The 1016061-nt window shown below is 40.4% G+C and overlaps 1 protein-coding gene and 1 long non-coding RNA gene across 4 annotated transcripts; one reads left to right on the top strand and one right to left on the bottom strand.

The window, feature by feature from the left end:
• The first annotated feature begins 403849 nt into the window (after positions 1-403849).
• On the top strand, positions 403850-968194 carry LOC138735617 (cadherin-4-like). Of its 3 annotated transcripts, none has more exons than XM_069883687.1 (16): positions 403850-404081; positions 404344-404458; positions 770444-770673; positions 772775-772939; positions 857061-857216; positions 885052-885196; positions 892855-893024; positions 907193-907330; positions 913856-914041; positions 917907-918160; positions 923732-923874; positions 927527-927760; positions 940040-940273; positions 940356-940495; positions 964217-964381; positions 966855-968194. In XM_069883687.1, exons 1-16 carry the CDS (start codon positions 404028-404030, stop codon positions 967059-967061), a joined length of 2736 nt encoding a protein of 911 aa, XP_069739788.1. In that variant the 5' UTR covers positions 403850-404027; the 3' UTR covers positions 967062-968194. The 3 variants fall into 3 exon arrangements, with proteins under 3 accessions (XP_069739788.1, XP_069739790.1, XP_069739789.1); XM_069883689.1 differs by lacking the exon at positions 403850-404081 and adding an exon at positions 619455-619525 and having other exon boundaries at positions 404377-404458; XM_069883688.1 differs by lacking the exons at positions 403850-404081; positions 404344-404458 and adding an exon at positions 613440-613505.
• LOC138735619 (uncharacterized) lies at positions 897339-902998 on the bottom strand. The gene is made up of 3 exons (XR_011339824.1): positions 902915-902998; positions 900096-900172; positions 897339-898585 (listed from the first exon to the last, which is right to left on the bottom strand). It is a non-coding gene; the product is annotated as an uncharacterized lncRNA (long non-coding RNA).
• Positions 968195-1016061: the final 47867 nt, after the last annotated feature.

Here is a 1016061-nt window from a genome sequence, read left to right on the forward strand (position 1 = left end):
TTATACCTATGGCTTGGAGGTAATAAGATTCTGGACATCTGGTGCCATAAGGGATTGTTATGAACAGGGAAAACTCATGTCATTTGAACAGCTGAGGAATAAGTCAGTTAGGATCTTAAGGCATAATTCTGGACCATCTATGGCCCTACTCGTGTATAGTGACATGGAGATTCTAATTCGAAGGGAAGAATGCACGCAAGTTTCTTTTTCTATACTGCATCTATTATTCCAAAGTGAGGGCCTGAAGATGGGCTGACATAAAGCAAGGGAAAGGTGGGAGTTGGGCTTGAGCAAAACAAACCATGAGTGGTGCTGGTCAGACCTGTGTTGAGACAGCAGGACAGTGGCTTTTAATGCCAGGTACAGGTTGGTGCAATACAACTTCCTATATCAACTGCATCACACGCCACAAAAATTACAAATCTAAACCTGAAATTTCAGAAATGTGCCAATAGCAAAGTTAATGAGACGGCAAATCCTGAGTCCTGCAGAATTCTTCCAGAAAAATGAGGGAACAAAAATGATAATTTCATGCAGTAGAATTTCATGGGGCGGCATAGCATTGATTAGTTGCATGTCAGAACTTTGAATACGGAGTGTCAGTATTCACTCACTCTCCACTTTTTACAATAGCAGATGCCAAGCCAACAGGTGTTGTCATTATCCCAGCTCCTCCCTGGAAAGAACTCATCACAAAGAAATACATCACATTCTCTTCGATAATCACTTGCAATGCACCCCTTATCTTGATAGACTAGAGCAGCAATAGATTTCTATCAGGATGCATTTAATAAAATGCAAGTATCCTATTATGTGGGCAGTCCCTGGGTTAAAAATGAGTTCCATTACCTAGATCTGTCTTTAATTTAGATTTACATGCAAGTCGGATCAGGCACATACGGTCTTTATTTAGCATCAGTCAAATGTTTATCTTGGTATATAGGATATATTTTTTATATGGATATAAAACACTTTCCAATACACTAAAACACCTTGAACGTAATACAGTACATGTTAATAAAAGTAACTACATGTGGTCATGATTACAAGTTAACACTCAAGGAGAAGATGATGGAGAGATGACTACTCTCTTGTGATGCTGGCCAATGTCAGCACCCCCGATCCTGACTCCACAGTCCTCCTACAATCTTCGCTCCTTCTGATCTGTGCCAAGCTCCTTTGCTCGCTCCCTACTCCCTCACTCACTCCCCTCCCTACTGGGTGATCGTAGCATTGGTCAAGGATATCCTACCACGCACAAACCAGAAGTTCATGCATTCTACTTCCAGTCGACTTCTCGGTACGCAAGTATGAGTTCGTAAATGGGGCGTTTCAACCTGGGGACTGATTGTATCTTTCTCGTGTTCAAGCCAGGAAATCGTTCCTTGATCCCCAGTTAAACAGCCAGTGTCCATCTGAATCTCTTCCATTTTTTTCACCTTTCCTTATTTTTTCACTTGTTATGTTTTGCAATTCAATGAACAATCTCCTTTCAAGGTCACGATGTTACTGGTTTGTACAAAAGCTTGAATAGCTTTATTTAGTTTGAGGCATAACATTCCCATAGACTTCTGCTAACTTGCCACTCAGATTCAATAGCATTGAATTTCATGTATTTTCAGTCTAGTCTTTCAGCCAACTTCTTTCACCTCAAATTAAATCTTTCAGAAGGATTTGGGAAGGGTAACTTGCTGCATAAAGTAATTGTAGTTTTGTTAGAGATTATGAATGCAATGAATATTGACATTTTGCAGTACAGCAGAAATGGGGGTAAGTATAGAAGGATTGAGATGTGTATGTCTCAACTGTAACAAACATTTTGGAATAATTTGCAGTTCAGCCCCTGGTTCCCGGCATCTCTGGATATTGGTAGGTGTCGAATCAGTGAATTTTCCAGTTGTTTGAGATTGCTTGGATTGATGAACTAACGGTGAGATGTGCCAATTTTAACCTTTTTAACCTATCTATGTTCTGAGCTTTTTTTTGCTTGAGACAGCCAGTTGGTTGAACTGCAGATAATAGGTTTTTAACTGTATTTGGGCACAAGTTCTGTTAATTGAAGAAGAGAGAGTCCACCCGAGAACCAAATATCATTAATGTTTGAAAATATTATCAAGTTTTAAGATTTTCAAATGTTTACTCCTGATAAGGATGTTTCACTTTTTTCTTTGTCGGAGACTGATCACTGCCAACTTTTATTTGCTTCTGTAACAGCACCACCAACCCGATAGCATTCTTCTCCTGATCTCTTGTCACTGGCCTGTTTCCTTGTATTTGTATCTGAACCTTCCCCTGTTCTTTCGAACTTGTTTCATCTCCATCTTTCCCCAGTTTTGATGAAATTCCATTCATCTAAAATGAAAATCCTGTTATTTTCCTCCTAAGCTGCCTGATCTGAGCAGTATTTACAATATACTCTGTTTTTATTTCTGATTTTGAACATCTGCTGTAGAGTGTTATGTTCTTGGAAATCCAAACCCTGGTGAATAAAATGAATCTTTCAAATTTGGGGTGATCTACCACTGGCATAAATTACATCACACCCCACAGCTGATTGAACAACCATCTGAATGATTTCAAAGAATTAAAAGAATATTGTTTGGATGTGTTAGGTGTTCGTTCCTTTTTCATTCACAGTTATAGTTACATTCTCAACAGTCTTACAGTTTTTAAAGTGGAGAGACGGGATTTTATTCATAGAATAGAATTTCAATAAAAATTAGACTTCTCATCTGTTTTCTATTTCAATAGAGAACAATAAAGACTCTGATTTTGTACAGTCAGTCACAAATGTTTCATCTTTTAGTTTTAACCTTGCATAATCAGTCACGATTCATCAAAAGATCCTGTCAGAGTCTATATCCCAGGATTCAGTTCACAAATGCTAAAGTCTCTCCAGGGGTCTTGGATAATTAGGCATATTATAGCAGCAGCTTACAATGCTTAACCTTCCTGTATATCTCATGATGTGTCTGATATGAATAAATTATTGCTAATATGCAAGAGAGAGGTAGAATATTTACTTAACAATTCCACTGCCTCGATTTCAGGTATCATGCTCGGTAATTACTTCTCCGAGAGGCAAGCAGAAATTGTATTGTTTACTGTTTGATCTGCTTGGGAATTATGAGTCTCGTGGCATTCAATGGGCATGTAAAAATTAAAAACAATCTCAATTATGATAAAATTGTACACGAAATGGGTACTTCTCAATTATAATGGAAATTAATTTGTTGTCATGCATTGAAGCAAAATTGCAGTTTTTTCATTTGCGTTATAGAGAAGGTTAAAATATTTTAAAATGAATAAGAAATTAATTAATTTGTAATGAATTTGCTAAAATAAATTATTATTATTTATTGTCTATTAAGAAGTAACCATTCTGAGACTATAAACTTTTGCTTTGTCGTGACATAATTTTTCCATTGGATAAAAATGTCATTTTTGTAAATATATTTACACACCACTGAAAATGCGTGGTAGCAATAGTTCATTCAGGTTTATGCCTTGCATTGTGCTGGTACAGAGCAAGTTTTTGTTCACTCATCTTGAACTTGTTTTGATCAAGAGGTTTTTGTAACCTCCTATGACCATCTATGTGACTTGCTGTGAGCATTGTACCGACATCTGCAAAATAGCTACAAGTACAAAACCAATTTACGAAGGTTAAAGTAATTACAATAATTGAGTTGAAGATACACAGCTAACATGAACATGTCAAGTAATCATCCACCCACTCTGGGTTCGAGATAAGGCATCTTTCAATTTTAAGACATTTGCTCTTATTTTCAAAATTATCCATGAATTTCCTTTTCCTTGTCTCTAATTACCTTCAGACTCACAATCAACCTGGATCCTTGTTAATTGCAGCTTTGTGAACCTTGATTTTAATCACTTATCAATCATGACTGGCGGTCACCTACCAAACTTGGTGTTTATCCTTGAGCTGCTTTATAAATGCAGATGATTAATATCGTACAAACAAGAAAATAGAGGCATTCAACCGGTCAGGCAGAATCCATGGAGAGAAATGGATCGGCAAAATTTCAGCTTGGGTTCCTTTGTTGCAACATTCATTGTTGACTTTCTGGACTCTCCAAGTTCAAGCTGCATATTTTACCAATCCACACGAAACCTATTGCATGAGGTCAGAAGTCTTCTGTGATTCAACGATCCAAATACTTGTCCATGTAATCCTGATGCAGGAATGTTGACCATCTTGTTGTTCTGCTGAGTTTGTCCAGACTTTTATTCATTATTTTGCTTCATATTCCAGCATTTGTCTCCGAGTACTGGTCTGAATGCTTCCTTAATGCCGTGAGAGCATGTATTACCACTATACCTTGAGCCAGCTCATTTCCAACATCAACAAGTCAAGTTTATTGTCATCTGATTGCACTAGTACACCCTGACAAAGCAGTGTTCTCCAATACTCAGTAGAAAACATCCAGACACACAGCTAGACATAACACACTTTCAGGCAAACAATTCATACACAGGACTATTATTTACATAAATAAATGGATAAATATTGCTTTGTAAATATGAGAGCCTTGGATGGTTAGTGTGAGCAGAACCTTTTGGATGTTCAGCAATCTCTCTGACCATGGGAAGAAACTGTTCCTCAGCCTAGTGGTGCTGGTTCTGATACTCCTGTATCTCCTTCCTGATGAGAACAGCTGAAAGATGATGTATGTGAACTCCAAGGCATTCTCGATGATTTTGCGCTCCCTCTTCGGACAATAATCCTAGTGTATCACGCCAATGAGGGAGACTCCAGTGATCCTCTTTGCCACTCTAAAGGTCCTGTTGATTGACCTCTTATCCATTTCTCTGCAGAAACATACCACACTGTGATATTGCAAGCCAGGACACTCGATAGAGATCTTGTAGAAGATTGATAACCTTGCCCGCTTCATTCTTCTCAGGAAGTACAGCTGCTGTTGTACCTTCCTAATAAGTGCGGAGATGTTGAGTGTCTATGATAGGTCACTAGTTAAGTGAATTCCAAAAAACTTGGTGCCCTCCACCCTATCTACTATGGATTTGTTGATGTGTAGTGGAGGGTGGTTGTTCCTCATCCTCCTGATGTCCACGATCATCTCCTTCATCTTGTCCACATTTACACTTGCCACATTTCACGATCAGGCCAACTACTGTTGTGTCATCTGCAAGCTTGATGACACCCTTTCTGTGTAAGGATTCACCCTTGTATCCTCTCCAAACCTCCTATCTCTCACCTTAACCTGGGCCCTATTTCCTGGACACCCCCACCATGGGAGAAAGATCATTCTTATCAATCCCCTCAATTTAACTTACCTCTGTCAGCCTCCTCCACAAACCCACATTCAGATTCTCCTTGTATTGATATTGCCTTTGGCCAATGGTCTATTTCATGCAATGTCATAAAAATACATTTTTGCAATCAATGAAAATATGATTTTAATCATGTTCCTGTTTTCCCTCTGCTGTTTTACTTTGCACGATAAGAGATAGATTTGATGGCAGACTGTGACACAGTAAGCATTGCAATATTTTTATTAAAGACGTTAACCAAGCGTGCTTACAGAAGTTTATTTAAAATCATCTTCACAAAATTCAAACTTTTAAGACTGTGAGGAAAACTTACAGCTTCAGTTATGCAATAGCAGTGATCTCCTGCCTTAACTACTTGGGCGTTAAATGAAGTTTACTGGGTTTTAACGTAGTTTTGGGTGGCGATTCCTTCTTCCAACCTGACATGAATTTTTACAGCATATCGGGGAAAAAAATAATTGTAGAAAAAAATCAATGAAGTTACATTGAAACCCAAAATTATACAGAGCCAGAATGAAAGACAGAAATATCAGGATGGTCAGGCAATGAACCAGGATCAGAACAAGTTGTTCAACACACAGCAGCACCACACATTAGAACAGCTCATATCGGCTCAATTTATGAACAAACGCTGACCAAACAGGCACAAAACATAGAGTTCCTTCTATGTACAGCAGGGAAAAAGAAGCAATTAATAGGAAGATGGGAAAGCTGCAGAGCAATTAAGCTGGTAAAAATCAAAAAAGGAAAACAGAATTGTTCCCTCTCATTACTGACTGAGAAACTTGGCTGAGAGTTGAAAGAAGACAGCTTTACTCTGACTGTTCAAACCTCCCAACATCTGTCAATGCAGGCTGAGGGAACGATGAGGAATGGACGTACATGGAGGTTGCATATTGCTGTTTAGAAGCACCACAGGTTGTTATAGCTAGATGGCCAATACTAACTTCTACTCCAAATAGTAAAATGAAAGGTACAATAACTTGGACATGTAACCAGCATAGCCTCAGCAGTATTTGATATACAGTAAACCCCTGGTATCTGGCATCTATGGGCATTGGTAGATGCTGGATAAGTGAATTTACTGGTTGCTTGAGATTATAAATTGCGTGTTTGTCATTGTGCCAATTTTAATCCTCTGTATTTTTTTAACCTATTTATTTTCTGCAATTTTGTTGCGCTCAAAAGCCTAGAAATATGACATCCTTTAGTAATATCTACAGATGCACCCTTTCACTGTGTGATGCAGGAACTGCTTCACCCAAGAATGCAAAAATCTGCAGAGTGTTGTGAACCTGGATCAGGCCACCATGCGCACCTCTCTCCACTCTAACTTCATCTACAATCTGTGCTGCCTTGGAAAAGCAGCCAACATAATCACAGGCTCTTCCAACCCAGGCCTGTGATGAAGAAGATTCACATGAGCACCAGATTGAAAGAGCAGGTCTCTTCTGCAGTCATCAGACTCCAAATTGAACCACAAAATAAATCTAGTTATCTTTTTAGCTAAATTATCTTTCTAAATGATTTGAACCATCTATCAGAAAATATTTTTTATTAAGTGACAAATTACTACAAACGTTGGAGATCTAATTAGCCCTTGGGGTTTGGTCGATTGGATGCTCATTTCAGGAAACAATTGTAATGACAATGGTATTGACATCAGTAGGAGTTGCACCAACAACATGAGGATCAGCACGTCAGCAGGCAGAAGCAGATTCCGATTCATTGTCCGAGTACTTGCATAACATCACAAAAACCTGAGTTTCTTTTCCCCGTGGGCAAGGCAGAATTACCATTTATTGGTAGTGCAATAAAACTGTACTCAATTTGCAAATGTAAACAAAAATGTAAACAAACTGTGCAATACAGAGAGAATAAAATCATTAAAGTGCACAAGTAAGTCCTTCAATAAGCTCCTGATTGACTTTGTCGTTGAGGAGTCTGATGGTGGAGGGGTAGCAACTGTTCCTGAACTTGAACCTGTACCTCTTTCCTGAAAGGTAGCAGCGAGAACAGAGCGTGTGCTGGGTGGGGTGTGTTTCATCTTGTTTTCGTACTTGTGAGTTCTTAGACAACACATGGATGAAGGAAAAGGTTCTTTACTTTAAAGTTGTTGAAAACAGCTCCACGAGGCTGCAAGTCTCCATTACAGATCTGCCTACTGTATGTCAGCCCCCTGTTGGCAGCCAAGTCAACAATCAAGGCCTTGCTAGTGGCCATGCAAACATGATTGCTATCACTACAGTGTGGTTTCTTGATGATTGCTGCTGCTCTCCCACGGCTGCATCTCCCATAGATGTTCTTGATGGGGGAGAAGATGATGATGATGTCCTGGGCTGTGTCCACTACCTCTGGCAAGGCTTTTTGCTTGGCATTGGTGTCCCCATACCCAGACTGTGATGATTCCAGTTAGCACACTTTCCACCACACACTGAAGAAATATGCCAGGGTCTCCACAAACTCCTGAAGTAGAGGACTACTACAACATATTTCCAGAGAATCTGATTGAAGGTCCAAGTTATGCCCAACAGGCAGGGGATAAGTGCCTCAAACATGTAATTGAGGAGGCTACAAAGGTAATGTCAGATGAAGGTTGATGTACAAGTGCTGTGAAGTGGACAGTGGCTTTGCTTTTTCAATGGCTGTTTTAGGATCATGGACTCCAGCAGCTGAATGACCATGGTTGAAATACTGGTCGACTGCTGGATTTTTACTGATCAGTGACATTCACTTTAATTATTATGACGATGAAAATATGACCTTGACTTTAAGAGCTACGTGGAGATATTTCAATCATTTTGGACAAAGATTATTACAGACCCTTTAGATTGATGATTAAAGCTCAGCTGATGCTTATAACTTCTAAAACAGAGAAAAGGGAGAAATGGAGGCCATTTAAAGGTGAAATTTTGAGTGTACAAAATCTTTGTTCCTGTTAGGTTGAAAGGATGGGTTAAGAGATTGAGGGAGCTATGGTTTTCAAGGAAAATCGCAAAAAAAAGGGATGCCACCAGTAAATATAGGCAGGATGGATAAAATGAGGTGCTTGAGGAATGCAAATAGGATCTGAAGAGAGAAACGAGAAAAGCTATAAAGAAATTAGGTTGTTTTGCCAAACGAGGTGAAAGTAAATCCAAAGGGCTTCAACAGTTCTATTAACAGCAAGAGGATAGTGAGGAATAAAATTGGTCCCTTAGAGAATCAGAATGGTCAGCTTTCTGTGGAACCGAAAGACATGGGGGAGATTTTGAACTATTTATTCTCTTCGGTATTTACTAAGCAGAAAGATATTGAATTGGGTAAGGTAAGAGAAACAAGTAGGGAAGTTATAGAAACTGATGATTGAAGAGGAGAAAGTTCTAAAGCTTTTAAGAAATATAAAGGTGGATGAGTCTCCAGGTCCTGACGGGATATTCCCGAGGACTTTGAGGGAAGTCGGTGTAGAAATAGCAAGGGCTCTGATAGAAATATTTAAAATGTCATTAGTGATGGGGTGGGTGCCGAAGGATTGGCAAATTGTGCACGTTATTCTATTGTATGAAAAGGATTCAAGGAGTAAGCCGAGCAATTATTGGCCTGTAAGTTTGATGTCAGTGGTGGGAAAACTAATGGAAAATGTTCTTTGAGATGGTTTATATAATTATCTGGATAGACATGGTAGGATTAGGAACAGTCAACATGGATTTGTGAGTGGAAGGTCATGTTGAACAAATCTTACTGAATTTTTTGAAGAGGTTACCAGGAAAATTGATGAGGGTAAGGTGGTGGATGTTGTCTATATGGATTTCTGTAAGGCCTTTGACAAGGTCCCACATGGAAGGTTAGTTAGGAAGGTTCATTCGTTCGGTGTGAATATGGAAGTAGTAAAATAGATTCAACAGTGGCTGGATGGGAGATGCCAGAGAGTGGTGGTGGATAACTGTCAGATTGGAGGCCGGTGGGTAGTGGAATGTCTCATTGTTGTTTGTAATATACATTAATGATCTAAATGATGGGGTGGTAAATTGGATTAGTAAATATGCAGATGATACTAAGATGGGTGATGTTGTGGACAGTGAGGAAGGTTTCAAGTCTTGAAGAGAAATTTGGGCAAGTTAGAAGAGTGGGCTGAAAGTTGGCAGATGGAGTTTAATGCTGATGAGTGTGAGGTGCTAAATTTTGGTAGGACTAATCAGAATAAGATGTATATGGTGAATGGTAGGGCATTAAAGAATGCAATTGAACAGAACAATCGAGGAATAATGGTCCTAAAAGTGGAATCTCAGGTGGATAGGGTAGTGAAGAAGGCCTTTGGAATGCTGGCCTTTGTAATCAGAGCATAGAGTAGAAGAGTTGGCAGGCAGTGTTAAAATTGTACAAGGCATTGGTAAGGCCAAATTTGGAATATTGTGTTCAATTCTGGTCACCAAATTATTAGGAAGGATGTGAACAAAATAGAGTACATAGAAGATTCACCAGAACGATACCTGGGTTTCAGCACCAACCTTATAGAGAAATGTTGAACAAGTTAGGTCTTTATTCCTTGGAGCATAGAAGGCTGAAGGGAGATTTGATAAGAGGTTTTTAAAATGTTGAGGGGGATAGAGTAGATGTGGATAGACTTTTTCCATTGAGGATAGGGGAGATTCAAACAAGAGGACATGAGCTCAGGGTGAGGGGGCAGAGAGCGGTGTCTGTGTGGAATGAGCTTCCAGTGGAGGTGGTGGAGGCAGGTACAATATTTTTAAAGAAAAATTTGGATCGGGTATCTTGATGGAAATGTATGGAGGGTTATGGGCAGAGTGCAGGTCAGTGGGACTACAAGAATGTGTTTTGGCACAGACAATGACGTGATGGCCTGTTTCGGTGCTATAATTATATAATGCCTCTAACACAGAGAAAAGATTAAGAAAATCATGGAATTATTACAAAAATAGAATTGAAAGTATTTTTATTTTACTGTGGATATGATTATTTGAAGTTACTTTGAGATCTCACTTTTTGAAATGAAAATTCATGGACCAGTAGCAAGAGATACCTTGAGACTCTAACAGAAAAATGGCACAAGCCTGTGGTTCAAGTTCGTCATGAGTGGCTAAAGAGAATTAAGAATGCTGATTTGGAAGACTATTTGCATCTAGGCAAGGCAATCAATCACAACACTACTTCTTAAAACACAGTAGGACTGAATCAGTTCCTGAACTTGATTGTGAATTGTAACAAATAGCTTGATGTGTGAATTGTGTATAATTCAAGATTTGATTATGCTTTTCTGTGCATGAAGTATATGCATACCTAAAACAAGCAGAGAATGTGGGGGATGAGAGTCATTCTGCAATGCACATTTCCTTTAAATGATGAATATAGAGCAGATGGCACAGGCCCCGCACGAGGAAATTGCACCTGAAAAGTACCCATACTTGAACGTTTGAAATGATGATGGCTTTTTCCCAGCGTATGCTGCAGTTTCAACTGCAGATTACCAAAGAGATTACCAAAGAGATCCACACTAGAAGAGGGGAACTTGTCATTTTCTTCTTAAGAAGTTAGAATGTGCAACAGGATTGCTGGGATTTATCCAACTGGGAATCAACCTGATGTTTTTTGCGTGTGGGCTATCACTCCATGAAGTGATAATGGATTTCTAATGAAGATGAAGCTGTTTTGCCCATTATTTCCTTCGTCTAGTCTCTTAACAAAATTCCGTGATCACCAGTGATCCAAAAGTTACCTGTTACTGATTGTTATTACCCTGAGTGCAAAAGCGCGAAGACTGTGTCGGCTGCAATGAGTAACTGACTCCTTACTTCATGAGTCTTGTCACACATGTGAAGTGCCAGTTGATGAAGTAGACAAAGATGATGGGGTCAAACAATAATTATGGCTTTTATTAGCAGAAACTCATGGTACAATAATGAAAGATAATAGGTGCATATACAGTTATATCCAAGGGGAGTGTCCTTAACAGTAGAGGTAATACACAGCCAATGTTAGTACAGCAAGGCTCGCCAGAGGGGTGACAGGTGGCTTGGCAGATATTCACCACCACATGGTCAAAATCAGTGGTCACAAGATATCATATTTTTAGTTGTCTCTCCAAATGGTTGGTGGGACTTGACGATAATCGTAATAAGGATGTGTGTTAAGCTGTACGATTGTCAGCGTGAATGTCTTTACTTTGCGCCGTTGGCTGCACAAAGCTGAAAATAAACTGCAGATACGTCAAGGACTTGCGATGATTTTTAACTCCTTGTTGGATGGCATGCCAGAGGCTGTCATGGCCTACAGGGAACCAGATTCTCTGCAAATGGAAGACCGTAACAGACACACAGAATATGTGGCTGGGGATTTCCACAAAGATGGGTCTCCATTACTGGCTTTGGTGCCATAAGCAGTTTCATGATTTAAACCTATCCACGAAGATGAAGATATTGTTGTGGTCTGAATGATTACTCCAGCTCCCTCATTTATGCCCTTGAACTTTCCAATTGATCACTCCAGGCATTAAATCCTGGTTAGCACTTGGATGGGTGACCACATTGGAATACTATACGTCACACATGTTAAACTCTGGCCCGTGGGCCAAATTTGGCCCGCGATATAATTATATTTGGCCCGCAAGATCATTTCAAAAATGTATTAGAGGTGGCCCACTGACCGCCGCGCCAGTATAGCACATGCACAGCTAATACTATAAATCCCAGAATGCATTGGCGTCAGCCCGCTAATCGCCCCCACCTCCTCTTTACGTTGCAGGGTCTCACCGTGGACTCTGGTTTTGGGGCCTGGCCGATGTCAGGGGAAGCCAAGGCCGCTTCCCAGCGCCCGGAACCGGAGGCCTCGGGCCTGACCTCACCAGGACCGTTGCCCACTCCCCCTCCCTGCCGCAGGCCGACCCGCGACTCACGGTGATGGGGCCGCTGATCCGCCGAGATGCCGCCCTGTAGCGAGAGCCGATGCCCCCGCACTGTCGTTGTCCAACCCGATTGCCCGCAAACCCCGCCCTCCCGCACACAGGCCTGAGTAAGGATTATGAACTTTAATCTCAGGATAAAACGATCTTCCAATAGTTTCATGTCACAGTGATAAATATATTCCTGGTTAAAAATGGTCCTGCACCTGGATACAAGGTCGTTAGGCATAAAACTTGAAAAGTGTGTAAATCAAAGGATATCTGTACCAATGGAAAAAGGGCATGGCAAATAACCCTGCTAGAGTTCATGCCCACAATCAGTCACCCATTGGATTGTTTCAGGAATCATATTATTCTCCCACATTCTCAATAGCCCTCAGATTTTACTATTCGACAGCACACTAGCAACATTTGACAAATCCTCTATAGAGAAATATTATTTATTGAATATTTTATTTCTCATTTGTTAATGCTTCTGGAAAGAGTTTATTCTAAACTATTATTAAACATTTATTTTAATAAGAAAAAGTTTAACATTACATGTTGAAAGAAGAGAAAACATGCAGATGTTGTTGAAAATTTTCAATAAATATTTAGTTCGGCCCTCGACTTAGTCGAAGTTTTTAATTTTGGCCCTCCGTGAATTTGAGTTTGACACCCCTGCTCTATGTAGTATGTTGATACCTGGAAGAAAAGATGATTGAAGTTCATGATTCAAAAACTGCATGCATTGGAAATCTCTGCATCGTTTCCTCCTTCAGAAGCTCATTTGGCTTCTTCATGTATTTTTCTCATATTCCCATCTTGGCAAGTCATATTTCACCATCAACTTCAATCTTGTGGAATTTCACAACTCTTCCTCCTTATCATCAAATCATCTCCACCTATTTCAAATTCATGTCCTTTATTTATACAGCACATTTTTTTCCAACTTGCATTGACCAAAGTGATGTACAATTCAAGGCAATATCAAAACTAGTACAACGGTTTACAGAAAAATGAATTGAGACTTTGTAAATAGACCACAATTGCAGTGAATAGTTCTACGCTGTTGGAGATTAGGAACATAATGGGTTTCAGATGTTAAACGTTAAAGATAGAATGTGTATTTTTAACCTGGATTTAAAGCAGTTGAGGGAGGGGGCTAGTTTAATGGTCAGGGGAATGCTGTTCCACAGATTGGGGACTGCCACTGTGAAGGCCCAGTCTCCACTTTGTGCGCGCTTAGTGCGTGGAACAGCCAGGTGTCCTGTGGTAGCTGAACTGTTTGGGAGTAAAGAGTAGGGTGTAAGCAGATTAGAGATATGGGGGGGGGGGGGGGGTGTGGGTTAAGGCAGTTGAGGGCCTTGTATGTAAATAGCAGCAGCTTGGTCTATTCTAAGCTGCACCAGCAGCCACTGGAGGGAGTCCACAATTGGAGTGATATGGTCCTTCATCTTGGCACCTGTCAGGATCCTAGCCACGGCATTCTGAACTGAGTGGAGGTGGGTTAGGGAGGACTGGCTAATCCTAGTGTATAGAGAGTTAGCATAGTCCAGACGTGAGAAGATAATGGTGTGAATGATCCTTTTTGATGTCCTTGAGAGAGACTTATCCCATTACTCTCAATCTTTTTCTCTAACCAGAAGACTGTTCAGAGAACTATACAAGTAGAAGTGGCCCTCTGGTGATTTTGTAACTCGTACTTGTTCAGCAAGAGATAATTTACATGAGGAATGCATGGCAAGGGATGGAGCTCCAAAAGCCACCTCAGAATGGGTTTCAAACCAATGCTGGAGTGAATTTATAGTTAACAGTGTAAAAATTAATCATGTACATAATAGTCACCATGTGCTTTTCTGTCTAGGACATTAAAACCCCTAGTATCCAGTACCTATGTAGAATGGTAGATGCCAACTAAGTGAACTTTCCAGTTGCTTGGGGTTGAGTGTTAAGTGATTGGAGAACTAAAGACGAGGCACAACAATTTTAAACTTGCTTATTTTTTTACTTAGTATTTTCTGCAATTTTTTGCCTGTTGCTTGAGGCTGCTGGTTGCTTGAATTCTGTAGCTCTAAGTCAAGACTTCAGCCTTCCTAGAAGAGGAGTTGGTGGATGTAAATGATTTATCAGAAGACCGCCACTCTGATACACGTCGTTTTGTGCCTCACACTCACTGCTTTCTCAACATTATAATGCAAGAAGTTGCCCAAATATTGCTTATCTATTTGGTTAAAAATGGCTTGTTTTTATTTCAATCTGTTTGATTCTAATTCACTGAAATATTGCAGCAATATAAACAGCACTTAGAAATGACAATAACTGACTGCAAAGCAACATTAGTGCAGTTTATAATTAACTTAGATTTGAATCATAATGGCCTGGAAATTACACTGCGCAATATTATTGTACAAACACTTAATGCTTGAATTGCTGCTATTTTAATGGGATCATTAAATTAACCGTTTATTTTAAATGAGTCGATGATTAAAATAGCAGAGAACAGAATTGTGAGACCAACACAACATAATTTCTAGACTAATAATACATTTCAATAAAATCTCCAACTTTTCATTATCTTGCACAATATGGGATTTGTCCACAGATGATGCATAAATATGGCAGTAACACATCATCACCTCATCAAACATAACGGGCGCAGATCCTAACAGAACTTTAAAGAAAATTTTTGTTCCCTTTATTAAATACAGGTGTAAAGAGAAAATGTTTGCCACTTGTATAACAATTCAGTTCATGAATTTGTGACAGTCTTAAATTTCATTCACTTTTGTTGCAGTTAACTTGTAAATGGTCAATTATCTGTATTTATAGACAGTTATTGAAGGGTGATAAACAGAATACTGAATGATGCCAAATGTTACGTGTAGGAGGAAGAGATTTATTCAGAATTAACATAGTTCAGAACAAGATGCATGGAAATATTATTGAATCATTTGATTTCACACGTAAATAGTAAATCGCCAACTATTAAGTCTGCATAGTTAACTTATCTGATGACATTTTAAATTCTCCCTCAAAATTATATTTCAGATAACTAATCTCATAATATTGCAGAGATGTATTACATATTAATCTAAAGACAGCAAAGCAATTATTTGTATAACCATTCCACCATGACTGGTGACCACAGATCAAAAAAAATATACTTGCTGAAATAATATTCACATGCAAAATAAATTATTACTGTTAAATTGATTTTTAAAAAATGCAAATACTATTGACAATTAATTTATGATCTTGATCTATATTTTGTAATTGAAAACTGTCTTGTCAATACAACACAATTCAACTTGCAGTGAATCTATCCCTTCAGGTATTCAGGTGAATTACAGTTTCATATACGTTGCATATGGCATAATTCTCCATCAAAACCTTATGGTGGAGAATTAGAACTTCTGCAAGATTCTGTGGAAGTTGCACTTGGGTGTGATTTGAGATAACTTGGATTTAGCTGTAAAAGATGACAGAAAAATGCCTTTTCCATTTAAACTTTTAATACTTGAAATAAATTACAAGGTCTTCATTGCAGTCCATCTAAATAGATAAGCAAAAGTTTATCTATTTTTCAATGTAATTAACATAAAAGTGATAAAATAGTTGAACAACTCAAAATGGCGTTTGAAGGAAACCTTCTTTGTCTGAGATATTTCAACAGAGAAAGACAGGAATTGATTTTATTGGAGCAGGCAAAATTCGCACGGCAGGGTACCCACAGGGTGAGTCAAATAGTATTAGGTCCAGAAAGCAAGAAATTTTCTAGAATCTAGGTCATGTTTAACAAGATTGTATGTTGTTATATATTTATCAATTAAATTTCTCTGCGGTGTCTCGTTCAAATCAAAATAGCACCAACCCACAACCCAAAAACTTCTTCAGGTGAACCATGGAGAGCATCCTGGCTAATGGCATCACTGGCTGGTAGAGAGGTTCCAACTCTCAGGACAAGAAAAAAACTCCAGGCTGAGTTAACAATCCTTTGGAGTCTTTTGCTGTCCTGAGTGTTGGCACCTCCCTACCAGAGAGTGATGCAGTCAGCCAGAATGCTCTCCACGGTACACCTGTAGAGGTTTTTGAGAGGTTTTGGTGACCTACTGAATCTCCTCAAACACCTCACAAAGTAAAGCCACTGGTAGGTCTTCACGGCATGGAGGCTCCAGGATAGATCCTTGGAGATGTTGACACCCAGGAATTTGAAGTTCTTGACCTCCACTAATAAGCCCTCAATGAGGACTAGACTTCCACAATCATCTTTTTAGTTTTGCTAACATTGAGTGTAAGGTTGTTGGTGTGACATCACTCAATGAGCTGATCTATCTCCCTCCTGTACGCTTCCTCATTGCCATTTGTGATTCTGTTGACAACCATGTTGTCATCAGTAAATTTGTAGATAGCATTGGAATTGTGACATAGTCATGGGTATATAGTGAGTAGAGAAGTGGGATAAGCACACATCCTTGAGGTTTGCCTGTGTTGCTAGTCAGTAAGGAGGAGACTTTGTTTCCAATTCTTACTGTGGTCTTCCGATGAGGAAGTCAAGGATCCATGTGCAGAGGCCCATGGTTTGGAGCTTCTTGTCCAGCACTGAGGAAATAATGATGCTGTCGTCTATGAAGAGCCGCCATATATATGAATGAATGTATCTGAGGTGATCCAAAGCTGAGTGAAGAGACAATGATATCTCGGGCATCAATCTTCACCCTATCAAGGACATAAGGCACCACCTCTTGCTTAAGAAAGCAGCTGCTATCCTCAAAGACCCCACCACCCAGGCCACGCCCTCTTCACTCTGCTACCATTAGGAAAAAGGCCTGAAGGTGAGCACCCAATAGCATAAGGACAGCTTCCTCCCCTCTGCCATCTGGTCGTGAATGAACAATGAATCACAGACACTCCCTCACTTTGACTTTTTTTTTCTCTTGCCCTATTTTTATTCATTTTGTCATGTGGTTTAAATAATTGTTTGCACTCTGACGCTGCCACAAAACAATGAATTTTATGACATGTTCATGACAATAAATTCTGATTCAATGTCTCTCCTCCTAACCACAATTCTTTGGCTCTGGCTACATCATTGTAAATATGTTATCACATCCTTCCTATAAGGTAGTGACCATAACTATGCCTAGTAATTGTGCTGTAGTCTACTGTAGCATATAATTTGAGGATGACCTCCTCCTTCTGCATTATATTCCTCAGTCAAAAAGGCAAGAATCTGCTATGACATCTTAACCACCATGTTTAACTAATTAATTTGCAATTTATTAATGTGCTATGTCTGCTAGAGATAGAGTTATGGGTATAATGCATTTAGCCTTTGTTTTCCCAATATGGAGTTGGCATGGTCATGGATTGTAGAGTGTCATGTGGTTTCTCCATCTAGAACCTGGTGGGAATGTGGATTGTGGAGGGTCATGTGGCTTCTCCGTCTGGAACCTGGTGAGAATGTGGATTGTAGAGGGTCATGTGGCCTCTCCGTCTGGAACTTGGTGAGAATATAGATTGTAGAGGGTCGTGTGGCCTCTCCATCTGGAACTTGGTGGGAATGTGCATTGTAGAGGGTCATGTGGCTTCTCCGTCTGGAACTTGGTGGGAATGTGGATTGTGGAGGGTCATGTGGCCTCTCCATCTGGAACTTGGTGGGAATGTGGATTGTAGAGGGTCATGTGGCTTCTCCGTCTGGAACTTGGTGGGAATGTGGATTGTGGAGGGTCATGTGGCCTCTCCATCTGGAACTTGGTGGGAATGTGGATTGTGGAGGGTCATGTGGCCTCTCCATCTGGAACTTGGTGGGAATGTGGATTGTAGAGGGTCATGTGGCTTCTCCGTCTGGAACCTGGTGAGAATGTGGATTGTGGAGGATCATGTGGCCTCTCCGTCTGGAACTTGGTGAGAATATAGATTGTAGAGGGTCGTGTGGCCTCTCCATCTGGAACTTGGTGGGAATGTGCATTGTAGAGGGTCATGTGGCCTCTCTGTCTGGAAAATGGTGGGAATGTGGATTGTGGAGGATCATGTGGCCTCTCTGGCTGGAGCCTAGTCTGAAGTCACCTCACCTACCAATCAAGGGTTAGATCTGCCCTGGTGATTCACCCTGGCAACTGATGTGTAATTGGTCCTTCAGGTGCTAATCAAGGGTTAGACCTGCCCACAGGAGAGGGTGATGCACGATTGGTTCTCAAGTCATGTGGATGGGTCCTGCATTGAAAAAGAAAAGCACATGCAGTGTTTGTCCCTCCCTCTTTGTTTGCTGCTGCCTTCAAATCATCCCTGAGGCCTAGGCTGCAGGCAGCTCTAGAGGGCCTCATCCTAGATTCTGAGCTGTGGTTGATGCTAGAAAACAGGTTTATGTGTATATACTTGTAAGCTGTAAATAATTTTTATTAGTGTGTTGCATCTGCTTGAGATGGAGGGAGCTGTGGGTACCATGTGCTTAACCCTTCCATTCCCAATCAGGAGTTGAGAATGTTTACCAATGATTTATTTACGCCTGATGTGCAGCTATTTGTGTTTTAATTGTGACCATTGCTGAACTCCAGGATGTGAGCCACAGGCAGCTTCAGAGGATCCATTCCATATCCTGAGCAGCGGTGACACTGGAGATCAGGTTCATGTGCATGTATTTGTTTAGTGATGTGGTATACTGTGCCTATGGGTGGTGGGTGCTCGGTTAGCATGGTACAGTTGCTGCCATGGATCAGAGGTCAATCCACAGCACCATAAAAGTGGCAGAGAGGGTCACTGGAATTCCCCTCCCTCTCTCCCCCTCCCTCTCTCCCCCTCCCTCTCTCCCCCTCCCTCTCTCCCCCTCCCTCTCTCCCCCTCCCTCTCTCCCCCTCCCTCTCTCCCCCTCCCTCTCTCCCCCTCCCTCTCTCCCCCTCCCTCTCTCCCCCTCCCTCTCTCCCCCTCCCTCTCTCCCCCTCCCTCTCTCCCCCTCCCTCTCTCCCCCTCCCTCTCTCCCCCTCCCTCTCTCCCCCTCCCTCTCTCCCCCTCCCTCTCTCCCCCTCCCTCTCTCCCCCTCCCTCTCTCCCCCTCCCTCTCTCCCCCTCCCTCTCTCCCCCTCCCTCTCCCCCCCTCCCTCTCCCCCCCTCCCTCTCCCCCCCTCCCTCTCCCCCCCTCCCTCCCCCCCCTCCCTCCCCCCCCCTCCCTCCCCCCCCCTCCCTCCCCCCCCTCCCTCCCCCCCCTCCCTCCCCCCCCCTCCCTTCCCCCCCCCTCCCTCCCCCCCCCTCCCTCCCCCCCCGCCCTCCCCCCCCCGCCCTCTCTCCCCCTCCCTCTCCCCCCCTCCCTCTCCCCCCCTCCCTCTCCCCCCCTCCCTCTCCCCCCCTCCCTCCCCCCCCTCCCTCCCCCCCCCTCCCTCCCCCCCCTCCCTCCCCCCCCCTCCCTCCCCCCCCTCCCTCCCCCCCCCTCCCTTCCCCCCCCCTCCCTCCCCCCCCCGCCCTCCCTCCCCCGCCCTCTCTTTTTATGACGATACTGTTTTCCTAGGAATCTGTCTGGTAAATCTTCACTGTACTCCTTCGGTAGTTTATCTCCACACACAGAGAGGCATATAAAAGCTCAGTTTTGCGTGCTACCCAGGAATCACCAATATTTGGCACCATTAAAAAATTCACAGAACACCTCATGGTCACCAAACAACAGGTATAAATGTTGAATCATGACTATTTTCAATGTAACCTGGTGCTCTCCTCAAATGAGTCATGCCTGGTTGCACCAACATCGGCTGCCATAGCTACTCACCTCATTCTCCCAATAACCTCCGCCTCTCCTGCAAGTATTGTTTCTGCCATAGCTACAACTATTTCTCAGGTGGGGGGGGGGGCCCAGATAGACTTGATGGGAAGCAGGAGGGTTGAGCTGTGCCACAGCCCATACTCCTGTGGTACTGAAGGTGTAAGGTGATTATATTTTAATGAGGGATTTGGGATGTGAGGGACATGAATGAAGAAGGTAAAAGAGAGCTTTGCAAATAAGATGAAAGGATGGGGAAAGGACCAGAGCAGGAAGTGTCATTGTGAATTAATAAAGGTAATTCGATTTCAAATGAGATGCAGCAAGAGAGTGAAGGCAGGCTTCTTTATGAAAGAGATACAATTAGTAAAAGAAATTAGAAAGAGTAAGAAAGGTGTAAAATCGTGCATCTTTAAAATCTCCGCTCAAAATTCAGAACTTGAGGAGATTCTCCACACTTATTAATTTTCAGCGTGAAAGCACACTAGATTAGTAATAATGCACATCGCGCATCAATAAAAGGAAACGTGCTTGTCATGATAGGTGGCAATTTTTCTAGTATACATAATGAACAATGACTGAACAAATAAAGCACATTTCTAGTCAAGATTAGGCATTATTAAAAATCTTGTAGAAATGTGCATTGAGTGCAACTTTTGGATTTTCATGTTTAACGCTGCATGTATTCCTTTCCTGAGATTGGTGCAGCACTTCCCCCTCAGTTATGGACCCTGACATCAGCCATTCAGTTACTGGGCCCTATCCTTCATTTGGATTCATTGCGAACACTGCACTTGGACTGAATTATAAAACCTCACAGCCCAAAGGGAGGTTCATCATTCCTGTGCCAGCTCTTTAAAAGAGCTGGTGTCCAGATCTCCTGATAAGAAACTTGTTTGAATTAATTAAAATAACTACTGTCGTGCCGATAATATTCCCTGCAGAGCCAAAAGCCATAATAAAGATTAAAAGTATAATGCATGTGGGGCAAATTATTTTTGTATGATTGAAGTAAAATAAAAAAATGTAAAGGGACTGAGGGAATAACCATGAAAGTGACGGAAATTCGATATCAAAACAGATCAAAGAAATCATTTTGTTTACAATAATAGCTACTTTGCAGGTTGAAAATGCTATATTCCAAGAAGCACTGGGGGGGATTGCATCAACAAGCTGTTTCCAAAATCCTCAGATTTTATAATAATGCAAGCATGGGCCATGACTGATGTCTTTCCATTCTGTCATATTCTTACAATCCATTGCTTCACTTCTGCACAATCTTTTCTTTTAGGTCTGAACTATTTCCTTCTCACTTCTATAAATGTGTGCTAGCTTTTAAATATTTAATGAAGCATGAGCTGATGATGCTACAGTTGACAAAAAATGTTCCAAGAGAAAATGCTTTATGAAATTGAAGCCACCCTGCATCATTACTGCCCAATATGCACAGAAAATATCTCCACATTATGATTGAAAGTTTCTGTTTTTTGAGGAAATCCTGAAAGGTGGATGTCCTGCATACAGCACTGAATACCCTGAGATTGTCTGATCTCAGAAACTAAGCAGACTCAGGCCTGGTCACCACTTGGAGGAGAGACCATGGAGGAACACCAGGTGCTGTAGGTTTCTTTGAGGGGCGCTGGACAAAGTGGTGACTCTCTGTCTGCCTTACACTGGACAAAAGTTGATGTTTCATTCTAAATGCAGTATTACACGACAGTAATGGAACCTTTACCTTTAAAGGACTCCTAAAACTCGAGATCATTCATGAAAGTATCATTGAGGTGGAAGGCCTAATAATAAATGAATATTGTCACTGAATCCAATCCATTATGTATGAATTGATTCTCTGATCTACTAAACTGGATATTTGTCATTTGTAACAATTAATGTCACAAACTAAGAAAGACGGTCATCCCTGGAGACGTGGGGTGTTTTGAACACTGTAATTGAGGTAGTTTTTTTAAGACTGAGACTGATGGCTAAAATGTTAAATACATTTTTTTATTCAACTGGAAAACCTGCATCAAAAGTGAGATTCAGAAACCATAGTTTTACAGTGCAAGCCCAATGTTGACTCAACCCATTGTAAATTTGGCTGGAAAATGTTGTAATCCAAAGTACAACCATGGCAAAATTGATCCCAAATCAAGCCTGTATTCCATCAGTTTTTATTGGAGTAACCAGTTGTGGCTGCCAACATCTCTTTCCACACATAGCTAATAATCAGGCAGTATAAAAACCAAGTCTTGACCTCTGGACTGCAACCTTAATTCAGACACTTAAGGTCATTGTTTGCAGCAACAAACAATGCCATATATTTTTATTCCTCAGTCACTTTGTTTTAAAAGGTTAATTTGAAGGCACATGAAGCTGCTTGTTTACAATGTAATGGCGGATTATTTTTTGTGCTGAGAACCCTGTGCTCGAGCTGAATGTGTTTCTTGGTGTTGGAAGTCATTGCAACAGATTTCAAGGTACAATGAAGAAATTTCAAGAGACTTGCTGAGATTCTGGACACTACAATCGAGGAAATGTAGTCCTTCGAAATTCGGATCGTGGTGTTTCGCATCTTCTGCATTATGCAATTTACTTACAATTTTTAAAAAAATACACCTATTATTAAATATTCCAGAATTTCTCCAAGCACAGGGAAGAGACGAAATATATGTTGGAGGTCATTTCTTTCCATCACGTAAGGCCAATTCTGAAGCACACAAATCACTACTCCACCTGCACAACCGAATTCTGTGGCAGTTGATCATCAGTCATCCAACTCAACTCAACATGGTGTGACGCAATGGGTTAGTTAAATATATGCTTATAAAAAGGGATTAGAATTGATTTAGCTGTTGCATTACATGCATTTTATAGGCAGAGCAATGCCTTGCCAAGTACTGAGAGCAGGTGCAAACAGAAGGTTCTGGGCTTTAGCAACATGTGCAAGCCCAGAACCTGAAACATTTGCAGAGAGTTGGGGCCATGTGTTTTTTTTTGAAAAGCCTGGAAATTGCAACATTTGCAAACTGACAATTTAAAAAAAAAGCCCAGTGCCTGGAACATCAGGAGGGGAAAGGCAGAGAAGGAGTCTGTAGGAGACCGTCTGAGAAAAGGCTGGACAGAGAGGAGCTGCTGTAAAGGCTCCTTTTTTTAATCCCAGAATGGGCAGAATTCCGATATGGTAGCCCGAGTGCACTTTCTGTGGAAATCAGGAGTAACAGCTAGTCTTCCTGGTGTGGTGAAGAGGAGAAGAACCTGGAAAGAAGACCGGTTTCTTCTGGAAGACACTCCTTTTTGGGGTGCCCAACAAGCAACAACCATCTCTCTGTAACCCTCCACAACTTTCCTGTCTGGTAATTCTAGATAAAGCACTGAAGTTTGCTTAAACGTAATGACTGTTTGATTCTGTGCACAGGATTGAAAATTACTGGAAATTGTAGCCTTGGAAACATGGATAGTGGAAGATTGTCCAGTAAAAAGGACTTTCTTGAAAATACATTACACACACTTGTGCTTAGATTAGGTTGGGGGTGGGGGAGGGATTGTGTAAATAACTTAGTGTTGATAAGTTGAGTGATCTTGTTCGACACTCAGAATTAAACTCATTTTGTTTAAGAAACCATTGCTTTGGTGTATTTCTATTGCTGCTGGTATATGGGGTTCACTGAACTTGAAACAATTGTTTGCAGTACATTCAATTTTTAGCCCTTGTTAATAAGTTGGGTTGGGACAGGTTTGGGACATTTCAATAAAGGGTTAAATGATGGGATATATTCTGTGAGAACTGCTGAAGAAATATCAATAGCTACTTTTGCAGTTTCTACAAAAAAAATGGCTTCAAATGCTTCATACCCGAAAATCTAATGAATTTCTTTAAACTGCTTTTATGAAATTAAAGTAAAAGCAATGGAAATCTTGGTTATAACATAGCACGAGTGCAGTTTGATGAAATTTGCCATAGTATTTGCTGAATGCAACTTGCCATGTAGCCTCGACTTGAGATACTCAATTTACCCTGCACTTGGGTTTGTCTGGAGAGGACGTATTGGATGAAAATCTCCGAGAATCAATTAGTGAGGACCTGCATAGTTTCAAACTGCTAAGGTGATCAAAACACTTTCTGTTTATATAAACCAATGGCTCTCAACCTTTCAACTTGCATACCATTTTAAATAATCCCTTATTAACCACAGAGTACCTACATGCCCTATGTCATAGGTGCTCTGCAGTTAGTAAGGGATTACTTAAGGTGATATGTGAGTGATCTAAACCATCAATGAAAGACAGCTGCATACTCCTTCTCTTCGTCTTTCTATTTTCTACTATTCTTCTGAATGTCTCTGCATTCAAAACCTTTCAACAAGGAAATAATGAACTAAAATGCTGGTGCAGGTCCGTGGAGAGCATGGAGTAGAGTTACAGCATTTCCACGGGGTCCAACTGGTCAGTCCACCTGCTCTGTGGAAACTTTAAACGGCCTGTAAATAGAGCCAATAGGTTTCATTTAAAATCCCTCGACCACCGGGTGTGCACCCAAGATGGTGGCGCCTATGATTGGCAGCCTCCACGAGGGGTTGCAGATGCCAGGATGTCAAGTTCTGGCACAGGGAATGGGAAAATGAGGAGACCACCCCCCCCCTTTCTGTTTGAGAAGGAGAAGCAGAGGAGATGACCCACAGGATGTTAGGAGCTCTGAGGCTGAAGAACACAGGTGGTGGGCTGATGTCAACTTGAGGGAAGGAACCCACTCAGACTGTGGGCTGTTGGTGACTGCAGTCAAGGGATTCACACCGAGCTGCGGTCTCCTGGAGACTGGCTGAAGGGGCAGCAGTTATCGGAATTGCGATGCTGAAGGGTTTCTGATCATGTTGAAGGTTTGGATCTCGAGTTTGGGCTGCTGATGGGTTGGACTGGACTCTGTGGGGGTGCTGGAGGCAAACTCATGGACGCACGCTGACTCTGAGGGGACTTGCTTTTGCTTCTCTTTCCCTGACTGTAAGAAATGCTTCAGGCAATTTCTACTGATGGCAAATCTATCTGTCTCATGGCAACAAAAACAAATTTCGTTAAATTGCACTATCCTTGTAACAATAATATGAATCTTGAAAATGTTAAAAACACCACCTGAACAATAAAATTATCGTTAAATAAAAACAAATAATCAACTTAATAGCATTATTGTAGAATTTAAAAACTCAATTCCATTGAATGGGATGGCAGATTATTTAATTGATCTAATCTGACACAGATCCAAAACTAGATTCCAGATTCCCTACTATAAAGTCTCGGGGAGAATGTGCTTTGTCATCGGCAGTTTGTATGGTTATTGATTTGCAGAGAGTATCATCAACGAACTTGGGGCACCTGGGATCAGGTAGGCATGTGCAAAATACTGCTGTCTCTGAGAATTAAAAAAACAGCAGATTGCTCCAGATATCCAAGCCTTACCCCTGCAAAACCTGGCCCACAATGTTACAGATTCATGTCTGCTATAACTACCTTATGATCAGTCAATACAAAAATCAGGAAATCACTGGATCATTATTCTTGCTCCTTTCGAATGCTAAGCTATACCGGATCAGTCCTTGTCAGTAGATGAACAGGAGCAATATGAGAAAATTTGTTTGTTCTGAATGATCTAGCCAACGGACTAAAGGCAGTTAGGATCTCCTCCACTTAACACATGTTAAATAAATTCTCCCAAATAGTTTAAATATTTAATACTTATGGATGCTTAAACAGTTCCTTTTACCTATCTGCATGGGATGAAAATTGCAATTGATACGTTCTCCTTTGATCAGTTTCTGTCATCGTGCAGGGAGAGCTTCACACGTTTTAACCTAACCATGGTATTAGTTTTATCAGGGAAAATGTATATATGACTTTTACTAAAACATTGCTGAACATAACCTGTTGGTTACACTGTTTGCTGGGATCGCTTGCAGAACCTCATTTACGTAACTCTTTGCCAATGCAGAACATGACTTTCTGTAAGTTTTGTATATGATCCTAATAATCCATAAAATGGAAACTCAAATCTCCCAAATTGTAATGTAATGGAAATCCATGTCATTTTTTTATTGATATAACTGAGAAATTTCTCAGTATGGAGTTTAATCTTTTTAAGAACGAGATAACGATTGACAAATGGTTCAAAATATTAACTGTTAGAGATTTGATCAAGCCAAGTTCCACTTTGCGCATTATTAATTCAGTTGAATAAATCGGAATCTGTAATTGAAGTTTCAAACTTTTATATAGAATGATTCCACTATGTGTGTAAGGCCTATGGTCAAAGAGTTTAATTCAGCTGCTTCTGAGTAGATAGCTGATTCCTCAAAACAAAGCTTAATATATTAAGCAAAGGTGATGATATTTAAATAAGTAAATAGTGGTTGAATCTAGTGATTGTCTCGTGATTACAATTCATGAAAATGAAATATGAAATAAAAATGCTGACCATCTGCAATAAAAATAGAAAAACTGGGAAAACTCAGCAGACGACACTATCGATGGAAAGAAAACAAAATTAGTGTTTCACCTTGGAGGCTCTTTATCAGATGTCGGTTACAGTCAATATCTGCTTCCAAAAGTTTTATAAATCAATGTCGGGAATTAGCTGCAAGGTCCGCTAACTCCAAGACTCCCTTCATCCGTTCCTACTAATCACCCTCTTGGTACCTACTCCTGTGTCCGGAAGAAATGACACTCTTGCACCCCCTTGGGAATCTATAGGGGTGATGTTACTACAGCAGGTGCTCCTGTTGTGGCCCCCTCCACATCACAGAGACTGGGGAATCATTTCATGGAGCGTCTCTCCTCTGCCCTCCCATCCTCCCCACCTCTCGATCGAAGCGCCTGCCTGCTTTTTGCTCATCCCTTGACAAAGGGCTCAGGCCCGAAATGTTGGCTCTCCTTTACTTCCTGCAGATGCTGCATGGCCTGCTGAGTTTCTAAAGCACTTGTGGTCATTAAAGACTTCAAACTTCAAATTTATGGGCAGAATACATACGTGACATCTGAGATTCATTTTCCTATGCGCTAGGCAAGATTTATACTTATTATTAGCACAAAAAACTGTCCTCAAGAAAAGGTATGTATATAAAAGAGAAATCCAAACAAACTGAAATACAGAAAGAAAATCAGTAATATAATGCAAAGTAAGAGTCCTTAATGTCTTTCTGATTGAGTCTGTTACTTATGATCTGATGGTGGAGGGGGAGCAGCTGTTCGTGAACCTGGTGGTGCGAGTCCTGTGGCACCTGTTCCTCTTTCCTGATGGCAGTAGCGAGAACAGAGCGTGTCCTGGGTGGTGTGGATCCATGATTATTGCTGGTTCTCTGACAGCACTGTTCCATATAAAATATTTTGGTGTGGGGAGAATTTTGCCTGTGATATACTGGGGCTGTGCCCACTATCTTTTGAAGGGCTTTCCACTCGATGGTATTGTTGTCCCTAATACCAGGCTGTGATGCAGCTATGCGTGTGTACAATTTTACCAAGGATTCTGATGGGCTACTGAACCTCCTCAAACTCCTGAAGAAGTCGAGGTGCTGACATGCTTTCTTCATGATGACATTGGTGCGACGAAAGGTCCTCTGAGATGGCGACTCACAGCAATTTAAATTTTGCATGCCTTCTCCACCTTTGATCCCTCGATGATCACTGGGTTGTACACCTCTCATTCTCCTTTCCCAAGGTCGACAATCAGGACGTTGGTTCTGATGACTTTGAGTGAGAGGTTGCTGTTAGTACACCATTCAGCCCAGTTTTCAATATCCCTCCTATCTGCAGGCTCATCACCCATTTTTAACAGTCTACTATGGACACTATGTCCACAATTTGTAAATTGTGTTATGGTCATGCCAAGAGGCACAATCTTAGGGGTAATGTGAGTAGAGAAGGGGGCCAAGTACGCAGCCCTGTGGTGATCTAGTTCTGATGGGGATTGTGGAGACATTCTTGCCAATCCACACTGATTGGCCATTTCCTGTTTAAATGGACTCGTGAAAGTACAATGAAACTAAGAGAAAATGTTAATGATTCTTTTTTGTTTATATTTATGAAGAAATAAAAATATTAATAAAATGTTCTGATCAAATTCATAAAGGCATAACTCCATCCCTCAATAAAACTAGAACATGAAATAGTTAAAGATTAGCTTTTACGTTCAATTTAAGAAGCAAATGAGTTCCGAGAATTTGGATGCAAGCAAGAATGTTGCAAAACTTCTTGTGATTTCTGCACACTGCCTTGCAGGAAATTGTGAGCAGCCAGGCTCAATGTGTATCCATCTTTTCAATCACTGAAGACCAACTGACTTAAAATTAGATAAGATGAAGTGTGACTTGAATATTAACAGGCAACAACTAATTTACATGTATGTTGTAAATTTCAATAATAATTGTAATGTAGAAAATTATTACAAGGCATTTTGCAAGAGTAAAATTTGACAGATATTAATTGAAAAGCACAAAGCTGCAGATTAAATTTTAAATTTAGAGATACATCACAGTAACAGGTCATTTCATCCCATGAGCCCATTCCACCAATTTACATCTAATTAATCTACAACTCCTGGTAAATTTTGAACAGTGGGAGGAAACCAGAGCCCTGGGGAAACTCCACGCCGACAGACAGGGGGAGATCATGCAAAATTCCTTACAGACAGCGTGGGATTCAAACCCAGGTCCTGATCACTGGCGCTGTAAAGGCATTGCGCTAACTTCATCAACTGTGGCACCAGTTGCTAGATGTCAAACAAAAGCAACATTTTTGAAGTACTTGGCAATAACAAGGAAATAATTGTCAATTCAATTCAATGCCGAAAGGTTCAGAAATCAAATATTTTAAGTTGCAGAAAGGGAGGGGTGAGGAGAACAAAAGAAATGCCTGCAATCATGTTTAGGTGATGCTGGTGTGGGAAGCTTGGTAATCATACCTGATCTGTCTGTGGATGAATGAGAATGGAGAACAATAATTCTACAAAGGAATTGTGAGATAAAAAGCGCTATTGAATCTTTTTAAATTTCGACATACAGCACAGTAACAGGCCCTCTAGCCCATGACTCCATGCCACACAAATACCCCAATTAAGGACGAAACAGGAGCACCTGGAGGAAACCCACATTGACACGGGAAGAATATACAAGCTCCTTAAAGACGGAGCAGGATTCGAACCCAGGGTGCTGACTCTGTAATAACCTTGTGCTAACCACAACTCTAACTGTGCTGCCCGTAATCACTATGGTTACTGCAAGTTGCCAAAAATGCTCAGGGGAGCCAGCATTAAATTTAGACATACAACATGGTAACAGGCCCTGGGGAATCACGAGCCTGTGCCACCCAATTGACTTAGAACTGCTCGCATGTTTTAAACGTGGGGGGAGGAAACCCATGCAGAATCAAGGAGAATGTACAAACTCCTTACAGACAGCACATGTTGTGAACCCCAGGCCTGATCGCTGGCGCTGTAACAGTGTGGCACTAATCTTTATGCTAACCGTGCTGCCCGATCACTTTGTGAGCGACCAATTAGCAAACTAATTGAAAGCAGAAATGTGTCCTTCCCTTACCTAGAAGGATTGTTTAGAGATGAAGTTAATCAGCGAATCACAGAAGTCCGGGAAAATGGGTCTAATGATGACATGTTTGATGGGGTGAAATTGCAAAGGATACAGAGGAGAAATTTCTTAATATGGAGGCGGCCGGAGTGGAAGGTGTGAACAAGGGAAACTACACTTGCTTTGGGTGAGGGGAGGAGGTGGGGTAGTGGGGAAATGGAACAAATATGGTCGAAGAAGTAGAAAGGATCTAAGAATGGCAGTTGAAGGCATGTCCAGGAATGTGAAGAGATCAGTTCTATGGATGACAAAAAGCTCACAATTAAAATTAAATATGGAGGACAGCATAAGTTGAAAACTATAACTGAATGGTTGGATGATATAATTTGAGAGAAAATGCACAGGAAGTAAGAGTCATACCAAATATCTATGGAGGATAATAGATATTAGATACAATGTGGGAGTGTAGCCAATTCCCTAGCTATGAAAGGTTAGACACATAGGCTGATTTATCTAACCTATTGATATTGAGTAACATTAGAACCATGGCATTCAATTGTTAAATAAAACATTGTGAGATCGTATAGATATTGAAATGCATTCTGAATGTTAATTCTGACATCTTTCTCAGTGCTGGAAAGCCTTTGTAGCTTTTTTCCCTCACATTTCTTGACATTTATGACCCTTTCACAACCAGAAATTGGCCAATAGAGCTCACAATCAACCTTGTTTTTCTTTAAATCAGTTCCATTCAAAACCCACAGGCATAACTAACCAAGGTAATTTAGCTTTCCATGGCGATGATTCATATTCCAGCAGGTAATTGCTCAGGGAAACCAGACCCCTTTTCAAACTTGTTTTAAACTTTGAAACACATTTTAAAAGTTGCAAGATCTTTTATTCACAAATGGCCCTCATTTACTGATTGATTTTAATGGTAGAAGGCCCTTCTACCCACAAAACCTTTACTGCCCAATTATCCTACCAACCCTGTACCTTTTGGAGGGTGGCAGTAAACCAGAATATCTGGAGAAAACTCACGCAGATTACAGGGAGAACGTACAGATTCCTTTCAGACAGTACCAGATTCAATTGTTGGTTCTCCAATGCCCATTAATTCTGTGGAAAACCAGTTGAGTACCTTTTATCCAAAATGATCCAAAATCCAAACTTTTTTTCATCCATGGTCCTGTAAGATAATACTTAGGGTTCAGAAATCCCGATTGGAGAACAGGATATAGCGGGCGTAAGTAGGGCATTATTGAGTATAGGTTTTTCAATAATGTCTACTTCAGTTAATCTGTGCATATATAAATATTTGTATTTTAGTGTGAAGACGTGCATCTTTATGAATCGAAGCGTTTTATAAATGGTGTTCCAAAATCCAAAAATATCCGAAACAATTCTAGTCCCATGCATTTTGAAAAAGGGGTACTTTATAATAAAAATAATCTCAAAAAGTGGAATTTGAATTCAAAATGACACGGAAAAGTGTTTAAATCATGCCATTCATAATTTTTGAAGAACTGAAAACTCAGGGTTTAAAAGAATTTTTTTGATTAGCTCAATCATTCAGAGAGAAAATTAGAATGTTATGACCATCATCCATTCAAGAAACTGCTAACGACCACCATCCGATTGGAGAAATCATAAAATCAGTCAGAAGTGCCATAGGCTGAGGCCTTCTTTTCATTCTCAACATGCATGGGGACAGATAATCTAATTGCCAGTTTCTGAAAGAAATAGAGACTTGAGTTTGCTATGGGCTCACCATAGGAACTCTTTAATAACACTAATAAGACACCACATCCATACAATATCCCCAGAGAAGGAAGCAAATCAAATATAATTATCATCTAATATTATTAAAACTCCAGAGGAGCAGAGCCTAATTTTGTCAATTCCTTGTGCAAGGGAACCACTCCATGATTTGCTCTCTTTCCTTCCACACGTCAGCAAGAGAATAAACCCATCCAAGTGCAGTGTCTGCCAGCTCATGTCCAGCAGGCAATTGGAAATAGAATGTTGAAAATATTCATGCAGGTCAGGGTGGCTTCTGTGGAGTTCATGTTCCCGACAATGAAATCCCAGAATGTGAAATGTTAACTGTTTCTCTCTCCACAGATGCTGTGGGACCTGATGAGTGTCTCCAACATTTTGTATTTTTATTTTCCATTTCTAGCAGTGGCAGTTTCTGTTTATTGCTCCTCAATGAGCACTTCGCTTAATATCTATTATCAGACAAAATTATATGGTTTTAAAGTCATTCTGTTCTTTACATAAAAATTCTGTTTGAGCCGGCTATTTGTCCACTGGAGTATGAGTGATGCTTCTCCCTGTGGGAAATGGATCTATATCTCTGTGGAGCCATGATTGATTCGTGCTACTATTGCTGCATGCTGAATAAGACTTGGCTAATATTAAAATAAACAGAAAATGTTAATGAACCACTACCCCTCATGTGAAAACTCTATTGTCAACTATTTGGAATACATGTACACTTTATTTTGCAAGTATACATTTTTTCGAGACGGGCTTAAATTTTTTTCCAATTATGGCTCATCATCCCTTTGTAGCTATTCAAACAAATTCGAAAGGATGATATATGAATAGTCAAAAATGCTGCAGCTCATGGTTCCCATTGTTGTTTACATCGAAATTAACTAAGTAAGGTGGAAATGGAGGTTTAAACTCAAATATCTCTGCAAATTGCTCCTTGTGTGTTGATGAGTGGTAGAATATTGGGGGGGGGGGTGGAGTTGGGGTCACTTATGAAAAGGAGAACCTTTGAACAGTTGATAATGAGACAATATTCAAGTGCATTGACCATGAATGCAGAAGAAATGAGTATTCTGTTTCAGGTGAATGTTCTGATGCCACTGTAAATTAGACTTGTTCCCCTGCATGGATAACATTACCAATTAAATGGAAAACAAATACAATTTTGAATGAGTCTTTGCCTCTCTTTACCATAGCTGGAACAGGCAGCCTGATCCCTTGCACTTGACTACAGTGTCATATTGCATCAATGTGCATTCCCATGGAATGAAGCTTGTGTATTGTCATTGGCTTCTAGGTGAAATGATAGTAAAATGGGTCATTGAAGATTACAACTCTGGTCAAATTGCTTTCTAATTGTTGCCCAACTGTTGCCCGTATTTCTCTGATAACCATCTAACCCTGCCTACCAAAGATAAGAAGGTGTAGATCAAAAAAATCTCGGGTGTAAGAGCAGGACTGTGGACAGAATTCTTCTTTGTTTGATGAAAGCATAGAATTGGCACCACTTAGAAAAATTAAAAAATGAAAAGAAAAAGTTTGTATTTACAGAAGGGAATGAAATGTCATCTTGCGATGTTTTAATTGTTCAATTCATTCATCTAAATTTTATTCTTTTGCTCTAATTTTCTGTCTTGTAAATTCTTGTTTTCCTGGAAATGTCATATTTTTAAGCTGTTGAGCTCTGTTTAAGGGTCATCAACCTGAAACATTAATGTTGAGGTGTTACGAGCCCAAAGGACCCCAAAACCCAGCAGCAATAGACATTCACCAAGACAAGTAGTTACTTAAAACAAAAGTTGTTTTTAATTATTTTTAAACATGAAAACAGAATCAAACTTTAACTTAGTTCTATAAACGTAACTAACCTTAACCCCCTTCTAATTCTAAATGCAAGTGCATGTAATGTTTGTGTAAATTTAAGAAAAGTTATTTGGTTCACAGTTCAATCTCACTTCTCCTTCCTCCATGTTCACTGGTTGCATGCAATTCTTATACTGTGCACAGAATTTAACATGAATAAACTTCACCAGGCTTTGATGCTCGAAAAGTAAATGATTATTGGTTTGCAGAGAGAGAATTGTTGTTCCAGGATGTCCACAACTGAGGTACCACCATTAGTCACCTCAATGTCTCGCTGATGAAATTTGCTCCATCAGGCTTCTCCAGATGGTAACCTCTTTCTTTCATGCTATCACAGAGTTTCTTTCTGTTCCCCTTGTTCCAAGAGAAACATCAGGCAGATAGCACTTCCAGCCATCTGCCAGTCTGGAGCTTTCTGTTTCCAACCATCTTCTCCTGGCTTGCACTGTTCAGCTGCTTTCAGTGTCACACACTGGCTGAGAGAGCTTGTCTCCTCTTTTCTCTCTCTCTCTCTCTCTCTCTCTCTCTCTCTCTCTCTCTCTCTCTCTCTCTCTCTCTCTCTCCCCTCCCTCCCTCTCCTCAACTGCCAGGAAGCCCATATGACACTCTCACTTGTAAAAATCCCAACCTTCTTCAGCAAACAACAGGAGTTATTCTTCTTGTTCAAGTTGTTGTCTTAAGTAAACTAAACCCAGGAGTGACCCTTCTATGAGCACTTTGCAGAAAGGTCAGAAGCCTTGTAGTTATCCAACCAGCCAGGCTGTCTCCAATTCCAAACAATGGTTTATTCATTTCATGATGTCATTTCAATTAGCAACTACTTGTGAAATGTGTGTATCATTCTCCAAAGTTTCTGCAATGATACTGAATATGAGTTCTTCAGTCTTTCAAATAAGATCTGTTTTTAAATGTGTGTATGTATGTAACCAACTCTAATCTTACCAAATTTTCCCCAATATTTATCCATTACAGAGGTGCTGATACATTTTCAGAGATCTTGAATTTTATTTAATATTTTCATTTGTCTGTTTTGAAGTGATTGGCATAATATGAGAGGATAGTTTATAGGTTTCATTTCTATCATTTACTGGGGTGAGAATGGGGGTGGTTGCTGGAGAACTGGGCAAGTCAGATACTTTAGATGATTCACTTCTTGTATTCCAGACACCAGCGTGAGCAGCTTCTTTGTGTTCTTCATTCTACTCCTCTAGAGATTGTCAAGAGGATCCACATTCTTAATTTTGTTCTTCATGCACACATTCCACATGAAACTGTGAGCTATTTATTGCCTTGACATTCTGCATTAAGAACCAAACTTGTGAAGAAAGTTTATCTGCATTCCCCCTCCACCCCATACACACACACACACATACACACACACACACACACACACACACACACACACACACACACACACACACACACACACACAGTATGAGGTTACATAGAAACAGAAAAAAAGCAGCAGGAACAAGCCACTCAACTCTTCGAGGCTGCTCTGCTGCTCAATTTTGACATGGCTGTACATCTTGTTGAGAGTCAGATCACAAGTATTTAAGTCCAGAGAATAATATCCAAGGAATAATTATAACCTATGAAAAACCATCTCTGAAATGGAGATTCTGGATAAGAATGGAAACCACGAAGGATAACCAACAGCTGTGGCAGGGCCTAAATAACTGGCTTCTCCCGTCTGTCTCCATCATCTTGCTCTCTTTCACCCACCCCCCCCAGCCAAAGTGACTGCCCCTGGGGCAGGACATGACTCATCAGAGTTCTCCTGGCCCAGTCCCAGCTTCCCAACCTGTGTCAGCTCCCTGGAGCAGGATCCTTAGCTTTCCTGACCCTCCTACCACATTGGAGGTACTCTGCTGTGGTGTGGCCCGGCCCGAGTGAGGAGAACCTGACTCTGGCCTTCACTGCTCGCTCGGCTCCTCTGCATGAGGTGTTCCTCCAGTGCACACTCCCTCTTTCTTTCCTTGTCACACTGCCTGGGCTGTGACCATCCCTGGTCTGGCAGCAGTGTTTCAGTGTCCCAGACAACTTCAGGAGCATTGGTATCTCCTTCAACCTTCCCAAGCGAGCCACCAGCTCTCTGCCTCTCCTCTTCAGGCAGCTGGCTGTGGGCAGGACAACTTGGCTCCAGAGAGCCTCTGTGCCCTTGCCTCGCGGAGACTTACACGACTCCTCCCCGGCCAAGCCTCTGGACACCAGGAGGTACATGAAGGAGGACCATCCTCCACTCATATGATTCCTGATGCAGCCAACATTTTTCTGCGATCTGCATATTATATGTCAAAGAGCTGTGGCCACCTCTTCCGTGAGGGCTCAGTTTGCCTCTCAAAGAGTGAATTTACATTACAAATTTAACCCTGATGATTGAATATTGCTGCTTTGCACTGGCAACATTTGTCTTCTGAAATTTAAAACTTATGATTCTGGAACCAGAGCCAGGATTTAGTTAACTTGTTTTCCAAGAATGAAGGTGCACAATCTGTGTCTTCTAAATATTTCAAGTTGGACAGCTGAGAGAGATGTGCAAGCAGAATGCTTTGAACCCGTTAGCATTAACTCGGCTAAAGCCTGACTGAGGCAGAATCCTCTGGCAGTCAGTTGAAAGAGGTGTCCGGGTCATGTTTTGCACCATTCTTCCTTGTTTCCTTTTTGGTCAGTTGCCAGACAACTTTGTGGATGAATTATAGGGGTGTACTCATCATTGAGAATTTATATCTAAAAGGTGAAAATGCTCAGGAAACCAGGCAGCATCTGCCGGGAAATAGACATTTAATCTTTCATGCTCTACCAATGGCCATTCATCAAACAAAAAGTAAAAAATGTAACCTGTTTCACGTTGCAGCAGATGATATGAGGTGGATTTGGAGGTGGGCTGTAGGTTGCAGAGGACAAAGGGAATGTGCGCCAAAGTGTGGAGAACAAAAGAGACTGACTCACTTATTGACCGTGCTTGCTGAGGGAAGGTGATGAAGTCTTGCAACACATCTATTCTGTCTGGAGAAGGGGTAAACTGAGGGAAAGAATTGAGAACAGAAAAATGAAAGATAAGGAAGATAATGTGACAAATTGAGGTTGTCAATCTCAGAAGAGAAAAGAAAAGCAGAGTATAATTTTTAAAAGTAATGTGAGATTGAAAGATGTTGGTGTTCAGGGAGGCCTCATAAATCATTAAAAGTTAAAATGCAAATCCAGCAAACAATTATTGTGGCCTTTGTTGCAACAAGACTTGGCTACGAGTGTAAATATGTCTTACTGCGATTTCATAGGGCAGTGGTGAGACCTCCCCTGGAATACTGTGGATAGCTTTGTTCTCACAAATGGAGTGAATGAACTGAAGGTTTACCTTATCAATTGGCAGGACTATCGGTTTGTTTAATGAAGAACCTTTGGCATACAGTAAGTTCATTGATCCATTTTTGAGTCACCCACCAGCCATCTTGGACAGAAAGGCAGTGGCGCACCAAAGTTAAAACAGGGTTGAATGTTCTATTCCTCTTCCTACTTGTTCTTCGAAGTATAATGGTTAGTACAATACTATTATAGCACCCGTGACCCAGGTTCAAATCGCCTCTCTCCGTAAAGATTTTATACGCTCTCCCAGGTCCATATGGACTTTCTCCAGACGCTCCAAAGACAAAGGGTTAGTCGGTTAATTAGTTACATGGGTGTATTTTGGCAGTGTGGGCTCATGGGCTGAAAGGGCCTTTTACCGTGCTGTATCTCTAAATTAAAAAAAAATGAATCCCTTAAAATGCACAATGGAATATTGTTCCCCTAAGTACACTTCAGTTAATTTCACTCTACATTGACTTCATTTATGTGAAGCTAGAAAATAGCTGGACTAATTTTCTGGCAGACAGGTTGGGTTAAAGACTCCTCCACTTGTAATTGAGCTTAGACCATGCAACGTTTCTCTTCAATATGCATCAGAAATGTTTTTTTGCTGATACATTTCAATTCTTTAACAAAATATGGAAATTGCGATTTGGGATATTCCTTCACTAGAATTATCTTGTAATGGACCTGTTTCTCCTTCCTCCAGATGAGGCAAGAAAGTTGCTTTTGTTAAGTGTCACAGTTCAATTCATTCAGAATCAGGATTTATTGTCATGAACAGGTCATGAAATTCGATGATTGCAGCAACATCAGAGTGGAAACGTTCATATTATAACCATCTTACAACATTACTATATATATTAAAAAAATGAAAATAATAGTGCACGAAAAGTAAGGTTCATTGATCATTCCGGAATCTGATGGCAGTGGGGTAGAAGCTGTCCTTGTGCCACTGAGTGCTCGTCTTTAGGCTCCTGTACCTTTTCCCCGATCGTAGCAGAGTGAAGAGGGCATGGCCTGGGTGGTGGGGATCCTTGAGGATAGAGGCTGCTTTTTTAAGACACCGCCTCAAGATTTCTTTGTCATGTCGTAATACAGAAAATATAATATTACACAAAATATCCTTTTGCCTGCCATAAGGCAGGGCCACAATTAGCATTGTCCAGCACCCTTTGGAGTAAAAGAAACAAGAAAGTCCCTTCAGAGACGCTGCGCCTGTGAATTTGCCTCCAGCGCTCCCACAGCCTCTGCAGCCTTCACAAACCCCTGTTCAATCCATTGGCAACCCGAACTCCAGATCCAAACCTTCAGGAGCCCTTCTTCCCCTTTGCACCTCAGTTCTGATATCTATTTCCCACAAGCCAGTCTCCTGCATCTCCCGTGTGGGTCCTTAGACCGCAAGTTGCCAGCAGCTTGTCTAAATTCTTCAGCCACTGAACCACTCACTGAGGCGTTGTCTCCTGCATTTCTCCTTCTCAACTGGGATGGGGGGGGGGGGTGTGGGGAGTGTTTTATATATTTCTGGCATCCTGTGTCAATCTGCTGCTCCCTCAGAGTCTGCAACCCCTTCTGGCTGCCGGTTAACAGAGGCAGCACGATCTTCGGCACAGACCATGTGGTTGCAGGAGTTCAATTGAAAAGACTGTTGGCTCCTTTAACAGGCCGTTTAGAGCCTTCACAGAGCTGGCTACGTGAGATTGAACCTTGCAGAGCAGTTTATTTTCCCTCTGCTCTCCACTTGTCCAGATCCGCGGCCATGTTGCTGATTCAGCAGTGATGTCGTTTTTTTTCAGTTTATTTTCTTATAACATTTCTTATTCCATCAGTTGTCCTCTGTGGTTTACATAATGATTGAACATAAAATGAAAGCTAATAGGAATAAAAGCTGTTCCACATTTGTTAATTCTAATTTTTTGAAGAGGTGACTAGGAATGTGGATGAGGGTAGTGCGGTGGATGTTGTCTATATGGACTTCAGTAAGGCCTTCGATAAGGTACCACATGGAAGGTTAGTTAGGAAGGTGCAGTCTTTAGGTATAAATTTTGAGATAGTCAAATGGATTGAACATTGGCTGAAGGGGAGATGCCAGAGAGTGGTAGTGGATAATTGTCTGTCAGGTTGGAGGCCGGTGACCAGTGGTGTGCCTCAGGGATCTGTATTGGGCCCATTGTTATTCGTTATATACATTAATGATCGAGATGATGGGGTGGTGAATTGGATTAGTAAATATGCAGACGATACTAAGATAGGTGGAATAGTGGATAATGAAGAAGGTTTTCAAGGATTGCAGAGGGATTTGGGCTGCTTAGAAAAGTGGGCTGAAAAATGGCAGATGGAATTTAATGCTGATAAGTGTGAGGTGCTTCATTTTGGTAAGAAGAATCAGAATAGGACATACGTGGTAAATGGGAGAGCATTGAGGAATACAGAAGAGCAGAAAGATTTAGGAGTAACGGTACATCGTTCCCTGAAGGTAGAAACTCATGTGAATAGGGTGGTGAAGAAGGCTTTTAGTATGCTGGCCTTTATCAATCATTGCATGGAATATAGGAGTTGGGAGGTGATGTTGAGATTGTATAAGGCGTTGGTGCGGCCTAATTTGGAGTTCTGTGTGCAGTTCTGGTCGCCTAATTATAGGAAGGATATAAACAGAGTCGAAGGCTTTGGTGAGGTCAACAAAGGTGATGTAGAGTCCTTTGTTTTGTTCTCTACACTTTTCTTGGAGCTGTCTGAGGGCAAAGACCATGTCAGTGGTTCCTCTGTTAGCGCGAAAGCCGCACTGTGATTCTGGGAGAATATTCTCAGCGACACTAGGTATTATTCTATTTAGTAGAATCCTAGCGAAGATTTTGCCTGCAATGGAGAGCAACGTGATTCCCCTGTAGTTTGAGCAGTCTGATTTCTCGCCTTTGTTTTTGTACAGGGTGATGATGGTGGCATCACGAAGATCCTGAGGCAGTTTACCTTGGTCCCAACAAAGCTTGAAAAACTCATGCAGTTTGGCATGCAGAGTTTTGCCGCCAGCCTTCCAGACTTCTGGGGGGATTCCATCCATACCTGCTGCTTTGCCACTTTTCAGTTGTTCGATTGCCTTATATGTCTCATCCAGGGTGGGAACCTCATCCAGCTCTAGCCTTAGGGGCTGTTGAGGGAGCTGGAGCAGGGCGGAATCTTGGACTGAGCGGTTGGTACTGAAAAGAGATTGGAAGTGTTCTGACCATCGGTTGAGGATGGTCACGACACCGTGAGCAGGAAAGGGCTTTGGCAAATACTAGAGCGCATCGGATGTCCCCCAAAGTTCCTCAACATGATTATCCAACTGCACGAAAACCAACAAGGTCGGGTCAGATACAGCAATGAGCTCTCTGAACCCTTCTCCATTAACAATGGCGTGAAGCAAGGCTGTGTTCTCGCACCAACCCTCTTTTCAATCTTCTTCAGCATGATGCTGAACCAAGCCATGAAAGACCCCAACAATGAAGACGCTGTTTACATCCGGTACCGCACGGATGGCAGTCTCTTCAATCTGAGGCGCCTGCAAGCTCACACCAAGACACAAGAGAAACTTGTCCGTGAACTACTCTTTGCAGATGATGCCGCTTTAGTTGCCCATTCAGAGCCAGCTCTTCAGCGCTTGACGTCCTGCTTTGCGGAAACTGCCAAAATGTTTGGCCTGGAAGTCAGCCTGAAGAAAACTGAGGTCCTCCATCAGCCAGCTCCCCACCATGACTACCAGCCCCCCCACATCTCCATCGGGCACACAAAACTCAAAACGGTCAACCAGTTTACCTATCTCGGCTGCACCATTTCATCAGATGCAAGGATCGACAATGAGATAGACAACAGACTCGCCAAGGCAAATAGCGCCTTTGGAAGACTACACAAAAGAGTCTGGAAAAACAACCAACTGAAAAACCTCACAAAGATAAGCGTATACAGAGCCGTTGTCATACCCACACTCCTGTTCGGCTCCGAATCATGGGTCCTCTACCGGCACCACCTACGGCTCCTAGAACGCTTCCACCAGCGTTGTCTCCGCTCCATCCTCAACATCCATTGGAGCGCTCACACCCCTAACGTCGAGGTACTCGAGATGGCAGAGGTCGACAGCATCGAGTCCACGCTGCTGAAGATCCAGCTGCGCTGGATGGGTCACGTCTCCAGAATGGAGGACCATCGCCTTCCCAAGATCGTATTATATGGCGAGCTCTCCACTGGCCACCGTGACAGAGGTGCACCAAAGAAAAGGTACAAGGACTGCCTAAAGAAATCTCTTGGTGCCTGCCACATTGACCACCGCCAGTGGGCTGATAACGCCTCAAACCGTGCATCTTGGCGCCTCACAGTTTGGCGGGCAGCAGCCTCCTTTGAAGAAGACCGCAGAGCCCACCTCACTGACAAAAGGCAAAGGAGGAAAAACCCAACACCCAACCCCAACCAACCAATTTTCCATTGCAACCGCTGCAATCGTGTCTGCCTGTCCCGCATCGGACTGGTCAGCCACAAACGAGCCTGCAGCTGACGTGGACTTTTTACCCCCTCCATAAATCTTCGTCCGCGAAGCCAAGCCAAAGAAAAATAAACAGAGTGGAGAGAGTGCAGAGAAGGTTTACCAGAATGTTACCTGGGTTTAAGCATCTAGAGTATAGGGAGAGATTGGACAGATTAGGTCTTTATTCTTTGAAGCGTAGAAGGTTGAAAGGGGATTTGATAGAAGTATTTAAGATTATGAAAGGGATAGACAGAGTGGATGTGGATAGACTATTTCCGTTAAGAGTACGAGAGATTGAAACAAGAGGACATGAGTTAAGAGTTAAGGGGCAGTGGTTTAGAGGTAACATGAGGGGGAACTTCTTTACTCAGAGAGTGGTAGCGGTGTGGAATGAGCTTCCGGGAGAAATAGTGGCGGCAGAGTCAATTTTATTATTTAAGAAAAAGTTGGACAGGTATATGGATGAGAAGAAGGTGGAGGGTTATGGTCATTGTGCAGGTAGGTGGGACTAGAGAGGAGTGTTTGGTTCGGTGCGGACTAGAAGGGCCTAATGGCCTGTTTCCATGCTGTAATTGTTATATATGTTATATTTAATTCTACAAATTCTAATTGAATGAAATCAAAATACCCCGGTACTACTTAAACTGAGCTAAGACTACAGTGGGCAAACTTTTTCTTCCTCCAGAAATCGATTGTTTTAAATACTGTACCAGCTCACAATTAATCTTAAGCATTTAGGTGCAGAATTTGAATTATGTAAGTTGGGGTTACCAGCAGATTTTTAAAAAAAATTGATCATCTGTAAAATGATCTATTCATTAAATTTTACAACTCATTAAATACTTTTGCAGGGCAATTGAGATTCAAGTATTAAACTAATGTTTTCCATCTTAATTATGTGGTAATAGTGCAAAGCCAATGCAAGAATGAGAGATTGCACTCAAAGTCCATTCTTCATCAGATTCTGAAACTGAGTGAGGCTGCCTCCACTTCTGGAACATGATACTGTATTCAAAGAGATCCTAATAGTGGGCTCAACTACTGAGGCCATGTGGGTCGAGATCAGAAATAAAAAAAGGTGCAATCACTTTGACGGGGCTTCACTACAGGCCTAGCAATCTCCACCAGGAATGGAGGAACAGATATGTAGACAGATTATGGAAAAGTAACAGGATTGTCGTGGTGTGAGACTTTAATTTCCCCAATATTGACTGGGTTGTCCTTAGTGCCTTGGACTTAGATTGGGCAGAAAGTGTATCCCAGGAGAGTTTCTTGAGGCAACCTGTAGGTATCCCAGCAAGGAAGAAGGCCATACTAGACCTCATGTTGCAAACAAGTTTCTGTCGGGTCTCTTTTTGGGAATAGTGATAATTCTTCCTCAACTTTCAGGATAGTTATGAACAGGAAAAAAATAAACTGGCACACTATTTTCTAAAAGAGGAGAGAATTAAAAATACCCAGATGCTAAGGTACCTGGGAGACCTCGTGCCTGAAGATAAATTTGTATGTTAAGTCAGTGGTGAAGAAAGCAAATGCAAAGCTGATCTTCATTTCAAGAAGAATAGAATACAATAGCGGGATGTGACGTTGAGGGTTGGTGAGACCTCACATGGAGAATTGTGAGCAGTTTTGGGCTCCTCACTAAAGAAAGGATGTGCTGAGTTTTTCAGAGATGTGTCACAAGGAGGATTGCAGAAATAAGGAATCACATGAGGAACATTTGACAGCTCTCGGCCTGTACTCATTGAATCATTTAAAACGTTGAAAGGGATGGACACAGTAGATGTAGTAAGGTTGGATAAGAGAGCAAAATTTCATGATTGAAGGGCATCCACTTAGAACAAAGATGCAGAGGAATTTGTTTAGGCAAAGGGTGATAAATCTGGAATATGTTACCACAGGTAGTTGTAGATGCCAAATTATTGGGTATGTTTAATGGAAAGATTGATAGGCTCTCAATTAACCAAGACATCAAAGGTTATGCGGAGGAGGCTGGCCAATGGGGTTGTGGGAAAATGATTAAATGGTGGGGGGGCAGACTTGATGGGCTGCATAGCCTATTTCTGCTCCTATGCCTTATGGTCGAAGGGAAGGCTTGGGGAAGGGTAAACTATTACATGATTAGATAGGAGCTGAGGGAGGAAATTGGGAGCAACTACTATTGAGCAAGTCCACAACTGTCATGAGGCAGTTGTTTAAGGACCAACGATAGTCCAGGATTGGTGTTTTCCAACGTGAACACAGGTTAAGGATGGCAAAGTTTTAAAAAAAAAATCTTGGAAGATGAGAAAGATCATGAACTTAGTTGTGAAGAGAAAGAGGCCAGAGGCAAAGTTCAGGAGGCTACAGACAAGGCATTGGATGAATGTGACGATTGCAGGAAGGAGCTCAGGCAGAGCATTAGGGAGTCCGGGAAGGGCCATGTGATGTTCTTGGTGAGTAAGTGTAATGAAATTCCCAAGGGATGTTTACTTGTATGAAGAACAAGAGAAGGATGAGGGAGAGGATAAGGCCACTCAAGGATGAAGGACGGAATTTATGCTTGGAGTCAGAAGAAGTGGACAAGTGCAGTTTGCATCAGTGTTTGGCGTGGAGAAAGCAACAGGGAAAATAATACGGAGAATGTTACGGCACTTTGAGATAAAGAAGAGGTCATAGTGGGTCCTTCTGTGGAGTATTAATGTGGATAAGCCTCCTGATGCTGACATCAATGTTAAGATATGTTCAGAGTTTTTTTTAAAAATGTGAAATGCATCACTATCCAAATAAAATCTCCCAGTCACACTCACATTGTTGATGTCTATCAGTTTTGAGCAGAGATCTGCACAAATATCAAAACAAAGCTCATTCCTGATTACAAGGGAGTGCCATTTGCAGCCAGGGAGTGGAATGGGCTTGAGCAGCTGAGAATAGGACGCTGCACATACCAGCCTCAGACTGGTAACACAATTGTACCGTAAAGCAATGTTTACATAAAACATCCATTTATCATGTGTGTATAAAAGCAGACATTCAATAAACAGGTACCATCCAAACACCTTAATAGCATCATTTCATTAAAACTAATGCCTTGATAACCTGGGGCTACTCCATAGCATGAAAGGTTATGGTAATCCACAAGCTGTTTCAGGGCAGTGGGGAATAGATGAAAACTGAAAATTTCACATTTGAGGTTCTTCTTAATCTATATTGTAAATCTAGATAAATAAATTAGACTCAAATCATCCATATTAATTGGAGAAGAGTTAACTTAATTTTGCAAGCAGTTCAGTCAGTATTCTTACTGCATTTATGACAGAAAATAACTTTGTTGACTGCTGTTGTGTTCCTGTATCACCAAAACAAATTGCCTATCATCAAAAACTGATGCCCAGTAGTTAATACTGTAATATTAAATAGGCTGTCTAATGTAATAGCTGAAAACCATGTCTATTAGTGACATATTAACCTCTAACAAAGTCTCCTGTAAGAACATAAGATATAGGAGCAGAAGTAAACCATTTGGCTCATTAAGTCCCCTCCGCCATTCAACCATGAGCTGTTTCTTTCTCCCACTCAGCCAAACTCCCCAGCCTTCTACCCATAACCCTTGATACCCTGACTATTCTGACACCTATTGATCTCTGCCTTAAATGTATCCGCATTAGGAAATTCCAGATGTTCACCACACTCTATCTTAAGAAATTCCTTGGCATTGCTGTTTTAATTGTGTGCCCTTCAATCCTGAATTTGTGCACTCTTGTATTAAACTTTCCTACCATGGAAACAACTTTGCCACATCTACTCTAACCAGGCCTTTCAACATTCAGAATGCTGCTGTGAGGTCGCCTCTTTCTTCTGAACTCCGAGACGTCCAGTCCAAGAACCATCAAATGTTCCTCACATGCTTATTCCTTTATTGCAGGAATCATTCTTGTGAAACTTACCTGAAACTTCTCAAATGCTAGCACATCCTTTCTGAAACAAGGAGCTGAAAACTATACCCTATCCTCTAGATAAGGCCTCACCAGTGTCTATAAAGCCTCAACATCATGTTCCTGCTCCTATGCTCTATTCCTCCAGGTGTGAATGTCAACGTTGATTCACCTTTTTCACCATTGACTGAACCTAGAGGTTAACCTTTAGGGTATCCTACAAAAGGACTCTAAATATCAAATTTTCTTCCCATCCAAATAGTTTGCCCTTTTATTCCTTCTACCAAAGTGTATGACTGTACACTTTCCAATGTTGTATTTTGTTACCATTTCTTTGCCCATTCTCCTAATCCGTCTTTCTATTTTCTCATCACTACCCTAGTGGTGCAAACTGAGCAACAGAGGCACTTATTCCTCAATCCAAATAATTAACCTGCAAGGTAAAAAAGAAGTGACCCCTGCGGAACACCACAGGTAATCAGTAGCCGACTAGAATAGGATCTCATTATCTGGACTGTTTCCTGCAGATCATGCAAGGATCCTTCCTGTAATTCTATGGGCTCTCATCTTGTTAAGCAGCCTCGTGTGCGGCACCTTGTACAACATCTACTGCATCTAGTCAAAACACGGGGCTGGAGAAACTCAGCAGGTCAAAAAGCACACTTTATATAGTAAAGATAAAGGTTTCAGAATCAGCTTCATCAAGGGATTCCTCTGTCACTCTGCAAGAATTCCAATCTCACTATTGTTCCTGATCATCTGCATCTCCTTTGTCTACTTCCTGTATTCCCTCAATAAAATGTAGTAGGTTTGTCGGGCAAGATTTTCCCTGGAGGAAACTATACTGACTTTGGCCTATCTTGTCATGCACCTCCAGGCACTCCATAACCTCATTCTTGACAAGGTTAAAGACTTCCACAAGAAATGTATAGAGTTCAGCATTGAGTTTTCAGAAAACCCCTCTCTACAATGTTTTATAAAGCATTATTGAAGCACGGAGTTAATCACATGACACTGTCTTGTAAATAGCAGTCATTATGCACGATCAATGTTACATGTACCATGATGGCATTTACTATTTGCATGCATGCATTTTAGGTGAGAGCAATAAGAAGGTGATGATGAACTACACTGCAAACATACTTTATAGCTTGCTTTACCATTGAAATTGGTGTATTACCTGCACTTGCGTGGAGAAATGAGGTTAACATTTGGGCTGGGAAGAGTTGTTGTTCTCACAACAACTTTAGTATCACATGGGTATTAAAAAAAAGAGTATTCAGTTCAATAAGCTCAGGCACTGAAACCCTATCCAGTTAATTAAGATTCTTGCAAGGACATAAACATTCATCCCAGTTGTCCCTGTGGAAGAGTAATGGGATAAACAATATTTACCTTGGGTTCAGGAAATTCAAATGCTAAAAATGCCCGATTTTCCAGTGTGCTCCAGCCAGAATTGGTGGAAATATAAATTAATATAATTTCTTAAAGTAGAAATCAATACAATTGATCTCTTGGAGAGTACTGTTCCAAGGAGTCTAATCTAATGAATCAAAGAGAAATGATGTGTTGATCTCCTGTGAAATTTCAGGTACTTGTCAATTAGATACAAAACAAATATTCAAGTTTCTTTCGAGCTGTGGTGATGCAATCAAGATCTTTGATGTATCATTTGCTATTCCCCTTTAATAATTCACCCTGGGCTTTTAATAATATTCACCCATTTTTGAGGAGAGCTCAGAGCATAACACCAACTTTTGTTACACATAATGGCTCCCTGACAATCAAATCTTTGCATGATAGGAAAAAAAAGGGGTCTTTTGGGGCCCCTGCATGCAATAATCACTTTATGAATAATTCTACCATGATTTTTAGGCTGATCCAGCTGGCGATGTAATATCACCCCCAGAACAAAATGCAGCAGATACTGCAAACCTGAAATAAAAATAGAAAGCAGTAGAAATACACTGAGCAGCGCTTGTGGAGAGAGAAGCCGTCAGTTTCAGGTCAATGGCTACTATCAAGCTGAAATTTCACTCGTGTGTTTAACAGAGCAAATAGCAGCTGAAAACATTAGAAGTCCAAGAACTATTCTCTTCTTACAAGAACAGCTTCTGATCAAGTGCAACCTGAAGTTTGTTCCACTAGCAGCCGCTTTAATAAAATGTGTAGAGCCAGACTGTGCCTTGTAACTTTTAACAGTGCAAGTGGGTTAACAGCATTTTTAAAACCGGTTGTAATTTTTTTTACTGCATATGTTCTTAAAATACAATCTGAGTGATGATGTAGAACGTGCATTCATTGTCATAACAGCTCAAGTCCACAATCAGTTGAGAACTTGACTCTGGATTCACGAGATCGAACTTTTCAGGTGCCAAGGCAAATAGCATCCACCTGAGCAAAGGATGTTCCATCATCGCAGCTTTTGGGATATTTACTTGTTCTGAAGCTGGGGTGAATTAAATGTTGGCAATACTTTGGGATAGCCTATGAAGCCAAAAAAAGCAGGCATCGGCAACTGACTGGTGACTGAAAATTGCTGTTTTGCATCTGATTTAATTTCCATGACATTATGCAAAGTTGTTTTTCTAGGAGAAAGATTTATTGTCTATTTACCCAAAATAAAATATTTGAGCAACTGAAGTAACTAACCTAGTAAAAAAATAAGCTAATAGCTAGCTCTGTGAGTCTCTTTAATAACACTGGTCACAAAGAATTTGCATCCTGAACACTTCTGAGGGTATTATGGATTTTGGACTGCTGATCATCAAAATCACATTAAAATTTTCCTATATTGTACTGTTTTTTAGATATAATCTATTTTTGTGATTTCCTGTCATATTTTAGTTCAAGCAGACAAAACCATGAAGCGCAGCAGGTCATTGAAAATTAATTTTCTGCATTCACACTTGGTCATCTTCCCTGCTGATCTGGGTGCAGTCAGTGAGGAACATGGTGAATGATTTTACCAGGACATTGTGACCATGGAAATGTGGTATCAGGGTAACTGGAATCCATCAATGCTGGCTGATTATTGTTGGATGCTGACACATGAGTTATCAGATGCTGAGTACAAATGAAAATCTGTGACAAAACATTGTTAAATTCAATAAAATTTAATTTTATGTTTCTCCAACTTCCTACATGATGCAGCAAACCTGAAATTATCTTTTGTGTTCAGTTTAATGTTGTCTCTATCATAATCCCCAATTTTATTTTTTCAGGATACAAACTTTTAAAAAAATTTGTTGTCCAGTGTAAATTGAGAGAATTCTTAGCCCTTAGAAACCAAGAGCATCAAATTTCAAACCACTCGGCCTTAAAAAGCAGCCATCACAAAGATTCTGGCTTCCTCTCTCCAAAAAGGTCCTGCATTTGATCTAAAACTTGTGTTTATAGCTTCTGCTACAAAGCAGAGAGTAATTGACAAGTAAAGAGTGCACCAAGACTGATGTTCTGTTTCATCTGTTCCCATTTCTTCATATTGAATTGTTTTTTAATAAAGCTAACAGGTCCTTGGATCTATCCCTGCTAATAAACAGAGGTTTGTGCACCTTCTCAGAGCTCAAGATGCAGTTTTCAGGTCAGGGACAAGTTGGCACTAAAGATCAGTCAGGGCTGAATTCTCCTATGCAATCCGGAAGGCAAAGCATGGGTACACATTTGGAGAAATGTGTGTGATACCCACAACGTGAGCAGCAGGTGGCAAGGTTTCCAAACAATAATAGATCACAAGAGAACAAGTCAAATCCAAGGATGCCTCCCTTCCGGACAGACCGAAGATTATCTATGTATGGTTTGATGAGAAGAACAGGCTGACATCAAGAAAACGCAGTCTCCCCCTGAAAAACTGGCCCCTTGTGTAGCCTTGGACAAGGTGAAGAGAATCCTATCCAAGGTGAACCCACACAGGGCAGCTGGACCAGACAATATACCCCTTCAGGTACAGAAGGACTGTGGTGACCAACTGATGAGGTCTTTATGGACTTCTTCAACAAATTATTGCAGAAATCCATTATCTCTATGGGTTTCAAGGGATCATAGCAGTACTAAAGAGAGCGACAGTAACAGCCCTTGATGGCAACTGCCTGGTCACACTGACCTCCACCATTATGAAATGCTTAGGGCATCTGCTGATGGAGCACAACAAAGTTCACTTCCCTTTTCAATTCACCTATAGACAGAACCATTCTACTGATGATGCTACCGCTTGTCCCTCCACTCTATCCTGACCCACCTGGAGAACGACACCTCATATGCTGGTCTGCTGTTCATTGACCAGCTCAGGATTTAATATAATCATGCCCCTTAGGCTGGTGGAGAAGTTGTCCTCACTGGGACTCCACACCCCTCTGTGTAACTGGATTCTGGGCTTCATCACAGAAATCTGTTTGGGCTGGTACCCTCATGCTGAGCTCTAATGTACCTCAGGGTTATGTACTCAGTCTGCTCCTGTTCACATTACTGACCCATGACTGCAATGTCAGATGCAGCTCCAACAGAGACATCAAGTTTGCAGATGACGTGACAGTTGTTGGCCTCATCAGCAACAACGATGTGTCAACATACAGAGAAGAGGTGGAAAATCTTGTGAAATGGTGTGAGAGCAACAACAATCTGAGTCTCAACATGGACAAGATGGAGGAGATGGCTGTGGACTTCAGGAGGACCAGGGAATGACCACCCTTCACTACACATTAACAGCTCTGTTGTGGAGAGCACCAAGTTCCACAGAGTCCACTTCAGAAGTGACCTATCCTGAACACGCAATATCTCCTCACTTATCAGGAAGGCACAACAATGACTGCACTTCCTGAGAAGACTCTGGCAGGCAAGGCTACCGGCCATCATTCTGCCGGAGCTCCATCGAGAGTAACCTGGCCAGCTGCATTAGTGTGGTACAGTTGCTTCAGTGCATCAGATTGGACGTCAATCCACAGGACCGTAAAAGCGGCAGAGAAGATGACTGGGGTCACACTTTCCCATCCCTCCAGAGGACTCATAAAATCAGGGGGTACCATTACAACCTCACACGCAGCACCTTCCAGCTACTTCTAACAGGAAAAAGATGTAGAAGTATCAGAGCCAGAACCACCAGGCTGGGGCACAGCTTCATCCCAACTGCTGAATGACTACTAAAACAACTCTCCGTGACTACTATTAATAATATTTGTTTTACGATATGAACATATGTTCTGTGTATATGTATCATTTGTACGTATATGTACGTATGCTGTATCTCTCCAAGTGGTTTGCACTGTTGAACTTGAATTTTCATGACACCTTGTAAAGTTGATAATGAAGAAGGAAGATTTCATCCATCTCCCTGAAATATATTCATGGAAAAACCAAAGTGAGTACTTCAAAATAAATGAGCAAGTGGCTCCATAATTAAGTCTGTCAATAATTTTTGAGCAACTTTATTCCCAGCAAAATAATGAGTTGTATTCTTCTGTTCAAAGAGGTTACTTGCAGAATCCAAGACGTCAGTCTTGGCTGAGTGTGAAGAGCAAAAACTGGAAATTTGTCTGATGGTTTCACCAGATAGCAAAATGGTGGTGCTTTTTGTAAAATGATGGATTATATGTAAACCATATTCATTTCCTTAAGATGTAATTATGTGATGGATTATGTAATAATATTACGACTGCATAATGGATTAATGCCTGCAGTAGTTTAAAGCTCAGGTGACATGAAGAATGTTTTGCTCTGGACTATATATTGTTTGGGATGAATTAAAAAATACTCTTTCACCTCATTTACTTCTCTGCCAAAATAGTCTTGAAGCAAACTACAACTTGGATTGCTTCTTTGACGTTCACATTAATCTGCATTCCTAAGAATTTGACTTTCTTATTTGTCTATATCCACTGCACCTTACGGTGTCAGATTAAAGCCCTCTTTACTGAATGATGTCTCTCTTGAGCTGCTCCTGGTGAACCAGGAATGAGTCAACTTCAATTCATGGTAGTACTGCAATATATTGTTCTAAGTGTCTGATGATCAGTAAAGAGATCAAAATAATTATTATCAAAATGAAGACCAGATTTTTTTGCCTCACCGGAGGAGAAAGAATCTCAGGGTTGTATGTGAATTCACGTATCTGACAATAAACCTTAAGATAAGAATAATAAAAATGAAATGTTATACTGATACCAAGCTGATGTAGCAGAAGCAGGTGAAATATCTGTGTGACACAGATGAAGTTTTACTGAGGATGTAAAAATCCAGTAGGATATGAAACAAGATCTGACAGGAGTTTTTACATTGGGCTGAGTAAAGTTGAGAGGGCACAAATGCAGCAGGAGTTGAGTGTCCCGAGGCAGGTTGAAAGGGATGGATTGTGAATTGGACGGTGTGTGAATCAGGTGGGGACACGAACTGGATGGGTGAATCAGGCATGGGGTGAATCAGATTGAATGTGAATCTGGCTTGAGTGAATTAGATGGGAAGTGAGTCAGTCAGGGAGTGATTAAGGTGGAGTGTGAATCAGATGCACTGTGAAGTGGGAGGTTTGAATTGGTGGTGTGTAAATAATGCAGGCTAGTGGAAATCAGTAGTGTGTGCAATCCTTTTATAAGAGTACATTGGTATTGGAAGTAGTGACTTTAAGCATGCAGCATTTGCACGTCTAGAAATCTATTAACGTCAACTTAGAATTGTTAGATTTGAAGGGGAAAGAGAAATAATTAAGGCAATGTGAGACTGACCATAAAATTAACATTCAAAACATTGGAACTTGTCCATTGAGATGAATCTGATTACTTTTGAGATGTATAAAATGCCACGTCAGAGAGTCAGTTCAGCCCAATGAGTCTGTGCCAATCACCCATTTATATTCATCCTTTAATTCTGCTTTGATTCACCCATATCAACTCACCCCAGATTTTACCACTGGGATCAATTCAAAGTGACAAATTAATCTGCCAAGCTTTGGATGTTCATGCATCCTCCCACATCCTAAAAAGGATCCCCAGGAGAAATCCATCCTCAGATGAGGAGTGAACCCAGGTTGATGGATCTCTGAGGTATTAATTGCACCAGCGACATCATTGTCACCTAATAGTTCAGTGAACTTCGATAAACATTAGTAATATTTCCTTTCATCTTTGTCAAAACTGGACACAGCATTCGTCTCTTGAGGTCTTGATTGCTTTATTGCATTTTTGTAACATTCTTACACTCCAGCTAGTAGGATGAGAAGATTAGCAACTCCAAAGTTCCGATTTATTGTCAGAATACATCCATGACATCACATACAACCCTGAGAATCTGTTTCCTGTGGACCAGGCAGAATTTCTACTTTTCGGTAGAAAACTATACTCAAGAAAAGATGTCTGTACAAAAGAGAATGGAAATGTAAATACTGTGAAAAATATTCATTAATAAATAATGGGCAAAGTAAGAGTCCTTAAATTAATCTCTAATTGAGTATGTCGTTGAGGAGTTTGATGGTGGAGGGGTGGGCAATGTTCCTGAACCTGGTGCTATGAGTCTTGTGGCACCTACACCTCTCCTGAAGGCAGCAGTGAGAACAGAGCATGTCCTGGGTGGTGTAGATCCTTGATGATTACTGCTGCTCTCTGATGGCAGTGTTCCATGCAGATTTTCTTGATGGTGAGGAAAGTTTTGCCCTGTAATGTACTGGGCTGCGACCACTGCCTTTTGCATGGCTTTTTGCTCCGAGGTATTGGTGCTTGTGATGCAGCCAATCAGCAAACTTTCCACGATGTATCTGTAGAAATTTGCCAAGGTTTCCAATGTAATATCGAACCTCCACAACTCCTGATGAAGTTGATGTGCTTTCTTCACGATGGCCTGAGTGTGTTGGGTCCAGGAAAGTGTTGTTCGTTCTATGTTATAAATGTACAATATTAAAATGTGTGAAGCTCTTGTCTCTTGGAATGAGCTGCTAACCAGAGAATAGTGTAGCAGATAAAGCCCTTGCATTAAGTACTTTTCAGTTTTCAATTTGCTGCTTTATGGCATCTTTGATTTGATTAACACGATGCAAAATTTAGCGCTATTTTAAAAAATAGAATATTTATTATTATGTGGTTAAATTTAACAAAATTGTATGTTACTGCAATATGATGACAAATTGTCATTGTACACAATACATTTCCTCCTATTTCAATAGACTTTGGATTCTGGCCAAGGTAAATGGGTCCTATTTTGTTCACCCTTTCAGTGGATGACACAAAATAATGGGATGCTGAATTCGCAAACTGCTTGCCAATAGTGTGGCCCTCGGAATGAGAACATATTTTGAGATGGACCTTAAATTATGCTGGAAGTTGTAAGCTCTAACTGTAATGATATCAAAAGGTCATCAGGACTTTGAGCAGAAGAGTGCATTTTAATTCATACACGAATTATGTCATGTAACTATTGGAGTTATTTAAATATTCTGTATAAATACACTGCATATTTTGAAAGCAAGTGTATGAACACCTCAGAGTTGAACACAAATCTGCAGATGCTGGGGTTGAGAGCAGTACACAAAAGTGTTGGAGAAACTCAGAAGCTCACACAGGATCTATCAGAAGTAATTCTCATGATTCCTTATGATGGGCTCAGACCCGAAACATTTATTGTTTTTTTAATTTCCAATAGATGCTGTGTGACCTGCTGATTCTCTCTAGCACTTTTGTGTACTGCTCTCGACCCCGGCATCTGCAGATCTGTGTTTAACTCTGAGGTGTTCATACACTTGCTTTCAAAATATACAATGTATTTATACAGAATATTTAAATAACTCCAATAGTTACATGACATAATTCGTGTATGAATGATGCAAGATTAAAATCCACTCTTCTGCTCAAACTCCTGCACAGTGACTACAGATTCAAACCATTGATTGGCTTCTATAGCTGGTGGGACCTCTAAGTTATCAATGTCTCCTCTATATTAGTTTCTTTAACTGAAGAGTTTTCAATCTCTAGATATAACATATTGCTTTCAGCAAATCTTCCACAATTTATATTGGCATCAGGAAAAGATTCATTAGAACTTATCATTTCAATATCTAAATAGCAAGGTTAGTGACCTGGGATGGAATCCAGCACTGTCTGTAAAGAGTGGGTATGTTCTTCCCATGACCTGCGTGGGTTTTCCCTGGGTGCTCTGGTTTATTCCCACTCTCCAAAATGTAGGTTAATTGGATGAAATTTGGTGGCACAAGTTTCAATGTCCAGAATCAGCTTCTATTACATTGTAGAGTAAAAAGTTTCTTTCTGCGATCATCAAATTGACATGGACGCTTTTGACTCCTTTCCAATTTATACCAAATAATTGTTTCGATTACAGACTTGAACTACTTTACTGTGATCCCATTCGGGATCGTCTTCTTCACCTGTTGACTCCCACTCTTGGTTAAAATTCTTTTTCTTGTTCTAATCATGGTCTTTTACTTCAAGTTCCACTCAACTCTGTCTTTGAGGTGAGGCTGTAAGTTTTCATTTGGATGTTGAGGGTGGTCTTGAGGAAGACGCTTTCTGAGAAATCTCAGTGCCTGGGTCGTCCTTATCTAAAAGTGGCAGCATGAAAATCAAGCTTTTGCTGCTAATATCCAATGATTTGTGCAGTGACTGGACAGAGCATTATCAATTACGTTTCACTTTCACAATTATGTAGTAACTCTGGCACCAAATATGTCACTCTTTGAAATACTGCTTTAGGACTCAGAATTCCAAATAACATTCGTGTGTGGAACAAGCATGAAGTGGCTTTCCAACTCAGAGTTTCTTGTTCCATAAACTGGCACTGCATTTCTTGCAAATCAAGCCAGTTCAATTTCTCTTTTTTTCTGCAGAATCTGGGACAGTGATGTTGGAACCATCATTAGGTCAAGCAAGAATCTCAAATAACATGGAATAATTCCCAGAAAGAACCCAAGCTCTGTGAAATTCTCTGGTCATTTAGGCTTCTGTCACCTTTGATAGATTTCAACCAATTAGCTTGGATCCTCAAATCAAGTACAACACCTCTCGCTGTACAATACTGCTCGTAGACAGCTTCTATTTCATTTTCTATTGAGGTCCCTCAGGACTTCGTCCAAAATGAATGGATTATTCTGTGTCCTTGTTATATTGTTAAGGAGATCACCTTGCTAGCATGAGCACTTATAAAGCCCTGGAGCATTTTGTCCATGGTTTTCTGAATGATCTGTGTTGTGCATGTTATGTTTGCGTGAATGGATTAATTCAATACGGTGTAGTAACAGACCCTTCTGGCTCATGAGTCTGCACTGCCAAGTGCACCATGTGACCAATTAACCTACAAACTCCACGCTTTTAGAATGTGGGAGGAAACGGGAGCACCCAGGGAAACCCATGCGGACAAGGGGAGAACGTGTAAACTTGTAGATCACAGTGGATTTGAACCCAGGTCACTGACACTAACTGTGGAGTGATTGTGAAATCTTGTAGCTGTCCATTGTGCATTAGCACACTGAAGCAACTGACTGGCGCATTCCAGGCTCAAGAGTTTGTGCTGAGGGTCACGCTGAGGGTGTAGTGGAGGATGACCATTGTCCAGGGTCCATCCATTATCAGGCATTGAGGGACTGAGACTGAGGGGATATCACTCAAATAAGTGAGGAGGGAATAACTACAAGTGGCATAATGATGGGAATGTTCTAAATAGAGAATGGTTGCAACAATGTAATGAAAATATATGAATGTGACACTAAGGATGCAAAAGGACTTTGAGTGGTTTTGTAAATAACACTGGACAATGAAGATTTTTCTTCCTGAACACATTTCAATGTATTTTATGGATTTTGGGCTGCTGATCATGCAAATCGCTGTTGAATTTTCCTGTCATCTTCCGTTTTTTAGATCTAACCTATTTTTGTGATTTCCTGACCTATTTTAAGACTACGAGTATATTGCTCTCAAAGCAGGATGTTTTGGTCAGTCTAAGCATGACTGAGCACCAGTTTGCAGTGCACCAAAACTGCATCCAGCTATTGACAACCTGCTTCAAGCATAGAAAATCATGAAGCGCAGCAGGTCATTGAAAATTCATTTTCTGCCTTCGCACTTAGACGTCTTCCCTGCTGATCTTGGTGCAGTCAGTGATGAACATGGTGGAAGGTTTCACCAGGACATTGCCACCATGGAAATGTAGTATCAGGGTGATTGGAATCCTTCAATGCTGGCCAACTATTGTTGGACATTGACACAGAGGCATCAGATGCTGAGTACAAATTAAAATCAACAGAAAAACATTTTTAGGTCTGTTGAACTAATTAATCATTATGAGATCAAACATACTAAATTGATGGTTCTCCACCTTTCTACGTGATGCAGCAAATCTGAAATTATCTTTGTGTTCAGCTTGAAGTTGTCTATTATCCCCGTTTTTTATTTTAGGAAGGAAATGTTTTGGGGGAATAAATGTTCTTCAGTATAATTTATTGTGATTAAAGTTCGTTTGCAACAAAATATTTATACACTGAATCTGATTTCATGAAAGATCTTGGATTGTCCAACTCTGCTGGAAAAGTACATTGGCCATCTGATTCATTTGCCATGCAGTTTCCACACAATCCTGCCATTTTATTCACGTTAGGTAAGGCTTTTATCAGAATTGTCCAATGAATTGCTTTGACCAAAACTCCATTACTCTCCAGTTTCTTGAATGCTCTTCCTTTAAGCAGAAACTACCCTTGATTTTCAGTGGACTAATTCAACATTAGGGCTTGGTCAAACTATCTGCCTTCTAACTAATCATTCCACTGGAGAAATCCTTGGGTAAGACAATAAACTTATCCTCATCATGTTTGGAGAACAGGATCTGAAATTGTTCCATTAGTATATCCTTATGAATGCTGAAGACGGTTTAATTTGGGGTGGTACAATGGTGTGTAGCACCTTCATAAAAGTTACCTCCCCCAACCCCTGCTTGGGTGAAGTTTGCACATTTTCCCTCTATCTACATGGATTTCCTGTGGGTCCTCGGATTTCCTCCCAAATCCCAACGATGAGTTGGTAGGCCAGTTGCTGAAAATAAATTGCCTTCAGTGGATGGGGAAAGTGGGAGAATTTGGGTGTGAATTAATTACAGGGCACATTATCTCAGGATTGCTCTGTGAGACAATTGGCTGAAGTGGCCGCCTATGCTGTGGAAATTTTACAAACCAATTTCTGCCTTCAGAGTTGGACATTTGGCCTCAATCACCACAACCTTCCATAAATCGAGATGCTGACAACTATAGAACACTAGGTGCACCCTCAAAGTTTCTGAAAAGGCACCAGTTGAACTGTGCTCCTTATTAAGATGACTGAGCTCTATATTTGTATCCCACCTTGAATGGAACAATCCACTGCCAAATCAATTTGCATCATTAATAACATGCAATCAATCAGAGCTGTGACTTTTAAGTACTGTGCCTCTCAATGAAGTTGTTTGCATCAAAGTTGTTGTAACACCATTGCCTGAGCAATGACAAATCCAAATCAGATTCATAAATTGATAAGAAGTAGAGCAGGATTGTGCTGTCTGGGTTTTGAGCCTGTTCCACCATTCATTGTCATCTGTTTCAGCATTGTCTTCAGACATTATCCCTCAAATTGGGTAACAGGTAACAATGCTTTTTTCAGTGCCATTGACCTGGGTTCAAATCTGGTGCTGTGGTAATGAGTTTATACATTCCGTCTGCATGGGTTTTCTTGGGGTGATCCACTTTCCTCCCATCCTCCAAAAACTTACAGGGTGGTAGATTAACTAGGTGTAATTGGGCAGCAGAAATTTCACGGGCTTGTAAAGCCTTCTACCGTACTATATTTTTAAATTAAAAATAAAAAAAAAAGCCACTTGTACTCCAGTGTTCTTGTTTAAGAACCAAAGATTCTGGGAACTATGCATTGACCACAGGCTGCTATTTGTGGCTGGAAAAGGTTGGAATTTCCTGCATTCCTGACTACCATCTCCATGCAAGGCACAATCCTCCAAGCCAAATCATTTTAGCAGCGTAGACTAGATCATTTGGATCAAACTTAAGCACGTCCTTCAGTATATCTTCTAAAATTCTCGAAAGCTCCTTGGTCTTCTGACATAACAATGTAATTGTTCATGATTATTCCAAGGTGCTGAGGTAGATGACAATGAATTCAAGTTGAAAGCCTATCGCAGATAACTGTGGGTTGGAGTAACCTTTCAACACCTGATCATTCTGCAAACATAGCTTTAGCTAACCTTGGAGCTGCTAAATTATTGAATCTGCAATAAACTTTGGAGGCAATTTCTGTGAGAAAATTATCATTCCGACATGGCATTATTTATTATTTGCGGAGTCTCCACAGGGAGGCATTGGTTAAGGGCCATTTTCTTCCCCTTCTGGTGTTTTTACCCTGCCAGCAATGAGATTTTTCATCCCATGATGAGCAATCATTTAGAGATGCAATTATGATTTTCTTTTTCATTGCTTTTCCTGCATGTGCTCATCTATATTGGAAGTGAAGACTAACAACATCACCATTTGTAATGTTACTTGGATTTGATTTTGGTACTGTTAGGAATGTTGGTGATTTTCAAGTTGCAGAGACCAGTAGCTTTCAAATAGGGATATATATTTTATTCTGGATTGAAAAGCCACGTTGCACAGCCAGACCAAGTGCTGTCTCGGTTGCAGTGTGACCCAGGTGCAATTCTAATCACTGGTGCTGTTGATACGGGGGTTGGACCTACTTTATGTCCGCATAGATGCCCTCTAAGTGCTCTGCTTTCATCCCACATTCCAATCATTTACAGGTTGGTCAGTTGTGCAATGCACAAAAATGCTGGAGAAACTCAGCAGGTCCATCAGAATCTCTAGGAAGCAAAGGGACTTGACCAACATTTCAGGCCTGAGGGCTGGTAGGTTCATTGGCCAACTCAAACTGGCCTGCATGAATAGTTAATGTGAGGAAAATTGTTGGGAATTTGGGTTAAAGAAAGGATTGTTGTAAATGATGTTTAATAATCAAAACTGACTCAAAAGCAGGCTACTGAAGAGTCTTTTTACTGTGCTCTCTATTGGCATTTTTATACAGAAACTTTGGAAATAATCCGAAAAAATAAATTAGCTTTCTTACCTCTGGTGTGTCCCGATGTGGTCGTTCACACAGGTGCACTTTTACACAGCCTTTTGTGTCGCTGAGTTTGTCGTACTCATTAGGGCTGTTTGTTATGGAGTGACTGGGGTTAATTTACACTGCAGTCACTCTGTAAAAATGTCTGGGGGTCCCAGTGGAAAATTTATGGAATGGAATAGGCATAAAAAATTCCATCCCAAAATTTTTACATGGCCACCGGAGCAGAAATTTTCCTGTATAAAAGTGCCTTATGACTCTATGTACGTGATGATATCATCAGATTCTGTAACCATAAAACTTATTTACATATTATACATAAATACAACACAGTAGGGTACAGGTATCACAGAGGTCATTATCTTGGGAAATACTATTGATGTTAGCAAAAAAACCTGCTACATTTTTAATGAAATGTTAATCAAAATAAATAAATCATAAATGTTGCCTACTGTAAAATAGCAGAGGACAAATGTCAGAAAGATGCATTGAACATTCATCCATCCATCCATTTGTTGTTGTTTTCCATCCATTATGTCCTTTTATTCACCAAGGAAGGGAAGTGGGATGCATTTAATAAAAACTATTATTTTCTCAGTACAGAATTTGCTATAATTGTTCTTTTTGTTGGAGGTATTAATTAATCTGAGTGAAGCTTGTGGTTGGTTTCAGTCGATGTGCATTTACACTTTGCTGATTTAAGTCTGATTTTTGAATTTGTCCTGCAGCTCTAATCTCAAATCAGTGGCTGCAATATGGATTCAGATAATTTGACTGGATGGTTGAAATTACAATACTCCTACTGAGTCTTGTGTGCTGTCAGCGTTGTGACATAGATATGCACAATTAGTTTCTCAGTCGTTAGACTTCACGTATTTTAAAACTAAAAGAGAAAATTAATAGAACACTACGTTCAAGGGAGCCCTTAACACTTTCTCAACTGAGTTTAACTCTTCTTTCTTTGGCTTGGCTTCGCGGACGAAGATTTATGGAGGGGGTAAAAAGTCCACGTCAGCTGCAGGCTCGTTTGTGGCTGACATGTCCGATGCGGGACAGGCAGACACGGTTGTAGCGGTCGCAAGGGAAAATTGGTGGGTTGGGGTTGGGTGTTGGGTTTTTCCTCCTTTGCCTTTTGTCAGTGAGGTGGGCTCTGCGGTCTTCTTCAAAGGAGGTTGCTGCCCGCCAAACTGTGAGGCGCCAAGATGCACGGTTTGAGGCGTTATCAGCCCACTGGCGGTGGTCAATGTGGCAGGCACCAAGAGATTTCTTTAGGCAGTCCTTGTACCTTTTCTTTGGTGCACCTCTGTCACGGTGGCCAGTGGAGAGCTCGCCATATAACACGATCTTGGGAAGGCGATGGTCCTCCATTCTGGAGATGTGACCCACCCAGCGCAGCTGGATCTTCAGCAGCGTGGACTCGATGCTGTCGACCTCTGCCATCTCGAGTACTTCGACGTTAGGGATGAAAGCGCTCCAATGGATGTTGATCCTCAACATCCATTGGAGCGCTTAACTCTACACAGTTACCATATTCAACATAGCAGAAGACCAACTCGAGATGTCATTAGAATGTACTCCAATAAGTTAATATCTTTTGAATATATAAAAGGATTAAAAATAGCCATACAGTAGGGATTTTGACTCTCATGTGGTAGAAAAGAGATTTTGTCATTTGATGCATGAGATGGCTGGCCTTCCACATGAAGGCACATTAAAATGCAGGTGCTCCATTGCTATATACAGTATGTTCCAATCTAAGAGTGGCAAAGATATTTGACAACTGAGTACATATAAACAATTGGAAAGTACTTGGAAGATAATGTTCTTTAATTCAAGCCAACTGACTGGTTATGCAGGGGTGAAAACAGTCATTCAGCATTGAGGTTGAAAAATACTTTTCTCTCTGCAGTGTCTTTTAAAAAAATATCTTGTTTATTTTCTCTTTCCTTCACTAAGAATGTTCTGAATATTGAAAATATGACAATGTACCCAATAGAAACATAAAACCATTAACAACCCGACATTGAGCTTAATTGTGTAGTTACACACCAGTGAAAAACATTATTTCCAAAATCAAGTATTGTGCAAAAGAACTGTCTCCACAAGGAAATCTATTCTGAAGGGAAATAATTTAATTTAACAGGACCTGCGTCAACAGTTTAATAAAGATCTTTCCATAAAGCTACCTTTTAAAATGTTATTAAACTATTATTTAACCAGAGGAAGAAATTGCAAAGAGAAAATCTTGATTTGAAATGATTCAGTCAGAAACAAATTTCCTTTGGCAATTATTCTCATTAGACTAATATTTTGTGGTATTGGCCCTATGATTGATTTGCTAATGGTGTTAGTATTTGTACGAGATCTCACACAGGGCTGGAAATGGCAGTGTAAAGGAATTTATACATTCTTTTCAATGGCTGGAACCAAGATATTAACAATCAAGCAAGGCATCTTATTTCAGGAGATGATGCATGGCGCCACCAGGTGCAAAGAACTTTCATCCTTGCTTTGTCAAGGGATGCTATTAGTCCTACTCAAAGTAAAACCAGCCAATTTTAATTTTAGTGCTGGGGTAATCTTGCCATGTACGTACACTATGACCTGCTGGCAAATAATTGTGAAGCTCATACGCACAATTAGACTGATACATTAATCTTGCAGCTCGATAAACACCGACTGATTCATTTAATGTAGGAACATAGATACAGAGCTAATAAGCCTTGTTTAATTGATTAGATTTCTTAAAATTAAATGTACATCCCATTTTAAACCCATAATTTTTAAATAAAAACCTTCATTTTCAAAATCTTTTTATCCCTCCTTGGCTGTGCAAAGATCGACAGCTTGGGAAGCAAGTTCTGATCCAGAGGAAAAAGCCCTCAGTTGGGAATGATACCATATTTCTAAATGGAAGATATTGTTTGGTTCCTATATCTCCCTCATCATTAGCTCATTAGCTTTGCTCATTTGTAAATGTCTCTGCAGATATTATGCAGTGTTCTCTAGACTTACTGCTCCACAGGCAATACCAGTGTGTATCTACACAAACCTTCAATAAGGAATATAAATGTCATATTTAAAAGGTCAGTGAATTTAATCAAGAATCTGTAATAAAAAGTCTTGCTTTCATTATATTGCCAGCTTTTTTTCTTCTCAATTATCTTTATTTTTTTTCCTGCATTCAGTAATTTCAGAGATGGTCATGATATAAAGAAGCTACTTAAAGTATCAAGTAAAAAAAAAAGACCACCACAAAAGAAAAAGTGATATGTAGAATAATATGAAAGTGGAATTGTCTACTGCACATTTCCAATTATCCGAAAATGCTTGGCACCGAGAAATTTGCTTTCAGTAGCTCTGTAGCGCATCAGCAAAAACTTGTATCAGAAGTTAAACCACAACAGAAGGCTTTTCAAGCATGAAATAATGTTTAATTCTTACCAAAAACAATGTCACCTCTGCTTACAAAATAATCTAAATGCATAAATATAAGTAAATATATTTTAAACTTTCAAAATTTTTGGATAACAGAATTTTGGTTAAGAAGTTTTCAGATAATTGGAAACTTACTGTATTGTGAATATTTGAAATGCCATTCTTTTCAATAAAAATCAGAATTTCTGGGCCACAATTTAAGGGTTGAACCCATGTATCTCTGAAAAATTTAGTCTGCAGTTCTTAGAATTCATTTCTTTTTGATTTTATCAAGAGTCATTTGTTACTCACGGGGAAGTTATTCTGGATTCTTACTTATAATGAGGATAGATGATGCCCACACATGTGTGCTCTATATATAGGAGATTTCATACCGAGACGACTCGCACAATGCTGGAACGAGCTAAGAGCATGGAAATGCAGGATTGATGACCATACTATCTCTGGAGAGATGAGTGATCAGACCGCAGTAAATGCCATTTTCAATATTACGTGTGGGCCTTTAAAATAGGCTCAATAGCCTTCAGGCCATCAAAGCCTCGAGCAGTGTTGATGAAAGAGAGATATATTTGTCTTACTGGTTCAAAATGGGCTTAAAGAGTACAAGGTAAGAGAGGAATGTCAACTTAACATGGGCATTTATAGAGAATGCTTTTTAAATGACAAAATTATTAGTTAATCCAATAATAGTTTACAATTCAGAAAGATACTTTCACAGGAAGTAGAAAACGATGATAGACATCAGAAATCTGCTGCTGGTAAATATCCTTTAAAGAAGCTCGTCTGATCTAAACCATTCGTCCCCAGGGAACTTATACCAAACAAGACCTATCGCCATTGTTACATAAGGATTAGTGAAGACTGATTCGTTTTCTCTTATCAAGTTTATTTTTGGGATCAGATTACTGTCAACAGTTTGCCGCTGCGAAAAAAAACCAATCTAAGTAATGTTTGTGGTGGTTTTGAATTTATATAATGCTGAGAAAACAGGTAATAAAGAACAAGCAGCTGATTTTAAATTATCCCTCATTTTTATGAACGGATTGTAAATTAAAATAGGGACAGATTTAAAACTAGCTCTTAATTCATGACCATTTACTTTATGCTAATGGAATGTTAAAAGGAGAAATGATTCTTCAGGGAAAGGTCCCATGTTTAGGCGGGTCATGGGGTGGTAGGTGATAGGGTGCTAAGTCCAACAGACTGAAATCCCTGATATACACAAGATATGAATAACCATTTGTATTTGATAAATATGGGTTTATGATATTTGTTCACTGTCAACACTGACAGTGCTGTTCAATGTTATTTGCCATTGTGTTTATGGTACGTATAATTGGATATATGGGAGGTTCCACTTCCCCATCCTTCTGCTGTCTGGGATCTGTATGTGATACTGATGGTCTCCAATCCATCTTCTGTGATGGATTGGAGACTGCAATGATCTGTGGGCTGATGGTTTATCTCTATTTTATGATGCATTGCTTTTACTTGCAATAGGGAGAAGAACAGCCCTGTAAAAGTGATAAATTAAGTGTATTTTGTGAAGATGTTGACAGGGAAGATGTAGGAAATTCTAACAGGCCAGTAATGGAGAAAAAACAAATGAGGAGATTGGGAATTTTACAGAAAGTAAGTGGGACATCAATGATGATTGCACTTGGTAAATGGAGCAAATGGGATCGATATGTGCAGAATACCTAAGTGTAATTATCTTTGCTGAGCCGATGAACTCATTATACCCTTGTGGCGATATGACCACTACATTGGCCGCACTCCAACCGGCCTATTGCAGGGGGCAACAACTGTACCTGCAGGTAGGCAACCTGGGAGGCTGGCTCCACCTGCTCACTGTCACTCACCATCCTGCACAATAACTCAAGCTGGCCCCCTTTGGAAGTCGGTCAGGCCTGTTGTACAGTCTGCGAAATTTGTGTCTGAATTCTTTGCACAGCAGAGCTCACAACCTTTCCCTGCAATATTCGCAGGTGAGTGATATAGCCATTCTTTGCTGGACTCTTCCACCATCTCCAACTCCAGAAGATTTCCACTCTCATTGCAGGGGAGGGGGTATCTCTGGCTCCTCACATCAAGATGGACATTTCTGAAATGGGCCACTGCCTTTTGTGGTCCTATTCTGTTCCAGAATAGCAACATCTAGAACAAAACATCTTGGTTTACACTCAATCCATCAGAAAGAAATACTCTATTTACTTTCACATTACCCTTGACTATTAATGAAGTTTGTGGTATGTTTTTTTTCAAACTTTATTCAAAAGATGGTAAAAATATGACATGCAGTATAGTAATAATCAAAATTTTTTTACAAATATATATATATAAAAAAACCCAAAACAAATAACAAAAAAAAACACAACCCACCCTCCCACCCCTACAACCAGCTCCCTTAAGGGGAGCAAAACAAATAGATTATATATAAAAAGAAAATATTATAAATGTTAATAACATTTCAAAGTATATCTAAATGTATATATTTCAAATATAGAGACCACTTACAAACAAAAGAAGAAGAATTATTATGTAAATTATAAGTAATTTTTTCCGTAACATCACATACTTTCAATTCATTGTGCCAGCATAATATATTAATCTCAGTATCATCTTTCCAAGTTCTAGCAACACATTTACAGACTACTGATAACACCAAACGTACAAAAGCAATTTGAATTTTGTCCAATCCCATTCCCCTTAACGAACACAAATTTCCCAACAAAAAAATTGTTGGATCTAATGGTAATATAAAATTATATAATTTTTCCAAAACTACTTTAATTCCTTGCCAAAATGATTGAACTTTAACACAAGTCCAAATGGCATGTAGAAAAATACATGAGCCACATCAAAAACAAGAATCCGAATTACTAAACCCATTTGTTTTTGGTTTTCTGGGGTCAAATATAATTTATGTAAAAAATTATAATTAACCATTCCATATCTTACATTAGTCAATTTAATTACATTGTCCAGACACAGAGTCGCCCAATCATCTTCAGGAAAAATAAATACTAAATCACTCTCCCATTTAAGTTTAGATTTCTCCCAATCTGACTTATCCATACTATCTTGTAACAAATTATACATAACTGAAAAATCAATATTTTTTGGTATAGAGGAAATCAAAGATTCAAATCTCAACAAAGTAGGTAAAATCATCTCTCTCCCATAATTATCTTTTATCAAAGCTCTTAGTTGATAATACACAAACAAAGAATTTACAGGTATATCAAATCTTTCTCTCAATTGATTAAAAGAAAGAAATTGCCACTCGACAAAACAATCTTGTATTGACTTTATACCTTTAGAGTCCCAAATCTTTAAATGATTGTTAAACATTGAAAAAGGAATAAGCTGATTATTATACAATGGAGTTAAAATTGATAATTTATCTTTTGACCCTAACACCATGTTTTTTTTTAATCCAAATCTTTAACAAATGTTTCAATATTGGCATATCATATTGCTGTAATAAAATCAAATTCCAAAGAAATATAAATTCATGTATCTCAACCCTAAAAATACACGCCATCTCCACTTTAGCCCAGCTAGAAGGCTGATCTAAATTCATCAATCTACTAATAAACTTCAACTGGGCCGCTTCATAATAATTTTGAAAGTATGGTAACTGTAGTCCACTCAATGCATACTTCCATGTAAGTCTATGCAACGCCACTCGAGCTAATGCATACTTCCATGTAAGTCTACGCAATGTAACTCGAGCTAATTTACCTTTCCATAAAAACACCTGCACTGCTTTATTCAAATCTTGAAAAAAACCCTTTGAAAGTAAACAAGGTATTGACTGAAGTAAGTATTGAATTCAAGGAAAAATATTTGTTTTAATACAATTAACCCGACCAATCAAAGTTGATGGAAGATCTTTCCACTTAATTCAAATCTGCTTTAATCCATCTTAATATAGGCACATAATTTAATTGATATAATGATTGATAATTAGTATCCATAAACACACCTAAATATTTAATTTTACTTGTCCATTTTAATTTTGTGATAGTTTTAAATTCAGAATAATCTCCTACTCCAACTGGTAAAATTTGAATTTTATCCCAATTAACTTTATATCCCAATAATTCTCCAAATTTCAACAAACACTCTTACAATTGTTTCAACGATTGTTCTGGTTCCGTCAAGAATACCAGCACATTGTCCGCAAATAAGTTAATTTTATATTCTTCATTCTTAACTCACATCTCTCTAATTTCTTCATTTTATCTAATAGCCTAAGCTAATGGTTCAATAGCCAACACAAATAAGGCTAGTGACAATGGGCAGCCCTGCCAAGTTGAACGAGTCAATTTAAATGGTAAAGAAATCTGTCCATTTGTCACCACCCTAGCAATCGGGTTCGTATATAAAGCCTTAACCCAACAAATTAAAAAAAGGGCTGAATTTAAATATCTCTAACACTTTAAATAAAACAAAATCCCACTCAACCCTATCAAAAGCTTTTTCTGCATCTCGTTCGTGGTTAGGTTGCTTCCACATGGAAGGTTAGTTAGGAAGATGCAGTCCACATGGAAGGTTAGTTAGGAAGGTGCAGTCTTTAGGTATAAATTTTGAGATAGTCAAATGGATTGAACATTGGCTGAAAGGGAGAGGCCAGAGAGTGGTAGTGGATAATTGTCTGTCAGGTTGGAGGCCGGTGACCAGTGGTGTGCCTCAAGGATCTGTATTGGGCCCATTGTTGTTCGTTATATACATTAATGATCTAGATGATGGGGTGGTGAATTGGATTAGTAAATATGCAGACGATACTAAGATAGGTGGAATAGTGGATAATGAAGAAGGTTTTCAAGGATTGCAGAGGGATTTGGGCTGCTTAGAAAAGTGGGCTGAAAAATGGCAAATGGAATTTAATGCTGATAAGTGTGAGGTGCTTCATTTTGGTAAGAAGAATCAGAATAGGACATATGTGGTAAATGGGAGAGCATTGAGGAATACAGAAGAGCAGAAAGATTTAGGAGTGACGGTACATCGTTCCCTGAAGGTAGAAACTCACGTGAATAGGGTGGTGAAGAAGGCTTTTAGTATGCTGGCCTTTATCAATCATTGCATGGAATATAGGAGTTGGGAGGTGATGTTGAGATTGTATAAGACGTTGGTGCGGCCTAATTTGGAGTTCTGTGTGCAGTTCTGGTCGCCTAATTATAGGAAGGATATAAACAGAGTGGAGAGAGTGCAGAGAAGGTTTACCAGAATGTTACCTGGGTTTAAGCATCTAGAGTATAGGGAGAGATTGGACAGATTAGGTCTTTATTCTTTGGAGCGTAGAAGGTTGAGAGGGGATTTGATAGAAGTATTTAAGATTATGAAAGGGATAGACAGAGTGGATGTGGATAGACTATTTCCGTTAAGAGGAGGAAAGATTAAAACAAGAGGACATGAGTTAAGAATTAAGGGGCAGAGGTTTAGAGGTAACATGAGGGGGAACTTCTTTACTCAGAGAGTGGTAGCCGTGTGGAATGATCTTCTGGGAGAAATAGTGGCGGCGGAGTCAATTGTATTATTTAAGAAAAGGTTGGACAGGTCTATGGATGAGAAGAAGATGGAGGGTTATGGGCATTGTGCAGGGAGGTGGGACTAGAGAGGGGTGTTTGGTTCGGTGCGGACTAGAAGGGCCTAATGGCCTGTTTCCGTGCTGTAAATTGTTATGTTATGTTAGTATGCGTTGACCAAAGTAATTAATTGAAATATATTGTTTGATGTGTTTCTATTCTTAATAAAACCTGTTTGATCAATATGTACCAATTTGGGTAAATATTTAGCAAGTCTATTAGCTAATATTTTCGCTATAATTTTGTAATCTACATTTAATAAAGAATTAGGTCTATATGAAGACATTTTTAATGGATCATTTTTTTTGGAATAACAGTTATTAAAGCACTTGAACATGATTCCGGTAACTTCTGATCTTCAGTAACTTAATTCAACACTTCTCCAAATACATTAGAGAAATCATCATTAAAAAAGTTTATAAAATTCCACAGGGAATCCATCATCCCCTGGGGACTTTCCGTTAGGCATTTTAGCTTCCTTAATTTCAAAAACTGTAATTGGAGATTCCAATTCCTGAACATCATTCCCATCTAATACCGCTAACTTTAATGTATATAAGTAAGAGTCAATAGAACCATTGTCCTGTTTCCCCTCAGAAGTATATAATTTTAGATAAAATGAATAAAACTGGTCATTAATTTCCTGAGGTTTAGAAGTAACTTTTGAATTCTTTCTAAAAGCATTAATAGTCTGAGATGCCTGTTCAGCTTTCAATTGCCAAGCAAGTACCTTATGAGCTCTTACCCCCAACTCATAAAAACATTGTTTAGATCAATTAATTCAGCGCTCAAACTGATAAGTTTTAAAGTATTATAATATAATTTCAACCTCGCTAATTCGGCTTTTTAAAAAAAATCTTCTGAAAATCTTTCTCTAACTCAGCAATCTGATTTTCTAACTCTTCTGCCATATATTGTTTCTTAATTTTCGTAGAATAACTAATAATCTGCCCCCTCAAATAAGCTTCATTCAAAATAAGTTTGTGGTACTGACAACAAATTATTAAGAAACTTTCAGTATCCATAAGTTGCTCCCAATAATTAAGATTTGTTGCTCTATTGCTCATCAGTAGGGAAAAATTAACCATCGAGTCAATACATTTCATATATCTGACGTGATTTTTATGGTGCATTTAATGCAACTGGCAAAATGACAATGTTTGAGCATTTTCTGGTATGTTTTGTGATTATCTAGTATGTATGCATTATACTTTTATACTGTTCCATTGGCTGAATGCTTGGGGTTTTGGTGGGACAGTTAGAGCAAAGTATTTGGAGTCTGAAAATATGAAAAGTCAATTCTTGTTTTTCACAATTAACTGCAGACACTGGAAATTCCTGTTCAATTTACTTGATAATAACAACTGATGATTAACAATGATTATTACCAGTGCAAATTCTGGGCCAATTTACAGTCCCTATAAATGGATGCATCTTGCCTCTCTCAGTCTACCGTTATTATTTACTATAATGCTTACCAATGCAGTCATGCCATCTTAAATCCAAAATGACATTTTGCCTGGTGCATTTGCAAACCATCAAATTAATGCGGCAAAATAGCATCATTAAAAACATATTGAGCAATAATTCATTTATCTTATGGGCACCGGAGATGAAATCACTCCAAGGTCAAATTATTCAAGAATCAAGCATATGATTTGGAAAAATGGATAGGACAGCAGAAATATGGTTTAAAGTTAATCAATTATCCCTATTTGGCTCAAAATAGATGAAAACTTGGCTTGATATTTATTTCCACCAAGCCAATTAATGTCCTTGCTTTTTAAAAATACTTTTGACATTTCTCAGAACTTACAAATGTGCGAATGCTGAATGAAGTTAGTTGATGTTATTGCATGTAATTCCTGAATGACATCAATTACATGTGATGGTTGGACTTCTGCTGTGATTGCGTGTGTCCATGCTTTGCCTGTTTGTGTAGTTATTCGCACGGAAGGCAAGAAAACTGTATTTAGAAAACCGTCTGATGTGTAGAATCAATATGAGTTTCAACACAACTAACATGATTTGCTAATAAATCACAGTTTTACATGGATTAAACATTGTTATTTTTTTATCCCTATCTGTGAATTATTGTGCAGCATCATTTCAGACTAAGTAGACTCAATTCAGATATAAAAGATGAAAGAGTAACTGAGTAGTAGATGATTGAAAATAAGAAAGAGAGTGCAAATTACAAAATGTAAAAGAGAAGTTCAGGCAAATGGGATTTAGCCCAGAATACAACATGAATTAGTTTGGGCTGAAAGGCCTGTTATATGCAGTATGACTCTATCATTTGAATCCAATTTGGTTGTGACAGGAGGGGAGCTATTTTGAGACAGATATCTCTAAGGCTGTGAGCTCTTTATCACGAAGGGATGGGGTAGGGTAGAGTAGAGGAGTCCTTTCCTCTGCTAAGCTCTATATCCTCTGTGGAACATATGGCTTTGTGGAGCTCAATTTAATGTACTTGAGAATGGCACAGTGGAATATATCGAGTAGTGAACCTGGTTCGGTCTCGACCTTTAGTGCGGCTTGTGTTCAGTTTGCATGTTCTTCCCATGATTTATCTGGGTTTCTTCAAGGTGCCTCATTTTCCCAGATCACGGACATGCACACTGGTAGCTTGTTAGGTCACTGCAAATTACCTCTAGCATGTGGGTGAGTGTAAAATGTGGGGACAGTCAATGGGAATGTGAAGAGAATTAAACAGGGTGGCCAATGGGAAAATCAAAATCCATTGTTGCATCCTTGATGATTCCGACAACTGATGTCACTATCCGTTCACCTTCTATCTTGTAATATGCTGAACAGTTCATCCACAGTAACCCCTCGTCATATGGAAGAAAGCACAAGTAACAATATGTACACTGGAATCTTGTTGGCACAAGGCACCAGGAAACAGCCATATTTTGCACCCATCAAAGTTTAGATGGTTAAGATGGCGTTCATGCTGAAAACATACTTCCAGTTTAGAGAAAAATCAAAAGGACATTTTTTCACAACGCTTTTGGCTGATAACATGGTATAGTAAATAGTTGAAATCAAGCAAAGTAGCCAGTAATGTGCCATCATGTAACCACTTAATGAGAAGATAAGGTGCAATATCATCAATGCTTTGGTAAAACACAGGATTCTGTTGACACAGTGGTTAAGTGTAAAAAAAAACACACAAATGCTGGAGAAACTCAGCAGGTCAAACATCTCTCATGTTCCCCCACACCTTGATGAAGGGCTCGAGCCCAAAACGTTGGTGATGTATCTTCACCGTTGCTACATAAAGACAATGTTTGACCTGCTGAGTTTCTCCAGCATTTATGTTATGTTCAATACTTTAGTTGTCTGGTTCCACATGAAAAAAAATATGGAGCTGATTTTTTTTTTCCAGACTTTGATGAGATAAGCAGGTCTAGCTTACTTAGGGTGATTTGCACCACTGAAGGAAGATGTCTGGACAGTTTTCACCACACCACTGAAGGAAGATGTCTGGACAGTTTTCACTGCCTAAGCAGTCTACTGCAACTTAGAAGTCATAAGCTCCTTTCACACTTGCATCCCACTAAATAAGCTGTTCAGTGTCCTGGGATAGGAATGGGGGGGGGTTTGGCTTTTCACACTAGACCAGGGGTGTCAAACTCAAATTTACAGAGTGCCAAAATTAAAAACTTGGACTAAGTTGTGGGCCAAACTAAATATTTGTTGAAAATTTTCAACAACATCTGCATGTTTTCTCTTCTTTCAACATATGTAATGTTAGACTTTTTCTTATTAAAATAAATGTTTAATAATAGTTTTGGTTAAACTCTTTCCAGAAAAAGCATTAACAAATGAGAAATAAAATATTCAATAAATAATATTTCTCTATAGCCTTTAAGCTCCTTTTAAATGCATTTTTTTTCACAAGCCAACAAGTCAAAAAAATAACAACTTGCTTCAATGAAAATCCAATCTTTCAACTATGAACAGTCCAAAGTTGACCAAAGAAAATATTAATCCAAGCTTAGCTTGCTCCACTGTGATTTACTCTGATGTACCTGGGTCTAAACCAGATACTTGGCATCTCTTCTTAGATGCAAGTTCATCAAACTCTGGGGTCAGAGTTTGCCTCCCACCTGTCTTGAAAGGTCCTGTTTTCTGTCTTTCGTTTGGCCATTTTTCGTAAGGGGTTTATTACATGTGAGTTTGGCGACAGGTCGCAGATGCTAATAAAAGTAAAGAGAGGAGGTGGGGCGATTAGCGGGCTGACGGGCCGGCGCCAACGCATTTGCAAAGCATTCTGGGATTTGTAGTATTAGCTATACTGGCGCGGCGGCCAGCGGGCCAGCTCTAATACATATTTGATATGACCTTGCGGGCCAAATATAATTATATCACGGGCCAAATTTGGCCCGCGGGCCTGAGTTTGACATGTGTGCACTAGACCATTCCTAACTGGGACACTGAACGCTTCCACACTTGTTAAGAGCTATCCCCGGGGTTAGGACTGTTCTACCTTCTCCTGGTGACGTCATGCATGACACATCGAGCGATGGTAGATCTGCCCTAAATCCTGATCAATGTATTATGATCTTGCACTTGAACCAAATTAATCATGCAGAATTATAATGCAATTAAGCTCTGTGTATGAGCCGTTCAGCCCCTGTTGTTGTGGTGCCGACCTATATAAACCTTTATCAGGGACCGTGGGAAAGTGCAAGCAATAAATAGCAATAGCAGACAATTTTTAAACAGTGTGGGAAAGTTGGTAGCACTCGTGCGTAGAATTTATAAATACTGTGGGGGGTGGAAGCGATGGCTGATCTGCCCTCTCATGTGGCAGAGAAAGGGTTGTATACATGGCAGCATGCACAGCGCATTCATGGAGTGGTTTCTCTGCCACATTGCATTCTGGCAAGTCAGGTCTGCCATTGTTTTTCTCAGTCTTTATAAATTGTGTGCTATAGTGCATCCAACTTTCCCACGCTGTTTAAAAATTGTCCATTATTGTTATTTATTGCTATTTATCTCCTCTCTCCCTCTCTCTCTCCACTGCAACTTTCCCACAGCAAAGTTTTCATCTTCATTTTAATCTTCTTCCTGCACGTTCTTACACTCATGCAAAAACTTAGGTCATTTCAATCCCACAACGTAATTTCACGTTCTACACTTGCCTGATCTCAATGCTGGCGTCTGCAGACACCATGGATGCTACTAGGGGTTGTCAATCCCCAGCATGAGATGATGTAATCTGATGCCAGGGTTGATCTGATTTTGCTTTCACACTAGGCACTTTAAAGGCCAAATTCCTGGGATAATTTGCAAGTGTGAAAGGGTCTAGAGATGGATTTTGAGTGTTCATCTGATTTTGGACATTGGCAAACAAGGAGGAAAGAGATAGGTGAAAATCAAGGCAACCTGGAGGTTTGGTATGAAAGTCTAGGGCATACAGGATTGAAGGGCAGCTAGCCAATTGGATAAAAAATTTGGATAACAATTGGAGTGAGGGAGTGGTTGTTGAGGGTTTTTTTATATGAGAGAACCATAGTCAGTAGCATCTCAGAGTTGGGTAGTAGGACCCTTGCATTTTGTGTTTGTGTGTGTGTGTGTGTGTGTGTGTGTGTGTGTGTGTATATAAAATTTCGACAAGGATATTTGTGGCAAGGCAAGTTTTCTGATGAAACATCAATTATGCAGCATTGAAGAGTGAAGAAGGTTATCTAGGCTTACAACAGGATCTTGATCAGATAGGAACTGAGCTGAGTAATGGCAGATGCAGTTCAACTCAGAGAAGAGAGAGGTGCCATATTTGTGTATATCGGAGCAGTGCAGGAGTTACTCTGTTAATAGCAAAGCCCTAAATAATGTTATGGACAGCCTCAGAATAAAAAAAGATACCCTTTAGAACAGAGATGAGGAGGAATCTGGAATTCATTGCTACAGATGGCCATGGAGGCTGAGTCATTGGGTATATTTATAAAGCAGAGGTTGATCAGTTCTTGAGTAGTAAGGGTGTCAAGAGTTACAGAATGGAGTTGAGTGGAAAAATTCTTCAGCCATGATTCAAATGGTGGCACTCGATGGGTCAAATGGCCTAATTCTGCTCCTATGCTTCATGGTCTAGTTGAAGTTATACAAGACATTTATGAGGCCACAATTGGAATGAATATTGAGAGCAGTTTTAGTCACCTAGCTTTTCGGAAGAGGTTTATGTAGACTGCACCAAGCTTTTCCGAAGAGGTTTATGTAGCTGTTGGCAGGCTGAAGCAAACTGAGTTATTGTGAGAGACTGGGAAAACTAGGCTTGTTTCCTTAGAGCGCAAGAGGTTGACAGGGGATCTGATTGAGGTCTATAAATCATGATGTGTGTAGATAAAGGTCAAGATTCCATTATTATCACATAATACTATATTTAGAATGTAACATACATGAAATTCTTTAACTTTGTCTACTGTAAGACAGATAGTCGCCACTTTGTCCAGAGCCCCTCATGAGCCTACAGCACCTGGTGTTCCCAGGAAGTCTCCCCTCCAAGTACTGACCAGTCCTGAGCCTGCTTAGCTTCTGACATTAGACAATCTCAGGAGTGTTCAGGCTATTACATTTCTAAATAAGGTGAATAGAGACAGTATGTCTGCTGGAATGGGAGAATCCTAGACAAGATGGGTGTGGAGTTTACAAGGGATTTGAGGGGACAATTCTTCACTCAGATAACGGTGTGCCTGTGGAACAATCTACCAGAAGTGGTAGAAGCACCTACGTTAGCTTTCTTTGAATATAGTTAATTACATGGATGGGGGAGCTTGGAGGGATATGGACCTAATGTGGAGCTGTGGGGAGGGGTGGGGGCGGGCATGTTCACTGGCAAAGACAAGCTCAGTCTGTGACCTATCTCTGTGCTGTAAAGCTCAATGATTCTATGATTTCATTCATGAAAATAACTCGCACAATGCAGGTTTAGCTTCCCAGAAAACAGTCTGCATGGTGATTTTCGGCAACACAAAGCCACAAAATCTGTGCATACAGCAAGAAATGTGATCTGAAATAAAATAAAAATAGCACATAAATTCCAGGAGAGCAAATTTTTAATCGGTATCTCAGATAGTTTGGTAGTGATTTGTGAAGTCCATAAGGACAAATTTCTGCTTTCTAACTACTCTAATATGGTGGTTGCTTGTATCTTTACATTGAGCTAGAGGAACTTGCTGATAAATTGCCAGAAAAATCCTTCAGTGGAACAGAAGGACACATTGAGTAATGAAACATACATCTACTTGTTCATTGCTAATTTAAAATCAAAATTAGAAAATTGACATGAAAATGTCATGCTGAGATTTGATTTTAAAAGTACATTCCTGATCTTTCAAACCTTAACTTGAATCTTTTGACTAACTGTCAGAAAATCTGCACTTCCCTCTAATACAAAATCCCTGGCAATGTTAATAAATATATAATGATTTTTGAATTTGAACGTTACAGCATTGTTATTTCTCATGTTATGGTTAAAAATGAACTAATTTTAACAACAGCACATTAACTCATATTCTTGAAAATTTCCAAATGCAGGAAGTGCTAATAGTAATTCTTTCCAGAACAGCTTTAATTAATTCTACTAAGGACAAAAAAAATCACACACTGACTACAAAGGATAAATTGTAGCCAGTGTATAAATACAATAAAAATATATAATCAGGTTAATTGGAGTAATTTCCTCCTTCAGTAATACTGAAGAGATAAATAATGGCGGAGTATATATTTTCCAATCCTTAACATTGAGAATCATAGAACTCTACAGCACAGAAAATAGGCCATTTGGCCCTTGTCCGTGCTGACCATTATTTCACCAGTCCCATTGTCCTGCTCCCATTCTATAAGGCTCCAGTCCTCTCCCATCCATGTATCTATCCAATTTATCCTTAAGATGGAGCCAGCATTCACCACACCAGATGGCAGCTCATTCCACACTCCCACCACTGAAGAACTTCCCCTAATGTTCCCTCTAAACCTTTCTTCTTTCATCTTAAAACTATGACCCTCTCATATTTATCTCGCCTCTCGCCCAGTCTAAGTGGAAAAAGACTATTCGCATCCACTCTGTCTATACCTCTCATAATCTTGTAAACCTTTATAAAATTTCCCCTCATTCTTCTTTTCTCCAAGGAATAAAGTGCTAACCTGTTTAATCTTTCCCTGTAACTCCTGAAGACCCAGCAACATCCCAGTAAATCTTCTCTGCACTCTTTCAGTTTTATTGATATCCTTCCTGTACTTTGGTGACCAAAACTGCACGCAATACTCCAAATTTGGCATCACCAATATCTTAAGCAACTTCAGTATAACATTCCAACTCTTGTATTCAATACTTTGATTTATAAAGGATAAAATGCCAAAAGCTTTCTTTATAGACCTGTCCACCTGCAATGCCACCTTCAGGGAACAATGTATTCCCAAATCTCTCTACTCCTCCACACTCCTCAGTGCCCTACTTGATATCCTACTATTTACTGGGTATGTCCTACCTTGGTTTGCCCTTCCAAAATGCATCACCTCATTACTAGTCTGCATTAAACTCCATCTCCCATTTTTTGGCCCATTTTCCCTGATGTTCAAGATCCCTCTACAACCTTTGAAAATTTTCCTCATTGTCCTCAATGCCTCCTATCTTTCTGTTATCAGCAAACTTGCTGATCCAATTTACCATATTATCATCCAGATCATTGATGTATACAACAAACAACAATGGTCCCAACACATATCCCTGAGGCACACCACTCGTCATAGACCTCCAGTCTGAGAAATAACCATCCACTACTGTGTTGTTTTCTCCCACACAGACAGTTTACAACCTCTCCATGGATACCTAGTGTCTTAACCTTTCTGAACATGTGGGATATTATCAAGTGCTTTAATAAAATTCATGTAGATTATATCCACAGCTGTTCCTTCATTTACCTTCTTGGTAACCTCTTCAAAAAAAAAACTCTACAAGATTTGTTAAACATGACCTACCACACACAAAGCCATGCTGACTGTCCTTAATCAGCTCATGACTGTCCAAATACCTATATATCCTGTCACACAGAACTCTTTCCAATAATTTACCCACAACTCTTTCCAATAATTTACCCACTACTGACATCAGGCTCACCAGCATATAATTATCTGGTTTATTTTTGGAGCCTATTTTAAGCAACAGGACAACTTGAGCTCTCCTCCAATCCTCTGGCACCTCACCCATGGCCAAGGACATTTTGAATATATCAGCCAGGGCCCCTGCTATTTCTACACCAGTCTCCCTCAACGCCCGAGGGAATTTCCTAGTTTTTTTCAATAAACATACACAATCCACTTTATCTTTTTTTCTTAAGCTCTGAGAAGGAAAGGTTATGAGTTTTGGAAGGGATGATAAACTTTGAGAGGAATAGGTAATAAAAATGTATGATTTCCATAGTCATAAATCTGATATGATGACCTCAAAGGCAGAAGATGAAAAAATGATCAGGATTTCAATGTTATCTGCAGAAGGTGGTCAACGTTGGGAGCAAAATGCCAGAAGAATTAGGATAAGAATGATGGCTCAATAAAATGTAAAAGATCATTGGTAATGTTATAATATATAAATGCAAGAACAGCCAGTCAATAAGGTCACGGCTGATTCCATGCCTCAAGCCATTTTCACATCTGATCCCTATGTTCTCTATTTCCCCTAGCATTTACAGTTCTAATAGTCTTAAGCATCATTATAACAAGTCAACATTCACAGCTTTCTGAAATTAAACATTTCAAACTTTCTTTTGGCTTCAATGGAACAAATTCTGCAGGCAGAGAACAACGAAAATGATATTTAGTCCCAATGAATAGGGTTGAATTTATCAAGTTAAGTGCATTGTCATCTGATTGAACAAGTACAACCTGACAAAACCGTGTTCTCCGGTCCTCGGTGCAAAATACACAGACACATAGCCAGACAAAACACACATTCTGACAAGCAATATAAATGCAGGACCAGTATTCATATATACAAATAAAGTATCTGATGGTTAGTGTGAGTAGTTCTTTCGGTTGTTCACCATTCTCAGGACCAAAATTTGTAAGCCAACTCAACAATTTTATTTCTTATAACCAGTCTTTTGCCGGGTGTACATTTTCTTTAAAGAAGATGTTTAAGTTGCACCAAGCACCAAATATTTGAAATCCTTTTGCCAAAAATCTCCATAGCCAAGTACATGAACCACCAAGGAGTATCCCCTTACCCCCACCACAGGTGGGGCAATGATCCATTTTGCAGTTCCACCCCACCACAGGTTACCATTTACAACCACGTAGAGGCAATGATCCATTTTGCAGTTCCAATCCAACAATGCAAATTTAAAAAAATTGACAGTTAACCTGGGGAGAGAAGAGCCCACATATTGAATTGGGCCAGTTTCCCATGAGAACAATGAACATGTATTAGCCCAGAGGGGTAATCAGCTCTACAGGTTTACTGTCTGAGCAATATATGTATCATGTGTTTGACTACATTTAAAGCAAAATTGATCATGAAAAGAAATATGTTAAGCTGATTGCACTATGAATATAAAATACATGCATCAGATCAAACCAATAAATTGAAAGCAAGCATGAACAACAGCTAGGTTCAAGAGTTTGCTTGGATAAATGTCTTTTCGACATTCATGTTTATTTCTATACAGAAATGGATTTTGTTAACTTGGTGCTTAAAAAATTAATCACAGGATTAATGATAACTATCCAATATTCCGTCTATCATACTTCCTTTTGTTTTTAATTAATTTTCATAAATATAAATAAAAATATATGTATGCATAAACTTATTAGACCTCATCTAAGCTTTGTCACGCTCTGCTCTGACAGTGAGGACACCACTCTGAGGGATTGAGATAACAAGTAAATTTGGAGGAGAATGCTTCCATGTTTTAAACTGTCACTTTCTGAAGCGGATGGTGTGTTGTGATAGTCGAGGTGTGTCAGATTCCTAAATCCCATTGATGAACCACTCTTTTCAGACTTTAACTGACAGCTTAAAATCCATCTCCAAAATTCTGATTTTATTCGGCCTGGAAAGAAAAATCCCCTGTATTGAACAAAAAAAAATCACCAAAACATTTCACAGGAGAAATTGCGCTCACCGGTTCATACCCAAGGATGAATGAAGTACAAAATGTCAGCTGACTGCGTGAGGGGCACTCTCTCCCCTAAGTGAGAAGCTTGTGCCTTCGCATGCAACTAAAGAAATTGAGGCTGAGTTCCATTGGAGAAGGAAAGTGCAGACCTGTCACAGGCGATGCCTTTCCGATTAATGCCTCTCACATTTCAGTCAGATGTAAATCATGCAGTAAGATAGGTGCAAAGAACTGAAAGGTTTCACTTTGTTTCTTGGTCAGTTCTCCATTGACCAACGTCGTTAAAGCACGTGACAAGGCATGTTAGGAGCACATTGGCTGTTGCTTTTTTTTAACATTGCAATGTGGAGTATTTTGGATATGCTGAGATTGAGAAACATGCTATATAAATGTATATTCTTTTAGTGTCTATTGCTAGAAGATTCCGCCACAAACTTGAGCTTTTCTTGGATAAACAGTCTAAGACTTTGTAAGTCTCTCAGGACAGTAAGTTCAGAATCTAGTCGGAATCAAATATTAAACATTTTGCGTAGCCTCAGCTTTATACAAGGCGAATCTGAAAAATGGAAAAATTTGAACAGCTCTGTTTATAAAAGGAAAAAGTGGATCCAGGATTTCTAAAGTGAAATCATTGTTTTCTTGTCCACCAACTGGTTTTCCTCCAAATACTTATGCAAGGAAAATAACTGAAAGATTCTTACATTTTAAATTTCTAATCCATTATAATTTGGACTATCTTCCTTCAGTGTCCTGCAGAGATCTGGGAATTGGGAATTGTTCGAACTGGCAAATGTGGTCTTTCATGTTTATTAGCATCCGGATTAATTAATAAAGCTAAAATCCCAGAGTACACAAGGCAATAAATGGCTCATACACACAAAGGCACAAAGGCTAGAGGCCAAGGTGTTTATTAATGTACAGAGAAGTGTTTAGTTGAGTACCACTGGGGTTCTTGTGTTTGCTCCGATTAAACAGGATCAGAATACCAAAGCAGCTCAGATGATGACTATTTGCTCGAAATGCCGTGACAGCTCTTTGCTAGAATCATTGTGTATGCTGTTTTATTGATATCGTCTTTCCCCTCTCATATTAAACCAACGTCAGTATTGTATATCAAAAATGGGTAAATAAAGTTATTTTGGAAGATATAAACCAGAGGAGGCCTGCACTTTCATTCAGTCAGAAATAAATGAGCTAATGTACTTAACTCCATTCACCTGCCTTGGATCCATTTCCCCTGATACTTTTACCTAATAAAAATCTATTGATCGTGGTATCGAACATTTAAATTGATCCCATCTTCCACAGATGTTTAGGAGAAAGAGTTCAAAATTTCCAGTAACATTTTAAGTGATGAAGTGCTTCCCAATTTTACTCCTAAAATTAACTCGTTCTTATTTTAAGATATTTTCAATTGCTCCACAGGTAGAATTAATTTCTATATTCTAATTTTAAACATTTCATTGAGAACCGTCCTCCACTCTCTAAAGTCAAGGGATCATAAACCAAGTTTATATTATTTTCCCTCATAATTTCAGTCCTTTACAACCCAATATCAATTTAATAATAAGTCTGTATTAAATCATCTCCACAGCCAATATATTCTTCCTGTGGTGCCATGTACAAAGTTTATATTAACAGTATATAAAATTTTGTTGGAGACTCACTCTCACACCCTCACACACACTACTCCCCCTCTCCCCACATTATGCAGCACCTATGCAAATTTTCCGGTTGACTGAGACTCACTCTTCCATTGCCTGACTAATACACCTACATTAAGAATACACATTTAAAAGATAAAATACAGTGCAAAATGTAAAGTACTGGTAAATTGAAAAAATATCAGTATTGTAGTCTTTAATTTTGTAAAGTTCACTTTAATCAAGTAATTCCCATAACTTACAAAATTTAAATTTAAATTTGAACCCCAGCCACTGTATTGCACTAGCTGCTCTGTTAACCATGTCACCAGCATAATTGACCCTCTCCGCCACATTTACAGATGAAGCCTGACTAATAAACAATACAAATAAAACAGACTCAGTAGGCATGGAAACTCTTTGTTCGAGACTCTCTGGGAGAGTTGCCCAGTGACGAGCTGCATCAGCTGGCTTTTCATCCTGCTGAACCGGTCAGACCCTTGGCACAAACTGGCACACCTCCATGCCAGTGTCCCAGTCAGGCCCTTGGTGCACCTTCACTGCGCTGACAACCTGACTCACCTCCATGCAAGTATCTCGGTCAGGCCAACCATGCACCTTTCTTGTGCTGACAACCTGACTCACTTCACAAGTGGTGACAGGGAAAAGAATAGGGCATTGCTACTTCAGTGGGGCAAACCTGCGTGTGTCCAACAAAACCTCAGAACTCCCCTGTGGTGTCCGTCAATCCAGTCTTAGTTCTTTGAAACTTATTCATTTATATAATTCCTCAATTTTTTTTCAGTTGTTTGAATTCCGGATAATAGGGATTTTACTGTGTCACCAAAAGATTTTTAACTTCAGGGAAAATGAAGCAAAATTTTCATTTCAAACTCAGTCAGATAAAGACAAAGATCCCATTATCCATTTTCATTTATTTTTGTGTCTATATATTCAAGTTTAGTGACTAGGTACATATGAACTTGGAATTCTGTTTGTTTCCCTATATTTCTTGTTGTCTTTCTATTTAAATTAGGAAAAATTTCATAATGACTCACTTCAGATTTCTCTGCATTAAAGTTCATTTGCTATTTGTTGTTACCACTGAAAAAGGTTGAAATTGCTATTTCTATCAATGAAGAAACCTTGCACTATGAAGCCAGTCTGGAACAAGAAAGAATATCCTCTATCATAAGTTGGATAGCTACTGGTATTTTCCAATCAGAACAAAGTTGGTGCAGAACATTTGATGGGTCAATTAAGTTTTAAATCTTTATTCTACCCCACTCTTCAAATTCATTTTTGGGTAAGTTCCACATTTACTATGAATACCACATTTGCTGTGAGTCAAATACTGTTGAGATTAATGAACAATTTGTTGCTGTTTTACATGTAATATATGAAATTCTAATAAATTTCATAACACAGCGACAGAAACATTTATTTAGTGTCTTTGAGGAGGATTATTGAATGTGGAAAGGTGATATTAGCAATGAAGTTTTCAAGGCTGAAAAACTTGTAGTTTTCCGAAGACTTTAAGATGGGAAGAGAGTTTGGATGGGTTTAAGGAGGGAGCTGCAGAGCCATCTTGAAAGACTTTAAGATGGGAAGAGAATTTGGATGGGTTTAAGGAGGGAGCTGCAGAGCCATCTTGAAAGTCTTTAAGATGGGAAGAGAATTTGGATGGGTTTAAGGAGGGAGCTGCAGAGCCATCTTGAAAGACTTTAAGATGGGAAGAGAGTTTGGATGGGTTTAAGGAGGGAGCTGCAGAGCCATCTTGAAAGACTTTAAGATGGGAAGAGAATTTGGATGGGTTTAAGGAGGGAGCTGCAGAGCCATCTTGAAAGACTTTAAGATGGGAAGAGAATTTGGATGGGTTTAAGGAGGGAGCTGCAGAGCCATCTTGAAAGACTTTAAGATGGGAACAGAGTTTGGATGGGTTTAAGGAGGGAGCTGCAGAGCCATCTTGAAAGCACAGTGGTTATTGTTGGAATTACTAAAGTCAGAACACCGAGCGAGCAAAAGTAGAGAACAGTGGGTATCTTCGAGAGTTGTAGAACTGGAGGATTACATGAAATGGAAATCAATACAATATAATTTTTTAATTTGTCACATGGCAAGAATTCTTACTTGTCGACTGAAAGCACAGTGTTGCTGAGGAGTGATCTTACTGAAGAAGAGATTGAAAATACAAGAACATTCGGCCCATCAAGCCTACTCCACCATTCAATGAGATCATGCTGATCTGATGATTGGCTCATCTCCATCTACCAGCCTATTCCCCATATCCCTTAATTCCTCTGCTTTGTAAAAATCTATCCAAATATAATTTATTGAGTGAAAGAGCGAGTTTTAGAGCATGCCAAGTGTTAACCTACTCATATCTACGCTAAAACTTGGTATATTTTGAGGTCTGGAGACTCGGTGTCTTCAAAAGAACAGCCCCTGGAGATGGTTTTCAGCCAATAAAAATGAATTTTGTATGACCTCATTGCCAGAAAGAGGTTTAGCAGAACAGGTAAAGCAATTAAACAGTAAGAAGGCTACTAAAATATTAAAATGGCATTTAAAAAAAAAATTAGCAGTACTCGTCTTGGATTAATGAACCAAGAGCACAGGATCAGAAGTGATGGAAAATTTAAGAGCAGAATTAATTTATACTCAAAATTAAATATATTTTTAATTTTGTTTTAGTGGCACAGGTTTAATATTATTGGTGACCTATCTGCTTTTGACATCTTAATGCCATTTTACTGGACCAGAAATTTGTTTCAATCAATTTGAATGGAGATTAAGAAAAAAAATCCACAACATTCCCCAGTGGTATACTTAAGAAAATGAGTGAAATAATAATCATGAAGCTCGATGGATTCATATTTATGCATAAACCCATTAGACCTCACCAAGCTCAGTCACACTATGTTGTATTTAACAACAGGTCCACCAATCTGAGGGATTAAGATAAAGTGGAGTCTGGCAGGAAAATGCTTCCATATTTTAACCTGCCTCTTTCAGGGAGCAGGACAACTGTTGCAAAGTCTAAATATGTCAACTTCTAAGATCTCAGCTATGACTCTCTTTACAGATATTATCTGAAGATTTGGATTTATTTTTCAGAAATCCGGTGCCTCAGGATATCTGTTCAGCTATTGTCAGGGAAATCAGCAATAGGTTTTTAGCTTCTCTACAAAGGCAGTGACTTTCCAAGTCTGCCCACCTCAGTCACTTAGGCTCCAAGTAGAAATAAGGGCAACACTTTAAGTGAAGCATTCCCTGTCTTATATAGTAATCTGGAATTCAAGCAACCAGCAGCCTAAAGCAAATGGCAAAATAATGGAGATCAATAAATAAGTAAAAAAATATGGAAGTTTAAAATTGGTGCACCTTGCCATTAGTTTCCCCAATCCCCGCAACCTCAAGCAACTGGAAAATGCACTTATCCGGCATCTACCAATCTCCATCGATGCCAGATGCCAGGGGTTTTACTATTCCTAAATTTGGAATATTCAAAGCCTGCAAACACTAACTGCCTTTTAACAAAGGGTTATAATCTGTTTGCCAGCAGCTCAAGGCTTGGATCACCTCAGAAATTTGTGTGCACTTCCACAAATGCAAAAGTCTGAAATGACCTGGAGGTTACACATTGCACCCCAGCTTTATGCCAGGAAGGATTGGCATACCAACAGTGACCCCATTGATTATAATATAAGCTAATTGCAGTTTTATCTTAATTTATATTTTTGACACTATTTACGTTTTTTCAACATTTAATAGTATTTTTAGTTATTTTTAAACAAATGTAATTGTCTTCTGTCATAGTTCTTGATTACTGACAACTGTCAGAGACATTTACAATTGGCTTCAAAAGCATTTGACAGCAATAACTAGTCAAAGGGTTTCATGGTGGGATCCTCAGCTGCCTCAGAGTCACTCCCCTCTTGCATCCCATTCTACAATTCTAGAAATTTCTCATATGTGGAAAGCCAGGTTGTCTGCCTCTCCACATCCAGCAAATATTCGTGCAGGCAGACAGTACTGTCAGCCTGTCAAACCAGCTGCCTGAGTCTAATCCAGTCCAGTCTCATGTTCCATGAAGGATGTTGGCATTCCTACATTTTGTAATAGCCAGTTCTAGGTAAATTAATAAAGTCCACCTGATGTGAAACACAGTCAGAAAGTATGTTAAGGTGATTTTTTTTTTGTGTTGTGCAGAAGACATATTATCAGATAGCTAATAATTTCTTGATAGAATCTAGAACATTGCAGCACAGCACAGACCCTTCAGCCCATCTTGTTGTAACTATCTTTTTAAACCTACTCTAAAACTATCTAATAATTCCCCACCTCACTCCCAAAACCCTCCATTTTTCTCTGTATATTATTTGGATGTTTGTATAATGATGTTCTGGGGTGATCAAGAGTTTGCTTTCACTGGTAAGTGTATTCTTTTGCATTGAAAATTTTATGTGTAATTTTAAACCTTGTACGGTGAGAAGTCATCTCTGGCATTACAAGCAGCCATATTCTGTACAGAGCACAAGGAAGATCAATTAGCACCCAGCAAGGGCAACATGAAAGCACTTTATGGGGTTCAATCAGAAGTTTAATGGCTGCAGGAATGAAATGGTCTTTAGACCTGATGGTGCTTGTTTTCATACTTTTAAGCCTTTTCCCCCGTGGGAAGAAGGACAAAAGAGTGTGTCAAGGATATGATGAGTCCATTAGTATGTTGGGTGTCTTTCCTAGTTGATGGGAAGGGAAAATTGTGTCATGTTCTGAGGTGAATATATGCAGATGGGATGTTTCCAAGGATGGGAAAATCCTGAACCCGGGGCCATGGTTTGAGGAGAATAGGTAAACCATTTAGGACCGAGATGGGGAGGAATTTCTATACCCAGAGGGTGGTGAATCTGTGGAATTCATTGCCACAGAGGGCAGTAGAGGCAGGTTCATTAAATCTATTTAAGAGGGAATTAGATCTATTTCTTCAGTATAAGGGTATTAAAGGTGACGGAGAGAAGGCGGGGACGGGGTACTGCACTTTAAGATCAGCCATGATCTCGTTGAATGGCGGAGCAGGCTCGAATGACCTATTCCTGCTCCTATCTTCTATGTTTCTACGTTTATCCAATCTGAGCAGAACTCTGCACCACATGGCGATGCATCCAATAAACATTTTTTTGATGGTGGGCCTGTGGAAGTTGTTGAGGGACGTGCAGAATTAGTCTTCCAAGAAAGTAGAAGCGTTGGTGCACTTTCTTCATTGCTTTTCTGATGTGCTTATCTCAGCCCAGGTCATTGGAGATACTTATTCATAAGAACTTGAAACTATCTAGACTTTTGACTTCAGTGCCATTAATGTTGACTCTGCCTTCTCTCCTGAAGTCAATGATCATCTCCTCCACCTCACTGATATTGAGAAAGAGTTTGTCATCTTCAAACAATATTATTGGTCTTTCATTCTTTTTCCTATATTCCAACTCAATGTTATTTGATACCTGGACCACTATAGAGTTAGAATGGTATTTAGCTTTGCAGCTGTGGGTAGAAGGAGTAAAGTGGTGGACTAAAGCACTCATAATTGAGGAGGGCCGGTGTCAGTACGCATCTTTACTGATTGTAGACTTTTAGACAGGAAGTCAAGGATCCAGTTGCAGAGAGGGCCTCTGAGACCTTGATCCTGAAGTTTAGGATTGAATTTGCTGGGGATGATGGTACGGGAAGCATAGCTGTGGTCTATGAACAGTTGTCTAACATGGGTGCAATGTGTATAAATGACCACCTGATTAAAAACAAAATCCTGTTTCATACCAAGAATGTCCCCAGTCATGCTGTGTGGAATGAGATAGATTTAGAATAGACCTGGTAGCTCAGAATTGGGTGTCCATGAGGTGTTGTGTGCCACCACTACTAGTCTTAATATCATGGCCAAGGATACCTAGAGATCCTACAGTATAAAGCCAGGGATAAACCCAGATACAGAGGCTTACAGAAGAGTATGCCAGGAATACCAGGCGAAATATACAGTGCAAATGTGTTGAAGCTGCAATGCAGGACGACATGCATGAGAAACAGAAAAAAAGAAAATGTAAAAGGCAGAGCTAAGTAATCTCATCATCGATGGATCGGATCAAACCTCTACAGTCCTATTACATCCTGATGTGAATGGTAGTGGACAATTAAACAGCTAACAAAAAAAAAGGACTTTCCAACAATATCCCAACTTATAAGGATTCCAGGATCCAATATGTGAATGATAAAATTGAATCTGAACCATGCACATCCATATTCAGCCAGAAATGATGAGTGAATACTCCATCTTCCAATATCCTCACCATCCAGTAGCCAGATTTCAGCTTCCAGCTCATTAGATTCACACAATATGAGACCAAGAAGTATTGGAAACTACAAATATAATTGTTTGGACAAAACCCTAGCTATAGCACTGAACACCTGTTTGCCAGAACTAGCTGTGCATCCTAGCCAAGTTACTACAGTTCAGTTACAATACTGACACTGACCTAACCATGTGAAAAATTACCTGTGTACATTCTGTTCACAGAAAGCAGGACAAATCCAATCCAGATCATTGCTACTCAATCAGCTCACTTTCAATCTTCACCAAAATGATGGAAACCGTCAGTGACAGAGCTATCAAGTAAAACTTGCACACCAGTAACTTGCTCAACAATGTCCAATCTGAGTTCTTCCAGGACCACTTGATAAACCTCAACCAAGGCTTGTCTGAAATGAGCAGGAAGCTGAATCCCAGAGGTGAGGGTCTCCTCAATGTCAGCACCACATCTGGCTGACAGTGGCATCAAGGAGCCTCATAGGGCCAGTTAATGGGTACCAATGGGAAAGCATTCTTCACAGAGAGAAAGAGAGTTAAAGTTGTTGGAGGTCAATCACCCTAGCACAAAGACATGGCTGCAAGGTTTTCTCAAGGAAGCATCCTTGGTCTAACCATTTTCTGCTTCTTCATCAATGAATCAGATTGTATTAATGTTTGCACGATATTCAATTTCATTTGCCGTTCTTCAGCAAATTAATTTGACGATGTCAGCATCGAAGGAAGGCCAAGACAATAATTTGAATATGGGTTAACGTGGCAAGTTATAAACCTGCCGTATTAGGTGCCGGGCATGCATGTTGCTGATAGGAGAGAGAATCAAATCACCTACTCTTAACATTCTATGATGTTGCCATCTTCAGCACCCCCCACCCTTCCCCATCATCATCAACATCCTTGCGTCACTATTGATCAGAATATCAACTGGACCAATGAGATACAAACTATGGCTTCAAGAGCAGGACAGAACTTGAGGTTAGTGATTCATTTACTGACACCCAAATCTCCTTTCTCCTGCCTTAAAAGTGTGCTAGATGTAAGATGGAATATTCCCCTGGATAATTACACCAGTGCTCGTTCAATACAATCCAGGGCAAAGGAGCCTGCCTTTTAATTGCTGTCGTTAACAACATTTATTCTCTTTGCCTCTGATACATCTTCAAAATATACTTCAATTACTCACCTCACTACTCTGACAGCACCTCCCAAACCCATGACCACCAGGAAATAAAACAGCAGTAGGTACGTCTATTTCCAAGAACTATCTTCAATAGAAGAACTTTAGCAGGTGAAGAAATCAGGTCACCTCCATCTTTTAAAGGCTATTTAGCAATAGGCAAAAAATACTTGCTTTTTCATTAACTTGATAATCCTGAAAATGACATATTTGAAAGGAACTTTAAGCTGGGCTTTCCACAGTGAATGAGGGATAAGGAGCTCTTAAGCAAATAAAAGCACAATGTCTTCCAGCCAAGATGCTCATTAAGCACGAGTTTATTTGAATGGCTAACACAAGGATTTGCAAGTTTTTTACTGCAGAACAAATATAAAGTTTTAGACAGGATGGGTATGCAGTGTACATGAGGATTTTCATGATTTTAATTAAAGTACATTGAGAATTAAGTTCACGGCTAGTTCAATGGTCATTTCACAATTGCATTTCACCTGGCAACTACCCACCCATAATGGGAAGACGGTTGAAGTTAGCTAGCTGCTAACTGAGGAAATAAAGTCTGCTAATATCCATATCGTACTCAAATCTCCTGACAGATCTTTGAGGGTTGAAAGGAAGTGCATTCATGCTACCAGAAAGTCTGAAGAAATAACACTGCCTGTGTCTTCTTGGCCAGGCAAAAGTAATTTAATCCCCATTGTGCACATACTCTGAACTGCAGATTTGTTTTCAGTGAGCATTGACAACATAGCGAGGGTGCTTTCCACAACTGGACTTCTGAATGGAAAGACCACAATCTGTCCGGGTCAGTGGCAGAACATTGAGCATTATGACGAGCTCCCAGTTTAGCAGAATGTGATTATCACTGTAAGGGACAGGATAAACTGAATGGTCACAGTTAACACAAGTTGTAGCCCTGCGATCATCCGATACATTAGAAGACGTTGTGATTTTGACGGCTGCAGAGAAAACACCATTTTGAAGCAGCTTGGAGCCAGCCATTTTGTGGAATTCAGGATAAAGCCTGCTTTATGAATGACTGGGCCTTTTCAGTGGATTGACCTGTGCCAGGAGGGTCTTTTTGGGAAGAAAAGTGCTTCATTTTGATTGTGGCTAATAGTGAAGGTCACTTGGAGACACTGGTTCATCTTAAGTGTGACTAGAAGTTACTTGGAGATACCGGCGCCAGAGTCTCGAAAGTTTCGTGGAGGCTGCCCAGTTTGAGTCTTGCCTGCAACGGGATCAGGAGTGTTTTGACCATAGCTCGTGTGGATGGACATTTCTTGAATGGCAATGCAAGGAGAATTCATGAGTCTGTCGCAGCCACAACTCCAGTCTTCCCACCAGTTCAACATTAATTCTGGGCATCAAATTTCAAAGGCCTAGACTTCAACACTGAATTTGAAAGACTGAACTTTGAGGTAACTCGATTTTAGCCTGGACTGTAATGGTTTGGGTATCTCTCTCTCACAAACACATACACTCTCATAGTGTTAAGAATAGTTTAAAAGTTAAGATTATAGTTTAAGAGTGAGAAATAAAATTAGTGTTTTAAAATTAAACATTGTCTGGTTCATTGCCTATTGCTGCTTGTTACATTCGGTTCGTAACAAGCACCATCTCGCTGAATACTGGCACACCTTAGGGTTGTGTGCTCAGCCTGCTCCTGTTCACGCTACTGACCAGTGACTGCATCGCCAGATCTATCTGCCACAGGGTCATCAAGTTTCCAGATGCCACCACAGTCGTTGGCCTCATCAGCAACAACAATGAGTCACACTACAGAGAAGAGGTGAAAACCTTGTGAAATGCTGAGTCTCAACGTGGACAAGACAAAGAAGATGATCGTGGACTTCAAGAGGAACAAAAACTGACCATCCTCCACCACACAGCAACAACTCCATAGAGGACAGAGTGGATAGCAACGTTCCTTGGAATTCACTTAGTTAGTGACCTATCATGGACACTCAACACCTCCTCACTTGTCAGGAAGGCACAACAAAGCCTACACATGCTGAGAAGACTGAAGCAGGCAAAGCAACTGGCCACCATTTTGTCAAACTTCTATGGGAGTACTATTAAGAGTGTTCTGGCCAGCTGCATCACAGAGAGGTACTGTTGCTGCAGAGAATCGAATGGCAGACGATTACTGAAGTCTCCCTCCCCCCCCCACCCCACACCAATCAATGTGATCTACCAAGATCATTGTCTCAAGAGGGTGTGAAAAATCAGTGAGGACCCCTTCCACCCTACAAACAGTAACTTTCAGCTGCTCCCGTCGGGAAAGAGAGGCAGGGTTACTCGAGCTAGTATCACCAAACTGATGAACAGCTTCTTCCCATGGGAAATGAAAGGAACTGCTCACACGAACCATCCAGGATACTTGTATGTTTATTTGTATATATGAACACTGCATATGTATTGCTTGTCTGTATGTATTTTATATTTGGTTGTGAATCTGTGTGTTTTGCACTGAGGACAAGAGAACACTGCTTCATTCGGTTTTACTTGCGCAATCATATGACAATAAACTTGACTTGATTTGACGCTCTCATGTTAGTCATTTAAATGTCAGTGGATCCCTACCAAAAATACCGAACACCAAGTAAAGTGAAAGATGCATGGATTAATACTTTTACAAGAATGTATTTTCCTCTATCATACTAACGTGTAGGGGACTTGTCCTGCAGTTTACCCAATGAATTTCCAGCTTGGTGAATAAAAACCAAAATTATTGCAGGACTTGGTCAGAAAAGAATATTCCTCTGCAATAAATATAAGGATCCTGTTAAAATTCTTTCCAGTTCCATTTCCTAGTCAAAAGGATAACTTGGCTGTCAAATAGAAGAGAATACCAGTGGCATGTCTCTGTGAAAATGATCCATTAGAAATGGGATGTCAGAGGATCCGACAATGTGAAGGTATAAGAATAAAGCATCAATGAGGAGACGGAAGGATTTTTATTTGCCAACAGAAAATGTTGAAAGAGGGAATTAAATTTGTGCACTGGAATTCCTGACTCTCCTCCATTGATAGTTTTCCCAACCTCAAGAAAATCCTTTCAGATTTTTCAAAATCTAGTTACACATTGTGAAGGATAATTCACAAGCGAGCGGGTGCGAGTGAAAGAGCCAGGTGCGGACTGAAAGGAGTGAAGATTGTGGGTGGGCCATGGGGTCAGGGTCAGTGCCATCGCCCAGCGTCGCAAGGGAGTAGCCATCTCTCCATCCGTGTGTTAACTTTTAATCGTGATTTTATGACCGCATGTAGTTACGTACATTATTGTGTATAGTACTCTATTATTCCCTGTATTATTATGTTTTAGAGCATTGGCAAGTGTTTTCTATGTATATGAAGGTACAATATATGCTATATACTAAGATAAATATTTGACTAAATGATTCTAAATGAGGACTGTATGTACCTGTTCCGACTTGCATACAAATCCAAATTAAAGACAGGCTGAGGTAATGGAACTCATTTTTAACCCAGGGACTGCCTGTATGTTAATTATGTGACCTACATCTCCCTAGCAGGGAACTACTACATCCAATAGGTTGCATGTAGTGGTTAGATGCATTCAATTTGAAGCCTTCCCTCTAACTGTAATTGACAGGCGTCAACAGAGAAGTGACCACCTTATTAATCCCTTCAAGATTCATTGTTTCCTTTATTTCTTTCACTTGTTCTTGTTTTGTTTCAGCTTCAGAAACAATGAAGCATATGTTTCTATAACTTACAATCTGCTAAGTCTTTGCCCATCAGCATCTTAGCATGGCATATACTTGCATTTCAGCTCTGATTAAATTAGATGTTTCAGGACTATAACAGGTATTATGAAGCTTTCAGATTAAAAAAAAATTCTCTTGGTCAGTGTTCAGGTCTTGCATTTGAGAAGATTACTTATGAATAAGTATTTGTAAACTTTATTTGACAAACTACTTTACAGACTGTGGAGAACCAAAGTGAATGTGCAATTGTTCAGAAATGACTTGTAATCCAATTTAAAGAATAGTTTAACCTTGGCAGTCTTTCAATGCAGCAGAATCTTTCTCTTTGCTTGGGACAAATTTATAATGCAAGTCAATGTTAATAGAATTTGAAAAGTAGTTAATTTGATAATCCTTGATTTTAAACAAAAACATCTTCTTGAAGCGTACCATGTCAAGCAAGATTAGGAGATAGTCCCCATGTGAAATTACATTAATGGACTCATTGACAAGTCAGGCATTATTCTGTCCTTCAGCATTCTCCTAATGAATGACATAGGATGATTACGGCCATTTAAAAAATGAACCTAGTATTTTCTTCAGGCTGTGACTACCTTAGTGGTAATGAATGTAACAGTTCAATGAGCAAGAACCAAGCTGAAAGCTATCCACAGAAAGTATCTGAAGATTTAATGAGCCTCACTAGTTTCTCATTTTTCTTCCAATGTAGAAGGAGGCAATTCAGCCCACAGTTTCTCTGCTAGCTCTTGGAGCAATCTCATTTGTCCTATTTCTCCACTGATATCCATGTCCCTCACATACCATCAACTTTCAGGTTGTCAAGGTGAGCGGACTGCAGATCTATCAGACCCCAGTAGCTATATCAGTACTCACCAGGAATGCATTACGCCTCATCTTCACTTACACAGTTCATTACCATCCAGGCATGGAGCTGGGTGGTTTAAACGCAATCAGAGGGGAACTTATAGAATGATATAAAATTGTGAAAGGGTAGATAAGGTGGAGGCAGGAAAGTTGGGACTCGCATCTGAAGAAAGGTTGGATAGACTAGGCTTGTATTCTCTGGAATTTAGAAGATTGAGGGGGGGATCTTATAGAATTTAATACAGATAAATGTGAGGTGCTGCATTTTGGAAAGGCAAATTTAAATAGGTCATATACATTGAATGGTAGACAATTGAGGAGTGCAGAGCAACAAAGGGATTTAGGAGTTATGGTAAATAGTACCCTCAAGGCTGATACTCAGGTAGATGGTGTGGTGAAGAAGGCATTTGGAATGTTGGCCTTCATAAATCGGAGTATTGAATTCAAGAGTTGGGAGGTTATGATGAAATTGTACACGGCATTGGTGAGGCCAAATTTGGAGTACTGTGTACAGTTTTGGTCACCAAATTATAGGAAAGATATAAACAAAATAGAGAGAGTGCAGAGAAGGTTCACGAGAATGTTGACAGGATTTCAGGGTCTGAGTTACAGGGAAAGGTTGTGCAGACTGGGGCTTTTTTCTCTGGAGCGTAGAAGATTGAGAGGGGACTTGATAGAGGTGTTTAAGATTTTAAAAGGGACAGACAGAGTAAATGTGGATAGGCTTTTTCAATTAAAAGTGGGGGAGATTCAAACTAGAGGGCATGGTTTAAGATTGAAGGGGGGAAATTATCAGGGGAACATGAGGGGAAATTTCTTTACGCTGAGGGTGGTGGGAATGTGGAATGAGCTTCCGGCAGACGTGGTCGAGGCGGGATCATTGGTTACATTTAAGGAAAGACTGGATCGTTACATGGATAGGAGGGGACTAGAGGGGCATGGACCGGGTGCTGGTCAGTGGGACTAGGAGGGTGGGGATTTGCTACGGCATGGACTAGTAGGGCCGAACTGGCCTGTTCTGTGCTGTAAGTGGTTATATGGTTATTAACTTAAAAAATTCTTAAGGGTTTAGACAGACTAGATGCAGGAAGGTTGTTTCCAATGCTGGGAAAAATCAGAACCAGGGGCCATAGTTTAAGGATAAGGGGGAATTCTTTTAGGACTGAGAAGAGAAAAAATTTCTTCTCTCAGAGAGTGGTAAATGTGTGGAATTCTTTGCCACAGGAAGTAGTTGAGGCTGGTTCCCTCTCAATATTTAAGTGTAGGTTAGATTTGGCCCTTGTGCCCAAGGGGATTAGGGGGTATGGGGAGAAGACAGGAAGTGGGTATTGATCAGCCATAATCATAATGAGTGGCGGTGTAGGCTTGAAGGGCCAAATGGCCTACTCTTACTTTCTATGTTTCTGTTGGTAGGTGAGACTAGAACTAATGGGCATGTCCTCAAGATTAGGAGGAGCAGATTTAGGATGAAGATGAGGAGGCACCGCTTTTCCCAGAGAGTCGTTATCTGTGCAATTTTCTGCCCAAGGAAGCAGTTGTCTCATTACATATATTTGAGATAGAGTTAGATAACAGAGTTATTAAAAAGTTGTATTGTTTTTATAAGTTATGTTGAATTATTTTTAACAAATTTGTGAGTTCATGGTCTGAATGTATATTCCAACACTGTCCCATGACAATTCAACTATAGAAGAGGTGGAAATTTGTTTATGGTCCCATTCATGTATGCTTTTAGAGAGAAGAGCCTTACACTTCCAGAAACTCATTTAAAATGGAATATTCTGAATACATCTTGCTTAAGATCTAATTATTATCTCACGTATGTTGTGAATGAAACTGTCGCTTCCCATTGCAAAGAACACAGCACACAGAACTGGTCTAGTTAACACTTTACTGGACACCAAGTTAACCTGAGAGAACCCTTTCTGCTTTCAGCCTTGAAAGCAGTCTCCGGGAGTCTCTGTCTGACAAAGGGATGTATCATCTTTTATACACGCGAGTAACACAGTGGGTAAAGCGATTACATCATTGTTCTACATATAATGTAAATTATCATTGCATACAAGGTAAGCCTTGTAGCCCCCTCCCCAATATCCTTGCATCAAGGTTGAATAATCTGTAAGAACATTGAGCAAAAACGCACATTCCTTATCTGCACTGCCTGCAATCTAAAGCCATCTGTTGGTGCCTTAGGAAGGTCGTACCAGTCTGCCTCCCCTTAATCTCTCAGACATCAGGCTTCCATTTTGTGTTTTAATTCACTTTAGAACTTCGAAATTGTTTTATGTTCACTTTAATACCACACGTGTTCATTGCACTTCAGAAGCTTTGATCTTTTCCAGCTGAATCGTGTGTTGCAGCAGCGACCTGTCTTCTGTAGGTATGTAAATAGTAAATTAGTTGTACGGTCTTGTCTAATTAAGGACAAAAATCCTATTAATAAATCACATATTTATCATGCAAAAACAAACTGCTGGAGGAACAATGACTTGAGCAGCATTTGTTGCTGTTTCAGCTTGAGGGCCTGTATCACGTTCTGATGCACGATCTCAACTGGATGAGTCACCAGTTCACTCCCCCCCCATGATCCCTACTCCTGCCATGCCCACCTGCACCCCCCCCGCCCCCACAGATGCTGTTTAACTCGATGAGTTCCTCCAGCAGTTAAGGATAAGGGGGAACTGGAATCTGGACCAAAATTACAGTCCCTTTTGTGTCTTCAAATTGAATGTGCAGATTGCACTGATTTTAACATGGAGGAGAATTTTTATCAAAATCTTTGGAAATGGTGGACAGAGCAAACTTTGACGAGGACTGGGTAATAGCAATGACCAAAGTAAATAAGTCAACTGATATGTGGATAAATTATGTTGAAAGTTGTCAAATTACAATATTGTAACATTGGGGCAACATGGTTAGAGTAGCGATTTGCCCCACACTGTTACCGTGTCAGCGACCAGGCTTTGAATCCAGTGATCAAGATTCCTCCCACAATTCAAAAAGTCCTGGAGTTGAACGTCAATTGGATGTAATTGGGCGGCACGGGGTCATGGGGCGAAAGGGCCTGTACTGTGTTATATGTCCAAATTTAAAGTCAGAACAGGGATTGCTGAAAAGCTTGGCATAATTTTCCAATACTCCTGGCACACAGGAGAGGTGCTAGGGAATTAGAAAATATTAAATATGACAAATTTGCTCAAAATACAAAGCATGCTCAGATATTATGGTTTAATCATAATATTCAATGTCAGTATAATTATTCTTTTTAAATGTTTCGATGAGTAAGTTTGATATTGAAGTTACATTTTAATATTTACAATGGATGGTAAAATTGTAGGTGCAGTAACCTGTGAGGAGGATGGTACAAAAAGCAACAGGCAGATGAAACTTAACAAAGAGTTTGTCAGACAGAATGAGGGGGATGATGGTCACCTTCCTGCTTGAACTTCCCCCTTGCATTGGTCCCAAAGTGTATTTGTGGCAATGTCCCAAAGGCAAGGCTGCCCTGTGAAGCAGACTGGGAGGCTGGGGTAACTGTACCTCACGAGGTGCAATTTGCCAGCAAATAGAGCGGTCAGGTGTGCTGGCATCAAGCCTCACGCAACCCAAGCTTCCATGTCACAAGGCACAAGCTTGGATGTCCAACACATATTGTCAGACCAGCTGTTAAAGTCAGCCCACACTGTAAGAAAACAAACAGCAGGAAACACAGAACCAATTAAGCATACAACAGCTTCTTTACTTAACCCGTTGTGCAGAAGTGAAGGGATTCAATGACTCGATCTCTACACTGAGCCCTAAATGCTCAAAGAATCAGTGTTCATCATTCATTTATATACAATTTGGGCAGGGGTCTGCATTGAGACCCTCACAAGTGTCACATGAGCCTCACGCACCTGCTTTTTGTCTTCATCATTACATGTTACTTTGTGATGTCTAAAATGATCTGGGAAGGTCAGAAGTTCCCTCTCCCAACACCTATTGACATTCTTGTGGATAAGCTACTCTCTCACTTCAGCACAGATGTTAAGAAGCAATTATGTTCCCACGAACTTGCAGATCGCTATTGTATCCTTACCTAATCCATTAAGTCTTTATTAAGCACATCATAAAACTTATTCTTTCACATTGCGTCTTTGCAATTTAAAGACCACTCTTCCAATCCCTAAATGAACTATGATTGACAAATAGATAAAACATAATACAGTGCACCACATCACAGGCCCTTTGACCCACAATGTTGTGCCAACCTATGTAAACCTACTCCACATCACTCTAATCCTTCCCAACCTCACAGTCTATTTCCTCTACATCCACCTGCCCATCGAAGAACCTTTTAAGTATCACTGATGGTTAGCGTAAAGTCTTCACAGTGCCAGCGATTGGGACTGGACCGGGGTTTGAATCCTGTGCTGTCTGTGAGGAGTTTATATGTTCTCCCTGTGTCTGCATGGATTTTTCAGGGGGGGGGGGGTGAGGCCTCTGGTTTCCTCCCACTGTTCAAAAACGTACCGGGGTGTAGGTTATTGGGGTGTAAAATGAACAGCATGGACTCATGTGCTTAAATTACTTGTTACCGTGTTATATGCCTAAATTTAAAATAAAAAAAATATATATTGTACTAGCCTTCACAACCAATACTGGCAATGCTATCCTTGCGCCCACCACTCCCTATATAAAACAACTTACCTCTGATGTCTCCCTCAAACTTTCCTCCATTTAACCTTAAATGAATGTCCTTTCTCATTTGCTATTGTTAACAAAAAGATGCTGGCTGCCCACCCTTTCATAATCTCCTCTACCTTTATTGTCACATTTCAGCCCCTGTCGCTCCAAAGAGAAAAGCCCCAGCACGGTCAACAAAATTTAAAACTATTTAAAATAATTGGAAATAACAAATTATCTTTTAAATATGAAACAAGATGGGAGATTGATTAGTAAGTGGATTTAGAGAGTCGGAAAGCAGGAAGATTTTGTGGAACCATTTTCCAAACAGTGACGAGGCCAAGGCTGGTGTATTGTACCTAATATTAGGCCCCTGATCATTAGAAAGGATACAAAATTTGGAGTAAAAACACACAGAAATGCCGGATGCATTCATCTGGTCTCGCAATGTCCATAGGAGATATATTACTGACATTTCGGGCCTAAGTCCCTTTTCAAGGAAGAAACAAAGAACAGGAGCATGTCAGAATACAGACAGTGCTGGCTGGGGGAGGCATCCAGGCCAACAAAAGTTGTTTATTGGATATGATAAGAGGTGAGAATTAATTTTGGCTCTGTGAAAGGAAACAGAGGAAAAATGAAAAAGAGAGAGCGCGTGTGAGCTGGGGGAAAGGTGACAGGGGAAGAAGAAGTGGGGGAGGTTTAACAGATGCTGGAGAAGTCAATGTTAATGCCATCTGGATATTGGGTGCCCAGATGGAAAATGAGGTGTTGTCCCTCAAATTTGTGGATGGTCTCTGTCTGGCAGTGCATGAGACCAATGGACAGACTTGGGAAAGGGACAGAAATGGGAGATCTACATTACTGCGGCAGACAAGGCTGAGGAGCCCAATTTCTCTGTTGAAGAGGAGACCACAACGAGAACACTGGATGCAATAGACGACCCCTGCAGATACACAAGTGAAATGTTGCTTCACTTGGAAGGACCATTTGGGGCCCCAAATGATGGTGTGGGCGTGTGGATCATGCTCCTGCGGTCACATGGAATGATTGACGGGGAGGGAGGAGTCACGGAAGGAGTGATTCCTGCAGTAGGCGGAGAGGTTAGGTAAGAGGAATATGTGCTTAGTGGTCGAATCACGTAATAGGTGGTGGAAATGGCAGACGACATACATTGGATGTGAAGGCTGGTGGGGTGGCGTGAGGACAAGGGGAATCCTGTCTATGTTGGTCATAAGGACAGAGGGGGGCCAGGGCAGATGTGTGGGTAATGAAGGATAGGCGGATGGGCGCTGAGTTGATGGTGGGAGAGTGCAAACTATGATATTGTGAAGAAGGAGGACATCTCTGATGATCTGGCAAGGAAGTCCTTGTCCTGGGAGCAGATGCAGCAGAGAAGGAAGAATTGTGAGAAGGGAATGGAATCCTTAAAGGGGACAAGTTGTGGTGTAGTCGAGATAGCAGTGGGTGTTGGTGAGTTTGTAGAAGATGTCCATCAAGTATTTGACTTCTGAGATGGAGACAGAGAGATCAAGGAAAGGGGGACTGATGCTAGGTGTTGACCAAGTGAATATGAGGTTGGGATGGAAGTTGGCAGCAAAATAGATAAAGTTGATGAGCACCAAAGTAGTCATTGATCTAGTGGAGGAAGAGTTGAGGGGAAAAATTTAGAGAGGGCGATTCAAAGATTTACAAGGTTCTGGAATTTAGAGAGGGTGTCAAAGATTTACAAGGTTCTGGAATTGGGGCACCATGGCTCAATAGGTAGACCAGAGAAACTGGCATTTTATTTTTTTTGGAGCACAGATTAAGAAGAGGTTTGATAGAGGTACACAAGATCAAGAGTGCTATAATAAGGCAAATTGAGAGAATCTGCTTCCATTGGCAATTGGTTCAAGGATCAGGGGAGGACAACTTTCATGAGAGGTTAGATTTATTTACACAGTTGGTGTTTATGATCCAGAATTGGTTGTTGTAAAATTGCTGAAAACAGGATCAATCAGAGGGGCATTTTAAAAAAGGCCATTTTATCCTGTACTTTTAATTTTGCTTCTAATATGGTTGACAAAATACCTTGACTTTCTTCAATCCCTGAACCGTGGGGAAAGAGAAGGGAAATGGAAATGGTGTTGATTGGATTTCTCTACAAAGGAGATGACTTGGACTCAAAGTGCTGAACGTATTTTAATTTTCTTATAGCACGGTTGTTAGTATATCCTCAAACATGGACAACGCAAGCAATGTGGGGTGATAGCCCTTCTTTCATGATGTTAAAATAGTAAGTGAAACAAGTGCTCTGATTTGATCTCGGACAGGTTGCTAACAGCTGAGAAGTTCAAACTTACCAACTTCGATAAGGATGAGAAGAAAATACCTCGAAAAGAAAGGAGATAAATTGTCTTGTGACTCTTTAATGGCTCAGATTGTCTCTTTTATCTTTATCCTGGAAGGAATGAAGAACAAAGCTCGTAGCCTAGATCCCACCCACGGTCCAAGTAATTGTACAGGATTGGCTATTTTTTTTATCCATGACACAACTTGGATTTTTTTTAAATTAAAGCAACTATATAAAAGAAACGTAATGCTGAAATTCGAGGTAATCAGGTTCTGAAGAATACTTCATAAATGGAAGAAATGGACTGAGTCAGATAAATCAAAAGCAGAGTTAACAATGGAACCTTAATTTTAAACCCATTTAGTAGGTCAAACCATGAAATTAATATGCCATTGTAAGGTTCAGTAGAAGAGGACCCATTCATTAAAATATATTAATTTGTCATTAAAGACTTCTTTCAGCAAAAAAAAAATGATGTATAGAATGATTCAAGGATTTTCCCCAGTTAAAGAGAGAAGATATGTCTCTAATAGTATTCAGGGCAGATATCGGAACATTGACAAACCTTTTAACTGATGGGTGTCTCTTACCTCTTTTTTAGAAGCAATAATAAACTGAGAAAAGGGGATATTTTAATTGCAGCTGTCTACTATTAAGCCATTGTCTATCACTTCACCTTTATTCTGTTAACAGCAGGGTGATTAGTATGTGCAATTGCATTTCATTATTATCTACAAGGGTTGAACGTTCTTTGAAGGTAGTCATTAAAGCACAAAGCAAACAAAGATCTCTCCTGCAAAGCAAATATGATTCCACATTCCTTCTGGTCATGCTGTATATTTGCAGGTATATGAGACATCTTTGGCAATCACTCTTTCTGGTCGTTCATCGTCAGAATTAACCAAATTGCTGTACATTTTTCTTACTGCAACTCACTCATTACTGCAAGAACCCTGCAGAAATGCAAATTCATCCTCATGCATATTTATGAACCATACTTAAACCTAAACATCTGTCATTCTGGCAAGAAACACATTTTAAAAATAGGCCAAACAAATCAGAAGGAAACATTAAACTCTGCAACACATTCACATCCATAAATAAATCAAAGGATGAATTTTCAAGGTTATATTTTCCATGTATTAATCTCAGGCACTTTTACAATTGATATTTACTGTTTCTTCTTTCTAAATAGATTTATTTGTATCTCTGTTAACATTATTTGCCCATCCAAAACCCCATGAATACTTTTGCAGTTCCTTTGGCTTGCTTTACATTTGTCTGGTTAATTTGGGTTGAACATTTGCCCTACTTTTGAAGTTTCTTGATGTTCATTTTATTAGGAAATGTTGCTTTGAATATATTCTTTCAAATGTACATCTCTTTTCATGGTTATAATGCTTGCTAAATTTGAAGCTTTGCAATGTTTATACAAATCAAGATGTGCCATCCAACTTGTCTGATCTCCAAGAATTATCTTAGAAAATCATAACGCTTAGAGCACAAGATGGAAATTCTAAAGATACTCAATGACTTACAGTCGACTAATTCTTGTCAATTGCATTGCTTTGATTGTTTCAGTTTGTCAGTTTGGTTCAGATCCTGATATAAGGTCAGATAACCTCCACTATATCACAACATTTGGCATAATTTGCAAATGTATTAATTGGTAATAGAGTTGATGAACAATAGTGGATCCAGCACTGATCCCTGCAAGGCTTCTAATCTGAATTAAACTCCTCCACGATCACCCTTGGATTCCTACCACAAATCCAGTTTTGTTTCCATTTGGCTAACTCTTCTTAGATCCGATGTGATCTAACCTTCTGACCAGCCTATCATGCGGGATATTGTCCAAGATCTTGCAATAATTCTTGTAGATATCAACATCCTTGTCCTCACCGATTCTCTTGTCTCTTCTTCAGGAAGCTATTAAATTTGTGAGCACGATTATAGTTTCCACCTCATATTTTCAACCTCTCATTGCTGAACTCAGAGGTTCTCACCTGTTTCAAAATGGCCCCAATCATCCCAGTACCCAAGAAGAGTAGTATGAGCTGTCTCAAGGACTACCGCCCAGTAGCACTAACTTCTACTGAGATGAAATGCTTTGAGATGCTGGTCATGGCCAAAATTAACAGGTACCTAAGTAAAGATCTGGACCTTCTGCAATTCGTCTCTCGTCAAAATCACTCCACAGCAGATGCAATATCGCTGGCTCACCATTCAGCTCTGTATCACCTCAAAAACAGCAATTCATACATAGACTATAGCTCGGCCTTCCATACCATTATTCCCTCAGTGCTGGTCAAGAAGCTACAAACTCTCGGCCTCTGTATCCCACTCTGCAACTGGACCCTTGACTTTTTCATTGGAAGACCAGAGTCAGTACAAATTGGAAACAATATCTCCTCCTCACTGATCATCAACACAGACACAACCCAAGAAAGAGTGCTTAGCCCATTGCTCTACTCGTTATACACCCATGAATGTGTAGCCGGGCACAATTCCAATGCTACCTACAAGTTTGCAGATGGCACCACAGTTGTCGCCAGAATCTCAAATGGCAATGAGGAAGCGTACAGGAGAGAGATAGATCAGCTCGTTGAATGGTGTAATGACAACAACCTTGTGCTCAATGTCAGCAAAACCAAGGAGATGATTGTGGACTTCAGAAGGAAGTCAGGGGAACATGACCCAATCCTCATCAAGGGCTCAGTAGTGGAGAAGGTCAAAAACTTAAAATGCCTGGGTGTCAACAACTCTGAGGATCTGACCTGGAGCTTCCATGTTGATGCAATCACAAAGAAGACTTGCCAGTGGCTATACTTTGTAAGGTGTCTGAGGAGATTCGGTAAGACACTGAAGACTCTTTTAAACTTCTACATGTTTACCGTAGAGAGCATTTTGCCTGGTATGGAGCCGCCAACTCCCAGGACAAGAATAAACTCCAGAGGGCTGTTAACTCAGCCTGCGACATCACAGGCACGAGAATTCACTCCATCGAGGACATCTGCATGAGGTGGTGTCTTAAAAAAAACGGCCTCTGTCCTCAAAGACCCCCACCACCCAGGCCATGTCCTCTTCACTCTGCTACCATTGAGAAAAAGGTACAAGAGCCTAAAGATGAGCACTCAGCGGCAAAAGGACAGCTTCTTCCCTGCTGCCATCAGATTCCTGAATAAACAATGAACCAAAGACACTGCCTTACTTATCATGCACTAATATTTAAATTTTTTTCCAATAATGACAGTAATTTCTGATTCTGGTCAATCTTGCCATTTACCAAACGTGAGTAATTGCTTTGAATGATTATTTACTGTTCTGTGACCAGATTGCTATTGAACATTTATGTCTGTCATTTCTCATGTTTTAACCTTTGCCTTGAGCCAGCTGTGTGGTGTCTCATTGCAGGTGGTTATGAATATTGCCCATCCCCTCTTTCTGTTACTCCTTCAAAGAATTTAATAAACTTGACCATGCATGACCTATACTTTAAAAATGTGTACAAATTTTATTTTAAAATATCCTCTTTTTCTTGATGCTTCTAGTGAAGTTTCTACAATCTTTCTTATCAATTCTCAACTAATTAGACTTGTATTCCCAACTGTTCTTTCTTCACAAATATAGAAATCACATCAGCTGCTCCTCTGGCATTAGTCCCGTCACTAATGAAATTTCATTGAAATGAAGTAGTGTTTCTGCCCAACATCAATTTATTATGGCTAAATGTGGCATTTACATCGAAGCACAAGTGTGGGGTATTTATCACTCTCTGAAGTGAAGAAGACTGTATCATTTATTAAACCAAGATTTTTGGTTCATGTCTCATCTGATTTTAATTCTCTGAATATTTTGGTCTGTATAGTTTTTGAAATTTGAAAATTATTTATTTTCAATATTTTTATTGGTTTCATCAAATAGATATTTCTTTTTTCTTCTTTGGCTTGGCTTCGCAGACGAAGATTTATGGAGGGGTAATGTCCACGTCAGCTGCAGGCTCGTTTGTGGCTGACAAGTCCGATGCGGGACAGCCAGACACAGTTGCAACGGTTGCAAGGGAAAATTGGTTGGTTGGGGTTGGGTGTTGGGTTTTTCCTCCTTTGTTTTTTGTCAGTAAGGTGGGCTCTGTGGTCTTCTTCAAAGGAGGTTGCTGCCCGCCGAACTGTGAGGCGCCAAGATGCACGGTTTTGAGGCGATATCAGCCCACTGGCGGTGGTCAATGTGGCAGGCACCAAGAGATTTCTTTAGGCAGTCCTTGTATCTTTTCTTTGGTGCACCTCTGTCATGGTGGCCAATGGAGAGCTCACCATATAACACGATCTTGGGAAGGCGATGGTCCTTCCATTCTGGAGACGTGACCTACCCAGCGCAGTTGAATCTTCAGCAGCGTGGATTCGATGCTGTCGGTCTCTGCCAGCTTGAGTACTTCGATGTTAGGGATGAAGTCGCTCCAATGAATGTTGAGGATGGAGAGAAGACAACGCTGGTGAAAGCGTTCTAGGAGCCGTAGGTGATGCCGGTAGAGGACCCATGATTCGGAGCTGAACAGGAGTGTGGGTATGACAACGGCTCTGTATACGCTAATCTTTGTGAGGTTTTTCAGTTGGTTGTTTTTCCAGACTCTTTTGTGTAGTCTTCCAAAGGCGCTATTTGCCTTGGTGAGTCTATTGTCTATCTCGTTGTCGATCCTTGCATCCGATGAAATGGTTTAGCCGAGATAGGTAAACTGGTTGACCGTTTTGAGTTTTGTGTACCCGATGGAGATGTGGGGGGGGGGGGCTGGTAGTCATGGTGGGGAGCTGGCTGATGGAGGACCTCAGTTTTCTTCAGGCTGACTTCCAGGCCAAACATTTTGGCAGTTTCCGCAAAACAGGACGTCAAGCGCTGGAGAGCTGGCTCTGAATGGGCAACTAAAGCGGCATCGTCTGCAAAGAGTAGTTCACGGACAAGTTGCTCTTGTGTCTTGGTGTTTGCTTGCAGGTGCCTCAGATTGAAGAGACTGCCATCCATGCAGTACCGATGTAAACAGCGTCTTCATTTTTGAGGTCTTTCATGGCTTGTTTCACCATCATGCTGAAGAAGATTGAAAAGAGGGTTGGTGCGAGAACGCAGCCTTGCTTCATGCCATTGTTAATGGAGAAGGGTTCAGAGAGCTCATTGCTGAATCTGACCCGACCTTGTTGGTTTTCGTGCAGTTGGATAACCATGTTGAGGAAATTTGGGGGGCATCCGAGGCGCTCTAGTATTTGCCAAAGCCCTTTCCTGCTCATGGTGTCGAAGGCTTTGGTGAGGTAAACAAAGGTGATGTAGAGTCCTTTGTTTTGTTCTCTGCACTTTTCTTGGAGCTGTCTGAGGGCAAAGACCATGTCAGTAGTTCCTCTGTTTGCGCGAAAGCCGCACTGTGATTCTGGGAGAACATTCTCGGCGACACTAGGTATTATTCTATTTAGGAGAATCCTAGCGAAGATTTTGCCTGCAATGGAGAGCAGCGTGATTCCCCTGTAGTTTGAGCAGTCTGATTTCTCGCCTTTGTTTTTGTACAGGGTGATGATGATGGCATCACGAAGGTCCTGAGGCAGCTTTCCTTGGTCCCAGCAGAGCTTGAAATACTCATGCAGTTTGGCATGCAGAATTTTGCCGCCAGGCTTCCAGACCTCTGGGGGGATTCCATCCATACCTGCTGCTTTGCCACTTTTCAGTTGTTCAATTGCCTTATATGTCTCTTCCCGGGTGAGGATCTCATCCAGCTCTAGCCTTAGAGGCTGTTGAGGGAGCTGGAGCAGGGCGGATTCTTGGACTGAGCGGTTGGCACTGAAAAGAGATTGGAAGTGTTCTGACCATCGGTTGAGGATGGAGATCTTGTCGCTGAGGAGGACTTTGCCGTCTGAGCTGCGCAGCGGGCTTTGGACCTGGGGTGAGGGGCCGTACACAGCCTTTAGAGCCTCGTAAAAACCCCTGAAGTCGCCAATGTCCGCGCTGAGCTGGGTTCGTTTGGCGAGGCTAGTCCACCACTCATTTTGGATCTCCCGGAGTTTGCGCTGAAATAGGCCACGTGCGCGACGGAAGGCTTGTTTCTCCTCTGGCCAGGACGGCTTTGCAAGGTGAGCCTGGTGGGCAGCTCGCTTCTTTGCCAGCAGCTCCTGGATTTCCTGGTTGTTTTCATCGAACCAGTCCTTGTTTTTCTTGGAGGAGAAGCCCAGTACCTCTTCAGTGGATTGCAGTATGGTAGTCTTCAGCTGATCCCAGAGGGTTTCAGGGGACGAGTCCGTGAGGCGGATTGCATCATCGAGCTTTGCTTTGAGGTTTGCTTGGAAGTTTCCTCTCACTTCGTCTGACTGCAGGTTTCCAACATTGAACCTCTTTCTGGGGGCTTTACTGTTCCTGGACTTTGGCTTGAAGTGAAGGTTGAGCTTGCAGCGAACAAGCCGGTGGTCAGTGTGGCATTCCACGCTGGGCATGACCCTGGTGTGGAGCACATCTCGTTTGTCTCTTTCTCGCACCAGGACGTAGTCCAGGAGGTACTTAAGTACATGATAATAACATGAAGTATTAACAATTCACATCTAATAGTATAATTGGTGTTGAAACCTACGTTACATTGAGAATAAGTAAGAATAAAACATTATGTTAATTATCAACCCCCTCCCTTCAGAGACTCTTGGCTAAACATAAACAGTCTACAACCTGACGATAAAAAGGAAGGTCATCAATGGGGTCTAAAACCAAAAGTTAACTGATCTTACACATTTTGAAAATAATTCAGAAAAGAACCCCATTAAAAAAAACAAAGTTAAAATTCATTTCAGTAGTGGAACATCTAATTTTTTTTCCAAAGACAGACATGCCATCATACAGAAACCGTTGAGTATGAGTGGGAGGGACAGTACCATTCTATCTCATCAATATGGCTCTTCTAGTGATGGGAGGTGAGGACAAAAACATGGGATTATGAAGCAGTCAATGTCAAACCCATTGGCCCACTTATTCCAAAATGAGCAAAGTGGGGGGGGGGGGTCCATATGTTTTATGATAAGCAAGGTCTTGACGATGGAAATGGACCTCAGAACATAGAGGAAAGGTGAGAAAAACGTGAAATATTATGACATTTGTTCTATTCACCTGGTTTCCTCTCAATCTATTAAAATTCTATTTTCATTCTTCTTGGCCAATAAAAATGTATTAACTTGATATTAAACTCTAAACAATCTTGTAAAACTTTCCACAGAATTGTGGCTCATACATCTATGGTTTAGATTTGGAAAGAAAGTTTTGCTGAATATTTTATAAACCACCAAATTAAACCAAATTAAATGTGACATCTGCCAGACGGTGAGTTCTTGTTGATAGAATGAAGTCTGAAAATTTTGTGTCACGACTTACTCCAGCTTTAATCATCTCCGCCTTTGGCACACGTTTCTCTCAGGGACTAATTTGTAGTGTGGTATAAATGCTCACCAGATTATTGGCTGCAGCTGTTATGTTCTCTTTCATGTCCTATCGTTCACACTGTTTTGTTCCTGTCGTCTAATATTCCTCCTTTTTGACTGGATAAAGTGGTGGTGCAGTAATTAAATTACTTGACTGGCACTTTACCATCTCTCAACTAACATATCTGGAGGCCAAATATCAGTCAATTTTAGAAACAAAGGCACCATTAATGGCAATGACCACAAAATCTATCTGGCTTTGCAATGCCCTTCTGGGAAGGATATCTTCCTTCCTTCTACAGTTTAGTTCATATGTGACTTCAGATCATCAATGACGTGACTTTCAAATAATGTAGAATGCCACTTAGTTGAACAGAAAAACAATAAAAGGGGATGCACCACCTGACATCAACTAATGCACTGGCTCTGAACTGAGCAAAGTCATTACAGGCTTCACACAAATATCTGGGCAGGACTATCGAAATGACTAGTTAAGCAACGGCCAAAGCAACTGATTGAACAGAGGAGGAGACCAATTATGAAAGAAATTGCTTAGGAAAATATCCTTGGCCCAAACATCTTCAAGATTTTTTTAATTGTCATGTAATAAAACAGAAAATCTGATATTATATGAAATTCCCTTTAGTCTGCCATAAGGTGGACAAAGATTTGCTCTCAGTAAAAATTACCCAGTGCCCCTTACACCCAGAGAAAGAGAAGCAAAAGAGAGAAGCCCCAGAGTCACTGAGTGTCCACAGTTTCGCCTCCAACTCTCCCACAGCGTCACAACATCAGTGCAAAACAGCAACCTGCGCTCCAGATGCACACCTCTGACACGATCAAGAGGCTTCCAGAACCTTCTTACATTGGTTCTGATTCCTGGTACTTCATCAGCCAGTCTCCAGCAGTCCACTGCCTGGTGTGAGTCCTTTGACTGCAATTACCACAGTCAGACGATGTGTTCTTAAGCCTTAGAGCCCCTTACTCCCTTGGTCACCGTTCCATGGGCTATCTCCTTTGCTTCTCCTTCTCACATGGAGGGTAGTCTCTGATTTTTGGTCCCCAGCACCAGTCCTCCACTTTCCCAGAGTCTGTAACCCTTTGTGGTTATTGATGGTGCTACAATATGTAAGAGACCCAAGGTTCAGAATCAGAATTTATTGTCATGAACAAGTCATAAAATTCTGTGTTTTCTGGCAGCATCATCGTGCAAACCTTCATATTATAACCATCTTACAACAATACTATAATTTAAAAAAAATAGTGAACAGAAAGTGTCTGATTCAGTGATTATTCAGGGACCTGATGGCAGTGGGGTAGAAGCTGTCCTTGTGCTGTCGAGTGCTCGTCTTTAGGCTCCTGTACCTTTTTCCCGATGGTAGCAGAGGTTACAAGATCAATCTCACAGCCTGTGGGAAGGAACTATTTCCCAGCTTTGCAGTCCTGATTTTGATGCAGCTGTACTGATGAATTTGTCCCAATAGAACAGAACTTGTTTGGGGTCGTGTGAGGGAATTGGATATAATAAGGTTTCTTTACCTTTTGTTCTCTGACTAGTGTGTTCATGCAGGATGTTCAGAATCTACCTATAAACATCCAGATACTGCAGCGCAGTTGCCTGAACCTCAATCGGTGGCATTTCACATAAGGTCAGTTGATTGGCTTCTTCCATGTTCAGCTAGAACTTGAGCAGTTGAAATCTGAAAATATAGAACTTAAGCCGCAGGGACTTAACAAGTCTGGAGTGCATGGGTCTCTGAAGAGAAAAAAGACACAAATGCACATAGTAAGAGGAGCAAAACTGCAAACTAAAACTTTCTGTAGCCTCTAAATCAGAGACTATAGGATTTATGATGGAAGGAGGAGGTTATAAATAAACATCTTGCTGCCCTCCATAGACATCAGCCACAAATTTAGTTGCACCAGGATTACTAATGAGTTGAATTCTCTCCTGGATATCACCAAACAGTTGCACGGGGTACCGACTGCTGCCACTCTATCGCTGTTGACATTGGTTGAGTTTTTCTTCTCCATTTCTTACTGTTACATAAAGGAAACATAATCCTAAATTTGCTGCAGGTATTGCGCTGATGAACTCCAGTGGCTATATTCAAGACATGAGATGATTGATCCCTTTCAAGATGTGATTCATATTAGTGGAGATTTATTATTTGATTAAAATTAACTGAAATGTTTTTAAAATTAATGAATGTAGCACAGAGTGAATTGTTTACAAGACTTCATTTCAGTACCTGTGTTTCAGTTCCTTTGTCTTTTCTTGCACTAAAATTCGAATGAGAAAGTCACTGAAATAATGTCGGAGAATCAGAGATTTTCCATTGAGGTAAATAGGCTCTTCTAGCTTGATAGTGTAGAAAAAGCAATAACTCGATCTGCAGAAGTCTGTAAACAACCTACATCTGAACTTCCAAAAAGAGCCATTAAGGAGTTTGGATGTAAATGAATAACCAGTATCATTGATAGTTTTAAAAGTATCTTTCCAAAAATTTTCTAACACGGGACATGACCAAAACTTATGAGCCAAAGAAGGCACCTCAGTATTGGACCTATCACAAGTAGAGCTTGTATTAGGAGAGATGCAAACTAGTTTATCTTTGGACATATAAGCTCTGTGAACTATTTTAAACTGTATTAAAGAATGATTTCTCATGTTATATCTTTCTTAAATCTAAAAAAAATCAGAATGACTAAATTTGAAGAAACATGAAAACCATTTATTGATGACTTTCATGGGATATAATTGGCATTATTCTATGAATTAACTCTTCCTTTCCGGATGTAATATAATCTTTGCTGTTTTTGTGATCTGTAGGTGTGGACTGGCGCTGTGTTTTAAACTAGTCGACAGATCCTTGGGATAGGCCATCCGATTTTTTTTTAGCAGATTAGTTGGGGTTTTATATATAATATAATTATTTCTTTACCTCTTTTCTTTGTCAAGAGAATTATTTCCAATAGGTCACATTTTCGCTCTTTAGAATTTATATCATGTCGACTTGAACAAACTGTTTCAATTGTGTTGTTTCTATTCTCCTTATGCTGTGTATATTATGGAATGTTAATAAAAAGATTGGAAAAGAAAGATTCTAATGAGACTTGCAGCTACGTGGTCTAAAGTGTAGAGACAGTCTAAACTGGTGACAGTTTGTTAGTTGTTGACACCTTCTGTCACTTGGCCTGATGATTGATTGTACTGTGATGGGGCAGTAATTAGGCATATTGAACTTCTCTTTTTTTTTAAGAATGGAGTCTACCTGTCCCATTTGTTGCTCTGTGGGACAGTCGAAGCTTCGATGAAAATATGTAATGTGCCAGAATTGATCATCTGATATGTTACATGATTATCTTCCAAACTGGTGAACCATTTCACAGGCATCTTTAAGGAATTCGCAGAGGGTGAATTTTCTCGCTTAGTATTAATTCAGAGTGGATTAGGTGATGTAGAGTACATGAAGAGACTCAATTTGATGTTTCTAATTTCTACCTTTTTTGTAGCAAGAACCTGATAATGATTTAATGTTATTATGGAAACAGTTATAGGTACAAACCAAGAATTAGAAGGGTTTTTGAACAATGTATGATATTTGTGTTGAATGTTCCATTGTTTTGAAAGAAGTGCTGGAATCTATTGGAATGGAAAGTGACATGAAGGAGTTCTAGATACAGTACACTCTGATTATCTGACATCAATTCTCTGAAATCCACATTTATCCATTTTTAAATTTTGCATAAACGACGATATTGGGAACAAATCAGAAATCCTCATTAATCTTAAATTTTTTCGGAGCCAAACTGACCTCACAGGTTGAAAAAACTCCACCTGACATGAAATTAAATGACGATTGTCCTTGTTTCAGGCAACTCCCTCCCCTCTCTCTTTTAATTTCTTCTTTACCTTCCCCTATTGACTTTTCTCTCCATCTCTCCCTCTCAAACTGCACACCACTGTCTTCCAGTCGCAAGTGATTGGAAGATTCCCTTGTCCCAGTGCCATCAAGAAGAGTAGCCTTCTGGCAGGAGTGAGACCTTGGGTTCTTGGGCGAAGTGGCATTCCCTCTACTCTCCTCATATCCCCTTCCCTCCCTCCCTCCTCGGCACACTGGGCGCCAACTCTGAATCTTCCCTTTGGCCTAGTTCCCCATTGTGAATGTGCGGTCAGCCTAGAGGAGGATTTGAAGTCGGGATTCCAGCTTTTGGGTAATCTCTGATGGCGTCTGCCTTGGGTTCGTATCGGTGATTGGCGGCGTTGTGGCCATCATGTTTTTGGTGAGAATTAAACATTTTTTTAATGCTTAAAAAGCCTTCCCTTGTTGTTTACACATTGATACAAGTGATTTTTCTGTTCCTCCTGGGCTGTTGTTTAAAGATGACCAGTTCCCCTAAAAAACTGTTTTCCAACATAGGTCTAGTTCTGACCATTCTGGATAATCGGAATTGTACTATGGTTGCAGTGAGGCATGTTGTGGTGATATTATGGCATGTGCGACAGACCACTTCAAACCTAATTGGATAAAAGGGAGATCCCATCCTGTCACAATCTGGAAAGATAAAGCTTGTCTTTGAAATGGCACTTGTTTCCACATCTAAAGAAAAAGGAAATAATGAGGAAAGGACTAAAATTAACAATTCCAATAATGCTTTGACAAAAGGAATGTAAAGCTACAGTCAAACCCTTTGTATCTGGAATTTAAACTGGCAGCCTCAAGCAACTGGCAAAAATAAATCAAGGAAAATAAATTAAAAAATTTAAATAATTACTAATAAAATAATAGGTAAAACGTATGTATGTTTAAAATGTTCTCTGAAGTAACAGATGAACATTTGGTGAAGATGGGTGCAAATATTCAGCCAGCGGAGAGCCTTGGTTGGGCTTTGCTCATAGCAGCTGTTTGAATAAAGTTGCGTTTGAATAAAATGGTGTCGCCCAGGATGAAGAGTTTGCGGATGACACCAAATTGAGTGGAAGAGCAAACTGTAATGAGGATGTGGAGAGTCTGCAGAGGGATAGAGTTAAGCTGGATGAGTGGGCAAAGGTCTGGCAGATGGAGTACAATGTTAGTAAGTGTGAGGTTATCCACTTTGGCAAGAAAAATAAAAGAGCTGAATATTATTTAAAGGATGAAAAACTACAGCATGCTGTTGTGCAGAGGGACTTGGGAGGGCTTGTGCATGAATCGGAAAAAGTTAGGTTGCAGGTGCAGCAGGTTATTAAGAAGGCAAATGGAATGTTGGCCTTCATCTCTAGAGGAAATGAATTCAGGAGTAGTAAGGTAATGTTGGAACTGTATAAGGTACTGGTGAGACCGCACCTGGAGTACTGTGTCCAGTTCTGGTCTCCATATTTGAGGAAAGATATACTGGCTTTGGAGACGGTCCAGAGGAGGTTTACTAGGTTGATCCCTGGGATGAAGGGGTTGACATGATGAAAGATTAAATCGTCTAGGATTGTATTCGCTCGAGTTCAGAAGAATGAGAGGAGATCTTATAGAAACATATAGGATTATGAAGGGTATGGATAGGATAGATGTAGGAAGGTTTTTTGAGCTGGCCGGGGAAACTAAAATGAGAGGACACAGTCTCAAGATTCGGGGGAGTAGATTTAGGACAGAGATGAGGAAAAATAATTTTTCCCAGAGAGTAGTGAATGTTTAGAATTCTCCAACCAGGGAAGTGGTTGAGGCTGCCTCATTAAACATATTTAAAATTTGGTTAGATAAATTTTTACATGATAGAGGAATTAGGGGATATGGGGAGAAGGCAGGTAGGTGGAGTTAGGTCATAAATTATTGAATGGCGGAGCAGGCTCGATGAGCCATTTTTGGCCTACTCCTGTTCCTACTTCCTATGTTCCTAAGAGCTGGTTGATGCCACTCGCCATTTGAGTGACTCCCTTAAAGTGTCTCCTTATCCCTGCTTAGTAAGAAACACCCCGGTCAGAGGCTTTGTCTGTAAACTTGGGGGGAGGAGTTGGTTAATTATCTATAATGATATTGTTTGTCTTTCAGGCTGCTCTGTGGAGGGGGAGGAACCTACACATGCAGCGATGGCTAAATGTTTTCAAAGAATATGACTGAAAATAAAATCAAATGCTTTAATGTTTATATATTCATGCAAGTAAGGTTTGTTCAGTGTAAATACAGTTGTAGTGGGTTGAACCGCGCTAAGCAACGAACTGGCTCACGGAGGTTTGAGTTGACAAGAACAGAAAGCCCTGGAGTACTGGACTTACTGCCAATCATCAGAAATGATGTCATTTCCGGGCCAAGCGTCACGAAGGCCGTTGGGAGTGCAGGTGTTTTAAAAACGCGCATCAGAGTTGAGTAAGACAGTTGATCCTAACTCAACTACAGCGACTGGTGAATCACTAATCAACTACACAGTCTAGTATTTTAATTTTTTTTGCCTCTTAAACTAATTATTCTTAATGCAGGTGTATAGTTAAGTATTATCAATCCCCATAGGTGCTGGATACCAGGAGTTTTACTGTACTTGTATTTGTTTTCCACATAAAATGTCTTTTGACACATCAGAGGTGGAATCAAAAATACAGTTTGAAAACAGATGTATATTTTATTAACATCTGTAATGGCTATTTGGTTGTTAGCAGTGCCTTCTACATCAGGAGTCATCCCTTGCAATTTTCTCTGATATTATCAACTAGTGCCAGCAACAAGCTTTCAAAGATGGCCTGAATTTTCACTTATCTAAAATTAAATATCAAAAACACACACAATTCAGGAAACAGAGAAGGGACTCCTCATTAAGGAACCACACTCCCTGCTGTAATTAAGTATGATATTGTTTGGTTGGCTGCCAGCTGTTAGTGATGTTCCATAAAGGTCGGAGTTGGATCCTCTCTTATTGTATATTAATGATTTGGATTATGGAATGAATGGCTTTGTGGCCAGGTTTGCAGATGATAAGAAGGTAAGTAGTTTCGAGGAAATAGGAGGCTGTAGCCTAGAAGGACTTGGGATTAGGAGAATGAGCAGAAAAGTTGCAAATTAAATACAATGTTGCCGTTTGGTAGAAAACAAATAAATGGGCTATGTTTTAAATGAGGAGAAAATTGAAAATCCCCAGGTGCAAAGGAACCTGGGGAGTCCTCATGCAGGATAGCCTGAAGGTAAACTTGCAGGATGAGATGGTGGTGATGAAAGCAAATGCAATGCTGGCATTTATTTCGAGAGGAATAGAATATAAGAGCAGGGATGCGATGTTGAGGCTTTATAAGGCACTGGTGAGACCTCACGAAGTATGGTGAGAAATTTTCAACTCCTTATTTAAGAAAAGATGTGCAGACATTGGAGATGGTTCAAAAGAGATTCACTTGGATCATTTTGGGAATGAAAGGGTTATATCAAGACCATTTTACAGCTCTTGTCCTGCTCTCATTTGAACTTAGGAGAACTCATCGAAACATTGGAACATGTAGACAGAGTAGATATAGAAAGGTTGCTTCCCATAGTGGAAGAGTCTAGGACAAGAGGGCACAACTTCAGGATTGAAGGGCATTCACTTAGATTAGCGATGCAGAGGAATTGCTTCAGGGTGGTAAATCTATGGAATTTGTTGCCACAGGAGGTTATGGAGGCCAAGTGGCAAAGTTTGACAGGTTCTTAATTAGCCAGGGCATCAAAGGTTATGGGAGAAGGCCAGACAGTGGGGCCGAGTGGGAAAATGGATCAACTCAGGATTAAATGGCGGAGCAGACTCGATGGGCTGAATGGGCTATTTCTGCTGCTATGTCTTATGACCTTATGATACCACACACATAGCTTTTTGCTTCACCTCAGTGTAAAGGTTCCATTATTGTCAGGTAATACTATATTTAGAATGTAACATACAGACAGAGTCGCCATTTTGTTCAGTGCCTGTAAACCAGGAGTCATGCATGTTAAACAATTAAATTCAACTCAACATCTTCTACAATTCATATAAATTACCTTTGAAATGACTTGATAATTTCCTTTTGATTATTATAGGTATGATTTAATTTTCTTTGCTTTTTTTCTTTTCATACTATTGTCATATCCACATTTATAACTGTCTTTCTGGAAGGGGTTGGTCTCTTGGTGGAGGGTGGGTAATACAAAACCAAAGCATCTTGGAATCACCTCATGGTCCCAGAACATACTGTATCTGTGTTGCTGACTATAGCAGCACCACCACCTGTTTACACTTGCACTTTTTTCCTCCCTGTTATTACACCAGACCCAGTTGTGATGCATTGAAACAAGCTTGATGAATTTAAAGCAAGGCTTGTCTTTTAATCGTGAAGGACTCCAGGCACCCCTCCCACAATCTGTTCTCCCTCCTGCCATCAGGGAAGAGGTACCAAAGTGTTCGGGCCCTCATGACCAGATTATGAGACCGCTTTTCCCCCCAAGCCATGAGGCTTCTTTCTGAACTCTAGGGACACAGGGCTAGCATATGTAACATGATATTTAACAAGTGATGTTATTTGTCATTTATCCATGGTCTGGAGAAACGCTATCCCATTTTCACTGCAATGGTTATGGTATGAGCAACAAATAACACAACTTGACTTAATGAGAGCTGAACGATTGCTATATTAAAGAAACTCCTCTTTGCCTTTTGTTGTGAACATTTGTAAAGTTGTAATTATCAGGCATGCGGATAGCTTAGCTAAGGAAGATGAGGATTATAGAATTGTGTAGATAATAGACACCCAAAGGCATGGTTGTGCAAAGTGCAGAATGGTGCTATAGTTTTGCATCACCTGAAGAGTTGCTGCAGAACCAAATATATAATTACCTCTTTGTTGGTCTTTCTAAGTGGTCACCTTTAATGTGTAATCAGTTTCTTATTTGTGATTTAGGAAGCTTTTGCATAACAATCCACGAGACAAAAACTGTAAGGTCATTATATTAAACATAATCTGCTGGCGGATCTCAATGGGTAGAGAAGCATCACTGGGACAAATGGATGCTGGATGTTTGGTGCAGACAACATCGGAGGTCAGGACTGGCATAGGCTGCTGGAGGTTGCGGCTCTTCTCACTTTGCTTCTGTGTTAAACCTGTGCCATCTCACAGTTGGGTGACACTACACTTCAAGAACTTCACTGACTGTTAACAAAGTTAACTTCAATAGAAGCAAGTCTTACAATTTTTGATGAACAGATGGGATAATTTATGATTTCATTAATAAGTTCTCTGTTACTTCAAATTACATTTCAACAATGGGTGAATTTTGGTTGAGTTCACAAATTGCCAGACTTCATCTGAACTTTTGTGGAACCATTGACAGTCATATTATCACCGAGCACCATTGAACAGTAACACATATGAAATCTGTCAAGTAAAGATCCTGTGGCAAAATATGAACAAAACATAATCCTTGCGTGAGACGTGTATGATTCAATGCCAGCCTCCATTTCATCATTATAAAGGCATGTAAAAATCCTAACTAGTTTATCATGACCACTTTCTCAAAGTTAAGCAGCAATACTTTGTCTCATTATTCTCAAACTCGTAAAATGTCATGCTGTTATATCAGTTTCCCTCTTGCATGTTAATTTTTGTGAGACCTCTGTGTGAATTTAAGAATAAAACTGCATGATTGGTATTTCAGAAAAAGTGTACATTTTTACAGATTTCCATACAATACACAAAATCCTTTCCAAAAAGCAAAGTTTGGATTTAGCATTCCTTCTTGCTGCTTCCAAACCTAGTCTGGTTGACTTGGAGCTCTGCATCTCTTATTCTATCCTCTCCATTCCTCATATCCTCTTGCTGTTAGACATGGAAGCAGAATTAGGCCATTCGGTTCATCGAGCCTGCTCTGCCATTTGATCATGGCTGAGTTCTTTTTCTCTCTTAACCACATTCTCTTTCCTTTTCCCCAGAATCCTTTAGCACCCCAGATGAAACATCTCCAAGACACTCTCTCCAGGTCTTTCAATATTCAGTAAGATTCAGTGAGGTCTCCCCGATCCTTTTTAAACTCAGGCCCAGACCCATCAAGCACTCCTCACACATTAATCTTCTCATTTGCAGGATCACCCTAGTAAATCTCCTCTGGACCTTCTCCAACACCAGCATCTGTTGTTACCTTTACCCAAAAGTAATACTGTATTTATACCCAATTTTCGCTTCTCACTCATATTATGATCAGTATTTCCAAAGGGTACCTTTAACTTAAGCTCCCTGATCAAATCTGGTTACTTGCACTGCACCAAATCCAGAATTGCCTTTTCACTAATGGGTTTGACCACAAGCTGTTCGAAAAATGCATTGGCTTTCTACAAATTCTTTCTCTTGATTTTCTGAATCTACCTGGACATGAGGTCCTCCATGTCGACTATAACACTGCCATTCTTACACACCTTCTCTAACCTTTACTGTAAATTGTATCCTACATCCTGCCTAGTATTCGAAGGTCTGTTTCCAACTGCCAGAATTCTACTTCGTCTGATCCTATATCCTTTTATGCTAAGGATTTGATTTATTTTTACCACCACAGCCATTTTTTTGGTTGTCATTCTCTGACATCATGACCCTCAGGTTATTAATCGAATACACTTGTGATTTCACCCCTTGCTTCTTATAAATATCATTGATTTAAGGCATACAACTTTCTAACATTTTTGTAACATATTAAACAACTCTTGTTATTTCTTCCAAGATTGTAGGAAGTTTTATAAATATCCACAAGTCCTAAAGATGAGGTTTCACCTCAGATGGAGGAGGATTAAAGAAACATTTTGCATTGATCTAACTCCTTATGGATTCCAATTTGAAGTGTAATCCCTGCTCTAAGGCATTTAGTTATTGCATGGGTACATAATTAATCTGTTATAAAGCACTTTGCTATATCTTTATTGAGGTCGATGTTGCTGGCATGACCAACATTTACTGTTCATCTCCAATTGACCTGAAAAAAGCATTGGTGAACATTTTTTGGACAACTGTAAAGTGGTAAACAATGATTTTGAGTAAGTAACATGTTCTCAGGACATTTAAAAGTACAGCTGAACAGATTATCCTGTCGAGTTGTTGAGTCATGCACACTCAACAACTGGAATCAACAAAATCACACAATCAGCAAATGTGATTACAAACTCAAAGCAAAATACTGTACTACAAAACCTGAACATCTGAAATAAATTTTAAAATTGCTCGATATACTCAGCAGAACAAGTAACATCTGTGGAGAGAGAGCGAGCGAGAGATAAAAATGCATTGTGTCAAGCTGATAACCCTTCATAATCACAAATTCCATGGCATAGGATACACCTTTCATTGTAAAACAGACAGAATTCACACCCACCATCCAAGGAAGCATATAATCCACTTGGTATAACCAGGGACTGCATATGCATCGGATAGATATAGTGGAACATGTAAAGGCTGATGAATAAATGCAATAAGGGACTGTGTAAAAATGAGTTCTCATGGATTGCTTAATTTTAATTGCATACTGAAACACGTTTGACATTTTGAAAAATTTGGTTGCTGCTTCCATGACATGCAAAATGGAACAATGAGATGATAAATAAATGAGGGGTCGCAATTTGGGAAAGGGGTTCTTTGTCTTTACTGTCAATCACAGATGATGGACAATGCTGGGCGGTCAACATTTACAACTCATTATTAATTGCCTTTGGGGTATTGCCTTCTCTCTGCTGCAGCGCTGGTGATGAATGATTTCCAATACTACTGCTGTGGGGCTGTGAGGGAGTACCTGGAATGTGAAATATATTTCCACCTGGCAATGTTGTGAGTTTTTCTTCTCTGCTTTTGGAAAACGTGCCCTGTAGCCCTGACTTGAAAATAATGGAATATGTTAGGAGAATGGGGGTGGGGGGTACCTTATTGAAAGGCATTAACAGAGTAGATGTAGAAAGGTGGTTTCCCATGGTGGTCGAGTCTAGGACAAGGGGGGCCCAACTTCAGGATTAAGGGATGTCAGTTTAGAACAGAGATGCAGAGGAATTTCTTTAGCCAGTGGGTGGTAAACCTGTGGAATTTGTTGCCACATGTTATTGTGGAACCCAAACCTGTTGGGTGTATTTAAGGGAGAGATTGATAGGTTCTTGATTAGCCAGGACATCAAAGGTTATGGGGAGAAGGACGGACATTGGGGTTGAGTGGGAAAATGGATCAGCTCATGATTGAACGGTGGGGCAGATTTGATGGGCTGAATTGCCTACTTCTGCTCCTATATAGAATAAAACCCCTGTATCCAGTACCTATGGGGATTGGTAGATGCTGGACATGCAGATTTTTGGATGCTTGACACTTGCTCTTACAATCCCTTACTAATGCACCTGCATTAAGAGTAAACAGTTTAAAAGGCAAAAATACAATCTGTACTCACACAGAGCAAACTTCACTTGCACGAATATATAAATCTTAAAGAATTTTACTTTATGTACAGTCACATTCTTTGAAAATATTTAACCATCGTGGCATCTCCATGGAGCTGCCTGATAGAGGAATAATAACATTATAGATAAATACACCCCCTCCCCCAAGTTTACAGAAAAAAGCCTTACTAATATTTTTCTTTGGCTTGGCTTCGCAGACGAAGATTTATGGAGGGGTATGTCCACGTCTGCTGCAGGCTCGTTGGTGACTGACAAGTCCGATGCGGGACTAATATACAGTAGTAATAAAGACTGAGTCTGCAGGGAGCGAGCCTCATACTAAGACCCTTACTAAGCAGGCAGCCAATGGTGAGAGGCATCAACCAGCTCTTCATTCTTTTCGTCATTTCCATTTTTATTCAATGCCATTTTATTCAAACAGCTGCTACGAGTAAAGCATGACAAAGTCCCTCCACTGCCTGAATATTTTCTCCCATCTTCAACAAAGGTTGATGTGCTACTTCAGAGAAGTAAATATTTATTTATTCCAGTTAAATATTTATTTATTATAAATTTTACCTATTTATTTATTTTCCCTCAAAAGATGTTTTGCCGGTTGCTTGAATTGCGGATGACGCGGATTTTGCTGGATTATGATCCGGTGGTCTTATGGTCATTGGCCACCTCATAGCCTCTGGAGAGCCTCTCCTGTACTTCCTGAGGGACCTTCACTTCACCTGGAGCAAAACATAAAACTTTGCTTCAGTCTATCTGAGTCCAAAGTCCACCAACTCCAGCAACTTCTCAAAAAGCATATATGGTAACTACAAAATAGCTAATCCTTCAAAACAGCATGTGTAAGGTTTCCTATGACTGGCCTTACAAGATGTCCATTGTATGATAGAAAACATTGCAATTGACCATTGCACAAGGTCTGACGCAAGTCCTGATGTTTTAATCGCTTTGTTTGCACACTGTGTGTGGTTGAAAGTCTTAAAATGAGTAAGGGTGCTACAAAGTTATAATCAGATTGAGTGGCACATTTCGAGCTACAATTCAATCAGAATGTATATCAAAAACACACACGATTCAATTGAACGTCCAGAGCCTGGTCATCATAAAATAAATGGGAAAGTGGAACATCTTTTAGAACGACTATTCTCAGGAAAGAAAGACTTCCACGCCATTTATGTGGGTGCACAAAAGTGCTTTTGAAGTAGTTTTCAAGCATAGACAGTGTGGTGATAGAAGAAACATACCAGACTATGTCCACATCACAGCATCCTGTGAACAGCAAAGTGTTATTGATAACATCATTTATTTTGTGATATGAGAGTCTCTGCCAGTATTTTTCCTCAGAAAAATATCCTGGCCACCTTTGCAGCTACTGGGTAGTGGAAGAGGCCCGTTGGTTTAATGACTGATCCAGAGGATACCACTGACAGTGTAATAATCTGCGAGTCAGCCTGGATTTTGTGGTCAGGTGTTGGCCATGGACCCATAACCTGCTGAAGCAGAAGTTGAATTGTTTCATGGTTGAAACATCTTAAATTCTCCGGTCTGACAGCATAAATCTTATTATCTAAAATCTGCTCCATTGGGAATATAGAACGTTGCAGCTAATTGGCTGCTGTTAATTGGCCATAATGTAGGTGGGTGTTAAAATCTGGGAGGAAGTGATGGGAACGTGAGGAAAATGGGTTCCAAAGAAATAGATGAGGGAATGAAATTGCTCTGTGGTCTGGCATTCATGGATGGTCAAAATAGCCTCTGTTCCTACTGTAAGGAAATGTGAAAGATATTTTAGACAGCTTCTTTTAAGGTCAGAATCTCCAAGGTAAATAATGATTCTGCCAGGTACTTTATTACCTTAGTTTTGTTTTCTCGACCAATCAAAAGACTCAATTGTAACGGGTTGGACAAGGTCTATCTAATAATATGACATTTGCTCAATTAAAATCATCTTCCAAAGGCTTTCTTTTGACTATGATGCTTCTACCATCAACACAATCAACAAGCATATTGTACTTGTGAAAATGAGACATTAAGTGACCTCACACTCGCCGTGTAATTAAAAAGGGAAATATTAAATGATATATCATTTGAAAGTTTCTGCAAGCTCTGCATGAATAACCATGAGACCTGGTTCATATTGTCGGAGGAATTCTTATATCTGAAAGTATTTTAGTTGATAAAGGGCTTGAAGCAGATTCTTGGTTCATTCTACTCAGCTCAATATTTAGTACTGTCGATGCGTTCAGCTCTGCCTCCAAATCTTGACGTCAATGGAATGAATTTCAGAAATAGTACCAACCAGCCAACATGTTTCTGAAGTAAATTATCAGAAATTGTTGTCAATTAAAAGCCATCTGCAATTATCACATATTATAAATGTGATAGGTTTTACTTTTAAGCATTATGGTATCTATTATGTACATGTACAGAACTTCCACAGCCCATTTCACTTGTAAGAGATACCAAATATGCAACAAGGCATCCACTCACTAAACTGTGATATTAAACTGATGGTGCAATGGGAGTTTAATTTCTCATGTAATAACCACAATTATTCCCATGCCACCCGTTAAAAATTAAATCGAAGAAGAATATGCTACGTCATTAATATAATAAAACAGCAGAAATGTAAACAACTTTGAATCAAGGTATAGTGTTCAGTTCTGGTCACTACATGAAGAATGTGAGGCGAGAGAGAGAGAGAGAGAGTACGGAAGAGATTTGCAAGGATGCTCCCTGGATTGGAGACCATGCCTTATGCGGCTCTGTTGAGGAAACTTGGTCTTTTCTCTTTGACGCATAACATGATAAGTAGCATTGATTGTATGGATAGTCAGAGGCTTTTTCCAATGGAATGTGCTGCCAGCAATGGTGGTGGAGGCAGGTACAATAAGATAAGATAGGTACATGGAACTGAGAGAAATGGAGGGTTATGCAGCAGGGAAATTCAAGCCTGCTGTTCGAGTGGGTTATTAGTTTGGCATAACACTGTGGGGGTGAACGACCTGTACTGTGCTGTAGATTTCTGTGTCCTATGGTAATGCTTTCTTGGTTATTGAAATTTTGTGCACTCTGGTGTTGTCCAGATAGTTTACATGCAATGCAAGGAGCCACTTCCACAGTGTGGCCCACCTTCCTCCCAGCTATAATGTGATTATGTGTGAAGTAATCTGGAATGCAAACAACCAGAGTGACCAATAAATCACTTCTGTTATGAATAATTTTAAAGACAACCATGAGGGAAATTATCCTTTGCACAGCATGGGCTGTGATTTCACCGTAATCTAGGAGAGCAAATCATGTGTTTTTGTTCCCTTGAAATGGAAGGGATGAAAATTAGATAGCTTGTACTTACAGGAGTGTTTCACTCCAACAAAATAACCACCCAGGTAGTGAAGGTGAAAATGTACATCTGTTCCTCTCAGCTGTAAATGTAAATCAAATTTTATTAAGAAATTGAATCAAATATACAACTGGAAATGCAACAGATTTCCATCAAGTTTCAGAACTGGCTGAAAATTATAATCCCACACATCCTTTTTAATATTCGGGGCAACACAGTTAGTGTAGCAGTTAGTGCCAGCGACCCAGGTTCAAATCTACTTTTAAGCAAAGTCAGAAAGGAGTTTTCATATTCTCCCTGTGATTTTCTTGAGGTGCTCTGGTGTCCTCCAACCCTCCCTAGGTTTTAAGAGTGGAAAGAGTCTTTTACCATGCTGAATCGGTAATTGAAATAACTGAAACTAGCACCTATACCACAAACTTATCATCAAATATTCACAACTTATTTTTAATTTTGCCGGGAATTCCACAATGAGATTATGGAATATTCAGAAAATCTTGCTTCTTTTGTTATCCGATCTCACATTTCTCCAACTAATTAAACACTAGCAAAACCTTCCATTTCCACAATCAAACTATTTTTATTTTAACTCTTTATTGGCAGATGATTAATGTTTCTGCCACCATTGTAAATTTATCTTATACAGCAAGAGATGAAGCAATAAAAATGTAGAAGTTCAGCAATTAAGAAAAAAAATCTACATTTAAAAAGTGTCATTTATAAAGTTGGAACTTTCAAATTAAATTTGAAGTAATTTTGGAGGGTGGATCATTTTATTATGTAGCAAGTTACTCTGGCATTTAAAGTCAAATCAAGTTGTCACCTTTATTTTTTGTTCATCCCATGCTCGCACGATAAAGATGAGATCGCGTTTCTCCAGAACGTGGAGCATATTTACATAACTATAAGTTAGAATAGTTAAACACATAAAATATTGAATATTAAGACACACTGTAAAAGTCCCCAGTACCAATGTACTCTATCCACATATGTTCTCGGAATTCAGGAGTCTGATGGCCTGGGGGGAAAAAAAAAGCTGTTGCCCAATCTGGATGTAAGGACCCAAGTGCAGCGATGCCCCCTACCAGATGGCAGAAGGGAGAACAGTTTACGTGAGGGGTGTGTGGAGCCCTTCACCATATTTATTGCCTTTCACCTGCGTTGAGTGTTGTAGACATCCTTCGTGATAGGAAGAGAGCCCCCATGATCTTTTCTGCTGACTTCACTACCCTCTGTACAGACTTGCGGTCCTTGGTGGTACGGGATGCACTCGATCCATCCTTTGTAGAATGTAGTAAGGGTGGGAGATGGATTTTCCTCAGCCTTCGCAGGAAGTAAAGGTGCTGCTGGGGTTTCTTGGCGATGGAGCTGGTGTTGAGATTCTCTGCCAAGTGCACTCCAAGGAACTTAATAATCTTGACAGCCTCAAGCAGTGAAGTTGACAACTATCTCTTTTGTTTATTTAATGTTCAGATACAGGTTGTTGTCTGTGCCCCAGTCCATTAGAGAATGCACCTCCTCATCCTTACTGATCAGGCCCACCACGGTCGTGTCATCAGAGAACCTGATGATATGTTTTGAGCTGTGTTTAGCTGCACAGGAGTTGTCCAGCAGAATGAACAGCAGTGGACTAATCTCACAGCCCTGGGGGCCCCCATGCTCAGTGTGATGGCCTTGGAAGTGCTGTTACTGATCCGGATGGCTTGAAGTCTCCCTGACAGGAAGTCAAGAATCCAATTGCAGATGGAGATGTTTAGATGCAATAGGTTCAACTTCCTTATCAGGTACTGAGGTTTGATTGTATTGATTGCCAATCTGAAGTCAATAAACATCATTCAAACATATGGGTCCTTGTTTTCCAGGGTGGGTGAGGGCTAGACAGAGGGCGGTGGTGGCGGCATCTTCCATAGAGCAGTTGGATCTGCATGTGAACTGCAGGGGGTCCAGTGGCGGGGACAACGGGAGCTTGATGCGCCCCATGATGAGCCTCCCAAAGCACTTCATGACGATGGATATGCGTGCAACAGGTAGTCATTGAGGCAGGACACAGACGACTTCTCCAGCATGGGGACGATGGTGGCAGCTTTGAAGTAGGTTGGGACCACGGCGCTTCTCAGGGAAATGTTAAAGATGTTGGTGAGAACATCTATCAGCTGAGCTGCACAGCCCCTGAGCCCTCTGCTGGGAAGGATATCCGTTCCAGCAGGTTTCTGTGGGTTGACCTTGCCTAACTCACTTCTCATTAAAGATGACACATTCCAGTAAAAGCAATGATTATAATAGCAGGAAGAGCGGCTAACAGTATCTTTATTACAGGAGGAAGGGGCCTGATCTTGCAAAAATTGATCAGATGTGTAGCATTCCAGGGAACCAATCCCTGAGGATATCCAAGCTGTGAGAAAAGCAAGAGAGGTGAAGAAAACGAGAGAGATGTATTTAACCTCCTGTGGCTTCTGATTGTCCAGAGTGAGAAGATTTTTTCGGTTGTAAAACATCCTAAATATTTGAGTTGTATTCCATAAAGCACTTTTTCCAGGATTTGTCCATTTATATATAGCATGGGGGTTCGTTGGGTTCATCAGGGAGTGGGCACTGGGAAGTTTATTTCCAGAGCTAAAATAAATTCAATTGCGTATCTGTAATTCCCTTGAATTGCCTTCACGCCAAAAGTTCACTGAAGTGTACTGCGTTGGAACCTGCTGAAAATAGGTTTAATCATCTGGAATTCGAAGTCTGGCTTTGCAACTTTAATCTGCTGCCACAGATACATGAGAGGAAAGGAGAGGAGAGCTGAAGTACTGACTGCTCCAGCCCAATGGGGAAAGGACTCTGCAAGACTCAGTGTTAAATCAAAGATGAAGCAGCAGTTCGAGGCAGTGAAGTTTTACTTTGAAAGTAAGACCTCTCGGCTATGAGATACTGAAGTCAGGGAATAGCAACTTGGTCCAGTTGTACCTCTGAGAATCATCGGCAATTTCATATCCGGGAGAGTCATGAATATACACAAGACAGTGGGGGTAGGGTGAGGGGTTGTTAGTGAGAAAGGAAATTTCACCATGGAATAGGAAATTCCGGTTTTCTTGTCATTTGATCTAACTCCTCGACGAGAGCTTGTATATCAGCAACAAATTAATTGCTGGCTCTTTGGAAACAAATGTTTCTGCAAGGACCTTGGATTGAATATCTGTAATAGAAGAGTACAATTCACAATTAGAGGAGAGTTGGGACGTCTGACACATTCTTCATTAGAACCTGTAACCTCAATCATCTCCACAGACAGACCTAAGGAGTTTCTCACTTTGGACCCATGATGCAATGATGGCCCTTGCTTAACTCTGAGGTTGCATTCTAAGTGTGCCAGCAACAAAAAAGATTGGTGACCAAATCTTGATTTTGAATGATGGTAGGAAAATGATCTGTACCAGGGTGAGGAGATTAGGAGAAGAAGAGAAAGATATCCGAATATTAGCTGTTACATTAATACTACTGGGAAGGAAAAATGACTGGAATTGGTCAAGATACATTCGACCTTCTGAACGTAACAAAGGATGATGGAAAAATAAAATCAGAATCAAAACCACCCTGTTTTTGAGGAGTTTGCACTTTCTCCCCATGGTCTTTTTAAAGAAAGAACTTTAAATCAATTATATTTTTCAGTTTCCATACACTGTACTTTAATTTTTAATGTAATTATTTACAGCACTGCAAAAGCTGATTTTGTCCTTTAAAACCACGCTGCCAAATTACATCCAAATTTGAAGAGATAGCAAATAGAGATAGAAGAACCAAATTTACCAGATTTTATCTCCATTATCCATTTCTTTGCTATATTTCGTAAGGTTAGTTTTCATCCCTCTCATGATACTGGATTCAGAGGAAAGTAAATATATGCTAAAATAAATGATGCTTTGTTCTAGGGATCCAGTTAGCACCACACTGTTACAGCACCAGTGATCGGGAGCGGGCTTTGAATCCCGCGCTGTATGCTTTCCCCATGTCTGCGTGTGTTTTCCCCGAGGGCTCCAGTTTTCTCCCACTGTTCAAAAAAAATATACCTGGGTTTTTAGGTCAATTGGGTATAATTGGATGCCACGGGCTCTTGGGCCGAAAGGGACTGTTACTGTGCTGTACGTCTAAATTTAAATTTAAAAGATTAAATTTAAGATAGCGAAGTATTTGGAGACTTGATGTTGTGATAAATGAATATGTTTATGATCCTTGAAATGATGCTAACATCATATCATAGAATCACAAAATGTTGCTATCGTGCACCATCTCACTCCACCAGCCACAGGCTCAGCTTTAGGCCTACCTACACATCTCATTTTCCTGAATTAGGATCATATTGTTCTCTTCCAATGGTTTTCAAACTGCCCCCCTGAACTCACATCCCACTTTTAGAAATCCCTATACCATTGGTGCTCTGTGGTTAGTAAGGGATTGCTTAAGGGGGTATGTGGGTGGGAAGGGAAGGTTGCGAACCACTGCCCTAGACCCAATTGTTACTGAAATATTTTGGTTGAGAAAAATTGTCATTGGCCCATTTCCTTTGGAGTAAGGAAACCGTGCACATAACAAGTCAATGAGGTAGGATTAAAAAAGTGGTTTTCAAACTTTTTCTTTTCACTCACATACCACCTTAAGCAACCCCTTACTAATCACAGAGCACCTATGGCACAGGGGTTGCTTAAGGTGGAATGTGAGTTGGGGGGGCAGTTTGAAAACCATTGTTCTATACCTTGCCTATTTAATTGTCTACCTTACTGTTTCTCCATGTAGGGGTTGAATCTGACAGCACTGTCTTCTCTTCGTACAAAAACTGTACCCTCAAATACCCTTTTAAACTATTTCTTCTCACTTTCCATTGATGCCTCCCTTGTTAGGAAAATATTTTGATGAACTACTCCATCTATGTCTCTCATAGATTTATATATCTCCCCCGTCAGCCTCCATTACTCCAGGGAAGAGAAGACTGATCCCATAAATGACATGCTCCAGTCTCGGCAATATCCCAGTGAATCACCTTTGGACTCTCTCCAGCACAAGTACATCCTAGAGAGTGATTACCAGAACAACCTACCATATTCTCCACAAGTTACAGCATTAGGTCCCATTTTTACTTTCTGTGCCTTGAATGAATTAGGTGAAGAATGTCAACTGAATGGTGTCATCACATATTGATATATTGAAGCACGGGAGTATTACTCCCAGAAGATGGAGAAAAATGTTCATGCTATGCTCCCTGTTAAGGGGATGCCATGAAAATTGGAAAGTATTAAAGTTTAGTTGTCCAATTCTTAACACTGGAGGTCAATGATACTGATTCGATTGAAATTGGCACTCACCTATAAGTTCTGGTGGAGGATAATCCCCTTCAGGATTCTCCAAAGAGTTCAGACAGAGTTCATAAAGTATTTGTTTTAAAGCAGCCTGTGATACTACAGACCTATCACCAATGTATATAGTGTATATAGTTACAGTATCTAGACTGTGCTTACAGCGATTGGCTGAGAGCTAAGCCACGCCTACTGTCTGGGCCTTAAAAGGTTGTGTCCCTAGTCAGGTGGGATCATTCCGGACTGGTCGGCCACCTGTGAAGGGCTCCTGTCTTTTGCTAATAAAATTGTAGAGCTCGTCAAAAGAACCAAAGACTTGTTGATCCAAACCAAGGCTTTTATTAGCAAAAGACAGGAGCTCTTCACAGGTGGCCGACCAGTCTGGAATGATCCGACCTGGCTAGGGACACAACCCTTTAAGGCCCAGACAGTAGGCGTGGCTAAGCTCTCACCCAATCGCTGTAAGCACAGTCTAAATACTGTAACTATATACACTATATACATTGGTGATAGATTTGTACTATCACACAGCCTACTTGCAAATGAAGCAAGGAGGCTGCTCTCTATTCTTTCTGACAGAACGATTGTAGTCAGAATTGAGCTTTTGGTGGTGAGCTGGTTTTGTGGAATCATACTGGCACTTAACCTTGCTCCACATTCAGTTTTTGAACATCATTTCTGTTATTTTTGATGGAGAGCAGTAGTTTATTTTGAGCTCTTTCTGAAATGGCCACTTTCACCCATTGACTCACCAACAAACAGAACATCGGTGCAAACATCATGTTTGCCTTCTACTGACCTGTAAAAGCAGTGCACAAAAATTGTTCAAAGCTCTGATCATATGATCTACTGTATTCTATTGATGGTAGTAACAAAATACCAACTATGCCAGAGGTTTTCTTTCACAATTAATAAAAGGGTTACATCACAGAAGCAAGCCTTGATATGATTGCAAATTGCAAACTTAATCAGTGTCAGATATTTTAATTGAGAGCAGTTCAGTCCATTTTCCCCAAGTACATTTTAGACCTGAGTCTCAGTTGCACTGTTTGTTTGACAATTCATTTCACTAGTGATTTTAAAGTGAGTAGTGACTTCAATTGTTTAAAGTTAGTAGTGACTTCAATTGTCTTTGAGTAAGATATTGGTATCTTGTTTCATTAAAAGTGTTGTGAGAAGAGGCTGGGCTGTTGGCATTTGTGACCATGAAGTGACAAGAAAAGTTGCCACTGAAAATGCACAGGCCAAATAGAAAAGTAATCCCAATTCTATAAAGCATTGGTTGGGTCCCAGCAATCAGGCAATAGCTCACTGGTTGGGTGGCACGGTTGGCAGAGCAGTGAGCGCAATGCTTTTACAGTGCCAGTGATCAGGACTGGGGTCTGTAACGAGTTTGGACGTTCTCCCCATGTCTGCATGGGTTTTCCCTGAGGGCTCCTGTTTCCTCCCACTGTTCGAAACATACTGGGGATGGAGGTTAATTGAATGAAAATTGAGCAGCACGGACTCATTAGCCAAAATGGCCGGTTACTGTGCTGCATGTCTCAATTTAAATTAAAAAAAAATTAAATTTAACTACATTGACTTGAAAGACAATAAGAAGGTACAGTGGCTGTAGTCGCAGGGACTGAAACAAAACAGTGGGATTTGAGTAGATGGTTGATGGGCTGACTGTAATAAAACTGAAAAGCAGCTACACAGAGAAAGCTATGGGAGAGCAATGAAGAGACGGGCCGATGACGGTCTTCTGCAAAAGAGGCAATAACTCAGCCACTTGTTTATGGTATCAGTGAATGCTAGGATCTGAAGAAATGTGCGAATGTTTTATGATTTGGATGGTTACATGAATTAAAGATGCATATTTTGTAAAAGAGACAATCAGGAAATTAAGAAACACTTGTTCTCAAGGGCAACTAAATCAGAGAAGATCAAATTAAAACAGTGGAATAGAATTGTAGAACTAGGATTTTAAAATAATATTGTTCCAAAAGCTAAAATTGTTTTTACTGTTTTTCAATCACTGACTTTGTTCACGCCCAGGAAAGCATTGACTACTTGCTGGGTGAAACTCTCCATTCAACATCTCTCTTCAGATTATCATTATTGGTTTTTCATGAATGAGTATTTTAAATGGTTACTTATAAACTTGGCAGCAAGGGATGCCACAAATGAGCACAAGTTGTCCACCCTGCACCCCAACCCACTCAAAAAACACATAATCTAGGTAGAAACAGAGAAGCGGGAACTTTTCCCAATTTCAATTGCTCTGACATAGGAACATTAAGATGTATCACAACAGTGTACTGATGAAGTTAACAGGTCCATCCCAACACAGGGATTAAATTTGAGGCTTTTACAATGGACACAGATCAGTTATTCACAGGATTCGGTCACTGATCTATCAGGGAAATCTTGCTTTGAACTTTTAATGACAGGAAAGCTTGAATACTGCTCACACTGCATGATTGAAATTCCTAATGCTGTATACATGGCTTTCCATTTGTAAAGGTGCAACATTGATTTCTTTTGCAAGATTTCAACAGTGATTCTATAGTAATTCTGCAATAGGGCACAAAAGGTTGTATTGGATTTTTGATTATTATTTATGAAATTTATTCAGAGATTTTTTTTAACTTTTCAGTTTATTGATTGCAGTCCCATGGAACATGATCTTTCCTCGAATGCTTGTGTCATTAACTGATAAAGGATGTTTCATGTGATCTTGCTGAGATAATATTGAAATGCCTGGAAGTGCACTGGATGAGAACACAAATTAATGTTCTTCATTTTGTGAGATGATGGCTCTGTTGTAACCAAAATGTATTTTTCAGAGCAGTTATACTTCCTGTATTATCATTATATTATTTTTCTTATCCAAGTTTCCTAAACGATCGATAGATCACAGACAAAATGAGGAAAATGTGCATTTTAGTTCATGATTATGACCTGAATAGTCAAAGTGGGGTAATGGCTCCCAAGTCACCTAAATGATTCTGTCGGAGGTTCATGGTCAGCAAGAGACAATATTTCATGAAGTCTATTCAATTTTGGGCATGTTTTCTAATGGATGGCATATGTTATTGGGAACTACAGCAAAAACTAAGGAATTTTCATCAACTCAATACAATTGAGTCCCAGTATCTGTGGAGGAAGGAGGGAATCGTCAATGTTTCCAGTCAAGGTCCTGCTTCAGGTCTAACAGTAGAAAGGGAAGATAGCCATTATAAAGAGGGAAGGGTGAAACAATGCCCACCTTTGAAAGATAACACAGAGGTTAGAGGTAAGGTGGAGGCCAGATATGGCATACTTCACCTCCTGCTCTACTGCTCAACTCACCACCAGCTTCAGTAACAGAACAATTACATCGTGGCCAAGGAGTTGAATGCATTTTGCATTATGATCCCTCAGCTTTGTGCATGGTTGACATAATAATATGGTCCCATTCTCTTATATGGGTTCACATTCCCGGTCAAGAAGATGGGTGAAGGTAAGTAGGTAAGTTTTTCCTTGCTTTATTTCAATAAAGTTTTAAATTTATTTTATGGACTTTATTTGACTTTTAATTTTTTTAAAACTCCTATTAACATTATCAGTAATAAGCAGTCAGGAGGCCATCAAGGTGTTTTAGAGCCAAGGCATCTGAATTCACTGCCAATCTCCTTTACAGAAGGATTCACAGGCATGGGGTATTCACTCAACCAGCCCTCCGTATCTGTATTATGTCAATCCACATGGAACGGATAGAGTGGGCAGCAGCTCAGGCTGTGGGCTGGATCCAGCATTTTCCAGGCCAGTGCCTTTGTGAATGATCGGAGAATGAAACCATTGTAAAGGAATACAAGCCAAAAAGCTCAGTAAAGAAAAATGCTGCGTTCAGCTGCTGCAGAGTCCATCAGTAGCAGGATAGGTTTCTAATATGATTGACTAGAGAGATACAGCCAGGGGGTATTTTCAGTTCTCTCCTCATTATATTTTTTCTTAAAAGCATTCAGATCATGAGCACATGATCAGCTTGGGATCTAGAGATTGAGCTATCCTGCTGATGTTTGATGTAGAATTCCATTCATTATCACATGACATTGTCTTCTCTTGTTTATATTTTTAATAACAATAGAAATTAACTTGCATTAAAAAAAGCAGATTGATGATGGCTCCTTCCAGACATGGGCTGCAGCTAATATTCCAACTTCAGGCAGTTGCTTCTAAAGATCTCTGTGACACACTGCACAGAAAAGAAGATACAAATTCGGACACTGTTGGATGTTATGAGCTCCATCATGAGGCAAAGGAAAGATGACCCAGCCTTAACCTGCCCAACAACTCTGATTAGAGGGTACATAAAGTTAGAATGAATTTTTATTCATTGCCTTTGTTATTCATTTTCATATCACCCTAAAGGATGTTATTACATCATGATTTTTCAGTTGTCCCCATGGATACAGAACCATATTGTTCATACAACTAATTCTGGTGCATATTAATCATTAACATTAGGGAAAATAAAAGAAAATCTGTTTTTATAACAAATCCTATTATATCAAAATCATCTGAACTCTACTTCAAAAACATTTACCATTCCGCAGTTTTCATGGTGACTCAAGTTCAATTACAATTTACATTTCCGATTTATTGTCATAAGAGTACATAAATTACATCACATACAACCCTGAGATTCCTTTTTCCTGCGGGCGCGGCAGAATTACCACTAACTGGTAGTGCAAAAAAAAACTGTACACAGCATAAAATGTAAACAAAGAATTATAAACAGATAAAAAATATAAACAGACTGTGGAATACAGAGCGAACAAAAAGAAAATCAATAAAGTGCACAAGTAAGAGTCCTGAAATGAGTCTCTGATTGAGTTTGTTGATGAGGAGTCTAATGGTGAAGGGATAGCAGCTGTTCCTGAACCTGTCAGAGTCTTGTGGCACCGACCCTGATGGCAGGAACGAGAACTGAGCGTGTGCTGGGTGGTGTGGGTCTTTTATGATGGTTGCTGCCCTCCGGCTGTAGTGTTCCCCATAGAACTTCTTGATAGTGAGGACCGTGGTGTCCTGGGCTGTGTCCACTACCCTTTGGAGGGCATTATGCTCAGGGTTATTGATATCCCCATACCAGACCCTGATGCAGCTGATTAGCACACTTTCCACCATCCCTCTGTAGAAATTTGCCAGGGTTTCTGATGTTTTACCAAACTTCCGCAAACTCATGAGGAAGTAGAGGCCCTGATGTGCTTTGTTCATGATGCCATTGGTGTGTTGAGTCCAGGAAAGATCCTCCGAGATAGTGACTTCCAAGAACTTAAATTTGTTCCACCCTCTCCACCTCTGATCCCCTGAAGATCACTGGATTGTACACCTCTGGTTTCCTGAACTCAACAATCAGCTCTGTTGTTTTTGTGACATTGAGTACAAGGTTGTTGTTGGTGGACTATTCATCCAAGTTTTCAATCTCCCTCCTGTAGGCTGACTCATCTCCTTCCTTTATACAACCCACTACCGTGGTATCGTCGGCAAATTTGTAGATAGCGTCATTGTCAAGATGGTGGTGCGTGTGTATCGTGGTGCTCAGTGATTTACGGGATTTGGGAAAAGAGCATGAAAATACCTTTTTGTTTTCTGCTTGCTTGCTTGATTCCACTATACTAATTACTACTACAGTAGACAGTAACTTTTGGATGCTTATTACTGTTGTAATAAGCATCGAGTCCACGCTGCTGAAGATCCAGCTGCGCTGGGTGGGTCACGTCTCCGGAATGGAGGACCATCGCCTTCCCAAGATCGTGTTCTATGGCGAGCTCTCCACTGGCCACCGTGACAGAGGTGCACCAAAGAAAAGGTACAAGGACTGCCTAAAGAAATCTCTTGGTGCCTGCCACATTGACCACCGCCAGTGGGCTGATATCGCCTCAAACCGTGCATCTTGGCGCCTCACAGTTTGGCGGGCAGCAACCTCCTTTGAAGAAGACCGCAGAGCCCACCTCACTGACAAAAGGCAAAGGAGGAAAAACCCAACACCCAACCCCAACCCACCAATTTTCCCCTGCAGCCGCTGCAACCGTGTCTGCCTGTCCCGCATCGGACTTGTCAGACACAAACGAGCCTGCAGCTGACGTGGACTTTTACCCCCTCCATAAATCTTCGTCCGTGAAGCCAAGCCAAAGAAAGAAAAAGAATAATACAGGTTTGGATTATTCATTCAATCATTCAATTTTGACCAAATACCTCCAGAGTTAGCAAGGACACCATGGTCACATATTCGACTCACCCTGACCGGAATGGTCTGTCACTGGCGTCAAGACCATAAACAAAGACGGGGGAAGTGTAGAGGCCTGCGTGCTAGGCTAAGACTAAATCCACTCAGGCCAGCATTACCAAGTATCTTTCTCATCAATGTTCGGTCTTAGACGAACAAATTAGATGAATTAAGGATTTGCATCCTCACACAAAGAAGCTTATGGATTGCAATGTTTTTAATGGAGATGTGGTTAAACAGTGATGCACCTAACAGCGTAGTGGAACTGAAAGGGCGCATGGTCTACAGGGCATTGCAGTTTATGTACCACCGGATGCTAATGCTAAAGTAGCCATGAAAGACCTCATTGTGGCTATCAGCAAGTTGCAGGCATTGGGCATCATCTCACCCTAACTATGGACTTTTTTCTCTTCTCCCATCTGATAGACGCTACAAGATCCAACGTTCTCGATCCAGCAGGCTCAAGAAGATCTTTGTTCCCCCCGGAGGCTGTGACCCTGCTAAACCTTAAATCACAGCACCGAGTGGTACAACACCTAATCTGAATACACCTGAGATCTTTTGATCTTGGAAGCTAAGCAGGGTTGGGACTGGTCAGTGCTTGGAGGAGAGACTGCCTATAACCACATAACAATTAAAGTTAAAAAACAGGCCAACTTGGCCCTTCTGGACCCTGCCGAACACTTTCTCCAATAAAACCCCACTGGCCTACACTCAACCCATAACACTCCATTCCTCTCCCATCCATATACATATCCATCTTCTCCTTGAATGTTAATGTCGAGCCAGCCTCTGCCACTTCATCTGGAAGCTCATTCCACACATCCATTAATCTCTGAGTAAAGAGGTCCTCCCTCATGTTTCCTCTCAAGGTTTTCCCCCTCACTTTCAGCTCGTATCCTCTCATTTGTATCTCCCCCTTTCTTAAAGGAAAAAGCCTCTCCGCGTCAACTCTAACTATAGCCCTAATGATTTTAAATACCTCAATCAAATCCCGTCTCAACTTTCTATACTCCAAAGAATAAATAAAGACCAAACTTATTTAACCTTTCCCTATAGCTTAGACCCTGTAACACTAGCTTAGGAACACCAGGTGCTGTAGGTTTCTGTGAGGGGCGTTGGACAAAGTGGCGACTTTCTGTCTCCCTTTTGGTAGACAAAAGTTAAAGAATTTCATGCATGTTACATTCTAAATGTAGTTTTCTATGACGATAGTGGAACCTTTACTGCACTCACATTGTTCTCAGTACTTTTATAATTGTTGCTTACTGAGTGCGCTTGTTTTTATTTGCACATAGTTAATTCTATTTGTCTATAGCACTATTTATTTTAGCTCCTGGTCGGATGCTCATTTGTATTTAATTGGCTTTATATTTTACTTGCCACAATGACAATAAAGTTGAATCTAATCTAAATGCCAAACCGAGCCATCCTGTTGTAGATGTAAAGCAAGTTGAGCAGGGGCTAAGAACACAGCCCTGAGGTGCCCTGGTACTGATGGAGATGAAGTTCTTAGTAATTGGAGGTGAGGAAATCCATGATCCAATTACACAGTGAGGTGTTAGCTCCTAGGTGTTTTAATGGTTTTCTGTAGGTCGAAGTCCTCATAGCAAAAACTGCACACTGTTAGTATGTGGTCATGGCCAGAACACATTGATTTATTTTGCATCCACAAAGTTATTTTAAATCAACAATGATAAAAATTGTTTGATGTCTGACAAGTATACCAGCCAAGGCTCGATAAATAAGAATGAAAATATTAAAATGATTCTCATCAAATTTGAAGCTGGAACAAAACTGTAGATCCCTCCTTTCTCTGCAAAACCTTTAATGAGCTTTGATATTTAATGCCAACAGTGAAGTGTCTGTGCTCTTCCTTCGGCACTAGATGTTCATTTAACCAGAGGGCTAAAGTTATGTTCACACCATAATTTCATGGATGTTTTCCGAGTCCTTTGCTATGTTTAATCTCCAGCAAACAGATTCTGCCGCACGTTATATTTGCCTTCGTGTCCATCACGTAACCTGCATGTGCAGTTAGTGCCACAAAATATTGCTAATGTATGGGAAAAATGTGGCAGAGTGATGAGTGGAGACGCAGTGCTCCCCTGCAGGGTCCAACCACCCAGTCCACTGGCTCTGTTTAGACATTAAACACCCTGCTAAAGGAAGCCAATAATGGTTTATTTAAAATTCTGCGACAGTGGGGTCTAGGCCCAAGATGGTGGTGCATATGATTGACAGCGGTCTAGTGTTGATACCAGAAAATGGGGAGACCAACCATTATTTGAGATGAATCAGCAGAAGAGATGACCCATGGAACAGTGGACACAGTGAAGGAGCAGCAAGGGGCTCTGAGGTGGCAGAACTCACAGGAGATGGATTGATGGTAACTTGAGGCAAGGAACCCACACATGCTGCGGGGTGCTGGCGACTGCAGTGAAGGGAACTGCACCAGGCTTCGGACTGCTAGAAACTGGCCCGAGACTGGCTGAAGGCAATTGAAATCGAGTTGCGAGAGGGTGCCGAAGGCACTGATCGTGTCAGAGGTTTGGATCTGGAACTTGGGGTGGCGATGGTTTGGACTGAAGGCTGGCTGCAGAAGTGCTTCAGGCGAATCCATGGACTCTTAGTGATGGTGGGGAGATTCTCTTTTGCTTCTTTTATTCTAACTATAAGGGACACTGGGCAATTTATGCTGATGGCAACTCTTTGTAGTGTGGTAAACCACTGTTATGCTCTGATTGGCTGGATATGCCTCCTGAGACCGATCCTACCCATTTTGATGAAGGGCTCGAGCTTGAAATGTTGGTGATGTATCTTTACCTTTAGTACATAAAGGAACTGTTTGACCTGCTGAGTTTCTCCAGCATTTGTGTTTTTTCAGTCATACTTGTGGTGAGGGATCCTGCATTGCTCGACTTTGTTGCAACTCTACAAATCTCTGGTGAGACCACACTTGAAATATTGTGGTCACCTCGTTATAGGAAGGATATGGAAGCTATGGAGAGGATATAGAGGAGAATGACCATGAGTTGGCTGGATTGGGAAATAAGTCTTATGAGGCAAGGTTAGACTTTTTTCCTTTGAAATGTAGAAGGATGATAGGAGACTTAATAAATGCCTACAAGATTTTGAGAGGCATAGATAGGTGGACGGCCAATGCCTGTTTCCCAGGGCAGGAATAGAAAACACCAGAGGACATGAGCACAAAGTGAAGGGAGGGAAGTTCAGGAGAGATACCAGTAGTAAGTTTATTTTAACGGCAGAGAGTTGTGGGTGCCTTGAATACCTTGCTGGCGATGGTGGTGGAGGCTGAAACCTTAGGGGTATTAAAGAGACTCTTAGACAGACACTTGAATGGAAGAAAAATCGAGGGTTATGGGGTAGGGAGGGTTTAGTACTTTTTTTAAGGACTATATGGGTCGGCACAAGATCGAGGGCAGAAGGGCCTCTACTGTGTTGTAGCATTCTATGCTCCATGTTGTGCATCTTCTAGTATTTTGGCTTCTCGTGTTCGACTAATCAATTACGTCAAATGTTACTTATTTTCATGATATTTTGTAAACCATCCTGAAATATTAATATTTACCTTTGAGGAAGCACAATGTTTACCAATTGGATATCGAATTATAAGTCAGTAATAGTGGCTGTGAGCTGTTGGTGACGGCATCAATAGACTCACACAAGCTGTGGGTTGCTGGAGACTGGCTCAAGGGAACCAGATTATCGGAACCGGGATTTGAGTGGGTACTGAGGGCAACAAGGGCCTCAACGCTGAAAGCTTCCTGATTGTATGGGAGGTTTGGATCTGGAGCTCGGGTTGCCAATGGATTGAACAGGGGTCTGTAGTCTGCAGGAGCCCTGGAGGCGAATCCATGGACACTCAGCAACTCTCTTTTGCTTCTCCTTCTCTGATTGTAAGGGCGTCAGTCAATGCTAATGGGGAGAGAGTGTGTGTGCAATATCCATGCACAGTATATATATTTTTTTAACTTTAAAAATACATAGAAGCACAGCTGGTAGAGCTGCGACCCCAAACCTCATTTGCTTTGCTTTCAATCCTGACCGTGTTGTTTTTTGTGCTGTGTTTACACACTTCCTACAGTATGAGTTTCCTCCAGGTGCTTCAATTTACTCCCACACCCAAATGAGCAGGTTGATGAAGATAATTGGCTACTTTATTTTGGGCCAAGGTTGCAGGTGATTGGAAGAATAGGAACGGAGCTGATGAGAATTGGGGAGATAAGTGTGCAATTAGTTTAAATGGCTGCTTGATAGTGTGGACGCAATGGCAGAAGGTCTGTTTCCATGTTACTTGCTTCTATGATAAGGTAGGCAAGTACAACAATCTATCATACCAGCTATGTTGCACAGCCATTAACAAAATAATTTGCTTTTGGCTCTGACTGTGGAAAAGTGTTCACCCAAGTATGTTGAGAATTGCTGTTTCTCTTTTAGTACTCTCAGTAGAATCTCCCAACATCTTCCCGCAAATAATTTTGTTTCTAAAAATTTTTCATTGAAATGTTACTTTTTCTGTTGTAGTTCCTCAGTGCAATGAACCCAGGACACATACTTTTTATGGGGTCATTGCATTATTTGTGAACAATACTACTGACCTATTGAAGCGATGTCCCAGTTTCAACCACTGGTCACTGGCCTGAAATATTGAAGGGAATTTCAACATGGATAAGTGGAGAAGTGTGACTGCAAGTGGATGGACTGAATGAGCAAAACTTGCCTGCATCACCTGAAACCTGCTATCTTTCATATTTATCAGTCAAGTTTAGGATGCGTGACTGTGGAAGGAGGCAGATTGCCTATTAGTTCCTGTTAATTGGGGTGTTTTTTGATAACATTCTAAAAATGTAGCATTGCATCCTCTGATTTTCTGGGCTTCTTCAAACTACCAGTGAAAGCAAATGAAAATATATCAAATATTGAGGGGGCAGATTGAAACTTATGGAAACACTGCAATAGATACTCAGAAATCACAGCTGACTTTTAACAGCTTTGTGTGGGAGGATTTCTTCTCAATGTTTTGCTGAGAATAACTTTCTTTACTGCAGAAACTTTGTGAATTGCAATAAAATCCCCATTATTTGGAATTCAAGCAACCAACAGCCTCAAGCCACTGGCCCCCAAAAAATGTGGAAAATAAATAGGTTTTTAAAAAGACTACAAAAGTTCAGAATTAGTGCCCCTGGTGGTCAGTTCATCCATCCAAGCAACAAGCAATCTTAAGGAACAGAACAATTCTCTTATCTGGCATCTACCAATCTCTGTCAGTGCTGGATACTGGGGGTTTTAATGTACTTGGAATGGCCAACACTTTGGCACCCAAGATGGACCATAGACAAGAGGGTGATGTGATCGATGCCAGCAGGTAATTCCTAAGCGAATAGTGAAAAAACCAAGAGGAAAAAGGAAAGAGGAGAGCACCTAAGAGGGTAGTGACAGAGAAGGTCAGTTGTTCATGAATGCAAGTCTCTAAGGTAGTAAGTGGTGTAACTAAATTCTGCACCTTTAGAGGGATCAAGGGATGCAGAGATGTCATTGTCATTTGCTGCGGCTTGGATTCATGAAGTCCTTTTGCGAAATTCAAAATGTCTGAGAAATAAAAGATTTGAAGAGAAGGTTCAAATGCTTCATGCATACATTGGTATTTCAGTTGCCTTTGAAATTGTGCTTGACTGAGTAAGGAACAGAAGAAATAGGATCAAGATTCACCATTTGGCACATCAACAATAATTTGCCATTCAGTAGGATCAAGGGTGACCTGGCCATGGACAGCTCAGTTTATCTGCCTGTTCATGTGAATTGTCTCATTTAAAAAAAAATCCCCTGTCCTAAATACATTTATGAAGTAAGCCTCTACTGCTTCCTTGTGCAGAGAATTCCACAGAGTCACTACTCTCTGGGAGAAGCAGTTCCTCTTTATCTCTGTTTCAAATCTACTTCCCAGATCTTGCATCTATGAGGTAAGTTCTATTCATGTAATTGCATCTGTCTTGCAAGTAGCTTGTAAGTCCTCATCTCTAGAAGATTATATTGATGACGATCACTTGATCTCCATTATCTTTTCCTCTGTGGTTAATTAAAAGTTGGCAATATGGCTATTTCTGGCCTTATCTGCTCTCTTCTCCTGCAGTAAAAATCATAGAAGAGACAGAGTCAAGTAATGCACATCTTTGTTCGATGCATGAGGAATGTCTGTTGGGTGTCACTGACAGAAGCATTACACTGTGCAGAGATGATAGCGAGTGCTGGAGGTGACGGGTGTGAGGAGGCATGAACAGTGTAACAATGGCACCTGCAAGCCACACTGGTACAAAGCAGAAGAGGGTGAGGATGTTGCAAACATCAGGATGCTAGAAATGTGCCTCTGCTGTCCCCATCGGTGAGGGCCTCAATTTACTTTCTGGAGCATGGCATTTCCCTCCTGTGAGTGACATTGCAGAAAATCCAGTCTCTCTTTCTTTAATCCAGGTAATGGCTTTTTCTAGATTTTTTTTTCTGAGACTACATCCTCAAAAAAAAAATCAGAATCATTAAAGTAACTTGATTAATAGCCCAGAAGCCGTGATTAATGATTTAGAGTTCTTGCTACAATACAGGCATTCTCAAATCCATTTAATTAAATAGACCTAAATTGAAAAGTCAGGATCAGTAATGTTGAGCATGAACCCAGACTGTCGTAAAAAGTGATTTGCTTCTTGTGGGGTAGATATATCTTTTTTTTTGGCCAACCTTGATATGTCCCATAATCCACAAAAGCCATTAAGAAGGCAATTCAACTTCAAGTATTTAGGGGTAGTTTCCGCAAAGCAGGACGTCAAGCGCTGAAGAGCTGGCTCTGAATGGGCAACTAAAGCGGCATCGTCTGCAAAGAGTAGTTCACGGACAGGTTTCTCTTGTGTCTTGGTGTGAGCTTGCAGGCGCCTCAGATTGAAGAGACTGCCATCCGTGCGGTACCGGATGTAAACAGCGTCTTCATTGTTGGGGTCTTTCATGGCTTGGTTCAGCATCATGCTGAAGAAGATTGAAAAGAGGGTTGGTGCCAGAACACAGCCTTGCTTCACGCCATTGTTAATGGAGAAGGGTTCAGAGAGCTCATTGCTGTATCTGACCCGACCTTGTTGGTTTTCGTGCAGTTGGATAATCATGTTGAGGAACTTTGGGGGACATCCGATGCGCTCTAGTATTTGCCAAAGCCCTTTCCTGCTCACGGTGTCGAAGGCTTTGGTGAGGTCAACAAAGGTGATGTAGAGTCCTTTGTTTTGTTCTCTGCATTTTTCTTGGAGCTGTCTGAGGGCAAAGACCATGTCAGTAGTTCCTCTGTTTGCGCGAAAGCCGCACTGTGATTCTGCTTTGCGGAAACTGCCAAAATGTTTGGCCTGGAAGTCAGCCTGAAGAAAACTGAGGTCCTCCATCAGCCAGCTCCCCACCATGATTACCAGCCCCCCCACATCTCCATCGGGCACACAAAACTCAAAACGGTCAACCAGTTTACCTATCTCGGCTGCACCATTTCATCAGATGCAAGGATCGACAATGAGATAGACAACAGACTCGCCAAGGCAAATAGCGCCTTTGGAAGACTACACAAAAGAGTCTGGAAAAACAACCAACTGAAAAACCTCACAAAGATAAGCGTGTACAGAGCCGTTGTCATACCCACACTCCTGTTCGGCTCCGAATCATGGGTCCTCTACCGGCACCACCTACGGCTCCTAGAACGCTTCCACCAGCGTTGTCTCCGCTCCATCCTCAACATCCATTGGAGCGCTTACATCCCTAACGTCGAAGTACTCGAGATGGCAGAGGTCGACAGCATCGAGTCCACGCTGCTGAAGATCCAGCTGCGCTGGATGGGTCACGTCTCCAGAATGGAGGATCATCGCCTTCCCAAGATTGTGTTATATGGCGAGCTCTCCACTGGCCACCGTGACAGAGGTGCATCAAAGAAAAGGTACAAGGACTGCCTAAAGAAATCTCTTGGTGCCTGCCACATTGACCACCGCCAGTGGGCTGATATCGCCTCAAACCGTGCATCTTGGCGCCTCACAGTTTGGCGGGCAGCAACCTCCTTTGAAGAAGACCGCAGAGCCTACCTCACTGACAAAAGGCAAAGGAGGAAAAACCCAACACCCAACCCCAACCCACCAATTTTCCCCTGCAACCGCTGCAATCGTGTCTGCCTGTCCCGCATCGGACTTGTCAGCCACAAACGAGCCTGCAGCTGACGTGGACTTTTTACCCCCTCCATAAATCTTCGTCCGCGAAGCCAAGCCAAAGAAGATTTAGGGGTAGTCATTTGATGCTGGTTTTGGTAGAGCTACTTGCACCACAGGATTGAATAAAATTAGTAATAGCACATGTCATGAGGTGCTGCGAAAGTGGAATTAAATCTTGCCTGTTTTGTTTCCAAAGCTCTTCTTTATGACAGCACTATTCTTGTTTCACTCATTTATTTGGAACACCCCTCAAAATATTGGGTATGAAGTTGCACCATTATACTCCTGATGCACAATTTATGGAAAACTCAGGAATGAAAAAGTAATATATGGTTGAATAATGAAAGTATACTTTTCTAAGTTTTTCCAAGCCTTGGCCCACTTCCATCTCGTGCTCAGTAGTAGCACTAACATTTCTCCATCAATAATTTTAACAAATGTTTGGTCGAATGAATGGAACTCTCAGTCCTTTTGCCCAGAGCAGAGTGCTCAGTGAAAACAATGGTGATGGAGAAGTGCACAGGAGAATTCTCAGTTATTTGGAGTCTGTACCGGGTGGTAGACAAGGAGGTCAGTGAAGAGAATGTTAAACAAATTGATCCCTGAACTGAATAAATCGGTGCATATCAAAGGGGAGTACATAATGATAATGAATGAAAGGTGCTAAAGAAAAGCTTTTTTTTCCCCCATGAATCAGATGTGGGGAAGAAAGCTAGACATGATGTGTTGATTAAGTGCCTAATGTTTGTCATTGATGAGTTTACCCTGAGGAGGTGACTAAGGAGGATGCTTTTGTGCTGAGGCAAGTGTCACATGAAAGTAGTTGGCTGAACTAGAGAGTTCCTTGGAGTGCTTGAGGCAGGCAGGATCAACAAAATGGGATTGTGAACTTCCCAATCTTTGCATGAACAATGTTCACTAAGGCAACTTTCTTTGCTTGCTTTATCATAGGTTGAACCTCTCATCTTTACCATTATTGGTGACATCTAACCAGAGTGTTTGTTATGTTTCAGTTCCTTGAGAGATTTATTGAAGAAATCCATCAAAAACCAGGTAAAATTTTTTTTTTTCTGTTGCCAGATCAGGAATGATCCCCTGAGAAATTAAATTAGAATTGGTGATGCCCTTGATAATTCACAAAGTGATGCTCTCTCAGCAACCTTCTCCCCATCTCACACCACAAGCCCCTCCTGCACTTTGTTTAAAGGAAAGGAACATTAGTGCAAAATATGGAGCTGCATCTGATCACACCAGCAATTTAATGGACCTCATGTACAGAACAAATTCCATCCTAAAATAAGGATTTAATGAAGCATTAATCCATTCCATTCATCTGTCCTGAAATAAATTTCCATTCTCATTGAAGAAGATGGGTACATGGAAAATAACACCACTCGCAAGAGTGGGGCATAGACTTTGAACTATGTAATATCTTTTTTCATTTCTTCAGACTAAAATCACACTTTCTCTTAGTTTTAAAACTGTTTTCTTTAAATGCTGCCGATTCTATACTATAGTTCATCTCATTCATTTTATAAGTTGTACACTCGCGTTCTATTATTCAACACATTCTCTAGTCAAAGTAATGATTCTAAGTGTTAGAAAATAAATAGTTGGATGTGCGAATTTTCTTCTTTCAAAGAAGCAGTCGTGCTAATATTTCACCATGTACCTTGAAATAAACTCTTCAAATAATTGCCGGGTCAGAAAATATTGAAATGCTGCTTCAAAGTTCAAACTTCCGATTTATTGTCAGAGGACATGCATGACATCACGTATAACCCGAAGATTATTTTTTTCTGCCGGTATGGCAGAATTACCACTTATTGGTAGTGTAAAAACAAAATGCACTCAACGTACACATGTAAACAAATTAAAAATGTAAACAAACTTTGCAATGCAGAGAGAAAAATATCAATAAAGTGTAGAAGTAAGAGTCGTTAAATGAGTCCCTGACTGAGTTTGTTGTTGAGGGGGAGCAGCTGTTCCTGAACCTGGTGGTGCGAGTCTTGTGGAACCTACACCTCTCTCCTGGTGGCAGCAGTGAGAACAGTGTGCTGGTTGATGTAGATCCTTGATGATTGCTGTTGTTCTCCGATGCCAGTGTTCCCTATTTCTGTAGATGTTCTCGATGGTGGTGAGAGTTCTGCCTGTGATGTCCTGGGCTGTGTCCACCCACTGTTATAATCAGGGGTATTGGTGTCCCCATACCAGATCATGACAGCCGCTCAGCACACATTCCATCACACGTAGAAATTTGCCAGGGTCTCAATGTCCTACCAAACCTTCACAAACCCTTGAAGAAGTAGAGGCGTTGGTGTGCTTTCTTCAAGATGCCATTTGTGTGTTGGGACCAGGAAAGATCCTCTGAGATAGTGTCTTCCAAGAACTTAAATTTGCTCACCTTCTCCACTTCTGATTCCCCAATGATCACTGGATCATTCACCTCTGCTTTTCCCTTCATGAAGTCAACAATCAGTTCCTTGGTTTTGGTGACATTGAGTGCAAGCATGTTGTTGATGCACCATTCAGCCAAGTTTTCAATCTCCCTCCTGTGTGCCTTCTCTATTCACTTTCACAATGTATCACATTGTTAACATAGAATTATCACATTCTGAGTGCCATTCAGTTCAATGATTTTAGTTTACAGCATCAATTTTTTGATTGCAATAGGAGTGGAATACAAAAAATGCTTTGCATTTGATCCCTGATAAATTGAAAATGTGAATCTAAAACAATATATCAGTTCTCAGCTGGATCGCCAGAGGGAAACAACAAAATGCTCCATTTTAGAGACAAAACAATCCGTTTTCCCCAAGTATACCTTCTCCTATTACAAGTTAAACTGTGAATCCCATGCGGGCTTCCTGACTGCACTAACACCAGTTCCATTCAGGCATTACATGGACTGATGAACTCCACTTGTTCATTGGGTGCCATGCAGGTACAACCATGTTTGATCTGATACTATGTTCTGTCATGTAATAAAACAAATGTAATATTACAAAAAATGCTTTTTATCTGTCATAAGGCAGAAAAAGATTCACCATTTGCATTGCCTGGTGCCCCCTAATGATCAGAGAAGGAAAAGCTAAGAAGAGTCCCCTCAGAGTCGTTGAGTGTCTGGATTCACCTCCGGTGCTCCTGCAGCCTCTGGAGCTACACAAGACTTCAGTTCAGTTGAAACCAACAGCAACCGGAGCTCAGACCCAAACCTCTGACATGCTGAGGACACCTTCAGGGCCAGGGCCCTTTGGGAGCCCTCCTTGCACTAAGCATCCTCTTGATTTGCAGTTCTGATACCTGGACCTCATAAGCCAGTCTCCACTAGCCCACAGCTTGTTGTGAGTCCTTGACCAAGTCACCAGCAGACTTCAGTCTGTGTGGGTTCCTTGCCTGCAGGTCACCAACAACCAACCTGTTGTGTCCTTCAGCTCCAGATTCTCTTGCTGGTCTTCCACCGTGTTCACCGTCCTTCGGGTCATCTCCTTTGCTTCTCCTTTTCTGCTGCTCCCATGCAGTCTGCATCCCCTCGTGGCTGCTGAACACAAGCACTTGCCGCCTTTGGCACAGGATTTGAAATAAAATACCGTCAGCTCCTTTAACAGGCCATTTAAAGCCTCTACAGAGCTGTTAGCAGTTCTGGTAGGAGCCTTTAAGGGGAGCACTGCGTCTCCCCACCCTTCTCCCCCTGGGCCTGCATTAGTTGCAGCAGTATTGCATTTTCTTTGCCAATAGATTAGCAAGAGCTGACATTATATGCCACATAGCATGAAAGTGGATCATCTTTTACCAGCATGAGTTGAGTTGTGGCTTCTCACCAATAAAAGACAAAATTTCTGTGGCCCTGATAAGACGAGAAGCAAATGATCAACTATTATCTTCCAAACCTGGAGGTTCACTCCTTGTACATCTACACATGGAGTTGATCAAATTGATAACTTGAGCAAATGGAGTATCTGGTATCTACGACTGACTTCAGTGATTTCTAGATTTAGTTACTGGCATGAACTTCCCAAAACTCTGGAATACTGGAAAGAGTGGACTCTTTCTCTGCCTCACCTGTTACATGAATACTAGAAGTATTTGGCTTCTTTTCTCATCTGAACCTGTCTGGTTTGCTCCGCAGTCAGATTTTGGTCTGCTTCTTTCATCTATTGGCAAACATAATAGAGGTAATCTGAAAAGGCCCGAGAAAAATTTCATTTGTGGTTATGTTCCACTCCTGACCTAACATGAGACCAACAAGAAACTCTTGGATTCAGAAGTAATGATTTGCTCAAAGCAAATAAAACCAGAAGCTTATTCTGTGGAATCTCAAGCATTTTTCATTTAATATTAACTTCACTGCAAAAGCTTTTCCCTCAAGGGTAACATGAAACAGACTAAAAGTCTATCTTGTAGTACTTTTATCAGGAGATTACAAAGTGTTCCCAAGAACAGTGAAGTGAGGTAAAGGTCAAAACAAAGCTGACTTGGTTCCAGCCAACCTTTTATTTAACAAATGGAAAAGTTTCTATTCTGCAAGAAAAGAACAAGAGTACCTCTTTTAGTTCAGACTCTTTGGTCATTATATGCCACCACCCACCCTGGGTAAATATTTCTGAGATGTAAAGTTCAAAGAAAGACAGTGGAACTGGTTTCAGGCAAGTTGTGATTTGGATGGAGAATTGTAGTTTAAAACATCCCGTAATTTATTCATGTACACATTCTTTTACCATTTCTTCTAAACTGCATGGTGCAATGTTTCTGGTAACATTCTATCCTCCTTCTTTTGTGAAGATTCTCTTTCTTCTGATCCTACTGGTCTTGAACAAAATCAGTCATTAACACTTTCTTTACCTTGACCTCAAACAATGAATTTTGTGGACTAAACAATGTATTTTTAACAATTGCAAATAAATGCTGTGCAAATAATTTGAAATTTTGCCACCATGGTTCCAACTACTCTTCTATATTCAGGTCTTTGCGTCACTGAGCTCAGAAGGTAACCAAACATTTCACCTCTTATTAAAAACATCCACTAGGAGGTGCACAAGGACACTTTGGAAAGATGCATCCAATGGGTTATTCCATATCTCCCTGCCTTTGTTTATAGCCTCAGCTATAAAACCTGTTTTGTACTTTTCCACTGTATGATAAAATACTTTGGCATAGCATTGTTGTATACTGCAAGGAATTAAAAGCTCAGCCTTTCATTAATCTTGTAATAGGATTGGATAATGCATTGAGTAAATCTATTTACCTTGAATGTCTAATTTATAAAACTGTTATCTCCCTTTAGTTAAATAAAATAACTTGCATGTTTAGCTACTTTCAGATGAATAGTTTTTATGTTCATGAATAATGCACATCTAAGGATGTTAATAGAATGAGTTTTCACCTTGCAAAATTGAATCTGCTTATTCAATTAGTTATTTTTGCATCTTTTACTGATAAACTTCTGTAGCATTCACCAGAAGGGTTCTTAGTCAATGGCGCTACTCTAACATTGCAAAGTTAGATTTTCCTTCCTATGCTGGCATGATCAGATTGATATCTAAACAATAAATATGACGTCATTACTGTTGTTTCCAGCTTACTATCTTGTACAACGGCCTGCATTCATGCTTCTTGCTGAAATGGCAGGTATGATGAACACCCAAGGCTATGGTTTCTTGAAATAAAAGTGTTTGCTTGGAGAATTCTGATGTATCTCCAGTACTTGACACAAATGGCAGTGATGAGCATATTGGTATTTTGATTCCTGTGTTCAACAGTTTACAGAAATGTATTATTTAGCATTGCAAAGGAGCTTTGATTTTCTTTATCTTATTAGTACATTGATATTATCACTAGAGCGGTGTTACCAATACCTTCCTATCAATATTCTACAGTCCAATAGTTTAATCAGTATTTTATTGATGATATTCCATTCACTTCCTGTTTGTTCCCCCAGTCCAGTATTATGCATTTTAATTTTAATTGGCATTCTTTCTGAATTCTGAATCAACAGTGTTAAACAAAACAAATGATTAGGGGCAAGATGGTGTTTCCAATAAATTATAGCTCCTGCACAGCTTCAGTCAGATGATGTGAAATCCAGAAATATATTTTCAACAGTTTACATATGAATATCTTCAAGCAAAATGAGTAGAATTCATTATATTAGAAATGTATAAGAGATGGTCTTTTCAAATATGGACATCAGTATGAACAAAAATGCATCCATGACAATAAAATTGTATTTCTTTCTTTAGCAATAAAATGATGACTTTTTAACCATAGAAATATTATTTTAACTGACTAATAATGCTTGTTCAATACAGGGCGCACATAAAGCTCTACCAGTTTTGCTTCAGTCGATTTAATAGCAGATGTTCAGCAGACTATTACCAACCAAACAGCTAATGAAACTTGCTGGTGTAAATTAAACAAGTCAGATGTACTGCTGAAGTCTGTCAGAAGGGATGTTCAGGAAATGTGCAGTCTCAGCTCATATTGATCCATCTACAGACTATCACGAATTGGTCCAGCAATGTGGATGGCACAATTTGAACCAAATGGGTGAAACTGAAATTGTTATTGAGCAAGTACAGCTGAATTGAATAATCACCAATTTTACATTTTGAATAATAAAATATAATTGTATAAAATGAGGCCTACTGAATTACCACGAAGCCCAGGAAAATTGTGAAAACTAGGCCCTCAGATTTTGTGCAGTTTAGCAAAATGAATGGATTGTGCTTGTAATTCCAATTTGTGTACTTTCAACAGTTGAATTAATATATGAAAGGCATGCATATCTTGTGAAGCTCTCCCTTTCGGGAAAATTCACTGAGGAGCATTGAAAGATCGATCAGCCTTGGTCCATTCTCTCTTGATTCTATAGGATTGATTTCTACCATAAAATGATAGGACATGAACTAACGTTCTCATTTTGGCTAGCAGCTGTATACAAAGTAGCTTTGGCAGAAACCAAAAAACATGCTGCCATCCAGGGAACAGAAAGATAGTGTCATTTTATATTGATTTAAAAATGTAAAATATAACTTCATATTGAATGATCGAAAACATATTGATGTTGCATTAATGGTTATTCATATTTCCTTTACAACAATACTTAACATCCAGTTAAATATTTAACAATTAATATCCAAAAACCTTGCGCTTAATAATAAAAAAACCTGAACGTGAACACGAGTCAACAAAGTGGATTTAGTCAGTTAGTTGCTGTTATTATTTAATGAGTTTAAGCATTTATATTCACTGTAAAATTTTATTGACACAAAATTCAAAGCAACAACACATAATTTGTCAATGAAAACAATTAGTCAAACAAATGTGTCAATAAAGATGTAAAGTATGTTCAATAAATTTAAATCTCTATCTTGCCTTTATTTAGTTAATGTAATTCTACAAGTTTTCAAATTGGCACAAATAGTTGTTATTCATGGTGCATGTGTTAACAAATGGAAAAGCTGCTGCCATTATCTTGTTGTCGGGAAGAACTCCCAGACATGTATGAAGTAATTCCACATTTGATGAAAGATCCCAGACTAAGTCTGGGACTAAGTCAGTATAAGGGTATTAAAGGTTACGGAGAGAAGGCGGGGACGGGGTACTGAACTTTAAGATCAGCCATGATCTCGTTGAATGGCGGAACAGGCTCGAAGGGCCGAATGACCTACTCCTCCTCCTATCTTCTATGTTTCTATGAAAGCAATAACACATGAAGTTAAAGCAAAATTGGAAGAAAACATGAAGTGATTCGTTCAACCCAACAGTAAAATGCGAATAGCTTTAGATACTGTTGACTGATGGTCAGTTTTGAAGATCAAAATAACCTATTGATAATTGTTGCTATTTAAAAAGCATCAAAAGTTAGAAGTGTCCAAGACCAACTGCCGAGGAGCAATTAGTCGGGGGAGAAGCAATTCAGGCACTCATCAAAAAAAGTCTCGGAAATAACACAATATTAGAAATGCAAAGTGTAGATCATCAAAGGTTGGATAGGACCAGATTAAGTTGGTTGTAAGCATGAAGCTAAAAGTGGCCTACACAGAGAGGATGTGTGTAGCCAGAGATGTACAGACCATTGTAAATCATTACCTGAGGAAAAATGGAGGTTAGATAAAGCTGAAAAAGACAGTGTGGAATTTGGAATACCTGATCAGAACTGAGAAATGAATTTGCCCAATAATATATACTGACCAAACATTTCTATATGCTCTTTGGTAATAATTATATAAATAATTTAAAATAGTGTTAGATTAAAGGTCATAAAGGGAATGGATACATTAATGAAAGCTCTAATGTTCAGTTTATTTCAGCTTGTTAAATTGTGTGTTTGGTGCCAAATCAAATCCTCATAAATGGAACATTTAATGCTTCTAATATGAGGGGAAATTGCAACAAATTTGCTGATGTCAAATGTTTAGTTATATGTAATGAACTGGATTTGAGAAACTGACAGCATTTTACAGAATATTTGACTAATTTGATTGGCTTCTGTGGATTCAATGTTGGTGAAAATGCCATGTACAAAAGCATTAAATAGTCAGTAGCTCCAAGAAATGGTCGATTTTGTGAGTAAATTCACCTCGAATAATCTTGGCACATTTGAATGAATTGTGAAATTTGCAAGAAAAGAACCCTGGGTCAAGTTTGAAATTGTGCAAGAACCACTGGGACATCCCAAGATTCAAACTGTTTGATTCTTTTAAAAAAAAAGTGAAGATTCAGAGCTTTCTCCTTCAGTGGTGGTGATTACTAGAATGTTAATGTTTCTGCACTGTACTGAATGAACCAAGATAAAAGCTGTGTCATTGTTCTAATTGCTTGCTCATTGTTTTTTTTGCTACAATTTTTCACCCCGTCTTCAACAAGCCTCCCACTTGAGTGGAATTAATCAACAGGTTGAATGGGAAACTATTCAACCTTGGTCAACTCCATTCCAAAGTCCAGTTCCACCCTCAGTCTTTGAGCTGCAGAATACACACACTTGGGCTCCATGTCACTGTCGACTTGTTCACCGAAGCATGCAAGCTTGTCCTCAGTATTGAGAAAGGGGAGCCTTCTCGAGGTGAAGATGTTAGACCCTTTCAAATTGCCATGTCAAATAGGGTTAACTGGGCAATTTTCTTGGTTTACAACCCAGGTACATGGCTATTTGAAAGGGTCCAACTGAGTCAATCTGGTCAAAACCCAACAAGGTCCCAGACCTACCTCAGCCCCGCTTACTCTGGTGATGTCAGGACTTGTGTGTGCGCATCACTGGGAAACCCCTGGCTAGCTTATTGCAGGATGCTGCCTTGATGTACTGTTGCTGAGAACAGGGGTGGGGTACTGCCGCGACGTGCTGCTTCAGTTCACGGTGATGGCTCAATGCAGGAATATGGGAGCGATGGCTGTCTTCCTTGCCCATAGTCCCTGGTAGAGTGGTTCTATTGGCCTGCTCCATCAGGCACATCCTGCTGTACCTATAGCAGAGTCTGCAGATACCAGAATGTCCACACTTGTTGCCTCAGTACTTCTGGAATTGTTGGCAAAATCACGTCATCCTACATTTCAAGGGTTTGGCTGAGATGAATATTAATGATTTCGACTTGAAAGATCTGCTCAATCCTTCAGCATTGGCTTGGTCTAGTTCAGTGGTTTTCAAACATTTTCTTTCCACTCGCATACTCATTTTAAGTAATCCCAATGCCATAAGGGCTCTGTGATTAGTAAGGGATTACTTAAAGTGGGATGTGAGTGAGAAGGGAAGGTTGAGAATCACTGCTCGAGACCCAATTGTTACTGAAATATTTTGCTTGAGAAAAATTGTCATTGGCCCATTTCCTTTGGAGTTATGAAACCGTGCACATAACGAGTCAATGAGGTACGATTAAAACAGTGGTTTTCCAACTTTTTCTTTAACAAGGTGCGAAACCTTTATGGGGTGCAGAGTGGTCAGTTGATACTGAACTAAAGAAACATTTTTTCAACTGTGTAGTTCATTCAGGAGTTTGATAACGGTGGGAACCAGCCCTTGAATCTGCTCGTGCATGATCTCATAGGGCGTGGTGGTGAAGAAAGAGTGGCCGAGGTGCGATGAGTCTTTTGATATGTTCGCTCCTTTTCTATGACAGCAGGAAATATAGATGGAGTCAATGAAAGGAGAGGGAATTTGTCAATTAACTGAGCTGCGTTCACAGTGCTGAAGTTTATTGTAGTCCTTAGTGAAACAATCCCTGTACCTTACCGTGATGCACCCTAATGGGATATTTTCAATGATGCATGTGTCAATGCAGTTCAAGGGTGCACGTGGCATACCAAATTTCCTTAAGCTTCTGAGGGAATAGTGCCATTGTTGTGCATTCTTGGTCATTTTATCAATGTGGGTGGAAAAGGACAAGGCCCCAAAAATGTTTAAAATTCAAAGTTCAAATTTATTGTCAGAAAACATACATACATTATTTTTTTAAGGCATGCCAGGCAGAATTTCTACTTATTGATAGTGTATACAGTACTCAAGAAAAAGATGCATATACAAAAGGGAGAAATGTAAAACTAGAAATATTTATTGATTTATTTTTAAAATGCAGACACAGCACGGTTACAGGCCCTTTCAGCCCTCGCACCTGTGCCATCCAATTACACCCAATTGACCTACAACCCAGTACTCTTTTTTTCTCCCCCAAGGGTGGGAGTAAATGAAGCACCCAAAGGAAACCCATTCAGATATGGGGAAAATGTACAAGCTCCTTAAAGACAGCGCCAGATTTGAAACCCCCATCTCTGACACTGCAACAGTGTTGCACAAACCACCACAATAACCTTGATGCCTCAGGAAGATGGTTCAAGCCTGCATCGACAGTACATGATGCGAGAGCTGTGAGACACCAAGTTCAGATTTATCGTCTGAGTACACGCGTGACATCTCAGAGTACTTTTTCCTGCGGGTCCGGCAGAATTTCTACTTGTTGGTATTGTGAACTGTGCTCTGAGAAAGATAAAGATATGTATGCAAAAGAGAGAAATGCAAACAAAGATGTAAACGAACAGCAATACAGGGAAAAATAAATATTCAGTAATAAATAACGTGCAAAGCAAGAGTCCTTAAATGAGTCTCTGAATGAATCTATTGTTGAAGAGTCTGATGGTGAAGGGGCCACAACTGTGTCTGAACCTGGTGGTTCGAGCCTTGTGGCACCTATACCTCTTTCCTGATGGTAGCAGTGAGAACTTGGGTGATGTATAGAGCCCAATTCTCAGAAAATTTGTAAATTATGTTGTTGTTGTACCAAGCCACCCAGCTGTAGGTGTAGAGCTGCGAGTTAAGTCCACAGCTCTGTGGTGCTCCTGGGCTGATGGAGATTGTGGAGATGTTCTTGGCCATCCTCACTGATTGGGATCTGAAGGTGAGAAAAATCCAGGATCCAATTATACAGTGGGGTAATAAGGTCCAGGTCTTAGAGTTTTGAAGGGACCAATTTTGAGGAGATGAATCTGTTAAATGCTGAACTGTAGTAGATAAAGAGCATCCTGATTTATACATTTTTGCTGTCCATGGATTTGTGTAGAGTCAATGAGATGTCATCTGCCATAGACCTTTTGCTGTAGTAGGAAAATTGGAATGGATCCATGTTTTAACACCAACCTCTCAAAACACTTTGTCACTGTGGATGAAAGTGCTGCTGGTCTGTAGTCATTTTGGCAGGTCACCACATTCTTCTTGGGCCACCAGTACGATTGAGGCCTGTTTGAAACAGATGGGTAGCATGCCCTGTCAGAGTGAGATGTTGAAGGTATCCATGAAGGCAGTGACAAGTTGGTCAGCACAGGTTTTCAGTACACTGCTGTGTAGTTCATCCGCAGCAGATACTTTCCTTGGATTAACACTCCTGAAGGCAGCCCGTTCTTCATCTACTAACAAAAGGATCTTCAGGGGATGTAGGGGTGGGCAGTGGTTCTTCCTTGTTCTGGTTGTCAAATTGGGTGGAAAAGGCATTAAGCTCATCTGAGAGTGAAGCTTTGGTGTTTTCCATTGCACTAGATTTGGTTTTGTAGCAGGTTAAGTCTTTAGGTGCTGTCACAGCTGTCGGGTATCCTTTGTTGTTTCCATTCATGGCTGGAATATCCACTTCCGAATCAGACTTATTGTCATGACTGTGTCACGACATTTGTTGTTTTGCGGCAGCAGTTTTGTGCATTACAGGGGCAAATCGCAATAAATTATGGGTGATTGCTATTTAAAAATAATTAATTGGAAAAGAGTAAAATGTGAGGCAGTGTCTTGAAGTTCATTGCCCATTAAGGAGGGGGGGCGAAGCTGTTTTTGTACCATTCCTGATGGTAGCCGTGAGAAAAGGGGATGTCCTGGGTGGTGAGGGCCTTTGATGGTAGAGACTGCTTTCTTGAGACACCACCTCTTAAAGATGCCCTTAATGTAGTATAAAGACATAGCACTGGCTGAGTTCACAACCCTCTGTAGCCTTTTCCTATCCTGTGCATTGGCACCTCTATACTAGACAATGATGCAACCAGTAAGAATGCCCTCGACGATACACCTGCAGCAAATGATACGCGTCTTTGGTGATGTACCAAATCTCATTAAACTCCTAACGAAATATAGCCACTGGCAAGCCTTTTCCATGATTGCTTTGACATGATGACCCCAGGTTAGATCTTCAGAGATGTTGAGACCCAGGAATCTGAAGTTCTTAACTCTTTTCACTGGTGTCCCCTCGATGAGTACTGGTTTGTGTTCTCTTGGTTTCCTTCTCCTCAAGTCCACAATCAGTTCCTTAGTTTTGCTAATGTTGAATGCAAGGTTGTCGTGTGACACCACTCAATCAGCTGATCTATCTCACTCCTAAATGCTTCCTCATTGCCGTCTGTGGTTCTGCCAACAACCATGGTAAATGGTAAATTTGTCAATGGCATTTTATTTTTTTTAAATATAGACATACAGCATAGGACAGGCCATTTCAGCCCACGAGTCCAACCCTCCCAATTTACACCCCATTAACCCACAGCCCCTGTTGAATTGTGCCTGGCCACACACTCATGGGTGTCAAGAGAGTAGAGCAGTGGGCAAGCATGCATCCTTGAGGAGCGCCTGTGTTGATTGTCAGAGGAGGAGGAGATGCTATAACCGATCCATACTGACTCTTCCAATGAGGAAGTGAAGGATCCAGTTGCAGAGTGAGGTGCAGTGCCAGGAGATGGCTATTCATAGATCATACCTGCTCTTGTGTAGTGTTCTGGATCTCTGGGTTTAAAAGTCTGTGATCTGGCTCTCAGCAGGTTATGAATTTCATTGTTCATCCAGGGCTTCTAGTTGGAGAAAACCCTGAACAATCACACTCTTCCACAGCTTTTAAACCTTTTTCAACATCAAACAGTCTGCTTTCTCCACCTTAGTGCTGTCGATGCAGACGGAGGAGTGAGCTCTGCTGCTTCTCCAGAAGTCTATGACCAACTCTTTGGTCTTGCTGACACTGAGCAGATTGCTCTCCTTGTACTAAGCCAAAAGTCCCTCTGCTTTCTTCTGTACTCCATTGTTGTTGGAGATCCTGCCTGCAACACTGGAGTTAGCATTGTAATAAGCTTTGAGTGTAAACACTCTATGTAACCTTTCTGTAGATTTAGTCCCAGTGAGAAGGAGGAAGATGATGGGAATAGTACCCTCATTAATTCTTTTCTAAAATCAGGACCCATGAACATGACAGGAAGAGAATTGAAACAGTGGGTTCTTTTAGATGACATGAGCTGAATGGCCTGTGCAGTAAATGTCTAAGTCTATCATTTCCATGATTCAATGCATTCAGATCTCACTACAACAGCTGTCAGAGGATAGTTATGGTCCTTGATTGAAATTCTTATCCCTTGTAAGAGTGTTTCAAATAATTATTTGCATTGTATGACTGGTTGCCTAATGTTGTAAGGAAGGTATTTGCCTTTCTTACAATATCAAGGAGGCTGTATTACCTGTTCAGAAGGATATAAAGTGATCCCATATTTTTTAAAAAGCAGATTTAAAAAAAAAATTATTTATTCATTCAAAATACAAATAAGTAACATAGATAACAATAAACAAAGCATGAACGTTATAACATAACATATATAACATATAACCACTTACAGCACAGAACAGGCCAGTTCGGCCCTACTAGTCCAAGCCGTAACAAATCCCCATCCTCCTAGTCCCACTGACCAGCACCCGGTCCATACCCCTCCAGTCCTCTCCTCTCCATGTAGCAATCCAGTCTTTCCTTAAATGTAACCAATGATCCCGCCTCGACCACGTCTGCCGGAAGTTCATTCCACATCCCTACCACCCTTTGCGTAAAGAAATTTCCCCTCCTGTTCCCCTGATAATTTTCCACCTTCAATCTTAAACCATGCCCTCTAGTTTGAATCTCCCCCACTCTTAATTGAAAAAGCCTATCCACATTTACTCTGTCTGTCCCTTTTAAAATCTTAAACACCTCGATCAAGTCCCCCCTCAATCTTCTACGCTCCAGAGAAAAAAGCCCCAGTCTGCACAACCTTTCCCTGTAACTCAAACCTTGAAATCCTGTCAACATTCTTGTGAACCTTCTCTGTACTCTCTCTATTTTGTTTATATCTTTCCTATAATTTGATGACCAAAACTGTACACAGTACTCCAAATTTGGCCTCACCAATGCCTTGTACAATTTCATCATAACCTCCCTACTCTTGAATTCAATACTCCGATTTATGAAGGCCAACATTCCAAATGGCTTCTTCACCACACCATCTCCCTGAGTATCAGCCTTGAGGGTACTATTTAACATCACTCCTAAATCCCTTTGTTGCTCTGCACATCTCAATAGCCTACCATTTAATGCATATGACCTATTTAGATTTGCCTTTCCAAAATGGAACACCTCACACATCTGTATTAAATTCTATCAGCCATTTCTCAGCCCACACTTCCAGCCTTCCTAAATCACCTTTTAATCTACGGTAATCTTCCTTACTGTCCACAACACCACCAATCTTTGTATCATCCGCAAACATGTTTATCCAATTCTCCACCCCTAACTTTCAGATCGTTAATATATATAACAAACAATAGTGGTCCCAGGACCGATCCCTGAGGAACTCCACTAGTCACCGGCCTCCAATTGGACAAACAATTTTCTACCACTACTCTCTGACACCTCCCATCCAACCATTGCTGAATCCATTTCACTACCTCCTTATTTATACCTAATGTCTCCACCTTTTTTCCTAACCTCCTGTGGGGAACTTTGTCAAAAGCTTTACTATAGTCTAAATAGACAACATCCACAGCTTTCCCTTCATCAACCTTTTTTGTAACCCCCTTGAAAAACTCAATCAGGTTTGTCAAGCATGATCAACCCCTGACAAAACCATGCTGATTACTCCCTATCAATCCCTGTACCTCCAAATATTTGTAAATACCATCCCTCAGAAGACTTTCCATCAACTTACCCACCACAGACTCCCAGGTTTAAATTTGGACCCTTTCTTAAACAGTGGAACCACATGCGCCACCCTCCAATCCTTTGGCACTACCCCCGTGACCAGTGACATCCTAAATATCTCTGTTAATGGCCCCACTATCCGTCCACAAGCCTCCCTGAGTGTCCTTAGGAATATTTTGTCTGGTCCCGGAGATTTATCCACCTTTATATTTTTTTATATTTTATAATTTATAATATATATATATATAATATAATTATATATATAATATATATATATAATATAATTATATATATAATATAATTATATATATAATATATATATAATATAATTATATATATAATATATATATAATATAATTATATATATAATATATATATAATATAATTATATATATAATATATATATAATTAAATTAAGAAGAATATACATGCCCTACCCAATCCCTCTTCAATTTCATACTTTCTTTGATATTCAAATGTGTTTCTTGTAAAAAAGCGATATCAATTTTCATTTTCTTAATATACGCCAAAATTCGCTTACGCTTAATCGGACTGTTTAAACCCCCAACATTAAAAGAAGCAAACTTCAACTTTGACATATCCACTAATATTACTAAAAACTAATAATATCAATATATAAACACTCAGATCAATGTAAATAGGCCCTCCAATAGGAGAAAAAAAACCACAAATTAAAGACTAAATAAAATTTAAAAAAATTAAAGTTTAAAACACCCCCCCCCAAAAAAAAACTACCAAGAGGTAGCAATCCCCAAACAAACTTGGGTGTGGATCACCCACCAGTGGCTGATGACTAATAAAACATAGAGGGAATCTCTCCCTCCCCAGCCAAACAAAAAATGACAACAAAATATCATAATGACATGAAAATAAGCATAAAAAAGTTCTTCTATTCATCCAAGAGATTCCAAAGTTGGTGACCCCATTTCAAGAGGAATTGGACTCTTTCCATTCCAATTTCTGCCATTTCTTCCATTTCCAGAACAACCAGATTTTTCTTTAGGAGACAATGGTGGGCTACGTCTTTGTCCTCTTACAACTGGCAACGAATTAGCAAAACTCATTGCTTCACGCTCATTCTCAAAAAACCGAGATTGAAAGTCTCCACAAAACACCTTCAACACTGCCGGATAGCGAAAAGTAGACTTATAACCTTTACGCCACAAAACTTCTTTAACTGGATTAAATCGACGCCGACGCTGAATAACCTATTGACTCAATTCACGATAGAAAAAAACTCTACTATTCTGAATCATTAACGGGGCTTGTCGTTGTCTCGCATTTTGCACTGCTAAACGAAGTATCGTTTCTCTGTCCAAATAATTCAAACATCGAATTATCACAGGTCTCTGTGATTGGCCAGGCAAAGGTCTTCTTCTTAAGGCTCTATGAGCTCTTTCCAATACCAGACCTCCAGAGAAAAATTCCTGCCCCAGTATTTGTGGAATCCATTCGGTAAAAAAACGAAGAGGATCTTGTTCTTCCATACCTTCTGGCAAACCAACAATCTTCACATTATTCCTTCTACTTTGATTCTCCAAATAATCTACTTTCCTGTCTAACTCCTTCTCACGTTCTCGCAATTCTTTAACGGATTTTTCCACCTCCAACACTTTTTTTGTATTAGAAGCCACTTGTTGTTGACATTTCAAAAAAGCAGCCTGAAATTGTTTAAAGTCCTCACAAGATGCTTCCACACATATTTTAACTGTATCCAGTTCCAAACTGAGCCTCTGAGACATTTCATTCAACATAGGCTGGATGATAGCGTTTAACTGTTTACATTGTAAGTTAGAAAAGCTCAGCCCTGCTTTCTTTTATGTAGTGGCAGGACCAGGTAACTGCAGCTCCTGCTGGATCTCAAGAACAGGCAGTTTAACAGTTTTACTGCAGGTCTGGACTCCCAGCGACGGCACCCTGACTTCCTCAGGGGGTCGACGCTGTTCTCCCCCTGCATCCCATTGTTGATGCAAAAACTCATGGAAGAGATCAAGATATTCAGATTGGAGTACTTCCTGAGACATTTCAAGCAATGGAGTCATCTTCTTGCATGCTCCCTCCGTTAAAGTCGGCAGGCTGCCAGAATCGGATCCACTTCGGGGGCACACGCACCTTCCTCCTGAGAACGGGTAATTCCAGCGATGTCCTTCTCCTGGTGAGTAGTAGTCATTTTTTCAGCTCCCACAGGCAATCTCTGTGGTTTAGGCTTGAAAGAAAGTAAACCTGAAGCTGGAGCAGGCTGTTTAGGCCCTAAATCTTCAACACTCCAAAAATGTAGTTTCTTCTGTACTTGAGGTTTAATCTTTTTACCATTAATGGCCATAACAATTCCTTGATACTTTAAACTAAGTTTTAAAAAGTTTAAACTGAAAACAAAGAGTTAAAAAGGGTTCTTAAAAGTCTGGCCAGTGAGCGAGATTACACGTTCAGACTCTATGCCATTTTGCCATGGCCCCCCTTAAAAAGCAGATCTGATTTTATCTTGAATTGTATTTATCACTTTGATACCATCAAAATAATTTCAGTTGTAAGATTTTCTAATGCTGTTTTTATCTATAAAGCGACAAATTCTACATTTCAAAGATATTTCATTGCCAATACCATATGGCATGACATCCTGTGGATGTAAAAGACACAAAGTTAATGCAAGTTCCTTCTTGTATTTCATCCTTGGAGTCACTTGAAATCTATTCTGAAGCTTCCTAGAAAATGGAAATCGGATCGCCCAATCTGGATTTTTTGGGAATATTTTATTTTTGATTTTATCATCAAACAATAACAAATTACCATCACAGGTAAATGTGAATCATTAATACATGGTCCAAATATAACCCCTAATCCCCCCCCTCCCTGAACAAAATGCCTAATGAAGAAGAAAAAAAAGGTGAAGAGAGTTAAAAAGTAAAAGGAAGAGAAAGAAATTAGAAAGAAAGAAAAAAGAGGAGAAAGAGACCTGAAATCCATTTTATCAAAGAAGAGGCTTTTATCTAATTTTCAATATTAGGAAGAAAATAGAGGGAAGAAAAATAAATTGAATAAATATCTTTTTTATTGTATTCAACCCTACATTTTGTTAGTAGGGTTCCCATACCTGTAAAAATATGTTGTATTTATTCCTTAAGTTGTATGTAATTTTCTCTGGATTTCAGTATTCCAATGGTCTATTTTCAAGAGAGAATCAGACTTCCAAGTAACTGCTATACATTTCCTGGCCACTGTCAATGCAATTTTAAGAAACTCTCATTGATATTTGGACAGCCTCATTTTAGGTCTTACATCTGTAATATTTCCTAAAAAACAATTCTGGACTTGGAGGCAATTTTTTCCCAATAATTTGATTTAATAAAGCTCTTAAGTTTCCCCAAAAGAGTTTCAATTTTGAACATGACCAAGTGGAATTTAAAAAGTACCCATTTCTTACCTACATCTAAAACATATATCCAAAAAAAATTAGGATTTAATTTGTATATTTTTTGCAAGGTGTCCAATTTTGATCAAGGTCCAATGGGGTTTTAATGTTTGGTCTCATTGTACTAAAGAAATTCAGATTTTATGCCTTACCACTTTCCTAGCTAGTCGAATGGTGGTTACGGTCAATGAAGTATGCACATCATGGTCTATTGGTTTATGAATGAGTCTATGAATCCATATGCTACACTAACATCCATCCTAGCAATAACTCAGCATGATAATTTGTTCCATAATTTATGAATGATGGTTTATTGAGGTAAGCCCCACTAAATTGCCTGTCTGCAAAATGGTTTCCAATTATTCTGCAAGTATGTTTGGGAGCGCTTCACAATTTGCAAGATTGGTGTTTGCTCATGTATTCCACTGAAGAACTGGGCTAAAGTTCTAACTTGCATTTTCAATGCAATTACATGTTCAAAATATAAAAGACAAAATGCCTTCACTATTATCTCAATGATTTCCTTTGATCCTCTTCTCTGTTGCAGCCGTGTGAATTTTTCACCAAATACCATGCTATTGGGATCTTTAAGTGAGATTGTCAGGAAGTATGACAGGCCTGCAACCACTGGGAATTAATTTGAAACAACATCAGCTCATTTTATTTACTCAGGATCACCGTTGGTGCCACAGAAAAGGCTTTCAGTCCACTAGGAAAAGCTGAATCAATTTAGGTTCCAAAGGTAACACAACTATGATGAAAAATGCATTCTCGGATTCTCGAGCAGTATTACATAAAATTAATTTTTAAATCAAAGATCAAATGAGCTGCATCTGAATTGCGTTTTGAATATATTCTTCTTGTATGTTATTTCTTTCAGTTAATTACCTGCCATCTTCCATAGAATTTAATTTTTCAATAAATGTTTTGAGCTAAATCACTGAAATTGCAGACAAAGACCTGACAGAAAATGGACAGTTGGTGCATTGCATTTTTAACAATGAATTTTCTTGGATACATAACTAATTTATATAATTTTAAATAGGTATGTCTGCGTAATTGTTCCTTCCAAGTAATTGCTTATTCCTTTTAGCAAAATTAATTTGAGCAAGTTTGAGAAAACACTGAATTTAATTGTCCTATTGTGTGAAACTAAGGTAGCACCCATGATGATGTCTTTATCTTGCATATTCTCATGAGGTCAAGAATGCTAGAAAGGGTACAGAAAGGATCACATGGATGTTACTAGGTCTGGGGGCTTGACTTAGACTAGTGGCTCTCAACCTTTTTCTTTCCACTCGCATACCACTTTAAATAATCCCTACGCCATAGATGCTTTTGATTAGTAAGGGATTGCTTAAGGTGTCATGTGGGTGGAAAGAAAGAGTTTGAAAACCACTGATTTAATTGTACCCCATTGGCTCGTTATGTGCACAGTTTCATAACTCCAAAGGAAATGGGCTAATGACAATTTTTCTCAAGCAAAACATTTCAGAAACAATTGGGTCAAGAGCAGTTGGTCTCAACCTTCCCTTCCCAAATCACAACCCACCTTAAGCAATCCTTTACTAATCACAGAGCACCGGTGGCATAGGGATTACTTAAAGTGGTATGTGATTGGAAATAAAAAGGTTGAGAACCACTGGACTAATTGAAACTTCCTCTGGTGGACATTTTGGTGAACATTCAGGAGTTGCCGTCTTGTGAGGGTCTGTGATTCTATGCCTCTCCCTTGCTTCAACTCCAGTTTTCTGGTTCTGTGATTCTGAAATAGGACCAATCTGGGATTTGCAGACTGTGTCACAGATGAGGCCAAAGGTGCATCACCACAGCAGATGGGAAGGCCAGATGGGTATTTTGGGAGATGGTGGGCTCCCTGGGTCATTTACCCTTGGCTTCTGTTCTGAGATTTTTCTGTGACATCCTAAAGATCTCCTCCATTTTGTGGGGCCAGGGATTCAATGACAGTGTTTCCTATTTTCAAGGAGGCTTTCAGAACATTTTTTTTTAAAGTTTCCCATTGTCAGGGCGAGGCCAAACATAAACTTAAGGAACAACACTTCATATTCTTCTTGGACAACCTTGTACCTCCTAAAGGCATGAACCTTTTCCCTGATTTTAAGTACTCCCCAACCATATTTCATTCCACTAGTTCCATCTCCTTTACCTACTCCTGTCCTTTTTTCTTTCCTCTCTTACTTTTTTTTCTCTTTCCAAGTTGTCTCTCCATCTCTCACACCTTCTGTCCTATATCCTATTGCTACTGGGCCTATTCCACAGCATATATTCCCCATTTCCACTTTTTTTTAATTGTTAATTTGGCCTTGATAAGGGATCCCAACCAAAACCTTGACTGACCATTTTACTCATGATGCTCCCTGACTTGCTTCAGCAGTTCATTATTCCCTGATAGTCTTTGTGTACGATGAGTTCCAGTTTCAGAGCTTTGGTACGGGACAAGGAGAAAGAATGTGGATGTTATCTTGTATCTCAAGTTAATTCAGAGCATTTGGCAGCTCTTTACTGACTGAGTAAGTCAGAGCAAGCTGGATCTGGATGAACTCTGGATCATTTGGGAGACCGAAAGTGTGATAACTGAAGGTATAAGGAGACTGTCACACCCAAAAGGCAGGAGGCAGGTAACTGGGTGACTGTTCGGAGAGGGAAGGGGATTAATCAGTGTCGGGTGCCCCTGAGGCCATTCCCCTCAACAGTAGGATATAGTTTTAGATACTGTGAGGGCGATGATTTACCATGGACAAGTCATAGAGCTTGAGGTCTCTGGCACAGTCTGGCCCTTCAACTAAGAAGGGAAGGAGGGGGTAAAGGAGAACTATAGGGATTGGGTAATTAAACAAATAGTTAAGAGGTTGTGTGGACAAGATTGAGACTGCCGGATGGAATGTTACCTCCCAGGTATAAGGGTCAGGTCATCTCTGATAGAGTCCACAACATTTTCAAGTGGAAGGGAGAGTAGTCTGATGTCGTTATCCAGGTTCAACACACCTGGCAGGGGTTCAAATATGTGAGAATCTCTTCTGGCATAGATATAACATGTACAGAAAGGATGGGATGCATCTGAACTGGAGACAAAGCAATGTCCTGGCAGACATATTTCCTTAAACTGTTGGGGAGAGTTTAAACTAGTTTGGCAGGAGGATGGGAAAGGATAAAATAAAGCGGGAAAGCGGGTGAGTGGGGGGGGGGGGATGGGGGAGGAGGATGATCCAATGTGTTGTGGGTTTCTGAGGAAAGGTAGCAGCAGAGGAAATATAAATGTCTTAAGTTGGAGAGTTTGAAATGTGTCTATTTCAATGGAAGGAGTATTAGGAATAAAGGAGATGAACTTGGAGCATGGATCAGTTCATGGAATTACGATGTTGTGGCCATTATGAAGACTTAGTTGGTGGAAGGACAGGGTTGGCTGATGCACACACCAGAGCTTGTGTTTTAAAGGGATAGGATGAGGGGTAAAAGAGATGGGGAGGTAAGTAGCATTGCTGGTCAGGGATAGTATCACAGCTGCAGAAGGGGAGGATGTTGTGGAAGGAATGTAAACTGAGTCAGTGTGGGTGGAAGTCTGAAATAGGAAGAGAGCAGTCACTGTACTGGGAGTAATCTGTGTGTCCTCAAATAGCCCTCGAGACACTCGAGGAACAGATTAGTAGGTAGATTTTGGAATGGATCAGAAATAACAGTATTGTTGTTATAGGAGACTTCAACTTCCCAAATATTGACTGGAACCTCCTAACTTCGAGGGATGGATGAGTCGGAATTTGTTAGGTATGTCCAAGAAGGATTCCTGATGCAATATGTGGATTAGCCAACTAGAGGAGAGGCCATACTAGTTCTAGTATTGGGGAATGAACCTGGTCAGGTGACAGACCTCTCAGTGGGGGAGCATTTCGGTGATAGTGAGCACGATACCCTGAGCTTTAATATTAATATTTTGACTTCTTTTTAAACTTGTCCATAGTTATGTGTTTAATTGGGGCATGGCTAATTACAATGGGATGAGGCAGGAACTAGGGAGAATAATTTGGGAACAGATATTTTCGCAACGAAGCACAGAAGTAATGTGAAAGATGTTTGGGGATCACTCACATAAGGTTCTGGATAGTTTTGTCCCATTGGGACATGGAAAAGATGTTATGAAAAGGGAACCTTCTTTGACAAATAGGTGAGGCACTAATTTAAGAGGAAGAAGGAAACGTACATTATATTTTGGAAGCAAAAATAGGAAGAGATAAATGGGAATTAAATGGTAGCCAGGAAGGAAGTTTAAAAAAAGGACTAATGAGAGCTAGAAGGGGGCATGAGAAGGCCTTGCCAAACAGGATTAAGGAAAATCCTCATGCATTCTATGCCAACATGAATAACAGAAGATGATGAGAATGAAGGTAGGGCTGCCTAACGATAAAGGAGGCAACATGTGTCTGAAAGCACACGAGGTTGAGAAGGACTCTTTACTTAAGTATTCACCAGAGAAAAGGACCTGCGACAAGGTAGGATCAGAATAGAACAAACTTATGTGGTGGACCATGTTGAAATTAAGAAAGAGGGAAAGCTGGATCTTCCTAAAAACATCAGGATTGATTAGTCCCAAGGACCGAATGAGATATACCACAAGTTGCTATGGGAATGGAGGAAAGAGATTTCATGGGTATTGATGATGATCTTTCTGTCTTCCTTGGCACAGGGGGAGCTGCTGGAGGATTGGAGAATGACAAATTTGGTCCCCTTGGTTTTTTAAAAAAAAACACACACAAAAGTAATGGGGAGAATCTGGGGTATTATAGACCAGTCTTACATCAGTGGTGGGTAAACTAATGGAGATGATTCTTAAGGACAGGATTTACCAACATTTAAGTAAGTACCATCTTTTCAGGGATAGTTAGCACAAAGTTCACCCTGCTCTTTCTCAAAGTTCAAAAATATATTTAATCCAAATACATAGTGACAATTGTCCACATAATGTCTTCCAAAATCAATATTTCCTTTCTCACACTTTGAAGAGGCAACCAAGAGGATTGATGAGGACAGGGCAGTAGTTGAAAACATGGACATTAGCAAGGCCTTTGGCAATGTCCTGTTATGATTGGCTGGTCCAGGAGGTTTGATCACTTGGAATCCAGGATGAGCGAGCAAAACAGATAAAGCTTTTGCTTCTGGTTGGAATCAGAGTGGGAATGGATGGTTGGTTTGTCGATTGGTGTCCTGTGACCAGTGGTGTTCCACAGGGATCAATCTTTCACCCCTTTTGTTTAACATTATTAATAATTCTGATTAGAAATCAGGTGAAATGATTTGAAAGTTTGCAGATGACACCAAAATATTGATGGCATAGTGTACTGTCAGGAAAGTTATCTAGGAGAGTATCTCGAAGAGTTGGTTCAGGCGATGGCAGATGGAATTTATCTCTGACAAATGGGAGGTGTTGCATTTTGAAAAGAGGATCAAGGAGAGGACACACAGAACTTGATACCATACATAGTTCCCTGAAATTGGCAACACATGCAAACAGGATGGGGAAAGGAAGGGTTCAGCACAAGTCACGCCATAGAGGATGAAAGTATGGACATTGTTACAGCTTACAAGACATTGGGAAGACTTTACTTAGAGTATGGAATGTAGTTCTGTTTGCTTAGTGATAGGAAGGGTATTATTAAGCTGAAAAAGATGCAGATAAAAAGATTTGGTCAGATACTGAAGGACTGGGCAGACCAACTGATAAAGAATAACATCCATATTTGCTGCTTCATTTGGGTGGCTATTTGCAATTTGGTGTACAGTTTTGTTGTACTTTGTGAATGCACACAAATTCCAGGCATTTTAATCCACTAACAGATGCTGGATAATCCATGTGAAGAATTCAAAGGGTTCAGAGCATCACTCTACACTCTACCATTTATATTTGCTGTCACAAGTGGTTTAGTGATGAGTTGAGCTCCTGAGAGGATGGGCCATGTCCCCAACAACTTGCATTTAAAGCTTCACAGAGGAATGGAGAGGACAACTATTTCACAACAGTACAGGGTTTTAAAAATAAACAACGGAGAACTATTATCAATTAAAAAGAATAATGCTGGATTTAAAAAAATTCTTCTAAGTAACAAATTCAACAACCAGCAGTCCAATGCTAAACCTTGTGTGTCTGTTGCCTATCCAGGACATCCATGACTTGGCACTAATTGATAGTTAAATGATTTTTATCAAGGCCGTTTGAGCGACTGAAAATGTTACTCTCAGACAATCCAGTCTGTTTCAGACACAAGAGGCTGAAAATCCTGGAATCTGGAGCAAAAAGCAAAATGCTGGAGGTACTCAACTGGACAAGCACCATCTGTGGAAGCAAAAGGATGGGCGATGTTTCAGGTTGGAAGCTGTGCACCAATCTAGATGTAGGGTCCTGATCTGAAATATTGACCTCCATAGATTCAGCTTAGCCCATTGGGTTCCCTACAGTTTGGACTAGATTTGATTCAGTACCTCAGCCTTCTGTGCACCCTATTGGCTTCTTAGAACATCTTATTCATTTTATTCTGAGTATAAATTAAAAGACCTACAAACTGGGCTGTTTTGTAGCAGCCCGCACTCAGCATGTACCTGGTTAAGGCCAATATAGATGGCCTGAATCACTTGCAAATGTAGGTGCCAAACTTCCTCTGTCAGTAAAACCAACAAACTGTGCAGATTCGATTCCTGTGCTCATGCCAGACAAACTGACAGTGAGAGCAGATTGTAAACGAAGCCCCACATCAATTAAACTAACCTGCAGAATAGACTGAACTTTTGCCAAGCAGAATTCTAATGCAACCCACAAGTCAATTAAGGAGCGGAGCAAATCAATTAAAGAGCTTTGCAAGTCTTGCATGCTTGCTTACACCAATCTGTTGCAGATTGACCCTCTCAGTGTTAAAGGTGAAGTTCAGTTCCTCGTGTAACAGAGAACCCAATACTTATTGAAGGTAAATTTCCACTTGTTTTGATAACAATTATCTTTCCTTAAAAAAAAAGACGTGGATTTTTTCCTGTGATGCGAAAAAAATTGAAATACATGTAATCCTTGCAATTTTGGAGTTTATAACAAATTAACTGGCTAACTGATTTGAGATCATTTTGCATAAAATAAGAATCAGGAACTCTTACAATCTATAAATTCCATCTAATACCTCAATCTGACTTATCTGTAAGTGATAGATCATCATTTGTTGATATTGTACTCCAGAATTCTTGCCAGCTGAGCTAAGGACCAGGAATGAAGCTGCAGATATGGATATATTGACCAAAGCATTAAGTATCAGAATTAATTCCTGATCCTGTGTTTTCTCCGTCTGGATTTTGCCCATTCTCTCTATGACTAACAAGGTTTGTTCTGGATATTCTGGTTACTTCCTTTATCTGAAAGACTTGTTTGCAGGTTAATTTGCTACTGATCATTATTGTTGGTTTAAGCTGGTGGGGATGAAAAGGACCCAAAGGATTTGAGGAACCTAAATGAAAGAGAATCATTTACAGGAGTACATGGATTTAAAGAGAGAGAGAGAAAATGACTAATGGGATTGTTTCGCGAAATTAACATGGATCTGATGGGGACAGCAAGGTTAGCGTAGCAGTTAACTCAATGCTATTACGATGTCAACAAGCTAGGTTCACATCTGGCACCTTAAGGAATTTGTACGTTCTCCCCGTGTCTGAATGGGTTTCCTCTGGGTGCTCTGGTTTCCTTCCACCCTTCAAAACACGTGGGGGTTGTAAGTTAATTGGGTGTATGTGTAGCACAAGCTTGTGGGCTGGAAGGGCTGTTACCATGTGGCTTGTCTGAATTTAAAATCAAAATTTAATTCTGTGTTGGTATAATCAGATGAGATCATTCTGAGAACAGACCAAAGATCGGTATTTCCATGTTGTGATTAAAAGTGAAATAATTTTCCATACGTATCCTGCAGCAAGAGTTGTAAGGCTTGTTTCCATTTCTGAAAGTCTAATTTCTCATGTTAAATCTATATCCTTTTGAGCGCAGATTTGAAGACTGACTAAATTTGCTCATGTAGCAAAGTAGCAATTTGGTTCAGGAACGCGATGAACTGAGCAGCATTTGTGCGGGGAAGGAATTGTCGTCTTGATGAAGGGTTTCGATATGAAACGTCGACAATTCCTTCCCTCCCCCAAACCACCCCGCCTCCCGGCCACAGATGCTGTTCAACCCACTGAATTCCTCCACTCGATTGCTTTTTCATTCCAGATAGCAACATCCCCAAACTCTTCTCTCTCTCTCTCTCATCTACTCATCGCCAGGTAAAATGATGAAGGTGGGGCCAAATGGCACATTTTAGTTTGCTTGCCCTTAGGGGTGCAGTGCTCATTTTTTTTAGGTGCTGGAGCTCACCAGAAACAGTGAAAAGGAGGTGCCTGGAGTGGCCCCCATGAGGTGCTAGAGAGGCCCTTCAGTGAGCTCTGGCAGCTCCACACCCCTGCCCTCAATCTGCAAGCTAAATCTTTTATTCAGAATAGTTTCAATAATACTAATTTAATGTGCCAAAAAACCTGACCGACATCAACGTCAGGACATTAATATCTTTTATTCCTATTTATTTGTTTGAACAATTCTTTGTGTATGCAAATGTAAATGCCCTTGAAATAAAATTAGTTGATAGAACTCCAATACTTTGGAGATTTGCTTTCTTAACAATTCCTGAATTAAGAGTGTTTTCTTTAGTAGAGCATTTTTTGATAACATCCTATCATTATTCATCTGAGTACCATGGAAGCCAAAATGTTGTCTCAAAGATGCACTAGAATTACTTGCAAAATGAGCAGAGAATGGATACTTAAGGGCTCTGGTGTACTCATTAGGTTTGATAAGGTTCAGCATCAAGATGTGTAAGGAAAATAAAAATACATGCTTCTGATAGCAAATTAATCAGATGGATAGAAAATTGGATGAGCCATAAAGAGCAGAAGGTAATGATAAATGAACATGGTTATTTCTTGTAAAATACTGACAGCTTGAGTTCTTCTGAGATCTTAACTGTGTCATATTTCTTTATAACATTCTGATATAAAGATTGGCCATGCAAATGAAAATGGAAGAAATCTGAATTACAAAAGGTCAAATGATCAGGTATGGGAGTGAATAAAACAATTCAGTTATTTTTATATGAGAGCAGAATAAATTTGAGGAGGTTTGTGTAAAAAATAATTGATCATATCCAAAAAAAATGCAGTTAATATAACACTGGGATTAGCAAAGCAATAGCAACGTTGGTGTCCCTTGAAATCATTTGATTTTATAGGATTACATAAAAGTTATAGCAAATTTGTAAATGAGAGCAGGCTATTTGACCCAAATGATCCACTCTACATTTATGATCCTAACAGACTCTCTCCATCTCTCTTTACTAGCCCTATTCAGCACCTCTTTCTTTTACCTATTTACCAAGATTCCCTTCAAATATATTTATACTATTCACCTCAGATGCTTCTTTTTGTAACTTATTTTCTATTATCATGCATTGGATGAAGAAATTGCTCAAGCATTTCCTCGTGGAGACATCTACTGTTTGTGGCCTGCAATTTTGTTCTCCCACCTACACAAATCTTTGTTTATCAATACTAGTATATAAAAACACATTGGAAATACTTGACAGTTTTGGTAGGGTTAGATTTAAAAATACACTGATATATTGCTGAGGCTGCAATCTGGATTTACTGGAAGCATTGCAGGATTCGGGCTGCAAACTCATGATAGATCATTAGAAAATAAATTGGTTTTTAAGAAAAAAAATTGAGTTTCTATGATTCAGGTTTTTAGCGTGATGGATAATATTGATTCACTTTGTTTCTATTTTGAATATGATCCCGAAACGAGACCATAAATACAAATAATTTTAAAAACTTCCTTATGGGCCATTGATGCATTGGATTGATTTCCTTCAGGAAATATGAAATCAATGAGCTCATTTAAAAGAAATGGTACTTGAAGGTAATTACGATAAATGAAGACATTTGCAGTTGTATAATTGGGGAAACTCTGAGAGGCATGTCACATAAGACATGACAATATTATTTAGGTGAGGTCCACGGTTTGAGCTTCTTTTAAGGATTACTGTATATTAACTCCAAGGAATGCTGGTCTGTTGAAGAAAATGAGCTTAGTGGTTTCTTTGGCCTTTCTCTGTAAAATGCTTTATATGCATTTTAGTTTGTTTGTAAAAGATTGCTGAATCTGAAAGAAAACTAGAACCTTCTATGAATCAGTTACAAAGCCAATCAATTTGGTTACTGTTGTCCTGAAATTAGCAGTTATAATGACAGTTAAACCATCCGAGCTTGCTATTGTTACAACAACTTGTGACATCTGTCTGCACATCTGCCTTCAAAACCATGAAATTCTGGGAATTGCTGCTTTACATGCCAAGCTCTTCCATAGAACAGCTTTTAGAAATGTACTCAATACAAAATTAGAATCTTAGTTCAAATTTCCATTATGTCTGTAGTACGTTATCTGAAGAAAAACAGGTGAAAATTATATATATTGTTGAATGAGATTAATGATAAACCAAGAACTACCTTTTTCTTAAAAATGTAATTATTACTGAGCAACCTTTTTCTTAAAGGAATCTTTAAAAGTTGATGAGTTAAAAATTGCTGTCTTTTTTAAAGTTCATGGTTCTATGGAAGAGATTGAGTATCCTGGATGGTATGTTGCCTCCCTGTTGCCAGGGTCTAAGATACCTCAGATCAAGGTCTCAGCATTCTCAGAAGGGAGGATGAGCAGCTGGATGTCATGGTCCATGTAGGAAGGGTGAGGAGTCCCTGTAAGGAGAGTGCAGGGAGTTAGGTACTAGGTTGATGGTCAAGACCTCCAGCGTAGTGATCTCACATTTTCTACCTGTGTCACGTGCTAGTAAGGTTAGAAATAGGAGGATAATGCAGCTTAACCTGTGGCTAATGGTGCAAGAGGGAATGTATCAGGTTTCTGGATCAATGGACTCTCTTCCAGGGAAGGTGGGACTTGTTATGACGAGACTGGAGGGGGACTGATATCCTCGCAGGAAGGTTTGCTAGTGCTGCTCTGGTGGGCCAAACGGGGCTGTTTCTGTGCTGTAATTTGCTCTGGTTCTATGACGCACCATAGATTTGTGTGCATGGTGCATCCTTTATTTTGCCTGCAATTATTTCAAAGAAAATTACAATTTTTTAAAAATATTTCCTACTTTGCTGTCCATATGATGCTTCCTGTCTCATGCTGAATACCATGGGTTGTGGTTTAAACTGACCAAGACAGCTGGAGTAGGACTTTGCAAACATTTGTTTTTACAACAGTAACCAGACTTTTTCTTATTTAGAAATAAACTCCTTAACACCTATGCTTGTATTGAGGTTCAGTAGAAGGGTACAATATTGAAGGGTCACAAGAACCTTGAGAGGTTCAGAAGGCAATTCTGCACATTTTAAAATGAATTATGAGCTCAGACGGAGACAACACAGAGGCAAACTCGTGTGTCCCCCTGAATCTGCTGTCAACCACTTGCACTATCCAAGTCAATTCAAGTTCATCATCACCTGAATGCACAAGTACCACCTGACGAAACCGTGTTCTCTGGTCCTCGGTGAAAAACCCACAGACACACAGCCAAATATAACACCCATACAGACAAACAACACACATGCAGGACAAGTATTCATAAATTAAAAACCTAAATATTGTTTTGTACAAATGAGAGTCTCGGATGGTTAGTGTGAGCTGTCCCTTTGGTCGTTCATTATTCTCACTGCCCGTGGGAAGAAGCTGTTTTGCAGCCTGGTGGTGCTGGCTCTGATCCTCCTGGATCTCTTCCCTAATGGGAACAGTTTGTGCACAGGGTGGAAGGGGTCCTCCATGATTTTGTGCGCTGATGATGGGGAGGGGAGTTGGGGGGATGGAGGGAAACTCCATGGATCCTCTCTGCTGCTCTTATGTCTCTGTTATTGATCCATTTCTCTGTGGAAACTGTACCCAACTGTGAGGCAGCCAGCCAGGACACGCTCGATAGAGCTCCTATAGAAAATTGACATAATGGTGCCCAGTAGCCTTGTCCACTTAATCTTCTCAGAAAGTGCAGTCACTGTTACACCTTCCTGACAAATGAGATGTTGTGTGTTTACAATAGGCACTTGTTAAATGAACTCCAAGGAGCTTGGTGGCTTCCACTACAGAGTTGTTGATGTGCAGTGGAGGGAGATCATTGCTGGTGATCTTGGAGTTCACGATCATCTCCTTTGTCTTGTTGATGTTGAGACTCAGGTTGTTCCTCTCGCACTGTATCACGGGAGTGTCCACCTCTTCTCTGTAGTGCGGTTCTTCTTTGTTGCTGATGAGGCCAATTACTTGATGATACTGTTGGATCTGGATCTGACAATGCAGTCGTAGGTCAGTGGCATGAACAAGAGTGTGCTGAGCACACAGCTCTGAGATGCACCACTGCACAGAGCGATGGTGGTCGACGTTCTGCTACTGACCCAGACAGACTGTAGCTTTCTATTAGGACATCCAGAATTCAGTTACAGAGATGGGTGTAGAGTCCCATCCCATTGAGGGCAGCTTCTCCACCAGCCTCTGGGAAATGTTCATATTAAATGCTGAGCTGAAGTTGATGAACAGCAGCCTGGCATATAAGGCATCATTCTTTAGGTGGGTCTAGAAGTAGCGAAGGGACAAAGCTATAGCATTTTCTGGGGAATGTTTTCTTCTCTAGGCAAATTGAAATGGATTGAGCATCTCTGGAAGGTGGGCTTTAATATGTTCCATCACCAGACACTTGAAGCATTTCATAATGGTGGAGGTCAGTGCCACAGGGCAGTAGTCATTTAAGCCTGTTATTGTCACACTCTTGGATATTGGGAACATGGTGGCTGTCTTGAACCCCTCACTGAGATGTCAGTCAAGAACTTTTGTCAATTGGTCCACACAGTCCTTCAGTACCTGATTCAATATATTGTCTGGTTCTGTCATCTTGTGTGGGTTCACCTTGGATAGAGTTCTCCTCACCCCAGCCGCGGCTCTGCAGGGGGCCAATTCACCAGAGAGACACGGAGGTTTCTTCGGCAACATTCGGTTCTCAACGAACCATGCGTAGATGATGTTCAGCCCATCCGGAAAGGAGGCACCCATACGTTAATTCACTTAATTCACCCCACATTCTCCAACGTTGAAATAAAATGAAAGTTTTATCTATTCATGTTAAAAATCTTGCATGAAATGAGATTAATGCACAAAGACAACCAATTGAGAAAATGGCAAGTTTTCTGAACTTGTGCAACAATATCTGTTTTCTCTGGTTCATCCGAAAGAAGTTATGGACAGCATCTTGCAACCTACTGTACAACATCTGCAGTTGAATAAGTGTTAATCTATCAAATTAACACTTCTCACTTTGAACACAGAATTTAGATTGAGTGGTGGGAGAAGGGGTGAATGATACTCACCTGAGCTTCCACCGACATCCAAGCAGTTTGAAGTTGAGGAATAAAGACCTAATGTAGTTCAACATTTCTTCAAATTCTATTTCTGATCAAAATTTCCAGACTTTGGTAATATAAATGTTGCAATGCACTTTAAAATAATAATTTGATGGAAACTATGCCTTGATTTTAGTCCAGACAATTGAAAATTTCATCAAAGCCTTGTGTCGCTGGAAGTTTTTAATGATTTAAATTGAATAATTTCTTTCATGCTAATTCAGGTCCAGGCAGACATGAATCCACAGGCAAAATGGCTACTGTCTTCTATGAGAAAATTTGTATTTTATCAGTGTCATTGATTAGAAATCTCATGATGTAATCAATCTGTCTCTTCCTCTGCAGCCTTGAAATGGATTCTCAATGTGACAATAGTTGATTTTCAGGTCTAATGCAACTCTTCAGTGAGTGTATATTATTTCCTGCAATCATCGCTCTTCAAATTCAAACTTCAGAAATGACATTACCAAGATTTCAATAATGGATCCTTAATTATCAAAAAAGCATCCATAGCATTGTCCTCCAACCACCCAAATACAATAGACAATTTAATATTGCTGTCATGAGATAAACAATGCACTGCAGACAAGTCCAACAGGAATAATACAGAGAAGAAGCACTCTCTGGTATTGACAATGAATTTATTGCCAAGCAAGTCACAAAAATAGGCTATGTAAAATATTTTGCGTATCATTTCCAGCATTTTCTGTTTATTTCCAATTTCCTCCATCTGCTATAAGTTGGCTTCTGTATTCAAAGTAGTAATTAACTTTACAAACAAAGATGGCAGCTAATTTGTTTGCCTTAGATAATAAGTTTAATGTGCTTTTGGTGGCCTTGGTTGAGGAATATATGCTGAGCAGAGTCCGAAAACAAGTATCCTTTGTTACATAGTTACATACCATCTACGGGATCATCTATTTTCCATCCATCTGAATAGGCAGGCAGCAAACTGAACATTGGCTTCTCACATAATAATGATGTACTGCTGCCTTTATGTTATAACATACAGTTGACCAGGATTGTGACATTAGAGTGGGATTTCCTTCAACAACCTTCTGTTTTAAAGGTGTGGGGATTAAAATTGAATCTAGCTTGTAATCATTATAAAATGTCAAATGCATTCTATGTTTGTCAAACCATTTTCAATATATATGAAACCAGTATCCTTTTAATTAGATGGGATGAATTTCTGGAATTCTACATTAAAATGAGGCACACCAGTTTAAAATGACCATATTTCTTTTTGTTGAAGTCACATTACCAGGGTTGTTCTGATTACCTTCTGATCCATAAAATGTTCTTACGCAGTTGAAGGTTGAAGCGATTGATTTTGTTTTCACAAGCTATCATTGTTTTGACCTTGACAGTGACTACTGAAACATTAAGCCTTATCGGTTATGATTACAGTACTCGAGAAGAGGGAGTGCAGGGAATGGAGAAATGAAGCAAACAAACTGTTAGTTTACAGAATCAAGATAAAGAAAATCCACAAGGGAAATCTCTGTTCTATATTCTCTCCAATGTCAGGGGATGCAGGCCTGAAACCCCAACCTCCTGTTCACTATATTTGCTCTATGGCTTTGGACTGTTGTGTGGATCCCACAGGGGCGTAACCAGGTTTTCACATTGGGGGAAGCGAGAGCACAAAAAGAAGTGCCACCACCACGACTCGCGATGCCACAGGGTTCCCCCATGTTTCTCATCTGCCTTGCATTGTGCCCTTGAGGGGAAGTCGACTCCTGCCTTTGGGTGGGATATTCACTGCGGACATCAGGATCTAGCATAGAAGTTTTAAAAAAAAAAAATTCTTCTGGGATTCAAGCCAGTTTGTCACCCACCTTGGCTGCAGTCCATCTGATTTGGAATTTAAACCACTGATGTTCAGTTCAGGGGAGAACAAATCTGTTTATTCTTCATTCAAATGTGCTTCCTAAAGATATTTAAAGGTCTTGGCTTTTCCCCCCATATGAGTTGTGGTGATAATTATCTTGTTGTCATTGAGAAACATATGTTATAATAACATCGCTCTTCACTGTGGATTTCTGCTTTTGAAATAATGCGTACAAATGGCAAAAGAAAGAATGATCTCACTGCACAAATTAACATATAACACCTATCTATTTTACATGTGATGCTACCCACTTCATTTGCTTTTATCACACTGCTTGGCTCACCTTATTTGCTTTAATTGCAGTGTGACTGTGTTGAATGCCCTTTAATGAACAGAACAGCGGAGAGTGCATTTCCCTCGGAATTTCAACAACTCCTCAAGGAACCTGCACAAAAAAATGGTGTTGTTTTGAAGCATCATTAGTAAATCACAGTTTTTCTTATTCTATAAAAAAATTAATGAAAATTATTTCACATTCTGTGAAACAAGCTCAACTTCAGCAAACGTTGGATTGTGTTGGTGCAATTTTTTTGCTTTTTAAAATATTTTTTGATTTTGATAAATAACTGACACAAACAGGGGAAAAGGGTACAGTTGAATAAATTGATAGCAGTTACACAGAATAAATAAAACATTCTGTATAACCTTAACATACAAATTGTAAATCACATCCTTAATTCTTTATAAAATAATTTTAAATCTTATTTAAATTAAGACAACAGCTAAATTAAGATTCAGGATCCAAGATTCAATCTATTGTCATAGTAATAAAACAGTGTTATATCACATGAAATTTCTTCTTGCCTGCTGCAAGGCAGACCGATTCCCCACTGGCAGGAGTTGTCTCAACACCTCTTACAGTCAGCGAGAGAAGTAAAAGAGAATCCCCACAGAGTCACCAAGTGTCCATAGATTCGCCCCAGCACTTCCACAACCACACAGTCCAGTCCAAACCGAGCTCCAGATCCAAACTCCAGTACGATCAGGAACCCTTTAGCATCCTTGGTGCCTCCTCACATCTTGGCTCCGATACCTGGTACCTTTCTCGCCAGTTTGAGTCTCTCCACAGCAGTCTCCTGCAGCCCATAACTTCCACGGGTTCCTCACCTCAAGTTTCCAGCAGCCGGCCACATGCACTGGTCCCTCAGCAGCAGAGTCCCCTCACTGGTCCGCAGTCCCCACCGGTCATCTCCTCCACTCCTCCTTCTCGTCCTCTAGTTCCCTGCTCCAGTCTCTCCACTTCCCCAGAGTCTGCAACCCCTCGTGGCTGCTGCAGATCAATCGGAGCCGGCATTGTGGGCGTAGACCTGCAGTTGAGGGGTTTCAATTAAAACCACCGTCGGCTCCCTCAATGGGCTAATCGAAGCCCGTGCGGAGCCAACGGCGGTCGACTGGGCGGTTGGACCCTACGGGAGCGCTGCATCTCCACTCCCTCGTCCCCGCATGTCTGCACCATAAACCTCAATTAGATAATGTTCCAAATATATATATAAGAAATATTCCTAAAATATAAAGTATATACAGAACGCAAAAGTAGATTCTTAATAGCGTATCAATGTATAATAGCAAAACAAACCCCAATCAAGGGGAGAAAAAAAAAGAAACAGGAAGAACTTATCACTTTTCAATTAAGTCATAAAATTTTCCCTTATTTAAAAATGTGCTGGTGCAATTTTTAACTTTTTAAACCTTGACATATTCCATCTGTTCCAAAGGGTAAACTATTCTTGCCCCTCATTAGTGTACAAACCCTATAACACGTCGAATCCAATGATTTATCACGTTAGTGGTCAAAGTCAGTATTTTAAAAAAAAAATATAAAAAAAATTTTATGAACCAATGGAACTTCACCAGAATAAAGGAGTTTTACCCCGATCCACCATTTCGGAGCCTCGGGATTGAGGACAACGCGAGCTATATTAACCCAAATGATTTCAATCTTTTAAAATCAGTGTTCGAGCAGGGTGTTGAACTGTGAGCCATAGCTTTCCTTACCATCAACTCGGCTCAATACAGGCTTACCCTGAGGTAGGAAAATCCTGATGTGTGAGATCATGTTAGACCAGATTCAAAGATTTTCTTTCCTGTTGTCATCAGGTTTCTGAACAAATCTTGCACTAGTAAAATAACAGAAACCCAATGCTGGAGAAGATCAGCAGGTAAAGTAATGTTGCTTTTATTCTGTTTGAACTGATCTATCTCTGTAACTCTGCTTTCTTCTTATTGCTGCAGTCTCTCCGAGATAACTGGCTAGATCACACACAGAGTAAGTCAAGTTTATTGTCATCTGATTGTACAAGTACAACCTGACACAACAGCATTCTCCGGTCCTCAATGCAAAGCACGCAGAGAAACAATCAGACATACACACATACAGATAAACAATACATATGGAAGACAAGAATTTAAAGGTGAAGGTTCCATTATTGTCAAGTAATATGTTTAGAATGTAACACAAAGTTCTTTAACTTTTTGTCTACTGTAATGCAGACAGGGAAACACCATTCGCCCAGTGTCCCTCACAGAAACCTTCAGCGCCCAGTGTCCTCAGGCAGTTTCCCCTCCAAATGCTGCCAGTCCTATGCCTGTTTAGCTTGGAGGGGTACGGCCCAGGACCATCAGGTGCTGAAGGCCTCTACAATCAAAAGAAATTAAAAAAAAAAGTTTTATGAATATGAAAGTCTCAGATGGGTTGTGTGAGCATTCTCACTGCCTGTGCTCACCCTGGTGGTACCCCTGTACCTGTCTGTTTCCCAACAGGAGCAGCTGAAAGATGCTGTGCATGATGGAAAGGGTCCTCACTGATTTTGCCCTCTTCAGATAATGATCCCAGTAGATCACATCGAATGGGGGGGGGGGGGAGTGATCCTTTCTGTCTCTCTTTGCTTCCTCACTGTACCTTGGTAAGCATGACAATACACTTAAACTTGAGCTTCCTTCCTCTGTTGAAGCGTGGCATCATCACATTTTCAAAGCCAATAAATCTAATTCTTTGCTGCAACACTCTTTTGGGCTGCACTTCAATCACAGCATCTGCAGACGCTCCTGATCAACTCCTCTGCTGTTCTTGTTTCCTTTCACTGGGCCAAGGGTACAAGACGTCAATCTAATACACAATTATATTTGTCCATCTCTACAGCAGAGTGAGTACAATTTTCAGTGTCATGTTTCTTTTCTGATGCATTTACCAGAAGCTTATTCCTTAAACTCAAAATGTTCTTCAATTACTTTTAAGTCATGCTCCCAATAATTGCCTGGCAACCTTTCGCTGCAACATTCTTATCTGTTTGTACAGCTAGCATTGTAGCTAACCTGTCATCAGTAGATTTTGCTACAGGTTTGTGCAACCTGATGGAGACTTTCTTTCACTGTAGGACACTCCGTGTCTGTAATTAAATTATGCGTGGCTTGCAATTAATTGTGGTCTCCTACTGATAAACAAAAAAAATCTGCAATTTGATGACAATCCTAGTCGGACATTTATCATTAACATTTTAATGCAATTTACTATCCCAGTAGTTCTGACATTTTGTAATATCTTCGCTTGCTCAGATTATTTTTCACACGGCCTTGCTGTGCCATGATAATTTATCCATAAATAAAAAGAATTGATCAATAATACATTCAATGGCATTGATAGAACATTAAGAATATAGCTTATGTTTCTTACCCATTAAATAACTTTTCGTGCAAGCCAGTGTGTTGCATTATTAATTTGTGATACAAAAGCAAATGCCTTCAGAATTTTCATATTAACTAGAGTCATTGGTCAGTTAGTTTTGCGGTTAGTTATCATGTAAAATTGTTTCCTGGCACATCCCTTTGCTGGGAGAATGCTCTCACCTACTTGAACTCAAAATGCTTCATGCAAGTGTTCAAATATTCAGCTCACATGCAGCATAATCTGTTTGAATCCTGAAATCAATTTTCTATATTTTTCAATAAATAACAAGGCCTCGCCTCCTGCCCATGGTACTGCACAGTTCTGCAGCTGGATCTTTGTATCTCTGGAGGAACTCTAATTGCAATCCTTATTTCTAGTTCAGTCGCCCAGACTTGGCTTATTTTATTCAGATTTGATTGCCAGTGGGGCCTTCTACTGTAGCACAGTAATGCTTCCTACCCTTCCACTAACACCACCATCCCTCCCGTCCCATAATTTTATTTGTCCCTCCAAAACATGGTCAACCAATCTGTCTCTTCCCTGCTTGATTTTATTTTTGACTGATCTCCTCATTCACCTTCCAAAGAAAAAGTCTGATTCTTTTGTCATCTGTTTTGTCTGGGTTTTTTTTTTGGTTCACGTTTCATCTGTTAATTACAAGAGTTTCTCCTTTAGCAGTTTACACTGTCATCTGCCTGTTATCCTCCACTGTTACTTGGCATTGTCACTAATTCCAGATCTTGTTTCTCATTCTGCAACATTTCCTGCTGAATGCATTTTCTTCTGTTTTATTTGAAGATGTTTTGTGCTATCCCACAACTTCTTGCTAATAAATATAAATTTTAAATGAAACCTGATAATTTCCATGATTTTATTGTTCATTTTAATAGTTCATCTACTCTTTAACACTTAAGAAGAAAAGTGGGCTGCATGGTTGGTGTAGCAATTAGAGTAATACCTTTTCAGCTCCAGTGATCGGGACCAGACCTGGGTTTGAATCCCACGCTGTCTGTAAGGAGTTTATACATTCTCCTTGTGTCTGCATGGCTTTTCCCCAGGGGCTCCGGTTTCCTCCCACCGTGTTGGTTAATTCAATATAAATTGGACCGAAATGGCTTGTTACTATGTCTGTGTGTCTAATTTAAAAAAAAAATTGAATTTAAATTTAAAAAAAAAAGTCTCCACCTATCAAGGTTTCTTCGATGTGTAGTGTTGAAACACCTCAAAAATAATCCTTTCGGCCAAATGCAGCCAAAGTATTTCCATGCATTTTGCATTCTTGACAATTAAAACCTCATTTCTAAACATTTATTTTTCCTGCATTATATTTATTCAATCTATAAACCTCTCAAAAAAGAATTTGAATAAGATATTTAAACTTTTGTTCAGAATTTTCAACCTGCTCTCTCCCAAGCAGTACTTTCACCAGAGGGAATGTAACAGTTCAAGAACTTATCTCACCACTACATTTGCAAGGGTCATTAGAGATGAGAAATAAACACCCTCAAAAATGAATGAATAACAAAGGAAAATCCAGGACATTTCATCCTGGAAGAACTGTAGTTATTTCCTTTGAGAGAAAATAAGATTGTTTGAAATAGATGGTCAGTGAAGGTCAAGCAATGAGAGCATACAATATTAAAAAAAAATCAAATTAAAACAACTGGCAACACCGATTCAAACAAAGAAGTAGAGAACTCGTAGGGAGAACTTGAACACTAAGTGCCAATTTATCATAAACCTGGTATATGAACCAAATGATGGAGACAGAATAACGTGACTCTGGTAAGTGGATTTGATGGAAATCTCATCTGTGATAGATAAGGTTGGTTCACACTGAACTGAATTCATGTAATCTGGCCCATTTAAATATTTAAAAAGGATGTTATCATTTCCACATTATTAGTATTAAAAAAAGTCTATACATTTCACAATCCATGGAGGGAGCAGTATTGCATTCACTTTTTCAAATATATTTAAAATGCAGTGATATAAATCACAAAATTATTTTTCCTATCTTTAGAACCAAAATGATTACATGAAAGCAAAAATTTTTTAAATAACTGCAGATGTTGGAAATCGTAAAAAACAAAATAGAAAATGTTAGAAATACTCAGCAGCTCAGGATGCTTTGGTGTCATTGTTTTAGGTCAGAACTGAAAAGGAGGCAGATGTTGGTTAAGCACGAGGAAGGATGGGGGAACGAGATGTCTGTGACAGGATAAAACCAGAGTGACCAAGGTGATAGGCTTAAGGTTATCTGGCCCATGAGTGACCCACAACATCTTATTAGTCAGGAAGGCACAGCAGTGCCTACACTTCCTAAGGAGGCTGACGGGGCAAGGCTACCTGTTCCCATCTGCACATATCTTTTACAGGACCACAATTGAGAGAGTCTTGTCTGGCTGCATCTTTGTGTAGTATGTTAGCTGAAAAGCACTGGATTAGAACTGAGAGGGTCACTCGGGTCATCCTTTCCTCTATCAACAATGTTTACTGAGCGTGTGGTCTAAATAGGGTTAAGGAATTATAGAAGACCCTTTAAGTCTAGTATATGGTATCTTCAACCCACTATCATCAAGAAGAGTATAGGAGCATCAAAATCAGAGCTGCCAGCCTGGTGAATTGTTTATTCCCCCAGACTATGATGACTGATGACTGTGTGAACAGTCATCTATTTATTTTGATTATTTTTGTGATAATTATGTCCAAAATATTGTGTTTTTGTATGTGCACCATGGTCTGGAGAGACTTTGTTTCGTCAGGTTGTATATGTACAATCAGATGATAATAGAACTTGAACTTGAGGAGTAGTTTGAGAGAGAAGGGTTTAAAAAAAAACCTGGACAAAAGAAATATGGGAATCGCAAAATGCAAAACAGGATGTCAAGCCCAAAAGGTGAAGCTGGGGTGCATGCCCACTCTCAGATGGAAAAGCGAAGGAGAAACAAGCTGAACTAATCTTACTAATGGACGACATGCTGATTGTGATATTGAGTTATCTAAAGCTGTAGAATTGAGTCCAGAAGGCTGCAACATGCCCAGACCTCTAGGTTGTGTTGGGCCTCACTGTGACAGGAGGTCACACGTGGACAGGTGGAAGTGTGAGGGAGAATTTAATTGTCAGGCAACAGGAAGCTCAGCACACCCTGGGCTTTGAGGTTAGGTGCTCCATAATGTGGAAAATGCAGAGAATGGCCTGTTGTACATGCAGGCTGGTGGGTTGGAAGGTGAGGACTAGGGGAAACTCTTCCCTTGGTACGTCTCGGAAGAGTGGGTGTGAGAGCAGTGACGTAAGGAAATGTATGAGTTGTAGTCAAAGTCTTTGCCAACAATTGTAGACGGAACGTCAGAAAGAAAGATGTCTCATCTGTGAAGCAATTGTAAGGGAGTTGGAGTAACTGGGAGAATGGAATAGCATCTTAGCAAGAAGCAGTAATCACCAATGTTTGTGGAGTCATTTGGCTTGTAATAGATGTTTGTAACTACCATACTTCCTGAGATAAAGACAGATTCAGAAAAGGAAGAGAGACAGAGATTAAGTATGTGAAGGTTTGGTTGGGAATTTGCAGCAGAAGGCACGAAACTCTTCTGCCACTCTTGAGGCAACATTTGTCTTTGCAGCTCTTTTTCTCCTCCCCCCCACCCCCCACCCACCATTCCAGTGACGGTGAAACAGAAATTCACTTCCATTTCTCCACATCCAGTGTACTCCAGTTGGTGTTCACAGCATTGCTTTCCTTTTCATTAGAGAATTTAAACACGAACTGTGTGGTTACTTCGCTTTCAGTCCGCAGGGGTGACCAGAAGCTCCCTGCCACTTTAATGACCTCTCCTGCTCCAACGTTGACCTTTCAGCACCTAGTCTGTTGTCTCGGATCTTTTGTCTATGTTCTCTTTCCACAGATGCAGCCTAATCTGCTGAATATTTCCTGCATTTTCTGTTTTTGCTTCAGAATGATTGCATCTTGGTTAAAATTCCAAAAAATAATAGTAGTTTAATAACAGGATAACTTTCAGGTTTCTATTCTATCCAAATGTAATGTTTTTCCTTAGAAGTTGACCTGAATTAAAGGTTTTATTTTTCTTTTGTTTACCTGTTTCCCTGAGCAACTGATGAAGCTGTTATATTACAGTTTTAGCAGGCTGACTCCAGTGAACATAAAAGTCAATAGAAGATGAAGTCTTGCCACTCTCCTGAATAGACATATAGCCACTTAAATATGATAATCTATACACATGGTGTACTGCTGTGTTTCTGCACAATTAAACTGGGATCATGATCACATGAATAGAGCCTTTGTTCTTAAATTGGTATCTATCAACTCAAGATTTTTAAAAACTAAGTTTTTTAAACTTTAGTCTGTAGAAACTATGGATGTTTTGCTCTTGCATTGCTCAAAACTAGCTAGATTGAAATCTATCAAATACAGTCAGAAAGTGTTGGATATGCTCAATAAATCAGGCCAAATCATGGATTGAGAAGCCAAATTATCTCTGCTGTCTGTCCTGGTGATTATTTCCAGCATTTTCTTTTCTATATATCGATTTCCTGTAACTGAAGCTTTTGCTTTCAGATTACTAAATGTTTCACTTCATGATTTAGAGATCCTGATTAAGCAATAGAAGGGTAACTTCAGTCTGTGTTCAATATCAAGGATTAGAATCTGAATCAGAATTTATTGTCATGAACATGTCACGAAATTTATTGTTTTGTGGCTGTATCACAGAGCAAACACTTATATAAACTACAAAAATAAATAAAAAATAGTGCAAAAGAAAGAAACACACAAAGTAAGGGAGTGTCTGTGATTCATTGATCATTCAGGAATCTGATGGCAGATGGGAAGAAGCTGACCTTGTGGTGCTGAATGCTCAGTCTGGGGTTCCTGTACCTTTTCCCTGAAGGTAGCAAGGTGAACATGGCATGGCCTCAGTAGTGGGAGTCTTTGAGGATCGAGGCTGCTTTTTTTAAGACACCACCTCTTGTCCATGTCCTCAATGGAGTGGTCTGGTTCCCATGATGTCACATGATGAGTTAACAGCCCTCTGGAGTTTATTCTTGTCCTGAGACTTGACAGCTCCATACCAGGCAGTGATGCAATCAGCCAGAATGCTCTCCATGGTAGACCTGTAGAAGTTTACGAGGGTCTTTGGTGACATATCAAATCTTCTCAAACTCCTTAAAAAGTTTAGCTGTTAGTGAGCCTTCTTCATGATTGTATCCTCAGAGATGTTGACCCTCAGAAATTTGAAGTTCTTGGCCCTCTCAATTGCTGAGCCTTCCATGAGGACTGGGTCATGTTCTCCTGATTTATTCCTGAAGTCCACAATCACCTCTTTGGTTTTTGCTAAATGGTCAGGCCATTTCAGGTCCGGAATCTTTATTGAGATTTTCGTAGGAAGACGAGATATCAAGGGATGGAATAAGTGGGGGAGGGTCTAAAAGATATTGGGTATTGGACAGCGACTGGGAAAGGTTGAGAGATGGTTAGGAAAAGACCCCATTGGGAATGGGGAAGTTTGAGAGTGGTTAAAGAAGGGTGGGAGCAGTGGAACCAGATGGTTTTAGAGGGTTTTTAAAAATTATTTTTAAATTAAATCTTCATGCTGCTGGGTTTAATACTATCCAAGAATAATATGATCTACTTTGCCTCAAATGTACGTTTGGCCTCTGTCTGGTAGCGGATATAGCCTTCAACAGGTTATATAGGAATGGTGATGGGAATTAAAGCCAGATGTTTATGCTTAGATCCACGGACAGAGAAGTGCAGCTGTTTGGGAAAAGTGGTCACCCAATCTACTTCTGCTCTCACTGTAGAAAAGGAGTCCACACTGAGTACACCAGATGGTTGGATGAGGTTGGACAATGTACATGTACATCTAAAGCTGTGCCTTACCTGGAAGATCTGTTTGTGGTCCTGGATGGGGGTGGGAGGTTGGGGGTGGGGTGGGGAAGAAGGAGATGGAAGTACAGGTTTTACACTTTCTTTGATCACAGAGGAAAGAGCCTTGGGGGTGGAAAGGTGGGGAGTGACTGAGCCCTGTGGAAAGCAGATGGAAGTAGAAAGCGGATGTGGCTAATGAAGAGGTCATGCTGAAGTTTGTGGAAGGGCCAGAGGGTAATGTGTGGGATGAGGAGGGTGACAAGGTGGAAAGTATGGACCAAAAGGCCTCTGACCTCATGCTCTCTAGGGGAAGGTGGGGTGTGGGCAGACATTACAATAAATGTAGTAAAATGTCTTAATGACTGTTATATAGTCAGGATAATGAACTATTTTGTAACTGCGTGACTGTGGGGCGTATGTATGAGTGTGTCAACGGTTTCCTGAGATGATGGAAGGCATCAGTAAGTAAAGTCTCTTTTGTTATTTAAATCTTGCATCTGTAGGTTATTTAAGAAGCCTCCCAAATAACACAGATGTAACAATGACTATCAACCAGTAGCACTTACATAATCAGTGATGAAGTGTTTTGAAAGGTGGTGTTGAAGTATATCAGCTCTTGTCTGAGCGGTGACATGGATACATTCCAATTCACCTATCATAACAGGTCTACAGTGGAAGTCATCTCACTGGCTCTACACAAAGCCCAGGAACACCTGGACAGCAAAGATCCATACATCAGGATGCTCTTTATCGACTACAGTTTGGCATTTAACACCACCACCCCCTCAAAACTGATCAGCAAACTCCAAGACCTGGGGGTTAGCACCTCATTGTGTATTGGAATCATGGATTTCCTTACCTCCAGACCATAATCAGTGAGGATTGGCAAGAACTCCTCCTCCACAATCTACAGCAGTACTGGAGAACCACAGGCCTGCATTCTTAGCCCCCTGCTCTACTCACTTTACACCTATGACTTTGAGTCACAATCTTGGAGAACTATTCCTGGACCCAACATACCATTAGGATTGTGAAGAAAGCACATCAACACCTCTACTTCCTCAGGAGTTTGCGGAGGTTTGGCATGACATCAGAAACCATGGCAAATTTCTACAGATGTGTGGTGGAAAGTGTGCTGACAGGCTGCATCATGGTCTGATATGGGGGCACCAATAGCATAAAACCCTTCAAAAGGTAGTGGACACAGTCTAGGACATCACGGGCAAAATCTTCCCCTCCTGTTGGAGGGCAGCAGCCATCATCAAGAATCCACACCACCCAGCACAAGCTCTGTTCTCTTTGTTGCCATCAGGAAAGAGGTATAGATGCCTCAAGACTCATACCACCAGGTAACGAACAAATGCTACCCCTCCACCATCAGAATCCTCAATGACAACTTCAATCCGAGCATCCATGGGCATCGCCCCCAAATTGAGGTGCTGTTCCCCCCCATATGGTCGTGGCCATCTCTTGCCCTCCAGTCTCATGAGCACGCTTTAAGCACCATTAGCGTCTAACTTGACGCCACAAAAGCAGCGGCCTCTGCAACTACATCGGTGGGACGGAAGATGATAACAGAAATCTCCCCCCGCCCCCGGAGTGGGTCTTTGAGTGTTGCACTGTGCTCCCCTCAACACACTAATGCTCGCCACTAACATTCATTCTGGTGCCAACGATGAATCGGAGATTCATTTAAGGACTTGTTTGTGCACTTCATTGATTTTCTTTTTATCCTTTCCGTTTTGCGCAGTCAGTTTGTTTGTGTTCTTGGTCTTTTTACAGATCTTTATTTGTTTACATGTTTGCGCTGTGTACAGTTTTTTTTTGTACTACCAATTAGTCCTGATTCTTGAACTCCCGTAGGAACTGGAATCTCAGGGCTGTATGTGATGTCCTGTATGTACTCTGATAATGAATCTGAATCTGAAAATGGAGAATGTACAGGCATAGGGTGTATCATATATACCATGTATGTGGCATGTTCCAAACTGCTTTGAACCAAAGAGATATATTTGATTCATGGTCACTGCAATCAAGTAGACAGTGTGGAAACCCGTATGCACAAAACAACCTCATGTAAATAGTAAAAGCAGAAGAGACCAGATGATCTGTTGATTCTGTTGGTTAGAGATGGAATAGGGCACCACAAGAATTCTCTCACCCTTTAAAAAAAAAATGCCATTGGACACTGTGGTTACCTCTGCGATAGGTTAGAGGCATTGCTCAACAAAAGGATAGTCATGTATTCATAATTCCGAACGCTGTTTAGAAAGTACCAGTATTGTTGATCTCAATCTCTTATTTCTTTTTCAATCTTTTTATTAATCACATTATAGGTAAACAATACATGAGGGGAATAGGATAAATAATCAAGAAGGGGAAAAATATCACTCTGACAACATATTACTTTACAGCACAATTAATGATGATGTTCTCATCTCATCAAACTGAAATCTTTAAAAAAAAACATTTTTTAATATAAAACCCAACAGAATCTAAGAAAAAAATCAAACAAAAACAAAAAAAAAACTGGGCAGGCTATCCAGAGAATTTATTAATAAAAATTAGTTGTATGATCTTCAACAAAGAGAAAAGAAATAAAATTAAATATAGACTGGAAGGGAAAGTAATTCTATTAACTTGGTCATGTGGAAATAATTTATTAAAGGTCACCAAACCTCTTCAAATTTAACAGAATTATCAAATGTACAACTCCTAACTTTCTCTAAACTTAAAAATGACATAATTTAAGAGAACCATTGAATCAAAGTAGGTGGATCAGAATTTTTCCATTTAAATAAAACAGCTCTTCTCGAAAACAATGTAGGAATGTCTATAACCTGATGTTTGGAATTGGGAACTCGTCCCACTTAGTCGATGGTTAGGCCTGCAAACTAATATCCAGTATAATTGCAATATAATTGCAATTGCAACAGACTTAAAAATATCTATCCAATACCTCTCCAACATGGGGGAATGACCAAAACATAGAGTTAGAGAAGCCACTTTTGATTGACATCTTTCTTTAATTTCTGCATATGGAATTTTCTCTATCTGGTGTTCTTTTTATTCCAAATTATAACATATTTTAGAGTCAATATTATCAAAAAATAATTTTGGAATAAAAACTAGGACTGCTTGAAATAAATACAAAAATGTAGGTAAGATTTATCATCTTAGTAGCATTAATATGACCTAATAAAGATAAAGCCAATGGGGACCATTTAGAAAGAGATTGTTTCACATCATCCATCAAAGGAAGAAAGTTAAATTTATGTAGATCTTTAAATGTTTTGGTAATGATAACCCCAAGATAGATAAAATGGTCTTTAATCACTCTAAATCAGTGGTTCTCAACCTTTTTCCACTCACATCCCACTTTAAGTAATCCCAATGCCATCTGGTGTTCTGTGATTAGTAAGGATTTGCTTAAGGTGGGATGTGAGTGGGAAGGGAAGGTTGAGAATCACTGCTCTAGATCCAATTTTTACTGAAATATTTTGCTTGAGAAAAATTGTCATTGACCCATTTCCTTTGGAGTTATGAAACTGTGCACATAACGAGTCAATTAGGTACAATTAAAACATGCAAATCAGTTTGTTCACAAACTTCTGATGAACAGTTAGAGCTAATTCTATCCCCTGATTCTGGGTGGACACTGTAATCCATTACCTCAGCTAAATGCTCTCAGGACCTGAAAGAGCAGGTTGGGGGAGATAAATCTGAGAGGTCATAGCTTTTGGGTGAAAGGGGGGAAGGTATTAGAGGAGTTTTTCACTCAAAGCATGGCAGGAGTGTGGAATGAGCTGCCATCTGATGGAGTGAATGCAAATTCAATCTTGAGTTTTAAAAATAAATTGGATAATACATGGATAGGAGAGGTCTGGAAGGTTATGAAATGAGAGCAGGTCAGTGGGACTAGCTAGTTTTATTAGATGGCACAGACCTGAAGGATCAAATGGCCTGTTTTTTTGAGTTGTAACATTCTATCTGCCAGTGAAGTTGAGATGCTTTTTATTCAAATTCCAAATAACAAAATACAATCAGTATTCCATCTGGGAGAATCATTGGGACAAACAGAGAAACCATCAAAACATTGCACTGCGTTTAGTTGTTGATTTTTAATTTAAAACTCCAGCAATGCAACCAATTATACAACTTGCATTGCATCATCTGGCTTTGGACAGCGAAGATATGATACTGTCTACTTTTCCAATGCCTTGAAGAAGGGCTCAGTCCAAAACATCGGCTGTATAACTTTAACTGCTATGGATTCAGTGAGACCCACTGAGTTCCTCCAACATTTCTGTTTTTACTACAATCACAGACTTTGTGTTTCACTCACATCTAAGATGTGACGCAAGTGGATGAGATGATGTGGGTGATTAAATTCTGTTTGTTTTACATTATTTTGATTCCATTCCTAATGAGATATGATGATGGTCATGTTTAGGTCTTTATTCTCAAAAAACAAAGTTCCAATTACATTCCACAAAATGGGATATGGATTTAACAACACTTCCAAAATAACTGACTTCATTTTGTACTCAAATTATAAACACTGCTAATAAATAACAGCATCTTGTCCTTTTAGCCTAAGTGACAACACTAAGTACCATTGCATGAAAATGTTTATAGATTCACTGAAGAAAAATAATGTGATCTGGATTTTGGTCGAGTTTGTCCTTGTTTTGGTTTCACTAGAAATGATTAGAATTTCTTAGCTTCTAAGAACTCTAATGTTTACAGGCAAGATGATTAAACAGAGAATATTAATATAAAACAAAAGGGCCTGGGTTAATTGGAGAGGATGAGGAGGGATATGAGGAGCAATTTTTTCATGTATTGGGTGGATAAAATCTGGTACCTACTGTCAGAGTGAGTGTTGGAGTCATGTACTCCCACAGCAAATGAATCACCAGAGCATAAATAAATATGACCTAGTCCTGGTAAATGGGATTTGTGTTGACGGAGCAGGTAATGTTCCCAGCAGAGGGCTTGGGACGTGTGGCTCAGCTGGCAGATGATCTTACTGACATCTTTAAAATCTCCCTGAGAAGCGCTGTGGTCCCAACGTCACCATTGTCTCTGTGCTGAGAAGTCATCTGTGTCGTGCCCTGATGACTACCGCCCCATCACGTCTGCTGCCATTAAGTGCTTTGAGAGGCTCGTCATGTGGCACATCAAGCTCCAGCTGCCCCCGACGCTGGACCAAACCATTCTACAGATGATGCCATTGCCACATCCCTCCATCTAGCCCTCACCCTCATGGAAAATAATGACTCGTGTTCGAATGATGTTTATTGACTTCAGTTCGGCATTCAACACAATCATACTGTTATGTCTCTCTGTGACTTGGGAGGTTCCTTAGAGATGCAAGATTCAAATAACAAAAGAGACTTTACTTACTGATGCCTTCCATCATCTCAGGAAACTGTTCACACACTCACATAGACATGTGCCACACAGTTGTGCACTATAGTTAATACAGTGAGAAGGGTGTATTCTTGTATGGTTACAAAATAGGTCACATTATCCTGGCTATATAACACGTACCTCAGTACCTGATGAGAAAGTTAGGCCTGCTGGTTCTAAACACCTCCCTCTGCAATTGGATTCTTGACTTCCTGTCGGGGAGACCTCAGGCCATCCAGATCGGAAACAGCACCTCTAAGACCATCATACTGAGTCCGCCCCCCCAGGGCTGCCTGCTCAGTCCACTGCTGTTCACTTTGCTGACCCACAACTGTGCAGCAAAGTATAGCTCGAATCACATCATCAAGTTTGCTGACAATGTGACCGTGGTGGGCCTGATCAGTAAGAATGAGGATTCAGTGTACAGAGATGAGGTGCAGTCGCTAATGGACAGTGCACAGACAACAACCTGAACATTTATATAAAAAAAACCAAAAGAGATGGTTGTCGACTTCAGGAGGGCCCGGGATGGCCACACTCTGCTGACCATTGACAGCTCTACCATTGTGGTCGTCAAAAGTATCAAGTTCCTTGGAGTGCACTTGGGGGAGAATCTCACCTGGTCCATTAACACTAGCTCTATATTCAAAAAAGCCCAGTAACTCCTCGACTTCCTGCGAAGGCTGAAGAAAGACTATCTCCCACCCTCCATCCTCACTACATTCTACAGTGGATGTATTGAGAACATCCTGTGCAACTGCATAACTGCCTGGTTTGGAAGCTCTGACCACAAGGCCCTGCCGAGGATAGTGGTCAGTGGAAAAGATAATTGGGGGCCCTCTTCCTACCATGAAGGACGTCTACAACACTCAATGCAGGCGAAAGACAATAAACATTGTGAAGGACTCCACACACCCCTCACGTAAATTCTTCTTCCTTCTGCCATCTGGTAGGAGGTACTGACACACTCGGGGCTCTTACGTCTAGAGTGGGCAACAGTTTTTTCTCCCAAACCATCAGGCTCCTGAATTCCCAGAATATATGTAGATAGTGAACCATGTATCATGTATACGCCTTAATTTTTTAACTTCTATTTTCACATATTTATGTAAATATGCTCCATGGTCATAGAAAAATTCTGTCTCGTCTTTACCGTGTGATGTATGGTAGGAATAACGAATAAAGACTTGACTTGGATGGATCAGACTATGAAAATAACAACGATAGGCCCTGCCAGTAGATCTGCTTTTTCACAGCTCCTGCAACTGAGGTCAAAACCTAAGCTTTGGTACTGTCTGTGTCAAGTTTGCATGATCTCCTTGCAAAATTTAGTGCCAATGGATGCTGTCTGTTAGTGAGTTTAATATATAATTGAGCATTTGATGAATGGGCAGTAAAATCATAGGGCCAAAGGGATTGATGGTATGGCCCTGTGATGAACAAGACCACATTCCTTTATTCTGTGGGAGGGAAAGGAAATGTGTAATATGACTACCAGATCATGCAATGTTATTTTTATTCTAAACTTGCACTGATTTTCTTTTACACATTTGAAATTGAAGATGTGAAAGCTTTAATGATCCTGAAACTGCATTGTAAGATTCTGAAATAAAATATAATTGCTCATAATCTGTAATTGTCTTCACCATTTTAGCAGATAGACTGAGCTATGGTTTTAAAAAAGGTTTTTTGAGGAAAAAAATGGATTAAGCATGTTTTGGTTTAAAATTACCTTTAAATTGCAAACAAGCCTTTACTGATATGAAGATTCCAATCTCAGGATCCTTCCAATAAATAGATCATACAGCTAAAAGTAATTTACCTGAACAAATGTGCATACAATTAAATGTGGCACAATCAGCGAAGCATATCAAAACCTGCATCCTCATGTGTTGTTTTGTCTATAGCAAGTTCTTAAGTTGAGCCTTAATTGAGCGTGGAAGTGGAACATTGCAGTGGGTTGAATGGTTCCGGTAGAGTAGTAAAGAGGACATAGCAGAAAATGTAAAAAGGAAATCCTATCTGGAGAAGGTTAAAAAAAGTCAGCTGAAAGAGCTGAGAATGTGAAGCAGCAGGACGAAGAAATAATGATGCTAATGTGGTTGGGAAAATGCATTTAGATAAAAAAATTATAATCTGTACAAATCAGCAAGGAAATCCATCTTGATTTCACTTAATTCATTACACAAGAGCATCAGAGGTTCCATAATATCTTTTACTAATAAAATTAATTGGATTTAATATTAATTGAAATTAATTTTGGTTGCCGTCTATGGCATATTAATACCTCTATGTATCCACCCAGGGTCACATTTTGAGGCACAAATGGCTGGAGAATAGTTCACTGATGTATAATTATATCTACATAGAGCTGAAAGTTGATTTTTTTTTACCCACATTCAGATTTTAAAGCCCTTATCCTGTTTCTCATATTGGAACGACAGGGTAACGTGGAAAATTTAGAGTAGGTGATACTCTACCATAATCCACCTTTCCTCTTAACTCCCAAAATTATCATGTGTAGAATTTGTGTGGCAGAAAGTGAATAATTGTTGTTTATTATGAATCACATGATTAAATTTGTGTTTAGGAATATGGGTAAACTTGAAAATAAGCATCATTGCAAGGGCATTTGTGGCTGACTTGTAAAGGTTCAAAGTAAACACTATTATTCTATGGGTCTGTGGAACCTTCTTTAGTGAGAGAAAAAAATAATGTTTTTCTGAACAATTCTTTTTCATTTGATATCAATCTACAGACGTAAAGTGTAAATACACAAGAACTTTAGATGTGGTGTCATAAGTAGAAGTAGAAATTGTGCTCCTGTTCATACTGATCTGGGGAGGAGAGGACATAAAAACGAAATAAAGAAACTTTCATTCAGCAGAGAAGTTGATTGAAATGCTGCAATATACAATTTTGTGTGTTTTAATTATAGCTGTTCCTTGCTGGGTGTCAAAATTGTCTAATTCACTAAACTTTCATGTTTGAGTTGACAGAATCAGGATTTATTGTCATGAACAAGTCAAGAAATTAATTGCATCATATTGCAAACATTCATATTATAACCAAGATTATGCAATAAAAAATAAAATAATATTAACATTTAATAGTGCACAACAAGTAAGGCTGTATCTTTGGTTCATTGATGATTCAGGAATCTGATGGCAGCGGGGAAGAAACTGTCCTTATGCCACTGAGTGCTCGTCTTTAGGCTCTTGTATCTTTTTCTCAATGGTAGCAGAGTGAAGAGGGCATGGCCTGGGTGGTGGGGATCCTTGAGGATAGAGGTTGCTTTTTGAATAGATGTCCTCAATGGAGTGAAGTCTGGTGCTTGTGATGTCGCAGGTTGAATTAACAACCCTCTGGAGTTTATTCTTGTCCTGAGAGTTAGCACCTCCGTACCAGGCTGATTACCGTGTGATTCTGCTGACAACTGTGGCAAACTTGTAGATGGCACTGGAATTGTGCCTGACCACACAGCCATGGGTGTATAATGAGTAGAGCAGTGGGCTAAGCCCACATCCTTGGGGTGCACCTGTGTTGATGATCAGTGAGAAGACATTGTTTCCAATTTGTACTGGCTGTGGTCTTCCAATGAGAAAGTCAAGGGTCCAGTTGCAAATGGGGATACAGAGGCCCAGAGTTTGTAGCTTCTTGATGGATTATGGGGTAAAATTCTAATGCAGAGATGACATTGATGCAGGGGAATGGTTAACTTTCAACCAACATCACAAAAAAAGGATTGGTTAGTTATTGCATTAATTTCCAAATAGAGATTGACTGAAGTGAAACTCTTAAACCATGGCTACATAGAAAATCTACTTATTTAGCAGCATGTCATGATGGAAAGAAGCTATATTTTCTTCCTTTTTAATTAGATTGTAATTGGTCATTTTGAGGGTGAATTTTTTTTTTATTAAATGCCTTTTCCAAATGTTAACAGATTGGAGGCTATTCAAGAGTCACCAACTTCTCAATGTGTTGATCGGTGCGCGTATGGTGGGGACGGGAGAAGAAGGGCAGTGTTCGTAGATGAGAAGTATCCCACTGACATCCAAGGCTTGACAAGCTCAACATTCATCCATGTCTGTAAATAAGCAAAGAGCCCATAACCTGAATCAATAGATGTACTTTTTAATAGGTAAATTAAGATCCAACAATGTACTATCAATGCCATGGAAGAGAGCCTTCATCTTGCCTCTTCCATCAAAACCTCTGATTATCTGAAGAATTTTTAAGACTATATCCAAATGAATAATTTGGTGTTAACTACACAGGGCACTTCAAAGCTCATTCCCTGCTTTGTATTCTCTCCATTCACTATTGCATATTCAAGTTTAACTCCAACGCAACCTATAAATGTATTGATGGTGCCATTTTTGTTGGCCGAATAACAAGTAATGATAAGTTATATATAGAATGGAGATGAGAATCTGGTTGTGTGGTGCTGAACAGCAGTCTTGATCTCAATATTAGCAAAACCAAAGCTTAATGTGGACTTCAGGATGGGGAAGCAAGGTGCTAGTTTTGCTCTGTACTAATTTCAGATTGAAAGCAAAACAGGAAATGCTGTAAAAGCTCAGCATGTCCAACAGTATTTCTGGAAAGAGAAAGGGTTAATGTTTTGGCTCTGCAACCTTTTGGTAGAATTGGGAAAGAGAGATAGGTGCTTTAGATTTTGGTAGTGGAGAAAATGGGAAAGTGATGTGTGGAACTGAAAGGATGCATTGAAATGATTTAATGGGGATAGATATGAATATATTAAGCTTCTATGTCCATGTAATGAATCATTAATAGAAAGCAGATGAGCCTTGCCTTCCAGGCTAGATTTGTGTGTGTTGGGCAAAACAAATGGAGTCAACATGCAATAAAAACACAAAATAGAAATAGCTAAGAAGAGCAAAGAGCCTCATTGGAAAGAGAAACAGATCTGAGAAAGAGAAAATATTTGTCTGGGTAGTTTTAAAGAGTGAACACTTGTGGCAGATTGGTTAAGGTACTGTGGTTGTGTGATTTGATGCTGATGTGGTTCTGGCATATTGGATGTATTCAACAGGCTAGACCATGCACAGCAAGGAACAAAAGTAAGAGATGAAAATGATTCTTGTTTTGACTGGAAGAAAGAACGTTATCTAGAGAATTTAATGTCAAGCTAAGAGGATGCACCCAGACAGAAGACGAGTTGATCCTTGAGTGTGCATCAGATTTCATTTGAACAGTGCTAGAAGTCCACAAACAGTCTGGTCCAAGAAGGATGGTGAATTGAAACAGCAAGAGGGTCAGGATCATTCCTGAAGACTGAGTGGAAATGTTCCGCAACATCCTCACCCAATCTTTATTTGTTTTGTATTGTTTAGGGAGGTCACAATGTGACCTGCTTAGTTTTACAGCATTTTGAAATTTTCTATTCAGTCTTTCTTATCCTGCACAAAGTCTAGCCTGTTACACTGGCCCCACACCTCAATATGACAAAAATCCTCTGTCATCCATGGCCTGCTGGTTTGTTGGTGTTGATTTCACACAAACACGAGCTTTGAATTATCTTTACCAAAGGATTTCCTAGACCAGACTGGAATTCCATCAGTCATCCAGCATGATTCAGACTCAGACAATTGATCACTAATCTATCAATCTTTAACCTCCAAAATTTGTTTGCATCCCACATGAGCCCCCATCTTGTTACGTCTCAAACCAGCAACAACTGAAAACACAATTCAAAAGGGTTAAATTTTAATTCTATATTTATTGATGACTATTAACCAAATAATGTTTCAACTCCATTAACCCCACAAATATATAGATATTATACATTTATAAACAGGGTGTATGTGAAAACCCAGACCATTACAGTCTGTGGCTAATATTAAAAAAAATTCCCCAAAACCCCAAGTCAGTCAAATTCTAATTTCTTCTGTTCAAGGATGTACACTTTTATTACATTTGATATTATGTTATTATTATAAACAGCAGGCACCTTATTGTCCAAAAGAATTTGAGTAAAAAGCCTTCCAGACCCATTTGTGTTGAACTTGCTGGCCAAAAGTACCCTGATATTAAATGGAAAGGCTCCATTTTTGACAGATGAGACTTAAGCCCTGTTATTGCATCACATGGCCAGACCAGAATGAGCCCTGCCCTCCAAACAGTTGAAGAAAACAGTCTGCAAACAGAGCTCTCTCTCTCTCTAGCTCACACTGTAGGTACAGATCTATCTATCGACAGATATATATGTATGTATGTATGTGTGTATAGACTGAGAGAGATACAGATAGATAGTGATCGATAGATGTTTGCACACACAGTACACAGTATATGGCTTTTTCTAACTGGAAAGAACTTTTAATATCTCTGAATATACCTGATATTCAAAAATATTCAAATGTATTAAATGTCTTTTATTGATTTGAAGAACTATTAAAGATGAACTTGAGCAACATTTAATTTACATAAATTGTAAAAAGATTGAACTAAACTTAATTAATTTAAGTATTATAAATGTAAATAAAGAATGGTTTCCTTCCTCCCTTGCAATGATTCGTCTCTATTGAAATTAGAGTGTCACTGACCCCCAATATCCATCATGATCTAAATTCAACATGTGAATGCCACAGTGCAATTACAGAGTCATTTCTGTCCCTGAATTCCATAACGGGTTCAATGTTGAGTACAGAAGGGAGAATATCAGTGTTTTGCAGACAATAGTTTCAGAGCTTCCCTATTGGTGGTCTGTGTATCCTGAAAGAAGACAAATTTACAGAGAGATGGTACTTCATGGCAAATTCTGTCTTTTACTAGAGTTGTATCTTCCTTAATGCACCCTATCATTTAATTCATGTAATTTATAAACTTCAAAATGAGAAATATCCCTTGTGCTACTGTCAAAACTAATGGGTACAATCCTATCAAATATCCATTTGTCTAAAAGGAGTTCTAATGAGTTTTCAGCCCAACTCTCATCTCTTTCAATTAAATAAATTTCATTGCAATTAATGTTAAAAAAAAGGAGATATTTCTCAAATTAATTTCCATATCACAAGCAGTGTTTCCATCTTGAAATTTCTGGTTTCCTACTGTTTATCTGAGAAGAAGCAAAATATTAATCTGCAAATGTCATTTTTAGGGCAGTTCCGTGAAGTCTCTTGCACTGACCTCATTAGACCACGCATTTGATATCTCAGTAGGGCCAAACTAAGATGTAGGAATGCATTGCACAGCGTGCAAAAGATTTCAGTGCATCAAAAAAAAATCAACTTCAGTCATCTTTTCCACTCCCTAAATATCTTTGAGTTCTTACATGGCAACAGTCCTTCTGTCACCAATATTTGAATATTATAAATCCTTATAAATCTTGGTGAGTGTTATGCTTGTTCTTTCAAGAAGAACAACTTTACATGGGTTTAACCCTTAACTGACTTTATTTTCCTTGAACTGCTTCAACTGACTTCCAGCCACAATGTACGCGACTCCTGTCATACACCACTTCCGGTTTCTGCCCAACTGTCTACGTTGCATGACGCGACATATAGTTCTTATTTACATGAATAATAACACGGTGGGGATGAGAAGGAGGAGAGAGACAAATTGGAGAGGTCTGGAAACAGGCACTGGGATCACAATATTTTTAATTTAAAGATACAGCCCCTTCAAACCCACAAGTCTGCGCACCCAAATACATCCATGCGACCAGTTAACCTACTAATCCCATATGTCTTTAGAATGCACAAATAATCCTCATCCATGGATGGTCATGCACTTCCAAACCAAGGCTATCTGTAATTTGGAGGAGCAACACCAACTATTCCGTCTTGGCATTCTCCAACCAGATGGCAGTAACATCGACTTCTTCATTTTCTAATAGACCACTCTCCATTCTCCCTCACTTCCCTATCCCTCTGTTGCCTTTCCTCCAGCTCTCCATCCCCTTCCCTCTCCATTTGCAGAGCCATATCTTCCCCCCACCCCCATTTACTGTTGTGCCCCTCCCTCCCTTATTCTGACTTCATCCCTGTTGGCTGATGCTCCTCCCCCTGCCCCTCCCCCCTACAATTTTATTTAGGTACCTTTCAGTCATACCTCGGTGAAGGGTCATACCTTGGTGGTGGGCTGAAGCCTGAAACTGTTTGACCTGCTGAGTTTATCCAGCATTATGTGGTTTTTTTTAAATACCATCACAGCATCTGCAGACTTGTGTTTTACTTCATCTTCATCCAATGGGCCTTGATGAAAACTGAGTCTGTCATTGTAATTGAATCCAGACTATTCAGAAGAAGAGAGTTCACATATATTATTACTCAGTTCTATTCTCAGCCACCAACTATTACGGCAGGAAATACTACATGGGGTTTAGCGGTCATCGGACGCTCAGTTGTCTGGGAAGACCAGCAGAAGGAAAGAATCATGAGAGGACAAGGTTGCTTGTTGTCTTTGCTGCACTGAGATCAGATAACAAATTTGATGGACTGTGCTGTACAAGGCTGACAACTGTATATAAACCGATCACTCGATATATTGAAAAGATTGTAAGAAAGTCTGTGCTGTGTGTAAAGATGAAGGGAAGAATCTAGCTACAAATTTCACAAAAATTGCTTGGTGTGGCAATTCATCTTGGCTGCAATTTGTGAGGTGGAGCAGATATTTACCCCAGTGTATTGACTTGAGTTCATTTCCTGGACATGTCAGGAGCTCAGGTTTCTACTCGGAAGATGTGACCTCAAAACTGTTCTTCTTCAGCTTGTTCTGGGAACAGTTTTTTTCCCTCTTTTCCTGAAGATCTAAATTCAGACAGGGCTGTGTCCTCTCCAAGAGCTTTAGTTACGAGTAGCTACACAATCAAATCTATTTCTGACTTCAACCCAATATTACATGATCTGGCGGGCAGAGGATCAATAAACAATGGTCAATGTCAATGTACCCAAGTTTCCACCTGAATATCTGAGGAAGGGCAAGGTCAAATATTAGTGCATTAACCTGAGAATCAAAATGAAACTATTATGCATGCAAAGGAGTTAAACCACTATGTCATTCCCAACACAAGCAATCTTCTATTGGCTAATTTTTTTTACCTCTCTCTGTTATCAGTGCTCATACCTACATGAAACGAAAGCCAGAGGCAAAACTGCTCCGCATTACCAGAATGTAAACATTTGCTGGACTCAAATTATATTAATGCTCTTCATCGGTGCAGCAGATTAGAGGCTAAACCAATCACGGCAGGTCAAGAATTCTACAAGCAGAGCATTCTAAAAATAAGAAATGTTTTTGATTTTTTTTTTCCTCAGCTATTCTACTCATAGACATTTGCCTTATTTCTGACTTTCTCATAAGATCAGACCATGAAAGCTTCTGATCAGAATTAAATTAACAGCTGGTTCCCCAATGTCCTGCAGAGAAGGGAAGCTGTCACCTCATCCCCCAGAGTGACATGGAGCACAAGTCACCACATATCTTGAGAACAAAAATCAAAACAGCTTCTCACGCTATTTTAAACTTTAAGCCACTTGAGATGATGATGTGTAATGAAAGTATTTACTCAACTCAGAATATTACCAAGGATTTGTGCAGCAGGAACAATAGAGGGCAACTGGGTTTAATGTGTCATTCAATTATGACTATATTTCCATTGGATTTACTTAGAGAAATAAATCTCACTGAGACGGTTAAATATTCTCATTACTTTGAAAATAATCCACCGAGGAAACTTCATCTGAATAAAATTTGATTTATTTCCATTTTAATAGTAAGCAGGAAACATCAATACATCCAATCCTGGGAGTTCTATTTAACATGAGTGACACAAAATGTGCCACGTGATCATCTGATTTCTTATCATAATCTCAGCTCATTTACACGTCAGATAACCTCATAAACAAAAAAAAAAGACAGTAATCGAAAATGAAGAAATAGCAGAAAAGATGGAAGTGAAACCAATGTGAATACGGTGAAACTCCAGGTATCCAGCACTTATGGGGATTGGTAGATGTTGGATAAGTGGCTTTTTCAGTTATTTGAGACTCGCTCTTATAATGCCTAACTAATACACCTGTATTAAGAATAAAAAAAATACTATACTGTACTTCCATTGACAAATTCCACTTGCTGAATATATAAACTTTAACGCATTTACTTCCAGTCACATTCTTCGAAAACATTTAACTGTCGCTGCATCTGCAAGTTCCTCCCCCTCCAGAGTTGCTGGAAGACATCATAATTAATCTGCTTCCCAAAGTTTATAGAAAATATGGTTAAAATAATGCTTCTTACTAAGCAGGAATGAGGAGACACTTTAAGAGAGTCACCCCAACAGTGAGCGGCATCAACCTGGGAGACACAATTTTATTCAAACACAACTTTATTCAAACAGCTGCTCTAAGCAAAGCACAACTGAGGCTCTTCTTCTGCTGGCTGGATATTTGCTCCCATCTTCCTGAACATTTGTGATACTTTAGAGAACATTTACTTTCACAATTGTACATTTTTATTTGTGTTTATTTTAATTTTATTTATTGATGTATTTTCCCCTTTTTTTGCCAGTTGCTTGAGGTTGTCAAAAGCTTGAATTCCAAATAACATGTAACAGCGACATAACATGAAATAACATATCATGCAATGTAAGCAACTTTAACGAAACCAAACTAAAGATTATTTTTCCAGGTAAAATGCATAAATTTCATCTGATCACAGTTAATATCAGACACAATGTTTTAAGTTCTATTTACCATAATATTAGCTCAGATCTGGATTAATGGTAGACTAAAAAAAAGTCTAATGTAACCAGAATTTGTAATGCAGTTCTGCAGGGCAAGTTTTCATTTTCTTAAGAATATAATCTGGGCTGCCTCAAATCCTTTATATTTGTCGATTGTGACAACATAAAATAATATCTACACAAGACTTGAGCATCATTGCAAAGAATTATTTATTCATTTTACTCCATGAGCAAATAAACTGAAATTTACAGATCTGAATCTGCCTTAACAGAAGTAATGAAGCATCACAAGAATAGAAGTGTAAAAATTCTGTTGAGCAGAATGATGTTTTTATGTGTAATGCATTTTATCCAAAAATAATCACAGAAAATGTGATGGGGTACTGTGTGTGGCATCGATGCTCTTCCAGGTGATCAAACGGTGTCCTTTGTGCATTTGATACACATACGCTTGTAGCCTCAGGGTACTGCAGTAACATCAAACTGTGAGCAATTCTCTGTAAGCTGTGTTTGAGTGAAATTCTAGCATACATGTGAGCTCCACAATGGTGCACCTTGTCAGAAGTTTTCAACATGGATTCAGAATTAGTTAATGGGTCAGGATATCTTGTTTATGCATAATAACTGGCCACATCACGACTTCCTTTCTGATGTGCCCTGGGATTATCTCATAGCACCCAGCCACTGCTGATCATCTCTGTTGAAGAATGAATTTCTGGCTGTAAAAAAAAATCCTGTCTCAGTTCTGAGGAAACTCTGTTTCTCGCCACATCAGTCAGATGAAGCATCAGTTATACACCTGTCCATTGGACATTTCACAGCAATTACTTTTCAATCTTCTACATTCAGGCCTAGTCTACTTGATCTTTCCTCCAATAATTAACTCACCATCTAGGCAATAAATTTTGCTGCACTTGCTAGATATGCTTTCAGTAGGACTATATATAAGGTTGTGGAACTGCGGGTTTCTGTTGTGCTACAATCTTTAGAAAAGTCTGAAGTATAATTTGACTTCCTAACTGCCTGCTGCACATGTAAATTTGCTTTCAGGTAGATGAGTCCCACATGAACCAATAATTGCAGAATGCATCTTTCTCAGATTTGGAAAACCAAAAAAAAGAACTTCAGGATTTTTGATGAAGAGATTAGACTCTAACCCTCAGATGCCTCCTGACTGCTTCAGATTATTGTGTAGTTCTTGTCCACGAAAGTTGTGTCTGAAGAGGTGATCCACTGAGATTGTCACTACTATTTTTTTCTTTTAAAGATGCTTTTATTAATTTTAATAAAGAATTTTATGAACAAAATAGTACAATTCGATAAGATAGTGTGGACAGTTACATAACCCTAACCCTAACCCTCACTGACAAAAGGCAAAGGAGGAAAAACCCAACACCCAACCCCAACCAACCAATTTTCCCCTGCAGCCGTGCCTGCCTGTCCCGCATCGGACTTGTCAGCCACAAACGAGCCTGCAGCTGACGTGGACTTTTACCCCCTCCATAAATCTTCGTCCGCGAAGCCAAGCCAAAGATTCCATAAATCACTTGCATACATAAATTGTCAATCATATCCATAATTCATATACCTTTTTGGAAAAAACAAATAATAATTTTTAAAAAGAAAGAAAGTAGGAGAGAATAAAAACTCTATAATCTGAGATATTAGAAGTTGAGTGGAGCTATTGGAAAATTGTTTTACAAAAAACTGAGTACAATTATGTTTGACAGGTACTGGATATATATACACAGTTAATTGTAGAATTTCATATCTTTACATAGTTAATTAGTGATAAAATCACGTAGTTAACAATATTATTTTTTGTTGATAGGAAGCAAAGGTTGTGAAACTCTACTAAACACCAATAGACCAGCAAAACCATCTTCAAAATTCAAAGTACAACGAACATCATTTCCTTTGGTGCTTTTTGCGCTTCAAACTGGTGATTATTTTCTTGGCAATTGATGTACCTTGCACTTGCCTATTTGTCTTTGAAAACATTTCCTCATCTAATGGTTACTGTGAAGCAGTTAATCTCTATTTAGCTGCCTCATCATTTTAAACTGTGTCTGTAGGCTCTTTGGTCTTATTGCTTACACAGGCAGTTATTGAAAACAGAGGCAGAGCTGCCAACAAAGCATCTTTCACTGAAGGCAGACAACTCACAACTGATGGCAGTGCCTGGTACCACAATGTTTCGAAGTCATGATTCATGTCTTCTATACAGCTTCCCAGTAACAAAAAGTAATCACGTAGTTAATTAAAATGCAGGTATGCAATCATATCATTTAGCTATTTAAAGATATAAAATTGCACAATTAAATTAGTGTGCACACATATCAAGCATAATTGTATTCATTATCCCACTTCACAACACTTAAAACATTTGCTTATCTCTCTCTGAACATCCATAATATCTCAGATATTGATAATTCCAATGAATCATCTCGGATAGGTTCTATGTGCAACTGATCTCACAACTTGGACTAAAATAGGTATCTAAATATAATATGCTTCATGAATATGCATACCTATAAATGCATTGTATTTCATATTTCTAAATATCAACCTCTAACGTAAATCTAAACACAGTCTGATTTGCATGTTGACATTTATCAGAGTCCAATAACTTAATCATAACAATTCTGACTTTCTGTCTTTCCTGCCTCTATTTTCACGTGGTTTTGCATATTGATTTCTATTGGTGTTTTAAAGAGCACCAGACTTTTCCTCGACATGACTTTAAGGTGAACACCAAAAATAGTTGCATCCTTTCACCATCCATCATCAGACTGTTGATAATTCCTACTATTTACTACTTTAACTATTTTCTGTCTCCCTTTTCATGGACGAGCAATACTGGACTGACATCAGTCAGCCGATCTCTACTATCACATCTGTTGTAGTATCTGAGCTGCCTCCATATTGCAATGAAGTCTTCCTCTTAATCATCCAATCCAATCTGCGCTTGATTGGACTCCTCATGAGCTCTGAGATGGCCAAAACTCATGCAGTCACAGCTGAATATTATCCAGGACAAAATAGAACAGTTTTGGCATCCTGTCAACAATGCATTTATTTCCTTCAACCATTGTCATCAACAATATATGCTGCAGTTTCTCAGCCTGGCTACTTTGACACCACAAGTAGCCTGGCTACTTTGACATCACAGAGAAGGTCAAGGACAGAACGCCACCATCTGTACGTTTCCGAATCTCTCACAATGTCCTGACTTGGAAATATATCACTCATCCTTCATTTCCCCTTGGTCTAAATCTTTGAATGTCCCCAATAACTTTGTGGGGGTAGCACCATTTCCCAAGGGAAATTAGAGGTGGGAAATAAATAGAGGTTTTTTCAACATGTGTAGATCCCAAAATAAGAATAAATAATTTTTTTAAAAATGAAGTGAATTTTAAAAAAAAAATCTCAAAACAGTTTTCAACCCAACCGTTTGAACCTGTGAAAAGAAACTTGGAGAGACTTCAGTGACTGAGCAGTAGCTCCCAAATAATAGTCTCGGCATTTGCGACTGCTATCTCTCTATCTAGTTTGAATGCAAGGAACAAAGTGTGTGCGAGCTAAAGAGAGAAACTTTGATTTCAAAGTTAGAGTAAAAATGAATAATCAATGTGAATATTGACCCAAGATGCTGATTGTTCCATCAAGGGAAGAGACATATGTTCTACCAGAAACCCTTTAAATTGGATATTCTCATATTCTCATGAGATCTTGAGAAAATTAGGATAAAAGGAATTTGTTTCCTCAATGATGGACAAGGGCAAGTTTGCTGATTATAAGGCCAATTATGTTAATTGTTCTGTCAGAAAGAGATTGGAGTAAGAGATGATCATGGATAAGGAGCAAGTCTAAGTGGGTAGATACAGGGCTCCCAGATGCCAGAAATTGCTATTCAACAATGTTTATTACCGAGGACACAAAGTTGTGATACCAAAGTACTTGCAAAGGGAACTCTTGGTTATAGAGTTTGTGAAAACTGAGGCAAGAGCATTTTTTAAAATTTATTTTGGCATAGCTTTAACAAAGATATTGAAGATTTAGTCAGTGATTTAGAATGCTATTTGAATCACAGTCCAGGTGTGGAAGTAACGTATGCAAATCTTCCAATGGGTCCATATTTGGAAAATGTCATTGAGCATCTCAAGATTATGCACAAGCTACACAGCGGATGATTCACAGAGCAATGACATAAGACACCATTTACTTCCCGTCACCCACTTGAAAAGGAGAAGCAGGAGGGTCACTCAGTAAGTTTATAGAGACATTGATGAAACCAGTTATGAAAGGCTGATTAAGCATCTCGATGAAACATCGACTTTCCACATTTCTGCTAAGTTTTAGCTAAGGCCACATTCTACGAAAGGATGTACTGCAAGTGAAAATCAAATGAAATAGACTCAGAATGTGGTTAACAATGATTGTTATATTAAAGTCATCATGACATCAAGATTAGATCATATGACAAATTTTTTTCTGTGTATTAACATTATTTTCTAAGAACTTTAAAGATAGCTACAGTAAGTCCTTAACACTTTCTTTGAGTTCCATTTGTCTTCAATGGTCTTCACCACAGGCTAAGAACTCACTGAGCAAACATATTGTTCAATAAGTTTTTTTTTGTTCTAACGATTCTGTTCATGTTAGCAATGTTTAAAACTGATTTCTCATTCAACCTGTCTGGATGGTTCTGATTAAAGGTCCCGGAGATTAAGTACGACATTACCAAGAAATGAGAAACATCAAGTACCAGCTGTTCACTAACAACTCTGTATGGTGAGAAGAATACATGACAAACCATTTTAGAATGGGAAGAAAAGTTAAAATTTCCTAACATCCTCCTTTTTGTAGGCTTTTTCCTTTGATTCTTTATATGATTTTTAGAATTTAAAGTAAACTTTTCCTTTTCTCCCAACCGTCCACCAGCCATCTATAAACTTCCCTCTCTTTGTCTGCAACCTCCGACAGGCTTTAGCTTTCTTCAACCCTTACCCAGTTTTAAATTTGGCACCCTCGCTTGTCTCCTCTTCTCCATTTAATGTACAACCTTTCCTGAACAATTGTTTGTTTCAACCTGCTGTGGCCAGTAGTGGAGCTTGGAACTCGAATTATTGCAAACAAATTCACACTTAGCACAAGCATTCCTGTGATTAACTGAAATCCACCATAAATCAATTTCTGTCAGTGCTGAAACATAAATCCTCTGGCTTATGGTCTCTTCCTAAATCTCACCTTTTGTTATTCTATTGATGTATTTTTACACTTCTCACTGCCCTAACATCTTTTTCATTAGTTAGTCTTTTTTTCCTTCTGAATCACTTCAGGGTGTTTTAGAACCTGGTGGGTGTTTTAGACGTGCACGTTATTTTTCCTGAAGCTTCATACTTTCGACTGTACGTCGGAATAGGTTACTCAGCTGTGGAACCAAGACCAGTCCAACTCTAAACTGGCAGATGGCACCAAGGAGCAATCAAGAATGGAAACTGTGGCCACCCTTTAAATGTAATCTTCCTCACCACAGGGCCACTCAGGGCAATAATAACTGTGTAATATAACCCCAATAGTCAACCAACTCACTTCAAATGCAAACCCTTACAGCAGGAAATGTATCATGGGAAATGGTATAGCTACCTGGTGATTTTTACCATGTTGGATTCTAAAGAGAGTAGACAATAAGAATTATCTAAAAATACAGCATGCATATTTATTGCATGGAGTTAAAATTCATATTTACTAGGTGCATTAACGAGTGTCCATGAAATAAAACTGATGCTTGTCATTTTGTAATGCCTCGACAATTTATTTAAAAAAAAATGCATTAAAACATAGAAATAAACTGATTGCAGTAGAAAGACTGTACCACTTGGTGCTGTCTGCCTTGTGACGCTATGTAATTACAAGATTCCGAATGGCTCTGTTCAGCCATTCCAGTGTATGTCTCTCATAGCAGAGCAATTCAATCAGTCTCATTCCTTCTTCCCTTATTTTTCTGTAGCCCATTTCTCCAGTGGCCGTGTAATCCTCTCTGATTTCCTAGCCTACAAAGAGTGTTAATTTTCAATGTCCAGTTAACCTTCCAGCACGTCTTTGGCTTGTGGGCAGAAACTAGAGCAACAGGTAGAAACCCATGAGGTCACAGGGAGAATATAGACGGTACTGGGCCAATGGAGAGTACCAATGATCATGATTAAACTAGGATCCTTGGATCTCTGTCTGCAGTAACTGCTGTATCACAATATCAACAAAATCAAAAATGGGCATTTACACTGTGATAAAACAGAAAATGCCCTCGGTAGGTCAGGCAGCATCTGTGGGAAGGGTATTAGAGTTAATATTCCAGGAAGATTAACATTCTTTGGAACATTTGCATAATTGGCCAAACAGTCTCTGCTCATTTTTAAGATAAATTGAAATTTCACAATTTTAATGTCGGGGTTAACTCCAGCTCAGATTGAAAGTGACTATTTATTTTATGTTTCTTTAAAAAAAACAATTGTGAAACATTATCAGTAATGATACTTGTAAACTTGACTATGTGACCAAGTTGTGTTTGCTTCCTCTTCACATTGGCTTCTACTTGTTTTCATATCAACAGAGAAAATATTTTTGCTCTGATAGATAAATGCCGTTCGGAAAATGGCCTAACATATTGATCTTACAGAATAACATTAGAAATGGTTTACAGCCTCTCCATCTAGCCCACTCAGGCTGCCAGAGGGAAAAGACAGATAATTCAGTTGAAGTCAAGTTTAAGTGATGAATGCTCCCATGTTCTGATTTAATTCATTAAGTGTACGGCATAACCAAGCAGAAACCAAATTAACCAAAGTCGATGCTAACTGATTGCTTTGCCTACAGTTATATTTGATCCCACTGTAAGTGACTCTGGATATTGAATTTCAGCCATTAACGCATATAAATGGGACTTGGGTTTCAAATAAGTATCCTTCAAACATAAAGGCACTGTTTATATATTTTTTGAAGTATGCAGTGAGCTTTTTAAATTTTTTTTTATTTTTCGCTCTATGAACCATATCAATCAAAATACACACAAACATTTCCCTCTTGAATATACACAGTGTCATTTTCTCCCCTTTTTCCCCCCTCCTTTGCCTCCCTCCTCCAAACCCATTAAACGTTCAACATATACAATACAACAAACCCATTAAACAATGACATCACACAATGAAAATAAACAAGAAAATTGTGTCATCTACTTTTACACACCGGGTCAGTTCATTTCGTTGTCTTCTCATTCTATCATTTTAGGGGGTGGAGGTCCGCAGTAGACCCTCTCTGCTGTGTTCCATGTACGGACCCCAAATTTGTTCAAATAATGTGACTTTATTTTTTTAAATTATATGTTATTTTTTCTAATGGAATACATTTATTCATTTCCATGTACTATTGCTGAACTCTCAGGCTCTCTTCTGATTTCCAAGTTGACTTTATACATGTTTTTGCTACAGCTAAGGCTATCATAATAAATCTTTTTTGCGCTTCATCCAGTTTAAGGCCTAATTCTTTATTTCTTATATTACTTAGAAGAAAGATCTCTGGATTTTTTGGTATGTTGCATTTTGTGATTTTATTTAATACCTGATTTAGATCTTCCCAAAATTTTTCCACTTTCTCACATGCCCAAATTGCATGAACTGTTGTTCCCGTTTCCTTCTTACAACAAAAACATCTGTCTGATACTGTTGGGTCCCATTTATTTAACTTTTGGGGCATGATATACAGCCTGTGTAACCAATTATATTGTATCATGTGTAACCTCGTGTTTGCTGTATTTCTCATAGTTCCGGAGCAGAGCTTTTCACATATTTCATTTTTTATCTTTATGTTTAGATCTTGTTCCCACTTTTGTTTGGGTTTATAGCTTTCTTTTTCCTTCTCTTGCAGCTTGATGTTCATGTTTGTTATAAATCTTTTAATTATCATTGTGTCTGTAATCACATATTCAAAGCTGCTTCCTTCTGGTAATCTCAGTCTGCTTCCCAATTTGTCCTTCAAGTCAGTTTTCAGTTGGTGGTTTGCAAATATTGTACTGTGAGTTATTCCATATTTGTACTTCATTTGTTCAAATGATAATAAATTATTTCCCAAAAAACAATTTTCTATTCTTTTGATCCCTTTTCTCTCCCATTCTCTAAAGGAAAGGTTATTTATTGTGAAAGTTGATTTTGCGTCAATATTAATTTTGGTAGTTGGTAATTTGGTTTTTTCCTTTCTACGTGAATCTTCTTCCAAATGTTGAGCAGATAGTGCAGTACTGGTGAACTTCTATATTGCACCAGTTTTTCATCCCACTTATAAAGTATATGTTCTGGTACCTTCTCCCCTATTTTATCTAGCTCTAACCTGATCCAATCTGGTTTTTCCCTTGTTTGATAAGAATCTGATAGATATCATTTTAGGGGGTGGAGGTCCACAGTAGACCCTCTCTGCTGTGTTCCATGTACGGAGGGTACAGAGTAGTTATGTCCCAGTGTGGATCAAAGGAAAGGCTGGAAGTCATAGGGAGGCTTGGTTTTTGAGGAATATTGGAAATTTGGTTAGGAGAAAAAGGGAGGTGTACAAGAGGTATAAAGAGCAGGTAGCTGAGAAGTTGAAGGAAGACTACAAGGAGTGTAGACGGAATCTTAAGAAAGAAATTAGAAAGGCCAAAAAAAGGCATGAAGAGGCTTTGGCTGACAGAGTAAAAATAAATCCAAAGGGTTTCTATAAGTACATTAAAAGTAAAAGATTAGTGAGAGATAAAATTGGACCCTTTGTAGATAGCGAGGGTAGGCTGAGTGAGAAGTCTGAGGAAATTTTGAATGATTTCTTTGCCTCGGTATTCACTAGGGAAAAAAATGTTGAACCAGTTGAAGTAAAGAAAAATAGTGGGGAGGTCATGAAGCATATAAGGATAACCGAGGAGGTAGTGATGGCTGTGTTAAAAAAGATAAAGGTGGATAAATCTCCCGGACCGGACAAAATATTCCCTAGGACACTCAGGGAGGCTAGTGGACAGTTAGTGGGGCCATTAACAGAGATATTTAGGATGTCACTGGCCACGGGGGTGGTGCCAAAGGATTGGAGGGTGGCGCATGTGGTTCCTCTGTTTAAGAAAGGGTCCAAATGCAAACTTGGGAATTATAGGCCTGTAAGTCTGACGTCTGTGGTGGGCAAGTTAATGGAAAGTGTTCTGAGGGATGCTATTTACAAATTTTTGGAGGTACAGGGATTGATAGGGAGTAATCAGCATGGTTTTGTCAGGGGTAGATCATGCTTGACAAACCTGATTGAGTTCTTCGAGGGGGTTACAAAATAGGTTGATGAAGGGAAAGCTGTGGATGTTGTCTATTTGGACTTTAGTAAAGCTTTTGACAAAGTTCCCCACAGGAGGTTAGGAAAAAAGGTGGAGGCATTAGGTATAGATAAGGAGGTAGTGAAATGGATTCAGCAGTGGTTGGATGGGAGGTGTCAGAGAGTAGTGGTAGAAAATTGTTTGTCCAATTGGAGGCCGGTGACTAGTGGAGTTCCTCAGGGTTCGGTCCTGGGTCCACTATTATTTGTTATATATATTAATGATCTGGATGTAGGGGTGGAGAATTGGATAAGCAAGTTTGCGGATGACACAAAGATTGGTGGTGTTGTGGACAGTGAGGTAGATTACCGTAGATTAAAAGGTGATTTAGGAAGGCTGGAGGTGTGGGCTGAGAAATGGCTGATGGAATTTAATACAGATAAATGTGAGGTGCTACATTTTGGAAAGGCAAATTTAAATAGGTCATACACATTGAATGGTAGACAATTGAGGAGTGCAGAGCAACAAAGGGATTTAGGAGTTATGGTAAATAGTACCCTCAAGGCTGATACTCAGGTAGATGGTGTGATGAAGAAGGCATTTGAAATGTTGGCCTTCATAAATCGGAGTATTGAATTCAAGAGTAGGGAGGTTATGATGAAATTGTACAAGGCATTGGTGAGGCCAAATTTGGAGTACTGTGTACAGTTTTGGTCACCAAATTATAGGAAAGATATAAACAAAATAGAGAGAGTGCAGAGAAGGTTCACGAGAATGTTGACAGGATTTCAGGGTCTGAGTTACAGGGAAAGGTTGTGGAGACTGGGGCTTTTTTCTCTGGAGCGTAGAAGATTGAGAGGGGACTTGATAGAGGTGTTTAAGATTTTAAAAGGGATAGACAGAGTAAATGTGGATAGGCTTTTTCAATTAAGAGTGGGGGAGATTCAAACTAGAGGACATGGTTTAAGATTGAAGGGGGAAAATTATAAGGGGAACATGAGGGGAAATTTCTTTACGCAGAGGGTGGTGGGGATGTGGAATGAGCTTCCGGCAGACGTGGTCGAGGCGGGATCATTGGTTACCTTTAAGGAAAGACTGGATTGTTACAGGGATAGGAGGGGACTAGAGGGGTATGGATCGGGTGCTGGTCAGTGGGACTAGGAGGGTGGGGATTTGCTACGGCATGGACTAGTAGGGCCGAACTGGCCTGTTCTGTGCTGTAAGTGGTTATATGGTTTATATGGTTATATCTTAATTGTGCTGCTCTATAATAGTTTTTAAAGTTTAGTAGCTGCAAACCACCTTGTTTGTACCATTCTGTTAATTTATCTAATGCTATCCTCGGTTTTCCCCCTTTCCATAAGAATTTCCGTATTATTCTCTTTAGTTCATTGAAGAATTTCTCTGTTAAAGGAATTGGTAATGATTGAAATAGGTATTATATCCTTGGGAAGATATTCATTTTAATGCAATTTATCCTTCCTATCAGTTTTAGTAGTAAATCTTTCCAATGTTCTAAGTCATCTTATAATTTCTTCATTAATGGCTGATAATTTAATTTGTATAGATGGCCTAGATTATTATCTAGTCTAATACCTAGGTATCGGATTGCTTGTGTTTGCCATTTAAATGGTGATTCTTTTTTTAAATCTGTGTAATCTGCATTATTCATTGGCATCGCTTCACTTTTATTTGCATTGATCTTGTACCCCGATACTTCTCCATATTTCTTCAATTCCTTATGTAGTTCTTATATTAATAATTCTGGTTCTGTTAAGTATACTATGATGTCATCTGCAAATAGACTGATTTTATATTCCCTCTCTTTTATTTTTATCCTTTTTATTTTATTTTCTGTTCTTATCAGTTCTACCAGTGGTTCTATTGCTAAAGCGAACAGTGAGGGAGATAGTGGACATCCCTGCCTAGTTGAGATGCTTAATTTAAATTGGTTTGATATATATCCATTTACTATCACCTTCGCCATTGGACCCTTATATAATGCTTTAATCCAATTAATAAATTTTTCTCGTAGGTTGAACCTCTGTAATATTTTGAATAAATAATTCCATTCTACCCTGTCAAAGGCTTTCTTTGCATCTAAAGGAACAGCCACTGTTGGTGTCTTATTTCCTTGTACTGCATGGATAAAGTTATTGAACTTACAGACATTGTCCGTTGTTCATCTTTTCTTAATAAATCCAGTTTGATCTAGTTTTACTATTTTTGGTACACAGTCGGCCAATCTGTTTGCTAATAGTTTTGCTATTATCTTATAATCTGAGTTAAGTAGAGATATTAGTTTATATGATCCTGGTGTTAGTTGATCTTTCCCCATTTTTGGTATTACTGTAATTATTGCTGTTTTACATGAATCTGGCAAGTTCTGTGTTTCTTCAATCTGGTTCATTACTTCAAGGAGAGGAGGAATTAATAACTCTTTAAATGTTTTATAGAATTCTATTGGGAGTCCGTCCTCTCCAGGCATTTTATTGTTCAGTAGCTTTTTTAATATATTCTGTATGTCCTCTATTTCAAATGGTTTTATCAGTTTGTTTTGCTCCTCTTCTTGTAATTTCGGCAGTTCAATTTTAGCTAGAAACTCATCTATTTTGTCTTTTTTCCCCTTTGTTCTCACTTCGGCATAATTGCTCGTAGAATTCCTTAAAGTTTTCATGAATCTCCGTTGGGTTATATGTAATTTGTTTGTTCTTTTTTTCTGATGCCAATACCGTTCTTTTAGCTTGTTCTGTTTTAAGCTGCAAAGCTAGTATTTTGTGCGTTGTTTTCTCCTAGCTCATAATACTTCTGCTTTATTTTCATTATGTTCTTCTCCACCTTATACGTTTGTAGTGTTGGTATTTTTTGTCCACCAATTCTCTTCTTTTTGTTGTATCTTCCCTTGTTGCTAGTTCTTTTTCTGTACTTACTATTTCCCTTTCCAGCTGTTTTATTTCCCGATTGTAGTCCTTCGTCATCTTAGTTACATAACTTATTATCTGTCCTCTGATGAAGGCTTTCATTGCATCCCATAATATAAACTTGTCTTTCACTGATTCCGTATTTATTTCAAAGTACATTTTAATTTGGCGCTCAATAAATTCTCTAAAGTCCTGCCTTTTAAGTAGCATGGAGTTTAATCTCCATTTATACGTTCTCGGTGGGATGTCCTCCATCTCTATTGCTAATAACAGGGGTGAGTGATCCGATAACAATCTAGCTTTATATTCCATTTTCCTAACTCTCCCTTGAATATGGGCTGACAACAGGAACAGGTCAATCCTTGAGTATGTTTTATGTCTACTCGAATAATATGAGTATTCCTTCTCCTTTGGGTGTTGTCTCCTCCATATATCCAAAAGTTGCATTTCCTGCATTGATTTAACCATAAATTAGGCTACTTTGTTCTTTCTGCTAGTCTTTTGTCCAGTTGTATCCATCTTTGAATCCAAATTAAGGTTAAAGTCCTCTCCTATCAATATATTCCCCTGCATATCTACAATCTTCAAAAAATATCTTGCATAAACTTTTGATCCTCTTCATTAGGTGCATATATATTGACCAAATTCCAGAGTTCTGAATATATCTGACACTTTATCATTACATATCTCCCTGCTGGATCTATTATTTCCTCCTCTATTTTGATTGGTACATTTTTATTGATTAATATAGCTACACCTCTGGCTTTTGAATTATATGATGCTGCCGTTACGTGCCCTACCCAGTCTCTCCTTAATTTATTATGTTCCACTTCAGTTAGATGCGTTTCCTGCACGAATGCTATATCTATTTTTTCTTTTTTCAGTAAATTTAAAAGCCTCTTCCTTTTGATTTGGTTATGTATTCTGTTACTATTTATAGTCCTATAGTTCAACATGGCCATCTCATACTTTGTTTACATTTCATTTCTGCTTCCTCATCACCACCTTTCCCCTTTTCCCCATTTTCATTTCTCAGGTTTCTTTTTTTGAACGCACTGTATGACAACACTTCTAAAACATAAAATACTTCAACCACTCCCACATCTAAAATTCCCTGAACCCCATGTTCTCCCCTTCTCTGAGTTACCCCTTGTCCCTTGCCAGGCAACCACAACTCCCCCCTCCAGTCGAAATGCGAACCCGTTCGAAAGTGTCAACTGATTTTGCAGTGACTGTTATTCTCTCCCACCTCACCCCCTCCAGAAAACACTTTTATCTTCACGTTACAACAGAGCCCCCTCTTTTCAACTCTTTTTCTTTTCCTTTTTTATCCCCCTCCTCTTTTTTATTTCCCCCTTCTCCCTTACTTCCCTTTTCTTCCCACCTTTAGTTCTTACTTATACATTATTTTAACATCTTTATATGTCGTTTATCGTCGTTCTTTGTTCTTGTTACATCTCTTCATCTCTCTTACTGTCTTGCAGGTGTTCTGCAAATTCTCGTGCTTTCTCCGGACCCAAGAACAATCTGTTTTGCTCCCCTGGGATAACTACTTTAAGCACCGCTGGATATCTTAACATAAATTTATAGCCTTTTTTGCATAGGATCGATTTTGCTGCGTTAAACTCCTTCCTTTCTTTAGGAGCTCAAAGCTTATGTCTGGGTAGAAATTTTTTTTTTAATCTTTGTACTCCAGTGTTTTTTTTGTCTTCTCTAATTTTATTCATTGCCTTCTCCAATATATTTTCTCTTGTCATGTGTCTCAGGAATTTTACGAAAACGGATCTTGGTTTTTGTTGTGACTGTGGTTTCGGGGCTAATGTTCTGTGTGCCCTTTCTATTTCCATTCCTTCCTGCATTTCTGGCATTACCAGGACTTTTGGGATCCATTCTTTTATAAATTCTTTCATATCTTTGCCTTCTTCATCTTCCTTAAGGCCCACTAACTTTATATTTTTTCTCCTACTATAGTTTTCCATTATATCCATCTTCTGAGCTAACAACTCCTGTGTTTCTTTAACTTTTTTGTCACTTTCTTCCAATTTTCTTTTTAAGTCATTCACTTCCATTTCTACCACCATTACACGTTCTTCCACATTTTCTAATCCTTTCCCTACATCTGTTATGACCAGCTTTGTTCTGCTCACTTCTTCTTCTGTACTTTTCATTTTCTTTTCATTTCACTAAATTCTAGTGTCAGCCATTCTTTTAATGCTTTCATTTGTTCTTGAATTTTTTAAAATCTATGTACTGTCCATTCATTTTACCTCCTATTCCTCTGGGCAGAGCTTGGTCGTCTTCTTCTTCTGTGTCTGCTCTTGGGTTTGTGTCTTCTATTTCTCTTCCTTGTATTTGTGTCTCTTCCGACTTTCTTGTTGAGCTGCTTGTCTCAGTTTATTGGGTTTTTTTTCATGGTTTCTTGATGTTGGTCCTCTTCTTCTGGGTTGGTTATCTGATGGGTCTCCTGCTTCCATTTTTCTTTCTCACTCCTCCCTTTCCCATTGCTTTCTTTATCCTCCAGCTCGGAGTCCTGCTGTCAGGCATCTCTCAGCTGTTCGTGCTGTTCCCGTCGGTGTTGTCCTTGTCGTGCGCATTGCGCATGTGCAGTTGTGCACCTCTGTTTGGCTCAGTGAGCCATTTTTGAAGTCCCGCGGTTGGTAGGACGTGTCCCTGTGGGTTTTCCACTAACCTCGGGGAGCGGGCTCCTCTTTCCACGGCAGGTCCCTGCTTTTTCGTGCTGGTAAACATAGAAACATAGAAACATAGAAGATAGGAGCAGGAGTAGGTCATTCGGCCCTTCGAGCCTGCTCCGCCATTCAATGAAATCATGGCTGATCTTAAAGTTCAATACCCCGTCCCCGCCTTCTCTCCATAACCCCTAATTCCCTTATACTGAAGAAATATATCTTATTCCCTTTTAAATATATTCAATGAACCTGCCTCTACTGCCCTCTGTGGCAATGAATTCCACAGATTCACCACCCTCTGGGTAAAGAAATTCCTCCTCATCTCGGTCTTAAATGGTTTGCCTATTATCCTCGAACCATGGCCCCGGGTTCGGGACTCCCCCACCATTGGAAACATCCCTTCCGCATCCATTCTGTCCAGTCCTGCCAGAATTTTATATGTCTCTATGAGATCCCCTCTCAATCTTCTAAACTCCAGTGAGTACAATCCCAAATTGCGCAATCTTTCCTCATAAGTTATTCTTGCCATTCCAGGTATCAGCCTGATGAATCGCCTTTGCACTCCCTCCATCGCAAGAACATCCTTCCTTAGATAAAGTGACCAAAACTGCACACAATACTCCAGATGTGGTCTCACCAAGGCTCTGTACAGCTACAGTAAGATATCCTTATTTCTATACTCAAACCCTCTTGATATGAAGGCCAACATACCATTTGCCTTTTTAACCGCCTGCTGTACCTGCATGCTCACCTTCAGTGACTGGTGCACAAGAACCCCTAGGTCTCTCTGCACTTCCCCATCTCCCAATCTATTGCCATTCAAATAGTAATCTGCCCTCCGGTTTGTATTACCAAGGTGGATAACCTCACATTTATCCACATTGTAGTGCATTTGCCATGTATCTGTCCAGTCCCTCAATTTATCCAAATTACACTGGAGCTTCCTGACACCCTCTTCAGTGCACACAACCTCTCCTAGCTTAGTGTTGTCTGCAAATTTGGAGATATTACATCCAATCCCCTCATCCAGATCATTAATGTAAATTGTGAACAGCTGGGGTCCCAGTATAGATCCCTGTGGTACCCCACTGGTCACCGCCTGCCACTCAGAAAACGAGCCGTTTATCCCAACTCTCTGTCTTCTATCTGCCAGCCAGTTCTCAATCCACATCAATACCTTTCCCCCATTCCCATGAGCCTTGATTTTGCATGCTAGTTGTTTATGTGGGACCTTATCGAAGGCCTTTTGGAAGTTCAGGTACACCACATCCACTGGCTCTCCCCCATCTATTTTACCTGTCACCATCTCAAAGAATTCCAATAGATTTGTCAAGCATGATTTACCTTTTGTAAATCCATGTTGACTCTGTCCGATCCCTTCTCTGCTAGTCATATGCTCTGCTATTACATCCTTAATAATGGATTCCATCATTTTGCTCACTACTGATGTAAGGCTCACTGGCCTATAATTCCTCGCTTTTTCTCTATCCCCTTTTTAAATAGTGGGGTAACATTAGCTACCCTCCAATCCATGGGTACTGATCCTGAGTCTATCGAGTTCTGGAAAATAATTCTTAAAGCATCTGCTATCTGAATGTCCACTTCCTTGAGTACCCTAGGATGTAGATTATCAGGCCCTTGGGATTTATCGGCCTTCAATCCCATCAATTTCCCCAAGACCATGTCCTTAAAGATACTGATTTCTTTCAGCTCCTCCCTTGCATTCGTCTCTATGTTTCCCAACATCCTTGGGAGGTTATTTGTATCCTCTCTTGTAAAACAGAACTAAAGTAAGAATTTAATTGGTCTGCCATTTCCTTATTCGCCATTATATTCCCCTGATTCTGACTGCAAGAGACCTCCTCTGGATTTCACCAACCTTTTCCTCTTGACATATCTATAAAAGCTTTTGCAGTTGGTTTTTATGTTTCCCGCAAGCTTACTTTCGTAATTTATTTTTGCCCTCTTGACTAATCCCTTTGTCCTCCTTTGCTGCATCTTGAACTATTCCCAGGCTTCGATTTTGGTACTTTTTTTTTGGCCAATTGATATGCTCTCCCTTTGGACCCAATGCTGTCTCTAATTTCCCATGTTATCCATGGTTGAGTCACCTTTTTTGGTCTATTTTTATGCCAAACCGGTATAAACAATTTCTGCAATTCTTCCATTTGATCTGTGAATGCTTTCCATTGTCTATCCACTGTCAACCCCCCCATAAACACCACCCAATCAATCTTACTCAACTCCCGTCTCATACCATCATAATTCCCTTTATTTAAATTCAGGACCTTAGTCTCGGTTTTAATTTCTTCACTCTCCATGTCGAGTGAGAATTCGATCATATTGTGATCGCTCCTACCCAAAGGGCCTCGTAGAACAAGATTGCTGATTTGCCCCTTTTCATTGCCTAATACCCAGTCTAAAATGGCCTGCTCCCGAGTTGGTTCCTCAACATATTGGTCTAGATAACTGTCCCTTAAACATTCAAAGAATTCCTCCTCCTCAGTATTTTTACTAATTTGGCTAGTCCAATCTATATGTAAATTAAAGTCTCCCATGATGACAGCTGTTCCCTTATTGCACACTTCTCTAATTTCTCTTTTTATGCCTTCCCTCACCTCTGCATTACTATTTGGAGGCCTATATACCACCCCCACTAACGTTTTCAGCCCCTTGCTATTCCGCATTCCGCATCTTCTGAGTTAATATCCTTCCTGTCAATCGTGTCGGTCCCTTCTCTCACCATCAATGCTATCCCACCCCCTTTTCTTTCTTGCCGATCCCTCCTAAATATCGTATACCCCGGGATGTTAAGTTCCCACCTTGCAGCCATGTTCCTGTAATCCCAATCAAATCATATTTGTTTGTCTCAATTTCCACAGCCAATTCATCTCCCTTGTCCGAATACTTCTTGCATTAAGATATAAAGCCTTCAGATTTGCTTTTTTCACCCTCCTTGCTCTTTCTGATTTTTTACTTTCGCTGCCTAACCTAACTTTTCCTGTTTTATCTTTTCTGTCCTTTGCCCTATCATACAGGTTCCCACCCCCCTGCCAAATTAGTTTAAACCGCACCCGACGGCTGTACCAAACCTAGCTGCCAATATATTGACCCCTTTTGGGTTTAGGTGTAACCCATCCTTCTTATAAAGGTCATGCCTTCCCCAAAAGAGATCCCAATGGTCCAAGAAGCCAAAACCCTGTCTTTTACACCAGCCCCTCAGCCACACATTAATTTGTCTTAACCTTCCATTTTTGTCCTCAGTTGCACTTGGCACAGGTAGCAATCCAGAGATTACCACCCTGGTGGTCCTGTTTCCTAGCTTCTGTCCTAGCTCACTGTAATCCTTTTTCAGTACCTCCTCCCTCTTTTTATCTATGTCATTGGTACCCACATGTACCAAGACATCAGGATGCTCGCACTCTCCTTTCAGAATACATTGGACCCGATTTGAGATAAGGGAGGCAGCACACCATGCGGGTATACCTATCTGGCCATCAGAATCTTTTGTCTGTCCCTCTGACAATGGAGTCCCCAATGACCACTGCATTCCTCCTTACCTTTTGTACCACTGTGCCAGGGTCAGTGACAGTGACCTGGTCACTGTGGCCAGCTTCTGTCAGGTCAACTCCCTCAGCAGCATCGAACACAATATACCTGTTGCTGAGAAGGGTAGTCACAGGTGTGCTCTCCATTTTCCAGGCATTTTTCTTCCCTCCCCTGACGGTTACCCACTTACCTGACACATCTGGTCTCAGGGTAACTATCTCTATTAACTCCTCACTCTCCCTTAGCAGCTGCAGGTCCTCAAGCTGCAGCTCCAGATCCCCAACTCGGTCCCTAAGGAACTTCATCTCTGTGCACCTGACGCAGATGTGGCTATTTGGGAGGGGGGAACTCACCCATGGTTCCCACATCTGACACCCAGTACAAAGCACTAACCCCATAGGCACGACTGAGTTAAAATAATGTCGCTTACCTTTCTCCCCGCCTGTTGAGCCAAAGCCTAGAAGTCCCACTCCTTCACCGCATCGCTCGCTCGCCGGGCCGCTCACCTCCGCTCGCCTTCACCTTTATCTCCCGGCATCTTTCCTTCTTTTTTTCCTGTTGTTTTTGGTTTTTCTTTCTTTCTCCACACTATCTTTTATTTGTTGTGCTTTGTGCATCTGGGGCTTGGCTTTTTCTTCACTTTTTTTCTTCTTTTCTGGAGAGGGCTGGTATTCTCCTACCGGCCACTACTCCGTCACGTGACTCCTCCCAGCATGCAGTGAGCCCTTGAAAACAGTTTGTTCCTGTGTCTCACCAAGTGCAAAACCATTTCTTTCTCCATCATGACATAATCTCATTTTGCCCTTCTCTGCTTACTTCAATGCATTTGAAGAGTTCTACAGGTGTGATGCCTGTTTAAAAAAATGAGACTGTTATCCAAATGGATTATTAAACAAAGCCGTAGATTTGGAGCTGGTAGGTTTAGTAATGAAGCAGAGTATCCTGTAAAAGACTTTCATATCGTGCAACAGATAATTAAATAATTTCTCAAGTTATTTTTGCTCAGACTTTAATCACTCTCTCGGATATTAAAGGTTTTAAAGTTGGCTTGTTGCATGGTGCTGTTGAGAATATGACAATTACTCATGTTTAACTCAAGGTTGTGATGGTTTCAGTGGAAAATAATACAATTGCTGATGTTGGCATGCTTAAGGCTCAGTCGTCCATTGTGAAGGATGGTGAGGTCAGACTCCCATCCACCAGCTGGCCTCATTCATGGTACAGCATCCAGTCATGGTGGGTGTCACCTGTACAGGATTCAAAGAAAATGTCAAATGGGGTCAGCAATTGGATGCAATAGATAAACAACAATGGCCATGCAATCCTCTCTGATTTCCTAACCTATAAAGAGTGATAATTTGCCATGGCCAATTAACCTTCCAGCATGTGTTCGGCTTGTGGGCACAAACTAGAGCGACAGGTAGAAACCCATGTGGTCGCAGGGAGTATATGGTCAGAACCAATGATCAGGATTAAACCGGTGTCAACACTTTCTTTAATGTTGAAATGTTCTTTTGAAAAAGAAGTGCTTCATAAAGAAATTGCACATAATTATCTCCAACTTCCTTGAATTCAGAGGTGATGGCTGCTTTCAAATGGCATGGGGAATCCAAGGCTGAGCAGAATCCCATGAGTCATCTGGGAATATTCTTCTCCAGACACAGAGCTCTTACAGGGAATGTAAATAATGAACAAATAATGGCAACATTTTTATTACATGATCAACATCAAAGTAGAATCCATTTTGAATTTACGTTGCAGCACGAAACTCTGTATTTTGACAGATTATTAGAGCCGGCAGGGTTGGTGTAGTGGTTAGCACAATTCCTTTACAACACCAGCGATCGGGACCGGACTTGGGTTCGAATCCCATGCTGTCTGTAAGGAGTTTGTATGTTCTCCCCATGTCTGTGTGAGTTTTCCCTGGTGGGGGGAGGGGTCCAGTTTCCTCCCATTGTGTGAAAAGTACCGGGGATGTAGGTTAATTGGGTATAAATTGGGTGGCTGAAATGGTCTGTTACCATGCTGGACGTCTAAATTTAAATTAAAATATTCTCAATTTGTCAAAGCTGTTGAGCTATTTTAATAAAAGTGCTGCATATTCATGTGCTACTTGATCGTATCAGGAACATTTTCGAAGCACTTGTTGGGGTTTAGGCCTTAGGATTAGCACCTGAACATCTGAAGCATTGAGGAGCATATTTTTAATTTTTTTTTGACATACAGTATGGTAACAGGCTCTTTTGGCCCATGACCCCATGCTGTACAACTACATCTTATTGACCTATATAGTTTGAACAGTGGGAGGAATCCAGAGCACCCGGAGACATGGGGAGAATGTACAAACTCTCAACAGACATGGACATACTCCAACTGAATGGCATTAATATCGACTTCTCTGTCTTTTGTTTACAAATTCCCAGCCCCGGTCGCCTTCCCCCAGCTCTGTCTCTCTCCCTGTTCACTCAGACATCATCAATTCTCACCTTGTCCCTTATCATATCCACACCTTTTGTTGGTCTGGACTCCTCCCCCAGCCAGCACTCTTTGTATTCTGAGATTTCCTGTTTTCTGCTTATTCCTTGAAGAAGGGCTCAGGCCCGAAACGTCGGTAAGATGTCTTCGTCTCCTATAGATGCTGAAAGACTGGCTGAAGTTATCCAGGATTTTGAGGTGTTTTTACTGCAATCCTAGCATCTGCAGACTTTTGTGTTTCAGACAGGGTAGAATTCGAACCCCTGATCCCAATCGCTGCCATTGTTCTAACTGATATGGTAACCATGTCATTCAGATTGTTGGTTTCAGTCACTAATCGTAATTCATGATATATGCAGACTTTATATTGGAGATTTGATGTTTTTATTTGTGCAGCCAACAAGTGTTTTTTACTGCTGTCCTATTTAAAGAACCATTTGTATCAGACACGTTAAATCAGCAAATGAAGTGACCCTTTGAAAAACTGAAATTCAATACAGTTGTCAAATCTTGTCATCTCCAGGGCTCACAATCTAAATACTGTCTACAACAGACATGTTGACTGAGTTTGAGTCACTGGTCTGCACCAAGAAAGAAGAATAAAGGGACCAGAGTTAGTTACAGAGTAAAGCAATAAAACCCAATCAGAAGTAACCAATTATAATATTGATTTTTTTAATTTGCTTTCACACACAATTAGTTGAACTATTGAAGCTGATTCAAGTTCTTATTTCTGAAGATTATATGAACAGTAAAATATGTTTGTTTAATTATAATTAATTAAACTGATCTAAAAATATTGTGATCTTTGTGCATGGAAGATGATTTGATAAACCTAGAATCAAAGATGTAAATACAAATATAATCAATATCTTGAATTTCTGTTGAAACTTACTTGCTGAAGGGAAACTTACGAATTGTGCCCTGGGGATTGTTTTAAAATATGTAACATGATTAATTGTAGCAAGAATATAACTCTGGGGATATGTTCGTAGTTCAGTAATTAAATAAATGAAATTATACAATTTATTCCTTATTTAATTTTCCAACCAGATAGAAGATATATTACATGGTTAAATCAAATCAAATCATATTTAATGCTCATGGGTCATTGTTAAGTGGTGTAATAATGAATTTGCACAGTTTAATGTTCAGTATATTTTAATCAAGAATTTTAAGTGCTTAGAACTCACATCAAGTGTCACCAAGCTTCTGGGCAACTCGTTGAGCAACTACCATTAATGTTAGGGACCTGCCATGAAGATTGTGAAGTTTGTGACTTACAATCCAGGTCCTCCGAGTGTCTGTTGCTCCTACTGCAAAGTGTATCTTGATGTCACTTACTTTAATTCACACATTCATACATGGCTCGTATATGTATGTATGTGTGTGTATATATATATATATATATATATATATATATAAAAATGTGTATGTATATGTATATTTGTGTATGAGTATTACACATACACCCCTTTGTCTTGGGTAAACTTGTACCTCTCATTTTGTTCGTTTTAGATTGGTCACAGTGTTTGAGCTACCGAAAGAAAATAGACACACACACCGAGAGCAGTTCAGTTTATACAAATGTTTATTCCAAATTCAAAAGCTGATTTCACACTACAATATGCAAGCCCTTCCCAACTATACTTATCAACGCTTGGACTGGTCCCAACTGCCGAAGCGAGGCAACGACTGCACACTTGTAGTAGGTTGTCGGGGCGCCGGTAGCAACTTCTCCACCTCCCCTGACCGGGACGTTGGCTGGACTCCAGAAGTTCTTCTTCTTGCTGAGAGATGTTGCCACCTCTCAGAGAGCCTCGAACTTCAGCAGCGGGACCATGGCTTATATTACCCAAAAACTGCTTACCCAAGTCCCTATACCCAGCACAGCAAGAAAGATAAGCAAGCAAGCTAGCATGCTAGGCTTCTAACGAATAACATAATTTTCAGCTTATCACTTTGAATACAATGGTTTATTTTGCATCAAGGCTAGGCCTCTGACAGTCTGTGACCAAAACAAGCAGGAAGATTAAATGTTCTTGGTACACAGATGTCCTTTCGTCAGATAACAGCATCTCTGGCCCCTTGGTGGAATTTAGCTTATGTCTGCTGATTCTAAAACACAAGCAGGTTCTCAGCCTTGCAGTACCCAGACCTGCAAGTTTAAAAAAAAACAGGTTAGAATCTTCCATTACACCCTTTTACACAGAGATCCACTAAACTGGCATGTCAATGACCTGTGTTTAAAGCCAGGTGCAGTTGGATCGAAGTGTTCACATTGAAGCAAGAAAAGCCGGTTCAGTGTGACTTTTTACATCGGGACCCAGTGTCCCGGTACAAAAGGAGGCCGGATCTGCAGCATTACAGCATTGGCGTCCCGGAAAGATGGGTAAGCCTTTTAGACAGGAGCCAATGCGAAATGCATTGCTTTGATACTACCTACCTTGGGGAGTAAATACCAGGATGAAGTGACCGTGTTTACACATGTAAGTGAAGTGGTTAATTTCCATCTTTCAAGGGGAGTGTAAAAGGGCCTAGAGACTAATATGAAGATAAAAGCTTTCACAGCACCAATTGATCTTTTTTTCATTGTATTTTGCGAGGGTCATCTTTAGCAGGTCCCAAGACAGTGCTGGGTGCCCAAACTAATTAGGACCCCTGTACATTGTTTATCGTCCAGTGCATTCTACCCCACATCAGAACTCCCATTTCCCACACAAGTTAATGACCTTCTGCCAACTCCTCACTAACTAATCTATAGCCTGTTTTGACTGGAGAGCAGTTCCTTCCACACATGAGACCTTCCTGTCTGTGATTCACCATTTGATAGTTGATTGTAACCTTAACTACAGGAACGACACAAATGCTGATTCTTCACAGGCAGCCACACAAATTCTCAACGGCTATAATCACAAGCCCTTGTCAAACTATCCCCACCTCCCTGATAATTCATCGCATTGTGATTGTTTTTATCGGACATTGACCAAGATAGTTGATGAGAAATTTAAAAAAAAAACAGAATTATTTTCCTTGGGAGCTTTGTGATTGCAGATTAATATTTTGAATAAGAGATGATAAATAGTTCCAAGTTGTTTTGTGATACTGCAAATTTTTTAGAAGTTCTTGTTGATGTATTAGCTTTTCAAAGCAATTGTATTTTATTTCTTATTGCTGTCTCACAGGAGCAATTAGATTTTTATTGTTCCAAATCCCAAATTGTTTGCAAAAGCACGCAGTACAACTCCCATTTTCCAAAATCAGGTTCTCCAAGATCCTCATTTATTCAAATTTTTAAAAAAAAATGAGGATATCCCAATCAAATCAGAAATCCTCATTTATCTGAAATTTTTTTGGAGCTGAACTGACCGAAGAGCTCGGGATCCCAGCATAAGTGTGGACCTCGGGATCCCGGGCAGGAGTTGGAAACTTGGGGCATTTTTTTGTGAGAATTAAAAATTATTTTAATGATTAAAAAGCCTTCCCTTGTTATTTGTTGTTGTTAAAACATTGTCACAAGTGATTTTCTGCTGCTACTGGGCTAATCTTTTTAAGAAAAATGACCAGTTCTCCAAAAAAGTCGTTTATCCAAAATAGGCCCGGCCCCAACCATTTTGGATCATTGGAGTTGTACTGTATGTCTTTCAAAAGCTCATTTGCTTTTTCTAAATATTGCAGTGTTTACTCAGAATGTTTGTGGGGAAGGAACATGATAGAATCAGTACTTTTCAATTGCAAAGCCTAAGTCATGGTCGATTGTGCAAAGTATCACCATCACTGGAAAGTGTAGACGAAAATAGGAGACTCAGGAAAAATGAATATCTCCTTCCAACATCTGTGAGTTGCAGGTAGAACTGAACATTGAGCAAGGTCGTGGGAAAGAAATTGAATCATTTTCAGTCTCAAAGTACAATCGTGTACTTCCAACTTTAAAAATATAATGTGCACCATTTTCAATGATGCCATGTTGGATAAAATAAAACATTAACAGCTGCAAGTATAATTTCCTATTTAATGTTGCCTTCTCATTTAGTCTTTACCTCCTCAAGGGATTTTTAAATGTGAATTGGTATATGACTTTATATATAGTAGTTCTGCTATTTTCTTTTTAAAATATCTTTATTGAGTTTAATAAAAATAACATACACTTATATTGATCCAATACTTGGGCTGAAATATAAGAAAATACAGATAATTTGTACTTCTCAAATAATATTTTAAACATATTATATAAATTGTGTGTACCCTTCTCAATCGAATCCATTTTATCAAAATATCTCAAAAGAAAAATGAAAAAAAGGAAAAAAAAACTCATTAATTAAACTCCCACCGCCAAACAAGGTTAACTTACAAATACATAGGAAATGAAAGACAATATTTGGAAACCAGAGCACGTTGCTCCAGGAGCAGCCAAGCCCCTGAATTTTTAAAATTTATGCTAATGCTCCATGAATGGGCCCCACATCTTGTAAAAATTCACTTTTACATCTTTAACATTGTATCTAATTTTTTCTCAACTTAGGAAAGACATTACCCCCTGAACCCATTGAGTATGAGTATGTGGAGTACTGTCTTCACATTTCATCAAAATTGCCCATTGAGCTATCAATGAGGTAAAAGCTAAAATTTGCTTCTGAGATGGAGTTGGTAGTATTTGCTTTTGAGTAAAACCAAATATAGCCTGGTACTAATTGGTCCTTAAAAACGTTTGAAAAAAAGTTTGAAAATAATTTTTCCAAAAAGTTTCTAAACTGGAGCAAGCCAAAAACATATCTATCAATAAAACCTCAAAAATTTTACATTTATCACCTAATAGATCAATATCAGAATAGAAGCAAGATAGTTTAAATTTTGAAATATGTGCTCTATGTACCACTTTGAATTGCAACAATGTTGCGCACTGAAGAAATTAATTGAATTTAGAAGTGTTCCGGTCCTCGTCTGTAGGTGACAAATCCAAGTCATGCTCCCAATCACTTTCGATCTTAAATAGTGAAACTATTTTCAAGTCTGTCAAATTATTATAAATAATTGATATTGAGCCTTTATGAGAAAATTTAAAAATGAAAAAGTAATTCCAAATGTTTGTTTCAGAAATCCATGGAAAATCACAGAGCTTGGACTGAACAAAATGTCTGACATGTAGATATCTGAAAAAAATGATTATTGGGTAACTTAAATTCTGCTTTCAATTGTTTAAATGAAGCAAAATTATCTCGAATAAAAAGATTTTCAAAATCTTTTGATATCCAGTCTACACCACTCCCTAAAGCCTGTATCTGACAAAGAAGTTTAAAAAAAAAATGATTAGCCATAATAGGACTGCCAAGAGAAAAACTGATATCCAAAAATTTTCTAAATTGTGCACCTATTCTCAACCTCTGCCTCATTATCAGAATGCTTGTTAATTTAGAAAAAAGAAAAACAGAAAAAAACCCTGGGACTGCCAACATAGATGTATTTTTAGAAAAAAATTATTCCATTTCCACCCAAGAAGGGCGGACAACTAATTTATCAGATTTTAACAAAAGAAGCAAACGACATATGTTGACCAATGAATAGTGGAATCTGAAATTTGTAAATGACAGTCCTCCACTCCTTTTTAAACAAGAGTTGTTTTCCTTGCAATAGATATGAAGAAATAAGTGAATCAAGAAAGATTTAGGGATAAAGATTAGTCTAGACTGGATGTGATATAAAAATTTCAGTAATATATTCATCCTAATTGAATTAACACATTCAATCATAGTTAAAGACAAAGGTGACCATCCCATTAATAGTATTTTAACTTGATTAAATGTTGCAGAAAATGTTTTCTTCAATAAATTCTTATAACTCCTAGTAATTGTAATTCCTAGGTATTTAAAGTGATCATTCACTAACTTCAAAGAGACATTGGAATATCTTAAGACCCCTTTTGGGATTCTCTCTTAAATGCAGATTTAATTTATAGTCTGAAAACTGGCCCATATGGCCAAATAAGGTTAATATATTTGGTATGGAAACTTCTGTATTTGAAATAAAAAGCAAAAGATCATCTCCAAATAAAGAAACTTTTAGGTTCAACGCCATTTCTAATTATCCATGAAAAATCTCGATACTCCCATAGAGCTAGAGCAAGGGGTTCAAATATCAAGTCAAAAAGCAATGGGCTTGGGGGAAACCTTGCCAAGTTCCCTGAAAAAGCCCAAAAAGTTTTGACTGTTGTGAATTGGTATGAATTGTGGTCATGGGACGCAAGTACTGTAATTTAATCCATTTGATAAAATCTGGGCCAAAATTAAACTTCTCTGAAATAGCAAGCAGATAGTCTCATTCCACCCGGTCAAACGCCTTCTCAGTATCTAATGAAAGAACACATTCAAGATCAGAAGTCAACAGTATATATAAGATATTCACTAATTGATGTATGTTATTATAGGAATATAACTTTTAATTGAAACCTATTTTATCTGGACCAATAATTATGGTAAAATATTCTCTAATCTATGGGCTAAAATTTTAGATAAGATCTTCATATCTACGTTAAGTAATGAAATAGGATTGTACAAAGCACATTTGACAGGATCTTTCCCTTCTTTGAAAATAGGAGATATACAAGCCTGATTAAAAGATGATGGAAGCTTCCCATCTTTGAAAGAATCATCAAACACCAAACTTAAATGAGGTACAATCCATTTGGAGAAAGCTTTATAAAATTCAACTGAATAACTGTCTGACCCTGAAGATTTACCAGATTGTAAAGAGGAAGTAGCTGATAGTATCTCCTCCTAAAAAAAAATAGGAGCCTTAGACTTCTATGACTGTTCTGAGAAAATAAAGGTAAATTCAGGCAATCTAAGAAGTCTGAAGTATAATTTTATTAAAATCAAAGGTGTAAAGGGTGGAGTAAAATTCTCTGAAAGTATCATTTATTTTTAAAAAATCAATAGTGGTCTTGCCATCTCCCGTTCAAATCTTATTAATTGGTTTTTTTTAGCAGGCATTCCTTTTAATTATCTGGCTAACAGCTAACTCGATTTTTTTTTTAACCCATGAATGTAAAACTAACTCTTCCTCCTCAACAATTGTTGTCTAATAGGATACGTAGTTTCTCCTCTTTTATGCAAGTTTGGATTTTATCTTGAGCAAATTGCAAATCAATTTGATTAATTCTAACCTTTCCTTTTTGGTCTTAATATTAGCTGTACAAGAGATAATTTGCCCTCTCAAATAAGCTTTCATCAGACATGGTTGGGGAAGAATTCATTGTAAAAAAAAATTTATTTGCTTTTCCATAAAATCCAGAAAATCTTTGTCTGAAAATAAAGTTGCATTCAATCGCCATTGTCTTTTTGTAAAGGGGGTGTCAAAAAGATTCAGTTAAAATACAAGAGCATAATCAGATATAACTATTCCTTGTGTTATAAGCCCAGAGGATGCCAAAATCCAGCAGCAATATAAAGTTGCTTTTAATTATCTTTAAACATGAAGACAGGATCAAACTTTATCTTTTCGCTATTAACTTAACTCACCTAACTTAACCTCTTCTAATTCTAAGCGCACATGTATGTAATGCGTGTGTAAGTTCAGAAAAGTTATTTCATTCACAGTCCAATCTCACTTCTCATTCCTCCAAGTTTACTGGTTGCAGGCAATACTTATACTGTGCACAGAATTCAACATTTATAAAGTTCACCAGGCTTTGGAGCTAGAAAGGTAAATGGTTACCGCTCAGGAAGATTCTTGTCTGTTTTCAGAGAGAGATTTGATGTTCGCTGGACACCCACAACTGATTCCTTGTAACCAGCCAGTTCAGTATCTTGCCAAAGAAACTTGTCCCATCAGGGTTCTCCAGATGATAGCCTCTTTCTTTCAGGTCTCCATCAAGTGTCTTTTTGTTTCTCTTAGTTCAAGTGAAACATGAGGCAGCCAGTCCTCTCCTCTTGCATGAACCACAAGGGCTTCAGGCTGAATTAAGCACTGACAACCCGTCTTCCAAATGGGGTTTTTCCACAAGCTTGCCAACTTGTCCAGTTCCAGTCCCAGCTGCTGCTGCTGACTGTAGCGCTGGAGAACTAGATTCTCTCTCTCTCTCTTTCTCAGAGAAAAATCCTGTTTTTATCACTTTGCTTGCAAAACCACATGACCCTCTTAGAACAGCAAGTTCCACTCCAGACAGCTAGTGGCTATGACGAGTTATTTCAGCTGTTGCCTTTTTGTAAACAACACTCCATTAGTGATGTCTCTTGGGCACTCTCCAAAGCTTTTGCAAAGGCTCTTTGTGCTGGAATGTTTAGCATGAGCAGAGCTCCAGTACTTTAAATAAGATCTGTTTTAAAGTGTTTGTATGTGACCTGCACTAGAAGATCTGCCCCAATTAATCTCCCAAAAACATATCTATAATCTGTCACACTTGATATTCACATGCTTTGTTCAAAGAGATCAATTGGTTGTTAATTATAAAGTAATTGATTCTAGAATAAGAATGATGTACACTTGGGGGAAAAAAAGGAACATTCTCTATTCTTAGGATTTTTAAAAAAAACCATACACTCTGCTATTATGACAAGAGGTTTGCCCTTATGCATTTTGATTTACAAAATTGAATTTCTTATTGCCAGTAATTAAATAACAAAAAATCCCTATTGTGCAATTAAATCACGAATCGTTTCACAATGCTCAGCATTTTAATACATTTTTACATTATTTAAATGACAGTTCAATTGATCCTATTCATCAATCAATTCCATTTTAATCACAATCAGATGAATTAATTTTACATTAAAACTTAAGTGTTAAAAAATTCAGGAAATCAAATGTTTTTTGAAGTCAGACAGACTTGTACATCAACATTTGTTTGTTCAACAGAAATATAATCAGAAGATATTTTCTTCAATGAGTCTTCTGTTATTTTCAGGACTCTCTTGTCCATCCATAAATGATATTGACAACATACAATTCAATTTCCTCAGTAGATTTATTTTAATTATTTTGTATAATTTTATACAAAAGCCAAATCTATGCATAAACCTCTCCAATGTCATTAATCGCAATCTGATGTTCTGCGTGAATTTTAATCAAGCAAATCATTTGCCAAATAATACATTTTTTTGGATATCTAGAGATTCCATGTAATATTCTCGACTTGTGTATACACATTTACAAATTACTTTATATAATTCCATCTTCCTGCAAATTTCTGGCACTTATTTTGTTCAGGTGAAAGCAGGCTGTCACGGTTGGAAACCAAAAAAAAATTGGAATTAAAGACTGAAAGACTTGAATCATTGAACATAGAACAGTACAGCACAGTACAGGCCCTTTGGCCTTCAATGTTGTGCCAACGCATCGATTCCTTTAAAAAGGTACTAAAAACTCACTGTCCCATAACCCTCTATTTTTCTTTCATCCATGTATCTGTCAAGAGTCTCTTAAATGCCCCAATGTTTCATCCTCCATCACCATCCTTGGAAAGGCATTCCACAATTCCCTGTGTTTGTTTTAAAAAAAAACTTACCCCTGATATGTCACCTAAACTTCCCTCCTTTCACTTTGCGCAAGTGTCCTCTGGTGTTTGGTGATCCTGAACCGGGAAACCAGTGCTGGCTGTCCACCCGAACTATGCCTCTCAGAATCATGTAGACCTCTGTCAGAATAGTAGTGTAAGGAGATCAGATCATGGTATACAGAAAGGATAGATAGTAGGAAGCCTTACCCCATAGTAGAGGTGTCTCACACCTGAGGATAAAGGTTTAGAGTTCAGGAGTAAGAAATTTAAAAGAGATAGAAGAAAGACTTTTTCACTCACAGAGTGGGTGGATGTGTCTGACAAAGGGCCTAGGCCTGAAACGTTGGTTCCCCTTTACTTCCTATGGGTGCTACGTAGCCTGTTGAGTTTCTCCAACATATTTGTGTAATGCACTTGACCTCAGCAACTGCAGAATTTCTAATTTAACTCCAAAGTGAATGTAGGTGGGAGGGGAAAAAAATGGAAAAAAGTAAGAAGCTGGAAGGTGATAGGAAGGAATTACAGAAGGGTGAAGAAGATGCACTTGGATAGTAGATATCAGATTGAAAGGAAGAAGGTGTGGAGTGAGAAGGAAGTTGTGTGTGATGGACAGGTAGATAGTGGATGGGGAGGAAAAGAGGAGGAGAAGAAGGAATGGGGACAGAGATATTGGAGAAAATGAGAGGGTTTGAGAAAACAAAGGGAGGAGGTTACTGGAAAGTGGAGGAGTCTTTGTTGATGCTATCTGGTTGGAGACTGACAAGATGGAATGCAAGGCGTACTTCCTATATATATGTGGCCTCAGCTTTGCAGTAGAGATATGCTAGCATGGGAATGGTAAATGGAATTATGATGGTGATGCGCTGGATGTTGTGGCAGATGGAACAAAGGTGCTCAATGAAACAACTCCATAGTTCTCAGTACACCTGCTACTCTCTCAGTTCACAAATTTCCTTCCGAGATATTCAGTCTTGAAGGCCACAAAAGAATCTCTGCATACCACACCTATAAGCAGGATATTCCAACATAATGCTACATAAAATACTTATTCCTAAATCTTGTCCATTTTGTTTTATGTCTGTAATCTCTAGTCTTTGACACTCCCAACAATGGGAGCAGCCGCTCTGTTTAGAACCTTCATCGGGTTGTCTGCTCTGTTGCCAAAATCAACAGTTAGAGTCTCTCTAATCTATCTGTGAAACTGTAGCATATCATTCAAGGACCTTTTCTGTAAATCTTTTCTGGACCCTCATATCCTTTCTGTGATAATGACAACTGGAAATTAATATCATTCTGGGCCAGTGGCATGATTTCCTGCATTTGCACTCTGTGCTCTTCTAATGAAGTCCAGAATGTTAAATACCTTGTTAACCACTTTCTCAACTTGTTTTGCCATTTTCGGTAATCCGTGCATATCTACCCTTAGGACCCTCAGCTCCCACGTCTTTTATCTTTTTAGTTTTTTTCTCAATATTTCCTACCAAAAAACATCTCCTCATATTTGTCTGCAGTGTATCACTACCCTCACCGCAGTTCATTACACCACCAAGTCTTGTGTTATCTGCAAATGTAGAAATTATGCCTCACACCTTCAAACATGGGTCATTAATGTGGATCAAACAAAACAATGGGTCTCATTTGAATTCCTGGGGAATAACGCTATTCACATTCCACCCATCCAAAACACAATAATTCATCACGATCCTTTGTAATCCATTCTTAGCCAAATTTATATATCTACACTATCAATCTCCCTTTTATGTATTGTGCCTCAGCTCTATTGATAAGCCTGTTACGGTCCACTTTATCAAAAGCCACGTCAATGTACATCATATTTACTCCATTACCCTCAAAGAAAAATCCGATTAAATCCATGATGGGTGGACTTAATTAATCTATTTTCTTCCAAATGACTATCAATCCAGTCTCAGATTGAAGTTTCTGAAAGAATTTGACTATTGCAATTAAATGAACTGGCTTATAATCTCCTTGCTCTACTTCATCAGGCCTAGAGCATCACCCCAGCATCGAAAGGGCATTGAAATATTATGAACAGCTCCTCATATTTCCTCCCATTCATTCCTCAAAGTCTTTCAACATTTGAAGACAATATTTGAGGAATACATCACGTTGCTTCCTGACAAAATTTAGCTTGCAGTCCAATTGGGAAGTAAGGAAAGGTTTCCATGTCAGTTTCAATCTTCATGTCTGTAAAATATTACAATAGGATATCACAGACTCTGATAAAATTGCAGCAAGAATAATGATGAAAAACTACAAAATTTAATTTGTGAGAAGAGTCCCTTTTATGTTGTGCAAAGACTAAAATTGTGAGATATGTCGATGGCAATGTTGCAAATTGGTGACAACCAGTGTCTTATTAGAATGCCTTAGACAAGAGGTGGATGATGCTTGTTGGATAACAAAATTCACTTGCGTGCTGAAACAGGAGCAAGACCAAGATGTAACTGGGGTTGGGGCTGAGATATATGGACCGAGACTGCCCATGGAAGAGTTTAACCCTTTCTGTTCGATCACTTCTGCACCTCTCATTCAGCTTTTCTTCCCCTTTATAAACATTGTATCTCCCCCTTCCAGTTCATCAAAGGATCTGAAACATTTCTACCCACAGATACTGTCTGACCTGATGCCTTCATAAGATCACAACAAATTAAAAATAAATGTAGTTGGAGGAGAGAGAGATGGCAGACTGTATATATCCAAATTTTGACTAGGAAATATCTAGTGGAAATGATTTCAGAGATAAGAAACAGATGCAGGAATCTTGAGCAGAGCAAGAACTGCTGGAAGAACAAAACAGTCAGATAGTATCTGTGGGTAGAAATGGTCAGTCATGTTTTAGATTTAGATCCTGGAGAGATCGAAGGGGTTGATACTATGTTTATAGAGGGGAAAGAAGTTGGATGAGGGGTCAGAGCTAATAGGACAGGTTGGATATCTGTTATGAACCCATTGACTCTCAGCTGCCTGGATTATCCCTCTTCCCATCCTGTCCCTAGCAGAGAGACCATTCCCCTGCTTTTGCCACATCAGTTCCCAATCATCCTCTCCAAGTTATCTGAAATGTCCTCTTTCTTCAATAAATGTGGGTTCCTCCTTACTCTCATCGATAAAGCCCATGCAAGTATCTCATCCAGTTCTCATAGATCTGCCCTTACCACACCTCTCCCCAGACAAAGTGAGGACAGATCCCTCTGCTCCTTTCTTTCCACCCCACCAGACTCTGTCAGAACAGAAACATGTCGCATACTCCTTATAACAAACAATAAACTGAACATTAATTTGTGAAATGCAAGATCCGTTCCCTGAATACATTTAAAGGGAGCAGTAATTTCCAAACTATTAAAACTAAAGAATGATGGTTACATAAAACAAAACCACCTATGGTTAACATTTTTGTTATGGAGATTGATTCTATCTCCAGCAGGGAAAAATAAATGTGGATTATGTTTCAGTCAAATGGCCAGAGTGGATCCAAAAGAAACTAAAGAAAGGAGTGGATGTGCCACGGTTCCTTCTGAGAGACAACAGCTTGCAAGTATTGATATGGCTTATTTCCTAAAGATCAATAATCCACTAGACCAGACACCACACTCATGCCGCAAATTTCACAGCAATTTCAATTTCAATTCTGACCAACAATGCACACTCTTCTTCCAAGCAATAGAAGTAGGTATATTCAACAAACAAAAATTGTTTATCTCTCCTCAAAAAGATCAATGGAAAGATTCTGTCCATATAAATCTGATATAATTTAGAAAAAAAATCTCATCTTGAAAAAAAGTGCATCACAGGCTTCATTGCCTTCTGTAACTAGCAATATTCTTTGGTTCTTTCAAAATGAAGTGAATTGGCAAGTTGTTTATTTTAGCTGGAAGTTTTCTGATTCATTATTTCACTAATTTGATTTGGTTCAAATGCACAATGTAAATTATGGTTTGAAAGCACATTAATGCATGAATTAAACGTAATTAAATTTGGAACAAGTAACCCTTTATCAAAAGACTTTTCAGACCATTGGCTGCCCATAATGGAGAGTTCCTGTCTGCTACCAGTACTCACTGATTATTAATTGTCATTATGTAAAGGCGCAAAATTTGGGATTGTAATGACCAAATTGTCAGTGTATGTTGTTTTAATGCTGCAAGATTGACAGCAACTTCTGTCCTCTACACTCAGTGAAAAGTTAAAATTGCTGCAGTGACACTTGGCATCTTACGTCAGATTCAATGTTCCTGTCCTCACAACCACAGTTAAATTGGGCTCAATGAAACACAGCAACTTTTTAAATTATTACCGATGTTACACCACCTTGTATGAGGTGCAGCTGTGTTTAATGGCATTTTAAGACAAGGATCGACAAAGAGATAGACAACAGACTCGCCAAAGCAAATAGCGCCTTTGGAAGACTACAAAAAAGAAAAACAATCACCTGAAGAAACACACAAAGATCAGCATGTACAGAGCCGTTGTCATACCCACGCTCCTGTTTGGCTCTGAATCATGAGTCCTCTTCTGGCATCACCTACGGCTCCTAGAACGCTTCCATCAGCGCTGTCTCCGCTCCATCCTCAACATTCATTGGAATGACTTCATCACCAACATCGAAGTACTCGAGCTGGCAGAGTCCGCAAGCGTCGAATCCACGCTGCTGAAGACCCAACTGCGCTGGGTGGGTCACATCTCCAGAATGGAGGACCATCGCCTTCCCAAGATTGTGTTATATGGCGAGCTCTCCACTGGCCACCAAGACAGAGGTGCACCAAAGAAGAGGTACAAGGACTGCCTAAAGAAATATCTTGGTGCCTGCCACATTGACCACCGCCAGTGGGCTGATATCACCTCCAACCGTGCATCTTGGCGCCTCACAGTTCAGCGGGCAGCAACCTCCTTTGAAGAAGACCGCAGAGCCCACCTCACTGACAAAAGACAAAGGAGGAAAAACCCAACACCCAACCCCAACCCACCAATTTTCTCTTGCAACCACTGCAACCGTGTCTGCCTGTCCCGCATCGGACTTGTCAGTCACCAACGAGCCTGCAGCAGACGTGGACATACCCTTCCATAAATCTTCGTCTGCGAAGCTAAGCCAAAGAAAGAAGAAAGACTGCTGATATCAGGTTTAGCCCCACATGAAATGCTCCCATTCTCTTATTTTAAAATTTCCACATAAAAGTTTATGAGACATTAACCTTTGCCTTAATTCTCTTGAGCTTTATTTGAATTTCTACAAAATAAGTGAGCAAATAAAATCAATGCAATTTACTTCCTGGTTCGCTAAGGAGAATTCTTCAATATAATTCCTTGATTCAACTGCTCAAAGATCTCACACTTGCTGAATCTCAGTGACTGCCCCACAAAGATGCCTGATTTCTAATTATATTAGAAAAGCAGTGTCTGTTAAATTTTTGTGGCTATGTTTCTCCAAGCTGAGTGAGGAAATCAGTTCCTTTGCCATGAATAATACCATTGCCAGCTCTCTGTTCTTGTGTTCAGTTCCCAATGTGTTATCTTGCACATAAACACATGCACACAACTGAAAAGAAGTCAACAGAGGATGACCAAAGGTGCAGGGCTACTGGAACGGTACTCCAGCACCTCATGGAATGGCTCCGGCACCTCCTCGTTGCCATTTATGGTGAGCTCCAGCACCTCATGGAGTGGCTCCAGCACCTCGTTGCCATTTTTGGTGAGCTCCAGCACCTCATGGAATGGCTCCGGCTCCTCCTTGTTGCCGTTTTTGCTGAGCTCCAGCACCTTATGGAATGGCTCCGGCACCTCCTTGTTGCCGTTTTTGGTGAGCTCCAGCACTTCATGGAATGGCTCCAGCACCTCCTTGTTGCCATTTTTGGTGTGCTCCAGCACCTCATGGAATAGCTCTGGCACATCCTTGTTGCCGTTTTTGGTGAGCTCCAGCACCTAAAACTTAGCTTTGCCTCCATGAAGATGACTGCTAGTTTAATCTGCTGCCAAGACTGAAATTTAGTCATTTGAAATTACTAGAAGCTTGTAAGCGTTACAAAAGTTTGCAGTGGAATGAATATACATTCCAAAACACATCCTTATTGTTTTACATGTGTAATGTTTAAAAGGTGAGCACTCAATGCATGCAGAAGCATATTGTCTGCATGCAAAAATGTAGAACTTAATCCTGATTGAAAACCAGATGCACCAAACTAAATATATCAAGAGAAACAGAATTAATGTTTCATGTTCGCTATCTTTGTCGGAACTGAAATATTAACTCTGTTCCTCTTTCCACAGATGCTGCCTAACCTGCTGAGTGTTTCCATATTTTCTGCTCCTGTTTCGAGCTTGACACTCCTCTGAACAATGTATTCAACTGAATCGAACTGTTCAAGTCTCTTCATGCTTTAGCTCATGAAGAGCCCTGCTCCATCTTCATTTGCCTTTGTCCATGGCTCACAGAAAGACATAATTGACCAATGAGTCACAAGTGTTCCTTGGACTCCGATGAACTATTCCACCAACATTCCTTTTATTTCAAAAGGAACTAACAGGGGAAAATACCATGAATGATGAGGATTCAGACATGCACATGATTTTTGTTTTCTCTGACTGATGAAGTATAAACTTTTTCATATAAGCCATTGCATTGTGCTTGAAGGTTTTGTCAGCAATTTATCACTCGTTCATTCCTGCATTTTCAGAAAGAGAAAAATTTGTGATGGTAATGTTCTCGTGCTGTGGTTCTGATGAATGAGAAAGCAGATTAATGTGTTGACTTCCAGAAATATAAAACAGCAGCCAACCCATCTAATTTATCTTTGAAGTATAAAGCACAGACTAATATTCCTTGAGTGGATCAGAGACAAAATAATATTTGGGGTCTTGGGTCATATGAACACACACTCCAAGACTCAAGGTTATTGGAAGACCTTCTGAAGAAAGTGGCTTTGTTTCATCACCATCTACCTGGTGAAACCGGATCGTTAGGGACTCCACCCTTTTATTGTATTTGCCTCAGATTTTTCATATGATGGTAAAAGGCAGATTCAGATGGTATGCTTTTGACATTAATGTAATTCATTTGGTTATCAGCAGCTTTAATTTTACAAAGACAAAACCAGATATATTCCAATATTCAATGATATTGAATATGACAAAATGCAGTGTAAACAATTCATTTTCTGTTCATGTTCTGTCATTCAGAAAGATCGTGACTTTTTTTAACCTCTGCACTATTTTTCTGCACTGACTACATATCGTTTGATCCCCTAATATATAAAATTCTATCCGTTTCTACTTGATATTTCAAAATGACTGAGCCTCCATAACATTCCTGAGTACAGCATTTCAAAAGTTTTGCTCTCCTTGGGGTGAAAAGAATTCTACTCATCTCTGTTCTGTATGACAGACCCCTTATTTGCGATATTTGATTCTAGTGTTACGTGCTCCCATTTTTCAGTTCATTTTCATGTGTGTGGGATTACCACTTTAAGAGAACAGATTTAACAAAAGTCTGTAGTGTTTGGAAAGTGTTCCAAAATTGGATACATTTGCAGAGTGAGAAGAGAAGCCCTGGAAATCCAAGGTGCAGAGACCATGTGCACAGCGTATTGAAGAAGCAGTGCACAGCTTTGCTTGGGGGCCATTTTAAGGAGATAGCACAGGAGCAAATGGCTCTCTTGGAAGAAATACTGTGCTGGATTGACCTCATATGTGACTTTAGACAATTTGTCTGATATCTTTCTGCCTGTTATAGAGGAATGAGTATATAGGCAATCTGTCTGATTTCCTCCTGTTACTTATAGAAGAATGAGAAGACCACTTTGTGACCAAAAGAGTGAAGATCATTTTTGTTCAGCTGACCCATGGGAAGGGTTCTGAAGGCAGAATAAATACTGCCTTGCATGTTGACCAGAGTGAGAGTCATTTGAGTCTTGCTGACCCACAAATGGGGTACTAGAATATTTGTGAACATCACTATCCTGGAAAGCATTCTGGCTGGTTGCATCATTGTCTGGTATGGAGGTGACAAGAAAAAACTCCAGAGGGTTGTTAACTTGGCCCGTGATATCATGGGCACCAGTCTTTACTCCATCGATAGGCAGTGTCTTAATAAAGCAGTTGCTATCCTCAACCCAGGCCATGCCCTCTTCACTCTGCCACCATCAGGAAAAAGATAAGCACTCAGTGGTACAGCATAGCTTCTTCCCTGCTGCCATCAGATTCCTGAATGATCAATTTTTTCCCCCAGGCATCAGGTTCCTGAATTCCCAGTAGCATGGACTTCTACTGTATATACTATATAATATATATTCTATACTTAATATTTCAATATGTTTCACTTCTATTCTAACTTATATTTATGGAGAAACGCTATCTCGTCTTTACCATGTGAGCATGGTATGAATGATAAATAAAGGTGAGTTGACTTGAACCACTTTTTGTGCACTATTTTTATTTTATTTTGTAAAATGGTTTACTGTATATTTCAGCATATATAAGTCAACCACCCCCCCACCCCCCACCCCCTTTCAGCCTCATTTGAAGGGTTTTATGGTATATCCAGTGTATAAGTCGACCCTCATTTTCTGGCTGCCTGAGGTGCCCAGTTGACCGGTGTATAAGTTGACACCCAAAGCTTACATGCCTGAGATTGGTCATTGACCGGTGTATATGTTGAGCCCCGTAGATCATGAGGCTTGATCTGCTGGGTGTTGGCTGCAGGTGATCGCTATCATGGAGGGTCCGTCGACACAACACTGCACGTGACGAAAATATGAAGAGAACTTTAAGTTGGAAGTGACAGAAGTGGCCAAGAAAACCAACAACTCCGCTGCTGCAAGAACATTGGATGTGAATGAGAACTTGGTAAGTGACTAGAGGAAGAGACTTTAAGAAACATACCAAAAAGGCAATGTTCTTTGAGAAAAGGAATAATTCATTGGCCAGAGTTGGAAAATCACAGAATGGGTAGTGAACAGAGGTGAGATTGCTACATAGTAACCCGAAATAAAATAAGAACATTTGTACTGCAGTGGGCCAAGTTGCACCCAGACCTCAGTAATGATTTTAAGGCTACAGTAGGCTGATGGAATCATTTCATGAACAGGAAAAATCTGGTATTACGCCAAAGAACAAAAATTGGACTGAAACTACCAAATGATCTTGATCATAAAGTTGTAAGTTTTCTCCAGTTTATTATACGTAACCAGCAGAAACATCAGTTTGCATTGGCAAATATTGGAAACATGGATGAAACCCCCATGAATTTCAACATGACGGGCAAAAGAACAGTGGAATGGCAAGGTGTTAAAACTGTGCAAACCAGAAGTACGGGCCACAAAAGGATCAAGTTTACCATGGTGTTATCGTGCATGGCCCACGGGACGAAATTAAGAACCATGGTAAAATGTTTGGTCATCACTTGGAAATCTGATTTAGTTTTAGGAATGCAAAGAATGGCATACTGAAATGAAATCCTGTATTCCTTTAGATAAGATAACATATAATTTGAGGGATAAATATAACTTTTTTCATAAAAGTATGGAGCCTATACCTAAAAATTCTTGGTTTGAAGATTTGAAGATGATAAAGGATGGATGGATGAAAATGGTGTAAAACTATGGATAGACAATTAGTGGAACAGTCGGTTTATGCGAAGAATGGAGTTTGCTGGTCTGGGATATGTTTCCTAGCCACTTAACTGAGAACACTAAAAGTAGATTAGCGCTACGTAATACTTACATGGCAGTTACCCTGGGTTGTTTGACGTCTATATTGCAACCTTTCGATGTCTGCTGGAACAAGCCATTCAAAGACCATGTGCACGAGGAGTGGAATCCATGGAATCGAGTGTAGAAAAGTTGTAAGGTGAGGCAAGGCATGCTGCACCCCTTGATGTGTTGCATAACTTCGTGCTCAAGGCATTGGACAAAGTTAAAGTAGAGACTGTGATAAAATCTTTCAAAAAGTGCAGTAGCTCTTGAGCAGATGGCGTGGAAGATGATTTATTGTGGGACTGATGGCAAAACTGAAAGCACCTCATCAGATCCAGACTGGGACCCATATGATAACTGTTTAAACAGTGAGAGGATGGATGCGCTTACTGCCGTCTTTGCTTCAGACAATGATACTAAGAGTGATTTTGAAGCCTTCTAAATATGTTGTTTTCAATAAAAACCTCAATGAAAATCTGTTGTGGTTGAAGTTTTGTTTTGGTTTTCCAAGGGTCGACTTATACACTGGATCAGTGCATATTGGATTTTGAGTAAGATCTCAAAAGTAAATCCAGCAAATAAGTAGAATGTAATTTTTTGGAGATATTTTTGGGTTTTATGAATCAACTTGTATGGAAAAATAAACAGTAGATTAATATTTGCAATGTGACGCTGCCACAAAACAAATTTTGTGACTTGTTCATGACAATAAACTTTAATTCTGATTCTGTCATTTACTTGCCTAACAATGCTGTGATATATCCTTGCAGAGTTAACTTCATATGCAAAACTTGTCCTTGGCAGGAATGAACTGGGAGACTAATCCTCACTCTATTAAAGCTGGGCATTACTAATTCAGTCAGAGAGTTGAGCAGAATATAAGAAACAAAATATCTATATTTTTAAAAAAATTAATTGGCTTTTCCTTTATCACAATTTCTGTTAACTCTAAAGAAATTTTTAAAAAATCACTAGCAAAGTAAATCTTAGAAATGGAGTCATATCAACCCCACGCCACCAACTCAGTCAGCTTTTGTCTATTTTTGCCTTTAAAATGGTGGCAAAACTTTATAAAACTTGTGATGATTTAAAGCAACGTCAAACTGAAACAGCTTCAGATGACCAGCCTTTGTTCTCCTCATTTCAGATTCTCACTATTTGCATTTCCATAGGGGAGTATCAAGAAACACAGAATAACCCCAATGCTCCATCTCTATTGCTTCTCATGCAATAGACTCTTGGATATCAGGTTTAAGTTAACTCTCTTAAAAGGGACATACTGAAACTCAAGCTAGTTTAAGACACAACAATAAAGAAATCTAAAAGAAGTTGTTTCACTTCTGATTTAGTTTCCTCTTGGGACAAGATTGACAGTGGGTTGGCAGAAATCACTGGCTTTCCTGGTAAACCCCATAGGATGAAGTGTCAAGGGCATTATGGCTACATGGAAAGTGAGAGAGTTTCAGTTCCAGAATTCTGGGGTTTTTTCCCCCCTTGTACAGGTAATTTTAATCCCATCGTGTAAGACTTTATATTTTGACTGATTAACTACCTAGAAGTCAATCTGACTAATGAAGTTTAGGTTCCAGTTGGATGAGAGGAAACTCATAGCTGCTGCAATTAGGGACCTCGCTTGAATCACAATTCAGCAGAAAGTGGCTTGTAAATGGTTAAACCAGTGAGATGCTTCACAATTCTTTCAGATAACTCTCATTTTACTAACATGAAATGAGAATGAAATATCTAGAATCGTCTTATATAGAAGCACCTTTGAGAAGTTGTTTGCCAAGAAAGTATGTATCAAGCTACAGTATACAGCTGATTAAGTTAGCAAATTGTGCCTTCACTCCTCCATGATTAAAAAAAAACACTGGTGCACATTTTGTTTAATTAGACGAGATCAGATTGCCCTTTCAAATGGTATAAGGTTTACTGTTTGTATGTGAACCTGTTGAGTGGAAAAGGCTTGGATAAAGCAAATCACTTTATACAGCAACTGTGATATCCATCTTCCCAAAGAATCATGTTTTGATAGCTCAAACTGCTATTCCTTAAAGTTCAAAGCATACAGCTGTTTAAAGCTGTTCATGATTCACCCACTGATTACAGTCAACGACTGAACAGTTTCCATAAGTAAATTATTTACTTATTCTGCATCTTTAGCCAGTGTTTTTCCAACAGACTTGTTTTGAAAGTATCAGCTATTAACCTTGATGTGTGACTTTACTTTCTCAGCTAAACTAAACTAAACATGCATCAGAATAATCTCTTCTTCTTGTCACATTTCATATTCTCTACAACTCATCTTTTAATTTTATTTCAATTACTTATTTTCTGTGCCTCTGTATCTTCCATTTGCTTGTCTGTCTTTGAAACGTTCCATTTATTTATATTTATGCTTTCCCATTGCCATATTTTGTCTCTTGTGGGCAGAAAGATTCCTTTAATATCCAGAGACTGTGAACAAAGTTTGTCAAAGGCAGTTTAAAAAAAAACCCAAGTTAAAAGAAAATCAGCAGATACTGGAGTTGAGTGAAATATATAAACGTGCTGGAGAAACTCAGCTGATCATGTAGCATCCATAGGATTTAATCGGTAACCAAAGGTAACCTGAGAAAGTGCTCAGGCCCATAACATTGGTTCCCTTTTACTTCCTATGGGTGCCGTGCAGCCTTTTGAGTTTCTCCAGCATATTTGTGCATTGCCTTAATAAAATACCTCCCGGCTGACTTTCATCCATTCTCTCGGCACCACTCCCAGTAGTGGCTGCAGAACCCCTCATGGCAACTGCTCTGAGATTCTTCTCATCTAGCTGGAACTTAAACTGACATCAGCAGGGGCCGAGGACCTTCACTTTTTCCTTGAACTGATGCCCATCCTGTGTCTATTTACCATTCCCCATCACTTGGCTGTATGTGCTTTCACATTGAGCCACTTGACCTCATTACTTCCACTCAAATCCTCCAAATTAAAAATTAAGTAATGGGAGCCTAAACACAAAGCTACGTCTTCTCATGAGCAACAGAGAACATTCATTTTTCCCAAATCTACCAGGAACGACTCCTTCACCTTCTACAAATTTTGGAATATTGATGCTCTCTTCCTTTGTTTGGACGTGGCAAGATTGTTTCATTTGCCCTGCTCCCAATTTAAATTTTGCTTCCACCTCAAATGGTCCATTTTGATATTTTATTTTCATCCTTGTATTTCTATTTCAGGAATAGATTACTGACCAATACCCATGCAAGTCATAGAGTGTTCCATAGTCACTGGAATACATTTCTTCCCATCCTGCTTTGCCCAAATTCTCCATATTTCATTCAAGTTTCACCAACTCAATTGCAGTAGCATCTCTTCCAATGACGCCACCTTGTATATCTGTGCTTCTGATGTTTCTGCAACTGTGGGCTCCTCCTTCCCCACACCTGCACACTCAACAATATCCACTTTATTCCCTACCTCTCCCTTCACAGAATGAGATGAGTCTTTCTCTTGTACTCTCATTCAACTCAGCAGCTTCTGCTCCTCTTTTATCTGTCCCTATCAAGTCTTTGTCATTTAATTACCCCTGCTTTCGACCTGGACACAGTTTCGTCCAAAATGGTTTTTTTTTAATCTCAAAGTATTCCCAGTTTTGACAACAACTTGGCAATCTCCCTTAATGGATATTGCCTGAGCTGCTGTTTCCAATTTCAATTTTCCACCATCACTCCTACTTTACATGATTTTTCATTAGATTATTGAAATAATATTTTAAATTTTTCAGATTTCATCCTGTTGAAATTGAGCATCCAATTGTTAATTGTTCACACTGATGGAATCACATGGATATATTGATTACAGTTTCCTATTTTTATGTCCACAATTGAGGGAATTTTATTAAAGTCATATCAATTTTGTTCACAAAATTTCAGCAACTTGATGTTCATGAAGCACTTACTGACCCTGTGAAGGCACCCGAATGTACAGTCATGTCCAGATGGACACCAATTCTCATGTTTGCTCAAGGTCAGAGAGTGGCTCTGATGGCTCATGTGCAGTACAATTTGAAAAGGACTGGTTTGAGAAGCTTTGAGATCATGTAATCTGAGTTTGCTGCGACTGACTGTGGGTTCATTCAGACCCCTGAGCATGCTACTCTGTCTAAATTGAGAATTGGATGTATGCTCTCAATGCAAGAGGCCTGAAGTAGCTGATTGTCTCTCCATCCCTTCCTCTCACCATGATCCTGCTCAGATCTTGAGATCCCATCATGTACACAGCTAAACTTCTCACCCATTTGCTTTCCAATTCTCCCTCTGCCAGAATAGAGCTGATGGAGGAAATTCCACAAACTTAAATTGTTTGAGGATGGTTTTGTTCTGCAAAATGCAACTGGCCTTGCTCACAGTAGATTTTTGTGGGGGAGGGGGTGGCAGTCAACACAAAACATGCACACATTTACTGTGCATTTTACAGCATTAAACTATTTCTTGTTCATTACCATTCATAGAGATCATCTTGGAGGGACTGGTGCAGAATTAGAACTATCTTCAACAATGTACTCCGTTTCATTCCTCATGCTGCTGGAGAAAACCCACAATTGATCAATTATTTGTATCTTGACCGTGTCTTCTATACATGCATCTCAAGGAGCATGTTACAAGGAAATACTTAAACATTTAATATAAAGCATATCATTATAATACAAAGTAAATCATCGATTTACAATATTCATCAGCTTTTCCTTTTCCTACAAATGGTATGGAGACAATACCTACCAAATGTTATTTTTTTCCTCAGTTGACTCATTTGTCCTTTTCCTAGTTTAATCTATCCTGTGCCAGTAAGTTGAACACATGTGCATGCCAATTCTTTGATGGTGTAAAAAGTTGTCCCAAACACCTGAGCTGCAGTCACTATTCCATAAAGTGTGTGAATTGCTTAAGCAGGGTCATCAATGCCAATTTATCATCTAATCCTTCAAGGTTCTTCCCACTCACACCAAACATTAGGCTTGCCTTGGAGACGCTGATACACTATTATCTCATCATCTAATACAGCTATCAATTGATTGTACCAAAAGACTGGTGAGAATCCCAAACTTTTTACCTATTTCCAAATAGGTTCCAATGTCCATGAGTGTGGACAGGATGCCAAATCCACATAATTGTTAGCATTTCTCTGTATCACTATCAGAAAATACACTGCTTCAGGAGTTGACTCCAGGCCATAAGATCCCAGTTGATGATGGTTTTCAAAATTTTTTAGAATTACTGTATGTTTGTTCTTTTAAATAGGATTTGCTTGTATGGTTGTGAATGTCAGAGGGATTCATAAAATTTTAAGCTCCTTGATAACTTGACTTGTGGTTCACATAAATATGTGATCAAACAGGATTTCACAGTATTCTTGTGAGATTGACATGAAGTTTCTGTGATGTGTAGGTCTTCCCTGAATTCGGCAGATCTGGCTCTGCTCAAGAGGCTTGTTTCAGGATGCCATTCAAAGGAAGTGTATTCAGTGGGGACACAAGCTTACAAACCAATATTACCAAGGAAGACCTAATGAGACATAAATTGTATCCTGAAGGCTCAGAGGTGACATGGAGGGGTGTATTATGATCACAGTTTAAAACTGAGGGGACACCATTTTAGATATGGATGAACTGATTTTTCTTTTGGTCTCTCTGAGGGCCACAAGTCTTTATGACTCTTTCACTCAAATGGGAGTAGAAACAGTGCTTCAGAGTATTATGAATGCAGCATTGGATAGATTTTTGAAAATGGGTGAAATGATTTTGAGGATAAAAATGTGGAACTGACGTTAGTTAGATCAGTCATGGACATTGAATGGTGGAGAATTCCCAGGAGACTGAGAGGTCCACTCCTGCTCCCAAATCAAATGGCCATATCAATTAAATAGTTTCAACAAATTTGTAGGTGTAATTTCCTCATCTCAATTATCATTCAAATGTGTGTGTGTGTTCATCAATTTATTTCATTCAGAAAATATGAAGAAACTTTTATTGTCCAATGTAATGTTAAGATGGAAAACAATTTAAATGATTCAACTTGATCCCAGCTATTAGTGCAAATTGTTTACTTGTTTTAGCAGACTTCCCTCTCAGAAATGTAGTGCTTTTGTCTGTTTTATTTTCATGATAATATTGTTGGATTGGTAATTTTGGTGAATGTTCAAATCTATTTCTCCCATGGAAATGTTCCTTTTTGATGAGCCAGAAGTACAGATTTTGTATTTGGGTAGTAACAATTGAAACTTAGTCTATTATTAGGAATGAATAAATGATTACTCTTCAAGCCACCTCATCCCCATCGCTACCACCCCCTCCCACAGCCCCGATACTTTTAATGGTTCCTCTACATCAGATTCTTGCCTCACTCCCTCACTATAATTTCCATATTTCCCCGATATCTGCAATCCTGTTACCATCAAATCTAATGCATATCAGACGGCCATTGCCATTTATAATGATTGCTGAAGTCATTAAAGGGGCTGGATAGCATTTAGATGCTCATGTTTAAGCTAAATGGTCTACATTAGGCAACCACCAGCTGTTGAGGAGTAAACATGGGATTGATGTTAATTTCAAGCTTGACTTAAAAGTAGTGGCATCAGTTCATGTTCATTGCCTCAGAAATTTCAAAAAAGACCACTTAAAGGAACTGCAAACTTGCTGCACCTGTTATAAAAGTTTCATCAATACTTGGGAAGTTTTTTTCCCCATTTTTGACTGGAGATGGAAGGTGCGTGGTTATTTGCATTTTTTCCAGGGATCTCCTTGGTCTGAGCAAGGACATCAGGCTTAGCAAGTTAGTACCAGATATTGCAGATGAGGGACATAAGATCCATGAGAAGTTATAAATTAAATATGATTGCTGGGGGTGAGCAATTGAGGAACTACATTGGCTCAATGATACCTAATTCAAAGCATGATTGCAGTCAGGGTCGATGTTAACTTGAGCACAGCTAAAAGCTCTCAATTTATGGAAAGTACAAAAATCTGAATGCAGGAGTAAAACGTAAAAGTCTGCAAACATCGTGATTGAGGTAAAAACACAATGATGGAGAAACTCAGCAGGTCAACAGTGCACTTTATATAACCAAGATGAAGATACAGAACTAAAGTTTCTGGCTTGAGCCCTTCCTGAAGGTTTGAGCAAAATGCAGACAGGCACCCAAACAAAATGGTGGGGGGTGGGGAGGGGAGAGGCAGGGGAGGAGCACAGTCCCACAGGCAGGAGCTAATAGGTGAATATGGGAAGGAGGACACACCAGCAAACAAGGGGATGGGGAGGGATCTGTGAATGGAGACAGAAGGGGAGGAGAGCTGGATAAAAGAAGACAGAGGGATGGGGAAGAGTAAGAGAACGGGGAGTGGTCAAGCAAAAACCATAGAATATGATGTTAATGCCATCCAGTTGGAGAGGGTCCAGACGGAAAATTAGGTGTTGCTCCTCCAATTTATGGGTGGCCTTGGTTTGACGGTACGAGGCCATAGACAGACACTTCAGCGCAGGAGTGGGACAGAGAATCTCACTGCAGATCAGAGTGCGCTCTAGGTATTGTTCTCTATTTTCTCCCAGGAAAACACTAAAGGAGTTTTGAAAGGGGAATTGATGTCACTGTAAATGCAATCAATGTAGAAAATACATCATCCATAATAGTGATTTCTGATTAAAAGAACCCAGTCAATGTTTGAAATTGTTATTTGACTCAGCAATCATTGTGTAATCTACAAAAAAAAATGAATTCCCCACAACAGTGAACATTGCAGCTCTCTGTGACCAAATTTCAAAGTTGTGATCTGTTGGTGTAAGAGAAATGTAAAAAAGTGCAAACTTTTTTAGATTCATGTAATGTGAATACTGAGCTCACTATATTGCAGTGCCTTTCTGTATACTATATTATGAGGCTATAAAGTATATTGGCCATATTTTGTCCTTCATAGCCAGTAAAATATGGTCTCAGTGTCCAGGAACACCAGTCAATTAAAAATCAGATAAAGCACATTAACTTCAATAAAAACCCAACAGCCAAAGAAAACATATAACCAAATGATTAGGATTCATTAATTTCTTCTCAAAAACAATTCTTTTAATAAATGAGAAATCCTAATTTTGTGTAAGTTTAGAAATTTAGTTGGTGTGAGCAACTCATTTTTAATTTCCAAGAAGGTAAAAGTTCTGAAAAGTGTGAATTTTTTTTTTGCATCTCATCTGAACCACAAATTGAGATCTGACACTAATTTACTTTCATCCTGGCCCACTTCCATTTTGGTTTCTAGGTTTGTCACAAACGTTTTGCAGATCACATTTTAAAATTATACACCAGCCATATATACTCATGAGAAAGCTGATCTTATGTAAAAGTCGACCCTTATTAATGGTAATAAACTCTGGAACTTTCCTTGTATCTTAAGTAAAAGTCAACATTAGTCTCTCAACTCAGCCCTGATCACCTGCTGATCAGAACTCCCAATTACTCCGACAATGCAGATATTTACTGTGGTCCCAACCTCCCCTGTGATAGGATATGTGTTTGATGCAGTGACGCTCTATTATCACTTTATTTCATTGTATTTTTGCTCTATTCATTTGGAGATCATTTGGACTTCTGCTACTGATACATAATGTTGGGTTCTAGTGTGAATATAATCCCCTCAGATGTCGTATCCATGTAATATTCGACCCCATAAATTTAACATTAAAAAATGGTCTACAAATTTTGACTTTTACATGAGTGTATATGCTATATAAGGTGCTTATCCTTTAATCCAAGATCCTTGGGACCTGACACTTCTTGGCATTTGGATTATTCTGGATTCTGGATTTAAAATGGTGGTGGTACAGATATGCGCAAAGCATAAACCCTTTTTATGGAGCGACTCTGCATTGAAGCTGACTCAATGAGCAATGACCGTCTTTGTTACCCATAATTCCCCACACAGATGGAGCCACTCTGGGAAGCGCAGACCAGTTCCAGCTGTGTGGGGGGGGTTATGGGTAATGAAGATGGCCATTGATCCTGCACTAAAACAAAAAGAGGCTCACCCCACCGGGCTCTGCCACACTCTTGTCTGCCTCCTTTTGTCCCAGCTCAGCTGCCGTTGGGCTGCTTCCCATCACCTGCTCTTCCCTGGGGCCCAGCTCTTGCTGCTGCTCAGGCTCAGCCCTCCTGGCATCACCTTCTTCTCGGCACCAGCTCGCTTTTCTCTGCCTTCCTCCCAGGACCTCAGCAGCTCACGGGCTCTGACTCTCCTTGCACCCATGCTCTTTGGGCCATGTTCTCTCCTCACTCTCTCTCTCTCTCCACTCACCTGGCTGAATCGCATTGGTACTCTCTCCCTGCTCGCCTTCAGAGCTGTGTTCTCTCCTCACTCTCTCTCTCTAGAACACCTGAAAGTATAATGTACATGCAGAAAAACATGTTTGGTTTACAGTTTTCAGAATCATGGATCAAGGGATAAGGACCAGTATTTAGGTTCAATTCCTTTTCCACGATGCCAATGTTAATTTTAGAGAAAGATGATTTCCTCTAAATCTTCTCACAGAGTGGTGATCCAACCATTGGACTGTCGGAGACTGCCTGCGCCTGTCCACACTCCTGCACCGCCTACTGAAAGGGGCAACCATTGTACCTGCAGGGAGATAACCTGGGAGACTGGCTCCACCTACTCCCTGACAATCATCGGCCCCTTATAAAGGCTCCTGCTGACCCTTTGGCAGGTGGAGAGCACACGGAGCCAGGGAGGATACAGAATCTTGTGAGCAAGTTTTAAGCTAATTAAAACTTGTCGTGCAGCCTTTCGTTGTCTGTGCTTGCAGTGCGTCACAAAAAATAAATTTGGTGATAGATTTTTAAAAGTTTGTATTTTGGAAAAGGGTGAAGAAACCCCAAGAGTAAAAAAATGAGTGATTGAAACTTCCATGTTCCATGGTTTAGCCATTTCTGAGTAAAGAAGTAACATGATCATGCTACAGGTTTCAACATGAGTCAAGAAAATTGTGAAAGACGTGAGAAGATCTGTTACCTTTAGCAGCAAGATTGATATTATTACCATGAGATCTGTTACCAGTTGTGACTAGGCTTACTGTTAAGCTGGGGTACAAATAACTTTACTAACTCTGTATATAGAAAGCAAATATATGCATGAACAAGTTTTCATCCTGGACTTACAATGCAGCAGCCTGGCATAATTTTATATTACATAAATATGGAAATTTGAATTTATTATGCAAAATTTAAGCTCTGGGGAATAATGTCTCTGTAATAGCAAAGTTGTAAATCATTTGCCAACCATGTATCTGACTTACCCCACTAGAACTGAAAGGACACTAGTATTGAGTTAAACAGAAATATAAATTCCATTACACTGATTTCAATATAAATTTCATTTCAAGTTTATTTTTGGCTGAAATAATTATGCAGTCCTATCATCCGATCATTTTTCAGCCATTTGCTCTGCTAATTCTAGTGGCTGTAAGACCTTCATGCTGTTTGCAGTTCCACGGGTGCCCATTAAATGACTGACAATTTACCATTCTGGCCATCAAACCCATGATCCTAGCCGAAGAGATTAGTGGGGGTATAACAGTGAGTTCTGTCCCCCGCCCTCACAAACCTCCTCAAGCCTGCAGGAATGACCTATTGTAATCTTCCATTGCAGGAGTGATACCTAACAACCTGAACAACAATTGTTATCTTGATTTAAATGGCCCCATACACGTGGATTTAAGGTAATTACTTGCAAATCTGATCTCTCAAAAGAGCATGTTTGTTTTGTTATGTCTGTCAAGAACATCTGTTTACGGATTATATTTTGTAATGTATTACTTCATTCACTAATGGTCATAATTAAATACACTTTGAACTAAATATGCTTCCCAGTTCAAAGCTTATTTAATCACATAATCACAAATTTATCTCACCTACAGCAATGTAGCCACAGCGACAACACAGTTTTTTGGTGCAGTAGAAATGACAAGCTGACAATTGGCATCTATATGAAATGTTTTCAAGCAAGATACATATGCTGTGATATTGTGGCATATTTTGTTTGATAATTTCCATTACGAATGTAGTTATAAACATGCAAATGTAATGAAATGCTTAAATTTGTCTGAAAGCCCCATTTTTTTTCTCATGAAAAGATTCTTTATACAAGAGATTTGTTTTCAATGCATTCCTCTGACAAAGGAGAGTATAAGCTCCTACGCTTGAGCCGAATCTTGCAGCTAACATTCTGTACCAATGTAAATAATGGCAGTGAAAACGGGTTATGCTGTTTGTACAGGAGCTTTGCTAACAAGCTCAAGGGCTCTCAAAGTTGGGATTGTGTATTCTAGAGATCTATTCACAGCTATCTTTGCAATGACATCTTCTACCCAGCAATTAGAACCACAGTTTTTAAAGAATATTTTTAAACATTCCTGAAATACTTATTTGGTAATAAATTAAGTCATCCATAGTGCTATGAATGCAAATATAAACAAGTCTGCATTTTAAAATAATTCTTTGCCAAAGATTCACACCAGGACGACTTTTCTGCCTTCTCATACATGCAGAGGTACTATTTTGGATGTTTCTGATGTGAAATAAAATACGAACTGCAGGCTGATATTGCAAATATTAATATCTAAAGCCGAAGCCAATCTGTAGCACAGAGAGAAGCAAATAAGATGTGTATTTCTGTATGCTGCATTTGAACGATTCCTGGATTTTTAATATGTTTTTGACTATTTACTTACCACCGTCCCACATTGTTGGCCAATAGTGGATAACAAAGATTTAATGATTCCAGTATGCCCATTTCGACAACAACATGAATGCAGTTGCACTTTCCTAATTGGTCAGTTAATAACGTGAAGATGTTCAGCTTTGCTAACTCACATCATGAAGCTGTAACGATACAATTTGCAGAGGGGTGGAGTCAAGGGTATTCTTTTAAAATGATGAAAATGCAGGAGGAGGTCATTTAACCCATTGGGCTCTTTGAGAGCATTGCCCAATTATTCTTGGCGACCCCTTTTTCCAAATGGCTATGCAATTTTCTCCCACGTACATATTTATCTATATTCCTTTTGAAATAGTGAGAAATTGCACAGTGAGAATTTTGGCTTACAGTTTTAAAAATATTCACCTTACCTTCTGGCATATGAACTAGGTTTTGGATTCTTCTGATTTCTCCAGGCTTTTTTTTTATATACAGTCCACCGGTGGACTGAAAGAATTGCTACGGTAACAACTGACCTCCCCAAATATTCCACCCAAAAATCCAGTGAACAATAAACCTGCAAAATTTCTTATGCCACCTGGAAGACATATCTCTGAAAAAGGAAGGTATAATCCCTCATACTTGGGCCAAATTTTGCAGCTAACATTCTGTACCAATGAAGGATTTTAGTCCAAAACATCAATGATATTTTGCCTTCCATGGATGCTGGCTGACCATTCCCTTAATAAATACTGGGTTGCTGTAGAAATCTTTCTGGATCATTAATGCCCTTTAAGTCAGGAAATTTGCCATCTTCACCTATCTGCTCCACAATTGTCCAGCCTTTCAGCAATACAATGGACTCTATTCAGTGATAAGCTCTGATAAACAAATCAGTTTATGAGAAGTTTGAAATAGGCAATAAATACTGGCTTTATCAATGACAGCCACACCCCAGGAATACAAGGTCAGCACCCTCTTCAATAGTTTGGCCTCCTCCCTAAAGTATGTTGGCTTGAATTTCACTGAATATTTTAGACGAGAAAGCAGAAATTCAAGATTTAGCATAACTTACACTCCCTTTGCCCTGAGACTCTCATGTATTGTCTCAACATGCTTCTTCTAAGTAAAATTTAGTTCTTGTGCATTGTATTCTAATTGTTCCTGGAACCTTTCACATATTGGATGAGATCATCCATATGGCCTCTTCCCTTTCTTAAAACAAATTTGATCCTTTACACATTTATGTTTTATAAATCTCACTATTTTCTACTTGTTGCACCACGTGGTAACAGTAAAATCATGTCTCCTGTGTAGGTTATTCATAGAATTTTGCTCTTGATCATCTGAAGGGGCCTTTATTTTGCATCACTCCATTTTCTGTTCATTCTCCTGTCTGACATTCCAAGAACCACCATGTCATTATTTCCATTGACTTCAGTTTTGTGAATGTTTACACTATCGACCTTGTTCATATTCCTTTTCAATGTTTATATTGACTGCTTTAATTACACAACTCTCATCAAGCTTTACTATTTCATCAAAGAACTGTACTGAGTCAGTAAAATATGATTTGACATGAAGAAATCCATGGTGCACATCATTGAGATTTTTAAAAATATTTAATTTTAATTTTCATAGACTCAAAATTCAAACAAACCATATTATCATTTTTAACATACAGAGTCTGTATTTATCCCCCCTCCTGCTGCCCCACACCCAACATTCAATTAAATTACATTGATACAATTACAAAGAAAGTTTAACAAAAACTCAAAATGAAACAAGAACACATCACCTGCGCCATGTCCCACTTCATTTCCCTGCTAGGATGGATTGCTACAGTACCCCTATTTTGAAGAGATGGGGAAAATAATCAATCTGATCAATATATTTCAAGTAAGATTGCCCCACTCTAACAAATGTGTCGTGTTTCTTCCTTTGATTGTACGTGATTTTCTCCAGGGGAATGCAACTCTGCATTTCCACATTCCGTCATGTGGTATTTACTTGGGAGTCAGACTTCCACAAAACTGCTATACACTTCCAGACTACCACCAAGGTGACCTTCACTGATGGAATTTGGTATTCTAAAACTCGAGCCCCCAATGTCTCTCAGAAGGTATAACTCCAAATCCTGTGGAAAATCAACTTCTGTAGTTTTTTTCAGAATGTTCCCCAGGTCTTCTTAGAAGGATCTCACTCTTGTACATAGCCAGGTAGAGTGAACAAAAGTTCCAACCTCCCCAGCTCACCTAAAACACATTTCTGAAATTTCTGGCTTTGATTTATGTAATTGTGGTGTGAGGTACAACTGGTGCAAAAAATTATATTGTACCATCCTGTATCTGGCAATGACGATTCAAGTTACACAGGTCTTGCCATCACTCTTCATTGATTATTGTTCCCAAGTCCAACTTCCATCTCTCCCTCGACCTGTGTAAGCCTGGCTTCGGGCCCTCACTTTAGAATATGTAATGCATCTTAGAAGTAAATTTACATACATTCCTCTATAGAATTAGAATCTCCATGTTGCTATATCCAGGGCATTTATGGTCCCAATTTATCCCTTTAGAAAAATATTATTTGGGATAGCAGAAGAATGTTCTGTTAGACAAATTGTATTTGTTCTTCAACTGCTCGAATGACATGAGCTGCCTTTGCTTGTAACAATCCTCGATGCACCTGATCCCCTTGTGGCACCAGGTGTCCAGGATTTTATTACCCAGAGGCAAGAGTATTGCTATTTTGTGTCAAAGGCATTTTGGGAGATAACCCCACCTTCAATCCAATACATTGATTTATTCTTTGCTATATCTGAAGTACATGCTTTAGTGTGGGGTTATCCGCTTTCTTTGAAATTAATTCACTGTCCCATTTGTATATAAACTCTCTTGCTATCTATTCACCTACCACATGTAATTCAATTTGTGCCTAGGATGGGGCCCTCCCTTAAAAAGTGACATGATAAATCTTGCGTAGGCATTTTAAACCACCCCCCCCCCCCCCCAAATTATAGTCCCATGTCAACTTTTCCATGGAGATTCTAGCCACTTTACCATTCCACAGGAACCTCCTGACACATTTGTTGAGCGTCTTATAAAACCCCCGTGGCAACGAAATGGGTAACAATTGAAAAAAGATACAGGAGCCTTGGCATCACCTTCATTCTGACACAGTTAACTCTATCCACCGGTGTTATGGGTAGGGTCCTTTATCTAGCAAGGTCCTCCTCTTTCTTCTGGAGCAAAGGGAGATAATTACATTTGTATAAGTTGCACAAATCTTTGTCTACCTTTATCCCTAGGTATTTAATGCCTTCTTTCAGCCACATTTCAATTGACTTCTCTGTTGATATTGTTTATAATCCCTGTCATCAAAGGTATAATCTCACTTTTGTTCAGATTTACTTTATACCCTGAGACTTCCCATAATCTTCCAGTGTGGTCCCCAGCCTGGCCAACGGACCATGGGGTCTGTCAAATATACCAACACATCATCAGTGAAAAGGTTGATTTTGTGCTTCACCTGGCCCACCCTGAACTCCTTTATGTCTAGATCCCCCCTCAAATGAATTCCACCATGGGCTTAATTGCCAGTACAAAGAGTACTGGGGACAATGGACAACCCTGCCTACTGGACCTGCTTAAAGGAAACACTGGAGACATCTGCCCATTGGTAATATTTTTTTATTGGGATACAATAAAGCGTCCTCATCCAGTTCATAAATGTCTGATCCAATCCAAATTTCTCCAGTACCTTGAACAAAAAGTCCCATTCTGATCTTTCAAAGGCCTTTGCCACATCCAGAGCTATGGCCATTCCTGAATCCACCCCCGATTGTGCCAGATGTACTATATTAAACAATCTAGGTATGTAGTTTGCTGATTGTCTCCTTTGGCAAATATTCTGCCAACCTATTGGCTAATGCTTTTGCAATGATTTTATAATCTGTGTTTAATAATGAGATGAGTCTGTGTGAGGCGGGATTCCATGGGTCCCTGTCTTTTTTTTTTGAATCACCATGACGATTACTGTGGAGAAAGACTCCAGGAGGGTTTTCATCTCTGCCACCTGATCCAACATCTTCATAAGAATGGCCATTAAAAGATCTTTGAACACTTTAAAAAATTTGGCGGGGACACAATCCTCCCTCCGTGGTTTACCAGCCTGCAAAGAGCTCAGGGTCCGTGGAATCTCCCCTTTAGCGAAAGGGGAACTCAGCTCCTCTTACTCTTTCAGATTCAAATTTAGTAGCTCCGATGAAAGCGAGAAATCATCTATTTTGGTCGGATCACCCCCCCCCCCCCCCACCTCCCCAACTCAGATTTATACAATTCCTTATAAAACCTTCCAAATGTTTTGTTTATTTCTTTTGGTTTACATGAGATCTTGCCTTCCCAGATAAAGGGGGCAGAGGACCTGATGCCTTTTGCCAGAGGGCATTGGCCAGATAAAATGAACTCTGAAGACACTGGTGGCAGGGCAGGGGGCAATCAAAGAAAGGCTGGATAACTTGACAGAAAGGGTATCTGAAACGGAAGAGAGAATTGAGAGAGTGGAAGAAAGATTGGATAAGAGGGAGAATTAAATAGAGGCATGGGAAAGGGATAGGGTAAGGATGTGGGAGAAGATAGATACCTTAAAACATCAGCAGGTGGAATACGGTTAGAATTGTGGGAGAGACATGGAAACCTGAGCACCCTGAGGATTCGGGGAGAATGTACGAACTCCTTACAGAGTAGGTGAGGGATTCGAACCTGGGTCACTGGAACTGGAACAGCGTTGTGCTAACCACTACGTTAAGTTTATCCAAACTTCCAACAAATGAATCTCAGAAGTGTCTGCTCACCATATTTTCATTTTCAGTTCAACGTGATTGCCTTTCAGGGGCAAGTGGTTGTGAGTGGAGAGAAGGGAAAATGAGGTAAATGAAAATCAGAAAATCTGCACATGTTGCAAATCAGAAGCAAAAATAGAAATGCTGGCAATACTCGGCAGTTTAGATCTTACCAGTTGGGAGAGGAACAAAGTTGATTTTTCAGGTCAAAGAACTTCACTCAGAACTCAAGGAAGAACAATAAAGTCAATAGGCTGCAGGGAGGATGGAGACCAGGTAAAATTAGGATAATCAGGGTAAAGAATGTTATCTGGTCATTGTGTGAATGGGAGCAGTTAAAGAGTGAGAACATATGGACAAAATAACATAGGAGATGAAAAATGCAGTGGAAAACAGATTTGCCCAGCAGGTCAGCTAAGGCATGTCCCCACTTCCAAGGAGAAAAAGGAGATTTTAAAAAAGCACAAGCTAAATCAATATCCCAGCAGGGTGACTTATACAGGGAAAATGTGTTTACTGAAGCTGAAGACTTCAGGATTGAAACTACAAGGCTGCAGCATGGCCCAGATGGAAGAAGAGATGAGGTTGTGCTGGGTCTCACTGTAACAGAACAGGAGACAATAGAACACTAGATCAGGAACTTTGTTCCTCCCCCAACTGGTAAGATCTAAACTGCCGTGTATTGCCAGCATTTCTATTTAATGGCACATACGAGTGCACCATTCCGAAATAACATTTTCTCTCATTGAATGAGTCTATCTATTCCTTCTCCAAATTTCTCAAATTTTGGTATCTCTATTTTCACCATAAGTTTTTTTTAAATTTTCCAAGGCAATTAAAAACTAGATTGAGAAATGGTGGATTGGATTTGTTGGATTAGAACCATCAGTCTTGATTTTTAAGCAGGTCTGAAAATTGAACTCTGAAGTTCCCTGTTGATATCTCTTTCTCCATTTTGGGAAATATACAGGCATCTTCTACAAAACCCATTGATTCCCACAGTTACTTTAACTATAACTCTTCCCACAATATCTCCTGTAAGGATACTATTCCTTTCTCTCAATTCCTCCGTCTCCAGCACATCTGCTCCCAAGGTAAGGTTTTCCATTCTAGGATATCAGTTGTCCTCCTCCTTACCTGTTATTGCCATTAACTTAGCTCTCACCCACCTCTCCTCTATTCCCTGCACATCTGCCCTGTCCTCTTCTCCCTATAGACACAACAAGGTCAGAGTTCCCCTCATCCTCAGCTGCCACCCTACCAGCCTTCACATCCAACATACCATACTCCGTAATTTATGGCACCTATAACAGGATCACATTCACACCACCCTTCTCTCCCCTCTCCTGTCCACTTTCCACCATTAAGAGCTCCCTCCATGACTCCTTTGTCCATTCATCTTTTCCCAACAATCCCCTCCCCCACCCCAATACCTACCCCTGTGTCCACAATAAGTGCACTTTCACTTCCACCTCTTCCCTAACCACTTTTTGGTCCTTCCAAGTGAATCTGCAGGAGTCATTTACTGCATCCAGTACTCCCAATATGGCCTTTTCTACACCGGGGAGATGATGCAGATTGGGAAATTGCTTCATTAACTACCTTTGGACTGTCCACTGCAATTTCAGTTCTCCACCCATTGCCGCACTATGGGCTCATGTACTGCCAGGTTGAGGCCTTTTGTAAATTAGAGAATGACACTTATATTCCATCCCGGCAGTCGCCAACCAGAAGGAAGCAAGTATCGACCGCTCATTTTCAATAAACTCTCGCTGGTCTCTCTCTTTCCTTCATCTCTTCTTCCAGCCTCCTGACTCCTTCCCTTCCTTCTTCAATCAGAGAGCCATCTTTCTTTCCCTCCCTCCCTCCCACCCCCCAGTTGCCTCATCTTGTTTCTCTTATTCCCCTTCACACCTGTGTCTATCTATTCCCTGCTAGGCCTGCACTCCTCTCCATTCTTGCACCCCTGCACCTTTTTACCTGAGCATATACCTGATTTTTGGCACCCTTGATAAAGGACTCAAGCCCAAAACTTTGACTGTCATGTGTTTTCTACAGATGCTTATGTGACCTGCTGACTTTCTCCAGCACTTTTGTGCTCAGTGTCTAAAGCTCTCAACTGAAACATGATAAATATTTAATTCTGGGTTCTATGTCAGAAGTAAGACTTCACAGCATATTTTGTGTCAAAAGTTAAGCTCATACACAGCTTCCCAGAATATTTCTGGTAGAAGGTTGACAGTAAGTCTTCCTTCTTATGAAACTGCAAGTATTGTTATACTCAAGTATTCAATTTACAGATAATTGAATTGTGACTTTTGGGAAAATGAAATGTTTTATTGGAAATGATGATGAATCATTCACAACATATTTCACCTCACAAGAGGCAGGTGTGTCACTTAAATAACTTAAGGTTCCAACATGATTTTACTGATTCCTGTTCGCCATATCTTTTCTCATTATCTGATGATTTGGACACTTTGGAATTGTAATTAACCTATGTTGAGTTTATTCAAGGCAGTGTGGAGTGATCTTTTCAAGACTGTCATGTCTACTTTCCAGATGACCATTCTCAATTATTTCAAGTCTTTGGCTCCTTGAGTAGTCTGCTGAATCTTTATCCTCAGAGAAACATCATTATTACTGAACGTAATTGTTTTTTGTTCTTGTCTGTTTCTGACTGGTGCAGATAATGCACCATTTCACAGCCACAGTAATCCATATTTAGTCCTGACCAGGCTCTGAATGGAGAATGCATATGCTCCCTGTGAGAGGGTAGATTTGGTCTGGTTTCCTTGCCCATCCCCAGTATGTGCAGGATATGAGGTGAATGACCAAGGTTAAATTACTCTGAGTGTAAGTGAGTGATAGGAGAATCAGTGGTGAGTTGATGGGCATGTGAGAGGGAATAAATTAAAGGAAACAGAGAGGGAGAATAGGATTGCTCTGAGATGTGACGTGAACTGGATGGGTTGAATGGCTTCCATGTATGTCATTAGAAAATAGGATATGATATAAAATGACATGATATGCTCTGCAATGTATTAGTCCACATAACATTTTAATGTAAAAACACAAAGCTGGAGAAACTCAGCAGGTCAAACAGTGAACTTTATGGAGCAAAGATAAAGATACATGACTAACGTTTGGGGCTTGAGCCCCTCATCAAGGTGTGTACCTTTTAATGTTCGGTTTTTGTGCTTCTATATGTAAGGTGTACTGTGCACACTATGTCTGCAACTTCCACTGTCTTTCTGAGGCTTTAATTTGATATTTTGATGCAGCAAAGATCCATGGAGCTGTTGAAGCATAATGATTGAACTCTTTCAAATGGATTAGAGAAATCTATTTTTTGGCAAAACATATAAAAGATTAAAAACATAAAAGCTGAGTGCAATTCAAGCCTGCAGCATATGTTAAGAATTGAGGCCCAGAGCTCAGATGGTTGATGGAGGTATTTGTTTCTTGATTTGTTTTCAGTTAAAGACAATGAGTATGTATTTAGTGATATCGTTTATTTCATGCAGCTTGTTTTTAAATGTGTAGAGCCAAGGTGTCACTGACACAGAACTTATTTAGATGTATTTAGTAATATTGTTTATTTCATGCAGCTTGTTTTTAAATGTGTGGAGCCAAGGTGTCGCTGATACAGAACTTATTTAGATGCTGATTGGCTTCTTGATGATGAAGGGCTTGGCATCACTTTAACATTTTTATTCCAGCAGTCCCTTATCAACCCTTTGGACTCTGTCCATTTAAAATACCGCACTCTGGACTAAGTCTGTAGGTAAATCTTTACAGTACAAGCACACATATGAACCAGCTGGTGGTTGGGTATAAAACCAGTCCCAAAAAACTGGGACACAGAGTCCAAAGGGTTAAAACAGTGTATGGTCATTTGACCAATTAAGACTTTTATGTAATGTGTGGAGAATAAGATTAAAATGTGTGAGTTAAAGCTCAATCCATTTAAAAGGTGACGGCTTGTTGGCTTTAGTTGAGATAAAGCATAAAGTTGGCCATAATTAGGATATAGTTTGTTATAAAATCTTTAATAAAGGCAAAGAATATTGTACAAAAGATGCACCACTTTTATTAATTAAATATTGAGTTGGAATAGAAGCAAAGGAGAATACATGAAGGGAACCAATTAACAAGTCATAATCAAGACAAATTGACGTAACTCGAAACCCTGACCGACCATATCTCTCCATGGATGCTACCTGATCAGCTGAGTGCCTCCTCCAACCAAACAATAAGGCATTTTAGCTTCTGTAACAATAATAAGGCAGATTTATAAGACACAAATTAAAGAAAAATAGAATAATGATACCAACCGACCAGCAGCCTCAAGCAACTGGTAAAAAAAAAAGCGGAAAACAAATAAGTAAAAAAAATACGAAAGTTTAACCTGGCGGTTAGTTTGCCAATCACACAGCACACAATCTCAAGCAACCGGAAAAGTCACTTATTCTACCAATCCCCATAGGTACCAGATACCAGGGTTTTTTACTTTAGTATCTTCCATTCTATGTTATGAAATTAATAGACAGGTCATACATAGTAAAGGAAGAGAAAATGAGCAGAAATCTACCCCGAGGACACAAGACACATAAAACCTGAAATGGTTGGTGGAACACTGGACGTTCATCTGCAGATGAGAAATGTCTGTCACTGTTTCATAAACTGTACACCCTGCATAAACTTCTGGGCAAAACACGAGTATGTGTGCCTTGTACTTCAGTTCCCAAAGAGAGGTTTTATTGATTCAGTGGAAATAAATTGAATAAATTTGTGTTAGTTTTCGCAGTCAATTTGTGGTCATTCAATGAACAAATCAGCACCTCACAAAGAAATAGGCAAAAACAATCAGAAAAAATTGTGGAACTCCTAACTTCTGCTTCCTCAGCTCGCGTGGGCATCTGCCTCAACATGGGCTCCTTCCTCAGCCTCGCATGGGCATCTGCCTCAACATGGGCTCCTTCCTCAGCTCGCGTGGGCATCTGCCTCAACATGGGCTCCTTCCTCAGCCTCGCATGGGCATCTGCCTCAACATGGGCTCCTTCCTCAGCTTGCGTGGGCATCTGCCTCAACATGGGCTCCTTCCTCAGCCTCGCATGGGCATCTGCCTCAACATGGGCTCCTTCCTCAGACTTGCGTGGGCATCTGGCCTCAGGAATCTCATCAAAGCAAGTGAGGAAATCGCTGATGCTGTAGCTGTAATTTTCTCGAATTGTCTAGATTCGAAATATTTCCCTCTTGAGCATAACATTTCAAAGTAACTTTTTGTTCGTAAGCTACAGCTTCAGACAAAGGTATTGAATACTGGGAGAAGTCTCTCCTGCTAAATGATAAACACCTTGGACATGCACAACATATCAACATTTTTGGAAGGTCCTACATTAGTAAACAGGGATAGATGGGAATCTGTACTTCCACTCTCTTAAAAGACAGGCAATGACTCCACTAATAACAGCAAAGCTTTGAATATTTTAGACACACATTGGTTAGGATGAGGACAGTTCCCGACTGTACACTGAAACACCACCCTATGTGTAGGATCTGAAGGAGATCATAAGTATTGTTTTTGTTTCAGTGATCCTCTTTCCACAATAGTTGCTGACCTGTTTAATGCTGAAGTATGTTGCAGACATCTCAGAGTCGAGGTGTTCTCACTGCTGCCATCAGGAAAGAGGTGTCGGTACCACAAGACTCGTACCACTAGGTCCAGGACCAGTTACTACCCCTCCACCATCAGACTCCTCAACGACAAACTCAGTCAGGGACTCATTTAAGGACTCTTACTTGTGCACTTTATTGATTTTTTTTCTCTCTCTCCGTATTGCACAGTCAATTGGTTTACATTTCTCTCTTTGTTTATAGGTCTACGTTCAGTCCATTTTTTTGCACTATCAATTTAAGTGGTAATTCTGCCTCACCCACAGGAAAAAGAATCTCCGGGTCGTACATGTGTCGTCTATGTACTCTTGACAATAACTCTGAAATCTGAGGAGAAAAATTTATCTTTGATCAGCAGGGATGATCAGAAATGTGGATATACTTTGCCAGTCGTACTCCTCATATATTCATATCTTTTAAAGCCAAAGTATTTTACATTATATCTAAAAATATAAGAAGTGTAAGACAACATAATTATTATATTTTAAATACAGTATAATTATAGTTTCGGTCTAACTGTTTAAGTTTAAATTGAGACTTATAAAGAAAATGCAGGAACAATTAAAGCTATGATTGCTATACTTACCAAATACTTGGAATACCAATGAGAGAATTCCTCCCTAACTACTTCCCACATACTCCATTTGGACCAGCTTATGCCAAATAGACTGCTTTCAATGAGGTGGCAACTCCATCCCAGGAAACCCAAGGCTGCGTGTTGAGGGAGGGAATTTAAAGTCTGCAAGTGTAAAAGCAGAGAGATGATATAAGAGACAGGATGGTCCAGGCCCAGGTCTCCCACAGAGGTCCTCTTGTCCCATGATGACTTCTGAAAATTACTGAGTGATTTGTGTGGATTTCAGAAGCCTGCAATACTGATGAGACAAAGGAGAGGAGCAATTTCCTCTTTCAGTTGGTGGCATATCTTTGGAATTCTCTCTTTCTCCCCCTCCCCCCCATCTTCCCCTGATGAATGGGACCCCTGCAAAGTTGTGGTCAGGGTGAGGAGAACCCTATCCAAGGTGAACCCACACAAGGCAGCAGAACCAGACAACTCACCCAGTTGGGTACTGAAAGACTGCACAGATCAACTGATTGATAAACTTTTGATAAATATACTTATAGATATCTTCAATGCATCATTGTAGAAGTCCATTGTTCCTGCAGGTTTTAAGACAGCCATCTTATCCTGGTACCAAAAAGGGTGACGGTAGCAGGCCTAAATGCCCTGTGGCACTGACCTCCACCATGATGAAATCTTTGAGCATTAGCAGATGGAACACATCAAAGTGCACCTCCCAGAGATACTGAATCTATTTCAATTTACCTACAGATGGAACTGTTCCACTGCTAATGCTATAGGCTTGATTCTCCACTCCATCTGGTCTCAGCTGGAGGCAATATGGTTGCTGTAGCACATCAGATTGGAATCATTCCACAGGACCATAATGATGGCAGAGAGGATCACTGGGTTTTCCTTCTCCCCCACTCAATCAACATGATTTGATAAGATCATTGTCTCAAAAGGGCTGAAAAATCAGTGAAGCCCCCTACTACCCCACATAAAGCATCTTTCAGCTGCTCACATCAGGAAAGAGATCCTGGAGTATCAGAGCTAGAAACCACCAGGCTGAGAAACAGCTTCTTCCTATGGGCAGTGAGAATGCTGAACGACTGATGAACTACTCATACAAACTTACCATGATTCCTCCATTTATTTAACAAATAATATTCATGTAATTTAAGATTTGTGCATACTGTACCTACGTGTTGTTTGTCTGTATGTATGTGTCTTATGTCTGTATGTGTGTTTGCAGTTTTGCCCCGAGGACCAGAGAACGCCGTTTCATTGTGTTGTATTTGTACAAACGGATGTTAAGTATACTTGAATTTCATATGCTTGTGCACAAGTAATTCAAGGTCAACATGCACATGAAGGAAATGATTAGGAGGGAAAGTGTTATGTTAGTCTTTATTATGAAAAAGTTCAAGACTAAAATGATTCTATTGTAATCTTGATGAAGAGTAGAGCAGGTGGAAGGGTCAATGGCCAACTCCCATCTTTTACAATTTACTATAGTATGGCTTGTACATTTTTAAAGCCATATATTCAAATTTACTAATGCTATAAAAATGGCCACCCCGGGTACACAAACTTATTGAAAAGGAGGGCCACCAGAAGTTTAGATGAAACACTGTCTGTCATAACAGTTCAGATTCAGTTTGGTAGCACTCAGAAATATTGGAGTTCAACTTTTATTCCAAACTTAAGCACCAAAAAATCATTTGGCTAACAGTTCATTGCAACCTGTGAAGATGTTGTTTGATTTTAACCGTGTTTTGGATGAAATGTCAAAACTGAGGCTTGAGTTGCTCAAATAACACTTTAGGTAAAAGATCCTAAGGCACCATTTTAACAGAAAGAGCAGATGAGATATCTCTGGAGGCCAACCAATATTTTTTTTTCTCAAAGATCATTGAAAACAAATTAGTTGCTTATCAGTTTATTGCTGATTCGGGAAAATAGTTTTGTGCAAAATGGATTCACGTTTCCTGCTCTGTGTCTCAAAAGTAGTTGATTGTGGTATCCAGAAGGGACATGAAAACCTTTGATAAAAGCATACATTGCTTTAAAATAGGCTTCTATTCTATGTTCTTGGACTTGAATGTACAGCCACAATTTCCAACTTTTCAGATGACTTGGAACTTCTAGTGAACTGTGAAAAGAGCAGTATTGGATTTCAAGAAGATATAACTATTCTGGTCAAATGGAAAATTGTGTGGCAGATAAAACTGAAAGCAATGAAGTGTAAAGAGTTTTATTTCAGTAGGAAGAACGATGAGAAGCAACACAAAATAAATGACAGAGTTCTGGATGTGTACAGGAAAAGAGAAATCTGTGAAGAAATCATAGAATTTTTTAGCACAGGATTTAAAAAAGTGGTTATTGTAAACATACACAACTCGATGCTTCACAAATAGAAATAACGTTGAACCTTGATAGTTAAAAATAAATTCACCCTGGCCGCACCTAGGATGTTCTGTCCAATTCTGGGCTTCATTTCTTGGGGAAAATGCTTTGGGTGTAGAAAAGGTTTATTAGAATGATTCCAGAGAAATTAGATGCAAGAATAGAGTGGCAAGTTGCTCTCCTTGGAATAATGGAGATTGAAAAGGAATCAATTGGAAGAATTTAAAATCTGACATATCTATGCAGAGTAGATAAAGAAAAGCCGCACTGTGATTCTGGGAGAATATTCTCGGCGACACTAGGTATTATTCTATTTAGTAGAATCCTAGCGAAGATTTTGCCTGCAATGGAGAGCAACGTGATTCCCCTGTAGTTTGAGCAGTCTGATTTCTCGCCTTTGTTTTTGTACAGGGTGATGATGGTGGCATCACGAAGATCCTGAGGCAGTTTTCCTTGGTCCCAACAAAGCTTGAAAAACTCATGCAGTTTGGCATGCAGAGTTTTGCCGCCAGCCTTCCAGACCTCTGGGGGGGATTCCATCCATACCTGCTGCTTTGCCACTTTTCAGTTGTTCGATTGCCTTATATGTCTCATCCAGGGTGAGAACCTCATCCAGCTCTAGCCTTAGGGGCTGTTGAGGGAGCTGGAGCAGGGCGGAATCTTGGACTGAGCGGTTGGCACTGAAAAGAGATTGGAAGTGTTCTGACCATCGGTTGAGGATGGAGATCTTGTCGCTGAGGAGGACTTTGCCGTCTGAGCTGCGCAGCGGGCTTTGGACTTGGGGTGAGGGGCCGTACACAGCCTTTAGAGCCTCGTAGAAACCCCTGAAGTCACCAATGTCCGCGCTGAGCTGGGTTCGTTTGGCGAGGCTAGTCCACCACTCATTTTGGATCTCCCGGAGTTTGCGCTGAAGATGGCTGCATGCGCGACGGAAGGCTTGTTTCTTCTCTGGACAGGACGGCTTTGTAAGGTGAGCCTGGTGGGCAGCTCGCTTCTTTGCCAGCAGCTCCTGGATTTCCTGGCTGTTTTCGTCAAACCAGTCCTTGTTTTTCCTGGAGGAGAAGCCCAGTACCTCTTCAGTGGATTGCAGTATGGTAGTCTTCAACTGATCCCAGAGGGTTTCAGGGGACGGGTCCGTGAGGCGGGTTGCATCGTCGAGCTTTGCTTTGAGGTTTGCCTGGAAGTTTCCTCTCGCTTCGTCTGACTGCAGGTTTCCAACATTGAACCTCTTTCTGGGGGCTTTATTGTTCCTGGGCTTTGGCTTGAAGTGAAGGTTGAGCTTGCAGCGAACCAGCCGGTGGTCAGTGTGGCATTCCGCGCTAGGCATGATCCTGGTGAGGAGCACATCTCGTTTGTCACTTTCTCGCACCAGGATGTAGTCCAGGAGGTGCCAGTGTTTGGATCGGGGATGCATCCAGGTGGTCTTAAGGCTGTCCCTCTGCTGAAAAAGGGTGTTTGTAATGACGAGCCGCTGTTCTGCGCAGAGCTCCAACAGGAGGCGCCCATTGTCGTTGCACTTGCCGACGCCATGCTTGCCCAGGATTCCTGGCCAGGTTTCTGAGTCTTTGCCGACACGAGCGTTGAAGTCGCCCAGGAAGACAACCTTGTCGGCTGTAGGGGTGCGTTGGATGAGGTTGCGCAGGTCGGTGTAGAACTTGTCCTTTTCTGGTGGTTCCGCCTGGAGGGTTGGAGCATAGACACTGATGAGGGTGATGTGACGCTTGTTTTGAAGGGGGAGTCGCATGGACATGATTCGGTCCGAGAGGCCTGTCGGAAGGTTTTCGAGTTTGGAGGCAACAGAGGAACTACTGACATGGTCTTTGCCCTCAGACAGCTCCAAGAAAAATGCAGAGAACAAAACAAAGGACTCTACATCACCTTTGTTGACCTCACCAAAGCCTTCGACACCGTGAGCAGGAAAGGGCTTTGGCAAATACTAGAGCGCATCGGATGTCCCCCAAAGTTCCTCAACATGATTATCCAACTGCACGAAAACCAACAAGGTCGGGTCAGATACAGCAATGAGCTCTCTGAACCCTTCTCCATTAACAATGGCGTGAAGCAAGGCTGTGTTCTGGCACCAACCCTCTTTTCAATCTTCTTCAGCATGATGCTGAACCAAGCCATGAAAGACCCCAACAATGAAGACGCTGTTTACATCCGGTACCGCACGGATGGCAGTCTCTTCAATCTGAGGCGCCTGCAAGCTCACACCAAGACACAAGAGAAACTTGTCCGTGAACTACTCTTTGCAGACGATGCCGCTTTAGTTGCCCATTCAGAGCCAGCTCTCCAGCGCTTGACGTCCTGCTTTGCGGAAACTGCCAAAATGTTTGGCCTGGAAGTCAGCCTGAAGAAAACTGAGGTCCTCCATCAGCCAGCTCCCCACCATGACTACCAGCCCCCCCACATCTCCATCGGGCACACAAAACTCAAAACGGTCAACCAGTTTACCTATCTCGGCTGCACCATTTCATCAGATGCAAGGATCGACAATGAGATAGACAACAGACTCGCCAAGGCAAATAGCGCCTTTGGAAGACTACACAAAAGAGTCTGGAAAAACAACCAACTGAAAAACCTCACAAAGATAAGCGTATACAGAGCCGTTGTCATACCCACACTCCTGTTCGGCTCCGAATCATGGGTCCTCTACCGGCACCACCTACGGCTCCTAGAACGCTTCCACCAGCGTTGTCTCCGCTCCATCCTCAACATCCATTGGAGCGCTTTCATCCCTAACGTCGAAGTACTCGAGATGGCAGAGGTCGACAGCATCGAGTCCACGCTGCTGAAGATCCAGCTGCGCTGGATGGGTCACGTCTCCAGAATGGAGGACCATCGCCTTCCCAAGATCGTGTTATATGGCGAGCTCTCCACCGGCCACCGTGACAGAGGTGCACCAAAGAAAAGGTACAAGGACTGCCTAAAGAAATCTCTTGGTGCCTGCCACATTGACCACCGCCAGTGGGCTGATATCGCCTCAAACCGTGCATCTTGGCGCCTCACAATTTGGCGGGCAGCAACCTCCTTTGAAGAAGACCGCAGAGCCCACCTCACTGACAAAAGACAAAGGAGGAAAAACCCAACACCCAACCCCAACCCACCAATTTTCCCCTGCAACCGTGTCTGCCTGTTCTGCATCGGACTTGTCAGCCACAAACGAGCCTGCAGCTGATGTGGACTTTTTACCCCCTCCATAAATCTTCGTCCGCGAAGCCAAGCCAAAGAAAGAGATAAAGAAAAGATGTTCCAATTGTCATAACCAGATGCCTTATGAAAATAATTATTACAAGAACCAAAAGGAAAAATTAAATGCATAATTACTCATTAAGTGATTAAAATCTGGAAAACAACCTCAAGGGTATTTCTGAAGGAAAATTCAATCATTGTGTTCAAATGGAAACGTGATCAAGAGTTGAAAGGAAAATAAAACTCTGCAAGGCAAGGAGCGAGAGTGCTTTCATGAACATTTGCAGACCAAATAAATGAATGGTTTCCTTCCATGTGACAAGCATTCTGTGATTCTGAGACAAAGTTAAGACGATTTGATGGGGGAATGTAGGAGTTCGAAAGGAATTCTTGGAAAAGATTGAGTGAAACATTTTCCTCTGCTGGAGAAGTTCAAAACAAGAGTATGGAACCTTTAAATCAGGACCAGCCACTTCCAGAGGGAATGAAGAGAAGGTGAGAATTTTTAAGTAAAAATATAAAATGCTGTGAGGAGAAAATACTCAGCTGATCAAGTAAGATCTGTGAAAAAAGACTTTGCCAGACGAGTTATTCTCATATTTCTCCCCAGCCTCTGATCGATTACAGACACTCCCTTTCATTATATCCTCTCCTCCTCTCTCTTTCTCCACCCCAGATGTTTTCTTTCTAAAAGTCATTGAGTGAAATTCTAACCTTGTTTCTCCCATCACATATTCTGTCTGACCTACTGATGGCTTGTTCCATTCTTTGTTCCTGTTGTTTTGGATGTCCTGTTGATGCATTATGTTTGGACGTTCTGTTAAAAATCTTTGGATCAATCAGAAGAGCACATTCCTTTCATCATTAACACCTTGAGACGATCTAGTCTGTCAATATCTTCACAAGTAAATGCATTTGAAACCAACAATTATTAATATGCTGCTTCACTATCACTGAGTTTTCTGTAGGAGTGAATATGGGATTAACTTTAAAGGCAAACGGCCTTTCTCATGTGAAGTTGCTAGGTTACTTGCCTCTGAAGGTTTCTCCAAAATATCCATCAATTGAAAAGCTCACAATTACCAGTTGTATAGGTTGACTATTTACACCACCCACAGAGGTTCTATATAGACACTATTTGAAACTCATTATGACGTTTCTTGGGGTATCTTACACAGGAAGTTCTTGTTCCTTTTTGTTCATAAAATCAGAGAAGGATTAGAATCATTATTCTTTGCTACTAAATTAACCAATAAAAATGATCATCAGGCAGAATATAATTCAAATAGCTGAAGAATTGTATGTTATTGTCGACAAACCTGGGCATGCAAGAGTAAATACAGTAAAACCTCGTTAGAACGCGGTAGTTGGGGTCCAAGATTTCATACTGCGTTACAGCCGAGTCGCGGAACAGATGCAAATATGTCAGAGTGCGGGGCTGCCGGCTGCCCCTGCCCCGACATCCCACTCTGGCCGCCCCTGCCCCAACGTCCCATGCCAGGGGGCAGGGGCAGCAGGGAGAGGGGCTGTCAGGCATGGGGAGTTGGGTCACCAGCTGATTGTCATTAGCCTTCCCTTTAGCAGTTTGGGCTCCATAGACACCCGCGCTATAAGCGATTGCGCAGATTAACGAATCGCGTTCTAACGAAGTTTCACTGTATTCTGTTCTCAGCAGAAAATCGTAGGTTGAGATCACACTTATTTATCGCACACACTCCCAATAGCAATGAATTTTTCGCTATTAACTTGTTAATTTGTTCCTCCCTTCAGAGACACAGGAGTTCACATCGTAGAATATGGTTGTGCCTGAATCAGCAGTTTTACCCTCTGGGACTAACGGTTGCCCAGATTCATTAAATATAGATATTTGTTTGAGAAATAATTCTGTTCTCTCAATCTGCAGAGGCCAAGTTTTCTTTTCTCCAATGACGTTTTCCAATTTGCACTCCTTCTGAGAAGCATTCAAAACCTCAGGAGGCGCATTCCTACTGATGATTTCACTTCTAACTTTTGTAAATATTGTACGACTTCCAAGGTACTTTGTTACATTCAATTATTTTTCTTAAATTTCCAGGCTTTATGTGTATAGGTTATTGTCAGTTTTGTATTTCATAGAAGTCTATTCCTTGCAATATTATTTTGTATTTCAATAACTACTCTCATTCTGATTAAACATCTTCCCCTCATTTGAAATGTTCCATGTTGGAGTCAAGTATTCGTGCTCACTGTAAACCACCAGATTCAAAATGTCAGCTGTTAAAAATGTAGAATTCACATCTTTAATTTGTTTCACCTGAAATAATAGCCTCAAATTCAATCCTGTACAGAAAGGTGCTGCACAGAGAGCTGCTTTCTCCTGGCTTTAAATGTTGCTTCCTTTGGCTTCTGCCTGTGGGCTTTTTTAATACTGATTTTAACAAGATTTCAGGCTGAGTTAAAGTGTATCCAACACAGAGTATATTGAGGTATCACCTCATAGCGAGCAAGCAAGACTCACCCAAACTTGATTCCACAGCCACATTGCTTTCCTTGCTACTTTCTTCTGCCGCCATCTTGTGCTTCGTGGTTTCCAGCTTCCATTCCAAGCCTTGCAGCTTGTTCTCACAAGCAATTCCAATCTCTCCTCCAAACGCTCTGCCCTCCACTTTCTCTGCAGCCTCACCATTAAACCTGCAGACAAGGGTGCTGCTGCCTGGCACACTGACCTCTGCCTTCCTGAGGCCAGTCGACTGCTCTCACACCCCTTCTCCTATCGAGCCCTCCCACAGGACCCCTCCCCATTATCTCCAACACCATCACCTTTGGTCACCTCCCTCCCACGTCCATTTCTACCTTTTACCCAAGATACACAAACCCAACCATCCACATAGATGTTTCTGCCTGCTCTTGCTCCACCAAACTAGTTTAACATTACCTTAACTCTATCTTTTCTCCCCATCTACACCTCACATCGGCGACACCTAACATGTCCTCCATCTACTCAATAACTTCAGATTCCCCAAACCAGACTGTTTCAGCTTCACGATGGATGTCCAATCCCTTTATATCTCTATTCCCCACCAAGAAAGTCTGAAAGCACTTTACTTCTTCCTGGACCAAATACCTGACCAGTCACCCTCTACCACCACCCTCCTCCACCTGCAGAACTTGTCCTCATTCTAAACACACCTCCTTTAACTTGTCCCACTTCCTCCAAATTAAAGGAGAAGCCATGGGTACCCACATGAGCCCCAGCTACACCTGCCTGATTGTGGGTTTTGTGGAGCAATCCATACTGCAAGCCTACATAGGCAAGACCCCCCCCCCCCAACTCTTCCTCTGATATATAGATGACTACATTGGGGCTGCCTTCATGCACCCACGAACTTTTCAACTTCATCCATTTTGTGGACAACTTCCTCCCTGATCTCAAACTCACCTGGTCCATCTCTGGCAACAATCTCCTCTTCCTGGATCTCGGAGAACAAGCTTTCCACTGACATATATTACAAACTTTCTAACTCCCACACTTCCTCACACCCTGTCCCCTGCAAGGATTTCATCCCCTTCTCTCAATTTCTCTTTTTTTTTTGAAAATTTTATTTAATAATTCGCAAAATACAATGTAATAAAACAAATACAAAAAATACATAAAAAAACAAACAAAAAAAACTATAAACTACAACCCCTCCCCCCACTAAACTAAAAAAAAACCAACCCACCCTCCCCCCCTTGGAGCCTTAAAAGAGAAGTATTGAATATTCTCTGGTTGGTGTGCCAAATCTACAACATTTATTTAAGTTCTGTAGACATATATTTTAAATACAAACTCCACATATCAACAAAAAAAGAATAATTATTTTGTAAATTATATGTTATTTTTTCTAAATACAAATTTCATTATATACCATCTTTGGAAACTCAATTGTACATAATTTTTCCATGTAACAGCTCTACATTTTCTCGCTACCTGCTAACCCTAATCTTTAAAAAGCTGAATACGGTTTAATCATTTGTCACTCTATAAATGGCACATTAATATAACCTAATAAACACATCATTGGATCCAATTGCAAATCTATATTGAACAAATCTCTCAAAAACTTTATAACTTCCTCCCAAAAATGTTTAACTTTCTTACATAACCAAATTGAATGTATAAAAATACCTTTTTGCTCTCCACATCTAAAACACAAATCTGTTAAACTAAATTCAATTTCTTAGGAGTTAAATATAATTGATGTAAAAAATTCTAATTAACCATATTATACCTCACATTAATTAACTTTGTAACACTCTCCACACACATTTTTGACCATTCTTCCCACGTCAAAACAATATCTAAATCTTTTTCCCATTTCTCTTTAACCTTATTCATATCTACTTTCTCCATTTTCTCCTGTATATATCTGAAATAAAAAACCTTTTCAACTTTATCCCCAATTAATAGCTCGAATTTCATTTGACCTGGTAAAATTAACTCTTGCCCTTAATTCTTCTTTAAAAAATTATGGAGCTGATAATAAGCAAACAAAGAGTTTGACAAAATACTATATCTCTCCTGCAACCTTACAAATGAACAAAATCTCCCTGCCTCAAAACAGGCCAATATATTAACTATTCATTTAGTCTTCCACTCTTTTAAATAAGGGTTATGTAAAGAAAAAGGGATTAATTTATTTTGATATAATGGTGATTTTATAGATATTATCCCTTTAGAACCTGTTAGTAAATTTCAATTATACCAAACATTCATTATATGTCGTAAAACAGGTAACTTGAATGTTTGTAATAATAAGGGGTTCCATTCATAAATAAAATAAGTAATATTATTTTCAGAAATCTGATCCATCTCTATTTTTGCCCATCTCGGGGGTTGTTCAGTATCAAATAATTTATTAATAAACTTCAGTTGTGCTACCTCATAATAATTCTGAAAACAAACAAACTGTAAACCACCTAACTTATAGCGCCAAGTTAATTTTGAATAGAAACTCTTGACAATTTACCTTTCCATAAAAAAAACCTAATTATTTATTTCCTTAATTTTTTTTTATATTACACATGGTATTGATTGAAAAAGATATTGTATTCAAGGATATATATTCATCTTTATACAATTAACCCTTCCAATTAAAGTCAGTGATAAATCTTTCCACTTATTTAAATCAATTTTAATCTTATTCAATAAGGGTATTTAATTTAAATTATATAAATCCTGATATTCTTTGCTTACAACTACTCCTAAATAATTAATTTACTAGACCATCTAAATTTAGTAATTTGCCTACAATCTGTATAGTCTTCATCACTCTTTTCCCAATTAACTTTATATCCTGATAACCTACCATATTGATTCAACAAATCTTGTAATAACTTCAATGAATTTTTTGGATTTGTTAAATATATCAAAACATCATCTGCAAACAAACTAATCTTATATTCACTTTCTTTTGCTGTAATTCCTTTAATATTAAAATCTTGACGAACAACTTGAGCCAAAGGTTCTATTACCAAAGCAAACAAAGCAGGAAAAGGAGGACAACCCTGTCTTGTAGAATGAGATAAATTAAAGGAATTTGAAATCTGACCATTCATCATTACTCTTGCTGTAGGTCCAGCATACAAAGCTTTAACCCAACCTCTAAATAATGGACCAAAATTAAAATTTTCAAATATTTTAAACAAAAAGTTCCACTCAACTTGGTCAAATGCTTTTTCACCATCCAAAGATAGTACCATTGGTTGATTAAGTTGCTATTCTGAAGCATTAAATAATGAAATCAATTTAACTATATTATCTACTGAATATCTACCTCTAACAAAACCTATTGATCAATATGTACCAATTTTGACAAATAATTTGCTAATTTATTAGCTAAAACTTTAGCCACTATTTTGTAGTCAATGTTTAATAATGATATCGGTCTATATGAAGCCACTTTTAAAGGGTCCCTATCTTTTTTTTGGTAAAACAATAATCAATGCTCTTGAAAAAGATTCTGGAAATACACCAGTTTTTGTTGCTGGTTTCAATACATCCTTATATACCGGAAATAACAAATCATTAAATTCTTTATAAAATTCTATTGCAAATCCATCCTCTCCAGGAGATTTCACATTAGGCAATGATTCCAAAGCTTCCTTCAACTCTAAATCAGTAAATGAAGCATCTAAATTTTTCACATCCAATTCATTTAATAATGGCAAATCCAATCTGGATTTTTAAAAAAGAGTCAATTTAATCCATTTCTTGATCACCCTCTGATGTATATAAATTTTTATAAAATTTTTAAAAATCCCCATTATATCCTCTAATTTATAGGTAATCTCAAAATTTTTCCTAATAACATTAATTGTCCTCGATACTTGCTCAGTTTTAAGTTGCCATGCCAAAACTTTATGTGCTCTTTCACCCAACCCCTTCTCTCAATTTCTCCATCTCCAACCCTCCATCCTCACAGAGGATGTATCGAGAGTATCCAATGCAACTACAACCCATCTGGTTTGGAAGCTGTAACACCTCAGAATGTAAGACCTTGCAGAGGATAGTGAAGTCAGCAAAAAAGATCACTGGGGGCTCCCTTCCTATCATGAAGGATGTCTACAACACTTAATGCAGGCAAAAGACAATAAACATTGTGAAGGACTTCACACACCCCTCATGTAAACTGTTCTCCTTTCTGCCATCTGGTAGGAGGTACTGTAGCACTCGGGTTCTTACATCCAGATTGGACAACAGTTTTCCCCCAAAACCATCAGGCTCCTGAATTCTCAGAAAATATGTGGATGGTTTACCTCAGACTTTTACTGAGTATTTCTTAATATTTTAATATTTCAATGTGTTTAACTTCTATTCTAACTTATATTTATGTAAATATGCTCCATTGTCCTGGAGAAATGTTATCTCATCTTTAGTATGCAAGCATGGTATGAACAATAAATAAGGTGGCTTGAATTGATCTGTTTCCATGATGAGGTCTTCCAGTCCAAATCTTCCAAAATGTCTGCCTTCTTCCATAAACATGGCTTCCCCTCCATCACCATCAACTCAGCCCTCACCTGCATCTCCTCCATTTCCCACTCATCTGCCTTGGCCCTCTCTGCCCCCAGATGGAACATAGAATCTCCCTCATCCTCACCTACCACCCCACCAGCCTCTGCATCTAACACATCATCTGCTAGAATGTCCCCACCACCACACACCCTTTCCTCCACTCTCTGCCTTCCGTAGGGATCGCTCCCGCCGTGACTCCCTCGTGCACTCATCCCTCCCCACGATTCATCCCCCCTACCCCCTGGCTCCTTCCTGTGTAGCAGCAAGAGGTACAAAACCTGTACCCACACCTCATCCCTCACCACGGTCTGGGGCCCCAAACAGATCTTTCAAGTGAAGCAATACTTCACTTGTACATCCACAGGACTGATTTGCTGACCCCTTTGTGACCTTCTCTACATCGGAGAGACTGGTCGCAGAGACTGGGAGATTACTTCGCTCAGCACCTCCGCTTCATCCGCAACAACAGAGATCCTCTAGTGGCCAACCATTTCAATTCTGAGCCACACTCCCATGCTCACATGTCTGTCCATGGCCTTGTGCACTATCCCACCTAGACCACTGGCAGATTGGAGGAACATCTTGTATTTCGTCTCGGCACCCTCCAGCCAGATGGCATCAACATCGACTTCTCTGCTTTCTGCTAAACCTGCTTGCCTTTTCTTTCCCCTCCCCCTTTCCAGTTCTCCCCTGCCTTCCCCCTCTACCCCCCTCATCCTGATCGCTGTTGTCCACCAATCATCTCTTACCTTTGCCACCCTCCCCCACATTTGTTCAGACGCTTGCCGACATCCATACCTTGATGAGGGGCTCAAGCCCAAAATGCCAGTTCTGTATTTTTACTTTTCTTACACAAAGGACACTGACGCCTGCTGAGTTTCTCCTGCTTTTTGTGTTTTTACTCATAGCTTGCATCATCTGTGTCCAGGCACAACCAAAAAAAGATTGAAAAGAGTTAACCCTCGATACATTCCAAATCAGAAATGGACTTTGCACATTAATATTCTGCAGACCTTCTTGAAGAAGGAGAAAGAATAGTGAGTTGCAGTGATCTCTAGAGCCTTAGCATCTCGGCATCTGAAGGCAAAGCTATCAGTGGTGGATTAATGGAACTTCAGAATATTTTGGAAAACAGTGTAGCAGAAGGCTCACAGGTTTGTAGGACCAGAAGATGCAGATACAGAGTGGTGGAAAGTTGGATAAAATTATTATCCAAAAACGGAGGCATTGAAATACTGAAAGCCATTGCAAGAATGAAGGTAGTGAGGCTGGTTATTTGATGAGTACAGATACTTCCTGACTTGTGACCTATGTAACTTGTATCCATTTGCACATGCGACCGAATTTTTAGAAAAATATATTAAAAATATATAAAATTTACACAGAATATGTTGTATTTGACAAACTATATCAGGGATACAGGGCAAGTAAGAGCCAAAATGTGTGCACTTACCTTGTTGGTCAGCATCCTGGGATCCGTAAACTGGGCGCAGCCGTCTTGATTCCTGTGTGCATGCGTGAGTCTTGAATCTTTGGTTGGCGCATGTGTGGTTCACGTATTGCAGTTAGGTTAGCACATGCTCGAGAGTTAAGGGCATTAATTCAATATCGTCATGCACCAACCGAACTCCAATATGCGAACCTACCACACATAGCCAACCGAAGACTTGCATTCACACAGGAATCAAGATGGCCACACCCACCATATGGACCCTGGGACGCCGACCAACAGAGCAAGTGTGCACATTTTGGCTCTTACATGCCCTGTATCCCTGTTATAGTTTGTCAAATGCAATGTAAACCACGTAAATTTTATATATTTTCCTTACAGTGGTGCCGAGGAACCTGTTTTTGCATTTTGGATGAGTTCATGTTAGAGGAGGGCATACCAGGTGAGCTTTGGAATAGTCCACTTGAAAGGTATCAAAGTAATGAGGAAGGATAGAGATATTCCAGGAATGTTGTGGACAATTAGGCAAGTGTTTCCTGTTGATTTTCTAATGGTTAAGAAGAAGCTGCCTCAGCAAGATATGTGAAATGTGGATATGGTCAGGAAGGCCACATTTATTGCCAATCCCCAATTATTTCTTTGCATCTGAGTAGATTGCTTGGTTATAGTGAAGGGCATTTTATAGTCAACCCCATTGATGGATCTAGCATTTCAATGGTCTATGCTTACCAGTTTTCCTTCCCTGGAGGTCAGTAATTCATCAACAGCTTTTGTGTACAATCTGATATGTTCATGGACACAATTACTGATAAGGTCCTTTAATTCCAATGTACTTAATTGCTTGAAATGAAGTTCCCAGCAAATCTGGGAGGATTCAAACTCAAGTTGCCAAATAACTAGTTCTAATTTGGAATACTAATCCAGGAACCAAACTGCAAGACTGCATGTCCTCACCATTTTAATACTATTAAAATACTGTTCTCTTCCTCCATCAATGTAGATGAATTTTTATTTAGACATACAACATACCATTCCAGCCCATGAGCCTGTACCCCCCCCCCCAATACACCAATAATAACCAATTGACCCACAACCCAGTATGTTTTGAATGGTGGGAGGAAACTGGATCACCTAGAAGAAACCCATGTAGACACGCGGCGTATTTAAACCTGGGTCACTGGAGTTGTAATAGCGTTGCGATAACCGCTATGCTAACTGAGTCACGAACAAAGTTAGCTACATGAGGACAAGCCAAAACAATTGTCCACCTTTCAAATTAAAATATGTGGAGAGCTCTCACCTTGAAAATCAGTTGGAAAATCAACTTAACTACAACACCAGATCATTTAGCCTCCAATATACGGTAACAAAAAATACCATAAGCCAATTTGCTGAAATTTAGTTTCATTGAAGTCAATATTCAAGTATGAGATATTATTTTGAAATAAATCTTTGACAAATATTTGGATTTTATTTTTTAATTGGCATTTTCTCCAAATAGAGACAATAGCATCAGGTGAGAAGCAACGAAATTCATTTTGCAATCAATGTGGGGAGAGGTTCCTTGAATCGATCTTGTGATTCTATTGTTATCACCTCCCTCCAGTGGTGGGATAATGGCAAGTAACATTGAAAGTGCATAGAGAAAAGAGAGGGGTGAACATTCAACTGTGAGTATTGTTATTGTGTGATGCAACTTCAAACTGAACTGTTACGAAATAAACTACTGAATTGTAAAGCAAAAATAAATTATGCCAAATTCCAATTATTTAGGCTCCAGTTTGACATTTGAAATGTAAAGTTAGTGGTCAGGTGAAGGAAATTAAATTGTTCGAACATATTAAGTAAGACCATGTTGTGTCCCTATCATTGCTCTTATTCAGTTCTCTATGTATCTGTAGTTTATCATTGAAATTATGGGAACAAAAGCAAGTCGGTTTTCATTTTAGAAGAAGCCTTAGTTATTTTAATTTTTTTTGTAATTTATACACCAATGTAATGATGTTATAACACAATATTGGCTGATTATTGATGGATTTTCTGAATTCAAAACAGGACTAGAAATGAACCAAGAGGAAATTAAAAGGTATTATTACACAGTGAGGTAGATTTTTGTTGATTTTGCTTTGCATTTAAAATGTTTTGATTAATAATATGGAAAAGTCACATAAACATAGTTGGATATAAGATTATGGAAATTCTGACAACATTTAAACTAGCAGTCAACATAACTGCCTAAAACCAATAGGGGACACCAGCATTTAAGTTTAAGATCTACTTTTAAAGACCAAATGCCATCTTGTATGGTCTTCACAATCTGCTTCTGCCAAACTCATAGGTTTCATTGATGCCACATGGAGGTCCTCTTCTAGAATTGGGGTAGAAGGGGGAAAGACATGGGAGCAGCTGCAGAGGGCACAGGCAGGAGAAGGTGTGCTCACAGAAGGCCTCAACCCTAACATTTAACAGCTTGCAGTTCTCAGAGATACTGGATATTCATGGAGTCTGTACTTGTCCAAGATCTGAGTCAAAACTGTGCTGTCTCCTACAACAAGGTCTGCAATGATCCACTGATTATTGGGAGGTCGGAGGTGGAGAGAGTGAGCAAATTTAAATTCCTGTGAGTCACTATCTTGGAGGACCTTTCCTGGACCCAACACACCAATGGCATTGTGAAGAAAGCACGTCAGCACCTCTACTTCCTCAGGAGTTTGTGAAGGTTTGGTATGACTTGAAAAACTCTGGAAAATTTCTACACGTGTCGTGGAAAGTGCGCTGAACGGCTACATCATAGTTTGGTGTGGGAACACCAATACCCCTGAGCATAAAGTCCTGCAAAAGGTAGTGGACATCACAGTAAAACATCTACAGGGAACGTTGCCGTCAGAGAGAAGCAGCAATCATCAAGGATCCACATCTCCCAGCACACGCTCTGTTCTCGCTGCTACCATCAGGAAAGAGGTCTAGGTGCCACAAGACCCACACCACCAGGTTCAGGAACAGTTGCTCCCCCTCCACCATCAGGCTCCTCAACAACAAACTCAACCAGGGACCCATTTAAGGACTCTTACTTGTGCACTTCATTGATTTTTGTTTCCTCTCCGTATTGTGCTATCATTTGTTTACATCTCTTTATTTGTTTACATGTGTACTTTGAGGTCAGGTTTTTTTTTGCACTACCAATAAGTGGCAATTCTGCCTCGCCTGCAGGAAAAAAGGATCTTGGGGTTGTATGTGATGTCAAATATGTACTCTGCCAAAAAATCTGAAGTTTTATTTTGATTAAAGTTCAGTTCTCAAAGGAAGGCTCTTTGGGTGTTGAAGCTCCATCCCTTTAGTTTTTCAATCAAACCAAGGTTCATTAGAAGGAATTCCTGCCAGTTCGTTTTGTTGCACCCACTTGCCACACAGAAAATGATGATGTTTCAATGTCATGTGGCTACACAACACGCAAGATGAAAATTAATTTGTTCATGTTTGTCTGAGATGTTGCAGAAAGCAGCTCAGTGCAACCAACATTTGGTGCTCCGTGATCCTTCCTGAGTTTGGGCGATCGTGATCTCATGCTGTGAGGTGTTGGGTTGCTTCCAAATGAAAATTTCATTACTTGATTTGCTTGATAACTGCGCTCATTGCTGACCACTCTTCTTTGGCTTGGCTTCGCGGACGAAGATTTATGGAGGGGTATGTCCACGTCTGCTGCAGGCTCGTTGGTAACTGATAAGTCCGATGTGGGACAGGCAGGCATGGTTGCAGCGGTTGCAAGGGAAAATTGGTTGGTTGGGGTTGGATGTTAGGTTTTTTCTCCTTTGTCTTTTGTCAGTGAGGTGGGCCCTGCAGTCTTCTTCAAAGGAGGTTGCTGCCCGCCGAACTGTGAGGCACCAAGATACACGGTTGGAGGTGAGATCAGCCCACTGGCGGTGGTCAATGTGGCAGGCACCAAGAGATTTCTTTAGGCAGTCCTTGTACCTCTTCTTTGGTGCACCACTGTCTCGGTGGCCAGTGGAGAGCTCGCCATATAACACGATCTTGGGAAGGCGATGGTCCTCCATTCTGGAGACGTGACCCACCCTGCGCAGTTGGGTCTTCAGCAGCATGGATTCGATGCTTGCGGACTCTGCCAGCTCAAGTACTTCGATGTTGGTGATGAAGTCATTCCAATGAATGTTGAGGATGGAGCGGAGACAGCGCTGATGGAAGCATTCTAGGAGCCATAGGTGATGCCGGTAGAGGACCCATGATTCAGAGCTGAACAGGAGCGTGGGTATGACAATGGCTCTGTACACGCTGATCTTTGTGTGTTTCTTCAGGTGGTTGTTTTTCCAGACTCTTTTGTGTAGTCTTCCAAAAGCGCTATTTGCCTTGGCGAGTCTGTTGTCTATCTCTTTGTCGATCCTTGCATCAGATGAAATGGTGCAGCCGAGGTAGGTAAACTGGTTGACCGTTTTGAGTTCTGTCTGCCCGATGGAGATGTGGGGGGGGTGGGGCTGGTGGTCATGGTGGGGAGCTGGCTGACAGAGGACCTCAGTTTTCTTCAGGCTGACTTCCTGGCCAAACATTTTGGCAGTTTCCACTCTAATACACTGTAGAATGCCAGTTCACTCGAGTAAATGATGATAAGCAGTGGGTGTGATCCTTACCCTGATGCCCAATGCAGTTTAACCGAGGAAGGATGACATAAAGTGGGAGGACTGATAGTAGCCATAGTCATTGAAACTCGAGAAGGTTGTGTAGAATGAGCAAGGCAGAGAGTGCAATTATAATAGGGAAGGAGAGCAATTGGTTAAAGAACTGACTGTATAGCCCACCCCAGCTTCCTGCTTTGCCTTCATGGAGCTCCTTCTCCACTAATGACACCATGTACTATCTCTTCCACTATTTCAGTCACCAGTCTCCCTCCAGATCCTGTAATATCACTACTGTTATGTAACACTTTGGCTCCCAATAAACCTGGTGGTGGCTTAGTTCATGTTCGACAGTGGGATTGCGGTGGAGCTTTGCCAGTATATGCATTCAAGGCAAGGAGCGACAGATACAAAGGAGGGTCATTATGAGTGACTTTTCAAAGACACTAGGAAACCTAGCCCAAGGGTTACCTTGAACTAAAAATGATTCAGTGTGCTGAAAAGCGTGTGTGGCCCTCAGTGCACAAAGGAATTTGCACCAGTTTAATGCTCAGAACTACTTTGTACACACTAATATACATTACATGAGTTCTGAAGGATTGTACATGATTGGCACCATCTCCAGATATGAAGGTGAGCCATTGCCACTCCAATGTGATGGAGTCACCTGTGATAAATTCACTTATGGCAGGACAGGGACCTGAGATGATACCAGGTGGATGGAGAACAGAATGGCTGGTGACAGTCAAATATGGAGTTAAGGGGATAGTCAGGACTTTAGGGTGGTTTTAATGAGGGTTCGTTCATTGCAAGAGGAATGTTGGAGAAGATGGACACAAAAAATGATCTGCTGGGATCTAGTGATGAGGGAGGGGTTGGAAATGGTGTCAGGATTCTGTTGCTCATTGAAGCACTGCTCACCTGAAGGACACTTTGGATTTTCCCACAGAAGGTTACGTAAGGCTGGTCGTATTTAACTATCATAAAAGTGTTATAGGGGAGCACAGTCACACCAATGGCAGGGGTTTAAATCCAGCGCTGTCTGTAATGAATTTTCATGATCCCCCTGTGTTTGCGTGGGTTTCCTCTGGGTGCTCCGTTTCCTCCCACCGTTCAAAATGAACCAGGGTTGTAGATCAATTGAGTGAAATCAGGTGGCATGGGCTTGTGATCTGAAAGGCCCTGTATGTCTAAATTAAAAATAAATTAATATAAATAAAAAATTTAAATTTAAGAACCAGGCCTCACTGTTCAATTAAGACATGCTTCTATGTGAATGGCTTACACGGTTCACAGACTTTGGATGTCTCATTGCACAAGTTTCATGTGTTACCCACTGTTTAATGTCAGTGCACCAACGTGGCTGCTTCTTTACATAGGTACCTCATCAGCACAGAGGTGGGGGTGGAACAAATTATGGAAACTGAGCAGGCAGCACCTGAAGGAGCAGATGCCTATTGGGACTGGATTTTAACTTCAATTCCAACACAGGTAGCAAAAATATTGCATGGCTCCAAAGAACTTTTAGCTATTCGATATTTATTTTTGAGGGTAGAGGCGTTCTGTTGTTCCTTCATGACCATTTAGGAAGGCCGACAGCACCTTCAGCTTTGTCAGCTCCCGGACTAAATTTCTCATGCTCTTCATCTCAAGTTCCTTGATGCTAATTGCATCTTCATTCACTTTCTGCTTACATGATCTATTTCAGAAATATCTCCTGCTTATCCTGTGGCACAGTACTTTGGGAGCTGCTGCCATGAAAATATGTCCGGATAACTAAATAATTTTCTGAATTGAAAGGATATGGTTGAGTTTCTATTGTTTCATGTCAATTTCTCATGAATATGAACCTATTTTTACTTATAAATGTTAAAATATTTAATATCTGCAGACGACCCCTCATTCCTACCCTTCTTTCAAATTATTTAAAGAGTATTTAAAAAGTTCATGAATTTAACTTTATATTTTAAGCTGCAGAAAGAGAAGCGTGTGCTGAAGATTTGTTTGTCCTTATAAAAGATGCTTTCAACATTGTAATGCATTTTTAAAATTCATTCTTCATATTCTGTTGTGACAACAGATGATTTTATGGATTTTGCTTTTGATATATTAAAGGAACTATTTCTAAATAGGACATTCACAATAAGAATACAGCTGTAAAACGAGGCAGACTCAGTAATATCAAAGATTAAACTGAGAAAAAGAAACAAAATCCCTCAAGGATAAATAAAGTTAACCCCCTACTGACTAGAAGACCTGTTCATTTTTAAAACTGTACACATTTTAATTTTTTTATAAATGGAAAATTAATCTGTTTGACACATTAGGGACGGTGCAGAAGAGAATTATTAGGTGCTACCGAGGATCTGGTTTTTCAGCTCCTTAGTGCCACTGTAAAAATTGAAATTGTTCTTCTTGCATCAGGTAGAGTTAAGGGGAGAGTTGATAGAAATGTTCGAAGTCATGATGGACTTGGATGAAGTATCTCCGAAAATGGCAGATGACCTGTGAGCAGAACTAATTGATATAAGAAACTCTGCAGAAGCTGGGATCCAGTGCAGCGTACAAAAGTGCTGGAGAAATTCAGTGGATCATGCAGGATCCTTTTGCATAACCTGGAGTTTCTCCACCTCTTTTGGGTACTGGTAGAAGAGCAAACATATCAGAAACATTGACAATTTGAGGAAAAATAAATAATTGCTCTGATCTGGAATCCACAGGATTAAAGGGCAGTGAAAGCAGATTTGCTCCTTCAAAATAGAATTTGATAAATACTTGGAGTGGAAACAGTTTTATGATTGTGAGAAACTGGAACTATTTAGCTGACCCTTTCCTAGAGCAAGTACAGAACCAGCAAGCCAATAAAATCCCCACATTGATGTTTCATTGTTTGTCTCAATTTGGTTCTTTCAGATAATGATCATAATAAAACTGATGAGAATATAGGACCATGGAATTAAAGAACAATTCTGCACAAAAAAAACCAGGCCCATTGTCCCACTTAGTCTGTGCCAAACTATTATTCTGCCTTGAAGGGCTCAAGCCCAAAATGTTGGTTATGTATCTTTATCTTTACTCTATAAAGGTACTGCATGACTGCTGAGTTTCTCCAGCATTGTGGTTTTACTCCTATTCTGCTTCATTTCAATGACCCCCTTCCATTCCTTTCCCATCTATGTACCTGCCCACATTTTTCTCAACTGTTAAAATTGAGCCGACATTCACTACTTCAGATGGCAGCTCGTTCCATTACACCACTTTCTATGTGAAGAGGCTCCCCCTAAAGCTCCCCCTTTCACCCCAACCCATCTTCTGTGGTTTGAATCTCACCTAATCTCAGTGGGAAAAAGCCAACTTACATTTACTCTATCTTTCTCCATCATCATATTGTTTACCTCCATCAAATCTGCTCTAATTTGTCTATGCAGCAGAAAATAAAAGCCCTAAACTGTTTAACCTTTTCCGCAAGTCCCAGAAACATCCCAGTAAATCTTTTCTGCACCATTTCAATTTTATTGATAATCTTCCCATAGGAAGATGACAAAAACTGCAGGCAAAACACCAAATTTGGCCTCAGCAATGTCTTATACAACTTTACCATAACATCCCAACTCTTATACTCTATATACTTCGATTTATGAAGGCCAGTGTTCCAAAAGTTCTCTTTGTGGCCCTATCTACCCATAACGGTACTTTCAGGGAATTATGTTTCTGTATTCCCAGAAGGAAGTCTAGCATCGTATTGAGTCTGTGCTGTCAGATCCCATTCATTTTGCTCTGTATTATTCTCCCTCACATTTGTTCCCTCCAATCATAAATATTTAATTGCGAATTTAACATTTTTTCACTAGCCTTCTGAGGGTTACCTTCCATACCTTGGAAAAGCTTAAGAACATGCCCAAGAGATTTGTCTTTCATATAAATAAACCCATTATTTTTATTCTGATCATTTCTCTCAATCGTCTCATCAGAAATGTACCAACTTGTCTTTGGAATAATTTAGTAGGAGAATTTCAATTAATATTTCCCTTTTCTGTAACCTTTTGCAGAGAAGATTCAATTTAGTCCTAGATTTAACTCATAAATTCCTGATCTATTTAACTTCTACTCTTTGGCACTGGAGTCCTTATCCTCCGGTTTAACGTTTTGTTTTCTTATCCTAGTTGCTTTGTATTTGAGATCTTCCCAACAAAAAAGATTAATTAATTCCACCAACCTCACCCCATCCCCGCTGAGAGCTTTGAGAATTTCCTTCATAATACCAAGAGATGTCTAAAGGATTACATTTATTTAACTATTTAAATTCTCCAGCTCGCATGCCAGAATTTTAATATGCTTCTACGTTAATAGAGCACAGCCTTCTGGATACCAACCTACTTATTTAATCATTCTGCTATGAAATCTGACTGTTTTCTAACAAGGTATTTGTTCTCTTGGCAAAATGGTTTATCAAACCTCTCTCCTGACCCTTGATTTGGAACCTCTCAGACTGCATCAGGGACCAGCTCTGTCCTGAATACCCAGTATGGTAAACTAGTCACTGGAGCTGAAGTTCATCATGTTAAAATGACCCAAAGATCCAAATTCCTCAAGAAAGAGTTCAGGAGATCATGAACAATGGAAGAATTGTAGACATGGTTATATCAATGTTCCATGCTGTGGATTCTTCATTTTTCTCATTAATGATGTCAACCTTCATGAAGCATTGATGCAGAACTATCAAATGGCATTTGCAAATAGGGTTCACCTTATCTGAATCACTGACTTCAGCAATGGCCAGTTTACCTTTGAGTAACATTTTGGATCTACTTGCTCCAAAATATTCATCCATTGGTTCTTTTGTTAACTCTTTGACTTAGCCTCTTAATTGGATGGTTCTGCACTGGAATGAGCAAAGCAAATGAAGCCTACTGAAATGTCCATGAATGAAGAGGGGAAAAATGAATAAATACAGCATTACCCAGTACTGGAACGTTGGTTTTCATCCCCTCTGATGTTCCCAGTTAACTCACAAGCATAACGACTGTTCCCTCTAAGCTATGTGCAAGCTCACAGGTCCTGCAATGAGTGCACAAAGGAAATTAATGTGCATATAAAAGGTTAGTTACTATAATACATGACCTCGTAGATAGATTAAATATTGTGATATATTAAAACAGGCCAATACAGTTTTATTAGCCATGGGGGATAGGCTGTACCAAAATGATCTTGAAACAATTTCATACTTACATTTGCACAAACATTCAGTGTGCACTTACTTTCATCACAGGAAAAAAAATGGCACAATATAAGGTTTTTGTGCCCACTGACGACTAAAAATTAGAGGGCACTTAATACTGTACTAGGTGGACGGTTGCTATATGACCTTGACACACATAAGGGCCATTCGCTAAATGCATTGGCATATATTGAAAGAGTGCAATGCAGAATTGAACATGTCTATATGTGGAAAGCTGGTAATCAATTTTCAATGCTGTGCACTCTCTCTCTTTAATCTTTGAATAAATTTGTCTCTTTCTTTCAGTATCAGACCCAACTTTGAAATTTTTTTTGTAATTTCTGGATAAACCATATGACTTCTGCTATTCATTCTAGAGTGCTCGATATTTTACAAGGACACATAAGCAGGCCCCTTCAAAGTTGCTTCTTGAAATGGTTCCAGTCTAATTTGAGGGCTCACTTCAGATTTCTCTCTCTCTCTCTCTCTCTCTCTCTCTCTCTCAATAACAGGGTAGTATTGAGTGAACAGCAATTGATTAAAACTTTTGATGTAGTCTGCTTCCTTACATAATTCTAATATGAACATTGTAAAATTTTGTAAATAAGCTGACCTGTTATTTTAATATGATGTTCACCAGGTGGTGGGTAATTCGATACATCACAAGAGGCCAACTGGACCAACCCGGTCCACAAAAACTTTCCTGAAACATAAGATCCTGGCCAGATTTTCCTCTGTTAAGTACAAGACATTCTTTACAGACATAGGAACCATTCTGTTTGGTTTTCTTCTTGATTACTTTGATATACATCAGAACAAAACCACAGAAATCCATCTTGCAAAGCTATTATGTCAGGAACAACAAGAATGGCACCTGCCAGAATTGAACTTACATGTTCAAAGCAAGTATTGTACAGAGAACAAAAAGACATTGTTTTCTTTGTTCTTTTCGACAAGACTGTTTGACCATGCTTTTAAATCTTGGCTTACCCAGCACTCAATACGTCTGCTGGCAAGATAATTGACAGAACGAAATAACAGGTGCAACCCTCTCAGACACAGCAACTATAAATCAAATCTCTTCTCCTTAAAGTAAAACCCAGATGGATAAATCATAATGTGAAAATCACATGTTAATATAAATACCCAGATTACTTTCCATATGGGTTGCTATGAAATAATTATTTCTTTGTCGGAAAAAATCGAAGAACATAGACATAGAAGCAGGAGCAGATCATCCTGCCACCCCTCATTCCACTCACCCTCATGACTGATACTTTACCTCAACTCCACTTCCCTGAACTAACCCCATTTTCCTCGATCCCCTCAATATCTGGAAGTCTAGACATTGAAGGTATAGAGAGAGGCTGTCATCAATAGTCTCTGCAGCCTTTGTGAGGTTGTGAACTTCAAAGATTCACTATTTTCTGGGTGAAGAAATGTATTCTCCTGTGCCCTTAGTGGCAGCTACTGACTTTGAAACTGTATCCATGACTCTAACATCCCAGGCAGGGGAGACATCACCACTGTCTCCACCCTGTCATTCCCCTCGCATTCACCTGAACTTTAGAGAGTATATGCTTAGATTTCTTCATTTATCCTCAAATGACTAATCTTCCACCTTGGGGATGAAGTCGGCAAACTTTTGTGGCACTCTTTCGTTTGCAAATGCATCCTTCCTTAGATAGAGACACCAGATCGCAATACAATATTCTACTGTTTGCATTACGTCTCTCCAGAAAGATTCTGATACAGGGTTTTAATTGTAAAATGTTAAATTCATTTTTATTTCCATGGATGCTACCTGACCTGTTTAATATTTCCAGAATTTTGATTAAATTGTTTATTGTCACATGTACTGAGAGAAAAATGACAAAAAAGTTTTGCGTGCAATAAAAGAAATCTGCCACCATTTTCTGTTTTTAAAACCATATTTCAGACGTGATCTCAACAGGATTCTACACAATTGGAGCAAAGCTTATTTATTTTTGTACTCAAAACCTCATTGCAATAAAAGTCAACTTTCCCAATAATTTGCAAAATCTCCATGATGAATTTCAGTGATATGTTTGCAAGTAGACCCAGGTTTCTTTTACATACATACAACATCTTTAAGCATTGGAAAAAAATATATCTCTGTAAAACAGCAGACCATAATGCGGTCAGTCAGCACACTTTCCAATACAAATCTGTCTAAGTTTGCCAAGGTTTCTGATGTATTACCAAACCTTGGCAAACTCCTGAGGAAATCGAGGTGCTGACTGGAAAGGTCCTCCGAGATGGTGCATCCCCAGAATATAAATTTTCTCACCCTCTCTTCTTCTGATCCCCCAATGATCACACTGGACTGCTTTTCCCTTCTTAATATCCATTGCTCTTAAACCATTGAAGTCAAGGTGAGGGTGTTCCCAAAGGTACTCTGGAAGAGAGAAGTTCTGTAATTCTGATTCAGAAATTAAACAAGATCTATTATGTAATTCTGAGACAAGATATGGTACGATAGGGGCCTTAATGATATTCTTGTCCTTCTGTATTGAACAAACTGAATTTGGAGGTAATGTGGCAGAAGCTCTGTGACACACTTTCCATTGAAAGTTGAATTGATTGCCTTGACAGAAGCCATTATGTACAATTTGCATGCAGTTACATAGCTCAATCAATGCTTGTGAACTATTAAAGCGCCATTTTTGCTGTTAATTTATTGCCACAGTTTGGGATTTCAATGAAGTGAGCATTCAAGTTTGAGTGATGTTCAATTTTTATGCTTTAAAACAAAATGGATTTTCAAAGTTTAAGAAATCGGGATCTAGGAGCCTTTTAATGCAACGATGAGTCAGGTAGCCCCTTTCAAACTGCGGCACTTGGGTAGCCCCCTGGGACTTGGGTGCAATTATTGGGGAAAAGGAGGTGGAAGTACCTTTCAAATCACAGGGGGATCAACTCATTAAATCACCAACCCAGCAATTTAAGGGGGATCCCCCCCCCCCCCGCCACAATGATGTGGCAAGTAACACCTCATGCACTCATAGGAACTATCGGTTGTCAGTCTCTCTCTCTCTCTCTCTCCCCTCCCCTCCCCACCCCACCAGCTGTCAGTAGACCCTTCTCTCTCCCCCCGTGGCAGCAACCTCTCTCTTCTCTTCCACCACCCCCCACCCCACGTCAATCGCGGCATCTGCACCTCAGCCAAGGGTTTCCCTGCGATGCCAATGTGCAAGCGCTGACGTCACCAGAGTAACTGGGTCATTCATTTCCCTTTTCAAACCGCTGGACCAGGATGCCCAGGAAAGTTTTACTGGGTTCCCTGAAGTTGGGTTCTGACTGGGTTGACCTGGTTGGACCCTTTCAAATTGCCATGTAACTGGGTCGCTAACCTTACAAATTACACGGCAGTTTGAAAAGGCCTATTGTTATCCATGGCAACCAGGGCATCAGATCATTTCAGGGCAGGTAAATTGAACCATTCTGATGCAGGGTTTCAACCCAAAAAATCAACTCTCTTCTTCCCTCCATAGTTTCCAGATGACCTTCCAAGCTCCTCCAGCAGTTCTACCATTTACCATCTACGGTCTCTTGTGACGCCATTAAGCCACCCAACCTATTAAATCAGTCATTCAATGAATATGATTTCAGACTGTAAGATCTGCTGATTATAGTAGGAAAGTTTATTTCTTTTCCTGTGCAAGCTGTTACTGAGTGAAAGAAGCAGGATTTACTTTAGCTTGTAATCTGAAAATAATTGTATGCAAAATAAGCTTTATCATTTGCATTTGGCTACATCACTAAGTGCTTCTCAGTTCTCGAGGGCGGATAATTAGAAGAGTCAGTTTCAGGGCATACACATGAAGGGCAGTTAATGATTTAGGTAATTTGTTGGCGGTTTCATTATAACATTAGTGTCTGATCTGATCCTAGCCAGTGAAAACCAGAAACTAAATATAAGATGGTTGGAATACTTACAGTCAAGATCAAGACCATGGTACTTAAGAGAAGAGATCAGACAATCTCAAAAATTCTAATAATCAATATTGTGAAATGTTTGCATTTAATGAATCTCTGAAAGCATACTTGAAAAAATTGCAAAAAAAATCCCTTCCTCAGTGGAGAAAGAAATGTAAATTTCCCATTTATATCAAGTCTTTTTCTCCTTTCTGTTCATTTTAGTCAGTGGTGGTTTATAGGTTTGCTGTTTTATTGCTCAGAAGATGCAATAATACAATATTAAATGTATATGAAAGACAATATCGATACTTAGTGAAATGGAAGAAGTGCATTGACCTTGACTAGTTCTATTTAATGGGATTCAATAATGCATATAAACTGTTTGTATGAGGAAAGGATTAATCTTTAGGGCTGTCTTCATAGGGACACTCATTGTCATAGGTGCAGAAGACATGAAGCAGATGCACGATATAAAATGAGCCTTGCGAGCATTCGGTACACGGTTTTCACCCAGGGAACAAAGAGGGTAAAAAGAACATGTCCTGTAAAAGAGAACATTTATTCAGTGTATTTGTGGGAGTGGGTCAGAAAAGCATTCAGCTGAAGGTGTGTATTAACAGATGCAGAACACAGCAAAACTCCCGGGTGAAATATTATTTCACCCCAAGAGAGACTGGACCTTTCCATCATGACCAGAATCACTTTCTACTTTGAAGAATTGTAAATTAGTGGGTATGCAGATCAGTCAAATTAATTCTGTGAATTTAAGTAACTTTCAGAGATTCTATGTTTAGAATAGAATCTAAACATATTATGATTTTTAATATGTCATAATATTTTAATAAGAAATTACTTCATAATGAAAGTTAGGGCGAGACTTTATTGATCCTACATGTTGAGCCAGGCAAGTCAGGAAGGAAAGAGTGCACAACAGAAATGGAACCTGCTTGAATTTTATCAGGCAGGAATTGGAGTGGACTCTTTGGCACTTCAAATCAGCCATTCCATTAAATATTTGATGAACTATGTATGGATTCTATCGATCTTGGCACCATCTTGTGTGAAACAAAAAAGTCCGCAGATGCTGTGATTGCAGTAAATGCACACAATTGCTGGAGAAACTCAGCAGGTCCTGCAGAGTCCATCAGGAGCAAAGATAAATAAGCAACTAATTTGGGGCTGAGCCCTTCATCAAGGTATGAGTGAAAAGCAGAATGACAAGCAAGGGAAGGGGCTGACAGCCAAGAAGCGATCGATGGATATGAGGCAGGAGAGAAAAGCTGAGAATTGATGGCAACCCATTTCAATTTCTCACCCCATTCCCATGTCAACATGTCTGTCCATAGTCTCATGCGCTGCCTATTTGAGACCCCCCCCCCCCCACAATTTGGAGGAACAACACCTCATGCTCTCTGGGCACCCCTAATTAAGATGACATCAAGATTTACTTTTCTGGTTTGTTAGCCACCTCTCCCCCTGCCTATCTCATTCCCTCTCCTTATGCCTCTATTCCTCCAGTTCCTCTTCCCTTCCCTCTTGCTGTTTCCCTATCCTTCTGTATCCTTTCTCCCAGCTCTGCATTCACAGAGCTAATCCCCCCCCCCCATCAATTCTCAGCCTTTCCCTCCTGCCCTACTTTCCACGTCCACATCTGACCTCTTGACTGTTGGCTTATGCTCTTCCCCCTGCCTTTATATTCAGACGCATGCCTGCTTTTTCGCTCATTTCTTTAAAGACTCAGGCCCGAAATTTAGATATATATTTTTGCCTCCCATGGATGCTGCTGGACCTGCTGAGATCCTCCATCTTGTTTGACACTTTTTACAGTTGTGAGGTTTCCTAGTGATTGTCTAATTTTCACTGATCTTTGTCAATCCATCCTCTAGCTCAGTGGTTCTCATCCTTTTTCTTTCCACTCACATATCTCTTTAAGTAATCCCTATGCCATTGGTGCTCTGTGATTAGTAAGGGGTTGCTTAAGGTGGGATGTGAGTGGGAAGGGAAGGTTGAGAATGACTGCCTGAAAAAAAAATTGTCATTGACCCATTTCCTTTGGAGTTATGAAACCGTGCACATGACGAGTCAATGAGGAACAATTAAAACAGTGCTTTTCAAACCTTTTCTTTCCATTCTCATCCCACCTCAAGCAATCCCTTACTAATCACAGAGCACTTATGGCATAGGGGTTGCTTAAGGTGGAACATGAGTTTAAGGGGGCAATTTGAAAACCACTGGGTTAGATAGAAGGGTCTACATTTATTCAATATTGGCTCGAAGGCAGTGGAGCAGAAGGTTGACATAACCCCCCATGCATCAGCCAGTATTAACTAAGAAGCATGTGCTGCTCCCCCTCTCTTTGCCAGGATCTGAGATCTAATCCCATCTGTGAATGGTGAAATGCTCCATTCTGTTCACTGGGTCTGCCTCCTCTCCTGGCCAAATTCCCCAGCATCAAGGTTCTAAATTACACTCAGCTGATTCCAATGCATGAGCCACATTGTTCACACACCCAGTAACCAGGACCCTGACATTGGCACTCCAGTCCAAGCTCTGACATGGCAAGTGATGATAATCAAGTGAGATAAAATGTTTCAAGGGTGTTCTCAATGCCCCCTTGAAAAGTGCACTATCCTCCCCACTCTGGAGAATGTTTGGCCCATGACTCATGTAAATAGAGTTAGGAGAATCAGAAGCTGAGTGAAATCAGTGGAAATAAAACGTACTGCCTTTGAGATTACCCACTTGCCCAGCTATCAAGCACTTCCTGCCCTTGTTATGCAGAGTTTGCAGAGCTCACACTGACCTTACTAACAACCTTAACCACAGAACTTGAGCAGAAGCAAATGATCTTGAGGAATTGCCTGTAAAAACAAAATAGAGGCAAATATGAGTTTTATGTGAATTTACAAGAACATGAGTGTTTCTGCAAAGACATTATCATGTGATGTTCACTTGTATTATACTTGGATAAGCAGCAAACATGCAGGATATGTACAACCAGGAAATTAGTGGAGATCAGTTCCGGAAGATCTCCAACTCATCTGTGTCAGACACATTTCACCATGGAAATCCACTGTGATTCATAATATAACGTGTTGAATAGTGATGCCATTTAGACCCCATGCCATTCATTTGCAATGTTGTCCATAGAAATTAAACTTTCTGGTTACTAAAGCTGCACTTTATAGTAGGGAGCAATTGAAAATAATAGCTAGTAATTTGCAGGTGTTGCAGAAGAGTTTTTTTATGGACATTTAGTATAATTCTTTTCATGCTCTGTCTGTAGAGAGCTTTTTGGGCATGCATTTCTCAAATAAAATAAGGGATGAAGATTGACCAATTACATTTCATAATCGGAGAAATGCACTTTCTTGTTATTGTCTTTCAAATCACAACCACAGCTAATAGCAGATATATTAAGATCTGTCTGCAAAGACTAGAATTCCACAGGGGACCACTGACAGGAATAGATCAATTGTTGCAAGTTGACCTGAAACTCTGGGACAATGGATATAAAGGACAGTCAGTGCTTGAAGAAAGTTAAATTGAAAACTAATCCCAGGAAGCAATATTTAAATGGATGGAACAAGTTCCCAAGGTAAACAGTATTGATTCAATAGATATGTTGAATTTAGAAAGTGAGAGTTTATGAATAACTGAAGGTCTGAAATGTGGTTGAGTGAGGCCTGCTTAGGAAGTGAAAGGTATCTTTTGAAGTTATGGCTCCCAAAGATTCCCAGCACTAAATTTTCTTTGTAAAATTTTGGGGTTGATGGAAATTGATTGAGTTTCAAATGTTCCATTATTATTGTAACCAGGATGCAAGAGTCAGATTAGTTCTGAAATTTTTTGTTCTCTAAAGGCTCCTTTAAATGGCTGCAACATAAACTTTCCCTCCAACTTATGTTCATCATTTTAAATGGTCACTGATCACAGGATAATTCCACAGGACCCTTAAATGCAAACGGGTGCAGTCCTGCAAATATAAACACAGTAAAAAAAACCCTAGTATCCGAATTCAAGTAACCGGCAAAAAATAGAGGAAAGTAAATTTTTAAAAATAAGAATTAAATAATAGGTTAAAAAAATACGCAAGTTTAAAATTGTAGAAGTTAATGTCCTCTGACGTAACACAAAACCTTAGTGAAGATGGAAGCAAATATTCAACCAGTGGAGGGCCTTGGTCGGGCATTGCTTGTAGCAGATGTTTGAATAAAGTTGTGTTAAACAGCACTGGGGTTGCCCGGGATAAAGAGCTGGTTGATGCTGCTCTCCATTGAGGTAACTCTCTTAAAGTGTCTCCTTATCCCTGCTCAGTTAAAGTCATCCCAGTCAGAGGCTTTATCTGTAAACTTGGAGGATGGGGATGGGGAGGGGGGGTGGTTAATTATCTTTAATGTTATTGTTCATCTTTCGGGCGGCTCTATCGAGAGGCAGGAGCCTGCAGATGCAGCGGAGGTTAAATGTTTTCAAAGAATGTGGCAGAAAATAAAGTACCTGTAAAATGCTTTAAGGTTTATATAATCATGCAAATGAAGTTTGTTCAGTGTAAATCGAGTAGAGTATTTTTGTCTTTAAACTGTTTGTTCTTCATGGAGGTGTATTAGTTAGACATTGTAAGAGTAAGTCTCAAGCAACCAGAAAATACACTTATCCAGCATCTACCAATCCCCATAGGCTGCAAGATACCAGGGGTTTTACTGTATCACATCATTTGAGTTAGGCAACATAAAAAAAACAACTGAGACGATAAGCATCATTGAATTCAGATAAATCCAGGAGATTGATATAAATCATTGCTGGGTAATCAGCAAGAATACTTTTATTGTTTGCTCTTGCACATTCTTTTTACATTTAAAAGTGCATTTACTTACATTAATGCACCTCTGTGAAATTAATGTTTAAAAATAATAAAGTAATTCTTGTATCTTTGTGTCAACTAAAATGCATGTTTATCTTTGGATGAAAATGATTTATAATTTCATTTATGATTTAAGCCAAGTTTCAAATCATTTACACTATTAATTGAATCAATTTACAGCGAGACAAGATACCTGTTCATCTTTGGAGTTGTGCTTCAGTTCTTCATTGACATATGGGTCCCATTTTTGTCCTACACATATTTTACTTCAGACCATGTGTTCTTTCTTCTGTAACACACCAATATATTCACAGTTAATTTTTGGATCAATCTTCATTGTAATTGTATAATGTGCAAAATTCCTTCTTTATGTTCTTCCATGTTATCAGCATATTTTTCTCAATGAATATTATGTCCTATGACAAGTCTTCCACCTTTTCCCGATTTAGGGTTAGAACTCTGTGCATCACCGTAAAGTAGCTTTGCCACATTGAGAATCATATTCACGTGGAGTTGTGCACTTTTGTGTAAGTTTCTCGGAGTCTTGGTGTCAGTTGTCAACATTGTTTGTTCATGTGTGGATAATATTTTCATATTTTCCAGTATTGTTTTTCTAGCATCGATCTAATTCAAATTAATTCAAAAGTCACCAGTTCTCAAAACTTGCCCGAAGCTGTTTCAACCATACACGATAGAATAACAGCAAAAAAACAAACTTTTACAAGCAATGAACCCACAAAAGCCTCAGTTGAAGGGCCAGTCATCCTCAACGTTGTACACCAGTCAACTGACTCTGCACACCACTCACTCTGAAAGCCCATCGCCACGTCCACGTTCTCACACCAAACCTGACTCACATTACCCATTTGTTTTGATCTCATAATCCTCTGCATGGATAACATGGGTGTGCACTCATTTTGTAAAATTAAAGTATCTCCCTAATGCTGCTTTTGAATTACATAAAGAAATAAGATTTGATGGTGATTTTTATGTAATGCCATATAGTTGGGTGCTTCATGTCATGGTACCACAGCACCCATGGGAACTACAAAATAAGTAAGGGGTAAACATGCCAAGAAAGTCATGGCTGTTGTATGGAAACGGCAAAGTTGAACAAAATACTGTTAGAAATGTGGAATAGAATCCAAAAACAATTAGGGGTAAAATTGCTTTAATGAAAACCAGTGGAGAAATCATCTTTGTTCAGTATGATCCAAAAGGAAATGCAGCAGATGCATTTTCCATTAAAAAAGAGAATGATGAAAGTCCCCAACAGGGCAGCAGATCTGTGGAGAGAGAAAAAGAGTGATGTTGTCAGACTCATGATCTTTCAACAAGACAGTTCTGATTTTTTTTAAAAATCACCATGAAATGTTAGCCTCGTTTCTCTCTCCATAGCTGCTGCTGTGCTGTTGTCTCACCTCCAAGATAAATTTAAGAGTAGTTAATGACCAAGCTCTCCAGTATTTCCATCCACAACATTACCCACTTCCTCTGTCCTTGCCAATGTGATAAGGCCTCTGTGGAGCTTTGAAAGGAAGCTGACAAGATCATGAATGAAGAGGTGATTTCCAATGGTAATGTGCCTATTGTATAGAATTGTGAGGACTTGCAAGGAGTCACGCTCTTTTTGGGATCTTCTGAGAGGGATAAAAAAAAATTAGATTTTTTTTGCAAGTTGCTCCAGTATTTCATTCTCCTCCTTATTCTCTCAGAACCTTGAGATGGCAGATGGTGGATCAGCTCTTTATGTGATTGCAACATTGTCAGAATTAAATTGATCCCTGGGGCTGATGTCCTTTCACTGGCCAATATGTATATTAGATCCTAGTATTTACAAAGGCATCAGTTAAAAAGGGCTCAGTAAGGGGTCTGACCAACTTATAAGAGCTCATATCACAGGCAATATGATGATGAGAATATTTTTAACATGGCCTCTTGCAGATTTGTTGAATAGAGAAGTTATCAAATACAGGGCAGAAAGTGTTAACAAAATAGAGAGCAAATAAATATGTAAGAGGTCACATTTTCACTGAAGCTGTTGAATTTTTCTTCATTCACTTTTCTTATTTACATCAATAACTCCCAAAATACAAATTATTTCCTACTTGTATTGAATCTGAAGATATTTCAGGTCATCTCAAACACATTGACAGAGGTAATGACTGCAGAAAACATCAGTATTCCCATTTATGCAATAAATGTTAATTTACTGTAACAAACCATTATCCGAATCAAATTTTGAAAGTTCGCAGCAGGTCATATGCAATTTAGAATACATATTACCAGTCCAAAGCTAAAAATAAAACATGAGCTGGTCTAAGTGCATACCTTGTTGAAGGAGTTTCATTGTGGATGTGCTCAGTGGGACTCTATTCTTATTGACTATATTTGTTTCTTGTTCCTTTCTAAATTTGTCTTTCTCCTCATGTTCTTTCAATTTCTGTGCATTATTTTGCATCAACTTGAATCTTTTTTTCAAAATTACAATTTCATTTCAAACGTACTGGAAAAATACTTCAAAAATATTTGTAAGCTACAAAGTGCTTGGGTACATTTTGAAACAGAATGCATATTGCAAGTTTTTCTGTTTTTTAATTTGTGATTTCATGTCTGGACTTTCCAGGACTCAGAGATTATTCTTCAATTTGATTGCTTGTGGAGATCCGCTGCTGCTTTGCCTGTTCACCCAACAATTAAGTCCATGCCTTAATTAAGTTGGAGGTTATTTTACTATAAGATGGAAAGAGGCCACTTGATTCCAGGACATTATCCAACTTGAGTACCGTTCTCACTCTTGTTCCACTATATCTTCGTGACATATTCTCTCTCAGCGTCTTCTGTTCTTTTCACCTCCTGCTTAATTAGTGACTGTATATTACTTCAGTCACAAATGTGGGAAGAAACGAGGGAGCCCAGAAGAAATCCATATGGAGGCAGGGAGAATGTGTAAGGTCCACACAAATAAAACCAGTGTTCAAACCAAGGTCAAATGGGATTAAAGTGAAGATTCAAGTTTTATTTTGGAATTTTCTTCAGTATTTAATATTTTTCCTTGTTCTCTTTGAACCTTGAGGTGAGAGTCTCCCTCCCTGCTCCCCATCTTTGCTGCCTGCTGCTCTCAAGCTCTACGACCATGTTCACCCAGACTCACTTCCACAGCCACGTGTCCTTCCTGGCTACTTGCCTCCACTGCAATCTGGTGCCACATAGATACCAACTCTGGTTTCAAGCCTTCCACCGGGATCTCAGGTACCTGCGCTGCATTGACTCCTGCTCTCTTCGCTTCCCCCTGCCATATCCTACGGACTGCCCTCAGCTCAATGCGCAGGTACCAGCGGATCCTCTCTCTATCACTGCCACTGCTCCATACCTCACTCACCACAATCTGCCACGGACCTCTCCTACACTTCATCCTCTGCCGTATTCAAGTATTCATTCACTGATTCTATGCAAGGATTGGAAGCTCACATCCATGGAGACTGTTGCCTTGGGGACCCTCTATGTGGGTCTCTACCTTAGCCCCGGTGACCTACAGGAACGAGCTCCTGACGTAGGTCTCCGCTTTAGCCTCAGTGATCTACAGGATCAAGCTCCGACATGAACTTTCACCCTGAATGTGCCAGGCCACAGGTCCTGGCTTCACACGCGGTTCTCTGTTTTGGCCCCGGTGACCTACAGAACCAAGCTTCAGATGTGGGTTTTTACCTTTTCCCCTGTGACCTACAGGACCGAGCCTCCATCATGAGCTCCCACCCTGGCTCCAGGAGTGCACAGGCCTCTGTCTCTCCATCCTCTGACTTTCCCAGCCCTGCCCATCCTCCATTGGACCCTACAGACCCTACCTACCCTCTACCTCCTGATGCACCTCCTCCCCTCCCCGACACCCTCCACCCCATTGAACCTCCTCCTAACCTTGCCTAGTCTTTACGATCCTCTCTGACCTTCCCTTTTCAGAGACTGAACTCTCTGTCCTCAGTAGAGGTCTCACCCTTATCCCCTTCGGCCACACCTTAACGAGTTCCGTGCACGCCATAATGTTGAACTCTTCTTCTGATGACTATTTCTCCACGCCTACTTCCACAACCCACATTCTCCACCCTCCCCCACCCCCCCCCCCCCCCCCCGACCCCCAGCCACTACAGATCCCTTCTCCTGCTTTAAGCCGCGTTCTTCCTCCTGGACACCTCATTCCAGTCTTATTCTCGATGTGGACCTTTATATTTCTAACTGCGTGGTGACATTAATTGTATCAACTTCACTACTCCCCTCACTCATTCCACTCTCACCACCTTGAAATGCTCTTCCCTCTACTCTCTCCACACTAATCTGAACCTCACCATCAAACCTGCAGGCAGGGATGGGGTGGTTGTGGTCTGGCGCACTGACCTCTATCTGGCCAAAGCCAGATGGCAACTCTCAGTCACCTCCTCTGACTTACCCTCCAACAGGACCCCACCAAAATTCACCCAACCATTGTATTACACACCACTCAACACTTCCCGTCATCTCCCTGACGTGGCCTCCAATCTTATTTTTTTTCCCAACCTCGTTCTGCCCATTTCTATCTCCTACCCAAGATCGACAAACCCAATTGTCCCAGCAGACCCAATGTGTTCATGTGCTCCTGCCCCACAGAATTGATCTCCACTTACCTTAACTGTGTTTGGTTCCCCCGGTCCAGTCCCTCCCCATTTACATTCAGGACACTTCACACACCCTCCATCATTCAACAACTTCCAGTTCCCTGAACTCGATCACCTCATATTAACCATGGGCATCCAACCCCAATACTGAAGGCCACAGAGCCCTTTGTTTCTTTCTGAACAATAGAGCCAACCAGTCCCCCTCCACCACTGTCATGTATTTACCCTGAAGAATAGTCTCACACAATAGGAACTGAGATCACTCTTTATTCTGTTCAAGATGGTGTCTAACCGAACGCACACATATCGAATGTAAATTATTACATAGTGTCATGCAGACATGTGTGTTTTCCCATAACATTCTTTCCCTACAAAATAATATTGTGCTTTCTTGTAAATAACTATGCAGTTTAACTTCAATAAGTTAACACTTGTGGTCACTGCAGTGAAACTAAGCACCACTTCAACTAATTATTTTAACTAGAAGTAACAAATAATCTAACTTGAAAATGGATTAAACTGGGAATACACAGTCTTTAAATCACAGCACATATTTCTTTGAGATGTGCTGGAGGGTGATCTTCTCAGGGATGAAGAACACAGGAGTACGAACTTCCAACATTCTAGAACAGATAACCTGGCTGACACTATTGGCTGTGCATCCAGTCCTTGGCTGGGATCTTGACGCTGAAAGGATGGTGCCTCAGTAACTGGTAACAGGGTTATCCATGGGGCAGCAGAGTTGGGTTGTGCTAAAGACAGAACATCATGGGGGAACATCCGAAATCAGCTCTGAAATGGGGTCCTCTATTGCTCTTAACTGGTCGATGTGTCATTTCCATATCTTGTCACCCACTCGTACAGAATATGAACATAGACTTAGTTTCTTGAGAAGCACGCCTCTTATCCATGTTTCTTTATGCTCCCTATAATCTCGAACCAATACTTGTTCTCCGATCTCCAGAGATCTCATTGGCTTACTCAGGGATGTTGACTGCTAAATAAAAAGTCCGATATTTGGATTCATCACAGCAAGTCGGGTTCTCAAGTTATGGCCAAGCATCAGTTCTGCTGGCATGTGTCTTGGAGTGGAGTGCTGAGATTTTATGACTCCATCTTGTTTTTAATGAAATCTTTGCTTTCATCGTCAGTTTAAAAATTTGCACAAAGTGCTCCACTTCCCCATTAGTACTCGGATGGTAGGGTGTGTATCACACATTATTGTTTTGCAGGAACTGCTTGAAAGCATCTGATACAAATTGAGTCCATCATCTGAAACCAGTTCTATGGGTAATGCATAACCTGTCAACACACATTGTAATCTCTCAATTGACTTTTCTGTTGTTGACTGCATTCGCCACACAATCGGCTATTTGGAGTGCACAGCAACAATCATCAGAAAGATTTGCCCCCTAAATGGACCAACAAAATCAATATGAATTCAGTGCCATGGTTGTGATGGCTATTTCCATGGCGGGCTTCAGGTGACATTTCTTGGCAGATGTGGTATCTTCAAATATTGGCTCATTGTTTCACCAGCCTTTTGCTTTCTGGTATAGAATTTGTATTTTTCTGTGATCACTATTTGATTTGTGGACAGATTGTCTCTGACAAGGTGAAATAACTCTTTATAAGACTTTGTATTTAGTCCACACCATTTTTAATTGCCAGTCTCAGTATCTCTCACAAAATGGGGAATGCAGTACATCTCAAACCTATCTACATAATCATACCAGTCTTCAGTCTCTCTGTAGTCCCCAAAATGTCCTTCTGCCATTTTCACAATTTAACATTAAATCTGCTATCCAAGTACTTTTTATTCTCACTCTCCCTTCATTGTGATTTTTTTTCTCTGCTGACGAACACATGCTTTTGCCCCACTGCTGCTCGCCATCGTTCCAGTAGCCACTCACCTCCAACGTCCTCTTTATGCATTTATGTCCTTATAAAATCTTGGCTGTCATTATTTACAGTTCATTTATTGCGTATTCATTGACTTGCAATTAGAGGATATATTATTTCATTATCAATTTCCAATTAAATTAAACTTCAGGCTAGTTCAGTGATAGAAGAGGTCACCAAATATGTTTGGCCTGGGAACCACAGTGTTTCTATAACTGAAAAGAACACTTCATCTGCATCTGTGATGCTTTGATTCCAGGCTACTTTCTGAAGAAGTAGATTACATTATTGAGGCAACTGCTGGAACACTGAGAGATGGCGTTAAATGAATTACTCTATTAAAGCATTATCTCCACCAGAAAGCTCTTATTACAATACTAAGTTGTGGCAGTTATCAAATATTTAAACTATTATTGATTCTTAAAGGAAAACTAAACCCCAGTGGTGAAGTCTTCCTTCTCATTACATTATTCACTCTCATTTTCATTTAATTAGCTGCGAATGTTACTCAATTTTTTTTCTGGTCAGTATAGTTCATATTCATTAATTTAGGCCACCTGCATTGCTGTGACAAGTCATTCTTGCTGAGAATCACAGGTGAGTAATGCAATTTAGAAACCACAGCTCTTCTGTAATGTCTCACTCTTTTCTCACCCAAACACCCCCTGATGGCAGCAGTTTAATTACTGAAACAAGAACCGTTGCATCAGGAACATTTGTGAAACAGGAACTATGAATCCCAAGCAATGTTATTTATTCAGAATTGTTCATGGAAAAGGTTGTTATAGTAACCAATAAAAATTAGGCAGGTAGCTTAAATAAATACGAGCATTGATAATTAAATCATTTATTCTGATTTATTAAATATTCAAATAATAGTCACTGTGGGAACAGAAGTGAAAGTGCCCATTTAATGACTAGACACTTCATGAATGGCTCTCTGGACAGCCCAGGAAGTCTTGGGTCCAAGATATATCTGTACCTGTAGGGAACCTGTACTAAGCTGAGATATTGGAGTTAACTTCAGGGACAAAGGCAGGATAGAGTAAGGTGGGGAGAGGTTGCGATTATTGATGGTGCTGGAATAAAATTATCCTTGTTCATGATCACTGGCTCATGACAGCTTTTGACATTGAGTGAAAAGTTGAAAAAACTCAAACAAATCTCTATGATAAAATTGCTTGCTGGCTCTTCTTTCATTCCCACCCACTCCTTCTCCTTTCCCTCATTTCCTTCCTTTCCCCCTTTCCTCCCACTCCTCCTCTCCTCCCTTTTTCTCCTTTACTCCTTTCCTCTTCTCCTCCCTTTCCTTCCTTCCCTCCCCCTCAGATCAATAATTCACTTTATATATATATGTCACCAATGCTAGCCATGTTACACACCCACCCACACACACACACCGCACGTGCACACACACCCACCCACCCACCCACACACACGCGCGCACACACACACATGCGCACACACACACACCCACCCACACACACACCCACACACACCCACACACACACACGCACCCACCCACCCACCCACCCACCCACCCACACACCCCCACACACACACACACCCACACACACACCCACACCCACCCACCCACCCACCCACCCACCCCCACACACACACACACACACACACACATATATGTTGACATGCTTTATTCATGGAAGTTGAAACACATGTATACTTTCACTTCTAATTCCAAGATTTGTGCATATTTACAGTATTGTACAACAACAATTCATTTAAAACATTCTAATTTGGCAAATTCATAAAATAAAATAAAAGCTCTGTCAAAAAATATTATTTTATAATTTTCCAGGCATTCATGGCCCAAACACATTACTGAATATTTGGATAAATTGCGAGGACTGAACAGAGAATTGTGCACAACACTCAATGGATGGGTTGGACGTGAGGCTGAAAAGCCTTCAGTAGATTATCAAGGAATTTAACATGGGATCAGTTTGAGGCAATGCAAATACGTGATATTACATCTATCTCTCTCTCTCTCTCCTTGTTTTAGACATTCTTTTGACTCTTGGAATCTCGTGGCACTTGGTGTGGGAATGTGCAATGTGTAGAATGCACCGTGTAGAATGGAACTGAACTATCTAGACCTTGAATAGCCCAAGCTCTCTCCGTTAACCTCGGGAAAATCAGTAAAAGGGGCATAATCATTCTCAGGAAGTAGACTGGAAAAACTGATTGACATTCCTTTTTCTGATTGTTTACAGTTTACAAAATTGTGTCTGAGCTCAATGAGAATTGTGTGGATCTCCCCTGTGAGAGCCTCAAAAGTGAACAACCCACCACTACTCCCTATACAGCTCCAGAATTAGCAGGAGTATGAGGAATCATACACCAGAACAAATCACGAGTTTCAGGAAAGTAGGAGCAGAGAGTTGAAGGGTGGAAAAAATATTTGGTTGCCGAAACATTTAATCAGTTTAAATATATTGTGCACCTAAGAAGAGCTTACAAATTTTAATTTGCATGTTTCCTGTTAGTAATTTTCTATTAAAATGCTTTACTGAGATTCAGGAGTGATTTATGTTTTCTAAAACGTTCTATTTTTATGATGCTCAAAAGAAAAATCCAGCTAAATCATCCCATGTAAGCGAATTCCAATGAGATGCTTGATTATTATGTTCATTGTAATTTTTTTCTGCATCTGAAATGAGTTGAGCCATGAAAAGGTAAAGCAATATCAATCTATCTCCAAAATGCTACTTTATTCAAAGGGTAACTGAGCATCGGAGGATGTTGTCTGTTATTATGGCATTTCTTACAAGCTCAAGAAAACTATAAACAGGTAAAGGGAGATAAGCTCATTAAGGCAGCCCTATTATTATTGTTGAACCCCATCAGCTTCTCTATTGCTGAGCAGCCTTATATATGTAAACAAAAAAAGCAAAAATTTCCAAGTTGATTTAAGAGAAAAACAGGGAGGTTCCTCTTCGTATTTTCACCCAAAGTTTATCCAAAAACTTCCCATTGACCACGTCAAGGACATCACCCACCCTCCCTCCATCAAGTATGCTACATCTTCAACTATGGTTAGAAATTCATTCAGCTCCATTGCAAATGTTTGCAGCAGAAGCTCAAAACTGGCAACTAATTGCAAAGGCTGACAGCAAAATCTTCCGACAACTAAATTTAATTTTTGAAGATTTTAAAATTTAGACATACAGCATGGTAACAGGTCCTTCCAGCTCACCTATACAGTGCCAGAGATCGGGACTGGGGTTTGAAGGCATTTCTGTTATCCCGGTGTCTGTGTGGGATTTCCCCGGGAGCCCTAGTGTTATCCCATCATTTGAAAATGTACCAGGGTTGTAGGTCAATTGGTTTTAATTGGGCGGCATGGGCTCATGGGCCGAAATGGCCTGTTACCGAGCTGTATGTCTAAATTTAAAAAAAAATTACCAGTAAATTTAAAATGCAGCCTGCTACGCTAACTGTGCCAACAGGAAATGTCACCTGGGTCTACCATAAGAAAGAAAACACAAAAATGCTAGAAGAACTCAGCCAATCTTGCCAGAGGAGGTGAAGATATAGTACTGATGTTTCAGGCCTGAGTCCTTCCTCAAGGTATGATTTAAAAAAAAGTCTGGGGAGAAAAGGGGGAAGAATGGGGAGGGGGGAGGAGTCCAGACCAACAGATAAAAGGCAAAAATTAATTTTGGCTCTGTGAAAGGAGATAGAGGGAAAGGGGAAAAGAGATAGAGAGATGGAGCCAGAGAAAAAGAGATGGGGGACAAGAAGGGAAACTGGAGAAGTCAGTGGTAATACCATCCTGTTGGAGGGTGGCCAAATGGAAGATGAGGTGTGGGTGGTCTCAGTTTGTGGGTGGTCTGAGTTTGACCATGCATGAGACCATGGACAGACATGCCAGCAAGGGAATGTCAAGATCACGAAACAAATTTACATTTCTGTCTTCCATAATTTATCTAGCTTAGTCCATGCACATAAAACAAATCCAACACCACTGTTCCTTTAAGAATCCTAGTTAAAACTTCTTCAATTTTGCACTTCCCTGAGGATCAGTGATAGGAGCTGTTTGTCAACCATGATACTTATCCATAATCTATGTATGGCATTGGAGGTAAAGGAAAACCATTAACAGTCCATTGAGTAACCAATAGAAGGCAGAGAGTTGGGATAAATGTGTGTTTCTCTGGTTGACAATCAGTGGTGAGCGGGGTGTCGCAGGGGTCAGTGCTGAGCCCCCAACTGTTCACGATATGCAGTAACAATTTGGAATGGGGTCTAAGAGTAGCTTATTGAAGTTGTTGATGACACTAAATTTAGTGGGAAAACAAATTGTGCAGAGGATACAGAAAGTCTACAGAGATAGGTCAAGTGTCACTGACTTCAAGACCTGTGGGGACGAGTGTGCGCACTGAGCTCATATCATGACTACCCCAGCCAAAATCCATGGATGAATTAAAAGAATTTCACCCTGCTGAGGGCAAGGTTAATGGCGTTTAAGACTATGCAATCATCCAGATCTCTATGGGAGATCCAGATAAGTCCTACAGAAGGCTATCTTAACAGCAAAAAGGCAATTTTGAGGGATGCAAGAAACAGAGTCAGATACTTGCCAGCTATGGCAGGGCTTACAGGTCATTACATCGGACAAGGCAAAACCTAACATCATAATCGGCTGTGATGCCTCACTACATGATAAGCTGAACACCCTTCGTGCTTGCTTTAAAAAGGAAAATTCAATGGTACCAATGAGAATCCCTGTTGAAACTGGAAACCCTGTGATATCTGTCTGTGAGGGCAACATCAGAACATCTTTCAAGAGGGTGAAATCTTGCAAGGTGTCAGGCCCCAAAGCCATACCTAGCAGGGTACTAAAAATCTGTGCCAACCAACTAGCCTGAGAGTTCATGGATAATTTTCAATCTTTCATTGCTGTAGTCGGAAGTTCCCACCTGCTTCAAAAGTGTATCAATCGTACCTGTGTCCGAGAGAGTAGGATTAGCTGTCTCAACGACTGTTGCCCAGGAGCTCTACTGGGATGAAATGCTTTGAGAGGTTGGTCAAGGCCAGAATTCACTTGAATCTTAGTAAAGATCTGGACCCATTGTAATTCACCTATCGCCACAATCACACCACACCAGATGCAAACTCACTGGCTCTCCACTCAGCCTTGGATCACTTGGACAACAGCAACGTGTACATCAGGCTGCTTTCATCAACTACAGCTCATCTTTCAAATCTATCATCCCCTCAGTCCTGGTCAGCAAGCTTCAAACCCTGGGCCTCTACACTTCCCTCTATAACTGGATCCTTGACTTCTTCATTGGAAGACCACAGTCAGTATGAATTGGAAACAACATCTCCTCCTCACTGACAGTCAACACAGGCGCACCTCAATGATGCATGCTTATCCCACTGTTCTACTCACTCTACATCCACGACTGTGTGGCCAGGAACAATTCAAACGCCATTTACAAATCTGCTGATGACACCACGGTTGTCGGCAGAATCACAGGTGGCAATGAGGAAATGTGCAGGAATGAGATAGATCAGCTTCTTGAGTGGTGTCACAACAGCCACTTTGTACTCAACGTTTGCAAAATGGAGGAAATGATTGTGGACTTCAGAAGGGGGGAAAATCAGGAGAACACAAACCAGTCCTCATCAAGGGGTTAACAAGTGGAAAGGATTAACAAATTCCTGGGCATCAACATCTCTTAAGATCTATCCTGGGGCCTCCATGCCAATGTAATCCTAAAAAAGGCTCATCAGGAGTGATATTTCCTGAGGAGTTTAAGGAGATTTGGTATGTACGACTCTTACAAATTTCTACAGGTGTACATGGAGAGCATTCTGATCAGTTGTATCTGTCTGGTATGGAAGTAGCAATGCACAGAACAGGAAAAGACTACAGGGAATTCTGAACTCCGCCAGGCATCATGGGCATCAATCTTTACTCCATTAAGGATGTCAACAAGAGGTGGTTTGTCAAGAAAGCAACCTCTATCTTTAAGCACCCTCACTACAGCCATGGCCTTGCCTCACTACTACCATCAGGAAGGAGGTCCAAATGCCGAAAGAACAAAAAAAAGCTTCTTCCCCTCTGCATCATATTTCTGACTGGACAATGAACCACAGACACAACCTCACTTCTCTATTTTTTTTTACATTTAAAAAAGGTAATAATTTATTGCACTTTTGTACTTGTAAATGTTGCTGCAAAGCAACAAATGTCATGACATACATTCATGAATATAAATTCATTTCTAATTCTGAGTGCGCAAGGGTCTGGCAGATAAGTACAACATTGGTCAATATGAAGTCATCCACTTTGGAAAAAGAAATAGAAGACCAGATTATTATTTAAACGATTAATGCGGCAGCATGGTGTGGTGCAGAGGGACTTGGGACTGCTTGGACATGCATCACAAAAGGTTGCTTGTCAGGTTCAAAGGTTAATCAAGAATGCAGATGAAATTTGGCCATGTTGCTAGAGGAATTGAGTTTAAAAGCAAGAAGGTTCAATAGCAAACTGTACTGGCGAGGCCACATTTGCAGTATAGTGTGTTATTTTGGTATCTTTCCTTGATAAAAGATCTACGGCATCTTGAAGCAGAGATGAGGAGCTTCACCGGGCTGATTACAGAAATGAAGGAGTCAGCGTATGAGGAGAGATTGAATCCCTGGGGGCTGGACTTGATGGGACACAGAAGAATGAGAGAGAATTCTGAAAGGATAGATAAAATAGAGACAAAAAAATTGTTTCCAGACTACAAGGCGATGATATTTAGCGGAGTAGACTGAGGACAGAGATGAGGAGGAAATGCTATTACCCAAGAGGAATGGAACTGCGGAATTCTCTGCCCAAGGAAGAAGTAAAAGTTGCTTTGTTAAACAGGGTTAGACCAATTTTTGCACAGTAGGGGAATTAAGGATCATGGAGCTGAGTCAGTGGCCAGATAAGCCATGATGCTATTGAATGCCAGATCAGGCTCAAAGGCTCAAAGGGCCAGATTGCCTATTTCTTGTGTTCTAAATGACTCCTGACCAAAATAGGGGTGAAACTTGCTTTGGAAAATAAATAAAAAATATGATTATAAATCAGTAGTCCATCTTCCAACTCTATTCACAATATTTACAACATAATCCTCATTTCTGCCCAATTTGCTTTAATGTGTTTCCTTTACAGTAAAACCTTTGCATTATTTACAACTTCATGTTCAGCAAAATGCATTGATATTTTGAAATCAGAATGAAAAATTCTACATGCATTTGAAAGCTTGTTGAAGAGTGTCTCATGGTTATGCATGGATACTGCTGTACTTTAAAAATCCTCTTCCCTTCCTTGTTGTCTTCTATTAATCATCCATGTACATAAAAGAATTTTCTCAAAAACTTCTCTCTCATTTACAATCCCCATGAATTAAGGAGGTGCAAAAGAAATTTTGGTGACATCTTGGCTTTAAAAAAAACTAAGTTTAATAACCGGGGACATTTGTTTTATTTCTCAAAAGCTGTTGCAAGTGAAAGTACCATATATATGTGCGTAACAGTCGATTCCAAGTAAAGGTCAGCCCTTCTATTTTTGGCTCAAATATCTGGTATTTTCAATATATCGCATGTAAAAGTCAACCACTCCTATTCTTGGCCCTGGCTGGCTGGCCATCCAAGCTCCTGATGCCTCAGCCATAGTCTAGGCCCGCAGACACCCACCCACAGGAGCTCCTGACATGCCTACCACTGTTTCTTGGCCAGACCCCAGCTGCCCACCTTCCAGAACTCCCGACACCCTGACCGCGGATTCTCATCTAGGCTCCAGTCGCCCACCCATCTGAACTCCCGACACCTTGAATACGACTTACCACCTGGCCCTGGCCACCCACCCACCTGTCCAAGCACCCAACACCCTGAAAGATGTAGGTAATTATCGCAGTCAAAAGTAGTATACGTGCAATAGTCAACCCCGTAAATTTTAGCCTAAAAATTGGTCCACAAAATTCGACCATTACATATCAGGTAAATATTTAGTATCTTTGAGGTCTGTCCTTCTGCTGGCAAAATTATAGCTGGAGTAACCAGAAAAATAAGCAATACATGACTCCCAGTGAGAATGTGGCCAAAAGGGAACTGAGGAAATGGATAAAATATTTAGATTGGGAATTGGGGAAGGTGGTAGGAGAAATCAAGGGTCAGGTTAATTAGAGATCAGGGATCTGGACATAATTCTCAGGCCTCCAAGGGTTAATAGGGGTTGGACATAAATGGCAGTAATAAGGAAGCTTGATATTCACTTGAGCTTCCTTTGGAGATCGTTGTAAGATTAGAGGAATCAGGACATCAGCAGCTTGGGAGAGGAGAAGAGAAAGAACAAGGGAATGTTGGAAATCTGAAGCTGGCTGTGTAAAGAGATACAGTTTGTTCCCTTTAACTAATATCAAAGCAGACCTCTTCAGATGACCTTCTTTCCACATTTAAAGACTGCCTCTGTTCTGCACATATGCACATGTGTCGATGTATTCTTTAGTCGGTTGTAAAATGTATATATTATTTGCTTCCCTCAATTGCTTTTATATTCTGAACAATGGTGATAATTGTAAAGTGGATTGAATGAGTAGAAATAAAATACAATAACTTCATTGGGTATGTTAGAATAAACTTCAATTTTCACATTCATTTGGCACCAGACAATGAAACCTATGGCCAGAGCTTGATTTATGTTAGCTCAGCGATTCTAAGAAAGGGTCTCCACCCTGAACAATCTAAAAATGAGCCAGTCGTTTTTCTTCTTGAATGCAGATCTTGTGGCTGTGCAATTTCCAGTGTCTTCTGTGGTACCACTATTATCCAGACTCGGCATAAACACTGCAGCAATAGGAGAGGAGAGCTTATTTCTTAGGAAGGGAACATTTTGTCATTTTTCAAGAATTTCAACCAAATTGAGCAAAACAATCCCGGTTAAGAAGAAAAATTTGTTTAGTAAGTGTGCAAAAAGACACAAGTGAAATTAGAGGCTTATTCCAGAATAAGTGTAGTTAAAATTGTAATTATTTTCAGTGAGTACTTCTTCATAAACAAATGGTAGGACCTGTTTTTGATCCACTATCTGAGTCTTATTCTAAAAATAATCATGTATACCAACACTAGATGTCTGAAACATTGCAGTTTGAGATTCTGACTAGCAGAGGGACAATTACTTTACCACAAATGGCCCTTTGTTTTGCCATTGGTTCTTTTTACCAAGTTACATGGCCTGATACTAATTTTTTTTGCTGTTTTAGAATTTTTACATTGCAACAATGAAAATGAAATATGAACATGAGAATGAATTTGTCAGAAAGCTCATCATCCTTTTGGGGAATCAAATCTATCCACTCTCTCTAATCCATTTATCTGAATATACTTAAATGTGCTTTGATATGAAGGGAAAGTAGCAAAATGGCAATAAAACTGAAATATTTCAGGAGTTTCCAACAGCAACTGATTGATGACCTTCTCCATAATGTGTGACTGTAGGGGAGAAGAATTCAGCGTAGGATAAAAGAGTAAATAGTAAAAGGATGTGATTATCATAACAGGAACGTATCTTCAAGAAACCCACTGCAGTGCTTCTATTATTCATGATTCAATAATGAACTCAAAATGACCTTTTGCTTGTAAGTACCTTAATCAGTTACTTCACTTTGCTTCAAGCATTTCTTTGGCAGGAAATGTGATGCTACCTTGACCCACACACTCACCCAGCCTGTGTCGCTCCTCAGTTCCTCAATACTTTCTTTCCAGTTCTTGGCAATGCTTGTGCTTAATTTTGGCCAAGGGATCTGCTGGTTTGACATTGATATTCAATAACAAATATGTCCATTTGTACAATTTATTCAGATTTTATGTTCATGGAGTATTATTTTTTGTGCACATTTCATCCTATCCTTTTGATAGGATATTAAATTGCCTGTCCTTTCTGGGAGATGTAAAAAAAATTCTTGTGACGCATTTCATTGTGAAGCAGTGTTCCTTCCTAGCCTGGCCGTGTCAGAAATATCAATAAAATAGTTAACCGAGATAATCATTTATTTTTTCAGTTCTCTATGCACAGCCATCAATTTTTCTGGAATAGAATGCAATTCTGATAATTTTTTGTTCAAACTGCACCAATTCAGAAATTGAGCTGAGCTGTTTTCGCATTCTCGCGTGAAACCCATTGTCTATTTGAACCTTGATTAGAGATTGGAAGGAAAACAATCATCCTTCTTGTTCTCACTGTCCCTAACTTTGGTTCTCTCTGCCAAACTCGCTTTTAAAACCTCTATGTGCTCTGCCATTGCAAAATTTAAACGCGTTCTTCCTGAAGGTGTCCAAGTCTGTGCTTGGAACTCCACTCAACTGCACTCCCTTTAAGTTATTCACTAACCTGATCTCTTTCAATGCCCCCCCTCCTCCTCACTGCACTACCTCAGAATTCACAATGCACTCTGAGTCACTTATGTAACATATATCTCCATCCCAGGTCTCAATCTCCAGGCCCAGACCACTAATTGCCTCCTCTCCCACTTCACTCATTGATTTCCTTCTGATTAGGCAGTCAGACTCTTTGCTTCCACAACTCAATTACACCATATGCCACTAATCACAACCCCAAACACCACGTCCATCAGCAGCCAATCCTCATCCTGGCCCTTTTATTAAATTCCACTTTGCCCATCCGACCCACAGCTTCTCTTCCATAGTAGAAGTAGCATTAACTTCTACTGTGATGCTGGTCATGGCCAGAATTGGCACATACCTAAGTAAAGATCTGGACCTGCTTCAATTCAGGACTCGTCACAATCACTCCACAGCAGATGCAATATCGCTGGCTCTCCACTCAGCTCTTCATCGACTACAGCTTGGCCTTCAACACCATTATTCCCTCAGTGCTGGTCAAGAAGCTACAAACTCGATGCCTTTGTACCCCACTCTGCACCTGGATCCTTTACTTTCTCATCAGAAGACCACAGCCAGTACAAACTGGAAGCAAGTCTCCTCCTCACTGATCATCAACACAGGTGCACCCCGAGGATGCGTGCTTAGCCCACTGCTCTACTCATTATACACCCATGACTGTGCGGCCAGGTACAATTCCAATACTACCTAAGTTTGCCGATGACACCACAGTTGTTGGCAAAATCGCAAACGGCAATGAGGAAGCGTACAGGAGGGAGATAGATCAGTTCATTGAGTGGTGTAACAACAACAACCTTGTGTTCAAAGCCACCAAAACCAAGGAGATGACTGTGGACCAGGAGGAAGTCAGGGGAAACATGACCTAGTCCTCATCGAGGGCTCGGTAGTGGAGAGGGTCAAGATCTTCAAATTCCTGGGTGTAAACATCTCTGAGGATCTGACCTGGAGCCTCCATGTTGATGCAATCACAAAGAAGGCTCGCCAGCAGCTCTACTTTGAGAGGTGTCTGAGGTGGTTTAGTATGTCACTGAAGACTCTCATAAATTTACACAGGTGTTCCATGGAGAGCATTCTGGCTGGTGGCATCACTCTCTGATATGGTGGCGCCAACTCTCCAGTCAAGAATAAATTCCAGAGGGTTGTTCACTCAGCCTGCGACATCACAGGCACCAGATTTCACTCAATTGAAGGCATCTACTTGATGCAACATCTTAAAAAAGCAGCCTCTATCCTCAAAGACCCCAACACCCAGGCCATGCCCTCTTCAATCGGGGAAAAGGTACAGGAGCCTAATGATGAGCACTCAGCGGCACAAGGTCAGCTTCTTCCCCGTTGACATCAGATTCCTGAATGATCAATGACCAAAGACACTGCCTTAGTTTTTCTACACTATTATTTTTATTTTTTATGTAATATTGTAAGCTGGCTGTTATATGAATGTCTGTACTATGAAGCTGCCGGAAAACACAGATGTGCAGGCAGTTCATTCCAGATCCTTAACTACATTCTTATTTTTCTACCCGTGACCTCAGTCCCCCTAGCAAATGAACGCCCTTTCACTGTGAATGAATTTACGTAATGGTACTTATGCAACATCTAACCTTGGCCTTGTCCACAGAAAACAATCTCGGACTCTCTATCGGTCATTAGTTTCTCATCTCAGGGATCGTTCTTGTTAATCTTTACTGCTTTCTAATTCCTTTACTTTCTTTGCATAAGATAATAACGAGAAAACAATACACTAGTTGTCTTTTTGAAAATGGAAGAGCCGTTTGCCGCTCTATAGTTGTCTTGTCACACCCAATGTATCCAAAGAGCACTGAATGAATATTCTTTTCATTCCCTTCTGCACTTTCCCACATGATTACCATCCAAGTAATTTCTTGGAATTTTAAAATTGTAATTGGACAGCAGCACCTTCAGTTCCTAAGAAGGCCGAGGAGGGCAAGACTACCAGCCCCCACATTGAAAACCTTTTACGGGGGCACAATTGAGAGTGTTCTGTCTGGCTACGTCATCCTGGAGACTGCAAAGCAACAGGCTGGAAGTCTAAACAGAGGATCATTAAAACAGCTGAGAGAATTATTGTGGACTCACTTTCCTCTGAAGACAAAATTTACTGGGAGCATTGTCTAACTCAGGTTCAATTAATTTAGAAGACCCTTTGAATCCAGCACACTGTATCATTGGGTCACTGCTATTAAGAAGAAGGGAAAGGAGCATTGAAGTCTGGACTGCAAACTGGGGAATAGTTTCTTCCCACAGGCTCTGAGATTGATGAACAGGATCCGGGGACTGTGAAAATTATCCCAAATATTTATATTTACATATGTGTGTGAGAGTGTGTATGTAGATAGATAGGTGTATATGTTCTCTCTCTCTCTCTTTCACACAAACACACACAAAATGATTCTATAAATAAATAAATTTTGGTTTTTTTAAACATATATATGTTTTGATTATTAATGTGTATTGTGTGTTTTTGGGCTTGTTCCATGGTTTGGAGAGACACTGTTTCATCGGGTTGTACATATACAATAAGGTGATATTAACTTGAACGACCAAATTTTAGAAGCCTTTAATTGGTTAAACAGCATGATAGGGCCCTAAAATGAAAGTCCTTTTGTTTTAATTATCATTTTATGTTCAGCATTGCTAATCATAGATTTATATTTAGTGCTGAATAACGTTCACTCCTCAGGGGGTCTCAGACTTGCATGCATGCTCAGCCAAACCCAGAGATGCAGGATATCATGAAGGTCATTTGTGGCACATCTAATTGTCTGCTCCATTACTGGACCCACCATTGAACTGAAAAGCAACAAAAACTCACTAAAAACAGGTGTCATTAGCACTTTGTGTTCAGCCTCACTTTTATGTCGGAGAGGGATAGCTAAGAACAGTGATCTTGCCCATTAAAATGCGGTCAGTGTCCCTTAGAAAGGTGATGAATGCTTTTACTTTCTAATATTTTAGTGTCCCAATAGTGTTTTATTATGTAACGTATGTTTTATATTTAATTCTATATTATTTATTAAATGACATTATCAGTGTCAGTGTTTTCAGCCTAACAGCCTAAGAGAAGCTGTGGAGATGTGTTAAGGAGAGAGGTGGCATTACTCAGGATACAGTACCTGAGGCTCAGTTGCCATTTGGGGCCAGTGCCATCATAATGAAGCAGAATATTCCTCCATAACCAGAAGGAATGTAGCTGAGCCAAGTGTCTGATTCAGGACAATCCAGTCATAATTTTATGCTCAGGGTGTTTGGTCCCTTTGGTCTCACTGACGTTTAGGCTGCACTGGACCGTCTTCCTTCCAGCTTGAATTGATCTAACCCTTATGTAATTTCCCATTCCTTTCTCTCCCTCACGGAGTCTATACAATTCACTTCAAGAAATCCAATTTCTACATTGTTGCTTCTATCTGAGTAAAATGTCTTTTGAAGTCTTTGTGACTGTCCTTTATAGAGTGGTTCCAGTTCAAATCAATTTATTCTCTCCATAAGTGAAAATATTCCTGTATATCAATTCCTTCCATCACTTTGAAAGACATCCATTGCCTCAATGCTGACAATATTTTTGAAAAGGAAAGAGCCTCAATCTGATTAATTTTTTCCTGATGGTTATTTTTCTCTCAAAATCCAAATCTCTCAGAGTGTTCTGCCTCTAAATTTCAATACATTGCCAAAAGATTGAAGTTTGGAGACAAAGCGCAAGGCACTGATGTGATTCTGTCCCTTGCCTAACACAACCAACCAGGCACGAATCTGTCTGTCTTGATCAATGCACGTTGACAATATACAACAAAAGGGAAGAGTTTTTTGATTTTGTTTTCATCTATCTTAACTTCAGCTGTTTTGTATCTTTTAGTTCCCCTTTGAGAAAACTAATGAGCTGTTTCTTCAAAGGCAAAATACGATATCAAAAAGTTTTCTTGTCCTATGGAAAAAAAAGTCTGACTGATACCAAGAAATTCCAACTTGTGATTTGCCCACTAGAAAGACTTTAACATCAGCAAGCACATCAATGCCACATTTGTCACCGGCTTCTGTTGAAGCAGATGAATTAGCCAAACTCTGGAGTTTATTTTGATTTGATTTTTGATGATTGTGTTACTTACCTTCATCGGGTGTCTGCATGAAGTGCCTGTAAATATTGTTGAAATTATTTCCATTCTGCTGGAGTGATGAAAATGGTTTCAAAAAAACAACTTTAAGGCATTAAACATTTATTATTAAATTATAAGTGTGCAGCTATTTCCAAATGTAATATTTACATTCAGCCTTGGCTACAATAACATTATTTGAGTTCGTCTTCTCTTGACAGACCCATCACTGATTTACTTCTCTCTTCATTCCAGATATTATGAACAAGAGGCCTGACAATACTGCAATATTTGACTTGCAGCTTTTAATTTGGCACAGTTTCTGTGAAGATTTTGTTAATATAAACTTGCATTTCATTCCCACTGAATCTTCCACATGCAAGTTTACCTCAGGACCACACAATTATAAATGATTACTTGTAATCTTGACCTCCTCTTGTATCAGTAGATATTTTGATCATTGTGTATGACTTTTAATATACAGTGCATTTCATCTGCAGGCTGCAGTCCAAGCACTCATGAAATAGAATCCAGGTAGCTTGATGGTTACACATCCATAGCAGAAAGAGGCAATGCAGTTTAGAAAACTCCATGTCCCTCTGATGAATGGGTCCCCTGCATAGGGGAGGAGAATCCTATCCAAGGTGAACCCACACAAGGTGGCAGGACCAACATACCAGGTCAGCAACTGAAAACTGTGCAGACCAATTGGCAGAGATCTTCACAGACATCTTCAACACCTCACTGAAGCAGTCCATTGTTTCTGTAGGGTTCAAGACACCATCCCAGTACCCAAAAGGGATACAATAACAGGCCTCAAAGATGACTGCCCTATGGCACTGACCTCCAACATTATGAAATGCTTCAAGCATCTGGTGATAGATTACATCAAAGCACACCTCCCAGAGACACTGAATCCATTTCAATTCACCTGTAGAAGAAACCGTTCCACAGATGATGCTGCAGCCTTGTCGCTTCACTCTGTCCTGGCCCACCTGGAGAACAACTCCTCATACGCTAGGCTGCTGTCCATTGACTTCAGCTCAGCGTTTAATACAATCATTCCCCAGAGGCTGATGGAAAACCTGTCCTCGCTGAAACTCAACGCCCTTCTCTGTAACTGGATCCTGAACTTCTTGATGGAAAAACCACAGTCTGTCCAGGTCAGTAACAGAATATCAAGCACCATCACACTGAGCACTGGTACACCTCGGGGCTATGTGCCATTCACACTACTAACCCACGACTGCATCACCAGATCCAGCTCTAACTGTGTCATCAAGTTTGTAGATGGCACAACAGTAGTCGGCCTCATCAGCAACAATAATGAATCGCACTACAGAGAAGAGGTGGAAAATCTTGTGAAATGGTGCGAGAGTAACAGCCTGAATCTCCACGTGGACAAGACAAAGGAGATGATCATAGACTTCAGGAGGACCAGGAACGTCCATCCTCCTCTACACATCAACAATTCTGCAGTAGAGAGTGGAAAGACCAAGTTCCTTGGAGTTCATTAACTAGTGACCTATCGCGGACACTCAACATCTCCTCACTTGTCAGGATGGGACAACAGCAACTGCACTTCCTGAGAAGATAAGTAGGCAAGGCTACCGACCACCATTATAATCAACCTTCTATAGGAGCTCTATTGAGAGCATCCTGGCCGGCTGCATCTCAGTGCGGCATGGTTGCTGCAGAGAATGGATTAGAGGCCAATCCACATAAGAGTGGCAGAGAGGATCACTGGAGATTTCCTCCCCCAGCGATGAGATCTACTGGGATCATTGTCTGGAGGGCGAGCAAAGTCATTGAGGACCCCTTCCATCTTTCAGCTGCTCCCATCAGGAAAGAGATGAAGGAGGATCAGAGCCAGCACCACCAGGCTGAGGAACAGCTTCCTCCCGCGGGGGCAGTAAGAATACTGACCGATCAAAGGAACAGCTCACCCCAACCATCCAAGACATTTGTATGTACAAAGCAGTATTTATTTATTTATATGATACTTGTCCTGCATATGTATTATTTGTCAATATGGCTGCCATGTCTGGTTGTGTGTCTGAATATTTTGCACCGAGGACCGGAGAATGCTGTTTCATCGGGTTGTGCTTTAAACTTGACTTGAGATGAGGTGGAAATCTGGCATTTTTAAAAATTATTTAATGAAAAAAATATGAGATGCTGAAAATCTGAAATAAGAAATGGGAAATAAAGTTCAGGTAGGCACTGCAGATTTAGAAATAGAACTAATACAATGGGTCAATTATTTATGTTATTTTCCATGTTATTCATGCAGGGACAAGAATTCTGAACAATGTGTATTAAAGCATATGATCAAACTAAATTGTTTGGAATGATGAATTTTGGCTCAGTTTCTCAATGTTGTGGAAATAATCACTTATGCTTGGAATACCATAGTTTATACCTTGTCCACTAAGTTAAAGCAGCCTTCATCACCCTGAAAATATTGATGAAAGTAGCTAGCACAACAGGTAAGATAATCAGAGATTTATTGTAAAAGGAAATACTTCTGTATTGGAATTTTGTGGGGAATTGGGTTTCCTTTCTGTAGATGGCAGATAGGAAATAGGATAATAATGCATCTACTAAAATCTATTGCCCAGAGCATCAATGTCCATTTTACAGATGTAATAAGAAAGATAGAAACTTGTTCTATAAGTCTATTGTATTTGCCTTTAAGAGGAGGATTGGGATTTCTCAGCTAACATGGTATAGGATTATACTGTTCCTTCAGCAACAAATCTCTCAGATTCAATTTAAAAACAGAGACCCAAGGCTCATGGTACAGTTCCCACAAGCTGCATGAAAATGGTCTCAAGGTCCATGAACACAGAGGCCAGGCCATTGAAGTCATGGACATGTCTGTAATATCGACAGCAATTTTGAATGCAACAATTGGCATTCATCCATTAAAACTTCGGTAAACAGACTGATCTTACATCTCTTGGCCCTGCACCGCATCACTCTCTCAGCTTTGTTATCCATAGGGCCTAGTTTGTTACTATTCATACAGGCCACTAAAAAAAGGACAAAGCTACTAACAAAACATCATATATTAAACATAGTCGACTAACCACAGAAAGTTCAAGAACTATACTAGCATTACCACTTCGAGAGGCTTGTTTCCATCAATGCTTCGGTGTCATGACTCAGGCAAAACTGCTTTACATTACTGAACCTTCAAGACTATATAGTCTATAGGAAAGATAGCTAGGTGGGTAGAGGAGGAGGGTGGGGGGGGGCTCTAATGATCAAAAAAAATACATTAAATCAATAGAAAGAAGGAACATGGGTTGAATTAAGAAATGTCAAGGGTAAAAAGACCATATTAGCAGTTATAGACAGGCCCCCCAAACAGTAGACTGGAATTGGATAATGAGGAACAGCAGGAAATACAGAGGGCATGCCAGAAGAATAATTTCAAAATAATTATGGGGGATTTTAACAGGGCAGCGGAAAGACAGGAAAATTCTGGAAGCCAGGAGAGAGAGTTTGTAGAAAACCTAAGAGATAGCTTTTTTGAACTGCTTGTGGTGAAGCCCACCAGGGGATCTGCAGTTCTGGATTGGGTCATGCGCAATGAAGTAGAGGCCATTAGGGAGTTAAAGGTCCTAGGAAGCAGCGGTCATAACACGGTTGAATTTAATTTAAAATTTGAAAAGGAAAAAAATTTATCGGATGTATCAGTTTTTCAGTGGAATAAAGGAAATTACAGTGGCATGAGAAAGGAACTGCTCAAGTAAACTAGGAAAGCAAACTAACTGGAGGATCAGAGAAGGACTGGAAGATATTTTTGCAAGTAATAAAAGGCATGCAGGATAGATATATTCCAAGGAAAAAGAAATTTGTCCAAGGAAAGATGGTAACATTATGGCCAACAAAAGAGGTGAAGGGTAAGGTAAAAGGAAAGGAGAGGGCATACAAAGAAGCTAAAATTAGTGGGAAATCAGAGGACTGGGATTCCTTTTGACAATTACAGAGACAAAAAATGTCATTTGGAAAGAAAAGATGAGCTATGAAAGGAAATTAGTTAACAATATTAAAAACGATACTAAGAGCTTTTTCAAATATATAAGAAATAAGAGAGAGACACATGTTGACATAGGACCGATAGAAAATGATGCTGGAGAAATTGTAATGGCAGAGGAACTTAATCAATATTTTGCATCTGTCTTCACCATGGAAGACATTAGTAATATCTCGGACAGTCAGAGGCTCCAGGGAGTAGAATTAGATTCAGTTAGGGTTACTAGAGAAATTGTGCTAGGCAAACTAAATGGATTAAAGATTGGTAAATCTCCCGGGACGGATGAGGTGCATCCGTGAGTTTTGAAAGAGGTGGCTTTGGAGATTGTAGATCCATTGGCGATGATCTTCCAGAAATTGATAGACTCTGGAGAGATTCCAGAGGATTGGAAGGTCGCAAATGTGGTTTTGCTGTTTAAAAAAGAAGGAAGACTGAAAAAAGGAAACTATAGGCCGATTAGTCTGACGTCGGTGGATGGGAAGATATTAGAGTTGATCCTCAAGGATGAGGTGATGAAATACCTAGAGATACATAACAGGATAGGTCCAAGTCAGCATGGTTTTGTAAAGGGTAGATCCTGCCTGACCAACCTATTAGAGATTTTTGAAGAAATCTCAAGTAGGAGAGTCTGTGGATGTTGTCTATTTAAATTTTCAAAAGGCTTTCGATAAGGTGCCACATATTAGGCTGCTAAATAAGATGAGGGCCCATGAAATTACAGGGATAGAGAAGTGGCTGATAGGCAGGAAGCAAAGTATTGAAATTAAGGGTTCCTGTTCTGGATGGCTGCCTGTAACTCGTGGTGTTTCGTGGGGTTAGTATTGGGGCCACTGGTGTTTATAATTTATATTAATGATTTGGATTGTGGTATGAATGGTTTTGTGACCATATTTGCGGATGACACCAAGATAGGTGGCGGAGTAGGAAGTGTAGTAGAAACCGTAAAGTTGCAGAAGGGTATAGTCAGATTAGGAGACTGGGCAAAATTATGGCAGATGAGATTCAACATCGAGAAATGTACAGTTGTACATTTTGGCAGTGGAAACAAACAGCAGAATACTATTTGGATGGGGTGAAAATTCAGACCTCGGATGTGCAAAAGGACCTGGGTGTCCTCATGCAGGGAAATCTAAAAGTTAATGACCAGGTGAAATTGGTAGTGAAGAAAGCATCATTTCAAGAGGAATAGTGTACAAGTGTAAAGAGGTGTTGATGAGGCTCTATGGGGCACTGGCGAGGCCTCATTTGGAGTACTGTGTGCAGTTTTGGGCCCCCTATCATAGAAAGGATGTGATGTTGTTGGAGAAGGTGCAGAGGAGATTTACTAGGATGATTCCCGGAATGCAAGGGCTAACGTACAAGGAGCATTTGGCAGCTCTTGGGTTGTATTCGTTGGAGCATAGAAGAATGAGAGGAGATCTCATAGAGGCTTTTCGTATTTTGAAAGGTTTAGACAGGGTGGATATGGGTAAGATGTTTCCCTTGGTGGGTGAATTGAGGACCAGGGGTCATAGTCTGACAATTAGAGGTTATCCATATAAAACAGAGATTAAGAAGAACTTCTTTAGCCAGAGGGTCGTGGATCTGTGGAACTCGCTGGTGCATACATCAGTGGAAGCCTGATCACTGGGAGTATTTAAACAAGAAATAGACAAGTATCTCATTAGTGAGGGCATCAAGGGATATGGGGAAAAGGCTGGAAATTGGAACTAGTGTAGAGTAGCTTAGTGTAGTTTTACGGAACAGACTCGATGGGCCTAGTGGCCTGTGTCTGTTCCTTTGTCTTGTGATCTTGTGACCATCACACTGAGCATGCTCCCCCCAGGGCTGTGTGCTGAGTCCACTGCTGTTCACTTTTCTGACCCACAATTGTGCAGCCAAGCACAGCTCGAACATTAAATTAGCTGACGACATGACCGTGGTGGGCCTTATTAGTAAGAATGAGGAGGCAGGTTACAGAGACAAAGTGCAGACACTAACAAACTGGTGCAGAGCCAACAACCTGTATCTGAACGTTTAAAAAAAAATAAAGATGGTTGTTGACTGCAGGAGGGCCCAGGGTGACCACCCTCCCCCCCTCAACGACCATTGACAGGTCTGCTGTTGAGGTCATCAAGAGTATCAAGTTCCTTGGTGTGCACTTGGCAGAGGATCTCACCTGGTCCCTTAGCACTAGTTCTATAGCCCAACAGTGCCTCTACTTCCTGTGAAGGCTGAGGAGAGTCCATCACCCACCGTCCATCCTCACCACATTCTACAGAGGATGTATTGAGAGCATCCTTTGCAACTGCATCACCCCCTGGTTTGAAAACTGATTCACCTTGGACCGCAAGACCCAGCAGAAGGTAGTGAAGTCAGTGGAAAAGTCCATTGGGGAACCTTTTCCTAGCACTGAGGACATCTATTACACTTGATGCAGACAGAAAGCAATAAACATTGTGAAAGACTCCACACATACTGCATATAAACTGTTTTCCCTTCTGCCATTTGGTCGGAGGTACCAAAGCACTTGGGGCCTTACATCAAGAGTGGGAAATAGCTTTCTCCCCCAAGCCATCAGGCTCCTGAACTCCTGGTACAGATGTAGATAGGGTACTGCGGACTTTCAGTGTATACTTCTTAATACTTTAATATTTTAATGTGTTAACTGCTTTCCTAACTTGTATCTATGTAAATAGGCTCGGTGATCCTGGAGAAATGCTATCTCATCTTTACCATGTGAGCATGGTAAAGGAAGTTGACTTGAATGCCATTTTTATACTGGTTATTATTTCTTCAAATGCTCATCAAATAGCTTGGCTAAGATGTTCTCGTTTGTCAGCACACACACCAAATGATCCTCCAGCTAACAAAATCTAAAAATTACCCTCATCATTTATCTAGGGTCCTTAATCAAATAACATTTTCCTCAATCAATTCTTCTGTCCATTTATAACATATGCCAATCTGTTAAATCTTGAAAATCTCTAAAATCTCTGGATCAGATTGAACTTTCAGGATTATTACAATATGCTCATGATAGACTCTTGATGGCATATCCTTGTTAGTATCTAGTACATTTCAAATGCCATAAGCTAGAAGAAGGTCATCTTCCTTTCTTTTTGCATTTAGGCATATTTCTATGCATTGTGTGCCTTTTCCCAGGATCCCAAATTGTCGATATGGATATTGTTTGGAGCAAATAACCAGATATTTTTCAGCTTGTCAACATACCATTAAGTCAATCAAGCAATTTCACTTTCTTAGCTAGGGAGGCCCTCAAGTAGTTACCTCTTATCATTGATTCCAACATCATGTTCATCTGGTATCTTGGTAAAGGAGACAATGAACTTGAACTTAACCAAGATTTTCCATCTCTGGATGGGTACATGTGGGCATGGGGCATTCAATTGGCAATTGTGAATGAGGGCTCAGTCAGTATAATCCAGCAGAGTATTGTGAGATGAAATAAATGAAACCAGATTCTATCTGAGGAACAAAGAGGTGACGCAGGTGATTCTGATACATCATTAGAAAGGGTAATAGAGTTCAATATTAAGATCAATAGAACACAATAGAAACTGCTTATCTACTCACTTGCCCTGTAGTACATTCAGTTCCATTTTTGTAAATGCCATTTTGATCCTGTTCTATAAATATAAATGTAAGTGTGTATCAAATTATTATCTCTAACTGCTTTATCTGCTTTCTGCTCTCCTGAGCTTGTATTCCACTTAAAACATGGTAAAAATACTAACCTTATCGAAATATGTAATAATCAAAACATTAGCTGTTATGGAAGGGTGTAGGATATTTCAGGGAAGGAAGCTCATCTCAAAAAAAAACAACTGCAGATGCTTGAAATCTTAATATAAACCGAAATTGTTCAGCTGGTCAGGAGGTAACAGCAGATCTTGAACGGTAGTAATGTCGCATGTTAATGATTTTCATCGGAACTTGAAAACATGCATTTGGAGTTGATCCAAAAGGAAAGGGCTGGAGAGAACAAGGAGAATCTCTGATGAGCAGATCAAAAGAATCCTGATGACCCATATTGTTGATGTCATGTAAAGAGGATGATGAAAATTTATTGATCATAGATGTAAATGAGAAAGGGGAATGAGGACAGATGAGGCAAAAAAATTCTGAAATTGTGAGATGCAAGGCCTGGACAGAGTAGATGTTGAAAGTTTGTTTCCTATGGTGGGAGAGCCTAGGACAAGAGGGCACAACTTCAGGATTAAAGGGCATCCATTTTGAACAGAGATGTGCAGGAATTTCTTCAGCCAGTGGATGGCAAATAGATGGAATTTGTTGTGATAAGCTGTTGTGGAGGCCTGGCCATTGGGTGTTTTTAATTTAGATATAGATAGGCTCTTGATTAGCCAGGAGTTCAAAGGTTACAGGGAGAAGGACTGGCAGTGGGGCTGAGTGGGGAAATGGCTCACAATGGGCTGAATAACCTATTTGTGCCCCTATGTCTTATTGTCTTCTGCAAAACACTGTAGTTGCTGGACATCTGAAATAAAAGAGGATTTTGGAAATATTCATCAGGCCACAGACGGATGCATCATTTGGACGTACTCTTTGGACCCTAAGATGTTTGATGGGTAAAGACAAAAGGACAGAGTGGGATTTCCTTTGGTTGCACTAGAACATGAACAGTTGAAATGTTTCAGGCTATGACACTCTTTATTGAAACTTTCCTGGAATCTCATTTTTGGAGAAGAGCAAGAAGAGGAAGGTGCAGGGAAAGGTGAAAGTAAATAACAGATGCAAAGTGAGCAAACTCCTTTTTTCAAAATAATATCTTCACATGAACTTGTGATCGTGCTTTTTTGAATAGCTGATTGGTCGCTTATTTTTACAAAAGAAGCCCATTTGTTATTTCTCTAATGGATACATGGACGTCACTTTGATTTTTAGGACTTCCTCAAATATTGGTCAAAGTTTCTTTTGCAGCATTTCTGTGTTGCCCACTTTTTGAATGGTATTGCAGGTACCGTATATTAGGCAGATTTTCAAATTCCTCTCCTGCCTCTTTCCTGCAACTGACATCATGATTTTATACATGAGGTTCAATCGTTTCTTGAGAATTGATTTGAAAAAGACCTTGGAAACCCAAAGAACCAGTCATATGACATCTCTCAGGAAACCATGCTGGCTGCAAAATACTGATTGGTAGGTTAGTGCAGCATAAAATATTAATTCAGATTACACCCCTGTCAAGCTTGAAGTTTTTTTGGACCATCATTGACTTTCCTCCAGTATTTGGACATACAGCATGGTAACAGGCCATTTCGGCCCACGAGTCCATGCCGCCCAATTACACCCACGGTACATTCAAACGATGGGAGGAAACAGAAGTCCCTGGGGAAAACCCACACAGAATTGGGGAGAATGTACAAACTCCTGACAGACAGTGTGGGATTTTAACCTCAGTCCCGATCGCTGGCACTGTAAAGGTGTTGCAATAACCGCTGCGCCAAATGTGCCGTCCGATTTGATGTCTCAATATCTATCAAGTGAGTGACCTGACCTTTTCATATCTATCACAGTCACAGTGGGACATGTTCATTAGAACTGTTGCTTCCACTCAAGACTGTTTCCCACTGATGCTGAAAGAAGCCAAGCTACGCCTAATGAATCAGGTCACTAAATTTTCCTTTTATAAAGATGTTGTCCAGTGCAAATTAATAGAATACATCTTAAAGATTTGTTCACAGTTTTCAAACAAGGTAAATTATTAAGTGAAGATTGCAAATAAAAATGATGACTGTGTACAATGTGTCCAGTCATTATCTAACATGAACCGGAGGTGTTTAATCTGAGTGTGTAGTAATATAGAGAACACAAGCTCAGCATCAGCTCCTAATTTCTTGGTTACGGAAGATCTGCTACCAGAGGCATTCAAAAATGGTAAGAATAGATTAAAATAATCGAGTCATCTAAAAATAATTGAAATTTTTAAGGTTTTTTTAATTAAAGGGTAAAGGCAAAAGGACAGAGTGGGATTTCCTTTGGTTGCACTAGAACATGAACAGTTGAAATGTTTCAAGCTATGACACTGTTGATTGAAACTTTCCTGGAATCTCATTTTTGGAGAAGAGCAAGAAGAGGAAGGTGCAGGGAAAGGTGAAAGTAAATAACAGATGCAAAGTGAGCAAACTCCTTTTTTCAAAATAATATCTTCACATGAACTTGTGATCGTACTTTTTTGAATAGCTGATTGGTTGCCATCCATGTTAAAATCAGGATATATTGTATTATTGTTGTAACCATAGTTGTTCTTCTTTTAAATATTAAAAAAAATGGAAACAGTGATGGGACTTGCAAATATGTCAACTTCAGATCTACTTGCACAAAATATTTCAGGTGTTAATGATGGGAAATAACGTCGAGGTTTAATGACATTATATTTTAGCCTTTTCGATAAAATATTGTCCATATTTCTTCAGAAATAGGAGAGCATCAATTGGCATATTATGCATCCATAAGATCATGAAAGATGAATCTGTATACAACGAATGATTTGGCACCTGCTTTGCACGTGTAACAGAAGCCTAAATTTCAGTTAATGCATCCAAACTTTGTCCAAAGCTTTGCCGCAGGCTCTTCCAAGTCGAGATTGTGAGTCTTGATGGCTCAAGGCACAAATCCTGATGCAAATACACTGACGATTAGTTGGCATGAATTCAGGTAGAATGGTTCAGCATATTCTTGGATTGAAAACAAACTTAAGAGAGCAAATGGAATGCATCACCCCCATGATACTCGGAATTTAACTCTTAGATATTCTGTGTTGTTTTGCAAGTTGATGTTATTTTGTCAGGAGGCATCCTTGTTATAAGTGTGGTGAAAACTAGGGTTCCTTTGGGGTGTTGGACAGATTTTCTCTCTCCTGATTGCTGCTGAAGATAACAATTATCAGGCAATGCAGCCTGAGTGAGCACGATGTGGTTGCATTGAGATGAAAAGTTGAGGGGAAGATATCGGAAGGGGTAGATGTAAATCCCAGGATCAGATGGATGCGGAGAGAATTGGTTAGAAATAGATTTGCATTAAACATAAAGGGGAAGAAGTTGAGAAGTGAAAAGTTTAGGGAGATCTACAATGCGAGTGGATAAAGGCACAGACAGTACACATCAAGGAAAGAAAAAGAAAGAAACATAATTCCACGATCTTCCCCTTTCATCCCTCTCCACCAATTTAAAACTAACTTGTTTTCTCTCTTCCCCATTCTGATGGGGGGCCTCTGATCTGAAACATTAACTCCTTTTCTCTTTCCCGCAGATGTTGCCGGAACTGTTGATTGTTTCCAACATTTTCTGGTTTTAATTCTCTTTATTTAGTTCCTTTCACAGCGACGTGGTGTCTCCAACAATTTCTACCAAAGAAGTTCATAGCGAATGCGGTGAAGAAGGAAAATGTGAAGAGGAGGGGCCAGAGAAGAGTAAAGAAAATAGTAAGTATAAATAGCATGGCGAAAGCAAAGAAATGACAGAAAGATTGGTGGTTGAGAGGGCAAGTTCAAAGGCAATGAGAGGATAATTATAATGATGAGTTTCTTTTCTTTACCAGAAGTCCGATGTACAGGAGAACCAAAATTCTTACTTGCTGCAGCCAAACAGGGACTCAAGTTCAAATTGAAGATCAAGTTTAAATTTATTGTATGACGACACATACAATCCTGAAATTCTTTTTCTGCAGATCAGGCAGAATTTCTACATCGATCGTGTAAACTGTTACTCAAGAGAAAGGTATGCGTACAAAAGAGAGAAAAATGAAAGAAATGTAAACTAACTGTGCAAGTACAAATAATAATACATATTCAGTAATAAATAATGTGCAAAATAAGAGTCCTTAAATGAGTCTCTGTCGATTAGGAGTCTGATGGTTTGTTGGAAGGTAACAATTACCAAGCAACATGGTCTGGATGAGAGTTGGTGTTTATATTGAGATGAAGATTTGAGGGGAAGATATCGGAAGGGATGGACATAAATCCCAGGATCAGATGGATGAGGGAGGAAATAGATTTGGGGTTAAACATAAAAGGAAAATTGTTGGGAGATGTAGAGGCTTGGGAGGGATAGCAACTGTTTCTGAATCTGGTGGTATGAGCCTTGTGGCACCTATACTGCTTTCTTGAGGGCAGTAGTGAGAACACAGCATATCCTGGGTGGTGTGGATCTTCCACAAGGTTTGTTTTGATAGTGGCTAGAGTTGTTCTTGGACAGAGCTGCGTCCACAACTTTTGAAAGCTTTCTGCTCAGAAATATTGATGCCCCCACACCAGGCCATGATGCAGCCGGTCAGCACACTTTACACATCTGTGGATGTTTGCCAAGGTTTCCGATGTCATACTGAACACCCACATTCTCTGACGTGCTTTCTTCATCAGTATGTTGGGTCTATGAAATGACCTCCTGGAATTTAAATTTGTTTATCCTCCACTTCTGGTCCCCAGTGATCACTGGATTGTACACCATTAGTTTTCCCTTCCCAGAGTCTACATTTGGTTACAATGGTACAGTACACCATTCAGCCAAGTTTTCATTCTCCCTCCTGTATGCTGATTCATCACCTCTTTTAATGCAGCGAATTTGTAAATGGTGGTGTTGTCATACGGAGCCACACAGCATTAGGTAAAGCAAGGAGAGCAGGTGGATCAATATGAAGCCCTACGATGCTCCAGGGGTGATGAAGATTTTGGAGGAGATATTCTTGCCAATCGGTATGCATTAGCCTCTGGAGGTGAGAAAAACTAGAAATCAATTACACAGTGGAATGTTGTGACCCAGATCTCTGTAAGTAAAAAAAAACTCTTTAATAGCACACATTAAGTTATTTAAGGGAAAATAAATATAAATGATAAATAGATAATAAATGTTCACAGTATCATTTGCACAAGATTAAAAACGGTGGTGTTTCAATTGTGCGGAAGGTCTTTTTGTGGTGCAGAGAAGTTTTTGGTCAGGGTGGTCAAGAGAAGATCAGGAGCCTGATCGCCATTGGTCTGTGGAAAAATGATGGGCGAATGACCTGAAGCATCACTTGGTTATGCTCCAGACTCCTGATTGTGTTGCCTTCTATGTTACTGTGTCCCGAACATGAATTGTAGGACTGGAAGAAAACATTCCAGTAAAGATCAAATGAGTGCTGCTCCCTTCGAACAGATTTCTGTTGTTGCCCTGACAACGTTGATCTGCTGTCCTTGAAGTTGCAGAAGAATAAACAAAGGCGAAGGAAAGGAGGATGGGTCATTTCCAGGAAAGTAAAAGACAATCTGTTTGTTTAGCTTAAATTCTTGTTTAGACCACACTTAAGGTACTGAATGCAGCTTTAGTCTTCATCTTACAAAAAGCAACTAAGCATTTATTTAAGACAATGAGGAATAATTGTTTGGGATGGGGTTTATATGCAAACTGAGGGGAGACAGCTCAAATGTGAATTTATGAGGAGTCTGGAAAGAGTAGATGGGATTGACAAACAGTAAAACTCCAGTAATTTTATTCTCACCCCACTTGAGTGGAAATAATGGTTTTTCAGAAGCCTCCACTTACAATTTTCTCTGTTCTTGCCACCATTCATTGAATAGTCACTGCATGCCTTCAAACATTTAATGTTTTGCCTGTTAGATTCAAGATTCCCTTAATATCGTGTAATAAAAACACTGCAATAGAATCTGCCTTCAACTGTTGCAAGGCCACCATTTGGCAGAAACTACCTGAAGCGCTGTTTACAGTCAGAGAAAGAGAGTCACTGAGTGTCCCTGGATTTGTCTCTGCACTGCTTCAGCCCTCACAACCACACAGAGTAGAGCAAACATTTAGGAGTCCGAGGCCTAGATCCAAATCTCCAACTCAATCAGGAAGCCTTCAGCACCCTCGGCACCTTCTTGCATCCTGGTTCCAACACCTGGTTCCCCTTCAGCCAGTCTCCAGCAGTCAGCCAGCTGGTGTGAATCCCCCGACTGCAGTCGTTGGCAGCCCACAGTCTGTGCAGGTTCCTCGCCTCAAGTCACCAACAGCCTGCTGCCTGTATGTTTATCAGCTGCAGAAGCCCTCACTGATCCGCTGCCATGGCCACTGTCCCGTGAGTCAACTTCTCTGCTTCTCCTTCTCAAATGGGAGGGGGTGGTCTCCCCCTTTTCTGGTTCCCTGTGCCGGTCCTCTGCTTCCCTGGAATCTGTAACCCCTTGTGGTTGGTGCTGATCATAAAGCACCAACCATCCTGGGTCCAGACCCAGGGGTCGCAGAATTTTTAAAATAACGCCAACATCAGCTCTCTTATCAGGATGTTTAAAGCCTGTACAGAGCTGATGGCAGTTGGACCCCACGTAAATGCTCTGACTGCACTGTCATATTCTGTTCCCCAATTATTATGCAATGTTTCCGAAGAATGGAGTTGCTTTGAACAAATTATTATTGTTTCCCGTAATGATGTTGCCACCTGAAGGTTCACATATGACAGAGCTGAGAGATGTGGGCAGGGAATTCTAAACGCAGCTGTGATGCTTGTGGAAACATTTTGTTGTGTGTTGCTGGAGCCAATTTTGGAGCTCATTTTAACCATGTTACATACTGACTTCATCAGTAACTGCCTGTGGGTCTTATCCTGAGTCATTTTTATGAGCTCCTTTGTATTGGGGTGAATCCATCCGCACATAGTGTACAACTTTGATGGCCCTTCTGCTTCTGGAAGGCAGAGCTCTTGTATTCAGATGATATGTTTGGTAAATTTTCAAATCTCAGAGACATTAAATGTGCCATTCACATAGAACTACAAGAGAGATTTTAGGACTATTACATAGCATCTTGATGTTCGGACAAATTCAGTGTTAATTGGAGGGATTGTCCATAAAAACCATCTCTTGGATGGTACAAATAATACTACAAAAGGTAGTCAATTGCCCAGTTTTTTGTCTTGACCTGATAGCTCAACAAAAGAGATTGGTGTGACAGCATTGTGGAACAAAAGGCCTGGCTTACTGAGATTGATTACAAGAACAAATAGGATGCTTCAGAAAATCTGATAACAATAGCTTTAGGTTTGCTATCTTTTGGAGTTTTGGGCTACAGTGATTTGTGAATATTGCCTTGATGTGAGGTCAGCGTCGTAGTCTTATTGGTGAACCAAGTCAACTCAAGTCAAGTTTATTGTCATCTGATTGTACAAGTACAACCCGACAAAGCAGTGTTCTCCAATCCTCGGTGCAAAAACATGCAGACACTCAACCAGACATAACACATATGCAGACGAACAGTACCTGTGCAAGCAAGTGTTCATATATACAAATAAATAAATATTGTTTCATAAATATGAGAGTCTCGGATGGTTAGTGTAATCTCCATCTTAGTGTCTGCTCCACCCTTCAATAAGATAATGCTGATCAAGTTTTGCATCTGTCAGGGCCCTTACCCTTCAAAGACCATTCCATTGAAACATATCCTCATTGGTAGCATAAATGTATTATATAATAATTACAAGTTCCTTGGTGTGATTTCTGAAATGTGACTGTATTGAAGAGTTAAGAGAACTTGAAACAGCTTTATCAGCACTAGAGATGAATTTCCAGGTATATTACCAAATATATTCAACTAAATCAACTATCTGAGGGAGAAAATTTTAAATATTAATACTTTATGGTATAAAGTTTTATTTTCCTTTTCTCAAACAATTTTAGCCTAATACTGGCATTTTGCACAGCCTGGAGGAGTCTCTCAGTATCTCACCATCTACCCCATTAGATCCTCTCAGAATTTTCCATATTTGATAGGGGACACCTTTGGAGAATTCTCCTCTTTTTCCATTATCAGTGCCAATTTTGTCATGCACAGAAGACCTCCCTCTTTGAGCTGTGGCCCAAACAACATTTAGGAGAGGGATAAGTTCTGCACCTTCTATGGTTCTCAAGCTCTCTCAATGCCACCCCGTTCTTTACCCTGCCTATATTATAGGTTCTGCCCGAACTCCAAATTCTTCTTCCACTGTGAGATAAACTTGACCAAATTATCAGGCAGAAAGAATGGTCTTGGGAATCCGAGCTGTGATTGCAAAGAAATCAGAAGTAATCTCCCATTACATTAACTTTCAAGCAATAATTTTTTTTTTTTTTAGCAATAAATCTTATTAAACTCTAATCCTTCCATTATATAGCCAAAAACTATGACATTGAACAACACAATTTGCAAAGTTGTGTTCACTGTCCTGACAAAACACAAGTTTCTAAATAAGTTGATATTAACCAGCCGCTTCACATTGCCCCAGTCATAGACAATTGAACAGCATTATCAATTGGATCTCCCTTAAATTTCTGACATGTAGCCATTTAAATTATAGCATTTCTGGGACTCCCATTCATGTGCAAAAACACGTAAACCCAAACTTATTGTACAGCATCAGGTGCTAAATCCATCAAAACCACGTTACCTTTCCACCATAAAATTGACCCTCAGATCACGTGCAAATTAGTTAGCCAATGGGGAAGGTTAGTGCAGTGTATGCAATATCACTTGCCAGATTCAGCTGGAACTTGAACACAGAGTCTACATATCACTATTCAACACAAGATTATTTATTAACTTCCCAGTCATCAATCACATCCAGAATTCTACATATATTTATCAAAGTCAAGCAAACTCTCAGCTGTCAAACTTCTTCAGGCTCTTTCTTTTTTTAAATTTAAAGTTTGAATTTTAATTTTAATTTAGGCATACAGTATGATAACAGGCCAACTCGTTCCTATGGATCCATGCCGCACAATTGACACCCCCCACTAACCTGCACCCCCAATATGTTTTGAATGGTGGGAGGAAACCGGAGCCCCTGGAGAATGTGCAAATGGACAGCACAGGATTCAAACCCAGGTCTGGTCCTGATCGCTGACGTGGTAAAGGCATTGCATTTATTGCTATGCCAACCGTGCTGCCAGGAACAAAGGAATCTTCTCTGATTCCATTATTCTGGGCACTGGCCATGACCCTATCCAATGGGAAATCCCCAACAAGAGAGAGTCCTGAACATTTTTATACCCTCTGTATTTTTATATCCTTTTCCCGCTAGTGCTTTCCCATCAGTTTTATGAGGCCTAATTTTACTTGATGGGGGTTTGCTCTAAATCGCTAGATCTTTCTTATCACCTTTACCAAATGTCCTTCTGATTTCCTATTGTGTGCTTGAGTTCCCTTCCTCTTATCAGTTGTTCAGATATCTTTTTGAAGTACCCGCATTGGTTAAACCAATGTGCAATTTTTGGTGTTTTTTTGGGAATATATTTTTAATTAAACACATAATCATGAACTTAATTTTAACATTTATTGAAATTCTCTAATGGCAAGGAACATTTAATAACCATTTAAATATCTCTTACAGTTTGCATCCAGCAAAGTTAGACTGGGCCTTTGCCAGCTGCCAAAGCTTTTAGTGCAGGTCAACCATAGGGCACATTGGCTCTGCTAGCAGGTCTCAGGCCAGTGTAGTTGGCCTCTGGATCTAAAGACCATGGGAGGTGATTTTGGACAGGGAAGATAATCAACAGGTCATGTTAATTATTTCACAGGTCAGACAATGCTTACGTGACTTTCTTGTGAACACTAACAATCCCTGGATATGTTATGACCCCAACACATTCTAGATTCCAGCCTTATGAGCCAGGTGGCCATCGGCCAAGAGAAGCACCATTGAATCAAGCCCACCTTCAACTTGATTTTGATAGATTTTACTGTTGGTATCATTTTGCTTTGCTGTCTGTCAAAGCTATTGTTTTATTTAAAGCTTTGAGGTTATCTATTACATTCAGAATAATTTTAAAATGATAAATAATTATATTTTTATGATGTAAAAACTATTATATTTCTTAACCCTAAGAACACAAAAGCATAATAATTAAAATCAAAAACAAAACACAAAAATCATTTTTTTAAAGGAAAATTACTTTCACCACATCCCCATTCCCCTCAACTATAACATCATGAGAATTCATTGGATATGAGAGAAGGTTCTCATGAAGATTGAGTTCTGGGGCGGCCAGTGATTGAAAAAGATGTGTGTGATGTTTTTTTTAATTTGTAATAAAAAAACTTTGTTCTGTTATGTTTATATGCCTGCATGTGTGTGTATGATGTAATCACACATATAATAAATGAAACATCACTTCTCCGTGTATTTCTATGCCTAGAATATGCAACCAATTGGCAACGAGGATCGAAACAAACTTCATCTATGCTCCAAGCATTGGAGTGAAGATTTAAAAGGGAAATGCAAGATTATCATCACAGTGGGCCCCACAGGACCAAGCACAGAGAACAAAAGAAAGGAGACTCAAAATTGCGGAGGAACAGTCTCAAATATTCGCGGACTCAGAGGAAAACTGCTATGATTATGTAAAAAGATTTGATCATGCCCATAATATTACTGACACATCTCCTTTGAACTGAAAACAATCACTATTTTTTGAACTAAGACATTTAAACTGATGAAATCTTTGTTAGGACCTGAAAGACCAACTACAAATCTTATGCAGATTTGTGTGCTATAATAGGGCCACACCTGAGTCCCAAACCACTGAACGTGGCAGAAAGACAAAGATTTTATTTCAGAAAGCAGAGAACAAGCAGGTTTTTTGGCTGAATTACATAGACTGTCGGAATATTGAGTTTGGTGTATTCTTAAACAAAGCATTAAAAGACTGGTTGGTGATGGGTTTAGCAGACCACGGTGCAAGACAGCAATTGCTAAGTACAAAAGATGGAACCCTTAATTCAGCATATGATACAGCCTTGAGTTTTCAGCCAATGCGGACCACAAGTGGTGGAAAAATGTTCCCACCAAGAATGTTTCCACTGTGGTAAAAGCAACCACAGTCCGGATAATTGTTATTTCAGAAAATCTAGATGTCACCTTTGGGACAAAGAGGGGCACATCAGAGCCAAGTGTCCAAGAAAGAAGGAAAATGGCAACAAAGGTAAAAAGGATAAAAAGCAAAGACCTAAATACAAAAAATGTCCTTCAGATGTAAGGACCGTGGAAGAGAAGGCTGAAAACCCTGAAAAATCAGAACTAAAAACAAAAAGGTCCTGACCCAAAACACTGACTGAGCACCTCTTTCCATGGATTCTGCCTGATCTGCTGAGTTGCTCCAGTTTCTCATTGTTTGATCATGATTTCAGCATCTGCCGTTCTCTTTCTTCCATTTACTTCCGCCCACTGCAAATTCTCATCAAGGTATGAAGAAGCTTTCCTTCTCCCTCTGATAGGAATTTTGTGGTTCTCTCCCACACCTCCCCCCCACTGCACTTTCAGATCCTCTCTAGCTCTTTGGTATATTCTCACAACCGCTCAACTTTTCTTCACTGCTATCTTGATTCACATGGATTCCAGCTCCACTTCCAGACCTTACAGTTATACCCCATCCAGGATCTTCCCTATGTACTCACTATAAATTGCTTCTCCCAATGTTTTTTTCCTAAGTCCTACACTCTACCCTGTCCACCAGAGTCTTGAAAAAGGGTGCTGACCTGAAACATAGACTGTCCATTTCTCTCCATAAATGATACTTAACCTTCAGTTCTTCTTCATTTGATTAGAATTTCTGTGTTTGATAACACATGCTCAAATGGCCCAAACATTAGCATTTAAGACCCATTATTGACCAGCAATATCCAGGGTAATATTTATCCCTTATTTGTCAAAAAATATTAGTGATTTCCATATCTGATTTACAGATATATTAGTGAGAGCATAGAAATCTTCAGCACCGTACAGGCCCTTAGGTCCACAATGTTGTGCTGACCGAATACCTATTCGAACAGCTACTTCAAATTGCCTCAATTTTTCTCAGTTCCATGTACCTATCTAATAATCTCTTAGAATATCCTATTGTACCTGCTTCCACCATCATTGCTAGCAGTGCATTCCATGCGCCCACGCCTCTCTTTGTGGGTGGGGGGGGGGGGCGAATCTTACCTCTTGCATCATCCCTGAACTTACTCCCAAAGCACCTTAAAACTCTAACCCCTCACATTTGCCCCTTCAGCCGTGGGAACAAAAAACCTCCAGCTATCCACACAATGAGAGCCTTTATCATCTTGTACATTCTTATCAACTTGTCCGTGAACTACTCTTTGCAGACGATGCCGCTTTAGTTGCCCATTCAGAGCCAGTTCTTCAGCGCTTGACGTCCTGCTTTGCGGAAACTGCCAAAATGTTTGGCCTGGAAGTCAGCCTGAAGAAAACTGAGGTCCTCCATCAGCCAGCTCCCCACCATGACTACCAACCACCCACCCCCACATCTCCATCAGGCACACAAAACTCAAAACAGTCAACCAGTTTACCTGTCTCGGCTGCACCATTTCATCGGATACAAGGATCGACAACGAGATAGACAACAGACTCGCCAAGGCAAATAGCGCCTTTGGAAGACTACACAAAAGAGTCTGGAAAAACAACCAACTGAAAAACCTCACAAAGATTAGCGTTTACAGAGCCGTTGTCATACCCACACTCCTGTTCGGCTCCGAATCATGGGTCCTCTACCGGCATCACCTACGGCTCCTAGAACGCTTCCACCAGCGTTGTCTCTGCTCCATCCTCAACATTCATTGGAGCGACTTCATCCCTAACATCGAAGTACTCAAGATGGCAGAGGCCGACAGCATCAAATCCATGCTGCTGAAGATCCAACTGCGCTGGGCAGGTCACGTCTCCAGAATGGAGGTCCATCGCCTTCCCAAGATCGTGTTATATGGCGAGCTCTCCACTGGCCACCATGACAGAGGTGCACCAAAGAAGAGGTACAAGGACTGCCTAAAGAAATCTCTTGGTGCCTGCCACATTGACCAATGCCAGTGGGCTGATATCGCCTCAAACCGTGCATCTTGGCGCCTCACAGTTCGTCGGGCAGCAACCTCCTTTGAAGAAGACCGCAGAGCCCACCTCACTAACAAAAGACAAAGGAGGAAAAACCCAACACCCAACCCCAACGCACCAATTTTCCCCTGCAACCGCTGCAACCGTGTCTGCCTGTCCCGCATCGGACTTGTCAGCCACAAACGAGCCTGCAGCTGATGTGGTCATTACCCCTCCATAAATATCTTCGTCCGCGAAGCCTAGCCAAAGAAAAGAACATTCCTATCAGGTTGCCCCTCATCCTCTGTTATTCCACGGAGAAAGAATTAAGTTCAATCTAAGGAATACTAAAGCGATTTTTCTGCTCATCCATATATTTCTATGAGAACAGGAACATCTTCATACAGGTAGCTGTATAAATCAACTCATTTATTTTACTGTAAATAAATAATAATCCCATTTTTGAAATAATATCTGAAATGTATGTTTATTTTCTAATCCAGTGGTTCTCAACCTTTTTCTTTCCACTCACATACCACTTTAAATATTCTCTTTGCCATCAGTGCTCTGTGATTAGTAAGGGATTGCTTAAGGTGGGATGTGGGTGGAAAGAAAAGTTTGAAAACCAGTTTTAATCATACCTAATTGACTCGTTATGTGCACGGTTTCTTAACTCCAAAGGAAATGGGCCAATGACAATTTTTCTCAAGCAAAATAGTTCAGTAACAATTGGGTCTAGAGCAGTGATTCTCAACCTTCCCTTCCCAGCCACATCCCACCTTAAGCAATCCCTTACTAATCACAGAGCACCGATGGCCTTGGGATTACTTAAAGCGGGACGTGAGTGGAAAGAAAAAGGCTGGTCTAAAATAATATTACTTTTCATTAAAGCAGCAAAAATAACCTTAAGTAACATTCTTTTTATTAATTTGACATGACCTTTTTCATATTTACTTATCTACTCTATTATCTATATGATGACATGATATCACCTGACATTGATTGTGATTTAGCAGAATTATAATTAACAAAAGTTGAAAAACAGAGTCTATTATCATTTATTTAGGCATTAAGATTCCATATAATTCTACTAACAAATGCAAAATGATTATCCAATTATACCCTGCTGCACATCAGTTTCCATTGTTATTCTGCAGTGCTGGTTGTACTGTCTCGTTGAGTGTAATTTTAATTCTATTTTTAGATGTCTTGAGCATTGTTTCCATTTTCCCATGTACCTTGTAAAAATGGTTTTACCACTGATAAAGTAAATGGGATTTGTTCAATCCTATGAATTAACCAGAATTCAGAACAAACTGCAACAATGTGAAGTGTAAACTCCTTGATTAAAGGTTAGCCTTGTAATTCAGTCCAACTTCTCCAGAACTCCTTGTGAAAGCTGAACAATATGTAAAATCTACCTTCAATCTGCTCTTATTTGTTCTCTGTTCAAGTGGAATCAGGAGATTATCTGAAATATTCAAGACCCTCTGTAAATGTCATTCCTGGATATCCATCTGGAAAAGCTTGTTGCTCAATGCAGCCAAGATGTGCATGACACACACCATGTCTTTGTGTTCAAAGATTAAGAGTACTATCAGATATCTGTTTCAACCAGAAGTTTCTGAATATTTAGCTAAAGAATTCTATAACAGTCATACTGGTGATTGCACACTGAGAGTCTATTTTACTCAGTTTTGCCATCAGGTGAGGTTGGACCAATTCTTCTTTGGCTTGGCTTCGCGGATGAAGATTTATGGAGGGGTAATGTCCACGTCAGCTGCAGGCTCGTTTGTGGCTGACAAGTCCGATGCGGGACAGGCAGACACGGTTACAGCGGTTGCAAGGGAAAATTGGTGGGTTGGGGTTGGGTGTTGGGTTTTTCCACCTTTGTCTTTTGTTAGTGAGGTGGGCTCTGCGGTCTTATTCAAAGGAGTTTGCTGCCCGCCGAACTGTGAGGCGCCAAGATGCACGGTTTGAGGCGATATCAGCCCACTGGCAGTGGTAATGTGGCAGGCACCAAAAGATTTCTTTAGGCAGTCCTTGTACCTCTTCTTTGGTGCACCTCTGACATGGTGGCCAGTGGAGAGCTCGCCATATAACACGATCTTGGGAAGGCGATGGTCCTCCATTCTGGAGACGTGACCTACAGTTGGATCTTCAGCAGGGTGGATTCGATGCTGTCGACCTCTGCCATCTCGAGTACTTCGATGTTGGAGATGAAGTCGCTCCAATGAATGTTGAGGATGGAGCGGAGACAACGCTGGTGGAAGCGTTCTAGGAGCCATAGGTGATGGCGGTAGAGGACCCATGATTCGGAGCCGAACAGGAGTGTGGGTATGACAACGGCTCTGTATACGCTAATCTTTGTGAGGTTTTTCAGTTGGTTGTTTTTCTAGACTCTTTTGTGTAGTCTTCCAAAGGTGCTATTTGCCTTGGCGTGTCTGTTGTCTATCTCATTGTCGATCCTTGCATCCGATGAAATGGTACAGCCGAGATAGGTAAACTGGTTGACTGTTTTGAGTTTTGTGTGCCCGATGGAGATATGGGGGGGGGGGGGGGGGGCTGGTAGTCATGGTAGGGACTCTTCTCCTGAAACCCTCTGGGATCAGCTGAAGACTGCCATACTGCAATCCACTGAAGAGGTACTGGGCTTCTTCTTCAGGAAAAACAAGGACTGGTTCGACAAAAACAACCAGGAAATCCAGGAACTGCTGGCAAAGAGGTGAGCTGCCCACCAGGCTCACCTTGCAAAGCCGTCCTGGCCAGAGAAGAAACGAGCCTTCCGTCGCGCATGCAGCCATCTTCAGCGCAAACTCTGGGAGATCCAAAATGAGTGGTGGACTAGCCTCGCCAAATGAACCCAGCTCAGCGCAGACATTGGCAACTTCAGGGGTTTTTACGAGGCTCTAAAGGCTGTGTATGGCCCCTCACCCCAAATCCAAGGTTGGACCAATAATAAGAACACAAAAACCCAAGAAGCAGGAGTGGGACATACAGCTCCTCAAACCAACTCTACCAATCATTCAGAGCATGACCGTTTCTGCCCTTGTTCCTGCCCATTCCCATGATTCCATTATTCCATTCATGCCAAAAGATGTATTTAATTCTATCTTAAAATGCAAATAATAATTTACTATATCAAGCCCCAGTTCCTAACATTTCCAGTCTTCTGAGTGAATACATTTTTTTATTCCTGAATGGCTCATCCTCTGAATTGAGGTTGTGCCCTTTTCTTGACTCTCCAACAAAAACAACCTGACTCCCGACCTTAACCCCAGCCATTTTTTGGCTATGCCTCCCCTTCTAACCCCCAGGACTTTGAGGACTCTACTCCAAGTTTATAGGCCCACTGCCCCACGAAACAGTCAAGTTTTGGTTTCTTCCATTCTTCTCTTGTAGTAACTACATTAAAAAAAAATCATAGAAATACTTATGTTATGTGATAGGAAAACAAAGCTTTTACTGAAATTTGCTGTGGCCCCCATTAAGAATGGGGGCCCGACCCTACCAATCTGTCATGTAATTACTTCTTTCTACTCTAAACTCCAGTGAATAAAGAAATCTACTAATTTCTCCTCCGAGAGCAATTTGAGCCCCTGAAACAAATTAGTGAAACTACATTGCATGACTTCAATGGCACCAATGTTTTCATTAAATATACATCCACACAGTACTCCATGTGTGGTTTTACCACAGATCTGTGAATCTGCTGAAAGATTTCCTTCGTCTGATCTGCTAGACTCCAGTATAATCAAGACCAAATTACCTTCCAAATTACATATTGCATCTGAATGTTAATTGTGATTCTGCAGATCACTATCCAACAATATCTATAGTTATAACTTTTTAAAAACTTGATCTGACCAAGAAATATAAAGTAGGTATAAGATTATGGTCCCTGGTTGGATATGGCACTGTGGAAGTACATTTTGATATCTCATTGTGAATTAATATTGTTATCTGATGCAATTTCAGTGCCAGTTGTGCATTTACCATCCATTAGTTCTTTCAAATGTTGATCAGTAAGTTCGCTCACATTGGCCACATCATTCCAAAATGCAGCCTGTTTGTTCATCCCAGAATAACCATATGTTCATGATGTTTATTGCCTCTGAAGTGCAGAACTGGGACCCTAATCTGGGAAAGACCTTGCAATTTACCTCTTGATGCTCTCTCCCCATGAACTGCAATGGCCCTATCTCATTTTCACTTCCACTGACCAACTTAATTTTGATTACACTTCCTCTCCCAACTTTCATCTGGTTTCCGATCATTCTCCTGCACTTCACATTCTGATGGTGTTACCAAATATGAACCCTTACTCCATGAATCCACGGTCTCAAATTCACCACATTATCATCATGTGCTTTCTTTCTTCTGGACAAAGAAATGTTTGCCATTAAAAATCTATCTCGCACAAAGGCGATCCCAGTGGAAGGCCTTGAACCAAAGGAGTGATTTGCATAACTCCATAATGACCCTTTCCTGCTCCATTTGAAATTCCCTATTTTTATATTTTATTAACAAAGCAAATAATTATTAAATATGGCTTTTATTACCCAACAACTCAAGACCTAGCTCTATAGAATACCAAAGTAGCCATCATTAATTATCCGACTATTTCTTTGTGTTACTTCTACCCTCTGACTCGATTTTTTACGTAACATAAACCCCTTTTATTGAAAATCTGCAGAATACATATCTACTGATCCCATATTGAGTATTCAAGCTTCTTAGATGTGTAAAACCTGATGGTGGGATGATGGGCAGCCAGCTGTCTCTCACCTCCAGTGATTTGCATTCAGCCCAGGCCTCTGCTGCTGTCTTTGCGAAGATTTTGCTTCTGTGTGATCACTTACATTTTTTCAGGGGTATATGTTTGAGGATATTACAAACACAGTAGATAGAGGGGAGCAGATGGGCATTGTTTACCTGGATTTTCAGAAGGCATTCAAAAAGGTACCATATAAAAGACAAACAGAAGATGAGATGCATGGTATCGGGGGTGATGTATTAGCATGAACAAAGGGTTGGTTAACCAATAGAAAGCAGAGAGTTGGGGTGCAGGGGGGTTTTCTGGATGGCAATTAGTGGTGAGTGGGGTACTGCAGGGGTCCGTGTTGGGCCTGCAACTGTTCACAGTATAAATAAATGATCTGGAAAAGGGGCGGAGGGTCGTGTATCTAATTTTGCTGATGAAACTAAATTGTGTGGAAAAGAAAATTGTGGCGAGGAAACACATAGTCTGCAGAGAGATATAGATAGGTTAAGTGAGTGAGCAAGGGTCTGCCATATGGAGTACAATGTTGGCAAATATGAGGTTATCCATTTTGGAATGAAAGATTAGAGTATTATTTAAATGGCAAGAGATTGCAACATGCTGGCGTGCAGGACGTGGGAGAGCTTGTGCATGAATCACAAAAGGTTGGTTTTCTGGTGTAGCAGGCTATCAAGAAGACAAATGGAATGTTGACCATCATTGCTCAAAGGATTGAATTTAAGAGCAGGCAGGTTATGCTGTAACTGTACAGAGGACTGGTGGGACTGCATGCCGTTCTGGACTCCTTACTTGAGGAATGGTGTACTGGCTTTGGAGGCCGTGCAGAGAAGATTCACCTGGTTGATTCCAGGGATGAAGGAGTTGGCCTATGAGGAGAGATTGAGTTGTCTGGGACTGTACTCACTGGAATTTAGGGGATCTTATAGAAAAGTAAAAGGCATAGATAAGGTACAGTTACTGCAAAGAAATGGATCATAAGTCACCTACAGGACCATAAGAGTGATAGAGAGGATTCTGGGAGACTCCCTCTGCCCTATCAATGTGATCTATTTGGGATCATTGTTTGAAGAGGGCATACAAAAATCATTGCAGACCCCTTGCACCCTGCTCATAATATCTTTCAGCTGTTCCCATTGGGAAAGAAATACAGGAGTATTAGAGCCATCACCACTAGACTGAGGAACAGCTTCTTCCTGTGGGCAGTGAGAATGCTGAACGACCCAAGGAACTGCTCCACTAACCATTTGAGACTCTTAATTGTACAAAACAATATTTATTCATTTATTTGTACAGATGAAATACTTGTCCTGCATAGATATTGTTTCTCTGTATGTGTTACGTCTGGTTGTGCGTCTCCATGTTTTGCACCGAGGACCAGAGAACACTGTTTTGTCAGGTTGTACTGGATGTTCTCCAGTAAATTAATTCTGCTAATATTAATTACTTTAAGTTTCTGCGCATATCTGCTTGTATATTGCCTCTTCTACTGTGATGATAGTGAAAAAAAAAATCACTCTACCCATTTCTTTATTCCAGGTATTCACGGCCCTTTTATACAAATAGTTTCTCGACACTTTTTTTGCTGACTTGTGTATGAAGTTCTATGAGGTTATCCCATGTTTTGCTGAATTTCAGGCTTAAGGAAGAATTTAATCACAGCTATTATCAGTTCCAATTCTCTGTTTATTGATGACATTTAAAATATTTTTACTGTATATCACTGGAGGTTTGGACATTTATTGTTGCATCCCTCATTGCCTTGAGAACATGAAGGTGAGCACTCGCATGGTATTTCCAGGATTTGACTTAGCAATACCTGTCCCAATTTGGACGGCATCCAGTTTGGAGGGGAACATTAAGGTATTGGTATCTCCTTGTGCATTATCTTTGGGTTTCGGAGTTACTAATAGAGTGGCCAACGCATGTAACCTCGGTGCATATTGTTGAAATGTGTAGATTAATAATGTTGAAAGAATGGATGAGACAATCAAGTGGGTTAATGTGTTAAATGTTGTTGGAGCAACATTGGAACGGGCAGGTGGAGAACAATCTCTCAATCTTCTGTCATGCCTTGAAGATGGTAGAAAGGCTCTGGTGTTCAGGAAACGAGTCACCCTGCTTCTTATAAGCCTCAGATTTACAGTGTCAATTTCCAATCAATGGTCATCCCAAGGAGTTTCACAATGGGGTATTTGATGATGGTCATGTGATTGAATATCAAGAATAGCTAGTTAGAATATTTATAGTTGGAAATGGTCATTGCCTGGAACATTTGTGGCATAAACCTCATTTGCCACTTACCAGCCACTTACTACTCACTGAATAATTTTTTTTAAATTTCCTGCAGAATTGCAATTGGAATCAAAGATTGTGTAATTTTCAGGTAACATCTTCATTTCGGTCCTTGTGATGGAAGGACTGTAACTGGTGAAGGAGCCCATGGTTGGACATCGGACCATGCCTTCAAGAACACAGGGCTGCATGGCTGGAGTAGCAGTTAGCACAACGTGTTTAGAGTGCCAGTGATCGGGACTGGACTGGAGTTTGAATCCTGCACTGTCTATAAGGAAATTGTACGTTCTCCCCTTGTTTGCATGGGTTTTCTCCAGAGGCTCTGGTTTCCTCCCACTGTTCAAAACATACCAGAGGTGTTGGCTAATGTGGTGTAAATTGGGCAGCATGGGTCAAAATGGCCTGTTACCGTGCTGTATGTCTAAATTTAAAATTTAAATTTAAACACTGATATCCTTGGCCTCAAGCTACCAATACCAATATATTTATATATCATGTGACTCCAATCATTTATGTGTTTCCCTTGAAGTTCATAGACTACATAGGCTGGGTGATGAGAAACACAGGATCTTTAAACACTGGAATCTTGGGCAATGTGACACTCGAGGAGTTTAGTGGATCAGGAATGAAGAGAAATGGACAGGCAGTATTTTGAGTTGGGACCCTTTGTCAAGATTAAATAGATTGCACACATGAAGAAAGACAAAAATTGATGGGAGGGATCAAGGGGTACAGGATACTTGACAACTGGAGGTGAGCCAATTTCACCTCAATAATGATGGGATGTCACCTCCCCTCCCCCTTTACAACACGAGGGATAGCATCTAATTACCGCTCCACTGGAGTTGAATCTCTCCCACGACAAGAATTCAATCTCCGAGATATCATAGGCACTGAATGTGGAATGGCTGCAAGGCTATTTGAGAAGCTTAGAAACAATCTGCTGGAGCAACTCAGTGCATTGAGCAGCATCAGTGGAGAGAATATTGATGTTTCAGATCAAAAGCCTCCATCTAGACTGAATGTTATTCTTTTTTTTCCTGCTACCCACCATCCCTCCTCCACTCCAACAGATGCAACACTGACTACCTACAGCAGATAATTTTTTACTTCAGATTCCAGCACCTCCAATTTCTTACATCTCCCCATCAGAGCCGCTTGTTGATGTGATCTGTCACAAGTTACCCAGATGCCCTGGTCTCCAGCTGCATGATGAATGATTTTTCTGCCAGATTGATTGGGAGGTAAGTTCTATCTTCACTTTCTTGTTAATAATGGAAATTGGTCTTCCCCTGGTTCAGCATCCTCTTGTGTGTCAATCGTATACTGAGCACGAGCAAGTGATTTTCCACTTTTCCTGACAAAATCTCCAGCAATGGTTCTCAACCTTTTTCTTTCCACTCACATCCCACTTTAAGTAATCCCTATGCCATCGGTGCTCTGTGATTAGTAAGGGATTGCTTAAGGTGGGATGTGGGTGGAAAGAAAAAGTTTGAAACCACCATTTTAGTCGTACTTCATTGACTCGTTATGTCCACGGTTTCAGAACTCTAAAGGAAATGGGCCAGACAATGTTTCTCAAGCAAAATATTTTAGTAACAATTGGGTCTAGAGCAGTGGTTCTCAACCTTCCCTTCTCACCCACATCCCACCTTAAGCAAACCCTCAGAGCACCAATGTCATAGGGAATAATTAAAGTGATATGTGAGTGGAAAGAAAATGGTCGAGAACCACTAATCTACAGGATCTTTGTTGGTACCATCCACCACAACAGAGCCTGTTATCTCATGATCATGTTTCTGAGGTTCCTGTGTTTGTTGATGAAATGGAGGAAGTTCTCTTCACGTTTTGGCACTCCACTTGCTTCCAGTTGCCGTGTAAACTCTTTGAGCAGCATCTCTGTTTGCATCTTTATATCCTTACAGAAAAGTTCCAAATCCAGTGATATAACACAGCCTAAATTAAAAGCATAAACCCACTTTTGACAACAGCCATTTTTGATCATCTTTTCTCAAAAACTACGGCCAAACTAATCTTGGAGGGCATCAAATGGCTCATGCCAGATTATTCAATGCAATGACTTCATCAGCATGAACTTCCCTTTCCTCTCAATTCTGAGAGTGAAATTTGAAATGTTCTGCAGTGAGATTTGGCTTGGACTTGAAATACTTTGTCACTGGCTTAGTCCAATACCGTGGAACACAAATCAGACTTGTGCAATTAGGTCTAATCATCATCATCCAAAATATTCCAAATAACAATGACTCATTTTGATCCCTCAAATTATGGCACCAGTTCAATTCTTATTGTTCTGTAGCTTTTTCCCCCCTAACAATAGAGATTAAGTGATTGAAACAAAACAAGTCTGTTCACCCACACATTCCATAACAATGTTCAGGATGTTCCGGTTCAGGTCAATGTTACTTCACTGTAACTTTTGTTGGAAATAAGGCAGAGAAGGGGGCCGATGCCATGCGCTCTTCACCTGGATGCAGACACCTGTTTATTATTTTCCACCTGAATCTCTGGCTGGTTAACTGCTGGTAAACCAGCTGCATCGCCAACCCAAGGAAGACAATCACAATGAATTGCACAATTCAACGCACTGCGTACACCACTCTGAATGTCAGCTTTCTTCCACTGTAAATTCATTCATCACTAATGTTGCAGACTTAAGTTCAAGAAAATGAAAGTACATGTCATGGTTTTATGGAATAGTTTGTCATTTCCATCATGAATACATCATCCAGCAGACAGAAATGTACAAATGGGTGGATTCAGATTTGCTGCTTGATGAGTTTACGCATCATTTGTTGAATATTGAGCCCTGAATTTTCTAAGCTCGCTATAAGACAGATCACTCTGTTATTATCATTAAACCACATGAGCCAACGTACACAGCATCGTCTCATGTTGAATTGATATCCATCATAAATACACATTTTGAATGTTTATTTTATCCATAGAGGAAGTTTCAAGAAACCATTTGCCTACTGTTGAAGTATCTCATGATCAGCAAGGTCAACCTTTGCTTTTGCATTTGAAGTTAATTGCCTTGATCCACCTTTCCAGTTAGATTATGCTGAGTTACGTTCAGAATTCACCAATGTGCTTTGAGGTCCATACGACTACTTTAGGGAGTGGTGTTGAATATGATTATAATGCAAAGTATGAAAATGAAGCAATAATAAACTTCTAATTGTAGTTCTTGGCTCTATAATTTAATTTTTTACTTTATTTCCTTGATTCTGAGTTATAATTGAACCACGTTCAATGGTTGTTTTTGGTTATGCCCTTGGGAAAAAAGAAAAGAACATCAAGGACAGTTGAGGAACACAGGGGGCCTATTTTACACCACTTACAGGAGTTGGCCCAAATAGTCTACAATGCAATGTAAGCTATTGCACCCTTGGGATCCCCACAAGAAATGCCTAGAATGTATTGTTTACAGGCCAAGATCATTCTTTTTGCCTATTCTCCCAACATTCAAGACCATTGGTGGGATCAAATTAGAGTTTCTACATCCACTGCTAGATGCCGACTACACTTCCACGAATTAGACCACTAGTCAATGCTACTCTGGCCTGCTTACAAGTAGAACCTGAGGTGAGGATCTTCTGGTAATGGTTGTTCGTCGCTAGTTTTAGTAAAGAGATGACATTCTCAGTGACTGCTTTGAGTCTATGGGCTCAAGGAACTAAAGAGGGTTGTGAACATGGCTCAGCCCATCATACATACCCTCTTGTCCTGAACTGAGTCCATCTATAACTTTCTCTGCCTTGCAAACATGGTCAATATTATAAGAGACCCTTCCCATCCTGGCCTCATTGTATTTGTCATCTTCCTGTCAGGAAGATATTTCCCAAGTATGAGATCATGTAACCTCAGGTTCAAGAATCATTCTGTATGTCACCAAAGACTCTCATAAAGGTCTACAGGTGGACTGTGGAGAGAATTCTGGCTGGATACATCACTGCCTGGTTTGAAGGCGCCAACTCTCAGGACAAGAATAACTCCAGAGGGTTGTTAACTCCCACCTGCGACATCACAGGCACCAGACTTCACTCCATCGAGGACATCAACATGAGGCAGTGTCTTAATAAAACAGCCTCGATCCCCAAAGACCCCCACTTCCTAGGCCATGCCCTTTTCACTCTGCTACCACGAGGAAAAAGGTACAGGAGCCTAAAGACGAGCCCTCAGCGGCACAAGGACAGCTTCTTCCTCCGCTGCCATCAGATTCCTGAATGATCAATGAATCAATGACACGGCCTTACTTTGTTATTATTATTACTTTTTTATAGTAATGTTGTAAGATGGTTATAATATGAAGCTTTGCCCTATGATACTGACACAAATCATCGAATTTCATGGCTTTGTCGTGACAATAGATTCTGATTCTGGGTAGTTTCTTTCCAACCATTATCAGTCTCCTGAATAAACCCCAGAATTATAAAATGTTGTTGTCTTTGCTCCATACCAATTGATCTCTTTGTGTAACACTCTGCTCCTGTACCGTGTCTTCCTTGTTGTACTGTATATGAGATGTCCTCTGGTCTACCTCTATCAGAGCATTTTAGCTTTTGAATGAGCTGTGGACATTGAAAATTCCATTATGTCAGGATACCTAGAAACACTTCATCATCCTATACCCTTTTACAAGCTTCCACCCCCATTCAAGCCAGACAAATAGTGGTTAATGGTTCTATTTCTTTCCACAAAGAATGGTGGATGGATGTAGAATAAGTACTTTCAATGAAGTAATTGAAAATAGCATTGACAACAAGATAAACAATTCCTCAGCCAAGCCAGCAGAAAAGCCTGTAAAAACTATTGAACCTGGTGGCAAATCACAAGGCTGGTAATTCTGAGTGGATCTGCCAGCACCTCCCAACAAATTGCATCCTTTCATGCTGGATGGCTAAGACCTTGGGGCTTCATCACATATTCAAAAATCAATTTGCTAAATAGAATAGCTTGATTCTTTTGTCATTTATTTTCCAAATCTTCAGATGCTGTCATCAGATGCAGGATTTGTCACGTTAAATCAGTTCAATCTTTGTTTTGACATCATATGGTCTGAATACAGTGATTGAACAGAGAGAAAACATTATCTATACATTTAGGTGCTTGTGGTTACAGCATCTCCTAAACATTGTATGTAAATTGTATCTAATTTGAATGATAATTGTTTTCAATGGATATCTAATTTAGCATATAACCAAAAATAGGATAATCTAATTGTTTACAGTACTTTAACTTTTTTGTCGTGGAATATTATACTGCTGGTGCAAGTTTGACTCTAGTAACGGGTTAGATCAACAGCGGGTGGATGTTGATTATAATGCCCCTCACCAGCCAGACAAATAAGAGCTCTGTGGATGTGCAGGAACATGCCTTGATAGAATTCCACTCAATGTATGGAGGCTGATTTGATTTTTATCTGTGAAATATTGAGTGGAAGTGCTGAACTTTTTATTAAAAACACAATTAAACTGATAGCATTTAAGTTTAAAAGATGAACTTTCTATAACCTTTTGTAAAATAGCATGCACACCTTAAATTGTGTCCATTATAATATTGCTTCTTGAGATCCAGTCCCTCTGTTTTATTCACTCCCAAGTCATTCTGTACTTAACGTTTGAATGCAAAGCCAAAATTTATTTGCATCATTGTTAAATGTGGTCTGCAACTGGCCCATTTGATTTATCATTTTCTGACCTGCAAAGCTCGCATGTGAACAAGTAAATAGTGCCCTATCTACGATTTTCAAAAAGAAAAATCAGACAGTTGAAAGAGGTGATTTAAAAAAAAATAAAACTCATATGCCTTACATTAGTCATTGCTGGATCTTTAGCTATTTATTCATTCTGGATCATACACAATGGCTTAAAGGGCAAGTCCACTCCAATTACTATTGCAGATTCATCGAAAGGTCATTATCGTTAGAATGAGTTTCTATTGGTATCCAGCAGAGCACAACTGTTTCGCCTGCTTACTCAGAGCTCGAACATCATGTGCGAAGAGGAACATGTTTTGGTCAGGGTGTTCTACTCTGCTTATTAGAAGAAGGGTCTGTGAAAAAAAAGCTTGGTGCCTGTATTCCATCTTCAGTTTAATTTGGTAAGTGAATCAAGGAAAGTTTCTCAGAAATACAAGTGTGCAATGTTGTTTATTGGAGGGACTCTGAAGATGAATAACATACTGGTTTTACGAAAGTAAGCAAACTGTCTACAGTCTCTGACAGTAGCAGCTTCCTCCAATTGGAGTGAAACATGACATCATGACAAGTAATATTTAATCTGCTCCTCAAATATAATTAGGGAAAATTTGTCTTATTAAATACATTGAAACACAACAAGTATAAATTGGACATTACCCTATATTGTAACATCATTTGGAGAGCGGACTGTAACATTTCCAGGAAAAACCTTAACTCATGGCTGTCACAAATCTTATGAGTTAATAGAGGACAATGTGGCTGAAAACTGTTCCCATTCTCTTATGTGGTATTTTGAGATCTGTTGATGCTTTGAGGTCAGCCCCTGTACTGATGTGCAATAATTCAGGGAAACAATATTTCTGCAATAGCATTGGATCCAATATGTTTCTCCATGGATACTGCCTCATCGAAGAAAATGACAATAAAAGAGGAACAAGAGTAGAATACATGGCTTTTTGATTTTAAATCATGCTTTAATACAACTTCCCACCCAGTCTCTTTCCTTTATGCCCAAAAATCTATACTATCGATTTCATCCTTTAATGAGCAAATAGTGGCTGAACATTCACAGCCTCTGAGGATTTACAACTCACTGCATTGGAAAAAAAAAAATCACCTCTTAATTTCTAATCTTTATCCTAAAAGCATGCCCCTCATGGTGCCTCTAAGATTCTGGTGTCTGCCAATCCCTCACAGAACCTTGAATAAAAACAAAACAAAATCCTGCAAATACACAGTAGATTGCCCTTTCTGGTGAAAAGCCGCGAATCTAAAATTTCAACCCTGCTTCTCTCCCTGACCTGATGAATATTGCTGACATTTTATTTCAGATTTCCTGCATCTTCCATTTTCTGTTGTGTATCTCAATGAGATTCCTCTCACATCCCAAAGGCAAGCAGGTTGGTCAGTCGATGACCACTGTAAATTGTTTCTTCTGTGCTGGTGAGTGGTAAAATCTGGGGGCAGATGATGAGAAAGTGATGAGAATGAAAAATATGGGATAAATCTAGGATTCAGGGAATTGGGTGGTTGATAGTCAGTACAGACGGTCGGCAGGTGAGCCTGTTCACGCTCTATGCCTGTGACAATATATGTTAGTGAATATGGGCCGATCTTAATCTCTATTCATGGAGCATCTGTCTTTCCAAGAATCAACCTAGCGAATCGATGCTGCCCAAATTTCAAAACCAATATTTTTCCCTTTTGGTATTGAAGCCAAAACTGCACAAACATTTCAAATGGAGTCTTTGCAAAGTACATAAAAGTACATAATTTCTCAAACTTGCTCTGCCATTCAATATCTCTGCTGCTGATCGAACCTTGACCACAGTTTCACTTTCCTTTATCTAATTAACTTCGACTCTGGAGGAGATCAAAATACCATCAAGCTCAATCTTGAATGTATCCACAGTTGCCTGGGATAGAGAATTGCAAAATATCACTTCTTTCAAGAGAGAAATTCTACTACCTACTTCTGTTCCCACCAAACACACTTTAAATATGTTATCTTCTTATGTTGCATCCACTCCCCAGTTTGAGTTTTCCCTTTGAGGAGAAAATCATCGCACTATTTACCCAATCAAGGATAGGTTCATATACACAACCTGAGGAAACAATATTTCTCCAGATCATGGTAAACACACAATAATCATATATATATATATGCATTGTATACATTGTATACAAAAGGCAAAGGAGGTAAAACCCAACACCCAACCCCAACCCACCAATTTTCCCCTGCAACCGCTGCAACCGTGTCTGCCTGTCCCGCATCGGACTTGTCAGCCACAAATGAGCCTGCAGCTGACGTGGACATTTACCCCCTCCATAAATCTTCGTCCGCGAAGCCAAGCCAAAGAAGAAGATATAATTTAAATAAATGTATATCAATATTTTGGGATGATTGAATTGGTTACTGGATAACTTTCATCAATCTCACACCCTGTGGGAAGAAGCTATTTCCCCACATAGCCATCCTGATTCTGATGCTCTTCTAAATTCTTCCTGATGGCAGTGGGTCAAAGGTATCATGTGCTGGGTGGAAAAGATCCTCAACAATTCTTTCAGCCCAGTAAATGTTGCCAATCGAGGAAAGGGAGAACCCAGTGATCACCTTGGCCATTTTATTGATCCTCTGTATTGACACCTGGGCTGATGATTTGCAGCTCCCATACCATGCACTGATGCAGCCAGACAGTTCATGTTCATTTGTGCTCCTCTCAACGCCCCTCAGCATCTTAGATATTTCACTGGATGCTGAGAAATGCCTTAAATACCACATCGGAATATTTATGCTCACATATCAACATCCTGTTTTGCAGCATCTGAATTTTTGAATGATCATACTGCCTGGTCCTTGTGGTCCTTTTCTCTGTCATGTTTTTCAGCCCTGCAACTCCTTGAGATTTCCGTGCTGCTTCATTTCTTGGGTTATCATTTCGAACGGCTCCACTGTTAGTGGCTTTACCTTTGCTGACGTAAACGCCAGGAGTTTTCAGTCATCTCTTCTTTCCTTCATTAGTTTCCCTGAAGCCAAAACATAAAGTTGTTTCCCCAAGTTTATGCCCCGATAGCTCGGTATTTGAATTGTTGCATTTTTTTTTCTCTTCAAAGTGTGTTTTACTTTCTCGTATTTCCTTACAACATAGATAGAGGTCATTTCAGCCCACCAAATTAATGACAGCTCACAAACTATTTCCATTCATCCACTTGTTTCCTTGTATCCTTTAGTCCCTGCATTCACGGGAACTCTCCACATTCACCTAAAGACAACAGGTAACTTACAGCGGGCAGTTAACCGATCAGTCTGCACATTTTGGGTTGTAGGAGGAAGCCACAGGACCTAAGGGGAACTTGATAGACAGGAAGAATGTGCAGACACCTAACATTTACAGCAATGGTGATTCAATCCTGACCACACCCTCCAGTGTCATTTGTGTTGGGTTTGATACAATGACTGCTTGAGCTATTTGTTATTTTCCAACACTTGCTTGAAATTGCTCTGCCTATATTGTTTCTCAGATTGGATGCAGCTTTCAGAGGATCAAATTTGTAAAACATAAAAGATAGAATTTACAAAGAATCTGGTGTGGTTACAGTATTCCAACTATGTGAAATTTGACTTGCATTCAGGTATAAAATAGTGCATTTTGGAAGTGTTTCATAAACATTAGATGTAAGTGGCATTTTAAAATACAAACATACGAAGGTGTATAATTGGTGTCTAGTGTACGAAGGCTGAATTTGTTACACTGCGCCTTCAGGGAACAATGATTGAATGTGGCATCCACGAGCAGACAGTTCAAATTTAACTTGTCTTCAGCGGTGAATTATGAAAATTGAAGGCAATCTGATCGTTTAATTTGGATGAGGATTAACTTTTATTTTTTAACTCATGTGGAAGTAATACTGGAAATGTCAGATAAAACTTGTAAATAGGCAAGGATGTTTTTTATGGCTTCTTGGGAATGCTTTGAAATTCACTGTGACATGCTTCCTCGTGGATCACTTGACATCTATTCCCCTGTGATTCTGTTCTGAATACATACTCACTCTTTCAAAACGACTGTAGAAGACAAAGTGTAGGCAATAATTCTGATGTTGATTTTAGGTCTTGTTTTTAATTAGCATTAATTTACTCCTTTGTGTTTCATTTACTTGATGCAAATATTGTTAAATTATGTAAATATCATGTTGTCACCTCCCTCCCACATCGCAACATAAATAAAGAGCTGGAGGATCAAACTTTATGTGTAATCCTTACCCAATAATCTATTGGCCCTCTGGATTATTTTATTTGGCTTCATCTTCTTGGATGTGCATTATCAGTGGGGTGTTGGTTTATATAAATAAGAAAGAAGTGCCCATGAATTATCAAAAATTTGTTAATGTTTAAGCAGTAATAAACATAGCTGAGAGTGTGTGTTCATGTGTGGGGAGGAGTATCGAAGGAGCAGAGAGCTGCTAGGGTTAACGTTTTAGCGTTGGGGTTCCATTAATTTAAGATGTGGGACCTGATGGTTATTTTTTCCCTCAATAAATTCACATCTTCAGCCAACCAGACTGAGATGACAACCAAGAAATGGAGTTGTTAAATATGGGTTAGACCTCAAGGGTATAGGAGAAGGGAACTACTTGGAAGAAGGTTTTTATGTTGGGAAGATCCAAGAGGGAGCTGCAGAATAAAGCTGGACCACAGATGGAGCAAATTAATAGAATTTCTTTGAATGGCAGCAGCCAAGGATTGTTGCGAAAGATGGTACAATAGAGACATTTAAAAAATAAGCACGTGGATGCAAGAAAAATAAAAGCTTATGGGTGTGAGGTAGGGAAGGGTTAGCTTGTTGAGCAGGATTATATATGTTGGCACAACATCATGGGCCGAAGGGCTGTAAAGTTCTATGCCCTACATTCTGTTCATCTTGGGTGAAGGGATGGAAGGAGCTGAATTCCAAATCAGGGGCGGATAGTGAAATCAAAGAGGCACCATGGTTAAGCCACTCTAGTGGAGGAAAGCAGATCATCTCATTTTGGAGGGAAGAAGTCTGAGTGGAATAGGATTTTTGAACCGAAGACCAGTGGAAAAGAACTTGGACCATTCTCTCTTCAACTGCTGTGCTTTACAAATCCTTGAAAATCCTATCTCACGTCAGTGTATAAATATTGCCTCCAAGCCCTTTTTAAGTTTAAATTAAAAATTGTGTGGGTTGCTGTCAAATTCCAGATTTTTCACCATATTTCTGGCCCATACATGGAATTAGTTACCATTATATGTTTAAGCTCACATATAAATGAAGTTGCCACCATCTATTTGTTTTAAAATCAACCGGTGTAAGGATTTGTTGCTTAACAATGAAAAGTAAGAATTCAAAATTCAGATCTTACATTAATTTCTCTATCAAATAAAAATGGTTTTATACAAAGAAATTGATTATAGCTTTATTAAATTTTATTGCAAAGCATAATATTACAATTTAAAGAGAGAATAAGTAAAAAAAACACTGATATTTTCACTCTTTTACAGTGAAGAAATTAGGATGAATAAAAACATTGTGTTTTTCACATGTTTGCTAATAATTCATCAATTCTTGATGCAAGTGACCCAAACTGCATAGTCCACTCAAAACAATGAAAATTTTGGTCATTTCTTTGAAGGATGAGAGAAAATCATATTGCATATTCGACAATTGCAACAAAGGAAATGCTATCTCAATGTGCCTGATGGGCATATCCCAGTTTCTCAAAAGCGGTAAGAAAGAAGATTGCTGGGGCCTTGAGAAAGTTTTTTCTTGTATCCTCACTTACAACAGGTGAGATCCCGGAGGCCTTGGGAGTCTCATTCCTTTGTTCAAGAAGGAAAATAGGGATAATCTAGGAAATTTAGGCTGGCGGGCCTCATATCAGTGGTCAGAAAAATAATGGAAAATATATTAAGAGATAGGATTTATGCACTTTTGGAAAGGCATTGGCAGATTAGAAACCATCAACATGGTGTTGTGCAGGATAGTTTAAGTCTTCAAAACCATTGAGTTTTTGAGGAAGTGACCAATGTGATTGATAGGAGTAGTGAAGTGGATGTTCTCTACATCAGCCATTCATAACCATTTTTTGGCTATGGCCCCCTTTGGACTCTGCTCCAAGCTTATGGGCCCCCTTCTCTGTGAAGCAGTAAAGTTTAATTCGTTTCTTCCGTACTTTTCTTCTATTGACTACACAGAAAGTATTTAAAAAATTGTTATATGAGGTGTAAAGAAAACAAGGCTTTTACTCTGTGAATCAACTGTGGCTTGTGATTCCAGAACAAACAGGCAAATGGAAAATCATTCTTATTGATCATGTAGGAAAGAAGAAATCGTCAACATGCAAATTACAACTTAAAACAAAATTCTTAGAGTGCAATGGTTTGCACACAATGAGTCATGATACCCTAAGGATAAACTTGAGCCTGTGAAAACATAACAACAAGAATTTTTTAAGTTCTTATAAAATTAAAATTTTAGTGAGATACCTGAGCTTGATCTCCTGCGGAAGTTTATTTGATGTCTGGAGAGCGATAGTTGAAGGTCACGTCTTGTTGTGATATCAAGCCTGTTCCTGGATTTTGTAAATGAAACTGAATCCACATTCAACTAAGTAATATTGAGGGAAAGCCAATGACAAATACTTCAGCATTTCCCCATAGATATGGAAATCTATTGGCAGTTCACTTTTAACCCAAAATTCTTTTTAAATTGATTGAACTTATAACGTGCAATTATGTCACTTTGAAGATCAATCAAACTCTCTTGAATTTCTGATCAACAGTGGTGAGATATTCCTCAAATGGATCTAATATCCAATATGGAATATTGAGGTTTAACAGGTTATTAAATCTTTCCTGCAAATCTGTGTTTCACCTAAACAATAATGTCATTATCCTTCAATACCTCTACATTCATGTTCAGATTTGGAAATTGGCAAAATACCCAATGTCTGATAATGTTCCAATAGACTTTTTTATGGAAAGAAACAATGGCTTCCTTACTGTCAATGAGGTTATTGGGTTTACTCTGTTCAATAAAATGAGTTTGCCAGATAAAATACATCCACCTTTGTATCAGCAAGTTTTTGTCCATGCTCTTTATGAGGGAAAAAAGGAAATAATCGTGTCCCAGAGTGCAACAAACTGACAAAGACAATTTCCTATGGAGAGCCACCCCACCTCAGTGTGCAGCAGTAGCTTCTGGAAATGTTCATCATTTTCTTCATGCAGCTGCCTTGAAGGGGATGTGATTTTATAAAGTTTACAGTCTTTATGACAATTGAAAATGAGGCATTTAAACAACTTCCTAAGTTTTTAGCTGCTAAGGGTTCCCTACAAAAGACACAATGAAGAATAAGGACTGAAGGTATAACATTTTTCAGGCATGTGATGAACCCTCTGTATTGTCCAATCATTGTGAAGGTGGCGTAGGTTCAAATGGAAAACTGCTCTCATTTCTGTAATTTTGATCCTTCTTCAAAAATAGTCAGTCCCTTAGTCTGAGTTTGAATCCTTCTGGCAAACAACATCTCTTCCATCAGCTTGTTTCTACTACAGAATCCAGCATAAGACATGAGAAGAGTGTCTCGTGGATTTGTCCAATAGTAAAGAGAATTTTTTACATTGTAATGAAATGACTAATTGTTTTTCTATGTTCCTTGCCACCTCATCAATTCTTCTAGAAACAGTGGAATTACTCAAAGGAATTGCCTGAATACTTTCTTTGGCATTTAAGTTCATGACATTAGATATTATTATGTACACTGAAGAGAAAAAAGTGACTCTGACGTTATGAGCATTTCCACTTTTAGCAATTAATTCACTTTATCTTTTATGATGTAAGTGACTCTTTCTCATTTCTGTGATGTTTTAGTAATCATCTGTTTGAGCATTGGCCTTCTCTCAATATTATCTCAAAAGGTTTTGAAGTTGTAATGCGCGTCGAAAGAACCAAAGACTTGTTGATCCAAACCAAGGCTTTTATTAACTAAAAGTCTGGAGCATATCACAAGTAGGTCGACCAGTCCAGAATGACCTGGTCTGGCTAGGAGCAATCCTTTAAGACCTGCCAGTAGGTAGAGCGTGTGGAAAGAACCAAAGTCTTGTTGATCCAAACCAAGGCTTTTATTAACTAAAAGACTGGAGCATATCATGAGTAGGTCGACCAGTCCAGCATGACCTGGTCTGGCTAGGAGCAATCCTTTAAGACCTGCCAGAAGGTGTGGCTACACTCTCAGCCAATCACAGTCATCCTACACGACCATCTGTACATTATACACATTAGTGATAGAATCTGTACTATCACAGAAGTAATCCAAGGTTTATCTTTTTCCTCTTTACATACAGTATCTAGATGTTGTTTCAGCTTGCTTGACCTCATGCTTTGACTTGAAAATGTATTCAAGCAAATCAAGCACATGGGCAGAGAAGGATTTTGTGGAGATGCAATGAAACCATACTATAAGTATTCCACTGAGTACTGCCGACACTTCTGTTTCGCCAAGGGGCTCATGGGTAAAATTATTACTGAAAGTAACACAAAATTAACTATTAAAATCAAAAGCACTTCTTGAAAGGGTTACCTCAAAGGACAGCTTAAATTTTATGGAAAATAATGAACAATACATACTTTCTTCAATAAAACCTAGCTGAAGGGGAGAAACTTTCACTACCCATTGTAGAGCATGTCGAAAGAATCAAAGGCTTGTTGATCCAAACCAAGGCTTTTATTAACTAGAAGACTGGAGCATATCACATGTAGGTCGACCAGTCCAGAATGACCTGGTCTGGCTAGGAGCAATCCTTTAAGACCTGGCAGTAGGTAGAGTGCGTTGAAAGAACCAAAGGCTTGTTGATCCAAATCAAGGCTTTTATTAACTAGAAGACTGGAGCGTATCGCATGTAGGTCAACCAGTCCAGAATGACCTGGTCTGGCTAGGAGCAACCCTATAAGACCTGCCAGTAGGCGTGGCTACGCTCTCAGCCAATCACAGTCATCCTACACTACCATCTGTACATATACACATTGGTGATAGAATCTGTACCATCACATCTATCTTGAAAACTCGAAGCAAAACGAGGGTACTTGTGGGTATGAGAAATATGGAACAAAACTTTTTGGCCTGAAAGCTTATTTCCTGGAACTGAAGGCAATAAAGCAAAAGAGGAAAACTATATGGAAGGCAATTCATAGACAAAACTGGTTTGATATCAGTCAAACATGCCAAAGCAAGATACACATTGTTAATTTTCTGCATTTATCTAGGTCAGACTAGGCTGTCTCCAAATGCCTTCAACCTTGAAAAAAATCTCATGTTGCTTGGCAACTATACAGCAAAGACTAGCAGCAAAGTAATTTCCTTCCATAAAAAAACAGTTTAATCCATTCAGTTTCCATGCCCCTCTGTAAACCTTAGGTCTCCTTAATTAAGGATTTCAGTCCATGCCCCCCCTCCCCTCCTTGGCCCCATTGAGAAGGGCTGGTCTACATGGGCTTTTGTGAGGCATTTGAGTAATTCCCTCATGATGGCCGATTCGGAAGATCGAGATGAATGGGATCCATTATGAATGCTCAGAGAAAGCAAAGGGGAATGGTGGAAGAATGTTATTCGAACTGGAGGTCAGTGACTTGTGGTGTTCTGCAGAGACAGGTGGTAGAACATCTTCTGTTTGTAAAAGCTATAAATTATCTGGATTAAATTGTAGATAAATTTGCAGAGGACACAAAAATTTGTGGAATTGTCAATAGTGTATAGGGCTGTCAAAGATTACAAGTCGATATGTAATAAAGGAAATAAAGATGTTTAATCTGAGAAAGTGTGAGATTGGGAGGTAAAATATAAGGGGAACATACACAGTGAATGGTTGCACTTCTAAAAGCATTGATCTGTGGGTCCAAATCCATAGCTCCATGAAAGTGGCCATTATGCAAGTAGGTGGGGAAGAAAAGAAGACATGGGGATCAGGGCATTGAGATTGAGTATGAGTGAGAAAGTCATGTTGCAACCATATAACGTTTTGGATAGGTTGGACTTGGAGTATTGTGTGCAATTCCGTTCATTCCATTACAGGAAGGAGGTGCAGGCTTTGGAAAAGACACAGAAAAGATTGATCAGGATTCTGCCTGGATTAGAGGGGATCAGCTATGGAGAGATTTTGGGAAAATTTGGGTTGTTTTACTTGGAGCATTGGAAGGCTGAGGGGAGACCTGATAAAGATTATTAGAATTATAAGAAACTGAAAGGGTAGATAGTCAGAATCTTTCCTCAGGGTAAAAAATGCCAAATACTGAAGGGCATGGATTTAAGGTGAGAGAGGAAAATTCAAAGTAGATTTGTGGATCAATTTTTTCACACAAAGAATGGTAGGTCCCTGGAATGCACTGCTAGATGTAATGGTAGAACCAAATGCAATACTAGAATTTAAGATAGGATATCATTTGGATAGACAAGTGAACTAATTTAGATTTGTTTGTTATTTTCACGGGTACCAAGATGTGAAAAAGTTTTCTTTGGCGTATCATTTAAAGGCGAACAAAGAGTCGCCGTGTTCCGCAGGGAAGGGAGGGACATGTTTCATGTTCATGCAGAAGAGGTTTGCTTTGGTTTTGTGTTCAGTTCAATGATTGTTTATAAAGTTTTTAGAATGTTCTGCTTTACAAAGCAACACAAACACAAACGGCAAATTCTGACTTTTCCCCACAGTTATTGTGAGGCCTTTTGAGTGATCATTGTCTTATTCATGTTCAGAATGGGTAGGGTAGAACTGCAAAATCACTATGGACTTCAAGAGATTGAATAGTAAGTAATGTGCTTAATAAGCAACCAACTCAGTTTAGGCTATTATCTTAAATTGCAACATTCAATTGCTGTGTAAGTGAGAAAATTAACAAAAAGCAAGAAATATCGGTTAATTATTTACATTGTTATGCGATTTAACCTTCAAAAGATTTGAACATATTTGAAGTTACCTAAAATTTCAGTTCAATTTAATAAGGCATATTTTATCTAGTTGCCATTGTGATAATAGAAATGTGTTTTGATATTAATTACAAAATGATGGAGAGTTGAAAAACCCTCAAAATGTTAGACCAAAGTATCTATTGGATCAAGATAGTATTCAGGGAAAATCTCTTAATTATAGGAAAGTTTGACCGCAGTGTTCTCCATTCTGCATCTTTAAAATGAATGCACTGGTCATGACGAGTAGCTGCTTTAAAAAAAAAAGAATGAACCCATCAGCTGACATCACACAAATGTAATTATCTATTATATTGTGGTGGTGAATAATTGGAACATGCCCGTTGACTCTATCATTGCTTCTGCATCTTCAACTATTTTCTTTTCTTTCATGTTTCTTAATGATCTCTTTTACACTTGACATTATGTAGCTGTTCACATGAGCACTGGGACATCTGTAGAAATGTCACTGACAATCAAGTGTGTAAAGTTTGAATTCCCATGCCTGCTGTCAAAAACATTGAAGAACAGATCGCAAGAAAGCAATGCAAATAGATAAAGGTAAGCAACTCTGATTAAAATGTGATGACACAATGGTGCAGGTCAGTGGCAGTCTGCAATAGTAACAAAATGTACTAAAAATGTAATTAAAAAATGTACTAATTTTAAATTGGCAGTTTAAATGTTAATTCATTCATAATTAATCTGCTATTAATCGCAAAGCATTTAACTGAAATATATTTTAATCTCTTGAGCTTACATTTATTTACCAAATCACCTTTCATGGGGCTATTTCATTTGTTGTACAGGTGAGGAGACAGCAATGTCGTTCTAGGTTATAAGCAAGTATTCAAAAGGATCAACTAATTATAAATGCACTGGTGTTTCTTGTATGTATGATGAACATCAGGGACATCAATCAAAAAAAGATGAGGCTTGTTTATGCAATGATAGATATAATTTTGCAGTCAATGGATTGGACAAATGTCTACCCGAGAGAACGGAATTGCCCAAAAAGAGGTGTCTGGCTTCGGAAAACTGGAGGGCCTGTTGGTACCAAGAGAGCCACAGCATGATCACACTAGGAGTATCAGTCATTGCTTTTTGAACATAAAGGAAAAAACAGGAGGCATTTGGATACCGGACTTGAAACAATGGGGCATTTCTTCTATTGCTAAGTGTGGCTGTCTGTGTGTCCTTAGAACACACCCTGTGTGGCAATGGCTGCAGTCTTCCACTGGGAGTACAGGGACACACATCCACAGTGCTCACAGAATTGCTTTAATAGTTGGTATGACCTGGTTCCCAAGTTCTCTTGATGTCAAAACTAACGATTTAATACTATGTGTGAATATCTTCAATACAAATACTACACGCACACGCACTCGCACTCACTCTTACAAAAATCTAAACAAATTCTTAAAAATGTTCTATTTGTATTTCACCTGAGATTTGATTTCTCATTTCTTTGATGATCAAGTCCGGCTCCATCAATAACATGTAGCTGACCTGAATGCTCTTTGTCCTGAACCAAACTGATTTCTCCCATCCTCAGAATACGTTGAGTGCCAGGTTTTCCAGTGTGAGGGATGTGAAGCATGTGGTAGGCCTTTCTGTCCTTTGGACACCAGTAAGAGGCAGTGGGACGGACAGTGCAGACCTTGACCTAGGCCCACACCTGTGTATGAAACCTGCAAGTCTATACATGTCACAAGGAGAAGGATGGTCAAGATGTTCCTTACAGTCTCCCTGTCCAGAGCTTCCTGTAAACCTTGTGACAGCCTAAAGAACTCTATCACAAGCACATTGCAAGTAACAGTCTGAGTTAAATAATTATTGCATAAAACTAATGCTATATATTCTACACTGGTTCTTGTTTATTTACAAAAAGAGAAATATTCAAATGAATTCATGTATTTACAATGTTTATAGGATCAGTAGTTTGTGCAATCTCAGGAATCACAATATTACTGTTATCACATGCATTGATCTGGTGGCTTCCCAGATGTCAGTAGAGTATCTCCCAACATAGGCCTCAGTAAACCACGTTGGCATAGTGGTGAGTGCAACACCTTTACAGCACCAATGATTAGAACCGGGGTTCAAATCCTGCGCTGTTTGTACATTCTCCCTGTGTCTGCATGGGTTTTCCCCGGGAGGGCTCCAGTTTCCTCCCACTGTTCGAAACATACCATTGGTGTAGGTTCATTGGGTGGCATGGACTTGTGACCCAAAATGGACTGTTACTGTGCTACATGTCTAAATTCAAGAAATAAAAAAAATTAAGATATAATCCTGGGTCACATCATCAATATCATATGTTACGAATCCAGAGGACCCCAAAACCCAGCAGCAATAGATATACACCACGACAAAGGGTTACTTAAACAAAAGTTGCTTTTAAATATTTTTTGTGTGTGTGTGTGTGTGTGTGTGTGTGTGTGTGTGTGTGTGTGTGTGTGTGTGTGTAAGTTCAGCAAAGTTCATTGCTTCACAGTCCAATCTCACTGGTTACAGGCAATTCTTGTACAGTGCACAGAAGTTAACATGAATAAAGTTCACCAGGTTTTGGTGCTTAACAGGTACCTGGTTACCACTCAGAAGGGTTCTTGTTTGTTTTCGGAGATAGAATTTTTCTTGTTGCAGGTCACCACGGAGTTCCTTTCTGTTTCTCCTATTCCAAGGGAAACACCAGACAGCCAGTCCTCTCCTTTGACCAGGACATCTTCCAAAGCTTGCCAGTTTGTCCCTCTGGAACCGATGTCTGTGTTGTGTGTCTCTCTCCCTCACTCCCTCCTCTCTGAGAGCAAAGCCTCTTTTTTTTCTGCTCTCTGTCTGCAAAGATCACATGACCTTCCAGACAGTAAATTCTGACCTTGACCTTGGTCTGCACACTGGCCTTTCCACGTTTCTCATGGAAGTTGGATAGTAAGGAAAAGTGAAACAGTAATTTGTTGCCTGATTCTTCAAGAAGTGTGAGCCATTGACTCAGTTGTATTCATTCAGAATTCGTGTGGCAAAGTTGACTCTTAGTTCTTCAATTGTACAATTCAGTACAATTCATAACTGCACATGAGGCTACAAGTTTGACTTTGAGCCAGTTCAAATGGTTTTCAATTCGTACCAAAAAGGAATATAAATATAGGAACCTTGCCAGTTACTTTCAAGCCAAAGTGATACTTGAGGAGACTGTGTACTTTACATTGGGGCACTTCAGGGTTGTTTTGATCTACTGACTTGGTTTTTATGTTTATGTCACAGACAGGCTAACAGGTAAATTATTTAGCCACCTTCTTCAGATTTATTATGTTCAAGTGATGTCTGTTTTTCCATTATCTTTGCCACTTCTTTGGAATCACTAATATAACCCTAACAACGGACAGCAAACAATTGATCTGCTCCACAAATAAATAACTACATTTTTAGGTATACTGATTTGTCCATTCACGGCATGTGAGCTCATATATTTACTTCAAATTTGGGTAACTTTGTATAGCTCCTGCCCTAATGGGAAAATAGTCATCAACCACTGATACAATATAAACCTTGTTCTCTAGATTTGTCATGGTTGCTTCATAGGAAAATCTCAACAAGGTTTTTCTCATCGTGATATTCTATACTTGATGGCTAAGTCACACTGAGAAAGTTGTGAACCTAATATAATCACCAATGTCTCATTCTTGCCTTGTGCATTCCTTTTCTTCACTTTCGGTTAATGTGTACCATACTAGTCAAATCAATCTCTCATGCTCGCTCTCCCTTCACTGCTCCACCTCCTTAATCACAAGTAACATTTTAATCACAGAGTAAGTCTTGTGATGTACTAGAACCTGTTCTCTGCCTAAGCCTTTTTGCACAGGTCATAAGCTTTTTGCCCATCCTTACTCCATGGACGAATTGTCATTCCAAAGTAGTTGGCAAAGTGGTCTCAACACTTGAGCAATATTGGGAAGAAAACTGGAATTGCATCTAAAAGCATTTTCAGATTTCCAGACTGTGATGGTAGTGTCAATGTTCTCTTTTACGAACTGGACCTCATTTTCATCAATTTGCAGCTCTAAGCAAATTAACTCCCCCTGGATGAAAGCATAATTTGTTTCCTTTTGACATTAAGGTGATGTAATCTACTAAGCACTTCCTTGTTACAAATATAAATCGCCTAATTGTACACACATTGCTAGACTCCTGCAATGTTTTTTTGATAATCAATTTGAATAATTTGGGTTCTCTGTTTACCTGATAAGTTTTGTAAAGGGAACCAAATATTCCCCTTGTGGATATTTATTGTCATGAAATGTTGTTTTTACACCTCATTAAGTTAGACTCAGCCATGAGAGAGGTAAACCGTATAAAGGTTTCTCCCCTTCCAACTCAGCATGTCAGTCTTGGGATGTAGGCAAAAGGTATCACTTGCCATCTTCAGCTCAATAGAGCTATAAAGTTTCATCTGCTTAGAGACCATTAGAAAGGGGTTTGTTGACTCACTTTGTGTCATTTTGAGCCATTGACGCAGTTGAATTCATACAGAATGCGTGTAGCAAGGGGAAACGTTTAGTTCTTCAATCATCTCCACATCTTTCAACTTATTTCTTCTTCGATCTACATTTTCAATACACTGGCCTCATTTGGGTTATGCAAGAGATTGACATTTATATAGAAATGAGCTTCTCATCTTTCAATTATCATGTTTGAATGCTGACATTTATCTTTGTTGATGATAACTGCCCACATTTGGTCATAAGACCATAAGGCAGAAGAGCAGAAATAAATATTCATCCACTATTCAATCAGGAGATGATCCATTCTCCCACTCAACTCCACTCCCTGGCCTTTTCCCCATAATGTTTGTGGTCTTAGCTAATCAGGAACATAACGATCTCTGCCTTAAATACACTCAATGTCTTGGCCTCCACAACCATCTGTAGCAATACATTTCACAGATTCATCTACCTCTGGCTAAAGAATACCTCTGGCTAAAGAATCCCTCTGTATCTCTGTTCTAAGTGGATGCCCTTCAATCCTGAAGTTGTGCGCTCTTGTCCTAGACTCTTCCACTATGGGAAGCAACCTTTCTACATCTACTCTGTCCATATCTTTCTACTTTTGAAATGTTTCTTTGAGATTCCCCCCTCATTGTCCTAAACTTCAACAAGTACAGTGCAAGAGTTGTTGAAAGTTCCTCATATGATAACTCTTTCATAACCAGAATAATCCTGGTGAACCTCCTCTGAACCCTCTCTAATGTCAGTACATTCTTTCTTAAATGAGGAGCCCAAAACTGCTCACAATACTCTAAGGGAAGTCTTACTCATGCCTTATAAAGCCTCAATCTTACATCCCTGCTCTATATCTCTATTCTTCTTTAAATGTTTTGCCTTCTTCACCACCACCTCAACCTGCAAGTTTACCTTCAGGGTGTCTTGCACAAAGACTCCCAAGTCCCTTTGCATCTGGGAGCTTTTAATTTCTTCTCCATTTGTAAAATAGTCTGTTTGTTTATTTCTTCAACCAAAGTGCATGACCATACTCTTTCCAACATTGCATTTCATTTTTCACTTCTCTGTCCATTATCCTAATCTATCTGTCCTTCTGCAGCCTTCCTGTTTCCTCAACAATACCTGCTCCTCCACCTACCTTCACTCGCAACTGGCAGCCAACCAGAATATTATCCCTGTATTTTGACTATGTTCCCCATCAATCAACCAATGTTCTACCCATGCTAGTATGTTTCCTGTGATATCATAGGCTCTCATCTTGTTAGGTGCAGCCAAAGGCTTGTCAAAGGCCTTCTGGAAATCTAAATACACAACATCCACTGCCTCTCCTTTACCTGCTTGTCACTTCTTCAAAGATCTCCAATAGGTTTGTCAAGTAAGATTTTCACTTAAGGAAACTATGCTGGCTTTGGCCTACCTTGTTATGTGCCTCCAAGTGCTCCATTACCTTGTCTTTAAGATAAACTCCAACATCTTCCCAACCACTGATGTTGGGCAAACTGGTCTATAATTTCCTTTCTGTTGCCTCCCTCCCTTCAAATTTTTCCTATCTATCCTCAACTCTTTCAGCACTCTTCCTGGCAAGTTTAACATAATCATGCGTGATAATTAATAATCTTGCATTATTAAAGAACACTCTTTCTATTTGCCCAAGTATTCTCAAGGTTTTGTGTTCTTAATTTGAAAGCATTGTTCGAACTTTTAGTTGCAGCTACTGATTTTTCTTGTGTATTCCTTTCAATGATTGCACAGCCCATGACTGATTCTGCGAACATGATTAATAATTCTTGTTTCCGTTTTCAAAGTACTGCTATTCTTTTCTTTATTACTGCAGTATATTTGGCATTTAAACAATGTTCGTTGTATTGGGTATCGATGTAGCGTAAACCCCCCCCCTGTATTTTTTTTTGCTGCAGTTGTTTTCCTTTCATTTTGAATTTTCCTATATTCTGTTTCACTACATTCATCCTAGCCTTGAACACAGAAGCATTGTACCCTTGCATCGGACAATTAAAGAATTTTGCTGTTCTAAACCAACAGCGTTGAACTGTATGGTTCCCATGGCAACTCTAGCAAGGATTCCCAAGGTTTTGGTTGCTTGTGTTCACAAGACTAGATGTGATGTTAGAACCTCCCCATGTTTTCCTGCTATTGTCCATGTGCTGCACTTGCTCTAGACAAATTTCTTTCACATTTTTAGGGGTCTCAAAAAAGGGTTTTGGCTCAAAATGTCAACCACCCTTTATTGCACTGATTTTGCTGGCCCACTGACTTCTATCAGCAGAATATGTTTGGCTTTCAGATTCCAGCACCGACAATCTCCAGTGCATCTACAATCCACAGCCTTCCCTTTGTCACCTCCTTAAAACATTTAAGAGATTTGGAAGACAAAAGCTCTTCTGCACAAAACCATTGTCCTGAATTACAATGGTAATTGTCCTGAACCTGGCTATGCTCTTCCAAATCAGTGCAAGTCAACTCATTGCAATCGATTGGGTTTCCTCCACTTACAATGTTGACAGAAAGTGTTCTTGTCATTTTAGATGACTGTCATTTCTTTTTCCCGTACTATCTTTACTTGCAGTATGGGATACACATTCTCCAAGGATTCTCAGGGTAGAAAGTGATTGGAACACCTACATCTCTTCAGTCCTGGCCAACCTACCCACTATACAGGTGTGGAACTACATTAAACCTGTAACTCACTCCCCAAAGCACAATGGAAAGGGAAAAGAGATCATTGTTATGCAATAGAAATGCCGTATTTATTCACTTTGGAATATCACCACTGTTGATAGGTCAACCTTGAATGTTTAACTTGAATGTACCCATGAGAAGGTTATGGGAGCTGCTCACTTGACGGACTGAATTTGGGAGACAGTGAGTTGCAGGGTATGAACTCTGCAGTAAAGAAATGCAACAACTCTACTGGTAACAGCATACTCTCATTATGTTATTTCTTTTGCCTTCAGCTTACAATGCCTGAGATTCCAAGGACCAAGTGGAAAATCATTCTTCTTCACAAACAATCATTCTAATAAGATGGCTGAAAAGCAATTGGTAAAATTCATGAAATTCTTGCCTTCTTGAAAAGTTCCTGTGGCCACTTTATCGCTTTCAAAAACAAGGAGGTAAGAGAAAAAAAACCCAGGCAGCGTTTGAGGGTCTTCTGGGTGTGGGTGGGGCAAGTCCATGAGGGGATGCATGCGGTCAGGGTCCGGCATGACCACCCCGTTCTCCATCACACAACCTAGAATTGCGAACCGAGTGGTCCGGAAGACACACTTGTCGAAATTGTAGGTCAAGTGCAGCCGAATTGCAGTCTGAAAAAATTTCTCAAGGTTGGCATTATGATCCTCCGTGTCATGGCCGCAGATGGTGACATCGTCCAGATACGGGAAAGTAGCAGTCAGCCCGTTCTGCTCCACCATCCGGTCCATTTCCCGCTGGAAGACCGCGACATCATTTGTGACCCCAAAGGGTACCCTGAGGAATTGATACAGCCGTCCATTCATTTCAAAGGCTGTGAAAGGTCGGTCTTCTCACCGGATCGGGAGCTGATGACAGGCCGAACATAAGTTAATGATGGAAAATACAAGGTATTGGGTGATCTGATTCACCACATCTGTGATCCGTGGAAGGGGGTACGCATCCAGGAGCGTGAAGTGGTTGATTGTCTGGCTGTAGTCCACCACCATCCGCGGCTTCTCCCTGTTTTTAACAACTACTACCTGGGCCCCTCCATAGGTTCGATAATGCCCTCATCCAACAGTCTGCACACCTCGCTTGTGATAAATTTCCTGTGTTCAGCACTATATTGCCGGCTTTTGGTGGCCGCAGACTTCCAGCCAGGGGTGATATTTGCAAAAAGTGGTGGTGGAGCAACTTGGAGGGTGGAGAGACTGCAGGTGAGGCCCTAGGGTGTGAGGGCGGGTGGCTCGGGCTGCCGCTGGCAGGAGGTTCCTGGGATAGAGTGGATACAGACAAAGAGCGGAGCGTGAGGCCCCCTAAAGTGCAGGGAAATGGTTTGAAACTGGCACTGAAAATCCAGTCCCAGCAGAGCAGGGGCGCACAATTGGGGAAGGACTAATTGGGGAAGTCTGTGAACGTGATGCTCTGGACTTTCAGGGTCGCCACACAGTACCCCTTTACCCCAGTCGAGAGCAATCTGGCCGCCAATGAAATCCTCTGTGCAGTGGGGAGAATAGCTAATCCGCAACGGTGGGCCAGGTCTGGCGGATAAAACTGTCAGTTGACCCCGAGTCAAATAAGCAAGTGGTATAGTGTCCATGCACTTTAATCAGTTCCATTGCTTTTGTGAGGGGCTGGGGGAAGTCCTGGTCGAGGGTTATTGATGCAGAGACTTGTAGACAGTGGAGTCCTACGTGATGACGTCACACAACATGTGCGTAATGACGTCGCACAAACAGTTGGGCCTGAAAAAACAGTGTCAGGGAGATGGTGTTGCTGCCTTCAGCCAAAGGTAAGTGTTGGGGGTCGCTGCTTGCCGTCAGTGGTGGGGTGGTCAGCGGGCTTTGGTTTTCAGGGGGAAGGAGGTGGTCTTGATGAGTGGCCATGCCGGTGACACGACTCCAGCGACCCCAATCCCGGTGCCATGGCAGTCACGCCGGATGGTCAGGCCCCCTGACTGGTACAGCCCCTAACCTCCATTCACCCTGGGGTCGGTTCTCAAAGAAGGGGTGAATGTGATAGTACAGATTCTATCACCAATGTGTCTATGTACAGATGGTAGTGTAGGATGACTGTGATTGGCTGAGAGTGTAGCCACACCTACTGGCAGGTCTTAAAGGAGTGCTCCTAGCCAGACCAGATCATTCTGGACTGGTTGACCTACTTGTGATATGCTCCAGTCTTTTAGTTAATAAAAGCCTTGGTTTGGATCAACAAGTCTTCGGTTCTTTCGACGCACATTACAACAATAAATTCGCATTCTTATTCTTGCCACGCCAGCTAATCACATCCTTCCTTTAGTAGGGTGTTAAAAACATTTTGAAATTCACTGAATAAATTGCAACTCAAATGGTCACCACTGTAACTGTGAAACCTGCATTACTTGGTCCAATTATACAGGTTGCCATCTGAGTAAAACACAATTGTTTAATCTGTCAACCAATGAGAAGATAATTGAACAAGTATTTTATATGGATGAGCTAAAATGAGCTCCATATATTCTCAAAGCCGAATGGCAGTAAATATCTTCAGAAGGGAACATTTTGTGTTTATTGGTTCTTCTTTCTTTGGGTTCATGATGTGGCATGCTCGGCATCACTTGCTCTTCTCATCGGCTCCGAAGGATGCAATGACATTTCCTGCAATGTCATAGCTTGTTGCCCCATTGCTTTATCCTGTAACTGTCTACAATTCCCTCAGGTGAACAAGCAGAAAAGGAAAGTCAGGTTAATACAATCATCCAGACTAGGAAATAGTGTGAGGGAGAAATAAAAATATATATTGCTGTCATGCTTAGAATTTGTGATTAAAACATGACATCCCTAAAATGGTCAATTATGGGTATTTTATTGAAATACAAACATTTTAGGGATTGATTAGTAAAGAATTTGCAGCCAAGCATTTGTGTTGTACACAAGTTCCTGCAGGGAATTCCATGGGGAATGACAGAACATAGATTTTATTCAGCAATTTAAGAAGAGTGCCTAACAAAATTATAAATAAGTCATTAAGATGTTTGTGATTACAAGAATAAATTTTGCATTCAGATGTATCCCCAGTGAGTAATCTGTTAATTCCACTTCAGCCTAATTATTTGCTTTTAAAAAACATGTTGTAATTCAGAACCCCAAATATCTCACTCAGTAGTTGAGCCGTAAACAATGGAAAGGTTTGATCGGAGTTAAGTTGATTCAATTACTCCAGAGAAGTATCCACTCGAATGGTTCTGAGTGTCCTAATATTGGACAATGTCCAATCATTCAGGGCTTTCTTGGGTTCTGAAATGTTGTCCTATGATCCCTGCTTAACGTCAAGTTAGAAGTATACATGTCTGTGATGTCTCTGCAGTTGAATATCATTGAGAGCTCTTTGACGTCGATGCTTTTTCACCAGTGGATGGAGCTAAGTGATGAGAAGAAGTGTTTGATCAAAGAAAAGGAGGATTAGCTTTATTGATAATGTGAATTATTTCTAGGGAATGTCTTATTGTTTTAGAATATCATTTGGTGATGGTACAAACCTAGATGGGCTGTTCAAATTGAAAAAGCACAAGCCACAGAAAAAGCAAAACAAAAGTTGAGAGAGAGTGCATGAAAAGTAGATGAACTCCAATTATTCAAATTAAAAATACTGTATCAATAGGCTGATTTAAACATCCATCATCCAGAAATAGGGGACAGATGCAGCCTGAAACTGGCACTACCTACCACCATATTTACACTGGCATGATGGAGTGGAGTACTGAGATGGGTACGACTCAATGGATGATACCAATGATAGTAGCTTGGTAATTAATCTGGCACCAACAGGCAAGCCTTCACAATAAATGAGGCATCTCAGAGCCATATTCACTTGATCTGAAATTGTCTATTTTGCGCTTCAAGCAAGAAATATTGGAACAAAGCAAAGAGTGGCGACAAAACAAACAAAATCATTTTAAAATGCAGTTAAACAGAGCAGTGGGTGGTATTCTCAATAGATGGGAAAGTGGCCTTCAGTACAATATTGAACAGCCTCTGGTCAGCTGCTTGCTACTTTCAAAGATAAAAATTGGGTGGCTCTCAGGATTTCTGCTGTAATGAAATGCTGGGCAAGGTAAGACTGTACTAACGGGAGGAGATGTATGAATAGAAAGGGAACGGTGCTAGTGAGGGACCGTGATTGGGGGTTAATATAAACTCTGTCCATCAAAGGCTTCAACCTTCTTCGTTTTCTTCAATGTCCTTCAACAACTTCACCTGATATCAGGCACCATGGTCAGCTACGATTCAAAAGGATTGCTGAAGTCCCAGATTTACATCAATTATGACTAATTTAATGCCATTGTTGTCAATTTAAAGCACAAGCTCTAGCGAATACTCTCCCTTATCCACGTACGGCTGGACAGAAGTTAATGGTCAATAGGAAACCTCACTAGCATTTTTCAGAAAGATCAATAACTAATTATACATGAGTCACTAGTTGATTTCCTATTGATATTTCTGCAAATGAACAAATATTTAGTGCTTTCATTGTTGGTTCAAGTAGGAGCTCTTGGGTAGCCATGTTCCAATGCTGGAGGGTTGTTCTGCTGACCATTTGAATGGGGGATGCCTAGATATTGGTGTCTTCCCCTTGGAATAATCCTCACTACTAGAAAAAAGAGAGACTATGCTGATTTGAACAAAATGATGGGAGAAGGGATTATGGAAGGGGAAGACCTCAACAGGAGGCAATAGAGACACAACGTGTGAAGGAAAATCCCCATTGACTAATTACTCATGCCTTTCCTTTTATCTGCACTGACTGTCACAGTTCCCTAGATAAAACACAAAGTACGGACTAGACAGGTTGCAGAATTTTCATTGCCTTGTCCTGTGTCAAAGTACAAAGCAGATGGTTTTGCATTGTCCTTGCTGAGTGAAAAGAGTCCTGTATGAAATAGTAATGTTATAGGTGGTGAAAGAGGTGCTTGCTTTTGTTTTCACCTTCCAGTCACAGATGCTTCAGGATGGAATTGTTTAATCAAAGGTCACAACAATGCTCTGCTCTTTACACCTTCTGACCTCCTTAATTTTTACAAATGACTGAAAATACTGATTGAAAGCACATCAGCCAACATGTAACAAATAACAGAAGGCAGTCTACACTTGTTAGTAAACTAAATTCAGATCATGCCATTAGGCTGTGAGAGGTTTCCTTCAGATTAACAACGCAAGGTGCATTTTAAACATATGTCACTGCCAGCAGGTTTGAGGTGTTTTGTTCTGGTCTGTGGACCAGAACTAGCAGTTCTGTTGGACATGTGAACATTATTTTGCATAAGAGTCAAACACGATGTTCAGTCAGAGTGCAGAAAGTTGTTGCTAAGATAAATTGTGAACTTGCCTAATTGATCTGTCACTAAAAGTGCTAAGGCGTAGGTACCGCATGGTTGGCGATGATATAATCGGACTATTTTTGTCAAAATGCAGTTAGCTTCCCATTTTTTCAGATATTTAACTTCCAGCCAACAAACAAAACAGGTAAAATACCAAGTACAACACAAAAAATTCAAATGTCAACCAACTGCACATTGAGTTTATTCAAAGTTTCTTGCAATCTAATAAAGTTCAATCTCCAATCTTTCCAAATTTACCTCAGTAAAATAATGACATGATTTTAGAGTCCCTTTTCTAATTTGAGGACGTAATAAGGTGCTTTTAAAGTGCAGTAGTCATGATTATATGTTAGAAAGTGGGAAGTTTCTGGTAAGCATCATAATTTACTTGAATTTTGCAAAGTAAATGAAGAAAATTGTGACACTTTACATCGATTATATTCTAGTTGAAGATGGCAATGTTTGTGTTATAAAATTTCAATGCTTGCAAAAATTACAAAATGGAAACATTAAATTCAAAAGCAGTCACAGTTTACAGAAGAAAAATTGATCACCTTTGACAATATAGATCAGAAACAAAAGAACATACGACTCCTGTATATGAAACCAGAAGCATGAAAATGCATAGCGAATTGAAAATCAACTAAGTCTGTCCTGTCGTTTTTTTTTAACTGATGTTGAAAAACAGAGAACTGTAGGGGCAACCTGATCCACCAAGCATTTTCAGCTTCCTCCTTTGCTTTCCAGTAACTGCTGTCCTTTTCTGGTTTTACTTTCTTACTTCCCATTATCTTCCATTCATCTTCTTCCACTTATACTCATTCAGAGAGAGAGGAGTAATGACTAACTATCAGTAATGATTCATCATCCATTACTCAGGTGGTTCCAGAACCTTTCGTCTCCATCCTGTTACAATGCAATATCAATAGACCCTATCAAAGAAAAACACAGAATGTGGTACCTCCACAGTTCTACATTATTTTTAACATTTCAACCTTGTCATTTGTTCTCTCCACCTCCTATCCCCGTTTCAACTTATAGCACACTTGCTTTTTTCACTTTTCCCCTTTTGATGAAATGTCCTTGATCTGAACCATTAGATATTTCTCTGTGCATTGAAGCTGTACAATCCTCTAAGAGTTCCCAGTATTTTCTATTTCCTTATCAGATGATGAGCCATCTGCTCAAGTACTCATCAGAGAGTATCTTGGGATAAAAATAACAACAAAATCAATGGTTGTAATATTGACAAGGTTGAAATGTTTAAAAAAAATGTAGAACTGTGGAGGTACCACATTCTATATTTTACTTTGATAGGGTCTATATCTGGAAACCATCCTGATAGACAGATTTGGATTCCCATCAGTGAGACATGGGGAAGAAAGCTGCTGCCAGCAATATGTTGGTGGACTTCAATAACCAGCTCCAGTGAGGCTCTTATCCCTGAGAAAGATTCTGATTCTAACCTGAGAAGGGAGATCCTAGTAGATGACAGGAAAACACACAAACCTGAGATTGTGTTAGGAAAAATTAGTTCTTCATTGCCCATGGACAGCTTTAGCAGGCCACATCTATTCTCTCTGGAACTCTCATCATCTATGAGTGTCCAACTTTTCTGACATTTGCACACCTGAGGTCATCTATCTTGGTCACTTCTCACTCACCCCAGTTGAGGTGATTGGGTTAGGTGCATAAGGCTTCAGGTTGAGATTTCCTTCTTTCAGGGTGAAAATTCTGTTAATCTCATTGTAGGTCTTGCCTTAGTGTTCCCTGCAACTTCTGTTTGAATTTCAGGCTTCCAGCATCCACAATACTCTGCCTGCATAATCCACTTTCCCTCAAACTGCTCACCGCTGGTGGGTTTTTATATTCCACAAGATTTTTCTTTTGATGAACCAACCAAATAAGTGAACTCTGACGGCTGGAAAAAAAAGGAACTGTTTCCAAAAGGTTTTGGCTACCATTAATCTTCATGAAATAGATGAATAATTTCAAAAGTTGGCAATATAATATTGAATATGAAGAAATTATGAATCAGAGGTTTGAATGCAATGAATCCAATAGCAATGCTATCATTCACCCTAATTAAGGCGGAAGCTATCACTGAAATTGTGCACTGCCTGCACTCAACTTGTTGCTGCATTAGATGCTTCAGGCAACTGTCCAGCTCTTCCATGTCAATGGGCATCATTCCAAGGGCCTTGAAGTGGATTGTTTCAATCTCTTGCAGTGGTTCACAGTTTGCTTGGCTTGTCATCACACATTCTCTGCTGCTGCTAAAGATGGGTCCTGTTCCTGAATAGCCTCCGAGATACAGCCTCTGGTCTAATTGAGTATATTTTAAGGATTCGTCATGAGGACAAGCCACTGACTCTGGGCTCTGCCTGCTGCACATTGTGAAGATGTGAGTCTTTTTTGAAAGTTTTTTTTACCATTTTTCTGACATGACCACCTGGTCTGCATGCATATATTGTGGATTATGCGAACCACCTCCCTGCCCCTCTCCCAAGGACGTTATTCAGATTCCAAAAGAGAGAGATAGGAACATTAGGAATCTTAATCTTATAATTTAACAAATGACATTCTCTGTTGGTGTTAGTTCAACATGACTCTCATAACCATTTTGGTGTTTAATTCTATCACCAGCTAACCAAGGGGGGAAGAGGGTCACTATTTTTTCATCTCCAACAGCCGTCCTTTGGAAATATCAATTGGAAGTTAAAGAATTCCACCCCCCCCCCTCCAAGTTACCTATCTCTCCTTTGTTTTTTGCCCAGTCCTACAGCAAGAATGTAAAGAAGACAAGTAAGAATGTATTTTTTCACAACTGAAGAGCATTTAGAAAAGAAAGGCACAATATTGCAGAAGGGCATGGGTGTTTGTTGTTGGATAGTGTAAGGTAAAACATCATGAGATGGGAATGTGTAGGGAGTTACCCTGTACAGGGCAGTAACAAGAAGGGGAGGTGTCCTTGTACTCCTGTTAGGTAAAACATCATGAGATGGGACCGGAGAAGGAGTCACCCAGTACTAAGGAGTAACAGAATGCATCCTTGTACTTACAAGATAAGAGAGACATTGATGGATTGAGAGGCAGGAAGCTAGCAGGGAAAGGATAGCAACAGTTTTAGTCATTGGACAAGTAATGATATGATGATGTTCTAAGCATGTATCCAAGGGTATAAAAAATCACCATTTTGCTGATAACGGCAGAATGCATTCTCCGACTAACATGGTTAGTCGCAAGTGTTACAATCCGGTAATAAAGAACAAAGAACCCTGATTTCGACTCAGCCTGGTGTTTGTCTCACTCATTCATGAACAAAGCAGACCTAACAATAGTTGGGTCTGTGAACCAGTGAAAAGTTGTAAAGAATGGCTGCCCGTTAGTTAATGGTGTGAGAATTGGTGTGATGTTTAAAGTAGTCAAAGGAAGAGAAAGGGGTTGGATACATTATACATCAAGTTATGGATAATGGCCCATTGCTCTCACTTTTCCTTCCCTACTGAGTTTATTCAGTTGCATTCTGCACTGAATCCAAAATCATACCACCATTTTTCCATTGATTTATTACTTGGTCTCTCCATGATCACTTTAATTGCTTTAATTTTGATTTTCTCCATTGAAAACAGTAGCTGAGGCTATGTCATACAAGTCTAAATTGTATTCAGTCATTCAAGTACTGTATATTTTGGCATACAAGTTAAGTCGTGAAACCCCAAAAAATCTCTCGAAAAGGGGTTGACTTATAAGCTGGATATACTTTTGAGACCTTAAATTCAGCTCCAAATCCTATCCACACGAATCTGGCTTATGTCGACCCATAAAAAGCTGATTTTGTATATAGGTTGACCTCTGAAAAACCAAAAACAAACTAGACTGCAACAGATTTTCATTGAGATTTTTATTGAAAACAACGACACATTTGGCACCCTTCGAAATCACTCTCAGTATCATTGTCCGAAGCAAAGACGACAGCAAGCGCATCCATACTCTCCCACTGTTTAAATTGTGTTTGGGTCCCAGTCTGTAACTGATGAGGTGGTTTCAGTTTCACTGTCAGTGTCCCTCAATAAATCATCTTCTGTGTTATCAATTGCACAAGAGATACCACACTTTAACTTTGTCCCATGCCTTGAGCACGAAGTTACACAGCAAATTAAGTGATACAGCATGCATTGCCCCACCTTTTGTAAAATACTTTTATGAATTGCACTCAATTCCTCGTTCACGTGGCCTTTGAATGGCTTGTTCAAGCAGATGAAGAGAGGTTGCAATAGAGACATCAAACCACCCGGGATAACCGCCATGAAAGTATTATGTAGTGTTAATCTACTTTTAGTGTTCTCAGTTAAGTGGCTACAATATTCTTGACCAGCAAACTCCATTCTTTGTGTAAACCGTCTGTTCCATACATTGTCTATTCATAGTTTTACACCATTTTCATCCATCCATCCTTTTTCATGAAAATGTACAAAAATACCTGCAGGAAATTACATTTCTGTTTTAATTTTGCATTTGACGATTACCATGGGTCTTAACTTTGTCCCATTGGCCATGCATAATAACACTACAGTAAATCTGGTCCTTTAGTGGCCTGTACTTCTGGTTTGCACCGTTTAACATCTTTTCATTCCACTGTTCTAATGTCTATCATGTCAAAATTCATGGGGGTTTCATCCATGTTTCCAATATTTGCCAATACAAACTGGTGTTTCTGCCGGTTCTGAATAATAAACTGATGAAAACTTACAACTTTATGATGAAGATCTTTTGGTAGTTTCCGTGCAAGTTTTGTTTTTTGGCGTAATACCTGATTTTTACTGTTCACAGAATGATTCCATCAGCCGACTGTAACCTCAAAATCATTACTGAGGTCTGGGTGCAACTTGGCCCACTGCAGTACAAATGTTCTTATTTTATTTCGGGTGACTGTGTAGCAATCTCACCTCTGTTCACGTACCCACTCTGTGATTTTCCAACTCTGGCCAATTAATGATTCCTTTTCTCAAAGAACATTGTCTTTTTGGCATGTTTCTTAAAGTCTCTTCCTCTAGTCACTTACCAACTTCTCATGCACATCCAATGTTCTTGCACCAGAGCAGCGGATGGTTTTCTTGGCCACTTCTGTCACTTCCAACTTAAAACTCACTTCATATTTTCATCGCCATGTTGCATTGTGTCGATGGACCCTCCATGATAGCAATCACCTCTAACCAACGCCCAGCAGATCAATCCACACAATCTTTGGGAGTCGACTGATACACCGGTCAACAGAGCACCACAGGCAGCCAGAAAATTGGGGTCGACTTATATGCCGGATATACCATAAAACCCTTAATAGGAGGCTGAAAAAGGGGGGCGTTTATATGCCAAAATATACAGTAGTGCTTTGCAATAATCTGCTAATTGCTATCTGAAAGAGTAGTGAATGCAGATTCAATGAAAAAGTATTCACTCAGTACAAGAAGAAGACAAAATTGTAGGTCTAAGGGTAAAGCACTGAATAGTCAAACTCATTGGACTTCCCTTTCTCTTTGGTCTCTCATTGATTCATTCTTTGTGACCAGAGATAGATCCAGGTCCATACACAACACATCACTGCCAATATACTTTTTAATTTGAAAATGTCCAATTTTCACATCATTGCAATTGGTTTGTGGAGCAGATTGTATTTTTGGGCAGTCATTTTGCTAGGCGTGTGTAAAAACAACCATCTTCCATGCTGCTTTATGATTCCAAAACACTCTCAACAATCTCTTGAAGGCAACATACAAGCGATCTTGCTTTCAAGTCGAGAGTACCATCATATCAAGAGCCTTTTCACATCCTCATGAAGAGAGGCAGTGTCTGGGAGAAAAGCAACGCGAGTTCAAAACTAAACTGCTGTTAAATAACATGAACAGAAATCCAACATATTCATTCTTCAATATTTGTATGTAATCTCATTATTTGCAGTTGTATGCTTGAATTACTGAGATGTGGTTTTTAACATTTTATCTCATCTTTCAGTTTCATTTCAGTCAATCAGTTGATTTGATCCCAACTGGCCAAGTGAATAAGTTCATCATAACTAATCATTCTTCGTGATTGAAAATTAGAACTGGGAGAAGCAAGAGGGTCACACCACCCCTCAAATCTGCAAGACCTTGACTTCAGCTCTATTTTTCTGTCTGTTCTCCTTAAATCTGGACTTTTCCATGGGCTCAAAATCTGTGCTTTTCAGCCTTGAATGCATCCAATGTCTCAGCCTGGTTCGATGAAGAGTGGAGAAAATTGTGCCAGAAGCAGGGGTTGGCATATCTAAAATGTGGCTCAGTGAAGTTGCCTCACTGGACTACATGCATGCTTACCAACAGCGTGCCATAGGCAGAGTCAGGCAATCTCACAGCCAACAGTTCGGATCAAAGCTCCACAACCCCCTCACATCTGGTTGTGAGAGATAATAGACATTCAAACTGGAACAACTGGAGGAAGAGGCGTCCGATCAGGACAGTTCCATTGCAGTTACACTGCAATATCTCCAAAAGGTCATGAAAAATTACTTGGGTGTCTTCTGTTCACGAAAAAGCAAGGCAAATCCAATTCATTTAATTACCATCTAATCAGTCCGCTCTCAGCCATCTAAAGAGATGAGGTGTTATCAATAAATCAATAAATCTTTTAAACAGCCTGCTCACCAAAGCTCATTTTGAGTTTTTCCTGGACTACTTGGCTCCAGGACCTCTCAGTCTTGATCCAAACTAAACCAAAGATTGGAAATTCAGAGGTGAAGACAAAGAGTGCTCTGGCATCGAGGCACCATTTGATAGGAATGGCACCATAGGCACCTGGAAAAATGCTAGTGTTGTAACTCTATAGAGTCAGTTTGACTCAAGGCTCCCTCCTTTGATCTGTTTAAATTGTAAAACTTTTTTTTAGACATACAGCACAGTAACAGCACCTTTCGGCCTACATGCCCAATTGACCTACACCCCCGGTACGTTTTGAATGCTAGGAGGAAACTGGAACACCTGAAGGAAACTCACCTGGGGAGAACTTACAAACTTCTGACAGTCAGCACTCAGATTCGAACTCCTGCCACTGGCGCTGCCGCAACATTGAGGTCATTGCTACACAAATCAAGTTGCTCAGTTGTGGAATTGTCCACACCATTCATAACTGAGGTTTTAGTACATATGGTTATTTCACACTGTTTTTGTGGTTTGACACACAGTTTTAGTCAGCAGGTGCCTCATTTTTACTGCTCCTGGACTGATTTTCTGCGCTTGTCATCGAACCAGGATTAAATATCAGAATTTAAAGTCATTGGTCAGCTGAGAGAATGTAACCCATGCAGTGTGAAAGATGTGGTTTAGTATGAATGTCTTACTATTCAATTTGCTCTTTATTTCTAAGTGCAGCAAGAACTTGAAATGGATTGAAGTGAGGTATTTCTTGACTGCATCTCATCTTCTCGAGGAAGTGATTGAAACAAAAGAAGTCATGCAATTAAGCTGAAAATAGGCTTTCGTACCAGAATCAGTCAAAAGAAGTGGATGCCAGAAAACGATTTTTAGCATTTTATCCGTGCATCTAGAATTATTCGCATAAACCACCTCTAATTATATTGATTAAAGTGAACCCCTTCTCGATTATCATGAGAAATGCAGAACAAAGTTGATTATCATTTGGTTCTTTATCTTTCTCAAAATACTGAACAGGTCACATGGAATCATAATGAACAATTATTTCATGTAGTTCCTTTTATATATTTAGAAATGACACTAAAATGAACAGTTTAATATTCACATTTCAGAACTGCAAACTTCTGTCCATTAACTGAATTCAGCTTAATGTAGGATGGAATGTTCATTGCTCTCGAGGAGGGCATTTTGCTTGTTAGATATGCCAGCTCTTCAATCGAAGAATCTTAAATAATCCCATGGAGCATATCTACTTCAAATACGTATCCCCTTTCCAGCAAAATGTGTGATGATCACTGCTTCTATGTTTCCTTTTATGCTTTGTTTGAAGAGACTGATTCCCCAAGTAAACAAATTATTTTTACTTTATATCTGATTAACACTCTTCATACGTTTAAAATTCTTGTTTAATCCTTCCATTGCCTTCGCCTTCCAGCGGAAAATTTCTTGATTGCCTCGAGCCTCTCCTTATCTGGTCAGTCGCATAGGATATGATCATAAAAATTGAATAGAGAGCATTTTGACTCGCGTCCACTTCCCTTCACCACTGAACCTCATGTTCTCCACAGTCTTCAATGACAACTGATCTCAATCTTCAAAATATTTAACTTTTGTCCGGAGAGACCAAAAATGAACGCTGACTCTCTTTAATATGTTTTCCAAAGATATAACTATGATTCAATAATTGAATTTCCTGATCTTTATTCTGTGGCATTCGATGGCCTTGGTTTCAGAAACAAAGTGCTGATACCTTTTTAAGCTTCATTTATTAACTAAAGACTTTGAGTTCCAGGTCTTCACCATAAAAATCGAATGCAATGAAAAATTAAAGCAGTGGTTTTCAAACTTTTTCTTTCAACTCACATACCATCTTAAGTAATCCCTACGCCAGGGGTGACCAACCTTTTAATTTTTAATTTAGACGCACAGCATGGAAACAGGCCATTTCGGCCCACGAGTCCATGCTGCCCAATTAACCTGCACCCCAGATGTACACATGGGCCTAAGTGGCCTGTTTCCATGCTCTGTGTCTGAATTAAATATTAAAAGGTTGGCCACCCCCATAGATGCGCTCTGCTTTGTAAGGGATTACTTAAGATGAGCGGAAATAAAAGGTTGAGAACCAGTGTATTAGAGCTTGCCGAATAATCACCAATAATGTAATTGCTGCAAAGATCTGACTTTGCTTTTGTCCTTTCTTCACCTTGTTGGAATATGTGTAACACAAGCCTCTTTCACTCTGGATAACCAGTAAATTAGCCATTCACACTGGGCCACTATTAACTGGTTCTCTGTGTCCTTTCACACTCACCACCAAATATCCCAGGGGAGGGGGGGGGGGCGCCTATCCTCAATAATTTGTCCCAGGATACCCCATATCCCTTTCACATTGCCCTAATTGGCGTTTAGGTGCCAGATGCCCCTGTGGATCATGCACCCAATCTAGGCAGTCCATCCCTGGGTGATCTGACGCCTGCATGCCAATTCACGAGCATATACGTCAACCAGTATATTGGCAGTTAATTACTGGGATAATGTGCCAGTGTGAAAGGGACTACAATTACACAATCCTCTGCCATATATGGTAACAAAATGTAGACTTTTTGCCTGCAAGTTATCAGGCACAAGTTGGAAATGAAACTGTGCCAGATTCATTCACCTAACTCTAAACTACCACTCATAACTCTTAACAGTAAAGTCAAGACAAGTTTATTGTCATCTGATTGTAAATGTTCAACCTGATGAAACAGTGTTCTCTAGTCCTCAATGGAAAACATGCAGACACACAACCAGACATAACACACAGTCAAACAATACATACACAGGACGTGTTTCACCTATACAAATAAATGCTTACAGTTTCGTACATATGAGAGCCTTGGATGGTTAATGTGAGCAGTTATGTTGGTTATTCACCATTCTCATTGCCCGTGGGAAGAAGCCTGGAGGTGCTGGCTCTGATCCTCCTGGTATCTCTTCCCCGATGGGAGCAGCTGAAAGATGCTGCTTGCAGGTGGAAGGGTTCTTCAATGATTTTGTGAGCCCCCTTCAGCAAATGATCCCAGTAGATCATGTCGGTAGTGAGAGAGGAAGACTCCTCTCTGTCACTCTTACCATCCTGTGGATTGACCACTGTGGTGCAGCCAGCCACGATGCTCTTAATAAGAGCTCCTATAAACGATTGACATCATGGTGATTGGTAGCCTTGCCAGGAAGTGCGCTCGCTGTTGTGCCTTTGTGACAAGTCAAGAGATGTTAATGGTCCACAATATGTCACTAGTTAAGTAAACTCCAAGGAACACGGTGCTATGCATTCTCTCTTCTACAGAATTGTTGATATGCAGTGGAGGGTCCTCAGAATCATCTCCTTTGTCTTGTCCGTGTTGAGACTCCTGTTACATGACTCAATTGATTTTGATATGTTGAGTACTCACAAACACTTCGTAGAGAAGGTTGCCAGTGTCTTACACTTATCAATGAAGTGTTTCCATTAGATAAACAAATGACAAGGCCATTGTTTGGGCATCAGTAGCAATTACACTACTTGAAAATTAGTGTGCTGTACAATTTGATTGATATTGTATTTTCAAGGTTTTTTTAAAGCTAAGAGCATAGTACCATTTATTCATCACTTTATTAACAGTGAGTACACTCAGGAAGCACATTATAAATGACAGGTTTACTGATGGTATGGGTGTATGCTTGGGCAGCACACTCGACTGCACTAGCACGCTTCACATTTAGTGGCTGTCATGTCTGGCAGCCAGGTTGGTGCTGGTTAAGAAAGCTATAGTTGGAAGCTCAGATTTAAAAGGATAATCGTGTAAACTCATTTGTAATGGTAACTTTCTCCCCTTTGCCACCCACATAATAACTGCTATTATTGAGATCTGATAATTTATTGTCAATACTTTTGTATCTTCCAACTCTTTTAAGATTTCATCAGTTTTTTTTCAGAGTACTTGGGAGAGCGACTTACAAACTATTCTTTCCAAGGATATCTGGACCAAGTGTTTAAATTTGGTCCATTTCTCTTCCATTTGTGCACGTCATTCTCTTACTTAATTCAAGATAGCACAGAGAACATATTTATCCAAAGATAAATTAGCTCAGATTTTTCCTACGATCAACCCTTTATGTGACAGATGTTGTAACGGGGTTGTTTCCTTATTTCATATGTTTTGGACCTGTTCAGCATTAGATCACTATTGGAAAGAAATTATTAATGCATTTTCCCGTATTTTCTCGGTGACTATTCTTCCTCATCCCATAGCAGCTTTATTTGGCGTGGTGATAGAGAACAGTCGATGATCAGTGTTGGATTGTCGTGTGATAGCTTTTGCCACTTTAATGGCGAGAAGATCTATTTTGCTAAGATGGAAGGATTCTATCCCTCCCAGTTATGCTCAATGGATGAATCAAACCTCATTGAGAAGATTAGGCGTAATGGTTTGAAAACTGAATTTAAGTTTGATAAAATGTGGCACACTTTAATGGAATATTTTAATGTTTAATGAATAATAAAGTGGTTTGCTATTTTGTATATAAAGTACGGAATGTTTATAATCTCTTCCTGAACTTATTTGCATATCTTTCTTTGGCTTGGCTTCGCGGACGAAGATTTATGGAGGGGTAATGTCCACGTCAGCTGCAGGCTCGTTTGTGGCTGACAAGTCCGAAGCGGGACAGGCAGACACGGTTGCAGCGGTTGCAAGGGAAAATTGGTGGGTAGGGGTTGGGTGTTGGGTTTTTCCTCCTTTGTCTTTTGTCAGTGAGGTGGGCATATAAGCGTCCTGTTACTGTCACCCTTTTGGTGGTTTAAGGCGTCCAGGCAGCTCTTTTTATTTCTTTATAGTTTAGGGCTATAGATTTAGGATTAGTTAGTTACATTGTTTTTCTTTTGTTTTTTTTTGCACGAACATGAGATATAATTTTTAATTCTGACTGTTTATTTATCATTAGTTGTGATGTTCATTTTTATTCTAGAATACATTGTGTACTTACTTTGTACTTGTACAGGATATTTTTCTTGTCTTACACTTTTTGTTGCATATGTGTGTTTTTAAAAATAATCAGTTTATACTTCAACCATCAAATACTAATATTTGGTTTGCTTCTCTAAATGGGTAAATTTGTTTACCCATTTATGATTATACTTCAATTGCTAACTCACTGGTGATCAACCTTGTAGGTCCAATCTGCATTGTCCAACATTTTAGTCCCTCTCTTGTTGTTTGGTAACCAGAGATGGATGCTACAACTGAAAGAAAAAATAGAAATGCAGACACTGGAAATCTGGAAAAAGAACAGAATATGTTGAAAATACTCAGCATATCAAACCAGCATCTGTGAAAAGAGAGAGATAGATAATGTTTCAGGTCAGTAGCCTTTCCTCAAAACAAGGTGGTGGGGTGGGGGGGTGGAGGGTTAGAAATTAAATGTTATACATTGTAGAGCAAGGGGAAAGGTAGAGTGAACCAAGTGAATGTTTGGAGAAGGCTGGAGACCAAGAGGTACCGATGGATAAAAGAGATGGAGCTGCTGACGGAGGGTGGTGCAAGCTTGTTAATTGTAGCTGATCTGGCAGGAGGAGATAGAAATACAAAGAGATGAATGAGAACAGAAGATCTTGTAATCATGAAGCAGCTTAACCATACAGCCATGAAGCTTGATCATTCCCTCCACAGTACACTGAGAGAATGTCTTCTGTCAGAGATGTTGAACAAACAAGATGTCTACAGTCTCATGTCGAAAGCTGAGATCAGAGAGAACTCTTCTGAAGAAGAAGAGAACACCAGCTATTCCTGGTATCCTGGCTGCTACTATTGTTTTACTGGTATCCCCAAAATATATCTTTCCAGAATATAAAACTCAACTATTTGGGGAAGATTGTTTTTTGCAAATTTGCTACTACATTTCTCATACTGCACCATTTGAAAATGCTTAATTCTCTGTCAGACATTATGGGATTACTTGATGGAAGTGCTTGTTTCAACTGTTTAGATGCTGTAGCTCAACCTTTCTAGTTTGGTACTCTGCATAAGTTGGACATGTTTTGCATCAAATCTACCAGGACCCAAATAGATTTCTCTGTCTACTTGATTCTTAGGTATTTAAAAGTTTATATTTCTCAGCTGTTCCTTTCCAAGACTAATTCATTCCTGCTATCAACTTTATCTTTGGAGATTTTACTGTACTTTGTGGCCCTGAATCCAAGTTATTTATCTAAATTAGAAACACAGAAGGTCCGAACCAACGATGCTGCAGCAGTACTTTCCCCTAAAATTACATGTTTTCATTAAAATAAATGTATTTGTTGATCAAGTTGAAAATATGAGGAAAATATGGCATCTGAACAAAGGCATAGGTCATTCAAAATCAAACAACGTGGAAGGAGTTTGAGAGTCTGTAAAGCAACTTTTAGATTTCTACTCCTTTAATCATCTTTAACCAGATCAAAGAACATTTTCAGCCCACATTGACCTACATAATTAAGAATATTCTCATTGACTTTGCAGGGTCTTTCTGACAGCCACAATTAAATAGTTTCATTAACTGAGGGAAAAATATTGAAGCATTTCATGGAAACATGATCAAAGAAGAATGGATTGCAAACCAAAGGAGATCACATTAGGGGTGAGTGAAATTGTCAAGGAGATTGGTTTTAATGTTGGAAAGTGAAAGGCTGACAGGTTCAAGGAAAGGATTCCAGAACTTGGTCGCTGTCGCTCACGACTCGGATCTAAGGTCTTGCTGTTTCAAATGTCCATAAATCCTATCTTTTCGAACTGGAGAAAACTTTCCCGACACTGCTATGAGACACACTGGCCTGTAGTTACCTAGTTAACCCCTTCTATCTTTCTTAAAAAGAAGAAACAACATTAGTTACCTTCTGGCATCCCATCTGTGGCAAAGAAAGATGCAAAAATCTCGGTTACGGTCCCAGATATATTCTACCTTGCATTCCAGTAAGCTGGGATGGATCTCATCCAGCCAGGTGTTTAGGAACTCTCAATATCCTACAACACCTAACACCTCTTTCTTAATACTGACTGGTTCCATATAATCCATATGTGCCTCTCTGAACTCATCATCTTCCATGAGCTTATTTTTGATGAATGTGGATGAGAAGTATTTATTAACTGGCTCCTCATGTGGATTACCCCTTTGGTCACTCCTTCTCAGGATATCTTGTTCCTGATATGCATAGAGAATATCTTGGAAAAGGAATAGACATAAGGAAGTACACGTTTATTAAGTCTATGAAGATTTGAATACAAATATTCAAATTTTGAATGTGAATGATTAGGGTATACAATACAGTGTGAATGGCTAATTTACTGGTTATCCAGAGTGAAAGAGGCTTGTGTTACACATATTCCAACAAGGTGAAGAAAGGACAAAAGCATAGTCAGATCTTTGCAGCAAGTCCCTGGTCCTGTCATCAAGTACAATGGGGATAGGATAATGAAATGAAGTAATGGATAGATTTGATGGCTCTGATGTGAAATAATTGCACACTATGTCCAGAAGGCAGCAAAGTGATCCTATCACATGGCTGCATTCTTCATTTCAATCTTAGACACCATGAACTTCATTCTGGCTGGTATAGTGCAAATACTTCACACCCCTCACATAAGCTGTTCTCCCTCCTGCCATCTGGTAGGAGGTACCTTCTGTCCAGACTGGGCAACAGATTTACCCCCAAGCCATCAGGCTCCTGAATTCCCAGAACCTATGTGGATAGGGGACCGTGGACTTTTACTGTAAACGTCTTAATATTTTAATATTTCAATGTGCTTAACTACTATTTTAACTTATCTTTATGTAAATATGCTCCGTGGTCCTGGAGAAACGCTGTCTCGTCTTTACCATGTGAGCATGGTATGAAGGATAAATAAAGGTGATTTGACTTGATAAATCTGCTGCTTGGCTGAAAATGACGGAAAGGATGAGTGGGGGCTTCAGTTTCGCACCCAGAGACGGACCTGGCAGGCAAATGCTACAGATCTGCAGGTAGTAGCTGGCAAAGCCCCACTGTTGACTGCAACATAAAATTCTTCACTGGATTTGCCGGGACTTGTAAATTCTTGATGGGTTGAGAATAATTTATATGGGGCTCTGGCTCCTCCTGTGGTGCATCGCTTCCCTTTGCTCCTTCCTGCAGTATTCAACTTCATTCTCCATTAAGATTACATACAAGGAAAGCCTGACTTTGATGTATATTCCTGGCAGTCCAAATCATTTTTTTTGTGAGTAGAGGGAAAAAATAATCCTACTGGTACCAGAAGCCTTCAGGCTGTCAAAGACAAGTCTAGCTCCATGCAGACAGAACTAAAGGAAAAAAAAAATGCTTCAAATGTTAAACTGAATCTCTTGCAATATCTCTTGAAAGCTTCTTCACACTGCACATTGCAAAGTAAAGAAATTCTGCTGGTATCCATTGTTAATGGAAACCGATCTACCATTTGTATTGGTTTCTAAATTACTCTTGTGATGAGAGTACAAGTCATGGGATCTGGGGACTTGCATATAGCCCCTTCTTATTGGTAGTAAGATCATGCAGCATTGACAAGCACCCAAGCAGAAAGGTCCCAAACCATGCATACCCTGTAGCCCCTCAATAATGGGGCAGAAAATTGGTAGAAAACATTGAAAAGCAACTGGAATTTGTCAAATTAGTAAGTAAATTTAAGGATGATCATTTTGAAGACTGTGCTGGTTTGCATTAGACTACGTGGCCTAAAGAGGTATTATGATTGCAGTTATGGGTATAAGGCAGAGAGTCAAATATCAAAAGGGGAGATGCTACAGAGACTTGATGAATTTATAATGAGCAAACTAAGACCGAATAAATCAACCTCAGTACCATTGCTTGGCTGACAATATTTTGGCATTTTTGAAACGAACAGGAAGAAAATTATGCCATTAAGTGGGCAGAATGAAAACATCCCCAGATAATAGAACTACTACATTTTTTCTACTTTGACATGCTTTTGTGACATTTTATATTGTCATTAATATTCCATTGTTTCCTATCAATATCCACTTAATCTTCATTCCTATACCCATCCCTACTCACTAACTCCAGCAAAAAAAAATGACAGCTTGACATCTCATTATTTTTATGATCCGTCTTCTTCTTCTTCTGTAAGGATCAATTCCTCCAATGTTATCCTCACCAACATAAAAATCAGTGAATACGGCATTCAATTATCTCGCTTTTTCCTCACAGAAAGTCCAACATATTTGCAATGTTAACCCCACCATCTTCCTGTGCCAAGCCCAGTCAGATTCAGGAGACTCATCTGTGATGACGGTCATTAGGTTTAACTCAATTTTTTTTTCTGTTTCGGCACTGCCTGACTGACTGCATGTTTTCCAGCACTTACTAATTTTATTTCAGATTTTCAGCATCCTCAGTATATTTCCCAAGCTATTCATCTCTAATTTCCAATCATCCCAAGGTTTCAATTGCAAAAACCTTTTATTACTTTACATTCCAATGTATTCCATCTGCTTCTCTAATAAATAAAGAACAATGATATGATGAGAAATGAGACTTTATTGTCAGTTACATACTGTAAATACAACATTTTGATGCAGCAAAATTTCTACTTGCTGCAGCCAGACAGAAAGATAAATGGAAGTAAGGTACACAATGGAAATGCTCAGTTGGTTTGGGCAGATTCATGGAGATACAGAGTTACCATTTCATCTTGATAGATTTTGACCAGATCTCACAGGAATGGCCCTTGCTTGAAAATTGTTTGAGCGTTGTCTATTTTTTTAATTAACTAAACAGGCAGCAAAGTTGATGGATTGTTTGGACAGAAGGGATATTAGTGATAAAGGGAAGGAACAATTTGAAATTTTCATGACAGGAAGTAAATCAAAGACAATCCAATAACATGAGTTTATTGTTTATTGTCCTACACATTGTACAAGGTAGAAACGCACCAACATTCTTACTTGCTGCAACTGAACAGACACTTTAATAAAAAAGACTACAATCGTATTCATAACTGAATTAAAAAAGAAACAGTAAGTACACAAGATAGATAATAAAAGAGGCAATGGTATAAGATACCACATAATGCCAAATTAGAATAAACTAGAATGGATAAACCAGGGGCAAAAAAACCCCAAAGTGCTGGAGGAACTCGGGGCGCTGGGCTTCATTTGTGGGAGATCCTCCAGTAGTTGGCTTCTTTCTGCTCCAGGTTGTAGCCTCTGCAGTCTCTTCTGTTGCTTCTGTCTAAACTGGAACATTTAGTAACAATTGTTTTTGTCTCTGCTCCTTAAGCTGTGGAGTGATGCTTCTGTTGTGTCTCCTTGACCCTATTTATCAAAGGGTAAACTTTCAGCTGCGCTAACATTGCTCTCTGGAATTCTCCTGGAAGACCACACTACCTCTCTCCATTTTGCTTCCAATGTTTTCTCTTCCAGCCTGGTATTACCTTTTCCCATTTTAATATGCATTAAAGTATAATTTTGTATTATCATTGTTAAAATACAGTAAAACCTCGTTGGAACGTGGTAGTTGGGGTCCAAGATTTCATACCACGTTACAGCCGAGTCGTGGAACAGATGCATAAATGTCATAATTCAGGAAGCAGGAAAACAGAATACTGTGACTTAAACCCTAGAATAAGAACTTTAAGACCTTTACACTCCACATATTAACATACACGTCTTGTAAATGAGTCTTAAGACTCCATTTTTGAGTTTGTGGCTGTTAACCACTGTTAGTCTGGTATCCTACAATCAATGTTTGGGGTCCACAGACACCCGCGCTATAAGCGATTCCGCGGATTCATAAATCGCGTTCTAACGAGGTTCCACTGTATAACATTTTTGAAGTCGAATGAGAGGCCTGATGATCCACATTAGTTTTATTTCAATTGTTTTTGGATACTTTTGATCCAGTGGCATGGGAATAAGTTTGAAGAACAAAACTGATTATAGTTTGCTAAAATTTGACATAAAATTTTTAACCATTCTCAGGAATGTTATGAAGATGGATAGCATGGAAGATGAGAAGATTCATATTGGTTTAAAAGGGCTATACTTTCAAGGGTGAATAGTTAAGGTTGATTGTTTGGGCAGAGCAGCCAGAGATTTACCCTGCTTCTATTCCATGCCTGAGTAATAAAGAGTGATTGATGCCGTTCTGTTCTCAATACAGACTTGAACTCTGTAATTGGACCATCTGGAGTAAACTAGAATGTGGGAGTTGTGAAATGAATAGGGAGATTTAACAGCAATACTTGTAGTGAATTGCTTTGTATTTATATACTCAGGAATGAAAGTAACTTAAATTCCCTTCCAGTGAAGTTGTATTGCAAATATTGGCAAATTTAAATGACTTGAACTGATTCCATCTGCCTTTTTCTCACTGGTCTGTCCCTGGTCTTGTCACCTATAATGATACATTACCTGCTTATTTAAATCAGTTGTCATGTTTTCATAATGAGATTCATTGGATTACAGAGGAAATGCGTTTAAGGTCCACAGTGTTAGGGAATATTTTGAAGAAGACTTTTTAAATATTGTTAATGCCAGATAGTGCAGTAGAATTGTCACGTGCTTTCTCATGAGTAGTGCACCCTTGGTTTTCGCTTCCTATGAACATTAAGATTGTAGACAAGTATAAAGTGAATTTGAGTCTACCAACTGACAATCATTCTAATTAGAAACCACAATTTCTGATTTAGAAGCTGGACAGGTCCAGATACCCAGGTGTGAGGTAATCTCGTAGCAGTGAGTGTTTCAAACTATAATTCCTATATATAATCTATGTCAATGAATTTTGATGTGTTTAACTCCGACTCTTATTATTGGGGGATCATTTGTTGTGGGTGTTAGAGATCACATTACATTTGAAATGTTGGAATGGACATTGTCGCACACCATGTGTTCAGAACAGTGATAGAATTTCCAAGGCATAACAAACGGATTGCAGTAAGTCGGAAGGGCGTAATCTGTCTATGAACAGTGATGTTGAAATATTACAACTTTTGAAGAACTATTTTCATTAATTTGACAAGACTATTATCAATAACACAATTTCTCAATTGAAAAGTAGAAAATGTTAAAAATTTAAAACATTATTGGGAAAAAAATTAAAATGTGTTGATTTACATATTTTTGACACGTACAGCCAGAAGACTATTTTGAATTTTCTTTCTTTTGAATAATGTTTTATTTTTCACACTGTGAACCATATCAACCAAAATACATACAAACGTTTCCCTCTTAAATATACACAGTGGCATTTTCTCCATTTCCCCCCCCCCCCCACCTTCCCTCTCCCCTCCAAAACCAATAAACATTCAACATATACAATACATAAAACCCTTAAACAATGTCATTACACAATGAAAATAAACAATAAAAATGTGCCATCTACTTTTACGCACTGGGTCAGGTCATTCTGTCTTCTTATCATTTTAGGGGGTGGAGGTCCGAGGCAAGCCCTCTGTTATGTTCCATGTACGGCTCTCAAATTTGTTCAAATAATGTGTCTTTATTTTTTAAATTATATGTTATTTTTTCCAATGGAATACATTTTTTAATTTCCATGTACCATTTCTTCCGATTTCCAAGTTGACATTATACATTTTTTTGCTACTGCCAAGGCTATCATAATAAATCTTTTATGCGCATCATCCAGTTTGAGGCCTAATTCTTTACTTCTTTTCTTACTTAGAAGAAAGATCCCTGGATTTTTTGGTATGTTGTTTTATGTGATTTTATTTAATACCTGATTTAGATCTTTCCAAAACTTTTTCACTTTCTCAGATGCCCAAATAGCATGAACTGTTGTTCCCATTTCCTTCTTACAGCGAAAACATCTATCTAATAATGTTGGATCCCATTTTTTAACTTTTGGGGTGTGATATATAACCTGTGTAACCTATTATACTGTATCATGCGTAACCTTGTTTATTATATTCTTCATAGTTCCAGAACACATCTTTTCCCATGTTTCATTTTTTATCTTTATGTTTAAATCTTTTTCCCACTTTGGGTTAATGCACAAAAACAAGTTCTGATAGATAATCCAATGCCTTAATGTTTGGTCTGCAGTGACCCTTGATTTCTATGAACTACGGTGTGTCTAATTTCTTTGCAGATTTAGGTTCATATTGGTTAAAATAAATGTTCTCAAGCTGATCAAACCATTGAACATTTAACATAATTTGCTGATTTATCAGTCAAAGTAGAAATTTGAGGGCAGTGCTGAACTAGGATCAGCATATGATTTTTCTATATTTCATTTCGGAATAATGCAGTGTTTGGCACTTTGAAGTGGATCAATCACATTCCCAAACCTTTCTTTTTGGTACCTTCAAAAATGTAATTTCTAGATCCATTGTGAGAACTATTTCAGCCAACATACAAAAGTCACTTTCTAGGATATAAAATAAACCTTCAAACAATATTATTTTTTTTTCTGTTTTAAGTAGGAAGTTTATTATGAAACTTAAAATGTCTATAAATGTGCTTAGTGTACAAAGCAGTGGTGATCCCGACCCTTCTGTATCCATTGGAAACCTGGACAACATACTAACGGAATCTGAAGGCACTTGAAAAATTTCATCACCATGTCTTTGAAACATCTTAAATATCAGCTGGGAAGATCAAAGAACTAATGCCAACGTGCTAAATGAAGCAAAAACAACAAGCATCGAAGCTGACGTCAGAAGGAACCAACTAAGTTGGAGCAGTTATGTCGTTTGGATAGAATTTGAACATCTGCCGAGACAAACCTTCTTCTCCCACCTTAAACAAGGCAAGTGTAAATGAGGTGGACAACAGACGAGATTCAAAGATGTCTTAAAATCCAACATGAAGAAATGTAACATCGATATCAATAATTGGGAAACCAATTCCAAGGACAGGAAACTCTGACAAATCATCATCCGAGAAGGAACAGTTACTTTCGAAGCCAACAGATGTGCAGAATGAGAAGAAAAGAGAAGTAAATGGAAAGAGAGGCAACAATAACCAAAGCCCGATCTGCCATCTGGAATGATCTGTCCTGAATTTGGAAAATCTTTCAAAGCCAAGATTGGATTCATTACCCACTTGAAAGCCCATAAGGAACTAAGTCCATCATCCTCAACCTCAAGGGATAGCCATGAAGAAGAAGACTTTTAAGACATAGAGAAGATCATTTCATGACCCCAGAATGCTTCAAAACACTTTATGGTTAACAAAAATACTTTTGAAGTTTTCCCATTATTATAGCAGAAAGAAAGACGTAAATTGTATTATCAACTTTCACTTGCCCAGGATCCCTCAACTATTTCACATTAAATTAAAAACTTTTGAAATGTTGAAATGTAGATATCAGCAAATATTCTTGAGCAATTTCACTCTATAGGTTTGGACCCAAGGTTCCTCTGTCCTTCCACACTGTTATTCAAATCAAATTATCTATTTTACTATTGTTGATTGAAGAGAAACTATCAGCTAGGATGGCTCCTTTGCTTTTATTTTCCCTTTCAAGATTTTAATATTAATCTGAGGAACCATCAAAAAAAGAAACATTTAACCATGCAATGTTCCCTCAGTATTGCATTAGAATATTACAAAGGAGCTGATATAATTATATAAAAGAAGCCTAATTGCCTGAATACGACTGATTGTCTCATCTCGGAAGCTAAGCAGGCACAGGCCTGGTCAGTACTTGGAGGGGAGACTATCTAGAAGCACCAGGTGCTGTAGGTTTCTGTGAGGGGCGCTCGACAAAGTGGCGACTCTGTCTGCCTTACGGTAGATGAAAGTTCAAGAATTTACATTCTAAATGTAGTATTATGTGACAATAATGGAACTTTACCTTACATATAGATACCCAGATGAAAGGCTCAAGCCTGAAACATTGGTTATGTACCTTTTCTACATAAAGTACACTGCATGACCTGCTGAGTTTCTCCAGCATTGTGTTTTTACTTCAACCACATTGTCTTTTTCTTTGGCTTGGCTTTGCGGACGAAGATTTATGGAGGGTATCAAAACGTACCAGGGGTGCAGGTTAATTGGGTGTAATTTGAGCAGCACAGGTTTGGGAGTCGAAATGGCCTGTAACCGTCTAAATTATTACTCTTTCCAATAGAGCACTAAAAAAATCATTACCCTCTGCATTTCGTAGAACATGGAAATATTCAGCACAGTACAAGCACCTTCCGTGACAATGTTGTCCTGACCTATATAAACCAACTCAGCAAATTAAACCTTTCCTACCTCACACCAATAACTTTCTATTTTCCAAGCATCCATGTCCCTCTTCAAGAGTCTTTTAAATATCCCTATTGTATCAACCTGCACCACCACCCCAGGTAATGTATTCTGGCATCCACATCTCCCCTAAACTTTCCTCCACTCACCTTGTGCAGATGCCCTCCATTGTTTGTTAGTCTTGCCCCAGCAAAATGTGCTGGCTCTCCACCCGATTGATAACTCTAATAATACTCTCTCTCTTAGGCTTGGCTTCACAGATGAAGATTTATGGAGGGGGTAAAAAGTCCATGTCAGCTGCAGGCTCGTTTGTGGCTGACAAGTCCGATGCGGGACAGGCAGACACGGTTGCAGCGGTTGCAAGGGAAAATTGGTGGGTTGGGTGTTGGGTTTTTCCTCCTTTGTCTTTTGTCAGCGAGGTGGGCTCTGCGGTCTTCTTCAAAGGAGGTTGCTGCCCGCCGAACTGTGAGGCGCCCAGGATTTCTTTAGGCAGTTCTTGTACCTCTTCTTTGGTGCACCTCTTCTCGGTGGCCAGTGGAGAGCTCGCCATATAACACGATCTTGGGAAGGCGATGGTCCTCCATTCTGGAGATGTGACCTACCCAGCGCAGTTTAATCTTCAGCAGCGTGGATTCGATGCCGTCGGCCTCTGCCATCTCGAGTACTTCGATGTTGGAGATGAAGTCACTCCAATGAATGTTGAGGATGGAGCGGAGGCAATGCTGGTGGAAGCGTTCTAGGAGCCGTAGGTGATGCCGGTAGAGGACCCATGATTCGGAGCCGAACAGGAGTGTGAGTATGACAATGGCTCTGTATACGCTAATCTTTGTGTAGGCCTCTATTAACTCACTTCTCATCCTTCTCTGATCCAACAAGAAAAGCCCAGATCTCTCAATCTTGCTTCAAAGACATGTTCTCCAATCAAGTCAACATTCTGGTAATCTCCTCTGCACCCTCTCCATAGCTTCTACATCCTTCAAGTAATGAGGCAACTAAAACCAAACATAATAGTCCAAGTGTGGTCTAACCAGTATTTTATATAGATGTAACTTCACCTCATGACCTTTGTACTCCATCACCCAATTAATGAGTATACTAGAAGCCTTCTTAACTACCCCATCAACTTGCGCAGCAACCTCGAGAGATCTATAGATTTGGACCCAAGGTTCCTCTGTCCTTCCATACTGTTAAGAATCGTGCATCAACCATCAAGTCAGGTCAACTCAAGTTAAGTTTATTGCCATCAGATTGTGGAAGTTCAAACTGTCAGAACAGCGTTCTCCAGTCCTCAGTGCAAAACATGCAGGTACCCAACCAGATATAACACATATTACTGACAAACAATCCATATGCAGGACAAGTATTTATAAAAAATAAATATTATTTTGTACATATGAAAGTCTCGGATGGTTAGTGTGAGCAGTTCCTTTGGTGGTTCAGTGTTCTCATTGCCCATGGGAAGAAGATGTTCCTCAGCCTGGTGGTGCTGGCTCTAATAATCCTGTATCTCTTTCCCGATGGGAGCAGCTTGAGAATGTGAGATGTCCTCTAACTATCAAATCTCCAATCACTATCGTTCTCCTCCACCCCCCTTCCCTTCTGAGCCAAAGGGCAGTTTTCTGTACCAGAGACCTGACCACTGCAACTTGACCCTGGCCAATTATTCCCTCCCGCAAAAGAATCCAAAATGGTATAGTGATTGTTGAGGGGAATGGCCACAGGGGTAAACTGCCTATTCACCTTCCCTCTCTTAAAAGTCACTCAATTACCTGCCTCTTGCCTCTTAGATGTGACTGTCTCCTTACAGCTTCTGTCTAACACCCCCTCTGCCTCCCGAATTTGCAAGTAACTGAATGGCTTTGAACCTAGTGCCAAAAGGCCAGAAAATGCAGGTGGTGGAGGCTGCAGTCCAAACAGAAAACACTGGAAATTATCAATCTCAGGTAGCAACTGTGGATTAAGAAACAAAGTCGGTGATCCAGATTATTGACTATTCAACAGAATGAGGAAAAATGAGAAATCAAACATGCTCAAGTTGCAGAGAATGGGTCGGGTGAAAGGAGTGTTTGTGATAGGGTGGACACCAAGATAAATTGTCAGGTTTCCTCCCATCGCTCAAATAGGTGCTTGAAGGTTAGTTGGCCACTGTACCTTTCTTCTTAGTGTCGGTAAGATGCAAAAGAATCAAAAGGGGTGCTGAGAGAAAATATCAAGGAAAAAGAGAAGGCAATGAGATTCATTGTATTTGTCTGCTGGGAATGACCAAATGGTCTCCTTCTCTGACATAGTGCAGATCCTTTTCTTCTGGTCAACTACCGTGCCAAAGAAACTCCATGCAATTCAGGGAGGCATGGCTAGTGTAGCAGTTAGCACAATGCTATTACAGCACAAAAGATTGGATTTGAATTCTGTGCTGTCTATACTGTTATGAGCCCAAAGGACCCCAAAACCCAGCAGCAATAGACATTCACCAAGACAAGTAGTTACTTCAACAAAAATTGTTTTTAAATATCTTTAAACATAAAAACAGAATCAAACTTTAACTTATCTCTATTAACTTAACTAACCCAACTTAACCCCCTTCTAATCCTAAGTGCACGTGTATGATGTGTGTGTGTAAATTTAAGAAAAGTTCTTTGGTTCACAGTTCCATCCCACTACTCATTCTTCCAAGTTCACTGGTTGCAGGCAATTCTTATACTGTGTACAGAATTTAACATGTATAAAGTTCACCAGGCTTTGGTGCTCGAAATGTAAATGTTTACTGGTCAGGAAGGTTCTCGTAGGTTTGCAGAGAGATGTGATGTTCCAGGCTTTCCACAACTGAGGTACCACCATTAGTCACCTCAGTGTCTTGTTGATGAAACTTACCCCATCAGGATTCCCCAGATGATAACCTCTTTCTTTCCGGGTACCACAGAGTTCCTTTCTGTTCCCCTTATTCCAAGAGAAACATCAGACAGATAGCCCTCCCAGCCATCCGCCACACTGGAGCTCCTGTTCCAGCTCCAACAAGCTTCTCCTGGCTTGTTTCAGTGGACATTCTCTCTCTCCATTCCAGATTCAAGCTTCCAGCCACACATCCTGCTCTCTCTCACTTGCAAAACCCCCTCCTTCTCCAGCCAACAATAGGAGTTAGCCTTCTGCTCCCATCTGTTGTTTTAGGTAAACAAACCTCTCAATGACCTTTGAGTGAGCACTTTGCAGAGAGGTCAGAAGTCTTGTAAAAAATGTCCAACACAGACGACCAGTCTCCAGTCCATTCATTTCATGACCTTATTTCAATTAGCACCTACTTGTGAAATGTGCATAGCATTCTCCATAGTTTCTGTCAAGTCACTGAATATGAATTCTTCAGTATTTCAAATAAGATCTGTTTTAAAGTGTGTGTCTGTAAATTTTACCAATTTATCTCCCAAATATTCCATCACAGAATGGAGTCTATACATTTTCCCAGTGACTGCATGGGTTTCCTCCCACCCTTCAAAACGTACAGGGGTTGGAGGTAAATTGGGGTATTTCGGAGGCCCGTCTCATGGGGCGAAAGGGCCTGCTACCTGACTGTCTGTCTAAATTAAATTAAAAATCTAAATTTAAATATAAAAAAATGATACATTTAAACCTAACTGTCTTTTCAAGCACTTTAAACTCTTGGGTTTTGAGCTCAGGGCGGTTGATCCTGAGTTATTGCTGCTTATGTCCCTGTGACATCTTGTCCAAGATGCTCCATTCAGATCGCATCTGCTCAGTTGTTCTCTTTTCAATCTTTCTCGTGAGTGACTTTGGAATGGCAAAGGTTGAGGTCACTTTCGCCCTCAACATTGGTTGAATCAGCAATCTGATTTCTATTCCCAGCAGACTGGTGCTTGTAATAGAATTGGCTCTTTCCCCCATCATTCTTTGTAGAGGTTCATTTGTTGACCACCTGGCTCCAAAAAAAAAGTAATTTTCCCCCAAAACTCACCTCCCTCTGAATTTACTTGAATTCAGCTTCCCCCTTTGCAGATACTGTCCAATCTGCAGGGTTAACCATAACCATATAACCACTTATGGAGCGGAAACAGGCCATGTGGGCCTTTCGAGTCCCGGTGCCCTGATTTTGTGCGCCCTCTTCAGACATTGGTCCCGGTAGATCTTCAGGCTTGACGTGATGTTTCAAAGTTCCAAGTGTCAGAATCTGTTTTGACTAAAGGTAAGTTGGGGTCTACCTGTATCAATGTGGCTGCTTTTCCTTCTCTGAAGGAAATCTTCCATCCAAACAATGCATGGAGATAGCTTCCTACTGTCACCTTCTCCCCCCCCCCCCCCACCCTCCCCGAAGGAGAGACAGAGGAACCTTTCAATTTTCAATGCAAGTCCCTGAACCCCATCGTAAGTCGGGGTCTATGTCTTTTCAATGTTCCCATTGTACCAAGTGACCACCATCTCTGGTATTGACCCAACAGTCTCTCTTTTTTAATCTTTCCGTAAATGGTGATGGAGCCCATGACTGTCTCACAAGCAATAATAGGGCATGTTTGGGCCATGCAATCATTTACTTTCTCTGCAAAGACTCGCTACGAAATCTGCCTCCTTTTTATTTGAACCGAAAGAGAGAGAGAAGCACAAGGATGTCCCGACAGATCGATGGATCCTGCTGCCCCCCCCCCCACCCCCGGTGACCTCCCTGGCTGCCCCGCACTTGGTTCAACGCCAGCTTTGCGATCCCCTCTTGAATCCCCCCCAAAGTGTTGGGAAGTCGTCGGGACCCGTGGCCTGAGAGATTGCGCGGATGATCGGCGAGGGCTTCTGGCCGATGGGGGGGGGGGGGGGCTGTCATCGGGGGAGATGCCACGGTTTGAAGAGGGTCTGGGAAAGTGGTCCAAGTGAATTTGCTGCTCACTCACCCCCTCCAGAGAGATGTATATTGATGCTACAAATCACTGTTGCTATTGGAGAGATGATTCCATCGTTGAGATCACTTCCCCAAGAAAATGCAGTGATTTTGAGCGAGCTGATTGTGGCTGGTCCCTGCATTGTCCTGTCAATCCTTGGCGGGGGCTAATCTTCGCCTTGTCACCACCCCACCAGCCCTGGGTGGGCGGAGCTGCTGACGCGCCGACAGCCGGGAGGGGGAGGGAGGGGGGGGGGAGGGAGGGAGAGGGGGGAGCGCCGCGCACCTGCAACGTGAAACTGACACAGACACTCGCGAAGAGCCCAGTGCAGAGAGGGAGGCAGCGGCGCCTCTCGCTTCCCCACCGCGGCTGACACCCGCTTTTCTCTCCAGATCAACTTTGCCCGACTTTTGATTGGTGGTGGAGGAGGAGGGGGGTGGGGGGCTGCACTTGCTACAATGCTCTCGCCCGCTGCCATCCTGCCGATCGCCCTGCTTCTCTTCCCTCATCGGGTGAGCAAATCATTCTTGTTCAGCGCTGGGGGTTTGCGAGCCGCAGTTGTCCTGAGAGCGAGTCTTCTCTCTCTCTGGGTGGGTTGGCACGATTTGGGGGGGGGGGTGGGTAGGGGGGGTAGGGGGGGTAGGGGGGGTAGGAGGGGGTGGGGGGGGGATCTCTGCCGGGGTGTTTCATTATCTCAACGCTGCCCTCGGCTCCCTCCAGTCCTTCCACCCAGCAATAAGTTTGAATGGGAAATGTTCTGCTTGATCATCTCAGGCTCCGGCGGCGGCTGCTCAGAGGAGAAGCTCCTCCTGCCACACGGGCTTTGCCGAAGATGTTTACGCAGTGTTGGTTGCCAGGAGGATGCCTGAAGGCCAGAGTTTGCTTCGAGGTGAGAGGGGTCCGAAGCCCCGGCTGCGCCCAGCGCTGCCCGCCCGGGTCCCGACTTGGAGGCGGGATGAACCGCGGCGCAAGTGGCAATTGCCCTGTTGACTCCACCCTCCTCTCCTGGCGTGGATCAAACTTTCGTCGTCTCCTTGATGCTAGAGGAGGGGGGGGGGGTTCACTGTTCAAATGAATGGGGGGGGTTCACTGTTTAAATGAATGGGGGCGGTTCACTGTTCAAATGAATTGGGGGGGGTTCACTGTTCAAATGAATGGGGGGGTTCACTGTTCAAATGAATGGGGGGGGTTCACTGTTCAAATGAATGGGGGAATTCACTGTTCAAATGAATGGGGGGGTTCACTGTTCAAATGAATGGGGGTGTTCACTGTTCAAATGAATGGGGGGGTTCACTGTTCAAATGAATGGGGGGGTTCACTGTTCAAATGAATGGGGGGGTTCACTGTTCAAATGAATGGGGGGGTTCACTGTTCAAATGAATGGAGGTGTTCACTGTTCAAATGAATGGGAGTGTTCACTGTTCAAATGAATGGGGGGGTTCACTGTTCAAATGAATGGGGAGTTCACTGTTCAAATGAATGGGGGGGTTCACTGTTCAAATGAATGGGGGCGGTTCACTGTTTAAATGAATGGGGGGGGGTTCACTGTTCAAATGAATGGGGAGTTCACTGTTCAAATGAATGGGGGGTTCACTGTTCAAATGAATAGGGGCGGTTCACTGTTCAAATGAATGGGGGGGTTCACTGTTCAAATGAATGGGGGAATTCACTGTTCAAATGAATGGGGAGTTCACTGTTCAAATAAATGGGGGGGTTCACTGTTCAAATGAATGGGGGTGTTCACTCTTCAAATGAATGGGGGGTTCACTGTTCAAATGAATGGGGGGGGTTCACTGTTCAAATGAATGGGGGGGGTTCACTGTTCAAATGAATGGGGGGGTTCACTGTTCAAATGAATGGGGGGGTTCACTGTTCAAATGAATGGGGGGGTTCACTGTTCAAATGAATGGGGAGTTCACTGTTCAAATGAATGGGGGTCTTCACTGTTCAAATGAATGGGGGGGTTCACTGTTCAAATGAATGGGGGGGTTCACTGTTCAAATGAATGGGGTGGTTCACTGTTCAAATGAATGGGGGAGTTCACTGTTCAAATGAATGGGGGGGGTTCACTGTTCAAATGAATGGGGGGGGTTCACTGTTCAAATGAATGGGGGGGTTCACTGTTCAAATGAATGGGGGGGTTCACTGTTCAAATGAATGGGGGGGTTCACTGTTCAAATGAATGGGGAGTTCACTGTTCAAATGAATGGGGGTCTTCACTGTTCAAATGAATGGGGGGTTCACTGTTCAAATGAATGGGGGGGTTCACTGTTCAAATGAATGGGGTGGTTCACTGTTCAAATGAATGGGGGAGTTCACTGTTCAAATGAATGGGGAGTTCACTGTTCAAATGAATGGGGGGGTTCACTGTTCAAATGAATGGGGGGGTTAACTGTTCAATGAATGGGGGGATTCACTGTTCAAATGAATGGGGGCGGTTCACTGTTCAAATTAATGGGGGGAGTTCACTATTCAAATGAATGGCCATCTGCTCCCCACTCCCAGCACGCCATCAAACTCCTCATCGCTGCCGGGATGAGCTGGGCCACGATTCTCACGGCCAAATGGGGAGAGCCTGAAAGGGATGGGCAGAAGGGAATTAGTCCGATGGCTCCGAGAACGGTCGTGAAGCGGGGCATTTGGTGGCGGATGTGTTGAGCCTTGTTGGGACCCAGTGACCAATCCTCCTTTGTGATTACGCTTGTTGTGGAAACAGGGCAGATTAATCAGCTAAAATTGGGCAAGGTTGACTTTGGAGGGATAAGACCAGAACCAGGTTGTTGAAAGGGCCGTTAGGAACCTTGGCATTTTTAATATATAAGTGCGTTGACTCGAGTCGAGGACATGCCCTGTTGGAGTGAAAGGTCAGGCAGGCAAGTCCAAGGGAATTCAGGCTCTGTTCAGGAGCAAGGAGGTGACTTGTGGTGGGGGGGGGGGGGGGGGGCAGGAATAAACAGCTGTACAAGTGTGTGTCTGGAAGTGTTTCACAAACTGAGGAGCAAGCTGAAAACAATGAAATTAAGAGGACAAAACAGGATATGAGCCAGCTCTGCTGGATAACATTAAGGACAATCCCTAGATGTATGAGCATTCGGCCCATCGACTCTGCTCTGCCGTTCCATCACGAACTGATCCATTCTCCTACTCAGCCCCACTCCCCATTACCTTTGTTACCCTAATTAGTCAGACCGCTATCAATCTCTGCCTTAAACACACCCAATGACCTGGCCTCCACAGCTAAATTCCATAGATTCACCATCCGCTGGTTTACATCTGTTTTAAATGGGCACCCTTCAGTCCTGAAATTGTCCTCCACTCTCCTACCATGGGAAATAACTTGGACACATCTACTCTGTCCAGGCCTTTCATCAGTTAAAATGCTTCTTTGAGGTTCCCCCTCCATTTTCTAAATTCAAAAGAGGGCAATGCAAGAACGATCAAATGCTCCTTGAATGCTAATCTCTTCTGAATTCTCTCTAATGCCAACACATCCTTTCTTAAATATAGAGCCCAAAACTGTACCCCACATTCTCTGAAGCCTTGCCCATGCTTTAAAAAGCCTCAACATCACGGTCCCTTCTCTTGAATCCTACTCCTCGAGATAGGAATGCCAACATTGCACTCACCTTCTTCACCACGGACTCAACGTGGAGGTTAGCCTTTCAGGTCTCCTGCACGAGAATTCCCAACTCCCTTTGCAGCTCATAATTTTGAATGTTCTCCCCATCCCCATAATACTCCCCATTTATTCTTCATACCAAAGTGCATGACTGTACAATTTCCAACATTCTATTTCATTTGCCACTTTAACTATTGTCCTCCTCTACTGAAGTCTTGTTTCCTCCTCACTACCTGCCCCTCCACCTATCTCTGTTCCATCAGCAAACTTCGGCACAAAGTCATTTATTCTCCAATCCAAATCGATGTAACAAAAGTAGCCCCCACACTGACCCTTGAGGAACACCACTCGTAACTGGTAGCCAACCAGAATAGGATCCCTTTATTTCTCTTCGCTGCCAATCAGCCAATGTTATACCCATGTCAGTATCTTTCTTGTACTTCCACGGGCTCTCATTTTGTCAAGCAGTAAAGGAGAAGAACATCAAGTGGAAAAGGCTAACCCAAATAAAATGGGACCCCTCTGATCAACTCTGTGAGGACCCACAGGAGATGGGAAGGTGCTTTTAATGTGAACCAAAAAAAAATGAAGACTGAGGAGCATGAGGTAGGTCATTAGAGCAATATCTTGAGATCAGTTATTATTATGACAGTTGAGGAGGTGCTAAAGTTTTTGATGTGTATGAAGATAGACAAATCTCCTGAACCTGATCAGGTATCTCCAAGGTCACTGTGGGGAACCTGGATTGGAAATTGCAGGTGTCTTGGTGAAGTGCCAGAAGACTAGAGGGTGACAAATATTATGCCTCTATTCAGGAAAAACTGCAGGGAAAAGCCTGAAAACTACAGGCCAGTGAGCCAAACATCTGTGGTCGGTAAGTTGCTGGAGATTGTTCTGAAGCAGAAGATATGCATGCATTTGGATGGACAAGGGTTGATTAGGGATATTCAGTTATGAGGTCATGTCTAAAATCTAACTAAGTTTTTTGAGCAAGGAATTGGATAAAGTTCGGCGTAGTAGGCTTCTCTGGAAGGTCTATGTGATCCAGGGTGAGAAAACAGATTGGATAAAGAATTGGCTTCATGGAAGAAAGCAGAGGCTGATGGTGGAAGGCTGTTTCTTGCACTGGAGGCATGTGACTAGTGGTGTGCCGCAGTGTTCAGTGCTGACCCCTTTGCAGTTTGTCCGCTATATCAATGATTTGGATAAAAAATGTATATGGTACATGATCAAGTTTGCAGATGACACCAAAGTGTCTGATATTATAGAGAGTGAAAATGGCTACTGAAGATTGCTGCAGGATATTGATCAGGTGAGCAGTGGATAGATGTAATTTAATACAGCGTCATTTGATGTGCTGCATCTTGGGAGGTCTCGACAATGAATGGTAGTGATCTGGGTATGTTGAAGAGCAGAAGGATCTAAGAGTACAGGTACATAGAGCCTTGAAAGTGGTGTCACAGGTAGGCAGTGGTCAACAGGTCTTTTGAAACTTTGGCCTTCATCACTGAGTATTAAAAATAGAAGTCCTGGTTTGGTTATATCAGATATTCGTGAGGTTGGATTTAGAGTACTGTACTATGTATGTTCAGTTTTGGTCACTGTGCTCAAGGAAAAAACAATAAGCTGGAAAGGTTGCAAAGAAGATTTATGACAATGTTGCCAGGACTCAGGAGCCTGAGCTATAGTGAGAGGATAAGCAGGCACAGGTTTTCTTTGGCATGCAGGAGCAGGAGGTGTGAACTCGTTAAGGTGTGCACAATCCTGAGAGGAATAGATTGGTTGAAGGCAGAAAATCTTTAGCTCAGTTACCAGCAGAGATAGATTTAAAGTCAGGGGGACAGGTTTAAGAGGAACCAGAGGGGTGCATGGAGGAGATGGTTGGGGCAGGAACTATTACAATGTTTCAGAACAATTGGATGAATACATGGATAGGATGGATTGAGAGGGATATATGCCAAATGGAGGCAGATGGGACCAGTGTGGGTGGAATATTTTGGAGGGTTTGGGCAAGTTGGATCAAATAGCCAGTTTCCCTGGTATATTAGTCTATTGCTTGCCCAGCACTTTCATCACTGGAACTACACCTGATATTTTCTTTTGTGGGAAAGGAATGTAGACAAAGCGTTGCAGATTGAGACAATGAATAAAGGTAGTAAATTCTATTACTTCTGCCTGCACTTGGTAGTGAAATGCCTGAATGCAGTTTTGTGGACTTCATTTTAACTTTGATCTTCTGATATCAATTTGGCAATGTGCGAGGAAATGTCAAATTTGTGTTGCGTTATGAAGAGGAAATGGGCAGCTCTCGCCTGGCTTACTCTACTAATTTTAATAGGTAGACAGGGTGGACCTTGTTCCAGGAGGAGGATTACTGAAATAGACATGGTTGGTTTTTCAGCCTTGTTGCAGTATGAATGAACTGACAAACTCACTATGTCGATTATGGCACTGTTTCAGAAAAGGTGGGTTCTTGAAAGAATACTGCTTTGATGAACCCAGCCATAGTTCTATTTAAAAATAACTCCTCTTGGAAGGTGGAATGTCACCTTGATGAAAATAAGACGATGCATTTTTTTTTCTGGCTGGATGGAATGTAAAGGAAAATGGGCAAATACAGCTTAACAAATGAGAGTAAGAGTGTGGCATTCGAAGCAGTGTTAGACGGGTCTGTTTAAAAGATGTCGACCAACCAGTAAATTGAGTTCTTTTGGCTAGAAGCCAAGGTGATTTGGCAGAAGGTACAACATTTGTGAGATAATGAAGTAGTGGTGGTTCATCGTACTGGTGTGATATAGTACTATAAGAGAAAATTTACATGACATTGCAGTAATAAACTAGGCAATTAATTCTGAAGTTAGTTTCACCTTTGGTGACTTGGACTGTCATCTTTCTGTTTCAAAATATTTGACATATTTAGTTGATGAACACTGTTTATTCACCTTGGATACTGATGTTCTAAAGCATGTAGAATATGGACTGTATATTGCTAATAGTATGAATAATCATCTGAAATACTGTTAAAGCTGCAGCAGTATGAAATGCATTATATTTACCAGAATGTATAAAGCATCAAAATGTATTAATTCTGAGTTGCGCGTGAAACAGGAAACCCTCGTGTTCAAATCGCAGTTGCGCATGTAACATGGTAATCTACAATTCTAAATTGCTCGTTGGAGTTAAAGTGCTGAGTTAGCCATTGTTTGGTGATCTCTGGTCGTTGGACATGATCAAATTATACATCCTGCTTGTTGGCATCACACAGAGTTTCCTTGAGCCTGACACAATAACTTGAGTGAGGAGCAGATTTCCACTGCAGCTGGATGTTTCTTGTATTATCTTGTTTCAACACTTTGAATTGGTGAAGTTCCTTGCAGATGAACAAATCCGCATTTCAACCTTTCATTGGGAATGACTGGAATTAGGTCAATGTTGCAGTTAGTAGTTTTGTAGCCTCAGATACTAAAATACCCACTAATTGCATACTCCTTCTCACCAGGTTACAGCCATGCAATTCTCATAGAATAATCCATAGAATAAATGTAAACCCAAATGCTTCCCTTTTATTTGGCTACTTTCCATTCTCTTACCTAGCTTGTGCAGTTTGAAAATGTCAAGTCGAATTGAATATAACTTAGCCTTACCGATCACTTCCTAAATAAACAGACTTGAATGTACTCTTTTTTTTTAGTCCCTTTTTTCTTTATTCAGGATACTGGCATCTATTCTGAGGATAAGAGAAGTAGAAAAAAATGACCTTCATTGAATGGAAATCATTTGGATTTGAAAATGTTAGCCAGTTGGTTCCATCATGAACGCAACCAGCTTAACTCCTGGCGTGTTTTTCAGCATTCCCTTGTTGAGATGTTCTTGGAGAAGAGTAGATGGCATTTCTAATTTCACAACATCTATAGCCTGATTCCCCACCCCTCCACAGTGTCTTGTGTAGATTTGAAATATCAAGGGAAGTGAGAAGCATGACTTCAGCAAATAGTCACCAATATATTCTTTCTTTGGCTTGGCTTCGCGGACGAAGATTTATGGAGGGGTAATGTCCACGTCAGCTGCAGGGTCGTTCGTGGCTGACAAGTCCGATGCGGGACAGGCAGACACGGTTGCAGCGGTTGCAAGGGAAAATTGGTGGGTTGGGGTTGGGTGTTGGGTTTTTCCTCCTTTGTCTTTTGTCAGTGAGGTGGGCTCTTCGGTCTTCTTCCAAGGAGGTTGCTGCCCGCCGAACTGTGAGGCGCCAAGATGCACGGTTGGAGGCGAGATCAGCCCACTGGCGGTGGTCAATGGGGCAGGCACCAAGAGATTTCTTTAGGCAGTCCTTGTACCTCTTCTTTGGTGCACCTCTGTCTCGGTGGCCAGTGGAGAGCTCGCCATAGAACACGATCTTGGGAAGGCGATAGTCCTCCATTCTGGAGACGTGACCTACCCAGCGCAGTTGGATCTTCAGCAGCGTGGATTCGATGCTGTCGGCCTCTGCCATCTCGAGTACTTCGATGTTGGAGATGAAGTCGCTCCAATGAATGTTGAGGATGGAGCGGAGACAACACTGGTGGAAGCGTTCTAGGAGCCGTAGGTGATGACGGTAGAGGACCCATGATTCGGAGCCGAACAGGAGTGTGGGTATGACAACGGCTCTGTATATGCTCATCTTTGTGAGGTTTTTCAGTTGGTTGTTTTTCCAGACTCTTTTGTGTAGTCTTCCAAAGGCGCTATTTGCCTTGGCGGGTCTGTTGTCTATCTTGTTGTCAATCCTTGCATCCGATGAAATGGTGCTGCCGAGATAGGTAAACTGGTTGACCATTTTGAGTTTTGTGTGAAACTGCCAAAATGTTTGGCCTGGAAGTCAGCCTGAAGAAAACTGAGGTCCTCTATCAGCCAGCTCCCCACCATGACTCATCAATATATGGTGCACTGGTAAATAGGCTTTGCAGGAGCTTGGATCCAAAATCATTTGCATGAAGGAAGTTACAGTATCGACAACAATGGGTAAACCCATCGCTGATTCTGAAAATGGTTGACACCTAACTGGATACACACGGATTGTATTTCTAAATTATTACCTTACTAATCCTATTCAAAGTTGAGGTTTTGAATCCTTGTTTCATGAATGGTGCATTTAAATTTTTTTACTGGTCACAGATGGTCTCTGCACGTGCAAGTATGATTTTAACATCAGTCATGCAGCCTAGATCATTTGAAACATCAGTTGTTATTTGTCACAGAAATCATCAAAAATATTAATTTTAATAGGTGTGATAATAAATGTCGATTTTGTGTGGAAAGATCTTCAATATTCTTCTTTACACAAGCTATCGTCCACATTATCTCTCGGTTAAAACCTTGTAGTAGTTAATCTAAAATAGAATAGTCCAGATAAAAATTTAGATGAGGTACAGGTCAAGTATCAGATTATTAAGTTTAAAAAAGGTGAGTGATAACTCCCCCCCCAAACATGTGTTTATATTTTCCAATTTAATTAGGACAGAAAAAAATTAATTTGGCAACACCAAGCCACTCAGAATCTCTTGCGAAAATTGAGTTTTCAACCAAACTTGTTCAAATGCTATTCATTTTCTGAGGTGAGTTGGCATTATCATTTAAAAATGCTTTTATTCATGTTAAATATTTAATTCTCTACCAAACTGTTCACCAAAGAAAAGAGTAATTGAGTCGGCACTTTAAGGTCTGGTTCCTTGTACTTGGAGAACAGGACATCCTCGTTCAAAATGTATTATTTATAATAATAAATATGTTTTCAGATACATGACTAAGTCTTTATCATGATACCATTTTGAAATGGATCGGAATAAAGTGGGATGATACCTGTTAGTTGTAAAGATACGGCTCGTTCCTCACAAAGTTTGTGGCTTTGCTGAAGATGGAACATGTGCATGTCTGACTGCTTACATTACGATGGGACTTCTTGTTCAGCCAAGTGGTGGAGCCGTAACTTGCTGAGCACCTTCCATCCACTCCTCAGCCTTGCTCCATGTGGGACTGCAGTATTAACAATTGTCCTATTCATTTGAATAGAGTGATCAATTCTTGAAAATAGCTGAATGTTTTCCTTGTTTTATGTTTTCAATTTGTTTTAATTGGTACTGCAATATCTTCATATTTAGATTATATTTTCAAATTCTGCTGACTGGTCAAGACAACTAAAACAAAGCGTTTTTAATAATCTTTCAGTTAGTTACTGAAATGGGACCTTGGAATGCACTGCCTGAGATGAGTTTGAACACAAAACGTGGAACACTACAGCATAGCTGGTCCACAACGTTGTGCCGATCTCCGTAAGCCGACTCCACATCAATCTAATCTTTCCCTACCTCACACCCATAATCCTCTTCTTTCCTGATGTCATGTGCCTATCTAATAATCTTTTAAATGTCACTATTACAGCACCCAACCCCAATGATCCCAGCAATGCGTTCCAGGCACCCACCACTCTCTGTGTTAAAAGGAAATCCCAATATCTCCCCAAAACTTTAATTCACTCACTTTAAACAGACGTCCTTTGGTATTTGCTCTTGTTGACAAGGCTACATGCTGCCTGAGCCAACTCTACCTCTGGATGAAGTAGGCATAAATGAGTGTAGACAATGGGGGTTAACTCTGGGGAAAAGCAGGATGATCTATCACAATGTTCTAATTCAGATAAAACAATGATGTGCAATTATTCGTATTGTGCTGGTGCATGAAATATTTTTTAACTCTATATATTATTTTTAGCAAAATCTTCAGCATACTGTACTGGTTGTTTTCCAGTGTGCAGTAAAAAGAAAGCTTAAGAGAAATTTGATCAACAATTTTAACTTTGTTTACACATTCTTGTTCTTTCTCTTAATCTTTATCTGTATGTTAACTGAGTTTCAATTTTCTTCATTTAATTATGCAGAGAAGTTCACAAGATTACAGGAATTTGACAGGAAGTTTTTTGATTTCTCTGATTAGGGAAGTAATTGATGCCAAACCAAGGTCATTATTGTGGACGTCAGGAGGGGGAAATCAGGTGAACACATACCAGACCTCATTGAGGGGTCAGTAATGAAAAAGGTTAAGAATTTCAAATTCCTGGGTGATATCATCTTGAAGAATCTATCCTGGGGCCTCCATATAAAGTTTGAGAAGATTTGGTATGTCACCAAAGACTTTTCCAAATTTCTACAGGTGTACCATGGAGAGCATTCTGACTGATTGCATCTGTCTGGTGTCGAGGTGCCAAAGCACAGGACAGGAGAATTCTTCAGAGAGTTGTGAACTCAGCCAGCACCATCATGGGCACCAGCCTTCACTCCATTGAGAACTTCTACAAGAGGCGGTGTCTCAAGAAAGCGCCCTCTATTCTCGAGGACCCCCACCACCCAGGCCAACCTCCTCCACACTTCTACCATCAGGAAGGAGGTATAGGAGCCTGAAGATGAACACCCAGAGGCACAAGGACAGCACCTTGCCCTCTGCCATCAGATTCCTGTACGGATGATGAACCACAGACACTGCCTCACGTTCTCTTCTTTTTCCACTAATTTATTTATTTAAAGTGCAACGTAGAGCAAGATTTGTACCTATGATTACTGCTGCAACACAACAAAAAAAGTCATGACACGTTCATGGCGATAAATTCTGAGTCGTAGGATTTTGCTGATTCTGAATTTGCAGTACAAGATTTTATATTTAAATTCTGCTAAACATGCTGCAGGGGTGAGTGCAATGGACTCACTGCAGTTCATGTTTTACGTAAATCCACTAGTTATGTCTCATTTAAGCCTGTGTTGAATGTTAGTCTACGCAGATTCATTCTATTAAATTGGAATAATACATTTAATAGAATATGTGTGTATAAATCATTGATTTGTCGAAGTGCAGTCATCAGTGGTGGGATGTCTCCAGTGGGTCTCATTGCTGCGTATGGAGTTTTACATTGAATGAGGATGTACATCTACAAAGATGAGGTTGAAGCCTGCATCTCCCAGTTTGTAGAAAATTCCCTAATAATATGTTCTTGTTGCTTTCACGTGTGGAAGGTTTAAAAACCTTCTGAGGCATCATGTGATTTTTTTTGTGGCCCTCACTCCCCACTAATTCTTCCCATTCTCGCAAAATTATCCTTAACAACGTTCCATTTCTTGTTGATGATCAGAGGTTCTTGGGAATTTGGTTTACATGCATATTCAAGATTTAAAATTATTTTATTGTCAGGCAATAAAACAGAAAATGTGATATTGCACAAAATTTCCTTTTATTCTACCATAAGGTAGACAAATATTCGCTATCAGCAGAAATTGCCCGGAGAAAGAGAAGCAAAAGAAAGCCCCCAGAGTCATTGAATGTCGATGGCTTTGCAGCCACTTAGACTCCAGACCAAACCATCAGCCACCTGAGCTCCAGATGAACACCTCACACACAGAGGCTGATCTCACATCTACACCACTGCTATCACCATGAATCTGTTTCATGATATGTCCAAATTGAACAATATGCCTAAAGTATTTTATTTCTGGAATCTTTGAAATCTAAGCCATGACCTCCCTTTTCTCAAGGTCTTCTTCTTTCTTTGGCTTGGCTTCGTGGATGAAGATTTATGGAGGGGTAATGTCCACGTCAGCTGCAGGCTCGTTTGTGGCTGACAAGTCCGATGCGGGACAGGCAGGCACGGTTGCAGCGGTTGCAAGGGAAAATTGGTGGGTTGGGGTTGGGTGTTGGGTTTTTCCTCCTTTGTCTTTTGTCAATGAGGTGGGCTCTGCGGTCTTCTTCAAAGGAGGTTGTTGCCTGCCGAACTGTGAGGCACCAAGATGCACGGTTTGTGGTGATATCAGCCCACTGGCGGTGGTCAATGTGGCAGGCACCAAGAGATTTCTTTAGGCAGTCCTTGTACCTCTTCTTTGGTACTTTGTTTGTAAAACAACCCTCTGTAGCACCAGTATCTTTTCATTGAAACATGCATGACTCCAATCCTGCCTTGTTCTCCTCCCCCCCCCCCCCCACCCCAACATTTCCTGTTCGTGTCTTGCCATGGGAGCTTCTGGACTGAACTTCTCTACAAAAGGTAACTTTTGATTTCTGCATCAAACAGCTACAGTGGTGAATGACTCACTTCCATTATCATCCTGAAAGTAGAGTTTTCAGCATGATTCTTTGTTATTTTTTTAAAAAGTTCTCTTAAGGATTAGGGCAGTAGGTCTCAATCTTTTTTTTTCTCCCATTCACATACCATCTTAATTCCTTACTAACCACATAGGGTGTGTTTCAGTCAACTCAAATGTTCAGTCATTTCAGTTCATTTTAAACCATGATTACTAGTTTTCTGGGCATTATTGGAATGGGAATGTGATGATTATGGTGAGGTAATTGATCAGCCATGATCTTAATGAGTGATGGTGCAGGACTGAAGGACTGGGTGGCCTACACTTGCACTCATTTCTCGTGTTTTTTTGCACTATGCCTCATTTTCCTGCTTCTGGTGAAATGTTTTGAGACATTTTATTATCGATAATATTCATCTGTCATCATCTATATATTTAATAATTTGTATGTTTGTAACATGTTGCAAAAAGAATTTCAGGGTTTTATGTGATGTTATCTATGTACTCTTGACAACAAATTTGAACTTTCATTTGTAAATCTTTGTAGAATTACAAACCTTCCTATAGAGGTTTGTTTTTATAGATATTTGTTAATGTTACATTATCTAAGGATTATGACAGCTAAGAATTGAAAGATTTTTTTTTGTTTTAATAGTTGGAAAATACTTATTACTGAACCTAAAAATTAGTTGCCATGTTTCAGTCTTGGTTCCTTTTGGATGCCCGTCATGGTGTAGAACTGTCACATCTGCCTGCTAACTAATGCGTCAACCTTTACAAAGAGCCAAAAAGATGGGGTTTTTTTCTGGGAACTGGAGGCTTGTTCTTTTGCAGTGGAAGACTTAATCAAAGTGAGCAGTGTACTGTATATGAAAATGCACCATGCATGGGCGGACAGTTTTTTTAGAGGCATGTATACATTCAAAAAGAATTCAATCAGAAGCTTCCCATCCATTCTCATTGCAGATACCCATGTTTTATCAGTTAAATTGCATGGTATCCTGCAGTAATTTTCCAAAACAATGTTGCCGGTGTCTCCCTGAATTTTACAGTGCAGTGGGAACACTCCCACATGGAAATTTCATTCCTCTTCCTCCTGCCGCTTTCTTTTGAAAATGTTTCATCACGTCTTGTAACTCCTCACCAAAATGCCTTTTACCACATAACTGCTATTGTTCCAGAAAGAACCTGCCCTGAAAACACCCAAACTTTTGACTTTGTCACCTTTTCAGTGATGGTAAATGTTCCCTCTGCCCATGACGACCAAAACCCTTGCAGGAATTTTTCTGTAAATTCTATTACTGATGTGAAAAGGATGAATAGTTCATCCAGCTGGTTCACGATGGTCAAGGTCATTGTTTTTGTGACTTGATGAAGAGGATGAAAAATTTAAGATTCAAAGGAAACATTTCATAAATGCTGAAAGTGTGTTTTTATTGTTAAGAATCTGTGGGTCAAACAATTTCAATTTTATTTCAATGAACTGAGCAGAAGTTTAACGGATCGGTCTATTCATTTCTGAAATGAAGTGTAATACATCTCAAATTATTCTTATCTTTGCTACTTCACAACTTGCAAAGCTCAAGGATAATGTGACTAAAGGATCTGTTTACCATTGCTTATAATGTTTGGGTTACATTTCCATTTCGATTATCCTCAGTAAAAGCTGTACTTTAAGTTGGAGGAACTGATATTAGTAGGCAAATCACAGCAGCATTTTTCAAACTTCATTATTTCTTTTCAGGGGCCTTAAAGTTGAGAGTTAACTAATTAAAAGCTGGGCTACAAATATCTACTTTTGGGCCACCTTAAAACTTCATGAATGCTGATTCCAGTTTCCAAAATTAGTCAATGTTTTGTGACCATAAAATATATTTTCCTGATGTGTCAAACCTTAATATTTTATTCACAGATTTTCTTTTTGTTGACCTTGTTTTATCATCAATGAAAAATTTTACTCTTTTTTAATCCCTATCTGCTTCTGGTGGCAACCAGCTACAGAGCAAATTCAAGTTTAGTTGGGCTACTGCGAGATTTCCTTCTGACTGAATTTTCTCTGACGTGCATGGAATGCTCTCTCTGTGGGAAGCTAGGGATTTATTGAAATGGGACTGATCCTTGGCACTGAAAATTTATTTTAGTTACAACATTAACTTTCAAAGGGGCAACCTTCCCCAGTGGGAAACATGAGGGCAGCAGGATGACCCCCCCCCAAAAAAAAAAGCTATGGTAAGCTATAAATGATTAAGCTTTGAGGTTGAGTGACTGGGAAAGAATGTGAGAGGTTAGTAGCTAGAAGCTGTTTCACTGTGCAGTCGAGAGTGTCTTTGTCGAAAGTAGATTGTGAAATGACATGGATTTATGTAATGCTTACAACCAATAAAATAGCCAGAATTTGTTTAAAAATCCTTTATCAAAATGGGCCGTGCAATGATTTGTCAAAGTAGTACATTTCTAATGTGCAATGAGCAGACTGTGGTGAAGATGTTTAGGAAAGAAGTTGCTGTTTTGGTCTCAGAATTTTATTGTCATCAACTTCATAAAATTCATTGTTTGAGGCAGCGTCACTGCAAACATTTAGATGAATCACATTTCAAAATAAATAAAAATAATGCAAGGTAAAGAAAAAAGACAAAGTGAGCCAGTGTCTTCTGTTCATTGACTATCCAAGAATCTGATGGCAGTGGGGGAGAAGATGTCCTTGTGTCATTGAGTACTCAACTTCAGGTTTCTGTACCTGATGGTAGCAGAGTGAAGAGGGCATGGCCTGGGTGGTGCGGATCCTTGAGGATAGAGGCTGCTTTCTTGAGACACTGTCTCTTGTTGATGTCCTCAGTGGAGCGAAGACTGGTGCCCGTGATGTTGCAGCTGAGCTAACAGCCCTCTGAAGTTATTTTCTGTCCTGAGCATTGGCACTTGCCAGTGAAGCGACCAGACAGAATGCTCTCCTCAGTGCACAGGTAGAAGTTTGAGAGTCTTTGGTGACATTCCAAATCTCCTCAAACTCCTCATACACTGGCGAGCTTTCTTCATATTGCCTCAGCATGGAGGCCCCAGGACAGATTCACTGAGGCAGAATCCATGGTGATTGAATGAGGAAGTGGTTAAAATTGCGATCAGCTTGAATGAGAGAAACATGGATATTGTGCAGAATTCTAAGAAGCTGGAATGATTTTAGTTTCAGAGCTTTGGAGTTTGTGGATGGGATTTGGGTCCCTGTTTCATCTCTTTGTCCTTGACAATCAACTGTGCGGCGGCAGAATTATTCATTTTGCTGCTGTTGAGTAGTTTTTTGCACTGCTTCAATAAAGTCAAAACCTTAACCTCTCAACTCCTTTTGGATATGAATCTTGCAACTTGTATTTAAGTGGAGAGGTATTAAATAAAATGCTGTTCTTCCCTGTCTCCGGATGTTAGTTTTGAGCTTTGCAAGGTAATTGTTGATTTTTGTCTTGTGCAAAAGTAGCCATTGACCTCTACTACGTTTTGCAGTTGTTCTATTTCATAGCTAGTCAGTTTGGAAGGAGAGCTGAGGGTCTATTTTGAAAATATTTTTGATGTGAACCATTATTTCCCCCCCCCCCACCTCCCCATTTTAAATTTAAAAAAAAACAATTTCTTTTAATGATTTGGTAAAACAAAAGGTGATCTTTACTAAAATGGTCAAGGCTGTTGGCTTCTGATTAGATAAAATAACCTTTGACGTTCTCTTGCTTCTGATCTTAATAGAAACCTGTAAAGTTGTGGTCAATGCCAATAAGTAACTGTAAGCAAGTAGTTTATGAAGGAGCAAAAACGACTTGAAGAAATTTTGTGTGTTGAGTCATTCTGTATGATCTTCATGTGCAATGTTTGTTTGTAGATTCATTGCATACAAAACCATGAAATTCAAACAAACGTGCTGGAATCCAATCAGTTTAATTAAGGTAGCAGCCATACATTTTTTTTGCACCTAATTGGTCATTCCAAAATGAGGTAGAACAGCAAAGGAAATTGGATGGGTTTACACTGCTGATCTTTGCCTTGTAAGGGAGCAAGACTACTTTCTCAGCTTGGTCAGAGCTTCAGGAGGAACAATTGTTATGGGTAATTGTTATGGGTAATTGTTAATAGATTGATAATTGTTACGGGTTTTCTTCTGCTGGAATATTTGAAGATGAGCTTTTCGTTCTATTGATCTGTGACCTGGTAACATAAAAATATGAAGAAAACCTTAAGTGAATATTTAATAATCAGCTTCTTGTGGGGCTGACAACGTAACAAAGCCTGTACTGGTTTACTAGAAGGGCACCAAGAATTATTCTCTTACAACGACTTGGGAATTGAATGGTAGATGTATTTAGTACTAATTGGAAGGGACGTGGAATAACTGAATTTGAAGTTCTATGTAATTGCACAGAAATGAAGCTCTTTAGTAAAGATAAATAGAAATTGCTGGATAACATTATTGTACATTATTATGTGGCACTGGTGCCTTGAGCAGGATAAACGCAAATATACTTGCACACATCCTTCTTAATGTGAAAACCCCAAATGCTGGAGAAGCTCTGCAGGCCAAGCAGCGTCCTTTATGTAGCAAAGGGAAAGATACAGAATTGATGTTTCAGGCTTGATCCTTTCCCTCAGATATGAGGGAATTTTGGAAAGCACCAGAATAAAAGTGTGGGGGGGGGGAGGTGTGGCAAAAGCAGGAGATGATAGGAGGAGAAGGGAGGGAGGGGACAGCAGCAATAAGGGGAGAAGGAATGGCTGGGTGGGGAAGGGGGGAGAACTAGAAAGAGTGGAAAGGGGGAAGGGAAAGGAGATGAGCAGAGAAGTCAATATTCATGCCATCTGGCCAGAGGGTGCCCAGGTGGAAAATAAGGTGTTGTTCCTCCAATCTACGGGTCGTAAGGGTGGGACAGTACATAAGGCCATGGACAGACCTGTGGGAGTGTGACTCAGAATTGAAATTGTTGGCTACTGGGAGGTCTCTTGCAGACAGAGAGGAGGTGCTGAGTGAAGTGATCTCACAATTTGCGCCCAGGCTTTGTGATGTGGAGAAGGCCACAAAAGGGAGCACTGGATGCAGTAAATCAGTCCTGTGAATTTAAAAGTGAAGTGTTGCTTCACTTGAAAGGCCTGTTTGGGACCCCAGACCATGAAGAGGGAGGAGGTGAGGCCACGTGTTGCACCTCCTGCGGCCACAGGTGAAGGTGCCTGGGTTGGAGTGGGGGGGGGAGATGGTGATAGGTGGGGAGGGATGAGTACATGAGGCAATCACAGAGAGAATGGTCCCTATGGAAGTGCGAGAGGAGAAGGAAAAATATTTCTGGTGGTGGGATCCTTAGTAAGTGCTGGAAATTCCAACGGATAATATGTTGGGTGCGGAGGCTGGTGGGGTGGTTGGTGAGGATAAGCGGGATTCTATGTTTGTTGGATCTGGGGGCAGAGGGGGGCAGGACAGATGTGTGGGAAATGGAGAAGATGCGGGTGAGGGCTGAATTGATGGTGGTGGCGGGGAAGCCATGTTTGTGGAAGAAGGCAGACATTTCGGAAGATCTGGGCTGGAAGATACTGCGGAGATGGAGAAGTTGAGAGAAGGGGATGGAATCCTTGCAGGGGACAGGGTGTGAGGAAATGTAGTCCAGGTAGTTGTGGAAATTGGAGGGTTTGTAAGGTATGCCAGTGGAAAGTTTGTCTCCTGAGATGGAGACAGAGAGATCCAGGAAGGTGAGAATGTTGTCGTAGATGAACCAGGTGAGTTTGAGATCAGGATGGAAGTTGGGCGCGAAATGGATGAAGTTGGCCGGCTCATCACAAGTGCATTGATGTAGCGGAGGAAGAGTTGGGGGCAGGGAGGGTAGCCAGATGGAGGGGAAAGGTCAGAGGGGGGAAGTGGGGGATATTAGATGGGGAGGAAGGGGAAGTCAGAGGGGTAGAGAGGAGGGTAGCCAGGGGGAGGAAGAAGAGGGAGGGAAGATGAGGTCTGAGGATCCTTCTTTTTTAAATTTTTAAAAATTTTTCACACTATGAACCATATTGACCAAAATACACACAAAACATTTCCCTCTTGAAAATACACAGTGTCATTTTCTCCCCTTTTCCCCCCATCCCTTTCCTCCCTCCTTCCCACCCCCTCCCCACCCACTAAAAGTTCAACCTATACGATACATTAAACCCATTAAACAATATAATCACACAATGAAAATAAACAAGAAATTTGTGTCATCTACTTTTACACACTGGGTCAGTTCATTTCGTCTTCTTCTCCTTCTGTCATTTTAGGGGATGGAGGTCCAAGGTAGGACTACTCTGTTGTGGTCCATGTAAGGTTCCCAAATCTGTTTGAAATCCTTCTTAATGTGTTTCAGTTCATATTGGAGATGGCCATTTTCAAAAACCAATTACAGGAAGCATCCAGCAAAATTGCTCATCTTATTATTAACACATAAGTAATGTAACTTTTCCAATAATATGGGACTTTTTGCCTGATGAAATGATTATTTCCACAATTCAATAAAGTTCAATTCTTTTGGGAACCAATCTTACTCGGCTTGGTTATCTGAATAATGTAGTGAAAACTAATTTGAGGCATATCACTTGTTAGTTCATGCCTCCCTCTTGAGTTGACACCAAAGTGGGGAAAAAAAGAAAAAAAATTAGAGGGCCCTTATAAAATAGTCTATCTGTGCAAGTTAGCAGCCAGAGGTAAATGCTTTATTGTGAGATATTACTAATAACACAAGTAAAACTAATGAAACCTGCTGGAATAACAAGGAACCATGGAGTTCTCAGAACATAAAAACAACTGATAGGACTGTTTACATGATGCACAATTAGAGTGCTTCATCTGTGATTTACTTGTACATTAACATACTACAATGCTGACCCTCTTTAAAGACTTCCCTCGAATATCCAACAGTTACAAAATCACCTTGTTCCTGTAGTGCTTGGATCTTCTTGACTGTATTTGGACGTTTATTACCTTGTGGTCGTCCTATTAAACATCCTATTTCTACTTCCTGTTATCTTGTTTACCTCTTGGTAGTTAATTCTGTACCCTCTCCTCGAATAAATATGGCATCATCTATTTGTTCAGAAACTTGCAGAATTATTTAGGATGTCAAGGTATTTTGGATGATTGTTTACTGTACCCATTGGAGCCAGTGCTCTTGATCTATTGGTAATTCACAGATTCTACTGAAAAATGTTTTGGCACTTATTTAGATTGGGTCTTTTTTTTGAAAATAATTATTTTGAAAATAATTTCTTCCCATGTGTACAAGGCAAGCAATTATTAATTCAGTATGTGCATGGATGTTGGGCAACCTTCCCATTGAATTTTGGTTCTTATGCCAATCAGTTCTTCCTTTTGTAGTTGGCTGTCAGTACAAAGTTCTAACTGATCTTTATAGAAAAGGTGCTTTTTATTTCACTGAGTATCTTTTTTTTAATGTTTCTCTGTAAATGTACTGAGACCATTGTGCTCCTGGTCAAAAGAACTTAATCTTTTGGGTTAGTGCACAAAGTGCAGGAGAAACTCAGCAGGTCCTGCAGCGTCAATAAGAGGCAAAGATCTATAACCAAAGTTTCGTGCCCAACTGCTTCATCAAGGGATGAGCAAAAAGCAGGCATTTGCCTGAATAAAAAGGTGGGGGAGGGGGAGAGAGAGGAGGGACGAAGGGGTGGGGGGAGGAGGGATGAGGAAGCATGGGCAGGGGAGGAGCAAAGCCAACAGCTTTCTTTTTCAGTATTTTTATTGTTTAATAAATGTTCCATAGGTACATAACAATAGAGTATTAACAAATTTCATAAAGCAATACAAATAGTGTTGAGGCCTATGTTACATTAAAAAGAAAGATAAAAAGAAAAACATGAGACTAAATATCTAATTCAATCCCTTCTCTTCAGAGGATACTGACTAACATAAACAGTCCACTACTAGTAATTTTTAAAAAAAGGGAGGGAAACCTTGGGTTCAAAAACTAGTTAATCTTACAAATTTTGAAAATAATTAAGAAAAGAACCCCATAAAGAAACAAACTTAAGATTCATTTCAGTAGTGGAACATCTGATTTCCCCCCCCACCCCCCACCTCCAAACTTAGAGATGCTATCATATCAGACAACTGTTGAGTGTGAGTGAGAGGGGCGGCATCTTTCCACCTCACCTCCTTCTTGTGATAAGGGACGCGAGGGCAATGACGTGGGACTGTGAAACAGTCGGAATTAAACCAGATGACCCACTGATTCCAAAAAGAGCAATCAAAGGATTTGGAGTCAAAGTAATATTAAAGACAAAGTATGAAATACTCCTTCCCAAAAATTGGAACGAGAAGGACATAACCTGAACATATGATCCAGTATAAAGCTTCTTCTCTTGTACATTTATCACATTTAGAAGAGAGATTAGAATAGAATTTAGCCAATTGGACTTTGGAATAGTGGGCCCAGTGAACGACCTTAAATTGTAATAATGAATGTTTAGCACAAAGAGACATTTTATCTTTTGATGACATTAATTGGACATGTTAATATTATTAAGATGAATATCTTTCCTAAATTCTTATATTTTTCAAGCTGTACCTGTTTTTGTTCCTAAATCCTTTTTTGATTCATTGGATTCTAACATATCTTATTTTATATGGGGAAAAGTAAATGCCTCTGTCTTGGGGAAGTCTTCCTTCAAAATATTTTTAAAAAAATGGGCTTGGCAGTACCTAACTTTCGGTTTTATTATTGGGCAGCTAATAGATACACAACTTTTTGGATTCATCCTAAGGAAAATTTAGGTGCATTAAGTTGGATTAATTTAGACATTAGATCTACTAAAAATATTATCTTGTTTCAATACTTGGAGCACCTTGACCTTTTTGGCATCTAAATTAAATGATAATTTTGTTGTTAGACATACATTGAGAATCTGGTTTCAATTTCGGAAACATTTTGGGTCCCATAGATTTTTATTAATTAGTCCTAGTTTAGGTAATCCTTTTTTTTTTAAACCTTCGGTTCAAGATGGTGGTTATTCATCAGTGCTCAAATTTGGATATGCAATTTTTTCAGATATTTTTACTGACCAAAATCTTGCTTCTTTTGAACAATTATCCACTAAATTTACAATACCTAGACATCTTTTCTTTCATTATTTACAGGTTAGGAACTTTTAAAATCCTTTAATTTTTAAGATCCCCGAAGTCCCAGAACCTCATTGATGGGGATGATTTATAATTTTCAACCTAATTATAAAAGGGTGGGATCTGGCCTTTATCAATTATTTCTAAATTCTAGTGATAGTTCCCTGGACAGAATTTAATAAAAACTATGGGAACAAGATTTCCACAGCCATATCCTGAAACAGGCCAACAGCTAAGAGGACAGAAGTGAATGTTGAGAGGAGAGTAGGAGAGAAAAGCTGAGAATTGATAGGAGAACAGCGTAGCTCTGTGAATACCTAGCTGGAGGGAAGGGGACATGTAGATCGGGGAAGAGCAGGGTGGGGGGGGGGAAGAGCAGAGTGGGGGGGGGGGAAGAGCTGGGTGGGGAGGATGAAGAGCAGGGTGGGGGAGGGGGGGAAGAGCAAGGTGGGGAGGGGGAATAACAGAAGCCATTACCATCTGGTTGGAGAGTGCCCAGATGGAATTTGAGGTGTTGTTCCAATTCTGAGTGTCTCTACCCATGAAAGAATAATCTGTTGATGCTTTACAGGACAGAAATGGGGCTTTCAGTCTAACCTTCCTATGCTGGCCATTGGGCCCATATCATTTTCCTATCCCTACATCCATCTAAATGTCTTTTTTAAATGTGGCAATTATTCCTGTTTCTACCAGCTCATTGCCTACCTTCCTTTCTGTGAAGAAGGAGTCCTTCAGGACACTTTATTTAGATTTGTCCTTTCATCTTAAATGTATGCCCTCTTGCTCTAGATTCTCCTATCCTGTGGAAAAAGGCTGTTTCCATTATCTGTGCCCCTCATGATTTTAAAAATTCCTTCCTCAGCCTTTGATGCTTCAAGGAGAAAGATCTCGCTTATCCATCCTGCTCCTTAAAATTGAAGCTTAACAGCCATTTTAATATTCTCGTTAATCTTGCATGCACCCTTTCAGTTGGTGATATTTTCCCTTGTAGACAGGTGAAAGAATGGCTTACAATACTTAAAAGTGGTCTCTCTCTTCTACAGCATAACATGATGACAATGCACCTGTAGTCAGTGCTCCGACTGATGAAGCCAAGTGTGCCAAACACCTTCTTAACCCTGTCTGCCTGTGTCACTACTTTAATGGAACTGTGTGCCTGATCACCAGTCTCTCTGTTCTACAATACTCCCCAGGCCCCTACCATTCATCATGCAAGTCCTCCCGTGGTTTAATATACAAAGGTGCCGTGCCTCAGACTTGTTTGAGTTGAATTCCATTTCGGACTCGTTGACCATTTTCCCAGTTCATTTAAATTTAAATGTAAATTTTAAAATTAGTCGTCCAGCATGGCAACAGGATCTTTCGGCCCTTGGGCCCAGGCCGCCCAATTACATCCAAATTAACCTACAACCCCATACATTTTGGAGATGGAAAAAACTGAGTCTCCAGAGGAAACCCATACAGACAAGGGAAAACATACAAACTCCTTACAGACAGCATGGGATTCAAACCCTGGCCCCCGATCTCTGGCGCTGTAACAGCGTTGTGGTAACCACTACATCAGCTAAGCCGGATCTAGATCCTAAATAAAATTAATATTCTTTTCAATGAATTTAAAATCCTGATTAAATATCCTGCTGTTGACACAATAGTGCAGAGTCTAGCCTTGGCTTGTCTTTTCCACATCAAAGTTGATCAGTTCTCCCTCTATTTTTGTACTGGCAGTCCCATCCTTCTAGGATGGGCAAGCATTGGTCAGCTTGTTCTGATGGACATTGATTTGCAGGCTTTTCCTTTGAATGTCTCCTGACATTATATCACTTTGCTGCCTTTAAACCAGCAGGTAATCAGTCAGTGAAATCTATTGCACCAGGTGCAAAGATCTTTTGCCTTTTGAACCCACATTGGGCTGAGTGGTTTTTTTGGGAAATTGAGCTTTTGTTGCTGACTGTAACCTAGAGTAGTTTTTGTCTGGTGCTGAGCAAAGTTCCTGGACCTTTTTGCAAAGCCACTTCCATTGAGTTCTCAATTCTACAAACATGTGCAATTTAAGATCATTTGTGCTCAGCAGTTTGGCCTGATTTGCCATTCATTCTATCCCATAGTGCAGGATTTAAGAATTTGCCAAAGTTGCACTGCCTTGGTAAATCTGTTCATGCAGGAGAGTGGTTCATTGTCTGTCTTCAGGTTTTTGATTCCTCATGGCAAACTTGTAATGCTTTGCTATTTCAACTGTTTGTGGATTAAATAATCCTCCAGTTTCTGCACTTCTTCAGTGAAGGCAAAATCCCTGCCCTTCTCTCATTCTGCCATATTCGTCAGCAGAAAATTTTCTCCATGAATAAAATACCCATTTTATTGTTTTCTTATGATTGATTCATACCTCTGCAATTTCATCATGTTTCGACCAGAACACTATTTCATCCATTCTTTAAAACAACACTCCCATCATTTCCATCCTCGCTGCCCATAAATTCCCATGTTCAATCGTGCATTCAAAGGCCAACTGTGTATCCAGTCTATGCTTGAACAATTTTATTTCATTTCTTATCCAACAATGCTGCTGCAGACCACACACACTGGAATGTTGAAATCGTGTCCTCCTGTGCTAATTACCCGAATGTCTGGGATGCCTGCCCCTGCAGTGATACTGCCCACTGCCAATCGTTATAGAGGTTCACTGTTCTGCGAGAGTGCTTTCAGGATGCCAGCAAGTTCTGCTGGTTATTGCTTTCAGAGCTTTTGGTTGTGCTTGTTCGTGAGTTTCTGGTCTTCCTGCAATTTAAACATAAATATCTTCATTTGCCATTTTTAAAGGGGATTGGAATTACTTATTGCTCTATGTCCCATGATGCAGTAAAAAGCACTGGTACGACAGTAATTGAAATAAGAGAATAAGTGGCAATTATTTTAGGTGGCATGCAGGTCTTCAGAATTGCTGCAAACTCCTTCATTGCAGTTTAACAATGATCAATGTCAAATGACACCCTAACATTTCCACATGTCAATAGATCTCATTTATGCTTGCCATGATGCCACAGACTTGGGCCATTTGGCCCACAGTGTCTGCTCCAGCATTCTTACCTCTCAACCCCATTCTCCTGCCTTCTTCCATAACTTTTGACACTCTACTAATTAAAGACTTATCAACCTCTACTTGAAATGTACCCAATGACTTGGCCTCCACACCACGGCGGCAGCAATATTCCACAGATTAACCATCTTCATGTTTACGACATTTCTCTTTGTTTCTTCTAAAGGGGCATCCTTTTATTCTGATGCGGTGCCCTCTGGTCCTAGATGCTCCAACTTCTGGAAACATCTCCATGTCCACTCTATCCAAGTTTTTTAATATGCATTTGGTAATAATTTTAAAAAATGCAACTCCTACCCTCGCCCCCCCCCCCCCATCTTTCTGAATACCAATCAGTATAGCCTCTGGGCCATCAGGCACTCCCCATTGGTTAATCCTCTCATCTTTGGGATCGCTTTGGTAAACATCCTCTAGACCCTCTCCTTCCTCAGAAATTGGGTCCAAAGCTACTCATAATATTCCAGATGTGCTCTGAATATAAGTATACCCCGCTTTATGAATATTCAAATTACAAAGATTTGCTTTTGCGAAGAAAGCCATGTTCACTATAACAAAGGGTTTTCACTTTTATGAAAAATGCGAGCAGTTATAGAGGCTGCACACACACCTCCAGGAGCTCTTTCCTGGGAACTAGGCCTTTCACTGTGTCTGGGAGCATCTATGCTTTTATCTCGATTTATATTGGTCATCCATTGGCAGGAAGTGTCCCAAGGTATTGGAGAAGTTCAGAGAGCTCGTAAGGGTGTTCGGCTTACTATAAAACTGGACGTAATTAAGCGTTTGGATAATGGTGAATGAAGCAAAGCCATTGTGCATGTGTTGAACCTGCCTGCATCCACCATTCGTACTATTTACACTTGGAGAGAAAAAAATCCTGATAGCTGCCAAAGATACTATTGGTTCTGCTAGCAACAAAGAGATCTATTGTAGTCAGCATCCAGTAATGGAGAAAATGGGAAGTCTATTGCATGAGTGGATTGATGGGTGTAAAGTGCATAGTGTTCCATTAAACTATCATATGCTTAAGGAGAAATCAGTACTCCTTTTCATAAGCCGAAACAGAAAGCACTGGACGATGGCGATGAAAGTGTTGGAAAAGTGGAATTGAAAGGTAGTCGAGGGTGGTTTGATCAATTTTTTTTTAAAGTGAGGGCAGCTTCATAGCTTAAAAATTACTGGAAAGCTACAGAAAAAAATCCCAGAGGACTGAAGAAAATAATCACAGAAGGTGCTTATTCAAATAAGCAAGTGTTCATCTGTGATGAAACAGCAATTTAATGGGAAAAAAAGACATTCGTTTCAATGGAAGAAAAGAAAGCGAAGGGACACAAGGCATTGAATGACAGGGTTACCCTAACGCCTATCACTAACACCACTGGTGATGCTTTCTTAGGCCTCTAATGGGGCACCATTCAGAAAATCCGAGGGCATTTAAAGCCGTTGATAAGAATTCACTTTCTGTTGTGTTTCATTCACATCCAAGCAGCTGGAACACCAAATGACTTTCTCTGAGTACATGAATGGATACATTCGTCCTTTTATTGAAAAATACTGTAGAGAAAATAGCATCGGTAATAGGTGTCTTGTGATTGTCGATAATTGTCCTCCTGGGAATTATCGAGTACGGTGGTAATATTTGTGTTCTTACTGCCGAATACGTCGTTGCTGCAACCATGGGGGCCTTAATAGCCCCAATTAAAGCTTACTACACACAAAGTGTGATGCGTTTCATTGCAAGAGCCATTTACAGAGAGGGCAACTCCAAAGCATCTTTGTGAGAGATCTGGAAAGACTACAATATAAAATCGGCAACCTTGTAAAGCCTTAACATTGCAACCTTGCATTTATGTTCTCGTCCTCTCATTGCATTTGGCTCCTTTGCTACCTACTCAATTTACAAGTTGACCTTTAGCGAATCTTCCACATGGACTCCCTAATCCCTTTTGAGCCTCCGCTTTCTGAATTCTCTCCCTATTTGGAAAATAGTCTACACCTTTATTTCTTCTACCAAAGTGCATGTTTATGCTGCATTCTATTTCCCCCTCAACCTGCCCAAGTCCTTCTGTAGACTCTCTGCTTCCTCAATACGACTCTCCACTCCACCTGTCTTTGTATCATATGCAAACTTGGCCACAAAGCCATCACTTGCATCATCCTAATTGTGAACATATAACATTAAAAATAGCAGACCCAACACGGACCCTTGTGGAACATCACTAGTCAACAGCAGCCAACCAGAAAATACTTCATTTATTCCTACTCTTTGCCTTCTGCCAATCTTCTGTCCTGTCAAACCATTGTTTTGCAGCTTCATGAGGCAACTTGTTTGCTTCTTCTTAATTCCAACAGTCAGGCAAGATCTCCCCAGAAAGAAACCATGTTGGCTTCAACCTATTTTATCATGTGCTTTAAAGTTTCCCCCAAAATAATCAAATCTTAATAAGTCAGGATTGCTGGCCTATAATATTCCTGTATTTTGCTTCTCTTCCTTATTTTAAAAAAATGGAATGATGTTTGCAATTTTCCTGTCCTCTGGTACTGTTCCTGACTCCAGTGATACTTGAAAGAACAATGACTCCACAATCTCTTCAGTACTTTTTTCAGAACCCTGAGGTGTCGTCCAGGTGACCTGTCCACCTTCAGACCTTTCAGCTTCCCAAGCACCACCTTCTTCATAACAGCGACTACACCAACTTCTGCTCCCTTACTCTCGAGTGTCTGGCATATTGCTGGGGTCTTCCATAGTTAAGACTCTTGGAAAATACTTATTCAGTTCATCTGCTATATCTTTATTTCCTGTTCCTACAACTTCAGTGTCATTTTCCAGTGGTCTGATGTTCATTGTTGCCTCTTTTATTCTTTACATAACTGAAAAAAAGCATTTGGATTCCTCATTTATATTATTGGCTAGCTTGTATTCAGATTTCAATTTTTCTTCCCTTATTACTTAATTAATTGTCTTGTTCTTTGTATTTAAAAGAACTGATTCCTCTAACTTCCTGCAAACTTGTACAATATTGCTTTTATGCTATTTTCAACTTGTTGGCTAAAGTTGCCTCATCTTCCCTTTTAGAATGCCACGGCTTCTTAGGGATAAAATGACCTTGCATCTTCCAAATTATTCCCAGAAACCCCTGTCATCTCTACTCGACCATCATCCTTGTTAGGGTCCCTTCTAGTCAACTTTGGCCAGCTCCTCTCTCGTGCAGTTACCTCAGCTGTTACACCAATCAATCCAATTTTGGCTTATCCCTCCATAATTGTAGAGTGAATTCTATCATATTATAAATACTACTGTGACTGATATTATTTCCAATTTACTTTGTCTGTTGGGAAGTTTACAGCATTTGGTGCAATGCAGATTTTAATGTCCTTTTTTTTTGGAGGGGGGAAATAAATGTTGGTGAATATTGGTCAAGATGTTTACTGGTAGAAGACTTTTGGTTGAAGATCTGCCTGATTCTGTGGGTTTTCTGTTCTGTGACTTGGATTAAAGTTGATTTCATTCTGATAAAATGAACAACGCATTGCAAATTCTTGTCATTCCAGTGGTAGCTCCGTACAATGGAGTTGCTCTGTGTTCCTATCATGTCTGCTCCAAGTACCTGATGTGTGGAGATTGCAGTAATGACAACAATGCCAAGTAATTTACAAAGAATAAGTTGCTTGTAATTGCAAACTGATGCGTTGGCTTTTTACATTGAGATATAAAATTACAAGTTGGTTTGTAATTAATTGTAGCTACTTTAAAAATTGCTAAGATTCCTGTCATTTTGGTTCACTGCTGAACATTAGAATGTGTTTTCTAGAATTATCACTTTTCATATTGATGGGCTACTTCAGTAAAGAGTTGTGTTTATTAATTTTTCTCTCATATTATTGAAAAATAGGACATTTCTTTTTGTACAAAGCTGTTGTTGAGGAATTATTTTAATCATCAAATACATTTTCCTTTGATTCTGAAATATAAGAGTTTGATGACAATATTTTGTTGGATTTTTACAAATTAATGTCACTTTAAGGATATTTTTGTAATGCAGCAAATGTAATGTAGATTTGCTTTAAAAACACAAAGCTGGAGAAACTCAGCAGGTCAAACAGGGTCCTTTATATAGGAAAGATAAAGATGCATGACCAACATTTTGGGTTTGGGCCCTTCATTAAAATGTGAACAAAATATGGGCATGTGCCCAGACAAAATGGTGGTGGGAGGGGGAGAGGGAGGAGCACAGTCCCTCAAGCAGAAGGTAATGCAGTAGGTGGATAAAAGAGGGCATACAAGCAAGCAAGAGGGTGGGTGTCTCTTTGAATGAAGAGAGAAGGAGGTGGAGAGCTGAAGACAGAGGGATGGAGAAGAGAGGAAGAACGGGGAGAAGGCTAGCAGAAACTGGAGAAGTTGATGCTAATGTCATCCGGCTGGAGAGAGCTGAGATGGAAAATTAGGTGTTGCTCCTCCAATGTAAGAGTGGTCTTGGTTTGACAGTACGAGCCCATGGACAGACACCAGCACAGGAGTGGTGTGCAGAATTGAAATGGTTGGCCATTGTGAGATCCCTGTCACTGATGCAGACAGAGTGAAAGTGTTCAGTGAAGCGATGTCAAAGTCCAGTCTCTCCGATGTAGTGAAGACCACAACGGGAGCATCAGATGTGGATATATATTGGAGGTGCTGCTTCACTTGGAAGGACTGCTTAGGGCTCTGAATGGTGGTGAGGGAAGAGGTGTGGGTGCAAGTGTAGTATTTCCTGCTGCCACAGGTGTAGGTACCAAGGAGGCAATTAATAGGAAGGGATGAGTAGATGAGGGAGTCACAGAGGGAGAGGTCCCTACAGAAGGTGGAGCGGAGAAGATGTGTCTGGTGGTGGGATCATATTGTAGGTGGCGGAAATTATGGAGAACAATGTGTTGGATGTGGTGGCTGGTTGGGTGGTAGCTGAGGTCAAGGGGAATCCTTTTTATTTGCTTCTGGGGGCAGAAGGGACCAGGGCAGATGAGTGGGAAAAGGGGGAGATGCAGGTATGGGCAGAGTTGATGGTGGTGGCAGGAAGGTTATGTTTTTGGAAGAAGGAAGAATGTTCAGATGATCTAGAGTGGAAAACCTCATCTTGGAGACAGAAAATTGAGAGAAAGGAATAGAATCCTGACAGGGGACTGGGTGTGAAGAAATGTTGTTGTGGAAGTTTTTGAGTTTCCTTTCAAAAAATAAACTGTAGAGAGCTTGTCTCCCGAGATAGACACAGAGATCAACAAAGGGGAAGGTGTCACTGGAGATGGACCAAGTGAATTCAAGGTCAGGGTGAATGTTGACAGCAAAGAGAATGAAGATGATGAACTCATCACGTGGAGGAAGAGTTGAGGGGCTTTGTCTGTGAGGGCTTGCAGCATGGATTGCTCCAGAAGGCCCACAAACAGGCAGGCATAGCTGGGACCCATGCGGGTACCTTAGTTGCTCCTTTGATTTTGAGAAAGTGGGATGAGTTGAAGAAGAAGTTATTAAGGATGAGAACCAGTTCCACCAGGAGGAAGAGGGTGGTGAGGAGAGTGAATGGTGAGATCTCTTGTCAAGGAACAAGTGAGACATTCTGTCTGGGGACAGAGGAGTAAAGAGATTGGACGAACATAGTGAAAATGAGGTAGTCACGTTCAAGGAATTGAAAGGAGAAGATATGTGAAGTTTGTAAGTAGAGAGAGATTGGACCAGGATAGACAAAATGGAGTTGAGATGCGTTGATATATTTTTAATATAGATTTGCGTGTTTGTCCTCTATATTTTGATTCCGGCAACCTCACAGAATATCAGTACAGATGATTATACATTCATTTAAATTGTGAAATGAAACCAATCAACTGTGCTAATTACCTTCATGGTTTATATTTCGTGTGGTTTTATACAAGATTTTAAAAGATATTTAAGCGATGAGTAATATGTGTTTATATCGCTTTTCAAATCTAAGTATTTTTTTCAAAGAGGCATTTTGACAATGAAGCTACTTAATCACTTGACAGCAGAACGGGGGAGTGATTTGAGGGCTGATATTAGTATGTTTTGAAAATTGCTTTGATAGATGATTGGAAGACTAATATTTACTTGGTCTTATCAAGTGGGGTGAATTTATTACTGTTGTACAAAAATTGTTGGCAACATGATACATTTTTAGACTTAACAGAGTGGAATTGCTCAGTTTTTTTCTGCAAAAGTAAGTTTGTCCTTTTTAAAATTTCTATTTGTGCAGGTTGGCAGCTATTGGCTCTTCTTGAAAAATGTACCATCACCGACACAAAACCCATGTGGCATTCGGGTATTGGATTTGACAGCAAAAGGATCCAAGATCTATCGGCCTTAATTGAATTACTGTGATTTAATTTTTAGGATGAATCCAGAAATTCTGTGTTTTGCACTGCATGGAATGAAATGGGTCGTAATGGCAATTGCAGATCATTTCCGACTAGAATTGAAATGATCAAGGGTTAGCCATTTAAAACAAAATTTCCAGTAATAATAAGGACTGACATGCATTTTTTCAGTTTAAGATTTAAGAGTTCACTGTGATGTGTGGTTAAGATTAGCAAAGAATAATTTCAACATTTCCAATGTATGCAAGCAGTTATGTTATGCCTTTTATTCTTGGTCTATCTGTGTTCAGCAATGGACAAGAATGGACCCGTAAACTCCAGGGTTTTTCTTGTTTATCATTAAGGATGATACATAATCATATTTGCAAAAGCACTGGATAGTATTTGTTTTTCTGTGTGCTTAGTGATAGCATAATATTCCGAAGAACACATTATTTGACATGGGAGATTTAGAACACCTGCAAATTTAATTTTGACAAATTAATTGGAGAAAGAGGTAGAAACGCACTGCTTTAAATCCTTTAGCAAATGACAAACCATGGTTCCATGGTAAAAACAACTTTCTAAGAACAATTTGATGTTTTCAATTTAAATTCTGGCCAGTTATTGTTAAATACTGTTTCAAGCTTAAGGCAGTTTTGTAATCACTGAAGGCTTCAAACCACATGATTTTGTGATTTAAAAAAAACTTCTGCTCTGCATATAGATTTGTGTGTGTCAGTGCTGTTGTGCAAATAATTCTGATGCAAAGTCCACGGACTGTACAACAGACTTTAATTAGCTTAAACTTGTACACACCAGGTCTCAGTACACTCCTGGCTCCATGTGTCTGAGTGCTCCCAAAGGAATCAGCTTCTTTATATGGGCCAGTGATTGACAGCAGGCAGGTGGGGACAGCCTCCAAGGTTTCCTACCTGCAGGTAGAATGGTTCCCCCTGCAGTAGGCTGGTAGGAGTGCGGCTCTTCTCTCTCTCTCTTTGGCTTGGCTTCGCAGACGAAGATTTATGGAGGGGTAAATGTCCACGTCAGCTGCAGGCTCGTTTGTGGCTGACAAGTCCGATGCGGGACAGGCAGACACGGTTGCAGTGGTTGCAGGGGAAAATTGGTTGGTTGGGGTTGGGTGTTGGGTTTTTCCTCCTTTGTCTTTTGTCAGTGAGGTGGGCTCTGAGGTCTTCTTCAAAGGAGGTTGCTGCCCGCCGAACTGTGAGGCGCCAAGATGCATGGTTTGAGGCGATATCAGCCCACTGGCGGTGGTCAATGGGACAGGCACCAAGAGATTTCTTTAGGCAGTCCTTGTACCTCTTCTTTGGTGCACCTCTGTCACGGTGGCCAGTGGAGAGCTCGCCATAGAACACGATCTTGGGAAGGCGATGGTCCTCCATTATGGAGACGTGACCTACCCAGCGCAGTTGGATCTTCAGCAGCGTGGATTCGATGCTGTCGGCCTCTGCCATCTCGAGTACTTCGATGTTAGGGATGAAGTCGCTCCAATGAATGTTGAGGATGGAGCGGAGACAACGCTGGTGGAAGTGTTCTAGGAGCTGTAGGTGATGCCGGTAGAGGACCCATGATTCGGAGCCGAATAGGAGTGTGGGTATGACAACGGCTCTGTATACGCTAATCTTTGTGCGGCTAGTGTAGTGGTTGTATCACCACAGTGTGTTCATGCTGTTTTTGCCCTGTACATTGATACTGTAAAAGTGATTCCTAATCACACTTTTAGTAGTGGCGATTCATCTCCGAGAATTCCTGTAAATACGGGGATTTGTTCTTTAGTGATCCACACCACTGTTTGGAGTGGTTGTAGAGAAATGCAAATGATGGTAAGTGATGCTGGTGGAAACAGACAGGATGGTTAGAAGTCGTGTGTATGAGTGGTTGAGGAAAAAAAGAACTGGAGCAGGCATAAATTTAAGGGGGAAATAATAGTGGTGGCATAGATATGATAAACAGGGAACATGCACAGAATTACATGCATTGGAGGTAAAAAGTTGAGTAGTTTTGAAAATGATCATTTAATTAGCCTAATCATATCATTAATCCAGTTTCCTAGCAAAAATGTTTATGTCCATTTGATCATAGTTCCCTCGTGTTCAGAAAATAGCAACTTATTTGAAGTTGCAAATTACTCTGACCTCAAAAAAAAACCCAGAAGAATGAAGGAGCAAGTTGCTATATTCCTGGGCTTGCGTTTATTTAAAATTTGCTTTTGTTTTAATGCCTAGGTTATGCTGTAGATCTGAATAGTTGGTTATTTTTGCAACTAAAGTGAACATTCCAAAGCCAATCAGTGATGAAAAATATTCTCCATTTTCAGTGGTTGTCACTGATTAGATGCCAGAGACTTATTGAAAAGGAATGTCACCATTATGACAGTATCAGCTTTGAAATGGATGGCTAAGGATTCCTTTTTTTCACAAAGAACATTTTAGCTATTTCCTTGCTTTTTCTACCTTCTATAATTGTTTCTAAGTTCCATTAAAATAGTAACTATTTCTAATGCAAAATTACAATCAAACTTTTTGAGACTGGTTTCACTAGTGCTCCATTTATAATGGAGTACATTGACTCTTAGTTATTTAGAGAAGTGGTTGTCAACCTTTTTCTTTCCACTCACGTCCCATCTTAAGTAATCCCTACGCCATTGGTGCTCTGTGATTAATAAGGGATTACTTAAGGTGGGATGTGAGTGAGAAGGGAAGGATGAGAATCACTGCTCTAGATCCAATTGTTATTGAAATATTTTGCTTGAGAAAATTTGTCATTGGCCCATTTCCTTTGGAGTTATGAAACCGTGCACATAATGAGTAAGTTAGCGACGATTAAAACAGTGGTTTTCGAACTTTTTTTTTGCACTCACGTACCACCTTAAGTAATCCCTTACTAATCACAGAGCACCTACAGGCTAGGAAATACTTAAAGTGAGTGGAAAGAAAAAGGTTGAGAACCACTAGTTTAGAGGGAAAGTAAATGTTATAATTCTGTCCAGTTTGAATGTCAATTATTTCTGAATGAGGTTGTCCTCACCAGCCATGAACAATGCCACTTGGGGGTCATTCTGACAACTTGCCAAATCAAAATCCTTTCCTGTAAATTTGTTTTGAGAGTAAGGCCAAAATGGAATTTTCTTCTGTATTGTAGAAGTACCCACACTCGAGTATAATAACTCACGCAAGTTAATCAGGATGTTGTAGTGGCCTTGTAGTGGGCCGAGCGAGTGCAGTGTCGCCAACCGTTGCTGGCATGGTTCTGTGGGCCACAGAACAACTAAACAAACGGGTGAATACTCACCTAACGGAGTGATACTGCGTGCTGGAGAATGGCGTGTTGGCCTGATGAGTATCCTGCTGGAAGGCGCGGGACACTCACAAGGATTAATTTAAACTTGCCGGTCCCGTGGATCAGAAGCACTCCAGTAGCAATGTCCTTTGGAGCCCGGGACATACAGGGTATGAAAGAAGGAAACAATATTTGGTGGACTTATGCTTTTGTTGAAGTAAATTATCATAGTTAAAAATGCCACTTTTTTTCTGCAATAATGGGTGAAAGACATTCGTGACTACAACTGAGCAATTTGACCCACCACTGTGCTCTTACCCTATCTGTCCGTGCATTGGTTTCAGTTAAAGGGGAAATAAACAGGGTTCGATTGTATTAGATCTTGTCGATTAATGTTGTATATGCAGGTTGAGTTGAAGTGCAGAAATATCCTAGGGCATTTTTTTCTAAATGGGAGAATTGGCTTGTTGTGTTTGTGCTGGGGGGGGCAGGGGGGGGGTGAAATTACTTCATTTAAAAGTCACTATACTGCAGCAATACATTTTAGGAAAAATCAATCTGATAAGTATTTCTTCGGCGGTAGTAAAACTCTTTCACTTGTCACGGTCTATTTGTTGCTTCACTGAAGTTGCCGAAAGCTAAACTCGCTTTCTTGTTGGCGTGCATTTAGTGTTTGTATTGCTTTAGTTCACCCAAGTTCACAGTCGTTGGGTCAATCAGGCCCATTCTGCTGGAGTTAAGCAATTAGGGGGGGGAAACAAAACTTCACCATGTAACACAATTTAAATAAATTGCTACCTATATTGTTTTTTGGATCTCCATTTCCCCACCTCCCTCTTTTGCCTCTACTCCTATCAGAAACAATCAATTAACTTTTTCCCACTTGATTTTTATGGATGTGGTGTTCAATTCCTTGCTTTTCCATTGATATCCCCTGTCAGACACCCCAGGCAGCACTTTTGTGCAGTAATTAGTCAGTTAATGTGACAGGAGGAAATGTCTCGCACAAGATGTAGCTGCAAGGAAACGGAAGGGAAAATTTAAACTCTAAATAATGAGTCTAGCTGTAATTATACTTGGCAATTTTAATACACCTATATGGATTAAACATTGAATCCATTTGACTCTTTAGGTTGGAAAAGTCTCCATGTTCATTGACGGTTTTGTATTTCAAACAGTTTTATTTTTTTAAAAAATGGCTGCAACTGTTTTGGTTCTCTTTTCCCATTTAATTATTAACAGTGGCCAAAAAGCAGCAAAATTGATGAGTGAGATTGAAAAATCTACTTCTGAAGTGCACTTTGCAACTGCTGAGATCGTTTATTTCATTCTATCTTGCAAACAAGTTATTGCAGAGGGGGTCTTAAAATAATTGCCTGCCAATGAAATCGCTTCATTGTGTTCTGCTTGAGTAAAATTCAAAGCCCCCACAGATTTAAAAAAAAATGTTATTTTGTAGATGGCATTGGAACAGATTTGACCCTGAAATGTAGCAACCCATTGAGTTCCACTGTCAACACTATTGACCCAGGACCCAGGACCCAGCTGCAAACCAATTGTTTTTTTGAAGGCTTTAAATTTCTGTTTCATTACTAGAATTTGCTACATGTAGTTGTTAGAAACAATTGATCAGTTCTTTGCAATGAGTCATTCAAACCCCCTGGGCAATAGAAAATGGAAGAGGAATGAGATGGCTGGATTTCTTCACAAGTAGCCAGTATAAACTTGTGGGTGAAACATGAAAGTGTGCAGACACTGTGACTGTAGTAAAACACACAGAAATGCTGGAGGAACTCAGCCGGTCTCGCAGCATCCATAAGAGATGACAGCCCCTTTCATACTTGCCAGTGATCCCAGGAATCAAATGCCAATCGGCCTTTAAAGTGGCAAGTGTGAAAGCAAAATCTGCTCAGGATGACATCATCTCATGCCAGGGATTGACTGCCTCATCCCCAGTACAATCCTCGGTGTCTTTAGATGCCGGCGTTGAGATCAGGCAAGTGTGAAACGGGCAATCACTTGTCACTTCTGTGTGCTGCTTCATGCAAGCACTTCTGATTAAATGTAAAACAGGCCAAACGCTGGGGATAGACCCTTGCAAGTGTGAGAGTGTTCAGTGTCCTGGTTAGGAGTGGTCTCGTGTGAAAGGCCAAACCCCCATTCCTATCCCGGGACACTGAATGGCCAATTTACCAGGACGCAAGTATGAAAGGGGTTTTAGACAAATTCCTGATGTTTTGGGCCTGAGTCCTCCTTCAAGGAATAAGCAAAGAACAGGGAGACATCAGAATAAAATCTGAAGACTAGCTCGGGAAGGAGTCCAGACCAACAAAAGGTGTCGAATGGATATGATAAGAGGTCAGGTGAGAATTGATTTTGGGTCTGTGAAAGGGGACAGAGGGAAAACGGAAGAGTGAGAGAGAGCTGAGAGAAAAACAAAAGAGGGAAGAAGAAAATGGGTGAGAGTAGAAGGGTTAAACAGAACTAGAGAAGTCGATGTTAATGCCATCCAGTTGTAGGGTGCCCAGAATGAAAATAAAATCTTGTTCTGCCAATTTGTGGGTGGTCTCAGTCTGGCAGTGCATGTATCCATGGACAGTCATGTCAGCAAGGGAATGGGGCAAGAAATTGAAATGGATGGCCTCATGAAGATTCACTTTATTGCAGTGCGATCTTCCTGTCTGCGTTCAGCCTCTCCTTCAAATTTCAGATTTATTGTCAGAATACATGACATCACATACAACCCTGAGATTCTTTTCCTGCGGGCGCGGCAGAATTACTACTTTGTAGTGCAAAAAAAAATATCCAGTGTATACATGTAAACAAATAAAGAACTGTAAATGGATAAAGAATGTAAACAAACTATGCAATACAGAGAGAACAAAAGAAAATCAATAAGGTGCACGTAAGAGTCCTTAAATGAGCCCCTGATTGAGTTTGTTGTTGAGGAATCTGATGGTGGAGGGGGAGCAGCTGTTCCTGAACCTGGTGGTGTGAGTCTTGGGGCACCCACACCTCTTTCCTGATGGTTGCAGTGAGAACAGAGCATGTGCTGGGTGGTGTGGGTCCTTGATGATGGCTGCTGCTCTCTAATGGCAGTGTTCCCTGTAGATGTTCTCAATAGTGGAGAAGATTTTGCCTGTGATGTTCTGGGCTGTGCCCACTGCCTTTTGGAGGGCTTTACGCTCAGGGGTATTGGTGTCCCCATGTGAGAAGTGCCTTTGCGTTCACAAAATGTGCTCGAGACAAAAGTTGAGAACAAAGAACATTTATTTATACTTACAACATTGCAAGGTTGGGTACTCTCCCCTTACCTCGGGAAAGTACACCGAGGGGGGGGGAAACTTCTTTGCTTTTATACATTTTTCAATTCACCTCCCCTTACATTTTTCTTACATTTATCCTTCTTGGATTGGTTTGGCACTTTTCCCTATTCGCCTGACTCTTGACTGACTCCGACTTTCTCCTATCCCGTACTCACACCTCCTTTCCCCACCCCCTATTAAACAAGCCCTTTGTGTGTACATGCATATTTCTATATCTGCTTAAATTCCTCTGTTATCTTGTCTCTACTTTTTCATGGGCCATTTTACACAAAGAACATTTTAGCTATTTCCTTGCTTTTTCTACCTTCTATAATTGTTTCTGAGTTCCATTAAAATAGTAACTATTTCTAAACTCCTACAATAATCAAAAAGTAACTGTTTCTAAGCTCCTACACCCACACCAAACCATGATGCCATCTGCTAAGCACACTTTCCACTGCACTCCGTAGAAATTTACAGCTCCTTGTGGGTTGAATGGCTTTCTACAACCTTGAAATCACAGCTATGGTAATGAAATAATCATATATGTTTTGTTTTATTACTGGTTTACTAGCACTGCACAGGGACTAGAATTCAGGGGTTGGAGGATAAAGTCAAATTTTGTGCATGATTATGGTCTAAGATTATTTATCACAAAATACCTAGTAGAGTGAATGGGCTACTTTCATTCAATGATTCACCAAGACTGTAGGTTTTGCCATGGTGATATTTATGCTGTGAATTAAAAAAAAACTGGGAGCTAAAATGCTGCAATAAGTCTTGAATTGTGTTGGTTTTTAAAAACCGCACAATTCCAATGTTTTGCATATGCCTTGGCCTGTGCATCACTGTCAATTGCTGGGAAGTAGGGGTAAAGCTTCCACCACTGACCTGCCATTATGGGGCCCTATAGGTGTATCTAACAAGAGTACAGGAAGGGTAAGAAGATCCCCACTGTATCCACCCACCTTCCCAAACTCCTTCACTACTTTCCAGCACAATCTAGAGACATCCTTGAGGAACTGTAAATTTATTTGTATTTGCAGTGGAACCCCGATTTAACGTGAATTTGGATATAATGCGATGAATCATTGGACTGAGGGGGCTGCCACCAGGAGTGAGTGCAAGTGCTTGGGGCTGCAGCAAGCAGTGGGGACGTTGATGACCTGGGTTTGCTGCGAGGTGTGGGGATGGTCAGTTTATTAAAAATTGTTTTAATTTCATCTGTAACTACAGTGATTTATTGAAACCCTGCCTTTTTTTTCACAATGCATTTTTTTAGCCCTCTTTGCACGCAAACCATCACAGTATAATGGGGTTCCACTATAATTGCAGATGATCTGGTTCAAGAGAACCCTGCTGGTATGACCATTCTGGCAAGTTTGAGACGAACAGTTACAGATGCCAAACATGGGAGTTTTGATTGGAGTCTAACTGAGAACCCCATGTCCCTGATCATCTTCTGCTGTCAGAATCCGAGGATGATATTTGCGCTGCCTTCAGGAGTGTGAATCCAAAGCAAGTGTCTGATCTGGGTGGAGTACACAGCTGAGTATTGAAAATCTTCGCTGGCCAATGTAATCACGGATATTTTTAACATCTCACTCTGGAAAGGCGTGGTACCCATCTGTTCCAAACAGGCCTCAATTTTTACTAGTGCCCAAGAAGAGTGTGGTAATCTACCTAAATGATGCAGTGCTTTGAGAGGCTGGCGTTGAAGCAGATGAGCTCCTGTCTGAGCGGCAACATGAATTGGTTCCAATTTGCTTACTGCAGCAACAGGTCTATGGCAGATGCCATCTCACTGGATCTACGCAAAACCCTGGAACACCTGGACAGCAAAGACTCATACATCAGGATGCTTTTTACTGACTACAGTTTGGCATTCAACATTATCATCCCCTCAAAACTGATCACAAAACCACTGTGTCATTGGATCTGGATTCCCTCACTTCCAGACCACAATCAGTGAGGATTGGCAAGAACATCTTGTCCACAGTCTCCATCAGTACTGGAGCACCACAGGGCTGTGTTCTTGGCCTCTGCTCTACTCATTTTACAACTATGATTTTCAGCTTGGTGCAACAACATTATCTTCAACATTTCTGACGATATGTAAAGGGGTGATAAGTAGGTATATGGGATGGAGATTGAAAACTTGGCTGATTTGTGGACAAACAACAACCTCTCACTCAATGTCACCAAATCCAAGGTGATGATTGTGAACTTTCGGAAGAGAAATTTGGAGGTGTATGATCTAGTGATTATTGGTGTATCAGAGGTGGAGAGGATGAACAAATTTAAATTCCTTTAAGTCACAATCTATCTCTGAGGATCTTTCCTGGGCCCAACATAATAATGTCATTATGACGAAAGCGTGTCAGCAGGAGTTTGCAGAGGTTTGCTATGAGGTTGAAAACATGGGCAAAATTCAACATTTTTTATATATTTTTTTATTTTTCACACTGTGAACCACATCAACCAAAATATGTACAAATGTATCTCATTAAATTTACACAGTGGTCTTTTCTCCCCTTTCCCCCCCCCCCCTTTCCCTCCCACCCCCTCCAAAACCCATAAATATTCAACATATACAATAAAACCATAAAACAATATTTTCACATGAAGGAAAATAAAAATAAAATGCATCATCTATTTATTACACACTGAATCTAGTCGTTTTGTCTTCTTATCATTTTCATTCTCATTTTAGGGGATGGAGGTCATAGGCAAGCTCTCTCTGATATGTTCCATGTATGGTTCCCAAATTTGTTCAAACATTGTGACTTTATTTTTTTAAATTATATGTTATTTTTTCCAATGGAATACATTTATTCATTTCCATGTACCATTGCTGTATTCTCAGGCTCTCTTCCATTTTCCAAGTTGACATTATACATTTTTTTGCTATCGCTAAGGCTGTCATAATGAATTTTTTTTTGCACTTTATCCAATTTGAGGCCTAATTCTTTACTTCTTATGCTACTTAAAAGAAATATCTCTGGTTTTTTTGGTATGTTATTTTTTTGTAATTTTATTTAGTATCTGATTTAATTCTTCACAAAACATATTTACTTTCGTACATGCCCAAGTTGCATGTAATGTTGTTCCCATTTCCTTCTTACAGAAAAAACATCTATCCGATAATGTTGAATCCATTTTTTTAAATTTTTGAATGAGTGATATATACCCTGTGTAACCAATTATACTGTATCATGCGTAACCTTGTGTTTATTGTATTCTTCATAGTTCCAGAACATAACTTTTCCCATACTTCATTTTTTTAAATCTTTGTTTAAATCCATTTCCCACTTCTGCTTAGGTTTATAGTTTATTTCATCATTTTCCTTCTCTTGCAGCTTAATGTACATGTTCATTATAATCTTTTAATTATCATTGTGTCTGTAATCATGTATTCAAAGCTGCTTCCTTCAGGTAATCTCAATCTGTTTCCCAATTTATCCTTTAAATAAGCTTTCAATTGATGATATGAAAACATTGTACCATGAGTTATTCCATATTTGTACTTAAACCGTTCAAATGTTAATAAATTATTTCCCAAAAAACAATTTTCTATTCTTTTGATTCCTTTTCTCTCCCATTCTCTAAAGGAAAGGTTGTCTATTGTAAAAGGGATTCGCGGATTTTGTGTCAATAGTAATTTTGGTACTTGATAATTTGTTTTTTTCCTTTCTAAGTGGATCTTCTTCCATTTATTAAGTAAATGATGCAGTGCTGGTGAGTTTTTATATTGCACCAGCTTTTCATCCCACTTATAAAGTATATGTGCCGGTACCTTCTCCCCTATTTTATCTAGTTCTATCTTAGTCCAGTCTGGTTTTTCCCTTGTCTGGTTAAAATTCTGATAAATACCTCAATTGTGTGGGTCTATAATAATTTCTAAAATTTGGTAACTGTAAACCACCTTGGTATATCTCTCTGTTAATTTATCTAACGCTATCCTCGGTTTCCTCCCTTTCCACAAGAATTTCCTTATTATTCTCTTTAGTTCCTTAAAGAATTTTTCTGTTAAGGGAATTGGTAATGTTTGAAATAAGTATTGTATCCTTGGGAAGACATTCATTTTAATGCAATTTACCCTCCCTATCAACGTTAGCGGTAATTCTTTCCAATGTTCTAAGTCTTCCTGTAATTTCTTTATTAGTGGCTGATAGTTTAGTTTGTACAAGTGGCTTAAGTTATTATCTAACCTGATCCCTAGGTATCGGATTGCTTGTGTTTGCCATTTAAATGGTGATTCTTTTTTAAATTCTGTATAATCCGCATTACTCATTGGCATCACTTCACTTTTCTTTGCGTTGGTCTTGTACCCCGATATTTCTCCATATTCCTTCAATTTCTTATTTAATTCTTTTATCGATATCTCTGGTTCTATTATGTATACTTTGATGTTATCTGCAAATAAGCTGATTTTACACTCCTTCTTTATTTTTATCCCTTTTATTTTATTTTCTCTTCTTATCAGTTCTGCCAAAGGTTCTATTGTTAAGGCGAACAATGAGGGGGATAGTGGACATGCCTGTCGAGTTGACCTACTTAATTTAAAGTGACTCAATACATATCCATTTACTGTTACCTTTGCCAATGGTCCATTATACAATGCTTTAATCCAATTTATATATTTTTCTGGTAGATTGAACTTCTGTAATACTTTAAATAAGTAATTCCACTCTACTCTGTCAAAGGCTTTTTCTGCATCTCGAGGAACAGCCACTGTTGGTTTCTTATTTCCTTGAACTGTGTGGATTAGATGAATAAGTTTGCAGACATTGTCCGCTGTTCATTTTTTCTTAATAAATCCAGTTTGATCTTGTTTTACTATTTTAGGTAAATATATCTTGTAGTCTGAGTTAAGTGGAGATATTGGTCTATATGATGCCAATCTGTTTGCTAATAATTTTGCTATTTTCTTATAGTCTGAGTTAAGTAGATATATTGGTCTATATGATGCTGGTGTTAGTGGATCCTTCCCCGTCTTTGGTATTTCTGTAATTATTGCTGTCTTACATGAATCTGGCAAGTTTTGTGTTTCTTCTGTCTGGTTCATTACTTCCAGGAGAGGAGGAATTAATAACTCTTTAAATGTTTTATAAAATTCTATTGGAAATCCATCCATCTTTTATTGTTCGGCAGCTTTTTTAATATATCCTGTACTTCCTCTATTTCAAATGGATTTATTAGTTTGTTTTGTTCCTCTTCTTGCAATTTCGGCAGTTCAATTTTAGCTAAAAATTCCTCTATTTTATCATCTTTCCCCTCGTTCTCAGTTTGATACAATTGATCATAACATTCCTTAAATTTTCATTAATCTCTGTTGGATTACATGTAATTTGTTTGTTCTTTTTCCTTGATGCCAGTATCATTCTTTTAGCTTGTTCTGTTTTAAGTTGCTAGGCTAATATTTTATGTGTTTTTTCTCCCAGTTCGTAATACTTTTGCTTTGTTTTCATTATGTTCTTCTCCACCTTGTACGTTTGTAATGTTTCATATTTAATGTTTTTGTCTGCCAATTCTCTCATTTTTGTTATATCATCCCTTTTTACTAGTTCCTTTTCTGTACTTTCTCCCTTTCCAACTGCTCTAATTCACGATTGTAATCCTTTTGAATCTTAGTTACATAACTTATTATCTGCCCTCTAATGAAGGCTTTCATTGCGTCCCATAATATAAATTTGTCTTTCACTGATCCTGTGTTTATTTCAAAATATGTTTTAATTTGGCGTTCAATAAACTTCCTAAATTTTTAGTAGCATGGAGTTTAACCTCCACCTATATGCTCTTGGTGGGATGTCCTCCAGTTCTATTGCTAATGATAGGGGTGAATGATCTGATAGTAGTCTAGCTTTATACTCAGTTTTCCTAACTCTCCCTTGAAAATGGGATGACAACAAAAAATTATCCTTGAGTGATTTTTGTGCCAACTCAAATAATATGAAAATTCCTTCTTTGTGGGTGCTGCCTCCTCCATATATCCATAAGTTTCATTTCCTGCATTGATTTCACCATAAATTTGGCTACTTTATTCTTTTTACTTGTCTTTTGTCCAATTTTATCTAACATTGGGTCCGAATTAAGGTTAAAATCCCCTCCTATCAATATATCTCCTTGATGTGTCTGCAATCTTCAAAAAAATATCCTGCATAAACTTTTGATCCTCCTCGTTAGGCGCGTATATATTGAGCAAATTCCAAAATTCTGAGTATATCTGACACTTTATCATTGCATACCTCCCTGCCGGATCTATTATTTCCTCCTCCATTTTGATTAGTACATTTTTGTTAACTAGTATGGCTACACCTCTAGCTTTTGAATGATAGGATGGTGCCATTACATGTCCTACCCAGTCTCTCTTTAGTTTGTTATGTTCTGCTTCAGTTAGATGCGTTTCCTGCACAAATGCTATTTATTTTCCTTCTTCAATAAATTTAGTAGCCTCTTCCTTTTAATTTAGTTATGTATTCCATTAGTGTTTATAATCATATCGTTCAACATGGCCATCATATATCTTGCATACATCTCTTTTCCACCTCTTTGCCACCTCCATCCCCCTTTTCCCCGGTTTCATCTCTTCGTTTCTCTTATTACACTTAATGTACGACAACACATTTAAGACATAAAGTACCCCTGCACTTCCCACATCCACTAATACCTTAGCCCCAGAAGTTCCCCCCCCTCTTTGAGTTGCCCCATACCCCTTGCCGGGCAACCACAACTTCCTTTTTCATTTGGGTTGTGATCTTGTTTGCAGCGTCAACTGATTTTGCAGTGACAGTTATTCCCCTTCCGCTCAGCCCTCTCCAGAAAACACTTTTTTTTAACACATATAACAAAGCTCTCTCTCTCTCTTTTCTTTCCCCCCTTACTCCCTTTCTTCCCTTCTTTAGTTCTTTACATATACATTATTTTTACATCTTTATATATACTTTATCGCTGTTCTTCATTCTTGTTACATCTCTTCATCTCTTCTCCTGTCCTGCAAACGTTCTGCGAATTCTTGCGCTTTCTCTGAATCCGAGAACAGTCTGTTTTGCTCCCCGGGAATAAATATTTTAAGCACGGGTGGATGTGTTAATATGAATTTGTAACCTTTTTTCCATAAAGTTGATTTCGCTGTATTAAATTCCTTCCTCCTCTTTAAGAGTTCAAAACTTATGTCTGCGTAAAAAAAATATTTTTTGACCCTTGTATTCCAATGGTTTATTATCTTCTCTAATTTTATTCCTTGTCCGTTCCAGTATATTTTCTCTTGTCATGTATCTCAAAAAATTTTACTAATTTTACTAATTTTATCTTGGTTTTTGATGTGTCTGTGGTTTCGGAGCTAGTGCTCTGTGTGCTCTTTCTATTTCCATTTCTTCCTGCATTTCTGTTGTTCCCAGGACCTTTGGGATCCATCCTTTTATGTCTGTGCCGCTTTCACCCTCCTTCAGGCCCACTATTTTTATGTTGTGTCGCCTACTAAAATTTTCCAACATATCAATTTTCTGAGATGGCAATTCTTGTGTCTCTTTAATTTTTTTGTCACTTTCTTCCAATTTTTCTCTTAATTTACTTCCATTTCTACAGCCGTTTCCTGCTCTTCCACACTCTCTACTCTTTTCCCTATTTCTGTCATTACCAGTTCTAACCTTTGCATTTTATCTTTTCTTTTCATTTTCCTTTTAATTGCATTAAACTAATCATAACCATTCTTTTAGTGATCTCATTTGTTCTTCAAAAAAGACTTTATCTATATTCTGTTCATCAGTTTTACCTTCTATTTCTCTATGAACATCTTGGTCTTCTTCTTTGTCCGTATCTGTGTTTGTGTCTTCTTCTCTTCTTTGTATCTGTATCTCTTCTGTTTTTCCAGATGAGATGCTTGTATCTCTTTGTCAGGCCTCTTCTTGCTGGGCCTCTTGTTGCTGTTCCTCCCCTCCTGGGCTACTCGTCTGTTGTGCTTCCTGACGTTGGTCTTCTTGTCGATCTTCCCTCCGTCTGTCTTCCACATCTATTTCGTCGTATCCTCTTCTGTTTTCCTCATCCTCCAGCTGAGAGCCCTGGTGTTGGGTATCCATCAACTGCTCGGTCTGTGACAGCCCGCTCCTCTGCTGAGCCCCCTCCCGCCGGTGTCCTCTTTCTCATTTGATTGCGCACTTTTGTTTGACTCCGAGAGCCATTTTTGTAGTGCACCGGCAGGTGGGTCGCGACTCTGTCGGGCAGACTCTGACCTCGAGGGTCGGGTCCTCCTCGTCACCACAGCAACCTGTTCCTTCCTGCAGGTAAGGCCTTCTTGTATCTTCTCTGGTGACTTTTTTACTTTTTTCTTCCAATTGTTCTTACTTTCTCCTTCTTGGAAGCCATCTTCTTTCTCTTCTCTGTATCTTTCTCTTCTCTATATCTTTATCTTCTATTTCTTGTACTCTATTTTTGTTATGCTTTGCTTTTTCATAACTTTTTTTCCTATTTTCCTGGAGAGGGCTGGTTTTCCCGACTGGCCACTACTCCATCACGTGACTCCTCCAAACTTCAACATTTTTGAAGTGGAAAGTGTGCTGGCCAGCTGTATTATGGCCTAGCATGGAGACATCAATACCTCTGAGTAGAAAGCCTTGTAAAAGGTAGTGGACACAGCCCAGTATATCACAGGCAAAACTCTCCATAGCATCCAGAAAATCTACTGTCGGAGAGCAGCAGCAGTCATCAAAGATCTACTCTTTTCTCATTGCCATCAGGAAAGGGGTTCAAATGCCACCAGGTTCCAGAACAGTGGCTACCCCTCTGTATGACTTCTAAACAACAAACTCAATCAAATTTAAGGACCCTTACTTTGTATACTGTTTATTGCTGAAGATTTTTTTCTGTCTTGCCAGTCAGTTTGCTGCATTTCTCTCCATATGTATCTTTTCTTGCGTACAGCTTTTCTTGTTTATGCCCTGCTAATAAGTATAAATTCTGTCTGGCCTCCAGGAAAAAGGATCTTAAGGGTTGTATGTGAGGTCATGCAAGTACTTTGGCAATAAATCAGAACTTTGAACTGATAATTGCAGCAGCAAGAGAGACTAGGCTCTTGGCCAGACAGAATGGATTTGGGCTGTCAAAGCTTTTAGTGACACATTCCATGATCAGGCTCAGTCACACATCCATTCATTGTCTGCAGTATGTTTTGGTGCCAGAGAATTTTACCGATATCTCCAGGCGAATCAAGCAATTGCTCAGGACAAATTAAGATTGGTGAGGCCTTTGACGTGACGCTGCATAGTAGGCTGATACAGAAGGTCAGAGGAGCTGGATCCAGGATGACCTGACCCATAAGATACCAGGAGTCAGCGTGTAATAGTGGAGGGTTGATGACCATATTCAAGGTCTATGAGCAGTGGTTTGCCATAAGAATCAGTGCTAGGTCCACTATTGTTTGTAATCTACTGTCATGAGGGCAAGAGTTCTACAGTGAATAGTAGAAAACAGAGAATGGAACCGAGACTGAGCATCTACACGTGTTGCGACTTTTGAGGAGATATGGGTTTGTCGATCGATAGATTTCCGAATATTAAAGTAATGGATTGAAATGGGATTTGTACAAGACAAAAAAGACCATCTGTGATCTAGTTGAATAACTGAGGGGGGCCAAATGGCCTGTTCCTGCTTCATGTGTTTACTTCTGGCAGGCCAAATTGGTAGGACACCAATCAAAATCTGGTCACTGATGCATTTTGATTTGTTTGACATAGTTTTCTAGCACAATCAAATGTCTAGGGCAGTGGTCCTCAACCTCTTCCCGTTCAAATACCACCTTAGGTCACCCCTTAGTAACCACAGAGCACCTATGGGGAGAGAAAAGGTTAGGAACCACTGGTTACATTATCAGGAAAAGGATTTTTAACAATTGCAATCAACTTACCCATTTTATTTGGGGAAATTGCTTTTGGAATTGCTTTATGGAATCCATAAATTACATTTCCAAACATAAACCATTGATTTCATATCAATTCTGTCTCAAACTGACAACCTCGTTTTCCTGGAGCTGATTATTGGGAAATGGTAAGTCGTTGATATGTTTACATCCAGGGTGAACAGGAAACTATTGGTGGTGCACTTGAATTTCCTGATGTGACTTCAAGCAGGCAAGGTTGACGACTCCTCCCCTTTTATGTTTTGGCATTTTCTCTTGAAAATAGCCAGGCTTGTCCCAGGAAAAATGAGCGAGACATGCATGGGGTCTGACAGCATGTGTAGACTGTGAAATAGTTGGTGAGATGCAGTCCACAGTTGGGTCATTTTATTTACTGATGTGTGGGACATGGCCAATATTTATTTTCTGTCTCTGATCCTCCTCTACAGTAATGCTAAAGGGGAAATGAGATAAGGCGGTGCAAATAATCTACAAATGATGTTCTTCCACAGAGGGCATTAGACGACCAGGTGGGTTTTCAAGAAAATGTTATCACTTTACAGTCATCATAAGCCTTTTTGATCAGTCTTTTTTTTGCTGTAGCTAGCATTTAAATTCCTCAACTTCCATAGTAGGAACCCATATCTACAGATTAGTAGTCCAGACCTTTGGGTACTCGTACACTGATGTAACTGTTATACTTTATTATAATACTGGTTGCACATATTTCTGGGGACTGCAATTCAAGGCCAGAGGCTGATAACTCTAATAAAATAGATGTGTTTTCAGAAAATTAATAAAGATGCTCTGGAATGCCCTAGTGGTTCTTCCTTTGGATTACTCACCGCTGTATCAATGGATTAACCCTTAATTCCTTGCAATTCCGCTGGTAGATGCACTGGTAGCTTGGCATTCCATCTCCAGTTGCACAAAATGTTGAGTTCATATTGAACTTTCTTAAGATATAATCAATAAATAGCCCAGTGGTGATGTACTGAAATGTGAAATGTGAAATGCCTAAAATCCAAAGACAAAAGTGTTTTTAATAACACAGTATTTACCACAGTGTGTTGGAAAAGGAAAGCAGTAATTTTGTGCTGTTTTGTGCATGTCAGCATTGATGATGTGATTACAAACAGTCACCATTTAGTATTATTTCTCAATTGTGAATCAGGATTATACTGTCTTTCATTGCTGGTGAGCTGCAGTCAGGCAGATTGGCACTCGGGCTGTTTAGATTAGCAGATCAATTGAGGCAAGCATGCATATGCGACAAAGATTAGATTGGAATACATGAATTCTATTAATCACTTGTCATATGCAATCATTATTCCATTCTGAGAATCTGAAGTATATAGAAGCAAGAAATGGTTGCACAATCTTTTCCTCCATCCTGAAATGAGTTGTATATTTTAATTTTAATCCTTTTTCATTGTGCAATGTAACATGGGTGAATTAACAGTCCTGAGATGAAGGAACAGTATTTTGTGAATGCAATTCTATCTTTAATTATTGTTGCTTTAATTATGTATATTAGAATTTCAGAAATGTCTGGAGCCAGCATAAGTTGTAATTAGAACTTCTATTGCTGAAAGACTATGTGGTAACAACAGGGAATTACACTAACACTGTGTCTCTGGAAGCAGTCCAGATTTAAATACTGGCATTGAACAAATGCAGCTGATTTTGGACAAGGAAATTGCTGGCAAACCCTTATCATTTCATGTGACTGTTGTGGAAACTGATTTGAACAACTGTATTCTGTGCAATTTCACGGCAAATCCAGTTACAATTTTTTGTTAGGCAGTCAATGTTTGACTTTTAATGTCGTTTGACTGCACTTGAGTTTTTGTTCAATTAGAACGATTATTACAAAGAGCCTATTTTAATATGGAAATATCCAAATTGTCTTTTGAACAGGTTTTTTGGAATAAAATGCCAAGTGTAAAGTTTTTTTTGGTTGTCGATCTCTTGCTTGTTGATTTTGTGTGGAATCATTTGGGAAACTTCGTCATCATATCCAAACCATCTCCAACCAATGACAAAAACAATCGAATTGATCCTCTCTAGCAGTGCACAGTACAGAATGTCTACCACATTGGCTTCCATGACAATAATGTGAATGGCAGCTGGCAAAGAACTATTTGTGGGATCAAGCTGTGTGTAAATTGGCTGCTATGATTATCGTGGAAGCAGTAACGTGTTTTTTCAAAGATAATTAAAGCATTTGAGATCTTTTGCACCTAAAAATAGCTATAGAATGTCAAAATCTTTGACACACTGTTCAATGAAGTAATCTTTGATGATTTGATCACCTGGTTGAAAACTTGAGGGTACACAAAATCTTTTAAAATGAAACTCTGATCATTTCTCAGAGAGGCAGGTTTAGTTTTAACTAGAGGTTTAAAATAATTAAAAGTTGAAGGTTGGTTTTCTAAATTCTTCAAAGTATGCAGGGGCCAAAATGAAATCTCACCAGTGTATTAATGTTACATTTTGCTCTAACAATTGAAAACTTTGCTGTAAATTGATCCTGTAGGACTCGTAAAAGCCACATTAGCTGTAATTCTCCTGCACTTCATAACCCTGTCTTAATAATTTCAACCAATGAACGTTATTACAGATCTTTATTGTAAATGATAGCAGCTATAATCATTTGTTTTAATCTAACATTTGTGTAATAACACTTCATTTTCATCTCCTTTGCTACAATCAACCAGCTTCTTACATTTACAGATTTTCAAATGAAAATGTCCAGAATGGGGATCACAAATGCCTTGCAGCAGCGTATTTTTTCCTCACCCTTTCGACCTCTTCAGCATGTAGCTACATCTGGTTTTCAATCCTCGCATTCGCATCAGATACGATCAACTCATTTTAATGATTGGAAGAGATCTTCACAAAGAGTGGCTGCCCTTGAACTATGCTGTTGCTTCCATTGCATTCTCCTGATGGGAGGTTAACACTTCCCATGACAAAGGACAACTCGTGCAGGTGCCCAGCTCCTTGAATTGGAGAAAACTTGCCCAGATTCACTGGTTGTCATAGCTGTCCCTAATGTTGAATTTACACACTTCTCCACACATTTAGAGACATGAAAAAATATTTTGAGCTTCCCACAGACATTTAGCTTCAATTAATGATTTTTAAAATCCAAATATATCTCATCCATTGTTCCTTCCTCATTTATTCTACTCATAACATCCCAAAATAATGAGATTTTCTTTAGTGAAAAAACATACCAAATTGAGTTTTGGTTATCGTGGTATCTGAACAGATTCCTGGTAATATGATTGTTTTCTCTTCATTTTTTTTCCTGGAATAATATTATTGATTTTGGTAGTGACTGGGACAGGGTCAGATATAAAATGGCATTTTTATAAGCCATCATGGCTGCATTATTTATGTACTCTTTTTTTTAAGGCCTTTGGCAATATTCCAGAGAATCTATTGAAATAATGTTTTTACTGTCACATGTACAGTGCCGAAGGTTTGGTTTTTGAGCTATCTAGACAAGTCAACACATACCATGTGCAGCAAAAGGATTCGAGTAGAATATCTGCTGGAACAGCATGTCAAGAATCACCATTCTCTGGTGGCAGCCAAGGAAGAGTATGCAAGCCAGCTCTTTGGTCCACTGACTCTGTGCAACCATCATTTACACGAATTCTACATTAATTATTTGGATTAATGCAAAATTAGTGCAAATGGTGGTTGGATTTCTAAAAGTGTTCTTCATATGCTCATCAATGTATTCCTGGCAACCTCGATCCTACCATTTACCTCTATACAGTCAAACCCCAGAATCTGGAATTCAAGCAACCCGCAGCCTCAAGCAATTGGCAAAAAAATTGAGGAAAATACATTTTTAACAAGTAAAAAAGACTTAAGTTTAAATTTGTAAAAGTAAATGTTCTCTGAAGTAACACAAACCTTTGGTGAAGATGGGAACAAATATTCAGCCAGCGGAGGGAGAACCTTGGTCGTGCTTTGCTCATAGTAGCTGTTTGAATACAATTGTATGAAACAGCAATGGGGTCTCCCAAGATGAAGAGCTGGTTGATGCTGCTCAGCTTTGGGGTGACCCTATTAAAGTGTCTCCTCATCCCTGCTTCATAAGAGTCAACCTGGTCAGAGGGTTAATTATCTATATTATTGTTTGTCGAGTAGTTCTGTTGGGGGGGGGGGGGGGGTTGGGGGGAGGAACCTGCAGATTCAACGGTGGTTAAATGTTTTTAAAAATGTGACTGAAAATAAAGTAAAAATGCTTTAAGGTTTATATATTCATGCAAAATATGTTTGTTCAGTATAAATACAGAATAGTATTTTTGTCTTTTAAATTGTTTACACTTAATGAGGATGCATTAGTTAGGCAATGTAAGTGTAAATCTTAAGCAACCGGAAAATGGACACATCTGACATCTACCAATCCCCATAGGTGCTGGATACCGGGGGGGAGTTTACTGAACTAGGGGTGATTTACAATGGCCAATTAACTTCTCATCCCTTACACCATCATGGTGTGATGGAAGCACAGGCAGTCAGAAGAAGAACATGCAAACTCCACACACAGATACCTCCCAAGATCAGGATTGAACCTGGACCTCTGGCACCGAGGCAACAGCAGCTCGGCGAACTATTCCGCTGTTAACTTTTAATCTCTTTTTAACATGTAAGTGATCAGTTAATAGTTACATTTTGTTAATAGTTCTGTTATCTACATTTCTTAGAGTTTTAAAATAAAGATGCTAGTCCCTGGAGAGTAAAATATTTTCACTCAATTACCGATCTTTTGCCATCCAGCATATTGCTAAGTGTTCAAGCACACTTTGAGATGAAGCCTCGCCCATTTCTTGGGTTGAACATGGAGAGGAACCTGCACTATTTTCCACCTCATTATGGTGCTCTTCAAGGAATCTTTTTATTCTTTCATTTGAGGGTTGTTTTAAATAAATGGACTTACACTTTTGTTAATATAGTTTACAATTAAATATGTTGCAGTCACTTAAAAATCTTCCATCCCCTAATATTTGCAACTCATTTTCAGTCTTTAGTATAAACACGCAAAACACGAACCTGTTTAATCAATGTATAGGTTAACAATTTACGGAAGACAGCTTGATTAGTTTTATGTTTCCATCCTTACTTTTCTCTTCCTCCCCCCCTCCCCAAAAAAAAAGCAAATTGCAAACGGGCACCTTTTGTACTCTGCAGCCACATTTGGCAAGTGTTGATATTTGAAAAATTTACAAAAAAGAACTGTGGGTTTTTGCATTGTGGTGAGCAGACCTTGGAGACCTGATGGGTGATGTTGGCTGCCTTAAGAACTCTATACTATTTTTCCTTTTCTATCCAGTTTTGCAGCTCCACCAAAATGATGCCAGTTAAACAGATTTATCAACCACAGGTAGCTCGATGCTGAAGTATCTTGTGCATCCCCAGTCTGGCACTTCACAATGAGTGCAATTGATGTCCTGAGCATTAGGAGCCATCCTTCAGCGCACTCTGTCCTGAGGCACAGCGGTACACAGGCAGTTTGGTCAACACAGTCCAGCCACTGATTGAAGGAACTGCAGGCCCAACATGATCAACATTTTTTTTTATTTTCTGCTTTTGCTGGGTTTATGGACTAAGACTTTACACCAAACATAGATTAACTATTATTCTCTTTAATGTGTTGTTATATCTTTTGGGCGAAGAATGGCGTGTACAGTGGGTCTGGATGAGAAATGCAGGATAAGCTCTGTTTTATGATTTACAGAGATGTAATCCCACAAAATTTGATGCTAAGATTTAACATTGGGTGGCATGGTTAGTGTAGCAGTGGCAGTGCCCCAGGTTCTAACCCGGCATTGTCTTATGGAGTTTGTACGTTCTCCTTGCGTTTGCGTGGATTTCCTCCCAGTGCTCCGGTTTCCTCCCGTTCTTCAGGGGTTGTCGATTAATTGTGTGTATTTGGGCAGCCTGGGCTCATGGGCCAGAAGGGCTTGCTACAGTGTCTGTATTTTTCAATTTGTAAAGATTAGAATAGCAAGTGAAAGTTTAATCTGGAATTATGTTTTTATGGAGCAGTGAAGAAAGGAGGGGAGAATGCATAAATATGGAAGCGAGCATGGAAACAGAATTAATCCATTTGGCTCATTGCCACTTCACCATTCATTAAAAATGGTTTATCTTTTCACTCATCACCACCTTCTTGCATTAACTCTATTTACTTTGAGAGATTTTGCTCTACTAAGGGGATTGATTCCTGTCTTGAATATACCAAATGACTGAGGCCATCTTCATCACTGAATTTCAAGGATTTCCGATTGACAGAAGGAATTTCATCTTGTCTATATCCTGGTCAAAAATATTGGTGACGATGTGAACAGGAGAGTGCCTACCTTTGTCTATTTCATATCCCACCACATCTATTGCAATATTCCATTAAATCACTGTTTGTTTTAGCTTCTTATTGTTAATGTAACTCCAGGCCATTCTGCATTCACTTTCAGGACCTGAGCATCACTGGCAAGCTCACTGAATGGCTTGCCACATTGAAAGGGAAATCACATGGCATCTTAGCTAGAGTTCCAAATATGGCAGAATAGGTTAAAAAAAATTACCATTGGCATTGGTGAATTATGACAATTCTGTAATTTTATTCTCTTTATTACAAAGTCTTACTTTTTCGCATATCCCAGAATATTAGCTGCAGACGTGGAGGGGTTTGAACTTTGACCTCTGGATTGCTCATCCTGTCTCTTTACTGCCATCCCACCATCATTTCCCGCATATTACAATCACTGAATCAGTTTTGCTTCAGACTTGGTGGGAGATGTGCAATAGCTTTGCATTTGAACAACTCCTCCTTTTAACTAAACCGTCACTGGGTACAATATTATCTCTATTCTCATGCCAAAGACTCATATAAAGGCTGATGGCCTCTACCAGTCCTGCAATCCTTAAATCACTACACTTCTTCAATTCGGTTCTCTCTTGCATCCTAATTTCTGTGGCTCTGCTCTTGGCAGCCTTGCTGCTTTCTGTGTAGGAAGGAATAATAAATTGCACAGATAACAGTAGATTGTATTTGGAGTGTCAGAAGGTATGTTGCAAAAAGGTTTGATAGAAAAATATTTTAACTTTATTAAATGTAGTATGAGAGAAAATGTAGCATGGTCCGAAAAATGTTGATGGACAGAGTTTGAAATATTGGGTGGAGGTGTGCAGAATCATTTAGGCTCCTACAGCCTAAAAATATTTAATAATATACAAGAAAAGAAGGAAGCATTAGACTACATTAAGTTCATGGAAAAATCAAAGAGTTGGTGAGCTTCTGTGAAAAGTCAAACAGCTAACATTTTAGATCAAAGAGCGTTGTCTGAATTAGGAGAATAATGGCGAACCAATTTTAATGTTAAGTTGCAGAATCAACTGAGAGGGAAGATTAAATCCAAAAACACTGTCCAATCACTTGAACCTTATCTAGGAGCTGAGAGGTGGAGGTAATCGAATTTGGTTCATGAGGTGATGAGCTTCTTTCCCACACATTTCCATGTGGTAGGTGAGCAAGATGAGGTAACTTCCCATTCAAATGCTTTATGAACTTTATAGGTCAACTTGGCACATGTCAAGGTTCCCATTGGCTGGAGACTACAGCTTTAAAACTGCAGAGTTGAATTGGGGTCCTGTCTACTGGGTAAATGGGCCACAGCTATATTTTCCATCCCTCCGCTCCCTGCTACAATGATGCGCTGGTTCCTGCTCCATGTCCAATCTGCAGTGCACTTCCCGGATTTCCTTCCACTCTCCTCAATAATACAGGATCTGTATTCCTGAGCTCTTTAAGAGGGCCAGGGAATGTGCGTTGAATGTGAAAACCTGTAGTTCCCAATTCATTACAAGCAAGGCTTTAGTTCTTGCTGGTGGGTGGATTGTCATGAGCCCGTCCTTTAAATCTCCATAACTGGAATGCACTAGAAGTTTTAGGTTTGCTGTTTTATCCACACAACTGCTAATATGCAGATCCTTTGGTCGTATGAAAATATTTGGATAATGTTGACACTGGCTGGAAAGCTATGGACGTTTCTCGGAATAATAGTTGAGACCAAGTGAAAATTTAATTGAGATTTTTTTAATGTACTTCCTCAGCATGGAAAAGAAAAAAGAAAACTATTCCCTGAAGCGAATTGTAATAAAACTCGCTCAAACCAAAAGATGGAGGTTAGTAAAACTAAAGGTTTTTGGAGCACTGAATGGTTTACCACAGAGAATAAGAACAACATAACGTTTAACCAGATATTTAAAAATCAATGCTGAAGATACCTTGCATATTTTGAAAATCAGCTTGGATCCCAAAATAGAACTTGAGAATGTCATCACTTCTTCTGGCATCAGAAACCCACAAGGGACAAATGAAGCCAGATGTTAAAGGTGTGCTTCAGAGATTACTGCTTAATCATTCAGGAATGTAACTATGTAATGGGAATCATTTTGCATGGTAGTCTGTAATGATCTGCAGTTACATTTTCAGTAACACAAGAGTATTTTTGCAATCTCCTAGTAGCTTCGTTTACTTCTGTCGAGAAGGACCATGTATCCTTATTGACTATTCAGTAAAATATTATCTATGCAAGTCGATTTTTGCCTTGTCCTTTGCATTTTCAACTTTTTTAAACTGAAATACATTTTTCAGGATGTCAATCCCTCCTTGTCTGACATTCTCAATCTCTGCATTTCAAACAGTGATTCCCATCTGGCACCTTGTGGGTTAGGGACAGAGCAGATACAAATAATGGTAATAATTGCCCATGCTTAATTTCACTTGAAGGTGCTGGTGAGCCAGCAACTCTAACTGATGGAATCCTTCTGTTTAAGTTACTCATGCAGTTTGAGGATTTGCATTCACTGTGATCATGAAGGGACATTGATTATAAAATTCTGACATGAACGAAGATTATTTTGGGCTGTGGATGCAGTGTCAATCAAGCAAGCTGTTTTGTCCTGGGTGTTGGCAATTTTTAAAAAAAGGTGTCAACTTGTAGTTCATAGATATTGGAAACATTTTGGGAGCCCATGGGGAGTTGTGTGCCATTGAATGCTCAGCCCCAGTATTTGTGTGGCTGAGCTAGTTGAGTTCCAGATCAGTGATGAACACTCCATCAAGATGTTTCTGTTGGGGAAGCCTGGAGATCCGATAACACAAGACAACATTTCTTTCCGCCCCCAAAAGGTTTGCTTCCTAAAAATGGGGATGTAATGGACTATTTCAAAAAATAATTTCAGATTTGCTGTATCACGCAGGAAGTTGGGGAAACATTAAATTAACTTTTATGAAATTTACTTTTGAATACCTCTGAACCAAGCTCTCAGGTTGATTGCAATGATGCACAATCAATGCAAGGGTTTATCTTGCTCTCTTTATTTTGCAAGAAATGTAGAGCTCATAGACTTTCTTAATAAGTGCAGTCATGATGCTTCTTTGAGACAATATTTTGGTTTTCAATTAAACCATTTAAATCACAAATGTAGACTTTTCATTTTCAATATGGAAATTTTACGTGCACTTTTAGTAAACTCTTGTTCTCTCCTCATACTTAATGCAAAATACCATAGGCAACAATTGCATAGAGCTGTGTTTAGTTGATTCTGTTATTGTAAAGAAAGCTTTCCAAATAGGAGAGTTTCTGAATGTCTTTTATTTGTTGGCCTTTATTGGAAGTAGAGGTCCTGGATCTAAGAGGCATGTATGAAGCCTTGTAGGGTGCTGGAGTTCATATTTCTAGTTGGCATGTGCTGGACAAATGGACTATTTTAACTTGGATTTTGTTGTGGAGCTTTTGCATTCACCCAGAGTTTTTGATTATCTGGGATCTACAAGGTACAAATTGGAAAGTCCACCATTATTTGTAATGTTTATTTTGTCAGAATTTGTTGCTAATCTATTTTGTATCAATAGTGACCCACAAGATGTTGAGTAGGAGATAAGATAACTATGTAATACTATTTGAATGTGGTTGGGAAGGTGATTAGACACCATCTTGCTGGATGCTCATTTACATGTATAAATGTTGTTTGTTCATCCAGTCTTGCTATAGATAGACGTAGCGTTCCATCATGTGTGAAGCTTATAAATGTAATGGAATATTGTAATCATCTTTGTGTTGGAGGGAATGTTATTGATGAACTCTTGCAGAGATGACCTGGAGCTCAGATGTTAGCCGCCAACAATCCCATCTATCTTCCTTGAGCGTTAACTGCGACTGCAGCTTGTGGTATATTTCTCCAGGTTCCTACTGAATTCAGTTTAACTATTTCTCTGCAGTGATCCATTCAGTCAAATTATACATTGATGTATGAATGCTTGTAGCAGGGTTAAAATTTGACATTGATTTCCTTTCATCGGAACTGGACATAACCTTACTTAGGAACAAAATATTTCTGATGTATATTTTACAATCAAGGTGATTTTGATGTTGTTAAATGTTAAAATTGTGGTTAATACTTGGTCTTTCAAATTAATTAATGTTTGTATAAAATTCAACACCGTGCATAATGTCATTCCCACTGACCTTCAGCACCAAAACTTCACTCAGTATTCAACCAATTTCCCACCAGAATAAGGTATACTATTGTTTTCAAAACCACATTTTTCTTCCAAAATTATTCCTACATTTGACTTGGTTTTCTCAAGACATAATTACGATTATTACTGTGGTGCCTTGAAGTTAGAACTACAGTATGGTTCTCTGCCCCCAAGGACTTGCAGTTGTTGGGATTTGAGCCTATTGATCACCATTTTGGAAGCCTCTGAACATCTGAATGAAAGATTGTGGTTTTGGAACCAACCAGTTTATTTTAATTTGCAACATATTTTCAGAGGGACTGCCAATGTCACTCAAAAGCTTCAAATAATTGTTAATGGGGAGAAAAAAACAACAGTGTCCTATTAACTTTCTTGCAAATGCATTATTTTAAAAGTACTATTGTGGGGCTGAATACTTTCCTTCTGTTGTGTAACGTTCTTCGATATCCTGTAATGTCTTTGTATACTGATTGAGGAGAGGAAAAACAAGTTGGTATGGACTATATCTCAGGATAAAGAGTGAGCCATTTCACAATCAAATGAAAAGTATCATTACACGGGAGTTTGCAAGTCTTGGCAATTCTTTACTCCTGAAGGCCCCAGATGCTCAGTCGTTGACTGAAAGGTGAGATTGATAGATTTTTGGACATAAAAGGAATGTTGGAATAAGGGGATTGATGTGAAAGTAGACTTGAGGTAGAGATCAATCATTATCTTATTGAATGACAGCGTAGGCCAGCTCTTCTCTTTCGTTCAAAAGTTCTTTAATGTTGGCCGGAACACAGTGCATGCACGCCTGTCCTTTTAAAAGTGGCAGATGGGGTTTGATTAACATCTTCACTGAAATGTGGCTCCTTTGACAAAGCAGGACTTTGATGAAATGTCATCATCGATTATAAATTTGAATTCATTGTAAGACTTGAGTATATAACCTTCTGGCTCCAAGAATAATTTTTACGACTAGTTTTGCATCTATTACTTTTTGCAAGTGCAGCTTTATCTTTAATTTAATGTAAAATTTTACCCCCAAGTTTAAACATTTGCCCAATTTCATTTTTTGGTCTCCCTTCACAGAACATTCAACATCACTCACTGAGGTCATAAGTCACCATGTAACATTATTTGACACATTGTAGCTTTATCCAGTAAAGAGTTATTATGAGGTATTTCCAAATTTGCCAGGAGAGGGTGGTGGTGGTGGTGGGGGGCAAGGAGGGAAATGATTGCCTCCTTGTGATAGTATTTCAAGAGGACAAGAGGGAGGAAATTTATAAATGGAGGGAAATTGAGGCGGGTGAGTTTAAATTTGGGTTTCCAAGTTATATGGAAACTGATCACCCATCATTTGCAGTAAATATTTAAAGTGGAGAGCAGTTCTTGAAAGTGGAGATTGTGTAATGCTGAAGCTTTCATTTAGTGGAGTTTTTGTGAGAGAATAACTTTCATAAAATGCACCTCAAAATGAAGTGGCATCTGCTATAAGGGTCACTTAACAATTACAAATGAAACAGGATGAAGCTTATGAAATTGTTTTAGTGTAAACACTTAAAATAAGAAAAAATGGTGCAGATAAGTATGCTGCTGGACGAGGAAGCATCCTTTTTAAAGTTTCATTTTTTTATTTGTTACTTTATATATTGAGTCGTTGTATTTGAGGACCAAATAGATTTAAAATGTAACTTGGTATATTCTGCAAAGATAATAACACATTGTGGAATAATATTTCCCTTTTTCTTGAGGCTATGTTCCCTCTTTCTGGTCTCATTTTCTGCTTCTCTTTTACCTATTCCTTTCATAATTTTATGTTTCCATGAGGTCAGCTCTCGTTCTTCTAAATTCCAGTGAGTATACTCCCAGGCAATTTAATCTCTCCTCACAGGCTAACCACCTCATTTCCAGAAGCAACCTAGTGAACCTCCTCTGCGCTGCCTCCAAGGCCAGCATATCCTCAAGCAGAAAAGAACAGCACAAAGTGCTCCAGGAGTTGCCTCATCACTACCTTGCAGCAGAACCTCCCTTGAGCAGTGAAGGCTAACAAGCCATTTGTCTTCTTGATTACCTGGTGCACCTGCAAAGGAACCTTTTGAGCTTCATGCACATGACCCTCTGCACAACAGAATGCTGCAATCTTTCATCATTTATGTGACAATCTGATTCATTCCCCCCATCACCTCCAAGTGGGGAAGCTCACAATAAGAGAAAAATATCAATATCCATTGATACAGTTTGTGCTAAAAGAGACAATGAATTTACACTAGTGCAGAATGCTCTTTAGTTCCGGAGTCGTGTTCTGATTAGGGTATGATAGAATTCCTTTGTTTGACAACACAGCTTTAGTTATGTTATCCTGAAGAATCTCGATATACAAACCATCTTAAATCAGAACCAAAACAGAAAGATATTATTCCAAAATGTCCTATTATCTTATGGGAGTAGATGTACAACAAAGATGAGGTCAAACTGATTCCAGAGAGTAATACTCTGCTAGAGGATGCATGAGAGGCTGTCACACTAAATACATTTGAGACACAAATTGATAAATTTCTGCATAATAGGGGATTTGCGTGTACGGGAAAAAAGAAGCCAGAACCAGATCAAATATGATCTCCTTGCATAGTGGGAGTCACTATCTTGGAGGATCTTTCCTGGACCCAACACACTAATGGTATAATGAAGAAAGCCTGTCAGTTCCTCCATTTCCTCAGGAGTTTGCGGAGGTTTTGTATGATTTTGGAAACCCTAGCAAATTTCTACAAATGTGTGGTGACTGGCTGCATCACAGTTTGGTATGGGGACACCAATACCCCTGAGCATTAAGCCCTCCACAATGTTGTGGACACAGCCCAGGGCATCACAGGCAAATTCCTCCCCACTATTGAGAATATCTATAAGGAACTCTGCCGTCAGACAGCAGCAGCAGTCATCAAAGACCCTCACCACCCAGCACACGCTCTGTTCTCATTTCTGCCATCAGGAAAGAGGTATAGATGCCACAAGACTTGCACCAACAGGTTCAGGAACATCTGCTACTCCTCCACCATGAGACTCCTTGATGACAAACTCAATCAGGGACTCATTTAAGTACTCTTGTGCACCTTATTGATTTTTTAAATTCTCTTTGTATTGCACAGTCAGTTTGTTTACATTTCACAAGATAAAGGAACAGAAATAGGCCATTTGTCCCACTGAGTCTGCTCTGCAACTCCACCCTGAGCTAAACCATTCTAACATCTAGTTCCATTTTCTGGCATTTTCCCCATATCCCTTGATACCCTGACTAATTGGATACTTGTCAATCACATCCTTAAACTCCCCCAATGATGAGGCCTCCACAGCTGGATGTGGTAACCTATTCCACAAATCCATGACCCTCTGGCTAAAGAAATTTCTCCCCATTTCTGTTTTAAATGGGTACCTTGTAATTCTAAGACTTTTCTCTTTTGTCCTGGATTCACCCACCAAGGGAAACATCTTATTCACATCTATTCTGTCCAATCCTTTCACTATTCAAAATGTTTCTATGAGATCTTCTCTCATTCTTCTTTACCTCAATGAATACAGTCCAAGAGCAGATGAATGCTCCTCATATGTTAGCCCTTGCATTCCAGGAATCATCCTGGTAAATCTTCTCTGAACTCTCTCCCACATCATTACATCCCTTCTAAGATAAGGGGCCCAAAATTGCACACAGTTCTCCAAATGAGGTTTCACCAGTGCCCCATAGAGCCTCATCAACACCTCTTTATTCTTATACACTATTCCTCTTGAAATTAATGCCAACATAGTATTCGCTTTCTTTACTGCCCATCCAACCTGGTGGGTATCCTTTAGGGTATCCTGCACGAGAACCCCCAAGTCGCTTTGCACTTCCAAATTTTGAATTTTCTCCCCATCCAAATAATAATCTGCCTATTTATTTCCACTTCCTAAATATTCAACTGTTCATTTCTCAACATTGTATCTTGTCTGCCATTTCTTTGCCTGCTCTCCTAAACTGTCCAAGTCTCTCTGCCACCTATCGGTTTCTTCAACACTTCCTACTCCACCACCCATCTTGGTGTTGTAATGCGCGTCGAAAGAACCAAAGACTTGTTAATCCAAACCAAGGCTTTTATTAACTAAAAGACTGGAGCATATCACAAGTCGGTGGACCAGTCCAGAATGACCTGGTCTGGCTAGGCGCAATCCTTTAAGACCTGCCAGTAGGTATGGCTACACTCTCAGCCAATCACAGTCATCCTACACTACCATTTGTACATATGTACATATACACATTGGTGATAGAATCTGTACTATCACAGGTGTCATCTGCAAACTTTGCCACAGAACCATTTAATCCATAATCTAAATCATCAATTGTACATTGTAAAAAGAAGCGGCCCCAACACCGATCCCTGCGGAACACCTCTAGTATCCGGATACCAACCAGAAAAGGATCTCTTTATTCCCACCCAATGCTCCACCCAATCTAATATCTTTCCTGCAATTCCATGGGATCTCACCTTATTAAAGCAGCCTTTTATGCAGCACCTTATCGAAGACCTTTTGAAAATCCAAATACACAACGTCCACAGCCTCTCCCTTTTCAATCCTACTCGAGATTTCCTCAAAATAAATTACAGTAGGTTGGCCAGGCAGGATCTTCCCTTCATGAAACCAAGCTGGCCTGGACCTATCATGTCATATACCTCGAGGTATTTCATAACCTTGTCCTTGAGAATCGACTCCAATAACTTTCCAGCTACTGACTTCAGATTAATAAGCCTATCATTTCCTTTTTTTCAGCCTCCCTCTTTTCTTAAACAGCAAAACTATATTTGCGACCTTCCAATCTTCTGGAACCATGCCAGAGTCCTTTTATTTTTGGAAAATCATTTCCAATGCTTCCACAATCTCCAAAGCCACCTGCTTCGGAACCTATGGGTGCGCCTCATGCATTGTGGGAGACTTATCTATCTTTAGTCCATTCGTCATACTAAACGCTATCTCTCTAGTAATCCTGACTGTATTTACTTCTATTCCCTGAGACTATCGGGTATATTACTATTGTCTTCCACAGTGAAGACTGACATAAAATACTTATTTTTCAGCTGTTATTCAGTTCTTTTTTTTGTTGACATGAATACGCTGTGTACAGTTTTTTGCACTACCAACAAGGTGGTAATTCTGCCTCATCCACAGCAAAAAAGAATCTCAGGGTTGTATGTGATGTCCATGTATATATACTCTGACAATAAATCTGAAATCTCAGCAGGGTCAATAGACCAAACAGCTGGTTGCAGTTTTTTTTTGTTCCTGTATTCTTTTATATTTATTAACTTTTTATTGTCTCTCGTGGTCATTTCATTTCTTGGTTTCAGTGCCTTATGTACCTGTGTGCCTGCAGCAAGTAGGAAGCATTTCAGTTTATTTGTACATAAGTGTACGACAACAAACTCTCATAAACCTGCTGACATGTAAATAAAAAGATGAAGAAACAATCAAAAAGTCTTTTTGTTTAATTTGTATCCATTGGTAAATGATTAATTTGAGGAAGGTTGGATATTTGAGTCCAATGAAATTGGGGTGAAAACAAGCCAATAGGTCCAGTAAAAACACTGTGCTGGAGAAACTCAGCAGGTCAAGAAGTAAAAACTCGGTGCTGGAGAAACTCAGCAGGTCAAGCAGTGTCCTTTATGTAGCAAAGGTAAAAATACAGAACCAACGTTTGGGGCTTGAGCCCTTCTACCTTGGTGAATCAGCGGTTTGTAGCAGAGCACATAATTGCAAGGCCTAGCAAAGATGGCGTCGCGGGTCCTTCTCTTCTGGTACCACCTCCTTGATGGTAGTGGGTCAAAGATTCTGTGCATGGTTCTTCTGTTATTCTTCAAACCTATTTAAGAAGAGCTCCCAGTAAATCTCATCAATAGAGGAACGGGAGATGTTAGTGATCTTCTCGGCCATTTCAATTGTGTTTCTGTAAAAAATTGTCAAGATAGGGGCTGGTATGTGCTTACGTCGGCATGATGTGAGTTCTGTGACGATTAAGTCTGTTGCTACAACAGAACCGTAGCATCAGCAATGTGCATGAATCCTCATAATCTCCAACCTTTAGATAAGTTCATGCACAAGTTTATTATCATTTACAGCTCAAAGAAACAGGGTATCTTCAGACTCTTTGTATTGCAAAGTCAGTTTGTTTACATTTCACAAGATAAAGAGACAGAAATAGGCCATTTGTCCCATTGAGTCTGCTCTGCAGCTCCACCCTGATCTAAACCATTCTCACATCTAGTTCCATTTTCTGGCATTTTCCCCATATCCCTTGATTCCCTGACTCATTGGATACTTGTCAATCACCTCCTTAAACTCTCCCAATGATCAGGCCTCCACAGCTGGATGTGGACATAATTCATATAAATATTACTCAGTTACAGGATACTGTTCCATTACTCCTTACTAAACTGCTTGCTTGCAGGTAGAAGCTATTTCCCAGCCTGTCAGTCCTGATTTGGATGCTCTTGTGCCACCTCCTTGATGGTAGTGGGTCAAAGATTCTGTGCATGGTTCTTCTGTTATTCTTCAAACCTATTTAAGAAGAGCTCCTAGTAAATCTCATCAATAGAGGAACGGGAGATGTTAGTGATCTTCTTGGCCATTTCAATTGTGTTCCTGTAAAAAATTGTCAAGATAGGGGCTGGTACCCTTGGTTCGCACTTGTGGTTACTGAAGAAAAGAAGTGGGACTGCATGTTATGACATTCGTGCTCCTATCACAAGTTTATAGAAATATTTGAAAGTTGAAAACAATGCATTTTCCACCTGGTGAGAGATTTTGGTTGAAGACTTGTCCATGCTGAGATTTTTTGATGTACTCAGCAAATAACTTGTCACAAAGCTTTTCTGGGATCATGTGCCGAATTCATCATTGCACTGAATGGGGAAAAATGGCTGTCCTAAGAAACGGCCGTAAGGATGCAGTTGTTGACTCTTGTGCTTTACAATGTGTGATTAGTGAATCATTCTTGGGATTTCATAAAAGAAAGGCTGGAATGAATTGACGTCTTTTTAACCTCTGCACACATTTGCCATGGTGGTCTGGGGTAAATGGATACAAACAAAGTGGTCGTCCAAAAGACTGAAAAGAACTGGAAGAATCTGCCTTAATTTGATCCATGAAAAGCGTAGATAACTTGATCAAGCAGTAGATAGCCACAGTCAGCTTGATTCGACTTGGTATTGTGAACCTTCTGGTGCACATATGGTTTATTTTTTCCCCTTTTTCCACACCCATTTTTAAATGACTTGTTGAAAGTGAAAATTCACTGTGGCTCAGAGGTTTCAACTCCACACAGCTGCACAAAACATAGCTGCAGTCCAAACAACTATGTTGTCACTTTAATAACCATAGTGGATTGGTTAGACACACTGAATGGGCCATTGCAAGAATGGAGCTGCCTATTGATTTGGGATTGAGAGGCAAATCTGATGCATTTTTGAACAAGGTGCTGCTATGAAATGTTTCTCTGTACTATGATTTCACACGAATGCCCGACTCCTTTTTCTGAGAACCTTGTACAGCAGGTGCTCACTTAACATTGCTAAAATTTTCTTGTTCAGTGCTACTTTAAATGAAACAAAGTTAAACCAATTTTACTGTTGGCTCAGTAATTAAAAACAAGGGTCAAGTTCCTACAATTTATTTCTCACCTCAAAAACATCAGCAAACTTCTAAATAATGACCCCAAATGCTTCTAATATTAACTATTGAAATAAGTATTTGCTATACAGACACTTAAGAAATATTAAATAATTTTTAGTTTTTATTAATCTATTTTGGTGAATCAGTCATAGTGTTGAGGGCTGGTATGCGAAGGGCGGCTACTGGGATCCCACAGTGATCATCATCCCTGAAGAACCAGCTTAGTCGTCATCGTCACAGGAGGCGAGGGTGGGAGAGTTGCAAGAAATTTTTGAAGGACCTTGTGTTGCCTCAGGGTGGGGTGGAGTGATGGGTGGTGCTGATGGTTGTCAAACTTATTGACGAGCTGGAATTGTGGCCTTGGTTCCCAAAGAAAGGCTGTCTCGTCTACGTTGAAAAGTTGCTGCAGTGTGTATCCCCCTTCATCAATTATCTGTGGCGCAGTTTTTTTTTCTCGTCAACATTGTAATGAAATGATGTTGCAGTGTTTCTCAATCTGCGGTTTCTGGAGTACAGATGGTGTGTAGTTTTTTTTTATTGGTGGACCATGGGGAAAACAAATGTTTTTTAATAAAATATTGAAATCAACATTGTAAATTTGTGGAAAAGAGAAATTCTCAAAACCTTTTTCCAGCAAAGCAAAGCAAAACTCCCATGGTAATCTGGAAAAGGCTCCAGCTTGCCTGCATACCACCTCAGTGCTCTATGGTTTTGGAAAGAGTGGGGCATGGGAAGCAAAATAAATATGTCAGGTGAGCAGCAGGGAACCATGAAAACAGAGATGTTGGAGGAACTCAGCAGGTCAGGCAGCATCCATGGGTTTTGAGTCGGGACCCTTTATTGAGACCAAGATGAAATTACATTGATGAAGTGGAGAATAAACTGGGGAAGAGACCAAGAGTTGATAGGATGGAGAATAGATGGTGGAGAGGTAGAGGGATAGTGGAGAAATTCTGTTGCAAGTTACCTGAGGTTCAACATAATCACAAACTAAGAATCCAAGCAACCTCGACCATAGCAGCTAATTAATGCCCTTATTTAAAATCTTTCATACAGACTACAATTGTTAATGATAATTTAATCTGGTTGGGTCAACCTAATGGTTTACATTGCTGTCCACTTTAGTAAAGATAATATGATTTTAAACCATCATAATGTTGTAATGGGCCTTTCTTATCTGGCCCAGGGAATAAAAAGATAGAAATCAAGGAAGTGAAATCATTTGCAATGTGATAATTAAATCTTTGTGCTGTAGTGGAAAGCAGAACTTTAATGAAGGAAAGTGATAGAATTTTTTATTGCCTGTGTGACGGTGAAAGTATGCTTGGATCAAGTATGTGCCGCATGCTTCATTTACCACTTTGTGCTGATATCACAAAGAATTTAGTTGAAGCTCCCTGGATGACCTTTCAATCCCTTGTGTTCAATGCAGAGCAAAGTAATGAAGCAAGTGTTATCCTACAGCAAGGAAATGGGAATAGTAACAAGGCTCTCTACAGTTGTAGAGGCCAGACCAGTTCACATTTCCCATAAAATAGAAGTCCCCTGAAAGCCCTCTAGCACTTGGAACTTACTCAAGTAGTGCTGTAGCCCGTATAATGTGGCACCATAATTAACAACCATTCCCTTAGTATCCTTAGTGAGACATGCTGATGTATCTATTGCATGAGTAATCTATTCATTGTTCTAGTGGAGAATGGGAATATTAAGATTCTAAAAGACTCCACTCATTCATCAATGGCAACTCTGAACCATATGGCCTTCATTGACCTTCATATGGCCTTCATTTATATGGCCATTTATATGGCTTTCATTGGCCTTCATATGGCCTTCATATGGCCTTCATTTATATGGCCTTCATTGGCCTTCATATGGCCTTCATATGGCCTTCATTTATATGGCCTTCATTGCACAGATGCCAAGCTATTGTGTGCCTTTGCTTCAAAAGGTGACATTTGCTATTTTACATTCTCGAGTAGGGTGAAGACTAGAATCCTGCCTGGACAAGGCCACAAGAGTTTATCAGAAACCAGTCCTACTTCCATTCTTCTCCACCAGCCGGAGTTTTAATCTGGAGATCATATGATAATTTTTCACCGGTCACACTCCATGCTCCAGGGAAGTATCAGAGAAGGATTTAACATTTTATGGAATTGATTTGGTATCTGTGCAGATATATTTAAGAAAAACAATAGTTAATCTGAAATATAGGCTGCGCTGAAGATGGAATTTATTCTTAATTATTAATTGCATTTTAATAACTTCCTCTCTCTGTTACACAGCTTTTGATGGGAGGATCACAGACTATCCAAGTTACTCATGATAGTCCCATGTCTGAAACATGGTTTACCAACCTGTAACTAGATTATTTTGACACCATATCTAATATACTATTTCTGTTGCAATTGCTACCAACCAAAATCAACAACAAACCAATAATGGTTCTCTCATTTAAAATGCAGAGAATTATGAATGATGTTTTTGTGTTTGACAACATAATTTGCTGGAAATGATTTTTACAATCCTGGAGTCTCGATTACTGTCTAGATTTTTGATCCAACCAGGAACTCATTATTGATTTTAAAATATTCATTGCTTTGTAAATTAAATTTTAATTATTAAAACAGTACAAATTTACCAATTTGTATTGTAAAAGTACAGGAACAATTTGTATTAAAATTTGTGTTGAGATTTCCATCTGTCTTACCCAAGGCTCTTTGGTCTAAATCAGAACCTTGTTCTTTGCACTTCAGCTGAAGACTTTGTTCCCAGGCTTCACTATTCCATAAAACCAGTAAAAAATATTCAGAAGGTAACTCTGCTAGGGATAGAGGCTTTTTCCTGAACATTATTGCTGAAAAACCTCCAGCTTCATGATCCCACAACACTGTTTTGCCTGCTTCTTCCTTCTTCAAGTTCCACAGGCAAAGTGCACTTGTTAAATCAAATAGTTTCAGATAATTCTTGTCTTTTCCACTTGGACTCTATTCTTTGGACTTTTTTTCCCCCACTTACATTATTATCCTTTGATATCTTTTGTCTCTTTGACACTTTACCAGCTCACTTTCGTAATGGATGCCCAATACCTCTAAAGTTCCAATTCACACCAATATGTCTTGAGAGCCCGCTTTGGGCTCAAAGGTTGTCCTCAACTACTTCATTACATTGTATTGTCTGCCTAATCTCATTCTCACACTGATCAATTTCTCCTTTGTCTTCACTTACTCAGACTTCTGCTTCATAAAGTATAGAGTGTTGACAACTTACTGGGTCCAAACAGTGCCAGTGTCTGTAAGGCATGGTTGGGGCAAATAACTCTGATTCTCTCCATCAGTTCTTTGATTTGGTGCATTAATGATTGTGGTGTTGCTTGCTGCACTATTGCAGAACTCCTACAAAGGATCATCTTTGCTGTTCATTTCTGACTTTTCCTTACCTTTCTTGATATCCTTCTGCCCATCTCATGGGGTGCATTCACAACCAATGACCACTGCAAGCTCTAAGCTGTTGGAGCTGTCATGACTTCGCCCCTTCTCACTTTTTTTGAACGGTCCGGAGTCCTTTCTCCCAATTTATCCACTTCTGTTATATCTGTTCCAATGGCAAGTTCTGACCTACAACTGCTTCTCAGGTGTGTTCCCTTTCCTTGGCCATGGTTTTGTCTTTACTGTGACCATTGAACAAAAACTGGGGAAGTTAAGAGAGAAAAATAAATAAATACACTGCAGATCTGACTAAGGAATCTCTCTCACACACAGAGAGACACACAGATGCAGACAGATAGAGTTCAGTCATTGATTTTTCCATTCCAGGAAACAACCTACATTTCCAGAATTAGATTTTTGTTTGAGGGGACAGCAGAGTTTGATGGAGTGTTTGTGATAGCAAAAGTTGGGTTGTGAGTTGTCATTTTGCATTTTTGGTTCCACAAAACCCTAAAAATGCATGGTCCCATTTCTGCTGTTGGACCTGATCTTGACTGACTGTTCCAGCCACTTGGCTCCCGACCACCTCTCAGCTGGTTTGATATTGCTTTTCTAATCCTTTGAAATCTTTCACCTGGCAGCTCAGTCTGCTTTGAGCTGCATACTACAGAAACCAATTACAGATCCATATATTGCCAAGATGGCCCACTGTTAATACTACAGTAACAGTCAAAAACCTGGTGAGATCAATTTAGACTGAGTTTTGAAATCCCATCAATCAGCTTCCATCAAACTGCATACCATGGTTTTCTAACAATGCAGTTGCAGTCTGATTTCCTAGCCCCACAATCCATAAGCCAAACCTGATTGGCATCTGATGAATTGCATCGCTGCCCTCCACCCACTCTCCCCTCACACTTGTGCTTTTCTCCATTGGCATCCAAAATTGGTGCCTGAGCTTTGATTTTAACAAAAATGCAGACGGAACATTTTCTAAGAAGCTAATTCAGGAGGAGGACATAAAAAGAAAGGTTGAAGACTGAATTGGGTTTTCTTACAGCTGTATTGATGTAAGTGATTTATATTTCATTTTAATATTAATGAAAATCTGATTGAAGTACACAATAAGTAAAATAATTTTAATGCTTGGAAGATGTTATCAGTGTTTTGTTTTACATCTTTCTTTGCATTTTACTGTTCAAAATGCTGTTACAAATCCTATTTTTATGCATTTAAAAGGTTCCCTAATGTAAACAAAATCCAGATTATGTCGTTCTCGTGTGTGAAATAAATAAAGATAGGATATTCGTACCCCGCCATCTCATTGAGAGGAAATTCCAAACTGTTCAACTTACCAAGATGTTATAACAAGGCATTTTGTATGCAAGATGGAAATCAACCAATGAGAATGCTCAGGAAAGAAATACACAATCTTGGAACAAGACTAAAAGTGCCTGAGTTACTGAGATTCTCAATGAAGTACTAAAAGCAATTTGAAATTCCCCTGAAATATTGGATTTTCCCTAAAGAGATTCATTGTCATCAGTGGTCACAGAGATCCATTTGAGATTGATCCTGCACCAAGATGATCATCTCCAGAATGATGACTGGGCAGGGTGTAACAATTGCACCTTTGGTTCCCAAACCATTATCATTGAATAGATGTGAGGGTCTGTAATTTAAAGTTATTTTCCTTAACTAGTCCTGATGTTTAACAGTTTAAGTTTATCTGTCACAGAATACCTGGTACAGTGAAAAGGATTCTGTGAACAGACTAAAAATTTATCCTTAACGTTCATACAGCTGTGTAAAGAGCACAGTTTCCAGAGTATATGTGTACTTTGGTTTAATATATATCTTTGTTAAAATCTTTGAGTGTCCCAGTGATAATGTGCAAAATGATTTTCAAGCCATGCACCCTCGTCCCTTCCCAAGAAAGCTTCCTGAAGTTTTAGATATTTGGACTGTTGCATTTGTTAGTCTGCTGCTGTGTTCGGTGATGAGCTGTTCTAAGTTTCATGAGGGTAAATGAACTGTCAAAATTTTAGACCATCTGAGATGGTAGGAGGTACAACTTGAAAATTTTTTTTCCTTCAATCTATAGCAGTGGTTCTCAAACTTTTTCTTTCCACTCACATACTACTTTAAATAATCCCTGTGCCATCGGTGCTCTGTGATTAGTAAGGGGTTGCTTCAGGTGGAATGTGATTAGAAAGAAAAAAATTTGAAAAGCACCATTTTACTTTTTGTACCTAATTGACTTGTTATGTGCATGGTTTCATAACTCCAAAGGAAATGGGCCAAAGACAATTTTTCTCAAGCAAAAAAATTCAAACAATTAGGTCTAGAGCAGTGATTGTCAACCTTCCCTTCCCACCCACATTCCACCTTAAGTAAGCCCTTACTAATCACAGAGCACTGATTACTTAGTGGTATGTGAATGGGGTAAAAAAAGGTTGAGAACTATTGATCTATCGCATCATTTCAAAATCCATCTTGTGAATTGTAATTGTGCAAGTTTCACTTGTGTAATGCATTTTCATTTTGAAATTTCTCTGCCTCAAACAATTAATAGTTTAGAGTTCATTGCTGTTGTTGAGGCAAACGCTGAGGTGATGTTATATTGGCACTAACTCACAAGTAGCAGTTGGGAATAATTACTTCAGCAGCTTTTCATTGTGAATGTTTTTGCAAGACAATTGTTTGACTTACTTTTCAGAAATTAATTCCATTCTGAATCATGTCAAGGTATCCTTGATGCTTATCTAAAACAGTTGAAAGAACAGCCAGAGTTTTCTGTTTACCAGTCCAATTCATATTCTACTCCTTTGCCAAAATGGTCAGTCAGAATTCCTCCATTATTATGGTGAATAGCTTAACTGGTCATTAAAAGTTGATTGGCATGTAATTATCTTCCAGTGAAAATGCTCACCTCTCATTGGATAATGATTTAGCTCGTTGGGAGGTATGGACCCCTTAGCAACACATAATGATTGATGTTGAAGATGCTCCTGAGTTAGCTGCTCAGTCATCAACCTGAACAGCTACAGGGAGGCATCGGTTGTGGTGTGGTCAAGGCCAAGCTTGTGTGATGCAGATCATATCCTCTTGTATTGGGCTGGAAGAAAGGTCAGAGATTGGAAAGTTGAGATACATGTGAGTGCTTCACTTTGTGGACTGCTTCACAAATATTAATGATTGATTAGTTTTGAGGAAAAGAATGAATGTTGATAGCCAATTGATAATGGATTTTGTGAATCACTATCGATGCAAAATAAGCTGTGAAGAAAATGTCCATTCGTGTACTGTTTCGAAATGAATTGAATGATGTAAATGGGGAAAATGCTTTTGCTTCTTATTTTCCTTTAAAAACCTATTTAATGGTACTCATTATGCTCAGGTTGTGCACTATTCAGCTCAGTCTTGCACAGAAGTTTGCCTCTCTTGGACAACAGAGCTGCCAGAGGAAGAATTAAGTTTCCAGGGCTACCTCCAGATGTTTGTGGGGATGGGCTTTAAACATCTTATCAAAATAAACTCTGGCTGTTTCAACATTCTTGCCTGAAAGCAATGGAGAATTTGATCAATCCCACAGTCAACAAACTATGGATTGGTCTGAGGAATCCACATGCCAGCCTCAATAATGTATTTTTTACAAAAGGGGAGCTTGTGACAGTACCATATGGTTGTATTGATTTTAGCTCCTGATGTATGGCTTCCTTTCAGCTTAATTTCACTTTTGTAGAATACAACTGGTTCAAAAGCATCATCAAAGAGTGTGTTTCGAGCCTCTTCCAGAGCAGAGATACGACACACAGTGGGTTTGGCAGTTTGCAATGTGAAACACAAAACTGTACCATGTGGAGAAATGTTTCCTGTTAAATAATGAAGAGCCAAGTTTGAAGTGCATCAGGCTCATTGACGCATCAAATTCCAGAAAACTGCTCTGAATAGCAAGTCTAACAGTAAAGTAAAAATTCACTTTCTGTGTCTCTAACCTCCAGCTCAACACACGTTTGGAATTGTAGTGTGCAGGTGTTGAAATGCAGACTGCATGATGTCTGATCAACTCGTGCAGTAGCTGTTCTCCAAAGGCTATTATATTGCAAGTGACTCAGTTTCAAATCTGCCATTGACTGTAAGGAGTTTGGATGTTCTCGCTGTGACCATGTGGATTTCCTGTGGGTGCCCCAGTTTCTGCCCACATTCCATAGACATGTGAGTTTTTAGGTTCATTGGGCCAATGGGAGTAATTGGGTGGTACAGGCCCCTGTTTTACTCTGTTGTATCATTTTCAAAATAAGAAGAATTGCTGACTTGAAGTTCTTGATGGACCCCAGAACATGGCTTTCAGTGCATTAAAGCTGTGTGACCATCAATGAGAATCAACATGAATGCGTTAGGAAGTTGATCTGTTTCTGCTGGGAACTATAAAATGTATTTAAAGTTCTCTTTGGTAGGTTCATCTTAAAATACACATTCAGAGGAAAAGCAGTTTATTAAATGTGATTAAAAATGCAAGAGTATTACAGTATATTTGCCCTGTACTTGTGAAGTTCTATTTCATTGAAATTAATTTAAGTGATGCTTAAAATTGAAATGAGATGGTCTACATAGAATCATGGAACAGTACAGCAGAAACAGTCCTTCTACACTGTGGAAAACCATTTTTCTGCCTAGTCTCACTGATCTGCACCCAGTCCATAGCTTCCATAACTCTCCCTTCCATGTCCCCGTCCAAATTCTTAAATTTTATAATTGAGCCCTCATTCACCACTTCAGCTGGCAGCTTATTCCACACTCCCACCATTCTCTGTGTGATGTCTCCCCTAAACATTTCCTCCCTGGCTTGTATCTCACCTACCCTGAGTGGAGAAAGCTTACCTACATTTACTCTGTCTATATTCCTCATAATTTTTAAAACCTCTATCAAATCTCCCCTCATTCTTCTACCCTCCAGGGAATAAAGTCCTAACCTGTTTAACCTTTCCCTATAACTCAATTCCTGAAATCTAGACAAGAACCTAGTAAATTGTCTCTGCACTCTTTCAATCTTATTGATATCTTTCTGGTAGTTCGGTGACCAAAACTGCACACACTGCTCCAAATTTGGCCTCACCAATGTCTTGTACAACTTTACCATAGCATCTCAACTCCTGTACTCGATACTTTGGTTTATGAAGGTCAGTATGCTAAAAGCTCTCTTTACAACCCTGTCCACCTGTGAAGCCACTTTCAGGGAATTATGTATTTCCAGATCCCTCTGTTCTACCACACTCTTCAATGCCCGAACATTTACCATGTATGTCCTTTCTTGGTTTGTCCTTCCAAAATTCAACACCTCACACCTGTCTACTTTAAATTCTATCTGCCAATTTTTCAGTTGGTCCAGATCCCTCTGCAAGCTTTGAAAGCCTCCCTTGCTGTCCACAACACATCCAATCTTGGTGTCATCTGCAAACTTGCTGATCCAATTTTCCACATTTTCATCCAGATCGTTGACAAACAACCCATGGTCCCAGCACCGATCCCTGAGGTACACCACTAGTCACAGGCCTCCAGTCTGAGAAGCAATCATCCAGTACCACTCTCTGGTCACATCATGTATTTGCAAAGTTGATTTCCTCTATAAATGATTATTTGAGGCTTCCTAATCCAACCAAGGTAATCCATTAAGACAACAAAATTACTGCAGAAGCAATAGCTGTGAAGCAGAAATTGTTAGAAACACCCGAAGGTAAGAAAAAAACTTTGCAAAAGTGTTTAGCCACTGATTTGGCAAAAGTGGAGATGATTTTCTGAAGTCGGTTGCAAAATTAATTTAAAAATAAAAATGAAAGTGATATTGAAACTGCGAACTGAACAGCAATCGCATAATTTCGTGGGAGAGCATACAATACAGGAAAATGCTGAGTATTTGTGTGTGTGTACGTATATGCTAAATGTTAATATCTCTGAGAAGATCCACATCTTTTGGTGTGAAGAACAGATAGATAAAACTCTCTGAAAAATGTTTTGGGTCCGTAAGTAACAAATGGATTATTGGCTGAAAAGAGAAATCCTAAGCTTGCATGCATTGGACTAGTTCAAATATTTTGGCTAACTTTCACTGCTTTTCTTTTTGGGTCATGTCATGGAAATTAGCTTGAGATAACACTATCATACAAAGTCCAAATCTACCCTGAATCATTCTGCAATGCCTATATATCCTGCATGTAAAGCCTGTTCAATGCCCTTCATGATCGTAACACATCTGCAAGGACCTTGACTCTACTGATGAAGAGACTGATAGAGGTGTTCCTATATTTGAGTACTTTTAATGAAGTTCATTGGTGGAAAAATACTTGTCCTACTTGCTGTAGAATCTGTAAGTAGATGTTACTCCAAGATTATTTATGAAAATGAATTGAAAGTTTATGATTCTTGTGTGTGGAATTGTGAAGACCTAGCTGTGAAAGTAGTATGAACAGAATACACAATCCTCTTCAATGTAACAAGTTAATATTGCAAAAGGAATAAAAGGTTAGGCTGGAATGGTAATAAACAACACCAAATAGAGAGTTCCTTCAGAGTTGGCATCAGTACACAATGGGTTAGATGGCAGCCTTTGATTGTATAAAATTCTGTGGTTCTAGTGCAAAAGGTCAGCAAACAATGGTCTATTTTCCTCAACTTTCTTCTAGTAGGATACTTGTTATCAAGAATGTCTCTTCATGGAGAGAAAATGTTCTTCTCAAGAAGTGCACTGTTATAAATCAGCTGAGACTTTTTCTGATCATTTGCCAGTGGGAACTGATGTCTGTCCCATCTCTGAATGCTAGTTTCTAGGGGTATTTCAGATCGTGGGATTTGATTAGAAAATGTACTATTTGCCTCAAGTCCTTAATAGTGTTATGATCATTATGGATGTTGAACGGGTTTTACATGCAGACCATATTGGAGCTGTAGAATGGTTCAGGATAGATTTGGACTTTGTGTGATAGTGTAAAGTGAAGAATGTAGAATGGCTGGGCCATTTCTCTGTCCTTGACCATTGATGTTAATAGCACAAGAAATGGGTTGGGTAGTTCTGGGAGAGATGGATGTGCAAGTTGAAGTCAGAATGTGCTGTATCATCTGAGCAGATCTTTCAGTTAATATTGTTAGCAGTTTCTTAAAAATCCAAGTAAGCTGTGTGTTTGTCTTGATTTTTGTGATTTCTCATTTGTAAGTATTCATTTAGTTGTCCTTTAATTTCAAGATTAACAAAGTCTAATGCAAGTCATGGGACATTGAATAATTGAGAGATTCTTTCTTGATAGCTAGATTTCCAATAATGCCAACAACCCCACATTCAGCTATCTTCCAAGGCAAATTAGTGGCAAATCTACCAATGGAATCTCTTGTTCTCCTTCTCGAAGTTTTGCACCTTATTAACTTCACCCAACAGAATTGAAAAGCTTAAGGATCCACAGTTGCTTATAAAATATTTTACCGATGAGGGATTATTGCTGCAAAGGGCAAGAAAAAATCCTGAGGCAAGTTTATCCAATCCATGCAATTTAGTATTTACAGATTTGTCTGAAATGAAAGAATCTCAACCATTCCTATCTTCAATTTGACTCTTCTTGGTCCTATGATGAGTAATGCCTACTTGTCAGTTATCTATATCACTCCACCAGGATCAGATAGAAGATGACACAATGTGAATTTAGAGTTGAAAGGAATATGGGGAAAATAAAAATATTTAACATTGCAGTGAATGCTGAATCTGTTGTTCCAAAGTGCAATGTGATCTTGGGCTCTGAAGTTTTTGCATTTTGCACAATAGTTTATAGGACAGTAAATCTGATGTGGGAAAGTTTGTGGTGACTTACCGAAGCAAACTTAATTGTATCATTAGTATTCAGAACATGATTCCAGCTGCAAATGTAACTGGCACTTGAACAATGCTTTGAAGGAAACTGTTCTTTTAGAAGTTATTGGCATCTTTACTAAGAACTGCTTCATCATCTTTATGCGCTGATGAATATCATTTACAAATGAACACCATATAGTTAAAGACATTGCTGGAACAAACATGTCATCAGTCTATCAGAGTGGTTGTTCAGAACCTGCACTATTGCTAACAATAGTTTAGATGACTAAAAATGATTTATTCCTTTGAATTGCCTGGTGTCCATCTATTTGTGAAGAAAAATAAAGAAAAATGCATTTTGAATCCCTCCCTCAATCAGTATTTAAAAAATTAGCAAGATAAAATTCAGTTTATTCATCTCGTAAAATAATTTATGTACCCCATGCGGACCGTTGCTTTATCAGTGAATGTAAATAATTTTAAGTTTTAAATTAACTGCCACGATGTGGCTTTTGCAAAACAAGTTAAACCTAGAACTCAGCTGTTCACAGATTTGACTGCACTACAAATAATGGGAAATTTGTTATGTAGCTGTCGATTTTCTATAACACAGCCTGATATAGTGCAGAGGCACCTCGAGATGACAGCAACTACTCGTGAAATTGCAAAATTATGCTTTCATTCTGAAAATGTAATGGAAAGTAGTGCAAGATAATTGAATGGGTCAAAACAAGTGCAGCACATTTTTTTATTGAAGAGCCATGTTTGCTTTGAATGGGAGTTCATCTCAAACTCTTTTTGCCAAAATCTTTTGAAGTTGCCAAAATTACATTTACCGTAGTTTAATCAAATAGAACAAGACATCAGCAAAGTATGATTTTAAATTTTGATATCTTGTGTGCTCCGACCCCATGATGTGCTATCTTGTGTGCATGGAAGATTCTTATCGAAATTTGGTTCTATTGACATCAATGGAACAAAATTTTAGAATTGATTGGAGTTCAGCATGCATACAATTCCCTCTTGCATGCATAATGAATATAGCAGAGGAGTTTCTGGTCTGTTATCTTCTGTGCAGTGTGGTTCATTTAATATACTGCAAGCTTAGATTAGCTTCTTGAATGGGTGAAGGCAGTGAAGGCAGGACTTATGCTATGCCTCCAAAACATTAATAATTCCTGTGTCCATTCAATACAAGTAACTGGGATGCTACATGAGCAGAGAACTCAACTGGTGCAAATTTATAGCTATGGCTCTTGAAGAAAAAACTTGTCGGAGGAGCCGATGCTGGGAGTTCAATGAAAAGTTGATCTGACCTAGGAAATACTGAAGCCCAGTTTGCAGGAGAGTGGACTCGAAGGAGTTGAAGACTTGGAGAAGCTGAAGGGTCACTGTCCTGTATCCACAGGAGGGAAGGCTCACCAGTTGCCTCCTTCAAAAGCATTTGGAATGGTAAATCTGCCCTAGAGCTGAGCCCTGAGTATCTGGGTGCATTGTTGCAAGAGGTTGAAAGGCTTTGCATCTGAGGCACACTCAGAAAGCATCTTCAGAACCCAGATTAACCAAGGGCATATCTCAATTTACCATTCATCATTTGCTTTTTGTCAATTGGGACTCATTTCTGACAAAGCTTGGGTGCACATCTTGTAACTTGTGGATTACGAGATATTTGATTATGATTGCCATGTCATCCAAATGCATAGCCAGGAAGCTTACTCTCTTGTGCTGGGACCCAGGCAGAATAAATGGGAATGCCTTAAATCCTAATCCTTGTAGAGGAGTTGGTGCTGGCCAATATTTTGATGACTGAAGTATGAAATACTATCTGGATTTTTGACATGGCAACTGTACTATGAAACGAAGAGGGAAGACAGGAACTAGACAGAACATAGTCTGTCCCTTCTGCAAATATTCCTGATGCCCTGAAATGTTTCTGTGGCACCACAAAAGTCAGTGCTACAGAACTTTTAATCACTCATTTCTTAAAAACCAGTTTCACCCAACTTATTGATGTGCAAGAATAGTTGGTATAATTATGATATTTGTATCTCTAGTTGTGTCAGCATTTTTTCCCCTATTTGAGGTCACAATTGTCAAGTATTCTGAAGGAAACAAATGAATTTTTTTTTTCAACGAAAATATGCTCTAACTTAAATATTAGTGTTTGAACTAAAAATTATATCATTCTGATTTCAAAGTTGTCAAACATTGCGCCTCTGTAAACCTATTTGCTTTCAGACATAATGCTGGCTTAAACTTTCAACCTGAGAGCATTAGGTTTCCATGGCAACTCATTCAGGAAGGTTCAATGTCATTTAAATTATTATTTTCAAATAAGATGTTCAACGCAGATGCATCTTTTCATTATAAAAAATATCAATATAGTGCACAAGTCTGGAGTTCTGCTGAAATCTCAAATGCGTCTAGCTACTTAAAGGAAAGAAAATCACCTGCCATTGCTAGCCATGATTATCACCAGTAATAGCTGCATGTCATATTCCTCACTAGTGAAATTTTGGTTCCATTGCCAGCGCTCATGAGTGCGTTTCAACTCCTGGCCAATAGCTTCCACTTGAAGAAATCTCTTGGTGCCTGCCCCATTGACCACCGCCAGTGGGCTGATATCGCCTCCAATCATGCATCTTGGTGCCTCACAGTTCGGCGGGCAGCAACCTCCTTTGAAGAAGACCGCAGAGCCCACCTCACCAACAAAGGAGGAAAAACCCAACACCCAACCCCAACCCACCAATTTTCCCTTGCAACCGCTACAACCGTGCCTGCCTGTCCCACATCGGACTTGTCAGTCACCAACGAGCCTGCAGCAGACTTGGACATACCCCTCCATAAATCTTCGTCCGCGAAGCCAAGCCAAAGAAAGAAAGAAGTAGTAGTGAACAAGCCAAATTTCCTTGGCTCAACACTATTCTTTGAGGAAATGAAAATGTGTAAAATAAATATATATAAATAGTTCAGAATAATTTACTAGTTTCATTTATAAGAGACCCTCAGTTATGGGATACCATTCCTCAATCTCTCAGCCTGCAGGCATAAGCTATTTTTCCAGCCTGACAATCTTGAATTTGATGCTCCTGTACGTCCTTCCTAATGGTAGTACGTTAAAAATCCTGTCTGATGGAGGGTAGGGATCTTTGATCCCTATGTATGTAAGGCTCCCAGAGAACCTCATTATAGGGAGACTCCAGTTGTCTTCTCAATTAACTTCTGGTCTGATGCTTTGCAGCTATCGTGCCACACAATTATGTAGCAGACAAGACCCTCTCATTTGTGCTCCTACTGAGTTAGTCTTACCCTTCTCAACCTTCCAGACAAATGAGATGGTGGTGTGGGTCCAGGATGAGATGTCCACCATGTGCACATCAAGGAATTTTGTGCTCTCCTGTCTCCCCATGGCAAAGCAGTTGATGTATAATGGAGAATGGTCAACCTTCCTCCTGAAGTCCTTTCATTCATCCTCATTGAGGCTTGGGTTCTTCTCGCACCTTATTTTGAGCCTTTCAATCTTGTCTCTAAGCGGACTCATCCGCCTGATCTGAAAGATATCTTTAAAAGTATAGAACTCTTGGTGATTGAATTCATTGACAGATATTGTGAATTCAAGCCCCAATAGCAAGAGCCAGGCAGACCAGCTCACTTTGCAAGACAAACTAAAATAAATATATAGATCCATTTAGTCAAAAGCTAGGCTCAAACATAGAGGTATTAAGAATAATTCATGATGATTGTATTAAATGGAGATGGAGGAGAGGAGGCTTCATGTCGAACAAGAAGCAGTTGGGCTGAATGACCTCTTTCTTTCCTGTAAATTTATACTTTATGGAATCTGTATAATTTATCCCTTGGTGACTGTAAGCATTAATGCTTCATCCGCATGCTTGGCGATTGCTAGATGTTCCAAATCTCATTAAGTTCATTTAATACAATGAATAAATAGCTTAATGTGCTACGTTCAGCTATAGTACTCTCATGGTGGTTGAGAATCTGTCTTATTGTACATGCTTTAATGTTTTCAGGCAAATTGATATATTTTATTGCAGTTCTATTGCTTGAGTGGACACTGTGTTCAAGCATTAATCATTCTCGTCATTGTCCACTGTACACAGTATGACAAGCAATGTAACATTTTTTCATAAAGACATTGTAATCTTGTAGTCTAGGTACCCCAGTGTAACACTCAGCCTTGTAATGCCTAATGTTCAGGTCTCTCATTAAAGGTCTGACACGTTCAATCTCAAACATTAGCAAGCGTCTTTTCTTAGAATCCTTGCGTGTAATAAATTTGTTTTTGTTCCATTGTGCTTGCTATTAGCCCTGACTGCTTTTGGCTTCAAATTTTATTAATGTAAGTATTTGTGGCAAGGAAAAGCTTTGCACTTTTTATTCAGGCATAGAGGCTTTATTTACAACAGGATATAGACCCTTACCTTGCCTTGGTGGAATTTACTGAATACTTAAAATGAGTGGGCCGATCCAGCATCACCACAGGCAAACTCAAGACCTGTGCACTTGAAATCATAAAAGCTCAATGCACCAAAAACAGTAAACTAAATACATGAATAAGAGAAGCTGTCCACTAAGCCTAGGTCTTCAATAAAAATCACATCAGAAGAAATTGTGACTGGTAGCAAGAAGGCAGAAAATTGATCTTTCTCCTCTTAATAAATGTGTTATAATTACCACATGATGATTGGTTCTTCATCTACACTGGTGGCATCAATTCCTTACCTCCTGGTAAATTTGCTGTCAGCATTTAAGGTGAAGTTAGCTGTTGCCAAAAATAAGGAACAAAGTGCTTAAGTATCAGCAGAGATTGGAGATATCATAAAATATTACAAAAATGAGGACATTTGGAATTGACAGAGTGGAACATGCTATTCCTGATGGCCATATTTATGTCACATCTTTGGAGATGCAAGGTGTTGATATCTAAAGTGTTAGAAGAGTTCAGGAGGTCAGGCATTGTGTGGAAGCAAAGGGGCAGTGACATTCCTGATTTAGTACTGTATCATGATGGAGTTTGTAGAGGAAAAATAGCCAGTATAAAGTGGTGAGAGGCAGGGGGGAGACAGGTGATGGGTATAACCAGGTAAAGCAAGGGATAATGGGCAGATGGAAGCAGGTGGGGAAGTGACTAATGGGCAGAGAGAACCAGATAGAGATGGAGGCTGGTGTGTGATAAATACAAATGGATAAGGAGAAGAAAAGAAAAAAATGGCCAGATGGAGTTAGATATGTGAAGGGGAGAAGAAAGATAGAGATGAGGGCTAGGAAGTGATGGTGGAACCAGGTAAGGAACAAATGATGGACAGATTAGCGAGGGTAAAAAAAAAAAAAAAAAATCCTTGATAACAACAGAAGGATGAAAGCTGGGAATTTGAAATTTCAATGTTCATACCATTATGTTGTTGGTCACTGAGGTGGAATGTGAGATTGTGTTCACCTAGTTTATAGTTGGCCTTGCCTTTGGAGTGGAGAAAGCTTACGACAAAAATGTTGATGTGAGAATGGCAAGGAGAGATGAAATAATTTGCATGTGGAAGCTCAAGATTGTTGTTGCAGACAGAGGGCAAGCGCTCTGCAAAATGTTTATCCAGATATTGCCTGGTCTTATCAAAGTCGATGAGACAACCTTGGCAGCACCAAATGCAATTGATGAAATTGAGAGAAATGTGCTTTAATGTTCCAATTCGCAGTGCAAACTGCCTTTAATATTTAATATAAATTTTACTCTGAACTGTGTAAAAGCTTTTTTTGAGCTTTGTACGTAGTGGATTTTCATCTGGCCCTTGAGTGTCCTATTGTTTCACATTTTGGTAAGATTTTGTTGGTGCAAGGAACTACTGTTGTTGGATGGTTTTGTACACTTCATGAGTTGACTGGGTTGGGTTGTTTCATGCCAAGTTGAGATGTGTTAAATTATCAAGTGTAATGTGAAGTTTTAATGATCTCTGGTTTAAAACATTAAAGTATAGAACACGCATCTTATATAAACTGCTTCATCAGAGAATTGTTGGCAGAAAGTTTCTCTTTAGCAATGTCCACTTTGCCTTGGGTAGCTCTACGTATGACAATGGAGCAACTTTGAAATTAAATTTTGAGTGAGATAGGAAAAAAATAAAGTAAAAACTATTTGGCTCTTAACTGGTCAGGACAATTTCTATGGCTGAATGATGCCATTCGCAGAATAGTTTGGTGTATCTTCTTGTCTAACTTTTTCGATACAGGCAGCTTTGTGGTCTTTCCCTTTTGATAACACATGCATTGGTGCATTTTGTCTTTTTGTCTGGTGCATAATTCTTATTCTCTGTTTGTATCCACTGTTTTCTCTCTTCCCCCTCTCTCTGGTGAGTGCGCTCCTATGTTCTTCGGCTTTGCATTTTACTGTGCACCCTTTTTCTCTCTAAGCATATGGCCAAGACATTCCCCTTGTGTATCCATCCACGTGTCCTTTCTCTCTGGTGATGGCAGCCATGGGATCTTTCTTTCTATCTTCTCTATCTGTCTGGTGCATGAACCCACTAGCTGCTTCCCACTTGAGTGTGCATTATAATGGCCCGTTTTCATCTTTTCTGCCTTCCATGCCCTCCTAACCCGTTGTTCCTTCTCTTTTTCACACTGGTCTCCAGCAATCTTCGTCCAGCCTTGTGCATCTCCCTTTCAATCACAGAAGTTGTAGTTGTGAAAGGCACTGGACTTTATGATTGTGTTTGGGTTTTTTTTTCTGGTCTTTTAAACATTTGGGATTTGATCCATTTATATTTCCTTGGTGCTGCTAGTGGGTAAATGCACAAGACTGATAAAGAAGTTGGACAGAGGGAGCACAAGTGTAATCCATTTTAAAACGTCACTTCATAAAGTAAGGCTCATTCAATCTGGGATGTATTTTAAAGTTTTGGATATTTTAAAAATATTTTTTTTATTTTTCACACTGTGAACCATATCAACCAAAATATGTATAAATGTTTTTCATGAAATACACACAGTTGCATTTTCTCCCTTTTTCCCCCTTTCACTCCCTCCCCTCTTCCCACCCCCATCCAAAACCCATAAATATTCAACATACACAATACAATAAAGCCATAAAACAATATCTTCACACAAAAGAAAATAAACAAGAAAAATGCGTCATCTATTTGTTACACACTGAATCTAGTCATTTTGTCGTCTTCTCATTTTAGAGGTGGAGGTCTGCGGTAGGCCCTCTGTTATGTTCCATGTATGGTTCCCAAATTTGTTCAAACAATGTGTCTTTATTTTTTAAATTGTATGTTATTTTTTCCAATGGAATACATTTATTCATTTCCATGTACCATTGCTGTACTCTCAGGTTCTCTTCTGATTTCCAAGTTGACATTATACATTTTTTTGCTACAGCTAAGGCTATCATAATAAATCTTTTTTGCACTTCATCCAGTTTGAGGCCTAATTCTTTACTTATATTACTTAGAAGAAAGATCTCTGGATTTTTAAGTATGTTATATTTTGTGATTTTATTTAATACCTGATTTAGATCTTCTCAAAACTTTTCCACTTTCTCACATGCCCAAATTGCATGTACTGTGGTTCCCATTTCCTTCTTACAGCGAAAACATTTATCTGATAATGTTGAATCCCATTCTTTTAATTTTTGAGGAGTGATACATACCCTGTGTAACCAATTATACTGTATCATGTGTAACCTTGTGTTTATTGTATTCTTCATAGTTCCAGAACATAACTTTTCCCATGTTTCATTTTTTATCTTTGTTTAAATCCTTTTCCCACTTCTGCTTGGGTTTGTAGTTTATTTCATCATTTTCCTTATCTTGCAGCTTAATGTACATGTTAGTTATAAATCTTTTAATTATCATTGTGTCTGTAATCACATATTCAAAGCTGCTTCCTTCAGGTTACCTCGATCTGTTTCCCAAATTATCCTTTAAATAAGCTTTCAGTTGATGATATGCAAACATTGTACCATGAGTTATTCCATATTTGTACTTCAACTGTTCAAATGTTAATAAATTATTTCCCAAAAAAACAGTTTTCTATTCTGTTGATTCCTTTTCTCTCCCATTCTCTAAAGGAAAGGTTGTCTATTGTAAAAGGGATTAGTGGATTTTGCGTCAATAATAATTTTGGTATTTGGTCATTCATTTTTTTTCCTTTCTAAGTGGATCTTCATCCATATATTAAGTAAATGATGCAATACTAGTGAGTTTTTATATTGCACCAGCTTTTCATCCCACTTAAAATATATGTTCCGGTACCTTCTCCCCTATTTTATCTAGTTCTATCTTAGTCCAGTCTGGTTTTTCCCTTGTCTGGTTAAAATTTTGATAAATACCTCAATTGTGTGGGTCTATAATAATTTCTAAAATTTGGTAACTGTAAACCACCTTGGTTATATCTCTCTGCTAATTTATCTAATGCTACCCTCGGTTTCTTCCCTTTCCACAAGAATTTCCTTATTATTCTCTTTAGTTCCTTAAAGAATTTTTCTGTTAAGGGAATTGGTAATGTTTGAAATAAGTATTGTATCCTTGGGAAGACATTCATTTTAATGCAATTTACCCTCCCTATCAACGTTAGCGGTAATTCTTTCCAATGTTCTAAGTCTTCCTGCAATTTCTTTATTAGTGGCCGATAATTTAGTTTGTACAAGTGGCTTAAGTTATTATCTAACCTAATACCTAGGTAACGGATTGCTTGTGATTGCCATTTAAAGGTGATTCTTTTTTAAATTCTGTATAATCCGCATTACTCATTGGCATCACTTTTCTTTGCGTTGATCTTGTACCCCGATATTTCTCCATATTCCTTCAATTTCTTATGTAATTCTTTTATCGATATCTCTGGTTCTGTTAGGTATGCTATGATGTTATCTGCAAATAAGCTGATTTTCTACTCCTCCTTTATTTTTATCCCTTTTATTTTATTTTCTCATCAGTTCTGCCAAAGGTTCTATTGCTAAGGCGAACAATGAGGGGGATAGTGGACATGCCTGTCGAGTTGACCTGCTTAATTTAAAGTGACTCAATACATATCCATTTACTGTTACCTTCGCCAATGGTCCATTATACAATGCTTTAATCCAATTTTTTTTTTTTCTGGTAGATTGAACTTCTGTAATACTTTAAATAAGTAATTCCACTCTACTCTGTCAAAGGCTTTTTCTGTGTCTCGAGGAACAGCCACTGTTGGTTTCTTATTTCCTTGAACTGTGTGGATTAGATGAATAAGTTTGCAGACATTGTCCGCTGTTCATCTTTTCTTAATAAATCCAGTTTGATCTTGTTTTACTATTTTAGGTAAATATATCTTGTAGTCTGAGTTAAGTGGAGATATTGGTCTATATGATGCTGGTGTTAATGGATCCTTCCCCATCTTTGGTATTACTGTAATTATTGCTGTATTACATGAATCTGGCAAGTTTTGTTTCTTTTATCTGGTTCCAGGAGAGGAGGAATTAATAACTCTTTAAATGTTTTATAGAATTGTATTGGAAATCCATCCTCTCATGGTTTTTTATTGTTCGGCAGCTTTTTTAATATATCCTGTACTTCCTCTATTTCCAATCATTTTATTAGCTTTTGTTCCTCTTCTTGCAATTTTGGCAGTTCAATTTTAGCTAAAAACTCCTCTATTTTATCATCTTTCCCCTTGTTCTCAGTTTGGTATAATTGTTCATAAAATTCCTTAAAGTTTTCATTAATCTCTGGATTATATGTAATTTGTTTGTTCTTTTTCCTTGATCCCAATACAGTTCTTTTAGCTTGTTCTGTTTTAAGTTGCCAGACTAATATTTTGTTTTTTTTTCTCCCAGTTGGTAATACTTTCGGTTTGTTTTCATTATTTTCTTCTCCACCTTATACGTTTGTAATGTTTCTTATTTAATCTTTTTGTCTGTCAATTTTTTTTGTTATATCATCCCTTTTTCTAGTTCCTTTTCTATACTTTCTCCCTTTCCAACTGCTCTATTTCCCGATTGTAATCCTTTTTCATCTTAGTTACATAATTTATTATCTGCCATCTAATGAAGGCTTTCATTGCATCCCATAATATAAATTTGTCTTTCACTGATTCTGTGTTTATTTCCAAATATGTTTTAATTTGGCGCTCAATAAACTTCCTAAATCCCTGCCTTTTAAGTAGCATGGAGTTTAATCTCCATCTACATGTTCTTAGTGGGATGTAGAAACATAGAAACATAGAAGATAGGAGCAGGAGTAGGTCATTCGACCCTTCGAGCCTGCTCCGCCATTCAACGAGATCATGGCTGATCTTAAAGTTCAGTACCCCGTCCCCGCCTTCTCTCCGTAACCTTTAATACCCTTATACTGAAGAAATATATCTTATTCCCTTTTAAATATATTCAATGAACCTGCCTCTACTGCCCTCTGTGGCAATGAATTCCACAGATTCACCACCCTCTGGGTCAAGAAATTCCTCCTCATCTCGGTCCTAAATGGTTTGCCTATTATCCTCAAACCATGGCCCCGGGTTCTGGATTTTCCCATCCTTGGAAACATCCCATCTGCATCCATTCTGAATTTTATAGGTCTCTATGAGATCCCCTCTCAATCTTCTAAACTCCAGCGAGTACAATCCCAATTTGCGCAATCTTTCCTCATAAGTCATTCCTGCCATTCCAGGTATCAGCCTGGTGAATCGCCTCTGCACTCCCTCCATTGCAAGAACATCCTTCCTTAGATAAGGTGACCAAAACTGCACACAATACTCCAGGTGGGGTCTCACCAAGGCCCTGTACAGCTGCAGTAAGGTATCCTTGTTCCTATACTCAAACCCTCTTGATATTAAGGCCAACATACCATTTGCCTTTTTAACCGCCTGCTGTACCTGCATGCTCGCCTTCAGAGACTGGTCTACAAGTACCCCTAGGTCTCTCTGCACTTCCCCATCTCTTAATCTATTGCCATTCAAATAGTAATCTGCCCTCCGGTTTGTATTACCAAAGTGGATAACCTCACATTTATCCACATTGTAGTGCATTTGCCATGCATCTGCCCAGTCCCCCAATTTACCCAAATCACACTGGAGCTTCCTGACCCCCCTCTTCTGTGCACACAACCCCTCCTAGCTTAGTGTCATCTGCAAATTTGGAGACATTACATCCAATCCCCTCATCCAGATCATTAATGCAAATTGTGAACAGCTGGGGTCCCAGTACAGATCCCTGTGGCACCCACTGGTCACCACCTGCCACTCAGAAAACGAGCCATTTATCCCAACTCTGTCTTCTACCTGCCAGTCAGTTCTCAATCCACATCAATACTTTTCCCCCAATCCCATGAGCCTTGATTTTTGGAAGCCAGTCGTTTATGCGGGACCTTATTGAAGGCCTTTTGGAAGTCCAGGTACACCACATCCACTGGCTCTCCCCCATCTATTTTACCTGTCACCATCTCAAAGAATTCCAATAGATTTGTCAAGCACGATTTATATTTTGTAAATCCATGTTGACTCCGTCCGATCCCTTCTCTGCTAGTCCTATGCTCCGCTATTACATCCTTAATAATGGATTCCATCATTTTGCTTACTACTGTTGTAAGGCTCACCGGCCGATAATTCCCTGCTTTTTCTCTACCCCCCTTTTAAATAGTGGGGTAACATTAGCTACCCTCCAATCCATGGGTACTGATCCTGAGTCTATCGAGTTCTGGAAAATAATTCTTAAAGCATCTGCTATCTGAATGGCCACTTCCTTGAGTACCCTAGGATGTAGATTATCAGGCCCTTGGGATTTATCGGCCTTCAATCCCATCAATTTCCCCAAGATCATGTCCTTAGAGATACTGATTGCTTTCAGTTCCTCCATTGCATTAGTCTCCATGTTTCCCAACATCCTTGGGAGGTTATTTGTATCCTCTCTTGTGAAAACAGAACTAAAGTAAGAATTTAATTGGTCTGCCATTTCCTTATTACCCATTATATATTCCCTTGATTCCGACTGCAAAGGACCTCCTCTGGATTTCACCAATCTTTTTCTCTTGACATATTTATAAAAGCTTTTGCAGTCTGTTTTTATATTTGCACAAGCTTACTTTCGTAATTTATTTTTGCTCTCTTGATTAATCCCTTTGTTCTCCTTTGCTGCATCTTGATCTGCTCCCAGTCTTCGGTTGCGGTACTTTTTTTGGCCAATTGATATGCTCTCTCTTTGGACCCAATGCTGTCTCTAATTTCCCTTGTTATCCATGGTTGAGTCACCTTTTTTAGTTTATTTTTATGCCAAATCGGTATAAACGATTTCTGCAATTTCTCCATTAGATCTGTGAATGCTTTCCATTGTCTATCCACAGTCAACTCCCCCATAAACACCACCCAATCAATCTTACTCAACTCCCGTCTCATACCATCATAATTCCCTTTATTTAAATTCAGAACCTTAGTCTCGGTTTTAATTTCTTCACTCTCCATGTCGAGTGAGAATTCGATCATATTGTGATCGCTCCTACCCAAAGGACCTCGTACAACAAGATTGTTGATTAGCCTCTTACATTGCATAATACCCAATCTAAAATGGCCTGCTCCCGAGTTGGTTCCTCGATATATTGGTCTAGATAACCGTCCCATAAACATTCAAGGAATTCCTCCTCCTCAGTATTTTTACTAATTTGGCTAGTCCAATCTATATGCAAATTAAAGTCTCCCATGATGACAGCTGTTCCCTTATTTCACGCTTTTCTAATTTCTCTTTTAATGCCTTCCCTCACCTCTACACTACTATTTGGAGGCCTATATACTGCCCCCACTAACGTTTTCTGCCCCTTGCTATTCCTCAGTTCTACCCATATAGATTCTGTATCTTCTGAGTTGATATCCTTTCTGTCAATTGTGTCGGTCCCTTCTCTCACCATCAATACTACCCCACCCCATTTTCTTTCTTGCCGATACCTCCTAAATATCGTATACCCCAGTATATGATATGTCCTCCAGTTCTATTGCTAATAACAGGGGTGAAAGATCTGATAGTACTCTAGCTTTATACTCAGTTTTCATAACTCTCCTTTGAATATGGGGCAACAACAAAAACATATGAATCCTCGAGTGTGTTTTATGCCTTCTCAAATAATATGAGTATTTCTTCTCCCTTTGGGTGCTGCCTCCTCCATACATCCATAAGTTTCATTTCCTGCATTGATTTAACCATAAATTTAGCTACTTTATTCTTTTTGCTCGTCTTTTGTCCAGTTTTATCAAACATTGGGTCCAAATTAAGGTTAAAATCCCCTCCTATCAATATATTTCCTTGTGTGTCTGCAATCTTCAAAAAAATTCCTGATAAACTTTTGATCCTCCTCGATAGGCGCATATATATTGAACAAATTCCCAGAATTCTGAATAGATCTGACACTTTATCATTACTTACCTTCCTGCCGGATCTATTATTCCCTCCTCTGTTTTGATTGCTACATTTTTATTAATTAATAACATAGCTGCACCTCTAGCTTTTGAATTATATGATGCTGCCGCCACATGTCCTATCCAGTCTCTCTTTAATTTGTTATGTTCCACTTCAGTTTGATGCGTTTCCTGCACAAATGCTATATCTTTTTTCCTCCTTCAATAAATTTAGTAGCCTCTTCCTTTTAATTTGGTTATGTATTTCATTAATTTTATAGTCCTATAGTTCAATGTGGCCATCTTGTATCTTGTTTACTCCTCTTTTCCACCTCTTCGCCACCTGCATCCCCCTTTTTCCCATTTTCATCTTAGTTTTCCCTTATTAAACTCCATGTACAACAACACATTTTAAACATAAAATACCCCAAAAATTCCCACACCCAATATTACCTTAACCACAAATGTTTTCCCCCCCCTCTCTGAGATGCCCCTTATCCCTTGCTGGCAACCACAACTCCCCTTTCCATTTGGATTGTGATCTTGCTCGCAAGCGTCAATTGATTTTGCAGTGACAATTATTCCCTCTCCCCTCAGCCCCCAGAAAACACTTTTTTGACACATAACAAAGCTCACTTTTTTCCCACTTACTTCCTTCCTTCCCTTTTCCCTCTTTAGTTCTTTACATATACATTGTTTTTAATCTTTATATATACTTTATTGCCATTCTTCATTCATGTTACATCTCTTCATCTCTTCTTCTGTCCTGCAATCATTCTGCAAATTCTTGTGCTTCCTCCGGATCCGAGAACAGTCTGTTTTGCTCCCCAGGTATAAATATTTTAAGCACATCTGGATGGTTAAGCATGAATTTATAACCTTTTTTCCATAAAATTATTTTTTTGACCCTTGTATTCCAATATCTTATTATCTTCTCTAATTTTATTCCTTGCCCGCTCCAGTATATTTTCTCTTGTCGTATATCTCAAAAATTTTACTAAGACGGATCTTGGTTTTTGATGTGCCTGTGGTTTCGGAGCTAGTGCTCTTTGTGCACTTTCTATTTCCATTTCTTCCTGCATTTCTGTCATTCCCAGGACCTTCAGGATCCATCCTTTTATAAATTCCTTCATGTCTGTGCTTTCTTCACCCTCCTTCAGGCCCTCTATTTTTATGTTGTTTCGCCTACTATAATTTTCCAACATATCAATTTTCTGAGATTAAAAACTCTTGTCTCTAACTTTTTTGTCACTTTCTTCCAATTTTTCTAAGTCATTCACTTCCATTTCTACAGCAGTTTCCTGCTCTTCCACATTTTCAACTCTTTTCCCTATTTCTGTCATGACCAGCTCTAAACTTTGCATTTTATCTTCTGCTCTTTTCATTTTTCTTTTAATTGCACTAAATTCTAATGATGACCATTCTTTTAATGATCATATTTGTTCTTCAAAAATGGCTTTATCTATTCTGTCCATCAGTTTTACCTTCTATATCTCTGTGAAGATGTGGGTGGTCTTCCTCTTCTGTGTCTGTGCCTGTGTTCGTGTCTTCTCTTTGTTTCTGTGTCTCTTCTGTTTTTCCCGATGAGCTGCTTGTATCTCTTTCTCGGGCCTCCTTTTGCTGGGCCCCTTGATGTTGGTCCTCCCCTCCTGGGCTGCCCATCTGTCGGGCCTCCTGCTATTGATCCGCTTGTCGGTCACCCCTCTGTCTTTCTCCCTCGTTTGTTTCCTCGCTCCCTCCCTACCCTGCCGCCTTTCTCTTCCTCTAGCTGAGCACTCTGGTGCTGGGTGTCCCTCAGCTGATCACGCTGTGGCTGCCTGCTCCTCTGCTGAGACCCCTCCTGTCGGTGTCTTCTTTTTCCTTTGACTGTGCACTACGCAAGCGCGACTTGCACAGCTGCGCACTTTTGTTTGGCTCCGAGAGCCATTTTTGAAGTCCACTGGTTGGGAGGTCGTGACTCCTTGGGGATTGGGCACTCCTCGCTACCACATTTCCCTGTTCTTTCGTGCAGGTAAGGCCTTCGTCTTCTCTGGTGACTTCATTTTTTTCAGTTGTTTTTACTTTCTCCTTCTTGGATGCCATCTTCTTTCTCTTCTCTGTAACTTTATCTTCTATTTCTTATATTTTATTGTAGAGCTTTGTCTTTTCTTAACTTTTTTTCCTTTATTTTCTGGAGAGGGCTGATTTTACTTCTACTCCATCACGTTGACTCCTAAAGTTTTGGATTTTCAAGAATTAAATGCATGTGCATTTTTAGGTCCTCTTGTTCATGCTGATCTAAGACGGCTATCTTGGGCATTTCCTTATTAAAATGGGTCCATAGTTGGCTTGACATTGGCCAAGTGAAATCAAGATTGGCTCCATTTTAACATCTCACCTTCACGTTTTTCCCAAGAAGGAAACTCCAGGCATAAATTTAATTGAACATGGCTTGGAAGCTGTCTCTCACTGGCGGTCTGACGTGAGCTATCAAAGCACTTCGAAATACCAGTAATGATCTTTTGTACAAACTGAAAAAGTGTCACTGGGTCTGTGGAACTGTATCCCGGGGAAGGATTTGGCAGCTTTGGAAAAGAACTAGCAGATTGAGGACAAATTTTCTTGCTGGTCAGTGATTTCAATATCATGTTTAAACTGTTAAAATAACAGAAATAAATAATGAGTTAATAGTTTAAAAAATGAATAGTGAAAATCTATTCAAAACAGAGATGAGGAGAAATTTCTTTAGCCAGAGGGTTGTGAATTTATGGAATTTGTTGCCATGTGCAGCTGTGGAGGCTCAACCAATGGGAGAGTTTAAAGAGGAAATTGATAGATATCTAATTAGTCAGGGTGTCATGTGATATGGGGACAAGGCCGGAACTTGGAACTAGATGCAAGAACAGTTTAGTTCAGGAAGGTTTCATGGAGCAGACTTGATGGGCCAAATGGTCTGCTTCTGTTCCTTTTCCTTGTGAATTTGTGAAGTGTTATATTTGATGAAACTGTTTATAAATGTTCTTTTATGTTGTGAAACAAAATGACCACTCTTTTTTGGCTTCCTTTTGTGGCAGAACTTTTTCATGTCTGTTTTTTTTAAAAAAAAACAAAAAACTCCACATTGGAATGAAACATGAGGTACAATGGAAATGTAAGGCTTGACTCAGGAGCCTGTATGTCTGTACATTTGTATACATTAGTAATCCTGTTTTCAATGTTTCACTTGTGAGAAATGGTTTATGTAGTCTGTGCTTTGCTCTCTGCCTCTCTGGGACATTAAATGCCAGTTCTCTCCAATAAAATGTGACAATGTTATTTAGATAAAGTGGTGCCCTTTTTATTTCTTTATTGTAGAAAAATGGGAACAATTGATGGTTAGTTGTACTACCTGCAGAATACATTAAATGTGACAACCGCAGTTGATAAGAAGCACAGGTGCAAGGCGGCAGTTTCACTGGTGTGTTGACAGAACCCTGTCAAGATTCATGACTGTTCTCATTGGCAACTCATTAGGTATGGCATTTCTGCTACTTCCTGTGCTGGACTTAACTGATCACCTCCTTTGTGCAAAATAACTGAAAGGGAATCAGAATCAAGAATTTAGACCATACTCTGAAGTGCCAGTCAGGGATATCGCCACTTCTCACAACACCATTACAAATGTAACGCTCGGTGATAAACACATTAGACAGAGCTTATTTTAAAAAAAAATATATCATTTTCTGAAACTGTGTTTAGTCTAGAAGAATTTCAGGTTTTCTTCCACATTTCATCTTTGGGTATTAAGGATAATTTCCTCTGCTATTAAATTTGATATTTTTAAAGAAACCCATGATGCTTTTCATCCTGCTTTCTTCTTGGTACTTCATGTTAATTTCCAAATCTGAGAGCACTTGCACCCCATGGTTCTCTGGAAATGTCAAGTGAATTAGTCCTCCGTTTATCCAATTTCTTTTCTACCAGGCTGCTGTGTTAACTGATCACTGCCTGGCTACGAAAATGTCTTACAAGAGGGGGGAAAAAAAACTGATATTGCAGGTTGTGCTCTGGAGAAAGTGTAGATAGGATGGAAATTTTTTTTTAAAAACCTCCTGGATTTAATTTGGTTCAAATGCTTCATTGATTGAAACACAAAAGTCTGCAGATGCTGTGAAAACACAGAAATGCTGGAGGAACTCGGCTGACTTTTTCAGTGTCCATAGGAGACAAAGATGTACTACCGATGTTTCGGGCCTGAGTCCATCAAGGAATAAGCAGAATGAGGATTAAGGAAATGTTTCATTCCCATCCAAGCACGTGGAAGTTTCAAAATTAGTAAATAATAATAACAGCGGAGGAAATGTGGGAATATGAAGCTGGCACTGTATTTAATTTAATTGGTAGCTTTTTCAACTAAATTAACTACTCCTTAAGGACTCGGCTTGGGACGAATCTTTTAATGTCTTTGTTCATTTTATTTTTTTGTGGTGGGGGAAGAAAAAGGAGTTATTTCAGCTAGAGTAACAAAGAACATTGTCATGAAAAACCCCAACTGATACCCTGTGCCCGATCTAGCCCTATTGTTTCTTGATTGTCTTCAGTTTGGGGACAAGCAGAGTTTCCAATTTCAGGTTTATTGTCAGAGTACATACATGACTGTGGTGCACTGTTAGACAGAATCAGACATACACAAGTAAAGACTGAACAACAGGCTTTAATCCACAAAAACCTCCACAGAGCCACGCTTGCTGTGGCTGCAGCAACTTGGTGTGAGGCCTCGGGAGGCCGGCGCAGGCTTGTATCTCAGAGGGTGATTGACACCCAACCGGGTGGGGCTTGATCCATTCAGGCCGACTGACAGCCAGGTGTTGTCCTGTCCCCTTACACTCCTTCAGGTACTGAAGTTTCCCCCTGCAGTAGGCTGGTGGTGTACCACCACAATGACATCACATACAGCCCAGAGATTCTTTGTTCTGCGGGCGAAGCAGAATTACCACTTAATGGTAGTGCAAAAAACCTTGTACAAACAAATAAATGTAAACCAACTAATAGAGAGGAAAAAAAAACAATAAAATGCAAAAGTAAGAATTCTTAAATGATTTTCTGATTTGGTTGGTGGACAAAGGCCAGTGAAACCCACAAGTCCTTGAGCTTTAAATCAAAAAGAACCATTGGTATAAGTGCATAGATGGGCAGTTGCTTTTTGTTGTATGCAAAATAATTAATTGGTTGGTATGCCAAATAAACAGTGTGTGACAGATAGCCAGAATGTGATGTGGACTGATTTTTAAACAAATACATGTGTGTGTGTGTGTCTAAAAATTGGACTCTGTCATTTTTTTTGTTGTTGTTCTATTAACCCATACTGGCAATAATTTGAGCTGATTGATCTACTGTCCTCAGTGGTTGTTAATCACTTGTTTGTGATGCCTGGCATTGCTTGTCCAACTGATTGCTTCATTAGCTGCACATTTCATCCACAGATAATGGAAGGTTTTGGGAGCAAAACACCTATTACTGTCACTGTTCGCTTGTGCAAGATCTCGAACTTGTTGTAAAAGGAGCTCACATATTCACATCCAAATCCTGCCAGCCACACTTTGCCCAATGGGCAATTACTTTGGGGCTTGCTTCATCTATTCTAATGCTAGTTCTGAGCTGCACACTGTGATCATTGGTCCTTCATCACCTGGTACCTCCCAATGCCTAATGATCCTTGGAGCATGGCAGTTAATCAAGGGAACACATTGCACAGGTTTTGTGATGCAAAGGATCAATGCTCAGACTCTATTTTCCTAACCTCTCAGGCAGCAGTTTCCATGGAGAGTTCTTTGAGCATTGATTGGTGTGCCAATGGTCAGCATGGTAATGACCAGCCTGCTTCAAATTCTATAAGAGGACCTCCTGGGAAGCCGAGAAATCCATTCAAGTTCATGCACAGTAACCTTCTCTAGACTTGTAATGGACTGTTATCACTGTAGGTGTTGCATGTTGAGAGATCAGAAATGTCAAACTTCAATTTCCAGGCAACTAGATTGTTCACTTTAGATTTCCAGGTCTAACGTGCTGTTTGATACTGATGCAGGAAGTACAAAGTTCAGGTCACTCACCTATGATGTAAACTCAACATCAGAATCAGAATTAATTGTTATGAACAAGTCACGAAGTTTAGTGTTTTGTGACAGCATCACAGAGGAAACGTTCATATTATGAACAATCTTTTTACAATAATGATTAAAAGTAAAAATGGTAGTGCACAAAAAATAAGGCCGTGTCTTTGGTTCATTGATCATTCCAGAATCTGATGGCAGCAGGGAAGAAGCTGTCCGTATGTTGTTGAGTGCTCATATTTGGGCTCCTCTACATTTTTCCTGATGCTTGCAGAGTGAAGCGGGCATGGCCTGGGTGGTGGGTGTCGTTCAGGATAGAGGCTGCTTTGAAGACGCCACCTCATGTAGATGTCCTCGATGAAGTGAAATTTAGTGCCTGTGATGTCGTAGGCCAAGTTAACAAATCTTGAGGGTTTTTTTCTTGTCCTGAGATTTGGTGCCTCCATACCAGACAGTGATGCCACCAGCCAGAATGCTTTTGACGGAACACCTGTAGATGTTTTCAAGCATCTTTAATTACATTTCTAATTTCCTGAAGCACCTCACAAAGTACATCTGCTGGAGAGCCTTCTTTGTGATTGCATCAACATGGAGCTCCTGGACATATCCTCTGAGGAATTTTGAAATTCTTATCCCTCTCCACTACTGAACCCTCAATGAGGACTGGGTCATGCCCCTAACTCCCTCCTGAAGTTCACAATCATCTCCTTGGTTTTGCTGATGTTGAGCAGAAGGTTGTTGATGTGACATCATTCAATGACCTGATCTAGCTCCCTCCTGTATGCTTTCTTATTTCCTTTTGTGGTTCTGCCAACAACTGTGGCATCATCGGCAAACTTGTAGATAGCATTGTAATTGTGTCTGGCCACACAGTCATGGGTGTATAATGAATAGAGTAGTGGGCTAAGCACGCATCCTTGGGGTGCACCTGTGTTGATAATCAGTGATGAGATGTTCAGTCTCACACTCCTGAGTTACACTGGCACTGGACCTGACTTTCATAACAACCTTGACTTCCTTCTCAATAAAACCCCATCACACTATTTCAACCAACAAGAGTATTTTCCCTGATTATTAATTCTATGACCAGTACCTAAAACAGATTATCTAGTGACACCAAGTTTGCAGATGACACAACAGTCGTTGGCCTCATCAGAAACAACAATGAGTTGCACTACAGAAGAGGTGGAAATTCTCATGATATGTTATGAGAGTAACAACCTGAGTCTCAACGTGGACAGGATGAAGGAGATGATCATGGACTTCTGGAGGTCCAGGAAGCACCATACTCCACTACCTATCATAACTCTGTAGTGGAGAGAGTGGTGAGTTCCAAGTTCCTTGGAGTTCACTTAACTAGTGACTTATCGTGAACACTCAACATCTCATTTGTCAGGGAGGCACAACAGTGACTGCACTTCCTGAGAAGACTGAAATGGGCAAGGCTACCAGCCACCATTATGTCAACTTTCCATAGGAACTCGATTGAGAGCATCCTGGCTGGCTGCATCACATTACAGTACAGTTACTGCAGAGAAATGGATCAGAGGTTGTGATGGTACAGATTCTATCACCAATGTGTACATGTACAGATTGTAGTGTAGGATGACTGTGATTGGCTGAGAGTGTAGCCAATCTTAAAGGATTGCTACTAGCCAGACGAGGTCATTCTGGACTAGTCGACCTACTTGTGATATGCTTCATTCTTTTAGTTAATAAAAGCCTTAGTTTGGATCAACAAGTCTTTGGTTCTTTTGACACGCTCTACAGAGGTCAATCCACAGAACCATAGGAGTGGCAGAGAAGAAGAGATGACCATTTGGCGCCTCAAACTCACTCTGTCATTTAATAAGATTGTGACAGATTAAACTGCAATATTGATTTTATGCGACTGTTTAAATATGCATCAGTCCTCTACTTAATTACCCTTTCCAACAGTTTCCCTACCACAGATGTGAAGCTTACCAGCTTAGAATTTCCCAGAAAAATTCTTCCATCAACAAATATCGAATTGTGTGAGAAATTTTCAACAGACTAAGTGGTAGTAAGGACACAGTCGATCATCCATTGAAACAACCCAGCAGGAGTGAGACCTTTTAGTTGATTAGAAAGGATTAAAAATGCTACCATTTACATAAAATTATTTGCCTTATTTAAATTTACAACTAACTTTCAGTCCTGCAGTGCAAATTTGTAAAAATATTCATCTTGAAAATGATATTTTTTGCCTGTCTTGCTTCAATTATTAATAATATTTTACTATTCTGGACATTAATGTTGTTCACTATTATTCCCTGTGAAGATTCAAAACCCAAAAAAATTCATACAAAGAGAAATTCATTAATGTGCAATTTTCATTTAACGCTAGTATTTAAGCTCTTAATTGCCAATATTCAGTGCAGTGACATGTATTCCACAGTGACAAGGGAAAATTAAAAAGCATTGTCACTTGTGCCTGAAATCAACACATCAGTGATAATTTATGTCTTACTTTTTGGCTCTTCTGTCTCGTTGGTGACAAAGATGGGAAGCTTTTGAGGACCCATGCTGAATGTAAAAGAATCTTGTGTTTAACGATTCATTAGTTCAAAGTATATAGTTCATCAACAACGCTGTAATCTTCACGTTTTCAATAGCTGCTTCGGAACCACTGACCATTTTTCCAGGGAAGTTGAAAGCGTGAAATTTATCCAGTGCTCTAATGCAATAACGTCTAACAATAGTAGATTAATGAAGGGTGTGAAAAATTAGCCAAATCAGAATGTGACATCAAGGGGACACAAAATTAATGAATGTTCCAGTTGCTGTCACTTCTGTTTCACAATTGAAAGAATTTTATGAGTTTTGAATAATGGTTGGCATGCTTTTTTTCTGCAATTTTGTAAGGACAGGAGACTCGGCCTCCATTATTCAGTCTCGTGTTTTGAGAATATTCGGGAAAGAAAACAAACCCATCTGGACATCATTTCAATAATATTACGATCTCCCATCTGGAGTACTGGGGGCAGTCGTGGGGATAAAATGAAGGTAGTTGGTTGACCTGTTCCTGCTCCAGTTATTTATTCAGTATCTGAGTGAAGAGGAAAATCTCTGTTCTATAATTTCATGGTGCCTTGCTTCCACATTTTAATGTAGACAGGGACTATCCCCTGTGTCTACCAGAGGAATCAAAGTGCTGGAAATACTCAACAGATTTGAAAGCATCTGTGGAGACAAACAAATGTATTTATTCTTGATGATCAGGATTATTGACTGTTCAGCCACAGGGTTAATGTTTTAAGTTGAAATCCTATGTTTGACTTCATTTTTTTTATCCTCAACCTATTTGCTTCATCAGGCCCCAATAAAAAGAATCAGCTCCCTCGGGAAATAAATGATTATTGGCATATACTGTAAGTGTGGTTGGAAATAAAAAGCAATGACTAGTAGTTTAGGTGACGATATGAGAATACAGAGCTATTAAAACTATTCACGACTGAATGCTTAAGCTAATGTGGAAAAATAATTTTCAATATTTTAACAATAATACTTGCCATCCTGCAAATTAATTACCCTACACGACAATTTATAACCCTATAACCTCGGTTCAAATTGTATTTCAATGTGTATTGGAAGTCCTATATCTAAATGATACAAATATAATCTGAAGGTCATAAGTCCAAAAAATGATGGAGTTGCGAGAGGTGCTGTAGAGGTGCTACTGATGCAGAGCCGGAAGAGAGGAGATACCGTGTAGCACCAAAGGGTTCAACGTCCCGGCCCCAGTGATTGAAGCTGTGCTCCCACTGCATTTATCCCCAATGTTTTCAGTCTTTTGTTCTACAGTGCTAACCTCTTTGCTTCTTGGCTTTTACTCCCTTTAACCCAGTGGTTCTCAACCATTTTCTTTCCTCTCGCATACCACTTTATGTAATCCCTATGCCATCAGTGCTCTGTGATTAGTAAGGGATTGCTTAAGGTGGGAAGAAAAGGTTGAGAACCACTGCTCTAGACCCAATTGTTACTGAAATATTTTGCTTGAGAAAAATTGACTCCTTTGGAGTTATGAAACCGTGCACATAACGAGTCAATGAGGTATCATTAAAACAGTGGTTTTCAAACTTTTTCTTTCCACCTGCATCCCATCTTAAGCAATCCCTTACTCATCACAGAGCACCTACGGTATAGGGAGTACTTAAAGTGGGATGGGAGTGGCAATAAAAAGGTTGAGAACCATTGTGTTTAACCCTATAAACAGGTTGGAAACTTGCTGTAATAGTATTACTCCAGGTATAACATTTGATGCATGTTATCAGGATTTCTTTAAACCACTGCCAGAAGAAACTATTTATTGCAACTCCACTTAGAAATGTTTTTTAAATCTGAGGTCCTGAACTTTCGTTTTTTAATTTTCTTTCTCAATATCTTTTAGTTTCTCTAAATGAGTATTTTGGTTATTAATAAACTCTTTATTTCTCCATTACATTCAGAAAACCAAGGTGACTCTATGTCCCTAAGATATTCCATGGCTGATCCGTAAACCTATGTAAGTGCCCATTTCCTTGACTTGTTTCATTTCTGCTCAACTTCCTCTCCATTGTCTTCTTTCACAATCCCAATCTTCTAATTTTTTTTATTGAATTATTCTCCTTTGCATTTTAGATGGACGCTGTGCTGTGGGTGTCCGTGAACTATAACCACAATAATGGAATGCATTATAATGCTATATTGATGATTCTCTTCAAAAGCAAGAGGGCACCCACGCCACACCTTCTCTCTTTTTGGCATTGTCCTAGTTCCTACTCAAGAACATAACTCCTTAGCTTGTTCTTCTGTTGTTCTCTCACTCTCCTAATTTATTGCATTTTGGACCAAATGACACACTTCTTTGCTGTTTAATGCTTTGACTCTATGACAGACACACGTATCTTCAATGTTGTCTCTTGCAGTGATTTGACCAACTTGGAGCCTCTGGCATTATTTCCAATGTATACTAATTAACTTGTTTCAACCACTCCACCAAACTCATTTTGAGGCAATTCCTTTGTGGTTGCTAATCTGGTTATTTAAACTCTTGGTCAAAATTGCTTTTCTTTACCTCAAAACATTGCCTTTTACTTTAATTGCTGCTTCTCTATATTCCCATCCATTGGACTCTTGTCCAGGCTAGTCCAATGTCAGAAAGTGTGTTTGTTGTTTCGCCATGAATATACATTTTTTTCAGTTGCCTGAGATATCTCTGTAACTGGGAATCCTCATCTGTAAGTTGCATTTTTTTTAAGAAGTACTTTCTCCAACCATACAAAATTATTCTTACAGTAAATGGACTGAATATCGATTACATTTTCTGACGAATAATATTCAATTACATAATACACTGCAACAACAAAACTGCCCGCTATTGCATTCTGGAAATGCAAATTGTTGCTTTAGAGTCTAAATTAGCAACAAAGCCTTGATCTGTAAGCAGAACAAGAGCTCATCCAATAGGACCTGATGGAAGAGTGTCTTTTAAGTTGATAATTGTTTTACATTTCCTTCTAAACTTGCAAATGGCTTGATTCACCTTTAAATAGGCTTTGGCTATTCCCACTCATACACAAAAAGGCTGTCAATGCTGCCATTATTTGTGAGTGAGGCATTTTATGCTGATTTGGATATTTTCAACGTGCAGTGGACTGGTAGAGATTTCTGGAGCACTCTACAAGACTTTGCATCAATCCAATTCCAGTCCTTGTTCTTTAGTTGGTGCAATAATATTACTACCTTCAACAGTTTAATTGCTTCAGTTCTTGTATTATCTTCACAAACTGTAACAGTCCAGCAAACATCTTGATGTACCGTTAATGTCCACAAAAGGTTGACCTTTGCGGACTGGAGAATCGCTGGATTTGACGGTGTTTGGCAGCTCGTGTCAATTGAGGGCTGAATGGATATTAGTAATGAGATCCTTGTAATCATCTTCTCTATCCAATTGTGCATAAGCATGCAACAAATCAAGTTATAAATAGACAGGCCCTGAGAAGGTGTTAAAGGATGCCCTCTTTATTTTGTCTGATTATACAGGCAGAAATATAATCTTAGCGTCTTATCCATCTACGAATAAGGGCTGCACAATTGCTATGGCTGAATTTGAGAAAATACCAATTCTTTTCAATTTCTTGAGCATATCATTTAATTGGTTCTTCAATCGAGATGGAACTGGCCTGATTTTTGTGCTAGACTAGTATGATTAATCTCTGCACAATTGCTGTGTGGTTATCTCTTGAAGATGCCAATCGTATTCATTTTTGGCAGCACATCTGGTGCAACACAGTTGCATCGCCAACGATCTGGGTTCGAGTCCGGCGTGGTCTGTAAGGAGCTTGTTCGTCCTTCCCACGACCTGTGCGGATTTTCTCTGGGTGTTCCAGTTTCCTCTCTGCCTCCAAAGTGTAGGTTACTTTTGATGTAATTGGGCAGCACTGATATCAATGGCTGGAAGGGCCTTCTGCTGTGCTGGACTGTTAAATTAAAATATTCAAAGAATTTGATGCCTTTGCGTTTTCCTGATGTATAGAACCTTAATTAACTTTTGATTATTGCAACAGAGTCTGCTGTCTGGTACAGTCCATCGTGTAACTGGGTAGTGAGACTCTGGCCATCATAACACACTCTGCAATGCACTAACCTGGATTCTTTAACACTTTGAAGTTTGGAGATGATCCATGTTCCTTACAAAGTGCAGGTGACTGATTCATTGCCATAGGTATCATTCCTATTACAAAACAATCAGTAGCTCCAGTAATCTGCATCTCTAATGACATGTCATCAGTCAGAACTGTGACCTTCAAACCCCTGTTGCCTCACATTACAGCACTGTGTTAGCATAGATGTTGTAGAAAGCAAATTCTGCAGAGATTGTGCTTTCCTCTCTGAATATTGTTTTTAAAATGGAGTAACCTATTTTACCTGTGCTGGTTTCTCTCACCTGTTACCTTGTGATTTGATTTACAGCCTGCTTGAATATGTCCTTCTTCCAAGAGAAGTACTTGGCTTTGAAGATCAATTATGCGACCAATGCCTGCTGATTGATCTTTTACATTGACTCTCACCATTTGCACTCCCCATAATGTTGACTCCGTTTCAGGACCAAAGCTTTGGAATTCGGACATTGAAAAGCTACTGTAGAATTTGTAGGTGCTAAAGGACTGAATTCCAGGCGTTCTGGATTACTGTCTATACGTGTGTTGTAAACCGAAAGCTATAAACATATGGTCTTTTGGTACCTAACTGGAAAGATGAGATTTATTAATTGTTGGACCACGATCTGGACACAACCGTATCTGTCAGTATGTTGTTGAGCTCTCCAAAGTTTGTGTCTTTTATAGCATGGTGATAAAATCACATTCTGTTTTCACTTGTTTTCTATTCTTGTGCCAAATTTAGTGCTCTCCATTGTCACAAATAACTAGAGGCTGACATACTCTTCAGAAATTCAAGTTCCAGTTTATTATTATCATACATTTGTGAAGTATAACAGGATGAAACTGCATTCTTCGGTCCTCAGTGTGTTTATATAAAAAAAAATCACGCAAACGCGTACATGTAGACGTAGAGTACACATTTACAAGCAATTTGAAGTAAATGCAGTACATGTATAAAAATAAATTGTTAAATAATAGAAGATTCTTGAAGTGGTTTGCATGAGCAGTTCATCAGTCATTCACCAGTCTCATTGGCCATGGGAAGAAGCTTTGTCCTCAGCCTGGTGGTGCTGGCTATGATACTTGTATATCTCTTTCCCGACAGGTATAGGTGGAAGATGCTGTGTATGAGGTGATGGGGGTTCTTAATGATTTTGCGCACCTTTGTCAGACAACTATACCGGTAGATCCCTTCGATGGGGAGCGGGAGATCCTCTCTGCCACTCTTTAATCCAATGCTCCACAGCCATCGACCCACACTGTGATGCAGCCAGCCAGGTCACTCTCGATAGAGCTCCTGTAAAAAGTTGACAGGGTGGTGGTTGGTAGGCTTGCCCACCTCATTCTTTTCAGGAAGTTCGGTCGCAGTTGCACCTTCCTGATAATTAAGGTCATGTTGTCTATCCATGATGGCTCACTACTTAAGAGAGCTTGGTGCTCTCTGCTCTCTCCACTGTAGAGTTGTTGATGTGTAGTAGAGGATGGTCATCCCTAGTCTCCCAGAAATCATCTCCTTTAATACCTTGAAATATCCTGACAATTTAGTTTTCTATCCCTTTTTGCAGGACTAGCTTAGTAAATGTATCGCATGCCTTTGCAGTCGCATGTACAGGCCCTTCAGCTCCAACTCATTCAAGTTTCCTACCTGAGTTGGTTGCATTTGCCAGACCTTCCCTATATATGAATTTTTTGCATGGTAATTATGTCTAGCTCTACCATTTTCTCGGGCAGTTTGTTCTGTATACTGTGTGGAAAAAGCTGTCCTATAAATTTTCCCCCTCCTAACTTAAATCTTTGTCCTTCAGTTTTAGACTTTTCTATCCTTGCAGATAAAAGACTACCTTGTCTATGCCCCTTATGATTTTATAAATGTGTCCATCTCCTATGCTCCAGGAAAATAAACCCATGGCCTATCCAGTCTCTACTTATAATGCAAATTCTCTATTCCCAGTGATGTTTTTGTAAATATTTTCTGTATTTTTCTCATTCTAATAACGTGCTTCCTTTGGCCAGGTGACCAGAACTGCACACAAAACTCCACGTGGTCTCACCAATGTGTCATGCAGATGTAACATCGTGACACTTTGGAAAATTGGAAAAATGGAAAGTGATGAATTTTGGTGAAAAAAGTTTCTTGTTCCCTTTCATCTAAATTCTGTTGTAATCTTAGAAGACCTTTTCCATTGTCCACTATTTGACCAATTTTTGTGTTATCTGTAAACTTACTAACTACCTTGTCATCCAAGTCATAAAAACCGATGACAAGTAACAATGGACCCAGTACTGATCACTGCCTGTTCTCATTGCCATCTTCTAATTTAAGGATGTACAGAACTGCTTGTGCATGAGCTGCCATTTTGTGACTGTTGGGTTTCCCATGTGTTTCCCATATTTTGGATGAACAGAAAATGAAGGTCAGGTTAACCCCTGTAAAAGAAAATAGGATAGATTTTCAGGTCAATGACCATTTAATAGACCAATGCACTCCAAATAGTGTTCAGTGGAGAAATTTATTACATAACCAATCACCTTTTATTTGCATCCCCGCTGGCAATTGACTGAGAAAATTTGCAGTGTGCCAAGATAATACTGCAGGACCATGAGTTAGTAAATACTATGCAGAGATGGAGGCTTTTTTGCAGAATACTGCCTTGTTTGCCTCAATGATCTAATCATCTATGCAATTAATACACAAGCGTTTGATGGCTGATTTTAGAATGATATTTCTGCAAGTTTATTCCAAATGTGGTTTCAATGAAGGAAGAATAATGTGTTTTAACAGGAAGGTCCAAACCATTTTTATGGAATTAAAATGTGTTGAGTGGCTGTCTATTTTTGAATTAAAGCTTTTGTATTTTAAAATCTGAAATCTTAAAACTACTGAAATTGTCTACTTTCTAATGAAAGGTTGAAAGCTTTAATTGAAACATGATATCAAAGAAAATTGTTTTTATTCGGTGAATAGCTGAGAGAAATGTTGAAAAGAATAAATGTACAAACTCAGGAAAAAAAATCCATCTTTATACAGAGATTTATACCAACTAATTAATGCAATCTGGGATTCTTGCTTCAATATGATAATTACAAAAGTTTCATCAAATAAATGAGGCATGCAAGTTCACCTGCAGAACTGTTAACTTTCCCTTGTTTTTTTTTAAACTGAGTTGTCTTAGATTTGACATATCATCCTAGTGCTGACAGACTACAAACTTGGGCTGAATTCAAATAATCTTGTTCTGCAGCTTCACCCAGACTTACTGCCCTTGAGCCTTTGCTATGACTGGAACATTAATTGTGAATAAATGATTCAGTTTTAAAAGCCTTGTTTAGTGGGGTTGGTTTAAGAAGGCAGTATTTTTTCCTAATGCCCTTGCAGTACATTCAGAAGATATCAGCAACTTGAATTTTTGAGGCTTTTGTAGTTCATTTTGAAATGTGCTCTGGAGAAATTTCATCAGTGTGCAAGGCAGTAACTGAGCCTCGAGACCATTTAAAGTGGAGAAACCGGTGAAGCTAAAACAGTTTGATGTGTAATTGCAAGGGGAAATGAAAAACCTGCTGAGCATGGCAGGATGTAGTGCCTTATCAACCTTTGTGTGCATCCAGGAATGGCTGAAATTGCCAGTGGATCCAGTGACATCGACAAAAACAATGCCATTTTTCATGTGCTGCTATGTGATTAGAGCAAATGGAGGAAGACACAATTGAAGGCTGCAATTGTCAGATGGTTTCCCAGCCATTCCTCGTGCTGGAGGGCCTGGTATGCTCCAGGATATGCAAAATAGTCTGTCCTTTGAAAGTAGTCCAGTTCATCTTCTAATGAAGGGGATAAACTTTGGATTTTATCCAATAAATATGAATATTAAGAATGGATAATATTTTGGCATTTCTTGTAAGATTAATGGAACAAGAAACTCGCTGCCAAAATTTTCAGTTTTCAAACCAATTGTGATCAACCAAAGCTATTCAAATTAACTTTTTTAAAATTAATTTAACTTTTTTTAAATCAACCATGGTTTATGGTTCTTGTGAGGTTTTTTTTTGCACATAGCTTTACATTTTCAATATTCTACCTTTTTCAGTGTTACACAAGGCCACAGATTATCCATTAACTTGCTCTCCCCAACTTTTCAGAATGTGGGTTAAGCAATTGAAGCCCCCACTTTCAAAAGTCAAGCAAGTAAATGGTCATGTACTTTGTAAGAGATCACAGATTTGGACACTTGTAGAAGAGTGGCTGTTGTATTCAGAGTGCAGCAGGAATGTAAAGCCAAGGAAGGACCACACTATATGGGCAAAATTTTAAATTAGTTTCAGTAAGTGGTGGAGTGCTCCTTTATGGAAAGGGAGCCAATACGTTGAAAGACTACAATGCTGACAGATGAACGAGACTTGAGGCGAATTAAGATTTGAATGAGCCACAGCTTCTGAAACTTGATGGATAGAAGACTGGCCCAAAGAGAAATGGAAAGATTACATGAGGAGCAATGTGTCAGCCTTTGACCTGTCCCAGCCTGTTTATTGGGCCAGGATGGAGGTGGATGACATCGCAGAGGGGCCCAAGGATATGGTTTGTAGTAAAAGGCAAGCTGCTAGAGATACTCAACAGGTTGTACAGCATGTTTCTGGGGTAGAGGAACAGTTGACATCTCTGGTTGAGCCCAGACATTAGGAAAAGTTTGTAATGCACCTCCAATTTGAGTAACACCCCAGAGCATTCTTATTCATCAGTTCTCTGGGAGAGAGATCATATCATTGGGGAGGTTATGTTGTCTGTATTTGGGGCCGAAGACCATGAAATCAATTTCAGATTTATTATTAGAATAAATACACAACATCACATACAACCCTGAGATTCTTTTTCCTGTGGACCAGGTAGAATTACCATTTTTTGGTGGTGCAAAAAACTGTGCACAATTACACATGCAAATAAATGTAAACAATTGACTATGTAATAAGAGATGAGGAAAAAAACATGAAGTGCAGAAGTAAGAGTCCCTGATTGAGTTTGTTGTTGAGGGGTCTGATGGTGGAGGGGTAGAAACTGTTCCTGAACCTGGTAGTGTGTCTTGTGGCACCTACACTTCTTTACTGATGGACGCAGTGAGAACAGTGTGTGCTGAGTGTTGAGGATCCTTGATGATTGCTGCTCCTCTCTGATGGCAGCGTTCCCCATAGAGGTTCTCGATGGTGGGAGGGTTTTTCCTAAGATATCCTGAACTGTGTCCACTATCTTTTTCAGGGCTTTATAGTCAGGGGTATTGATGTCCCCATACCAGACCATGTGATATAAATGGTCAGTACATTTTCCACCACACATCTGTGGAAATTTGCCAGGGCTTTTGGTGTCAGACCAAATCTATGCAAATTCCTGAGGGAGTAGAGGTGCTGACGTGCTTTCTTCACAATGCCATTGATGTGTTGGGTCCAGGAAAGGTCCTCCGAGATAGTGACTCCCCAAAATTTAAATTTTCTCCCCTTTCCACCTCTGATTCCCCCAGTGATCACTGGATTGTATATCTCTGGCTTTTCATTCCTGAAATCAACAATCAATTCCTTGGTTTTGGTGACATTGAGTGCATGGTTGTTGGTGCCCCATTCAGCCAAGTTTTCATTCTCCCTCCTATACATGCGGACTCATCACTTTTTATACAACCCTCTGTCATCAGCGAAGTTGTCGATGGTGTTATTGCTCTCCAAAGCCACACAGTTATAGATGTAAAGCAAATAGAACATGGGGGTAAGAACACAGCCCTGTGGTGCTCCAGTACTGATGGAGATTGTGGAGGAGATTTTATTACCAATCTTCACTGTGGTCTGTAAGTGAGGAAATCAAGGATCTAATTACACAGTGGGGTGTTGAGTCCAAGGTCTTGGAATTTGCTGATTAGATTTTGGCAGATGACAATGTTAAATGCAAAACTGTAGTTGATGAAGAACATCCTGATGTATGCATCTTTGCTGACCAGGTGTTCCTGGGCTTTGTGTAGAGACAGTGAGATGGCATCCGCCATAGTAGACCTGTTGCTATGATAGGCAAATTAGAATGGATCCATGTCATTCCTCAGACAGGAGCTGATATATTTCAACACTAGCCTTTCAAAACACTTCTTCACTGTTGACATAAGTGCTACTAGTCGATAGTCATTATGGCAGGTTACCGCATTATTCTTGGGCACCAGTACAATTGATGCCTGTTTGTACTGATTCCATGCCCTACCAGAATGAGATGTTGAAGATATTCATGAATACAGGACAATTCTGATTCTCCGAAATCCTCATCTATCCAAATTTTAAAAAAAAATTTTGGATAAATTATGATATTTAAAACGATTAGAAATCGTCATTTATACAAATTTTTTTTGGTGCCAAACTGACCTCACAGCTTGAAAAAAAAAAAAATTCACTTCACATGAAATTAGAATGTCGATTGTCCACGTTTCAGGTAACTCCCTCCCCGCTTTCTTTTCATTTCTTCTTTTCCTTCCCCATTGACTTTTCTCTCCAACTCTCTCTCTAATTCTCCCTCTCAAATTGTGCGCTTCTGTTTCTCAGCCACAAGTGGTCAGAAGAAGCCCTTTTCCCAGTGTCATCAGGAAGAGCGGCCTCCCGTGCAGGTGTGGAACGTCGGGCTCAGTGATGTCCCCCTCCCCACGCACACCGGACATCCCTGGTGTGTGTGCACGTTAGGCTCGGGAGGATTCAGAGTTGAGACTCGGGCATCAGAAGCTCTGGTGACTGGGGAGATAGGAGTGGGTGTTCCACTGGCCTGCTAAGCCTCCCTGGGGATTGGCAGTGGTGGTTGGGAGGTCTCTATGATCGGTGGTAGTGGTGGGGACAAATCGGCGGTGGCAATGGGGAGGTCTCAGTGATTGGTGGTAGCAGTGGTGTCGGGGATCGGAGGCAGTGGTTGGGCGGCCAGAATTTTTTTGATGAGGTTGTTGTTTAAACATTGATACAAGTAATGTGCTGTTTTTTTAAAAAAATGACCGGTTCTCCAATTTTTAAAAACTGTTTATTTGACATAGACCTGACTCCGACCATTTTGGTCAGCACAGAGTTTTACTACTCAGCTGTGTACTCCATTTAGACCAGCTGCTTTTCTCAGATTCGCTTGTGCAACCCCTATGTCATCTTTGGATACGGAGAGGATCATCGGGGACATGGGAGTGCACCGTGGTGGTTCTTTCTTGTTCCTGTGGTTGAGTTGGGCATCAAAGCCATTGAGTTCATCGGGGAGTGAAGCTTTGCTGTCTCCTACTGCACTGGATTTTGAGGTTTAGTGAAGATTTGAATATCAGCACATTGATTCAGTAGAGACTAGAGGCAGTTTCACTTCATCTGTAAATGATGAAACTAATCCTTGCTAGCATGAAATGAGACCCGGACATCTATCAAGCTTGATATGATAAGGTGGTGGGCAATGAACATCTCAAACAAGGAACATTCCAACCACTACCATTGCCGTTAGACAATACTAGTCTTGGTGAATTTTCACCATCTGGCATCATCACCAGGATGATGTGTCGAGGGAAAGCTTTTCATTTTATAATTCTGCATGATTGTACAGCACAAAATTGTCCCTCAAGATTGGGGAACTCCACAGAGATGGGGAAGACCCTATTCCTTTGACATTAGTAGTTGGAGCAGGTTCAAATAAACAAAATATACATGTCACCAATTCTCCTTAATTTCTAGTTTGGAACTGAAGAAATAGAGGTTGCATTTAGCCGACACAGTTAGCGTGGGATGTGGCATAAGACTGTTACAGTGCCAGCGAATCTGGCACTGTCTGAAGGAGTTTGTACGATCTCCCCGTGTCTGTGTGGGATTCCTCTGGGTGTTCCAACTTCTTCCCACCCCTCAAAACATACTGGGTGTAATTGGGTGCCACAGGATCGTAGGCTGAAAGAGCCTGTTACCGCACTGTATGTTTAAATTTCAGTGCAGGTAATTAGTAGAGAAAGAAATTAAACCCAGTTGATATATTAATTTTAACCTTCCAGCTGTCAACAATTTGTATTTCATGGGGCAACATGAGGTTCTGTCTTCCCAGTGAGTGATTTCATTTTTTTTTGTTGCAAGGAATGTTCAAAGGTGCTTTTGCTTTCAGGTGCTACTGAATTTCCAAGTGACAGATGGATGACCAGAATAGTTGTTGGCAGAATGTGCGGTAACCAGATAAAGGGAAGTCTAGTCCACGGACATTTTGATGAATGGTTTCCTCTCTTTGGTCTGCTGCTCTCGTCTGGTTTGCACTATTACCTCCACTTTTAATTTTGTAGTTTTCTTTCTTTTCCTTGCCAGAGATGTGTTAAACATGTTTTGTGCCTGTGATTAAGTTTAAATTGAGAAACCTGCTTCAGTTCACACTACTCTTGGCTTTCAACATCTTAACCTGTCCTTCAATTAATTGTTCAAGAAGAATAAGAGAGAGGAAGGGTTAGTTGAATTAATTTAAATTTGGAGTCTGAGAATCAACCTTTCCAGGTTAACAGTACCCTTGCTGAATGGTAGGTGTCACCCCCACATTTTTGATGTCGTCAACCCTGGTGATATTGGTTGATTTCCATGGATGATTTGGAGAGGTTTCTTTTTTTGAAGCAGAAATGAAATGCCCTTCAATAAACAAATAATGCCCTCTCAATCTTTTGGCTAAGAAACCTGAAAAGCTGTTAAAAGTCATCTTTGCTATCCAGAAGCAGAAAGGTGAATTAAATTACTTTTGCAAAGCTTGAATGACGCTTTTTAATTTATTTTTACAGTTAATATATTCTGTTTTTTGCCTCTCCTTCACTTAAAAATATAACTGCATTTATTGTAAATTTAAAGAAGGTATTTAGCATCTGATGGGTTTGTACTTGCGTCCTTTCAATCCTGGGTGATGAACCACATCTCGCCTGACGCAGCTGTTTACGAAGCTCTATGATCGTTGACAAACGCTGATCACCTGGGAACAGTGTGAAGTCCCACAGGGCAGCAACTGCTTTGTGCAGCTTAAGTGAATGCAATGATTCTCAAAATGGATTGCTTTGTGGAATTTCAATGAATTATTTCAGTGAAAATCTCTTCATTAACTGACCACAATGAAGAAAAAGAGCAACTTTAATTTTGAAGGGCAAAAGTGATGCTAGTCCAATTAGTGCTCGTGTACATGGTTTGTGTATTGATGTGATCAATGGGATTAATCTTTCTGCTATTCAGATGCATATCCAAATTTTTGATAATATTTTTCCGGTGGTGTTTTCTGTGCTCACCAAACTAGGTCAACAGTTTTGGAAGGGTGCTTTGCCAGCCGTGACGGTATGTGTGTATGGAAAGGATTTCCGAAGCACTGCAAAATAAACAATGAGCTAGCTGTTTGCCACACACTGTTTTGATGTATTGAATTCCATGTACATGTTGAAATACAACAGAATGTATGAAAATAGGTTTCCCTTTTTGTCTTCAGCTGTGTGGCTGAGCATGTTGGATTGGTTGAAAAAAATTTAGCAATAACTCTCTTCCTCTCCACTCCATCACCCTACGGTTCCCTCACAATCTGCCTGGGGCTAGGAGTTTGACTCCTCTAATGGTGTGCCTGAAATGAAGAATTAGTGGCATCAATCAACTCCATTTCTCTACACAGCTGTATCTTGTCATTGTACTATAGAAAGAAGCACTTTAAATGATTGACTTCATGCCTAATGAAATTTTGGAATTAAGATTTGACGCTATGATGTATATACCAGGATAATTTGACGCTATGATGTATATACCAGGATAATTTGACGCTATGATGTATATACCAGGATAATTTGACGCTATGATGTATATACCAGGATAATTTGACGCTATGATGTATATACCAGGATAATTTGACGCTATGATGTATATACCAGGATAATTTGAATCTGAAAAATCATCGTGGTGCATTAAAATAAGTTGGCTTCATTTGTGTCTGATTTTCTTGAAGCTGGATGGTCACCACACAAGGCCTCTGCTTCCCAGGATTCGGCCTTCTGAGGAAGTTGGGAAAAGAAAATAAACCTACTGAATTTGCCTTTTCTGCTTTAATTACAAATTGTGAACATTATTTTTTTTCCAATTAACCAGTCAACAGTTTGAAGCAATGATGCTGGTGGTTAACCCAGCAGTTTTATGGAGGACTGTGTTGGTCATCAGCAAATGGGGAGCAACAGTTAGCATAGCAGTTAGTGCGATGCTGTCACAGCGCCAGTGATCGGGACCGGGGTTCGAATCCCGCACTGTCTGTCAGGAGTTCTCCCCGTGTCTGTGTGGGTTTTCCCTGTGGGCTCCGGTTTCCTCCCAACCTTCAAAATGTACCGGGCTGTAGGTCAATTGGGCGGCATGGACTTGTGGGCTGTACCGTGCAGTGTGTCTAAATTTAAGATTTAAAAAAAAATTAAAGTGTACAAAATGTAATGTTCCCTTTCTGTTCCTAATAACTTCCCTGGAGAAGTATGGAATGGCATCGCACTCCCATGGAGGTGACATGTACTTCTGGAATGCATTGAGCTTAAAGGATAAGATGCACTTCATATCTGACCCGTGAGGGTTCCCCGGTTATCACTGGCATAACCCGGAAGCTCCCATTTATTTTGAATCATGTCATTGATTTTTTTTTTTGTGTTCATATTTATTTGTTTTACTTTTTATTTGATGAATGATCTATTGGAATGTTTTTTTTGTCAATTATTGACATGTACATCCACTTTTCCCAATTGTTATTGATCATCAGATATGATCTCTTTAAGCCACGTGATTTATTCTTGCATGCTCACTGTCTGCAACAATTCACTCCCCAGTTGTACTTTTCTTTTGATTCCCATACTCGTATTGCACACTGCACATGCTTTGCACCTCCCTTTCCCAAATTTTACCTATTGAGTCAGAACGAATCTGTCCCAGAGAGTTCATGCCAACCATTCAAGCTAATCCTACTTAATCCTATTTATTTCCTGACATTCTTATCAAACCTCTCCTCTTTTCTCCTCCCAAATACACCAACCCTCTCAATACTCTATTAATTTGCCAACCTTGCCTCTTTTTTTCAGTTTGGAGATGCAGAATGGTAACAGGCCTTCGGCCTAGGTACCCATGTGACCAATTAACCTACTAACCCTGTGCATCCTGGGAACATGGAAGGACTGGAGCACCAGGAGGAAATCCACACAGACATGGGGAGAGCGTATGAACTCCCAACAGATGGCGCTGGATTTGGACTCAGGCTGTTGATGAAATAGTGTTGAGCTAACCACGCCAACCATACCGGGATGTGGGAGGAAGCCAGAGCATCCAGAGGAAATACTTGGCGTCCCAGGGAGAACACGCAGAAGCCGCAGAACAGTGCCAAGGGTTGGGATTGAATTCTTGGCTCTGGCGCTCTGAAGTAGCAGCTCGACCAGCTGTGCCACTGATGTCCTGTCATGGCCATCCATTTTTATAATCTTTCCAAATTGGGTTGTTATTTTTCCACATTCCACTCTGTTTTCCTTGACTACATCTGGTGCTGTCAGTGAATGTTAATTCTGTCTGTTTTTTTGGTCTGACAGTTTACGTACGTAGACAATCCCGATGGTCAGACGCAGGATGATCTAAGAGCTGGTTCTTTTTCCAGTCTGTTGACACTGTATATTCTTTGACCAAATTGCTTTACCATATATAAAAATAGGAATTGTCTTAACCTTTTAAACATGACTTGGTGAAACCAAATTTAAAAGGATATGATAATGTTGTGGCTGTTTCTGAACTGCTAATCCAGAGACCTAGACCAATAACAGAGAAATTAGTTCTGATTCCATTATGATTGTCAGAATTTGCATTCTGTTTCATACACATGTAAATAAATTTAAAAATGAACTAACTGCATTACAGAGAAAGGAAAAAAAATGAAGTGCACAATGTGACCCTGTTTGAGTTTGTCGTTGAGGACTCTGATGGTAGAGGGGTAGCAGCTGTTCCTGAACCTGGTGGCACCTGTACCTCTTTTCTGATGGTCGCAGTGAGAACCGAGCATGTGCTGGGTGGTGTAGATCCTTGATGATTGCTGCTGCTCTCCAACAGCAGCGTTTCCTGTAGAAGTTCTTGAAGGTGAGGAGGGGTTTGCCTCAGAAATTACATTGGAAACCCAATTTACAGATCTGTGGTGGAAAGTGTGCTGATCAGCTGCATCCTGGTCTGGTATGGGGGCGACACCAATATCCCTGAGTGCAAAGCTCTGCGAAAGGTACTGGCCTGTGTCCCCATTACCAGACCACGATGCAGCCGGTCAGCACACTTGCCAGCACACATCTGTAGAAACTTGCCAGGGTTTCTGGTGTCAGACCAAACCTCCGCAAACTCTTGAGGAAGTAGCTGATGTGCTTTCTTCACGATGCCTTTAGTGTGTTGGGTCCAGGAAAGATCCTCTGAGATGGTGACTCATAAGAACTTAAATTTGTTCACCTTCTACCTCTCTGATTTCCCCCGGTGATCACTGGATTGACAACCTATATGAGGTCAGCAGTCAGTTCTTTGATTTTGATAACATTGAGTTTGAGGTTATTTTTGGTGCACCATTCGGCCAAGCTATCCATCTTTAATATAAGCTCAGCTCAATCTTTCTCCCCCAACCCCTGGAGGTGGAGGACATTGCCAGCCTGACCTGCTGGTCTTGTATTCATCATTAAACGATTCCCATCTTCTTGTTTAAGTTCATGCCTTAACTGGTCCAATTCATTCATGGAGCAAATAGCCCCATCAGAGACAACCCCCCGCCCTACTCTCCACACAGCGTTACAAGATGCATTTGTCTTTTCCATTCTGAATAAGGGGCTCCAGTCTGAAAATTTGACTATATTTCTCTTCCTGCAGATATGGGCTGACCTGCAGATTGCTTCCATCATTTTCTGTTTCGGTTTTACCAGCATCTGCAGGTTTTTGGAGAAAGAAACTGCGTTCATTCTTCTTAGAATATAAATCAAGACCCAAAGCAGAAAAAGCAAATCCTAACTCCTCTCTGAAGTGAACTTGCAAGGAATTGTGTTCCATCGAAACTGTTGTGGTTTGAGAAGCAGATGGGGACACTTGAAATGGAGAATAAATGTCAGCCTTGGCTTGTTATGCTAATTCTACAGTTTACAATGAGCATATTATTCTATTCAAATCTCACAATACATTTGAGCTCTGCAGTGAAAGGATTTCATTGGACTCCATCCATGAAGTCGGTCCCTGAAGTGTATTTTGTGGCATTGACCTTTATGCCATTTTGCTATGCGTTTGGGTTTGTAGGTGAAATCAAGCAGGGGAAGCAACTAATCAGTCTCAATAACTCTCTCAACAAGCCAGGGAGACTACACTAATTTATAATATTTTAACTTGCTAGAAAAAGTTGTCACTTTTATTTGTCGTTCATGCCATGCATTGCACGGTAAAGATGAGATAGCATTTCTCCAGGACCATGGAACAGATTTGTATAAATATAAATTAAAATATTAAGACATGTGTAGTAAAGGTCCACAGGAACCTATCCACAAATGTTCTGGAAATTCAGGAGTCTGATGGCATTGGGGTAAAAAAACTTGCCAAATCTAGACTTAAGGGCCTGAGTGCTATGGTACCTCCTGCCAGATGGCAGTTGATTGTGTGCTTGTTGGACAGTAAACCCTTTCATTAGCCAAAAGTTAAAATGAGGGGTGTGTGAAGGCTTTCACATTTATTGCTTTCTGTGTGCATTGAGTGTTGTAGATATCCTTCATGGTAGGAAGAGAACCCCCCAATGATCTTTTCCGCTGACTTCACTATCCTCTTCAGGGTCTTGCGGTCCGAGGTAGTACAGCTTCCAAACCAGGCGGTGATGCAGTTGCACAGGGAGCTCTCGATACATCCTCTGTAAAATGTAGTGAGGGTGGGAGACGGACTTTCCTAAGCCTTCGCAGGAAGAAGAGGTGCTGCTGGGCTTTCTTGGATATGGAGCTGGTGTCAAGGGACCAGGTGAGATTCTTCCCCAAGTTCACTCCAAGGAACTTTATACTCTTGAAATGAAGATTGGGACATACACATGGGCATAGGACCGAAACTGAAGTCAACAACTAATTATTTAAAAACAAAAGATTTGTCACGTGGTATTCCACATTTATAAAAGAATGGTGCCCAGCTGGCTGTTGGGTAATCATAGTTTAGTATGCTTTTAAATTCTGTCACATCTAACCATACTATTGTTTTACAGTGAGAATAATGAATCATGTCTTTGAGGTTACATAAATTGATGATTCTAACTGAAGACATCAGAAAGAATGTACAATACCACTCGAGGATCAGAGCAGTAAAAATACCAGCAACTTGTGTATTCCCATGTTGTTAGTTTAACACACTGAGCACTGACAATTTTCCTGATATAATTACAAATCAAACTTTTTGACAGTACCTGTAATAGGAACAAATATGACTTTTTTGGAAAACAAAACGCAGTTGTTTAAAACATTAAGCTATTTCAGTCATGTTATTAAAAGAGGTAAATGATTGAGTTTCCAAATCCCTTTTGTAATGGGATATTTCTCTGGCCACTTGTGTGTGATATCACAGCACAATCTAATCTAAGTGTCATAGTCCATAGTGTCTGAAGGTGCTTTCACTCTGTTTCTGAAAGCTGGTATTTAATTGCATTTTTACCATTTCACCTGCCTGTATGAACACAACCAACACGGTATGGAGGAGTCATTTTCATCCAAGTACTTACCCGCCAAGGTAAGTAGTATCAGAGCCGATGCATTTTGCATCTGCTCCAGTGTGAACCGTTTACCCACCTCCCAGAGTCCAAGACAGTGACACATTGATGACATTCAATGTGTGTGTCTTTCCCCTGGTAGTTTCAATAAGATCTGCAGCACAGACGGGGAAGGATTCTGGAGGATCTACAAAGTGAAGGTTTCCAGATGTTGCAAATTTGAATTAATTAGATGGCAATTTGAAGTGGTAATGAGGTGAGGGAGCTCCTTTCGCTCAAAGGGAAAGAGGAGATAGAAAAATAACTCATAGGGGCATTTAAGAATGGATTATTGTAATGGTGCATGGTATAGCTAATGAAGGGTCATGGATATTCAAGGGACAAGGCCCAGATAATTAATAAGCTGAAGTCCCTCAAGCAGAAATTCCATGCGGTCAATGACCACAATTCAAGGATTGGAAAATGGCAGTTGGATTTGCCATATTACGAGCAGTATTACTCAGTCTGGGGGCAAGGCCGATCCGCCAACCATGGAGGATGCAGCCTCTCCAGGGACTCTTCCAGCGGAAGCTCAGGGCTCCTGCAGCACTGCTGCTGACTGGGACGTGACTGCCAGTGTCACCGATGAAGGTGTTGAATCCGCGCTTCTCGATCAAACAGGTAATAACGGTCTTGCTTGTGAATGCCATTTTTTCATGTTCTTCTGCAAGTACTTGACCAGTCAGAGCAAGCTAGCTAATTTCCCTTGTGTTTCATTTGTTCTCGGAATGCTAGCCGAGGACTAAGTGACAAAAAAGAGGGATTGAGGAGCTCCTGCAGGACATTGCCTAGGAGGAGCAGGAGATGGCTCTCCTTAGACTGGAGAGGCAAGTGGAGTGCGAAGCTTAGCTGAGGTGCGACCAGGTGGAGGTGGAGAGATTGGCACAGGGTGGGGGGAGGGGGGGGAAGAGAGAGACTCAAGACAGATGGATGCCTTTACAACACTTCTGGACAATATGCAGCAGGAGATGCATGCTCAGAGTACCTTTATGTAGGAACTTGTTGGACACATGGCACCTCCTGCACCCTGCTCCCACTCCCTTGCACTGCAATACCCCAGTACATCACCAAACTCCTGCAACCCTGTGGCAGTATCATGTAGCATCTCTGGGACATGCTGAAAGCTCGGAGGAGGGATATGAAGGGTACGATTCATTCGATTTCTCCTCCTACCTCCAGCTGTTGCAATAATTTAATAGTGGTCTTCATGTTTTGTATTAAAAGTCATTTATATACTATTACAATCCTGAACAAACACCATAAGTTAAACAGTTGAATTCACCGTTTTAACTGTTAAATGTTATTAAAGTTTTTTTTAAATTGCACTATTATTTCCTTACAAGTGCAATAAACTTTTATGGAAGTGCATTATTTCTTGGCGTAATTTGTTTAGGTAATTGACATAATAGCTTCACAGATGGCCTTGTGATTCCATGCTTGTGAACCCTGATAAGCAGCTTGATAATGCTCAGGGAGATCGGGTAGCTCAGCGATCCACTCTGGCATGAGGTGGTCCTTCTTCATTCCACATGTATTGTGTAGGACACAACAGGCAACAACAATGTCTGACACTAAATTGTTACAAAGGTCAAGTCGTATGTCGAAGCACCTCCAACGACCTTTAAGAATTCTGTAAGCATTCTCAACCACCTGTCTTGCTGAGTTCAAAGCGTAGTTCAATCTTCACTGCCTTTGATTGTGTGCTTGTTGGACAGTAAACCCCTTCATTAGCCAATTCCTGAGAGGTTAAGCTGGGTCTCCAATTAGATGCACAGGGATTTCCACTCCATTAATGGTTTTGGATCTCTGTGAGCTGAGAAATGTGGATGTTAGAGAACCTTATGCTCTGACAGCACAAACATTCAGTTCTCCAATGCCTTTTCTAATGATCTTTGCATAATATAAGGATGGAATCAGACTCAGTCTGCCATTCCCTCAGTTTATTACAATATTAATTTCACTTTGGTTGCATGTGACAAGTAAAATGATTCCTTGCTTGAGCAGGACATGCATCACTGTACAATGGGGCATTACACTTGATTCACATGCATAGAGATACCTGCCCTGATCTTTGGCCTTTCTGTAGATGAGCATGTTGACTAAAACTCGATAATCATGTGTATGTGGGCTTGCCTGGTCACACACATCTGTGAAGCTGTAACAAAAACTGAACAGAGTGAGGCACATTGATTGCTGTAGACAAATGTGACTCAGGCCATGTTTCTCACTGACAGTTGTGGTCAACAATAGCTTGAACAATGAAGTGCCACCCTTTCCGATTATTGTAGGCCGCTGCATCGCCATGGGAGCAATGATGGGAATATGTGTGCAATCGACGGCACCAGCACACATTGGATACCCCCTGGTCTGCAAATCCATCCATTGTCTCCTGAAGATGTGTATCACTTGGCAGGTCAACAAAACATCTAAAAAAGGTCCTTTTCAATGCTCCTCTAACTTAGTGTGTCAACATACACACCTGCACCAAAAATACGACGAATGAATGGATGTTCAAATGGGACAGCATATCACCATAGAACAATGGCAGTCTGAACTGAGGTATGAGAGGCCTTGGCAATTTTATTAACTTGCACCTCAATTCCAGCTCCGGGAGTTCCAATACAAAGTCAGAAGTCTGTCCTGAGACATTTGAAAGTAACTCCACCAATCATCTTCATCAAAATTGTCAAGAACATTAGACCAGAACTCAGACGTGTCTGGTCTCTCTCTCTCTCTCCGATATCAGTGCAAGAAGACTTAATGTTTCCATCTACGTCTTCTCAGGTCCATGCGTCTTTCTTCCTTGTACAGTTCCCTGCTTCTCTTCAATCTCTCAAATGTTTTTCTGATTGCACGCACAGTTCATACGGGTCTGATACTGTACGCATGAAGTTGAATATGACACGAGTCAAATTTGTGTGTGTTTGAAGAGTGCCATAAATGGACATGGCTAGCATAAGTATGTCAAGATCACCCGCCATATTGTTTATTTAAAGCTGTCATTGCCTGGCACGGATGTTCTATATCACACTGGATGCCAACCCTGATGATGCAGGTCCCACCTCCTTTTGACCCGGAATGCCAGAAATGTCGCATTAAACCACTTCTTTTTAATTCAGTGTGAACACTGCGACCCATCCCAACCTGGCTTTAAACACAGGTCATTGACACACCAATTTACTGGGATCTCAGTGTGAAAGCACCTTTAGATTCTTTCCTGTTCTTTAATAGTAAGTAGAGCTGCACTGCAATGAACAGAAGTAATGGATGATTGCTTGTCCTAAATTCTCGGGGTGTGAAGCACTGAGGGCACTTTATTGATTATTTTTCACTTTGGAGTGTGGCTACAAGGAAATTGGACCCATCTTGGTTGATATTATTTCTGCATTTGTGAGGTTGTTCATTTAACATGTGCAGTGACCTGAAACACACCTACACACAACCATGAAGTATTAAAAGCAGACCAAATGTCTTGTGATTTCTGAGATGGAATCAGATTAAATTTGTTTTTCTTTTCTTTTATATATTGCTTATATTTATATTGCTATTTTCCCATTACTACTGTTTTATAGAGAAATAGGACTCAAAAGATTTTTCCATTGTAATTTTTTTCAACAATGGTAGAAATTTAAAATGTGAAGGTCTGTCTAATCCTGATTTGGGAAACTCATTTAAATCATATACAGTTAGATATTAAGTGCGTGAGTAATCAGTTCACTAATGCATTTTGAACGGAGCTCAAGGCAGTGTTTGAAGGTAGTACATTATTTATATAAAAATGCAATAAAGAATAGTAATTTCCTGGAGAATATCACTGTGTACATATATTGACTGTAAACGGAAAGGTGTACTGATACATTATTTCCCATAGGGCTAGAGCTAAAACTGCCCAAAACTAAAAGCCAGGGACCTTCTTGGACAATGAAGGTCACTTCTGTGAAGTGTAGTAAATATTTATTTTTGTTTTATAATTAAATAAGTTTAAAATGTTTTCTTTTCTCAAATCAGGGGGAGACCTAATAGCCCCTTTGTGATTTCAATATGTCATATTTCTGCTATTGCTCAATGATACTAATGAATACCAGTGAAAATAATTTTGTTGTCAGACATCTAGACGTCCATGGATGTGTGATTTCCTCCTTCGTTCAGGCAACCTATATCTATCTCAGTCGTATTGTTTATCAGTGGTCTTTTTTTATTAAATAGAACCTTAACCCAGCTTAATGCATCATCTTCTCTGGCAGCACTCTGGGAATCCTGCCTTGTCGGAAATGCTATTTTATTTCCCTAGGGCAGAAAACGAAGGCCCGTTTCAATTGACCTGAAGGGGGCTAGGATGAGGATATGGAAAGATAACATGGATGTGGTGAAGGTGCAGGCAAAATTAATTGTGTGGTTACAAAAATGGTAAGAAAAATACATTAGGACTTCTAGAGAAGAATAAATTTAAAATTAAAGAAATAATAAATGTAGACGCATCCCATGAACCCGTTCTTCCCAAATACACCAATAATCCTACACATCCTGTACATTTTAGAAGGATGAAAGGAAACCAGAGCACCCAAAGGTAACCCACAGAGAAACCAGTAAAAGGGACATACTCCTCACAGACAATGCAGGTTTCAAACGCAGGTTACTGGCGCTGTAACAGGATTGTGCGAACCACGACACTAACCCTGGTGCCTTAATAGGAAATCTCTTGAAAGTGTCAACTAATTTCTGTTAATAAACGGTTATGAGATTAAATAGCCAGGAAACCATTTTAATGACAACAATTAGAAAATTCATTTTTTAAATTATTAGTAAAGAAGCAAATGATATTTTTTCTATACAGAACATTGTTAGTGTAACAAACTAGTTTTCCTAATTTGGTGCAAGACAGGAAAAACAATTTTTTAATTTACTGGATATATTGAATAAAGCATTTTCAGTAGTAATACTGTGTGATTTGGTATAATTTGTATTATAGATAAATACAGGTTATATAGATTTTTAGCGGCAGTATAACTCCCGGAAGGCATCTAATTGGCCACATGACATCAGTGCGTGATGACATCAACGTGTGATTCTGCCTTTTAAAAGGATGCACTGGTGACGAACAGGAAATCTGTTTTATTCGCTCTAGAAATGCCGTGTGTGGCTATTTCGTCATGTCCACTGCAATTCCAGTGGCCGCAAATTCTTGATAATTTTATGCAGAAATATAATTATTAGATTCACTTCCATGAGGCTTTCTTGGCATTGGGGACCATTTCTTAATTTCAGAAGTTCAAACTTGGAATACATTTTGTGCATTTTCAGAGAGGGCCTCTATTGTTTGTAGAGGAAAAACTCTGAGAATTATGTGAGGACCAAAAAGAGCTGAAGTGGGTTTCTCTTTTTGAGCTAGAACTTTAAAAAAAAAAGTACCAGGGATACTCAGCAAATCTGTGAATAACAGCAGAGAAAAGGAAAACTGCGCAAAGGTTTCAGGCCAATGACCATGTGAAGTGGATATGAGAAAGGGGAGGAGTGGCGAGAAAAAAGGGAAAGTCTCTGCCAGGGTAGAAGGCAAGGCTGGACAGGCTGTACTATTCAGTACCCCTTGAGAGAACAGAAGGGATACTGAGGCAGTAGAAATGAGAGGATGTGTAAGGGCAGTAAAAAAGAGAGCAGGTTTAGAGAGATGGCAATAACACTGCACAACGAAGATTTTGCTTCCTGAACACTTTTGAGTGTATTTTATAGACTTTGGTCTGTTGATCATGAAAATCACCTTAATAGTTTTCTATCACGTACTGTATTTTTTTTAGATATAACCTATTTTTGTGATTTCCTGTCATATTTTAGGTATACTAGTATCTTCTTCTTTGGCTTGGCTTCGCGGACGAAGATTTATGGAGGGGGTAAAAGTCCACGTCAGCTGCAGGCTCGTTTGTGGCTGACAAGTCCGATGCGGGACAGGCAGACACGGTTGCAGCGGCTGCAGGGGAAAATTGGTGGGTTGGGGTTGGGTGTTGGGTTTTTCCTCCTTCGTCTTTTGTCAGTGAGGTGGGCTCTGCGGTCTTCTTCAAAGGAGGTTGCTGCCCGCCGAACTGTGAGGCGCCAAGATGCACGGTTTGAGGCGATATGTGTATATTTCCCACAAAACAAGCTGTGTCAGTCAGTCCAAGCATTCCTTGACATGCACTCAGTGCAGATACTATGCAAATATTGTCTTAGGCCTGGACATTGACTGGATAGTTGCAGACAGGCTATAAAACATAGAGATGCTGTGCATTACCATGAGATACGTTGACAACATACTTCAAGCATATAAAACCATGAAGTTGATTATCATGTCATTGATATTTCATTTTCTGTATTCGCACCTGGACTTCTTCCCTGCTGATCTTTGTGCAGTCAGTTAGGGACACAGTGAAAGGTTTTCACCAGGGCGTTGCGACCATGGAAAACAGTATCAGGGCAACTGGAATCCATGAATGCTGGCCGACTATTGTTGGACGCTGACAAAAGAGGCATCATGTGATTAAACCTGCTAAACGCAATAAAAGTTTGTTTGTTTCCCCAAGTTCCTACGTGATCCAGCAAATCTGAAATGACCTTTGTGTTCAGCTTGAAGTTGTCTATCTAAATCCCTTTTTTTTAAGGAAGCAAAACATTTGGGGGAAAAAATTATTCCCTTCGACAATAGATTTTGTGAAGTAGAAATTTTCCTCCATTCAAAGTGCTGAAGCCACCTTCCAAAATATGATCATGGAGTACAATTTGATGCTTTCATATTAAGCATCTGATTTATGCAAAATTCTAGTCATGAACTTTTTTTTGGAGAAATAATAGATTTTCAATCCTTTTTAAACAATCTCCTTCTTTCTCCACTCTATTGCTTGAACAAGGAAACATTACAATCCTAATCCCAAGCCTGGCCGCTTTTTGAAATTTTATTCCAAGGTAGAACAGAAAAGTTGGACTTTCAAAATACATTAGTGAATTGATTGGCCATTCACTCAATAACCATACAAGATGAAATCTTCTCCAAATGAGCTCTCAGTGAAATACATGTTAAAGAACCTTGTACATACAAATCTCAACTCATCTCTGTATGCTCTGCTTTCTCTCCCTTTACTTTTCTATTATAATACTTTTCTATTCCAATGTTCTTGAGTGTTGCAGCAAATTCCTTCATGCTGCAAAACCTGTGAGAAAGGTTAGAATAATGGAAATGATTCTCTGCTTCAAGTAGAGGAGCACTCAAAGGATACAGCTTTAAAACATTGTGAACTGTAATTTTCCTCTTGTTAAAGTTAATGGACTGAAAATTGAAGGCCGTGCCTTTTTGTTGATTCCTCGTGTGTTCTTTGTGCGATCTGGAGTTTGACCTGAAAAATCTCTGAATTATTTAATTGCTGAGCGTTTGGATATTGAGATTGGGGGGTGGGGGGGGGGTGGGAGGAGGGGGTTGTTAATTCTGCAATTCTGGAGCAATAACAAATTGTTAAACAAATATTTTGGAATATTAAGTGCTGTCAATTTTATTCACTGAAAAATAGAGCTGTGAATTATTATGAGCGTAATGATGTCTTGGTCGTATTGCTTATCCTTGTGCCATTGTTTCTGTGATATGTGTGTTTAATTTTTTAATTGAAAACCTTTGCTTTCTGTCTTTTGAAAAATGGGTTCTGTAACAATGCTCCTTATCTCTGATAGTCATGTATCCTGTCTTAATTGGAAATTAAATCAAATATTCGAATCTTTCTTCCATGGTTAGTGATCTCTTCTCTCTCACCCAATCAGATTTGAATTTTTCTACATTTGAGAAATCATGGAGCCAATATCTTTATGGTGCCATTAGTGAATTATAATTTCTAGTATAATTAACTTAATGAGTATGAGAGTAATCTAATAGGGAAGATGTTCTTCACCGATGTGAAATGACAAGAGCACCTAAAGCAAGGTTTGAGGATGCAACTGGAATTAATAATGGGAAATGGAGAAATGGCATTGATTCCAATTTTGGGATGATCTTCCCGGCACAAAGCATGAAAACATTCCAGTCGGAAAAGTTGATGTAAGGCTGTCAGGAGGAAGGATCAATAAGGGAGGGGTCTTCCTGTATCTCAATGAGAACTAGTGCACAGATGCCTCTATTGCAAAGAAAAAAAGTGATGTGAAATGAAGTCCATTCTACCTGCCCAGGGAATTCACAGCCATGCTGATTACACCAGATAACCTTTCACCTTCGGAAAATGAAGCTGAAGCTTTGAAGGAGCTTTATGATGCCATCTTTATAAGCCTAGACATCCCATCCTGATCGTGCCATGATTGGAACTGGTGGCACCAATTATCCCAACTTTAAAGCATTTCTGCTACAGTTTCAGCAATATGTCAACTTGGCCACCAGAGGAGAGAACACCTTGATTGGGCAAACATTAATATCTCAGGTGCTTAAAAATGTACGTTGAGGATGTCACCGAAATCTAATGCTTCACCACTAGGGCTAACAAAAAAACCCATGGTTGAAAGCAGAGGTATGGGTACTTCTCAGAACTTTTGATGCTGCCTTCAGGACAGGGCAGAAGTTCCCTGTGCAATTCAGAAGGCAAAGCATAGGTATGCACAGAAGACCCACAGACAGCTGTGGCATGGTGCGCATGTGACAAGGGATTAAAATTATAGCAGACCACAAGACAACCATGCCTCCCTTACAGATAGACTGGTTCAATGAGAAGAACAGGCTAACAATGAAGAAAGCTCAGTGTCCCCCTAATGACAGGCTCCCTGAATAGCCATGGCCGAGGTGAGGGAACCCTCTCCAAGGTGAACTCATGCAAGGCAGTGGGATCAGACAACATAACTGTTTGGCTAAAGGATTGCACAGGCAAACCGATGGCGACACATCACTGCAGCAGTCCATTGTTCCTGTGGGTTTTTGAGAGCAACCCTGTATCCAAGAGGGTGATAGCCACAGACCTCAATGACTCCCACCCTGTGTCACTGACCTCCACCATTATGAAATGCTTTCAGCTTCTGGTGATGGAATGCATCGAAGCTCACATCCTAGAGACACTGGATCATTTCAGTTTTCCCACAGATAGAACCGTTCCACTGATGACGCAATAGCCTTGTTCCTCCACTCCGTTCTGATCCACTCGGAGAATGATTCCTCATACATTGACTTCAGCTTAGCATTTAATAGGATAATTCCCCAGAGGCTGGTGGAGAAGCTGTCCTCGCTGGGGCGCAACACCCCTCCCTGTAACTGGATTCTGGACTTGCTAATGGAAAGACCGCTGTCTGTCCGGTTAGTTGCAGAATGTTGAGCACTGTCACCCTGAGCCCTTCCGAGCCTTGGTTTTGTGCTCCACCCACTTCTGTACGCATTATTGACTCCGCGACTGCAATGTCAGAACCAACTCCAGCAGAGTCATCGTTTGTAGATGACACAACAGTCATTGTCCTCATCAGCAAACAATGATGAGTCGCACTACAGACAAAAGGTGGAAGATCTCATTAAATGGTGCGAGAATAACCACCTGAGTCTCTATGTGGACAAGACAAAGAAGATTATTGTAGACTTCAGGATGACCAGGGACGACCACCCTCCACTAAAGATTAGATTAGATCAGCGGTTTTCAAACTGCCCCTTTCCCCCACCAAACTCACATTCCACCTTAAGTTATCCCTATTTTAAGTTCTCTGTGATTAGTAAAGAATGACTTAAGGTGGTATGTGAGTGAAAACCACTGTTTTAATCGTACATAATTGACTGGTTATGTGCATGGTTTCATAACTCCAAGGAAAATGGGCCAATGTCAATTTTTCTCAAGCAAAATATTTCAGTAACATTGTAAGTAATCCCTTACTAATCACAGAGCACCGGTGGCATAGGGATTATGATTACTTAAGGTGGTATGTGAGTGGAAAGAAAAAGGTTGAGAACCACTGCTGTAGAGCATGTGATCTGAGGTCAATCAACAGGAACATAAGAGCAGCAGAGAGACACAATGGGGCTTCCTTCCGCCCTCAGTACATGATCTACCAGGATTGTTGTCTGAAGAGGGCTCGCACAATTGTTCAGGACCCCAATCAACCCAGACACAGCATTTTCCAGCTACTCCCAATAGGAAAGAGATACAGAAGTATCAGATCCAGAGCAGGCAGGCTAAGTAACAGCACTTTGCACAGGCAGTGAGACTGCTAAACGATGGATGAACTGCTTGTACAAATCCTCTGCTATTTATTCAACAGTATTTGATAGTACAACTCCGAAATGGTCGGGACTGGGCGTATGTCGGATAAACTTTTTTTGGGAGAACTGGTCATTTTTTAAAAACAACCCAGTGGCAACAGCAAAGGTAACAGTGTTTAAACAACAAAAAACAACAAGGGAAGCCCTTTTAAGCATTAAAATAATGTTTAATTCTCACCAAAAAAATGGTGGCCATGACTGATCCCTGACACGTCCCAATCGCCAATCACTGACACAAACCCACCGCTGCCACTAATTCCCGGGGAAGCTTCCCAGGCCGGTGGAACATTCATTGGTGAGGTGGCAGGCTCCTATCACCTGGTCACCAGAGCTCCTGACTCCAAATTCTCCCCGAGGCCTACTGCACATGAATACCGGGGAGTCCAATGTGCATGTGCAATAGTAGGCCGAGGGGACAGTTCAGAGATGGCGTCGGGAGCTCTGCTGTGCCGGGGAGATGAGGGGGGGATCGCCATTTAGCCTGAGGTTCCCACTCTTGCCCGGGAGGCCGCTCTCCTTGATGACGCTGGGAGAAGGGTTTCTTCCAACTGCTTGTGGCTGGGAGACAGTGGCCTGCAGTTTGAGAGGGAGAGTTGGAGAGAACTTAATAATGAACTTGAAGTCACAAAGTACTTGTTAAACCAACACAACTAAACCAGGAGATCTCTGGACCTGATGGCCTGTATCATAGGGTCTTGGAGTTGATGGCTGTGGGGAGGTGGATGATTACATCACAATCTATTGCAGTTCCATGGATTCTGAGGAGTGTTAGTATTTCAAGAGAATATTTGCCCATGCAAGGTCTCCAGAACTTGGTGACTGGCATTTAAAATGGCAATGAGGAGGAATCTTTCAAATTCTCCAGCCAAGAGGCCGATGAAAATGTCTTTAAAAATGTTCAAAGGAAAGATTGACAGATATTTGAATGACAGGGGATTCAAGGAACGGGGAAAAGAGCAGCAAAGTGCCATTGAAGCAAAGATTGGATCAGCCTTCATCTTATTGAATGGTCGAGCAGTTCAGGGACCAGGTTTGCCTTTCCCATTTCCACTTATAATGGCAATAATATGATGCAGTTTAAATTATTTTTTCAAAACATTCAACAAATGATTTTTGTATTGGAGATGGGTGGAGTGGGTTTTTGTCGAAAATGATGGATTGTTCAGTAGTTGGATCAGGGGGATTAAAACAATTGGGCTTTTTAAATTCTAGTGTAATACTCATGGAGAGTTCTAACTAGCAATACATGAAAGCTTAAATTTGCTTAATTAAAATCTGGACCAGAAGCACCAGTGGTTAAGTGTGAAAACACATTAATGGCTTTCTGTGCATCTGTTTATTTTCCCCTCTAATGCATATACAAAATTTTCAGTATTTACAAAGAGTTTAGCATTTGAATGCAATTAGTGCTGCCTGGATACTTTTATTTTGCAATGGGCATTTAAGGTTAATAGCCTTCCAGCCTTGTAATCAGTTTTTAAATCGTATGATGTTTTGTGAAATAAAGTCACGGAATGTTGCGAAATGACAGAGAGAATTTGTGTTGCTGGTCTTCAGTCGTACCACTGAGGATGAAGCTGTCTGTTATAATTTTCAGCAACATGATAATGAGTTTAAATAATATGTGCAAATGCACTGAAATTTTAACTTTATGCAGCCAGATTGGTTCATTAAAAAATAACAGCTACAATAGTATAGATTGAATTAAAAAGATCATAATGCAAAAAAAATAGAAAGGTAACATTCATAGTTGTTCAAGTGCGTAAAAATGAAAAAAAAAAAGGCAATCAGGCATTTTTGTGGTGTCAGATCAGTTTGTGGTAAGTGTAGAGAAGAGAGGTTCAAGTGCCTGGTAGTCTTTGAAAAGAAGCTGTTTTTGAAGCTAGATATACAACCGCCTATGGCCACAAATTCCTCAGATTTACCACCCTCTGGCTGAATAAATTCATACACATCTGTTCTGCTCTTCAATCCTGAAGTTGTACCCTCTTGTCCTAGACTCTCCCACCATGGGAAACAACCTTCCTGCATCTACCTCTCCACACTCATCATTAGAAATGTTTCAGTGAGATCCCCCTCATTCTCTTAATTTCCAATGAGTACAGCAGGCCTGTCAAATCCTTCCTGCAAGAAGTAAACCTTCTTTGAGCCCTCTCCAATGTTGGGACTTCTTTTCTTAAATGCAGAGCCCAAAACTGCTCACAATACTCCAAGTGAGATCTCACCAGGGCCTATAAAGCTTCAACATCACATCCCTGCTCTTATATTCTTCTTGAAATGAACGCCAGCATTACATTTGCCTTCTTCACCACCGTCTCAACCTGCAAGTTTATCTTCAGACTCTTCTGCATGAGGACTCCCGGGTCCCTTTGCATCTGGGTATTTTCAATTTTCTTCCCAACAGTCTACCCATTTATTTTTTTCCAATAAAGTGTGTGACCGTGACATTGAACGTTATTTGCCTCTTCTCTGCCTGTTCTCCAAGTCAGTCAAAATCCTTTTGCAACTGCCTTGTTTCCTCAATGCTACCTGCTCCTCCACCTGCCTTAGTATTATTTGTAAACTTGGCCACAAAGCCATTCATTCCATCATCCAAATCATTCATAAACAACATAAAAACAAGTAACCCACAATCCCGACCTCTGTGCAACACCGCCAGCAACTGGCAGCCAACCAGAATTGGATCCCTGTATTCTAACTCTCTGCTTTCAACCAATCAGCCAGCACTCTACCCATGCTTGTATCTTTCCTGTGATTCCATGGGCTCTTGTTATGTCGCCTCAGGCTGAATCTTGTCAACATCCACTGCATCTTCCTGATCCAACCTGCTTGTTACTTCCACAAAGAATTCCAATAGGTTTGTCAAGCAAGCTTTTCCCATCAATCTGGATGATGTATGGCCGCTTGGTCTCCCCTTCCCAAAATCTGTAAAATCCTTGATCTTGGTAATGTTGAGATCAAAATTGTTCTTCTGGTATCACCCAATCAGATTTTAAATCTCCATGTTGTATGTATTCTCATTTAACAACGGTGATATTGTTTGCGAATTTATAGATTGTGTTGGGGGCAAATTTGGCTATGCAGTCATGGATGTACCTGGAATAGAACAGGGGACTAGGCACACGGCCTTCTGGTGCCCTTGTGTTATGATCAACGAGGAGGAGATGATGTTGCCAACCTGCACTGATTAGGATCTCCCAATGTGGAAGAGGTATGAAGAGAGTAACAGATCTCTGTTCAATCACAGGTTTTGCTGTTATGATGGTTTGACTTCTGAGCTGTAGTCAATGAACAATATAGTCTGACATCAGTGTTTTTGTGGTCTTGCTGATCTAACACAGAGTGGAGGGCCAACGAGAGGGCGTCTGCCACTGGCCTGTTGTGAAGATGGTGAAATTGGTGGTCCATGTCCTTCCTGAGACAAGAGTGGATCTGCTCAATAACCAACTTCTCTCAGCATATCATCATTCTAAGCACTTGTGCCACCATCCAATCTTTAGAAAAATAGTGGTCTGCCATGAACATGGGGTCTTCCCAATAAGTTACTTCTTTAGAATGTTTTAAGCAAGTGCAAATAAAATACAGTTTGTGAGAATTTCTGACATTTGCTTTTTCAGACTCTTAAGGGACTAAATGCTATGCCTGGCAGTCTGAAATGTGTGATGTTTCTTTTATTATGATAAAGAAACTTGGATTCCTTTAAAACAACAGCTATGGAATTCATGACTGATGGAGGGATCCATCTTAAATCCCCGAGCTGCAACAAACTAGTCTCTGACTCCCTCTAGTGGTCAGGAGTGTTACTAGCACTTTTTCTTTTTAATTTTTTTAATTAAGTTTAATAAAGAGCTTATAATACTAATAAAATGATATGGATAGTTGACAATTAATAAGACAATCAGTATATCAATAGCTAATGTATATGGTACAATAAATTCATAATTTATAGTCTAAATAAAATAAACATCATGATAGAAAAAAATAAAAAAAGAGAAAAAGAAAGATAAATAAGGGAAAAAGGGAAAATACAGAAAAGGAGAGACAAAACAAAGAAAAAACTCAACCCCCCTCCCACCACCACCAAGAGCATTGCCAGATGTTGTATATGATTAACATTAAAGGAACAATGAAGGGTAAGAAAAATATATGAATGAAAACATGCAAAAGACACGAGTCGGACAATTCAATGATATTGAAATGAAATTATAAAATAAGAGGGGTGAGGCGTGAGTGATTTCCACAGCATCTGAAATCTTGTATCTGCATTATTAACTAAGTAATGAATCTTTTCCATATTCAATCAGGACATGATGTCACGCAACCACTGATCATGAGTAGGTGGGGCAATATCCTTCCATTTAAGGAAAATTGTACACCTTGCCAAAAGAGAGGTAGAAAAGATAGCATGACTCTGAACCAAGGACAAAGAAAAATCTTTCCATCCCATTGTATCAAAGAGACTCACCAAAGGATTCGGTACGAAATCGATATTTAAAAATTGTGGACAAAATGTGAAAAACCTCTTTCCAGTATTTTTCTAGACTATAGCAAGTCCAGAACATATGAATTAATGATCCTTCTCTGCTCTTACACCTGTCATAACAGGGATTCATATCAGAGTAAAAATGAGATAATTTAACTTTAGATAAATGTGCCCTGTGTACCACCTTAAATTGTAATAAAGAACTATGAGCTATTAACCAACTTAAGAATTGTGTACACATTGGATATAGTCAAATTTAAATCCTGTTCTCAAGCATTTTTAATTTTAATTAGTGAAGTCTGCTTTAAACATATTAATTTCTCTTAAATAATAGATAAGGCATCCCCTTTTTGAGAAGGCATTAAACTAAAAAACTCATTACAAAATTTGATTGAGAATCTCTTGGAAAATCAGAAAACTGTGATTCAAGAAAATGTCGGATTTGCAAATATCTAAAAAATTGACATTTTGGCAGGTTAAATTTAGCAGAAACCTGCTCAAATGTTGCAAAATATCTATCAATGAATAGATCCTTAAAACTTTAAATCCCCTCTCTATACCATTTCTGAAAAATAGCATCATGTAAAGGAGGTTGAAAAAAGTAATGGATATGATAGGGCTTGCTTGAAAGGAAGAATTTATGAAATGAAAAATGTTTTCTAAACTGTGCCCAAATTATCACAGAATGTTGAACAATGGGATTATCTATTAACTTAGTTGAAAATGGATGTGAAGAGCTGAGAAGCGCTAAATTGGAAAATAAATTTGGGGAGATTCAGCTCCATTGATCCCCACAATGGGCCATTAGAATGATTATGAAAAAAAGACCAAAATGTAAGGCATCGTATCATCCCCTTTCCTTGAGATGTTTAATTTAACAACATGACAGACCAATATAAAATTCATTTCAATTTAAAGTTCAACACAAATGTAAACACAACATCAGCAGCAGAAACTTTTTAAGTGTGCAGTTCTTTTTCTTTTAGAGATTTAGTCTGTCAGGAGCTTTGATAACATGTGGATTTTAACACAGGTGCTTGTGTCGGTTCTGCTGGTCACTACTGTCTAGCACTGATGGTATTTCCTCTTTTGCAATGCAGGCTCGATCTTCTCCTGCAGTGTCTCTTGTGTTTTCAGCATTCACTTTCAATTTCTCCTCAGCATTTGACCACTTTTTGTTCTGACCGTGTAGGATTTTGGATTTACATCCTCCAGAACAGAACAGTGGCCATTTAGTCCCAAGTGTGCGAATCTCTGAGTCTCACTGTGTCATGTTGTGTCAGTGGCCCTAAGCTTCTTGCTGACTTGTCATCGTTTGATTTTTGTCTCCATTGCAGATGCTTTTGTTTCCGTTCAATATCTTCGACATCTCTGTTCATGTTTGGATCTGCAGAGTAGGGGTGTGTGGTGCATAGTCTACGTCCCATCAGAAGCTCAGCGGGTGACATGCCATGTTCAAGTGGTGAAGCCCTGTAACTCAATGGAGTTAGATAAGGATCTGAGCCACTGTCTAGGGCTTTTTTGAGCAACTGTTTAACTATGTGAATTCCTTTCTCAGCTTTACTGTTTGATGGTGGATGCAGAGGACTTGAAATCACATGTCAAAAATCATACTCTTCTGCAAAGTTCTGAAATTCTCTACAGGTGTAGCATGGTCCATTGTCACTGTAGACAATTTGAGGATTAATTTATATTTGATCACACAAGCAGCAGACATATTAAGAAGCAGCACCATCTCTGCATAGTTTGATAGATTGTCAATAACCGGCAAGTAATTATTTCCATTCATGTGGAACAAAGCAGCCCCAACTTTCTGCCATGGTTCTGCTGCTAAGTCAGTTATTATCATGGGTTCCTTTGTCTGCTTTGTGGATTGTTTCAAAAAAGTCTCACAGTTGGAAACCATCCTGTCAATGTTGGTGTTTATCCCTGGCCAATAAACAGCAGTTCTGGCCCTCCTTTTGCATTTTTCCATTCCAAGGTGCCACTCGTGCACTCTTTTCAGCATCTCTTGTCACAGTAATTGAGGAATGGTAATTCTACTCTGTCTGAGTAGAAGCCCATTGACAACATTCAACTCAGATCTGATGTTATAGTATGACTGGCATTCACCTCTAGGCCATCCTTCATTCAGATTCTTCAGAACATTCTGTAGAACTGGGTCCTTTTCTGTTTCAGCTGTGATCTGCTTCGATTTCACGTCAGAAGCGAGAAGAGATTCAGTGATCGAGTTCATGTGGAGATTCACATTGGTCTCTGTGGAACTCTTATTGTGTGCTTTATTTTGCATTGGTGCCCTGGATAACTCATTAGTTAACACAATAAGATTCCCTGGTGTGTTCACCAATTCAAAATAATAATGTTGTAGCTTCATCATCAGTCTTTGGATTCTTGGCGACATTTCACTGAGATTTTTCTTGGTAATGCTATTAATGGCTTGTGGTTTGTCTCTGCCAACGAATGTTAGTAGACCATACACATAACTGTGGAATTTCTTAAGTCCATAGACCAGACCTAGACACTCTTTATTGATCTGTGCATATCGGCATTCAGATGTGGTAATTGTCCTTGATGTGTCTGCTACTGGCCTACAATCTTCTCCCATGACCTGAAGTCATTCGGAACCTATTCCATCTTTTGATGCATCAAAGAATATCAAAGGTACTGGTTCTATAGTTAGAATGGTCTTCAGTCATCCCTGTTCCTCATGGTTGTCTGTCCACTTGAATTCACATTTGTCCTGTAAAAACTTCCTTGGGTATATTGTATTGGAAGACAGGTTTGATAATAAATTTATCAATTAAATTGATCATTCCCAGTACTTTAAATATGCCTTTTTTGTCTGTGGATCTGGGCATCTTTAAAATTGCTTTCACCTTGCTCTTGTTGGTCTCCACACCTGCCTCTGACAATTTATCTCTCAGAAAGATTATTTCCTTCATGCCAACCTAACATTTTTCTCTCTTTAACTTTAATCCATAGTTCTGGATGCATTGTAGCACTTTAATGAGCCTCTCATTGTGTTGTTCTTGTGTAGATCCTCATTTATGCCTTCTATGATGTGTTCCATTGTCCTGAACACTTCTAGAGCTGAGGAAATTCCAAAAGGCATCCTCAGACAGGATTATCGCCCAAACAGTTATTAAATGGACAGTATTTTGTGTGAATTTTGTGCAGTTTTATTTGCCAGAAGCCCTGGGATACATCCAATTTCATGAAAACTTTGCACTGCCCATCTCACTTACAATTTCATCCCTGGTCGGATTCTGATAAGATTCCCTATTTGGGTCCATGACACACTTCATTGAATCACCCATTCTGTGGGCTCCTCCCCTTTATTTATGAGCCCTAAAGAATGAGTTCCTGCTTGAGTTTTTCTTTTAGTGGCGCTGGAACATGCCTCGGGGCACACACTACTGGCTGTGCATCCTCCTTTAACTGTATCTGGTAGGTGAATGGTAGAACTCCAAAACCCTTGAAGATATCTGGAAATTGATCCAGGATTTCCTCTACTTTGTTCCATCCATTGGCACTGTTAATGTGGTACACCATCTTGACTAGGTTTAAGTTTTTGCATGTTTTATCACCCAGCAGTGATTCATGTCCATCTGGGACTACTGTGAAGCTGAGGTGGTACTTTTTATCTTTAACTTTCACCTTGAATTTTCATGTACCTTTCGTGTTGATGCTCTGTCCATTGTTGGCTTTGAGCTGTACAGGATTTGTATGGATGTATGGCTTTATCTTCATTGCTCTGATGTCGCTCTCACAGATCAAATTGAATTTTGCCCCTGTGTCCAGCTTGAAAATAATATTTGTTCCATTTGTATACACTGACACAGTCCACTTGTTCTGCTCAACTCTGTTCACACTTGGCTGTTCAGTGTCTGTTGGTTTGGATTCTTTCTGCACTACCATGCCCATGAAGAGTGTATCACTGAGAGCAGTTTTTTTCTAAAGTGTGCACAATATGCACGCTTTCACTTCTGTTTAGTTTCCCTTCGGAAAAACATTGCTTTGCATAATGATCCTGCCCTTTGCACTTATTACAGACTTTTCCATAGGTGGGGCATTGTTGAGTGCCATATTGTTTACAATTGAATGCCTCTCCACTTTTTTGTTGTTTCCTATATTGTTTGTGTGTATGGACACACACCGTGGCTACAGCTATGCCTTTGTTTTCACTGGCTTTTGCACTCTCACCAAACTTTTTTGTGTGCTGCAAAGCTAATTCACTGGCATGGCATTATCTTCACACTTCCAGCTGAGGTAAGCTCTGTCTCTCGCAGTAACCTTTTTTCAATTTCTTATTAATAATCCCAATAGCAATTTGATCAGAGATCATTAAATCTTGCAGCAATCCAAAATTTCATATTCTTGCTTTTAATTTCAAGTCCATTAAAAAAAAATCTAAGTTCTCTCCCTGCAGCTGTATGTGTGAGTGAAACATGTACCTCACGAATGTTTCATTTTTCTTTGGTGAACAGTGTTCATCAGATATCTTGATAAGCTTGTCAAACTTGCCCTGGTATTCTGGCTTGGCAAAAACAAATGCATTGAAAACCTCTAGTGCTTGAGATCCTACTACAGTAAGTAGCAGTGCAATAATCCATGCATCAGCTTTGCTATTGAGTCCAATGGCTTGCAGGTACAGCATGAATCTTTGTTTCAATTTACAATTTACAGCATCAGGAATATTTAAACTCTCCCTATCTCTACTGATAATGACTGATTCTCACTCCTGGTACCATGTGATGTTTCTTTTATTGTAATAAAGAACCTTGGGTTCTTTTAAAACAACTATCCTTTATTAGGTATGGAAATCATGACCGTGTGAAGGCATACATCTTGAATCCCCTTGGTGCAACAAACTAGTCTCCAATTCCCTCTAGTGGTCAGGAGTATCACTAGAACCCTGTTACTACAAAGTTGAGCAAGAATTTGCACCCAACTGTACTGTTTGCGCTCCAGTCTCAAAAGTAATTTGGAATAACATGGTCATATTCTGTTTAAGAAACTTAAAAGTAACCTTGCAAAAATGCTTTCATGCAGCTAGAGACCAGGGTATAATCATGTGATTTATCAACAAGATGATTCTGATAAAGCAGTTAAATGACCTATTATTTGCAATTGAAAAATCATCGTTTTTGCAATCTTAAAGAAATCATCAATTATTTACACATAATAAATTATTTTCATATGGGGGAAAAAACCACAAGCTTGAAGGCAGAATATGTATAAAAAGCTTAACCTTTTGGAAAATCATTTTAATGTAAAGGAGTAATAAAGGTTTGTGGTTTTAATTTACATTCATACTTCTTTGGCACCTGTAAGGACCTTTGCTCTCCAGAGTATAGTTTTGTAAAATTACCTCTGTTTATCTCTGCTGAACTGCAGGATTTTATCACTAAATCAATAGAACTGCTGTGGAAATGGGTTCACTATCAGACTGATCGTATGCCAGTTATTGTCAGGCACCCAGGTTAAACTTCAATCTGCTGGAGCCAGGGCAGAAGGAATAGAGGAAGAGTTGCTAAATTTCTAATTCTAATAATCAAGATGTGGGTCTGAGTTTGTACTGGAAATCTGCTGCCATTTGACCAACAAAAATCAAAAGAAATAACAAAAGCACTAGGTGCAAAGGTCAACTTTGCTGAAGTAGCAGAACACACCGCTGAAGCTGATTCTGAGGCACTTGGACTGGTTCATCGTTATGTACTGCAAACCATCCCTTGGCTTGTGGTGTGAACACACAGAAGGTTAATGACAAAGTGAAAAGTGGAGTTGAATCACTTCTGGACTCTGAATTGAGCAATGTGTATCAATATGAGTCTTGCATTTTTTTAAATTCTGCCATCTGAGTGGCATCCTCTTCATCTCTTTGACCCTCTGCTGCTGGGAGCTGTGATTTTCATTACATTTGCTTCTGGGGCCCTCGTTCTTTGCCTGAAGGAACAGCATCGACCAGAGTACTCAGCAGGTGCCCTTGCACACAGCAGAGTGGTGAAGGGCACAGCATGAAATCGCTGTGCAGAGTACAAAGCTTTTGATTGGGTCCCCAGATGACTGCTCCACCTCTATCCCCTTGTGTAATGATGGCAGTTTCTGTTGTATCTGGAAGTGAACTTGAAGGTTGAGGAGGATAATGCCTCGAGTGGGTAATCTAACATTTTTGACAGCCAGTGTTTTGAGACATTCTGCGATCTGGTCTTGCATTGGGCCTGGCGTCATGGAAACATTACCATCTTTAATGATAAATAGCTGGCTGGTATGTGTACAATATACCTGCTGTGAACATACTAACACAACTCGAATAGGCCAATTGCAAGAAAATGCTGCTCTAAGGGATGAACTTGAAAATGCAAAGCAGTTGAAGAGCGAGTGTTTTTGAGGAGGAGGGTAAGTGCAGAGTCAAGTTCACGTAGTATTTCCTTTTTTTCATTACCATTTCCCCAAGGATAAATCTAAGTCAACAAGGGTCTCCCACGTGTGCTTAGTTTTCTCCACTGTAGTTGTAGGGATGGTTCTATTTCATCCAGTTTCAGTGTTGCACAGTGCACAGTTTTGTTTAGCTTTTTGAATTTGGATTTTGCAGATCTTATCCAGGAACACCATAAAGGAATGACCCAACTTCAAAATCACCAGGCTGCTTCAAATATTTTCACAGAGAAACTGATTGCAGCAGTTGGAATTTTAAGTATAAACTGAGCATTTGTAAAAGCCGGTACTGTAAAAGAAAGGAAAAGCCAGCAGGCCAGGTTTGCCATCCATATGCCTGAAGCTGCTGGACAAAAAACATTCAGTGAGAGGTCTGTTGGGGGCTGCGTGAGCCTCTCGATCTCACCTAGTTTCTCTTCATTATTCCCAAAACCCCACCAAAGGAAAAGGAGAACCTGCTCCTCTAAATACCCATAAGTGGAATCAATTATGTAGTTTTCTTTGCAATGTTTGCAACAAATCTGAATGAGTGACAGAGGTGAATATATTCACAAGATTTTTAGCAAGTGAGTTTGTCTTCTGATGTGTAGAATGAGGAAAAAATGAGCTGTTTTAATGGTGTCATTTGCCTGTGAAGGATGATGTGCAAAGGCACTTTTATATGTGTCAATATTCCAGGTAAAAGGAATAAAACCTGGCATCAGTATGTGGAAGTTTGATGCAACAAAGTTGATGCTATGTCAGATTCATATAAAAAGGCACTCCCTATTTAACTTGCATCTATGCAGTGAAACAGGCTCACCACTAGTTCTCCTTTTGATCTTCAGTGGCTAGGAAATGAAGCTACGCAGGTAGCTTAAGCCTTGCACAGTCAATATCACCTGCAACACCCACTCAGCCATTCTTCTCCATAATGAACTGCAGGCAAAGAAACTATTAATAACACAGGTTATAGCTTTGTTGTTTCATAACACTGGTCACGTTGTGATCCAGCGACAAGACAGATGTTTATTTCCTAAAGAGAAATCTTCTCTATTCCACTGTAATGTGCTTACTTTTGAATCGAAGCTCAAGCGTGAAATTTCTGGAAAAAAAAGTTTCTGCCTTCATTGCATTTCTCTTCTTTGGCTTGGCTTCGCGGACGAAGATTTATGGAGGGGGTAAAAAGTCCACGTCAGCTGCAGGCTCGTTTGTGGCTGACAAGTCCAATGCGGGACAGGCAGACACGGTTGCAGTGGTTGCAGGGGAAAATTGGTTGGTTGGGGTTGGGTGTTGGGTTTTTCCTCCTTTGCCTTTTGTCAGTGAGGTGGGCTCTGCGGTCTTCTTCAAAGGAGGTTGCTGCCCGCCGAACTGTGAGGCGCCAAGATGCACGGTTTGAGGCAAGATCAGCCCACTGGCGGTGGTCAATGTGGCAGGCACCAAGAGATTTCTTTAGGCAGTCCTTGTACCTTTTCTTTGGTGCACCTCTGTCACGGTGGCCAGTGGAGAGCTCGCCATATAACACGATCTTGGGAAGGCGATGGTCCTCCATTCTGGAGACGTGACCCATCCAGCGCAGCTGGATCTTCAGCAGCGTGGACTCGATGCTGTCGACCTCTGCCATCTCGAGTACTTCAACGTTAGGGGTGTAAGCGCTCCAATGGATGTTGAGGATGGAGCGGAGACAACGCTGGTGGAAGCGTTCTAGGAGCCGTAGGTGGTGCCGGTAGAGGACCCATGATTCGGAGCCGAACAGGAGTGTGGGTATGACAACGTCTCTGTATACGCTTATCTTTGTGAGGTTTTTCAGTTGGTTGTTTTTCCAGACTCTTTTGTGTAGTCTTCCAAAGGCGCTATTTGCCTTGGCGAGTCTGTTGTCTATCTCATTGTCGATCCTTGCATCTGATGAAATGGTGCAGCCGAGATAGGTAAACTGGTTGACCGTTTTGAGTTTTGTGTGCCCGATGGAGATGTGGGGGGGCTGGCTGATGGAGGACCTCAGTTTTCTTCAGGCTGACTTCCAGGCCAAACATTTTGGCAGTTTCCGCAAAGCAGGACGTCAAGCACTGAAGAGCTGGCTCTGAATGGGCAACTAAAGCGTGAACTACTCATTGCATTTAATGCAGCAGTAAAGACGTATTTATCAGGATGCTCTTTATCGACTACAGTTCAGCATTTAACACTGTCACCCCTTCAAAACTGATCAGCAAACTCCAAGACCTGGAATTCAACACCCCGCTGTGTAATTGGATCGTGGATTTCCTCACCTCCAGACCACAATCAGTGAAAATTGGTAAGAACTTCTCCTCCACAATCTCCATCAGTACCAGAACACCACAGGGGTGCATTCTTAGCCCCCTGCTCTACTCACTTTACACACCAACTGTGTATCTCGGTGCAACAATAACACCATCTACAAATTTGCTGACGATACCACGGTAGTGGGTTGTATAAAGGAAGGGGATGAGTCAGTGAACAGGATGGAGATTGAAACTTGGCTGAATGATGCACCAACAACAACCTTGCATTCAATGTTACCAAAACCAAGAAGCTGATTGTTGACTTCAAGAAAAGAAAACCAGAGATTTAAAATCCAGTGATCATTGGGGGATCACAGATGTGTGGTGGAAAGTGTGCTGACCAGCTGCATCATGGTCTGGTATGGGGACATCAATACCCCTGAGCATAAAACCCTGAAAAAGGTAATGGACACAGCCCAGGACATCACATGTAAAATCCTCCCAATCATCGAGAGCATCTACAGGAAATACCGCCATCAGAGAGGATCCACCCCACCCAGCAGGCGCTCTGCTGCCATCAGAAAAGAGGTGTAGGCACCACAAGACTCACACCACCAGGTTCAGGAACAGCTGCTACCGCTCCACCATCAGACTCCTCGACAACAAACTCTGAGACTCATTTAAGGACTCTGACTTGGGCGCTTGATTGATTTTCTTGTTTTTTTTTGTTCTTTCTGCATTGCACAGTCAGTTTGTTTACATTTGTTATCTGTTTAAAGTTATTTGTTTGTTTACATATTCACACTGCGTACAGTTTACCTTTTGCGCTACCACTTAGTGGTAATTCAGCTGCACCTGCATGTGAGAGAATCTCAGGGTTGTATGTGATATCATATATGTTCTCTGACAATAAATCGGAAATCTGAAGTATACCATTTCTGTGAAATACCTTTTTTATTCTTCATCCCAAATGTGTCTTGTTTATGCAATGTTGCAGATTGTGTTGGCTGCTTATTTAGGTTCAATTACTATAGAATATAAACCATAACAATATTGGGTGTCATTTGTCTCTCTAGGAAGTAGTTGATTTGACTGTTATTGGGTGACATTTCTTTGATGTTTGGGACAAGAGTATCTTCTTACATTGGGTGCAAATGGAGTGAACGGCAAATTGTAAAAGCTTCCATTGCTGTGGAGCAATTAGTTACAATCATGTTTATGTTGCTACGTGCTGATGTCTCTGCCCTTAAGAGGCATGTGTGTGGCCTTGCATTGGAATAAATGTACCAATTAATATTTGGTTTTAAAAAAAAAAGGAAGAAAAATTCTTATTGGGTAGGGCAAAGGGGAAAAAGGGGAATATTTATTTTTTGAAAAGATGAGGCTCTCAATGTGACCTTCTGCACTAGCTGGATTTGCTCTGCCTTGACTGATGGAACTAAATAAAAATCTGTGGAAATAGCAGGAGCAGTGGCTCCTTTGCTGGATGTTCAAGTTGAGCCAGATTGAACTCTTGGACTGGATAATGAATGAATACGGGAGTCAAACTTGAGTAACTTAATTGCCCAGTATGAATGCTGTGAATCGCAGAGACAAAGTTTGGGTTGCTCCAAGGCTGCCCATGGATGTCAGGAGTATGATAAATCATTCCAAAGGGAGATGGCCTTTTGATGTGGCCCATAGCTGTTTGATTAGGAGTATCTTGGGGTGAGAAAATCTGTTTATTCCCTGTGGAACTGAGAGTAGCAACCCTGCTTTAACTGCAGGAACCTTTGCTGACAGCTCAAAGGTTTAGTTGATGGGGTTACTTTCCTTTTAATTTTCCTCCCACAGTTTCCATCCACCCTCCAATCCCACCTGTCTTTGAATTTATTAACAAAGTACCTACAGGTGCTGTCCTATTTTAAACTGCTTGGCTTCATTATTTTGTTCCATCAGTCTTTGGGCACATGGACTAAAAAAAATAATTTGTGTCTGCTATCCTTTAAACTAGGGCATTGATGTGATATTCGTGGTTATAACATGACAACAGACAAGTCAATATAAAGTTCAAACTAGCATTTTGTAAATGTAGATCTGGTTTGATTCTTCACTATTAACCTACAACTCAAAGCAATGGTGGGCAAATGGATCCATACGCAAGGTGACCCAAAACCATGTGTTGGCGTGGGTTGCACAGCAAAATTATTAAATATTGGTGATGGTGTCAAACATGGGCCAAGCTTTGTATCAATTGGATCTCAAGTGGGCAGGATTTGTTGGCCTTCCTGCATAATCTAATTTAGGGCTTTTTCAATTGGAAATTTGGAATAATGGGGATATCTTTCATATTTTCTGCCCAGTTGAGCTGTTTACATTCAGTTCACCTTTACCTTGAAGTCTGTCCTTTCTTATCATCATTTTCCTTCCTTATGATCCCTCTTAGTCTCCCACACACTCTAACATGCTTCACAATCTTTTGGACTCTTTAATTTCAATAGATCACAACCAGAATTTGCATTTTTGTTTGAACTCTTCGGGGCCCACCTTTATTTCTTTACTTAACCCTATTATCTATTCAAACCTGCATCCTAGCACAGGTCTTGCCTCATCTCTCCTTCTTTCCTTTTTTATTTTACAGTTAACCGCACCCTTCTGTCCGGTTTTGTTATTGGAATTGCCTTGTGTTTGATCTTTATCCGTCCTCATCCCCTTCACACCCCAGTGACCTTCTCCCCATCTGCTTGATGTTGCACAATTATTTTCATCTCCACCATCACTTTATCATTCTTGACTTTTAAAATAAATGACCTGCTCTGGGACTTCCCAGAAACCAGACTCAATAATTACATTTGGTAAAGGAGTTAAGTATTGCAACAAAATTGTGTCATCTCTTAGCTTTGGATGAAAAGTTTACATGTTGTTGTAACAATTGTGGTGGAACACGAAAAACCTAGAAAATCCTGTAATTATCAATAACTGGAGCTTACTTTATTTTCCTGCATACATTTTTATAAGCAGTTCACTTGTTTATTTTTGTCTCCAAGTATTATTTTCCCTTGTTTGAGGGCAGTGTTCATCATGGGGCAGTATTGTAATTTTCTGCATTAAGTTACAGAGATCTCTCTGCAACTTGTAATTTAATGGATATCAAGGGATTACCATAATGCCATGCTGGCACTCAACAGGATGAAATTGAGATCTTAAGTTAAGCAATGCTTGAATTTCAGGTGTTCAAATAGTTTGTTTTGGTTGGAAGTGGGATGATCCCTTACTAGACTGCTAAACCATAAGAAATAGGAGCAGGCATGGATCATCCGGCCTGTCGAACCTGCTCCGCCTTTCCAGGTTGTGCCTGATCTGGCCGTAGATTTAGCTCCACTCACATGTCCGTTCCCCATACCCCTCAACTCCTCTGAAAAGGCCCTCTGTTAGATTATGTGGGAAGGCCAAAAACACTGCCCATGAGAGATCCAAGGGATCTCACTTGAATATGAAAATGCTCTGGTAATTCATTGTCAGTCATCTACAGAATGATCAAAATTCAATTTTGAATGCATTTTTCTAAATTATTATAAGGTGACTAATTAATTGTTTTGGTTTTAAATATGAAATCCTTAGTTAAAATGAGCCATGTATTTTAGATTCCAAAATTATAAATCAAAGTATAAAATAGGCTAATATGGTAATTGCAGCATGCTGCAAATTAGGTGTTGGAGATCGAAGCTGATTAAACAAGGTGCATGTAATTGAAATAGTTGCTTATTGGAAGGCTATAAAAACTGATACATGCTTCAAGTCAAAAGTCAAATTGTTTTAGAAGCTGCCACACTTCATGTTCAGGGAATGCAGCCTCAACATTTCGCTTGGTCATTCCCTGAGGGTTCACTTTAACAGAAATGTTTGTGTTAATGGAAAAAAGATGAAATAGCAACACTACAAATCCAAAGAAACACGTTCTTTTTTTGATTACAACATTTCATATCCCAGTTTCCACTAATGGTGGAGTTTTGTTTCAAGAAAATATAACCCAGGGCTAAACCACTACGGATCAGATTAATAAGAGGTGAGGAAAAGGGAAACAATGATTACTTGGCACTAGAGACTAGGAAACGTTATTCTGTAAATGTTGGTGCTGTACTTCTAAATTCCATAATGTCATAAATACAGAATATAGCCATATTAAGGAGGCTAATAATCATGTATTCCAATTTTATTGAATGTTGAGTAAAGTGACATTTCTTTATGGTTCCGTTAGGCATTCATTACGTTCCTTGTGCAGGTAAGAGTTGTGTGTGCCTGTATGTTTCCCACAACCTACCAATATATCCTTTTGAACTGCATGAGATAAGCCACAAGGGTTTTGAGAAATCAATTTATTTTTTGCTTGTTTGTTTTTGAAGCCTGTGTCCACAATAATCTGCAGATTCTGTGTATTCTTCATTAAATATCCATTTATCTCTCACCATTTATACGGCTTGGCTACAAATTTACAAGAGTTCCTGTGTGATGAAGCATTCATTATTTAAGCTCCTCCTGTACAGGATAACACATTTTCTGTGATGATTTAATGTTTTTCAGCTATATAAGATTGCTCAAGTCATCTCATTAAAATTCCAAACATTTAAAGGAAGTATTTTTTCCCAAACAACCAGGATTGAATAAAGAAATAATATTGTTGTCCTTGAAGTTCTCATACTCTCATTTTAATGAATTTTGTTTATATTTTGTTTTAATTATTTGATAAGTTTTTGCCATGCGTTTTGTGTGCAAGGCAATTTTGGGGATTCATGTACTTGGTTCTAGACCCCAAAGTATTCTGCTGTAATATAAAAAGCAGAAGAATATGTTGGAAATAACAAGGTCAGGCAGCGTGTGCAGATAGAGAAACTGGAAGTATTTTTGCTAACACAGTGATCTGTTTATATTTGGAACACACTGCCAGTGGAGAGCATGGAACTAGATACAATTCCACGTGATATTTAGAGATATTGAGACAGGCATTTAAAAAGGCAGGGGGAAGGACATTGACAAATCTAAGGCAAACAAGATGACAGTAGTGGACAAAGAGTTCAGCATGGAACAGATGGGTCGAATGGACTGTACACCTCAGACTGTCTGCCCCTTTTATATTTCCGAACTGAGTTCTGAACAAGGTTACAAATGTGAAATAATTTTCTCTCTCCAAAGATGTTGCCGTGCTGTTGAGTACATCTCACACTTTCTGCTTTTGTTTTAGAACTTGGGTATGTTTAGTTTAATTTTTGCCTGTGATCCTTTATTGATTTGATAAATTCACAGAATTGTTAAATTTGATGTCGCTGTTGAACTGTTCCTAACATCCTTGACTTGTTATGACCTGGCAAATCTGGTAAAATTAAACTCTAGAGGAAGGAGTGAAGAAACTATTCGCACCTGCAACAAAGTCATAGAGCTCAAGAGCAGCAGGGATTGAAGATGGGAACCAGTGAGAGAGAATCCCACAGAACTCCCTTCAGAGAGCAAAGGAGAACATCTTTAGGGTGGGCATCCCTCAAAGAGACTTCAGTTTTGGTTGCTGGAGGTGAATCCCTTCTGCTTGGCAGCATCCTTCGGCCAAGGACATGCTGTTTCATAAATGAACCCCCCTTTTTCATTGAGTCAGAAATGGGAATATTTGTTGATTAGAGAGAGTTCCATTCCATTTCCTCAAATAATGTGGGATTAAAATCCATGTAAGATGTGAAGATTCAGTACTTCCCCACTTGTTGAACCTAATCATGAGAGAAATTGTTATCACTAGTGCTTAAGATATTCTGAAAATATTCCTGATTCTCTGTCTTAGTGCCAAGCAGCGTAACTTTTACAGGTGTGACCTTTTTTTCTGTTGCTCCCAGTTACTGTTGAATTCTTCTTTCAAAAACTGGAAACTATTTTTATTTTAATCCATTTCCTCTCCGTTATTTTGTTGTCTGGATATGATTTTACATTTTGCTTTAATAACTGTAATTAATACTTGACTGGTTTAGTGCTTCTGGAAGGGTACAATTGTCATTTGGACAGGAGCATGAATCAGATTTTAGCGCATCAGCCACTGATTGCATTCAGTTGGCTCCACTGAGTTTGTTGGAAGTGTAGGTCCCTGTATACATGATATGTTTGCACATGCTTTGCATTCATGAACATGAACAAATTCCACCACTTCTCTCTACCCACTCTTTCTCTTTCAGGGAGGATTCTAAATCTTAATTCGTCACTGCATTTTCTGGCCACTTCTCAAGCTCCGTGATTTTTATTTTTTTTGAAGGTTTCTGCATTGTAAATGAAATGACTCAATCCATTAATGTGTTTGAAGATTCCAGAATTGGGTACACCGTACAGATGTCACAATGTTTGTTTAGTGCAAGTAGGCAAGGGTTCCTTTCTGTCCCAATATGCCTACTGTGTAATGAAAATTAGAATCAAATAATAATATTAGAGCTCAGAATATTTGGGTGTCCGTGCAATATTAGTCTATTTTCTTCAGTCAGTGTGGACTGATATTGCATCCGGAGTTGGGATCTGCTCTTGTCAGCAGGAGTAATTGTGATTAATTTGGGAAAATAATTGGTCATAATGAGGATTTGATATGGAGGGAAGTCGATAGACTGCTGGGATTAACTTGCAGCTTATTTCTATTAACTCATGGGTCAGAACTACTTAGAATCCGAGGTTGAGAGAATGTAAAAACAAATGAGGAAAAGGAGTTCGAGAAGCTTAACTTAAGAACAGTATATACATTCCTGAGGGGATGGAAGAAACAAATTTGAGAGAAAGAAATCTATTAAGAAAAATCCAGAGCGAAGCATATTTGAACGCAGTTAATTGTTGCTCTATTAGTTTGTGTCTGGTGTTCTTGAACTTGGAGTAAATCTAATGTATAGAATAGGGTGATGGTGATGTTACGTCACCAAAAAATAATAACAGTAAAGCCGGACTCTGATTTATTTTTATTAACATGGATGGTGTCTGGCTGTTGACATTCATTGTGTTTCCATGTCATGTGATATAAATACAAGCTATTGTGTTTTAAAACACAACTCGTTACCTGGAGCTAATCTTGTAAGCATCCATGTCTTTTTGTATAAAGATATGAAAGGAAAAATTTCTGCCAGCCAGATAGATTTTTTGTATTGGGTTACTTGGTTGTTTAAGACTCTTCTACAGGAGTTATGGTAAATAAACTGGCATTCTAAACTAGTTTCTTGAGATATCTATCATCAGACATTCCCTATCAAAATGACTTGTTGGAAAAGCAGACCCAGAGATGACACTGAATCTGCTACATAATCTTCCTAAGTAAACCCAGGTCTTTTGTTGTGGGAAATAAAGCATTGCAAGTGCTCCACAGGTTCTTACTGGTTATGACAAGAAAAGGAAACACAGTTCTTGACAAGTGGAAGCGATGAGGAAAAGGAATAAACACAAAGTAGAAAGTGGTGATGGACACAAATATACAAAGTTACACATCTGGTATATAGGAACAATCATGTGATATTTTCCAAACTTGATCAACAATTCTCAAGATTTGGAACCTGGCCTGTTAATTGCTTTGTTAGGTTTATCTGGATCACAAGAAAAAACAATCAGCATTTCAGGAAGAAGTTTTAGCTTTTACCACATTGATAGCCAATTTTATTGAAATGGAAAGGCAACTCATCCCTTACTCATACACAGTAGCTGTATGATGTAATGTCCAATTTAAGTTTAGAGAAATTTAGATAAAATATTAAAGATAGAAAGTTTCAATTTATGAAATTGTGGGGCCCATTCTTAGAATTTTTTAATAATTGGAAGAATTAATATTTATTGCATGTTCCGGTGGTTCATTAACTGTTCTCTGGGGGTCACCAGGGGTTCCACATTATAGATTTCACTTTTATTAATTCATTTGGTTAGAAGGAGGGGTTTAGACTAGATTAGTTTCTTTTTTTTTAGTTTATACGTTATTTCAATAAATGTGTTTAGCATGGATCACATGGATCAATTCAATCAATTGTTTTTAAGTTATTACAAGCATTATCGATGTTTTATCTCCTTTTCTTGTATGTGTTTACTTGTATGCAAATTAATTATTATGTAATTGTCAATTTTATATTTGTGTTATGTTAAACTCAATAAAAATATTTTAGAAAGAAAAAAATAATCATGTGGGAGGCCAATGAATCCAATTTCCTCCCATCCTTCAAAACATACCGGGGGTGTAGATCAATCAGGTATAATTGGGCAACACAGGCTCATGGGCCGAAATTTAAATGAGCAGTGTGACCTGCTAAGTTTCTCCAGTATTGTGTTTTCACTTCAATCACGGTGTCTGCAGACATGTGTGTTTTACTACTGACAATTGGGGTTTGGGTCAAGCTGCACAAAGCAAGAAAGCATTCTGATTTTATTCATTTCCAGGTTGCAAACTGTTCCCAGGGGACTTCCTGCAAACCACATTAGTTTCTATTGCAAAGAAATGATCAGACTCTTTTATGTCATATCAACAGATTGCTGTTCAGTTAGATCTTCTTTCTTTGGCACAGAACAGGAGTGAGGTAAAGCTTGGACCAAATTGGCCATGATCCTAGTAATTGGTATTTCAGGCTTGAGTGACTGAATGGCACACTCCTGCTATTTCTCCCTCTTTCTCGATCTTAATCTGTCAACCATCAAACTTTCCCTCCCTCCACTGGCCAAAGAATTTTTGCATTTATGAGGCATTTAAAGTTATTTTGAAATTCAAAAGTGTTTGCAACTGCCAAAAATTCTTACTCTTTAAAGTAGCCTTGGAAAAATTTTGGAATTGTCTTCTGTAAAGTAGTTTTAATCAGTACTTTGTGGTTTCTGCTAAATTATTTGCGAGTTCAGCATAATCTTTAACCTTTCAACTTTAAGAACTTAAGGCAGCCAGACTGAGTCAATAAAATGAGCAAATCCTTGCGGGAGAAAAATATATAATTCTTTTGTTGACTATCACAGAGCAGTGGTTCAAAATCATTTTACGCGCACAGATGACCTTGTTTTCCTTTCTTTACCACAGATCACATTTAACAAACCCATGGGGTTGGTGGGGTGTGAGAGAGTCAGATGAACTTGAGAACCATCTCATTCACTGTGGGTTTTTTTTCGTGGTGGGAAAATATGTTGAGAGAGTCCATGTTTTTGTAGTCAAATTTCCAATATTACTGGTTTGTAATAACAGCAATATTTGCCATGGCTGTGAACTGCCCACCAAACACTACTGTTCCATCGGCTGAGAAATACTGATGTAAGAGACTAAGTACTTGTGGTGGTACATCACTGGCCTACTGCAGGGGGCAACCTCTGTACCTGCAGGAGTGAAAGGGGGACAGGACAATACCTGGCTGGCTGTCAATCAGTCAACCTGAATGGATCAAGCCCCACCTGGTCGGATGTCAATCATCCTCCGGGATATAAGCCTGCACTGGCCTCCGAAGTCTCTCTCAGAGTTACTGGCTCTGTGGAAGTCGTTGTGGATTAAAGCCTGTTGTACAGTCTTTACCTTGTGTGTGTCTGATTCTGGCTAACAGCGCACCACAATACTTTTGCGTTCTTGCATTAACCATCCAGAGACCTAATGCACAATCCGCAAAGAGCTGATCAAATCCCTCCATGACTATTCCAGTGTTTTGACAAGAATAGGGAATGTGGAGGCACAGTTTTCCCCATTCACTCCTCAGGAACTAAAACTAAACTGCTTGAAAAGCAGGTGAAGCAGCATTAGAATAAATATTGTTGGGATTAAATGAACGTAGGATTGTCAAGGAAATGGATGCATCCAAAGTATGATGTGAAAAGAAACCACGATGAGAATTTCTGTTGAAGTAAGCATTAGTGAAAAGCTAACATATCAAAGGCAACCTTACAATGTAAAGTGATGGTACAAAAGGATGTATTCACATTGCATTGTGCTACACACGTGTTTTGGCTTTGGTGATCGATTTGACAGCCAATGTTCATTAAATGGCTTCTGTATCACATTGTTTATGCATAGCATTACTGCGCCGAATTATATATAGTTTATTATAATTATATATATTATATATATCATATATATTATACATTATATAATATATATATATAATTTATGGATTCTCTGCAATTGGCAGGCCAGACAGATCCAACCCTTTGTCAATGCTAAACTCAGTGAAGAAGTGTTATTCCTGCAGTCTTTGGCTTGGCTTCGCAGACAAAGATTTATGGAGGGGTAATGTCCACATCAGCTGCAGGCTCGTTTGTGGCTGACAAATCCGATGCGGGACAGGCAGGCACGGTTGCAGCGGTTGCAAGGGAAAATTGGTGGGTTGGGGATGGGTGTTGGGTTTTTCCTCCTTTGTCTTTTGTCAGTGAGGTGGGCTCTGCGGTCTTCTTCCTAAAGAGGTTGCTGCCCGCCGAACTGTGAGGTGCCAAGATGCACGGTTTGAGGTGATATCAGCCCACTGGCGGTGGTCAATGTGACAGGCACCAAGAGATTTCTTGAGGCAGTCCTTGTACCTCTTCTTCGATGCACCTCTGTCTTGGTGGCCAGTGGAGAGCTTGCCATATAACACGATCTTGGGAAGGCGATGGTCCTCCATTCTGGAGACGTGACCTATCCAGCACAGTTGGATCTTCAGCAGCGTGGATTCGATGCTGTCGGCCTCTGCCATCTCGAGTATTTCGACGTTGGTGATGAAGTCGCTCCAATGAATGTTGAGGATGGAGCGGAGACAACGCTGGTGGAAGCGTTCTAGGAGCCATAGGTGCAGTAATGGCATAGCAAATGTACAGAGATAATGTAATACACCATCTAGCATTAAAAGTTCAGATTTATTGTCAGAATGCATACATAACATCACATACAACCCTGAGATTCTTTATCTTGTGGGTGAGGCAGAATTACCACTATTTGCTAGTGCAATAAATCTGTACTCAAGAAGATATATCTGCATGCAGACAAATAAAGAAATGTAAACAAACTGCAATGAGAAGAGAGAGAGAAAAATCAATAAAGAGCACAGGTAAGAGTCCTTAAATGAGCCCCTGATTGAGTTTGTTATGGAGGAGTCTGATGGTGGAGGGGGAGCACCTGTCCCTGAACCTGGTGGTGTGAGTCTTGTGACACCTAGACCTCTTTCCTGATGGCAGCAGTGAGAACAGAACATGTGTTGGGTGGTGTGGGTCCTTGATGATTGCTGCTCTTCTCTGATGGCCATGCTCCCTGTAGATGCTCTTGGTGGTTGGAAGGGTTTTGTCTGTGATGTTCTGGACTGTGTCCACTACCTTTTGCAGGGTTTTATGCTCAGGGGTATTGTTGTCCCCATACCAGACTGTGATGCAGCTGCTCAGAACACTTTCCACCACACATCTGTTGAAATTTACTAGGGTTTCTGATGACATACCAAACCTTCACAAACTCCTGAAGAAGTAGAGGTGCTGATGTGCTTCCTTCACGATGCCATTAGTGTGTTGGGTCCAGGAAAGATGCTCCGAGATAGTGACTTCCATGAACTTAAATTTGCTCACCCTCTCCACCTCTGATCCCCCAATGATCACTGGATCATACACCTCTGTTTTTCCCTTCCTGAAGTCGACAATCAGCTCCTTAGTTTTGGTGACTTCGAGTGTGTGGTAGTTGTTGGTGCACCATTCAGCCAAATTTCCAATCCCCTTCCTGTTCGCTGACTCATCCCCTTCCTTTATACAACCAACTACCATGGTATTGGCAGCAAATTTGTAGATGATATTGTTGGACTGAGCCATCCTGTCGTAGGTGTAAAGTGAGTTGAGCAGGGGACTAAGAACACAACCCTGTGATGCTCTGGCACTGATGAAGATGGTGGAGGAGATGTTCTTACCAATCCTCACTGATTGGTCTGGAGGTGAGGAAATCCAGGATCCAATTACACATGAAGCCCAGGTCCTGGAGTTTGCTGATCATTTTTGAGGGGATAATGGTGTTAAATGCTAAAATGTAGTTGATAAAGATCATCCTGATGTATGCATTGTTCTTGTGCAGGTGTTCCAGGGTTTTGTGTAGAGCCAGTGAGATGGCATTTGCTGTCAGCCTGTTGCTACGTTAGGCATTCCTCACTTGGTTTATTGTTCCCATCTCTGAGTGGGTGAGAAAAGCGCTAAAATGGACATCAGCAAACTACAATGTGAAATAACATGCATTTTGTAATTGGTAGCTGGATAACTCAGCTATGGTTGGTTCAGAGCCAGTTAACACCTTAGCCCTTTTGGTCAGAGAACAGAATATTATGGAATGAAGCCAAAGAAAATGTTGCTGTATGAAAGAGAACAATGATTCTTGACCTAGATTTGAACTGAAGGGACAGAGTTCTGCCTCTGGCTTTAAAAGTTAGACAGCAAGGGACTGAAAACATTCTTAACCTGTCCCGATTGTCCAATATGGTGTGGAGTTTCAGGACATAACAAAAAATGAAATGCGTGAGGGTTGCCTTTTAATTCTAACTGGTGGTTTTGCTGTTTAACCTGGCAACAACTACAAATAGCCAACAGTGTGGCTCAGTGTGATTCAGAGGGTTGGTCTGTTATAAAATGGTTCCAGTTAACTGTTGGACATCTCTGGTGGAAATAATTAGGGAAAGGCTTGCAAAAAGTGAGTCATGGAAACTAGCCTTTGATCCAACAATTTTGCACAGACCATCATGCACAAATTTACATTTATTCCATACTAATCCCAGTTTATTCTCCACATATTCCCCTCAACCTCACCTCAGATTCCATCACTCACCAACACACTGGGGACAATTTACAGCAGTCAGCTACACATCAACATCACATATTTGGGACATGGGAGGAAACTGGAGCACCCAGTAGAAACCCAGGTGGTCAGAAAGAGAGCATGCAAACTCCACATAGACAGGACCAAAGGTTAGAATTAAATTTGAATCACAAGCTGGAATGCTAATTGGCTACTGCAAGTTGATCCTTGCCCTGCATCATGGCAGATGAACCAGGTATGAGACAAAGATGTGAAAGAGAATGGCTGACAGAGAAATTCAGGGAATGGACTATTGGGATTGCTATGCATACTTGTTTCGTCTCTAGACCAAATGGTCACCTCCTACATTGTAAGAAAATATAAGAATTATCTTTTATCCTTTGAAAAATACTTGGTAAAGTTGTGTGGGAGTTGCCTTCATTTGATGTTCTGTACAATTTCTTCTTCACTGCTTCTGGTAATGAAATCCTTTAGGGTTTCCATTAGAGCTCATATTGCAAAGGAACTGATGCAGACAAATACCAAGTATTGTCATGGTTTGTTAACAGTCATTCTAGTTCTTCATCAGTTGGCAAGAGGCATGCTGGGAGCCATACTGCTTAACCTACTTCTTCTCTTCAGTTGGAACTGATTAATCTGTAAACACTCTGTTGATAAAGCTTTCTCTTTATGGGCATTGGCTTTGGATTTAATGTGTTATTACCTGTATTTCCAGCAAATACCAGTGAGCAGTCAGGCTAATTAGTTTTGAGTGAAACTTATAAATTATTATTTATCCTGTAGCATGAATTTTCCAGCCAGTTTTTAATGCTCAGTTGAAGGAAGAAACCAAGGTGGTGGTTCCACAGATGGAACAAACATACCGTTGCTGTGAATAATGGTTCTTAAGGGAACTGCCAGCATTCACTGCACTTGAGCCAAATCCAGGATGTGCTCACTGACAGACTCACCTGCCATTTTATTCCATTTTGAAGCTCAGTGTATCTTTTCAAAGGTTCTACTTTTTTTTCAGACTATTTGTTTTAGGCTATAAGATATAGTTGTGCGACTGTTGAGTCCGCTTCGTCATTTCATCATGAGCTCATCGGTTCTCCCCCTCAGCCATCCTCCCCCACCTTCTACCTTTGATACCTTGGCTATTCAGATACCTATCAATCTCTGCTTTAAATACACCCAATGACCTGGCCTTCACACCTGCCCAAGTTAGCAAGTTCCAGAGGTTCACCACTCTCTGGTGTTCTCCATATCTATATTTTAAAAAGCCACCCATCAATCCTGAAGTTGTGCCCTCTTGTCCTTGACTCCTCTAGCATGGAAAACAAATTTGCCACATCTACTCTCTCCAGGCCTGAGGTTCCCCTATCGTTCATCTGAATGCAAAGGAGTACACTCCAAGAGCCATCAAATGTTCTTCATTGTTGAGAATCTTCTCTGAAACACCTCCAATCCTTCCTTAAATAAAGAGCCTAAACTGTACCCCATACCCCAGTGAGGCTTCACCATTGCCTTAAAGCTTCAACGTCACATCCCTGCTCTTGTATCCTATTCCTCTAGATATCAATGCCAACACTGCATTTGCCTTCTTCACCACCGACTCAACCTTTAGGACGGATCCTCGGAGATGTTGATATCCAGAAATTTGAAGTTCTTGACTCTCTCCACGACTGAGCCCTCGATGAGGACTGGGTTGTGTTCCCCTGACTTCCTCCTAAAGTCCACAATCATCTCTTTGATCTTGCTAACAGTGAGTGCAAGAATGTCAGCATGACACCACCCAATGTGCTGATCCATCTCCCTCCTGTACGCTTCCTCATTGATGTTCATGATTCTGCTGACAACTGTGATGTCATCAGCAAATTTGCAGATACAGTTATGGATGTATAATGGGTAGTGCAATGGGCTAAGCTCACATCCACGAGGTCTCCCTGTATTGATAATCAGTGAGGATAAGTCATTGTTTCCAACTCATACTGACTGAGGTCTTCCGATCAGGAGGGATGCAGAAGGCCTAGAGTTTGAAGCTTCTTGACCAGCACTGAGTAAATAATGATATTAAAGGCTGAGCTGTAGTCGATGAAGAGCAGCCAAATGCATGAGGTGCTGTTTTCGAGGTGATCCAGAGCTGAGTGGCGAGCCAGCGATATTGCATCTGCTGTGGAGAAATTATGACAATAGGTGAATTGGAGTACGTCCAAACCTTTGCTTAGGTTTGTGTTAATTCTGGCCATGACCAGCCTCTCGAAGCATTTAAAAAGTGCACGGCCATTTACTTTCCAACATTGTATGTCATTTGCCACATCTTTGCCCATTCTCCTAATCTATCCATCTCTCTGCAGCTGTTCCATTTCATCTTCACTACCTGCCCCTCCTGATCATCTGCAAACTTGGCTAAGAAGCCATTTATTTTGCAATCCAAATCATTAACATCCCAAAGTGTCCCCAACGTCGACAACCAGAATAAGATCCCTTTATTCTCATCCTCCGTTTCCTGCCGATCAGCCAATGCTCTACCCATGCTGGTATCTTTCCTGAAATCCCATGGGCCCTCATCTTGTGAAGCAGCCTCGTGTGCGGCACCTTGTCAAAGGCCTTTTGAAAGTCTAAATATATAACATCTGTGGCATCTTCTTTGTCTAGCCTGCTTGTGGTTTCATCAAAACATTGCCGTAAGTTTGTCAGGCAAGATGTTCCCTTGAGGAAACCATGCTGATTTTGGCCTATCTTCTCACACACGTCCAGCTACAATGTAACTTCATCCTTGACAAGTGACTCCAACAACTTCCCAACCACTGATGTTAAGCTCGCGTGTCTCTAAATTTCCTTTCTGCTGCCTCCCTCCATTTTTAAATAGTGGAGTGACCTTTGCAATGTTCCAGCCCTCAGGAACCATGCCTGAATCTATTGTTTTTTTGGAAGATCATTACTAGTGCCTCCACAATTTCTATAGCTTCTTCTTTAAGAACTCTAGGCTCCATCTGGTCTGGGAGACTTATCTAACCCTAGACCTTTCAGCTTCTCAAGCATCCTCCCTGGTGATCGAGACGGTACTCACCTCTCTTCCCTGACAGCCTTGAAAGCTCAGTGAACTTCTGTTTTCCACAGCGAGGAGTGATACAAAATACTTACTCAAATCCTTGTCCATCTCCTTGTCTCCATTGCAATTTCTTCAGTGTCATTTTCTATCGATAGCATGTCTATTCTTGCCTCTTTTTTCACTCTTGTGCTTTAAAAAGTTTTTAATATCTTTTTTGATTTTTTTGTGTTGAATTCCTTTCAAAGTTAATATTTTCATTCCAAATGACCTTAGGTGCCTTCTGTAAACTTTAAAAGGCTTTCCAGTCCTCTACCTTCCCATTAATTTTGTGGCCCTTTTGCTTTTACTTTCGATTGACTTCTCTTTCACAGTTGTATTATTTTTCTATTCAAATATTTCTTCTTTTTGGAATAGAGCTGCCCTGTACCTTCCTTATTTCTTGCAGAAACCCCAGGTGCTGCTGCTCTGTTGTCACAGCCCCTTGTGTGCTATTCTACTAAACTTTAACCATTTCCTCTCTGATACTGTACCTCTGTAGTCCCCTTTATTTCACTGCTACACTGATACATCTAATTTTAGTTTCTCCCTCTTGAACTGTAGGGCAAATTCTATTATATGATTGCTACCTCCAAAGGGACCCTTAGCATCAGCTCCCTTATCAGCTTAGGTTAATTCACAATACCCATTCCAGAATTGCCATTTCCCAGGTTGACTCTGCCACAAGCTGTTCTAAGAAGTCATCCTGAAGGCATTTGCTAAATTACTTCTCTTAGGATTCAGTACCAGCCTGGTTTTCCCAATCAACCTGTACATTGAAATTCCCCGGGACTATTGCCCTTTTTACATGCCTTTTCCATCTCCTTCTTTAGATTGCATGCCACTTCCTGACTACTGTTTGGAGGCCTGTATATAACTCTCATTGGGATCTTTATACCTTTACAGTTTCTTAATTCTCCCCAGAGGGATTCTTTATCTTTTGATCTAATGTCACCTCTCTCCAAAGATTGAATTCCATTTTAACCAGCAGAACCTCCCCACCTCCTCTGCCTACTTTCCTGTTCTTCTGATACACTCTGTTATCCATGGATATTTAGTTTAGTTCCCAGCTGTGGTCTTTCAGCCATGACTCAGTGATGGCCACAATGTCATTCCTGGCAATTTCCAGCTGGGTTACTAGATCATTGACCTTATTTCTTATTCCTCAGGCATTTAAATGCAAGGTCAGTGCTGTACTCATTACCCTTTTTAATTTTGATTCCAAAGTAATGATTTTAAATACAAGCCTGAATGGACTGGAATTCACCAGTATTATTATGACAAAACCACTTCTGCAATTCGACCTGGCTGGAATCTGATATTCCCATGCTTCAGTGCAGAGATTTTCAACTGGGTATGAGAAAGGGAAAAAAGTCACCAGTTAATTATTTTTCATTTATCTTGTGTTTCAAATCAATCCTTTGTGTTTGAATAAATATAATTTTGTACATTTTGTGTATTGATTACCCATATCTTCATAGTTCATGTCAGTGAATACCAGAGGCAGAAACATTTTTTAAAACGCTTTTTCACTCTCACTGCAGGTGAGGCTATATCTCACATTGTCTCCTGTCAAAAGCTGTTAAGATGTTCTGCAGATTGTGTCTCTGGTTCACGACTTGAAGCTTGTCTTTGTCTGGATCCGAGGGTGACTGGTGGTGTGGGAGCAGGGGTGGATACACTCGAGGGGCAGCTTGTCCAGTGCTCTTCACACTGACCAAGTAAATGGGGGTCATGTGTGGCAAGAAAGGGGAGCAAGCCAAATCCAGTTAGATAGAGGAATCAGAGGACATGGTGGTCAGGCAAAAGAGTGATACTGATGTAAAAGATCGCAGATGATATTATTTAATGGTTACACAGGTGAAAGGAGTGAATGTGTTGACTGTGTTCTAATTTTGGTGCATTTAGTAAATTGGTTGGTTAGACCTTTTTGTTTATATGATTGCTGCCCATTTGTTATGTGTCAGGTCACTTGTCTGAGTGCTACTGGCACTATTAACCCAGTACTACCTGTTGTATGGTGGGTGACTAAACTGACTCCCCCTACCCCCCCCCCTCAAAAAAAAAATCAGGCTTGCCTGGTCCAGAGGCTAGCTAGACACCCTGCAGGATGAAAAACAAGACCTGCCCAAGGCGGATGAACCCTCTCCTAGGGTCAATGGCCATCTAGTAAACACATGCCGTGAAGGGTGGAAAGGGCATCCCTTGCACTGAAGCTTGGCCATTCACTGCAGCAGAACTTCCCCCAGCTGTCTTGGACCTCAGCATGCTGCTGAATCTGGGAGGGGATGTCGAGAGGGTGGGTCTGGACCTGTGCAACTCCAACTCACCTAAATCCATTCACACACACGCTGTTCCTTTCTGAGGAGTGGGATCTCCTCAAATCAAACCCCACAAACTGACTGAAAGGAGCCATCATCGTCCTCTGGGATGGATAGCCAGAAGAAGGCGGAGAATATAAAACATTGCAGCAAAGGGCAGGTCCTTCAGCTCACAAAATTGGTGTATTTTTCCTGTTTTCTTCATCATTATTTTGTATTGATGCAGCAATGAACAAATGTATGGAGAGTTATTTTTAAAAAGAATTTGGAGCCTGTGCCACCCAAATGCATCCACGTGACCAATCAGCCTACTAACCAAATACGTCTTTGAAACATGGAAGGAAAGGCCATGCAGACATGGAGAACAGACAAACTCCTTGGAGACAGCAGCAGACTGGAACCGAGGTTACTGATGCAATGATAGTCTGGTACTACCACTGTGCCCATACCATCTCCTCCTGGACAATGGTACAGAGGTCAATCTTGCTACCTTACACATTCAATCACCCAGGTCCCAATCTAATTTCTGGTATTGTCGATGTGGAGTTTAAGCATTCGCCTCTGCCTATGTGGGGTTCTCTCGTCTGTTCTAGTTTCCTCCTACATCCCAGTGTGTGCTGGTGATGGGTTAATTAGTTCCTGCAAGTTATTCTTGGAACAGACGTGTGGAATTGTTGAAAAGGTAGAAATGATTATGGGAAAAGAATGAGGGAAATGAATTGCTCAGCCTAGACACTGCTGAATGGCCTTCTCTGTAAGAAGTTACTGTTTTACCAATATGCTTGCATTGAAGACCCATAAAAGTGCAAGAAGACATTGTGATGCAGAATTTAGTTCAAACTCTGCAAGTTTGCACAAAATAGTAGATTTTGTTTTCACAACACAATAATCTGTTTATTTTTTTGTTTTGGAACAGTTGAGGCATTTTGTATTTTTCTTCACTTCAATTTAATCATATGACACTTCTGTCATTGTGGATTATAATCTTAAAACACAGACGGATAGATTCAAATAAAAATCATTCTGAGTCCCAATAAAAACATTTTAAAATTTATCACAGTTTAGGTTTTTGATAAACACAGTGCAACTCTGATTATCCGAAATTGGATTCTCCGAAATCCAAAATTTTTTCGAAGCTGATCTAACCGGGGACCTCAAGCTCTCAGGCACGACCCTCGGGCTTCTGGCACAAGAGAGGCCTCAGTGGGGAAATGTCGATGATCGGCGGAAGCCAGCGTTTTTTTCCGGTGAGAATTAAACATTATTTTAATGCTTAAAAAGCCTTCCCTTGTTGTTGGTTGTTGTTTAAGCACCATTACAAGTGATTTGCTGTTGCTACTGGGCTGTTTTTTTTTAAAATGACCAGTTCTCTGGAAAAAAACCATTTATCTAAAATGAGCCTGGTCATTATCCACTGGATAATCAGAGTTGTGTTGTAAATGGGTCTGGTCATTATCCACTGGATAATTGGAGTTGTGTTGGAAATGGGCCTGGTCATTATCCACTGGATAATCGGAGTTGTGTTGTAAATGGGCCTGGTCATTATCCACTGGATAATTGGAGTTGTGTTGGAAATGGGCCTGGTCATTATCCACTGGATAATCGGAGTTGTGCTGTAAATGGGCCTGGTTATTATCCACTGGATAATTGGAGTTGTGTTGGAAATGGGCCTGGTCATTATCCACTGGATAATCGGAGTTGTGTTGGAAATGGGTCTGGTCATTATCCACTGGATAATCGGAGTTGTGCTGTAAATGGGCCTGGTCATTATCCACTGGATAATCGGAGTTGAGCTGTAAATGGGCCTGGTCATTATCCACTGGATAATCGGAGTTGTGCTGTAAATGGGCCTAGTCATTATCCACTGGATAATCGGAGTTGTGTTGGAAATGGACCTGGTCATTATCCACTGGATAATCGGAGTTGTGCTGGAAATGGGCCTGGTCATTATCCATTGGATAATTGGAGCTGTGTTGTAAATGGGCCTGGTCATTATCCATTGGATAATCGGAGTTGTGCTGTAAATGGGTTATAATTGTGATCATTCCTGGATTGTCTTTGGTGGGAGGAGGAGGAGGAGCCAAGAGACAGCATCAGAGAGGTGAGTAGAATTAAATAGCTGGACTTACTAATTTGGCTAGTCCAATCTATATGTAAATTCGAGGTGGGAGTCGAAGGAGGAAGCTCAGAGAGAGTGACGTGGAGGTAAGCAGTTAAATACAAGGGCTTACTGGGGCTTGGGCCTACTCCAATCGGGCTGGGAGTCTGAGGAGGCAACAGCTGGAGTTTGAGCTGTGAGTCAGAGGAGCAGGAGCTTGGAGAGAGTGACTGGGTTAATTGGTCAAGCGGCCAGTAAAAGGAGTAAAAGGGGAGGGAGCGGCGCACTGAGTGAGTGGGGCACTGAAGGAGTGGGACTTCCAGCCTTTGGCTCAACAGGCTTAGGCAAAAGCAGGCGAGGAGAAGGGTAAGTGGCATTATTTTAGCTCAGTAATGCCTATGGGGTTAGTGCTTTGTACTGGATGTCAGATGTGGGAACCATGGGTGAGTCCCACCCTCCCAAATAGCCACATCTGCGTCAGGTGCACCGAGATGCAGTTCCTTAAGGACCGAGTTGGGGAACTGGAGCTGCAACTTGAGGACCTACGGCTGGTAAGGGAGAGTGAGGAGTTGATAGATTCAACTTTCAGGGACATAGTTACCCCAAGACCAGATGTGTCAGGTAAGTGGGTAACTGTCAGGGGTGGGAAGAAAAATACCAGGAAAATGGAGAGCACACCTGTGAATATCCCTCTCAGCAACAGGTATATTTTGTTGGATGCTGTTGAGGGAGATGACCTGACAGAAGCTGGCAGCAGTGACCAGGTCGCTGGCACTAAGCCTGGCATGGTGGACCAAAAGGTAAAGAGGAATTCAGTGGTCATTGGATACTCCATTGTCAGAAATACAGACAGGAGATTCTGTGAGCCAGATAGGTATGCCCGCATGGTGTGCTGCCTCCCTGGTGCAATGGTGCGGGATATCTCAAATCGGGTCCAGGGTATTCTAAAAGGGGAAGGCGAACAGCCTGATGTCTTGGTACATGTGGGTACCAATGGCATAGATAAAAAGGAGGAAGTACTGAAAAAGGATTACAGAGAGCTAGGACAGAAACGAAGAAATAGGACAGCCAGGGTGGTGACCTCTGGTTTGCTACCTGTGCCAAGTGCAACTGAGGACAAAAATGGAAGGTTAAGAAAAATGAATGTGTGGCTGAGGGGCTGGTGTAAAGGACAGGGTTTTGGCTTCTTGGATCATTGGGATCTCTTTTGGGGAAGGCATGACCTTTATAAGAAGGATGGGTTACACCTAAACCCAAAAGGGGTCAATATATTGGCAGCTAGGTTTGGTACAGCCGTCGGGTGCGGTTTAAACTAATTTGGCAGGGGGGGTGGGAACCTGTATGATAGGGCAAAGGACAGAAAAGATAAAACAGGAAAAGTTAGGTTAGGCAGCGAAAGTAAAAAATCAGAAAGAGCAAGGAGGGTGAAAAAAGCAAATCTGAAGGCTTTATATCTTAATGCAAGAAGCATTCGGAACAAGGTAGATGAATTAGCTGTGGAAATTGAGATAAACAAATATGATTTGATTGGGATTACAGAAACATGGCTGCAGGGTGGGTAAGCCTGGGAACTTAACATCCCGGGGTATACAATATTTAGGAGGGATCAGCAAGAAAGAAAAGGGGGTGGGGTAGTATTGATGGTGAGAGAAGGGACCGACACGATTGACAGGAAGGATATTAACTCGGAAGATGCGGAATCTATATGGGTAGAACTGAGGAACAGCAAGGGGCGGAAAACATTAGTGGGGGTGGTATATAGGCCTCCAAATAGTAGTGTAGAAGTGAGGGAAGGCATTAAAAGAGAAATTAGAAAAGTGTGCAATAAGGGAACAGCTGTCATCATGGGAGACTTTAATTTGCATATAGATTGGACTAGTCAAATTGGTAAAAATACAGAGGAGGAGGAATTCCTTGAATGTTTACGGGACGGTTATCTAGACCAATATGTCGAGGAACCAACTCGGGAGCAGGCCATTTTAGATTGGGTATTATGCAATGATAAGGGGCTAATCAGCAATCTTGTTGTACGAGGCCCTTTGGGTCGGAGCGATCACAATATGATCGAATTCTCACTCGACATGGAGAGTGAAGAAATTAAAACTGAGACTAAGGTCCTGAATTTAAATAAAGGGAATTATGATGGTATGAGATGGGAGTTGAGTAAGATTGATTGGGAGGTGTTTATTGGGGGGGGGGGTTGACGGTGGATAGACAATGGAAAGCATTCACAGATCTAATGGAGAAATTGCAAAAATCGTTTATACCGGTTTGGCATAAAAATAAACCAAAAAAGGTGACTCAACCGTGGATAACAAGGGAAATTAGAGACAGCATTGGGTCCAAAGAGAGAGCATATCAATTGGCCAAAAAAAGTACCACAACCGAAGACTGGGAGCAGTTCAAGATGCACCAAAGGAGGACAAAGGGATTAATCAAGAGAGCAAAAATAAATTACGAAAGTAAGCTTGCGGGAAACATAAAAACCAACTGCAAACGCTTTTATAGATATGTCAAGAGGAAAAGGTTGGTGAAATCCAGAGTAGGTCCTTTGCAGTCGGAATCAGGGGAATATATAATGGGGAATAAGGAAATGGCAGACCAATTAAATTCTTACTTTAGTTCTGTTTTTACAAGAGAGGATACAAATAACCTCCCAAGGATGTTGGGAAGCATAGAGACTAATGCAAGGGAGGAACAGAAAGAAATCAGTATCTCTAAGGACATGATCTTGGGGAAATTGATGGGATTGAAGGCAGATAAATCCCAAGGGCCTGATAATCTACATCCTAGGGTACTCAAGGAAGTGGCCATTCAGATAGCAGATGCTTTAAGAATTATTTTCCAGAACTTGATAGACTCAGGATCAGTATCCATGGATTGGAGGGTAGCTAATGTTACCCCACTATTTAAAAAGGGGGTAGAGAAAAAGCGGGGAATTATCGGCCGGTGAGCCTTACATCAGTAGTGGAAAAATGATGGAATCCATATTAAGGATGTAATAGCGGAGCATATGACTAGCAGAGAAGGGATCGGACGGAGTCAACATGGATATACAAATCGTGCTTGACAAATCTATTGGAATTCTTTGAGATGGTGACAGCTAAAATAGATGGGGGAGAGCCAGTGGATGTAGTGTACCTGGACTTCCAAATGGCCTTCGATAAGGTCCCACATAAATGACTGGCTTCCAAAATCAAGGCTCATGGGATTGGGGGAAAAGTATTGATGTGGATTGAGAACTGGCTGGCAGGTAGAAGACAGGGAGATAGGATAAATGGCTTGTTTTCTGAGTGGCAGGCGGTGACCAGTAGGGTACCACAGGGATCTGTACTGGGACCCCAGCTGTTCACAATTTACATTAATGATCTGGATGAGGGGATTGGATGTAATATCTCCAAATTTGCAGATGACAGTAAGCTAGGAGGGGTTGTGTGCACGGAAGAGGGGGTCAGGAAGCTCTAGTGTGATTTGGATAAATTGGGGGACTGAGCAGATACATGGCAAATGCACTACAATGTGGATAAATGTGAGGTTATCCACTTTGGTAAATCAAATCGGAGGGCAGATTACTATTTGAATGGCAATAGATTAAGAGATGGGGAAGTGGAGAGAGGCTTGGGGGTACTTGTACATCAGTCTCTGAAGGCGAGCATGCAGGTACAGCAGGCGGTTAAAAAGGCAAATGGTATGTTGGCCTTCATATCAGGAGGGTTTGAGAATAGGAACAAGGATACCTTACTGCAGCTGTACAGGGCCTTGGTGAGACCCCACCTGGAGTATTGTGTGCAGTTTTGGTCACCTTATCTAAGGAAGATGTTCTTGCAATGGAGGGAGTGCTGAGGCGATTCACCAGGCTGATACCTGGAATGGCAGGAATGACTTATGAGGAAAGATTGCGCAAATTGGGATTGTACTCGCTGGAGTTTAGAAGATTGAGAGGGGATCTCATAGAGACCTATAAAATTCTGGCAGGACTGGACAGAATGGATGTGGAAGGGATGTTTCCAATGGTGGGGGAGTCCAGAACCCGGGGCCATGGTTCGAGGATAATAGGCAAACCATTTAGGACCGAGATGAGGAGGAATTACTTTACCCAGAGGGTGGTGAATCTGTGGAATTCATTGCCACAGAGGGCAGTAGAGGCAGGTTCATTAAATCTATTTAAGAGGGAATAAGATCTATTTCTTCAGTATAAGGGTATTAAAGGTTACGGAGAGAAGGCGGGGACGGGGTACTGAACTTTAAGATCAGCCATGATCTCGTTGAATGGCGGAGCAGGCTCGAAGGGTCGAATGACCCACTCCTGCTCCTATCTTCTATGTTTCTATGAATAGTCAGGATAATTATTTTTGGATAAACTGCTTTGATTTTGCCTTTCAATGAGACCTATTCGGAGATTTTGAAATGTGGTCAAACAAATAAGCATAGCAATTTTAAATATTTGAAGAATTTAAAATTCAGTTACTATTTTACATTTTGTAAAATATGTAATATAAGTGATTTGGAAAAGAAAAAAAAAATGCCACATTAAATAAAGTGTGATTGGTGAAACTACTCAGAATTTGTTCATCCTACTTACGAAAATCATGTCACACATTTTGTATTTTTTTGGCAACTCTCAGAACCAGCACAGAACATTGAAATAGTACATCAGAAGACAAGTTCTGCTCTTTTGTATAAATGTGACTCATTTATACTGCCTATCTTAATTATCATGGGAGAGTACATAAGAACAATTCAATATCTTGGAGCCTAAATATCAGACATGACACAAGGGCAGGAACTGGGCTCCTGCCTGCAATCCTTGGCATATTAACTCCTAGTCTCAGTGGTGGCTCAATGAGAAAGAATCAAACCTGTGTCTCCAACTGATGTAATAGACTTGATTTGTTTTAATTAGCTTGAATAATTTTACTTCATATCCTGATCTCTCTGCTCTGATTATGGTCCTGCTGGTAATGACACTCCCTTGGGTCCTAATTGTATACATGTCTGAAGCTTTGCAGTAAGCTAGCCAATGCCGAACGGAGAAAGAAGGGCATCCCTCGAGTTTTGCTGTTGTTTAGATTTTGAGATGTTAAGGCATTGATCAGTTAAATCAGAAGTGTAAAATTGCACACACAATCAAGGCCTGCACATTAGATTTTAGTCACAAAGCACTTGCCACTGTTTTAATTGTTTAAAATTGGAACTTGGAGAGAAGATGTGGTTCAGTGGTCATTATTATTCACATGGAGGCCAAAGATCATTTGCAGAGGTTACGGGACACTTCTGTTCTACTCCTAATCTTTGATTGCCTATCACATGTACCTATTGAGGAATTAAATGGATTTCCAGGTTTTCATATCGCAAACCACTTTGGTTCAATTTTGGCCTAAGAATTGACAAACTGTGTGTATTCTCATGACTCTATTTTCCTATATGTAGCAGATTCTTCAACTACTTAAACTGTCTAGAATTTGAGGTTTCCTTTTACCCCTGATGTTACAAAGTGTCTGATGTTCTGGGAAAGGCTTGAATACCACAGTAAAATCTGCCCAGTCATGTAATTGGAACGAGGATTGAGTTTTGCACGTCTCCTGGGGAGTCGACCTGTGCCAAATTTTCCTGAAAAATTATGGCAGGAATTCTGTATTGGGCTGAAATGGGTATACAGAAAATTACAAGTAGTCATTGTTAATGCAGCACTGGGTTAGCAAAAAGAGGGACTGTGAAGTACGTAGTATTGTTAATTTTGTTTAAAAAAAATTGACATCTTCATAGCTTTGAACAACGAGAGCTGATGTTGTCATAAGAATACCTGTACTGGTCAAAAACAAATCATTAAATATCTTCAATTTGGAGGAGACAGTCGTTTATTGGCATTAAAAACTTGAATCAAACTGATTTAAAAGTGATATACTGAAGTTTAGAGCAATATTATAAAGAACACATCATCAGTCATTAATTTTAGCTTGCGTGTTGTTTTATATTTATTTTCATTTCAACATAGTCTGTGTTATAAACTGTTTACATTCAACGCATTGCGTTATGGACTCCTTTTGATAGATTCGATACGGTCAGTAAAACTCATTCATATTCGTAATTGCTTGCAGAAAGACTAAGAGTTTAAATCAGTGTATACCCTTCTCTGTGAAACTTTTTGTGGGTTGAAACGCTGAATTAAGAGAGTTCACTGCATTTATGTGCCTTCATCCTCTGGGCTGATTTTTAGTTGAAATCTCCATTCACATATTCAGCATTTTTTCATAATTTTGAAACATTGAGGTTGCCAAACATTGCTGGCATTTTTAAAAAGAAAAAAAGTTTTGAGATGTAAGGGATGAATGCAGTGAACTGGAATTCACTGGTAGTGTGTTGTGCTGTGATGGCTGGCTCCGCCCCCATTTGCTCACATAGAACCCTGGTTTCCCGCCTAAACCCAGAACCCTTCCGAAGACCATTGTGAGACCCAACTCAGAGTTATAAGCTTATAAGCTTTTCTCCTTCCAGTTGTGAGAGCTTTTATTTTGCTGGCTCTTGACGCAGAAAAAGCACTCCCTAGCACGGGAAGTGGCAGCCGTTAGGGCTGGGGTAGCGGGAGCAGCCAGTCCTTGGAAGGGCTCACCTGGGTCAGTGAGCTCGCTGACTTTGAGGTCGTCGTTCTCCTGCTTGGCCTGTTCCAACGATTTGGCCGGTTCAACGTGGCAAGCCAGGGCCTTCTTTCCAGACTCGAGCAGTCACTGCCTCAAGTACCTTGAGTGGACCTCCACAACTAGAGTGTTCCGGATCTGTTCTTCCTCATGAACGTGGCCCATAGCCGCTTCGTACCTGCACTTCTTGGCAAGCATCCACAGATCCAGCAGATAGTCATCGATGGTCTTTCCTGGCCGTTGGCGACGTAGAGCGAGTTGGTGCCTTGCTAGGACCTTGTTTTGCGACTTCAGGTATTGAGCCTTCAAAGCCTCAATGGCAATGTGATATGTAGTGCAGTCCCTGATAATTGCATACCACTTCGTTCCTACCCTCGAAACGAGTGCGGACCTCCTGAGTTCATTGGTGTGGAAGACATCTCTGATCACATTCAGGTAGTCCTGGAAGCAGTCTAGCCAATACGTGAACTCCTCAGCCGCATCGGGAGACAGAAGGCCCATCGGTTGCATACCTGGCTTGAGCAACGCTTCCATCGTTCAAGGAATAAGCTAATTAAATTATAGCGTGAATAAAAGCTCTCATGACTGGAGGGAGAACAAATGCTTTTATTCGCCTATAACTATGGGTAGGTTTTCACAATAGTCCTCAGAAGGGTTCTGGCTTCGGCAGGAATCCAGGGTTATATGTGAGCAGATGGGGGCGGAGCCAGCCAACAGCACAATACACAACCAGTGAATCCCAGTTCACTGAAGGTTGCTTTACAGTTTAAATCTCTATTCATGTACTCAGCTTTTTTTACATAATTTTGAAACATTGAGGTTACCAAACATTGTTGGCATTTTTAAAAAAAGTTTTGCGATGTATGTATAAGTTATATTTAAAAAATTCAGTCAAATACGCATTTCATTTGTACATAAAATCTCATTTGTTGGGCTTCTGACTAGTTCCCACCCTCATACAATTGCATTATTGTCATATAACCACTATATAAGGATCTTGAGTCATCTTGTACACTGAGAAATTTTCCTGGGTAATGCACATGCTATTTTGTAAAATATTCAGATTTTATGATCTTTGTGTATTATGTGCAAGGTTCTGGTGCTTTAAAGATCTTGGTTCTAGTTACATGGGCAGCCATTTAAGTTGTTTCTACAGACCAAATAAGTATTTGCATTCAAAATGTCACTGTTCACCTTACGACTGGTTGTGCATGTTTAGATTTGCATGCATTGGGTGTGTGTTTATGTTAGTTTGTGTTTAAAAATAAGTAAAGGTTGATTGCCTTCAGTGGAAACCAGTTAACTAAATGTACAGACCATGCTACATCCGAGATGGATCTTAGTCAAAAAGTGATAAATAAGCATTCAGCTCTTCAGTTTTGTAAAACCTCTGTAAATTAAGTTGACTACTATATAAAATTATTTTCCAATTTGAAGATAACAGACAAGAAACCAAAATGAAATGTGGAAATATGTGACATTTTTATCTTGTTATTTCAGACAATTTTGCTTAATAAATCAGCGATGCAGTAAGATCTATTTTGAGGATGGCAGTCCTGTGAATTATTCATGGTACCAAAAGGATCTTGAAGATCCTAACTCCACTTCTGGAGAGTGTTATAGTCTATTACAGGGGTGGGCAACCTTTTAATTTAGATATCTAGCATGGGAACAGGCCATTTCAGCCCACGCGTACATACTGGGGGTGTAGGTTAATTGGGCAGCACGAACTTGTGGGCCAAAATGGCCTGTTACTTTGCTGAAGATCTAAATTAAAAATTAAAAGGTTGGCTACCTCTGAACTTTAAGATCGTATCTTTGTTATATTTCCCATTGAATTGAAAAAATGTAAGATGTTCTTTTACACAAAGCTGAAACAGGTACTCCTTGACTTTTGACCGTAATTTGGACCAAATGCTTGGTCGTATCTCAGAGTGGACATGGGTTGGAATTGCATTAAAAAAAGAAATGTAAAATTTTCATGGTTTATGTTGACAAAGTATAATGAATACAGGGCATGTAACTGCCAAAATATGTGTACTTACCCTGTTAGTTGGCGCCCTGGGGTCTGTAGACTGGGTGCAGCCATCTTGATTCCTGAGTGCATGCGAGAGTCTTCGGTTGGCACACGCACGAGAGTTAAGCATCCTGACGATAATGAATTTGCGCCCTTAACTCATACATGCGCCAACTGAACTCCAATACGCGCACTATGCACTCACACAGGAATCAAGATGGCCAAAGCCAACCTACGAACTCTGGGACGCCGACTGACAAGTTAAGTGTGCAAAGTTTGGCTCTTACATGTCCTGTATCCCTATTCTCTTCTCTTTGGCTTGGCTTCGCGGACGAAGATTTATGGAGGGGGTAAAAAGTCCATGTCAGCTGCAGGCTCGTTTGTGGCTGACCAGTCCGATGCGGGACAGGCAGACACGATTGCAGCGGTTGCAAGGGAAAATTGGTTGGTTGGGGTTGGGTGTTGGGTTTTTCCTCCTTTGCCTTTTGTCAGTGAGGTGGGCTCTGCGGTCTTCTTCAAAGGAGGCTGCTGCCCGCCAAACTGTGAGGCGCCAAGATGCACGGTTTGAGGCGTTATCAGCCCACTGGCGGTGGTCAATGTGGCAGGCACCAAGAGATTTCTTTAGGCAGTCCTTGTACCTTTTCTTTGGTGCACCTCTGTCACGGTGGCCAGTGGAGAGCTCGCCATATAATACGATCTTGGGAAGGCGATGGTCCTCCATTCTGGAGACGTGACCCATCCAGCGCAGCTGGATCTTCAGCAGCGTGGACTCGATGCTGTCGACCTCTGCCATCTCGAGTACCTCGACGTTAGGGGTGTGAGCGCTCCAATGGATGTTGAGGATGGAGCGGAGACAACGCTGGTGGAAGCGTTCTAGGAGCCGTAGGTGGTGCCGGTAGAGGACCCATGATTCGGAGCCGAACAGGAGTGTGGGTATGACAACGGCTCTGTATACGCTTATCTTTGTGAGGTTTTTCAGTTGGTTGTTTTTCCAGACTCTTTTGTGTAGTCTTCCAAAGGCGCTATTTGCCTTGGCGAGTCTGTTGTCTATCTCATTGTCGATCCTTGCATCTGATGAAATGGTGCAGCCGAGATAGGTAAACTGGTTGACCGTTTTGAGTTTTGTGTGCCCGATGGAGATGTGGGGGGGCTGGTAGTCATGGTGGGGAGCTGGCTGATGGAGGACCTCAGTTTTCTTCAGGCTGACTTCCAGGCCAAACATTTTGGCAGTTTCCGCAAAGCAGGACGTCAAGCGCTGAAGAGCTGGCTCTGAATGGGCAACTAAAGCGGCATCATCTGCAAAGAGTAGTTCACGGACAAGTTTCTCTTGTGTCTTGGTGTGAGCTTGCAGGCGCCTCAGATTGAAGAGACTGCCATCCGTGCGGTACCGGATGTAAACAGCGTCTTCATTGTTGGGGTCTTTCATGGCTTGGTTCAGCATCATGCTGAAGAAGATTGAAAAGAGGGTTGGTGCGAGAACACAGCCTTGCTTCACGCCATTGTTAATGGAGAAGGGTTCAGAGAGCTCATTGCTGTATCTGACCCGACCTTGTTGGTTTTCGTGCAGTTGGATAATCATGTTGAGGAACTTTGGGGGACATCCGATGCGCTCTAGTATTTGCCAAAGCCCTTTCCTGCTCACGGTGTCGAAGGCTTTGGTGAGGTCAACAAAGGTGATGTAGAGTCCTTTGTTTTGTTCTCTGCACTTTTCTTGGAGCTGTCTGAGGGCAAAGACCATGTCAGTGGTTCCTCTGTTTGCGCGAAAGCCGCACTGTGATTCTGGGAGAATATTCTCAGCGACACTAGGTATTATTCTATTTAGTAGAATCCTAGCGAAGATTTTGCCTGCAATGGAGAGCAACGTGATTCCCCTGTAGTTTGAGCAGTCTGATTTCTCGCCATACTGCAATCCACTGAAGAGGTACTGGGCTTCTCCTCCAGGAAAAACAAGGACTGGTTTGACGAAAACAGCCAGGAAATCCAGGAGCTGCTGGCAAAGAAGCGAGCTGCCCACCAGGCTCACCTTACAAAGCCGTCCTGTCCAGAGAAGAAACAAGCCTTCCGTCGCGCATGCAGCCATCTTCAGCGCAAACTCCGGGAGATCCAAAATGAGTGGTGGACTAGCCTCGCCAAACGAACACAGCTCAGCGCGGACATTGGCGACTTCAGGGGTTTCTACGAGGCTCTAAAGGCTGTGTACGGCCCCTCACCCCAAGTCCAAAGCCCGCTGCGCAGCTCAGACGGCAAAGTCCTCCTCAGCGACAAGATCTCCATCCTCAACCGATGGACAGAACACTTCCAATCTCTTTTCAGTACCAACCGCTCAGTCCAAGATTCCGCCCTGTTCCAGCTCCCTCAACAGCCCCTAAGGCTAGAGCTGGATGAGGTTCCCACCCTGGATGAGACATATAAGGCAATCGAACAACTGAAAAGTGGCAAAGCAGCAGGTATGGATGGAATCCCCCCAGAAGTCTGGAAGGCTGGCGGCAAAACTCTGCATGCCAAACTGCATGAGTTTTTCAAGCTTTGTTGGGACCAAGGTAAACTGCCTCAGGATCTTCGTGATGCCACCATCATCACCCTGTACAAAAACAAAGGCGAGAAATCAGACTGTATCCCTATTAGAGATTGTCAAATACTACATAATCTGTGTAAATGTTATTTTTTCTCTATTTTTTAACCAATTTTTGGTCATATATGCAGATAGACGTTAGTCTCAGAGGTCGCAAGTCCTGTATTTAAAATTGTATTTACAAACCCACAAGTGAAAAGGATCTTGAGTCATCTTGTATGCTGAGAAATTTTCCTGGGTAATGCACATGCTATTTTGTAAAATATTCAGATTTTATGATCTTTGTGTATTATGTGCAAGGTTCTGGTGCTTTAAAGATCTTGGTTCTAGTTACATGGGCAGCCATTTAAGTTGTTTCTACAGACCAAATAAGTATTTGCATTCAAAATGTCACTGTTCACCTTACGACTGGTTGTGCATGTTTAGATTTGCATGCATTGGGTGTGTGTTTATGTTAGTTTGTGTTTAAAAATAAGTAAAGGTTGATTGCCTTCAGTGGAAACCAGTTAACTAAATGTACAGACCATGCTACATCCGAGATGGATCTTAGTCAAAAAGTGATAAATAAGCATTCAGCTCTTCAGTTTTGTAAAACCTCTGTAAATTAAGTTGACTACTATATAAAATTATTTTCCAATTTGAAGATAACAGACAAGAAACCAAAATGAAATGTGGAAATATGTGACATTTTTATCTTGTTATTTCAGACAATTTTGCTTAATAAATCAGCGATGCAGTAAGATCTATTTTGAGGATGGCAGTCCTGTGAATTATTCATGGTACCAAAAGGATCTTGAAGATCCTAACTCCACTTCTGGAGAGTGTTATAGTCTATTACAGGGGTGGGCAACCTTTTAATTTAGATATCTAGCATGGGAACAGGCCATTTCAGCCCACGCGTACATACTGGGGGTGTAGGTTAATTGGGCAGCACGAACTTGTGGGCCAAAATGGCCTGTTACTTTGCTGAAGATCTAAATTAAAAATTAAAAGGTTGGCTACCTCTGAACTTTAAGATCGTATCTTTGTTATATTTCCCATTGAATTGAAAAAATGTAAGATGTTCTTTTACACAAAGCTGAAACAGGTACTCCTTGACTTTTGACCGTAATTTGGACCAAATGCTTGGTCGTATCTCAGAGTGGACATGGGTTGGAATTGCATTAAAAAAAGAAATGTAAAATTTTCATGGTTTATGTTGACAAAGTATAATGAATACAGGGCATGTAACTGCCAAAATATGTGTACTTACCCTGTTAGTTGGCGCCCTGGGGTCTGTAGACTGGGTGCAGCCATCTTGATTCCTGAGTGCATGCGAGAGTCTTCGGTTGGCACACGCACGAGAGTTAAGCATCCTGACGATAATGAATTTGCGCCCTTAACTCATACATGCGCCAACTGAACTCCAATACGCGCACTATGCACTCACACAGGAATCAAGATGGCCAAAGCCAACCTACGAACTCTGGGACGCCGACTGACAAGTTAAGTGTGCAAAGTTTGGCTCTTACATGTCCTGTATCCCTATTCTCTTCTCTTTGGCTTGGCTTCGCGGACGAAGATTTATGGAGGGGGTAAAAAGTCCATGTCAGCTGCAGGCTCGTTTGTGGCTGACCAGTCCGATGCGGGACAGGCAGACACGATTGCAGCGGTTGCAAGGGAAAATTGGTTGGTTGGGGTTGGGTGTTGGGTTTTTCCTCCTTTGCCTTTTGTCAGTGAGGTGGGCTCTGCGGTCTTCTTCAAAGGAGGCTGCTGCCCGCCAAACTGTGAGGCGCCAAGATGCACGGTTTGAGGCGTTATCAGCCCACTGGCGGTGGTCAATGTGGCAGGCACCAAGAGATTTCTTTAGGCAGTCCTTGTACCTTTTCTTTGGTGCACCTCTGTCACGGTGGCCAGTGGAGAGCTCGCCATATAATACGATCTTGGGAAGGCGATGGTCCTCCATTCTGGAGACGTGACCCATCCAGCGCAGCTGGATCTTCAGCAGCGTGGACTCGATGCTGTCGACCTCTGCCATCTCGAGTACCTCGACGTTAGGGGTGTGAGCGCTCCAATGGATGTTGAGGATGGAGCGGAGACAACGCTGGTGGAAGCGTTCTAGGAGCCGTAGGTGGTGCCGGTAGAGGACCCATGATTCGGAGCCGAACAGGAGTGTGGGTATGACAACGGCTCTGTATACGCTTATCTTTGTGAGGTTTTTCAGTTGGTTGTTTTTCCAGACTCTTTTGTGTAGTCTTCCAAAGGCGCTATTTGCCTTGGCGAGTCTGTTGTCTATCTCATTGTCGATCCTTGCATCTGATGAAATGGTGCAGCCGAGATAGGTAAACTGGTTGACCGTTTTGAGTTTTGTGTGCCCGATGGAGATGTGGGGGGGCTGGTAGTCATGGTGGGGAGCTGGCTGATGGAGGACCTCAGTTTTCTTCAGGCTGACTTCCAGGCCAAACATTTTGGCAGTTTCCGCAAAGCAGGACGTCAAGCGCTGAAGAGCTGGCTCTGAATGGGCAACTAAAGCGGCATCATCTGCAAAGAGTAGTTCACGGACAAGTTTCTCTTGTGTCTTGGTGTGAGCTTGCAGGCGCCTCAGATTGAAGAGACTGCCATCCGTGCGGTACCGGATGTAAACAGCGTCTTCATTGTTGGGGTCTTTCATGGCTTGGTTCAGCATCATGCTGAAGAAGATTGAAAAGAGGGTTGGTGCGAGAACACAGCCTTGCTTCACGCCATTGTTAATGGAGAAGGGTTCAGAGAGCTCATTGCTGTATCTGACCCGACCTTGTTGGTTTTCGTGCAGTTGGATAATCATGTTGAGGAACTTTGGGGGACATCCGATGCGCTCTAGTATTTGCCAAAGCCCTTTCCTGCTCACGGTGTCGAAGGCTTTGGTGAGGTCAACAAAGGTGATGTAGAGTCCTTTGTTTTGTTCTCTGCACTTTTCTTGGAGCTGTCTGAGGGCAAAGACCATGTCAGTGGTTCCTCTGTTTGCGCGAAAGCCGCACTGTGATTCTGGGAGAATATTCTCAGCGACACTAGGTATTATTCTATTTAGTAGAATCCTAGCGAAGATTTTGCCTGCAATGGAGAGCAACGTGATTCCCCTGTAGTTTGAGCAGTCTGATTTCTCGCCATACTGCAATCCACTGAAGAGGTACTGGGCTTCTCCTCCAGGAAAAACAAGGACTGGTTTGACGAAAACAGCCAGGAAATCCAGGAGCTGCTGGCAAAGAAGCGAGCTGCCCACCAGGCTCACCTTACAAAGCCGTCCTGTCCAGAGAAGAAACAAGCCTTCCGTCGCGCATGCAGCCATCTTCAGCGCAAACTCCGGGAGATCCAAAATGAGTGGTGGACTAGCCTCGCCAAACGAACACAGCTCAGCGCGGACATTGGCGACTTCAGGGGTTTCTACGAGGCTCTAAAGGCTGTGTACGGCCCCTCACCCCAAGTCCAAAGCCCGCTGCGCAGCTCAGACGGCAAAGTCCTCCTCAGCGACAAGATCTCCATCCTCAACCGATGGACAGAACACTTCCAATCTCTTTTCAGTACCAACCGCTCAGTCCAAGATTCCGCCCTGTTCCAGCTCCCTCAACAGCCCCTAAGGCTAGAGCTGGATGAGGTTCCCACCCTGGATGAGACATATAAGGCAATCGAACAACTGAAAAGTGGCAAAGCAGCAGGTATGGATGGAATCCCCCCAGAAGTCTGGAAGGCTGGCGGCAAAACTCTGCATGCCAAACTGCATGAGTTTTTCAAGCTTTGTTGGGACCAAGGTAAACTGCCTCAGGATCTTCGTGATGCCACCATCATCACCCTGTACAAAAACAAAGGCGAGAAATCAGACTGTATCCCTATTAGAGATTGTCAAATACTACATAATCTGTGTAAATGTTATTTTTTCTCTATTTTTTAACCAATTTTTGGTCATATATGCAGATAGACGTTAGTCTCAGAGGTCGCAAGTCCTGTATTTAAAATTGTATTTACAAACCCACAAGTGAAAAGGATCTTGAGTCATCTTGTATGCTGAGAAATTTTCCTGGGTAATGCACATGCTATTTTGTAAAATATTCACATTTTATGATCTCTGCGTATTATGTGCAAGGTTCTGGTGCTTCAAAGATCTTGGTTTTAGTTACATGGGCTGCCATTGAAGTTAGACAGTTATTGAAAAGAGACACCATATGCTGTCATTTTGAAAAACTTGTGGTTCTGTGTATAAACAGATAAAATCTTTGGGGGCAATAACTTTGAATGCCTGGTGCCATTTTATTAGACTGCATATACCTCTGGAACCTAGTATTTGATATAGTGTGAGCTTCGGGATGTCACAGAATCATAGATATTGTGTGATGCGTGAGTTTTTAAAGCAGAATAGTTGTTTCAAATTATCTGTATATTTTACTGGTTTGGTTTAATTATGGCAACCTGTTTACAATCTTGTATAGTGTGAATTAAATTAAGTAACATTGCTGCAGTAGACAGTCAGACTCGTTTCACGACAGAACCTAAAGGATCCGTCTCAATAATACTCTAGTATTATAGAACTGTGCAATTCTTGCTGTTTACAGGGCTCATGACTCAGTTATTCACTTCATTTCTTGCTTATATTCATGAGATATTTGGGTTTGTAACAATGACACCTTAATATGTCGGCAGCATTGAAGGAATTTTTTTTAAAAATGTTATCTTCTAAATACATGTCTGACTCAAAAAAAGTTGCGCAAATGACAAATTAATAATGATTGTTGGCCCAAAGATGCTTGAGCTGGGAGAAGAAAACCGATTTCTCAGCAATATCTTGTGCTTTACAGCCATAAATAACCAAAGGTTGGATTGTTTGCTGTTGAGTCAGCAATGTGTGTCCATGAGCATCCTGCCAAATCACAGTAACAGCTGAAATCTTTTAAGATGTGAAGTAAATACGTTTCTGTGGTGCTTCTATCGATTTGAATTTTTTTGAAATTTGCACCTGTTATGCTATGTAAATTGGCTTGAAATACAGCTTTGCCGTGTTGCGTTGAGATTTCAAAATCACTCAGCAAACTCTAAAGTTGTTTCTTAATGTTCCTTTAAGAATGATGGCCAGTGGTATGCAGAGTAAGGCCTGGAAGTACAGGAGTAGATTGTAATATATTGATTCTCCACAACTTCACTAGTTGTACAAATAAATGCAAAATGGACCTAATTTTGTAAGCCTATAAATGATATCAACCTCTTGTCCTTAAATATTTTGGCAATTCACAATTGCTGTCATTATTAACAGCTTGGGAGTTGCCATTGATTTTCCCTGCTCCACTAAAACTAATAAATAAACATCCCCCATCATTCTTCCCCCAAGCTGTTAAACTTTATTTATTTTTTAATCAGCTTGCAAAGCCTGTCATCATTGCAGATTCAAGCTTGTGATCTCTGCTCCACGACACAAGCTAAATCCTCCTTTTTCAGAAAAAATAAGAGATTTAAATGCTTACTTGTAAGAATTGTGGCCCAGATGAGAGGTTAGCTTTCAATCTGCTTTTGCTTTCTAAGTATTGAGATCAATGTGTTGATATGAGCCTTTTTGGATTCTCAAACGGAAATTCTGTCAGAGTTTTGGCTTGGATTGAATGACAGCCTCTGCTTTCTGGTTTTTACTTGAATGTTGGGAACTGTCACCCATGAATGTTGCTGCTTCCATTTGTTCGAGCAAATATGTTGCCTTTTTCCTGAATTTATGAAGTTTTGTTGCAGATGTTTTGAAATGCAAATGATCACCTTGAGGGAAATTATTGCATTTAACCCCTATCGAAGTGAATTAGAGACAGTTAACTAATAAGCAATAAAAAAAATAAATTTGAAGGAGGCCAGGATTAATTTAAGATAGTGAACAAATGATTGTGTGTTTAATATATGACCGTGACTTCTGGATGAGGTGATGAAGAGGTGGAGCCTGCTGTCCAACAAGCTTCGCTGAGTGGCATTGATATCTAAAAGGTGGATCACAGTAGACAATTTAATTTATAGTTTGATCATCCTTGTGGAGAAACACTGGATAATTCTGCGTAACTGTTGGCCATCACTCAGCTGTATGAGAGTGCCCTAATAGTTCAATAAACAAAACTCTTCAGGCATTTTTGCTTCCAATCGCATGCTAAAACCAATAGGAAGGTTAGAATTTTTTGATCCATGTCTTACTTTGCAGAAGTAGTTTCCCAAAATTCTAATTTTTTTTTGCATTTGTTTGGTTTCATCGGAACTCCGTTGTTCCCATCCATTGCTTTTGATTGCTGCAATTCTCTCCAAGGGTATGATTCTCTTTTGACCACTGGGATTACAAAAACTAAATATGAATGTTGGGCAGCTTTTCTTTCTCTGACGATGCCAGTCTATTTTTTCTCCCCCATTCTCCCAAAGCCCCCTGAGATGTTTTGTGTTGTCAGTGCTGCAAGATAAACTAAAACCAGTTAAATTGTTCTTATATCTATGGTTCAGTAGGTCATCTAAATGATTTGAGAGGAAATTGAGAATGAGAACAGCTAATGAAGAGATTGAATCCGTGGAACTGGATTGGATTGGGGGGGGAGGGGGTGGGGTGGTGGTGGGGAAGGAGGTGTTATCTGAAATTGAAAAATTCATTACTCATGCCATTAGAGTTTGGGTTTCTCAGACAGGATATAATGTTCCTCAAGTTTACATTTGGCCTCACTTTGGCAATGGACGAGGCAGAGGACAGAAATGTGTCAGAATGCTGAGGGGAATTCAAACGGTTGGCAATCTGGGAGCTCCAGCTTGCACTGAAGGTCAGAGCACAAATGCTCAGCAAATCTGCATTTGGACTCGTTCATTTTAGGAAGGGTTTACTGTTTGCAGTCGATGAGGTTGGACCAGGAGCAGCTGGTACTTTGCCTCATCTGCAAGATCTATTGATGGCCCTGGATGGCACTGAGGTAGGATGTGTAGGGGCAAGTCTTTCACCTTCTGTGTTGGTAATAGGAAATGCCTAATGGGCTGGAAAGGTGGATGAAGAAGTTTGGACCAGAATGTCACAGAGAATGAAGCCTGCATAAAGGTGTGAGATGGGGAAGATGTGGTTGATGGTGGGATCACATTGGAGTTAGTGGAACAAATGATGTCCTAGTTTCAGAGGCCAGTGGGATGAAAAATGAATATTAAACAAACTCTTCCTTTATTTGTTCTGGGGAGGCTGAGTGAGAGCAGAAAGGTGTGAAACCGGAAGACACAGATAAGGGTTCAATCAATGACTGAGGAGAAGATGGCCTTGTTTGCTGACAAAAGAAGGCCAGGGGACAGATGTATCAGTGGCTTAGAAACTGGGAATAAAGGGATAGCATTCTTACAAGGTGGTAAGAGGTGTACTCTAGGTAGCCATGGGAGTCGGTGTATGAGCAGAAAATGTCAGAAGGCAGTTTGTCTCCTGAGAAGGAGACGAAGAGGCCAGAAAGGGGAGAGAGATGTCAGAAATGGTCCAAGAAAACTTGAAGCCGAGATGGAAGTTGCCAGCAAAATGTTTGAGGAATGTCAAGGTTTGCATCGATACAAGAGGCAGTTATTATTTAAATGTATCTAACGAGGAAGATCCTTCATGATATAGATCAATTAGTAACTTGAACAGGTTGAACTGTCAAGAGATACTTTCCTCAAAGAAAGTAAAATTAAGGTTGCCCAAAACAATTAACAGTAAACATTGCAGAAGTCAAAATGGAAATGCAAAGAAATTGCCTCTGTGAATTTGATCCCAACTCTGTACCAGTCAGAAGCACTTGGACTGGCAGATAAAGCTCTGTTTTCCAAAGGAAACTGAAAATCTCGATCGACTTGGAAATCTCTTTACCCTGACAGGAGTGTTTCCATAGACTTTTCTGGGAATTACTGACAAAACATTTTCGCCATCTATTGCCAAACCAATTATATCCACTGTTCTCAATTCTCTGGGGTGAGATGGTGGGTGGCTAATTTTCAAGTTTTGCTGCAAGCATCTGTCTTCAATCCATTTCAATATGCAGATTTGTTGATGAGTAAATCTTGTCACTGCACCAGATTTGCTTGATTTTGACAGTTTAATACTCCACATGATGGCACATAATTGATGTTGAGTGGCTTTTTACCTGGAAGCTGAGCTTGTATCAGTACATTTGTGTGTTTCATTACAATATATTTATGTCCTTCTCTGACATCTTCTGCTATAAACGGCTTATTTAGTGTTGGTCAAAAAAAAAGGCTTAGTGTAATAAAAGGTCCTAAACAATACACATGGAATGAAAGATGTATATTGAGTGTTCAAAAACAGTACATTGCCAAACTGTTAATTACTGAGAATCGCCCAAGCAGGGTGAATACTTAAATTTGTCACCATCTTCCTTAATTGGCTGAACTATCCAAATGTAATTCAAGTGGGGAAAGACACGCTTACTAAATTAACAAAAAATCTGTGATTTATATGGTATATTTTGAATTCCAAATGTATCCAAGGTTCATTTTAATTTAAGTATAGAGCAGTGAAGGGGCTGTTTATGGAGGATTCACAAGCTGCAATTTCTTGATAACACAGCTGCAGATTGTTATGGAAACTGTGACCAACTGATACCTTCCAAACCAGAGCTACCAATAATATAGGTAATGAACCTCATGAACCTGATTTCGACTTCCATCATCTAAGTCTATATTGTCTTGTTTTACCACATTGGGACATGAGATTGAAAGGGATAGAATGAAGGGCTTGGGCGACTTTTTTCCAGTCCTGCTCAGTTTTTTATTGTGAATAAACATTATGAAAAGGAAAATAATGCAAAATACCTTCTACACTCTTATTGTCATCTTCTTATGTACATTTTGTAATTATATATTGAAATGCTAACCATTAAATATACTACATGGCTCCATTGTCACTTCTGTGGCCCCCTGGGGTCTGCCCCTCCTCAGTTGTTGGAGAGGTTTCCCACTTGACTCAGCACCTCTGGCCACTTCTCTATCTTCCTGAACATTCTCAACAGAGGATGATGGTGATGAGTTCATAGTCATTCACTTTGTAGAATGCACCAAAATTCTCTGAAACATACCAGGGGTACAGGTTAATTGGCTATAAATTGGCTGGGGCAGACGTGTGGGCCAAAATGGGCTACTATTGACCTGTATAGTCTAAATTTAAAAAAAAAATTATTTGCTGCAGCCAAACAGGTAGATGTAAAGAAAAATTATTATAGTAAACTCATTGAATTAAATTTAAAAAGATAATGATATATGAGATAGATAACATGGACAGTAATCCTAGTACATAGTAAAGTGACTTGCACTAGTGTCGATGGTCCTTTGTGCTGACAGAGCACGTGACCGGAAATGGCATGTTTTGTCAAATTAGTTTGCAGGGTGACTCCATTTTTATCATCTCACTGGTTTAATGTGAAGAAACACAAGAAGTCATAATCAATACTCACAGGTGTCACTTCAAAGGTATTATGACTGCAGGAAGAGGTAATTAGCCACAACCAATGTCCAGCAATGAACTCCTTTATAAATTCCTTCCACTAGTAACTGGGAATGGAAATGTCATTTAAAGTAGGCAGCTCAGTTTCCAAATACTTTCTAGGTCAGAACCTGCAGAAAACCTACAGCACAAAATTCCTAATGTGTAGAAATGCAAGCTTAAGCATGAAATATTAAAAGAGCAAATGTCTTGGCAAATAACTCCTCGAAACTTCCTTCAAAGCCAGAAAATGGTTTTTTTTTATTATTTTTAATATTTCAATACTGCCATTTTCCTATGAATTCCCAGGCAGAAGTCTTCCACCTCTAACCCGCACCACGTCGCCTAAATAACAGGCCAGAAATTGACAGGTGCTAGTGATGGAGCGAAGCAAGAAGTCTGTGGATGCCGGGGGACGGAATCAGTGCCACTTACAAATATTGAGAAAGCTCCAGATTATTTGGCTTAATTGACCACACATTATTGGTGAGAGACAGTACCCGAATAGTGCTGACATCATTTTGAAATAAATACTGCAACCTTCTGAATAAGGAACCACTAAATGGAAAATGATGCTGCCCGTTCAAGTGCTCCATGCGCATTCTGCAGTCATCGGATCACTTCCATTGCAATTAAGGGTTTTATGAGATCTTTGTGCACTGTCGAGTACTTAGTAAATGATGTGACCCAAATTGCCTCATACTGCAAGAAGAAGGCAGCTGAACTTGAGCAGCCTCTGATGCCAAAGGTCACATTACAGACATATGGCTGTCAGAAAGATTCCTGATCATTAGTCATCTATTATGGTGCAAGGGTTGAGAAGAGCACATGATGAACTGAAACACAAATAAGAAAACAGAAAATGCTGGAAACGATCAGCAGGTCAAGGAACAGAGGTTGGACATAGTTTGAGAGAACTGAAAAAAAGACATAAGAAACTTGGAAAGCTGCAGGAAAGGGTGGATCTCTGATAGACTGAAACCAGTGTGACTGTGGCCATGCAGTTGGAGAGTGGGAATCAACACAACAGGACATGGGAGTTGCAAGACGCAGAGCAGGAAGACCTGGCCAGCAGTTCCAGCTGGGATGTCCTCGACTCCCAGATAGATGGATGAAAGCAAAGTTGAGCTCATGAACAACGACGGATGTCTGAGAAATCAACTTGCCTGATGTTGTAGAGCTCGCTACTGATCTCAAAAGGGTGAATTGTGCTCAGGCAGAAGATGAGGTGCTGTTCCTCAGGCTTGCATTGGGCCTCACTGTGATGGTGCAAGGAGGCCAGTGATGGAGTGGGATGGAGAATTAAAGTGGCTTTCAGGATCAGCCAGGGGACAATTGGAAGAGATGATAAAACAGCGGGGCTTGTGGGTAGGAGAGATGGGATCTGAGAAAATAAAGGTGGAGAACGATCTGGTGCAAGAAGTGTTAGAATTCATGATCTTGGAGTTGGTTATCTTTGGTGGGTCTGAACTATGAGGGTGAACTTTTAGAATTTGTGATATAGGAGTTGGAATCAAATTATTGCTAATGAATGAAATATGACAGTGGACAAAGGTTTTGGTCAAAGACAAGAAGGGAAGAAACAATGAGTGACCAAGGCAACGGAGTCTAACAGAAATCTCTGTGGAGTACGGAGTATCACTTCTTCAGGTTTTTGATGTTTATGTCAGGAACTGAACTGCAATCCTTGGAATAATAAGGATTCATTTTTTTGAAAACACCAAAGTTTAGATGCTGGATATTTGAAATGCAATCAGGACAATATGAATACAGTCCAAGTAACATCTGTGAAGGGGAACGCTGTTTTGCATTTTTATCAGAAATTTGATGCCTCACAACTGTTTCAAAGATGCAGAGAAATGGGAAAGTATAAAATGGAATTGTGTGATCAGCAGAAGATGAGAAGATTTTTGCTGAAAAGATACTGTAATGCACGAGGGGACAGATTGCAGGGCAAGAAACAAATAGCAACTGTGGAGGAGGAGTATAGGAAGCATGTGGTGAAAGTGGCTAAGCCACTGGGAAGCTGGTGGATATAAAGGGTCTCTCTTTCTGGCATTCTCTTGGAAATGTTCTATAATCTCCCTGAACTCAAAAGTACATTGAGTTTTGTACTTTTAAGAACAAAGATGACAAACAGAAAGTGAATCAATATAATTTTAATAGATATCATGGCTTTTGACGCTTTCATTTTGTTTACTTCAGTACTTTAGTGTGCTTCATTTTGAGTCTGACAAATAATTCCATTGAATTATATATTTGCAATGGAAGAACAATATAACTGATAAGACACCTCCCAAATATTCAAAGATGTTTGCAGGGCCAAATTAATTTATGTGGATAGTCTAAAAGCTTCTGAGGACATGAATTTAATTGCCCAAAATTAGTGCTGTGGAGCCTGACTGTCTGGGTACACTAATATCCCAATTATTGACATTGTATGTATCTGACGCGATGATGATGTTTGACTTACTAAGGAACAAAATAAGTTGGGGCTGGAGCCTCCCTTGATCTCTACAAAATAACTTTGTGATGTTTTTGAAGATTTAGTTTGATGGAGGCAACTCTCATAACTCTGTTATCTTTCATTGATGTGTACATGAGCATCTCGTTATATCAGTTTCAAGAATGTGTCTGTTGAGCAGCATCCTGCAATGAACCAGCAACCTGTACTTGCTCGAGATGGTAGGATTACTAAACTGATTCCAGGTTTCAAAAGTGATTACACATTGTAAATTCATTTTGAACAGTTTTAAAAAATAATATTTACTATCGACATGATTAATGAAGGATGACCCACATCTAACAGCTCCTAAAAGAGTTCAATGCAAACTGCTGGATGAATTCTGTGAAATAAGAAAGTCCACAGAATGCTGGGTCAGGTGCAACACCCTTTCATCAATGTTCTGGGAAAACTCAGCAGGTCACACTGCATCTAGCTCGGAAGGGCTGAGCCCTGAAATAATGGACCCTTTACTTCCCAAAGATGCTGAGTGACCTGCTGAGTTTCTCCAAAGGTGTAAGTTCGAGACGATACCTCAGGATCGAAGATGTCAAGTGGAGAAAGCCCAGAAAATGAGGAGAGGGAGAGAGGTGAGGCAGTAGGCAATTGTGTGAAATTGGAGAAAGAGAAGACGGTGGAGCCAGGTTGGTGGGGGGGGGGGGTGGTGGTTGGTGGAGAGCTGGAAGTACAGACAGAAGGTGGAAGGTGAGAAGTGGAGATAACAAGGACCCATGCAGATACTGGAACCTGACCTGAAAGGGAGATGGAACCATAGGGAAAGGGGCTAGGAGACCCTGTGAATGGTGGATTAGTATGGGGAGATGAAACTATCTGAGGAAGGGGCCTTGGGTTGGCAAGGGGACTGATGAGAAGGAGAGAGAAAGGAACATGGGGTGTCAGGATTATCTTTAAATGGAAAATTCAAGGTCATACCTTTGGATAATATGTTATCTAGGCAGAATAGGAGGTTACCTTTTTCTAGTTTGTGTTTGGCCTCATTCAGGTAAAGAAGGCCCAGGGAGTGAAACACTAAAGTCTACAGGTGCTGTGATTGTAGTAAAAACACAAAAATGCTGAAGGAACTCAGTAGGTCTCGCAGCATCCATTAGAGGTAAAGATAAATGACTGACATTTCAGTCCTGAGCCCTTGTTCAAGGTATGAGACATGACGTGTTGGCAAGGGAATGAGGAAGGGAATTATAATGGGTGGCCACTGGGATATGCCCGCTATTGCAGCCGACAAAGCTGAGGTGGAAAATGAAGCGATCTACTCATCTGCGTCCAGTCTCTCCGATGTAGAGGAGACTACAACGGGAGCACCGGATGCAGTAGATGACCCTGCAGTTCACAAGTGAAATGTTGCTTCACTTAGAAGGACTGTTTGTGGCTCCAAATGGTGGCGAAGGAGGAGGTTTGGGCGCAAGACGAGCACCTCTTGTGGAAAAGGCTCTTGACAGACAGATGAGTGGAGGAATGGGAAGGCGAGTTGAATGGAAGTAGCAAGTGCAATTTTCCTAAAGATCAATATGATATTTATTTCTTATGCTAGCTTGAGCTCTGAGTGCATGTAGGAGACAGAGGACAGAGTTTAGAGTGGATAAAACAGGTGAAATTAAGCTCAGGGCCATGCTTATAAAATGAATGAAGATGTTTTGCGCAACTCCCTGCATTTGTATAAGTAACTGTAGAGTAAGGTAAATTTATTGATGAAGAAGTAATTCACATGAAAAAATAATTGACTTTTTCCTTCTCCGCTGATACTATCTGAGCATTTCTAGCACTTCAGCTTTTTTCTTTAGATTTACAGTATCTGGAGTATTTTGGTTTTGAATTGAATTTAAAATAGAAATGAATTACTGGTGCTGGATAGTTGGTGCTGAGGTGGTGGCCTGAGGGTCCTATTTCCAGGGCTTCACAGCCCTGAAGAACAACAAGTGAAGAGCGGGAGGAGGATCACAGAAATGGTGGAAGTTGTAAGTAAATGATTTTGTTCAACTTGAAATGAGTGCAAGGAATAAGAATCACAAAAAGTATTGGGAAAGGGCGAGAACCCAAGGTGGGCAGGAACAAAAAATATCTACAAACATGTGAGCAATTTGAAAGCATTCATGCATTTATCTTGTGCCCCTCTCTATTTGCAAATGATTCACCTTGAAGAAACATCTCTGAATTGGGAATGGAATGCAATAATTAAAAAGCCACTATTTCCATTTTTTTTCTTGTAGATTATAAGATGCTGTATTTAAATTTTGGAGAGTGTTCATGACTCGCAGTTGAGGATTTAAATGGATTTGAACTCCCACTTAATCCATAACTGAAGATCGTTGCTCCAGAATTGCCATATTCTCTGCACGGAATGATTTCTGGTTAAGACAAAAATACTGGAACATAAAAAGAAAAAGTGAAAAATGCATTTAATCCATTGGTTTTCTTTAAAAGCAGTTTCTCAGTGGCTGAGTAAGGATGTAACAAGACTTGTTTGACTGGAAACATTGGATTTTATCTACCTTTCATCCTGTGTTTTTGTTCTTCAGCTACAGCTCATAATGATCAATAGCATTAGCGTATTCTGCCCTGTAAAAGGGAGGGACAGAGTCAGCTTTCATGGATAAGCAGCTTCTTGTTACATGTTGTCACAGTGATGGCTGTGTTGTTGGACAAGACGAGAGGGTTTTCCTTTCATGACTGCAATTGAAATTCATTTGACATGGCATGACTCATTGTCTGGATGGAGGGACCATTGACAGCTGCATCAGAGTTTGACAAGTCATCAGAGATTTCTGTGCTTCCTCGTACTATGTGACAAGATGACCCATTTGTCCTGAAGGAAAAGAATCGTTCAGGTTATACTGATTGTGGAAGACAGAGCCAACTACTACCTTCACCTCCCAAGATTTGCTGCTGCTATTAGCATGAGAAGAAGCACTGCCCACGATTAATATCTGGAGGTCCATGAAGCCCTGTGGTAGATGTATGTTTAGTGCATAATCCACCATGATTTTAGTTGTCTGAAAGGGCAGAAAACATAGTTGTGTTTCACTTGATTGAATGAAATCAAAATAGAACTGAAATAATAACACTTACCATGAAAATTATTCAGAAGAAGGTCCTAATCCTGTCAGGTTGTAGAAACTGTGATGAGTCGGTTGTTTGGATATCTGTATTTTATCTGTTAGTTGCTGCTTCATTATGAAATCCCCACTTTGTATTTCAATGTATCAGAAATATTGAGTGATCTTAAATGAAGAAAATATTTTACTTCGAAAGATGATGATTTTAAATCCCAGAGAGATGCATAGCTTTTTAAAATGTGATCAGCAACTGTCAAATAATTCAGTGCCTTCCCTCTTGGGTGGCTGTTGAGGTGAAGTGGTACATTTTGGGCACTTTTCTGAAGTCACCAGCTGTATTTCGATGAGTGCACACTGCCCTTTGATATCTGGTCAATTACTCTGTGTATTGTTTGAGATTATCCCCATGGTGGAAATTATCCCCATGGTCTTCCACTTGAGCCAAATGGGACTGCACTATATGGCTCGATATTTCTTCTGGCCATGAAGGCAAAAAGCAGCCACATTCTTTCTGGATCCTGTAATTTCCAAATATAAATGTAGGGGATTCTACTCTTTGACATTAGGTTACATCCAGTTAAGCAGCCTCACCCCAATCCATTCAACTTCCTTCCCCACAATCTGGTTCACCACACTAGATTTGCACGTCTGACTGTGCGTGTCCAGAGATTCAATGACCTTGAATGCTCAGTACCGTTAAACAGAAGTGAAGAATCAGCATAACTCAGCTGTACGTTGTCGTTCCCAATGTAGACACAGATGAGGTGAACTCTTCATTGCCTTACTGTCTGTTGCCTTGCTGCTGTCATTCCACTTCGATCTGCAGAGTGGACTTCAATGACATGAAGAAACCTACCCCACCTGAATTTACAATACACTGGGGTCATGAGTCATTTCTTAGGTTCATGGTGAGGTTGAATCTGATGCTGTGACTAAAATAATAAAATTCCTGAAACAAGTTTTGCATATTGAAGCAATTCTAAGTCTTCACTCTATGTTGGTCAAGATGTATAAATTCAAAATCAGTGTCCATTATAATTAAAGTTCAGGTTCTGTACTGAGACAATTCAAAGTTTGTCTGGCTTTGAGCACTGGAGCTGTCATTGAATGTCATTATCCTGACCGATCAAGGTTCAGGGATCCAAGAAGAAACCCAGCAGTGAAAATTCAAGTGAGAGTCTGAGAAAATGGGACAAAATAATATTAGCTTAATAGGAGAAAAAGAAAGGGACATATTTTTAAAGGGAGTGTCCTAGCAGTAAGAATGAGAATCCCTATATTTTGGTGATGTAATGAGGATGATTGGCATTGGAGGATCTGAATTAAAGGATACCTACAATGTTCTTTGGCTTGGCTTCGCGGACGAAGATTTATGGAGGGGGTAAAAAGTCCACGTCAGCTGCAGGCTCGTTTGTGGCTGACCAGTCCGATGCGGGACAGGCAGACACGATTGCAGCGGTTGCAGGGGAAAATTGGTTGGTTGGGGTTGGGTGTTGGGTTTTTCCTCCTTTGCCTTTTGTCAGTGAGGTGGGCTCTGCGGTCTTCTTCAAAGGAGGTTGCTGCCCGCCGAACTGTGAGGCGCCAAGATGCACGGTTTGAGGCGTTATCAGCCCACTGGCGGTGGTCAATGTGGCAGGCACCAAGAGATTTCTTTAGGCAGTCCTTGTACCTTTTCTTTGGTGCACCTCTGTCACGGTGGCCAGTGGAGAGCTCGCCATATAACACGATCTTGGGAAGGCGATACAATGTTAATTATCAGTTATAAATGGGATCTAAAAGATGGGAGTGCAATTAATACATAAATGAGGTAATGTTACAAACCTACCAGGAGGCAGAGATTAAAAGCAAACAGTAGTGCTATAAGTATTCCGCAAGGTGTAACCATTATGTTTTGATCACCTATGATCCTCCTCTTTCTTATCTGAAACTGCTTTTAATGTTACCAAAAAAAACCCCAAATCTCTCAACATTGAATTCACCTGTTATAATATGACAAAAAATCCAGGTCCCTTTCTGTAAATTTTTCCACTTTTTTAATAAACGATTAAATCCGAAAAAAAAGTAAGTGGATATTTTCCATCCAATCAACCCCTTTCCTCTGCCCCAACATATTTCTTTCATATTTATTGGTTTGCATTATTTTAAAAGGATGGGTGTAGTTTTCTCTGTTACTTTGATTTGAGGATGTTAATTACGTTTACATCCTATAATTTAGGATCTGATTTCTTTGCTTTCTTGTTCATAAAATTGCAAGTCAAGGCAGCCACAAAAAAAATAGAAAAATGTACTGATACACTGGCAACTGCTTAAAATTTCTGTTCACTGAGCAGATGATGGAGTGGAATGTCGATTATCTCTGTAAGCTATTATCCCACATGCAATGTGTGACTAAATAAGTTTGCAAAAATGGTGACCCTATGCACCAAAACTGAATGATGACTTTTGGTAGAAAAATACAGTTCATGGACCTGCTGCTGTTTTGTTTTGTGCAGTGTCAATGTTTAATGAGCATTGTAATGGACTGTGAATTGGGGGGTGGGGGGGGGCGGGTAGTGGAAGGCAAGAAATGTTTGCTGCTGTTGTGATTGAGGCTCCCACATAAAATTATTTGTTGTCTTTCTCTTCAACCTGGCTACTTTCTACGACACGAGGATTATGAAAGTGCAAATGGGAAATATTTCATCTTCTGTAGGACTTAACAAAATCAATTTTCATCTTGCTCATTTCATCTTGTATCTAGGATTTAATTCTATGATGCATTAGGATTTAGTTGATGTCTAAAATATAATATAGTTTTAAGTGGCTGACTGATCTACTTCTTATTGAATATTTTTAACATGGATCCTCTCCATCAATAATAATGTAGAAATTAGGACAATGCAAAAATGATTCAAGATACTTCTCTTTTGAGGTCAGTAAGACAGAAATAAACCATAGAATGTGATCTTGGATGAATTATTGGACAAAAATATAAAATGTCATATCTTCAGTAGTTTGGTTGTAATTTAATGGTGCTATGATTACACAACCTGTAATATTAGATATTATGTACATATTAGGTACATTACAGTTGTTAAATCCACAGTTTTCCATGTTCTGATAAAAATTTTCATGCCTTTGTTTCCCGACTTGACCTTCCTGGCTGTCTTCCCTCATTCTGTTGTCTATAAATTTGATGTGGAGAAAGCCTCCACATTTTTAGGTTCAAGACAGTCACCTTGTCCTAATAAGCTTCAACTCCAATGATAACTGTGGAGTACCAGGGGATCCACAAAGGAGCAGTGAAGCAGGTGTATTGGATCAAGGAGCTCAGGTGTTCGTGAGTCCTGGATGGGCTTTGTTTCTGACAATGTGTCGTCCTTCCATCTCGGGGTATTCCCCAGGTTGGGCGCTGTAGGGTTGATTTTTGTGGATGAGGGTGGCTCAAATGTGAAAGAGGACTGGCCAGCATGGTTAGTGTAGAGGGCTTCACTGTTAGTGCAACACTATTCCAGCACCAGCGATCATGGTTCAAATCCAGCACTGTCTATAAGGTGTTTGTATGTTCTCACCATGTCTGCATGGGTCTCCTCCCACCATTCAAAACCTACTGATCTCCTCCCACCATTCAAAACCTACTGAGGTTGTAGGTCAGTTGGGTATAATTGGGCAGGGGATCATGGACCAAAAGGGCCTTGTTACTGTGCTGTATTTCTAAATTAAATTGCCAGGTGGCACAAGTTGGGAGTTTCAGTCTTGCTCACTGAGATCACCAGGACATTCACAATTGTCAAACAGGTGCTTGTGGGTTTTGTGGGTTATATACTGGAAGGTGCACGTCATTTAGTTGATGCATGCAAATAACGCTCGGGAGTCCAGAGATCATAAGATGATCTGCAGACTGATCCTGAAGTAAATTTCCAGGATCATCTGAAGCTGATGTTGCCAAGGCAGAACATACGAGCCAACAGAGATCTTTACATGAGGGAGCTGAATGAGTTTGTAGGAGAGGTCACCATTAAAATCAAGGATATGTGGAATGAACAAATAAAAGATCCTTGCAGCTGTAGAAACTTGCAGCTTCATTATTGTTGTAACTTTCAGGAAAATCTGTGTAGTACACATGCAACATTGAGTAGCCACCATGGAAGCCAATGGAACATCTAATTTGCAAATTTTAGTCCACAAACAATGTTTCCTTTTTTTTTTAAATGGGCTTTTTGGTGGGTGTAATGTAGGCCAACATTTCAGACAATCTTCCCACACTTCACTAGTGAAAGTGCAAAGGGATCTGTGAAGCCAAGCTGCAAGTCAGCCAGTTTAAGGTCTCATTTGAAAAACGTCATTCTGATTTAGCACTTTATACTGCAGTGAAATGATAGTCCAGATTAAATGCTTAAATTCTGGAGTGGGGGCATGAACCCATTAGCTGCACATAAAAGAAAGGTCTGATTTTTTTTTTTCCATGTATTTTTCAGCACTGGGTGAATATATTTATGGGGTTGCATTTCACTTTGGTTCAATAATCTTTTGGGAGTTTATCAAGGTCAGAGCAAATGAAAGTGTGAGGTGGGGTTTGTGTGCGGCAGGTGAGGTGGGGGTGCGGCGGGTGAGGTGGGGGTGCGGCGGGTGAGGTGGGGGTGCGGCGGGTGAGGTGGGGGTGCGGCGGGTGAGGTGGGGGTGCGGCGGGTGAGGTGGGGGTGCGGCGGGTGAGGTGGGGGTGCGGCGGGTGAGGTGGGGGTGCGGCGGGTGAGGTGGGGGTGCGGCGGGTGAGGTGGGGGTGCGGCGGGTGAGGTGGGGGTGCGGCGGGTGAGGTGGGGGTGCGGCGGGTGAGGTGGGGGTGCGGCGTGTGTTAAGTGGGTGTGTGGTGGGTGAGGTGTGTGAGGTGGGGTGTGTGTGGTGAGTGTGAGGGAGTGTGAGGTGTGGGTGTGTAAGGGGGTGGGTGAGGTGTGTGTGTACATGGTGGGGGTATGTGTGAGGTGGAGGTGGGTGAGGTGTGTGGTGGGTGAGGCATGTGGGGGGGGGGGGGGTTGGGGGTAGGGGAGGGTGTTGATTCAGATTATGTTTGCCTCGTCTTCAGCATGTTGACCAGATCTGAAGATTGAAGAAGTGAAGCTTGGTGAAGTGAGATATCCAGAAATGAGTGATTAGTCCTTCTGGCAGCAATTCTACTTCATTTGTTTTATTATCCTCTTTGGCATCTTCCCATCTTGCTGCATAATAACCTCTCTTTATTTTGCAGCATAAAGCAGCTAAGGAAAATTCTGATCTTTGCTTGGTTTATTAAGACATATATACAGTATTTGGTTTAAGTCACAGAATTTTTTTTTGGGGGGGGGCACAACCATCATTGCAGCCTGGGTAATTTTAATGTCTAACTAATGTTAGACAGAATAATGGACCTTACCAAAAAGGCTGGGATCATTCACGAAGCCTTCACTTCGAGACAAGCTACTGTATAAGATTTATGTATGAGGCATTTTTGGTGGCAGAGATAGGGGTGGGTTGAAGCAACTTGGCTTTTCAGGGGCACCTATGTCCACCAGTGATGTCCCTTCAGGATGGCCACCAGTGATGTCCCTTCAGGATGGCCACAGTTGCTCATCATGTCACCTACCTGATGTTGGCAAGTGAGACTTGCAACTTTCTGTTCCATATACAAGATTTTTGGCTTGTCAATTAACGTTCAATATTCAAACATAAACAGCATACAGACACCTACTTTTTACTTACCCCTTCAATAGGACCACACCAAAGAACATCTAAGCCATTGTCTCAAGTACTGTCTCTCACCTCATCAACTCTGGTCATCTCCCTCCCTGCCCTCCAGACTCATTTCTTCCCATCCTTGCACTGCCTGGTTCTACCTCCTATCCAAGATGCACAAACGCAATTATCCATTGTTTCTGCTGGCTCCTGCCCCATTGAACTAGTATCATCTTACCTCAGCTCCATTTTTCTCCTTGGGCCTACCTTCCTACCTCACCTACCCTCCATCTCTTCAATGGTGTTGTACTGTGCTGTGAGGGAGCAGTTGAACAGACTGGAGACGCAGGCTGTTAGCTCGAGTGTCGCAGCAGAATGTTTATTCAACCTTCACGTGCTTGCTTTTAAGGCTGGGAGTCAGACTATGCGTGCGTCCCACCACTTGTGTCATGCTGGTGCAAACACGCACGCCGCTATCTTTGTCGCAACTGCCCTGTTGACCACGCATAACAAGCGGGGCCAATTCGCCGTGGCCTAGTTGCGCATCACTGCAGTGTTTTACTTCTCTCTGGTTTCTTGCTCTGGCCGACTCACTAATCCCTAAAATTTAATTGTGACAACATGTGGCCAGAGCTGCCTGGAGTTCAAATTGCAAAGTCTTCAGCAAGAACTAAGAGACAAATTGTGTTGAGTTCTCAAATACATGAAGTTTTTGAATGAAGCATCAAATGTAAAAGAAGAAATTGCCCAATAACAAGAAATTATGAATAATTTTTAATGTTCTCCATGCTTTGGCATTTGAAGTATTAAGGCAATATACCTCTTGTAAAAACAGAGGTTACTTTATTACAATTCTTGAGATAAATTTGCTCAAATCTAACAGGTGACGGTTGCCCTGATTTACAAGGACCATATTATAGAATATTTGATATTTTTCACTGGCTATTATCTAGTTTAATTTACACAAAGGGGTGTTACACCTTGACAGATGCAATGTCTATTTTAGAAAGCAAACATGATCTGCTTTGAATAAGTCTATGGCTTTTAGAAATCTGCTGATGTCAATATAAAGAGGTACTAATGAGAGTGGATGCAATATTTGATCTCCTTTTCGGGAATCAGGTTGGTCAGGTGGCAGAAGTCTGTGCAGGTGAGCATTTTGGGTCCAGTGACCATAAATGTCATTAGTTTCAAGTTATTTATGGATAAGGACAGGCCTGGTCCTAGAGTTGAGGTAAGGCCAATTTTGTGGAAATGAGAAAGGGTCTCGGAGGAGTCGATTGAAATAAGCAGTTTTCTGGCCAGGAGGTATCCGGCAAGTGGAATGCATTCAAGGGCGAGATTTTGAGGGTACTGAGTTTGCATGTTCCTTCCAGGAGTGAAGGCAAAATTAACAGACAGAGGGAACCTTGGTTTTCAAGGGATATTGGTGATATTAAGAAGAGAGGTGTATAACCGATATAGGCAACAAAGAGCAAATGAGGTACTTGCAGATTATAGAAAATGTAAGAGAATAATAAAGAAGGAAAGGTTGTGCAGACTAGGGCTTTTTTCTCTGGAGCGTAGAAGATTGAGGGGGGATTTGATAGAGGTGTTTAAGATTTTAAAAGGGACAGACAGTAAATGTGGATAGGCTTTTTCAATTAAGAGTGGGGGAGATTCAAACTAGAAGGCATGGTTTAAGATTGAAGGGGGAAAATTATAAGGGGAACATGAGGGGAAATTTCTTTACACAAAGGGTGGTAGGGATGTGGAATGAGTTCCGGCAGACGTAGTTGAGGCGGGGTCATTGGTTACATTTAAGGAAGGACTGGATAGTTACATGGAGAGGAGAGGACTGGAGGGGTATGGACCGGGCGCTGGTCAGTGGGACTAGGAGGGTGGGAATTTGTTACGGCATGGACTAGTAGGGCCGAACTGGCCTGTTCTGTGCTGTAAGTGGTTATATGGTTATATGGAAATCAGGAAGACAAAAAGAAGTCATGAGGTTGCTTTGGCAGATGAGGAGAAGGTAAATCCGAAGAGTTTCTTCAAGTATATTAAGAATAAGAAATTTGACCTCAGAGGATCACAGTGGTCAACTGTGTGGTGTGTCATGAAATGGGGGAAATCTTAAAACAGTTTTTTTGCATCAGTATTTACTCAGGAAAATGCCATAGTGCATACGGATGGAAGGGAAAAAAAATAGAACTGTCATGAAACATATGGAGATCAAGGAGGAGGGGGTGATTGCTGCCTTACAACAAATAAAGGTAGACCTTGAGGGAGATGTGGTGAAATTGCAGGGGCCCTGACGGATATATTCAAAATGTCCTGAGCCACGGAAGAGATGGCAGAGGATTGGAGAGTAGCTCATTTTGACCCACTATTTAAGAAATGCTGCAAGAGTAAACCAGGTAACTATAGGCTGGTGAGTCTGAGGTCAGTAGTAGGTAAATGATTGGAAGGAGTTCTGAGAGATGGGACTGCCATGGGCTGATTAAAGACAGTCAGCATAGCTTTATGTGTGATAGGTCCTGTTTAACAAATCTTGTTGAGGTTTTCGAGGAAGTTACCAAGAAAGTAGATGAAGGAATGGCTGTAGATGTTGTCTACATGGACTTTATTAAGGCCTTGGACAAGATCTCACATGGAAGGTTAGTTCAGAAGGTTAAGACACTAGGTATACATCATAGAGGGGTTGTAAACTGGATTCGTAATTGGCTGTGTGGGGAAAAAAACAGAGAATGGTAGTGGATGATTGCTTCTCAGACTGGAGGCCTATGACAAGCGATGTGCCTCAGGGACCTATGTTGTTTGTTGTCTATATCAATGATCTAGATGATAACGTGGTAAAATGCATCAGCAAATTTGCTGTTGACACAAAGATAGGAGGCAGAGAAGATTTTCAAAGCTTGCAGAGGGATCTGGACCAACTGCGAGATGGGAGAGTAAATGGATGATGAAGTTTAATGCAGACAAGTGTGAGGTATTGCATTTTGGAAGAGCAAATCTAGGAAGGATGTATACTGTAAATGATAGGGTACTGAGGAGTGCTGAAGATCAAAAACCTGGGGATACATGTACATTTTTCCCTGAATGTGGCATCACAGGTGGACAGGGTTATAAAGAAAGCTTTTGGAATTTTAGCCTTTATAAACCAAAGTACTAAGTATAGGAGTTGGGATGTTATGTTGAAGTTGTTTAAGTCATGAGTGAGGCCATATTTGAAGTATTTTTATGCAATTCTGGTTGCCTAACTATAGGAAGGATATCAATAAGATTGAAGGAGAGCAGAGAAGATTTACTAGGATGTTGCCAGGTCTTCAGGGGTTGAGTTACAGGGAAAGATTAAACAGGTTAGGACTTTGTTCCTTGGAATTAAGAAAAATAAGGGAAGATTTTATCGAGGTTTATAAAATTATGAGGGGTATAGACAGAGTAAATGCTAGTAGGCTTTTTCCACTTAGATTAGGAGAGATAAATACAAGAGGATATGGCTGTAAGGTGAAAGGTTTAAGGGGAGCATTAGGGGGATCTTCTTCATTCAGAAAGTGGTAAGAGAGTTGGAATGTGGAACGAGCTGCCATCTGATGTGGTGGGTGCCGGGTTGATCTTGAATTTTATGAATAAATTGGACAGATACATGGATGGGCGAGGTCTGGAGAGTTATGGAATGGGAGCAGGTTATTGGAACTAGCTGAACAAGGGTCAGCACAGACTAGGAGGGCTGAATGGCCTGTTTTCTGCACTGTAGCATTCTATTCAGTCTAAAATAGGAAGGAAAATAAGCATGTGTAATTGTAAAAATATGTAAACATAGAAAGGAAAGGGCAATATCTTGTGAGGATAGTAAAACTTCTCTCTGTGCCATTATGTGAGCTTTTGTTTGAATAAAAACTGCCACGATAATAAGCACGACTCCTGTTTACAATAAACCATCACTCTCACTGATAACATCCAGCTGTTTCTTAATTGATTCTGGCATTTATTTGCTCCTGAACTCATCCATTCTTGGACCATTTGATTTTCTTCTTGACATTGGTTTTAATTTACCACTTTCTGTTTTACATTTGCACCCCTATTGTCACCATTTAAATCTGATTTCTGTTTCAGGTTCATCTCTGGCACATTGCACTGTTGGTGGGAGCCATTTTTCTGGATGAGATTTTGTGTTGAAGCATGTCTATTCTGGTTCTATAGCCCATTTCACACTTGCAAGTGACACCAGAAATTAATGGCCATTCGGCCTTTAAAATGTCGAGTGTGAAAGCAAAATCAGCTCAATGCCGGCATCAAATGACATCATCTCATGCCAGGGACTGATGGCCTCGACCCCTAGTACAATCCCCGGCATCTGCAGATCTGGGTGTGGCAATCAGGCAAGTCTGAAACAGATAATTACATTGTGGGATTGAAATTACCCAAATTTTTGTGTGAGTGCAGGAACATGAAGGAAGAAAAGATTAAAATGAAGGTATAAACTTTGCCATGGGAAAGTGACAGTGGGATCGAGAGAGACGGGAAATAAATAGCAATAAACAACAATAGCAGACAATTTTTAAACAACATGGGAAAGTTGGTAGCGCAATAGCTCACAATTTATAAAGACCATGGGAAAAAGGAAAGGCAGAGAAACCCCTCTATGAATGCTTCGGGCATGCAGCCATGCATACAACCCATTCTCTGCCGCACAAAATTCTGGGAGGGCAGGTCCACCATTTATAAATGTGCTACCAACTTACCCATGCTATGTAAATTGTGAGCTTTCGTGATACAAACCTTTCCACGGTCTTTATAAATTGTGTGCTATAGCATTACCAACTTACCTACGCTGTTTAACAATTGTCTGCTCTTGCTATTTATTGGTCGCACTTTCCCACGATCCCTTATAAAGGTTTATATAGGTTGGTACAATAACAACAGGGCTTGAAAGGCTCATACTGTGCTGTACATAAAGCTTAATTGTGTTATAATTAGGCATGATTAATTTTGTTCAAATAAAAGATTTTAATACATTGATCAGGATTTAGGGCAGGTCCACCATCGCTCAATGTGTCATGGCATCACCAGTAGAAGGTACAACAGTCCTAACCCCAAGGATGACTCCTTGCAAGTGTGAAAGCATTTAGTGTCCCAGTTAGGAGTGGTCTAGTGTGAAAAGCCAAACCCCTCCTATTCCTATCCCAGGACACTGAACAGCCAATTTAGTGGGATGCAAGTGTGAAAGGGGCTTATGTTTGTGAGAGATTGCTATGTGCTAAGTCTCCTCATTTGCAGTGGTTACATTTAAAAAGTACTTCATTAGACAGTAAAGCGCTTTAGATGTTCCATTGAATAACAAAGTCCTTTCTCAGTCACTAGGGCAGAGAGAATATTCTCGCTCTTGTCCCTTACTACCATCCTCTAAATTTTGAGGATTAGTCAGATGGTTCCTTGCTGCAATAGATTTCAGAGAAGTTAAAAGAACAAATTGAAAGTTATCGATAGCCTGTAATATTTCTGTTGGTTTTGGATTTTCAAGCCTCCAACCCAAGTGTTGTATGTGCACTCATCAGTGGATAAGGAACATTTCAGACCCAACACTGTGGCAGACGACCATCCTTGGAAGTCAAACTTCTACTGCATGGAAACTGTTCTCAGAATTTCTTTATCTCTCTTGGATCTTTTGTGTCCCGAGTTCTGATCTGATTCTTTGACTGGTGAGAGGAAGGTGGTGGTGTGCACTGATTTCAATAAAAATAACTTTACTGCCCTAAATACCATCAGAGGTGTAAGACATGGCTCTGGAGTGGGCAGCAGGTCCGAACCGGAAGCAGAACTTTTTATTCCTCCCTCTCTGTCCACTGTCTTTAATCAATTCCTCCAGAGTATTATTGCCCCCAATTCTACGAGCCTTTATTTTATGTGACAGATATTTTGTGTGGTGATTTACCAGATGCTTTTGTGAAAACTAGGTATTCTACAATCATTGCATTTCCCCCCTTCCTCCCATCCCCTTTTCCAATCTGTTAATTACCACTTTAAACTTTTATTTTCCTTTCATCAAACCATGTTAACTCTGCCATATCATATTGTGCTTTAGTATTTCATCGCTTGCACTTTAATAGATATCAGCTTTCTCTGCCAACAGATGTCAGGCTAACAAATTTGTTTAGTTCTTTGTTTTGTCTTGCCGTCCTTTCTTGAACATCAGAGTTGCATTTGATACTTTCCAGTCCTTGAGATTGTTCCAGAATCTGAAGTATTTTTACAATTGTCACTAATGCTTCCACTAAGACCAAAATTCCTGTCTCAGCTTGATGACTCTAATACTCCACAGACATCCTCCTACTTTATAAACTTCATCATCTATGTGTGGCTTTGATCATATCCGTATTAATATCAAATCCCATTCATCCATCACCTTCGAGCTTCCTTATCTACACTGCTGTCAGAACTTGATTTTAAAATTCTCGTGGTCTTTTCAAATTCCTCTGCGGAGAAGGAGTGGGAGTAGCCGGAAGATCTCCACCACTCTCCGATCATGACCAGAACGCTGTAACCTCCTGATTTGCTCGCGAACGTGATGTTCCTTGTCAGTTGACAGAATGTCGGGTACATATGCAGCTCAGATTGTCACAACCCAGCAACCAATGACACTCTTACCTTAACGCAGACACAAGAGACTGCAGAGATGGATATTTTTGTTTGGCTGTAATGGTTCGGTTGCAGCTCAAGGATCTGTGCTCATTATATAGAGGGTTTGTCATGAATCATTTACTTAGCTTTATGGTTTACAAGTGTAAACTAGCCAAAAGTTGACCCATGAACCTTCTGCCTTTTATCAAACCCAGCAGAATTTTGGACCTTTTTAATGCCAGTCAACAAAATTAATTCTAATCTCGTTCCAGTGGTCTATTACCAATAATGAGTGGTGTCTTCTTGCTGTGGGACAGTTCTAATTTTCTGCACTTAATTTTACATTGTGAGGCTTAAAGGCAGCATATCCTTCACACTACCCTGCAAGTAGAGGAAACTATGCAATTCCCTTTTCCATCAGTTTCAATACATGGTAATTGCTTAAGCAACTTAATCATTGCAATTACAACCTTCAGAAATTAGCTAAACACAAACAAACCACTAGAGGGCACTACAGCTAATAAGGGCAAAGGGTTAAAGCAACTTCACATCATTTTAGTTGCTTCCCAAATTGCTCAACAGCTGCAAGAGCTCTTGTTGAATCCCTTCATACCTGCACCACTACTTCAATGTCAGCTTTTGTGGACGAGAGGATTTTTATTCCATTGATAGCTTGCATTGCTCCCTGAACAAACCTAAAAATAACATGGCTTGACTTTTCAACCTCTTGGCCTCTTCCCGTGCACCTGAAAGGTACAAATGCTGAATGCCGGCTTGAATAGAATTTATTTGCCAAGGACAGATGTGGTGTGGTTTTAGTGGGAAGTGGCTTACTGGGTTTGGACAGTCTGTTATTATTAGGTAGACATTTGAAATAAAATTCAGAGTTAGTGTTGTCAGAATTAATGGCCATCTGTATTTTGAAATCTGCCGTTTACAGTGTGTTTAGCCGTTGGGTCACTTCCAGTTTACTGAAGGTACTTGTGCTTTGAAGTTATGCTGAACAGATGGTTGCTGATCAGAGATTAGCACTCGGTCAGAGGTTACTTGGCACCAAAATACACTGTAGTGAACCCTGTCTATAATGGTCACCATTGGGACTATGCTTTATTCACTGCCTGCACCAGTGGCTGTTAAACCTCATGCTGGATGTTGGTCGGATTTCTGTACACCTCATGTATAATTCAGAACCAGGAAACACTCAGAAGATTCCTGCACTTTAAGTGCTGGTGCTTTGGTTAGTGTTAATCGCATTTCTTCCCTCTCCCTCTACATGCTAACATGTCCCAGGAGCAAAGTGTGAACATCCAGAATATGCACTGATGAGATCCTCTTCCTTCATCCATTTTAGTTCAAAATATTATTCTATGCTATTTGCCCAGCAAGGATATTTTAATAATGTTGTCATCAACAAATCCTTGGTAATTTTTCCAAAATCTGTGGTGTACAGATCCACATTGATCTTAAAAGAACTTCAGTGATTCATTCAAAATTGTGTGAAACGTTTATCTGCTCTTTTTCCGTTATTTTAATTGAAGAATGTATTTGTAGCAGTGCCAAGAGTGAGGTATCCTGTCAAATGACTGAAGGGTTCATTTGACACAAGCAAATTGCATTCCACACATTTGCCAAGACCCTTCCATTGCACTGAAATAAATCAGTTGCAGGTCCTTGTGTGCCTTTGAAACTTCAATTTTCTCCCATCTCTGGTCAATGGAACTGAGATGCCTCAGGTCAAAGCTTTGAGAAGAAACGTTAGGCTAGATCTCCCAGTGAGGCAGCGAAGTCCAATGGGCCTCAAGTGATGCACTGCCAAGGCCCTGCTCCAGGAATGCCTTGACATGTTTCATCAGCCATCAAAGCTGTTGTAACAGCTGATTCACCACAGCTTAAAAACCAGTAAAGAACACACTCACTCGTTATTTTCAGCACCTTCATGAAGTCGACTTTCTTTTTTTATTCACTAGACACAACATTGTATTCTTCAACTCCCCAAACACCACCCAGCCAAACACCTCTGACCCTCTCATTGGCTCACTGCCATACGGGTGATCATATCACTCTCCTCCTGCATCTGAGATTCATCACCCGTATACTGATGCTTAACACACTTACATATGCACACTGTTACCCCTGAGTAGGGTGGCTTAATGTCTGGTTTTGGACCAGACAAGCTGACATTCAGTGCCACCTCAAGCCGTACGTTAATTTGTCCTCCATTTGGGGGTGCAGGCCCGACCTCCCTAAATGGAGGACAAATTAAGTGGCAGAAATTCACTTACCCTTTAAATTTGGCATGCACAGCCATGTTTCTTCTCGCGTGCATGCGCAATGAGGGGGATGTGCACAAAATGGTGACTGGTGCACACGCAGTGAGAGGGAAATGTGATGGCGGCGGCTCCACACCCCCCTCCGAGAGTTTCAGACTCTGACCCTGCATGGTCTCCATTTTGGTAAGTTTGAAATGGCGACCCCACCTCTGTGCGTCACATCGCTTACATCATCAGCGGCGGCTGGCATGGCTCCTGACGCAGGTTAGTACACAGCTGTGGCACTTTTGGTTTACTTTCAAAATCATCAAACTATTCAAACTGTTTATGGAAATTAAAATTAATTTTAAAAAAATATATAGAAAATATTCATTAATAGTACAATACTCTTAGAGGTAATAATATGCAGAAAAATAATTCACAAGTCATCATTCTATTTTGTCTTCTGAAAATGCCCACTGAAGTCCATGTGGGGTCAAATCCTGCGGCAGCTCTGACCTGCTGTAGGACTTGAATGTGATTCCCTGATCCTATGCTGGAGATCCCTGCAAATCCTCGCCTTCAGCAGTTTGGTGGACTTGATCCTCCAAAGTGACCACTGTGTCATGCACGTATGTCAACAGCTCGGCAATCTGTCTCGCGGTGGCACGGAAGAAGAGGCCACCCCGGTTCAATCCTATCCTTTGTGCGGAATTTGCTTGTTCTCCCAGTGACCATGTGGATTGTCTTCAGGGTCTCTGGTTCCCTTCTACTGTTTGAAAGACTAGTAAGTAAATTGGTGACTAGATTTTCCCCACTGTATTGATGAGCAGTAGAATATGCGTGAATTGATGGGAATGTGGGGAGAACAGGAATATTAATGGAGAGTGTACAATTATTCTGAGTTGTCATTGATTTGAAGAGCTGGAATGCTTTACTTCAACGTTACAGAATCGCATCAAGTAGATTGTCATGTAATAAACAAATGTAATATTACACAAAATTTGCCTTTAGTCTGCCATCAGCAGAAATTTCCCGGTGAACCTTACAGTCAGAGAAAGAGAAGCATTGAAAGCCTGAGGATTTGCCTCCAGCCCTCCCGCAGCCTCTGAGGCCGCACAGACTACAAACCTCTGACTTGATCAGGGAAACTTCAGTGCCTGAAGCCCCTCAGGACTCCCTCTGGGCTCTTGCATCCCAGGACCGATGTCTGGTATCCTTTCAGACGGCAGCCTTTGTGGGTTCCTCACCTCGAGTTGCCAATAAACTGTGTGTTCTTGAACTGCAGAGCCCTTTGCTGGTGCAGTAGGTGCCAGAGACCTCTTCAGGCCTTCACCACCATTCAATTTGATCATGATTGATCAATATGACTTCAGAAGACTTGTCCTGCTTTTTCTCCATATCAGTTGAGCTGTTTGGGGCCACATTTACTCCCTTCTGGGTAGATCCAATAGACTGACCTCAACAATGTTCGACAATAAGGGATTCCACGGAAGAAATCCAGATTTCCAGCTGAATCCACAGTGTTCCCTTCTGCAGTGCCAGACACCGGCAGCAGGATTCACACTGTCCATGGGTTCCATTGGAAACAAGATGGTAGCACTTGTGATACAGATCACAGTTAGTGTAGCAGTTAGTACAACAGTATTACAGTGTCAGTGACCAAGGTTTGAATTCACTGCTGTCTTTAAGCACTTTGTATGTTCTCCCTGTGACCTGTAGGGGTCTCCTTACTCTGCATTCATCCCTACCCTCCAAAACACACAAAGGCCCTGTTATTACTGTACCCTAATATTAACAAAATAAATAATAACTTCTTTAAGGCCAAGGGTCACTGCCATGTGACAGTTCTCAGCTGCTAGAACGTTTATAACAAGATCAAGAAGTCGGGAATATAGAGGACATACCTTTTTGAAGCTCCTTGACCCAACACAAATTAATTTTGGATGTTTGAGTCCCAGTGAGAACACACAATGAGCAAGAGCTAAATAATAAAATAGGTAGAAGGCAAAGAAAATGAGGAAAAAAGAAAACAAGATAACCTATGACAACTGTTAGTCATGGAGAACAATCTGGGTGTCTTTGACACTGTACATCAGTATGTAGTGTGCTGTTGTTTGAATCTAAAGGCAAAACCTTGAGCTGAGAGAAGAATATTCTTTATTTTAGGATGGTTGACATCATCCACTGTGCGAGAAAACCTTTTGGAAAAAGAAACAATTTTGATGTTTAACTTGATTTAAAAAAAAAGAAAATGATTGGTTATCATATGTGCATTTTTTTTAATGTATTTGCCTCCGTTTAGAACTGAATCAACTGTTTCCAAGCTTAAGATAACCAATGAGCAAATCTCTACATGCACCTCTAATAAATGATTTGATCAACGCCTTTGTGGTACAGTAATAAGGTCATCTTAAAAATAATTAGAACCAAAACTAAACAACCATATCAAGGAATCTATTCATCCCCCCCGACTACCTTGTATACATTCTGGGCATGAGAGTTCTGGGTGAAAGAAGAAAGCCTGCAGTTTCTGAGATTGTATTAAATACACCACATTGGGTGGAGAAATTCAGCAAGTCCTGCAGTGTCTGAAGGAGGTGAAGATAAACAACCAACATTTTTGTCCTGAGCCCTTTGTAAATGTATGATATAACCAACATTTCAGGCTCAGCCCCCAATATGTTTGTTATGTATCTTTGTTTCCTTTGGACGCTGCGGGATCTGCTGAGTTTCAACAGCAATTTTGTGTATTTATTAGAGTTTTCATGCCCCCTCCCCTTGAAGCAAAGAATCATGGCCTTTGGCAGGGTAGGATTTGTATTCCAATTACAACCGCCACAACTCAGCTTCAGAGCTTATATTTGAACACAATATTGAAAGATAGTGGAACTTAAAGGTCATCACAAAAAGGTCAACGAAACAGCAAATCTGGCTCCTGTAACTAATATGACATGAAGTTACCAGAACATTTTCAGTAACATATACAGTGAGATTGATGGTGAAGTGGAAGTAATTTCAGCTAAAATGTAGAATTGAAATAGTACTCAAAGTTGACGTTTCAGGGGTTTAACCTTCTGCCAAACAGGAGAATGAACTCCTTCTGAAGTAAAGTTTTTTTTCAGCGAGAGAGCCTTTGCCAAGGGAAAGGGTGGTCCAGCTTTTGGACCAATTACCCCAGCAATACACCAGCCAGTGGACGTTCTCTACAGATCCAGGTTCACTCCTGGCTTAACTGCAATTTACATAATATTCAAGATTCCTTTACTGTCATGTAATAGTAGAGAACATACTATATTACATGAAATCGTCTTCTGCCTGCAGAAAGGAAGACAAAAAGTTGCCATTAGTGTTGTGCAGCGCCCTTACTGTAAAAGAGAAAGAGAAGCTAAAGTGAGTCTCTGAGTAATGATGGATTTCCCTCCAGCGCTCCCCCAGCCTCTGCGGCCAAACCGACTCCTGTTTGATCCATTGGCAACCCGAGTTCCAGATCCAAACCTCCGACAGGATCAGGGCACCTGAGACTCTTCAGGAGCCCTTCTTGCCCTGAGCGCCCTCTTGAATCCCGGGTCCAATACTGGTTCCCATGAGCCGGTCTCGAGCAGCCCATGTGGTCCTTCAACTGCAAGTCGCCTGCAGCTTGTGAGAGTCCAGCAGCTGCTGAACCCATTGCTGGTCCGTCATCGTCCTGGAGGGTCATCTCCTGTGCTCCTCTTCTCAATGTTGGGGGAGGGGGGGTGTTCTCATTCCTGGTGCCCTGTGCCTCTCCACTGCTCCCCCGTAGTTTGCAACGCCTTGAAGCTTCCACTGAGCACAAGTGTTGCCATCCCTGGCCCAGTCCTCCATGGTTGTAAGATTTTTCTTTAAAACGTGATTGATGCCTTTAACAGGCCGTTTAAAGTCTGCATTCAGCTGGTGGCGTTGGGAGCAGGCGATTGAATCTTTCAGTATCTCCACTCTGGGATCTCCCTGGATTCACACCAGCTGCCTTTACTGCCGATCCAGCACCATCGCCATTTTCTTTTGGTTGGATTGTGTGCTGAAGGGTAAGTGAGCAATTCAGTGCCACTGCCCTGGGCTTTGAATCTCACACTAAAGAAAGATCAGCAAAGCAACGGCAGCTAAATTGTTAACATTATCAAACCATTCGCTCCATTGCAATCTTATGATTCCACCCCCCCCCACCCCCCACCTCCTTAAAGTGTACGTTCCCAAAGTCTGTGGTGTGCCCTCAACAATAGAAGTGAACAAAGAATGAGAAACAACAAGCTTATGAATGTCATTTTTGTCAGATATCACAAATTCTGCATCTCCAGCCGATGTCCCTGGGCTGCTGTACAGTTCGACTGATGCAGCTCGAACAGTTCTTAACAGATCTACTGTCACCTCAGATTACTTAGTTGTCAGACAACAGGAGCCCAAAAGTGATGCATTTGTATTATTAGGCAGCTCTCTGGAAGCTACTGAAGGTTGCTAGGTCATTGCTTAGCAACTAGTGAGTGTTCTAACTAAAGATGCAATGTCTCTCTTGCCAGCCAACCAATGTAAAGGAAAATGGTGGTTGTTGGGAGCAAATGGTTAGAACAATGAGCCGACTTTTAAATGTACACTTGTTCATTAAGATTATATTGTTGGAAATTCCTGTTTCTTTGAAGTGTATGTACAATGATCTGTGCCTGCATGGATCCAAAAACACACATGCAGTAAAGTGAAATGGCTGCAGCCATAAGGTTGGATGCAAGCGAGAGTTGACCTTTTCTTATTAAGCCACCAAGGAATCCAGCTGTAATAAGTATTATGATTACCTGTAGGTTTGCTTTTCTGTGCCCTTTCACTTTATCAGATGTGCGAATGGAGCAATAAAACGATTCAGTAGAATCACACATTTATTTGAATTCTTTAACACACTGTTGATTCAGAGGCATTAATCGTTTGAAGATAAAACTGAAAATAGCTTTATATGCTCGGAATGACTGAAAATCCTACTCGTAAATCCCAGCATGAGAGAACAGAAGAAATCTGCAAAACCAGGTACCAAATTGAGCTGCACCACTTACAGACCCGAGGGAACAACGCGCACAGATTTCGAGAATAGCCGTGTACCAAATACTCAACTCTTTGAGATCTTTCAGACAACCCTTCCAATTCACTGGCTGGACAGATTCCCAGCCTGAATAACATTCCCTCTCTCAAGTCATAGAGCGAAATCTTTCGACGTAAAGAAAAGGGTTTCATTTAATCTTCCTGATGTACAGACATGACAACGAGGTCGATTGAAACTAAACGTTGGTGGAAGAACCCAAGGTTTAGAAGTTTGTCCTCTGTCGCATGTGTTGAGCATACATGGATCCATGTGGTGTCCCGCTTTCCAAAATTCTTTTCCTTTAACTATGGAAAAGTTGGATTTTAGAGACGGAGCTTGAACAGCCACTACCAAAAGGTGCATTGAATACAGCTGTTTGGCTTTCTGATCCAATAATCCAAACAAGTTTCAGGAAAACAACTGTGTCTTTTTGGGGCATGCAGCAACAAGTTTGGACTTGTGGGGAAACATTTAGTAGATATTAACCTCTGTGTTTAAGGAGTAAATATTAATCACTCTGGGCTAATATCTATCTTGTGATCAACCAAGCGCACTCAAGCAATTATCAAAATAAAATCACACTGGCACTTGTGGGGCTTCTTCTGCTAAAGCGAGTTGCCACATGGTTTTGTTATAACATTCACTATTCTGGGGTATCACTGACTGTGAGGTTCCTCGTGGTATCTGCACGTCATGTCAGTCTTGTCGTTGGCTGCTAAGTGTACAATTCAAAATTACTGCAGATCAAAATATTTTCTTGCTTATGGAATGCTTTCAAAGAGGAAAAGTGCAAGCTCTGAATGGATACAACTGCTCTGAGCTATTGTATTTCAAACAACGTGGAGCTGAATAACAAATACGTGTACCTTTGTTCTCACAGTCCACTGTCTTTATTTCAGCAGCTAACTTATAATTTGAATTGTTCTGTTAATTTATCAAAATGTGACTTTATGCAGATGGGAAAGGATTGGAGAATGGAGGCACTAGAAAAAAGATTTGAGATATGAGGAGATAACGTCAGAGGGGCAAGTTGCTAAATTGTCCCTCCCCTTTTGTTCAGTCTCTTCCTACCTACGTCTGGGAAACCTCATAAATGCTCTCCACCATTTCAACAACTTCTAGTTTGCTGGACCTGCTGTTTTATCTGGATTCCCAGTCCTTGTTCATCTCCATTCACCATAGATCATCTTCACCATGGATCCCCAGTCCTTGTTCATCTCTATTCACCATTCTGCCAGACTTGGTGTCCTTTGTTTCTCTCCAGGACATAGATCCGACAGTTTGCCACTGCCAGCATGCCTATCTGCCTGGCAGAACTTTGTTCTTTCCCAAGCAACTTCTCTTTTGCTTCCTTTCACTTTCTACAAATCAAATATGTAGCCATTGGCCCCAGCAACACCTGCTATTTCATTCGCCTATGAAGATCTGTCTTTATTCCAAACCTGCAGTGCACCGCTCTCCAATTCTTTCTCTGCTACATCGACGACTGGATTGGTGCTGCCTCCTGTACCTGTACTGAACTCATAAATTTTATCACCGTCGCTATTCCACCATGCCTCCAATTCACGGACTATTTCTTGTCATATCTCTCCCCTTCTGATCTTTCTGTCTCCTTGTTGTCAGGATACCTCTCTCTTAGTTCCTGCATCTCCATTCAGTGGATGCTAGAGGCGTGGAGACTGGGGGTGGGAGGGGGTGGGGAGAGGAAGAGAGAGGGAGAAAAAAGATGGGTTGAAACAGAAGGGCAGAAACAGAGAGTTTTTCAGTAAGCATGGCTACCCCTCGCCAGCACTTCCTGTATTTTTTGCATATCTTGCCTTCCTTGGTCCTTGCCTTTTCAAGCAACCACATCCAGCACATCATTCTTCATCATTTCTGCTGGCTAGCATACGATCCCCCACAGATATATCTTCCCATCATCACCTCTCCCTGCTTCCAACAGGAACGACTCTGTTCATTATTTCCTGGTTCACTCATCCCCTTCTGTCCCTAAGCACGTTCCCCTGCAACCACAGGAGACACAACGCACCTCCTCCCTCACCACCATGCAGGCACCTAAACAGGGTGAGGCAGAGATTCACATGGTCCTCCTCCAACTCCATCTATTTCATGCAGTGCTCTCGATGTAGCAAAATGAAGTGTGGACTAGGCGAACACTTTGGTAGAGCTCAGGCTCTGTCTGTGATGGCCATCTTCAACTTCCAATTGCAAGCTGTTTTAACTCCCTTCACCGTTCTCTCACTGATCTATGTCTCTTTCACCTCTTCCACTGCCAGAATCAAGCTAAACACAAGCACAAGGACCAGCATCTTTTATTCCGCCTGAGTAGGACTGCAAACCAGTGGTGTGAATATTGATTCTCCAATGTCGGGTAATCTACATATTCTCTGTTCCTTTGAGCTTCATTCTGATCCATCCAGGGCCTCTCACACACATGCCTCTCTCCAATCTGCAGTACCAGTTACCCGACTTGTTCCATCTCCCACCTTACACTAACCTCCTGGGTTCCATTTACTCCCGATATCTAGGTCCACACATCACCTTTCTTTCCTTTTAGATTGCATGTCTGCATCCTTTACTTCTGGTGCCTGCTGCTATCTTCACACTCCCCTCCTCTATTTGCCCATCAATCCCACCTTACCCACTTATTGCTTGCCAGCTCCTACCTCAGCCCCAAACTCACCTTATATGGTCTATCTCCTCTTTATCCTTTCCAAGTTGTCAAGTCAAGTTTATTGTTATCTGATTGCACAAGTACAACCTGATGAAACAGCGTTCTCCGGTCCTCGGTGCAAAACACGCAGATACACAACCAAACATAACACACATACAAACAATACACATGCAGGACAAGTATTTATACATACAAATAAATAAATAAATATAAATTACTTGGTAACTGTGAGAGTTTTGGATGGCTAGTGTAAGCAGTTCTTCTGGCCATTCAGCATTTTCGCTGCTCCTCAGCCTGGTGGTGCTGGCTCTGATCCTCCTGTATCTCTTTCCCGACTGGAGCGGCTGAAAGATGCTGTGTGCGGGGTGGTGGGGGTCGTCATTGAACTTGTGCACCCCATTTCATCCTGGTAGTTCACGTTGATGGGGATGAGGGAAACCCCAGTGATCCTCTCTCCCACTCTTACAGTCCTGTGGATTGACCTCTGATCCATTTCTCTGCAGCAACCATCCCTCACCGTGATGCAGCCGGCCAGGGTGTTCTCGATAGAGCTCCTGTTGAAGGTTGATGTAATGGTGGCTGGTAGTCTTGCTTACTTCAGACTTCTCAGGACGTGCAGTTGTTATGCTTTCCTGACAAGTGAGGAGATGTTGTGTGCTCATGATACATCACTAGTTAAGTGAACTGTGTGGAACTTGGTGCCCTCCACTCTCTCCACCCCAGAGAGAGGTGTTGATGTGCAGTGTAGGGGGGGGTGGTGGTTATTCCTGGTCCTCCTGAAGTCCACGATGATCTCCTTTGTCCTCATTGAAACTCAGGCTGGTACTCTCGCCCCATTTCAAGAGATTTTTCTGATTCAGTCCTGTTTTAAGGTCTCGACTTGAAACATTGAGCATTAAACATCACTTTGTTTCACAAATGGTGCCTGGCCTGCACAGATCCTCCAACAATCAGGCTTCTTCACCCTCAATCCGCAAGTTTGCGGATGATACAAAGATTGGTGGTGTTTTGGACAGTGAGGAAGATTACCGTAGATTAAAAGGTGATTTAGGAAGGCTGGAGGTGTGGGCTGAGAAATGGCTGATGGAATTTAATACAGATAAGTGTGAGGTGTTACATTTTGGAAAGGCAAATCTAAATAGGTCATATGCATTAAATGGTAGGCTATTGAGATGTGCAGAGCAACAAAGGGATTGAGGAGTTGTGGTAAATAGTACCCTCAAGGCTGATACTCAGGTAGATGGTGTGGTGAAGAAGGCATTTGGAATGTTGGCCTTCATAAATTGGAGTATTGAATTCAAGAGTAGGCAGGTTATGATGAAATTGTACAAGGCATTGGTGAGGCCAAATTTGGAGTACTGTGTACAGTTTTGGACACCAAATTATAGGAAAGATATAAACAAAATGGAGAGAGTGCAGAGAAGGTTCACGAGAATGTTGACAGGATTTCAAGGTTTGAGTTACAGGGAAAGGTGGTGCAGACTGGGGCTTTTTTCTCTGGAATGTAGAAGATTGAGGGGGGACTTGATAGAGGTGTTTTAGATTTTAAAAGGGACCGGCAGAGTAAATGTGGATAGGCTTTTTCAATTAAGAGTGGGGGAGATTCAAACTAGAGGGCATGGTTTAAGATTGAAGGTGGAAAATTATAAGGAGAACATGAGGGGAAATTTCTTTATGCAAAGGGTGGTAGGGATGTGGAATGAGCTTCCGGCAGACGTAGTTGAGGCGGGATCATTGGTTACATTTAAGGAAAGACTGGATAGTTACATGGAGAGGAGAGGACTGGAGGGGTATGGACCGGGTGCTGGTCAGTGGGATAGTTACATGGAGAGGAGAGGACTGGAGGGGTATGGACCGGATGCTGGTCAGTGGGACTAGGAGGGTGGAGATTTGATACGGCATAGACTAGTAGGGCCGAACTGGCCTGTTCTATGCTGTAAGTGGTTGTATGGTTAATTGTGCTGCAGTGTCCTGATTGAAATGTGTAATATCAAAGTTATAAAGGGACAATAACATAAATGTTGTAGGTGATAATCGTGCTGGTTTATAATATCATTAACCATTTGTTGTGACTAAGTGTGTGTGTGTGTGTGTGTGTGTGTGTCGCGTACATAGTTATTCTGATGGAATTTATTTTATTTAAAGGACCTAGCTTTTAAAGACCTCATCTTTTCCGATCAAATTCAGATGAAGATCAAACATTTTCATGTGCAAACCAGTTTCCACTTCACTGATATAAAATAATCATGTTTCATTCTCTTCTGCAATATTAAATCTCAGTTGTCAGCTTTGTTCAAATGCACCTGTGCAGCAATGAATTGCTAATCTACTTCTGCAGTGATCTGGGTCTTGTGGTCACAACAAGTATTGACTCACCATGGTCATGGTCTTCAAAGTAAATGGTGTCCGTTGTTGCAACTTGCGTGCATAGTAAAAAAAAATAACATGGTGGAAGTGCTGTGCAAGTCCAATAGAACTAATTCATATTTCTTGTATTTTGTCAATTGGTATCTACCCATTAATGTTTATAGAACATAGAACAATACAGCCCTCGATGTTGTGCCGACCATATATCCCTTCATAAAAAATAAGTATTAAACCCTCTCTACCCCGTAACCTTCTATTTTTCTTTCATCCATGTGTCTGTCTAAGAGTCTCTTAAATGCCCCCAATGTTTCAGCCTCCACCACCATCTCTGTGTATATATAAAAAAAGCCCCTGATGTCTCCTCGAAACTTTCCTCCCTTAACATTGTACATATGTCCTCTGGTGTTTGCTGATTGTGCCCTGGGAAACAGCTGCTGACTGTCCACCCTATCTATGCCTCTCATAATCTTGTAGACCTCTATCAAGTCTCCTCTCATCCTTCTGCACTCCAAAGAGAAAAGCCCCAGCTCTGCTAACCTTGCCTCATAAGACCCGTTTCCAAATCCAGTCAACATCCTGGTAAATCTCCTCTGCACCCTCTCCATAGCTTCCACATCCTTCCTGTCATGAGGTGGCCAGATCTGAACACAATACTTCAAGTGTGGTCTCACCAGAGATTCATAGAGTTGCAACATGATGTCTCTCTGTATTTAGAAAATTAAGTCACAGCTCAGATCAGAAAAGCCTGAGACACAATATGTGACAATAGAAAAAAGATAATAAACACATGAGGATGGATAGATAAATAGTTACAATTCCAGTTAATAATGTTGGGGGAGACAAGCAGAGATATTGCAGTCTTCAATATTTTTTCCAACAATTTGCATGTTGTGCTTTCAGAGGGAATTTATTGGAGATTGCAAACTCCAGTTCTCAGTTCACAAGCATGCTGGAGAAACTCAGCTGGTCACACAGCATCTCTAGGAAACAAAGTCTAATCAATGTATCAGCTTGATGTGGCAGGATATGCTCGGTTTCTCCAGCATGTTTGTGTATTGTACTTGGACCCCCCCCCCCCGCATCAGTAGACTTTTCTGGTTTAATTTAATTCATCCAGCAATTTGTTTCTCATTCTGTTGGGGATTGTTAGATGCAGGACATCGTTCAGGAATCATGTGGATGGTAAATATTAGAACAAAGAAGAAACATTTATTTTTTAAAAACTGTTCAAAATAAAATGACAATAACCATATAACCATTTACGGATCCGCACCGGTTCATTGATTTTGTGCGGCCTCTTCAGGCATTGGTAGATCTTCATTCAATAACAATGGACGAATTCAATGCAGGTGATCTTTAATTAATTTTGGAATTGAAAGAGTGGCTTAGAAATCAAACAATAAAAGGTAGCCAATGTTTCAGGCCTGAGCCCTTTGTGGAGGTAGGAGTCAAAAGCGGGCACGGGCCTGAATAACAAGGTGGGGTAAAGGGAGGAAGGAGAGGAGTGCAGACTAACAGATAAGATGATGTAGGTGGATATAGGTAGCAGGGTAGAAGAGAAAAAGAAATCAGTCAAGTGGCAGAGTGAAGGCATCACTCTGTGGGAAGGGGAGGGGATCTGGAGGAAAGGAGATGAAGGGATAAAGAAAGAGAGACTTGGGGGCAGGGTTTAATGGAAATTGGAGAAGTTGATGTCAATGGTGAGAGAATGCCCAGACCAAACACTGGGTGCCGTTCCTCCAATTTGCAGGTCACTTCGGTTTGGCAGAACACGAGGACATGTTGGTGTGGGAATGGTTGGCCACTGGGTGGTCTCTGTGCTGCAACACTATCTGAAAAATGCAGAAGATACTTTGAAGGCTTCCTATTTGACAGGAAAACGTCAATCTAATTTGTTGAGACCTGTAATCCAATATCCTGCAGATCTATCCTTTTGCCCAGTTATTCTTTATTGATTACTGCTCCAAGTTGGATAAATATATTTGGGAGAACAATGATGCTCATTCCCAAACCATTTTTCCCTTCCAACTTATTCAAGTGGCAGCTGAAAAAGAACAGTCAGATGCATGTTTGTGGTAACCGCTTAAATTTATATTGGCAGAAATACCGACTTTAAAATCCATCTGCCGTGTCATCTGTCTTTGCGGTCAGTCGCATGTCTAAAGATAGAAATCAGATCAGAGGCTATCTTTCCTACATATCTCATACCCTGGACAGGCATAATACCATTCAAAGCAGTGTTCCAAATCAGTCACAAACATTATGGGGTTTCAAAACTATTGCCTGTGAAATATTACTGTTTATCATTTTCCAAACAGAATATTTTTTCATTGATCACTGCCCTTTATTGTTATGCCAATTCTCTGGGCATCCAGAGAAATAGACACTGCTTGTGTAAACCCTGCCCAGGAACTGAATTTGAATGCTTTGGAAGGGCACGTTAACTACTTCCTGTTTTCCTTGTGAATGTTTTGGAAAATAAAACCCATTTTCTGCTGGATCTTTATCCAGAATTACTCCTGGTTACATCATTCTACAATACAATGCATTTCCATTTGCAATGCTTGAAATCCATTCTAAGTTGCATGAAGCTGGGATTCTTCCCCTGGGAATAAAGAGAGGAGCTATGATATAAATAAAATCATAAAGAGTTGAATGATAAATCACTGAAAATTAAAAACACAGGTACAGAAAGCGATTAGAAGGGAGATTGTATGATATTCTTTATGGTATGGGCATAGGATTTTTTTAAATCTTTTTCTTATTGTCCCTGGCAAGACCATATTGGCGTTTTCTCCTTAACTAAGGTACGGTGGGTAATAGAGCAGGAAGAATCCCCATATTGGTTTATCAGATGATGGGTTTAAGCCCTATAATCTCTGAAGGTTACAAGGTTGGTCCTAGAGGCCATGTAAACATGAAATTCCTATCAGGTTAGATGTGAAGTCAATACATCCACTGGCTGAGCTATCTGGACCTTGAGAGGACACTGTCTTGCAGTAAGGACTCAGTGGAGGGTGGGGGGGGGTGGTGGTGTGGGTAAGAGATGACAAGACATTTCTTCCCCCCAGAGAATTGTGAATCCTTTTAGCATGGTTCAAACACTGAATGCATTCAAGATTGGAATTGATAGGTTTTCAGATATTAAGGGAAATAAGGATGATTGGATTAGTGTGGGAAGGTGGTGCTGAGATAAAAGCACACCCGATATCTTCAAAAGTGCAGCAAGCATGAAGGAAAAATAGCCCACTCCTCTTTGCATCCTTTAATTCCTGACAGACTCCATTGGTGAAGATTCAAGGATCAGAAGACAAGATGAAAGTGATCAGTGGAAAAATAAAGTTATGAAAGTAAGAAAATAATTTTAAATGCTGTTCATGGTTAGGATATTGCTGGGTTTGGGGGTGGTTAGAGAAAGGAAGTAGGTAGCAGAGGCAGATTCAATTGTAATGGTTGATCAGGAAATGGATTGGATTTGAAAGGAGACAATTTGCAGGGGATGTGGTTGGGGGAGGGGTGGATGAATATATTCCTCTTGCACGTAGACTGTCTTGGTCAGGTCAGTCAAATGGCTTCTTCCATTCTAGCAACAAAATTGGGAGAGATTTGTTAGTACTTTTCCCAAAAAGTGTGTAATGAGTTCATTTTAGAGTCTGCAGTCTTCATATTTGTAGTATATTTTGCATAACTATCACAACAATATTTTAAGGAATGTTTTTTTTCCCTCTATCCTTTGTTTTAAATGTAGGGTTTGTTGAAAGTTATGCAGCTAGTGCCCAAATTTTTTGTAACGTTTGTTTCACTCAAATCAGCAGGTTTTAAAGGCAACGACAAAGCTAGTTCACAATGTTAATGCAATAGGTGTTATTATTTACAGTCTCATTGGAGAGGGAGGTGTGAAGGGGGTTGGTGTGTGGAAGAGGGGAAGGGAACATGTGCTCCTCAAACAAATAATTAATAAGCATTCTGTGCCGCCCTTTTCCATCTGGACTGATTGCTGATTGTCTCAATTCTCACGCTTGTGTGTGTGTGTGTTTTTACCATATCCCTTAATTAGAGCAGTTTCTATCTGAACTCATTATGATGTGAAATACTTCTCTTCAATCCCATGCACTCTTATCTGTCCCAAAAAAAGGGCCCCAACTTCTTTCGACCCCCATCCATGTCACTAAAGTCCATGTATTATTCTAGTAATGCAGTTGATGAACCTGGTATAATTCATGTTGATGCACCAGTGAATGGGTTTCATTTTACAGTAGATTCCTGAACATGTGTTAAGCAACCTGATAACTCATCCAGAAGCAAATAGTGAGCTAAGATCAGAAGCAAGAGTGGGAAATAAGTTGTCCCTCTAAGCTCCTTACACATAAATTTTCAAAAACAAATAAAATGCAGCATTTGATGTAAATTCTAAGTAGAAATGAGACTTGTGGACAAGGTGCTGTTCTTCTTGTAAAGCCATATCCATTTCCTCACATAGTGCTGCTATTTGACAATTGGAATTTTGTTCCAAGCAATAATTAAAGCATTTAGTATAGCTAATATCTGTTCATTTGCTCATGAGTATTTATTCACTTCTAATCTAAAAGCAATAGGATTAAAATGAGTAATGTCCATACATGTATGCTCTTCATATTTAGGCCAGAATTGCAAAGTAAAATAAGGACTTCCAAGAGCCAAAAGTATTATCCTAGTCTTTATATGCAGAATTTGGTCAAAAAGGATTCAGCATCTGGTGTGCATTAACATTAGCAAAACCAGTGGTATGTAAAGTGAAATGAACAATGTGGAAGTGCATTTTCTCGGACAGCTGTTATGTTTGCGTGATTCTGGCACATGAGTTCTTGGCAACTTTCACAAAGAGTGATAAACCTTCTTGTAATTTGAGTATGAGGAGCTGGCAATGTTCTGAAATCCAATATTCTTATAGGGAATTGACAACCTTGGACGATAATTAAACATGTTTTCCCTGTCTAATTGTATTATCTATGTCCTTGAAATAATAACATTCAATTATTTCCAAATGCTGTAACTATTTCAAGGTTTCAGCATCATTTTCTGTTTAGTAATCAAAGGGAAGTTGCTTGGCAAGTTACCAGGAAGTGGTCTTTGAGAAAGAATAAAAATGCTGGGCTTGCGCATCTTAATGTTCAACAGCGTTTCTGCTGAATATGTTCTGAATAGTCTTAATACCTCATTTCTATTGGTTCAGAATTCGAACTTAAGCTGCACAATGCAAACAGGTGAATGCTGAGCTGTAGAATGACTCCTGTTTCTTGAAGCCAGTTTAAAGGGGGCACATTATTCATGCGCACCTCTCATGTCTCAAAGGACAAAATGTTTGGCAAACATTGTACTGTGCAAGTGCTTCAATTTGATCTTTATTTTTTAAAAGTAAATTTGGACGTACAGCACAGTAACAGGCCATTTCGTCCCACGAGCCTGTGCCACCCAATTGACCTACACCCCCAGTACTTTTTTGAATGGTGGGAGGGAACCGGAGCCCCCGTGGAAAATCCACACAGATGTGCGGAGAATGTACATTCTCCTTACAGAGAGCACAGGATTTGAACCCCAGTCCTGAACGGTGGTGGTGTAAAAGCTTCGCGCTGACCACGAGGCCAACCATACCACCCTAACCCTATATTATACTTTGCATTAAAAATAGTCTGTGAGGAATTGTTCATGAAGTCTCTCAAAAGATTATTCTGAATAGTGATGATTCCTGATGCTTCTGATACACAGTCGTTTCCCTTGGGGGAAAAAAAGGAGAAATTAAATGCAGCCACCACAATGTAGCTGCCAACAGCAACCAATTTTTCTGCTGCTAGGAGGTGCATAAGATGCCTCTGGAGCCTCAGTGATTGTTTCAGAGACTCTAGACTCGAAACACAGTGAAAGTTGCCACTAAAGGCCGTTACCTTTTCTGGATGCAAATGTGAGCTTTAAAATTGTTGTTTTATAAGTTTTTGTCCTGCTTAGTAGGAACATGCCACACAAGATTCCACTCCATTGCAGAATTGTTTCAAGAAGCAACAATGCAGGTTATCTCATTTTTTTTTCCCCAAACTGTTGAATTCTATTTCTACTTCCACCCATTATTCTTCCACAAAGACTACAAGTGATTTTGAAGGTCGGTTTGTGGATTGCCTGTTTAATGCATTCTGTTAGCCTCTCTCAGCCTTTTCCCATCATTTTATTTTGTGAAGATCATATGCCTATTTGTCAGATTGCTATTATTGAAGAAGCAAATTGGGATGGGTTTAGTTTTGTATTAAACCTCTCTCAAAATTGTAGCCTACTCCCCATTCTTCCTCTCTCTCTTCCCCATCCCTCTGTCTTCAGCTCTCCATCCCTTTGCCTCTCCATTCACAGAGCCAACCTCCCTCCCCTTATCCACCTATGCGTTCCTCCCCTGCCCCTCCACCCCATCCCGCACCATTTTGTTCAGACACCTCCCCAAATTCTGTCCATTCCTTGATGAAGGGCTCAAACCTTGGTTATGTATCTTTACCTTTGCTCTATAACATACACTGTTTCATTCGAAGTAAAACACTGAGTTTCTCCAGCATTGTGTTTTTGCTTCAACCATGTGTTTTACTTCTCTTTCTTCTTTTTTTCTTTGGCTTGTCTTCGCGGACGAAGATTTATGGAGGGGTAATGTCCACGTCTGCTGCAGGCTCGTTGGTGACTGACAAGTCCGATGCGGGACAGGCAGGCACGGTTGCAAGGGAAAATTGGTGGGTTGGGGTTGGGTGTTGGGTTTTTCCTCCTTTGTCTTTTGTCAGTGAGGTGGGCTCTGCGGTCTTCTTCAAAGGAGGTTGCTGCCCGCCGAACTGTGAGGCGCCAAGATGCACGGTTTGAGGCGAGATCAGCCCACTGGCGGTGGTCAGTGTGGCAGGCCCCAAGAGAAACTTCTAATCCACTGGTAATTAACTGAGGAAATACTAAAGGTGTTTCCAAAGACAGAGACAAAGAGTTAGTTTTGCTGCAGTTTCTCTGATGACAGAACTGAGAGGGTATGGTAATGTTGACTGATCTGATGGTGTTTGCTTTCTGGTTGCTTTTCAATAAATCTGTTAATGTCACATCAGCAGTTGACTACATGAGGCGATGTTATCAATGCTTCTACTTCCCCAGAAAAGACAAATTCTGCAAAGAATAGTCAAGTTAAACATTGGCCCAAAATGGATGTTGGCAAAATATTGTCGGAATATGAGTTGTTGTGGTTGGTTTGAAGCCCCGGGAGCTTTCTGTAAATTTAATTCAGTAGCCATTGTTTTATTTTTAAATTTACTTGTGAATGAGCACATTATAATTCTCTTAAGTGATGTGGTGCATGGCTGTAATAAATTGTTCACAAATACATACGTGAATGTCCCTGTACTGTGACATGCCTCTGACTTGTCCAGCCTCCAACCTCACTGTGCATAGTTAAACTACCAAAGCAAATTATCATCAAATAAAGTATGAAAAGAGCATCATGAATATGAAATTGATGCTCTGCATGCAGTACAGTGTAATTATTTGTCATGTCAAATTGCAGGGGATTATATTAAAGAAAGAGTTCAGTCAAACAAAACCCCAGTTTATCTTTAATACAGAAGGAAAATATTGGTTGTTCTAAACAAACGTCCTTTTTGCTCAGTCAGTTGCATCTTGGTAACGCACTGCAATGTGAGGTCACAGCCAGAGTATTTAAACTTGTATGGATGGTTCATTCCTGGCTTCCAAGTACTCTACCCATTTCTCAACATAATACTGAAGAGAAGGAACCTTGGCGATTGAGCTTTGGAGATCATCCCATTGTTTTTCTCGCATAGTCTGCAGAGGATCTCATCGTATTAAAATTCAAGTTGCCTTTGAAGGTTTCTCCAAGCAACATATTTCAGGAACAAAGTTATGAATTAGTTAATTTTTTCTTTGTACATTTCTTGACTTTTCTTGTTTTTTACATGTTAAAAACATTGAGCCGGAGATTGGACGCGTTTGCCAAGTAATTTTGTGCAGCATGCATTTTGAATATTATTGTAATCTTGGTTGCACTTCGCTTATCAATTGGGGAGTAATTGAGGATGGTGAAAACAGAAGCAGGAAGGAGGAAGGGATGCAAAGGGAGTAAACACAAGAATCCACTTCAACAAAATCTGATAATGACAGAAGCATTAGATTCAGATAAGGTCAGGGTCCTTTAATGCCAGAGGGCATCTCAGCCATTCAGTTAATGTTTGCTTTGATGGGAAAGTCTACTATTTGCTGGGTTTCTTCTTGTGGAAGATTTTTGCATGCTCAGACTCAAACTCAGCACGTTGCTTGATCTTACCGTTCAGGGCCACTGGCTCTCTGTATGTGTGTGTCATGAAGAACAAGCTTCGGGAGGTATCTTTATATGTATGACCCATGTATAGATAGAGTCCAGCAGTCTCTGACTCCAGGCACATCAGCCAAATGGTGAATACTTTTCTAACACTCTCTGTTGGTCAAAGTTTGAACTAATGGTAGGCAACCATTTCAGTTCCCCTCAACATTCTCATAGACATATCTGTCTTCCATCTCATCCATTACCAGAGGAGGCCACTTGAGGAACAAAATGTAATTTTCCGACTAGACAGCCAGAAATACCACAGCATGTTTTCAGTGAAGGGTTCCTGTGGATGCTCATGTAACCTGCTGAATTTCTCCTGTGCATTGCACGGGACCCTAGCATCTGCTCATTTTCTCGTTTATCACAATTACTATTTATTTTTCTAATTTAAGTCAACCCCATCCTATCTCAATCTTCTCCTCTCCTCCAACCCACCTCCTGACTCTCTGAATCTCCCATGTTCTGTCCAAAAGCCTCCCATAGTGCTCAGTGCAAAGCCTTTACAGCACCAGTGTTCGGGCCCAGGATTCAAATCCCGCTCTGTCTGTAAGGAGTTTATACGTTTTCTCTGTGGCTGCGTGTGACTTCCCTAGGGGCTCTGGTTTACTCCCACTGTTCAAAGCGTACTGGGGTTGTCAGTAAATTGGGTATAAATTAGGCCACACACACTTGGGGCTGAAATAGCCTGTTACCGTGCTGCATGTCTAAAAATAAAATCTCTTCACTCCTCCTCAGCTTCTTCATCTCTCCTTTTTCTTTCACACTTGACCTCATCCCTTCCTACTTTAATCTCAATAAAGCATCCCGACCCAAAGCATTGGCTCACTATTTATACCCCTGAATGTGATCTGACCTACTGTGTTCTCACCATGCGCTAAAGATTCCAGCATCTACAAATTTGGGGTTTTTTTTCCAGACGAATCCTCTTCCTAGCTTACTCCAATTCTGTCCATATATGTCGATTCCTATCTCCAATCAAATGATGCACCGCCCAAATGAAAATCTTTATCATGGTAGAATATTCCTGCCATAGACCTTGACCAAATATACCTCTTCACTTTCCAAATCTTTACCTGCTTTAACTATTCTTTAAGGTGCTGTAAATTACCAAGCCCATCTTTTAGCACAACTTCAGAACAAGTTGATTGCACAGCTGCATAGTTTGAGAAATCAAGGTAAACTACTTAGTTTATGATGCAGACATAATGTCTGTGTGTTTTGAGGCCATAGGTGTGAAGAGTGACATTTTGTTCACTGCTTTTAATACAATCCACAGGTAAAATGCCATTTTGGCTGTCGACTACCCTGTGCTTTTGACCTGACTGTCTGACTATAGATAATAGAATTCTTGTGTTTTTCACGGAAAATACAAAAAAAGGCATAATTGCGCTGACATTCTTTGGATACCCAATGTTTGTACTTTCAAGCCAGATGTTTGATGCGTTTCTCCATGTTATCACAATGTCCAATATTCTGCAGAGTTCCTGTGGCAGGAGACCAGGTGTAATTAAAAATAAACACTGGTTAATGACAGCTGCAATTATCACAACATTACATGATGGGCTCCGAATCATGGGTCCTCTACCGGCATCACCTACGGCTCCTAGAACGCTTCCACCAGCGTTGTCTCCGCTCCATCCTCAACATTCATTGGAGCGACTTCATCTCCAACATCGAAGTACTCGAGATGGCAGAGGCTGACAGCATCGAATCCACGCTGCTGAAGATCAAACTGCGCTGGGTAGGTCATGTCTCCAGAATGGAGGACCATCGCCTTCCCAAGATTGTGTTCTATAGCGAGCTCTCCACTGGCCACCAAGACAGAGGTGCACCACAGAAGAGGTACAAGGACTGCCTAAAGAAATCTCTTGGTGCCTGCCCCATTGACCACCGCCAGTGGGCTGATCTCGCCTCAAACCGTGCATCTTGGCGCCTCACAGTTTGGCGGGCAGCAACCTCCTTGGAAGAAGACCGCAGAGCCCACCTCACTGACAAAAGACAAAGGAGGAAAAACCCAACACCCAACCCCAACCCACCAATTTTCACTTGCAACCGCTGCAACCGTGTCTGCCTGTCCCGCATCGGACTTGTCAGTCACCAACGAGCCTGCAGCTGACGTGGACATTACCCCTCCATAAATCTTCGTCCGCGAAGCCAAGCCAAAGAAAAGACATGATGGGAGAAGAGAGGGAAGTTCAATCATTGATATTCAGTGATAGAATTAAAGTAAATGAAATTGTTCTTTTCAACGTTCTGGTCATCAGTGACAAATTGATCTGAAAATGAAGGGATTTCTTTAAATGGAAAAGCTACAAGAATAAAGAGTTAATGTTGTATAATGATTTTGTTGGGGTAATCCATCTTAGAAATGATAATGAAACTCAAAAATATGCATTTTAGACTCACAAAGAAGAGTCTGAAATGGAACCCATTTGGATTTTGCAAGAAAACTTCAGGTGGCTTGGGAATTTTCCCTTGGCCCAGTGAATGCTGAGGGGTTTTGTGGAGAAGTCTGTAGTTCACCAGTCAGTGGCACAAGTTGCTCATTTAAAATTCTCACAAATAGTGACAAGAACATTGATGTGCATGTGCCGAGGCTGCCAAATAGTTTGTCACAGATAGTGGAGTCAGCGACCATTGTACCCATCGGGAGAAGAGGACAGAATGTTCAAACGTTGAAGACACTGGAAATGTTACAAGAAATGCTGAGCAACAGAACATTATTATGGGCATTAAAGAACTAAAGACTTCAGACATTTTATGGTCTGAATAGAAACCAAATTAAAATGGAGCATGAAGGAGGTGACCTTTATCCAGATTGGTGCAGGTGCCATTCATTCTACATCTGGATAACAAGCCAACTCTTCAAGTACAAATTGGGCAGAGAAAGGAATCTAAAATTGCCTCTTCTATTTTTCACTTTCTCTTGCTCGCCTCTTGCAACAATGGAACTTTAATCAGGCAATTCTGATACAGAACTGACTATGAAGCCACTCAAAATATCACCTAATTTTGAATACTGTAATCAGCAGACACATTTGAGATCAGATGCTAATCCATCCGACCTCGTTCTCTGTGTTTGGACAGAATAGAGTTCAGGATTAGAACTTCATACAGGTCAGAGGGACCAAATTTCTCTTCACCTCAACTCCCTCGAGTGCTGCCCACTCATTTGAATGGGGCCATTGAAGTCGATGGAAAAAGTTAGGTTTGTTTTATTTTCCTGTTAGGCTACTCTAATATGTTATTAAATGTATCATAATATTTCAAATATCATTTAAATCAGTGGTTCTCAACCTTTTTCTTTGCAGTCACATTCCACTTTAAGTAATCCCTATGCCATTGGTGCTCTGTGATTAGTAAGGGATTGCTTAAGATGGTATGTGGGTGGGAAGGGAAGATTAAAAATCGCTGCTCTAGACCAAAATGTTACTGAAATATTTTTTGCTTGAGAAAAATTTTCAATGGCGCATTTCCTTTGGAGTTAGGAGACTGTGCACATAACAAATCAATTAGATACAATTAAAAAAGTGGTTTTCAAACTTTTTCTTCCCACCCACATGCCATGTTAAACAATCCCTTACTAATCACAGAGCACCTGTGGCATAGGGATTACTTAAAGTGGTATGTGAGTGGAAAGAAAAAGGTTGAGAACCACTGATTGAAATCTTTTCAGTTGCCTGTTGAGACATGTTTAAAACATTCATTGGCTTTTAGTGCATAATGGACTAAAGATGATAACTCCATTGGAATCATTCATGTGCAATTATTGCTTGACAGCTTACCTGTTTATCTGTTGGCTTCATAGAAGATATTGATTTGAATACATTGTCTGTTAAGTGGAGGTGGGTAACATAAACAAGTGCTGTTCTTCCAATCAAATCACTTCTTAAAACTTTTAATTACACAGACATCACAATAGTTTGGGCATGGGAAATCCGGTAGTCTTTGTGATTTTGTGTTGAAGAATAAATTCTGACTTGCATTGTGTTTTGAATGCAGAAAACATAATGATTCTATTCTACCTAACTTTTCTACCTAACTTTGTTCTTGATGTTTCCTGGAATAGGCCAGTCTGAGTTGCTCCTGGGCTTGTTTATTCCCATAAATGTTCCATCTCTTAGATTTAGTCTTTATTGATTAATGATGCCTGCTATTGAATGAATCTTTGGGAAACAGCAAACTATCGTTCTATGATACAATTTTGTGACTATGTACTGCTTTAAAAACTAAACATTCAAATGCAACCTGTTTCAAATCCTTTGTATTGAAAGGTGATTAAAAATTCTCCAAATTCGGCCAAATGACTGGCCATATGAAGTTCCTTGCTAGATTCTTAGGCAGGTATACAAATGAGAGCCAGTGATTTGTGAATTCTCCAATAAGGAGGTAACAAAACCAGCGCTATACTCTTGGGTATGAGGTAATGTTTGCAAGTATTGGATGATGAATATTTAATGTCTCAATGAAATTCGTTTGTTTGCTTTTTTGATAGGTAGTGTCAATCTGATGTAATATTCATACATTTTTACTGTAAGACTTAAAAATTAATCTAAACTTTAGATGTCAAGGCCAGAATCTTAAAAGTCTCAGTACTAAGTAGGAAGCTCTGTGGTTAAAACATATATACTTACTGCATTCCAGTGATTGTTCACAGTTATTGGGTGGCCATGGTTGGGGAAGGATGATTTATCTCTGCATGTAAAAGGGAGCCATTCTGGTTTTACAAAGTGCACTTCTCAGAAAAATGTTTGTTTCAAGGAAATGTGGTCTAAGACTGATTTAATATTAGCTGAGCAGAAGTTAATTCAACCGTTGTGGGAATTGCGTGCCGCAGAAGAGAACCATAGATCCGATGAATGAATATGGATAAAATCTACAGCTTTTGCATTGCAACCATATACTGTACCTTATATATTTGGAAAAAAGAGATAAATCATGATCAAAGAATGTAATAATCAGTATTTCCTGCAAACTGAGTAAGAATTCCTTAAGATACAAAGGGATCAAAAATATTTCAGATAATGCACTTCCTAGAAATTGGATAGTATCTATTTTCTTGATGCACTAAAACATTTGTTGTGTTCCTCAAATATCGAATAATTAGTTGAAAGAACACATGCCCAACAGCTCTGCAGTGTGGAAGATGCAACCTGCTTCAGAACCAAGCAAAATTCAGAGCACTTGCCCTGTCAGAGAAGGCATCAGCTCATACTCTTTGCGGCACCAGCCAACAGCAACCCACCATGCTCGTAGGGATGCTGTGAAATCTATCAGCATTGGCATTACCAACATTTTATAGTGATTGCAATGGCCCATTTGAATTCACCTGCAAGTGTGGAATCACCATAAAGTTGGTTAAGCCACCACTGAATCATCTACAAATTTGTGTTTGTTGTGTCAGACCTGCTTTTCATTCACCAGAACAGCAGAATAAGGAGCAGGAGAGGAATAGGGGATGCACGGGAGAAAGCATCTTCATGAAGACTGCTGCCATAAAATATGAGCAAAGTAACCTGCTGATAATTGGGGAAACAATCAGGCAGAAATGGGCTGCAGGCTGGTCAGAGGAGTTGGGAATTTTGCATGGGACTTGTTGGAAGGCAGGCAGTGCATTTGTACTGCCTCAAAGGATTTGTATTTCAAACACAATTAATAAGCCTAATGTGAATGCACAAATAGATGGCACATGGGAGATTGCATTAAGTGAAAAACAGTATCCTTCTCTGTGCTCTTGAAGTAGGAAAGAGGAGATGACGACCTCTACTCCAGAGGTAATGTGCATCTTGCAAGGGCTCAGCTACATTCCCATCACAGTGGCCTACTTGAGATTATAGCTGTCTATGTAGAACAGACAGGGGCCATTTAAATGCAGAATCATTCTGACCCAGCTAGATATCTCTCCCTGCCACCAGGGAGTGCAGGAACATGAAATGTAACTGGCGACCAGATTGCTGCTCGCTGGTTAAATGGTCCATTGCCATTTCGTGGGTCTCCAGACACAAAGGATTGAAATGTTTGTAAAGCAGTCTTTGTCTCATTAGTTGTTCAGTCCCTTGATGGACTGCTTCAAATGCAGGTTCAAGAGACTCATGTCCCTTAATTGCAAAGTTCATCTCCTGCAAAATCATTTTACCCTTTGCTCACAAGTAATCATCACAGACTGTCCTTTTGATTGGCCATGGGAAGCAGTCAGAAACCAGTCCATCCAAGAAAAGAGCTTCTTCTAGGCCAACAGTACTAGAAAAGATGCAGCTTGTCAACAGGCACGTGGTAACCAAAGTGTGCATGAAGTGAATCTGGGCTGGGCCATTGAACCCACCTTCCTTGGTGGACAAATTTCACCATTTTTCCATTAGAAGCTTTTGATTTTCATTTTATTGTAAGCTAATGTCCAGGTACCAACAATATTCAAGTCTGTTCTTCTTCTGATGAAGTCTGGGCTGATTAATGCATTCTCTTTGAGGGCACAAACCTTCCATCAGTGTGCAAAATCACACCTTCTTACAGCAGAGTTGCAATGGAAAAAATTGGTAGCATCATGTCAACCTGCTCAGAAGTTTGATTCTTGACATATATTGATGCTTTTCCAAAAATATAGCAGTAGAGCACATGTTGGTGAAGAAATTATTGTTATGTAATTCTGGGAATGATTGTGTCTGACAGCCGATGGGAATTTGAGATTCTTCTCCCTTGCTTGATTTGCTCTGACGTTATCTATCTCTGAGGAAGGGCCTTATCTAAGCAGTTGAGATATAGGAAGAAAGTCACGGTGACAAGAAAACATCTGCTTTACGTTGCGCTTTCTGAAGGGACTCCTTTAAGTACCGCACTGAAAGCTGCAGGGGCAGATAATTAATAGTGATTGCTCGTGCAGAAAACATTTTATAATGATCACATCCAGCTGTAAGTTACTGTATTTGATGGCGTATCAGATGCACTGACATATAATACCCCTCCATTTTTAGCGTGAAATTTTAGGAAAAATTAGTTTTAGTGTATTTAGAGGTAAAACTTGAATGGGACTTGCAACTAGAACATTGGTAAAACTCGTTTTATTAATAATAATATTGCTGTAATTAACAAGAGAAAACTTTTAAGAAGAGAACATTAAAACAACTAAATATCATAAACAATAGAATAAACCATCAATGTTCTGTTCGAAGACTTTAATCGTCCTCCCTGCCTGAACATTCATCACTGTTAAAGCCCAAGAACTCGGCATCTCTCAGATTCCTTCAAGTCCTCAGTGCCATCAAGTTCATTACTAATTCCATACTTCTTAAAAGCCTTAACAATAATTCCAGCTCTGACAGTGTCCCAAGAAGTCTTCACCCACTCTTCTTCTTCTTTCTTTGGCTTGGCTTCGCGGACGAAGATTTATGGAGGGGGTAAATGTCCACGTCAGCTGCAGGCTCGTTTGTGGCTGACAAGTCCGATGCGGGACAGGCAGACACGGTTGCAGCGGTTGCAGGGGAAAATTGGTTGGTTGGGGTTGGGTGTTGGGTTTTTCCTCCTTTGCCTTTTGTCAGTGAGTTTGGCTCTGCGGTGTAATGGTGGGGCGCTTCACTCTTCCTGCTCCTGTTAGTGCGTGCTCCTTTTCTCCCATCCAATTGTTCCAGTGTCCGTCCCCCACCCCCACCCCCAAGCTATTTTTAACCAGCTTGCTTATACACACATCTAATGGCTGCAATTGGCTCGTTTGACCATCAGGAATAACAGCCTTCTGGGCTTTCAGTTTGTGTGCCTTTTTTTTAAAATGTGTTCAGCTCTCTGTGCCCTGAACTGATCTCAGGCCAGAAGTCCATGTTTTTTTTAAAACCATTTTTCTGCATCCATAATTTGATTCCAGCTTCGTCCTTCCAGCCTTTTGGATGAACATGAACAAACACACCATGTGGTATTTTTTCTTTGGGGTGAGTCTTTGTTTTAAATATTATGAATGGTGAGAGTTTTGTACTGTCTAGTGCATCTTTTCATGACCAGTGGTTTTTACTTCAACGGTTTTAGCAAATATAAGTTCTTGGGTGTCACTATCTTGGAGGATCTTTGCTGGATTCCACAGGCTAATGGCATCATGAAGAAAGCATGTCAGCACCTAGACTTTCTCAGGTATTTGCAGAAATTTGGTATGATATCAGAAAACCCCGGTAAATTTCTACAGATGCGTGGTGGAAAGGTTGCTGATTGGCTAAATCATGGTCTGGTATGGGGACACCACTATCCTTGAGCATAAAGCCCTGCAAAAGGTAGTGGACACACCCCAGGACATCACAGGAAAAATGATCCCCACCATCAAGAACATCTACAGGGAACGCTGTTATCGGAGAGCAGCAGCAATCATCAAGGATCCACACCACCCAGTACATGGTCTGTTCTCACTGCTGCCACCTGGAAAGAGGTATAGGAGTCACAAGACTCGCACCAGCAGGTTCAGGAAACCTGCTACCCCTCCACCATCAACTACAAACTCAATCAGGGACTCATTTAAGGACTCTTACCTGTGTACTTTATTGATTAATTTTCTTTGTTCTCTCTGTATTACAGTTTGTTTACATTTCTTTATTTGTTTACATGTGCACATCTTTTTGCACTACCACTAAGTCGGCAATTCTGCCTTGCCCGCAGGAAAAAGAGTCTCGGAGCTGTATGTGACGTCTTGTATGTACTGACAATAAATCTGAAATCTAATTCCTGAAATGCCCATTTTTTCTGATTTTTTTTTATTTTATGATTACATTAATCAAAACAGTGAGCAGAAAATTTAATGAAAAGGAGGCCTGAATCTGCAGCTGTCTGGAACAAAATTGTGAGTTATCGATACGTAGATCTCGGTGGAGAGAGCAGAGGTGAGGATTTGTCTACAGAACATCCTCAATCAATCACAGAGTGAAAATTTAAGTGCACAGCAACATTTCTCTCCAGACTACCATGTGATGGCATCTCTTAAGATTCTCGGAGAACAGATGTTCAGAGATGAACAATCAGTTGCTTCTGTGCCGAAAGTCTCTGATGCTGCACGGTGAGGTGCCTCAGTCACCCGCAGGCCCTTTCAAACAGCAAGAAAAACTATATGTAGCACAGTAGTCACTGTTCTCCTTCAGAGTATCATTGTGCGGGGATTTTAAATTATGCTTTTCAAAACAAGTGACGTTATTAGATGTATGCCTTATTTCTACCTCCTTCCCAAAATCCTGGTAAACCCATCATTTCTGTGTGGTCCTGCCCCATTGAACAGATATCTATTTACCTGTTTTGTCCCCCAGGTCCAGTCCTTCCCCACGTACACAAGATACTTCACATGTCCTTCATCAACTTCCAGATCCTTGAACTCAACCATCTCATTTTCATCAGGGACATCCGATCACTACACCTCCAACCCCCATACCGAAGTCCTTGAACCCCTGCGTTTCTTCCTTGACAATAGACCCAACCTGTCCCACTCCACCACCACCCTCCTCCGGTTAACAGAACTTGTCCATACCCTCAATAACTTCCTTTGACTCATTCCACTTTCTCCAAGTGAAAGGGGTAGCCAGGGATACCGGCATGGGCTCCAGCTATACCTGCACTTTTGTTGGCTACGTCGAACAATCCCACACAGGCAAAGCCCATCAACTCTTCCCCTGCTACATCAACAAATACTTTCATGCTGCCTCATGGTGGCCTCATTGACTTTTATCAATTTTGCTGCCAACTTCCACCCCGACCTCGAATTCACTTGGACCATTTCTGGCATGACTCCCCTTGTCCTCTGTCTCCATCTTAGGAGACAAACTCTCAACAGGCATTTTCTACAAACCCGCCAACTCCCACAGCTACCTCAACTACATCTCTTCACACCCTGACCCATGTAAGGATTCCATTCCTTTCTCACAATTCCTCCATATGCATGCAAGGCTTCGAGGATAAGGTCTTCCATGTGAGATCATCCAAAATGTTCTCCTCCTTCAAAAAAAAGTGGCTGACCCTCTTCTGCCGTCAACTGGCCCTCACCCGCATATCCTCCATTTTCCACATAGCTGCTCAGGCCACCTCTGCTCCCTGGTATAACAAGTACAGGATTCTCCTTGGTCCTCACCTGCCACCCCACTAGCCCCCTCATTCAACAATCATCCTTCACCATTTCCACCATCTACTACATGATCCCACAACCAGTCCCATCTTCCCCTCTACCCTCTCTGCCTTCAACAGGGACTGCTCCCTCTGTGATTCCCTCAGCCACTCCTCCCCTTGGCACCAACCCCTGGAACTGAAGTGCTACATATCTCCTCCCTGACCACCATTCTGGGCCCCAAACAGTCATTTCAAGTGAACCAACACTTGTGAATCAGCAAAGGTCATCTACTGCATCCAGTGCCCCCGATATGGTCTCCTCTTCATTGGAGAGACCATACACAGACTGGCTTATTAGTTCATTCAGGACCTCAGCTCTGGTCACCACAATAGCAGGGATCTTCCAGTGGCCACCGATTTCAATTTCCTGCCCCATTCTCAATCCAACATGTCTGTCCATGGTCTCGTGCACCGCCAGACTGAGACCACATGCAAGTCAGGCCATCCGGGCACCCTCCAACTGGATGGCTTTATCATTGACTTCTGTGGTTTCCTCTAACCCCCTGGCCCCATCTTTCCTCTCCCGTGTGATTTCTTTCTCCTTTTCTCCAGCTCTGCAGTCGCAGAGTCACCCCTTCCCCCAATCAATCTCCACCTCTCCTCTCCTGTTCTCTGACGCATGGCCAATTATTACTTTCCTCCCTTTGAACCAGCCTTTTTAATTTGGAACCTGCCTGCTTTTTGCTCATACCTCGAAGAGCTCAGGTTCAAGATGTTGGTTATGTATCTTTACCTCCTAAGGACCCTACGAGATGGTTCTTCCAGCATTTTTGTGTTTTAACCACCATCACATCATCTGCAGACTTTGGTCTTTCAGTCAAAATTTGCATTTGGCCTGGTTTCAATCAGATATGACCACAAACATGATTAATCCCATGTCATTGCACGTGCAACACTGAGATCTAAAGCACTGTGAGAGAGCATCTCCAGGCATCTGTGATGTGAGTTCCACATGGGCTATCAGATTGAAAAGAAATTTGCCCAAAGTGAAATAGGACAGATGAAGAAATCTGGAAAAAAAAATCTCTATCCCTCCCTTCCTTCCTCTCCCTCCCTCACTCCCCCTCTCTTATCCTTCCTTCCTATCCCTTCCCTTCCCTACCTCCCTTCCTCTCTCTCCCTCCCTCACTCTTAGTTCCTCTCCCTCCTTCTCTTCCCCCTCATTTGTATTTTACTGCCAAAAGAATGTTGAGGAGGGGCTTCATTGTACAGGCTAGATCTTGCTACTGTTTTGATTGTGCTTCCATATGTCCAAGTGCTTTAAAATGCCATGAATTTTAAAAGGCTGTTTGTGACAGTCCAGGAGGTTGTGAGCTGTTTGATGGCAGCCGAAACTATGTGATGCTTTTGCTGGAGAGAGAGAGGTGAAATGTAAGTAAGACAAATTTGGGCAACAGCTACTGGGAATGCAAGCAGCCTGAGTTACATAAATTGGAGCAGATTTGAGGAGGGGCATTTTATGAACCTCCGAACCACGTACTCAAGACAGCAGAGGAGTAGCGTGGAGCACAATATCAAATTGTTGCATTTTGGTCAAGCTGGAATTGATGAGTTGGGGTGGAAAACAACGTGCTTTTTGTGGTGCACGGAGGCAGTGAATAAAAGATTCGTTTCTGAGCCACAGACTCTGAACTTGCGCTGACCTATTTTTCAAAAATAGTGCCAAGATTCTCCAATGCTTTTTTGGGGTTTGTTAAATTTTTAGTTTACTGCAGCAATGTTTTAAATTAACTAAAATATGCTGAACTTGGAATCAGACATTGTATCTCTTCTGGGACCATGAAGTGACCAGATTTAATCAACATTTTATTAATCTTGGCATTGAGCACAACATTGGCATTAATAAGATTAAATACAGATCTCCTCTGATCACAGATATTGAGCAATACATTGCAGAAATACACTCGGACCTCCAACATTGTGTCATTCTCCTTGTTTAGACCTTAAAGCATTCCAAGTGAGCTCTTTTTTATTTTACTGCTTCCAAGTTCAGAAAGACAGGTGATTCTACTGGTGGGTGCATCTGTGGACTATCTGACTGTTGTTTTTGACAGAGACAGGAGAATGTGCAGTTTAAAATCTATCAGGTAACATGACCTTGAGCATCGCACCTGCATCAATTAACTTGAATTTTCAGGCATTATTTTCGGTAAATGGCAAGGATGCCCTCTGGTCCTCAAATATGAGTTTTAGAGATATAAACAATGGCTGTGGGACTTCAAGATTCAATTTATTATTATAGTAATAAAACAGCGTCATATTACATGAATTTTTTTATTGCCTGCTGCAAGGCAGACTGATTCCCCACTGGCAGGAATTGGCTAAGTGCCTCTTACAGTCAGACTTACAGTCAGAGAGAGAGAGAAGCAAAAGGGAGTCTCCCCTGCCAACTCCAGAGTCACCAAGTGCCCGTAGATACGTCTCCAGCACTTCCGCAGCCACCCAGAGTCCAATCCAAACCATTGGCGACTCGAGCTCCAGATTTGAACCTCCAACACAGTCAGGAGCCCCTAAGTGTCTTCGGCACCTAATCGCATCGTGGTTCCAATACCTGGTACCCCTTCCAGCCAGTTGTGACTCTCCAGCAGCCCACAGCTTCCGCGAGTTCCTCGCCTCGATTTCCCAGCAGCTGCCGCGTACACTGGTCCCTCAGCTGTCTCGCCCCCTCACTAGTCCACCGTTGTGGTCACTGTGCCCACAGGTCATCTCCACTTCTCCTTCTTAGGCTGTGGTGGGGGGGGGAGTGATCTTCCCATCCTCTGGTGCCCTGCTCCAGTCCTCCGCTTCCCTGGAGTTTACTGTAAACTCAGTGTAAAGTTTGACACTATTATACTCTTTTTTTTAAAAATCCCTTTATATTTTGAGTTGAGCCCTCAGAAATCCTCCAGTGACTTCTGATCATTGACCAAATTACCCTTCGCCAGGGCTGAAAGGTCTTAATTTTAAGGTTAAATATTACCGTCTTTATCAACTGTAATTGTGGTTTCCACTTTGACGGAGTTTGCTGATCTTTCAAGATTCGGTGTTCAAGATTATTTTATTGTCATGTAATAAAAGAGAAAATGTGACATTACACAAAATTTCCATAAGGCAGAGAAAGATTTGCATTCAGCAAAAATTGTCCAGCGCCCTTCCAGCCAGAGAAAAAGAAGCAAAAGAGAGTTCTTCCCCAAAGGTCACTGAACGTCCATGGCTTTGTCTTCAGCACTCCCACAGCCACTCAGCGGGCAGTCCAAACCATCAGCAACCTGATCTCCAGATGCTCATCTCTGATGTGATCAGGGAGCCTCCAGCGCCCTCTCGCATGCTGGTACCCCATCAGCCAATCTCAAGCCAGTTTCCAGCAGCCCCCCAACAAGGTGTTGGCCCTTGGACCACAGTTGTCAGCAGTCTGCATCCTACAAGGGGGCTTCAGCAAATTAGAATTCACTCTCAGCTACCGACTTTTTCATTGTATCCCAGATATCTTTGACAGTGGGGATGCAGTTTTGATCTTTCTTTTCTTTGGCTTGGCTTCGCAGACGAAGATTTATGGAGGGGTATGTCTATGACTGCTGCAGGCTCGTTGGTGACTGACAAGTCCGATGCGGGACTAGCAGACATGGTTGCAAGGGAAAATTGGTTGGTTGGGGTTGGGTGTTGGGTTTTTCCTCTTTTGTCAGTGAGGTGGCATTTAAGAGGCATTTAAGAGTATGTTTCAGCTGTATGAAACTTTGCTTAGGCCACATTAAAATATTGTGGGCAATTCTGCTTCCCTGGAGGATATAGAAGGGATTTACCAGGATGTTGTCTGAATTTGAGGGTATGTGCTAAGAGAGGGTGGACAAACTTGGGCTGTTTTCTCTGGAACGTTGGAGGCTGAGGGGAGACCTAATAGAACTTTATAAAATTATGAGAGGCATAGATAGGATAAACAATCAGAATCTTTTTCCCAGGGTAAAAGTGTCGACAATGAGAGGACCTGCATTTAAGGTGAGAGAGGAAATTTTAAAGGATACACGTGGGACAGGTTTTTCTACACAGACTGCCAGGGGTTATGGTGGAGGCAGATCCAATAGTAGCATTTCTTTTTCTTTGGCTTGGCTTCACGGACGAAGATTTATGGAGGGGTAATGTCCACGTCAGCTGCAGGCTCGTTTGTGGCTGACAATTTCGATGCGGGACAGGCAGGCACGGTTGCAAGGGAAAATTGGTTGGTTGGGTTTTTCCTCCTTTGTCTTTTGTCAGTGAGGTGGGCTCTGCGGTCTTCTTCAAAGGAGGTTGCTGCCCGCCGAACTGTGAGGCGCCAAGATGCACGGTTTGAGGTGATATCAGCCCACTGGCGGTGGTCAATGTGGCAGGCACCGAGAGATTTCTTTAGGCAGTCCTTGTACCTCTTCTTTGGTGCACCTCTGTCACGGTGGCCAGTGGAGAGCTCGCCATATAACACGATCTTGGGAAGGCGATGGTCCTCCATTCTGGAGACGTGACCTACCCAGCGCAGTTGGATCTTCAGCAGCATGGATTCGATGCTGTCGGCCTCTGCCATCTCGAGTACTTCGATTTTAGGGATGAAGTCGCTCCAATGAATGTTGAGGATGGAGCGGAGACAATGCTGGTGGAAGCGTTCTAGGAGCCGTAGGTGATGCCGGTAGAGGACCCATGATTTGGAGCCGAACAGGAGTGTGGGTATGACAACAAATAGAATAATAAGAAGACTTGCATAGTTGCCATGGAGTTGCATATTTAAATAGGGAATCATAAATTCCAATGAAGTGACATGAATAGTTGAAAAAATGTACATTCCAAGACTTTCATCACCTGCTGCCTCTCTTTGAACTGATGTCTTTGTTTAATGTTACAACCTGAAATAAGTACACTCTTGTTACTTCATCAAGCAAGCCAGTTTGCAGCTCCATTTGGTTCAAATTAAAGAGTTAATCTCATGGCTTTCAACTAGTGATCTTGCAATTTAGCATTTTCAAAAATGCTGGTTATGCATCTGAACAGTTTGTAGCCCTGTTCATTAATCTAGTGAATTTCATGAACTTTGTGAATAGCGTTATATAGTCAGGATAATGTGAACTATTTTGTAACTGCATAAGAATACACCCTTCTCACTGTAGGGGCGTAAGTATATGTGTGCGAACAGTTTCTTGAGATGATGGAAGGCATCAGTAAGTAAAGTCTCTTTTGTTATTTGAATCTTGCATCTCTAAGTTATTTAAGAAGCCTCCCAAGTAACTCAGAGACATAACATGGTGGCAGCGATATAAAAGAACAAGAATTGATTACAAGTCACTGAAATACGAACGGGAAGAAGAGAAAAAAAAAATTCTGAAAAACATTGGCTGGAGCAACAGCTGTTCACCCAGTGATGGACTGGGAGACATTGTTGAATCTTTTAAAAAGTTTCAGTAGAAGTGCAATTAGCATTCAACATAGGAGACAGTCGGTTATCTACTTCTCTGGACAGGGGAATGAGGCCTTGACTTATTTAATAGCTGGGAGCTTACAGAAGTGGAGAAAAATGATCCAGAGCAGATATTTACAAAGTTTGTTTCTCACCTTGAACCCATCCAGGTCTAATCATAGAGTTAAATGCTATGAATTTCAAGACAATTCAAGAGACTGATGAAGCTGTTGATAACTTCCTCACTGGACTAAAAATTGTTACTGCAAAATGCAGATTTAAGTATCTAGATGAAAGGTTAGTTGATCAACTAATATGGGGGAGTGTCTATCCCGAAGTGAAAAAGTCTCTTATAGGGAAGGATAGCTTGAAACTGGCTGAAGATATAGACATAGCCAGAGCCTTTGAAGCCATGAGGATGCAAATGAAATCCTTATCTATGCAGACCCACCCATCACAAAGAGAAGGAAGGGTTGATGCTATAAAGAACACAATCAGAAAAGTGCAAACCCCTAAGACCTGCAGGAAGTGCGGCAGACAATACCCTTTCAATGACCAAAACAAATGCCCCATATACAGTTCTGAATGTAGACCCTGTGGTAAAGCAAATGTCTGGGTGAAGATGCGCAAGTCTGGTGTGAAGAAAACAGTAATACCAGTGAAGAAAAAAGACAAGACGATCAACCACATAAAAGGAAACAACAATGAGGACTCCGACACCCAGATATTGGGCATAGAATCCATACATCTTCACGAGATGTCGGGTGAGATGAAAGAAGGAAGTGAGTTGCACCAAGGATCCAAATGCAGAGGACAATCCAGAACAAACCTACAATATTTCACCTAAAGCTGAAGCTGGATACTGGATCACAAAGCAACGTCCTTTCACTCAGATTCTACCACCAGATGTTCCCGGAGGACATAATAAAAGGACTTTGGAAACTGCAAATGTCACATTAACGTCATATGGTGGACCCATGATCCAGCCCCTAGGGAGAGCTAAGTCAATGGCTGCCATAAGGGAAAGAACATTCTCTCTACATTCTACGTGGTAGATGCAGACAGACCAGCAATTCTAGGTCTGGATAGCTGCTGGGAGTTGCAATTGATCTCTGACAATTATGAAGAAGATATCCAAAAGGATCAACAGGCCATGGCACATAGTGGGGGCAGACTTGTTCACTGAGAATCAAGAGTGATATTTAACAGTAGCCTGTTACTACTCTATGTTTCCATTCATCAAAAGGGTGAAAGACATGAAAGAGTCAACTATCACCTCAGAAATGAGAGTGCTCCTTGCTGAACCAGGAATACCTGAGCAATTAATATGTGACAATGGAACACAGTTCACGTCACAAGAATTCAGAAAGCTGGCTGCAGAGTATGGGTTTGTTAACACTATATCATCCCCATTCTACCCCAAAAGTCATGGGTTCATTGAAAGACAAGTGCAAACTATGAAATCCACACTAGTTGAGTGTCATGAAACAAAAGACGACCCACACCTCGCTCTTCTATCATTACAAGCAACACCTGTCAGGGCTGACATGAAGTTCCCAGCAGAACTTCTAAATGGCAGGAGATATAAAACAACTCTGCCAAGCAAAATGCACCCTCCAGAAGACCAGGAGGAATCCAGAAGAAGACTGACTGACATGCAAGAAGAAGGATGCCAGCATTATAACAAGCGTACACAAACATTGCCAGAACTCTTCAGAGGGCAGCATGTGCATATTCAAGAGCTGATGTTGAAAACATGGACCCCAGCAAAGATCACCAGAGAAGCTGAGACACCCAAGATCATACATTGTCGAGGCAATCTGGCAATCAGCTGAGGAGGAACAGAATTCACATCCAGCCGACACAAGATGTGATGAAGCAGAAAACTTTAACACCAGCAAAGCCTGCAACACCAATATCAAGTGAGGTATCGAGTGAAGAGACCACAACCACTAATACTGAAACATCAACACAGCAGTTGTCAGGTGAAGCACAACAACCTCCATCTCCCACACGTGGACCAGCAACACAGAGCCCAAAGGTCGCAGACAAATCCACAAGATGGTGAAGGGACATACTGCTGCCGGTGCGATATCGATAAGAACGATTTAAAAACAGTTGTGTAAATCATCTCCCACCGTGTACCATAGTCTCAGTGGCTATCATCTTTTCTTGTATATTTCTGTTTCCACACAGCATGTTGACACCATCTCGTTCTTTTTCTTTATGGATGTCTGTACACTCAATATAGTTGGTTTAAATCATGGGCTTCATTTCTCTGTGTGCCTTGCATTTTTCTTCCAGAGTAATTATCCTTGAAACATCTGGGTGGCGATCATTTAGATCCAAGCAGTAGAACCCCATCATCAGGTGAGATGTCATCTCAGAACAGTGTGTCTTGTTGCTGGTAGTGTTACATTTATGGTAATCACAAATCACTTGTTTTGAAAGCATTTGAATTTCCTTGCCTTTGTCAGTCTCTGAACTTATTCAAGTTTGGTGACACGTTTACTGGGAAAAGTAACTTCATATTTAGCTTTCACATCTAATTTTTCCTTCTCTGTGGTGACAGTTAAGGTAAATGCATCAATCACCAGCATTTCTTTCCCTGATTTGTATTTCAAAGGGAAATCATAATTTTGATACCTTTAAGAACAATCTTTATATTCCTGCTTGTGCTAACATTTTTTTTCTATTGGTTTGTTCCAGAAATCAAAGATAACACAGTAGCTTTTGTCAAGATAGATGTGAAACCTTTTGCATCCATTTATGATTGCATATAGAAAGAGAACAATGTTAGCATGTCTCATTTCATGCATGTGTTGAAAATGCAAATGCCTTGCCATCTTGTACTGGGTCTGTTCTCATGGTCATTCCTGAAAAATAACAGTTTCTAATCCTGCTGTAGTATGAGGCTCATTTGACTGCACATCACCTCTTAATTTACATTTATTTCTCTAAGGCAGTGGTTGTCAACCTTTGTCTTTCCACTCACATACCACTTTAAGTATTCCCTATGCTGTAGGTGCTCTGTGATTAGTAAGGGATTGATTAAGGTGGTATGTGGGTGGAAATAAAAAGGTTGAAAATCATCGTTTTAATTGTTCCTAATTGGCTTGTTATGTGCACGGTTTCATAACTCCAAAGGAAATGAGCCAATTACAATTTTTCTCAAGCAAAATATTTTAGTAACAATTGGGTCTTCTCAAGCAAAATATTTTAGTAACAAGTGGTTATTCTCAACCTTCCCTTCCCATCCAAATCCCACCTTAACCAATCCCCTTATTAATCACAGAGCACCGATGGCATAGGGAATACTTAAAGTGGTATGTGGGTGGAAAGTAAAAGGTTGAAAACCACTGATACATGGGATTGTGGCCTTGAGTATTTGGAATCTTCTTCTCATTTCTTTTAACGTTGGTCATATGCTTTGAAATGTGAGATATAAACTAACCCATATATTGGCTTAGCCTTAGAAATCTGCTAATTACTTTCTTTGGTGCTTTCATCTCAAAGATACTTGGGAAATTTTCTGGGCTTGATTTAACATAGAACATAGTACATTACAACACAGTACAGGTCCTTTGGCCAAAATGTTATGCTGACCTATTTTACTAACCCAAGAAATAAACAAAAAAAATTACCAAACCTTCCCTACCTCATAACCCTCTATTTTTCTTTCATCCATGTGCCTCTCTAAGAGTCTCTTAAATGTCCCTTGTGTTTCAGTGCCAATCACCATCATTCAATGTGTACCCTCTTCAGATGAACTCGCATTTTTCTTCTTTTATCACCATTTAGCTGAGTCCAATCTTTCTGGTTCTTTTTACTGTCTCAAGAAGATAAACAAAGCTTAAGACTAAAGTTCTGGATTCTTCTGCTCTGCCTTAGACTTTAGAATTTTTATTTGCATGTCTGGTGATTTGATTTTGATTTAAGATACATGATGTACATGTTTAAGGTCGATGTTTTGAACATCTGGTCAAGACTTTTATGCTCAGACTCACTTGTCATTTTTAGTTCTGCCCAGAATCAACCATCAGTACTCATTATTTACACACTAGATCTATGTTCCGAGTAGTAGTGCATATTTGTGGAATGTACTCCAGTCGATTTGCTTTATCTTAATTGGTTGTAGCAAATTTTGAATATGCGTGTTGATTACAGAAACTAAGCAAGTATTATTGTCTTTCTGGAATTCTATTTCGAATGAAAGGCTAGGCCCACTTCTTTCTAACTATACCCTGACATGTTCACTCGTTTTGCATCAGACTTGCTCAGTCAGCCACGTTTGATCTAAGGTTTTATTACCCTTCGTATTACACGTTACATTTTCAATGGAATCTGCCTTTTATAATAATTATCACACATAACAGGACCTCAAATATAAAACAATCTGTTTCTGTTTACTTTTACAACTGCTAAAATATTAATGCTCTTTCACCCTTTTGACTCCAAGTCTGAGGAGTTAGTTGATAAACAACTCACATCAAGTTTTGTTTTAAACTCTTTTAAAGCAAAAATCTTTTGCCTGGTTCTGGGAGTGTTGAGGTTTTGCTGGCTGAAATATTTTTTTGGAAAATAGCATTGAAGTACTTGTGTTCTGTGTGTTTGTTAGATTTAACTGCGTATTACAGCTGCAGCAGGCAGATGCTTTTGAATGTTTATCAGTGATGCAGGTTTGGGTCATCCACAGAGCTCATTTAAATTTGATCAAATCTCCCAGAGTAAGAATGGACACCATGGACTTGCGTTCGACTCACCCCGATCAGAAGGGTTTGGCATCAGCGTCAAGATCGTAAGCAACAATGGGGGAAGTGTGGAGGCCTGCGTGCCAGTCTATGGCTAAAACCGCTCAGGCTAGTGCTACCAAGCATTTTCCTTGTTAAACTGGATGAATTGAAGACTTGGGTCTTCACCACGCAGTGAAGGTGTACAGGCTATAATGTGATGGTTTTCATGGAGACATGGCTTAATAGCGGGTGCCAGATAATGTGGTGGAATTGAAAGGTCCAATAGCAGTAGCGACAGGAAAAAGCTAGGGACGTGGGTTGTGCATTTATATTAATCGACTTTGGAGCACTAACTCTATCATTGCTCTGCAGATCTGGAGTACCTGATCATTAAGTGCAGGGCTTTTTATCTACCAAGAGAATTTACTTGTATCATTGCTGTAGCAGCTTATATACCTCTGGATGCAAATGGTAAAGCAGCCATGAAAGACCTCAGTGCTGCTATCAGCAAGTTGCAGACATTGCATCCAGATGGAGCCTTTATTGTGGCTGGAGACTTTAATCACTGTAACTTATGTACTGAGCTTCCAAGATTTCATTAAAAATGTAACGTGTAATACGAGGGGTAATAAAACCTTAGATCAGGTTTATACAAACGTGGCTGATGCCTACAAAACCACTACCCACCCTCACTTAGGTCAGTCTGACCATCTCTCATTGTTTATAATCCCCAAGTATAGCCCAGTCATCAAACGGATAAAACCCGCAACTAAGATCTGGCGGGCGGGGGCCGACTTTGTTCTTCAACAACACTTTCAACATCCAGACTGGAGTGTGTTTGCTGCTCATGTTACAGTAGATTCTCAGGTTGATATCAAGTCATAAACCAATCTCTGTTCGTGTGGATGGAGTGACATCGCAAAAAAAAATTAAAGTATTTGCTAACCAAAAACCATGGATAAACAGTGAGGTTTGTCATTTGCTCAAAGACAAAGATTCAACCTTCAGATCTGGTGACCAGGAGACTTATGGATTAGCAAGGACCAACTTAAGGAGGGGAAATCTCTCAGGCTAAACATGTCTATAAATAAAAGTTCAAAGAGCATTTCATATCCTTGGACCCTTGACGCATGTGGCAGGGTGAACAGATTATCACAGACTATAAGTCATTTGGTATTGCACCTCCTTTTAGTTGTCACCCCTTCTCTGAGGAGCTTAACTATTTTTATGGTCGCTTTGACCAAGAGATAAGGAGGTCACTTTCAAGGTGGGTCTTTTACCTGATGAAATCCCTCTCTCAATCTCCATCATTGATAGATGGGCCACCTTGAGTAGGGTGAATGTACGGAAGGCAGCTGGTCCGGATGGCATATCTGGCCGTGTTCTTACAGCCTATGCAGAACAGTTGACTGGGGCTTTTACGGACATTTTCAATCTGTTTCTAGTCCAGGCAGTTGTTCCAATGAGCTTTAAGACCGCTACCATCGTGCCTGTGCTGAAGTGCTCGACCACTAAGAGTCCAGTTGGATTCAACCCCATCATCACAAAATATTTTGAGAGGTTGGCCTTATCTCATCTGAAATCCTGTTTGCCCGTCACTATCGATTCTCATCAAATCACCTACCGTACTAACAGGTCAACTGAGGATCCATTTCTCAGTGCTTCACTCTGTGTTGACTCATTTGGACAGCTCTAACTCCTATGCTAGAATGTTATTCATCGACTATAGCTCGGCTTTCAACACTGCCGTCCCCTCTAAGCTGATAACCAAACTTTGTCCGCATGGTATCAGCCCATCCCTTTGTAATTGGATTTTGGACTTCCTAACAGACCTCAATCTGTTACGCTGGACAATATTTTCTCTTCCATTCTTACCTTGAATACCAGGATGCCCCATGGTTGTGTGTTGAGCCCCCTTTTGTATTCCCGCTTTACCTCTGACTGCGTTCCTATGTATAATACAGATTTAATAATCAAGTTCACAGATGACACAAGGTGGTAGGGCTGATTAAAGGGGACGATGAAACGGCCTATAGGGATGAGGTGCAGAAACCTGGCCTTGTGGTATGCTGATAACAACTTGACACTCAACACTCAGAAGACCAAGGAGATCATCATGGTCTTCAGGCATGCCACTCTCGTCCCGATTTACATCAATGAATTGGTGGTGGAGTGTTTACTGAGCTTTAAATTCCTTGGTGTCTGTATCTCTGAAGTTCTCACTTGGCCCTTCAATTCTTCAATTCTGATGAAAAACGCACAACAGTGCCTTTATTTTTTGAGGAGCTTGAGAAAGATCCACCTCTGTCCCAGGATAAAGTTGGATTCCTACAGATGAACAATAGAGAGCGTGCTGACAAATGATTTTCGATGTGGTACGGGAATTGTCTTGCACAAGATCTAGCGAGTAGTGAAAACTGCCCGACGGATTATTGGCATCCAATTGCCTACCGTCGAAAGCATCTCTAGGAAACAATGTCTGAGCAGGGCAAGAAACATTATCAAAGATGCATCACACTTAAATCATGGACTATTTACCCTTCTCCCATTGGGCAGATGCTAGAGGAGCCTTTGATCGCGCACTAGTCGGCTCAAGAATAATTTTTTTTAATGAAGCTGTGACTATGCTAAACACTGAATCATGGCTCTGAGTGGTTCTGCACTCGCATTGTCAAATCAGTCCTTTTAACAATGCGTTGTTTTAATTGCACATGTTTTATAGTAATGTATCTAGCACTATTTTTTAAAACTTCCAGTTGATGCTGGTTGTATTTCATTGGCTGGTTTTCCTGCTACAATGTCAATAACGTGGATCGTCATCATTTTTGTATAAAGCTTCATTCATTTTGGCCACTGAAGCAAATCCTTTTCTTGCCTATTCCTCATTCCCTCATTGTCTGTCTCAAACGCACAGTAATTCAGAGAAGCATCACCTCCCAAATTTATATTCACTTTGCTCTTCTGTTTTCAATATTTTTAAAGCACAAGCTCACACATCTGATGTCCATCTTTCTCTCAGCAGTCAATAAAATAGGTTGTTATGTTGACACATCACTTAAGCTGTACATTTGTATGTTCTATCTCTTCCCACCCACCCATTCAGACTGTTGTAGTTTTCTTTAGGTGTTTGGCTTATCGAACCCTTCCAAAAAGAGCTATTTTGGTACAGATTTTTTTTTTTCACTACCAATAAGTGGTAATTCTGCGTGAATGTACTCTGACAATAAATCTCAAATCTGAATCTGTGCATTCACTCAGCTCCAACATCAGCACACCTTGTGTAGCAGTTTGCATGATGCCATTATAGTGCCCGAATCGAGTCCAGTCCTGTCTGGAAGGAGTTTTTACATTCTCCCTATGGCCATGTTAGTTCCCTCCAGTTTCTCTGGATTCTTCCCATCCTCCAAAAACATAGGGGCTTGTTGGATAATCGGTGCATTTGGGAGGCACGGGCTAGTGAGCCAGAGGGCCTGTTAATATGCTGTCTCTCCACATTAAAAAAATTGTACTGTGATACCTGATACTTTGGAGTGTAGCCTGAGATACCTCATACTTTGGAGTGTAGCTCATAACTCAATGTCCATTTAAACAATAATAATAATGGTGTCAGCTTTAAGCTTCAACTATAATTCAAGAAACTGAAAAGCTGTCCATAACTAAATCTCCACATCCCCATGTATTTCCTTAACAGTGTTTCCAGAGCAGTGTGTTGATGCATTATCCCATTATTTTTCTTGCTATCAACATCACTTGCTCGTCTGTCACTCTATCATATTGAATAGTTCAGATCTTTTATATTGGCTGGTCGTTGGAAAGCTTCACTGGATGAAGGGAGCTTCTGTATGTGGGACAGGCACTGATGTTTTCCATACAGTTACGTGCAGACAGCTAGCATTATTTGTCACTTGTACACTGGATGAAAAGGTTTCAGAGACTCGGCATTTTCAGTAGGGCATAAAAAATGTAATCTTTTCTCCACACTGAAAAGTGAAGAAAGGAAAACAATGCTTAAGCTAGTTTGTTCCTCTTACTCCTGACCTCCTCACCCTGACAAATTGCAAATGAGTACAGGCTTGTCAAAGCAGGTGCAAACTGAGATACTTTCAGTAACATTTTTTGTAGATTGGTGAGTGAAGATGGATCGGTCTTTGTGCTCAGTCCCATAGTTATTCAGAGCTCTTAATATAGAAACTGGAAATGTAAACTGACAGAGTTAGCCATAGAAAGCAAACAGAATATGGATCCATTGCCCTAGGTCAGTTGATGGTTTGGAATGGTACCTTGATTATGATGGAGAGGTAAGTGTTCAGGGGATATCAAAACAAAAGTGTCTTTGCTGGATTGCTTTCATGACCAAATGTTATTGTAGTCTATTTGCTGAAGAAGGATATCCTTGAGACCAAGCTCTGTAAACTATGTCTCTGTACCTTTTAGAGTGGTTTACTAATTGTTCTTTTTTTTTTGTTGAAAATTTTATTTTCCATTTGCATCAAATACAAACATATATTTCTTTGTCTTGAATAATACATTATTCAAGTTTCCTCTCTACTCCAAAGAGAAAAATCCCACCTCTGTTAACCTTACCTCATTTTTCCAATCCAGGCAACATCCTGGTAAATCTCCTCTGCACTCTCTCCATAACTTCCACATCCTTCCTATATTGAAGTGACCAGAACTGAACACAATACTCTTAGAGATTTATAGAGTTGCAACATTGCCTCTCCTCCTGAACTCAATCCTCCTATTAATGAATCCCAGCATCCCATAGGCTTTCTTAACTATCCTATTAACCTGTGCAGCAACCTTGAGGGATGCATGGATTTGGACCCCAAGGCCCTTCTGTTCATCCACACTCTTAGGTAACCGACCATTAACCCTGTGCTCACCCTTCTGGTTTGTTCTTCAAAAATGTATCACCTCACACTTATCCAGATTTAAATCCATCTGCCACTTCTCTGCCCAACTCTGCATCCTGTCTATATCATCTTGTAACCTTTGACAACCTTCATCTCCATCCACAACTCCTCCAACCTTTGTGTCATCTATAAACTTACTGACCCATCCATCCGCCTCTTCATCCAGGTTATTTATAAAAATCACAAAGAGCAGGGGGTCCCAGAACAGATCCTTGCCACACTCCAGTAGTCACCGACCTCCAGGCAGAATACCTTCCTTCCACTACTAATTTTTTTATCCACACGGCCAAGATTCCACTGATCCCATGCCTCATGGCTTTCTTTCGTGGGGAACCTTATCAAATACCTTGCTAAAATCCATGTAGACCTCATCTACTGCCCTATCCTCATCAATTTGTTAACTCCTCAAAAAACTCATTTAGACTTGGAGGTAAACCTTCCCTTCACAAAGCCCTCTGGACTATCTTTGAGTGGAGACTTCTCCAAAAGCTCATAAGATCCTATCCTTAGGAATCCTCAGCATTACTTTGCAAACCACTGGTCAGTCTATAATTCCTAGGATTCTCCCTATTACCTTTTTTACATTCTCCAATCCTCCGGCACCTCCTCTGCCACAAAAGAGGATTCAAAGATCAGCTATCTCTTACTTCAGGATTTTTTTGGATCCATCTACATTGTAGCCAAGCAGTGGGTTTAAAGTTGTTCAAAATGTTTGCAGTGAATAATCAGACTGGATTATGTGCTCAAGCCTTGGATTGCTCTTTGAGTCCACACCTACCCTTACCCATCCCCCCCCCCCCCCCGCCCACCCCCAGCTGCGCCTTCCAACTAAGGTGAGGGTGCTATTGTTGAGCTAACCTGACATTTGTATTGGTACTGAATATCCCACAGGGAGTTCTAAATGTCTTGCACAAGGTGAATCATGCAACCTAAGGAAAATTAAATGCTAGTTCATATCGATTTTGGCAACCAGGCTCTTCCGTCTTCTAACCACTGGATAATTACAAGAGACAAAAATTACCAACTTTTATTAAAGTGTTCATGTTCTCCACAGCATTGATCAGTATGAATCAGTATTATAATGAAAGTAGGAATGTGCTTAGGCCTATCTTCTGTCTGTTAAAATATGTCTGATGAATGTCGTCTATAACCTTCAGAGGTTTCTAATGAACTGGATATTATTGTTACTGTGATTGATAATATATGGGGTGCATAAAGAAATTAGACTTATCTCATGACAGGAAATGAATGAGCCAAAGCTGAACCTACTTGTGCTGTGTGAAGCAAAGTGGGTCTGTCTAGTGGATGACTATTGCCTCACGTCTTTCCCTCTTATCGTAGCCACTGTTCATGGATAATCATTCATGAAAAATCATTGAAGATCCCAATGTCTTCAGAATTCACCTTTAGTCAGTAATGTTAAACACCTATGAAGTAGTTTTGGTGCATTTTACAGAGTTCCTGAATATCACTGCCATCAATTTTAATGGAATGAATTTGAGAGATATATTCTCTTCTTTGGCTTGGCTTCGCGGACGAAGATTTATGGAGGGGGTAAATGTCCACGTCAGCTGCAGGCTCGTTTGTGGCTGGCAAGCCCGATGCGGGACAGGCAGACACGGTTGCAGTGGTTGCAGGGGAAAATTGGTGGGTTGGGGTTGGGTGTTGGGTTTTTCCTCCTTTGCCTTTTGTCAGTGAGGTGGGCTCTGCGGTCTTCTTCAAAGGAGGTTGCTGCCCGCCGAACTGTGAGGCGCCAAGATGCACGGTTTGAGGTGAGATCAGCCCACTGGTGGTGGTCAATGGGGCAGGCACCAAGAGATTTCTTTAGGCAGTCCTTGTACCTTTTCTTTGGTGCACTTCTGTCACGGTGGCCAGTGGAGAGCTCGCCATATAACACGATCTTGGGAAGGCGATGGTCCTCCATTCTGGAGACGTGACCCACCCAGCGCAGCTGGATCTTCAGCAGCGTGGACTCGATGCTGTCGACCTCTGCCATCTCGAGTACTTTGACGTTAGGGATGAAAGCGCTCCAATGAATGTTGAGGATGGAGCGGAGACAACGCTGGTGGAAGCGTTCTAGGAGATATATGACAACAAGGTAATACTGCTACATAACATATTTAGTGTTACTGGCTGGGGATAAATTTCCAGACCCAATCATTAAATATAGCTTTTTCCATAAGTATAATTCAAAGCAATGCCAGTGAACTAGTTTCAAGAACAAAAAATCAATCGAGGAAAAGTGGTGTCCTCTGCTGTCGCGTTTTGGACTCACAAGAAGTCTTGATCATTTGCTTTTGTTATTGTGAACATTACTACAAAAGCAAGAGAGTCTGCTGGACATAACATTTAACTGCCTTGTGCTTTCAGTGTGGTTTTTTTTTCTTCGTGGAGCGACAGTGATCAGGGTGTTTCTTCATATTTAATGTGAAATTTGTGAGAGGTGCAGTGTCAGGAGCTTATTGGTATTCCGCTTGCATCCCTGTCTGTGTAACTGGCTTGTAGCTATTGTACTCTACTGAATTGTTTGGTGTGGATTAATTTTGTTCACTGCATTCAGGGCACAGGTTGGTGGAACGATTGAACTTTATCAGACACTTGCTTTAGCCATGTTAGTGAATTAAGGGCAATAAAAAGGAAATGTTTTTATTGATAGTATTCTCTGAAAGGTTGCACACCCTTCTCTGAAGGACATGAAGATGGGAAGGATTGCTCAGGGAGCATCTTGTAAATTGACCGTTGTAATACAATACCTTCTGACTGAAACTAAACCTAGGTTATTTTCCATGCAGTATGATGAGAAGAGCATTGTTGGTCTACCAGCTGTTGGCAGAATGAAATGCTTTCTGAGCAGTGTTGCAAATAGAATGTGTTGGTGTTCCATGCTGTCTATTGATTGGGAAAGAGGCTGTTGGGTTTTTCAGCGATATCTTGAACAGCAGTGAGGACACAGCATGCCTTCATTGTGAATGGAAAGCAGCAATAAAACAAATGTTGCTCATTAAATGTTTCATTCCTGCTGTTATTTTGTTTATTCATGGGTCTTGCTTGCACAAGCTATCTTATCGTATTGCTGTGCTCAGTAAGAGAATGAACCTGATTAAAATAGGTGTAACATGCACAATGGCATCGAAGTTCTTTTGGACTCCGAAAATATTTACGTGGCTTCATCCACAAGTTGTAGCAATTGATCTGGACCCTTATTTTGTGTGCGATAATAATTTTGGATTCTTTCTATTATCATGTTAAATATTTCAACACAAATAATTGCATTTTAAACCACGCATGCACAAAAGCTCTACAGTCACCATTATCTACTAGTGTTTAAATAAAAGAAGAAAGTAATAATCCAGTTTTAGCAGTTTCTACTGCAGAGCAGGATCAATAGCGATTGATTAAGTATATTTAAATAACTGGAAATTAATTTCAGGATTTTCTTGCAAGTTAAATGCTTTAATATTATGAAATAAAATTGTTTCTTTTTAAAATTTATTTCAATTTAAAAAAATTTTTTGATCTACTGCACGGTAACAGACCCTTTTGGTCTACATGCCTGCGCTGCCCAATTACATCCAATTGACCAACAACCCCTGGTATAATTTTGAAAGGTGGTTGGAAACCGAAGCCCCTGGGGAAAACCCACACAGACACAGGGAGAGCATACGAACTCCTTACAGACAGCGTGGGATTCAAATCCCAGTCCCAATCTCTGACGCCGTAACGGTTGACCATGACGCCCCTTGGTTTTTACCTTCATCTTGGTAAGAAGTGGATAAAAACTTCATGTAGGGACTATCCAAATGTATGTTAACAATTTATTTCAAACTGTTCACTATAAATGTGAATATTTCTTGGCAATTCAGGAGGAACCACAATTAACTGCTGGAATCATTTTTGTTTTGGTGTTTAGTGGATTTTGAGACAAACATTACAATTGCAACTAACAATTTGTAATGAAAGGCATATAGATAAAGAGCCAATTGCCAAGAAATTCAGTGGCATAATGCTGCCTTTTATCAATGCTTTGTATAGAAAGATGGATGTTCTCCAGAGTGTACTGATGTTAATAGAAAAGCAAAGGCTCAAGGGCCTACTGGCCCACTCCTCCTCCTATTTTCTGCATGTGATGAGATTAGAGTTTTCTTGTTGAATTGTGTCAGTCCAGAAATTTGACTGGCTGCTCTCCTTTGTGAATTGTAGTAACCAGCAAGAATCCTATTCATGCAAAATGATATCATCGTCAGTATAGTTCCAGTTTGCATTCTACTGGAAGTGATCAGAGGATGTTGTTCCAAAGCATGTCTGCCATGGGTCACTCAAAAACCCCAGCAATCTTTTGTAGCATTGTTTGTCTTATGACAGTCCTATTTAAAAGAAAGCTCCCCAGGCTTGGTGATTGGAAATATGACTCAAACACCTTTTGGTATAAAATTACCAGCTCTCCTTCAGGCATTCTACTGCCCCTTTTGTCCCCAACCCCAACCTTCTGACTATTTATTACATTTAATCGTGTGTTCACTTGTCAATGTCCTGGCAAAAGACTAACAATTCATCTAATCCGGTACCCAGCCACTTCTATTGTGCCCCTCTGACAACCCTTCCAATCCTTTGTTTCAGGTCCATAGCCACATATGCTACAATCCCTCCATCTCCTCTGCTTTTTCCTCATGTAAACCTAATTCATTGGCATCAGTTTCCCACTGTTTTCACACAGCAGTTGGTTATTCACAGATGAGAAGGAAATGGGTAGTGAATGTCTTTTCTCACCAGGTTCAGGAACAGCTGCTAGGCCTCCACCATCAGACTCCTCAATGACAAACTCAATCAGGGACTCATCGAAGGAATCTTGTGCACTTTATTGATTTTCTTTAAGTTTGCTCTGTATTGCACAGTCAGTTTGTTTGCATTTGTTATCTGTTTACATATTTACGCTGCGTCCAGTTTATTTTTTGCACTACCAATTAGTGGTAATTCTGCCACACATGCAGGAAAAAGAAATCTCAGGGTCGTAAGTGAAGTCATGTATATACTTTGACAATAAATCTGAAATCCATATGTGGTTTTTACGTTGAATAGGATTAAAGATCTGGCACTTGTGTCTTAAATGTTTAGACCAATGGTGCAGTTGAGAATTTTGGAGCTCTGTGATTAGTTAACTTTCTGAGTCCGTGAGCAATGAAATCCATGAATGTTTGGCCTTAGCTGATATGAAGCCATTCGTGCACCAAAGACCCATGGTCACTGCTGATCCCCTCTTCAGAGAGCTCACTCTGCTCATTGATGCATTCAGCTGCTTCAGGCATTTCCGTTCCCATAAATGGAAAATACAACTCACTTCCTGTCACTGGTTTATATCCATATTAATTTTGGTACACTAGTTATCAAGGAATTATCACCTGTCCAGCATCAGGATTTCTAAATTCTGCATAATTACCATATATGCCAGAGTATAGGGAGATCCAGAATTTATACCTTAAATGTATGGTTTGAATGATACCCTTTGTATCAGATAACTCCCTCCCCCGGTGATAGTACAGATTCTATCACCAATGTGTATATGTACATAGTGTAGTGTAGGATGATTGTGATTGGCTGAGAACGTAGCCATGCCTACTGGCAGGTCTTATAGGGTTGCTCCTAGCCAGACCAGGTCATTCTGGACTGGTCGACCTACATGTGATACGCTCCAGTCTTCTAGTTAATAAAAGCCTTGGTTTGGATCGACAAGCCTTTGGTTCCTTCCACGCGCTCTACCTACTGGCATGTCTTGAAGGATTGCTCCTAGCCAGACCAGGTCATTCTGGACTGGTCGACCTACTCGTGATATGCTCCAGTCTTCTAGTTAATAAAAGCCTTGGTTTGGATCGACAAGTCCTTGGTTCCTTCCACGCGCTCTACCTACTGGCAGGTCTTAAAGGATTGCTCCTAGCCAGACCAGGTCATTCTGGACTGGTTGACCTACTCGTGATATGCTCCAGTCTTCTAGTTAATAAAAGCCTTGGTTTGGATCGACAAACCTTTGATTCTTTCGACATGCTTTACAATTTTATTAACTAGAAAGTTTTAAAGGGATGGAACTACAACTGGAACGCATCGACGTCGACCCACAGTCGGCTACAGCCTCGAATGACTTTAAGCACTGGGTGAGGTGCTTCGAAACATACTTACAACTTTCTTACCCTGCTGTGGTAGAGGACAGCCATCGACTACTAATATTGATGACTATGGTGTCCCTGAGAGTCTACCAGAGCATCCAGGATGTGACCACTTACACCACAGCCATGAAGGTGCTGAAAGAGCTCTACGAGTGACCGGTGAACAGGGTCTATGCTCGGTATAAGCTAGCGACCAGGAGGCAACAGCCCGGTGAGTCCTGTAGAGCTTATATTCAAGCGCTGAGGGCACTGGGCAGAGACTGCGCCTGCACAGACAGAACTGCTGCGGAGACCACAGACGATCTCATTCGGGATGCCTACGTGGCCGGGGTCAGATCGAATGAGGTGAGGCAGCGCCTGCTAGAGCATGGGGGTGAAAACCTAGAGAACATGATCTAGATCACAGAGACAATGGAGGATGCAGTCTTAAGTATGGATGTGTACTCTCGGGGCTGGACCCCATGCTATGATATGAGTAGGATGCCCTCCCTCAACCCTACTACCCCCCCCCGGCACACCGATGGCTTGTCAGCTGCCACTACGCTGCCCAATGCGACCCCTGTAGAGCACGTCGAAAGAACCAAAGACTTGTTGATCCAAACCAAGGCTTTCATTAACTAAAAGACTCGAGCATATCATGAGTAGGTCGACCAGTCCAGAATGACCTGGTCTGGCTAGGAGCAATCCTTTAAGACCTGCCAGTAGGTGTGGCTACACTCTCAGCTAATCACTGTCATTCTACACTACAGTTTGTACATATACACATTGGTGATAGAATCTATACTATCACAACCCCGAAGTGTTATTTCTGCGGGAGGTACAAGCACAGCAGGTCCCAATGCTCAGTGAGAAAATCCAGGTGCCAGAAGTGCCTTAAAAACGGCTACTTTGCTGTAGTCTGACGCTCCAAAATGGCCACTATCAAACACAGTGCCTCATGTGAAGCCCAACCGTCACCCTCCCATTCAAACATTTCTTCCTCACAGCTCTCATCCAATGAGAGCGAGGGCTCCACCGGGCAGCAGCGCCTGACGTCATGGGGCAGACGCCGAGCGCGGAAGGTACAACCCACCCTCGCAGTAATGACGTTGACCTGCTTCACCCTCCCTCATGAAACAACATCCGCCCAGGCCTCAGCCCCGATTTCAACGGCCGCTACCGCTGACGACCAGGGACCTTCCGGCGCCATCACCGCTGAGCCCGCCACCGCCGCTACCGATGCTGCCGACCAGGTACCCGCTGCCGCGACCGACGCTACCAACCAGGGACACGCTACCATGACCGACACTACTGACCCGGCCACGACTGCCGATGACCGCCCGACTGACCGCCCCACCGCCAACAGCAAGCAGCAACCTCCAGCACTTGCTGTTGGCTGGCTGACATCCCCAGCAGGCTGCAGGCAGCAGCACCAACTCCTTGACGCTGACTGCTCCAGCAACTGTTTCTGTGACATCACCATGCACACGTTGCGTGACATCATCACGTAAGACTCCACCTGCTATTCTCCCCACTGCCCAGAGCATTTCATTGGCGACCAGATCGCACTCGACCGGGATAAAGTGCTATTGCTTGGTGACCCTGTAAGGGCATCACGTTCACAGACCAAACTATTAGCCCTTCGCCAACTGTGCGCCCCTGTATTGCTGGAACTAGATTTTCAGTGCCAGTTCTGAACTGTTTCTCTGCACTTTGGGGGGCCTCTCGCTCTACTCTCTGTCTGTAACCACTCCACCCCAGAGGCCTCCTGCCAGCGGCAGCCCGAGCCACCCGCCCCCGCACCCCGGGGCCTCACCTGTAGCCTCTCCACCCTCCGGATTGCTCCGCCAGTGCTCTCCGCAAACCTCACCCCTGGCTGGAAGCCTGTGGCCACCAAAAGCCAGCAATATAGTTATGAACACAGGAAATTCATCACAAGCGAGGTGCACAGACTGCTGGACAACGGCATTATCGAACCTAACTCGAGTCCCTGGAGGGCCCAGATGGTGGTTGTTAAAAATGGATGGTGGTTGACTACAGCCAGACAGCTCCCGATCCACCGAGAAGACTGACCTTTCATGGCCTTCGAAGCGAATGGACAACTGTATCAATTCCTCAGGTTACCCTTTGAGGTCACGAATGGCGTTGCGGTCTTCCAGCAGGAAATGGACCAAATAGTGGACCAGAACGGGCTGACTGCTACTTTCCCGTATCTGGACAATCTCACCGTCTGCGGCCACGACACAGAGGATCATGATGCCAACCTTGAGAAATTTTTTCAGACTGCAACTCTGCTGCACTTGACCTACAATTTTGACAAGTGTGTCTTCCGGACCACTCTGTTCGCAATTCTGGGATGTGTGGTGGAGAGTGGGTTATAATGTCAGACACTGACCACATGCATCCCCTCATGGACTTGCCCCCCCCCCCCACACCTGGAAGGCACTCAGACGCTGGCTGGGGTTCTTCTCCTACTATGCCCAATGAGTTCCACACTATGCCGACAAGGCACAGCCACTCATCAAGATCACCTCCTTCCCCCTGTCAACCAAAGCCAGAGCAGCCTTCGACCGCATCAAATTGGACATCGTTGCTGCAACGCTGCACGCCATTGACGAGTCCATCCCGTTCTAAGTTGAGAGCGATGCTTCCGACTTTGCACTGGCAGCCACTTTGAACCAGGCTGGACGGCCGGTAGCCTTCTTCTCCAAAACCCTCCAGGGTCCTGAGAGTCGACACTCCTCTGTCGAGAAGGAGGCCCAGGCCATAGTCGAAGCAGTACGTCTTTGGAGACTCTACCTCACTGGCAGGCGCTTTACACTTCTGACAGACCAACGTGCGGTCCCCTTCATGTTTAGCAATACCTAGTGAGGTAAGGTCAAGAATGACAAGATCACCAGGTGGAGAATCGAACTCTCCACCTTTAATTATGACATACTGTATCGGCCTGGTAAACTCAACGACCCACCAGATGTGCTCTCCAGAGGGACTCGCGCCAACATCCAATTGGACAGGTTGCAGAGACTCCACGAGGAGCTCAGTCATCCAGGGGTCACTAGGTTTGTGGACTTTGTCAAAGCTCACAACCTGCCCTACACAGTCAAGGAGATTCGCTCCATGACCCGAGCCTGCACCGTGTTCTGAGTGCAAGCCCCACTTTGTCCAGGAGAACACTCACATCATCAAAAATTTGTCGATCCAAACCAAGGCTTTTGAGCGTCTCAGCATGGACTTCAAGGGGCCCCTACCGTTGACTAACCATAATACCTACATCCTTACTGTCATCGACGAGTACTCCCGCTTCCCGTTCGCTGTGCCCTGCTCGGACATGACCGCCTTCTCAGTCAGAGAGGCCCTGTTGATTTCCATGTACGGTTCCCAAATTTGTTGAAATAATGTGACTTTATTTTTTAAATTGTATGTTATTTTTTTCCAATGGAATACATTTATTCATTTCTATGTATCATTGCTGTACTCTCAGGCTCTCTTCTGATTTCCAAGTTGACATTATACATTTTTTTGCTATAGCTCAGGCTATCATAATCAATCTTTTTTGCGCTTCATCCAGTTTGAGGCCTAATTCTTCTTATATTACTTAGAAAGAAGATCTCTGGATTCTTTGGGATGTTGCTTTTTGCGATTTTATTTAATACCTGATTTAGATCTTCCCAAAACTTTTCCACTTTCTCAAAGATGTACTATAAAATTATTTGTATGGTTATGTCGAGCATTCAAGCATTATTTTCAGCTTACAAACAGCACAAGGCTTGCAAAGATGATGTACATGTTTGAATTATTGGAGTCGATTGTGCTAGCTCCTATTTGCATCTCAGACTTTTGGTTCTATTGAGCTACACTCAAGCGGAATGAGAATCATTGTCCAATACTATAATATTAAATTTAGAAGGTATCCACATGCTTGTAAGTTTATTATTGCACTTGGGTATTAATCCCCGAAAGCAACTGAATCAAAAGTCACCAGGTCCTCCATGTGCTAAGCAAGAATATGCAATGCTGGACTTTTTATTCCATTTACTGACAGTCATGTTGACATTCAGTGTAGCAGACCATCAGGTAGAGTCATGCAGATGTCACACTGAGGTCACCAACCCCTGTGTAAGTTTCTGTGACTAAAGAAGGAAGTTTTACATCTCATTGTTGGATCAGTTGCTTGTCCTGATAAATGATACTCAATTTTAACCCGGGCAATTTAACTAAATTGTCAATGTTTTGCAGTCTTGCACATCAGATTCAGATGAAACCATTATGTCTTGTTCTAACCCTATATCCTCTATATGATTTTTCGCCACATCCCGTTGCAAACAGTGAATGCAATAGGGTAAATTGAAAGAAATAAAGCTGTTGCCAAGAAATGTTTGAAGTCTTGTATGATAAGGAAGAAGGAAGTTAGAGGGGAATTGTTGGAGCTCTTGCACAGAAAAATAACATGGAGGAAAGCTGTAGTCGATCATTGTCGAATGGACCAGGATGCCATGCAGACTCTGCAATGCATGTTTTTGATGGTGTTGTCAGGGTGGGGAGGGGGGGTGAGATTACAGAGCATTCCCCAATTCTCCCAAATCCTCATTTATTTAATTTTTTTAAAAATCTTTGTCCGAAACAATCAGAAATCCTCATTTAATTAAAATATTTTTTGGAGCTGAAATGACCACACAGCTTAAAAGAAAAAAATCACTTGACATGAAATTAGAACGGAGATCAGGTAACTCCCTCCCCTCTCTCTTTCCAATTCTTCTTTACTTTCCCCTATTGCCTTTTCTCTCCAACTGTCCCTCTCAAACTGTGTGCCATCGTCTCCCAGCCACAAGCGGTCGGAAGAATCCCTTGTCCTGGTGCTGTAAAGGAGAGTGGCCTCCCAGGCAGGAGCGGGACATCGGGCTCACTGGCATTCCCTCTCCTCCCTTTCCTCCTTGGCACAGCAGAGCTCCTGACTCCCATCCCTCCCCCAGCTAACTATCATTCACGCACACACACCGGGGTCCCTGGTGTGCATGTGCGGTAGGCCGAGGGGAGAATTCGGAGTCGGGAGTTGCGAGCTCCAGCGATCGAGGAGACAGGAGCCTGCTGACTTACCAGTGAGTGTTCCACCAGTCTCCCTGGGAACCAGAACCAGCAATGGATTCGTTTCGGTGATCGGTTTTTGGTAAAAATTAAACATTATTTTAATGCTTAAAAAGCCTTCCCTGTTGTTTGTTGCTTAATCATTGATAGAAGTGATTTGCTGTTGTTACTGGGCTATTGTTAAAAAATAATCAGTTCTCCGAAAAAATGTTAACCCGGTCCCGACCATTTCGGATAATTAGAGTTGTACTGTATGTAGTTGAATGTGGATGCGAGTGAGGGCAAATGGAGGGTTTAGTTGAACACAGAAGCTTTTAGGGTAGATGGAATTGTATCATGGATCTAAAAGGATGAGAGTAGAATTGCAAGAAATAGAATGCAATAGTGGTCAGTTTAATCAGTCTTTATTGAAAATTAACAGAGATTCAGAAATACTGGTGGATATATAATGAAAAGAGTTATTGGCTTATGGTTGATGAGAAATTCTAGACCTTGTGTAAAATCAACATTACCGAATAAAACTAGACTCTGAGAGCTATTGTACTCTCAACAATGAGCATGGCTCTACATTGAGAAACCCTGTCATTAATGATGCAACATCATCCATAATTTCTTGAATGAGTCGGTACCTGCTACTTGCCTTGCATCTGAGAACTCTCTGCTCATTCCTTGTATTTAGACAAAAAACTGCAGAAATTTGTATTGCTAAGAAATCACTGTTACCAAAAACAATTGCTTTTCCTGTTAAATGAACTAAAAACTAAACTCTTCAAAATTCGAAGCTGTGGATCCATTTATTCGATAGGTTGTTTGAATAATGGTGGGGGAAAAGTGAGCCATTTTTAGCTTATTCATATTTTAAAATTTCTTTAAGTGACTTGGAGATAGGATTAATGTGAAACAGGGGATCCCTTATGGGCTTCAATGTAATGAAACAAACATTTTTTTGGTTTCTTGCCATGACCTTTATAGTTACAGAGTGCAACAATTTTGTCATTTCATTTTTATTAACATTATTTCCTGGAGGATGAATCCTCCAGAATCTGGTGGGAATGATTGTGTTTTTCAGCTGAAAGAGATGTCCTTTTAAAAGGGATAATTAAATGACAATAAGACACGGAAATTCTGTCAACAGAGCCATCCTATTTTCTGCTTTGCCTTCCTCCTGAGATCAAATGGGGATATAAAGAAAAGGTGTTGTCTTTTGGAAAATACGCATGGGAGAAACCGCATTTCCCACTCTAATCAGCCATGTTGAAGCCATTGTTTCATGTCTGGAATGGAAGGGTAGAGAGGCCAATTTTACTCTAAGGGCTCACAATTACAATAGTGGTGTTCTATTTCAGTCACATCAGGAGTGAGGTGAAATAGTAAAGTCTGCACGTGCTGTGATTGTAGCAAAAACACAGAAATGTTGGAGGAACACAGCCAGTCTCGCAGCATCCATAGAAGATAAAGATATATTCCCAAAGTTTCAGGCCTGAGTCCCTTCACAGTTAACTTGAGGAAGGGTTCAGGCCCGAAACATCGGGAATATATCTTTATCTCCTATGGACATTGCGAGACTGGCTGTGTTCCTCCAAGATCTCTTTTTATACATCAGGAATAAGACTCTGCTCACAAATGCTCTGTTTCCAGATAATGTTGATGTTAGCAAATGAAATGACATCATTATCCAACCCCATGTCTAAAGGTGTTCTTGAAACAGTTTGTATATGTTTGGTTGGTTGTAAGGAGGCTATCAACTTTAATTTAAGGGTGTATAGGTATGGCTTGACCTAGCTCTGCTTCTAGGAGGAGAATGGGTTTTAATGATACAATAATTGGCACATAAATGAAGGACCATCGCCTTCCCAAGATCGTGTTCTATGGCGAGCTCTCCACTGGCCACCGTGACAGAGGTGCACCAAAGAAGAGGTACAAGGACTGCCTAAAGAAATCTCTTGGTACCTGCCCCATTGACCACCGCCAGTGGCCTGATATCGCCTCAAACCGTGCATCTTGGCGCCTCACAGTTTGGCGGGCAGCAACCTACTTTGAAGAAGACTGCAGAGCCCACCTCACTGACAAAAGACAAAGGAGGAAAAACCCAACACCCAACCCCAACCCACCAATTTTCCCTTGCAACCGCTGCAACCGTGTCTGCCTGTCCTGCATCGGACTTGTCAGCCACAAACGAGTCCGCAGCTGACGTGGACATTTACCCCTCCATAAATCTTCGTCCGCGAAGCCAAGCCAAAGAAGAATTGGCACATGTTCGAAAGCAGTATTTCAGGCAGAGAATGGAGGGATGTAGATAATGTGATGTGCAGTTTATGGTTGGCACAGACAGAGTGGGCCAAAGGACCTGTTTCTATGTTATTACCCTCTAACCTAATCTGTAGTTTCCAACACTGATCTTCAGAAGCTTCAGAACAGTGAGCGTCAGAAACTGCAAATGGTTCACATGCAATGCTGTTTTACAGTGGGCACATTTAAACCATTCTTTGTATGTATCCATGCTACCTGTAATGTAGGAATGATGACAGTGGGGTATCAATGAAAACTTTTCTACCTTTCCTCACACTTTTCAGGAACACAGCCAAAAAAAGGGTAATTTTGAGACCAGTGGTCTACCCAGAAGGATATACGACTTCATATTCAAATCATATAACTCTGAGAAAATAACCAACAGAGATTTTGTTTGTTCCACATCACTCTCTGCCCTGTTGGTCCAATATTTGCTGGTACATGGATTATCACTCAAGCAGAGGTCCATAGTTGAATTTTATTGATTCAACTTCCAGATTTGTTATACATGCCAAAAGTCACACAGATAAATTAGTTATCTTTGCTGTGTGACATTCATTCTGTAAAGAATTCAGAGTATTTTTAACATTATTAAACATCCGTACTTGCTTTCTCCTTAATTTTCCCCTTAATTTCTTGGCTTTTATCAGATGAGTTTTAATTACAACAGACACTTTGGTTGTCCAACAGCATGCTGGGATATACTATAGTCAATTTCAAGATTTGTAGGCAACGGACTGTCTTCATTTTATAGTCACCCCTACCCCCTTAATGCAGATTGAGTTGGTTACTCATTCCATTGGCTTTGCTGGAGTTCAACCTCCTGTTAAAAATTGTCCTTGATGTAGTAACAATATGATTACCTTTTAAATTGGACAAAGGTGGTATTTAGTGTTGAAAGATGAACTAATTAATGGCCAAATCTAATAATGGTTAAGACCTTCCTCCTCCTTACTATGGTTTTTTTTTCATGTTTGTCTATGTTTGCTCATTCTAGAACCAACAGCTTATCTTTTTTGGATATATTTATCATGCAAGGGCCACAGTAAATTGCCTGATGGTGTGACGTAATAGTGATGACCACTAAGGGACATGCACAGGTTGCAAGGAAAGATGCAGAATCTCAAGAAAGCTTGCAAATGCTGTAATTGTAGTCGAACATGGACAGTAAATACCGGAGGAACTCAGCAGGTCTCACAGCATCCATAGGAGATAAAAATATATTACCAAGATACCTCGAAGAAGGGCTCAGGCTGCTGAGGATCCTGTGAGACCAGCTGTGTTCCACCAGTGTTTGCTACAAGGTAAGATGCAGCACTTTTTCTGCTGGGTATATTGAGTAATTCAAAGGCAGTTATGGACAACCTGCTGACCATTGCCAATATCTCCTGCCTTCATTTTCAGTGAGGAAACATGGATGATTCATTTATTTTGCTGTGTTTCAATTCTCTTCTCAGATTTTGCCACGATTATATTTTAAAACATATTTTCTCTTCATGTCAAAGTTATTCTGTATTCATAAATTCAGTGTTCTGACAACAGACTTCTTGATGCAATTGCCATGGACATGAGAGCGTGGGGAAATGAGAAACAGATGCATTTAAAGCTAAAAGAATCACTAAGCTCACCTTGATGATTTGTTTTTGATTGTAATTTTCTTTTTGAAATATTTTTATTTAAAAAAAACTATATACATAATAATCTAGTGAATGGCCTCAGTCATTTCATATACATCAATGCACATGAATTTTAAATCGAAAACAGAGCCATAAATCATTAGTTAACTTAATCTTAACCCAAACATTAAATCTAAGATTGGACTGAATTAACAATTGACACCTTCTTCATAATATATCAAAGATAATATTGAAAAGAATCCCATAGTAAGGGGGAGAGTTTGAAGAAAAAGAAAACTAAACAATAAAATCTGAGACAGAAAACTACTTTCTTTTAAAATAAAGTTATAAATTAAAATTACCTTATTTTAAAAAAAAGGAATATATACTTGTCAGATATTAAATTTATCTTCTCTAATATAATCAATGTTTAAAATTTTCAATTAAATCTAATATGACTAATTAAAAAAAAGGAAAATAAAGCCCCCAGTTAATCAAACCCCTCCCTCTAAACAAGGTTAACTTGCTGATCATAGTTAATTGATAAATTTCGCATAAACTAATGGTTTTTTTAACTTTTGTTTTAAATATATCAGCTACTTTCTGAGCAGTTTACATTTGAATCAGTTTGGTAGTCGGAAACTCTTCTCTAAACTAAGTCCTCTGCCGTTACCTGCCATTCTCCCCCTCTGTCCAGTTTGCCAATTCCGTGTGCAGCCCCTGTCTTACTCCTCCCACTCGGTCTTCACTGCTAACCTTCCTCAGTCTTGAGGAAGCGTTTCAGCTTGAAATGTCAACTGTTTCTATTCTGTCCCAGATGCTGCTTGAAAGTAGCCCTCACTTTCCACCCACCAGCCTCTGCATCTAAAGTGTCATTCTCTGCAATTTTTGCCATCTAAAGTGCAATCTCACTACCTGATACACCTTTCCCTCCCCTCTCCACTTTCCAGGGTTCAGTCTCTTTCTCTCGCTCTCATCCACTAGTCCCTTCCGACCAACGGGACACTCCACATCTATAACAACCTCTGACATCATCTCTGTTCAAGAGGCTTTTAAACAAAGTGGTTTTGTTTAAAAACAGATCACTTCCTCAGCAGTTCTTATTGAGTACATGAATACTTCAGTTTTTAATAAAGCAGATACTCCATTGTTCTTGAATAATTAAGAACCAATTCAGATCCATTAGTTCTGTCTTTCCAAGATGCTGCGACTCCGAGAATGAACTCTCTTCTCTGAGTACAATGATTCTCTCTAAATATGCTGTATCCTGTATGTGATCCTGTACCAGCCCACAACTAACTTACTAAGAATAAATATAATATTTTAACTCTATAATTTACTTTACTAAGATATTTTTATAAGAAATGTAACTTAGACTTAACCGAAATATTACTATTAACATAGATCCATAACTGTACAGATATGGTCATTTGTGGCATGAACAGAAAAAGTTGTTTTTTTTTAAACTTAATTTAATTCAATATTGAGACCAAAGGATTGAGTTGTTGCTGGACAGAAAATGAGGTGCAGGTTTGTAATCATGCATTGGGATTTTGTTGGACCAGCACAGCAGATAAAACAGAACCCAGACTGAAATGGCAAATTAAAGTGAATGTTGACCCTCAGGGATTCAATGGAGGTGTTCTACAAAGCAGTCACCCAAATATCATTTGGTTTTCCCATTCTAGAACAAGCTGTATGAGCTGTAAGTACTGAATTCAAAATATGAGGTTAAAAGGCGTGCTTTGCCTGAATGCAGAGGCTGGGTCCCATGAAGGTGGGAAAAAGATTAAATAAAAAGGGGAGATGTTTCATCTACTGTTACAAGGGAAAAAATGGTTTGAAGGTTGGGACTTACCCATGTAATATCCAGGGATGTAACATCTGCATTTTTATTTTTAATCTCATCCCTTCCCACCTTCCAGGAACCTAAATATTGATCCAGTTGAAGCAGCCATGAACTTCCACTTCTTCCATTTCAGTTCACATGACGATTATTTTCTAACACTGGAAAGACCACAACTGCAGAATGTTTGGCACTTTGCGGAAACCTTCAAGTTGGTGATGTAATTGAAGCATTAAAGTCAAAAAATTAATATTATCTCCAAAGCACCAGTGATTTGCTTTATTTTGATTTAGTCCATCAAATCCGCATTCCTTTCATTTTGATGTGTGCATATTTAGTTGACTTGCAGTTTGCAGAAGGCAATAATGAGTTCATCAGTCCGAATTGCTCCAAAAACTGATGACTCTCCATTTTTATAAATGGTTATATTGACGGCTAGTCATCATGACTAAAGATCATTAAGAAAAACTGGATCTTAGAAATTCAATGTGATATCACACCACTGAAGATTGATTCCTGTGGTTGGGATCTCAGGAGGAGGGTGAGATGGATCTGCGTGAATGTGACTGTGAATACATCAACCTGCTCTTTAACATGAGACGTCATTGAGGATGAGAATGTTGTTAGAGTCATCGCTTCATTCTTGGCATCTATTCATGTTAAAGCAACAGCCTTCTGGAGGGCAGCATGAATTGGGAGTATGGTCCTGACGGTGCAGGAAGGATCTGATGGGAGGGCTGCTCACTGCTGGCCAGGTGAAATCTTTAACGTTGTTGGTGAGTTTTGTCAGTGAAGCATTTTGGGAAAATTAGAATTCATGATCTTCTGAGATCCATTCAGCAGAATTCGCTGGGTTTACCAACAAGACTTATGAGACATTCCATGCTGACCACTGCCTGATGGACTTGTGGCCAAAGATGCTTTTGTAAAATAGCTTTTACATTAAGGATGGGCAATGCAGCCGATCCCTCACAATGCCAGAAAAGGTAGATCCTCAGCCCATTGTCAACTTCAGTTCTATGCACAGTCTGATGCAGCCACACATAAAAGTGATATTCAGCATGAGGGTGTTTTTGGGTTCATTTCTCCCCATGTTATCTGAGATCTTGTGTATCATGACCAGTTTCACCTCAGATGCCCTGATGAACCACACGTTAGCAAAAAATGGGCTATACCTTCAAGTACAAGAAGAAATGAGAGCACAAAATACCTGATGATCAGGTTCTAGCTCATCGTTGAGAGAAAATGCTGCTCCCACAGTCCCCACTTCCCTTAATAAGCATGTATCTATTTACAGTTTAGTAGACTGGACAATGAGGATTTTGTTTCCTCAACACTTTTCGGTGTATTTTATAGATTTTGGGCTGCTGATCATGGAAATCACCTTTAAATTTTCCTATCACATACCCTTTTTTTAGACGTGACTTTCTGTCATATCATAAATTGTCTTCAAGCATACAAAACTATGAAGTGCAATATATTACTGAAAATTCATTTTCTGCATTTGACTTGGACTTCTTTCCTGCTAATCTTGGTGCAGTCATGGACGAACACCAGTACATGTGTCAGGCCAACTAGAACCCATCAATGCTGGCCGATTATTGTTAGACACTGACCTGAGGGGCATCAGATGCTGAGTACAAATGAAAATCAGCAGCGAAACATTTTTAAGTCATAGGAACATAGGAAGTAGAAACAGGCGTAGGCCAAAAATGGCCCATCGAGCCTGCTCCATCATTCAATACGATCATGGCTGATCTAATTTATGACCTAACTCCACCTACCTGCCTTCACCCCATATCCCCTAATTCCTCTATCATGTAAAAATTTATCTAACCAAATTTTAAATATGTTTAATGAGGCAGCCTCAACCACTTCCCTGGTTAGAGAATTCCAAACATTCACTATTCTCTGGGAAAAACTAATTTTCCTCATCTCTGTCCTAAATCTACTCCCCCGAATCTTGAAACTGTGTCCTCTTGTTTTAGTTTCCCCAGCCAGCTCAAAAAACCTTCCTACATCTATCCATACCCTTCATAATCTTATATGTTTCTATAAGATCTCCTCTCATTCTTCTGAACTCGAGCGAATACAATCCTAGACGATTTAATCTTTCATCATAAGTCAACCCCTTCATCCCAGGGATCAACCTAGTAAACCTCCTCTGGACCGTCTCCAAAGCCAGTATATCCTTCCTCAAATATGGAGACCAGAACTGGACACAGTACTCCAGGTACTGGTGTGGTCTCACCAGTACCTTATACAGTTGCAACATGACCTCCCTACTCCTGAATTCAATTCCTCTAGCGATGAAGGCCAACATTCCATTTGCCTTCTTAATAACCTGCTGGACCTGCAACCTAACTTTTTGTGATTCATGCACAAGCACTCCCAAGTCCCTCTGCACAACAGCATGCTGTAGTTTTTCACCCTTTAAATAATATTCAGCTCTTTTATTTTTCTTGCCAAAGTGGATAACCTCACACTTACTAACATTGTACTCCATCTGCCAGACCTTTGCCCACTCATCCAGTTTAACTATATCCCTCTGCAGACTCTCTACATCCTCATTACAATTTGCTCTTCCACTCAATTTGGTGTCATCCGCAAACTTGGCTACACCACATTTTGTCCCCTCCTCCAAGTCATCAATGTAAATGATGAACAGTTGTGGGCCTAGCATCGACCTCTGTGGCACCCCACTTACCACTCTCTGCCAACCTGAAAAACTCCCACTTATCTCCTGTCAGACAACCAATTTTCAATCCAGGTCAATAGACTTCCCCGGACTCCACTTTCCTGTAACTTACTGATAAGTCTCTTGTGCGGCACCTTATCAAACGCTTTCTGGAAATCCAAATGTACAACATCAACCTGTTCCCCTCTATCCACTGCACCCATTATATCCTCAAAGAATCCTAACAAGTTTGTCAAACAAGATCTTCCCTTTCTAAAACCATGCTGCGTCTGCCTGATTGAACCCTTACGTTCCAAAAGTTTCACTATTTCATCTTTAATGACGACTTCAAGCATTTTTTCAACAACAGACGTCAAGCTAATTGGCTGATAATTTCCAGTCTTCTGCCTACATCCCTTCTTAAAAAGTGGCGTGACATTTGCTGTCTTCCAGTCTGCCGGAACCTGCCCAGAATCCAAGGAATTTTGGTATATGACCACCAATGCATCAACTATAACTTCTGCCATTTCCTTCAGAACCCTTGGATGCATATCATCAGGACCAGGTGATTTGTCTGGCTTTAGTCCCATTAGTTTCTCCATCACTACTTCCTTTGTAACAACTATTTTATCAAGGCCCTCCCCAGCATTCGCATCCTTAACTCCGCACTTGGGCATGTTGGACGTGTCTTCCACCGTGAAGACTGACACAAAATAAGTCAGTTGAACTATCCCAATGTGTCGGCATCATTATATGATTAACATGCTAAATGCAATAAAAGTGAATTTAATATTTCTCCAACTTCCTACGTGATGCAGCAAACCTTGAAGTTGTCTATCATCCACATTTTTTTCAGGAAGCAAACCTTTTCAAAAAAATTGTTGTTCAATGTTACTTATTTTTAGCTTCTCCATGTTGGCACCTCACTGATTGAGGGGTGCCTGATAATTCTCCTAGCATGCCCATCTGCACTTATTGAGCTAGAGGCTTGACTTTGGTGGTTAAGTGAGGGATATTGTGGACTTTGAAGCTGGCAAAAATGCAAAAGGTCCTTCTGATTCTGAACACAAGCAGAAGACCTCAATAGAAATCTCCATAGGTGGACAAGGGGTGTATTAGGGGTCTGAGTATGCAGTCTTGTGAGGCATCAGTAAACTCGTGTAGGACCAAATTCCTGTGCTCAATCAGTAGGAGGAAAGCATGAGAAACTCAGATGCTTCCTGAAGTCAGAAAACTCACTGGAAACTGCCCCTCACAATTACTGGCCCAGGAGAAGAGGCAAAAGTTTAGGACAATGTCTTTTGGAAGTTATACTATCAGGAAGATCAGATACAAAAGATAATATTGTGTTTATATATAATGTCCATTTTCTGAACATAGATGTGAGAGTGGTCTCTGAAATGAAGTATCACATAGAATAGCTCAGCATCTGCAGGCCCACAGCAACTGGAGCACATGTGGGAACAAGTATCAGTGGCAGGCTCTGGACAGGCAACAGCAGACGAGGTAGCAGAATCTTTCACCACACGCTCTATCCGAAAGGACTTTCTTCTTTTTCCTTTTTCTCTTTTCATAAGATGATAACAGAGCATGGCAGTTCTTTGCTACTCTTTTGAATAGCAAGCCAAAGAAAGATTTTCAGCCTATCTCTGGACACGTGATAACAGTAAATTAAATCAGGGATAATGTTTCAAATGGTTTGATTAAAAGGTTCTGTGAATCAGAAAATTCTTAATGTTGAAGCAGCTCAGGGGATAATAGCAACTTGTTCTTCTTAAAAGTACCTTTCCTTTGCAAGAGTTCAGTCCAGACAGGAATGATGAGCAATTTCCTCCTGGACAGAGCCATTAAATGTAATTTCTGGTACTTCATTTGAAAGAGCAAAAGAAAGTGATGAAATGCAATTTGAGGGTCTGGAAATGACAGAAATAACCTGGAGATGATAGAAGAAAGAGAGATGGACAAATTACAAAACTAGATTTGAAGAAACTGAAACCTAACATTAGTGTGCAGTAAAATAAAACTTCAGGACATTTCTCCAAAGGAGCCTATACTGCTCCATAATGTTAAACAACCTCATGTCCACAATCGTGTATTAGCAATTTGGTTGTCAATTAAATCACATCTCTACTTTAACCATTTGCCATAATTTACCTTTTCAAGCAGAGGGTGGTTGGGCAGATTGGAAAGGAGAGGGCGCGGTGGTATGGAAGGACCAGAGCCATTTGATTGAAAGCTTGACTTACACATTTAAAAGAACTGGTAATATGATCATCCAAATTTATTAAACAAAAAAGCATTGCAAGAGCCTTGACCACAGCATTTGCCCTTGTTAGTATGGAATGGAGAAGTATCAGCAGACCTGGTGCAGGGTGAAGTTCTTGGATGTTTAAAGCAGTAACCTCATTGTATCCTCATGTTCAAAATGAGTAAATCTTTCTTCCCTCTTACCATTCACTATCATTTCTACATCAATAATATGAATGGCTAAGAATATAAATTGGTGGGAAGGCATAGAAACACCAGATATTCAAGCTGATAGTGTATAAACAACCTAAGAGGTATGGAATGCCAAAGCCTGATTATTAAGATATCATTATGACTCATGCTATTGCAGGACAGTGATTTGACAGTGTGGATAACTGGAAAATCTCAGGAGTAACACAGTGCCGGTAATCGAATGCTGAGATTGTCAAAACACAGAATTTATGAATATTAACTTCAATATAGGCAGCAAGACAAAAGTTTTGAAGCTGTGAATGTGTAGCAACTTTTTTTTTGAAAAGCGACAGAAAGCAACTAAATGTAGAATGGGTATTGTTTCCATTTTAGAGATGAAAACAGGAGACACTGTCAAATTTCATTAAATTGTCACAAGAAGAGCGTTGAACAACATTGAATTAAGTCGTAATGAATGAGTAGGTGTTCTATCAGTGGAGACAAAAATCTCTATCCCCCTTGGAGATATTGGCAAAAGTAGTACACAGAGAAGAATGCAGAACACTGACAATTCCTTACCATCACTTCGAAAATGATCTCATGAGCACTAAACGGATCTCATTTAATTTTCACAATTTTATTGTGATAATTTGGTTAAAATTGTTTCGTTTCTCAATTTAAAATATCATTAATATTCATGAATATTCATCTGAGTGGTTATCCACTGTGATGGAAGACTTGTTTGGAATATTCAGTTACGGTTCACTAACTACAGTTGATGCAGGGTGGAGAAACTGACCTTGGTGCATTAACAAATGATGCAAACCTGGTGATCACTCATTAATCTCACAGCTCTAACCAATTCTCTACCATGTCTACACACCTTCACATTGAATCTTATTTTCTTATTAGAATGGTTTTAAAATTAAAATGTAAATTTACATATTAATAATTGGAATTCTATAATTGCTGCTAGATTTCTCCCATATAGGGAGGAATGCATTCATCTAATGCCACTTAATTTTTGCAAATCCCCTCTTTTGCTCAGCACCTCTTTTATGGATTATTTCTTTTTTGCAGTTGTCTACTAATTGACATGAGCTCCATTCTAACTAATGCTTCAGGTACTTTCCCCCATTTCAAGGGAACGCTACAAGCATCACAGAAGAGTGGGAGAGTGAATATTTTAAATATGTTAATTTTTCGTCGAAGCAAAGTATTATCCATCATTATTGCAAATGATATAATTTAGTGACATGAGAAATATGTAAATAGACATGGGAGTCACTGGAGGTTATTGATAAAATGATGTAATAAGCAGTTTTTGACTGATGAAATTCAACAAGTGTACAGTTTGTTGAAACTTCCATTGGGGAAAACTTGGCTTATGTAGAAAAGGCACCAGAGGCTTGGGCTTCATGTTCAGTGCACCTGGAATGAATATAAACATTGAAATAAAATGTTAATTAATTTAAGCCTATAATCTGGATTAAATCCTTTTTTTCATATTTCACACCACCACTGATCCTGGCTCCTGCAAGACATAAAATTAGACAAAGTGAGTAGGTGAAAATGAGATGGAAACAGTAAAGAAAAGAGGAAAATAGGGGTTACCAAAAATTGGAAAAATCAGTGTTGGTGCTGTTGGGTTTGAGACTGTCCAGTTGAATATTATGTGTTGTTCCTTGAGTTTACATTTGGTCTTAAACTGACTGAGGTCCGACATGTATGTGTGGGAATGGTAAGGGGAATTAAAGTATTAGCAACTGAAACTTCTGGCTTGAACTCACTGAACAACTGCAGGTGTTCAGTGAATAGCTCACCCAATCTTTGGTTTCACCAATATACACTGACTACACCACATTCAGTCATGTTTCCCATTGGAACACTCAATTTAATGCAGTTTTGAATACTTGGCTATGCTCCACTGAAGGGTGCCGGGCTTGAAGGTGTAGCCAGACACCAGCAACTCACACAGTAATACCAAGAGGGTGAACAAGGCTGCAGGGATGGGGGTAAGTACGCTTACATTTACAAAATGTGAAGTCCTGCAAGGAGGGTGATTCAGCATTCTGGGTGGGTGGGGTTGCAACAGACCTGCCAATGCTGTTGTGAAAAAACCCCATCAAAACATTCCCAGGATGATTTATCTGTATATTGCTGTAATGGTGCAATGAATTTCATAGCCCAGGTGACTTATAGACCAACGTTACATGAATCATTGATATTTCCATTCATGCTCTTGTTTGCATTATTGCTTGCATTGTAACCTATTCATTGTAAAGTGTCACATCATCTGTACTTCTCAACCTTGGCTCATCACTGGCGTTCTTCTGGCCTCCACTAGTGACACAAAGGTCAAACTCCAAAGCAAGAATAATGAAAAGGTTACACAATGTCTTTCATCACCATCCATTCCAGAAAAAGTGGTGACAAACTTGAGAGGCAGGGCAATTGCATGTCCAGTTCTTGTCCCAAAAGTGAAGATGATGAGTTTATCGGCACACATATTGTATAATATACAGCACATATGCACCAAAATTCTTACTTGCTGAGGCAAAGCAGGTACTTGTGTAAAAAAAGTTAACGTAAACAAATTGAATTAAAACAGATGATAAATTCATATTTATATACAGATTTTTTCTGTAATACTTTACTAAAAAATAACAGACTTGCAATAGTGCGAACTTTCCTTCTGTGATGTCGGAGCAATCTATAATTAGTGAAGGTTCAAGAGCCAAATAGCTGCTGTAAGGAAACTGCTCATGAACCTGGAGATATTGCTTTGCAGGGATCTATGTTCTCCCTGAAGATGGCAGTAAGAATGGTTGTGATGGTAGGTGTCCTCTTTGACTGCCTTCTAGAGGCAGCATCTCTTCTGACCCAAGGCTAAAGTGGAGGTTGAAACAATGGTGGATTGGTCTGAATATTGGCTCAGATCATTGCTCCTCTGCCGGCCTAATCCTCTGAGAGTTAACCTGGCCCATTTACAAGGTCACCAAATCACCTGCCACCAGAGTCTTTCTGGCAATGCCCTCAGCAGAGCTTTATATCTAGCCAATTCCAGTCTGCCCTTTCAAATGTATGGGGAAGGGAGCAGTCTGAATGCAGCTTATGGTGGGCCAACAAGCACATCAAGAAAGCAGTCATACTGTAGCTCCACAGGGAATAATAAGACATTAAAACCCACAATGGGTAAATGGGAATAGTGCTTGAGTGATACAGTTCAGACCCAAATGTTAGGATTTTTCAGATGCATCTGAGATAATGCTGATGCAAGGGGAAATGCTATAATGATGGGTTAGAATGGACTGGAACCAATTTTAGATGCAGGCTTGAAGGAATGGTGCAGATTAGACATTAAAAGTTACAAAGATTTATCATGTTAACTTTGCCTCTTTTGTCAGTTAAATTTAATCTCACTAATAGATATTTGCAAGTTAAGCATTTTGTTCAGTCTAAACTACATGATCTTCCTCAAATTGCAGATTCAAATATTCTTGATATATTTTTCAATACAATTTGTTCACAGTGGATTGATATCACGTATTTATAACAATTTATTGGATTTAAAGATCAGCCTGCTAGGATTAAAAATGATTGGAAGTGTGATCTCAATATAACATTTTCAGATGAAGATTGGTGTCCCATTCTTAGTTTGATCAATGGTTCCTCATTTTGTGCAGGGCATGGTGTTTATTACAATTTAAGGTGGTCCAAACTTAAATGATCTCTTCTTTATGTAGACGTTGACCCATGTTGTGAAATGTGCAAAATCTTTGAAGCCTCATTGATTCATAGGTTTTGGGAGTGTCCCAATTTAGGAAGACTTTGGGAGAATATCTTTCAATCTTTATCAACAGACTTTAAGATTAAAATAGATCCATGCCGTTTAATTCCCTTGTTTGATTTATCTTGTGAACCGGATGTACTTGTGTCGATATCTCAAGAGAAAGTTTTAGCTTTTATCCTGTTGATACCCAGTCAAGCAGTTTTAATGAAATAGAAGGATAGATAAACTCTCACTGGCTCATGAACAGTGGCTACAGGATGTAATGACATATTTAAGTTTAGAGAAAATGAGATACAACATTAAAGATAGAAAGTTTCAAATTGAAAAGACGAGGGGCCCATTTATAGAATATTATCACGATCAGCAGATTTAGGTCATCTGATGCCCAGATTCACTTCTTGATCCATTTTGGTATTTTTGGGGTCCTATTAAGTAACCCTGATTAGAGGGAGGGGTTAGATTAGTATTAATTTTAGGGTTTTTTTTTTCTTTTTTTTAGATAAATTGATCATATATGTTTAATTATAATTGTCCGAGATATTATTACAAAGATTTGATAAGTGTTGGTATAACATAACTTGAGTGGTTTAACAAATAATATCAAATTAACAATTATGGTTGAAATTTGTTGGAAAGTGCATTTATATTAATTATGATATGTATATGCTATGATATTCCTTCATTATATTAGTAGAACATGTCTATAGGATTATTATGTTAAACGCAATAAAAATATTTTAAAAGAAAGAATGGCCTGGAACTGCACAGCTCGAGATCCCAGGCTAATTTCCTTGACAGTTTTGCTTTTTTTTGAGCAGGTTTGAAAAATGTTAAAAGTAGGCACCATTAATAATTGCATGGCACTTGGGAAGAAATCAAGGCTAAATGAAAGACTAAAGTTCCACATGAAGCTGAAATAAACTTGCTGTAGATCATTTTTCTTTCAGTTTATTTGCATTTCTTCTCTCTTTCCAAATCATGCAGTGTGTGGAAAACCATCTCTTCAAAAATTCAGGAGTTGCATTTGGTCCAGTTAAACTTTTCCTTTCTCAGGACAGAACACAAAAATGATGGTAATCAAACTGTTAACCTAATTTCACCCAGCTAGCTGAATCAGTTTGATTCCACATCACTTTATGGATTGTACTTCATGCATAATTTCCCATTTCTATTACCTTTTCTATCGTATGCTGCCAGCTGCATCCCGTCTTTTATGCCAGCACTTTGGTTTTCTGCTTGAAAGAAGTGAAAGTCAACCTTCATGCTGACACATCTACCAATCTTTCTTTTTTGTATCGACTTCAGGCCAGCTTGAGTCTGTCCAAAGCCAAAAGAAGCATTATATAATCAAGAATTTTTTTGGGTTCCTTCATACATGCAGGGCTAGACCTGGTTCATACACTCTACTAAAGAATGACATGCTTCCAGAGACATTGTTTCTTCTTTTACCCATTTCCCTTTGGCCTTTACCCATAGCTTCATAACAGCTTCTATCCTTTTGATTGCAAATAATGCTTGAAGCGCTTCAATTCCCAAAACATTCCAAACAACCTCTTTATCATACATTTGTATTTTTGGGGGGCAATTAACAATAAATCCATTCTTCTGTACTTTATCAGTGTTTTCATCAAATATTTGAAGGTCCAAGATGCCTAACATTCTCAAAAATCTCCCACTGCTGGAACATATCCTCAAATCTGTCATTATTTATTACCTTCTCTTTGTCCAAAGTTCTATCCAGCTAGATCTGGTTTTTTGCAACTCTGTCACATAAATCAATAATTTTTGAGATTTGAACACAATTTATTGGATCAAAGATAGAACAAAGCATGCTAAATGTGGAGTATTATTAGGGGAGGGGGAGGATTATGTTCTGGGCTGCAGAGCCTATGAACCTTCAGTTCCATAAACTACAGTCAACACAAGAAAAGCAATTACATACTCTTCAATTTGATTTGTTTCATAAATCATATTGCATTTATCATTCCAAGGATCCTTTTCCTAGCCAAAATGATATTTTCTAAAAGATTTACATTTCTCTCCACATTTGCAATGGGTGACCTTGATTTTAACAATAAACAAATACAGTCTGCACCTCCTGAGATTAGGAGAAGAAAGGCCCGTGCTGAAAAATATGTTGGTTGAGACCTTTTGACAGGCTAATGCAGGAAGAACAAGAAAAACACATGATTCAAATTCAGTCCAGATTTTCATTTAATGCATCCAAAATAAGATTGCAAATCATTATTGTTTTACACCAGCTACTCACCTTTTGCAGCAGTAATATTCCTGCAGCTAATATCCATGTTCCTCTCATGCTAAGGGGAACTGGTGCTCACACAGAGAGCCGCAATCTCCATTTTTTTTAAAAATGGTGCTAAATTATTGACAAATATTCAAACACATTGTGCAGAATCATTTTCCCATGCACAGTCAAAAGTCAGATGGTGTGTTGCTGAGGTTTCGCTGAGAGTTTGATATTGATTGACAGCGTTGCACAAGGGTAATGTAGTCGATGGAAAGAGGAAGGGAGAGTAGCACTCAAAGAGGAGACAATATTAGATGAGATGTAAGCTGTCAAATACCATACAATCTTAAAAAGAATAGGATTATGGGAGCAAAATATAATGGTCTGGGCAGGGGAAAATATGCTTTGTTGGAAATAACCTCAAGGACTAACCATTCCTATGTATTGTACTGAAATATACGTTTTTTGGGAACATTTGATAAACAGGAAAAGTAGGTCGTCTGTTTTTTTTTGTACCACTCTGCAGAATTGGTCTGCAAACCTAATGAGAGACCAACAGAAATTTACAGAACAATAATTTGTTTGGAACTCGAGCTGGTTTTTATTCCATTTCTGTTCCAGCTGCTAGTATTCATTGAAGGGCTTCTCATCTCAAGCCTGTGGTTTAATATTGGTGTGCAGTTATCCAAAGCCACGTGAAAGGTCAGTCCTTAAAAACCCTTGCAGAAGGAGAATAGAGAAACAAATGAACAGCTTCAAACTCACATTCAGTACTGATAATTAGCCTTGTGACCAAAAATATTCTTGAACTTCAACTCGGGGGTTTTGATATCACCATACTAGTGCCCTATGCTAATGGGCACAGCTGAAAGACGAGCATTTTCATCGACATTTGTGATATTGGAGATGTGGCTTCTGAAATAAAATCACATTTATCCACAAATCTCCAAGTCAAAACCAATTTGGCTTTTGTTGCTTCTAACTTCTTACAAAATTTATATCACTGTCTTACATTAATATAACTTAAATCTGTGGAAATATTCAACTGATTGATTGAATTTAAAGTAAAATAATTATTTGGTAATGACTGATGAGGAAAAAAAGAGGGAAGGAGGTTCTGATCTGGCGCTTTCAACAAATCTGTAATGTTCTTAATCACTTTGCAGCCAATTACATATTTTTAAAGTGTGACTACTAATGAATTTAAGAAAAATAGCAGAAAATGGCATGAAGCATTTTCTTTCAATAACAGCAAAAGATCTGTTCAATAAATGGGAGAATCATTTGTTTTTGGCATTGTTTTAGAGATTGTTATTAGGATGTAGTTCAACTTTCATTGTGCAATGCTGAGCCCTTTGACCTTGGAACTTGGCTGGAAAAGCCAGTGCTTATTGCATATTCTCCAATGACATTTTGCTGAGCGGTTTGATAGGACATCTTTGAGTGGACTGAAGACTAAAACACAATTCAGAGGACGGAGAATGATAAAAGCTGGCCTGCAGGTGGTCTTCACTGAAGGACATAATGAACCAGGTGGACATCCATGGCAGTCCACTTGTTTCATGATCATTATTACTGGTTACTGATACCAACTTTTTTTTATTCCAATCTGTTTAACAGCTTGAATTTGAGTTTGTTAGCTGCAGTGGTGGAATTCAGTTGGCTTCCAAATCAACAGAGGATACCCATGTTTTTCTGCAGTTTGCTTATCGTGGACAGTGGTACAGTCTTGTTGCCTTGCTCCCTACCATCTAGTTTCTTTCTTTCTGCAGCTCTGCATTTCTGTACGAAGTAGGAGATGCTTAGCTGGACTACTCGCTAAACAAACTTTATCACTGCATCTCGACATCTGTGATGATAAACTTGAACTAGTTATGTCAATTTTGGGAGAAATGTTAGAACCTTATAATAGCTAGCAGAGATCAGAACTTGCTAAAATTGATGGGATTAAATTGACCTAATGTGTTCATTTCCATGCAAAGCCCTGAAGGTTTGTGTTTATATTTCCATGTTGTAATAATCCTGAACATGCTTAAAAATTTTCAAATATAAATACTTGGACAGTCTTACCTCACATTTAGTGCAATATCTCAAAAATGCAGAATAAATGCCAGGAGGAATCTTTAAAAGGTCTGCAATAAATTAAATAATTTTTGGATTTTTAAATAATAAGAATTATAACATCAAAGGCAGAAAGAGAATTGTGAAGCTTTACCAAGCAACTTGATCTGCTTGTAACTCCAACCTGAGGCAACAGGAATGACGAGGATGACAAGGATGGTTTATCTCGTGGAGAGATGAGCTTTGTCTTTGATGCCATGTTTCACATTTTTTATTGGGCTACAATGCTCTCTTGCTGCTGTACAAGGAAGGGCAAATGCAACAGAAGACGGAACACAGTGTGAAGTTGAAGTCTAATTGAGCATTTTGCATGTGAACTGAATGTTATGCACAAGGAAAAACAGGATTTAGGATCTGCAACCTTCCGACTGGGGATGTTTGCCTTTAGTCTTTCAATGCTATGTTACATCCAGAAGAGTAATTTACAAACAATTATATATTATTATTTTTCCCAGTTTAGTTGAAAATTAAATTGAAAATAGAGTTCCTTTGTTCTTTGTCAAGCATTGTAGCATGTCCAAAGAAAATGGAAAATCATAATCAATACTTTCAGTCACTCTACATTCCACTTTTTAAAATCTCTAATAACTATTTTCTTCCTCTTTTGATATTTTGTTTCCTGTTTCATTGGTCTACTTCTTTTCTCTGCCACATGTGCATTGGTCCACTCCCTCTTCACGCCATACTGTACTCAGCAAAACCTATTCCCATTTCCACCCCCATTTTACTGAATGACTATGAAGAGCGAAAAATAACTTATGAAAAGGGAGCAGAATATGAAAAAAATTACATGAAATATTGGAGCAGAATTATAAGTACATACTGAGAACTTCCTCAAAGACTGCAATAGAAATGGCAGTATAAAAATAAGAAGGAGTGTGTCAGGCTTGTGATTCCAACCAACACCATGATCTCAACGTGTCAGGTGGGCAATATTAACCCAGGTTGTAGTTCATCATTGCTTTAAAATGATTCTGACTGTGTCCATTCCATTTTGATGCTCTGGGAGTTAACTTCCTTTTATTGACCATCTACAATTAAACATAAAAAATGAATAAATATAATCAGATTTTGGAAGCGACCTAGAGACTGCAGGGCCGTATCACAAAATGTGGCCAAGTGTGTGTCAGGAGAAAAGGGTGATAAAATACTTGCATAGAAATCCCTTTCTCTCTGTGTGGTTTCTTGCAGAAAAAGATCACACTGTTGATCTTATGGTTTTCCGATCTGTGACAGGGAAAAGCAGGGACAATGTAGGGGGAAAAAAAATATCAAGTGTTCAATTCACGTAGCTGCTCTAAATATATCAAAAGAAAATTTTAGGTACGGGCCCAGATGGGAATTTAAAAAAATTCAATTCTATCCATAACTCACTCTGGCTCTTGGTGGGGGAAAAAATGTTTTTTTAAAAATCATTATAAATATTAAATAATAGTTAAAGGTGTATTTCTGCATATTTAGTATTCTCTATTTGAACTGAGTGCACATCACTGAGAATCTGTCACTAATATTTCTCTGCAAAGATCAGCTACAATCTGGACTTTTTGATGTTTAATGTTCAGATAATGCATCTTCACCCACTCACACACCTGTGGAATGGTTGGACGTGTCTCTCTTCCTGTGGTCTTCATCATCCACTGGCATTTTCTGTCCAATGGATGTTTTTGTACGTCTTGATAAACCCCACATTGTCATAAAAAAGAAACATTAGCAGTCTTTGCTGCACTGGCCTTGATATGACTCCAGACCAAAAGCAATATTTGATCCCCAAATGATCATGAGCTAGGTCATCAATTCCTTTCAGAAGCATTTGGAAATGGGCAATGGTAGTTGGTCTTGGCCAAATCCTGAAAAGAAATGTGATTACTTATATGAGATTGTTAGCTCCAATGCAAGATCAAAATGTGGTGAGATCAATATTTTGGAAACAAAATGTTCTTGATCTTACCTGACTGAATAAAAATAGAATTCTGCCAGTGATTGTATCACCTGCCATGTCTACCCTGAAATTGACTGGAAAACATTTACATTGGGTGGCATTTGCCATTCTGAGCTCTAGAGATACTGACAAAGAAAACGATGATGGAAAGAATGTGTGTTTAGCATTGTTCTGGGAAGGATTGTGGCTGTCATGTGATAGCACTGCCCCCTACCTCGTCAGAGGACAACCAGCTGCCCATCAAGGTTTGGTTCTGCCCCACCCATTTGTGCACACCTTGCTGTTGGCTCCATGTCAATTGACTGGACTCTCCAGCCTGCCTGGACTTGACCTTGGGCCATTGGCTGTTGTAATTGGATTAATCCTCCTGGCACTGAGCCATTGGACCCTGCTAACGACTTGGGCTGGATCTTCCAGCACTATAAAGGTGTCATGTGCTCTTTGTTCTCCCTTTGCCAATTTGGGACTACTCTGCTTCACTCCAGGCCTAGAGGGGAGAAACTTGGTGAGATGTGGTCTGTTAAAAAGGGTTGAGGGCATTAAATTAGTGTCCTTTGTAGCATAGAGCCGTGCCTGCACTGAGTCAAGGGGGGGAATCACAGTGATTTTTCCTTGATAATTTTATGTACTAGTTCATTGTATGAGTGTGGGTATATTTTGTTCCTATGCTATTCGTTATTAATTATCAGCTATTTCTTTCCCACGGCTGCTGTAAACTCTGTGTGTTGCATCAGTTACCATCTCCCACACTTGCCTTCTGTAAATAAAATCCTTCCCTACCAAAACTGTGTTTGGAGTCCTTGCCTTTGAGGCCTACCAACCCCGTTTTCCTCACTCACAACAAGCATGGGTGTATTTATGTTGGTTCAGGTTTAATTAGTCAATGGGTATTTGCTGTGGCATTTACCCCCTCCATAAATCTTCGTCCGCGAAGCCAAGCCAAAGGTGGGATCCACCAGTAGCGGGATGCAAACGAAAGACATGACAGGAGTTTATAAAATTATGAGGGGCATTGGTAGACAGTCGGAATTTTTTCCCCAGCGTAAACATGTTGTATAATAGAGGATGTGTTTAAGATGAGGGGAGGGGGATTTAAAGGAGATGTGTAGGGTGTTTTTTTTTCATCAGAAATAGAAGGTGCCTCGAATGGACTGCCTTCATGAATAGCAGAAGCAGATACTATTGTAGAGGTAAAGGTTTTAATCTAGATACATAAATATTACAAGGAATAGAGGGATTTAAAAAAAAATATATATATATATTTAATGTTTCCCAGCAATATTTTACTGAAAATTAGGCTTCGTCTTCTGTGCAGACATGTGGGCCAAAGGGCCATTTCCTTTGCTGAGCTCTTCTTCGTTTCTTTAAGGGGAAAGAAACGGAGGAATAATAGTAAATCTGTAAATAAAGGAAGTGGTAGAAAATAGGTGATAGATCAGTGAGTTGGTAAAAGTGCATCTCTGAATCTAACAAAAGATGAGAAAGAGTTTACCTTTTCCAAAAGATTTCAATGAGACTTTTAAGGACCAATAGACTGGGCACCTGTATGTTCAGTTACGTGGTTGTCTACCTAGAGCTGTCATCTATCCAAACCCACAGAAAACTGCGGTAATGAGTAGTCTAGCAAATAATGTGCTTTTTTTCTCTCACAAAGTCTACACTTTCAATAATGGAAATGATCTATTTGTGTGGACAAGGGTTAGGCTGTTAAAGTTGCATCTGCAGTGTGGAATTGACATAAGATTCTGAATGAATGCGAGTCTTGTCAAAACCCGGATTGTTTGAAAGTATTGTGATTGACAAATGGCATTTCAACACAACAAAGTTCGCATTGCACTCTGATCTTACTCCCACTCCAACTTCTGCCAACCAATCCATCCGAGATTCAGCATCATCTTTCCACCAAAATGAAAAGCAGTGATAGAGTCTGCAAATGTAAAATAAATGCAATGTCACCCAGCGGGGCAGGCTTCAGCTGTGGAGAGGGCGGTGGAGAAATCCACTGAAACACCAATTCCGTTTCTCTCGCCAAACCTCCAGAGTAGTTTCAGCACCTCTTGTCATCTTCAGCATACTGATGTCTGACTGAATTGAAGAGAAATATTTGAACAACAGGTTTTGTCCATTCACTGGGCTTGATACTGACTAACAGTTTGCATGTGTAATGTGCTTCAGAGATGGTGGTATCTCTTTGCCCCTTTGCAAGAAGAAATCATCATGCCTGAGAAGTTTCCTCAAAATGATACATTTAATTAATTCATGCTGTCTGTTGCTACATTACTGGAGCCTGGTTATTTCTTAAAGAATCTGAGTTCTGAATTCAATTTGGATTTATCTAAAAATATTCACCACAGTCCAAATGCTTGTCTCAGAGCAAAAAGGTAGCATTCTCATTTCCAACCCCCCTTTGATATTGTGCTTGTTTGGCAGGCTGGATTAAATATCTGAAATTCTGCAAGTGGTAGTTTAATTATGCAAGATCTTGAACTCAAATTCTATGAAACCCGACTCTGTGCGGTGCAGAAAGAATTAGTGATGAAAGGCTTCAACTAAAATCAATCTGAATCGAAGTAAAAGAGAAGAGTACATCAAGGCTTCATGCTAAATTCCTAAGGAAATCCAGGCAGAAAGCTCATGAAATATTTACACCAGTTGGGCAACATGAGGCTGGCCTGAAGTAGCTTGTTGTATCTTTTCTGTATGTGAGGAGAATAAAAGCAATGTGCCTTCATTTCAGTTCAAAATCTGTTCCTTAAAAGAGAGAACACTTGGTGGAGAGGAGAAGAGAGGGAGAGTGAGACAGAGGGGAGAGAGGAGGAAGTGAGGGGGTGGGGAAAAGGGGAACTGAAATACAGCTCTCTTGCTGTCTTGTAGTTTAATACCATCTCCCTCCCTCACCCCTCCTTCAATTCCTTTATCAGATTTTGCATCTGATAAATGTAATCCGAAATTCTCATTAAGTGCGGCTACCTTCATAACATTGTGCGCTAATACTGCTCCAAATGATTCGTTAGTACTTTCTACAATTGTTCTTCGATCCATATTTTTGTTTGGCAGTGAGAGGAGGGGGCATGCTGTTAATCCCGCATGTGAAGCCTTGACATCTGATCTCACACCCCAAGGACATCAGCAAATTCCCCAGTTATCAAGTGAAATCAAGCTTCCTTCATTCTTTGCATGAGTATGAATTACTGCTGCTAAGGTTCTGATTTTTGGATGGTGCAAGGTATTTGTGTTTGTTGTCAATACAGTGGGCCTTGCTGTTAAAGTATGATTAATCTTTGATGCAGGCAATCCAATTCATTGGCTTCATGCCGGCTTTATTGGAGAAATCTGTTATTCTGATGCAGTGATCTTGACAATAGACAATAGGAGCTGGAGTAGGCCCTTTGGCCCGTCGAGCCAGCACCGCCATTTTACAGATCATGGCTGATCACTACTATCAGTACCCCTTTCCAGCCTTATCCCCATTACCCTTAACTCCTTTGCCCACTAGAGTCTTATCTAACTCTCTTTTGAACATAATCAGCAAATCTGCCTCTACCACCCTCTGTGGCAGAGCATTCCACAGATTCACACTTCTCTGGGTAAAAAAATGTTTTCTCATCTCCGTCCTAAAGGGCCTACCCTGTATTCTTAAACTATGCCCTCTAGTCCTCGTCTCCCCCATCATTGGGAACAAGTAATCCGACTTCACCCTGTCTATCCCCCTGATGATTTTGTATACCTCAATCATGTCCCCCCTCATCCTTCTAAACTCCATCGGATACAAGTCCAGTTTTTCTAGCCTTTCAGCATATGTCAACCCCGCCATCCCTGGAACTAACCTTGTAAATCTGCGCTGCACACCCTCTATAGCTAGTATGTCCTTCCTCAAAATTGGAGACCAGAACTGGACGCAATACTCCAGGTGGGGTCTCACCAGGGCCCTGTACAACTGCAGAAGGGCGTCTCTGTTCCTATACTCCAATCCTCTCTTTATGAAAGCCAACATGCCATTAGCCTTCTTCACAGCTTTCTGAACCTGCATGCTAGTCTTCAGTGACCGGTGAACAAGTACTCCCAGATCCATTTGCTCCTCCCCACTCCCTAGCTTGTCTCCATTTAAATAATACTCAGCTTTTCTATTACTGCCCCCAAAATGGATAACCTCACATTTGCTTACATTGAACGTCATCTTCCATTCAGCAGCCCACTCCCCCAACCTGTCCAAGTCCCTCTGCATTTTCCTGACATCCTTCTCACACCCCACACCGCCACCCAGTTTAGTGTCATCTGCAAATTTGCTCAAGTTATTAATAATCCCCTCATCCAAATCATTTACATAAATTACAAACAACTGAGGACCCAATACCGATCCCTGCGGCACTCCACTCGTCACATCCTGCCATCCTGAAAAAGACCCACTTACCCCAACCCTTTGTTTCCTATTTCTTAACCAATTTCCTATCCATGTCAGCACCTTACTTCCAATACCATGCTCCCTGATCTTGCCCACTAGTCTCCCGTGCGGTACCTTATCAAAGGCCTTCTGGAAGTCCAAATACACCACATCCACTGGCTCTCCCAAGTCCACCCTCTTTGTCACATCCTCGAAAAATTCCAGAAGGTTAGTCAAGCATGACTTACCCTTAAGGAATCCATGCTGACTAGCCCTTATACTATTATTTCTGCCTAAGTGTTCTGCTATTTCTCCTTTTATGATGGACTCCAATATCTTCCCCACCACCGACGTCAGGCTGACCGGTCTATAATTTCCCGTTTTCTCCCTCCCTCCCTTCTTAAAAATCGGCACCACATCAACCACTCTCCAATCCTCAGGGACCTCCCCCGAATCTATGGAACTTTGGAAAATGTCGACCAGTGTTTCCACAATTTCCATAGCAACTTCTTTCAGCACCCTGGGATGCAGCCCATCAGGCCCTGGGGTTTTATCAGCCCTCAGTCCCAACAATTTTCTCACAACCTCCTGCTTCTCGATCCGGATATCCATTAGATCCCCTACTTCCCCAGGAAAGTTCCCCAAGTCTCTTGATACCGCATGACCACTACCCCCTAACTGACCATAACCTATATCCTCCTTGGTGAAGACAGATGCAAAGTATTTGTTAAATTCCTCAGCCAACTCCTTGTTTCCGGTAATAATTCCACCCTTTTCCATTCTTAATGGACCAATTTTAGACCGATCCAATTTCTTCCTCTTCACATATTTAAAAAAGCTTTTGCTATCCTCCATTATATTATTTGCTAATTTCCTCTCGTACTTCATTTTCCCCTCTCTTATGACTTTCTTAGTTACCCTCTGATGCTCTTTGAAGGTTTCCCAATCCTCTAACTTCCCACTCCACTTCGCTATCTTATACTTACTCCCTTTGGATTTGATATTGCACTTGATTTCATTAGTTAGCCACGGCTGCCATTTGCATCTCCTAGGGCATTTCCTCCACTTTGGAATAAATTTGTCCTGAAACCTGTGAAAAATGTCCAAAAATACCTGCCATTTTTCCCCAATTGTCCTCCCAGCTAGTGTATCTTTCCATTTTATTTTAGCTAGCTCCTTCCTCATAGCTGCATAATCCCCTTTATTTAACTGCAGTACAGATGCTTCCGACTTCCTTTCTTTTTCCCTTTCTAATTGCAGCTCAAAAGTAACCATACCATGGTCACTATTCCCTAATGGCTCCCCTACATCGAGGTCACTTATTAACTCTGCGTCACTGCACAGCACCAAGTCCAGAATCGACTTCCCCCTGGTAGGTTCCTCCACTAGCTGCTCCAAGAAAGTATCTCATAGACATTCAATAAGCTCAGTCTCTTCTGCTCCTGCCCCCGTCTGATTATCCCAGTCCACCTTCATGTTAAAGTCCCCCATAACTACTGTATTGCTACCACTTTGACATGCCACTCTTAATTCCTGATTTATACTTCCCTATTTAAGTATCTGCCTAAATGCCTCTTACATATACAGGTAATAATTGCATTTGACTCCACGATCTTCCCTGACAGTGTGTTTACATACTCTATATTCTATAGAAAGAAAATAATACTTGCTCTAAGATTTCCTCTAAAACTTCCTCTTCTTGACTTCAATTTGTGCCCTCTTGTTTTTGTATTTTCAACACTACCACAGTCGTGACATTTTCAATGCATCTCATTGCCTGGAACATGTTCTGAGACTTCGAAGTCTCAGAAAGCTGGACAGAGCCCAGCCTTTACATTTTTTTCTTCCAGATGTTTTTGAAATGCCACTTCTGTTTGATTTGTTACATTCACTTATTTCCATTTCATTTTTCTTGCTTTGTTCTTTTTTTAATTTTTTTTAAATTTTTCGCACTATGAACCATACTGACCAAAATACACACAAGTATTTCCCTCTTGAATATACACAGTGTCATTTTCACCTCTTTTTTCCCCCCTCCCTTCTTCCCACCCCTCTCCCTACCCACTAAACATTCAATATATACGATACATTAAACCCATTAAACAACGTCATCACACAATGAAAATTTCTTGAAGTGAGTTGCAAAATTTACTTGATTCTCTTAAAATTTTATTTGGATGAATGTTTTATTTTTCTCCCCGCTCTTTTACTGGCAAGGCCCAGTCACGTGACTCCTGCTATGGTTCAACCTGCCTGTTTGATGCTGCTACACCATTCAAACCTGACACAAGCATTCCAGCCACCCAGCCTTCCCCATCCAAACCATACATTGGAAGAGAACAATGTCCATTACAATCATGAATGCAAATTGAATGCAATGATCCATAGTAGGTAGAAAATATTAAATTTAAATGTCAATCGAGACATACAGCATGGTAACAGCCCTTTCGGCCCACGAATCCGTGCCTCCCATTGAATCTACACCCCTTGTACATTTCAAAAGGAGGGTGGAAACCGGACCCCCCAGGAAAACCCATGCAAACATGGGGAGAACATACAAACTCCTTAAAGAGAACCCGGGATTCAATCCAGATCGTTGGTGCTGTAAAAACATTGCACTAACCACTACATCAGCTGTGCTGCCCCTTCTTCTTTTTCTTGTTTTCTTCTTGCTTGTTTAAAAGTCTTCTATCCAAAGGTGGTGATTTTTTTTTGTTAGTATCCTATACCTGCTATCTCTTTCACTTTCTTGCTGTCTTGTATTTTAATACCATCTCCCTCCCTCACTCCTCCTTCAATTCCTTTTTTCTCTTTTGAAATATATCCTCCTTTTCTCTTTTGTATTCTTATGCCTCTCTCCAAGTGGTCTCTCCCTTAAATCCTGTCCCTCTCATACACATGCACTTGCCCTCCTCTCTCTCTTCCCTTCTTTCCTGTTCTTCCCTTCCCTTCACTCCTTCCTCTTCTTTCTTTGGTCTTCTCTTAATTTTCCCTTGCCCTTCTCCGTTCCTCTTCCAGTTCGCCTTTTCCCCACTCCCTCATTTCCTCCTCTCTCCCCTCTGTCTCACTCTCTCTTTTCCTCTCCACCAAGAGTTCTCTCTTTTAAACCCTGTCCCTCTCATACTCATGCACATTTGGTCTTCCCCCTCTCTCTTACTTGTTAAGGACCCAGATTGCCCAAGACCCATGTACTTCAGTAACTAAAGTACAGGGCTAAAATTGGAATTGTATCCTTAATTAATGAAATTCATTTTAACATTGTTGTATTTTTGAGCGTTTTTATTTTTTACATATAATTTTAGCAGTGTAAAGGGTGGGATTAACTAAGCACAGCATAAGAAGATTAATTGAACGTTATTTTTGAGATGATTGCCTTTTTGATGATTGGCTTGGAGAAAAATGTTACAATTTGGATGGTTTCAACTGTGTTGGTTGGTTGCGGCTGTTTGGAAGCTTTCGTATCTGCCTTGTGATTGAAATAGTATAATCTGTGAGTCAGATAAAATGAGTGCATTAGAGCATTTTGCAGCACATACTGTCTGTCTCAGCACTCACTATGCCTTATCCACAGAACCAAAGCAATTCTTGCTGGCTTTGTCAGTGTGACATTTTTGTTTCATGCAGTAGCTTCATGAATGGTTTTTGAGAAATTGCCTATTTAGTGCCACATTACTGATAGCTGTGGGTTCCCATCTGCTTGGGATGGGCTTGGTACTGGACAAAGCTCATTTCAAATCTCTGGCTCTGATTAGAGAAGGGAGACTTCTATTTCTGCTGCTCGAGTTAAACACCCTATTGCTGAAACAGTTGTATTCAAAATGACTAGCAACTATGATAGAGTTAAATAATTGCAGGTATGTGTTTTGGATCACTTTATGAGGGGTTTGCTCACATACATATCTGATTTTCATCAGTCATTGAACACTTCAGGTCTTAAAAAAATTAATGGCTCCATCTTTCTGCAAATATGCAGCTTTTGGGCCGGGTCAGCCTTTGGGCCGGGTCAGCCTTTGGGCCGGGTCAGCCTTTGGGCCGGGTCAGCCTTTGGGCCGGGTCAGCGTTCGGGCCGGGTCAGCGTTCGGGCCGGGTCAGCGTTCGGGCCGGGTCAGCGTTCGGGCCGGGTCAGCGTTCGGGCCGGGTCAGCGTTCGGGCCGGGTCAGCGTTCGGGCCGGGTCAGCGTTCGGGCCGGGTCAGCGTTCGGGCCGGGTCAGCGTTCGGGCTGGGTCATTGTGGAATCCATGAGGTGCAAATGAATGGAAAGGCCATTCTAATCACTGTTTTATAAGCATTTTAGCAACTTGATTGCACATACTTGCCTCTTTATAGTATTGCATAAATCAGGCTTGAATTGTTGCTTCTGTAATGAATCTGATTTCAGATTTAATGTCAGACATGACATCACATTCAACCCTGAGATTCTTACCACTTATTGGTAGTCCCAAAAAAACTGACGCAACATGCAGATTTAAACAAATAAAGAAATGAAAACTAACAATGCAATACAGAAAGAGAAAAATAATCAATAAAATGCAAAAGCAAGAGTCTTTAAATGAGTCCCTGATTGAGTTTGTCATTGAGGGGTCTGATGGTAGCGGAGTAGCGGCTGTTACTGAACCAGGTGGTGTGAGTTTTGTGGCACCTAGACCTCTTTCCTGATGGCAGCAGTGAGAACAGAGCATGTGCTGGGTGGTATGGATCGTTGTTGATCGCTGCTGCTCCCTGACAGCAGCGTTCCTTGTAGATGTTCTCATTCTCGATAGTGGGGACAGTTTTGCCTGTGATGTCCTTGGCAATGTCCACTACCTTTGGAAGGCCTTTATGCTCACGGGTGTTGGTGTCCCAATATCAGACCATGTCAGGGTAGCCATTTCCAAAAAGGAGGACATGCAGGGTCAGCGTCAGAAAGCTCTCTCACTCAGTGGGAGGGGGGAGTGGTGGTGGTGGTGTGGGTGCCTTACTTGCCATGAACCTCCATGTGCCTTCATCACACTTTCCCCCTCCCTCCGATGGAAGTGGCACTAGTTATGCTAGTGGCCCCTGGTACTCAAATCCATCAAGCATGCACCAGCTGGCACTCACACAAGGGGACACTTAACATGTTAAGTGCAGCGTCCCAGTATCAGTAGGCCATGTGACCACATTTCTTCTTGCACGAGTGCCGGCTGTGGCATGCACATAAGAGGAAACATGGTCACGCACAGCCTACAGATCCTGGGGCATTGCATTTGACATGGTAAGTGCCCCGTCCCTTCCCCTTTCTGCCCCTACACCCCCCAAATGGAGGACCAATTAATGTCCATCTTAAGGTGGCCCAGATGGAGGACAAATTGCTCACAAGCTGGACTGTCTGGCCTAAAATTGGACATCTGGCCATCCTGCACATGAAGATTGTGAGCAGATATTCCAGTGTTGGGTGCCCATGACTTGAGAGTGAGTAACATTGTTCCCAATATTCTGCAAAAGGGGCAAATCCCAGTTTTTCAGATGTTTGCTTTTACGATGATTCTTTGGTGAGGAGTGAATGAATGTACTGGCCCATATGTCATTGAAAAATAGTGACATTATCGTGTGAGTTATTTGACTTCTCGCATCCGGCAACTTGAAGTTAATAAAACTATAGCACCAGGTTTCCCTTTGGACAGTCGTTAAAGTATTGCTAACCTTCCTTTTCCTTGGCAGTCTGAAACTATCTTTCTTTCTTCATTTTATTTTGATCAGAAGACTAGCATTCACCAATTATGCATAACCCTTTTGGACTTCAGCATGTTTAGAAATTCTACAACGCCACAATGTTGCTTACCTGTGTTTAAATGGGACAGTCTCAATGAGAGGAATTGAAGTTTCCCAGATTTTCAAACCACAGGAACTAGAATGACTCTAGTGAAGGCAGTTACAGTATATAAGGGAACACCCTTTAACTTTCTTCATCTCCCTCCCCCACCCCAACCCACACCACACTCTTCCAGTAAAATAGGAAAACTTATTATGGTACAGAACTTAACTCCTTTCAACCCTTGAGTATTTTCAGTGACCTTTACTTGTACAACGGCTGTTAAAATCAAGGCATTCAGTACATACAAAAGTTCTGAATAAAATGAATCTGACATTAACTTTGTGTTTATTCAGTCTCTCAAGATAAAAATATTGAGATGAAATAGTCATCGTTTTCATGTGCAAAAGTCATGATTGCCGATGAGATGCCCTAATGTCAACACATTCTCTGAATGTTTTTAATATTTTTCATGATTATGTGGCAGATGGTGACCTTTTTAAACAATGCAGGTTACATCAGCAGTAGACATTTCAGTTCTTTTTTCCTTATATTTTCCTTGGTTCCATTCTCTACAATTTTCTCTTTCCATGAAATGTCAAATCAAATTTTTTGTTTCATTTTACTCTAAAGCTTTATTGAAAAGAGAAGAGCCTGTGCTTTGAAAAATGTATGAGAAACTGGTCCTCGGGAAGTACTTTCTTGTTCTGAAAAAGTATTCTTTTTATTTAATGGCCAACTCTTTTTCAATTTAAAACACTGTTGTAGATTGGGTTGAGTAAAATACACAGCAGATCATTAGTTTGATTTAATATGCCATTGTGGCGGTACGCCATTCGGCAGGCAAACCGGCCCTTCTTGTCAAGCATGTGGCGGGGCAGCCGGCTAAAATGCCACTGTATTGGGTTTCCTCCTATCCTCGGCACCGGGTTCAGAAGCCTGCGCTTGCGGACCCACATGACACCCCAGTGACGTCAGGGGCCCCCCCGGTGTGGTTCTCAGCCAGGTCCGGGCTGGGAGTACAAGACCAGCCAGGCAGCCTGCAATAAATCAATTTTTGCTCACTGAACTCAACCCGTCTGGTTGTGCGATCCTTCAGTTGGCAGTGAAGCCGCTGCTACAATTGGTGACCCTGACAGGTTCAAACGTCTTTGAACCCAACATAAACGACCCTTTGATCAATGCTATAGCCATCAAGCTTCCTGACTTCTGGGTTCAGGAGCTGGAGACCTGGTTCAGCTATGCAGAGGCTCAGTTTCACCTCCGCCAGATTTCATCGGATTTGACCAAGTTTTACCATGTGGTCGCCGCCCTGGACCAGGCCACCACCAAATGAGTGCTGCACCTCATTCAGCACCCACCCGTAAGATAAGTATGGGACCATCAAGCAAATGCTCACCAGCTCCCTGGGCCTCTCCAGGCACCAGCGTGCTGCTCGGATGCTGTGCGTCCACGCCTTGGGGGACAGAACTCCAATCAAGTTGACAGACGAGATGCTCGCGCTCATGGACGATCACACCAACTGCTCACTCTTCAAGCGCATTTTTATCGACCATCTGCCTGAAGACATCCGGCCGTTAATGTTCCAGGAAAGCTTCGTCGACCCTAGGAAGGTTGCTCAAAAGGATCAGGAGCTATGCTCTAACGATTCCCAGAGGGCTCAGCAGGTTACGAGTCATGGGCATGACCACGCCAAGCCTTCCTATAGTGCTGTGGTGGAACACCTGGCCCCTCAAGGGCCTCAAAGAGCATAGCCAGAAGCAAGTCGTCCACTTCAGGCCTCTGCTCTTCCACCAGTGTTGGGGAGCCAAGGCTCAGAAGTGTCATCAACCCTGCTCGTTCCAGGGAAACGAGCAGGCTGGCCGCTGTTAATGGCTGTGGCGGCTGGCCAAGAAGATAGCCTTCTCTACCTGCGGGATTCAGTCAGCGGCCGACACTTCCTCGTCGACACTGGGCCCCAGATCAGCGTCATTCCGGCCACAGCCATTGAGTCCCAGAACCAGCCTCGAGGACCTCCCCTCCGAGCAGCCAATTCAACGGAGATTTGAACGTATGGAGACAAGACTGTACACTTCCAGATCGGCCAGCGGAAGTTCTCGTGGAGGTTCACCATTTCATCCCTTCCAACTGCCACCCTGGGTGTCGACTTCCTCCTCGCCTACGGACTCCTGGTCGACATTCAAGGTAGGCGACTGGTAGATGCCCGTACCTTTCAATCCATTTGCTTCAACACCTCCCGTACAGAGCTGCCGCAGATGTCCTTGGGCATACTGACTGTGGCCGAGTTTCAGCATATCCTGGACGAGTTCCCATCCCTCCTCAAGCCGCAGTTCTCTGCCGCCTCACCATGCCACGGGGTGTTTCATTACATCTTCACCCAAGGCCCACCGGTCCTCGCCAAGGCATGCCAGTTCCCGCCGGATAAGCTCCAGATAGCGAAGGAAGAGTTCTCGCATCTGCAGGAGCTGGGATCATTCGATGCTCCGACAGTCCTTGGGCCTCACCACTCCACCTGGTTCCAAAAGCCTCCGGCGGCTGGCGACCCTGCGAGGTTTATCGACGGGTTAACGACGCAACAGTGCCTGACCGTTACCCGATCCCTCACATCCAGGACTTTATGGCCAACCTGCATGGCGCGAGGGTATTCTCCAAGGTCGACCTAGTGCATGGGTATCACCAAATCCCGGTGCATGCTGAGGACATATGCAAAATGGCCATCACCATCCCCTTCGGCTTGTTCGAGTTCCTACACATGCCGTTCGGGCTCAAGAACACCGCCCAGACCTTCCAGTGCCTTATGGACACAGTGGGCAGGGATTTGAATTTCATATTAATTTACCTGGACGACATCTTTGTCACCAGTAGAGACCAGGCACAACACCAGTCTCACCTGCGCACTTTCTTCTCCCGACTGGCCGACTTCTGCCTAATAATCAATCCAGTCAAGTGCCAGTTCTGAAAAGAGTCCATGCAGTTCCTGGGCAACACTATCACGGCCGAAGGAGCCACACCTGCCACTACGAAGGTTGCTGCGATCAGGGAGTTCCCACGCCTGGAAAACCTCAAGCGGTTACAGGAGTTCACAGGTATGGTCAATTTCTATAGCCGCTTCATTCCAGGTGCTGCACGCATCATTCAGCTGCTCTTCGCCCTCATCATGGCCAAAAACCCTCACCTGGATTCCTGAGGTCAGCAGGGCATTCGAAGCCATGAAAGATGCCCCCACAAAGGCTACCCTGCTCGTCCACCCACGCACCAACCTGCATATGGCGCTCTCCGTCGATGCTTCTGCCACAGCCATCTGTGCCATCATGGAGCAGCAGGTGAACGGACAATGGAAACCACTGGCATTCTTTAGCCGACTTCTTCATCCACCAGAGCACAAGTATAGTGCTTTCAATTGTGAGTTGATGGGCGTGTACCTGGCGGTGCGTCATTTTTGCTATTTCTTGGAGGGGAAGCCTTTCACCATTTTAACCGACCTCAAACCCCTCACTCAGGCGCTCGTTATGGCAAGATATCCCTGGTCAGCCGCCAACAGCATCACCTCTCCTTTGTGTCGGAGTTCACCACTGACATTCGGCACAAGGCGGGGAAAGACAACTTGGTCGCCGATGCACTCTCACAACCGGCTATTTGCATGCTGATACCCGGCCTCGACTTCGACCAGCTCGCCCTGGACCAGAAGTCTGATGAGGAGACGCGGGCCTTCAGGATTGCTATCATGGGCCTGTGGTTCCAGGACCTCCCGACTCCTCATGGTGAGGGCACCATCCTGTGCGATGTCTCCATGGGCACCCCTAGACCAGTGGTTTCCCCAGCAGTGGCGCAGGCAAGTCTTCCACCATATCCATGACATTTCCCACCTTCCATCAGGTCTACGGTTGTATGGTGGCAGAACGTTTCGTCTGGCACGGGCTTCGGAAGCAGATTCCAGACTGGACCAGAACCTGGACCCATTGCCAGCTTTCCAAGGTACACAGGCATACCAGAGCACCCGTACAAGATTTCGAACACGTCCGGGAATGGTTCAGCTACATGTGGACATCGTCAGACCCTTACCCATTTCCTAAGGTAACCGTTACCTTTTCACAGTGGTAGACTGCACCACTCGTTGGCCCGAGGTGATCCCGATGCCAGATGCCTCCACGAACTCCTGCTCCCGAACCACCTCACCAGAGATCGGGGCGCCCAGTTCACCTCTACACTCTGGGCACAGCTCGGCCACAGGCTGGGGATCGAGCTACATCACAACACGCCTTTCACCCACAGGTCAATGGGCTAGTTGAGTGATTGCACCACCACCTTAAGTCGGGACATATGGCCCGCCTTACCGGCCCCGACTGGGTGGACGAGCTGGCTTGGGTGCTCCTGGGCATCTACTTGACACCCAAAGAAGATCGACAGGCGTCATCAGTCTACGGGGCACCACTAGCCCTACCCGGTGAGTTCGTCAATGTACCTCACAACCCCCAGCAGTCACCGCGTGGTCTACTTCCCCACTTCGGGCCCAGTTGGACTCCTTCACACCCCCACCACCGCCCAGACATGACACACGGGCCTCTTACGTCCCCAGCGAGCTGAACTCCGCAGAGTACGTTTTTATCAGGCGGGGCCCATCCATAGCACCTCTACAAAGACCACATGAAAGGCCGTACAAAGTCATCCAGCATTCAGGATCCACTTTCACACTGGACTTCGGTGGTAAGAAGGAACTGTTTGCGGTGGACAGGTTAAAGCCAGCCCACCTCGACCCCACCGAACCAGTAGTTGTGGCCCAACCCAAGAAGGTGAGGCCACCTGGCAAAAAAGGACAATGGTGCCGGTTCTGGGGGCTGTGTGGCGGTACACCATTAGGCAGGTGAACTGCTTGTCATGCACGCGGCGGGGCAGCCGTCCATAATGGCGCCATCGGGGGTTTCCTTCCAACCTCGGCACTGGGTTCAGGAGCCTGCACTTGGGGACCCACATGACGCCACAGTGATGTCCCAGCGTGGTTCTCAGCCTGGTCTAGGATGGGAGTATAAGACCAGCCATGCAGCCTGCAATAAATCAGCTTTTGCTCACTGAACTCAACCAGTCTGGTTGTGCAATCCTTCAATTAGCATTGTGGCCACCGCTACACCATCCAGATTGAGAGTTTTAAAGAGACAATGATCCACCATTGTTTTAGAACAATGTGTCATTGAAGATATCCCACTGTGCAAAGTAGAACTGGCAAATGATCTTGCTCAAAAAAACCCTGTGTAGCCCACTGTGTTGCACGGAATAGTAATATGTTAATTCAGTGCATACTTTGTGATAAGATGTTTATTGATATTGATATGCAGAGAACAAAACAAAGGACTCTACATCACCTTTGTTGACCTCACCAAAGCCTTCGACACCGTGAGTAGGAAAGGGCTTTGGCAAATACTAGAGTGCCTCGGGTGCCCCCCAAAGTTCCTCAACGTGGATATCCAACTGCACGAAAACCAACAAGGTCGGGTCAGATACAGCAATGAGCTTTCTGAACCCTTCTCCATTAACAATGGCGTGAAGCAAGGCTGCGTTCTTGCACCAACACTCTTTTCAATCTTCTTCAGCATGATGCTGAAACAAGCCATGAAAGACCTCAACAATGAAGACGGTGTTTACATCTGGTACCGCACGGATGGCAGTCTCTTCAATCTGAGGCGCCTGCAAGCTCACACCAAGACACAAGAGCAACTTGTCCGTGAACTACTCTTTGCAGACGATGCCGCTTTAGTTGCCCGTTCAGAGCCAGCTCTTCAGCGCTTGACGTCCTGTTTTGCGGAAACTGCCAAAATGTTTGGCCTGGAAGTCAGCCTGAAGAAAACTGAGGTCTTCCATCAGCCAGCTCCCCACCATGACTACCAGCCCCCCCACCCCCACATCTCCATCGGGCACACAAAATTCAAAACGGTCAACTAGTCAGCCACAAACGAGCCTGCAGCTGACGTGGACATTACCCCTCCATAAATCTTCGTCCGCGAAGCCAAGCCAAAGAAAAGAAGACTTAGGACCACTCTGTCTAGCTATCGAAATCTATGTCATTTCCCTTTGCTATTTGCTATTCAATCCTCTTCTCGGTATTCTAGTTTTTGCTTCAATGGCTACTCATATTAAAATGATAGGTGTGCTATCAACCCTGTAAAGGTGGGGAGGGGGAATTTTTTTGGTTATTTACAGTAACATCATGAGCACATTGATATGGAGGGGCATATATATCCAACTCTTTGGATAATGGTGTGTCTGATATTTCATTGGAGAATTTATTCTAACTTTATTCTCTTCCCTTTTATATTCATTAATTTAAATTTTGCTCTTTCACCGCATCTTGCAAACATTGAGGTGAAGGATCTCTCTCTCTTACAAACTGTCTGAGAAAGTTGAGTGCAGGAGAAGTATTAGAATGCTAATTTCATGGAATATAGATTACAACTTGCAGCACAAAATTATGGGCAGGAACTTCTTCTGAATTGCTCCCATTCTCTTGTCAAAAATGTCATGGAAATCCTCCTTTGGGCTGGAGATTTCCCGGTAGAAAAGCAGGAACAGCATCAAAGAAATGTCCGACTATTGTAAATTTGGCTATGCAGACGTGAATGGGTACAAATGTGAACAGGGACCAAATGTTAATGCAGTAAAACCTCTGGTATCCAGCACCTATGGGGATTGGGAGATGCTGGATAAGTACATTTTCTGGTTGTTTGAGATTGTGTGTTGCATGAATTGGTGAACTAACTGCTAGGGAGTGCCAATGTTAAACTTTTGTGTTCTTTACTGATTTATTTTCTGCAATTTTTTTTGTCAGTTGCTTGAATTCTGGATAACGGGGATTTTACTGTCCTGGATCAAAGGTTTGGCAGCAGCTTCAAATTTCTTCCACTCAATTCATTGTTCAGTGAGATGATAGCTAATGTAGCTTTAACTATGGAGAAAAAGGAACTTGTATCTTCTATCTTCCACAATAGCAAACTTTGTAAAATATCCCAAAATATTGTACTCAACCAAAACTGTCCTATCCGAGATATTAGGACAGATAACCACAAGTTTGCTCAAAGTTGTATAGGTTTATATTCCAGAAATTCATAGCTTGTCCAACATTGGCAGTGAATACAAATGGTCAAGTGTTTTCATTTTGGGTGAGAATAAGAGAACAGATATCTTGGAGAATAATAGGAGGGGAGGATGAATAAGGTCCCAAAGATATTTGGGGGAAGAAATGAGAGTTTTAAAACCTTTTTTAACAGGGAATTGATGCAATGGTGCCTTGTGGTAATTCCGACATTAACAGCAGAATTGTGGAAGTCTTGAGGAATAAATAGACCCTATTTGAGATTGCACCGTGATAAAGTGGCCATGGTCAAATTGGTCATGATTGCCACATGTAATTTATATTCAACATTTACTAGGAAGAGGGATAAAGTAACTGGAGGGGCCCAAAGACTCCTCTGTTCATCCTTTATGGAAATTGTTCACTTCATTTTGAGTCTCTTCATTGCTGTTTCTCAATTGTTGCTTTTTAATGGCTGATGTTTCCACCCTGCTGCTTTCCGACAATCTGGAAAGCAGGAGGTGACATTCTGATTGAACAGATCACAGTGAGTCTGATCTTGACACTTCAGCAGAAGGACAATATGTTGTACCATGCTATCCTCTAATTATACCTATTACCTGAAGCATGCTCAGTTTAGTTTTGCCTGTATTAGAAAATTAATAACCTCTAGAGGCAGCAAAATTCTGCCCCTCTCTCTGCTTTGCTTTTTATCTTGTTGTCACATTTGGATATTGCTGGGGGTTCAGTTGAACCAGTTCTGTCCTGGAGAAAGGGAAAGTGTGAGTGTAAGTTAGGTGCTCCTTCAAGTCAAGTCCAGTATATTGTCATTTGATTGTACAAGTACAACCCGACAAAACAGAGTTCTCCATTCCTCGGTGCCAAACATGCAAACACACCACCAGACATAACACACATGCAGACAAACAATACATATGCAGGACAAGTATTTCATCTATACAAATAAATATTGTTGCATGAATATGAAAGTCTCAGATGTTTAGAGTGAGCAGTTCCTTTGGTCTTCAGCATTCTCACTGCCCGTGGGAAGAAGCTGTTCCTCAGCCTGGTGGTGCTGGCTCTGATCCTCCTGGATCTCTTCCCCAACGGGAGCAACTGAAGGATTCTATGTGCAGGGTGGAAGAGGTCCTCAATGAGTTTGTGCACCTTCTTCAGTCAATGATCCCAGTAGATCACATTGATGTAGGGAAGGGAGATTCCCGTGATCCTTTCTGTCACTCTTAGGATCCTGTGCATTGACCTCCAATCAATTTCGTTGCAGTGACTGTACCGTACTGCATTGCATCCAGCCAGGACGCTCTCGATAGAGCTCCTACAGGAGGTTGACATAATGGTGACCGATAGTCTTGCAGCATTTCAGGAAGTTCAGGCGCTGTTGCGCCTTCCTGCTCTCCTCTCTCTACTAGAGTTGTTGATGTGTGGTGGAGGGTAGCTGTTCATGATCCTTCTGAAGTCCAAGATTATCTCCTGCATCTTGTCCACCTTAAGACTCGGGTTGTTACACTCACACCAGCTCATGAAATTGTCCACCTCTTCTCTGTGGTGCGACTTGTTGTTGTTGATGAGGCCAACTACTGTTGGATCATCTACAAACTTGATGACACTGTTGGACATGGATCGGATGATGCAGTCATGGACCAGTGGCATGAAAAGAAGCAGGTTGAGCACACAGCCCTGAGGTGGTCTGGTGCTCAGCGTGACGGTGCTTGACATTCTGCTTCCAACCCGAACGGACTGTGGTCTTTCTGTTGGGAAGTCCAATTTCAGAGAGGGATGTTGAGTTCAAGCAAGGACAGCTTCTCCACCAGCCTCTGGGGAATAATCCTGTTAAATGCCGAGCTGAAGTTTATGAACAGCAGCCTGGTGTATGAGGCATCGTTCTCCAGGTGGGTCAGGACAAAAGTGAAGAGACATTGCTATACATTGTCTGTGGAGCAGTTTCTTCTTTAGCAAATTAAAATGGGCTCAGTGTCTCTGGGAAGTGTGTTTTGATGCATTCTGTCACCAGATGCTTGAATCATTCCATAATGGTGCAGGTCAGTGCAACAAGGTGTAGTCATTAACTCTCTTTACACTGAAAAGCCACATTATTGCCATGTACACGACCCGTCTCTGGAAGTCGGCTTGCTTATTCACACAGAAGAAAAACTGAGTCAGTGATTCCTTTTACACAGCAAGCCAGCTTCTTGAATCAAAAGAGGCGGGATGTGTAGTATCTACCTTGGTGGATAAAAGCCGGCTAAGTTCAGACCCCCCAATCTGCCTTTGACGCATTCACACAGGTAGGCGAAGCACTCAAAAGGCAGATAATACCAGGCTTGTATCCTCTGTGTAAAAGGGTAATTAAGGCCTGTTATTGTCACCTCTTGGGTACTGGGATGATGGTGGCTGCCTTCAACCCTGCCAGAACAATAGACTGCTATAGTGAGGTGATGAAGATGTGTGTGAAGACCTCTGTCAATTGGTCTGCACAGTCCTTCAGTACCCAACCAGGTATTTAAGTAACTCCAAGATTATTAGGTGATTCAGAGTGGACTGTTCAAGATGTGCAATGAAAGAAAAGCTAGAAGACTTTAAAATCTGAGCTAAACAATATCAGAGGGAAATATGAATGATGGCTGACAGTCTTTGTGAATACTTCCATCCATAAATTCTAGTCCCACTTGATGACACATTCCAATCCAGTAAAATAACATTCCAGTCCGGTATAATGACAAATTCCAATCCAGTATGATGACTGTCATTTTCTCCATCCGTCTGTATGGGTCCCAACAATCAGATTAGTGGTACTAAGTGACATTGATCTAGTAGCCTGAAGTCAAAACTGCTTTTATTTTGATGTGCGGTTTAATATTTTGTACTAAATTTGAAGTGGATTTCCAAATTCTGATTGCTTTTATTTTTCAGATACAGAGTTCGCAGTTAATACTAAACTAATGAGTAACTAGTTGGAGGTGGATATTCCCAAACTATATAATACTATGATATGTTAACTGCAAAAGTGGATTCTTCAAACAGCATATTTTGTTGGAGAAAGAACACTTTTGAAACTGGTTGAGATGATGACATGGTGAATTAAATTATTCCTCTTTAAAGATAAGACTATTATTGAGGAGAATTTGACTTAAATGTCAAGATGGGTAATTGCACAAATAGTGGATGGCTGTTATTTGGAATCCAAGGTGAAATGGGTTTTGTTGGTAGATTGGTACTTGATCAAAGATGTCTTGAAGACTCGTACGTATTCTGTTATTTCTATTATATGTGGTCGTTGGATTCATTTATTTATAGAGCACAAAGAAATCCTAATTTATTGCAAGATGAAAGGGTTTAGGTCAATGGCATGATATATAGAGAGAATCTAAGGTACTGTCTCTTCCCATTTGTTGAAGATTGTGGTATTAATACCAGCTCTGACATTCTTTGGACTTCCAATTTGAGACAGTGCTGGGCATTTATACAACATGAATGTGATGGGAAAGGAATAATTACTGTATTGGATTAAAGCTGTGGCTTCAAAATGAAATGGAGTTGCTTTATTCAGCAACTCTACACGTTCCCGATGGGATCATTTCTGCAATCTTGAGGACATTAGATACTCTCAAGACATTTCCTTGTTCACTGCAGTTCTTGTTCTGATGAACCCCGCAGTGATGGGCAGATTTGAAATTCTGGGAATGCAGCCCAAGTAAGGATGATTTTTCAAAGCACTGACATTTACACAGCCTGGCTACTCTTACTCTTTGAGGATAGAATTTTCAGGGGCAAGGATAGAGCCAATGAATGTGTTACCAGCTTGTGTTGGGCGAATGTGACCTGTCACTCGTCAGTCCAAAACTATAGGTTATTCAGGCCATGTTTCTTAAGCAGACCAGTTGAAATGTTTAATGAGTTGCTGCTCCGCATCGGTAAAGATGTATGTCATAGCAACAGAATGCTGGAGGGGATGGATATTGAGTAAATGGCAGAGCAACTAATTAAGCAAAATCTCCTTCCAGAGTCCTGAACTTTGTTTCACCTTTATCCATGGTGAATTATCCATTAGACTGCTGATGCTAGAAGCTGATAGAAAGAAATACAGGAATAGAAGTCAAGCCAATCATTACAAAGTTAAGAATATGTACCTAAGTATGGCATCTTTCAGTGTGCTGGGATACAAGAGAGTATTTTGGTTTGGTTAATAATTAAGGTTTATGCTGGGTGAATGTAACTTGTCACTTCTCGGTCTAAATCTCTGTATTCAGGTCTTGCTCCATAAATAGACCAATAATGGGATGAGAATACAATGGAATAATTAATACACCATTTATGAAATGATGCCGTTGGGAACAGAATTGAGAAACCAGATGAAACATTCTAGATCAGGGACCTTTCCATGAAGAAATCCTGTTCTGGTGTTCTGTATTCATGATGAGTTGTTTTTCACCACCACTACATCCTATTCTCAATCCTTTCAGATTTTGAAGTCTTTTATCTTTTACCACTTTTTTCCATCCCTCTCAAACCTTTGGTGCTCCTGGCTTACCAAAGATATCTCTTCAAATAAAATGCCACATTATGCAACTGAAAGCTGGCTTTCTTTAAATAAGACTGTAACTATCTGAGGAAACAGTGCAGGACAAATGTGATAAACAGCATATGGAAAACCATGAATAAATTTACGATTTTAATTGACTTTTGAAAATATGCAGTGTTTTAAATTCTATTGCCTATTATAATAAAAATGAAATTTTAAAAAATTAAACAACCAACTTGAATTCCTCAACAGATAGAAAAACAGAGGTAATGTTTGAGATCAAATAATCTTCATGTGCAGCTTTCCATTTTCAATGTGTTGAGTATTTTTGGTTTGCTGCTATATGCTTTACAACATTTCTGATTTTGGGTCATCTATTAATGAGGATAATTCACTTTGTTGGTGCAGAAGAGATTTACAGTATTTCAAATAGGTAAATATTTCTCCGTTCACAAACTTTTTATTGAAAAGTTCCACTTATATACACTTTCAGGCATTCATAGCTTGTTTTTCCTGCTCTCTGGATTTTTGTAAGGCAAAGGTGTGTTACAAACCAGTGTTTCTCAGCCTTTTTCTTTCCATTCAAATACCACTAAGTAATCCCTATACCATCAGTGCTCTGTGCTTAGTGAGGGATTGCTTTTTTTAAGGTGGAATGTGAGTGGGAAGAGAAGGTTGAGAACCACTGCTCTAGACCCAATTGTTACTGAAATATTTTGCTTGAGAAAAATTGTCATTGGCCCATTTCCTTTGGAGTTATGAAACTGTGCACATAACGAGTCAATGGGGGATGATTAAAACAGTGGTTTTCAAACTTTTCCTTTTCACCCATGTACTACCTTACTAATCACAGAGCACCGATGGCATAGGGAATACTTAAAGTGGTATGTGAGTGGAAAGAAAAAGGTTGAGAACCACTATACATCAAACTTGTAACATTTTTCTCCTGAAGTTTCTGGAGGAGTTCAGTTCATAGCTAGAATGTAACATGACTGCCTCCTAGCAAAGTGTTTGGCGCTTGATATTTCACCTGGATTTTGCTCAACTGCAGATGTCACAAACTTTCCTACTCTTGAAGCCTGAAGCTTCCAGAAGGAGAAATGAGATACCGAGCAGAAGCTGTGTCTCAAAGTGCGTAATGATATGCATTGGGTGGGTCAGAACATGGCCTGCCCAGAAAACTTCTCTGAAAACCTTGGTCCAACTGAGCCAGCTGTCAAAACTTTTATGGATTTAAATGTGTCTGAATGTCTCTAACCTTGGAGAAAAATGTTAAAATACTGAAAAAAGCCACAGATAGTAAAATAAAAAGGGGACCTGCTCCTCTCTACCATATCCTGAGAACTCAATGAGATTGTAGAACCTGCAATTAGCTTAATTTAGTACAGGTTTCAAGAGTCAGTCTACAGTGTAAATGTTTGGGAGTGCCCTCGTGTGAATTCTGCCACAGAATTCCACGTTAAAATTGGTGTAGTTTGCCTGGGAAATGTTCGTATGGAAGTCCCAAAACTTGAATGCATGCATATCCAGACATGTCAGCAGTTTATGTGGAAAATCCATCCAATGACTTTCAAGAATTTTTTTTCCGATACCCTTTCACTGGCACAAACCAAATTTCAATGGCCATAACTTTCAAGCAAAGAAATGAGAAATACACAATGGGTATTGGGTAAATTACAATTCAGTGCAACTTAGGAGCAAAGAATTAGTTTCTACTTTTGAATGCTAAAGAAAGGGTGGTTATTACACCCATTCTCTCTTCCCCAAAAAAAATCAAAGCAGAATTTTTTGGGTTTAGGTGTTCGAATTATCTTTGTGCAATCATATTTGAATATTTAAAACTTATCATTTCTATTATCTTTTTAATTTAATTGATGTTCTACTTTGTTTTTGCTTCAAGTTGTGTAACTGTTCAGCTGCTCCAAGTAGAAGTTGTGGTTGATGTTGACATTGCACAATGTTTGACAACAAACTCATTTTCATTTATGGAGGATGTATGTACTAGGAAGTGCCTGTTCCTTCATAACAAACCTGTACAGGGTCAATTCAGTTGCCTGAACAAGACAGATTTCTTTCTGAAATAAAAGTAACTCCACTTAAAAATAATTGGTGATACTTTGAGATATATAGGTGGGAAGATGAGGAACATCATCATAGAGAAAGAGTAGGGAAACACTTGTAAAAATGTAGACTTGCCTTTAAATCCTGTCTATGCATCAAAGTGCTTTACAACCCAATAAATGTTTTTGTCATGTAATTACTGCTGTCATAAACTGATCAGCAAGTTTGCATACGAGCACAGCAAAATTCAAAAACTAACAAGTGATCATCAAATTTCCTTATCTTATTGGTATATGTGTTCAATATTAGCTCAGGTACAGAAGAGCTATCTAGTCTTCAAAATGCCGTGGTGAGATTTTTTTCACCCAAACAAGCAGATGGAGCCTTGTTTGGAAGATGAAACCTCTAATTGTGCAGTAATCTCCCTGGATCTCATCAGCTTGGAGTGGGATTTGGACTCAAAAGCTCCTGACATCATGATATCGGCTGAAGCAAAACCAACGCTGAACATAGTCATAAAGAGATACAGCACAGAATCAGGCGCTGGCTAACCATGGGACAGGTAAGCAGGGAAGATGGTGTGAGTGCATCAAGGTTCGAAGGGCTCTGGTCCAAAACGTTGCTTTACTCTTTAATTCCTAGAGATCAGCCATTCTCAACAGGGGCCATGCACCCCCTCCCTTCCCTTCCCCAACTCTGGGGAGCCACAGCACTTTTAAGAGGGACCATGGACTGAAATCATAAAATGTGTTTAATGTTTTTTTTAATTGTTGTCAGTAGGAGAGAAGCATGGACAAAACCAACTGAACTTGACTACTTGAAGTAAAACCTGAAAGTCTGCAGACACAGCGACTGAAGTAACAACACAATGCTTGAGAAACTCAGCAAGTCCAACAGAATGCCAGACCTTGATGAAGGGCTCAAGCCTGAAACATTGGTGATGTATCTTTATCTCTGGTAGATAAAGTACGCGGTTAGACCTGCTGAGTTCCCCCAACTTCGTGTTTTTACCTAAACTTGATCACTTCATTGGGAAGGGGTCCCATAAACGTTGACCAGAGACCTAAGTGGACCATAGCCCAAAATAAATGGTTGAGAAAGGCTGCTCTGGATGCTTTACGTGACACTTTTATATATTGCAGTGTGGGACTGTTTCAGGCTGAATGTATAAACCTCTGTGAGGGTCTGGTGGACTATCTTTTTTAGTATGCACAGATAGAGATTATTTTTGTGTCTTCAGAAAGCTTCCCTTCCAAAAAATGTCAGTTCTCTGCTTCAGAGTTTGCATGTTTAAGCAGAGCTCCATTTGCTGGCTACAAATCAGGATTCCAGGTTTAGCCATGTAAATCAGATGCGATTGTGGTGTCTCATTACTGTTTGATGACAGTGGTGCCTTGGCAACTATAAGCATTATTTCAATTGACTAAAGCTCCATTCTTGTGTATCCCTCAGTGTGGCAGTTCTGTGGTTTGTTGGGGGTCAATCAGCTTGTTATGGGGTCAAATACCTTTTCTGGATGTTGACTCCCACTCAGTCACTCTGGGAGTGTGCTTAAAGCAAGTCCCTTCTATTCTGGACTTGAATGCTTTTTAACAGCCTTGCGCTTCAATCTCTCATAAGTCGGATCAACTTAACACTCTGTTGGTGCGAATCGTAAGCTGCCTTAATCCACGGCAGGCAAAATGTGTTGAACTCTGTGGAATTCTAGTTTGTAACTTCTGTTCATGTACTATTTCAAAAATAGATGAAGAATCCATGTTTGCCAATTCACATTCATGACCTATTTTATTTAAAGTGAAGGCATACTATGTAGAAGTTTGTCTTCATAATCTGCTGCTGCTTGATAACATCTCAGTGAACATTGCTGGAAATTAAATGCTGCCTGACTGGCTTTTCATATCCAAATACAATAAAACAACATCTTGGTTTATTTTCCTTTCCTCCAGCAGACCTTGTGTTCCAGCAAGAGCCTCAAAGACACAGTCTTGGGTCAGTGGATGGCATCTGCTGCTGGTACAGGGGTTCTGGAACTACTAAACATTTTCCTGCCTCTGACCTATTGGGCCAGAGGCAGGAAACCATTTAATGTTCCTGAGCTAGAGCGCACAGTCGCTTTTCAATTGGGCTGTTACCCCAGCTGCTGGTGCAGCCTGAGCCAGGCCTGTCTGTCTGAGCCACTGTCTCAGCCTCAGCCAGGCCATGAGCTCCTGCCTGACTGAGCTGTTCAGCCTTCGCTGGTTTGTGCTGTAGGTGTGAACCATTTCATAGAGCTTCTCTTGGGCTGTGTTTCTTTTCCACTGTCACTATTCATTGAACAGGGCACTAAATGAGCTGGCATGGTTTTTTTAAATGATTCAGGAATGGCTCGCTGGTGAGACGAGAGGTACTTCTGCCAATGTTCTCAGCGCGAGGCCTGCAATTCTCCTGCGTGACTTTTACTACAGAATTACAATTACACATTTAATACCCAGAATCACACATTAAAACTGGTTAATGATCTCTCTTTGAAAGACGGGAAAATGTCCTGAGCTGTGAAAGCTGCAGTTATATTCTAGACTGTCAATGCTGTTAACTTTAATTAGATACCTTAATGGTAGAGATGATGTTTATAACGATCTTGTCACATTGTTCAGATATTGTAAGTAGCAGTTGTTCAGAAGTCCCCAAATTCTCTTCACTAATTTATTTTCAGTCTCTAGTTATGACCTACATTTTTTGACCCTTTTCATGTGTTGAAATTAAATCTGTCTAATTTACATAATTATTTGCATATCTATCCACCTTCTCCGTCAAAATGTTTGTGGTCTTCTACTTCTATATATTCTACATTAATTTCAGGAAATTCTTGGTTTGGTGAGGAATATTTTTTTCCTACTCACTCCTTTCAAGAGCGAGATGTATAGAGCGTGTGAACTTTCAATCTCTTTTGTGACACAAGATCACTTCCTACCCTTTTCCAAAATATTTAATATCCTTCAGAGATTAAAATAGAATTGATTTCAAATCCTTCCAAACTTTCACAAACATTTTTAATCCCAATTTACCTAATCCAATTTTAAACATTTTGGATTTCAGGGGTTTTAATTTAATTAGTAGTGTTTGGCTGAGACACCAGAAAATATGTCTAAATGTCATCAGAGGTGATTTAATACACTTATCAATAACTTTCTTAAATAAGTAACATGACAAAAAGAATCTTGCAGTTTTCAACATGTGGCCAAAATTCCTTTACATGATGTGCCCTGATTACACAGAGTTCTATTCCTGAGAACTGTTTGCGGGGCAAACTGTTTGTGGAATGAAGATCAGAACAGTGTGTGGGAGAGGATCACAGGACCAGATGTGATGGGAAAGTGAGCAGGTGCATAAGCCAGTCTCAATAACTCAGTAAGTGAAAAATATGCTCCACACTCCCAGTTCCAGTTCTGGGGCTTTGGGGAATAGGTAGTGCGGGGGGGGGGGATAGGAAGTCATGTGGAAATGTCCCATTCCCACCAGCAGAACATACCCTCAGCCTCATAGCAACAGACATCCTTCCCCATCAATCCCACCAGTCTACCAAACTCTCGTTGTAGGGACAGGGAGGCCACGTCAAAGATTCAGAACCCTTGAGTGATGTGTCTAGAAACACGTGGCAGTCTAAGTGACGTGTAGTAAATATCTTGAGTCACTGAGTCACTGGCTTTTATTCACAATGGACAGGGACCTCACCCTGTGTCATGACCTGGGCTTTCTGGGGAAGGGTCAAGGTGTTAGATGCTCTATACAAGGTCAAAAGGATGGGGCAGAGCCAGGTAATCAGGAATACAGCAGTTCACCTCACTAAGCCATTGAACTTGATCATGTAGTTGATGTTACTGGTGCATTGATATTGAGTGGGTGGCTTCCTCATGGAGGGATGCATCAATTATTTTGATTGTGCTAATGTGTAATTCCCTACATTACAAACGAAGCAATGCAGCAAAGAAAAGGAGATCTGCCAATTCAAAGTGAAGGAACAGGTATAAATACAAAGGTGCAAACTAAGAATGGGGTTTGGAGGAGGTTTTCTCCAGCACTAAGGATGCCAAAAGCCTCCAGTCTGATTGAGTTGAGAGGATGCATTATCCAGTTTTCTTTCTTTGTTACCTTTTTCATGCTTGAAATTGTATCCCATTCATTCCAGATGATTTGTTCACTTGATTCCTTTCCATTTCCCAAATAATTCTACTTTTCCAATTTTTAAATTGCTCCAAGTTCAGTGCAAAAAAATTAGAAAATAATATTTTGTCATTTATTTTAAAAATGTCAGAGACATTTAAAATTCAGCCTCTGTGGATTGTTTTTATATAAGGTGATTTGTGTATTCTGTGCATTAATGGCAGTTATGTGGTTTAATGCTTAGGGTCCCCCAAGGGTTATAAATCCTCGAGTTGTGGCTTCCCTCTATAAATGACAAGGGTTTGGTAGACCGGTGGGGTTGATGGGGACAGACTTGCCCAGTCCTATGGGGCTGCAGGCATGTTCTGCTGTTTGGGAATGGGACATTTCTACATGACTCCACTTCCTCCCACTCCTGAAAGCCCCAACAACGGGGCCAGGATGAGCTGAACTGAGCTGAGAGCGTGGCACATACTCATTCAGTCATTGAGTTAGTGAGCTGGCAGGCACCTGCTCCTCGTGTGCCCACTTTGTATTCCTTGTATTCTGTGGCATCAATTGAATTAGTTTAATGGTGATTTATTTAAAGTTGAGTTCCTATTTCTTTTAATGGCTTGTAAATTGTTTTGCCACATTTTAACATAGTTAACATTGTGTGTCACCCTAACAATATGTTCACAACTCCTATGGACAGCACAACCTTCAATTCTGAAGTTTCCAGGAGGGATCTGTCAGATTTCCCTGAGTAATGCCTGACTGTGTCAGTTTCAGAGCACGTTATTGTTTTGATTTATTGTTTGTTCTAATCGTGTGGCAGCTGTGAATTCAGCCACCAACCCTTGAAGAGACATTCTGTAACCTAATCAGCGCTCTTCCAGCAGTTTAATAAATGGGTTTTGCAATAATAAATGTGGGTCGGAGAGTTCCCCGAAGGGATGGAGAGATCTGAACAAGCTGCTGAAGTCCAATATCTACAGGAGGCATGTCCTTTCTGCAAGGGTGCAATGGAGAGCTGCCTCTGAGCAGGAGACGGCCAAGGAGATTCCCATTTGAACCATTTCTGAACTTTGGCCAAGCTTGCAATACATTATCAATCCACTCTGTGGCCCCTGTACACTCTTCGAAGAGTCGACCAAGTCTGTCTTTGAGTGTGGAATTTGTATGGCCTATCAAATGCAGGAATTGGCAGCAAATTATGAAATGTGGCAGGGATCAACAGTAGAAGAAAGGAATGGTCTGCTTTCTTGGAAACTAGGGGTAGCTGCAGCTCTGACCTCCATGGATAAACTAGTCAAGGTTCATGCATGAGACTGCATTTGAATATGCAAGAGGTGACAGGAACCCCCCCCCCCCCCCCCCCATTAGTACAGAAAATGCAGTTTCAGTCATGCACTTTTAGTGGCATGGTTTCAGGGACAATTGATTTACATGAAAACATAGGTGTTTTGATAGCTGACATAATTTGGATGAGTTTTCTGCCATTTAAAAAGAGTACTAGGGAAAATGAAAATTCTGTCATACAGTCTGGCAACAGATTTCCTAAAGAAACCAAGAAAGAGTAGCAGTGTTGATCCACTCTGGGTGGTGCCAATTTCCAACTGCACTGTAGCAGTTCATTCCTGAATTGAGAGGGACACATAAATCCTACCCACTTTTACTGTTGCGTTTAACCTTTTATAACTGCTTCTTGCACACTCTCTGGAATTCCTTTCTCATTGTTCCAGTCTATTTTAATGGACCTTTCAATTCATTCTGGAGCCCAGTTTGCTTCTTCATAATTCGTGCAAAATTAACACTTCTGTTCAAAAATTATTTAAGTGAACAGATCTTGAAATAAATGACTGAGGTCATCCTCGACTCCAAATTTAGCCTTTTTATAATTAAATATTACCTAGGTTCTTCCGACGCACCTCTGAAAACCAGCCACAATTAAAGTGCTGAGGGGATCCATGGACTTCATTATTTCCAGAGGGGAAAACATCATGTATACTTTGTATCATGTGAGCAAATGCATCCACATTATTGGAGACTATCATTTAGCCTGGGTATCAAGATATGTATTATTTTCAAAATCTGGGTGTTACTGGTACTACTGGCTATTTATTCCTTAATTGCCCTGAAACAGACAAGATAGTTAACAAGTCAATAACCCCAGTGGTTCTGATTGCATCTAGTGAGGACTGGGAAAGCTTTTCTCCCCTCATGGATTTCAGTAAAATGGATGCTTGTTTTTTCAGCAATTGCATAATTTCATTATCCCTGTTATATCACCAGATAACAATTACGGCACGGAAACAGGCCAATTTGGCCCTTCTAGTCCGCACGGATCCAAATATCCTCTTCTAATCCCACTTATCACCACTCTGCCCATATCCCTCCATCCCTCTCCCATCCATACTTTCAGACCAAACATGTTTAATGAGTCTCTAATGGCGTCTGAGCTCGAGTGTCCAGGTTAATATTTTCAGGCTTTTCTTCTCTGGTTACCATACTTTCTATGCATGACACTGTCCGTTCTGACAAGTTTAGCTTGGGGTGGACTTGATGGGCTGAATGGCTCCTTTATCTTGTGAAACTATGGTATGTGCAATGTGCTTAGAGTTGGAATTCTTCATTTCATAGCATTATTGAAAAATTATTGCTGCTAAGTTCAGTTACGTGCTAATTGCAGAATTAATTGATGATTGAAATATAAAGAAGTTATCCAATCTAAATCTGTTCTTTCACTGGATAAGATTTAAAGTGAATGTTTGTAACAATAAAAATGTTCCTACTTTCAAAGTCCCTATTGGCAACTCTGTTGTGCATTGCAATGAAAATCAAACGTCCAAAGAACTGAAATGAGAGTGACTGCGCTTAATATCAAGGTGGTATTTGATCGATTGTGGCATCAAAGAGAAAACAATCCAATGGATGGAATCCAACCTCTCACAAAAGAAGATAGTTGTGGTTGTTGGCGATCCATCATCTCAGATACAGGTCAACACGTAGGTGTTTTTCAGTGCTGTGTCCTAGTTCCAACCATTTTTTGCTGCTTTAGAATTGAACAGAATTTCCATCGTGCAATCACAAGTCGGAATATTTGATGATAATTTCACAATATGTGACTCCTTTTGTAAATGAAGCAGTTTGTACCTGCGTGCTACAAGACCTTGATCAGTTTGATTCAAAACTCATGCCACAGAGACAAAGAAGAAAATCTGCAATCGCTGAGGTCGTGCAAGGCACTAAAGTGCTGGAGAAATTCACCAGGTGACGTAGCAACCATGGAAAGTAAAGACAATCAGTGAGATAGGCCTGAGCACACCTCAAGGAGTGCCAAAAGTCAGACAGACGCCTGAAAAATAAAGATGAGAGTTTGGAAGGGTCAGGAGGAGCAGAGACTAACAGGTAAGAGGTAATAGATGGATGCTGGTGGGAGGGTAGGAGAGAAAGAAGCTGAAACGTAATCAGGGAGAAGCAGAGGACTAAAAGGAAAGCTCTCTGACAGGATGGGCAAAAAGTTGTTCAGAGCTGGAGGAAGGGATGAGGGAAGGAAAGAGTCCAGGGCAGGAAGTTAGCTGAAATTGGTGAAGTTGATATTGATGCCGTATGGTTGGCACTGCTCAGACTGAATATAAAGGTATGTTATATCACAGAAATGTTGGAAAACAACTATTCCCAAAAGGTGAGGCTCCAACCACCCACTCTTGACATTCATCGGTTTCAGCATTGCTGACCCTACCACTTTCAATGTTCTGCAGTTCACCATAGAGAGATTAATGCTGTCATCGTGAGGAGTGGTTTAAAAGCTGAGCATCCTGCAACAGGTGACTCCCTTTTTGGCATCACAAACTCCCTTCATCATCCACAAGCAGGATGGAATACTTTACCTGGATGAGAGCAGCACCAATTACTCTCCAGAAGCTCAATACCATGTAGAACAAAGCAGCTGTGTGATTGGAATAGTATTCACCGTCCAACATTATCTCAGTCTCTGATGTGTGGTGGCTATACTTTGTGCACATGTACTGAAGATACTCAATGCTGATACCACTAGACGATAAATGTTTTCAAAAGGTTTGCTTCCTGAGAAGTAATTAGGGATAGTGGTAGACAACTTTAAGCTGGACACAAAGATAATTTCAGATTTGTTGTGTCATGTAGGAAGTTGGAGAATCATTAAATTAACTTTTATTGAATTTAGTACGTTTCATGATGCTCACAAATTGCATTAGTTCAATAGATCTCAAAATGTTTACCACTAATTTTCATTTATACTCAGCATCTGATGCCTCCTGTGTCAGTATCCAACAATAGGCTTCAAGCATTGGTGGATTCCAATTGCCCTGATACTACTTTTTACTGATCTCAATGTCCTGGTGAAGCCTTTCACCATGTTTGTCACTAACTGCACCAAGAGCAGCAGGGAAGAGTCCAAGTGTCAATGGAGAAAATGAATTTTGAATGACATGTTGCATTTCAAGGTTTTGTACACTTGAAGTAGACTTAAAATATGACAGGAAGTCACAATAATAGTTATATCTAAAACAAAACAGTACGTGATTATGTTATGAACTATGTCAGCAGCAAAGATAATAACCAAGATGATGGTTTTGGCAAAACAATACTTTTTATTATTAATTAGTAACAACATAAAACTTGTGGCACTTGAAACTTAACCCACTATGTCTATGCGTGTGTGTTAAAACTCAAACCATTACAGCCACTGATTCTGTGTTCTCCTTTGACCAGGCGTAACATGTAACACCTTTTCAGTCTTCCACAGGGTAGTCTGCCCCAAAAATATTTAGTTCCAGTAATATCTTTCCCTGAAAATTCTCATCACATGGCATGTGAAATGATTTCTGTTTCTATTTCATTTCTCCAAAAGCATGAATCGTGCCAGATGGCCTTTTTTGAAGTTACTTCCAAAGCTAATTCACATTCTATATACAAAAAACATCTCCGTCCACTTAGATCCACTTTTTAAAAAAATATGAATTATGAGCCAACTGACTCTGGCCTGCCTGAGGTCAACCAGCAAATGGCTTTTGCGTATCCAGAAAACACCTATTGTTGAGAGTTCTTAATGGAGAACAGTCATAGGATTTTTATGACCATGTACAGCTTTTGAATTAGCAGTCACCCAGTCTTTTTAAGCAAACAAACTTCCAGCAGAACAATGGCTTAGCAGACTTTTCATCTTTAAAAATGGTTTCTGTGTATAAAGGTCTGTGGTGTCTGTAAATTTTCCTCTGTCCATCAAAAAAGCATTTACTTTTTTTTAGCTTAAAACATTAATATTAGCACAAATCCATTACAATAGGAACATGTTAAGGTGATTTTTGTGATCAGCAGTCCAAAATCCATAAAACATACCCAAAAGTGTTTAGGAAGCAAAATAAATCTTTGTTGTCTAGTGTACTCTGTCAGCACCGTCCAAATCTCTAATCTCTACCATCAAGAAGAACAAAGGGCCTTGCATGCATGGCACTACCACCAGTCATTCCCCATTCTAACTCAGAAATAAGCGGTGGCTCCTTCATCATTGAACTGCTGCCCCCAAGATCAATGCCTTCACCAGAAAGAGTCAGTGGCAGGAAATCTGTTGTCCAAATCCGAAGAACTGTTTGGTGAAAAAAAATTCTCTGTTTCTGTTATAGCTCACCCCAGAATTGGTACTCTCCGGCAAATAAACACAGCCTTGTCTTTCTCTCATTTCAATTAGCTTGTTCTGTCAAATAAATTTACCAAATTCCTTCACGAAAGTCAGTCTCTAATTTACATCTATATTAATCCTAAATAGAGCATCCTTAGGGTATCACACTTGGGTTAATAAAGTGGACAGATGACATTTATACAGAATTAAAATACTGCTCTCCTCTGAGCACTGGTGATGCAACGATATTTAAGAAGCGTGTATTGGGCTTTGTGAATCGTCATGTTTTGAAAACTATGTAATATTTAGTCTAATGATCACATTATTCATGGGCATTTTTGTCTAATCAAAAGATCTAACCTTTTTTTCATTTGTAGGCATCTCACTGGAAGATAGATAATTTTCCATTTGTGCTATTTGATTATTGCATTTCTAAACACAGTCTGCTCTTCCTGTGAGTCTTGCTCTCGGAACTGTGCCCAAACTATCTATCGATTCTATTTTACTGAGCCAGTCAAATGCTTAGTCATTGTCTAGATGACTGAAATGTTAAGTTTAGACTGTTGTCTGACCATATGATTATTCCACTGTCTCTGGGCTGGTGTTATCTTTGAGTGATTGATGTGAATCGCACAATCCACACAAACTTTACCCTTTCAGTAGAGTGCAGAAATGAGAGACAATAATAGTTGGAATTCATTTGAATTTAGAGGAACGTTTAACTCGTTAAAAGCAAATTTCAGAACTTTCTTTAGGGAGACGATAAGGCTTTCTGGGAGAGATTTGGATAGCTTGTGCTTCCAAGATTGAAAATGAGCCAAAACATTCATAAAAGAACTGTGCATCCTTAACCAAGCTGACTTGGAAGTCCTAGTCCCTCATCAGTTCCCTTTCTGAGCAGATACAATGATGCAGGCACTTGGAACCCTGCTCAGCTGAGAGGTAAATTACCAAGATTGCTGCTTTTTAGTGAACTGGAAAATAGGGAGTATTTCTGGGAGGAAAGCAGGACTAAATCTGGCCGTGATAGTTTAATCTTATGACAGGTTTGTTGTATTCACCTCTGAAGATAATCATTTAGATGAGAAATCTGAGGGCTGCATAGAGTGAATGATCAATGACAAGTTAAAATAAAGCAGGGACAGTGTCTTCATTTTTACTTGTCACATTATACTTGGTACATCGAGAAGAGTTCTTCTATGAGCAGTCCAAAGGGTTATCTCCAGCATTCATACAATCATGTAAAGAATATGGAGCTGCATGAAAAGAAAGATCAATTAGGTTGCTATGGATACCATAGCGGTTAGTGCAATGCTATTAAAGTGCCAGTGACCCAGGTTCAAATCTGGCGTTATCTATAAGGAGTTTGTATGTTCTCCCTGTCTCTGTGTAGGTTTCCTACAACTCTTCAAAGCATAAGGGGGTTGTAGGTTAATTGGGACAGGCTCATGGGGCTGGAAAGATGAGTTACCATGCCGTATGACCAAACAACAAATTTCAAATTTAAATTTAGTACCAAGCAAAGGCAGCATTATTGCAGGTTCATTAAGCAAATAATGGCAATGAGCAAATGATGTCCTCAAGTCTGTTGGTATGTGCTTTCACATATTTGAGCCTTCTACCCGGTGGGAGGCAGGAGCAGACGGTGTGTCTGGGTCTTTCAGGCAGCAGGAGATATAGAAGTCCAAAGAGGTGAGGAAAGCTTGTGTTATGTCCCAAGCTGCATTTAATACCTCCTGTAGCTTTTTTTCAATCTTGAGCAGGACCATCTATTCCACACTGAGACACATCCAGAAACTCTGCTTTCGATGGTGCACCTGTAGAAGTTGTTGAGGGACCAGGTCAACCTTGGGCTTCATAGAAAAATAGCATCAATGTGCTTTCTTGGTCATTGGAGATGCAAGACCCTGAAGTTATCTACTCTTTCTACTTCAGCACCGTTGATGTGGAGACTGGTGTGGTCTCCTCTCCCTCTCTCAAAATCACTGATCATCTCCTTCACCTTATTAATGTTGAGAGATGTTCTTGTCTTGGCACCAAGTCACTCTACTTTTAATCTTTCCTGCATTCTTATTCATTACAATTTGATATCTGGTCCACTACTATAGGCACTCTGGGCAAATTTGAAGATGGAGACCATAACCACTGCTTAGAAAAAAGGAATATGTTTTAGCTAAACCAGTCACTTGCTCCAAAACAAAACTCATAATTGTGTATATATAATTGTAACTAAAATGGACATGGTGTTTGTGTGAGAAGTGAATATTAAACGAGTTCATGTTTCCGCAATGTTGCTGCATGTATTTTCTTCTGATTTATTTTCCATCAACCTGGACACTGCAATTTGACAACCTACTGTGTAACTTTAATGAAATAGTTTGATCTCCTCTTGAGAAACATCTCAGCAAATCGTCACCCATTTACCTTTGTGGATTTTTCATGTCTTCTCAATGGTGTAATCTCCATTATATAAATCAGCAAGGCTTGAGAGCAGGTTTCCAGCAATATCAATATTGTAAGAAAGCCCTATCTATTTGTTTGGCTTTGTGGTCTAAGGCTGATCTACAATTGATCAGGAGGCCATAATCAGGTACGTAAAAGACATACAGAAGATAAGGATGCATAGAGTTGAGGGTGATGTATTAGCATGGATAGAGGATTGGTTAACCAATAGAAACCAGAGAGTTGAGGTACAGGGGTGTTGATCGGGTTAGCAATTGGTGGCCCTGCATCTATTTATGATATACATTAATGATCTGGAAGTGGGGACATAGTGTAGTGTATCTACATTTGCTGTTGACACTAAATTGAGTGGAAAAGCTAATTGTGCAAAGGCTACAGAGAGTCTGCAGAGAGATATAGACAAGTTAATTGCCAAATGGAGTCCAATGTTGGCAATTGTGAGGTTATCAAGGAAAAATGGAAGGTCAGAATATATGAATGGCAAGTGATTGCCGCGTGCTGCTGTGCAAAAGGACTTGGGTGTGAATCACAAAAGGATGGTTTGCAGGCTATCAAGAAGCCAAATGGAATGTTGGCCTTCATTGGTAGGGGTTGGAATTTAGGAGCAGGAAGGTTATGCTGCAACTCTACAAAGTACTGATGAGACCGCATCTGGAGTACTGCATGCAGTTCTGGTCTCCTTACTTATGGAGCAGGGTACTGACTCTGGAGACCATGCAGAAGAGATTTATTAGATTGATTCCAGGGATGAAGGAGTTTGAGTTATCTGGGACTGTACTCACTGGAATTTAGAAGAATGAGAGGGGATCTTAGAGAAACACATAAAATTATGAAAGGCATAGATAAGATAGAGGTAGGTAAATTGTTTCCATTGGTAGTAGAGACCACAGCTGGAGCACATAGCTTCAAGATTCAGGGTTGTAGATTTAGGACGGAGATGAGGAGAAACTGCTTTTCCCAGAGGGTCATGAATCTGTGGAATTTGCTGCCCATTGAAGCAGTGGAGTCGACCTCAGTAAATATATTTAAGAGAAGGTTGGATAGATTTCTAAATATTAAAGGAATTGAGGGATGTGGGGAAAAGACAGGTAGATGGAGATGAGCCTATCATCAGATCAGCCATTATCGCATTGAATGGTGGAGCGGGGTCGATGAGCTGGATGGCTTATTCCTGCTCCTATTTCTTGTGTTCTATATATTTGGCTTTGTAGTTGTCATGTGTGGTGCAGGGCTGAGCTACAAATAATTAGGAGGCCATGAATACTCAGCAGATCATGAACATGAGGGGAAAGAGAAACAGTAAATATTTCATGTCGGCAACCTGGAAAGGCTGGTTTGGAAAATTACGTATTTTGCTATTTTTCAAGCAGTAACTTGAAACACTGCAATTGTGCTCTTGGCCTTCTCTCCTAGACAGCTGTATGATTATCAGAGCTGACCTGTTATATTGCTTGTGGAAGAGTCCTTCTCACTGTACCAGGTATAATGTGACATCTGATTTAGAGATAAACTAAGAAACCAGTGACTTCATGTCCTTAGTGCAGGAAGTAGCACCAATAGAGGCTTTAATGAAATGAGAGGAAGGTGAGTCAGCCTGAAACCAAATTATTTGTACCTATCTCCCCAACAGTATAGGGGGGGAACACCTTTGTCCCAGGTGAATTCCCACAGTGATGAGAAGTGGGTGGGGTTGAAGGAAAAGTTGTTCAACGCAAGAACAAGATTCATCAAGCAAAGGAAGGAGTGGTGGGAAGGAGTAGTTGAGTCTCCGTTTAAGTAAGAAGTGTAGGGTATTCATGTCATCCTGGTGTGGGACAGAGAAAGTGAATATCCAAGCTGAAAAAGAGGCAGGGAGCAGGTAGAGTCAGAGGCTGTCAGAGGTCTCACTACAATTGTAAAGAGACAACAATAAAAGAGTGAAGTTGAAGAAGAATTCTAAAGATGGTGGGAAGTATCAGTGATGACTCTTGGCCAAAGAAGTGTGCACTGAGGCAAACATGGGAGGTTAAAATCATGTGGGGCTTGGAACCCAATGTGATAGGGGTGATAGAGTAAGAAGTTGAGGGTTTATTAGGACTGAACATTTGGGATCAGAGAAAGGATGTTCAAAGGTAGCAGGAAAAACAAGGACAAAGATTAGATGAGGTTTGAGTGAGGTGAAAGGGAAGAAAGATTGGGAGGAATGCTTGAATTCAAGAATTATTCAACGTAATCTTGAGCTTATCTAAATGGTAAAACAGGACAGAAATAAGTGAATTGTTTGGGGATAGAAATGGTCCTCATTTTCAGGCCAGAAAGTAAAATGGAACTCCAAGTCAGGGTGTCACTCACACCCAGATAACCGATGACAACACTTTGATGTAGAATTACATCAGATAAGTTATTAAACTTTTCTGTTGCCTACCTCACACCTGCATTGGACACAAATAAGGAGTGCAAAGCCTGTCCGAGAGTGTTCATAACTCAAGGAGTGGAGAAACTCAACAATAATTAGAAGGAGTGCTGAATGCTGCTCCCAACTACACGTTGCCAATCTCCAGTCCACCTTATCTTCCTTCAGCTGTGAGAATAATGAAGGCGGAGATGGGGTGGACTTGCCCAGGAATACATTCTGGTTATTCCAGCATCTCTGGTAATCCATGGACTTCTGGATGAGTACCATGACCAGGGATGCTCTGGTTATGTTTTCATCTCAGGCACAAGTGCTTCTGGTGTAGTCAATGTTACACGATGTGTCTTAGCCATCACAGCGTGAGCATCATAAAGGCATGGGAAACAGAAGGGAAAGAAATCCCTTCTTTCCAGCATTTGGATAAATGCAAATGCAAAATGAATGTTTTTTTTAATAGTAGATGGATTTCATTTGGTCCCAATTAGATGAGCTACAATTACATTTAATTGTGTTATCAAGCTTTGAACTTGATATAAGATATTAGTATTTTTTGAGAACACTTAAAAAGGAAGAGCTACTGTGTATTTCACCAGATAAGACGACACTTGAAGCACCCAAAAATGGAGTTGTCGTACAGACCCAGATACAGAAACAGTGACCTTAAAATTCTATTCAAAATACCACTCGATTGGTTCCATACCCCATCTATAATTTTTAAGCAACCATTATATTTTTTAAAAACTGCAGTACAGAATATGCGAGCAGGTCAAGTAGCACCTGTGTGTTAAAGCAGTGTAGTTTAAGTTGCAGTGATACAAAGTAGAAATGCCTGTGGAGGGTGAATACACATTTGTCAACCAGAAGTTGAGGACTACAAAGCCAGACGTTGAGGACCACAAAGCCAGACGTTGAGGACCACAAAGCCAGACGTTGAGGACCACAAAGCCAGACGTTGAGGACCACAAAGCCAGACGTTGAGGACCACAAAGCCAGACGTTGAGGACCACAAAGCCAGACGTTGAGGACTGCGCCAACTCAAAAATTTGAAGTGGACACCACTGTCATGGGCTGGATCTCTAACGATGATGAGTCAGAATACAGAAGGGAGTTCAAGATCTGAGCAGCTCGGTACCAAGGCCACCAACTTTCCCTCAATGTCTGCAAGACCAAGGAACTGCTATGGACTTCTGGAAGAGGGATGGGGTTCACTCCTTTAAATTTCTGGGTGCAGTCATCTCCAGTGAGTTGTCCTGGTCTGCCCTCATCAATGAAAAGGCCATGAAAGCACCCCAGTACCTTTTCTCCTTCAGCTGCCTGAGGAAAGTCACCACGCCACCTGTATCCCTTAACACCAATGTTAAAACAATCCATTCAGAATGCATCATTGCATGGTACAGGAACTTCTCCACGCATCACTGCATGGTGCAGGAACTTCTCCACGCATCACTGCATGGTGCAGGAACTTCTCCACCCATCACTGCATGGTGCAGGAACTTCTCCACCCATCACTGCATGGTGCAGGAACTTCTCCACCCATCACTGCATGGTGCAGGAACTTCTCCACCCAAGTGTGGCGTGGTTAGCAATGCAGTAAGCATGACGCTGCTACAGCACCAGCATCCTGGGATCAAATCTGGTGCTGTCAATAAGGAGTTTGTATGTTTTCACCGTGTCCGCTTGGGTTTCACTTGGGTGCTTCAAAATGTATGGGATTGTAGGTTAAGCAGGTATAATCGGACAGCATGGGCTCATGGGCCAGAAGGGCATGTTACTGTGCTGTGTGTCTAAATTAAATTTACAAATTTAAGACCATAAGATATTTCAGAGGGTCGAAGAGCCTGTTCCCATGCTGCACTGTAACATCACCGAAATCGATGAGTTTTTGCTGCTATTTGGATCTTGCAGAAAAGTAATTCATTGCAGTTAAAATTAATTTGATGATTTGTAAGTGCAAATGAGAACACAATGAAACTCTGATGTTTTTTTGATGAAGTCCTCCCTTTGTACTCCTAATACTGAGAATTACAACAAAAAAAATCACGTGATACAAATGGCAAGTCTTCATTTACACATCAAGGGACAAATCTTCCACCCTCTAAACTTACCAAACACCAGCCTTACTCACCATTGTTTTTCTCCAAGTAGACTATTCTCAAACTTTTCTTTCCACTCACAAGGCACAAGTAATCCCCATGCCATCGGTGCTCTGAGATTAGTAAGGAATTGCTTAAGGTGGGATGTGAGTGGGAAGGGAAGGTTGAAACCACTTCTCTCGACCCAGTTGTTACTGAGATATTTTGCTTGAGAAACATGGTCATTGGCCCATTTCCTTTGGAGTTATGAAACCGTGCACATAACGAGTCAATTAGGTACGAATAAAATAGAGGTTTCAAACTTTTTCTTTCCACCCACATCCCACCTTAAGCAATCTCTTACTAATAACAGAGCTCCTATGGCATGGGTGTCAAACTCAAATTCACGGAGGCCAAAATTAAAAACTTGGACTAAGTCAAGGGCCGAACTAAATATTTATTGAAATTTTTCAACAACATCTGCATGTTTTCTCTTCTTTCAACATATGTAATGTTAAACTTTAGGATATAACTTTAGGAGGATAATGTTACAGGTCAGGAGTAGGTAGCTCAAGTTCACCCTTTGCTTGACCTGAGGGAAACATATTTGGTCCCTGCGGAGATGTAGTCAGCATTCACAGGCTGTGTCCATTTTGGCCTGCATCAGGACTCAGCATTTCCTGCTCACTTCTCAGGCTCTAGGCCTCTATTCACCCTCGACCCACCATCCCTCTACCTGACCAGTCCTTTACCCAACCTCTACTCACCCCTCACTCCATTCGCTCTGCCTCTAACCACCCCATCCTATACACGCCCCTCTACTGCCTCTCCCCTCAACCTGTTCCTCCCTCTACCCATCTCTCACCCTCTAATCACCCCTCCCCTACTTGCCCTGCCCCTCCCCTTTTACCTCTTCCCTATCCACCCCTCCTTCTCCTCATCCCTCCCTCTAATTGCCCCTCGCACCACCATAACTTCCCCTGCCCATTACTCCTCACCTACACCCTCTGCCCACCCCTGCTTACCCACCCACTCAGGCCCAGCGCGCTGCCGATCAGCCTTTGCGGAACAGCGGGGGCCGTGCGCAGCCTGCCATGTCCGTCGCGCCGACAGGAAATCACAGGCGCTCGCCAATCCGCCGCACCGCTCGACAGGTGGGAGAAGTGACTGGTTGTGCAGGGAGCCTTCCAGCTGGCTTGCCGGCTGATGACATCGACAGACTTCTCGTGTTACAATTTTGTTTTCCCCGTTCTCAAAGTTTGCATGGTCAACCTGCAACACTCTTGCTCCCTCCGCGTCCCATGGATCTGATGCCCGGGTGTTGTTAGGATTCCCAGCAGAAGGTTTGTGGAACTTTACCATTCTGGATTCCTTTTTGAGAATATTCTGGCCATCTTTTAAGGGGGGTGGTTTTAGGGGGGAGGGGATAGTTAGGGGGTGGGGAAGGATGTGCAATGAAGGGGGAGGATGGTGGGGGTGACATTACCAAAAAACAGTACTGGCTCTCGCTGCAGGGCGGGCCACCTCTAATACATTTTTGAAATGATCTTGCGGGCCAAATATAATTATATCGCGGGCCAAATTTGGCCCGCGGGCCAGAGTTTGACATGTGTGTCCTATGGCATAGGGAATACTTAAAGTGATATGCAAGTGGAAAGAAAAAGGTTGAGAACCACTGGTGTACTCCTTTGAACAGCCTTCCCCTGGCAACCCAGGTCCTAGCTGATGACAGTAACCATGAAAAACCCTCTGATCACATGCCCTCCCTCCAGAATGACATTGTCAGCTTGTGCCCCTAAGTCCCATATGTTGAAAAACAGTTAATCGCTCTCTCTCTCTCTCTCTCTTACATACAGAAACACTCTCACTTTCACTCACTCTCATTCACACTCTCCCACTTTAAACAAATTGAATTGAACCATATAAAAAGTCTAAAAATTGTATTTTTTCAATCATTTATTTATATTTATTGCAGTCTGACCACCTACACAAACTCTGGGTTAACCTGGTACAGGTTAGTTCACAGAGATCTTGGTCTTAGTGTTAGAAAATCTGAAAAGTCTGCATTGTCAGCTTTTAAGCAAAAGATTTGTTTCCAATGTATCTTTGCATTTGTCATGGGTTTCAAGTGATGTTGTGGAAACTCTACCCAGGTTTGCACTTATTTGGATTAAATGTGGAGGACCTAGTTTTCTTGCCCTGCAAATCCTGATGGGCATTTTGTCGTGGTCTTGGTCCTAAAATAAGACTCATGGGCTTTAACAGTCAGCAAAGCTGGAGATGGGTCTCCATCGGCTTTAAAATCTGTTAATAATTTTTAGACACCTTTGACATTCAAAGACAATTTTAAAAACTATTAAAATTGGAAAGGTTGGACAGGTCTATGGATGAGAAGAAGATGGAGGGTTATGGGCATTGTGCAGGGAGGTGGGACTAGAAAGGGGTGTTTGGTTCGGTGCGGACTAGAAGGGCCTAATGGCCTGTTTCCGTGCTGTAATTGTTATGTTATGTTAAATGATGGACTAAGCAATATAAAAATGTTATCTGAATACAAAATATTAACCAAATCACAAAAGTACACATTATTAAAAGACAACTATCCCCACAAATGCAGTAGAAAAACTACTCTGTCCTTAATCCTGTGCCAGGTCTGATTGACAGGGTATATATGAAAGTCCATTGGCAATGTGAACTGACAGTCTCAGTCCTCTAAATCTGCCAGTCGGTACCCTCTTTCACAGTCTGTGTGCTGAAATCTGAGAGTGAGTTGATTTTGACAGCTGATTGCCTTGCAGGCAGAACTCAGCCAATCTGTCCCATTGTTTCTACAAATAATTTGGAAAATTGGATATAAAAATCTGCTGATAACGCAGAATTTAAAGTGTGCATCTTATATAGAATTCCAAAGAGATGTTTGTAGATTAAGCAAATGAAAAAAAAACATTGAAAGTTGATTTTATTGCAAGTGCAAGGTCAGTTTGTGCCAAAAAAAGATGTTAGATTGGTAGAGTTTTTGGATGGTGTGAAGCTAGAAATAGCAGAGGTCGAAAAAGACTTCAGATCAGTGTACTCAGCTAGAATGTGCTGAATGGGCATAAAAACAGGTTCAAAAACGTTAGCATGACCTCCAACAATCTGAATTAGATGTTATGTTAAAGAAAGCCAAACTAGAAAATTGTGTTCCGTTTCAGGATTCTTGAATTATTAGGAAGAAGATATCAATCCTCACTGAAATGCACGTTTCTGGGTGGCATCTGACCTTCAGGGGTAAAATTACAGGAAAAAAAATACACAGATTGTGGTGAAATTCTCTGGGATGACTTAATCAACATTATCAAGATATTAAAGAAATCTGAGCTGAATGTTTGTTGTCTAAATCTATTAGTCAAGGTTTTTTTCAAAAAAGTCTAAAAATAGTGTTGGGACTTCCAAAGGACACTTCATGGAAAATAGTAGTGGAGGTTTGGAATTCTGTCTGCAAAGGGCAGTTGCTGGTAAATAATTGGGAAAATATTAAATCTCAGGTGATGGGGTTCAGTTAAGAAAAGATACAGATGAAGGTTGGTGTATTAACAACCAAAATCACATTGAAATCAGGAATCTTTAACGGCCAAATTGACCACAAAAAAATCAGTCTTTGAGTTTCCTGCTCCAGAGATAGATCAAACTTTCTTCTTCAATACAAGAGTTTCCACAGCCTAGTTTCAACACAAAATATTTATTTCATCAAAAGCTATTCTAGTTAAATAAATTCTTTTTCCCCAACTTATAACAAAGTAAACCATGTGGATGGGGCCTCAATACAGTAATTAATATTTCAAAGGTCCTTGCAGCAAGAGGATGACCACTGTCAGAGCAGATTGAAATTTGTCACACTTTGGAATTAAGCTGGAAGCTCCAGAAATGTTTCCAAAACTCGATCCATTCTCTTTGAGAGAGTGCAATTTTACCCCCTCTGTGCTGTGCAATCTGTAAGGAAATGCAGCGCCTTTCCTTTTTTTTCACTCTTCAAGTTTACAATCTCCAAAGCCAGACATTCTCTCATTGCTATAATTTTCAAGTCGCATAACTGTCTCTCCGGTTAATCGAAAGTGTCACATCTGTTGCCTTCCTTGACAGATGTGTGGAGAGAGAACAAGCAGCAAGAGACTGTTTCATTTGTTTTAGAAAATGGATTTGGTTTCTTTCCTGTGATTACAGGTTAAGATGATATAATTATAAAATATGTGACAATGTTATTGTTAATACCTTTTAAAAGAGTCATCGCTTACTGTATTGAGGCCCCATCCACATGGTTTACTTTGTTATAAGTTGGGGAAATAGAATTTATTTAACCAGAATAGCTTTTGATGGAATAAATATTTTGTGTTGAAACTAGGCTGTGGAAACACTTGTATTGAAGAAGAAAGTTTGATCTATCTCTGGAGCAGGAAACTCACAGACTGATTGCTCCATCTTTAAGGCACAAATGACAAATGAATGTAATGTAGATAGAAATTATGGATCCATAATGATTGGCTGATCTTTTGAATGAACTGTATTCCTATTTTGCTTCTGTTTTCTGTACTCAAAAAGTGAAATTGAAGAAAAATGGTGAACAGGAAGAACAAATCAGCAATATTGGACTGGAAATTCTAACACAGAGCATGTTTTCTTTGCACAAAAAAAGGCAGACGTGAAACCTAAAATAAATTGGCCCTTCTCTTGTTTCACAGACCTCTGTGTGTTCTATAGCTGTTGCAAGACTGCACAGAGGTCATGAGGTGCATTGCACTGGCATTAATCAAGGTGCAGGGCACGTTTGCCATTCTGTATACCCACCAGAACACTTGTGGACATTGATAGAAGGGCAGTTCTTAATGAGAAAATGAAAACAGGCTCTAACGCAACTTCAAGGAACAGTTCCCACCCGATCTTCATGATTTGATCAATGTTTGGGATAAGCCTTGAGTTTTAGAGCAAGGTCATTTTAATGATTCCTCTGGGTGTCAAATTCTGACCTCAAATGATAAGGAAGAGTTCAAGCATACGCACCCCACAACTTGAACAGGAAAGTTCCCCATATGAAACAATGCTTTAAGAACAGGAGCCAAAGTTTTTTAAGAACACAATAAATCATGTCATAGAACCTTAGTGTGGTACCGTATAGAAACAGGCCCTTCAGCCTGTACGACATTCTTGCTGCCGATTTGCCCGTTTTCTGTATTAGGATTTTATATTTCTGGGCTTTGCCTATTAAATGTCCATCCAAATGCTTCTTTAACATGATTATTTAGGATTTTACCACCTCCTCTGACAGCATGTTCTAGATATTAACCACTCTCGGAACAAAAAGTACCTCTTAGATCCCCTTTAACTGCTCCCTCACCCTTAAACTGTACCAACGTGTTTTTGATACCCTTAAACAAGGCTGATGCCTCAAGGGGAGAAAAATAATATCTTTCCCATCAATACCTCTACTTCTGTCATGTTAACCCCCCCCCCCACCCCCGGTCTCCTTCAATACAGCCCCTCATCTCTCCCCATGAACGTCCTCCAATCCAGGCAACATACTGGTGATTTTTTTTTTCTGTACCCTCCAACAGAATCACATCCTTTCAATCATGTAGTGACCAGAACTGCACACAATACTCCAAGTGCAGCCTACCCAAAGTTTTGTAAAGTTTCCAGAGGAGGTCATGTCTCATTATTATATATAGACTTCATCATTCAATAAGATAACGGCCAAGCAGATCTTGGGTTCAATTTCATTCTTGTGAAATATGAAAAACTGCAGAAGCTGTGACTGTAGTAAAAGCACAGAAATGCTGGAGGAGCTCGGCCTGCCTTGTAGTGTCCAGTTAATCCATTTGCACATATCTGTCTGATGATGACATACTCATGATGGAAATGGCAAACTATTCATTTTCTTTAACTTGCTGGAGGTAAAGATATATTTCTGATGTTTTGGGCCTGAGCCCTTCCTCAAGATGTGAGCAGAAAATAAAGACAGGAAGAAGAGATGGCTTCTCTCCTACTTTGTTGCTCCTTGGCTCTCTGGAGCAGAACAGTTCAAAAATTCACAATTCTTGTAGGGAAAAAAAATCCTTATCTGAAGTGGGCACTCTCCATTATGAAGATATGCCTCCTAGTTCGAGATCCATCCATAGAAACACATCCACAGTACCTACACAGTCAAACCAATTGGGAATATTTTTGGTCTCAATGCAATATCAAACCAACTGGGAATCTTTTTTGGTCTCAGTCAATAATTTTTCTTTCTTCCATACTGCATTGAGTGTGTGTGAGATGTGATTATTTTAAACAGGTGGAAAATAAGGGAAGTGCAAAGGTGAGATAGATAAGGAAAGGATAGACTGTAAAATTGGAGGGAAGAAATAGCAGAAAGAATAATTGTACACATTGATTGGGAGTCATAGAGAAGCAGATGGACCCAATAGGACAATCATTACCAGCTCCTACTGTCTGAAAAACATTGCAGTGGTTAGGATTCAGGTCGTTACTGAAGGAGGGAATGGGGTCGTTATGTGTGCACATAATCACACCTGGTTTTGATGCCCTCTGCAAAAGGCATCCACGCTCTGAAAATAATAACCTAAAAGCGAGGTCTAGGACAGGAGAAGAGAATTGAGATAAGAAAACAAATTTAAACAGGATTACTTAAGCACAGAATATTTCTGCACTATTTGCACTTACAAGGTGTACTGAATAAATTGTAAGCTTGTGTTTATTTCACTGCAGTAAGGCTACAATCATGTTGAGAGGATTAAGAGGTTTTAAAGGCTTTAGATGCATGGTTCAATTTTCTTTTAACATCATTCAGAAGAAAGTTAAATTGCATTGTATTGCGAAACTGCTTTTGTGAAGACCTATACCTTTGTTCAGAATTATTGAATGAAAGTAGCAAAATTGGCAGACTTTACCAACTTTGATTTGTTTTTCTAAGCCAATAAAGTAAGGCTGGTAGGGTACTGCAGGCATTAGACTACTCACCCCCCCTCTTTACATCAGCCATAATTAAGTTTTCCAAAAACTTGGGGGGAAAAATTAGTTGTGAAGTAGAATGTCATCTCATCTGTGCTGGTCCAATTAATTATGTCTCACCCCTGACTTCCTGCAAGAGTTGATTTTCCTATGATTTACACCAGATCTTCACAACAAGAAGTTATAGACCCATGAACAGGTTAATACTGGAGTTGAGTGAATACATTTTGACTTAGGAAACAGTCAAAATACATAAACGGTACTCGTACAAAGTATTTTCATTCTATTAATTCAAGGTCTGAGTATTAGAAGTTTTATTTGGGAGTGAGGAAAGAAACTTGCATGAAAAGCATTTTTATTTTCAAAATTCTGTTTTTAAACAAGCTGGACAAAAGTGAGAATCATCCAGTCTATAACAACATTTATGAAACATTATTATTTGATCATTTTCCAGGATCACTGCTCTCTACCTTTAGAAGTATGATTGCAGTCTAAGGTACAGGATAAACTGGCTGAATAGGTTGACTTTATAACTGAACAACGATTAGAGTCAGAGTTGATATATTTTCCTTGACCTTTCCCCAGGTTTGACCATCCTCTAAGAGGCTATTTTTTTTGGAATCTACATGGCCGTGCCATAATTTCCAGAAAGCAATTCTTAAATCTCACTGCCATTCCACTGCTTTCTCATCCAGGATGCTTGTTAAAATGAACACGTTATTGATCACTTTTCTCCCATCTCAGATAGTTTGGTGTCAAATTGTATTGAAAATGATCCTGTGGTGACTTGTGACATTGCAATAATATTAAAAGTATGATCTAAATACGATTTCTTCATCCAAATATGATTTTCATATATTCTTCTACAATTTCTTTGATGCTCACAGAGTTATTCAGAGACCAATACTTAAAAAATTAAATTGCATCTGTCTTCAGGCACAAGAGGTTTTCCCTTCAGGAGCTGCTCTAGTGCAATGTGTGTGAAGCCATTTGGGTAATAGTGGGGCATTGATCCATTCTGGTGCTCACGATTGAGCGAAGTCTGGGGTTGGTTGGGATTGAAAGAGGGAATTGGCCCATTGGTTGGCTGCCAATCATTATTGATGGTGGTAGAAATCTTCAGACCTCCAGCATTGGGATGGAGTTGGGATGGAAATTGTCAGTGGGGTGGATGACTGGTTTGCAGAGGTCAGGGGTCGACTTGGGCAATGTTAGAGAGCTGAGGAGGATGTGGATTGAAAGCCAGTGATTGAATAACTTAAGCATAACCAACTTCAGAATCAGAATGTATTGTCATGAGCATGTCAGGAAATTTGTTGTTTTGTGGAAATATCACAGTGCAAGCATTTCTATAAACCACATTTTTAAATAAATTGTATAGTGCAACAAAAATAAAAAAGACAAAGTGAGACAGTATCTGTGGTTCATTGATCATTCAGAAATCTGATGACAGAGAGGAAGAAGCTATCCTTATACCACTGAGTGTTCATCTTTAAGCTCCTGTATTTTTTTTTCCCCAATGGAGGCAGAGTGAAGAGGGTATGGCCTAAGAGGTGGGGGACCTTGAGGAGAGAGGCTGCTTCTTAAAACACCATCTCTTGAGATGTCCTCGATAGTATGAAGTCTGGTGCCATTGGTGCCACAGGCCGAGCTAACAACTGTTGTTTTTTCCTGTCCTGAATGTTGGCAACTCCAGTGATTCTCTTCATGGTACCCCTGTAGATATTTCAAGAGTCTTCAGTGTCTCCTTAAACTCCTCAGAAAGTATTGCCGCTGGTGAGCCTTCTTTGTGATTGCATCAATGTGGAGACTTCAGAACAGATTGTTGGAGGTGTTGACACTCAGGAATTTGAAGTGGACCCTCTCCACTGCTGACCTCTTTATATAAGGACTGAGTCATGTTTTCCTGATTTTCCTTCTGAAGTCTACAATCATCACCTTGTTTTTGATCATTTTAAGAGCAAGGTTGTTGTTGTGACATCACTCAATGAGTGATCTATCCCCCTCCTGTCCATTTCCTCATTGCCGTCTATGATTCTGCCGACAACCATGGTGTCGTCGGCAAATTTGCAGATAGCATTTGAATTGTGCCCAACCACACAGACATGGGTGCAAAGTGATTAAACCAGTGGGCTAAGCACGCATCCTTGAGGTGCACCCATGTTGATCATCAGTATGGAGGAGACATTGTTTCCAATTCATACTGAATGTGCTCTTCTAATGAGAAAGTCAAGGATCCAATTACAGAGCAGGGTGCGGAGGGCCAGGGTTCTTTTTTATATATATATATATATAGCTTGTTAACCAGCATTGAAAAAAATAATGGTGTTGAAGGCTGAATTGTAGTTGATGAAAAGCAGCCATATGCATGAGTAACTGTTTTCTTGCCGATCCAGAGCTGAGTGCAAAGCTAGTGATATTGTATCTGCTGTGGAGTGATTGCGGCATTAGGCAAATTCCAGTAGGTCCAGATCATCACTTAGGTACGTATTAATTCTGTCCATGACCAACCTCTCAAAGTATTTCATCTCGGTAGATATGAGGGCTACTGGGAGATAGTTGTTGAGGGAGCTCACTCTGCTCATCTTGGGTAGCAGGATAATTGATGCCCTTCTGAAGCAGGTGGGATCCTCTAACTGCAGCAGTGAGAGATTAAAAATGTCCTTGAATACTGTGACTAGTTAGTTGGCACAATTTTCAATACCCTGTCAGGTACGCCATCAGGGCCTGATGCCCTGCAATCAGGATCCCAGAATTGGACTGGAAATTGTGCCTGAGAGCCCCATTGGAATTGCACTGTAAAAACTTGCTCTGTTGGGATTGGTGTGCAGAGAGAGTAGGCCATTCTGACGTGAATGGAAAGTCCTAGATGTTTGATATGGAGATGGAATGCATCGTGCTTGGATGAGCATGTACTCAAAGTTAGTTCAAGGGGAAATGAAGTTAGCAGGTGTTGTTGATCATGTTGTAGGTCACTTATTTTAGTTCATATTTAGTTTGTTGAAGAAATGTTCCAATTATGTAGCTGACACTACACATGGTACTGCATGATCTCATTTGTAAGCATGTACCTGTGGTGTGATGAGTTACAAAACTGCCACTGGAGAAATCAAAACATGAAGCTGGCTTTCCAAGTCGCTTTTTAGAAATTTTTCACCTCAGCAGTAGTGAACTCTTGCAGTGAGAACGCAGTATCAAGCTGCAAGATAGTACTTCCCAGCAGAATAAAGCTAAGTAAAAGCTTAGTATAATCTAACTGAATTAATGAAACTGATGTATCTGGGGAAATTAAGTTCACTCGACCTGTTCAGTCCATGTATTCTGATTTCAGGTCAATGCCCAGTCTTTATATCAACCCCATGTGCAAATGTATGGGAAAAGCCAAGGACCTCAATTTGAAGGCTTTCATGCAGTTATTAATGCAAATGATACTGATTAGAAAATTAAATCAGATTATTGAGAAAAGTGTAATATTTTTCATTGATTTGATTAAAACATATCAATAGTTCGATAGACATAGGAGGAAAACCACAAAAATTCAGACCTTTTTGAGAGAATTGGGCAAATCCAATTGTTTAATTTGCTAATGGACTTTGAGGTTTTCCATTCTAAAAGTGGAAGCTATTATGTCACGTTGGAAGTTACGTTGTGCTGAAGCAGGATTTCAGGGATCAAGCACAAAGTATATTCATTATTTAAATAGCACTAAATATGGATGAGATTAACAAAAAAAAATGGACATGATTGAGCTGAGAGCTGAGCTGGACTGTTCTAAGCTCACACACAGTTTAAAAAGTTGCCTCAGTATCTAAGTGGAATTGAATCTGTCATGTCTGTAAATTATATTACTTATTCAATTGTTCCTTATCAAATTTGTCTTGTAGGTGTGATAACGATTGCAATGGATTTTGCCATGATGTTTTCTTTAGGCTTAAATGGTTATGAGATGAGATCTTTTTATTACATACAAGCTGTCAGGGAGTGTTCAGCATTGAACATGTATGATGTTTCTCAAAATAAGTTATTTTCAAAATAGCAAAGACGTTAATGAGTATTAAGTGGAGTTTATTGTCAAATACATGTAAAATCTAAATTCTTACCTTGCTGCAGCAAAAGGTTGTAAAATTCCCACAATATTTTAAGACAAAAATTAAGATAACAAATATAAAAGGGCAAATGGATCACTGTTGCAGTTAATGCAAGAAAAGGTGACGCTTCAATTGCGCAAACAGCTTTTAGGTTTTCCTGGACTTGTTTGGTTAAGGTTATGGTGGTACCGGGAGCTTCTAGAGTGTAAATAGTTGTTAAATAAAAACAATATTCTTGAAACAAAGGGTGCTGGATTTCAGGATTTTGTACTTAATGCACAATCTTGCTGGAGAAACTCAGCACATCCCACAGCGTCCATTGGAAGCAAAGATATATAACTAACCTTCTGGACCTGAGACCTTCGAGAAGAGGTTGTGGCCAGAGTGATGGGTCCTTCATGATGTTGGTTGCCTTTTTTTTAAATTTTTAAAAATTTTTCACACTATGAACCATATCAATCAAAATACACACAAACATTTCTCTCTTGAATACACACAGTGGCATTTTCTCCCCTTTTCTCCCCCCTCCCTTCCCTCCCTCCTTCCCACCCCCCTCCCTACCCACTCAACGTTCAACCTATACGATACATTAAACCCATTAAACAATGTCATCACACAATGAAAATGAACAAGAAAATTGTGTCATCTACTTTTACACACCGGGTCAGTTCATTTCATCTTCTTCTCATTCTATCATTTTAGGGGGTGGAGGTCCATGATAGGACCTCTCTGTTGTGTTCCATGTACGGTTCGCAAATTTGTTCGAATATTGTGACTTTATTTTTTTTAATTATATGTTATTTTTTCCAATGGAATACATTTATTCATTTCCATGTACTATTGCTGTACTCTCAGGCTCTCTTCTGATTTCCAGGTTGACATTATACATTTTTTTGTTACAGCTAAGGCTATCATAATAAATCTTTTTTGTGCTCCATCCAAATAGAGTCCAAGTTCTTTACTTCTTATATTACTTAGAAGAAAGATCTCTGGATTTTTTGTTATGTTACTTTGTGTGATTTTATTTAATACCTGATTTAGATCTTCCCAAAACTTTTCCACTTTCTCACATGCCCAAATTGCATGTACTGTTGTTCCCGTTTCCTTCTTACAGCGAAAACGTCTATCTGATAATGTTGGATCCCATTTATTTAACTTTTGGGGCATGATGTATAACCTGTGTAACCAATTATGTTGTATCATGCGTAACCTCATATTTATTATATCTCTCATAGTTTCGGAGCATAGCTTTTCCCATATTTCATTTTTTATCTTTGTGTTTAGATCTTGTTCCCACTTTTTTGGGGTTTATAGCTTATTTCATCATTTTCTTTCTCTTGCACTTGATGTACATGTTTGTTGTAAATCTTTTAATTATCATTGTGTCTGTAATCACATATTCAAAGCTGCTTCCTTCTGGTAACCTCAGCCTGCTTCCCAATTTGTCCTTTAAGTAGGTTTTCAGTTGGTGGTATGCAAACATTGTACCATGAGTTATACCATAGTTGTACTTCATTTGTTCAATCGATAATAAATTATTTCCCAAAAAACAATTTTCTATTCTTTTAATTCCTTTTCTCTCCCATTCTCTAATGGAAAGGTTATCTATTGTGAAAGGGATTAGTTGATTTTGCGTCAATAATAATTTTGGTAGTTGGTAATTTGTTTTTTTCCTTTCTACATGAATCTTCTTCCAAATGTTGAGCAGATGGTGCAGTACTGGTGAACTTCTATGTTGCACCAGTTTTTCATCCCACTTATAAAGTATATGTTCTGGTACCTTCTCCCCTATTTTATCTAGCTCCATCTTGGTCCAATCTGGTTTTTCCCTTGTTTGATAAAAATCTGATAAATATCTTAATTGTGCTGCTCTATAATAATTTTTTAAGTTTGGTAGCTGCAAACCACCTTGTTTGTACCATTCTGTTAATTTATTTTGTGCTATCCTCTTTCCCACCCCCTTTCCATAAGAATTTCCTTGTTATTCTCTTTAGTTCATTGAAGAATTTCTCTGTTAAGAGAATTGGTAACGATTGAAATAGGTATTTTATCCTTGGAAAGATATTCATTTTAATGCAATTTACCCTCCCTATCAGTGTTAGTGGTAAATCTTTCCAATGTTCTTGTAATTTCTTCATTAATGGCTGATAATTTGTATTGATGGCCTAGATTATTATCTAGTCTAATACCTAAGTATCAGATTGCTTGTGTTTGCCATTTATATGGGGATTCTTTTTTAAACTTTGTGAAATCTGCATTATTCATTGCTTCACTTTTCTTTGTGTTGATCTTGTACCCCGATATTTCTCCATATTCCTTCAATTTCTTATGTAATTCTTTTATTGATAATTCTGGTTCTGTTAAGTATACTATGATGTCATCTGGAAATAGACTGATTTTATATTCCTTCTCTTTTATTTTTATCCCTTTTATTTTATTTTCTGTTCTTATCAGTTCTGCCAATGGTTCTATTGCTAAAGCGAACAGTGAGGGAGATAGTGGACATGCCTGTCGAGTTGACCTACTTAATTTAAATTGGTTCAATATATATCCATTTACTGCCACCTTCGCCATTGGTCCCTTATATAATGCTTTAACCCAATTAATATATTTCTCTGGTAGGTTGAACCTCTGTAATACTTCGAATAAATAATTCCATTGTACCCAGTCAAAGGCTTTTGTTGGTTGCCTTCTTGATGCAGCATCTCTCATTGATGTCTTCAGTGAATGAGAGGTTGGTCCTCATGATGGACTTGATTAGGTTTGCCAATTTTTCATCCCTTTTCATTCCTGGGCACTTGAGTTACCAAATCAGGCCATGATGCAACCTCTCAGTATATTTTCAACAGTACACCTGTAAATTTTGACAGATTATTCAACAACATGCCTAATCACCTCTCTTACAAAGTTCAGGTGCTGTGCCTTCTTTCATAAGGCTTTGAGATGCTAGCTCAGTGGTTTTCAACCTTTATCTTTCCACTCACAAAACACTTTAAGTAATCCCTATGCCATCGGTGCTCTGTGATTAGTAAGGGATTGATTAAGGTGGGATGTGATTGGGAAGGGAAGACTGAGAATCACTGCTCCAGACCCAATTGTTACTGAAATATTTTGCTTAAGATAAAATGTCTTTGGCCCATTTCCTTTGGAGTTATGAAACCATGCACATAACGAGTTAACGAGGGATGATTAAAACAGTGGTTTTCAAACTTTTTCTTTCCATCCACATACCACTTTAAGCAATCCCTTACTTATCACAGAGCACCCATGGCATAGGGGAATACTTAAAGTGGTATGTGAGTGGAAAGGAAAGGGTTGAAAACCACTGTGCTAGCACCTTGAAGCCTTATGAAAGAAGGCACAGCACCTGAAAGGAAAAGGTTGAGAACCACTGTGCAAGCTCCAAGAGACATTCTCCAATATGTGCACTTCCAGGAACTTGAAGATACTAACACTCTTCACCGGAACCTAACAGTGCAGACAGGTGCATGGTCTATCAAACTCCCATTTCCTAAAGTTCACAATAAGCTCCTTGGTCTTGCTGACATTGAGGGCAAGATTGTTGTTCTGGCACCACCCAACCAAATTCTTGATCTCCAGCCTGTATTTGGCCATGTTATTTCCCTTTATTCAGCCAACCACGATGGTGTCATTGGTGTTGGCCTTAGCAACACAATCATGAATGTATAGGGAATATAATAAGGGACTAAGTAAGCAGCTTTGAGGTGCCGCTATGCGGATGGTCAGTAAGGAGCAGGTGGTGTTGATGATCCACACTGATTTGGGTCTGCCAAAGAGGAAGTCAAGGATCCCAGCTCCCGGAGTTTAATTATGTTTGTGAATGACAACTTCCAACTGCAATATGATTAGTTTGAGTTTAAAGCAAATTTGAAAAAAAAAACATTTTGCTATTTCATTCCTCAGTGAAGCCATTATTCTTTGTAATAAACTGCAACCTCACTTTCCTGAGTAAATTCCAGAGTAAAGACAGGATGATCCAAAATGGTCTCAACAATGAAGCAATACACAAGTCCTGGAGGAACTCAGCAGATCACCTAACAGCCATAGGAGGTAAAGAGAGAGGAGCTCAGGCCCAAAACGTTGGTTAAATATTTTTGCCTTCTATGGATGCTTCTTGATCTGCTCAGTGGCAGATTAGCCATTAGGCTGAGTAGGCTGAAGCCTAGGGGCCCAGAAGGTAAGGGGCCCCGACACAGCCAATGGAATCATTTATCAATATGGACTCATATTAGTCCTGAATCAATCAAGGCTCATGGAAGTACCGCATTTACCTGTCAAACAGCAGCATGGTCTCAGTCCCATCTATCATTTCGGGCTCCGCCAGTCCCAATGCTACCTGTCGATGAATGCCCTCGTTTCTATGTGCGGGCAAGTCTGAGGCCCGCCTTCTGCAGCAGAGCTTGGCTCATGCAGTGTCACTCACAGGAGATTGACTTTTTTGAATATTCTCCATTCTCCTGTGTTATTTTGTATCAAGACATTTTTTTTAAGAACTGACTTTATTTATCCTTTTGTAACTGAAGGACTTTTTAAATTATTCAGGACTAACAGACAGCCTCTGTCAGGTAAAATGTTGTTTGAGTTTAATGAAGTTTTCCTCCCCCCTCCAACCAAACACCACCTGGGGTATTCCCAGCATGTACCCGGTGGATACATTTAGAACATGAGGGCATCATGCCTAAAGGCTAATAAATAGAACAACTTCACTTTATTCAATGAGGTTGGGGTTAGCGCAACGCCTTTACAGCGCCACCGATTGGGACTGAACCGGGGTTCGAGTCTCACGCTGTCTGTAAGGAGTTTGTATATTCTTCCTGTCTGCGCAGGTTTTCTCCAGGGGCTCTGGTTTCCTCCCACCATTCAAAAATGAACCAGGATCTAGGTTAATAGAGTTTAAATTGGGTAGCGTGAACTCGTGGGCTGAAATGGTCTGTTATTGTGCTGTATGTCTAAATTTTTTTTAATTAAAAAAATTTAAAGCTGCAATGCAGAGACAACGAAAGAAAATCAATAAAGTGCAGAAGTAAGAGTCCTTAAATGAGTCCCTGATTGAGTTTGATGTTGAGGATCTGATGGTGGAGGGGGAGCAGCTGTTCCTGAACTGGGTGGTGCGAGTCTTGTGGCACCGACGACTCTTTCCTGATGGTGTGCTGGGTATTGTGGATCCTTCATGATTGCTGCTCTCCAATGGGAACATTCCCTGCAGATGTTCTCGATGCTTGTGATGTCCCAGGCTATGTTCGTGACATTTTGCAAGGCTTTCCACTCAGGGATATTGTTGTCCCCTTACCGATCCGTGATGCAGCCAGTCAGAATACTTTCCACCACACCTCTAGGAATCTGCCATTGGATATACAAGAGTAAAGAAACCCAAAAATGTGAAGAAAGATTTCTCCTCTTGCAAAGATCCATTAAACATCTCATGGGCCAAAGTGTTTTCATCTGTGTTATGTTATATTTCCATAATCTTGCTGAAGCTTTTTTTGTTCAATATTGATATTTTTTAAACAAACTTATTTAGACAATAGTGATCTGTGGAAGATTTGCAAGGTTTGAAAGAAGAAATAAGAATTTGACACAAAACAATGAAACTGCAATCTATGTCAATTCATTTCTCATAATGCACCTGCAGGAATTGATTTGAGTCTGGTCAAGTCCATCCAAAAAGTGAAGAGATTCCAAGGAATCTTGCCATTGATTTTTAAAATGCAGCAGTCCTTCTCTGATCAAACTGGTTTTTTTTACGTGTATCGAGCAATACACAAGATACATATGTGGCTGTTGACATGGGTGGATAATAACAGCAGGAAAAGACATGGGTAGCTACCTCAGACTGGTTTCATTGATGCATTATCTGTCAGTCGGGTTCAGTCCACTGAGCTTTTCTTTTGTATCGTTAAGATTGTAAAAGTGCCCCTTATAACTAGTATTGTAGTTTTCACAGGGAGAATTTAAATTGTTTCAACAATTTTTCTCATCCTTTTTAAAAAAAATCTTCAATAAGCCTTGCTTCTCTGTTTACCTTTCATGCCTATAATAGATATTGATATTTTAAAAATATTAACAGATGATCATTTTCCCCACCTTTGTAAATGTTAAATCATAAGATGTGATGAAACTATGATCATTGATTCCAGCTCATTATTGCTAAACTCTGTTCCCACCCTATTGGGAAGAGCATCAGGTTCGCTGGGTTCAGAGAGAGACAAGTCTGGACACGTGTTACAACCACACGTAACTTTTATTAACACACAGGAAACAAACAGGGGAAAGCGTTAAAAATTCTTGATCACTATTTCACTTAAGCGAAGATATAGACATTCATCTCATACTTTGGTTGGACTCCAACAAGGTAAAACTATACTCGACCCACTCACACACTACAAACAGGGACTTTTACATGCACCCAGTTCCCTGGCCAACAGGGATGCAGCTCCCTGCAAGTATTGATCAGGTTCAGTGTAGTGCACACCCTACCCGCGACACTTCCAGCAATGTCCACCAAAGCAATCTGGCATGGACCGATGTTCGGGGCTTGGATCACGAGGCACAGAGAAAGAATGTGCTGTGCATTGGTATTATATATAGTGCTAATCTGTGCTTTGAGGCAATAATGACTTGGGTAATTTAAATTAGCCAATGGCAAGGCGTGCACCTTGATTGACAGGTGATGTGACTTCTGAATAAGTTTCAGACATGGAGGACACATGACCACCCACAATACACACATTTCAGACAGGCAGGGAGGTCACATTTCCTCCATGCATAACACACCCACTGGACAAAAATGCTGAATATTTAAAGGATGTCATCTCATCAGCAACAAAATATCTTGCTTCATATATACTATAAAATATGCTTAAAACTTCAGTTGCAATATATATGTTCAAGCTTTTCCTGTTTTTACATTAATACAAGACTGTGTTGTTAAATTTAAAGCATTTATAAACATTCTGATTCCCATGAAGTAATTGTTTGATTACATGCTTTATTTGAATGGTAACTATTTTGAATGGAAAAAACATTTCTGGAATGTGCAGTGTGAAATCTGTATGGCAGTGGAATTTAGAGCACGTGTTTCCAATGTGTTTACTTTTAAAGTGATGGTACTGGAAAACATTTGTTTGTCGCTGGTTGTAATTGCCTTTGTGACTCTACCTTGCAGAGACCTCATCTATTGGATGAGGACTGGGAAACCCAAATGTCTACAGATGCTATGATGGGAGTAAAAACACAGAAATCCTGGGGGAACTCAGCAGATCTGGCAATGTCCATGGGAGGTAAAGATATATAGCCAATGTTTTGGCCTGACCCCTTCTTGGAGGGTATAAGCAGAAAGCAGGCAGGGGCCTGAATAAAAAGGGGTGTGCCGTTTTAATAAACATATTTTTGGCCATTTTTAAGGTAGGGTCAAGAGCACGTGATACAAAGTTCAAACCAGATTTATTGTCAGAGTACATTCAGTGCATGTGTATATGTCTGTATGATAATGTATATCCTCATTGGTTGGGGTATGGAGGTGAGAAAATCCAGAGTCCAATTACAAAGTGGAGTATTGAGGCTTAGGATGGAATTTGCTGTTTAGTTTGAGGGGATGATTGTGTTGAATGCCGAACTCTAGTCGATAAAGAGCATCCTGATATGTGTGTCTTTGCTGTCCACGTGTTCTTGGGTTTTGTGTAGAGCCAGTGAGATGTCATCTGCCGTAGACCTGTGACTGCTGTAGGCAAATTGGAACAGATCATGTCACTGCTCACACAAGAGTTGATGTGCTTCAACACCAACCTCTCAAAAACACTTCATCACTGTGGATGTGAGTGCCACTGATACGGTTTGAATCGGTACATTTCACATCCTGATGGTGTCTTATCAGAAAAGCTGCAGCCAAGCAGGCCTTGAAGAGAAATCTAAAAATGATGGGAAATAAAATTTACATTACAATATGAGCCAGACTTTGCAGGAATGACTCATAAGAAAATCATGTGTTTTCTTTTGTCCTGCAACTGCAAAGCATACGGACAACACCCAAAGGAGTAACTGCTGGGACCTGTTACGCCTAGAATATACTGCTAATGCTGGTCAGGAGAGGGCTGATTCTTGCTGGGACGGAGAAAAAACTTCAGAAATGGGATGGGGATTAAAATAATTCATTTAGCTTCTAAAGCCTCACTTTAGATGAATTGGAATGTTACTCAAAGGCCACTGAAACAGAGAATGGTGTGTGTATATATGTACGTGTGGGTGTATATATTTTTATATTTATATTTATATATATATATAATGTATAAATAGATGCATACAGAGCCCTCCATAATGTTTGAGACAAAGTCACTTTTTTCCTTTATTTTCCTCTATGCTCCACAGCTATAAATTTGTAATCAAACAATTCATGTGTGATTAAAGTGGACATTCTAGATTTTATTTGAGGTTAGAACTATAGAACACCACAGCAGAGAAACAGGCCCCTTCAGCCCTTCTAGTCTGTGCTGAACCTTTTTGTTTTTGCCTAGTCCCACTGATCTGTACCCTGTCCATAGCTCTCCATACCTCTCCCATCCATGTGCCTGTCCAAATTCTTCTTAAATGTTAAAATTGAGCCCGGATTCACCACTTCAGCTGACAGCTCATTCCTCATTCCCTCCACTCTCTGTGTGAAGAGGTTCTCCCTACCTTTTATTCTTAACCCATGTTCTCTGGTTTGTATCTCAACTACCTTTAGTAGAAAAAGCCCATCTACATTTATTCTCTTTTTCCCCATCATAACCTTAAATGCCTCTATCAAATCTCCCATCATTCTTCCATGCTCCAGGGAATAAAGTCCTAATCTGTTTAACCTTTCCCTGTAACTCAGTTCCTGAAGTCCAGGCAGCATCCTAGTAAATCTTCTCTGAACTCTTTCTACCTTATTAATAACTTTCCTGTAGTTAGGTGACAAAAACTGCACATAATACCCAAAATTTGGCCTCACCAATGTCATATACAACTTCACTATAACATCCCAACTCCTATACTCAATACCTTGATTTATGAAGGCCAATGTGCCATGATCTCTTTTGACAAACCCATCCTCCTGTGACACAACATTCAGGGAAAGTTATCTATCTGTATTCCCTGATCCCTCTGTTCTACCACTCTCCTCAGTGCCCTACTGTTTACCGTGTATGTCCTTTCTTGGTTTGTCCTTCCAAAATGCAGCACCTCACACTTGTCTACATTAAATTTCATCTGCCATTTTTCATCCCATTTCTTTTCCAGCTGGTCCAGATTCCTCTTGATACACTATCAATATCTTGCGTCAGACTAGAAGTCCTGATTAAGTAGACTTTAATCACCATCATCTGCAAGCATGTCTCACACGTTGCTGGCCCAGTTCCAAGGCAGGTACTGAGGTAAGGGTTTGGGCATAGCCACCTTTATGGGAATTCTGAGGGGAGGAATCACAGGTGGGCCAGCCCATATAATATATTCGTATTTGACAGCACTAATAGTTACACAGTGGTTCCACCACACCTCTGCAAGCTTTGAAAACCTTCTTTGGTGTTCACAGCATCTCCAATTTTACTGGTATCAGCAAACTTGCTGATCCAATTTACCACATTATCATCCAGATACAAAATATGACCCCAATATGAATACGGTCACTGACCCCAATTTTAATCCAAAAAAGTAAATGATTTATCTGATTTTTCTTTCATTTCATCTAATTTCTAATACTAAAGGGCATTTTCAGTAACATAGTAATTATTTCCCATTCATCCCCCGAGTCCGTGCTACCCAATTGACTTACACTCCCTGTACATTTCAAATGGTGGGAGGAATCCAGAGCCTCCAGGGAAAACCCACACAGATGCGGGGAGGACATACAAACTCCTTACAGACACAACGGGATTTGAACCCTGATCCCTGCCACTTTTCAGCTACGCAAATTGTGCTGCCCCAGATTATTCAAAATAATCTGAATTGTTTTTCATTCCTCATTGTTGGAGATGTTCAAAAGCCTGATCTGGGGTTTGGGCCTCAGTATCTGTCATTTGAAGCCTCATCGTTGATTGAAATCTGGAGCAGGAGCAGCCAAACCTGAAGCTCAATCAGACTCATGGATGCAAAACAGAAGAGCAGTAGTGGGAAAAACACACACAAGAGAGCGAGTAAATCAAGCAAGTTTCAAACCAACACCTCCATCATAAAATATACATAAGGGAAAATACTACTGAAAGAATTCAAAGGCGAATGCTAGCTTCAAAACCTAATTGTCATTCCCTCTGCAATATGTTTGTGATATCAGTACCTTTTTTCCTAAAATACCATGTTAAAAATGCAAACTGATTTCTTGTGTTCTGACTTTTTTCACTCTGGAGTGGTTATGAGAGAGACAGACCAAGTTCCATTGCATTTATAGTTTGTTTTTTTTGTGGTATGAGATCTTGGCGAACGTGATCAATATTTATTGCTCGTGCCTAATTGTTCTCTTGTCAACTGTGAATCATCATCTTCATTTTGATGAAGGTGCTTTACTGTTGATTAGTGAGGATTGACATCGTCCCAATGGAGGAATGGTGATGTTCAAGTCAGGATGCAGTCTGAATTGAAAGGCTAGCTGAAGGCAATCATCTTCCCTTGCACCCATGCTCCAAGGTGGAAAAGCCACAGATAGAAGGGATGACAGTATTTTGACTTGGTCGATGCCAAGCCTCTAGTAGGAAATCAATTAAAAATCTGGGGAGCATTCCATCAAGATAAAGTAGGGAATATTTATCCAGCGTAAAGAGTAGTGTTTAAAGAATGTGCATACAAGCACCTCTCAGCTGCAGTTAGTGTGTCCTGAGGGGGTCAAGCAATGATTTTCAAGTTGCTTTTACAAACTCTGAAAATCATACAAGTCTTTGGTCGAGAAAAGCACCTACCTCCTTGAAACTTGTCAGTGGGTCATGACCTGAACTTCAAGCCAATTTAAATAAACCTCCAATCGCATTGCATTTTGTATCATGTGATTGTGCAGGCTGCCCAATGCTTCAGATAATTGGGAGGCCGGCCTATCAGTCATACATGGAATAGTGTGAAGTTGATTATAGTTCCTTGGGGCGGTGCGGGGCTCAATCTACTCATTTGCAGCCTGATGGACAGTTCAATGCAGTGACTCAATCCATTACTTGAGAAGTTGATAGGATTTAGAGTATCTAAATCCTTATTTCACTGCATATTCCTGATAAAGTTTTGTTCAAACTGTACAAATAATAAACCAGCTGTGAACCAGCAATTCGAAGTTTGAAGAAGAAAATCAAGGCAGTGTCTCTTCTGCCGCAGTAGGTGTCAAGGCCTTAAAATCCTATATTTTTTTTTCTTTGTCACCATTTAATATTCTTTCCATCTCCCATGTCCGTTTCAACTTGCATTCTCATTTATCTGCAGTATTTTAATTTTGGCTGATTTTTAAATAGGTGATATCTAAATTAAATTATTTAATAGCTTAACTTTTCCTATATCAGTTGATATTTATGCATAATATCAGTTATTTCACAATCCTTATTAAATATTTGATGCCTTGATGGATTTTGAAATAAAAGGCCTGATAATAGTTGGCGTTTGGAGACCCTAATTCAAAGCAGTTTGGAGTCTGGCATTATAAGACAGGGAAGCAATTTGGCCCTGTTCGATGTGACAGTTGAAGGAAATAAAAGCATATTCAAGCTAAATACATGGTGGCAAATTTCACTTCTCTTACCTGACAGGACAGATAGAGCATCAAATGAATTGGTCGACTTACTGCACAGTTTGCATATTCATTTCAAATGACTTTGTCAGTGTTGGAGCCTTTCTGATTGAGGAGTTTTCCCTATAAAGAAGCAAATTGCCATCACATATTTATTTGGAAAATATTCCATGCTTGCTTCAATTAGTCCCATGAGCAAGAAACCAAACAAGGGTAAATGTAGAGTTAGATTTTGTGGAACCAGAGGAAATCTTGGGCCACATAAACAAATTATCCATGTTTGTCCTTGCCTGTTCTGATTGCAGAACACTAGTTTTGCTGGTCCAAGTGTCTTGGATTCCAGCATTGTGGCTTGAGCAGCAGCAAGCCCTCCAAAAACCTGTGTTGAGGGTGTCGCATTTAGCATCATGTGACGCGCTGCAGTGCGAACAAACAACGAGAAGACTACTAAAGGCTTTAATCAGCTTAAACTTGAACACCAGGTCTCTGTAGACCCTGATCCATTGCCTGACTACTCCCGAAGGGGCTGGCTCGAGCCTTTATATGGGCCTGTGATTGTGACAGCCGGCAGGTGGGGCCAGCCTCCCAGGGTTCCTACCTGCAGGTACAATGGTTGCCCCCTGCAGTAGGCTGGCAGGAGTGCGGCCAGTGTAGTGGTTGTATCGCCACACACAGCTGTCAGTATTACAGGGCCAGTGACCCGGGTTCGAATACAGTGCTGTCTGTCAGAAGTTTGTACGTTCTCCCTGTCACGTGCCCAGGTGCTCCAGTTTCCTCCTACACTCCGAAACATACAGGGTTCCAGGTTAATTGAGTGTAATTCGTTTGCACAGGTCTCAATGGAAGGAATCCGCTTCCACCATGTTGTGTATGAAATGTAAGATTTAATTTATTTAAAAAAAACACCAGGAAATCCCACCCCTGCAATACCTCAAAAGTTGCCAAGTCCTGCTTCCAGTTTTGCCAGCTGTAAAATCTATAACTTTGTCAATCAAAAACATATTAAAATATTGAAATTGAAGTAAATAATCAAACCAATCCCTTTTAATATATTAACTAAAGCTCCGAGATGGGCGTACAATTGACAGCATTAAACAAATAAATTAAATAATCCATAGCCCTCCAGTCACTGTTGAATTTAATGGGAATTTCATATCTTGGGCTAGGATAGACATCATGCAAGAGCCTTCTAGAGATTTCCCAATGTGGTGCTGGTGACTTCCAGTAATGATGGACTCTGATGGCAGAATGAATGAATATGTGCCAAATATGCCTGCACCTATCATACTTCCATATCTGAGAGGGTGATTCGAGCTAGAATACAGTTAGCTTGTACAATTAAGATAGGTTAGAGTTATTTATATTTCTTCCTAATTTTCTTTTCATATTGATAAAAATAAATTGAATTTTTAAAAATTGGGTATATTGCTACTAATTTAATCAAATGCCTTTAAGGCTCTGTAAATGTGTTTCTGCATGGTTTAACTCGAATGTTGAGATGTGAAAGCTGCCATCATTTTTGGTTGAAATTTGCTCTCAGCAGTACTGAGTGAACCGTACACGGCCGCCGTGCAAAATATAAATGCCAGTAGAAGCTTATTCTCTCACGCCCTGATCTGAAATCAATATTGTAAATTGCATATTACATTCAAATGAACAAAGATTGTATTGATTAAATGACAGACAGCTTGCCAAATGTTGGTGAAATGAATGTGCACATCAATTGATTATGTCAAATTAATATCCCCGATCATCTACCTGCCTTCGATGGAAAGCTTATATGACATTCTATTAAAATTATGTTGAAGTGTTCAACACCCAAGAGGAAGTTTTGCTGCAAGGTAACTAAAGATCAGGTTTAATTATGTACAAATTTCCTCACTAACTCTTCATGTCTGAAATTTCTTAATGCCTTTAACCTGCTCTGTTTATAAATAAACGTATTTGTCAGTATTTGATGCACCTTTCTTTATCTAGCGTGTTAGATATTTCTCAATCCAGTTGTCCACTGGCTACAGTGTATTTTACTATTTCAATTTAGGTGCATAGTTATGGAAAACACCAGTAAAATATTTTTTTAAAGTAGGTAGAAATGATAAACTATTCGTTAACTCAGAAAAACATTCCATCTGCATTCACAGAATTATGGCCGTGCTGGTAATCAAATTACTTGCTTCTTCTCTTACTTAGCGACCAGGTTCTACCCAGTTACAAATACACGTGGACTCTTTAATCAAGCATTTGGAAGAGTGGCAAGATGGATTTGCCACATGCAACGAGCTGAAGGCATTTTATGCCAGGTGGTAATGGGGTATTTCCACATGCCTTCTCTCACCACACCTGAGCAGCCACAGTCGGGGGCCAGGTCAAGTAGAGTTGACCAGATCCTACTCACCGAGTAAGTGAGGCTGATGGCGATGGGTCATCACACCCTTGATCTCCCTCCCCCATGTTCTTATTCATTTATGGTCGTGAGGGTTCAAGTTATGAACAGTTCTCAAAAATGGTACCTACCGTTACCATGGGACTTTCTTGGTGCCTCACATAACCCTAACAATCTCATTTTACTCTAATTGACAGATGGCTCTATGCAGCCATCCCCAGCAGAGGCTACAGTATTGATTACAGCAGTGAGCTGATTGTCAGATGTGTCACAATTTTATGAGCCAACAGGCCTTTTGGGTTATTTTCAGTGATGAACCAACTGTTTCAGAAGTGTTTTCTGAACTCGGTATAGAATTCAAATTGGATTTCTCTGAAACTTTATTGAAAGTCGATCGAAACTGCAGAAGTGTCAACAAATGTTCTGCATGAACAGAAAGATAAAACGTTTGCATTTTCTGTTGCATTGTTGGAAAATAGATTTTTTTCCTGTGGGGTGGGGAAATTATTATAATTTATTATTCTGCTGTTGTAAATGAAAATCTGCAGATTATATTAAATCTGTTGTCCATGTGAATATTACATTAATTTTCATATTCCTTGGCTCTTGAAATCTTTGTTTAACACCTTGTTATTGGTTATTCTCCATTTATCATTTTCACAAAAAAACTTTCATTCCCTGATTTTGATTATTCTATTAAGTTGCATTCTCTGGCAATTCTATTAATTACCTTATATTTGAGCAAAGATTGTTCACTGTATAATTGGTATGAAAATTTCATATACTTCAATCACCATATTTAAATCAAAAGAACCAATGTCTCAGTCTACATCCTTTAAGGTCCGCGCACCTTTCTGTCTCAAACTTCTCTTCAAGTTCTCCAGCAACATTCAACATTCTCCCTCCCTGAAACTTGGTGTTTTAACATTTTTTTTCTTTTTCAAAGTGAGCCTTTAGACCTATCTCTGACCAAGCTTTCATCTATTATCAGGTGTCTCTGTTTTAAATCTTGTTCATTATAGCTGTTGAAAAGCATCATGGCAGGTTTTAGAATGTCACAAATGTGACATAAATAAAAGGTATCATTTCAAAATATGCTAGATTTTTTTAACTTGACCTGCTACTGACAGTCAAATCCCACGGCAAAATTCCTGATGTAAAAAAGCAATATATCCACATCCAAAGTTCACCTGAATGTTAACATGGAGATGATATTTTGGACTGAATATTTCTGAATAACTCCATTTAAATTACAGATGTGTGTTGCCAGCATTTCTATATTTACTTCTGGAATTCAGGTATTTTAATTGTGTTCGGTATATTTTAATGTTAATGAATGCATATCCCTGGAGGCCTTCCCCATCCAAAACATGTTCCTTGTGTGTCTGGAAATTAGAGCCCAAGTATGTCAATGGATCTATCTGTTGGAGAGGAGAAACCCTCCAGAGAAGGGCAGCATGTGAGAAGGACATATGGAAAATGGAAACAGCTGTTTTACTTGATGCTGTTTTCAGTATCCACTGCAGTCCAGGATTCTGGGTTGCTTTGCTAAAACTGTTAATTGTCTTGGTATATACAATACAACTCCAATTATTCAAAATAGTCGGGACCGGGCCTATGTCAGATAAATGTTTTTTTTCGGAAAACAGGCCATTTTTTAAAAACAGCCCAGTAGCAACAGCAAATCACTTGTATCAATATTTAAACAACAAGGGAAGGCTTTTTAAGCATTAAAATAATGTTTAATTCTCACCAAAATAACGCTGGCTGAAACACCACCGACGATCACGGAGACCGACCAACTGCTGCCGCTGATCCACAGGAAGACTTCTCAGGCTGGTGGAACACTTACTGGTCAGTTTGCAGGTTCCTGTATCCTGGTCTCTGGAACTCCAAACTCCAAATCCTCCCCCAAATTTACCACACATGCACACCAGGGAGTCCAATGTGCGGTAGAAGGTCAAGGGGAGGGTTTGGCATTGGAAGTTTCGGTGTGGGAGTAGGGACAGAGGGGAGGGAACACTACTGAGCCCAAGCTCCCACTCCTGCCTGGGAGGCTGCTCTCCTTGATGACACCGGGACAAGGGATTCTTCTGGCCGCTTACGGCTGGGAGACGGTGGCACGCAGTTTGAGAGGGAGAGTTTGAGAGAAAAGTCAAAAGGGGAAGGTAAAAAAGAAATGAAAAGAGAGAGAGGAGGGAGTTACCTGAAGCAAGGACATCATCATTCTAATTTCACGTCAAGTGAATTTTTTTCAACCTGTGAGATTATTTTGGCACCTGATAAATAAGGATTTCTGATTGTTTAAGAAATCCTCATTTATCGGAATTTTTTTTGGATAAATAAGGATTTTGGAGTATCCAATTTCGGCTAATCAGAGTTATACTGTAGTTTGTCTGACAAGCTAATGGCAGAAGTAAAATAAACTTGGCAGGAAAGGCATTTGGTGTATTTGAAAATGTTGAGAGAAAGACAAGGGAATAGTGATGTGCATACTTGAGAAGGAAATGGAGGTAAAGGGGAAAACAAAAATCAAAGTTCAATACACCTTAATTTACTGGTCTTTGAATGTCTTCACTAAATCTTAGGACAACAAAGAGCATGTCTAGAATATGGCTTATTTTCAGACATTGTAGGGTTGCAGTATTCTGTATGTACAACAAACTAAGTTCAACTAATCAGTTGCTCTGGATTTTCTATTGGGTCTTAAAGCAGGTCCGAAGTATTACTGTCGGCAGTATTAATTTGTAGCTGTTATCTTCCATCCGCTAACTTATTCAGTTATACTGGAACTTGGCTTTGGAGTGAGGGAAAAATATGAATAGACATAAATTGTCATGGGTGAGAGGGAGGAGGTGAGATGGATGATGAGATACCTTGCTTCCCCTTGCTTATTAAAAGTTCAAGAAGAAATTGTGACATTAAAACTGGACAAGATGGAATGGGGAGAGAGCAAACTGAGAAAAATGTCTAGGGGAGGAAATATTAGGCTAGATCATTAACTTGCACCCTTTCCAAAATAAAAAGCAGTCAATTTCTGGAATGGGTAGTCAACATCCAAAGCCATTTTACACCGATTTGGCAAATGCTTGAGGGACAGAGGAGATAGATTGGACAGATTTGCTTTATTTGCTTCTTTCTACAAATTTCACCAGCAAGTAAAGGCTTAAAAAGAATATTTTTTTTACAAGAAAATACTGGAGTTGGTTCAAGAAATTAGTAGCGCAGCTGCAAGACATGAGAACTAAGGCCGTGCCGTTCTTGACACTCATGCTAGATGTTTTGCTGAAGTCGGCAGATTACAGGTCATGTGAATAGTCATGAACAGACTGTAGAATTGGAAGCTGAACCATACCAAACCGTACGTGCTCATCTGCGTGTGGACTTTCTTGCAGAAAGACCCTGTTGTAGGTTACAACAAGTCGTCTTGTGCTACAGAACACCTGCTTTGCAAAGCGAATGAAGTTGTGTTGAACTTGCATTAGTTGTCATTCACTACTTTTCGTTTGATTTAGGTTAACAGAAGGATGGTCAATTGGAGGAAAGACTGGGGAAATTTAGAATGGAGAGTGAAAGGAAGGTGAAAGGGAGATAAACTGCATTAAATTAAAGTTAGACATATAGCACCGTAACAATCCTGTTCAGCCTACAAGCCAATGCCACCTCGTTGACCTATACTCCCTGGTACGTTTGAAGGGTGGGAGCTGTTATGTCTCTGTGTTACATAGGAGGCTTCTTAAATAACTTGGAGATGCAAGATTCAAATAACAAAAGAGACTTTACTTACTGATGCCTTCCACCATCTCAGGAAACTGTTTACAGACTCGCATATACGTATGCCCCACAGGGGTCCACTACAGTTACTACAATGAGAAGGGTGTATTCTTTTGCAGTTCCAAAATAGTTCATATTATCCTGACTCTATAAAAGGAGCAAACAGAAGCACCCAGAGGAAATGCACAGAAACACAGGGAGAACATACAAACTTCTTACAGACAGCGCCGGATTCGAACCCCAGGTTGGTGGCACTGGAACAGCGTTGTGCTAACCACTACACTGTGTCAAAACCGAAAGATTTCTGCTGGAGCTTAGTTGTAAAATGCTCTGTCAGGACAATATCCTTGATGATTGAAAATATGAAAGATCCTCATTTTGCCATGCATGTGTGCATGCAACTTTCAGGTGAGAGCTACCATCTAACAACTCTGAAATGAAGGACTGGAGCAATTTACTATAATTGCAAGGTCAGATCAGTTTACTTTATGGATTTAATCTTCACATCAAGATGAACTGAATGTATTTTAGTTTCTGCTGCTTCAAGACAAAAGAAAATATCAGAAACACCAGCTCCTTTGAAAGTTGAGCAGTTCTCCGTAGTCGGAATTCTTTTAATTCTGAGCAGCTACTTAAGCTGAATTCATCTGTCTGTCTCTAGTGATTGCAATTAAGCAGCATGGACCTGTGTACAGTTGTATGCTCAATACCTTTGCTCACTGCACTTTTTTTTTCTAGTTGAGAGGTCTTACGATGAATTTTTAATTTTGAAAGGGCGATAGCTGGGAAAAACAGCACAACAATTCCGCTATTAGCGCACATCTCTCACAACGTGGAGATGGATTCTCCAATCCAGAAATGTGATAGGCTCCGCTAATTTAGAACAAAATACATCTTAGGACTGTTCAAGAAATAATTCTGGTGTCCAATGAGAGAGATTTGTGCATGAAAGATAGAGGCACTCTTGGAGATTACATGTACATTGAATTTTCTTTGAACTCTAGAACCTGAGCACTGCACTGTCACATGAAAACCAGTCCCTAAATTCACTAATTCATAATGATGTTCAGGATGGACAAGGTTAACTGGGAGATGTCCTATGTTGGGAAGGAAGCTTCATTCATTTATAGTATCAGCATCATTGATCAAGGTTCTTTGTTGAAGGTGAGACGAGTCTTCAAGATGATGTAAAAGTCTCATTGTCATTCTGAGAATAACTTCTATCTTCATGAGCCAACCTTCTGAAGTAAGGACTCTTTTCATATCTTAATGAAGAGGAAATCTCCAGCTTCATGAAAAGTGTAGGCATTCTAGTTGAATCTAGCAGAACTGTAAAGTGTATTTAAGACAGAGATGAATGGGTATTTGATTAGTCAGGGCATCAAGGGTTACGGGGAGAAGGCCGGGGAGTGGGGCTGAGTGGGAGGATGGATCGCTCATGATTGGAATGGCGGAGCAGAGTTGGTGGGCCAATGGGCCTACTTTTGCTTCTATATCTTGTTATCTTGCCAATCCCTGAACAATTCACTCTTCAAATAAACATGCTTATTATAATTTTAGTTACTATTTATGATATGCATACCTAAAAGATTATCCAAATAGATGTATGAAACTAGTTTTGCAGCAGGGCACTAATAACTGATTTGATCATTAGAATGTCACATACAACATCAGTTCTTCCCAAAGGCTAAACTTATCTTCTTTCACCTGGGCCTGGGACTGAGAATGGGTTGGAATGAGGAAAGTCCTGTCAGTTTGAGTTGAAGATTAGTTAAGTGGATGGACGGAGGGGATGGAGAGGGAAACCTGGTTCTCCTGGAACTATTTGACTCCAATAAGATCAGAGGGTGATTGAGAGGGTTAAAAGGGCCTTGGAGAGCTGACTAGTCAGGGGCATAAATATTGGGTTAAGGTTGTTGTAGGGTAGAAGTCAAGAGGTTTGAATCATCAATGGTTGGTGAGGAAGGACATCCAGAAACTTCAAAGCCAAGCTGCTCTCGCTAAATATGGTTGATCCAATTTGGGGCAGCTCAATGCAAACTTTTCTGCAGAGCTCTGAACTGAACATTAAAAGTAGAATTGTGTTATCCAATCCTCAACTAATGAAAAAGTTGTGTAGGGTACAAGAGTGTGGTGGATCTAGTCAAATTTCCAGACTGAATCAATGCGACTTGGTCACAGTCAATATCATTTTACTCTGGGAAACATTCAGTGGACTGATTGCAAACTAAATCAGTGATATACAACTGTGTGTCTAGTTGAAGTTTGCTCTACAAATCTTCTGAAGTATAATACCATGAATTTTATGGACTAATTTTTAGGGTAAAATTTAGGGGATCAACATGCAACTTTTGACCAGGGTAAGTACCTGCTTCGTTGGAGGTGTTTGGAGCTCAGATGGGCGGGTGGCAGGGACCTAGTGGTAAGTCCATGTTCATGCGTCAATAACTCAGATGGGCGGGCGGGTGTCTGGGACCGGGTGTTAAGTCTGGGTCGGGTCATCAGGAGCTCGTGGGTGGGCAGCTGGGGGTCTTGGCGAGAATCCACAGTCATGGCATCAGGAGCTTGGATGGGTGCACAGCCGGGGCCTAAAATAGGGGGCTCGACCTTTACATGGTATCAACTATTACATGCATATATATGCTAAGTACACCTCTTCATGGTGAACTGAACAATGTAGAACAGAAAGGAATAAGTATTCATCTTGTTTCATCCTGAACACTCTGATCTCAAATGGCACGTGAAAGGAAGCGTCTGGTATCAGGTAATATCCCAGACCAATGTTGTGTGTAAACTTAGAGTTGACTTCTGTTGTGGGTTGACTTTTTAATAAGTGCTGCCACAGTTTATGTTGCTTTAAAACCATCTCCTCTTGTATCGTATGACTTGTGAACATGAGCAAAGTTGAGACTGGTGAAAAATACTGGGGAATGGAGAGAAATGCAGAGAACCAAATAAATGAAAGAGGAATCAAAATAGAGCCTGATGGAGAAGCCACATTGTGAGGGGAAAGGGTGGTGGAAATGATGATGGGTGAAACTGCATTCACCAACTTTCAAACAATTTAAAAAATATTCTACATCCATTAGTGCAAACATGAAACATGAAAAAAATCCTTGATTACTATCTTAGGAGGAGAGGGTCAGTAAGTCCGATTATATTAAGAGTACTACCCTTACAGCATATATTTCTGAGGAAAGATTTGAGAAACTAAATGTACAAAATGTGGCTCATGTCTACATCCCACCCACAAAGCAAAATGAGCAGATGGCCATGTTGAGACAAGTTGCAGCCAATTAGTTTTTAATCAAGTAGGACAGGATTTTTGCGGTGATATTGCTTGTGCTTTCAGTAAGAACCCTGTACGTTCCTATTTTTTTCTATGAAATAAACAGATTCCTTTTAGTTTTGCTTTTTTTTCTTTTGAATCTCCCTTATGAAAGAAATAAAAATTCAATTTTAAGTATACTTTTAAAATACTTTTTTGCAAACGATATGTTGTGCTATAATTTTCTTTTACTTGGGCAAAAAAAAGGCACATTCAAGAAAGATTGCTGCTCTCAGCAGCTACAGATGGGACAAGTCCTCTGGGAACTCTTTTTCTACCACATCATCATCTTGTGCTTCTAATTTTTCTGTTCCACTTTGATATCATGTGTCCATGTGCAATACGAGGTCAGATGCCTTTGTTTTATATAAATAAACCAAAGCAGCAAATGATGGCGATTTCTGAACACTCTTCTGCTGTTATTAAAATAAAAAAGTCAAATGGGTTTGTGATTACATTCTTGTTACTAATTTTCACTATTTCCCAATGCTAATCTAATTAAAGGGGGAAGGATAGCTGAATTTTTAAAAAAGTTAACAAAGGCTTAGGATTTTTGGAAATAAAACTCTCTTTGCTCTTTTTTGCAGCTCTTTCAGTTAATGCCGACGGAGCATTAACTGTGGCCTGTGATGTCATCCTATTCTGACTCAATCACCCACTGATCCTATCAAAATACCTGTTATTCACAAGTGAAAGTCAACAGATTGTTTGCCTCCTGATCGTGGCCATTCGCATCCAGTGTAGGTCACTGAGTTGAGATCAGAAGCAGTCTCTTGGTATTGCATTCATGGATTATGTGCTTGACTCCTCAGCAAGGGTTGGAAAGCAAAAGCTTTTGACTGAGACAAGAGTACTACTAAATGCATGAAGCAGACCAACCCATAAATAAGAAAACCGATCCATGATCCTCCTAATAGGTTGTAGCAACATTTCTGACTGGATACACTCGTAATACCATTCTAAGCATCGGATTTTGGCAGCATTTGAGGCTTGATTGCAATTTTAACTTGCAGCCGGAGCACTATAGCAAGGAGGGGAATCCAGGCCTAAAGTTGCCCAAATTGGTTGGTTCCAGAAGTATTTTACATTCATGCTGTTGCCAGGAATGCAAAAGATCCTGAGGGCTATGTACATCTCAATCTCTTATTAATTCCTTTATGGATAGAAACCAGTAAGATCAAATGTTTCAGACTCCTCTCATCTTGTGAGCCCTAATACTGGTTATTTTCTGGGGCATGTCATCCAGAGGTCTGGACTAATTAGATGCAAGTTCCAAATTAAATTCAAGCAATTAAATTCAAAACAATCTGAAATAAATGACCATGAAGGAACTGGGATGTTGTAAAAACTTGTTTAATTCATTCATATTCTTTATGGAAGGAAAATTGCCGCACTTGGTTTGGGTTATGGCCAATTAGAGACTGATAATAAATGCCAACGTTGCCCATGTCCTATCTACAAATAAAAATAATGTGCAAATCAATCTAAATGATTAAATTTACTCCAAAGATCATGAATACAAATGTCAAATTGTGAAGAAATATTACATAAAAGGGAAACGATGCAAAATAATTTTTTGACATATTTGTGATTTACCTTTATTAACTGTTGGCTTCTTCCACCTATTTCTTTAAAATGGCTCAATTTCAGTCGCAGAAAGGATCAAACATAATTAGCAGTCATTTAATTTCAAATATCACAGCCTTAAATCATTTTTTCCCCTCTGTCTCTGCCTTTCAGTCTCTGTACTTGATTTGCCATGGAATTCAGCCAGTTTAATCACTTGCTTTTCATCTCATTTGATGTTAAGTTCATAATCAAACTCTGATTTTGAGGAGAATCTGAGTTTCTAGCTAATCCAGTTTGCTTTTGCTGGGAAGTAGTTCTCCCTTTACCAGTTTGTGGAGAAAATGTAATTCCGATGAAATAAGCAGCAACAAATCTTTCCCTTCAATAATATCATATAATTTAAGAAGCATGGAACAAACATCTGCTGGATTATTATTCTTTGCTATTTCTTCATGGCTCCAAGGTTAGAAATGGTACAGCATGGAGAAATCGATGTTAAAACGGCTGTGTGGTTTCTTCCAGAGCCAGGTGGGATCCTTATATAGACAGAGCAACGGCATATAATTTTGAGAATGTGCAAGAGGCAAAGTTCACTGTATAATCTCAAACTGGTGGTTCGGTTTTGGAACCATTGCTTCTAAAAATGGAGTGCCTAAACCAGTAGTGGTAGGTCAGAGGCATATTTGGAAACTTGGTATCTCTGGTGGATAATCAAGTTTGTGAGAACAGGAATGGATAGTGCTCATTAGCAATAATAATAGTCCCTTTTCCTATCTTCTTGGGCTTGGCTTCGCGGTCGAAGATTTATGGAGGGGGTAAATGTCCACGTCAGCTGCAGGCTCGTTTGTGGCTGACAAGTCCGATGCGGGACAGGCAGACACGGTTGCAGCGATTGCAGGGGAAAATTGGTGGGTTGGGGTTGGGTGTTGGGTTTTTCCTCCTTCAAGGAACAGCCTTCAGCCTGAAATATGAACTCTAATGTTCTCTCCGTAGCTGCTGCTTAGGGCTTACAGCATTTCCTGTTTTAATTTAATTTAAGATTTCAATAATTGTAAATCCCTCAGAATTCTGTGACGTGCTTCAAAGAGGCAGGTATCTTGACAGTGGCTTGAGAGAAGATCCCTATCCTTCCATGAAAGCTGCACTTCCAGGTGATGTCCACTACTGTAATCAGACCATGTTTGCACTTTAATTTTACAGCAGGAGTGTTAAGTATATACAGGTTATTCCCCGACTTGCGTCCACCTGCACATATGACCAATTGTTAAAACAATATGCGTTTGCGCAATATAGTGGCCGGCATACAGTCACCGTTCGGTAGGCATGCACGAAAGATGGCAAGCAAGAGGGAAAACCTATCTCTTGCTGATAAATTGTCTCATTCCATCGTTTCAACCATTTTAAAGGACAGAGAAAATGTGTGAGGCTGTAAAAGGCAAGTATGATGAGCCATCTTGATTCCTGCGCGCAAGAGTTAAGGGCGTGAATTCAAGATTGTCACGGCACTTAACTCTCACACATGCACCAACCCAACTCCAATACGCGAACCCACCACACATGTGCCAACCAAAGACTCTCACACATGAATATAGGTGGCCGCACCCAGCCTACGGACCCCGGGACGCTGACTAACAGGGTAATAATCATATCTTTGCTCTTATATGCCCTGTATCCCTGATATAGTTTGTCAAAAACAACATTTGATTAAAAAGTTTGCTTTAAGACTTGGGTACTCCACCCGCTCAGGCAAAAATCTGACTTGCATCTCTTTTGAGATATGACTGATCCTTCAGTCCCAATTACAGTTGTAAGTCAGAGAGTACCTGTATTACACATCAATTGACATTACTTCTTTGCAAGTGGCAGTCCCTGTGCTTTGGAATATCATATGAAAATAATTTTTGCATCATGCGCAATCCATACATAAAATGCTAAAACAAAAAACTCAGGCCTGAAACGTTAGTTAGATATCTGTACCTGATTTGGTGTGGAATTCAGTAGGACCTGCTGAGTTTATCCAGCACTTTTGTGTATTAACTATAATGTAAATGCTGTGCAAGGTCATTGAACTTCAATGACTTTGTCATCTGGTTGGATTGTGGTTATTTGGCTTTTGTGTCTCTATACAAACTTGGTTTTGTTTTGGAATGGAGGGATGAATGGTTCTGGATGTACCAATTGTTCACAGTGATTTTGCAATTTGATGCACAGAGTTCAAAGGTAAAGAATTAAATCTACAACCTTCCTGAATTGTGTGGCCTGACTATTCCATAGATCAGTTATTGAAAGTGAATAAATGTATTAAATTTATTGTGATGTAAGCCATCCAACTTGGCTCACAATTTTGATAAATTTTAAATCAACTCCGAATATAAAAAAAATCACATTGTAGCATTTAAATCGACTATTTTCTTTGTTCACTGTAAAAATGGCAGCATGTTTGAGTGATATTGATCTTGCTTTGATACTTTATTTATTTGCCATTATTCATTCTGTTGTGAGCAGAGCGAGTTAGTAGCGGTGTGTTGATTTCGTAGAGCTAAGTTTAAAGCTGCCTGTTGGACTTTCATGCACCTTGAAATACTATGAACTGAAAGTAACTAATGCATGGCCAGTCAGGATTCAGTTTTGTACAAATTACTTGGATTATTACCATACTTAAGCTTCTCAATGTCACCTCAATATCAGTAGAAATGTTTCCATATCTTCATTACTAATGGTCTTTATGAAAAAGCTGGAAGCCAATTCCAGCCAATTAAATGCATGCCGTCCAATTAAAATCAATTAACCTACTGACCTCATAGGTTTTGGATGGAAGGAAACTAGAGGATCTGGGAAAACCCAGGCAGGTTATAGGGAGAATGTACAAACTGCTTACAGAAGCACAGGAATTTGAACCTGGGTCACTGGCTCTGTAATAGTGCTGTGAATTGTGGCAGTTAGGAATGCCCTTGGCTTGCTGAGTTGGAATCTGTGGTTAACAAGATAGTCTGCAAATGCTGGGGTCGAGTGCATTACACAAGTGTGCTGTAGAAACTCAGCAGGTCACACAGCATCCATAGGAAGTTACCTGTGGGTGTTTTTTTAGTGCCCTTCATTTCTCTAGTCTTAACCACAATCGTACCCCTCCAATCCCCTCCCATTCATGTAGTTATGCAAGTGTTTCTTGAAGGAAGCTCTTGTACCTGCCTCGCCAACTTTATCTAGCAGCGCATTTCATCTGCTCACTCCCTCTGAGTGAAGAACTATCCTCTCACATCCTTTCTAAATCTGAATCCCCTCACCTTATCATAATGCTTTCTCATCTTTTCCCGGAAACACTTTTTTCATTACTGTTCAGATTTCCTATACTCAGAATTTTATAGACCTCAATCAGATCCCCTCTCAACCTTCTACACTCTAAGGAAAATAGGCCTAGTTTCTCCAGTCTCCCACAGTAACTCAATGTCCCTCATCCTTGCAACCTTTCCAAGTTTATAATATCCTTCCTGCAGCTCAGAAACCATAACTGAGCACAGTATTGCAAATATGTCTCACCATCACCTAGTATATCTTCAACACGACATCTCAGCACTTCAACTCAATGCCCTGACCCATCACAGATCATACAGGTGTGATGTATGAGACAATAATTAGCTTGGAAACAGAAAGTGGCTGCTAAAAAACAGCTAGAAAATGTTCAAGCTTGAAAATAATAGGCTTTCATGGAAGGTTATCAAGAAATACAAAACAGAGAGAGATGTATGAGCTCTATTAGAAAAGAACTGAAACCATCTTCGAGGGCTTGAGTGGTAAATGCTTATCTGCATATCCCAAATGTTGGAGATACTCCTTTGGTTCTGTTCCTGAATTAAATTTTATTTTATTTTGTTTTGCCAAAGAATGCTCCATGGCATTTAACGATATCTCAAAGTGACACCTCTTTATTGTCTGTTTCAAAGCAAAACTAATTACCTTGGGAAGCATGCAAAGTTGGTCTCAACATAAGCTTTAGACCCAGCTTCTAATACTTTCATCCTCGGACAAAATGTTCATGTTGCCATTTCTCTCCAAAGTAAGGTAGCTCATACAAGGCACCTGAAAAATTAAATATTCCATGGCCTCTTCAGATACATAGAAATTGGAATGTGTGGCACCATCCTTTGGAGTACTGTGATAGTTGACCTGAACTGTTGACAGAATCACACAGCAGAACACGGATCACACAACCAACTTTATATTACGCTAGCAAGTGTAAGGGATGGAGAGAAGAGTAGACAGTGCCACTGAGTAGACAGTTCTCTGCACTGAGCCTTCATCAAAGTATACAGCATTTTGGCACACTTTATATGGCCCGTTTTGTTGGTGTATTTTTCACAAGTTTATTACACAACTGTTTAAGTTGCATATTTGATCAGGCCCCTTTGTGTTTGTGTAGCCTTGGTTTAGGTCTTTTTGTCTAATGCCATTTCTTTATCTGCAGGGTTAATCAAATCTTTATCAGTCTCCACAACGCAGTGGCTCCTTTCCGTAATGTTTGTGATTCCTGTGTGACTTTTTCTAGTTCTTGACAGTACCACGTGAACTAATTTTGTGAAAAAATAAAATGTAATTGAAAATGAGGAACTTGGTTTTTTTGAATTTTGAGATTCATTCTGGGCCCTTGCGACATGATGACCTATTGCAGGTGGGACTTGTGACATGTTTGCAAGTCATACCCAAACATCAGTTCTGAGTTTTCTACCGCCATTTGCGGTCCAAGCAATCTTCCCAAATAGTGAACAAAACCAAATCCCTTAATCTCAAATACATCTGCAAATATGTCTGCTGCCATAAGCCAATGGACCTCCGTGGAACATCAACAAAGTCCAGCACGTTATTTATTGTTGCGATTGTCAGATTTTCCTCATCTGTGTACATTGGTACTGATGAAAAAAGCATGGTGTACTGCATGGTTTATGACCTCTATTGTTGCTTAGCTTATTAAAGTTCTTTGGTTACAAACTATAGTTACCACACTCTCCATTTTTGTTTAAAGTTCTTTGCAGGCAAATCAACAATTTTTTTTTAGTTTAGAAATGCAGTTCGATAACAGGCCCTTCCAACCCCACAAACATGCACCCATGGGACGAATTACTAACCTCATGACTGAGATGAATCTGGAGCACCCAGAGGAAACGCACACTGTCACGGGGAGAAGGTACAAACTCCTTGCAGGTAGCCGAGGGTTAGAACCCGGGTCACAGGCACTGTAATACTGTTATGCCCAAAGCAACATTAAGAATGGTGCTCCAAGTTTCAGGACTGATAGTCTAGCACAATGAAACTGGTCCATTTAAACTTAACATCTCTGAACTCCAACACTAATCTCTGGATTTTATTCTCAAATTGCTGAAATTATTGATATGCATCACAAAAAAATGTTGTTTTTTCTCTCTGAAGGAAAAATGCATCTGGAAAATACTTTAAAATTGATTCAAGCAAAAATAATTACTGACATTTCTTAGCAGGTAGATAAATTAACACACGAGGAGAGAGAATTAGTAGCATTTCAAGTTAATTCTATTTTATTTGATCTGTTAAATAATGAATATTTCTAAAATTATCTTGTTTGATTCCTGACATTTTGCTTATGAATCAAAACTTCCTTGTGTATTTAAGTATTCTCACCTTTATTGATGGGTCTTGTTGTTAAAGAGATCATGCTGTTTACCTCCATTTCTGTCTTATTTTCCAAAAAGGATAGTCATTGATCATTTTCAGATTTATTTTTCACCCAGTTCTGCAAATAGCTGCTGTAAAACACTTAGAGTGTCTTTGAATGTAAAATCTTTCTCAGATTTTATGAGTCGTCTTTCATCAGTTACTTGTGATGACCAATATTTAGATTTTTTTTCTTAAAGTTTTCCTCATTTTTCTGCCAATTTTGTCCCTCTCCCTTGCTCTTATTTTTATGTATTCCTCATTGGATAGAATTTAATACCATCTTCCAAGATCTTGTCCATTGTTTTTGTAATAAAATGTTTACTGAACACTATGTTCTTAAATTATAATTTTGCATGATGACCAGACAGAACTCGAGCATCGAAACGCACACAAAATGTTTTTTAATGAAGCATCACTGCTCTTACTGTCTCGAGAATGTGCTAATTTTTAGTGTTCAAGGTCAGGTCTGTGGTGAAGTACATTCAAGCACGGTGCTGTAAATCAGTTGGAATGCCATTCTCTTGTCAGTCATTTCTTCCTTTGTACATCGAGATTGCAGTGCTGGGTCAGAAGAAAGGAAATTATCTTCAAGTAAATCAGAGCGTCTGTGTTTCTCATCAAGATTGTTTTAGTCAAAAAGTTATTGAAATAAGCGTTGGAAGATTGGTTACTTGTGTAATGTTGAGCTGCATTCATGCAAAGAAGTATAATATGGTACTTCAACAAAATCAACAAAAAAAATAGACGGATGTAAATTAACACCAAAATTCCTAAATGGTGTATTCAATATGGTGACCACAAAGCTTTTGGCTTGTCACCTTCTTCTGGGCCATATTTGGATTGCTTTGAAATGATACTCAGGCAATTATCTGAATATTCAAATAATTTTTAAAGGGAGGGCTTGTTTCTCAAATGAATAATGAAGCATTTTATGATGCCTGTGAGTTTGGCTTCCTGCAGTGGTGAAAGCTCTTTAAAGAAGAGAGAGAGAATAAAACGGACTACTTGTTTTATTCACCTCACATTCCTTGAAGGATGCAGTCAGATAGTCAATATTAACTATTGTAACCATGCCGGAAGATATAAGAGCAATACTATTTGTAAAGGTGTTTTCTTAAACATACATAAAAACTGTTTTATTTAGATAATTGCTAGATATTATTCCAGATGGTAATGATCAGTAATTCACTATTGACATCAATTCTATGAAAGTTTTTAATTCATTTATCTAAAAAGCCCAAAGATTGTGAAATGGACTTCACCTGCTCCATGGTCAGTCTCTGCACCATAAAAATATTTATTTTTTTCAAGCTCTTACTTTTAAATCAAGGGTGCTGCAGTGCACTCAGGGAGGTAATTGTAAGTCCATACACAGCAAACCAAGGTCATTAGGTTGGTTTTGAAAAGAAGCAGTCAGCCAAAATAGCAAGATTCATTTTCTTTGAGAGGCTTGATTAAATTAATGTTTTTTTTTAAAAAAACAAGCCTTTGCTTCATTATCCTTGTTTCATTGTCGAAAGAAAAATCCTTGCAGGAACAATATTGGTGATGAACATTTTGTATATTAATATCAGTGGACAACAAAAATTTTGCTTCCTGAACACTTTTGGGTGTATTTCATGGATTTTGGGCTGCTAATCACAAAAATCACCTTTTCCTATCCCGTACCATTTTTTAGATATAAGCTTTTTTTTTTGTGATTTCCTGTCCTATTTTAATTCTACTCATATATTGCCCACAAAGCAAGCTGTTCTGTCATTGAAAATTCATTTTCTGCACCATCACTTGGACTTTTTCCCCGCTGCTCTTGGTGAAGTCAGTGACGAACACGGTGAAAGATTTCACCAGGAAATTGCAACCATGGAAAAGCAGGGTCAGGGCATCAAGAATCCATCAATGCTGGCCCACTGTTTTTTGACACTGATACAAGAGGCATCAGATGCTGAGTACAAATGAAAATTAGCAGCAAAACATTTTTAATCAGTTGAAATAATGAAAAGTGCCAGCATTATTATGAGATTAAGCATGCTAAATTCAATAAAAGCTAATTTAATGGTTTTTTCTTCCAATATCCTAGGTGATGCAGCAAATCTAAAATATTTTTTGTATTCAGCTTGAACTTGTCCATCATAATCCCATTTTTTCAGGAAGCAAACATGAAAACATTTATTGTCCAGTCTATTCAGTACAACCTGTCCAGTCCATGGAAAGAGAATGCATTATGTTAGATGACTCAAATGTTAAATGTCAAGTTCGATAGCACCTATAATGTCCTCTTTTGAATTCCTTCACTGCTTTATTTGGTATTGTTGGAGAAAGCGACATAACGTTAATGGCATCTGAGCTACATGCATTAGCTGTTATTTCTCTTATGGCTCGACAGGCAGTCTTACTCAGATGGAGGGACATTACCCCATCTCATCATGCTGTATATGATGTCATGTTTGATTTAAACTTGGAGAGGATTAGATGCTCATTTTCCAATTTGAATTCAAATTTTCAAGCACTGTGGGGACCTTTTATGTATTATTTTTATAATCTTTGATTTGTTATGAAGGTAGAACTGTTGACTAATGAGGTAATTTATCACTCTTGATAAGAATACTGGGTTTTTATTTTGGCCAAACAGTTTTCTTGGTTGTGGGTTTAGATTTTCCTTTTTTTTTAATAATAAAATATCAATACATAGAATCTATTTGATTAAAATGTGGGATACCTTGGATGAAATGATATGATCTAAGGTTGATGTATCTTTTTGACTTTTAACATATATCCTTATGTACTCTGTATTTTAGATGTGAAATTTCAAAGTTAAAATATTCAAAAAGAAAAATTAGTAGCTGAATGCAACCAATCACACTTTCTATTCCAGTCTTGACATTGCTAAATGTAAATATTCAAGTTGTAAAATTGAGTGTAAATTCAAATTGAAGCTTATTGTTACATGTACTAAGGTGCAGCGAGAAAGTTTGTTTGTTGAGCAGTCCAGCTAGATATCCCACACGTGGTACTAACCAATTTTTTAACAAGTACACGTGCAGAGTTACAGGGAGCGATCAGTTAAGCACAGAACAAAAGCGTAATTTTACTCATATGAGGTTGATTCAGGGAGTCTGATGGTGGCAGGAAATAAATTGTCCTGGAATCTTGGGGTGTGAGATCACACACCACCGCTTCCTGATGGGAGGGGGGTGAAAAGAGTGTGGCTGCAGTGGGGAGAGACTTTCAATTAACAGCATTGTTTTTTTTCAAGACAGCAGAGAGTGTAGCTGAAGGTGAGGAGTGTTTGTGTGATGGTTCACAACTCTCACAAAAAAGTTTTGTTTTGCCAGAATCGATGATAATTCATTGTCTCATTGTTGAAAAGCGAAAGGATTTTTAGTATTCTTTATATTAATTTCTGCCTTCTCATGTTGATTCAATAATGATTCACATTGTTAACTTGGAAGCGAGATGGTCATGTGGAAGATGAGCCCTTGACTGAGTGATTCATATCTGGCATTGTTTGTTTTTCCTGGCCTTATTCAGATTCATTATCTAAAGAATACCAATTCTTCTCTTTGGCTTGACTTCACGGACGAAGATTTATGGAGGGGTCGTATCCACGTCAGCTGCAGGCTCGTTGGTGGCTGACAAGTCCGATGTGGAACAGGCAGGCGCGGTTGCAAGGGAAAATTGGTGGGTTGGGGTTGGGTGTTGGGTTTTTCCTCCTTTGTCTTTTGTCAGTGAGGTGGGCTCTGCGGTCTTCTTCAAAGGAGGTTGCTGTCCGCCGACCTGTGAGGTGCCAAGATGCACGGTTGGAGGCGAGATCAGCCCACTGGCGGTGGTCAATGTGACAGGCACCGAGAGATTTCTTTAGGCAGTCTTTGTACCTCTTCTTTGGTGCACCTCTGTAACGGTGGCCAGTGGAGAGCTCGCCATATAACACGATCTTGGGAAGGCGATGGTCCTCCATTCTGGAGACGTGACCTACCCAGCGCAGTTAAATCTTCAGCAGCGTGGATTCGATGCTGTCGGCCTCTGCCATCTTGAGTACTTAGATGTTGGTGATGAAGTCGCTCCAATGAATGTTGAGGATGGAGCGGAGACAACGCTGGTGGAAGCGTTCTAGGAGCCGTAGGTGATGCCGGTAGAGGACCCATGATTCGGAGCTGAACAGGAGTGTGGGTATGACAACGGCTCTGTATACGCTAATCTTTGTGAGGTTTTTCAGTTGGTTGTTTTTCCAGACTCTTTTGTGTAGTCTTCCAAAGGCGCTATTTGCCTTGGCGAGTCTGTTGTCTATCTCGTTGTCGATCATTGCATCCGATGAAATGGTCCAGTCGAGATAGGTAAACTGGTTGACCGTTTTGAGTTCAGTGTGCCCATCAGGATAAATAAACTTATGAGAGGACCATTATTTGAGACAATTAATAGGTTAATTGCTGCACACTACTTTATTTCTGTCAAATTGATTAATTAACTTTGGAATTACAATTTTGTTTGTGGTCATAATCACTCATTTAGGAGAACAAATAGTGTTTTAAAACTGAACTTTCAGCTGCAGTGCTCAGTTGATTGAACCAAGCCTGAAGATTTAGATTTGATCAATTCAAATTCATCCTTTTGCAGATTTGAATACAAGCTGCATTTATTTTCCAATGCACACTTATTCTGAGCATAAATTTTTCTTATCCTATGAGCTTGCCAGGTTGTGTATTGTCTCTGTTCGTAGTACACTGAGGCCTCTGTGCATGTGATATTAATGTTAAAAAGATGACAGAAAAAAAGATAAATCAAGAAAGAGTGATTAAATCTTAGCAAGGTTTTAGACAAACCTGGTTTGTTGGAGGAAGGGAAAGTTGATGACAATAAATAATGTTTAGATGTTTGAGAATTAATGAGTTGGAGTTGATTGTTCAAATCAGTTTTGAATATAGTGGATAGGAAGAGGATTATATATTTGGAGATGAGCATTTGACTCCAATGCCAGCAATCAATAGAGAAGGTACAGAGGTTACAGCAAAGAGATGAAACATGCAAGGAAAAGTGTCCATCAAATGACAAACTTCTTTTTGTATCCTGTCGGAAATACAAGACAACATTACAGATATTGAACACTGAATAGTTGGGCTTTAGAGGAGAAAAGCTAGGATTAAATAAATGTGTGACTTGGAAGTGGAAGCCACGTATTTTGGAAGCAGCTATGCTAGTTCTGAAACTAGAGACCTAGGTTTGCGATGCAGGAATCTTAAGTAAGCAAATGAGAAGCTGGAGGAACTCATCAGGTTAGACAGTATCCATGGAAAGAAATGGATAGGCAACGTTTTGGGTCAGGAAAATTTATAAGACTAAGATGGGAAGGGGAGATAACAAGCATAAAAAGGTGGGATACGGTCACTGGGAACTGGACAAATGAAGGTGGGAGAGATGGATTGGGGAAGTGGCTGGGAAGAAGATATAACAGGAGGAAGTTGAGTGAAAAGCAAGCTCTAGATTGAGTGAGGAAAATGGGTCCAGGAAAAGAACAGTTGGAAACAATGGTACCTGAAAAGTTTAATGTTCATAATGTTGGGCTGTGGGAAACCCAGGTATAATTGGAAATGTTATTTGAAATGGGCCTCACCTTCTCAATGGATAAAGCTGAGGACAAACTGGTCTGTATGAGAATGAGGAGAGAAATTAAAATGGCTGCTAGATAAGAGTTCCATCTGGCATATGCGAATGGTACACAGATGTTCCACAAAGCAGTCAACAATTTGTATTTTATCTTACTGATATAGACTGCACTGACTGTAGTAGACTAGCTTGGGAGAAGTCATGCGAAACTCTCAACTGGATAGTATAGGATAGAGGTGTGGGAGGAGATGTTGGGATAATCTTACGCCGACTGTGCTTGCAGTGGGAAATTGCCAGGGTTAAGGGAGGGGTGAATGGAGAAGAAAGGTCAGGGAAGGAAGAGCAAGCCAGGAAGCCACAGAATTAGTGGTCCCTATCCATTGTGAGAGTGAGGCCAAATGTAACCTTGAAGAACAATTTATATTCCACCTAAGTAGCCTCCAAGGCAGGTATTCCACATCCTGATCCAGTTCCACTGTTTCCATCTAAGTTCCATTTCAGTGCTTACTTTTCACTCAACCCATCGATCCAGGTTTCCTCCTCTACCTGTCTCCCCACTCCATTTCTCCTGCCTTCATTTGTCAGGTATTCTATAATCTCTCCCCCTACCACCCCCACCTTTCTATATTTGCTGCCTCTTTCCCATCTAAGTCTTGACAAAGGGTCCTGAACCAACATTTACTGTTCATTTCCCTCCATTGATTCTGCCTGACTTGCTGAGTCCTGAGTACCTCCAGCTTCTAGCATTGTCTCCTGATCTTTCACACACCCTCCATGACTCATCATTATCTATCTGACTCCTTTGTGCATCTCTCTCCCTTTGGCAACTGACGCCCTATGGCCGCTGTTCATCATATTCCACCTCTGCCTGTTTGGCTGCCTCATCCCTCCAACCCTATCCTATTTACCCTCCTGTCACTTTCATCAGATCAGGAGGTTCAGCTTGAAATGTCGACTATACTTTTTCACCCACTGATACCTGCTGAGTTCCACAGACGGATTGTGTTTGGCTTCAAATTCCAGCATGTGTGTCTGTCTCCAGCTTTGTTTGCTAACTAATTGTGGAACTTCTATTTTTGTCCAGAGCAGATACAAGCTGAGGTCAGGGAGGTCAAAGAATCAAGATTGAGGGGAGGTTATTAAAGATTAGCCGCAGCATTTGAAGATCAGATTTGTCAGAGCAGATTTGTTTGGGAATAATTGTCTGGGGATTGAAATGAAGCCAGCTTTTCATTCTGTAGTGAAAGGCACTCGAGAGACCAAGGTATGAGTCAGCCAGTAGGTAATTAGAGATTGTCAACTTTTCAGGATGTTCAATTTTAAGAAAGGAGCATCAGCAAAAGACTTGATAGGAATGGATAATAAGTGGACAAGGTCATTGATGTGAAGAAGAATGAGAGTTAGAGAGCCCCTGGGAGATCTGGAGTTAACGGGGAAGAATAAACCCATCAACTAGGACACAGGTAGTGATTTGAAAAGGAAGCAGATGGCTACGAAATGCAGCGTTCCTTCAAGCACTTGTAAAGCTGCATTACTTTAGAAATGAATGCTACTGGATCTTAATTTAAGGACTTGGAGCTATCTAAAGTCTACACAGGTGAATCATCAAAGTGAAGTAGATAGGCTTGAGGTAGAGTAGAGGAAGACCCAAACCAAAATCTACATTGGCAATTGTGATGTAGGCTAGTAATTCCAAAACTTCAGAATTTATATATTTAGAAAAGACTGACGCAAGGTCAAAAAATACTTTGTTTAGAAGAGGGGCCATGCTTTCAAGTAAAAAAGGTGAACTGGGGACTGAGAAATTGGAAACATAGCACAGGAAATAACGAGATCAAAGTGCAGTGGAATAGTCAAATCTGCGAGAAAGATAACCTGCTATTGGCTACGGATCAAAACAAAATGATCATCTTTAATGGGATATGCAAATACAATAATATCATTTGGACAACATTGCTAAAATGTTGCCTGGGAGCTGATAAAAGTGATCAAAACAAGATTGTGAAATGTCTGTCTCGTCACGTTAAGCTTCAGCACATTTCCATGACAGCACACTGACGACTGCACTCTGAGTATATAAATGATGACTGTTTCATCGATTCATTTGTGCTGCAGAAAATCACAGTCCTGTAATGTCATGGTCACTTTATTGTACCTCTCAGTGTCGTCTTACTGCCTTCCATTATTTTCGGCAGTTGTTTCCATTTGATCAGCAGGAACTGGGTAAAATTTAGCCGCACAGCAGATAGAGCGATCTTCTCATCTGACGAGACCATGGTTCATTGTACACAGGGTTAATCCAAAAAAGCTCGATTGAAGATAAATTAGTTGTCATATTCCATTGAAAATATTTATTAGAGATGATTTTTTTTTCTTTTGGGAACCCTCCTAAGTATATTTAACAAGCCATATTTAATTATTTTTGGGATACTGATGCATTCTTTGCACCATTCATATATCTTTGTTAATGGAACTGTTTGCACAGTGAATGGAAACAGCTTTTGTAACTGACTGGGAGGCTTCTTTCATTCAACTCGCATACCCAAGTGAAAATGTGAAGATCAAGTGGGCTGAGAACTAAGAAACACATTCACCATTCTTTACAGTTGGAACATAAATGGGGGCTATTTCCCTGATTTGATGGCCATCATGTGAATGTATTTAAAATAAGAAGTGTTTCTCATCCAAGATCTCAAGAGAGGAGACACAACAGTCTTCCTTAAAAGTCAAATACTTTACAGTGAAAGCTGTTAGATCATTTCCTTGATAGGTGTTTTTAAAACTGAAAATGTACCTCTTGGAATTAATGTCTCTCACTTGTGTTTGATTACCTTTCTTGTTGTCTGCCTATCACAGAGCATCACATTGTCTGTTTCCCCCCCCCCCCCCCCACCCCATTTTCTAGTGGAATTTGACAACTGTGCTGGAAATGAAGAGATTCGGTATCAAAGCAGAAACCCAGACTTCACGGTGGAGAAAGACGGCACGCTCTATACAACCCGACCAATACAGGTCCCCACAAAGCAAATCAAGTTTACAGTTACTGCACAGAACATCAGGACACAAGAGAAATGGGAAACTGTGATCAAACTACTTGTAAAAGCATGGGAAAGCTCAATTTACAATGCACAAAAGGTATTTATATTATCCATCAGAAAACCTGACCAAACACTTGATTATCGGTATGCTTTTGATGTAGTTTGCTGAATAACACCTTCTGTAGTTTTCTGAGAATGATTGACTGGTAAAGAGAAGTTTACTGCCAACTGACATTGTTTGCTTTCTGTTGATGTATTCAAGTTAACAGTTTTACCCCAATTGCCTTGAGGGTAGTGACGAATTACAATCCTGAACCAGCACAAAATGTACAGTGCTTCTTAGGAAGGACTGGAGCTTAATTCTATTCTGTCGAGAGGATGGCCATGTGTTTTGGACAGAATGGAGTATTGCCTGTGGGGAGAAGGTGGAGGGGGGAAGCATACAAATATTCCCAAAAAGATACTATCCTTGTCCGAGACTATGAGTTAGGAAGACGATGCAAAGTAGTTTGTGTGGCAGCATTGTTTGATGGTCAGACAGCAACCATGGTGTACCTGTGGCAGACGGAATGAATGCCAAGATGGGTCATTAAAGTGGCCAATTTACCCTGGGTTCTGCTGAGCTCATGAATATTGTTGAAGTTCCACCCTTCAAAAGCTTTCGAGGGTTGTCAGTCAATTGGGTAGCACAGGTTCACAGGCCGGAAGATTCTGTTACCATGCTGTATGTCTGAATTTTTAATATAAATTGATGAATTTAATATTTATACACATCAAGATGATCTGGGTGTGTTCCAGTCGTCTTTTGGCATCTGTCTTGCAGGCCATGGAAATGGTTTGGGGAGTTAAGCAGTGAGTCTTTCACCATAGATCACCAACCCTCTGATGCCTCTTCCAACCACAATGTTTACAAGGCCAGGCCAATGAACTTTCTGGTGGGTGGGGAACACCCAAATGACAATGTTTTCTCTTGTAGATAGTTGTTGCATGACACCTCTGTGACATAGAAATTGAATATTACTACTGGCCAGACCAAGCCTGAGCACAGGTTTCCCAGTTTAGTCAATTATTCCGAACAGCAGTCACTGAATTTACTTTCTCTTTGTGCTGCAAATGCTGAAGGGCAGAACGAAGCAAAATCTTTCTTAAAATGCCTTTCTCTTTACTTTCATAAACATTTTATTTTATTAATAAACCAAAGATGGTGTATATTTTGAAATAATTTTCCCAAGTCAAGGACATTTAGGGATGAAGCCATATTAGCTCTGATGATGTAGACGAAGGATGTTGGTTCAGAAAATTGACATAAAGTTGACTCCCACCACCCAGTAAATATCACTTGAATTTTCACAACAAGTGTACAGCTCCCTGCAATAGTTACAAAACCATGCTGAGACTGAGTTTCCCATTTCTAAACATTGGCATTTCACCTGCCCAGTTATTTAGAGATAGGACATTCATACAGTTAATGAAACCTGAACTATTGCTTCACATTTCATTGTGCTGTGTAGTTTTTCTTTAGAAAACACAGAGCAATTGAGAAGCACTCAAGTTCTGTATCTCTTGAAGGTATATTTTATGTGAAACAAAAAGTATTCTTGCTTGCTCAGTTTACTGTCTAACATAATTAGTTAGTATTGCTATCACAACATGTGTAAATATGAAATATATAACGTGTGATGTTTGTATTATTACAATAAAGAAACTTGGGTTCTTTTTAAAACAATTAGATTTATTAACTAAGAAAACAGCACTGAAAATGGAACATACACATGCAGACCTCATGGGAAGGCATCCATCTTGAATCTACTCAAGATGCAACAACATTCACAAGATGCAACGTTTCCCACACACTCTGTCTCCGATCCCTCCTGATGGCAGCACTCTAACGCGACAATGTGCAATTTCCCTATGTATTTAAAAAAAGCTAAGCTTTTTAATCCAGATCTATTGTCAAAATGATTATTGTGAAAATGTACTTGTTCCGATAGTTGTTGATGTAAATGATATAATTGCATACCCATGTGTCAATTAAACAGGACCACAGATAATAAAATACATCAAGCTGTTAAACTGCAACATGTTGATTAGTTTTCACATGTGAATTTTCATCTGGTTACGTTGATTGTCAGGACCAATTTAACAATTGGTTTTGAAGCCAAAATTGAAGAGTTTTTCTATTTTAATTTCATGAACAGAATGGGAAGAAAAATGTGCCTTCTGAGCAGCTGGATAATACACTGTTTCCATGGCGCCAACCGCAGATCTCCAGTGGGCTAAGAAGACACAAGAGGGATTGGGTTATTCCTCCAATCAATGTACCAGAAAATTCTAGAGGACCCTTTCCAATCCATCTGGTTCGAGTAAGTAGCATCAAAGACCTTCCAGACTATACACCAAACTGTCATTTGGAAAGAGGTAGTGTTCTAAACACAGTTTTTCTTTTAAATTGAGCATATAGACTTTGAAAGGACTCCTTCTCATTCTTTATTTGTCCTCTGTATAAATTACAGTGTCATCTGTGCAGAATTGCATTTTTTGCAAATAATTCACATATTTTGACAGTAACATTAAATACAGTTAATCTCTTAATGCACAAATGGAAAATGTGTTCTTCATGTAAGCTGTAATGTATACTATAGACTTTCAATCTTATAATTTTTCCTAGGATCCTTTTAACATGCAGAATAACTAACTCTAGGTCATGATCAGCTCACAACAAACTGTTTATCTATAACCTTCCACTAGATTGTGTATTTTCACTGTAAACTTGACTGCAGATTTATTGCGATGTATGTACACGGTTTATAAATATTGAGTGGTTACTGTCTGGACCCTGTCATGAGAGGAAAAGACACTGACTTCCAGAAATACAAGTAGGAATGCAGAGCAGGTCGATTGCATTTTTTTAATTTGATTATTTTGTTTTAAAAGACTCAAGGCAATATATACAAACAACACAGGACATTTTTTAATCACACAGAGTCCAGTATTTTCTGCCCCCTTCCCCGGAATTGCATCTTGAAAGAGAAAGACAGGTTAACCTAACCAGTGTAATTTTATTCCGTCTGAGCTGGTTTCAATGGACAGAACTGTGTGGGTGTTTGACCTGCTGAGCAATTAGCACTGTTTGCTCTTTCCTGGGATTAAGTGAAAGAATAAACAAAAGACCAGTTAAATAAGAAAATAATGAAGAGAAGTCATAAAAATATGAGGTAAAAAAAGCAGAAAGTTAAGAAATTTGAATGAAAAGAATGATAAAGTGATAAAGGTGGAGAGTGTGATTAAATGATTGGACTTGTTTATTTTAGGTTAAAGTTTAATTTGTTCAAATTCCTCTCCTTAGCCCTATCTCCAGATTTTTCCTTCTGTTCTGAAAACCCTGTCATGTGCCAGGATCATCCTCAGAGCTATTTGCTTTATTCAGTCCAAAAGACTATGTTGTGCCTGTAGTTGCATTCCTTTCTACCAGTATCATCTTTAGCCTTGAACCAGGAATAGTTTGATTAATATCAACAGCAGCTCCGTCGGTGTTGAGGTGCATCAAAACAAAAGAAAATCTCAGCAGTTCTTCCTTCATCTTTAACTTTTACCATTCCATTTTCAAAACAAAACTTGAAGATTGTTTCCTTCAACTTGGGTCAGATACTCATCTTTGTACATCCAAAGACTTTGAAAATATAAAAGGAGTACATTTAATTAACTTATGAGATTATTGCACGGTTCACCTGGTTACCTAAAGGTTTTCATATCAATCAAAAGATTAAATAGACAGAGTAATTTCTTCATTGACAGGTGGAGCTACTTTATCCGACTGTTCACAACAGTATAAGTGAAGCATAGTCTCATGGGAAAATCTTGCTCAATGAACTGTGTAGCGTTTTCTCATTTAATTCCACTGCTCTCAAGAATCTTGCAAGAAACCTCTGTCATCTGTTCCCTCGTTAAGAATTCAAAGGGGAATTTGATTGAGTCATGATTGAGCAAGGTTTGTAGAGTTGTGGATTATGTTACAACAAAGAATTTTGAAATGTTTTTCAGCTGAAGCTATATGGAAAAGCTCACCAGATAAACTTGATCATTGCTGTCCAACATGCAATCCCTAAGTCCTGGCAATCTAGTACCAACTTGTACAAAGACTTCTCATTGTACTTAAATTACTTTGCCTCAATTAATACTATCACAGTCAGATAGATGTTACAATGCATTGAATTCTTCAGCACGTCTTATCTTCTTGAAAGAAACTTGACAGGAGAACATGGAGCAAATGTTTCCTGTGCTGCCTGGTAGAAGGTGATAACGTGTTATGCACATCCTTGGAGCTGTTCAGTTATTTAATCAATCATAAAAGTTTGTTTAGATGTGGTGTTATTCTTGTAATGTTTGATCAATTATTGTCATGACTGCATATCCCATCTTAATAAACCGCGCTGGAGATGTAAACAAATAAATAAATAAACACTGAATTGCTACAAATGTTTTTTTTTGCAATTCATTGGTGTGTTCGGGTGATACATGATTAATTGTCACTATGGGTAATGTTATATCACACTCTGCAGAAGTCCATTGTTAGAGAAAAGGTTTTCATTATTATTAATAACCAGTGTTCAGGCTGTGAAATTAATTTAAACTGAATTATTTGAAGCTTGGACTACATTGAATTCCAGAATCATTAAAGTGAGTCCCCGTACTGCCAGTATATCCGGAGTCTGGTAGCAAATAGGCCTGTAATTAATCTCCTGTAGAAGTTGAATTCTGAATAGATTATTTACATTTTCAGTATTAAATTTGATCAAACTAGCAACAATTTAACTCAGTCAAGTGAGGGTAAGTGAATTTGATTCCCCTTATCATAACTGCACAACTGACTAAGGTTGAGGAGAGGGCCAACTATGTATACAATTGATTGATGAATAAATTGTATTAATCCCAAATCAGGAAAAGTTGTAATATATCAGGTAAGGTCATTCTAATTGAAATAACGTGAGTATATTTACATGCAATTTAATTTTTGAGGATTATGCTTTTTGCAAACTGATTTAGATTTGTAGGGTCATAAGTTGAGGGAATAGGCCCAATGGAGCCTAACTCATCTATACTGAGCAGATTGTATTTTCTGAATTTGAACCACTTGGCCTGTGCTTGACCCATATGCCACGTACCTGTCCAAATGTCTTTTCAGTGCTGTGATTGTACCTACCTCGACCACTTTGTCTGTCATATACACATCACTCTCAGTGTGAAAAAGTTGTCCATTAGGTCCCTTTCAAATCGTTCCCATCCTCAGCGTAAACCCACACCTTCCAATTTTGGACTCCCCTATCCTTGGAAGAAGAATGTGACAATTTACACTTTCTGTGCCCTTCTCAATTTTATATCCCTCTATAACAGTGCTTTACAAACTTTTTCTTTCGACTCACTTACCATCTTAAGTATTCCCTGTGCCATCAGTGCTCTGTGATAAGTAAGGGATGGCTTAAGGTGGTATGTGGGTGGGAAGAAAAAGTATGACATTATCTGCACGGTTTCATAACTCCAAAGGAAATGGGCCAATGACAATTTTTCTCAAGCAAAATATTTCAGTAACAATTGGGTCTCAAACTCACACCCCCGCACCCCCCCCCCTCCACCCCCCACTCACATTCCACCTGAAGCAATCCCTTACTAATCACAGAGCACCCATGACATAGTGATTCGGCTCCGAATCATGGGTCCTCTACCGGCACCACCTACGGCTCCTAGAACGCTTCCACCAGCGTTGTCTCCGCTCCATCCTCAACATCCATTGGAGCGCTTACACCCCTAACGTCGAAGTACTCGAGATGGCAGAGGTCGACAGCATCGAGTCCACGCTGCTGAAGATCCAGCTGCGCTGGATGGGTCACGTCTCCAGAATGGAGGACCATCGCCTTCCCAAGATCGTGTTATATGGCGAGCTCTCCACTGGCCACCGTGACAGAGGTGCACCAAAGAAAAGGTACAAGGACTGCCTAAAGAAATCTCTTGGTGCCTGCCACATTGGCCACCGCCAGTGGGCTGATAACGCCTCAAACCGTGCATCTTGGCGCCTCACAGTTTGGCGGGCAGCAACCTCCTTTGAAGAAGACCGCAGAGCCCACCTCACTGACAAAAGGCAAAGGAGGAAAAACCCAACACCCAACCCCAACCCACCAATTTTCCCTTGCAACCGCTGCAATCGTGTCTGCCTGTCCCGCATCGGACTTGTCAGCCACAAACGAGCCTGCAGCTGACGTGGACTTTTTACCCCCTCCATAAATCTTCGTCCGCGAAGCCAAGCCAAAGAAAGAGGTGAATGGAAAGAAAAAGTTTGAAAAACACCGATCTATAAGGTCACCCCTCAGCCTCCTACACTCCAGGGAGGAAACTCCAAATGCAGCATTTCCTATAAATGCTGTTAATAGTGGGGATGGTTTGCCTGTGATATCCTGGGTTCTGTCCACTACCTTTCGCAGGGCTTTATGGTCAGGGTTATACATTACATACCAGACCATGCTGCAGCCAGTCGGCACACTTTCCACCACATATCAGTAGACATTTGCCAGGGTTTACGGTGTCACACCAAAATGTTATACGTCATATCACGGTGCCTTGCAACAAAAGACATTTGGGAGCTGAACAAGAGGGACTGCAGATGGTGGAAAAGTGGAGCAATACAAAATGCTGGAAGTCCATGTTATTCCTCCGACACTTAGTGTGCTGCGACAGGCAATTAATCTCATGTCAACTCTGGAATTCAGCTTTTTGGCCATATTTAGACTAGAGCAGTTGTGAAGTCTGGAGGTGAGTCGTCCTGTTGAAGCATCAGCTAAAAGATTACTGGTGCATAAATGCCATTTGATTGCACTGTTGATGACATCTTGCAACATTGCTGAGAACTAGGAATAGACAATTATTATTAGATTGATAATTAGCTGTTTTTGATTTGTTTCCATTTTGTGAACAGGCTAGACTGAGACAATTGTTGTGTAGATATCAGTGGCTTGTCAAAAAGGGGCCGGCACAGAGATGCAAGTGGTGGAGCTGATAGCTCACTGCTGCGGCCACCTAACCAATCTTGATATCAGGTGCTGTGTGCGTGGAGTTTGCTTGTTCTACTTGTCACCACATTGGTTTCCTCCGACATCCCAAAGATGTTCAGGTTTGTAGATTAATTGGACATAGTAAAATATCCCTTGTGTATGGGTGAGTGGGAGAATCTGGGAATGCAGAGAGAATAAAATGGGATTAGTGCAAGCAAGGGCTTGATTGTAAGGACAAACTCCATGGGCTAGAGAGCTTTTTTTTTCTTACTACAAAGAAACCTGAAACTTTGTCAAGCAAGAAGGTCAGAGGAGAATCATTTGCAAAATTGTCAGGCCACAGGTGTGATGGCATGACTCGATTCATTAAACCCATGACACACGCCAAACTGTTGAACTTTAGAAGCTTCTGCTCTTGAATCTCAGTACAGAGGCAACACTAGTTAATTCTGCTCATTTGGATGCTGAGCCGGGTAGGTTAGGCCAGTATAAATTGCCCCCAGTGTATCATGAGAGGTTGAATCTGGGGTTTTCATGAGAATGAATGGAGAAAAAATAAACTTTTAATGAAGGATTAGGATAAAGAGGTGGTTGATAGTTGTTGAGGAATCCGTGAACTAAAGCACTGTTTCTAGGCTATCTCTCTCTAAGGCTCTTCGACTTATTCACTGCATCCACATGAGCATGGGCCTCAAGTTAAACATCTGCAAAGATGAATTCAAATTCAAGCTCATCTGCCATCCAATTGTACCAGAACATCCCGACAAAACAGCATTCTCCAGTTAACAGTGCAAAACATATGTCTACACATACAGGCAAACCATGCATACGCACACTACATATGTACATATATTAAAATAAATATTCTTAATTAATAGTAGAATTGCAGAGAGTTGTTTTAGCAGTCATTAAGCAGCCTCTCTACCCGTGGGAAGAAGCTATTCCTCAACCTGGTGGTTTGGGCTCTGAAACTTCTGTACCTTTTCCTTGAGTAGCAGAAGGTGCTGCCTTGCAGGGTGGTAGGGGTCCTCCCTGAATTTATGAGCCCTCTTTTAAAAACAATCCCAATAAATATTTATTTGTGATTTTTTTTTAGGATCTGTGCATCAGCAGTAATGTCAAAATTTATGGCCTTTCCCTGATTGCTTTTCAAAAGGTTGTGATGAGTTACTTTCGTGAATTGTTTCCATATTTCTGGCGCTCCTGCTGGGTGGAGAATTTGAGGATTTGAATTGAGTGATGGAGGATTGATGATGCATTTCCAAATCAAGATTGCATGTGATTTGGAGTGAAACCTGCTAATGGTGGTGTTCCCATGCACACACATTGTGTTGTTCTTGGTGGTCGAGGCCACCAGTTCGGGATAAGCCAGGGTGAGTAACTGCAATGCATTTTGTGGGTAGTGAATAAAAGAGACCCACTGTGTAGGGAATGGATGGGTTACCAGACAGTGGCCAGCTTTGTCAAGGTAAGGCTCTTGAGCATTGTTGAAGGTGCAGATGGAGAGCCTTCCATTGTAGTGCAGATGCTCTTGGAGGAAGGAGAAAAGTGCCATTCATGTCAGGAGGTGAGACATTTGTAGCAGGATACCTAGGCTGTCACTTGCTATTACCATAATATTTCTATGACTTGTTTAAGTTTCTGATCAGTGGTGATCCTACTGTTAGACTACCTCTTGTTGGAGTTGGTTTTGATCTATAATTGCTGTGGTGCAAATGTTGGATATCAGCCCATGCCTGAAAGTTATCTGGGCTGTGACTTCATTTCCTGAGGAGTGGTTCAACAATCCAATGTTATGAAATCACTGGTGAATGACACTACTCCTAAACTTAGGATGCAAAATTGATGGTTGGTCCCGAGGAACGAGTGCAGTGATACTCTGGAGCAAGAATAATTCACCTAGCCATCACAAGCTTTGTGTGTAGTTTGATTCCAGACACTGTGGTGCCTTCTGTTTGATTTTTATTGATGCCAACACTTTCTTGCCACAGTTCACAATTTGTGCCTTAAGTAATGGACAGTCATTCCCCCCTCAGTACTGAAATTTGCCACTGTGGTCCCTCTTTAGCCAAGGCTTGTGATGAGTTCTGGATTAGGCTGGTTCGAGTGAATTCAAACTAGAAATTGGTGAATAGGTTATCAATGAGTAAGTGCTGGTTGAGAGTACTGTTGATTGCAGCTTCCATCATGTTGCTACTGAGAGAGGTTTGACTGATAGGGCAGCAATCAGTTGGTTTGAATCTTTATGAACATGAAATTCCTGGGCAGTTTCCACCGTGTTAGAGGACATTGCAGCTACTGAATTGGAACAACATGGTTAGAAGCACAGCTTGTTCTTTCATGCATGCCGTAGGCATTTTAGATGAATTTGTGGGAATCGTGTACTGCATTTGGTGTACCTGTTGTGACCTTCTCTACATCAGAGAGACTGGACGCAGACTGGGAGATCATTTTGCTGAGGGCCTTTGCTCTGTTCTCATCAATGACAGGTATCTCCCAATGGCCAACCATTTCAATTGAGTGACCCACTTCCACGTGGACATGTCTCTCTGTGGCCTCATGCACTGCTAAACCTGGGCCACCCATAAAATTGGAGGAGCAACACCTAATATTCCGCCTGGGCACTGCCAAACAGGATGGCATTAACATCGACCTCCAGTTTTTTTTGTTAGACCACTCCCTGTTCTCCCTCTCTTCCCTATCCCTGTCTCCTTTCCTCTAGCTCTCCACCCCTTTTTCTCCCTCCCTCTATTTTATGCCCTCTCTCCCTTATCCCCCTATTGCCTCCTGCCAGTGGGATGAGGCTGCTTCCCCACCCCTCCCCCATCATTTTATACAGATGCCTGTCTACATTTTGTTCATACCCTGACGAAAGTCTCACCTGGAAGGTTGCTTATATATCTTTATCCTTGCTATATCAAATATGCTGTTTGACCTGCTGAGTTTTTCTCCAGCATTGTGCTTTCACTTCAATCACTGTGTCTGCAGACTCTTGTGTTTCACTGCCCCCGGCATTATAGCTACATGTTGGCTGCTTCCCATTGCTTTTGATGTCTAATCCTCTCATTAAATTTATTGATCACATGTGGAATGAATCAGATTAGCAAGAGACTGGTTAGGGTTGGCAGGGGGAGGTAAAAAAGATCATCTGATCAGTACCAATAGCTAATCATAGAATGATAGAACACTACAGCACAGAAAGAGGCTCTTTGGCCCATCTAGTCAGTGCTGAACTATTATTCTGCCTCGTTCCATTGACCTGCACCCAGACCATAGTCCTGCACACCTATCGAATTATTTATTAAATATCAAAATCGAGCCTGTGTTCACCACTTCAGCTGACAGCCCATTCCACACTCTCATCACTCCAGTCCTGGCATGCAGCTTTATAAAACTAGGACCTCCTCATTTTCAGTTGTGCTGGGTGCTGCTCTTGGCATGATGGCATTTTGAACTCCTCGTTGAACCAGGATTAGTCTCATTTTATAGGAGATGGTGGAATGGTAGATAGAAGAATGGTGGCACGTTTGGTGTAGCAGTGCAACGCTTTTACAGCGATCGGGACCGGACTGGGGTTCGATTCCTGCACTGTTTGTAAGGAGTTTGTACATTCTCCCTATGTCTGAATGGGTTTTCTCTGGGGGCTCCGGTTTCCTCCCATCGTTCAAAACCTACCGAGGGTGTAGGTTAATGGGGTATAAATTGAGAGGCATGGACTGAAATGGCCTGTTATGGTGCTGTATGTCTAAATTTAAAAAATAATAATAATGTGGGCTATAACGAACAGTGAGATGGTAGATTATGGGAATCTACATTACTGCTGCTATAGATGGTGCATGGTGACATATAGATACTCAATTTTTAGTTGTCATTTTGCACAGTGAAAGTGCTATACAACAAAATAAGGGCTTTTGCAGAGTGTAAGAAGAACTTTTTTCTCAGACTTTCCGGAGGATCTGCCAGAGGTAGATTGCTGACAATGAGGTGAAGTGGCTTTCTACCTCGCGTTCGTTCCCTCTCTACCTGCCATGCACCCCAGTTTGGCTGCTGTATCCTTCAGAACTCGGATGACTTGGCCAGAGATGGTGTCTTGAGGGTGGACACTAAAATCCCCCATGCGGTGTAGATTCTGCATTTTTCCACTGTTTGTTTTGTGGAGTGATAATTAAGAGGTCACCCTTTCCAAGGTGAAAGTCAAGATTGAGGTGTCTCCCTTTTGCCTGTGTACCACTGTGTTACCATCTCTGCTGATAGGTGGAGACTGAACCAGGTGTCTGGCAAATAATTTGTAAGATGTGGTTTTTTGAGGCTGTTCTGAAGTCCCAGCTGCTTCTGCCACCCTCTCTGACACACTTATTCCTGAATCTATTCCCTCTTCTCTGGTGGTTACTCCCTCTCCTCTCCTCTCCTTTCCCACCATGCACCTCCTCTCTAAACCTACCCTTCATCTTCTCCCTTCTCCACGTGTTGACTGATTCACCATCCTCACCCTCTGGTCTGAATATAACATCTAGTTTCTACTCTGAATCAATCACTAATTTTAAAAAATTTAGACATACGGCAGGGTAACGGGCCATTTTGGCCCACGAGCCCGTGCCACCCAATTACACCCAGTTAACCTACAAACCCCGCTACATTTTTTGAAGGGGGGGAGGGAACTGGAGACTCTAGGGAAAACCCACACAGAGAATGTACAAATTTCTTAAAGACTGCGCAGGATTCAGACAACAGTCCCAACCACTGGTGCAGGAACAGCGTTGCATTAACCACTATGTTCACCGTGCTGCCCCAGGTGTCAGAGAAGTTATTTATATTTCTGTTTACACTTTATAATTTAATTTTTCTTGTGATCTAATTTGAAATTCATTGTGACAATTCAGTATCTTAATCGATGTACTCTCATTTTAAATTGAAATCAGCAATATTTACAATTCTTCTGAACTATTGGCTCTTTCAAGCCAATTGTAAGAGATAATAGAAGGTTGACTTGTCACAAATCTTTCATGTATCTCCTGGACTCGATAAGAACAAGGTTTAATTTGTGATAACTTGCCAAGCGGGCAGTGCGAGGAAACCAATTATCCATCTGTTGCAGTGCTTTGTTCAAGTTTTGACAAACTTGGTAGCTGTCTAATATGATTAACCATGATATCTCTTCATAATCTTAATATCATCTGTCAAATCACTCCTTCATATCCTCTTTCCTGGTGATTTATATTTAAATCTTCAGGACACAAAATCTAAAACCTACTGCGAATATTAATACTAAACAATGTGGGGGAGAGATCATACACCACCATCATCCCTGGAGAAATGTACGAGATAAATTAATGAGTTCCCAGGCTGGAATGGTATGCATCCTGAGGTCATCAAAGAAGTTGCTGCCAAGATAATGCATAGAATAATTGTAATCTTCCATAATTTCTAATGGAAGAATAGATGACTGGAAAATCGTCAAGGTGGCACTCCTATTTGAAAAGGGAGGGCTGCAAAAGTGGGTGCCAATAGGTTAATTAGCCTATTGTTGGAAAAATGTTGGAATCAATAAAGGAAATAATAACAGCACATTTGGAAAGTCATAATCTAATCAAGCGTGGTCAGCATAGCTTCATCAAAGAAGGATTAATGTGTGTCAAATTCATTAGATTTTCATGAGAAAATCTTGTCCGGGGGGGGGGGGGGCACAGAGAGAATAGATGTCTTCTACTTGGACTACAGGAAAGCATTCGACAAGTTGCCTTACAAACAAATGATTGAAAATTATGTGAGTGGGACAAAAAGTCGATAAGTACCATTTAATGTGGGGAAAATGTGAAGTTGCTCATTTTGGGAAGAAGAACAAAAGAACAATATAATAAGAGAAAAAAATGTAGAAAAACTGCAGCAGAAAATAATTGGGATCCCTTATGTGAGAAGCATAAAGTTAGCACACAAGTGCAGCCGAAAATAGGGAACCTTAATGGAATATTTGCTCTTATTTCAAGAGCTGAAGTTGAAAAGTCTTGCTCCAATCTTACTGTAATGGATCGGTTTCTCAACTGTTCTGAACAAGTTTGTTCCAATTTTTAAGGAAAAATGTTATTTCATTTGAGACTGTTGGGTTTCATTTGTATTCCATTTGAGTAGGTTCTATAAAATGATCCAAAGCATGAAAAAGTTGTCCCAAGAGGAAATATTAACCAGGTTTGGAACTCTGTTCATTGGAATTTGAGAGGCTATCTGCCTGAACCAGTGCGTCAGGAGCTAGATAGGTTAAGTACTGAGAGGATATTTCCTCTTGTAAAAGTCTAAAACTAAAGTTCAGATTCAAAATAAGGGGGTTTTGCGTTTAAGATGGGGTTATGGGAGCAGAGTTTTTGTGCATACTGTGCTTAGATGGAGCAAAAGATTCAAAAATTATGGGCAAGAGCAAGAATATGGACACCAAGTATTGCTTCCATCATTATGGCAAAATAAGCTTGAGGGACTGAGTGAGAGAGAAAGTACCTCCAAAGCCATCCATTTGGGTATGAGCTTCCTTGCAGAGTAGAATTTTTTACCTGCTTCTTTTTCTCTTCAAAATTGAACACCATAACCGTAAGGTCGTGAACGGCTATTGTCATTGGGTAGAAAAGCAATAAATTGCCGATAAGAACAAGGTTTAATTTGTGATAACTTGCCAAGCGGGCAGTGCGAGGAAACCAATTATCCATCTGTTGCAGTGCTTTGTTCAAGTTTTGACAAACTTGTTTTTGCAGCATCACCTGTATATTCTTGACTTCACTTGTCTATTTAAAATTAAGTAAAACCCCTATTATCCAGAATTCAAGGATCTATCAGCCTCAACGAACCAGAAAAAAAATCGAGGGAAATAAATAGGTAAATAATATTGAAGTTTCAAATGGATGTCTCTTGCCATAAGTTTGCCAATCCTTGAAACACGCAATCTCAAGCAATTGGAAAATTCACTTAACTGCCATCTACCAATCCCCACACAGCATCTTCTATAATGTTTGGGACAAATACTTTTTCCCTTTATTTGTCCATGTGCTCCACAGCTTTACATTTGTAATCAAACAATTCACATGTAATTAAAGTGAACATTCCTGATTTTAATCAAGGCTATTTGAGTGCAGGTGGTCCTCAACATTCCAGCAACCCCATTGTAAGTCAAAAAAAAAATTGTAAATTGAAAAAAAAATACCGCACCTACCATTTTTATAATTAAATTTTGAATACCTTTATTCCACACTGAAAAATCCATCACTCCAGAGACTGAGCATGGTTGAGTCAGCATTGGGAGAGAGTATGCTGTACAATACTCTCGTGTGATGCTGCCATCGCCCAGCCTCGCGAGAGAATAGCTACCGCATATCACAAGCATGGAAACATAGAAATTAAAAATTGAAAGTACGGATTTGAACTTTCATAACTTCGTAAGTTGGACTAGCGTAAGAAGGGGAGCACCTGTACATTTTGGTTTGATCACGTAGAAATAATAGGACTTTTTATACACAAGTCCCCTCACTTCAGGGCACCATAATGTTTGGGACATTTGTTTTCACAGATCTTTGATCTTTGTTCAGGTACACTTGCTTCATTGGTGAAGGTATAAGAGAGCTAGGCTTGCTTCTAAGCTTTTGATCACCTTTGGAGTCTGTAGTTGCCATTTTTCAACCCGAGGACCAGGGTTGCGCCAATGAAAGTCAAAGAAGCCAATATGAGACTGAAAAACAAGAATAAAACAGTCAGAGACCTCACCCAAACAGCATTATCAAAATCAACAGTTTGGAACATCATTAAGAAGAAAGAGTGTACTGGTGAGCTCGAATAATCATAAAATGACTGGTCTTCCAAGGAAGATCTCCTCTGCTGATGACAGAATTCTCATCATCATGAAGGAAAAATCCTCAAACATGTGTCCGATTGATCAGGTACTCTTCAGGAGACAGGTGTAGATGTGTCAATGACGACTGTCTGCAGGAGATGAGAAGAAACACAGGGTGCATTGCAAATGCTGAGCTCAGACAGGACGGCCAGATCACAGTTTTCCAAGTATTTAAAAGAGCCTGCAGAATTCTGCAAAAAAAGGTGTTGTGGACAAATGAGACCAAGATTAACCTGTAACCTGCAAGAGCAATATGTGGAGGGGTAAAGGAACTGCCCAAGATCCAAAGTGTTTATCTTGCAGTGTATTTCTGTGCATGAAGTCTTCTGAGGACAGTCGTCATTGACACATCCACACCTGCCTCCTGAAGAGTGTTTCTGATCTGTCGGACATAGGTTTAGAGATTTTTCTTCATGATGATGAGAATTCTTCCATCATCAGCAGTGGAGATCTTCCTTGGAAGACCAGTCCAAAGGTGATCAAAAGCTTAGAAGCAGCCTAGCTCTCTTGTGCCTTCATCATTGAAACAATTAAACCTACCTGAGTACTCAGGTAGACTAAATGTCTCAAACATTATGGTGACCTGAAATGAGGGAAATATGTTTAAAAGATGCTCTAATTTCTACATGGTCAAACCAAAATGTATACAAGTAACCTTGAATAAAATCTGCAGTGGGCACTTCAATTACATGTGAATTGTTTGATTACAAATCTAAAATTGCAGCACAGGGGAAAATAAAGGAAACCGGTGACTTTGTCCCAAACATTATGGAGGGCTCTGTTGGTGGTGGATACCAGGGGTTTTATTGCATGACCTGTTTGACAAGCTTTTGTTTGTCATGTTGAAATATTTGAAAAAGAAATCCCCATCGATCTGTGGCAGGCCTGCAAAAGGGACTGTCGGGTGGAATTTTACATTTGTGCAAGTGGAGATCAGCATATTTATGCTTTGATCTCAAGTAGTTGGTGTGTATAACAGAGGGTGGATTTCTCCTTGAATAAATCATGATAAGGACAGGCCTTGTCCATTTCTCCACCCATATCGGCTGAGGAAACTACAAATACAGAATACATGCTGCATCTCAGCCCATAAGAAGGACAGCATTCATTATAATTCTTCTCAATATTTGTGAAATTTGAATTATGTTATCCAGCAGCATGTGTCTCCCATCTAGTCCAATCTTAGAAAATTGACGACATTACATTATTCTGGCATTAAGAATATGTAGATAAGACTGGGCTGGCATACTAAGTAGCTGAATTATGATGTATGTCAGTCATGGCATTATCATGCAAACTGATAAGTATTCTACTGGGTGATTTGTGGTTCAGTGGGAAAATCTTCAATATATTGTCAGGAAAATGCCAATTAAAATTTAAACAAAACCCTTCTGAAACTGTTTGTCACTTTACACATCTGGTATGTTAAATTTGCTAAGTTTTCTCATGGCAAATGAATGCTCTTTTATTTCTGGACCCGTTGTGTTTTTGATGCTCACTGGAAAGCTGTCATGCTGTCTTCATTTTGGCAATCTTGCTGCACTTTGGACCAAAGCCAGTACTTCAAATACTGCTTCTTACAGTAGGAAGTAGAGAATGAAGATGAGATATCAATGGCAGTTTACTCAAAGCGAAGAAACTGCAATCTCTGTAATCGCGATAGAAACATAAAATTCTTGTTAGCGATCAGTAGAATCTGATATGGCGAAAGTGGCTTCTGAAGTTTTGGAGCTCAATATGTCGGTGACCTTCACGATACAGGATTTGGCAGAGGTTGAGGTGTTCCTAGAAAATAGTCCACGTCAGGAATTTCCATAAATTAAATCAGCGTTATCTGTCCATGCATCAATATGAGATGAACAAATCTGTTTTGATTTATTTTACTTTTTTTTCCATACAAGGTTCATGAGCAGGAATTTTGTTCTGTCTTTCAAATCTATGGGTAGTGATTTATGAATCCTGCAAGGGTGATTTACCATAAGCCAGATGGCCATAACATGAGGTTCACTTGTAATTTAAAATAAAATGAATTGCATTTGAATATTGCTACACTCACACTAAGGGCCAGAAGATGGATGCTAGTGTGGGAAAAGTTTGTGTTGTAATTAACAATGGTGGAAGCTTGCACGTTAGTACTTTTGTTTGGAAGGTTTGCTCCCATGTGGCTCTCTGTTCTTTGTTTTAGGAAGTTTCAATTGGGTCTTACTCAACAATTGAAATAATTTAGATCAGTCACAGTCCTAGAATAGTTGTAGATGGATAAGGAGCTAGAACAGAGCAAATATTCATGAGACGTGGGTTAATCTGATGATTGACTTGCATGTTGGCATTTGCTGTAAAATTAGTGTCATGTTCCATGAACTTGAACTTTCCTTTCAATATCCATGCTTCACCTTTTGGTGAACTCCAATTCTTTCCTTCCCTTTGTTAACTTGTAGCTCCTATTTTTGGCAATATAGTTATGCCAGATTCATAGTTATTTTGACTATGTGACTGTAAAGTCATTTCAAAAATTGTTTTCCTTAATTTCCAGCTCTTCTGGACCAAGTTAAATTTCACATCCTCCTTCCAAATTACATTCTCCTCCAAGGTTGGTTGGTTGGTTACTTGGTTCCATTTCCTGCATTGTCATGCCACCACCTTCTTGCCACAACTACAATCATATTTTTGTTCTCGTCTCCCAGCCAACTTTAATTTATAAGAGGATGAATGTTGTGCTGCCTTGGACACATGCCTCCATTAGCTATAGTAACTATCTGTTTTGAGTAAGAGAGTCGACAATTGACAGAAGGCAGCAATTTTTATTTTAAATATTTTGCTGGAACTTACCAGAGCATAAAAAGAATCAGAATTTCCATCTTTCGATACAATATAAAGACAAAAGCCACTTTGCTTCATCCTTCTTTTTTCAGAAAACTCACTAGCCTTGTTTTTACAGTTATACTCATGCTGGCAGTAAACTATTAATTTTGAATGAGTTCAGGGTGCTTCAAAATAACATAAATTGGAAAATCTAAGCTACTCTTGGTATAATAGGAAATAGATGCAGAGTCATCCAGTTTGTTTTATGAGTTCTGGTCTTTTTGACACTAAAATATGATTGCCTTCACCTCTGGGGTTGCTTCCTGAACACATTTGTCGTTGCTCCTGCTATTTTACCAATTTAAAACCTTGAGATGCACTGCTGTTACCACTCCGTGTTAGAAGTGAAACAAAGCAAGAAGATATAAAATTGAAAAGAATAAAAGCTAAATGAAATGAATACTATAAATCTAAGCTAGAAGCAGCAAATTCTGGGAACTCCTGATGTTGTCTATCCTCCGTTGAAAGGGTGTTGTATCGCTGACTTCATCCTCTGTCTGGCAGCTTCTAGTACCTGGATCATTAGAAATGTTTAAAGTGCAGGTGGATAAATATTTGACAGATTAAGGAATACAGGAAAATGGCACATGAAATATTTATAGAGTGGGTACCACGCCCTGCTTGAGTGAGTTATTGAAGATATCCATGAATACACTGGAAAGTTGGTCAGCACAGATTTTTAATACTCGGCTGGGTATTCCGTCCAGGCCAGATGTTTTCCTTGGATTCACTCATCTGAAGCATTACACACATCATCCTCAGATACAGGCAGGATATGATCATCAGGGGATGTGGGGGGTGTGAAGGGGTGGTCCTTCATGTTATTGTCATCAAATTGGGCTTAAACGGCATTGAGTTCCTCTGGGAGAGAAGCTTTACCGTCTGCTACTTCATCAGTTTGGTTTTGTAACAGGTACTGGCATTTAGGCCCTGCCACAGCTATATGGTGTCCCTTGTTTCTGTTTTCATCCTGAATCTCCACTTTGCCAGGGAGAGAGCTTTCCGCAGGTCACACTTGCTCCTGCTGTACTGATCTGGATCTCCCGAGTTAAATGCCTGTGATCTGGCTCTCAGCAAGTTCCGGATTTCATTGCTCATCCACAATTCTTTTAATAAAGTCTGTGACAGCCATGGTGTAATCGTTCAGATTCTCGGTTGAGTCCTTGAATACCACCCAATCTGCTGAGTCGAGGAAGCCCTGTAACTTCTTTAGCCTCCTATAAACAACCTTCTTGCTGTCCTGATTCTGGAGTTTCTCTTTTTAGACCCTGTCTGTATGAAGGCAGAAGGAGCACAGCCAGGTGATCAGACTTGGCAAAATACAGTCTCGGGAAAGACTGTTTGGCCTTCTTTATATTGGTGTAGCAGTGATTAAATGTGTTGGGGGCTCTGGTACAGCAGGTTCAGAGATATGGAGTACCAATAGCTCTGAACACAGCCTAAAACATCACAGGCAACTTTCTCAACCATCAAGAAATTCTTTGTGCAACATTACCATCAGACTGTAGTAGCAAGCATCAAGGATCCACCACCCAGGACATGCTCTATTCTTGCTATTGTCATCAGGAGGGAGGTATAAGTACCACAAGGCTCGTTCTACTCAGTTCAGGAACAGTTAGTACCACTCAGTTCAAGAACTGAGTGCTACTCCACCATCAGGCTCCTAAAGAACAGACTCAATCAAAGTAGAAACTCAAAAAGGGTGGGGGAGAAGGGAAAAGCTCGGTTTTCACAAAAGAGTGGGGATTTCAATTCCCCGTCCCATTCCCATGCTGACGTGGCTGTCCATAGTCTCAAACACTGCCAGGCTGAGACCACCCACAAACAACATCTCATATTCTGTCTGGGATTTTTCCAACCAGAGGGTATTAACATCAACTTCTCTGGTTGCCATTAGACGCCCTCCCCACCCCCATTGCTCCCCTTCCTCTCTGTATTTCTTCTTTACTCTTGTTCTGTCATTCTCCCTCTCTTTCTGTTTCCCTCCTTTTCTTCAGTTCTGCATGTACAGAGCCATCCCCTTCCCTGATCCATTCTCATCTTTCCTCTCCTGTTCTCCTATCCTTGGCCATTTTTCACTTTTTAATCTGTTGGTCTGTGCCCCCCCCCACCCCCTGCCCTTTCTTCTTTTCCTCCTCTGCCTTTTAATGTCAGGCATATATTGTATCTTCATCCCTGCTGGATGCTGAGAGACCTGCTGAGTTCCTGCAGCATTTTTACTACCATCACAGCATCTACAAGTTTTCGTGTTTCTCTAGACCCATTTGAGACCCATTTAAGGACTCTGATTTTGCGCATTACTGAATACTTTTTATGTAATTTACATTTCTTCCTTTGCTTACATTTCTCTCTTTTGTGTACGTACTTTTATCTTCCATACAATTCATGCACCAGCAATAACTCCAAAAGACTGAAGTTGAACAAACTGATAGGCTTTTATTAGCTTTAGAACAGAATCACATCCATGCTTCTTGACGGTTCTGCACTGCATCGGGGCTGTGGAACATTCTGGAGCCCGTGGGAGGAGCCACAGGCACAGTTGGCCAATGGGTTTGCCCAAACGGACCAACATGCACATACAGTGGTTTAACCATAACAATTTACACTCCTGATCAGTAGAAATTCTGCGTGGCCTGCAGGAAGAAGAATCTCAGGGTTGCATGTGATTTCATGTACTGTCTGCATTCTGAGAATAAATTTGAACGTGACCTTGACTTGAAGTTGTCCCTCATGTCCATTTTAAAGCTTTCCCCTCTCATTTTAAATCTGCTGCTTCTAATTTTAGAACCCGTGAGGGGAAAACTGTCACTATTTCCTTTACTATGTCCCTCATGATTTTGAAAAACTTTGTAAGATCCTCCTTCAACCTCCGATACTCTACAGCAGTGGTTCTCAACCTTTTTCTTTCCACTCACATACCACCTTAAGCAATCCCTTACTGCTCATAGAGCAGGTATGGCATAGGGATTACTTAAAGTGAGTGAAAAGAAACAGGTTGAGAACCACTGCTCTATGGATAAAAGACCCAGATTAGATTCAAGTCTGCTAGTCCTAGATATAGTTTCCTGAATCATCTTGGTCACTTCTTCAAAAAACTCGAGCAAATTCCTGAGGCAATTTCCCATGGTGCCATGCACCTTTATCCATCTTTGTCTTTCCAACTATGTCCCTCATGTAGGTCATGTTGAGGCCAGTGTAAATCAGCCATAATCTTATTAAATTGTGGGGCAACTACTGCTTGTTTTCTTTGTGTGTGTCCTGGTTAGAAAGAATGATTAAAAGGCACCAAGTCAACTTTCATTCATTTGAATAGAAGCAAGTGCCACATTTGTTTTAATTTAGTTGTTTTAATCATTTTGTTTGATTTTAATTTTTTTAAATGTCGCTGAAGTAAAACATTTTTTTTTAATTTATACTCATGATATTTTTGACAGGAGACTGTCATAAAGATCTACCTCAGGATTTTTCTTCCATCTAAACTACTGAGGGCCAATATGGAGGTTAGGAAAAGGTGTGAAGGAACAATGGTTCTTGACCACATGATGTGACCCCTTTGATATAGTAGAATAGTTTTTTAAAAAGGGCAGGCAGATGCTTTTCTTATGAAAATAGGAGCAGGGAATTTGTGCTCGAATTGTTTGTAACAAGACGATAACCTTTTGATAAAACTAACTAGATTGCAACTTCAGGACTGCTTTTTTTTATCATGGTTACAGGAATGATTTGATTGATCTGGGAGGTTGCAAAGAGATTATTGAAGATGTTGGCAGGATTGGAAAATTAGTGGAATGAGAAAAGATGGGTCAAGAGAAGACTGACAGGCAATTTATCTCATGCATAAAATTTATCAAGACAATAGACAATAGGAGCTGGAGTAGGCCCTTCGGCCCGTCGAGCCAGCACCGCCATTTTACAGATCATGGCTGATCACTACCATCAGTACCCCTTTCCAGCCTTATCCCCATAAACCTTAACTCCTTTGCCCACTGGGCTGAGATGAACAGGAAAAGCAATTTCCTTAAGTGCAGTGGACATTAAGCATGTGATGTAGACCCAAAATGAACACATTTGAGGAAATAAGGAGTCTTATTTTCATCCCAGAGTCACCTCATGGGTCAGGAACTCGGTCTAAAAAATGCGATACCCTAATCAAGTGAAATCCTCATCACATTTAGATATTACTTGGATGTATCTTTTCTCCAACCAGTGCTGGGGATTAGGAGCTGTGAATTTGCTGCGATTCTTGCAATTTGCCATCTGAGAACGGGTTGACATCTAGACTCACCGCCTGTCTTGACCGACTGTGAGCAAGTGAGATTTACCTTTGGCATTCAGCCCTGTTAACGGCTGGGTGGTGATTTAGTGATGGGCAGGACTCAGCAAGATCAGAGCCAATACCTCATGTAACTCACCTTCTGTCAGACCCTGGTGGACTGTTCATAGACAAGTGAGGAGCAATCAAGATGATGTGGTGGCACGGAAAGATTAAAGGGACAATGATTAACTGATGAATGGATGATGGAAGGAGACTAATAGGCAAAGTAAAAACAGGAGAGATTAAAATGGCCACAGAGTGGAGACGGAGAATGGAATTTGAAAAAGGAATTTGAATGTGTCAGAATATATCAAGTTACACAGTCATCATTTCATTCCATTTTGCTCGTGAATTAGGATCACTCATCACCTTGGGGCTTGGACGTTTTCCGTTAATTTTTTAGCATAATAAATATATGGTTGGAAGTGAAAACACTTCAGCTTCTTTATGAATGAATTACTGCAGCTTGCCAACCCACGTGCTTTGCACTGATGAAATCTCTGCTGCAGTGAGTCTCTGAAGCACCGTAGAATGGAGAATATTGTTGCAGTTTACTTTCAATTTGATGCCAAATTTGAATTTATAAGATTTAACCTTTTAGTTTCATTTGGATTTAGCTGGTAGCAATGACCATGACGAACTCGTCCTACCAATAAGGCCAATCTTTAACGTAATTCCATTTGCCAAGTTAACCTCCTGTTATAATAATGCTGAGACAACTTCCCACAGAACTATTTGAATGAAAATGCATGTTTCATAACTCTTGAGAAGTTTTTGGAGTCGGTACAGCATTTAATAATCTGTGTGTCCTCCAGTTCCAGGATGCAAGCTAGTCATAGTTAGGCAAATTCCTTCCCTGGATACATCCTTGCAACTGTAGAAAGAGTAAATCTGAGAGCACCATTATATCAGCATTTCTCTTGTTTTATACAAATTTCAGTTTTAACACCATTTTTCAATAAGCTTGTCTTTGCATGTCTGCATCTGGTGCTCAGACGTTCGGTTGCTTTTTTTTGGTAGTGACGTTATTTTGGGTTCAGATGAGAGGTCATTGACCCACAAACTTAATACTACTACAGATGTTTCCTGTCCTGCACGTCTGTCCAACATCATCTTCTTCTGTTTAACGATTCAAGGCTTTTCTGTTGTGTCTCTGACTTGGTGTTGAATGGTGATGTTTTTCTGTCGAGCACTGCTGTTCGCATGGAAAGTCATTACTATGCTGGAAGGTGAAACATATTCAATTTGTTGCAGATTTCAGGTCAGCTGCAGTTATTCTCAGGCTCCATGCACTTTCACAGTCAGTGGAAATTGCATCCCTGTGATCAGAATCTTAACTTTGCTGCCACTCTCTACTCACTCTCTACTATTTGAATGGCAATAGATTAAGAGATGGGGAAGTGCAGAGAGACCTAGGGGTACTTGTACCCCAGTCTCTGAAGGCGAGCATGCAGGTACAGCAGGCGGTTAAAAAGGCAAATGGTATGTTGGCCTTCATATCAAGAGGGTTTGAGTCTAGGAACAAGGATACCTTACTGCAGCTGTACAGGGCCTTGGTGAGACCCCACCTGGAGTATTGTGTGCAGTTTTGGTCGGCTTATCTCAGGAAGGATGTTCTTGAAATGGAGGGAGTGCAGAGGCGATTCACCAGGCTGATATCTGGAATGGCAGGAATGACTTAGGAGGAAAGATTGCACAATTTGGGATTGTACTCGCTGGAGTTTAGAAGATTGAGAGGGGATTTCATAGAGACCTATAAAATTCTGGCAGGACTGGACAGAATGGATGCAGATGGGATGTTTCCAAGGATGGGAAAATCCAGAACCCGGGGCCATGGTTTGAGGAGAATAGGCAAACCATTTAGCACCGAGATGAGGAGGAATTTCTTGACCCAGAGGGTGGTGAATCTGTGGAATTCATTGCCACAGAGGGCAGTAGAGGCAGGTTCATTAAATATATTTCAGAGGGAATTAGATCTATTTCTTCAGTATAAGGGTATTAAAGGTTACGGAGAGAAGGCGGGGACGGGGTACTGAACTTTAAGATCAGCCATGATCTCGTTGAATGGCGGAGCAGGCTCGAAGGGTCGAATGACCTACTCCTGCTCCTATCTTCTATGTTTCTATGTTTCACAGTGATTCAGGGACTGAACAGCTTATGAAAGCTGGATACTGCTAAATCATACTTTTCCCCATGTGCATTTTACCAACATTGAAGATAAAGTAGAAGTCCCATTTTTATGATAACATTCACAATAAATTTTAGCTTAATTTCGAATGTTAACACAAATTAATCATATCATACTGAACTTGTTAGCAAATGAAATAAACCTTTCTGGTTCGTAATTTCTTTGAAAATCAGGAGAATTAAGCTGAACTAATTAGCTTTTGTGCAGTGTACATGTTTTTCTTTCTAGATCTCTGGAGATGTTTTGGTGAAGTTAATCCCCATATAGAAAAATCATGTTGGAGTAACCAAAAATAGATATGCGCTTTGAACATCGCAGAAAAAGTCACTATAAAGCCTAACACATCAGTGTAAAATGTAAATTAACACCCAGATGCTTTACTTGAACACATTGACTAAGCTCCACAATTCTCCAGGAAGAAAACATTGTCATATGTTGAACAAACTGAGTGATAATAGATTATTTCAATATCAGAATTCTGAATTAGAAGATTGACAAATACGGGAAGTTCTTTTCTAAAGATTACAAAAATGCTGAGGGTGAATGCATAGAAACAAGAAATGTACATGATAAACTTTTGTTCATATTCATACGTTTTTTTTTAATGTCCCATCTCAAAGCTGACGAGTTGTTCTCGATTTGGGCGTATTACTTTTTAATTTGTTGTGTGTGAACCATGTCCATGAATGTCATCAGGTTACCTAATCCTGAATAAACATAGAAGCGCCTTTTTGCACATGTTCACCCTGGCTCTTGGCATTGCTTCATATACTGAAACCGAGCTAAAGGCTTATCGATGATCATTTGACTGAGCACAGATTTTCTGTTTACTATGTTGTACATTAAACTTTTAACTTGTTTTATATTTCATAATTTTAGCCAAATGTATTTCATAAATTTGCCTCGTCGTCACAGATAGATTTCCAGATTTCAGGTTTATTGTCAGAGTGCCCACATGACATCACATAAAACCCTGAGATTCCTTCTCCTGTGGATGAGGTAGAATTACCACTTTTGGTCCATCCGCTGCCTTGTGGACAAAGCCTCTTCAGGCAAAGGCTAGGAGAAAGCAACTCTGACTTCAAATCCCCGGGCTTGGCTCGCCCAGCCGTCAGTACCTGAAAAGGGCTCCAGCTATGGGCAAATAGGTCAGGTCAGTCTGGCAGCGGGGGCTGGCAACTGTAACAGAGCACGGGAAACAGTTTCCCGAGCGGTCTGCAGCAGCAAACTCGGTGGGCGAAGGATCCGTAAGGATAACGGCCAGTGAGCATGGACTAGAAACAATCCCGCGCCACTTTGGCTGTCACGCCTCACACTCTGCCAGGCCCAGTGGCATGGGACTCAGAGGGAGGCGTTGGTCCTGAGCAAGCACTCACCTCCAAGTCCTTGACCCGGCACACAGTGCCTAAAACTGAAAGGCTACAAGGCACCATGTTCATCTTCGCTTAAGAAGGGATGGGCCGTGGATGGATGGTAGGTCAAAAAAACCTGTACACAATATACACGTGTAAACAGATAACAAATGTAAACAAATTAACTGTGCAATACAAAGAATTAAAAAAAAATCAAACACAAGTCTCATGATTAAGGAAGAAAAGAAAGTGAGATACCTAAATCTTGAGAAACTGGGGGGGTGGGGTTGGGAGTGGGCCACAGCAGAACAGGCAGCATTCATGAAGAGAAATGGGCAGTCCATGTTTCAGGTCCAGATCTTACCTATCTCTGTGCAAAATGGGGAAAAAATGTTCATCAAACAAGTTACAGCATTTATTTGTTCAGATGGACGTTGAAGATCTGATAGTGCTATTGGGAAAGAACTTCCAAATTCCCAGACTAACCACAACCAAAAAGCAATTATTTCACAATGCGTCCTCCTCAAGTTTGTTGGACATCGCTTGCTGTGAAATCACTGGGATTGCTATCTGTTCATTTGTGTTAACTTAAAAGTTAACTGAATTACATTAGTGCTGCCTCATGGTCATCAACTTTATCCACTTTGCTGCCAACTTTCACTCCAACCTTGAATTCACAGTCCAACTCTGGTGACACTCTCCCCTTCCTCAAACTCTGTCTCCATCTTGGGAGACCAACTTTCTACAGACATTTTCTACAAACCCACCTACTCCCACAATTACCTCAGCTACACCTCTTCACCCCGTCTCCTGCAAGGATTCTATTCCTGTTCCTCAATTCCTCCATCTCCATTGCATCTGCTCCCAGGCTGAGGACTTCCATTCCAGATCATGCAAAATCATGCTTTCCCTCTACGATCATCAATTCAGCTCTCACCTGTAACTCTTCCATTCCCCACACAGCTGCCTGGCCCCATCTGCCCCTAAACACAACAAAGACAGGATTTTGCTTTTTTTCACCTACCATTCCTCCAGATTACACACCCAACATATTATCCTAAGCAATTTCTGTCACCTACAACATAATCCCACCACCAGACACATTTACCTCTCCACGTTCCGCAGGGAACACTCTCTCTGTGACTCTCTCATCCATTCATTCTGTCCCACAAATTGCCTCCTTGGTTCTACCCCTATGATTGCACCCAATCCTCTCCCTCACCACCATTCAGGGCCCCAAACAGTTCTTCCAAGTGAAGCATTTGTGCATCTGCAGGGGTAATCTATTGCATCCGGTGCTCCTGTTATGACCTTCTCTGTATTGAAGAGACTGGGCGCAGACTGGGGGCTCATTTCATTGAGCTGTCCGCAGCAATGGTGGGGGATCTCCCACTGGCCAACCATCTCAATTCCACACCCTATTACCGCAGCAATGCATCTTTCCTGCCAATTATTAATGGTAATCTCTTCTTTCTACAACTTTGCCAAACCAAGACCACCCATAAATTGGAGGAGCAGCACCTAAAATTCCATCTGAGCACTCTCCATCCAAATTAACATAGACTTCCACTGTTTCTATTGGACCGGTCCCCGGACTCCGCCCCCCCCCTCCCACTCCCTTTCCCATCCCTCTCTTTCCTCCAGCTCTGCAGCCCCTTTCCTCTCCATTCACCAAGCCATCCCCTCCCCCAATCACTCTCAGCTTAATCTCTTTTGCCCTCCCACCCATAGCCACCTATGACCTCTTGCCTGTGGGCCTGTGCTCCTGCCTGAATCTTGCTCACATCTTAATGAAGGGCTCAAAACTTGGATTTGTATCTTTGCTCTATCAAGAAAGCTGGATGCCTTGCTGAGTTTCTCTAGCATTTATGCGAAAACTCTATTTCAACCTATTTTTTTGGTTAGAAGATGCAATTTAGGTGCTTGTCTTTTTTTAATTTATTTTAAACTTTTATCTTTTATAATTCTGTAACAGCAGAAACAATTTCACGTAAATATAAAAGAAAACCATTACTGGAAATACATACCAGCTAAGCAATCTGGAGAAAAATGTAACATTGCCCTTGTGAAAGATAAGCCTTTATTTTAATTACATTTCGTATGAATACTTCAGCAATTATGCCTTTTTAAAAATTTTCAGTACCTACTTTTACCTTTTGTTTTCATTCCTTTTTAAGATAAAGTTGTAGAAAGAAGAGATTACAATTAATAAGCATAATAATGTTTGTGGTAAAATTAACTGGAGTGGACTTGCATCCTCACTGGGAAAGACTTAAACTGAGGTTTGATTAAAACTTTGGTCAAATTTCAGCTGGAGAATTGAGTCAAGTTCCAATCACCGGAGTGTAGGAAGGATGTGATTGTGCTGGAGAGAGTGAAGATGAAATTCACCAGGATGTTGTCTTGGATGGTGCAGTTCAGTTATGAAGAGAGATTGGAGAAGCCATATACAGTAAAACTTCTGGTATCAGGCACTATTCGCCCACCGCGTTTTACTTGTATTTTCCGGTTGCTTGACATTGCGTGCTGTGTGATTGGTGAACTAACGGTGAGGCCTGCCAATTTTAAATTACCGTATTATTTTACCTATTTATGTTATTTTTGGTGGTTGCTTGAGTTCCAGATATCAGGGATTTTACTGTATATTCCCCTGGAACAAGGTCAAAGGGGGTATAATTACATTGAATAAAATTACGAGGAGTGTGAATAGGTGGGCCGCAGGAAACAGTTCTCTTATAGGGTCATAAAACAGACATTGATAAATGTGAAGTATCTAATTTACAGCAAAGGGAAAAAGATTCAAAGGGTACCTGAGGGCTACCTTAATCCAGGCCGTGGTAAATATCTTGATAACATTGCCTGAGAGTTTGGCTGATACCATTTAAGAAATGCCTAAATGAAAGCTTGAACTGCTTCAGCACAGAGAGCTGTGGACCAAGTGCTGGAATATGACATCAATACAGAAGTGTTCGTGGCGGTCAGCATAAATGAGTTGGGCTGAATGACCTCCTTCAAAGCTATATGATTCCATGACTTTGTTGAACTAAGAACAATATTATTCCACAGCAGTCAGGAATACAAATTTTGGTCCTTTCATCCTCTAAGTTCCCTGGGTAGAGTGTTCAGAACTATGAAATGACAGCACCATAGCATTTGCAAGGACAAAGATGCAAGCAAACTAATGAGAAATGTTGCCCAGTGATGACAAGCTAGTGAGATCACTGGCCAGCAATTTCTGATTCATAAACACCTCAAAGAAAATGATGTTTTTGCCTCAGGCTAAATTTGGTCGAAGATGGGTTAAATGTTCAGATTTCTCCTTTGAATGCTACACAGGACAGAGGAAACAAATTCCAACAAAAAGAAAGGTGAAAGGAAGTAGATAACCCTAGAGCTAGGCTTGAATCTGAGAACTGGAACTGAGAATGTGCTGCCAGGCTGTGTGTTGCTTTATGTGTAGAATGAGTTTACTGTGGTGAGTCCATCCTGCAGAGTGCAATATACTTTGCACAAGTTGAATGGATTAATTGTGGCCATAATATTCCAAATGAACCTAAGGAGTTGTTTCTAACACTACTCTTGAATTTGGCATCATGCAAAAAGAAACAATATATAGTGCTATCTGGAACATTAACATAATATATCTGGAACTTTATATGGTGCTATCTGGAACATTAACATAATATATCTGGAACATTATAATATATAGTGCTATCTGGAACAATAATATATAGTGCTATCTGGAACATTAACCAGCAATTTCATAAAGTAGCTAAACCTATGGAGATATTTCAAAACTGCAGTGGAATTCCCAGCAAAAAAAAACTTTGTTGAATTTCTCAGTTCAGTATCAATGGCTGACTTTGGCAGGGATCTACACAGGAAAAACGGATTGTTGATTTTCTCAGGATTGCACTTTAATGTAGCGAATGGCTGAGTTCAATCTCTTTATGGCCTGCTTCAGAGAGTAGTTAACATGAGGAAATCTGAAAAGTTTATGGTTTCCAGGAATGACTGAGATTGCAAATGTATTCAGACAAATGTGTCGGCGATGAGCACAGCTCCTGAAGCCAGGTTTGAATCTATACTCAGATACTGTCTTTGTGGACCATACATCTTCTTTCTGTGAAGAATGGACTTCCCCTTTGCCTTCCAGCTTTCTCTCCTCTCCCAAAGATGTGCTTGTAGGTTAATGGGCTTTAATGATATGTCCCTCATGCATGTAAGAGTTTGAATTGATTAGCACATGGAAGAGATTAAGTTGAAGGTAAATAAGTGGGTGAGAATGGACCAAGGAGAATGTCATGAGTGCTGACGTAGGTTGTGCAGGCCAAATAATCATATCCCATATCATAAGGAAATATAGAAATGCAAACCAACAAAATATTCAAGATCCATCTCAAATATTCATTTAGTTATTCTTCCTTCAAGATGATCATCTTTGCTGGAGAACTTTCCCAATGAGAGTAGAAGGCTTTTCACCTCCCACCTACACAACTATTCTATCTATTTAAGTTTTGACAATGAACTGTAGTGGTCTATTCTGTTACATATCTGAGAAAATGTTAAAAATTAGCTGTGGTCACTTCTCCTTGTCCAGTCAGAGATTCACTCTAGAATCTCCGGAGTCCTTTGCATGCCTATTTGCCCATTTATCTCTGAAATTATATTCTTCCTCTAAATGATATTATCTGATCAAGCAACGCTCCAAGTGAACACTGATGTCCAGTTCTAGTCATCTATTTCCTCCTTCGGCCTCTCCCCTGTCACGCTGTTTAGTCAGACTGCTCTCACAATGTGCAGTGATGATGAATAGAAATAACCTCCAACTAAATGAGGAGCTATAAAATCTGATTTTTGCTTTCATGGTAACTGTATGAATGGCACCATTCATCATTATTTTGGAATAAATCTGACAACAAATTAGGCCACCCACACATGTGCAGTTAGAGACACAAATCTGGAAATGACTGCCAGATTTATGTGCTCTTCAGCAGATGGCCCTGCTGTTGATCTTGCCAATAATCTCAGTACTGATTTAGAACCAATGATTACAAGCTCAGGAAATTCACATCCAATATCTTTCTCACTGTCTGATCCTGGAAATATTATTTTAATGCAGAATTTTATTCACACAAAAATAATGTGTTGGTGTTTGAATTCAAATATATGATTTAATTGATTTTCCACCTGTACTCCCTTTTACTCTATAATGTATCCCAAATGTTACTTTATATTCTCCACATGACGTAAATTTAATTACCCTATTTTGCTACCTGATTTAGGCTGCATCACTGAGCGAGCCTCTTTCTGTCTGATCTGTTGAGGCGCCTGCAAGCTCACACCAAGACACAAGAGCAACTTGTTCGTGAACTACTTGCTACTGACTCCACAAATACCTGATGAAGTATACTGCTCTTGGATCAAGCACCTCATGACGACATTTTTTTTTGCAATCTACAGCCCACTTAAAAAGTGTGAGGGAGGTGAAGGATGGACCTTCTTCCTTGTGAATGAGAAACAAAAGTCCAAGAATTTGTATTGCATCCCTGATATGAACTCTTCCTTATTTCCTTATCTTTGTTGGTTCAATTTCCAACACCTCTGCTCTTCCTCACATTCTTTCACCAAGCACAAAGAATTTCCCTTTTCTGCTCATTCTAATTCACCAGCCTCCACTTTCAATGGTCCACCAGATAGATACTCCGCTTTCCCCCACTGCCAGCTTTCTGAATGAACGGTTCCCTCTATGATTCTCTACCAACAACCATTCCCTTTGTTTCATATCAGTCTCCTGTACAGTCTCAGGAGATGAAGCACCACTGGAGACTCTCCCCCACCCCCGCCCCCACATGATCGACCAGGATTGTCCGAGAGAGCACCCAATATATTGAGGACCCCTTCCACCCTGCACTCAGCATCTTCCAGCTGGTCCCATTGGGGAAGAGATCCAGGAGGAACAGTTTCTTCCCACGGACAGTGAGAACGTTGGATGTTTGAATTACTTATACTCACCATCCAAGACTCTCATTTTACAAAACAATATTTATTTGTTTATTTTTTTATACATAGAATACTTGTCCTGCATATGTATTGTTTGTCTGTATGTGTGTCATGTCTGATTATGTGTCTGTATGTTTTTGCACCGAGGTCCGGAGAACGCTGTTTTGTCAGGCAATACATGTAAAATTGTGCTTGTACTCATTGATTGCTCCCGGCCCGGGGCTCGGCTGCCAACAGTCGGGCTGTGTGGGCTGCCAGGGTTTGCCTGGCCTCCAGCGGCGGCAGAAACAGGACCTCGGGCCTCCGGCGGCGGCAGCAACAGGACCTCAGGCCTCCAGCGGCGGCAGCAACAGGACCTCGTGCCTCCAGAAGCGGCAGCAATAGGACCTCGCGCCTCCGGCGGCAGCAACAGGACCTCGGGCCTCCGGCGGCGGCAGCAACAGGACCTTGGGCCTCCAGTGGCGGCAGCAACAGGACCTTGGGCCTCCGGCGGCGGCAGCAACAGGACCTCGGGCCTCCGCCGGCGGCAGCAACAGGACCTCGGGCCTCCGGCGGCGGCAGCAACAGGACCTCGGGCCTCCGGCGGCGGCAGCAACAGGACCTCGGGCCTCCGCCGGCGGCAGCAACAGGACCTCGGGCCTCCAGCGGCGGTGGTGTCATTACTGACACCCTTTTCCAGCAGAGAGACAGCCTGAAGACTACCTGGATGCATCCCCGATCCAAACATTGGCACCTCCTGGTCTATGTTCTGGTGCGAGGAAGAGACAAACGAGATGTGCTCCACACCAGGGTCATGTCCAGCGCGGAATGCCACACTGACCACCGGCTTGTTCACTGCAAGCTCAACCTTCACTTCAAGCCAAAGTTCAAGAACAGTGGAGCCTCCAGAAAAAGGTTCAATGTTGGAAACTTGCAGTCAGACATAGTGAGAGGAAACTTCCAGGCAAAGCTCGAGGATGCAAACTGCCTCACGGACACGTCTCCTGAAACCCTCTGGGATCAGCTGAAAACGGCCATACTGCAATCCACTGAAGAGGTACTGGGCTTCTCTTCCAGGAAAAACAAGGACTGGTTTGACGAAAACAACCAGGAAATCCAGGAGCTGCTGGCAAAGAAGCGATCTGCCCACCAGGCTCACCTTGCAAAGCCTTCCTGGCCAGAGAAAAAACGAGCCTTCCGTCTCCCATGCAGCCACCTTCAGCACAACCTCCGGGAGATCCAAAATGAGTGGTGGACTAGCCTCGCCAAACGAACCCAGCATAGCGCCGACATTAGCGACTTCAGGGGTTTTTATGAGAATCTAAAGGCTGTGTACGGCCCCTCACCCCAAGTCCAAAGCCCTCTGCACAGCTCAGATGGCAAAGTCCTCCTCTGCGACAAGATCTCCATCCAAAATTGATGGTCAGAACACTTCCAATCCCTTTTCAGCGCCAACCGTTCAGTCCAAGAATCCGCCCTCCTCCAGCTCCCTCAACAGCCCCTAAGGCTAGAGCTGGAAGAGGTCCTCGGGAAGAGACATATAAGGCAATTGAACAACTGAAAAGTGGCAAAGCAGCAGGTATGGATGGAATCCCCCAGAGGTCTGGAAGGCTGGAGGCAAAGCTCTGTATAGCAAACTGCATGAGTTTTTCATGCTCTGCTGGGACCAAGGAAAGCTGCCTCAGGACCTTCGTAATGCCATCATCATCACCCTGTACAAAAACAAAGGCGAGAAATCAGACTGCTCAAACTACAGAGGAATCACGCTGCTCTCCATTGCAGGCAAAATCTTCGCTAGGATTCTCCTAAATAGAATAATACCTAGTGTCGCTGAGAATGTTCTCCCAGAATCACAGTGCAGCTTTCGCGCAAACAGAGGATCTACTGACATGGCCTTTGCCCTCAGACAGCTCCAAGAAAAGTGCAGAGAACAAAACAAAGGACTCTACATCACCTTTGTTGACCTCACCAAAGCCTTCGACACCGTGAGCAGGAAAGGGATTTGGCAAATACTAGAGTGCCTCGGATGCCCCCGCCAAGTTCCTCAACATGGTTATCCAACTGCACGAAAACCAACAAGGTTGGGCCAGATACAGCAATGAGCTAACCAAACCTTTCTCCATTGACAACGGCGTGAAGCAAGGCTGCGTCCTCGCACCAACCCTCTTTACTACCTTCTTCAGCATGATGCTGAAACAAGCCAATAAAGACCTCAACAATGAAGACGGTGTTTACATCCGGTACTGCACGGATGGCAGTCTCTCCAATCTGAGGCGCCTGCAAGCTCACACCAAGACACGAGCAATTTGTCCGTGAACTACTCTTTGCAGACGATGCCGCTTTAGTTGCCCATTCAGAGCCAGCTCTCCAGCGCATGACGTCCTGTTTTGCGGAAACTGCCAAAATGTTTGGCCTGGAAGTCAGCCTGAAGAAAACTGAGGTCCTCCATCAGCCAGCTCCCCACCATGACCACCAGCACCCCCCCCCCCCCCCACATCTCCATCGGGCACACTGAGCTCAAAACGGTCAACCAGTTTACCTACCTCGGCTGCACCATTTCATCTGATACAAGGATCGACAAAGAGATAGACAACAGACTCGTCAAGGCAAATAGCGCCTTTGGAAGACTACACAAAAGAGTCTGGAAAAACAACCACCTGAAAAAACACACAAAGATCAGCGTGTACAGAGCCGTTGTCGTACCCACGCTCCTGTTCAGCTCCTAATCATGGGTCCTCTACCGGCATCACCTACGGCTACTAGAACACTTCCATCAGCGCTGTCTCCACTCCATCCTCAACATTCATTGGAATGACTTAATCACCAACATCGAAGTACTCGAGCTGGCAGAGTCTGCAAGCATCGAATCCACGCTGCTGAAGACCCAACTGCGCTGGGTGGGTCACGTCTCCAGAATGGAGGACCATCGCCTTCCCAAGATCATGTTCTATGGCGAGCTCTCCACTGGCCACCGAGACAGAGTGCACCAAAGAAGAGGTACAAGGACTGCTTAAAGAAATCTCTTGGTGCCTGCCCCATTGACCACCGCCACTGGGCTGATCTCGCCTCCAACCGTGCATCTTGGCGCCTCACAGTTCGGCAGGCAGCAACTTCCTTTGAAGAAGACCGCAGAGCCCACCTCACTGACAAAAGACAAAGGAGGAAAAACCCAACACCCAACCCCAACCAACCAATTTTCCCTTGCCACGGCTGCAACCGTGCCTGCCTGTCCCGCATCGGACTTGTCAGTCACCAACGAGCCTGCAGTAGACGTGGTCATACCTCTCCATAAATCTTCGTACGCGAAGCCAAGCCAAAGAAAGAAAAACATGTAAAATCAGATGACAATAAACTTGACTAAAGGAAATCGACACAGTCCTGAAGAAAATATGTAAACCCCATGAACTAAGCACCCAAGGCCAGGATGGAACCCAGGTCCTTGGAGATGTTTGAAATCATTCCTTGCTGTTGGGCTGCCATGCCAACCATTCTGTTTTTCTTCAGATTTCCAGAACCTGCTGTTTTCCATATTCACTGTTACAACAATGTTTATTTTGTGCTCTCTCTGGTCATGTTTATTCTCTCAATTTACACTTCTATTCTGATGAGCTGCAATTAACAAACCTTTAGAACTGACCCTCAGATAGAATCACTGTCTCTCCAGGCAATCAGATATTCCCTACATTCTCTCCAACCTTCTCCATTCCCTGCAGCTTACAAATGCTTGGTGAAAGGTCATTGGCCTGTATCACCAACTTGGTTTCTCTCTCCACATTTCCTGCTTCATTTTTGGTTTCCTTGCTATCAACTCGAGTTTTTTTTCTCACACAACTGTCTGGACCTACACTGTCAACAATCCCTTGTCTGCAATTAATCTTGTGATTTGCTGCCAGAGTAGGGTTGAGGTTGGAACAGCTTACTCCTTGTAATTGTTGAACAAATGATTGCATGCAATGCCACGCAACCCCACCCCTCCCACGATGCTGACATCCTGGGTTCTCCCATTCTCTCTCACTCATTTCGCTTCTGCCCTCACTGGTGTCCCATGCAACAAACATATGAGCTCGTAGAAAACTCTGTCTATACCTTGACCTGCATGAGGGGCTGTTGACCTTCACCCTGTGCGATCTGACCCTCCCACTCTCAGCTCTACATTCTTTTGAAGTCTCTCTATTCCTCAATTATGCTTTCTTACACATTCTTTTGTGAAGGAAAATTGCATACTTTGAGTTGTTGGCGTGTGAGAGACAGTGTGCAGAGAACAAACAGATGTTTCTAATTGAGTGGAGCCTAATAACATCCAAGTGATAAAAGTGGTGGCATCAAAATGAAAAGCAATGAATGCTTGTTATCTGATCTACATGGAGAACTGTTAACAGAGGGAGATGAATGAGGCAGCAAAAACCAAGCAACGTTGGGCCAGTGAATGTTATAATAATAGTGAGCAGATCAGGTTGAAGTTGTGAAAATGTCAAATTTGGACGAGTTTTTACCAGAACTGGTCAGTTCTGGCCCAAACAAGAGAAGTTGCTCACCTGAAGCAGTTGAATTAGTTATATAGTTCCAAGGGCTGCAATGGGCCTAGACAGAAGATGGGCTTCTACTCCTGAAGCTTGTCTTGAGCTTCATTGAAACCACGTACCTGTTTGTCTACTTACCTAATTTCAGGATCTATCAAAGCACTTGATAGCTAGTTAAAGTAATTTGATACGCAGTTGCTTCAGAGCTATCTCAGAAAATAGGAAATGTGATAACCTCTTAATTTGTTTAAAATTGGCAGAGGTCAGGCTTGGAATTTAATGTTCAATGAAATTCACTTTGTGAGAGGAAGCCTCAATAACTGGATGTATTTATTAAATGTCTTTTTCCTCACGTGCAATTTATTTTAAGAGTGGGTTTCCCAAAAGCCATCAGCATTGCCTGACAATCACAAACTCATCTGGGTTCATGAACTTCCATTTAATTGACGCCAAAAGGGCACAGGGCTTGAACCTGGCCCCTGATTGGTGTTCACAAGGTTGAATTCTTGATTCAAAATAAGTGATTGTTATTCTTAATAAGATACTTGTTATACATGGCCATACCTGCACCAGGCATATTTAATAAACCACTGGTAACTGTATCGCTGATTGATGCCTCGTCCTACCTCCGGAATAAGATCAGAAGAAAACAGAGCAGAAATAGGTGATTCAACCCATCGAATCTGCTCCGCCATTTAATGATGAGCTGATCCATTTTCCCACTCAGCTCCACTGTCTGCTCCCCACCATAACCTTTGATGCCCTGGCTAATCAAGAACCAATCAATCTATTCCATGTATGCAAGAAAGTTGTCCAACTTGTCATTAACCTGAACAAAAAGAACAGATCCAGTTTCCAACAATGGAATCTCTGGTGAGTCAGAAAGGTCATGGATATGCACGCTGCAGCGGGCACTCAATACAAATCAACTATTCAGGGCAATTTGGAAATCATTTATCAAATCTGACAAAAATGATGGCAAGTTTTGAATTTCCACATCCCCTGTGGTGGAGTTGGGCAGTGATGATAAAGAAGTGGCAGCTGTCTAAGCGTGTCAGAGTTGTTCTACTGACTGAAAGAAGTGTCCCTTTACCAAGTATACTCTCTAGGAGGTGTGCAGGTCAAACTAAGCGCTGCGGTTTGTAATCCTAGCCTTTGGTTTGTTGTTGGCTGAATGCCGTGACTCTGTAAGTGAGCTGCTCAGAAATAATGCTGACAATTAATTTGATTGTTTGCTCCCCAATCCAGACCAGTTACATTCAAAGAAGGCCGTGGGACTCAGGCCAAAACAAGCTTGTATGAAGGATAATGTGCTGGGTGGGAATGGAGCCCAGAGTCCAGTGTGGGGAGGGGGCAATCAGAGTGATTCATGACTGAAGGCTCAATGAGATCTGGTGCTGTGACTGAGGGAGGGGTGGGGTTGGTGGGGGGTGGTGGAGGAAGATGTGGCCTTGTACTATGATTTTGTGGGGGAAAGGGAAGGTAGGTGAGGAAAAGTCTTTGGTGATTCATGGGTTTGGAGATGTCAAAAGAATAATTCTGTTGATACCTTCTGTTGAAATAGATTTTTGCGATGCAGAGGGAAGAAAAATAATACTGAGATCAGAGAGCACCCATCATTCCAATACTGAGATCAGAGAGCACCCATCACTCCAATACCAAGATCAGAGAGCACCCATCCCACCAATACTGAGATTTGAGAGCACCCATCCCTCCAACACTGAGATCAGAGAGCACCCATCATTCCAATACTGAGATCAGAGAGCACCCATCATTCCAATACTGAGATCAGAGAGCACCCATCATTCCAATACCAAGATCAGAGAGCACCCATCACTCCAATATTGAGATCTGAGAGCACCCATCCCACCAACACTGAGATCTGAGAGCACCCATCACTCCAATACTGAGATTTGAGAGCACCCATCCCTCCAATACTGAGATCAGAGAGCACCCATCATTCCAATACTGAGATCAGAGAGCACCCATCATTCCAATACTGAGATCAGAGAGCACCCATCATTCTAATACCGAGATCAGAGAGCACCCATCCCTCCAATACTGAGATCAGAGAGCACCCATCCCTCCAATACTGAGATCAGAGAGCACCCATCCCTCCAACACTGAGATCTGAGAGCACCCATCACTCCAATACCGAGATCAGAGAGCACCCATCCCTCCAATACTGAGATCAGAGAGCACCCATCACTCCAATACTGAGATCAGAGAGCATCCATCACTCCAATATTGAGATCTGAGAGCACCCATCCCTCCAATACTGACAACTGAGTGCACCCATCCCTCCAATACTGAGATCAGGGAGCACCCATCACTCCAATACTGAGATATGAGAGCACCCATCCCTCCAATACTGAAATCAGAAAGCACCCATCACTCCAGAGCCGAGATCAGAGAGCACCCATCACTCCAATACTGAGATATGAGAGCACCCATCCCTCCAATACTGAAATCAGAAAGCACCCATCACTCCAGAGCCGAGATCAGAGAACACCCATCACTCCAATACTGAGATCTGAGAGCACCCATCACTCCAATTCTGAGATTTGAGAACACCCATCACGCCAGGGCTGAGATTAGAGAATACTTAATTTTTTAAGACACCATGCTCAGTGCTTGGCATATTCCTCCAGGGAAAATGATGAAAGCAGAGAATAGGATTGTTTAAGAGGCATTTAGACACACATGAGCAAGCATGGGATAGAGGGATATAAGGCATGGGTAGGTAGATGGGATTGGTATCATTTGCGATCATGGTGGGAACAGACATGCTGAGATCATGGGCCAGTTGCAGGCTGCACGTTTCTATGTTAACACACATCATTCTTTGAGATTTTGGCTTGCATGGTTGGATGGTGTCTTTTGCTTTCTTTCAGTCAAAAGATTCTCCCCTTGGAAACCTTGTCTTTTGTTTCATATATTGCCCCTCAGAACTTTGCTTGATGTTAGACTACACTAGATCATGTGTGATAACATTGATGCACATCGAGTAAAACCCACTAAAGTGTGTGGAGTGGTGCTGTATTTTAAACAAGAAACTAGCTAATCAAAGATTCTTCATGAAGCTAGAGTAATATCGGAACACCTAGACCTTTGAGTCCTTTTTAAACACATATAGATATTTCTGCTGCCTTAATGAAAGCAGCATTATGTTGAGAAATCAATAACGCTAATACATCACAAAACTCTCAGGTATAGTAAATGTAAAGTGAACTGTGGGCTATTTTCAGATTAATTCAGCTAGCATTTCATGCAAACTAAAGGATCCATCTCTGCTTTTCAATGGAAAATTCTGCAGGCACCCAAATACTGACATATCTGATTACAATCTAGATTGAGTGCACATCAGTGAGCAGAAGGAAATAATCATTTTCATTTCAACAAAAATTGATCTGGACATATTGGATTGATGATCAGTTCCATGGGCATAGAGGTATTTTAGAAACTATTTTTCTGCATTAATGATAACTTGTCTTTCAGTCAAAAGATTCTCCCCTTGGAAACCTTGTCTTTTGTTTCATATATTGCCCCTCAGAACTTTGCTTGATGTTAGACTACACTAGATCATGTGTGATAACATGCCCAAGAAGCAACTTCTTCCATCTCACTGCCCATGTTTAGCCAATACACAACCTGCTCTCACTGGCCAATCTTATTGGTGATTCCCAGTGTGTTTGACATGCAGCATGTCCACATCCCCTTCCTGGAGACGCCCCAAGCTGAATTATTTTCAGCTGGTCAGATGGTGATTCAACCCTGTAATAATGTGATTGTGACAAAGGATTACATTGCACACTCTCCAGTTTAACCCATCTTTTGGAACTGTGCCCATAAATCTCCAAGCAAACCCATCCTGTGGCAGTTTGTCCACAAACCTACTTTAGTTCTACAGCCTGATGAGACAACATTGGTTATTAACCAGGAAACCCTTCTCTACAAATTAGGGGGTAAAAATTAAGCTTTTAATCCAATATCTGACAATTCACAAGGTCAAAGTGCCAGCACCAGCTGTATAAACTTCCGCCCAATCAAATATCTCTCAGCTTGTTCCACTATTGATGCATTGAATTCTTTAAATTATCAGTTGGTGCCACTTTAAAAATGATTACCTGTGCTGCACACTAATGCAGCCATCTTGTTTCTCTCTTTCTCCATTTGATCTGTGGCACAGAACCCACATGAAATGGGCACTCTGTATGTTGCATTTGGGAACATCAATATAGTGGCTTTTTTTTCTTTTTGCTGGTACCATTTTTCTTTGTGGTTCTGGAGTTTTGAAAAGGCCTGTGAAGTAAGAATCTTGCTCATTAATGTGTAGCACTGACGACTTTTGACTTCTCTAATGGTGCTAAATCCTGAAGAAGAAACTACAGGAGACGTGAGGAATGTTCATTACAACAAAATTTGCAGGGAATACAGCTTCAGGGGAAGGTGTTTCTTATAACTAATCGGTGGGGGGGGGGGGGGGGGGGGTGGGTGGTGAATCATTATACATGGTACAGTAAAATCCACAGTATCTGGAGATTGGACAGATTAGGTCTTTATTCTTTGGAGCGTAGAAGGTTGAGAGGGGATTTGATAGAAGTATTTAAGATTATGAAAGGGATAGACAGTGTGGATGTGGATAGACTATTTCCGTTAAGAGGAGGAAAGATTAAAACAAGAGGACATGAGTTAAGAATTAAGGGGCAGAGGTTTAGAGGTAACATGAGGGGGAACTTCTTTACTCAGAGAGTGGTAGCCGTGTGGAATGATCTTCCGGGAGAAATAGTGGCGGCGGAGTCAATTGTATTATTTAAGAAAAGGTTGGACAGGTCTATGGATTAGAAGAAGATGGAGGGTTATGGGCATTGTGCAGGGAGGTGGGACTAGAAAGGGGTGTTTGGTTCGGTGCGGACTAGAAGGGCCTAATGGCCTGTTTCCGTACTGTAATTGTTATGTTATGTTAAAATGATGGTACCCTGGATGAAGAGCCGTCCAATGCCGCTCACCATTGGGGCGACAAGGCTTTATCCTTGGGGGAGGGGAGTTAATTATGATAACAGCACGGTTACCGCAGTGATTATCTCAACGTTGTTACAACGCCAGCAACCAGGGTTCAAATTTAAATTTAAATTCTGTAATTTACAGGAATTACCTGATTAAAATGAACTTTACATAATGAAGGGCTGCGATACTGATTTCTTTTCAACTTGCTTTATATTTCGCACTATCTTTTGTCTTTTAAACTGTTTATTCCTGATGCAGGTGTATTAGTTAGGCATTGTGAGTCTCAGTCAAGCAGAAAATTTGCATATCCTGCATCTGCAATCCCTGTAGGTGCAGGATAATGGGGATTCTACTGTAGTGACATCATACAATATAAATGTGAAATCAGAATGTTTCTTGACTAGACATGTTCCTCAAATAGGTTGATACAAGTGAAGCAGGCATACTGTTCCAGGAGCAGAGTTTAGTGAACTTCAGGGACCCAGGTCATCTCTTCTGCTCCTCCTCCTCAACAGGGAGTGTTCTCCCCATATCTGCTACCCTGCACCAGTCTGCTGTTTCCCAGAGTTTGCAACCCTTCGTGGCCGCTGTTGAGCACAGGCATCGTCATCTTGGGCACAGAGCTCTGCGGTTGTAGGATTTTTACTGACAAATCACCTTCAGATGATGGTTCTGGATATTTGCATGAGCTTCTCATACTGCTTTGCAACTGAACCAAGATGATTAACCCCCATTAACGATAAATCTTTTATTTTGTGCTGGATATCACACTAACAGAGATTTCCATTTTCATTCCCAACAATGTTACTAGGTCTATTTCATGTAACTGTTGGTCTAAATGCTGCTTTGATGTCAACAACAGAAATTATCCTCATCTCCCCTGCTAGATTCATATCTTTGTTTGTGTGTCGATCAAGGCTATAATGCGTTCTGGGGCGGAATGCTCCGAGAAGTAATTACATACTGCATCAGTCAGCAGGTTGTTGATGAGTATGTACCACTTGAAAGCATAGCTGACAGCAGTTTCCATTGCTTAGTTAATGACAGGAAATAAGCTTAGAAAGTAGTTATTGAACATACTGGATTTGTCCTTCTACATAAAAGGGTGACATGGTTAGCGTAGCAGTTAGCACAATGCTGTTACAGCGCCAGCAGCTGGGATCAGGGTTCAAATCCCGCGCTGGGTGTAAAGAGTTTGCATGGGTTTCCTCTGGGTAATCTGGTTTCCTCCCACCGTTCAACGACGTACTAGGGGTGAATTTGGGTGGGCCGGGCTCGTGGGCTGAAAGGGCCTGTTGCTGTACTGTATGTCTAAATTCAAATTTTTTAATTTAAAAATAAATGCTGGATAAGTGAATGTTCTGGTTGCTTGAGATTGCGTGCAGCCTGACGGGTGAACTAATGGCAAGGCATGCACATTTTAAACTTCCATATTTTTTACCGCAATTTTTATTTTTGCTAGTTGCTTGAGCCTGCCGGATGTTTGAATTCCTGATAACAAGGATTTTACTGGATATGGAGAAAGGACTTAGCTGGATAATCTTGCTCTTTATCAGAGTGCATTATGGGATGTACTGGAAATATTTGACGAGAGGTGAGGTTCGTTCTGGAGGACAGGTTTTCAGTATTACAACCGAGAACTTGTCAGAACTAACCTTTGCTGCATCAGCCGCACTCAGCCTCTTCTTGTTGTCAAGTTGACTGAAAGCTGGCTTCAGCGATGGACTGGACTTGGAAGGGAGGCCGCAATGAATCATCAATTTGACACCTCAGGCTGAAGACAGTTACAAATGCTGTATCCTTATATCCTGCTTACCTGCTGAGTTCTGATAATGAGGGAAAAGGATATTTAGAGAATCTCTTTCTCCAGTTAGGTGGTTTCACCATCCATGAACGAATGTGGCAGGAGTACAGAGTTTTGATCTCGCCCACTGGCTGTTGAGTTGCTCCAGACTACATTTTGCCTCTGCTGTCCTGTTGCATCATGTAATCAAATGGTTTCTGAGGGAGGTTAGAATGAAGAGAGCTTGCATTCTTCTCTCAATCTTTAATAAACTTAGAAATACCATATATGTTTGCGAATAAGATAGTATTTGAACCTTAAAAATGTCACCTGAAACCCAGAAGTCGTCTTATACGCCAAGTATAAAATCTGAACCTTCATATCCTGTGGTTTAGAGTGGTCCCCCCGGCACTGGAGAATATTTTTCTACTGAAGCTTTTGTTTGGGGAGCTGGATTAATAATAATGTGATATTAAAACAGTAACAATGAATTATAAACCTTTCTAACATACCTTAAAATAACAGCACAGCAAGCAAAGCTAACAGTTGCCATTTGTGAACAGTAAACAATCAGCCAGGGTCCCAGGCTGCGTTCAGTTTACACTGCCTAGTCAGGCCAATCACATTATATCTCGCAGTGTACCTAAGAATAAGTGTGAAATGAGAGAAGGCACTTCACACCATCCGATTCTGGAGAAGCATGTAGCAGACATGGACAATAAGCTCTCGGTGGTAAGATCCAGAATCGGGGCAGTCTTATACAGTGAGTACAGCTCAAAACCTACATTTTAAGTGGAAATTCTGGGAGTCTTCTTGTACACCGCCATATATTGGTATGTATATGCTGCTGAGCATCAGAGAATGGAAATGTAATTTTTAACAAAGAGAAGACCTGATAACAGTTCTGTCATGTCAGAGAAATTATTGGAGAAAATTAATTAATTCTTGCTGACAGGTTCAGATTCGTATGGGTTGGCCAACATGAATATTGGTAAAAGAAAACTATCCAGTTCGAATCCAGAGGAATAAAGTATGTTGATGAATTAGACTGGTTATTGTCAAATTGGCAAAAGCTCCATCAGAGATTGCTTTAGAACACAAAAGCACAGGGCATAAAGAAATGATGCAAGTCTGCTTATAAAATTGTTTAAATGCCTGGATGTCAAAATATCCAGAAAATGCCCACAAACCTCTTGACTAGATGATAAGAAAAAGACTTGAACTTGTTCCAATTTTGCAGAGATTACTTAAATCTTCCTATTGCAGTACCTATTGATCAGAAGTGGAGGAAATTTAGGGCAATATGGACAAATTGGTGATTTTCACAGATAGGTCCCAAATACCAGTTAAAATAAAAAGTGATGCATTTTTTGAGAGACAGCTTTGTGTGGCACTTTAATCTCTCATCTGAAGGGCTTAAAAGCATGGGAGCTCAATAACAGGTGGATTTAAAGGTACAAATTCAAATATCTCTGAAGATAGGCAAGTTGCCAAAGCAGTGAAAGAATCCTAGAGTTGGTAAATCAAGATATTAAATTATAAGGAGCAAGAAGCTTTACAAATTTAAACTGGCAAATTGTGTAAACACACCTCGGTTAGAATATCCAAAAAGATATCACACTGGTTTTCTCAGATCATATAGTAGGACTGGGACCTTACAGTTTTGTGTAAATATTGATGAAGCTAATTTTTTAGGCCAAAGTAGATCATGAGCAGATTAATAGAGGTTTAAAATTAGGGAATATGCAAGAAAAAAAAACCATATTTTTTGTGACAAGTTGGTAAGTTGCCAAATGGGTGGAAAGGTATCCACATTTTGTCAGTGGCAAGGTCAGGTTTGTGGATCAGAACATTCCTAGCTTTTGCATGTGCATGGATGTCAGGAACGTATTGGAGGTCAGAAGGCGACAGATCCAGCTCTGGGTGATCATCACACTAAGCTGAGGCTGGAAAATATGTCACCTCATTCATTTGTAGAGGTTTTCTAGGATGAATGGAAAATGCAAATGATGCTCAGTGGTTTGTTTGATTTGAGTCAGTATTCATGCTTTAGTTATATCAGTTGATTGCATTTTAAATGAGTTTATTTAGAAATGCATTACAACTCCGATTATCCAAAATTGGATTCTCTGAAATCCTCATTTATCCAAAATTTTTTCGGGGCCAAACTGACTGGAGACCGCAGGCTCATGGCACCAGCAGCAGTAGTCCTCAAGCTCCCAGGCAGGAGCAGGACCCTCAGGCTCCCGGCACGAGTGGGGCTCGATGGGGAAGTGTCGGGATTATTTTCGGTGAAAATTAAACAATTTTAATGCTTAAAAAGCCTTGCCTTGTGGTTTGTTGTATGAACATGGTTAAAAGTGATTTGCTACTGGGCTGTTTTTTTTTTAAATGACTGGTTCTCTGATAAAGCAATTTATCTGAAATCGGCCCAGTCCCAAACATTTCAGATAATCCGAGTTGTAATGTAGTTGAAAAAAAAATTTGATGGAATGAGATATCAAAAGGCTTGGGTCAGACCTTAGGCTACACCCCGACTGAAATCCAATTGCCACTCAGAATCATTGCAAATTGTCAGCCACAGTTCCTCAGGATGGAGCTCAAGTGGACTAGAGGGGCTCAAATCTGGTCAGGAAAGAAGTCGAGGCAAAATTATCATAATCTGGCCCACCTAAGTGGTAAAGAAGTTTGTGTAGAAGTAAGGAGAATGTTTTTACATGCAAGGCTAAATCTAGAACTTGCCATCTGAAAGAGCAATAAGTTTGAATACTATTCAAACCATCATGAGGCAATTTCCAGTTCCTTGAAAGGACGAGAGCATTGTTCCCCAGACTTTCCATCACCAACTAAGTGTTGTTTCTCCTTCAGCTATGGACAATTTGCCTGATGAAACTAAAAAATAAATTTTGTTTCAATGCACCTTCTTCTTGGTGTCATCCAGATCCTAGCAGTTCACTGCATAACATTCAGTCCTCATATCACCTCAGGTTCTTTCGACACTTTCTCTAAGTTTTCGTCCCTTGATTACAGAACCTTCTGCCATATGAAACAGATTTTCCTTATTTATCAAAAACCTTGGGGCGATTTACACACCTCCATCATTTTTCCTTGACTTTCTCCAAGGTGAACAAATTTGTTTTCTTCTCTCTCAGCACAATTCCAGTAAATTTCCTTGATATTTTCTCTGTGGCTTTGACAACTTTTCAAATGGGTGATGTCCAGAAGTGAATGCAATATTGTGTCTGGACCATAAAAGACAGAGCATTAAATCATGTAGTTGCATGTTATGCCCATATTTTTAAAGTTAAAGATGATATATACCTTTCCAGCAGCCTGCTTTCCTTGCCCTACAACCCTCAAAAACTTTGTATTTTACTCAAATATCTCTCTTTTCTTTAACATTTTTTAAAAATTGTAGCATTTATCCCATATTGGTTCAAAAACAAAGTTTCAGAATGTGTGTATTAAATTTCTTCTTTGATGTTTTGCTGTTCCCTCAAAGTGTCTACGCATCTGAAATCTTTTACCCTGCTTCTCAGTGTCACTGTTTATTACAGTATTTCTAAGTTTGTTATCTCGTAGATTTTTCAATCATATCATTTTATGCACGACCACAAAAGTCCAAGAGGATCTCAGTCCAAACTCTGACCACCAATAAATAAACATTCCACCTTTGCCACTAGTATGAATATCAGCCATACACCATTCCTCTCTTATTTCTGTCCCAAAGCCAAACAGTCCTTTGGTACAATGGAATTAATTTTCCTAATGAGTCAAACAAATGTCTTTTGAAAGTCCATATTCTCATCAGCCACATGACCTTCAGCAACCCTCTCTATTAGTTCATCAAAGAACTCGATTATATTCGTCAAACATGATTTGTCTTTCCCATATCTACGTTGAATTTTAACTATTGGACCTAAATGAAAGTTAATTTTGTCCCAGATTATTAACTCTCAAAGCTGGCAGCTAAATGCTATTCATTAATTAATGGAGTACAATCAAAATATATCTGACTTCCCATGAGTAATTTTCCTTTTGACCTTTTCACAACATTTGCTAAGAGTTATGTCTCTGAATTTACTTGGGAGGCTTCTTAAGTAACCGTATAACACTATATTCTTAAATAACTATATAACACTAAGTGATGTAACAGAAAATGTTAGAAATATTTCACAATTCATTCAGCATTTCTGGAGAGAGGAAGAATTGATGTTTCAGTTCAATTCAGAGAATAAAACGATTTTCTATAAATTCTCCTAAAATGGTGAGCATTTCCAGCAACCCATTTCGGATTTATAACCTGTGTTTAGAGAAGGATCAGTAAGCATGAAGTCAAATGCTTTCCATGAGTCATATTCCCAGTGTTCATTTTGGGCAGCCTTGAGTCCCATCAAAATAGGACCCAATGAATGGGCATGTGGGGTGCTCTGAGGGTTTCTCTCAGACTAATGGTGAGAACCTCATCATTTCAGACAAGGTGAGCAGCAAGATTTTAGTAAGGAACATTTTGTTTAATACATGTGGATGAAGAAAATGAATGTGATGTGGACCTGAATCTTGAACATGCTTTGAAAATGGTGTTATCAACAGGCTCAGCTTACAGAAAGCCATCAGCATCCTCACTGACCCTCCGGTAAACTAAACAATCTGGGTGAGGTGTAGATGCTGAAGTGACATTGTTTGCAAGTCAGAAGATAGTTTATTGAATAGAAGGTATGGATTTGAATTCAATATTTGCATGACTGATGTAACAGAGACAGTGCAATGATTTCCAGATTTCAGAGAAACCAACTTGTGTCCATTGGTGAACAAGGGTCTGTGCCATGACCAGGACTGAGAATGTGCTTCAGCTGAAAATAATTTAGGATAAAGGAATAAAACCTCTCTGCCCACTCTTTAAATCCATACCAAATCTGTCTCATCATCTCCTTCCCCAAACTCTTAACTTCATGTCATGGTCCTACCCATGTTTCCCTTACATTCCCTTTGATTTCCTGTTACTTTTACCCTCTAATTGCCATACTCCTAATCCCATCCCCTTTCTTCTCCCAACGCCCATCCCCTTCCCCTCCCAACGCCCATCCCCTTCCCCTCCCAACGCCCATCCCCTTCCCCTCCCAACGCCCATCCCCTTCCCCTCCCAACGCCCATCCCCTTCCCCTCCCAACGCCCATCCCCTTCCCCTCCCAACGCCTTTCCCCTCCCAACGCCCATCTCCCCTTTCCCCTCCCAACACCCATCTCCCCTTTCCCCTCCCAACACCCATCCCCTTTTCCCCACTCAACACCCATCATCTGCCCATTCATCTAACTTTGATATCTTGACCATCTCCAGAAAAGTGTCAAGCAAATAAAAAGTGGTTTGCTTCAATGAAAGGAAATTGGGGATTATAATAGATAATTTCAAACTGAACACAAAGATAATTTCAGATTTGCTGTATCACGTAGGAAGTTGGAGAAACATTAAATTAACTTTTATTGAATTTAGTATATTTAATCGCATAATGATACTGACATATTCCATTAGTTCAATCAACCTAAAAATGTTTTGTTCATACTCAGCGTCTGATGCCTCTTGTGTTAGTGTCCAACAACAGTCGGCTGGCATTGATGGATTCCACTTGCCCTGATGTGGCTTTTCCATGGTCTCAATGTCCTGGTGAAACCTTTCACCATGTTCGTCACTGACTGCACCAAGATCAGCAGGGAAGAAGTCCAAGTGCGGACACAGAAAATGAATTTTCAATGACATGTTGCACTTTATGCCTTTGTAGCTTGAAGTAGAATTAAAATATGACAGGAAATCACAAATATAGGTTATATCTTAAAAATGACAATTGATAGGACATTTTTAAAGTGATTTATTTTTTACAACCCAAAATCCATAAAATACATCCAAAAGTGTTCAGGAAGCAAATTCTTTGTTGTCCAGTGTATTTGCAGGACACGTGCTTTATGCCACAGCTCCATCCAGAGACACGTATATTTCCATAATGGTGTGCATTGACCAGTTTACATTTGCCTGTTGGGTGAGCAGTGAACTTTTCTCATTCTCCACAAGTGATGTTGATGATGTCCAATAACATTCATAACAACTTTTTCAGGATTCAGAATATCTCATATTTCTCTGCTAATGAAGTCTCATTACTACAGAGATTCAGATCATTTAATCCTCCCCTGGATACATCCCCTTTCTCCTCCTGACACATAGCAGTATTTCAGACTTCAGATTTATTGTCAGAGTATGTACACGACATCACATACAACCCTGAGATTCCTTTATCTGCAGACAAGGCAGAATTACCACTTATTTGTAGTGCAAAAAATACTGTACACAGTGTATTCATGTCAACAAATAAAGAACTATAAACAGATAATAAATAGAAACAAACTGCAAATCAAAAAAAATCAATAAAGTGCATAAGTAAGTCCTTAAATGAGTCCCTGATTGAGTTTGTTGTTGAGGAGTCTGATGGTAGAGGGGGAGCAGTTGTTCCTGAACGAGCTGGTGCGAGTCTTGTGGTACCGATTCCTCTTGCCTGATGGCAGCAGCAAGAACACAGCATGTGCTGGGTGGTGAGGGTCTTCGCTGATTGCCGCTGATTGAGTACATCCATGTAGATGTACTCAATAGTGGGGATGGATTTGCCTGTGATATCCTGGCCTGTGTCCACTACCTTTTGGGGGGCTTTACCCTGAGGAGTATTGGTGTTTCCATACCAGACCGTGATGCAGCCGGTCAGCACACTTTCCACTGCACATCTCTAGAAATTTTCCAGGGTTTATGATGTCATACCAATCCTTCACAAACTCGTGAGGAAGTAAAGGTGCTGTTGTGCTTTCTTCACAATGCTATTAGTGTGTTGGGTCCAAGAAAGATCCTCCAAGATAGTGACTCCCAGAAACTTGGCTCACCCTCTACACCCCTGATTTCCCCAATGATCACTGGATGGTACACCTCTGGCTTCCCCTTCCTGAATTCAACAATCAGCTCCTTAGTTTTGGTGACACTGAGTCCAAGGTTGTTGTTGCACCATTCAGCCAAGTTTTCAATCTCCATCCTGTACGCTGACTCACCCCCTTCCGTTATACAACCCACTGCCATGGTATTATCACCAAATTTGTAGATGGTGTTATTGTTGTACCGAGCAACACAGTCGTAGGTGTAAAGTGAGTAGAGCAGAGGGCTAAGGTTGCAGCAACTGTTGTGCTGTGGTACTGATGGAGATTGTGGAGGACATGTTCTTACCAATCTTCACTGATTGTGTTCTGGAGGTGGGGAAATCCATGATCCAATTACACAGTGGAGTGTTAGGTCTTAGAGTTTGCTGATCAGTTTTGACGGGATGATGGTGTTAAATGCAAAACTATAGTTGATAAATAGCATCCTCATGTATGCATCTTTGCTGTCCAGGTGTTCCAGGGCTTTGTATTGAGCCAGTAAGAAGGCATCCACCATAGACCTGTTATACGATAGGTGAACTGGAATATATATAAGTCACCTCTCAGACAGAAGCTGATAAGCTTCAACACAAGCCTTTCAAAACGCTTCATCACTTTGATGTAAGTGCTACTGGTCAATGATCATTAAGGCAAGTTGTAACTCTCTTCTTGGACATCGCTATGTTTGGTGCCCGTTTGAAACAGGTGGGTACCACACCCTGCTAACAATATCCATGAATACATTGGTAAGTTGGTCAGCACAGCTTTTTAATACTTGGCTGGGTACTCCATCTGGGCTGGATGCTTTCCTCAGATTCACTCTTCTGAAGGCAGCTCGCTTGTCATACTCCGATGTGGATATGATGGGATCATTGGAGACATGGCGGTGCCGAGATGTGGTTCTTTGCGTTTACTGTCATCGAATTGGATGTAGAAAGCATTAAGTTCCTTTGGGAGCACAGCTTTTCTATCTGCTTCTTCACCGGATTTGGTTTTATAGCAGGTTATGGCATTTCGGCTCTGCCACCGCTGTCACATGTCCCTCATCATTTCCATTTTCATCTAGAACCTTCACTTCACCTGGGAGATAACTTTTCGTGTCATACCTGCTCCTTTTGTATTGATCTGGATCTCAGCAGGTTTTGGATTTCATTGTTCATCCAGGGCTTCTCGTTGGAGAAAAACCTGAACCATTTGGTGAGGGACCTGCTCATCCACAGCTGTTTTGATATTACTTGACAGTCAGGTACAGTACAAACAAAGATATATCTGTGTATACAGATGGGGCCCTTTCTAACGTTGTTTTAAAATGCTCTGGTCACCAATCCTGCACATCTCCATCGTGCACCAGATTGTTACCCAGGATCTTCACAGGAGGGTGATTCCATCATTTTCCAACTGGCATTATTGACCTGAAAAGTGTGTTCCCGAGGTAGGGTTGAGAAGTGCAGTCTTCTGCTGCATCACAGAGGAGATGATGCTCATTTTTCATGCTCTGAATAGCAGTCCTGCTCTCAGAAAAATTATTGCTGTTGACTGTCTATTGAAATCATTGAGCATCCAAAATGAAAAGCAATCATCATCTAATTGTTCTCTCTCCAATAAACCTGGTGTCAAAATTGGACCAGATAAAAGGTAGTTATTTCACAGCTCACAAAAGAGTGAATTTTACATACAGAATAAATCTTTTTTTTTCAATTCCCTGAATCTCCCTCAAATTCTTTCTGATAGTGTACATCAAAATTGGTGGCTTCAGGCAAGAGGAGATTTTGCTCTTTTAAGCTAATATTAAATATTCCAATGGCAGCCCTCCATTTTAAAGTAATGGGGATAATTTGAAAAGTAGAATCAAATCTAGTTTGCTTTCAAAAAAACATGACTGGATTTTTTTAAATGTAATATATTAAAGCGTACATAAGACTTTCAAATCATATTTTTTTTGTTACTAGACAATTTCTAAGTTGAGATTTGAATTTAATTCCTGTGTTTTTTTAGTTTTGAACTACCCGGAATTCTCCTATGTGCAGGCAGTTGATACCATTAGCCTTAAACTGTAATCCCAAAAAATAATTCGTAAAATGAGGTACAAAATATGATCATTCACGAGTTGGCTTCATATCCGATATCTCATGAACGGAATACTGGGAATGGGAGGTTGGAGAGGGAACCTGGCAGACAAGTTGTGTTGCCCTTCTGTTAAAAATTGATTGATTTTTGATTAATAGGGGAATAGTAATTAAGCAGTGAAAGTGAAAATCACTTCCCATGCTCTAAAATTGGCAAATAGATTTGGTTTCTTAAGTAATCATTTATTTCTATGGAAATAGTGTTTCTTTAGGTACATATTTTGCAGATTTTCTAGAATGAGCAAATAGTCCACAAAGAGAAATATCTTTAGACAGTTTTCTGCCAGGGGATTTTGTCCACTGAAACCATTTTATGATCTCGTATTGACACGGTGAGATAGCAGAGAAGATGTCAATAGTTCTTCAATGCTTACGTTGTTTTTGTGCTGCAGATCTCTTGAATGTTTATACCTTAACAATAACCACTTACAATAAATGAGGCCTCTGCTACTTCAATGCGACATATGGACTGGAGAAAAATTATTTACTTACACGTATAACAGAGAGAAAGGGAAAAATATTTTCCGATAGGATTAAGGAAAATACTAAGGCATTCTACAAATACATGAAGAATAGGAGGATGACCAGGCTGATGGTAGGACTGCACAGGTATAAAGGGGATTGCATGTAGTAGGGGAGGTCCTGAATGAACACTTTGCTTCAGTGCTCACCAGGGAGAGGGACCTTGATGAATGTGAGATTAGTGTGAGAGATTAGTAAGAAAGAGACTAACATTCTGGACCATGTCAAGGTTGTGTTGGAGTTTCAGTAAAATATTGGTATAGATCAGTCCCCAGAGCCAGATGGGATATACCCAGGAAGTGAAGAAAGTCGGGGGGGGGGGGGGGGGGTGCGGCGTTGATGATCTTTACATTCCACCTAGTCATAGGGATGGTACCGGAGATTTGGAGGATGGTAAATGTTGTTGTGTTGACCAAGAAAGTTAGAAGGGATATTTCTGGGAATTATAGATAGTGAGACTTAAAGTGGGAAAACTCATTATAGATTGTGAGTCAGTGGTGGGAAAACTATTGGAGATATGTTATAGGGACAGAATTCATGAGATTTTGGAGGAGCATAGTCTTATTAGGAATAATCGACATGGCTTTGTGAGAGGTACGTCATGCTCACAACCCCAACTGAGTTTTTTGAGGAGGTGACAAAGCAGCTTGATGCAAAAAGAGCAGTCGATTTTAGTATGACATTTGAAAAGGTACCATGATAGGCTCATCCAGGAAGTCATTAGACATGAGGTCCATAGAAATGAGGCTGCATGGATTTGGAATTTGCTTGCCAGGAGAAGGCAGAGGGTGTAGTAGATAGGTGAATTCTACATCAAGGTCAGTGACATGGATTTTGGCAGGGATCTGTTCTGAGACTCCTACGCTCTATGATTTTTATAGATGATTTGGAGAAAACAGAGGAGGGGTAGGTCTGTAAGTTTTCAGATGGCATGGAAGGTTGGAGGTGTTGTGGAGAGTATAGAAGGATTTCTCAGGTTACAACAGGATATAGCCAGGATGCAGAGTTGGACAGAAAAGTGGCAGATAGAGTTCATTCCAGAAAAATTGTGAAGTGATGCACTTTGGAATATTGCACTTGAAGGCAGAGTACCTGGTTAACGAATAACAAAAATCTTTGCAGTTTGGAGGAAGAGAGGGATCTTGGGGTCAAAGTCCATTCCTCAAGGTTGCCACAGATGATGATGGAGTAATTAAGAAGGCAGTAGGATGTGCAGAGCTTCATTAGTCAGGCCATGCTATTTGGATTGGAGAACTTATCTTTGGAAGAAAGGTTGCGAGAGCTAGGACTTTTCTCTTTGGAATGATGGAAATGAGAAGCGATTTAATAGATGGACAGCCAGCAGTTTTTCCCCAGGGCAGCAAAGGCAGTTGAGGAGGAGCATTTGTGGGAACGAGCAATTTGTAAAAATTCTCCAACTGATCATCAGTTCAAACCAGTCGTATCATAAAAATAAGAAAGAATTTGGCATAACAGTAGAACAACTGAACATTCACAATATGTGCATCTTGGTCAAGTAAATCTTATTCCACATAACCACTATTGCAAAGTGAGTGAATTCTGTTAAAGTACTGGTAAACAAGGGAAGTATACTTTTTTAAACTTGTAGGTTCTGAAGAGATCTTCCAATGACATGTTAAACTTACAAACGTACATTTCAAATGAACTTTAATGCCTTTAGTGCTGTCCTCTGAGCAGATTCTAATGACCGGTACTCATAGAAATGCACTTTCAGATCAGACTCCAAGGCATTTAAAGTCAAAACAATACTTTCTGCATATGTTGATGTAAAAACTTTGAATCATTTTCATCCCCAGAAGTGAGATGAGGAGCATTAAATTTAGTATTAAAGTGATAAAAATGCTTGGGGGGATTTGAAAATAAAACCCCTGGATTCTGGCACCTATAGGGATTGATAGATGTCAGATAAGTGTATTTTCCAGTTGCTTGAGACAGTCTTACAATCCCTAACTGTTACACCTGCACTTAAAAGACAAAAATATTCTACTGTTCTTTCAATGATCAAACTTCACTTGTATGAAGCATTTTATTTTCAGTCACATTCTTTGAAAGCATTTAACCATCGCTGCATCTGCAGGTTCCTCCCCCTCTACTGAGCCACCTGAAACATTATAGATAATTAACCTCCCTGCCCCAAGATTACAGATAAAGTGTCTAACCGAGATGACTCTTATCAAGCAGGGATGAAGAGACATTTTTAGAGAGTCACCCCAAAGGCGAGTGGCATCAACCAGATCTTAATTCTGGGCGAGGCCATTGCTGCTTCACCCAACTTGAAACTTTATTCAAACATCTGCTATAAGCAAAGCATGACCAAGGCACTCCCTCCACTGGCTGAATATTTGCTCCCATCTTCACCAAAAATTCGTGTTTCTTCCAAGAACATTTATTTTTACAATTTTAAGTTTACATATTTTTACCAATTGTTATTTTTTCAAATTTTAAAAAAATTATTTTCCTCGGTTTTTTTTGGTTGTTTGAATTCTGGAAACCAGGAGTTTTATTGTATTTACAAACATCTCTTTCTGACTGGGCTGAGATTATTCTAAAAATTGCTGTGTTTTTTAGTTAAAGATACACTATGAAATAGGCCAAAAAAAATGTTCATCTTCGGATGGCATTGAGGTCTGTTTTATATTCAAATGTTATTATTGCTGATTCCTTTATAGAATCAAAACCTTGAGTCACCTTTCACCTGAAGAACTGTGGCTAACCCAGCAGATCACAGATTGGATATCCTATGGGGTGTGACCTGATTCCCAAAAGTCTTTACATCAGCTGCAAAGCACAAGACATGAGTGTGGTGAAATATCTCCACTTTATTAAGGAAGCTTAAGACCATGCAGGCATTAGAAAACCCAGATATTAACTTGCTCCACCATCTTTTCTGTAGGTTGTGCCATCTGCACATTATAATGGAGCATTTAAGCCAGGGCTGCTTCAACTGCACTTTCTAAACTGAAGGCTTTCACAGCTTATTTGGAGAAAAAAAAGTCAGTGCATGGGTTCATCACCATTTGCAACTTGAACAGAATTCTGACTTGAAAATATAAAGTCTTTCTTTGATCACAGGAACAAAGTTCTGAAACTAGCTGACAGGAAGTATCTCAAATGGATTGCAATAATTCCAAAGAGGCAGAGCTCTATCACTTTACAAAAGATAATTAGGGATGAGTAATAAATTCTGGTCTTGTCAATGACAGACAAGTCCTTTTTAAACAAAAAATTAAAAAGACAGTCCAAGTTTTTAAAAATCCAGTCCATGTAGAAGATGTATTGCAATCTCGAATTTACTCCCACTGAATCTTCCAACAAACGTTCATGAGCAAACAAAGGTTTCAGTGCTGCATCTAGCAACTATCTGAATTGTTTAGTCCACAGACTTGGAAATGAAAGTACAGTAAAACCCCTTACAGTATCCAGAAATCAAGCAACTGGCAGCCTCAACCAACCAGCAAAATAAATTTTAAAAATTAAAGTAAATATGAATAAAATAATAGGTTAAAAAACCTATTTCTACCAGTTTAAAATTGTAAAAGTAAATGTTCTCTGAAGTTACGCATGAACCTTTGGTAAGCATGAGAACAAATATTCAGCCAGCAGAGAGCCTTGGTCATGCTTTGTTCATCACAGCTGTTTGAATAAAGATGGTATCGCCCAGGATGAAGATCCGGACTACGCAGCTCACAATTGGGGTGACTCTCTTAGAGTGTCTCCTGATTCCTGCTTAGTAAGAGTCACCCTGGTCTGAGGCTTTATCTGTAAACTTGAGGGAGGGGGGGGGGGGTGTTAATTATCTATACTGTTATTTTTTAGCTATCAGTCAGCACCGTGGAGGGGGAGGAACCCACAGATGCAGCGACATTTAAATGCTTTCAAAGAATGTGACTGAAAATAAAGTGAAATGCCTTAAGGTTAATAAGTTCATGCAAGTGAAGTTTGTTCAGTGCAAGTACATTATTTTTGTCTTTTTTCTTTTAATTGTTTATTTTTAATGCAGGTATATTAGTTAGACATTGTAAGAGTCAGTCTCAAGCAACCGGAAAATACACCTATCCAGCATCTAACAATCCCCTTAGGTGCTGGATACCAGGGGTTTTGCTGTATTGCTTAGTACTGGTTCTAGTTCTCTCTTTTTTTTAAAATTTTTTTAAAATTTTTTATTTTTCACACCATAAATCACATTAGCCATGATATACACTTTTTCTTTTTCACACATTTACAGTGACTTTTTCTCCCCCCCCCTCCCTCCTCCCAGGCCACCCCCCCCACCCCCCCCCCCCCCTCTCATCCATGGTTCTAGTTCTCTTGATGAAAGTTCTCTGTAAAATTTACTGTGATAAATATTGGACCTTAATTTATATATATGGAACCTGTAGATTAAAGTGTTGTACCATCTTTCATTATGTCTCCTATCCTATGATTTCCTGTGAAGGACATTTTTAAATTAGTTCAAGAAATTTTACGACAGTTCAAGTCAAGGTTGTTGGCAGAGAAACTGTGGCCAAATGTTTCTAACCTATCCACTTCTCTCTAAAATAGATATTCTAGTCTTCCAGTGGAATTTTTCTTATTTATTTTATGCAGGATTTACCCGAAACTCTACGATGATGTGAATGTGAATCAAATGACATAGGTCTTGTGTAAACATCTCTTCAAACTAGCAGCAGATGTAAAACTGATTTCCATTGTTTTTTCTCCCTCGGTGTGTTCTGGGCCAAATATAATCACGGGGACATAATGATTAGGAGATATATTCAAATTTCATTAAAGAAGGAGTCTTTTGTCATGGTATGAGTTAATCGGATACAGTGCTTTGTGAACTAATTAATCTAATCCATTTAGAGGTGATCCTGCATCTCTGTTGAAAAGATTTTGGGTATTAATTTGATTTCCTTTGAGTTTAACCAAAAAAAGGAGCTGGAATCTCCTGAAACAGCTTCTTATATGAGTAATTCTTCTACGTTAATTCTTGAACAATATGACTTTTTTCAGCTTTCCTTGATAAATCCAGTCCCATGATCACAGTCATTTGGGAGACCTTATTTAAATCCCTCTATTTATAATTATCTTTTGATGTGCCAGCTTGCAGGATGAAGTTGTCTTTTGTTGATCTCCAGTGAACTCAACACAATGTGTACAAAGATATAGAACCTTCCCACAAAATGTTGGGAACAGGAGGGATGGAAGACATTGACATATCCAATTTTAATTTTAACTCTGCTCACTCAGGGTTTCAGATGGTTCCCCAATACAAAGTGCAGGGCACTGCTGGAATAAATTGTGGTGCACTGAGGTAGCAGCAAGCAAACACAAAACTCGAAGGCTTTACAACAGGCTTTATTCCAGTAAAAATCCGGCCCAGGTCTATATTCTGGTCGGCTGATTGACAGCCTCCCAGGTGGAGTCTTCCTGCAGGTACAGAGATTGCCCCCTTCAGTCGGCTGGTGGTTATATCACCACACAAACAAAATGTCTCAGTGATGGAGGAAGCTGGCATCTGCCAACTATGTACATGAAAACTACACTAATTTTGCTTGGTTAAAGAAAAGACATAAATTGTATGTCATAACTTAATTTCCTCAACCAGATTTGACTTCCGGCTCATTGTAGAAGAAGCTGATTCAACAAGTTTATGATTACATTAATCAGAAGGAAAACAGTTCTGAACCAATGAAAAAAAAATACTGTATGTTTATAGCTTTCCTTGCAAACCACACAAAAGGAAACAGGATTCAGAGTAGAGGTTGCAGGACCATTAAGTATTTGGTTGAAACTGGTAGCAAATTCAAAATGTCCATGGAGATTGATTTACCTCTGTTAGAAATGAGTAAAAATAGAGAAATTATGGATGAACTCAACAGGTCTCGCAACATGCATAGGAGATATAATTGGCATTACAGGCCTGAGTTGTTTGTCAAGATACATGTAAAAAGAAGGCGGGCACCCAAATTAAAAGAAAGGGCAGGGGGAAAGAATACAGACCAACAGACAAAAGGTGTTAATTGGATTTGGAGAGAAGGCAGGAGAACAGGAAGGTGTCTGCTTTTTTCTCATACCTTGGAAGTAGGACTCAGGCCTGACAGGTTGATTATATTTGCACTGACAATAACCACACCAGCAGTGCGAGTATAAGACAGCTTTAATAAACTAATATGTACACTAAGGTCTTGTCTCTCTGCAAGACGAACTTGGAAGGCTGGACTGTAGCTCTGGACTGCTTTCTATACAAGGTCACCGGGATGACCCCTGGTGACCTAGTGGTGTAATTACAAGAGGTCTTGTCTCTGCAAGACAAACCTGGAAGGCTGGACTGTAGCTCTGGACTGCTTTATAGACAAGGTCACCGGGATGACCCCTGGTGACCTAGTGGTGTAATTACATATCACCACATTCATCCCTTCCCTAAAAAAATTATTATTCCCCCGCCAACCACCCTTCCCCCCTAAACCCCCGACCTCCTTCCCTTGTTTGTAAGTTCATAAGTCCAAAATTTTTCGTGGCTTCCATTGCCTTCTGGACCTCCTCAGTAGTGGTATAGGGGTGGGGAGTGCAGTCTGCCTTTCGGCCTTTCTTGGTGTAGGTGTGGGAGTGTGAAGTACTAGATGGTCATGTGGCCGTGTGGGCTGGGGATCCTCTTGTCAGGGATTAGGTTGCCATCAAGTCTAGAGTGGTGATATTTTGTGGGGCGGGCATACCCAGGGTCCTGATTTCCGGGGTGGGTGGTCTAGTCCTCTGGGGTGACTCAATGGACGACTGTTCTAGTGACTGCTACTGCGCTCTTGTTGATCCATAGACATCTATGTTTCCTCCGCGTTGTTCACACATCTGGCCGGTGCGAGATCCCTGGTGGCCACCGAGTCTTCTCTTCCATTTGGCAATGTGACGAAGGTGTACTGAGGGTTCACGTGCCTCAACTCCATTTGATCCACCAGTGGGTCCACTTTGTGGGGTCTGCAGTGCCTCCGGAGGAGAACAAGTCCCGGTGTCATCATCCATTTAGGCAGCCCTGTGCTTGTCGTGGCTTTCCTTGTGAAAGAAAAGATACGTTCATGTGGGGTCATGTTAGTGGCAGTACACAACAAAGAATGTATAGCGTGTAGGGCTTCTGGCAACTCCATCTAGTAACAGGCAGGTCTTTTGCTTTTAAAGTCAAGAGAACCATTTTCCAGATAGTGGCATTTTCCCTTTCGACTTGTGCATTCCCCTGGAATTGTAACTTGTAGTGCGGCTGGTAGCAATCCCTCTCTCGTGCAGGTACTGCTGTACTTCTGCACTCATGAATGCAGCACCCCCATCTGTGTGTATGTAGTTCGGGTACCCAAATATGCTGAAGATGGGTTTGAGGCATTTTATAACAGTGGCTGCTGATCCATCAGAACACAGGATTGCGAAGGGGAAACGGGAATATTCATCTATTATGTTTAGGAAATAGACATTTCTATTATTGGACGGGAGCGGGCCTTTAAAATCAAGGCTGAGGCGCTCAAAAGGTTTGGTAGCTTTTATCAGGGTGGCTTTGTCTGGCCGGTAAAATTGTGGTTTGCATTCCACACAGATGGGGCAGCTCTTGTTCACTGACCTCACTTCCTCTACCGAAAATGGGAGGTTTTGGGTTTTAATGAAGTGAAACAGTCTAGCGACCCCCGGGTGGCCCAGCTCACTGTGCAAGCTCTGCAACTGGGACGTGTGGTTAAGGATGGCACAAGTGCCTCTGGACAGCGTGTCCGGGGGCTCGTTGAGTCTCCCAGGGCAGTATAGAATATCGTAGTTAAATGTAGACAATTCTATCCGCCAGCGCAGGATTTTGTTGTTCTTAATTCTCCACCTGTTCTGGTTATCGAACATAAAAGCCACAGACTGTTGGTCCATGACAAGGGTGAAATGTTTGCACACCAGATAATGTCGCCAGTGCCTTACTGCTTCCATAATGGCTAGGGCCTCCTTCTCTACTGCTGAATGTCTTACCTCTGACCCCTGTAGGGTTTGCGAGAAAAAGGCCACCAGTCATTCGTCTTGGTTTAGGGTGGCTGCCAGAGCAACATCGGATGCATCCATTTCTACTTGAAACAGGATCAACTCATCTATGGTCCACATGGTAGCTTTAGCGATATGGTCCCTAATGTCCCTGAATGCTCTGGTGGCTGCTGGGGAGAGTGGGAAAACTGAGGATTTTATAAGTGGGCGGGCCCTGTCGACGTAGTTGGGGACCCATTGGGCGTAGTAAGCGAACAGTCCCAAACACCTTTTTAGTCCTTTCAGGGTGTGTGGCACTGGGAGATCTAGGAGAGGGCACATACGGGCTGGGTCTGGCCTGATTTCCCTGTTCTGCATTATGTAGCCCAGGATTGGCAACTTCCTGGCGCTAAAGACGCATTTGTCTCTGTTGTATGTTAGGTTCCTTTCCTCGGCTGCCTGGAAGAAGCGTTTTAAATTCGTGTCATGATCTTCCTGAGTGTGGCCACAGAGTAGAGGAAAACTGCTTTCAGTTGGAACTCATCTACTATTCGGTCCATTTCTCTCTGAAACAGGATCACTCCATTGGTGACACTGAAGGGGAGTCGCAGAAATTGATACAGCCTGCCGTCTGCCTCAAATGCCGTGTAAATGCGATCACTGTATCTAATGGGCAGTTGGTGGTATGCTGCCTTCAGGTCTATGGTGGAGAACACCTTATACTGTGCAATGTTGTTGACCATGTCTGCTATGTGTGGCAGGGGGTAGGCATCTAGTTGTGTAAATTTGTTGATTGGCTGGCTGTAATCCACTACCATGCGCAGTTTTTCTCCTAACTTTACTACAACCACCTGGGCTCTCCAGGGGCTGGTGCTCTGCTCTATGATGCCTTCCTGTAGTAGCCTGTGGACCTCTGTCCTAATGAAGGTTCTATCCCTAGGGCTATACCTCCTGCTCTTTGTGTCTATTGGTGTACATTCTGGGGTCGGGTGTGTGAACAGCAGAGGTGGTTCTATGTTCAGGACAGACAGGCTGCGGTGTTGTTTCTTCGTAAGGCGTAGTGGGGGTGGGGGGGGTGGGGGGTGAGGCCTGTTGTGCACTATTGTAATGCTTTCTAATTGGCACTGAAAATCTAACCCCAATAGTACCGGGGCACAGAGGTGAGGGAGTTCTAGTAATTTGAACCCTTCGTATTTTGTGCCCTGGATTTATAGAATAGCCTTGCAAAACTGTTTTACCTCAGCCACAAGGCTGCTGGCTGCTAACAGGATCTGGTGCTCACTCAGGAGTGTGGGGAGGGCAAGGCTGTTGACTAACCCCTGTCAATAAAACTTTCAGTGCTTCCACTATCTATTAAGCAATTTACCCTCACATCATTAATTTTGATGCACACAGTGGCATCAGATAAATTGTGTGGTCTCGCCTAATTCATGTGTAGGGAAGCAAGTCTGGCGTGTCCTTCGTGTCCTTCCATCCGATAGTACTCGGCGTCATATTCATCTCCTGACGACTGTGTCCTCTGCTCCGTAGCATTTATCCAAGATGTCCAGCTCACATGGCATTCTTCTTCTTCTGTTTGTCTGTGGAGAAAGAAGAGCTTTCCTGCCTCTCATTACCATGAAAATGGGCCTTGTCTGTGGCCTTGGGGCTTCTGCAGACTTTTGCATAATACCCACGTTTTCCACAGTTGGAACAGACATTTTCTCTGGCAGGGCAGAGGGCTCTGGGGGTCTTTCTTTGTCCACAGAAAAAGCACTTGGGACCCTCAAGGTGTGCTGCTGCAGTTGTGGATTCCTGTGAGGCAGCAAACTTTTCTTTTCGTGGGGATAAAGAGTCCAATAATGTGACGTTTGTCCCAGCCCAGGGTCCTGTGAGTACTCCTCCAATTCTTAACTGGTGCTTTCTAAAGCTTCTGCAATAGTCTCTGCCTCATCTAGCCCCACCATTCCTTTCTCCAGCAATCGATGTCTCGTCTCAGTGGACCGTATGCCCGCAACAATTCTGTCCCCAATAAGGTCCTCCGCATACTCCTGAGCTGATTCTGCTTTAAAGTTGCAGCCTCTCGCCAGGTCTTTCAGGGAGAGAATAAAGTCTCTGGCAGACTCCCCTACTTGTGACCTGGTCATGAGTCTGTACCGGGAGTGGAGTTTGCTATGTCCCTTACTGTAATGCCTCTGTAAAGTGCTCATTGCCTCTTGGTAGGACCTGGCATCCTGTATAAGAGAGTAAAGAAGGGTGGTCTCCCAGCTGTGCTAACAGCAGCATTAATAGCTCTTTATCAGATGCCTCAGCACCCTCCACGGAATTCAGAAAGCATCTCTGCCAGCAGCCGAAGTGCATGCCAGCTCCGGATTTCTGGGGTCAAGCTCCAGCCTGTCTAGTCGCAGCATATGGCTAAGCCACAGTCTCTGGTCCCTTAGGTGTAGCAAGGGCAAACCCTGGGGTACTGGGAGCTGCTGATAGAGCCTCTGTGGGGCTTGTGTCTGCTGGAGGAGTAACCTGGGTGCTTGGGGCTGTTGGCTGAGTCTCTAGCTTTGGGACGTTTGCAGCGGGCTTAGGGGGGATCCCAGTGGTAGCGTCAGGTCTCTGTGGTACTGGGGAAACTGCTGCTGGGGGAGTGACGGTAGTGGTGTCTGCTTTCCCTGGTTCTGGAGAGGTCAGGAATTCTGCACATACGTGGCGATTGAGAGCCTGACGTGGAGATCCTTCCACCCGCGCTTGTAGTGGCCCCTTTCTGATCGCACTGGGGTTTAGGGTCAGTGGAGCCTGTACCAGCAAACCCACAGGCAGGCAGGGCTCTTGGCTGTTTCTTCCCTGCCCAATCGTACTTCTGTGGTCTTCCCCGCATTCCCCCATGATTCCAGTACAGAGGTTCCTTGCCATCTCTGACCTCGGATGCATGTGCTTGTTGGTCATCCCCGGATTCCATTCCTCAGGAAGAGTCTCCAGGTGGTCGGGAAAGCGTGTTGGAACAGAAGGAGCTTCCATCCTAGTAGCTATCATATTAGTTTATTAAATTGTACTGACAATAACCACACCAGCAGTGCGAGCATAAGACAGGTTTAATAAACTAATCTGTACACTCAGAGGTCTTGTCTCTCTGCAAGACAAACCTGGAAGGTTAGACTGTAGCTCTGGACTGCTTTATATACAAGGTCACCGGGATGACCCCTGGTGACTTAGTGGTGTAATTACATATCACCACAATATTATCTTTACTTCATATCGACGCTATGGGACCTGCTGAGTTCCTCCAGCATTTCTGTGTTTTTACTACAATCACAGTATCTGCAGACTTCCATGTTTCACTCTATTAGAAATGAGCCAAGGCTGGAATTTGTGTCTGAGTTTGATACAGTCAAATCCAGAACCAATATTCCAATAACTGATTCAGCACAGATTAGAAAGCCTCCAAAAAGTTGTTCCTGGGGTAAATTTAAAATTGAAATTCATTTAATGTAATTATAAGTTACTTGTATCTCACTGTGAAAAACAAGTAGGGGTAAAGTCAGAAATACCAGTGTTTTAAAATCTAAAAATCGATACAGACTTGAGTGCAGTCTGAACATAAACATACCCTGAACATCTATCTGTGTGGATGGAACATAGAAAATTCTAGCCCAAAATAGGCTCCATTGCCCTTTTGTTGAGCCAACCACCACCATCAGTCCCTACCTCACACCCATAAGCCTCTATTTTTCTTTCATCTATGTGCCTCTCTTAAGAGTCTTTTGAATATCGCTACTATACCAGCCACCACTAACAGCACTGACAATACATTCCACTCTCTACTGAAAAAAATTAAACAGATCAACCCTAAACTTTCCTTCACTTAAACAGATGTCTTCTGCTACTATTGTTGTCTTGGGAAAAAGGCTTTTGGTTGTCCAGCATATACAGTACTGCGAATATACAGCATATCGTAGAAGGGTCCTTGTCATGGTTTATCCCAATGCCTGATCTTCGGGCTGTTCCCTGGGGACACACATGGAGTCAGACATCCAGAACTGCTGGAAGATCATCAGCTTAACACGCACATAAGACGCACTTTGGTCTGCCTGGAACCTGTTGATCTTTAACCACACGGAGATGTCGGTGTGGGAATACTGCTGGCTGGCACATTCCAGGCTGCAGGAGTACGTGCTGAGATGTGCTGGCATTTGGTAGAGCCAAAGCAAGGGCACCATGGGGACGGACACAGTCTAGAATCCTCCCATTACTGGACATTGAGGGGTTGAGACCAAGGGGAAGTCCCTCAAACAACAGGGGAGAGAAATGACAGGATGCCATGGGTGGTAAAGGTACATGTAGAGAACAAATGTCATAATGTACATTGATGGGAATGTATATGTATGATTGACACTATGGGTGTGAAACAACTTTGAATAGTTTTCTCTTTTGTAAATAGTTTACGGTGAATAAAGTCTATTTTTGGTAAAATAAATACTGTAAACTCATTGGCCAGGACAATAATCTGATATGGCTGCTTTGTAAATATTAAACCACAGTTTGAAGCAGGTGCATACACATCAATATGCATATTAGATGTTCAGCCTCACGAGCTTAACTACCGGAATCTTTTTAGAGATTTGTTCTCTGCCTTAGTGCACTAGTGGAGACCACTGAGCGGGTTATAACATGATACAATTCATCTCAAAATAACCTTGAATTGTTTGCTACCAGGTAGTCTTTTGTCCAAAAGGAGATGGAACTTCAAAAAGATAATTTGTTGATATGTTGTTACCATGGCACCATTCTATTTAATAAGTGGAGATTTTATTCCTAATTGGTCTGAAAAGTGCCACGCTGTGCTCTGCAACAGTGGTCAGATCACATCATTTTAACAAGTACTAATTAGGGCAAAGCAAAACATCAAAAGGTATTGCACAGCAGCATCTCACACAGGGTGGCTCCTGGGATTTCTAATTGTGACCTCCTACACCTATACTGTGTACTGTACTAAACCAGCTGGCACTCCAGATGTTCATTGTCACGTAAAAAGTGACTGGTACTCGGGTTAATCTTCTGCATTTTTGTTTGAATTTCATTTTTTTGTTGTTATTTGCCTTGGGTATGATTGCATAACTTGAATCTGGTTTTAATTAGAACCCCTAGGCCCAAATTTTAAATTCTGGGAAGTAGATGAATATGGAATGTAAACATTCAACTCCCATTATAACCATATTAAATGCTTAGAGCCCTCATCTCTAAAGTACTCAGGGTTCATAATTAACAATAGTTTCCCAGAATGTATTTTCCCAAAAAGAGAAAATTTCTATTTAATCCACAAGAGTGTTCTAAACCCTGGGGTATTGGTTTTGTGTTTTAACAAGACAAACTCGAATTTCATTAAGATTCATGAAGTCCCACACGGGGACCATTGAAGGATTGTATTGAATATTCAACATGACTCATATTTTAACAAAATTATCACTGCTGCTGAGTTCTTAGGCAGAACTCTGATGGTAGACATAAACAGCCCACACACCAAAATATTTTGCATTGTGAAAACATTGTTCAGCTACTCATGACAGTTCATGGATAACACTGTAAAAGATCCCAATTCCACCACTGCAGAAATAAACTAGATTGGAGAAAATTACTGAGAATTTTATGTATCCAAGTCTAGTATTCAGCAGTAAAATGTGAATGTAAGGTCTTGGGCATCTTATTTAATCCTAATCGAAACTTCTACTAACCCATTAATGTCACCACACATACTGAGTTCCATTGTATCCAGGACTGCTCCATCTCAGTTCCTACGACACTGAAACCCTTATCTTTGCCTTCAGTAATTTCACTGACTATCTCCGTCCCTCCACCCCAAATCATCCAGGACAAATGGTGCAAGAGCTCCTCCACCATCCCAAGATGCAACTGTAGTTCTATATTTTCAGGCTTTGGTTAAATATAGAACAGTGCAGCTCAGTACTGGTCTGTTGTGCAAAGAAAAAGGTTTTTTTCACACAATCTGGAGGTGGAACAGCAGCAGGTAATAAATAGTGGCCATTGTAACAATTGTAGAAAGGGTGAGAGTCTGTTGTCTATCTCATTGTCGATCCTTGCATCTGATGAAATGGTGCAGCCGAGATAGGTAAACTGGTTGACCGTTTTGAGTTTTGTGTGCCCGATGGAGATGTGGGGGGGCTGGTAATCATGGTGGGGAGCTGGCTGATGGAGGACCTCAGTTTTCTTCAGGCTGACTTCCAGGCCAAACATTTTGGCAGTTTCCGCAAAGCAGGACGTCAAGCGCTGAAGAGCTGGCTCTGAATGGGCAACTAAAGCGGCATCGTCTGCAAAGAGTAGTTCACGGACAAGTTTCTCTTGTGTCTTGGTGTGAGCTTGCAGGCGCCTCAGATTGAAGAGACTGCCATCCGTGCGGTACCGGATGTAAACAGCGTCTTCATTGTTGGGGTCTTTCATGGCTTGGTTCAGCATCATGCTGAAGAAGATTGAAAAGAGGGTTGGTGCCAGAACACAGCCTTGCTTCACGCCATTGTTAATGGAGAAGGGTTCAGAGAGCTCATTGCTGTATCTGACCCGACCTTGTTGGTTTTCGTGCAGTTGGATAATCATGTTGAGGAACTTTGGGGGACATCCGATGCGCTCTAGTATTTGCCAAAGCCCTTTCCTGCTCACGGTGTCGAAGGCTTTGGTGAGGTCAACAAAGGTGATGTAGAGTCCTTTGTTTTGTTCTCTGCACTTTTCTTGGAGCTGTCTGAGGGCAAAGACCATGTCAGTAGTTCCTCTGTTTGCGCGAAAGCCGCACTGTGATTCTGGGAGAATATTCTCGGCGACACTAGGTATTATTCTATTTAGTAGAATCCTAGCGAAGATTTTGCCTGCAATGGAGAGCAACGTGATTCCCCTGTAGTTTGAGCAGTCTGATTTCTCGCCTTTGTTTTTGTACAGGGTGATGATGGTGGCATCACGAAGATCCTGAGGCAGTTTACCTTGGTCCCAACAAAGCTTGAAAAACTCATGCAGTTTGGCATGCAGAGTTTTGCCGCCAGCCTTCCAGACTTCTGGGGGGATTCCATCCATACCTGCTGCTTTGCCACTTTTCAGTTGTTCGATTGCCTTATATGTCTCATCCAGGGTGGGAACCTCATCCAGCTCTAGCCTTAGGGGCTGTTGAGGGAGCTGGAGCAGGGCGGAATGTTGGACTGAGCGGTTGGCACTGAAAAGAGATTGGAAGTGTTCTGACCATCGGTTGAGGATGAAGATCTTGTCGCTGAGGAGGACTTTGCCGTCTGAGCTGCGCAGCGGGCTTTGGACTTGGGGTGAGGGGCCGTACACAGCCTTTAGAGCCTCGTAGAAACCCCTGAAGTCGCCAATGTCCGCGCTGAGCTGGGTTCGTTGCTATCATGTCATAAGGCCACGTGTCAATCCACACCATTAGTTCATCCACTTTATTTACCACACTCCTTGCATTGAAATAAATGCATCTCAGAGATCTTCCACATTTAACTTTCAGCCTCTCACCCTTTCTCTTTTGGCTTGGCTTCGCGGACGAAGATTTATGGAGGGGGTAAAAAGTCCACGTCAGCTGCAGGCTCGTTTGTGGCTGACAAGTCCGATGCGGGACAGGCAGACACGATTGCAGCAGTTGCAGGGGAAAATTGGTGGGTTGGGGTTGGGTGTTGGGTTTTTCCTCCTTTGCCTTTTGTCAGTGAGGTAGGCTCTGCGGTCTTCTTCAAAGGAGGTTGCTGCCCGCCAAACTGTGAGGCGCCAAGATGCACGGTTTGAGGCGATATCAGCCCACTGGCGGTGGTCAATGTGGCAGGCACCAAGAGATTTCTTTAGGCAGTCCTTGTACCTTTTCTTTGGTGCACCTCTGTCACGGTGGCCAGTGGAGAGCTCGCCATATAACACGATCTTGGGAAGGCGATGGTCCTCCATTCTGGAGACGTGACCCATCCAGCGCAGCTGGATCTTCAGCAGCGTGGACTCGATGCTGTCGACCTCTGCCATCTCGAGTACTTCGACGTTAGGGATGAAAGCGCTCCAATGGATGTTGAGGATGGAGCGGAGACAACGCTGGTGGAAGCGTTCTAGGAGCCGTAGGTGGTGCCGGTAGAGGACCCATGATTCGGAGCCGAACAGGAGTGTGGGTATGACAACGGCTCTGTATACGCTTATCTTTGTGAGGTTTTTCAGTTGGTTGTTTTTCCAGACTCTTTTGTGTAGTCTTCCAAAGGCGCTATTTGCCTTGGCGAGTCTGTTGTCTATCTCATTGTCGATCCTTGCATCTGATGAAATGGTGCAGCCGAGATAGGTAAACTGGTTGACCGTTTTGAGTTTTGTGTGCCCGATGGAGATGTGGGGGGGCTGGTAGTCATGGTGGGGAGCTGGCTGATGGAGGACCTCAGTTTTCTTCAGGCTGACTTCCAGGCCAAACATTTTGGCAGTTTCCACAAAGCAGGACGTCAAGCGCTGAAGAGCTGGCTCTGAATGGGCAACTAAAGCGGCATCGTCTGCAAAGAGTAGTTCACGGACAAGTTTCTCTTGTGTCTTGGTGTGAGCTTGCAGGCGCCTCAGATTGAAGAGACTGCCATCCGTGCGGTACCGGATGTAAACAGCGTCTTCATTGCTGAGGTCTTTCATGGCTTGGTTCAGCATCATGCTGAAGAAGATTGAAAAGAGGGTTGGTGCGAGAACACAGCCTTGCTTCACGCCATTGTTAATGGAGAAGGGTTCAGAGAGCTCATTGCTGTATCTGACCCGACCTTGTTGGTTTACGTGCAGTTGGATAATCATGTTGAGGAACTTTGGGGGACATCCGATGCGCTCTAGTATTTGCCAAAGCCCTTTCCTGCTCACGGTGTCGAAGGCTTTGGTGAGGTCAACAAAGGTGATGTAGAGTCCTTTGTTTTGTTCTCTGCACTTTTCTTGGAGCTGTCTGAGGGCAAAGACCATGTCAGTAGTTCCTCTGTTTGCGCGAAAGCCGCACTGTGATTCTGGGAGAATATTCTCGGCGACACTAGGTATTATTCTATTTAGTAGAATCCTAGCGAAGATTTTGCCTGCAATGGAGAGCAACGTGATTCCCCTGTAGTTTGAGCAGTCTGATTTCTCGCCTTTGTTTTTGTACAGGGTGATGATGGTGGCATCACGAAGATCCTGAGGCAGTTTACCTTGGTCCCAACAAAGCTTGAAAAACTCATGCAGTTTGGCATGCAGAGTTTTGCCGCCAGCCTTCCAGACTTCTGGGGGGATTCCATCCATACCTGCTGCTTTGCCACTTTTCAGTTGTTCGATTGCCTTATATGTCTCATCCAGGGTGGGAACCTCATCCAGCTCTAGCCTTAGGGGCTGTTGAGGGAGCTGGAGCAGGGCGGAATGTTGGACTGAGCGGTTGGCACTGAAAAGAGATTGGAAGTGTTCTGACCATCGGTTGAGGATGGAGATCTTGTCGCTGAGGAGGACTTTGCCATCTGAGCTGCGCAGCGGGCTTTGGACTTGGGGTGAGGGGCCGTACACAGCCTTTAGAGCCTCGTAGAAACCCCTGAAGTCGCCAATGTCCGCGCTGAGCTGGGTTCGTTTGGCGAGGCTAGTCCACCACTCATTTTGGATCTCCCGGAGTTTGCGCTGAAGATGGCTGCATGCGCGACGGAAGGCTTGTTTCTTCTCTGGACAGGACGGCTTTGTAAGGTGAGCCTGGTGGGCAGCTCGCTTCTTTGCCAGCAGCTCCTGGATTTCCTGGCTGTTTTCGTCAAACCAGTCCTTGTGTTTCCTGGAGGAGAAGCCCAGTACCTCTTCAGTGGATTGCAGTATGGTAGTCTTCAACTGATCCCAGAGGGTTTCAGGGGACGGGTCCGTGAGGCGGGTTGCATCGTCGAACTTTTGCTGCTTTAGACGTGATAGAATTGGTGGGGTACGAGGGGGAGGTGTGGTGTTGCTTGTCAGGGAAGATATTACAGCGGTGCTGAGGCAAGAGAGACTGGAGGACTTCACGCAAGTCTCTGTGGGTTAAACTTAAAAAAAAAGAAAGGTGAGGCTACAAATATAGGGGGTATATTATAGCCCACCAAAAGAGGATAGGGAACTGGAAGAGCAAATGTGCAGGGAAATAGCTGAGATGTGTAGTAGAAATAGGGTTGTGATAGTTGGGGATTTCAATTTTCCTAACATTGATTGGGAAACACAATCAGTGAGAGGGCAGGATGGCTTAGTCTTTGTACAATGTGTTCAGGATTGCTTTTTACAGCAGTATGTTGAGGTGCCTACTAGAGGGGAGGTAGTGTTAGATCTATTGTTAGGGCAGGTGATGGAAGTGTGCATCGGTGAGAACTTTGGATCCAGTGATCATGGGTTCATTAGCTTCAACTTAAATATCGAAAGGGATATGTCAGGTGGGAGGTTGAAGGTCTTTGAGTGGGGGAAGGCTAGATTTGAAGAAATGAGAAGGGATTTGCAGAAAATTATATGGGCTGATCTTTTTTCTGGAAAGGATGTAGAGGAGATTTGGAGGGTATTTAAAGAAGAGATATTGAGAGTACAGGATCTTTACGTGCCAGTCAGATCGAAAGGCAAGGTCAAAAGCTTAAGGGAACCGTGGTTTTCTGGAAAAATTGGTTCAGAATAAGAGGTGGGGGGGGGGCATTTACTAAATTTAAGAAGCAAAAAATGGATAGATTGCAGAAAAAACCTTAAGAAGGAAATTAGAAAGGCAAAAAGAAGGTATGAGGTGTCAATAGCTGATAAGGTAAAAGTTTTTACAGATATGTGAATGCTAAAAGGAGGGTTAAGGATACAATAGGACCGCTAGTAAATGAGAGCAGTGAACTGTGTGAGGAACAGTATCAAATAGGAGAGATATTAAACAATTTATTTCTCATCTGTGTTCACGAAGGAAAAGGACATTGGACTATGTGAGATAAGTGAGGCAAATGGCTTAGTTATGGAATAGAGAGGGATTAGTAAAGAGAGGGTTTTGGAGCTTCTAGGGTCAGAAAAAGTGAACAAGTCTCCTGGTCCTGATAAGATTTTCCCCAGGATGTTGAGGGAGGTCAGGGAGCAAATAGCGAAGGCACAGTCAATGATCACTGGAGGAGGGTGTGTTGTCGCAGGATTGGAGAGTTGCTAATGTTCTATTGTTTAAAAAAGGCATGACGTGTTGGTCAAGTAATTATAGGCCTGTTAGCTTGACTTCGGTGGTAGAGAAAGGTATGGAGGGTATTCTTAGAGATGGTGCGTATAAATATCTAGATAAGCAGGGATTGATCAGGGGCACCCAGCATGGGTTTGTGAAGGGGAAGTCATGTTTGACGAACCTTGTTAAGTTTTTTGAAGAAGTGACAAGAAAGGTGGATGAAGGTAGGGCAGCTGATGTCTATCTGGATTTTAAGAAAGCTTTTGATAAGGTTCCATATGAAAGGTTAGTAAGGAAAGTTCTGTCACTAGGGATTAATAGAGAAATAGTAAGATGGGTTCAGAGGTGGCTGGAGGATAGACAGCAGAGGGTCATGGTGGACAACTGTCTGTCAGGATGGAAGCCTGTGACGAGCGGTGTGCCTCAAACATCGGTGCTAGGTCCCCTGTTGTTCATAATTTATATTAATGATTTGGATGATGGGGTGGTTAACTGGGTAAGTAAATACGCAGATGAATCGAAAATAGGGGAAGGTTTACAGGGATTACAGAGGAATTTGGTTTGTCTGGAGAGTTGGGCTAAAAGATGGCAGATGGAATTTAATTTAGAGAAGTGTGAGGTGCTTCATTTCAGTAAAAATAATCAAAATAGGACATGTGTAGTAAAGGGGAGGACAGTGGGGAATGTACAAGAACAAAGAGATCTTGGAGTTATGGTACAGAGTTCCTTGAAGGTGGATTCCCATGTTGACTGGGTGGTTAAGAAGGCATTTGGTATGCTAGCCTTCATAAATCATAGCATAGAGTACAGGAGCTGGGAAATGATGTGCGATTGTTTAAGGCATTGGTGAGGCCAGGTTTGGAGTATTGTGTTCAGTTCTGGTCTCTAAATTATAGGAAGGATATAGATTAGGTGGAGAGGGTGCAGAGAAGATTTACAAAGATGTTGCCTGGCTTAAAATACCTCGAGTACAGAGACAGATTGAAGAGGTTAGGACTTTATTAATTGGAACATAGATGGTTGAGAAGGGATTTGATAGAGCTGTTTAAAATTATGAAGGGAATAGATAGACTAGATGCAAGTAGACTCTTCCCCCTGAGAGCAAGGGAGGTTGAAACAAGAGGACACAAGTTGAGGGTAAGGGGACAAAATTTTAGGAGAAACATTAGAGGATGTTTCTTCACTCAGAGGGTGGTGGCTGAATGGAATAATCTTCCGGAGGAAATAGTTGAGGCAGGGTCAATTCTTTCATTTAAGAGGAGCCTGGATATATACATGGATAGGAGGGGGTTGGAGGGTTATGGGCGGAGAATAGGCGGGGGGATCTAGCGGAGTTGTTTCAGTGAACCAGCGTGGACTTGAAGGGCTGAGATGGCCTGTTTCTATGCCATAAACTGTTATGTGGTTAAATACACCTACTCCACAATCAATCTAAACACCCACCACCACCCCTCCCCCAACCTCACAGGCTATATAACCTGTCAATTTCCCTTCCATCTATGTGCCTACCCAAGTCTTTCAAGTATCTCCATTGTATGAGCCTCACCACTATTGATTGATTATCCATATTGGTTTCGAAAAGGTTGGGTGAAAACGTGATTCCTAAGTATAATTTTGGTGCGAGTAAAGACCTGTACGCGTGGTAGTCAGTTCAATTGTTGACATTCAGTTGTGTGTAGAGAAGATGATGTCCAATTTTTTCCAATAGCTTTGATTATACAAATACTGAAAAGTGGTTACAAAATCTGAATGTATTTTCAAGAGAGTTGAGCTATTTTGTCAGCCTTCACCATGTTCATAATTACCCTGGTGATTTTCATAAACGTACTACTTTGTTTTAGTCTAGCCACTTCCTTCTCAATTCATTCTTTTCAGGATAAAGAATTGTCTCGATTTGCAATAACCATCTCTCCAGCGAGGATCAGATGCAGTTGGCAACGTTGTACCTTGCTAGATCAGTGCATTCATCTTTAAAATATCATTTTATCATTCCAATGCTCTTGCACCATTTGTCTGTGATGAGTTGGGTGGGGAGTGGGAGATGGTCAATGAAATGATAAATTGAGAGAATGTTTTCTGCACTCTCTTGAGTTGGCTTGTTACCTGACAGTTTGCTTGTTGTCATTTGCTACGATGATGAATAGCTGCATTTGCTGAAAGTGGGGTTGGACTTTGCACTCCATTTGCCCTCGATGTCACCAGCTGAAGTTTGCAGTTTGTCAGCGCTTCATGTCTATGCATGTGGCGGAAGTCTCTAACTGTCTTGACAAAATTTTGAAGAGCCTACGACAGGAATTTTAATCAAGGCACTGACAATAATGTCCAGTTGCTATGTGTATTGTTTGTGGTATTGATACTGTACACTCCCAATTCATTTTTGTCCGAAAAGAACCTCCAATCAATGACACCCTCCTTTCGGTTGTTCCAAATTGCCACTGAAATTACTTTCATTGCTGACTTGGCCTTGTATTATCAGGTTGTCGAAATCTGAACTTTCTTTTAGCCACTGACACATGTGACATTTCCAAACTGACTAATGAGTGAGACCCATTGACTTGAAAGCAAGTGACTGATCTGACTTTACCAGCATGCTTTGACCTACAGTTCCATGAAGGTGGACTGCAAATATGCCAATCGTTCACAGTGGACAAAATTCTCCACCATTCCTGGATGCTATTTCCACCAACTTCACTTGCAGGTTCAAATGTCAGATTTTGCATCCTCAACAGCTTTGGCTGAATTCTTTCACTGACGAGATCTGCAGTGAAGATTTTTCACTGACTAGTCCGCACACAAATCTACAGTGAAGACAAGGCACCAACCAAGGAAAGGTTTATTTGAAGTAGGCTCCTTGTGCATACCCTGCTACTCAATAAGATGATGGCTGATCATCCATCTTTGAGGAGGAAATTGCTTCTCATTTCAATACCTTATTTTTGATACCGTGATTCCTAGTTCTAGACATCGCAACCAGGGACTCGTAACATTACCCAATCAAATCTGGTAAGGATGTTAAACATTCCAATGGATCGCTTCTCATTCTACTAAATTTTTAGACAATATAGATATCGTCTGTTTAATGATTCCTTTTAGGTGAAACTCCCCATCCCAGAGATCAATTTTGCATTCTCTACTACACATGTATCCTTCTTTAAGTTGGAAAGCATGTACATTTCTTGCCATTTGTGCATAAGGACATCTAAGTTGCTCTGAACACCAATATCTTTCAATCTCTCACCATTTAATCTCATTATTCTGCTCTCTATTTTTTCTACCAGTAAGGATGGTGTTCTATTTTTGCACATCACAATCCACCTGCCATGTTTTCATCTATTTGTTTCAAACATCTGCCTTTCCCCCAAAAACCTCCCCTGCATCTGTCTCACAACTCTATTTCCTCCCAATTTTGTATTATCGGCAAACTTGCAATATTGAGTCCCTTTATTCCAAACCATTCATGTAGATGTGAACAGATGGACTGATTTCTGTGGCACGTTACTAATGATAGCCTCAATAATATTACCCATTAATTCCTGCTTTCTGTTTTTGTTTAGCACAGTATTAGGCTTTTCCCACCCATGAACCCCCATTGCCCAAAAGTACCCATGTGACCAATTAAACTACTAACGCTATACATATTTAGAATTCCTTCCTTAACCAATTCTTCATCTATTCCAGTAAATTAGCCTGACTCATTGTGTTCTAATTTTACTTAATTGTCTGTTTTACAGCTTATTGAAGCTTGTGGAAACTTTAAAGACCCAAGAGTCCTGAATTCCTCCTTATCTATTCTGCTTGTTACAGCCTAAAATAAATTCCCCATTCCTTTCATAATCGAATTGCTTCTGCCCTTCTTCTATTGCGATTTTCTTTCGATTTGCATTTTCACTTCCCAAATAATAGTTTTCACCATTTTCCTATCCATTGATGTTGAGCTATCTCTAGTTCCTGTTTTTCTCTCCATCCATTTTTAAAAAAAATAATTGGCTTATTTTGTTATCTTTCAACATGTAAGCATCATTCTTGATGCTGCCCAAAAATGCAGGAGTAGCTTTGGTCCATGAGTGCCAATGGCCTCGAGTGGTCATTTGCCATTTGCTTTACAGTCTCTGTCAGAAGTCGTGCTTTTCTACATTCACAAGGCATATAATTTTGAGCGCCCACAGTCACTCCTCCATAAATCATGATATTGGAAAACCTTTGATGGATGAACTGAATGATTATTAAGCATAGGTCATACTTAACCCTCATGTGACTGCTTGTGGCATGTGTGTTGACCAAATCTTATTGAAGAAAGACTTGGACCATTGAGAATACAGTGTCCCTACCCTTGTCACCATGGCTTGCCAGGTGGACTTCATTACAGGTGGTGGCCTCAGAAAAATGAAATTTCAAGCATGTAGTCACAAGAAATCACTGCAAATAATATTTTTGATGCCTCATACACAACTAAAATGAATTAGATGACAATTGTCCATTTTCTTCAATAATCCCAAATCAAAACTACCAGAAATCCTATTCTATTTTCACAAATGTTCTTTAAAAAGCAGGAAAAGCAAAGGCTTTCCCACAACATTCTCCTGGTTTTGTTGAGAGTGTTTCACAATGGTGGGGGTTTTGCAGAATTTTAAGCTTTTTGGTGGTTGGAATTGGAAATGGTGCATCATGTGAATAATGACATGAAAGAACTTTTGGGCATTTTAAGGTGGTCTGCCATGAGACATGCCCAGCCTATACTTGCAGTGTTTGATCTGTGCTCGACTGATTTTGATTGTTTATAAGCAATGCAATTATCAGGTTATCTTCTCTATCCCCCATCAAACACTCCTCTCAACTATTGACAGTTATGATCCATTGCTTTGATTGCTGGCTTGTGCTTCTTCTAAGTCGTTGGTGCGGCCTCATTTGGAGTTCTGTGTGCAGTTCTGGTCGCCTAATTATAGGAAGGATATAAACAGAGTGGAGAGAGTGCAGAGAAGGTTTACCAGAATGTTGCCTGGGTTTAAGCATCTGGAGTATGGGGAGAGATTGGACAGATTGGGTCTTTATTCTTTGGAGCGTAGAAGGTTGAGAGGGGATTTGATAGAAGTATTTAAGATTATGAAAGGGATAGACAGAGTGGATGTGGATAGACTATTTCCGTTAAGAGGAGGAAAGATTAAAACAAGAGGACATGAGTTAAGAATTAAGGGGCAGAGGTTTAGAGGTAACATGAGGGGGAACTTCTATACTCAGCTGTGTGGAATGATCTTCCGGGAGAAATAGTGGCGGCGGAGTCAATTGTATTATTTAAGAAAAGGTTGGACAGGTCTATGGATGAGAAGAAGATGGAGGGTTATGGGCATTGTGCAGGGAGGTGGGACTAGAGAGGGGTGTTTGGTTCGGTGCGGACTAGAAGGGCCTAATGGCCTGTTTCCATGCTGTAATTGTTATGTTATGTTATAGATGATGGGAGATTATGACAAAAAAAATCCCAATTTACCTTATTTATTGTGAAGAAATTGCGTGTTGATGTGGTTTAAGTTGGTACTCTCAGGCTAGTTATTAAACAATTTCTACAAATTGTCACAATGTAACAGAGAGGTTATCACCTCCCTCGTGCTCCTCTCTCCTTATCGTGGAACTCCCTCCTCCCTTGGCCCATTTCAAATTAACACGTCTCCAATTCTCCTCTGAATCTCCACCCTCAACTGTTCAGTTTTCTGTTGCACTATATTCCCATCTCTACTCTTCAATTCTTAACACCAACATGGAATGCTATTATTCAATCGGGAAAGCACAGACATTACCTAATCACCCCTTAAAACTAATTTAAAAGTATAACACAGCCTTTAATTTCATTTTCCTGGAAATCACCAAGAGGCATAAATGTAAAATTCTGCCTTACTTCCACTGAAATAAATTTTACACTAATTCTTTACGAGTTTAGCAACTTGTCAATTTGCAGACTGTTACAGATGGACAGGAAAGATAAATGAATGCTTTCTTGTCGGGCAGAAACATAGAGAAAAATAGGATGCACATTTAAAAGGAATGTGTCATGTTGAATTAGCAGCCACAAAAATGTTAATCTTTAAGATATGATCCAGAGGGAAAGCAGTTTTAAGAATGGACAATGGTTTGGTGCGTTAAAAATTGAAACACATTTACATGCCACAAATATTCAGAAAATCGTCAGTATCCGTCTTCTGCAAATACTTGCTTTTGTTTCATTGATTACTTAACCTTTTGGAGCATTTGTTGATGATTTATTGAGAAGGACATGTCTCTCGTATTGCTTCCATCCTTAGCTGCCTGCTTCCATCATATTTCTTCAACAGCATTTTGTTGACCCACCAGCACCTGTCTTTTGCAATGGGTCACTGCTCCACTCTTTTAATTTAATTTTCTTGAAAACGTCATGGTGTCACCTTCTGAAGGCATCTAACTCCAGCTCTTCATTCTGTTCCTTAACCCCACCACACTCATTTCTGGGAATAGTGGCATTGGCAATCCAGTGAGCTGGAATACTGATTGGCTAATATGAACTTTAGTGAACTTTGGGTCATTAGAGCATTAGAATTGTTCATTACTTTCCATCCAGAGTTGCTTTACAAAGTCAAATAGGGATGGACATAAATGCTGGCCTCATATCCACAGGTTGGATGAAAGAATGTCAAGTTTGACCATTGGGATGATGGCAGCTATCTTTTATCCTCCTTACCTTAAGATGCTTACCCTTTAACTCTGATTCAACCTCAATAACTATTCATTCATACCTTGATATCCTAAAGTTTTGAGTGAACTCATTGTCACCTCTCTCTAGTGCTTCACCAGGCAGTCTGCAGTCTTCCATTAACCGCTGCTTTTTCAATTCTCTTTGGTCACTAATCAAAGATCCTCCATCTAATGGCCTGCTCTTTAAGCTTAGAGGATTCTTTCTTTGTGTTCTACATAGTTCAGAGTTGCATTTTTTCTTGTTTGTTCATTATTTTATGGAACATAAATATCAATGCAAGAGGACATTCTGTGGATAAAATGGAGTGAGATTTTTACCAATGTGCCAGCATGAGGTAACAAAGTTGTGTTTATTCAGGTAAATTATCCCTTGGAATGCACCAAATGGTGAGCCAAGATAATACACTTGAATATCAACCTCCAACTCAAGAGGGAGGAATATACCCATCAGAACCTGTAGGATGTCTGATGTAAATAATTTATGGTGTTGAATAATATACTAGATAGTTACACAAATTAAAAATGGGATTTTTTGCCAGTCTATGAGGAGAGAAGTGGTGGAACAGGGTGATGGGAACATTCTGAGTTTATTCATTGTTATAATCTGTTATAAAATGAAATTTAGAGCAGACAAGCTAGGCCCAATATCATCTGTACTAACATCTCAATTTACCCCTTTGTCTTAAATTAGCAATTGTTTATATTCATGATTCAAAGTGAACAATGAACCATTTATATTCAGCAACATGAACCCTGAAGCTTTCTATTCCCTGGAAACCATTCAAAGTTGGCAGAAATGGGTGCTTCATCATGCATTTTTGTTAAATTTCCAACCATGTGTAGAATTTTGCTTTGATAACATTATGTGGTTGGCATCTGGAGTTACCAGGCATATGGAAAGTCCCCGAGTCGGATCTGTGCTCTGCTTTGCATTTGTTGATTTTATCTGAGATTACTTCCAAGGTTTTACTGCTTTGCTCAACAAAATATGACCAAAAATAATCATCTCATAAATCCACTGGCAACAGTGTGGAAGCCAATGAATTGGAGCTGTGAGTTGGGTGTATGTCTGCAACACCACAAACAAGGTTTATTGTCAGTTTTTTTTTAAAGTAAGGCAATTTACTTAAAAACCAGATTACATTAAAAGATTAGGAGAAATAGAACCAGGATTGAAATAACACCTTGCAAATAGAAAGGCTGAGTTCTCCAGATAAATGCAGTGAATGGGTAGTTAGGTGCAATCTATGTGCATACAATCAATCTTGTTATGATTAATAGTGTAGTCACTAGGCTTGTTTGACAGCCGAACTGCCCAGTTATTTTTCACTCTGACTGGGAATATTGTTATGAAGATATGCAGTCTTTCATATTTTTGAAGTTCCAACACAAAAGCACTGGGCAGTTCACAAGAAGATGGACATTGCCTAGATGGACAGGAGCAAGGTGCCACATAGTAGGCTGGTCCAGAAGGTCAGATTGTACAAGATCTAGGGTAAGTTGGCCGATTGGATATAGAATTGTCTTGAGGGAGGTAACAGAAGTCTATTATTTGGATTTGAGGCCCATTACCAATGGAGCGCTGCAGGGATCAGCAATGTGTCCACTTTTGTTTGTCATTTGTATTGACCATGTCATGTTTAATGAATTTCTGGAAGACACCAAAATTGGTTGCATAAAGGAGAATGAAGAAAGTTATCTGAGATTACAGATCGAGATGAACTGGGAAGAGGACCAGGTGGACCGATGGATTTTAACGTACAAATATGGGGCTTTGCACTTCAGTTGGTTAAACCAGGGCAGGAATTACACAGTAAAATGGTAGGGACCTGGGGAATGTCATAGAACACAGGCATATTTCCATGCATTTGTGACACAGGTAGCAAGGGCAGTAAAGAAGATATTTGAGCATTCTTTCCTTGATCAGTCAGGGCACTGAATACAGAAGCAGGGATGTCATGTTCCATGGCATTGATGATACCACACTTGGAGCATTGTGCGCAGGTTTGGTTACCCAGTTATGTGAAAGATATCATTAAGGTGAAAAGGGTGCAGAAAATATTCATGAGAATGTTTCTGAGACCGGTAGGCTTGAATAACAGCAAAGGTTGGATGGTCGGTGGAGTTGAGTCAATGATCAGATCAGCCATGATCTTATTGAATGGTGGATCAGCCTCGATGGGCCGGATGGCCGACTCCTGCACCTATTTCTCATGTTCTTATGGTTGGGACTTTCCCCCCTGATGTAGGAGGCTAAGGGACATCCTATGAAGGCTTATAAAGACATGAGAAAAATAGATGAGGTAAACTATCATATTTTCCCCAAGGTTCTGGGACCTAAGGAAAGAGAACAGAGATTTAAAAGGGACCACTCAGAAGGTACTGGGAGCTGCCTGAGGAAGTGAAAGAAGCAGTGACAATTGTACCAAATATATTTGAACAGGTAAATGAACGGGAAAGGTTCAGAGGGATATTAGCTGAATGCAGCAAAAAGGACCAGCTTGGTTGACAGAGACAAAGTTAGGCTGAAAGGCTTTACAACTGTTTGACTCCCAGCACTTGTGGTGCTCTGGTGGCCAGCTCCTGCCGTGCCATATATGAATTAAAAGCTTCAGGATAGGAGGACTGTCTAAAAAAATGGAAGAAACAGGTGAGAATTTGAAAATAAGTTTCAATGGCTTATGGAAACAATCTTCAGTAGCTGGGAAATTAAAATCCATGGCAACAATTCAGAAAATGAACAAGTCACAAAACCATAGCCATGTGACAACCCAGCTTTGATGTTACAATATCACAGTTTATCCTTGCAGATATTAAAATAAGATTGACTTGAAAGCTACCGTTTAAATGGCCCCTTGGTGGTACTTTATTGTGCACAGAGAATCTTAAAATGAATCTATTAGCTCTTTTGTGAGAGCACTTAAAACCTCTAATTGTAGCAAATTTTGTTAACTTGTAAAACTGAAAGTGGGTCTATGAATACTTTTGAAAGCAATGAATGAACTAGACAGCATGTTGAGATTTTTATTTCAATGTATAAAAGAATCTGATTTTCTCTGTGCAAAAGCCTCCTAATTATTTGAAGTAGGTTGATTAGCAACTATAGATAGAAGTAGGGTACATGTAAGAAATAGAAACCTGCGCTATTTTTTCTGGAAAGTAGGTCCACATTTTATTCTCCTTGCACCAGATCCATCCCTCACCTGCCCACTTGCAGATTCTCTGGTGGATGAGCATGGTGCTGAGTACAGGGAATACCACACCCCACCCATATTTCTCAGTAGAAGGGATGGTGAAGACACACTTTTCATCTCTCTCCCAGCTAAACGAAGTGTCATATTTTCACTGCTGGGCCGCACTAATATAACCGGGCTCATTTGGGGCATTGTTCATTGCCACTCAGTGCTTTGCACCTCACCCTCTTCCCAAAGATGAGCCACTATCTGATGGAACTGGAGGAGATATCAGGATCTTGGTGGGTTCCAAGCTGGTTTCAGGGTCGAAACCTGCACTGTGAGGTGGGTCTTTTTAGCTTGCAGTTAAAGATTCATCTTATTTCTGAGGTTACTTACATTTTTGAATTTCAAACAATTTACTTTGTGACATTGATGGGATTTTTAAAAATTTAAATTTAAATTTACACATACAACACGTGAACAAGGCCATTTTGGCCCACGAGTCTGTGCTGTCCAAAGTGACACTGCAATGGAACAAAGCAATTGCAGGAGTGATCAAAATGCCAATCCTGGGCCAACATGCATTAATATTAAAAGTTAATGACCAGGTTGGATCGGCAGTAAAGAAAGCGAATGCTTTGTAGGCATCAATTTAAGAGGAATAATGTGTAAGAGTAAAGAGGTGTTGATGAAGATCTATGGGGCACTGGTGAGACCTCATTTAAAGTAACTTCCTGCAATTTTGGGCCCCTTAATTTAGAAGGGATGAAATTATATTGGAGAGGGTACAGAGAAGCTTTACCAGGTGTCTTGGGTAAACTTATACCTCTCATTTTGTTCATTTTAGATTGGTCACAGTGTTTGAGCTACCAAAATAAAATAGACTCACACACCGAGAGCAGTTCAGTTTATGCAAATCTTTATTACAAATTCAAAAGCTGATATCAAACTACAATATGCAAGCCCTTCCCAACTATACTTATCAGTGCCTGGACTGGTCCCAACTGCCGAAGCGAGGCAACGACTGCACACTTGTAGTAGGTTGTCAGGGCGCCGGTAGCAGCTTCTCCACCTCCCCCGACCGGGACGTTGGCTGGACTCTAGAAGTTCTTCTTCTTGCTGAGAGTTGTTGCCACCTCTCGGAGAGTCTCAAACTTCAGCAGCGGGACCATGGCTTATATTACCCAAAAACTGCTTACCCAAGCCCCTATTCCCAGCACAGCAAGAAAGATAAGCGAGCAAGCTAGAATGCTAGGCTTCTATCGAATAACATAATTTTCAGCTTATCACTTTGAACACAATGGTTTATTTTGGATCAAGGCTAGGCCTCTAACAGTCTGTGACCAAAACAAGAAGTAAGATTAAATGTTCTTGGTACACAGATGTCCTTTCATCAGATAACAGCATCTCTGGCCCCTTGGTAGAATTTAGCTTATGTCTGCTGAGTCTAAAAAACAAGCAGGTTCTCAGCCTTGCAGAACCAAAGGCTGCAAAAGTAAAAAAAAACACATTTTAAACCTTCCATTACACCAGGCTAACATCTGAGGAGTGTTTTGCTTGGACTTTATTCATTGGAATCTAGAAGAATGAGAGGGGATCTCATAGAAATATTTTGAATGCTGAAAGGATTGGACAGAGCAGATGTGAATAAGATGTTTCCCTTGGTGGGCGAATCCAGGACAAGAGGGCACAGTCTTAGAATTAGAAGGTACCCACTTAAAACAGAGATGAGGAGAAATCTCTTTAGCCAGAGGGTCATGGATTTATGGCCACATACAGCTGTGGAGGCCAGATCATTGGGGGAGTTTAAGGGGGAGATTGATAGGTATCAAAGGATGTGGGAAAAAGGCCAGAATTTGGGATTAGATGTGAGAACAGTTTAGCTCAGACTCAATGGGCTGAATGGCCTATTTCTCTTCCTTTAGCTTGTGATCTTGTGAATATTAATCAGAAAAATGTGGTAACCTGCTTAAATGGCTCTTGGCCAGTGGCGCTCACATCCATAGAGGTGAAGTGCTTTGAGAGGCTGGTGGTGAAAATGGATCAGCTCCTGTCTGAGAAGTGACATGGACCAGTTCTTATTTGCCAACTACAGCAACAGGTCTACAGCAGATGTCATCTCACTGGCTCGACACAAAACTCTGGAACTCCTGAACAGCAAAGTTGCATATATCACAATTTTCTTTATTGGCTACAAGTTGGCATATAACACCATCTCCCCTCAAAACCAATCAGCAAATTCCAAGACCTCAGCCTTAATACCCTACTATGCAATTGCTTCCTGGATTTATTCACCTCTGGTTCAGTGAGGATTGGCAAGAACATCTCCTCCACAATCTCCCAGTCCTGGAGCACCTCTTGGCTGGGTTCTTAGCCCCCTACTTTAATCACTTTGCTATGGCTCGGTAAAACAAAAACACCATCTACAAATTCGTTGATTATACCATAGTAGTGGGCTGAGTAAAAAGGGATGATAAGTCAGCACACAGGAGGAAGGTCGAAAACTTGGCTGAACGGTGCACCAACAACCTCTCACTCAATGCCACCAAATCCAAGGCTGTGGGAAGGGAAAGTTAGATGGGTGCGATCCAGTGATCATTGGGGGATAAGAGATGGAGAGGGTGAGCAAATTTAAATTTCTGGGTGTCACTATTTCAGAGAATACTAATGTCATCATGAAGAAAGCATGTCAGCTTCTCTACTTCCTCAGAGGTTCGCAGAGGTTCAGATGTAATCGGAAACCTTGAAAAAGGTATACAGGTGTGTTTGGGAAATTGTGCTGACTGGTTGCATCATGGCCTGATATGGGAGTGGGAATACCTCTGAGCGGGAAGCCCAGCAAAAGGAAGTGGACACAGGACATCAGAGGCAAAATTCTCCCCACCATTGAGAACTTTGGAGAGTTGCAGCAATCATCAAGGATCCACACCACCCAGCACCTTCTCGGTTCTTGCTGCTGCCATCAGGAAAGAGGAACAGGTGCCAAAGACTCCAACCACCAGGTTCAGGGACAGTTGCTACCCCTCAACTATCAGACTCTTAAACAACAGACACAGCCTCTTTTCAGGAGTCTTAATTTGCACATAATTTGTTATTGAATATTTGTTTTTTTCTGTATTTGCACAGTCTGATTTATTGTTCTCTGTGTTTACCTTTCTCTCTTTTGTGTACATACCTTGTGTACAGTTTACAGTTACCTAGAAGTAGAAATTCTGCCTGGCCCACAGGAAACAAAGAATTTCAGGGTTGGTGTACTCTGACAATCAATCTGAACTTTGAATATCTCCCCCAGTGTTCCATTTGGAGCATTGAAAGGGAAGAGGCATCACCTGATGTTCAAGTTGCATCCAATGCATGTTGAGAAGTATCCTGTCAAATTCTAGAGTGATACTAAAGGCTCAGGAAATGGTTGTGATGGTCTCTCACCATGAAGAATAAAATAGTACTTGTGTAATTGTATTTCTTGGATGCACCAACTTAATTAGTAATGGCATTGGAAGCAAAACTTGAATCACTGACAGATCACTTGTAAAGACCAAAGAAGTAATGTGTCAACTCGAAAATGCTCTACTCATAATTATTTAATCATTGCAGTCAAAAGGCTTTTGACAGGGGAAGACAACAACAATCTTATTTTTTTATTTGAAAGTTGTTCTCAATCATTGGAATGAGGGAAGTGATTTTCTAAGAGAATCACTGTGATTGGGGAATTCAGTTTAATGTGAGCTCATTGTCAAACTGCTAACTGGGAAAAAAAAGCACTGGACAACGAGTCACTTGAGCACCTGGAAGCAAGCAAGAGGAAATTGAACTGAAATTCTAACTTTGTACTTGATTAGCCCCTTTAATGTGCTAAAACACTAAGATGCTCTGCAGGAGTTTCACCAAACATAATTAGACAGTAAACAACATAGGCACATTTCAGGACCAAATGCTTGGACAAAATGGTTGTTTCAAGAAGCATCTTAAAGTGTTAGGAAGATGGAAAAAGGCAAAGGAATGTAGAGGTAATTATGTTGACGATGATTCTCAGAAGAATTTATTCTTCATTTGCATAATGCTACATAAAATGCAGTTAGACAATAGACAATAGGAGCTGGAGTAGGCCATTTGGCCTGTCAGGCCAGCACCGCCATTTTAGATCATGGCTGATCATTACCATCAGTACCCCTTTCCAGCCTTATCCCCATAACCCTTAACTCCGTTACCCACAAGAGTCTTATCTAACTCTCTTTTGAACATAGTCAGCGAATCCGCCTCTACCACCCTCTGTGGCAGAGCATTCCACAGATTCACACTTCTCTGGGTAAAAAAATGCTTTTTACAATTTAACAATCTTTTACAGTTGTACAATTTAATTAAATATCATGTGTATAAAATTGCAAGAATTTTTTTGATTAGAATTTATAGAAGCATTTGAATATTCTCAGTGCAGATTGACCTGAGAGAAGACTTTATAGATGATCTTAAACTTATTATTGCCCATTTTATTTCAAGCCAATGGGCCACTTATCCTGCTTTTCATATTGATGCTGAAGAACAAAGCTAGAATGATAATGCACCATTTTAATATTAATCTTGACCATTCCACAGTTAACCTTTTGGTATTTTTTTCATTTATTGATATTTCTAAGTTCTGCACATGATGGAGATTTTAGTCCAACTAATTACAAGAGAGAGAGAAGTAGTAAACAGTAACCTGCTTGACATTGCCTGTCCCTGCGATCACACACTTTAAAAGGCTACAATGATGAGCCGCTCCTTACTGACTTGAGAATCGTACGTTCCATCTCCAGAAATGTTTCAGCCAATTTTCTATTGCCTACAAATTGGAGTAGGTATATTTAACCTTTGTTCCCTGTTATATAATTCCATGATGTTTCAACAAGGTGTGTATTGGAAGACTGTCATTCACCCAAATGTATCACATTAATATCGTCACTCTTTAATTACATTGTTTGATGGTATTTTTGATTAACTTTCCTCACCTTTCATTGGGTTTTGATTTCAGATTCGCTCTGATAAAGACAGAGAAATCCAGATCCGATACAGTATCACTGGGCCCGGAGCTGATCAACCGCCCATGGACATCTTTGGTATTGATCAAGTTGCTGGTGAGATGCACGTCAAAAGACCTCTGGATCGCGAGGATGTGGCATCTTTTCATGTGAGGGACCATCCTTGTCTTTCATACTCTTTGTCCCAAAGCAGAAAATGTTGATATTTTGTATTGGAATTGGTAGTTCTTCAAGACATTGTGAATTTTGGAGTATTCTCAGGAATGTAGATTTTATTTTCTCTCAGTATGACTAAACAATGTTATAATCAATGCTTGTGCCTTAAAATAATCATATTAGCCAAACAACAGCAAGACACATATTGGCATTGTCATGGAGGGGGTGAGAGAGAGAGAGAGGCATTTCCAATCTTCTCTCAAAGCACATGTATGTTCTACATATGTGTGAGATACATACTGGAAGGAAGGTCCCGTACACTTAAAGGGGTGGTGCGGATGGGAAGAAGCAAGGATAGGAAACCAACCTGGCCTGCTGTAAGAATCATTTGGAAGGTGGTCACAGGGGGCTTCCCCCTAAATGATATCTGCACGCTTTGGGGCAATACTGAATGAAATGTCAAGTTCTCAAAGAGGAGGTCAGATGATCTGAAGCACTGTTTAGACTGGCACTTCTCACAGAGAAATATATTTTAGGTAGAGTTCCGAGTTCTTTGTGCAAAGTAGCATTCACAAAAGTGCATGAAATGCAGTAGAAAATCTTTTAATTGGGAATCAGGGATATGCTCATGTTTTACAGTCAATGGACTCAAAGCTGCAAAGTATGATGTGAGAGATTCAAAACAATCTGAGCTCGCAGCTGAGAATTGGTGCTTGAAGTGAAACACGGGAGTTTGCAGATGCTGTGAATGCAGTAAAAGCACACAGTAAATGCTGGAGGAACTCAGCCTGTCTGAACTGCGGAGTCCATCAAAATAAAGATGTTTTACTGTCATTTTGGACCCGAAACGTCAAATATATATCTTTACCTTCTATGGATGCTGTGAAACTGGCTGAGTTCCTGTGGCATTTACTCTTTTTTTTAACTATTGATGCTTGATATTAGTGGCAACAATTAGAACATCAATTTTAAAAAAAACAACTGATGCTGGAAATCTGAAACAAGAAATAAAAATGTTGGAAACATTCAGAAGGTCAGGTAACACTTGTGGAGTGAGAAGCAGGATTGATGCTTCAGCTTGAAGACATTTCAAGAACATGGAGAAAATCAGTTGTTTTCCATTTTAAGGTGATCACCAATCATTGATGAGCAGGTGAGCAGAGCAAACTCTCACATTAGAAAGGAGTCATGAGAGCTGCTCAAATAAATGGCGTTCACTATCACCACCTGCACATTGAGGGATGGAACACTACTCCCATCATTGAAAAGCTGCGATTTATTGACAGGGGCCTTTGAGGACACTTGAATGCAATCAGTGGTTATCATACTCGTGGGAAGGCCACAATCCCAGTGTCTGATGCCACCTGCACCACTGAAATTAAAGGAGATTCTCTGGGAATGCAGAACATTGCAAGCCTCTTTCTTATGTAGTAATGACCGACAGAAACAGCAAAAGTCTTCTGTGGTCTCTTGAATAAATCCAGTGGGGTGGAAGTTGAGAGTGAATAAGAACTTGAAGTTATTGAAGAGGACAGTCCAGGCCGAACAGCATTGTTGGAGGCTCTCCCCCCCCAAAAAAAATCACTGATTTGACAGCCTGGGAACACAAGGCTTCAACTAGATTGATCCGTAGGTCGGGGAGTTGGTTCTTCACTGACGTGCCTTCCATGAAGTCGACAACTGATATTTAGTGGCCAGTCATCACCATAAAGATGTATCAAGTATGTTGCTGGCGGTGCCAATACTGAGTAGCTCAGCAGCTAGGTGTTGGAGAGAGCACTCACCGTTAATTTAATCAAACTCTGAGCACTTTCGAAGGCGTCTAAGCACCCTGCTGTCAATACACAAACAACCCAGTCAAGTTTTCCGATGTTAGAAGATCTTCCCTTTAGATTGCTAGGAAAATGGAATGTAGCAGTGTGTCCTTCCATTTCGATAGAGACTATTCCATTTTAGGTACGTGTGGCTTTTGACCTCTAATCTACTTTGGGAGAAGCAGAAATGAGAAATTCATGTGGTGGCATGAAAAGAGGCAGTTCTGATCACTAGAGCAATCATGTCTGAATATGGTTGAATTTTGAGGCTGAGGGGAGACCTTAGAGGCCTTATAAAATCATAGGAGAATCAATAAGGAACAATAAATGGTCATAGTCTTTTTTTCAAGGGTAAGAGAATCTAAAACTGGAGAGTGTGAATCTAAGATGAGAGGCAAAAGATTTAAAAAGGAATTGAGGGACACCTTTTACACTCTGAGGGTGTGGGGTATATGGAATGAGCTGACAGATGAGGTGTTAGAGACAGGGAAACATTGAAATGACATAAAGGCCGAATGCAGGCAGCATAGATCTGGGAAGGGGAGATCGTGTTTAGCTGATTTACTGGAGTTCTTTGAATATAACAAGCACTGTGGAAAGAGGGGAACTGGTCGATGTTGTTTCTCTTCAAGATGGAGGCACACGAGTTGCAGCGGCCACTTCGGCTCCTCACTACATTGTGTCTACGATAGGGAAACTCTCGTCAAAATACAAAACACGGATTGGGTTTTCAAATTAGTGGGTTGGATCGATAAGCCTGTTCAGTTTAAACCGACTGAAGCAGGGAACACCGACTGCTGCAAACCGCAGAGCGGATCGCGGGAGATGCGCAGGAGGCCACCAGAAGCATTGCTGGAGAAGGCAGAAGTGTGGAAAATGGGCCGGCATCAGGGTGAGACTGAGAGTTAACCCCTTCAGATCCACATTCCTGACACCCTTACTCCCAAATATAAAATCGCTGGGGAAGAAAATGGATTACATGAGGCTGTATCTGAACCAGAGATAACTGCAGGGCTGCTGTGCTCTGGTGATTACAGAAACTTGGCTCCAGGACTCAGTGATCTAGCTGGACAGTCTTATCTCCTTCAGGGCAGACAGAGACAATGCTGCTTCTGGCAAGACTCAAGGAGGTGAACGGTGCATTTACATCAACGAGAACTGGTTCCACAATGTGAAGACCTTCTGTTCAGTAGATATACATTAGCTCCTGGTGAAATGCTGACCAAGAGAATTCTCAGCCTTGCTGATTGCCGCCGTCTACCTTCCTTCTTCAGCTAATGGGGGTGAAGCCATGAAGGATCCTTTATGGTGGCATCTGTGAAGCCCAGACATTCCCACCATGACGGTGCTATGATTGTTGCTAGTGACCAATCAGGCCAACCTGAAAATGAAACCACGGTTCAACAGCATGTGAACTTCGCCACCAGAGGAGAGAACACCCTGGATTGTGTGTACACAAACATTCCTGGCGCAGAGAAGGCTGCACCTCGACCCCACCTTGGTTACTCGGATCACATATCTATTCTATTGACCCCGGCATACAGACTGCTGGCAAAGGAAATTAGATCAGTTTGCAAGGAGATTAGAATGTAGCTGGGGAGTGGGGCCCATAGTGTGCTGTGAGACCACAGACTGTAGCTGTTTCTGGGAGGTGGCCATAAAGGAGTACTCAAGCTCAGGGACTGAGGATGTCGCTGCAATCAAATGCTTCACAACCTGGGCTAACCAGAAACATGGTTAGATGCAGAGATCTGGGACCTTCTCAGAGGTCATGATGCTGCCTTCAGGACAGGGCTGAACTGTCCTGTGCAATCCAGAAGGCAAAGCGAGGGTTACGTGCACAAGATTCACAGACAGCTGTGCGACACCGGCGACACAAGATGCATGTGGCAGGGGATCAAGACTATAATGGATCACAAGTCAACCTTGCGAATTGAGGACAATGACACCTGCCTTCCAAACAGACTGAACACCTTCTGTGTACAGTTCAATGAGAAGGACAGGATGATGCCAAAAAAAAGCTCCGAGTCCCCCTGATGAACGGGTCCCTCACATAGCCACAGCGAGGTGAGGAGAACTCTATCCACGGTAAACCCACATAAGGTGGTGGGACTAGACAACATTCCAAATCGGGTTCTAAAGGACTATGCAAACCAATTCACGGAGGTCTTCACGTACATTTTTAGCACCTCACTCCTGCAGTTCATCGTTCCCACAGAGTTCGAGACAGCCACCATCATCCTGGTACCCAAGAGGGTGGCAATAACAGGCCTCAATGACTACTGCCCACAACATTCTGCAATATACTTGTACATAATGAAAGAAGGTGTGAAGTGTAGGATATCAATGTTTGCTGAATAGAATGCAAAAGCAAATTGTAGAAAGGTCACAGAGAGTCTGCAGAGATATATACACTGTAGATAGGTTAAAAGATTGTCAACTGTCTGGCAACTGAGTACAGATTTTCCGATTTCTGATTTATTCTCAGTGTACATACATGACATCACATACAACCTTGAGATTCCTTTTTTCTTGCGGGTGCAGCAGAATTACCTCTAATTGGTTGTGCAAAGAATAAACTACACAGTGTAAACAAACAAATAACTGTCTTCTTTTTTCTTTGGCTTGGCTTCGCGGACGAAGATTTATGGAGGGGGTAAAAAGTCCACGTCAGCTGCAGGCTCGTTTGTGGCTGACAAGTCCGATGCGGGACAGGCAGACACGATTGCAGCGGTTGCAAGGGAAAATTGGTTGGTTGGGGTTGGGTGTTGGGTTTTTCCTCCTTTGCCTTTTGTCAGTGAGGTGGGCTCTGCGGTCTTCTTCAAAGGAGGTTGCTGCCCGCCAAACTGTGAGGCGCCAAGATGCACGGTTTGAGGCGTTATCAGCCCACTGGCGGTGGTCAATGTGGCAGGCACCAAGAGATTTCTTTAGGCAGTCCTTGTACCTTTCCTTTGGTGCACCTCTGTCACGGTGGCCAGTGGAGAGCTCGCCATATAACACGATCTTGGGAAGGCGATGGTCCTCCATTCTGGAGACATGACCCATCCAGCGCAGCTGGATCTTCAGCAGCGTGGACTCGATGCTGTCGACCTCTGCCATCTCGAGTACTTCGACGTTAGGGGTGTAAGCGCTCCAATGGATGTTGAGGATGGAGCGGAGACAACGCTGGTGGAAGCGTTCTAGGAGCCGTAGGTGGTGCCGGTAGAGGACCCATGATTCGGAGCCGAACTGGAGTGTGGGTATGACAACGGCTCTGTATACGCTTATCTTTGTGAGGTTTTTCAGTTGGTTGTTTTTCCAGACTCTTTTGTGTAGTCTTCCAAAGGCGCTATTTGCCTTGGCGAGTCTGTAAACAGATAACAAATGTAAACCAACTGTGCAATACAGAGAGAACAAAAAGAAAGTCAATAAAGTGCAGAGGTAAGAGTCCTTATATGAGTCCCTGATTGAGTTTGTTGTTGAGGAGTCTGATGGTGGAGGGGGAGCAGCTGTTCCTAAGCCTGGTGGTCCGAGTCTTGTGGGACCTATTCTTCTTTCTTGAAGGCAGCAGCAAGAACAGAGCGTGTGCTGATAGTGAGGGTCTGGATGATTGGTGCTGCTCTCCAACGATAGCATTCCCTGTAGATGTACTCAAAAGTGGGGAGGGTTTTGCCTGTGATGTCCTGGGCTGTGTCCACTACCTCTTCGAGGGCTTTACACTCAGGGGTGTTGGTGTTTCCATACCAGACTGTGATACAACCAGTTAGCACATCTGTAGAAATTTGCCAGGGTTTCTGGTGTCATACCAAACCTCTGCAAACTCCTGAGGAAGTAGAGGCATTGACGTGCTTTCTTCATGATGCCATTGGAATGTTGGATCCAGGGAAGATCTTCTGAGATAGTGAAACCCAAGAGCTTAAATTTGCTCACCCCTCTCCCTCTCTGATCCCCCAGCGATTACTGGATTGACTACCTCTGGTTTTCTTTTCCTGAAGTCAACAATCAGCTCCTTAGTTTTGGTGACATTGAGTGTGAGGTTGTTGTTGCTGCACCATTCAGCCAAGTTTTCAGTCTCAATCCTGTAGGCTGACTCATCCCCTTCCTTTATACAACCCACTACCATGGTATCATCAACATATTTGTAGATGGTGTTATTGTCATACTGAGCCACACAGGACGAGGTGTAAATTGAATAGAGCAGGGGGATAAGAACACAGCCCTGTGGTGCTCTGGTACTGATGGAGATTGTGGAGGAGAAGTTCTTACCAATCGTCACTGATTGTAGACTGGAGGTGAGGAAATCCATGGTCCAATTACACAGTGGCGTGTTAACTCCCAGGTTTTGGAGTTTTCTGATCAGTTTTGAAGGGATGTTAAATGCCGAACTGTAGATGATAAAGAGCATCCTGAAGTATGCATCTTTGCTGTCCAGGTTTTCCAGGGCTTTGTGTAGAGCCAGTAAGAAGGCATCCACCGTAGACTTGTTACTACGATAGATGAACTGGAATATATACATACTACCACTAGACTAGACCTGATGCACTTCATCACCAGCCTTTCAAAACACTTCATCACTAATGATGAGAGTGCTACTGGTTGATAGTCGTTAAGACAGGTTACTACATTCTCTTGGGCACTGGTATGATTAATGCCTGTTTGAAACAGCTGGGTACCACACCCTGCTGGAGTGAGATATTGAAGATATCGTGAAAACCTTAGTAAGTTGGTCAGCATAGATTTTTAGTACTCGGCTGGGTACTCCATCCGGGTCAAATGCTTTCCTTAGATTTCCTCGTTGTTAAATGTGAGGTCATCCACTTTGGAAGGAAAAATCATCCGCTGACTTTTAAAAGACATTTAGCAAAAGTAAAATATCTGAAATTTGTTTCAGAAATTGGACTGAAGGAATGTAAATGAAATTGAAAGCAGATCAGGTTGGGGAAAAGAAAGTTGCTCAGAATAAGAAGTAGGCAGCGATATGTTGGTACATTATTTAATTAAATATCATTTCTGTGGAAATGTTGTCCAATTTTAGCTGATGTTAAAATGGAATGCGTAGAATATAAAACCAAGAATGTAATTGTGAATACAGATGGACCTTACCAAGACTATAGTTAAAGTATTGAGATATGTCGGAATGCAGGCCTGGTTTTAGAACTGAAGAGGATTCAGTGGATCTGGAAAATGAGCAGGCAATGGGTGAGAAATAATATCTGTGGAGCACCAGAACCAATACTGCTGAGAAAGTCAGATAACCCATTTCCATTTTGTAGTTATAAGGAATATTTGCTGTTCAGCTCAGACATAATAGAGCATGTGTGCAAAAGGACAATCATTCTACATGTTTCAAATGTAATCAAAGGATACTGTTTCTCCACTGATGTTTCAATCAGAAGGGATGGATAACAGAGGGAAAAAAAGTGTTTGCAAAAACAAATGAATTGGCCCTGATGTTGGGAATTACTTTTTTCACTTGCAACAAGGTAGGAAGGCTAGATTAGCCTCTGTGGTTTGGTTGTAAAGTGTCTCCAGCGAGATTTTCCTTGTCCTTCTGCTACAGATTAATCATAACCCCTATTGTACAAAGGCATACTTCCTTTGTGCAACTGACTCCATAGTATTTGCAACTCCAGTTTTAAAAGGAGCCGTGTTGCCCACATATGCTTTTACCATGCAATTGTGAATAATTAATCTACTTTTTTGGCCACAACCATAATTTGGCTTTTAATATGTTCAGGTGCATTGCTGGATCAGCTCTTGCCCTGCCAGATTTTCTGACAGTTAATCAGCATTTGATAGCCCGACTCTGATCATTTTTTTAGTATGCGTATATTATTCCTTAACATCAAAAGGAATGCGCACATCCACAAGCCCTACTTTTGCCGTGGACAGAAAATACAATATGATGCAATATTGAGAATGCAATCATGTTTGTTGGTTTTATATTGTAACGTCCTTATTTTCTCTTGCAAGAAGGTTGATAATTTCAGTACAGCCGTTGAGGGTCAGGGGAGAGCATTGTAATAGAATCAAATGTAATTTCATTGAAGAGAGGAATGATGTAGGTGTGTAGAAATTTTAAAAATGCTTTGCAAAATGCTAGATGGAAGAAAATAAGTTAACTTTCTGAGATACGGTGTTGAAGCAAATAGATGGAACTAGTAGTAGTGTTGAAAGCAAAGCATGAGGAGATTAAGAGGAAATACTATCGATTTTTAACCCTTGTCAAAACAAGTGCATTGCTAGTTCTGTGTATGATGTATCTTGGATTAATAGAAAGTAACAGGGACTCTGGCCCGAACTTTTTAAACTCACTCTGGTTAGAGCCATCCTGGAGGAGGATTGCCAGCACTGGAATCTAATTTCAAAAGGTATAAAATGAGAGAGGCTATTTGTTACAGGATATTCATGGATGTGGCAAATTCACAGGAACATTCATGAGGGATAATATTTAGAAAGGTGGGGCAGAATTAAAAGTGATCAGCGAGGATTTGTCAGAGGAAGAAGGAACAAAAACTGGTGAGGAGGCAAGTTGATGGAAATTTGGGGCAGTAAAGTGGCCACTTAGAATCAGAATTGGCTTAGTGGAAATTTTAGATTGCAGAGCTGTTTTCAATGGCCTTGTGATTATATAATAATGATTATAAAAGCATATGATTAATGGACTTGCAGATGACACAGATCTGGGTTACATCATTAATACTGAGAAAGAGAGCCGCAATCGAAGGGAAGATATAAGTGTATTGTCAGATGGGCAAAAATAATGGCAAGAGGAATTCAAGGCAGAGAAGCAGAAGTTGCAGTAGTTTAAGGGATGGGCATGTCGTTCAAAATAGGACAAGAGAATATATAATGTCCCAGGGTCTTGAAAGTGTGAAGGAATAGAGGGATCTTGGAGCATGTGTCCTGAGATCCTTGATAATAATATGAGGTGGATGAGAAGTTATAAAGATTTGTTTATTAGTTGAGACTTAGAAACAGGATGGCATCATGCCCCTGTATAAAACAATAGTTAGGCCTCATTTAAAATACTGGATCAAGTTTTGGACTCAATCCGAGAGGGAAGATTTCACTGTGTCAGGCAGATTGCAAGGATACTCCCACAACTGGAAAATTTTTAGAAATAAGATCAAATGGATGGGCTGGGATTGATTTCAATTTTAAAAAGGGACCAGAGAGGAGTTGGAGAAAGATTATTTTCACTTGAGAGTGTTGGGGATCTGGAAGTCATTGCCTGAAAGTATGATAGAGGCAGGAGTATATGTAGAAAGGTTGTTTCCAATGGTGGGAGAGTCGGACAATAGACCACACCTTCAAGACTGAAGGGCATCCACTTTGGAACAGAAGTGTGTAGGAATTTCTTCAGTCAGGTGGTGGTGAATCTGTGGAATTTGTTGCCACGTGTAGTTGTGGAGATCAAGTCATTGGGTGTATTTAAGACAGATTTATAGTTTCTTGATTAGCCATGACTTCAAAGGTTATGGGGGGAAAGCCAGGCGGAGTAGGAAAATGGATCAGCTCATGATTAAATGGTGAGGCTGACTCGATGGGCTGAATGGTCTATTTCTGCTCCTATGTCTTATGGTCTTAAGCTCATCATTAAAACCATTCAACAAAATCAAAATAATTTGTGGAGTAAGGTATACTGCAGACGAACAATCCTCATTAAAACCAATTCTTACTAAATCCTGCACTAATTCTAACCTGGCACATAATGGCAAACTATTTTCCAGAGAGTTCTGAATCTGTCAATAATTTCAGGATTGTGTGTTTAATTATGCACGAGTGAAAACATTGCACTTACCAGCAAAAGCTGGAGGTTGATTCCTGAAATCTGCCAAATGCATCAGGTAAAAGGTATTTGCCCTATTAAGATTTTAAGTGATGCAGTTCACCTTTAGGCTCATAGCTCTGCCCAGCCCAAAGGTTCATTGTCACCATATTGGAAACTGATAGTCTTCAAGTGTTGTGCTGCCTAGTTGAATCATTCTCTGTACAGATCTGTGCCCAAAGATTCATAGGAGAGTCATGGCACAATTCCAATGCTATCTATAAATTTGCTGATTACACCACGGTGGTTGACAGAATCACAAATGACATTGAGGAAGCGGACAGGTGGGAGATAGATCAGCTTGTTGAATGGTGTCACACCAACACACTTAACATTAACAAGACCAAGGAGATGATTGTAGACGTCAAGGGGAAGTCAGAACACAATCCATTCCTCATCAAGGGCTCAATAGTGGGTGTCAATATCTACGAGGATCTGTCTTGAAGCTTTCATGTTGATGCCATCACGAAGAAGGCTCATCAAAGGTTATTCTTTGTGAGTTGTTTGAGGAGATTCAATATGTCACTGAAGATTCTCAAAAACTTCTACAGATGTACCATGGAGAGAGAGCATTCTGGCCAGTTGCATCACTGTCTGGTACAGAGATGCCAACGCTCAGGACAAGAAAAAACTCCAGAGTGTTATTAACTCAGCCTGAAACATCATGGGCACCAGACTTCACTCTATCAAGAACATCTACAAGAAGCGGTGTCTTAAGAAAGCAGCCTCAATCCTCAAGGACCCCCACCACCCAGGCCATGCCCTCTTCACTCTGCTACCATTGGGAGAAAGGTACAGGATCCTAAAGAAAAGCACCCAGCGACATGAGGACAGGTTCTTCCCCACTGTCATCAGATTCCTGAATGATCAATGAACCAAAGACACTGCCTTATTTTTTGTCGGTGGTTTATATAAATGTTTGCCCTTTGATGCTACTGCTAAACGATGAATTTTGTGACTTGTTCATGGCAATATATAATGGAAATCAGACACACATTTAGGTGTGGAGCAATGGAATGCAGAAATGCATACCTACGTTCCTCATGAGAAGATTACTTATAATCAGAGAAATAAATATATATTTTTTGAAAATTTGGTGCCCTTATCTACAAATTGCAAGATTTAAGTTATAGATGTTTTCCCTAAACTTCGAACCTTGTAAACCTCCTTGGAAGTATTAAAAGATACAAATGGTCAGAGCTTTGTGGCGAGGGGTGTCCTCTGGCAACCAGGTTTCTATTCTCGTTTAATTTCCTTTTTCTTATCTTTCTTTTTCTATACTATTTCTTATTTCTTTTCTTGGGGTTTTGTTTGTGGGAGGGGGTTGGGATTTTATACCATCATGTATAATGGATTTGATACTGGTATTTGAATACTGTATTTTGCATTTGTCTATGGTTGCATGTATGGAAAAATTTTAAATATTTTTTTTTAAAAAGGAGTCAGCATGGTTTTGTGCATGATAGGTCGTCTTTAACAAATCTTGTAGAGTTTTTTGAGGAGGCTAGCATGAAAGTTGATGAAGGAAAGGCTGTGGATGTTGTCTTCATGGACTTAGTAAGGCCTTTGACAAGGTCACACATGGGAGGTTAGTTCAGAAGGTTCAGACACTAGGTATTCATGGAGAGATTGCAAACAGGATTCAAAATTGGCTGAATTGGAAAAGACAAGAGAGTGGTAGTGGATGATTGTTTCTCAGACTGGAGGCCTGAGATTACTGGTGTACCTCAGGAATCGGTGCTGGGACCATTGTTGTTTATCATCTATATCAGTGATCTGGATGATGAAGTGGGAAATTGGATCGGCAAATTTGCTGATGACACTAAGATTGGAGGCGTTGTGGACAGTGAGGAAGATTTTCAAAGCTTTCAGAGGGATCTGGACCAACTGGAAATATGGGACAGAAAATGGCAGATGGAATTTAATACAGACAAGTGTGAGGTGTTGCATTTTGGAAGGACAAACCAAGGTAGGACGTTCACAGTAAATGGTAGGGCACTGAGGAGTTTGGAGGAACAAAGGGATCTGGGATACAGGTACATAATTCCTTGAAAGTGGCGTCACAGTTAGATAGGGTTGTAAAGAGAGCTTCATAAATCAAAGTATTGAGTATAGGAGTTGGGATGTGATGGTGAGATTGTATAAGACATTGGTGAGGCCAAATCTGGAGTATTATGTGCAGATCTGGTTGCCTAATTACAGGAAGGATATCAACAAGATTGAAAGAGTGCAGAGATTTACTAGGATGTTGCCAGGGAAAAGTTAAACAAATTAGCACTTTATTCCTTGGAGTGTAGAAGAATGAGGGGAGATTTGATAGAGGTTTACAAAATTAAGAGGGGATATACAGAGTAAATGCAAGTAGGCTCTTTCCACAGATTAGGAGAGATAAATATGAGAGGCTTTAGGGTGAAAGGGAAGAGGTTTAGGGGGAACATTAGGGGGAAGTCCTTCACTCAGAGAGTGGTGGGAGTGTGGAATGAGCTGTCATTATGTGGTAAATGTGGGCTCACTCTTAAGTTTTAAGAATAAATTGGAAATATACATGGATGGGAGAGGTTCAGAGGGTTATAGAATGGGTGCAGGTCAATGGAACTAGCGGAATAATGTTTCAGCAAAGACTAGAAGGGCCAAATAGCCTGTTTTCTGTGCTGTAGAGTTCTATTGTTCTAATGACCTGGCCTTCACAAACACCTGTAACAACAAATTCCTCAGATTTACCACCCTCTAAATAAATTCTTCTGTTCTATGCAAGTGCCCTTCAATCCTGAAGTTGTGCCCTCTTGTCCTAGGCTCTCCCACTATCCACAACCTCTCCTTTATCCAATCTATTTTCACTTCTTCAAAGAATTCAAATAGATTTGTCAAGCAAGATTTTCCCTTGAGGAAACCATGCTGTCTTTGGTTTATCTTGTCATATGTCTCCCAGTACTATATAACCTCATCCTTGACAATCAACTTCAACATCTTCCCAATCACTGACGTCAGGCTAATTGGTCTATAATTTCTTTCTGCTGCCTTTCTCCCTTCTTGAATAATGGGACAAACAACTCCTAACTTTATTATGAACTCCATGGTAATGTCGGTACTTGTTTCTTTGATAGTAATTGAGCTGGCCTGGGATTCTCAACCTTGCTCTCAGCCTCTCTTTTATGAGTAAATTATATTAAGATTGTATGTGACAGTCAAGTTTGCTTTGAGATGGAAATAATCCTAAATTGTACAGGACTATTGACAACTCCCAAGTTCATTCAGATCTATCAGGCCTTGAGTGACATAACCAGTGGTTCTTAAAGAAACTAGAATTGGCCAGCAAATTAGTTCAATAAAAATACTGCTGCCCATTGTCAGGCAGTGTCCACTCCTCTCACTTCATCTTTACATGCAGCATGGCACTTCCAAACTCCTTCACAAAACTTCTGAATTAGCATCGCAGCTCCCCTGCCGATTCCAGCCAGGCAAGTGTCTAGATGCAGCCAGAATTCTTCGGCTACTGACTAATGAATAACATTAACTTGCCAAATCAGCAGACACAACTCATTTGATTTTTGAATTGATGTCAACCTGCTACCAAATTTGTCTCCCATGTTTATGCTCAAAACAGTCTGACTTCTTACTTGTCCACAAATAAATATTTTATCTTAAACTTACAGTTCGGTTGATAATAGAAATGAAGCACAAAAAGCAGAAACAGGAAAACTGATTATATTCCACGACTGAGTCCAGTCCTAAGTTGTAAATGTAAACATTAAGTGGATGTGACATACCATTACATATTTGTGTTCGATTTGCAAACATAGAGCGATGCTTGGACAAATTAATCTGCAAGAAAGCTTTTGAAATATAATGCAATTGGATTTTTTGCATTAGGATGTGGAAAGGCATTTCTTCAAGGTGTCTTAAATATGTAAATGTGAAAGATGTAACACCACAATATTTACAAAATTTAAAAAAATTAAGATTGAATCATAATGACTAATATTGCAAAACTAATGGACAGTTTTGAACCTGAGAACAGTGTGAACCTGTTTTCTCGTCTGGACATGTCTTTGGGGGGTCAACAATGTGTGTTCTAATTGAGCTGTGATAGTCCCTCTTGACAATTAACCATTGTCAATTATTAGATGAAACTGTCCCCATTCAAATCATTCCATACACCCACTAACTTTGAAGAAATTCCCCTCAATATTTCCCCTAAATCTCTCCTCTTTCATCCTTAACCCATGTCCTCTAGTTTGTATCTCACCTACCCTCAGTGGTAAAAGCCTACTTGCATTTACTCTATCTATACCCATCATAATTTTGGATACCTCTATTAAATCTCCCCTCATTTTTCTATAAACTAGAGAATAAAGTCCTAACTGGTTTAGCCTTTCTTTGTAACTCAGTTCCTCAGTTCCCAGCACTCTCTCAATTTTTATGATATCTTTTCTATCATTAGGTGATCAAAATTGCATAAGATATTCCAAATTTGGCCTCAGCAATGTCTTATACAGCTTTACCATAACATTTCAACTCCAGTACTTATTACTGATATATGAAGGCCAAAAAGCTCTCTTTACTGCCCTATCCTACCCATGACGCCACTTTCTGGGAATTCTGTATCTGTATTCCCAGATCCCTCTATTGTACTGAATACTGATTGATTAAACTTTCCTGACTCAGCTCCCATGTGGGATCTTGTGAAATTTCTTACTAAAGTCTATACTAAACATATCCACAGCATTTTCTTCAACTCTCCTGGTAACTTCCATGAAAAGCCATACATGATTTGTTAAACATGACTTACCACGCAGAAAGTTATGTTGACTATCACAATAAGGTTAGTACCCTAACCAAAAGCCACAGAAGAACCAAAGGGTTCAAAGCATGCTGAGGGCTAGCTCAATGATGTTTAAGATCAGTAATCCAGATCTTCAAATCCAGATTAAGAGATGGGGAAGTGCAGAGAGACCTAGGGGTACTTGTCCACCAGTCTCTGAAGGCGAGCATGCAGGTACAGCAGGCGGTTAAAAAGGCAAATGGTATGTTGGCCTTCCTATCAAGAGGGTTTGAGTATAGGAACAAGGATACCTTACTGCAGCTGTACAGGGCCTTGGTGAGACCCCACCTGGAGTATTGTGTGCACTTTTGGTCACCTTATCTAAGGAAGGATGTTCTTGCAATGGAGGGAGTGCAGAGGCGATTCACCAGGCTGATACCTGGAATGGCAGGAATGACTTATGAGGAAAGATTGCACAAATTGGGATTGTACTCGCTGGAGTTTAGAAGATTGAGAGGGGATCTCATAGAGACCTATAAAATTCTGGCAGGACTGGACAGAATGGATGCAGATGGGATGTTTCCAAGGATAGGAAAATCCAGAACCCGGGGCCATGGTTTGAGGAGAATAGGCAAACCATTTAGGACCGAGATGAGGAGGAATTTCTTGACCCAGAGGGTGGTGAATCTGTGGAATTCATTGCCACAGAGGGCAGTAGAGGCAGGTTCATTAAATCTATTTAAGAGGGAATTAGATCTATTTCTTCAGTATAAGGGTATTAAAGGTTACGGAGAGAAGGCGGGGACGGGGTACTGAACTTTAAGATCAGCCATGATCTCGTTGAATGGCGGAGCAGGCTCGAAGGGCCGAATGACCTACTCCTGCTCCTAACTTCTATGTTTCTACGTTTCTATGAATTGGAAATCTATGCCAACTGGAGTGTTCATGGGCATTTTGAATTTCTTACTCCCATCGATCATTCCAAGAAGAGCAGATGAGCTGCTTCAGTGACTATTGCCCGGTAACACTTCATCTGCTGTAATTAAATGCTTTGAGAGGTTCGTCATGGCCAAATTGAACTTGTATCAAACCAAACTCCTGGACCCACTGCAATTTGCCAATCGCCATAATCATTCCGCTGCAGATGCAACTCACTCGCTTTCTGCTCAGCCCGCGATCAGCTGGACAACAGCAGTACCTACATCAGGCTATTTTCATCAACTTCTGCTCAGCTTTCAACATCATCATCGCCTCAGTACTGGTCAGCAAGCTTCAAAACCTGGGCCTCTGCAGCTGGATCCTTGACTTGCTCATTGGAAGATCAGAGTTAGTGCGGATTATTAACAGATCTCCACCTCGCTCACATTGAACACAGGCACGCCTCAAGGATGTGTTCTTATCCCACAGCTCAAATCTCTCGACACCAGGGGTGGGCAACCTTCAGCCCACGAGCCAGGATGATCCAAATTTATTTGGCCCAAAACCCAATGCATTCGCCTGATCACCCTCAGCTGCTCCAACATAAACCATTCACTGCATCAAACTGTCAGGCTTCGTCATTGGTGTCCTCGGGGATTAAGTGCATAGATTAAATGTCCCTCAGCAAAGGTAATACTTTGGGGTCGTGAACCAGGCAGCGAAATGATTGCGTTCACGCAGAATGTTCACTGGAGCTGCTCCACATCGTTATAACCAGCAATCGCTCATCAACTGCCCCTCGAAAAATAACTCACCCTGGAGCTCCTGAGAACATGCTTCACCCTCAAGATGGGCCTGAGACAAGCTGCGTGTCATTAGCCCACTGTCCTGCTCTTAGTCCCAGGCCACTCACCCACAAGTGAATGTGGAGCCAGGCGAACCTTTTCGAGTGACCCGGTTCCCCCTCCCCTCCCCTGAACCGCTGCTGCCGCCAGCCCCGCCACCCATCCCCACTCCCCTGGTCCTCCCCCTCTCCCCACTCCCCTGAACCACTCTCATTCCCAACACCCCCCCCTTCCCACTCCCCTGATCTGCTCTCTCGCCCCACTCCCCCCTCTTCCCGCTCCCCTGAGCCACTTTCTCTCTCCCCATTCCCCCCTCTTCCCGCTCTCCTGAGCTACTCCAAAAGGCCCAAAGCCAGATGTCAGTGTGTGGGACGCTGGGATGTTCCTTCATCCGACTCCGGCTGCAAGCAAAACTCATTTAGCACAAAGCAAATTTTGTTTACTCAGAAATGGGATTTACCTCATATACTCGAAATTCAAAACACACCTTAGAAGTTTTTTAAAAAGCAGAAGATCTGAATCAAAGGCAGAAGTTGAGAGGAATTCACAGTCGCTTCTGCTGAGCAAGGTTCAAGATGCTACATTTAAAAAATTTATTAACATCCGCAGTTTTGCAACAAAACTAATTGTTACTGATTATTTTTTAAACTCCTGAACTATTTGAAGAATTACTTAAAAGCAACCAAGTTTAAATGACAGTTTGCAGCCTCCAAATGCCCATCTGAAATATTCATACCCAGCAAGGGGTGATTTTATCACTCCTGCTAAGTAGTTTGTTGTACTGGTGTAAGATTGATAGCACAACTCCTTGAGATTTGGTTGATTTGTAGAAAATGTCTGTTGAGAGTTTGTCTCCCAAGATGGAGACAGAAAGATTGAGAACAGGGAGTGTATTGCTAGATTGAATTTGAGGTCAGGCTGGAAGTTGGCAGCAAAGTTGATAAAGTCAATGAGCTCATTAAGAGTGCTTGTAGCAGCACCAAAGCAGTCACCTGTGAAACAGAGGAAAAGTTGACGAGCCTTTGCCTGTGTAGGCTTTGGGATGGATGCTCCACATAGCCAACCAAAAAGCAAGCATAGCTGGGGCCTGCCCTTCTGACTTGGAAAAAGAGGGATGTCAAAGGAGAGGATATTGAGGGTAAGAACAAGCTGGAAGAGGGTGGTAGTGGAAGTGGACTTCCACCCTGACCTCAAATTCACTTGGTCCATCTCAAGCAACACTCTCCCCTTTCTTGGTCTCTCTGTTTCCATCTGTGAATATACCGATTTTTGGACATTGGGCCAAATGGTCTGTTTCTAAGCTGCACAAGAGAACAATTTGTGCCCATGTTCTCATACCTGGAGTGTTCTCCCCAGTGAGATCAAGATTGTTTTGATTTTCAATGGCCTGTCCACTGGATGCTTGCAGCAGGCGTCCATCATGTGTTGTAGTTTGTTGCTCATTATGTTAGTAGAGAGGTTATTTCATTGACTGTGACTGGAACACAAAATGTGTGGCACCTTGGGCACTGGGACCTCCCTGATAGTGCATGTTGCAGTTCACTGCACTTCTGTTCCCCTGGATTTTTTTTATCTGAGGCGGATGCAGAGAGAGATCTTTTATTATCCACATTATTATTGAGGACCAGATGCTTGATACTAAATTAGGTTAAACAAAAAAAAAGTTGTATTCTGCCACGAGCTCTTGGCGCTATTTGCATCAATGTATTGTGCTTTTCCAAACTTCTGCAGTTTTAACTCTGCTCCATTGAAAAATGTACATTGCAGGGCTGATGGAATTTTTTAAAAAACTTCATCTGCATTGAAATGTCTCTTGCCAATCGCTCAATAATTGTAAAATTTAGCGAAATGTCAAAAGATGCAAAGTGGCAGGTGTGTTTAACCTTTTCCCACCTGACTGACAACAGAAAATGTGTTTGGACTGTGAAAATATTAATCTCTAGAAATGTGTGCACAAGTGGAAAAACGTAATGAAGTTTTGTACTTCTGCTCGGAAATGATACAGAAAAGGAATCATTGCAAGGAGTGATTTGCATAACTTTACATATCCATTGCAGTTCATTCGCCACTGGAGTAACAGCTTAGCTTCTCGAGTGCAACAGGATGGGTGAGAGTAATTGAAGGGAAAAGCCTGAGTGAAGTTTGTCCAGAGAATGCTGCAACAAGAAAATTAGTTTCTCTTTTTTGGCCGTGTCTTCAAAAAGATTAATGCATTTTATACACTGTTGGGATGCCAAAATTATAAGGCAATTTATTGCATTGAATTCACAATAATGGAAGGTAATAATTTTTTTATAATGTAAAATGCATAAAAGGCACTTAACTTCCCTTGAGCAGAAAGTCTTCCACACAGAACACGCTCCTACCCATTAGGTCCACACTTGTTATCTGAAGGAAACAAATGCCTTAATGGTTGGCTCTCCTGCTCCATTAGGAATATCAGATGTCAAAATGTGAATATCACTCTCAGTCATGAACATTGCAAAATATTCAAACTTAGCTATACTGTTAAAAATATAACAATTAGAATGCCTAGAAAACAAATTAAGCAACAAATTTCAATTTCCTAAAAAAGAATATTTGGACTACCAAACTAAACTCTTTGCAATTGTTTCTTTCTATTGAAACAAATGGAACCACGTGCGGCCTGGCGTCGTCCAGTAGGCAGATATCCCAACGTAACTGCCGAAAAGCTGCAGGAAGTTGGTGCCGCACCTCAGAATACACAAAGACTGAGAGTAATAAAGACCTTTCAGGAGTTTTTGGGTTTTGGTTTTCGCATGCACTTGGGCTGAAGCCATGAACTTTGTCAGTAATGTGGAGAAATGCCAACATTTCTCAGGGAAACAAAAAATTCAAACCCAATGAGCCATTCCTTGAGAGGATTAGTGCCGTGCCTTGTAGAAGAGACCTTGCTTCTAATTAAATTGGTCGTAATTTTTAAGTAAAAACATTGATTTCTTGCAAGCTATACTTCTTCGGCACCATTTGAGGAGTTTTGTGATTTGTACGGCTTCATTTAAAAACATTGCTGGATGTTATTATGTCATTTTAAAAATCTGTTATTTTTAATACACTCATTATTTTGAAAAGTAAATTTCACAAGTTATGATACATGCTCTTAGTTTCGATGCACTTTTACATCATAATTTATTTAGTTTTAAAATTTAGACATATCAGCACAGTAACAGATCATTCTGGGCCACAAGTCCCTGTCACCCAATTAATCTATACCCACAATATGTTTTGAACAGTGGGAGGAAACAGGAGCACCTGGAGAAAACCCACACAGACATGGGGAGAACGCACAAAATGCTTTACAGACAGTGTGGGGTTCAAACCCAGGTGCCGGTCACTGGCGCTGTAACAGCATTACGTTAACCATGCAAGGTTAAAGAGCAAAACAAGAGGCAGGGAATGTTGAAAGAATTAAGATGAGTATTATCATTTCTGAATCATGTTCTTCACATAATGGCATTTAAAAACCATGAGTATAGGATAACAGGACAACAGCAATAAACCCCAACTTTAGCCCACCATCTCTAACAAGAGCAAAAACATACAGTATAATTGTAATTTTTCAGGCAGGAACTTCAAAATTCATTCTATTGTTTGCAAATGAGGATGTGCAGTTGATTGACCAACTCAAAATATTGACTATTGCTGGCATCAATGTGTGATCACAGCCAAACTGAACATCCCTGAATGCTTACTTCGTGATTTCAATAATTTTATGGTGAAGTGCCAGTTGATGAAGTAGACAAAGACGATGTGGTCAAACAATAATCATGGCTTTTATTAGCAGAAACTCGTGGTATAATAATGAAAGACAATGGGTGCATAAACAGTTATATCCAAGGGGAGTGTCCTTAAAAGTAGAGATAATACACAGCCAATGTTAGTACAGCAAGGCTCGCCAGAGGAGAGACAGGCAGCTTGGCAGACATTCACCACAGTCTCCCCCCAGCAGAAGAAGGGTTAAAATCAAAAGGACAGCTGCTAGGAAAAACTGAAATAAGCGATACATGGATACCATGTTTGGCCTTGAGATACTCTAACGGCCAAAATTCGCCAGTATCTAGCAAGCAATCGAAATATAATGAGATGTTTTATGACTATGTCAGCCTATCAGGTTGTTTACGAATTCTGGTGCTTCGTCTCAAAACAGGCGGCTCCTTTGCAACTTTGGGAACTGGTACAGGTCCTGGGTCTGTAGTGTGGGAAGGACTGGCTTTTGTGCCCGCTCCAGAATCACCAGCGTGAAACAGTGGAGCCTCAGCATGGCCATCTGAAAGTTTACTAGGGGTCACAGGCTGGGTGGGGGGGGTGAGTCCAACCTCTCAGGCTCACTCTGAGTAGGGGTACGAGGAAGGGGCGAACCAGGCGAGCCCAGATCTCTTAGGGGTACAGTGTCAGTACTCCTGTCTGGGAATTTAACATGAGTGTAGTTGGGGTTAGTATGCAGTAGCTGAACTGGTTGGACTAGGGGGTCTGTTTTACACGCCCGAGCTTGGCTCTTCAGCAGCACGGTCCAGACTCAGATAAACAGGCTGGCCAGTCCATCACAGTTCCTGATTTCCTAGGAGAGGCAAACATATGTTCATGAGGTTTTTGATTTGTTGCAGTACACAACAATGACCGAATAGAATGTAGTGCCTCAGGCAGCACCTCCTGCCACCGGGTAACATGGTAACCATGTGTTTTTAAAGCAAGATTAACAGTCTTCCAGACTGTAGCATTAGCCCTTTCAACCCGCCCATTGCCCTGTGGGTTGTAGCTTGTGGTACGGCTGGTGGCAATCCTCTTTCATAGCAGGGCTCCGCAGTTCAGTGCTCATGAATTCTGAGCCTCTATCGGTATGAATGTAATTGGGAAAACCAAAAATGCTGAAAATTCTGTCAAGTGACTTAATGACAGACGCTGACGAGACGTCAAAGCAGGGTATCGCAAAGGGAAACCTGGAATATTCGTCAATTACAGTAAGGAAATGTACATTTTTGTTGTTGGAAGGTAACGGCCCTTTAAAATCTAAGCTAATCTTCTCAAAAGGTCGGGTTGCCTTGATGAGAGTGGCCTCTGGAGCTTTGAAGTATTGCGGTTTGCATTCTGCGCAAACAGGACAGCTCTTAGTCAATTTCCTGACTTCTTCCAGAGAGTAAGGAAGGTTGTTAGACCTTATGTAGTGGAAGAATCTCATGACTCCTGGGTGGCACAGTCTGCTATGGATCTCTTTTAGCCCCTCCAGCTGAGCACCAGCAGCAGATCGTGACAATGCGTCAGAGAGATCATTTAACCTGCCCGGTCTGTACTGGATCTCATAATTATAAGTTGAGAGTTCTATTCGCCAGTGTGCCAACTTTTGTATTTAGTACTGAACATGTAGGTTACAAATTTTTGATCAGTGACGAGAGTAAATTTTCTGCCGGCTAGAAAGTGCCTCCAGTAGCGAACAGCTTCAATAATAGTCTGAGCTTCTTTTTCAATGGCAGGATGCTTAAGTCAGGTCCGCGTAACTTGCGGGAGAAGAATGCCACAGGTCTGCCCTTTGTTTAAGTGTACCTGCCAAGGTACAATCTGAGGCATCAGTTTCCACTTGGAATGGGACATCCTCGTCAATGGACGAGAGTGCAGCTTTGGCAATATCAGCTTTAATTCTCTCGAAAGCCTTCAAGGCCATTGGAGAGAGAGGAAAAGATTTAGTGTCAAACAGAGGGTGGGCCTTCGTGGCATAGTCCCGAACCCATTTGCAGTAGTAGGAAAAGAATCCCATACACCTTTTAAGGGCTTTTGCTGAGATTGGGGATAGTAACTTCTTAAGGGGGGGCCATTCTTTCCGGGTCGGGGCGGATTTCGCCCTTGTGGACAATGAGGCCCAGAATGGGTAGCTCTGTCGCGTTGAACACACATTTGCCCTCTTTAAATGTAAGGTTGAGTTCTTTAGCTGTTGCTAAAAATTTCTTTAAGTTGTTGTCGTGCTCAGCCTGTGTTTTCCCACAGATAGTGACATTATCCAGGTAGGGAAACGTACCCTGTAACTCATACGTCCTAATAATCTTATCCATTTCCCTCTGAAACACTGACAAACCATTAGTGACTCCAAAAGGTACCCTTTTAAACTGGTATAACCCCCCATCAGCCTCAAAGGCTGTATAGGGTCGTTCCTTTTTTTTAATGGGGATTTGGTGATAAGCTGCTTGAGGTCGATAGTGGAGTACACTTTGCATTGCGCTATCTGATTAATCATTTCATTGATGCGTGGCAGGGGGTAGGCATCCAGGTTAGTGTAACGGTTGATTGTCTGGCTGTAGTCAATAGCCAGTCATTTCTTAGTGTGATTTTTCACAACTATCACCTGGGTTCGCCACCAACTCTTAGTGGGTTCAATTACTCCCTCTTTAAGCAATCTCTGGGTCTCAGCTTTGATAAACTCACGATCCTCTTTGCTGTAAGAACCGCTCTTAGTGGCAATCAGCCGACACTCAGGGGATAAATCACTGAAAAGGGAGGGAGCTTTGATCTTTAATGTGGACAGACCGCAATAACTAGCGCGGGGGATGGTAAGCGTGGGTAGTGGCCCACTGAAATTTAACACCACAATGTTCATCTGAGATTGAATATCTAACCCCAGTACCACAGGGGCGCAGAGCTCCAGCATAATAAAGAGCCACACATCAGCCAGGCAATGTCCCTGCAAATTTAAAGTAACTTTACACTTGTCCCATACATTTTTTGTAAGTTCACTACAAGCCATCGATATCTTTCAGTTCACTGGATAGCTCTGCATATTTAAGGCTCTGGCAACTCTCTCGTGGATGTAGCTGTCAGTACTCCCCAAGTCTATTAGACAATCAAGAGTCTCATCATTCACCTCCCCCTTCATAGTCGACCGTTCCAGTCCATAACATCCCCCAAGCTTTGGAGTCAATTGAGCTATCACAGGGGATCTCACCTCACCGTCACTTGAAGTCGATTCAACCTGCTCGTCTGAAGATTCCCCCTTTTCACAGTTGTCTTCCATTCCTGCAGCTCCAGGACGCATTTTCTTGGTGCTTCTCTTCTTCTTCTTATCAGTGGGAGTACTTTTCGCCTTACACACTTTAGCAAAGTGGCGGTGTTTCCCACAATAGCTGCAGGTATCAAATCGAGCCAGGCACTTCTGTCTGGGGTACCAGCTCTTATCACAGAAGTAGCATTTTTCAAGAGTAGGCTTTTTTCTTTCCTTTGGGGTTCTAGCACTCCTGGATGTTTCCTTTTTGGCTTCTAGCATTTCACTGGACCAAGTGATTGACTGAGTCAATCCCGTTGACTAAAGCATCCAGCTTCAAGGCATTGCGGTGTTGTTGCACATTGACTGCCCTGACATCATATTCATTTGCCAGTGAGTCGAGGGCCAGTGCATAGGCAGCATCACTTTCCCCGGGTTTCTGGCGTCTAGTCAGCAACTGATGTCGAGCAAGCACCACGTTCTGTGGCGCTGCATCGTAAGCAGTCAGACATTCCCGGGCTATAGCCAGAGTGGTAGCTCCTTGCGTTACAGCGAAAGGGACCTCACCCAGCAGAGGATAGTGCTGCTAAAACCCCATGGTCATGAGCAAAAATGAAAGGCCTGGAATTTCCAGTCAAGTCAAGTTTATTGTCATCTGATTGCACAACTTGACGAAACAGTATTCTCCAGTCCTCAGTGCAAAACTCGCAGACACATAAACAGAGATAACACACATAGAGTCAAACAATACATATGAAGGACAAGTATTTTATCTATACAAATAAATAAATATGGTTTGGCACAAATGAGAGTCTCAGATGATTAGTGTGAGCAGTTCCTTTGCTGTTTCAGCATTCTCACTGCCTGTGAGAAGAGGATGTTCCTCAGCCAGGTGGTGCTAGCTCTGATCCTCCTGTATCTCTTTCCCATTGGGAGCAGCTAAAAGATGCTGAGTGCAGGATGGAAGGGGTCCTCAATGATTTTGCGTGCCCTGTTCAGACAACAATCCTAGTAGGTCACATCGATCCAGGCGTGGGAGACACCAGTGATCCTCTCTGCCACTTATGGTCTTGTAAATTGACCTCCGATCCATTTCTCTGCAACAACCATACCTCACTGTGATGCAACCGACCAGGACGCTCTCGATGGAGTTCCTATAGAAGGTTGACTTAACGTGGGCTGGTAGCCTTGCCTACTTCAGTCTTCTCAGAAAGTCCAGTCGCAGCTGCACCTTCCTGACAAGTAAGGAGATGTTGAGTGATAGGTCACTAGTTAAGTGAACTCCAAGGCACTTGGTGCTCTCCACTCTCTTTACTACAGAGTTGTTGATGTGTAGTGGAGGGTGGTCGTTCCTGGTCCTCCTGAAGTCCACGATCATCTCCTTCGTCTTGTCCACGTTGAGACTCAGGTTGTTCCTCTCGCACCATTTTACGAGATTTTCCACTTCTTCTCTGCAGTGCGTCTCATCGTTGTTGCTGACAAGGCCGACGACTGTTGTGTCATCTGCAAACTGGATGACCCTGTTGGAGCTGGATCTGGCGATGCAGTCGTGGGTCAGTAACGTGAGCAGGAGTGAGCTGAGCCCACAGCCCTGAGGTGCGCCAGTGCTCAGATTGACAGTGCCTGATATTCTGCCACCGATCCAGACAGCCTGTGGTCTTGCTGTTAGGAATTTACGGGAATAGTACTGACAGGCATCAATTTCAGAGGATTGGTGAAGTTTTAACAGTTCAGTGAAACAACTTCCATATAACAGTACAGGAAGAACATTTTAATTTACAAATTAAATATTAGACTAATGACTTCTTCTTCTTTGGCTTGGCTTCGCGGACGAAGTCCACGTCAGCTGCAGGCTCGTTTGTGGCTGACAAGTCCGATGCGGGACAGGCAGACACGGTTGCAGCGGCTGCAGGGGAAAATTGGTGGGTTGGGGTTGGGTGTTGGGTTTTTCCCCCTTTGCCTTTTAACTAATGACTAAACAGAGATTAAAACACGCATGTAGAATTAGAGAATTAAATATCTTTCATGAACATTTTTGTAAAAAGTTAATTTTAAAATCTCTTGTATTTGGATATGTGTAAAGAATTATACCATACAAACAATCTTAAAGCTCATTTTGTTGGCTATCAGTCACTCTAGCTCAGTAAACCATTCAAAACACTATTTGTCTCCTGTAATTAAGAATCAAGGTTTAAGGAACTTGAGAATGGAACAATGTTCCATTCCTAACTGACTAAGAACAATGTCCTAAGTTCATGCTAATCCTTACCCGTTATTCCACTGGAGGAGGGTGCTAAGAATGCAACTCACAAAGAGTCAGGAAGAACTGACAAGATTTCTAGCTTAAACTACACTAGCATGAAATTGCAAAGCTGCATTTAGTTTCACCCAGAGTTTTGTTACTGATGCGATTTCTTGGCAATCCTTTCCACCACACTTTCTATTGGATGAATGGCAAAGCTGAAACTGCATTGAATGAATCCACGATCTTCGTAAGATTAGCGCACAGCTATTTTATTGCTCTGTGCCTCGCAGACTTGGATTTTTGTTGAAATGGTACCAGCCAGCATGGTGCAACAAGCACATTGTTCTTTCAATTGTGAAGGTAAATCTGCTGCACCTTTCTAGATTGCACAAATTGGGTCTTAACGTATGTCCCCGTTTTAATGATCTCTTGTGCTGATACTGGTTTTGCAATTTTACACTTTTTGCATTTATTTGAGTCTTGTAATTTTTCTCTGCTACAAACAAAGAAAGAGGAGTAGACCATTTTTTTCCCAAAACGAGGGGATGTAGCCTCAAAATTCAGGGTAGCAGATTTAAGATGGAGATGAGCAGGAACTGCTTTTCCCAGAAGGTCATGAATCTGCAGAATTTGCTGCCCATTGAAGTCATGGAGGCTACCTCAGTAAATATATTGAAGACAAGGTTGGATAGATTTTTACATAGTAGGGGAATTAATGGGGAAAAGGCAGATTGGTGGAGATGAGTTGATCATCAGATCAGTCATAATTTAATTGAATGGCAGAGCAGGCTCGACGGGCCAGATGGCCAACTCCTGCTCCTATTTCTTATATTTTTATGCAAACAACGCTTTTGAAATGTAAGTTCTTGATGTTGACATCATGAAGGTAGAATTTTTGCAGCCACGTATTAAAAAGACTTTCTGCGGTAGATTTTTTGGTTCAAGGGACTATGGCTACTTGCTGACCAAATCCTACACTGATGGGAGGAGTGTGGAAAGGTTAAGGGGATGTATAAAGGCTGGTTGTGAACTGTGTATGCAAGAGGATATTTATTTGAGTGCAGAGACCATCCAGGGAAACAATGTCTGCGGGAAACATTTTTGTGTAAGGGTCTACTGAGACCATAGTGACACTTTCTGACAGGAGATTCCCATTGAGCTGCCCCTGTATACCCAGTCCGCTTGCTCATTTGGACTGAAGGAAAAGCAAAAGAACAGAATAGTGTAATTTCATTGATCCAAACATGTTGAAACCATAGAAAGTCCCAGGTCATTGTGAGGTACACCAATGTTTGCAAGAATTCATGATATTGAGTACTCATCTGCAGACACCTCTACTCTAAACATAGTTTTATCACATTATGAAGATAAATGCCAGTAAATTTGGCAAACCTGGCATCAATACTGCATTTTGAGTTGATTTTATATTGTTATAATTTCCTTGAAATCTCTGGCAGTTAAAAGAATCTTGCTTTCTTCCTGCCATTATAAAAACCACCCAGTTCCCCAAATTGGTCAATGCAGACTTCACCAAATTAGCTTCGACTGTCAATTTAACAATGACTATAATATTTCTGAAAGAATTGATCCAATTCCTTCCAAGGATAAGTGGAGCCTCAGCTGCACTTTTGCATGGTGGAAATGCCTTTTTTTTAAATCAAGTATATTTGTCACTTTATAACTGGTACAGTGAAAAGTATTAATTTTATGAGCAATCCAGCAAGCCAAGTCTCACATGCATACAGCAAGTATTGTACGAAGTAAAAGATCCGGAGAATGTTATGTATAATGCCTCAATGAAAAGGAAATTATAAAGGAAGCATGAGGTCAATATTGTCAGGACCCTGACAGCTGCAGGGAAGAAACTCTTTGAAGTTGATTGTGCACAATGTCACACCGTTGAACCTTTTCCCTGATGGAAGGAGAGAGAATGTGGCTGAGGCGGGATGGCTCCTTCAGTCTGCACGGGCTGTCCAAAAATATATTTTGGTGAAGATCAAATGGAATAGATTCTAAATGGTAAAATTGGACAAGCAGCGTGAAAATCTTGCTGACGCCATGTAATCATTCTCGAAATGAATGAATAAAACTGTGCAAATGAAAACCTTGGGATCAATTAATCATCATCTACATGTTACTAAGAAAGCTGAATGGGATTTTACTGGATGGTCTTCAGTCAGTCTTTCTCATCTCCAGTTATTGAACAAGATTATCAATAAGTCATGTAAATTGCTAACAGTTCTCACATTGAAATGGATTCTTGAGACTCTTCCAGCTTATTGTGAAATGTAGTTTCAGAACATTTCCTCTGAGGCTTATAATAGATAATAACATCCATCACTGATTCATGATGTTTGGCACCTCTTGTGTGAAATGGTCTTTTGGGATTTGTTGGACTTTGCAAGTTACATATATAGTTTTGACCATATCTTGGTTTCTATGTTTACAGCTGAGAGCACATGCAGTTGACATGAATGGAAACAAGGTGGAAAACCCAATTGACCTTTACATCAATGTTATTGATATGAATGATAACAGACCAGAGTTTGTGAACCGTGTTTATAATGGGAGCGTGGCTGAAGGATCAAAGCCAGGTAAAAGGAGAAATATTTTAACAAAGCAGCCCCTTGCATAATTTGTTATTGTTGTCTTAAATATCAACTATCAGATTATCACCATTATGTTCCCTTTGGGGCAAATTGTGAAGGATTCTTTTAACTTGGCAATGGAAAGAAGAAATAACAATGCATTAATAAAAGTTGGAAATGCCTCCTTCCCTTCATTGTGCAGTACAAGAGATCTATGAAAGTCATGAAAAAGCTGTAAAACTGTTAATTCAGATCATGGAAAAATTAAATGTAAATTTATTTACAGTTTTGAGCATATTTACAAAGAGCCAAAGTCTTTTTAAATTGAGAGTTATTTATAACTTCATGTGGTGATGCATTTATTTAAAGCACAGAAACCAGATGATTGCTTTGAATATCAATGTTTATGTCTTGTGCTATCTTTCAATCACTTTCCCGACTTCACTTACTCCCAACAGCAGATCAATTTATGGCTTTTAGGCCTGTTTATCCAGCTTCCCTTTTGAATGTATCGCAAATACTCCCCAATGTGGTTAAAAGACCCATGAACATAAACTACTCATTTACTTTTATGCTTCCAGGTTCCAATATTGTCTACGAGCAGAAATCCTTTTATTATCTAGATGATTCCAAGAATCCACACGTTGGTTCCATAGATGTGCAGTACATCAGAAGTATCAGAAATGTAAAATTTTAAAAACTGGAAAACCTGTACAAATGCCGGTCTGTAACCCTTCAGACCACAATGTTGACTGTTTTTCTCTTTCTACAGATGCTGTCTGTTCCACTGAGTGTTTTTTTCTCCCCAGTATTTTTATTTTTTCTCAAATTATCAGCATCTGCAAGGTTTTATTGATTTAAGTTTATTGACTGAAAATAATTTCATCAGCTAAAAACAATATTGTATGAAATATATATTGAAAATCAAATTCCCGTTGCTATAGGGAATCAATTACTAGATGTTTTCAAGAAGTAAAACATGAAAGTCTGCAGCCACCGTGGTTGAATTAAAAACACAATACTGGAGAAACTCAGCAGATCAAATAGTGTTCTTTATATAGCAAAGGTAAAAATATAGAACTGACATTTTGGGATTGAACCCTTCATCAAGATATGGAAAAATGTTGGCAGGTGTCAAACATTAGGTGCCTGGTGAAATTTTTCTGTACCGTGGTGAAGGTCTCAAGCCCAAAATGTCAGTTATGTAATTTTTACCTTTGCTATATAAAGGACACTGTTTGAGTTTCTCTCTCCAGCACTGTGTTTTTACCAGATACAATTGGATATGCAGATCTCTAAATGTTTCCATACCATTTTATGACATTAAAATTGTGATGTGCATTGCTATTTGAGACACTTTCAAAAAAACGTTGATCACAAGCATTGTTGGATTTCCTTGTTCATCACAGAATACTATGTGGCATTACTTGGAGATGTCTCCTATAACTTGGCCAGTACAATCTTTCCATCCATTTCTTTAAGGGACCTTGAGATAATTCAAGCTGTTGGGACTGTATCTGCTTCATGATGGATGCTGCTACGATGGGAGCCTTGTGGGAAAATGTGGCATCAGAGGTTCTTGGACACGTTGGTCAAGAATTTAGCCAGTAGAGGACTTGTTATTTCTTCAAGGGGAGCATGAAGTTCCTCCAGGTCACACCCAGGTGCTCTTGGCAAGAAATCACCAAGGAGATCTGAATCCTTGCAGATTTCTCTGCAGATGGCAAATTGCCATGCCCACGATGTCAGAAGAAAAATTAAATGGCGCGTCTACGGAAGTTTGTGTGACCTCCCTCATGCAAATTGAGTTGCATTGAGGATCAGCAACAACATTCTGTATGGTGCTAAGACTAGGAAGCTGTTACCTGATCATTGTTTTGATTTCTTTACAAAGCTTGAGTGAATGATCCATATAACAGCACCTGCGGCCCATCTTCAATGCAGGAAAAGTTAATACTGGAAGATTAATTATAAGCCATGATCCAAATCCTAAACAGACCTCAACATGAGGCTTAAATCGTGGGATCACATTAAGGAAATCAATGTCTAACTATGCCAAGAGCAATCTTTTCTTTCCTATTTATTTTATTTGGAGAACAGCTTCTGCGGTTATAGAAAAAGATAAATTAGTTAATATAAGCAGATGGGTTTTTAATTGCCTGAAATGTACCTTTGTAAATTGATGGAAGGGTATTAAATGTGAAGTAAAGCATCTTGTTTAAATGAAAGATCCATAAATGTTGAGCAGTAATTTTGTTATTTTAATGATGTGACTTTTATTTACCTCCTCTTGCAACTTGACTGTATTTTGAGCCCTTTATAATAGCAGAGTAGCATCAGCCATTTATTGTTCAAGAATTACAGTATATAATGGGCAAAATAAACCAGAGCTTTAAGAGTTAAAAGCTTTTTTGCTACATACGTTTTCACACTTTGAATCAAGTTTTCCATAGCAAGGAGCTTTGAGGCACAAAACTATTCATTTGTTCTAAGTTGCAGAATTACCAAAATAGTGTGTGGAGTCACAAATCCATGCGACTCCACAAACTGTTTTAATGAGCTGCATGGATGCAATATTTGCTGTTTGCAATTGACGTGTCAACTTTATTTATTTTATACCATGTTTTTCTGTGGGGGGGGGGTAAAAAATGAAAATTTCTGAGGGAATTTTTTAAAATGCAGGAGGTGAGGGATTGTCTGTTCTGTGATGACAAATTTCTTTCTGTGGCCATTACCACAAATATTTTTTTATATGTTTTTATAGAAGTAGATGCAAACAAAAGCAGCCTTTACTGTTGAGAAAATGAAATGGGGTGGGGGGGGGGGGGGATATAAGCAAATACTTGAATTTTGTAGACCCAATGATATAAATAGAGCCCTTAGTTTTAAATAAGGAGAAAAGCCAAACTTCATTCAAAAGCAAATTATTTTTCCTTCGACTTTCACTCTCATTGCCCAATTATTTACCTGTGTCTCCTTCACTGGTCCATTTACACCAACTTCCTGATCATCCTATGAATTGATGAATGTTTTTATTTCCTCTCCTTCTCATCCTTATCTTCCATCTCTCTGGACTGACCTCTTCATGACAGTAAATCAAACAGGTTTGAATGCCCGTGACAAAACTGTCAATAGCAATACGTCAATCTTCATGCAAGCAGCTCAAGTTATAATTAATTTGTGTTTAATTTTAGAAAAGCAAAGTCAAGGAATCGAAGTGAGTCTGGACTTGACTGAAAAATGAACCATGGAGTTAATGAATATTAACAGTGGCTGTTTGGGCTTTTAGATTGTTCAGAGAGAAGCCAATCTGATTTTCTTTCCCGTTGTGTCAAATCAATAAGCCCTATTAAATATTTAGTCTCCTTTGGCTGAACATTACTTGAAAAGTATTATCCCTACATTGGACCCCATGAATTAAATGCTTGGAATGTCACTCATCTGTCGAAGAATGTCTCGATGGTGTCACATGAATCATGTTAGATCCAGTCATCCAAATAACATTGCAATGTTAACCCAGTTTCTTTTAAGCTTATAAACTAAAACTCTTCGCTGGTCAAAGTTGAACATTTTTATTGTTTTACATTTATAAATCCTTGACAGCTGATATAGGGGTTTCATTTTATCTTTGTTGGAACCTTCAAATACAAACTGTAAAATTTTGATTCTTCATTATTATTAATCAATGGAACAGAGTTCATTTTATAATCAGAAAATTGTTAACAAAAATATATTTTTAAAGGAGAGTGTTGTTTTTGGCCGACACAGTTTAGCGCAAACTCTATCAGGGCGCCAGCAACCCCGGTTCGTATCCAGTGCCATCTGTAAAGAGTTTGTGCATCCTAACATAACAATTACAGCACGGAAACAGGCCATTAGGCCCTTCTAGTCCGCACTGAACCAAACACCCCTCTCTAGTCCCACCTCCCTGCACAATGCCCATAACCCTCCACCTTCTTCTCATCCATATACCTGTCCAACCTTTTCTTAAATAATACAATTGACTCCGCCGCCACTATTTCTCCCGGAAGCTCATTCCGCACGGCTACCACTCTCTGAGTAAAGAAGTTCCCCCTCATGTTACCTCTAAACCTCTGCCCCTTAATTCTTAACTCATGTCCTCTTGTTTTAATCTTTCCTCCTCTTAACGGAAATAGTCTATCCACATCCATTCTGTCTATCCCTTTCATAATCTTAAATACTTCTATCAAATCCCCTCTCAACCTTCTACGCTTCAAAGAATAAAGACCCAATCTGTCCAATCTCTCCCTATACTCTAGATGCTTAAACCCAGGTAACATTCTGGTAAACCTTCTCTGCACTCTCTCCACTCTGTTTATATCCTTCCTATAATTAGGCGACCAGAACTGCACACAGAACTCCAAATGAGGCCGCACCAGCATCTTATACAATCTCAACATCACCTCCCAACTCCTATATTCCATGCAATGATTGATAAAGGCCAGCATACTAAAAGCCTTCTTCATCACCCTATTCACGTGAGTTTCTACCTTCAGGGAACGATGTACCGTTACTCCTAAATCTTTATTTGCATACTCTCCCCACCCTCCAAAATGTACCAGGCTGCAAGGTTAATTGGGTGTAATTGGGCTGCACGGGTTTCATGGTTGGCAGGGCCTTCTACCGTGCTGTATTGTTTAAAAAACAATCAGCCCGATCCAGGGTAGACGCCAATTTCAAAGCTCTTGTAAATAGAAAGTAGGAAAGTTCATCAAAAAGATCCTAATAAATTGTTTAGTGAGTCATCTCTCTTATGTCCTGAACCTCTATTGATAGTAGTTTATTGAGCATTGGCAACAGGTTTAAGACCTGTTTGATTAGACCCTGAGTAATGTATTTTATTGAAGAATCAACGGGATTAATTTTCAGTTTGAGAGCCATTTTGGTAAATTCTAGGAATGTTACAAAGTAGGATAAATGCATGAAGGGAAGTTTAGAGAATCTATTTGAAATATGGGTTTTATTCACTAACTAATTATACTTATAAAATTACACTTGAAGCAACTTATTTTGTGATTCAAAATTGTTTTGTCCCTAAGTCATTCACATTTTCCACCATCTCTCCATTTAGGAAATAGTGATCATTTCTGACTGGGAGTCACTCCCTGTGAACCTGATGTGAGGGCTGCATCAGGATGCATGTTCTGAAGTGAACATGGACCCAGTGGTCCTGAGGCTACCTATTGGTGAGCACTCCTGGAACAAGATGGTATTAAACAATTACCTTCACCTTGACGACTGTCAGAGTGTCATTGTTCAATGCATTCAAGTGAAAAGAATACTCATGATTCAGCATTTTAACATGTAAAGTCCATTTATAAACTCATTTGTATTAGTAACAGGATTATTCAACATTCTTTCACAAAACAGGTAACCATTTCTACTTCAGGTGAATCGTGATTTTCATATCTTGAATGCTATCAAGTTTATTACAAAGTACCGCTGAGTATTTGTCATGTAGAATTGATACAGTTTTTTCATGCTCTTAATCTCTCTCCAGTTGAGTTTTTATCTTTGATGGCTTGTCAACCAGTTTGGCTGGAGCAGGCAAGACTTTTATCACTTTATGCATCTTGACATCCACATACAGCAACTTCCTTTCTTCAGTGTCATTTGAAGTATCCTTTGTGTACAATTCATGACTTGACTGAACTGTTAAAGGAATCTGACATGCAACTGTGGTCATCGTGACATAGCCGTGTCACATCAATTAAACACAAGAACACTGAAGTTTAACTCTTCCTTCTAAACCATGCCACTCCATGGCTGTGGCAAAAGAACTGCTAAGTCTCACAAAATGACAGGTGATAATTCCACGTGAATGGTTAATAAGATTCTTTGTACATTTCCAGTTATTTCCTTGTCTTATGCAAACAAACGTCACTATTCTGCACAACAAGGTTGGGACCACATAATTAAAGGAAAGGAGAATCAGTGAAGCCCCGAGGAAAGATATTTTCAGGGCAACACTAGATTTTTCCTCCCTGTGGACAAAGTTGAACAGTTACTTCATGTGCAATGAATACATTGCTAACCAATATCTTTTTTAACAGTTAATCATCATGGTTTTCTGTTTCTCAAAATGTGAAAAATGTTTTAGTGTCTGTGACCTACCCTCCAGAGAAAATAATAACATGGACTAATGCACAGTGCAACTTGGTACTTAAAATTCATATGAAATTAAAAGGTTTAAATTTTTGGCCTCAGTGATTTGAGTAGAAAGCCAATTTTATGAACTTGAATTGGTTTCATAATTAAATAGTGATTTAAAGGTTATAAAATGAAGACTTCATGGCCTATAGTTGTACTTTTGGGCTCATTTATATGAAGTCACAAGGTTAAAGTTGTTCACAGTAGAAATTTTGAAACCCTACTTGAACTCTTGACATCAACTTTTAATATTGCAGCATTGCATGTAAGGGAGTTCATGGACCAAATAACTTATTGTAATTATTGTATCGGAAAATGTAAATACTGCAATTATTTGCAATTGTCTTTGCTGTATTGTATCATTCCATTGACTTGTTTTAATTTTTCATTGATATGATTTTGCGAGACTAATGTATTCAGAATCAATAATAAAAACAAGAAAAATCTTGGATGGAGTATTGTACCTCCTACCTAGTTCAGTGAATTAATTCATCCAAATTAGAATCTGTGTTCCCACAGACGTATATAAAAGATGAAATGTGGTGCTCTTCAAGGCCTCTATTGAAAACGTGTTGGTCTTGTACATATTTCCACTCATTCCTTCCTTACCTCTATCTTGGCCAACCTTCACACAGTAATGGAGACCGACAGGTTAAGGTGTATCGGTAGAGAAAGCTGAAGTGGCCCATGTACAATTTTAAGAGACTTAGCTTTTTTTCAAATCTAGCCCACTATTGAACCACCATCTCAGCTAAGCCTAGAAACAGCCTTGGGTAATTGATGGCTCAATAGTGGGATCTTTAACTTGAGCCTGTGTACATGAAGATGCTTTAGTACAAATGAACCAGTGGCCACTAATACCTGACATCTAAATACGTGAAATCAAAGAATGCTGTTTGCATTTGAAAAGAATGCAATGGCTTTAAATGTTGGGGCTCAGCTTTTAACCTGAATGTTTAATATTCACTCTCCCTAGTTCAATGGTGGAAGCTCCTTGAGAATTTTTTTAGTATGTCTGGGGAGAATAAAGGATTATCTTGCCCTCAGATAGTGTCACGAGCTAAAACATGGATAAGCAGCATCAAGCTTTCGATTGCCAGAGCATGAAAAAAAATCACTGCACATCAAGTGAACTTTGCATAATTTATCAATTGGGTGATCTTTTCGGTTTGTCTGCAGATCGGGAACATTCGAAAAATGTTATTCACTCCTTTCTCTTTTCCATGATTTTTTGCAGCACATTGAGAGAGAGGATTTTTTTGTCCAACTTTAAACTGTCCAGCTGTCCTTTGCAGTACGAAAGAATCTCAAAATTAATGAGTTTTGTTATATATCTCTCATATATAGATGAGATCACTGGAGTTTTTATTCAGTGATCTTGAGTTGGAAGCTCAATAACATTTTTCACTAGAAGAAAATTGGCATAGCTTTATCATTATCAGATGAAAGCTAAACTTGTTGTTTAACATCCTTGGTGTGCTGTTTATTGCTAGGTTCTTATGTCATGACAGTTACTGCCAACGATGCTGATGACCCGTCAACAGCAAATGGTATGGTGAAATATCAGATTTTGTCTCAGTTACCAGTGAACCCTTCAGATATGTTCACCATCAACAGTGAGAACGGAGATATTGTTACTGTAGCTGCTGGACTTGATCGAGAGGTGAGCTATTTAACTTGATATTTTTGACATCAGAAGCTTGTATTGTGAGATTTGATAGTTCGATTGTGATTAGAATGGGTGAAAGTTAATTATCATTTGGCAGTGCTAAATGCAACCTGTAGTAGCAAATACAACTAACCCCTAACCCTCTGATCTAAAGTGTTCTGAAATGGAGAGACACCGATAGAGTTAAACAAAATAAACCTATGGCTAGCTGGAGTCACGTGCAATACACAAATGTGCTGGAGAAATACAGCATCCATAGAAGGTAAAGGGAACCAAAGTTTTTTAAACCTTTTTTTTAAAAAAAAACTCATATTCCCCCTTAACAATTTCCTATGCTATAAGTGGTCTGTGATTCTTCTTTGGCTTGGCTTCGCGGACGAAGATTTATGGAGGGGGTAAATGTCCACGTCAGCTGCAGGCTCGTTTGTGGCTGACAAGTCCGTTGCGGGACAGGCAGACACGGTTGCAGGGGAAAATTGGTGGGTTGGGGTTGGGTGTTGGGTTTTTCCTCCTTTGCCTTTGGTCAGTGAGGTGGGCTCTGCGGTCTTCTTCAAAGGTGGTTGCTGCCCGCCGAACTGTGAGGCGCCAAGATGCACGGTTTGAGGCGAGATCAGCCCACTGGCGGTGGTCAATGGGGCAGGCACCAAGAGATTTCTTTAGGCAGTCCTTGTACCTTTTCTTTGGTGCACCTCTGTCACAGTGGCCAGTGGAGAGCTCCCCATATAACACGATTCTGTGATTAGTAAGGGATTGCTTAAGGTAGTATGTGGGTGGGAAGGAAAGGTTGAGAATCACTGCTCTCGACCCTATTGTTACTGCGATATTTTGTTTGAGAAAAATTGTCATTGGACCGTCCTTTGGAGTGATGAAACTGTGCACATCACGAGTCAATGAGGGATGATTCGAACAGTGGTTTTCAAACCTTATACTTTCCACTCACATACCACCTTAAACAATCCCTTTCTAATCACAGAAGGAATGCATAAGGTGGAATGTGAAGTTTTTTTTAAAAAAAGGTTGTCCACCTCTGTCTTGGAGGTTAGAGGTGTCAATAAACATCCAGCATAGTTTTAAGGACAAGGGTGGAAGATGGAGAGATTGGAGGAAGAACTTTTAGCACCTAGTGGATAGTTGAAATCTCTGATGCATTGCTCAATGGGTTGGTGATAACAGGATCTCTCACAACATTGAAGAGGAAGTTAAGAAATGAAGGAACAATTGAGGATTCCTACCATCCATGACACAATATCTTTGCTCAATTACTATCAGGTAGGAGGTACAGAAGCATCAAAATTAGTACACAAGACTCAGTGGCTGGGAGACATATGAAGTGAATCCTGTAACCTTGGGTTTCTTGAATATGGAGTAAATTATTCCAGAATATTTATACATATTTACTTTATATTATATTTTATGTATGTATGTATGTGATTAATTATGTTATTTGTGAGAAATGACAAAAAGGCAAAGGAGGAAAAACCCAACACCCAACCCCAACCAACCAATTTTCCCTTGCAACCGCTGCAATCGTGTCTGCCTGTCCCGCATCGGACTGGTCAGCCACAAACGAGCCTGCAGCTGACGTGGACTTTTTACCCCCTCCATAAATCTTCGTCCGCGAAGCCAAGCCAAAGAAGAAGATTGTGTGTATGAATGTGCATTGTGGTCTGGAGAAACACTGTTTTGTTAATACTCAGTCAGATGATAATAAACTTAAACCTGATGAGCCCTTGAAACTCTAGGATGTAGAACTATGGATCATGTACTGCAAAAGGAGAAAAGTGTAGACATGTTTCCACTTTGTATCTTGAGAAAGATCAGATGATATAATTCAGCAAAAAGTTTGACTCATGCCCAAAGTATGTGGCATAAACAAATTCAATTACTGCTGCTTAAGGTGGTTAGGATGAAGGCTAACTGGAGTCTCTGAGAAAGTTCAAGCCAATATTTGCCACTAGAAGGATATCAGGAATGATTTTCATGCCACCTGCACACGGCCTTAAACTGGATTAGATGAAAGCATCAATTTACCAATGAGTTTGTCCCTAATTCCAGGCAGATCTTAATCTTACTATTTGGTCCTCACATCTGAAACCATTGGATCATTATAATTTCTTTCCTAACATTTGCCCAGTGAAGCTTCTGATGTTCACTTTATTTCTGTTTGTTTTACTCAGCACTTACCATCTCTCATTCCCATAGTACACTTATTTGGTGATGTTTAGACTACATGACATCCAAAACAGAAGTGAGCAACTATCTATTCAAGCATCTAAGCATGTTCGCTGGTGCAATTGATGCGCTGAGGGTTCCTATGATCACAGTATTACCCTCTTTCATTAGTTCTCCTTCAAGTGACCTCATATGCAGCTTTCCATGCTAGAGAAGCCAAACTCCGAGAATTCAGGAATCAATCGACCCTTGTGCTGATTCTCTTATTGATGAAAGGACAATTGCTGTAGCAGGAAATATCTGAGATTCAAAATCATCTCAGATTTCAGAATCCTTTCACAGTCCTTGGAGTTATGAGTGGAGCTATTTTATCCTTTCCCTTTGATTCAATAAGTACCTGATAACTCGAAGCTGTCATTTCATTTTTTTTAAATTTAGATATACAGCATGTCAGCAGGCCCTTCCAGCCCATAAGCCCATGTGCCCAATTACACCCAAATGACCAACAAACCTGTTATGTTTCAAAGGGTGGGAAGAAACTGGGACACCTGGGGAAAACCTATGCAGACGAAGGGAGAATGTATGAACTCCTTGTAGACAGCATCAGATTCGAACCCTGGTCGCTGGTGCTATAAAACCATTGTGCTAGCCACTGTGGTTAAAAGAAGAAAATAATGACTCCAATACTTGTCTATATGTACTAATGATGAAGGTGATGGGATATTAACTCATTTGGGGCATGACAGGTGACTGTTATTGTGTAGTTGGAAAGTCAGGCACACCTTGCCAAAGTTTGTTTAACAACTGCGAACTCTTGCTCCATCATGGAGAAGAAAAAGACACAAGGCCCAAAGAAACATCAGGAACTCACTCCCAACTACATCATGGGAGTGGCATCATTTGGATGGATTGCCATATTTCAAGGAGTAAGCTCCCACACCTTGAGGTAGAAGTGAAATTGAAGTTGGCCTTCTAACTGATAACCACATACTTCAAATGAATGAAAAGAAAAGCTGAAATGGAAATCATCCTGAAGCCTTTGCATCATTAGATGTTGTTTGCATAAGTATTTGTCTTAATTAACCTCTTACCAAAATGTTACATCTCAAATTCTCATTACCAACAGAGATTACAATTCCAGGCTTGGCTTGCCAGTACTTGGTATTTTTGAGGTATCTGTGAACAGCAAATTGTAAATTCCAAGAGGGTGGAAACTAACATAATTTGATAGTGGATTCCCCATGATGACTCATCTGTGTCTTCATTAATTAAACAGGAAATCCTTAAAATGTTGCTCTGTGCTAATAAGTTGATTTTCTGATCCTCTGCTCCCAATTAGTGAGCTAAGTGTGTGCCACATCAGTGACTTATTTGAAATTAGGGTTAATTGTGGAATTGGACAGAATCCTGGACAAATCCTGTGGGCAGTAGCTGCCCATTGCTTCCTGCTGCAGTGATATTCCAGTAATTCTGTCAATATTTCCGCATGGATTACTTTATAAATTCAGAATTTTCTGGAATGGTTGTAAAAGGGTGCTGATGCAGGTCAATGGTACTTCCCTAGTTAACCAGATAAATACAGTTTTATCCTCGAGTGTGTGCACTGTTGAGACCTGTTATATTGGAGAGGGAAGCTCAGCCAAGCTGGAATAGAAAAGGGCATTGAAATCAGTGAATAAAAAATTGGGGCAGCATACTCAACAGTGTCATGGAGATCAGAAAATGTACTCCAAAAGAGTTGAAAGAGTGCATTTCACATACTTTTGAGCTATGTGGTCCTTTGACATCAGATCAGAAAGACCCTTCGTGCCAACACATCAGAAAATTTGATGACCACCTCTTTAAAATACTGCATTTCTTCAAGATGGACTGAGTCGGTCTAGGCTGAATAATTCTGGGCTGAGACTTGAACCAGCAACTTTCTGAATCAGCAATATTGCTAGTGACGTAAGGCCGGCACTTTCTTGTGTCCAGGACAACCAATATCTGTTCTGCACAATAAAATCATAATGCACCTGTATTTTCTAATACAATTAAATAGGGAAATGAGAGGGGGTTTGGTTTTGATTTTTATTGAGTAACTTTTAATGATTATCAAACATTTTTCAGATTCTTTTTACATAAAGGATTTGCTCTGTTTTCATAAAATTTTATCAATATCACGTGACAACTCTGTATTCCATGGGTGGGTGACTCTTTCTGCCTCAACTCATCTCATCATATCTTCAAGGCATCTTTTTTTTTTAATTCAAAGCATTAACAAGTTAAGTGAACAACTTTAGCAAATAAAATGTTGACCCTTGGCTTAGAACTTCAGATTTGCAGTATCTTATTTTTTGTTAAGGAGAGAACTCAGCCTCTACAACATCATGGGTCCCAAGTATGTGCTCGTAATTACGGAGTTCAAAGAGGGCAGCTGACAACTTCAGATTGCCAAACGCATCACCGAGCTTGATGATGCGTCCATAGAAAACGCAGCACTTATTCTTCTTTTATTTCGAAAAGTTAGAACCATCTACTTACATAGATCGTATGTTAAAGGAACCCCTGTTGGAAGCAACTTGCTCATATTACGGCCCTGTGCTTTCTGGGAGTTCTCTCCAGCATCCTCTCTCCCACACTGCATCCACCTCCAACTAATGGTCACGCTTCCATGCATCTGCTACCGGCCTAATTACAATTAAATAGCACATAATTGACCAGTCATTGAGAAGCTCATTGTTATATCCATAAACTATTGAGCACAGCAGTTTTACTGCTGTTCAAGTGAGATTTAGTATTATTTTTCAATATTTCCCCATGTTGCAATCTTTCTGGCTTTACTTATGATACAGACAGAGTCTGAAGTTGTGGCCAGATAGGAGGATAATGTTATGAACTGAGCCACCAGGTTCCATTCCTTACAGCGTTAAAAAGACGGGGACGGGGATAGTTGAGGGGGGGTGTGGGAGTTAGTGGTAGGAAGCAGGTCTGCGATTAGTTACACTCAGTACTGTCGAATCCTGATGTCAAATAAAGTCAACACTCTTAGGTGTTCAGCCTTTATTCCACCATTACTGTTTTTTACTCCCTCATGGTCCTGTGCAACATGCCAGCCATTAGAGTCGATAACCAATCTATATTATCCTGCAAGGCATGATAGTCGATAACCGAGCAATATTATTTATCTCTACGACAAGTGCTTCCACTTTCATTTTTTTTTAAATTTAGAAACACAGCACTAGAACAGGCCTTTCAGCCCACGAGCCCATGCGATTCATAATCAATTGTTCAAAGACTGAAGTAATCAAAACTGAAGGCTTTTATTTGCAAGAGATGGACAGCCTCCCTGCGTTGGTCGCTCACACTGACTCGAAATGGGGACCGGCTTGTGGCATGACAACCTTTATGGGGGAGAAAGGGGAGGAATCATGAGCCAGCCAGTGAGAGCAGGGTCAACCAGGAAAGGCATTTACATCTCTGAATATGTGCAATAGTGCTTTCACCACAAGTGCTACCCAATTACATCCAATTGAACTACACCCCTGATAGGACTGTGAACTGTGGGAGGAGACCAATGCAGACAAGGGTAGAATGTACAGAGAGTGCCAGATTTGAACCCTGGTCACCTAGTGCTGCAACAGCGCTTTGCTAAACATGCCCCTTCACCTTCCATCCTTCTGTCTTCAGTTACTTCTTAGCACTATCCTGAAGCCTTGCCTTCCAAGATCTAAAATGCACCTTGACTCTGCTCTTGGAAGAAATTCTATCCTCATTCTCTGCAAGGTTTTTTTAATTTAAAATTTAAATGCATTTTTAAACATTACCTGAAACAGAAACATCATCTTTTGTGGCCCTCTCTGCATGAATTTTAAAAAATAACACACAGCTAAGAGCGCAAGATAACATGAGGGATGAGGTCATGAACTGTTCATTGCAGATGAACTGTTTGTAATTAGTTCAAGCACATGTCCAATGATGTTATTCAGTGCAATTGAAATTTACAGCCACATTTAATGTGGGTGGTGTGTCATAACAGAATAAATATGACCTGAAAAGTTCACGGAAATGGGTATCACACTGAAATATCAGCTTTGAAACCATTCCCTCGTCATGTCTGAATGCTGACTCGATTTCTATCTTTAAAGAATCGTGCTGCAATGAATTAAAAACCCAAGGTGCCGGAGAGACTCAGCAGGTCAAATTGTGTCCTTTATGTGGCAAAGGCAAAGATACGGAAGCAACGCTTTGGGCTTGAACCCTTCATCAAAGTATGAGAAAATGCCGGCAAGCACCCGAACAAAAGGGTAGGAGGAGGGAGGTGGGGGTGGCAAGGCTGGAGATGATGGGTGGAGAAAGGAGGGAGCAATGAGGGGGAGGGAGGATGGCAGGGCTGGGTGGGTGAAAGAACTGGAAGGACAGGAAAAGGGGGGGGGGGGAGAAAGAAAAGGTGAGCAGGTTTAATGGAAAGCAGTAAGGTCAATGTTCATGCCATGTGGCTGGAGGGTGCCCAGCCAGAAAATAATCCTCCAATCTGCAGGTGGTCAGGGTGCGACAGTACACAAGGCAATGGACAGACATGTGAGTGCAAGAGTGTGAACCAGAATTGAAGTGGTTGGCCACTGGGAAGTTGCTGTGGTTGCAAATGGAGCAGAGGTGCTGAGTGAAGTGATCTCCCAGTCTGCCACCGGACTCTCTGATGTAGAGGATGCCACAAAGGGTGCACCAGATGCAGTAAATAAGTCCTCTAGATGTACAAGTGGTGTTGCTTTGTAGCGGGCCGAGCAGCTGCATAGCAAATGGGCTGAACTGTCACCCGTGAGTAGCACCACGGGCCTGGTTGCCACTCACTCACCTGGCTGGGGGCTGGTGCAGCGGTCTGGGTCACGGCGCACTGAGGAGTTGAGTACTCACCTTCAAGACGGTGCGGGGCTCGCGTCATCTTTAAGACATGCGCCCTGCAGGTGAGTTGTAGGCACGGGGTGATGTCACTTCCAGTTCCAGGTGTAGGCAAAAAGGGATTTAAAAGAGGAGGCAAATTTGAATAAAGGGCTTTTGCTGACCAACACTGTGTCTAGTGAATTCATTTAATAGCTCTACTGGAGTAGTCGCTACAGCTTCACGTGAAAGGCCTGTTTGGGGCTCCAGACCATGATGAAGAAGGAGGCGTGGGTGCAGGTGTTGCACCTCATGGCAGGTATGGGAAGGTACGATTGGGGGGGGGAGGGGGGAGGGATGAGCCCTTGCAAAGACCTCAGGTACTTGCACAGCAGTGGTTTCCATGCAACAATGAATGGATGATGTGGCTGGTGAACTTGTAGGCTATCCTCTCTAAACTCTTGTACAAGGAGTACAATTTTTGAAACCCATGATGCCAGTGGAGCTTGGCTTGTACAAAGAAAAAATGGAAACTGCACATTTGAATTTCTCGGATGTGAGGATCACACTGACTGAGTAGGCACTTTGACACTTGAAAGCAGCAGGTAATTCTTTGGAACAGTGTGGCGGCTATTCACTGTTGACCCAAATTTAGTGAACCCAAAACAAAAGCAGATGTAAGTTGCTGAGCTATAAAACTGCTCTGTTGTACAACAGAATCATGGCTGATCTCCTACCTCAACACCCTTTTCCTCCTCTCTCCGCACATCCCTTCATTTGCATAATTGTCAGAAATCGGTCGACCTCTATCTGGATTGAACAAAATCTCCTCGCCTCCATTGTCCTTCAGGTTGGAGAATTCCATAGGTTTGAATGTAAGAATTGATATTTCTGTCCTAAATGGTACATCTTTATTCTAAAGCAGTGACACTTGGTCCTAGATGCTTCAAGCAGGGAAAACATATTCTCAGCAAGTAGCATCTCAAGTGCTTGAAGAATTTTGCATGTTTTGATGAGATTTTACCTCATCCTTCTCAACTAAAGAATGTAGCCCCAGCCTACTCAATCCATTATCCTGCAGTCCTTGGAATCAATCCATTAAATTTCTGTTTTACTCCCTGAAAGGCAATTACATTCCTCTTGGTAAGGACATTAAAACTGTAGACAATGTTCCAAGGCAGTCTGAACTGTTATTCTTGTAACCAATCCCCTTGTTTAATAAAAGCTGACATGCCATGTGCTATCCCAGTCACTTGCTTTTTCTCCTTAAATGATTGTGTACAAATATGCACAGGCCCCTTTGGATATAAACACTATTCAGTGTCTCACCACTTAATTAACACTCTGCTTTTCTGTTTTGTAAATTGAGGGGGATGACCTGATATTTTTTTTTCAAATTATATCTGGGATATTCTTGTCTATTCTCTCTTGAAGAGTCTTTACTTTTTTTGTTCTCACAGTTCCATCTTATTTATATTATCAGAAACTTGGAAATAGAACATTTTGTACCTCTGCCAAATCATTAATATAAATCCTACACCAATCCATGCTTTTTCACACTTATCTCAGCCTGCAAATGTGAGGATTCATTTATTCCCACTTTTTATGTTCAGTTTAAAAAATCCATTCTCAGTCCATGTCAGGGCACTACCTCTAAATCCATGCACTTTAATCTGCTAATTAATCTGAAGTAGGATTTTATAAAAAGTTTTCCAGAAATCCAAATGCAACAACAATACTATCTAAAACTATTTAAATCCATGACAATAGGCTGGTTCCTCTGTCCTTCCTTTCGGAAAATAGTCAGGTCACATTTTCTGCCAATTGGTCCACAGGAATAAGTCCAAAATTTACTGTACCTCAGAAGATGATAATCAAAGCATCCATTTTCTACAAAACCACTTTTTTTCAAAACACTTGGATATCAATCTTCCGAAAAAAACCTCGTGACATGATATGACATCATTCATCCTGACAATTAATTAGTTAATTTCAGATTCATTTCACTTTAACTTTGGCAGTATCTTATGTCCCATACTACGAGCTTCTGAATTTTCATCAGCTTTTCTCAATTACTTAAATAAGCTATTAACATTTTCCAGTACTTATGCAATCGGCAATTTATTTACCATGGTTGATAAATGAACACTCAATAGTGTTCTTCCAATTTAAATTGGATGTGGGCATGCATAGTTTCAAGGCCTTATGACTTTACTAGACTTTTCCTATGCTGGTAGCTTTGTATCACATTTAGAGCCGATCAAATGCAATCTCAGAATGTGGAAGTTGGAAGTTGTCAGGCAACAAAACTCAAGTTTTTTTTTTAATTTACTTTTTCTATTAAGATAAGTAATTGGGTTAGATTTCTCACCTAATATTGTGAGATCAAAATTATATAAATGTCATCAACAGATCCCAGTAAAATTCAAGCCTTCATCAAAGTGCTTATTTGTGATGGGGAGTGTAAAGGCTAGATCTGATGCTTCTCTGACTTTCAACTGAGCAAAATATGCATCCTGCACAATGGATGTCTACCTAACATTCTAGAGTTCCCTGAAAGGCCTTGCATTTGGACAAGGGTGTGTGCTGAGTAATTGAGAGCATATTGGGAGAAGGTATCACATCAGCACTACCCTGGGTGAAGAGGAGCAATTGGGGACCACACTAGCCATGATGTTTTGGGAGGGTGATGGGTAGTGGCTGGTGAGGGATGGTTGGGGTGGTGCAGGTACACAAGTGGATTGAGCAGTTTGAGGTAAAGCAAAGAGGCAATGGCTGCCAATCTTTGGAAAGGACAGGCATGTTGATAAATTGAATGGCAATTATATTCTTAGTCCTTAGCAACTATCAGTTACCTTCCAGCCATCCCAAGTTGGGGCTGCAGCAGTCAGCATTGCTTAAAGAAGCATCTCACCACACTACATTGTTCGAGCTTTCCATGACAGAGAATGCAAGCAGCTCTCGTGCAAAAAATTCTGCCTGGGTGATTCACAACAGAAGATTGACGTTTCTGAGTGACGTTAAAGGACATAAAAATGTTCCTTATCATGCTTCCCTCATGGAAAATTCAATTAGATAAAGCTAAAATAAAACAATGTTATGCTTTGAACTGTTATCCCAGTATCTATTCTTTTCCAAATCCTGAACTCCACAGTGCCACACATTTCTCGATCATAAATACCAAAAGATTTATGCCCTCTGTTCAGTCATCTCATTGCTATTTGTGAAATTTACATTTAGTACGATCACATTACGATGGTGATTAAGGAGGTCATTTGGTCGATTGAGATTATGCCACTTAAAAAGATGCTACCAATTCCAAGGAATGGTACATATTAAATATGAATGTTTACAGGCATCGTGTCCTAAACTGTTCTCTAATTTTAAAAAGCTTCTTATAATCTTCCCTCTAATTCTTCTGCCGGTTACTTTAAGTCCATTCCCCACGACTTTTTGATCCAGAGCGAATAGGTTTTCCTTATTTACCAACACCCCTTAGAAATGCGCCTCCATTAAGTGTTTCTCTGTCTCTATTCAAAATCTGATTCCACCAGCTTAGTCTATATTTTCTTGTGACAACAGTTTTCAGTTCCTGCCAATAGATTCAGATATCTTTCTTGCATCTTCTCAGAACAGTCCCTGAATTTAAAAGTAATATATTTTATCCGGAATGTTCTGTGATGTGAAACTCTGATGTGATTTGTTTCTTCTTCCAGATGTGTTTTTACATCTCAGGCTTGATGCAACATCAATATTGAGATGACATGTTGTGCAGTGAGGTGCTAGAAAGATATATTTTAATAAACTAGAACCTGACAAGCAAGACTTGGTAAAAGAAAAGTTGATTTCAGGATTGCAACATTGAATTTAGAGAGTGAACCTTCCTGAAGATTTTTAACAAGACCAAAAGAAGAAAGCATCCTTCTATCCACCAGTCCGGATACCTTGTGTAAATATTAGTTGTTTGCGCACTTATTAGTGAATTATAATGGTCTCTCCAAATAATTACAGTCCTTTTGCATTTTTCAGTGAATTTCTTTTGCTTCGATCTCTTTGGATTATTTCTTAGCTTTCAGGCTTATTGTCAGGGTGCATACATGACATCACATACAACCCTGAGATTCTTTTTCCTGCAGGTGAGACAGAATTACCAATTATTGGTAGTGCAAACAAAAAAAAACCTATACTCGACGTACATGTAAACACATGCAAACAAATAAAGCAAACAAACTGTGCAATACAGAAAGGAAAAAAAAATCAATAAAGTGCACAGGTAAGAGTCCTTAAATGAGTCCCTGATTGAGTTTGTTGTCAAGGGGTCTGATGGTGGAGGAGTAGCATCTGTTCCTGAACCTGGTGGTGCGAGTTTTGTGGCACCGATACCTCTTTCCTGACGGTAGCAGAGAGAACAGAGCTTGTGATGGGTGGTGAGAATCTCTGATGATGGCTGCTTCTTTTCAACAGTAGCTTTCCCTGTAGATTTTCTTGAAGGTGGGGAAGGATTTTCCTGTGATGTCCCATGCTGTGCCCACACCTGAGCAACAATACAAAAAAAAGTTTAATCTGACCTTCCTGCTAAGGACTAAGAATATAATTGCCATTCAATTTATCAACATGCCTGTCCTTTCCAAAGATTGGCAGCCATTGCCTCTTTGCTTTACTGGTTATTGCCCATCCCATCCCTTTCAAAGTGCACTAATTAGTTTATATTTCCTCTCTTCATTCTTCCAAAAATAAAATTCACATACTGTGCTTTAAATTTCATCCACCATATATTTACCCTCTTATTATGTCTGTTCCCCTTACCCTTGGTATCTACCAACCTTCCAAGTTTCATGTTTTATGGAACGCTTAAAATGATCATTTATGCATAAAATTCAATGAATTAATATGTGGCAAAAAAACCATTTCCCCTAGTGCTAACTCGAGTGGAACTTCTGTCAAAGAAGCTGTCATTCAGCTCTACCTTGTGATCTCGATCTCAGTGCCAGCTCTACAAGCATGTTGTCAATCACGCCAAGGTTTTCTTGCTTTGCGAAGTGGTCACTAAATTTCTTTTGAAAATCTATTCACATATCAAGTTCATCATATAACTTCTTCAAAGAAGTGTCAGCAAATTAAAATTATTTTCTTGCAATAAATCCATGTTACCTACTTCCACGAACATAGACCACTACAGTTCAGCACAGTACAGGCCTTTGGCCCTTGATGTTGTGCCAGCCTATACATTCCCACCAAAAAAAACACTTCCTACCTCGAATCCCTTTATTTTTCTTTCATCCATGTGCTTACCTAAGAGTCTCTTAATTGACCCTAATGTTTCTCTATGTAAGAAACTTACACTTGATTTTACCCCTAAATATTCCTCCCTTCACTTTGTACAGATGTTCTCTGATGTTTTCTATTCTCACCTTGGGAAAATGTCTCTGGCTGTCTACGTTATCTATGCCTCTCAGAATCACCTGAATTACCTCTCATCCTTCTTTGTTCCAAAGAGAAAAGTCCCAGCTCTGCTAACCTTGCCACATAAGACTTATTTTCCAATCCAGGTTAACATCCTGATAAATCTCCTCTGCGCCCTCTCCATAGCTGCCACATCCTTCCTGTAATGAGGAGGCTAGAACTGAACACAATACTCTAAGTGTTGTCTTACTTGAGTTTTGGAGAGTTGCCACATGATCTCTCGACTCTAAAGCATCGTGTCTAAAATAATGAAGCCCAGCATCCCAAAGGGCTTCTTAACAATCCTATTAACCTGTGCAGCATCCTTGAGAGATGTATAGATTTGAAGCCCAAGATCCCGCTGTTCTTCCACACTGTTAAGTATTTGACCAGTAACCCTGTACTCAGTCTTCAGGTTTAACCTTCCAAAATGCATCACCTCAGAAATAATCTGATTGAACTCCATCTGCCACTTTTCTGCCCAACTCTCCATCCTGTACCTAATCCTTTTGTAACCGACGGCAACCATCAAAACTATCTGGAACTCCTCCAACCTTTGTATCATCCACAAACTCACTAATCCATCCTTCCGTTTCTTCATCTAGGCAATTTATAAAAATCTCTAAGAGCAGGGGGTCACTGACTTCCAGGTAGAATGTCCACGACTCCTCTCTGCTTTCAATTTCATTTTGGATTATTGTTTGCTAATCAGCACATTTCATTGTGGGTTTAGGTCTTTTCGCTTTATCAAAAGGATGATAAAATTTGTGCTTTTCCAGTTATCTTTTTATTGTCTATCTAAGACTAATTGAAAAAATGTATCAAACACTCTTTGACCTTGTGCTTTTCTCAATAACGTCGACGCATTCCATTGGATTGAATGACTTTGTTTTGAATGCAGCAGCTTTCTAAGTATCCCTCACATGAAAACTTCATCTCATACCTCAGCCATGTCATCACAAAAATGTCTCTGTTCTAGTCTGTAATTCATTCACCCCACAGAAACAATGAACACATTGGATGGATACTTGTCAAGGAACATAAATTGTGCTAGAAACAACTTGGAACTTCAAACAACTTGCTGAAACAGGCAAACAACAGCACATGCAAATCGTATTTCATGTTTACATTCGATTTCTGTTTTCATTAGAACAGAAGTACGGAAATTTGACTTCTCTAGAATTTTAGAGGAATTTGTGCTGGAAATTGCCAGTGAATTTGAAATTTTTCTAATTATTTTGTACAACAGTTAGAACAATATGAATCTAACTTTTAATGACATGCTCATCTAATTTACTTTAATGGGATACACAGTTTCTCTTCATGGATTTTTAACTATTACATCACTTTTGTCTGAGCTCTGTTTATTACTATGTTCATTTTTCCTTGTTCATTATCATACTTGGAGATTAATTAGCAAATTAAGTAGCCTTTTTAGTTTGGGACAAGAGTGAAAAGAGTGAAATAACACACTGAAGATATTTAGCACATTAAATTCATGTCTGCTCCAAGCAGGGCAATCCCTCAGCCTAATTTTCCCCTGTGTCCACTAACGCCGATTGACTTGGTCCCTTTCATATGCCCACCCACTTCCCCTTTTTTAAAATTCTTTTACCATTCGCCTACTTCCAACTGCATCCAGATTCAAGAATTGTGTATATTTATTATAGTCTGCATCTTAATCTTTTCAGAAAGTCCCAAGATACACAATTGCCATCCAGGCCACTGATATGGATGGAACCCTCGACTTTGGGCTCTCAACTACAGCAACTGCGCTCATTATTGTCACAGATGTGAATGACAATCCTCCAGAATTTACTGCTGCCACAGTGAGTATTGTTATTGTACAGCATTTGTCTATCGAGATGCCTTCTATTTTTAACCTTTAAAGTTTAAATAGGTGGGAGAATGCTGATATTCCAGAGCAATGGGGACAATGCAGGAAACAAAAGGCTGCTGAGCTTTGCAACAGTGGTCGAGAAGTTACTGGAGAAGATTCATAGGTATAAGATCTATTCACACCTGGAAATTCACCTAAATTGTTAGGGATAGTCGGTATGTCTTTCTGTGAGGAAGGTCATGTCTTCCAAACTAGACTGAGTTATTTGAAGAGGTGGGAAAGCTGATTGATGAAGGTAGGGCGGGTGAAAGTTATTTATGTTGACTTCAAGAACGCATTCAACAAGGTCCCTCGTGGTAAGATGATCTAGGTGATTAAGGTACATGGGATCCATGCAAACTTGATGGACTAGTTTCAAATTGGCTTGGTCATAGTGGACAGGAGGTTGTGATGGAAGGAGATGGTGCGAGTGGTGTGTTCTACAAAGATCAGTGCAAGAACCTCTGTTTGTGTGTATGGGTGGTCGCCCAGTGAGAATGAATGTTCACAAGATTTTAATCTCAGGAGTTGATGTAAAGGTTACACATAGTGTTCCCTGAACAAAGGGGATGAATAAAAGGACACAAAAACTGCCCTGGGCACTTAAACCAGCAATGAGGAGGAATTTCTTTAGCCAGAAAGTTGGTTAACCTCTGGAATTGACTACAACAAGTGGCTGTGGATGCCAAGTCATTGGGTGCATTTCAGGCAGAGATCAATAGGTATCTGAATAATCAGTGTCTTGTGGGCAGTGGGGAGAAGGCAAGGGCATGGGACTGAGTGGGAGAATGATCAGCTCATGATTGAATAGCGCAGCAGACGCAATGGGTTGAATGGCCTGCTGCTCCAATGTTTCTTACGATCTTATCTGTCTGCTTAACTGTCTACTATCAATTAAGAACAAGGATTTGGAGCAAACCTCTTTCTCACAGGGTTCAGCTCTTTCTTTTATTTGGGAGGAAACGATGATGCTTCCTAAACTTCTAGGTTTATAAAAACAATTTAAGGTTTGATATTAAAATACATGAATTTCTGAGTGAATTGATTCTCTCCAAGTTGGCTGAGTACAGCAAAAATAAATTGGAAGTTATAGCTTGGGAATTCATTAAGACGTCAAAATGTTTATTTTATAGGGTATCCCCCAGGAACAGTTCTTTTTTTCCAATTAACTCCTTATTATTTATCCACTACAAAGACGAGCTTTATGGCTGTCCTTCTTAGATGAGATTAAACATTCCATTCACTTCCATCTTGATCATTCATCAGGAAAATAATTTAAGTCCTGCCTCAGTCCATAATATTGATTATTGAAATACTGCTGGTGTCAGTAATTTGGTTTTGTTCTCTTGCAATGAGGAAGAGAGGCCAAGCAAGTTGTATGTGAGGAAAATTAAAACGTTTGATCACACAGAAATTTTTGTCCTTATTTCCAACATATCCAAAGTAACCAGATGTGATGTTCTGAACTCCCAATAAAAAAGGCTTCAATTTGGATTTCACAATGCCTAGAGAATTAACAAGGCAGAAGGACTCAAAATAGCATGTGCGTTGTTGAAAAAGAGCCTTGGCTGAGATTAATTGAAGATGAGATGAGAAGAAAATGTCAAATGAGCCTTTCCTAGTCTGCAAGTTCATCTCTGGTGGTAACATTGAGGAAGGATGGAAAGATTTGATTCTGACAAAGTTAACCTGTAGCCTTAATTTATTGCACATCCTTTCTTCCATCTGACAAATGATCTGCATCATAGGCCCAATTAAAGATAGTGAAGCATCATTGAAAGAATGGTTCTGAGTTTACCTCAGATGCTTTTAACATTTAGTATCTTCCAAGATATGGTGACCACTAGCTATGGACTTCAAAGCAAATTCCAATCACTGATATAACAATCAAATCTAATGTATAAAGTGTTGGCGAGAGTAAAGGAATACATACACTGATGAAAAATACTTCCTTTGTAATAAAAGAAATACAGTTATAATTGATAGCCGAGCTTCAGAACTAGAATTTATTGTCCTGGGTGTAGAATGAGTAGAGCAGTGGGCTCAACACACACCCTTGAGGTACACCTATGTTGATGGTCAATGAGGAGGAGACGTCGTTTCCAAATCGTACCGACTGTGGTCTTCCAATGAGAAAGTCAAGGATCCAGCTGGAGAGTGGGGTAACCAACATTGAGGGAATAATGTTATTGAAGGCCGAGCTGCAGTCGATGAAGAGCAGCCGTATGTTCGAGCTGCTATTTTCCAGATGATTTACTCTGTGGTTGAAATAAATTACAATTAATAATTTCTAGAAAGAAGGACTGGAGGCATTTAGGTCCTTCTTCATGGTGCAGAGATTTACGCTGATGTCAAATCTGCAGTCATAAAATATGCCACGATTTTGGAATATTGCTCGTTAAGAAATTGTTGGCATCGTTTCTTCCTCATTGAGTGTTAAAGCCTGACTTTTGGATTTCAGAAATGCTGCTACTTTGTTGCCTCTCACATCCACCCTGTCATTTGTGCAATGGAAAAAGATCAGAGTTTTTTGTTGATTCTTGAGGCTGCATTAGAAATGAGGCAGGGATGAGGGAGCGAGAAAATGATGGAGGAAACACGAAGAAAATGATAGAGAGGATCAGTCCCGAGATCAAAGATTCTGTGATCCACAGTTAGGAAACGAACCCTGTGTTAATGAGAATTATGAGAGAAAGAGGCCGATCTAATTTCCCAATGGGTGAGAAATGAGTACAGATATTTTGAAACAGCCAAAATAGAATGCAAACACATCCAGTTTCTGAGGCAACATCTTCAGTTTTGGCTGCAATGCTCTGGAAGCAATCTGGATCAGTTAAATGTTTCCAGATGTAAAACCAAGAAGATTCCAAACACACGACTCCTGCAAAATTTGAGGCGTGTTAATGTCTTGTTTCAACCAGCTAAAAGCCATTGTTAATCCCCATGGATTGTAAGGTGTTTCTGGGGTGTATTTATTATTTTTATTTTCTATTTTATCACTTTAAAAAATGCTTAACCATAAATATAAAATCTAGTTGCAGCTTCCTGCAACAAATTCGAGAGTGATCACCAATCGGTATTGATCCTTGGAGGGCAATCAAATACACCCCATGTAACATTAGTTTGTCACTTTCTCATTGCTCATAAATTATTCATTTTCATTTTTGGATCTTGCTTGTAGATGACACAGTAAAAATAGATTTTTGTACAGAAAATTCAGCACCTTGAAGATGAAGAAGGGAGAACAGAATCAATCCTTTATTTCATCCAAAGTTTGCAAAATAACTATAAACAGTAGCTGGAGGAACTAAAATAACAGAATGCATTTATATGCAGCAGGTTGGGGAGAGAATTGGAATAAGATTGTTAAATTCCTTTAAAGATGTGAACCTTGGTGTACAGCAGCGATATGATTAAGCGAAAGGAAATGTTAAGGTGTCCTGGAAGTTCCACACTATGTTTTTATGAGCTACCTAATTGTAACAATATCCTACCTTGAGACTAATTGATTCCTCTAACCATGCATTGATGAATTCTGTTTTAACTACATGAAATTAAGCCGGAGATCATCACAGAAACAGGATATGAAGCTTCAGGCACCAATTTTAGAAGCTTCTGCATTCCTGAAATTTGCCTTGTTTCACAGAGGTAGCATATGCAAATTGTCCCACTGAATAGCACAAAATAATGAAGAGCTCATTGAAATGAAGCATTGGAGAGTTAAAGTGGAAGACAGTTTTTCCCTCAAAGTGGAACTACAGCAGATCAAAATGTTGAGCAGTAATCTATCAAGCTGTTGTGGCAGGGCTAATGATGCCTTCTGGCTTTCTGCAGATATTTCTGCAGCCATTTGAGTCTGGCAGTAGCTGACAACAAATAAAGAGGTGGCTGACCAGGTTGATGTTGACTCAGGCCTGAAAGCAGGGAGAGACCCGGTAAACAGTGGAATTAAATGCCGACAAGCCCCTGGACCCAGTGGCTTATGACCTGAAAGGAAAGAGGTGCAGAAAAGGGCAATGTTCCAAAATTCGATGGAGGTACTAGTGGGTTGGAAAACTGCAGATGTAAAACTCTCATTCAAGGATTGAGACAGAAAGCAAAAAAAAATCATTAATTAGCTAACATCCATCAGTGGCATCCATCACTATGCAAATGGTAACAGCCTGTTTAGAATTAAGCAGTGTCAACGTGATTTTAGCAGAGAGAAATCAAATTTGACAAATTTATTGGTGTCTAAAAGGATTTAGTAACCTGGGTGAATAAAGAACAAGTTGGTGTTGTGCATAAAAAGCATTCAGTTTTAGAATGCCGAATGAAGGCAACAGACTCAAGATTTGGGGTAAAATATTAGTATCGTGAGACAGCAGAAAATTCAGTACTGTAGATTTTCAGGAAGATAATCCATATGTCCTGGCACAGGGACCAGTCACAGTGCCTCCATAATTTCTCCTCCTTCCTCCTCTCCCTCATCCTTTTTCCTCCTTCATTTCTCCTATTTTCCCTCCTCCGACCTTCCCTCACTGTTGAGACTTGCTTATGTCCTGCCCAGTTTTATTGATCTGAGATGACATATGAGGCTAATGTGGAAAACGTAGACTTTTCTCTTTTGTAGCAGGTTGTTGGATAGCAGGCAAAGTGGTCTTTTCCTTCTGCAACAATTACTGGGCCTCAATCATCCTGGTACCCAAGAAGTGTAGAGTGAGCTTCTTCAACAACTACTGCCCAGTAGCGCTAGCTTCTACTGTGACGAAATGCTTCGAGAGGGTGGTCATGGCCAGAATTAACAGGTACCTAAGTAAAGATCTGGACCCATTGCGATTCACCTCTTGTCACAATTGCTCCATGGCAGATGCAATATCGCTGGCTCTCCATTCAGCTCTGGATCACCTCAAAAACAGCAATTCATACATATGGCTGCTCTTCATCGACTACTGTTCAGCCTTCAATACCATTATTCCCTTAGTGCTGGTCAAGAAACTACAAACTCTAGGCCTCGTACTCCCCTCTTTCTCATTGGAAGACCACAGTCAGTATGAATTGGAATCAATGTCTCTTCCTCACTGATCATCAACACAGGCGCACCCCAAGAATGCGGACTTAGCCCACTACTCTACTTGCTATATACCCACGACTGTGTGGCCAGGCACAACTCCAATACCATCTACAAGTTTGCCGATGACACGACAGTTGTCGGCAGGATCACAAACGACAATGAGGAAGCGTACAGGAGGGAGATAGATCAGCTCATTGAATGGTGTAACGACAACAACCTTGCACTTAACATCAGCAAAACCAAGGAGATGATTATGGTCTTCAAAAGGAAGTCAGGCAAACGTGACCCATTCCTCATCGGGGTCTCAGTAGTGGAGTGTGTCAAGACGTTCAAATTCCTAGGTGTCAACATTTCTGAAGATCTGGCCGGGAGCCTCCATGCTGATGCAATCACAAAGAAGGCTCTCCAGCGGCTATACTTTGTGAGGTTGCTGAGGAGATTCAGTATGTCACCAAAGACTCTTGTAAACTTCTAGAGGTGTACCATGGAGAACATTCTGGCTGGTGGCATCATTGCCTGATATGGAGGCGTCAACTCTCAGGACAAGAATAAACTTCAGAGGGTTGTTAACTCAGCCTGCGACATCGCAGGCACCAGACTTCATTCCATCGAGGACGTGTCTTAAAAAAGCAGCTTCCATTTCAAAGATCCCCACCACCCAGGCCATGCCCTCTTCAGTCTGCTACCATCACGAAAAAGATACAGGAGCAATAGCATGAGGACAGCTTCTTCCCTGCTGCCATCAGATTCCTGAATGATCAATAAACCAAAGACACAGCCTTACTTTTTGTACATTATTATTATTTTATTTAATATTTTATAGCAATGATGTAAGATGGTAATAATCTGTATGTTTGCACTAAGACGCTGCTGCAAAACACGGAATTTCGTGACAATAAATCCGGATTCTGGATGCCAGCTTTGTCGTTCTGCACCACTGAATCTTGCAGATGGTGCAAGCAAGCGCTGCTACTTTCACTGTGCCATTGATTTGTACTTTTTTGGGAAGTTGTACATCCAGAAATAATTGTCCTTTTTCATGTTGTCAATGAAGACCATTTATACCTGCTTCTTCATCTGGATAAATAAAAACTGAACTTTAATGGGTTAATTTTAAGTAGAATAGTTGTGATTTTTAAGAGAAATGCGAGAACTGCAGATGCTTGAATCTGTGAGCAAACATCAAGGAGCCGGTGAGACAGCAAATCAGCATCCTTGGAGAGAAATGGTTAGTAAATGGTTCAGGCCATTGAAGGGTCCCTACATTGTTTACTTAATTGTAATTGTGTAACAATATTACTTGTTATATTTTCTTTGTCATGTAACTGACAGTGAAGTATGTTTCTGCCATCAAAATATTCTGAAGCACAGTCGTGCAAAGCAACGTGTGTTCTTTTATACTCTCCTTTTTCAAATTTCCAGTTCTATGGAGAAGTTCAAGAGAACAAGATAGAAGTTATTGTTGCTAACTTGACAGTCACAGACCGAGACCAGCCACACACTTCCAATTGGAATGCTGTGTATCGCATTGTTAGTGGAGACTCTACTGGCCATTTTCTTGTTAAGACCAATCCAGTCACCAATGACGGCATGGTTATTGTCGTAAAGGTAAGTCAAAACTCTTCCATTTTGTGGTTGAACTTGCATTTATTCAAAGTATTCACAATCACTTTGGAAGGAGTCTTTAGTTTATATTTTTGGATGCTTAAGAAAGTGCTATCAGACAAATACATCTTTGTGATAATGCTCGTAGTTAATCTTGATTGAGAATTTTTGACTATAAGCCCAAATTTAATATAGGTCCAGTCCACCAGCATGTCCTGTCAGATTCTGAGAAATTGTTGGAGTTAATCCAGCAATAACTTACATATAATTACAAATGCATGTAGCTTGTGCTTCAGGGAAAAATGCAACAGGTAAAGGATGAATCTACAGTTATTAAATCCATTAAATGAAGCTTAACACAAAAGTATGAGGGTTACATGTAAAGAAAGCCATATATTTAATATTCATTTATTGAGTGCTCAGGACAACTAATTAAAAGCAAGAATTTTTGCTCCTTTTGCTCATCATGTGGCCATGGAGGTCTTTGTGATGAAGGGGCTCAAGCCCGAAACATTGGTTATGTATCTTTATTTTGCTACGTAAAGGACACTGTTTGGCCTGCTGAGTTGCTCCAGCCTTGTGGTTTTACTTCAACTATAGAGTGGGCGGACTTACATATTTTACATCTGACGTAGGGCCCAGGCCCGAACCTTTGGTTCCCCTTTACTTCCTGTGATTGCTACTGATTTTCACTAGTACACTCGATCCCAGCATCTGTACACTTTCTTGTTTAACCCAGAAACAGGTCAGGGAAGAACAACCTGAAAGGAGAAAATTTGATGTTCATCTCTTTGGGTTTTAGGCTACCCGGCCCCAATGTGATTTGCTGTTCTTCAAGGTTACTTTTGGCCTCGCCCTGCTGTTGGATGAGTCGGGGTGTGGGATTTGGGAAAGGTTATGAACGGTCGGTCACCAGGAGCTCTGGATGCACCTGAGGACAGAGTGCAGGTCCACAGCGAGCAGTTTCCCTGTTGACCTGCTCTAAATTGGACTGTCCTCAGCTTCATCCATTGCCAAGATGAAACCAAACACAAACATATCACATTCCACCTGGGTAGCCCGAAACACAATGGCATGAATACTGAATTTTCCTGTTTCAAGTAACTCCCACCATAATCCAGTTCCATACCGCGCCTGCCCTTTACCTGTTCCTAAAACCTACCCTGTGTAGACTTATTCCCTATCTGTCTCCCCACTCCACCTCTCCCACCTTTATTTGTCCAGTATCCTGTTATCATTTGGCCCCTTCCTTGCCCTCCCTCCTTCCTTTATATGATCACTAGCTCCCCTCCCTATCAAAATAGGATCCTGACCTGAAACATTGACTGTCCATTTCCCTCTGTGGATAACCCTCGACCCATTGAGACACTCCTGCTTTCGTGTTTGATCTGGAACATCATGTTGTTTATCTTATTAACAACCATTCTTCTCACTATAAAATAAAATTTACAGTTCACTCATCATGTGACTCTGATTCACCTGTAACACTTCCTCTCACGTATAATCAAACTGCCAAAGATGTACCATGTAAATGTTGTCTTGGTATCTTCATGTTATACATTTTGTATTTCTTTGGTTGAACTGGTAAATAATTCAACATTTTGTTCCTTATAGTTATTACCGAGTTATGGTCGATCTCGAAATAGTCGACCACTGCCCTTTTGTGGCCCAAAAACCATGTGTTTCCCATATGTCCCATGTAAAAGATTTTGGCCCCAACTGCCCACCTATCAGAGCTCCCAATGCACCGACCACGAACCCTCTCCTCAGCTGCCCCCCATCCAAGCTCCCAATGCCCCGACCACAAATCCTTGCCCTGGCTGCCTGCCCACCAGAACTCCTGACACCCCAACCATGGACACTTGCCCGGGCCACCTGAACACCAGAGCTCCCAACACCCCGGCCACATACTCTCTCTTAGACCTCAGCCACCAGCCTATCTGAGCTCCCAACATCCCGACTGTGGATCCTCACCCCAGCCACCCACCCATCCAAGCTCCTGGCACCCCAAATACGGACACCACCTGGTCCTGGCCATCCAAGCTCCCGATGCCTTGAATGATGCAGGTACTTACCATGGTCAAACGTAGTACCCCCACCCCTCCAAATTTGACCTGAAAAATTGGTGCAGAAAACTCTACTATTACATTGAGTTTGATTGAGTTTCCTGTTGATTATTGTTGCTATCTAGTAGTACATTAGCTCATCTTATCTTTGACTTTTCATGATCATTTTTAAGCAAAGAATTTGGGAGAAGAGTTCTACCGGTATTCTTTGATCACTCTTGGTCCTCCAGCCCACACACTCAGGGGTAACTACAACATAGAGTCATAGAGTAAACCAAGATGGAACAGGCACTTTGGCCCATCTCATCTATGCTAAATAAATTGGTGGCATTCTTGGCTGATCCCATTTGCCTGCATTTGGTCCCTATCTTTCTAAACCCTTCTTATCTCTCCAATCTGTTTTGTGCACTGCATATCTCCAATTGTCTTTTGATCTTCAAACCTTCTATAGTTTCCTCTGGCAACTCATCCCAGCTTTGCACCACCTTCTGAGTGAAAAAGTTACCCTTAGGTGCCCTTTAAATTTCTCATCTCCCACCTTAAACCTAGTATCATCTACCGAGAGGCAACGACAGTGAGGAGTCACTTTATTCATGCCCCTCATGATTTTATAAAGCTCTGTAAGTTCACCCTCAGCCACCTACTCTCTAAGGAATAAAGAAGGTGGGTTAATTGGGTGTAAATTGGGTGACACGGGCTCGTGGGACGAAATGGCCTGTTACCGAGTTATATGTCTAATATTTAAAGCAAAATCTCGAGGCAGACAAACGTCGGCCCTGCAAAAGGCAGGTTTGGTTTTACTTAACTTTTCCAATTACGAGCTGTTTATCAAATGTTGGGTCCACTTCCAAATATAATGTAACAGTTTTTATATTTTCACTTCATTTCATTAATATATCTGAAAATCATATTTTTTTTCTTTTTAAGAACAATTTCAATTAATCAAAGCAACTTTGGTTTAAATAAACCTATAATAAATAGTCCCAAAATAAGTTTGCAATTTTATTTATTTCTACATTAAATAGAGAATAAAATATTGTTACATTTCATGAGTTCTCACTAAATGGAATGGTTGAGTTACTGTTACCAACCATTAAAATAGTAACCAGCCTCATTCAGCCTCTTTATATCCACGTGATTTTAGCCTCAAAACTAGATGAGCTGCTTCATTTTATTGAATGAGATTGAATCCATAATTTGCACAAATTGAGGCCAGATCAGCTTGATCAGAAACACGGAGGCAATTGATTTTCTTTCACCTTTGTTAAGAGTCACCATTGATGACACTTGCAAATAATCAAGCTATTCATCGGTGCTATTTCAAGAACTTCATCAGTGGTTCGAAGCAAAGACAACAATAGCTGAAAGAGAGATTTATCTTCTTTTCCAGGGGAAATCGCAGATTGCATTTGTCATAACAGTATCCCCATGGGCTGCTTTTTAATTTAGCACTAAAGCGTAATCAAGAGTCATGCACTCAGAGTTGTTCTTTCCTCCTCAAACACATGAGTAACTACAAATCTCAAAACAAGACACGACTGTGTTGGAACTTGCCTTCTGGCATTTGCTTTATTAATAATTAGAATTACAATTCATATTAATAAAAACAAAACAATTATTTTCCCAATTAAGGCCTAATTATTACAACTGTAAACTCAAAGCAAAGTATACTGCTGCTTATACAGGACTGTTCATTTTTCCAATCTTCTTGCTGCATGTAACCTGATTTTTTGGTTTCCCCTGAATATTATTTATTTGGAATTAGATATGTAATCCAACACGCTGCATTTTGTGTTTTTCAGCCAGTAGATTATGAGATAAACAGGGCCTTTGTGCTGACTGTGGTGGTAATGAATCAAGCTCCATTGGCAGCCGGAATTCAGTCTTCACTCCAGTCCACAGCAACAGTTGCTATCTCTGTCACAGATGTCAACGAGGCCCCATTTTTCATTCCCAATCCCAAACTAATCAGGCAGGAGGAAGAGATGCCCGTGGGCACGCTGCTAACAACATTTGCAGCTCAAGACCCTGACCGCTTTATGCAGCAGGCAGTACGGTAAGGAAACCAACCATGGAAATTAATTTTGCTTTTCATTTCATACCTGTCTTCAAAAAATATTCAGCTTTTGGCGACGTAAAGTAAGTGATGATAAATTTTCAATTCACAGGAATAATACTTAGGAGAGGTGTAACATTGAGTTACTATCTCCATTATATGCTAATGCTTAGAATCACAGCAGCTAGAAATTCAGTCTCCGTTAGGGCTGCCACTGTTTCTAGAATTCACTTCCTTTAAATGCTTGCTGAGAGCACCTTTCTGAGCAGGCGTCTCTCACTGATGCCATTACTAAAAAAGCACATTTATTGGCCTTCTTTATCAGCACGTCGACTTCCGATGAAGGTAATTTACTTGCAGCTCCCTACTGCCTCGAACCTGCAAAGGACCAAACCCTTCAGGTACCAGAAAAATGGTATTTTCCGTGACCTGCCCAGCAATGCAAATGCATAACATTGAAAAGACGGTGAAGCATACTGGTGCTAATTCTCCCTTCAAAAGTTGGCACCTTCTGCAAGCATTACCTCAAGCTTTATGAGTCCCCAGCTTATGTGGCACAGAAACATCCTTCAGTTCACTCGCTCCTTGCTGACCATTCAGTTTACTTCCATAATTAATTATCCAATGGACCAGCACTTGGTCCTTAAATCAGAATCACAATTTGCTGAGGTAAATATGTCATGAAATTCATTGATTTGCACCAGCATCACAGTGGAAGCATTCATACAAAACACTTCCAAAAAATAAATAAAAATACAGAAAAAGACAAAGTGAAGTCGTGTCTGTGGTTCATTATTCATTCAGGAATCTGATGGCCCAGGGGAAGAAGCTGTCCTTCTACTACTGAGTGCTCGTCTTCAGGCTCCTGTACCTTCTTTCTGATGTGAAGAGGGCAGGGCCTGAGTGGTGGGGGTCCTTGAGGGTAGAGGCTGCTTTCTTAAGACACATACCTCTTTTAGATGTCCCCAATGGAGAGAGAGTGCCCATGATGGCGCAGGCCGAGTTAACAAACCCTCTGGAGATTGTTTTCCTGTCCTGACTGTTGGTGCCTCCATTCCAGACAGTGATGCAACCAGACGATACAACTGTAGAAGTTTTCAAGAGTTTTCAGTGACGTACCAAATCTCATAAAGTATAGCTGCTGACAAGCCTTCTTCATGATTGCATTGACATGGAGACTCCTCAGGGATCCTCCGATCGTCAGGGATATTGACACCCATAAATTAAAAGTTCTTGACCCTCTCCACTCCTGACCCCTCAATGAGGACTGGTTCATGTTCTCCTGATTTCCTCCTTCTGAACCTTTCGTCTTTACTGCAAGCTGGGTGGTGAAATCAGTTTCATGGCCAACAGGAGTAATATCTCCCCTTCTCCTCCCCTTCAACCTCACTGGGGTTGCCCATCTCCTGTACTTTTAACTCCTCCCTGCAAGATCCCCAATAAAGGCCAGAGTCTTAGTCTCCTCCCTCATACTGCCTTGGACGTGAACCAGCAGCATGCAGAGGCATGCCAAGGCTTTCTGATTAATAAAGCCTTTGAGGACTTGCTTCGTGTCTGTGGGTGGTCACTGATCGTGTCACACACCCAAAAGATCTCAGACACCAATGACTTCTGAACACTTCAGGGCCTTGAACTCAGGTTCTCTGCTGAACAACTTGCAGGGTGGTCACGAGTTTACGGGGTCACTAATGGCAGTTACATCAGAGCAGGCAGTGAGATTCCACAGCCACTCAATCACTGCACGACTCTCTTTGGCTTCTCCGTCTTGTTTTAATCATGGAAGCCGGATCACTTGGTGACTTTTTTTTGCCTTTACAGGGCAACTAAAAGAAAGATTATTTCTTGTGTCCATGTCAACAAATTGAAAGTTGAACTCTATAGAATGTAATTTCCCATGATTAAAACCCAAACCAATATTAAATTATCTTTAGAAACATGAAAATATTTGTAATCAACATTAAATTGACACGAACAAGCAGAACCCCGAAATACTATGGGATGACATATTACACTGCAAAATAAAATCAGTGCTGGCTCATCACATTCTCAGTTCCTGCTGGAAATCTTAAGCCACCAATTAGTAACTGGGAAATCGGAACATATTGCAAAACTGAAAATTAGATGGGTTAATGAAAATTATTTTAGGCAGGCCCTCTCTGCAGGAGAAGGGGAGATATTACTCCTGTTGGCCATGAAACTGATTTCACCACCCAGCTTGCAGTAAAGACTAAAGGTTCAGAAGGAGGAAATCAGGAGAACATGAATCGGTCCTCATCTCACTGTTCCTTTTTATATGAGGCTTGTGCACAATTTCTCTGATTGAACTTGCTCTTCAGGTTTGTGATGACTAGAGAAAAAGCATCAAAAATACCAATTTTACAGCTAATCACTCCTTGAACTTAGTAATAGGAATTTTGCAGCTAATATACTGGATGAGAAATCTATAGGATGAAGTTGAATTGGCTCAATGTGCTTTGTGAACATGTTCATTTTACATTTGAAACTTACCAACTCTGCAGCCTTGACATGTATGAAAATTAATTCCATGTTTCTAAACTGCAGTCTTATAGAATGCTGGGCCATTTTTACCTGACGTATCTGTAGATTGGTACATTTTTGGAAAATCCAGTACGGAAAAAACCCTTGTCAAGCTCGTTTTGTGAAATAAATGCTTTGTGCCAGAAACTTATGTCAAACTATTCATCATGTTTGATGGTAGAGACCTGTTTATTATTTCTTGTTTTTGGTTTAAGATCTATAGTTGGACAAGAGCGACTCCTTTTTACATGATCTCTATTTGTATATTGATAAAACAGCTACATCTGCAAGAGATCTCCTCTGTTGTAATATCGAGCGTCTCTGTATATTTTAAGAAAAATGGTCAGGGCAACATTTGGAACTGAGTTGCTGATAGGCCTCATCATATGTCCATCATGTTTTGTTTAAAATTCAACAATGTTTGATGAATTCAATGTGACAACAACGTGCATGTGCATTTTATGCTTGCTTGTGATGCAGTTAGAATGAGCCAAAAAGATTGCAGCAAAATATAGAATGTCTGTGCAGATTTATTGTAAGAAGATTATGTGATGGCAAAGGGGATGTTTAGAACTGATTTATTACTGTAATTATATTTTATTTATGAACTATGTCTGTGTTACATTCAGTTGGTGAAAATACATTACATTCATTCTTAAACAGATATGCTGAAAGTATGACTAGAGTAACTAATAAATTAATTCAACTTGAAAGCAATAAGACTTTCATTAAAACATAAATGTTTACAACATTGGTTCATGACCATGGATGAGCCCATCTGTCTGTTTGAGTATTGCTTCCCTACACAATGTATTATTCTTCATCTATATTTATTTTCTTTTATTGCTTTTAATGTTTAATGATCCTGAATGTGTTACTTCCAATGGCTATATTGTTCAGAATTGATTATCATATAAACTCTCATCGGCAGTCTCAGTTGCAAACTCATGCACTTTTTCAGACATCTACTTCTTTATGGCTCTGGTTATTGTTCTTTTATGGCCGTTTGTTAAGGGATGCAAGTCAGCTTGTCAGGCAATGGGATTCTTCAACTGAAATATCCACTTGAGGGGGGAATTTTGACTTGCAGATGAGAAGCAGCAGGGATGAATGGGGAAACACACAACTAGAGGCTATGCTGAAAGGTTTGATTCATTATTATTTAATGGCTGCACTTGGATGGCAACACAATGAGCAGCTGGCTATCGATAATGGTCAGCTCAAAGACCAAAGACTTTGAAACTACTGAGATTGAAAACCCTGGATTTGGCTTGGGAAGTTCCAAAGTAAATTTCAGGGGTTGGGAAGAGTGGAGAAGGTGTGAATGGATCCAGGACTTTAGTGTCCATTTTCGTTAATCCACCACAATCCAAAAAGATGAGTTTTATATTTCACATGGGACGTCTGTGGAAAGTTTGACGTGTTCTACTGAGCTCCAGGCTCCACTTATTCTGTTATCGTCATTACCAAAGCAACATCAATCAGAATGATGGCATAATATTCTTGAGAAACTACTTGTCACATAAAAGCAAATAAAAGGGTGAAAACATGTCACAAAATGAACGTGGAGTTGAAAGATGAGTTCTGGGGACATTGCACAAGGGTTTCCTTCTGGGAGACCTTGGCTCTGCATGGTTTGTGATGTTTTTAGGCAAGGAGTGATGGTGTCAGCATACCCAAGGCAGGATTGTGTCATGTTTCTGCATGGCTTCCCTTTTAAGTTTTGCTCTCTATCCTGAATGGTCCTTGTAGAGGCTAAAATGATATAGTTTCTATATAAGTGCATTTGTGGTACTGCTTGTTTAGAATTTTTACCAATGCTGTGAAGGTCATAGTGTGTCTGGGTTTTTTGAGAATGTGAGGGGCGGGAGTCAGTCAGTTTGTCGCTATGGAGCAAGCAAGAAGTCTTGTTTGAGGGTCGGAAAGAACGTTTTGATAATGTGCATTGACCTCGATCTCAAGTTTCGGTATTTCAAATATCTCAAACTCTCTTAACTATTTCAAGTTGTCAAGTAATTTCAAAGAATTGTAATAATTAACAATGTTTCTACAACTGAAGAAATGGTATTCTATCAAAGATGAAATGCAACACAGTTCAAAATTGTACTTAGATCAATAAACAACTTTAAACTGAATTTTTTGTTGGATTTTGTAATGGAGCAGAGAACAAAATGAGCGTCAATAATCTAAGTTAAACGATACCAACGCTTAGAAGAGAATCAGTCTCTACACTCCTTATCTCTGACCTCAATTCCATTTCACTTATTTTGATCCAGAGTCAATGTCAATTACTGTATAGTGTGACATGGATGATGTACTCCTCACAATCCTCTCTATTTGAGATCTGGATGCTCTCACAGATAGTATATCCTGGTTTTTAATTTCATCCACCTTGGTTCTTAAAACATTTTAATTTCTCTCTGTTCATTTGGATTTGTCACTGATGCCTTCCTTCACCATGATTCAGTTGCAACTTTCTGAACTCCACCTCCCTAATATCTGGTGACCACATTAGTAAACTGTCTTGGATTAATCAAGTAACACCCTGCATGGCCCTACTCTCTGAATCATACCTTACAAACAATGTGCCAGGCTACTCCACCATTATCTGCCCCACTGACATAATAGGTATCAAATTGTTGACTCTAGGTTCCATGAAATTTTGCATCACAAATAATTATGGAAATTTTCACTTTTTCAGCTGATGGTGTGTCCATGTTAGGCACACTTGTGGAAGCACTGAAGATAGCAGAAGCACAAAATGCACTCTGGGTGGACAACTTCTATGTCTCTTGCCAAGATTAGGTGGTGTGCAACTTTCCAAACGATTTTACTTGGAAACATCACATGTGCCACAAGATTATTATAGTAAAAAGCACTGATGTTTATCTAATATGTAGGATTGCAGGTGAATTTTTATATGTGACACTGCGGCTACTCAGCTTGCTGGTTTCTTGTGCATTCAGCTAAATCTGCCACTGCCTTTGCTGTCTGGTAGTTAAAATATTTATTAATAGTTTCTGCTTTTCTTAGATATTCAGAGCTGTCAGATCCTGCAAATTGGCTGAACATTAATGCCACAACTGGTCAGATCACAACCACTGCCATCCTGGACAGAGAATCTATCTATGTTAAAAATAATATATATGAAGCGACATTCCTGGCAGCAGACAATGGTACGTCTTGGCTTCCTCCCCTGGAACAATGCAACGTATAGTTTAGTCATAGCTTGTCTTATTGCAATTTTTAATCCATATGCCTTTAATTTTTGTCTAAGATAGAAGTTCTGGAATACAATATATTAACATAAACGTAATGGTGAGAATACACTTGAGTCAGATATTTGATGGAAAGCTGTTGGAGAGTGGAATTGAAGATGATCATTTATTTCATGTTCCATTGTGTTTTTAATCATTATTGATATTATGGTTTAGTCCACTGTTCTACGACCATTGAGATTTCACAGAAGCATTGCAATTCCGACTGAGCTCAGGACAATGCCAGTATAAATTCTGGGTCGATAAAATTCATGTGAATAATTGGAATTTAACTTGGGAATGAAGGTCTAAATTGCATAAATAAAAAGATATAGATACATCTTCACCTCTTGCTTAGCTGCTTTCTAATCCTTTCACACTAAGGATTTGAAACCTTTTATACCTGTGACACAGTTGCCATTTAAAGGCACTATTGATGTGAAAGATCTGTGTCAACATCTGAACTAAAAATGTTTCCATGAATAAAATACATAAAAACTTCAACAACAAAACTTGAAGGAGTTTGTGCTAAAATATTACACCGGTCAAGTACCCCTTATTCAGAAGTGTGGATTTTCTCAGATTTTGGAATAATGTGCTTAATAATGAGAATGATGTTTTGCACTTACCAAAAAAAAACCTTGATCTCTGCTTACAAAAGAAGATAAATGCAGCACCAAATATGAGACGTTCTGCTTGGAAGGCAACAAAAACACAGTGAGTCATGCACATGGGTCTGGTGGTGACGATGGCTGGTAACAAACTGGTGCCCACTTATGGCACCATTGTCAGTGCTCAAAAAGTTTCTGATTTTAGAACTTCGGATAAGGCGAACTCGAACTGTATCATTAGATTCCAAATTAAATGCATTTTCTCAGCGGAGAGCTGATTGGATTCTTTGTGGCAGAGATTTGTGAGTCAACATCTGTAATAGAAATATATGATGATGTTTTCAGGGTGGGAAAGGGGGAAAGTGAGAATAGAAACCAGTCCTTCCCACGAAGATGAGGAATAACTTGGTTAACCTGCCAGGATATTGCCCGAAGAAGAGCCAGAATCTGAAAGTAAGGAAACAAACTGGCTTGTAAGTTTGTGAGTGGAGAGAAAGCATTATTTGTTGGTCAACGTGCACTTGACCAATTACTGCTTTGGTTGTGGACCTGCTGACAAAAGCTTCACAAGCACCCAAAACCTTCAGCACATCAAAATTCTCATCATATGTATACTTCTGTACGAGGCAGAGCAGAAAAGGGAAATACTATCCAGGACTATTTCATAATTTCAAGTTCAACTTCAAGGTTTTATTGGCACACATACCAAGATGCGGTGATAAAGTTTGTTTTGCGAGCACTGCAGCGAGGCATCACATGAATAAGACACCTATAGGACTGTAGAGTCAGAGAGAGATCAGTTCGAATGGAGAAAAGGCAACTATTTTTAGGTTCATTTAGGCACCTGATAACAGCAGAATTTGTCCTTAAATTTAAAAAAATAAAATTTAAATCATCTAGTGCGTGATCTCGTACTTGTTAATCTTCTTCCTGAAGAGAATGTAGCTGTGATGGGGTGAGTATTTAGAGTACATGCATAACATCACATATTACCCTGCTCTCTGGCAGCAGTGTTCCCTGTAGATGTTCTCGATGGTGGGGAGAGTTTTGCCTGTGATGTCCTGGGCCATGTCCACTACCTTTTGCAGAGATTTCCGCTCAGGGATATTGATGTCTCCATACCAGACTGTGATGCAGCCAGTCAACACTCTTTCTATCGCACTTCTGTGGAAATGTACTGGCTACTTTTCCAAGGCAGTGCAAGTTGTTGGTGGAGAGTAAGAGTTTGTGTGATGGCCTGAGCCATGTTCACAACCCTCTGGAGTTTCCTTGCATTCTTGGGTGGAGTAGTTTGTGTACCACACAGGGATATACCTTGATTGAAGGTTGGAGTCCAGAAGTTGGTAGATGGGAGAAAGGTGAGGTTGCCTTTGTCAGTGTGGTTGAGTTCAAACATTGGATCAGAGTGGAGTGAAGTGGTCAGTTAAAGAGAATACAACTTTGAAACCCCAATCAAGATCTGGAGAGCTTGCAAGTACTAAAGCAATTGGTGCCCTGGGGGGAGTGCAAGATGTGGGTAGAGATCAAAGTTTAGATATTGGCTATTGAGGATTGGAGGTAGGGAATGGAAGAACAATAGGTAGAATGGGGAGGGTCCAGGCAACATAAGTACTGGAACTTACCATTTCATGGTCCAGGTCCAAAGCAGCATCGAGACCCATTTGTTACGGTCTTCTCAATGTTAAATGCTCCCAGAACCACGCAGACCGATTTCCCAGCAAGGTTCAAAGATAGGCCTGCGTGGGGAATGACTCATTTGATGTGCATCAGATGAGATATTCCCGTTGATTCTTTGGCTTGGCTTCGCGGACGAAGATTTATGGAGGGGGTAAAAAGTCCACGTCAGCTGCAGGCTCGTTTGTGGCTGACAAGTCCGATGCGGGACAGGCAGACACGATTGCAGCGGTTGCAGGGGAAAATTGGTGGGTTGGGGTTGGGTGTTGGGTTTTTCCTCCTCTGCCTTTTGTCAGTGAGGTAGGCTCTGCGGTCTTCTTCAAAGGAGGTTGCTGCCCGCCAAACTGTGAGGCGCCAAGATGCACGGTTTGAGGCGATATCAGCCCACTGGCGGTGGTCAATGTGGCAGGCACCAAGAGATTTCTTTAGGCAGTCCTTGTACCTTTTCTTTGGTGCACCTCTGTCACGGTGGCCAGTGGAGAGCTCGCCATATAACACGATCTTGGGAAGGCGATGGTCCTCCATTCTGGAGACGTGACCCATCCAGCGCATCCCGTTGATTACACAACGTGCAAACCTACGTAGGAAATTGACCAGTTGCCTAGTTGAATTTCTGTAATGTTAAGAAAGGACCAAAAAATGTTCCATTCCAGGGAAAAGTTTATTTTCAGATGCAAAGTGCTGAAATAAATGAGGTGATAAAACTTTTTTGTTTCTTTTAAACCTGTCATACTTTAAAAAAAACATTTTAAAAATCCTTTGAAATATTTTGAACAGAAAATAAAAAGAATTAAAATACTGACGCACTGAATAAAACAAAATTTACACTGTCAAAAATGTATTATAGTTTCCCATAGCAGTTTCTTCCAGTGATAGCAACACTTTCCAGCAGGCTCCTCCAGTGAGGTCCAAGATTTCTATTTGGATCCCCCTCACTAGGTGGTAGAGAATGAATGAGTACAACCTCTGGCTGATGTTTCCATGCAACATCTGATCCATCGTGCATGATGTTCTTCTTTCTTTGGCTTGGCTTCGCGGACGAAGATTTATGGAGGGGGTAAAAAGTCCACGTCAGCTGCAGGCTCGTTTGTGGCTGACCAGTCCGATGCGGGACAGGCAGACACGATTGCAGCGGTTGCAAGGGAAAATTGGTTGGTTGGGGTTGGGTGTTGGGTTTTTCCTCCTTTGCCTTTTGTCACCTCACGCATGATGTTACTGACTTGCCAAATAGCAACTGGTTTAAAAGCTGCTTCCATGTAAACTAATAGGTGTTTGTCTTCGTTCAGGGAATCCTACTGCAAGTGGAACTGGCACTATTCAGATCTATCTCATTGATGTTAATGATAATGCCCCAGAGCTGATTCCCAAAGAGACCCAGATCTGTGAAAAGCCAAATCCAAATGCAATAAACATCACAGCAGGGGATGCTGACAGAGATCCTAATACAGACCCATTTGTATTTGAATTGACAAATAAACCTCCTGGTGTCAAGCGGAACTGGACAATCACACGTTTAAATGGTAAGCCGAAATAATGGCAATTAATTCTGGTATTGAAAATGCTAGATCAAAACAAAAGTAACTCCATAGAATTAAAAGTTCCTAGTCAAGGTAGAAGTTAAAATGTAATGCAATGTTGCTCATTACAGGTATGCGCCACTTAACATCCATGATACGTTCTGTGAAATTGGGCGTTATGCGATGTGGATGTTGTGCGAACACCATATTATATCCTTAGCAAAGCTATATGGGATACTGTAGAGTACCTGTAAACTTTTTATTTGTAAGTAGGGATCAATGTGGGGACCGACATGGGGCTGTAGGGAGAGAGTGAGGCAGTGGGATCAATGTGGGGACTGACACGGGGCTGTGGGCAGACAGCGGGGCAGTGGGATCAGTGTGGGTATACAGTATACAATATCATATAGCTAGAGCTTCTTTTTTCTAAATTGCTGCGACTTGCTCCCAGTAACTTGCTCTCTTGGCTTGTAATCAACTCCCTGGAAATGCTATATTTCTGTAGCTTTTCTTTCTTCAAGTCACAGTCTTATTGCTCAACACTACAGCAGCAGAATGCCACAGCTTGATGAACCACTGCATCACTGCTCCAGTTTCCAGGGCTCAATCCTCACCTCCAATGTTGTCTGTGTGGAGTTTGCACGTGCTCCCTGTCACCACTACTGTCACCAATGTGTGAATGTAGGTAAGGGGTAGAATCTGGTTGGAGTTGATGGGAATGTTGGGAGGATAAAAAGGGATTCAGATTCGGATAAGTTTTGTGTAAATGAGTCCTTGTTGGTCGGGACAAACTTGGTGGGTTGAAGGCCCTTCCTTTGCTTTATGACTATTTCATCGTTTTGCAGCATGTAGGAGAGACTGATGGAAAGTCAGTACCAGTAACAATAAAGAGCAAGGAATTAAAATACTGGACTAACAAACTGGAGACAAACTTTTATGCCCCACTATCTTAGCCAGGGAATTTAAATAGAAAATCTAACCCAAAGAACTCCCCCTCCATTGCATAATTATGGGGTGCCTGCATGCTATATAATATACGGGGGGAGGAAGCTCCAGATAGTGGCTCATCTCAGCTTTTTTTTACCGGGTCATCTTTGCTAGCCTTCCCAGTGACACTCGCATCACATCAATAAAGCATCCCGCACCCCCCAGCCTAATAAATGCCAAATTGTGTGAGGATTTCAGTAGGAATTCAGAAAGAGTTTCTGTCCAGAGCTGGAAGCAGTATAAGGCTTGAGAATTTAAGATATCAGAGTTCAGGTGAAACACCGATTATGTATCCCAGAGACATTTCACCAGCAGAAGGTTGAATTTGTTGTTGATATTTTCCGCTACGTACGGTAGAATTTGCACTTTCTTAGAATGATGCAGGTATATGAGTTTTTGTGAGTGTTTGGTTCAATAAATGGATATTGTATCAATACCGGGTTGTTCCACAAAGGTAAAACTAAACTTTATTCCACTGAAATCTTTCTTGCCTTTTTGAGATACTGAATTCTTTAGATAATTTGAATTAGAATTTCAGTACAATATTTGACAAATTTACTCACATGGATTTTTTTTAATAATGTGGTCATCTAAAAGCCTATTTCATTTAATCATTGAATGTTATATTAATTTTATTGTTGTAGAAATTATTCATTGATGTTTCTTAGTTCTGATGTCACTATAGAATATTTAATTGCATAAGTTGTAGCAAGAAAATTATTTATTTATTCTCTTAAAATGACGTAAATCATTTTTCAGTGCAAGCTGGCAGGGAATAATTTTGGGAGCTTCTTTGCCTTACCTCCCTTGAGGAAGTTCAGATCAAAGAACAAGATTTGGGTACCCATTTCATGTAGTGATAGTTCTGGTTTTCAGTACTCGGTCTTGGCCACAACTATCATTAGCCCATTGTTTATTGGTCATCGATGTAAGGGGTTTGGAGATTGTGTGAGAAGTACTGGAAATTAATTTAGTCTGTGAAAGCATCCACAGGTCCTGAGAGCTGTCTGAGATGGTTATTCTCGGAGCTACATGGAGCTTTCAGCAAGGTTAATAAAAGTTTAAGAGAGATCTAGACCACACAAGCAGGAAGTCCATTCTTCTCTTTGTGGAAAGCTCACAGAGGATGGGATATAGATTTAAGGTTATTAGAAGGGCTGGAGGGGAATTGAGGAGATTTCTTTTTCACCAGAGAGATGAACACTTGGAGCTTACTACCTTGATGTGGAAGTGGTTATCATTTTCTCAAGTACCTAGATCAGCACTTGAAGCGTCAAAGCTTACAAAGGTTATGGACAAGGTGCAAGCAAGTGGAATTAGTTTTTATTCTTGAACTGTGTCAACAAGCTAGGCTGAATGGAGCTGCTTGGGGCTTAGTGAGCAATTTTGGATCTCATCCATTTTTGTCAGGAGACAAATTTTCCACATTACCAATAAATTTCAATCATTCTGAGAAGTTGTACAGATTCTGGTTCTAAAATAAACAATTCTATTTCTGTGATGTAACATATTAGAAACAATCTGTAAATGTTTAGAGATGGATGGTTTCTCACAGGGAACAGCCAGCAAACAGTAGCTATATGTCATCAGTTTATAAGCTGATAGAAGATTAACAATTGTTTACATGGGTGATTTAAGAATTCTGAATGTTAAACTAATTTCACAAAACAAAAACATAAAATTAAGCAGTAGCTTTGATGGATTTGAGTAAAAAAACAGCCAGTTCTGGAAATCCAGAACAAAGACAGAGAAGATTGAAAGTATGTGGCGGGTCAGACATTAACTGCAGAGTGAAAACAGATGATTAAGTCACTGATCCATCTTCAGCCTTTTCTGTGGGTTAAACACAACTGTTTCCTCTTTCTTTTTGAAGTTCTAAAGAAAGATGATTTGCTTGCAATATATAAAACTAAGAAAATAGAAGCAGTGGTAGGCCACTCAAATTCTCCAGCCTGTTTTGCCTTTCACCGTGATCATAGCTGTTCTGCCGCAGGTCTCATCTCTTCTGATGCACTTTGATTGTTTCTCTCTCCACAGATGTTTCCTGACCTGCTGAGTGCTTCTGGCAATTTTTTTGCTTTTGCTTATATTTCTTGGTTATTATCAGCTAGGCAACCTCAACCATATGTGTGTGTGTGTGTGTGTGTGTGTGTGTTTTTATTTAAATATATATATAATGTAAATATGTGTGTGTGATATATATGTTTGTGGAAAACTATTGCTGTGATGTGATCTTGTTTAGTTGGACTAATTCACTTCTTCATACTTACATCTAGGCCTTTGGGATCAAGCAACCAAAAATATTTGACTATGTATGAATAATGCAATTGCTGTGTTTGCTGGAGACATTTGCTTTTTACAACTTTAAGTTAAATCATTCATGTGTTGATAAGAATATATTTATAATTTTTCCTTACAACAGTCATTATTAGTTATCTTGTTTCATGCTCTCTTTTCCCATTAATTCCCTTGACTTTAAGTCGCATATGACCTGCTGATCTTTCCTAAGGCAATGGCAATTACTGGCACTTTTTTTTGGTCTCGCACAGTTTTTGACACCAGCTATTTTTAATCATGAACTAAATTTATTAAAACTTACAAAGCAACCACAATCAACCTGAATTAAGTTGCTTTTTTGATAAACTGTTATTGAATCATTGAATTATTTATTTGTTATTTGACTTGTACAAATACAGTGAAAAACTTAGCTTGGCGAGCTATCCAGGCAAGTCATCTCACAACAGGTAGTGCAAAATTAAACAAATGTGCGGTTTTAGTGTCACAAGATCCAAGATTCAAAATTCCTTTATTGTCCTGTAATAGTACAGAACATACAATGTTACACAAAATTGCCTTCTGCCTGCCAATAGGCCGAACCAAAAGTCACCATTAGTTTAACTTGGCTCCCCTTACAGTACGAGAGAAAGATGAGCAAAGGAAAGTCCCTTCAAATCCACTAGGCCCTTTCAAATTGCCTTGTAAAATAGGGTTAACCAGGCAATTTGCAAGGTTGAAGGCACAGGGACAGGTCTATTTGAAAGGCTGAACTGGGCAAGCCTGGTCAAAATCTACCTGGGTCCCAGCCCTACCTCGGATGGGGACAGGGAACCCAGTAAAACTTACCCGGGTGGCGACCTCCACCTATTTGAAAGAGGAAATGGTGGACCGACTTACTCTGGAACTTTAAACAGAAAGGAACAAAAAGAACACAGTGAACAAGGGATTTTCAGTGGCTGCGGAACACATCACTCACCATGCCTTTGCAGGGGCAGGATCCCCCTTAAGTTGCTGGGCACCCATGACCTAGTCAGCCCACCTGGGTCCCAGGAAGGCTACCCAGGTGCTGCAATTTGAAGGCACCTACTGAGTGTCCATGGATTTGCACTCGCGCAACCTCTGCTGCTTCAAAGACTCCTGCTCAATCAATCCAAGCTCCAGATCCAAACCTCCGACACGATCAGGAAACTTTCAGCGCCTGAGGCCCTCGGGCGCCCGTCTTTACAGAGAGAAAAAAATCAATTAAAACAATGCCTGGCCATCATTATGTTAATCATGAGAGAAGGTCCATTCAATATTCTGATAACAGTGGACAAGAACTGTCCTTGACCATGGCACACAAGTAATTAAAGCCATTAACAAAGCATGACAAAAGGGAAATCATACATCACTCTCAAAATGATTGGGACTTGCTGAGTATCACATGTTGCAGTGATCATAATCAGTAGCTTCGAACGTGGGGTGGCCTGATGAAAAATTACTCTCAGAAATGACCCTGAATGAATGAATGCAGAATTTATGGTCATATGTAAGTACAATATACAGATATAATGAAAGTCTCGCTTGCTGCAGCTTGCCAGCTAATATAAGACACACTCACAAAAATATAGGTCATTAAGTACCATGAAGAAAAAAGTTCATGAATGTAAAAAGAAAGAGAAAATATATAAGCAAATAAACAAAGTAAATAATTTCCTGAGGAGTAAAAGAGGGGGATGAAGGTGCAAAGTTAAGAAGAAGCTGTTGATCCCCTCAACTTGTTTGCAAGGACAATTTTGTGTCAGGAACAAGATTCAAAGAAATGTGATAAAATAAAATGAATATGAGAACCAGTACTTGGAATAACTCACTTTTTCAGGAAAGGGCAATAGAACCGAGGACCCAAAGATTCTGCCAAAACAATGGAATAGAGATTAGTCATTGCTGAAGGGGACTGGATGAGTCCTTGTTCTGATAAAAATGCTTGGTCTTGCAAGTGAACACACGAAAGTCTGCAGATGCTATGGTTGAAATGCTGGAGGAACTCAGCCAGTCTCACAGCGTCCAGAAGAGGTAATGCTATATTATCGACATTTTGGGCCTTATTCTTCAAGGAATAAGCAAAGAACAGGATATCTCAGAATAGAGAGAGTGCTGGCTGTTGGGAGGAGTCCAGACCAATACATGAAGTTAACTGAATATGACAAGAGAGAGGTGTTAACTGATTTTATTGTTGTGAAAGGAGACAGAGGGAAGTTGGAGAGACAGAGCTGGGAGAAGGTGACAGGGGAAGTAGGGGGGGGGGGGTGGGTTTATCAAAAGCCAGAGAAGTCAATGTTAATGCCATTCTGTGCCCAGATTGAAGATAATGTATTGATCCTCCAATTTACAGGTGGTCTCACACTGGGACTGAGATTTCTCTGGCTTACGTTAAACCCTCCCCCCCCCCCTACATTTCACTCCCCGTTGAATTCCCCCAGCTCTGCCTCTCCCTTTTCCCTGTCTCCTTTCACTCAGTGACGCACCATCAATAATCACAAAAACTGAAGTTGTGAAACTGATTTTATTAACTATAGACTGGAAGAGCCGTCAACCTCATTAACAGATTGAGGAGCATGCAAAGGGCTATGGGTAGGATCGGTCTCGGGAGGCGTGTTCAGCCAGCAGCAGCCAATAGCATATCAGTGATTTAACACCCAGAGAAAATCAATTCTCACCTCTCCATTATCATATTGAATTAACACCTTTTGTTAGTAGGGACTCCCTACCTCCCCTCACCCCAGCCAGCACTCACTTTTCTATTTTTTTGCTTATTCCTTGAAGAAGTGTGTGATGTTGGGAAGAGTATCAGGTTCAGTAGGTTCACAGAGAGACAAGACTGGATACATGTGTTACAATCACACATAACTTTAATGAACATATAGGAGACAAACGAGGGAGAATGTTAAACGGTACTCGATTACTATTTCATGTAAGCAACATATTCACTCAGACCTAAGTTGAACTGACAACAGTGAACCTATACTCGACACGCTCACACACTTGAGTACACACTACATACAGGGTCTTTTAGAATGTCTGGGGCTTGGACCATGAGGCAGAGAGGGAGAATGTTGGTGTCATATACAGTTTTAATCTGTGCTTCCAGCACAGATTAAATCACCCGAGGTGATTTAAATTTGCCAACAGCAAGGAATGCACTAGTGAGTGGCTGGAGTCCAACCTTGACTGACAGGTGATGTGACTTCTGAATAAGTTTCAGATGGGGAGGACATGTGACCGCCCACAATATACACATTCCAGACAGGCAGGGAGGTCACGTTTCCTCCACACACACAACAAAGTGCTCAGGCCCGAAACATCAGCAATATGTCTTTATCTCCTCTGGATGCTGCAAGACTGGCCGCATTGCTGCAGCATTTCAGAGTCTTTTTACTACAGTCCTACGAGTTCCAGAATCTTTGTGAGGAAATTTAGCCCAAATAGGCCCAATTTATGTCTCGAAGAGCATACAATAGTTTGAACATGGAGAGGGCAGTGATCTTTATTGCTGGAGTAACCAATAAATTTGAACTAACAAAAAGACCCAGACACTTTGAATATTTGCTTATATAGCTCTTATGGATTCGAATGAAATGCCTGCTTTTAGTGATTTCTAAGATCCTATGAGATCAAATTTAAATGTTTCTCGAAACACATTGGTGTTTTTTATCATCTCATTTTGAGAGATTTGAAAGTCTTGTGACTGTATTTGTGCTAAAAAGCAGCGTTGGGAATTGATGTTTGTTCTCTTTCCTACTTGCAGTTGGTATTGATCAGTCCTGGGGTCAGAGGTACCCATCCATGTGCATTATTTTGAAGTGTTGCCTAATCCTCAATCTCTGAGCATCACTGTTGAACAATTTCTTCATTTCCCCAGGTTTCTTTGCTGATGACCTCTGAGTGGCATCTTGAATAAGGTGTGAATATACTGAATTTAAACAGGACTTCCCTTTGTTGATTATATTTACTGAGCTGCAACATCCCACTATTCATCTCAATAACCTGGTAGCTGTTGGAGAAAATAGATTTTCATCCAGTTTATGAATATGAACTCAGGTCACAGGGGAAAAAAAAACTGCAGAAAACGACTTTTCTTCCAGAGTTTACAGTTTGGTCTGAAATCCATCTGTCACATGTATTATCCCATGAAATTGTATTCACTTGATTATCATTTTACTTTAAAGATTTGGGAGAAAAGTAAAAATATATTTTATTTCTGTGAATTGTAGTTATCACAAACTTTGCTCCCAACTCCATATATCAATTTATTGATTTGAGTTACCTGCAGGTGAGGTGGGTTCAGATAATGCAACATCGTTAAACTGGAGCATGCAGGGCTTAATAAATCTCTATTTAAAAGTAAAATAACAATGATGGAATGGGAAGTATGAAGGATAATGAAAATTTGATGAGAACCATAGAATCATAGAACCCTGCAGCTTGGAAACAGGCCCCTTGGCCCATCTGGTATGTGCTATTATTCTGCCTGTTCCCAATGATCTGCGCCATAGCCCTCCGTGTGAGGTGGAGTTTCACAACAAGACCTGTATTGGAATATTGCATTTTTTAAAAATTTCATTTACAAGAGGGTGGAAGCCGATTTCGGCCACTGAAACCCGAGCTGCCTTAAATACACTCGTTTAACCCACAACCCCATATGTTTTTGAAGGCTGGGAAGAAGCCAGATCATTTGGCGAAAACCCATGCAGATCCTGGGGAGATCCTTTAAGATAGTGCCAGATTTGAACCTGGGTGGCTGGTGCTGTAATAGGGTGGTGCTAACAGTACCATTCATTGTGGAAGTTAGAAGAGCTCTGGTAAAGATATTTGCAACTGAGGAGGCAACAGGAGAGAATAACTGCAGAAGGTAAGATAGATTTTGCGATGGAGGGAAGACAGTCAATGGAAAAGAAACTGGAACTTGTGAGGAAATCCAGGGGAATCGGGAGAATAGAGAAGAAGTTAGAAAACCAAACCTATAAACCTGTCTGGAATAATTTCCTGTGGTTAAGGATATGGAACTGAAATTCACATTGAATGGACACACGGAATTTAATTTACAGCAGAATGCAGCAAAAATTAGGTTTGGTAATATATGGGCTGTTAATGGGGGTGCAAGGGGCCTGGGGAAGGAAATAATGGGGCATAACCTCCAATTGCCCATGAGGAGTTTACTCCTGATGCTCACAGTCCCATCTTTTTGACTTGGGCTCCATTTCCCTATTTTCCAACTGGCCTCCCATCCATTCGACTGAAATCAGTGTCTCAGTGGAATCACCTGTTCTCATATCAGCTTCACCCCAAGTATCAGTAAGCTCAGTTGAGACTCTAGATTGCAGAATGGAGGTCCATTCCTGAGCTCAGACCCGGGCGATCTCATTTTAATGATTCCATGTGTCCTGAGCAGGACTGACTGAAAGTCACAGAGACCAACTCACTGGAACATGAAAATAAACTTGCTGTTGTGTCCATGCTGCCTGCCCATTCTGAGGCAGAAAGTCATCTTCTGGATATTTCCTATGAGTCACACATTGCAAGTTCTTGAGAAAGAATTCTCCCCCACAACTGGTCTGCTCAGTTAATGCTGTGCACGTCATCACTGAAATACAAAGCATTTCATGTCTGGTAAACAACTTATGGCCATTATTTTAAAAAAAAAAGTTCTTTCCAATTTAAATCTACAGGATATATTTTTATAATAGTGAAAATTCACTAAATGTATTTTTTTTTGTATTTATGTATTACAATTGCAGGCATTATTAATTTTACCTTTCTGGTTGGAAAATCACTAAAATAGACTCAACCTCAATAAAATACTACTCGGCATTCTCGTACAGTTTCAAAGAATGAGTCTTTTAGCTGTGTTTTTCAGTGCAGAAAAAATACTTTTAAAAAGGTATAAAACTTGCAAGGATGAGTGGGAGGAATAAATAAAATGCGTCATCCATGCCAGTTGAAGATTGAAGCATTTTTCTTTGTAGTTCATAGAACCATAGAACATAACAGCACAGAAAACAGGCCCTTTCGGCTTTTGATGCTGAGTCCGAACTATTAATCTGCCTCGTCCCATTGACCCGCATGTATTCCATATCCCTCCATACCCCTCCCATGCATGTACCTGCCCAATTCTTTCTTAAATATTAAAATTTAGCCCACATTCACCACTTCAGCTGGCAGCTCGTTCCATACTTCCACCACTCTCTGTGGTTCCCCCTAAAGATCTCCCCTTTCACCCTTAACCCATGTCATCTGATTTGTATTTCACCTAACTTCAGTGGAAAAAGCCTACTTGCATTTATTCTATTTATGCCCATCAAAAATTTGTACACTTCTATCAAATCTTCCATTAGTCTCTAGGCTTCAACCTATTTAACTCAGATTCTCAAGTCCCAGCAACATCCCAGTAAATTTTCCCTACAGTTTTTCCTGTAGGTGACCAAAACTGCACACAATACTCCCAATTTGGCCTTACCAACTTTACCACTACAAACTCAAATCTGATACTCAATACTTAGATATATGAAGGCCAATTTGCCAAAAGCTCACTTTACAACTTTATATACCTGCGTCTCCACACCCAGGGAATTTGTATCTGCATTCCAGATCCCTCTCTTCTACACCCTCATCAATGTCCTGCCGTTTCCCATGTACTACCTGCCTCGGTTTGTCTTTCCAAATTGTAACCACTCACACTTGTCTGCATTAAATTCCATCTACCATTTTGCAGGGCATTTTTTCCAGCTGGTCATGATCCCTTTGAAAGCCTTCCTCACTGTAATCTGCAAACTTGCTGATACAATTTACCATCTAGATCAGGGGTGTCAAACTCAAATTCACGGAGGGCCAAAATTAAAAACTTGGACTAAGTCGAGGGCCAAACTAAATATTTATTGAAAATTTTCAACAACATCTGCATGTTTTCTCTTCTTTCAACATATGTAATGTTAAACTTTTTCTTATTAAAATAAATGTTTAATAATAGTTTTGGATAAACTCTTTCCAGAAGCATTAACAAATGAGAAATAAAATATTCAATAAATAATATTTCTCTATAGAGGATTTGTCAAATGTGGCTAGTGTGCTGTCGAATAGTAAAATCTGAGGGCTATTGAGAATGTGGGAGAATAACATGATTCCTGAAACAATCCAATGGGTGACTGATTGTGGGCATGAACTCTAGCAGGGTTATTTGCCATGCCCTTTTTCCATTGGTACAGATATCCTTTGATTTACACACTTTTCAAGTTTTATGCCTAATGAGCTTGTATCCTGGTGCAGGACCATTTTTAACCAGGAATATATTGATCACTGTGACATGAAACTATTGGAAGATCGTTTTATCCTGAGATTAAAGTTCATAATCCTTACTCAGGCCTGTGTGCGGGAGGGCGGGGTTTGCAGGCGATCGGGTTGGACAACGACAGTGCGGGGGCATCGGCTCTCGCTGCAGGGCGGCATCTCGGCGGATCAGCGGCCCCGTCACCGTGAGTCGCGGGTCGGCCTGCGGCAGGGAGGGGGAGTGGGCAACGGTCCTGGCGAGGTCAGGCCCGAGGCCTCCGGTTCCGGGCTCTGGGAAGCGGCCTTGGCTTCCCCTGACACCGGCCAGGCCCCAAAACCAGAGTCCACGGTGAGACCCTGCAACGTAAACAGAGGAGGTGGGGGCGATTAGCAGGCTGACGCCAATGCATTCTGGGATTTGTTGTATTACTGTGCATGCGCTATACTGGTGCGGCGGCCAGCGGGCCACCTCTAATACATTTTTGAAACGATCTTGCGGGCCAAATATAATTATATCTCGGGCCAAATTTGGCCCGCGGGCCAGAGTTTGACATGTGTGATCTAGATCATTGATATAATTATCAAACAAGAGTGGTCCCAGCACAGACCCTTGAGGCACACCACTAGACACGGACATCCAGTCATAGAAGCAATAATCCACTGGCACTGCTTGACTTCTCCCATTTTAATCTGTTGAGGTTCCATGATCTTACTATTTGTTTGCATTAATTCCATGGACTCTGTGCCAATTTCCTGAGTAAATACAGAAGCAAAAAAAAACACAAGATCTCCCACATCTCTTATGTTCCTTATATCTGCTATACACTTCTTAAACAGATCCCCAATATCTCTTGAAAACCAAGGAACCTTATGCCTGATAACTTTGTCTTTAATCCAGACAGGAACATACAACTCTATTCTCAAAATGTCACCTTTGAAGGCCTTCCATTTACCGAGCACATCCTTGTCAGAAAACAACCTAGCCCAATACATGCTTTTATAGATCCTTTCTCATTTCCTCAAAATTGTCTTTTCTCCAAATTAAAATTTATATTATCATTTTGACTTGGAATTTATGTCTATGAAAATGTAGAAGCAATTGAGGTTTTGCTTTGCTTGCCTATTTGTTGGTAAGTCAATGAACCTGTAAAAACAATTTTTAAAAGGTAGAAAATGGTCGAGAGCCTGGTAATCCATAAACCAGTAACATTCGATCAATCCATTTTCAGCGATTAGTTTTTAGTTGATGGCAAATTTGGTCATAACATTGTTGCAAATGTGTACAAGCATTGACACACTAACTTTAATACTAAATTTAATATCAACAATATAGTGTATTATGCAAGTATCATTGCGCAAGCGAGCTTGATAATGAGATGATGTGAATCATGAAGTGTTATATGCAAATGAAAATTTTGTAGCTTAACAATGCAGGGAAGCAAAGATCATTTTAATAATAATCCATTGTCATGGCAATTGAATGAAAGGATGCATAGTTACTGTGAATCTGCTCGAATATGTCAAGGACTTGGTAAACAATCAAGAATTTCAGTTGCACTTTCTCATCAATGAAGGATCTTTTTCCTTCTGCAAATTTTATGTTAATTTTAGGACCTTCAAGCTAGGGATTTACAATTGCTCTTTCTGTGCTTTAGTTGTGGAAGAGCTCATTAATGCATTTTTGCCATAAATTCTTTTTAACTTTCTTCTTGTTCGCAGGGGATTCTGCTCAGCTCAGTTTGCGAATCGGATTCCTGATCGCCAGTGTTTATGACATTCCAATCATAATCACAGATTCTGGTAACCCTCCACTATCAAGCACCGCTGTGATTAAAGTGAAAGTCTGCCCTTGTGATGAGCATGGGGATTGTACAGCCGTTGGTGCTATTGCAGCCGCCGGATTGGGCACAGGAGCCATTATTGCAATCCTGCTGTGCATTATCATTTTGTTAAGTAAGTAATGAAGATAGAATTAACAGTGGGTAAAGTCACGTTGGATCATGCTAATGATGTAATGACGTGCTTGCTCCTTCAGTTCTCGTCTTGCTATTTGTGATGTGGATGAAGCGTAGAGATAAAGAACGGCAAACGAAACAACTACTGATTGATCCAGAGGACGATGTCAGGGACAACATTCTTAAATATGATGAGGAGGGCGGTGGCGAAGAAGATCAGGTAAGACGACCATTTAGCATAAATCTGTCGAGTTGTGAACTAGACACTTGAAATATATTCTTGGACAAACTGGTGTTGACAAAAATTCAGTCAAATGGGCCTTTAAAAGAACACTACTTAAGATCAGTATTGGAGAAGTTCAGAAGTCAAAACGACCAACATATCATGTGTTGCAGTCTCACCCGTGATACGTGCAATTTTATTTTCTCGACTTCCATTGCTTTTGTTTAAAGATCTGCTGAAATGAAAAGTTTACTGAAGTAAACGATTGTGCATTGTTCAGGGAATCACCTACATTTGACCTTTTCAATAGTGTTAGTGAAGCAGAAGTGGTGTATATTTAAACCGACTTAAAACTAAAGCAACAGAGCACTACATTTCTGAAAGGATTCTGCAATAGTATTATCACAAATGAGAGGTCATGAGGTTGAACTATACTCACTGCCCCAGATGTTGTGGGGAAAATACCAGGTCAGTGCCAGCGATTTAGGGATTCTTAGATTTGCTTTTGCACAGGAAGAAGTGTTGGACTTCTTACAGCATGACCCTGTATTTTTCCAGCTGTTTTCCAAACTTGGCGTCCACTGATGGAGTCAACTCCCATACTTAGAATAGAGAATCCACTCAATCGGTTTGCAGCAGGTTAGATCTAGTGTAGCAACTGCAAATGAATGGAGGGGAATGACTCCAAGGGACAAAAGCAGGTTTGAGTTACCTTTCAATTGTAAGCTACTTTAATTTAGGTAACAGTTATCGACTGTTTTTAAGTGCGGCTGTGTTTTAGTTTTATTTTCCCCTTAATTTTTAATAGCTCTTTTCTAAATTTGTCCAAATGCCAGAAGCAGTTGGTGCTTCAGCAATTTTGACGACCCATGAGCTATTGCAATGCAATGGAATGCTGAGTTTTTCCAGCAAGTCCATGGTGCACTTTTCCAGCAAGCACGGAAAGAGATTTACACACTGGAAGCCCTGTTGTGGCACACAGCCTCACTTGGAATGGGCTTTGCTCATGAAGTTAGGCTGGGAGATCCACACAAAACAAATTTAATTGTTCTGTGTTGGTTAGTAGCAAGCATTGACCACAAGTTCTGTAGTTTTGGCAGATCGTACTGAAAATTGTTCTTTATATTTTTGAATGTGTGATGAGATTAATAATTTCTGCAATATTTTTAAAGTATCCAAGAAAAATAACATTTTCCCTATATAACTTCCATGCAGAATAGTTAAAGTGAACTGGAGATGCAATAGGACAGTGAAATTCTCTTAAAATTATAATTGATCTTCCATTTGTTGATCCTCGCTTGTAAAGTTGAGTATTTTCCTTTCTAAGGAAAGGAAAGCTGCTGCAAAACAACAAATTTCATGACGAGAAATTTTGAATCTGATTCTGGCAGAACATTAGTGCAATGTAATTCTTCCTTCATTACAAAACAGTTAATTTTGTGGATTCCCTCTAATAGTAATTTGGAGTAATTTCAAGTTCTTGTCCTTAAGATGTTCAATCTAGCAACATGTCATGTGTCAAAAGAAACAATATTTTTGCTTCATTTTTCACTTTCATCAGGGGTGGGAGGGAAGGGGGAAAATATCTTGCATCAATATCACTACCTACATATGTTACCACTGTTAAAGTCAAATTTTAATTGTCTGAGAGGATGAGCAAATGTAGGTTCTTGGGAGTCACTATCTCGGAAGATCTTTCCTGGAACCAACACACCAATGGCATCATGAAGAAAGCCTCTACTTCCTCAGGAGTTTGTGGAGGAGCTAGTGGAGTTGTTCAAGTGAACCTGTACGGACTTGAAGGGCCAACGTGGCCTGTTTCCGTGCTGTAAACGGTTATAAAGTAGACGTCATGTGTAACAATTGTTTGCATTTCCTCCAGCCATTGTTCATAATTGCTACTATTGGATTATGTCAGTCCGTCATATTTTTTTAAATGGGCAATAAGTAAGAATGCACAATAAAGGTGAATAGTTTCTCTCCTCATCATCATTCAGGTGCCTTGCTGTTGGGCGGGGGCGATCGTGCCTCTTCCTCCATCACGATCTCTGACCCTCTTAGTTGCAGTTGTTGCCTTCTCCCCGTTCTCCTTCGGTGAAGGCTCCATCTTTGAGCTGAGTTTCCTCGTAAATTTAAAAGCCATTAGATAATGAATAGATCATGGATGTTAAACCTCCAGTATCCACCATGGTAAATGCCTGATAAGTGAATTTTCCAGTTGCTTGAGATTGTTTGTTGCTTGATTGGAAAACTAGCCACTAGGGGGTGCCAATTTTAAACTTTTGTATTTTTTACCTATTTATTTTTTCATGAGTTTTTTTGCTGGTTGCTTGAATTCTGGATAATGGGGATTTTACTGTATTCAACGACCAATAAATATTTTGATATCTTATACTTGTTGCATGTGGCTTCTATCTAAAATACTCAATGGGACCTAAAACTAACCTGATCTTGCGACCAATGCTCTCACCAACTATGGAAATAAAGGACGGTTTATCTTATGATGCATAACGCATTGTCTTCATACATTGAGGTTGATCTCTTGATCTTTCAACCCTATCTCATTGCAACACCTAATATTTCCATCTGGGCACTCTCCAACCAGATGGCATTAACATCGGCCTCTCCATTAGAATACTTCCCTCTCCCTCTCTTCCCCATCTCTTGTCTCATTTTCTCCAGCTCTCCTCTCCATTCAGAGAGCTATCCCTTTCTGCCTATCACTTCTCAGCATTTTTTGTCTTATGCCCTCCCATCCATATTTACCTTTGTCATTAAGTTTAAATTTAGAGATACTGCATGATAATGAGACCTTTCAGCCCACAAGTCCGTGCCGCCCAATTTACACCCAATTAATCTATATCCAAGGTATGTTTCAAATGGCCAGAGGAAACTGGACCCCCCAGGAAAACCCACACAGACACAGGGAGAGCATACAAGCTCCTTACAGCTTGGGATTTGAACCCCCTTCCTGATTGCTGGTGCTGTGAGGGCATTGTGCTAACCGTTAACTATTTGCCCTTTTGCAAACACTCTAATTTCAATATTCATTGGAGGGATATAATGTTCTAATGAATTATACTAAATGCTTACCAACACAATCAATATTATACCATTGGGAGATATAATGTTCCAAATAGGATTTTTGTTTAACTGTTTATGTGGCCTAATGGCCACTTTGACAGATGAGTTACAGATAAGGTCTTGACCAATTGTAGCTGATACTAAAATAATTTCTGACCGTGGGCGGCACGGTTAGTGTAGCGGTTAACACCGCTACAGCGCCAGTAATTGGTTCCGGGGCTCACATTTCGCGCTGTCTATAAGGAGCTTGTACATTCTCCCCATGTCGGCTTAGGATTCCTCCCTCTGTTCATTTGTGTATAATTGGGCAGTGTGGGTCCTGTTACCATGCTGTATGTCTAAATTTTAAATTTTAGTTAAATTTACAATTTAAATTTAATTCTACTCTTATGCATTAACAAAGTATGCTTTGATTGCATATCTTAGATTAGCTCGTGCTTGACTACCACTCAAAATGCCAACAGATCTGGTGGTGATTTCTAAATCTAATGCAATGTAGAGATGGGGAACCTCTGGGGGGGCTAAAATGTGTATTTTCCAAAGGATGCCGATTTCTGGTATGAAATGGAATGAAAATTGTATTTAATTAATTAAACTTAATTCTTACATTTAGTTAAGCTTTCTGCTATAATTAAGAAGAATATTATTTGCTAAAGGAAGTCCTTGAGCAAACGGGGCATAGATTTGTTTACACAAAACATGCTATCAAATTATTTGGGGCAGTTAAAGGTCCCACAATTATGAATGGGATCAAGACAGAACAGTGAACCTGCAGAGAATGTAAAGAAAGCTGTGGAATGATTTGAATTATTCCAATTTAATTGTGAGAAACCCCATGGAAACAATTACTGTGGCCAACTCCCCCAACCTCCCTCCCCTACATCCCACCCAACTCATCCCTGATTTTCTACTCAGTTGCACAAAGTACATCGATGAATGAACATTTTTGGGAAACAGCAGGAAATCTGTGTGGATCCAGTGAAAAGCTCCACACTGATAGCACCAGAGACCGGGATTGCACCTAAATTGCTCGAGTCGTGAGGATGCTGCTTTACTTGCTCTGCCATTTTCTTGCTCTGTTGTTTGGAATAGTGTTGTAGTGAAGGACATAGAAGCAGATGACTTCCTGCAGTGAAGTTCCTTGTACGTTGTATTTCCAACCCAGATTATTAGATTTGACCTACATGAAGTGGGCCAAGTGTCCATTTGGGATCAATATTCATCACATTGTGGCATAAGATTAATTATAGACAGTCTTAAAGTGAAATCCAGATTAGAACTATTAAATTGGAGACCTTAACTTCAATGAGGTGAGAAGCAACCTGACTAGATTGGAGGGGAACTAAATATGGAGTTGAACAGGAAAATCTGCAGATGCTGAAATTAAGTTCAATACATAAACACAGTTGTTGGCAGAATCACAAACGACAATGAGCAAGCGTACAAGAGGGAGATAGATCAGCTCTTTGAGAGGTGTAACAACAACAATCTTGTTCTCAACATCAACAAAACCAAGGAGATGATTGTGGACTTCAGGAGGAAGTCAAGGGAACATGACCCAGTCGTCATCGAGGGCTCAGTAGTGGAGAGAGTCAAGAACTTCAAATTCCTGGGTGCCAACATCTTCAAGGATCTGTCCTGGAGCCTCCACATTGGTGCAATCACAAAGAAAGCTCACCAGTGACTATACCTGGTAAAGGATCCAAGGAGATTCAGTATGTCACTGAAGACTCTCGTAAACTTCTATAGGTATACAATGGAGAGCATTCTGGCTGGTTGAATCACTGCCTGGTATGGATGCACCAACTCTCAAGACAAGAATAAACTCCAGAGGGTTGTTAACTCAGCCTGCGACATCACAGGCACCAGACCACACCATTGAGAACATCTACAGGGAATGCTGCCATCAGAGAGCAGCAGCAAACATCAAAGATCAGATCACTGCTGCCATCAGAAAAGAGGTAGAGATGCCACAAGACTCGCACCACCAGGTTCAGGAACAGCTGCTCCCCCTCCAACATCAGACTCCTCAACAACAAACTCAGTCAGGGATTCATTTAAGGGCTCTTACTTGTGCACTTTATTGATTATTTTCTCTCTGTTTTCTTTCCATTTCTTTATTTGTTTACATCTGTATGTTGTATACAGTCTTTTTTTTTGCACTGCCAATAAATGGTAATTCTGTCTATCCTTCAGGAAAAAGAATCTCAGGGTTGTATGTGATGTCATGTATCAGACAATAAATCTGAAATCTGAATTTGAAAGAGGTTGTGAATTTCGTCTAAAAGAAAAAGGGATTATGTGAAAGGTTTAGGAAGCTAAAATCAGACAGGGTCTTTGAAGATTATAAAGATCACAGGAAACAATTCAAGCAGGGAATTAGGAAAGCCATGAAGTGTCCTGGGTGAGTAGGATTAAAAATAACCCCATGGCACTAGATATTTAAAAACAAAAAACTACATGTCTCTCCACCTCTCACACCTTTTGTCCGATACCCTTGGGCTCTTTCCCCACTTCTTTAACTTTTTTTTATCTTGGTTTTGTCATGTTGACTGGCTCATGAATGTTCTCTGACCCGGTGAGTTCCTCACTGTTTTTCTTCATCCCTACTCCAATATTAATAATATCTTCTTTTTTTTTTCCAAAACCTATTTATGCTAAGCTTTTTTTTACAAATTTGTTGGAATTATATCAATATAAAATCCTGGTCTAAACAAAATATTAAAATATAATTTTTTTTTGTTTCTTCCCAATATGTCAAATGCTTATGCTTTAAAGGAGATTTATTTTTCACCAGTTTCTGTGCATTGTAGGATCATCAAGGAAATCTGTGAAATATCGAGTTTGACTAATTAGTAAAGCAGAGCGTGCTTGCATTATTTCTGGACATTTTAATGAACCAACTGATGTGAGTTCCTGCCGAAGATAATGAGAGCTTGATGCAAGGTCATAGAAATATCATTTGTGGAATCATCTTGTACAATGACACCAAAACGTTGACAATGCACTGGCATGGACTGTTAAGTGACCCCATGTAATATTTTCACCATGCAAATGCTCGGCTGTGACCAACTCAAAAATAAAGGGTCTAACTGCCAACCGATTATTACATATAATACGCACGTTATATGTGGTTTTTTTTACAAACTGGGTAACCCCCTATGCATTATAAGTATGTGCACAGAATACAAGATTTTGTTTCACATGTTGAATCAACGCGCACAATTTATAGCGGGGGTAGGAAAGTAATAGCGGCAATGAAATACGCGTACAACTTTCAGATGAATGAGGGAATTGGGTACATATAAAATGACAAAATTCAAAATTTTGATCTTGGCAGTCTTGGGAATATCTCTTTGACCTGAGATTCATAGTATTCCGAAAAACAGGATATTCTGGCTAAGGCACTGCGCCTTATTAATGTTAATTGCCCAGACTTGTCCCCTAAGGAGGAGACTAACATATAAAGTACCTTTGAGGCAACTTTAGGATGATTCTGCCCTATGGCAGTTTAATCATTCTCATTACATCAAATCAAACCATAAATCTCTCAATTGCACACTTTTTAACAAGATAGGGTTTCTTTTAAAGAAGTATTTTTAAATCAGAATTAAAATCCTGCTTAATTCTGAAGCTTGTCTTCGATCTATTTAATTGATTCCTTCTATCCTTGCAAGTAACCACTGCATCTCTTTTCTCCAAAGCTTATTAATGAGTTGCAGGAGGATATCATCTATATAATGGGTGATTGACACTTCTGGGGGAAGTTGAATGGGTTGTAAATTGCAAGAGATTAACTGTGGCAGATACTGGGACTATGGAATGAGTTTTGTCTCTGTCCCAAGTCAATGCAACTTGGTCTTGTGAATTGGAATGTAGAACTCTACACCCACATAGTATATGTGCGTGTGTGCTATACAAGAATATTTTTACATAGTTTAAGATTTTCCACACATTGTAAGCATGAAAATTTGTTACTTTCACAATTGACCATAAACTCAACTGGCCAGGCACATCCAAACTGTGGCCACGTGGTTACGTTATATCAAAAGGTAACAACTTTCTCAAAAGTTCAATTCAATTAAGTGACAACCAATTTTTTTTTTTAAAAGTATAAGGAAGGATCAAAAGAAAATTAGTTAGTTAATGACAATAATAATAGTGGCTATTTTCACAAGATCACAAGTTACAGGAGCAAAAGTAGGTCCATTGGCCCATCAAGTCTGCTCTGCCATTCTAATCATGAGCTGATCCATCCTTCCACTCCGCCCCTCTCCCTGACTTTCTCTCCATGACCTTTGATGCCCTGACTAATCAAATACCTGTCAATCACTGTCTTAAACTTGCTTCCACAGCCTCCTGTGGCAACAGGTTCAACCTACTCACGATCCTCTAACTAAAAAATGTTTCCACATCTCTTTTTAAAATTGATGGCCTTTGATCCTGAGGTTGTGCCCTCTTGTCCTAGACTCCCCTACCATGGGAAACATCCTTGCTACATCCACTCTGTCCAGGCCCTTCAGCATTCAGATTGCATCTAAAAGGTTCGCCCTCATCATTCTGTACTCCAACAAGTACAGTCTAAGCACTGGCAAATTTCATCATGTGCAAACTCTTTCATTCCTGGGATCATTGTAGGAAATCTTCTCCGAGACCTTTCCAACACCATCACGTCTTTTTTTCAAATGAGGTTCCTAAAACTACACAGTACTTCAAGTGAGGTCTCCCTAGTGCGTTATAGAGTCTATAGATACGAATGCCAACATTGCATTCACCATCTTCACCACCGACTCAATCTGGAGATTAAACTTTAGGGTATCCTGCATGAGGGATCCTAGGTCCCTTTGTATCTCTGACTAAATAAATGTCTGCCCATCTATGTCTTCTACCAAAGTGCATGAGATACATTTACCAACATTGAATTTCATCTGCCCCCTCTTTGCTCATTCTCCAAATCTATCCAAGTGTCTGCAGACTTTCAGTATCCTCAGCACCACCCACATCTGCAAATTTAACCACAAAGCCATCTATTCCAATATAAATCTATTTAACAACAATTTAACCCATGTTGCAGTGTTTATATTGGTTAATATTGTGCCCTAATTTTAATTCACTGCATCTACTAATGCCCAGTTTAACTTTGACCAGATCCACTCCACTCATCAGAACCTTGGTCCAAACATGGGTTGAAGAACTAAACAGTGTAGCTTGATTGATAAATGCTTGTTATGCAATGATTAACTATAATTTATTACATCAATTGTAACACCTGAAAAATTTAAAAAGTATGGTTTTCATGAATCAGACTTGTGTTTTAGATATGGTGATACGGTTGGAACGTTTTTTCATGCCATTTGGTCGTGTATACATATACAATCTTTTTGGAAGAAAATTCAATCATTTTTAGAATACCTGTATATTAAAATAGTTTTAGATCCAACAGTATTTTTATTGGGTACTTTGCAACCTCTGAAAGGCTTGGGATTAGATAAGTTCCAGCTTGCTTTTGTATATTTAGCTTCATCCGTAGCAAAAAAATGTATTGCTAGTACGTGGAAAGATACAAATATGATTGATATTAATAGATGGCATAATGAGATGAAATATTATTTAATAATGGAAAAAATTACATATGTTTCATGTGATAATTATCATTTTTTATTAATAAGTGGTCGTTATATTCAGAATATTTACATTTCAATTTACATTGATTAGATTTTAATATGTATATTTAATTTTTCTAATTTTTTTTCTTTTTTCTTTCTTTATGGCTCTCTTTAGGAGGGTTGGCTGCAGGGGGGAGGTTCTTTTCTTTTCTCATTTTTTATATATATATAAAAATAACGTTCATGTTTATGGTTAATTGTTGTATATGTCATATTATTTGGTTTTTTTGAACGAATAAATAAAGTTTTTTTTTTAAAAAAGGAACTAAACTCCTGAGATGAGATAGGAGAGGTAGCTCTGAATGATTAGAGTATCAAAGAACCCTGGTGAAACTACAGTCAATGGGTGTCATCTCATACCAAAGGAGATGATTGTGCTTGTTGGAGGTCAGCTGTACCAACCCCACGATATACTGGCAGGGGTTTGTTCAGGCACTGGGCTTAGCTCTATCAACTTCAGCTACTTAGTAAAATCAAAAGTGTTGATGGCATGATCATTCTATTTAGAACTCCTTGGCAAATTAAGTAATCACTCCTGCATATAGCAAGACCTTGTCAACCTTTAGGCATGGGCTGAAAAGTGATAATTAACAATTGCACCATAATGTGCCCAAAATGACACGTCCTGTAAGGCAAAAACTAACCATCTGTCTTGATATTCAATAGCATTACCATCGCCAAGTTCCCCATTGTCACCATTCTTCCAGAAACTCATTAGACGGGAATTGAGTAAGATTGATTGAGTGGTGTTTATGGGGGAGTTGACTGTGGATAGACAATGGAAAGCATTCACAGGTCTAATGGAGAAATTGCAAAAATCATTTATACCGGTTTGGCATAAAAATAAACCAAAAAAGGTGACTCAACCGTGGATAACGAGGGAAATTAGAGACAGCATTAGGTCCAAAGAGAGAGCATATCAATTGGCCAAAAAAGTACCACAACCGAAGACTGGGAGCAGTTCAAGATGCACCAAAGGAGGACAAAGGGATTAATCAAGAGAGCAAAAATAAATTACGAAAGTAAGCTTGCGGCAAATATAAAAACCGACTGCAAAAGCTTTTATAAATATGTCAAGAGGAAAAGATTGGTGAAATCCAGAGTAGGTCCCTTGCAGTCGGAATCAGGGGAATATATAATGGGGAATAAGGAAATGGCAGACCAATTAAATTCTTACTTTAGTTCTGTTTTCACAAGAGAGGATACGAATAACCTCCCAAGGATGTTGGTAAACATAGAGACTAATGCAAGGGAGGAACTGAAAGCAATCAGTATCTCTAAGGACATGGTCTTGGGGAAATTGATGGGACAGAAGGGCCTGATAATCTACATCCTAGGGTACTTAAGGAAGTGGCCATTCAGATAGCAGATGCTTTAAGAATTATTTTCCAGAACTTGATAGACTCAGGATCAGTACCCATGGATTGAAGGGTAGCTAATGTTACCCCACTATTTAAAAAGGTGGGTAGAGAAAAAGTGGGGAATTATAGGCCGGTGAGCCTTACATCAGTAGTGGGCAAAATGATGGAATCCATTATTAAGGATGTAATAGCAGAGCATATGACTAGCAGAGAAGGGATCAGACGGAGTCAACGTGGAATTGTAAAACGTGCTTGACAAATCTATTGGAATTCTTTGAGATGGTGACAAGTAAAATAGATGGGGGAGAGCCAGTGGATGTGGTGTACCTGGACTTCCAAAAGTCCTTCGATAAGGTCCCGCATAAATGACTGGCTTCCAAAATCAAGGCTCATGAGATTGGGGGCAAAGTATTGATGTGGATTGAGAACTGGCTGGCAGGTAGATGACAGAGAGTTGGGATAAATGGCTCGTTTTCTGTGTGGCATGCAGTGACCAGTGGGGTGCCACAGGGATCTGTACTGGGACCCCAGCTGTTCACAATTTACATTAATGATCTGGATGAGGGGATTGGATGTAATATCTCCAAATTTGCAGATGACACTAAGCTAGGAGGGGTTGTGTGCATGGAAGAGGGGTCAGGAAGCTCCAGTGTGATTTGGATAAATTGAGGGACTGGGCAGATACATGGCAAATGCACTACAATGTGGATAAATGTGAGGTTATCCACTTTGGTAATACAAACCGGAGGGCAGATTACTATTTGAATGGCAATAGATTAAGAGATGGGGAATTGCAGAGAGACCTAGGGGTACTTGTACATCAGTCTCTGAAGGCGAGCATGCAGGTACAGCAGGCAGTTAAAAAGGCAAATGGTATGTTGGCCTTCATATCAAGAGGGTTTGAGTCTAGGAACAAGGATACCTTACTGCAGCTGTACAGGGCCTTGGTGAGACCCCACCTAGAGTATTGTGTGCAGTTTTGGTCACCTTATCTAAGGAAGGATGTTCTTGCAATGGAGGGAGTGCAGAGGCGATTCACCAGGCTGATACCTGGAATGGCAGGAATGACTTTTGAGGAAAGATTGCGCAAATTGGGATTGTACTCGCTGGAGTTTAGAAGATTGAGAGGGGATCTCATAGAGACCTATAAAATTCTGGCAGGACTGGACAGAATGGATGCAGATGGGACGTTTCCAATGATGGGAAAATCCAGAACCCGGGGCCATGGTTTGAGGATAATAGGCAAACCATTTAGGACCGAGATGAGGAGGAATTACTTTACCCAGAGGGTGGTGAATCTGTGGAATTCATTGCCACAGAGGGCAGTAGAGGCAGGTTCATTAAATCTATTTAAGAGGGAATTAGATCTATTTCTTCAGTATAAGGGTATTAAAGGTTACGGAGAGAAGGCGGGGACGGGGTACTGAACTTTAAGATCAGCCATGATCTCGTTGAATGGCGGAGCAGGCTCGAAGGGTCGAATGACCTACTCCTGCTCCTATCTTCTATGTTTCTACGTTTCTATGTTTAAGAACAGGCAGAGTATCCTGAAATGACTGAATCTCTTGCTGACACTCCAAATCTTTGCAGCATCTGCAAGATCCCCTTCAGGAATGGCATACTCTCCACTTCCTTGCATGAGTCAGCTCCAATTGCACTCAGGAAGTCAACATCAACCAAGGCCGTCAATTTGAAAGGCATCTCAGCCACCATTCGCAATAATCATTCTCTCCACCATCTACAGCATGTGACACCCACAAAGTACATTGCAATTATTGGCTATTCCATCAGCATCATCCAAATCCTCGATATTTCCTGCAAAGAACGTAAAGGGTAGTTATCACATGGGAAGACCAGCAGATACTCAGTTGCTCTTCAACTAATACACTATCCTGACAAGAAATGTGTCATTATTCCTTCATTGTGGCTTGGCCTAATTCCTGGCTTTCCCCCCTGCCCAAAAGTAAGGTGGGTGTGTTTTCACCAGAATGACTGCACAAGTTCAGGATGGTGGCTGACCATTGCATTCTCAAGGGTGTTTAGGTATACGCAATAAATGCTGGCCTCGCAAGTGCCACGTGTTGTAAATTAATAATCTGTTTAAATGCAGTACTGCACACAACAAACTAAACCAGGCAATGGCTTTGTCTTTATTAGTACAATACATAATAGAAACGCTTTACACAAATATTCATTAAATCCTTAATTGCTTAATTCTTTTGACGAGCTTCAAAATACTAAATCTATTGATTATAATCAAATATTACCCACTCAAGATAAATTTGTCCAATGTAAATCACACTATATGATGAGTTCTTTTTCTGTAATCAATGTTTTCCAGAGATATTGCCACTGATCATCACATAAGACGTCTTTTTACACAGTTTGTATAAACTTTCTGGATATTACTTTCATGTTAGAATCAATCGTATGGCCACAAGATTTATTCAGTAAAATCCCCATAATCCGGCACCTCTGGGGATCGCAGATGTCGAATATGTGAACTTTCTGGTTGACTGATACTTGCTCTTGCAATGCTTAACTAATACCTGCATTAAGAAGACACTGTTTAAAAGACAAAGATGGTGCAAAATGCAAAGTAATATGAAAAAAAATCAGTGTTGTTGTCTTTAATTATGTAAAGTACGCTTTAATTAAATAATTGCCATAAATTCCAAAATTAAAATTTGAGTCCCAGTCACTGTTACGGGATTGCACTATCCCCTACGCTAACTGTGCCACCAACATAATTAACTCCCTCCCCAAGTTTACAGATAAAGCCTTATGAATATATTTAATACTAAAAAAAAAGACACTTACTAGGCAGGGATGGGGAGACATTTTGGGACAGTCGCCCCAACAGCAAGTGGCATCGACCGGCATTTCATTCTGGTGTCCGGGCCAGGCCCTCGGTGCCCTTCCTCGCACTGACAACCCGGTTCACCTCCACACAAATGTCCCAGCCATGCCCTTGGTGTACCTTCCTCTCGCTGAAAACTTGGCTCACCTCCATGCTAGTGGTGGCAACGAAAATAATGCCCGCACATTGAGGGGCAATGCCCAGTCAGCAGGATTAACCTGTGCGTGTCCAACAAAGCCTTAGCGCTCCCCCATGGGGTCCATCTGCCCAGTCTTATTGATTTGGATCTATTTATTTATTTATTTCCTTGGAATTTTTTTTTGGGGGGGGGGGGGCAATTGTTTTGAGTTTCCGGTAGATTGAAGGTCGGACAATGGGGATTTTACTGTCTTTGTTTCATTTTGCATATTATTACAGGATCTCATAATTGCTTTAGCCACCTGGACAAAAATTATCAAAGTTTATTCTTGTTATGTAGCAGTGTCCCTGGTGAGTTTCTCAAAACTACCTCCTTATTTGAGTGTTGGGGATGGTAGATGAAAACAGAGCTGGAAAGCTGCTAATTACCAGAGCTGCATTCCCACACTGATGGCAGGAAATGTCAGCACCATGGCCTGACATCAAACCTTCCTTTTAACTTCAAACTGACTAAGTCTCCTTTCTGTTGTTTGCAGTTCTTCTAGTTAACTCTTTCTTATCTCGATACTCTCATCGGTTGTCGACACACAACATCATGGAAAATGATAAAAGTTACAAACGTGAGCGTTGCATTGAAGTGATGCATTCTTTTTGTTCTTTTACTTTCCAATTCAAGTGTAACGTTAGCATTATTCAATTTTATTGTCTGTACAAGTACAACCTGACGAAACAGGGTTCTCTGATCCTCGGTGGAAAGCACGCAGACATACAACCAGACAGACAGTACATATGCAGGGCAAGTATTTTTTCCACACAAATAAATAAATATTGCTTCGTGAATATGAGGGTCTCGGAGGGTTAGTGTGAGAGTTCCTTTAGTCGTTCAGCGTTTTCACTGCCCATGGGAAGAAGCTGTTCCTCAGCCTGGTAGTGTTGGCTCTGATCCTCTTGTATCACTTCCCCGGCAGGAGCAGCTGAAAGATGCTGTGGCAGGGTAGAGGGGTCATCACTGATTTTGCACCCCCTCTTCAGTCAATGATCAATGAGGGAGACTCCAGTCACTCTTATGGTCCCTGTGGATCGACTTCCAATCCATTTTTCTGCAGTAGTCGTACCATCATCGGCTAAGCATTTTGACAATATGTAGAGGGGAAATTCTCTCTGGCCAATGTTGTCACAAGTTATTTTAAAAGACTTTGGCTTCAAAACCAAACATGACTACTTTGCTAAAGCAATATGTACACTGCAAATGGTCGTTGCAGAGAGCAGTGACAGTGCGGAGTCAGACATATTTCCAACTTGCTTGCTGTGTACTTTGTGCTCCTGGTGCATTTGAATACTATTAGATGATGGCTTATTTTGAAAACAATCCAAAAACTTAATTAAACTTGGAAAGGATGGAAGAGAGAGCTGATCAGTCGGTAACAATATTAAACCATGTAAGTGCATTTTAGGTTGGGCAGTCTAATAAAGCAAATGGGAGGAAATTTACACCCCATCCATTTTCATTTTCTTTTAATTTATTTAACTTAACCAGTGAGAGAGTGATAATGTATCATGGTTTTCTGAAAGAAAAGACTGCTGATCATTTTTAACTAAAATTATGAAGTTCTAACAAAAATTTTGGAAATAAAAACAAAACTAGGTGGGATAAATTTTTGTTACTTAAGGTTGATAGTGTTTAAATTCAAATGGTCAACCAAAACAAAGAAAGATGAAAATTGTTTAGGTTCTGACAGCAACCTTCTGAGCTTTACTGGCGCGTTGGAGGATTCAAACGAATGGATTGGTGCATTGCTGCTCAATAAAGAGATGCATTGACTCTGTGGTCTGAGGCTGATATACCCTTCTACCAGCTTTGAGCCTATTAGCATTTGTTCAGAAGGGTAGTGAGAAATGGTTTCTAATTCGAGTTTTGTGGGAGCTTGTGAAAACCATGGAATATGCAAATAAAAATAACTTCTAACTGCCTTGATTGGTAAATTTGGGGGGTTTTTTCTGCCAGAGAATGATCAGAGCAGAGTATTTGTGATGACCTTGAATCTCAAGGTTGTATGTGATGTAATGTATGTAGTCTGACAGTAATATTCATAAGCTAACATCCTTGGAGAAATAGGATAACCTTTTTTCTCAAAAGATAAATGAGAGATTACAGATTTTTAAAAAATCTTTCATTGCAGATACAGAATATTCATAAAACTGCAGTAAATTGAAGAAATTATTCTGCAGAATATTAAGTAATATTTTCCAGGATATGCTTGGTTGATTTAACAAGACCTGTCATTTGCTGCTTCATTTGTGCTTTGAGAAAAATCCAGGCCATCACGGTTTTCTGGGGAAAAAGCTAACAATGGTCAAAATGCAAACAAGGACTGAAGTTTCCTTGTTGACAGAACCAGTAACTGTGAGCAAGGTATTTCTACCTGCTCTTTATAAATGCTTGAGATCTGGAGAAAACTAATCTTGAGAGCACTTGCAAGTGTGGAGACTACTGACAAATGCAATTTGAAACATGAGTGCCGACTAATTAGAGCAAACTGATCCAATGCTGCAGAAAAAATAATCAGTTAAACTTGCTTGAGGAACTGCATAGGTTGATGCAAATGAAGAGAGCAATGTTCATTTATTTTCATCCTAACACTTCAGGGAATCATTAATTGATTTATTTATTCAACTAATCATTCATTTGATCATCTGGTTTGATGATGGAACCTTTTTGTGCAAAACTTAATTCAGCAATTAGAATGAAACATTTTCTGTTATTGGACATGGGAAAATATAAGACATTGAACCAAAGGAGATGTTAGTAATGGAATCAGGGGGGGGAAAAAAAAGTTTAGTCAAAGAAATAGGGATTCAATAAACAGTTGTAAAACCAGTGAGTGATTATGTGGGGAAAGAGAAGTCATGGAAGGAAATTCCAGTGTTTGAGCCTAAGTACTGCCACGGGGAAGGGAAGGGTGATGTTCTGGGTTCAGAATTACAGAAAGGGGAGCTAAAATGTAGGAGGATGTTCCTTTGAAAGCAAGAAGCAGGAGACGTAGAAGTAGAAGATTTCAAGCCCAAGGATAGAATTAAGACTGAGCTATTAGGGCAGCTCAGACAATTATGATAGATACAGAGAACATACAAGGCATAATGATCATATTAGATGCTTCAAGATAGGATATTGGGAGTAGAATATTTGGATATGTTGACATTTAGATGTTGGAACATGGAAAAACGGCCAGGAGACCATTTAAATTGATCACCTAGATCTGACTGAACCTTGGTGACTGACAGGACCTCAGATAATGCCTGTGATGCGAGAATATAGTGTCAGAAGGTCTCATTCAAATCAAATGCTCGATCTATGAACTTTAGGCATTAACAGTGGTTAGAGGCAAGTACAATAATTTCAGTGATCTCACTGTTTCCTAGGACTAAAGCTAATATTGTTGAAGCAATCTGACAGCATAAAGGCAGTTTTAAAAAAAGACAGTGATTTGTTTGAAATGGGTTTCTTTGTATGAAACTAGCATGTTGAGTTCAAATTTTGAAGATATGGATTGCCAAGAATAACTCAGTTCTTGGCTTTTCATGGAGAAGCTATGGGATTGAGAATCACGGTCTTTCATACAGATCCTGCTGTTACGATCGGATCAGAAAGAGTGTAATCAAATTGAAACAGTCCTGATGGCCTAAACGTTAGGAAGCTGTAACTTCCATGACTTAAATTGATATCTTCAGTGATGTCATTTCTTCTTGGTGTTCATGACAAACAGCAGCTGTCAAATGACTTGCTCACCATATGTAACTAATTTTTCTTCCTCCAATTGACTGCGATGTTTTTGGAACAAATGCAAAATTAGGGCATTTTGATAGCTCCAGGCTATTTTCCCATGAATAAGAGCCAATTAGTTGAACTTGGACTGCATGCCTTCTTCCCTAAGCTTCACTACTTGGAGGGAGATCAGCAATTAGATAGGGATTTCAATCATATTTAGTTAATAACTCCAAGTACTTCCACCAATGTACTTACGTAATGTACTGCACTGATTCATCATAGTTAATTATTTCAGTTAACTGCCTTTATCTGTAAGTGAGAAATGAGATACAGTTGAATTATCCTTATTAATATTCCTAGAATCTAAAGTATCAGGTGTCTTTGCTTCATATTTTAAATCTTTTGGGAACAAGCTATGCCTGAAAATAGAAATTTTCTTTCCTGTTTCAGCTAATCTACCTCTTCTCCAATCATCCCCGATGATATTTATTATTGTCCTTTGCTTCTACACAATCAAGCTATTTGTGCAATAGCTTTCTCCATGACATTTTTAAAACCCTATTGTTTTTTAAAAAAAGAACAATAAAGAGACTCTGAGAAGGCGAGAAAGTGAAACAAGATGTCTCCATTCATCTGTCAATCTTGTCCATACAAGATGTTGTTGTAGCCTGTCCTGTTACCATCTCCAGATTTCTCATGTCAGTTATTGCCACCATATTGTGAATTCTTGGTTAAAGGTTAAATGACATAATACATTCTCCAACCTATTATTTGTTTTTCTGGTCACTTAGAAGAAACAAAGTATAGACCTGTTTATTTGGAGCATTTTGCACCCTCTTCGGAATATTATCAAGTGCCTTACAAGTAATAAAGGAGCCATTGAGATGTTTTGTCATTGATAAATATTTTGTATCTGCAGTCTTCTCATTGCAAGCTCCAATTACCAACACTGTGATCAGGGGAGCAGTGCTAGTTTTTTAGGTGCCGGAGCTGACAAAATGCCTGCCATTTCCTATATTCTCTCTCCAGACATGTCACACCCAATTCGTGTACCTGCTCGTCACAGGAATGGGGCAAGGAAGTCAGCAGGTACACAAATTTGACCTAACATGTGAATAGGGCTTCTTATAATGTCAAGCACTAAACCAAGATTAAAAAAATATAGAAACTCCAGAGCTTCACAGAAATATAGTGATAGTTAAGATATGAACAAGATTATAGCCAATCACTACATTTCAGTGTGTAACTGGTACAATAAAACATAAAATATCTAATTTAATAATGACAAAGTATTGCACGGTTGCCTCACTAATTATCATAAAATATAATTATCAACAAGAAAAAGATGGCAATCATGTATTTTACCAATTTAAAACTAATTGCCACCAATGAGAAGTTTCACAATAATTTCCACAAAGGGCCTGAAGCAACTCTTGTCCTGGTGTCATCTGCTGATCTGCGGTACCGCGGCCATGAAGTGGCACATGGCTCAGGATTCCTCTGAACTAGAGAAGGTCCATGTGGTTTAACAAACATAAGTGCTGAGACATGATTTATGAGAGTTCTTGAGTGTGTTGTTGTCAAGTTCACATGACTGAATCCCCTCTCACACTCAGTACCACTAATAGGAATAACGTGAACAGCTCAGTAATGGGCATAAATCATTGGGGTTGCGATGTCCATGGTCCTCCACATAATCTCTGAAGGCATTTATTAGAGGAAGAAGAAAGCTTCATCCTCTTACAGAGAGATGATATTGGAGCTATTCTCCATAATGAGGCGGTATTTCAGCAGACCAGTTGCCTTTATCAAGGACAGACATTTCATTTAGCAGAGATTTATACATATTTGAAGGTTCAGAAGTTTGAGAACCTTTCAAAAATGTTGTCGTGAACATACAGTGCGGCAAATTGTTTATAAGACCAGTAAGAAACTGTAGGTAATTAATGGAAACCATTTTGTTGTTGCTCGTTAAGGTCATTTCTCCAAATTTCCCCTTTTCAACGGTCTCTTGAGCTTCTCGAGTTTTGTACCCGGTTGCTCTTTTAGTCATTTGGAGCCAGTTAGAAAATTTGAACTAGAGGCAAGTGCAATGCAGCTTTTGTCCCTTCAATTGTTACACTATCAGTGGCTTCTTTATGAAAGAAAGAAATTAGCATTGTTTGGTTTGTTAGTGAGAAAAATTGACTTCTGTATTAGTGAGTAATCCATGTACCACCGACCACCACAGATGCAGCCTTACTAATGCCACGGAGTCCGAGAAGACAGCAGGGCCCACAGCACTTATCAGTCTTCCTAAATTGGAACCAAGTATGAAAAAAAAAGCCTAATGAACTATTGCTAAAGCCACAAATATCGCTGAATCAAAAGCAGAAGGTTGGCAACTATGCCTTGTACCGTTTCTCTCGAAGAAATGGTTGAACAGGAAGTGTACCTGAGTCGATACTCTCAATGTCCTCATGCATGTCATGTATTACGTGGTTTAGACCAATACAAATTCTATTCAGTCTTTAAAAATATAAAAAGTTAAAGAAGCTTGAATAGTCACACCCGCAGGAATAAAAATCTCAGGGCTGTATGTGAGGGTCACAAATGCACTCTGACAGTAAATCTGAAAATCTAATCAAGTGATCAAAAAGGCCATCCCATACACTAACATGTAGTCATGGTCTAACTACATGTTCGACTGTTGCCCGTCTTCGGGAGCCAATATGCCATCTGCTATTGTCTTTACCTCACTGACACCTTCAAGTCCAACTTCTGGCCTTGGCTGAAGTTCTAATGCTGTTTTTATTCTGAACAGCATTCTTATCCAATCCACTCTTTCTCTTTGGCTTGGCTTCGCGGACGAAGATTTATGGAGGGGGTAAAAAGTCCACGTCAGCTGCAGGCTCGTTTGTGGCTGACAAGTCCGATGCGGGACAGGCAGACACGATTGCAGCGGTTGCAGGGGAAAATTGGTTGGTTGGGGTTGGGTGTTGGGTTTTTCCTCCTTTGCCTTTTGTCAGTGAGGTGGGCTCTGCGGTCTTCTTCAAAGGAGGTTGCTGCCCGCCAAACTGTGAGGCGCCAAGATGCACGGTTTGAGGCGTTATCAGCCAACTGGCGGTGGTCAATGTGGCAGGCACCAAGAGATTTCTTTAGGCAGTCCTTGTACCTTTTCTTTGGTGCACCTCTGTCACGGTGGCCAATGGAGAGCTCGCCATATAACACGATCTTGGGAAGGCAATGGTCCTCCATTCTGGAGACGTGACCCATCCAGCGCAGCTGGATCTTCAGCAGCGTGGACTCGATGCTGTCGACCTCTGCCATCTCGAGTACTTCGACGTTAGGGGTGTAAGCGCTCCAATCCACTAAATGGTCAATAAAACCGATTAATTACAAGGTCTCCTTATTGCATTTTACAGGCTTTTTTTTGTATCCAGCATAACCAAAAGATTTTGCTCACTCAGATCTGGCAAAACATCTTCCACAGAATAATGAATCTTCAATCAGGGCTCCAATAAGATCTCTTAGAAGTTTGCTGTGACACTTCAATGACATCTGAGGATCCAATCTCCTGGTTGGTAGGTAGGTAGGTTTGCTGGGACTTGAGTCATTTCCACAGGACACTGAATGTTTTACCTTTATGTAAGAGGGTAACAAGAATAAGACAGGGGATTACAGGCCTGTAAGCCTTCCATCAACTCTCTGATGGGTAGGATGTATTTGGATTTGGAAAGGCAAGGACTGACTAAGGATATTTATGCACCACTCGTTCTCCTTGTTGTTAGACAAGAACGAAGTACATCTTCAGGTGGAAGTTGCTGGTGTTCCACCATTTTTATTGTCAGTGGAATTTACCAGCATTCTTCGTCAACCCATTTTATGTGATCCTGTTTTAGAGTCGAGGGTTTGTACAAAGTTTTGACCAGGCCTGAATCTTCCTGCAAATTCTCGTCGAGGTCTGTACATGAGATTAGCTGGTGATTCTGTTATCAGTCTTGTTAGGATTACTGGTGTAAATGCATTCTACCCTCTGGAAGCGTAAATGACACCAAATGATTAACACGAATGTGCGGAAATGCACCACACAGCTTCCTTTCATTACACTGCATTCAAACCAATAACCACCACCAGCTTCTCTTCCCTCTCAAAAGCCTAAGGACATTGGCCAGCTCTCCAAATGATAGTTCTTACTGATATACACACCTCAGTGGGAACGATAGAAATGCTGTTTGCTATGTTCCTGCAAATATTTTTTGCTTTAATGGTGTTGTTTGGATAATCCCTCCTTATTTATTTATTTTTTTCACTCTATGAACCATACTGACCAAAATACACACAAACATTTCCCTCTTGAATATTCCCCCCCCCTCCCTTCTTTCCACCCCCCTCCAGATAATCCCTCCTTATTGAATGTTACTTGATGTTCCATGGTTGCTACACCACATCCCATACTATGTTCCTTGCCTTTACCCAATCCTATCCATCCCATCAACCCATTAGGGACCAACATTGATTGGAAATCAAATGTATTGTTTTTTATATCTCTCATTCTGATGACATAGTTGCTTGTTTTGATACATTTCCAATGGTAATAAGATTCCTTTTATTCATTGCAGAATATAGCGGGACTTAAAGAAATTTGAGTTCCTCTGAATTTTATTCGATGCTGACCATTGCACTAAAAAAAGGTCAAGATGAACTTGATCACAGGGTAAATTCCAAATAATGGACGCAGTAGGATTTATTAGCAAGCAGGTTTTGATTATTACCTTGATATTCCAGCAGTGGATGATTATCTGAACATATAATTAAAATTATAATCTTATTGCACACTTGCAGGTCAAAACCACTCTTCTCTCCTCTCATTCCCAGACATATTATGCCTCCAGTCCTCGAATGCTGCCATATCATACAATTCTTGGTCATGAATCTCAGCAGACAAGCTTGAAGTGAGATGAATTCACTGATTAAAAATTCCACCTACCGTATTTCTAGGGCCAATTTTCCTATCCTATTCCCAAACAGAGCAATTAAATGTGTGCATCCCAGAGGGGAAATGCATGCTAATCCATCAATTCCATTTTGCTCATCTTTGAATTTCCTTGAGGGTTTTTTTCTAGCAAGAACACAAGAATGTATCATTCATACAATAAGTGTCAAATAGCTTGGCACTGAGGATCCCTGGAGCAGTCCTCTAGTGCACATTGGGAGTTCACTTCCATGATTAAACATCTGACACGACTACTTCCTGAACTAGTTCATTGCCTTCTGGGCAATATTAGCTCTGGGTGATTGCAGAAAATGGCAGAGAAAGATCAGCAAAACATTCTGAACTTTAAAAAAAAGTTGGATAGGGATTCAAACAAGCTGGCAGTGTACCCTGTTTACTGCAGTGTTGCCGTTGTGAATTGTATCCCCTTCCCCTCTTAAACAATGAACTTACATAATTAGGATGTGTTGTTACTTTTCATTATAAAATAGCCTTGCTTCTTTCAGGTTTGTTGCTGAACAATTTCAGTACTTTTTTTTGCAAAAGGGGGTGATCAGGCAGAGGGAACGTGAACAGAATGGAACCTGGGAATTTAGACAAAGTAACTAGAAACAATATTTCATGGAGATCTGCAAGTTGGGGGCTTATTTCAGGAGACGGTTTCCTTGCAACGCAAACATAGACAAGGAATGAGTGATTCAAGGAGAAAAAACAAGATCAAGCAGGGAGTATGGACCCATCTCCCTCTCAAAATAATATTCCACTTATGTTCAGCTTTTGTTTTCACCTTTTGTTGCTGAGAGTTAATGATGGAGCCAAAGCCAAATCTATAACATTTGCAGGGCTTTACACTCAGGGGTATTGGTGTCCCCACACCAGACCGTGATGCAGCCGGTCAGCATACTTTCCACCACACAACTGTAGAAATTTGCCAGGGTTTCCAGTGTCATACCAAACCTCCGCAAACTCCTGAGGAAGTTGAAGCGCTGATGTGCTTTCTTCACGATGCCATTGCTGTATTGGGTCCAGGAAAGATCATCTTAAATAGTGACTCCTCAGAGCTTAAATTTGCTCACCCTCTCCACCCCTGAGCCCCAATGATCACTGGAATGTACACCTCTGGCTTTGCCTTCCTGAAGTCTATGCCTAGTGTCAGAGCTCACTGCAGGATAAACATCATTTATTATTTTGCTGCTCTGCATTATAAATGTCCAATGTTCCATTGAATAAGGATGCAACTATGTGTGTTCTATATTTCTGTCAATTTTATCAGTCATATATGGTAATGATGAATAACTGAATACTATGAATCTGAAATGAAGATGGGTGCGGTAGAATAAATGCAATCAGGCTTTTTCCATTGAGGTTAGGAGAGAGAAAAAGTAGAGGATGTGGGATAATAATGAAAGGGGAAAAGTTTAGAGAACATTAGGGGGAAATCACACAGAGAGTACTGGGAGTACTGCCAGCTGAATTGGTAAATGCAAACTCAATTGTGATGTTGAAGGAAATTTGGACAGGTTTCAGGAGGGTTAATAGTCTAGGTGTAGACAGAGGGACTTGCTAGAATAATAGTTCACCATAGAATGGAAAGGCTGACAGGCTTGTTTCCATGCTGTAGTTCTCCGAAGCTCAATAACAATCTGTTTGATAGTACATTTTCTCTGATGGTTTCCATAGAATTGACATCCTTGTCATAGTTTCACATGGACTTAATTGTCTACTTTAGATATGCGAGTTGCTAAGTTGTGAGCTTTTTTTTCAATAACTCTTAAAACTTGCTGAGACCAGTGGTTTGCCTGCATGTTTCATTTTAATTTGTGATCGGTGAGAAACTAGATCTGAAGCCGAAGTTTTCTGTTCTGCAGGACTATGACTTGAGTCAGCTTCAACAGCCAGATGCACTAGATCCGGTATTGGCAAAGGCTCCTGGGATCAGGCGAGTTGATGAACGGCCTATTGGCGCTGAGCCACAGTATCCACTGCGCCCAACAATTCCGCATCCTGGAGATATCGGCGACTTTATTGATGAGGTAATAGCTGGGAAATGCCAGACTGATATTTATTGCAGTGAACAAACAGATCTGAAACTGATGGTCCAGTACGCTAGGAATTTGGGTGGTAATTTTCCAGAGGATGTTGTTCCTATTCATACCCATTGCACTTTAAATTCATGGCCACGCAGTATGATCAATTTTAAAGTGAACCCAATGAGTTTAAAGGGAGTGTGGAAACAAATGCCACAGGAAAAAGAAACTGAGGGTTGTATGTGATATCATATACGTACTCTGACAATAAATCTGAATCCAAACCATTGATTTTGAGGATAAGATGGGAAATGGGACCCTAGTCAACTGCAAAGCAATGCAAGAGACATCATGTCATTAGCCAAGTGCCAAACTGTTGTCTTTTTCAAATATTCAGACTATATTATCAAATATTTACTGCAATTATGATTTTATTGAAATTCAAAACACAGAAAATGGTAGAAATACAGGTCAGGTTGTTTTATTTCTTCACAGGTGGTGCATGACCTGTTCAATATTTCCAGCATTTTCAGTTTTTATGTTTAATATTCATTTGTATATCCTTCTACTATATGAATGAAAATTTTGGATCCATTAGTTTTATGTTTTTATTGAAGTTTTGTTTGATAATTTCATTGGGAAGACTTTCAGCAGGTCATTTAAGTTGTTAGCATAAGTGTAATATTGTAAACGTAGAAATCTGTAAGATATCTAGAATTAGAAATTAATGTCACACAAATTGATTTCATATTGGAGTTGGATTGATAATTGATTCTTCCAACTGAACTATTTAAACACAGCATCAAGCAGATAATCATGAACTTCAGTTTCAAGGCTGCTCTTTTATCAATTTGTGAGATCTGGAAGCCAGAACTATTTCTCAACCCTAACTGAGTAATTACAGTGAATCGCGTTTGTGAAGTGCTGCCCTCCAAATGTACCTACTGAGGTAAATGAGAGTGGCTTCCTCAACCACTTGACTCAGCTGTACAAGCACAGCAAGAATGCCACTTGGGCAGACCAAGTAAGGATTGTACATCCCAAAGGGCCCTTGGAACTATAGAACACAATAGCACAGAAACAGGCCCTTTGGCTGATCTGGTCCATGCTGAACTATACCTGGACCTGGAGTGATTTCTTTTTAATGATAGTTTTTGTATTCATTATTATTCATGGCCAATTTATTGAATCTGAATATGTATAACTGCCATGATGCCATTTGAGCTCTGGTCTCTGTGATTCTTAGCCCACCATTGGATTGCTAGTCCATAGTTTAACCACTGCACTCTTGTGTTTATATCCTAGATATCTTTTTAATTCTTCTTCCATAACTTGTTTTAAGTGGAGCATTTTATTCCTTAGCAAAAAGGCAGTGGATACGGGCCTTATTATACATCCGTGGTTGATGTGGAACACAATCCAGGCCATACTACCCCCTACCAGAACTGCAGCATGTGTCACTACTGGAAGGAATGTTGAAAGCTGAGCATTCCAGAGAAGATGGACTCCTTTGCTATTTGAAATAATCATATGGAGCTCAGGAGGTTGAAACGAGCTGCTTGACCTTGTTTCAAGGTCCAGATTTTTTTGTGCACCCTGGAATAATTTGTCTTCCATTCCTTATGACACCTGCTGGTTTGCCGTTGTAACCAGAATAATTTAAAGAGGAAAAAGTTATGCTCAGGCATTTGCCAAAACTGACTACAGTAAAAACCCTTGCTATCCGGCACCGATGAGGATCACAGATGCCGAATATGCACATTTTCTAGTTGACTGAGACTCATTTTTACAATGCCTGACTAATGCACCTTCGTTTAGAATAAACAATTTAAAAGACAATGCAAAATGCAAAGTAACATGAAAAAAGTGTTGTTGTCTTTAATTATGTAAAGTACAGTTTAATTAATAATTCCCATAAATTACAAACTTTAAATTCGAACCTTGATCTCTGGTGCTGTAACAGCATTGCACTAACTGCTAACCATACCACCATCATAATTAACGCCCCGCCCCCAAGTTTACAGATAATATACTTAATACTAATAAAGATACAAGAATCTTATTCAATAGGGATAGGAAGACACTTTGGGAGAATCACCTCAAGAGCGATCCGCATCAGCCGGCTCTTCATCCTGGGCGCTGCCATTTTAGTCAAACACAACTTTATCGAAACTTTATTCAAACAGCTGCAATGGGCAGGACAAGTCCGGTGCGCTCTGCTGGCTGAATGTTGGCTCCCATCTTCAACAAGGGTTTGTGTGTTGCTTCAGAGAACACTTATTTTACAATTTTAAACTTTATTTAAATTTGTATTAATTTTGATTGATTTATTTCCTCTTTTTCTCTTGTCGGTTGGATGAGGTTGCCAGATGCTTGAATTGTGGACAGCAGGGATTTTACTGTACTTTGTATTGTTTGTTTTTTCACTCTTTCCAAGAACTGATAAGTATTTGCCGACTTTTGTTAACTACCTTTACAGGGACTCAGAGCAGCGGATAATGACCCAACAGCCCCACCCTATGATTCCCTGCTGGTTTTTGATTACGAAGGAAGTGGTTCAACTGCAGGATCAGTCAGCTCCCTGAACTCAACAAGCTCTGGTGACCGTGATTACGATTACCTTAATGACTGGGGACCGCGATTTAAGAAGTTAGCAGACATGTACGGTGGTGGAGAAGATGACTAACAGTGTGCTGTGCCCCAGAAATTGAAGGAACTGTACAAAAGCGGCAGCTTTTTTCATTAATATTCCTTGCTGACCATAACATTTTAGTGGTGTGTTAGGTTCTTTTTTTATTTTTGAACATGAGCTGTTAGCATGAATGCTTGTTGTTTTGGCTGCATATTTTGGGTCAGTCAGCAGGAATATCGCTCAACATTTGCTTTACAACTAAAGAGGAAAGGAGCTCTTTATTAACTTGAATTTCTTAGTACAGAAGCACTGTTTTTAAAGTGCCTTTTTGGTACATTTTATCCAATTCCCTCAATCTCAGGAGTGATTAAATTCAACCATCTATTGATTCCTAGTCCAATACTGGCTACAAAGAGAAAATGAAAGAATCAATTTATTTCCACCCTGGTTAAAGGACCGATTTTCCCTTTTGCCTTTTAATCTCTCGGTGTAAAATACATGAAAGAAAATGTACAGAAACACGTTTATTAACAGCCATTTTAAAATTGAGCAGGTGGGTGGCTAATCACATTGTATATGTTGTATAGAGTTTAACTTTGAAGTCTAATTGTCAAGCAGTGAAAAGGGAAGGACAGGAAAGGACATTCAGAAGAACTGGTTAGTCTTCATTCGTATTATAGTTGTTTTCTTTTTAACATCCTGGAGTAGAATGGACGTCAGATTAATTTTTTTACCATAGATATCCATTTGGTTTCTTACTGTAGTGTGTACATAATGTTGCACAACTTGAAGCAAGTATCACTCAATTAATGTTATGTGTATAATTGGAGCTTTTTTTTTCTTTTTTTTGCATGTTGTTTTATATTGAAGCTCGCATGGCTGTGGTTGTTTCAAAGAATGATTTCTTCTCGTGTTGTGTTTTCAACAATTCAACACAAATCATTGCACAGTCAGAGGAAACTTTTTTTGTAATGGCCAACAGCACAACTATTTTGTATCGTTGTTTGTACCATTTTGTACCAAAAAAAAAGGGAAGGTAGTAAAAAGTTTTGAATCGTGTTTCTAGTGCCACTGCAATTATGGTTAAACTGAGTAACAGCTTTGCAAATTGATTGTGTACCAGGGCAGAACTGGTGCATTTGCTCCTGGCCCCTCAGTGTTATAAATAAAGTTCCCCTTTTAAAATATTGGCTTGTTCTCAATTACTTTCAGTGTTTGCTATTTTTGGGGGTAACATTAATAATCCAAGAGGCTGATCTGCTATCAATAATAAGTTCTGAGAAAGCTTCACATTTCTTGATTTGCACTCAAATTCAGCATACTAGGTGATATTGATTGTTTGTGGATAGGTTTATGACATGGTATTAGAGACGGACTCATTAACATAAATGAAAATATGTAAAATTATTTCATTGTTAATTGTTCTAATTCCCCAAACGTAATGAGGACAAAGAAAAGATTGTGTTAAGGATTTCTAATGTTTGGTTTGCTTTATCAATGTTCTTATTTATTGTTCTAATTCAAAATTAATTTTTCTCTTCCATCTTTTCAGTTCCGTGTTTGATATTGAATTCAGAACAATGTGGTCCAAATAAGACTCCGTAGCAAGTTAATTATCTTAAAGACTCGTGATTGAATTTTTAATTAACATCAGAATGTACTTTAAAAACACCAGATAATTTCAGGAGAAGGATTTAACTGTGGCTAATGTAGCTGAGCTTTGATGGTGTTGCTTTAACCAATGTTCTTGCTTTACCAGATATCAATCTGAGACATCAAGCCCAGAAGACAGATGGATGGAAGCATAACTTAGATGGGTCAAAACTAATTCAGGCATTCTAGGTGAATTCCATTTGCTTTTTGTCCAACAAATTGATTAATTATCGTAGGCAGAACTATATTCTCAAGTTTCATAGATCAAATTTATTAACATTATGAAATTGATTTCAAAGGAAATAGTTGGTTTTGAAGCTTAACAGGATTTATTCTACAACAGCTATTAATATTATGAAGGAGTAGCCTTTACTGGAGAAAACTGCAGAAGTATGATGAGCTGTCAGATATAAATTTATATTCCACAGTGATATCATAACTTAGGAGTATCAAACCAGACAAGAAATTCTGTCAATTCCTAGCTCTGCTGCAAGTAAAGACATTTATGGGAAAGATGTACTTTCTTTGAAAGGACGTCTCCGAGAAATCTATATTTATATAGTACTCTTCTTTATCTGCAAAGTGCCTTAAAGAGTTTTACAAATTTTGAATTTCTCTGAGGCACTGACTGTTTTAGTGCAGGTAAGTGCCACAACTATTACACGTTCAGCAAGGCCATTGCATTGGCTGATGGAGACTGATGTCGATAGCGCACCAGGAATGACGTGTCAAAAGTTTCACGGTCAAAAATCTGTTTCTTTTGAATGTATTCGCTTTGTTATTATTGTCTGAAGATGAGACACCTGTCCTATAAGCTGCAGTGAGATGAATGACCAGTGTTGTTTGAAACATGAATATTGACACTTCAAAACAATTGCTATGGCTTTTTATTTATGTTCAATTGCATCACCAAGGCAGACCCAGTCAAATGTTGAACCTGAAATATAAAGCTACTAAAAATGGAATAATAACTCAGCACTGCAGGTAAATGTCAGCTCCTACAGCTTGTGTGTTGAGAGCAACTTCAACTATGCTCATGAATTATTTTAACAAGTTGCAGGCCACTCCCACCCCAGCACTTGATGTTAAATAAACCATTCTTTATGATCTCACATTATATTTTCCTAAAGAAAAGCTTCAAAAATGAAGACAAATAAACTGTATTCATCCATGGTAAAATATAAAATATTTAGTGAAGCATTCTGCATAATAGATTGATATAATAAAGTCAAGCTCTAATCAATAATAAAGTCTACAGAGAGAGCATGAGGCAGAAAATGTCTCTTTATCGTTCTAATCCTTTCCAAATTCTGCAAGTGAGATTAAACACTGTTACATTTAAATTGATTTCATGTCATAAACGTTATTATAAATAAATAAGTATTCTTATCTTATTCTCAAAATGGATCCATAAAATGGCCAAGGAAAGGGATTTTTCTGATTTGAGAGCACATTCAGATCTAGATCGGTCTAAGACTTGAAAGTTAATTTGATAATACAATGCTTCACTGTTGGACAATTAATAACATTTGCTTGGCAAATATTACCAATTATTAACCTTGCTTGTCATTTTATTGAGGATAGGTTTCTTTCACACTAACCAGTGTAATCCCACTGAAAAATATTCCTGGATATGATTTTCCCCTGATATTCAGCCCTACTCCAACTTGGCTAGTCTTTGGAGAGCGAGCATCTGATTTTACACCCTTGCATCGTCGGAGAGCATCAGTGGCATTTCATTGAGGGGCAAGTTCAACGAGGTTTCTGCACTGAGGCAAGACTACTGCAGCTCATTAATGCAATAACTACATTTGATAATTAATTCCAAGTAATTAAATGCATGATTTTTACAGACCACAATTTGCCTGAAAATGAGCATGTGGTACAGCTACGTGGTTAAATATGCATATCTGGAAGAAAATTGGGTTTCTTTACCTTTAATTTTGGTAGAACTTTAATTGGCCTTTTTAATTAAAGAACTTATTTTATTTAGTCTCCAAGTTCATCACAAAGTTAAGTTTCACCATTATAAGCATGTACCCTTTTAATTGCGTTAAATAGTGCAAATTGTTATCATACTGAATGATATTGCGTTCAATACCTGAATTTTTCAGGAAGAATCAGAAAGTTCAAAATCTAAATGACACTGTTCCTCATATGTTTCTTCCCAGTGTCATCTTTTCTGATCTGGTCATTTCCACTCTTTCTGTATGTAGAATCCATCTGCTTAAAATCACCCTCATTCCCTATACCAACCACATTAATCCCCTGGTGTCACTGTTTCAGCCCTATCAGTTGTCTCATCACATCCACTCAGACTTTAGAAGGTCGAGTTCTTTCACTGAATAACTAACAGCTTCCATCTTCAACAACATTTTAGTTGAGAAATGTTTCAAGATGAAGGGCGCAGCAACATATCTGCCTAATGGAAAAATACCATTTGATGCTCTTCTACAGAAAATCTTTGTCCAAATAGTATATTCACCTTGTTGCTTGTTTTTGTTTGTGAACTTGCATTCAGGAACTGTCACTTCTGCAGGGCAGAATTCACAACAATTTGGGCTGCAGTTGACATCCTGATTGTAAGTTTACTGAAAGATCCTTACAAGCCTCTTGCTTGTAAAGAAAGAACTCAATTTATTCAGCAGTTTTCACGACTTATAAATGCTCCGAAGCATCCCACAGTTAATAAACAAGGGTACTTGGGTTAGCTATTTTAAAAAAAAAACAGAACATCCTGTATGTTGAATTTCACCATTAGCCCCAAGGGAAAATTTGCACATTCAATACTTGGGTCATATTGTATCATCTGCAGATGACCTTTATCTTGCATGCAAGTTCATCAAGTTATGTTTGATGATTAACTGTTTCCAAAATGCTTGTCTGTATTTTGCAGCAAAATTTAGATTCAGGTGCAACATTCTTGCCATACTTATGGCTGCCTGTATTGTACTGCAGCTTGGCCTCTCGCAACATGTTTAATGTTGGCATTTGCAATTGTACACTGTGCTCCTACACTGTGGCCCACTGGAGCCTTCGTGCTTGTTGTGTATTCATTTTGCGTGCTCAGTTGTACCTGTACTGAGTGGTGAACGATTTATCTGTTAAAAAGTAAAATAGGGATTAGTGTTGTGCTACACATCTGAATTTTAAAACATAGAAGCTAAGTCAGAAAATATATCGAAATTTTCTCCAAACTTATGCCAGAATATTATCCTTGGATCCACATGAAATAGCACTTAGAAACCTCTGTTTATTTCTCCTAATAACAAAGGTGCTTAAAAAATGGTGGCAATGGATTTTGAAACCAATACAAGTTCTGCCAATGCATGGTATTAATTGGGCAGGGAGAGAGGTGTTATAGCATGTTAAAATTGAATGGAATTTGAGTTTATGGCAAAGAAACTGACATGTGTCCAATGCAGCACCGACAGTCTCCTGAAGAGTCATCATTCCTATCGACAGGTATGCAAGTAGCCAATACCCACTGCGACTGAGAAACTTGGCTATTGAAATCAGTGAAACATGTGGAGAAGGAGCAGAGCAACACGGAAGAACCAAGTGAGGAGCGGATCCATTTCAAACTGTGGATAGGAAGTCGATCCATAGTGAGGGAAGGAAACCAGACTTGATGGCTACTTATTAATCATGACCAATGAAACAGCCAGCCACCGCTAAATTTGAAATAACCTCCCAATTGCACATTGGATGCCTCATTTAAGTAAGATGATAAATTACACGCCCCTTCAAGATCATTTACTCATTTGGCATATTCTCTGCCTCTATAAAAATGATCTACAGTTACAAACCAATTGCCATTGGGAGAGCATAACATTAAATTCGAAGCCTTTACTGATAAATGATGAAGACCCTTTTGTGTTTTCTACTGCTGAAGTAATTGATGAAATAGGTTGAATGCAGGAAACGCAGAAGGCACTGAGAGCACTGAAAGGTACACAGGGCTGAGTATGCTTCATGATCCACACTTGTTCAATATTCAAACGGTGGCATCTTTTAGCTGTGGCTGGTTGTTGAGCAGAGTAGTTGAAAATGTACAGGTGGCTAAACGAAGCAGACTAGGGTTATTTTAAGTTACAAATTCCATTGGCGTGGGGCAGGCACTCAGTTATGTGAGGGGAAAATGATTCCAAAGGATGTTGTGAGGTGGTACAGTGGACATGCTGGGAAGGAGACCTGATCTTCCAGATGGTCAAGGGTCCTTGGAGCTCTCTTCCACAAAGGGCAGCGGAATCAGACTCTGAATATTTTAAGGCAAAGCTAGATAGCTGCATAGTAAGCTGTGGGTAGGTGAGAATGTAAGCGCGAGATTGATATCAGGTCAGTTATGATCTTATTAAAGGACAGAGTAAGTGGAGGCGAGAGTCCAGGTGACCCTCCTGTTCTTAATTCATAAATTTGTCCACAAAAAGAGAGTTTTAATGGTTTATCTGAAAAGAATGCATTTCAATAGATTGAACCTGAGAGCATCGGAGCCAAATAGGTCAATCCTTAAATTGCAATAACTGTTGTTATTACCTGAACTTATCTCGTGTTTATTTTAATTTAATTTAGACATGGAGCATAGTAACAGGCCCATCTGGCCCATGAGCCTGTGTTTCCCAAACACCCTAATTAACCATATACAGCACAGAACAGGCCAGTTTGGCCCTACTAGTCCATGCCAGAACAAATCCCCACCCTCCTAGTCCCACTGACCAGCACCTGGTCCATACCCCTCCAATCCTCTCCCCTCCATGTAAATATCCAGTCGTTCCTTAAATGTAAATAACGTTCCTGCTTCAACCACCTCCGCCAGAAGTTTATTCCACATCCCAACCACCCTTTGCATGAAGAAATTTTCCCCTTTCAATCTCAAACCATGGCCTCTGGTTTGAATATCCCGGACTCTTAATTGAAAAAGCCTATCTACGTTGAATCTCTCTGTCCCTTTTAAAATCTTGAACACCTCCATCAAATCCCCCCTCAATCTTCTACGCTCCAGAGAAAAAAGCCCCAGGCTGCTCAACCTTTCCCTGCATCTCAAACCCTGACATGCTGTCAACATTCTCATGAACCTTCTCTGCACTCTCTCTATTTTGTTTATATCCTTCCTATAATTTGGTGACCAAAACTGTACACAGTATTCTAAATTTGGCCTCACCAATGCTTTGTACAATTTCATCATAACATCCCAACTCTTGAATTCAATACTCCGATTTATGAAGGCAAATATTCCAAATGCCTCCTTCACCACACCATCTACCTGAGTATCAGCCTTGAGGGTACTATTTACCATAACTCCTAAATCCCTTTGTTGCTCTGCACTCCTTAATTGTCTACCATTCAATGTATATGACCTATTTAGATTTGCCTTTCCAAAATGCAACACTTCACACTTATCCATATTAAATTCCATCAGCCATTTCTCAGCCCACTCCTCTAGCTTTCCTACATCTCTTTTTAAGCTACAGTAATCTTCCTCACTGTCCACAATACCACCAATTTTTGTATCATCTGCAAACTTACTTATCCAGATCATTTATATAACAAACAATAGTGAACCCAGGACCGATCCCTGAGGAACTCCACTAGTCACCGGCCTCCAATTTGACAAACAATTTTCTACCACTACTCTCTGACACCTCCCATCCAACCATTGCTGAATCCATTTCATTACTACCTTATTTATACCTAATGCCTCCACCATTTTTCCTCACCTCCTGTGGGGAACTTTGTCAAAAGCTTTACTAAAGTCTAAATAGACAACATCCACAGCCTTCCCTTCATCAATCTTTTTTGTAACCCCCCTCGAAAAACTCTATTAGGTTTGTTAAGCATGATCTACCCCTGACAAAACCATGCTGATTACTACCTATCAATCCCTGTTCATCCAAATATTTGTAAATGCCATCCCTCAGAACACTTTCCATCAACTTACCCACCACAGACGTGAGACTCACAGATCTATAATTTCCAGGCTTACATTAGACACTTTCTTAAACAGCGGAACAACATGAGCCACTCTCCAATCCTCTGGCACTATTCCCATGACCAGTGACATCCTAAATATCTCTGTTAATGGCCCCACTATCTGTACACTAGCCTCCCTGAGTGTCCTTGGGAATACTTTGACCGGACCCGGAGATTTGTCCACCTTTATCTTTTTTTAACACTGCCATCACTTCCTCCTCGGTTATCCTTAAATGATTCATGACCTTCCCACTATTTTCCTTTACTTCAACTGGCACAATATTTTTTTTCCTTAGTGAATACCGAGGAAAAGAAATCATTTAAAATTTCCCCCATCTCCTCTGACTTCTCACTCAGCCTACCCTCTCTATCTACAAGGGGTCCAATTTTATCCTTAACTAATCTTTTACCTTTAATGTACTATAACTTGCATGTATTTTTGAAAAATGGAAAGAAACAGAAACGGGGAGAACATGCAAACTCCTTAAAGACAGGTAGGTGTGTGTGTGTGTGTACACACATATGTATAGAGCAAAATTAAGTACCATTAAATCTTCCAAATTAATATTTTGCTGATTCTGTTGGCCTGGGAAGGCAGAGAAATAATTCCAAATGGAGCTGTTAAATGTAGTAGTGTTGGGGTGGGGTGTGGAGTCTTGTGGTAGCTTCCTGCAGAAGTTGAAGGTAGAACCTGACTATCTTAATCCTGATAATTTTCGAGGGATCCTGCGTAGAAGGAAAGAGAGAGACTGCATTTCCTTCCATTCAAATCAAAATTGGGAGAGACTGTGCTTTGTAGATATATTGCAACTGAGATGTGACGTTAATCCCAGTGAGGTCTTTGATTAAAAATTATACTGAACCAGATATCACAAGATAAAGGAGCAGAAGTAGGCCATTTGGCCCCTCGCATCTCCTCCACCATTCCACCATGAGCCAAATCATTTTTCTTTCTAGTTCCAATTTTCAGCCTTTTCCCCATATCCCTTGATACCCTCCACCTTAAACTCCCCCAATGATCAGGCCTTCACAGCTACATGTGGCAACAAATTCCACAAATCCATGACCCTCTGGCTAAAGAAATTTCTCTTCATCTCTATTTTAAATGGGTACCTTCTAATTCTAAGAAGGTGCCCTCTTGTCCTTCACTCACCCACGAAGGGAAACATCTTATTCACATCTACTCTGTCAAGCATTTCCATTTGAAATGTTTCTTTGAGATCCCCTCTCATTCTTCTATACTCCAGCAAACACAGCCCAAGTCCAAGAACTGGTAAACACTCCTCATATGTTAGCCCTTGCATTTCCAGGAATCATTCTCGTAAGTCTTCTCTGAACTCTCTCCAACATCGTTACACCCCTTCTAAGATAAGGTGCTCAAAGTGCGCACAATTCTCCAAATGAGGTCTCACCAGTGCCCCATGGAGTCTCATCCACACTTCCTTACTTTTGTTCGCTATTCATCTTGAAATGAATGCCAGCATAGCATTCACTTTCTTTACTGCCCATCCAACCTGCTAGTTAACCTGTAGGGTATTCTGCACGAGGATCCCAAGTCCCTATGCACTTGTGAATTTTGAATTTCTCCCCATCCAAATAATAATCTGCCTGTTTACTTTTTCTTCCAAAATGTTCAACCATACATTTCTCAATATTGTATCTCATCTGTCACTTCCTTGCCTGCTCTCCTAAACTGTCAAAGTCTCTCTGCAACCTTTTAGTTTCTTCAACACTTCCTACTCCACCACCCATCTTGGTGCCATCTGTAAAACCATTTAATTCATAATCTAAATCATCAATATACATTGTAAAAAGAAGAGGCCCCAACACCGACCCCTGTGGAACACCACTAGTAACTGGCCACCAACCGGAACAGAATCCCTTAATTCCCACCCTTTGCTTTCTGCCTATCAACCAATGCTCCTCCCAACCTAATATCTTTCCTGTAATTCCATGGGTTCTCATCTTATTAAGCGGCCTTTCATCTGGCACCTTATCGAAGGCCTTTTGAAAATGTAGACAATGGCCAGTCACAAGGTTCATTTAGTTATTTTTTTTCTCTTGCTCAGATGGAGAACTTGTCCAGCAAACTTCAGCAGGTTGGTTAAGAATCAGTAAATTATAGGGCCCCCTATATTTTCTAGCTGGCCCAATAACTGGTAACAATGGTGAACCCTGTTCAACCAAAAGCCACATACATCTTCATAAAACTTTTAAAACAAAGAAAAAGAAGCAGGATTAATCCACATGGCATTTTCAGTGTAACCCACCATTCAGTGTGAACATGGTACCTGTATATCATCTGTCTCAATACTATTTTCCCCCTCACTCTTAATATCCCTACTTACTCTAGTGCTATGCTGTGTTCAGTCTAGAATATCCCAACTTGATTTTTTTTTTCTGTATTCTAGCTGTCCAAACCTCAGCTTCCATCATTCTGACCCAATTTTCTTCAACTTTTGTATTTCCTTTTTAATGTTCCTAGAATGTGTCCTTGAGATAATAATTCATTTTTTGCTTCAGAACCAATGGAATATTCCAATGGCACTTTAATGTGATCTGGACAAGTAATTCATTTTTCCTACATATGTATGACTTGAATCCCTCTGAAGAAACATCAGGTACCATTGGGCAGAGCAAAACTAAATACCTTTTCCTTTGATTTGAAGCATTAATCCCATTTCTCTTTCCACTGACGATGCCTGATTAGAGAGCCATAGAACACTGAGGCAACAGAAACAGACCTTTCAGCCTCTCTTGTCTGAGCCAAACTATTGTTTGCAACCTAGTTCCATCATTCTGCACCCAGACCATAGCTTTCCATTACCTTCACATTCATGTATATTTCCACAGTTCTTTTAAATAATGCAATCGAACCCATATCAACCATTTCTGCTGGTAGTTCATTCCACACTCTTCCCACCCTCTGAGTGAAGGAGTTCCCCTTAAAGATTTCACCTTTCACCCCAAATCCATATCCTCTAGTTCTTGTTATTAGAGAAGAAAGTCTGTAAATGCTGGGGTCAAGAGATGGAGAATCTCAGCAAATCACAAAGCCTCCTGAGATAGTCAAGAGTAACCCACATTTTGTGGCTGGACGCTTTGTCAGATGCAGACAAAAACAGGCAGGCACCTACATAAAAATGTGGAGAGGGCAAAGGTGGAGAGAGAGAGAGGAGGAAGGGACAGGAGGAAGAGCACAGGCTAACAGATAGGAAGTCAAAAGTGGATACAGGTGGGAGAGTAAAAAATATAAAATTATGGGGGGAGAAGGCAGTTCTTTTATGGAGAGGGAATGAAAGGGAAATCCTCTAGTTTTTGTCTCACTCTTCCTCAGCGGAAATAACCTGTTTGCATTTATTCCTTCTATACCCCTCATAATTTTATATATCAAGTCTCCCCTTATTCTCCAATGATCCAGAGAATAAAGTTTGATCCTGTTTAACCTTTCCCTTTAACTCAGTTCCTCAAGTCCTGGCAATATCCTTGTAAATCTTTTCTGCACCCTTTCAATCATTGATATCTTTCCTGTAGTTAGGTGACCAAAACTGCACAGACTTACCTATTGCCTAAACAATCACTACAGCTCACCTCTTCTTCTCCCCTTGTGAGCCAAAGGGCCGGAAACCTGACCACTGTGGCTTATCCCTTGTTGTTTCCCTTAATATTTTCCAATACAGCCCACTTATTGAGGGGAACAGCCACAGGGCTTCCTTGAACTATCTATTTCCTTTTCCTCTCTTTATGGACACCCAGCTGACTGACTCCTAACTCCCAGGTGAGACTGCCTCCCTATCACTCTTGTCTATCAGCCCCTCAGCCTTTGGAATGAGCCAAACTTCATCCAGTTCCCTAACGTGGTCTGTAAGGAGCTGCAATTGGATACTCTTCTTTCAGGTATCCTCACCAGAGACACTGGTGGCTTCCGCAATTTCCCACATCATACAAGGGGAAATAAGAAAAAAAACTTTACCTGAACTTGTCTCCACTTCCCTGTATCTTCTTACTCCAGAATTGTTTCCTCCATCAACACCTGTGCCACTTCCAAATCCTCTGCTCACTGAAGCTCTGGAGCTGAAGCCTTTAATTCCCACCCATCCACGGGGCCACATCAGTAAAGTTTCCTCTTTATTGACTCCTGGGTCTACATTTTCAGTGAAACTCCTCCCATGAGCTGAGTCCTGGCCTCTGCACTCTGTTCAACGCAAAGTAAATTCAACAAGTGGTCCGACACTCGCCTCTTCAGTAAAACTCCCATCACTCACTGTGTCCTAGCCTTTAAGTGAAACAAAGGAGATGCTGAATGTTTTCAACATAATCTCTTTCTGCATTAAATTTCAATATATTTTTCAATTGCAAATATGATCATGTTCATGTGTTCAATTCACTTGCTTTATTGAGTTACAATGTCTGTCCATCTGACACAACAGAAAGAAGAAAGCTGAGAAATTTATCCGAGTCAGTAGCTCAAATAAATCACATATTAGTATTTGCATATTCTGCTTTACTTCTGAATATATCCATTAATTAGAGGAAAAACAGTTTGGTGGCAGATCGGACAGAACAAGCTGATGCAATTGGATTGTGCGTTGATCACAACCAACTGGAGGTGAACCTCTGGACAGATGTCTGCCAACCATTTGTTTGCATTTCTAACCCGGGCATTAACAAAGGCCAAACCACACTTACCACAGCCACTTCCTTTTTTAAAATAAAACATTGAAATTAAGTGATTATGAAAAGAAGAATTGAAAAATTGGGCAGTTCCTTTTTCAAGGAGTTGAATGGAATGAATTGCTTTTTCAGTCAGAATTAATTTTGTGTTTGATTTATTCATGTATTGGTGTCAGAATTTAATGCTCATCTGACGAATAGTCAGCTGTCCCAAGCAGCTTACTTGGTTACCTCAGAGAGGATCTAGGTCAATTATAATGCAGTGGGTCTGGAGTCACAAAAGGCCAGACTGACAAGGACAACAGGTGTCCTTTGTTTGAGAAAATCCATGAACCAAGTACTACATTCAATAGATTTATGGAGTCTGTAACAGCTTTTAGCCTTTTTTATCCAAATTGCAGAACTTATTAAATTAAATGCGAGTTGGTGGATGGAGATGTAAAGTCATGTCTCAGGATCACAGGTCCAAACCTTTGGGTTACTGATCCAACAAATTAGGCTCTCATACTGCAACAAATGTACATCGGCAAAGTAGAAAGCTCAGCACTCCATCTTTTTCCATATCATAGTTCACCAGATGCTGCAGGGTTCATGATGGAGCTGAGGAAAATGCCAAAGCCTGATCATCTTCTTTGTTAGAAATCCAAAAGCAAGATGTGCCCAACACTTATTTAGAGAGGAATTGGAATCCCTGGCTCATGGTGTAAGCAATTCAATTTGTTCATTTTCAACTTCATATCTTCCTCTCTGTCAATCCCTGAAGCACCAGATCACACTTCAAGCATATTCAGAAATTCACCATTATGGGAAAAAAAAATCCATGTGAATTTCAAGCAGACTTCCAAATAACAGGAACACTGTTCCACAAGGGAAACTCTGTCTGGCAAAGTCGGTCTCTAGATTAATTAATTATTCCTGCTATATTCAGAAAGTCTTCAATGGTTTGTAAATTAGCCTCGGGAGAAAGCCTAAGCAAGCTGTTGCCTATCTGTCTGAGATGTGTGTATGTGTGTGCTTGCCTTGATGTATGTGGGGGAGGGAGACAGGTTGTGTGAAGAAACATACACTATATGGTTGATCAAGCATCAGCATGAGGAAAAGAATTGATTTGGGTTTTTAAAAAATGGTCCAGTTGACTGGAAAAGAGATGCTAAATTTGGATTTATCGATTCTTTCCAATAAGTACAAGATTTTTCCTGCTTAAAAATATGGAAGCCGATAATTTGGGAGAGATATTCATTTTAAAATTGAGCATTGTGTCCTAAGGCATAAAAGTAGTAGAGTAAACTCTGGAAATGATGCCAATGGCTATAAACACAATATGTGTGGGCTATGTTAGTGATATGATTAGAGCAGGTGAACTATGGCCCATTCACACACAGTTCAGTTGGAATTTCACCCTTGTATTGATAAATACTTTTCCTGATACTTTTGGTCGCCTGTGTTATTTGTGTTTATTTTCACAGCATTTTTTTTTTCTGTTCACTCATTCAACTGTGTACCAATCTTCCTTATGCTCTCAACCTTGAAGAAGGGCTCAGGCCTGAAACGTTGGTTATATATTTTTACCTCCTATGGACGCTGTGGGATCTGATGAGTTCCTCCAGCACTTTGGAGCTTATTTCTGCTTGTGGCACGAAATATCTTGGAATTCTGGTATTCAAATCTATCACAATATTGAAAAAAATATTGCTGCATCAAGGAAAACGATGATTATTTCCCTGTTTAATGCAAGATTGTTAATAATATTCTCTGTTTAATCGAGATGCATAGACATCGACATCCTTTACATGGATCCGACACTAATCAGAGTGGGGGAAAATTACACAATCTAGTTACGGCATTTTTGGTTCTTAAGGGAAGTTGCTTCTAGCTCTTGTACATTTCAAGCAAAAAGTTGAAGTTAGGCATGGGTGAAAAAGTGCAAGGTACATAATAATCCTGCAAGCTCATTTGTGCTGTCAACTAGAGGTCAGAACAGACCCACAATGTGCTTAAAACTAATCGAATTGCCAATATAAACAACATGATGTGAGGTGCTGAATCAGTTCTGGCTGAGGTTAATCATTCTGAAAGCCATTTAGAGGCAATGCAATCTAAACAGTCACCAGATTAAAGGTTTCATCTGCTCTTTTGACTTACTGTCCATTCATTTACTCTTCTGTATTCTTAAAGCAAGAAGAAACATATGTACCAGCACTGTTGTCAGAATAATTATCTATAATACTATACCTTGGAGAGCTGGCATGCCACTTGGAGGAACTCTGTTCAATTTATCCCGGATTGATCTTCATTCTGACCTAAGAATGTGGAATGGAATTTAGTGGAAATCTGTCCTAATATGTTTCTGTTCTTTTCTATCACTGAGACATGATCAGAATTAAGGAATTCCTAACATTTTGTCAGGCATTGCCCTAAATTGCTGTGGAAACATAGGAGTTCAATGGATAAGATGATCTCTGTTGGCGGATTCCCACTGAAATGTTCCAATAAACTGGTCTTTTAGAAATTTGATATAAAATTTTGATTCCCATTTTTACAAGATTACCAACTTTATTTTAATGGTATTTGAGGCCATTAATTGTAAATGTTTTGGATTATCAGATTTAAGACAAATTGGTTCATATTAAAGACACAGGAGATTGCAGAAGCTGGGATTTGAAGCTAATCAAAATGTGCTGGAAGACCAGAATCAGTGGAAGATAAAGAATGGTCGATGTTTCAGGCCAAATCCTTTTATCGCACTCCCTCTCTCCGTGGTTGTCCAATCCTACCTGGGCCCTTCTCACCCTGTGCCTTTTGCACTGGCTTCTCTTCCCAACGTTCAAAGTTCCAATTTATTGTCAAAGTACATACTTACATCACATACAACCCTGAGATTCCTTTTCCTGTGAGTGTGGCAGAATTTCTGCTTATGGCCTAGTGCAGAAAAACTGTGCTCAAGGAAGAGACGAATGTAAACAAGCAAACTATAATGTGATGGTGGAGGGGGAGCAGCTGTTCCTGAACCTGGTGGTGTGAGTCTTATGGTACCTATATCCTTTCCATGTGGCAGCAGGAAGAACAGAACATGTCCTGGTGTGGGTCCTTGATGATTTCTGCAGCTCTCGGAAAGCAGCGTTCCATATGGATTTTCTCAATGGTGGGGTGAGTTTTGCATGTGATGTACTGGGCTTTGTTCACTATCTTTTGCAGGGCTTTCCAATCGGAGGAAATAGTGCCCCTTATATGCGACGGTGATACAGCCAGTCAGCATGACACATCTACAGACATTTGCGAATGTTTTCATTGTCAGACCAAACCTCAGCAAACAACTGAGGAAGTAGAGGCACTGACGTGCTTTCTTCATGGTAATATTTGTGCGTTTGGTCCAGGAAAGATCCTCCAAAATGGTGACTCCCATGAATTTAAATTTTCTCACCCTCTCCATCTCTGAATCCCCAATGATCACTGGATTGCACACCTCTGATATTCCCCTCCTGAATCACCGTCAGCACCTTGGTTTTGGTGACATTGAGGTTCTGGTTATTACACCATTCAGCCAAGTTTTCAGTCTCCCTCCTGAGCGCTAACATGGTTGTTTTGATTCCCAGTCGCGATGAACAGTTTCAGCCTGAAACATTGACAAATCTTTTTCTCCCATTGATGCCGAGCTTCTCCAATACATCGTTAAGCATCAATTTGCACTCCCTGATATGGTAAAACTCCACAAATGTTGCATGCTTTAGAGTCTGGACTTTGGTGATACCAGATCAGCAGAATTTCTGGGCTATAAAATGTTATTTTATTAATGTTTCAATGCAATTTTAATTCTTTTTTTTTTTAATTTGTATGTTACATAGTAACATTTCAGTGAAGCTGATACATTCAAAGGGTCTGTAGGCTGACAGAACATGGCAACTTTTCTTTCTTTTCTTCTTTGGCTTGGCTTCGCGGACGAAGATTTATGGAGGGGTAAATGTCCACGTCAGCTGCAGGCTCGTTTGTGGCTGACAAGTCCGATGCGGGACAGGCAGACACGGTTGCAGCGGTTGCAGGGGAAAATTGGTGGGTTGGGGTTGGGTGTTGGGTTTTTCCTCCTTTGTCTTTTGTCAGTGAGGTGGGCTCTGCAGTCTTCTTCAAAGGAGGTTGCTGCCCACCGAACTGTGAGGCACCAAGATGCACAGTTTGAGGCGATATCAGCCCACTGGCGGTGGTCAATGTGGCAGGCACCAAGAGATTTCTTTAGGCAGTCCATGTACCTCTTCTTTGGTGCACCTCTGTCAAGGTGGCCAGTGGAGAGCTCGCTATATAACACGATCTTGGGAAGGCGATGGTCCTCCATTCTGGAGACGTGACCTACCCAGCGCAGTTGGATCTTCAGCAGCATGGATTCGATGCTGTCGGCCTCTGCCATCTCGAGTACTTCGATCTTAGGGATGAAGTCGCTCCAATTAATGTTGAGGATGGAGCGGAGACAACGCTGGTGGAAGCGTTCTAGGAGCCGTAGATGATGCCGGTAGAGGACCCATGATTCGGAGCCGAACAGGAGAGTGGGTATGACAACGGCTCTGTATACGGTAATCTTTGTGAGGTTTTTCAGTTGGTTGTTTTTCCAGACTCTTGTGTAGTCTTCCAAAGGCGCTATTTGCATTGGCGAGTGTTGTCTATCTCGTTGTCGATCCTTGCATCCGATGAAATGGTGCAGCTGAGATAGGTAAACTGGTTGACCGTTTTGGGTTTTGTGTGCCCGATGGAGATGTGGTGGGGGGGGGTGCTGGTAGTCATGGTGAGGAGCTGGCTGATGGAGGACCTCAGTTTTCTTCAGGCTGACTTCCAGGCTGACTTCCAGGCCAAACATTTTGGCAGTTTCCGCAAAACAGGACGTCAAGCGCTGAAGAGCTGGCTCTGAATGGGCAACTAAAGCGGCATCATCGCAGAGTAGTTCACGGACAAGTTGCTCTTGTGTCTTGGTGTGAGCTTGCAGGCGCCTCAGATTGAAGAGACTGCCATCCATGCGGTACCGGATGTAAACAGCGTCTACATTGTAGAGGTCTTTCATGGCTTGGTTCAGCATCATGCTGAAGATTGAAAAGAGGGTTGGTGCAAGAATGCAGCCTTGCTTCACACCATTGTTAATGGAGAAGGGTTCAGAGAGCTCATTGCTGTATCTGACCCGACCTTGTTGGTTTTTGTGCAGTTGGATAACCATGTTGAGGAACTTTGGGGGGCATCCGAGGCGCTCTAGTATTTGTCAAAGCCCTTTCCTACTCACGGTGTCGAAGGCTTTGGTGAGGTCAACAAAGGTGATGTAGAGTCCTTTGTTTTGTTCTCTGCACTTTTCTTGGAGCTGTCTGAGGGCAAAGACCATGTCAGTAGTTCCTCTGTTTGCGCGAAAGCCACATTGTGATTCTGGGAGAACATTCTCGGCGACACTAGGTATTATTCTATTTAGGAGAATCCTAGCGAAGATTTTGCCTGCAATGGAGAGCAGCGTGATTCCCCTGTAGTTTGAGCAGTCTGATTTCTCGCCTTTGTTTTTGTACAGGGTGGTGATGATGGCATCACGAAGGTCCTGAGGCAGTTTTCCTTGGTCTCAGCAGAGCTTGAAAAACTCATGCAGTTTGGCATGCAGAGTTTTGCCGCCAGCCTTCAAGACCTCTGGGGGGGATTCCATCCGTACCTGCTGCTTTGCCACTTTTCAGTTGTTCAATTGCCTTATATGTCTCTTCCCGGGTGAGGACCTCATCCAGCTCTAGCCTTAGGGGCTGTTGAGGAAGCTGGAGCAGGGCGGAATCTTGGACTGAGCGGTTGGCACTGAAAAGAGATTGGAAGTGTTCGGACCATCAGATGAGGATGGAGATCTTGTCGCTGAGGAGGACTTTGCTGTCTGAGCTGCGCAGCGGGCTTTGGACTTGGGGTGAGGGGCCGTACACAGCCTTTAGAGCCTCATAAAAACCCCTAAAGTCGCCAATGTCCGCACTGAGCTGGGTTCGTTTGGCGAGGCTAGTCCTCCCCTCATTTTGGATCTCAGAGTTTGCGCTGAAGATGGCTGCATGCGCGACGGCAACTAGAGCTCCCACAAATGGACAGGGAGCTCCAGATCCAGGACCCTGGAGAGAGGGCGGGGAGTGTGGGATCCAGGACCCCAAGGAGTAGACAGGGGACACAGAAACTGGGAACCTTAGGAGTGGACAGGTAATTGAAGAGACAGGTGCATAGGAAGTGGTCAGGAGTTCAGGAACCAGGGTCCTGGGGAGGGGACAGGCCTCAAGGGAACCAGGGTCCTGGGGAGGGGACAGGCCTCAAGGGAACCAGGGTCCTGGGGAGGGGACAGGCCTCAAGGGAACCAGGGTCCTGGGGAGGGGACAGGCCTCAAGGGAACCAGGGTCCTGGGGAGGGGACAGGCCTCAAGGGAACCAGGGTCCTGGGGAGGGGACAGGCCTCAAGGGAACCAGGGTCCTGGGGAGGGGACAGGCCTCAAGGGAACCAGGGTCCTGGGGAGGGGACAGGCCTCAAGGGAACCAGGGTCCTGGGGAGGGGACAGGCCTCAAGGGAACCAGGGTCCTGGGGAGGGGACAGGCCTCAAGGGAACCAGGGTCCTGGGGAGGGGACAGGCCTCAAGGGAACCAGGGTCCTGGGGAGGGGACAGGCCTCAAGGGAACCAGGGTCCTGGGGAGGGGACAGGCCTCAAGGGAACCAGGGTCCTGGGGAGGGGACAGGCCTCAAGGGAACCAGGGTCCTGGGGAGGGGACAGGCCTCAAGGGAACCAGGGTCCTGGGGAGGGGACAGGCCTCAAGGGAACCAGGGTCCTGGGGAGGGGACAGGCCTCAAGGGAACCAGGGTCCTGGGGAGGGGACAGGCCTCAAGGGAACCAGGGTCCTGGGGAGGGGACAGGCCTCAAGGGAACCAGGGTCCTGGGGAGGGGACAGGCCTCAAGGGAACCAGGGTCCTGGGGAGGGGACAGGCCTCAAGGGAACCAGGGTCCTGGGGAGGGGACAGGCCTCAAGGGAACCAGGGTCCTGGGGAGGGGACAGGCCTCAAGGGAACCAGGGTCCTGGGGAGGGGACAGGCCTCAAGGGAACCAGGGTCCTGGGGAGAGACCAGGGAGTGTAGGAACCCTGCTGAGTGAACAAGGAATGCAAGAACATCTCCCAGCAAGTCACCTAACCATTAAGATTTCTGAAAGTTTGGTGAGCAGATTATTGAAATTTAACTGTGTATGAAATCACTTTCTTTCAACAGTTCACAGCTTCCAAATCTATGGCCATTTTTACTTCCACTCCAGATGAGAAACTCTTACTCCAGTTTCTGTTCCCATCTTTAAATGGTTCAGATCAGTTACAAATGACCTCCTTCTTGACAATATTGCATCATCTTTCTTTACTTCTTTCATATTTATTGACAGGAGTAGTAATACCGTTCTTCTGGTCTGTTTGACCTGCTGAGCTTCCCCAGAATGGTGTGCTTTTATTCTTTTCAACTAACTTTCCCCACTTAACTAGTTTATCCGAAATGACCCGAGTCATGGTCAGTGTCTCTTGATGCTAGCCTCCTGCATTCATCAAGGACTTTTTAGCTGTACCTCTTCTGTGTGCATGAGAAACTAGAACATGACAGCCCTTCAAGACCTCGCTATCATTAAATAAGATTACGGCTGATCCACATCTGTTTCCTCACAAACCTTGAGTCATGTCTGCTGCACCTGTCAAGCAGTTCCACAGTTTCCGCATTCACAAATGGGCTTATCTGATATCCAATTTCCATGAATCCGTCACATTAGGAATTCCAAAATCATCAGACTCTCTATCCAACATTGATTCCTACTCGGACACTGTCAGGCAGGGAACTGCAGTGTGTTTCATCTTAAAGTCAGCTCATTTACACTGGCTAACATTGCTCACTTCTAATTCTAACTCAACTGATCCATTATTAAAAAACTTATCCTTATTTTAGACAATAGACAATAGATGCAGGAGTAGGCCATTTGGCCCTTTGAGCCAGCACCACCATTCACTGTGATCGCGGCTGATCATCCACAATCAGTACCCGGTTCCTGCCTTCTCTGCATATCCCTTGACTCCACTATCTTTCAGAGCTCTATCTAACTCTTTCTTGAAAGCATCCAGAGAATTGCCCTCCACTGCCTTCTGAGCCAGAGCATTCCACACATCCACAACTCTCTGGGTGAAAAAGTTCTTCCTCAACTCCATTCTAAATGGCCTACCCCTTTTTCTGAAACTGTAGTCTCTGGTTCGGGACTCCCCCAACATCAGGAACATGTTTCCTGCCTCTACCATGTCCAATCCCAGATCCCCACTCATCCTTCTAAATTCCAGTGTATATAAGCCCAGTCGCTCAAATCTTTCAACATATGAGAGTCCTGCCGTCTGGGAATTAACCTTGTGAACCTACGCCACAATCCCTCAATAGCAATAATGTCCTTTCTCAAACTTGGAGAACAAAACTGCACACAATACTCCAGATGTGTTCTCACCAGGGCCCTGTACAACTGCAGAAGGACCTCTCTGCTCTTATACTCAACTCCCCTTGTTATGAAGGCCAGCATGCCAATAGCTTTATTTACTGCCTGCTATTCTTGCATGCTTACTTTCAGTAACTGATGATCAGGGACATCGAGATCTTGCTGTACTTCTCCTTTTCCTAACTTGACACCATTCAGATAGTAATCTGCCTTCCTGTTCTTGCCACCAAAGTTGATAACTTCACATTTATCCATCTTAAACTGCAGCTGCCCACTCACCCAACCTGTCTGAGTCACACTGCATTTTCATAACATCCTCCACATATTTCGCACCACCACCCAACTTTGTGTCATTTGCAAATTTGCTAATTTTACTTTTAATCCCTTCATCTATTATTAATTTATATTGTAAATGGCTGCGGTCCCAGTACCCACTAGTCACTGCCTGCCATTCCGAAAGGGACCTGTTAATCTCTACTGTTTCCTGACAGCCAACCAATTTTCTATCCCTGTCCCCAATACCTATGCTCTAGACCAGCCTTTCTCAATCTTTATTTGATCTATGGGCCCCTTTCCCTGGAGAGCAGTCAGGTTTAGTTGGGTTCTCCCATACTCCTACTGATTACATCAAAAACAAGAAATATTTTTATGATTTCAGTCTGTGGGGGGCCCCTTGAAATATGTTTGCCCTCCCAGGGGCTCTTACAACACCCATTGAGAAATTTTGATTTAGGCAGCTACAAACACTGTATTCTCAATGATCTTCTACACTGTTTCAAATTAAAACAGCATCTCCAAAATACCAATTAATATTTTATTCCCCTATATCTTTAGAATGTAGGAGGCAAGCAGATCACCTGGGGGAAACGTGGGGAGAATGTACAAAGAGACAGTGGATTCTTTAATTCTTTTATAATTCTGCATCCTGAACAATATCCAAAATTCAAGTTCAGTTGATCTCTGGTATATTTGGCTCCTTCATTTTTCATTCTCATTCAGATATTCCCTCCTCCCTTTCTCAGCAACATCTCCCTACTCAGCAAGATCAACACCAGGCCCTATATCTCCAATCCTCCCCAGCTCTTCAGGCACTTCTATTCCTTTCTATTCTTGTCTGAACCCAACACTTTGGAATGGCCTCACTAAAACCTATTTCTCCTTCATTTCATATTCTTCTTCCAATAGCCATCTTGAAAGAAAGTCCCTGATCATTTGTTTTTAAACTTCATACTTCTACATATCTTTTCTTTGTTGATGATTTTTTTTTTAAATGTGGAGTTACAGAAAAATATCAAGACTTACTGGCCCACAAGCCTGTGCTGCCCTATAATTACTCCCATGTGACCAATTAATCTTCTAACCCCACATCTTTGGAATGTGAGAGGAAACCAGACCACCCAGAGGAAACCTCTCATGGAGAGATGTACAAACTTACAGACAGTGGACTCGCATTGTTGGCACTGTAACGGCATTATGCTAACTATGTTACCACAGTTTCTTGTCTATTCTTTATCATCTTCCATAATCTATGTTGTAAGTTTTCTTTCAATGTGAACAACGTGTTTATTATGTTGACATGTTTGAATCCTGAAAATCCAAATCCTATTTGTAAGTCACCCACAGTCATAAGATGAAAATTAACTCAGGATTTGAATGTTATAGATTGGTATTTTAACATTTATTTGTTCAGTCCATGCAAGATATTCTTTCTTTTTACCAATTCCAGCATTTACCAATTCAGCTGGAATCACATTCCTCATCCCACTGCTCTATGTGTGAAGATGTTCCTCCAGATTTCCCCCGTAATGTTTCTCCATTTACCCTGAACCCATGTCCTCTGGTTTGTATCTTACCTAACCTCAGTGGAAAAAGCTTATTTGCATTTACCTATACCCCTCAATTATGATTATCTACATCAAATATTCTCCCATTCTTCAACACTCTAGGGAATAAAGCTCTAACCTGTTTAATCTCTCCCTGTAACTCAGTTTCTGAAGTCCTGGCAACATCCTAGTATATCTTCTCTGCACTCTTTCAATCTGATTGACATCCTTCCAGACCAAAACTGCGCACAATACTCCAAATTTGGCCTCACCAATATCTTATACAACTTCATGATAAGATCCCAACTCCTACACTCAATACACTGATTTATAAAGATCAATATACCAAAGGTTATTTACAATACTATCTCCATGTGACACCATTTTAAGGGAATTAGGTATCTGTATTCCCAGATCCAAGTACCTAATTTCCATCTGCCATTTCGCAGCCCATTTTTTCCAGCTGGTCCAAATCCCTCCACAAACTTTCAAAGCCTTCTTGTGGTCCACAATCTTCAATCTTTGTGTCTTCTACAGACTTGCTGTCTAATTTACCATATAGTCATTCAGATTGTGATATAGATGACAAACAACTATAGACAGCACTGATGCCATTACTTTATAAAATTCAAAGGATTGGCAGTAGTAGATATTCTTCAAGTTTATGCTGGAAGGAGTTTGCACGATCTCCCCATGTCTTTCCTGGATTTCCTCTGAGTACTCCAGTTTCCTGGCACACTTCAAAAACGTATAGGGCTCGTAGGTTAATTGGTCACATGGGTGCATTTGGGCAGCATGGGCTCATGGGCCGGAAGGGCCTGTGACCGTGCTGCGTCTCTAAATTAAAATTCAAAAGTTTTAAACAAGAGATTTGAATCGATCAAACGACTTGGCCACAGCTCATGGTTCACTTTTATAGAATGTTTGGACAACCAGAATGAAGGACAAATCATGAACTGAAAGCAATATAATCTTTATTGCACTCAGTTAATTTATTAGAGTTGCTGTATGATGCTGGCTTCTTCCAGCAACGATGTGTGTGTTTGCTTGTTCATCACCGCTCCTTAGATTGTAGGCATTCAAATTTATTTACATGGTTAAAATTTAATCACTACATTCAGATAATGGAACCGAAGCTTGTGCAATTTATAACAATTATTTTTAAAGCTGAGATTGGATCATGCTCTCAAATTACTCGGAAATATCTAGCCATGTAATTAAAATTCTTAATTGTATCTAGAGTAGATCTAATGTATGTCATTGTACTTAGAAAATGCCCATTTATCTCAAACTACTACACTTTTAAAGTATCCATCAGTCCTGAATATATCAAAAATAGAATATGTTCCAATTAGTGAAATAAAGCAACAAATTTAATGTTTAACAATTCTGACTCATTTTATTGTTACTACATAACACCAAGGATAATGGGACTAAAGCTAGTGTAATTTATAACAATTATTTGAACGTTAATACAGGCATACCCCGCTTTATGAAACTAGAGCCTTCTTCGGAAACATTTTGTAAGCCGAAATGACATAAAGCGAAGACACATTCACTACTATTGGAAGTTATTTTCGTAAAAGCAAACATGGTTTTCTTTGTAAAAGCAGATTTTCATAATTTGAGTATTCGTAAAGCGGGGTATGTCTGTATGGGATTTTCCTCTCAAATTGCTTGCTGCCTTTAGAGCTAGAAGTTATGATTAAATCGATCATGGTCTTATCTAACACTCTGCTTTATATTTGGAAAATATCCATCACATCATCTCCTGCTGATGCACATTATGGTGTCATTCAATCCTGAAATGATCAAAACTGGTATGTCTAAATGAGTGAAATAAAGCAACACGAATCATCTGTTTGACCAGGGCGATTCCCTTTAATTTTGACATTGTGTCAAATGTACCAATCATCCCTCATTATTAAATGTAATTATCTATTAAAATGATTATATGTATAAATCAGTTAAATACTATTATAGCAAATTTCATTAACCATATAACCACTTACAGCACAGAACAGGCCAGTTCGGCCCTACTAGTCCATGCCGTAGCAAATCCCCACCCTCCTAGTCCCACTGACCAGCACCAGGTCCATGCCCCTCTAGTCCCCTCCTCTCCATGTAATGATCCAGTCTTTCCTTAAATGTAACCAATGATCCCGCCTCGACCACGTCTGCCGGAAGCTCATTCCACATCCCCACCACCCTCTGCGTAAAGAAATTTCCCCTCATGTTCCCCTTATAATTTTCCCCCTTCAATCTTAAACCATGTCCTCTAGTTTGAATCTCCCCCTTTCTTAATTGAAAAAGCCTATCCACATTTACTCTGTCTGTCCCTTTTAAAATCTTAAACACCTCTATCAAGTCCCCTCTCAATCTTCTACGCTCCAGAGGAAAAAGCCCCAGTCTGCACAACCTTTCCCTATAACTCAGACCCTGAAATCCTGTCAATATTCTCGTGAACCTTCTCTGCACTCTCTCTAAGAAAATCAGAAGGGGGATATTATCCAGGATAATCATAATTAAACCCCATAAATCTATTTATCTATAAGAAAAAAACCCTAAAACTAATACTAATCTAACCCCTCCCTCGAGTCAAGATTACAAGAACAATAGAGATGGATCAAGTTGCGACCACCAATTGATGGACGGATCAGCCCTAGAGTATCCAAATCACCTAAAACTGCCAAATTATGATCGTATTCTATAAATGGGGCCATACCTTTTCAAACTGTAATGAGCAGTTTTAATGAAATGGAAAGATAAACTCTCACCGACTCATGCTCAGTGATTTACATGATGTAACGTACTATCCAAGCTTAGAGAAAATTAGGTATAATATTAAAGGCAACTAATTCTCAGAGATAGTGACTCCCAGGAATTTAAATTTGCTCACCCTATCCACCCCAATCACCCAATGATCACTGGATCGCACACCTCTGGGTTTCCTGTCCTGATGTTAACAATCAGCTCTGTGGTTTTGGTGATATTGAGTGCGAGGTTGTTGTTGGTGTCCCATTCAGCCAAGTTTTCAATCTCCTTTCTGTCTGCTGACTCATTGCCCTGTTTTATACAGTCCACTTCTATGGTATTGTCAGCTGATTTGTAGATGGTGTTGTCGTACCGAACCACACAGTCATTGGCGTATAACGAATAGAGCAGGGGGCTAAGTTCACAGCCCTGTGGTGCTCCATTACTGACAGTAATTGTGGAGATGTTCTTGTCAATCTTCACTGATTCAGGTCTGGAGGTGAGGAAATCCATGACCTAGTTGAAGAGTCGGGTATTGATGCCCAGGCCTTGGAATTTGCTGATCTGTTTTGAGGGGATGATGGTGTTAAATGCTGAACTATAATCAATAAAGACCATCCTGATGTATGTATCTTTGCTGTCCAGGTGTTCCACGATTTTGTGTGGAGCCAGTGAGATGGCATCTTAAATATAATTAGATTTTTTAATTTAAATTTCTTAATTTTTAATTAAAATGAGACATACAGCAAAATAACAGGCCATTTCAACCCATGAAGCCATACTGCCCAAATACAGCCAATTGACCTACAACCCCCGGTACATTTTGAAAGGTGGTAAGAAACTGGAGTACTCGGCAGAAACCCATTCAGACAGGGGGAAAATGTACAAACTCCTCACGGACAGCATAGGATTCGAACATCGGTCCTGATTGCTGGCACTGTAACAGCATTGCACTAACCACTACCCTAACCGTGCAGCCTTAGCATCTGCTGTGGACCTATGGCTGCAGTAGCCAAATCAGAGTGGATCCACATCGCCGCTCTGACAGGAGCTGATGTACTTCAACACCAGCCTCTCAAAACATTGCATCACCGTGAGGGTGACTGGTCAGTAACCAGTTTAACAGGTTGGCACACTCCTTTTGAGTACCGGTAGGATTGAGGCTTGTTTGAAACAGGTGGGTAAAATGCCCTGTTGGAGTGAGATATGGTATATATCTATGAAAACAATGGCCAGTTGGGCAACACAAGTTTAATAGAGTTACAGCTCAGTGTTAAAATATTGTAAATCACAGATCAATATCTTTTCTGTTTAGCAGTGTCCACATTGGATAATTTCTTTCAAACAGAAATGCTATTATTATTAACTTTTCTTATCGCTAGTGAACAGATAACATGGAATACTCTCTATTAACTGGAAAATGTTAAACATTTCTTTGCAACCAAATGAAGATATGAAAGGAGAAAATGTGTAAATTTCAATATAATGTTCACTGACATTATTGCTTCAGTCAAAACTCTCAATATTAATGTGATATTTTTTAATGAAAGTATGAAAATAAGTCACATGGGTATATCAAGTAATTACACCATCACATGTAGGAAATACAGAATACATATGCTTAGAAGTTCCTGGAATCTGAAAGAGATTATCATGGTTAGAGCCTTCCAATATGTCAAAACTTGCATCAAAATTCATTGTAAGCAGTTTTCAGAAACATATCGGTATATAATTTCAGGCTTAAAAAAAAAATCAAGTGGCGGCTTATCCATTTTTCTGCAGCGCACCAGCATTTAGGTAAGTAAAGCAGTGTTGTTGAGAAGTAGGTAAGTACTAGGTGTTATAAATGTAATCATGATTTTTTTTGTTGCACTACATGTCAGGGGCTTGTTATCCCATATACTACTATATTCTGTCAGTACATATGACCAACTGTAAAGTCTGAAAAGATTACGAGTTTTCAGTAGCTTTCTATTCGCCGAATACAGTACCTTCTTCCAATAATAATCATATCAGAGACCCAAATGTCATCCATCTCCAGGAGTACTACACAAGGAGGAGATTGGTAGGTTCTCTCACTAAACATGTTTCCAACTTAACCTCTGGACGGATTTAAATTAGACAGACAAAAATAAGGAATCTGAAAGTAAAATTAGAATTTGAATTGCTGGACAATAAATATTCACCTAGTGTAATGGTACTAAAATATGTTTAAATCGGTGTACGGCATGTTCCCAAATTATGTTCTAAATGTATATTCAATATTTGCTTTGAATGAAAAGACAAGCAATTTCAGATGGGTTTTTAATTGCATAATTATCACAGTCTCACACCCTTCCATTTGTTTCAAGTGAAAATCTCGAGATGAGACACTGTTGTAACAATGTTTTAGAGAAGCATACGCACTAGGAACAGGAGTTGGCCATCCGGCCTGTCATGTCTGCTCCACCATTCAATGAGATCATGGCTGATCTGATAACAGACTCATCTCGACCAACCTGCCTTTTCCTCATGTCCCTCAATTCCTTTGCTATGTAAAAATCTATCCAACCTGTTCTTAAATACATTTACTGGGGTTGCCTCCACTGCTTCATTGGGCAGTGAATTCCACAGATTCACCACCCTATGGGAAAAGCAGTTCCGCCTCATCCCTGTCCTAAATCTACTACCCTGAATCTTGAGGCTATGTCCTCTAGTTCTAGCCTCCCCTACCAATGGAAACCACTTACCTACCCCTATCTTATCTATTGGGTAATTTGGACAGAAAGTACTGGACATGTCATCTCTCTTTTAAGTAATGGTAACCACCAATATCTTCCCTGCTGTTTTACCAGAGAAAGAAATCAAATCAATGTTTAGAAACATCAGGGATTGTTTGTATCATATTTAAAACCTATTTTGCTATGTACTGTGTGCTCATTAAGAATCTGTTGAATATAGTTCTGACCAAAATTAGTCCCTCAAGCATTTAATAGAATCAAGGCTGACCTGACTGCAATCTGCATTCCCATCTACCCACCGTGCCTTTCGCCCAATTTCTTATCCTTTATCTACCTCCCTCCGCTTTAATAATATTCAAAGACTGCTGTCACCGTCCTTAGAAGAAGTTACAAAGGTTGATGACCTCGTGGATAATTAGTCCCTCCTACATTAAACACTTTCCCATTTTGACTATTTTTTTAATCCTTAACCATATTTATGTTAAAGCTCAGGTTGATGTGGTCACTGTCACCAAAATGGTCCCCCACTGAGAGTTCTGTCACCTGACCAGGTTCAGTAACCATGACTAGATCCACTGTGACCTCTCCTCTAGTCAGCTGGTCCACATTGTGTGTCATGCATCCTTCTTGGATGCACCTGACAAATTTCGCTCCTTCTTCCCCTCTTGTAGTCAGGATGTGGCAGTCAATATTAGGAAAGTTGAGGTCTCCCACAACAACAACTCTGTAATTTCTGCACCATACCAATATTTGCCTGCTTATTTGTTCCTCCGTGTCTTCAGGGTTATTTGGGGACCTATAGACTACTCCCAGTACAGTGACTTCTACCCACACTGACTTGGTAGACACTCCCTCAACAGTGTACTTCCTTTCAACAGCCATGATACTATCCCTGACCAGTAATGCTACTCCTCCCCCCTCCCTACTAATTACCTCTCATCCTATTTATTTTAAAACACCTATACCCCAGAACCTGCATCAGCCAATCCTGTCTTTCCGCCAGCCAAGTCTCTATAATGGCCTTAACATCTTAATCCATGAACTGATCCACGCTCTCAGTACATCTCCTTTTTACGTAATTCTCCTTACATTAGACACATTTTCAAACCCTCCAAATGATCACATTTCTGCTTCTTCCCCTACCAGTTCTTCCCCACATCACATCATCCTTTCCACTTTCTCCCCTATTCCCTGCACTTACATTCTGGTTACTATCCCCCTGCCAAACTAGATTAAAACCTTCATATTAGCTCTAACAAACCTGTCAGCCAGGATATTGGTCCCTCTCCAGATCAGATGCAGCGTATACTTTGTCTACAGGTCAGGACTTCCCCAGAAATCATCCCAATGATCGACAAATCTGAACCCTGTCCCCTGCACTAATTCTTCAGCCACACATTCATCTGCTACAGCTTCCTATTCCTACCCTCACTGGCGCTTGGCACAGGCAGCAATTCCGAGATTACCACCCTTGAGGTCCTACTTTTCAGCTTCCTAACTTCATATGTTCCCTCTTCAGAACCTCATCCTTACTCCTATCAATCCCATTGGTACCAACATGAAACATGACATCCGGCTGCTCACCCTCCCACTTCAGAATACTGTGGTCTCAGAGACATCTTGTTCACAGAAGTTGTGGTGGAACGTCTCTTGGAAATCTTTGGACCAAATCTAAATGCGAGCCTATGGTTGTAACAGTTCCAAATGATGGAGATGGCTACTTATAAATTGCAATTTGCATCTCTCAATGACTACATTCACATGGAAGCTGCTGCTTCTCCAATAGGCTGGTAATTGTTCTGTATCACTTTCAGGAATAGAATAGCCTGCCCCTCACAGACCTACAACTGTACAGGGGAGAATGCACCGATGAATTGTTCAGCACACCAGAGGCTCTATTGTTGTACAGAGAAAGAGAAAATCTTGTTGAAAAATTCCAAACACCAGTGTCCTAGGTAGCTGGGGTTTTCCAGCTACTGAGGATTGATGCCTCTATGAGATCAGGTGATGAATGGCCTCAATGGTGTTCTTCATCCATGGTTGGCAAAGTCTTCATCACACTCCAGTTTATTTTTACTCTCCAGATCAATCTTTGAGCTGTGTCTAATAGCTTGTTCACCAGGAGAGAGAATTATATCAGCTTAGTTTTTTTTTTTATGAGGCTTATCAGAAAGGAGAAGCCCTCAGCTCTGTTACTTAGTAGGTTGAGTGTTGCATTAACAGCACAAATATGACAGTCAAATCTGACTGCCCTGAAAGATTCCATCAGACTTCAGCAGATCTGTAACCACGGATGATCTTTTGGCATGTGTACGAAAAATGTCTTGCTATGATGCCTTTATGTCCAGCAATCCATCCCTCCTGATCTTTTCCAAACTTGAAGTAGGTTGGATGGAGATAGCTGATGACATCTGTGAGGAACCAACCCATTAAGCCCAGGATCCATGCAAGAAAATCTATCAGATGACCAAAAATGAAACTACACAAGCCACAGGCATATGGATGTTTTGGACGAATTGGAGGAAACATTCAGTACCAACCAATGGAGATCCCCAGAATGTGGAAGATTTGCTGCATCAGCGGAACATTACACAGAAACGAGAGTTGGCCTACAGTAGACCACACATCATCTTTGGAGATGAGAATGAAAAAGATCAATTTGATGTGGGCAATGCAAAGGGACCAATGAACATTACAACAGGAGATGCCTTCATTATTGAAAAATTCACAAACCTCCCATCAAGGATCCACATCACCCAGCATATGCTCTCTTCTCACTGCTGCCATCAGGAAAGAGGTATACTGGCCATAAGTCTCGCACCACCAGGTTCAGGAATAGCTGTTCCCCCTCCACCATCAGACTCCTCAACAACAAACTCAATCAGAGATTTAATTAAGGACTCCCACTTCTGCACTTTGATTTTTTTTTTGCACAGTCAATTTGTTAAAATGTATTTATTTGTTTGCATGTGTACATTGAGTCAGTTTTTATTTTGCACTGCCAATAAGTGGTCATTCTGCCTCGCCCGCAGGAAAAAGAATCTCGGAGTTGTATGTACTCTGACAATACATCAGAAATCTGAGGATGTTAAACCGATTTGCTTCTTCAAACTCAAACCAATGTTGAAAATTGATATTCAGGGCTTGCACTGAACAATGGTGAAGGCAGAATTCAGATTATGGTTCATCACATTTATTGAAATCAACAATCAAATAAAACCTTGTAACAAATAAACTGCAGAAAATTTCACAGCCTACCGGTGAAACTTGCCCCCATCCTCCCAATGTTCCAGAATATTTAAATTTTGCAGTATGTTTTGCATTTTCATTTTATATTTAGCAACCTCTCTTGCAGGTAAACAGCTAAGTTACTTTTGTGGTGAATAAGAGAAAAAATTAATTTACAAAGAGCTAAACTTTATGACCATGTCTGGCAGTACTCGATCTCCTCTTTACCTCAGAGGCCAAGGAAAAGTCAAAGGGAAGGAATGAAAATGGCAACTGAGTTCAGGACTGTTGCTGGGAAAGAACTGGAGGGCCCTGGGAAAAGCAACAGTGAAATAATTCTGGATCAGAGCTTTGGGAGAAGTGAATGAATTAGGTTGAGAGCAAGTGGAATTCAAGGCTGAGACCTGGAAATACAAAAGGAGCAAGATTAATTTAGCTTTTTTAATTAGATGAGTTTATGATAAGACCCTAATTATACAAAGATTAAATGTTGGGAAAATTGTAGATCGTCAGTCTTGAATCATTTAATAATTCATATTTTAATCATTTTGGGGTGACTTATAGGTTCACCCTTCTGAATATTTAAAAGTACATCCTGAGTAAGAATGCATAATCAAGTGATCGCAATGCTATTTCCTTTCGTACCTTTTTAGTCCGAAAAGACCTGAAGGGTTAATTTTAAAAATAGGTTTTATGGCTCTTTAAAGGGTTAATTTTTAAAATAAGAATTCTATGCCTCTTTTAATGACAACATTTTTTCCTCTGTCGTCTTGGGCCATGTGCAGTCGTCCCACTTATTTAATGAAGTGGTAGCACAGGAAGGGCCCACAACTCATCAAGACAATCCTTGGATAGATAATGTGATGCTGTTAACATGTTTTCCTGGATCTTCTAGTCAGCAACAATCATTAACAATCTCTTATAAAGCTTTTCATTGAGATCTTGGAGATTCTGGATCTTAGAGTTAGTGGCCAGATGATTTCTTAAACAGGTGGAGTCCCAAATCTGAGACCTGACAGGTCTCGAGCTGTTTGAATGATCCATACGAGTTATTCTTACAAACAAACAAAAAGAATGAGTTGAAATCTCTAACCAAAATGTTAATTACTAAAGAGGACTATGGCAAAGAGAATGCCCACAGAAAATTATGGTAAACGATGAAACACTAGGCCAGAATAACCAGGGAGAGGTGAACCACCTCCTTCTGTTTATCATCTGGCAACTTACCCGGTTTTAATTTTAAGTAGATCCCCAGCTAGATCTGCCTGAATGAAGCAGGTTTAGAACGGAGCAGAGGATTCCAGCTTCAGATCCTACAAAATGCTCTGGCATCTGGATAAATATACCTGATGCTTATTGACTGACGTAGCTATCAGCCTGTCTCGGGCATTCCGAAGCATTTAAATGCTGTTAAAGAACGACCATCAATTTAAACATAATGTAAAGCCATTCACACTTAAAAGAATGACAAATATTATCATAACTAACTTTACTTAAGAACACTGATACCTTCCTCTCTCCCTTCCAAAGACATTCAGCAGTAATGTGAAAACAGTAGCTTGAGAAGTGAAACAATTTCATGTGGCTTTTCCGTCTGCAGTTCCTTGGAAAGAAATTGTCCTTTTCCATCCATGTAACTCTGGCAACATGCCAAGCTTTGCTGATCAGGTCCAAAAGTCTTCTCTTAAGCCAGTTTTAATTTTTGGATGCATGGAACAACTGCAGAGCTTAGCAGTGGGTGCAGGCAATAAGCTCATAATTCAAAAATTCAGGCCTTTGTAAGGAATGAAGTCACCCAATTTGTGCCAGGTCAATGCTGGAGCTTTGTGAGGAACCCAGTGTTGGAATGCAATCGGATTGCCTGCAGTGATCGTTTTGTGAGAAGGTTCAGGGTTTCTGCATTCACAGTCAGTTGGATAGAACTCTTGATCGTTGTATGGAAAAATGCCAGCTATTGCAGGTGTCAGAGGAAAAACCAAGCCTTTTAATGTATTGATGGTCATTAGATGAAAGATGCTCTCAGTGTTGCTCTACATCACACAGGTATGGTATCAGAATTTACTGTCATGAACACGTCACAAAATTTATTGTGTCTGGTATTCAGAAATCTGATAGCAGAGGGGACAAAGTTGTCCTTGTATCACTGAGTGCTCATCTTCAGGCTCCTATACCTTTTTCCTTATGGTAGCAGAGTGAAGAGGGATGGCCTGGGTGGTGGGGGTCCTTGAGGATAGAGACTGCTTTCTCAAGACACTGACTGCTTCTTGTAAATGTCCTCGATGGAGTAAACTCTGGAGCCCATGTTGTCACAAGGGGAGTTAACCACCCTCTGGAGATTTTTCTTGTCCTGAGTATTGGCACCTCCATACCAGACAGTGATGCAACCAGCCAGAATGCTCTCCAAGGTACACTTGCAGAAGTTTGAGAGTCTTTGACGACACAAGGTTTATACTTTAGATCCTCTGCAATAGCAAATGAATCTTCTGCTTCATTTGGGGATCCATGATGGAGTGTGTCTGACAGGTCACAATGAACAAATCTTCAGAGATCAGGTTTAAAAACATACCTGGCATTGCCCTCATTCTGATGAGGATCTTTGTGGAGTGTGCATTTTTAAAGAAGGACTGGAATATGATGCAGGAGTACATGTCAAAGTTCAGAGTAAATTGCATAACAGAGGACTGTTCTGTTTTACAGTCAGAATGGTTTGTAAAGACAACAAATCATCAAATTATTGCTAGAGAATGCTGCAGAATAACTTGTGTTGGAGAGGAGCAGGGTATCAGTAACCATAACTTATGGATATTGATGTGGTCGGTCTTGTAAATTGCAAAGCTGGTCAGTTTTGCAATGTCATGACTGTTAGTTAGTTTTCCCATCACTTCAACACCAAATATCTGGGCCGTTATTGCCTCTAGCTGGTCTGTTGGAATCAAGATGGTCAGTTCACCTTTTCCTGTAGCTTCTTCAAGCATGTATTTAGCTTGGTTTGATTATACAAGCACAGGAACATCACAATATCACAAACATCAACCTCACAGTAGAGCATGCTTTTTGAAAGACAGCTTTGGAGAAGCTCAATTGTCCACATAAATGTATGTTATGTGAAACTGCTGAAGAATCAATAATAATGAGTAGTAATTTCTTCAAAACTGACACTTAATGTGATTCATTCTGCAAATCACCATTATACTTTTCCAAAAAAGATATATTTGAAGAATATTCAATTTTTATCCTAAAATCTGTAACGTTGTTAATTTTTGTGCCTTCTGAGAACATTGATGAAAGTCATCAAAGCCTTGTTAGTGATTGATAGAGATGATGTATAAAATGTGTATAAACCAATCACAATGCAAATAACTCTGTCCTTGTCAAAGGTTTTTAGGACCCACCAAAAAAGGCCAGGCTCTCTATCTTTCAGATAGCCAAGCAAAATAAAAGAAGCATTCTATCAAATGACACTTTTTCAGTGTTTAAATTGCATACTTCAGCTCAAACTCCTCTGAGAGTATATGCACCTGTGAGAAAATGCACTGAATGTCTGAAATCAAATATCCAAGTCTGGGAAAAAAAAACTACTCCATGAGTCATTCTGTCAGCACTGAGTTGAGTTGAAAATGTTCACACTGAACTTCAGGCTGTTGATGGAAGTTACTATATTCTCCTGGTGCTAATTTAATATCAGCCTGGAAATCTCTTTTCCATCTTTGACTGTAAATTGGTCCAATAATCTCTACCTCTATTAAAAGGATTGGTGCAACTGTTGCCCCACCTTCAAGTCAATGCCAGGGGCGATTACTTCTGCTTTGAGAGTTGAACAATTAACCTTTACCTGCAGGTGCTGGGAACTGCTTCCATAGCTTTGGTCTATCCTCTGGCATTTCTGAGATTTCCGGTTTTGAAAAGACAATTGAAATTTCATCACCCAAATATTTTCCTGTTACTCAAATTAATTATTGAATTTATGGCATAGAAAACTTGTTTTCAAATTTAAAGGGTCCTAAACAGTCATTGTGATAGATTTGTCTTTGTGATATATGCACAGACGGTTAGGACACAATAAGTGGAAACTGTTCTATTATTCTCAGTCAAAGTCCCTGATAGATGCCTAGGAACAATGAGAAAATATAGGAAAATAAATTCCTCTGGGAAGCCCAGCTTGCCAAAGGAATTTTAACGCAGGTCCATTGAGTGGAACCTAAAAAAGAGAACTGTCCTTAGCATCTGTGTAAATGGAACACAGTAGTTTTTTGATACCCAACTAAGTAAAGAAAGAACATGCTCACAGATATCTTGACCTTCAGATTGAAGGCACATTTGAGGCTATATGCAAATTACATGACCTCCAATTCATATACATCCCCTTGTTGTTGCCACTTAAAATTAGACCTTAAGTGTGTTCAGATGTTTGAATTTAAGATGTGCAGGTGTTTTACTGCTGAGATTAGAACTGTGTTGTGCACGATGTATATAGCCAGTCCATTATTTAGTTTTCATGCTCCATAACTTACAGTTCTATTAGCAAAGGAAAAAGGGAAAAAAAAACATTTCTGGTGCTAGGACAAACTGTGGATTTAAAAAATAAAACTGTTGTGCCATTGTTTGAAAGAATATATACAAACATCAGATATTTTTTCCAATTTTCTCTAGAAATATATCCATCTGTTTTCAACTTGTACATTCTTGGCATATTAATTTCTAGTTGTTGCTGTTTAATAGGCAACAACTTCTCTTCTCTTGAAAATAATGGCATAACAGGCCTGTTTTACAAGGGGCACTAACCCAGAATACAACTGACATCTGTCACGATGAGAATTGATTGATCTCAAAAATGTAAAATTCACCATTGTTTTCTCAGTATTTCTTCCAAATGAATAAAAGCATTTCCAGAGCTGTCGTTCGATAAACCTGAACATCTTTAGGTTTAACCTGAAAATATTTACCATTATTGCAAAGTTCTGTTATGCTCGTATCTTAGAAATTCAAACTGCTTTTAATACTGGCAGTTCATTCAAAATGAACTGATTTATATAGCCAGCACTGTTAATGTTAATGGTGCCATGAATTTAATTTAAAATAAAGAAATTGTTTTCTTATAAGCAATATATCATCAGTATATTCAGGATATCAGTTATTTATAAAAGAAAAACAAGTCAACACAACCTTGAGGAGCAACATCTCAGCCCTTTAGAGGGTTGAGCGCACATCCGTAAGTAAATTGGTACTTTTATTAAATAACCACCGTTACTTACTGACAAATGTTTTCTTTTACTCCTCCATTTTCAATTCTTCACATTCCATTGGTGCTCTTGACTTCCATTTCCTGTGAGTCAAGATCTCCGAGGATCTGTCCTGGAGCCTCCATGTCGATGCAATCACAAAGAAGGCTCTCCAGTGGCTGTACTGTGAGGTATCTGAGGAGATGCAGTATGATCGAAGACTCTTATAAATTTCTACAGGTGTGCTGCGGAGAGAATTCTGATGGGTTGCATCACTGCCTGGTATGGAGACACCATTTCTCAGGACAAGAATAAACTCCAGAGACATCAGACACCAGACTTCACTCCATCGAGGACATCTGCACGAGGCGGTGTCTTAAAAAAGTGGCTTCAATTCTCAAAGACCCAGGCCATGCCCTCTTCACTCTTCTACCATTGGGGATAAAGGTACAGGAGCCAAAGACAAGTATTCAGAGATTCAAACACTGCCTCTTCCCCACTGCCATCAGATTCCTAAATAGTCAATGAACCAAAGATACTGCCTTACTTTTCGTGCACTATTATTTTTAATTTTTTTTTTTTAATAGTAACGTTGTAAGATGCTTATAATATAAATGTTTACACTATGAAGTTGCCGCAAAACCCTACATTTCATGGCTTGTTCATGACAATAAATCCAGATTCTAATTCTGCTTCTGATCACAAAAAAATATGATTATGTAGCATTTAAAATTGACAAAACAGATTTCATTTCTGCATAAAATGCCAATACTTTCTCCTTGTACCTTGATAGTAGATCCGGTAAAATACAGTATGTCCAGTTAAACAGATATTTCAAGGCATTTTGCAGGCAGTTTAATACTTTGAAGTGCAGGGACTGTGATTATGAAAATAAAACCTGACAATCACTTGTGTAAATAAGATTAAATACAATGCAATGTGAGCCTGTATTTAAGATGATAGATTGAGGGACCAATTTTGAACAGTTTACAAGACCAGTGTTCTAACCACAGAGCTAAAGCCAACCTTTATATTTTTTATTAACCTGAGTAGGCAGAAGAGCTTCATTTTAAAAGTGGTCAGCAAATTCTGACAAAGCTGTCTGTCCTTTCACAGAGCCAAAACTCTCCCCCTGTTTGCTGTGTGTCCCCCCCCCCCCTTAATGTGGGCCTGTGCTCCTCACCCCCAACATTTTTATTCAGGCACCTGCCTATATTTTGCTCGTGCCTTGATGAAGGGCCAGGCTCGAAACATTGGTTATCTTTGCTATATAAAGTACATTGTTTGACCTGCTGAGTTTCTCAGCATTGTGTTTTTACTTCAATCATGGCTTCTGTAGACTTTTGTCTTTTACGACATTGATTTACTACTATTTATGCTTAAGACTTCAATTTGGTCATGAACCCACACCTTCATTACAAGCTTCATCAGTAGAAGACAGATAATACATGGGTTGGAGGAGTCATGGATAGTGTTGAAGGTTGCTGTAGGTTACAAAAGAATATAGACAGGATGCAGAGTTGGGCAGAAAAGAGGCAGAAGGGGTTCAATCTGGATGTGTAAGGTGATGGATTTGGTAAAAAGGTAAAGGTTGTCATGCAATACTACATTTAGAATGTTACATGCGTGAAATTCTTTAACTTTGTCTACCATAAGGAAGTGAGAGAGTTGCCACTTTGTCCAGCATCCCTCACAGAAATGAGGCCCCAGCAAAGAACAAACTCGCAAATCCTGGTTTACAAGACCAGTGTTCTAACCACAGAGCTATTGGAAGGTCAAACCAAAAGGTTGAGTGCAGGGTTATCAGTCGGGTACTTAACAGTATGGAGGAACAGAAGGACACTGGGGTCCAAATCCATACATCTCTTAAGTTTTCCACATAACTGTTGTGTTTGGGAAAGTAACAGGTTCAGTGAGTTCATTGAGAGATGAGTCTGGGCACCAGTATTACAATCAAAGGTAACTCTTATGAACATACAGGAGACAAACAGGTGAAGATATTAAATGATATTTAATTAGTCTACTACTAAATAATTATATAGACATTCACATCAGACCCAGTTTGAACTCCGATAGTGGCTGCCTATCTTCTACACAGTATGATACAAAAACCTTAACAGTGTAAGCAGGCACAACGGGCACAAGGGACTCTGATACTGGTGGCTGCCTACCCTACCACACTCTCCTGCACGTGTACATATTTCACAGACAGGGACTTTCAAACACACTCCCGATTCCCTGTACCAACAGGGGCTGTGGTTCTCTGTAAGCACTGATCTATTGCAGTACTATGGCTCAATTCAGTGTACTGCACACACCTTACCTTGCAACACCTCTAGCAATGTTCACAGTAGCAACCTGGCATGAAGTAATGTCCAGAAATTGGACCAAGGGGTAGAGAGAAAGAAATTAGATATTCATCAATGTTTATACTGTTCTGAGCTAGGCATCTGACCAATGGTGATAATGAATCATTTAAATGAACCAATGGTAAGGAGTGTACTTAATGGGTGGCTGGAGTCCAAACGTGACTGGCAGGTGATGCAACTTCCAAATGGGATTCAGAGTGGAGGGTCATGTGATCATCTAATCCATAATGTTCCAGACAAGGAGGCCATGTGTTCCTCCACAATCCACATTAACAGCAGGTTGATAGGATAGTTAAGAAGACCTGTGGGATGCTAGGTTTCATTAGTCATGGGATTGAGCTCAAGAGTTCAGAGGTCATGAGGCAACTCTACAAATCTCTGGTGAGACCATACTGAGAGTATTGTGTTCAGTTCTGGTCACTTCATTCTAGAAAGGACGTGGAAGCTATGGAGAAGGGGCAGAGGAGATTTACCAGAATGTTGCCTGGATTGGAAAATAAGTCTTATGAACCAAGGTTAACAGAGATGGGACTTTTCTCTTTGGAGTGAAGAAGGGTGAGGGGTAATTTAAGAGAGCTCCACAAGACTCTGAGAGGCATAGAAAAGGTAGACTAGGTGGGGAGTAGCAAACACCAGAGGATTCTGTCCTCTGAAGGGAGGAAGGTTTATAGGAGGCATCAGGATTAAGTTCTTTACAAAGAGAGTTGTGGGGGGCTAGAATGCCTTGCCAGGGGTGGTGGTGAAGACTTTACAAAGAGAGTTGTGGGGGCTGGAATGCCTCGCCAGGAGTGATGGTGAAGGCTGTAACATTGGGTTTTTTTTTTAAAGAGACTCTAAGCCATGTGGATAAAAGAAAAATAGAGGGTTACAGGGTAGGAAGGATTTAGATTTTTTTTTAGTAGGAATTTAGAAATTGGCACAACATCAAAACCAAAAGGTCCTGTACTACAATGTTCTATGTACTAACATATGGTAGAGAATTTTTATTGAGCTGAAATGTACCAGGAAAAAGCATGAAGCTCAGCACAGAACTGCATGACGAACATGCAGCCCTAAACTTGTTTGTCTCCTAAGCGGTTGGGCATCCGCATTCTAATGTTCAGCTTCACACGGAAACTGGAGAATCTTCTACTGGACCTGTGCCAGATTAAATTTTTCACAAGAAGAAAAAATACATGCATTTGAATTGGGGTGGAGGAAAGAAAGTGTCATATTTTTCAGTTAGTTGAATTTGTTTTAATTTTAAATGTTTTAAGAGATATTTCATTTTTAAATGTTTCAAATGCTATGCAATTAATTTTAATGTTTCTGAATATGAATGCCAATCAGAAGAATTCAAAGTATTTTACCAGCCACCACAGCCTGAGGAGACTGTTAGTTTTAAACAACTGTTTAATGGATGAGACTTAAGAAAGACCAAACCAACATGGACTTCATCCTGTGCAAGATCCTCCAATTGTGCAGGGCCTCACAATTTAGGAATGAAGTTATAGATATGAGCAAGTCATCTCTGAGGGACCTGCAAAAGGTAAATGTATATACAGTAAAATCCCTGTTATCTGGAATTCAAGCAACTGGCAGCCAGAAGTAAACGGCAAAAAAATCATGAGTTAATAGATTTTAAAAAATACAGATTTAGTTTCCCAATCATGCAACAAGCAACCAACAAATATACTTTCTAGGCTTCTACCAAGCTCCAGATATCAGGGGAATTAGTTGCAAGTACAAGGAGCTCATTATGAACATTAAGTTGTTGCTCATTGTTCCAACCACCTTACAGAGACGGTAAAGTGAAGAGATGCATATTTTCCTGAGTTTGGTCAATTTAAAAGATTTGTTTGGTGGAATGATGGATATAAATTCAGAACAAATTTCTGTGTCTTGCTTTGTGGGTTTCTTGATCAGCACAAACTGTGAATGATTGGTAATTTTGGCTTTCTACCTGAAAGCAAAAACAAAACTATTGCTTTTGGTTCCTACCAAAAATCACTCTGCACTGTTTTGAATTTCATCGCTTGTGAAGTCAAGATGTCAGACAGACATGGCATCTCTGGTGTCTCATTGACTCTAGTTACCCAAGTGTTGCCAAAACCCTCCTTTATTTCTGTCTTTTCTTGACTGGGATATTCTGATGTTATCTGACTGTTATGTCATTCTTGACCGTTTACAGCCTTTAACCAAACCAAAACTATTTATGATGTACCACTGCCTACTTGCCCATGACCATTGATGTTTTATGGCTCCCATTAATTAAATCATTCAAATTTAAAATCAATACCGTGTGTTCAAATCCCTCATGGTCTTGTCCAATTTCTGCCCTTGTAATCTTCTACACTCTCTTCTGCTCTCGCACAAACCTTTCCTCTCTGGGTGGGTAGTAGATGCCTGGACAGTCTCGAGCTATGGTATCTGATTCTTTATTTCGACCCTATCATCATTCATCACTGCTGGACAGTAAATATTGGAACAGTGAGGTCCTTCGAGAAAAATGCCTCTTTATTTAACTTTTCCTGTTTTTTTATGCTTATGCACAGCTGTGGATGTCACAGAAATATTTTTTTTTAAACTGATCCTCTGCATCCAAATTGCTCAGCAAATAGTTTCTGACACTCTCCATATTTTCTGCTGATCTCGTCTGATTCTCACTGCTGGTACCGTGTGATGTTTCTTTTATTGTGTTCTTTGACTACTATACTTATTAGCTAAAGAACTCATGATCATGTGGAGGCATCCATCTTGAATCTGACTAAACTGCAACAAACTAGTCTCCAACTCCCTCTTGTGGTCAGGAGTGTAGCTAGCACTCTTATCACAAGACACAGTTTGGCTTTATTTTTTGCTCTTGATTCTTTTCTGCTGCCTGAAAGAACCTGAAGATTTGTATTTCGCATCATTTGTATCAGAGATGTATTGCTTTTTGTGGAATTTTGCAATATAATGAACATGAAAAAGCTTCTGCAAAATGCAGTTTGATTCACTTGCCTTTTTGCATTATTAATTCTCTGCTTACCTTTTGAAAATCAAACCAACATTCAAATATGGCCATATGTTCTAACTTACCTTTTAAAAAAAAAAAAACATCTTATTCATGGAACTTTAATTTGGCTTCAGAATAATTTTTTTTTAGGACTTAGGAAGAAAGAGGGATGTATTTTGTAAGCAGAATGTTTCTCTTCAAACTTGTTACTATTGCAGCTTAATTGTTCTTTAAATTCTCACATTTATCACAATTGCCAACAGAGCTAGGCACCATTTGGAAGAAACATAATGCCAAACAGTTGTCAAGAGAATCCATCAATTAATTCTAATTATCAGGCAATCTGTCTTAAAACACGTGATGATTTATTTTGTTTGGTCAAGATAATTGCATCCCTACATTCAGAAGCTGGTGTCAAGATTTGGTTATGGACAGTGGGCGCAAGGTGTTCGTTCCAAGAAGAGATTGGTACAAATCATTGCAGAGATATGTTAACCTGCTGTGAAAGGTGATTGGTTGATGAATACCTTTCAGGATCAATACCACTTAGAGTCCAAGTGTACCAAACCCCTTTGATTTGTGCTGTAAGAAGAATTTATGTTTTACATCGGTGGTCTGATTGTCTATTCAAAATACTAATAAAGCACCAATGCAAAAGAATGACTGACATTTGTTTTGTGAAGATACTATGAGAAACACTTAGACTGTCTCTGAGTAAAAGACTTCTGCAAGTTCATGTTGATATCAGTCAGCATCTATTTTTGTTTTATTCTTTTGTTCTGCTGCCTGTTGATGTCATTCAGAGAATTGATTGCCCTTTGCTGTCAATTTACTTCAAAACAGGGTAAAGACTTTTTCGCACATATGACAGCTCTTCCACTCATGGAGATTATAATTTCAGACAAAAGCTACATAAAGCAGAGGGGAAAACAAATCAAGAATATATATTTGACTGGTGATGGGGCATTATTAATTTGAAGAACTCAAATGGTTTAAGGCTTCCTGTCTCCGAACCAGTTGTCATGAACAAGTCATGAAATTTGTTGCTTTGCAGCAGCTTTCATAGTCCAAATATTCAGATAAACCACCTTTCATCCAGTCATACATAAGAAGTTATGATGATAAGTGAAGACGTTGAAGCAAAACATCATTGCCATTTGTTTTATTGATTATTTTATATCCATGTTCTATGTCCCTGTAGTACAACATTTTCTGACATTCGTGTTCCAGCTTGACGAGATCTTCCTTCACACTAAAAACCCCTGATAATACCCAAGCTATAATTGAGCGGCAATTGCAAATGTTTAATTGTGCTTCCGTCCTTTCTATTCAATCAAGCAAATTGGCCTTGAATGTTCTTTGTTTAACTCCCCCATGCCCATTTTGGATTTGCCACTTTAGAACACCTAATTAATTTTATTATTCTTGTACCTTCCAAAAGTATCCCAGATTTTAATTCAGGGAAAATTTAACACTGCAAAACAATCTACAATATTTTTAAATGAAAAAAAAATCATTCAAGCCCAGCGGTGAAGGCAAACACAGCTGCAATAAAATAAATGGGTTGTAAAAATGTCTCAATTGAATTCCTATGATAATAAAGGATTTGGATTACATTACAAGATAAATCTAGTGAGACTATACAGCTGTATATGTGTTGGAAAAAAATCCACCTGCCTTATGTGCAGTATTTAACTCTGCATTCATCTAATTTTCTTTTGGATTTAGAGGAAACCAAACCACTTGAAACCACATTGGAGATCTGAGAGTTAAGAAATGGCGCACGTTAGGATTTTTGATTTTTCTTTCTTTTTCTTTTTCAATCTTTTTATTATTATTATAATTTATAAACACATACAGTTCAAAGAGATATAAAAAAATACATAGTAAGTAATGAATTAATACAGAGATATTAAACAATAATATTACAGAATAAAAATATATCATTAAAAAAAAATTTTTGATCAGTTTAGGGTGTGAACTATCTCTAAAAAAAAGATATAATTAATAACAATATATGAAAAAAGAGAAAAAAAAACCCCAAAAAAGAAGAAAAAACAAATCTGAATTAAAAAAAAAACTTAAAAAAAACCTACAGATATAGCTAAACCACGCCGATCACTCCGATCTCATCTTACAGCCCAATTATCATACATAGTCATAGAAAGAAAACAGAGCCAGATCAACTCACCACAAATGAAAATATTGAATAAATGGTCGCCAGGTTAACTCAAACTTAGAAGGGGATTCATAGACAGAGTTTCTAATTTTCTCTAAATTTAAACATAGTATGGTTTGGGTAAACCATTGGAAAACAGTGGGAGGATTTACCTCTTTCCAATTTAATAGTATAGATCTTCTAGCCATTAGTGTAAGAAAAGCAATCATACGATCCGCAGGAAGAGATAAATAAGTCAAATCTATCATAGGTAATCCAAAAATTGCAGTAATGGGATGTGGTTGTAAATCAATATTCAAAACAGTAGATATAATGGAAGGATTTTTGATTTTTCTGCATCTCCCAGCTCGTCAATAAACATTAATCACAAGCCAAAATTTTAGAAGTTAGCTTGTCAGAGGTATGTTGAAGTTTTGAATTTTGGTTATAAACATTATTTTTGTCACATAATAACTACTTTTACATACGTTTAATTACTGTATTACTTTCCGCTACAATTTTAAAGCTAAAATTTCTTCTTCTCCTACATAACTTTGCTGACAGCTGCAATTTCACAAAACCTCAAGATGTAAAATCACTTTCTCACTTGAGTGTCTTGACCAGAACTGGTGTTGAGAACATTGATGGTACATTCATCCTCGAGGTGACAAAGAATTGAGTGGAACAAAAGGGTCCGTTTATCTGTTACAATTGCTGCTAAAATATAACTGCTCACTGTATTTATCCAAAGTTGCTACACAATACCTTACTTTCAAATAATTCCTTGAAGTAAGAAAATGTTCAGAAGAGATTGAGACAACTATAAATAAGATACAGAGTGGTATCTTAGGAGGGATAGTCCTTTGTGAAGGAAGAGACTTGAAGAGGAAAGAAAATGAAGGAAGAATGAAATGATGTTCCAGTGGCAGTAACCAAAGGATCAATTTTTAGATGTTATTTCACTAAAGTTGACATCTCATATTCTCATATTGCATTATAACATAGAAAGAGGCCATTCAGCCCATTGAGTCCATGCCAGCTCTCAGAACAATCCCATTCCCCATAACCTTGTCTCTTATCACCCATCCACACTGCGAGCAATGGACTGTAGTCCATTAATCTTTCTTTGAGATGTGAGAGGAAACCCATAAATTGACACAGGAAGAGTGTGCAAACTCTTGAAAGTCAGTCCTGGAAGGCTGGGTTGAACCTGGATCACTGGAGTTGTAAGGCAGCTGTGCTACCAACTGTACCACTGCGCTACCTGATAGAGCTGGTTCCAGGTTATTGAAGTTTCAGGCCAGCTGCCCCCGTTCTGGACCTTTTTACTTCCAAGACATCAAATGACTCAACCTTACCACTCCCCTCTCACATTCTAATCTTATTTCCTACATCGGGGCTGCCTCATGCATCTGCGATGAGCTTGTCAACTTCATCCACTTCACAGCCAACTTCCACCCTGATCCCAGACTCACCTGGTCCATCTCTGACAACCCTCCCCTTCCTGGATCTCTTTGTCTCCATCTCGGGAGACCAGCTTTCCACTGACATATATTACAAGCCCACCAACACCCACAACTGCCTTGACTACACTTTCTCACACCTTGTCCCCTGCAAGGATTCTACCCCCTTCTCTCAGTTTCTCTGTCTCCACTTTATCTGTTCCCAAGATGAAGTCTTCCATCCAGATCTTCCAAAATATCTGTCTTCTTCCACAAACATGGCTTCCCCTCCATCACCATCAACTCAAACGTCACCAGCATCTCCTCCATTTCCTGCTCATCTGCCCCCTCTGCCCCAAATGTAACAAGCATAGAACTCCCCCTTTATCCTCACCCACCACCCCACCAGCTTCCACATCCAACATATTATCCTCCAGAATTTCCAACACTTAAAACAGGATCCCACTACTAGACACATCTCCTCTCCTCCCCTCTCCGCTTTCTGTGGGTACTGCTCCCTCCGTGACTCCCTTGTGCATTCATCCCTCCCCACCAATCATCCCCCCCACCCACCCCCGGGACCTTCCCATGTGGCTGCAGGAGATGGCACACTTGTGTCCACACCTCCCCCCTCACCACAGTCCAGGGCCCCAAACAGGCCTTTCAAGCGAAGCAACACTTCCCTTGTGTTTCCACAGGACTGATTTACTGGATCTGCTGCTCCCTTTGTGGCCTTCTCTACAGCGGAGAGACTGGGTGCAGGCTGGAAGATCACTTCACTGAGCAATTTCATTCCAGCTGCACTAGTGACAGAGACCTCCCAGTAGCCAAACATTTCTGTTCTGTGTCACTCTCCCATATTCATATGTCTGTCCATGGCCTTATGTACTGTTCCAGCAAGACCACCAGGAAATTGGAGGAACACCACTTGATTTTCCAACTGGACACTCTCCAACCTGACGGCATTGACATTGACTTTTTCAGTTTCTGCTAACCTGCTCTCTCTTTCCCCTCCCTCTAACCCTTCTCCTTTCCAGTTCTTCTCCCTCCTCCATCCAGCCACGCCTCCTACCCTGGCTTGCTGCTGTCCCCTCCCTCCCTTCATCACCTTCTCCTCCTGCCTTTCCAACCACATCACTCTTTCTCAGATGCCTACTGACATTTTTCCATACCTTGGTGAAGGCTCAAGCCTGAAACGTCAGTTATGTATAAAGGACACTGTTTGACCTGCTGAGATTCTCCAGCATTGTGTTTTATATATCAGATCAGACTTTCAGGTTTTATCTATATGAATCTCTTTTGCCCATCAGTGGGTGACAGCAACACTGCTGGCAAAGACAACATTTCTTGATTGTGGACTTCAGGAGGAGCAGGAATGACGACCCTCCACTACACATTGACAATCCTGTAATGGAGAGAGTAGAGAGCACCAATTTCCTTGGATTTCAATTCTCTCATTCCCTATCATGGATACCTATTTCCTCACTTGTCAGCAAGGTGGAACAGTGACTGCACTTCCTGAGAAGACTGAAGCAGGCAAGGCTACCGACCACCATCATGTCAACCTTCCAAAGAAGCTCTTACAAGAGTGTCCTGGCCAGCTGACTCACAGTGGGGTACAATTGCTGCAGAGAAATGGACCAAAGGTCAACCCACAGAATCATAAGGCAGCAGAGAGATTGAAGGTCAGGTTTACAAGTGGACCCTTACATAATCTAAGTATGGTTGACTTATCTTAATGAAATTGTTAAGTTATAAGTGTTTATCTATCTCCATGGGTATACAACCACACATCTCCCCAGCCCATCAAGGAATGAGTAGGGGGGGAGTTGGATTTCCCAGTAATTGCTATACACTTCTTGGCCACAGCCAAGGCTACAGTAAAAAGAACAGATTTGAAATTCAGTTAATTTGTTGTTCATGTCCATAAGGTTGCCCAGAAGGTACAACTCTGGGTCGTATGTGAGGGTCACTCCAGTTATTCTTGTTAGTATTTCAGCAATATCATGTCAGAATGGTCTTACCTTCATATATGACCAGGTAGAATGTATAAAGGATCCAATTTTGATGCCACATTTAAAGCATATTTCAGATTACGATTTGTGTAAATTTTGTGGTGTGAGGTATAATTGATGTAAAAAATTATATTAAACCAATCCATGCCTCGCATTAATCATTGATGTTATTCTGTCCAAACCCCAGTCAGGCCCAGCAATCCTCTGGTATTGTAACATCTAAGTCCAACTCCCACCTCTCCCTCGACCTTTGTCGGTCTGGCTTAACACTTATGCCTTGGAGAGCAGAATGCACCTTAATTATAAATTTAGGTGAATTTTCCAAGTCAAGCATCTCTCCACTTAAGGGAGGGTTGATAGTGGAGCCCCATCTCTTTCACAAGAAGGGCCTCATTTAAGAAAGCAGTAGAATGGTTCCATTTGACCGATTATATTTCTGTTTTAATTGTTCAAAAGAAATAAGTAGCCCTTTATCATAATTGGGTTCTTTTTTGTTATTAATTTGGCATTCCGTTTACAAATTAAATCCTTCGCTGTCCTCTCACTCCTAATATGTCGTCTCATTTGGATCCATGAGGGAGAATTTCCTTCTTTGAAAAAGGGTGAGAGAAACCCTCCTGGACTGCTCAATAATATAAATTTTTTAATCTGATCACTTGAATCCTCCCAGCCTATCTTCCCATGTCAATTTTTCCATAGCAATCCTAGCCACTTTATTATTCCAAAGAAATTGTCTTGTATGACAATTAAGCATCTTTAAAAAGTTTTTAGGCAATGAAATCAAAACAATTGAAAGAGGTATTGCAGTCTCGACATCTCTTTCATTTTCACACAATTAACCCTTCCAATTAAAGTCATCGGCAGATTTCTCCATTTTGTAAGTCCTCCTCTATTTTTCAAAGCAAGGAGAGATGGTTAAGTTTGTATAAATTTTGTCGATTATTATTTACTATTATTCCTAAATATTCCATCCATTTTACATTTAAACTTGTTCCTTTTTGGTATCATTCATAGTCAAAATTTGCTAATGGCATAATTTCACTTTTTTCCAAATTAATTTTATATCTTGAAACTCTCCATTATTTTTCCAGTGTGGACTGTAGTTTGATCAAAGACTCTGTCAGGTCTGATAAGTATAACAGCTCATCATCTGCAAATATATTGATCTTATGCTCTTCCTGGCAATTCTGAATCCCTATATCCAGATCTCTCCTTATAATTTCTGCCAATGGTTCGACCATCAAGCCAAAGAGACCTGGAGACAGTGGGCACCCCTGCCGCTCTCAATGTTGCCTCCTGATCCCGGTAACGCAAAAATCTCACCAGGACCGGTCTTGATCTTTGGATAACCACTCTTCTGCGGCCGAGGGTCTGATGAGTTCTTTCTATTAGTAGTTTTTCTTTGAATTTTTCCATTTCCAGGGCTTCACTCTTCAAAGAAATTCATTACATCTTTCCCCTTGGTCCCTTCTCTCAGCATGATGATTCAGATATTATTTATTCTGCTTAAATTTTCCATGTGGTCGATTTTGTCCAGCAGCCAGCTGTTTATCTGCTTTCCACTTTGCATTTTCCTCCAAGGTTTTTC

Source organism: Narcine bancroftii, chromosome 6 (assembly GCF_036971445.1).
Source record: "Narcine bancroftii isolate sNarBan1 chromosome 6, sNarBan1.hap1, whole genome shotgun sequence".
Lineage (NCBI taxonomy): Eukaryota > Metazoa > Chordata > Chondrichthyes > Torpediniformes > Narcinidae > Narcine > Narcine bancroftii.

Coding starts and splice junctions, on each gene's coding strand:
- LOC138735617 (XM_069883687.1), top strand. CDS start 404,028: ATGCTCTCGCCCGCTGCCATCCTGCCGATCGCCCTGCTTCTCTTCCCT. Junction 857,217..885,051: donor AGGATGTGGCATCTTTTCAT/GTGAGGGACCAT, acceptor CTATGTTTACAG/CTGAGAGCACATGCAGTTGA. Junction 914,042..917,906: donor GCATGGTTATTGTCGTAAAG/GTAAGTCAAAAC, acceptor TGTGTTTTTCAG/CCAGTAGATTATGAGATAAA.